Source organism: Cervus elaphus, chromosome 33, assembly GCF_910594005.1.
Source record: "Cervus elaphus chromosome 33, mCerEla1.1, whole genome shotgun sequence".
Lineage (NCBI taxonomy): Eukaryota > Metazoa > Chordata > Mammalia > Artiodactyla > Cervidae > Cervus > Cervus elaphus.
The window spans coordinates 31,417,260-32,570,692 of record NC_057847.1 but is presented as its reverse complement, the minus strand read 5'-3'; the positions used below and the strand labels follow the sequence as shown (position 1 = coordinate 32,570,692).

The 1,153,433-nt window shown below is 37.6% G+C and overlaps 2 protein-coding genes across 11 annotated transcripts; both read left to right on the top strand.

The window, feature by feature from the left end:
• The first annotated feature begins 406,870 nt into the window (after window positions 1-406,870).
• On the top strand, window positions 406,871-480,819 carry XIRP2 (xin actin binding repeat containing 2). Of its 3 annotated transcripts, XM_043894486.1 has the most exons (10): window positions 406,871-407,040; window positions 432,924-433,084; window positions 438,564-438,701; window positions 460,307-460,417; window positions 460,798-460,870; window positions 461,805-461,935; window positions 462,597-471,044; window positions 471,156-472,023; window positions 474,147-474,280; window positions 478,912-479,092. In XM_043894486.1, the coding sequence occupies exons 2-9, from the start codon at window positions 433,028-433,030 to the stop codon at window positions 474,239-474,241; spliced, it is 9,921 nt and encodes a 3,306-aa protein (XP_043750421.1). In that variant the 5' UTR covers window positions 406,871-407,040; window positions 432,924-433,027; the 3' UTR covers window positions 474,242-474,280; window positions 478,912-479,092. The 3 variants fall into 3 exon arrangements, with proteins under 3 accessions (XP_043750421.1, XP_043750420.1, XP_043750422.1); XM_043894485.1 differs by having other exon boundaries at window positions 462,597-472,023; XM_043894487.1 differs by lacking the exons at window positions 406,871-407,040; window positions 462,597-471,044; window positions 471,156-472,023 and having other exon boundaries at window positions 432,928-433,084; window positions 478,912-480,819.
• A 48,565-nt stretch (window positions 480,820-529,384) lies between these two features.
• Window positions 529,385-1,129,076, top strand: B3GALT1 (beta-1,3-galactosyltransferase 1). 8 transcript variants are annotated; one of them, XM_043894698.1, is made up of 6 exons: window positions 529,385-529,712; window positions 720,465-720,568; window positions 977,069-977,130; window positions 978,783-978,876; window positions 1,080,016-1,080,133; window positions 1,124,135-1,129,076. In XM_043894698.1, the coding sequence occupies exon 6, from the start codon at window positions 1,124,364-1,124,366 to the stop codon at window positions 1,125,342-1,125,344; it is 981 nt and encodes a 326-aa protein (XP_043750633.1). In that variant the 5' UTR covers window positions 529,385-529,712; window positions 720,465-720,568; window positions 977,069-977,130; window positions 978,783-978,876; window positions 1,080,016-1,080,133; window positions 1,124,135-1,124,363; the 3' UTR covers window positions 1,125,345-1,129,076. The 8 variants fall into 8 exon arrangements, with proteins under 8 accessions (XP_043750633.1, XP_043750631.1, XP_043750632.1 ...); XM_043894696.1 differs by lacking the exon at window positions 978,783-978,876; XM_043894697.1 differs by lacking the exon at window positions 978,783-978,876 and having other exon boundaries at window positions 1,080,016-1,080,146.
• The last annotated feature ends 24,357 nt before the right edge of the window (window positions 1,129,077-1,153,433 follow it).

Below are 1,153,433 nucleotides of genomic sequence, written 5' to 3'. Positions count from 1 at the left end.
TCCAGTGCTTATTATTTGTATACTTTTTAATGATGCTCATTCTGGCCAGTGTGAGGTGGTACCTGATTCTAGTTTTGATTTGCATTTCTCTAGTAATAAGTGATATTGAGCATCTTTTCATGTGTCTGCTGGCCATTTGTATATCTTCCTTGGGGAAGGGACTTTTTAGGTCTTCTGCCATTTTTGATTGAGTGTTTTTTTTTGTTATTGAGTTGTATGAGCTGTTTGTGTATTTTGGAAATGTATTCTTTTGTCAGTTGCATCATTTGCAAATATTTTCTCCCAGTCCATAGGTAGTCTTTCTATTTATGGTTTCCTTTGCTGTGCAGAATCTTATGAGAACTATAATTTGAAAATGTACATGCATCCCTGTGTTCCTTGCAGCACTATTTACAACTGAAAAGACATGGACACAACCTAAATGTCTATCAGCAGAGGAATGAATAAAAATGTGGTATGTATACATGGTAGAATAGTGCTCAGTCATAAAAGCAGCAAAGTGCATTTGTAGCAACATGAATGGACCCAGAGGTTATCATACTAACTGAAGGCAGAAAGAGGAAGACAGATACTGTATGGTATCAATTATATGGGGAATCTAAAGTATGATACAAGTGACTCTATTTGTAAAAGAGAAACAGGTTCACAGATATGGAGAACAGACTTGTGGTTGCCAAGGGGAAAGAGGGCATGGGGAGACCTGGATTGGGAGTTTTGGATTAGCAGATGCAAGCCATTATATATATATATAATGGATAAACAACAGGGTCCTACTGTGTAGCACAGGGAACTATATTTAATGTCCTGTAATAAACTATAATGGAAAGGAATATGAAAAAGTATATATATGTATATGTACAACTGAATCACTTTTCTGTACAGCAGAAATTAGCACAACATTGTAAATAAGCTATACTTTAGTAAAATATATTTTAAAAAATAAAGGGATAAAAGTAAATATGATTGTTTGAAGAATGAAAAGGGTACATGACTACTATAGACTATATTAAGACAATACTGCGAAAATTGTATGTCAAAAAATTTGAAAAAATAAAATGGAAAAATTTGCTGAAAAATATGGCTGACATAAATCTATTGAAATTGTTGTTGTTTTGGAGAGCTAAATAATTCAAATGGAGCAAATAATTGTCAATCGTCTTCTAAACCTGCTTGGAGAGATAATTTTCAATAAAAAAGTAATAGTCAGGACAGTGACTTCTCACTTTCTATATTCTCCTGAGTGTCTGATATGGTGCAGACAACTGGTAGACGCTCATGCCTTTTTTTTTTTTTGTCTAGTCTTGTCAGAGTACTGACTTGAGAAGTCCACACAAAGCTATTTTGATTACATCTAAAAACAATTTTCAGAATAGTCCTTTAGGAGAAACTGTGGGATGCTGAATAGTGAACAAACATAAAAATTTTAAAATATTACACATTCTTTTTGAACTTTTTTTCTTTAAAAAAGAAAAAACAACTTTAAACATACATTTTACTCAGTGTTTGTACATATGCTGTTTTGAAAACAAGAACTATTAAAAGGTACCTGATACTGTGCTTTAAAAAGTTACTTTGGGATATTTTGTAAGAAAATATTTTAGCTCAGTGAAAACAGAGTCCCAACAGAGAAAAGGTTAGAAGGAACTGTGAAAAATGTTTGGGGATGTTCTGTACTCAAGTGTAATTTATTATGCATGATTTGAGGATGCCAAATCATCAGCTTTAGCACACCAGGCCGCCTGATTTCACAGAACTGGAAAAGGACATAATATCCTTCACATTTATTTCTGCTGCTATTAAAACTAGCTTCTCAAATTTCTTTCCAGCAAATCAGAACAGGGTTGCTTGTCAAACTGTGTTATTGATGAGGGTGAAGCACATAACAAAAAATAAACTAGATAAATAGATTAACATAAATAATCACTTAAGCATTTTATCATTTGTCAAAGGAACCTGAATTAATATTTTTATTTGATATATGATATTATGTCTAAATGCAGACAAAACAATAACAACAAAAAGCACTAGTTTATTTGCACCAAATGACTGTTACCTCCATATGGTATTAATCAAAGCACCAGTTACTATTTATTTTGTATGGCTAAGTTATTGAGGATGGCAATTAATTTCAAATACACATATTATCTGTATTTTATTATAGTATTGAATTTGAATTTTGTATTATTTACATTTTGAATTTTATTGTTATATTATTATTTTAGTATAAATTGTTAGAGTTTATTTCAAAATTCATGCCCATATCTATCTTTAATACAAAGTCTAAGCTATTATAGTAAAGCTTTTTCATATGCTGCCAGTAAGACACTTTCCATTTTCATAGGACCAGTATTGAAGTTCTAATGTAAAATATTAACAGTCTTTTGTTGTTTTTTGACTATTGAGGAAACCTTGTTAAGTGTGTAAACATATTTTCTGAAATTTATCAAAAATTCCACTTAATTTTGAACTAGGTATTATTAAAGAAAAATTATGAATATTTTTATAAAAGAACATTTTAGCATTACATATTAGGCTTTTAATCTCATGGCAATAACTTTGTGATGTTAGGTTGGTTATTTATTTTTAAATTTAAAACGAGTCATAAAATAATGCATTCAGTTTGAGATATGCATATATTTTCAAATATAAATGAAATAATTTGTTATTGAATGATTGCTTATTATTGATCTGATTAATAGAAGAACCAGTGAGAAAGTATTTTTAAGTTGATTTCATAAGAAAAATGAACCTTTCCTTATACTGGGGAAATGTATTATAATTTTAAATTATGTCATCAAAATCTAAGGAAGCTGTGCAAAAATGTCTTATAAACATAAGAAACCAGTCCTGTTTGAAAAACATGTCAAAGATTATAATTTGACTCTTTTGTCTTTGAGGTATATTTTGATGTATTTTGAAAGCAAAATGATTGCAAATAAATAAATAAATAAGGCTGAGTTTTCACTGTTTACAAACATCTTCCCTGGACTTCAAAGTAAGAGATTGACATACTGTAAATGATAATTCTACAGTGCTCTTGCTTCCCATAAATTAACATTTAAAATGTAACCTTGAAGAAAGTAATCATTTTAGATATTACTGTTTAAGGGCACATGGTCACAATATCTAAGATTAAGGTGGTTTATTAAGGTGACTAGATGTGATAGAAGATTTATGGACATGGGCTCTCCTTCTCGCCATAGCCTTTAAACATCTCACTTTACCTTATTTTCTGAAGCTTTTCTTTAGATATAAAGCTGAGACTTTGAGCAGATGTCAAATAGAAGGTGCCATGGGACAAAAAATAATTATTGTTCAGAGAAAATCGTATCTTTTTCACACTGCCATTTATCTTTTTCTGCCCATCAATTGATAAGTAATAGAAAGTAGGCACTATTGTTGTTTTCAGCATGCTGATGATTTTATTCTGTTGGTCTTAAGTTTCTCTTGGCTGTTGCTTCCCTTAATCTTTTTTGTTTCTCTCTGTCATCTTTCTAACCAAGCAAATAATGTAGGAAACCACAGAGGTCTACTCTAATTATATAAAAATTTTATATCGGTTATAGTAATGTGTAAGGATGTGAATAAAAGTTAGACTTATATAGGCATTGCTCATAACAGTAAATCTGTAAAGACTATCAAGATTGTACTTGCTGTATAAAAATGGTGTTAACTATATCTTTCTTCATGAGAGTACCTTAAACATCTATGAAAATTGAAAATGTGCAGTTCCTACAACCAACACTGAGATGACTAGGAACCTACTCTAGCATATACTTACTCATATGTCAGATGAGACAGATTCAAAGATGGCCATTTCTGACTGGAGAGTGTAGTGAAATACTAGAAAAAAAATGATACATGTGCTAGTTGATGAAGAAATAAATGAATAAAAAGTGATATATACATATAAATATTTAAAATTTACTCATGTATAAAATTTAACTGTATAGATCAGTGCATAAAAATCTTTAAGACATTATGGAGTGAACAAAGTGAGCTGCATAAAAAGCATGTTATCCTTCATGTAAATTAATGAAAATCCTCAAAACAAAACTATATACTTGCTATGGATACATATGTAAAGTTTTGAGAAAGGGAGTGGAAGGATGAATTATAAACACATAGCCGTGGAAACTTCTAAACAGATGTCAAGTAGATAGGACTCGAAGAAGGAGCCAAGTGAGCTTTACATTCTGCTGCCTTTAACAGTTTATATTAGCAACATGTTAATGGTCTTTGTATAATTTTTAATTGATATCATGTAGAATTATATTCAACTGTGTGTGACATTAAACCGAGAAATTGTGGTTTAAAGAAGATAGAAGTTGATTTCTCTGTCACGTGGAAGAGGTAGGTTACCAGGGCTGGTATGGTGACATCATGGTGGCACCCAATCCTTCTCAGCGATTTTGTGAATTTTTATGTCAAGTCATGATCCAAAATGGTTGTTGGAGCCTTAGTTGTCATTTTTGCATTCTAAACCAGTAGCAGGAAAGAGGGTTCCTAAAAACATCTCTCCATTCTTTTCAGGGATGCAGACTAACTTTCATTTCTATCTCTTTAGCCAAATTTAGTTGTGTGGTACCACTCAGTGCTAGAGATACTGAGACATGCACCATTCTAGCTTGTTCAGATAAGACATAAGGAGAGAATGGATGTAGGAAATCAATTTGCATTCTTTTTTAAAATTAATTAACTTATTTTAATTGGAGGATAATTACTTTACAATATTGTGATGGTTTTTGCCATACATCAACATGAATTGGTCACAGGTATACATGTGTACCCCCTTCATGAACCCTCCCTCCTCACCCTATCCCTCTGGGTTGTCAAGCTTGCACTGGCCATCTGTTTTACATATGGTAATATACATGTTTCAATGCTATTCAATGCTATTCTTGTTTTCTCCCATTTAGTCCAAAAGTCTGTTCTTTACACCTGTGTCTCCTTTGCTGCCTTGCATGGTAGGATCATTGTTACTGTCTTTCTAAATCCATATATATATGTTAATATGCCATATTTGTCTTTCTCTTTCTGATTTACTTTCCTCTGTATAATAGGCTCCAGTTTCATCCACCTCATTAGGACTGACTCAAATGTGTTCCTTTTTTATAGCTGAGTAATATTCCGTTGTGTACACGTACCATGACTTCCTTATCCATTTGTCTGCCAGTGAACTTCTAGCTTGCTTCCATGTCCTAGCTATTGTAAATAGTGCTGCAGTGAACACTGGGGTACATGTGTCTCCTTCGATTCTGATTTCCTTAGAGTGTATGCCCAGAAGTGGGATTGCTGGGTCATATGGCAATTCTATTCCCAGGTTTTTAAGGAATCTTCATACTGGTTGTACCAGTTTGCATGCCCACCAACAGTGAAAGAGGGTTCCCTTTTCTCCACACTCCTTCCAGCATTTATAGTTTGTAGACTTTTTGATGATGGCCATTTTGATTGATGTGAGATGATACTTCATTGTGGTTTTGATTTGCATCTCTCTAATAATGAGTGATGTTGAGCATCTTTTCATGTGTTCTTTAGCCATCTGTATGTCTTCTATTGTTCTTTGGCTCACTTTTTGATTGGGTTGTTCATTTTTCTGGTATTAGGCTGCATGATCTGCTTGTATATTTTGGAGATTAATTATTTATGAGTTGTTTCATTTGCTATTATTTTCTGCCATTTTGAATGCTGTCTTTTCACCTTGTTTATAGTTTCCTGTGCTGTTCTAGGAATGACACTTGAACAGCAAATTTTAGAAATTTTAAGTTCTTCTCTTTACTGCATGCTGAAAGACCACTTTGAATTAATTAAATTGAAGCAGTGAAACCATATCTACAATAATTATAATACAACTTATATTTTCAGTATTCAATCACCAATAATATTTTTAAACTTAAAAGCTTTTGTGCAAAATTTTTTAAGTTTAATTAGGTCCCATTTTTTCATTTTTATTTCCATTACTCTGGGAGTGGGTCATAGAGGGTTCTTGCTGCGATTTATGTCAGAGAGTGTTCTGCCTATGTTTTCCTCTAAGAGTTTTATAGTTTCCGGTCTTATATTTAGGTCTTCAATCCATTTTGAGTTTATTTTTGTGTTTGGTGTTAGAAAGTATTCTAGTTTAACTCCTTTACATGTGGTTGACCAGTTGCCCAGCACCACTTATTGAAGAGACTATCTTTTCTCCACTGTATATTTTTGCCTCCTTTAACAAAGATATGGTGTCCATAGATGCGTGGATTTATCTCTGGATTTTCTGTTTTGTTCCGTTAATCTATATTTCTGTCTTTGTGCCAGTATCATACTTTCTTGATGACTGTGGCTTTGTGCTTCAGCTATTTGAGGTCTTTTGTGTTTCCATACAAATTGAGAAATTATTTGTTCTAGTTCTGTGAAAATACTGTTCTTAAAGATGGAGATAGAAATGGGAAAGTGAGAAAGAGCATGTGCACCAGGAGAGAAAGAGGGATGCAAAAGTGAATAGTAGTTGAATTTGAGTGTAGAGATATGGATGGCTACTTTTTTAAAATAAATACATTTTATATTTAAAAAGACTCACAATTAAAATTGTTCAAATTTTCTTGTTTTTTCTAAAATAATTACCAGCCCAATCTCATTAGCAATGTTTCATCTATAAAATGTAAATAAGACCACTTACAACATACACCAGAGAGTTTTCATAGTCACTGGGGCTTGAAGCAAGAAGCTGTCAGTGCAAATGCTCCTTCCAGTTATGGATGGTCACCAACAGTGTATGCTATAGACACCTCGAGTTCTAAAATGTGCATCTAAATAAGTCTGTCCCTGAGAGAGTTTATTTGATTTATACTCCTTTTGAAGATGATCAGGAGAGGAAGAGTTATTGGTGATTGAATACTGAAAGTATAAGTTGTACTATAATTATCACAAATATAATATGGTTTCACTGCTTCCATTTAATTAATTCAAAGTGGTCTTTCAGCATGCAGTAAAGGGAAGAATTTAAAATTTCTAAAATTAGCTGTTCAAGTGCCATTCCCAGAAGGGCATTACCAAGTATTTTCTTTTGAGCTTTAATTAGTGCTATGGCTCTGAGAGGGCAGGTAGAACATCCCTGTGAAGAGATGTGCTTCTTTGAAGCCACTTAAACACAAGGTGGATGCTTCAACACAAAGTGGATTGACATTATAAATTTCAGAATTTTGTCTCTTCATTTCCTCCTCTTTTCCCAAATACTCAAAGTAACTGTGAAAAATATGCATTGAGATTATAGATTTGGTTGTGAATGACATCAAGTGGTTTTTGTTGGCGTGTTTCTGCTTTAGATCTTTCCCCTCCCTGCCTTTCCTTTTCTCCCCACTATCTCTTTCCAATAAGTTAGACGTTACAGATACAGCTAAACTCATTTCCCATGACATATTTCCCTTCTCTCACTCTCCTAAAGTTTACTATTCCAGAAAAAAAGGATGGTACTTTGTGTATTTACTTAAATAATGAAATCATAAACCTATCTTTTCCAATAAACATATCCTTGGTTTATTTTTACTTATTATGCTTTGGAAATGCAACTATGTTGATTCATGTAGACCTAGCAAGATTATTTGATTTAGTAGTTACTCTTTTCAAAAAGAAAAGTGTTTTTATATTCATCTTTTTATTGAAACTCGTATATGTAAAGTGTGGTCCTTGTTATAAATTCTTATGCATCTATTCCAGTATCCTTTATTTAGCCAGTCTCCTGTTTAGTATTAGATAGATTGTATAATTGCAAATCTGGTACTTTTCACAGTAATAGATTTTGACAGCTTTTTAAGTGACATGATTTTGTGTAATTAGAATGTTTTCCAGTCTGTAAGTTAGTCAGGAACCTCACCACTTTCTTGTATAACGTTTTTGATTTTTGATCAGTGACATTTTCCACTTGCTTATGTACATATTCCATTATTTCATGAATACTTTCCACTATTTACAGGCAAAGCCTAGTTTATTGATCCAATATAGTGTACTGTGTTTTCATTCCAAATCATCTGTATTAATCACTTAAGTATATTTTAAAGGGGTTTGAGGTTGCACCATTTGAGTATACTATATAGGGCCTATATATCTAGCTAAGATTATAATTCATTTTATTAGACAATAGTTAATTCAATAGATTTATCTGAACAAAAACATCTTGTTGATAATACACCAGCAGATACTGCACCCAAAATGTAAAATTGTATATAATCAAATTAACAAATCGGGATAATTGTTAAGTAACAATTTAACATCTGGTAATATAACTAACTAGCTCAAAATAGTCTCAGAAATGTAAACTGAAATTGAAATATATATATATATTTTAACCTAAATGTTAAGTAACAAGTAAACAAATTAATATAAATTCTGGTTTAAAAAATAAGAACCCTGGAGATAATGAATCTCAATATTTTCCATGAAATATTGATTAAAAACATTTATTAAACTCCTGGTGAATATGTATGCAGCACTTAATTATGTTTAGTGGGGAAAAACATATTCTAGCCCACAAGGAATCTATGATTAACTATGAACATAAAATTAACTAAAGACATACTTCAGAAGTAACAGTGATATAGTGAAAACTCTTAAATTATGTTATCCTGAATTATTGGTGTAAGTTCTTTCACCTAAAAGAATTTCTAGTTAACTGAAGTATTGAAATGGCAATTATGTTTAATCATTTAAATGAAAACCATTTGTAAAGGAGGGCATGCTTTCTAAACAGAATATTCTGTGCAATTTTACTTCCAGTTATTATATTTGCTATAATGAAATAACTTTTCTGTTTCCTTTTGTGATGTCAGTGCATCTGCTTTTGTTTTCCCACTACAGAGTGCTGAGGAGACTATGCCTAGTATGTGTTCCCCACACTGTTCTGCACAGGTAAAAATGTTTAAAAATGTTAAATGGAATGGTCAAGATTTTCAGAGAATGATCTATAGTTTAAAAAGTTTTGGAGACAATATATTAAGTAAAAGTAGCTATACTTGTTTTAGAATCACTTTTCCACCCATAAAATGTTAAAACTTTGAAGATGAACTTTTTGTTTGCAATATTTCACTAACTTTATTAGATCATAAAACTCATGTCTTCATCTTCAATACACTAGTGTTCCTCAAACACAATTTTGGAAATACTGGCATTATATATTGTCCTCCACTTATACACAGGTGATTGCCTTACCACTTTGACTCCTATATTTATAGACATTTTTATATTAAAAATAAAAATAATTTAAAAATTAAAAATGGTGTAGGTTATTTTAGGTTCTTTAGATTTTCATATAAATGTTCAAATCAGTCTGTCAATTTGTGCAAAAACTCCTGGTGGTATTTTGATTGGTATTCAATGAATCTGTAAATCAGCTTAGGGAGAGTAGACATCTTAATAATATTGAATCTTTTGATTTATTAACATAGGATAGATATCTATTAAATTGCCTTTAATCTCACAGTAATGTTTTGTGCTTTTTAGGTCTTAGTTATCTTTTGTTAAATGTATTCCTATAAATGTCTTGTTTTATGATAATATTATAGTGTCATTTAAATTTTTTTAATTGCCTTGCATAAATAAATGCAATAAATTATTTTTTTGGCTTCATATCCTGTAATCATGCTAATTTTACTTAATAAGTCTAGATTTTTATTATTTTGGTAGAGTCCTTAAGACTTTCTATGTAAGCAAGTGTATGGGTATAGACAGATTTATTCTTTCCCAAAATTGTTGCTGTATTTCACTGTCAAAACTCATTACAGTACAATATCTATAAAAAGGTGGAGTGGACAGTTTTGCATGGTTCCTGGTCTTACAGAGTAATCATTCAATATTTCACTATAAAGATGTAGGTATTTTTTTGTTGTTGTTGTTTTTAGATACCCTCTATCAAATTAAGGACATTCTTTTATTTTTCAAGTGTGCTGAGAACTTTTTTAGTGCATGGATGTTGAATTTTGTCAAAGGCTTTCTCTGTACCTATAAAACTGTTATGAGTTTTATCCTTTGTTCTATTAATGGGGCAAATTACATTATTGATTTTTACTTATTACACTAATTGTGTATCCCTGCAATAATTCCTAGTTGATCACAATGTGTTTTTCTTTTATATATATTTGTGTTTGATTTTCTGATATTTTGCATCTATGTTTATAAGGGCTGTTGTTATGTAATTTTTTGGTAATGTTTTGATCAGAATTTGTATCAGGATTTTGCTGGTATCACACAGCAAGTTGGTAAGTTTCTTGCTCTTGTCTGTTTTTTCAAGTGGAGTTAAATGATTGATAGTATTTTTTTTTTCCTTAAATGTCTGACAAATTTACCAAAGCAAGTATTTGCCTTCAGAGCTTTCATTTAGGTTGTATTTTTAATTATGAGTTTGATTACTTGTACAGGTGGAATACTACTTTGGATTATCTCTTTTATTCTTCACTAGTTTTAATAGCTTATTTTTCAAAGAATCGTCCTTTTCATTTAATTTTCAAGTGTATTCACATAATACTACTTATAATATTCTCATTTAATGATTTTAGATTCTATAGTAATATCACATTTTGTTTTCCTAGTATTGGCTTTTTGTGTTATTTTTCTATTTCTTTATCTGCCTTCCTATATGCTTAATTGATTTTATTATCTTCCCAGAGAACCAGATTTTGACTTTATTGATTCTAATATTTGCTTTGTTTTTCATTGATTTCTTCTTTTCTACTTGTTATTTTTTTAATTCTTACTGACTCTGATTTTAATTCATTTTTAATCTAGCTTCTTAATTTACAAATCTTGATAATTTATTATAAATCTTTTTTCCTTTAAAATATAGATATCTAAAGTAAAAAATTTCCTTAAGTTCTACTTTAATTACAAATCACAAAAAAAAAAAAAAAAAAAAAAAAAAACAAATCACACAGTTTTCTGTTTGCATTTTCATTATCATTTTCTACAGAATATTTTGTTTTCTCATGAACTTTTTTTTAAAATCAATTACTTTCTTTATTGTTTTTGAATCAGTGACTAGCGTCAAGTATCATCACGTCATTGACAGAAAATTACTATTTCTGCTATGAATATAGAAGTGTTTTGTATGTTTTGTGTGTGTGTGTGTGTTTGATTTACCAAAAGACTGGATAATTAAGAGATATCAACAGGAATTTGAAAGTACTGGCCTGGTTTGGGGATAAAATGGGGGTAGAATATTAAGGGATATAGAAATAAGGCTCTATAAAAGAAATTTTATTGATATGTAGAATTCTATCATTAGTCATGATTTAATATCCTAACAAAGCCACTCTAGAGCCACTCTTGATGTGTTACTGTTGAGCAGAAGCCCAAGTATAGTGTCCATTCCTGCCCTCATCCCTGCTCTGCTTATGGGCCTGTCACAGAACTGTCAAACAATATCAGGAATAGGGGGCTGAAGAAGAAAAGAGGCTGGCTCCTCTACTGTTCTGTTGTTCCATTTAGTGTTTATTGTTTAATAGTGTTCTACTGTTTTTATTCCTCCATATTTCTTATGCAAATATTAATCTTTGTTTAAAATATGATAGCTATCCAAATATCTTAATACCGTTTATTAAAGTTTATATTTTTACCATAAATATGAAGTACAATCTTGACTATGTTGTAGGTTTCTAAATGTAGTTTTTGTCATTTTTCGATTTGTCTTTTCCAGTAGCCTGTCTACACAATGCCATTTTTAAATTTAAAAACGTTTAAGTTCCCTATCATTACAGACTAAGTAACTTTAAGCATCGAGGTACAAGTTTTAAAGCATGCATTAATCCAACAACAGTAACAACAATTTTACATTTGTTTCATCATCTATCACCTCCACTGTATAATCTTAAGGGGTTTGATTTAAGTCATACCTGAATGATCTAGAGTTTTCCCCTACTTTCTTCAGTTTAAGCCTAACTTTTGCAATAATGGGTCTGAGCCACAGTCAGCTCCAGGTCTTGTTTTTGCTGACTGTATAGTGCTTCTCCATCTTCAGCTGTAAAAAATATAGTCAGTCTGATATCAGTATTGACTTTCTGGTGATGTCCATGTGTAGAGACATCTCTCGTGTTATTGGAAGAAGGTGTTTGCCTTGACCAGTGTGTTCTCTTGGCAAAACTCTGTTATCTTTGCCCTATTTCAGTTTGTACTCCAAGGCCAAACTTGCCTGTTACTCCAGGTATCTCTTGACTTCCTACTTTTGCATTCCAATCCCCTGTGATGAAATGGACATCTTTTTTGCATTAGTTCTACAAAGATTTGTTGGTCTTCATACAACTGTTCAACTTCAGCTTCTTTGGCAATAGTGGCTGGGGCATAGACTTGGATTACTGTGATATTGAATGGTTTGCCTTGGAAATAAACTGAGATCATTCTGTCATTTTTAAGATTGTATCAAAGCACTATATTTCAGACTCTTTTGGTAACTATGAGGACTACTCCATTCCTTCTAAGGGATTCTTGCCCACAGTGCTAGATATAATGGTCATCTGAATTAAAATTGCCCATTCCCATCCATTTTAGTTCACTTAAATGTTGATGTTCACTCTTACCATCTCCTTTTTGACCATGTCCAATTTGCCTTGACTCATGGACCTAACATTCCAGATTCCTATGCAATATTGTTCTTTACAGCATCAGACTTTATACTCACCACCAGACACATCCATAACTGAGTATCATTTCTGCTTTGGCCTAGCTGGTTCATTCTTTCTGGAGGTATTTGTCCTCTCTTCCCCAGGAGCATATTGGACACCTACTGACCTGGGACCTCATCTTCTGTTGTCATATCTTTTTGCCTTTTCAACTGTTCATGGGGTTTTTGACACAAGGATACTAAAGTGGTTTGCCATTCCCTTCTCCAGTGGACCATGTTTTATCAATGGTGGACAGAGTGTCTGAAGAACTATGGAGAGAGGTTCATAATATTGCACAGGAGGTGATAACCAAAAGCATCCAGAAGAAAAAGAAATACAAAAAGGCAATATGGTTATCTGAGGAGGCCTTACCTACAAAGCTGAGAAAAGAAAAGCGAAAGGCAAAGAGAAAGAGAAAGATATACCCAACTGAATGCAGATTTCCAGAGAATAGGAAGGAGAGGTAAGAAAGCCTTCTTAAGTAAACAATGCAAAGAAATACAGGGAAAAAATAGAATGTGAAAAACTAGATATCTCTTCAAGAAAACTGGAGATATCAAGGGAGCATTTCATGCAAAGATGGGCACAATAAAGGACAAAAACAGCAAGGACTTAACAGAAGCATAAGTTAAGAATAGGTGACAAGAATACACAGAAGAACTGTACAAAAAATGTCTTAATGACCCGGATAACCATGATTGTGTAGTCACTCATCTCGAGCCAGACATCGTGGAGTGTGAGTCAAGTGGGCCTCAGGAAGCATCACAGCAAACAAAGCTAGAAGACATGATGGAACTCCAGCTGAACTATTTCAATTCCGAAAAGATGCTGCTGCCAAAGTGCAGCCCTCAACATGCCAGCAAATTTGGAAAACTCAGCAATGGTCACAGGACTAGAAAAATTCAGTTTTCATTCCAGTTCCAAAGAAAGGCAATGCCAAAGAATGTTCAAACTACTGGACAATTGTGCTCATTTCACTTGCTAGCAAAGAAATGCTCAAAATCTTTCAAGCTAAACTTCAAAAACCTGTAAACTGAGACCTTCTAGATGTACAGGCTGGATTTAGAAAAGGCAGAGGAAGCAAAGATCTAATTGCCAGCATCTGTTGGATCATAGAGAAAGTTAGGGATTTCCAGAAAAATATCTACTTCTGCTTCATAGACTATGCTAAACCTTTGACTGTGTGGATCACAACGAACTATTGGAAGTTTTTAGAGTTGGGAATACCAATCCACCATACCTGCCTCCTGGAAAACTTGTGTGTAGGTCAATAAGCAATTGTTAGAACCGGAAATGAAACAATGGACTGGCTCAAAATTAGGAAAGGGGTGTGTCAAGGCTGTGGATTGTCACCCTACTTATTTAACTTATATGCAGAATATATTATGTGAAATGCCAGGTTGGATGAATCACAAGCTGAAATCAAGATTGCCAGGAGAAATATTTACAACCTCATATATGCAAATGATACTACTCTAATGGCAGAAAGTGAAGAAGAACTAAAGAGCCTCTTGATGAGGGGAAAAGAGGAAAGTGAAAAAGCTGTCTTAAAACTCAACATTCAAAAAATGAAGATCATGGCACCTGGTCCCATCACTTCATGGCAAATAGGTAGGGAAAAAATGGAAACAGTGGCAGATTTTACTTTCTTGGGCTTCAAAATCTGCAGATAGTGACTGCAGCAACAAAATTAAAAGACCTTTGCTCCTTGGAAGAAAGTTCTAATCCTGGACAGTGTATTATAAAGCAGACATCACATATATACGTCACATATAGTCAAATGTATTGTTTTTCCAGTAATCATGTACGGATGTGAGAGTTGGACCATAAAGAAGGCTGAGTGCCGAAGAATTGATGCTTTTGTATTGTGGTGCTGGAGCAGACTCTAGGGAGTCCCTTGAAGAGCAAGGAGTCAAACTAGTCAATCCTAAAGGAAGTCAATCCTGAATATTCATTGGAAGGACTGGTGCTGAAAGCTGAAGCTCTAATACTTTGGCCACCTGATGCAAAGAGCTGACTCCTTGAAAAAGACTTTGATACTGGGAAAGATTGAGGGCAGGAGGAGAAGAATGAGATGTTTGGATGGTATCACCGACTCAACGGGCCTGAGCTTGAGCAAACTCATGGAGATAGTGGAGTACAGGGAAGCCTGGCATGCTGCAGTCCATGGGGTCACAAAGTGTTGGACATGACTTAGCAACTGAACAACAACATCACCATCTATAATTAAGTTAGACTTTAAAATAGTAGGTGCAGACTTTTTAATGAATAAAGAAGTAACATTCCTGATAACAGGCTTTCTAGTAGTTAAAGATTTCTTTATAAAAAGAAGTTCTGTTACTGACATCTCATGTATATTCCCTCTGTAGTTTTTTTTTTTTTGTTCTAGTATATTTTTGTCTAGAAGTCAGTTAACAACTCCAAAATTAAAGCTAAGTTTTATTGCCTTAAGGCCCCTGATTCATCTAACTTTATCTGGCTTCACTTTTTTCCTCCTGCAGCTAATAATTGAATATGATAAAATAGAAGGTAGAAATAAATTAGAATACTAATAGTTTCTTTTAATTCAAAAATATGCAAGGAAGGGATAAACAATTGATATTATTCAGCAACCTGGTTGTAAATGTGGCAGATTGTTCATTACATGTTGAAAAACCTTTCTCTTTGTTGTTTCCACAAAGATCTGATTTTTCAACTGACAGAGATGCATTTTTTTTCCGTCCCAGAGATAAGTCATCATCAGTCTAAACCTGTCAAAGTGATCTCAATCTCTTTGGTCTAGTGAGGAACACTGTTATATAAGCAGAGTGTTCTAGAGAGCTTTTGAGGTTTCCTCTTCATGAGAGAAGTATACTTGTTAGTCCCATCTCTTTTCTTTCCTTCCTTCCTTGACCTAAGGTATGATGCCTGAAGTTGTGATAGCCAACTTGCATCTTAAGGAAAAAGCCCCAGAGATCACAGCACAACGAGCATTATCATCGCAGAGACAACATTATTGATCTAATGAGCTGATCAGTATGGGAAACTATAACTTTAGGGGAAGAATCATTATGGAACTGAAAATCATGACTCCAAAGCATACACTTGTGTTTCCTCCCATTTTTGTAGCCTACCTTATTTAAGCATATGATACTGACAGGTCTATTACGAAAATATTTTGAATAGTAGATTCCAAAGTCTTCAGAAATTTGATGCCAACTCTTCTGTATGATTCTCTCAGAGCACAGATCACAGACCACCCTGTTTTAGTATTTAAGCATCTGTGGTGGTCCTCTCTTATGGTCCTCAAGGATTCCTGCCAGCTGGTATTTATACGTGTATGTATGCCTTTGAATGTGAACCAAACTTAGTGACTTGCTTCTGTCAAGTAGGATGCAGCAGAAGTGATGGGTTTGTCATTTCTGAGATCAGATTATAGGAAGATTGTGGCATGTATGTTGGGTGATCTCTCTGGCTCTCTTACTCCCTATTCTGTGCTGTGAGCTGCTGTATTGGAAAAATTATTCCTTGTGTGTTTCTTTTTAACTCTCACACTACTGCCTCCCTCATACCATTTCTATGGTATGGATGAATGGGGAGTTTTCTTACACCAAGAAATGTAGGATGAATGGGGAGTTTTCCTACACCAAGAAGTTCTCTGCAATACCAGCTGTGTGTCCTACAACTCAGTTCTGACGCTAACCAGAGTTAGCACAGACACTATAGGTTAAGGGCTAGTTCTACAAGACTACCCTGTACCCCAAATTTTTGAAATTAGTCACTTAGTTGTGTCTGACTCTTTGTGATCTCATGGACTATACCCTGCCAGGCTCCTCTGTCCATGGGATTTTCCAGTCAAGAATACTGGAGTGGGTTGCCATTTCCTTCTCCAGGGAATCCTCCCAACCCAGGGATCAAATCCGGGGTCTCCTGCATGGCAGGCAGATTCATTACCATCTGAGTCACACCCATTTCACATGTTAGTCTGAAATGGTAGATCCCCGTGTTACCCATAACTTGTGTCTGGCTTGCCTATAAATCAGAGGTTCTCGTGATTCCTTCCTTGAATTTGTTCATTTGCTGTAACATTTCATAGAACCCAGGAAACACTTAAGTTTAGCACTTAGCTATAAAATAAAGGATATGATAAAGAATACAGATGATGTACAAAAAAGAAGAGATACATAGGGCAAGGTCTGAAAGGGTCCCTAGTGCCAGAGCTTTGGGCCCCACGGAGTTGTGGAGTACCACTCTTGATACAAGAATGTGTTCACCAACCCAGAAGCTCGCAAACCTTATACTATGGGTATTTTTATGGAAGCTTCATCATGTAGGCCTGAGGAGCATTAACTCCATTTTCAGCCCTTCTTTCCTTTCCAGAGAATGGGGGCATGGGGCTGAAAGTCTCAAACTTCTAATCTTGGGTTGGTCTTTCTGGTTACCAGCTCGCACCTAGGAGCCTACCAAGTCACCTCATAAGAACAAAAGACATTTCTATCAGCCAGAAAATTCAAGGGATTTGGGAGTTTGGTGTCAGATACTCCTATCACTAAAGTAATTACAGTCTTCTGTGTCAAGAATGAGGCTCAAACTCTAAATGTTAGAAAAAAAGATTCTCCTGGCAATTCTATTTACAAGAGTTTTAGGAATGCTGTCTTAGGAACCAGGGGGAATAGATATATGTATTTCTTTATTTCACAGCTATCTTAAGGGATTCCCATGTAGCCAGGAGTTTGTGTTTCTGGCTAGTGACCATCAAGGACCTGAGCCTGTCCTTACACTTACAAGGCTGAGCTTGAAAGCAGATCTTGCCCCAGCAGAACCTTAAGATAACTCTAATCCAGCCAGCACCTTGATTACAGACAGGGATTTTCTGCTTCACCTACAAAAGTAGGAAAAGCATGAAGAATGCTCCACAGCTGCTGCTCGTTTGTATCATCATTTAGCCTTCTTTTACTCTGTCTTTCTCATTTGGTGTGTAGTGGTTATTCATTAGCACACATATGGATGGTCTGTAGTCCCTAATTCCTTCTCATCTGTATTAATTTGCCAGTGAAGATTCTGCTTTCTCTAAACACAACTCTAAAGAAAGTAAAATGTTTTCTTCCTTTCAGTGATAATCTTTAAATAGTTGGTGATTATATTAAATATTATTACATTCACTCACCTTTCAAGAATTTTTTTTCTTTTTCCTACTGAGAGATGCACATTTATGCAGTACAATAAAATTATGTGGGAGGGATTTCAATTTCATAGTAAAATGGTAAGTTTATTATGAAATGTTTACATTCCAGTCCTCATCTTAGAACATAATTGTGTTAGTTATTAAACTGTTGTTGTCAGCTATGAGTTCATCCTCCATATGGAGTATTATGATGCTGTGGCTGGTCCTCTGCCAACCACATTTCTTCTTTGCCAATTGGCTCCCCATTAGGTTCTGCCATAGGGACATTAGAGCAAGTGCAAAAAAACAGGAGAGGGGAGAAAGGAGTTTCGTTTCTCTGTCTGTCTGTTCTTGTTGGCCCTGCTCCAGCCTTGGCCCTCTACCATGTGCAGTAGCAATCACCTCTAGTTCCCAGGTTGTTCACTCCTCTTAGAAGTGGCCTTGGAGATGGATGAAGCTGGAGCCCATTATACAGAGTGAAGTAAGCCAGAAAGATAAGCACCAATACAGTATACTAACACATATATATGGAATTTAAAAAGATGGTAACGATAACCTTATATGCAGGACAGAAAAAGAGACACAGATGTATAGAACAGACTTTTGGACTCTGTGGGAGAAGGTGAGGGTGGGATAATCTGAGAGAATAGCATCAAAACATGTATATTATCAAGTGTGAAATAGATCGCCAGTCCAGGTTGGATGCATGAGACAAGTGCTCAGGGCTGGTGCACTGGGATGACCCAGAGGGATGGGGTGGGGAGGGAGGTGGGAGGGGGGATCGGGATGGGGAACACATGTAAATCCATGGCTGATTCATGTCAATGTATAGCGAAACCACTATAATATTGTAAAGTAATTAGCCTCCAACTAATAAAAATAAATGAAAAAAAAAAAAGAAGTGGCCTTGGCAGCAATGTCAGCATCACAGCTGGCCTTCCTCCCTCGGTCTGGGCCCAAGTACACAGGGGTCTTCTTTGAGGTTCCAGAGATTAATGTTAACCCTACAGCATCTGCCCCTCAAATTCTTTGGTTCTAGATCTGCAGGGTCATTCCTCTGAACTGCTAACTTCTGATAACCCTAACTCTTCCTTTTGGTCCCTTAGCCTTAGTTAGGGCTGTTACCTACTTCTTACAGTTACTATTTCTTTCCATGTTAGTATTCCTGTTTTATTTTGTTTTGTTTTCCTAATATCAGCCTAGCTAATTTCCTCTATAAAATTCTCTTATTATTTTGTTTTGTTTAACAATAATTGTTTCTGTTTTCCTACCTTGACTGTGACTGGTACACAGTACAATAGTAGGAGAATTTACATGGAGACTATTTCAAATTCACAGTAAAATACTACATAAGTCCAAGACATAGATCCTATTAAGTTTATACTATATATTGATTGTTTTGAAATGTGCTTTGAATGTTAAGTACTGGTCTTAAAAACACAAATGTCCATAATGGCCGTCTTTTCTAAAAGTAAAACACTTGAATAGACTTAACAAGTTGGCAATGAGTCATTCTCTAATATCCTCTCTGGTTCACAGAAGACTTCTCACCATCACTAACCACCTCTTTCTCTGAATTTATATTTGCTTTACATATTCTGCTTCTCAGTTTCAATTCTCAGTTATTGTATACTATATTATTTCTGCGATATCAGTTTTTTCTCCTAAATAACCTAGCAAGTTCCTTGTGATTTATGAATCCTTGTCCTTCTTTCTTGTCTCTCAATATGCCTAGCACCACTTTCTTGAAAGATAGCATTATTTAACAAGTATTTGTTGATAAATATATTCACAATGCTCCACTTTTATATTTGTAAAGAAAGATTTCTTTTAAAGAAGTCAGAGGAAAAAAATGTGGCAATGGTGGAGAATAAAAGAAAGAGCTAGATATTAATAAATAGATTAAAATTTGTTGACCAAATTTAATAAAGTCTGCTGATATTTAATAAAATATATTGCTAAATATTGCTAATTGCCAAATTCAGTATTTCATGAATATTTGGTGAATGATAAATTTATAAATATTTGATGAATTTCAAAAAGATATAAATTGTTGTTTAGATTTATGTAATGTTTCCAAGTTCCTTTAAATGAAATAATGCTTGTGTGTATGTGTGTATTCATTGCTTAGCCATGTCTGACTCTTTGTGACCCCATGGACTGTAGCCTACCAGGCTCTTCCACCCATGAAATTTTCCATGCAAGAGTACTGGAGTGGGTTGCCATTTCCTTCTCCGAAATAAATGCTTACCTGTCTATAGTTTATTTAAATCCACTAAAATTTAAATTTTCTATTTAAACATTGTAAGTTTCTCATCAATGGGATATCTAAACCCCAATATCTAGACTAATGACAGGTTTCTTTGTCATAGCTTTTACACTAGAAAAAAATTCAAGAATTTAGAAAATTATTTCTAGTTCTCAAAGTTTACTGTTTTTCTAAAACAGTCCAGTGATTAGAGAGATCTTTGTTCACCTTCCACAGCAGCCATTTCACAACTCTGATCTCCAACCGATTAATAGATTTAACAATAATTTCTTTATAAGGATTTTTTAAAAGATAAGATGAAATACTACAAGTTAAATACATCTAATTCTTGGAGATTATTAGCTGTATGCAGGCATATGATGAAAGAGAACAACGCCAAGCACATAGTTGACACTCAGAAATCAACACCTTTTCCTCAAGTCTGTTTTCAATCTAAGAACTAGATTTTATAAGCCTCAGTTGCAGTCTGTTATCTCTCTACTTAGAACAAAACTCTCGGACTTAATATATTTAAGGTAGAAATGCATGAAGCTGTCTACTAATTTAAATGCTTTGTAGAATCTTTGATCCTTTTGGCAGTTTTATATATATATATATTTTTATGATATGCAAAAAGTTAGCCTTTGTTTGAAACAGCAGTTTTCTCATTAAATATTTGAGTGCAATCTTGAATCGTGGGAGAACTGAAAATTGGGAACAATGTACTGTAGATAAAAGGATTTAGATCTGACATCAACTTGCTGGTAATAGAGTACATGTGTTAGTGGGTTAGTTAATACCAAAGTAATTGAAATCCTATACAGACATGTCTGCATTAACTGGAAAGGGTCTACATCTTTCCAGCGGTTTTAAATCCTTTGAAAAATGCTTTTAGCATCAATTCTAAGTTTCTGTAGTAAAAATACTAGAGTAGCTTAAATAGGATAGAAATGTATTTCTCTCTTATACGGCAGTCTGCTTGCTCCAGGCCAGAGGGGCCGCTCTGCTCCACAAGGTCGTTCAAGTGTTCTGGTTTCTTCCATCTTGATTGTTCTGCTCTCCCCGAGGTGCCTCACTTGTCTGCAGAGTGAAATCTCACTTGTGCCTATGTGAGATCCAGCTTATAGAAAAGAAGAAAGAAAATCTAAGGCAAATAACTTACTTGTTACAAGGGCTACAGAAGTTGCCCTCATCATTTCCACTCCATTTTATTAGCAAGACCTTAGTCACATAAATATATATAGCTGCAAGGAAATCATATTTAACAATATATGTCTATAAAATATTAATAAAATACACAAAATATAATATACACAAGCTGGTGTCCAACATAACAAATTAAAAATAAAATTTTTTAAGACCTGGTGTCTGAGAAAATTTTGTAAATGTTTCATATGTTTATTCCATTTGTTTTAAAATGCATGTATTTTCTCTTTATGGTATAGGATTCTACAAATATATCAGAATAGATCACATTCAATCAATTTATTATGTTATTTACATTTCTATTCAAATTAAGTTTATGATGGTCAGTTTCTAATAAAAGTATATTGCATGCATTCACTATGAATATAGTCTTATTTTTCTCTTTATTATTTTATCTGTATATGGTCTGTTTCTCTCTAGGAAATTTATTAGTACACACAAGTTCATAAATAATATTTCTCATATTTCCTAATATTTTGTCCAAAATAATACTGTCCTCTTAGTAATATTATTCCAACTACTTTCTTTTTTATATTTCTTTTAGTAATATTTAAGTATTTCTTTTAAACTGTAAATGTACTCACCATGTAAAGAGAGAGCAGAGTCATGGCCCTCTTGCCTAAAAAGATAAGTCTTCCATTTTCTAGTTACCATGTTTGACTTTGTTGCCGTAGTTACAGGCATAGCTCATTCTTTATGTCTTCACTGGCCTTTCCAAGTTAATATTAAGATCAAAGATAGTTTCAGCAATGTCTTACGATTAATAGTAACATTTTATTTTTAAAGTTTACTGTAAAAATAGGAATTTTGTGAAAATACAGATAGCTGTATTTATATCTGGAACAGTCAATTCTACAGATTAAATAGATGTGTGCAAATGTTTGTGAATTTTTATATGCTGAGAATATTTTGAAAGTCCTTGACAAAGATGATACCATCAGAGATAAGCCATTGACTACCCAGCTGCTCTTTAAATAGGCCCTTGAAACCTGAATTTTCTCTCAGTCCACTAAAATTGCCCTAAAGCACCCAAACTTCTAATTGCCAACTGAAAATATGCTTGAGCTGGAAGCAATCTGGGCATTTATATGCCATGTCCTTCAGTAGATGAGGAAACTATAGCCCATTAAGTATTTATAGTTTATCCTAATTGCATCTTTAGTTCTTTTTAAAATCAAACTAGTGGCTTTAATAAAGTAACTTGTAATTTTCTTGCTTTTTGTACCATGCTTATCTCCCCTTTTTAAGGTCTCCTATTCTGCGTCCAAAGCTTAGCCAAAGTTAGAGCTTTAGTCCTTCCTTCTTTACACATTTTCCACCTTAGCTGTGTGTTGTTTTATCTCATAACTAATAGACTATTAAAACCCATAGTTTTAGCTAAAATTCTCAGCAGGAGCTTCATAAAATCAATTTCCAGCCATAGTGTCCTTCCAGGTTATTTATTCTTGACTTCCAACCAATGGTCCAGCATTTCCACTGGCACTTGAAATTCAACATTTCCTTTCCCTTTCTTTCTGTTACTTCATTAAATATTAAGATAAATAATTCTTCCCTAGAAATATAATCTTTTAAGAGGCAGTTCACTTCAGTTCAGTTGCTCAGTCATCAACTCTGTGACCCCATGGAATGCAGCATACAAGACCTCCCTGTCCATCACCAACTTCTGGAGCTTACTCCAACTCATGTCCATTGAGTCAGTGATGCCATCCAACCGTCTCATCCTCTGTCATCCCCTTCTCCTCCTGCCTTCAATCTTTCCCAGCATCAGGGTCTTTTCAAATGAGTCAGTTCTTTGCATTAGGTGGCCAAAGTAATGGAGTTTCAGCTTCATCAGCCCTTCCAATGAACACCCAGGACTGATTTCCTTTAGGATGGACTGGTTGGATCTCCTTGCAGTCCAAGGGACTCTCAAGAGTCTTCTCCAAAACCACAGTTCAAAAGCATCAATTCTTCAGCGCTCAGCTTTCTTTATAGTCCAACTCTCATCCATACATGACCACTGGAAAAACCCTCGCTTTGACTAGATGGACCTTTGTTAGCAAAGTAATGTGTCTGTTTTTTAATATGCTATCTAGGTTGGTCATAACTTTTCATCCAAGGAGTAAGCATCTTTTAATTTCATGGCTGCAGTCACCATCTGCAGTGATTTTGGCATATGCCCTCTAAATATAAATCTTTTATGCCATTAGGGGATAAATATTAACTGCAGTTAAGTATTTCTGAAAAAAGATACTTTAACCTCTATATTTTATAAAAATAAAATACTGGCTTTCACCATGGTTTAATAAAATGCAGTTTTTTTCTTTTAGCATCTAATACATAGACCAAAAGGCATTGAGGATAAGTTCTCAAATTGTCCATTTTCCTTTTCTTTATTTTCTCTCTATTAACCTGTGGCTGTTTTTTCCATAACATCTATTTTCTATGGTGTTCATTTACAATGTAACTGTTAGAAAAGCAGAAGGTGACTGTGTCCTTAATGAGCTGGCTATTAGCTTTTTGAGAGCGTATTTTTTTTTATCTACCCTTACAACATCTGGTTATAAATTTATAATTTATTTAGGACCTTGCCTTTATATGTATCCTGTCCCCTGTTTAAAGGTGAGAACATGTGCTTATGAGTTTCACCTGTTTATTAGTGGTACTTAAAGTATAAAAGCATTTTGCAGTGTTTGAGTAGTATCGCCAGTATGTCAAAAAGTTTCAAAAGTTATTTAATAATTTTTGAGGAAACTCTCCTAACCTTCTACATTTTCCCACATTGCCTATTAAATATACCAGCCATCTGGAATCCTAGTTGTAGCTCAAGAATTCATTTAAATAAAATCCTGCAATTTAGTTGGTTAATAATCCATTATGCACCATGTTACTGAAGAAACAATTTCACTGACTAACTTTTTAGAGAATTAGGCCATATATAAAATTTATCCATTGGCCGCCTAGTCTGTAGATGTATCAGAAAACAATTAAAGTGTCTGTACAGTATGTAGATATATACTTCTTATTGAAAGGGCATGTACAGTACATATAGGAACAAAGTATAGCAGGTCATGATAAAGAAAATAAGAAAAAAATATGAGAAAATAAGAAAAAATAAAGTATGAATTAGTTGTGTAAATCAAGCATTTAGAAACTGTAGTAATTATTCAGCCAAGGTTTCTAAATGAAAAGTCATAACTTGATAGTTTAAAATAAAATGTATAAATCTTCTTTCTTGCAAATTTGAGCTTAGGAAATATATAAATTATTTCATACACGTTCAATTGTCCCTAGCTTTGATTATAAATCAAACCCAAATTGAATCTATTAGTAGAATTGAGTTGTAATCTGGGCCTTGCTATTGAAAAGCTGCATGATCTTTATCATTCTCAGCTTCTTTCAGAAATCATTTAGAAACAAGAGGATCAGGTGAATCAGAGTCCACAGAACAGTGGTCTCTCTGTTTCTAGTGTGTAGGTGTTCAGTTGCTCGGTCCTGTCTGACTCTTTGGGACCCCATGGGCTGTAGCCCACCAGGCTTCTCTATCCATTGGATTATCCCAGGAATACTGGAGTGGGTTGCCATTTCCTCCTCCAGGGGATATTCCCGACCCAGGGATCAAACCCACTTCTCCTGAAGCTCCTGCGTTGGCAGGTGGATTTTCACTGAGACACCTGCGAAGCCCCCATCTTTCTAGTATGTGAATCCAAATGACTCTATGTGACAGCCATAGGTCTCTATTTACTTAGCTCAGCTGATTATCTTGAAAATATTTGTGTTTGTCTCCTTTAGATAGATTATTTCAGTGGTCTCTTTCTAAGCTAGAATTTTATAGAAGAAACAGGATTCTGGTTGCCTGAAATTTGACAGTTGTCCTATCTGTATTACTAGGGATATGCATCAGCCCTCTCTTTCCCCACACAATGATGGTCATCATGGTGGTTTCCCTGTAAATTTCTGATTGATAGTCCTTAACATAGACTTTAGGCATTATACAGGAAAAACTGTAGCTAATGTAAATGTTTCTTTGTCCTGAATAAAAATAATCAGTGACCTCTAATGGCAACTGAGGTGGAGGACTTTTTGCAGATAAGTGATTCACCCATTAACAGTATGTCACTGATACCATTTCCAGACATATACTCTCTGGAATTTGGTGACTTGTAGATGTCTCAAGGGGAAGCTGTCAGCAGAGTTGTCCTTCTGATATGCAGTAATTCCAGGAGGTCCTGCATGTATCATCACATGATCTAATCAGAGTCTTAAATCTAGTAGGTGAAGAGTAAATCCATATATTTGTGTCCTTGGTGTCATTTCAATAAATATTGCTGATGTTACAAGCATTCTCTTTTTTTGGGCACTAAACATAGGTGCCATAATTCAAGAATATAATTAATATCCTCATTATCAATCATTGCAAGTCATAACTTATTGTGACTAACTAAATTTATTTAAGGTGACCATCAGGATGTAAGCTTTGGATATATTTTGATGTATGCATCCCATTTTCTAGCTTCTGAGTCAGCTATTGAAATAAACTGAAAGCAGGTTTTATGCCTACTTTGTTGTATTCTGGAATTACAATTTTCCATTTTTTTTCTTACTGTCTGTACCAGTATAGTTGTAAAATATATCTTAGTCTTTGTGAAGGTAAAACAAAATTTTTTTTTATCTAAGATTCGCTGTTTGTAAAAGGTGTCTCATTTTGCAAATTGTTTCTGCTGGATTGATTGATCTCATTTGATATTCACATCAGCCCTAAGAAGCAAACTGAAATATTATCACAGTTGTATAAATAAAGATATCGGTGGTCAGAATGAACAAGTCCCTCAGCCATCATCAGCTTCTGTATGGCAGAGCAGCTCCTTCCTGACGCCCATCCTCAACATCTTTCCATCATGAGCATCATCTCCTCAAGCAAAGCATGTCAGTGAAACCCTCACACAATACAAGTACAGAGTGACTAGCTCTCAAACTTTAATGTACACTGAAATAACCTGGAGGTCTTGTTAAAAATGTATCATTATGTTCTCAGCCCCTACAGATAATGACTTGAATAGGAACTAGAATTGGCACTTTACATAAACACTTGTAGGTGACAAGTGGACAGAAAATCACACTATGTGAAATTCTGATTTTAAAAAAGTATACCCCCAAAAAAATAAAGAAAGAAAGAAATAAAAAAGTGTACCCCAAATCTTTAATGGTTTATAGAATAACTTAGAACTGATGTTATTTGAACATAACAGAGACACTTATGTTGGATAAGTTTTATGCCTGAGTGTCTAGAATTTCTTATATAAAACACAAGCTGATTTAGATAACAGTGCATGCTGTTTCTTAATTACATTACTTCATACCCTCAAGTAGTAGAGGCAGTGTTCTTCTATGTGCATATTTTTGAATGCCTAAGATTAAGATGAATTTATTTAAGCCATAATTTCTGTTCTCCTCTCTCTTCCCACTCTCTTTCCATTTTACTGTGAATAAGCAGGTGGTATGGAGTAGGTTTATGATAGGATTTAAAATGAAAAGCAATTAGAACAGTAATTAAAATGGAAACTGACAACATGTCTCAATGTGCTTGCTGCATAAAGTATAAATATTCCAGGAATTTTTTATTTAGTTACTAAAAAAATTATGAATCAAGGGGAAGCATAGGGTATTTGCTCTCTCTAGCTCCCTCATCACACCATTGCTTTATCAGCTGTGTCCGGAGCAAGAGCCAAGAAGGGAAATGCAAAGTATATTTATTTAGAGAAAGAACTGCTACTCCCAGACAATGGCCAAGGAAAAAAATCCTCCATCTATTGCAAATATTGAATCCTTCACTGTGGTAAGTGAAGAAATGACCTTTATAATGGATTATTTCCCCGTGAATTAAGCAGAATCCAAAGTTCTGAAGTGTTAAAAACAGATGGTGTGCAGAGTTCCACTTTCATTATACCAGACTGAGCTCCACAGATCTGTTCTCCCATGAAACTGATCTCTGGTCTAAAAAAGAAAAGGAAAAAACCCAACTATTTAAGGTCTCTGGAAATGATTATAAGATCATAAAGCCACTGAGAAAAACAGATGTGAGAAAATCTACTAAAATTAGTAAATACTGGGAGAATCTGTAGTGTTTGAACCAAGACTTTTCTCTCCCAGCTCAGCTCAGACTGGTGAGTTGAAAACACAGGGCTCACTCTCCCACCAGCTTTCTTCAAAGGGCAGTTTTCCCAGGAGGTGCAGGCTGTCTGCATTTCTCATCCTGCCAAGCTACCTATTGCTGAGGCTAAGTTCCAGTTGAAGGCATCTGATAGGTAAAGACTCCTTTCTTCTACCCTCTCCTCACTGAAAGGAGAGAGATTCTCTACCACTAGGCATGACACCACTGAAAATCAGTTAAGTTCAGTGGCTCAGTCGTGTCCAACTCTTTGTGACCCCATGGACTGCAGCACACCAGGCCTCCCTGTCCATCACCAACTCCCAGAGCTTGCTCAGACTCAGATCACTGAGTCGGTGATGCTACCCAACCATCTCATCCTCTGTCATCCACTGCTCCTCCTGCCTTCAATCTTTCTCAGCATCAGGGTCTTCTCCAAGGAGCCAGTTCTTCACATCAGGTGGCCAAAGTATTTCAGTTTCAGCCTCAGGATCAATCCTTCCAGAGAATATTCAGGACTGATTACCTTTAGGATTAACTGGTTGGATCTCTTTGCTGTCCAAGGGACTCTCAAGAGTCTTCTCCAACACCACAGTTCAAAAGCATCAATTCTTTGGTGTTCAGCTTTCTTCATAGTCCAACTCCCACATCCATATGTGACTGCTGGAGAAACCTCAGCTTTGACTAGACAGATTTTGTTGGCAAAGTAATGTCTCTGCTTTTTAATATGCTTTCTAGGGTGGGCATAGCTTTTCTTCCAAGGAGCCAGTGTCTTTTAATTTCATGGCTGCAGTCACAATCTGCAGTGACTTTGGAGCCCCCCAAAATAAAGTATGTCACTGTTTCCATTGTTTCCCCATCTATTTGCCATGAAGTGATGTGACCAAATGCCATGATCTTAGATTTCTGAATGTTTTAAGCCAACTTTTTCACTCTGCTCTTTCATTTTCATCAAGAGGCTCTTTAGTTCTTCTTCGCTTCCTACCATAAGGGTAGTGTCATCTGCATATCTGAGGTTATTGATATTTCTCCCAGCAATCTTGATTCCAGTTTATACTTCTTCCAGGCCAGCATTTCACATGATGTACTCTGCATATAAGTTAAATAAGCAATGTAACAATATATAGCCTTGAGGTACTCATTTCCCAATTTGGAACCAGTCTGTTGTTCCATGTCTAGTTCTAGCTATTGCTTCCTGACCTGCATACAGATTTATCAGGAGACAGGTAATGTGGTCTGGTATTCCTATCTCTTTCAGAATTGTCCACAGTTTATTGTGATCCACACTGTCAAAGGCTTTGGGGTAATCAATAAAGCAGAAGTAGATGTTTTTCTGGAATTCTCTTGCTTTTTCTATGATCTACATGCTGGCAATTTGATATCTGGTTCTTCTGCCTTTTTTAAAACCAGCTTGAACATCTGGAAGCTCATGGTACATGTACTATTGAAGCCTGGCTTGGAGAATTTTGAGCATTACTTTTCTAGTGTGTGAGATGAGCTCAATTGTGCGGTAGTTTGAACATTCTTTGACATTGCCTTTTTTCAGGGTTAGAATGAAAATTGACCTTTACCAGTCCTGTGGCCACTGCTGAGTTTTCCAAATTTGCTGGCATATTGAGTCCGGCACTTTCACAGCATCATCTTTCAGGATTTGAAATAACTCAACTGGAATTCCATCACCTCCACTAGCTTTGTTCGTAGTAATGCTTCCTAAGGCCCACTTGATTTCACGTTCCAGGATGTCTGGCTCTAGGTGAGTGTGAGTGATCACACCATTGTGATTATCTGGGTCATGAAGATCTTTTTTGTACAGTTCTTCTGTGTATTTTTGCCACCCCTTCTTAATATCTTCTGCTTCTGTTAGGTCCATACCATTTCTGTCCTTTAATGAGCCCATCTTTGCATGAAATGTTCCCATGGTATCTCTGATTTTCTTGAAGAGATCTCTAGTCTTTCTCATTCTATTGTTCCCCTCTATTTCTTTGCATTGATCGCTGAGGAAAGCTTTCTTTTCTCTCCTGGCTATTCTTTGGAACTCTGCATTCAAATGGGAACATCTTTCCTTTTCTCCTTTGCTTTTCGCTTCTCTTCTTTTCTCAGCTATTTGTAAGGCCTCTGCAGACAGCCATTTTGCCTTTTTGCATTTCTTTTTCTTGAGGATGGTCTTGATTACTGCCTCCTGTACAATGTCATGAACCTCCGTCCATAGTTTTTCAGGTACTCTGTCTATCAGATCTTATCCCTTGAATCTTTTTCTTACTTCCACTGTACAATCATAAAGGATTTGATTTAGGTCATCAAATGAATGGTCTTCCCTACTTTCTTCTATTTAAGTCAGAATTTGGCAGTAAGGAGTTCATGATCTGAGCCACAGTCAGCTCCCAGTCGGTTTTGCTGACTGTATAGAGCTTCTCCATCTTTGGCTGAAAATACTATTTTCCACTGAAAATACTAGACCCTAATTATCCTGGCTCCAACTCATGGGTGGGACATACCCTGATGAAAAAAGAAAGATGAGGAGACCTGGAGGTCCTTTCATCTATCAAATGCTTATCTTCTAAAGTAAAGATGTCATTAAGAAGCAAGCCATCATTCCTTCCCCCAGCACAAGATGCTTACCTCAGAGAAGCTAGATTTAGGGTTAGCTCAGAGTCTCTCCCAGTGGAACTAACGGACTTATTTTGCAACAGAATATAAAGTTCAAGCTTAATGTCATTCTCAAAACCACTGAAAATTTGGTGAAAAGTCACTGGGAAGATGCCGATATCAGAGAAAGACACTGCTGTAGGACAGTTAGTTTGCCTGGGAGAAAGAGGAAAAGAGACATTTGGGAAGAACCCTTCAGGATCAGGACAAACCTCAAATACTAACTTGGGGAACTATCCCTTCAAAAAGTCTGAATTTTTTTGGATACATCTGTAGAGCAAAATCAGAAGATTTTTGAAAACAGTGAAGCAATCAGTAGTTAGTGAACTTTATCAGTTGAATGTGGTCAGGGAACGTAGGCAGTCAAAGAGAGCTTTGCTATAACTGTTTTCATTTCAGGGTGACTGTGAGCATATCAAAGACTACATTTCCTGAGAAGTAATACTAGAGGTTTCACACTAACTCCCCCATCATGGGGGAAATGAACTTCACTGGAATAACCCAACCAGTCACTAAATAAGTACACATGTAAATAACAATAATAAATTGGGAGAACCAGGACCCAGACTTGCTAAAATGTCTAATACTCCAGTTTTCAACAAAAGATTAAGAAGACATGCAAAGAAATAGGAGAGTAGGACCCATATACTAAGGAAAAATGATGCAACAGAAACTGCCTGTGAGAGCAAACAGATGTCGGATTAACAGAAGAACTATGCTGCTGCTGCTGCTGCTGCTAAGTCGCTTCAGTCGTGTCCGACTCTGTGCGACCCCATAGACGGCAGCCCACCAGGCTCCCCCGCCCCTGGGATTCTCCAGGCAAGAGTACTGGAAGGGTTGCCAGTGCCTTCTCCATCAAAGAAGTATAGGAAGTAATGGAAAGTAAGATGTCAGTGCCACATCAAATAGAGAATATCAATAAGGAAAGAGAAATTGTCTCCATAAAAAAATAACCAAATGAAAGTACTGGAATTGAAAATGCAATAGCCAAAATGAAAAATTCATTAGAGGGGCTCAATAGCCATTTTGGACCAATGGAAAAATTATCAAATATAAAGAACTTGATGACTGATTGATAAAGCTTATGCAAAATGAAGAAGAGAGGAAGAGAATGAATGAAGATACGTGAAGACAGCCATAGAAAAATGTGACACCATGCATGTACAACATGCATGTATGTAATGGTAGTTCTAGGAGAAGAGAGTGAAATAACAAAAAAATATATATTTGAAGAAATAATGACTAAAAGCTTTCCAAATTTATTGAAAAACATTGATGCATACATCCATTAAACTCAGTAGAATAAATAAACCTGAGTAGATTTGAAATAGAATAAATTGAAGGAGGTCCAAATGATCAACACATCATGGTAAAAATGCTGAAAGTCAAAATCAAGGAGAAAGTCTTGAAAGCAGCAAGAGGGGAAAATATGATTTATCATTTACAACAAAAAACTCTCATGAAACAGCAGCTGACTTCTAATCAGAAACACTGGAAGCTGGAATACAGTGGTCTAGCACATTCAGAGTTCTTAGCGGAAAAATAATGAAAATGAAGTATCTTGTATTCATCAAAGGTATAATTCAAAAATGAGAGTGAGGCAGCCTTTTTTAAGAGCCAGTTACAGAAACAACCTAAGTGCCCATCAACAGATGAATGGATAAAGAAGATGTGATGTGATGTGGTGTGGTGTGATGTGGTGTGGTGTGATGTGATGTGGTGTGGTGTGATGTGGTGTGTATGTGTGTGTGTGTGTGTTGTGTATCACAGTCTTACATAACACAATCATGGAGGTGACATCCCTTCAGCTTTACCACATTCTGTTATTTAAAAGCATGTCACAGATCAGCCCTCATTCAAGAGGAGGGGGTTGCATGTGAGCCTGATACCTGGAGGTGAGGACCACTGGGGCCATCTTCAAGTCTATCCCCTACAAAACTTAAAATTTTTATAGTGGTTCTAACTTCTGTCATAAGAAGAATAGATGGGGAATTGATAAGTAAGCCTCTAGAAGTCACATCCACAGAGGTTATGCGAACTTACTATCTCATTTAAGGTCCTCTGTATGTGTGTTTTTTGTTGTTATTGTTTGTTTTTTGTCTTTGCATTAAAAAGCTAGTAAATAAGGAAAGGCTAATTTTCTGACCCTGTGTGGCTATTTATCTTGATTATCTGGAAAACATGCAAAGAGTTATAAGGAAAAAAAAGAGCCCTCCTAATAGTTAAAATTGCCTTGAGATGAAAGACAATGTAATGATAGTCATATAATAATAATCTGATAGTACAAAGCAGCAACAGTAAAACACTACAGTTATCAAAATCACAAAGTGAGTTCATTTCAGTTCAGTTCAGTTCAGTTACTCAGTCATGTCCAACTGTTTGCAACCCCATGGGCTGCAGCATGCCGGGCTTCCCTGTCCATCACCAACTCCTGGAGCTTACTCCAATTTATGTCCCTCGAGTCAGTGATGCCATCCAACCATCTCATCCTCTGTCGTCCCCTTCTCCTCCCACCTTCAATCTTTCCCAGCATCAGGATCTTTTAAAATTAGTCAGCTCTTCACATCAGGTGGCCAAAGTATTGGAATTTCAGCTTCAACCTCAGTCCTTCCAATGAACACCCAGGACTGATTTCCTTGAGGATGGACTGGTTGGATCTCCTTGCAGCCCAAGGAACTCTCAAGAGTCTTCTCCAACACCACAGTTCAAAAGCATTAATTCTTCTGTGTTCAGCTTTCTTTATAGTCCAACTCTCACATCCATACTTACTACTGGAAAAACCATGGCCTTGACTAGATGGACTTTGTTGGCATAGTAATATGTCTTCTTTTTAATATGCTATCTAGGTTGGTCATAACTTTTCTTCCAAGGAATAAAGCATCTTTTTAATTTCATGGCTGCAGTCTCCATCTGCAGTGATTTTGGAGCCCAAAAGAATAAAGTCTGCCACTGTTTGCACTGTTTTTCCATCTATTTTCCATGAAGTGATAGGACCAGATGCCATGATCTTAGTTTTCTGAATGTTGAGCTTTAAGCCAACTTTTTCACTCTCCTCTTTCACTTTCGTCAAGAGGCTCTTTAGTTCTTCACTTTCTGCCATAAGGGTGGTGTCATCTGCATATCTGAGGTTATTGATATTTCTCCCAGCAATCTTGATTCCAGCTTGTGCTTCATCCAGCCCAGCATTTCTCATGATGTACTCTGCATACAAGTTACATAAGCAGGGTGACAATATATAGCCTTGATGTACTCCTTTTCCAATTTGGAACTAGTCTGTTGTTCCATGTAGTTCTGACTGTTGCTTTCTGACCTGCATATGGATTTTTCAAGAGGCAGATCAGGTGGTCTATTATTCCCATCTCTTTCAGAATTTTCCACAGTTTGTGGTGATCCACACAGTCAAAGGATTTGGCATAGTCAATAAAACAGAAATAGATATTTTTCTGAAACTCTCTTGCTTTTTCGATGATCCAGCGGATGTTGGCAATTTGATCTCTGGTTCCTCTGCCTTTTCTAAAACTGCCTTATGATACTGTTAAATTGTAATTTTGCTTCTCATGCCTGTTCCTCTTCTTTTCTAAGCCAGTAATATCAGGGCCTGGTCATCATATGCTTTACCCTTTTCTAAAAATGTATAGAATAATACCTTAAGTTTAGTAGGCCCATAAATATTTATTAAGCCTCATTCTGTGAGTTAATTCTTTAAAATGACCCTTTGTTTCTCACATTCCAACCTGGGCTTTTTATAAATCAGTCTTGAAATATAGATAAATTTATATGACAATTATTAAAGCTACACTTGAGAATTATTGAAGCTGTACATATATACATGCCATATATATATATATTATTGAAGCTATACTCAAGGGTATGGGTTCAAAACATGATCACCTCATCCATTTCTTAACTAGAGACTGATCTCACTTATTTTTTACCCCCTTTTATTGTTTCTGTTGTGCCTGAGGCATACTTATTAGCCCACTGAATTTTGCCCTGTGTAATTCTCAAGTAATAAAATCTTTATCCAATCCACAAAATGTATAAATATATACAGATCTGGTAGCTGATGCCAGAATATCACTTGTCCATTTCAGTCCCTGAAGGAGCTGTCTGAGGGAAATTTCTCTTATAATGAAATGTGGTTTTGAAAGCTTTTTAAATTGTTTGTTTTAAAATTAGACTCAATTAATGCATACCTATATTAGTTCACTGAGCGACTGAACTGAACTGATATTAGTCCAAAAATTTTAGGCTACCAAAACATATAGCTTTATTCTTTTCTATAACTCACCTTAATTTCTATCTCAAGTTCTTCTGGCATTTAGGTAGCAGAAACTGTTATAAATTAATTTGGGATATGTTCTTACTCACATTGTATTGCTTGTATAAACGTTAGGTCTACAGAGGTAGGAAATGAGGATAGAAGGGAGATCTTTTCCAAGATAGCATCTTTTCTACAAGAATACATATAGAAATGGCCTTCCATTTTTTACTTGTATGAAGTAGATATCATGAAGCCAATGTTCTAATTGTAAAAGTTAAAAAAAAAGTAAGATGTATTACAAAATAATCCTTTTTAAGATACAAAAGCTGAGGAAACAGTGATGAACTTTAGTTCGAAAGAGAGCCTTTCTGAGGTGAGCTGTTTGCTGGCCATTTTTGTCACTGTGGATATTTGCCAGTTCTGGATATAGTCTCAAAATCAGAGCCAGCTTCCACTGTGGGGCACTTGCTAAGTTCTGAGGCAGTGTGGGAGCTCTGCTGAAAGTGTCTGAAAAACAGAGTCTTATCTTCTTATCTCAAAGTCCCTGTAGAGAGAGGTTCCTATCTCAGATACATAATCAAATTTGCCCTTCAAGACAAAAGAAGAGACTTAACCAGACTTTGAGGTTTCAGCAGATGATATAATTGGAATCAAAATCATAGGGCTCTTACTGAAATTCGCAAGTTTATTCTAAAATTTAAATGAAATTTTAGATGGGATATAAATGGAAATCTATTATGGAATATTATCCCATAATACTATGGAGTGTTTTACATGGAAAGTTATGTGGAATAGCTAAGGCAGTCTTAAGAATGAGGATGAGGAACGAGGAAAAGAAGATAGCTGGAGGACTTAGCCTGCTAAGTAGGAAGACTTACTATAAAATTATAGTAATTTAGAAGTGTGGTTATTGGTGCAAGCAGAGTAAAACAAAAGAGTCGAAAAAGAGATTCCCAAATAGACAGCAACATGTAAATTCAATATTGTAATTCAATGTGGAAGAACTGTTTCTTAATAATTCATTGAGGGTCAAGTGAATATCTATATATTATAGAAAAAAGTCACTCTTTCCTCATACTATATATTAAAATGTATGAGTAGATCAAATACTTTTACTTGAAAGATGAAACAATAAATATTCTATGAAAAACATAAGAGAATATCTTTATTAACTTGAGCAAATAAGATATTTTTATAGAACAAGCACTGACCATAAAACACTGATAAATTTGGACCTCTTTAAATTTATGAACTTCTGCTTATCAAAAGACAACATTTTGAATAAAAAATCAAGCTACAGATGTGGAAAATAGTTGCAATACATATTTCTGACAACTATTATCCAAAGTATATGAAATATATATTTTAAATATATAGTATTATAATAAAAACAAATAAATTTTATATAATATATAAAACCTCCCACATTGACTAAAGGTGTTCAAAAGCTACAGACTTCCAGTTATAAGTAAGTGTGAGGCTGCCAGGGCTAACGCCATGACAGGCAGCCTAGATTAGGAGTAGGCCTGGTTTTCCGGGGTAACATGATTATCAAGCCACCTGGAGCCAGCCAATCAACATGCACCTAATAAGAAAAAGGGAACTTATCAGGGGAAAGCTGAAAAGCCCATGAACGCCCAAGTTTGAAAAAAAGCCTGTGAAGGTTTGGGCCAATAAGATTGCTTTGCAAATATGTAACCAATCCGCTTAAGCCAGCTACCAACTGCTCATGCACACCCTATAAATTTGGGTAACAGCTTGGGCTCAGCGCTTTCTGACCCGGCACCACTGCGTTGGATGCGGCAGAAGCCCTGGCTCGAGTCAGTAATAAACTTACCTTTTTGCGAATTGCATTGTCTTGGAAGCCTTCTCTCTTCCCGCTCGGGGATTCGGACATCAGGCAAAACATAAGTACTGGGAATGTAATGTACAGCATGATGATTATAGCTAATACTGCTGTATGATATTCGAAAGTTACCAAGAAAGTAGATTTAAAAGTTCTCATAATAAGGAAAAAGTTTTTTATCTACATGAGATGATGGATGTTAACTTACTGTAGTAATCATCTCACAATATACATATATATTGTGCTATACACAAAGTTATACAGTACAGTATCAATTTTATCTCAATAAAACTGTAAGAAAAAAAAACAACTCCTACAAGTTAATAAGAAAAGCCAAATTTTTAAAAATAGGCAAAGACTGTAAGAGGAATTTCTCAAAAGAGAATCTCTCAATCAACACTAAGTACTTGAAGTGGGGATTAACATTATTATTCAGCAGTGAGATGAGATGCAAGTTAAAAATGACAGTGAGGTACAATTATACCCCGAACAGAAAGGGTAAAATAACAATATAGGCAAGTTACTTGCTATTGTCTGTGTTGTTGGTTTCAGCTTTTCCTTTGTGCTTGACCCAGGAAGCAGAGCCCAGGGGAGTCCCACATTCAGGGAAACTCATGGTGTCTCCTCCTTCTTTCCTCCTTGCTTCAGTTGGGGATTCAGCTTGTACTCTTCAAGTGTGATAATCCTCTTCTTTGTGTTTGGCTCTTCCAGATTTATTGCCTTTGCTTTGAGTGCTTTTAATTCTAAGTTCCAGCATTTAACAATTCAAAGACAGTATTTATTTCTTTGTTTTCTCTCACATCCCTTCAGTAACCCCAAGCAATAGCCTGGTTTTCTTAATGGGATGAAGAGCATGAGATAGAAGAAAATATATATGTTTTAAAAAATATGTGTCCTAATATGAAAGTATTAATGAGTTCATTTTATCTGCATTAGTTGACAAAAAAAAAATCTATTTACAAAGAAACTTTTATCTTTGAATTTAAAATTAAATGCCCTTGTGAACCTAGTTCAAGTGGTTTCTCCAAAGGATATTTTCACATTTGTAAAACATATGAACAGCATATAAATAGTCATATTCTCTGAATAAAGTAGTTAATTCATTTTTTAAAGTGGCCACAATGGTCTTATTTCCCCAGTACCTGTGTGTTAAATTGGAAGCAGAGGTGTATGTGGAGGTCAGCACAGAATGGGAGAGTGAGCTCCTCCTCCAAACCAGGCATGCAGAAGCCACTCTGACTGATATCACCAAGGGTTTGATGGTTGGGGAAAATAACCCTGGAGCAGTCTTCCACATACCTCTTTGACATAGATTTTTGGGCTGGGCTTCTGTGTGCTTTTAACTAGGGTACCTTGAAGATTAAGGCCCTGTATGTCATGAAGTACTAAAGTGTTGTGTTAGAGATTGCCAGATTTTATTTATCTACACTTACTAAATATATTTTTATTTATAAACTACCTCTTATTTATAGAAGTCAGGGCTGGAATGAAGGCTGGATGCCTTTTCTAAATTATCTGTGAAGATTAGTGTCTTGTACCTAATACCATGAAGTAATAACTACTGGATATTCACCAGAATTTTTCTTCTTCTTCTGGGCAAGTAGACTACATTCCTGAGCCTCTCCTGTTGTCAGGGACTAGGTGCTAGCCATTGGAATATAATCAAAAGTGATGGCTGTCATTTCTGGCCATGTCCCACAAAATGTGCTTCCTACATGTTTTCTTCCATGTCATTTCCCTCGCCTAGACAATTATGAAGGAAATGATACAACCAAGGCAACTCTGGTAATGCCCCAGAGCTTCAGGCAGCCTAGGTACCAGAATAACTGTGTTAACCAGAGATTTTCTACTAAGAAGGTACATCCACTTAGGTCTGTTGTACGAGCCATAAGTATACTTGTGCTGAAGATGTGCATTTACCTTTTCAGATCTTTTAAGTGCACTGACTGAGCATGTGTTAGGATTATGCTAACTAATTTTAGTGAAAGGTATGGTTTTTCCAGTGGTCATGTATAGATGTGAGAGTTGGACTGTAAAGAAAGCTGAGCGCCAAAAAATTGATGCTTTTGAACTATGGTGTTGGGGAAGACTCTTGAGAGTCTCTTGGACTGCAAGGAGATCCTACCAGTCCATCCTAAAGGAGATCAGTCCTGGGTGTTCATTGGAAGGACTGATGCTGAAGCTGAAACTCCAGTACTTTGGCCACCTCATGCGAAGAGTTGACTCATTGGAAAAGACCCTGATGCTGGGAGGGATTGAGGGTAGGAGGAGAAGGGGACGACAGAGGATGAGATGGCTGGATGGCATTTGGGATGACTGTTCACTGCTGTTGGTGAAAATTCCAACTGGACTATTGCAGATGCAAGGTCACACCTTTGAACTGATACTTTTCCTAACAGACTGTCTTTATCATTAGTGTATCTATGTATAAATTTGCTCTCAAATCAATAGGAAAGTAGTACTTATTTATCCAAAAGATAGCATCAGAAAATTGATACTATGTAAACTATTGCTTCTCTTCTATGCAGTTTATAACATTAATGAAAAATGAGCTTTTGAGCAAAATCTTTCTATGCCTAGACTCTGTAAAAAGGATGTTTTCTTTCTTTTAAAAGTTTGAGTAAAGTTGATTTGACTATTTTTGAGTTATTTGAGAGTCCCTCAAATAAATTCTTCACCTAATGAGAAAAGAAAAAAAGATTGCTCATTTTGTTTTTAGCTTATGTCATGAAGAAACCCCAGAAAACATAATGTTGCTCTTTGAAGTATGGAATTTCTGTATGTATTATAACTACAATGGGTACAAAACCAGATATATATCTAATAGAATGGAACTAGTCAGCTTTAGGTGCATTCCTTTCTTTTAGAGGATTTTGAAAAGCATTTGTTACTTTTGACACTTAAGAACTTGACACAGTTTCATATTCTGTAATCCCTTCTACTTCGAAACATTAACTTGATGTGCAATTTTAAGTCATCAGCATTATTTAGAATGCATTAACTATTTTAATGTTCAATTATGTTCTTCAAAATAATCCTTAATAGAAGAAGGAAAAGATGGCTCACATGGGTTTTATAAATTGTGGAGTCCTTGATTAAAAGACGATAAGATTGGGACACACAGTTTTGAGAGGCGTGAGCCCACCGTGTCCCCTTTGTCTGGCAAAGCAATAAGGCTATTCTTTTCTACTTTACCTCCCGCACAAAAAAATACAAAAAGATGACAAATAGTGGAACTGATGATTTTAGTTTCAAAGCATACAGGGTTGATGCTCAATGAGGCAGCATTACTGGTAAACGAACTTCAACTGCTTACATTTTTCATTACTTCCCTTTTTTAGAATTAGTACATTTTTCTCTTAAAGTGGAATTCTGACTATCTTATTAAGGACAACTGGTCATTTTTTGGCATGGAAGTGATTTAATCTTATGGTGTTTAGAAAAAATTTTTTTTTTTTTTTTACCATTTTCCCTAACCTCATAGCTGACAAATACAAAGCCTGCCAAACAATAAATAAAGAGTACTGAGTATATGTAATGAAATAAATTATTCTGGTCCCCTATATAGGATTAACTTTTTCAACCAATAGAGGTAGAGAAATTACTTCCTTATACTTTCTTAGATCAGAATGACTGGATATGTATATGAAATATTTTTTGTAACTCTAATCTCTGCTAGTTGACAAGGAAGCTAAATGTCTATGGGCCTTTTTTTTTTGTTTCTTCACATTATTTTTAATGAAAACTAGGAAAATGAACCATCTTTTCAAACAGTTCTTACTGTTCTCTTATGTAAATCCAATGAAACTTATTGTAAATAATTTGCATCATTCAGGTCAAATTGCACATTTTTAACTTGTTCATCTCTGTCTTTGAGTTTGACTTTAACGCCTTAATAAAATATATCTCAATTTCTGGGGCACTAATCAGTCCCAGAGATTTATCACTTGCTTTAACCTCAAAGAAAATATTCACCTCAAAGAAAATACTATGGCATGAGAAGACGATGCAAAGGATACTTGAAAACAGCGTAACATTTATAAACTGAAAACTCATTCAGATGCCTTTGCTTATTGAATGGTCTACAGATGATATATATAAACAGTATACTCAGAGTTAAAGCCTTTTGTAGAATGGAACAGAAGAAATCAATGAACAATTTCTTTATTTTCTGGGGTAGTGTGAGAGGCCTATTTCTAACTGTCAGATTCCTTGTCACCCGGTTGAAGGGCAGCAAAAAGTTGAGGCATCAAGTTACTTTCCATTACTGTGTAAGTTATTAGAGAAGCTGCTCTAAAGAAATATTTACTGTATTCCTTTTAAAGGATGAAAGCTTATTGCTACTAACTGCTGTCAAACAGAATATTTCCCCTTCATTTTGCACTTTGTAACTCTCCATGAGCTCATAATCATAAGAGAAAGCAAATGGAAATCATTCCTTTCTGCTGAGGTCTCGAAGTCACATTATCATCAGTTACAGCCATGTGGCAAATGTTCACAGAGGAGGAGGAATTAAAGATGATGAAGACTCTCAATTAGATCATTTTAGAGCTCTTATGACTGGATCATTTTCAAACGACACAGGAAATATGTATCATGTGACATTTGCATTCTACATATTTTTGATATTTTTGTTGTTGTGAAAATGTTAGTATCTAGGTTTAAACTAGATTTTTAAGTATACAAGCAATATGTGAACATGTCAACAAAATCAACTAGTACAGTATAAAACTGAAAATCTATCTTTCTATTCAATATGCTTACCAATTTTTCTCTCCAAAGATAATGGCTGTTACCAGGGTTTTGGTTTTCTGGGGATTTTTTTGTATCTTTGCAGAAATATGTTTATATTTATACAAACATGTATTTTTGTGTTTATATAAATAATTTTATGTTAATGCAGTCATGCTCTATGGACTCTCATGTACTTTGAGTTTATTGGTTACACTCTAAGAACAGTTTCCATTTGGGTATGTTCAGGAGTATGTTCATGTGTACATCTATATATACATACACACACATGCATTCATATAAATATATTTGTTGTTGTTCAGTTGCAAAGTCATGTCTGACTTTTTGTGATCCCATGAATGGCAGCACACCAGGCTTCCTTATCCTTTACTGTATTTTGTATAACCATGTAAATGTTTAGAGAAAGTGTTCCCAGTAAAGTTCAGTTGCTCAGTTGTGTCCAACTCTTTGCGACCCCATGAATCGGAGCACGCCAGGCCTCTCTGTCCATCACCAACTCTGGGAGTTAACACAAACTCATGTCTATTTAGTCGGTGATGCCATCTAACCATCTCATCCTCTGTCATCCCCTTCTCTTTCTGCCTTCGATCTTTCCCAATATCAGGATCTTTTCAAATGAGTCAGCTCTTTGCATAAGGTGGCCAAAATATTGGAGTTTCAGCTTTCAACATCAGTCCTTCCAATGAACACCCAGGACTGATCTTCCTTAGGATGGACTGGTTGGATCGCCTTTTAGACCAAGGGACTCTCAAGAGTCTTCTCCAACACCACAGTTTAAAAGCATCAATTCTTCTGCATTCAGCTTTCTTCATAGTCCAACTCTCACATCCATACATGACTACTGGAAAAACCATAGCCTTGATTAGACAGATCTGTGTTGACAAAGTAATGTCTCTGCTTTTTAATATGCTATCTAGGTTGGTCATAACTTTACTTCCAAGGAGTAAGTGTCTTTTAATTTCATGGCTGCAGTCACCATCTGCAGTGATTTTGGAGCCCCCCCCAAAATAAAGTCAGCCACTGTTTCCACTGTTTTCCCATCTATTTGCCATGAAGTGATGGGACTGGATGCCATGATCTTAGTTTTCTGAATGTTGAGCTTTAAGCCAACTTTTTCACTCTCCTCTTTCACTTTCATCAAGAGGCTCTTTAGTTCTTCACTTTCTGCCATAAGGGTGGTGTTATCTGCATGTCTGAGGTTATTGATATTTCTCCTGGCAATCTTGATTCCAGCTTGTGCTTCATCCAGCCCAGCATTTCTCATGATGTACTCTGCATACAAGTTAAATAAGCAGGGTGCCAATATATAGCCTTGAAGTACTCCTTTTCCTGTTTGGAACCAGTCTGTTGTTCCATGTCCAGTTCTGACTCTTTTCCTGACCTGCATATAGGTTTTTCAAGAGGCAGGTCAGGTGGTCTGGTATGCCCATCTCTTTCATAATTTTCCACAGTTTATTGTGATCCACACAGTCAAAAGCTTTGGCACAGTCAATAAAACAGAAATAGATGTTTTTCTGGAACTCTCTTGCTTTTTCGATGATCTAAAAGATGTTGGCAATTTGATCTCTGGTTCCTCTGTCTTTTCTAAAATCAGCTTGAACATCTGGAAGTTCACTGTTCATGTATTGCTGAAGCCTGGCTTGGAGAATTTTGAGCATTACTTTACTAGCGTGTGAGATGAGTGCAATTGTGCCGTAGTTTGAGCAAAGTGCTCTAAATGGTCTCAAATGGACATCATGATATGTCCAGACTTCAGTTAACTCTATCTGCCATATTTTTCAACTAGAGGGAGCATAGCTCTCAAATTCATGAATTTTTGGATAGATTATTGATTTTGTAATCAGAAGAGAGGTTTACTTAGATTCTGACTTGTCAAATATGACAACTTGTTCAATGTTGTTGTACTTTTCTCTCTTTACCCTTGTTTAATAGAATCCTGCCTCTAAGGAATAACCCCAATATTAATTCCTCAATGAATTTATCATTAGTTCCACAATCCCTCTTATTTATCTGTTCTCTTCTTGCACTTTACAGATACACCTTGTAATTTAGTGTCTAACAATAATGATACCATAGATCCATTTTCTTAGCTTTCCTATTTAATCGAGAACCTTGAATATTGTTTTCTAACCCAGAGACTAATATGCATCCATTGATTGAATGATCAAGGGAGCAAATTATAATTAAGTCAGTGAATCCATTTAGCCACTAGAGCCCCTGTTGGCACAATTAACGTGTGCCAGACAAATCCATTCTTTAAGATGTTTTCAGCCTGAAAATCACTGCTTTTTTCGCATTTCTATTGCACATTTTTGAAGATGAGTAGGAGTGTCAGGTGAATCTTTGCATTAAATATAGAAGCAGTTTGATTTTTCATCCTCATCTTATATTTCACTATTAGAGAATTCAGTGCACTCATACCAGCCCCAATCACCTTCCAGCGGATGGTGCTCCAGTTTGTTTCACTCTTAAATCTGAAGCTGCTCCATCAGTTAGTTTTAGTAGCTTTAGGAAAGCACATTAGGACACTTCCTTCTTCAGATGGTTCTGGAAGCATGCATAAGAAAAAATTTTATCAGTCCCAGAATCTCAGCAGTTGAGTGTGATTCTAGAAATACTTTGACCCCAGAAGTCTGGGGGGAAAAAAATAGTAGATTGAAAATTAGGTTGAAAAGGAAGATCTACCTTGCCTATTTTTTGATCACTATAGAATGAAACTGTACACATCTCTCTTAAACCTGAAATTGAATTATTAGGGGTGGATTTTTTGAGAAGTACTTAGATATAAGACAGAAGAAAATGAGCCCAACCAAGAAAGAATAAAGGGAGAAGTCAAAAAAAGGTCATTATATTCTCTCTTCTGTGCTTCAGTACAGAAATAATTTTTACCTTGGTCTATGTTTAGAATGAGCAAACCTCTGTCAGTAATATATCAGTAATCTTTTAGAATGGTTACATTTTCTGAAAATACAAGGGAATATTTCTTTAATCACCTTCAAAAGTCATATTTATTATAATGATTTGCTAATTATTTCCAAGCACACCTAACAGTTATAGTGAGAAGCTCACAGCATGCACCTAAATGATGTTTTTCTTTAGAAAGTCCATGACTGTATGTGCAGGATTTAAACGAAATTCATCATAGATTACTATCTAGCTGGTGCTGAAGTTCAAAGCAAACACCATAAGTACATCTCACATTGCAGCGTGGGCTTAAAAGACTGTCATCTTTCTTTCAAGTTCCCTAAGTTTGAGGCGGTTCTTATTTTAATGCTGAATAGCTTAATTATCTAAGAAGTTGGTTTTTAAATGGGAAATCAATACAATTCTCAGGAATAGTCATTCTAATGTAATAGAAATATGTGAATGTATGATATATGTATATGAAAATTTGCCTGGATATGCTCATGTCGTAGGTTTATTGGGAAGATTAGATGAGTATTTTGAATAGTAACTGGCACATGATAAGAACTTGTTAAATAATGGTGATTATGATGATGCTTTTAGTTGATTTGTAACATCCTTTGTTTTTTTTCAAGATCAATTTTCACTCTATTAAAATATATAGGAAGCCATGATAATGATCACTAATTCATGGAATAAGAATATATTTGACCACCTTACGTATGTAGTACAGCCCTCTGCTGCTCATTCCCAGTTTAGGTGAGCCCTGTTTGACATTAGGGTAAACATATTTTCCATCAGAAGCCCTTCCCCATTGTTCAGAGTAGAGTTTTGACATGTAAGGAATTTCCAGAAATTGTGTTCCCTAATCCAGAAAGCTCTACATTTCCAAAGTCAATTAGTTATCTCAGAGGCTCTGTTTTGATAGCCTGATGATTAGAGTTCAAAGTAGAAATTAAAATGTGGTTTCTTTGTGGATAGCAGTCAAATGAAGAATGCCTATTAAAATGTATGTTATTTTTTGGACTCTAACTGCAGAAATAAGAAATTACAAGAAATTCTTCCTGCAATGGGCAGCTGCTTCCCTCTAAGTTAGAACAATGTTGCTACTCATCTCAACTCCAAGTAGATTGTCAAAGCAGTTATGTTATTCAGAAGACTGATAAGAACTGCACCACACATGTAAGAGACCTGTCTAGCAATTTTTTTCACACCTTTTTGAACTTGCAGCAGCTTAAACTTTAGAATGACACTCTGTGACAGGAGGCTGTCTGAAATTTAGCAGGAGTAGCCTTTGAAAAGAGACCTTTTCTCATGGTGTTTGATTCAGAAAGAGCACAGTGTGGGTCTAAAAATGTCCCCTAAGTATGAGGGATGTTATAAAGTTTAAAAAGCAGCTAAAGGAATATCACCTTCATGAAACAGGGGCACTGACTACAAATGTCCTTTCCTGATAGAGACCGAGGTTAAAATGACCTAGAAAAGGCTTGGACTTAAAACAGATGTGTTTCAGTTCATTGAGCCTTAAACCTGAGGTAAGAAGTGAGAAAAATCTTATGTATCTATTTTCCTACTCAAAGCAGTAATTACAGTATTATTGCTATACATTTTATTGTTGGTGTTTTGTCTGTTCTTTAGATTGTTTTTTTAAATTTCTTGAAAGATGGGAACCATGTGACCACTTAAAACTAGGTTTCGCAAACCACAGTGTGAGTCTGAATAGCAGACAAATTCCATTCCCCCTCAGTGAGCCATCCTTAAGTACAGAAGTCGAGAGTAAACTTTTACAAATACTTATAATGGTTTGATGTTGCTACAACACTTAAGCTTGTGATCAGTGGACATGTCGTACTAAATAAGGTATATTGGAAATGTTCAACTCTCTTGGTGCAGGTTATGTACTGGTCATGTGTGATAAAATCACGTATCTGTTCATGACAGATATACAATTGAAATAATAGAAAAAGACAAAAAAACAAAACCACGGTCCATCACCAATGTGGGTTTAGAAGTACTTCCCTGGATAGTTTGAGAGACTTATATCCCATACTCCATACATGATAGGGTAGGAAATGGCTTCATTCGGTTTTTTTACATTTTTTATTGAAATATATTTGATTTACAGTGTTGTATTTGTTTCAACAAAGTTATTAACTTATATACATATATTTTTTCAGAATCTTTCTCTTATAAAGTGAAAGTGAAAGTCTCTCATTGGTGTCTGACTCTTTGCGACCCCAAGGACTATATAGTCCATGGAATTCTCTAGGCCAAAATACTGAAGTGGGTAGCCTTTCCCTTCTCCAGGGGATCTTTTTGCATTCTTGTATTAAGTCATTTAAGGCTCTTATCATACAAGTTTTTTATGGAAAGCATCATAGTGGATACTCCATTGTGAAGTGTATCTAACCCTCCTTCAAGACGAAAGGACTTATTTCCCCAGCTGCTGTGTATGTTGCTGCTGGTGGCTGATTAGCCTCTCCTGATGTTTACTCTTGGCTGAAAAGATGTGCCTCATCTAATATGTCCCCCTTCCCATCTGAATACAATCACTGTTCTATGAGGGGATTTTACAAGCTGGTTCATTGCTTCAATTTGAAACAACTTTTCAGTACCATCCCAGCTCCAGAGCTTCACATGGCATTAGCTGAGGCCTTTGTTGGGACTATATCACAGCCGACTCTCTTGCTGGGCTCAATCTTATTGCCTCCACTCTCCCACAGCTGTTGATTTCAATAGCACTTCCCAATAAAATTCCAGTATGCAAATTTCTACCTCCAATTCTGCTTCCTAATGAAACCAAGAGTTATTACAGTGATTTGTTGAGACATTTTCATTTTTATTTTTTTCCATCAAGATAACCTTGATAGAGAGTAAGGCTGTGAATAATGAAAAAGTGAGTCTGGAGAGTGATCTTGGGAGTGTGGGGGCTCTCTGGTAGTTGTGAGGGGGTGGCTGAAACTGAGACCCCAGGTCACTTGGGCCAGGAGTAGGGAGGAAGCAATTGCAGAAGACTCAGGCCTTTAGTTTTATATAGGGAGGGGACTAGGGATCTACATTTTTCTTCTTCATTTCCAGGGATAACCTTTCCTTTCTATATATTCACAAATTCAACTTTAACTCATTTTTCTCATCTTAGGGTTCTGCCTGGGATTTCAGAGATGATAGAGGCCCAGTATCAAACTGAATACTGATGCTCACAAAGTACTAAACTCCATGTTAATCATGGAGTATATAATATAATGTAGTATACAATCTAAGGAACTGAAAATGGGTACAGTGAAACTATTTTTATTTAAAATGATTCAAAAGCATTCCTTCATATTTTGAAAATCTCTGGCGGTACTTTATTGAGTCTTAATACATTTCTGTGACTACACCTGAGATTTGTCAAATTAATGCTTCCCCAGATACTCTAGTGGTGAGCCATCCTATGAACCAACTGCAGAAGACTCTAGGAACATTATGACTGACATTCTGTGCTATTGCAAGGGTGCTCTTGAGTCATCAGCATCACATCAGAGCCTGTTAGAAATTCAGAAGGCCTTTTCCAGACTTACTGAGTTGGAACCTACACTTAAAAAATATCCCCTGGGTAATTCTTACGCATATTGGTGTTTGAGAAACATTGCTGTATTGCTGTATACAACTAAAATTCTCTGGAGTTCTTAATATCTCAGTTTGCATGACTAACAACCATGATATTAGAGGCAAGTTCTGCAATGCTATTGTTGCCATTCACTCCAACCAATTATCGTAGTTACTTCATATAAGGAAGTCAGAGAAGAGATGAACTGAGACCAGAATGATAAAAAAAAAAACTGCTGTTTTCCATGATACAAAATCTTTAATAAGTGAAGATAAAATACCATTTGACATATATATCTAAAGGAAAACATTAGCTTACTAGGACACAGGACAAACTCTGTAAGATGATTTATAAAAACAAACCTGCATAAACCTACATGCTTTTTCAGCCTAATCTTTTGCTACCTCCCACCTCTAAAAAACACACACCCACAGTTCTAAACTGCTAAATCAATCTAATTTCATCCTGAGCATTGCATGAGTTGTCTCTTTCTGCAACATTCTTCTTTTCACCTATAAAATTTATATTCATATTTTAAATTTCATATTAGATACCATTTTTTGCAGAAAGCCTTCTGTAGCTCCAGCAGGATCCTGTATTTCCTCCAAATTCATGCACAAAATAGTGAATGTCTGACTCGTCAGGCCTTAAAAACTTGGTTTAGCACTGGATCCAGCTCCCAGCACAGTACCTGGGCACATATTTATTGAATAAACAAATTAATGATTTGACATAAATAGGAGTGTTTGTTTTCTGTTGCTAAATAACAAAATTACTGTAAACATAGTAGCTTTATTTTTTTTCATTGAAATAAATTTTATTAGCTCTTTTCTAAGAAGCTACATATAGTTCTGAAAAATTTCCCCGTGTCCATATCTTCTCATTGTCATCTTTCCCCCTCTTTTCTGTCCAATGGGTTATATAAATGGAAGGAAGTGAATAAACTGGACAAAGTCCTTGCCCCTGTGAAGCTCCATGATATCATCCTTCTCTAGGTTGACTCTTCTCCCTAGTATATTCTAAATCTCATAAGTGGCAATTTCTGACTCTTACAGGTCAGACCCAGTTTCAAATATTTATTTTTTTTTTTATATTTCTTTTTTTTTTCTTTCTTTTTTTTTTTTATTAGTTGGAGGCTAATTACTTCACAACATTTCAGTGGGTTTTGTCATACATTGATATGAATCAGCCATAGATTTACATGTATTCCCCATCCCGATCCCCCCTCCCACCTCCCTCTCCACCCGATCCCTCTGGGTCTTTCCAGTGCACCAGGCCTGAGCACTTGTCTCATGCATCCCACCTGGGCTGGTGATCTGTTTCACCATAGATAATATACATGCTGTTCTTTCGAAACATCCCACCCTCACCTTCTCCCACAGAGTTCAAAAGTCTGTTCTGTATTTCTGTGTCTCTTTTTCTGTTTTGCACATAGGGTTGTCGTTACCATCTTTCTAAATTCCATATACATGTGTTAGTATGCTGTAATGTTCTTTATCTTTCTGGCTTACTTCACTCTGTATAAGGGGCTCCAGTTTCATCCATCTCATTAGAACTGATTCAAATGAATTCTTTTTAACGGCTGAGTAATATTCCATGGTGTATATGTACCACAGCTTCCTTATCCATTCATCTGCTGATGGGCATCTAGGTTGCTTCCATGTCCTGGCTATTATAAACAGTGCTGCGATGAACATTGGGGTGCACGTGTCTCTTGTGGCTTTAAACAACTCATACTTATTATCTTACAGTTTTCATGGGTCAGGAAACCAGGCATCCTTTCCACCACTGCCTGGAGGTCCAGTGGTTAAGATTTCATGTTTCCAATGCAGGAGGCAGAGGTTCTATTCCTGCTTAGGGAATGAAGATCCCATATGCTGCATAGCATGGTCAAAATATTTTAAAAGTAGTAAAATAAAATCACATAGCCTTGAAGTGGTATGATCCAGGAGGCCAGACAAGGCTTAGTGGAATCCTCTGTAAGACTACAATCAAGGTGTTTACTTGGACTGGGTTGTCATCTGGAGGCTTGTGGGGACAAATCTGCTTCCAAGTTGTCTCAAGGTGTTGAGAGATTTTATTTCCTTTAGTTGTATGATTTAGGGCAACTTACTGCTCTGAAGGAGAGAGAAACACTGGCAAGATGAATGTAACACTCATGAAATCTCATACACTTAATCACATATATCCTATTACCTTTTTGCATCCGTTTAGTTACAAGCAATTCACAAGTGGAGCTCAGACACAGAGGGGCGGGATTAGGAGAGGTGTGTTTACAGGGAGATGGGAATCATGGGTGTTCCTTTAAAATCTGCCTGTCACAAAAGGTATTGTTAAAGTTTTATTGTTTGTTTTTGCTATATTTAAAGTATTAATTTTCTAACTTATTTAGGAAGTTGAACTTTTCCAATATGAGATGCAAATTAGTGGCGAGTAAAAAAAATTGTCAGGAGATTTTTTTCAATTCTATTTCCTTCTTTTAAAATCTCTGCAATTGGATTTTGTACCTCTAAATAAACTCAATTCTCTCTCTTGAGATGGCCCTCCTACCCCACTAGACAGCACTGCTTACCTGCCACATGAGTATTATAACATTTAGCTTCCTGACTTGAGTCTTCAAATATGTTTTTAATTTCTGCTAATGTTAGTCAATAACCAAGTTGTTTGCTAAGCCGAAAATTTAAAGCTGGTTGGTAGCCCATGTATTCTCATACATTTTTTTTCATCTCAGTAGTTTTATTTTTCTCACATTCCTCTTATTGTTTCTAAAGAGTTGATAATAAGCTGTCAGGCACCTGTGTCTGTTGAAAGGGAAAATTTTCAAATTTGCCTCTGTCAAAGGTGCACATTTTCCATGTTTTACAACTGAACATCTTCAGGTTCTGTAGAAGTAGTGTAAGTCCTCTTGAAACCCAGTTTAGCTACACTGTCCATTCAAAAAAAATAAAAACTACATCTATTCATTTCTTTAGCAGAACGATGGATGCTAGAATAAAGAAAGGTAGATTGGATAAGTTTTGATTACTACATTTAGGGAAACAAATTCTTATTTCACTTTTAGTAATATGAGAAATGGTTTTTAAAACTGATTCCATCTTTTGGATGAACTTGCTTTTTCATATTCATGATAATATGTGTGTGTGCTTTAAATTTTTGTCCTTCCTCCCCAACTTACACTGGCTTCTGAAATAATGGTTTAAATAGAGTACTTGTGGTTGTTGTTGTCGGGTGGTCACCACTGGTGTAACTATAATTTTTAAAAAGAACAAGAAATTATTGCCAATCTGATCCAAATATCCAAATGTAAAATTTAATATAAGACAATATAATATAAAAAGTACAAAGGTGATCAAACTTAAGTGATCAAGTATGTTAATGTTCTTTAATTACATAGGAAAAGAGGAGAGATACTAATTTTAGACTGCATTAAGATGAACATTTATGTTAAGAATTCAGAGTAATCACTAAAAATTTCAAATGTAGTTCTAAAGAATGGAGAAAAGGAAATAAAGAAAATTCTTCCAATTCAATAAAAGTTAGGCATGAAATATAGAAGAAAATATAGATAAAAACAAATTAAAATTATAGAAATAAGCCCAGGAATATAGGCAAATGAATATAATACAAGTTGATTATTTTTGCTCAGCAAACTAGAGGCATTCTACAATTAGATAAAACAAAACAAATCTACCTAAGATAAACCTAAACCCAGTGATATAGAAAAAGTGAAACTTAAATGATAGAAAATTAATTTGTTGTCAGTAAAATCCCATGCCTATGTTCCATCCCTGTCCTTCCCCCACCCCACCCCCCCCAAAAAGCCCTTGGGATTAGCTCTATTAATGTCACATAAAATAGTATTTTAAAGTACTTTGGTGATATGACTGATTCTAGGACTGAAAGAGCAAACATTCAAGATAAGCCTGGAAATTTTGGTAATACCAAAAATTAAGAAAATGTTAAAAAGCAAATAGAAAAAACCTTCATGAAATAGCAAAACAAAGCATTATTGGCTTTATACACAAAGTATAAAATAAATATCTATGTGCTCATAATGGGATAAATTAATGACTAAATAAGTAAGGGATAAGAAACAAATATTCCATGCAGAAAATTCCAAAGTATAGATATTCCAACCTGAAGGAGGAGGAGTGTAACTCCCTACTTATTAAGTATGGGCTACGCAAAGTGACTTCTTTCCACAAAGTGAAGTAGGGAAAGATGGAAAGGAAGGGAAAGAGTAACTTTACAGTGAAGAATTGTGACAAACACTACCTCAACCAGATGATCTGGGTCAATGTCAACTGTCAAATTTTGTTGATAGTATGTGCCCTTGAAGTGATTTGATGAGAATTGTGTTTTGCCTGTCATCTTCCTCCCTCAAATGTATTACCCGTCTTATCAAGAGAAATGTATCAAATAAATTACAATATGGAAAAATACTATTATATATTTAATACCAGAACTCCTCAAAACTATCAAGGTCATTAACATTATAGAAAAATCTAAGAAACTGTCACAGCCAAAGGGCCCATTTTATTTCCAATAATTGCTTATGACTTTTATATTTTCTTAAAATTAGCACACAATTATTTAACAAGACCATCTATTCTGGTTAATTCAACACCCTGTTTACCAGTCAGGGTTATTCAGAGAAATGGAACCAATTGCACAATATATAAAAAGAAAGAGATTTAGCATCAAGAATTGGCTTACGTGATTATGAAGACTGACAAGTTCCAAGGTCTGCAGCCATAAGTTGGAGACCAAGGAGAGCTGATGGTATAGTACCAGTCTGAGTCTAAAACCCTGAAAACCAGAGAGCCAATAGTGTAGCTATAGTCCAAAAGTCAACCGGATAGAAACCCATTTCAATTTGAATCTGAAGGCAGAATGAAATGATGTCCTAGCTTAATGGCAATCAGACAGTAGGAAAGATCTCTTACTTGAGGGAAGGTCAGACTTTTGTTTTATTGAGGCTTTCAACTGATTAGATGGAACCCACTGATGTTAGGGAGGAAAATCTTTTATTTAGTCTCTCCATCTAAATGTTAAACTTATCCAAAAACACCCTTACAGAAACATCCAGAATAATGTTTGACCAAATATCTTGTCATCCAGTGGCCCAGTCAAGTTAAAATATAAAATTAAATAGAACAACTGATTTCTACAAAGGTTTTATCTGTCCCACTAAAACAGTACTGATTTTCAAAAATTTAATTAAAAACTGTACATTGAATGCCACTCTAATATCAGCACATTATAGGATAATTAATGATCATTAAGTTTTTTCACATTGTACTCTAAATATATAGAGGTTCTACCTTAAGAAAATTCACCATAGGTTTAGAACACTATAAGTTCAGATTGTTTTTCTTTATGATCTACTATTATCTGGCTTTCTAAAAACTACCCATGTTAACCTGTGGTCTACTGACATTCACTTCTAGACTGACCATGTTCTGGGACTGACATGGATCAAATGAGTTACAAATATAAGGATCTGAAAATGACTGCTTGTCAGTGTATGCTAGTTGTTGCTGTTCTATTATACGAAACTCGCTTGTAATTACTGTGCTTTAATTAATTAATTTTAACCTCTTCCTTGATGTTATATACCACTCTTACCATCTGTCTCTGTTCTGCCACATTTCACCTGCCAGGGTATTTGTCCCTTGTCCCTTCTTTCTAACCCTAAGTTGTCTCAGTTGATTCAGGTTTACTCTCAAGCTTCTCAAATATAATAATGAGAATAATTAGGAAATCAACAGTAAAAGGAAACCTATAGGCCAGGGTAAACTAGATCCTAGTATATAATTAGCACTGAAACCTGTTTTATGAATCAGCCAAAAAATTTAGTTTCTTATTTGATTTTTCTCATAAAACAAAGAGACTTCATTTGGGAAGTAATGCCCTCTGTACTGTCTTGGATTATGACATTTTTCTTCCTAATTATATGTAATGGTTTTAAGCACTAGATTTAATTTCTGTTTCAAATTTACTGTGAAGTATTTTATCTCAGTAGACTTCAAGTGCACACAGAAATTAATGGAGCTTTCATTTATGGATTTTAGTATCCCAACAACTGTATTCCAGATATGCAAATATAAGGAGATATAGAAGCATTGATGGAAGAGTTTCATACAGCTGGAATCCTATCAACAACAGAAAGGATGAAGAAGAGGGAAACTCTATCTGCCAGTTTCAGCAAACCCACACACAGTTATAGGACATGTAGGGCCAACTCATCCATTTTGTGAAGACATTATCTAGTCTGTTCCAGTGGCTTCTGGAGAGTCTTAGACATTCTAGATTGATAGTTTTCTATCCTATCCTTCAGCTGTGTCTTCTGATACTGCTGGAAGCTCATAGGTCCCAAAATGCTGACTCTCAGTTAAAGGGGCTATCTAGCGTCCCCTGATAAAATGAATCATGTTCCTTATTTATATGACCTTGAATTCAGTGCATTTTTTTTGGTAGACCTATTTATATCTTCCTATGGACTTGGTATATTTGTTCTCTGTCAACCATAGAAATAGAGAAGCATTGTTTACCATACTCTTCAAATCATATGCTCTTAGGAATTTGGATGGATTATGAAACTTTTCTGTTTCATTTAATATTTGTGATTTATTTAATCTTAATTATATATAGTAATAGATATATACTGGCATCTGATTTAATATTACAGATATTGCTATAATATTTGCTATAAGGTTATATTTGAAAATAACCATCAAAGGCAGAAAAAAGTGATACAGGCCGCTGCAACATTAGTGTTAGAAGTAACCCTATATTGTTCATCATTTCATCATAATGAGTAAACTGAGGCTCAAAAGGTGAAGTGGCTTGCCCAAGGTCATGAAGCTCATTTGCTGCTGTTGTTCAGTCACTCAGGCGTGTCCGACTCTTAGCAATCCCATGGACTGCACCATGCCAGGCTTCCCTGTCCTTCACCATCTCCCAGAACTTGCTCAAATTCATGTCCATTGGTCAGTGATGCTATCTAGCCGTCTCATCCTCTGTTGCCCCCTTCTTTTGCCTTCCATCTTTTCTAGCATCAGTGTCGAATTAGGAAGATGTAGAATCCTGTTCTCTTGACTCCTGCCACAAACAATAGGATGCTGTGTTGCCTCAAGCATTTATACTTCAGAAAAAAAAAATTCTTAAAAAAAGAGAAACAGTTTCTTAATAGATGAAGTATGAAGCTAGATGAACTATGTTGAACTATGCCTTTTGTCAATATATTATCCCTTTGCTGAAAATTAGCTAGATAATTAGCCCTATAATAATATTAAATTCTAATTAATATCTAATTATCAGAATTATTTGGATGGGCTATCTACATAATGGTCACAGTGCTTTGAGCTAAATACACAGAATGACGTTTTTTGGTTTCCCTGACCCATCATAAAACCCTTCCCTCTCCTCTTGCTTGCCTGGGTCCAGGTTCAGCTGTGGTTTGTTCTGGGTTCTCCTATATTTGAAGTGTTACTATAAGTCACCCATTATCCAGAAACAAAAAGCTAATTCTAAGGGGGAATATTAGCAATAGTCTGTGGGGCCACAATCATCTCAGTAGACATATCACCACCCCCCTTTCTGTAAATAGAATTAATTTTACTAATTTGAAATTGATTAAAAAAAATAGAATAGACACTCTCCTACCACCAACTGTCACCAAACCTCATGTGATCTATATTTTTATTATTTTTATTCCTTTGTAAGAATACATTGATATCAGATGTATTCAGTTATATGTTGTTTCAAGAGAAGAAAAATAATCATCACTTGGGAAAAAGAACAGATAAATAATGATAAATGATTACATTTACATATCTGTTGTTTTGATTCATGATCATAATGCAGTTTTTAAAATACATACATTTTGTGCAATGGTAACTATGAAAAATATTCTTTAAGTTGACTTTTCTGTTTCTACTGTCCCCTCTCTGTGAATTCCCCCTATGGATCTAAATTATTTTTATGCTCCAATTTCTAAATGGTTCACTAGAGAATTTTCAGAGCCTACAAAACTTCCATTTTCTGTCTTTAGTTGAATTAGCCTCCTTATTGATTATTACTTAATTATACAGTCACAATTGTTTTTTTTTAACATAGCCTTTGTTCATGTTTCAGTTTTAAGTTAATGTTTAAGTCATCAACTCATTCAGGGCATGAATTTTCTTTTCATGAAGTTGTCAATAAATCAAGGACACTGTTCAAAAACTTCTAAGGAATACAACTTTTACAATATTATGCCTCCAGTACAGTATAGGGCTTCAATTTATAGTCACATGGGACACATCATTGGAAATACAGTGTTGTTAAATAATGTTATCATCCTCACAAAGGTACATATTTCTCAGCTGGGTACAGCTTAGGAGGATTCAGAATTTATGATCTTTTAGTCTAGAGATGCAGATGAGCATTAAGATTGTGAGTGAACAGTGGAAACCAAGGTCTCCAGATAGTTTCGTGTTAATATAATAATCACATGCAAAATAAATGTGTTTTAGTTCAGTGTCAACAAAATGTCAGCAAGCTGCCCTAAAGAAAGTAATTTAGTCACTTTAATAGATGATCAAGAATAAATCTTCTCCTTAACCCTCACATGCAGTAAAGAAATGTACAAATCATTGGGGGAATTTGAACTTGTAATCCAACAGAGACAAAAAACAGAGACTTTGAGAGCAAGGACTCTGCAGACAGAATCAAATCCTGGCACCACCACTGTTTTCTGTCTGTTACCAGATCTCTCTAAGTATTAGTTTTCACATATATAAAGGTGGGGGGGCGGATAAGAGAAATTTCTCAAAGGTTAAGGTGTGCTTAAAATGAAATGAAATGACCTGAAGTGTTTACCATGTGTGTTCAAGTCAGTTAATTATCACATTTATTTAGACTGCTGCTGCTTCTGCGTCTCTTCAGTCGTGTCCGACTCTGTGCGACCCCATAGACAGCAGCCCACCAGGCTCTGCCGTCCCTGGGATTTTCCAGGCAAGAACACTGGAGTGGGTTGCCATTTCCTTCTCCAATGCATGAAAGTGAAAAGTGAAAGTGAAGTCGCTCAGTCGTGTCTGACTCTTAGCGACCCCATGGACTGCAGCCCACCGGGCTCCTCCATCCATGGGATTTTCCAGGCAAGAGTACTGGAGTGGGTTGCCATTGCCTTCTCCATTATTTAGACTAATTTATTCAGTATGATAGATGACATTGTATCTTTATTATTGTGGTCATTTTGGTTTGTTAGATTTATGTTGGTGCAGTTAAAATCATAATGTTCTAGGCATTTGCAGTCCCTTGTTTTTGTTGTTCAGTTGCTAAATCATGTCCGACTCTTTGTGACCACATGGACTGCAGCATGCCAGGCTTCCCTATCCTTCACTATCTCCCAGAGTCTGCTCAGATTCAGGTCCATTGAGTTGATGATGCCATCCAACCATCTATCTCATCTTCTGATGCCCTCTTCTCCTCCTGTCCTCAATCTTTCCCAGCATTAGGGTCTTTTCCAATGAGTTGGCTCTTCGCGTTAGGTGGCCAAAGTACCGGAGCTTCAGCTTCAGCATCAGTCCTTCCAAAGAATATTCAGGGTTGATTTCCTTTAGGATTGACTGGTTCGATCTTCTTGCTGTCCAAAGGACTTTCAAGTGTCTTCTCTAGCACCACAGTTTGAAAGCATCAATTTTTCAGTGCTCAGCTTTCATTATGGTCCAACTCTCAAATCTATACATGACTACTGGTAAAACCATAGCTTTGACTTTATGGACCTTTGTCGGCAAAGTGATGTCTCTGCTTTTAAATATGCTGTCTAGGTTTGTCATAGCTTTCCACCCAAGGAGCCAAGCATCTTTGAATTTCATGGCTGCAGTCAGTCTCTACAATGATTTTGGGGTCCAAGAAAATAAAATCTGATACTGCTTCCACTTTTTCTCCACTATTTGCCATGATGTGATGGAACCAGATGCCATGATCATAGTTTTTACTCCCTGAAGAACTATATTACATAACTTATAGGAAGTGTAGACTGTCTAGAAGGAACCATGTAGTGCTGTGGTAATTTCATCTATAGGATATTTTCTCTCAGTGAATATCCACAAAGAATCTGTCTTACCCTGCAAAAAGAAAAATAAAGCAAAAATGAAACAAAAATAAAGCCTTTTAGGAGTCTCACAACACTTTCCTAAAAGTGACAATGATTTTCTCTAGAAAGATTCCTTTATATAGTATTTACTTTATTGAGAAAATAGTGTATTATAATGGGTATCCAAACTTCAGCTGAAATAAACCATTATTCAATATCATTATATGTGTGATATGAGTACAGATAATATAAACAGCAATAACTTCTTTTGCAAGTGAAAAACTTTATAGTTTCTATTCAATCTTCCCATTATTTACTTCATTTGATACTTAAGACAGATCTTCGGTTCCATCAGTTACATAGATGAGTAAGAGATCTGTCAAAGTTGCCTGGGTAGAAAATGAATGATTCAGACCCTAATCTTTGTTTATATTCACAAACACCTCAGATGTAAACTAATTCCTACTGAATAGAATGGTTGATTGTTGCTTATAAACAGAAGGAAAACTAGTATAACAAGCAGCAAAACATTGGACAACTTCTATAATTATTTCAATGATAATTTCTTATTATTTAACAAATCATCTAATAAATCTTACTGACAGGAACTAAAAATAGCATAATGGGAACAGTATGTTTTAAAGATAAGAAAGTAGATTTGAAATTCTATTTTCCCTTTTCCAGTTTGTGTCAATACTTGCAGAATGCCTTTAATGGACACAAGGATATAAAGGTGAAGAAAAGAATAAGTTCCCTGCCCTAAGGGAATTCACAGTCTGGTCAGGGAAGCAGATACACGAAGAGATTATTTTAATAAAATATGATAATTGCTTCCATTGACACATGGCCTGAGTGTTATTGGAGCCCCAGCAGTAGGATATTTGCCTAATGTAAGGACTTGAAGAAATTTCTGGAAGGAAATGATGCTGGACTTAAACTCAAGTCTGAGTGATCATATACCAGGTGAGGAAAAGATAAGAAGACTATATCTGCATTAATCCATTTAAGCATAAAACAGATAATGCATTTAAGGAATATTGTTGTGTACTACCAGAATATAAATGACAAAGCAGAGAGAATGAAGAGTGAAACTAGAAAATTAAGCAAGACTGAGTGACTAACGAACTTTTGTGCTGAACTTTTTTGACTATGATGAGGAGGTGGGGCTATGAAAGGACATTAGTGGACAAACTGATGAGATCCAAGTCTCTAGTTTCAATAATAGTATTGTATTAATGCTGATTTCTTAATTATGCATGTCAATATTGGGGGAAGCTTGAAAAGGATTGCTATTTTTTTAGTCATGGTTTTTTGTAGCTTAAAACCAGATTCTCCTCTATTTTTTGTAAAAGAGGACTTTCTGCTTGCAACAAACAGCTAGCAGGCTATACAACCCATGGGTGACTTAAAACAGCATTCTAATTATGACTTCCTCTGGTATACATTATTACTTTAATTTTATTATTTCTATAACTTTTATGAATGCAGTAGTAAAATTCTAAGGGAGTCTTAGAGTTTCAGAGAAATTCTAGGAAACTTAATAGTCTATGTTTTGCTAAAGAGATGATTTAATAATTAAAGTATATGACTACATAGCACCTTGCATTGAGGAAGTTCAAAACAATTTGCCAGTTTATTTAACAACATGAATATTACCAAATAAAATAGCAGTTACAGTAATGAAGCTTTGGATTTCATATAGATAATATGTCTTTTCCATGTATCAAAAGTGATAACATTATAAAGCAATTAATAACTAAGTGGGGTGAATCCAGTGATTGAATCATGTATTCATTTTTTGTGTATTTATTCACTTAGCAAAAGTGTTTTGAGTGTCTACTATGCTTTGAGCACCATGCTAGGTTTTCATGATCACAATCAGAATATACTCAATGTCTTTTCTACTCTGATCAAATACAAAATAGTCCTTGGATTGTAGGTGCATCCACAAGAAGTAGAGGCTTATGTAATCTCTTAGGTTCAAAAATCTGCTTAGAAATTTTTTCTAGAAGAAACACTTTGTTCTTGTTTGCTGTTCAATCGTGTTTCAAAGTAAACCTTAGGCCTATGTGAGACATACATGAATAATAATTCAGAATTAATTTATTTTACATAACCCTCATTTTCTAAAACATGGCTTCCTCTGTATCCCAAATGGTACATGATAAATAATTTAGAGTTAAAGAGAACATTGACTGTGCATAAAATGAAGATAAAGTTGGCTCTCTTGAGTAGAATAGCTAAGAGGTATCAGCTGCTATTGATTGCTTCTAAAATATTAAGGAACCCTATCCCCAGATTACTTGAATGAAATAAAGTTAGGCAATGGAGAGAATCATTTTTCCTGGCAAAGATGATAACTGTTTCCTAAATTGTTTCATGCACTGAGGGAAAAACCTAAGCCTTTTACTTGAAAGGAATGATTTTACAGTTAGTTCTTGGGTATGCTTGCTTGTGAAGATTTGTGGAGAAAATTACATTTGAAACAATGCATCTGTGGGAAGAGACATGGCAGAATTATCTACTAAAGGATTTTTTTCTTGCTTGTTGATTATATTCACGAAAACAATAGAAGCAAAAATGCAAATATCAAAGTATCAAAACTGGTCATAGAATCCGGGTGCCAGAAGGGACTCACCTTGATTGATTGTCTGATGGTACAGGTGAGGATGTGAAGATACAGTTATAGCTCATTACTGGCTAAGGACATTGTAAATACTGACAGTGTCAGAACTGGGCTACACTATATCTTAAAATTCATTTTAAAAAAATACTACAAAATTAATTTAGCTTATTAAGTAACTGCAACCTGTGACACCATCAGTACTAGAAAAAATATCCTGGTCATTGTATTTTGGGGAATATTAAAGAAAGTTCAATTTGGAATGCATGTACTTGTATTTTTTTCTGATATTAGTACATGAAGTAGTTCACTGATGATAAGTGAATAAGTAGATATGTATATACATATATAGAAATAAGTTTGTGTTAACACTGTGGATATTGTCTCTCTTTTTAGGAACCAATATCCTTGAAAATGAAATTAGCCATCTACTATATTTAAATAACCTATAGCATTTAAATCAACATACAGAAAATACCATAAAAAATACATTTATGTTATTTAAATTAAAAGTAATATTTGATTTTAGTTTTTCCCTACAAGTCTTTAGCTAAATACAGCAAAAGTGACACATCCGTATTGAAACATTTTTTGTATCTATATTCTCTTCTAATTTAAACCCTGGTAAGCAAAAAAAAAAAAAAAAAGGCATGAAAGGCCAGGATAATACACTGAGTAGACTGTAAGCATGAATAATTTCACATAAACATGGAAGACAAATAAATATTTTAACCCTGAATACTACTCATCATTTTATTAATATAGTAAAGATGAAAATATTTGTAGGTCCAGTTTCAGGTAAGTTAGACGTATGCCCACTTCAGAGATTAGTTTGTTATTTTCATTCTCCAAATAGGAAATGTCTTTGAAGAAAATCTGTAATCTAGCACTATAGAATTACCGTCCGTTACACATGGGAGATGGAGAAGGCAATGGCACCCTACTCCAGTACTCTTGCCTGGAAAATCCCATGGACGGAGGAGCCTGGTAGGCTGCAGTCCATGGGGTCGCTAAGAGTCAGACACGACTGAGTGACTTTACTTTCACGTTTCACTTTCGTGCATTGGAGAAGGCAGTGGCAACCCACTCCAGTGTTCTGGCCTGGAGAATCCCAGGGACGGGGGAGCCTGGTGGGCTGCCGTCTACGGGGTCGCACAGAGCTGGACACAACTGAAACGACTTAGCAGCAGCAGCAGCAGCACACATGGGAGAAGAAAGCTCTACGGTTCTAATTTTGGTAAAGATGACAACCTCCATTTAGACTCAAGACATGATGGGCCATTTTCCTAGCCTTTCTTCTCCTAGAGAATTCTTTGCTCTTTCTTAAAATCTTTTTGATGGTGGTAAATTTCACGAAAATCTGAAAATCCATTTTTTTTTTCAGATGAAAATATGCTGGAATATCTGAAGAAATAAGAACTAAAAAATTGGTGATTACGGAATTCTCTGGTGGTTAAGGCTCTGCCATTTCACTGCCGAAGGCCGAGGTTCAATTCCTGCTCAGGGAACTAAGATCCCACAAGCTGCTTGTACTTAGTTGCTTAGTCATATCCGACTCTGCAACTCCGTGGACCGTAGCCCACCAGGCTTCTCGGTTCATGGGGATTCTCCAGGCAAGAATATTGGACTGGCTTGCCATGCCCTCCTCCAGGGGATCTTCCCAACCCAGGGATTGAATCCAGGTCTCCCACATTGCAAGTGGATTCTTTACCATTTGAGCCACCAGGAAAGCCTAAGAATACTGGAGTGGGTAGCCTTTCCCTTCTCCAGGGGAACTTCCTGACCCAGGAATTGAACTGGGGTTTCCTGCATTGCAGGTGAACTCTTTACCAACTGAGCTACCTGGGAAACCACTTGGCACAGCAAAGAAAAAAAAAATATTTTAAATTTAAAAAGCTGAAAATAAATGTTTTTATTTAAAAAAAATTGGTAATTAGCTTCACTTAAGTAGAGTAAGAACCTGAACTCAGCTAAGAGATTATATGACCTTTCTGTATATTCTTTTTTTATCAAATCTCAGGCCTAGAAGTGGAGGGAAGTTTGAGTAACCCAAGTCAGCAAAGGTTTATTAACAAGACAAAAGTGAAGTAAATCACTGGGAAGTCACACTATTGCTTCTCATAGATATAGTAACAGCTTCCACATAAAATATGATAGCATGTATCTTCTCTCAACTCAGAGAATATAAAGGAAAATATTCAGTTTGGATAGAGCAACATATTATTTTTTAAAAATTACTGATGATTATCTTTGACAATGCATTTGCATTCTTTAAAAACATTATTATGGCAGCACAAAATACACTGAATCTGATTTCAAGTAAGCCTCTGGGTTAAACTCACACACAGATTTTGGTTTCTAATACAGTCCTCCAAGAAAAGAAAGTGGAGCTCCTTGGAGAACTGGCTAACTCTAGGACTGAGGTAGGAAAATGAGATCAGCCTGGAGCATTTTATAGTGCCAAGAATTGAGGAGGTGTCAAAGAAAAAACAACAACAAAAACCATTGATTCGAGAATGTCAGAAGGGCACAAGAGCCAACTCAAAATGGTTCTGATAGCCAGATCTGAGGCAATTTGAGCAACAAAATAGCCCAAACTATAGAAATAATATCATGAGTTCATGCCTAACAAGAAAATTATTAAGCAAATTGGTTAGTGGGGGAGAAGAGACAAATATCTCATGCATGAGAATTACAACTTATGTATATAAATACTTCATCCTGAAGGAAAGGGAACATAACTGTCTACTACTTAAGTGTGTGCTGTACGTAGTGACTTCCTTCCCCAAAGGATAGTATAAAAAGGCAGGGGGGTGGGGGGGGTGGGATAACTTTACAGTGGAGAATTCTGACAAGCACTATTTAGCCAAGTGATTAAGGTCAAGACCAATTATTGATAGTGAATACTCTTGATAAGATGTGATGAAAATGTCACTTTACCACTCTGATCTTTCTCCCCCAGACTCATAACCCGAGTCTAATTATGAGAAAAACACAAGTCAAGCCCCAGTTGAGGGGCATTCTATAATACCTGACCAGTATACCTCAAGATCTTCAAAAACAAGAAAAGTCTGAGAAACTCTCATAACCAAGAGGAACCCAAGGAGTCATGGCAGCTAAATGCAGTGTGGTATAATGGATAGAAACCTGAAACAGAAGAAAGACATCAGTAAAAAGTAATGAAATTTTAATAAAATATGGATTTTAGTTAATAATAACATATTAATGTGCACATGTTGTGTGCTGTGTTGCTCAGTCACGTTCAACTCTCTGACCCCATGGACTGCAGCCTACCAGGCTTCTCTGTTCATGGAATTTTCCTGGCAAAAATAACTGTAGTGGGTTGCCATTTTCTACTTCAGGGAATCTTCCTGACCCAGGGATAGAACTGGCATCTCCTACATTGGCAGGTGGATTCTTTACCACTGAGCCACTTGGGAAAACAGATGAGTATAGTTCATTAACTATAAGAAATATATTCCTCTCTTTACCGCCGGTGGAAGACTTTGCTTGCCTGGGAGGTGCTGGCATCAGAAAGAATCTGATTTGCAAGGAGAAGGCTCTGAATCTTATACCACATCCAGAAAGGGACCATTAGGAAGATGGGAAAGAGAAGAGGTTTAAAAGTTTAAAAGATTTCCAATGAAATTGGAGGATGCTTTCAGAGATCAAGCCCTGAGCCTTTGGAGTGGGAGCACTGACACCAGGACCCTAGACTGCTGGAGAACTAACCCTAGGGAGCATCAAATAGTGAGAACTCACATAAAGGAAACCACTTGAGTACAAGACCCAGCATCACCCAACCACAAGTAACACCCTGTGCAGGACACCGCATCTGAACAGCAAACAAAACAAAAATACAAACCCAATCATCAGCAGACAGGATTACCACCGCACTGTGCCTTGCCCATCAGAGGAAAAACAAACAAACTAAAACTCAGCACAAATCTCATCCTCTATGAAGCTTACACAAACCACTGGACCAAAATTAGGAGGCCAGAAACCAAAAGGAAGAAAGAATTCAACCTTGAATCCTGGGAAAAGGAGACCTCAAATACAATAACTTAAAAAAATAATGAAAAGGCAGAGAAATACTACACAAATGAAGGAACAAACTAGAAACACAGAAGTCCAAATAAATTAAGAGGAAATGGGCAAACCACCTGAAAAATAATTCAGAATAATGATAGGAAAGATGATAAAAAACCTTGAAAACAGATTGAAGAAAATGCAAGGATCAACTAACAAAGAGCTAGAAGGATTAAAGAATAAACATATAGAGACAAACAACACAAGTACAGAAATTAAAAATACTCTAGAAGGAATCAGTAGCAGAATTTCTGAAGCAGAAGAATGAATTAATGATCTGGAAGGTAAAATGGTGGAAATGACTTCTGAAGAGCAGAATAAAGTAACAAGAATGAAAAGAACTGAGGATAATCTCAGAGACCTCTGGAACAATATCAAATGCACCAACATTTGAACTATAGGGGTCCCAGAAGAAGAGAAAAAGAAAAGGTATGAGAAAAATTTTGAAGAGATTATAGTTGAAAATTTCCCCAACATGGAAAAGGAAATAGTCAATCAAGTCCAAGAGGCACAGAGAGTCCCATATGGGATAAACCCAAGGAGAAACATGCCAAGACATACTAATCAAACTAACAAAGATTAAATGCAAAGAATATTAAAAGCAGCAGAGAAAAGCAATAAGTAACATACAAGGGAAACCCCATACATTTAACAGGTGATCTTTTGGCAGAAACTCTGCAGGCCAGAAGGGAATGGCAGGATATATTTAAAGTACTGAAAGGGAAAAATCTACAACCGAGATTACTCTGCCTGGCAAGGATCTCATTCATAATTGATGGAGAAACAAAAGCTTTTCAGACAAGCAGAATTTAAGAGAATTCAGTGCCACCAAACAAGCTTTACAACAAATGTTAAAGGGACTTATGTAGTCAAGAAATACAAGAGAAGAAAAAGATCTACAAGATCACACCCAAAACAAGAAAATGGCAATAGGAACATATATATCAATAATTACTTTAAATGTAAACTGATTAAATGCTCCAACCAAAAGACAGAGACTGGCTGAATGGATACAAAAACAAGACCCATATATGCTATCTACAAGAAACCCATTTCAGACCTAAAGACACATATAGACTGAAAGTGAGAGGACAGAAAAGTATATTCCCTGCAACTGGGAAGTAAAAGAAAGCTGGAATAACAATCCTCATATCAGATAAACTAGACATTGAAATAAAGAAGATTACAAGAGATAAGGAAGGACACTACATAATGATCAAGGGATCAATACAAGAGGAAGACATAAGAATCATAAATATCTATGCACCCCACATAGGAGCACCTCAATACATAAGACAAACACTGACAAACATAAAAAGAGGAATTGGCAGTAACATAATAATAGTAGGAGACTTTAACACCCCAGTCACACCAAGGGACAGATCATCAAAACAGAAAATTGATAAGGAAACACAAGTCTTAAATGATACATGAGATGGCTCTCATATCTTCAGACATTCCATTCAAATGCAGAAGGACACACCTCCTTCTCAAGTGCTCATGGAACATTCTCCAGGATATACCACCTCTTGGGTCACAAATCAAACCTCAGTAAATTTTAGAAAATTGAAATCATATTAAGCATCTTCTCTGACCACAATGAGACTAAATATCAATTAGAAGACAAAAGCTGTAAGAAACACAAACACATGGAGATTAAACAATATGATTCTAAATAACCAACAGGTCACTGAAGAAATCAAAAGGGAAATAAAAAAGTTTCTAGAAACAATCACAATGAAAACACAACAACTCAAAACCTATGGGATGCAGCAAAAGCAATTCTAAGAGGAAAGTTTATAGCGATGCAATCCTACCTCAAGAAGCAAGAAAAACATTGAATAGACAACCTAACTCTATACCTAAAACAACTGGAAAAAGAAGAACAGAAAAACACCAAAATTAGTAGAAGGAAAGATGTCATAAAGATCTGAGCAGAAATAAGTGAAAAAGAAATGAAAGAAATAATAGTAAAGATTAATAAAAATTAAAAACTGGTTCTTTGAGAAGATAAACAAAATTGACAAACTTTTAGCCAGACTCATCAAGAAAAAAAGAGAGAAGAATCAAATCATCAAAATTAGAAATGCAAAAGGAGAGGTTACAACAGACCATGCAGAAATACAAAGAATTATAAGAGACTATTATGAACAACTATATGGCAATAAAATGGATAACCTGAAAGAAATGGCCAGATTGTTAGAAAAGTTCAATCTCCTAAGACTGAACGAGGAAGAAATAAAAATTATGAAAAACCTAATTACAAGCACTGAAATTGAAGCCATGATCAAAAATCTCCCAAAAAACAAAAGCCCAAGACCAGATGGCTTCACAGAAGAATTCTATCAAACATTTAGAGAAGAACTAATGCCTGTCCTTCTAAGGCTCTTTCAGAAAATTGCAGAGGAAGGAACACTTCCAAATTCATTCTATGAGGCCACCATCACCCTAAAATCTGACAAAGACAACACAAAAAAATAAAACTACAGGCTAACATCACTGAAGAACATAGATGCAAAAATCCTCAACAAAATTTTAGCATACAGAATTCAACAACACACCAAAAAGCTCACATATCATGATCAAGTTGGATTTATTCCAGGAATACAAGGATTCTCCAATATATGCAAATCAATCAATGTGATACACCATATTAACAAATTGAAAGATAAAAACCATACGATAATCTCAGTAGATGGAGAAAAAGCCTTTGACAAATTTCAGCACGCATTTATGATTAAAACTCTTCAAAAAATGGGCATAGAAGGAACCTACCTCAACATAGTAAAGGTCATATATGATAAGCCTACAGCAAACATTTTTCTCAATGGTGAAAAACTGAAAACATCCCCCCTAAGATCAGGAAAAAGTGTGTCCACTATCACCAATATTATTCAACATAGTTCTGAAAGTCCTAGCTACAGCAATCAGAAAAGAAAAAGAAATACAAAGAATTGAGATAGGAAGAGAAGAAGTAAAGCTCTCTCTGTTTGCAGATTCCATGATACTATACATAGAAAACCCTAAATATAGTATCAGAAAACTACTACAGCTAATCAGTGAATTTAGCAAAGTTGAAGGATACGAAATCATTACACAGAAATCACTTGCATTTCTATATACTAACAATGAAAAATCAGAAAGAGAAATTAAGGAATCAATCCATTCACCACTGCAACAAAAAGAATTAAATATCTAGGAATAAACTTACCTCAGGAGACAAAAGAACTGTACACAGAAAATTATAAGACAGTAATGAAAGAAATTGAAGATGACATAAACAGATGGAGAGATATTGCCTGATCCTGGGTAGGAAGAATCAATATTGTGAAAATGATTATACTACCAAACCCAATCTACAGATTCAATGTGATTCCTATCAATGGCATTTTTCACAGAACTAGAACCAAAAAGTCTCACAATTCATATGGAAACACAAAAGACCCTGAATAGCCAAAGCTGTCTTGAGAAAGAAGAATGGAGCTGGAGGAATCAACCTTCCTGACTTCAGATTATACTACAAAGCTACAGTCATCAAGACAAATGTGCCATTTTGTACTGGCACAAAAACAGAAATATAGACCAATGGAAGAAGATAGGAAGCCCAGAAATAAACCCATACATCAATGGGTACCTTATTTCTTACAGAAAAGGCAAGAATATACAATGGGATAAAGACAGCCTCTTCAATAAATGGTGTTGGACTGCTTACATGTAAAAGAATAAAATTAGAACACTTCCTAACACCATACACAAAGATAAACTAAAAATGGATTAAAGACCTAAATGTTAGACCAGAAACTATAAAATTCTTAGAGGAAAACTTAGACAGGACATGAGATGACATAAATCAAAGCAAGATCCTCTATGACCCACATCCTAGAGTAATGGAAATACAAACAAAAGTAAACAAGTAGGACCTGATTAATCTTAAAAGCTTTTGAACACTGAAGGAAACTATATTCAAGGTGAAAAAGCAACCCAAAGAATGGGAAAATACAATAGCAAATGAAGCAACTGACAAAGGATTAATTTCAAAAATATACAAACAGCTCATACAACTCAATACCAGAAAAACAAACAACCGAATCAAAAAGTGGGAAAAGACCTAAACAGACATTTCTCCAAAGAAAACATACAGATGGCTAACAAACACAAGGAAAGATGCTCAACATCGCTCATTATTCAGTCAGTTCAGTTCAGTTCAGTCGCTCAGTCGTGTCCGACTCTTTGCGACCCCATGAATTGCAGCACGTCAAGGCCTCCCTGTCCATCACCAACACCCAGAGTTGACTCAAACTTACGCCCATCGAGTCAGTGATGCCATCCAGCCATCTCATCCTCTGTCGTCCCCTTCTCCTCCTGACCCTAATCCCTCCCAGCATCAGGGTCTTTTCCAATGAGTCAGCTCCTCACATGAGGTGGCCAAAGTACTGGAGTTTCGGCTTCAGCATTAGTCCTTCCAATGAACACCCAGGACTGATCTCCTTTAGGATGGACTGGTTGAATCTCCTTGCAGTCCAAGGGACTCTCAAGAGTCTTCTCCAACACCACAGTTCAAAAGCATCAATTTTTTGGTGCTCAGCTTTCTTTATAGTCCAACTCTCACATCCATACATGACCACTGGAAAAACCATAGCTTTGACTAGACAGACCTTTGTTGGCAATGTCTCTGCTTTTTAATATGCTGTCTAGGTTGGTCATAACTTTACTTCCAAGGAGTAAGCGTCTTTTAATTTCATGGCTGCAATCACCATCTGCAGTGATTTTGGAGCCCCCAAAAATACAGTCTGACACTGTTTCCACTGTCTCCCCATCTATTTCCCATGAGGTGATTGGACCAGATGCCATGATCGTAATTTTCTGAATGTTAAGCTTTAGCCAACTTTTTCACTCTCCTCTTTCACTTTCATCAAGAGGCTTTTCAGTTCCTCTTCACTCTCTGCCATAAGGGTGGTATCATCTGCATATCTGAGGTTATTGATATTTCTCCCGACAATCTTAATTCCAGCTTGTGCTTCTTCCAGCCCAGCGTTTCTCATGATGTACTCTGCATATAAGTTAAATAAGCAGGGTGATAATATACAGCCTTGACGTACTCCTTTTCCTATTTGGAACCAGTCTGTTGTTCCATGTCCAGTTCTAACTGTCGCTCATTATTAGAGAAATGCAAATCAAAACTACAATGAGATATCACCTCACACCAGTCAGAATGGCTGTCATCAAAAAGTCTACAAACAATAAATGCAGGAGAGGGTGTGGGGAAGAGGGACCACTCTTGCACTGTAGGTGGGAATGTAAATTGGTACAGCCACTATGGAAGACGGTATGGAGATTCCTTAAAAAACTTGGAATAAAACCACTATATGACCCAACAATCCCACTCCTATGCATATACTTTGAGGAAACCAAAATTGAAAAAGACATATGTATCCCATTATTTATTGCAGCACTATTTACAATAGCTAGAACATGGACACAACCTACATGTCTATCGACGGATGAATGGATAAAGAAGTTGTGGTACATACGCACAATGGAATATTACTCAGACATAAAAAGGAACACATTTGAGTCAGTTTTAATGAGGTGGAAGAACCTAGAACCTATTATACATTGTGAAGTAAGTCAGAAAGAGAAAGATAAATATCATATTCTAACACATAAACATGGAATCTAGAAAAAATGGTACTGAAGAATTTATTTACAGGGCAACAGTAGAGAAACAGACTTAGAGAATAGACTTATGGACATGGGGGAGGAGAAGGTGAGATGTATGGAAAAAGTAACGTGGAAACTTACTTTACCATATGTAAGATAGATAGCCAATATGAATTTGATGTATGGCTCAGAAAACTCAAACAGGGGCTCTGTATTAGCCTAGAGGGGTGGGATGGGGAGAGAGATGGGAGGGAGGTTCATAAGGGAGGGGATGTATGTATACCTATGGCTGATTCATGTTAAGGTTTGACAGAAAACAACAGAATTCCGTAAAACAATTACCCTTTGCAAATCCTTATTAAAGCAAATTATCCTTTAATAAGCCAATTAAAAAATAAAAATTTAAAAACTATAAGAAATATGCCATACTAGCATAAGATGTTCATAACAGGAGAAACTGAGTGTGAGGACATATGGAAGCTGTCTGTACATACTTCTCAATTTTTTCTGTAAATCTAAAACTACTCTAAAAATATTCTGTTATTAAAAAAAAAAAAGACTTCCTAGTATAAAATATGATAAAAAGATGGATAAATGTGAGCATAAAGACAAGGAAAAGGCCAGGAAATGTTACTGAATCACTGCTGAAGATACATGGAAGAAAAATATTTATAATCAGAATTAGCTTTGACAGGATTTCATGTGTTTATTTTTAATATGCTTTCTCTTTTCAAATTGTGATTGGAAAGCAGGGATTTAGTGAAATCAAAATTTTAGTCCTGGGGACAGTGCAAGTGTTTATAGATTATTTAATTCATCTGTTCCTCAATTTTCTGAGAGAATAAGATAGTTTACTTATGAAGTCATCCAAAGCTGTAATATTTTATATTTCAAATTCATTGACAGATATTATTCCTGGTTGAAAAAAATGACCATCTCATCTGAATCTGGTAATTTAATTTGGGAATATCATATTTTTTTGTTGTTGTTCAGTCACTAAGTCATGTCTGACTCTTTGTGACCCCATGGACTGCAGCACGTGAGCCTTCTCGGTCCTTCACTATTTCCCAGAATTGATTCAAATTCACATCCATTGAGTCAGTGATGCTCTAACCAACTCCTCCTCTGCCACTCCCTTCTCCTTTTGCCTTTAATCTTTCCCAGCATCAGGGTCTTTTCCAGTGAGTCAGCTCTTAGCATCAATTGGCTAAAATTGGAGCTTCAGCTTCAGCAAAAGTCCTTCCAATGGATATTCAGATGATGTACTCTGCATATAGTTAAATAAGTAGAGCAACTATATACAACTTTGTCATACTCCTTTCCCAATTTTGAACCAGTCCATTGTTCCATGTCTAGTTCTAGCAGTTGCTTCTTGACTCACATACAGGTTTCTCAGGAGACAGTTAAGGTGGTCTGGTACTCCCGTCTCTTTAAGAATATTCTTAAACAGTTTGTTGTGATCCACACAGTCCAAGGCTCTAGCTTAGTCAATGAAGCAAAAATAGATGTTTTTTTTCTTGGTATTCCCTTTCTTTCTCCATGATGCAATGAATGTTGACAATTTGATCTTTGGTTTCTCTGCCTTTTCTAAACCCAGATTTATCATATTGTATATGAACATGTCTTTTAACTCCTTTTCAAGCCCCTTTGTTACTATATTTCTATAGTATACAATATTCCAACATTAGAATAAACATTAGCGTAAAATATGGTTCACAACAAAGCAGTGAAATTTCATGTGGTACTTTAGTAGAAAGTAACATTTTCATTAATAAAGAAAAATACATCTTACAGGTATGTCAGTGAGAATTAAAAGTGGCTGAATACAGAATCAGTTTCCATATATTTACCTTAAGCTGTGGGTACAAAAAGTAATGTTATTTGGCTACTTTTTTCACTGTGATCAGACTCAATGCCGAAGTATTACAGATCACTCATTATCGTCACATGAAATATATTCCAAGGATTTATGCATTTAAAAATATATGGTGTAATTTTAACATACTTTTTTATAACATTCAATAAAAATATTATTGACAGTCTTAAGTGGCATTTTCTTCAGTTATTTCTGTGCATAGTAATAAATGCATTTATAAAACTATTTAAATAAAATTTTACTAAAATTCCACACCATTAGATGGCATTTTTTTTTTTGACAATCATTTTTTTGTTGTTAACATTAACTTAGAATTTTACTGAATCTGTCAAATTAAAATGGTGGTAATAACAAATGAAGCTGCATTCTTTGGGCACTAAGAAGAACTTTACTTATGACAATGAAGACCTGTTCTGTTAAGTGGAATGAAATTAGTTTACTACTGAGGAATTTCCTCCTAAAATTTTTGCAGGATCACACTAAAAACTTCCCCCAAATTTAGATGTTAAATAAAATGAGGAATATAATGCACATCTGTAAATGATAGAAACATCATGAATCCTTAAGCAGCATTATGAATTCAATCCTTATAGACTTATGTGTAGTTCTGAATCTTTCTGCTTATTCCTTTCTTCCCAGCTTCGTTCTTTCAGTCACTAAGTCATGTCTGATGCTTTGCGATCCCCTGAACTGCGGCACGCCAGGCTTCCTTCTCCACTTATCTCCCAGAGTTTACAACTCACTGGATATTTATTTTACTGATTATTTATTCTGCTTACAGATTTGCCTATATCCCTATGACTTATTCATTTTGTGACTAGAAGTTTGTACCCCTTTATCCATTTTGTCAAGGTCCCAGCCTGCAGTTTGTTGTCTGTATCAATGAACTTGGATTTGTTTTTTCTTTAATTATACATAGCAGTGATATCATACTGTATTTGTCTTTATCTGTCTAATTTCATCCATGTAATGCCCTCAAGATCCATCTGTGTTGTCCCAAACGGTAAGATTTATTCTTTTTTATGGATGAATAGCACTTCATTAATTATATACATTCACTGCATCTTTCTCCATTCATCCACTGAGGGACACTTGGGTTGTTTCCATATCTTGGCTATTGTGAATAATGCTGCAGTGAACATGGAGGTGTATATATATTTTCAGATTAGCATTTTCCTTTTCTTTGGATAAATACTCATAGTGGAATTGCTGAGTCATATGGTAGTTCTATTTTAAATTTTGGAGGGAACTTCCATACAGTTTTATATAGTAGCTCCACAAATTTATATTCCCGTCAACAGTGTATAAGGGTTCCAGCTCAGATATTGCTTCTGATCAAGAATCAATTTTTTTAAAAAACTATATTTTACATTCTGTATAACAAAACACATGTAAAACGTAGAATTTAATGAATTTAGACAAACATATATGCCTTTTAACCACTGCTAGCACAATTAGCTTCTCCCAGGTGACACTAATGGTAAAAGATTTGCCTATCGATGCAGGATACATAAGCAACACAGGTTCCACCCCTGGAGAAGGAAGGGCAACCCACTCCAGTATTCTTGCCTAGAAAATTCCGTGGACAGAGGAACCTGGTGGGGTCCATGGGGTTGCAAAGAGTTGGACAGGACTGAGCGATTAACACACACACACCACAATTAACATATGAACCACTTTTATCACTCCCAAAAGCTTCCATTATACCCCTCACAACCCCTCTCCCTCCATTCTGGATATAGGTGAACACTGCTTTCTATGACTGTACGCTGGATTTACTTTTTCTAGACTTTCATGTAAGTGGAATTGTAGAGGATGTAGTCTTTTGCTTCTTGTTTTATACACTTAACATAATTTTTTTGGTTGTTGTTGTTGTTTGATATTCATCCATCTTATATTAATAAAATGTGCCAATAGTTCAATATCCTATATTGCTAGTAAGATTCTGTTGTGTAAATATTGTACAATTTGTTTATCCACTCCCCAAGTGACAGATAATTAGGTTTTCACAGTACATGACTCATGCATAAAATTGCAATGAACAATTTTTGCGTTGCATTTCGTAGATATGTTTTTATTAATATTGTGTGATACTTGGCCTTACTAGGTCAAAGATGAGAGCACATTTAATTTTCAAGAAGCTGCCAAAATTTTCTGAACTGGTGGTACTGTTTTTGCACTTCTACATATAAGGCATAAGAGGTCCATGCTAATGGTTTCCCAGGTCGTGCTAGTCCAGTTCTAAATTCTCATCAAATGATTTTGTCAATGTGTTTAATATTAGCCGTTCTGGTAAACATGGAATAGTATTTCATCATGTATCATGTTGTTAACTAGTGTTTCCTAATGCCTGATACTTAGTATCTTTTCATGTGTTTATTGGCCATAATTATAATTTTCTGTGTGAAGTGTCTGTCTATTTCTATCTTTTGCCCATTTAAAAACTGGGCTGTTGGTCTTCAGTTGTAAGAGTTCTGTATGTATTCTGAATAGCATTTCACTCTATATGTATTGCAGATATTTTCTCCCAATCTATGGCTGCATTCTTATTTTACTCATGTTATTTTTCAGAGAACAAAAGTTTCTCATTTTTATGATACTCATTTTACCTATTTTTATAGTTTTTACTTTGTATTTAAGAAAATTTGCCTACTCCAAGTTTGCAAAGACCTCATTTTTTATATAAAATGTATTTCTACACTATAGCCTTCATGTTTAGATTTATTATTTATTAGTATTTGGGGTTAGTTTTTGTTTACAGTGAGAGGTAAGGAGTAGAATTTCATTTCCTTTTCACATGAATATCCAGTCGTTTAGCACTGTTTACTGCAAATATTTCTTTTTTTAGTAAAAATATTTCTTTTTACTGAAAATATTTTATTTCCTCTATCGAATTCCCTTGGTACCTTTGTCAAAAGGGCCTCCCAGTGTGCTCAGCTGGTAAAGAACCCACCTGCCAATGGAGGAGACACAAGAGACATGATTTCGATCCCTGGGTCAGGAAGATCCCTTGGAGCAGGAAATGGCAAACCACTCTAGTATTATTGCCTGGAAATTCGAATCAGAGTCAGACATGAGTACACACAATCATTTTGTCAAAAGTTAATTTACTGTATAGATACAGGGCTATTTCTGAATCCTCTATTCTTTTTCACTTATCTATATGTCTTTTTGTCAAAGCCACACTATTCTGATTACTATAGCTTTAGGGTAAGCTTTGAAATAGAAGTGTGTTTTTTTAAAAAAAAAATGGCCCAGGTGTTCTACAAAATATGCCTGTGTGTACATATTTTAGAATCACCTTGTCAATTTCTTTAAAACAATCATCTGTTATTTTGAGTGAGACTTTGTTGTAACCAATTTCAAAACAAAATAAGAGATAAAGTGCTCACACCCATGGGATTCATTGATCTTACTATGTAGCCATTACCCAGAATCAAAGGGACTTGAGAATTCCATGGACGAGGAGCCTGGTGGGCCTCACAGTGCCCCAAGGGCTCCGTGTCGACAGTCAGCAAGCAGCCTTCCTACTAAAGAGGGCCTGCTGCTCGGAGAACTCTGCTCAACTTTACGTGGCAGCCTGGACGGGAGGAGAGTGGGGGGCGGAAAGGACACACGTATGGAGTATGTATGGCTGAGTCCCTGTGCTGTCCAGAATTCAAGTTTGAATTCTATCTGATCATCCCTGTGCTGTCAATGGGATCACTTACACACACACACACACACACACACACACACACACACACACACACACACACACACCACACACACACACACACACACACACACACACACACACACCACACACACACACACTGCAGTCCCAGACAGCCAGGGTCACAGGTAACTCAGGCTTTCATGAGTGAAGATCTTGTTCACCCAACAAATGAAGAACCATTAAACATTGGATTCTTACTGAGGGAAAGAACATAGAATTATTAGTGGCAGAAGGAAGGTGTTTGTAAGGGGTTTGTGGTGATATAGGGTGTTTGCAAAAACAAGAACTTCAGTAACCATATTTATCATTGATCATTTGTATTATCATTGATCATTTATCGATACACACACAGATTTTTCCATATCTTCTTTCAGTAGTTTATACTTTCAGTAGTTTATACTTTCAGTAGTTTATACTTTCAGTAGTTTATACCGTGTCTTTCCTTCAGTAGTTTATACAAGGTATTATATTGGTATTAAAGTTATGTGTTATCAGTGGATGATTGTAACTGATTTAATCAGAATATATGTATCAGCCAAAAATAGATGCAATTATTTATGAATTTTTTCCTCCATTTTTAAAATCTTCATTTGTTTGATGAATGATTGTATCCCATTGTGACTTGGTAATTGAGACATATACATAAGTGTGTATGAAAGCTGAGTAGCTAAAGTAGTAGAATAGACTAGAACAGATAACTTCTGTTGATGCTCAGTACCACCTCCACCTGTCTAAGATATCCCATCAGCCACAAGGGATTGTTATGGATATTAAATTTTAATGATTCTCACAAAGAAATATTCAATCAGTGAAAGTCAGTGGTAAAATAGTTGGAAGACATTAAAGAAGAAGCCATAATTCTCTGGTGGCAATTTTAGGCAGAGGTTTGGGCAAAGGCATACTGTAAACCAGCTTTCTGAGAGACTCAAGTCATTGCTACAGGAGGCTTAAGTCATTTGTGGTGAAATCCCTCTGTTTTCCATATTCACAGATTTCCTAAAGCTTAGGAGTGGCTTCAGTGACTTCTGTTCCTCAACTCTTCCAATTACCCTTTAAATCCTATACATATATTGGGGGGGGGGGGCAGTGACATAAATAGAGCATGATATGGGCTTTTGAGGTACTGATAATGTTTCATTTTAAAATTTGAGTCATAAAAAAATAAAAAAATAAAATTTGAGTCATATGTCATGGGAATGTTTACACTCATTTATTGAGTTATACCATTGCAATATGTATAATATGTATATTTTAATGAAGGCACATTATACTTCAATTAAACTTTTTAGTCATAATTTCTGCTGAAAGTTTTGTAGACTAAAAGCTTCTGGCTGATTCCTAACTGATACACAAATAAAAACCGATAAATGGAAGGTATATTATTGCTGCAAATCTTTTCTGCACTGTTCATTTTCTCATCTATAAAAAGAATATGATGATAGGACCTACCTATGAGTTTGAAAGAGAAATGTATCAGACTTATCAAGTTTAGAAAGTGTATACCACTTTCTAATAAGAATGTACACTAGAAAGTGCATACCACTTTCTAGTAAAAGGGAAAAAAAGGGAAAGTGAAGTTGCTCAGTCATGTCCAACTCTTTGTGACCCCATGGATTGTAGCCTACCATGCTCCTCTGAGTTATGTAAATGTTAGCTTGTTGAAAAAGTACAAAGATGCGTACCTCCTACCTACATTTATACATAAATATGCAACAGTTTTAGGCCCATAAATTATTATTAGTGTAGGGGCTTGGAATAGACCTCCCCAAGATGTGCTAATTTGGCATGTAGATTATTTTGAGCTGAAAGCATTCAAGACCCTGTAGTATCAAGGGAAACTACCACCCCTCCCTGGAATACCTATACGAATTTGAGTTTTGTTTTATTTTTTTTTAACCAGAAAAAGAGTTATTATCAGAAATAAATTTTATCTAAGTGACTTCATCCATATGGCAGGGCAAGCATCTAATTACCAAATATCTGTTTCTCTTGTCATCTTGTGAATGACCCTCCCAGCCTTGAAAACCCTAGGCCCTTACCCCCTTTCTTAACTCCAGATGGCATATATACCTCATTTTACCTTTCTGTCTATGAACTTCTTATGTATGTGGGGTCTCTGACTTTCTCATGTATATAGAGTTCAAAAATGTACAAAATTAAATATGATTTTCTCCTGTTAATCTGTGTCATATCAATATAATTCTTAGACCATATAGAGGAACTCATAGGGTAGGGAAAAGCTTTTTATTCCCTAACAGTAGACTTCGTGCTTTTCATGGTCAGTCTACATGTCCATTTTTGTCATTGTTGTTGTTTAGTTGCTAGTCTGACTCTTTTGAGACCCCGTGAGCTGTAACCTGCCAGGCTCCTCTGTCCATGCACTTTTGCAGGCGAGAATACTGGAGTGGGTTGCCATTTCCTTTTCCAGGGGATCTTCCCAACTCAGGAATTGAACCTGCGTCTCCTGCATCACAGGTGGTTTCTTTACCACTGAACCATGTGGGAAGCCTACCTGTCCATTTTGGTCATCCTTAAATCCCTTTGATCTTGAAGAGTACCTGATGTGGTGTTGCTACTCAAGAAAAATTAATTAAACAAACTGAATACATTTAAGCCCCAAATTTAATATTGTATGCTGAGCTTTATTCGACATTTCCGGCTAAGAACCATCACTTTGCTTCTCTTCATTTCCATGAGTAGCACTACTGGTCAATTTTTCTTAGAGACTGTTTCTCACTGACAAAGGCTTTTCTCTTCAAAAGAGTTCACTGGGTATGCAACATCAAACGGAGAACAAGAAAGTCCTGTTGAAATGGCAATGCTGTGAGTTCTGCTGCTCTCAGTTACCAGCTGGAAGACCTGCTCCTGCTCCCTGGCCTCAAGGTGTATGCAATTCAAATGCTTGTTTCAATAAAGTGACCTATTCATAGGTGTCACCTTTAGAACCAGGAATTGATTGTCGTAAACACAGATGTTCATTTAAAAGTCTCCTATAATTCTAGACTTTTAAGCTAGCTCTGCTAGTTTTAATTTTTCTAAAAGAAATGCATGTCCAGAAAGATATTAGTTTAGTTTTTCAAGCATAACAGAAACTTAATAAAAGAAGTGAAAGAACAGCTATTTTTCTGGAGTTTTTTCTGTGTATTTTATTTTAATAGTATGTGTGTATAATATATATGCATATGTGTGTGTACACTATGATCATGTATTATGTACTTATGTATCAACTCATGCAAGCATAGGAGGAAACAGGAAAAATGAACTTTGCATGGTATAATAGCTTCTTGAGAAAATATATAGACACCAAAGAAATTTATAAATTCTCATCTGTATAAGCCTCTAAAGAAAAATAACTTACTGAATTAGATTTAGAATATAGCATCATATGTAGTTAAGGAAATATTTAATGCAAGAGGGACTGTTGTCTTTGAATCTGTTCTCCCACATTTTCTTGATGTGCCAAGTGTCTGGAGAAGTCAGTCACATTGATCCTCTACAGCAGATGGTTCCCAGTATTCATTTAAATTAAAATATAGCATTTCTTTCCTTGAAATCAATTCAAAAGAAGAAATTCAGTGAATTTTAAGCAAGATGAATGCTTTTGTCTGGCTTTTTGGCTGACTAACTCAAATATGGATTATACGGCCTAGCCCAGACATCATCTGTATCAACTTCAAAGATAAAAGCTCTGTTCAAGGGGGGGAAAATCAATTCAGATTGTCTTCAGAAAGATAGTCTACCTTCTAAACTACCTATTGCTAGATTTAATTGTTGCCAATTCTTATTATGAAGACCACATAAAATGTAGTTTTTCTATTTGTTCCTCTTATTAATGTCAGTCTTCTCTGTAGAAACCCCAGTATGCCAGTATGATTTTGTAATCATGTCACTGAAGGAGAACATTTTAAATATAAAAGAGTACTCATCTTTCCAGAATGGTATAGCTACCATACCTTTCAGAAGTGGAAACATAGGTAGGATCTTCATTTACCCTTAAAATCGCTATGATACCACACACACAAGAATTTCTAAAATACTTTCACTAACTTCTATGGATAGAGTAAGGGATACACAAAAGGATATGAATAATTGTTGTGGAAAAAAGATCTACATCATTAATATGATAGGGTACACTCAAAATACACACTTATAACAAAGTCGATGTTTTGTAGAAATCTCTGGATCTGAATCTTAGTTGGACAGAGGAGAGACTGTTGTGAGAAATTCAGTCGGTCAAATATGAAAAGCTGGCAGATGTACGTCAGTGTTTTCTCAAATATGGTTGTGAGTCCAAGGCTGTTGGCTAAAAGTAAATACCCCTTGGGACTGGGTTTGAGACAAAGAGCACGGAAAGGAATGGGAAGTGAATAAACACACGGTGTTTCAGGATGGAGTACACTCTTTCTGTTTGATGACTAGAGAGAATATTCAAATACAGAGCTTGATACATAACATTCAAATAATTGAAATCTCTTCTTGTAATTCAGTGTAATTATCTCTTTAGGGCCCAAATGAAGCATATTTGTCTGTTTCATCACTGTATTAATTTAATCATCATTCACTGATTTCTGTGATAATATATGTTGAATGCCATACTTTCTGTGCATGAATCCTTAAAATACAGAGAGGAAAAAAGCGCATGTGAGTTTCCAGAAGGAAAGCATTAGAATTAAGTAAGTAGTTACCAACTATTGTATGTAATAGAAAAGAAAATAATTGTGTGCTCTAAGATACTATCATAGGGGGTAGCAATTTAGATTAAGGTGTTCAGGAGGGTTTATTTGAGAAGCTGTCATTGAAATTGAGATCTGGAAATGGAATTATCCAGGCAGTGAGTGGGAAGAAAAACTTCCTGGATGAAAAAAAAAAAAAAATTTAAAAGCTCCTGAATCAGGAGAGAGTTGTAGGGTTGTCAGAAACAAAGGAAGTGCAGCAAAGCTTCTGTTCTGTGAGTGGAGAGAGTTATAGGTGGTGAGGATTGTGAGGTAGGTCATTCCAGAAGGGTCTTATAGATCATAGTAAATGTAATAGTTTATCCTCTGCACAAGTAAAAACCATTCGAAATTTTGAGAAGGAAAGCAGTGTGATCTGATATATGTTTTATTGTTATCCTTCTGGTTGCTCTAAGGAAATCTATCATAGTGGTATTAAAAGGTCAAGAGTGGAAATGCAATAGCATTTGTCTAAACTAGATTTGATAGTGGCAAGGATGAGGGCAATGTCAATGAAAAATTCTGGCAAATAGACAGATTCTGTGGTGTTCAGAATGCTGAAAGCATCAGGAAGCCCTCAGACCCAGGAATGACCAGGAATGACATGGGTTTGCTTGACTGGCAGGGCAGCTCCAGTTTTGGTGACGAGTTAGAAGACATGCATAATTAATTTTAAATCCTGCTGAGATCTAGGAAATGATGAAAATGTATCAACTTTCCACATTGTTAGCACCTATATGTGCCAAAAGAATAGCTGGGCTCTGTCTAGTTAGAAAAATTCTGAAAATAGTTATAGTTTAAGCTAAAAATTAGGGTTAGAGTATTTTGTTAGGATAAGAAATTGCCTCAAACTAATACCAGTACATTGTTATTAGTGAAAATGTAAATGATACATATTTAAATCAGGACCAAATAAGGATTTCTCATGAAAATTAATTTAACATTGCTCTGTAAATATTAGCAAATGCAATAAGTAAAAGAAAAATAGTACAAATAGACAAAGGTAGGGAAATTATTATTTTTACATATTGTATAATGGTACATCTAAGAATCTGAAAAAAATCACTCAAAGCACTCTGAAGGTAGTAAGACAAAACAGTAAAGTGACTGGTGAAAATAATATGACTTTTTAAAATAGCAAAGAAATATTTATAGTACTTTATTTACTCATATGAGCCATACATCTAAAAAGTCAATTTACCTTTAAAAAGAGTAATTGTTACGTGCACATATATAGAATGTCTGTTATACTGTTACTTAGAAAAGCAAGTATTATATAATGTGATTTTTTTTGAAAAAAAATACCAGCATTATACAAATAAGTATTATATGTGTTATGAAAATGTCTGGCAGACTCATATTAAATTTTTTAATAATTGTTCTCTCTAAATAATGTAATGAGAGTGGTGTGAAGGGTTATATGTTACAAAATTGTCTATTGTTTTTATGGTAAGTATTTCTTTTACCAGAAAAATGCTTTAAAATCAAGTTACTCTTTAGTTTACTTTTCTCAGGGCATTATATCTTTGATTAAAGAGTTGTACATTTTAATTTCATTTTAATCAAGTTAACATTTTGTAACAAGATGCAAATCATTACCATTTGCCAGTGTTAAAAAAGAAAACCATGAGGGTTACTCTTTAAATTGTTCACTACATCTACTTGAAAAATTCAGCTCCACATACACATTTTCCAATACACATTTTCCTGAGCTAAAATAAAAGTTAATACTTTTGCTGCACTTTTCTAGTTTTTTCCAAATCAATGTTTTAGACATTCATGGGAAATGTTCAACTATTCCAGTTTAAAATATAAAATAGCATATAAAAAATAGAATAGTTGTCTGCCTCTATAGGTCTCTCATTCCCATAATAGGTTTAACTGATATCAATTACCCAAGAAAAAATAAGTTAATATTTCTTTGTTTGAGAATAAAGTGAAATTGCTTCAAATAAAAGGGTCGGTGTTATAATGATCTGTATTAAAATATCTGCAAGCTTTAGAACTATAAAATGCTTCAAGGTCATGGTCAAAAGTATTTTGATTAATAGAGATATGTCTGCCCAACTATATTACCTTGATGAAGAGAACATAATGTAATGATGGCAATGTCCATGTTTTTCTTAACTTACCTTTTATTTCAGTGCTAAATTTTATTATGATAACTATTAGTTCTAACTTCAGAAACAGCTTCAGAATAAAAAGCAACAGGTTTCTGTGAAATGAAAGTATAAATTTCAATTTTGAACTCAATATTACTTAAATAAATCAAAAATTCTAAACATTCACCTAGACTTTCAATATAATTACTAGAAATAACATTTGTAGAATTTAATGGACATGGGTGCATATTTCTAAGAAAGCCTTGTGTTTGTAATAAAAATTTTATAATGTTATCAATTCTACTCAATAGTGCACTTGAAATTTTAGAAATTAAACATATATCTGTGTCTGTGTGCCTCTTCTTGTGTAATCTTAAAAATCTGCTTAAAATTTAATTTATTTTAAGGGATTTCTTTCATAAAGCAAGGCAAAATGAAACTATGACAACCTTAGAAGTGGTTTTCAAGGATACTTAATAGTTAATTTATTCTGCCAAACAATGTTATTTTAAAATTACTTGAAGCAATTTTTAAAAAACTATCTAATAAGCACATTGTGTCAGAAATCTTTGAAGAGTGAAATTTTTTTCTTCTATATAATGTACAAGTTTTTTTGAGAATGCATAATTTTTTCATACCTTATCATGTGCAAAACTAATTTGTAAAGGACAGATGTCATATATAAATATGTGCATAAATGAGAAAAATAATCAAATGCCAACTTGGAATCCAGAAAAAGGAAGCTCTTTCTTTCTTATTTGGTTAGTGAGCAAACCTCAATAAAATTATTGAAACAGAAGCTTCAGTGGTGAACAAATGAAAAAAATTCTTTGGGATGAAATAGTTCTTTGCAACCAAGAGAATATGTCATAGATTGCCGAACCTCTGTCAGTGGCTAAAAATTTAATCCAATTCCCCCTTTTAATCAGAAGAGGAAAAGCATCTTTCACAATTCAGTTCAGTTCAGTCACCCAGTTGTGTCTGACTCTTTGTGACCCCATGGACTGCAGCACACCAGGCCTCCCTGTCCACCACCAACTCCCGGAGTTTACTCAGATTCATGTCCATTGATTTGGTGATGCCATCCAAGCATCTCATCCTCTGTCTTCCCCTTTTCCTCCCGCCTTCAATGTTTCCCAGCATCAGGATCTTTTCAAATGAGTCAGTTCTTCACATGAAATGGCCAAAGTATTGGAGTTTCAATTTCAACATCAGTCCTTCCAATAAATATTCAGGACTGATTTCCTTTAAGATGGACTGGATGGATTTCCTTGCAGTTCAATGGACTTTTAAGAGTCTTCTCCAACACCACAGTTCAAAACCTTCAATTCTTCAGTGCTCAGCTTTCTTTATAGTCCAACTCTCACATCCATACATGACTACTGGGAAAACCATAGCCTTGACTAGATGGACCTTGTTGACAAAGTAATGTCTCTACTTTATAATATGCTGTCTAGGTTGGTCAATACTTTTCTTCTAAGGAACAAGAATCTTTTAATTTCATGGCTGCTGTCACCATCTGCAGTGATTTTGGAGCCCCCCAAAATAAAGTCTGTCAAGGTTTCCCCATCTGTTTGCTATAAAGTGATGGGAGCAGATGCCATGATCTTAGTTTTCTGAATGTTGAGCTTTAAGCCAACTTTTTCACTCTCCTCTTTCACTTTCATCAAGAGGCTCTTTAGTTCTTCTTCACTTTCTGCCATAAGGGTGGTGTCATCTGCATAGCTGAGGTTATTGGTATTTCTCCCAGCAATCTTGATTCCAGCTTGTGCTTCATCCAGCCAAGCATTTCTCATGATGTACTCTGCATATAAGTTAAATAAGCAGGGTGACAATATACAGCCTTGACTTACTCCTTTTCCTATTTGGAACCAGTCTGTTGTTCCATGTCCAGTTCTAACTGTTGCTTCCTGACCTGCATATGGGTTTCTCAAGAGGCAGGTCAGGTGGTCTGGTATTCCCATCTTTTTCAGAATTTTCCACATTTTGTGTTGATCCACACAGTCAAAGGATTTGGCATAGTCAATAAAGCAGAAATAGATGTTTCTCTGGAACTCTCTTGCTTTTTTGATAATCCAACAGTTGTTGGCAATTTGATTTCTGGTTCCCCTGCCTTTTCTAAAACAGCTTGAACATCTGGAAGTTCACAGTTCATGTACTGTTTGTTGAAGTCTGACTTGGAAAATTTTGAGCATTACTTTATTAGTGTGTGAGATGAGTGCAATTATGTGATAATTTGAACATTCTTTGGCATTGCCTGTCTTTGAGATTGGACAGAAAACTGACTTTTTCCAGTCCTGTGGCCACTGCGGAGTTTTCCAAATTTGCTGGCATATTGAGTGCAGCACTTTCACAGCATCATCTTTTAGGATTTGAAATAGCTCAACTGGAATTCCATCACCTCCACTAGCTGTGTTCATAGTGATGCTTTCTAAGGCCTACTTGAGTTCGCATTCCAGGGTGTCTGTCTCTAAGTGAGTGATCGTACCATCGTGATTATCTGGGTCATGAAGATTTTTTTGGTATAATTCTGTGTATTCTTGCCACCTCTTCTTAATATCTTCTACTTCTGTTAGGTCCTTACCATTTTTGTCCTTTATTGAGGCCATCTTTGCCTGAAATATTCCCTTTGTATCTCTAATTTTCTTGAAGAGATCTCTAGTCTTTCCCATCCCCTTGTTTTGCTAGATTTCTTTGCACTCATCACTGAGGAAGGCTTTCTTTTCTCTCTTTGATATTCTTTGGAACCCTGCATTCAAATGGGTATATCTTTCCTTTTATCCTTTGCCTTTTGCTTCTCTTCTTTTCACAGCTATTTGTAAGTCCTCCTCAGACAACCATTTTGCTCTTTGCATTTCTTTTTCTTGATCCCTGTCTCCTGTACAGTGTTAAGAACCTCTGTCCATAGTTCATCAGGCACTCTGTCTATCAGATCTCATCCCTTGAATCTATTTCTCACTTCCACTATAAAATAGTAAGTTATTTGATTTAGGTCATACCTGAATGGTCTATTGGTTTTCCCTACTTTCAGGAGACTAACCCAGACTCTCCTGGGAGTGTCCAGCAGCAGAGGTGTCGGTTGGTGATGGCCTGTTGCTGGGTTGGGGGCAGTGAGTGTAGCAGTACATGTATGGGATCTTTTGAAAGAAGTCACCATTATCTTCATTACCTCCACCATAGTTTGGCCCCAGGTAAATAGCAGGGAGGGAGCACAGCTCCACCCTTGGACAGAAAATTGGATTAAAGATTTACTGAGCATGGCCCCGCCCATCAGAACAAGACCCAGTTTCCACCACCACCTCCCCCCCACCCCAGTCAGTCTCTCCCATCAGGAATCTTTCCTAAGCCTCTTATCCTTCTCCATCAGAGGGCAGACAGACTGAAAACCACAATCACAGAAAACTAACCAATCTGATCACATGGACCACAGCCTTGTCTAACTCAATGAAACTATGAGCCATGCCGTGTAGGGCCACCCAAGACACATGGGTCATGGTGGAGAGTTCTGACAAATGTGGTCCACTGGAGAAGGGAATGGCAAACCACTTCAGTGTTCTTGCTTTGAGAACCCCATGAATAATATGAAAAGGCAAAAAGATAGGACACTGAAAGAGGAACTCCCCAGGTTGGTAGGTGCCCAATATGCTGGTGGAGATCAGTGGAGAGATAACTCAGAAAGAATGAAAAGACAGAGCCAAAGCAAAAACAACACCCAGTGTGGATGTGACTGATACTGGTGATAGAAGCAAGGTCCATTGCTGTAAAGAGCAATATTGCATAGGAACCTGGAATGTTAGGTCCATGAATCAAGGCATATTGGAAGTGGTCAAACAGGAGTTGTTAAGAGTAAATGTTGACACTTTAGGAATGAGTGAACTAAAATGGACTAGAATGGATGATTTTAACTCAGATGACTGTTATGTCTACTACTGTGGGCAAGAATCCCCTGGAAGAAATGGAGTAGCCATCATAGTCAGCAGGAGTCCAAAATGCAATACTTGGATACGATCTCAAAAACAACAAAATGATCTCTGTTCATTTCCAAGGCAAACCATTCAATATCATGGTAATCTAAGTCTATGCCACAACCCATAATGCTGAAGAAGCTGAAGTTGAGTGGTTCTATGAAGACCTGCGAGACCTTTTAGAACTAACACCCATAAAAGATGTCCTATTCATTATGGAGGACTGGAATGCAAAAGTAGGAAGTCAAGAAACACTTGGAGTAACAAGCAAATTTGGTCTTGGAGTACAGAATGAAGCAGGGCAAAGGCTAATTGAGTTTTGCCAAGAGAACGCACCATTCATAGTGAACACCCACGTGGACATCACCAGATGGTCAACACCTAAATCAGATTGATTATATTCTTTGCAGCCAAAGATGGAGAAGCTCTATACAGTCAGCAAAAACAAGACTGAGAGCTGACTGTGGCTCAGATCATGAACTCCTTATTGCCAAATTCCGACTTAAATTGAAGAAAGTAGGGGAAACCACTAGACTGTCTTTCATAATATTGATCCTTAAAAAAAAAGAGAAGACTTTAATACCTTACACAAAGAATGGAAGTTTCATGCAGTATTAAATACAGGTAACTTGTGTGATTGGTAACAGAAGATAAAAAATATGGGCTGATTACTTGCTTAATATGCAATTGAAAAGCAGAATTGGACAGTTTTTAAATAATAGTCATACTCCTCAAATCTAACAAGATACAGTTGGCCCTCCATTTCTGAGGATATGGAACAGGAAGTAGACAGAAGGTGGGAATGTAATGCACCACTTTGTATAAAATACTTCATCTTCCTTAGATTTCTGTATCCATGGAGATTTTGTTGTCGGTCAGTTGCCAAGTCATGACTGCCTCTCTGTGACCCAATGGACTGTTGTACGCCAGGTTCCTCTGTCCTGGACAATCTCCTGGAGTTTGTTCAAATTTCTGTCCACTGAGTTGGCGAGGTTACCAAACCATCTCGCCTTCTGCTGCCTCCCCCTCCTCTGGCCTTCAGTCTTTCCCTGCATCAGGGTCTTTTCCAATGAGTTGGCTCTTTGCATCAGGTGTATTGAAGCTTCACCTTTAGCAAAATTGTCCTTCCAATGAATATTTAGTATGGATTTCCTTTAGGTTTGATTGATTTGATCTTGCCAGTCCAAGGGGCTCTCAAGAGTCTTCTCCAGCACCATAATGTGAAAGTATCGATTCTTCAGCACTCAGCCTTCTTTATAGGCCAACTCTCACATCCATACATGACCACTGGAAAAAACATAGATTTGACTAAATGGATGTTGGTCAACAAAGTGATTGCTTTTTAATACACTATCTAGGTTTGTCATAGATTTTCTTCCAAGGAGCAAGAGTCTTTTAATTTCATATCTGCAGGCACCATCTGAGGTGATTTTGGAACCCGAGAAAATAAAATTGGTCACTATTTCCTCTTTTTTGCCTTCTATTGGCCATGAAGTGATGAGACCAGATGCCATGATCTTAGTTTTTTGAATGTGAAGTTTTAAGCCAGATTTTTCACTCTCCTCTTTCACCCTCATCAAGAGGCTCTTTAATTTCTCTTCAGTTTCTGACATTAGAGTGGTATCATATTCATATCGATGGTTGATATTTCTCCCAACAATCTGATTCCAGCTTATAATTCACCCAGCCTGGCATTTTGCATGATGTACTCTGCGTATAGGTTAAATAAACAGGGTGACAGTATACAGCCTTGACATACTCCTTTCCCAATTTTGAACAATTCCATTGTTCCACGTGGAGTTCTAACTGTTGCTTTTTGACCTGCAAACAGGTTTTTCAGGAATCAGGTAAGGTGATTTGGTACTCCCATCTCTTTAAGAATTTTTGACAGTTTATTTTGATCCACACAGTCAAAGGCTTTAGCATAGTCAATGAAGCAGATGTTCTTCTGGAATTACCTTGCTTTCTATATGATCCAATGGATGTTGGCAGTTTGATCTCTGGTTCCTCTGCCTTTTTAAACCCAGCTTGTACATCTGGAAGTTCTCTATTCACACACTGCTGAAGCCTGGATTGAAGGATTTTAAGTATAACACTATTAGTATGTGAGATGAGCACAACTGTATGCTAGTTTGATCATTCTTTGGCATTCCTCCTCTTTGGGATTGGAATGAAAACTGTCTTTTTCCAATTGGAGTGAAAACTGTCTTTTCCCAGTCCTGTGGCCACTGCTGAGTTTCCAAATTTGCTGACATACTGAGTACAGCACTTTAACAGCATCATCATTCAGAATTTGAAACAGCTCAGCTGGAATTCCGTCACCTCCACTAGTTTTGTTCATAGTAATACTTCCAAAGTCCCACTTGACACTCCAGGATGTCCAGCTCTAGATGAATGACTATACCATCATAGTTATCTAGATCATTGAGACCTTGTATAGTTCTTCTGTGTATTCTTGCCACCTCTTCTTAATGTCTTCTGCTTCTTTTAGGTCCTGACTGTTTCTTTTATTGTGCCCATCCTTGCATGAAATATTGCCTTGATATCTCCAATTTTCTTGAAGAGATCTCTAGTCTTTCCCATTCTGTTGTTTTCCTCTATTTCTTTGCATTGTTCATTGAAGAAGGCCTTCTTGTGTCTCCTTGCTGTTCTCTGGAACTCTGCATTCAGTTGGGTATATTTCCTTTCCTCCCTTGCTTTTTGCTTTTCTTTTTTCAGCTATTGGTGAAGCCTCCTCAGACAACCATTTTGCCTTCTTGCATTTCTCTTTTCTTTTTTCTTTTTTTTTTGCGGTATGGTTTTGATCACTCCCTCCTGTATGTGTTATGAACCTCTGTCCATAGTTTTCAGACACGCTACCAGATCTAATCCCTTCAATCTATTTATCACCTCTACTGTGTAATCATAAGGAATTTGATTTAGGTCATGCCTGAATTGCCTAGTTGTTTTCCCCAGCATCCTCCATTTAAACCCGAATTTTGCAATAAGAAGCTAATGATCTGAGTCATAGTCAGCTCTGGGTCTTGTTTTTTTCTCACTGTATGGAGCCTCTCCTTCTTCAGCTACAAAGCATATAATCAATCTGATTTTGATATAGACCATTTGGTGACGTCCATGTGTAGAGTTGTCTCTTGTGTTGTTGAAAAAGGGTGTTTGCTATGACCAGTGTATTCTCTTGGCAAAGCTCTGTTAGCCTTTTCCCTGCTTCATCTTGTACTTCAAGGACAAATTTACCTGTTACTCCAGATATCTCTTTACTTTGTACTTTTATATTCCAATCCCCTATGACGAAGGACATCTTTTTTTTTGGTGTTAGTTCTAGAAGGTCTTGTAGGTCTTCATAGAACTGGTCACCTTCAATTTCTTTAGCATCAGTGGTTGGGCCATAGACTCATATTACTGTGATGCTAAATGGTTTGCCTTGGAAAAGAACTGAGATCATTCTGTCATTTTTGAGATTTTTACCCAAGTACTGCATTTCAGAATCTTTTATTGACCATGAGGGCTACTCCATTTCTTCTAAGGGATTGTTGCCTACAGTAGTAAATATAATGGTCACCTGAAATAAATTCTCCCAATCCCATCCATTTTAATTCACTGATTCCTAAAATGTTGATGTTCACTCTTGCCGTCTCCTGCTTGACTACATCCCATTTGATTTGATTCATGGACCTAACATTCCAGATTTCTATGCAATATTGTTCTTTACAGCATCACGCTTTATTTTTACCACCAGACACATCCATACTTGAGCATCATTTCTGCTTTGGCACAACCACTTCATTCTTTCTGAAGCTATTAGTAACTGTCCTCTACTCCTCTGCAGTAGCATGTTTGACCCCTTCTGATCTGGGGGAGGGGGCAGTTATCATCTGGTGTCATATCATTTTTACCTTTTCATACTGTCCATGGGGTTCTCCAGGCAAGAATACTAGAGTGGATTGCCATTTCCTTCTCCAGTGGACCACAGGGATCCTGGAACCATGTGGATCCCAATGGATCATTATATGTTCTTAATATTCATCTTGGTCCTTAAAAAAACAAATATTTCTATTCAGGTTAATTTATATTAGTCACAATGTAACATGATCCTTCTTTCACACACTGTTTGGTGTGACCTTGGGCAAATACATTTGCCTTTATTAACTTTGATTTCATCATTTGTGAAAATAGGAATAATATAATTTCTGTTGTGGGACATGTAATAATTAAACAAGATCAAGCACATGAAAGCTTTTAACCAAGCACATGGCAGACAGAAGTTGTGGGCAGGAGGAGTAATAAATGGTAATTTTCTTAATGATTTATGGCAATATTCTGTAAGTGTTAACACAATTTTGCATTTTCCAAAGAAAATGTATACCCTATGGAAAAAACATGTGTTTATCTCAGAGGTTAGGGAATGGAATAGGATTTCATGTTCAGGTCAAATACCTTTTTAAGAAATCCCTACACAGTGTTTCTAAGGCAGTTATTAGAATGATTGATTGGGAGCTAAGTCAGAGATACCAATGGAGAATGAGACTTTTTATCCCTAAGTCACTTAAGTCAGATAACATTTTTGCCCTAATAATTCACATTTGAAAACAGAAAGACATTGAATATTGAAAAAATTATATCTTCTATTTTCTTTGTCTTTCATGCCTTACCTTGCACATTTTGAAGCTGAATTATTATTATTATTATCAAACTTAAAATTCTTCTAGCTTTTTTTAAATGGGAAGATTAAAACTTAAAACTACAGTTTCATATGGTCAGAACTGTGGGGAGAATTTAGTTCAACATTCCTGAGTAATGGTAGAGAAAGTATACAGTCAGTAAAATCATGAAAAGCATATCTCTCTTGAAAAACACAGGGGAGAAGAGGTGAAGGACCCTAAAGCTGACAGCAAAAAGAGAAGTAGTATGGGAAGGGGGCAAGTAAGGACAATAAGCAAGAAAGGAACCCAGGAAAACAAAGGTCTGTCTGACATGGCCACATGCAGCCTGATCATTGTACAAGGAGGGGTAAGGTCAGCAAGGAGCAGAAGGCATAGACGAGAGCATCGGGTAACTCAGGATGACCTGGCGCCAGGGAAACCTGAACTCCAGTAGGAGAGAAGGTATATTTAAGGTAGACCAGGGAGCATTCAAAACAATAGGAACTGGATATCAGAAAACATTTTGTGATGCTGTAATGAGATCTCTGTTGATGGATTCATGCCCTAAGCAATACAATGCAAGTCCTGTCATTTGAAACATGTTGAGTTGGAGAAATCTACTGAAATACTCTCTGTAAGGGAGTATTCTTATATCATCACAACATTTATTTTATGGCTACATTCTTTTAGTGCGAATTCTGTGTTCCTTTTGTAACTCAGTAGTCTACTAAAACAGAAGAACCTGAAGTTAGTCAGTGAGAGGTATTGTTTATGTTTGTATAGAACTGTTTTTTTGTTTGAGTTTTGTTTTAATATCTTGATGACACCACATTTCCTTTCTCTACCGAAACCTATCCAACTGTGAAGTTAGAATCCTTGAGATAACCGGACCATCCAATTAGGGCACTTATGTAGCCTGCATAAAGCACTTGGGTAATTGGCCCTTTACGTGGGACCATGTAAGGGAATGGAATACAAACAGGAAATAGACACCCTCGACTGCTCCTCATAGTTGACTTGTTTTCACAGCTCTCTGTGTGGCAGACTCCCACTCTGTTTAGCTATCATACTAAATCAGAAAATGTTTGTCACTGTAGTGAAACATTTCATCTTCCTACGCATGTAGATTTCTGCAATTTTGCATTAAGGAAAAGAAGCTTTGTTTTCAAATAGCATATTTTTTTTTATATGGAGGGAAGAAATAGAACAAAGCACCTAAGCAGTACTCAATTTTTCTTAGCAAACTGAAGCTGCAGTGTTTTATTCTGATAAATGATGCTAATGAAGCTTGGGGACTTTTACAGGTGTGTAATTCTTCATTTCACTACATTATTGTTTTCCATTATTTTTCGGTAAAGCACATACATGCTTTAAACAGTTTGTTAGCCAACTTTTTCACAGCATTGTTTTTAGCACAATATATTTAGAAAACATGTAATCAAAGATGAATCTACCACAAATCTTTTTTCCTCTTAGTGCCTCTCATCCTCAATTTTATTGTTGCAGACAGTTCAGTGAATCCGGGGGCTTTGTCTGGTCCTGTCCCAGTTTACATTTGTCAAAACTAACAAATGTGAACTAGTTAGTTTTAATTCTAGAGTCCGTGTTTTGGGGTCAGATCACCTCTTGGGCTTACTTGGGAAAAAAAGGGAGGATATGAAAAAATATCATAGATTAACTTAATCTGCCAGTGCAGTTTGGTCATGGGGAATATTCCTTCTTGAAACTGAACAGGCTACCACTTAATGGCACAAACATTTCACAAGGTCCTATTATTAAGTCAGTCGTAGAGGCCAAATGAGGTCAAATACATAACATCTGGGAGGAGAATTGATACAGTCTTAATCTTGAAAGTTAGTTGCCTTGTGGTCACTCATAGCTTTCCCAAATCTTCTCTTCATCTTGAAGAGGTAAGGAACATAGTAGAAAAGGTCAATTTAAACTAGCACTGTATAGTTAGGGGTTGTTTTAAAAAGTAACCAAGAACATGGTCTAGGGTTGAGATAGGGGCCCCATTTCTTTCTTTATTGCTTCTGTTTCTCAGATAGAGGATATTCACCACAAGTAATGACAAGTTATAGCCACTAAACAAATATTGCCTACTAATTAAAAAAAAAATTCACATAGTTAAGTGTAAAAAGAATGAAAATCACCTGTACTTTCTTTCCTGCCCTCTATCTCCAAAGTAAACTGTTTGGAATATATCCTTTCAGAAATGTTTTAGGTCATAAACATTCTATTAGAAAAGGAACCATCATGGCCATATTTTAAGCCATATTTAGAGTAATAACATAATCTTTCCCTGACCTTCTAATGGATTTATTTTATGAATGTGTCAAATTTTATCATTCAAAATAGGAATTAGATGACTCTGTCAAGCAGTATATAGCCCATGATGGCAAATGAACACAGAATAGACCCTGTCACTTTTAAGCTACATTATAGCTTCAATTACATGCAGTCTCAGTGGTGAGGCAGAAAAAATATGCCGATAGAATGTTCTCTCTATTATATTACTATTATCTAAACCATGGCTTATTTGTTTTATATATACAAAGTTAGAGGCAGATCTAAATATAAATGTCTTATTAGATCCTTTAGGATTTAATTGAATCACAAGACAAGAAGGAACAATAGCAAGCATATAATGCAGTGTCTTCTTTTTACAAAAGTGAATGCTGAGATATTGAATAGTCAAAAGACTTGTCCAAGGTTAGACAGCTCATTAGTAGCAGGTCTGAGATCAGAACACTTAGTTCAGGTTATGCCCAAATGTACGCTATTGTCTGACATGAATTGATAGCTTTAAAATTGGTGGTTTCTGGGTGTTAGTAGGCCTGTATTGCTCTTAAAACCAACTTTTTATCTTTATTCTATTTAAGGAAAATTCTATGAATTTACTCTGCTTCTATGACAGCAAACACCATCTTCCAACAACACAAGAGAACACTCTATACATGGACATCACCATGTATAGTCAACACTGAACCAGTCAACACCAACAGATGGTCAACACTGAAATCAGATTGGTTATATTCTTTGCAGCCAAAGATGGAGAAGCTCTATACAGTCAGCAAAAACAAGACCAGGAGCTGACTGTGGCTCAGATCGTGAACTCCTTATTGCCAAAATCAGACTGAAGTTGAAGAAAGTAGGGAAAACCACTAGACCATTCAGGGATGACCTAAATCAAATCCCTTATGATTATATAGTGGAAGTGAGAAATAGATTCAAGGGACTAGATCTGATAGACAGAGTGCCTGATGAACTATGGATGGAGGTTCATGACATTGTACAAGAGACAGGGATTAAGAGCATCACCATGGAAAAGAAATGCAAAAAAGTGAAATGGCTATCTGAGGAGGCCTTACAAATAGCTGAGAAAAGAAAAGCAAATAGCCAAGGAGAAAAGGAAAGGTATTCCCATATGAATGCAGAGTTCCAAAGAATAGCAAGGAGAGATAAGAAAGCCTTCCTCAGTGATCAATGCAAAGAAATACAGGAAAACAATAGAATGGGAAAGACTAGAGATCTCTTCAAGAAAATTAGAGATACAAAGGGAACATTTCATGCAAAGATGGGTTCGACAAACAACAGAAATGGTATGGACCTAACAGAAACAGAAGATATGAAGAAGAGGTGGCAAGAATACACAGAACTGTACAAAAAAGATCTTCATGACCCAGATAATCACGATGGTGTGATCACTCACCTAGAGCCAGACATCCTGGAATGTGAAGCCAAGTGGGCCTTAGAAAGCATCACTATGAACAAAGCTAGTGGAGGTGATGGAATTCCAGTAGAGCTATTTCAAATCCTAAAAGATGATGCTGTGAAAGTGCTGCACTCAATATGTCAGCAAATTTGGAAAATTCAGCAGTGGCCACAGGACTGGAAAAGGTCAGTTTTCACTCCAATCCCAAAGAAAGGCAATGCCAAAGAATGCTCGAGCTACTGCACAATTTCTCTCATCTCACACGCTAGCAAATTAATGCTTAAAATTCTCCAAGCCAGGCTTCAGCAATACGTGAACCATGAACTTCCAGATGTTCAAGCTCATTTTAGAAAAGGCAGAGGAACCAGAGATCAAATTGACAATATCCTCTGAATCATCAAACAAGCAAGAGAGTTCCAGAAAAACATCTATTTCTGCTTTGTTGACTATGTGAAAGACTTTGACTGTGTGGATCACAATAAACTGGAAAATTCTGAAAGAGATGGGAACACCAGACCACCTGACCTGCCTCTTGAGAAACCTGTATGCAGGTCAGGAAGCGACAGTTAGAACTGGACATGGAACAACAGACTGGTTCCAAATAGGAAAAGGAGTATATCAAGGCTGTATATTGTCACTCTGCTTATTTAACTTATATGCAGAGTAAATCATGAGAAATGATGGGCTGGAAGAAGCACAAACTGGAATCAAGATTGCTGCGAGAAATATCAATAACCTCAGAAATGCAGATGATACTACCCTTATGGCAGAAAGTGAAGAGGAACTAAAAAGTCTCTTGATGGAAGTGAAAGAGGAGAGTGAAAAAGTTGGCTTAAAGCTCAACATTCAGAAAACTAAGATCATGGCATCTGGTCCCATCACTTCATGAGAAATAGATGGGGAAATAGTGTCAGACTTTCTTTGGAGGGGGGATCCAAAATCACTGCAGATGGTGACAGCAGCCATGAAATTAAAAGACTCTTATTCCTTGGAAGGAAAGTTATGACTAACCTAGACAGCATATTAAAAAGCAGAGACATTACTTTGCCAACAAAGGTCCGTCTAGTCAAGGCCATGGTTTTTCCAGTACTCATGTATGGATGTGAGAGTTGGACTATAAAGAAAGCAGAGTGCCGAAGAATTGATGCTTTTGAACTGTGGTGTTGGAGTCGAGAGTCCCTTTGACTGCAAGGAGATCCAACCAGTCCATCCTGAAGGAGATCAGTCCTGGGTGCTCATTGCAAGGACTGGTGCTGAAGCTGAAACTCCAATACTTTGGCCACCTGATGCGAAGAGTTGACTCATTGGAAAAGACCCTGATGCTGGGAGGGATTGGGGGCAGGAGGAGACAGGGACGACAGAGGATGAGATGGCTGGATGGCATCACCGACTCGATGGACATGAGTTTGAGTAAATTCTGGGAGTTGGTGTTAGACAGGGAGGCCTGGCGTGCTGTGATTCATGGGGTTGCAAAGTGTCAGACACGGCTGAGCAACTAAACTGAACTAAAGTGATGACAGCTATCATGGCTGTGTGAGTTACCTAGGTCCTCTCACAGTAGACCTTTGTTGCTGATGGTAAAGCTTTTCTACAAATCCTGTAAAATTGCATTTCTTGTGTGTTAAATCTCTTGTTGGCATATGATATTGGTTCATTCTAATCCTACACTTGTTTTTTATTATTCCAACAGCTCCTCTTTGTCCCATTGTCAAAATGGTACATAAACATAGCCCACAGATTATGTGAAATTCATTTCTTCACATATTCAGAGGATTTAGCTCACTTCAAAAATCTTTATTGTCTAATATTTGCCAAGCCCCAAAACTATGTTTTTATAGGAAATGTAATTTTACTTGAATCACTTTTCCTAAGGTCTCCATGTGTTTCTGGCTCCAGATACCAGGTGAGAAGTCTTTCCTTATATAAACAGTATTCACTGCTTGTGTTGCAATGCTTACAGTCTATATATGCAGAGGACACAAGAAAGGAAATTTCCCAAGACCTCATAAAATGTTTCTCATAAAAATGTCCTGAGATAACTAATTTATCAAAGCTTTCCTCTCCAACTTTGGGACCTGACCTGGGTGACCTTATCAGTCTGGGGTCATTTTGAAATAGTGACTACAAGAATGATCTTGGTAAACTATTGTTCTATCAGGTAAGATCTTGGCGTTTTTACTTGAAAGAGCCTGGGAAGTAAGGCATCTATATTTTATTATTGTCAATCACAGACTTTTCCTTTTAGGCCTGGCTATGCTTTCATATTATTTGTTATAAAAAATGACCCAGGTCTGAGGAGTAAGGAGAATGAGGGAATGCAGACTCCTGTTTTATCGCATCTCTTGCCTTTAAATATGAATGCTTTATCCATGTATAATAGTACAACTGATATCCTCAAGGCAACTGTTGACACCAAACTGTTTATAGACAATTATCCTAATTTGAGACTAACTTGACACTAGTAGTTCTTGTCCCTCTTGATATTAATTTCTCCACTTTGTATCCTAATTCTCTATAACTGCTTTTGAAACCTTAAATTTTGGAAGTAAGTTTGAATTAGTTTTCTAATTAATAAAAAGTACTTACTCAGCTCTCCTCTGCATATGCTTCTGATTTTGAATCTCCAAAACTCATATGAGAAATTCCCCTTCCCAGCTATAATTCCAGATAACAAAACTGGTTGGTTATTGTCTTCCATGAGAAGGGATTTAACTAGTCTGAGTTTTCCTTAGAAGCGACTATCTTTGCCCTCTTTAACTCAGAACCAGTCATCCAAAATAAATTTAAGAGGCTCATAGTCATACCTAGAACATCTGGATATCTATAAACCACAGTATTTCAGTCGCTCAGTGGAGTCTGACTCTTGCGACCCCATGGACGGTAGCACGCCAGGCTTCCCGGTCCATCAACTCCTGGAGCTTGCTCAAACTCATGTCCATTGAGTCAGTGATGCCATCCAAGCATCTCATCCTCTGTCATCCCCATCTCCTCCTGCCTTCAGTCTTTCCCAGCATTAGGGTCTTTTCCAATGAGTCAGTTCTTTGCATCAGGTGACCAGAGTTTTGGAGTTTCAGCTTCAGGATCAGTCCTTCCAATGAATATTCAGGACTGATTTTCTTTGGGACTGACTGGTTGGATCTCCTTGCAGTTGAAGGGACTCTCAAAAATCTTCTCCAACACCACAGTTCAAAAGTGTCAATTCTTCAGGGCTCAGTGCTCAGCTTTCTTTATAATCCAACTCTCACATCCATACACAGCCACTGGAAAAACCATAGCTTTGATTAGATGGACCTTTGTTGACAACGTAATGTCTCTGCTTTTTAATATGCTGTCTAGGTTGGTCATAACTTTGCTTCCCAGGAACAAGTATCTTGTTTATTTTTTATTCCAAAAAACAAAAGATATTTTATGAGCCAATGCAATTGATTGAGCGCTATGTACTTTCTGAAGGATGGCTCCAGTGTTTTTGTTTTTGTTTTCTTTCTTTTTTAAAAAATTTTAATAGGAGCCTAATTAGTTTACAATATTGTGGTGGTTTTTGCCATACATTGACATGAATCAGCCATGGGTGTACATGTGTTCCCCATCCTGAACCCCCCTCCCACCTCCCTCCCCATCCCATCCCTCAGGGTCATCCCAGTGCACCAGCCCTGAGCACCCTGTCTCATGCATCATACCTGGACTGGCGATCTGTTTCACATATGATAATATGCGTGTTTCAATGCTGTTCTCTCATATCTTTCCACCCTCGCCTTCTCCCACAGAATCCAACAGTCTGTTCTTTACATCTGTGTCTCTTCTGCTGTCTCACATGTAGGGTCATCATCACCATCTTTCTAAATTCCATATATATATATGTGGTAATATTACTGTATTGGTGTTTTTCTTTCTGATTTACTTCACTCTGTATAATAGGCTCCAGTTTCATACGCCTCATTAGAACGGATTCAAATGCATTCTTTTTAATAGCTGAGTAACATTCCATTGTTTATATGTACCACAACTTGCTTATCCATTAGTCTGCCAATGGACATCTAGGTTGCTTCCATGTCCTGGCTATTGTAAATGGTGCCGCAATGAACACTGGGGTACTTGTGTCTCTTTTGATTCTGGTTTCCTTGGTGTATAAGCCCAGCATTAGGATTGCTAGATCGTATGGCAGTTCTATTTCCAGTTTTTTAAGGAATCTCCACACTGAGGAACAAGTATCTTTTAATTTCATGGCTGCAGTCATCATCTGCAGCGATTTTGGAGCCCAAGAAAATAAAGTCTAACACTGTTTCCTTTGGTTCCTCAACTATTTTCCATGAACTGACGGGATTGGATGCCATGATCTTAGTTTTCTGAATGTTGAGTTTTAAGCCAACTTTTTCACTCTCCTCTTTCAGTTTCATGAAGAAGCTCTTTAGTTCCTCTTCACTTTCTGCCATAAGGGTGGTGTCATCTGCGTATCTGAGGTTATTGATATTTCTCCCGGCAATCTTGATTCCAGCTTATGCTTCATCCAGCCTGGCATTTCACATGATGTACTCTGCATATAAGTTAAATAAGCAGAGTGACAATATAAAGCCTTGACATATGCCTTTCCCGATTTGGAACCAGTCTGTTCCATGTCCAGTTCTAACTGTTTCTTCTTGACCTGCATACAGATCTCAGGAGGCAGATGAGGTGGTCTGGTATTCCCACCTCTTGAAGTATTTTCTACAGTTTGTCATGATCTACACAGTCAAAGGCTTTGGGGTAATCAATAAAGTAGAAGTAGATGTTTTTCTGCTATTCTCTTGCTTTGTTCAATGATCCAACGGAAGTTAGCAATTTGATCTCTTGTTCCTCTGCCTTTTCTAAATCCAGCTTCAACATCTGGAAGTTCACAGTTCACATATTGTTGAAGCCTGGCTTGGAGAATTTTGAGCATTACTTTGCTAGCGTGTGAGATGAGTGCAATTGTGTGGTAGTTTGAACATTCATTGACATTGGAATGAAAACTGACCTTTTCCAGTCCTGGGTCCACTGCTGAGTTTTCCAAACTTGCTGGCATGTTGAGTGTAGCACTTTCCGAGCATCATCTTTTAGAATTTGAAATAGTGCAACTGGAATTCCATCACCTCTACTAGTTTGTTCATAGTGATACTTCCTAAGGCCCACTTGACTTCACATTCCAGGATGTCTGGCTCTAGGTGGATGACCATGCCATCATGGTTATCTGGGTCATAAAGATCTTTTTAATCTTTCTGTGTATTCTTGCCACCTCTTCTTAATATCTTATGCTACTGTTAGGTCCATACCATATCTTTCCTTTATTTTGCCCATCTTTGTATGAAATGTTCCCTTGGTATCTCTAATTTTCTTGAAGAAAATTTAATACCTTTGGATCATCTTTTTTACAGTTTAATATACACTCAAGTAATATGGACAATGCATGGATTTAACATATTTACTGGTGTCATTTCCACCGAGAAAATAGTAATTTTGGAATCAAATTTATGAACCCAAATTTATAACTTTTATTTACCGGAAGGTGTGTCTATTTTAACATAAAGTGATATCAGCAAAAACTACAGAGTTAGAAAAATGTCAACCTCCATGTACAGGGATCTGTGAAAGAATAAAAGTTTAGAGATAGTGATAAAGTGCCCAGGAAAGTGAAGGTGAAAGGAGAATCTCAAGAGGCCATATATACATGAAGTTAATATGACTCTAGAAGAAGAGATACAAAGCAGGATCGTGAATCTGGGAAAACAAAGCGTTGTCTCAGTGCTCTTTCATGAGCTCATCTCTCCACAGCCTTGTAAAGAGCAAGGTATGAGAGGTCCAGGGAAATTTTCCTTTCTTCTTTTTTCTTTTCCTCTTTTCCTCCCATCCTTCATTTCTTCTTTAAATAGAGTACATGTTTGTTTTCACAGTTAATGTCCTCAGAATCTATTTGGAATAAGCATGAAAACCTGAGCATATAAAACTGAGAAGGAGTCAGAACTTATCCTTGACGACCTGGGAAGAAACCAGGAAATAAACATAGATAGGAAAATTTACAATCCATAGTTATCCATCCACTCAATAACTATTTTATTGACATCCTACTTGTATTTGATGTTGTACATTTAGTTCCCTGAGCATGCCAAGGTAAACAATACAATGTCCCTTGTTCTTCAGAATATGTAGTCTAAGAGGAAGGAAGACTCAGATAACCAAAATCTATAATCGAGAGATGTGCTGATTACAGTGATGGCAATGAGGAGAGATAAAGTTTTCTTAAGTGAATCAGAAAATCTCATTAAATTCTCTTGGCAGAACAGAGGGGTAGAGAAAAAAGAAAAGGAATTTATAGAATTGCTTTTTGTAGGATTACCTGCAACAGGAACAAAGTCATGGGCTAGTCACAAAAATCTTGAGCATTTTGGTGTTTCTGGAAAATGGAATCAGAATGGAGTGTGAAGAGAGTTAAGACTGAAATATTGTCAAAGACAAGAAATAAAGAACCTTGTTAGTATATCAAATTTAGGGATTAATCTTGTAATCAATGGCAATAATGTCACAATTTTAAATAAGCAGGATAGAATTATGTCCTAGAAAAATCTCTGGCTGCATTATGGAGCATAGGTTGCAGATGAGAGTAGATATTATTGGTAGATAAACTGTCATTCAGGTCAGTTCAGTCACTCAGTTGTGTTCCACTCTTTGTGACCCCATTGACTGCAGCACGCCAGGCCTCCCTGTCCATCACCAACTCCCGGAGTTTACTCAAACTCATGTCCATTGAGTCGGTGATGCCATTCAACCATCTCATATTCTATCGTCCCCTTCTCCTCTCACCTTCAATCTTTCCCAGCATCAGGGTCCTTTCAAATGAGTCAGTTCTTCGCATCAGGTGACCAAAGTCTTGGAGTTTCAGCTTCAGCATCAGTCCTTGCAATGAACACCCAGGACTGATCTCCTTTAGGATGGACTGGTTTGTTCTTGCAGTCCAAGGGACTCTCAAGAGTCTTCTCCAACACCACAGTTCAAAAGCATAAATTCTTTGGTGCTCAGCTTTGTTTATAGTTCAATTCTCACATCCATACATGACTACTGGAAAAACCATAGCTATCATTCAAGATGATATAAAATTTCAGAATAAAAGGAGATGGTGATATTAACTAGGGTAAAAGTTTGGAGGTAGGCAGACAGAACCAACACATAATTAGGAATTAAAATTGATAGGACTGATATTGTTTTGTCAAAAGTGGACAGTTAGAGAAAAGGAATCAAATATGATTTGTAAGATGCTTTTTTAAAATTTGTATATTTTAATTGAAGGATAATTGCCTTGCAGTGTTTCCTCTGCCATACATCAACATGAATTGGCTGTAGGTTTACACATAACCGCTCTGTCTTGATCCTCCCTCCCACCTCCCACCCTTCCCCGCCCCTCTAAGTTGTTACGGAGCTTCAGTTTGAGGCCCTTGAGTCACACAGTGAATTTCCATGGGCTATCTCTTTTACATAGTAGCATATATGTGTGATATACATGCTTCCATGCTGCTCTCTTCATTCATCCCTCCCTCTCCTTCCACCCCACTGCCTGTGTCCATAAATCAGTTCTCTATGTCTGTGTCTCCATTGCTGTCCTGCAAACAGGTTCACTGGTACCATCTTTCTAGATTCCATATATATGTTTTAATATATGATATTTGTTTTTCTTTTTCTGACCTACTTCACTCTGTATAATAGGCTCTACCTTCAGAAATATTTATACAATCTGCAGAAAAACCAGAGTATTGTAAGATTCTTGACTTAGGTTGGGTGACTTGTGGTTCAATGCCATAAAATAGAAGTAACAATAAGAGTAGGTTTAGCAAAGAATAATATGGGTTAAATCTTGGATCTGTTTTTAAGGTATTTATAGAATAAGTAAAGGTCAGTAAAGATGTCTTGTAGGCAGTTAATACTCAAAGGAGATATCTGGAATGGAGATTAAGTTTTGGTCGTTGGCATATAGATGATTCCAAAGTCCTAAGTGTAAATATGACTGTCAGACAGTGTGGAATAAGAAAAGAATTCTGCAAACCAGATCTTGAGAGTCACAAGATAGGCCATGGGAAAAGATTTCTAGAAGGATTAATCATGTCAATCTGGAAGATGTCATTGTACTTTATTTTATAGACCTTAAACACCATGCAAATAATTTTTTAAAGGGTCATGCAATTTTCATTCTCATATATTCAGTTGTAATGAATCTAGGACAGAAATAAACATAAATGGTAAGAAGACCTTGCACATGCATATCATGTCATTGGTGTAGGTTAAACTGTACCTCCCTGAGTTTAAAGGCTGAATTTGGTTATTTGGGAAACTTAGCCTTTAAGTTGTTTTTCATCTTATTTTTTCCACCTTTCCTTTAAAAAGTTAATGTGAGAGGGTTGGGGTGGGCAGGAAAGCTCAAGAGGAAAGGGATATATACTGAATTATGACTGATTTGCAGAAACCAACACAACATTGTAAAGCAATTACTTTCCAATTAAAAAATAAATTTAAAAAAAGTTAATGTGGATATTAAGAAAAATTGAAGATAATTGATGCCAGGAAAGCAGAGACTGAAAAGAAAGGTGCTCCTTTCAACTTGCTCTTATCTCCAAAACTCTGATAAGAAATAAAGTTATACAAGTAGATTCAAATCCTGAATGAGGAAAGATTCAAATCTATAAGAAGAACTGAGGAGTAGATTCTAGGTAGGTATCTGTATATGAAGATCTCATGTGAAGTGCATGTTTAATTCACACTAGAATTCAGATATTTTTCTTGCGACTATGGGACCATCAGAGGACTATACTGCAGCAAAGCAGACACTGTTCATTACATCTAGCAGCCACCCTTCCATTATTCTTGTCAGCAGAATGCCTATATAATTTTTTATTGAAGCTAAGTGCAAGGTGGGAAGATAATTCATGATGGCCTAAATCAATCAGTATTCTTTGTTAGCACTTACTGGTTTAATGTGGCTACGTGGTCCAAGTTCTAGTCCATGTAATGTAAAGAGAAATTGGCATGCATTTATGTGAAAGATATTTCTCTCTAACAAAGCAAAAAGACCATGTCTTATCTGAGTGCCTCCTTCCTTCTCTTACTGCTTAGAATGTTGTAATATGAAGTGCTCTAGCAGCCATTCTGTGACCATAAGAGGCAGTGTTTGTAACACACTGCCTTGGGCAGAGCAGAAATGAGCCAAACAAAAATGGGCCTTTAAAGACAGTACTGAGCTACTCCACGGACTTGAAATCACTGGCTCTGAAACTTTTTGTTATATTAGATAATCCAATGTCTTTATTGTGGCAGCCACTGTGAGCCAAGAGGTCTATTACTTTCAGTCAAAGCTTTACTGACTTATACATGGTAGCAGAAATAAGGCACTTTGAATTGGCTTCACAGGGTCACTAACTTGGATAACAGATGTTTCAAGCAAATGTTTCAGGAAGCAAAGCTGGAGTAGAGGGGGTTGTAAAGTGGCAGGTGCTACATGATAAAGGAGAGGAGTCTGTGAAAGCAATCAAGATATCCCACCCCATCCTATTTTTGCTCTGGTGTAGGGATTTTCAAAAGTGAGATTTGGAAGTCTCCTCAGGGTTTCACTAGGGGTACAGTGGTAAAGAAGCCACCTGCAGTGCAGGAGATGAAGGAGATGCAGGTTTGATTCCTGGATCAGGAAAATCCCCTGAGGAAGGGAATGGCAACCCACTCCAGTATTCTTATCTGGAGAATTCCATGGACAGAGGAGCCTGGTGGGCTACAGCCCATAGGGTTGCAAAGAGTTGAACATGACTGAGCATCAAGCACTTTTTCTTTTCTTTTCAAGGATTTTCAAAAGTGAGATTTGGAAGTCTCCTCAATAATCTGGGCATAACTAAAAAATCTTTTCTCTTGGCTATTATTGTGATGTGATTTATAACTGCTGAAACCTAGAGAAACAAGTTTATTAACTAAATGGATGAAAACCATAGTAACTGTTAATGAAATTGCACTGTAATTAGGCTATAAGAAGAAAACAACATGCTAACCAATCTAGTAAAACATCTGTCATATAATTACTCCTTAAATGTCTGTTGAATCCAATCAAAGCCTCAGATCCCATGTTTCTTGGAAAAGTTAATGCTAGTAAATGAATCTTATCGCAAAATAAAAAGGATTACCCATAATTATCCCCCAGATGTTAGTAGTACAATAATTTCTTCCTTATTCACTGTCTGAATTCTGTCCCAGGGACAAGACTGGAGACATAAATTCCAGTGAACAATATCCTACTTGAGAAATATAGGTACCTGGTAGGGAAGTGTGAAAGTGTCTCTGGGAAGAGAACATAGTTGATAAAGTGTACTCAATCAAGCCACCTATCATGGTGGACTACCAGAGCTTAAATCATGACAGAATTCTGGGAAATGTACAGAACACTTCAAAATTATCCAAGAAGCCAGGAGTCATTGATTGGGGAGCAGTAGGAAGGATGAAGAGGACAGGTAATTCCTTAATACTTGGAGTTTCAGAAAGAAAGAAACCCTCAGTAACTAATGAAGTTACAAACATTTGTCAGCCAGCATCAAAGATCCTGAAGGGGTGTGGGCAAGGCATGATTACGTCTGCTACAAATACTTTTTAATTGTATCCTGTTCTTCAGCTTTTTGTGCTTTCCCCTACTTGTCTGGAAATATGTGATACATTTGGAAGGAGAAAGTTTTTAGGTGGAAGCAGAGATAATGAGCAGACGTATTGGAAGATTGTTGACAAATGCACTCGTCTTGTCTTCTATTGGCTTTCATCTAGAAGGCTAAAATTGAACCTACTGTAAGTCATATGCCTTGAACAAGACCTCTGCAGTCCCCTGATAGATGCAGCATGTAGCTTACTGCTTTCTCATTTTCCCTTTGGTTTCTCCTCTCTTCCACTCCTGGAGACCCTATTTACCTAACTCCTAGGTACCTAATGCCCTCATACTGCTCTCTGGTTGCTATAGTTTTTTCCATCAACCTGATCATCCTCAATGTCCTAAAATTATGTTATTTCATGCCTTCTTCGTTCCTCTGTAATCTGTTATTCTATCATCATCCCCAGCTAAGAAACAGAAAACCAAACTAAGTGATATTCAAGTTCAAAGAGGCACCTACATAAATTAAATATTTGCAAATTAAGCAATTCTCTTCTGATTCTGTATGAGAGCAGGGTGATAAACCAAGGGAGGAGATAGTTGGGGAGCCGAAGTCGTTTCATAGCATCCCATGAAGCCATAACTCATACACTCAAATCTGATTCTATCTAATCTAATATGCTGATCTTTGAAAATATCCTAGGTTAGTTAGACTTTCAGGCAGGAGAACATAGGCTCTGGTGCTCCTCATTCTGCACAATCTGTTAAAGACCACTTTAAGTAATTTATTACTTTGTAAAATGTTATTATATTCCAGGAGTGCACCCTGGTGAAACTGGGCTTTTAAAAATGTTAATTTTCATTGAAAAATGATCCCTGTGTCCCAGTTTGCCTGATAGTGTAGTTCCTATGAGGAGTAACAAATCCTGTGCTTGAATCTTGCTTAGTCAGTGTACTGGAACATGATGTTCAGTAATTTAACCCTCAATTTTCCATTCTTTTATGAAAAGGGTAAAGGGGACGTACTCATCTTGCACTTTGTAGTTCTCTCCGTGAGGGACAGCAACTAGCACCACTTTGATTCCATCTCCCCCACCTCTGCCATCTTCCTGCTCACTTCTTGTTTCTCTTCCAGAGGGGGAATGTCATATCTTTTTAATTTGGAATATTTCTCTACCTGTCAATTTTTCTCATAATAGTACATTCAAAATAGATGTATAGAGCACAGGAGAAATTCTAGGGCAGTGAAACTGTCATTATGTAATGGTAAGTACATGTTATCATACAACTGTCAAAACCCATATTATGTATTGTTAAAGGAGTGAACCCTAAGTAACCATGGATTTTAATTAATAGTGATCATCAATATTGGCTTATCAGTTGTACAAATGTACTATACTAGTGCAAGATGTTAGAAAATAGGGGAAATCTGAGGGGCTAAGGGTATAATGGGAACTCTACATTTCACTTTTTCTGTGTGTATAAACTGCTTCCAAAAATCTATGAATTTTTTAAAAAAGCTAAATATACACCTCAATGACCCAACCATGCCACTTTCATCAATATTCACCCAGAATAAATGAAAGCAAATACCCATAGCAGTTTCATTTCTAATGACTCACACTCGAAGTAACCCAAATACCCATCAAAAATGAGTGGATAAACTGAAAAGTACAATGAAATACTACTCAGTAATAAAAAGAGATGAACTATCAGATGAATCACTGAATAATTATGTGGAGTAAAAGATACTAGATAAAATAGGGAGGTGATGAAGAAAATGAGGAATCTTTTGGTGGTGAGATGGTTACGTTCACTTCCAGATTGTTGTGATGGTTTTTTTGAGCATTTGTGTGTGTCAGAATTTATTACACTGTCTACTTTAAATATGTGCAGCTCACTGTGTGTAAATTATATATCAGTAATGATATTTAAAAATTCAAAAAACATTACACCTTCCTCCACCTCCCTTTCCTCCTCTGTTCTTCCCTTTAATTCCTACCCTTCTCAGACTGTACGCCCTTGGATGAGATACTCATAGTCCCAAAACGCCTTCTTCCGGTGTTCTGGCTTTATCAATTGGGGGTTGCAAAGCACAGAGGAAAAAAATCATCATTGTTTCTCAGCACTTGTGAGTTAGGTGAAGAGTTTTCTCTTCCTACCTTTTGACTGTAGTTGGCATGCATTGTTTTACCCCGTGACTGCTCTATTAGGTTAGAGAAAGAGACACCTATAGTCTACAGACCTAGTCACATCTTCAGCCCACCACAATGACACTAAGTTTACAGTTTTGTGGAGAAAGGGACTCAACCACTCAAGGGAAAGTTCAAGAGGAAGATAAACTGTATAAGAAGTTTTTTTCCATAACCCATTTCTTAGCGTGATTCCTTATTGTATATCACTAAGATGCCAATACTACTGTGTTATCCTTTAGAAGTCAAACAACAGAAAATGTCTAAGTTGTCCATTGTAATAATTTGCATTACCTTTTCAGAAAGAGAGAGCCAGAACATGTAGCCCAGTCTCTTTCTACAAACTAAAGGAGGAATTTTAGTCTTCTTGTTTTCTTTTTTAATTAACTTTCTCCTTCTAAAGCAATCAATTTCTTTGGACATTAGCAGTGAGAAATAATTTGTAGAATCTAACATACTATGGAATTTCATGCTAGTTAATAGTGATACATTGTAGTATCTAGGAAGTCTCTCTTGAGGGTGTCTGCCTGGATTTAAAAATAGCTGTCAGTTACCAAGTTGATAGTCTGTATAAACTTTAGCGTTTATCTGCAAAATGGAAGAATTAACAGAACATAGTACTGCATGTGTTGTAAGGATTATATGAGATACATTGAGTACTGTTTCATGTACACCATAGGCACAAACATAATCTTTAGCTAATATAATTGTTATTTAATTACAGTGCCACAAAACATTTGGCTACTCATGTTTGAAAGACATAATGAAACTATTTCCTATGATAATGTGCTGATTTAAAGGCATTCATCTGTTATACCAGTGCTAAGCAGTAAATAACAACTGTCATTATTTCCTGAGAACTTAAGATGAAATTATAGTGAAAACTAAACAGTGCAATCATAAACAGAATTTATTGTGATCACACACCTTCTCTTATGCAAGGTCCAATTTACACAGTTGCAACCTAGCATTATCTGAACTGTGAAAATTGTGATACAGCCTAAGAAATCTGCCCATTTATTAGAGACTTGCCACATGATTATTCAGTTGTTTGTTTAATGAACAGATTAAGGTATGCCAAGCACTATCTTAAAAGCTAAAATTCAGCAGTGGCAGCATCAGCAAGATGTAAACAGTTTTGCTCTCATGAAGTTTATAATCCAACAAGGGAGGAAGACAATAACAAGTAATTATTTAATTGCAATTGTGGTGAACCATTGAAGGAGAACAGAGTTATAAGTGGGTAGGTAATAAAAGATCCTCACCTGCTCACCTGCTCTGTGAGGGTAATGTGGTTAGAAGACGCTTTACCCCACAAAATATGCTCTCAAAATCATTTCCTCATTAAATTGTGTTTAAGATAATACTTCTCAGATTTGGCACTTACTAGCTTGTGATTTTGGCTAAGTTGCTTAAATTATCTGGGATGCAATTTCTTTGCTTATAAACTTTTTTGCTTATATTGAGGATAATATTTATTTTAAAAGGATAATATGATGACTAGGAAAAAAATATGTAAATTACTGGCCAACACTAATTATTGTGTCTACTTCCATGTCAAAGATGTAACTTTGGTCTATTCAGAATCAGAAAATATTTAGATGTTAAAATATTGGATGTTATTGTAAAATTTATTTAAATTTTATAGAGAGAGATTGTTATAATATATACCAGTCAGGATGATGATAATAGAAGTGAAACATTTCTGTGTATCTGTGCATGCACATGTGGAAGTGGCTTCTGATTCCCTTACTGTAGAAAAGGACTCTAAAATGTAATCTTTTACAACTTAGGCAGTAGTAAATGAATTATTAAATAACGATAAGGGGAAACTTTTATCCTGTTAAACATGAAGACCTATTTACTCCTGATGTATCTATATATTCCCTGAGGTATTAGTCACATGTCACCCCAGTACTAATTACGGAACCAGTGGCATCTTAATGTAGGCAAGTGATAAATGATTCCAAAGCACTTTTGAGCAAATCTGAGAAGAGCAGTAAGATCCTTTCTTCACTTATGGAACACCATTACATTGCAGGTATATATTTATACCTTTTCCAGCAATTCCCTCTGTGGATAAGAGAGAGCCTCAGGAGTTTTTTGTTGTTGTTTTAATAACCACACCCCTGTAAGATTCCCTGTTTATAGTAGAATGGGGAAAAGTATTTTCACCAGGATCAGCTTTTATATCTAAAAGTACACCAAAGACTATCTTTTTGAAAGGCTTATTATAGTTACTTTTAATAATAGATAAACTCTGGTCAGAGCAGTGAACTAGAATAATATTTATGTAGAATAAAGTTGGTAATGTGGGGATTAGAAAAATATATTTCCTTCTGGGTGCGTAGAATTATTATTCAGCTGTGTCTGACTCTTCGTGACCCTAGCATTATAGCCTGCCAGGCTCTTCTGTCCATGGAATTCTCCAGGCAAGAATACTGGAATGGGTGGCCATGCCCTTCTCCAGGGGATCTCCCAACCCAAGGATTGAACCTGGGTCTTCTGCACTGCAGGCAGATTCTTTTCTGTCTGAGCCACAGGGAAGCCCCAGGAATTGTTATTCACATTTTGAACATAATATATTATGAAGTTAGGCGAAGTTGTATATGAATTATAATTACTAACTAGAAAAGCAGATATTACACTGTCTACTTCCTATGATTTTTAGAAGATATTTAATTATTAATTATGGTATATTTTCTACATGGATTCCAAGATATGCCTACCCATTTTTTTTTTTTTTTGGTCTTATTGAGTACTTTCAAGCTTTCTTGAACTCTTTTGCCAGACATATGGGTCTTCAGTTAATTATAATTTTTTAACTTTCCCTCGACTTAAATATGGGCTTCCCAGTGATACTAATGATAAAGAATCCACCTGCCAATGCAGGAGACATAAGAGACACAATTTCAATGCCTGGGTTGGGAAGATACCCTGGAAGAAGGCATGGCAACCTACTCCAGTAGTCTTGTCTGGAGAATTCCCATGGACAGAGGAACCTGGTGGGCTACAGTCCATAGTGCCACAAAGACTACTGAAGTAACTTAGCTTGCACACATGCTATTTAAACATAACCAGATATCTTTCCAGATTCTTTTTTTTAAATATATAGTTAAATAGCCACCAGAAGTTAGAATATGCTGATGACTAAAGGAAAAGGCAAATATTAAAGTCCATTCAGATTTTTTAAAAAGAAAAAGAGCAAATGTATTTATTAAGATTATATCTAATGTCTAATATTTCATAAGCAGAACAAAAGTAGTAATTTTCACCAAAAGAAAATGCTAAAATAGAAAGTTGTTGCTTAATATGAAATATATGACATTGGACTGTAGGGTTTGTAAAATATAGATATAAAACATGTAAAATAGTACAAAAATGGGCAGGTGGGAGGGTTATAGAAATATGCAGAGGGAAATATATTAAAAACAAGACTGAATTAATGCCACATGCATGACATGCACTTTAAACTTAAAGATTTAGAGAAGTTGAAACAAAAGTCTGAAAAGATATATAACATGAAAGCAGCATAAGAAAGAAAGTGTGGCTATGGTAATATCAAATAAAGTAGACTTTAAGACACAAATTGTATTCCCAACAATAAAGAATGTTATTTGATGATGATAGAAGATTAATCAGAAAGATAATATAATCATAATCATATAATCAGAAAGATAATATAATCAAATTTAACTTTATACACTTAAATAGAAAATATTCAAAATATATGAGGCAAGAAACTATCAGGATTGAAAGGTAGAAAAAGAAAAATTAATTGTGATAGCTGGAGATATTTATGCCCCTTTATCAAATAACTGAAAGAATGACTAAACACATCAATAAGTGAATATAAGATTTAAATGACATTATCAACTATTTTTGACCTATTTGATATTTATGTGGTTCTGGTGATTAAGAACCCACCTCCCAGTGCAAGGGACTTAAGAGACCTGGGTTTGGTCCCTGGGTTGGGAAGATCGACTGGAGGAGGAAATGGCAACCCACTCCAGCATTCTTGCCTGGAAAATTCCATGGCCAGAGGAACCTGCAGAGCTACTGTCCATAGGATCACAAAGAGTCGGACATTTCTGAAGCTACTTAGCACGCACATGACGAAAAATAGACATCCTGCAGAAAAGAATAGACATCATTTTGAAAGGCATATATATAGTCATCAAATATAGAACATATAGTAAAATAAGTCCTCACACATTTTTTATTAATAAAAGTAAAATATTGCAAAGTTTTAGCTGATCACTGCCAGGATTAACAAGATAAGAAATAGAAAATCTGACTACCCACTAGCTGTTAAATGTAATATGTAATTATAAACTGTCATTTAAAAAGAATTTGACTGTATGTTACATATATTCATGATAAATTCACTCAGCAAAGTAGAAATAGAGATGGATATATGTTTTCACCACTTTTATCAAAAATGAACTGAAGTCCTGACCAATTTAATAAAATAAGAGAGATAAATAAAGGATATACAGATTGGTAAGAAAGAAGTAAAATGATCAAAGTTTGATTATTTACATAAAGAATTATAAGAAGTCTACAAAGCAATTTTAGAACCAATGAGTAGATATAGTGAAATTCTTGAATACAAGGCTAATTCTACAGTAGGCCAAATTCTAAAATGACCCCAAGATCCCCATCCATTTGGTGTACACATACTTTCTCCCAGTCATTAACTGAAACCCTAATCTCTTATGAAGAAGTTTTGCAGATATAATTGAGATCCCAAATTAGTTAAAGAGGTTATCCTTAGTGGATCTGGTGAACTCTTAAATGGGATAGAACTTTTTGCTGATGAGAGATTCAAAACAGAACAGTGGTTTGACATGGAGATGCTTCATTTTGAAAATGATTGGGTCCACACAGCAAGGAATGTGGGTATCTTCCAAGAACATGCAGCCATGTCTAACAGAGAGCCAGTAGGAAAACCAAGCCTCAGTCTTACAGACATGCAAGAACTGAATTATGCCAGCAACCTGAATGATCTTGAAAGTGAATGCTTCCCTTGAGCCTCCAGATGAGAAATTGGTATTGTAGGCACCTTGATTTCAATCTTAGAAAGCCCCGATAAAAGGAATCAGATTATGTGATGCCTGGTTACCTATAGAAATGAGTTTTAAGTGAATGTTGTTTTAAACCACTAAGTTTGTGTTAGTTTGTTACACAGCAGTAGATAGTTAATACAATGTAAAAGTATGCCATGATCCTATATATTAAAAGTAAATAGTTAGAGAATGAGATTAAGAAAAAAAAATTCAATTTTGTAATAGCATAAACAACTAGTTGTAAATACTGTCAACAGAAGAGATGTATGACCTCTAAACCAATAGCAACCAAGTATTGCTAAAAGAAACTAGAGTGAAAAAACTAGTGCTACCTATATAAATATCCTGGTCATGAATTTGGGGAATTAAAATGAAAATGTTGATCCCCTCAAAATTAGTCTATTATTTCTGATTAAAATCTTAACAGAATCATTTTTAGTTGAATTAGGCAAGTTTATTTTAAACTTATATTGGTAAGCAAAGGACTGAGAATAGTAAAACAATCATGAAAAAAAGTTATTTGGAGGCTTCACACTACCTGATTTAAAATTTAGTATAAAGCTACTATTTCAAATAATGTGGCATAGGCATAAGCATAAACAAAAAGATCAGTGGAGGGAAAAGAGGATCTAGAAACACAACCAGACATAGATGACTTTAAACAAAGATGCCAAGACAATTCAAAAAACAGGGTAGTCTTTTCAAGAAATAATGGTGGATACATTGGTTGAATGGGGGAAAAAAAATTTTAACTCCTACCTCAGTTTGAGATAGATCATAGATTTAAAAGTAAGCACCTAAACTATGATGCTTATTAGAGAAATATGTCGAAGGATACCTTTAAGACCTGAGACAGGCAAAACTTTTTCAGAGGGGACACTAAAAACAACAACTGTAAAATTAAATACCATAAACAGGATTCCATCAAAATTAAGTATACAGCTTGTTAATATACATCAGTAAGAGAATGAAAAAGCAGTACAAACTGGGAGAAAGTATTCTTGGTACATATATTTGATAAAGGCTCTTTATTTAGAATAAAAAAAAATCTCTACAAATCAGTACTAAGAAAACAAACAGATCAACTTTAAAAATGGACAAAAGAAAAAGCTTCACAGAAGATATATGAGTGGCCAAGTAATTATATAAAAATGCATTCAAAATCTTTAGTCATCAGTAAATATCAGATTAAAACCAGTATGAGATACTATATCACATGCAGTAAATAAAATGGCTAAAAGTAAAATGGCTAAGACTATATAAAATTTTGATGAGGGCTCAGAGCATCTGAAACATTTATTACAGGTAGAAGTGTAAAATACTGCAACTATTTTGAATAATATTTTGGCAGTTTCTTTTAAAATTAAATACACATTCCAATATTCTAGGACTTCCCTCGTGGCTCAGATGGAAAATAGTCCACCTGCAATGTGGGAGACCTGGGTTCGATCCCTGGGTCAGGAAAATCCCCTGGGGAAGGGCATGGCAACCCACTCCAGTATTCTTGCATGGAGAATCCCACGGACAGAGGAGCCTGGTGAGCTACAGTTCATGGGTCACAAAGAGTCAGACACAACTGAGTAACTCAGCACAGCGCAGCGCATGTTTATCCTATGACCCAGTGATACCACTTCTAGAAAGAAAGGAAATATATGTCTATTAAAAAACAGTTTTATTTTTTACTGTCCAAATACTAGATACAACACAGATATTCAATTAACATGAAAGTGAAATAACATTGTTATATACTCAATCAGTAGAATTCTGCTTAGCAATAAACAAAAGTAAGTAAACAAGTCTATATTAATGAACAACGACAACATTTTGAAGACAGACACAAAAAAAGTACATGTGGTATGATTCCATTTTCATGAAGTTTAAATAAGTGAAATCATCTATTAAGGACAATCACAGTAGTTACATATGGGGATATTAACTGGAATAAGGCATGGGGAACTTTCAGAAATAATAGAAATATTCTATATTTTTCTAAGATGCAGGTTACATACTTATACATATGTTAATCTCATCAAGTTCAGATCTGTGTAATTCATTGCATTGTTGAATTATATTTCAATGAAAAACATGATGCTATTAGGATTTTCTAGGAGGGCTGAATGAGTTACATCATTTTACTTTGTTGTCATGTTATTTATAAGCTTTTAAAAGTAGCTTACCTTAAAATTATATAGAGAAATCTCTATCAGAATATTATTAACCTTCAATTTGTTTTAAAAGTTACTTTTAAGACCATCAGCCATTTCCTTGGAACTTGGATACAATGAGATTACTAGAAGAGCTTTACATAGCCCCACCATCAGCCTGTCTAGACAAGTTATTTCATGGTTATTTGAATTTAGCAGAATAACTTTATTTATTGCCTTATAATTAACTGGAACATTCAAGCCAATATGAATAAGCCCAATTCACAGAGTCAGTTGCCATTTAAACATTTGCTAAATTTCAATGTAATTTCTAGCAGAAATTACTAGTATCAGTATCTAACCTAGTTATCAACCATTTACAGGATTCTTCACACCTGTTACTTTATTTAGTACTCTTAACAACTTGATATGGAAGGTACTTTTAGTCCCATTGACCTGATGTGAAAATGAGCAATCATTGAAGTTAAGGAATTCCTCTAAGAAAGTGTCAAGCTATCAAATATCAGAGTCAAGACTCAAAGTCATATCTTCTATTTCCATCCTTAGTGCTCCATCCAATAAACAAGATCTGACAGGTGGATGAAAACAAGGTTATTTCTTAACAAATTCATAAAAACAAGAAAAGAGAGAAGAAAATCTCTACTGCTGTAAGGGTGGGATAGTTGCCATGTCTGAAATTATAGACTAAACAACCATTGGAAGAAACTTTTACATGACTCTAATAAAAAGTCTGTACAAAGTAAAATTGTTTAAATGTCTACTATCTATAATGGTTGAACTAGACAGAGAGTAGTTATGCCAAAGGTTGCATGCAAAATTATACAGTTTTCACTTGCAGAACCATAAGCTGTCTGCACTTTGCCCCATTTTATAACCACTACATAACAACCTTACTTTCACCTGCATATATTTTTAAGATAAATTGTCAAAGTAAGCTGAGTGAAAGTGTCAGATACTTCAGTATATCCCAGAATTTATGATTCATGGAAATCAGCAAATGTGCCAAAGTGATGGTAGAGCAGAAAGTGTCAAAAATGATTAAAGTAGTTATAAAAAAGAAAGGATCATTGAACCTGTTGAGAGGAAAGGTCTGATTAAGAATCTCACCAAAATTTAAACCTAGCTTTTTTGGAAGAGATACAGAAATAAGTAGGCAAATTAGAAATTATGCAATCAATGGACAGTAAAAATAAAAATCTAACATTTTTATTTCACTTTAGAACCTTGAGAGCTTCATTGACGTGGGCACTTCAAGCCTCCTGTAGGGCTAGATCATTTACATCCCTCTTCTTAATATCTTCTACCAACTAACAATTCCAAAATTACAGCTAAGTTAAAGACATTTCCTGTTATTTGCTGTATCTTGGAACTCAGATCTCCCCTTGGAGAGCTCTGAGCTCATTCAATGAGGCATAACACTTAATTTCATTTGCAGATTTGCTGCTATTCAACTTTCCACAAATTAAATGAGATCATTCATTGCTTCCCCTGTAGGCTAATGGGACTTATATTGTTTGTCCACATTTAATGTCCTAATATCTCAGTTTCATGGTCTAATGTTTAATAACAAATCAGTAATGAAATTGAATGTACTGTAAGAAAAAAAACTCTCTTCAGTTTATTACCTTGCTATGGCTCTATGGAACGTTAGACCTCTTCTATCTCAGAATTGTAAACTTAAATGCCTACAGGGACTAGGCAGACTATAAATGTGTGAACTGAACTTGATGTAAGAAAATAGAATAAGTTGGTTCCTATGATAACCTAAAAAAGATTTCTTATTTAAAGGAGTGAAAATTACCATTAAGAAAAAATAAGACACGCAAGCAAATCAAGTGTCTATAGCTGGGATTTGCCCAAAGCTTCACCAATTCTTAAACCTAATCTTACCTACCGCTTCCATTTTATAAGTTAGAAAATAAATAGTAAACAGAAAAACTTAATTACCAAATTCATTTATGATCTAAAGTATAGTACCTAAAAAACTGTAACAACACTTTACACTTGAGAAGAACTGCAAGTATTCATAATTTTGACCTGTAAGAGGAGAATAACATCCTTTTTAGAGGAAGAAAAAGCCTGGCATTGGATTAAGGTAAAGAACCAAACTGGGAATTAGCATGTGAAGTATATTAATGAGAAAAATCAGTACCTAAGAGAAAGCAAATAAATGTATAAGTGTGATCAAGATAACATATATGGCTTAGATGATTGGACTAATTAAAGTTGATATGTCAGCTCCTGAAAGAGACCACATAAGTTGGAACGTTAAATAGACAAACATGGTTTTTCTTTTTTTCTTTTCTAATTATAAGCCTAAAGTCTTCAGCTTAATAGGCATTTTCAAGCAACCAAACTACAAACAAAATTGGCGAACTGTATACTGCATGTGGCTTCTGTAATTAACTGAAGTGTAATGTTTCTTTATGAATTTAGATTTAGAAAAGAATCACAAGATGCTTATATGAATAATTATAAACCATGAAACTTATTTGGAGACACAGGTGGAAACACATCATTTATATCAAACTTCTGTTTCTTAATAAGACGAGGTGGCAAGCCCAAACATGCTAGCTCAAGTGAGCAAGATTTTAAAAAAGAGCAGTGACCCTGGTAATTAAACATATGTTTGTACTCACAGGGTGATTTTATATATGGTCACTCTTTTTGTTTGACATTATACCAATTCTCAGTATTTGGTAAAAAGGAAAAAAAATACTAATAAAATAAGTTGTTTCACATAGTGTTGTTTTCAAGTTCTGTGTTTTCCCTAAGCTAAGAAACCTCTTAGGAAACAGATTTTTTTTTTTTTTTTTAACATAGATTCACTATTCTTTTTGCTGCTTTTGAAATAACTCTTTTGGCCAATGTAGTTGTTTCAGCAACTAAAAATATATAAAACATTTTGGAAAGGTGACATTTGGCTGAAGTTTTAAGGTTTGTGATTTTTAACTTGAGATGTTCTGAACAATGTGCTTCTAGTTGTCCTATAAAATCATTTTATTGAGTGAAAAAGCTAACAAGAAAAATTCTTTCATATCTGATACTGTAAAAAGTTTTCTGGGGACAGATTCATTATGTATGAATGAAGTGACATTTAAAATTGGAAACTCTTGTTTTTTAGTGTAAAATTAAAGAACATGAATGAAGAATGTTCTGTTATAAAGCTGGGTGAAGGGGGAAAGGACAGCAGGTGTAGTTTAAATGACTCAACTAATGAAGAAGTATTTCAGATGAAGAAAATGTTTCAGATAAAAGAAACAGTTCATGTAGAAGGAATTAAGTGGGGCTGAAATCATGTCATATTGTCAGTGTCTCCTTCGGAAGGTGGTTCAGAAGGAGGAAAGAAGGAATTGATCTGTCTCAGAAGTAAGTGTCCAGGGAGTTGACCTAAAATCCAAAGATTTTATGAGCTGCTCCAGGGACTTGATATTATGAGTAATGAAGAGGAAAACAACTTTAATGTATTCAATGCCTACATTTTAATATCTGAATATAAATTGAAAACAAACTATTTTAAATAAGTGGTGAAAATGACCTCATGCAAAGCAAAACTGGAAGAAAATTGTAACATTTAGAGAAATTCTGATACCAGATGATGCAGTTGAATTTAGGCTTACTGTTGTTTTTTATTTCTGGTAATATTTGCATGACAAAGATGATTTTCAAGGGCAACTCTCCTCTGTTAATCTGGTTGATCGATTCTTTATTCTGCCAGTTCAGATTTTCTCTTGCTTATTAGCTGAATAAAATTATCTGATGAAATAATGCCCTGAAATGTCTCAATCTCAAACACTCCCAAAGCACCTTTCCATTCATCTTCTCCCAGTACATTTGCCATCATGAAAGTAATATCTTCACTACTGAGAAAGTAATCAGATTCTAAATTATGAAATTAGTTATCAGTGGATTTAAACTTTCTACATATATTTATACCTTCAAATGTTATATTTAAATCAAATGGCTTAGTTAATATAAAAGCAGAAATCAAGAAAAAGGGGAAAATTTACTTGTTCTGGGTGCCATCAGTTCAGTTCAGTCTCTTAGTCACGTCTCACTCTTTGCGACCCCATGAACCGCAGCACGCCAGGCCTCCCTGTCCATCACCAGCTCCCGGAGTTTACTCAAACTCATGCCCATCGAGTCGGTGATGCCATCTGGGTGCCATAGTTCATCATAAAAATATCAGAAGAAGTGGAGTCAGTGACTTGACACAAATCATTTAAAACATTGTCCACATAGATTGTTTTGTCTTTTGTACTACAAATTTATTATAAATGTACATATAAACTTACAGTGGGTTATAAGATCCTGGAAGTCATATTGTGTCTTGTCTCCCACAGTCGACCTATTCCTAGCACAATGCCTCATAGTTAGAACATGATCCTAAATATGTCCTGAATAAATTCACAGTAACCTTTGGAAGAAAAAATGAATTTTGGATCAGTAAACATATAATCTTAAATAGCCAGTTTTTAATTCTATTATATTGATTAGATATGAAGGTGTATGGACATGGTGCTGATAGCTTACAGAGGTTGTTGCCGAGTTTGTGATCTCCAAAGGAGAAGATTTAACTCAAAAACGTGTCTCAGTCACTCAGAGTTTTGTGCAGCAAAATATAAAGTGACAGGACAGAGAAAGCTTCTGACATAGACATCGGAAGTGGGTAGAAAGAGAACTCACCCTCACTAGTTTAAGCAGGGCCTTATATACTTCTCAAATGGCTGCTGAGAATAGATAAAAAGAATACCTCAAGGTTGTAAGAGTTCCATGGACCCTTTCCCAAGTCATATATCCTGAGATAATTTCAGTACAATGTTAGCCAGAAGGAGCAAGTTCCTGGCAACACCTCTCTATGAGATACACTGTTGCTGTGTAATCAGGGGAACAATTCTTGGGAAACAGGTTCCCAAGCAAGATTTGTTACGATTAAAATCAATAACATAGAGCCTAAGGAAAGCATTTCCTTAAGTAAGACATTGTCTTGCAGTGTAATTATCAGCTCCAGGACCTAAAGAAAGGCCAGTTCTTGGGCAAGATACCTTGTTGCACAAGGCTTAAGGAAGGCATGAGCAAAAAGGTTCACCTCTTCCTCAAAGGGCTCTGGACTCCCCAAGTTAACTCTCAGTACATAACAATATTTGACTAGGTTTCCTACAGTGTTACCTAGAATTTCAATATAGTTTATATAACAGATACATCACACTTGCTGGACAAAGATTGCCTTAATTTTGTAAAACTTCTGAGGAAACGATAAAGGTTTTAAAAAAAAAGATATTCTAGCCCCCTCATAATAATTTGAAATAATCCGTTCAGAATTCAGCCACCTTCCTCCTTGAATGACATGTAATTATAAATATGACCCTTGCTTTATGTTATGAGTGAAGACTTGGTTTCTTCTGCATTTAGTGGAACACAATTTTTTTCTCTATGAAAGTAATGTGTATGTGTGCATGTAGTCGCTCTGTTGTGTCCAACTCTGTGACTGTATGGACTGTAGCCTACCAGGCTCCTCTGTCCATGGAATTTAATAATACCAAAAGCTAATTAAAAAGTCAACAAGTATTAAACTCCTATTCTCTAGGTACTCTGGGGCCACCAAAGAACCTTGATCCTCTGCCTTTAGTATTCTACTGTATTATTGAAAAACCAAGAAATACAAATTTACATTGCTAATGAAAATACTGGGATATACAAAAGACCCATAAAAGAAGAAATTGGATTTGGAAAATATGGTTCCTTAATCTAGATGGTTTTTCTGTTTTTAAATTCAGGTAGAAACAACTCCCATGATACCAGAATGGAGTCGTAGGATTTTCTCCTTGGTTTTTCTAATAGACATCAATGTCTTCAAAATATTTTAGGCAGTAAACATTGTTTGAAGACAATAAAAGCCTACTTAACTTAATCAAGTTAAAGAAATTTATGGTAAAAATTCAAATTTTTAAAATTTAAAGAAAAACAGAACAACCAGATTTCAGTACTACTGGAAAAAATGAAGCTTCAGGGAGCTCATCTGTAGAAGTTCATGGACCTTTACTCTAATGATCTGCCATTACCTCAGCTAGCAGCTTATTAGGTTTCCACATATCTTAGTTCATATTCTCAAAAGGGAACCTGATTAATTCAGATTGGTTTATGGATTAGTTCCTCTGGGGTTGGATAGCTACTCTTGGCTCAATCAACCATGTCAGGGGAATGGCATTGCTGATTAAGAATAAGGAAAAGGAAACAAGATCTTTCTATAGCAGAGATTTTTACAATACCTGTGCATATTTATTTATATGTAAATGTATAATAGAAAACAGACGTTATAGATATTAGTAAAGTGTCATTATCTTATTCTAGGGAGGTATATTTAATGGTGAGCTGTTAACAGTTCTTCTTTATATTCAACATCAATGCATAGCTCACAAGCTACATGTCTCTTAAGTTAAAACCCAAGTGTTCATATTGACTGGACCCCTTAACTTACCACATATATCCCAATCAACAAATTCTAGCTCATCTATATCCTAAATAACACATTATGCTGAAATCATCTATCCATGGGTGAAACTCTCCCATTACATGATAAAATTCATGGAGGAATGGATTGTGTTCAGATTTTTCCTATTTGTATCTCTAGTACCTAATACAGTGCTTCACACTAGCAACCCTGTCTGATACATTGATTGCAGCTCTTTGCAACCCAATGGCAGAGTACTCAACTATACAGTGTCCGCAGGAACCATAAACATGTCTTTTATAAGTTGCTAACTTAGTGATAGTATTGTTATGCAACAATAGAAAAAATGGCCATTTTTTTCTTTCTGCATTAAATTTTAAAAAATAATGACAAAGTCTCATTTTAAATTCTGAATCTATGATTTTATTTTCTACAACAATCTAGTATTTAGCATTTAATGATTTTTTAAATTAACTTAGCACAGAGCCCAACAGGGTGGAATGAGTGAGCAGGATGAGGACCAGCTGTGGGAAAATCATTTCTCTTTTTTGGTCCCTCCTCCCTGCCTTATTTCAGTTCAGAAGACTTTTGTTGTTTTAATCAGGAATAATAACCAAATATTTGTTTAGCTTCTGTGTCATATGTCTATACATCTTAATTTTTCCTAAAAGATTCCATGAAATTACCAGGTGCCCTGTATTTGTCTCAAGTTCAGATCAATATATCATGTATGCCTCTACTTTAAGAACATTCTACTCCTATTCAGAAAAGAGTAGATGGTTACAGTTCTTGATCTATATAATCATATATTGATATAGCAGAGATGCTTCAAATGACCATTTCCTCTTGATGGTTCCAGAGACCAGATATCCTGAGTCATCTAAGAAATCCCGAAACCTGATAGAAATCCATTTTAAACAATTAATTTAGTGGTATGTGTGGGAAATGAATTTTACCACTGAAATACTTCGAAGAAGTTACAAAACTACATAAAGAATGTTGAATAAAACTAAAGGAGTGACAACTTCACATATGTAGCCTACATGATTTATTGCTGCTATGCCTGGGTATGAACTTCTGAGTATGAAGCTATGTGTTAATCTCTCCTTCTATCAGGAGGCAGTAATCTTCCAGATGGAGAATCTCTCCTTTTCATCTGTTCCTGGAGTTTCCTAAGTCCAAATCTGTATCAAGTTTCCATTTGCTTCTAGAATTTCTGCTTCTGGGAGGCTAGGAACGCCTCAGCTTGCCCTAGAATGTGACTGAGCCTTTGACGCAGCATCACCAAAATTCTTGACCTTTGTGATATGCTATCTCTCAAACTAAAGGATTCAGAACACCCACAAGAACACTTAGCTGTTAAAGGCAACACATTTGAACCACAGAAATTGATTAAAAGGGAATGATTCTCTACTCACAGTAAGCCTAGACATCACACGCCAGAGGACACATGCTTTAAGTTAGGAACCCAAGTCTAACAAGTGATATTGAGTGGATCCTAAGATTTCAATATGTGTACATGTAAGCAGTTTTGTCTTCACAGATTAGATAATCATTGCTTTGGAGACAAAAAAGATTTCCTCCCTTGTAAAGGAGCTCTGGCTACTGTGATTTTTATAACCACATTATGATAATATATTCAATCTTAAAATGTATTCAAGTATCTTAGGGTCTCAAAAATGATTATTCAGGGTGGTATCTATGAATAAAACAAAAACATAAAATATTTGATTATAAGCACTTATTTTATTGCAAAAATGTAAAAAAAAATTGTAACAATAATTTGCTGCAGGGTATGTTCCTACCTAAAAGGACAAAATGACTCTGTGAACATACTATATGCAACTAAAAATCCTGAGCATTACCTATTTGTAAACTGTGATAATTTCCTTTTAGATAGTATCCAGCTCATAAAGAATTCCAAATTTTGTATTCACAATAGAACATAGGTAGGAAATAAGAGTCTTATTTGCATAAAGCTAGATGTCTTTAAAAATTATTTGATTATTTCAATGTTTGCCAACCTTTTTCTTAGAAACAGAGTTTTGTTTAAAAGTTTATAAGGAAAAATGTGCGTTAAGTCTTTAAAAGAGGTAAAGCATTATGAATTAAACAGAGAAAGTGTAGTTTAACATTGATTTTAAAATAATAATTCTATAGTTGTATTCTATACTGATAAATACAGTTACTACTGAACATAAAATTATCAGTTTGTGGCCTGGCATTCTTCCTTTCTGAGTAATTTTAATTTCTGTACTGAAATTAATAGTTGAACTTTTATAGAAATATGAAGTAGAGCATATTATTTGTAAGAGACAGTGTGACTATTAAACTGTATAACAATTATAAAATTTAGTATTTTCCATTAATGTTTTAATGAACCAGATAATTTAAATGTCTATGGTTCTAAAGAAAAATTTATATTTGAAATATTTAGGAAGGTTTCAAGTTACAAGTCTTATACTTTTTTGTCACAATACTTTAGTTATCTAATTACTTTGTTCTTGATAAATTCTATTTTTCTAATATTTTAATTCACTTTAAGAAATTTAAATTCATATAGTATTTTAGTAATAGATACATTGGAATTCTTCATTAGAATTTTCTATAATTCAGAATGAATTATATATATATTTTATATATTAAGTTTTATATATTAAGAATTTTGAGGTGGGAGAGGAATTCAGACAGATTTTCAGAACACTTATTTTATGTATACTAGTTTAGCAATAAGATGGCATCCAAGATTCTAGACGTCTTTCTCAAAATCTTCCTGGAATGAAATAAATAATTAAGTGATACTAAGTGATAATATTAACAGGAGTTGAATATATACATATGAAGCTTTGGCATAACAGTGAACAGCAAAATAGATTAAGGTTATAAGAGATACTATATTTTATAAAAAGAAAGTGACTCTAAGCTTTTTAAAATGAGTAGGATAAATAAAATATATCACAACAGGAATTTACAGAGTAAAAATTGTGCATATGTGAAAACATGTAGATTTTAATATTATTTGAAAGTTAACATAGAAGACAGAATTGTTTTGCCCAGGCTGAAGTCATCCATGTGAATCTTACACATATAACCATGCATTTAACCATGGTGGATAGACCAGATGGTGGCTAAATGAAACACTTTGGATAGGGATTCAGAGTTTAAATTGTTGATTTTTTTTTCTTTCCACATCTCATAAAGTAGACCAATAGAGCTTATTTCCACCACTTCATGTCAGAATCTAAATATTAACACCTAAAAATGAAACTTTTGAAGAACATGGAACTGTTATCTGTTAATGATAACACCTTCAAATTTAAATAAACTGCAGTGACACAACCAAATAGTGCTGTTGTCATGGGAGATGAGTTATGAGTGATTCTAAAACAAAGTAAATTGTATACATATGTCTGCTAGGATGCATTCTACAAGCAGAAAGGTCTACATGGGAAAACTTGAACTTCATTTAGTAGTTTTATTTTTAATATTAACATCCTTTTCATGTTATGTGGCAGCCCAGGCGGGAGGGGAATTTGGGGGAGAATGGTTACACATATGTGTCTGGCTGGGTCCCTTTTGTGTCCACTTGAAACTATCACAGTCAAAGAGTTACTTGGTGTTGGGGAAATTTCCCCCTCCACATTATGGAATTTGGTCTAAGAACCCAAAAGAATTACATATATGATAAAGATTTTTTAAATAAGAGAATATTACAATGCCTCAGAAAATGTATTACCAAACCTGATGTCATATATCAATCTATATATATACACTATAGCTATATACACATAGTTGTACGTGTGTCTATATAGTTCTCTCTCTCCAGGTATGTATTTCCAATTTTGTATTGGTTCTGTTTCTCCAAAGAACTCTGACTAATATTAATGCTAATACTAACACCTTCTGGGTAAAAAGGAAACTTCTTTTAGTTCTGTTGAAGAAAATCAAGTAAAATAACACACTGACATAGATGTCATTGTGGTCCTTGGTAAGAGCAGTACTGGTAGAGTGTTAGCTTGATTAGAGAGGGTTGAAGGAAAAATGAAGATAAGTGAATGGGAATGGTGACTATAAATAGCTTCTTCCCACTCATATTTATTCAAAGCATGTTTCTTTTCTTCAGTAAATTTTTACTTGATGAGAGCAGGATCACATATTTATATTCCACATAGTGCCTAATGAATTCATTTGAATAGTATAGGTACTATCTGTTTCTTATATTTGTTAAAAAATGTTTTAATATTTTTTTTGTTCAGAAAAATGAATCATGTTTCCAGTTGGTGGAGAGAAAAGCTTGAAAGGTCTGCTTAAAGGAGTGGTAGTGGAACTTGTACAAGACACATAAAATTTACTTTGAAAACTGTGTAGAGAGTATTACCTGCTATCCTAGGCTGAATAATGGATTCTACAGATAACTACCTCCAAATTTCTATAATTTGTCAGAATAACCTCAGTGTAATAGTTAAGAATCCTGAGATTGGTAAGATATTTTTTAGATTACTAAATGGGTCCAAAATACAAGCATAAGTATCTTGTGAGAGAGAAACACAAGGAGATTTTATCAGAGAGGAAAAGACAAAGTGAAGCTGGAGAAAAGGTTTAAAGATATGTTGCTACCATCTTTCTAAATTCCGTATATATGTGTTAGTATGCTGTAATATTCTTTATCTTTAGAAAGATGGTAACGATAACCCTATATGCAAAACAGAAAAAGAGACACAGAAATACAGAACAGACTTTTGAACTCTGTGGGAGAATGTGAGGGTGGGATATTTCAAAAGAACAGCATGTATACTATCTATGGTGAAACAGATCACCAGCCCAGGTGGGATGCATGAGACAAGTGCTCCGGCCTGGTGCACTGGGAAGACCCAGAGGAATCGGGTGGAGAGGGAGGGGGGAGGGGGGATCGGGATGGGGAATACGTGTAAATCTACGGCTGATTCATATCAATGTATGACAAAAAAAAAAAAAAAAAGATATGTTGCTGGCCAGGAAGATAGAGGAATGGAAGAAATACAGCAACAGAAGCTAGGAAATTCAAGGAAACGTTTTCTCTCTAAGAACCTCTTAGGGGAGAGGAGTCTGTTGACACTTTGTTTTTAGCTCCCTAAAATTCATTTTGTACTTCTGGTCTGCACACCATAAAATAATAAATTCCTGTCATTTTAAGCCACTAAATTTATGGTAATTTGTTCCAGCAGTAATTCTAATATACCCATCTTCCTCCTAATATAGGGGTTCATACTGTGGAAAACTTAAAACAAGATTTGATTATATGGAATGTTGGGGGGTTGAGTAATACTCATCTAGAATTTTGATAGCCTAAGGAGTCTAGGTCTTATTCTGTGAATCATATAGGAGCAATAATAGTTTTTACATGGAAAATTAACTAGCTAAAGAGTGATCTAGGACATATTTTCCTGAGAGCAGAAGGAAGAAGAAAATGATCATGGACATTTCGTTGGATACCTGGGTGAATCCATGTGTGACATGATAAGGATTTAGATGGGTGTAGAGAAATCATGGAAGAAGGCAATGGCACCCCACTCCAGTACTCTTGCCTGGAAAATCCCATGGACAGAGGAGCCTTGTGGGCTGCAGTCCATGGGGTTGCTAAGAGTCGGACACGACTGAGCGACTTCACTTTCACTTTTCACTTTCATACATTGGAGAAGGAAATGGCAACCCACTCCAGTACCCTTGCCTGGAGAATCCCAGGGACGGGGGAGCCTGGTGGGCTGCTGTCTACGGGGTCGTACAGAGTCGGACACGACTGAAGTGACTTAGCAGCAGCAGCAGAGAAACCATGAAAGAGAAAAAATAATGGTTAAATGGAATTCTCCAAAAGAGGAGTTATTATGATGGCAACTCCTGGGTTGAGCAACTGGGCATAAATGTAAAAAATACAATGATGAAAATGGAAGACTAGAAGGATAGTGCTCTTGGCAGAACTGATAATTAACAAAAAAATTACAGTGGGAGGATCAAAAAAGCTATGACTTCATTTCTGCACAAAGGATCCAGTACAAACTTAGAAATCTGATATTAATATTTTGATGAATAATACTGATACTTTAACGACTAAGTTAAGGTCACAGATGGATATATGTCTGACTATAGATGAACTGTCCTAGAATAACAACACAAAGGTTTAAAAATTCTTACAAGGTGAGAGAAGGAACTCAAAGAATAGCTTGGGCAATATCTCTCATAAATTTTCGGTTACATGATCTCTAATTTGGTCTAACAGCTAAGACATGGATCAGATTTCATACAGTAAGAAACAGGCAGGTGAGAAGAAACAAGAAGGTTTGATATATCTAATTTCTCTTTATGATTCCTTTAGGTCATAAATAGCTTCCTGACTTCCTAATTTTAGGAACTCCACATCTAATGGTCTGATGCATTTCTTTCTCCACACATGACCTCTGATGGCTGGTCATTTCTTTTGTTGTTAATGAACTTTAGGACTTGGCTCTGTCACGCAGTTCACTATTGTAATGCTGGTATTTCATGGTCCTAGTCTTACTGTCTGTGTCTTGGAAACCCAAAGGACTTATTTATTTGCCTAGTTTCCTTTATGCAGAGCTTTAGGTAGAGATTACTATTAAGGCTAATAGTGTGGCTTCTCCCAATATCTTTGCATTTCATTTGGGACAAAGCACCTACTGAACTTAATTTTGGAATTCAGGTATTCCTATACAGGCCATAGTGAAAAGATTCAGTGTCCTTCATTTTCCTTTTATGTTGTCTTATTTGTTTTCTTTTCTTCTCTTTTCTACTTAATGGGAAAAAGAAGTGACACCGCCCACCCACCAACTTCCTCAAGCAACTCTCCATGATTGGCCAAATTAGGTAGCTCTAGTCAGGTTAATTTCAGATCTTCTGGAATCAACAGAAGATCTTCTGGAATCAATAGTGATGCTCCATTGACTATCATTCCATCAGTCAAAAAAACAGTTTCATTTTAATTGTGAAACTGCCAGTCTTGAGTAAGGTACAAAATGAATCACCATGTAGTTTAATGCATTTTTGCATTCTTCTGCTCAAGCAAAAATAGAACAGATGGCCATAAATTTAGGGAAGCTTAATGAATTGGCAAGTTATAACATAAGTAACTTGGAAGGAAGTAAATTAAACGCCTATTAACAAAGGAAGAAAAATCCTCAAACACACTGTTTTGGGCATGGAACACATTATAATTTATGATTTCTGTTTTCTTTTAATTATTATTTTCTTGATATGGTTAATTTAAGAAAGTTAAATTCACATAAATGTAACTCCTTTTTAAAATTTTTTTAAAGATATGTTGCTTTTCGGCCAAAAAAAAAAAAAAAAGATGCTCAGTTATACCTGAGCTGCAGATTACCCCTCAATTTACTAGTCTGAGTTTCTAGAGGCACAGTGCCAATTGCTTTGCAGACAACTTGGAAAGTTTGAGGTTCAACTGTAAACAGCACTGATAGGGAAAGCCTCTGGGGCAGAAAATGCGTTCCCTAGGATAGGACTGAGTCATATAAATCCTTATTGAACTTTGCTGTATATCCTCAAATAATTATAAAACATAGTAATTTTCTGTGGAAATGCCGAAGACAAAGAAAGTGAGAGAGCATTCTTCGAGGGTTGGCTGATAATAGGCATTAATCTCTTTGTGATGTATTTTCAAGATTACATTTTCTCATACTAAACATGTATTTATTGACATACCTTGTCTGGTACATACAGAAACTAAAAAAATGCCTGGTGATTGTTCTATAAAATGTTTTAAGCAAGGTCCTGTACCCTTCTCTATAGCCAATCAAAAGCAGTTTTTTAGAGGGAGGATATGTAGTATGAATATGATGAAGAAGTAAAGTTGAATAAATTGCCAAAAATTTGGGAGGAAATGTTGATCTGTTGCAAAGCTGTGCCAACTAGGTGTTAACTCTCCCAATGCAGAGAAGCCACAAAGAAATCAGTAGAGACCTTCATGTTCTTTACATCAGGACTATGTGTTAATCCATTTATCTTAAGCATAGATACTTTGCAGTGCTTAGTAATTAGCGAAAATAATTCACATGCTTGGCAACTTACAGATCATTTCTCAAAAGTATTTTCAAAATAAAAGAAAGTAGGTCTTATCACAAAGATGATTTTATAGTTCTACAAGAAGCAGAGAAGTAGAAAACTTTAAGGACTGCAGGCTTCAATATGATGAAGATTGCAAAGTGTCATTAGAATACTATGATATTGATGTTAGTTTCAATTTGTGAGAATCAGTTCAGCAGTATGACAGAGGTGGAATCCAAATTATGGAGGGCTAATGAGAAAATGCCAACAAGTAGTTGTAGACAGTGAGACACATTACTTTTTCAGTGAGCTTAGCAAGAAATGGCAGGAGAAGAAAGAAATGAAAAGATGTTTGTGATCAGACTTTAGCATATTTTGGGTAGAAGGAGCATTTTAAAGCGGCAGATTATTAGTTAAGATCTCACTGTATATTAGGTGTGACTGAGATGCTGGGAAGACTATCCTTGGTTGCAGTTTTGGGAGAGGTTCTTTTCTCCTTTCATTAAGAGCTTTCATGTTTTCCTTGAGGCCTGATTTTATACATATTTCAACAATGTTAGGTATAATATCCTTGTGCTTTGATAATTATGAAAAATATTTTATAAAAAATGTGATACATTTGGGACTGACCAGAGAAGATATCCACCCCTTCCATAGAACATTCATGTTAGAATCTCAGAAATATATTTGACTATTCTATGGAATTAGAGTTAACAAAATTCAAAGTGTCATATATACCTCCAATCACCTTACCCCCACTAAAATATAGAATCACTTTATAGATGAACTTTGTATCCACACATAGAATTTTATACAGCACAGGAGGTTACTTATTAGAAAATTAACTTATTAATAAGTGTATTTATTTTTAAAAATCCCCAATGGACCTACAACAAATGAAAGGAGAAATAAAGTACAGCTTGAGAGTTTCTAAAAAGCTTCTGTCCTTTCAGTTGGAAAAAAATAGATTCTTTTATTTTATTCAAACTTTAGCATCAGTTGGATTTAACTATGTATATATATATTTTTTTTTATTATTTTTTTTTCCAGTGGGTTTTGTCATACATTGATATGAATCAGCCATGGATTTACATGTATTCCCAATCCCGATCCCCCCTCCCACCTCCCTCTCCACCCAATTCCTCTGGGTCTTCCCAGTGCACCATATATTTTTAAGCTTTAAAAATTTCTTACAGTACATAAGGCAATGGAAAATTATATTTTTAAAATTTTTTCTTTGATGTCTGGTTTAAAGATAACAAAGAGATACCAATATAAATAAAATTGTAAAAAGGAGTTGTTGCTCAAACCTTTAAGGATATTGGAAACTTAGAAAAAAATATACTAAATACCTTTATTTTGTTTAAACAAAGCTTATTTTTTAAAAGAATTTAAATTTACAAAATTCATCTAAAGATTACAATGTAAAATATAGCCCTATTAATAAACCATCAAAAATACATGTTTTTTTTATTTTTAAACATCTATAGATCTGTTTAAAGTAATATAACACATACTTTAAAAGCATTTACCAAACTTTTTCCATGGCCTTAAGCTTACAGCCGAAAGAATTTAGAACTGTAATCTAAGCTTACAGCCAAAAGGCAACTAATGTTGTCTATCATGTGTTGTGTTGTGTTGTAATTCTTATTGTTGTTCAGTCACTCAGTCATGTCCAACTCTTTGTGACCCTAGGTACTGCAGCATGACAGGATTCCCTGTCCTTTTCAATCTCCCTGAGTTTCCTCAAACTCATGTCCATTGAATCAGTGATACCGTTCAACCATCTCATCCTCTGTTATCCCCTTTTCCTCCTGCCTTCAGTCTTTCCCAGCATTTGGGTTTTTTCCAATAAGTAGGGCCTTAGCATCAGGTGGCCAAAGTATTGGAGCTTCAGCTTCAGCATCAGTCCTTCCAATGAACACTCAGGACTGATCTCCTTTAGGATGGACTGGTTGGATCTCCTTGCAGTCCAAGGGACTCTTAAAGAGTCTTCTCCAACACCACAGTTCAAAAGCATCAATTCTTCAAGCTCAGCCTTCTTTATGGTCCAACTCTCACATCTATACATGACTACTGGAAAAACCATAGCTTTGACTATGCAAAACTTTGCTGGCAAAATGATGTCTCTGCTTTTTTAATACACTGTCTAGGTTTGTCATAGCTTTTCCACCAAGCAGCAAGCATCTTTTAATTTCATGGCTGTAGTCACCATCCATAGTAATTTTGGAGCCCAAGAAATTAAACTGTCTCTGTTTCCATTGTTTTCCCATTTATTTCCCATGATGTGGTAGGATCAGATGCCATGATCTTAGTTTTTTGAATCCTGAGTTTTAAGCCAGCTTTTTCACTCTCCTCTTCCACCTTCATCAAGAGGCTCTTTAATTCCTCTCCACTTTCTGCCATTAGGGTGGTGTCATCTGCATGTCTGAGGTTACTGATAATTCTCTGGCAATCTTGATTCTAGCCTGAGCTTCACCCAGCCCTGTGTTTTGCATGATATGCTCTGCATATAAGTTAAATAAGCAGGGTGACAATATACAGCTTTGCCACACTCTTTCCCAATTTGGAACCAATCTGTTGTTCCATGTCCAGTTCTAACTGTTGCTTCCTGATCTGCATACAGGTTTCTCAGGAGACAGGTAAGTGATCTATTCTCATCTCTTTAAGAATTTTCCACAGTTTGTTGTGATCCACACAAAGATTTTTGTGTAGTCAATGAAGCAAATGTTTTTCTGGAATTCACTTGTTTTTTCTGTCATCGAGCTGATATTGGCAATTTGATCTCTGGTTCCTCTGCCTCATCTAATTCCAGCTATTACATCTCGAAGTTCTCATTTCATGTACTCGTGAAGCCTAGTTTGAAGGATGTTGAGCACTACCTTACTAGCATATGAAATGAGTGCAATTCTATAGTAGTTTGAACATTCTTTGGCATTACACTTCTTTGAGATTGGAATTTAAAATGACATTTCTGGTTATGTGGCCACTGCTGAGATTTCCAAATTTGCTGGCATATTGAGTGAAGCACTTTAATAGCATCATCTTTTAGGATTTGAAATATCTCAGCTGGAATTCCATCACCTCCACTAGCTTTGTTTGTTGGAATGCTTTCTAAGGCACACTTGACTTCACACTCCAGGATGTCTGGCTCTAGATGAGTGTTCACATTGATGTGGTTATCCAGATCATTAAAACTATTTTTTGTATAGTTCTTCTGTGTTTTCCTGCCACCTCCTCTTAATATCTTCTGCTTCTGTTAGGTCCATACCATTTCTGTCCTTTATTGAGCCCATCTTTGCATGCAATATTCCCTTGGTAGATCTAATTTTCTTAAAGAGACCTCTAGTCTTTCCCATTCTTTTGTTTTCCTCCATTTCTTTGCATTATTCACTTAAGAAGGCTTTCTTATCTCTCCTTGCTATTCTTTGAAACTCTGCATTCAGATGGGTATATCTTTTCTTTTCTTCTTTGTCTTTTGCTTCTCTTCTTTTCTCAGCTGTTTGCAAGACATCCTCAGACAACCATTTTGCCTTTTTCCATTTCTTTTCCTTGGGGATCATTTTGTTCACTGCCTCCTGTGGAATGTTACGAACCTCTGTCCGTAGTTTTTCTGGCACTCTGTCTATCAGATCTAATCCCTTGAATCTATTTGTCACTTCCACTATATAATTACAAGGGATATGATTTAGATCATACCTGAATGGCCTAGTGATTTTCCCTACATTATTCAATTTAAGTCTGAATTTTGCAATAAGGATTTCACAATCTGATCACAATCAGTTCCTGGTCTTGTTTTTGCTGACTGTATAGATCTTCTCCATCTTCGACTGCAAAGAATATAATCAATCTGTTTTTGGTATTGACCATTCTGTGGTGTCCATGTGTAGTGTCTTCTCTTGTGTTGTTGGATGAGAGTGTTTGCTATGACCAGTGTGTTCTCTTGGCAAAACTCTTGTTAGCCTTTGACCTGCTTCACTTTGTGCTCCAAGGCCAAACTTGCCTGTTACTCCAGGTATCTCTTGATTTCCTAGCTTTGCATTCCAGCACCCTCTGATGAATTTGTTGTAATTAGAAGTTACTAATTCTCTCTGAAATTCAATGTTCTTATCTGCAAAATGAGAAGATAATACGTTTTCTTAGAAGGACTGCTATGAGGGCCTAATGAGAAAATGTGAGAGAAACACATTTAAATATTGCAATGAAACTTAAGATATGACTGTTATTAGAGCATTTATTATTTTCTCCAAGAAAAGAAAACTTCTTGAAGTATTTATAAATTTATGAAATAAATTATATTTAAAATTCTAGTCATAAGCATTAAATTTCCATAAAGGAAAAACATATGTATTGAAAAAACATCTAGCAAAAACAGTCATCTACACAACAGTATTTATGGAATGCAAGGTGCTATGCTGGGCTTCTCTGATGACTCAGTAGTAAAGAATTCCCATGCCAAGCAAGAGTTTTCTGGGTCAGGAAAATCTCCTGGGGAAGAAAATGGCAGACTACTCCAGTATTCTTGCCTGGGAAATCCCATGGACAGAGGGGCCTGGTTGGTTATAGTCCATGGAGTCACAGAAGAGTCAGATATGACTTAGCAATTCAACAACAGCAGCAGGGTCCTGTGCTGGGGATAAAATTGTGAACAAGGTAGATTTGAATTTTTCCCTTACCAAGTTTATGATGTAAATTGGAACCTGTAGCAGGGGTCATTTGATTCATATTAAAATATGTATTTCCGAACCAATCACAGATATACTTAATCAGAATCACTGATAATGAAACTTGGGAATCTACAAAAAGCTTTGTAAGAAATTTTTAAGCATACTGAAGTTTGACATCAGTACTTCACAGTTTACAAAGGAGTTTCTTTGGAGTATGATTTGTATTATGGTGGCTCAAGAAACTGGTAGCTGTCTTTCTTTTTTCTGTTAAGTGGTAACACCAGTTACCAACTATAAAGACTATGGCATCATAGAAATAGGTCAAGTCTGAAAATATGCATTCTGTCAAAGAAGTATGGGCAAGTTAAATAATCAAGGAAATTGAATACAGGAACATTGCAATATGCATTCAACTTCACTGGGGGGAAAAGGTGGGAGAATATTAGGCATTGGCATGAGGTAGTTGAATAGTGCTTAGGACTTTGGTGGGGAGTTTGGTCAATGGGATTGAGCCATCTGTGTTTACTAATTGGCAATTATTGAATTTGGACTTCCAGTCTCTCAAGACACAAGGGAACTATCTTTCTTAATGATTGCATTTCAAAGGGATGGCCCCAGTTTCTTGAAAAACCAACATTCCTGGTTTGAAAAATTGACAGGATACTGGAAGAAGATTTACATGGCAAAGGACAAAGAAATAAATTACAATTGCAAGTTATCTAAAGTAAATACTCTAAGAAATAGGAGGATAGGGACCTAGAGTCAGTAAGAAATCTAATGTTTAGTCTAACTGAGAGATACATTAAGGCTTGTTGTCCATCAGATTTACTACTGTCTCTGTCACTAACTGTGAATTTGAACAAGCAATGTTCTCTCTTATGACCAGGACAATGAGGTTGTTTGATTGCAGGGTGTCTATTACGATGTCTAATGCAAGAAGTCTATGTCTCAAAGGCTGTTATTTAGCCATTATGAACTATTATTGTCTTATTGGTTTTTAAAATATTGAAGCAGTTTTGAAATTGTTTTCAAATAGCCTCTGGTCTTTCCCTGAGACTCCCAGACCTTCCCAACCTAAAATCAATGCTTCTCGAACCCTACTTCAATAATAGGGTCATGTCCATCAGATATCATTTCTTAAATGTTTTGAATATCACTTCTTTATGTTACAGTTTACACTCAGTCAGAAATGAAAACATGGCATTATCAAAAAAGGAAATCTTAAGATTTAAATATGTCGTATATACCAGCCATTGTAATTTCTCTATATTCTCTAGAAGTCTTTGATATTTGTTTTCCAGGAGATAAATGTTTTTCTCTTTTATATTCAATTAAAATCTATTGATTTTTGGTTCTGTGTAAAATGTACAGGAGCTCACAAATGAATCAAGACACTAACTTTTAGATTTTTCCATCTACTAAAGGGAGAGAGATACATGACTTATCTACAAGGCACTAAGAGGACGCATGATTAATTCTGGTTGTAGGTGATGGGTTAGAGCTGAGATGTTTGAGAAAATTAAGACTATTTCTAGTAAGGTCCATTTGGATAGAAGTTGATTTATGGGACCAAGTAGATTTTTTTTTTCAAATTTTTAAAGCCTTTTTTCCTGTGGAGGGAGCATTAGACTTGTTCTGTATGGCTTCAAGTTTAGAATAGCCTCATGGGGAGTGGGAGGGGACATTACAAGGATATCTGAGGTTAATGCAAAAAATAATTTTTAAAAATCAGAGTTAATGCAAGTGCCCTGTTAACTCTCACAGCACTGCTACCAGCACCTTTTCAAGAATTAATGAAGTCAGAGATAAATTCTGACTTGGAATCTGTTATTAGACTATAAAACCCTGGGCAAAGATAGGATGGGATCATGGGGTTTATCCAATATCTGATGCCTTTTCTCAGCACATATTGGATATCAGTTAGTGTGTCTCAAGTGAATGATTAACTAAAAAAAAAAAAAAAAAAAGATGTTCCAGCCCATTCTGGAGTGCCCATTCATAGATGTATTGTAAGGGAAATCCAGGCATCAAGTAATTTTTTAGATTGGATGAATTAGCACTGTCTTGCTAAATTTCCTTAAAAGGTCTGAGTATACATTCTGTGCATTAGATTCTGGACTTGCCAGGTAGGTTTATATAGATTGAATATGTATAATGACACTTGGAAGTCTGAATTCAAGTCCTAATAAAGATACCAGTGCCTAGTTGAGTATGAATAAATGAATATTCAAGAATAATTACTCCATCTGGATTAATTGTACAATCAAATATAAATACTACAGTTAAGCTATGATATAAACTTCTGGTCTGTCTCATTATGGGAAGAGGAGAATGTCTTCCAAATCCATCAAATGAATGGTCAGGACACTTATGGTTCACTTGCTAATCATGTCACGCTTTAGAGTAAGCCTAGCCACTGCAAATTTGTTAGAGCTGGTATGTAATATGAAAATTTCTGGTCTAAGAAAGCACTTTTTTCTTTTTGGTCTATTGTGTTTTACCCCTTGCAATGTTTCAGTTCAGTTCAGTCGCTCAGTCATGTCCAACTCTTTGCAACCCCATGAACCACAGCACGCCAGGCCTCCCTGTCCATCAACTCCCGGAGTTCACCTAAATTCATGTCCATTAAGTCGGTGATGCCATCCAACCATCTCATCCTCTGTTGTCCCCTTCTCCTCCTGCCTTAAGTCTTTCCCAGCATCAGGGTCTTTTCAAATGAATCAGCTCTTTGTATCAGGTGGCCAAAGTATTGGAGTTTCAGATTCAACATTGGCCTTTCCAATGAACACCCAGGACTGATCTCCTTTAGGATGGACTGGTTGGATCTCCTTGCAGCCCAAGGGATTATCAAGAGTCATTACACGCCAGTCAGGATGGCTGCTATCCAAAAGTCTACAAGCAATAAATGCTGGAGAGGGTGTGGAGAAAAGGGAACCCTCTTACACTGTTGGTTGGAATGCAAACTAGTACCGCCACAATGGAGAACAGTGTGGAGATTTCTTTAAAAAACTGGAAATAGAACTGCCACATGACCCAGCAATACCACTTCTGGGCATACACACTGAGGAAACCAGATCTGAAAGAGACACGTGCACCCCAATGTTCATCGCAGCACTGTTTATAATAGCCAGGACATGGAAGCAACCTAGATGCCCATCAGCAGACGAATGGATAAGGAAGCTGTGGTACATATACACCATGGAATATTACTCAGCCAGTAAAAAGAATTCATTTGAATCAGTTCTAATGAGATGGATGAAACTGGAGCCCATTATACAGAGTGAAGTAAGCCAGAAAGATAAAGACCATTACAGTATACTAACACATATATATGGAATTTAGAAAGATGGTAATGATAACCCTATATGCAAAACAGAAAAAGAGACACAGATGTACAGAACAGACTTTTTGTGGGAGAAGGCGAGGGTGGGATGTTTCGAGAGAACAGCATCGAAACATATATATAATCTAGGATGAAACAGATCACCAGCCCAGGTGGGATGCATGAGACAAGTGCTCGGGCCTGGTGCACTGGGAAGACCCAGAGGGATCGGGCAGGGAGGGAAGTGGGAGGGGGGATTGGGATGGGGAATACATGTAAACCCATGGCTCATTCATGTCAATGTATGACAAAAACCACTACAATATTGTAAAGTAATTAGCCTTCAACTAATAAAAATAAATGAAAAAAAATTGTCTAGGCTGGGATACAGTGTGCTGAAATCAGGTCTTTTAACACTATTTCAAATAAATCTCTGCTAATATGATTCCTCAAAAATCACTTTAAAATTAATAATTTTCTTTTGCCAAATGGTTTGCTATTTTAATATGTATTCAGATATCAGAGTTACTGCTTAGGAACAAGTTATGTTTCATAAAAATAGGACTTTTTCTCTGGTCTGAGCAAGTTCTTCATTTTGTTAAATATCTTGAGTGTTCGGAAATGAGAGGGATGCATTAAACTCTTCTTGTGGAAAGAAATCCTTGTGGCCATACATAAAATTATATCCCTCACAGGGCAGAAGCAGTGATTCAATGGTACATCTGATTTCCCACCATTAATTTAACTCTACTCTCCTGTGCCTCCAAGCTCCAAAAGCTCAAAGGTTGATCCCATTGCAACATTACATGGACATTATGATTCTCTATACCCTTTCTAGTTGCAAATCTTTAAGTTGACATTCATAATTTAACAAAGGCACGAATAAAGTCAAGAAAAGAGCCATGATGGATGTGGTGTTGGAGAAGAGTCTTGAGAGTCCTTTGGACTGGAAGGATAGCAAACCAGTCAATCTTCAAGGAAATTAACCCTGAATATTCATTGGAAGGACTGATGCTGAAGCTCTAATACTTTGGCCATGTGACGTGAAGAGCTGACTCATTAGAAAAGACCCTGATGCCGAGAAAGATTGAAGGCAGGAGAAGATGACAACAGAGGATGAGATAGTTGGAGGACATCACCGACTCGATGGACATGAGTTTGAGCAAGCTCTGGGTATGATGAAGGACAGGGAAGCCTGGCGTGCCACAGTCCATGGGGTCGCAAAGAGTCAGACGTGACTGAGTATCTGAGTGACTTTCAACAAAGCAAAATAATGGTGATTCCTGCCTGGTTTTAAATCTACTAATAGCTTTCAAATTTTCATGAGAAAATTACCAGAATCATCCCTATTACAGTTTAGTCTTGGATTTGAGCATCTTTATATCTAATTTCTCGTCCAATATTCCAAATAAGTATTATTTACAGATATATTAAGCATAGTCATTAATAGGAACTCAATAAAGGGCACCCAAACTGTATTTTCTCTTGGTATTATATGGAGCTGCTGCTACCAAAGTCAGGATATATTTTGTCTATCAAGTTCTCTGTGTCTACCATTCTTGTCACTTCTGTCATAGATGGAAATTAAGTTGATTTTGACAGGATTTATTTTTCACAATGCCAGGCAGATTTTACCCAGTAACCCATGATTTTCTAGGTGCTTGCAAATTGATTTTTTGATATCATTCAATGAGTTTCCAACTTATAAGTAGTGATGATGACAGACCTATAATTTTTAGGGTTATCTATATTTTTTAAATTGTCACAGAGTAGGAAAAAGAAGCACACTGAGATAAGCACTGCATTTATTCTTTTCAATATAGTTGACTCCCCAAGTCCTTTTCAAATTAAATGATGTGGGATTAATTGTTCTCCATTGACTTTGGCAAACTCCTGAAAAAATGTTGTAAGTCACCAGAACTTGCAGTTCAGTATGTCACAATTTATGAGATTAGTCTTACATAAGAAACTTTATATCACACCCAAATATCATAGCTAATATGTATTTCAAGTTTTCAAATAAATTTAGGAAACATAATTTGAAGATTGGCTAAACTCTGCAACTGTTTGTATGGTTTATGATCCTTTTTTATGTAAGAAAACTCATTAGTTAAACATGTAAGATTTGATTTACACTAAAATGTATTTCTGCCATTGTATTCATTTATCCAAAAAAAGTAGGCAATAATGCCCTAAATAATAGATCACTCTAACAATTATATATGAAAACCTCCAGACTGGAATAATATCTATTAAAAGGACCAAATAAAAATCAGATGACTAATTAGACATTGTGATTACAGCCTCTAAGGAGAAAGACCTTTAATAAGTTCAACTGAGATAATATATACTTTAACATATATAAAATAAAATAAAATTATTTCAGTACTGTGGTATTCCATGGTTTGTAGAAGATAACTGATTTTTTAAGCACTTTTGGGATGCCAGTCATTACACTTAAATACTGCTAATAAAAGCCAATATCCATTGAACACTTATTCCATAATAGGAACTAAATTATATTCTTAATAAAAATGATTTCACTTACCATATTCATCTCACAAGGGTTCTACTGGGAAATATTAATATTTCAATTTTCAGATGAAGTAACTAATGTTTAGACATGTAAATAATGCATTTAAGTACTGGTGGTTGGGTATTTGAAGCCAGTTGTTCTTAATGTGGACTCCATGTGCCTGACCACTGCATAACATTGTGAAATGTTCCAAACTCTCACAAATAACTCCGGAGTTAGATATTATATTCATTTTTATACATATGGAACTCAAGTCTCAGTGATGGTTAACACATAGTTTAATCATATATGGTTCAAAAATGCCACCTGGATTCAAATTCATGCCCTACATCTCTAGAGATCTACAGGAAAAAATGATACCATTAATTTATCTGGAACAGATTAACCTGTTAGTTTCAAAATAGTGAAAAGAATCTGGTTCTGATGAGGCATAAGGCAAGCAAATTCTTCTGTAACTCCAAGTGTCTACATGTGGGTGTACCCAGGAAGTCAGAACTCTTTAGAGTCATAGAGTATGTCCCTAGGCAGCCAAGAGGGAGCATCCCATAGGGACTGAAACATCTAGAGAAGACTAAGATATTTTCTAAGATCTTTCATAATTTTTTTTACACATGCATGGTTCCCTTTAGATTCTAGACTCTCCAGTTATTTGTTTGTCTTTCTCACTAAGAGAAATACAACTTTGAGATGTCAGTATACCCAAGAAAAATTATTGACCTCCCAGGCTCTGTCACAGATAGGGCTGGTTATAGGGCACAATTCTGGCTGCTGAGAGGTAGCCAGGGAGTCCTGGGGAGGAAACTAAGAAAAAAGAGTCTTGCCAAGAGAAGAGCATTTGGTCTTTCTGCATTCTTCTGAGAACATAGACGCAGTTGTTGTTTTTTTAAGAGTATAGCAGTTTTCCTGTAAACTTGAAGATAAAAGGTACATTCTAAGAATGATGAAGAAAGACTGATGACATAACCTATCTTGGCCTACTTCTGAATACATCTGTGTATGAAACTAACGTGGTATTGTTTTCTGTTTAAGCCACTGTGCCAGGGATTTCTGTAATTTATAGTCATATGAAATATGATTTATTAATGGAGTCCTAAAAGTAGTGCAGTTATTCCCCAAAATTATTTTAGTGATAATGCAGTTTATTTAAATTACTTCATATATATATATGTGTGTGTGTGTATATATATATATATATATATATATCTTAACCATAAAATAGTTAAAAGCATTGTTTCTAGGTTGAGGAAAGGGTATTAAATGCGGGCTTCCATTCTAAGCACCCCCTGCCTATCCTTTTTTGGAAAAAAATTAAGAGACTCAAAGTAAAATAGACATTGTGTTTATTAAAGTTTGATTTGCAATCAGAAGGAGTGGAATGCTCATTAGCCAGAAGCTAAAGACCACTACACACTTATATCAGAATTTCAGCTTTGCCCTTATAGATGAAGACAGCTTTGTGGCTCTCTGAGGAAGGAAAGTCCTGCAGAAACCCATGTAGAACAGCCGAGAGTTCCGGATACTGCGTACCAAAGGGAAAAGTTACCTTACAGTTCCAAGTTTGCAAACTTCAACAGGGCCAAAAGAGGTTCTAATAAGGTGCATTTGAAAATGGTCTTTGTGTTTGTCCAGCAAAACATTACGGGCTCATTCATTTGTGAAGACTCCTTTGATCTTTAACTGTTGACATGTAGCTCTGTGTTATTATGGAGACTAATCTCATCACCATTGTCCTTTATGCAGATCTCATAGGTACCTCCACAGGACACTCAAGTCCCTACAGAATATGAGTGTAGATTATTGCCTCTGCTTTACCAAGTCATGACAAATCTTACTAGAGGGGGTGTCCTGCCACAGGTTAAACCTGTTCTTGTTGACTAGAGAAGTAGCCAAGTTTCATCACAGGGTAGGTGAAGAGCTCCCTAAGAGCAACCTCCCTCAGCAAATAAAAACCCTGGGAATGTCTGAGGGATGTATCTATAGAACCTGGAATGCAAGATGCAGAGTCCCATTTATGTCTTGAAGACATTTTTTGAAAAAGAAAAACTCCACGTCTCTAGGTGTAGGGAGTCTCAGGGGGGATGGAAAACAGTGTTTCTAAATTCCTAGAATAATTTTACTGAAACCAGTCCTTACCCAACACCTGTGGGATGCTTCAACGTGGGAAGCGGCTCTGTGTGTGAACAAAGTTGTTCTGAGGGCCCTGCTCAAATGAGACTTACTCTTGGGAATGAACTTCCTCCAAAGCATTGCTGTCAGTGGGCATGACCCTGGACTGCATGTGGACCAGAGCAGAGGTTCTGTACTAGTCATGGAGTCTTTGCCAAACCACTGTGGGCAGCTTTGCCCACAGGAACAGAAGAGATGCCCTTTTCTGACAAGTCCATCTTTTTCTGAAAACTAACGGCAACCTCATCCTGAGCAGCTTCATGACTTCCACAAGAGATACTTGATTATAGACCCTCATCACCTGAGTCAGCTCCCCACAGTGGGATGTAGAGTGTTTGGACTCACCTCTCATTCTGACTGAGGGCATCTTGAAAATGTAAAGGTGGAGAATTTAGAAACTTTCTAATTTTGCCGTGGGATTCAGGGAAGGAGCTAGGCATATTCTTTGAACCCAAAACTATTAAAAGACCACCCGGTTCATATAAATGTAAAGAAATCAAGGCCCTGAGAGACCAAGTGACTTAACTGAATATCTTTAGGTTCACATTTGCCTCTCTGCGCAGCTGGCTGTCATCTCAGTATTTGTGGAAATTTTCTAAGAGCATAATCAACCATGTAGTACCATTTTAATCCTTTGACTTACACTGACTTTACTTCTGAAAGGCAAATCTATCCTTAACAGATAATTTTTCTCCACTTAAAATCCAAAATTAATTCAGTTTTATAAATTCAAAATTAATTGACAATCTTTGAGGAAATTTTTAAGTGTATCTTGATTGGTTTTAGTATAGTACTCAAAAGAAATAAGTGTACTGAATGCTGTCTCTTATACCACAAGAAGAGATTATTCTGACCCTGAAAAACTTTCAGAGTTTCACATATTTCCTCTAACACATGGTCTGTACAACTCTCTCAGGTCACGAAAAGCATACGAGTTCCATTTTATTCCTAAAACACTGAAGCTCAAGACTGTGTGGTAGCTGAATAGAAAATCAAGGGCAACAATGTCCATGAACTTAGTTCCAAATCTATATTCTTTGCTACTACACTGTAAGCATGTCCACATTATCACATCTATTCTTACTATACTGTTCAGTCTGCATCATGTTCACTTACTGAATAAGAAGGTGATTTTGTTATTGTTGTTTTCTAAGGGGAGAAAAATCTATACATACACTTGCCTATTTAATGACAGAATTTAAGCAGTGTCTACCTTCAAGTCTCAGATGGGCTGATCTTTGTGTTGTATTAATTACCAAGTTTCCATTTCCCCTTGATTTGCAAGTGTTTGTGGGGTGGGAGTGAACAGAGGGTGGAAGCAGCAGAGATTGAGTGCTCTTGCCTTTAATATCACATGTGGAAATTCCCTTCACCCATAAGGCTACTTTAATTTATTTTATCAATATAGTTATTTATTTACCAGTGTACTTTCTACACTTTCTGATTATTATTTGCATGTTATTTTCAATGACATACTTTTCTGCATTTTTTTTGTGTGTGCGTGCTAAGTCACTTCAGTCATGTCCAGCCCTTTTGCAACCCCATGGGAGTGTAGCCCTGTCAGGCCTCTCTGTCCATGGAATTTCCTAGGCAAGAATAATAGAGTTCTATTAGCTTCTGCAGGAATCTTCCCAACCCAGGGATTGAACCCATGTCCTGCACTGGCAGATGGGTTCTTCACCACTGAGCCACCAGGTAAGCCTGTATATATGCATATGTGCGTGTATATATATGTGTGTGTGTATATATATATGTATATATATATATACAATTTACCATTTCAGCCATTTTTTAAGTTTACAGTTCAGTGGCATTAAGTGCATTCACATTATTATGTAACCATCACCACCATCCATCCCCAGAAATTTTTCATCATCCCAAACTGAAACTCTGTACCCATTAAACAATAACTCTCCATTCTCTTCTCCTCTCAGCCCTGGTAACCACTATTCAATAGTCTATATCTATGAATTTGACTATTCTAAGTACTTCATATGTTGCAGAAGGAAATGGCAACCCACTAGTCCATGGAGTTGGACACAACTTAGCGACTAAACCACTTCCATCAAGTACCTCATATAAGTAGAACTGTACAATATTTGTTCTTCTGTTACTGACTTTCACTTAGTATAGGGTCTTCAGGTTTCATCCGTTTAACAGCATGTATCGGAATTTCCTTCCTTTTAAAGGCAGGATAATATGTATGCATATGCTACATTTTGCTTATCTGTTCATATGTTGATGGATACCTTGTTTGCCTCTACCCTTTGACAATTGTGAATATGCTGCTATGAAAATAGGTGGGCAGAAATCTGTTTGAGTTTCTGCTTTCACTTCTTTTAGGTACGTACTCTGATGTAAAAGTTTGAATCACATGATAAATGCACATTTAATTTTGTGGGAAACCACCATACTGTCTTCCAGAGAAGCTGCACCATTTTACGTACCCTCCAGCAATGTGCAAGCATTCCAATTCTTCCATACTTTCACGAACACTTGATATTTTCTGTTTTTATATTAAAGATGTTTTATAAGTGCTTTATAACTATATAGCATTACGCCTTTCCTCCAGTAGGCTTCCACAAGCATTTATTGAATTAGTGAATGATGTTGTATCTTCAGTTCATTGATACTTCTGGCAATGTAGCAAGGTATTTTTTAATTCCGACATCCATGGGCATCAGAATCACTTGTGGTGGTTTGTAAGAAAGCAGATTCCCAAGGCCACATTCCACACAAATTGGGGTTTTAGGAATCTGCAATTTTAATAGCATCTCAGATGATTTTGATGCACAATAAAAGTCAGAATCAGTGCATTTGACCAGACTGTAAACCCTAGAACGTGGGACTGATCCTTTCTAACCCTTTGGCAGCTTCCCACAGTGAACTCTAAAACTGTTTTCCTTTGTATTATGAACATTGACATATGTATTTTAAACCTCACAAGAGCAAGTTTTGGCTGGTTGTTTTTCTACCCATGGATTCTGTATGTGAGGGTGGTAGAAATCTGCTTGTGACAGAACATGAGCTTTGTGCTAAATAACAGGTATTGTCTTGTACCCAGCCTGCTTGGGATAATCCATGAAACATTTAATAAAATCTTCTTTTATTAAATATCAGTTATCTACATCCTGCAGACAGTTTCCGGGATGCTGGGAGATCAGTCCTTTGACTGTGGATGGGTTTTTGTTCTATAGAATTTGAAAACAAAAGCTGCTTCAATCAGCCTTTACCGGGCAAACCCTTGTAAGCTGAGTACCCAGCACAAGCAGGGGTTATGGTCGAAAGTGCACTTCTCTCTTCCATGACTTACTAAATAATGTAGCTCCCAGAGCTAGCTATGAGAGATTTGGTGTCTTGTAACCGCTATCTAGCGACGTATGTCCATCATGCTTGATGTTCATTAGTTAGATGAGATCAGTGAGTTAAAGAACTGTTAAATTTGTGTTTTCCTTTAATGGATATGTAACTGTGGTAGCCGAGTCACAGGACAGGAACTTGACAGAGAAGGACATGGCGGTAAGATAAGCTTATTGCAACTATACAACTTCACAAATTCTTTTAATAACTTGTCTTAGCTAGGTGATTTGCCAGTTCTTTTAATAAATGTGAATGAGGATTTAAAAGAAAGAATAATAAACAAATGCATTATTCCTCTCTTTTTCTTCATGTATATGAATTATGCATGTATCTTGTTAGTGACAAATTAAGTAAAATACTAATTTTAGGTACATTTTCAGAAGGAAGACTAATTGAAAATCTGTTTTGATGAAGTTAGAATACCAAAAAAAAAATTAATGGAATTTGCAACGTCTAATGTTAAGCTTTAGTCAGATTTTTTTTTTTAATAGTCTTTGAAATTCTTGATTCATTTCTTTCAAACTCTTATCAGGGAGATGTTCAGCAACTATTTGCCAAAACTAATTAAAAGTTCCCTCCCCAAAATAGCTCAATTAATATTTTGACAAATATTTTTTGTCATTGCCTTTAAGATTTTTTTCTCTGAAAAAAATGAGTACTATCTGAGAATATTTCAAAGTCACAACAAAAATACTGAATGCTGGATAAAAGAAATATAACCAGAAGAGAAAAATAAATTACACTAACATTAGTATTATAAACCTAATGCTAGGGATTCTTACACATTTTTGGAAGGTGCTAGTTAAAATATTTCCCTAATCTTAACTTGCTTTCTACAGTTGCAAGACTGAGGATTTCCTTGCCAGAGACTCTGGCTCAGTGACAACAGAAATTTGGCATGTTCTTAGAAACCTTTTGTTTTGTAGTTTGAAGCTACAGTTTGCTGATGTTGATATGCCTCACAATCTTCTTATGGTCTGTCATCTTGTTGGGCTCATTAGCTACTGTGTTAAAGGAGGCTAGCATTATATTGCAAAATATTTTCCCCTTCCAGGCATATAGCGTAGTTACCAAAGACGAGACACCCACTAAGAAAAGTTCTACCATATAATACATTTTTATTCTAATCTGATATTTTTTATTATTAAATTGGTAGAGACTCATTTGATTGACAGAGTTTTCTAAGTTTGTTTGGTATGAAAATAGCTAAAATGTATGTGAAAACATGTTTTTATAGTGTAGTCATATTTTAGGGCTTCAGGAGAAGCCCCAGATTCTACTCTGATCCCTGAAATGCAGTGTTTAAGAGGGTGGTATGTGTTGGGAAAAGAAAAGATTTAGAAACCAGTAGAAATGGTTGCATGCAAACAGGCATTTATTTTCAAAAAACAAGTTGATTTATGTAAGAATTCTTGTATGAAACAGCTTTGTCATGCAATCCAAACCCTCTGCAGCATGCTGTATTCAGAGCTTCAAAATAAACATTAAATAATTGGATAGAGTAAACAGGGTTAAATAACCCCCTGAAGAACTCCACCTTCCTGCATCTGGCAAAAGGCTTCCCATCCAGGTCCCCACAGGAAATATGTTGAAGAGACTTCCCAAGTTCCCGAAGTCGAGTTTGTATCCATTATAATGTTTGGTTGCTTACTTGACGTGGAGTGCCATGAATTTTGAGCAATGGAAATGACATCACTTGCAGTCAGACTCAAGCATCATTTCATAGAAGCGATGTAAATATATATACATAACCACAGAGGGGAAAAAGGAATGACCGCATGCTGATGCTAGGGAGGCTTAGGTAGTGTTGTAATTTCAAACAGAGATGACTGCAGTGAGCTGACTCTTGGGTTTAAATTACCTTCAATGGCTTTTTCTGCTGCGTGAAAACTGAGAATATTGGAATTTGATGTTATAAATATTAGAGTAATTGGTGGGAAATTTTTAAATATTTCAGAAACATCTATAATTGTTTCAAAAGGCATCATATTTTTCTCTCCCATGGAAGGAGGTAGACAATTTAAAGTTGCTAAAGACAGTATTGTTTTTAAGTGTGGGAAAGCCAACTTCCTCAAATCTCAATATACTAACACAATTATTTTTACTTTTTAAAATGCTTTCAGTTCTTGAACATATGGATGTATTTTGAATTAATGAAATACATTTACTTTCATGTGTTTATTTGCTTAATGTTATACTGTAAATTTATTTCAATATTTTGATGCTACCTTCCTATTTACTAGTTCGGATGGTCACATAATTTCACTGTGTAGCTGAACTATAATTAAAACATTCCTCATTCTTTGAACTTTAGGATTTTCTTTTATAATGACTATAAAAATGCTGTGAGGGACATTTACATATAAAGAGGGTTCTTCTATTAAATTATTACTTCAAGATAAATTTTCCAATTTGGAAATATAGGCCAAAATTGTCAGCACTTTTTTCACCCTTGCTATATATCAGGCTGTTCAAAATTTTTCACTTACTATGATTCTATAATAATAATCATATATCTTTTAGATCTGGAAGTGTGTTTCAAATTGATAAATAACTCTGCTTTAAACTTGAAACACTCTTAGAACAAAATTATACCAAAGCATGTTTCTAAATACAAGAAACAAGAGTTATGATTTACAAGAAGTGTTAGTAAATCAACCATATAAGACTATTTACAAAGCTTATTTAAAATTTGACTTCAGGGAATTTCAGTAGAACGGGAAAGCATTTGGTAATTTTTCTTCTCATCAAGAGTTGCTCAGAGACTTAATTTTTCTTTGAGCAGATTGGTGTGCTTGACAGGCAAAAATCATTGTTGTTCATGAAATGTGTCACACACCGTATATATCTCATAGTGTTATAATTACATATTATGTTATATATTATTATAGCTATATACTATAATTATATTTATAAATAAACTCAATGTAACAATAATAGAGGCAGGAGATAATTCTTATAATTATAGAGATCACAAGGTATAAGAACATTTTTGTAAGTGTTCAGTTGTTAATGCCTTGATGACTTAATCTTGGATAAGGCTTTCTTTCCTTGCTTAAAAATTCTCCCTCTATGCACCTGATACTCTTTTACATAAGATAGCAAGCAGATCACTGGGTAGCAACAAGAACTAAAGACTTTGGAATCCTCATGTGAATGTTAGCTCATTTATATAATACACTAAACCTTGGCAGATTTTATCTCTGTCAGTCCATTCAAACTATTACTCTTTTTTTTTTTTTTATTGTTTCACAGCAGATCTGAAAGTGTGGACTTCAGATCACCTTCCTTAAAATGACCTCAGATGCTTATTAAATAGTGAACCACAGCATCTTTGATAAGTCAGGAATTGTTCTTCAAGAGTCATGCCTTAAGTTGAGACCAGAAGCATAATTATGAGGTATCAGGACATAAGGGGGAAGAGTATGGAGGCAGAAAGAACAGCATTTGCAAAAGTCTTCTGGAAGGAGAGAAAATAAGGCATACATGAGACTGAAAGATCAGAGTGTTGAAATCCCAGAGAAGGAGGATGATAGAGAAGAATATTGCCTGAAAATCTATTAAATCATTAATGCAATCCCCTAAACAAGGAAAAATGCACAGTCCATTTACTGAAGTTAGATCAAAACACTTTGTGTCACATGTGACGATTCAGGGCAGCATGCATTTCGATGCCAGCATTGGATGTATTATGCCCTAGTGCTTTTTTGTTTTTTTAAGTTAATTCTGCTCCTGTGGACAGTTTTCAGTTTTACTTTACCTCTGTCTGCTTAGCTAAAACCTCTGTCTCAACTGACTCAACATAGTTACACCTAACTTAGGCAAGACATCCACTTGACACTGAAAACCAAAGTCCAAAATTCCTAAACTCAAGTTGTTCTTGAGCATTGCTCACCTGGGAGTCTAGATTCTACCATATCCACAAACAAGCCTCTGGATACGTGAACACAAGTAAATCCTGTGTGAATCCAATTTTGTCTTACTGAATGTGAAAGAAGAGGATGTTGTAACCAACTGGGCACCTTTGCAGTATAGTCACAGGGAGATCACTTACATAGCTCCTGGGGATCTTTATTTCAACTCAGTTTTTTAAGTTTAAATTTTATTTGATTTTAACTACATTTTAATTCAGTGATTTTGGTTGTTACAAAATATGCAGTTATCTTCCTCAGTGCATACATCCCAGATTCCTCAATTCTGGGAAATTCTCTCATTTTTATACCTAAATTTTGCAGTTTGTCATGTGGTTTTTAACAGATGCCAGCTGTTTTTTAATAAAACAAAGATACAAAATGGTATTTGTTAAATATATTAATTAACAGAAATACTTTTTTAAAAACTTGTCAAAATCATTAACTTAGATGAATAACTAATCAGTTTATTAAATGGCAACCCACTTCAGCATTCTTGCCTGAAAATGGTATTTGTTAAATATATTAATTAACAGAAATACTTTTTTAAAACTTGTCAAAATCATTAACTTAGATGAATAACTAATCAGTTTATTAAATGGCAACCCACTCCAGCATTCTTGCCTGAAAATGGTATTTGTTAAATATATTAATTAACAGAAATACTTTTTTAAAACTTGTCAAAATCATTAACTTAGATGAATAACTAAATCAGTTTATTAAATGGCAACCCACTCCAGCATTCTTGCCTGAAAAACCCCATGGACAGAAGAGCCTAGTAGGTTATAGTCCACAGGGTTACAAAGAATTGGACGTGGCTGAGCAACTGAGCGTGCACATGCACAGACGCACGCACGTACGCGCGCACACACACACGCACATACTAAGAAGAAATCTGAGGCTTACTTTTTCTCGTTAGTGATTTTTGCTTTATGTCAACACTTTCCAAAATGGCTTTGATGAAAGATAACACTTAAGGATATTAGGAGCCGTTTATGATAAAAGGTCCTCTGCTTAAATAAGTGTAGAACAACCCTGAATTGCTTAGGTTTCTTTTTGTCTCAAAGATTTTTCAACAGCCTTTAATTTAAAAGTTCACATTATAGCTCTCCCCTAACAGTATGAATATTAAGTTTCTGAAACTTATTTATCTAGATAATACTTGCTGTAATGTTCTCTGTAAAATGTCATGGAATACCATAGAGTTCAATGGGACACTTTAAGGGCAATGCCTCCATCTGCCATGTTGGCTGTCATTATCTGACCAGGGAATATAGGAAGAAGAGTTATTCCCAGCCATACCACATCCCAAAAAACTTAATCATAAGAGGAACAGTGGCATGCATCATCATGACAATACTGAAAACATGTGGCCTCGAGACGTACTTGTTGGAGTTAGATAGTAGATATTTCTTATTCAGGACTTCCCTGATAGCTCAGTGGTAAAGAATCTGCCTACCAAGAAGGAGACACTGTTTCTATCCCTGGGTCAGGAAGATTCCCTGGAGGAGGAAATGTCAACCCACTCCAATATTCTTGCCTGGGAAATCCCATGGACAGAGGAGCCTGGCAGGCTACAGTCCGTGGGGCTTCAAAGAGTCAAACATGACTTAGCGACTAAACAGCAGCATCTCTTATTGAGCAAGAGTATGATGTCAGTGTGTAATCAGCAAATGCAAACCAAATACAGGTTAACCAGCAAAAGTTTAATATAAAGAATTAATAGCCACAATAAAAGTGTAACCATAATATATAAGGAAATACTATATGGTACCCTAGGGCTGAGGGAGAGTAACCAGGGAAAGACAAACTCGAAAAGGGTTCAGCCCCCCTTGGAGAAGGTGTGACTCAGCCCCTAGAAAAGCAGAGTGGAGAGGCTTGCTGGTTTAGCTAGGCTGGAGCTGCTCTGGAGTTTCTAAACAAGCAATAGGCCACTCTTCAGGGTGCAGCCTGAATGGGTGATCAACAATTGGTAGCAAGGAAATGCAGTGGTAATCAGTGTCTGTCTGGGCAAGAGACTCCAGAGGACAAAGACTGTGCATGAGCTGGCAGAGGAAGCAGCAGATGGGTGTTTATCTCCTGTGTTATGGACCGGCTGCATGCAGGCTGCTCAAGGCCTCCTAGAATCAAGAGCTGCTCCCTGTGTGACCCTCCAGGACACAGGCAGCTATGGGGTTTGTTTCCATCCGGAGAGGGCTGTGGAAAGATTATCCCCAGGCTAAGGATATAAGATCATGAGTGGTGGCATTCCATGTCTGTGACTGGACGAGCTCCACTGGGTGTTCTCATATTCTCCTAACCCCTGACACAGCGGCCATGAAAAGAACTTGCTATAAACTCTTCTTTCTACAATGTCCTTTTGGCGCCCTCTACTGAGAAAGTTAAACGTTATAAAGAAGAAATGCTTAAAGAGATTTAGTCACCTGTTTTTCATTGGCTCAGTCCTCCGACTCTTTGCAACTCCACCGACCGTAGCATGCCAAGCTTCCCCGTCCTTCACCATCTCCTGGAGCTTGCTCAAACTCATGTCCATTGAGTCGGTGATGGTGATGGTGCATTTGTCATGGTGCATATATTAAATGGTACATCTTGAGGTGAGAGGCAATAAATTCAAAACTAACATAGGCATGTAGCTTACCATTTGTAATAGTGACCTATGTAGCAGAGTACCTTACCACTCTCTGTCACTGCACAAGGTGAAATGCTGATATTTCTGTTTCTCATCCTTCCCAAGTAGAATAAAATCTGGAGGAATGACTACCAAATCACTGTTTTATGTTTTTGGTTTTCAACATCTTCAGTTCAGTTCAGTTGCTCTGTTGTGTCTGACTCTGCTTCTGCATGGATTTCAGCATGCCAGGATTTCCTGTCCATCACGAGCTCTCAGAGTTTACTATTTTATTTTGAAATTATTCCAGGTTCACAGGATGTTGCAAACATAGTGCAAAATGAGCTTATGTACCTCATTGCTATAGAATATTCTCAAAAGCAGGAAATCAATATAGACACAATGTGTATATATACACATATATTTTCATGCCATTTAACACGTGTAGACTTTTGTACTTTCATTATAGCTGTTAATCCTTTACAACCAAAGCAAGAAAGATATGGAATATTTCACCCCCACACAGATCTTTTACATCAGTCAACCCACCTGACCCCTATATTCATAACGTCTGGCAGCCACTAACTGTTCTGCATATCTATAATTTTTCAATTTCATGAATTGTTATATAAATATAATCACACACTATGTGAATTTTTTGAGATTGGATTTTTCACTCAGTATAATGTCCATTTATATAGTTAGTTAGCTAATAATTTTTATCTATTCTACAATCTCTGTCTTTTAATTAGTCTTTTTAGACCATTTATATTTTATATAATAATATTACTGGGCCCACCATTTGTTTTGTTTTATTTTATTCCCTCTGCTTTTTGTTTCTCTCTTTACTTTTTCATGCCATCTGTGAGTTATTTGAATAGCTCTTGGAATTGATTTTGATTTATCTATAGTGCGTTTTAATATATCTTGTATGTGATGGTTTTTTTAAGTGCTTTCTGTAGGTCTCACATTATATACATATAACTTAACACAATCTGTTGGTCTCAACAATCTCCCAGCTTGTGTGAAGTACAGAAACTTTACCTTCTTTATACCTTCACTATTGCTAGTCCATAATAAAATTGTCTCAAATAAATTGTCTCCATATACTGAGTCAGTCAGTTCAGTCACTCAGCCATGTCCGACTCTTTGCAACCCCATGAACCGCAGCATGCCAGGCCTCCCTGTCCAACGCCAACTCCCGGAGTTTACCCAAACCCATGTCCATTGAGTCAATGATGCCATCCAACCATCTCATCCTCTGTCGTCCCCTTCTCCTCCTGCCCTCAATCTTTTCCAGCATCAGAGTCTTTTCCAATGAGTCAACTCTTCACATGAGGTGGCCAAAGTATTGGAGTTTCAGCTTCAACATCAGTCCTACCAATGAACACCCAGGACTGATCTCCTTCAGGATGGACTGGTTGGATCTCCTTGCAGTTCAAGGGACTCTCAAGAGTTCCCCAACACCACAGTTCAAAAGCATCAATTCTTTGGTGCTCAGCTTTCTTTATAGTCCAAACTCTCACGTTCATACATGACTACTGGAAAAACCATAGCCTTGACTAGATGGACCTTTGTTGGCAAAGTAATGTCTCTGCTTTTTAATATACTGTCTAGGTTGGTCATAACTTTCCTTCCAAGGAGTAAGCGTCTTTTAATTTCATGACTGCAGTCACCATCTGCAGTGATTTTGGAGCCCTCCAAAATAAAGTCTGACACTGTTTCCACTGTTTCCCCATATATTTGCCATGAAGTGATGGGACCAGATGCCATGATCTTAGTTTCCTTAATGTTGAGCTTTAAGCCAACTTTTTCGCTCTCCTCTTTCACTTTCCTCAAGAGGCTCTTTAGTTCTTCTTCACTTTCTGCCATAAGGGTGGTGTCATCTGCATATCTGAGGTTATTGATATTTCTCCCGGCAATCTTGATTCCAGCTTGTGCTTCTTCCAGCCCAGCGTTTCTCATGATGTACTCTGCATATAAGTTAAATAAGCAGGGTGACAATATACAGCCTTAACATACCTTATCACATCAACCATCGACATATTTTAGAAAATTGAAGAGGAGAAAGTCTAATGTGTTTATCTATGATTTTGCTTTTTGTGTTGTTCCTTCTTTATTCCTGATGTTCCAAAATTTCTTCTTTTATAGTTTTTTTGTATTTCAAGAACTCCCTTAGTCATTCTCTTAGGGTAAGTTTGATGGTAATGAATTCTCTTAGTTTTTCTTCGAGAATATTGTCACTTTGCCTTCATTTCTGAAGGTTGATTTTGGTAGAAATATAATTTGGGGTTGACAGTTATTTTCTATTAGCGCTTAAAAAATATTTTGTCACTTCCTCCTAAACTTAATGGTTTCTGATGAGATATTCACTGTCATTCAAGTTGTTTTTCCTCTATAGGTAAGGTTTCATATATTTCTTACTGATTTCAACATTTCTGTTTTTTTCAAAATTCTGTTTTTCTGAAATTTTATTTTGATGTGTCATAGGGATTCACTCAACATTTTTTTACTGTCTTCTTTCTTTTTTACTATATCTTACTATGTCTTTTTTGTATCTTTTGTTATTTAAAAAGCTAGAAAATTTTTATCCATGTTATCTAATAATATTTTTCAGCACCACCATTTTTCTCCCCTTCTTCTGGGATCCCAGTGACATGAATACTAGATCTTTTTTATGGTCTCACTGGTCTCTGATGTTCTATTTTTTTTTATTATATTTTCTTTGTGTGTTTACATTGGGAAATTTCTGTCATTCTGTAGTTGAGTTCATTGACCATTTATTTTGTCCTTTCCATTCTTCCAAGACTATTCAATTTAGTTTTCTTTTCTTTTGGTTTATTTGTATCTCATTTCTAAAATTTCAATTTTTTTTTAATCTTCTATTTGCTAAGTCTTTTCCATTTGAACATGTTTAAAGCAGTTTGTAATTGTTCATTTAGCAATTTTATGATGACTGCTTTAAAATTTTTGTCAGATAATTCCAAATATCTGGGTGACCTCAATGTTATTGCCCATTGGTTGTTTTTCTCCTTCAGTTTTTAGGTTTTCATGGCATTTCAGTATCTGGACACTTGGGCAATTATGTTATGAATTTTAGATCTTACCTAAATCTGTTTCAGAAGATGAAGGGAGGAGTTGCCTCATTATTGCCAAGTTGAGGTAGAAGTCCAGTTTCCCCAATTAGTTCTTCGACTTCCTGGAGAAGGGAATCCACTACTGTTATGTGGTGGTGGGAGTCACTGATATCATCCTGCCTGGCTGGGGAGGGGACTGCTCCTCTTTATTGCTCCCCCTGTAGCCTCCACTGACCACTGCTAGAAGAGAACCCCTACCAACAGTGAATGTCGGTGAAAGTTGTAGTTGCAAACTCCAGCATCCTCTGATACAGGCAGGGAAGGGGAGAAATGTTTCATTACCACTAGGTGGTGCAAAAGGGCATGATCATTGGGGGGTGTGTGTGTGTGTGTGTGTGTGTGTGTGTGTGTGTGTGTGTGTGTGTGTGTGTGTGTGTTGTGTGTGTGTGTGTGTGTGTGAGTCGCTCAGGCGTGTCCAACTCTTTGCGACCCCAGGGACTGTAGCCCACCAGGCTTCTCTGTCCATGGAATTCTCCAGGCAAGAATACTGGAGTGGATTGCCATTCCCTTCTCCAGAGGAACTTCCCAACCCAGGGATCAAACCCTGGTCTCCTGCATCGCAGGCAGGTTCTTTACCATTTGAGCTACAGGGAAGTCCATGATCCTTATGTGGCCGCCAATGGTATCTTGGAGGAAGACTTTATTACCATCAAACGGGTATGAAAATCCTGATCTTCACCCAGTTTTCTCTGATACCATAATTGTAGTGTTAGGGGAGGGAAGTCAATAAAGGATTTGTGATAAGTATATATTTGATCTTTGTCTCTCCCTCCTGGCACACAGCTTCTAAAACTCTTAGAATCTCTGAAGTGATGACTGACTGTGTTTTGTATGAGGATGAGGTGATTGATGGCTGGGGGCCCAAGATAGCTTCAAAATGAGGGTTACTCACCAGAAACACCAAAGCGTGATTAGAAGATGGAAATTTTAACCACATACCCTGACCTCCAATGAGGGGAGAGGGGCTAGAGATTGAGTTAATCATCAGTGACCCATGATTTAATCAATCATGCCTATGTAATTGTTAGGTAGTTAGAATAGGAAAAAGGAATCCATAATGGCTGTGGCTAAAAGACAAAGAAAGGAAAAAGCCCATGAAAATAGAGCAAAGGAAGGTCTCAGGACCAGAGTGAGAAACTCAGGTAAAACAGCCCTCCAGGCTAGCCCAATTTACATATGGCAGGCTCAGGGGGAGGAGAAAAGCATACAAAAAGAGGAACCAAAATTGAGTCAGGGGCTCTTCTTCTCTTCACATCTTTTGGGCCGGCCCACCCTCACACCTCGAGGCTGTCTTTTCCTTTGCTTGCCAATTAAAACTGAGCTGTAACACTGGTCCATCCATCGCTTCAAATTTTTGCTGCAGTGAGACAGAACTGAGGAAATTACAAACTCCCCTGACATAGTGATACCTTTGTAAAAGCTCTTTAAATGGTGGATTTGGAGAGCTTCTGGGTTGGTGACTACATCAAAGTGCTTGGAGAGTAGCACAGCTGGAGAAGGCATGGAGGCTCCACAACCCCTCCCATACTTTCCCTGTGCGTCTTTTACATTTGACTGTCCATGAGTTGTATCCTTTATAAAAAACAGGTACATTTAAGTATGTACCTTTCTGAGTTCTATATGCCCTTCTAGAAAATTAACAAACATGAGTAGGGAATCATGAGAACCTCCAGCTTATAACCAGCTTGTCCAAGGTACAGGTAGCAACCAGGGACTTATAACTGGCCTCTGAAGTAGGGGCAGTCTTGTGGAGCTGAAGCCTTAACCTTTGGAATCTGTGCCAATGCCAGATAGTTAAACTGAATTGTAGCACACCCCATTGGAGTCCAGAGAGGTATGGCAATTATCACCTAAAAGTTTTGCTAACTTTCCCCTTTCCTACTTCTTTTACTGGAGACAGCAGGCTGTTTGTTCCTACTGGAGTCTTTGGGTTACTGGCTCTTTGAGCAACATGTTCTGGATATCTGACTAAAAGGAAACTCAAGGAATTCACCACCATTTTTCTCCTCAAGTGCAAAAGTTCCTACACTGTCTGCCTTCTCTTTCAAAGTTCTCTTATGTTTCATTTTACATATTATTTTCAGGATTTTTATCTATATTTAGAGAGAGGAATTGAGAAAATATGCCTATTCTGTCTTCACCTAGAGATATCCAACTCAGTTTTGAATATTAGGATCACCTTACCTATATGAGAAAAATGTTTTTCATTCTCCATCTTTGAGTTTTTTCCCTCCCAGCTTTCCATTTCTAATTATGCAAGATTGACTCAGAAACAATTTTTTCATTAAATAGCCTCATGAGGTCACTATTGCCAGCTGTGAAATGTTTCAACCATTCTTTCCTTTGCTAGTAAGATCTCTGAAGTCCATTTACACATGAGACACAGACATTTTCAGCATATGTTGATTAGACTCTCACCATATGTTGATCATTCTCCAAAACAGATATTCAGGTCTTGTTGGGTGCTGCTGTTTTATTGAGACTTTCTATAATAAGAGGCTAATTGAAACTTATTAATTAGCAATATCATTAAAACCAAATTTTCCTGTCTGTTCAGTCTATGGATTTGTGGTTAAAATAACCTCTTTCTTGAAAGCTTTCTTATCTAGGAGACTCCTACTTTGCATAAATGATTGAGTGATTAAAATGATTTAGCCAGAGATGGACCTGGGAATGGAATTGACAGCTACTGGAAGATCTAATTCACACTAAACATTTTATGCATTATCTAGCACATGTCTCAAAATAAAGCCATAATGTATATAAGTCCATTTCACCAGTGAAGCTTTTGCAAGGTCACACAGTTGGTAAAACCCAGCCTGGGACTGAACTCCTACTGTACGTATAGAGCTAGCCAGCAGTCTATGAACCATTAGTCAACCAGTAATCAATTAGTGGATAGAAAACATTTTCCTAAGTGAAGGATATTAGGAAATATCATCAGACATTTCACATAGTGAAGGGAAAAATTATTTAATGAAAACAAGTTCATTTCATATACATATATGTATGTATACATATAAATAAATTTATTAATGTTTGTGCACTAAGCCCCAGTGCATAAAAATGCTTTTTATAATGTGGTTGGCGGCAAAGAAGTCTGGAGTCGTTTTGTTAGGTGACCTTTTGAGATACTTTCACTTAATCTAAGTGAGATTGTTTACCATACCCACTGTGCTAATACTTTTCCAGGAAAAAGCATCATCCTTCAAGAGCAGAATATATTTTTTGAAGCCCCAAATTTACTGTGTAGAATCTCTGGGTTACAACAGAAAGTTGCTATTTCTCTGACAAGAATTCATGCTAATGTGTAGCTGTTGATGCCTATGATTCATTTATGTGTGTGCATATGTTTGTTTCCGGTAAAAGTACATTTCACAATTTGATTTTTTCATACTCATCACAAAACTCTGTATCAAAGTTAAAATTTAATCAGTTTCATAATGAGATATGAATTGGACACTTGAGGTACAAAGAAGACATTGCACTCCAGTGGTTAAAAAGGAAGATTCTGCAGTCACACAGATGTATTTCAAATCCAGGGTCTTTCACAGAACCTTAGGCCAATTAATTCTCAACTTCCTTACCTGGAAAATAGTATTCATAGTAGCAACTAACTCATTTTGAGAAAGTTGGAATTAAAATGAGATATACATATAAATTATTATCAAAATATTTTTCTTATAGCAAAAGCTTCATAGCTTTTTTTTAAAAATAGCTTTTAGCTATTAGCTTTTAGCTTTTTAGCTTTTAGCTATTTTTTTAGCTATTAGCCACCCACTCCAGTATTATGTTAATACAGTATTAAGTTAATACATTTGCAGAAACCAAAAATTACAAAAGAAGTCCTGAGTGGTTACAGGCAGAAAATAAACCCCGTTTCTTCCTGTTGTTCAATCACCCTCGTATCTGACTCTTTGCGACCCCATGGACTGTAGCACGCTAGGCTGCTCTGTTCATGGGATTTCCCAGGCAAGAATACTAGAGTGGGTTGCCATTTCCTTTTTCAGAGGATCTTCCCTACCCAGGGATCAAAGACATGTCTCTTGAGTCTCCTGAATTGGCATATGAATTTTTTTAGCCCTAGCACCACCTGGGAATGACTTTCCTGTTGGACTTGTTAAATTGCTCTTTCCTCAGAACATACATAACTGAATGACTAACAGAATATACTAAATGATGAGAGAATATTGCTTAAATTTTACTTTGTAAGTAATTATTGGCTGATTTAATAGATAAGGGAAGAAAATAATGTTTTCCTAGTTTTGTCTATGTATGTTTTTGATATATATGTATGGTTCTATAGTTTTGCCTATAAATCGACATTTATTGTCAAATGTCCATGACTTAGGGCTTCCCTGATAAGCTCAGTTGGTAAAGAACCTGCCCACAATGCAGGAAACCTGGGTTGGATCCCTGGGTTGGAAAGATCCCCTGGAGAAGGGAAAGGCCACCCACTCCAGTATTCTGGCCTGGAGAATTCGATGGACTCTACAGTCCCTGGGGTTGCAAAGAGTTGGACACAACTGTCCATGGCTGTACAAATCAATCCTCTCCATAATCTAATTCTCAGTTAACTTACATAACTTTGAAGGGTCAAGTCATGAGCCAGAAATTATATACAAAGCTACACTGGAACACAAATCCCAAGATCTGGCATGCCTGAACAGTGTTTAGAAAATTATTCACACATATCTTTAATGAAAGGACTTTTGATATTGCAGGACAACCTGGAATCATCCATGTTCCCAGTGCAGAAGGGCTCTCTGAACCTCCTGCGGCAGAAATGGGAATCCAGCGATTACCAGAAAAGCGAGTATAGTCCCAGGGACAGTCGTTGCAGGCTTTTCCAGCCTCAAGAAAACAAATTGCTTGAACCTGAGGGAGAGGTAGCATCAACACCCGGACCTCCAGATCCTCAAAATCTGCTCCGAAGTGTCAGAGAAGAGATATTGGATGCAGAGCCTGAAGAGAAGTGTCCTGAGGACAAGAGTGACTACTCTAGGGACTATGGTCAGCTGGAAGTGCTGAAGGAGGATTCCCTGAGAGGTCGGCACAAGATTGAACGGTTCTCCATCGCCCTTGATGAGCTGAGGAGTGTGTTTGAAGCTCCAAGGAGTGGAAACAGACAAGCTAGACCAGCTGAGTACAGCCAGAAGGTAAGGATCCATTGACTGAGAGTCTACATTTATAATAGACAAGATAGGCAGCTTGCCTAACCTTCCATTTCTAAGCATATAGTGGTTTTATTTTTCCCTTCTCCACTATTCTAGACAGATGTCCTGAAGCAACCATGTAATACAGTGTGAAATGTGGCATCCACTGTTAATGACTTCCTCTATGGTCTGTTCCACTGGGAACTTGATCTCCTTTCACTCCCACAAAAACAGCTCTGATACGCCCTTTATATATAGATGTTTCTTTATGCATATGCATTGTTTCTGCAGCTAAGTTGTAAGTTCCTTAGAGGTAAGGACAATTTCTTATCAATCTTTGTACTTCAGACATCTAAGAAATGGTGCTGCATTTAGCTCCATGAGGATTTATCAGGATTTATCAGTAATGATGGTGAAATGGAACAAGTGAAGGCTCTGGAACCAACAGTGACCTAGATTTTAATCCTGACACCTGCCATTTACTTCTAGCTGTGTGATGCTTGACATTGTGAATGTGTGAGTTAATCTGCTACTTCTCAGGCATCTTATAAGGATTATGGATAATACATTTATACCACAGGGCATACAGTCTGGAGTACTTTGTGGTAAAGGATGATTATGCCTCAGTGATTGTGGTGTACTATAAAGTCACCTATAAAATGTGTCTATTAGCTAAAGGGGACGTTTATTCAAATATAGGAAATAGGATTAGCAGCATTGTTAACAAATACCACATTTATATTTCTGTTGTCAGTTAAAAGCAGCTACTGCTTAAACTGAAATTGCTTGAATGTATCACACTCAATAGAGTCCCTACAAAAGAGATTATAGTTGAATTTCATAAATAATTAATAAATAATCTCAGGTTTTCCATTGGGAAGCAAACTCCATGCTCTGTTCTTTTTTCTTTTTTTTAAAGCTTAGTGACAGTTATCAGGAAGGTGCAGTCCTATTCTTGTTAATGGATAATTAGCCTTTGTTGAAGCCTTCACAGAAATAGAAAATTTTTCAAAATAAATTATTTTGCTAATATTTGCTCTCAGGTTTTTATTGGGACATATTGTAGTTATGATGAGACCATAGTTGTATATCAAGTAATTCAACTTGGTTTAATGAGAATAAGGGATATGAAGTTATATATATGAGGTTATGTTGAAGCTAGAGAATGTCTCAAAAAAAAATCAAACTGTTAATACTTGCCAATTTCCAGTTTGAGGACTTTGTTTCCCTCCTTTTTACTCTACAGGTGCAAATTTTTTGTTTATGGCTTTATAATATCTTTTAGTTTGATCCCTGGGTCAGGAAGATGCCCTGGAGAAGGAAATGGCAACCCACTCCAGTGTTCTTGCCTGGAGAATCCCCTGGACAGAGGAGCCTGGTGGGCTAAAGTCCATGGGGTCGCAAAGAGTTGGACGTGATTGAGCGATGGACATACACACAACACCCACACACAGTTGGATGTCTAAGGATTGGGGAACACTTAATGTAGATCCTTACAATGTCATTTATTCTTACCTTAATGAGTTAAGTAAAGCCACAGAAAAGAGTTTCATCTCTGTTGACTTTAGTATTATAATTCTGAATATTTACCCAAGATATTTGATTAAAGAATTGGCTAATGATAGAAAACGTCATCCTTATAAATTATGTAATAGAACCTATCCTCATCTGGAACAGCTGTAGCTCCTTAAATACAATATTAAAAACAATAAAAAAAACCATTTATAAGGGTTTCTGCTTGAAATGTGAGATTACTACTATTGGTATGGTATGTGATTTTTAGACCTGGTGCCTATAAAAATAAAAATGGAAAGAAATCAAATGTGAAAACACATCTTGGTTTTCAAAAATGAAATTTGATTAACATCTCTAATACACTGTTTTCTAGCCATTCTAAGGTACTATGCCATTACATGATATTTCCCTAAATGTATAAAACATGGATTATGTGTTTAGAAATTTTTCATTTGTAGAAACGAACATGAATTTTAGAATAAGTTCTTATGAATGAATGTTAGTACTGGTTGCAGAACTCTCTATATAAATTTCATATGACTTCTAAAACAAGGAAGAAGAAAGGAAAAAAAAAAAGAGAATCCAATGAGAAATTAACTTCTTTCTTCCAGTGAATTATTTTATGTTACTAGGCATGCAAAAAGAGTCCTAGCTCAATTTAAAATTATGTATTTCATGCAAAAGCTTAGCTAGCAATTTTATACAACTTAACATTTAACTCTTTGTTTCTATAGATCCCTTTCTTCTTTCTTATATCAATATTTTGTTATTATTATAAGTTAATGGCATAACATTGATTAGCGTGAAAGTAAAAGTGAAGTCGCTCAGTTGTGTCCAACTCTTTGGGATCCCATGGACCCTCCGTCCATGGAGTTTTCTAGGCAAGAATACTGGAGTGGGCTGCCATTTCCTTCTCCAATTGATAAGTTATCCAAAATATACTAACTACTTTATAACTGACATTTATATTTATGGAGACCCTCTATTAAGATATTGGTGATGTGGGGAAAGGTATTCAATATTTATGTTATTTAAAGTAAAGACAAAAAATAATTTCAGATAAGAAAGGTTGTTACAATTCAGAATTCATCTCAACAATAATAAACAAGAACTGCATTTTCGTTTTGTTGTAGAGGGGAACTCTTCAGCAATAGGCACTTGTTTGCTTGTTTTTTTTAATTAATTAATTAATTTATTTATTTTTTCAGTGGGTTTTGTCATACATTGACATGAATCAGCCATAGATTTACACGTATTCCCCATCCCGATCCCCCCTCCCACCTCCCTCTCCACCCGATTCCTCTGGGTCTTCCCAGTGCACCAGGCCCGAGCACTTGTCTCATGCATCCCACCTGGACTGGTGACCTGTTTCACCATAGATAATATACATGCTGTTCTTTCACAACATCCCACCCTCACCTTCTCCCACAGAGTTCAAAAGTCTGTTCTGTACTTCTGTGTCTCTTTTTCTGTTTTGCATATAGGGTTGTCGTTACCATCTTCCTAAATTCCATATATATGTGTTAGTATGCTGTAATGGTCTTTATCTTTCTGGCTTACTTCACTCTGTATAATGGGCTCCAGTTTCATCCATCTCATTAGAACTGATTCAAATGAATTCTTTTTAATGGCTGAGTAATATTCCATTGTGTCTATGTACCACAGCTTCCTTATCCATTCGTCTGCTGACGGGCATCTAGGTTGCTTCCATGTCCTGGCTATTATAAACAGTGCTGTGATGAACATTGGGGTACACATGTCTCTTTCATATCTGGTTTCCTCGGTGTGTATGCCCAGGACTGGGATTGCTGGGTCATATGGCAGTTCTATTTCCAGTTTTTTAAGAAATCTCCACACTGTTCTCCATAGCGGCTGTACTAGTTTGCATTCCCACCAACAGTGTAAGAGGGTTCCCCTTTTTCAGTCTAAGTTTATAAAATTTTTAAAGGCATGGAATCTTTTATATATATGTACACATATTTACAGATATGCACATAAATATATTTGTTTAAAACATTTAAAGTCAACATAGGAGAAATATGTCTTTGTTAAAAAGTGTCCATTAACAGATAGTTTAGAAAATATTTGTTAATTGGTAAAAGGAATTATAAGAGCCAATGTTGTTTCTGTAAGAATATAAGCAATGTTCATCACAGCACCGTTTATAATAGCCAGGACATGGAAGCAACCTAGATGCCCATCAGAAGATGAATGGATAAGAAAGCTATGGTACATATACACAATGGAATATTACTCAGCCATTAAAAAGAATTCATTTGAATCAGTTCTAATGAGATGGATGAAACTGGAGCCCATTATACAGAGTGAAGTAAGCCAGAAAGATAAACACCAATACAGTATACTGATGCACATATATGGAATTTAAAAAGATGGTAATGATAACCCTATATGCAAGACAGAAAAAGAGACACAGATGTATTGAACAGACTTTTGGACTCTATGGGAGAAGGAGAGGATGGGATGATCTGAGAGAATAGCATTGAAGCATATATATTATCAAGTGTGAAACAGATCGCCAGTCCAGGTTGGATGCATGAGACAAGTGCTCAGGGCTGGTGCACTGGGAAGACCCAGAAGGATGGGATGGGGAGGGAGGCGGGAGGGGGGATCGGGATGGGGAACACATGTAAATCCATGGCTGATTCATGTCAATGTATGGCAAAAACCACTACAATATAGTAAAGTAATTAGCCTCCAACTAATAAAAATAAATGAAAACAAAACAAAACAAAAAGAATATTAGCTAATAAAATAGAGATGATCTTAACCCCTAAAAGTAGTCACTGTATTCCAGAGCTTTTGTTAAAACAGTTTACCCTAATATAATTGCAATAGAAAATTAATGAGAAAATCTTAAAATAATTCACCTGCAGGCATTTTGTAATTTCAAAAGAGACACAACCTATTGTATCATTTGTAACACTCCTTATAAAAGCAACCTAGAATGAAATTTCCACTGAGGATTTTTATGCTCATGAGACAGACAATAATTCAAAGACATAAATTCAAACAGGGGCATTATCCAAAATGGTATGGAACATGATTTTAATAGAGTTTTTAAGAACTTATAAGAATCTAAGATTATAAATTTCAGAGAAAATGCCATATCCATTTTTAACAATAAGAAATTGTTATTATACCATGTGATGTATCCATTAGCATTTGCTGTGTAACAAACCATCTCAAAATTAGAATCTTTAAAACAATATACATTTGTGATTGCTTACAATCCTCTAGTGAGCTGGGAAGTTTATCTAGTGTTTTCTGGCCTCATGCATACATCTATGGTCCGTTGCCAAGTCAGCAGGAGTCTGACTACTCTGGGATGGTTCCAAGGCTAGGACAACTCTGTTCTGCCCCATGTGGTCTTTCCTTCTTCAGCGGGTTGACCAGATTGATGCTCAGGTCATAGAAGTATCAAGAAAGACAGTGGAACTTCCTGAGGCCTCTGGAGGTCTCCTCTCAGAGCTTGCACATCTCGTCTCTATATTGTATAGGCCAAAATCATCACAGAACAAGCCACATTATAATGTGCTGAAATATACTTCACCTCTTGATGAAAGGAATTGCAGACTCACATTTGCAAAGATCTTCACAACCCAGATAATCACGATGGTGTGATCACTTACCCAGCCAGACATCCTGGAATGTGAAGTCAAGTGGGCCTTAGGAAGCATCACTACGAACAAAGCTAGTAGAAGTGATGGAATTCCAGCTGAGCTATTTCAGATCCTAAAAGATGATGCTGTGAAAGTGCTGCACTCAATATGCCAGCAAGTTTGGAAATCTCAGCAGTGGCCACAGGACTGGAAGAGGTCAGTTTTCATTCCAATCCCAAAGAAAGGCAATGCCAAACAATGCTCAAACTACCACACAACTGCACTCATCTCACACGCTAGTAAAGTAATGCTCAAAATTCTCCAAGCCAGACTTCAACAGTACATGAACTGTGAACTTCCAGATGTTCAAGATTGTTTTAGAAAAGGCAGTGGAACCCGAGATCAAATTGCAAACATCCAGTGGATTATCAAAAAAGCAAGAGAGTTTCAGAAAAACATCTATTTCTGCTTTATTGACTATGCCAAAGACTTGACTGTGTGGATCACCACAAACTATGGAAAATTCTGAAAGAGATGGGAATACCAGATCACCTTACCTGCCTCTTCAGAAATCTGTATGCAGGTCAGGAAGCAACAGTTAGAATTGGGCATGGAACAACAGACTGGTTCCAAATAGGGAAATGAGTATGTCAAGGCTTTATGTTGCTTATTTAACTTATATGCAGAGTACATCATGAGAAACACTAGGGTGGATGAAGGACAAGCTGGAATCAAGATTGCCAGCAGAAATATGAATAACCTCAGAAATGCAGATGACACCACCCTTGTGGCAGAAAGTGAAGAAGAACTAAAGAGCCTCTTGATGGAAGTGAAAGAGGAGAGTGAAAAAGTTGGCTTAAAACTCAACATTCAGAAAACTAAGATCATGGCATCTGGCCCCATCACTTAATGGGAAATAGATGGGGAAACAGCAGAAACAGTGACAGACTATTTTGGGGGGCTCTAAAATCACTGCAGATGGTGACTGTAGCCATGAAATTAAAAGACATTTAGTTCTTAGAAGAAAAGTTATGACCAACCTAGACAGCATATTAAAAAGCAGAGACATTACTTTACCAACAAAGGTCCATCTAGTCAAGGTTATGGTTTTTCCAGTGGTCATGTATGGATGTGAGAGTTGGACTGTGAAGAAGGCTGAGTGCTGAAGAATTGATGCTTTTGAACTGTGGTGTTGGAGAAAACTCTTGAGAGTATCTTGGACAGCAAGGAGATCCAACCAGTCCATCCTAAAGGAAATCAGCCTGAATATTCATCGGAAAGACTGATGTTGAAGCTGAAGCTCCAATACTTTGGCCACCTGATGTGAAGAGCTGACTCATTTGAAAAGACCCTGATGCTGGGAAAGATTGAAGGTGGGAGGAGAAGGGGATGACAGAGGATGAGATGGCTGGATGGCATCACCGACTCAATGGACATGAGTTTGAGTAAACTCCGGGAGTTGGTGATGGACAGGGAGGCCTGGCATGCTGCAGTCCATGGGGTTGCAAAGAGTCGGACACAACTGAGTGACTGAACTGAACTGAAATGAACTGTTTTGCAAGGGTAAACAGTCAAGGAGATGAATAATTGGAGCTACTCTATAAACAATCTATACAAGCAAGTTTGCATAAACACATTCAAGAATCAGAATGGTTTAATGTATCATGAATAAATACAAACATCAGGAGGAGGACTTTACACAAAAGGATCCGTAATGTTAGCTATTTGTGGACAAAGCTCTTGTCTTATTCTTCTCTTAGATTCAATTAATTGACTACACTGATGATAATACAGAGGCAGAATAATAGCTTTCCAAAGATGTCCACATCCTGATCCCCAGAACCTGTGAATATGTTACTCATAAGGCAAAGGGGACTTTGAAATGTGGTTAAGGATCTTGAGATGGAAAAGTTTTCCTGAAGTATACCAGGTGAAAACAGGGTATTTGTAAAGAGGCAGGGATGTCAGAGTGAGAGATAATCAGAGAAGGTATGATGACAGAACCAGAGATGGGAATGGTACAGGGCCATGATCCAAGGAATGTGGGCAGCCTCTGGAACCAGAGGCAAGGAAGCCAGCCCCTCCCCGCCGCCCACAACATCCAGAAGGAATGTTTTCCTAAAGACATCTTGACTTTAGACCAGTGAAACTAACTTCGGACTTTGATCCCCAATACTATAAGATCATAAATTTGTATTATTTTAAGCCACTAAGCTTACGGTAATTTGTTTCAGCAGCTATGGGACTAATACAGTTATATTGTAGGCTTTTCAAAATCTGTCAAAAAATGTTAGGTAGTATATGATTTTGGAGTTTTCCTCTGCTCTTCCCTGATGAACATAATCCCATATTTTAAAATCATATTTTTGACTCTCTTCTATATGTAGTTGATGATATGCATGTTTGTAACTTTAGGTAAGCAAGAAACATTAATAAGTTTAGTTTTGGATGATCTGTATTTGATATGCAACACATAGTCACCTAAAAGGGTGAATTTATTAGGAGAGGAATTTTGGCAAAGGAATAATAAGAAAAAGAAAAGGAAGAATATTATCAAGAAACAAGTAAACACAAAACATTGTGAGATACACTTGCTTCATTTCAAATCATGTTTCTTCTATGAGTAAATATATATTTAGGTAGAATATACATGCAATTTTTAAATAAAACCAACTTAACTCTGGATTGGCCACCTGATGCCAAGAGCCAACTCATTGGAAAAGACCCTGATGCTGGAAAATATTGAAGGCAGGAAGAGAAGGGGACAACAGAGGATGAGATGGTTGGATGGCATCACTGACTCAATGGACCATGAGTTTGAGCAAAACTCCAGGAGATGGTGAAGGACAGGGAAGCCTGGAGTGCTACAGTCCTTGGGGCTGCAAACAATCAGACACAACTTAGCGGCTGAACAACAACAAACAACTCTAGGTATTAGATTTTGAATAGCAGCAGTGTTTAGACTAATTTAGAGCAAAGCAACCTTGTTCAAGTTCTTTAGTCTTTCTTTCCAGTTCCCGGTTGCTATCCATAGCACTAGAACAGTGAGACCACTAAGCAAGTGCCGCTGAAGGATCACTTCAGCCTTCCCTATGATCCCAGTGTGAATAAGGGGTTTCTTGATTCAATTAATAATTAATTTTTCACCTATTCCATTCATGTCTTTAGACTCCAAATATTAAATGATTTTATTTTCACAGTAGATTACTTAGTGATTTACTTGTTTTCAATACAGAGATATGATCTTTGTCCTAAACCCCACTCACTTGTGCAATCCGTTTAATTTACCTAACACTCCAACAGAAACTGTTTCTATAATTTACTTAAGCTATAGATTGACACAGAGCATTCAGGCCTGAGCTGAACTTGATCAATCTCAGGATGCACAGTCACCCTATTGTAGCTAGTTGTGCGGCCTCAGAATGCATTGATTTCATCTGTTGTATGACTGGAGTTTCAAAGGACATGAAGACACAGGCTAACAGACTGTGGACCTCTGTGTGCATCAGTGATTGAGTAGGATATAACAATTAAATATGGGCTAGTTTCCAGAATATTATTTTCATTTCCTCCAATAATCAAAGCCTCTGGTTTTTCATTTAATGACCAATTTTTCATCTCCTACTTTTTAATTCTGCATAAAATCAAACCTTTAAAGGCACAGGTGAATTATGGCTTCCAATTTGCTTCCACTACAAAATCACTTCATTAGATACACACACTTACATTTTTTTCCTATACTTGGGCACCTGGGGACTCAGGGATTAATTTATCTCTAATCTCAAGGAGCAGGAAGCACTACTCTTCACAGGCAGTTGCCGTGTCAGAGCCTCTGATTCTCTATCTCCCATCCTCCATTACATCAGTGTTTCTGAGATAATTTCTGTCAAGCATGATGTATTTTATAAAAATATTTAAAGAGATGGAGGTTATTACAGTCTTGAAAATCATTGCTGAAAAATTTGTTCACCAAACTCTCAAGTATTTCCGCTATAGGAAGAGTTTTAAGGATCTTTGAAGAAAGAAAAGATTTTTTTCTTTGCCTGAAAGTGAGCAAGTAGATTTTGGAGAGCTGAAGTAAATAATGAGAAAGATGACTCCTTTATTTTTGTTAGAGGATATGTTAGACAGACTTGTAATTTTCATTTCAGCATAGAATATAAGAGCATAATATTTGGTGACAAGGGATCAGTTGGAAACCTTTGCTCAGCTACTTTCTCAATGAGTGAACTTAAATGGATTATTTCACTTCATTAATCCTTAATTTCCATGCCTATAAAATGAGTATATTAATATAGCACAGGATTTTGTGAAGATACAGTTATATAACACCTGAAGGAGAAGAGGTATTTAAGAGGTAGCACCAAATGAAATTTAAGAAATAGCACCAAACTAGAAGCGAATGAATTTTTCTTCTGTTTTCTCTTCTCCAGTATCATTTGTATAACTCAGTAGATATCCTTGGGGGAAAATATATAATCTCAATGAGCTTTTGTTTCTCATCTATAAAGGCAGAAGCCTACGCTCTCACCAAGTAGAGCAAATGCTAATGAAATTTTCCACCATGAGTTATGATCCCATTTTGAGATGAAAAGACAGTTTGTTAAACTACAGTTTTCAAAGTTTTATTAAGGCTCTAGACAGAGATACGTTTGCACCTTCATTGTCCTGATTGACAGAAGTCACTGGCATTTAGTCAAATCCAAATCCAAAAAAAGATGAGATTTACGTTGTATGAAAGTGTTTATTGTATTCACACACAGAAAGAGAATAAATTAAACTTCAATTTCAAAGACACCACAAGGATGGGCTGTGGTGGTTTGCTTCATTTTATGCTGCTTTTTCTTAGTGATATAATTTGCTTTTCAATTATTGTTAGTGTTCTTTGGTTGTTCTTGCCACATTTACATCTTTGTTATTTTACTGCCTCCGGCCCAGTGTTTTGGAGAAGGCACTGGCACCCCACTCCAGTATGCTTGCCTGGAAAATCCCATGGACGGAGGAGCCTGGTAGGCTGCAGTCCATGGGGTCACTAAGAGTCGGACACGACTGAGCGACTTCACTTTCACTTTTCACTTTCATGCGTTGGAGAAGAAAATGGCAACCCACTCCAGTGTTCTTGCCTGGAGAATCCCAGGGACGGGGGAGCCTGGTGGGCTGCCGTCTATGGGGTCGCACAGAGTCGGACACGACTGAAGTGACTTAGCAGCAGCAGCGGCAGCAGCCCAGTGTTTTATGTTAGCTGAAGGAAAACTAGTTCTGTGATCTGATGGTAACATTCCCAACCGAACGCATCTGCATGCTCTTAAAGACTTTCTGAGGAAACTGCCATCTTGTCTCATTTGTGTATTGCAGTGACACATGCAGTCCCAATATGACTGTAGAGAACGTAGTGCCAGTCACCACAGAAAAGTGTTAAGCAGCATTGACACCTTCAGCTGGGAAAGCTGCTGTCGGTTCATGGATTGGCATTCTTTGATATTTTACTTGAAAGGCTAGTGAGGATTTTTACTCTTGTGTTATAAGAATATTGATACCAACTCTGCTGCCTCTACTGCAAACCCACCTTCTTTACCCACTCTGTCTTCCCCAGATGCTTAACCAACATATCTACTTACTGATTGAATTAATTCTTTGAGTCTCACACATGATTCTTTTTCCTCTTTCCTGTCCTCCCATCGCTGCTTTTCACATGCTACCGGGTTCTTTTACCTTACCATCAGGATACGGATATGCTAAGAGAAAAAAAAAAAAGAAAACATTACCTTGGGAGGGAGAACTAAATAGGATTTTTTTTTAATTAATTAATTTATTTTTTATTAGTTGGAGGCTAATTACTTCACAACATTTCAGTGGGTTTTGTCATACATTGATATGAATCAGCCATAGAGTTACACGTATTCCCCATCCCGATCCCCCCTCCCACCTCCCTCTCCACCCGATTCCTCTGGGTCTTCCCAGTGCACCAGGCCCGAGCACTTGTCTCATGCATCCCACCTGGACTGGTGATCTGTTTCACCATAGATAATATACATGCTGTTCTTCTGAAACATCCCACCCTCACCTTCTCCCACAGAGTTCAAAAGTCTGTTCTATACTTCTGTGTCTCCCTTAACTCCACCAAGGGCCATGAAAATGACATTCCAGTTTCTGAATCAGCGACTCAAAAGCCATCTCATCCTTGCATTCTCCTTTGCCCTAGCCCACATCTGGCCACCTCTAGAGACTTAAGCCAAAGCAATTTTATCAGAACTGAGTTAATGGATGAACACTTGATCTGACATCTCAAAGAACAAAGCAGAGTGCTGGACTGTGCCTGACAGACAGCTGGTCCACCGGCATTTGGATGCCTGTTTTCAGATGCGATGGAAAGTCTGGCTCAAGGCATTTATCAAGCGAACCCCAAGCTTCATCATCACTAAGCCCAGTCCCTCAGTCAGAGTTATATTGCCATGGCGCCTCACCCCAGGCTTCCAACCAGGTATCAAAAAACTGGATGTGGCCCAAAGTCTGTGTAGAGGGGAGATTCAGTTCAGTTCAGGTCAGTTCAGTTGCTCAGTTGTGTCCTACTCTTTGTGACCCCATGAATCCCAGCACACCAGGCCTTCCTGTCGATCACCAACTCCCAGAGTTTACTCAAACTCATGTCCATCGAGTCGGTGATGCCATCCAGCCTTCTCATCCTCTGTCGTCCCCTTCTCCTCCTGCCCCCAATCCCTCCCAGCATCAGGATCTTTTCCAATGAGTCAACTCCTCGCATGAGGTGACCAAAGTATTGGAGTTTCAACTTCAGCATCAGTCCTTCCAACGAACACCCAGGACTGATCTCCTTCAGGATGGACTGGCTGGATCTCCTCACAGTCCAAGGGATTCTCAAGAGTCTTCCCCAACACCACAGTTCAAAAGCATCAATTCTTTGGTGCTCAGCTTTCTTCACAGTCCAACTTTCACATCCATACATGACCACTGGAAAAACCATAGCCTTGACTAGACGGACCTTTGTTGGCAAAGTAATGTCTCTGCTTTTTAATATGCTATCTAGGTTGGTCATAACTTTCCTTCCAAGGAGTAAGCGTCTTTTAATTTCATGGCTGCAATCACCATCTGCAGTGATTTTGGAGCCCAGAAAAATAAAGTCTGACACTGTTTCCACTGTTTCCCCATCTATCTGCCATGAAGTGATGGGACCAGATGCCATGATCTTAGTTTTCTGAATGTTGAGCTTTAAGCCAACTTTTTCACTCTCCTCTTTCACTTTCATCAAGAGGCTTTTTAGTTCCTCTTTACTTTCTGCCATAAGGGTGGTGTCATCTGCATATCTGAGGTTATTGATATTTCTCCCGGCAATCTTAATTCCAGCTTGTGCTTCTTCCAGCCCAGTGTTTCTTATGATGTACTCTGCATATAAGTTAAATAAGTAGGTGACAATCTATAGCCTGAATGTACTCCTTTTCCTATTTGGAACCAGTCTGTTGTTCCATGTCCAGTTCTAACTCTTGCTTCCTGACCTGCATACAGGTTTCTCAAGAGGCAGGTCAGGTGGTCTGGTATTCCCATCTCTTTCAGAATTTTCCAAAGTTTATTGTGATCCACACAGTCAAAGTCTTTGGCATAGTTAATAAAGCAGAAATAGATGTTTTTCTGGAACTCTTTTGCTTTTTTGATGATCCAGCGGATGTTGGCAATTTGATCTCTGATTCCTCTGCCTTTTCTAAAACCAGCTTGAACATCTGCAAGTTCACGGTTCACGTATTGTTGAAGCCTGGCTTAGAGAATTTTGAGCATTACTTTACTAGCGTGTGAGATGAGTGCAATTGTGCAGTAGTTTGAGCATTTTTGGGATTGCCTTTCTTTGGGATTGGAATGAAAACTCACCTTTTCCAGTCCTATGGCCACTGCTGAGTTTTCCAAATTTGCTGGCATATTGAGTGCAGCACTTTCACAGCATCATCTTTCAGGATTTGAAATAGCTCAACTGGAATTCTATCACCTCCACTAGCTTTGTTCATTGTGATGCTTCCTAAGGCCCACTTGACTTCACATTCCAGGATGTCTGGCTCTAGGTGAGTGATCACACCATCGTGATTATCTGGGTCGTGAAGATTTTTTTTGTACAGTTCTTCTGTGTATTCTTGCCACCTCTTCTTAATATCTTCTGCTTCTGTTAGGTCCACACCATTTCTGTCCTTTATTGAGCCCATCTTTGCATGAAATGTTCCCTTGGTATCTCTGATTTTCTTGAAGAGCTCTCTAGTCTTTCCCATTCTGTTGTTTTCCTGAATTTCTTTGCATTGATCGCTGAGGAGGCTTTCTTATCTCTCCTTGCTATTCTTTGGAATTCCGCATTCAAATAGGAATATCTTTCCTTTTCTCCTCTGCTTTTCACTTCTCTTCTTTTCACAGCTATTTGTAAGGCCTCCTCAGACAACCATTTTGCCTTTTTGTATTTTTTTTCTTGGGAATGGTCTTGATCCCTGTCTCCTGTACAATGTCAGGAACCTCTGTCCATAGTTCATCATGCAATCTGTCAGGGGAGATTACCCTAAGCTAAAAGAGAGCAGTGAACTGCATATGTGGGGGCTCAAAATCTGTAGCTTTCCAGGAGAAGAAAGGGCCCAGGGTAGCAACTGGGGCTTTAAACATGGAACCCTGGGTCCCCAGTCTGATGTCTATTATGGTCCAAGTCTACAGCAACCTGAATGCATCATTCCATTGCATATCCTTTGGGCCAGTTATTCCTCTCAGCATCTGCAATGTGTTTAGAATTTGTCACAAGAGACCCATGATGTCTGTTCCTGGAGGGTTTGCCCTGAAGAACAGCCTCAGGGCATTGCCTCTCTTTCTCTCTAACAACACAGGAATACCTTCCAAAACACTCAGACAAATTTCCATTTATTGTGGTGAAGCTCAGGAGAAAAAAAAAAAAAACAACTAAGTTATCAAAGTTAATATCACCAGTAATAAGATATACTGATATCATGCATCCCCTGAATGTACTATAAAGGGCAAAACACCACCCCTGTGGTATTCTTACCAAAATACATAATCTCAGTTTAATCATGAGGACCATCATTTAAACCCACATGTACAGGGATGGATGTTATAAAGCAGCTGGCCATTACTCTTCAAAACTGGTAGGTTCACTTTGGACAAATACTAAAAAACTGCCCCAGATTGGAGGAGACTACAGACATGATAACTAAACTGAGGATGGGATTGTTTGTTGAATCTTGGGCCAGAAAAGAGAGCATTAGTGGGAAAATTGGTAAAATTCTGATAAGGTCTAAATATTTCTTGGTTTCACAATCATACTGTGACTAAATAAAATTTTAAGATTAGAGAAAGCTGAACAAATGGTATATGGGAATCTCCATATTTTTCTTGCAACTGCTCAGTAAGTAATATTATTTCAAAATAAAAATTTAAATAATTATGATCAATCTTGAGACTTTAGCACTGAGGAGTGAAGGATTATGGCCCCTTTTGTTCTGATTTTTCCATACCTCACAGATTTATTATTTTTATATCCCTTTGTAGAATGTGATTCCTAGCTCCCTACTCTTATACTTTGGAAAGTATAAAATTTTGGAAGTTTCAGCCATTTAACCTCTGCCTATAATTTCAGGTTCCCTGCAATTAATTGTTTTTCTAGCAAGGAGAATTTAAGGAGCTTAGTCAGTAGTTCAGAAGTTGAAAAAATGGGTAGCTCTACAGTTTGTTGTTATTTGATCGATAAGTCATGTCCAACTCTTTTGCAACCCCATGGAGTGTAGCCTGCCAGGCTCCTCTATTCATGGCATTTCCCAGGCAAGAATACTGAAATGGGTTGCCATTTCCTTCTCCGGGGATCTTCCCAACCCACGGATCAAACCTGTGTCTCCTGCTTGGCAGATGTGTTCTTTACCACTGAGCCACCAGGGAAGTCCTGGCTCTAGTTAGATCAGCTTTAAATTTATACCCTAGTTCCACGCACTGAGTTTTACTACATTTTCAGAAGTAAATTGCTTGCCTTTTTTTTCTTTTTCATAGTTGTAACTGTTATTTAAGCCATTGGTTCTGTCTTGATTACAATCCTAAGTCATTGAATTACAATCCTAAATCTTCAAATTCAAGAAACTCAAATTACCTGTGGTCTCAGACTCAAATTCCATGAACTATAACTCTCTATTGCCCTTCTGATGCTGATTTGACACCAAACTTCAGTCTCTCAAATACATTGTCAGCCCCTCCAAAATCCTCACCCTCTTTTTGGTAGTTATAATACATTGTCTTTTGAGAGATGCTCCTAAAATTTCTTCCATCTCTTTGGAACTAGCCCCTTTGATGCAAACTTTCTTAACCTCATAGGCTCTTTGTTTGGTTCTTCTTGCTGAGTACCAAGCCTGAGTGTTGTTATAGCAAAGCCTTCTTTATGTAGGTGTTCTTTTCATTCCTCAAATGAAGTTCTTTATCTGAACTTAGAAGTCTGGAATTTTTGGACAGATTTGAAATTCAATATATTTAGCGTGGAGAGCACCGGAGGCAGTGACCATTCAGAATGGATGTGGCTATTACAACAGGTATAGTCATCCTGGTGGCCTTTTCCTGGACGTCAGTCAGCCTTTAGACACTAAACTGTACCCTTATTTTAGCAGCTGTTTAGCACTCACTATATTGTGTGTGGAAAACAAATAGTTAACCCATTTTCCTACTTGGAAAGATATTTCTTTATCTGTTTAATATGTAGCAGTGAGTGAATGCATTGAGTTTCAAACACCTGAAACAAATTCAAGCTCCATTAATGTTTCTCATCTACTCCCACTACCAAATATAATGATTTATGATACTTAATAGTGCACTAACTTGTTTTTATGTCAATGTAAAGTCATTTATTGGGTACCATGAGACAAATCGCTCTAAAGCTTGCTAATGCATCATAATGTATGCATTTCTCCCCTCACTGCCTTTTGTGGAGCCGTGTCAGGAGCATACATTTAAATTAATCAGGCTGTTCAGATTTCAACCTTGATTAGATGTCAGAATCTTTTATTAATGATAAAGATGATATAAAATATATCCATTTCTGGTCATAATGATTTTATAATTTAATCTTTTTCCCATTTACCTTTGTTTTTGAGTGTTAGGAGCAATTTTTCCTTGTTTTGAAATATGATTGAAATTCTCCTAGGAAAGGAAATTCAAGGTATGAAAAAAAAACAACAGACAAAAACCGAGTCCCACAGACAAATTTTCTCTTTTTCTCCCGGCCTCACCCCCATACATACACACACACACAGACACACACACACTAATACATAGGCTTTTAAAAAGTATTTTATGTTTAAAAGTAAAATTGAGAGATTGTAGGGCGTTGTATCAGTGTCTCAAAAAAAGACTTATTTTTCCAGTACTAGCAATTATGTTTTTTCTGAGGTATATTTAAAGTTTGCTCTTTGATTTATAGGCATAGTCTTTTTTGCAGGTCCCACATATATTTGAGGTTATCCCTGAATTCCTCCCCTCATCCTAACATTGGTCTGCCCCTAGACCCTGGAGGATAAGGCACTGTGCTGCTGCTAATGGCTAGCAAGTACTAATTCTTTAAACACTGAGTATTTCCCAGGTACTTTATTGAAGGCTTCATGGGTATTGCTGCCTATTTAATACTCAGAGTCATCTTAGAAATTCAGAGCTATCATTATTCCCATTTTACAGCTACAGGGTAGACAAGTTAAATAACTTGTGGAAGGGTACATGCACCACTGGTAAGAAATAGAGCAGAAATAGAGAGGGGCTTGAACCCACATCTATCTAAGTCTAGAACCCTGTGGGTATTCTCTGGATTCATATTGTTCATTTTCATACAGACTCTCACAGCTGTGTTTTTGGTATAAATGGACCCTAGTCAGTCACAGAAATCACAGCAACTGCTAAACTTTGAAAGCCACAAAAGCCACTAGATATACTCAATTCTAAGACACATCTTTCTTCACTTGTTAAACCTTTGAAACTGACATTCTTCTGGTAGTCAATGGCATTTTATAGTTTGCCAGAATTTTCCTCTTTTCTTAGAGGTACATAAAATAACAATATCACTTTCCTTTGATAACACATAGCATAAATAAACTTTGTATTTTGAATAAATGCAGTTAACAAGTCAATAACCATTCATTGTGTGCCAGGAATATACTAAGTACTTGAAATATATTTTCTTTTTTTAATTTTCATAGCTACCCTATAGATTAAGCTTGTACAACACTATCATTATGTGAATGAGAAAATAGAGGCTTAGTAAAAATAAGACCTTTTGTTCTAAGGTCCTTCTGTGTTGAAGAAGGAATGGTTGAAAAAAGAACTGCGCATAACAGGCTGAGTCCAGAGGCTTTTTTCTTAAATGCTAGTTTTTGTATTACGCTTATTTGGCTAGTAGAGTTTAGAGTAAGCTAAATTTTCTAGTCTAATGAACAAGAAACCTTGTGCAAAATAACTTACACACTAACAAGGAACTTAATAAAGATGTGAAAGCAATCAACAGTAGCTTATTTGGCAGGAAGAATAAGCATTTTATTTAACTTCTTTCTCTTTCAGGGGCTGGGAATAGAAGCAGAGATGAATTTAGTGTAACTTGACACAGAGATATTTAGAGATAGAGATTTTTTTTTTCTCTTTTGTCATATTCCACTAGTTTTATTTTTGAGATTTCACATATAAATTATATCATGCAGCATTTTTCTTTTTCTGATTTATTTCACCCAGCATAATACTTGTATGTCTTCTTTATCCATTCATCTGTTGATGGATAGATACTGAGATTGCTTTCGTGTCTTGGCAATTGTAAATAATGCTGCTATGAACAGTGAGGTGCATGTAGCTTTTTAAATGGTTATACCAGTTTAATTCCCACCAACAGTGAATGAGGGTTCCCTTCTGAGAGATTATTTTAAGAAAAAAATCTTTGAAGTTTATTTAATATTCATTATAAGGCAAATTCTCTGGTAAATAAAGCCAAAATCTAGAGGAAAAGTCTAGCTGTAAGAATTTTAGAAGCCTAAAAGCTGCTGGAGAGGGCAACCAGAGGTGAGGAAGACAGTAGGTGAAGACAGATAAAATTTTTTAAATTTAATAAACAGGAATACAGTCTGCTTTTTCCAGTTTTGGTGCTTCTTCTTAATTCTCTGAATTACTTACTGTGGATAGTCACTCAGATTCATTCTTCTCTTTCTGTGATTTCAATTTTTGACCCTATGTAAATAATGCCAATGTATTTATCTCAGTCCTACCCTGTTACTTAAGTTTTCTCCCCATATTTTTAAATCATTCTGAATATTCCTCAGCTACCTCAGAATGCTTTACTCTGAGCTCATTATTCTCCATGTAAGTCAACATCTTACCCAAAGTTCATATGTTTTCAATGACAACACCAGTGTACAGTGACCAAGAGTTCTCTCTGATAAGTTTAATTTATCCTGCTTATTCACCTTCAACTCCATGTTTCTCAATTTCTCTTTCTACTTTTCATTTATCACCTGGCCTTTGTCACTTGTTACCTGTTTTATTACATACCTTCATGTCTAGTATCTTAATCCTTCTAGACCAAATATTTTTTTGTCCAGGGTTGATCTCAGTGATACAATCATAGCTTTAATTCCCACAGCTATGGACTTGTATACCATATCATATACTCATGTGTGCCATCTATATGCATTCTATTTTACTGTGTTGCATCGTCAAAGTCAATAGCTACATGTGTTTAATTTAACTGCAATTAATTAAAATTAAATTAGGGCTTCCCTCATAGCTCAGTTGGTAAAGAATCCACCTGCAATGCAGAAGACCCCAGTTTGATTTCCTGGGTCGGGAAGATCTGCTGGAGAAAAATAGGCTACCCACTCCAGGATTCTTGGGGGCTTCCTTGGTGGCTCAGCTGGTAAAGAATCTGCAGGCCATGTGGAAGACCTGGGTTGGATCCCTGGGTTGCAAAGATCCCCTGGAGAAGAGAAAGGCTACCCACTCCAGTATTCTTGCCTGGAGAATTCCATGGACTGTATAGTCCAAGGGTCACAAGAGTTGGACATGACTTATTTATTGCCTTAGTCACTCTAGCCATATTTCAAGTTCTCAATGGCTACATGTGACTAATGTTTACTGTATTGGACATCATGCATGTAAAGGAGTCTCATCACCTCTGAAAGTTCTATTGGACTCTAGTTCTACTGTACTCTAGTTCTCCTATATAGAACTTCAACTTCCCCATTAAAGATGTTCCTAGTGGTGTATGTGTTCTAGAGTTCTTCCGGTGTATTCCAGTCTATATCTCTGCATTTCCACTTCGTACTAATGCCTCAGGTGAACTTCGTCTAACATTTCTCTTTTTGATTTTTCTCCTGGATTCTCAACACACTGTATTTTTGGAACCTGTCCAAGGAGCAATCCCAAGAGAAGGAGAAGCCAATCCAACATGAATCTGCTTATAGTAATTTATTTATCGTGAATGCTGAGCATGATATTGGGACTAATTATAGGCCTATATAGGACCCAATAGAATCTTCTCAGTCATGCCTAGATGGATTTTCTTATTTAACAAAACTTAAAAAAAAAATCTATTTCCTTTCTTCCCATTCTTTATTCCATACAAACATCTGTCTTGTGGTGCTCCCTTGGGCCCCTTTCTGCCTGTAGTAGGGTTCTTTGATTTTCTGCCACCACCAGGTCATGATAATATTCCAGATATTGATATTCACTTTCTTAAATAATGGACTTTTCTTTTAGAGAAAAGAAAGTTTAGAGGAAAAAAATGAATGAAAAATTCCCATATCTCCTCTCCCTCCAACCCCCAGTTTTCCTCTATTATGAACATGTTGCGTTAGTGTGGTACATTTATTAAAATTGATGAGCCATTATTGATACATTATTAACTAAAGCCCATATCTTGCCAGCATTTGGAGTTCTCAGTATTTAAATTTTAGACTTTTAAATCAATATATAGTGAATGGTTTGACTTTTTGTCTATTATGTCTTGCTTGTGCCTACTAATGCTAAAATGACTTTAATTTTTCACTGTTCTTGGGTGCTTCCAACTTTGAGGCATAAGTTTGTTTTCTTTATTTATGACAAGATGCTCTTTTAGTCCTATTTTACATTTTATTTTACTATGTATCATTTCACATTCAGTCCCCCAGATGTTTTGTCATTGAAGCTTGGATTCTACTTATTTGATCTATATGGCAACCATAGGTCCTGCCATGCGGGAACAGTCCTGGTTTACATATGTTGCCCCAACATAGTTATTAATAGAATCCTTTCCATTGTCCCAGTTTGAGTGTTAAATTATATTATTATTCTGTTTGAATATCCACCTGAATTACAAGGCAGAAACATATCTTGTCTTCCTTTTCCTTCCCTCCACTGTTTTTAACAGAGTGTCGAGTATGTTGGGTGTGTTTACCAAGTACCATGGGAATGGGTGTTTGGAAGGCCCTCATTAAAATGAGCTGGTTCTTTTAAGATCTACTTTCCAGGTCAGGTGCTATAGCATTTCAACCATAGGACTCCGCTTCAACCTAACCTTATAGAAATTCTTCAGCCTGCGCTGCCTATAGCTGCACTCCTTCTGTTCATCTGACAGCAGGTGTTTGATAACCTGATGTCACTTGTCCCTTGCATATGGTCATTCCAGCCAAAGCAATCTTTTCAGTGGTTGTGTGCCAGCTTCTCTGGGTTGGACACCCTATGTTATTATTCTATATGCCCTATAGATGACATATCTATAGGTGAAATTGTGCAAGAAACAGACATAAAGGATTTAATGCTTGTTTTATAGCATTTTTATTTCTAAAGTCTGATGTTACTTTGACATCAGGTTATATCTAACAGCCATCAAAGGATACATTGCCTTCCTGATTCATATTTATTCCATTTTGCTCTGTGTTATTAACAGTGACCTGGAATATGCAGCTAATATCAGAGAGAATTTCCATCTCTGCATTGCATAGATTCTCTTGGTAGAGTCTACCTCATGACTGCTAACCTACACCCAATCCCACTGCCATAACCAGCTCAGGAAGCTTCTCATAATGTACTTTGGCTTATTTTTTTTCATGTTTTTTTCTACTCTAGAGAATGTTAAGTAATAATCAATTATTACTTTCTCTTTTTAATTATGAAGTATTTCAGCCCAAAGAGATAAGTAAAAAACTGTATTCAGCATCTTCTTGCAGTTGTACATCAGAAGTACAGTGCTGGGCATATAAAGCTCTCAGGTACTGGGGTCCTATATGTATACACCACATGGCATTGAAAGATATTTTTGGCTAGTAAGCACTTTATATTATGCTAATATCTAAATTCCCTTTTCCCATAATATTTGAAGATTTCAACATAAAACAAGAGAAAATAAATTCAGCAGATGCAGAGCTCAGAATACATAATAAAAATATACTGCTCTACACACATACATATGCATATACAACAACGAACCAACTAGAAAAATCAGTTACTCTCTCCTTTTTAAAGAAAGGTAACCAGAAGTCTATAGCACATATACCTAAGTGAAATGTTTTCTAATACTCAAAGTGAAGTGTTCATAGATACAGTTGTGCTGAATCTTCATATGTTATTTCTTATTCTTCATCAGTGAATAAAAACAAGGCTTTGGGCCCCAAGGGTGTTCAGCAGCTGAATTTCTTTGCTGCTGAAAGAAAAAAAAAATAGGTGACATCCCTATCATTTCAGAGAAAATGAGGGGGTGGAAATGAGGGAAGAACGTGCTGCTAAGAAGCACAGATCCTATTTTCTTGCAATACCACTAATAATAACTTCAGAGTGGTGGTTAGGGTATAGATGCTGTATAAGCAAAAATAAACCTATATTAAATTGTTTTTAATGTTTGATAGGAAAAAGTAACTGCAAAGTTAAAATCAGTTTACTACAAACACCTTCTCTGTAGTGATGTATTCTGCCTATGTTCTCCCTGGAGGTTTTTGGCATATTGCTCAGAGTTGCCTCAACCGAGTATATCTGATGCAATCTTGCCCATTCATCATTTTCTACTGAGAGCTGCTTTTCCAAATGTAGAAATTAAAAACTATAAATTCTTAGCCCCAAATTATTCTGGTTTCACTATGAACATTACTAATAAGTCCTCTCCCAGCGTGAAGAGATTATACAGTCTTTTAACTAGCAAGTGCAGTTCCAAAGTAGACAATCATTAAAAATAAGAGATGATCCAGATTTCATAAAGACATGGCAATTAAAGTGATTGAAGTAGAATGATAAAATTATTAAAGGAGAAAGCTGCACTCAGATGTCTTTGAGTCAAACTCCCTCCCAAGGTTGGAATTCATATTATAGTCTGGACAGATGGCAACCCAGCTTCCCTTTATATACTTCCAGTTTCAAGGAGTTCATGCTTTTGCAAAGCAGTTCTTTCAACTGTCAGATGACTCTCTTTCATAGAAGGTCAATCCTCACGTTGAGCAGAATGTCTCCTGGGAACATCCATGTTTTGAATAAAGTTTTGCCCTTTGAAGCAACATAATATTCTGCATTTGTCACTGTGGGAAATGACAGGCTATGTCTAACCTTGGGGTGTCAGGACATTGCTTAGCAATAGGAGGTGAGGTTGAGATTCTCCTGAGCGATTTAGGAAGAGTCATGGCCAAACCAGTGCATGACAAGGGCATGATAAGACTCAGCAGGTTCAGACTAAGCAAAGACAGATGCCCTGAAAATAACATCACACAAAGTTTGGACATTCATTAAGAAATCTGTACTTCAGAGGTCAGTCAATATATTGGGCATCTTGCTTCAAAGGTATTTTTAAAATGTTTGGGAGTTTTATGCTTATTTTTTAGTGGATAACTGATGTCATTTTGGGGGGGGGGGTCTGAGTGTTATATAACAAGCATTTGGGTAAGGAAAGTAGAGAATTTGACACTATGGGATTCAATCCAGCATTTTTATTATTTTTCTTGAGTGTAGTTAATATTCTTCCAAGCTGTTGGTACACTGTGGTGCTGACATAATGTGTACCTTTTGAGGCTTTGCTTTTTCTGGCTAGGCTTCAAACCAAGGGCATGTAGCAGTTTTATTTGTTTCCAGGTGTGTTCAGTTGCTCAGTTGTGCCCAGTGTGTTGTGACCCCAGGGACTGTAGCCTGCCATTCTCCTCTGTCCATGGGATTTCCCAGGCAAGAATACTAGAGTGGGTTGCCATTTTCTTCTCCAGGGGATCTTCCCGATCCAGGGACTGAACCTGTGTCTCTTGCATCTTCTGCATGGGCAGGTGGATTTTTTTTACTACTCTACCACCTGGAAAACCTTTTCTTTGTATAGATAGATACCATGCCACCTGGAAAACCTTTTATTTGTATAGATAGATACAAAATATGTTCTTTTCATCTTCTTTACTGTTATATTCTTTTTTTTTCTGTTATATTCTTATATTGAAAAACATTTCTTCAAAATTGTGACTTCAGTCACAAATATATATATGCTAACTATTTTTGACTGATTATGCTTGTGCACATCCCTTCTTCCTCTGATAGTTATCTCCTCTGTCATTACAAACAAGTTAAGGACCAGAATTGAAGAAAAGGTTCCCTACGTATTTCTGCCACTAGAATCCTCTTTTGTAGATGCCAAATAACAGAACATAAACTTTCCTCCAATTCACTCTAGCCAGCTCATACACTCCTAACTCTGCCTTTCAGCATCCAGCGCTGTCTCTTTTTTTTCCAGTTTGTGTGTGTGCACGCTCACTTGCTAAGTTGTGTCTGACTCGTTGTGATCCCTTAGACTGTAACCTACCAGGATCCTCCATCCATGGGATTTCCCAGGCAAGAATACTGGAGTGGGTTGCCATTTCCTGCTTCAGGGGATCTTCCTGACTCAGGTATCAAATTTGTATCTCCTGCATTACCCTGAACCACCAGGGAAGCCCCAGTTTTACTGAGGTATAAATAACAAATAAAGTTGTAACATTTAAATTATGTGATGTGATGATTTGATATATGTATATATTGTGAAAGAATTCCCCTCACTGAGTTAATTTACACATCCATCACCTCATGTTTACCTCTTTTGTTTGCTTACATGCTTAGCAAATTTTAATTATACAATACAGTGCTGTCAACTGTGGTCACTATGTCATACATTATATCCTCTGACCTTATTCATTTTATAACTGCAAGTTTGTATTCTTTTACTAATCTCTCCATATTTTTTCCATCTTAGAGCTCCTAACAACCATCTTTCTCTCCTCTGTTTCTATTTATCTTTAAAAAAATTTTCCGCATGAAGTGGTATCATGGAATATTTGTCTTTCTCTGTTTGGCTTATTTCACTTAGGATAATGCCCTCCAAGTTTCATTCGTGTTGTCAAAAATGACAGGATTTCCTTATATTTTTAAGGCTGAATGTACACACACACCACATTTTCTTGATCTTTTGGTCTATTGATGGACACTTAGATTGTTTCTGTATTTTGACTATTGTGACCATTGCAGCAATGAACATGAGAGAACTGATACATCTTTGAGATAACGGTTTTATTTCCTTTGGGTGTATACCCAAAAGTGAGATTTCTAGATCATATGGTAGTTCTATTTTTAATTTCTTGAGAAACCTCCATAATATTTTTTGTAATAGCTATTACATTTTGTAATAGCTGTTACAGTTTACATTCCCGCCAACTGTGTACAAGTTACACTTTGTACCTTGTAGAGAGTTCCCTTCACGAGGTACAAAAGGTAGGAGTTCCCTTTTCTCTACGTTCTCATTAGTATTTGTTATCTCTTGTCTTTTTGACCGTAGCCAACCTAACAGTTGTGAGTGATATCTCATTGTGGTTTTGATTTGCATTTCCCTGATGAATAGTGATATAGAATACCTTTCCATATACCTATTGGCCACGTTTATGTTTTCTTTGGAAAAATGTCTACTCAGATCCTTTGCCCATTTTTAAATTAGCTTATTGGGTTTTCTGCTATTGAATTGTATGAGTTCTTTGTATATTTGAGATATTAACCCCTTATCAGATATTAGATTGATGCGAAAGTAATTGTAGTTTTGCATTGTTGAAATTTGCACTTTGATATAGGAATACATTCTTAAATAAATGTGGTTATGTTCTACATCATTTTAGTACATATTTCTCACTTTATGCTTTTTTGCTAATGACATTACTTGCTGTTTATCTAGACTATAGAAATGATGTTAGACAAAAAAGCAAATTCGAGTGATTTTTTTATTCAAGTTCAAAATGGGTTGTAAAGCAACAGAGACAACTCACATCAACCATGCATTTGGTACAGGAGCTGGTAACAAATGTACAGTGCCGCAGTGGTTCAAAAAGTTTTGCTAAAGAGACAAGAACCTTGAAGATGAGGAGTGTGGTGGCTAGCCATCAGAAGTTGACAGTGACCAATGGAGAGGATCATCAAAACTGCTTCTCTAAGAACTACATGAGCAGTTGCCCAAGAACTCAACATTGACCATTCTGTGATCATTTGGCATTTGAAGCAAATTGGAAAGATGAAAAGACTCATTAAGTGGTGTCTCATGAGCTGACCCCAAATAAAAAAAAATCATCATTTTGAAGTGGCATCTTATCTTATTTTATGCAGCAGTGAACAATTTCTTGCTCGGATTGTGACATGCAAAGAAAAGAGCATTTTATACAGCAACCGGCAACATCCAGCTCAGTGGTTGGACCGAGAAGAAGTCAAACTTGCACCGAAAAAAGGTCATGGTCCCTGTTTGGTGGTCTGTTACTTGTCTGATCCACTATAGCTTTCTGAACCCCAGCAAAACCATTCCATCTGAGAAGTATGTTCAGCAAATCATTGAGACAGACCAAAAACTGCTACACCTGCAGGTGGCATTGGTCACCAGAATGGGCCTGATTCTTCTCCACGAAAATGCCTGATCACACATCACACAACCATTGCTTCAAAAGTTGAATGAACTGGGCTACAAAGTTTTGCTTCAGCCACCATTTCACCTGACCTCTCCCTAATGAACTACCACTTATTTAAGCTTCCTGACAACTTTTTGCAGGGAAGAACACTTCCACATCAGCTGGAAGCAGAAAATGCTTACTGAGAGCGCATCGAATCTCAAAACATGGATTTTTTTGCTACAGTAATAAGCAAACTTATTTCTTGTTGGCAAAAATATGTTGATTGTAATGGTTCCTATTTTGATTAGTAAAGATGTGTTTGAGAATGGTTATAGTGATTTAAAAGTCACAGTCCAAAATTGCAATTACTTTTTAATCAACCTAACATGTGATTTGCAAATATTTTCTCCCATACCATGGGCTGTCTTTTCATTTTGTTGAGCAGAAGCCTTTTAGTTTATGGTATCTCTTGCTTATTTTTGCTTTTGGTGTAAAATCCAAAATGTAATTGCTAAAACTAATGGAAAAGAGCTTACTCCTTAGGTTTCCTTCAAGGAGTTTTATGGCTTCAGGTCTTAGGTTCAAGACTTGAATCTATTTTGAGTTGGATTTTGTGTATGGTGTAAGATGGTAGTGCAGTTTCATTCTTTTGCATGTGCTTGTCCAATTTTCCCAATACCGTTTATTGAAGAGACTGTCCTTTCCCAATTGTATATCCTTGACTCCTTTGTCAAAAATTAATTAACCTTATATGCATAGGATTATTTCTGAGCTGTCTGTTCTGCTCCATTGATCTGTTTGTCTGCTTTTATGCCAATACTATTCCTGTTTTTAGTTCTATAGCTTTATAATATGGTTTGAAATCAGAAAATTTAATGCCTTCAGTTTTGTTCTCCTTTCTGAGAATTTAGCTATTTGGGGTCTTTTGTGGTTCCATGCAAATTTTAAGATTTTTTTCTATTTCTGTGAAAAATGCCGTTGGAATTTTGATAGGGATTGCTTTGAGTCTGTAGATAGCTTTTGATATTAATCATGGTTTATGGTTCCAAGTTAACGAATGATAGGAGAATAATAGTACTGCACGATTTAAATGAACCATTTAAATGTTTAAAATATAGAGGTTTCCACAGAGCTGACATTTAAATGTTGACTTCATTTTCCTTATTGAAAAGGAGAGTTTATCTTGTTTTGATCAGAAAATGAATCTTTCAGTCTGATTTTTAATATTAAGTATTACCAGGCTTTTCTCTCCCGCTTTTCCCACGCCCCAACCCCTTGTGCCAGGCCTGCCTCACTATGTGTGTTTTTCTCTGTACTGAAAGAATTGCAGGCTGTACTCTCACACATAATAGGTAGTAGCTATATTTGTCAAAAATCTTGTCAACTCTGCAATTAGACAGCTGTCAGCCTACATTCAGTATTGTTTTGTGAAATATCTGAGGGAGGCTCAATATTATGCATTTAAATACTTTGTGTCAAAGGTTTATACAGTTTTCATTGAGCCATTTAATTCAATTTCTAAGTTAGAATTTTACCTTCTGAGGCCAAAAATTCACCAAACTCCTGTAATTACTGATGACTGGATGTGCATTTAGGAATATTATCTTTCCCATTTTTAGCTATGTTCTTGGAATTTTGATCAAAAAGACCACCAGATTTATATTACTCCTTAGATTATAGCCTAGTTTTAATTTCTCATCTGTTGTGACTTAACAGGTGCCCTATGCACCATAATCACCTCAACTCACTTGATGCAACTGTCTTTGCATAAATGCATATTCCAATGTCCATACCAAAAAATATTTATGTATTTGTCTGATCCCTCCCCACTGTTCTCATGGGGAAGGACCCTGTCAGCATTCATCTTAGTGTCCCCTGTGGTTAGCAGGGGGATAGGCACAGGACAAGTGTGCAATTCATATTTGTTGAGTAAATAAATCCATCTTGAAGCAATTCTGTGCCTTTGACAGTTACTTATATAAAATTTGAAGGATGATGGCCTGAGTTTATTTGGTTTTCTGAAGCCTTTTCTACTATTCAGTTTATTTGGTGGGTTATATATTTGCTCATTTCACATTGAAACAATTCTCAAATTTGTAAAATGTTTCCTGCCTACCTATCTTCTTTCTTTATCACAACAACTGTAAAATAGTCTATAATCATTGAAATCTGGCCAAACCAATAATCTATACACCCATTCCCACCTAAATGTAGAAAGCTATCCATCTTGATCTAAAATAGCTACTATTCCAATTTGCTGCCATCTGTCATTTTCATCATTGCCATTATGAAGAATCTTTAAGCACTAGTCTCTACTTTATTGCGGCATTCAAAGAGCATAAGAGGCCAACCACAATAATCTCTGCTTTTATAACAAATGCCTAGATCAATCTGCCTTACATTATAAAGCCCACTTAGTCAGTCGCAATGCTGTCTTCTATATCCACATTAACACTGATGTTGTATTTGGCAGGAGAGACTCACATTTTCATTTGTCACCATTTTACTATTCAAGCTTTGTACAGAATTTTTCCCTGACATGAGTTATCGTGAATGTTTACTTTCTGCCAAAGAAATACAATCTCATTGTCTAAGAATTTACTCAGTTGAACAGATCATAGAGCAGAGGAAACATCAGTTCTGCACAATGTTTTTCATGCTTAAAATGTAGCCCAGGAGTCTGCAAATAATAAAATAGCAGCTGTCCTTTGACCCAGCAGGAGCAGTACACCAGTCATAACATAGTCAGCAATAGCTCAGAACCCTAAGAACATGGTTTATTTTAAATAGTCAGCTCTCAGTTGTTCCTGGTAATGGAAGACAAAGATGGGCATGGCTCATTTAGTTGAGAATGTAATTTTAAAAGACTCATGTGTACTATTAGTTTAAAATATTTTCTTCCCCATGTTATTGTTTGGAGTTACTTTCAAACAGGAAAACTAATATTTTAGTTCCTCCTCACTTTGTGTTCCTCCTCACTAGTATAGGCTTTAAATCTAGGAGTTACAATTAATTATTAAAGAAATGGTCAGAATAGAAGAAACAGGGGATAAAAAGTAACAGAGGTGAGACAAGAGCTACTTTAGGCTTATCAGTCCAGCTTCCAGTTTAAGGAACAATATTGCTTTCCTATTTTTGTTGTAACAAATTATCATGAACTTTGTGGCTTCAACAAGAACTTATTACTGTTCAGCTCTAGAGTTCAGAAGTCCTGCATGAATCTCATTGGGATAAAATCAAAGTATTATCAGGGCTATATTCCTTACTGGTGGCCATAGGGAAGAGTCCATTTCTTTGTCTTTTCCAGCCTCGAAAGACAGCCCATATTCCTTGGCTTATGGCCCCTTTCTCCATCTTTAAAGCCAGCGGTAGTAGGTTGAGTCTTCCTCACATAGCATCACTTTCACCTCAGCTTCTGCTTCCCCCTTCCACTTTTAAGAACTCTTACACTGGGACAACCCAAATAATCCAGGATAGTCTCCCTGTTTTCAGGTCATCTGATTAGCAGCCTTAATTCCACTTGAGACCTTGATTCCCCTTTGCCATGGAACCAAACATATTCACAAGTTCTAGGGATTGGAACAAAGACATCCTTGGAGTCTTTTATTCTGCCACCATAATAATATAATAAATATCATATTCCAAATCATGAATGTGCCTTTTGCCTTTATCTTTTCTAATATTATTGTTTTTTTACTATTTGGCCCCTAGCATTCACCTAGCTATAATGGAAACTATGAATTTTAAAGAATGTCAAAGAAAGGCTTTTTAGAATCTCAGCTTCTGACATTCAAAAATGGAACTATTTAAAAGAATTTAAAATAGATTTTGGCTCTGACTTTAATATATCTATGTCCAAGGCTCAAAGAACCAGCTTGAAGAGGTCTGTCATGCTAAAGAAGATATTCTTTATGCCTATGGCAGAAAAGTCATGAGGTGTGTTGTTATAGAGTAGACGTATATACAATGGGAGTAAAGAAAAGTTAGCCCTTCCCCAGACCCAGGTGAGATTGGAAAGAAAAAAGGAAAAGATAGGATGTAAAAGTGTGGCAAGAAGGTGGCAGGTAAGTCAGAGAGGGCTATAGGGAGTCAAGTCAAATGTTGTCAGCTAGCAATCACCACCAAACTCTGAAAAAGCTTTGAGGAGGACAAGGATTTGAATGGCATCAACCCCAGGTGCTCAGTGGACATGATCTAGTGACAGAGCAGCAGGGCACACTGCGCCTATGGATTCTGTTCTGACAGAAAACTCGTATATCCTCCCCTTCTGTGAAGCTAATGCCATCAACGGAAAAAGACTAGGGGAAAAGGAGGCCAAGGAGACTGTACATTTTTATCCAAAAGAGACTGAGTGTTACACAAAAGATACATTAGATTATCATAACCGTTTTAAATTAAACGCCACTATAAGAGCAGGCAGCATAGTGAGTCACAAACATCAAATTAGTTAGAGACGAAACAACTTGACTTTTGGTCACACCACATTTCCATATGCAAAGTAGAATGATATAAATGATGTAGACTTTATCCCAGGTTCCTTAAGTCTCTTGGTTATTGGGAAGAGAGGTAGACAGAGGAGGGGGCAATTTAATTTTAGACATGTTTGTTAAACATATCCTGCTCTGATCATGTAAGCAGTCTCCCCCTAATGCTCTCATTTCTTAACACTCAAGTGCCCTTCTTAGCTTCTTTTCAAGAATATGTCTGTTCTAGAGGGAGAGGAACAACTTATCATGCTTGCTCCTCTGTTCCCCAGTGAAGAACCATGTCTTCCTTGATTGCCTGTGGGTGTTCTACTGGTCTCTGATGCCATAGGCTTTGCCTGGCTACTTTGCAGTCCATACTTTTGGCTAAAACAATGCTCAAGGAAGCAATAGTCATGATTCTCTTTTTGAGACTGCTCACTCTTCACAGTCTATTAACCTGAATCTCTCCCTATTTCCACCCAGACTGTGTGACTGGAACTCCAGTATCTAGGAAAGGGTCATGTTTTTCCCATTGCAGTAGATCTATGGTAAGTCTGCTGGCTTTCAACTAAATATCCATATCTCACTAGAACTAAATCAAGTTCCAAAGGGCTAACTAAAGTCGTTCTATCCCTGGCCATGCTGTTTGCTCCTTAGCTTGTTTCACACAAAACAATTTGATGCACAATGCACTACAAAGAATCTTCTATAAAATATCAATTATGGAACAAGACAGGGCCTTCTGCTCATGAGTTTTTCCCTCATTTATCTCACACTCATCTATAGGCTTTTTTTCTAGATGTAACAAACACAGATCTACTACTCCATTTTCCTCTTTCTATTTCCTTTCTTCTCTCCCCACTGACTCTAAGAACTTTAACTTCAATGGCTTTCCTTTTTTAAGCAGCAACCTCTTGTGTGCTCAGTCACTCAGGCGTGTCTGACTCTTTATGACCCAATGGACTGTAGCCCACCAGGCTCCTCTGTCCCTGAGGATCCTCCAGGCAAAAATACTGAAGTGGGATGCCATGCCCTCCTCCAGGGGATCTTCCCAACCCAAGGATCAAACCCAGGTCTTCTGCATTGCAGGTGGAATCTTTACCTTCCGAGCCATAAGGGAAGCTTGGGAAAGCCCTCTTGACTTAAGCTTTAATAACATGAAGGATCTCTTGAATTAAGTTGCAAGTAATAACAACCAACTCAAAAAAAAAAAAAAACTAATAAGATCTGATACTCAGGAAAGGGTTAAATCATCAGCTGATAGTCTGGGAAATTACGTAATTGAACATCATGAGCTACTGTAAATAGATCGTTGAAGTCTGCTGGATCTCCTCCTCTCTCATTTCCTTTCCCTCCCTGTCTGGATATTTTTCCTTCCCAATAATGTCAGTTCAGTTTTTTATCAGTGTGAACCATCTTCCACCACATGCTGGGGAATATGGCATCTATCCTGTTCATCATGATCTTCATGCTGGGAAACACAACCTCCTTCACTCAGCATCTGAGTTTTACAGCTTACATCATTTTCCATCAAAGAAAGATCGATTCACAGTTCCATTTTAAAATCTAGAAAATATCTACTGATAGATATATAACTGTTCAGTTCAGTTCAGTTCAGTTGCTTGGTTGTGTTCGAATCTGCAACCCCATAAGTCGCAGCAAGCCAGGCCTCCCTGTCCATCACCAACTCCTGGAGTTTACTCAAACTCATGTCCATTGAGTCAGTGATGCCATCCAGCCATCTCGTCTTCTGTCATCCCCTTCTCCTCCCGTCCCCAGTCCCTCCCAGCATAACTGTTGAGTGCAGCACTAATCAGATGTAGCTAGAGGGAGGATGAGGTAAAAGTATGGCTTTTTGGGATCCATTCCTCTGTAATGTGTGGCCATCCCAGAGAAGAGGAAATCACTGTGAGAAAAGCTCACCCAAGATCATTGCCCTCATTAGGAATCTGGGTGCCGTTAGTTACATTTCCTTCACAGAATTCAAATGACCTTCTGAAATTTTTTCTCTCCTAAATGTTTAACTTACTCTGTTTACACAAGAAATAGAAACAACTGATGGAATATAATACTAGTGAACATCCCTCACTTTTCATTCTCTAGACAAATATGAGTACAGGTCAGTAGAGCTAATCGTGAATTAGAGCTCTTCTGTATAATCTTCTGGATAAGCAGAGGGTCTGTAGGGGAAATCACCAGTGGGAGACATTATCTTGTCACAGGTTCCTTAGAATTGTGGAATTGGAATAGTAGAAGTTCCTTAGAATTTCCATGATTCAGCATAAACAGAAAGTGGATAAAGTTGCTCTAGTTCTGAAGTACCAGAGATCAGCATAAAGCCTTTGTAAATGCTCTCTGTCAGAGTGGTCTCCCAGTAAGCAACTATAGTGTCACACCTGAATGTTTCAGAAATATAGACTGTGGGCCGTCATCAAGACAGTATGGTACTGGCACAAAGACAGAAATATAGATCAATGGAACAGAATAGAAAGCCCAGAGATAAATCCACGAACCTATGGACACCTTATCTTTGACAAAGGAGGCAAGGATATACAATGGAAAAAAGACAACCTCTTTAACAAGTGGTGCTGGGAAAACTGGTCAACCACTTGTAAAAGAATGAAACTAGAACACTTTCTAACACCATACACAAAAATAAACTCAAAATGGATTAAAGATCTAAATGTAAGACCAGAAACTATAAAACTCCTAGAGGAGAACATAGGCAAAACACTCTCCGACATAAATCACAGCAAGATCCTCTATGACCCACCTCCCAGAATATTGGAAATAAAAGCAAAACTAAACAAATGGGACCTAATGAAACTTAAAAGCTTTTGCACTACAAAGGAAACTATAAGTAAAGTGAAAAGACAGCCCTCAGATTGGGAGAAAATAATAGCAAACAAAGCAACAGACAAAGGATTAATCTCAAAAATATACAAGCAACACCTGCAGCTCAATTCCAGAAAAACAAATGACCCAATCAAAAAATGGGCCAAAGAACTAAACAGACATTTCTCCAAAGAAGACATACAGATGGCTAACAAACACATGAAAAGATGCTCAACATCACTCATTATCAGAGAAATGCAAATCAAAACCACAATGAGGTACCATTACACGCCAGTCAGGATGGCTGCTATCCAAAACTCTACAAGCAATAAATGCTGGAGAGGGTGTGGAGAAAAGGGAACCCTCTTACACTGTTGGTGGGAATGCAAACTAGTACAGCCACTATGGAGAACAGTGTGGAGATTTCTTAAAAAACTGGAAATAGAACTGCCATATGACCCAGTAATCCCACTTCTGGGCATACACACTGAGGAAACCAGATCTGAAAGAGACACGTGTACCCCAATGTTCATCACAGCACTGTTTATAATAGCCAGGACATGGAAGCAACCTAGACGCCCATCAGCAGATGAATGGATAAGGAAGCTGTGGTACATATACACCATGGAATATTACTCAGCCATTAAAAAGAATTCATTTGAATCAGTCCTAATGAGATGGATGAAACTGGAGCCCATTATACAGAGTGAAGTAAGCCAGAAAGATAAAGAACATTACAGCATACTAACACATATATATGGAATCTAGAAAGATGGTAACGATAACCCTATATGCAAAACAGAAAAAGAGACACAGAAATGCAGAACAGACTTTTGACCTCTGTGGGAGAAGGTGAGGGTGGGATGTTTTGAAAGAACAGCGTGTATATTATCTATGATGAAACAGATCACCAGCCCAGGTGGGATGCATGAGACAAGTGCTCGGGCCTGGTGCACTGGGAAGACCCAGAGGGATCGGGTGGAGAGGGAGGTGGGAGGGGGATCGGAATGGGGAATAAGTGTAAATCTATGGCTGATTCATATCAATGTATGACAAAACCCACTGAAATGTTGTGAAGTAATTAGCCTCCAACTAATAAAAAAAATAAATAAATAAAATTAAAAAAAAAAACAAGAAACCAAAAAAAAAAAAAAAAAAGAAATACAGACTGTGGGCCTAACCAGTGCCTACTAAGTCAGAAACTCTGGAGTTAGCAATCTGCATTTTAGCAAACCTTCCAGGTGATTCTGATGCATGCTAAAATATAAGAACCCTGCTCTACAATACACTTATATTTAGGCCAGTTAAGACATATTTTCACTTGGATGTGTCTCCTTGTTAAGTGAAGACTGTGGTCCTTAGTAATATAGCACTTTGGGGATCCTTCCTTATTTATCTGCTGTCCACAAAACCTGCTTCCAATTACACTGATAAGAATTCTGAAAACCAAAGGTGAAAAGATCAACTCAGGGATTTAAATTTAACTTTCCAAGGTACTTCTTGAAGGCTCTAGTCAAAACCTTAATTAGCTTTACTTACTTCTCTTTTTAGATTGACAGATACCCATTAGAGGAGATTGTGTAATTATGGGAATATTATTGTAATTAAGTCTTTATAGTATTGTGAGCTTCCCTGGTAGTTCAGCTGGTAAAGAATCCACTTGCAATGCAGGAGACCCCGGTTCGATTTCTGAGTCGAGCAGAGCTGCTGGAGAAGAAATAGGCTACACACTCCAGTATTCTTGGGCTTCCCTAGTGGCTTAGCTGGTAAAGAGTCTGCCTGCAATGTGAGGGACCTGGGTTTGATCCCTGGGTTGGAAAGACCCCCTGGAGAAGGAAACAGCTACCCACTCCAGTATTCTGGCCTGGAGAATTCCATATAGTCCATGGGGTCACAAAGAGTTGGACAAGACTGAGAAACTTTCACATAGTATTGTAGTATTATTAGATTATGGTGATTATAACACTGTAAAAAATTAGTAGAGTGTTTCTGACTATATATTTCTTTAAAGCAATGCTCTTTTTCATTTTTCTTTATTATTTTGCTCTATGTTTGATGTTTTTAAAATAAAAACTCACCAGCATATCTGTTACTTAATTTCTTATATTGTTTTTGCTGATTTCCAGAAAGAAAGGGTGATTTGGACATGATTGGAGACGTACTTCTTTGTTTCTTCTGCCCCTGTTGCTTTTGGTTTCTTACTTGATATGACATCCTGAGTCAACCATTTAAATAATCTTTTAAATGCATTTTCTTCACATGGAAAAATGATTCTCAGGCCTGGCCTGGGAATATTATAAAAATAGAGATCATTGTGTGATCCTCACCCAAGACCAAATTAAATTGAAATTATTAATGGTTGAGATACAAAGAATTATTATAATTTAACAATGCCCAAATAATGACAACAGATAGCTAAGTTTGAGACCTACTGATACGAATTTTCCCTCAGGTTCAAGTTCCTCAGAGTATATTTTGAGAGGTATTATACTAGGTTCTGAGCTTTCCTTGTGGCTCAGCTGGTAAAGAATCCACCTGCAATGCAGAAGACCTGAGTTTGACCCCTGGGTTGGAAAGATCCCCTGGAGAAGGGAAAGGCTACCCACTCCAGTATTTTGGCCTGGAGATTTCCATGGACAGTCAGACATGACTGAGTGACTTTCACTTTCATACTAGATTCTAGCATTTTTTGTGTCTTGTTAATGGAAATTTTTTAGATTTGAACAAGACATCAGCAACATGGGTAATAGCTAGATTATGTTTAACATAAGGCACCTCCATTTATTTTTAACTTGATACACATTGACACCTGTTAGTTTCCCATGGGGCACATTACAGAAGTAAGGGTGATCTAACCCTTGGTGAAATACACCACTTACCACCAGTCTTCACTGATTAACTGTCCAGGTTCCCTCCTTGAAACAAGGGGACACAAAAGAACTATTTTTAATTGTCATTGCTGATATTATATTACCTGCTGAGAATGGAAGTCACTTGTAGACATTTTAGATTTCTATTTATAGCAGCTTATTTCTATAAATTCATGGAAGACACATGATAGGTACACAATCAATTATTGAATGAGTAATTTAATAATTATATATGTCAGTATGGAAAGTGTTTTGAGATAAATTAAATTGCATAAACGTAATTTATTTGTATTGTTCAGATAGATCTGTTTGAATTAGAAACATGGAAAATTAGTATTTAAACATACTCTTTGATTGACATTAATATAGTTTACTGATGATAAATTAGTAATTCATTTTAATTTCTAAATGCCAGGCTTTATCTCTCTAAAATGATGATCTCTTAGAATTATAGTAAAAGCCCTTCTACTTGTACTTCTGATGCTCTCTTTTCTTCTACTCCAGACTTTATAGGCAGAGTCGTATTATCTCAGGACCTTCCTATTGAAAAAAAGAGATATCAAAATGAGCTATGTGTTCTGTAAACATTTTGAGAGTACTTAGTTGTGTTGTTTAGTTGCTCAGTCATGTCAGACTCTTTTGCAACCCCATGGACTGTAGCACACCAGGTTCCTCTGTCCATGGGATTTCCCAGGCAAAAATACTGGAGTCAGTTGCCATTTCCTTCTCCAGGGGATCTTCCTGACCTAGGGATCAACCCATGTCTCCCGCATTGGCAGGCAGATATTTTACCATTGAGTCACCAGGGAAGTCCCCCTTCTGATTTACAATTGACCTAAAAGTAATGGATGTGAATATATATTTCTAACATTTAAAAAAATATTCAAAATGTAAATAATAAATTTCTAAAATACATCTGCCTTGCCATTCATTCAATAAATGTGATTTGTTTCATATTGGTCACAAAAGTTTGATTAACCAGAATTCTATACCTATTTCCTGCCTGTTATTTATTTCAGTCTTATTAGTCTGTACTGATTGTGTAAGCTTTTAGACCTCAGATATCTCAGCTGTTAAGTAGAAGGAATGGAGATGATGATTACTAATTTCAGAAGCCAGGAAGGATTTGAGCAGTAGGGCACAACCAGGATGAAAATATAATGCAATTTTTCTTCACCAGGACAAAGAACAGATCATAGTATTGTCTTATAAACTCGGAGAGGATAACTTAAAGTTCAGAAACTAGCAAAATATTGAAAAATATGACTTTTCAAAAAAGAATTATGCCTGGTGAAGGTCAAAGAAGATTACAAACTATGTGAAGACTCAGGAATGGCCTGGTACTTGTAATGCAGTGATGTTTAGAGACCGACGTGAATGGACAGCTTTGTCTCTTACTTTGAAGTGGTTCATTTACATACAGTAAAGTATACAGATTTCAAGTGCGCATCTTGGTTGATTTTTGCCTATTTCCACTCACTCATTTAAGCATGACTCAGACCAAGATTTCACCTCACAAGTTTCCCTCATGATCCTTAGCAGACAATGACACCCTCCCCAGAATTAACAACTATTATGATTTCTATCATATAGATTGTCTGTGTTCTTAAACTTCATATAAATGGAATAACGCAGTGTGTATTCTTTTGTGTTTGGTCTTTTTCCCTAAACCATTTTTCTAAGCTTTGTCCACATTGCTGTGTATAATAGCGGTGTGTATGTTTTTCTTGCCAAGTTGAATTTCCATTGTATAAGTATTCTGCAACTTGTTTATTCATTCTCCCATTGGTGTACATTTGAGTTGTTTGCATTTTGTGACTACTTTTAAAAGATTTTTTAATAACACTGTAAGGAATATTTTTATGCATGAATTTTGGTAGACATAGGCACATTTATCTCAGATAGGAGTAGAAATTTTGATACGTTTGATGGCTTATGTTTAGCTTTAATAGAGTCAACCAAAGAGCTCTTCAAAGTGATTGAACTAATTTACATTTCCACTATCAATGTATGAGAGTTCTAATTACTTAGTAACTTGCCATTATTTATGTCTTTCAGTATGTTTAATGTTAGCCATTCAAGTGGATGTATACTGCTCTAATTATGCTTTTATTTGCAATCCCCTGGTGACTAACGATGTTGACCACTTTGTCAATGTTGATTAGCCATATGGAGATCTTATTTTGTGTGATGTCAGTTCAAGCCTGCTGCCTATCATTTTATGTTAGGTTTTGAAATTTTGTATGTGTAGCATTTATATATATATGTGTGTGTGTAGCATTTATATATATATATATATGTATATATATATATATACACACACACACACATACTAGGTATTTAAGTCATTTGTCAGATTTCCGTCTCTCATCTCCCTATTTGTGCTTTGTGTATTTGCTTTCCTAATAAGTCTTTTGCTCCTCAGAATTGCTTTATTTTAATGAAGTCTAATCTGCAAATTCTTACTTTAATGTTTTGTTCCATCTTCCTCAATATTATGATGTATATTCTAATGTTTTCTTCTAAAAGCTTTATTAGCATTACCTTTAGATATATGGTTCAATTTGAATTATTTTTTTTGTATGGTATACGGGTAGAGGTCAAGACATTTCTTTTTTCCATGTGAGTATCTATTTGCTTCAACACCATGGCTTGACAAGACCACTCCCACCCCCCCCAACATTCAGTGAAGTGTTGTGGTGCATTTGATACAAATCAAGCTGTCTTCCACATACAAATCTATTTCTGGACTCATGATTTCATTTCTTTGGCCTGTTTGTTTATCCACACACTAATACCACAGTATCTTCATTGTTGTATCTTTATAGTAAATATTAGAATCTAGTGAACTTCCTCAATCTAGTTCTTCTTCAAGATTGTCTTGGCTATACCAGTTTATTTATGCTTGCATTTAAGTTTATAGAATCAGTTTGTTAACTTACAGACACATACATATATACATGCATACTGCTTCTGGAATTTTAATTGATATGCATTAAAACTGTATGTCAGTTTAGAGAGAATTTATACAAATAAATGCTGGATTTTTCAATTCTGTTACATAAAACATCTTTAGTTACTGAGGTCTTTTAAAATTGCTCTCAGTAATATTTTGTATTTTTCAATGTAGCTATCTATCATAGCATTTGTTAGATTTATTCCTATGTGTTTGATAGTTCTTAAGCTATTTGTAAATGGTACTTTTTAATATCATTATCATCTTATATATTATTTCATTGTTGTGCTAAAGATATAAGTCCCTTTGTTTATTTTTGTGTGTGGGCTTTTTTATTTTTTATTTTTCATGTTGCAAACACAATGCATATTTATTGTAGAAGTTTGAAAATCACTGAAAATTTTGAAAATCACTTATGGGGACAGCTGTTAAGATGGCCACAATAATCTCTGTCTTCTAGTGTTCAAACCCTTGAGTGAGAGTTCAGTTCAGTTCAGTTCAGTTGCTCAGTTGTGTCCTACTCTTTGGGACCCATGAATCGCAGCACACCAGGCCTCCCTGTCCATCACCAACTCCTGGAGTTTACTCAAACTCATGTTCATCGAGTCGGTGATGCCATCCAGCCATCTCATCCTCTGTCGTCCCCTTCTCCTCCTGCCCCCAATCCCTCCCAGCACCAGGGTCTTTTCCAATGAGTCAACTCTTCGCATGGGGTGGCCAAAGTATTGGAGTTTCAGCTTCGGCATCAGTCCTTCCAGTGAACACCCAGGACTGATCTCCTTTAGGATGGACTGGTTGGATCTCCTTGCAGTCCAAGGGACTCTCAAGTCTTCTCCAACACCATATTTCAAAAGCATCAATTCTTTAGCGCTCAGCTTTCTTCACAGTCCAACTCTCACATCTATACATGACCACTGGAAAAACCATAGCCTTGACTAGACAGACCTTTGTTGGCACAGTATTGTCTCTGCTTTTTAATATGCTCTCTAGGTTGGTCATAACTTTCCTTCCAAGGAGCAAGTGTCTTTTACTTTCATGGCTGCAGTCACCATCTGCAGTGATTTTGGAGACCCAAAAAATAAAGTCTGACACTGTTTCCACTGTTTCCCCTATCTATTTCCCATGAAGTGATGGGGCCAGATGCCATGATCTTAGTTTTCTGAATGTTGAGCTTTAAGCCAATTTTTTCCCTCTCCTCTTTCACTTTCATTGAGAGGCTCTTTAGTTCTTCTTTACTTTTTGCCATAAGGGTGGTGTCGTCTGCATATCTGAGGTTATTGGTATTTCTCCCGGCAATCTCAATTCCAGCTTGTGCTTCTTCCAGCCCAGTGTTTCTCATGATGTACTCTACATATCAGTTAAATAAGCAGGGTGACAATATACAGCCTTGATGTAGTCCTTTTCCTATTTGGAACCAGTCTGTTGTTCCATGTCCAGTTCTAAGTGTTGCTCCCTGACCTGCATATAGGTTTCTCAAGAGGCAGGTCAGGTGGTCTGGTATTCCCATCTCTTTCAGAATTTTCCACAGTATATTGTGAACAACACAGTCAAAGGCTTTGGCATAGTCAGTAAAGCAGAAATAGATGTTTTTCTGGAGCTCTCTTGCTTTTTCGATGATCCAGTGGATGTTGGCAATTTGATCTCGGATTCCTCTGCCTTTTCTAAAACCACCTTGAACATGTGGAAGTTCACAGTTCAAGTATTGTTGAAGCCTAGCTTGGAGAATTTTGAGCATTACTTTACTAGCATGTGAAATGATTGCAATTGTGCGGTAGTTTGAGTAGGACCTGTGATTTGCTTCTAATCAATAGAATGTGGCAAAACTCAAAGATGTCATTCCCATGATGATGTTACATTACATAAAACTCTATCCTGCTAGTCTCTCTTTGCTTGCTTTGAAAAAGAAAGCCACCATGATGTAAGTGGTCATATTAGAGAAGCCTGTATGGCAAGAAATTACAGGCAGTCTCAAAAGGGAAGGTGGCCGCCAGCAAAAAACTAAAACCTTCAGTTCTTCAGCTTCAAGTGAATGAATTAGGCAACAAACTGAAGGATCTTGGAAGTAAATCTTTCCCCCAGTTGAAACCTCTAATTCAAGAATGCAGTCTTGATGGACACTGATTACAACCAGCTGAGACCTTGAAGCAGTTAATTCCTATTAATTCCTGTCCAGACTTCTCACCTATAGAATCTGTGAGATAATAAAATGTGTGCTGCTTTAAGCTAAAATTTTAACAGTAATTTGTTACCTAGCAATAAAAAAATGAACACAAAGAACATACAAAGAAAGTAAAGTCAATAGTCCCTTATAGCTTTCCTACCTATGGCCACAGCTTCTTCCACTTTCTTCTTAAAAAATGCATGAATTGTGTGTGAATACTTCAATAGTCAGCATTTGTTGAATTTGAGGTAATAAATAAGCATCTTCTTGAGTGAGAATGTGTCTTCAGAGACATTTTTCCTAAATTATGAAATGTCATTTTAAGACACTTGCAGAGGATTCCCATTTATAATTGAAGACATGAATCACCCCGAACTATGATATATGAGACAATAATAAAGTTTTTTAAATTTGTTTCAAGAAGTTAAGAAATCTCTAATAGGTGGTAATAGCAACTATTCTAGTTAGTAAATGAGTCTGTTATGTGGGAAAATGATGATTACATAATGTATAATGCAATTGCTAAAACCACATGTAAAGTATATTTGCAACTATGCAAAATAATAGTTCATCAGATAAATAGCATGTGCAAGTACAGATAGCTGGAGAGAGGGGCTGAAAGAAATACTATCATCCTGCTAACCATATTCATGTCTAAGTCTTTGAATATTGGAATGTTTTAGTGATTTTTATATTATTCCTTATGCTATCTTTCTTAAAATTTTTCTACATATTTTTCTTATATCCCCAAATAAAAGAAAAGTGAGAGTGAAGTCACTCAGTCACGTCCGACTCCTTGCAACCCTGTCGACTGTAGCCTACCATGCTTCTCTCCCCATGGGATTCTCCAGGCAAGAATACTGGAGTGGGTTGCCATTTCCTTCTCCAGGGGATCTTCCCGACCCAGGGATCGAACCCCAGTCTCCTGCATTGCAGGCAGATGCTTTAACCTCTGAGCCACCAGGGAAGCCCATCCCCAAATAAAAATTATTTGAAAAAGAAATGATCAATAGAACATGTATTCTATTAATAGAAGAAATCATAAAAACATGCTAATTTAAGTTATTTCAGGAATTTATATGTCTGACTTTGAGCAAAGAATCTTGCAGAGCATTTTCACCTTTGATCCCAATCTTTAGTAGGAGATACTACTAATTACATGGCACTAGTCTGGTGATAAAGATATAATAAAGGAGCAGTAATTAAACATATTCCTCTGACTCTGTTTTCTGTCTTCTCTGAAAATTCTAATACTTCAGGTTTCTCCCAGTTAATACAGAAATTCTCCAGGACAATATATTCTCCTCAATAGTTAGTAGTTTCTTGGCTTTCTGTATCTGTACTGCTATAAAGCTGTTACAAGCACCCATGCCCTAGCAAAGCTTCCAAAGCTGCTAGAAGGTTCCATAGCACTGCAGTCCAATCCCCCTTCATATTACTTCTACATGAAACTAACCTGACTCAGTTCGGGCTTTAAAAACTCCTGACCCTCTTGGGTGTTTTGCAATCCCAGAACAAACATAGCTTTAGGGGTAATGCATAGACCCCTGAAACAATATTGTCTTTAATTTATGTAGCCCTTAAAAATATATAGTATGCTTTCACAGATACTGGCTCACTTTATATTTGTGATAAACATCAAAAGCACAGAAATGCATTACCAAATATCATTCTTTCCATCTCTGAACTGAATATAGTCACACAGTCTTGTCTGAATCTTTGCAATCCCATGGACTGTGTAGCCTGCCGGGCTCCTCTGTCCATGGAATTCTCTAGGCAAGAGTAGTGGAGTGGGTTGCCATTTCCTTCTTCAGGGGATCTTCATCTCATATATAAGCAAAAGGTCCTTTGCAGCTATAGTCAGTCTAAGGATACACACCTAGTAAGTGAGAGAGCTAGAACTCAAATCAACTGCCAAGTTCAAGATTGTTCATTATGCTCTTTTCATAAAAATATTGTCCAATATAGCCACAAGCATCAAATTCTATGTATTATTTAAGGAACATTGTGATTATGCATATTTTATAAACTGGTGCTGATAAACAGTTCCTAAGAGGAAACAGAAAATGTTACAATCATTATTTTTAAAATATGATCTTTTCATTGAAAAGTTTTGTATTTCACTTATATTAAAAAAAGATATTCAGTGTCAGGTATTTTTAAAATGCAAAATAAATGTTTTGAAGAGGGACTGTTTTGAATATTCAGCTCTGCAGCATCAATCAAATTGCTGACGTAAGTGTTAAAAATAATTAACAACATCAAAATATTACCAATTAAATAGAAATTCTCAAATGATATCTTTTATGTTAGCAATGAAAACATCAAAATATACATGAATCATCAGGAGTAATATCTAAGGAAAATGAATAATTTAAAACATGGTTCCATTAAATTTGAATTCAATACCATTATATACAAATAAATGGCTACTGGATGAAATAATTAAATGTTTTTACTTGAAATATTTCTATAGGAAACATAGTTTCCTTTGTTACTTAAAAGCATTTTCTCTTCAGGATTCACAGGAGAAAAATAACAAAAAGTAACCAAAGTAACAAAAAGTAACCAGCTACAGATCTTTGCCATAGGGCTAGTAATATAATTTAGATAATATATCACTTTTTATTTTTTAAAACAGAAGAAAAATAATCCATATGACTCTTAATTCATTTTTAATTTTAAAAATAGTAACTCAATATGTAAAAATTTAAAAGTTAGCCAAAATATTCAAAGATGAAACACTTTTTGGAGACCCTCATGAAATAACTTTGCCCTCCCTTTACTCTGAACTTGCTCTGCTCAAAGAATTTTTTTGTTCTCTGCTCTAAAGCTGTTTCAAAATGCTACTGCTTTCATAGAATCAGACAGAGCACTGACTATTTGTAATGGTGGTGGACCTGTAGAGATTTTGGTCATTATGTACTTATTTGTCCTGATGAATACTTGACTTCTTATAGCAAGCAATACCCCTCTTTTTCAGTTCACATGAGGGTACCATAGCTTCTGAGGTGGAGCATGTGACTCTGGCCAAAAAAGAGTATGGTTGTCATCCTGTATCACAGAAACTGGCTAGTGGTAGGCATATGACTGCCTCATCAGGCCAATCAGAATGGTGGATGTTCTGTACTTGTGTGTTTTCGACCCAAATTAGAATTTTTAAGGTCTCATTTGTGTCTCCTGTTTTTCACCTTTTCTCCAGATGCTACTCCAAGAGACGAGCTGGGGTCATTGATGTGACCTTTAGCCTGGACTTTTTATCAAGATGATTTTCCTCTGGAGAATAGACTCTTGTTCCATAGTGGGTTTGATTTCATGTCCAGTTCAATTATTTCCAGTTCAGAAATACTCCTCAGCAGGAATCCTCACACACAAAATGTTCTGATGCATATAATTGGGTAAAACGGCAAATAATGAGAAATGAAATATGTATGATGGCAGCCTTTTCTCTCTGTCCCTCTGAATTTTTTTCCAACCAAAAAATGAATAATTGGTACAATTAAAGCTGGTATGAAGTTTACTGATATTTTTAAACCACGTTTTAATCCTTCATTTTTCTTTACTGGTATCTTCCAGTTTATTGGTTTTAATATGTTTTTATTTTCTCTTTTAGTTCAAATTAATGTGTAATATTAATGATTATTTTACTTAAAATATATGTGTTTTTTAAACTGTCACTAGTTCATTCATATTTCCATAAAAAAATAAAGACCAATTATGATTTGTTATATATTTGGGCAGATCTCTAAAACAAATAACTTTACCTTCTGTTTATAAGTTATGTGGGAATAGTCAATATGAGGTTGTCTGGGAATTTTAAAAAAGAATATTTCATGCTTGGGTCAATGATAAGAGCTACCAACAACATAGCTTTTCTGAAATTCTCAAATAATTACTACACTACATTCCTACTCAGAAACTGGTAACTTCCAGAGAGGTGGTGGGAATTAATGTCCATGTCATACGAGAGGAGGAACCATGAGCTGCCTTTAATCATCATGGCTATATTGTTTGTTACAGGAGCCTATTCAAACTACCTTAAGAAAAACAGTGTATTTGTTCATGTCACTGTGATCAAAAATAATAACATACCATTCACTATATACTAGGCAGAGTTCAAAGTGCTTTATATGATTTAATTCATTTTATCTTTACAAATATCCCTGTGACCTAGGTGTTACTCGCTCTCCTTTTAGTTTTGAAGAATTCGGTTCGTAGATCCATTAAGCCAGTGTGCACAGGACACGAGCGCTAACCAGCAGCGGAGCTGGGATGTGACCCCATGCCGCCCAGCTGCAGAGGCCCGGCGCTGACTTCCCAGCCTAGCGTGACTCACGCCCCTGTTGCTGAGGGAGTTCCCAGAGACGGAAATGCAGTGGGAACTGCAAACACAGACTTGACAGCAAGACTTTCTTGGTTCATCCAACACTGTCAGTTTTAGATAAGGGATAGTAATGAAGATAATAGTTCCCCATAGAGGTCCAAATTGTATTCAGTGGAATCCAGTAATGTCTCCTGAATACTGGCAAGTTGTGTACCTGTGTATAAATTAATTCAAACACTTTTTAATCTATCAATATATGATACTGTGAATTCTTCTTTGATTAGCAACATCCTACTGATTCCCCTTTTAATTAATGAGTTGAACAAAAGATTTGGCATATATGCCTTTTATATGTATGAGAATCATGGTTTTGCTCTTTTTGGAAAATCATCCTTTACCTGTCAGCTGATCTATCTCTGTAAATATTTACCAGTTTGTATATTTATAAAAGGAGAAGGCAATGGCAACCCACTCCAGTGTTCTTGCCTGGAGAATCCCAGGGACGGTGGAGCCTGGTGGGCTGCCATCTACGGGGTCGCACAGAGTCGAACACGACTGAAGCGACTTAGCAGCAGCAGCAGCAGCATATTTATAAAAATCTCCCCAAATCTTTGGGCAAAATTATGTTCTATGAAGATGGGCCACATATGCCATGTCACTTCAAACATCACTGCTGCGTATATGTATTTGTACTCCACTGAGAGGTAGAAATATGGGTTAAATAGGGCCTATCCAGCCTACACTTAAAAACTCTGCAACAGTCAAAATAATACAATAAAACATCACATTAAAAGCAAAAGCACATTCTCCTTTGTCTATGTGAAATATGAAGAGAGATAAGCAAAGAGATAGTTTGCTTGGTTGGTGGCCCAAAGACAGAGCACTATTATAACTTAATTTACATCCAACAGCTAAAGAATAATTCATCATTTTCAACATTATGTTCTACTTAAACAGTACTTACTATAATTCCAAATATAACCGCAATAATCAGGATACTTTGTATTTAGATCAGTATCATTCATTTAAAAACATAAATATATTTAACCACTCTAGGAATCATCATCATCATCTTTATACTCTTGAGCAAACACAGGATGAGAATTTCTTATTTGTGAAAACTTTGGCAGAAACTTTAAAAAGGTAACCAAAGCTTAAGTAGCTCCATTTGTTTTGAGGTGACATGAATCAAAGATGGCAAATAAAATTCACTAAATAGTGACAATGTGCGATTTTTTTGTCTTATCCCTCTGGGTACTCTGGTCCTCCAAGAGCTATATTAATGGAACTATGCCTTCTTCAGTCCTTGAGAGGCTCAAGGATTCTCATTCTTCTGAGGAACTTAGTCATTTTTATACCAAACCTATTAAAATTTATCTGTATATGAGTGGAGTTGAGTCACAGTTATCTTTCCAAATGTTGCTTTTGTAAAAATTTAATTAGATGTATATATACATCTTGATTTTTTAAAAACAATTTTTAATCAATTAAAAAAAAAAAAATCTCAGGACTTTTCATGACAAAGTTGTGAAATAGCTCCAAAACAATGAAAGACACAGCATCCCCATAGAATCTGATAACACTGAAGTGTTTGCTAGACTTATAGTCTTCAGTGGTCCATTGCAAGTCTTTCATAATTTTTATTGAAAAAAATCTAAGTAGATATATAAAGGAATGGATATACTTTAAAGTAAAATGACAAATGCCAATATCATATTCATTTTAATTATAAAACAGGTGACATCTAAAGCATTTCTGACTTTTAGCCATGATTATTGCCTCAATTTTCATAGTTCTTTTAAAATAGGGGTTCTTACATTACAGCATACTAACACATATATATGGAATTTAGAAAGATGGTAATGATAACCCTATATGCAAAACAGAAAAAGAGACACAGAAATACAGAACAGACTTTTGGACTCTGTGGGAGAAGGCGAGGGTGGGATGTTTCGAGAGAACAGCATGTATATTATCTATAGTGAAACAGATCACCAGCCCAGGTGGGATGCATGAGACAAGTGCTCGGGCCTGGTGCACTGGGAAGACCCAGAGGAATCGGGTGGAGAGGGAGGTGGGAGGGGGTTCGGGATGGGGAATACATGTAACTCCATGGCTGATTCATGTCAATGTGTGACAAAACCCACTGCAAAAAAATAATAAAATAAAATAAAATACGGGTTCTTAACCCAGGGTACATGACCAGCATTTATATTGTAGGAAGAAAACAGTTGCTTTCATCAAAATCTAAAACAGTGTTTGATACATAGTGGTTTGAAGCCCGTTCTTTAGGGAACACATTGAAAGAGAATTCTGTAACATGAACTCATTCATTCAAGTACTTCCTTAACTATAGAACACATAGTATTCACTTCCTTGGTCTAAAGTTTCTTTATGTGTTTAAAGACAGAATCTTGTTTTCAAAAAGAAAGAAAAGAAAAATTTCTTTAATATTTCCTCATACTGTTTAGTTTTAACATTTGTGTTCATTTTGTTTACCTTTCTGTTGTTTTCATTAGTCTCAGATTTCCCCACCACCACCCCCTCACAGCATATGCTTACTTAAGTATGGTGTTCAAAAGTCTGTTGGAGGTGGCAGAAAATTAACAATATTCATTTGTCTCAGCTTAAAAAATAATGAGAGGAAAAGGAGTCAAGAATTTGAGAGGATGATGTGTCAAGCCCAGTTTAGTTATCTCAGGAATGTTTTTTGTCATCATTTCAATAATTCTTATGTGCTAAAAATTATTATCCTCATTTTATAGACAATGATACTGAGGCCCAGTTACATAGTTGCCTGTATCTGTACTTGTTCCTAGGTTCATCTAACTCTAATGAGCTGTACACTTCTTCACTATCATGCCTCTTTATTTCAAACTTTCTATCCTCTAATTTGCAAAGAGAAAGTTAAAAAAAAAAACACTAAAAATGTAAAGATAGATAGTGGCCACATGTCAAAATTTCATTAATTAATTATGTAACGAACAGAAAGACGAGAGAGCTGATTCCAAGAGGATTTGAAAAGCACACTTGTGTGTGGTCAGTAAGGAAAGAAATATCAATTTGAGATTCTTAAGTACAAAATTGGTTATTTCCCTGCTAGGGAATAAAATGATAACTTTTGAAGTTATCTTTGCTACTAGTCCTCCACCCCTGAAATCATACCTCATAAGCTTTTTTTTCTGGTTTTTTTTTTCCCTCTGGAGGTAAACCTCTGTTTAGACACATGAACAGTTGGGCTTTTGTTAGTAAAATAGAACTATACCCTACAAGATAGATGAGAATGAAAAAAATTTATTAGCAAATGGTCTAGCATGATATTAAAAAATCAAAGACAGCATTTTTTGTTTATTTCCCATTTTGAAATTTGTTTACAGAATATGGTTACTTCAGATTGCAAGCTCTGACACAAACTGGTTTGGTTTAAATGCTATGTCCTCCCCCTAGTTCTGTGTCATTAAGCAACTGATTTAAATTCTCTGTGCCTTTATTTCCTAATTTTTAAAATGAGGAAAAATAATAATGGAGTTTACCTTTTATTGAGTGTTATGGGAATTAAGGGAGCTTTGTGCATTGCAAATAACTAGCCAGTCATGGTTGATAATTCAAGGCTGAGTTCATTTTGGCCTTTTTCACTGTAGCCATGAGAAGAGGCTTCAGCAGTCAGAATTTTGCAGGGTGGGAGGAGGGGAATACTTGGTTTTGTGTATCAGTTTCACTTGTTTCTAGACATTCTTTCATTACCTTATTTTTATTTCTCTAAGTCAATACCACTTTGCACTTAATGCTATTAAATTTTATGAACTGTGTTTCCAGTTGGTTAAATTCGTAAGTATTTACCTCCATGTCAGACAGTCTATCAGCAAGTGTGATTAATGTATTATCACTACACATGGGATAAACATATTCATGATTCCAGGACCAGGCCATCAAAGATTATATAAGACTGGTTTTAGAACCAATGCATTAACATAGAGTAAAATTCCCTGAATTTCTTATTAAAATGTGCCACACAGTGTGTTTATAACTAAGATAATTCCGTAGTTTCTTTGTTGACCTTAAAACTGACCTTAAACTGAAGTGTGTACTTTAAAAATCTGGATGACTCAATCTCACATCCTTGCTTTTTCTTTTTCTTTTTCATTTTACTTGCCATTTTCAACTTGCTGTCCTTTAAGGAGTAGAAACTGAACAGCAGACTTCACATTTGGATATAAAGGATATGCCATCAGTACAAATGATAATTAATTACATACAAATAGTTTTACAAATGTGATGGCTAGCACTCCCTTAAAATTCTAAGAAATTACTCCATGCTGAATAATTTAAATTAGAAATGCAAACCAAATGCTAAAGGTAGCATTTGGTGATGCTCTTGATTAGAATATCTGCATGTTGTATTTGTTTATGCAGCAACTGAAGTGCCCTCCCTGGTTGTTTTGCTATTTGAAGAATCTTCATAGAATCTCAAGTACTTGTTGTTACTGAGGCAAAAAACTAATTTGCTTCCCATTATAATATCTGCCTTTCCAGTCGTGTATTTAATTGTGGTGAGATCTTGGGAGTAGTTTCTGACTTTTATACAAGGAAAAATGAGAGCAGAGCTGTTACTTTTGACAGCTTATAGGTTTTTTTTAAATGATGGAAAATAGGTTGAAGGCAGAATTAAACTCAAACTATAAAAGCCTTAATGAGTGGAAGCATAGTTACAGGGAGCTATTGTAGAATACAATCTGAATTGTATTAAAATATTTTTTCAACTGAAGATGGAAAAAGCATGCTTTATACTACAAGCAATTTCTCTAAATTACTGCCCATCATTGAATTTCATAGATTAAAACTGAGTACTAAAATAAAAGCTTGTTACTACCATTCTTTTTGTTTACTTCAGTTTGGAATGATTTCCTAAGGCATTTTTAGAGCAGTAATATTATTTCCTCCTATTGTGTATGATGAAAGCTGTCTAGTCATTTTCAAAACTAGGGATAACAATGATTTTTTAAAAGTAGAACTATAACAAAGCTCTCCTTAAGAAGTCATTCAATCATTTATTTGATCAATAACTGAGCAATTATTATATATGTTCACAGAACAGAATAGATACTCAGTATCATGGTTGGTATAACCAAAGATGTTTAGAAGAGCTAAAAATGATGGTTAGGATTTTTCTCTCTTCTTTATTTGTCCCCAAATAATCTGTGAATAGCCATGAGTAAGCAGGGATATGACCATAAAAACTGAATAATGAATGAAAGAAAACTAAAAATTGTGAGTTATTATTACTTTTTAATTTTAAACACAAATATCTATACATTTAAATATTCATGATATAATAATGAATTAAGCTTGATTAAAAAATAAAAATATGTTAACTTCCAGAATTTCGGGTCTGCAGTTGAGCCTCCTAGAATTTTAGATTTCATAAGACAGTAAAAAATGTTTATTTCTATCTATTTATACACACTCGTACATACATATATGAGAAGTTGCCATTTCCTTCTCCAGTATATGTATGTACAAGTGTGTATAAATAGATATAATAAACTTTTACATACATATATATGTGTAATATATCTATATACATATATACATACATAAATATATTATTTTGCCAAGCAGTAGTTTAAAAGAAGAAAAAAAACTACAACTCTCTGTTCTCTACTTTATTTTACAGAATAAATGTATTTTTAAAATTTAGAAAGGGTATCATTGTAAATGAAGGGAGAGTCCTTTCATCACCTAACTCAGGTCCAGCTGCTTGCTGCTCAAAAATCAATACCTAAGAGACAGTTGTTACAGGAAAGTTGCTTTTAATGAGGATACTGATAATCTGGGGAGATAGTAGATTAAGTGAATTTAAAAAAAAAAAAAAAAAAACTGACTCCAAAGAAGATTCTGCTTAGCCATGCAAATGTTTAAAGGGAAGTATTCTGAATTAATCTCTGAGATGGGGGTCAGAGTTGTTGCCATATACCACCCTGTATAGGCTTATCTACTCCTGGTGGTCTTTCTTTAGATGCCATCTCCTTCACACAGTTTGTTCTGGAGATTACTGAAAGGTAATATAGGAAGGTATCTAATCATCTATTAATTACTTATTCTTTATTTCTACCTCTTTGATACACAGAAAGAACCAGTGAGGTAGAAATTGCTCTGCAGTCAGTGTTGGACTCTGACACCTTGGTTGTTTTCAATAAACATCTCATTCCATTAACCTAAAGCTCTACACTTTGTCATGAATTCCTGCAATGTGTCATTGGTCTGATAAATTATCAGCACTCAGATCCAAGGAAGGACAGTAATTAACTTCAGTTACATATGCCTGAGGGAGAAAGAACTAGTGATCATTAATCTTGAGTCCATATATCTGGTCCAGGGTAAAATGTTCAGGGGGCATGAAAAAGAGTGGCAGCTTAATCCAAGGATTAAGAGAAGCCATAAAGATGTTACGTTAAACATTTTGACCTTTAAACTGATTGGTAAGGAATGATGTATTTTAAGGACAAGAGCCATCCAAAAATGTACAGATTAGTACTGGTGAGGATATATATAAACTGCTGTGAGTCTTGCCTTTGGGGACTCTTTAACTCCTCTCATTGTCTATGCTGAGAACTTTATACTTTCCTTCTCTTTAGTAAATTCTATTCACTTGCTACCGTGAGTGTTGGCGTGTTCGTGAAGTTCTTTATTTGGCTCTGTGAATAAGAACTCAGATTCCCATTTCACCAGTAGATTAGTCTGTTCAGTCATTCAGTCATGTCTGACACTATGTGACTCCATGGACTGCAGCACTCCAGGCTCCCCTATCCATCACCAATTCCCAGAGCTTACTCAAACTCATGTCCACTGAGTTGCTGATGCCATCCAACCATCTCATCCTCTATCATCCCCTTCTCCTCCTGCCTTCACTCTTTTGCAACATCAAAGGCTTTTCCAAAGAGTCAGTTCTTCACATCAGGTGGCTAAAGTATTGGAGTTTCAGCTGCAGCATCAGTCCTTCCAATGAACATTCAGTACTGATTTCTTTTTGGATGGACTGGTTGGATCTCCTTGCAGTCCAAGGGACTCTCAAGAGTCTTCTCCAACACCACAGTTCAGAAACATCAATTCTTCTGCACTCAGCTTTCTTTATAGTCCAACTCTCACATCCATACATGACTACTGGATAAACCAGAGCTTTGACTAGATGGACCTTTGTTGGCAAAGTAGTATCTCTGCTTTTTAATATGCTATCTAGGTTGGTCATAACTTTTCTTCCAAGGACTAAATGTCTTTTAATTTCATGGCTACAGTCACCATCTGCAATGAATTTGGAGCCCAAGAAAATAAAGTCAGTCACTGTTTCCATTGCTTCCCCATCTATTTGCCATGAAGTGATGGGACCAGATGCCATGATATTAGTTTTCTGAATGTTGAGCTTTAAGCCAACTTTTTCACTCTCCTCTTTCATTTTCATCAAGAGGCTCTTTAGTGAGTCTTCACTTCCTGCAATAAGGGTGGTGTCATCTGCACATCTGAGGTTATTGATATTTCTCCTGGCAATCTTGATTCCAGCTTGTGCTTCATCCAGCTCAGCATTTCTCACGATGTGCTCTGCATATAAGTTAAATAAGCGGGGTGACAATGTACAGCCTTGACGTACTCCTTTCCCTATTTGGAACCAGTCTGTTGTTCCATGTCCAGTTCTAACTGTTGCTTCTTGACCTGCATACAGATTAGGGAAGGAATTATGTGATCAAAAGATTTGATGGGTGTGCTAGGAATGGTTATGAGTAGAGGGGGCACCTGATTTAAAGTTACTTCCAACATAGCTTTGCTAAATTGACAAGAAAGGCTTGGGGGGAGGGGGGACGGTTCCTGACAATGCCAGTTTCCTGCACTTGCAAGGGGGAAAATGAGTTGGGAATCTGAATGCCTTGTATTGAATATAGTATAATTTTTTACTCTTTTTGTCTTTTGTCATAATTAGTCAAAATTCCATTACTGATTAAGGTTTAGGAATCACTGAACCAGAGGTTAAAATATAATGCATGGGCCTTTCATAGGGCCCCCATGGTGGTTCTGATGGTAAAGTATCTGCCCTCAGTGCAGGAGACCCAGGTTCCATCCCTGGTTTGAGAAGACCCCCTGGAGAAGGGAATGGCAACCCACTCCAATATTCTTGCCTGGAGAATTCCATGGACAAAGCAGCCTGGCAGGCTACAGGCCATGGGATTGCAAAGAGTTAGACATGTCTAGGGGATTAACACTTTCTGAAATTTTTTTCCCATGAATTTTAAGTTTTAGCTACACTGAACCACTTGTTAGACCCCCCCAAAAGTACTTGCTTTGCAATGCATGGACTTGAGATCTGACTTCACAGCCTCTCAAATAAGAGGCAGGAGATGATCATAATATCATGCTTTGTCCTCAGGCTCCACCAGTTATCCATGTGATTTTGGAAAATCATTTAGCCTCAGTACATTTCATTTGCTTGTCTATACCATACTGGCACTGGAGAAAATGTGGACAGCCACATATGCAGACAAAATAGCACATGATAAAGTTCAGTTATCATTATTCATAAAATGGAATTAATGCTCTCAAATTGCTGTGAGGATAAAATGAAAAATTTTAAAGACACAAGGCACCACCATTGTTTTCAGAGACATCGTTGCTAACATTTTTCACTTGTACAAGATTCTCACCCCCTGCTGTGTTTTTAGGAAATTGTAGCAGCTGATATTTTGCTGTAGCTGAATTATTCCAGCACCTGATTTCCAGGCCTTGGGCACTCCAGCAACAAGAGACCACCTCTACTCCTTTCCTGCCTGGCCCTATAGAATGTTCCAAGCCTCAGGTTGCCCTGAATCTTTCAACCATTTGGTAGAGAGAAAGGTGTAGAAAAGTAGTTTTATGAAATAATATCTCCCATAGAGACAAAACTGTTGAATTTTTTTCTCTAAAATTTGAAATATGTTTTCTGGCATTTATAGGATATCAGAGGTTAAATTTCCTTAGTTTTTCTTTTTTTTTTTTTTAACCTTGTAACAGTAAAGTTTTGAAACTAAGCTGTTTGTGAGGTGGTACCTACAATGTGAAGCAGGTGGGCTTTCACACCTAATTTTATGGAGAACTAACTCTAAAAAATAGTTAACTATCATTTGTTGTTTACAATTCACTGTTATACAAAAGGGACAAAAAGAGTAAATCACTGAACCATTTACAAAATCTCCATATCCTGCCAATTCCTTATCTTTTTACATTCTTACCTTCCATACCAAACCACTTTTATGCTGTTAATGTTCACTCAATTTAAAATGAACAAAATTCAAATTATAACACATTTTAATTTAGGTAATAAGTAAGCTGCTGAGGTTTTCCTATGCCAATATTTAATTTCATAAAATAATAGATTTAAGAAACACCCCATGGAGACATGAGAAAATCCATTCTTCTGGGACTTTTGCAGTTAGGACAAATGTCTAGAATTATACAAATTTCACATCTCTCCACATCCAGATAGTAGTTTTTATCACCATGAATACCAGTTCTCTTTGGAGATTAATCCTAGAATTCCTGTATGAATCCTAAAATAATATAAATTGATATTAGTCTTCCAAAGGTTTAGTTTCTTTCTGTCACAACTTTAATCAATCATATTTTTAAATATGAAAGAATAACTTACAATCAACTTTATCCTGTGTTTTTATTCAAACTATCCTTGATTTTGGTTATAAAAGTCTCATTTCAAGTAAAACTTGAATTTTAGACCATAGCCATGTTTCAACAAATATTATAAAGGACAATAATTTTGTACTCTCAACTATCTTCACAGCCAGTGTAGACTGCAGTAAAAACAAATGATTAAGAAAGTCTCAAATTTTATCATGGCTAACTTAATTATACTATACTGATATGGATAACGTCAGATTCAATTTAAAAATTAAGTATTTTCTTAGAAACTATTATTATTACAGATGTTGATAGAGATATGTCAAGCAACATGTACATCATTTTAAAGGGATTAAGTTTTTTGTTCCTTAAAATATACTATTGCTTCAGGAACCAGCCAGGATATCCCTAGTGTACATTGTAATGTTTCTGTCCTGTCATTTGGATGTAACACACGTTGCATGCTCTTAATGGCAAATACACAGTGTACATTGTATTGTCACTTACAGAGCCTAGGCTAATACTATTGCCTCCTCAAAGGAAGTTATTCATATCATCTTAAGCATTGATCTAGAAGATTCTTTGGAGACATGGTCTTATTGAGGATGCCTAGCTGTTATCAGGCATGTAAACATATCTGAATTTTGGGGTTTAATCAAAATTACAGTAACAGCAGTAGGTTGCAATTGTTGCTAAGGCTTCATTAGTTTGGCCTTGCCTTTTGAAAGGAATTATAATGTTCCACCAGTTTAGAAACCAGTACAAGTTCTAAGGGTGAGGACTCAAGGTCACTCACAGGTGCCCCACCTCCTCAAGAGACCCTTTACGCCACACACAGCTTTATTCTACTCTAGAACGTTCTCATGGCATTCTTACTGTTTCTCCAGTATCCACCTTCCTTTCTTCTGTCCTAATTCTTTTCAACTGATCATAAGTCAGTAAATCATACCCCCTGTCTCTCTTATCCTGCCTTTACTTTTTTAAAAGACAAACATAATTTCAGTTATGCCACTATGAATAAAAGTATGATGAGCATTACGCCTATATTAAGATATAATGAAATGTTAAGAATATTCCCCTTTGATTTATTTTTACTTTTTAATTTTAAAAGCAATAAAATATTAATAAGGTTAGAAATATGATATATAAGCCCATCATCCTAGGCAACTAATATGTTTTTGAGTGACCCTGTTAATCTTGTGTGTGTGTATGTATGTATACAGACAGATCTCATTTTTCATGGTAGTGAGGGACCGTAGAAATGGCCATTCAAACTAAATCATGCATAACAGTCTTAATGATCAATGGGAAAATTTACAAATGTTCCACAGTCTATAAAATTTTTATCAAACTATTATAAAATCACCTACTATCAATTATAAATAAATGAAGAAATGAAAAGATGAACTATATATGTGTTCTGTTTGTTTAGTTGTTAAGTTGTGCCTGACTTTTGCAACCCCATGGACTGTAGCCTGCCAGGCTCCTCTGTCCATGGGATTTCCCAGGCAAGAATACTGGGATAGGTTGCTATTTACTTCACCAAGGGATCTTCCTGACCCAAGGATCAAACCTACGTCTCCTGCATTGCAGGTGGTTTCTTACTGCTGAGCTACTAGGGAAACCCATATATATGTGTTTAGTAAACTGTAATTTAAAACTTTAGAAATATTGAGAATTAAACACAAATGTTCATGGTGGTGTTATTTAAAAAGAGTAAAAAACTGAAGCAACTCAAGTGTCCATCAACTGGTGGGTGTATAGATAATGTGGTATATCTACACAATGGAATATTATTTAGGAATGTAAAAGAATGAATTACTGATACATGCTATAATATTGATAAACCTCAAAACCACTATGCTAAGTCAAAGAAGGCAAAGACAAAAATCACATATTGTATGCTTTTATTTATAAAAAATATCCAGAAAAGGCAAATCTATGAAGACAGATAATCATTGGTTGCCTAGGGTGGAGATTGAGGGGAACAGGATTAACAGTAAATGGACATAAAAGACTTTTTGGGATGAGGGGGAATGTTCTTAAAATTCAAAATGGTGATGGTTCCAAAATTAGCAAATTTACTTTTAAAAAAATGATTGAATTATACACTTGAAATGAGCAAATTACATGATATATTATTTTAAAATATGCTTCAATAAGGTGGTATATTTAAAAGCAATGTCAAGAGCAGTTTGAGTATAATTTGCCTTCTTCTTATCCATATAACTCCTGTATAGAGTAATCATCTTTTCTATGCTTTAGTAAATTGTCATTCATTCTCCATTCTAAGTCTGAATAGATTGCCCAGCAATTTATCCACTCTCAGTATTGTGAAATATTTCTGAGTACTCACTTAATGTGAAGGTTTTGGAGGGAGGGAGAGGCCAGTGGTTGCCATCATGGTTTCCTCTGGGCTGTCTTGATCCTTTTCCTTACAACCACTTACCTCATATATGTTATTAACTTTCTTTTTACTAAGTCCCTATGCCTACATATCTAGGCTGTCTCAAATGACCAGTGTTAACACTCCCATGCTCTGCTGTTTTTCCTATAACTTCATCACATTTGACTGGAGTTTTACGTTTGGCATTTCTCTCTCCATTTCTGTGTGTGCTGCATTTTCATCTTTATCGACCAGCTTTGTCTTTCCATACTCATTTTTGAAAAATGCACATGAATTTATCACAGGAAGACAACACAACCATATGCTTTGCTGCCTGTGTGGAATGAAAAACAGATGTGCATTGACTAATCACCAACAGACTTTTGAAGAAGTGGTATGATTGGTTATTGATTACAATGAGTGTTTTTTTGTGTGTAGTCATTTCTAAAATGAACAGATAGCAGTGGAGTTTTTAACTTAATGTAATCATCCACTGCTAATGTTCTGTAGTGACTGAAATTTGAACTGTAGCTTTGCGGAACTTCTGTCATTTAACTAACTTATGGTTACTAAAATATATTTATGTCAAGATTGTACAAAGCAAGGACTGCCTCAATTTCTGTGTGTGGGGTGGGGAGGGGCACGTGTGCCTGTGTGATCAATTTCGTATAATTCGTTATGTCAGTTGTCGAATGCATTCAGGTTGAAGTAAGCAAAGTCTGAGAAAAAGTGTTTTAAACATAGTAATTTTTCCCCACATATAAAGGAAGTCCAGGGTAGATAGTGATTAGGCTTCTGGGATCTTTCTCTTTATAGTCCGCCATCCTTCCCAAGGAGCGTTTTGTTCTCAGACACTATCTCATGGATTCAAGATGGCTGCTCCGTGTGTAGCGTGTCACTGGAGAGTTAGGTAGGAAGAAAGGGAAAGGCCAAGGGCCGAGTATTGACAGATTCTGTCCCCTTTTAAATGAGCTTCCATGTAAAATCCTCCTATTGACTTCCACTTGTATCTCGACAGCCAGAAATGTGCCCCACGAGTAGCGCTGGCTGCACAGCAGTCTAAACGTAAGTGTGAGTGAAAGTCGCTCAGTCGTGTCTGACCCTTTGTGACCCCGTGGACAATACAGTCCACGGAATTCTCCAGGCCAGAATCCTGGAGTGCGTAGCCCGTTCCCTACTCCAGGGGATCTTCCTATTCTCCCGGATTCTGAATATTTTGACTATATATGGTTACTCTTTAAAAACTGGAATTCTATTAGGAAAAAGAAGGTAGAATGGATATTGAATAGACAAGTAACAATACATAAGTATTTTGTAATTTCACTTTATGGCTGTATCATTAAGAATTTTGCACAATTTAGCTGTTTTTAAAAGCAATGTGCTGGAATAGTATATTTCATTAATCATTAATAATATATTTTTATTTTGTAGAGTAACCTTTGTTTATGGTTATTTTTCCCCTTATTTGGAAATTTTCCTTAATTTCTGCTTAAAGGATATTGACATTTTATGATCTTCTTAAAATTTTCAATTTGAAAAAATCATTATTTATTAAAGTCAAGTTGTACAAGGGAGAAAAATGTAGGAAAATGTCCCTCCTAAAATTCCTATCTACCTTTCCAAACTCCTTTGATTAAAGTATTTCTCTTCAAACATAAACAGTCATTTAAGATAAAAATATCATTTGATTCCTTTTTTATTTCATTGTTTTTGCTTGTTAGAATTTGGAAAAATTCTTTTTATACTATTTTCCTAGGCAGACATACACTAATTTACATTTATGATTCAATAATGAACTAACTTAGGGCTTAACACTAATAATTCTCTTTGTCTTCATGGATTTTATGGATTCCACATAAAATGAACATCTTTTCACACAAAATTGACTGTATGCACAAAATTAGCTATACATAGTTTCCAAGAATGGGGGGTATATAAACTTCTTATATACTAGGGGCCCTAAATGTAAATCAGGTGTTGCATTTTATGCTTACCTTATGAGTATGAATTCAGACTTAAATTGAAGAAAGTAGGGAAAACCACTAGACCATTCAAGTATGACCTAAATCAAATCCTTAATGATTAGACAGTGGAAGTGAGAAATAGATTTAAGGGACTAGGTCTGATAGAGTGCCTGATGAACTATGGACGGAGGTTTGTGATGTTGTACAGGAGACAGGGAGCATGACCATCCCCAAGAAAAAGAAATGCAAAAAAGCAAAATGGCTGTCTGAGGAGGCCTTACAAATAGCTGTGAAAAGAAGAGAAGCAAAAAGCGAAGGAGAAAAGGAAAGATATAACTATTTGAATGCAGAGTTCCAAAGAATATCAAGGAGAGATAAGAAAGCCTCCCTCAGTGATCAGTGCAAAGAAATCGAGGAAAAAATAGAATGGGAAAGACTAAAGATCTCTTCAAGAAAACGAGAGATACCAAGGGAACATTTCATGCAAAGATGGACTCAGTGAAGGACAGAAATGGTATGGACCTAACAGAAGCAGAAGATATTAAGAAGAGATAGCAAGAATACACAGAAGAACTGTACAAAAAAAGATCTTCATAACCCAGATAGTCATGATGGTGTGATCACTCACCTAGAGCCAGACATCCTGGAATGCGAAGTCAAGTGGGCCTTAAAAAGCATCACTACGAACAAAGCTAGCGGAGGTGATGGAATTCCAGTTGAGCTATTTCAAATCCTAAAAGATGATGCTGTGAAAGTGCTGCACTCAATATGCCAGCAAATTTGGAAAACTCAGCAGTGGCCACAGGACTGGAAAAGGTCAGTTTTCATTCCAATCCCAAAGAAAGGCAATGGCAAAGAATGCTCAAACTACTGCACAACTGCACTCGTCTCACACGCTAGTAAAGTAATGCTCAAAATTCTCCAAGCCAGGCTTCAACAATACATGAACAGTGAACTTCCATATGTTCAAGCTGGTTTTATAAAAGGCAGAGGAACAAGAGATCAAATTGCCAACATCTGCTGGATCATTGAAAAAGCAAGAGAGTTCCAGAAAAACATCTATTTCTACTTTATTGACTATGCCAAAGCCTCTGACTGTGCGGATCACAACAAACTGTGGAAAATTCTGAAAGACTTGGGAATACCAGACCACCCGACCTGCCTCTTGAGAAACCTGTATGTAGGTCAGGAAGCAACAGTTAGAACTAGACATGGAACAACAGACTGGTTCAAAATTGGGAAAAGAGTACATCAAGGCTTTATATTGTCACCCTGCTTATTTAACTTTTATGCAGGGTACATCATGAGAAATGTTAGGCTGGATGAAGCACAAGCTGGAATCAAGATTGCTGAGGGAAATATCAATAACCTCAGATGTGCAGATGACACCACCCTCATGGCAAAAAAGCAAAGAGGAACTAAAGAGCCTCTTGAAAGTGAAAGAGGAGAGTGAAAAAGTTGGCTTAAAGCTCAACATTCAGAAAACTAAGATCATGGCATCCAGTCCCATCACTTCATGGCAAATAGATGGAGAAACAGTGGAAACAGTGGCAGACTTTATTTTTTGGAACTCCAAAATCACTGCAGATGGTGACTGCAGCCATGAAATTAAAAGACGCTTACTCCTTGGAAGAAAAGTATGACCAACCTAGACAGCATATTAAAAAGCAGAGACGTTACTTTGCCAACAAAGTTCGTCTAGTCAAGGCTATGGTTTTTCCAGTAGTCATGTATGGATGTGAGTGTTGGATTATAAAGAAAACTGAGCACCGAAGAATTGATGCTTCTGAACTGTGGTGTTGGAGAAGACTCTTGAGAGTCCCTTGGACCGTGAGGAGATCCAACGAGTCTATTCTAAAGGAAATCAGTCCTGAATGTTCATTGGAATGACTGACGTTGAAGCTGAAACTGCAGTACTTTGGCCACCTGATGCAAAGAGCTGACTCATTTGAAAAGACCCTGATGCTGGGAAAGATTGAGAGCAGGAGGAGAAGGGGATGATAGAGGATAAGATGGTTGGATGGCATCACTGACTCAATGGACATGAGCTTGAGTAAACTCTGGGAGTTAGTGATGGACAGGGAGGCCTGGCGTGCTGCGGTTCATGGGGTCGCAAAGAGTCGGACATGACTGAGCGACTGAACTGAACTATGAGTGTGAAACTGTGGTCTGTTCCTGCATGGAGGGAACACTGAGCATGAAGACTCTATCAAGAAACAGCTCTATTTAAAACAAACCACGTAGATGAACACATATGAGTGATTAAGACATCTTCCAGGGTAATTTTTGTTTATTTTCACATTCGTCACTGACTTGTCAGCCTCACCCTGTGTAAGGTACAAGTGCCTTGGAAAGTATCCTGCATTGCATACAGTGAATTTCCTTTTGAAACTGTATTAGGAGCTTCCTATGTTAGCTTAAATCCTTCTCTAACTGTGATTGGTGGCTACTTGCTGAGTGTTGATAATAGTTAAAAATAATTGCAAAATAATGAAGAGGGGAAAAATCTTAAGAATCCTATATGATTGGCGATCTCAAAATCTGAGTCATTTTTATATTTATCCTTAAAATATGAGACTTTGCAAATTGTGTGTTTCTTAGATTAAAATGATGACAAATTTCAGTTTGTTACTTCGGCATTCCCTTGGAAAGCACTGACAGACAAGACCCACTGACTGTGGGTCAGGTAGCTAGATATATATGGACAGTAGTGGGGGGTGACCATAAAAAATGCTTGCATAATTATATGAATTAAATAAGTATGCAGCAATAACTAAGCTGACTCAATTGCACAAGGAAACTAGTTGTCAGATTTAATAGAGAAACTAGGGCAGATTTTATTTTTCTTTGTTAAATGATGTTTATCTGTTTATGTAGGGCTTTTAAGGGTTCTCTCCATATGAACAGAATAAGACTGGTGATTTTTCAAGCAAATATTCTCACTTATATATAGTTGTTAACAGCGGGGATCTAGAGCCATATTGCCTGCGTTCCAGCCTCAGTCCTGTCACTGTAGTGTGTGACTTTGGTGAATTATTAAATCGTTTATGCCTTCCTTAGTTTCTCTGTGTACAAAAAATTAAAAGATTAGTAATAGAAGCTGCCTCATGAGGTTATGAGGATTGAATAATACATAGAAAGTAGAGTAGTGCCATGGAGTTGGATGTAGTCAATAAATGTTAAAATTATTATCACTATTATCATTGTTATTAATTTTTATTTTATTGGGTTAAAAAAAATATCAGGAGTAAGCCCTTCTTCATTCTATGGTGAAATTGCTTCCTGCTATGTCTTTCTCTTGAAACATATATCTTCTTGTCCTGGTTATCTTAAATTATCTACAACATAAATGTGTTCCAAGCCTTTCATTCACATCATATGCTCATAGAATTTCAATGGCAAGGGGAATTTTAAAGGGTCTATCTTCCAATCTCTACTTGGTCACAGAGGGTCAGGAGGACCCTAGCACAAGCCCCTTCTCCTTTTACAATGACTGCTCCACATCCCTTAAGGCTTTGGCAGGAACATCTCAGTTTCTTTCAACTTCTCAGAGTGGAAACATTCCTGAAAGAAAGGGGAGAATGTCTTTGGTGATTGCCATCTCTCTGGGCTCAGGAGAAACCATTTTTAATGTATTTTTGTGCTGGTTTTTGTCCTGTTTCTTCTCTCACTGTTGTCTTTAACATATATCAAAATCAGCTTAAAAGCAAGGAAGTGTGAATATCCCTGGTGTAAAAAATAAATCTAAGCCATCTTCTCTGATCAAACCATGAAAAGTTGCCCCTGAAGAGAGCCAGATAAAACAAGGGATACAGAGACCTTCCATGGACCGGTGTAATAACTCATTTTTGTGCGTTTGCAGCGCTTAGGCTTTGCTATGCAGTTCTGCAGGTACAAGCCAAGAGCAGCAGTGTGATTAGATTTTTAATCCCATTAACTCTAATTGCTTCTCAGAAGCTGTGTACTTACAGTATGTGTCTGGTTTTTGAAATGCAGGGGAAAGAGAAAGTGATTAAATGTTTCCTTCAGTCAGGATGGAAAAGGAAAAAGCAAGGAAAACTGCAGAGGCAACCAGTTATGGAGAATTACTGGCAGGGGTTTTTAAAGTCTCTGTCTATGATGATTAGATTTGCTTTTGGATATAAAGATCCTCCTGACTGCTCTGAAATTTCGGTGTAGGAGGGCTCATTTCCCAGTGTTCATTCCTTGGGTTTGGGTTTTGACATTCTTATTGTGTTTTTGATAGTTTGCCCACAAGTTATTGCACTGAAGAGAATGAGGCTCTGAGGTTAAACATCTCCTATTTCAGAGCATACAATCCTAGTGACTGTCTTTGTGATTCCAAACAAGGCCTATTAAGCACGCAGCTGACCTAGTGGAACTGATAAACACAATTGCTTTAAGGAAATGGAGATGGATTGTAGCTGAGGTTTAGGAAAATAGGAAAGCATAATTGAGTAAATTAAAAATAATTTTAAATCACAATTACAGTAGTGCTTCATTTATTTTTATCCTGCCAGTTTCATGTCGCATGGTCTGTAATTTGAGAATGTTTCAGTGTAGCAAGGCTTACTGTTTAAAAATTGAGGTTATTAACAGGGAAATCCATTTTACTCTGCAGAATGTCTGTTCATTGTGAGACACTAGGTTAAAAGTGGAATTGTTTTTTAACTAAGGAAATCACAACCTTGGAGGAGTCAGTAGTTGGTGAAAAGGGAATATGTTAGCATTCCCTTTATGCTATATGTTAGCTGAATGATGAGGGAAAAGAAATGAAAAAATGAGTGGAAAAGAAAATGCCAACAACAAAATCCTTCCAACCTAGAGCTTACAGAGCAAGTAGCAAAATGGGAAAAAGAAGAGAGGGATGGGAGAAAAGGTCAAATATGTGAATGTGTCATTTTAACTCAGACAGTTGTACTTAATGAAAAGGGCATGTGAATGTTTCAAAAATAAGGATCATAGGCCTCCCATCAAGATCAAACTGGACCCACTTTACAAACCCATGGTCTGATGATCATATTATTGAAGGTTTTCAGAATTGTAATGAATCTTGGAAAAGAATGAGCCCCATTCATTTTGAATTTGTGAGTCTTTTGAGAGGACCAGTTCATAAAGACTGAGGATTTGCTTCAAATGTCCTTATGAATCTCAGATTAAAAGCAGCCTATATTATTGGGGGAAGCTTAGTATGTATGGAATCCTAGCTTCCTTTGACTCTAAGCTAGTTTATGCGCACCTATAAATCAGAGAATTTGGATCAATATCACTTATCTCGACGGAAGGAAACATAAGCGTAATTAATATTTGCAAAATACTTGATAATGAAAGTCAAGTCAGGAGCTTTTATTAGGACACTATTAGAGAGACTAGGATTGGCTTTATTCCAAGCCTCCTACTTTGAAGCACTTACTGGCATGCTGTAACTATTCTCCACCTTTAACTTCTTCAGGCATGGATTAAACTCATTGGCAGGACTCTGACTTGTGCCCTTTGAGACACATTATTGCTATTAGAAAGCTTAGTTTAAGTACCATCATTGCATTAGATGGTTGTACTTGCTTAATTAGCATGACATGAATTTGAAGAGTGCTTTTAATGTAAAGTATAACGGCACAGCCCCCTCTCTGGGGCTCTGTGTGGGATTTCATGGAAGTGCTGGCAAACTTGCAATTAGGAGGAGAATATTTTGCATACAGCAGAGTTAACCCTCACTTCTGGGTGAGAGGAGCAGAGACATTAACAATGATGATTGTGTCATTTTGAATTAATTGTCATTTAGAGCTTGTTTCTTCCCTTGGACACAAAGTGACCCATCCAGCATCAAAAGGAGGTATGCCAGAGAGCATTTAAACATGTTTCATCTAAATTCATCAGAACAGCATCTAATTAAAGCATCAGAATGTTTCTTAGAGACCTCAATTGATGTCCAGTAAATTTTAGGGTCATGGGGTTGCTTTAAATTGTCTTAATCACTTTCAGTTTGCATTATCAGTTAATTAAAAAAAGAAAAGTAAAAGCAAATAGGAGTAACCTCAGATCTGACAGTTCAATTATCCTTTAAACAACTAATATATCTATTTACTTATTTTGTATTCTATTTAGAAAACAAGGAAATGAAATAAAATGTGCTATATGTAACAAGGGAATGTAACAATAACCTTGATCAACTATGTTTCTCTTTTTTTCCATTTTGTCAGGAATAGATATGAGAATTTTTCTGTCCAAGTTTAACAAGTAAGGGCTTGGAAAGGGGACATTGTATCTGCCTTCAAATGACTCTGTTTATAAATGTACCAGGTGACCATCTTCATTTCCCATCCCCCTAAAAATATCTTACAGAATTTTTCTCCACAGAGCAGACACTAATCCAACATACCTGAAATTTCTATTATTAACTTTGCTGCTTTTTGATTAATTAGCAAATGTAAATATGTCATGGCTAATGGAACACGTTAAAATACATATAATTTAATCATCTACTTTTTCAAAAAAATTCATTGAACACTTGCCTGGTAGATAAGGTAAGGATGGATCACACTTCAGTCTATCAGCCAAAGAATCTTTAGTTTAGTTAAAGGATTGTAATATGCCCCTGAATGGTGACCCGAGGATGAAAATGGACAATCAAAGGCCATGGAGTTTAAATAGGAAGAAACAATTTTTTCAGTCTCTTAATGGGGATTCTATCATCATCTTGACCAGAATAATACTGTGTTAAGAATCCCTGACTTCCTGTCACCCACCAATCTAATAACAACTTAAAGAAGTAAAAGTATCCACTCATTTTCAAAAGCCATCTAAAAAGCCTGAATTGAGCCTGAATTGGCCTTCATTGAAAATAAAATATTTCTAGAGGAAATCTCTCTAAAGGAGATCTTTTAGAAGAGATAGATCTTAGACTGAAGATGTTCTTAGCATTTAAAGGGGCTTCCCTGGTGGTTCAGATGGTAAAGAATCCAGCTTCAATATCGGAGACCTGGGTTTGATCTCTGGGTTGGGAAGATCTCCTGGAGAAGAGCATCCCCTGGAGAAAGGGATTCAGTATTCTTGCCTGAAGAATCCCATGGACAGAGGAGCCTAGTGGGTTACAGTCCATGGGGTCACAAAGAGTCAGACATAACTGAGCAGCTAAGAACAGCATTTAAAAGTGGGATGCAAAATCCATGTAGGTCTAAGTAAAACCACAGAAATTGTATGTATGATGTGTGATCCATACAGAAGCTTATGGGGGGAACATTGCATAGCTGTAGGCTTCATTGAGGGCAGTTTTACCTCATTAGCACTGATTTGTTAATGCTAAATCTGAATTATTTGGGGAGGCAAAAGCATTGCTGTATACATCTATAACATGAAATTACTAAAACAGTTGATTATAATCATATATTCAAATTTTATTTTGAACCTGCCACAAAATACTAAAAAATAAAAAGAAAGCTATAAAAAAGCAATTCAAAGAATTTTCTTGGCCAAGATAAATAAAAAAGGCAATACAATAAAAGAATGCATTGTTAACATTTCTTAACTTGTCATAGGGATGATCCAAGGTTAGTAATTTAATAGAGGTGACTGTAAATGTAGTTCTTAATCTCATTAAATTACATTAAAAATTCACTTTATCAGAAATATTTGTCACTTTCTAGAAGAATTTGTGAGTTGGAATAACACCAAAATTCCTGTTTCAGAACCAGTTTGTGCCAATTTTCTTTCTCACATAAAATCCTAATACAATGCCAACCACTCAAAGATACAAACACAAAAAGAATCAATAAAATTTCCTAAGTAATTCATAAGTGCTCCATACAAGCACTGAATACCTATTTTGTTATTTACATTTCATTTGACAGTTTTTTTTCCCTTCAACCTCTCACTTATTCATTCATTCCTTCACTAAAGTGAAAGTGAAGTCGCTCAGTCGTGTCTGACTCTTTGCGACGCCATGGACTATAGCCCACCAGGTTCCTCCATCCATGGGATTCTCCAGGCAAGAATACTGGAGTGGGTTGCCATTTCCTCCTCCAAAGCTGCTGGGAATTCACAAATGACAGTTCTATCGTTTCTCTAGAGTTATGTGTTTAGGGAAGAGTACAGTAAAAAAGTAAATAAGATAATTTTAGGTAGACAGCAAGAAATACATGTTAATGAAGACAATAAAGTAAACGTTAATGAAGAATAAAGAAAGGGAAGAGAAAATGTTTACAGTGGGTAGTCAGAGATAGCATTTCTAAGGAAGAGATATGTGAGCAGATTCCTTACAATAAATGAGTCATCCATACAGAGGTCTTGATTAAGAGAATTCCAAGTAAAGATATAAGTTATGGCACAGGCCCTAAGGCAGATGTAGGGTGGATTTAGGAACCTGATGGAACAAAGGCCAGCTTGGTTGAAGCAGAGCAAAGAAGAGTACATGTGGAACCAGAAAGAAGTCAATCCTATGTCATGCAGGGTTTTGTAACTGATGGTAAGTTTTTTGTTTTTTTTTTACTGTGTTTTTAAATCAACAGGAAGTCCTTGAGGACTTTTAAGCAGAGATAATTTGCAATGATTCTGGCCACTGTAAGGAAAATGGAAACAACAGTTTGTTGTTCAGTCTCTAAGCCATGTTTGACTCTTTGAGACCCCATGGACTGCAGCACATCTGGAAGCAAAAGGGATGGGAGGCAGTCACAACTGTCCAGGAGAAGAGATGGTCTGCTTAGGGAGAAGGGTCTGGAGGTATATTTTTGGAATAGATTTGACAAGTCTTGCAGATGTGGATGTAGGAACTGAAGTAGAGGAATAAAGATGACTGACATGTTTACGTGCTGAGGACTTAAGTAGGTGGGCTAAGGGTGGAGTATTAGCCACTGTAATTTGATTCTACACATATGCTGACTCTAAACATATGGGTAAAAATTAATTGGTACTTAAATTTTTACTACAGCAGCTATTTTAGCTCAGTATCATTTAAAATTATATTGTTAACATTTTCAAATATTTAATTGTATTACTGGTCACTTGTCATTCTGTTAATGTATAGGCAGATTGTGCTTCTCATATAGTAATATAGAAGAATGTAATAATCAGTAAAAATTAGAGTTGAAATTCTGTTTGATACAGTATTAAGGCCATCTAAGCTACACTTTTTTAAAAAGAAACATCAGCGATGTATGCTTAAATATGGATATCTGTATTGATACTGTCACACTAAAACACTTTTTTCTTGATTACCACAAATAAGTTTTAAAAGAATTTTAATAAAGAGTAAAGCTTACATACTAAAATTCATTAACAAGTTAGTTGAGAAATTTGGTCCTGATCTCCTTTTACTATTTTTTCTCCTAAGTGACTGCCTACCTGTGGCTCTACAACTATCAGCCTTCATTCCACACGTCCACCTGCATAAGCCAATTGGACTGAGTGAATCTTTCTTCACCTCTTATTTAGCTGTGTTTGTATATATATTTAGTGTTCAAATATATTTCAGAAGTGTTGGACAATATTTTCAAGTAAGTTAAGTTTGTCTCAGACAGCCATCATGTTGTTCAGTCACTCAGTTGTGTCTGACTCTTTGTGACCCCATGGACTGCAGTACACCAGGCTTCCCTGCCCTTCACCATCTCCCAGAGCTTGCTCAAACTCATGTCCATTGAGTTGGTGATGCCATCCAGCCTTCTCATCCTCATCATCTCATCTCCTTCCCCTCCTGCCTTCAATCTTTCCCAGCATCAGGGTCTTTTCCAATGAGTCAGCTCTTCACATCAGGTGGCCAAAGTATTGGGGCTTCAGTTTCAGCATCAGTCCCTCCAATGAATGTTCAGTATTGATTTCCTTTAGAATTGATGGTTTGATATCCATGCAGTCCAAGGGACTCTCAAGAGTCTTCTCCAAATTCACAGTTCAAAAGCATCAATTCTTAAGCACTCAGCCTTCTTTGTGACTACTAGAAACTCCATAGCTTTGACTGTCCTTCACATGTGCCCTATGATTTACTCAGTTTTGTAATTTCACATAGACAGAAATGGTTGGATTAGGCTTTCTAGAAAATATCAACAGCAAAAATAAAAGGCAGTATAGGGCTTCAGTGATACTCAACGATGACAGATTTATATAAATTGCTACTGTGTCCCCAGAAATCTCATCATTTTGCATTCTACACAAAACGACTTAACATAGCATCACAGGTCTCTGATTTATTAATATTTGGTGTTTATATATCTGACATTTTTGAAAGTACATTTTTAAATTGACATAAATAACCTCAGGTGTGTAGAACTTAAGGAAGGGAAATAAGGTACATTGTTAAAGAGAAAGATCCCTCTTCTTGCTGATGAGATTGTTCAGTTAGTTCTTTATTTAGAAGTCAGAAAATATAGTGTATACAGTATAGCAGAGGTTCAGGGTTGTACCTTTGACCCTAGATTCACTCAGAAATAAGATACATTAATATGAACATCTCAGCATCTTCACCTTTCCATTAGTAGTTGCCAGAATCTAATAACTAGAACAGTGGGAAGAGAAAAACCATTTCATAATCTTTATTAAGAAAACATTAAAAATAAATAAAATGAAATGTTTCCATATACCCTATGGCAAATTTTCATGAAAGACAGACCCACTGTTGAGTTAAACTTTCCACAGATTTAAGAAAAACATACTGCTTTCATATATTTGAAATCACCTTTGGTAGGAAATTTTCTTGAATTATGTGAAATGAAATTAGCTCAAAGCATCTTTGATGAACCATTTATTCCATATAGAGCCTTTAAAGAACAAAGTACATATTGCTAAATCATATTGATGCATCTATTGATTCTGATTTTCAGCACAAAGTAGTCTAGGCTCTTCTGAAGGAGTACTGGAGAGATGCTTTTATCACTGTCTCAAGCACATTGGGCACTACATGATCAGAAAGCTGATGTGAAGAATTACGTGGTCAAACGAGGCCTCTCTATCCTTTGCAAGGGTTAGAGGGGTCTTATGCTCACACATAATGTATAAGGCTGCTGTTTTCCACTAGCAACCACAGTACATACTCTTACCAGGACTGTGACTATAATCAGTGGGACATTTCATTTCCAAAAAGAATAGTTTCACCATTTCAATCATGTCCCACATAACTATATAATAGTAAGTAGAAAATAATTTCATTTTTGTGATTCTAAAAGGTGACACTAATAATTTTTAAGTTTTTTACTCTAAACTGATGAAATAACTTGTTTGATCATGAGGAATTAACTTCTGTGTTTAAGTGATTGCATTTTTAAAAAATTTTACTGGAGTATAGTTTATTTATGATATTATATTAGTTTCAGGTGTACCACAAAGTGAATCAGTTATACATATACCTATATCACTCTTTGTTAGATTATTTTTCCATACAGATCATTACAGAGTATTGATTTGAGTTCTCTGTGCTATATGATAGGCCCTTATTAGTTATCTATTTTATATGTTCAGTTCAGTTGCTAAGTCGTGTCCGACTCTTTGTGACCCCCTGGACTGCAGCCTGCCAAGCTTCCCTGTCCCTCACCAATTCCCTGATCTTGCTCAAACTCATGCCCAAGAAAAGGAAGTCTGTCACTGTTTCCTCATCTATTTTCCATGAAGTGATGGGACCAGATGCCATGATCTTAGTTTTTTGAATGTTGAGTTTTAAACCATCTTTTTCACTCTCCTCTTTCACCTTCATCAAGAGGTTCTTTGGTTCCTCTTTGGTTTCTGACATAAGGGTGGTGTCATCTGCACATCTGAGGTTATTGGTTTTTTTCCCCAGCAATTTTGGTTGCCTTCACATACTCCTTTCCCAATTTGCAACCTTTGTTCCATGTCTGTTGCTTCTTGACCTGCATACAGATTTCTCAGGAGGCAGGTAAGGTGGTCTGGTATAACCATCTTGATAGCTTATGGTTGAACGGTGTTGAATTCGTGACCTCCGAAGAAGATGATTTAGCTTCAAGATCAAGATTTAGCTTGATCACTCAAGAGCTTTTGCATAGCAGAGTTTTATTAAAGTGAAAAGGGGACAGAGAAAGCTTCTGACATAGACATCAGGAGGGGGATGGAGAGAGCCCCACTCACCAGTCTTAGCAAGGGAGCTATATACTTTTCAACTAGTTGCTAACAATAAATCAAAAGAATGTCTCAAGGTTGTATAGGTCTTACCAGACCCACTCCCGTAATAGGCATTTTAAGATGACAGGATTAGTCAGAAGTTTCTCAAGAAGGAGAAACGTGTCCTCAAGCAGTATACATTGTTGTTATATAGTCATTGGTACAGAGTGTAAGGAAAAATATATCCTTGAGCAAGAGGAGTGTTTTTTCTGTGCAATCATCAGCTCTGGGCTTAAAGGAAAAAAATGTCCTTTTCCCCTCCTTGAGAACTCCAGACCCCTTTCTCCTCCTTGGGGACCCTGGATGTATCAACCTATTTAAGAATTGACTCTCAATCTCTTGAATTTTCCATGATTTGTTGTGATCCACACAGTCAAAAGCTTTAGTGTAGTCAATCAAGCCAAAGTAGATGTTGTTCTGGAATTCTCTTACGTTTTCTATGATCCAGCGGATGTTGGCAATTTGATCTCTGGTTCCTCTGCCTTTTCTAAATCCAGCTTGAACATCTGAAAGTTCTCGGTTCATGTTGTTGAAGCCTAGCCTGGAGTATTTTGAGCATTATTTCGCTAGTGTGTGAGATGAGTGCAATTGTGTGGTAGTTTGAACATTCTTTGGCATTGCCTTTCTTTGGAATTGGAATGAAAACTGGCCTTTTCCAGTCCTATAGCTGTATTTTACTGTATTTTTTATTTAGTAGTTTGTATATGTCAGTCCCAATTGACGATTGCATGTTTTTTAAAAATCTGACAAAAATAAGTACAGTTAGATAAATGAGCTTAGCAGTTTTCCTAAAAACATTATATATGGTGACATTTACAATAATATGTCAGTTGGGTTTCTAGAATCCAAGGAGTATATGAAGGCTAAATATATCAATGGAGGCATTAGAACTGTATGAAAATAAAATGAGCTACTTAGGAACTAATGAGTTCTTTACCAACAAAGGAGCTCCAAAGGAGGTTCAACCATGACTTGGAGAACATGCCTTAAAGATCCTCCCAATGTGAAGAAATATTCCTAGTTCTGAACCTTTTAGATTTAAATTTTTTAAATCTTTAACATCGAATCAATGTTCTTTTATACATATAATTGAATATGTAAGACAATAAAGAATATATGAACATGACAAATTTAAACATCATCAAAGGGAATTATATGAAAAATAATGCAGAAAACAGACACACTATCTGCCCTTTAAGATCTTGACGTAGTTAAACAATAAACCGACTTGTAAAGGGCAAGAGAATTCTTGCTTTCCTGATGATCACCATGTGCTGTCTGCTTCAGTCACTTACCCCAGGACTCCCAATGTCTCATTTACCATGTAATCACAGGACATTAAGGCCAGAAAGAAACTTACTTGTTACTTGTTACAACGTCTTGTCACATATAAGGAAGTATCTTTTTACATATAAGGAAATATCTGGATGTATTTTGCCACAATGTTCCTTTATACTGAAGGTGCTCTGTTTTCAAACGTATATGTAAATCACATTGGACTTAGTTAACTCTTAAAGATAAGAAAATTGATTTTAATATTTCCATTCTTTTCTAAAGAAGATGGATAGTGTGTGTGAATATTTTTAGCTGACAGAAACAAAACACACAAGATGTTATAATAACAATATTCACAAGATTGATCAACATCCAACTTTTTGTTATTTATAAGGTGGTTTAACTTTTTAAATGCCAGATTTAAGGGTCTGAGCTATCAGAATAGTTAATTTGAGTCCAAGCAGAGGCAATTAAACAATCTATGCTACCAAGTGGATAAATGGTTTCAAAATTAGGGGAATGATACTTGCCAAAGGTAATACATATCACTCAGTTTCAGAGGAGCTTAAATAATAAAGAAAACTCATTTTCTCACATAACAGAAAAGCCTGAGACCATATCACATGTCAAGAAGAATCTTATCAAGTTTGGGTTCCTCTTCTGTGCAGTTCTAACGACTGCACACTGCATGTTGTGTCCACTTCATCCTTAGTCCTCATGGTGGCATAATGGCTTCCAAAAGTGTCTGGCCCTGAACTTTTCCTCCTTCCCTCCAGGGAGTGAATAGTATCATTAAACAGAAGTCTTGAGCATCTCTTTAATGAGAGCTGACAAGATGTATGTCAACGGCAGTTTTGAACATGGCTTTGATGAGGAAAAAATGAAGTATTTGCCCAACTGAAACAATCACAGAGGTGAGAGGATGGGGTTAATTCCATCCGAACTCAAAACTCTGACACCTTGAGCAAGGATTTAATGAGATTGCGGGAACAACGTTCCCTATCTGATGTAAATTTATTTGCATCTAATATTCACTAACTGCAGAGATTACCTGTTTCCACATATGAAAGTAGTGTATAAGATCTACAGATTTAAATGTGATGAATAACTACTTATTAATATGAAATGTGATAATCCATTAAAATGAGTCAAAAATCCTGCTGGGTTTTGTAATGTCTTCTGCAGTATGAGTAAAAATAAATCATATCCCCCCCTCCAAAAAAACCCTTCTTTTCAATCATTGTTCCTTTAAAAAAAAAGGTTCAAATTTAAAGGCTTTATATATGAATCTTCTAAAAATATTTTAAAGCATCCCAACTGGGAAAGCAATTTCATGGTTGCTTTTTAAAGAGTCTATTCAAAGAACTCATTAAAAACATTCATTTAAATGATCTCGTGTATGTTCATTATGCTATGTCCTTTGGGAGGGGAAAAAAAAAACTATGAACTGCTGCCAGAAAGCAAATGAAGGGAACAAATGTTAAATGTAAAAGGTCAGTCCTTCATTAAAATTGTTTAAATAAGCAGCAACTCCCCCTTTACTCTTGTAAACTCTCCAAGAAACATTTGCATACATTTAAGACAGCAAATTAAAAGCAGAGACAACTAAAAAAATCTATAGGTCAGTTTCATGATCTGTTAGCATTTGGATAATTTTTGTTTTTCATTTTAGATTCTAGGTTATTGAAGCAGACACAGTCTGCCCACAATGTTAAGTGTTCATGGAAACATAAATCTGAATATCATGGGGGTCCTATAAATGGCAGATTTTAGAAACTTAGAGCATCTATACTTTACTTAAATTTTCTTGCGTACTATATATACTTTCAGGCTTAACTTTTTCCCTCTTAATTTTTGACAACAGTCTTAAGGGTCTGAAAGGTCTTGATGAGGGAGACATGAATAATATAAAATAGTTTGATTTACCTTTTATGGTTATGAGCCCCTAGTGGTTCAGACAGTAAAAAGAGTCTGCCTGCAGTGCAGGAGACCTGGGTTCAATCCCTGTGTTGGGAAGATCCTCTAGAGAAGGAAATGGCAACCCACTCCAGTATTCTTGCCTGGAGAATCCCATGGACATGGTGTCACAAAGAGTCGGACATGACTGAACGACTTCACTTTCACTTTAGGGTTATAATATGGCATTTCTTCTACCCTTACTTCTTGCCTGAGTATGGAAATCACTGTAATTTTACCTGATTTTACATATCTCTTAAATGATGTGAGTTCTTGGCAAGATTTCTTGCAATGTTTTCTGGGGTTGTTGTTTTCATTGTTGCTGCTTTCCCAGTTGAGTTCAGGTCAATGTGGTAACTGACAAGGCAGGTTGGACTTAGTATCTCATTCCCTAGCCACTTTTTTCTCAACTATTGTGGTGAAATCTCATTTGTAGACTAAATTGAACTTAAAGGAGCACATATAAGTTACATTCTCAATGCAACTGAGGGACTCGTGGAAGACATGAACAAATGAAAAGACATGATCTCAGATAGGAATATTTAACCTTAGTGAGATGTCATCTCCCCCAAGTTAACATATAAATTTAAAATGATCCCAGTAAAAATTTCAGCAGTATTTTCCAATAGCTTTAAAAAACTGATTCTGAAGTTCATATTTTAAAATAAATATGCTATTATACTATTAAAATATTATAAGGCCTTAATAATGAAAACTGTTCATAAATAGAGAAGTTGAAGCCAAATAAAAACTCTAGGAAAAGAACCAAATACATATACAAAATATATGGTAAGATATCATCCAGGGAAGATGGATCATATAATATAATTGTTGGATAATATAATATCTATCTAAAAAATTCAATAACCTGAATGAGCAAGGAACTAAGAGGAACAATAAAGGGGGTAAGTGTATTGATATTATTTTCCCACATCACATACTCTCTTAATAGAAAAGCTCTATCTCTTGTCATTTAATACAATTGCAATTTTACTTTATTTTTAAATAGTTTTTTTTTCGGTTTCTTCTACTAGAATATAAGCTACATCAGGGCAGAAACTGTAGATACTTTTGCTAATTTGTTTTTTTTAAGAACCTAAATACATTGCCTGATTCATTGTAGAAAATCACTAAATGTTTGTGCATAAATGAAAACTGATATAAAAAATCCAGTTGTTTCTAGGAGATAGCATGAAGGAAGAAAGTGTGCAAATTTAAGTAATCTGTCGGACTCTGATGATATTAATTTAAGGAGATTTTATAAACTCAAGTATTTTGGACCATTAGAGCACAACGTGGATTAATTACATCAGATATTTGCACTCCCTGTTCAGCCACTCTCCTCCACGAGCTTGTGATTTATGAGGTAATAAATGAAAAATATTTTACTTGCCAAACATAATCAGTTCCCATTTAAATATACAACATTATATTGATATCATGATTTTTTCCCCCAAGGTGGCCATTTTGCAGTGGCTTCTCAAAGTCATTCTACAAAATCAGACATTGACCTACAAGATTGAATATAGGGTTATATTAGAAAATCTAATGAAAAATATTTTGTGAATTATCCTTAGGAAGATGATTTTAAAGTATCTAACCCTGAGGAGGGATGTTTGAACAGCATGGGTATATAGTATTGTAGAAATAGTTAACAACTTGGATGAAGGGCGTTGCTTTTGTATAAAGTTGTGTCCATAATTAGCTTAACATTTGCATGGCACTTTTAAATATAGTAACAGAAAAATACATAATGTAGATGGATACAAACATAAAGGACAACTTGCTATGTACAGAATGTGTGTGTTCTCCCATATTCACCTGTTGAAACCCCAATCCCAATATGAAGGTATTTGGAGGTGGGACCTTTGAGAAGTGATTAAGTTTAGAAGAGGTTATGAAGGTAGAGCCTCCAAGATGAGATTTGTTTTTGCTATTTAAGTCACCCAATCTATGGCATTTTACTATGGTATTTATACAGCACTCACTTTCTTATGTACAACGTATCAGATAGAATAATCTTCATATGGGTATGAACAATCAGCAGTTCAGTGATGTTAACAGAGAAGGAGCTAGTAGCTACTAACTGGCTTGAACTAATTGTTATTTATACCTGTTACTGGATCACCTTCCCAGCTTTGCTAGCAAAATGATTCTGCTAGGAAGGAAGAGCAAAGTGATGGATTCTAACTGGGCACTGTATATTAGGCAATAAAACATGGTTCATGTTCTACAACCTCCACCATAAAATATTTCTTTGAATAAAAATATATATCTCATAGATTGTAGTAAAATGAAGGCAATTCCAAACTTTATGTAACTATTAAACAGTTATTCCTTGACAGACATCAAAAGGAATGTATGTAGTCAGAAGATGTTTTCAAATATACATTTCTGGCACCTTTACGGGGAGAGGGAAACATAGGAAACAGCTGTCTCCAGGGGACTGTTTTAATCTCTGTTTCACAGTGTTGTCATCCAGACTTAAGGTGTAGCTAATGATAAATGGGAAGGATAAATTCCATACAAATAGGGGAAGTGTCCAAAGAAGAGTGGCAATATTTATAATCAAATATTTCATGTTCCAGATATCTTAATAATGCTTTCTAAACATGTCATTACTTGTTGGACATGATGTGAATTTTGAAGGCGCATTTAATGTTCCAAGAAGATTTTGCACAAATTTTTGTTTTAGTTTACTTTTTTCTAGCAAATTATTTAAAGAGTTGAGTGAAATCTGGCTTGAATTACTGCTGCATATCACACCACTTGGATTTCATAGGCTGTTTCCCATTTCTAAAAGTTTTCAATAGTTTGACAAATGAAAATTTCTCCAGAAAAGAGAGAAGTAATTGTGAATTTTACAGGGAATATAATATGCTAAGAAGGAAGCATTAAGTGAGGAATAAACTGCTTATTTAGAATTGTGTTTATTAGAAAATCTCAGAAAATATATTTCCTCATATCATTGACTAGAAAGCATGCTAAGACTTTCTGCTCAACTAGTGAGAACTTCTTTTATTATCCTCTAACTTGTAGGCTTTGTTCCAAGTCCTATACTAATATTGAAGATTAAAGTATGACAACAGTTTTTCCAAATGGTGTAATTATCCCATCTTCTAAGGTGAGTATATAAAGCTAAAATAGTGCATTTATTTGCCCAAAGTCACACAGCTTCCCAGGTGGCTCAGTGGCAAAGAATCGGCCTGCCAATGCAGGAGACAGGGGAGACATGGGTTTAATCCCCAGCTCAGGAAGATCCCCTGGAAGAGGAAATTGGAACTGACTCCCACATTCTTGCCTAGAAAATCCTATTGACAAAGGAGCCTAAGGAGCTACAGTCCATGGGGACTCAAAGAGTTGAATACAGCTGAGCACACAGCCCATAGTTGCAAAATCACCAGGGCAGAGGGCCATATCCAGGTCAGCCTGGCCAAGAGATTCCAAATCTGTGCAGTAGGTTCTCACTGCGATGTGTTCCACAGACCTGTAGTTTCAGTACCACACGGACACATCAGAACACTGCAGGATCTCAGTCTTCATCTGAGAACACTGAACAGAATCTACATTCTAGTAATAACCTTGCATTAAAGTTGAGGACGTAGTGCTTTAGATCAGTTGTGTCATTGAAAACAAACCTTGGCCCAAATAATACAGTGTCTCAGTTATTTCCCATATACAAGGTAGGAAAAAATATGAAAATTCCACAGTATGCCTAACTTTATACTTAGGTTATTAGATGTGAAACTTACTCTACAGAGAAGAAACAAAGACTGAGAGAGAAAATGGTTTGTCCTGTAATCCATGAACATTTAAGCAAGATGGATCATGTAGCTTACATGTAAATTTCTCAGCAAACACCCTTTACAATGTATTTTTATTTGCAGATAATTGATAGTAGTGTGCATGTTAACCCCAAACTTCTTATTGATCCGTCCCCTCCCCTTTTCCACTTTAGTAACCATAAATTTGATTTTGAAATTTGTGACTCTGTTTCTGTTCTGTGAACTAGTTCTTTGGATCATTTTTAAATTAGATTCTACACCTGAGTAATATATGATATTTGTCTTTTTCTGTCTGACTTACTTCATTTAATATGACAATCATGACAATCTCTAGGGCCATCCAAGTTCTTGCAAATGGCATTATTTCATTAATTTTTATGGCTGAATAATATTTCACTGTATATATACCACATCATCTTTATTCACTTCCCTGTTGATGGACATTTAGTTTGTCTCCACGTCTTAGCTATTATAAATAGTGCTGCGGTTTGATATATGCTGTGGAATTACTGGATCATATGATAGTTCTATTTTTAGGTTTTGCGGAACCTCCATATGATTATACATAGTAGTTGTACCAATTTACATTCCCACCCACAGTGTAGGAAGGTTCCCTTTCTCCATGCCCTCTTCAGTATCTAGTGTTTGTAGACTTTTTAATTATGGCCAGTCTTACTGGCATGAGGTGATACTTCACTGTGGCTTTGACTTGGATTTCTCTAATAATTAGTGATGTTGAGCATCTTTTCATGTGCTTTTTGGCATCTGTATGTCTTCTTTGAAGATATATCTACTAAAATCTTCTGCCCATTTTTTGATTGGGTTGTTTGGTTGTTGTTTTGATGTAGAGATGCATGAACTGTTTGCAACCCTTGTCGGTTGCATCATTTGCAAGTATTTTCTTCTATTCTATGGGTTGTCTTTTTGTTTTGTTTATGATTTTCTTTGATGTACAAAAGGCTTTAAGTTTAATTAGGTCCCATTTGTTTTGTTTTCATTACTCTAGAGGGTGAATCAAAAAAGATATTCCTCCAATTTATGTCAAAGCATTTTGCCTTTGTTTTCCTCTAAATCATTTTACTTTTAGATATTCTAATAGTATCAATAGTATCTAATAGTATTAAAACTCAACATTCAAAAAACTAAGATCATGGCATCCAGTCCCATCACTTCATGGAAAATAGATATGGAAACAGTGACAGACTTTATTCTCTTGGGCTCCAAAATCACTGCATATGGTGACTGCAACCATGAAATTAAAAGATGCTTGCTCCTTGGAAGAAAAGCTATGGCCAACCAAGACAGCATATTAAAAAGCAGAGACATTACCTTGCTGACAAAGGTCCATATAGTCAAAGCTATGGTTTTTCCAGTAGTCATGTATGGATGTGAGAGTTGGACCATAAAGAAAGCTGAGTGCTGAAGAACTGATGCTTTTGAACTGTGGCACTGGAGAAGATTCTTGAGATTATCTTGCACTGCAAGAGATCAAACCAGTCAATCCTCAAAGAAATCAGTCCTGAATATTCATTGGAAGGACTAGTGCTGAAACTAAAACTGCAATACTTTTGCCACTTGATGCGAAGAACTGACTCATTGGAAAAAGTCCCAGATGCTGGAAAAGACTGAAGACAGGAGGAGAAGGGAATGATGAGGATGAGATAGTTGGATGGCATCACTGACTCGATGGACATGAGTTTGAGCTAGCTCTGGGAGTTGGTGATGGACAGGGAGGCCTGGCATGCTGCAGTCCATGGGGTCACAAAGAGCTGGACACAATTGAGTGACTGAACTGAATTGCAAATATCAATGTCATATAGTGATCTAATTTCCTAGATGGTTAAAAGTCTTGAGCAACTTTTCATATACTTATTTGCCCTTTATATTTCACCTTTGGTAAAATGTTTGGTCAAGTCATTTGCCCATATTTAAATTGAGTTGGTTGATTTCTTATTGAATTTTGCAAGTTTTTTTGTATATTCTGGATACACATCTATTTCAGATAAGTAACTGGCAAATATTTTCCTCAGTCTGTGACTTGCTGTTTTGGTCCTTTAACTGTGTCTTTTGAAAAGCAAATGTTTTTAATTTTGATTAAGCCCATTTTTTTCCCTCTACCTTGGTTTCAGTTCAGTTCAGTCGTTCAGTCAGGTCCGACTCTTTGCGACCCCATGGACTGCAGCATGCCAGGCTTCCCTGTCCATCACCAATTCACAGAGCTCGCTCAAACTCACATCCATCGAGTCGGTGATGCCATCCAACCATCTCATCCTCTGTCATCCCCATCTCCTCCCGCCTTCGATCTTTCCCAGCATCCGGGTCTTTTCCAACGAACCAGTTGTTTGCATCAGGTGGCCAAAGTATTGGAGTTTCAGTTTCAGCACCAGTCCTTCCAATGACTATTCAGGACTAATTTCCTTGGGGATTGAGTGGTTATATCTTCTTGCAGTCCAAGGGACTCTCAAGAGTCTTCTCCAACACCATGGTTCAAAAGCATTAATTCTTCACTGCTCAGCTTTCTTTATAGTCCAACTCTCACATCCATGCATGACTACTGGAAAAACCATAGCTTTGACTAGACGGACTTTTTTTCAGCAAAGTAATGTCTCGGCTTTTTAATATGCTGTCTAGGTGGATCATAGCTTTCCCTCCAAGAAGCAAGTGTCTTTTAATTTCATGGTTGCAGTCACCATATGCATTGATTTTGAAGCCCAAGAAAATAAAGCCTCCCACTGTTTCCATTGTTTCCCCATCTATTTTCCATGAAGTGATGGGGCCGGATTCCATGATTTTAGTTTTTTGAATGTTAGGTTTAATCGAGGTTTTTCACTCTCCTCTTTCACTTTCATCAGAAAGCTCTTTAGTTCTTCTTTGCTTTCTGCCTTAAGGGTGGTGTCATCTGCATATCTGAAGTTATTGATAATTCTCCCAGCAGTCTTGATTCCAGCTTATGCTTCATCCATCCTGGCATTTCACATGATGTACTCTGCATATAAGTTAAATAAGCAGGGTAACAATATACAGCCTTGACGTACTCCTTTCCCAATTTAGAACCAGGCTGTTGTTCACAATTTGGAACTGGTCTGTCGTTCCATGTCCAGTTCTAACTGTTGCTTCTTCACCTGCATACCTTGGTTTAGGTAAAATGAAAGTCAAACAACAGACACAAATACAAAGGGGCTTGCATAAAGAGTATTAAAAGGACTTCCCAGGTGGCTCAGTGGTAAAAAAAAAATACACCTGCCAATGCAGGAGACTGAGATGTGGGTTTTATCCCTGGTGGAGGAAATGGCAACTCACTCCAGTATTCTTGCCTGGAAAAAAACATGGACAGAGAAGCCTGGCGGATTATAGTTCATGGGGTCACAAAGAATTGGACATGACTGAATAACTGAACACACACACACACTCACAGAAAGAATATTAAAAAGACTTCTGAAAATTAATAATTGAATAAAAAGCAACAATTAAAATGTGATAAAAGATTTGAAAACATATCGACAAAAGAAGTTATATAAATGACCAAAAAGTAGATGAAAATATGTTCAACATTATTTATCAGAGAAGTCCATATCCAAATCATGAGATGCCAAAATACTGAAACACTATTATATACTTTCTAGAATATCTAAAATTAATATGACTTATAATACTAAATGTTAGTGGATATGTATAGCAACTTGGCCAGTTACATATACAAAGTTAAATACATGTGTACCCTATCAACTAGTAATTCTGTTCCTAGGTATTTATCTGAGATAAAAGGTGGTATATAACCACAAAGATATTAATGGAAGCTTTATTTAAAATGTGAATAATGCAAGTACCCTCAAAATTGAATGAATAAAATTGTGATAGAGACATACAATTGAATGCTACTCAGCAAAAAAAAAACAAAACAAAAGTTGTTGGTGATTTTCAATTGCCTGCTCATGTCCCACACTTTGCGACCACATGGACTGTTAGCACACCAAGCCTCCCTGTCCCACACCATCTCCTGGAGTTCCAAATGCAAAAGTAAAGAAACTGTGATCAAGCCATATAATTGAATGCTACTCAGCAAAAATAAAACAAAACAGAAGTACTGGTACACATAACAACATGAATAAATCATGTAATTATTATGTTGAACAAAGCAAAACAGATTATAAAGAATGCATATTCATTATTAGTTTTATATGAAGTTTAAGAATAAGGCAAATAGAGCTGTGGCGATAGAAATCAGGACCTTTGTTCCTTTGGGAACAAGGATAGATTGTAAGAGGGCAGCAATGGATTGTGTAGAGTGATAGGAATGTCCTACATCATAATTGGTGGTTACACAGGTGTGTATACTTATGAAAATCCTGTGAATTATTAGCTATGCATTTCAGTGTATATTCAGGAATATCATTCCACAACTGTTGTAGACAGAGCCTCAGATGTCCTCAGACAGATATCCTCTGATAATCATCATCAAAAATTTGGAAAATGGGAACTGAAAGATAAACTTTCTAATGGCTAAGGGAAGTCCCTTGCCACAACGTGAGCATAGTCATTTATATTCAATTCTCTTATAAAATAGAGAAAAAGAAGTCAATTGTTTATATAACTTCTCAAATGGAATAGGCAGTTATTAAGACATCTTTTTTTTTTTCTAAAACAGACAACAGCACTGCTTTCTTTAACCTGTCAGAGAGAAGCAATATTCTTGATCTACTAAAATTAAGTTATTGCTTTGAAAGCACCACTTTATAGTGATCAAGACATGGGTGAATATAATGGAGAAATTTTCCTAGATCATCGTACAAATACTCTCATTGTCTTGATCTACCATTAACAACCAGTTGGCTGCTTCAACTCAATTAAGTGTGTAATTACCTCCCAATCTCACTGAGCCCATATCTGCAATAATATAGTGTTTTCTACCACATAAGACAAATCAGTATCCTGATGTTGTCACTGACCACATCTCCCAGTTGCTCTTTCCCCCTCGTCTCTATTATATTCGGAAGCAAGTCAGTTGTTTTATCTAAGGCCAGCTTTTCCAGCTGTGTGGTGTTTCTTCCACTCTCACTCTCTGTGTTAGCAGTTTAAATTTCCTGTATCTATATTGTATCTGAATTATTTGGCTGCGGCTTTTTGCCTCTTTGGCAGGGGGATGATAATAAAATTTTTCTGTTATTAGCTTTTTCTTCAATAAGAGTTTCAGCTGCAATTCTTCTAAATGTGTTTTTAGTGTTTGCTGGAGTGGTTACAAAATGCATCTTTGCAATGGACTGAGTGTGTCCCCCCTAAAATTCATATATTGAAACTGTAGTCCCTATGTGAATATATTCAGAGGTGAGGCCTTTGGGATGTAATTAGTTCATGAGGAGAGCTCTCATGTATATGATCAGAGACTTTATCAGAAAATATCTGGGGAGCTAGCTAAATCTTTCCGCTGTCTGAGGTTACAGTTCGCAATCTGTGGTCTGGAAAAAAGGCTCTAACTGGAACCTGACCATGCTGGCTTTCTGATCTCAGACTTCTGGAAATGTGAGAAGTAAATTTCTTTTGATTATAAACTACCCTGTCTATGTCACTTTGTTTTAACAGACTGAATGGATGAAGACAACCCTAAAATTGTTACATCCTTCAAATTCATATTGTGCCACTTTCCATTTCCCACTCAACACCTGACAAGTCCCACCTCCCACTTCATAAGTCACTCTTAACATATAGCAGAGCCTACTGATACCATCATCCCGTGCATGGCCTCCCATCCTTTGTGCTATTGTTGTCTTACTATTTTTGTTTCTACATATATCAAAGACCCCATCTTATAGTGTTATTCTTTTTTTAAAATATTCATTTTCCTTGTAAAGAACTCAAGGGAAGAAAAATAATCTCTATATACCCACATATGTATAATTTCTGAGCCTCTCTGTTCCTCCTTCAAGATGTGAGTTTTCATATGCTGTCATTTAATTTCTTGTAAGATTATTTTCCCTTTGTTTTTGAACCTAGTTAAAATAACAACTTTAAAATTCTTGCCTGCTAATTCCACATGCATATTATCTCTCTGTTCTCTTTCCAATGACTCTGCTATGGTTTTTTCAAGTCAAGATTTTCCACTGGAGTTGTGGTCTTTCCTGAATTGGCACCAATTGGGGATTTCCATCTTACTAATAGCTGTTAAACTGTGAAGCTCACCCAAGGCTGTCCCTTTGTACTAAGTGCCAACTTACCTCAAGTTTTTGCCTATTTTGATTCATTCTCTGGTGCCTTTAGTTAGGGTTTTTGTTGTTGTTGCTATTGTTAATTCGTTTTGAATAAAATTGTCTCATGAAATATCGGTGTTGGGTTTCTGCTACTCAACAGGGGTCCTGCCAATGAGTTTAGAGAATTAAGACAAGGCTAAGTCATTCGTGTGCTTACAAACTGGTGAGCTATTTGCATTGTAAGACTCACTCAAATTCGTTAATTTTTTAAATCAGTTCCAACTGCTGCGCCTTTGCCTCCAGCCACAAACCAAGTGTTCTCATGTAGTCTTACTTATTCTAACTATGTTCTTACTACAAAGAGTTGTAATTATTAGCTTATTTGCCATGTGTATCCATTAGACCTCCTATTGCCAGGTGTATTGTATGATTCTTTGTTTTCACAACAGCTTGTACAAAGTTTGGTTCTTGGTTCTTGGACTGATAACTAAGCATGTGCTACAACTCCTTTTCCCCTTTGTCTTTATTAAAAATGGAAATCAATTAGAAGAGCAATTAAAGCAAATTACCAGTGCAGCTAAGTGACCCTAGCTAATAGGCAGGTCAGAGAGAGAGAGATAAGAAACAGGAAAAGTAATCCATACAGTTATAGGAACTTGTAACCATGTGTATCCGCCCCAGCATGTAGTTGTTTTCCACTCACTGGTGAACGTTGCCAAAATCTATGAATACTCTTTTAATTACAAAATTATAATATTTCAATATCTTTACCTAAAAATGTTTTCTAACAGTCTTAGAGTTGATCTGAATGTGGAGAGATGTTAGGAATTTCTGATTGCTCCACTCTGAAAATAACAGGGATAATATACTCAGGGTTCAGTCCGTGCCAGAGGGAAGCATCATATTTCAGGTTCAAGTTCAAGTGGTATAAGTCATCTGGGAGGAGAAGCAAGACAGCAAAGTTTGGCAGAGCATGACTGTAAATTGAGAGGAGGGCACTGATGAGCTAGGAAGTCACACACATCTCTCCTCTAAGGGCAGGAGGAGAGGAGTGGGGAACCAGGCTGATCCAGAGGGAGAATGTGCACCCTGGAAAGCCACCCAGCTGCACCTGTCATGTCTGGATCAGGTAAAAGAGTTTTTGGGGGAACAAGAGATGCAACTTCATAGATTTGATTTGACTTGGTAATCTGGAATGACCAGAGGAGTGCTTTGAGATTGCTCCTGTGGTAGGATATTCCAACTGACCCTGTAGTTTTGAAGATGTTTCCCAGTATCCACAGACCTTTATCAATACAGCCAGGGAATCTTCATAACCAATTCTTCCAAATTCCCATGTAGCTGATTTATTCTTGCCACCTGATAGAGGGTTTTTATGAAATGTTCCTTCAAGACAGCATAAAATACCAATTCTCATTTCAACTGAAGTATTCAGTGTGGAATACTCATTGCACGGCATTCATTTTGTTGGCAGTCACATATCCAGTGATAGATAGATACATGTCGGGGGAAGGAAGCATCACAGCGTAAATAGCATCAACCAGGTTGCACATGCCTTTAGCATCTGCTTCCTCTTGAATTGCTCGTATCACCAAATAGTTACTAGATAACAGGAAACTGCAGACTTTACATCAGTTTATGAAAAGGTACTTTATGGTATCCTGAATGTAAATTTGTGAGACCAGTTGTGAGATTATTCTATACATGTTCATCTCAGGTCTTCCTGTTGAATTACTTTTTTTTTTTTTAACTGCAAAATGGTGTCATAAACCATACCTTTAGATAAATAACATTATGGAGTCTGCACTACATAAATATGTTGTACTGGGATTCTGACCTTTCTTTTCACATACTGCAGAAGAAGTAGGGTTGTTGGGATTTAGTATTATTCATTTCAAGGATTTTATAGGAACTATTAGCCAAAGTACTGCCCATGATTCCCAAAATGTTTTAGCTTATCATATCAACATGTCTGAAATTCACTGGAGTTAGTAGTTGACTTCGTTTAGATATCAAATAAAACTTGAAAATCTGAATAGAGTAAGAATGTCATTTACATTCAGTATAATCATGGTAAAATCAATTGCTTTGCTCTCAACATGTAGCCCATATCAGCAATTCTGGGAATTCAGGAGTTTTGACTGAGGAAGGAAGAGGAAAGAGTAGTTTAATGTAGGGCTGTGAGCAATATAAGCTAAACTGAATCACCTTTATTTTAGTTCTGAGTAGTCAGGAAGCAGCAAGAGGATAGTGTATGCCTAAGGGGCGGGTTACATATGGAGTAAATTAAGAAAAAAACCCAAAGATAGACCAATCTTTATAAAAAGACTCAGGAAAGGTAGATGGCAACAACAGGAAGACCAAGGCAACAGCAAGCAGCCTGGGAGCCACCAACTTCCCCCATCATAGCATAGATCATCTCTACACAGAAATCTTCAATTACCAACATCTATACAAATAATGAAATATATGGGGATAAATATTAATCAAATACTATTAATAATGAGATGTTCATTAAGGTCAAGCCATTCATGGCATCAGTGAGTAATGAGAACCTCACCAGTGAATAATATAATGAATTTTAACATTATGAATCTTTATTCAATAAAGGATTTTAAAAATACACATTCAACTAACAGCCAGATCATGATTTCTAAAACCCATTCTCTGATTCAAGGCATCCGGTTTCTTATAGAAATGCTTGGTTCCAGGGATTGGCAAAGGAAAATACAAGATGTACCTGGAACATTTTTTTTTTTTTTAATTTTTTTATTAGTTGGAGGCTAATTACTTCACAACATTTCAGTGGGTTTTGTCATACATTGATATGAATCAGCCATAGATTTACACGTATTCCCCATCCCGATCCCCCCTCCCATCTCCCTCTCCACCCGATTCCTCTGGGTCTTCCCAGTGTACCAGGCCCGAGCACTTGTCTCATGCATCCCACCTGGGCTGGTGATCTGTTTCACCATAGATAGTATACATGCTGTTCTTTTGAAACATCCCACCCTCACCTTCTCCCACAGAGTTCAAAAGTCTGTTCTGTATTTCTGTGTCTCTTTTTCTGTTTTGCATATAGGGTTATCGTTACCATCTTTCTAAATTCCATATATATGTGTTAGTATGCTGTAATGTTCTTTATCTTTCTGGCTTACTTCACTCTGTATAAGGGGCTCCAGTTTCATCCATCTCATTAGGACTGGTTCAAATGAATTCTTTTTGACGGCTGAGTAAAATTCCATGGTGTATATGTACCACAGCTTCCTTATCCATTCATCTGCTGATGGGCATCTAGGTTGCTTCCATGTCCTGGCTATTATAAACAGTGCTGCGATGAACATTGGGGTACACGTGTCTCTTTCAGATCTGGTTTCCTCAGTGTGTATGCCCAGAAGTGGTATTGCTGGGTCATATGGCAGTTCTATTTCCAGTTTTTTAAGGAATCTCCACACTGTTTTCCATAGTGGCTGTACTAGTTTGCATTCCCACCAACAGTGTAAGAGGGTTCCCTTTTCTCCACACCCTCTCCAGCATTTATTGCTTGTAGACTTTTGGATAGCAGCCATCCTGACGGGCGTGTAATGGTACCTCATTGTGGTTTTGATTTGCATTTCTCTAATAATGAGTGATGTTGAGCACCTTTTCATGTGTTTGTTAGCCATCTGTATGTCTTCTTTGGAGAAATGTCTGTTTAATTCTCTGGCCCATTTTTTGATTGGGTCATTTATTTTTCTGGAATTGAGCTGCAGGAGTTGCTTGTATATTTTTGAGATTAATCCTTTGTCTGTTTCTTCATTTGCTATTATTTTCTCCCAATCTGAGGGCTGTCTTTTCACCTTACTTATAGTTTCCTTTGTAGTGCAAAAGCTTTTAAGTTTCATTAGATCCCATTTGTTTAGTTTTGCTTTTATTTCCAATATTCTGGGAGGAGGGTCATAGAGGATCTTGCTGTGATTTATGTCGGAGAGTGTTTTGCCTATGTTCTCCTCTAGGAGTTTTATAGTTTCTGGTCTTACATTTAGATCTTTAATCCATTTTGAGTTTATTTTTGTGTATGGTGTTAGAAAGTGTTCTAGTTTCATTCTTTTGCAAGTGGTTGACCAGTTTTCCCAGCACCACTTGTTAAAGAGGTTGTCTTTTTTCCATTGTATATCCTTGCCTCTTTTGTCAAAGATAAGGTGTCCATAGGTTCGTGGATTTATCTCTGGGCTTTCTATTCTGTTCCATTGATCTATATTTCTGTCTTTGTGCCAGTACCATACTGTCTTGATGACTGTGGCTTTGTAGTAGAGTCTGAAGTCAGGCAGGTTGATTCCTCCATTTCCATTCTTCTTTTTCAAGATTACTTTGGCTATTCGAGGTTTTTTGTATTTCCATACAAATTGTGAAATTCTTTGGTCTAGTTCTGTGAAAAATACCGTTGGTAGCTTGATAGGGATTGCATTGAATCTATAGATTGCTTTGGGTAGAATAGCCATTTTGACAATATTGATTCTTCCAATCCATGAACACGGTATGTTTCTCCATCTGTTTGTGTCCTCTTTGATTTCTTTCATCATTGTTTTATAGTTTTCTATGTATAGGTCTTTTGTTTCTTTAGGTAGATATACTCCTAAGTATTTTATTCTTTTTGTTGCAATGGTGAATGGTATTGTTTCCTTAATTTCTCTTTCTGTTTTTTCATTGTTAGTATATAGGAATGCAAGGGATTTCTGTGTGTTCATTTTATATCCTGCAACTTTACTATATTCATTGATTAGTTCTAGTAATTTTCTGGTAGAGTCTTTAGGGTTTTCTATGTAGAGGATCATGTCATCTGCAAACAGTGAGAGTTTCACTTCTTCTTTTCCTATCTGGATTCCTTTTACTTCTTTTTCTGCTCTGATTGCTGTGGCCAAAACTTCCAACACTATGTTGAACAGTAGTGTACCTGGAACATTTTTATGTACCACTAAGTAAAGTGTGTGAAAAAAGATGAGAACATATATAAAGAATGAAGGATCCTATTTGAGGAAGCTCCCAATGTCCATATATAGGACAACTTGAACAACAAAATAAGTAACAACAGTAACTAATTCAGTCAACAGAATAAAACAAATATCCATCCCTGAATCCATATTAATATAAAGAATTGAACATATAAAAAGTGGAAAATATATTCTTCCATACAGTAGAATTCTAATTAATTAATATAGAAGGCATGGTGGAAATATAAAACAACTGTTAGGCAAACTCCACAGCAGTTGTGATGACCAAGAAACACTGATAAGTTCTAAACCCTGGGAATAGCAATGTGATGAGAAATACTACATTTGCTTAGTCTCAGAGGATCTTCTACAAGATATTTCTTTTGATTACAAAGAAAAACAAAACGGAAAAGGAATAACTTTGCTTCAGCAGTAATAAGACATATTGACGTCAAGGGCCTCCAGTTATGGGACATTGAAAAGGACACAACATCACCACTGTTGTACTGTTGCCAATGATACATAGAAATTCATTTTAATAATGAGAAAACATCAGACTAACCCACCTTGAGGGACATTCAACAGAATAATGGCCAATATTCTTTAAAAGTGACAAGGAAAGTAGAGGAACTCTCATTAAGTGGAGGAGACAAACAAGACATGACAGCTGACTGCCATGTGAGATCCTAGGCTGGATCTTCCACTAGAAAAAGAGCCTTAACCAAGAGAACATGAAGGTGTGATTAAAATTTGTAGATTAGTTGCTAGTATAATATCAGTGTTAATTTTCTGGTTTCACTCATTGTACTATAGTTGTATAAATGATGCTGTTACTAGGGGAAACTGGCTGAAGTGTTTACAGAAATTTTGTACTACATACTCAACATTTTTTAAGTCTGTAAATATTACAAAATAAAAAGTTTAAACATGAGAAAAATGTATACTTTGATTTTTTTTTAAATTTTAACAGAAACTCTTTTTATTGATTCTAGGAAATTGCTAGTATAAATACAACAGTAGAAGTGACCCTCTGGCATTTGATATATGACTTGTTGGCATATTCAAGTTTTACTAAATTTTTAAGGAAAAGGCATTAAGTGACCTTTTTTTTTTTCTCTTAATGCTTTACCACAAGTGTTGCCTCTCTAAACTACTGGCTATACAGTCGAGAAATATTGACCAGAATCAATTAACATTGATAGTCAGCTGTGAGTGCTACTCCATGCCTTCTAAGGGATTATTGGCCACAGTAGTAGATACAGTGGTCATATAAATTAAATTTGCCCATTCCCATACATTTTAATTCACTGATTCCTAAATTGTCATGTTCACTCTTCCGTCTCTTGCTTGACCATGTAGAATTTACCTTGATTCATGGACCTAACTTTCCAGCTTCCTATGCAACCAGCATCAGACTTTACTTTCACTACCAGACATATCTGCAACTGAGTGTTGTTTCAGCTGTGGAAAATTCTTAAAGAGATGGGAACACCAGACCACTTTACCTATCTCCTGAGAAACCTGTATGCAGGTGAAGAAGCAACAGTTAGAAGCAGACATGGAACAACAGGCTGGTTTAAAATTGGGAAAGGAGTACGTCAAGGCTGTATATTTTCATCCTGCTTATTTAACTTCTATGCAGAGTATATCATGAGAAATGCCAGGCTGGTGAATCACAAGTTGGAATCAAGATTTCTGGGAGAAATATCAACCACCTGAGATATGCAAATGATAACCATCCTAATGGCAGAAAGTGAAGGGGAACTGAAGAACCTTTTGATGGGGGTGAAAGAGAGTGAAAAATGGCTTAAAACTCAACATTCAAAAAACTAAGATCATGGCATCCAGTCCCATCACTTCATGGCAAATAGATGGGAAAAAGTGGAAACAGTGACAGACTTCACTGCAGACGCTGACTGCAGCCATGAAATTAAAAGATGCTTGCTCCTTCGGAGAAAGCTGTGACAAACTTAGCATATTAAAAAGTAGCAACATTACTTGCCGACAAATGTCCATCTAGTCTAAGCTATGGTTTTTCCAGTAATTATGTGTGGATGTGTGAGTTGGATCGTAAAGAAAGCTGAGCACTGAAGAACTGATACTTTCAAATTGTGGTGCTGAAGAAGACTTCTTGGACAGCAAAGAGATCAAACCAGTTCATCCTAAAGGAAATCAACCACGAATATTCATTGGAAGGACTGATGCTGAAGCTGAAACTCCAATATTTTGGCCACCTGATGCCAAGAGCCGACTCATTGGAAAAGACCCTGATGCTGGGAAAGACTGAAGACAGGAGGAGAAGGGGACAACAGAGGTTGAGACTGTTGGATTGCATCATCGACTCAGTGGACATGAGTTTGAGCAAACTCCGGGAGATAGTGAAGGACAGGGAATTCTGGAGTGCTGCAGTCCATGGCATGGCAAAGAGTCAGACATAATGACTGAACAACAACAATGGCAATCAGTTGTGATGTCTTTAAAGATGCATGATCAATAAGAACAATTGACAATAAGTTGTAAGCTCTTTGAATCCTATTCAAGGGTTGTCTTATTCTTTTCATATCTACAATTCTTAGGAGAGTGCCTGGTACATAGTAGATATGCAGGAATTATTTGTCAGAGAAATGAGTGAACAAACACATGACTCAGGAATAAAGAAGACAAATGGTAACTGTGAGGTAATAGATGTGTTAATTAGCTTGATTGTGGTAATCATTTCACAAAGTATGCATATATCAAATCATCACATTGTCTACCTTAAATATATTTAATTTTTATTTGTCAATTATACCTCAATAAATAGCTTGAAAAAAATAAAAACATATGTGTGTATATATATATGCTATATATAAGCAGTAACCCCACCTATCTACTCCCCCACCCACTGATCCAAAAATAGAGAGAGAAGAAAAAAACAAAGTGATGATTCAAATTCAGGAAGGAATAAACAAGCCCAGGTTAAAAGCTCATAAAATTTGTTAATCTAAGCAAAATTCTAAAATGTCTCCTTGGACTTTTTTTTTTTAGTGTATTTTAGAATTCCAAGTATCTAATGTAATGCAGGAAGATTATAATCAGCCTAAACCAAAATGATTCACTGTTGTTCACAGTTTGGTACCCCTTCTTATCACAACCCAAATTTACAGGAAGCCCCCACTGCATACCAACACACACACAAACACACAAACTCACCTCTCAAATTTGAGAATTCATCCAATCTGTAATTCTGGCTATATCCCATCTCCATTTTATTTTATTTATTTATTTTTTAGTCTAACTTGGCTTTTTTTTTCATTTATTTTTATTAGTTGGAGGCTAATTACTTTACAATAAATAAATAAATAAAATCTCCATTTTAAAATGAATCTCACTTGTGCCCATTCCCAAAAGTCTAATTAAATTGCTTCAAAAAGAAGTAATATTTCTTCTTTCTAGGAAATACTTAAACGTTAATAGAGAGGTCATAATTAAAAATACACCTAAGATAAATATACCTAAGATAGATATCACAGAGTAATGAATGAAGGTAAGTTTGCTTTGTGCTAGGAAGGACATCACTTAACCTAAATACAGGATTATCTGTACATCTTTGGTGATGATTAGAACATATTTTTAGCTCTGATATATTTCAAGAACATAAAGTTATTTTCAAAGGATTTTGAATAATTTCTAGTTTTCCAAAACCACCATTTATTTTTACTATATTCTTAACCTAATTTTGTTTATATTTCTTTGAATTCTGTCTTTTATATTATAGGCTTTTTTGTATTTTTGTTTACCTAAAGATACTCTTCCTATAACTGTGCAATATTTTCCAGGTCCCAACTTAGTCCCTGAGAGCAAATCAATAACTTGTGTAGCTTTAAAAAGCTACATAAAGAAGGTTAAATCAGGAAGTAGGTTAGTTGCCAAGAAAATCTAGTTCAATATGTCAGTCACATAGGGAGTAAGTCCCATTTAACTACTTATTTCTTTTCTAGTCATTTTCTCTCCATAAATGTAAGTTACCCAGAAATGACATTTTGAGGTGACTTTTGCAGAAAATGTGTGCTTTGGCTTTGCACAAATTGAATTTCTGTATGAAATGCAGCTGAAATTCCTGAGAATTTTTGGAAGACTTTTTGGTTGAGGTGTTGATTTCTGTAGGTCACATTAAGAGTTCCAACTTGACAAATATGGAGAGGGAAAATTGTTTCATTATGAAGTTCATAAACGGCTTCATACATTTCTTATAATATCAAATGCATGTGCCTCTGAACTCTATCCTCTAGAATTAACTCAAAACTTAAGTATATCTCTAGTTTATCTCTAGAAAACAACTTTAAAATCTGTAACTTTTATTCAAAATAGATTTTTCAGTTTTTTTTAGCATTCAATGAATTTTTGAAGAAATTGACATCTATTCTAAATTTTAAATTAAATAGGTGATCAAAAAATAATAATACCTAACTAACTAAAAACGTGAAAGTGAAAGTTGCTCAGTCCTGTCAGACTCTTTGCGACTCCATGGACTATATAGTCCATGGAATTCTCCAGGCCGGAATACCGGTGTGAATAGCCCTTTCCCTTCTAAAGAATCCGCTGGCAGGACAGAAGACCCCTGTTCTATTCTTGGGTCAGCAAGATCTGCTGGAGAAGGGATAAACTACCCATTCCAGTATTTTTGGTTCCCCTTGTGGCTCAGCTGGTAAAAATTCAACCGGCAATGTGAGAGACCTGAGTTTGATCCCTGGGTTGGGAAGATCCCCTGCAGAAGGGAACAGCTACCCACTCCAGTACTGTGGCCTGGAGAATTCCATGGACTCTACAGTCCATGGGGTGACAAAGAGTCAGACACAGCTGAGTGACTTTCACTTCACTTCACTTCAAACTAAAAAAAGAAGTTATAAGTGAAGCAAGGCTAATTTTAAATACAACTCAAAGTAAAAAAACTTTGGATTATTTCATTCAACATTAGACATAGCAGGTTTGTAATAGCTACTTTAAACACACACACACACACACACACACACACACACACACACACACACACACACACATAAAGTATGAGTCCCACTCAAGTGCTGTATTTGCTTGCTCAGGCAAAGTCATAAGCCTCACTGAATTGGAACGACTTAGACACAGGAAAATGTTTTGAAAATATTTAATTATAAGCTTTAAATACTTAAAATGCCTTAAAGATAATGCAGTGGGTGAATCCATATTGCTTTAAATTCACAAATCTCCTACCTTTCCCCACTTCTACAATTACAGCAGAACTAGTCCAGAGTAGGTATATGGAAGGAATAATTCCATTCTTCCTTTAAACTAAGGAAGATAGCTGTAAAAATATCCACAAATTTCAGACATGTCTCTTTGATATACTGTAGATTACATTAGATTAGAGAAGAGCCTGGTCGATTTATAAATCTCCTGTTAAACCACTGCTATATCAGAAGTAAATCAATGAAACCTCTGACCTCTTGAACAACACTGAACTTGAAATATCAATAGCTAGATTTGGAATGGGTGCGGTTCATAAGGCTGGCTGAGAAAGTTCAATTTAAATCATTTTTGTCACTGTAAATCTTTTTAGTCCCAGGACAAACAGCAAAGTCAGGAACCAAAAAACACTGATGAGCAGACACCTAGTGGCCATTAACGTGATTTAGAATGGATTTTTCCCTGAAATTGTGCGGTTATTTCTGATGATTCAATTGACTGCTTGATTTAAAAGTTCTAGTTAGTGAGAAACTGAATGCAGAAACCAAGACTGAATACAGTATTCATGGCAATGGGGGGGTTGGATCCCTGCTGTGATGGCAGGAGCCCTGGAGGAGTGCCGTCTGCAGGAACTGTTTGGTTTTGGTGATCCCGCTGTTGACTACTTTGTGAAACTGGACTTGGACAGTGGGCACACAGGTCTGTACCTAGTATATCATCTAAACTGGGGCACTTTTAAGAGTGAAAGTAGGTGGTGTTCGTATTAGACAAGGTTAGCAGGCATTGTGGGGACTCCTGGACAGACAGGTTGTATTTTCACTCTATATCTGGCAGCTGGCCCTGTTCTTTGCTTAGGTCAAGACATAGCAGGCGACTTCATGTCTCCTGAAACACTTATTTTTTCCTGTGAATCTGGCTACATTGGACAAAATATAAAAGCTATTGGTTTTCAAGCATGAAAAATATGTCCCATTATGTTTGGCATTTTGAAGAATAGAGACCAGACAGTAGTTATGAATTTATTTTTTAAGGGTTGCTCATTACCTGCCTAATGCATGCTCGCAGAATAAGCAAATATCTATGAATCTTTGATGCTAAGAGGTCTCTAAAACCATTTTTAAACGTGGTGGCAAGCAAGGGTGGGGCGGGGTCGGGGGAATGAAGGAAAGGATGCCCAATTTCTATAATACAGCTCTACCTTTAAAAAATCTCATTTTAGTAATGTTAAGATGAGGTATCTGAAAACAAAATCAATCAATCAATCAATCAATATTCAACATAGAAATGTATATACATATATGTTGGGGCTTCCCTGGTGACTCAGCAGTAAAGAAATTTCCAGTCAATGAAGGAGATGCACGTTCAATTCCTGGATTGGGAAGATCTCCTGGAGAAAAAAAATGGCAACTCACTCCAGTATTCTTGCCTGGAAAATCCCATGGACAGAAGAGCCTGGTGGGCTATACTCCATAGGGTAATAAAGAGTCAGATGTAACTTAGCAACTAAACAACAAATACATATGTGATACAGAAATATATATTTACATATAAAATATATATATAAAGGACAAGGAGCAAATTCTTGGTTTGTCACTCTCTTAGCTATATGCAACACAAACTTTCTCTAGCTAAGAGAAAAGTCTCAAAGAGTTTTTGGAAGCTATGGAAGTTTATTGAAAAAATACTGCAGAATTGATCTTAGAAAATGGGCAGGGGGTCTACCTGCTAAGGAGAAGAGAAAGGGAAGATGATGATATGCAGCTTCATACGGAGAGGTGGAGCCTTATCTCCCACTAAAACCATGAAACGTGGATTTTCTTTCCCTTCATCCAAATAGGAAGAATGTTAGGAGTTGGAAAGCTTCTAAATCACCAAGGTATCTACAGCATCCATGCAGGGATTTAAAGCAACAGGCTAATTGGAGAAAAGAAAGAAAAATTAAGTTGGCCTTAGTATTCTCTGCGGAGAAGGCAATGGCATCCCACTCCAGTACTCTTGCCTGGAAAATCCCATGGACGGAGGAGCCTGGTAGGCTGCAGTCCATGGGGTTGTGAAGAGTCAGACATGACTGAGTGACTTCATTTTCACTTTTCACTTTTATGTAGAGAGAAGGAAATGGCAACCCACTCCAGTGTTCTTGCCTGGAGAATCCCAGGGATGGGGTCTCACAGAGTCAGACACGACTGAATTAACTTAGCAGCAGTAGTATTCTCTCAAACATGTAATAGAAGGGAAAATGTACAGTGCCTTGGGATGAAAAACTTGAAACCTAAGGTTTTTATAAACACAGCCAAATAGTCATTCACAGCAAGAGACTACAGAAATAAATTTTAAAGTACAAACTTATCAAGGAACTATGTAACCCTGCACCCTTGAGAAACTAGTTAAGAAAGAACTCTAGCAGGAAATTTTAACATAATGAAATGGTTTCAGTACTGAAATTTATATTAAGAATCAAGTTACTTTCCTAATTATCATAAATATAGCTTCAAACATAGACTGTTTTTAATGATAATACAATACAATGATAATACAATACAATACAATGATATACAATAATAAAATAATTTAAAATACATCAGATTATGAAAAGAATAAAATTTGGGAAGCAAGAACAAAGACGTATACTAATTTATTTTCACATAAGCATAGATGGAAATTAGTATTTTTCAGGGAGAAAAATGCAGAAGTAGATAATTATATATATGTGTATATATGTATACACACACATGTATATATAGTTTTTCAGTTTATTTTCCCTTATAGGTTATTATGAAATATTGAGTATAGCTCCTTGTGCTCTACAGTAGGCCTTATTGGTTATCTCTTTTATATAGTGTAGTGTGTAACTATTTCTGCTTTGAATATAAGTTCATTTGTATCATTTCTTCTACATATAAGCAATATCATAATATTTGTCTTCCTCTGTCTGGCTTATTTCACTTAATATGATAATCGCTGGGCCCATCCATGTTGTTGTAGATGACATTATTTCATTCCTTTTATGGCTGAGTAATATTCCATTGGGTAACTATTCCACTTCTTCTTTATCCACTCATCTGTCAGTGGAAATTTAGGTTGCTAGGTCTTGGCTATTGTAAGTAGTGTTACAATGAACATTGAGATGCACATAGCTTTTCAAATTATGGTTTTCTCTGAATTTATGCCTAGGAGAGGGATTGCAGGATCCTACGGTACCTCTATTTTTAGATTTTTAAGAAGTTTCCATACTGCTCTTCTAGAGAAGGGCATAATAATAATTCCTGCTGGCTCAGATGGTAAAGAATCTGCCTGCAACACTTGAGACGCAGGTTCTATCCCTGGGTCAGGAAGATTCCCTGGAAAAGGGAATGGCTTCCCACTTCCGTAATCTTGCTTAGAAAATCCCACAGACAGAGGAGCCTGGCAGGGTGCAGCCCAATGGTCACAGAGTCAGACACAACTGAGCTACTTAGCACACACACATACATGCTCCCTTCCATAGTTGCTGTACCAATTGACTTTCCCAACAGTATAAAAGGGAACCTGTTTCTCCATACCCTCTCCAGCATTTATTATTTGTAGACTTTTTGATGATGGTCATTCTGACTGGTATAAAATGATACCTCGTTGAAGTTGTGATTTGCATTTCTCTAATAATTAGTGATGTTGAGCATCTTTTCATGTGTCTTTTGGCCATTTGTATGCTGTCTTTGGAGAAACATCTATTTAGGTCTTTTGCCCATTTTTTGATTGAGTTTTTTTTTTTTAAGCTCTATGCACTGTTTGTATATTTTGGTTATTAATTCTTGTTGGTTGCATCATTTGTAAATATTTTCTCCCATTCTGTAGAATATATTTTGTTCAATATATGGTTTCCTTTGCTGTGCAAAAGCTTTTAGTTTGATCAGGTCCCATTTGATTATTTTTATTTTCATTAATTACTGTAGGAGACAGATCCAAAAGTTTATTGCTAGGAGGTATGTCAAAGAGTATTCTGCCTTTGTTTTCCTCAAGGATTTTTATAGCATCTGTTTTTACATTTAGGTCTTTAATCCATTTTGAGTTTGTTTTTTGTGTATGATGTTAGAGTGCTCTAATTTCATTCATTTACATGTAATTGTTCAGTTTTCCCAGCACTGTTTGATGAAGAGACTGTCTTTTCTCCATTTTATATTCTTGACTCCTTTATCATAGATTAATTTACCATAAGTGTATATGTTTATTTATTGAATTTTTATCCTGTTTAATTAATCTATATTTCTATTTTGTCACCAGTGCCATATGGTTTTATTTCAGCTTTGTAGTATAGTCTGGAGTCAGGGAACCTGATTCCACAAGCTCCATTTTTCTTTCTCAAGATAGCTTTGGCTACTCAGGGTGTTTTGCATTGCCATGCAATTTTCAAAATTTTAAGCCAAATATATATTATCTTTCTAAGCTAAGAAATGAAGGAAAAAAGTTTAAAGGGAAAAAGAAGACTAGTAGCCCATGTATGACTGTGTTTAAGTGCTGCTTTCTTGTCATTTTGACCAAAAGCAAAGATACCATTGCCAATGTATATGCAATATATATTCACATTCTTATATCAAATTCTACTTGTAAATTTAATGTTGTAAAAATCTTAGATGCACATTTTGTATCTGTTCACAGTGCATTCAAGGAACACTTCTGTTTCTAACTAACCCAGTATTTTTTTTTTTTTAGAGGTATGACATATTTTTATTTTCAGACTAGTATTTTAGACTGACAATTTTAAATCCCTTATTTGATTCTCACTTAAAATTAACCCCTTATTTGACTCTCACTTAAAATAGATGACTTAATTTTGAATCTACATTTATAGGGAAATCCACAGCATTGATAAACTTCAGTAAAGGATAAATAAATTGTAATAAGCATTTGCTCTTCCAAACACAGGCAACTAAAAATCCAAGAGCACTTCAAGTTATATATGAAAGTGACTATTAGAATTTAGTGCTGTTCCTCAAGTTGTTATTACCTTCCTTTAGCTAGAAGGATATTATTTTAAGAAAAGAATATTTATTGTATACAGAGCTCAAGTAGAGCCATAAATGATTTTATACTAACTTAGAATGTTTGGTTAAAGTAGGCAAATGTCTTGGATAATTAATTCCCATTTGAAATGTGTGCTTACAATACCCTAGCCTTGATAGTAGTATAAAATTTAAGTTGCCCACTGGGTTTTCTGTCATAAACATGAGAGTGGTCCAGTATGAAAAGTTAAAAGTAACATTTGATGAGAAATATCAGAGAACATGTTAGAGAAACATCACTGATGAAACTGGAAGTATTGCTTTTGTGCCTTTGCTAATTTATACTCTATTTTTTTTTTGAAAGGATAAAAGAAAATTTTATGTTTCTTCTTGACTTAAGATCCACAAAGGCCCACATTTTGTGATTATTTAATGGATTTTTATAAGACACTTTAATATCTTTTTTGTTTTTTATTTGTTGAAGAAAGTTAGTTTTCCTGTAGATTTTCCCTATTCCGTACACTTTTTTTTTGCATTATGTGAGTTCCTCTGACTTCTCAAAGTCGTATAAAATTGTAGTTGGGCCAAGGGTTTAGTCAAGTTTGAGTTTTTGTTGGTTGGTTTGTTCTATGGCAGAGACTGATTTAACAGTGGCTTATGTTCTTGCAGGAGGAGAAACATGCATCTCTTTGGGGTATGTCAGTGGCCATGGGGCCTCCCACATGGCTCTGGTGGTAGAGAACACCCTGCCCTCTCCAGTACTCTTGCCTAGAGAGTTCCATGGGAAGAGGAGGCTGGCGGGCTGCAGTCCTTAGTGTCGCAAAGAGTCAGACATGACTAAAGGAACTGAACGCACACAGCGGCCGCGGGTGTTCAGCCTCATAAGTGCAGTAAGGTTGAAAAGTTGGCTATAAAGAGATGCATCTTCTCATCTATTTGTTTACACAGAGGTATAGTTTCTATAAGAGAGCGGAATAAAACTTGGTTCTTTCTCTTTATCATTTTTCCAAACAATAAGTTGTTCCCTTAGCAATCTTTAATTTTAACTCTAGTATAATCATTGGCTACAATTTCTCCATCTCAGATTACCCATGCTTTTTGCCATGTGACTTTACAGTTTCTCTTAATAAAAGCAAAGCATATTTTCTGACTCCTTGATTTGGACTCTAACCATGGATTTCTTCTGGTCAATAGGATATTAGTAAAACGAAACAAGCTGAGGTATGCATAGTTGGGCTTATTTTTGGCACTTGTCATTGTTTTAAAAGCATGCACCAAGAAACCAGCTAATCCAAGGAGGCTGAGGAAGATGTGAAAAGTCCAAAACCAGCCTGCAGCTTAGTGCTAAAATCAGCTGAATCCAGCCTAGATCAATCAATCCCCTCTAGCCCACATATATGCAGGAAAGAATAAATAATTATTGCTTTAAGCCACTGAGTTTATATATGATTTTATGTAGAATTTTTGTGGCAATAAATAAGCTAAATCATAATTGTTGCTTTTTTTAACTTTTTTAGTACCACTAAGGACTTGTGAATTTAAACACATATTATGTGTTTCAATAATTTGCAGTTATTTTCTTGAATTATATTCCAATTGTCTTCAAGTAGAACATTGGAAGTGACTTCATATTGATCACTGTGCCATGTTGACATTATCCTATTTTTTTTAAATAATCTAGCACTTAAAGATTATGATCTCAGCCCTATATAATATTCAAATAACAGAAGTAGTAAACAATGAAATGGATATAAGAAAGTCTAGACAAGTTATTATTGTTTTCTACAATGCCACTTCAATTTTTTCTTAAAAATTGTATACTGAATCCTTTCAAAAATGTTTTAGTGGGGTGGATGAGTTAGTTTTGCAAAGACGCTAAACTTTGTTTTCTGAGCCTATTGGGTAAATAACTGACACAAAGCAAATATGTGCCAAAAGAATAACATCAGTTCTATGTTGAACTCCACATCCCTTCCCCAAACATAAGAACCTATCAGTTCAATTCAGTCACTCAGTCATGTCTGACTCTGTGACCCCATGAACCGCAGCACGCCAGGCCTCGCTGTCCATCACCAACTCCCGGAGTCCACCCAAACCCATGTCCATTGAGTCTATGATGCCATCTAGCCATCTCATCCTCTGTTGTCCCCTTCTCCTCCTGCCTTCAATCTTTCCCAACATCAGGGTGTTTTCAAATGAGTCAGCTCTTTGCATCAGGTGGCCAAAGTATTGGAGTTTCAGCTTCAACATCAGTCCTTCTAATGAACACCCAGAACTGATTTCGTTTAGGATGGACTGGTTGGATCTCCTTGCAGTCCAAGGGACTCTCAAGAGTCTTTTCCAAAACCACAGTTCAAAAGCATCAATTCTTCAGCGCTCAGATTTCTTTATAGTCCAGCTCTCACATCCATACATGACCACTGGAAAAACCATAGCCTTGACTAGATGAACCTTTGTTGGCAAAGTAATGTCTCTGCTTTTTAATATGCTGTCTAGGTTGATCATAACTTTCCTTCCAAGGAGTAAGTGTCTTTTAATTTCATGGCTGCAGTCACTGTCTGCAGTGAGTTTGGAGGCCAAGAAAATAAAGTCAGCCACTGTTTCCACTCTTTCCCCATCTATTTCCCATGAAGTGATGGGACCGGATGCCATGATCTTTGTTTCCTTAATGTTGAGCTTTAAGCCAACTTCTTCACTCTCCTCTTTCACTTTCATCAAGAGGCTCTTTAGTTCTTCTTTACTTTCTGCCATAAGGGTGGTGTCATCTGCATATCTGAGGTTATTGATATTTCTCCCGGCAATCTTGATTCCAGTTTGTACTTCATCCAGCCCAGTGTTTCTCATGATGTACTCTGCATATAAGTTAAAAAAGCAGGCTAACAATATAAAGCTTTGACGTACTCCTTTTCCTATTTGGAACCAGTCTGTTGTTCCATGTCCAATTCTAACTGTTGCTTCCTGACCTGTATACAGGTTTCTCAAGAGGCAGGTCAGGTGGTCTGGTATTCTGGTATTCTTTCAGAATTTTCCATAGTTTATTGTGATCCACAAAGTCAAAGGCTTGGGCATAGTTAATAAAGCAGAAATAGATGTTTTTCTGGAACTCTCTTGCTTTTTCGGTGATCCAGCAGATGTTGGCAATTTGATCTCTTGTTCCTCTGCTTTTTCTAAAACCAGCTTGAACATCTGGAAGTTCATGGTTCACATATTGCTGAATCTTGGCTTGGAGAATTTTGAGCATTACTTTGCTAATGTGTGAGATGAGTGCAATTGTGCAGTAGTTTGAGCATTCTTTGGCATTGCCTTTCTTTGAGATTGGAATGAAAACTGACCTTTTCCAGTCCTGTGGCCACTGCTGAGTTTTCCAAATTTGCTGGCATATTGAGTGCAGCACTTTCACAGCATCATCTTTCAGGATTTGAAATAGCTCTACTGGAATTCCATCACCTCCACTAGCTTTGTTCGTAGTGATACTTCCTAAGGCCTACTTGACTTCACATTCCAGGATGTCTGGCTCTAGGTGAGTGATCACACCATCGTGATTATCTAAGAACCTATATTCGCCATGAAAAACAAATATTCACCTCACTTTCCTGAATCATTTCTGGCAGGCTATAAAGAATGGAAACCAGTGATTCAGAGATTCTAAGCACTGGTTAAGAGTTAGAGATCATCTTTAACAAGCAGTTAATATTTCAAATCAAATGATGTCTATAATATACAATATTATCTATACATCTTTTATTGCTATTTCAAGTATACCATAAATCTTAAGCTCTAAACATAAAGTTAAATCATAGTATTAGCTAAAGTATAAAACTAGAAAAGAAATACTATTTTGGAAATAACACAATCACCCAACCAGCCATCTAATCATTACTATCAATGAAATCTTTACCAAAATAAACTTATCATTTTGAAAATAGCCTATTAGTCAACTGTTTAAAAGAAGAAGGAAATACATGCTGTAAAACCTAAGATATTCTAAGTGCCTCTAGTATTGAAACTTATTTTTTTATTTTCAGGTATCTATATGCTTACTCAACTTTGATTTATTATATACGTGATAACTATCTTCTTCTTGAGACTTTACATTCTTGAAATGTAGCACTAGCTAAAAGAATCATGAAAGAGATACTGGTAGAGAACATGTCCACTCTTTTTTATATTCCTAAAGTATTATGCAACATTTTAATTGACATTTTTTATTTTCTTCATTTTACCTTATGTCAATCAACTATTGTAAAAATATTTTTAATTCCAGCTACTTTACTTAAAATATTTTATTTTCACTTGAAATAAGATATTATTTGAAAGAATGCTGCTAAACTTGCTCATTAATGTTACACGCTAGTCTTGGCAAAATAACATGACTTTTTATACAGCAATACAAATAATTTTCAGAAAAACTTCTTAACTTCACTTAGTTTGTTTAAGGTTGAATGTGGCCCAAAATTGGAAGATTATATAATAATACTAAATATTTTTCTGAGAACTTTTTATTAGATTCCAGTTTTATAAAATATCCAGATAAAAATAACTGAATGGCCCCAGCTAGAGAAGAGAGCCAGACATAAATTTGGACAGATTTGTTAAAAATCTAGTTTCAATAATTCACAATTAGACAAATCAATTAGGCTTTGACTTAACATCTTGTATACACATGTTATTGTCTTCATGATGTCATGTTATTGTCTTCATGATGTCATGTTATTTTATTGTAATTTAAGGATGCCCAAAGTGATTATGGTAGGTTTTTTAATATCTATGCACTTTTCTTCACCAAGAATGAAAAAGGACAAATACTGAAAAATTGAAAGGAGAGTAATTTCCTGTCATCACATGTCCAGATCCTTTTAATGTCTTAAGGTAAAACTCAAAAGTTTTCTATTTTTAAAAGGGAGTTATCTTTCCTTATTTTGAACTTTTATTGTATTTCATTATTCATGTCATTTATCAATGTCTGGCTTTTTCATGTGCATGCCTTATCTTACCTCCTAGAGTTTAAATTCTCTGGGAATAAGAATTATTTCTCAGAGTATCAGGTCTAGTGTCTTGCACATAATGATTTTCAATAAATATTTGTTGAATGAATTAAAAAATAATAGAATTGCATCAGTGAAAGGAAAGATGATAAAGCTATCTTTATCTGGTAAATAACTCTTTAAATATACAAATGTGGTATCAATGTTATCTTAATCTATTAACATTAGGGCATATTCTGCATCCATTTGCTGTTTGGATTGTCAGATGCTCATGGCTTATTAATCCTATAGCTTATAAAGCTTGAGAAAGGAAAGTCACTAGTGTATTTGCATACAGGCATACCTCAGAGATATCATGGACAGGTTCAGTTCAAAACCACCACAATGAAGCAAATATGGCAATAAAGAAAGTCACACAAAATTTTTGGTTTTTCAATGCATTTAAAAGTTATGCTTATATTATATTAATGTCTCTTGTGCCATAGTACTATGTATAAAAACTCAATGTACATGCTGTAATTTAAAAAAATACTTTATTGCTAAAAAATGCTAACCATCATCTAAGCCTTCAGCTCTTTATAATCTTTTTGCTGGTGAAGGATCTTGCCTTGATGCTAGTGGCTGCTGACTGACTGGGTAATTTTGCTGAAAACTGAGGTGGCAGTGGCAATTTCTTCAATAAGACAGCAAGGAAATTTGCTGCATCAGTTGTCTTTCACAGACAATTTGTCTGTAGCACACAGTACTATTTAATAGCATTTTATCCACAGTGGAACTTTTTGCAAAATTGAACTAGTCCTCTCAAACCCTGCCACTACATTATCAGCTAAGTTTATGTAATGTTCTAAATCCTTTGTTTTTATTTCAATAACCATACTAGCACCTTCACTTGGAGTAGATTCTATCCTAACAAACCATTTTCTTTGTTCATCCATAAGAATCAACTCCTCACCCATTAAAATTTTATCATAAGATTGTAGAATTCAATCATATCTTCAGGCTCCACTTCTAGTTCTCTTGCTATTTCTACCATATCTTCAGTTACTTTCTCTACTGAAGTTTTGAACCTCTCAGAGTCATCCATGGGGATCAAAATCAACTTCTTCCAAACTCCTGTTGAAGTTGATACTTTGGCATTTTCCCATGAATCACAAATATTCTTAATGCCATTTATAATGGTGAATTCTTTCCAGAAGGTTTTCAGTTGACTTTGCATAGCTCTATCAGAGGAATAATTGTCTGTGGCAGCAATAGCCTTACAAAGCGTATTTCTCAAATAATAGGCTTGAAAGTCTACATTATTATCTGATTCTTGGGCTGTAGAATGGGTGTTGTGTTAACAGTCATGTTGCCATTGTTTGTTTACTTGCTAAGTCATGTCTGGCTCCTTGCAACCCTATGGACTGTAGCCTGCCAGGCTCCTCTGTCCATGGAATTTTCCAGGCAGGGATACTGGAGCAGGTTGCCATTTCCATCTCCAGGGGATCCTCCTGGCCCAGGGATCAAACCCATGTCTACTGCATTAGTAGGCAGATCCTTTACCTTGAGCCACCATGGAAGCCTCATTAACAGTCATTAAAACCACATAAATCTCACTGTACATTTCCATCAGAGTTCTTGAATGACTAAGTGCCAAGTCAAAAAGCAGATATATTTTGAATGGAATCATTTTCTTTTTTTTGAGCAGTAGATCTTAACGGTGGGCTTAAAATATTCTGTAAACAGTGTTGTAAAGAGAGGCACTGTCTGCCAGGTTTTATTGTTATATTTGTACAAAACAGGCACAATAGATCTGGCATAATTATTGAGGACCCTAGGACTTTTAGAATGGTCAGTTAATATTAGCTTCCACTTAAAGTCACCATCTGTATTAGCCCCTAACAAGTGAGTCAGCCTATCCTGTGAAGCCAGGAATTGACTTCTACTCTCTAGCTATGGCATTTTCTTTCAACTGAAAGAAGTTTTGTTTACATTGAAAATCCATTGTTTAGTGTAACTGCTTTAATTAATTATCTTAGCCAGATCTGGAAAACTGTTGCAATTTCTATATTAGCACTTGCTGGTTCTCTTTGCACTTTGATTTTAAGGAGGCAACTTCTTTCCTTAAATCTCATGAAACAACTTCTGCCAGTTTCATACTTTTTTTCTGCAGCTTTCTCACCTCTCTCAGTCTTCATAGAATGTAAGAGAGTTATGGCCTTGCTCTGGGTTAGGCTTTGGTTTAAGGGAATATTGTGGCTGGTTTGATATTCTATCCAGATCATTAAATTTTCTCCATATCAGCCTTTAGTCCATTTCATATTCTTGTCATTCATGTGTTAACTGAGGTAGGACTTTTAATTTCCTTCGAGAGTTTTTCCTTTGCATTAACAATGTGACTTACTGGTGCAAGACACCTAGTTTTTGGTCTGTCTCAACTTTTGACATGGCTTCCTCACTACGCTTAATCTTTCCTAGTTTTGACTTAAAGTGAGACACACACTTCTCACTTGAACACTTAAAGGCTGTTGTAGGGTTATTGGCAAAATTTCGATATTGATGTGTCTCAGAGAAGAGAGAGCTGGGAGGAGAGGGAGAAAGATGAGAGAACTGCCAGTCGATGGGGCAGTTAGAACACACACAACACCCATCTATTAACTTCACCATCTTATACAGACACAGTTTGGGGGGCTCTAGAACAATTACAAAAGTAACATCAAAGGTCACTAATCTCAAGTCAACTTACAAATCAAATAATAGTGGAAAAGTCCAAAATGTTTCAAGAATTGCTAAAATGTGAGACAGAAACATGAGTGACAAGATGCTGTTAGAAAAATAGTGCCAATAGATGCTCAACTTAGGGTTGCCACGAACCTTCAATTTGTAAAAACTGTAACTCTGTGAAGCACAGTAAAGTGAAGCTTAATAAAACAAGGTAGCCTGTATTTCTCAAAATCATTATTTTTTGTGTTTCTCCTAGTGAATAATTCATAAAATAAACCAAGTTAGTTTTAAAATATAAATACCAAGAAAAGATAAAATATGTCTAAATTAAAGAGAAGAAAATAGAGATATAATTTGACAGTCAAAAACATATGTAATATTCATTAGTTGCAGGTGAGCATTACATATAAATGAATCTCATTTATCCAGTTAAGAGACACTTGTGTAGGTATGGGGATACACCCCACAGACCTACAAGGCCTGAACTTGCTTATCTTCAAGACCAAAGACAGAGCCCAGAGTAAGCCTCAGAGACATCAGTGATTTAACAGATAGGGGGAAATTACATGTCTGAAGCAAGGTCCTGGTGTAATACCCTACCATGTGAGGTAATGGTGGGGCAGGGCATGACATCAGTCTTTGCTCCCAGGGGAATGGGGAGATTACTGGATACAGAGGAAATTGATGTTAGGTTAGCTCACTGGTTATCAGGGAAACTAGCAGAGGGGGCATGCCCCTCACTACCTCTTTGAAAAGAGTAGCTGAGGCCTGAGGCAAATATGTAGGAAGATCAGTCATGTGAATATAGTGTAGGTGAAACAGGCACTGGTCCTGCATGGGATGTATAGAGAGCAAGAGAACAGTCATCTTGGCTGGCCTGATCTTACCTTTAATGATTTAACAGGCGTTAAGGATTGGTGTAAAGTGAAAGTGAAGTCGCTCAGTCGTGTCCGACTCTTTGCGACCCCATGGACTAATGTAGCCCACCAGGCTCCTCTATCCATGGGATTCTCCAGGCAAGAATACTGGAGTAGGGTTGCCATTTCCTTCTCCAGGGGATCTTCCCAACCCAGGGATCAAACCCGGGTCTCCCGCATTGCAGGCAGACGCTTTAAGCTCTGAGCCACCAGGGAAGCCCAAGGATTGGTATAGGTAGAAAGAAATGATGAATCAAGAAAACACTTCCCTTGTAGAATTCTCATCATTAAGTTAGAATATAGAAATATAAAAAATTAAGTACAATCAGTTCAGTTCAGTCATTCAGTCACATCTGACTCTTTGCAACTCCACAGACTACAGCATGCCAGACTTCCCTGTCCACCACCGTAGCTTGCTCAAACATGTCCATCGAGTCGGTGATGCCATCCAACCATCTTGTCTTGTGTTGTCCCCTTCTCCTCCCACTTTCAGTCTTTCCCAGCATCAGGGTCCTTTCCAATGAGTCAGCTCTTTGCATCAGGTGGCCAAAGTATTAAAGCTTCAGTTTCAGCATCAGTCCTTCCAGTGAATGTTCAGGGCTGATTTTCTTTAGGATTAACTGGATTGACCTCCTCGCAGTCCAAGAGACTCTCAAGAGTCTTCTCCAACACCACAGTTCAAAAGCATCAATTCTTCAGCGCTCAGCTTTCTTTATGGTCCAACTCTCACACCCATACATGACTACTGGAAAAACCATGGCTTTGACTAGATGGACTTTTGTCGGTTAAGTAATGTCTCTGCTTTTTAATATGCTGCTAGATTTGTCATAGCTTCTCTTCCCAGGAGCAAGCGTCTTTTAATTTCATGGTTGTAGTCACCATCTGCAGTGATTTTGGAGTGTAAGAAAATAAAGCCTGTCACTGTTTCCATTGTTTCCCCATCTATTTGCCATGAAGTGATGGGAGCGAATGCCATGAACGGATGCCACGACTAAAAATAAATTGAGAACTGGTCAAGAAACTTTGAAGAAGAGGGACATTTGAGCTGATCGTTAAAGTATACATTTTGTTGATAAGTATCTGTATGGAGATGGCCTCCCTGCTGGCTCAGTGGTAACGAATCCGCCTGCCAACGCAGGAGATGCAGGGGATGTGGATTCATGGGGCTGAGAAGATCCCTGGAGAAGGAAATGGCAACCCACTCCAGTATTCTTGCCTGGAAAATCCTATGGGCACAGGTTCTAGCAGCCTACAGCCCATGGAGTTGCAAAAGAATTGGACATAACTTAGTGAATAGACAATGACAAATCTGTGTGGAGAGAGGCAGTGAAAGATATTCCAGACACAGAGAGCAGAGTTCCAGAGAAGTTTAGTACTTTCCCTGAGTTCATCACAATAATATTGGCACAGTTATTTAACTTTTTAAAAATACCAATAAGTAACTTTTAACTAGTATTTATTTTCAAAACAGTATTAGTGAACTTGATCTGCTACATGTAGATGCAGCTAAAAAGTTTTTTATTGCAGGATATTAGATCACAAACTGAATAGGAACACTGTAATTTGTAAAAGCAGTATGTCCATTATCTAGAAAAAATGTGTAGAGAGATTCTAACAGAAGTAGGAGACTTGAAGCTTCTGAAACTAGCTCTCCATGTGCAATACAATCTCCATTTATAACTAGCTACCTATTTGTTTCATGAGTGAAGAGCATTGTATTATTACCTGGCATTGATATAAGAGTTCCTATGTAGAAGAAATGATAAATTCAAAAATGAAAACAACTAAAATATTTTAAAATAAAAAGTACCATTTAGCGAAATTTTTTTTTTATCACAATTTCTTGTTGTGGTACATTTGTAGGTAACAAGTTAGAGCCACTTTTGGAGATTTTCCAATTTTTCTGGAAGTCATTCTATGTATAAAATGATAAGGAAATGAGTTACTTTCATCCTAAACTCTTCCCCTTTACTCTTTAGAAGGAACAAGCTTGACTTTTATATCATTCTTCAGAGACTAGATCAGCCTAGGGCATGGGTACTATCTTTTATCTATTTTGTTTGTAAGTGTAGTCACCACAGGTCTTCAATCAGGGATTGCCCTGCAGGAGGGAACCTTTGAGATACTACTGTAGATCATTCCTATCACACACAGATGAAGGCACTGAGATGTAAAGAGATTAAAGTCACCCAGTGAGTTAATGAATAATGAAAACATTGAGATTTGGAACAATGGAAAATTATTTAGAATAATCAAAATTTCTAGAACAATTATAAAGGTTTGGCAACTGTTGAAAAGTACAGTATAGAAGACTATAGAATGAATGACCCCCTAAGTAATTTGTAGTTATAGGGATTACTCAGTAGAAGAAGTTCTGTAGTTGTTCTTAATTTAACCATAGGTTAGAACAAAACAGAACAGGATGAATTTAAATTTGATGGGGGTGGAAATACAAAGAAGAGCATTTGCAAAGTACTGGACAAATTTTATGTATGTCAAGAAGAATCTCTTTATTGAAAGGACTGACCAGTTATTCAACTGGCTATTTGCTAAGCCAGGGACTAGAATCAGCTTTAAAAGCTGATTTGACTTCTTGATAGTTCTGAGTTAGCATATGTGTGAGAGTGGGAATGTTGTTCCAAATCTATTTGGTCTGGTGCATGCATGTCAGAATTGTAACTTTAGAAGTATTTATGTGATAATTTAATGTTTATTAGTTTTCTAGGCATATAACAAAATTAATTGATTATAATAAAATTATTTAAAAAATAGTTTGCTAAAGAGCAAGGAGATCAAACCAGTGAATCCTAAAGGAAATCAATCCTGAATATTCACTGGAAGGATTGATACTGAAGCTCAAATACTTTGGCCACCTCTTGCAAACAGCAGACTCATTGGAAACCACCCTGATGCTGCCGAAGATTGAGGGCAGGAGAAGGGGGCGACGGAGGACTAGATGGTTGGATGTCATCACCGATTCAATGTGCATGAGTCTGAGCAAACTCTGTGAAATGGTGAAGGAAAGGGCTGCCTGACATGCTGTAGTGCAGGGGGTCACAAAGAGTCAGACACAACTTAGCAACTGAACAACAACAAAGGCAACAAAATACCCCAAACTGAGTAGTTTAAACCACAATTTATTTTCTCAGTTTTGGTGGCTAGAAGTCCAAGATCAAAGTGTTGTCAGGGTTGGTTTCACGTGAGGCACCTCTCCTTGGCTTTCAGATGGCCACTGTCTCACTCTGTTCTCAAATGGTCTTTCCTCCCCGTGAGCACAATCTTCGTGTCTCTCTGTGTATCTACTTCCCTCTTTTTCTAAGGATACCAATTAGAATGGCCTCATTTTGACTCATTTAAAAAGCCCTGTATCCAAACATGGTAATGCTCTGAGTTACTAAAGGTTATTGCAGCTTCATCTCCTCCTCCTTACAGCTTCAGGGCTTCCCTTGTAGTTTAGTTGGTAAAGAATCCCCTGCAACGCGGGAGACCTGGGTTCCATCCCTCCATTGGGAAGACCCCCGGAGAAGGGAAAGGCTACCCTCTCCAGTATTCTGGCCTGGAGAATTCTATGGACTGTATAGTCCATGGGGTCACAAAGAGTCGGACTAGACTGAGCGACTTTCACTTTCACATTACATATAAATTTACATATCACAAACATATAAATTTGAGGGGAACAAACTCTGCCTATTATGTCTGGCTTCCCTCTAGAATGTAAAATTCATGAGGTTATGTTCTATGTTAATTTTGTTCCTCACTGTATTCCAGAACCTAGTGCTGTGCCTGGCATGCCTTAGATGGTCAGTGTTATTTTTGATGAATGAATGAATGAATTGAGAGGTTGAAACAGAAGTTACAAAACACATTTGAGGAAATGTTTCTATTATTTGGAAATAAAAATGTTGATAAGCTTGTTACTTTTCTTTTTTTTGCAAATCATGTATGATGTTATAAGCCATCTAGGATTTTCTTTTCCTGAGAGTTATAAAGAATAGTGTAGATGGCAACAGTTCCATGAAAAAAATGAATGAAGGTGGTAAAAGATTTAAATTCTTTGATGAAACAGAAGGAAAAATTGTGGTATTGCTCATTGTGAAAGGCTAAAATATTGTCTATGAGTTGCTGCATTTTTAAAATACCCTTTTCTCTTTATTTGTAGAGGAGGAATATTCTCTGGGAATAGAAAGTACGTCCTTTCTGCTTTTAAACTGTACTTCATAATATTGTCATGAGAGTGTTCAGCTAGCTGATAGGCAAGACAGTCCCTTCTAAGGTTAAAAACAGCAGTTTTTATTTACAGCCAAAGCCAAATATGTACTATCTTTTAGATGCAAAGGAGACCAAGTATCCCAGAAAAATGCATATGACTTTCCTATCAGTAGCTGGACAAAAAAAAACCTGTGGATGAATTGAAAGCATTGTTAAAAATTCTATCATGTCAGTGAGTTTTCTTCTGTTAGTAATATTTTTTCTTTGAATAAATCTGTCCTTCATAAAGATTTAAGTCTTAAGTGTTCTACATTTCTCATCCTTCCTGTAGTCTCATTTTTTTTCCATCCTTCTTTAATGTGTTTGAACTATGTGCCTTCATAGTTCACTAAAGTAATATAGAAAAGTAATAAGAAACTCTATAGAAACAATAATTTTTCATGGAGTATAGAATTAGAACAACTGGATGTAACACACCAAAGGAAAATCACCTGAAACAACTTAGGAGGAGAAATGTTTTATTAAAAACAACATTTAATTTCTCTAATTTAGAGTTCTTTTGATTTTTCAAAGATGTTGGCAATAACTTCTATGTTACTATAGGAAGTACATAATTACAAAGAAAAAGGATCATTTTTTGTAAAATAAGTTAACGATACACTTGGAAACCATACTTAGGACTAGGAACTAAAATGAAGTTAGAAGTTACATAGTCACAGATTCAGAAATCTCAGATTTAGGAAAAAAAAAAAAAAACAACTAAACAAAAAAGCAAGCCATTGCCAGTAATGAGTTGTGAAGCTAAAAGAAACATTTCTAAATTATTATTTTAAAAACATATACACTAATCAACATTGCCAGAGAAGAGACTGAGTTATCCTTCCATTACCCAAGAGAAAATGGTATGACAGAATTTGATTTTGCTGTTGTTGTTTCTTGGCTAGGTCACGTCTGACTCTTAGCAATCCCATGGACTGTACTCTGCCAGGCTCCTCTGTCTACAGGATTTCCCAGGCAAGAATACTGGAGTGGGTTGCCGTTTCCTTCTCCAGGGGATCTGCCCTACCCAGAGATCAAAACTGCATCTCCTGCATTGGCAGGTGGATTCTTTACCTCTGAGCCACCAGGGAAGACCCATGACAGAAACAGTATCCAAAAAAGATGTGTTAAGTATATGCAGTCAAAAATATAGGGGGATGGTATTATAGAAGTATAACAGACACTTTAATTAAAATATTGGGTTATTTTTTAGACTTTATAAAATTTGTGGTATTGGACATCTTTTGAAAATGCATACATTGCTGGATATTTTCTCACTCTAAATAAGCATGTGCTGCTGTACCTATTTCTATATTGCAGTTATGTATTTTTGTTTACTTTTGTAAAGATAGTGCTGCCAAATTGCAAAATCTTTAGGTTTCAAAAACTCAGGAGCTCTCCTTCAATTTAATATATTTTATCTCAAACACCATTCCATTATAAGGCATGTAGCTTGTATTATCATGTTGAACTCAAACTTGTCAACCTTTTTTCCTATACACCAAGGCTCAATCCTCAAAAACCAAAAAAGAGCAACCTTTATTTTTGTTTCCAAACTAAAGTGATTATTCTCCTTAACCTCTGTCTTATTTTTGCTGGACAGTATCCTCAGTTTCCTCAGTTACTTTTTATATGGAAATAGTAAACTGATCTTTCTTTTCTGTCTATGCTTCATGTTACTCTTAAAGTGTTGCCAAGATCATAACAAGCAAGATATGATATGATAAATTTTTAATAAAGTCATAAAATATTGTTATAATAAAATAGTATTTCTGCTGTCCCATTTTAGATGCTATTCATAAAATAACTGAAATAATCAGCTTTTGTTGGTGAGTGATATCCTCAATGGGCAATGGGGTGATCTTCAACAAAATTATACATGTGTTTATCATATGACCAATTTCACTTTGGAGAATTTACCTTCATATATGTTTATACATGTGTGAAAAAACTTACATATAAGATTATTTATTACAGTATTACATAGTGTACCAAAAGATCAAAAATAACCTAGATGCCTTATCAGTAGAGGACTGGTTAAATAAATCATGGTGCATTCATATCACAGAATTATATGCCTCTATTTTATTTATTTTTTATTTATTTATTTGCCCTTTTTGCCACTCTTTTTTTATTTCTTCCATTTTTGAAATTATGAAATTATGATAACACATTTACAGGAGATTTGGAAAATACAGAACAAACTTACATATAGTTCCACTATATATTACAATTATTTTTTAAGTAGATAAACTAAAATTTTTAGCACTATGAGCCAATTCAACATAATTAAGATTTATACAATTTTCACACAACAGCAAGATACAAATTCTATTCAAGTTCCCGTAGACTATAAGACAGTAGACAATGAAACATTTCCAGGAACATAAAACAAGGTGTAAAAGTTTCATGGCCCAAAGGTATTAAAATCATATAAAAAAGTCTCTTCTTTTTTTTTTTTTTTCATTTATTTTTATTAGTTGGAGGCTAATTACTTTACAGTATTGTAGTGGTTTTTGCCATACATTGACAGAATCAGCCATGGGTTTACATGTGTTTCCCATCCTGAAACCCCCTCCCACCTCCCTCCCCATCCCATCCTTCTGGGTCTTTCCAGTGCACCAGCCCCGAGCACTTGTCTCGTGCATCCAACCTGGGCTGGTGGTTATGCCTCTGTTTTAAACATGGCAATGTAGTCAAATGATGAAATCAGAACAATTAGAGCTTTAAAGAAATTATGATAACAACAAATTAAAATATATTAAATATATAAAATCATGAGTTCAAAATGACAAAATGTACCTCCCTGAGTCACTGTTATAGGATGCTGGGACATTAATTCACTACCCAAGAAGTGATAAATATCCTATCTTTCCTATAGGTATTTCACAGTACCCCAAAAGTTGGTGAATAAAGGTCTGTTATCAAAGAATTACAGCAAATTAAAGCAAGAGGGATGATAGAATTATAAAAGCATCATTTTGCAATCCCTTATGAAAAATGAATCTAGGCAACAATCATCAGTGACTGCTAAAAGCATCAGGGGATCAGTGAAAGAGAATTTTGTACTGAATAAGCCAGGTTGATACCATCTAGACCCACTGATTAATCTCTGCAAGTGAACTATCCCATGATATGTGCATCCTGCTGAGATGCATCAGGAAGAAAATAAGCTCACTTATGAAAGATGCTTGTTAAGTAATTACACCTGAATTTAATAAAGCACCTGACTCTAATAAACCCTCTAGTTCTAACTGTCCTTTTATAGGAAGTATAGTGGGAAGAGGACCATGTTAAATAGTAGGAGGACACAGTCAATTAAATCTGAATGTGGGAACTTCTACATGACAAATGATCCTTAGATTAAAAAAAATCCAGGCCAGGGAGAGAAAAGAGAAAGAGAAATGTTATAGATTAAAAGAGGCTTTAAGAGACACATCAACCAAAAGCAATATATAGACTTGTCTGAATAGTGATTCAAATAAACCAATTGTACAAAACTAATTTTGAGCAAAGTTGAGGAGTGACTTGAAAGTGATCTGAGTTTTAGATTAAATAAATGAAATGTTAATTTAACTGAGTGTGATAGTGGTAATGTGTTTATACAAATAAGTAAATTATGTTTTTAGCTATTAGAAATACAGTCGACCCTTGAATAATGTGGGAATTAAGGCTTCTGACTCTTTGTGCTACCAGAAATATACATATAACTTTTAGTTGGCCCTCCTTATACAAGGGTCCTTTGTATCTGAAGTGCCCCATCCCATGAATTCAACTAACCTTGAATGAATCTAGGCAACAATCATCAGTGACTGCTAAAAGCATCAGGGGATCAGTGAAAGAGAATTTTGTACTGAATAAGCCAGGTTGATACCATCTAGACCCACTGATTAATCTCTGCAAGTGAACTATCCCATGATATGTGCATCCTAGTACTGTTGTTCAGTTGCTAAGTCGTGTATGACTCTTTGTGACTCCATGGACTGCAGCACACCAGGCTTCCCTGTCCTTCACCATCTCCAGGAGTTTGCTCAAACTCATGTATCTACTGTTAAAAAAAAACCAGTTGAATTGAACTTTCACAATTCAAATCCATATTTTTCAATGGTCAGCTGTACAAAGCACAGTATTCATTGATGAGATATCAGAGATTTGTTTTAAAATAACCAAGAAAAAATAAAAATAGGAAACAGATGAAGCATGAGTAGCAGAATATTGATAATTATTTCAGGAATCATACTATTCTTTCTACCTTTATTTGTTTCAACAGTTTCCATAATAAAAACTGAAAATAGAACCAAAAACCTCTTTATGTATACATATGGAAAGATTACCAAAATATGATGAAGTTGGGAGATACCTAGTTAGAAAATATTTTGTATACTATGCTACCATTTGTATACAAGAAGAGGAAAGAGAAATAAAAATGTAGATTCATATTCTTGTAATGATATATAGTGAAGCTTTGGAAAGGTACATAAAAAACTAATACTAGAAGTGGTTGGCTACAGAAGAGGATAGGGTAATAAACTTAAACATAGTATTAATTTTACTTACATCACACAAATCAGTAAAAGTAAACAATGAGTTGTTAATATATGCAACTGTGAAAACTGAAAACTAAACATAATCATCAACATGAAAGTAAAGAATTATTTAATTATTACTTTGTAAATTCCAGTATTTTAACTATGTTCATATAAAGTCTATTCAAATATTAGAACATGTATGGAGAATGGCAATTTGGAGTTATATTCTTCATGTTTTTCTTAGTCATTTTGTATCTATTTAATTAAGATCAGGAGGAAATGGCAACTCACTCCAGTGTTCTTGCCTGGAGAATCCTAGGGACGGGAGAGCCTGGTGGGCTTCCGTCTATGGGGTCGCACAGAGTCGGACATGACTGAAGCGACTTAGCAGCAGCAGCAGCAACTGTACTTAAATGTCCCTGTTCTCTGAGTTTAGTAGAACTTCCTTTTGCCAAGTATAGAATTTTATAAAATTCTGAAATGATTATTTGGTCATCATAACAGTTTTTAAAAATATAAATAAAAATTTAAGAGATAACTTCTCTTTTTAGCAGACATTGTTATAACTCCCTATTACCAACATTTATTCCTCATTTATTCTACAGAGTTGAATGAGTGTACTTTAAACTGTAATTTGGTAATATCAAAATTAACCAGATTGGATTTTTGTCCTCAATTTAGTATGGGTAACTGATGTGAACAAATGATTATAATACAAGTAGAGAGAAACCCAGTGATAGTTAAGTAGTCTGGTTTCCTTCTCATGACTATTAAATTTACATCACAATCTCCACATAATAATCTATTTAAAGGCCTTTGTCTTTCTAGATTTAAACTTTCCTGTCATTGTCCTGACATAACCAAACCATATGTTCATTCTCTAAGTCTCCTCATCTCTGTCAATCAGTATCTTGTAAGACTCGCTGGTCAGCGCCAATGGTTCTTAAAGCTACAGCTGTCTGCTTTCTTACTGGAATTGTAAGTGACTTCTTTTTTGAATGCATGTCCTTTAAACCATTTTTATTTTAGAGATCCAGACTATGGGATCAAAGCCAACACATTCTTTCAAGTTTTTGAAATGTAACTTCCCATAATCTGGCCTGTCAGACTGGCTCTCCTAGATTTCTTCATTATCACAGACTCTTAAATGGCTAACTCCAATTCTCCAACCTCCTATTTCCAATTCATCAACTGGCTCATCCATGATGTTAAAAGTAGGACAAGGGTAGTAAAACTTCTTGTCACTTGCTTTTTCTTCTCAGTAGAAAAATTGACATTAAGTCCTCAATTAAATTGAAAAACTTATCTGCTAACCTGCTTTTACACTGAATCATCCAGAAACTGTCTATCAAGCTAAAATGTCCACCATTACCATATCTTATCTCTGATTTAGTTTGGTCATCTCTAATTTGACCTTGTCGGTTACTTTCTCTTTGCCTTTGTTTTCACCATAGGTTTTCAGTATATTTCTTTTCCTAAGTACATGGATTTTCATGCAAATATATGACATGAAATGCTACTCACTGTTCTTCTCTAAGCTCTCCCCCCAAACATATTATGCTAATGCTTCCAAGAATTTGAAATAAGATCTTCAACATAAAATGCATTGTGAGGAAAAACTAGTTCTAGAATAAGAAATAAAGACCCTCAACTTGATCCTCTTTCCTATCTACTACAGATTTCAATGAGCCAAGAATGAGCTGGGGACCTTGTTAAAATGCAGATTTTGATTCAGTAGGTCTGGGAGGGGCTGAGATTCTCCATTTCTAACAAACTCCCTCAGTTCAGTCCAGTCGCTCAGACGTGTCTTGACTCTATGTCACCCCATGGACTGCAGCATGCCAGGCTTCCCTGTCCATCACCAACTCCCGGAGCCTACTCAGACTCAATGTCCATCACATCGGTGATGCCATCCAACCATCTCATCTTCTATCATCCCCTTCTCCTCTCGCCTTCAATCTTTCCCAGCATCAGGATCTTTTTCAATGAGTTGGTACTTCATATCAGGTGGCCAAAGTACTGGAGTTTCAGCTTCAGCATCAGTCCTTCCAGTGAATATTCAGGACTGATTTCCTTTAAGACTGACTGGTTGGATCTCCTTGCAGTCCAAGGGACTCTCAAGAGTCTTCTCCAACACCACAGTTCAAAAGCATCAATTCTTCGGTGCTCAGGTTTCTTTATAGTCCAACTCTCACATCTATACATGACTACTGGAAAATCCATAGCTTTGACTAGATGGACCTTTGTTGGCAAACTAATATCTCTGCTTTTTAATATGCTGTCTAGGCTGGTCATAACTTTCCTTCCAAGGAGTAAGCATCTTTTAATTTCATGGCTGCAGTCACCATCTGCAGTGATTTTGGAGCCCTCCAAAATAAAGTCTGTCACTGTTTCCATTGTTTCCCCATCTATTTGCCGTGAAGTGATGGGACCAGATGCCATAATCTTCGTTTTTTGAATATTGAGGTTTTTTTTTTTTCCATTTATTTTTATTAGTTGGAGTCTAATTACTTTACAATATTGTAGTGGTTTTTGTCATACGTTGACATGAATTAGCCATGGATTTACATGTATTCCCCATCCCCCTCCCCCCTCCCACCTCCCACTCTACCCGATCCCTCTGGGTCTTCCCAGTGCACCAGGTCCGAGCACTTGTCTCATGCATCCAACCTGGGCTGGTGATCTGTTTCACCCTAGATAATATACATGTTTCGATGCTGTTCTCTTGAAACATCCCACCCTCGCCTTCTCCCACAGAGTTCAAAAGTCTGTTCTGTACATCTGTGTCTCTTTTTCTGTTTTGCATATAGGGTTATCATTACCATCTTTCTAAATTCCATATATATGTGTTAGTATGCTGTAATGGTCTTTATCTTTCTGGCTTACTTCATTCTGTATAATGGGCTCCAGTTTCATCCATCTCATTAAAACTGATTCAAATGAATTCTTTTTAACGGCTAAGTACTATTCCATGGTGTATATGTACCACAGCTTCCTTATCCATTCATCTGCTGATGGGCATCTAGGTTGCTTCCATGTCCTGGCTATTATAAACAGTGCTGCGATGAACATTGGGGTGCACGTGTCTCTTTCAGATGTGGTTTCCTCAGTGTGTATGCCCAGAAGTGGGATTGCTGGGTCATATGGCAGTTCTATTTCCAGTTTTTTAAGAAATCTCCACACTGTTCTCCATAGCGGCTGTACTAGTTTGCATTCCAACCAACAGTGTAAGAGGGTTCCCTTTTCTCCACACCCTCTCCAGCATTTATTGCTTGTAGACTTTTGGATAGCAGCCATCCTGACGGGCGTGTAATGGTACCTCATTGTGGTTTTGATTTGCATTTCTCTGATAATGAGTGATATTGAGCATCTTTTCATATGTTTGTTAGTCATCTGTATGTCTTCTTTGGAGAAATGTCTGTTTAGTTCTTTGGCCCATTTTTTGATTGGGTCATTTATTTTTCTGGAATTGAGCTGCAGGAGTTGCTTGTATATTTTTGAGATTAATCCTTTGTCTGTTGCTTCGTTTGCTATTATTTTCTCCCAATCTGAGAGCTGTCTTTTCACCTTGCTTATAGTTTCCTTTGTTGTGCAAAAGCTTTTAAGTTTCATTAAGTCCCATTTGTTTATTTTTGCTTTTATTTCCAATATTCTGGGAGGTGGGTCAGAGAGGATCCTGCTGTGATTCATGTCGGAGAGTGTTTTGCCTATGTTCTCCTCTAGGAGTTTTATAGTTTCTGGTCTTACATTTAGATCTTTAACCCATTTTGAGCTTATTTTTGTGTATGGTGTTAGAAGACGTTCTAGTTTCATTCTTTTACAAGTGGTTGACCAGTTTTCCCAGCACCGCTTGTTAAAGAGGTTGTCTTTTTTCCATTGTATATCCTTGCTCCTTTGTCGAAGATAAGGTACCCATAGGTATGTGGATTTATCTCTGGGCTTTCTATTCTGTTCCATTGATCTATATTTCTGTCTTTGTGCCAGTACCATACTGTCTTGATGACTGTGACTTTCTAGTATAGTCTGAAGTCAGGCAGGTTGATTCCTCCAGTTCCATTCTTCTTTCTCAAGATTGCTTTGGCTATTCAAGGTTTTTTGTATTTCCATACAAATTGTGAAATTATTTGTTCTAGTTCTGTGAAAAATACCGTTAGTAGGTTGATAGGGATTGCACTGAGTCTATAGATTGCTTTGGGTAGTATGGCCATTTTGACAATATTGATTCTTCCAATCCATGAACACAGTATGTTTCTCCATCCGTTTGTGTCCTCTTTGATTTCTTTCATCATTGTTTTATAGTTTTCTATGTATAGGTCTTTTGTTTCTTTAGGTAGATATATTCCTAAGTATTTTATTCTTTTTGTTGCAATGGTGAATGGTATTGTTTCCTTAATTTCTCTTTGTGTTTTCTCATTGTTAGTGTATAGGAATGCAAGGGATTTCTGTGTGTTAATTTTATATCCTGAGACTTTACTATATTCGTTGTTTAGCTCTAGTAATTTTTTGGTAGAGTCTTTAGGGTTTTCTATGTAGACGATCATGTCATCTGCAAACAGCAAGAGTTTCACTTCTTCTTTTCCTATCTGGATTCCTTTTACTTCTTTTTCTGCTCTGATTGCTGTGGCCAAAACTTCCAAAACTATGTTGAATAGTAGTGGTGATAGTGGGCACCCTTGTCTTGTTCCTGATTTCAGGGGAAATGCTTTCAATTTTTCACCATTGAGGATAATGTTTGCTGTGGGTTTGTCATATATAGCTTTTATTATGTTCAGGTATGTTCCTTCTATTCCTGCTTTCTGGAGAGTTTTAATCATAAATGGGTGTTGAATTTTGTCAAAGGCTTTCTCTGCATCTATTGAGATAATCATATGGTTTTTATCTTTCAATTTGTTAATGTGGTGTATTATATTGATTGATTTGCGGATAGTAAAGAATCCTTCCATTCCTGCGATAAATGGTCATGATGTATGATTTTTTTAATATTTTGTTGGATTCTGTTTGCTAGAATTTTGTTAAGGATTTTGCATCTATGTTCATCAGTGATATTGGCCTGTAGTTTTCTTTTTTGTGGCATCTTTGTCTGGTTTTGGAATTAGGGTGATGGTGGCCTCATAGAATGAATTTGGAAGTTTACCTTCTTCTGCAATTTTCTGGAAGAGTTTGAGTAAGATAGGTGTTAGCTCTTCTCTAAATTTTGAATATTGAGTTTTAAGCCAGCTTTTTCACTCTCCTCTTTCACTGTCATCAAGAGGCTCTTTAGTTCTTCTTTGCTTTTTGCCATAAGGGTGGTGTCATCTGCATATCTGAGATTAGTGATATTTCTCCCGGCAATCTTGATTCCAGCTTGGATCTCTCTTTGTGTAGCAAAGCTCTCTCTCATAATAAAGTGTATACTAATACACTGATTATATTGGGATCCCTAAATTAATATAAAGACTATACATGTGACAATATAGCTGAATATGCTATAGCACTATTATTATATTTGTTAAAGACAAATTAATCTGTCATTTTAGTTCACATTTCTAATGTGAAACTATTAGTATTTAGTCAATAGATCAAAAAAGTTACTTATAACAAGAAACCCCAGAAATAATATCTGTCAATCTTAAATATTTCATTGTAGTTTTAAACTTATGAATATACATTCAGACACAATCATTCCACATAATTCCAAAGTTTTTCTTTTGAGTGAATTAATTAGAGTATTCCTTTCTCTTTCTTGCCATTCCACATCCTAAGATATTAATTAAATATAGAGTATCACTTTCTTTAAAAGGGTATAAGAACTTAACATTTCTGAAATAAATTGAATGAAAATCAGTTTAGAATTCAACATTTAAGCATTTAAGCATAAATTCAACATTTAACATTAAGTTCATTGTCTTGCTCACAATTATCCCTGCAGTAACAATTTTTGCATATTGTCGATTTAGTAATTATCTGTTGAGATTTAATAGAAGCAATAACTCTTTCACCCTCTTTTTTTAAATTTGTTTACCAGTTCTTGTCCACTGCTAATCCAGTCATTCTTCCTATTTTAGAGAAGAAACAGACTAATCCACATTCCAAAAAATACGAGGGACATACAAGGATCACCAGGCCTCTGAGGAAAACCTCTAGAATAAAATAAACAAAATTACACTTAAACAGAGAATAAACAGATTTTTCAGGGAATATGAAAATAGCAAACTAGATTGGTACATATAAAAAGATCTAAATATAGCACTGAAAAAATCAAGACTGTATTGTTTCTGAAAATAAAATACTTAATTCTGAAAAAGGAAAGGTCCTGGGAAAATAGCTCCTTGAAATCTGAAATATGACTGTATGTGTTATAAATTGTAAAAGCACTGGAGGATAGAATGTGATTAAATTTTTCAAAGCAAAGAGCAAACATACAAAGAGGTGAAAATATGAAAGGAAAAATGAAAAAGAACAATTAAATACATATCAGAACAATAGGAAGAAGGTCAAAAACTAAACAGGAAACAAGAGGAAGAATGTGATAAAAGTTAATTTCCCAGAGCCAAAGGGAGGAAACATCCTCAGAATTAAAGGACCCATAAAATGTCGAGAGGAATGAGTGATGTAACTGTAACAGTAACTAGTTTTCTTAGGCTGTTTATTGTGTGTGCTTTTCTGTGCCAAATATTTATTCCTCTTTTACAGGAAAGTGAGGCTGTAGAAATAAAATTATTTGCTCAATGTTACATGACTAGTGCCTAATGGAGTCAGATGTCACTCTAAACCTCCTTCTCTTCAGCACCACAGAAATAGAATATGTTTTATGCCCCCTAATCTCACCTACTAGGTAGATTGTCCAATCAACTGTAATTTTGCACATTGACCAGTTTACTTAGAAGACTAAAATATTCATGCTGGTTTAAGCACAGCATGGCTGGTTTCTTTTTCTGTGAAAATGAGTTCTTTCACTGGACCTTCTCTAGTCCACATATAAGTTGGTCATAAACGGTCTACCAGACATTACCACATAAATTCAATATAAATTCAAAATGTTTTTTCTTTTGGTTGATGCTGATGACAGTTTGGAATTTATTAGACATAGTGTTGACTTCCCTGGTGGCTCAGACTGTGAAGAATCTGCCTGCAAAGCAGGAGACCTCGGTTTCATCCCTGAATTGGAAAAATCCCTTGGAGGAGGACATGGCAACCCACTCCAGTATTCTTGCCGGGAGAATCCCATAAACAGAGGAGCCTGGCAGGCTACAGTTCACAGGGTCACGAAGAGTCAGATATAACTGAGCGACTACACACACACAGCACCAGCATGGTGTTGGGCTTCTCGGATGGCAGTAGTTATGAAGAACCTGACTGCCAATGCCGCAGACAGAAGAGACACGGGTTCGACCCCTGGTTTGGGTAGATCCTCTGGAGGAGGCATGGCAACCCACTCTGGTGTTCTTGTCTGGAGAATCCCATGGACAGAGGAGCATGTCAGGCTATAGTCCGTAGGGTCGCAAAGAGTTGGACACGGCTGAAGACACTTAGCACACACTTAGAGGGAGAGTGTTAAAGTCTTTGCAGAATTGTTAAAAGTCCTTATTATTGCTACTCAGTTAATACAAGCCAGTAAAGAATGCCATTTCCCTTACTCTGAGCTATCTTCAATATTCTAGAGTCAATCTTCTTTGTATCATAACAATAAAAGTTATATCTAAATTGCGCTTACTATTTCAGACACCTCACAGTACTCAGCCTTTTACTGCTTGCTAACATCCTTCAGTTTCTCATTATCTCACTGGCAAGAAGTCAATTCAAAGTAGCAATAACCAGCCAACTCTGAGGTCCTTGTAAGAATCATTGACCCCATATTTCTAAAACTCCTGAATTTTTTTTTTACTAGTCAGAAAAATATTTTTTAATTGAAGCATATTTGATTTATAATACTGTATTAATTTCAGGTGTACAACATAGTGATTCAATATTCTTGTATACTATACTCCATTTAAAGTTATTATAAGATATTGTTTATATTTCCTGTGTTGTACAACATATCCTTGTAACTTATTTATTTTATACATAGTAGTTTGTGCCTCTTAATCCTCTGCCCCTGTCTTGCCCCTTCCCATGCCCCTCTCCCCACTGCCAAACACTGTCTTTTTCTCTGTATTTCTGAGTCTGTTTCTGTTTTGGTATATTCATTCATTTTTTATTTTTTTTAATCCACATATAAGTGATAACATATATTATTTGTCTTTCTTTGAATTATTTCAACAAGTGTAATACACCCATGTTATTGCAAATGGAAGAATTTCATTCTTTTTTATGGTTGAATAATATTCTGTTGTGTATATATATATACACACCACTTGTTTATTCATTCATCTGCTGATAGACACTTAGATTGCTTCCATATTGTGGCTTTCATAAAGAATGCTTTATGAACATTTAGGTGCATGTATTTTTGAATCAGTGTTTTGTTTCTTTGGATATATACCCAGGAGTGGAATTGCTAGATCATATGGTAATTCTGTTTTTAGTATTTTGGGGAACCTCCATGTGTTTTCCACAGTGGCTGCGCCAATTTGTATCCTCACCAGCAGTGTACTAGGGTTCCCTTTTCTCCATAACCTTGCCAAAATGTGTTATTTGTAGACTTTTTGGTGACAGCCATTGAGCGATTAACACTATACTACTATTCTGACAGCTGTGAGATGATATCTCCTTGTGGTTCGGATTTGCATTTCTCTAGTAATTAGCAATATTGAGCATCTTTTAACATTTCTGTTGGCCATCTGTATGTCTTCTTTGGGAAAATGTCTGTTAAGGTCTTACGCCCATTTTTTAATCAAGTTGTTTGTTTTTTGGATATTGAGGTGTATAAACTGTTTGTATATTTGAATGTTAGCCCATTATTGGTCATGTCATTTGAAATATAAAATGTCTCAATCTTTGCACCTTCATGGGGCTTCCCCAGTACCAGGACATTTTCCCAGGTTACCTCCAGTAAAATCTTCAGCAGTTAGGCCACCACTTCTGCTCAGGGCTGTCTATACACAGATACCATGTAAGATAGTATCCTCCTTGCTCACCAGGCAACAAGTGAACCAGTCACGAAACCCCATGTTCTTTGGACTACTCTTGGTACCAAATGTGTCATTTCAGGTTTCCCAAGAAACAGGGGATTTCCATGTGGAGTTTATGGTAAATAATCCACCTGCCAATGCTGGAGACGTGGGTTTGATCCCTGGGTCCAGATGATCCCCTGCAGAAGGAAATGGCACCCCATGCTGGAAGAATCCCATGGACAGCAGAGCCTGGCAGGCTACAGTCCATAGGGTCACAAAGAGTCAGACGTATCTGAGCATAAAGAAGCAGTCTCCAAACCTAGATTAGTCATGAAAGAGATTGAGGGTGGGGGAAGGGAACATATATGAAAGATAAAAAGGAAGAAGAAGAAATAAAGAGAAAAACCAATCAGTGCATAGCAACCTGACCTGAAAAAAAAATAAATAAATAAGAGGGGAGAGGTAGGAGGACTTGGAAGGAAAATTCTCAGACTTTAGCACAAAAGAATGCTTTATCAGGTGAAGAGGAATGGAACCAAAGGCGTCCATTAGAAGAGTCCCCCATCCCACAGGAACGGCCTCCACAAGTACCCCACAGCTCTCAGTTTTAGGTCCAAAACAACCAAGGGTGGTATAGCTTCTACATTAATAAAGCACTGAGTCCAGCCGGGATTGTCAGTCAACTGTGCTCCACAGTAGGAGACCTGAGCAGTGCATTTTCTTGGCCAGCAGAGACTTGAAGTACCATTCCCCCACTTGCTGACATTTACTGTTAATTCAAATTTAGCTTCTGTTTATTTCCACTGGGAAAATTTCCCTCTCCTCTTCCCTTCCCTTTCTCCATATCCTTATAACATGCAAAACTTTAATCCATTCCCCAGATCCCAGTGTATACCAAATGTCTGCTTGCTTTGATCTTTCATATGAGCACCTGGAAGGCAGGCATTTTTCTTTTTTAATTTTTGACTTTTTACCGCCTCATAGAGTACTTAGGATGTGACAAATTCTGAGTGAGTGTTTGCTGAGTGAATAAGTGCATGCACAAGAGACCAAAGGAGCTCTCTTCAGGTTAGATGTTCAAAAACTGATATACAACAGTGATGAAAAGAAAGTGCCAAGTCAAGTCTACAATCTCTCTGTAAATAGTGAAATATTTGCAACTGCCTGGAATGGTTTGGAGACTTAAACTTTGAAGTGATTTAAGAAGTAAATGACTCAAGGTGCCATTCAGTCCCTGCTGTTATCAAAATCTGAGTGTCAGCTTTTTTTTTTTTTAAGTAAACTAACAGCAAGATGTGCATTCTGATTACAAGCAATAATGATCACAGTAATAATACCATGAGTGGGAAACGTTAGCAGATGAAATAAGTCACCACAAAAAGGTAAGGAAATAGATAATGTTACTAAAAAGGATGAGAATTTAGGAGTAATATAAATGTAAAGGGACTGACTTCTTTGCTACAAATCTAATCTCTGGGGCAGTGTGATTGTCAAGAATTTTGTCTTCATTAAAGAAAAAAATTCAAAGTGAAAAAGAACAAGGCAAAAAAACCAAATGTCAAACATGCCCGATTAGCCAGCTAGGGTTAAGACCTACAGTCTTGAATTTAAACTCAGATTTGCAGTGTTTGCATTCTTTTATTTTTTTCACTGAGAAATAGCAATATGGTCAAAAGATTTCCCACTGATTAAATAGAATTTAATTTTAAAATGATTTGCATAACCTTGAATTTTTATTAAGACATTTGGCCAAAATATCAGGAAATGAATTATATACTTCAGGGATTATATTTTCCTAAAGTTATTACAAAGTAAAGTGAAGTCACTCATTTGTGTCTGACTCTTTGCAACCCCATGGACTGTAGCCTACCAGGCTCCTCCATCCATGTGATTTTCCAAGCAAGAATACTGGAGTGGGTTGCCATTTCCTTCTCCATGGGATCTTCCCAACCCAGGGATCAAACCCGGGTCTCCCACATTGCAGGCAGATGCTTTACCTTCTGAGCCACCAGGGAAGCCCTAAAGTTATTACACTTTCTCAAGTGAGAAAAATATCACATTCTTTAATATATTGAAACATGTATGTTTTATAGCAATCATTTGTGTTACCACTCTAAGTGCTTCTGTTTGTAGCAAGATGATTTTTTAAAGCATATATTTTAATTTATTAGTTTTCAATATACTTATCGTGTGGTTCACAAGTGCATTATTTAATTTAGGGGATAGATATTAATGTCACACATTCTTTCAGGCATAATGAAGACCACTGATTAACTTTAAAAAGAAAGTATACTAATTAACTTGTCTTCATCTGTATTAAAGCATTTGCTTCAATTTTCTTGGAGCCAAATTAAAAATAAAGAGTCATAATCAGGCTGAAGGAATGTGTAGATGATACAAAAAATTAATAAGAACATCTCTGTTATCTCATCTATCTGGATCTTTCAGATTAAAATTTATTAACAGATTTTTTAGTTACTTAAATAGTAGCTTAAAAGTTTGTGTAATATTAAACATTAACCAAATAATGATGAAATATAAATAATAACCAATTCTGATTTTAAAAGTATATTCTAAGTCTATCTCCTTGTACCATCAAAAAAGACCATAGATTATTATTTAATCTTTTTAAAATGAACTTATGTGCATGTATATGTATTTGTGTAGAGCATATATACATTGTATTATGCATACAATATGTTGTATTATGCATACAACATATTACATATAATATACAACACCACCTATTAGGTAAATTGTGTATATGTTCTAACTGGAAATTTCTTTTTTATTATGTCTTTTGAGAGTAGGAATCAAGTCAACTCTAAAATGTATAGCTCCAAGTGTCTCATACTGAATGAAACTAATTGTTAATTCATTGGCTGATGCTTTTTTAAAAAAAAATTATTGGAGTATATTTTACATACGATGCTGTGTTAGTTTCAGGAGTACATCAAAATGAATCAGTTATACATACACATATCCCCTGTTTTTTAGATCCTTTTCTCATATAAACCCTTACAGAGTATTGAGTAATGCTCCCTGTGCTATACAGTAGGTCATTATTAGGCATCTGGTCCGATCACTTCATGGCAAATAGACGGGGAAACAATGGAAATAGTGACAGACTTTATTTTGGGGGGCTCCAAAATCATTGCAAATAGTGACTGCAGCCATGAAATTAAAAGACGCTTGCTCCTTGGAAGAAAAGTTATGACCAACCTAGACAGCATATTAAAAAGCAGAAACATTACTTTGCCAACAAAGGTCCATGTAGTCAAAGCTCTGATTTTTCCAGTAGCCATGTATGGATATGAGAGTTGAACTATAAAGAAAGCTGAGTGCCAAAGAATTGATGCTTTTGAACTGTGATGTTGGAGGAGACTCTTGAGAGTCCCTTGGACTGCAAGGAGATCCAATCAGTCCATCCTAAAGGAGATCAGTCCTGGATGTTCATTGGAAGGACTGATGTTGAAGCTGAAACTCCAATAGTTTTGCCACCTGATGTGAAGAACTGACTCATTGGAAAAGACGCTGATGCTGGGAAAGATTGAAGGCGGGAGGAGAAGGGGATGACAGAGGATGAGATGGTTGGATGGCATCACCGACATCAATGGACATGAGTTTGAGTAAACTGCGGGAGTTGGTGATGGACAGGGAGTCCTGGTGTGCTGCAGTCCATGGGGTGGCAAAGAGTCAGACATGACTAAGCGATTGAACTGAACTGATTTCATATATAGTACTATGTATATGTCAATCCCAATTTCCCAGTTTATCCCTTCCCTTCTAACCTCCTAGTAGCCATAAGTTTGTTTTCTACATCTGTGACCCCATTTCTGTTTTGGAGATAAGTTATTAATTTGTACCCTGTCTGGATACCACATATAAGCAATATTATGTATTTGTCTTTTTCTCCCTGACTTAGTTTACTCAGTAAGACTACATACAGGCCCATCCTTGTTGCTGCAAATGGCATTATTTCCTAATTTTCATGGCTGAGTAATATTACATGTATGTATGCACCTCATCTTCTTCATCCATTCCTCTGTTGACGGACAGATTGCATTGATCTCCTGGCTATTGTAAATACTGTTGCAGTGAACATTGGATGACATGTATCTTTTCAAATTTTTCCAGATATATTTCTCCAGGGCTTCCCTGGAAGCTCAACTGGTAAAGAATCCATCTGCAATGCAGGAGGCCCCAGTTCGATTCCTGGGTTTGGAAGATCCCCTGGAGAAGGGATATGCTAGCCGCTCCAGTATTCTTGGGCTTCCCTTGTGGCTCAGCTGGTAAACAATCTGCCTGCAATACAGGAGACCTGGGTTTGAGCCCTGGGTTGGGAAGATCCCTTGGAGAAGGGAAAGTCTACCCACTCCAGTATTCTGGCCAGGAGCTTTCCATGGACTGTACAGTCCATGGGGTTGCAAAGAGTTGGACACTACTGAGTGACTTTCAGTTTCACTTTCCAGCTGTATGCTCAGCAGTGGGAATGCTGGATCATATGGTAGCTCTATTTTTACATTTTTCAGGAACCTCCATACTATTCACTATAGTGACTGTACAATGTACATTCTCACCAACACTGTAGGAGGATTCCCTTTTCTCTACACCCTCTCCAGCGTGCACTCTTTATAGATTTTCTTGATCATGGCCATTATGTTCAGTGTTGGGTGATACTTCATTGTAGTCTTGATTTGCATTTCTTTAAAAATTAATGATGTTGAGAATCTTTTCATGTGCTTTTTAGCCAGGCTGTTGCTTTTTTCAGTCTCCTTCTAACTGCCTCAATTGATGAGATATTTTCAATAGCAGATGGCTTCCTTTCCTGTTTTGTAATTATTTATTTTATCACTGTGTAGTATATTTCAAGTGACCACAAACTCATCAAAGACTAAACAACATTTACTGTTTTTATTTCATAAATTAATTTTATTAAAATCTTACTATCTTCAAAATATAATTTACTTCCGTTCAGTTCAGTCACTCAGTCATGTCAGACTCTTTGCGACCCCATGAACTGCAGCACGCCAGGCCTCCCTGTCCATCACCAGCCCCCGGAGTCCACCCAAACCCATGTCCATTGAGTCGGTGATGCCATCCAGCCATCTCACCCCCTGTCATCCCCTTCTCCTCCTGCCCCCAATCCCTCCCAGCATCAGGGTCTTTTCCATGAGTCACTTCTTCCCATCAGGTGGCCAAAGTATTGGAGTTTCAGCTTCAATATCAGTCCTTCCAATGAACATCCAGGACTGATCTCCTTTAGGATGGACTGGTTGGATCTCCTTGCAGTCCAAGGGACTCTCAAGAGTCTTCTCCAACACCACAGTTCAAAAGCATCAATTTTTCAGTGCTCAGCTTTCCTTACAGCCCAACTCTCACATCCATACACAACCACCAGGAAAACCATAGCCTTGACTAGACAGACCTTTGTTGGCAAAGTACTGTTTCTGCTTTTTAATATGCTATCTAGGTTGGTCATAACTTTCCTTCCAAGGAGTAAGTGTCTTTTAATTTCATGGCTGCAGTCACCATCTGCAGTGATTTTGGAGACCCAAAAAATAAAGTCTGACATTGTTTCCACTGTCTCTCCATCTATTTCCCATGAAGTGATGGGACTGGATGCCATGATCTTTGTTTTCTGAATGTTGAGTTTTAAGCCAACTTTTTCACTCTCCTCTTTCACTTTCATCAAGAGGCTTTTTAGTTCCTCTTCACTTTCTGCCATAAGGGTGGTGTCATCTGCATATCTGAAGTTATTGATATTTCTCCTGGCAATCTTGATTCCAGCTTTTGCTTCTTCCAGCCCAGCGTTTCTCATGATGTACTCTTCATATAAGTTAAATAAGCGGGGTGACAATATATAGCCGTGACATACTCCTTTTCCTATTTGGAACCAGTCTGTTTTTCCATGTCCAGTTCTAACTTTTGCTTCCTGACCTGCATATAGGTTTCTCAAGAGGCAGGTAAGGTGGTCTGGTATTCCCATCTCTTCCAGAATTTTCCACAGTTGATTGTAATATACACAGTCAAAGGCTTTGGCATAGTCAATAAAGTAGAAATAGATGTTTTTCTGGAGCTCTCTTGCTTTTTTGATGATCCAGCGGATGTTGGCAATTTGATCTCTGGTTCCTCTGCCTTTTCTAAAACCAGCTTGGATATCTGGAAGTTCACGGTTCACATATTGCTGAAGCCTGGCTTGGAGAATTTTGAGCATTACATTACTAGCGTGTGAGATGAGTGCAATTGTGCAGTAGTTTGAGCATTCTTTGGCATTGCCTTTCTTTGGCATTGGAGTGAAAACTGACCTTTTCCAGTCCTGTGGCCACTGCTGAGTTTTCCAAATTTGCTGGCATATTGAGTGCAGCACTTTCACAGCATCACCTTTCAGGATTTGAAATAGGTCAACTGGAATTCCATCACCTCCACTAGCTTTGTTTGTAGTGATGCTTTCTAAGGCCCACTTGACTTCACATTCCAGGATGTCTGGCTCTAGGTGAGTGATCACACCATCGTGATTATCTGGGTCTTGAAGATCTTTTTTGTACAGTTCTTCTTTGTATTCTTGCCACCTCTTCTTAATATCTTTATCTGTCCTTTATCGAACTCATCTTTGCATGAAATGTTCCCTTGGTTTCTCTAATTTTCTTGAAGAGATTCTAGTCTTTCCCATTCTGTTGTTTTTCTCTATTTCTTTGCATTCATTGCATTATTGAAGTATAACTATCTCTATATATGTATAGTAATATATATATATTTAAGACATATATGTGCATATATATTCTTTTTACATTCTTTTCCATTATGGTTTATTATAGGATGTTGAATATACTTTCCTGTCTTATGCAGCTGGACCTTGCTATTTATCTGTTTTTTATAAAGTGATTTGTATCTGATAATCTCCAAAGTTCAAAGTTCAGTTGCTCAGTCATGTCCAACTGTTTGCAACCCCATGGGCTGCAGTATGCCAGACTTCTCTGTTCATCACCAAATCCTGGCACTTGCTCAAACTCATGTCAATCGAATCAGTGATGCCATCCAACCATCTCATCCTCTGTTTTCCCCTTCACTCCTGCCTTCAATCTTGCCCACCATCAGGGTCTTTTCCAATTGCAAACTCCTACTTTATCCCTCCTCCACCCTCTTTTGCCTTTTGGAATTGTAAGTTCGTTCTTTATGTCTGTGAGTCTATTTCACAAATAAGTTCATTTTGTCATATTTTAGATTCGTCATATAAGTAGTTATATGGTATTTGTCTTTCTCTTTCTGACTTACTTCACTTGATATGCTAGGCTCATCCATGTTGCTGCAAATGGCATAATTTCGTTCTTTTTATGGCTGAGTAGTATTCTGTTCTGTATACTTGCCACATCTTCTTTACCCATTCATCTGTCAATGGACATTTGCTTCTATATCTAGGCTATTTTAAATATAACTGCTATGAACATTGGGATCATGTATCTTTTTCAATTATACTTTATCTAGATATATACTCAGAACTGCATTTGCTGGATCATATGGCAACTCTACTTTAACTTTGTTAAGAAACCTCCATACTGTTTTCCAAAGCAACTGCACCAGTTTAATTTCCCAACAGTGTAAGAGGGTTCCGTTTTCTCTATATCCTATCCAGTATTTGTTTCTTATATATAGACTTTTTAATGATGACCATTCTGACAAGTGTGAAGTCAGAATGAGCTCACTGTAATTTTGATTTGCATTTCTATGGCAGTTAGTGATGCTGAGCATTTTTTCATGTGCTTATTGATCAATCTATATGCTGTCTTTAGAGAAATGTCTGTTTAGGTCTTCTGCTCCTTTTCTGATTGGGTCTTTGGTCATCATTTGTATTTCTTAAGTGCTTTTGTTTGTTTCACAGATATATGTTTTTTCAAATACTGGAGACTCAGAAAAATGCACATAATTAAGAAATGCACAATTTAACTTTTTCTTTCCTCAGCTCAAAAATCTATTAACACCCTTACATTAATCCTAAACTTACAGCCTCTTAGGACATCTTTTGAAAATACTTAGTGTGGAAATTATCTTTACATATTCACAATAAAGAAAACTAGAATGTTTGGATTAATTTTTTTCCCTTTTTGCCTTTTTATTTTTGCTGGACATATTTTGGAAAAATTACTTCTCTTCACAGTATCAATTCATCTTAAAGGAGGAGAGAACCAGAATTAGAAGATAAATGAAAAATGATAGTGTGAGACTAAGGTACACCTGGAATCAAGATTGCTGGGGAGAAATATCAATAACCTCACATATGCAGATGACACCATCCTTATGGCAGAAAGCAAAGAGGAACTAAAAAGTCTCTTGATGAAAGTGAAAGAGGAGAGTGAAAAGCTGGCTTCAAACTCAGCATTCAAAAAAAATAGCATCATGGCATCTGATCCCATCACTTCATGGCAAATAGATGAGGAAACAATGGAAAAAGTGACAGGCTTTATTTCCCTGGGCTCCAAAATCACTGCTCTAAACCCCATCACCAACCTGAACTGAGAAGAATGGGGTAGGGGTCTGGAATTTCAAAGTGGAAGAAGACAAGTTACATGGGGATCGAAGTCTTTCTGATATAAAGTACATTATTTTCCTAATAGCTCACTTCTTTATAAGGGGTTCCTATATACATTCTTTTAGGCATTTAAGGGATGGGGAGGTAAAAAGCTCTTAAGTCTGTAGGGCTTTGATTGTCTTCAGTTCAGTTCAGTTCAGGCAGTCAGTTCTGTCCCATTCTTTGCGGGCTGTTTGAATCACAGGCTGGAATCAAGTTTGCCAGGATAAAGATAAACAACCTCAGATATGCAGATGATACCACTAAAATGGCAGAAAGTGAAGAGGAATTAAAGAGCCTCTTGATGAGGGTAAAATAGCAGAGTGAAAAAGCTGCCTTACAACTCAACATTCAAAAAACAAAGATCATGGCATCTAGTCCAATCACTTCATGACACATAGCTGGGCAAAAAGTGGAAACAGTGGCAGATTTTATTTTCGTGAGCTCCAAAATCACTGTAGACAGTGACTGCAGCCACGAAATTAAAAGACCATTGCTTCTTGGAAGAAAAGCTATGACAAACATTGACAGCATTTTAAAAAGCAGAGACATCACTTTGCCAGCAAAGATGCATATAGTCAAACTATGGTTTTTTCCAGTATTCATATACGGATGTGACAGTTGGACTGTAAGAAGGCTGAGCACCAAAGAATTGATGCTTTCAAATTGTGGTGCTGGGAAGACTCATGAGAGTCTCTTGGACAGCAAGGAGATCAAAGCAGTCAATCCTAAAGGAAATCAGTCCTGAATATTCTTTGGAAGGACTGATGCTGAAGCTGAAGCTATAATACTTTGGCCACCTAATGTGAAGAGCCGATTCATTGAAAAGACCCTGTTGCTGGATAAGATTGAGGGCAGGAGAAGGGGATTACAGAGGATGAGATGGTTGGATGGCATCACTGACTCAATGGACATGAGTCTGAGCAAATTCTGGGAGATAGTGAAAAACAGGGGAGCCGGGCGTGTTGCAGTCCATGAGGTTGCAAAGAGTTGGACAGGACTTAGTGACTAAACAACAACAATCTCAAGAATGAGTTTGGGATTCTGACATTATGGTTATATGGTATTTTTCTTCTACTACAATACGTGGAATTCTAACTGCAGCTATGTGAAACATACTATTTACATTGAAAGCCGGTTGCCAGTTTCCTTGATATTTTGCTTTTTTATAGTTTCCAATGTGACTAGTGATGGAATAACTGCTAAAAATGTGTACTGTTGTTGAGAAGTAGAAGCTGTCTTTCAGCTGGTACATATGAGAAAGCTTACTCCAGTGACATAAATGGGATTTCCAGCCTGCACAGTGGTACAACATCCACCTTTCACTGCCGGAGATGCAAGAAACACGGGTTCGATCCCTGGATCAGGAGGATCCCCTGTAGTAGGAAATGGCAACCCACTCCAATATTCTGACCTAGAATATTCCAGGGACGCTGGAGCCTTGCAGGCTACAGCCCATGGGGTCACAATGAGTCAAACACTACTGAGTGACTGAGCACACAGGCACACACAGTGATACAGATACAGACACAGATGCACACACAGTGATACACACAGATACACACAGGGATTTTAGCAGTGATTCAATCTAAATCTACAAGTGGCTCCAGAATATTTTGTTATCACAGATTTACATGATGGTCATCCGAGGTCCGTGAACACAGGGGCTCTACTTAATATGCATTTGAGAAATTTAGGCAATATAAGTACAGTTAGCTCCATTGTTTGTGTTTTTCAAGTGAAACCAAAATGATAGGTAACCCAGAGTATGAAAAGTTACCTGGAAAGAATAGAAACCCAAAGATGTCTTCACTAGACGACAAAAGGATTGAAGTCAAATGATGCTTCTGCTAGAGTCTTTGAAATGGAAACACATAGGACCCGATGGCACCAGCATGGAGTACTAAAGAGAACAGTCCCAGGAAGAGAAGTCCTGAGGAGTGTTCCACACAAGTCACATCAGAAAAGAGAAGACATTAGGAAACTGGAAGAACTGAACCAAAGATTAAAATCTGGTTAAAGGTAGTTATTAGTGGAACCAAAGGAGTTAAGCCAAAGATGAAGCTGAAAAAGAAGGTAATAGCAGCAAGCTCACATAAGTGGAAAAGTAGAATAATGGGTCAAGACTGACACTATCAATATTGAGCATCTGCCAGCACATTTCTTGTATAATTACGCCGGCTCCCTTGTTTGAGAGAGGGGGAGAGACTAAAAGGAGTTTTTTGAGACAACTGAAACAGTACTCTGTTGTCTACCATAATGTGTTCCTGTAATCCATCCTAGAATTCAAGCTTCCTCAATATATATGCAAAGTTGTTTTTCTAAATTCTCACTAGTCCTCTTTAGGCATTCTTGGCATCAATTAAACGACACTATATTGTCTGTTTATGGAAAATACCTCATGCTTCTTCTCTTAGAGTTGTAATTCATACTGCCTCTTTTCCCTTCATCCTCATATGTGTACAAACCAGACTTCCATTAAATATCAAAACAAAATCTCACCTCTTCTACCAGCTAATGTAGGGATTTCATGAAGCCTTCTGTATTTCACACTGCTGCTGCTGCTGCTAAGTCACTTCAGTCGTGTCTGACTCTGTGTGACCCCATAGACTGCAGCCCACCAGGCTCCCCCGTCCCTGGGATTCTCCAGGCAAGAACACTGGAGTGGGTTGCCATTTCCTTCTCCAATACATGAAAGTGAAAAGGTATTTCACACTAGCCAGAAACAATTCATAAGAGCCTACAATCTTTAAGAAACTATCTTATCATTATTTTTTCATGCAAATGCATGAATTTCTTTTTTATTTTCTAAACTTTTTCCAAAGCATGACTCCTATTTTATAGATATACCTGAGAAGATCTATATCTCCAATGTTATAAGTACATAAGTATGTATTATATATGTTAGTCACTCAGTCATGTCTGACTCTTCGCAACCCCATGGACTGTAGCCCACCAGGCTCCTTTGCCCATGGAATACTCCAGGCAAGAATACTAAAGTGGGTTGCCATTCTGGTCTCCAGAGGTTCTTCCCAACCCAGGGACTGAACCTGAGTCTCTTGCATTATAGACAGATTCTTCACCATCTGAGCCACCAGGGAAGCCCCTTTAGAATATATCCAGTCTTTCTTTACTGCTCTTATGTATGTGAATGTATAAGAGACAAATACATACAATTCAGTTCAATTCAGTTCAGTCTCTCAGTCATGTCGAACTCTGAGACCCCATGGACTGCAGTATGCCAGGTTTCCCTGTTCATCACCAACTCCCAGAGCTTGCTCAGACTCATGTCCATTGAGTCAGTGATGCCATCCAACCATCTCATCCTCTGGTGTCCCCTTCTCCTCCTGCCTTCAATCTTTCCCAGCATTGGAGTCTTTTCCGCCAAGTCAGGTCAGTTCTTTGCATCAGGTGGCCAAAGTATTGGAGCGTCAGCATCAGTTTTTCCACTGAATATTCAGGACTGATTTTCTTTGGGATTGACTAGTTTGATTTCCTTGCTATCCAAGGGACTCTCAAGAGTCTTCCCCAATACCACAGTTTAAAACCATCAATTCTTTGGTGCTCAGCTTTCTTTATGGTCCAACTCTCACATCCATACATGACTACTGGAAAAACCATAGCTTTGGCTAGGTAGACCTTTGTCAGTAAAGTAATGTCTCTGCTTTTTTTTTTTTTTAGATTTTACTTTCCTTTATTTATAGTCTGCTTTTGAACTATTCCTAGATGTTTCTGCATGAATATCACTTTTATGATTTCACTATTCTCTTTATGTTTTTTTTTATTACTATTTAAAAAATTTTTTTTTTCATTTATTTTTATTAGTTGGAGGCTAATTACTTTACAATATTGTAGTGGTTTTTGCCATACACTGACATGAATCAGCCATGGATTTACATGTGTTCCCCATCCTGATCCCCCCTCCCGCCTCCCTCCCCATCCCATCCCTCTGGGTCATCCCAGTGCACCAGCCCTGAGCACTTGTCTCATGCATCCAACCTGGGCTGGTGGTCTGTTTCACCATAGATAGTATACTTGTTTCAATGCTATTCTCGCAGAACATCCCACCCTTGCCTTCTCTCACAGAGTCCCAAAGCCTGTTCTGTACATCTGTGTCTCTTTTTCTGTTTTGCATATAAGGTTATCATTACCATCTTTTTAAATTCCATATATATGCTTTAGTATACTGTATTGGTCTTTATCTTTCTGGCTTATTTCACTTTGTATAATGGGCTCCAGTTTCATCCATGTCATTAGAACTGATTCAAATGAATTCTTTTTAATGGCTGAGTAATATTCCATGGTGTATATGTACCATAGCTTCCTTATCCATTCGTCTGCTGATGGACATCTAGGTTGCTTCCATGCCCTGGCAATTACAAACAGTGCTGCGATGAACATTGGGGTGCACGTGTCTCTTTCATATCTGGTTTCCTTGGTGTGTATGCCCAGGAGTGGTATTGCTGGGTCATATGGCAATTCTATTTCCAGTTTTTTAAGGAATCTCCACACTGTTCTCTGCAGGCATAGAAGGAACATACCTCAACATAATAAAAGCTATGTATGACAGACCCACAGCAAACATTATCCTCAATGGTGAAAAATTGAAAGCATTTCCCTTAAAGTCAGGAACAAGACAAGGGTGTCCACTCTCACCACTACTATTCAACATAGTTTTGGAAGTGTTGGCCACAGCAATCAGAGCAGAAAAAGAAAGAAAAGGAATCCAGATAGGAAAAGAAGAAGTAAAACTCTCACTGTTTGCAGATGACATGATCGTCTACATAGAAAACCCTAAAGACTCTACCAGAAAATTACTACAGCTAATCAATGAATACAGTAATGTTGCAAGATATAAAATTAACACACAGAAATCCCTTGCATTCCTATACGCTAACAAAGATAAAACAGAAAGAGAACTTAAGGAAACAATACCATTCACCATTGCAACAAAAAGAATAAAATACTTAGGAGTATATCTACCTAAAGAAACAAAAGACCTATATATAGAAAACTATAAAACAATGATGAAAGAAATCAAAGAGGACACAAATCGATGGAGAAATATACCGTGTTCATGGATTGGAAGAATCAATATTGTGAAAATGGCTATACTACCCAAAGCAATCTATAGACTCAATGCAATCCCTATCAACCTACCAACGGTATTTTTCACAGAACTAGAACAAATAATTTCACAATTTGTATGGAAATACAAAAAACCTCGAATAGCCAAAGCAATCTTGAGAAAGAAGAATGGAACTGGAGGAATCAACCTGCCTGACTTCAGACTATACTAGAAAGTCACAGTCATCAAGACAGTATGGTACTGCCACAAAGACAGAAATATAGACCAATGGAACAGAATAGAAAGCCCAGAGATAAATCCACATACCTATGGGCACCTTATCTTCGACAAAGGAGCAAGGATATACAATGGAAAAAAGACAACCTCTTTAACAAGTGGTGCTGGGAAAACTGGTCAACCACTTGTAAAAGAATGAAACTAGAACGTCTTCTAACACCATACACAAAAATAAGCTCAAAATGGGTTAAAGATCTAAATGTAAGACCAGAAACTATAAAACTCCTAGAGGAGAACATAGGCAAAACACTCTCCGACATGAATCACAGCAGGATCCTCTCTGACCCACCTCCCAGAATATTGGAAATAAAAGCAAAAATAAACAAATGGGACTTAATGAAACTTAAAAGCTTTTGCACAACAAAGGAAACTATAAGCAAGGTGAAAAGACAGCTCTCAGATTGGGAGAAAATAATAGCAAACGAAGCAACAGACAAAGGATTAATCTCAAAAATATACAAGCAACTCCTGCAGCTCAATTCCAGAAAAATAAATGACCCAATCAAAAAATGGGCCAAAGAACTAAACAGACATTTCTCCAAAGAAGACATACAGATGACTAACAAACATATGAAAAGATGCTCAATATCACTCATTATCAGAGAAATGCAAATCAAAACCACAATGAGGTACCATTACACGCCCGTCAGGATGGCTGCTATCCAAAAGTCTACAAGCAATAAATGCTGGAGAGGGTGTGGAGAAAAGGGAACCCTCTTACTCTGTTGGTGGGAATGTCTCTGCTTTTTAATATGCTGCCTAGGTTTGTCATAGATTTTCTTCCAAGGAGCAAGCAACTTTTAATTTCAAGACTGCAGTCACCATCTGCAGTGATTTTGGAGCCCAAGAAAACAAAGTCTGTCACTGTTTCCGTCGTTTCCACATATGTATGGTACATATATATCGATGTAAGCTTAAGTTTTCTTCATTTACAAAATAGGATGTTCAGTTGTGTTTCAATACATTATTTAACATTGGATCTTTCATTATTGACCCAATTTTTAAAAATCTAATCCTTGTGAGGATGGGGCTAATAGATCATTTTATAGATCTCTTTATATAAGCATCTTGCAAGAGCCAACTATGATATGAATATCTGATAAAAAGTGAGAAGATGCCTTCTCTGTATCAGAGAAGTGAGTGCTAAGTTATTTCCTTGGGTATAAGTCTAATTATTGTTATGTAAAATATGGGAAGGAAAAAATGTTTTGTACCTACTTTCTTGTTTCATTTTGTAGTGGTATTTCATACATAATTTGATCATTTATCATGTTTTGCCTTAAGTAATTCTGTATGGTAACAGGGTCATTAAACATTTAATTTGAAACTTCCAATTACTGACCTTTGGCATCTTATATTTTTCTTAGTTCTCAAAATATCAGACAACAAAAATCACATTGCTCAAGACATGTTCACGATAATAAGAATTTTATAGTCAGATGTTCTTGATAAGGAGTTTGTTGAGTGAAGGGACAGCAATAATTGTGACATTTTGAATAGTTTCCTAAAGTCATATTTCAGGGGAAATATTCTTTATTATGGTTCAAGAATTGCCTTGATTGTGGCTTTAAATTTCCCTAAACATATTGAGAATACAGTTATAGTAGTTTTTACAATTAAAGCTGACAGACTAAAATTCAGTAATTTTATGACTTCTTAAGATTTGACCAGATGGCCAGCATCATATTTTGCATGACTGCCTTCAGAAATTAACCAGCATAGTTTTTATCACAATCGCTACTAAAATATCAAGTGTAAAATGCCCAAAGAAGTATTTTTATTGCACCTCTATTTTGAACAGAGTTGCTTTTTTACATCAAGTACAATAGATGCTTTGTAATTTTCGATTATTAATGATCCATACCTTAAGAGAAGGCATTGAACATCTTTGCTTAATGCTTTAGCAAAAATAATTATTAGATATTAAAATTGACTTATTAATAACTGACATGTGTTCTGAGATCTAAAGGGATCAAGAATAAGTTTTATCTTAGCGTTAATTTACTATACTTGATTTAACTTTCATTGGTATGTGAACATAATTTTATGTGTGATGTGTGTGTGTGTGTGCGCGCACACACACTCAGTCACTCAGTTGTGTCTGACTCGTTGCAATCCTATCGACTGTAATCCACCAGTGTGTCCATGTAATCCATCCATGTCCATCCACTATGTAATCTGTCCATGGGATTTTCCAAGCAAGAATACTGGTTGGTTGCCATTTCCTTCTCCAGGAGATCTTCCCAGCTTGTGACTTTTGCATCTCCTGCATTGCAGGCAGATTATTTACCACTGAGGCACCTGAGAAGCTCTTGTGTGTGATAATGTATGTGATTTTTCCAGAGCCAACTGAAAAATTTTTATGTCTCGGTCTTTGTCTATTTTTGTCTCTCCCTTTCTCTCTCAATCATGTGCTATAAGAACCCCAAATTGATACTGATATTTGAATTTACTTTCAGAATAGATTATGTTGAAATATGATACATTACCTAGTTGTTACATTAAAAAAAACTCCAACCTTAGTCTTAAATCAATAATTATTGAGCTCATAATTCTGTGGATCAAAATTTATCTGAGCTAGTTGGAGGGTTCCTCTGATGTCTAAGCTCAGTTGGACTTACTCATGAATTTACAATACTGAAGGTAAACTAGTTATGGTAGAATCAGTAACCCATTTAAGCTTCATATACTTTCTATTTTAATGTCATTTTTATTGTACCTCAGTATTGTATAAAATCTTTGAAAATTCTTCCTTTCAACCCTAAGAAGGACACCAAAGAGAAATCTCTGTGTTGATGCTTGTTTTGTTTTTTAAAAAGGCAGTGGGGACCTTTTATCTGGGGACTAAATGAAGGTAGAGAAAACAGAATTCAAGAGCAACAGATGTGGAGTGACTCAGTCCAGCTGCTCCCTGCCACCTACAGATTATTCTTCTGAAGGTGAAACATTGAGACTTTATGTGTTTATTCTAATGATGGAGCAGATTCCACAAGGTGTTATTTATTGGGAATATTGTATGGGTGACTTTATATAAAAATTATAATCTATAAATTCAGTGCTATAGGAATAAATATAAGAAATGTTATGGTTTATTTACTAAAGTTTATCAGAAATATAATCCTTTCTCCTTGATGACTAATAAAGCATACTCCTTGTCTTAGTTCACCTCAGGCTGCTATTACAACATACCCATAGCCTGAGTGGGTTATAAACAAAAATTTATTCACACATTGTTGGAGGCTAGAAAACTGAGATTGGGTGTCATCATGGTTGGGTTAGATGAAAACCCTCTTCTGGTTTCAAATGGCCAACTTCTTGTATTCTAGGGTGGTGAAGAGAGGGCAAGAAAGCTCTCTAGGATCCCTTTAATGAGGGCATTAATCCCTTTCAATAAAGCTCAACTCTCATGACCTAAGTACCTCCCATAAGGCCCTGCCTCTTAATACTGCCACATTGGAAGTTAGGATTTCAACATTTGAATTTTGCAAGGGACACAAATATTCAGCCTGTTACACCCCTCCTGGCTAAAAACATGAAATGATGCTACAGCCTCATCTCTGAATATGCTTATTATACCTAATATTAAGAAATGCAGGAAAATGAAAAGATTTACAATATTCCCCTAATATATTGAATAAAATATATTGAGGAAGGAATGCTTTTAATAATTTGTTTAAAAAACTGGTTGATTGATATAATAAAATTGCAAACTGGTCTCAGACTAGATTGCTAGCATCTTCTTCTGAATCTTTATTTATGTATTTTTGGGGGGATAAAAAAGTTTTATCTTCTACCTTGGAGAGTATGCTCTAGGGTTCAATTTTATATGAAATACATTAGCACATTAGGCATTTGCCATTTTAAGTAAGACCTAATTTCATAATTTTGTGGTATACCACACACTTTTCTTTAGAAATACACCAGGTTCAGTAAATACCTTCTATTTCATCTTAATATATTCCCTTCTTCACTAATTTTCATTTTGGAAAGTTAAGATGTTCCTTAAGTATATAATAAAAATAAAGCCAGTTCTCCTTAGAGAAAGCATAAACCTTACCTGTATTAGAAATATTTTAATATGGTAAGTAAGCAACAGCTAGGGTGGCATTTACTAAGGAAATTGAGTACTTGCAGGCTTCTGTGTCACTGGGGGAAAATAAAAAGAGGGCATTGCTCTCATTTCCTGCTAGAACCCTGAAGTTATAAAAATCAATGTGAGAACATAAATGTGAAATTACTTTTTTTACGAATATAAATCTGATTGATTTAAGTGGTTACTTGTTCATGTCTGCATGTTATCTCTATATTGAGAGTCTCAACACACATCTCTAGTTATTGGAAGTCCCTCTGTAGAAAGTGATACCAAAAAAGTTTCCTCTTCAATAAATATTAGAAATTCCCAGTTTATTAAGAAAACTTTGTTTTCTTACTTTCCTAAGGCCTTCTCTGGGAAATATCATGATGGGCTTATTATGAACTTAGCTTGCACTCCTCATCACTGTGCTCATAGTCACATGATCCTTTTGTGAGCATGGGCAGATTGTTTAACAGTGCTGAGTGCTGGCTTTCTCAGCTATAAAACAGGAACAAGGCTAAGCATCCTACATATTGTATTTGTTGTTCAGAATAGCATGATAATGCAGGTCTAATGGGGTGGTTTTGGCTGATTGAGTTGGATACACCTGTCAATGCAGGCAGCTCCCCTGTAAACCTGCCTTTCCTCCATATCTGTTTTCATTCTCTTATAAGAAAGCAGTTTTGGTTATAAAATCAAGGCAGTGGAATAGAGGATGGGATGAAAGTTCCTGGTGTCAATCAGACTTGGGTAAACAAATGAAATGGGACATGACAACCAAAAAGCTTCTTGAACTGGATTTGTGCTCCTGTGATTAAAGTAAAACTGCTCAGGCAAAAACCGATGCAGTTTCTTGGAAACTTGTTTGATCTTTGGCACTTTCACCTCTTGAAGTCTGCATACCCATCTGAGAAATGGTGATGATAACAGTACTATTTCATAGAGGTGCTGGTTGTATTAAATGGAACTGTGGATAAAAAAGGTAAAGTGTCTGGCCAATGATTAATAAATATCTATTATTATTTTTTATCATCTGTGAGACTCTATACAAGCTGGCCTGTTTCAGAACCTAGATGACAAGCATAGGAAAGAATTGGGTAGGAAGCTACTTTCCCACCTATGTTCTTACCTCCCAAACCAAGTAGTTCCAAACTATGAGAACATAGGGAGACCCCACTCCTAATGTAGATTGGCATTTTCATGATGGAAATTATACTATGAGATTTCACCATGTGGATTTGTGCACAGAGACAGAAATAAGTGGAGCCAGAGCAAGAGCAGAATATCATGGTAGCTTCCAGATGAGGACCTTCTTTGGTAAGCCCAGAATGCTGAAGTCTAGGACTCCTGGATTACACATGCAAAGGCCTGCACACAGTGCTGTAAGCATTCAAAAAACCAATTGCTATAATTATTACCATTGGGTCCATTTTCCACTTGCTGCAACAGCCAGATAGCTGAAGAAGAAAATGAACTCCTGAAACAGCTTCAATCATCTACGATAGTGGTTTTCTCTGCATGTCGACAGTTTACAATCACTTGGGTTTAAAATAATGACATAGTGTTGTAGTTCAGCCTGGTTAATGAAAATAGACAACCATCAATCCTGGGGGGTTTTCTCCTCAGTGAGAAGTAAAGAAAGATAAGTCAAAACATATTAGAGATACAGGATACCTGTATCACTTTGCTCAATGCTTAATATTTCAACATCTTGAAGGATGTGTAGGACTCCAATAGGCCGGCATATACATTCTAGAAGGAAGTAAAAACATGAGAAAACCAACCATAAAATGAGGAAAAATGAGAATTTATGGAAAATGTATGCAGTCCAGTTTGTCTGGGAACAAGGCTCTCCTTTGTGCCTGATTCAGTTATTTATTGATGCATAAGGAAATACCCCCAAACAGTGTCTTAAAACAGGGATTTTTACTTCTTGCTATTCTGGAATTAACTGGTCAGATCTTTTGATCCACAAGGTTTTGACTAGGGTCACTCAAGTGGCTTCATTCAGTGGTGCATCTGGTGTCTTTATTGTCCTTGACATATCTTTTTCTCTCATTATGTGATGTTTCATCTACCAGGTTATCTCCATGTGACCCCTCTCCAGCAAAATGGGCTAAAGTGCTACTCCCAATGTAAAAACAAATATATGCCTCTGCTTGAGTCATTGTCGCTAATACCCCACTAATGAAAGCAAGTCATGTGAATAAACATCTGGAGTCAATATGAGAAACACAGAAAGATATAAATACTGAGAGTAGTGACTTGTGTGTATATTGAGAATGGGAGATGCTGACAGCTCTAATGGAAAGGATTGAAAGATAGAGTCACCTAGAGCCATTTATCATCACCATGAAACATTATAGTGGACAGAGTCTACATGTCTACTTTCAAGCATAAATCTCAGGGGAAAAAAAGATTGAAAAAACATTTGGGGAAAAAAGTAACAATAAATCTATCATAAAGATGAAAAGTAATTGTGAGTTTAAAATTTGGTAGATATCACTAGAAGATTTAGATCATAGGTAGGATTAGATTGGCTTGTTGCGAGAACTGTGCTCAAAGGAAGCTTAGGAAATATCTCTGCAAAGGAAACATTCATTCCAGAAAAACTGGAATTCAAGAGAGAGCAAATAGAATTAGTAGGATTAATTTTGAGGGGAATTTTCAGGGAAATATCTCCCTTCCCACCTACATAAAACCCAAATATATAAAGCAGTAGGCAGCAGTGGCAGTCTGATTAAAGAGAACTGCCTACTTAGTAGACAGGGTTCCCAATGAATGACAGATTGTTACACTGGAGACTCCTATGAAACACATCTCCAGGATACACACCTTGTGTTCTCTCCGCCAATAAGAATACAATAGGGCCTTTACAATAGCCTACCCAATGAAGTATAGCCATGTGGGAAGCTTTCATGAGCATCCTGCTGCCTTCTAAGGAACTCTGGCTCTAAGTGTCTTATGATAAGAGAAACACCACATGGAAAGACAGTGGACATCCTGAATCATGGGCATCTTGGACATTTCCATCCCACTTGAGCTGCCATCAGTGATCCCAGTTGATATTACATGAAGTTGAGACAACCAGATCCCACCAAATTTACCCAAATTGCAAAATTCTAGTTAAATAGATGCTTGTTTTATAAACCATTAAATTTTCTAATAACATGTTATACAACAATAGGTAAGTGAGAAAAATACGTGACTAGGGGAGAAAAATACAGAAATGTATGTAATTCTTTTTTGTATAGAACATTCATGATGCAGGGAAGGCATATAAATGAAAGAAAAAAGGGGAACCATATCCAAGGGGAATCATATCTAAAGGGGAAGAACACTAAAATCCCCACAGCCTCTCCTCAGTGTGGAAATTTAGTGCGAGTGGTATTTCCATGCCTCTCTTCCATAATTAAGGCAAATTCTCCTGTCCATATGTCCTACCCACTGACAATTAAACCTACACAAAGGGGAAATATTGTTCCCTAAGTTTTCATCTTTACATTTTGTTATTTTATCTTCTATACTTATGTTTATGATTCATTTTGAGATGCTTTTGGTATACATAGCATAAAATAAGCATTGAGATTTAATCTTTTGTGTAGAAATATCTCATTGACCCAGATCAATTTATTGGCATTCCCTAACTAATTTCCTTGGAAACCTTTCAGAAATCTTTGATAATATACATTGGTCTAATCTGTCCTGTTTCATTAATCTGTATGTTTTTCCTCATTCTAATACAGTTCTATTTTAATTACTGTAAAGTAATAGTATAGTCATGAGAAATGCTGGGCTGGAAGAAGCACAAGCTGGAATCAAGATTGATGGGAGAAATATCAGTAACCTCAGATATGCAGATGACACCACCCTTATGGCAGAAAGTGAAGAGGAACTTAAAACCCTCTTGATGAAAGTGAAAGAGGAGAGTGAAAAAGTTGGCTTAAAGCTTAACATTCAGAAAACTAAGATCATGGCATCTGGTCCCATCACTTCATGGGAAATAGATGGGGAGACAGTGGAAACAGTGTCAGACTTTATTTTTTTTGGCTCCCAAATCACTGCAGATGGTGACTGCAGCCATGAAATTAAAAGACACTTACTCCTTGGAAGGAAAGTTATGACCAACCTAGAGAGCATATTAAAAAGCAGAGACATTACTTTACTAACAAAGGTCCATCTAGTCAAGGCTATGGTTTTTCCAGTGGTCATGTATGGATGTGAGAGTTGGACTACAAAGAAAGCTGAGCACCGAAAAATCGATGCTTTTGAACTATGGTGTTGGAGAAGACTCTTGAGAGTCGCTTGAGTGCAAGGAAATCCAACCAGTCCATCCTAAAGGAGATCAGTCCTGGGTGTTCATTGGAAGGACTGATGTTGAAGCTGAAACTCCAGTACTTTGGCCACCTCATGCGAAGAGTTGACTCATTGGAAAAGGCCCTGATGCTGGGAGGGACTGGGGGCAGGAGGAGAAGGGGACGACAGAGAATGAGATGGCTGGATGGCATCACCGACTCTATCAAATTTGCCTTGATTATGTTGTCTTCCTTTTCATATAAATTGTAAAATTAGCTTATCAATTTCTATAGAAAACTTGAAAGGATTTTGATTGGGTTGCATTAAAAATTTTTAGATCACTTTGAAGGGAATTTACATCTAAACTATACTAAGCTTTTTGATCCATGTTCATACATTCTCTGAATTGAGGTGTTCTCTAATTTATCACAGTAATGTTTTGTAGTTTTAAGCATACAGTATAAAACATAAATTAAATTTAAATGTATCCCCATGTTTCATGTTTCATATAATTTAAAAGGAAATTTTTATGTTAAGTTCTGATTGTTTTTTGCTGGTATATAGAAATTCAATTGATTTTTGTATACTAATCTTATTTATATCTTATGACAATACTAAGCTCATAAATTAGCTTTAACTGTTAATTTGTACATTACTTAAGATTTTCTACATGAAAAATCATGTTATCTATAAATAAACACAATTTTCCCCCCAATCTGTATCCCTTTCATTTCTTTGTTTTGCTTTATTGGTAAAATTTGGACTGCCAGTAAAATGTTTATTTAAAATAGTAGTAGAAACAGAAAACCTAGCCTTTTTCTGATCCTAGAGGGAAAGCATTTGGTCTTTTTTTTTTTAATTTATTTTTTTAGCATTTGGTCTTTTAAGTGCAATGTTGTGGTAGATATTTTATAGATGTCATTTTTTCAAGTTTGTTCAGTATTATGGATTGTATTGCATCTCCCTAAAAGATATGTCTAAATTGTAACCCCCAATACTTGTAGATGTGACCTTTTGGAAAGTAAGGTCTTTACAGATATAATTGAGACAAAATCATTCTAGGTTAGGGTTGTCCTCATGAGGAGATAAAAAAGACGGAAATAGACACAGGAAGACCATTAAAGAGGGAGGCAGAGATCAGAATAATCTACAAACCAAGGAATACGAAGGATTGTTGGCAAGCACCAAAATCTGAGTCAAGGAAGTGTTTCCCTTAGAGGCACCAGAGAAAATATGGCCCTACCAACAGCTTGATTTTGGATTTCTATCCTTCAGCACTGTGAAGCAATAAATGTTTTTTGTTTCAAGCTATCCAATGTGTAGTAATTTGTGATAGCAGCCCTAGGAAACTAACATGCTCAGTTTTCATAATTTGTACTGGATGTGTGTAAATGATTTATCTACATCTATTGAGAGGATCATAGTTTTTTATTTTTCCTTTTACAGTATGTTAATATGACAATTTATTTGAATTGCTTTTTAAACATTAAATCAGTAGAATGCCAATTGTGTGCATCTTCCCCAACTCTGAATTCAGTAAAATGAACAGTGATAGTTGGAAAGAAATTGTCCATGGTGGGAATTGCAACAGGAAAATTGACAAATGCTGCAAATTATCAGTTTTTCTTTTTCCTCCTTCTAGAGCCTGTTGTTACAAATACATGAACACACCACTCTGTTAAATCAACTTAGTGTCTCTCTGATAAATCTATTATTCATGATGTAGTTTTTTTTTTAATATATTTTCTGGAATTGATTTGCTGAAATTTTGTTAAGGAGTTTTGTTTGGTTGTTTCCCTGTTCATCAGGGCCACTGCATTATAGTACTTTTGTTACATCATTATCTTGTCTTGATAGCAAATACAGGCATCATAATATGAGTTGGGAATTATCCCCTTCTCTTCTATTTCAGAAAGAGATTGTGTAAAACTGATTATTTTAGCCTCAAATGTTTGGTGGAGTTCACTAGTGAAGATACCAGGGCTTCAAGTTTTCTTTGTGGAAAATATTTTACTATGATGTTACAGGGTTATTCAGGTTATCTTTTCCTCTTAGGTGATTCTGGCTGTAGGTGGCATGTCATCATTGAACTATGCATTTCATCTAACTTATTGACTTGGTGGTCATAAGATTGTTTATAAACTTCCTGTATAATGCTTACAATGCCTAAACAAGTGATACCCTCCTTTCATTCTGATATCATTAATTGGCATCTTCTTTCTTTTCTTCATCAGTCTGGGCAGAATTTTATCAACTTTATTGATTTTTCTGAAAAATCAACTGTTAGATTTATTGATTTTTATCAACTTTCTGGTTTTAATTTTGTTGATTTCTGTTCTTTATCATTTTCTCATTTTAAGTTTCATTTTATCTTCATTTTTCTAGTTTCTAGATGAAAGCTTCCACACTGATTTGAGATTTTTCTTATTTTCTAATGTAAGCATTAGAAGCATTGCTCTAAATTTCCCTCCAAGAAATGCTTTAGCTGCATCCTTCAAATACCATTTTTATTTTCAATCTTCAAAATATTTTCTAATTTTTCTTGTGAATGCCTTTTTGTTTAGAAGTTAACTTCCAAATATTTCAGTATTATCCAGAAATATTTTTGTTATTGATTTCCATTTTAATTTTCTTGTGTTTGGAGGCTGTATTTTGTCTGATTTTAGTCCTCATATTTTTTGAGATTTGATTAATGATTCATAAAGTAGTCTGTGTTGGAGAATGTTTTATATGCACTTGAAAGAATGTGTATTCTCCTCCTTTGAGATGAAGTGCACTCTAAATTTCAATTTGGTAAAATGGAGCAAAATGTGTTGATAGTGTTATCCAAATCTTTTGTATCCTTATTGACTTTATTTGTATTCATCCTGACAGTTATAGAAAGAGAACAGTTGAAATCCCCACCTGTAGTTGTAGGATATGTGTATGTGATATAATTTATCTGTTTCTTTTTTCAATTTTATCAGTTTTGCTTCATATATTTTTGAAGTATATACACACCCAAGATTATTCTGTCTTAATAAATTGACACCTTTTATTATGAAATGTCTGTTTACTCCTAGTAAAATTCTGTTTTAATATTCGGTTTGTCTTGATATTAATAGAGCCAATTTAGTTTTTAATTCTTATTTTCTAGGGCTTATATTTTTCCATCATCCCACTTTTAATCTCTGTGTCTATATTTGAAATAAGCTCATTGTAGATATCTATAGTAGGTCTTAATTCTTTAATTCAATCTGACTTTTTAACTTTTAAATAGAGTATGTAAACAATTGACCTTTTGCAAAATATCCATATGTTTAGATAAATCTGCAATCAGCCTATTTTTTCTCTTTTTTCCTTGCCTTTTTTAAAGATTCTGTTTTAGCTCCACACTTGCTATTCCCCTTTGTTTTATTTTATAGTGATTACTTTAGGATTTATATTATATGTCTCCAATTTATCACACTTTGTTTCCAAATAACTATACCACATTGGGCTTCTCAGGGGCTCAGTAATAAAGAATCCACATGCCAACGCAAGAGACGCAAGAGACATGAGTTCTATCCATGGGTTGGGACAATCCCCTGGAGTAGGAAATAGCAACTCACTTGTATATTCTTGCCTGGAAAATTCCATGGACAGAGGAGCCTGGTGGGCTATAGTCCCTAGAGTTGCAATGAGTCAGACACAACTGAGTACACACACACCCCACACTGGTTGTAGCATAAAGTCCTTATAGCAGTATACTTCAGTTCACTTGCTTCTGTCCTTTATGTAATTGTTACACACATTATCTCTATGTATAATCTAATTTTAATTTTATTTGTAGCTGTGATATAATATGCATAACATAAAATTTACCGTCTTAGCCATTTTCCAAGTGTACAGCTCAATAGTGTTAAGCACATTCACATTGTTGTGCAACCCATTTCCAAAACTCTTTCATCTTGCAAAACTAAATCTCTGTACCCGTTAAACAACAAATCCCCATTCTCTTTTCCCTCATTCCTGGCAACTGCCGTTCCACTTCCTAGCTTTATAAGTCTAACTCTTCTAGGTACCTCATATAAATGGAATCATTCAGCATTTGTCTTTTTGTGACTGGCTTCTTTCCCTTAGCGCAATGTTCTCAAAGAGTTATCTATGTTGTAGCATGTGTCAGAATTTCCTTTCAAGGTTGGATAACATCTTATCATGTATATATATTCCACGTTTTGCTTATTTATTTACCTTCTGATAGTCACTGGTGTTGCTTCTACCTTTTGGCTATACTGAATCACGTTGCTGTGAATAACTGAGTCACTTCAGTCATGTCCAACTCTTTGCGACCCTGTGGACCATAGCCCGCCAGGCTCCTCTGTCCATGGGATTCTCCAGGCAAGAATACTGGAGTGGGTTACCACGCCCTCCTCTGCGGAATCTTCCTGACCCAGGGATTGAGCCCACGTCTCTCATGTCTCCAGCATTGGCAGGCAGGTTCTTTACCACTACTGCTACCTGGGAAGCCCCATTGCTGTGAACATGGGTATACAAGTATCTTCATTTCATTTTGGGAGACATAAACCCAGAAGAGGAATGGCTGGAATATATGTTAATACTATGTTAATTGTTTTAAGGACTGACTATACATTTTTCCATAGCAGATGTACCATTTTACATTTCCACCAACAGTGTTAGAAGCATTCCAATTTCTCCACATTCTAACCAATACTTATTTTCTGGTTTTATAATTGCAGCCAATCTAACGGTATGAGGTAATATCTCATTGTGGTTTAGATTTAGATTTACCTAATGATAATGATGTTGGGCATCTTTTTATGTGCTTATTGGCTATTTGTATATTTGCTTTGGAGAAATGTCCATTCAAACCCTTTGCCCATTTTTAAATTGGGTTATTTATATTTTTGTTGTTGAGTTTTAGTAGTTCTGTATGTATACTGGATATTAATCCCTTATCATATAATTTCCAAATATTTTCCCCCATTCTATGAACTCTGTTTACTGTATTCCTTGATGCACATAAGTTTTTTATTCTAATATAGCCTGATTTATCAATATTTTTCTTTCTGTTGCCTGTGCTTTTGGTAACATATCCAAAAAAATCATTGCCAAATCCATTGCCTTATATATTATTTTTCAAGATTTTTTTAAAGGAAAACTTATTTTTATGTTAACCTACATGTTTATGACTTCTGGCTAATTTTTTTTCTTTATGAAGATTCAAATTTCTGTGGGCTATTTTTTCTCTGTAAAGATCAATCTATAACAATTTTTGCCATGCATGTCTCCAAGTGATACGCTTTCTTTGTTTGACTCAAAAACTCTTTATTTTTCTTCATTTTTGAAAGAGTTTTTTCCACTGATTAAAGAATTCAGAAACAACAGAGGTGTGTGTGTGTGTGTGTGTGTATATCTCTGTGTGTATGTTATATGGGTTATGCATTTGTTTTCTTGCAGTACATTATGGGTGACCATCCTCACATGCTAATTTCTGATGCTAATTCTTATCTTTGTCCCCTGTACATAATGTGTATTTTTCATCTGGCTATATTTCTTAATTACTACCTTTAAGCAATTTCACTAAGATATACTTTGGGGTGGTTTTATTTTATCTTTATTCTGCAAAGGGTCATTGATCTCCTTAAATTAAATCTGTGGGTCATTGAACTCCATGAATTGAATCTGTGGGTATATAATTTTCAGTAAACTTAGATACTCTTCAGTCATTGTTTCTTCAAGTGTATGTGTTGCATTCCTTCTCTGTGTTCTTTTCCTGTGACATCAGTTACATATGTATATGTTTGACAACTTGATAATATATCCCAGTTCCCTGATAGCCTATTTATTGATTTTTTGCCTATTTTTCTATCCATGCTTTATTTTCAGTATTTTCCAATGCTGTCTTTGGTTTCACTGATCTTTTATTTTGTATTGCTTTACTATTAATCCCAACCAGCACATTTTTAATTCCATATTTAAATCTAAATTTAGTTCAGTTCAGTCGCTTCGTCGTGTCTGACTCTTTGTGACCCCATGGACTGCAGCACGCCAGGCCTCCCTGTCTATCATCAACTCCTAGAGTTTACTCAAATTCATGTCCATTAAGTCAGTGATGCCATTCAACTATCTCATCCTCTGTCATCCCCTTCTCCTCCCACCTTCAATCTTTCCCAGCATCAGGGTCTTTTCAAATGAATCAGTTCTTCACATCAGGTGGCCAAAGTATTGGAGTTTCAACTTCAGCATCAGTCCTTCATATGAATATTCAGGGCTGATTTCCCCTTTCCCTTACCCAGGTCATCTTCCCAACCCAGGGATCAAACCCAGGTCTCCCACATTGTGGGCAGATTCTTTACTAGCTAATCCACAAGGGAAGCTCAGTATAGTCTATATTACATATCACTAATCCCTCCCTAATATGCTCTTTCCCCTAAATTTTCTTGATAGAGAATTTCATCTATAGAATTTCCATTAGATTCTTTTCTCTGGTGAAAATCTCAAACTCATCTGTGGTTTCATCTTTTTCTCTGACTTCTTGATCTTATAAACATATTGTTGTTGTTCAGTCACCAAGTGTTGTCTGACTTCTTGCAACCCCATGGACTGCAGCACGCTCAGCTCCCTGTCCTTCACCATTTCCCGGAGTTTACCCAAACTCAGTTCCATTGAATTCGTAATACCTTTGAAACATCTCATCCTCTGTCGCCCCCTTCTCTTCTCACCCTCAATCTTTCCCAGCATCAGGGTCTTTTCCAATGAGTCGGCTCTTCACATCAAATGGACAAAATATTGGAGATTTAGCCTCAGCATCAGTCCTTCCAATGAGTATTCAAGGTTGATTTCCTTTAGAATTTACTGGTTTGATCTCCTTTCAGTCCAATGGAATCTGAAGAGTCCTCCAGCACCACAAATTGAAAGCATCAATTCTTTGGCAACCAGCCTTTTCTATGGTCCAACTCTCACATCTGTACATGACTCTTGGAAAAACCATAGCTTTGACCACACCAACCTTTGCCAGTAAAGTAGTCTCTGCTTTTTAATACACTGTCTAGGTTTGTCATACCTTTCCTTCCAAGGAGCAAGGGTATTTTACTTTCATTCACTTGTTGTGATCCATACAGTTAAAGGCTTTAGCATAGTCAATGAAGCAGAAGTAGATGTTTTTCTGAAATTTCCCTGCTTTTTCTATGATCCAATGGATATTGGCAATTTGATCTCTTATTCTGCTGCCTTATCTAAATCCAGTGTGTACATTTGAAAGTTCACAGTTAATGTACTGTTGAAACCTAGCTTGAAGCATTTTGAGCATTACCTTGCTAGCATGTGAAATGATTGTAATTGTATGGTAGTTTTAACATTCTTTGGCATTGCCTTTCTTTAAAATTGAAATGAAAGCTGATCTTTTGCAGTCCTGTGATCACTGCTGAGTTTTCCGAATTTGCTGGCATATTGAGTGCAGCACTTTAGCAGCAGCATCTTTTAGTATTTTAAATAACTCAGCTGGATTCCATCACCTCCACTAGCTTTGTTTGTTGTAATGCTTCCTAAGACTCACTTGACTTCACACTCCAGGATGTCTGGCTCTAGGTGAGTGACCATACCATCGTGGATATCTGGGTCCTTAAGACCTTTTTTGTATAGTTCTTCTGTGTATTCTTGCCACCTCTTCTTAATCTCTTCTGCTTCTGTTGAGTCCTTTTGATTTTTGCCCTTTATTGTGCCCATCTTTGCATGAAATATTCCCTTGGTATCTCCAATTTTCTTGAAGAGATAGCTAGTCTTTTTCATTGTATTATTTTCCTCCATTTCTTTGCACTGTTCACTTAAGAAGATTTTCTGATCTCTTCTTGCTGTTCTCTGGACTCTGCATTCAGTAAGTACATCTTTCCCATTCTCCTTTGCCTTTCTCTTCTTTTCTCAGCTGTTTGTGAAGCCTCCTCAGACAACCACTTTGCCCTCTTACATTTCTTTTTCTTGGGGATAATTTTGGTCACTTTACCCTGTACAAGGTTACAAACCTCCATCCATAGTTCTTCAAGTACTCTGTCTACCAGATCTAATCCCTTGAATCTATTCATCACCTCCACTGTATAATCATAAGGGATTTGATTTAGGTCATACCTTAATGTCTGGTGGCTCAGACAGTAAAGCATCTGCCTACAATGCAGGAGACCTGGGTTTGATCCTTGGATCGGAAAGATCCTCTGGAGAAGGCAAAGGCAACCCACTCCAGTACTCTTGCCTGGAAAATCCCATGGATGGAGGAGACTAGTAGGCTACAGTCCATGGGGTCACAAACAGTTGGACATGACTAAGAGACTTCACTTTCACTTTCTTTCTTATAGCTTAATGTCCTAGTGGTTTTCCCTACTTTATTCAGTTTAAGCCTGAATTTGGTAATAAAGAGCTCGTGATCTGAGCCACAGTCAGCTCCCAGTCTTATTTTTGCTGACTGCATAGAGCTTCTCCATATTTGGCTGCAAAGAATATAATCAATCTGATTTTGGTGTTGTGCATCTGGTGATATCTATATGTAGAGTCATCTCTTGTGTTGTTGGAGAGGGTGTTTGCTATGACCAGTGTGTTCTCTTGATAAAACTATGTTGGCCTTTGCCCTGCTTTATTTTGTACTCCAAGGCCAAACTTGCCTGTTACTCCAAGTATCTCTTGACTTCCTACTTTTATATTCCAATCCCCTATAATTAAAAGGACATATTTTTTGGTGTTAGTTCTAGAAGGTCTGGTAGGTGGTTCATAGAACCATTCAACTTCATCTTTTTGGCATTACTGCTTGGGGCATAGACTTCGGTTACTGTGATGTTGAATTGTTTGCCTTGGAAATAAACTGGGATCATTCTGTCATTTTTGTGACTGCACCCAAGTACTGCATTTTGGACTCTTTAATTGACTATGAGGGCTACTCCATTTCTTCTAAGAGATTCTTACCTGGTGGTTTTGGTTTAGTTGCTAAGTCATGTCCAACTCTTGGGACCCCATGGACTATAAACTGCCAGGCTCCTCTGTCCATGGGATTCTCCAGGCAAGAATATTGGAGTGGGTTGCTGTTTCCTGGAGACCAGATTCTTGGCTACAGTAGTAGATATAATGGTTGTCTGAATTAAATTCACTCACTCCCATCCATTTCTGTTCACTGATGTTCACTCTTGCCATCTCCTGCTTAACCATGGACCTAACATTAGTGGACCTAACTTTCCAGGTTCCTATTAAGTATTCCGTAAAGAAAAGACTCTTTACAGCATCAGACTTTGCTTTTTCCACTAGACACATTCAAAACTGAGTGTCGTTTCCACATTGGCCCAGCTGCTTCATCCTTTCTGAAGTTATTTCTCCACTCTTCCCCAGTAGCATAATAGACACCTACTGACCTGGGGGTCTCATCTTCCAGTGCCATATCTTTTTGTCTTTTCATACTATTCATGTGGTTCTCAAGGCAAGAATACTGAAGTAATTTGCCATTGCCTTCTCCAGTAGACCGCATTTTGTCAAAACTCTCAACCACGACAACCCATCTGTCTTGGGTGGCCCTACATGGCATGTCTCATAGCTTCATTGAGTTACACAAGATTGTGACCCATGTGATCATTTTGGTTAGCTTTCTGTGAGTGTGGTTTTTGTTTTGGAGGTTGTGGGATTTTAGATCTTGCTTCTTTTGTCTGTCCTCTAATGGATGAGGATAAGAGGCTTATTCAGTTCAGTTCAGTTGCTCAGTCATATCTGACTCTTTGCGACGCCATGGACTGCAGCATGCCAGGCATCTCTGTCCATCACCAATTCCTGGAGCCTACTCAAACTCATATCCATCGTGTTGGTGATGCCATCCAACCATCTCATCCTCTGGTGTCCCTCCTCCTCCTGCCTTCAATCTTTCCCAGCATCAGGGTCTTTTCCAATGAGTTCTTTTTTTTTTTTTTTTTTTAATTTTAATGTTTTTCTTACTTTTTTTTTTTCTTTCTTTCTTTATTTATTTTTCCAGTGGGTTTTGTCATACATTGATATGAATCAGCCATAGATTTACACGTATTCCTCATCCCGATCCCCCCTCCCACCTCCCTCTCCACCTGATTCCTCTGGGTCTTCCCAGTGCACCAGGCCCGAGCACTTGTCTCATGCATCCCACCTGGGCTGGTGATCTGTTTCACCATAGATAATATACATGCTGTTCTTTCGAAACATCCCACCCTCACCTTCTCCCACAGAGTTCAAAAGTCTGTTCTGTACATCTGTGTCTCTTTTTCTGTTTTGCATATAAGGTTGTCGTTACCATCTTTCTAAATTCCATATATATGTGTTAGTATGCTGTAATGGTCTTTATCTTTCTGGCTTACTTCACTCTGTATAATGGGCTCCAGTTTCATCCAATGAGTTCTTTGCATCAGGTGGAAAAAGTATTGGAGTTCCAGCTTCAGCATCAGTCCTCCAATGAATATTAAGGACTGATTTCCTTTAGGATTGACTGGCTGAATCTCCTTGTAGTCCAAGGGACTCTCAAGAGTCTTCTCCAACACCACAGTTCAAAAGCATCAATTCTTTGGTGCTCATTGAGTGCAGCACTTTCATAGCATCATCTTTTAGGATTTGAAATAGCTCAACTGGAATTCTATCACCTCCACTAGCTTTGTTCATAGTTATGCTTCCTAAGGCCCACTTGACTTTGCATTCTGGGATATTTGGTTCTAGGTGAGTGACCACACCATTGTGGTTATCTGGGTTATGAAGATCTTTTTTGAATAGTTCTTCTGTGTATTCTTGCCACCTCTTCTGAATATTTACAGCTTCTGTTAGGCCCATACAATTTCTGTCCTTCATCGTGCTCATCTTTGCATGAAATATTCCCTTGGTATCTCTAATTTTCTTAAAGAGATCTCTAGTCTTCCCCATTCTATTGTTTTCCTCTATTTCTTTGCATTGATTTCTGAGGGAGGCTTTCTTATCTCTCCTTGCTATTCTTTGGAACTCTGCATTCAAATGGGTGTATCTTTCCTTTTCTCCTTTTCCTTTAGCTTCTCTTCTTTTCTCAGCTATTTGTAAGGCTTTGTCAGCATTAAAGATAATGTTGTGAAAGAACTGCACTCAATATGCCAGCAAATCTGGAAAACTCAGCAGTGGCCACAGGACTGGAAAAGATCAGTTTTAATTCCAATCCCAAAGAAAGGCAATGGCAAAGGATTTCACACATGAGTGCACAACTGCACTCATCTCACACACTAGCAAAGTAATGCTCAAAATTCTCCAAGTCAGACTTCAACAGTACGTGAACCATGAACATCCAGATGTTCAAGCTGGATTTAGAAAAGGCAGAGGAACCAGAGATCAAATTGCCAACATCCACTGGACCATCAGAAAAGCAAGAGAGTACCAGAAAAACATCTACTTTTGCTTTATTGATAATGCCAAAGCCTTTGACTGTGTGGATCACAACAAACTGTGGAAAATTCTTAAAGAGATGGGGATACCAGACCACCTGACCTGCCTCCTGAGAAATCTGTATGCAGGTCAAAAAGCAACAGTTAGGATGGGACATGGAACAACAGACTGAGTCCAAATCAGGAAAGGAGTACGTCAAGGCTGTATATTGTCACTTTGCTTATTTAACTTATGTGCACAGTACATCATGCGAAATGCTGGACTGGATGTAGCACAAGCTGGGATCAAGATTTCCGGGAGAGATATCAATAACCTCAAATGACACCACCTTTATGGCAGAAAGTGAAGAAGAACTAAAGAAGCTTATTACTATAGTTATTTTAGTCTTCCTCAGCTAATACCTGCATCTAAGTCACCTTTATATCTATTCCATTTCTTTGTTTTCAATCTTGATTTTCAGTCATGTGTCCCTTTCTTTCACAAGAATAATTTTCTTAATTAAATGATAAAGAGTGTGTATGGATAATTGTAGAAGTTCTAGAGAAAGGTATAGCACATATTAGGTTTTCAAGGCTGTATATGATCTCTATCTCATATGTTTCTTTTTTCTTTCTTTTTCCTTTTGGTAACAACCCTTTAAAAACAGTTTAGTTTGTGTGGGCAAAGCAGTAAGTGTGTCTCAGCAGCCATGGTTTGCCAAGTCCATGGCCTGAATAGTGAAGTGATTTGCCATTGCCTTCTCTAGTGGACCACATTTTGTCAGAACGCTCCACCAGTGCCCATGGTGATAGGCGGTGTGTTGGTAAATAGTTCAGTGCTGTGAAATTTTGAAAGGCTGGGGGTTAGGTGGTGGAAATGATGAACTAGAAAATAAGATGCCAATGGTATAGATGTAGACATCTCTCTGAGAGCAGAGTTAAGAGAGGCAAAAAAGGAGTTGGCAACTAAACAATCAACCACTGTCAAGATTAGAAATTTTCAAGATGACAGTTTAGGGCAAGTTCAAAGGTAAAGCTGCTGCTGCTGCTGCTAAGTCGCATCAGTCGTGTCCAACTCTGTGTGACCCCATAGACGGCAGTCCACCAGGCTCCTCCATCCAAAATAGGAATTAGGTTTGTTATTTTCTTGATAAACATATTTGTATAAAACTTCTACAGTGTTTATACTGAGGCAGCAAAGTATATTTTGAAAAACCATTTTTCAAACTGCAATACTAGTAAAAGGTGTATTTGAAACTTGTAAATTGCTGATTTGCCCTTAGAATAGCACTGAAAAAACAACACTTCTTACATCATGTTTTGATACAAAATCAATCAAATAATAACATTGAAATGACTAAGTATATTTTTACATAGCAGATTATTCAACATCATCATAGACTAGTAAGTAAATAATAATGCTCAAAAGTTAATAAACACATTCATGTGATACACAGGTATTATTTTCAAAAGATTAAATACTGTAGGTTCCCAACCATGATCCTTTGACCTGTATCTATACCAGCTTAAATAGATATTTATTAAACCTAATCTTGAATATATATATATATAGGAAAAAAGTCTTACCTTTCTTATGCAGAAGTTGTTATTATTAATATTTAGCTATTTTTCTGGTAAAACATTTTGACATTGAATACTATTGCAAAATACTTTTATTGCCTCACTCTGGAGAATCTTATCTTCTATTATAGAGAGTTCACCTTTCCTAACATTAGATAGACAGAACAGTGGTTGACACCTTGATATAAACAGGCACTGTGCAGAGTTAAACTGGGTAGAAGTCTGATAACGTTCTGTTTATCCCTGCTGTTCCCCTGGCCCTCCAGCATTTTTAATTAAGAGCATGGAATATAACGTTGCAGACCCCTCCTCCTGGTGCGTCCTATACTCTAGTCATTGTCTTGTCAGGATGTCATCGTTTCTACTCTGCTGTCCAGGGGCTTTCTGCTCAGATTTGTAGTCTCCTAGACCAGGTATTGGAGAAGGCAATGGCACCCCACTCCAGTACTCTTGCCTGGAAAATCCCATGGGCAGAGGAGCCTGGTAGGCTGCAGCCCATGGGGTCGCAAAGAGTCACAACTGAGCGACTTCACTTTCACTTTTCACTTTCATGCATTAGAGAAGGAAATGGCAACCCACTCCAGTGTTCTTGCCTGGAGAATCCCAGGGATGGGGGAGCCTGGTGGGCTGCCGTCTATGGGGTCGCACAGAGTTGGACATGACTGAAGCGACCTAGCAGCAGCAGCAGCAGCAGACCAGGTATCCACAGTATTTGGAAAATATCCTGAGAAGAAACTGGCTCTGTGCTGAAAACTACCAAAGCCTCTCTGTCCATGGTGACCCTCCACCCCACAGTAGCCATCCTCAACACTGGCATGCCCAGCAAATTTGGTCTGAATCCTCAGTTCCCTGCCTATGCCCAGAACTGGCACATTTCCCAGGATAACCTGGCAAAGTTCAGCTCACTTCTCTAGGTTGATTCCCTTTTTCATGTTAGCTTTTCTGTTTCTAATTGGCTTCTGTTATTCTGCATCTCCTTCAAACAGATGATTTCTATAGTCTATTTGGCTGTCCTAGTTTTTCTAGAAGTGCTACCCTGCCATGAGCTACCCTATCCCCCTGGAAGCAGAGCTCTTAAAGATGGTCTAATAATAAGCAAAAAATCATCAGTGTAGCCTTTCACAGTCTGACTTCTATCTTTACTCCAGTCATATCTCGGCTATGCCCGAGTGACATGGTTCGGTTCTAACTTGCCAAAGTGCTCCAAATAATCTCTCAACGTCACTCGTTAGAGTTCTTAATCTAACCTCTCTGAATCCCTGGTTGTAGAAGTAAGATCTACTTAACTCTTCTCCATAGTCAAATGCTCCTTGAAGTTAGACAGAGTAATGCTTGTGTTTACATTTTCTGGTGTCTCATCATTCAGAGCTATAAGCATGGCAGAAACCCAATAAATATTCGATGATCTTATTTGAGTAGCCTTTATTTACTATTTTGACACCCTTTGCTCTTTCTTCTATGACCCATTAATCTAGGAAAGTTCAATTCCAGATAAGTCTTTTATCAGCTATGATTTTTCCTGGTGAAACTTCAGATTTTGAGCTCATTGACCTTCGGGTTAGCCACATAGAACCAAATAAACAGAAAATACAATATCTAAATGAATTTTAGTAACTGAACAGGCCAGAGAAATTAAAATCTTTATCTTTGACATATTCTGAATTTAATGACTAATACAGTTTGGAATTTAAATTCAGATACATTATTCTTTAAAATGTCCATAGGAGTCCAGATGGCTATTTCTTATCAGCTAATAAAAATAGAATTTCTTATTAACAGTTTTATCTGTTCTTTCCCTTTATGAGTTTTTATTATAGGGATGGACAGTGTGTCTGCTGGTGAAAAATCTGCCATTAATACTTTTAAAGATTTAAGTTGGAGCAAACGAGACTCATCGAAAGTAGTTTTATCCATGCCATGGTTTTAGCATTTTTCTTTAAAGAACAAGTTCATCTTGATACCCTTTTCTTAAACTGATTTCAGAGGGAAAAAATATCTTAAAGAAACAATATGCAATGGCAACAACTATTGCTTCTTAGAAGTTTATTATGTTGACATCCCTGTACTAAGCAATTTTCCTGTTTATATATTCTTTAAAATTCACAATAACTTCATAAGGTAGGTGCCCTTATAACTGTTGTAATTATACATTTATAATTATACACTAACCATTGTAAATGAGTCTTGGAATAATTAAGTAGTTTGCCCAAGACCGAACATCTAGCAAGTGCCAGAATGAGAGTTGTACCAAATTTTGTCTGAATTCCAAAGTCTGTACACTTAACATATAAGCTGCTGGCCTTCTACCAAGAGATGGAAAGTCACCAACAATGATTTATGACGGAAGGAATCAAGTTAAAATATTCTATCATGAACATGTGTGATTTAAAGTGTTGACCTGAATTGGATTAATAAAATATAAATTAATTTTGACCATAAATTAATATGAATGGCCCCATTTTACATAGAAAAGTTCATGAATTAATAAAATTGAAACATTTTCCTAAATCTATCTATACCTGAAAAATGTCCATTATTAGATGTAATATATGTCACAAATATAAGAATTCATTGCTGTTGACTGTAACAAATCTGAAGTAAGCATGCCTGGGGAACTGCAGAGGACTCTTCAGAAGTCTGTCTTACTTTGGACCTAAAAATATCATATGGAGTAAACTCGTAAGAGAAGCTCGGTCTCATGTTATAATAATCATTTTCTGAAGGGAAAGGGAATTTCAAATAGAGGGTAGGAACTGTCACTGAGATTCAGCTCCTGGTCCATTTGCTCACGGATTTATCTGTAAGGAAAAAAAAAAATCAGAATAACTGTTAAACTGTGTAAGACAGCACAACAAAAACATAAGAAATAAGAAAAGGGGGAGAGGGTCTTTTCCCCACTTCTGCCGAAAGTCAGCTGGCCTCCACGTAGGGCCGCCTCCTGAGAATGTGGTGCATGGCTGGTATCAGTGTCTCAGAGGCTGGGCACCGCCCATGAGGTCATCGGCATCAGCCACTCCCCGTGGGCGTAGATAATTGAGTAAAGAATCACGAGCCCAGATGAGGAACACATCCAGCTACTACTGAAACCACATTTGGTGAGAGACTTTGCTCATAAATCGCTTTCAGGTGTTATACTCAGAAAGAATTCACAGGAGCTTGTCAGTGATATATCATATGCCACGCATGGTAGTAGCTGTTGTTTAGTCATTAAGTCATGTCTGACTTTTTTGTGACTCCATGGGCTGTAGCCCTCTTGGAACATCTGTCCATTGGATTTCCCCAACAAGAATATTGGAGCAATGCATGGCACACAGTGTTTAAAATAATGGTCATTAAATATAACGGCGCAATGGGGTAAATATTTTTTAAATATATCAGTTCAGTTTAGTCAGTCAGTAGTGTCCAACTCTTTGTGATCCCATGAACTGTAGCCTGCCAGATGTCTCTGTCCATGGAATTCTCCAGACAGGAATACTGGAGTGGGTTTCCATCCCCTTTTCAATATCAGGCAAAAAATCACCTATATTAGTAAATATGTAACCCTGACTGGATTGCCTGGTACACTATACTTTTTCTTCACATGATAAGATGATCTTCACTCTTCACATTAGGTCAAATCCTTTTGTTTTAGAATTCTCTGTTACCCTGATTGACTTTGTCTTTAATACAGCAATTCCTGTGTCATATTATTCAGCATACATGGGCCAATTGTGTATTCTTCTATATCCTCAACCCAAGTAGAGTGACGAGCATTCAAAAATACCTAATGTGAACTATGTTCTCCGAAATCAAAAGTTTGTCTCAGCTGCATATATTTGACAATGACTTATACATTAACTTAGTGTATTATTGGGCCAACTTTCCAATCATATTTACATTGTGGATATCCTGCTTATATAAAAACACTTATATATAAACAATTTAAAATTTTCCACCCTACAAAGCAGATAGGAAATATTTGAGGATCCAAGAGAGACTGCCATCACCTCCTGAGTCAGACCACATCAAGGGTCACATACTCTGCATAGAGTATATTTACTTCTCATAGCATAGTTATTTTTTAATATTTTAATTTCATTGCTTTAACTTTTTATTTTATATTGAAGTATAATTGCTTAACAATGTTGTGATAGTCTCAGGTATGCAGCAGAGTGATTCAGTTATGCACACACGTGTATTTATTCTTTTTCAAATTCTTTCCCTACTTAGATTGTTAAATAATGTTGAGCAGAGTTCTATGTGCCGTACGGTAGGTCCTTGTTGGTTATCCATTTTAAATATAGCAGTGTGTACCTGTCAATCCCATGGCATAGTTGTAATATGAATTTTTTTAAGCCTTTTGCATTTTCCAGTTTAGCTTTATTCTACTGATTAACAAAAATAAAAAGATAAAAGAAAAATTTTTTAAAACATAAGTCATTCTGTAGGACAAAATAATTATTTTAAAAATGAATTGAAGACCATGACAACAGTTATTTTAAACACATGTCAAATGATCATTAATTAAACCTCCAGATTTGAATTGTTATTTAAAAAATATTTTCTTTTTAAAAATAGATGAATCCACTTGTAAATAACAATTATTTATTTTCTTTTATTAAGTAGTGGAAACTATTAAATAAACTTCTATTCTTGTAGGATCCACGTTCCCGTTTTAAGAGAGTTTTACAGTAGGCTATTGATATGTCTGATAATATACTATGTTCTCTCACCTACTTAACAAGATCTGTCACTTAACTTTATTTCAGTCTTTATCGTATGTTTTCAAATTCTGGCAACCACATATCAGTGTCATCCCATTCATGATTTAGTGCATTATAATTCAGTTCTTCTTTTGTAGCAAATGTCTATCTCTGTAAACCTACTGGTAAAATTAAAGGTTTGAGTAAGGAACAAATAGATAAATGAAATTTAGAAAAAGGATTTCCTTGACTGTTTCAATCAAAAGCTCTTTATTCTCATATATATAGATTATTTCTATTTATTAGAATATATGGTCCTAACTAGAGGGGTCAGTTTTTCATTTCCTATTTATAAAACTATTTAAATAATAATCTTTATATTAAGCAGGACAAAAGCAAAAAAGCTTAAACAGCAAATGTCTTAGACTTAGAACTTTATCTTTGAATATCAAATAAGTTTAGGTTTTTAATAGTGTAGCTTAACATATTTTAAATCTTCTGTTCACTTTACACTTTCATTTGGCTATTTAGTTAAGAGCTTGTTCTCATTGAAATCCAGCATGCTTTAGGAGAAAAAGAATTGAACCAGGCATCAGAAGTTGTCGGTAGTACTACCACATTTTCACCATTTAATTGGAGGAGTGACCTTAGACAGATAATTGTAAGAGGCCCAAATCATCAGCTGTAAAATGGGGATTGGATGAATTATCTTCATGTGTACTCCCAGTTTTAACATCTACAATGAGTTTGTGTTTGTGTGTGAGGTGTATGTTACACAATGTACAGCCTGTAAATATTTTTTGAATCCATAGAAACTAGAACCCCGTCTGGTCCCCAGGGGTATTGTTTTTTATTTTTGCATAAAAGTAGGAAGCATCAAAAGGTACAATTGTGGTGGGAAGGAAGAAAAGGGTGTTTAGAAATGTGGAATTCAAAAAGACTATTTCTACTTCTTCTTTATTGACTATGCCAAAGCCTTTGACTGTGTGGGTCACAACAAACTATGGAAAATTCTTAAAGAGATGGGAATACCAGACCACCTGACCTGCCTCCTGAGAAATCTGCATGGAGGTCAAGAAGCAACAGTTAGAACTGGACTTGTAACAATGGATTGGTTCCAAATTGGGAAAGGAGTACATCAAGGCTGTATATTGTCACCTTGCTTATTTAACTTATATGCAAAGTACATCATGAGAAATGCTGGGCTGGAGGAAGCACAAGGTGGAATCAAGATTGCCAGGAGAAATATCAATAACCTCAGATATGCAGATGACACCACCCTTATGGCAGAAAGCTAAGAACTAAACAGCCTCTTGATGAAAGTGAAAGAGGAGAGCGAAAAAGTTGGCTTAAAACTCAACATTCAGGAAACTAAGATCATGGCATCTGGTCCCATAACCTCATGGGAAATAGATGGGGAAACAATGGAAACAGTGACAGACTTTATTTTTTTTTATTCCAAAATCACTGCAGATGGTGACTGCAGCCATGAAATTAAAAAACGTTTGCTCCATGGAAGAAAAGCTATGACCAACCTAGACAGCATATTAAAAAGCAGAGACATTACTTTGCCAATAAAGGTCCATCTAGTCAAGCTTTGGTTTTTCCAGTGGTCATGTATAGATGTGAGAGTTGGACTATAAAGAAAGCTGAGCACCAAAGAATTGATGCTTTTGTTTTTTGTTTTTTTTTAATTTTTTTATTAGTTGGAGTCTAATTACTTCACAACATTTCAGTGGGTTTTGTCATACATTGATATGAATCAGCCATAGATTTACACTTATTCCCCATCCCGATCCCCCCTCCCACCTCCCTCTCCACCCGATTCCTCTGGGTCTTCCCAGTGCACCAGGCCCGAGCACTTGTCTCATGCATCCCACCTGGGCTGGTGATCTGTTTCACCATAGATAGTATACATGCTGTTCTTTTGAAACATCCCACCCTCACCTTCTCCCACAGAGTTCAAAAGTCTGTTCTGTACATCTGTGTCTCTTTTTCTGTTTTGCATATAGGGTTATCGTTACCATCTTTCTAAATTCCATATATATGTGTTAGTATGCTGTAATGGTCTTTATCTTTCTGGCTTACTTCACTCTGTATAAGGGGCTCCAGTTTCATCCATCTCATTAGGACTGGTTCAAATGAATTCTTTTTAACGGCTGAGTAATATTCCATGGTGTATATGTACCACAGCTTCCTTATCCATTCATCTGCTGATGGGCATCTAGGTTGCTTCCATGTCCTGGCTATTATAAACAGTGCTGCGATGAACATTGGGGTGCACGTGTCTCTTTCAGATGTGGTTTCCTCAGTGTGTATGCCCAGAAGTGGGATTGCTGGGTCATATGGCAGTTCTATTTCCAGTTTTTTAAGAAATCTCCACACTGTTTTCCATAGCGGCTGTACTAGTTTGCATTCCAACCAACAGTGTAAGAGGGTTCCCTTTTCTCCACACCCTCTCCAGCATTTATTGCTTGTAGACTTTTGGATAGCAGCCATCCTGACGGGCGTGTAATGGTACCTCATTGTGGTTTTGATTTGCATTTCTCTGCTAACGAGTGATGTTGAGCATCTTTTCATGTGTTTGTTAGCCATCTGTATGTCTTCTTTGGAGAAATGTCTGTTTAGTTCTCTGGCCCATTTTTTGATTGGGTCATTTATTTTTCTGGAATTGAGCTGCAGGAGTTGCTTGTATATTTTTGAGATTAATCCTTTGTCTGTTTCTTCATTTGCTATTATTTTCTCCCAATCTGACGGCTGTCTTTTCACCTTACTTATAGTTTCCTTTGTAGTGCAAAAGCTTTTAAATTGATGCTTTTGAACTGTGGTCTTGAAGAGGATTCTTGAGAGTCCTTTGAACAGCATGGAGATCCAACCAGTCCATCCTAAAGGAAATCACTCATGAATATTCATTGGAAGGACCAATGCTGAAGCTGAAATTCCAGTACTTTGTCCACCTTATGCAAAGAGCCAACTCATTTGAAAAGACCCTGATACTTGTAATAATTGAAGTCGGGAGGAGGAGACAATAGAGGATGAGATGGTTGGATGGCATCACCAACTCAATGGACATGAATTTGAGTAAGTTCCTGAAGTTGGTGATGGACACAGAAGCCTGACGTACTGTAGTCTATGGGGTCACAGAGTCAGACATGACTGAGCAACTGAACTGAGCTGATTGCCTATTGAGTAGAGCTTTCAACATGAGGAAACAGTATCACAGAAAGATTTGGCAAGATATTTGCTGTTGTTTTATATTTAGCCACCCACCCCCCACATCTGGGACAATTCACTCACATTTGAGGCACAGCATTTCTAACAGTTTCACAGGTGCTCTGTTGAGGTACCGTTATCATTTCTTAGCAAGGAGCACTGTTATTAGTTTGTTAACAGTTTTTGCTTCTTAGTGTCTCTGGGTTTTATTTTCTCTGTCCATTTTTTAAAACTTCATTCACATTCAGGGCCACTATTTCAAAAGTCTCATCTCTTTTACTGAGATTTATCTTTCAACAAGGACCAATGAGTATTCACTTCACCAATCCTGCAGAGTAGGCAGTTCTTAACTGAGTTCTCACTGAGAGGAGAATAGGTCCCTAGAATATAACCTTCTTTAACATGCAGAGGGTGGTATTGTGAGAGTGGCAACAGATGTTTGCTAATTATGATAGAAAATGGTGGCTCACTTGTCTAGCTTTTATTTTTCTGAAATGTAAATGATCTTAAATTATTAGGTGTTCAACTCATAGGTGAAAGTTAAGCTAACATTTCCAAAGAAATTTAGAAGCAATTTATATGGCACCCAGGCAATTTCTGCCTTCGCGTGTACTCAATCTTTTATTTTAATGCTGACACCTCAAGCTGGAAGGCTTTCAGTTACTATTGAAGTTAAAATAACACAGTGGAGGTAGGTGAATAAACTGTTACAAAAGACATGATGAATGTTCAGAAAACAGTGTCTGTTATATGCAAGAGAAAACACACTCAGAGAAGAAAATGAACTTGCAAGATGAGTTGAGGGTAAAAAAAGACAACTAACATGCAGAAAAATGAAATGTAGACTGGGGAGAGAAGAGATATTTGTTAAAGAAAAACAAAGACAATCTTCTTTCTTAATTATAGTTAATAAGCTTTAGAAATCTTCTTTCTTGCCTTTTAGCAGTATTTGTTAGCCCCTTCAGGTTGACTGGTCCAGGTGAATTGATTACATGTTTAAAGAGAGAAAATTATTTTTGAAATGGAAGATTCACTTTATCCATAGGCATGAAATGTATACTCACTTTGTGGTGAACAGGAGAGCTAAGAAAGTATTTTTCCATTCTAAGGTGACAGTTGCTATGATTATTTATTTGTTTAGCTGTGCTCTGTTTTTTTCTAAATTATTTGAGGGAAAAGCAATTATTCAATGAAGGAAAACCTTTGTGACAGTATAAATAGAGTAGTTAGATGAACTTTGCAAAATGACATTTCAAAACTGGTAGTATAAGCATTTTAATGGTTTGCCTCTCTAATATTGGTGTCCATATATTGAATCATTTATTACTCAACAAATAATTGTTGAGAGCATATTTTGTGGCAGGTGCTAGTCTACACTGAAGATGGAGGAGTTTTAGAAATTGCAAAATAACCTCCACTTAAAGGCTGATTTTTAGGTAAGGCGACACATAATAAAATACATACACAGCTTGCCCTAAGTGCTATAGAGGAGAATAATGAATGGTAAGGGCATAGGACTAAAAAAGATGCAGAAAGGACTGTGGTTTAAATAGTGTGACCCAGGAAAGTCACTGAAATACATCTAAGTAAATATCTGAAAGGCATGAAGAAGTTAGTCATAAAAATACCTGGGAAAGCATTGAGTCAGCCTTACACACATAAAGTACTAAGGGCTGAAGTCAAGAGCATATTTGGAGCATCAGAGAAAAGACCTATAGACCACTGTTAGGATATGCCCATTACCACAGTAAGATGAGAAGCTGTAGAAGGCTTTGAGCAAAAAAGTAACGTAATAAGTTTTAAGTTTTTGCAGGATTGCTTTAGCTGTTCTGTGGAAAATAACTGTTGATGCCCAAGGAAAGTAAAAATTGTGAACAGTTAGGAAGTACTGCAACAGTCCAGACAAAATATAATGGTGGCATGTGCTGAAGTGGTAGCATGATGAAAAATGGCTATGGTGCTCTTTCTCCTTCATGGATCACAGCCTTGTCATGGTGAAGGGGCTTGTGTAACTCAGTGAAGCTATGAGCCATGACATGCCGGGCCACCCAAGATGGACTGGTCATAGTGGAGAGTTCTGACTAAACGTGGTCCACTGGAGAAGGGAATGGCAAGTTCAGTTCAGCTCAGTTCAGTCACTCAGTCATGTCCGACTCTTTGCAACCCTATGAATCCCAGCAGGCCAGGCCTCCCTGTCCATCACCAACTCCCGGAGTTTACTCAAACTCATGCCCATCCAGTCGGTGATGCCATCCAGCCATCTCATCCTCTGTCGTCCCCTTCTCCTCCTGCCCCCAATCCCTCCCAGCATCAGAGTCTTTTCCAATGAGTCAACTCTTCTCATGAGGTGGCAAAGTATTGGAGTTTCAGCTTCAGCATCAGTCCTTCCAATGAACACACAGGACTGATCTCCTTTAGGATGGACTGGTTGGATCTCCTTGCAGTCCAAGGGACTCTCAAGAGTCTTCTCCAACACCACAGTTCAAAAGCATCAATTTTTCGGTGCTCAGTTTTCTTCACAGTCCAACTCTCACATGCATACATGACCACTAGAAAAACCATAGCCTTGACCAGATGGACCTTTTTTGGCAAAGTAATGTCTCTGCTTTTTAATATGCTCTCTAGGTTGGTCATAACTTTCCTTCCAAGGAGTAAGCGTCTTTTAATTTCATGGCTGCAGTCACCATCTGCAGTGATTTTGGAGCCCCCCAAAAATAAAGTCTGACACTGTTTGCACTGTCTCCCCATCTATTTCCCATGGAGTGATGGGGCCAGATGCCATGATCTTAGTTTTCTGAATGTTAAGCTTTAAGCCAACTTTTTCACTCTGCTCTTTCACTTTCATCAAGAGGCTTTTCAGTTCCTCTTCACTCTCTGCCATAAGGGTGGTGTCATCTGCATATCTGAGGTTATTGATATTCCTCCCAGCAATCTTGATTCCAGCCTTGATGTACTCCTTTTCCTATTTGGAACCAGTCTGTTGTTCCATGTCCAGTTCTAACTGTTGGTCATAGTGGAGAGTTCTGACTAAATGTGGTCCACTGGAGAAGGGAATGGCAAACCACCACAGTATTCTTGCCGTGAGAGCCTATTGAAAAGGCAAAAGATATGACATCAGAAGATGAGTCCTCCAGGATGAAAGGTGTCCAATATGCTACTGGTAAAGAGTAGAGAGCAATTACTAATAGCTCCAGAAAGAGCTATTATGAAGAGACTTGGCCAAAGCAAAAACCACACTCAGTTCTGGATGTGTCTGGTGGTGAAAGTAAAATCTGATGCTCTAAAGAACAATATTGCATAGGAACCTTGACTATTAGGTCGATGAGTCAAGGTAAATTGGACATGATCAAGTAGGAGATGGCAAGAGTGAACATCGACATCCTAGGAGTCAATGAATTAAAATGGGCAGGAATAGGCGAATTAAATTCAGATGACCATGACATCTACTGCTATGGGCAAGAATCCCTTAAAAGAAATGGAATAGCCTTCAAGTTCAACAAGAGTCCAAAATGCAGTACTTGTGTGCAATTTCAAAAATGACAGAATGATCTTTGTTTGTTTCCAAGGCAAACAATTCATAATCACAGCAACCCAAGTCTGTGCCCCAGCTACTAATCCTGAAGAAGCTGAAGTTTAATGGTTCTATAAAGATTTACAAAACTTTCTAGAACTAACACCAAAAAAAAGGTCCTATTCATCACAGGAGATTGGAATGCAAAAGTAGGAAGTCAAGAGGTACCTGTTGGTAACAGGCAAGTTTGGGCTTAGAGTATAAAATAAAGCAGGACAAAAGCTAACATTTGTATCAAGTGAACACACTGGACGCAGCAAACCTCCTCTTCCAACAACAAAAGTGACTACTCTCTATGTGGACATCACCAGACGTACAATACTGAAATCAAATTGATTGTGCTCTTTGTAGCCAAAGATGGAGAAGCTCTATACAGAAACAAAAATAAGACCTGGAGCTAAATGTGGCTCAGATCATGAGCTAATTATTGCAAAATTCAGGCTTAAGCTGAAGAAAGTATAGAAAATCACTAGGATATTCAGATATGACATAATTAAATCCCTTATGATTATACAGTGGAGGTGATGAATAGATTCAAGGGATTAGATCTGGTAGTCAGAGTGCCTGAAGTACTATGGATGGAGGTTCATAACATTGTACAGGGAGCACTGACCAAAACCATCCCAAAGAAAAAGAAATGCAAGAGGGCAAAGTGGTTGTCTAAGGAAGCTTTACAAGTAGCTGAGAAAAGAAGTGAAAGGCAGGGAGAAAAGGAAAGATATACCGAACTGAATGCAGAATTCCAGAGAATAGCAAGAGAGATAAGAAAGCCTTCTTAAGTGAACAGTGCAGAGAATTGGAGGGAAACAATAGAATGGGAAAGACTAGAGATCTCCTCAAGACAATTGGAGATGTTAAGGGAGCATTTCATGCAAGGATGGGCAAAATAAAGGACAGACACAGTAAGGACCTAATAGAAGCAGAGGAGGTTAGGAAGAGGTGGCAAGAATACACAGAACTATGCAAACAAAGTCTTACTGACCCAGACAACCACAAAGATGTGGTCACTCACCTAAAGCCAGACATCCTGGAATGTGAAGTCAAGTGGGCCTTAGGAAGCATAACCACGAGCAAAGCCTAGTGAAAGTGATGGAATTCCAACTGAGCTATTCAAAATCCTAAAAGATGATGCTACTAAAGTGTTGCACACAGTATGTCAGCAAATTTGGAAAACTCAGCAGTGGCCACAGGACTAGAAAAGGTCAGTTTTCATTCCAATCCCAAAAAAGGGCAATGCCAAAGAATGTTCAAACTACCATACAATCATGCTAATTTCCACATGCTAGCAAAGTTATGCTCAAAGTCCTTCAAGCTAGGCTTAAGTTTCCCAGGTGGCACTTGTGGTAAAGAATCCACGTGCCAATGCAGGAGACATAAGAGACACAAGTTCCATCCCTGGGTTGGGAAGTTCCACTGGAAGAGGACATAGCAACCCACTCCAGTATTCATGCCTGGAGAATCCCATGGAAAGAGGAGCCTGGTGGGCTGCAGTCCATAGTATCACAAAGAGTCGGACCAACTGAAGTGACTTAGCCCACACACAGGCTTCAGCATTATATGAACCGAGAACTTCAGATGTACAAGCTGGTTTTAGAAAAGGCAGAGGAACCAGAGATCAAATTGCTAACATTCACTGGATGATAGAAAAAGCAAGAGAATCCAGGAAAACATCTACTTCATTGACTATGCTAAAGCCTTTGACTGTGGGGATCACAACAAACTGTGGAAAATCCTTAAAGAGATAGGAATACCAGACCAGCTTATATGTCTCCTGAGAAATCTGTATACAGGTTGAGAAGCAACGGTTAAAACCAGGCGTGAAACAATGGAGTGGTTCAAAATTGAGAAAAGAATATGACAAGGCTACATATTGTTTTAAAACACCCTCTTATTTAACTTCAATATGCTGAGTACATCATGCAGAATGCCAGGCTGGATGAATCACAAGCTGGAATCAAGATTGCCAGGAGAAATATCAACAACCTCAGATATGCACATGATACCACTCTAATTACAGAAAGTAAAGAGGAACTAAAGAGCCTCTTGATGGGGGCAAAAGAGAAGAGTGGAAAAGCTGCCTTAAAATTCAACATTCAAAAAACTAATATTGTGGCATCTAGTCCTATCACTTCATGGCACATAGTTGGGGAAAAAGTGGAATCAGTGACAGATTTTGCTTTCTTGAGCTCTAAAATCTGTGTGGATGATGACTGCAGTGATGAAATTACAAGACATTTACTCCTTGGAAGAAAGCTGTGACAAACCTAAACCCTAGCATATTAAAAAGCAAAGATATCACTTTGAAGACAAAGGTCTATGTAATCAAAGCTATAGTTTTTCCAGTAGCCATGTATGGATGTGAGAGTTGGACCATAAAGAAGGCTGAGTTCCAAAAAATTGATGCTTTCAAATTGTGGTGCTGGAGAAGAATCTTGAGAATCCCTTGGACAGCAAAAAGATCAAACCAGTCAATCTTAAAGGAAATCAACCCTGAATATTCATTTGAAGAACTAATGCTGAAGCTGAAACTCCAATACTTTGGCTATCTGATATGAAGAGCTAACTCATTGGAAAAGACCCTGATGCTGGGAAAGACTGAAGGCAAAATGAGAAGGGGGTGGCCGAGGATGAAATGGTTAGATAGCATCACCAACTCAGTGGACATCTCTCTCTCTCTTTAGTCACTAAGTGGTGTCCAACTCTTGTGACCCCATGGACTGTAGCCTGCAAGGCTCCTCTGTCAATGGGATTCTCCAGGCAAGAGCACTGGAGTGGGTTGCCATTTTCTTCTCCAGGGGATCTCCCTGACCCTAGGGTCAAACTCGGGTCTCCTGCACTGCAGATAAATTCTTTACCAACTGAGCTACGAGGGAAGCCCAAAGTGAAAGTGAAAGTCGCTCAGTCGTGTCCAACTCTTTGTGACCAGATGGACTTAGTCCATGGAATTCTCCAGGCCAGAATACTGGAGTGGGTAGCCTTTCCCTTCTCCAGGGGATCTTCCCAACCCAAAGGTCTAACCCAGGTCTCCCACATTGCAGGTGGATTCTTTACCAGCTGAGCCACAATGGAACGAATTTGAGCAAACTCCAGGAGATAGTGAAGGACAGGGAAGCCTGGCGTGCTGCAGTTCTCAGGCTTGCAGTGTCAGACACAACTTAGGGACTGAACTACAACATGGCAGTCTTTGCTGTAATGATGATGTTGGTTATTTAGAGACCAACTCTGAAACAGAGATGCAGGAGACAAAATAAAAATGGTTCTGTGAAAGCTTTTAGGAAGTGAGCATATAGCAAGGACTTTCAGAATAAATAATTATCAGAGAAAGCAAAATCCCAGAAAGGTAAAATAGGACACATAAGATGCAGTGGCCCAAAGGGCATTTGCTTATACTGTAGGCTAGCTGATAAGGTGATGGACTCTGAAGGAGAGGGAATAGAAATGAATGCCAGAGGGTATGAATGGCAAGAACCCTTAATAGTATGCATTATGGGATAGTATGGAATAGTATGCATAATAAAGTAGAATCCTGAAAGACAAGAAATTTATTATGCTAGAGATGACCCAGAAGTTAAATCAGTCCTTTTCACTCCCTGGGATTGAGCAAAGATATGGAAGGAAGGAAAGCAGAAATATTGCAATCTCATTTGAGGAGTTCAAAGCCAAATATGTATTTTTGGCTAAATGAATTAACTCATGAATGTGTTTACTCTATGAATATTAGTTTATACTTTGGAGTTCCAGAATAAAATAATTTCTCTAAAGTTAGGAGTCCAGTGGAACCTTTCCCTACATGAAAGAACCATTTCTGGAGACAAATGTAGCCATTTCCATGATCATGATTTTTTATTTATCCCCAATTTATATAAAATTTTAATAAATATGATATTAATGATCATGTTAAGAAAATATTTAGTAATTTCCAAAACATTGGATGTGAAGATTTTGAAGGTTTTAGGACAACAGTATGCTATAACTTTTTGATGTGAAGATATGAGATTCAATTTAATTAGTTTTTTTTTAAAAAGAAGTGAAGCAACTTAACTGAGAAATCGTGTAGAATTTGTTTTGACTCTACTTTAAAATTTCCATAATGGTCAATTTCAATTTCTAAATTAAATTGCTTAAATCACTTTGTACTGTTATAGCTTCATAAAGAACCCAAAGAACCTTCATTCTTAAGTTAAAAGGAATCAGAATACATAATTGTTACTTACAGTAAGAAAAAGTCTTATGTTGTTAAAATAATCAGATGATGAATTGGAGACTCTTCGTCTAGTCGAGGCTATAGTTTTTCCAGTGGTCACATATGGATGTGAGAGTTGGACTATAAAGAAAGCTGAACACCGAAGAATTGATGCTTTTGTACTGTGGTGTTGGAGAAGACTCTTGAGAGTCCCTTGAACTGCAAGAGGATCCAACCAGTCCATCCTAAAGGAGATCAGTCCTGGATGTTCATTGGAAGGACTGATGTTGAAGCTGAAACTCCAGTATTTGGCCACCTGATGCAAAGAGCTGACTCATTTGAAAAAAACCCTGATGCTGGGAAAGATTGAGGGCAGGAGGAGAAGGGGATGACAGAGGATGAGATGGTTGGATGGCATCACCGACTCAATGGACATGGGTTTGGGTAGACTATGGAATTTGGTGATGGACAGGGAGGCCTGGTGTGCTGTGGCTCATGGGGTCGCAAAAAGTCGGACCCGACCAAGCGACTGAACTGAACATGCACAAAAAGTTTTCAGATTCAGAGTATCTGAGTGTTATCTTCTGTTATTTATCTATGATGAATAAAATAAGAGATCTCTAATTACTAGGTCAGAAGCCAGAAATTATTTAAATATAGGTCCCTTGATTTAAGAATAAGTTGGAATAAAGTTATCCAAGCACACAAAAAAATCTGCCTGCTTTGAAATATGATTTCCTTTAAATATTTTAAATATATTCAGGAGATATTATGGTTGATCTCTTACGTGAGAAGACATAGCTAGCTAAGAGGTGTGGAGATCACATCAACTTAACCATGTACTTTAATCAGATGACTGTAATCATATAAAATGCTGTATGTTTGTAAATCATGTGTCATGAAAATATTTCATTGGGAGCTACTGCATTTCCGACAACAGGGATCTTAAAACTTTTCTTTTGGAAAGAAGAGAAATTATAGATGGACAAAATCTGGATTGTATGAAAGTATACAATGTATTATAAAATTAGATAAACAGTATAAAAATTTTGATCTGGGACTTATTCTATAGCATCTTATATATGCTCCCTCCCTGACTCAGCCCCCAAAAGCACTGTCAAAAATTCACTGTATCCTTTATTCTAGCCAACTCTTAAGCATCCTTCAAGTGCCTGCTCAAACCTCACATTCTCACTTTCACTGCACCTCAGATCAGGTTACATTTCCCTGTTTTACACCGCCGCCGCCACCGCCCCAGGTCCAGCTGCTTCATCTGTCTCCTCCATGTGCCTCTTTACTGAGGTCCTGGCTTCCAATTCAGGCCCGATCTAATCCATTCCCCACCTCATAGCCAGAACGATCTTTTAAAAATGCTAATCTGAGCCTGCCAAAGAGCAGATTTAAAGCCTCAAATCACTGGCATAATTTTTAGGATAAAGTTTAAAATCTCTAACGTGGTCCATACATTCTAAGATTGTAGGGTGCCCAAGCACTTCTCCAGCCTTCATGACTGCCACGCCTTGTTCTTTGTGTTCTAGGCATGCTGGCCTCCCTTAACTTCCTTCCATGTGCTCCCTGTTCTCTCATATTTTAAATGCACTGGTTTCTTTTCCGGAAACGCTTCTCTCTATCCTTTATCCTAGCCAACTCTAACTCATTTTGCAAGTTTGGCTTATACTGTACTCAGAAAGCCATTCGTTGCACCCCAGACAGGTCATATTTCCATAGCCCTCTGCATTCTCCTCACGCATTTCATTACAAGTGTATTCTCCATCTTCTCTATTAGAATTTAGCATCTAGGATATGAGGGACTCTGCCATTTTCCCCTGTACTTGGCATATAATTAGCATTCAATACATGTTTGCTAAATGAATGGCTAGATTAATGACCTGACAAAACTGGAACAGTAACCCTTGTACTGCAATGCTTCAACTCAGTATACCAGCAGCATGTCACGTAAGACGCTGCTGGCTTTGTCCTCAGGTAAGTGGCCTTCTACCTTATAAGATGGTTGTCACACTTCTGGGCATCACGTGCAGAGAGGATTACACCCAGTGGAGGAGAAGCAATTATTAGGGTGTTTTTTGTTTGTTTGTTTGTTTGATAGCCAAGACAACTTTTTCCCAAAACCCCTTATAAGAGTTCCCTTCACATCTCATTATCTGGTCTACCAAATTTCAAAATCTGAATAACTATGGTTGATGTGTTCATTGTTTTTTCAAGGAGCAATGGTCTTCAACAAGGAAACAGTTCAGCACACAAATGATAGGGTCACGTAAGCACATTTCCTTAAAACAACACGCAGTTTCCTTCAGCATGCAGACAATATGCTTTATGCTTACTTCCCACTATGTCACAAAGAATATATATGTACTCAAGAGTTAAGCTTTGAAAAAATCAATTCTTACTGCTTCAGCAAGGGAAATTTTTAAGTAAACCTGTCTATGTGTATATGTATATATGTGTATGTATGTGTGTTAACTTGTTCTTACTGCAAACGTGAGTCATAGAACAGAGGTCAGCAAATGATGGTCAATAGGTCAATTGCAACCCATAGATACTTTTTTTAAAAAATGACAATTTCTTAGAATACAGCCATACCCATTTATTTATATATTGTCTACAGATTTTTGCTTTTTAAATTTCAGGGTTTAGTAATTGAGACAGAGACTATATGGCCTACAAAGTCTAAAACTTTTCCTTTCCGGACCTTTACAGAAAAAAAAAAAAATACTGACATTTAGCACAAAAAAGTACAGCGAAAACTAGTGGAGTTTGGTGTCACTGCCTTATTTTGGACTAAGAATCTAGCAATTTTACTTGTCATGGCCTCCGCACAGTCAAATAAAATGCCAACTCAGTGAAAAGGGCAAATAACATCTTACTATGAAAATCAAACCTTCTTCATGGACACACTAAACGGTCTTAGGTACCCCTTAGATCAACACAGTACACTTTGGAATAATTCTCAGATTACAATGTGCATTCATATCAGAATCTAATATAGATTAGTAGTTTTACCTCTTCTTAGACAATACAAAATTTTAGAATACTTTAGCTCCATTTGCTCCATTCACAATTGTTATGTCATTGTGATGCGGATTTTCTCTATATTTAAACTCTACAAGACTTATTGTTTTTAAGCCGCTGAAGTGAAGTGTTAGTCACTCAGTCATGTCCGACTCTTTGTGACACCACAGTCTTGAGTCTGCCAAGCTCCTCTGTCCATGGAATTCTCCAGGCAAGAATACTGGAGCGGGTAGCCATTCCCTTCTCCAGAGGATCTTCCTGACTCAGGGATTGAACCCAGGTCTCCTGCATTGCAGGCAAAAGTTAATATCACTCAAATATCTTTTCAGATATTGTTTCCTAAATCTCCAACCTTTTCTCATGGATCACTGGCCAACCATCTGAAAAACACTGTAGGGTATCTTATTTGATCTGTGGCTGGTTGTAGTATATGCTCTACATTTTTATTTGCTTGAAAATATCTGTATTTCACTTTCATATTGGAAGGATGTTTTGCTGAATAAGGCATAGTATATTCAATATGCTGAAATGAAGTACCTGTCATGCTAGCTATGATTCCATTGCTAGTTGTTTGAAATAGTTTCCAATGAGGAATTAACTGACAGTCTTGTTCCTGAAGTATGATCTACAATGATCTTTCTTTGCTTTTGACTTTCAGTCATTTTTCTAAGATGACATTCTAAGGAGTATCATTTTCCTTATATCTATAATTTTTTGCTTTATGGAAATGTTTGCTGCCTTTATCAGTATTGGGAAGTTGACAGTCAGTTAATCTCTTTAAACTTTGCTTCCATCATGTTCCCTCTCCCAGTCCTTTCTAAGACTCCAGTTATACTTATTATATACGTTTCATAGTATTCCCTTTATCTTTTATGCCCTGTCTGTATTTGCAACCTTACTTTTATCTGTATTTCAGTTTGTATATTTTTTCTGACTTCTCCACTAATTCCCTCTTCAATCGCGTCTAATAGAATTCAAACCATTGTATTATACTCTTAATTTTACGAATTGTATCTTCCTTTTGTTTAGAATCTCTATTAGGCTCTTTTAAACATATCTTTTTCCCTCCTCAAATTCTTAAATTTATCTTTTTGTTTCCCTGAACATATTAAATCATACTTTTAATTCTGTATCTGATAATTCTGTTTTTATTGTCTGTTGCTTTTGTGATACCGTGGGTTTGTATTCTTATGTTCCTGACTACTTCTGAATTAGTTTACACATTGCATATGAAAATATGTAGGAATTAATAATTACATCTGGCAGGCTACTATGAGTACTTGGCATCCAAATCCTTATATCCCAACAGGGATCATTTGACGCTGGTTCTCCTTTGGTTTTAGTGCTAGTCAATTGTCAGTTCATCCTTCCTTTTAGTTTGTAGTACCTTGGGGTTCAGTCTCAAAGCTTAGGACATATACTAGGTAATCCCTCCTTAGAGCCTCCAAACTAATTATCTGTCACTCTAGCCTCCACAGTTTGTCAACAGCCCTGCTCTACATCTTAAAATCTGTCACATTTTATGGGATCAGCAGCTAACTCTAGAAGAAAAGCAGCCCAATGGTGAGGCTCACCTTTTGGGGTTCTATTATTCTCCTGGATTTTACCTGTATAAATTGATACTACTTTTAAAGCTTTTCAGTGTCTTCATACAATTGTTAATTATTTTACTTCTCAGCTTTTCAGATATTTGTTATAGTTTGGCAGCTAAAACCAAATTACCTAGTCTACCCTTATTGGGAGTAAATTCTGGATTGGTACACCTCTGTCATAGCCCATTCTACATGTCACTTCATTATTTCAACTTTTATATTCTTTGTTTTGAGTCCTATACAGTTCATATCCCATAATATTTTTATGCTTACTTTTTTTAATATCATGGATTTAAACAAAAATAAGTTTTCTCAATCCATCTGCAAGTGGTATTTTCAGAAGAAAGAACTTATCGATTGTACTTTCATGTCTCAAGCACATTCTGATCTTAATTGCACAGAACTGCACAATATTGACATCAAAATCAAAATATTTAATGAAAGTTATCCCACCAATTAACATACTTTTTAGACATAAGGTATTTTTTTTCCATGTGGCATTGCAGTTTACTGTGATCTGTCCCTGGAGTCTAAATTTAATTTCCATATTGAATCTAAAAAATATTCCCAACTGGGCAGCATTTCTTAGAATCTATAATAATTCTTTTTTTTAATTATGTTTATTTATTTTTAACTAACAATTGCTTTACAATATTGGTTTGATTTCTGCCATACATCAGCATAAATTAGACATAGGTGTACATACATCCCTTCCCTCTAGAACCTCCCTCCCCTATCACCATTTCCCACCCCTCTAGGTTGTTACAAATCCCCAGTTTGAGTTCTGAGTCATATAGAAAATTTCCATGGGCTATTTATTTTACATATGTTAGTGTACACACTTCCATGCTACTCTCTCCATTCATCTCACCCTCTCCTTCCTCTCCCCCGTCCTTGTCCGTAAATGTATTCTATATGTCTGCATCTCCACTGCTGCCCTGCAGATAGGGTCATCAATACCATCTTTCTAGATTTCATATATGTATGTTAATATACCTTATTTGATTTTCTCTTTCTGACTTACATCACTCTGTGTGTTAGGCTCTAGGTTCATCCACCTCATTAGAACTGACTTAAAATTTTTCCTTTTTATGGCCGAGTAGTTTTCCATTGTGTATATGTACCACAGCTTCTTTATCCGTTCATCTGTAGGTACATATCTAGGTTGCTTCCATGTCCTAGCCTTTGTGAATAGTGCTGCAATGAATATTGAGGTACATGTGTCTTTTTCAGTTTTAGTTTCTTCAGGGTATATGCCCAGAGGTGATATTGCTGGGTCATATGGTGGTTTTATCCCTAGTTTTTAAAGGAATCTCCATACTGTCTTCCATAGTGGCTGTATCAATTTACATTCCCACCAGCAGTGCAAGAGTGTTCCTTTCACTCCACACTCTAACACTTGTTGTTTGTGGATTTTTTTGATGATGGCCATCCTGACCAGTGTGAGGTGATACCTCATTGTAGTTTTGATTTGCATTTCTCTAATAATGAGCAATGTTGAGCATCTCTTCATGTGTTTATTAGCCATCCATATGTCTTCTTTGGAGAAATGTCTGTTTAGGTCTTTTTCCCACTTTTTGATTGGGTTGTTTGTTCTTCTGGTATTGACTTGTATGAGCTGCTTGTATATTTTGGAAATTAATCCTTTGTCAGTTCTTTCATTTGCAATTATTTTCTCCTATCCTGAGGGTTATCTTTTCGCCTTGTTTATATTTTCCTTTTATGTGCAAAAGCTTTTAAGTTTAATTATGTCCCACTTGTTTATTTTTGTTTTCATTTCCATTATTATAGGAGGTGGGTCATAGAGGATCTTGCTATGATTTATGTCATACAGTGTTCCGCCTATGTTTTCTTCGAAGTGTTTTATAGTTTCTGGTCTTAAGTTTTTAATCCATTTTGAGTTTATCTTTGTGTATGGTGTTAGGAAGTATTCTAATTTCATTCTTTTACACGTAGTTATCTAGTTCTCCCAGCACCACTTACTGAAGAGACTATATTTTTCCCATTGTATATTCTTGCCCTGGAGACTAATAACTGTTACCAATTATGTTTAATAACTTTCTTGACTTCTTGTTTATATCATGTACAGATTATACAATTAATGATGAAGTGCTATGGCTCCACTGTGGTTTATCCAGGAATTGACTTGAAGAAGGATACTTAGTGATAGAAACTGATGATTATATAAGAGTTATAGAGAGAGATTTAAATAAATTATAAGCCAGGTACTGATCTAGAAGGGAGACCCAATATTGAAGGATGTGTGTGTGTGTGCTAAATCCATTCAGTTGTGTCTGACTCTCTTCAACCCTATGGACCATAGCCTGCCAGGCTCCTCTCTCCATGGGATTCTTCAGGCAAGAATACTGGAATGGGTTGCCATGCCCTTCACCAGGGGATCTTCTCAACCCAGGGACTGAACCTGCATCTCCTAAGTCTCCTGCATTGGCAGGCAGGTTCTTTACCACTAATGCCACAAAGAATGGTGAACTTTAATTGGAGTATAAATAGACTATAACAGAAGTTTTAAATATATATATGTACATATATGTATATTATATCTACCAGTTTATATAGTGTCTAAGAAAGTAACCAGAATTAAACACTTTGTTGACCTCTTATAATAACATTATTTTAAATAGATATTAAAGCAAAACATACTTGTGCAAATAGTAAAATATTTGTAAAAGTAAAAATTGGTTTTTTTCCTCTGCTTTACTATTCCAACTTTAATGTGTGCCAGAAACTTTTAATTTAAGGTTTTGGGAATAATAATATAACATTATAGTTATATTAATTAGTATAAAACTTAATAAATTAAATATTAATAAATATTAGGCATATGACTTAATTCAGTAGAATACAGTATACAGTATATTATTTGACAAATATATATCAATGCATATTTTTATTTTATATTTTTAACTCAATAAACCTCTTACACAGTTTACCTCATTTACTCCCCACAATACCACCAAAAACTGGGACCACAAAAGCCTTTGCAGAAATGACTCAACCAGTAGCTGAGTAGTTGAATTGAGATATGTGCACCGGCTGATCTGATCCCCCAAATTATATTTTCCCCACTGTATCATATCAAATAGAAGAAAAAAATGCAAAATCAGACATGATACTAGTGTTCACAGACATACATATAATATTTATGAAATATTGTGCAAGGATTTCTGGTTGTGGCTAAGACGCTTAATTAATAATCAGCTGTTTGAGAAATATTTCTTTAGAATTATTTCAAATATTTGATTTTATCAGAGTACATAAAACATCTAAAACTCAGGGTTTATATGAATAGTAAATAATACAACAATTGCATGGAAATTATTGAATCACATGTGACATATTAGCCTTTCTAGATTATTATTCTGAGGAAATAACCTCTCATTTAGCAGCACCAAACTCTCCCTCATAGCAGCAGACCATTAAAAACAGCAGTACTTCCCTTTGGCTTAGAAGGAAGTTACATGCAGTGTTAATATTTTCAGCAGACTCTTTTAGCAATTACAATCTATAATCACTCACCTGGGACTGAACATATGTTGTGCTGAATTGTCATTTGTCTTTGCAGATTAAAAGTGAGTAAGCATCTTGACTGCAGTAATCACTCAGGAAATAGTGGTTGACATGAAATCAAAGACCTGCTTCTTGTCAGGTCTGTGCATGCTACTTTGATCTTCAGTCCCCTATCTCTAACTTTCCTCCTTCCATCATTATTAATTCCCTGCTCCCAAGCTCTGAATAGAGTCATGTTTTAATTCATCTCATTTCTTACCAGAAAAATAAGTTATGGAGAGGATAAAGCAGATGTTTATTTCTCAGAGGTTCAAGTATAAAAGGATCCTTTGTTCTACTTTTTGTTTGTTTTTGCTATTATTGTTTATTCTTTTTCTCTAATATCTTTACCCAGATGCTTAAGGTCATTAAGAAAAAAACTGTTGAACCCTTTGAGTTTATAATCTTGCAAAACTATGGTTTACCTTACATTCCCTGTATTCTAAATCCACAAGTATAATTCAAAAATATTAATACTTCATACATTGGAATATTATCTAGTTATGAAAAAGAATGAAGATCTATATGTAATGGTATAAATTTTCCATAAGATTTATTACTAAATAAAAATGAAGGTGTAGGAGTGTGTTTAGAGTATAATCTTATTTGTGAAAAATAGTGAAAGTGTCTGGATATGTACGTACATACATACTTTGTTTTGCATTGATTGTAAGTGAAAAGATATGTAAGAGAGTAGTTTCTGAGTTCCCTGGTGGAAGGGAAACTTACTTTTTTTTTTTCTGTTTTTATTTATTTATTTATTATTTTTTTAAATTTATTATTTATTTTTTTAATTAGTTGAAGGCTAATTACTTCACAACATTTCAGTGGGTTTTGTCATACATTGATATGAATCAGCCATAGATTTACACGTATTCCCCATCCCGATCCCCCCTCCCACCTCCCTCTCCACCTGATTCCTCTGGGTCTTCCCAGTGCACCAGGCCCGAGCACTTGTCTCATGCATCCCACCTGGGCTGGTGATCTGTTTCACCATAGATAATATACATGCTGTTCTTTCGCAACATCCCACCCTCACCTTCTCCCACGGAGTTCAAAAGTCTGTTCTGTACATCTGTGTCTCTTTTTCTGTTTTGCATATAGGGTTATCGTTACCATCTTTCTAAATTCCATATATATGTGTTAGTATGCTGTAATGGTCTTTATCTTTCTGGTTTACTTCACTCTGTATAATGGGCTCCAGTTTCATCCATCTCATTAGAACTGATTCAAATGAACTGTTTTTAATGGCTGAGTAATATTCCATGGTGTATATGTACCACAGCTTCCTTATCCATTCATCTGCTGATGGGCATCTAGGTTGCTTCCATGTCCTGGCTATTATAAACAGTGCTGCAATGAACATTGGGGTGCACGTGTGTCTTTCAGATCTGGTTTCCTCAGTGTGTATGCCCAGGAGTGGTATTGCTGGGTCATATGGCAGTTCTATTTCCAGTTTTTTAAGAAATCTCCACACTGTTCTCCATAGCAGCTGTACTAGTTTGCATTCCCACCAACAGTGTAAGAGGGGGAAACTTACTTTTTAACTCATACACTCTTGTGTACCATTCAAAATTTTTATGAAATGCTTCAGATAGTTTCAATTTTAAAAAATAAAATGACAATTCAAGATTTCTCCAAACAAGAGTATACAGGCTATAATGCATTTATTCATTCATTCATCTAAGAATTATTTATTAAATCTCCTTAATGTTCTGCCTATTAAACTGGATTTGTTGTTGGGGAAGAAGGTGGAGAGTAGGGTGGTCAGTGTGTTTCCAGGACACGATAGTAGAGTAGGTGGTATCGACATTTCTGAAAATTAAAAATGAACAGTTATCCAGCCAAGATGAATTTCATACTCTGTGTCCAGGTTGCCTTAGTGTAGATTAGTGGTCTCTACTGAAGGGTTTAGTTGCCCATGTAGGTTACCCCTACAGTAAGTGGTTACCCATATAGAACTATTGAACCCTGATAATAACAGCTTGATTTTGATTAGCTAGGACACCAATTAATAGGAAGAAATCTAGAGATTGTAGAAACAGGTGTCCAAATCAGAGACCTGGAGGGGCATTGAAAATTATCAGTACTAAGATCAAATAATAAAAATCCTAAAGAAAAGGAATCCTTTGGGATGGTAGCTTTTAAAGCTTAGCCACTCTCAATTTTTCAGTTGCTCAGTCGTGTCCATCTCTTTGTGACCCATGGATGGCAGCACACCAGGCTTCCCTGTCCTTCACTGTCTCCTGAAGTTTGCTCAAACAATCATGTCCATTGAGTTGATGATGCTATCCAACCATCTCATCCTCTGATGCCCCCTTCTCCTGCTACCCTCAATCTTTCCCAGCATCAGGGTCTTTTCCAGGGAGTCAGCTCTTCGCATCAGGTGGCCAAAGTATTGGAGCTTCAGCTTTAGCATGTCCTTCCAATGAATATTCAGGATTGATTTCCTTTAGGATTAGCTCAGCCATTCTCAATAGCCATCTTTATATTATGTTAACATGGCCATTTATGAACCATTTTCTGTGAAAAATAACTGCAAAAGTATGCATATTGGCATTCATATAAACAACATACAAATAAACATTGTAAAGAAGCAATTAACTTCAAGACAACTAAGAATTATGTATAAAGCTTAAAAACAGGCTTTGTGGAAACTGCACTTACTCTATCATTAACCTAGATTTATTGCTAGGAAGAGTTTCATTGTAAATCTAACATTAAACTGGTGACAATACCATTGTTTTTTGACAGAATAAAAATTGTAAGATATGCTCTCCTTTAATCTCCATAAAAGTGCTATCTTTAGAAAGATCAGAAAACTGAAGAGACCATCAGCGCAGTTTTCATTGCTCTCCTCTGCATCAGAATGTGGTCTTATCAGTTCTGTGTCTCACATGTATTCACTCAGTTTCCTATTTCTCTACAGGATACAACAGACTTTGTTGGCAGCAAATTTTTTGTTCTACTACTATTTGGTTTCCAAATGAAAAATTTTTTCCTTTGAGATTCAGGTCTTATTCTTTATCTCTTGGGCCATTTTATTACAGTATAATCTTTCTATAACTGGCCTGTCAGATAGAAGATTAATTGTTGTAAATAACAAAGAATAAAAACCCTTTGGAACTGGCCTACTGTGATCTACCAGATTAAGTTTTTATTATTAATAATTTCAAAGAAAGAATTGTGTCCTATTTTGGTACATTCTTGGAGAATTGGCTTTTTTTCTTTTCCAGATTGAAAATCATCAGCTATGATACTTGAAAAGGATAATGTTCTATCACAGATAAAACTGGCTTCAATGTTTTGTTTTTTCTCTTTTTTTCCCTTGTTGTTGCTGTTTGCGATTGGTGTCTTCTGGGTTTGCACAGTTAAGATCTTTCTTTATTTCTTACCCAAACAGGCTTTTCTAACAAATCTTGAGATTGGGAAGGCACCATTGCTTCCAGGAATTTATGTTGTCCAAAGTCAGCAGACTTAGCCAATATTATAGCAATGCTCTAGGCTACAGGAAAGCTGTTATTTGACCAGATGTTATTACAGAGTAGAAAAACAGATTGCTCTTTATGTTTTGGATTCTGCAGAAACCTTATAAAATAGTTATACCTAAGGAAATACAGAAATCCATTCATCAGAAAACACTTTAGCTAAATGGAGTCAAGCACTGGTTAAGTCCTTGCCCAGGTTTGTAAAAACTCATTCTTATGACTTCACGTTACTTTAAAAAAAGAAAAGAAAAAGTAATGAAGTGCCAAGGCCAAACTGCAGCTAATTTTATATGTAGCTTCTCTTATCACTAAACTCTATTAAGTTATTGCATTATTACCAGAAATAGTGATTGTTTTTTCTGCCCTAATCTGTATTCCCCACTGTTGGAAAAAGGAATCAGCTGACTTCCTTAGTGACACCTTGCACATTATAGGTTTTGTTAGGGCTCCTTTAGAATTTCTCTTGCAAAGTATTCACTTGGGTTTTGTATGAGAACAAAAACTAAGCTACCAGCACACCAGTTGATAGGAGCTGACGTTCCTTGGTGATGAATTCTCCTTAAAAAGAAATTACTCTTTTATTCTCTTGGTTTTTCTCATGAAGGATTTATATATCTTTACTTCATTGGAATAAGTATCTTACTTCTTACAATAGAATTTATCTGTGTATTTTTCAGGTCTTATTTTTATTTTCCATTTTATTCCTTATAAAATTAGTAAATAAAGAAATGCATACTGGTAAAATATTCAAAAATATCAATGCATATAGAATAAAAATTAAAAATTCCCCTTCCCAGTTTTACCAACCCTACTTATTAATTTGATTCTTCTCCCCAAAATAAACCTTATCCTTGCAGAATATTCTCAATTTATATTTATATACTCTACAGATTCTATTTTTCTACTTCTAACACATCAAATAACCAAGCTATTTAAATTTTTTTCTGAGGTAAAATTAAATGAGTAAAGTAATGACCTGAACCAAATGCTTGTGCTTAATTGTGTGAATTTAGTGACATTTATTGGCTTCTTGGAGATATTTACTTGTTTATATGTGCCTTTCTTCATTCTTAATGGTTGTAGTTGCCAAATTAGTAACCTCTCGGTAAATATTGTATTCTCATAGCTATACTTTAGTGTTGCTTAATTTATTTCTTCCCATATGAAATTGAGTTTTTGCCATTGTTAGTAGCATTAGATATATTTATGATTCAAATCAGTTGACCCACAGACATAGTTATGATGATTTATGTCATCAAAGCTACTTTCAATTTGCTTTTTTGATCACTCACAATATCAGTGTATAATAACATTCAGTTATCCTTATTCTGCACATACCTGTTAGTTCATTCAAATTACTAGTCCAGATGATGAAATCATCCAATATAAGTGTTTACTAAAAGTAAAACCAAACTCAACATGATTTTTCTGCTAAACTGATCTATGAATTGTGTTGAATTGATATATTTGAATAGCAAAATCTACTTATGATTAATAACTAATTACTACATATGTAAATTATTTTTTTAATCAAGTTTTATTTTGAGATAATTATAGGCTTACCCAGGCTTACCTGGTGGTTCAGATGGTAAAGAATTCATCTGCAGTGCAGGAGACCCAGGTTCAATCACTGGGTCAGGAAAAGCCCCTGAAGAAGGGAATGGCTATCCACTCCAGTGTTCTTGGGGCTTCCCTGCTGGCTCAGACAGTAAAGAATTTGCCTGAAGTGCAGGTGATCTGGGTTCATTCCCTTGGTCAGAAAGATGCCCTGTAGAAGGAAATGGCTACCCACTCCAGTACTCTTGCTTGGAGGATCCCATGGACAGAGGAACCTAATGGGCTACAGTCCATGGGGTCGCAAAGGGTCGGACACAACTGAGCAACTAACACTTTCACTTCTTCACATAGGTTTACACAAAGTTGTAAGAAATAATAGAGATCCTCTATACCCTTTACCCAATTTCATCTTGTAAATCTTGTAACGTCTTGTAAAACTCTCACAGTATCACAACCAGAATATCCACAGTGAATATTTCCATCACTACACAGACACTGTCTCTTCCCTTTCAGAGTAACATCCACTTCTCTTCCCACCCCACCACTTCCTCAGACCTTGGCCGCCACTGGTCTATTCTCCATTTCTGTAATTTTGTCATTTCATGATGTTTTACACATGGAATCATATAGTTTGTAACCTTCTGGAACTGCCTTTTTTCATCCACCCTAATTTTCTGATGATTCATCCAAGTAGTTGAAAATACGTGTAAATAATTTGGTTTTTACATTGCTGAGAAGTATTCCATGACATGGATGCATCAGTTTGTTGACTCACCCACTAAAGGACATGTGTCAATTGCAGCTTGGGGCTATTATAAATAAAGCCATTATGAGCACTTATGTACATAAATGAGAGAGAGAGGACTATGACAGAAAAAGAAAGCAATTTATAAAAAGGGTGGCCAGAGAAACAGGAGGAAAATCAAGAGAGTATAATGTCGTAGAAGCCCAGGGAAGGAGATGATTTCAAGGGGACAAATGAGGCTAGAGTGTTAAGTGAGTTAAAGACTGAGACATGTCCATTGATTTCAACAGCAAGGAGGATATGGATGAGCTTGACAGCATGATAAAATCAATGCTGTGAATCAGTGGAAGCATGAATCTGCATTGGGGTGAGTTGAGGAGCAAGTGAGAAGTAATGGAGGGGCGGTAGTAGCAGTGAACAATTCTTTCCGGGATTTTGGAAAAGGAGAAGGAAGATAAGGACTTCCTGAAAGGGAATCAGGAGAATTTTTCTTTTTAAAATTTTAACATTAGATAAACATTGACATCTTTTAGGAGGACTCTAATAACTGGGGAGAAATTGAAAGTGTTTAAAATATAATTTTCAAAAAGGTAAAATACCTTAACAAATGGCAATATAAAATCAAAGATTTTATGTGACATTAATTAATGAAGGAAGCAGTGTGATACTGTGACCTGTTCCTACAGCAGCTGAGCTGAGATTGTTATAGGCAATCTAACAAAGATATGCTAGGATAGGATTACTGGATTAGATATAAAACATGTTCATGTCCAACAGGCCATAAGTCACTGAAGTTATCAGTTGTACCAGCCAGAAATTATTTGCATCTCTATTGGACAAAAATTTGCACATTAAAATGTGTCTTCTCTAAGTCTCCAATTCTGACTTCTAATCAGTAGTAAAGATATGGTGTGAATTAAGTACATTCCCTAAGACAATCATTATGCACTTAGCTCCAATGTAATATTGAAATGTACCATCACTTTTTTGGCCTTTTTTCCAAATTTTAGATAATTTTTCTGGCATGGTACATTAGAGACACTGGATAACTGTTGAGTAAGATCTCAAAGATGATAAGAAAGTGCTCTCATCCTGGCTGAACACTGGAATCTCCTGCAAAATATCTTAAAAGTACTTAAGTCCTAACTCTAGTCTGAGAGAATCTAATTTAATTAAAGCAGAGTGGGGCCCCAACAGCCTCCAGAGATGAGAACTGTAGCAGAAGGTATAATAATAGGGGCACAAGTGAGAGAATTAACTCTAGAAAGGGAGGATACCATTTGGTCTATAGAAAAGAAGCAAGGGTGAACTGGAGATGCAAGGTTGTAAATTTAGAGGAAAAAGTTATGTCTGTTTCATTTACCTGGTTCTGACAATTTAGTGAGAAAGCAGATAAAATTTCTTTGAAATGGAATAATATTTTAGTTGGGTTGAATAGATTTATCACTGTTTGTAGTTTCCTTGTGTTCATGGACAGAAACAATATTTTAAAGTAAAGTTAATTGTCTCTGTGGAATTTTAGTTGTTAAATTCACACTCTTTAATTTAACTTAGGTGTTCTCCATCATAGGAATGACACATTCTCCTTAACAAACTCCTCATTTTCTACTGCTCTGGTTGGACTTGCACCCCTTTTTTAATTAAGATAATGCTTTGATATGCAGAACAAGAATAAAATACTGTAGGGATTATCAGGAACAGGACAAAGAGGCAATATGTGTAATTCACTTGCAAAGTTCAGCACTTGGGTACCATCTCATGACTCACTACCTCTGAGCACCATTGCACCAGCCTACAGTTACTTCTGCCAGACTGGGAGCTCTTAAAGACAGGCTCTTAACTGTCTTTTTAAGATTTCAGTCTTTGATAACATTTTTGGCATTTGATAGGTGCTTAATAATATTTGCTGAATGAATAAATAGATTTTACTTGTGATGCCCACAATTGTTCCAAAGACCACAGAAATAATTATAATTCAAACCACACAGTTTCTGAGTTAAGATTGAAAATTTCTTAATATGGCACATGCTAAAGTTCAGCAGTTTATTTATAGGACAATTTTGTTTTTGCTTCTCTCCTTCATTGCTGAAAATGTTAAACATCAGTCTGTCACGCATGCAAAGTGCTCATCTAATTGGCCTATAAGAGCTCTCTCTTCCCTTTCAGCATCGTAAAAATGTTATATGGATAATCCACTTAGAGCCTCCCCTTCTGTGCTACTATATTTAAAATAGTTGTGTTGTTCATGGGGATTTATAAAATGAGTTTCTAGGAGATAGGAAATCTTAGAGTGCTTGTACACTTTCTACTTTTCCCTGTCTTTGAAAGGATTTATCTCAGTCACAGCGGGACTGATTTTCCTTGACACTTTTTTGAGCATCTGTAGTCCAGAAAGCAGAAATGAGAACTCTCCCAGGAAAAGCTTTAGAAAAGATGAGGTCCTTTCTGCACTTCTTCAGTGCCACTTCATGAACTTCTTCTCTATGGGGCCATATCTGGCTTCCTAGAGCTCCACAGTATTATTTCTAGCAGAGAGCACAGTCTCCAAGGAGGCGCAGACTTGAACAAGCTTTCTTTGCCATCTGTTCCTCCATGGTAGTGAGTGTTATATTCCCTAAGAACTGCACATAATGGTGTCAGGGTGTGTTATCAATAAGTCTCAGTGTTTCTACCTTTTGCTTCTGAACAATTCGAACTTTGAATGTGAGCACACTGCCTCTGAAGCATTTAAGTTATTATATAAGCATTATTTTCAGTACTTATTCTAATCATCACTACAGCAAGTCTAAGCTGTCATTGCCTTCCATTTATGGTACAGTAAGAGTTATAGGTAGTTTATGATATATCAAGTTCCCATACCTCATAAGGGATGAAAAAAGATAAAAGCTCATCTCTTTTGATAATTAGAAGATTCTTTCATAAAACATGGATAATCAGAAGCTTCATAAGAGCAAGTATCTCAGGCTGCCTTCTTAACAAAATTTCAATGGGACATAATTAGCTCATGGATATAAATATTTATACCTTATGAGGACCATATATTTTTCTGAATATTCAATTTAGTGTCTAGAAGAAAATTCACAGCAAGAAATCAAATACACTCCCAAGAAATCTCTCAAGTGTTTCTTTGACTTTGAAAACTTGGTTTCCTTCTTAGCATTTCACTGATGACTGTTAAAATCGTGTATTGAAATACCTGTGGAGTAGCTATCAGGTGTAAATGCCTGCTCTATCTATCCAATGCCATATTTCATATTCACCACAAAATGAGCAATATTATCATAATTTTACAGAGGAAGAAATGGAAGCTCATGGAGGTGAAATAATTGTCTCAAGTTCACTAAGCCAGAAAGTAATGAAGTTGAAATTTAAACCCAGGTATGACTAGCTTCGGGCCATTTTCCACCTTGTCACTGCAAGTCAACACAATCATGTGAATTGTTGTAGCTGTCAAGAACTTTGTACTCCTTGGGAATCATACATGATTCACTCGGAGCATTGTTAGGTCATCATCCACACAATTACACATTTCTCCACTTTATTCTTATGCATTTTTTAGAATGATAGTTTGAGTACAGAAATTTGCTCTTAACTCATTCATGCAGCTCTAGGGAATAGCATTAGGTTATCTCATTTTCAAAAAGTTAAGGGGAAATGAAATAATGCGTGAATATAAGACTAGGAAAAGAAAACACTTTGCATGCTAACACCTAAATCTCAAAAGACACATCAGTTTTAAAACATGTTAAAGCAGATTAGCTTTAAAGGGTTTGGCCATTATGGAATTTTCCATTGCAGTAATATGGCCAATTGAAACTAGTTAGAATATTTTAAGAGAAGTTTTCTTTTCATCAGAATTATTTCAAGCCTGGATATAGTCTCCAACTAATAAAGATAATCATAAAATACTTCAGGGGTCCATTTAAGCAAATGAGAGCAACTGGGGGCAAACTGCAGGCTGTTATTCTTGACTGAGAAGAAAAAGAAGGCGGTATTTCTGCTTTTTATGGAAAATTAACTGCCTAAATGGGATACCAGCATGAAAATAAGGGTACATAGCACTAAAATTCTGCATCTTAGGGAATTTGCGTTCAGCTCTCCCGGAGCATAAAATGCCACAGGTTCTCTCAGGCACACAGTGAGTCAGATGAACATGGTCTGGAAGGAGGTGAGAAACAAAGGCACATAATGATACACACTGCCACTCAAAGCTCAGATAGCAAGATGGTTTATTTTTGCACATGGGGAACTTCAGTGAACTTTGAAACATACCTCTTTCAATTTCACAGCATTCTTTCTGTTAAGTCAGTAGCAACTAGCAAAATAGTCATGTACATGGCCAGCTTCTAAGTGAGATAGGTTAAACTGAAGAAATGAGGAAATGTGCATTCAAGACCTGAATCAGCTTTTCCCCTCCCTGAAGAATATTTCTTCTAAGAATATTAAATAATGGCACATTGAATATTTTCTTTAAAAAGTTGGGGCAAAAAATAAAGTAAAAAGTTGGGGCATAGGAGGATTCATTTTGGACCCAACCAAAAATGGGGTTATGAACCAGGATTATAATTGTACTTAATTTCTCCCACTTAGAAAACAGGGATGACAAGATCTAACTCTCTGTATGGGGCACAGTACAAGATTCCACACCAAGAAGGTGAATATATGCTGAGTTGTTTTATACCCATTTGTGTGTTCTAGGAGAGGCGAGGAGGAGCATACTCATTCTGCAGAGAAATGACATAACAGACATGAGAAAGGTTGAAGGTCTGAGCTTCCCTGGTGATTCAGATGGTAAAAAATCTGCCTGCAATCCAGGAGACCTGGGTTCGATTCCTGGGTTGGGAAGATCCCCTGGAGAAGGGAATTTATGTGTTCTGGTAGAGGCAAGGAGGAGCAGACTCACTCTGCAGAGAAATAACATAACAGACATGAGAAAGGTTGAAGGTCTACCCATAGTTACTAGTGACATTGTTTCCAGCCCCAGAAGTTTGCTGTTGTTCAGTCACCCAGTCGTGTCCAACTCTTTGCGACCCCATGGACTACAACATGCCAGGCTGCAGAAGTATAGGTGACAGTGTTTACTAGACTGGGACAGTGTTGATTTAGCCATCCAGGCTCACCAGCCTGTCTGGCCGAACACAGTCACCAGAGGGTATCATCTGAAAAGTACCTGATTGTGGCTGCATGGAGACCCAAGGTCCCAGTGGCTGAACTCTCCTGAATCCTGCAGCTATGTGACTGCCCACTAGTTGCATTTGTGAGCAAAAGGCCTCTTTTTGAATTAACACATTAATTTTTTTGATAACATAGTGAAGATTGGTAGGTGCATTACATTAGGCAATCTACAGAAATCCTAGAGACTGTCATTTATTTTGAGAACATTTCTTACTGAATGCCTTCTCCAACCCTAACCTGTAGAGAAGACTAAAAGGAGAAAATGAAAGAAGAAACAGACCCTTATTCCTGAGGGCCATAGCATCTATTTCAGGAATCCTGAAGAAGAAAATTTGGAGAGAATTTTAGTATACATTACAGGCTTAGAGATAAAATTCAAGATGTCTTCATATCATTCTAGAACTTAAATCAAAGTGAAGAATGGCCTTCAGTGGTAAACCTAGAATTAAAGAAAATAAACACAATGTAAAATAAAACACAGGGAGAATGATCTTGAGGGTCAATGCTGTTTACACAATTATAGTTTTTTTGCTTTAGATCTTTCTGCCAGAAAATTCTATGGGACTTCATGCCTTCAGTTGTGCTGGCTTGTCAAGAACTGGGTAACGGTTACGTTCATTTCACCTCAGGACCTAAAAATTTGCCAGAATTTAATGCCATTGACTAGAATGCAGGCAGAGTCACCGAGGAAACATATTTGCAAAAGTCAGAATTTCAAGAATGAATCTCAGTCTGGTCAGGAGGTCATAAAATAGCTAGGAAAACTTTTGTCTCTGGCTTTGTCTCAGAAGAGAGGGTCTGCATACATTATATCACAAGTGAGCCTTACAACTACTTTGATAGTTATCTTGCTAAATGCATCCAGTAAGTGTGACTGAGAGGCCACATTAGTGGTAGTAAGGGCTTTTCTGTCTGGCGAAACAGACACGGAGCTTCCCAGGTGGCGCTAGCTGTTAAGAACCCACCTGCCAGTGCAAGAGATGCAAGAGAAGTGGGTTTGATCTCTCAGTCAGGAAGATCCCCTGGAGGAGGGCATGACAACCCACTCCAGTATTCTTGCCTGCAGAATCCCATGGACAGAGGAGGCTGGTGAGCTACAGTTCTTAGGGTCGCAAAGAATTGGACCTGACTGAAGTGACAGCATGCAGTAACCAATTATATCCTTATCACTCTAAGTATACTATATTAGTTTGCTAGGGCTACAATAACAAATACACAGTCCAGGTGGCCTAAACCAGCAGTCCCCAACCTTTTTTGGCACCAGGGACCAGATTCGTGGAAGACAATTTTTCTACAAGTTGAGCGAGGAGGGGATGGTTTGCGGATGATTCAAGCACATTATATCTATTGTGCACCTTATTTCTATTATTATTACATCAGGTCTACCTCAAATCATCAGGCAATAGACCCCAGAGATTGAGGATCCCTGGCTTACAACAGAAATTTATCTTCTCACAATTCTGGAGGCCAAATTTCAAGCTCCACTAACCCACAGGACTGGTTATCTCCAAGGCCTCTCTCTCTCCTTGGCTTGCAGACGGCCACCCTCTTGCTGCCTCTGCACACGGTCATTCCTCTGCATGTGCACGCCTGGTAACTATTAGTGAGCCCAGATTTCTTCTTCTTATAAGGATGCCAGTCTGACTGGATAAGACCTACCCTAAAGGCCTCATTTTAACTTAATCACTTTTTTGAAGGCCTTATCTCCAAATACAGTCACATTCTGAGCTACAGGGCATTAAGGCTTCAGTGTATGACCTGGGGAGCGGGGAGAGTCACACAGTTCAGCCCAGCTCAGTACTAAGTGAAATGAATTAATGAACATGGCTGGGTGTGGTATCTGTATGTAGTGTACTAGAGCAGGGGACTATCGGGACTACTCGGGATAAAAGTGCCTACAGGAGTGACTAGGATGATGTTGATTTTATGGCCATATAGTCAATAAGGATTTATAACAGCAACTTGAAAGTTATAAGAATTATTGATGCATGTTTTTTCCCTGGGAAGTGGTAGCTTCTATTTTGTTATTTAATATTTAAACTCATTCTGGAAGGATGAATAGAAATACCATGATAACTTATGATCCATTTTTTAAAAGGAAATTGTTTTATAGCACTTTAGCAAAAATGCTCATATTCTTGCTTCTAAGCAATAATTTTAGTACCCCAATTGTTTCTTTCATATGTCATGGATGATTTTTTTAAGTTTAGAATTTTTTTAAATTGTGAAAAAACTGTTTTGCATTAGACTGCTGAGTTGTATCTAAAGGAATAGTTTAAAAGTAAACTATTGCAAAAGTAAACTTTGGCAGTAAAGTTTTGGCTTGTCATGTGTAGGATAAAAATGTTGTTTTTTCTTCTCTCCCCAAAGGAGTTAGCCTGTTTTTTTAACATCTGCTCCTTTCACTCTCTCTCACGTCTTTACCTTCTTTGGACATTTCTAGATTGTATTTAGTTCTGAATTTTTATGTGAATATAAAATTCAAAAATTATTTGAATCCATTCAACAAACATTTAGTAAGTGTCTGCAGTGTTCAAGGAAAGCAGTGTGTTAGATGCTATGTGGGCTCTAAAGGTGAAAAAAGCATATCCTTAATGAGTTGACAGTGTAAAGGGGAAAACAAGATGAGTCAAAAATGAATAGAGTCCAAAGCAGAATGAAAGGCATCAAGGAGAATGCAAATACTGGAGGAGTTCTGATGTGGGAGGGATTGCTTCTCTCTATGGTCTTAGGGGAAAGCTTCCTGAAGCAAGAGCCTTTTAACCTTCTTGTGAAAAGACGGTTGAAATTGCTATAGTAAATATGGCAAGTAGGGACATGGGGGAGAGTGTTCTTTAAAGAAACGTGTATGAACACATGTGGAGAAGCAGAAAGTACAGAGATGATTTAGGAAATACCTTTGAGAACAGCCAGAGACATGGCCTAGCATGGGCAGATGGAACTTGGTGGAGCCATATTGAAAGATTCTAGGTGCAGAGTTACTGAGATGTTACTGGGAAATCGTGCAGCTCAGTTAACTCACCTGATAAACCCAACATTGAAATTATCTATCAAGTGTGGTTAAATGAGGGAGTTAGTCATGGTTTCTTTTGATCCTTCTTGAGTGATGGCATGCAATAGAGTGTATAAATTATGTTGTAATGTTCATCATGCTTTCCCCATCTTATTATTAAATTTGCTTATTTTCTTTATGTCTGTTTCTGGATGCCATGTGAATATAAAACATCATGAGATTTTAAAAATTCACCTCAACATTTGTTAAATGCCTACAGTGTATAAGGAATAATGCTCCCAGAGGTGTAGGGAGGAATGAGACTCATTTATAGCTGTAAAGGAGTTGATATTTTGCCTGTCATCCCATTCTAATCCATATTATTTCAGCTTGGGGAACTGATTAATAAGTTACATTAGGAAGACAGGTTTATGTAGCAATTAAAAATGTCAGCTAAGAATCAAAGACACCAGCATTTGAGATGAAAATCTAGCACTTTCTACTGTGTGGACTGGGGCAACTCTCTTAAGTTACTTAAGCTCTCTAACTTTATTTTCTTTACTATAAAATAAAAGTTACTGCTGGAAATTCCCCGGTGGTCCAGTGGTTAAGACTTCATACTTCCACTGCAGGGGACACAGTTTCCATCTTTGGTCCAATTGGAACTGAGTTCCTTCATGCCAACGGCAAGACCAAGAAAGAAATAAACAACAGCAACAACAAAAAATGTAGTGTTTTAACTTGAAGTATTAAAAAAATAAAAGTAGCTACCTCAGAGTATTAAAGTATTAAATAAAAATATGCATGTAGAGTAAAAAATATGGCACAAAATAATATTCAGGAAATGCTGGCCCTTAAGATTTCTTCAAGGAGTGTTTCCTCTTCTCCAGCTTTCTTATTTTTGAGTAGAAATGAGGGCCACAGAAGCTGAACAATAGGGGATACAGGGGGTGAAGATACATTTTCTGGTTATTTATTACTGCATAATAAGTTAGTCCCCAAATCTGGTGGCTTCATATGATTTATTTTTATCTGTCATGGTTCTGTAGGTTGGCTTGATTCAACTGAGCAGGTCTTACTCAGACTCTTTCATGAATTTTGCAGTCACATGGTCTGGGGCTATACACATGATCTGAGGCTGTAGGTGTCTGAAGATTCCACAGCACTCGACAGCCAGGATGGCTCATACCCACTGCAAGCTGCTGATTCTCCTGTGGCCTGGGAAATCCAGCCTGGCTGTAGAATAGAGCACGTACAAATAATCTGTCCAAGTGGCTTGGACACCCCAAAGCATAGGGATGCTTTCTGAAAGAAACCATTCGGGGAGACTTGGCCGGAAACTGCATAGATTCTTCAGTTGCATTTCTGAGCACCCATGCTGCTTGCAATTTCCTTCTCTCCTCCTTTCCCCTTCTCTCCCCCATCTCATTCACAAGGGCCTTTCGCTCCATGGTATTCTCTGTTGTAAGCACACCTGCCATATGCAGTAGGTATGCTCTGACTCAAAGAAGCAGAGACATAGACCTTACTTGTCTTGGCAAAATTGACAAGGCGGGGTAAGATAACATGGGTAGAGGGGGAAACTTGCTGCTTTGTGACAGTCTTTTAAAAAGTGCTGTGAAAATAGGGTAGACAACACATTGTCTCCACTTCTCTGATGACTAAGGGCTATTAAGGATATTAATAATGTCTAAGGGATATTAAGAGTTAGCAGGGATAACATTATTCTTAACGAAAGAACTTGACAGTGGATTTGGCCTTCTGAATCCAAATTGCATCTTCTGGGAAAACAACCGTCTGCCTCTCCTCACACATCTCATTGTGAATTCTCTGCAGAGATGGGAAAGATCATGAAGTCTCAAAGCTATGATCTCCTTGCCACACATCTACATATCACCCTCACCTTCTTTATCTGTTCCCTGTCCTCCTTCCTATGAACCATAGTTTCATAATCTCCAAAATGGGGGTAAATTTACCTTCTCATAAATTGAGATTAGGCTTGCAAGAGTAATACACATGAAATGCTTGAAGTGTAGTGTGTTCAAGGCTCTCTAGCTATTCTTGTCATTGCTATTATTTTTATTATTACTCAAATCCTTAAAAATTAGGATACTTATATCATTTTTCCCCTTATTATCAATTCTGCACAAACCAACTCTCTTCTACCAGAATGGCTTTTATCTAGTTCAGCTCCTCATTGCCTAAACCAAGAAATATTTTTGTTGCTTATTTTCTCTAAACTCTCTGCTGCATTGAAAATGCCCACATCCTGGGCATTTATGGCTTTCAATCATCACTGGGTGCCACATAGAGTTGTGCAGGTTATAATCTGCTCGAGTCACACATCTAGGGAAAGAGGTACCCAAAACAAATAAGAGTGGTGTCATCTATTATGATATTTTCCAGCAGGTGGCAGTAACATGTTCTGATGTAACAAAATCCATATATTATGACAAGTTTCTGACAGATGGAATAGTGTCTTGAAGAGGAGGCTTTTTTTTTTTTTTTTTTTTTTGATTCACACAAGGCACCGTGTGGGCCAGAGTGGCCCTGCTTCTGACTGTTTCTCCCCTCCTGCCTTGCCTAGATAAGCTTCCTTTGCCTGTCTCCTAAATGTCAGTGAGGTTCTTTCTCAGGTGTCTGGACTTAGTCTACATACTCTGATTGGGAAATTTAATATACTTTTACTGTAATAACTATCACCTTATTGCTAGTGAGTCCTAAATCTTTCACTCTAACACAGACTTCTCTTTTGGGAATCTAGCTGCCTCCTGGATGTCTTCATCTGGATGTCTCATGTAAAACTAACATTCAGCATGTCAAAAACGTAATTCACAGAGGAGGCTGCACCTACCAACCCCTCAAAAATGAAACCCAGACTTCATTTTTAAAGCAAAATAACTGTTTTATTACCCCTATTTTAATGAAAAAGTTCAATTTCACTTTCATGTGTGAAATATGTATTGGAAGGAAGAGAAGAGCTTGTTTGTGGGATTGCCCCTGTAACTTGTATCCGGAGTAATATTGTGTCCAAGCTGCAAAGGTGTGGTGTATGCTTCATCTCCCAGGATTCCTCCCAGGATACCTCTCTTTGTAGTGGGTCCAGAAGGAAACCTGAAATTGGTCTTATCCTCTCTGAGGCACTGATTGTTTTAAAGAAGAGTTTCGTCCTGTTTTATAGTTTCAGAGAACAATCCATATTAGAATATCTGTGAGTTATGCTAAATTTTGTTTACTCATCTACTTCCTTTAGCCTACCAATTACTAATTTTATTCATAAATATGGTTTAATGTGCTTTCTTCCTACTTTCCTTTTCACTATGCTATTGTAGGTTTGTTCTGTCCCCCAAATGGAAATTTTAATGATTTCCTTACAAACTCACTGTATAAGATACTATCATCTTATTCCATTACATATTTCTCATAGAATTGACATATCTAAAGTATGAATCTAATCTTGTCACCCCTATTTCATTCACTTTAAAGGATTCCTGTTACCTACAGGATGGAGTTCAACTCCAGCCCATGAATCGGTTCTGACATAACCTTTTTTAGGAAGCTCTCTCTGACCACATCTTAAAGGAATCCTCCCTCTGTGTGTCCAGGATGCCTTATTATTTTCCTTATTATTACACACTCCTGTTTGTGTCAGAAGGGTCAATTAATGTATTCCATCTGTCACTAGACTGTAAGCATCTTGAGGACCTAAGCTGCATCTTAATCATCTTTGTACTCACAGTGCCTAGAACAATGCTTGGAACATATTAAATGTTCAAAAATATTTTGAATGAATGAAAGATTCTTGTGGAATGGAATGACTGGAGGAACTTCGTAAAGAAGGCTGCACTGAGTTATGAGGGAAATTATATCTTTAATACACAGAGGGAGAAGGTAAAACCTTCCAGAAAAATGGGCCAGGAAAAGGGGATTATAAACTTTCAAGAAGACTGTTCATTCATGAAGTCTTCAAGCCATGATTAGAGTTCTCTTTTTCTCTCAAATTAGCAAAATTCATCATGAGGAGCTTTCTTCTCCTATCTCTTACATTTTGATAATTTCTCTTTCTTTCTGAGCTTTTCTATATGAAGGCACAAAACTTCCCTTTTTAAAAATTTCTCTAAAGGCAAGAAGCCATTGAGTCTAGGAATGCTTAAGCAAGCTCAGCACTGTTAAATATAGGCAAGTCTAAACATTCTCATTAATCCATGCTCATCTTCCACCCCCTCCCACCTCAGCAACCTTTTCACTTATGTATCCATACTGAGAGGAAAAAATAATAACGCGATAAGGCAGACCACTTTCCTTTGAAATGTCTGGGAAGATGTTCTGACTGTTTTAGGCGATCTTATATAGCTCCATGTTCTCTTGGGAACTAGGTGGCTAGATTGTGATTCGAAGTTGGCATTTTCCATTCTAATATTTAAAACACATATATTTCATCTTCTAAGATAAATTATTCATTATGTTAAATACATAAATGTATATAAATAACAAAAAAATTTAAGCTTAAATTTCTCCTACTTTCCATGGCTTTCCTGGTTTCAAGGTGTTTTAAAGCTAGAAAAGGTTGTAAACATTATTGAGACATTTGATTTATTTAGATATTATTTAAACCAGAGCTTTCACCAGTTCTTCTGGAGCTACCTCTCCATCACTGGCAACCTCCTCTGTACCCTCAACGTCCCCCACAAGTGCTTTCTCTACTTTCTTGCCTTGACAGAAGCATGACTCTCCCCTGAAAAACTACCATCCCTGAATCCTCCTCCTTGTGTACTGGAAGGCATTGCTCTTTCTGGCCACTCCTGTCCCACTCTCTTGTTAAAATTCTGATCATCTGAGGTTCATGATGTACCCTCTTGTCCCCTTTCATTACTATTTTATTTAATTTCAGTTAAGTTCCCTTTGCTTACCAGGGATGTTGAAACTTAACTTACAGTTATTCTCAAGCTTCCAAGCCCTCTCATTAACCTGAGAAAGCATAGTGTCTGAGTTCCTTTTCCTCCTATTTAACAATATTCTCCTCTACTCTACTTTAGCTTCCATGTTCATGGTCACAACTAGATCTTAGAAACTGTAACTATCTTACTACCTAAATCACTGAAGCAAATACCTCATTCACCTTCCAATTTGCTTCACTAAATATTCACAGTACAAAGGTTCTTTAAATTCACCAGGATTCTAATCTGTTGATCTTTTTTTTTGTCTTCCGATCCACCCTTCCTTTCCTTTCTTCCCTTTCAATTCATCTTACATCCCATGGTTTCATTTCAATCACTTGCTTATTTCTCTTGATGGGAACCTAAATACCCTTAAACCTCTCCCCTCCCACACCTTAGCCTACCCTACAATACACATTTTATTTTTATTTTTTCCTCACATAATCTCTACCAGGTTGAAATCAGCAACTATCCACTTTCTCATTGCCTAAAGTAGAACTATGGAGAATTTTCAGACAAAGTCACTCAACAGCATCTAACAATATCCCTGTAAACTCACTATTATCAGCCTCAAACGGGCACCCAGGGCTGCATTAGGCCGGGCCATCCGTCTGCTCATTTCACTTCTCTGTACCCACAGCAATGAAATTAAACTTCTTTCATTGTCTTCTCAATACTCTTCCCACTTGCGTCAGACCTCACATTCTAACAGTGAAAACAGACAATCTCAGATTGGGATGTTCTTATCGTCAAGCTACCAAGCCTACAAATTATCTATATCTGTATTAATTTCACCTTCCTTCCCCTCAGTGACAACCAGAATGCTTATGTTCTCACATCTCTGGGTTATATTTGATCCCATGTTTTGGGTCCCATTCTCTTTCCCCTCTCAGAAATCTTACATCATTGATTTTCCATCTCTCTGCAGCATAGCCAACCAGCTTCTCCATCTCACTTAATCTATTCAGCTGACTTTTCAACACATGCACCTCTCTCTCTTTCCCACAAAAATAAACAAAACATGTCTCTCAAGTTGCTGCTCTATTTCTTCCCTTCACTGTAACACTAAACTATCTAAGAAATTATCTTCACCCACTATCTCTTAGTCAGTTCTTCACCCATTTCAATCTGCCTCCCAGCTTTCTCCTTTCACCAAAAAAATGTTGGTCAACAGTTTGCATCCATGTTGCTACACTCAAAGTATGTATTTAAGTTTCTATCTAATTTATACTCCCAATAAGAATGTAATATTGTTAAAGATACTCTTTCCTTCTAGTTTTCTTCTAACATTCTTCTTGTCTGCTATTACTTCTCCGCCCTAATATTAAATGTCAGCATTTTTCAAGGCTCAATTCTGGATGTTTTCCTCATCACACTTGAAGAAAGTTCATGCACAACCACTGTTTCAGTTACCACCGTAAGACAGATAACTCACAGATTACTTGTTCGTTAAGACCTCTCCACTAAGCTCCAGGGCTACAAATGCAATCCTTTTGGATATCTTGGTACCCAACTCATGGTCCATCTTTTTCTGCCAAACCAGTCTTCTTCTGGTGCTTTCATGTTATTTAATCATACCACAACTCATTTAGTTGTGTACACCAGAAAGAAAAATGAGAAAAATGAAATCCTCTCTTTCTCAAACCTCAGACAATCCATTATGTAGCCTTGTCAACTTTGGATCCTAAGCAGCATTCAGCTTAGTTCACTGCTGTTTATTTCCATCACCACCCTTTGTCATCACTTGCCTGGAGCACTAGTGTACTCTCATAATTTATCTTCTCATATAAATATTGATCTTCTTCTGGTCCAGCCTATTCTGAAGCAGCAGCTCTCAGCCAGGGATGTCTTTGCTTCCCATGGGAAATTTGGCAGTGTCTGAACACACCGTTGATGGTCACAGCCAGGGGGCCTTGTACTGGTATCTAGTGGGTAAAATGGAGGAAGTCTTGCTTCCTTGCATCCCGCAATGCACAGAAGAGGCTCCTCACAACAGAGAGTTACCTAGTTCAAAATGTCAGTAATGCCAATGGAAGGCCACACTATTATGACCTTAGCTGAGTCACTGAAGAATTTTAAGCAATGTGTGTATGTGTGTGTGTGTGCATATGTGTGTGTGTACATATGCACACGTGACAGAATCAGGGCTACAATGTGAAAAGCTAGAGTAGGTGTTGTCAAAGTAAGATGTTTATCCTTCAAATATCAGCCAAAGATCTTTTGGGGTAAGGGTGGAGGGGAAGACTGTTTGTGATTTTCCTCACTAGGCTAATTCTTCTATTTTAGACACTCAGAGTGTATGTATCTCTTCTTCCTTATCTGTACATGGTTGCATATTTATGTTGATTTATGTGCTTTACTACACTTTATTTTCTTCACTAGACTGGAAGCTACAAAAAATGAATCACATTTTTAAATTTTGTGTTTTTTTAATGAAATTGCACTACAAATAGTTGATTGTTGGGTGTTAGATGTTCAGTGACTAAATCTTTTCCTATAATATGTGAGAAAACTTAGTCCCAGATATATTAAGTGACCTGAACAAGATCACATAGCTAATAAGTAGTGAAGGGAAGGCTTGAATCTCAGTTTCTCATAATCAAAGGCTGTGGTATTTTCCCCCTCTAAACTGGTGTTCTGTGCACTTATTTAAGCCTGTGGATTTTTACTCAGAGTAAATCTTTTGTTGGAACACAGTGCATAAAACAGATTAAAAGAGATTACACTGGATCATTGATTAGAGACAACTCAATTCAAACTTATCTAAGAAGTCCTTTTCTATACAGGCCCCTTCTTACCATTTGACAGGGTGCTAAGGAAGTTGCCATGAATCTAATGATCGAGGCTTGGAAATGGGTCTACTTGTCCATATTTGAATTGTCTGTGGGGCCCCTTACTGCCTCAGTATATGAGGCCCTCTTGATAGTTGTGAGTTCAGAGTTGAAAATACCAATGTAGTATACGTTAAGAATCATCACTGGCTGAAATTTGCTTAAACAATTTCACCAAATCACATTTTGTGTTAATACATGAAACAGAGAGATGATAATTTCACATCATCTATCAGGAGACAGGAGAGACAGGGGTTTGATCCCTGGGTTGTGAAGATCTCCTGGAGAAGGAAACGGCAACCCACTCCAGTATTCTTGCCTGGAGAATCCCATGGACAGAGGAGCCTGAGGGGCTGCAGTCCATGCGGTCACAAAGAGTGGGACATGACTGAATGATTGAGCACACATGCATATCAGGTTCGTGGACCATTTTCAGCATTCTGGCCATTATCAAAACAAAACTTTTCTGAACAAGAATCATGACTTTTAAGGCATTTTTATTTTTTCTTTGCTTATCGTAGTTTATTTTAGCCAATGCAAGGAGCTGGATTAAATTGCTGAAACAAGAGCAAACAAACATCCTGCATCCATTTCACAGCAGTCACTTCATGTGACAGTAGGAGAAGATGCTAGATTGAACTGGGAAGAGAATTCTGTGCCTCTCTACTAGCTAAGGCGATCAAGCCACGTGCCATGGCTTATCTGACACTGTATCTTGATGACATAAAACAAACTACTGTTATGAGCATTTTTGCTAATAGTTAGAAATGTTAAAGGCAATGCCTTTTTAGAAAATGGAAACTTCTTTACCATTGTTTGACTCCTGTAAATGTTTTTAGTTCCAGTTAAACATTCACAGTAAAGAAGACAGTATATATCATATATTGGAAGGAGGGGCACTGAAAGATGAGGTGGTTAATCACATACCACTATTTTCTAATTATATATATGTAGTGTATATATATATAAGTGTTATAAATGTAGTATATGTATGTATATATACTGTGTGTGTGAAAATTAGAAAACATAAACGTGCTAAGAAGACGTTATTTTTCTGAAAGCCTTGCCTGTCCAACCATATCATAGACACAGAAAATGTACCTACTCTAAGAAATGTTTTAGAGTTTTTATCTGTCTCTCAAACTTGACTCATTTATGCCAGTATATTTAAAATGTAACAAAAGAAAAGAGCAATTCATCATCTGAATGGTCATGGTTTAGAAAATACAACTTCATGTACAAAAATATAAAAGTTTTGAGTAGCTATTAAAGTTTTTCCAACATATTACTTGATTTAAAAAAATACACTTTGCTTCTCAAGCTGTCTTGGCTCATTTACATCTCACAATTTTTTATTCAAAATAATTAGTCTGATTGATGTGGTTTGCTTGATTGGATTGTGTTAATCTATAAAACAAGGAATAGTAGACTCCCTGTATTTGAAATATCATGTACACATTTTTCCTTTGGGAAATTTTTATCTCTCCAATTTTGAATTACTGTCTCAAAGAAGTAATTTCATAATCTCTATGAATGGCCAAACTGTACTTACTGTATGGTAGTTGAATAGGTTTGTAATTTGGGAACTCTATAATTACTAAGATTATCACTATAGGATGAGCATGATATTAAAGAAAAACTCATTTCCTTCTGTCTTAAGCATATGATGTTGATATATATAGCTATTTTTTGAAATCCTTTAAGGACATTTCTCAGGCCTTAGGAAGTTGCATCTATTAACATGTATTATGTTATATTTTGACTCTTATTTCTACTTTCTCTCTTTTATGAGAGCAAAACAAGCCACATGAAAGAAAAGCTAATTTGGAAAGTGGAACTAGTTGCAGAGAAGTGAACTAAGTGTCAGCTATGTGTTTACAGTGCTTGGCTAGGTTATCAACATTTTACCCGAAGCATATTGGAAAGCATCACTCTTAGAAACCTCCTCCCTCACCCACTCCCACCTTTTAAACCCCCTAAAAGCCACATCTGTTTCCCACTGATAGCTTTTAACACATATCTCTTTAATGTCTTCTAACAGGAAGTGGAAATTGAGAGAAATTTGTGCTCACCAACATTTAAGAGTCACCCTGGGAGCCCGTCCGATGATTCTGTGAAAGATTCAGGCAAGAAAGACAAGGAAACGCCTTTTGACAAGATCTCATCTGAAAGTGGTCATGGTCACATCTTTGAAGGTTAGCATAATTTTTTGATATTTCTTGGGATTATACATTGTACAGCGTGAGTGGTTAATAAGTAAAATCTTTAAAAGTTTTATTTAAAAATTGGGAAGGAACAGCTCAAGAAACACAATTCAGGGGAGAAATGTATATTTAAGTACTTCTCTCTATATATCATATTCTGGAGAAGGCAATGGCACCCCACTCCAGTATTCTTGCCTGCAAAATTCCATGGATGGAGGAGCCTGGTGGGCTGCAGTCCATGGTGTCGCTAAGAATCAGACACAACTGAGCGACTTCACTTTCACTTTTCACTTTCATGCATTGGAGAAGGAAATGGCAACCCACTCCAGTGTTCTGGCCTGGAGAATCCCAGGGATGGGAGAGCCTGGTGGGCTGCTGTCTATGGGGTCACACAGAGTCAGACATGACTGAAGTGATTTACCAGCTGCAGCAGCATGTATCACATTCGCTTTGATTTTTAAAAATAAAATATCTTTTAATTGATTATAAGCCAGTACAATACATGTTTTCAGTATTAGGCTTTTGGAGCCATGCATTTGACCGTCACTTGACTTTTCCTTTTGTGAAATGGAAAAACATATTTGTCTCCCTGTCTGTGGGAAATAAAATAATAAAATATAAGTAATTGTCAATGGCAAAAAAAAAATGTAAAGCCTTCAGCATCTCTTTTTCAGACAATTAAACTAAATGTGCTTAATGAATTCAGGATAAAAAGTGACATGAGAGTGTCATAATTTAAGGGAAAACCTCATAAATTTGATCAATGTTCTACAAATGTCATTAAAAAGTTAATTGCTCATATGTTAGAAATTACAGTATCAATATAGTTTCAACTATGACAGAATTGCAAAATATAAATAATTTATTGTAAAATATGGATATAATTTATCATTTCTGATTAGTCATATTCTAGGTTTTTCCATTTTAGCCAAGTAGTGCATATTATAGTATTTGTGATATTTGTTAATAATCACAATTAGTACAACTTTTAGGACACTTTTGATGTCTGTATTTATATATAGTCAACCATCAAGATGCCAGTCAACATGAGTAATGTGGAATAGTCTTTGGAATATGATAGACAAGTCACAATTTGGGAAAGCTAATGATGCTCTACTTTAAGACTTTGCTGTTCAAAGTGTCTTCTGTGAATCAGACCAGGAGCATCCCTTGGAGGCATATTACAAATGCAGAACCTTGGGCCCCTCATCAGTCTTACTGAATTAGACTCTGTATGTTAACAAGATCCTCAAATGATTCGTATGCACATTAAAGTTTGATAAGCTATAGTCTATGACAGTACAAACTGAACCTCAGAATAATTTACATGTGATTTAGCCCATTCTGTTTCCAATTGATTTAAGTATGTAATTTGGAATGGGAAATGATGTGGGAAGAATAGAAGAGATCTTTCTTTCTTTTCTTGTTGGGGGCTAGTTTTCTAATGAGGGCCAGGCATGGATTTTGAAATACCTTCAAATTGGGATCTCAATCTCTATTTTTCATTTTCAATTCATTTTGGTATGCCCAATAGATATCTTAATATGATTAGTATTAGTCTTGAAGAATTTACTCCACATATTTCTGGCCTTGTGATTAAACTTTGTGTGCACTTGGCTGAATGCTAAGAATTAGATTAGCAGAGGCCAAAAAAAAGGGAAGCTTTAGTGAATGATTTATGTTCTGATGATGCTGGCCTGTGGAGACCTGAGCACAGAGAAGCTGGCAAACTAATCAAAGTTTCATGAGATAAACAGCTCCCCTCATCTCACCTTCTTCTCTCCTCTGTTTTCTTTCATTTCCATGCAAAGCTTTTCAAAAGCCTCTTAACTTTACAAGCTTAAAAAAGGTAGTCTGAAGGGTATTATTTAGTATCAAGAGTGGATAGCCCTTTTAATACTTATAGTTAACTTATAATCTTGACAAAGCCTACACAATCAAAGGGTATATTCATATTGTTGTTCTGCTGCACAGAGATTGAATCTATTCCAAGAAGGTAAACACAAATGTCTGAATAATTGTAATAACTGAAAGATATCAGAGTTTAAACAATTATATGAGTGACTGTAATGGCCTCACATATTAGTTAAACCTCTTAAGTAGCCTCAAGCATTTCATACTTGAAGGTAGCATTTACTTATAGCTCTTATATAGACAGTAGCATTTTAAAAATAAACTAACAATAGATTATTAACATGTAGTTACCTAATGGCCTGCATTGTTAGAATATAGTAAAATTGATGTAAATTGATAGTCCCGTCTTGGGACTCAGGAACAGAGATGCTGAATGGATTAGCCCTGTCCCTTATCCTCAACCGCAGGTGGCAGGGAGCAGCAGAGAAGGGCACCGGGGTTTCCCCAGACTCCTTTCCACGTTTGCTGGTCCCTCCCGGGTGGTGGTGAATTGCCCTCACCACCCCTTCTTAGGTTTGCTAAGGTTTCCTCACGGATGTATTGGTGTCAAATAGCACATAGTGCTGTGTGTACATGTTAGTTCATGATGTTCATATTTTCTGTGGAATGTGCTCTAGTAGTTAGTTGTTCTAATGCTTCTAGGAAAATTTGTCTCATTTGAAATTAAATGTCAAGCATGACGAATCCATAATTTGACAAATTTGGGTGATATGATAGGTGTGAGAAAAAACAAATTCATATAAATGGTTTTTGACTGAAGTGTGGTAGTGATATTAAAAATCTGATTTACGGAATTTCCTTCAGAAATTTAAAAACCACTAAGTTGGAAAGTAAATAATGAGGGTCTTAGATACTGATTTACATGGTTTGATCTACTTCAGTTTGATCCGCATGTACACAGTATACTTTTTCTGCTGAAAATTTCTGGACCAAGGGTTGCTTCGGCTATCCAGGTGATTGGGTAATGTTCATAAATTTTAAATTAATTGGGATTTTTTTTTATACAATAGTTGCCTACTTTTCACTTTTATTCTCTAAACCATCATTTTAACATTGATTTTTTAAATCATCAACATGTAAAATGCTGACAGATAAAATCTATGTTCAAAGTTACTCTTTCAAGGCTTTTGTGATAAACCTTAAGATATTACCTGGTATCTATTTATTATGCCAAATTAAAGCTAAATGTATTTTTATTCTCATAATGGCCATTAGTCTTCCCTGATAGAGTTTACAAACAAACTGAGGGTTCTGTTTGTTCCAATCTTCTACTACTCTGTAAGTGGTGGGATCCTTTCAGCTATTAATGTTTCTACAATATTGATATATGTGCACTGCATATACTTGTGTGTGATTATTATTCACGTCTCATTTGTTCTTTAGAATTAGATGTTTTAATGTTTTTTAATTTATTTTAATTGTAGGCTAATTACTTTACAATATTGTGGTGGTTTTTGCCATATATTGACATGAATCAGCAACAGGTATACATGTGTCCCCCCCCCCCCCACCATCCTGAAACCCCCTCCCACACCCCTCCCCATTCCATCCCTCTGGGTTGTCCCAGTGTACTGGCTTTGAATGCCCTGTTTCATGCGTCAAACTTGGACTGGTCATCTATTTCACATATGGTAATATACATGTTTCAATGCTATTCTCTCAAATTATCCCACCCTCGCCTTCTCCCACAGAGTCCGAAAGTCTGTTCTTTATATCTGTGTCTCTTTTACTGTTTTACAGGTAGGGTTGTCACTGCCATCTTTCTAAATTCTGTATATATGCGTTAATATACTATATTGGTGTTTTTCTTTCTGACTTACTTCACTCTGTATAATAGGCTCTAGTTTCATCCACTTCATTAGAACTGATTCAAATGTGTTCTTTTTTATAGCTGAGTAATATTCCATTGTGTATATGAAACACAACTTTCTTATCCGTTCATCTGCCAATGGACATCTAGGTTGCTTCCATGTCCTAACTATTGTAAACAGTGCTGCAATGAACATTTGGGTACATGTATCTCTTATAAAAGTGTTCCACGTGTGTATGCTTCAATGTGGTAAAACCAGTAGCAAATAACCACTAATGACAATTAAGCACTTCAAAAGAACCTGCTGAGATTGAGCAACTTGTGAATTTTACTGAATTTTAATTAATTTAAATGCAAATAGTTACTGTTTTGGACATTACAATTTTAGTAGATGTCATTTCTTCAAGAAACTCATCATCCACCTTTCTCATAGGAAGGGATCCAGATGATAGTTATTTATTTTAGCTTACCCTTTCTCTGAAAATTTATCCTTCTTAAAATATAGGTGGATAAGTATAAAGAAAGTCTATGTCAGCAAAATAAACAAGTAAGTAGCAACAGCCCACATAATAAAAAGATTGTTTACAAGGTTTAGTAACTGTCTCTCTGTGCAGTATTTCCTGGTGACAAAAGTAAGAGAAACATAGTTTCACCCGTGTCCCCTTCTCAATGCACTATAAAACAATGGTATTATTATAGGAACAGACATTTCTACTGTGAGGCTATGCGGTTTTCCTATAATATCTTTTTTAGAGCTTAATTGTCTTAGGAATATGAATCTGCTCAGGTCAGGAAGAACGGTTTGTTCTCTAAATACCTAAGGTCAACAAAGTTAAATGAAATACAGTAACAGGATGCCTTAAAACTAAGAGAACCGTGCCTTTAATAAAAAAGGACTTCACTTGGAAGCTCATAAATAAATTAGATATTTAGTCACAGAGCAGTTCCAGTGACAGCCATCAGCACCATTTGTTCTGCTCTGACTGATGTGGTCTCTCTAATGAAACTCAAAACACAGGCTTTTAGACCTAGTCTCTGGGCACACCATGGTGAACCCAAGACTCAACACCAGCTTCTACTCCCAGACCTGCTTCCTTACCTGCCTGTACCTTCTTTCATGCCCCCAGATAATCTCCTGTAAAATAGCCATGTTATTTTAATTCACACAGGAGACATGTCATCAGTAAAAAATATTGTCAGTGAATCACCATTTAAAATAATCTCACGGTGACGTCCTTTACAAAGTGAAGACTCCTTTTGTCATATCAAAAGGATTTGCTATGTTTGATCTCTTTACTCAGTTTGAGGTTGGTCTTTTTCTTTCTTAAAGTGGGTTTCACCTGCAGTTTTTCAGTGACTCCCATATGTTCCTTTTAGTCCCTTTTATAGTCAGTGAGTCAAAACAAGTCAAGTTAAATCAAGGACTCTGCTGGAAGGGGAAGCTGAGGGGTTGCTATTCTGAGGAAATTGTAGTGAAGGGTCTATTCATGAGGTCTTTCACATGGTAGCTATAAATCAGCACGTTGGAATTGGAAAATTTTCCATTGATTAATAATCAAAATCCTAGGAAATCATTTTGAGCTGGGACATGGTCATACTTAATTTTAAAACATGATGCCATCAAAGAAAGAGAACAACAAATATAAATATCCCACTTGAGAACCATTCATTCATCTTGTGTATTGGAAGAACTAAATATTATTTTTTTAACATTGTGATTATAGAATAAGAAATGTATATCTATTCCTGGAGAATATTTTTGATGCACTGTTTTTTTTTTCATTTGTCCATTCATTCATTCATTCATCAAATTTTTTTGATTATTTATTTGTGCCAGGTACTAGTCTACATGCTTGGGAACATCCATGAATAAAACAGACTAAGATGAGGGAAAAGAAAAAAAAAATCTGCCTTTGTGCAGCTTGTATTCTAACAGAGAGAAACATACAATGCACAATAAAAATAGTTAAGTAAATTATGTATCAGAAGGCAATAAGTACTATAGAAGATATAGATCAAGATAAAATGGATAGGGTACTGTGAAGGTTTGCAGTTTTAATTAGGATTGTCAGGATGAGGCATAACAAAAAGATGACATTTAAGCAAAGACTCAAATAAAAGATTTTTTCTCTTTCTTCATCCCTGCTGCTGCTGCTGCTAAGTCACTTCAGTCATGTCCGACTGTGCGACCCCATAGACGGCAGCCCACCAGGCTCCCCCGTCCCTGGGATTCTCCAGGCAAGAACACTGGAGTGGGTTGCCATTTCCTTCTCCATTCTTCATCCCTAGGAGTATACAAAGTTATAGTTCTTAATGTGTTTAAAACAGATATATCCAGGAAGGTTTGAAGCAGAATCGTCCTTGAGAGATGACAGGCCCCATGATCTGAGTTGACTGTATTGTTGGTATTTATGCACTTACTTGAAACAAAGGTAATAAAACCCTTATGGGGTTGCACAAATGGAGCTAATGGTAAAGAATCCGCCTGCCAATGCAGGAGATGCAAAAGCCATGGGTTTGATCCCTGGGTCAGGAAGATCCCCTGGAGAAGGGAATGGCAACCTATTCCAGTATTCTTGCCTGGAAAATTCCATGGACAGAGGAGCCTGGTGGGCTGCAGTTCATGGGACCACAGAGTCGGACATTACTGAGCAATTAGGCACACATAACCCTTACACCTTACCACTGTCCCCACACAAAGTGTGTGACTATTCCTCCCTTTGTTCCTCAGGACACGTCTTATACATCTGGCATATCTATTGCTCACTTTTGGTCTCCAGAAGATAGGCTAAGATAAGAGGCAAATGATTCAGGAAGAATTGCAGGACTGGCTACAGACCTGGAGCTCACACGTGGGACCTGAACCAAGAAGTGGTTATTCTAGGGAAAGGGACATGAGCATTGTGTTACCTAATAGGTTTGGAATTAGAATGTCAGTACAAAGGTGAAACTCAAGAACCCCACATCTTAACCTGACGTCATGTTCTCTCCAGGTTGGCACAGCTCACATGGCTGTCAGTGTTTCAAAATAAAGGCCACGTTAGCGGTTCACGAATGTGGTAGGTCCACCCTGGACAAGTTCAATGACAGTGCTGAAGCTGCCATCATCGCTGGGTTTCAGCACAAAGTTAGTCACAAAGGATTAATGCATGACTAAGGAAACACATCACTTTGAGGCAGTGATTTTTGAGGGAAAAGAAGGAGAGAATGAAGAAAGGAGGAGAGAGAGAGAAAGTGACAGAAACAGAAGTAGGAATAGAGGGGGAAAGGCAGGAAAAGGCATGGTGGAAAAACAGTTCTAAAACAGTTTTTGAGAAATATCTAGAATCCAGTTACTAAATAACTGGCGTCAGAGACAAACACAGAGGGAGAGCAACAGCAACATCCATAAATTCAGCAAATGTTTACTGAATATGTACTACGGACTTGCTCCTGTATTTGGTATCGGGGAGTCGGGTATATGAAGACATACTCTGTCCCTGAGCCACTTTTAAGAAAGGAAGTACGTCCACAAACAAAAATTGTCTTTAAAGGATGAATAGTTGTATAATAGAAGGACATACAGAAAGTCATGTGTCCCTGGACCCAAGATGCTTTGTAGAAGTGCTGGTTTTCTTTTTCTCTTTTTTAAGTCTTTTTGCAGAGAGGAATGGTGTTGATTGTGAAATATGATTGGGATTTGTAAAGAAGATCTTTTTTCAAAGATGTTTGAAAGGGGGGAATATGAGGAAGGGGGAAAATTCCAAGTAGATCAATTGAAAGTAAGGAATTTGGGGGGAATAGGAAATCTTTCATATATTTTATACTTAGTAGTTCATGTCTATGAATGTCTTTATACACAGTGAGGTGGTGCCAGAGTAGGATCTTAATTCCAAAATGAAACAATTTAGGTTGAGGTTAATATGACTCAGTTGCCAGGTTAAGAAAATCGGTTTAAATGAAAAAGGAAGACAATTTTTATGTATTCAGGGCTGATTAAAATGTTGATTGACATGTTTTAACAATATTTACAAAATTTAAGGAGTGGAGTATTTATCCATTTTTTACCACAATAAAAAACTAACTTTCTAGGGACAAGCCCAAGCTCTAGAGTCCTAGGTACAAGGAGTGGGAAAAAAAGCTGCCAAGTACATTAGCTAATTAGCAATTCTTTAAAAATTCAGTTTTCAAAGTACATAAGCTTTTTATGTATTTGTATTTTCAGATTTTGAGCCAAATATTTTTGTTACAAATGTGTATTTTTTCCATACAATCTAACATAAGAAATATCTCATTTATTTGAAATCAAAATTAATTAGAAACATTTTGCTTTTAAAGATAATATCTTATTATTTCTGCTTAATGCAGCTTCATATGCTCTTTAAAATATTTAGTGTCCATGGTGAATTAGAAGAATAATAACTTATCAATAAGGAATATGAAAACAAGTAATACTAGCACATGAATATGAAGTTACATCTATTACATGAATATGAAGTTACATACATGAGTTGCATGTTTCTATATTTGGCTTTTTTTGCACATCTATAAATATGAGGATTGAACTAAAATAATGTTCTATGAATAAATTTTGCATGTCATAGTTATGATTCTTTTTTTACAGCTTCCAAAGTGATGAAATACTATCTGGGGCCTCAGTTAGAAGAGTACAAAAAGTCCCAGCCAGAGGGTCTCAGGAATTCTTAAAGAATAACACATAACTTTGTATTGCCTAATATGAAAGGCCAGTTGTTTTTTGAAGATCATCTATTTAAAAAAAATAATCAGTTCTTGCCAAACACAATAGGAAGCATCCTGTTTAATAGTTTACTAGGTCTTCTATTTCAGCATGTAACATTCTAGGTAGCTCCAGATTTATTAGGGGATGTGTAATCATTCTCTAGTGACTTGTTAGGATCATTGCCTTTCAAAAACATCAGGGAAGAATTAGATAACCACCTCCAAACCTGTTTTATATCATCATGTAACAATACTTTTGACTCACTGCTTAAGTATCTTCAATCTCTATCCCTAGCGATGATGAACTGCTCTGTGGGATGAAGATGTCAGAGCGTGGAGCCCATTACTTTTAGTTATATTATGGATAGGAAACTATTAAGGAATTTTAATATCAGTTTTTAATGGATCCAGGTTAGTAAACAGCTGGTAGAACAAAATATAAATCCTCTCTGGTGGAATGTACTTAGTTGACTAAGGCCTCAATAAAGTCCAGGGTTAGAGTTCCAATGAACCTGAGCTCACAATCAAAAATCACAATATAGGCAAGAAACAACACTATGTAAGAGTCAACATGTATAACAAAACAGAACTATACCTACACAGACATCAGATGTGAATTAGAGGTTTTAGAAAGGGAGCTCTGTATAAAATTATATTAATATAAGTACATATTTATGACTTGAGAGGAGAAAATAGAAAAAATATGAAACCCAATATCATAAAAATATTTAAACTTCTGTTGACTGAAAAAAATGCACCGCCTAAAAGGTGAGAATTATGTTTTAGTTGGGGCATTATTGAAGACTTATCCAGGATACACAATACTAAGCCAAGAATATAGCCTCTTAGATATCTCTGAGAGTCTAAAGAGGTAAGGGAAGAACCAGGACATTGGAATTTTTGAAAAACAAAAAACAAACAAAAAAGAGTTGAACATGAAAAGATTACTGCTAATTAAAGTAAAAGCAAACATCCTAAGTTAATGAATTTGGCACTTTTCTCTGTATTAGAAGATGCGAGTCTGGGTTTTTTTTTGTTGGGGGGTCGGGTATCATGTTGCTGGGCCTGTGGGATCTTAGTTCCCCAACCAAGAATCAAACCTGTATCCCTGCTTTGGAAGTGCAGAGTCTTAACCACTAGACCATCAGGGAAGTCTCCTCTTTTTTTTTAATCAGGGCTTAATGAAATTATTCCTTTGATATGCTTCTTAACTAAGTAGGGCCAGTGTCCTGGTTTTCTCCATCCTGAATCCCCCTGGGGTGTACCATCATCGAGGGTGGCCTCAATGGCTGATAGCTTGATAGCCCCAATGTCCTTTGGTTACTGATATGGCAGGTGACATTTTTTGTCTATGGTTCTGAAAACAATATATTAACTAAATAATAGAATAGAAAAATAGCAAATATTACAGCACATATAACCAACAAGACATTAATATCGAGGATATATTGGAGGCATCTATCAAAGAGACAACCAAATTTAAAATTGGGTGAAGTATTAGTTTCAGTTCAGTTCAGCCACTCAGTTGTGTCTGACTCTTTGCGACCCCATGGACTGCAGCACGTCAGGCCTCCCTGTCCATCATCAACTCCCAGAGTCCACCCAAACCCATGTCCATTGAGTCAGTAATGCCATCCAACCATCTCATCCTCTGTTGTCCTCTTCTCCTCCTGCCGTCAATCTTTCCCAGCTTCGGGGTCTTTTCAAATGAGTCAGCTCTTTGCATCAGGTGGCCAAAGTGTTGGAACTTCAGCTTCAGCTTCAGTCCTTCCAGTGAACACTCAGGACTGATTTCCTTTAGGATGGGCTGGTTGGATCTCCTTGCAGTACAAGGGACTCTCAAGAGTCTTCTCCAACATCACAGTTCAAAAGCAGCAATTCTTCGGCGCTCAGCTTTCTTTATAGCCCAACTCTCACATCCATACATGACCACTGGAAAAACCATAGCCTTGACTAGATGGACCTTTGTTTGCAAAGTAATGTCTCTGCTTTTTAATGTGCTATCTAGACTGGTCATAACTTTCCTTCCAAGGAGTAAGCATAGAAACCAAACTAAAGCTATAATTTATAATAATCATATGAAAATGTGAACCACACTATTAATTATTGATAAAATTGACATAATAATTAGGCATAACATTTTCCATCAGACCATCAGAATGTAAAAACTTTGTGTGACAACTTCCATTTGTGAAAAAGTGAAAGTTAGTCACACAGTTGTGTCCAACTCTTTGCAATTCCATGGACTGCAGCCTGTCCCACTCCTTCATCCATGGAATTTTCCAGGCAAGAGTACTGGAGTGGGTTGCCACTTTCTTCTCCAGGGAATCTTCCCCACCAGGGATAGAACCCAGGTCTCCTGCATTATAGGCAGATTCTTTACCAGCTGAGCCACAAGGGAAGCCCCTCCATTTGTAGGATGTATTAAGTAATGAAAGCGTGTTAGCTACTCAGTCATGTCCAGCTCTTTGTGACCAGGGACCTTAGCCAGGCTCCTTTATTCATGGAATTCTCCAGGCAAGAATACTGAAGTGGGTTGCCATTTCCTTTTCCAGGGGATCTTCCTGACCCGGGAAATGAACTTGGGTCTCCTGCTTTTCAGGCAGATCCTTTACTGTCTAAGCCACCAGGGAAGCTATATAAAGAAATAGACCCTCTCATATGTTGTGGTGGTGGAAAAAAAAAAAAAGTGTGATCTCTTGAAGAGACAATTTAACAATGTTAATTAAATTCGAGATTTCAATCAAAAAATTATTACCAACTTTTATCTATTTTTCTAAAAGAAACACTAGAAGTAAGTACAATTATCAATGTTGGAGGATATATATTGCAGTATTGATTTTACTAGAGAAAAAATTTTGATTAAGATACTAAAATCTTTATAATATTGTTGAATTTTTTAATTTTGTTAAAATATTGTTAAAATCTTTACAGTGTTGTATCATAAGCTTCTCATAACAAAATTCAGGCTTAAACCAAAGAAAGTGGGGAAAACCACTAGGCCAGCCAGGTACAACTTAAATAAATCCCCTATGAATGTACAGTGGAGGTGATGAATAGATTCAGGGGATTAGCTCTAGTAAACAGAGTGCCTGAAGAACTATGGACAGAGGTCTATAATATCAGGAGACAGCAAACAAAATCATCCCAAAGGAAATGAAAAGCAAGAAGGCAAAGGGGCTGTCTGAGGAGGCTTTACAAATAACTGAAGTGAAGTGAAAGGCAAGGGAGAAAGGAAAAGATACACCCAAATAAATACGGAATTCTAGAGAATAGCAAGGAGAGACAAGAAGGCCTTCTTCAATGAACAATGCAAAAAAAAAAAAAAAAATAGAGGAAAACAACAGAAGGGGAAAGACTAGAGATGTCTTCCAGAAAATTGGAAATATCAAAGGTGGAAAATTGGAAATACCAAAGATGAGCACAATAAAGGACAGGAATGGTAAAGACCTAATAGAAACAGAAGAGGTCAGAAGAAATGGAAAGAATACACAGAAGAACTGTACAAAAAGGTATCTTAATCACCTGGATAACCACAATGGTGTGGTCACTTACCCAGAACCAGACCTTCTGAAGTGTGAAGTCTACTAGGTCTTAGGAAGCACTGTCAATAAAGCTAGTGGAGGTGACGGAATTCCAGCAGAGCTATTTAAAATCCTGAAAGGTGACACTATCAAAGTGCTTCACTCAATAGGTCAGCAAATGTGGAAAACCCAGCAGTGGCCACAGGACTGAAAAAGGTCAATCCTCATCCCAATTCTTCAAGAAGAGCAGTACTAAAGAATGTTCAAACCACTGGACAACTGCACTCATCTCCCATGCTAGTAAGGTTTGGCTCAAAATCCTACATGCTAGGCTTCAGCATCATGTGAACCAAGAATTTACAGATGTCCATGCTGGGTTTAGAAAAGGCAGAGGAACCAGAGATCAACCAGAAAAACATCTACTCGGTTTCATTGACTACGCTAAAGCCTTTGACTGTGTAGATCATAACAAGCTGTGGAAAACTCTTAAAGAGACAGGAATACCAGACCATCTTAAAGGTCTCTTGAGAAACCTGTATACTGGTCAAGAAGCAACATTTAGAACCTTGTATGGAATAACTGACTGGTTCAGGATTGAGAAAGGAGTATGACAAGGCTGTTTATTGTCACCCTGTTTATTTAACTTACATGTACATCATGAGAAATGCTGGGCTGGATGAGTTATAAGCTGAAGTCAAGATTGCCAGGAGAAATACCAAGAACCTTAGAAATGCAGACGATACCATTCTAAGAGCAGAAAGAGAAGAGGAACTAAAGAACGTCTTGATGAGAGTAAAGGAGGAGAGTGAAAAGGTTAGCTTTAAACTAAATATTAAAAAAATTAAGATCATGACATCTGGTCCCATCACTTCATGACAAATAGAAGGGGAAAAGGTGGAAGCAATGACAGATTTCCTTTTCTTGGGCTCTAAAATCACTGTGGATGTTGATTGCATTCACGAAATTAGAAGACAATTACTTCTTGGCAGGAAAGTTATGACAAACCTATATAGTATGTTAAAAAGAAAAGACATAACTTTGTGGACAAAGTTCTGTATAATCAAGACTATGGTCTTTCCAGTAGTCATCTACAATTGTGAGAGCTGGACCATAAAGAAGGCAGAGCACCAAAGAATTGATGCTTTCAAACTGTGGTGCTGGAGAAGGCTCTTGAGAGTTCCTTGGTCTGCAAAGAGATCAAATCAGCCCATCCTAAAGGAGATCAGTCCTGAATGTTCACCGGAAGGACTGATGCTGAAGCTCCAATACTTTGGCCACCTCATGCAAAGAGTCAGCTCATTGGAAAAAAACCTAGACTGGGCAAGATTGAGGGCAGGGAAAGAAGGGGGTGACAGAGGATGAGATGGTTGGAAGACATCACTGATGCAATGGGCATGAACTTGGGCAAACTCCAGAAGATGGTGGGGGACAGGGAGGCCTGGTGTACTGCAGTCCATGGGGTCACAAAGAGTCAACACAACAGGATGACTGGACAACAATAACACTTGTTGATCCCAAGGTTACATATCACATTGTTATGTATATCCCTGCTGCATCACGACACTGTTTCTTGACAATCTTTCCTTTGTTTCTGCATTCCCTCATTCTTCTAATTAGCAACTGTTTGAATCTGCCCTTTAGAGCTCTGGGAATGTCTAGAAGGTTGAAATCTTTTTCCTACAAACAAGAAACAGTGGGCATGGAAATCTTCTGTATCTGGGAGGGCCCCATAGGGTCCTGCTTGTTTCAGTACAGTGAGTGGCATGTCTATATGCTTAAGAGTTGTAAAAAGCTGAGGGGCCATGGCAGCAGGCCCACCCCCCAAAGTGTTACAGCGCCCCCCCCCCCCCCCCCGCCACTGGCAGCAGCAAAAAGAATTGTAAAAAGCTGTGAAGAGTTAGGTTTAAGTTTTATAATAGCAATGTAAATAAAAACTATTATATTAAAATATGGCTGTTTAGACAGTGGAACTGGCCTTTTGTTGTTATTTGATTCCACATTTTGTAAAAGACTACTGTTATTTCAATTTCTACTTTGGTGGAAGTTTTTTAGAGATTTGCAAGTTTAATAAATATTAGTGAATAAAGTACTTTAGAAGAGGTTAATGTAAAATCCTGTAACTTTAAATAAAATCTTTTTTCATGACACAACTCAGTCTATGACAGAGCATTGTGTGAAGTACAAGGTCTAGATTCTTCTACAGGTTTAGAGAAGAATGAATTCAGTGTTCGTCATTTATCACCAAGCAATCTGGATTGGGTCCCAGTGGCTATGGGATGTTGTTTGCATTTCAACTTGCTCTTAGTGAACAACTCAGTTATCTTAAGTGATATTGGAAATTGTTAATGGCATAGAGAAGGTTCTCATTAAATATAAACCAATAGGCTAAATTCCTATTGAGACTAGGCCGTAACATAGGATAAGAAGTGATAGGAAATGAATTCTGGGGCAGAAAAAAGGTTAACAAAAGAAGACAGATCATGAATAAAACCGATTGTCTAGGAAGCATAGGCATCTACATTTTGAGGAAGGATGTTAATATCAATTATGTGTCAGACACAGGCACTGACAAAGAAAGGATGCATAAAACATCCTCTCTCAACTCTCATCTTAAAATTTAAGTTTCTCAAATCACCCTGCTAGCATGATTATTAAAATGCAGATTTCTCAGTGCAACCTACAGCTTACAGTAAAATGTAGCTTACCTCTTTGATTTAGACTCTGAATATCCATGCATTTTAATAAACTTCCCAAGTGATTTCTTTGCACTCTGATCTAGTTTGGTAAACAATATTATCTTGGATTTTTGTTTGCTAAGGGAAATAGCACTGAATTCTAGCAGCTCATCAGTACTAAGATTGATCCTGTATTTGGAGAGAGGCAGGAGTTGGGCTGGAGTGGGATCAAAGTTTGAGTTTTGGGTACAGGCCAATCAATGTGAAAATAACTAACAATATAAAGCACAAGAATGCAAATTAAAAGTTCCATAAATTTTAGATTAGCAAAAATTCTCTTTAGACGGAAAGAAACAGGGAAATAAATTCTCAAACAGATCCTGGGATCTTACCTCTCTCCCCATTATAGTCATTCAAGGAAATATTTTGTAGTTGTTTGTGTGAGTGGAAGAGTTTTGCAACATCTGGGTTGAGTTAATTTATTTAGCAAATTATGGTTGAGCATCTCTCATAGACTAGGCTCAGAAGACACAAATATGAATTAAGACTATAATCTTGCTCTCAAGGAGCTCAGAATTTAGAGAAGATGGATATAGATACAAATGCAACCCCTTTTGGGACTAGCCCACCAGGCTCCTCTGCCCATGGAATATTCCAGGCAAGAATATTAAAGTGGGTAGCCATCCCCTTCTCCAGGGGATCTTCCCAACCCAGGTCTCCCACACTGCAGGCAGATTCTTTACCGTCTGAGCTACCAGGGAAGCCCAGTAGAGCTATCGAAGTCATTATTAATTTATTCAAGCAACACATTAATAAAATGACTACTGGATACCAGGCACCAGATATACCATGATGAACAAAAAAAATGTGGTTCCTGCCCATATGGATCTTTTCTGCTGGTGAATAAAATAGACAATAAGCATATAAAGTGATAACAAAATAAATAATGACAAATTGAGAGTAAAGGAATAAAATTGGGGGTATGAGGTGGCTGTAGAATTACTGGGGACAAAGGAACCATTTACACATAATCTTTAAAATTGAATTTCTCTCTAGATTTAAGAAGAATTAGCTAAGTCTGACAAGTTATTTTCTATTTATGTGTCAGTAGGTTGTCAAATGATTGTATTAATAGAGGTGATATCAACTCTTTTTTCCTGTTGTATTTTTTAATTAACTTAGTCCTAAAGTAAGCACCGGAGGCTGACAGTTCTGTGAGAGAAATGTTTTGACCATGTACTTTCATTTCATTCAGGTTAAGCTTACTTCTTTTTAAGACCAGCTGGTTATTATTGCTTACGTTGTTGGTCTTATACATAATCATTTATGTCCTCACAGCAATGAATTTGATATGTCTTCATGCCCAACACAACCTGGGCCTGAAAAGCAAGAGGACAAGTCAAATCATATTTAATTAAGGCTAGAAAAGCAAGATAACAGAAATCTCAGCTCTAGATAAGGTGAATAGCTATTTAATTAAGAATGAATGGGCGGGGGCTTCCCTGGTGGCTCAGTTGTAAAGAATCTGCTTGCCAATGCCAGAGATGCAGGTTCAATCCCTGATCTGGGAAGTTCCCACATGCCACAGAGAAACTAAACCCACGTGCCACAGCTATTGAGCCTGTGCTCCAGAGCCCAGGTGCAGCAGCTACCGAAGCCTGTGCACCCTGAGCCCATGCTCTGCAACAAGAGAAACCACTGCAATGAGAAGCCCTTGAGCCACAGATAGAGAGCATCCCCTGCTTGCCACAACTGGAGAAAAGTCCAAGCGACAGCAAAGACTTAGCACAGCCAAAAATAAATAAAATTATTTTTAAAATAAGTAAATAAATGGGTCCATAGAGAATTGTTTGCCACGTTGATGCCCCTCCCCCATGTAATCACTTTGAGAAGTATGACATTCTACAAAATAGAAAATACCTAGACAGCCTAGAGAGAAGTTGGTATTCTGAGCCACTGGCATTAGAATAACAGATAAAATGATTCCAGGATGTTTTCTTCAGATGCTCCCTCAGATGCAACCCCTTCCTAATTGCACACACAACCTTTACAAGTATCTGTATGATGATTCTACACTGTGTTATGATTTATTTGTCTGTGTTATTCACAAGTACATGGCAATATATGCCCAGTATGGACTATATGCTCAAAATACTTGTTGAATGAATAAATTAATTTTTAAATACCAAGAATCATTGAACATAGTTATAACTGTGAGCATATGAGAATATGTTGTTTCATATATGGACTCATGATAAAGTAGTTGAACATGCTGATTTGGTGATGGGCAAGTTCGGGTTAAATCCTATTTGGGTCACTTACAAATTGTGCATCCTTGAGAAAGTTACTTAACTGCTCTAAGCTCTAGTTTCCTATTCATTAAAATAGTAAAGTTAATAATATGTATCTCTTAGGCATGTTGTTGGTATTGCCTAAAATATTACAGGAAAATAACCTATTACTCTGCATAGCACTCAAAATGGCACAGAAATAGTTTGCCAGCTAGGGAAAGTGCAGTCCACAAAACTTCTATAAGATATATTTATAATTAGAGTAAATTATTTAAAAACATCTCTCTAAGATGTTTCCAGGTTCTTTGCATCAATAAACAATTATAAGTTCATCAATGCAAGACAAGCTGTATTTGCATACTCAGTGCTTCATAGATGTTCAGGGAATGTTGTTTGTATGAATATGATTTTCCAGTTTTTGACAAGGTGGTTGGCTATGGATTGCACATCTAAGGCATAAATTTAAATGATATGTTTTGAAAAAAACTTTGTATCAAATAAAGTCTGCTATATTCGTGTTTTATGACATGTCAATAGGAAAAAAACATTTTTTTAATAACTAAGTCTTGAAGAGCAAGAGAAACTGACCTATCAACCTGAAATGACATCTGAAGCAAAGCATAAATGGCTTTTTGGTTAGTCAATAAAAATAGATGAATGTCTAAAACTTCAAAGACAACGAAAATGACTGTTCATGATTTTCCTCTTCCAAGCTCCACTGAATATTCTTTTAGATTTTTATTTTCATCTGGCTTATGTTTTTTTTTCAATTCACAGTCTGAAAATGCACATGCTAAATCATCTTTACACATTCTCCCAATTCCCAATATAAACAAATCAAATGTTGCTTAGAAATGTTTACTATGCTTTGTTATTTACAACAACAACAAAATGCATCGAGGGCAATAAAGACATGGAGACAAGCATTCTCAATAGACACACAAAGCAGTCTATGACACCCACATGGCATGCATGAAAAAAGTGTTAGATTCACGAGAAAGCCCAGCGATCCTAGTTTTTATTGCTAAATTCTTCCATCAAATCTTCTCAGCTTTGATTCATTCATTCCTTTACTTATCTATTTATTCTGTGTGTCATAAAACAAGCAGATGTTTTCAGTGTACTTTTGACTTAATTCATTATCTTTGGGGGGCGTCCCAAGTGACACAGTGGTGAAGAATCCACCTGCCAATGCGGGAGACATAAGAGAAGCAGGTTTGATCCCTGGGTCAGGAAGATCCCCTGGAGTAGGAAATGGCAACCCACTCCAGTATTCATGCCTGGAAAATTCCATGGACAGAGGAGACTAGCTGACTACAGTCGATTGGGTCACAAAGAGTCGTACATACATACACGTATTTGGGATAACGTGTGATCCTACTGTGTTCAGTGGGATGTTCCTATGTGAAAAAGTCAGTATCTACTTTATATGGACATTACTCTTCATTTACTGGAAGCAAAGGAAAGAAGCTTACACATATGATGTATACAGTATACATGTAAATGTATATTAGCTCAGAGACTATCCTTTGTCTTCATTTTTTTTTTGGAAACACCAGAAACATAGAGAAGGAAATCCACCAAAAAATAAGTGATTTTCATTACTTTAAGAAAAAATTTTGAGAATCCAGAATTTTTGCCTGTCTTTCCCCATCTACCCCTGTGATCAAAGCAGCTTGTAAAGTGTTACTAATTCCATACTCTTAGAAAAAAAGCGACAAACTTCCTTGACAAGGCAGCTGAAGATCATTATGAAAAGTGTTGCAATAGGAGGAACAAACAGTATACGTGTATACAAGCCCATGGACGGATGTAAGAAAAAAAAATCACAGAGCTTCATCTTGGCCATAGTGACATATTTTAACTTGGTGTATGTCTAGTCTTTTGGGTGAAAATATTGCAGGAGAGACTATTGAAGAGTGGGGAAAAAAATCTATGAAAGCTATTTCTTTTCTCCCTGAAAATAAAGGGCATCAAGTGTGAAGTTATTTATCCACATAATAAATGCCTTAAAACAGTTTTCCAGTTGTGCTGGAACATAAACAGTTTGGCATCAGAACCTGTACTTTGCTTAAAGATAAGAAAAGAAGACTCATAGACAGTTATATGTTTTCAGTCAGTTCAGTCACTAAGTCGTGTCTGACTCTTTTAATCCGTGGACTTCAGCATACCGGGCTTCCCTGTCCTTCACTATCTCCCACAGTTTGCTCAAATTCATGTCCATTGAGTCAGTGATGCCATCCAACCGTCTCATCCTCTGTCATCCCCTTCTCCTCCTGCCCTCAATCTTACCCAGCATTAGGGTCTTTCCAAATGAGTCAGCTCTTCGCATCAGGTGGCCAAAGCAGGTTATACAAACACTAACTGTTCTTACAAAATACACCTAAAAATCATTAATTAAACAGTACATCACAGTTTTATCTCTGGGGCTATATAGTTTTTTTTTCCATATTTTGTATCTCTTTTATAACTACAAATGTGTTTGGGGCAAGAGTTGAGAAGATTTTGAGATGCTGTCAAGGGATGCAAAGTAAATTTTTATTGTATAATATTTACCTTTTGCTCCATGTCTTTATCTGACATTTTTTAAATTCAGCTCAAATGGACTTAAATGTGAAATGGAATGATAGAGATGTGTTCATGCATCTGTTCACTAAACCAGCATTTATGGAGCACCCACAGTATACCAGGCCCTGTGAAAGGCACTGGGTATCCAGTAACAGCAGGGCAGAATGGGCCTGTCCTCACAGTGTTTACCATGTAGTAATAATGACTTACATTTCTATTGTGCTTTCACAATCTGTAAGGCATTTTTATAAACATTTGTGTTATCTACTTCTTATCCTTTGAGATAAGTGTTATTATTCCCAACAGGTAAATGAGATTATTGAAACTGGAACACTTTAAGGCTGGGAGGTTCAGAGATAACTACAGATATGTACAGAGGATATTCAATCTCAAAAAATAGACATTTATATATTTTTAAAAACTTTTTATTGGCATATGATTGCCTTACAATATTGTATTAATTTCCACTGCAAAGCAAAGTGAATAAGCTATACATATCCATGTATCCCCTCTTTTATAAATTTCCTCCCCATTTAGTTCACCACAGAGCATTGAGTAGAGTTCCCTGTGTGATACAGCAGGTTCTCAATAGTATCAATAGTGTTCATATGTCAATCCCAATCTTCCAATTCATCCCAGCCCCCCTTCTCCCTTGGTATCCATGTTTATTGTACATAATGCTGCAGTGAACATTGGAGGGCATGTTTCTTTTTAAATTATGGTTTTACCCAGGTATATGTCCAGTAGTGGGATTGCTAGGTCACATGGTAGTTCTGTTTTTAGTTTTCTTAAGGAAGCTCCAGGTTATTCTACCTTGTGCCTGGACAGCCACATGTAAAAGAATGAAATTAGGACATCCCCTAATATCATGCACAAACATAAAATCAGAATGGATTAAAGACCTAAATGTAGGGCTAGATACTATAGTACTCTTAGAGGAAAACATAGGCAGAACACTCTTCATATAAAGCACAGCAATATCTTTTTGGACGCCCCTCCTGGAATAATGAAAATAAAAACAAAAATAAACAAATGGGACCTAATTAACCTTAAAACTTTTGAATAGCAGAGGAAACCATAAACAAGACAAAGAAAGCAACCCTCAGAATGGGAGAAAATATTTGCAAATGAAGCATCTGACAAGGGACTAATCTACAAAATGTACAAGCAGCTCATGCAGCTCAATATCAAAAAAAGAAACAACCCAATAAAAAAAAAAAATGAGTAGAAGACCTGAATAGTCATTACTCCAAAGAAGACATACAGATGGCCAACAAATACTTGAAAAGATGCTCAACACCACTTATTATTATAAACATGCAAATCAAAACTACAATGAGGTATCCCCTTACGCCTGTCAGAATGGCCATCATCACAAAATCTACAAACAATAGACGCTGCAAAAGGAAGTAGAGAAAAGGGAATCCTCTCACACTGTTGAGAATGTAAATTGATACATCCATTTGTATTTTATTGCACTTCATGGTTCTTCCAGTAAGATTTCAATCGGGAGACAAGAAACATACAGTAATTTTAACAGGGAAAGTTTAAAATAGGGAATCATTAACTGTAACAGGAGATAGGAGCAAAAGAGAATTGTACTAGAGGTAACACTGATCACCCAAGAAACTAGCAATGTAGAGAGTCCTCTGCTCTGTAAGACTGGGACCCAGACCTCCCTGGAAAGCGCACTTCTGAGGCCCACTGGATGGCAGAGAAGTTCAAAGAGGGGCTGCATTGGGAAACTGGGAAATCACCTTCTGGGCCTCTGAGGGAGGTACCACGGAGAGGTACCATATGCCCTGGCCACAAAGCATTATAGGAACCTGCCAGGAGAGAGGATGCACAGAAACAAATAGCTGTTTCTCTTCCAGGATCCCTCCAGGGTTCTCTACTGATGAAGCTTACCATCTTGCCAGCTGGCAAGAGAAAAATGTTCCAGCATTGCAAGCAGAGCCACCGGGGGTAGATTTGGGGCTTGGAGGAATAAAATGATAAATGACACATTGGTATATCAAGAACATTTAGATGAATTACATAATATCATTTATTTGTCACAGTTCACTAAGGGGATACATATTTTATTCTTCTCTGATGGATTAAATCATTTTTAAAATATATTTCATATATTTATTTCTAAAAGATAAAAAATTTGGTAATTACTTTGCCCATTACTATAAACAATAAGACTTACAACCTGGTAATCAAAAGCATTGAATTGGGCACCAGACTGGATCCAATTTCTGACTGCTAGACTTTGAGCAAAATATGTTGGGAAAAGTATTTAACCTCTCTCTGTATTTTGGTTTCTTTGCTTTAAAAAAAGCAGAACTTACTACCTATATTTCTTATGAAGATATATTAGATGATGTTTGCAATATAGAATGCAACTGATACATACATGCTCACTTGCTGTTACTGTAATTAGTATTATTGTTATTATTTGCTGCTATTATTTTCACATATTATTGTTTCTTCCATTACAAAGCTTAAATATATGGGATAAAAGATAAAAAGTCTTATAAGCATCCTGAGAAGAAAACCAGTCATATACAAAGTAACGCTGTCAAGCTGCACTGAATTCTTCTCCAACCTATGCTCTGCTAGAAAACAGTAGAATGATATATGCAGGTTTGAGGGGAAGATTATTAATAAATAATTCAATAAACAATCTAGTTGTTTCTAACATCTTGACTATATAGGCAATAGAATCCTAGTGGTCCAGTGGTTAAGACTCCATGTTCCCAAAGCAGGGGGCACAGGTTGAATCCCTTGTCAGGGAGGATCCCACATGCCAAATGATGCATCACAGACACACATGCAGAAAAAAAAAACCAAAAAATTCTGGCTACAAAAGTTCTTCCACTTCTATATTTTCAATGGCAAATGACAGCATGTTTATTTGAACAACATTAATGAGGCTTATTGTTTTGTTTTTGTTATAAATATAATATGTGATTTTCCATTGTGAGATAAAGTTTAAAAAAAAATAAAAATTACTGATATTCCTGCCATGGAGAATCAGATGTATTTCCTCCTAGTTTTTTCTCAATGGATGTACATGTGAAATAACATGTAGAAATATACATTTTTAAAAATTAGTGTTCTACTAGCTGTGTAGTGGTATTCCACATTCTACTAGATGTGTGGTAATATTTGGGTTTGCTTTTATTAGTTAAAGTAATTTTTGAAGACTTTTAAGTATATGGTAATGCTATTTGAATAGTGATTGGTTTACTTCTTCCTAATCACTTGTCTCATATTTATTTTTCCTACCTTATTACACTGGCAAACACTCCAGCATGATGCCAAGTGAAAAGGATAAGAGTGTGTGATGTAGGCTATAGAATTTTATGTACATCCTGTTTATGAACTTTAAAAAATCTTTTTATTCTTAGTTTATCGAAAGTTTTTAATTATGAATAGGTATTGAATGTTGTCAAACATGGTTCTTTGGTTACTGGAATAATAAATTACTTAAAATATTTTTAATCTACAATTATGGTGACTGACTTTATTTACTTTGCAGACAGAAATGGATTTGCATCATTTTTCACAAAAAAATAAGGCAAATATAAACCACTGTGTATAAAATTATCCCATGTTTTATAAAAAGGAGGATATGGAGATACATATATATATAATATAGATATGTGTTTGTGCCTGTATTATCACTCACATAATGTGTCTTTTTACATACAAAGAACATTTCAGGATACACGAAAAACTTGACAACAATGTGTTGCCCACATAAAAAATGTCTGGGTGTCTGGACTACAGAAAGATTTAATTTTATTCTTACTCTCTTGAGTGAAGTGTTGACTATATATGACTTTTAAAAACTACATGTCTCTATTTCTTATGGTTGTTTGTTGTATTTAGGCTTAAGTATTTTATTAGCTTAGAATATATATTTGAAATATAAGGTGTGACTTTGAAATGTTCTTTTTTCTTTTTTCCAGTTATTTAGTTGAGTTCCTATGCTCTGGAAAACTAATTCCATTTTGTATGCTTGATTCAGAATGATTATTTTTATTTCACTAAAAGGATATTGATTTCAACACCAATTTCACTATATTTGAGTTAATGTAACTTTGTAAATTGTAATTGTTGTTGGGGCTAGTGTGTCATATTGGTTTGTCATGTCTTTTAACTCGCTCTTCTTCTTTAATTTTTGTATTTATTTTCCTGATAATATTTGAAATTTGGTCACTACCTTAAGTTGTGTTCCTTGACCACTCAACCCAAAGTGTTTTCTTCCTCAAACCACTGATTTCTTCTCCTTCATCAATTTATCCCACTATATAGTATACCTATTTGTGTATTTACAAGGGCCCATGGATGTTTTGTTCATCTGTAAACACTTATCTATCACAGTGCTTGATATAAATATCTATCACAGTGCTGCTCTATAAATATTTGATGACTGACCTACTCAATGAATGAATGTATGAGTGAGTGATTTGAATAAATTCATCAAATTCCAAAAAAATACACACTCGACTTTATTTCCCCTGCTTTCTCTCCACTCTTGACATTTAATGTCACATAATTTATTTTCATCTGTGATTAGAACCCTGAATTATTATATTTTAAAATAAGATGTTATGAATACTAAAATGTTGTTTTCCATATATGCTTTCTCAAGGATTTGGGGGAAGTTTACATTCAATTTTTTTTTTTTTTTTGGCTGCACTGTGTGGCATGTGGGATTTTAGTTCCCAGACCAGGGGTCAAACCTGCCTTCTCCCCTACAGTGAAACAGATGAGTCTTAACTACTGGAGTACCAGGGAAGTCCTTACATTCAGTTTTATAACTGTATTTACAGTATTTGTCTGCTTTTAACTCAAATAATAAGGCTTTTATACAATAAATTTCTCATTCTTTAATTCTTGATTTGAATCATCTTTTGTAGGCTTACAGATATATTTTAGCAGCTTCCCTACTGAAGATATATTAACCACTTGCTTTGAGAAATTTTTTATTTATTGAAAAATATGTCTCTATGTGCCTCATACATAAATAATAGGTACTTGTCTATAAAGAGAATTGTCCATTCAATCTATGTCCATCATAAAAACAAACAAGAGCAAAACCCCTCATACACAATATTCCACTCTATCATGGTACAAAATGTCTCAGTGAGAACTCTGAGACTAACTTGTCTTTTTCCTTATTCATTATTTTTTATCTTTAAAATTCAAAAAATGTTAAGGTATCCAGGTATTTTGATGAGCCTTTGGTTTTGTCTTCTCAGATCTTTCTTCAGCTTGAAAACTTTTTCTTTTCTTTTAAATTTAATTATTTATGTCCTTGTTATTTTTTCTTTCTCCCCCAAAACAGTTATCTTTCTTTGATCATATCTCTGTCCTTCTTATCCATCATTATCTAGGCCATCATTTTCATCTTGTTGATTTCGCTCCTGCATTACAAAAAATTTCTCAAATCTTTTCCCATTTCATTGATTGGATTCATTTTTTTCTTACATGCTCTTTGCTATCTCAACTGTTACTTTAATTTTCTATTGAATTTTGCATTTTCTTGCAACCTGTTATAGCCTTCACTTTTCCCATTTTTTTATTTCATCCTATTCTCTCCTTAATAACACACATTATAGTTTTATAGAGGCTTTTCTTCATGAATCTTCTTGAGCACATCAAGATGTTAAAATAAAGAATATAACTGTAAACTTTTCAGCTATTTTAAAAATAAACTAATTCTCAGAACTATGTTCTCAACTGGCCTCATCAAGTCAGCACACATTTGCCTTCCTCCAGCAGTACCTCTTTATGACATCCTGACTTATTTACTTTACTTGCACTGTGTTGAGATTGATTCAGGCTTGCCATTTCCTTCATATAGGGTGAGTGAATTTTTTCTTTTTTCTTCCATCATGGAACACTTGGATCTTCATTCTTACCATAATTTTCCCATTTTCTCTCTGTACTACATCTAAAATCTTTAATTTTTGTTCCTATCCAAATTTGCTGACTAGCAGTTGAAGCTTCTACCTTCTACCTTGCAGAATTAAACTGAGATTATCAGAGACAATGTATAAACTTGCTTTTGCATGGTGCAAAGCATAACAGATTGTACAAAGTTCCTCCATCTACTGTCTAAAGTGCCCCTTCAGAACCCTAACAACCCACCCCACTTCTCCATTCTGTTCTGAGAGATGTAGTGTATGTACTGATATAGTAAGAGGGGAAGGAGTGGAGACGAGTCCGGGCTAGAGTGTGGCTTGGTCCAGAAGGTATTCACATGATGTTGAGAGAAGACCTCCTAGTTTTGGCCAGAGCAACATGAGACTGCAGAGTGAGTCAGTCTTTCTCTCTTATCTGAGAGAATTATGTGTCACCTTCTGATTCAGAGAGTTCTCTATGCAGGGTGTCATCCAAAACTGTGATTCATGTCTGTCACTCTGAATGAAAACCACTGTCGGAAATTCTATACAAACGTCAGCATATTTTCTCCTCTTCTTTCTTCTTTTCTCTCATTTTCTTCTTTGTCTTCATCTTCTCTCTTACACAAACATAGCATCACTTTAATATTCTAGCTCTCTCATTATTAGCAATCCATGATATTTTGGACTGCTTTATTCTTTTTTACTATTTTAATTGGCAGTTAATAAGAGGCTTATTAGGAATACCTAGTAATCTGTCATTTTTTAACCAAATTGTACTCTAATTTTAACTTTATCTGAATCAAATCTCATAGAGTCCCTAGGGTTTTTTAATTCATCTCCATGTTTGTTATAGGGAACATGTTTTACCCAAATTATATTTAAAGAGTAGAGATGATTCACATTCTGAAGTACCTATTAAAGGACTTTTTTATATTGGGAGCCAGGTCACCAGTCTCTTGCATGCAGACCCTCATGGTGAGTCAAGAGGGTCCACATTAGGCTTATTAGTCATGTCATTCCACCATCCTGTTTGCCCTGGACTATTACAGATTGTGCTATTGTGTTATCATAATTATTTATAGTATTCTGTTCACTCTCTAAAGCATTCTGGTTTGCATGATAAATTTCATGATCATCCTATATAACCCTATGAGATACAATTTAAATGTCAGTCATATATCCTTGAAGGACTTATTCATGCTTCCTTAATATTGTGATGTAACTTTAATGGAATTAAACTTGAGCTGGTGAAAATTGCTGTTAATTAAATTCAGCTACAATTTTAGTTACTAATATCTTAATCCTGCTTGCATGAAACCTGAATGGGTCATGTCATCAACAATGTTCAGAGCAGATTGTTAAACGCTAATTGGTGGACCAGTACTTCATGTATGCAAGATAATAACATAGAATTTGGGCCTTTATGTATTCAAGTTCTTTAATAACACAGATTCTAGACATTTAGTTCTTTAATTCTAAAACTCTTAGATTGGCCCCATTGGTCCAGGGATTATCTATCAGGTGACTGAAGTACAGATGTCCAGCTGTAAAGTTCTCACTCATCCACTCTTTTTGTCTTTAGAGTGTCCACTGTTAGTTAACTTTGCTGCAATGCACAAAAGGGGCTTTCCAAGGTCTACCTATTTTGCAGGCAGTGATCAAGACCATCTCCAAGAAAAAGAAATGAAAAAAGGCAAAATGGTGGTCAGAGGAGGCCTTACAAATAGCTGAGAAAAGAAGAGAATCTAAAGGAAAAGGAGATAAGGAAACATACCCATTTGAATGCAGAGTTCCAAGAGTAGCAAGGAGAGATAAGAAAGCCTTCCTCAGTGATCAACGCAGAGATATAAAGGAAAACAACAGAATGGGAAAGACTAGAGATCTCTTCAAGAAAATTAGACGTACCAAGGGAACATTTCATGCAAAGATGGGCTCAATAAAGGGCAGAAATGGTAGGAACCTAACAGAAGCAGAAGATATTAAGAAGAGGTGGCAAGAATACACAGAACTGTACAAAAAAGATCTTCCTAAAAAAAAAAAAAAAAAAAAAAGATCTTCCTAACCCAGATAACCACAATGGTGTGGTCACTCACCTGAGTCAGACATCCTGGAATGTGGAGTCAAGTGTGCCTTAGGAAGCATCACTATGAACAAAGCTAGCGGAGGTGATGGAATTCCAGTTGAGCTATTTCAAATCCTGAAAGATGGTGCTGTGAAAGTGCTGCACTCAAAATAATAGAAAATTTGGAAACTCAGCAGTAGCCACAGGACTGGAAAAGGTCAGTTTCCATTCCAATCCCCAAAAAAAGGCAATGTCAAAGGATGTTGAAACTACTGCACAATTGCATTCATCTCACATGCTAGTAAAATAATCCTCAAAATTCTCCAAGCCAGGCTTCAGCAATACGTGAACCATGAACTTCCAGATGTTTAAGCTGGTTTTAGAAAAGGAAGAGGAACCAGAGATCAAATTGCCAACATTCATTGGATCATCAAAAAAGCCAGAGAGTTCCAGAAAAACATCTACTTCTACTTTATTGACTATGCCAAAGCCTTTGACTGTGTGGATCACAACAAATTCCCATCAAGAGATGGGAATACCAGACCACTTTACCTGCCTCCTGAGATATCTGTATGCAGGTCAAGAAGCAACAGTTAGAACTGGACATGGAACAACAGACTGGTTCCAAATCGGGAAAAGAATATGTCATGGCTCTATATTGTCACCTTGCTTATTTAACTTACATGCAGAGTATATCATGCTAGATGACGGGCTGGATGAAGCACAAGCTGGAATCAAGATTGCTGGGAGAAATATCAATAACCTCAGATATGCAGATGACGCCACCGTTATGGCAGAAAGTAAAGAGGAACTGAGAAGCCACTTGATGAAAGTGAAAGAGGAGAGTGAAAAACTTGGCTTAAAACTCAGCATTCAGAAAACTAAGATCATGGCATCTGGTCCCATCACTTCATGGGAAATAGATGGGGAAACAGTGGAAACAGTGACAGACTTTATTTTCTTCAGTTCTAAAATCACGGCAGATGTTGACTGAAGCCATAAAATTAAAAGTCTCTTGCTCCTTGGAAGAAAAGTTAGGACCAACCTAGATAGCATATTAAAAAGCAGAGGTGTTACTTTACCAACAAAGGTCTTTCTAGTCAAAGCTATGATTTTTCCAGTAGTCATGTATGGATGTGAGAGTTGAACTATAAAGAAAACTGAGCGCTGAAGAATTTATGCTTTTCAACTGTGGTGTTGGAGAAGACTCTTGAGAGTCCCTTGGGCTGCAAGGAGATCCAACCAGTCCATCCTAAAGGAGATCAGCCCTGGGTGTTCATTGGAAGGACTGATGTTAAAGCTGAAACTCCAATACTTTGGCCACCTGATGTGAAGAACTGACTCATTGGAAAAGACCCTGAGGCTGGGAAAGATTGAAGGTGGGAGGAGAAGGGAGTGACAGAGGATGAGATGGTTGGATAGCATCACCAACTCGATGGACATGAGTTTGAGTAATTCTGGGAGTTGGTGAAGGACAGGGAAGCCTGGCGTGCTGCAGTCCATAGGGTCTGAAAGAGTCGGACACAACTGCTGAGTGGCTGAACTGAACTGAACAAGGTGATCCCTCTCAAAGCATATCATCCAGCATACAAAACAGTGATTGGATAGAATGTGTAGATTAAGGTCAGGATAAATAACATATCCCAAATGATCCAAACATATGAAATCAACAAAATTGAATCTAATTTCCAATACTGCTGATAATTAACTTTTGTCTTTGAAGGAGTTCCTTAACTTCACTGACCCTCAGTTTCCTATAATGAAGTTGTGATAATACCAAAAATCTTGGTGTTGTTGTGACAATAAAAGAAAATATATGTAAATCACTCTGATACAATTCTTTTTCATAAAGTCTATATTTATTAAGGGAAAATTAAAGAAAAAAAGATTCATTGCTTTTCTTGGAAATTTGTACTATTAATGAACAAGAAAAGAAAGTGAGCCAAGTGAATTCCCAGAGAGTGTCTATACTTTTTGTCAAGGATAATAGTCTTCAACCAACAAATGGTGCCAGGAAAAGTAGAATAAGGGAATAAATTCAAGATAACTGATGACCTAGTAAAGAAGCACATAGCATTTTGAAATCTCCTAATCGATACATTTTATATCAAGTCACCAAGAACAATACAATTGTGTATACATAAGTGAACCTAAGCTCATACATCAATTTCCCCTCAGAAGGAGGTCTTTAGCAGGAGTATGACTTTAAATATGTCAGTGGTTCTTTTCTGTTAAATATTCTTTATCACTCACTTAGATGAAACATATATTGCGGTTTGTGAAGAGAAAGCTATGGTAAATGGGAGAAGCATGCGGGACTAATGGGATGACGCCATTACCATTCACTTAGGCATACATTTTTAAAAAATAAGAGAATGTGATGTGGCTTGTCAGTAACAAATGCAAAAAAAAAGGCTTAAATTTTAATGAAAGGTAGTTATATGATTCAACAATAACATATGTCTACAGAAAATCTCATGAACACTTTTTGATATTCAATATAAAATATCCAAACCAAACCTTTCTATTTTTTATTCACCTGTCTTCCAGATTATTAATCTTGTCTTTCACTGTCTCCTATCTGGTGTTAAACTATCCCTCAAGTTCTTAATTTCTGATATTGTATTTTCAACACTGGAATGTCCATTTCATTGTTACTTTGTAATTTTAATTTTATTGCAATATTCTCAATATTTTTATATACATCCTATGATATTTCCTATATGGTTCAGATGGTAAAGCATCTGCCTACAATGCGGGAGACCCAGGTTCGATCCCTGGGTCGGGAAGATCCCCTGGAGAAGGATATGGCAACCCACTCCAGTATTCTTGCCTGGAAAATCCCAGGGACTGAGGAGCCTGGTAGGCTACAGTCCATGGGGTCGTAGAGTCGGATACGACTGAGCGACTTCACTTCACTCACTTAAATATATAAATCATGATTGTTTTAATGTCCTTATCGTCTAATTAACCACCTATTAATATCTGCTTTTTTCCCCTATGTATGTAGAGACAATGTTCTGTCTCTTCGCGTGCCAAGTACTTTTTTTTAGTTGAAAGTCAAGCATTGCGTTTTCAAAAAACAAAGGTATACAAACCTCCAGATGATATACTTTCATCAGAGAGGTCAGCCTCTCCTCTGCTAGGCAGACGGAGCTGAGGAAGTTGAGAGGCTGACTACTTCAAGTTCTTATTGAGAATCTGTCAGATCCTATCTCTGCCCTACTTTTCAGAGGTCTTCAGCTTGGATATGTGGTGACACGCCCTGTGAAGCTTCTGAGTTTGGTAAACTGTGGAGGAGAGGCCGGCTCTCGTTAAGTCATTCAAGTCACTAATTTTATCACCCTGTGCCTAAACAGGGCCCTCCTTTGCTGTTTCATCTGTCTTCCATCTTCTAGGGGCTGAGGCAGGATCCTCACTCAGCTCCAGTCCAGTCTGCACTATCAAGCACCCCCAGAGACAAAGCAGTTATTGAAGATTATTTAAAAGTCAATTCCCCTTTCCTCTGAAGACTTTGAGCTGTCTCCTGTCCTCCTGGTAGATCATGAAAATGTAGGCTATTCCACTTTTCTGTGTTTGGGCTTATGCCTAGAGCCTGCTGTCCTGTGAAATTTTGAAACTTAGCCAATATCTTGAGGTGCAAAATAAATCTGATGTCCTGCTCCTCTCCAGTTTTGCTATCCCAGTCCCATGCAACTGCCAAAACTCTTGTTGTTCTTTTGTCCCCCAGCCTCAGTGTTCTTCCTGAGTTGAGCCTGAATTGTCAGCTTCATCTGCATCCAGAAATGAAAAATAACCTCCAGGGACAGCCTCAGATTCTTAGCTCACATTTGAAAAATCATATTTCTTGAAAGGTACTCCATCTAGTCCTTATTGTTTGGCTGATCCTTGATGCCTTTAATATACTTTTTTTTGTAATGGATTCAACTTTTCTAATTGTTCTCAATGGGAACATTGCATGCTGTTGCTCAGTCATGTCCAACTCTCTGTGACCCTTATGGACTGTAGCCCACCAGGCTTCTCTGTCCATTGGATTTTACAGGCATGAATACAGGAGTGGGTGGCCATTTCCATCTCCAGGGGATCTTCACAACCTCCACTCAGCTATCACACAATCCCACAAAAGTGTTTTGAAAAAGAGCAGAGAAAAGAGATGAGATTCCATATATAGAAGTATTTATGCTATTGCATCAGGAGGAAAAGGAGTCAGAGGACTACCATATTATGGTATGGAGGTCGAAGAGAAAATCGAAAAGGGTACATAGACAAAGGAGCTTAAAAAAATTCAGGAGACAAAACAAAATCCAACTGAAGATCCATCAGAGTTTCTAGAAAGAATTTATCAAGCTTTTAGGTTCAGCTCCAGTTCAGTTCAGTTCAGTGGCTCAGTCATGTCCGACTCTTTGTGACTCCATGCACTGCAGTATGCCAGGCTTCCCTGTCCATCACCAACTCCCAGAGCTTACTCAAACTCATGTCCATTGAGTTGGTGATGCCATCCAACAATCTCATCCTCTGTCATCCCTTTCTCCTCCCACCTTCAATCTTTCCCACCATCAGGGGCTTTTCCAATGGGTCAGCTCTTCATATCAGGTAGCCAAAGTATTGGAGCTTCAGCTTCAGCATCAGTCCTTCCAATGAATGTTCAGGAATGATTTCCTTTAGGATAAATTGGTGTGATCTCCTTGCAGCCCAAGGGATTCTCAAGAGTCTTCTCCAGCACCACAGTTCAAAAGCATCAATTCTTCAGCCCTCAGCTTTCTTTATGGTCCTACTCTCACAACCATATGGAAAAACCATAGCCTTCACTAGATGGACATTTGTTGGCAAAGTAATGTCTCTGCTTTTTAATATGCTGTGTAGGTTGGTCATAACTTTTCTTCCAAGGGGTAAACATCTTTTAATTTCATGGCTGCAGTCACCATCTGTAGTGATTTTGAAACCCAAGAAAATAAAGTCTGTCACTGTTTCCACTGTTTCCCCATCTATTTCCCATGAAGTGATGGGGCCAGATGTCATGATCTTGGTCTTTTGAATGTTGAGTTTTAAGCCAACTTTTTCACTTTCCTCTTTCACTTTCATCAAGAGGTTCCTCAGTTCCTCTTTGCTTTCTGCCATAAGGGTGGTGTCATCTGCATATCTGAGGTTATTGATATTTCTCCCGGCAATCTAGATTCCAACTTGTGCTTCATCCAGCCTGGCATTTCACATGATATACTCTGCATATAAGTTAAATAAACAAGGTGACAATATACAATCTTGATGTTCTCCTTTCCCAACTTGGAACCAGTCCATTGTTCCATGTCCAGTTCTAACTGTTGCTTCTTGACTTGCATATAGATTTCTCAGGAGGCAGGTAAGGTGTTCTGGTATTTCCAACTCTTGAATAATTTTCCACAGTTCATTGTGATCCACAGCATGCTTGTAGGTGCTACATGCAAACAGACCTGGACGTCCCTGAGAATGTAATGATGATAAATATGACTCTCATCAGGCAAAGTGCCCCAGAGATTTAAAAATTGTAGAAGTCAGATTGTGTTGAAACAAATCCTCCTCAACTAGTAAGTGTTATTTCAAAAGTATTCAATAACAGGCAACAATGACAGAAGCAAGGAGATGCAAAACCAAATTCAGCTTTTCTGGTAGCCACATTGAAAGCAAGTAACCTAAAGGAAGGCTTCCCAGGTGAATCAGTGGTGAAGAACCCACCTGCTAATGCAGATGATGCAGGTTTGATCTCTAGGTCAGGAAGATCCCCTAGAGAAGGCATATGGCAACCCACTCCAGTGTTCTTGCCTGGAGAATCCCATGGACAGAGGAGCCTAGAGGGCTACAGTCCTTTGGATTGCAAAACAGTCGGGCATGACTTAGCAATTAAACAACAACAACAAACACTAGAAAATATGAAAAAAAATATTTTTGTGTGTGTATTTAAATCAAATATATTTCTTTCCTGGAAGGGCCAAAAGCTGGAAGTTTGAAGAAATATTATCTTGAATGAAACTTACAGAAACGAGTGAAGAAACCTATCACTACAATGGAATGAGAAAGCAGGCAGCTTTGAGTAAGAAGAGAAAATACAAAACTACAAATCCTGTCTTGGAGTAACTGACAATATTTTGAAAGACTAAAACCATGATAAGCATCATTAGCTTCTATATTCAAATTCAAAAGTAAAGATTACTACACTTACCTTGTAGGTCAATCTCCTCATGACTTAAATAAACTGTTGGGATTATAGATCTAGTGCCATTTTCTTAACCATATAGGAAGATAAAGTCATAAGAATAATAATAATAATTTTTAAATAAATAGTTTTCCTAGATTTAGACTTTCATGCATATTGTATATTGTTGTCATGTAGTTGCTAAGTTGTGTGCAACTGTTTTGCGACCCCGTGGACTGTAGCCCACCAGGCTGCTCTATCCATGGGATTTTCTATACAAGAATACTGGATGGGTTGCCATTTCCTATTCCAGGGGATCTTCCCAACCTAGGGGTTGGACCCGCATGTCCTGCATTGGTAGGCAAATTCTTTATCACTGAGCCATTAAGGAAGCTCCTGAATATTATACACACACACACACACACACACAGTCATTTAATCTTCACAACCACCATTTAAAGTAGGTAAACTGAGTTCCATTTAGTTATAGAGAAGTAAAGAGAAATTATTTGCCAAACTCAGACTTATTGCCAAATTCAGACTTAAACTGAAGAAAGTAGGGAAAACCACTAGACCATTCAGGTATGACCTAAATCAAATCCCTTACGACTATACAGGGGAAGTGAGAAATAGATTTAAAGGATTAGATCTGATAGACAGAGAGCCTGATTAACTGTGGACAGAGGTTTGTGACATTGTACAGGAGACAGGGACCAAGACCATTCCAGTGGAAAAGAAATGCAAAAAGGCAAAATGGTTGTCTGAGGAGGCCTTACAAATAGCTGTGAAAAGAGAAGTGAAAAGCAAAGAGAAAAGGTAAAATATTCCCATTTGAATGCAGAGTTCCAAAGAATAGCCAGGAGAGATAAGAAAGCCTTCCTCAGCTATCAGTGCAAAGAAATAGAGGAAAACAACAGAATGGGAAAGACTAGAGATCTCTTCAAGAAAATTAGACGTACCAAGGGAACATTTCATGCAAAAATGGGCTCAATAAAGGGCAGAAATGGTAGGAACCTAACAGAAGCAGAAGATATTAAGAAGAGGTGGCAAGAATACACAGAAGAACTGTACAAAAAAGATCTTCCTGACCCAGATAATCACAATGGTGTAATCACTCACCTAGAATCAGACATCCTGGAATGTAAAGTCAAGTGGGCCTTGGAAAGCATCACAATGAACAAAGCTAGTAGAGGTGATGGAATTCCAGTTGAGCTATTTCAAATCCTGAAAGATGATGCTGTGAAAGTGCTGCACTCAATATGCCAGCAAATTTGGAAAACTCAGCAGTGGCCACAGGACTGGAAAAGGTCAGTTTTCATTCCAATCCCTAAGAAAGGCAATTCCAAAGAAAGCTCAGACTACCACACAGTTGCACTCATCTCACATGCTAGTAAAGTAATCCTCAAAATTCTCCAAGCCAGGTTTCAGCAATACGTGAACCGTGAACTTCCAGATGTTCAAGCTGGTTTTAGAAAAGGCAGAGGAACCAGAGATCAAATTGCCAACATCTGCTGGATCATCGAAAAAGCAAGAGAGTTCCAGAAAAACATCTATTTCTGCTTTATTGACTATGCCAAAGCCTTTGACTGTGTAGATCACAACAAACTGTGGAAAATTCTGAAAGAGATGGGAATACCAGACCACCTGACTTCCCTCTTGAGAAACTTGTATGCAGGTCAGGAAGCAACAGTTAGAACTAGACATGGACCAACAGACTGGTTCCAAATAGGAAAAGGAGTACATCAAGGCTGTATATTGTCACCCTGCTTACTTAATTTATATGCAGAGTACATCATGAGAAATCCTGGGCTGGAAGAAGCACAAGCTGGAATCAAGACTGCCAGGAGAAATATCAATAACCTCAGATATGTACATGACACCACCCTTATGGCAGAAAGTGAAGAGGAACTAAAAAGTCTCTTGATAAAAGTGAAAGAGGAGAGTGAAAAAGTTGACTTAAAGCTTAACATTCAGAAAACTAAGATCATGGCATCTGGTCCCATTACTTCATGGGAAATAGATGGGGAGACAGTGGAAACAGTGGCTGACTTTATTTTTGGGGGGCTCCAAAATCACTGCAGATGGTGATTGCAGCCATGAAATTAAAAGATGCTTACTCCTTGGAAGGAAAGTTATGACCAACCTAGATAGCATATTGAAAAGCAAAAACATTACTTTGCCAACAAAGGTCCGTCTGGTCAAGGCTATGATTTTTCCAGTGGTCATGTATGGATGTGAGAGTTGGATGGTGAAGAAAGCTGAGCACTGAAGAATTGATGGTGTTGGAGAAGACTCTTGAGAGTCCCTTGGACTGTGAGGAGATCCAACCAGTCCACCCTAAAGGAGATCAGTCCTGGGTGTTCATTGGAAGGACTGATGCTGAAGCTGAAACTCCAGCACTTTGGCCACCTGATGTGAAGAACTGACTCATTGGAAAAGACCCTGATGCTGGGAGGGATTGGGGGCAGGAGGAGAAGGGGATGACAGAGGATGAGATGGTGGGATGACATCACTGACTCGATGGACATGGGTTTGAGTAGACTCTGGGAGTTGATGATGGACAGGGAGGCCTGGAGTGCTTCAGTCCATAGGGTCACAAGGAGTCGGACATGACTGAGAGACTGAACTGAAACTGAAACTTTGAATGATCATGTGTGTCTAGTAGCTCCCACACTACGCAGCACAACTCTAAAATAATTAGGTTGTATTGGCTCCTGGCCCTGAAAAATCTGTGGGGTTACAAGAACACTGTATCAGAAGCTTTTTCTTAGAATTAATCAGTTGGAATATCACTCCTTGACCTATTTTTAATAGAAAGTACATGTTTATGGAATATTGTATATGGGAAAATGTAATGTGTATACTAGTCTTTATTAGTAAATAATATGAATAGCTTACTTTTAAGCATTTGTATGAAATAAACAATATGTAAGTCAAGTGATTTCTTTAAGTCAAAGGGTGATTTTTCTCTTTATTTGGGCTTCCTGTGAGGCCATTATTGTATACAGTAAATCTATTAGAGGCAAATAATAGAAGAGAGGAAAGATAGAGGATGTTGCTTGTTTTATGTTTATTTAGAAGGTATTAGATGTTTGCATTATGGAGCTAAATTGCAATTCTAGGCGATTCTCCTACTTCCCTCTGGGTCAGGTCTCCAGGCTGTGCTGAGTAAGGAGAGTGGCAGCAAAAGACACTTAATATGATTCTTTCAGGAGCATGAGAGGTGACTCCTTTCCCTGGCCTGCTGTTCCTTCTGCCAAGTGCCCTTTATTCTCTCTAGAATGCCTTATCACTCCTTCCTCTCTCATTTTTTTAAACAAGAGAGCACTTCCTCACTTAGAAATATACCACAGCGGTGTTTTGCTTTGTATGTGAATCCTCAAAAAGCAAACTAATATTTTCAATACCTAAGAGCTGTTTGTAAATAAAAACAGTGTCTCTGCTTCCTGAGAACCCAAATTCCATCATCATCAATTAGAACATTTCCTCTATGCTTTATTTTCAGATTCTTCACTCTTAAAAGGTTGAAATTATTAAAATAAATGAAACTAATGCAAGGACTGTCAGTCCTTTGCCTCGTTGGTGCTGGTTATTTTTTAGGCTTTGTTCGGAAGTGGAGAGTTGGCTCGATGGTCCTGGCTGCCAGGAGGTTTGATTGATTGCACACGTGTTAATGCCGTGCATACGTTACTGAGGGACTACCGGCAGAGCGCCCTCAGACACACGTCTGAAAAGAGTAGTTGACTCAGGCCACACCTAGACAGAGCTCAGTTCCTAAAAATAGGTGCTAAGTTACATCCTTTAGACGCAGGGCTAAAATAAATTCAGCCGTCCCATCTACTCGCTTGATAGACCCTTCAGTGGAGCTGGCCTCCACTCCACGCCTGCTTTCAGGGGACTGGGAAATTTGCTGTACAAAGGAGGAAACTAGTCTGTGAAGACCTGTAAAGATATATGACATTTCCACGAACTTGGGGTTAAGTCTAAATATTACAGAAGGTATGTGCTACGTCGTCATTGATAAACGTCTCCTTCCATAGCTGTAATATGTTCTTAGTGATTGCTTAAGATCAATGAAGACCACAGGTCAAACTGTACTTGCTAGCAGAGGAAATATTCAGTCAGAGTTTGTTTTTATGACAATATTTAGCATTACTTCAGATTATTACATTTAGGGCTTCATCTATTAATCTCTTTACAGATTAATAGTAAGCCCTTTTTTATTTTTAGTATTAAAGAATAATGAGCCAAATTTGATAAACAGACATGAGTGGAAGTTATACTTCAGTTTATAGCTAAAAGGGGAAACTGAAAAAATTAGTTCATCTTTTATGAGCATAAATTGATAATCTATACAATGAACATGTTTAAAACTAAACTATATTTCTTAAAATTTGCTCAGGGAAAAAGAGAACTTAAAATATTCTCAACTGTTGCAGCTTACTCAGAGAGATGTACGAAATGTATTCTTTATTGAGCCTTAGTTTGATTTTGTACATCTTGCCCCAGCCACAGTCTCTTCTCCTCTGGGAGTATTACTGGAGTAAGGATTAAAGAATCAGGTTCTTACATGTTTTCCAGAATTAAGAAAAGCACAGCCAGTCGGATCTGCCAGCCCTAATTATAGTAACTACAAACTTAAAGAGAGAAGACAGATTTTACTTTAAAAGTAGCATGCCCTATATACTGTTTCAAATGAATTTTTTCTGTCTTCATTTGCCTGTGAACACCTTAATTTGGTCCTGTTGTGCCTTAAATGTTTAGAATGTTAGAGACTAAAGTGATTTGGAAGAGACATTATAACAGATTCTCTTAAATTAAGACACCAACTAAAAGCAAGGACACTTTAAGATTACATAATACAGGGTTTAAATTTAGCCAGCTGGTGCTGAACTGAAAGATATTTTATTTTTATCAGAGCTCTATTTGGTCACTGACAAGTTGGTGGTTGTTTGAATTATTTTAAAATTTTATGTACAGAGTGCCAAAGGACGAGTGAAATATTTACCTCAGCTATCATCAGAGCCATGAATTTTAATATGAAAAAGCATCTGTTTTGAGTTTTAGAAGTTATTACCATTGAGTTTTAGAAGCAAAAATACTAGATCAAAAATGGGAAAGTCTTGAACTCTATGCTTAAGTATTTCTCTACTTCTCTGCCTAATCTTTGACTCTTTTACCTTTTTTACTGTTAATATATAAACAAACAACTAGACCTATTTTTTTAAGTCAGTCAGCATTTCAAATGTCTACAATATTGCAAAGTGGCAGCTATGTGGAGAAAATGTAGTCTGGAGTTTGGCATGAGTGTTTCTGCATGAAGTACTGGGCATCTTTGATAAAACTTCCTGCAACCATCTGAAAAATAAAAAGAGGCACTGCTTAATGATCACAGAGAGCCTCACTTTAGAAAATGTCAGGCAGGCCTCAAGTCTTCAGTGATTACAGAGGGAGAGAGGGTTGGTTCTCTTTCTTCTAAGTTGACTTTTGGGTATAAAGACCACAAAGTTCATATATAATTTACTGTTGTTTACCATGGATAGCTGTCTGCTAGTCAAACATTTTGCCTCTCACATTTACCACAATTGAAAAGCTTCTGCACATCAGTATTCTCTTTTATTTGTCTGGTAAAATATTACTTACGATGAGACAATTTGGGGTTGGACTCCTATGAAAACCTTGGAACAGGGAATTGATACTTGGTTCTTCTCTCACTTTCTCTCCATCTCTCTACTCTCTTTCTTCCTCATACACATACACAACTCTGGGCAGTAAGAGACCATTTTGTAACACTTATTTGTTAGCTCAAAGTCATGTCTAGATTCAGTAATTTATAGACCAGGGCAGCAACTTAATAAGTGCCTGGCAGTATAATTTCAAGACTTCTGGTTGAACAATCTGTGGAGAACAGTACTTAATTGACAATATGTTGTCCTTTTTGTTTGTTTTCCACCTCCTCTTTTAAAAGCATTCAAGTTACACTTTGAAATTTAATTAAATTGTAATTTGCTTTTTCCTGTTTCTGAAACCACTTGCTCATTCAAATTACAGTTTCATCCTTTGCAGAGTGTGGTTAACTTCAGACTTTTCTGATTCAGGAATAACTATTTTAGAACATTGATTTATTCAATCTTTTTTTAAGTTTTTTTTTTTAATGTGGGCCATTTTCTAAAGTCTTTATTGAATTTGTTATAATATTGCTTCTGTTTTATGTTTTGTGTGTTTTGGCTGTGAGACATGTAGGATCTTAGCTCCCGACCAGGGATCAAACCCACACCCCCTGCACTGGACCACCAGGGAATTCCCCTAGGTAAATGGTCTTCATGTGACTGTGTAAGATATGATATTGTTGGTTTTCTTCCCTGATACCAAATGACTGGTGTTTTCTAACACCAACCAGTTCTCCAATTCTCTGATAGTAACTGGGTATACAACAATTCATTTCGATACTCATACTAACTTCCAGAGTTAGAGCAGAACCCATGGGTTGCCCCCACGTTAGCCTCTAACTTGGGTTACAACTCAAGAACAGTCAAATGGAAGAGATTCATAGAGTAATGTGTGTGTGTGGAGATGGTGCACAGAACTTCCATGCCCTCTCTAGGCTCACCATCCATCAACACGTCCACCAGCCTGGAAGCTCACTAAATGCTGTTGTTTAGACTTGAGATTTCATTATGTGGGAGAAATTGGCTGAATCATGGCCATTGGTGATAGAATTCAGTGTCTAATCCCTCTCCCCCTTTCTTAAAGTGGTAAGTACAGCTGAATATTCCAACTCTCTAATTACTCAGTTGGTTTTTCTGATGACAAACCCTGTCCTGACCCACAACCAACATGAAGCCAGGAGTTACCTCATTAGCTCACATACCAAAGACACCATCAAATTCCAAGAGTGTTAGGAGCTCTATGCCAGGAATCAGGGAAACAGGCCAAATATTTTTTTTTTTTAATTTCACACATGTCCCACAATATTACTCCTCTGTGAAATGCTACCTATGAATTCCAGAGTGAAATATTCATAGTATTTATTTTCCGAATCATTGAAATCTTTCTTTTGCAAATTTAACTATAACCTGAGTATTTTTCTATTTGTACAAAATAGTCAAGAAAAGCACAAAGAACAGTGACAATCAGACAGTCAATGTAAAGAACAAAGATTTTGCTTTCTTAAAAGAATTGAGAGTCAGCAAATTCAATGAGTTATTTGTGTCAGTTGGATACAACAAATGACAGCATAGCTATATTTAATGACTCCTGGGACTCCTTGGGCCTAAACGATGGCGTAAAAATAATCTGGCGGTGAGCAGTGCAATAGGTAATCCAAATTCCTGGTAGAGTGGCTGTACTTCTTAAAATGTCACAAAGGATAAAAGGAATTTGTCACATAGATAACACAAAGAACCCCACTGACTTATTTGACTTAACACTTTTAAGTTCTGGATAAGAAAACTGAGGCACAGAACATTAATTAGTAACTTACAAGATGTAGGCCAAGAGAAGTAGAAACGCACTCTCTTGACTGTATTTTATTCTGCAAAGCTTCGTGCAATCATCAGTCCAACCCCACCCCACCCCCTTGACTTGGAATACATTTCAAAGTACAGCTTGATAAAGTCTTTTTTCCCCAGGTTATTATTTTTATTTTTCATTTCATATTTCTCTCAAATTTAGGGTAACTTATGGAAAAGGAGACCTGATCCACATATTTATTGACAACTTAGCAAATGGTGCTTGGTTTATTTTTTAACTTTACTAAGCATCTAAATTTGCTTGTCATCTGTGCTAGATGAACCCTTACCCTCTTCCCCAGCACTTCTGCCCCCTGCCCCCTGCCCTCCACCATCACCTCATCATTGGACACATCATTTTTCACTGTTCTTTTTGGCAGACCTTCAAGTAGGTTTGTGTCTTCTGCATTTTTCTAATTGTATGCAGGATACATCCTGTTGCCTGGTGAGCTGAACACTTTAGACATGTCTGGCTGTTCAAAAGTAAATAATTGCCAAATTGCTCCAGGCATACATATGACTTAAAATGAATATAATACTAAAATAATTTATTTTAGGAAATTTTTGTTTGTCAAAGACCCAATTCTCCCCAAATCTGAATATATCAGCATATGTGTTTCTAAATGCATTTACTTGGTAGTCAGCAACATAGAAAAGCTAAAAGAAAAAAAAATCATATCACTATTAATTTTAAAAGCTAAGTCCAGTGTTATAAATCATTTCAAAACATGTCAATGCTTTTCATGTAAACTTTCACAAACAGGAACTATAAATATAAAATAATGTTCAGATAATAATTACTTTATTTTCTTATTTAATTCATAAGAAGTTAATTGCACTGAAGAAAGATGTAGGCAGATCTCACTTTATAAAGTGGTGGGTTTTTTTTAAAGCTATATATATGAAATTTTGATGAGTAGAGTCACATTTCCCCACTGAATTGCATTAAAATCCACAGGTGCTTTATCACTATCTCTGTTGTTATTGACTGTTTTCAGTCCATACAGTCATAACAACAATTCAGCTTTATCTTATCTAACCACTAAGCTTTTTTGTCAAGCAACTAGACTTCAGAAGTAGCTACAGTAAATAAGTGTTCCAGAGAAACAGGGAGAAATCTTTTTGTAAAGCGAAGGATCAGCTTATTTATTTGTCATATAAGTTAGAGTTTTTGATTGTTGACACAAGCATCTTATTGTCAAGTTGGAAAATTCTGGGAAGAGACAAAAATAAAATGAGTTCATTCACAGTATTTAAGGGTGGTCAATTCCAGCTACAAACTTTGTTTAGATTCACTGCCTCTGCTTCTGTTGGCTCCTGACCTAGGCTCCTGAGTCTTGTATAGGATAAAAGTCTGCGGTGGCAACTAGGGTGAAGGCCAGCCCAGTTTCCAGTTGGAACACAGCGGCTAAAGCTAGAGGTGCCAGAGGAAGAGCCGTGAGTGGCGGTCAGCCACTTGGTCACTCCTTCTGTCCTCTGTGCCACCCCAGACCCTCAGAGTAAGAACAGAACCCTGTTTTACAGCCCTGACTTCTTCAGTGGAAACTGTACTAGCCCTCTGGACCTCAGAGGACTTCAAAGTATTTATTTTGAGGAATATAACTGTATTATGCATGTGCACTTCAGTCACTGACTCATTCTGGAATGGGAATAATTTCAGGATTCATCATCCTTTCGTCATCCAGAGTTGGGCAACAACCACAAGTTTAACTCTAGAAAGTATCAGAGGAATGAAATTTGAAAGGAAGCCATGTGTTTGTATTTAAGTAGCAATCTTTTTTTTTTTTTCCTGTAAAGATCTAGTTCAATTATTTCAATTGTTGGCTCAAAACTACAATTTATAGTTTCTATAATAGTCCAAAAATAGTCCACCCTTTAACTAGAAGCAACAAATTACCTCAAATTCCAATTTTCACTGCTTTTCTTTTAAGTCATCATTTCAACCCAACTGGTCCCAGCTTCTCTACTATGTCATTTTGTTGTGCTGTTACCATCTCTTTTAATTTGTGTTCCATTATGATCATGTATACATACATATACTCATATGTGTATACATATGTATGTGTATGTATCTGTATGGGCCTCCCCAGTGGCGTAGTGGTAAAGAACCGGCCTGCTGGTGCAGGAGATGTGAGTTTGATCCCGGAGTCGCAAATATCCCCTGGATGAGGAAATGACAACCCACTCCAGAATTCTTGCCTGGAAAGTCCCATGGACAGAGAAGTCTGGTGGGCTACAGTCCATGAGGTTGCCAAGAGTCAGACACGACTGAGCAACTGAACACATGTATATATATATATACATTATTATATACGAGGCACAGGGTTACCTATCTCCATATTGTTTTCCCTTTATGTTCTCAAAGTCCATTTAGATGTTGCAAAAAAAAGAGTAGTCTTCGAACAATAACCAATAACCACAGTATCATGTATAGTGACACTTGACCTTTTGTGTAACATTGCTTTAAAAACTTAACCATTTTGTAAACATTTGTACTGATAAAGTACAAAGCTATATTTTTATAAAAACTATAACAATAATAAACATTTTCTATAAGATTATTCTCCCATAGATAGCTATATAAAAGGAGTTCTAGGAGTTGATATATAAAATTTCATTATTGATAAACATCTTTATACTTTGAAATTAGAAAGTTTTTTGAAAATTTTTCAAAATTAGATTTCACAAATGATGTGCATTGTTCTCTCTCTCTCTCCCTTTCTCCTTCCATTTTATTTCATTTCTCTTAAAGGCCTGTGGAATATATTACTTAACCCTAGCGCTATCACTATCCTTAAGATATATGGAGTGTCCTCAGTTTACCAAAATCACGAGAACATCACCTTCTAGAGCCAGGAGAGATCTCAAAGGAAACCCACATAACACTTTACTAGGAAACCAGAAAAAGCTGTGTCACATAAACTCTAACTAGTTGAGCACAGACTTTGAAACAAGACAGTGTGGCTTTGAATTCTGGCTCTTAAACCTAGCCAGTTGGTTGATCCTGGGCAAATTACTTAATCCATCTCTGTGCCTATTTCCTCATCTGAAAATGGAGATACTAATAGAATCTATCTCATAGATTACTGTTTTGAGGATTAAATAAATTTATATTTGTAAAATGACTAAAACAGTAGTGCCTGGTATACAGTGTTACATAAGTCTTTGGTATTGTTATCATCATTATTATTACTGTCTAATATATGGGGTTAACATAATAACATTTATATCTTTCCCAGAGAACAACTTAAGAATTTAAAGTACCAAGTTATCCTAGATGCTGCAAATTCAAAATAACACCATACTAAAGAAAAACTTTTTAAGAGAGAAAATTATCTACCTGATTTAATCGGTTGTTCTCTTGTTAAAGGCACCCTTCCTTTTCAAAGGTATACTCTTGAGCTCAAATTAAATTTCTGTCCTCTTTGGCATTGTAAAAAGCTATTAAATATCATTTTTCTATTATAATCATTCCAATACTTGAAACTAATAACTTTTTGGTTATCTTCGGTGATGTCAATATCACATTTCTTTAAGAAACTGAACTCTTCAACCACTTCAACCATAATGAGTCTGTCTCCTTTCTGATGGAGCTGCTCATAGCCACACATTGGACCCCCTCATTACTTAGTTCTTAACTCTCAGAATACTCTTTTAGACCACAGTCTTTTTTCTTTCAGCTGCAACTAACCTTGACCCACAGCAAAGCGTTCCCATCCCCAACACATCCTGCCCGTCAGCCCCTCTGCACTTTTGCCTCATCTCTCTGTATTTTAAATCCACTCACAGTGTCTGAGTAAGGATGGAGGGAGAACTCTTACTTGGGAGGAAGGCACTGAAAGATGCAGCTGTGGGCACCTGTTCATCAGGAGAACCTAAAGCAGAAAAGGCCAAGAGGAATCCAATAATGGAAGAGAAAGCAAAAATTTATGAGCCAGTGAAATGGTACAATGTATCAGGTTTGATGGATGAAGCTAAGCTATAAACAGAAAAATAAATACTAGGTCAGAAATAAGGAAAACTAAGAACAAGACAGGATGGAGCCTAGGATGGATTAGGGCACACATTTCAACTGAGGCCAAAAACAGTTCAGGGGTGTTGGTGGCCTGGTGTTAAGCGCTCCTGACTCCAGGCTTCAGGCGTGGGTCTAAAACTGAAAGGACGCATGCCAGACCCAGGGCCCACTCAGCCTGGGCCCACTGTCGGCTGCAAGACTAGAGGTTCCATTGATCTCCCATTTCATTTGTCCCCACATTCTTGAGCTAAATATACCTTATCAAAAGCCAACATTATCAAAAGTTCAACATTTTCCTCATCATCTGATATGTTTGCCCCCATTCCCAGGTTGTGTGTGTGTATACATGTACGTATATATATATTTAAAGGTTTGTGGTTTTGCATATATGCTAGTACCCAACAATCATTTTATTCACTTTTAATTGACTGCATGTCACATTCACCATTTTTCCTGACAATCCCAGATGTTCTCCATTGTAATATACAACTGGGAAGTTTGAAAATGAAAAGAAATTTGTGAGTAATATTCTTTTTAAAAGCCACATTGAATTTTCAAAAGTATGGCAAGGTTAAGATGAAGTCTTAAATAGTTACTAGAAATATATATTGATATAATATGGATGAAACTGAGAGCTAATAGAATATGTGTGGTCAGACAAAAACAGAAGACTGGGGATGGAACCCTGAAAAATGGACCTGATTGGGTGTCAAGAATTGTGTGTGTGTGTGTTTCAGGAGACTGGTCACGATAGATGACTGTTACGTCTGTCTGGTCTAAGCTACTCACCAACTCCACACTCAGTTTTAAGATTTTATAAAGCACAATGCAGAGAGTGCTGCAAAGCATCAACATTTTAAATTCCTTCTTCTGAGATACTTCCTGTAATGGCAAGTGTTAGGCTCAGAGAGTTTCATGACGTTTTCCTCAGGTCCTACAGGCTGGTGAATGGGGCCTGGGGATTTCTGCCCCATATGTTTTCCTTGGCAGGCTTCCAACTCAGCTGCACTGGAACAGTCTGAAAACCTCCTGAGGTCTTCCTCCACGATCTCTTAAAGCAAACAGGATACCACTTGTGATTAAATAGTCCCCCAAGGAAAAGTGTGTGTGTGTGTGTGTGTGTGTGTGTGTGTGTGTATTACTATTTGCATGTTCTATTTGTAGTCCTGTACTTACCCGCTGGAATGAGGAAGCTAGTTATTTTCTTCTGGACCAAACTGTGATGGAGATATGAATATACCTGAAATTTTTTAGCTATAACACTTTTCCAATTTCTTTCTGCAGATATGTAATAACAAGACAGTTTCTGACAGAAATGAAACTGGGCAGAAAGCCCAAAGTTGACTTGTTTCATTTTCCAAACACATGATTTTATGCAGTTTTAATTTTCACCTGCTCATGTGGTGTCTTGCTGAGAATTTTGGGAGATGAGCTGGATTTCATTGTGGGAGACTCACAGGTTCACAAGCGAGAAGTTTATTTCTCCTCCCTTCTGGAAGCTCTAATCCCAAATTTCACATCACTGCTCTGCTTAAATAACTTCTGTTACAGAATTTGGAACTTGTTTTCTACTCTTTAAAAAGAACTACAAGAGAGAAATTAAAATCTGTCAACAGGAACCCTAAAAAGATGTGCAGTGAATTTTGCAGTATTGTTGCAAGGCAATTTCAATAAATGCTTACTGGGCAAGTTATAATGTTATCTGTTAAATACCTGTGAAGCTGGCCATATTCATCTCAACTGTCAATTTGCTTCTTGGCAATCTAGGAATTTTAGTTCCTGGTAATAATAAAAATTGCATATGACAGGTTCTTCCAAAAACAAAAAAATTTTAGGAGAGGCTCTGGCACTCATTGTTAGGAAAAGCACAAGATATCATTCTTACAAATGGATTGTATTTCTCCTATCCCCATATAAAGGACTATGGGCAGCATTTCTGGCCACTGTTTGATGACCAGACTTTCACATTCACAGTGTGGGTATGACCATTTTGTAAACTGATGAGACTAAGAGATTCTTTGACTGAAATAATGGTAAGCATGGTGATGTATGCTACTAGAAGACTTAAGAGATGAAGACTGATGCTGAGTCCCTGGCTAGTGATTGATAGTTCCCATCTGTAGTTGTAGTTAAGTGTCTAGATTTTTAAATAATCTTTACAAATAAACAAGGAGATACTTAACTTTATAGTCCAAGTTCCTTTTCAGGTAAGTTGTCTTCAAACAGTAGAAGGTTGCACTAAGTTGAAGTGATTTGTCCAGCTGCCTAAGATTTCTGGTGCCTAAAGGGAGTAGTCTCAGAAAGTGATTCTGTTTGAAAGCCGTGAAAGCCTAGCTTCATGTGGAATCTTACCAAGAAGCACAGTACATAATTTTTAATTCCTTTTTAATTTTCTTTCTCGCCCCCCCCCCACAACTTTCCTCCCCTTACCTACCACCACACCTGAGTTTAAATATAATTGGTCTACCAAAACTTTTGTTTGCAAGTTTTAATTAAATTCATTGTTCACAGATATTACTGTCTTATTGTACACAGAAAAGAGCAAGTTTCAATCCGAATAACATTTAGAGACTGATTTTCACACTTCGCCTTTAAAAACAGGAGTGAAATAAGCATGAAATAAGCAGAATAAACTGAACCCCACCACTTGTGGGGCCTGGTAGGATTAGATTTTGAATCTGAGAGAAAAGAAACCAATGCCAATGCCAAATTTTTAAAGATAGTAGCTATAAATAAATTAAGGGATGATGAGACTGACGGACTATGTGTCCCATGTGTATCTTAAGCAGGGAAGACTATTAAATTACTTCCACTCTTTGGACTGTTCTAGGACCAGGATATCATTAGGAAACTGACATCATCTCTTTCTTTTGAAATTACAGGCTTCGTTGATATGCAAAGGGTATTTAGGGCATGTTAATGGTGACAGGGAGAGTAACCCAGCACATGGCTGATTCAAAGTTTTGACGTAATTAAAATTATTATAGTTTTACTTTATAAACAGCTTGTCCTAAATTAAAAGACTGTTCAAAATGTATACAGTATTATCAAGTGTCCCTTGCAATTATGGGGGACAATAATCAGAAAGAAGTCATACCAGTACAAACATTTGACAAGTGCTAGTTACCTTTCATTTTATAGCATATAGGAGAACCTAGAACTTTGGTAAGAAAAATGGTATCTTATATGCTGTGCTTAGTCGCTTAGTCGTGTCCGACTCTTTGCAACCCCACAGACAGGATGGATTCTTATTATTTCTGCTTAACATTCACAATTTTATTTTCCTACCCAGGAAACATTTAAATGATTAACGATCACATTGTTTGGAATGTGTTTGTTTCTTTAGGTAGAATTTTTCTAGTATATCACTGCTCTGAAAGAGTGAATTTACTTCCAGAGGAGTCTGTTATTTAGCAAGCAAAATGTTGCATTACTTAAGCATTTTCACTTTTCTCCTTGATTGCTTAGCCTTTCCAAATAATGTTCGGTAAGGAAACTGCGTGGACTTAGTGAGGTTTCCTTTCTTTGATGAAGTCTATTAGCCATTTAGTTCAAAAGAAAACCATATCAAAGTATGCTGTTATTTGTGGACTTAGGCAGAGAAAGCATTTTAAGCATAGACTTACTTAAGTTCATTGAAGAGAGTTTGTGTAAATTCAGAGACTGAATTTCTCTAAGACAAAAAGCAGACTGAATTAAATGCATTTTGTTTTTCAAAGGAAAAGTATGGTCAGTAGGAGAGAAGCTGCCACAGCATCAGTTGTCTAAGTCAGTGAGAATCAGAATTGAATGATTCAGGCTTTCTTTTAATGCCCTCTGTCAGAATAAATCTCAGATGCTAATCTTAATGGAGAGGGGAAAGTTAGAAAGAGGGTAAAGAATTGAGGAATTCCTAAAAATGGATCTGGAAATGTCTGGCTTTTCCAGATTGCAGCTAACATAGAACTGATTTAAGTAGTAAATAACTTTCCTACTCTGCCCAAGCTTGTTTTAAAGGTAGGCATACTGGGAAGATGTTTTTCAAAGTTGCAGATGATTAAAGGTTCATCTGCATTTTATTACTGTTGCTTATTTTTGATCTGTTGAGTGACAACAGCACACTTGGAACTAAATAAAGTAGTTCAGTACACACGAACTAGCTTTGCATGAAATTTTTCCAAGCCTGAGAAATAAAAATGGATTGTTTTAGGGAAACAAATTCTAAGCTAGTATGTAGTAGGAATATAAAAGGAATACGTTAGGAAATAATGGGTGAGGAAAAGTTAAGTTACATCAAAGAGGAAATAAGTTAGGGAGAGGTAAATTATGCAGAAATGTATCAACTTTGGAGAGTTTCTAGAGACCTTAGGGGGAAAAGGGGGTGGAAATCAATTTAAGTAGATGGAATATACAGATGAAATAGAAAGAATACCTATATTCCAACTAACCAAATATAAAAACCCTTCTTCCTTTAGCAGTTATCAAACATCTCAGTAAGGTACTTAGAAGAGATACTTAGCAGAGGTACCTAGAAATGTAGAGATACTTAGCAAAGATACCTAGCAATATAGAGGTACTTACCAGAGCAGCAATGGAATGGACCTTCCAATCCTGGAATGGAATCCAGGATCCTTCTCTTTCTTCGCCTTTGGAAGGCAGCAACAAGGATGGCAGAGTCTTAAGGAGCAGCCCAGTCATCACTACCTAACTGGTCCAGGCCAGGGTTCATTGTGCGAAGCCCACTGCTCAGAGACACCACAGGGAAATAAAACATGTGAATAACTTTGAGTGATGATTTCATGATTTTACCTAAAAAATAGAGGGCAGGGGGAAATGTGAGGAACCATTTGCAGGGGGAAAAGGAGTAGATCCATCCCCACAGTGTGATACACTAGAGTGATTTTCACACATTTCACATTTTCTAGGGCACTGCCCTCTTGTTTCCTGGTGAAAAATTGATGGTTCATTGGCTAATGCCAAAAACACAGACTAATACTTTGGATATCACATACATTGACATTCTTCTCTTTTAAATACTTTCTCCATTCCTGTGGCCACATGAACACGACTGTACACCTTCTTTGCCCCAATCTCTCCCAGTAATTATTTACTCTTTCATGATCTATTGTATTCTCCTTGTTTGACATGACAGATACTTAGCTTTAGAGAGGAATGGAATAGCCTTGAGATTCATATGGACCAGTCAAGTGCTATCCTTTCTACTTACTAGCTTTGAGATTTGGGGAACTTTGTAACTTTTATTATTCTCAGACTTGTATCATCTCAAATTATCTGTATAATAATACCTAGGATATATAACACCACCTAAGGAGACTGGAAGCTAGTGAACATACATTATTTACTATGTGCAAGATACTATGTAAAACTCATCACTTTAATCAGATATTCCTCAGTCCTCACAGGCATTGAGGTTCTGATGTCATTCTCATGTTATAGGTAAGAAGAAGGAGGCTTCCAGGGGTTAAGAAATTTGCTTAAAGTCAAAAGTGTCAGAGACAGAATAAATATCAGGCTTTCTGGGTCCAGAGTAGATGGTTAATCTCCCTTGGGTTTGCTTCATGCAGGATGAAACCCAGGCAGAAAGGGGTATAAAATGGGTTTCAAAATGAGCTTAACCCAGCCCTGTGCTGGAGGAACTTGCATATAGGCAGAAGGGGAGAGAAGTAGGGATGACAGAGAGATTCAACAATACAATAAAAAGTAACACATAATACAAACGGAAGTGTAATTTTCAAACATTGGGAGAGCACAATAGAGAGAGCTACTCCTTGCTTGGGTTAAGTGGGAAAAATCTGAAGAGAAATTAAGCCATTATGAGGATACATGTGAGGAACTTTTCAACCCCATCAATATGATTAGCCTTGATCTATTTTAATTCCGTTTCATCTCAGTATAAATGGATGTGGCTTAGGGGATGGGGATGTGGTGTGTGTGTCACCAAGTTCCTTTAGGATTCCCCACCTCAGGAGGACTCCATCTGCTGCGTATTCACAAAAGCGAACTTCCTTGGCAGGGCCAGCCAGATGGGAACTTTTTATTCCTAAGTCAGCATGTGGAAATGATGCAAGCTGTTGTAGTTCTGTTTTTAGACACAAGGCCAGATCAACACTTAGAACACTGTGTTTCTTGAGGATCACTCTGGGGGTTTTCTTTTCTTCTCTTTTCAAGTAGAGCAGGACTAAATACAACGGTGATTAATGTGTGCCCTGCCCTGAGCACTATGCTTGGTCAAACAGTTGTTGTTGTTCAGTTGCTAAGTCATGTCTGACTCTCTGTGACCCCACGGACTGCAGCACACCAGGCTTCCCTGCCCTTCACTGTCTCCTGGAGTTTGCTCAAATTCATGTCCATTCAGTTGGTGATGCCATCCAACCATCTCATCCTCTGTTGCCTGCTTCTCCTCTGCCCTCAATCTTTTCCAGCATCAGGTCTTTTCCAGTGAGTCAGCTCTTAGCATCAGGTCGCCAAAATATTGGAGCTTCAGCTTCAGCATCAGTCCTTCCAATAAATATTCAGGACTGATTTCCTTTAGGATTGACTTGATCTCCTTACTGTCCAAGGGACTCTCAAGAGTCTTCCCCAGCACCGCAATTCAAAAGCATCAGTTCTTCGAGGCTCGGCATTCTTTATGGTTAACAGTAGATGAGTAATAATTGTTTACTAAATGTATGCTGAAAGTCTTAAGGGGAGAGTTTATCAAATACCCTTATTGTATACCTGGGATACAGATTTAAACAAGAAGAAACTTTGATGGAATCAGGCCACCACCTCCCATGCCCTGAGGCAAAACAAATCAATAGCAATGAGAGCAGTCCTGGCTTTGCATTTCCTTCCCCTACAGAAAAGCTTGACTCTGTCCCTGCTGGCTTGGATCAATACCTAACCCCATCTCAAGTTTGAGCTCTACGGTGACCAAAGAAATATAGAAGAATTTGCTTGATTTCCAGTTCTAAACTCAAGCTTATAAGGATAAAAAAGAACTCACTTGGAGTCACAGAAATTCAACTTCTTGGTTTCCCTTTGATTTATCCCTAGATACTCTGAAATAAAGGATTTGTGTGTAGATGTTTAGGAAGCAGAAAGGGAGATTCATACCCTCCATTAAAAGTTTACTTTATAATGTTATATGTTAATGAAAAATACTTACATAAAAGACTGTGCAGAGTTGAATAGCCTTGTACTCAGAAATACCTGAACTTTTTCAAGCTCAGCCACTTACTGTATGATTTTATCTTTTTAAATGTTACTTTTGCCATTAGTAAACTGGAAATAATACCATCCATCAGGTAGAGTTGTTATAAGAATTACACATAAAATGACTTGTAAGAATGTACATGTAAAATGGCTAACACATAATTGATATGGAGATCAGTCCTGGGTATTCACTGGAAGGACTGATGCTGAAGCTGAAACTCCAATACTTTGGGTACCTTATGCGAAGAGTTGACTCTGGAAAAGACCCTGATGCTGGGAGGGATTGGGGGCAGGAGGAGAAGGGGACAACAGAGGATGAGATTGCTGGATGGCATCACAGACTCGATGGACATGAGTCTGAGTAAACTCTGGGGAGTTGGTGATGGACAGGGAGGCCTGGCATGCGGCAATTCATGGGGTCTCAAAGAGTCAGACACGACTGAGCGACTGAACTGAACTGAACCGAACTGAACAAGTAGTTATTGTTGTAATGCAATATAAGTCTCATTGTGTTAGGAAAATATCTAACGAGACGTATTTTGTAAAAGGATGCATCATCTATAGACATTTAATAGTTTCAATTTATTTGACCATTTCAAAGAAATTTAAGTAATTTAATTCAATTATTGATTTTTTAACTGTCCAATACTTTAAGCAATCAATTTAAAATATTTAATAGCAATATGATTGAATTTTCAACTATGTCCAAACTAGCAATATTAAGCACTAATGATTATTTAATTTGTCTAAATTCTATACATTTATAACTGCTCTTGTACCAAGAGAACTTCTTATGAGATGATAGGGGCTGCAGAAAAGAGAAGACAAGTCTATACAAGAAGTTGTTATTACAGTTAGAAATGGCAGTTCTGTTACTCAGAGAGATTAGAATCTAAGTGGACTTTTATACTGAGTCTTATCTATAAGTAAGTGGACATTTATTCTTTGAGGCATGAAGAAATTCAAAGATGTTTCCATCAGAGCATGATTTATGTATATAAATCTATGAAATTTGGGGCAGCTAGAACTGAAATATGCCATAAAAAGAGTTTACTGTGTAGTGATTTCCGACTTGGTGAGGTGTATGTATATGTACAGTGGATGCTTGTATTAGTTTTCTATTGCTGCTGTAACAAATCAATGCAGTTATTAATACATACAGTTGTGCTTACAATACCACAAATCCATTCTATTACAGTTCTGGAGGTCCAAAACAAGTTTCACTGGATCAACATCACAGTGTTGGCTGGGAACCCCCTCCTCCTAGAAGTTCTATGGGGGAGCTTACCTTTTTAAGCTTTTAGAATCTACCTATTCCTTGACTCATGGAATCTCTCCTCTGCTTTCAAAGCCAGTAGCTTAGATTTTGTATTACATCTCTCTCTCCCTCTCCCCTACCCCACTCTTCTTCTCCTCCCCTCCCTCTCATTCCCCTTCCTCCTCTCCTTCCTCTTCCTCCTCTCCTTCCTCCTCTCCTTCTTCCTCCTCCTTTTCTTCTCCTTCTTCACCTTCTTCCCCCTCTCCACCTCTGTCATTACCTCTCCTTTTGACTCTGACTCTCCTGCCTCTCTTTCCCTCATGTGAAACCTTGTGACTACATTCAACCCACCTGGACAATCCCGGATGATCTTCCCACCTTAAAATTCTTAATCACATCTGCAAAGTCCCCTTTGTCATGTACTGGGTTGACCAGAAAGTACATTCAAGTTTTTCTGTAAGATCTTGCAGGAAAATCTGAACGAACTTTTGGTCAACCCAATAAAATATCATATTCTCAGATTCTGGGGCTTCTCAGTGGTGCAGTGGTGAAGAACCCGCCTGCCAATGCAAGAAAAGCAAGAGACACAGGTTCGAGCCCTGGATCAGGGAGATCCCCTGAAGAAGGAAATGGCAACCCACTCCAGTATTCATGCCTAGAGAACTCCATGGACAGAGGAGCCTGGCAGGCTATAGTCCTTGGGGTCTCAGTGAGTCAGACATAACTGAACACACACACACACACACACACACACACTGACAGATTTTGGGGATAAGGATGTACACATATTTTGAGAACCTATACTTTGTTTACCACATTGCTAAACCTTGTCTTTCTCCTCTGTAAGGCAATTGGATGTGTAGGATCTCTTCCAGTACCTGAATTAGGAGAATAGTGGTTAGGGAAGATTTACTAAGGAGGCAAGAGCTAATCCTTTTTATTACTCCGAGAGATGATCTGTTCTTGTTAATGTATAAATTGTGCAAATCACATGAATGAATGGATTTTGGAGAGGTGACCAGAGTACATGCAACACAATGCTTCTGGGGGGAATGGGGCCAAAGGGAGTTAGTTTAAAAGGTGGAATCTGATTTACTGGGTTCCTATGCCACAGCATGCCCTTTGTGCCGTCACGTCAAACACTTTTACTCAGCTAACTCTCTGCCCTTCTTCTCCATGTTTTTTTTTAAACACTGTAAATTAATGCAAGATTTGCTATACACTTGCTCTTTCATTTTATTCTCCACCTATTTCTTGGTTTTATAATATTCAAATGAGGGTAAAATATATAAAACTCAAATTGAGTACAAATTTGACTTGGCAGCAGCATTCTGAATGTTTAAAAGAGATGAATTTTATTATTAGCTGAGGGATATGCAAATATTAAGAATTATAGAAAATTTATTCATGCTAATGGCTCTGAGTCCATAGATTTGATCTGGTGTACACAAATTTGAGCTGGGTTATAAATCATATATTTAGATTTGATGGAATTTAGTTCATCATTCTCCCAATTTAGTTCTGAGTCAATTTTCTGAGTACTAAGTAGTTCGCTTCTTTAGAATCCATCCAGAATATAATAGCGAGGCTATTGATACGTCTCCAAAAGTACACTTGCCTTCTTGAAGCTGACATCTGTATTTGCATCAGTTTTGTGGACTTTCATGTGACACTCCAGCTCATTCTCTGCCTCGCTTTTAGTCTGAACTAAATAAAGGCTTCTTAAATTGATTTTAGAAAATTTCTAATAAAAAAAATCTTTAAATTCTTATTTTTCTGCCTGAGAGTTCATATTACTATTAAACCTTAGACTTTCTTTTGAGTCATAATTATACATCAGATCAGTTTTCTAGGGCTACTTGTTTATTTTATGCTTTTATTGCATATGCAGTGAGTCAGTTAGAAAAAAAATAGACATCATTTTGTTGTTTGAATTTTACTTCATCTCTTTCCTTGGGAAGGTAATTGTTTGGGTTTGTCTTTTGGTTTTGGACACTTGTACTTCTTGAGATATAGCATAGAATTGTACTTAAGTCACAGAACCCAGAGCCAGATTGTCTAGCTTCCCTTCCAGCTCCGAAGCTTATTAGCCACCTGACCTTGAGCAAGTTTGACAGTCTTTGTGTGTCTCTGTTTCCTTATCTGTAAAATGGAGATTAAAAATAAATATAGTCTCTACCTCATAAGGCAGTGGAGAGCATTAAAAAGACTAATGTCTGACACGTAGGAAGCACTTTATACATATTCACTATTGTTTTTTTGCTTGTGAATCATTCTTTTGAGTCATTAATTTGTCTTTTCAATAATGTTAGCTTTTTTTCTCGACCAGTGTTATTTATAGAAAATTGGAAAATTAACACTTCAGCCTATTTATTATGCTTGTCCCTCCTCCAGTTTTCTTCTGTCTCATACATATTTTGAAAGATTTTGTCACTTTGAATTTTTATGCTGAGGAAGTCCAACTGAATGCATTTTATGAATTAGCTATATCTCTCTAATGAATTTTCATCATTTTAAAAATCAGTTAAGTCTTGCTTTAGAAATAAGATCATGACAAAGCACTTGGTGGTGTGAATCTTGTCACATTAGGTATTTTCTAAATATTTTCCTGACTTTGACATGTGGTGAGAAACTCTTAATGTTTTCCTCCAAAGCATTGCCTAATTTTCCCAACAAGATTTGTTGGTAATGCTGCTGCTTCCTTCCTTTTCTGCATCTTCTTCTCTTCCACATGGTCACATGCCAACTCTTTCTTGTTTCAGGGCAGAAGTTCCACTTCTCAGGATGCCTTCCTGACACCTAACCAATGACACACCCAGGTAGATTAGGTTCTCCCCACCCCAGGGTCTCCCAACTCAACCTGATGGAAAACCATAAACTCTCTGGGCTAAAATTGCCTGTCTCTCTTACCAATTAGACTGGAGGCTCTGGAGCATAGTGAATATGTCATGTTTATTATAATCAGCATTTGTTTAATAATAAAGAATACATAAATGACATTAAAATAAACCTTATTAAAGTATAATTCAACTAGTTTATTTTTGAAGTTTCATATGGCAAAGATGGAAAAAGATTAAAGACATCCACAGCAATTATATTCACAAAAATTATATAAAAATTCTCCTTTTTGTTACAGATGACCTTTATATGTTTCTGTTCTATGCAGAAGCCCATTGTTGCTATGGCTTCATAGTGGGGTGGCATCTTCTATTTATAGAATAGCTCTCTATTTCATTGAACATATTTTTGTTTTTAATGCTACTGCATGAAAGGAATATAGCCATGATAACTCCTCTTCATTTATTTTTGCCTGACAATTTTTTGCCCAATATTTTCTTTTTAAATTTTGTCTTGCAGGTGGCATATGATTGGACTTGTTTGTCTTTGTCTTTTAGGTGAAGTTTGGCACACGTTTATTTACATTTGGTTTTACACTATTCCATTTGATTTTGTTAAGACTTTGTTTTCTTTTGGGCTGACTTAAAAGGATTGTGCTTTGATTTTTATTGACTTTTCACAGAGTACCAACTTGAATTCACATAGACTCTAGTTCTCAAAAGTAAAATTTCAGTCATCAGTTCTCTAACTGCTTTTAGTGTTCATCCTGAATTTTGCCTCATCATCACAGAAATCCTTCAATCTGTCTGGGTAATTTCTTTTCCTTGATTCTGAAATGTTTTACCATGATTTACTATTGGTGTTTTAAAATTACTTTTTATCCTGGATTATGGTAGATACTTTAAATCTACCAATGCCCAACTTTTATTTTCAGCAAATATTTCTTCTATTTTCAGCAAAAATTCTATTTTTCATTTGTTCTGCTCATTCCTCCACCTTCCCACTGAAATGCTACTATCTTGTAGTAGCATTTTGAATTTTGCTGTCTTTTCTCTTTCACATCATCTTTGTCATCTTCTTTCACATTGTCGTTAGTATGCTATTGGTTTTTCTCTTCTGCAGCATATGATAAAGAAAGTGTTAGCTCTCAGTCGTGTCCAACTCTTTGTGACACCATGTACTATAGCTCTCCAGGCTTCTCTGTCCATGGAATTCTCCAGGCAAGAACATGAGTGGGAAGCCTTTCCCTTCTCCAGGGGATCTTCTGGACCCAGGGATCAAACCCAGGTCTCCTGCATTGCAGGCAGATTTTTTAGCATCTGAACTAGCCAGGGAGCCCTCTGCAGCATACAGTGACTATATTAACTGCCTTCAATGTGTGCTTTTTAATTCTTCTAAAAAACTTTTATACCTTTAGTTCTTTTCCCACCTTTGATAATTTTGCTTCTGATTTCACCACAGCTAGGAAATCAGACACACCTCTGCTTATACCTGTGCTCTAAACCAGAGAGACCAAATATCAGCTTCACAACTCAGACTCTAGCAGTCTTTTAGTGAAATAAAGAGGTCAAAGTATTTTTTTACTTTATTTCACATAGCTTGTATTGCACAGGCAAAAGAGAGAAGTAAAGAGGTGACTCACAAAAATTTACACCATCCTTGTATAAGCCAGTTTTAAAGCTCCCAGTGTTCAATATCAGTCTTTCATCCAATAACATCCATTGACATAATCATCTTTTCCATAAAACTTAACCCACAACTATGATTTGGGAATGGGCCTCTCATATTTTAAAAGTAGGAAGACATATTTAAATTTAGAAAATGTGCTGAGATTGAATCTTGCTTTAGAAACAAGATCATGACAAAGCACTTGGCCGTGTGAATCCTGCCACATTAGGTGTTTTCTAAATAAACACTTTTATGACTTTGACAGTATTTTGAAGCAATACACTGAGTCTACCACTATGTATCTAGACATTAACCTTTATTTCCAAGTCATTACTCTAGAAAGACCTTAGAATTATATTTATAACTTGTTATTTCAGCTTTTAGACATTTGTTAAATGAGAAATAAGGATAGATTTGTAATTTTTAATGCTCTAGGAACATATCATTTATAAAATAAAAACACTGAATTGCATCTTTGAAAATTCCTGAACAGCTAATTAGAAGACTAGTTCATAGCAAATGTCTCAGTGACCCTTTTGAAATGCCTCTTGATATTAGTCTCTGCATATTTCTAAGAATTCTTTCACTGATAACAGAAATTGTGAAATTAGGAGAAAATTTCAAATTGTATTCAATACATTGACTATTCCTCATCATTTTCTATATCTGATATCTTAAAGCTATGATCACCTCCAAGAAAACACAGAAGGCTGACTATGCAAACCCTTCTGTGACTGATTACATGTAGATGAATAATTGCTCAACAAAGTCAGGGCATTCTGCCTTACCTTGTACTACTTTGCTTTTTTAAAAATTCCTTAAACAAGGACTTTCCACAGGAAGTAAAATTCAAGGAAGCATAATAAATTTTTCAACCTTGGTAAATTTGCTTGATTGATCAATTGGTTTAGTCAGTTTCTTCATTTTTAAAAACTGCAGAAGAAAAGCACATGTTTGGGACTTATGGAAAATAGAGACATGAAAAATAGTCACACACTCTCTCATGATTTAAGAAAATAGGAAGTGGACACAAATTGGGTCTAACTGGAATATATAACTTCTTATATTACAAAAGGCAATAATAGAAATCTTTTCCCTAAGAACCTCAGAATTCTTTGAAAAGGCATTCTTACCCTTGGTTTCTAATAGTCTCATGATAACAGCTTAGATTTGTTAGTGATATATATTCTTTCCAAGTGCTTCCTTATATGCTCTTTCTGCTTTACAGGATATATTCTATTACACAAAGAATTAATTTTTGGGTGGATTAGCAATTATTTTCTTATCAGCAAATAAAACATTCTATATATAGGATTACAATAGATTCTAGGCTGGGCTGGAGAACTCATTAACTGGATATTTGAGAGAATTCATTGAACTTTTAAAAAAGTTTATTTACTCATCTGCACAGTGAATTACCTCTAAACCCCAGAGACAAATAACTTCTAGTACATTGGTTTTGTGATGTAAGTATTTATAATGCTTTCTATCAGAAATAGTCATCTAAAATTTTATTTTCCCTTCCTCTTTTTCACAGACCACTGTAGCCTTATAGCATGTTCCTCCACACTCTGTTTTCCATTAGAATACTTACAGGTTCTATTATTCCCTATTTTCTACAAGTATTTTATGACAATAGCGTCTTTAGTTTTCAGTCAATTATTAGTATTTTTTAACAATTATTTAATTTTTACAGGTTATCTTCCATTTACAGTTATTACAAAATATTGGCTATATTCCCTGTGTTGTACGGGATGTCTGTGAGTCTGTCTTACACCCACTTTGTTCTGTGTTACCTTTCTCTTTAAAGTTACCCTAAACTCATTAACACTGTTTCTATTCTCAGTCGTATTATGAAAGAGCATATCATGAGGTCGGGCAACCAATGTTCCTATCTTCTTTGCCACACATCACTAAGAAAGGGACTGTCCTTACAGATGGCTAACAAATACATGAAAAGATGCTCAACATTGCTTATTATTAGAGAAATGCAATTCAAAACTACAATGAGATATCACCTCACACCGGTCAGAATGGCCCCCATCAAATAGTCTACAGACAATAAATGCTGGAGAGGGTGTGGAGAAAAGGGAACCCTCTTGCACTGTTGGTGGGAATGTAAACTGATACAGCCACTATGGAAGACGGTATGGAGATTCCTTAAAAACTAGGATTAAAACCACCATATGACCCAGCAATCCCACTCCTAGGCATATACCCTGAGGAAACCAAAATTGAAAAAGACACACGTATCCCATTGTTCATTGCAGCACTATTTACAATAGCTAGAACATGGAAGCAACCTAGATGTCCATCAACAGATGAATGGATAAAGAAGCTGTGGTACATACACACAATGGAATATTACTCGACCATAAAAAGGAATGCATTTGAGTCATTTCTGATGAGGTGGATGAATCTAGAACCTATTATACAGAGTGAAGTGAGTCAGAAAGAGAGAAAGATAAATATTGTATTTTAACGCACATATACAGAATCTAGAAAAATGGTACTGAAGAATTTATTTACAGGGCAGCAATAGAGAAACAGACATAGAGAATAGACTAATGGACATGGGAGAGGGGAGGAGAGGGTGAGATGTATGGACAGAGTAACATGGAAACTTACATTACAGTATGTAAAATAGATGCTGCTGCTGCTGCTGCTAAATCGCTGCAGTTGTGTCCGACTCTGTGCGACCCCATAGACGGAAGCCCACCTGGCTCCTCCATCCATGGGATTCTCCAGGAAAGAGTACTAGAGTGGGGTGCATAAAATAGATAGCCAACAGGAATTTGCTGTGTGGCTCAGAAAACTCAGACAGGGGCTCTGTATAAACCTAGAGGGGTGGGATGGGGAGGGAGATGGGAGGGAGGTTCAGAAGGGAGGGGATACATGTATACCTATGGTGATTCATGTTGAGGTTTGACAGAAAACAACAAAATTCTGTAAAGCAATTATCTTTTAATAAATAAATAAATTAAAAGGAAAAAAAGAGACTGTTTTGTGAACCTTACAAGTTTACATCAGGTGTCATCAACATCAGGATAGGAACAGATGGGTGCGCTGCCTCACAGTACATTTGACAGGAAGCATCAGCTTGTTTTTCAGATGAGGAAATTAAAAGACATTGACTTAGGATGTTAAAAAATAACATGGACACAAGTTATTTTCTCCAGGTAGGTTTTCTACTCCACTACCCTGCCTGTGTAGGCAAAGTCACTGATGGGGAAGAGAGAGGGAGAGAGAGAGAGAAAAACAGAGAGATTAAAATGTAATGTCTTTTCTGTGATCAGAATAAACAGCCACAAGGCAATGGAAGCCAAATCTCTTTAATACTCAGGCAACTGATTTCCTGACCGTTAATAATCTTAGGCATTTCCCAGTAAGTAGAATAAAAATTGATAAAAATCAAAATATTTGGAAAGTAAATAAATACTCTGTAAAATTTTGCAAAAATAAACTACTGACTTTCTGTTAAGATTGATAAAAGAATGACATATTTTATGAATAATTGGCAAAATGAAATTTATATCATAATGTGGAAAAACTTTAGTGGCTCATGTTCAATAATGTTTATATAGTGACCATTTACAACAAGAGGAGTATGGCTGAACATAATCAGAATTCATCTGTGCAAATAGACAATGCACAGAGAAAAATAAAGACATATTTTCTTCAGCATGTGAAAGACTTTCAGTAGTTTGTGGGAATCTCTTTTTGTCAGGATTGTCTGGAGGAGTTATACTTTTGTGTGGATATATAGAGGTTTCGGAAGACAGATGAATTTTAAAAAATAATTCACATTTATTGTGAATATATCAGGTTATATAATCACAGCATGCATATGATACAATGTCTTGTTGCCTTATATTTTGTTGCTTTTTGATATGTGTGAAATAAAACATAAAAAATATTAAAACTTTAAAATATATTTATAGTTTAATATAATAAGAAGTCCTTAAGGAAAGCCAAATACTCACAGAGTCAAACTACAAATGATTTTTAGTCTCTGCTGGGTCACACATATTATTCTCAAATTGCTGTGTGTACATAAACTTTGAAGTAGCTGATAGAAAAAACAAACAATGCAATGAGATGGTTCAGTGTGGGGACAAGGTGGGAAGATAGGGGAGCAGGGCAGGGAGGAAAGTGGTCTGTTAACTGGGGTTGTCTGGGGCTTTGAGTCAGTGTTAGTAAAGCAATTCAAATAACAAAGTACACCAAAGACCACTACCCTATGAGTTCAGAAAACAACAAGCCCTAAGGAGAAAGGCGGGGGTGTATGAATGAGTGATAAACGATCAACACACACACACACACCATTCACTGGTTGGTCCTAGAAGGAGCCCTTGAAATGATTTTGGAATTACAATTTTTAAAGAGTGAATAGTAAACCAACAAACAGTGGTAGCAGCAAAGAACACTGAATTAAATAACAAAAACTAGTTTTGAAACCAACTCTGGCACCTATATTTAAATAGACATGGAGAATCACACTAACCAGGGAGGGTCCTTATATTCCTTTCACATCAGGAAACATCTAGATGTGTTTCCTTATGCCTGAAAGGAACCGATTAGACCAGATGAGACTACAGCATCTCTCAGACTGTTCTGCTTCTAACATCTGTTACTCTGTGGTCATGCAATCAGCCTTTTGCTCTGTTTGCAAATATGTAATATCTAATGCCCTATATTTTTGTCAGGTAGGTGGCTTTGGTGGGAAAATATCAGGTGATCTGAAATGACTGGTAAAACTTTTTTTTAAAGGGAACTATTAATTCTGTCCTATGTAACACATGCCTCAATGAAATAAAAGGAGAAAATCCAGTCTATAATTCTCATAGCATTCACATATTTTAGATCTATCTAAATAGATCTTCCTAGATCTATCTCCTTGAGGGTTGAAGGGTAAGGTGAAAGGCGAAGTGCAATTTTTAGACTTGCTAAAGATTTAGTCAAACCACCAAATCTGACACTTACTAATTGTGTGATCATGGGAAAGTTTTTTAACTACTCTGATTCTCCGTTTTCTTTATCTATAAATTTTAGAAAATAATGGAACATACTTCATGAGGTTGTTAGAGAAGTAAATGAGATTATGCTTTTATAGCATTTAGCATAAATCCAACACATAGTGCTTCAGGAGTTTCATTAACATTATGTATCTCTTAATAAATGCTTACTGTTTATCAGAATAATGGCAGGAGGAGTGAGGCAGTCAGTACTTTCATTTGCTGTTTGCATAAGCAGATGCTTCTCTATTGGCATTTTGTAGCTTTGCTTGAAAGTTAAAAAAAAAAAAAAAGAAGGTGTTTTAAGTGCCTTCACTGTTCCTAAGATGATATTTTCTTTTCAAAACCTGAATCTTATCTGAGCATGCTACCTTTGTTTTTAGTGACTGCTGGCCCTAATAAGCCTGCGAGTGGATTTGCAGAAGACACTGCTGCGCAGAGCAAGGGAGTGTCAGACCTCCAAGAGGTGGTGTCCTTGAAGGAACGGATGGCGAGGTACCAGGCAGCTGTTTCCAGGGGCGACTGCCGCAGCTTCTCCGCCAATGTAAGCTGCTCCTGGGGCTTCTGCATTAGACCTGCTGATTGTCTGCCTTTCACATGCCCTCTTTACATGGCAACATAAGAATACTACTGGACAATTGGATAAAGTAGAGAAAACAGAAATAATGTGTATCAAATTCAGGGTATCTGAAATTAAGCTTCAGCTCTGCCACTTACTGGGGCTTCCTAGGTGGCGCTAGTGGTAAAGAACCTGCTTGCCAATGCAGGAGACGTAAGAGACTAAGGTTTAATCCCTGGGTCAGGAAGATACCCTGGAAGAGGGCATGGTAATCCACTCCAGTATTCTTCCATGAAGAATCTCATGGACAGAGGAGCCTGTCAGGCTACAGCCCATAGGGTCATAAAAGGTCAGAAATGACTAAAGCCACTTAGCATGCACGCTGCCACTTACCATTTGTATAAACTTGGGCTACTATCTTAACCCCTCTCTGAACTTCAGTTTCCTTAACTGAAAAATGGGAAAACCCACCTGCTGCAGAGGGTCTCTGTGAAGAGTCAAAGAGATGATTTACATATAAGCCGTAAGGCACTGTATAAATGTGTTATTATTGCCACAATTATCATTTAACCTATAGCTATTCTCCTCAGGAAGGTTGGGAATTAATTTCAAAATCTTAATAATGTGGGTCTGCCTCCCACCCTCCTTGTTCACATGTATAGTTAATTTAAATTCACTGGCAATATAATTTCTTTTGCTTTTTTCATTTCTCTGTATGCACTAAATCCATTACAAGTAGCTTAATCAACATAGAAATGAGGGAGATTAGCAATGTAGGCACTCTGCTAAACCAATTATGATTATAGGAAACAGCAGGATCCAGTAAGACCACCGATTTTTAGAGCCAATGCATAATAAAGTCATATTCAAAAGAGTTTGTTGGGCTCCATATTCTGTGGCCTTCAATCCACAGGATTTGAGAAGTCATTTTATTAGTAGAAGCCTTACAGTTTAATGGAATGTAAGGATATTCTTTTATAATCATAATCTCCAAATTAGCAAAGATGTTCATTTATCCGAAAGAGAGAAAGAATAGCTAAGAAAGGTGGTATTCTAAAATAGCTACTGTGAAGCCGCGTTTTTCTTTACAAATTATTCAGAGACAAGAATGACTGTGCCAAACTCATTAACAATATTGCAATTCTAGATGACATTTAAGATTTTACATCATAATTAAAATACATTTTAGACACAGCATAGATGTTGAATGAATGTAGAGAAATAAGTATCTAAATAACTTCCTAAACAAATAGTATCCCTCCAGTGCCTCCTGCCAGTCTTCTGACATAGCACCCCCTGCTGGATCATTAAGCAACTTCACCACAAGTTAGGTTATAAATTGGAAAAATGTTTCTTGGGGAAACAAGCTGAGTTTGAAAATACCTAAAGACTAGTTTTTTACTAAGCTATCTTTTATCTAGGAAGACTTTTATCTTGCTAGGCACGAGGATAATATGCCATAAAACAAATGCATGATTTGTATTTATAGTATGTTAAAAGGAAAACATTTAAATCGGGCACATGGGAAACTAAATGTCTCACTATTTAATATAAAAAAAATTTAATTTCAGTGCTATTCTGAAGAAAATCTATGTAAAAGGAATTTAATAGTCCCTGTCTTTCCTGCCCATGTATAGATAAGACAAACTGAGGGACAGCGATTTATGGGAGGTCATGTAATTAGATAGCAACACAGCCAGACTAGATTCAAAGTCTCTTGACTTTAGTTCTCTTTTAACTATATTAAACTGCCTCTTCTTATACAGGAAAGCATCTTTGGTCCAAAAAATGCCCTATTGTTTGGTTTGCCCCTAAGCTAATATTTTGAGAAAAATGAGCATATATATTATCTCAGAGAAATCCTGATGAATATCTAAGATACAGCAAAATAACTGCCTCATTTGGTCAATTGCATCAAATGATTGTTTAATCAAAAAAGCGTGGAAACTACTTATAGCCAAGTTTTGTCTACACAAATAAACCAAATATTTTATGTTTTGGAAGTCATTGATTTGACCCAAACTGAATCCATTATATTTGAATCACACTGAGATAGTTTCTTTGTCCTAGATCAGTTTCTCTTTGTCCTAGAATCAGCCAGATGGTATTTTGTTGAACATGAAAGGCTGGGGCTTCCCTCGGAGCTCAGTTGGTAAAGGATCTGCCTACAATGCAGAAGACCGGGGTTCAATCCCTGGGTCAGGAAGATCCCCTGGAGAAGGAAATGGCAGCCCACTGCAGTTTTCTTGCCTGGAGAGTCCCATGGGCAGAGGACGCTGGCAGGCTGAAGTCGCAAGAGTCCGACACGACTTAGGGACTAGACCACCATCACAAAGGAAAGGCCTGCCTGTGAAAAAGCATCAGTCCACAGAAGCCCCCTAGAGGAGAAAGGAGGAGTAACATTCATTAAGCAACAAAACAAGACATTTTGTACTGTGCAATTTTATTTCCTTTATCTTCTTTTTTAACACTTGCAAGAAATCTGTGAGAAATATCTTGCTATTCCCCCTAGTTTATAAGAAAGAAAACTGAGGTTAAGGAACTCTAGCCCAAGGTTTTAAGGCTCACACATGGGATTAGAATCACTGTCCTACTCCCCAAATTATGTTATTTCTATTATGCTCTAGAAACCAAGAACAGTTCTTTGTAAACAAAATTGCTGATTCTCTATGTAATATACTTGCCTAGGTTTAAGTGTTATGTATTTAAATTAACTTACTATTAAAATAACATTAGGTAGATTTTGTGTTAGGTATTTAAATTGACTTGTTAAGTAGAATAATTATTATTGGTGTACCCATTAAATTCCAAATCTTATTGCTGTGTCCAAGAATAGGAAACATAGAATAAGGATAAACAATTTTTTAAAGGTTCAATGCAAAGCAATCTAAGTTATATGATCACTGACAATTACACGGAGTAGTTGGGATGTCAGTACATGGTGCTAACCAAGGCAAAATGATTTCAGTCTAAGCAAAGAAACATCACTCCAGCTTATAGCCACAGGCTGCTTCTTGAGTAAGTCCTGCCATCATACATAGGTAAACTTGCACTTACAAGCTGAACTAAACAAGAAAACCTTTTCACTCCCACTAACTAAACTATAGCTCAAAGGGCTTTCTCCCTTAGGCCAGCAAGTGGCATCAGGAGTACTGGGTCATGATTGTATTACTAGAAAATATGAACAAACTGTATGCATTGTTGTGTATGTAACACGGTCTAATTCCAAAGCACGATGTTAAAGGAAATGAATGGATATATTCATTTTTTTCTAATTAGTAGATAAGAGGCAATCTATTCAGTGTAAGAACTGATATTTTTGTGCAAACACACATACTAGGAAAGTATCCATTCATTAGCATAATTAATCAGACCTACCAGATTAACTTGCACATCATTTGGACATTGTTTATAGTTGTTGGAAAAGGTAACTTTCTTCTTAACAAAATTTGGCTTGATTTCCGTAATTTGATATTTATATATTATTTATACATGATCAATTGGTCATTTATGTAAATTAAATGATGGAGGGGAATAAGAGAAATACTGTAGCCTTAATTTACCCGTCCCTTTCTTAGTATCTTAAATTTCAAAAGAGACGCCATAATTTCTTATGATTTTAACATGTATCAAGTGATAGTAATTGACCAGGATTTATGTGTGAAGTTTGTTACAGTTTGACAGAATGTATCCCTTCTTTCCATTGAGCTAATGTGCTATTCTTAAATATTTGGCAGGCCCTGTAACAGGGGAAACATTATAAACTTGATAAAGCAACCACTTGAGTGTCTGCCAGTAATTCAGATAATCCTGAATATTAATTTCATCTCCAGTATTTTAGAGTATTGCACGCATGTGTACATGCACACACGGTCAGTCCTGTCCAACTCTTTGTGACCCCACGGACTGTAGCCCGCCAGGCTGCTCTGTCCATGGGATATCCCAGGCAAGAATACTAGAGTGGGTTGCCATTTACTCCACCAGGGGATTTTCCCGACCCAGGGATCAAACCCACATCTCGTGTCTCCTACGTTGGCAGGTGGATTCTTTACCACTGTGCCACCTCTGGAAACCCATTTTAGCGTATGGAAAACCTCAATATAGTGTTGTACTTTTAGTATTTGTTTGAGAAACTACTTATTTCAGTCAGGATTTCAGGATCGTTAAGAGTCCACAGCCCAGGGAACCTCAGCTCACAGGTATCCAGTTGCTCCCAGGTCTCAAGTCTTCCAGGGTTATGTCAGGACTGGGCCAGCCCTCAGGAGACCTTCTGTGCGTGAAGCGTCACTGACTCTCCTCCCAGTCTCACGCTGGGACACATCCCAGAGGAGAGTGGGTTGGCCTGGGGCCTGTTTGCTTAACAGTTGTCTTCCCACCTGGGCTTGAGTGCCTGCTGGGCTGGGGAATGTGCTGAATCGTCAAAACCAAAGCCTTCACGTTAGTGTGCTTCCCACAAGGGCAGAGTATCTGACACAACTTCTCAAAGCGGTTCAGGTTGTCCCAAGTGACTACTATTGGAACAAGCTTTCTCATCTGCAAACTGCCAGTGATGGACCAGGGTCTTTCTAAACTTAGACCCTCCCCAGCAACCCAGAGTCTCAAATACCAGTGCTAAGAGCTGAGTCCTAGGGTACATCCATCCTGGGGTATCTGTGTTTCTGCCTATTTTTTAAAGGCTAGTGTTAAGACAGACAGCTGTGATTAAGACTCACAGATATGGATTTAAACTCCAGCTCCCACACTCACACCCTAGTTGTGAGAATTTAACAAGATGTCTTACTTCCCCAAACCTCAATTTCCTCATTTTAAAGTGAGGATAATAAATGTTCATATCTCACAGAATATGGAGAAGCATCAAAATGAAAAAATATATGTAAATATATAGAAGAAAATCACTCAGCACTATGTATTAAATAATGGTTGTTTTTATAAACTTTAATATTTTTGCATATGATTAAAAATATGCTCCCCTAAAATAACTCCAAAGCTATTTTGTTCATCCTTCATGATTTAAGTATATTTTGGAATAAGTCAAATGTTTTTTAATATTCTTAATAATGTGTTACCTATCTAGACATTTGGAATTTTAATGACAACTTTATTATGGATTAAAATTTAATCCATTATTCTAATTTCTGGCTAGTTTGTATAGTATGAGAGAAATACATTCTAATAAGTATAATCTCCAGATATCAAAATCTATCTGAGATAAAGAAAATTAACTCCATACTTTGAAGATTCTTCTAACTTTATATCAGAAGACTGATACATGAAAAATCAATATGGATAGATTATTTTTATGAAGGTTTTCTGTAATAAAGTCCTCCTGAAATAATTGTTTATGTTACTATCTTTTTATTATACTGCCCATTAATAACTGTCAATGATTGTTTTTAAAATAGCTTGAGAATCCCACCCTGAGATGATATAAAGTTGAATTTTCCTTTTTCTTAACTTGTCTTAGATGCTGGAAGAATCAGAAATGTGCACAGTGCCTGGTGGTTTGGCCAGAGTGAAGAAACAATTTGAGAAGGACAAAACTGCTTCTTCCTCGAACACCTTCACTCAGTACCAGTACCAACGCCAGGACAGATCTGAGCAGGTAGTACTACTATCAGTAAAGGATAAATCCTGTCTGGCTGAAATGCTCTTATTTCAGTGCTAATATAAAACACACACCCCGCGCCCGCTTTGGTGGTATATTTGTTTTCATTATTCAAGAATGGTAAACTTTAAATGTCTTGAAAATCATCCTGAAAGCATATCAGTGTATTTATTGACTTATTGGAGCATTTTGACATGTTTCTAGAAAATCACACTGGTATATTTTTTTCTCAGCTTGTAATGTCTCAAAAATGAAAATTAAATAGTCTAAGTTAGTCAACAGGTAAACAGAAATGTTGAGAACAATATTTACATTGAACCTCTGCCTTTGCATTATAACTCATGATAAACTACCTGTTATTTGTTTGCATAGATTAAATTTGAAGCATCATTCAGCTGTTTATTCTGAGGAGTTTTATCTTTTCTTAAAATCATCAAAAATTGAGTAGTGGAACCCAGATGTTATACAAAAGTTAATAATGCAACCTCTAAATGCAATCGTACATAAAGTTTTTTTTTCCCATTTCATTACTCCATTGTCTTATATCACTGAATATTGTCATGGGTTATAATGATTTTTGAATGTGAAAATATTAGTAATAAAACTCATTGGTTGAGCCTGGCACTATGAAAAATAGTAATTGCACTGTAACTAGCCTTTCTACAAGGAAGAAAGTAACTGGGATATTTCTGAAATGTTGTCATAGGAGATAAAAGTATTTTTTTGTTGTTTTTGTTTTTTCAGAAAAATCCTTAGGATATTTAAAGTTGTCTAAGTTTTGAATATTAAGGTAGTCGAGTGTGTATGGTGGTAGGGTGGCAGGGAAAGTATATCAGATAGATTAATTAAGTCTGATATGTGAAATAGTATTTGTTTTCTTTCTCTGGCTTTGTTTGAAAAAAATTTTTAAGGTGCAATATAAGTAGCTCAAGTTTAGGGCAAGATTTCTTTTAATTTTGCCTAAAGGAAATGTAATGTAAATAAATTAAGATTGGATATTGTTGCTGTTTGGTCGCTAAGACATGTCCAACTCCTTTGTGACCTCATGGACTGCCATGGAGTTTTTCAGACAAGATTATTGGAGTGGGTTGACATTTCCTTCTCCAGGAGTATCTTCCCGACCTAGGGATCAAACTTGCAGGTGGATTCTTTACCACTGAGCCACCAAGGAAACCTGGGATTGGATATACTTGTGATCTAAAATATAGCTTTTGCAACATAGGAATCTAAGTGAATCAAGTATGTGTGTCTACTTGAAATTGATCCACTACATGATATACAGTCATTATTAATAATTTAAATAAATCCTACATAGAAGTATAGGTTTTTACAGAGCCTTTAATTTACAGGAAAGCGGTGTGCTAGAGTGTAAGAACTAGGAGACTTGTAGATATGAGTTCACGCACCACCTCTGACATTTATCAGCTGAGCCACATAGACCCAGGGCCACCTTCACAGGGAGCAGTTACACAGGACCCCTTGGGTGGAAGGGCCCTACACTTAGTTTCATACTCTGCTATTATCTTGAAATTCTTAGTGATTTTTGAACAAGGAACATTACATTTTCACTGCACACTGAGTATGTCAAATTATGTTGCCAGTACTACATAGTCCAAATTCATAACCCCCTCAGGTCTTAGTTTCTGTTAAGATGGAGAAACCGATGAGTGATTGTGGTGGACAAAGATGACAAAGGGCATTTCCATGAAAGCATTTCATCTTCTGTAAAATTTGGTATCAATTAGGATGCTTTATTTTGCAAAAGACCAAAAACCCAACCACAAACGTCTTAAACTAAAAAGAATATTACAGATTCATAAAAATGCAATCTTGTAGAAGGGAGATTTGATGTAATCTCCAGAGGTATACTAGAGCAGCTTGCCTGTGCCAACCCTTTCATTATTAAGTGTTTAGGAATTTTGAAAACCAGATAATATCATGTTAATAGCTTGAAATCAGCCATATTATGAATATTAATACCAAGGGAATTGGCAACAAATCAGGAATATTTTTCCTCCCTTCCTTCCTTCTTTCCTTCCCTTCTATTCTTCCTCCCTTTCCTCTTTCTGTCCCTTCTTTGAGCACCCATTGTTAGGCATGTATTACATGACCATTGACTTAACCAAGGATTCGCAGTATGTCTCCAGCACAGTAGCTAGGAGCACTTGGATGGAGCAAGATCACTTGGGTCCATATCCCTGCTCCTTAACTCTTTGTTGTTTAGTCACTCAGTCATGTCCAACTCCTTGGGACCCCATGGACCGTAGCCCACCAGGCTCCTCTGTCCATGGGATTGCCAGGCAAGAATACTGGAGTGGGCTGCCATTTCCTTCTCCAGGGGATCTTTCTGACCCTGGGATCAAACCCACATTTCCTGCTTTGGCAAGCGGATTGTTTACTGCTGGGCCACCAAGGAAGCCCTCTTTAATTTATTAGCTGGTGATATTAGGCAAACTTTTTAATTTCTCTGTGTCTCAATTTCCTCAATTATAAAGCCAAGATTAGAATAGCACCCACCTCCTAGGTTTGTTAAGAGCATTAAAAAAAAGCTGTTTTTGTAAAATACTTAAGATGGTGCTTGGACCTTATAAGCACTTTCCAAGCGTTTGCTTTAAAAACTGAATATCTCCTTGATCATATTTCTTTTTTAACCTCTCAGCCTTACTTCCTCTGAGTTGGCCCCATTTTCACTCAAATTTTCCCCAGAAAAGACTAAAAATGATGGAGAAAAAGGAGAATCCTTTTCCCAGAAGCCCCAGGAAAAAGCCTTATAACATCTAATTGGCTCTAAATAGAATACAAGCGCTTCCTCTAGAACTAAAGTGCTATAGCCAGAGGATGCTGATTGGCTGAGCAGCCTCTGTGCATGTCCTCAGCATCCCCTTAGGAACAAACAATAAATAGAGGCTGGGTAAAAACCATCAAACCAAAACAATCAACCAATCAAAAACAAATCAAACCTGGGTAAAAAAAATCAAATCAAAAAACAATCAAAAAATCAAAGCAATCAAACAATATATGTGTGTGTGTATTGCAGATGCATTTTTCTCCTTGCAAGTATAGTGTACTATTATAAGCTGTAATCCCTGCTCTGTGAACATGAAATACTAAAGTATGTAAGAGTAAAAAAAAAAAAAGCACTAAAAATCTGAATAGCTGCATGACTCTAGACCTGTAATGACCTCTCTGAACTTCAGTTTCATTATCTGCCTTTAGACATATTAATAATACCCCGTAATTCCATGAGGAATTACTAAATCTAAGTCATAATGCAATGCAATATAAATAAATTATAAAGGAAACATGGGAGAATAAACAAGTAAATATCATTAATTGAACCTTACACAGAAATCTGTAGGGAAATAAAAGAAACAAGTCATCTGTCCTTAAAAAATCAAATTACATGACTTATAATCCTTAATGGAAATTTGAGATATCTATCAAATTTGGTTATAGAGCAGAAAATGTAGAAAAATCATGTCTTAGATATTCACTTAAATGTTTAAAGCATTCTGAATGCATTCTAAAAATGTCCTCTTTTATCAGCAGGGATTGAGGACAAAAGATTTATTGGTTGACAAACAGTTAATTCTGTTTTATCCAAATTGTTGTCATGCCTGAGAGTATTTTCTGTCTCTTTGTTTAAAGTACTTGAGATTTATCTCTCTGCTAAGTTCTGCCCATGGCCAGAAAAATATCTAGTTTGCTAACATATATAAATTAACTTGAAAATAAAGTTTAATTAGAGTTAAAAGAAAGAACATTTTTTTTGGATTTCTGACAATATCTAACATCACAATTAGTAATAATTTCATAGTGAAGTGAAAATGTTAGTCGCTCAGTTGTGTCCAACTCTTTGCGACCCCATGGACTTGTAGCCTGCCAGGCTCCTCTGTCCATGGAATTCTCCAGGCAAGAATACTGGAGTGGGTTGCCATTTCCTCCTCCAATAATTTCATAAGATGTAATATGAATTCCAATCTGCCTCTTTTCTTCCTAATGTATTGAAGTCAGATGTTTCAAGGTAATTAGCTATTTGGAAGCAGTTTGTCTAGAAGACAGGCAATAGGACTAAACAGGTTTTGAAAATTAAGCTATCTCTGAGGGTAAAGTTCCCTCTTTTTTTTTTTTAATTGATTATACCTACTGAAAAAGAGGTTCTAAATAGTGGGGGGAAAGCAGATACAAGATACAGGAACACTCACTATGCCAAACATTTTAAACTTGGAATAATGTCCTATTTATGTATTCTAGACTTCGACTTTATGGTTCCGCCTGTCTAACAGTTAGCAACAGCACTGCTAGCCTGTGGGAGTATCCTTATGTAAATTAGAAAAAGAAGCCCCTCTGGACAGTCATGGTCTCTGGGTAACAGAGGATGGAGTTCAGCTTCTTAGAAGAATGTTTTGGGGAAAACGTTATTATTATTGGTGGTTCTGGTAGTTAGTAGTTTTTAATATCACCATTTACAGTCTGTTTTTCAAAGCATCCATTACTGATTCCTGTAGATAAGAATGAAATCCAACCCTCTTTAAGGGATTATGAGCCATTCAGCATGTGTCCTGTTGATATTTAGGTTAGAAATATCACATTAGCATTGTTTCTCATTTTGTCTTAGGACTGAATTCTCAGAATTCTAAGCCAGTGAAAAGCAGTGGGTTCTTAATACTAGAGTGGAAAGGACCACTTAAGATATTTTTAATCCACTCACTACAACAGGCTCCATTTGGGAAAATATTCTGAATAACCCATCCCCTCATCTTTAAAAAGAGATCTTGAACTACATGGAGCACATATTAGGATAAATGTGTTGTTGGTAGGAAAATGCTATTCTTGTCAGAGTTTATTTTCACTCACCCTTTGTTTGGGTTCTGGGTTGCTGTTCTTTTTAAAGACTTTCATCCTCTCTTCATTTTCAACAGCTTTATTGAGATAATTTGCATACCATAAAATTCACCCATTTTAAGTGTACAGTTCAATGGCTGTTTAATATATTTACAAAGTTGTGCAGTGTCGCCACAATCTAATTTTAGAACTTTCCCATTCCTCCAAAAACCAAACCTTGGACCCATTAGCAATCTTAGGACCTTCCTTCTTTGTGCCATATTCTCACATTCAGGGTTTGATCTTCATCCTCTCATGCTTATTTCCCCTTCATTTTCTTTCTCTTGTATTTACACAGTGCTGATTAGCTCTTTGCATATTAATTGTGAGGTCCTAGCAGCTCTTTTCTGCAGTTGCTTCTTTTTTTCCCCATTTTTGAGTGGTTTACATAGGGAAGAACAGATGGAGCTCCAAAAATCTGGTAAGTAATCAGTGTGATGCTGTGCTGAGGTCATTGCTTTCGCATGAGAATGGCTGCACTGAATCTATGTCAAGAGTCTAAAGCATGCCTGGCCTCCACTCCCTGCTGCCGAGTCTGATGTGGACCAGTAGGGAGCTGCAAGACAGGGTGTATCTTTCCACACACATCTGCTGTTGCAAAAAGCCTCACATAAACAGTCGCACTCTATTAAGATTATGTGGATTTGAAACAATCTCTAGACAATTTTAGGTTGATAGAAAACATTTTTGACAGCTTGTGACATATCTGACATCTGTGTGTTTTAGACTCTTTAAAGGTGACCCATAATTATTTTCTAGCAAGCTAAACATATTTTTATTAATTGTATGTCCACATTGCAAAGCATTTCTCATAAAAAGTGTTTTAAGCCACATACATACATGTTTTAAGCCACATACATGTGGCAGCTTTCTGCCACATACATAATTTTTCAAGGGCCTGGATTGCTATTAACAACCCCAACCTAACCTATATCTCTATCAGCACACAGGATTGTGACCAAAAGTATGTCTTGAAATGTTTATTTTTTTTTTTAAGTTTTGTGCATGGTTTTTAAATGAATGTTGTAACTAAACTAACCCAATCAAACTGAGGCAGTTTAGAGGAATGGTTAACCCTATCAGTTCCAGAATCAGACAGCCCAGGTTATAGTCTGCTGAGTTAACCACAGAACCTCCTCTATAAAATGAGGATTAAGTAACATGTGTGTTAGGAATAAAATGAGATGGTTCATGTAAAATTCTTACCAGAATTGACCAACAGATATGACCAGTTCAGTAAATACCAGCTAGCATCAGTAGTAGTATTGCCACTACTTTGCCATTCAAAGTAGAATACAATTCATAAACTTATTTTATTTATAAGTAAAATGACAAAGAAGGATGGCATTGTTCTATGCCTCACACCTTACCTTTCTTTTTGCCTTTTTGGCTTGGGGCGACAGAATCATTTCCTAGAGGCTCATTAGGCAATTAAAGATTAGTTTAAAATTAATATCCCTGAATATGCTTTGCAACTGGTAACCTCCTGCTACCCAGTCTCCATCTGTCTCCTCTCTTCCTATCCATGTCCACCTTCCTATAGCTCTGTACATCTTGGTGAAACCATGTCCAGTTCTAACTGTTGCTTTTTGACCTGCACACAGGTTTCTCAGAAGACAGGTAGGGTGGTCTGGTATTCCCATCTCTTTAAGAATTATTCAGTTTGTTGTGATCCACACAGTCAAAGCTTTGGCATAGTGAGTAAAACAGAGGTAGATGTCTTTCCGGAATTCTCTTGCTTTCTCTATGATCCAGTGAATGTTGGCAATTTGCTCTCTGGTTCCTGTGCCTTTTCCAAACCCAGCTTGTACATCTGAAGTTTCTTGATTCACGTACTGTTGAAGCCTAGCCTGAAGGATTTTGAGCATTACCTTGCTAGGATGTGAAATGAGTGCAATCGTGTGGTAGTCTGAACATTGTTTGGCATTGCCCTTCTTTGGGATCAGAATGAAAACTGACTTTTTCTAGTCCTGTGGCTACTACTGAGTTTTCCAAATTTGCTGGCATATTGCATGCAGCACTTTAACAGCATCATTTTGGATTTGAAATAACTCAGCTAGAGTTCTATCACCTCCAACAGCTTTATTCACAATAATGCTTCCTAAGGCCCACTTGAATTCACACTCCAGAATGTTTGGCTCTAGGTAAGTGACCACATCATTGTGGCTATCCAGGTCATTAAGGCCTTTTTTTGTATAGTTCTGTGTATTCTTACTACCTCTTCTTAATCTCTTTTGCTTCTGTTAGGTCCTTGCCATTTCTGTGCTTTATTGTGCCCATCTTTGCATGAAATGTTCCCTTTGTATCTCCAATTTTCTTGAAGAGATCTGGTCTTTCCCATTCTATTGTTTTCCTCTATTTCTTTGCATTGTTCACTTAAGAAGTCTATCTTATCTCTCCTTGCTATTCTCTTGAACTCTGCATTCAGTTGGGTATGACTTTCCCTTTTGCCTTTTGCCTGTCTTCTTTTCTCAGCTATTTGTAAAGCCTCCTCAGACAACCACTTTGACTTCTTACATTTATTTTTCTTTAGGATGGTTTTGATTAGCTTCCCTGGTGGCTCAGACGGTAAAGCATCTGCCTATAATGCGGGAGACCTGAGTTCGATCCCTGGGTCGGGAAGATCCTCTGGAGAAGGAAATGGCAAGCCACTCCAGTACTCTTGCCTGGAAAATCCAACGGACAGAGGAGCCTGTCGAGCTACAGTCCATGGGGTTGCAAAGAGTTGGACACAACTGAGCGACTTCACTTGGTTTTGATTACGACCTCCTAACAGTGTTACGAACCTCCGTCCATAGTTCTTCAGGCACTGTCTACCAGATCTTTTTCCTTGAATCTATTCCTGACTTTGATTTAGGTCACACCTCAATGGTCTAGTGGTTTTCTCTACTTTCTTCAATTTAAGTCTGAATTATGCAATAAGGAGTTCATGATCTAAGCCACAGTGAGCTCCCGGTCTTGTTTTTGCTGACTGTATAGAGCTTCTCCATCTTTAGCTGCAAAGAATATAATCAATCTGGTTTCAGTATTGACCATCAGATGATGTCCATGTGTAGAATCATCTCTGGTTTGTTGGAAGAGGGTGTTTGTTATGATCAGTGTGTTCTCTTGACAAATCTCTGTTAACCTTTACTGTGCTGAAAATGAGCAAAGAAACTAATCTGCCTGGTGGCTTAGAGGGATTTAGAAGCATTACCATATGAAGCCCCACCCCTACCCCCTTGTTTCTCAGGCAGTCAGGACCTCAGGGGATAGTACAAATACTCATAAATCAGACTAAGGTACAAGCATAGATCCAACACTTTCAAAATATCTTGAATTGGTTGCTTTTCTTTCTATGATCATCTCACTGATTCTCCAAAACAAAATTTGTAGGAACAAGATTTATCCCAGTTATTGCAGTATTATGACCATAGTTCCTCTTCTTGTGAACGGTACTGTGAGTTTTCCATTTCTGTAACCTATTTGTTCTGATAGAACCCATTTTCAATTTCTTTTACAGAAGACAAGTGCGCTTACAGATATACCCTTCACTTCTTTCAAGTAAAAGGAGTTAGGATTGCTCAGGAGGAAAGGAGTGCCATTGTGCTTATCACAGGGCTTGTGGTTGTTGTGGGAGTGTCACCTGGACCCTTTCCACAAAGACACAAAATCACAGCAGAATTTCATATTCTCAGTGCTTCAACACATGATCTCAAAAAGCTTTTGATGTTGATAAAGATGTAAAGATTATTTAGACATAACCAAGTTGTATGTCTTCTTTTATGGGAGAGAGTAGACATTTAGGGAAAGTTGGAATAGAAAAAAAAAAAAAAAATGTATTTGTATAGCCCCTTCTTCAACCTGAAGTGTCCTGTTAGTTTAGAATTATAACTGTGCTCTTTGTGTAATTACACCTAAAAAGCTTCTCAAGTATGTAGATAATATACTATAATATATTTACCAAATATACTTTCCTTTTAAATTTAATAATAGAATGGCAAGATACAGAATTTTAAGTCCTGAGATTTTGCTAGTTTGTGAAGAGCAAGGAAAATTATAACAACAATAGAAATCATTAACATTATACAATCATTATGTTTTCAGAACTTAGTAAAATCTGCAAAAATGTTTTTTTTTCATATAATTACTTTTATGAAAATGGGTGTTTTCTATAAGCACTTGACATCAGAGGATATATTATTAGCTCTTTCTGCTGCTTCTGGATCTGATATTTCTCAAAATAAACCTGTCCTCTTGTGTATCTGAAAATGATTGGATTGAGTCAAGCCTGTCTGTTCTTTTGAATGTTCATTTATTTATTAGTTTGCATAATTACAAATGAATTATCATGCTAAAAAAAAACAAAACTGGAAGAACACAAGGCATGAGCAAAGAAGAAGAAGCATAAAGAGATTCTGTGCTTAGAGGAAATGCTTCTGCAGAGATATGTTTAGGAAATTCTTCATTTTTTTCCAGTTTCTTGGTAAATCTCAACATCACAGAACCCAAAAGTAAGATTACATCTCCTTCCAACAGCCTTTTCTTCTGCTTCTTCTTTATCCCTCTCTGTCCTGAGTGATCTACTCAGCATGGTCCAATAAACAGTTCTTTCAGTTCAGTTCAGTTCAGTTCAGTTCAGTTGCTCAGTCGTGTCCGACTCTTTGTGACCCCATGGACTGCAGCACACCAGGCTTCCCTGTCCATCACCAACTCCCAAAGAGCCTTCATTTTCAACCCTTTCAGGAGGACAGAGCACTTCAGGTACCAGCCACTAGATGGACACCAAAAGGGGGAGCCAAGCACTCAATTCATCTTCCTTATCCTTGGGTATACCACGGTCTTCTAGAGATATCATTCTGCTTTGGTATTTGAAATCCCTCCATTGGATTCTGCAATTCATCATATTGCACAGTGTATAGAAATATGTTTGGGGAAGATTTGTGAGGCTTCAGTGAAGTCAAGACTTTAGGCTGGGGTCCAGTTTGTGAACCTGTTATCATAAGCATTTTTTGTCATTATTCTAAAAGTATCAACAACAAATTCCCCCAATCATATTTTCATTGATTTATTTTGTTTTTCTTCAGTTCAGTTTAGTTCAGTTCAGTCGCTCAGTCATGTCTGACTCTTTGCGACCCCATGAATCGCAGCATGCCAGGCCTCCCTGTCCATCACTAGCTCCCAGAGTTTACTCAAATTCATGCCCTTTCTTAGAGGATCTAAAAAAGGAGTATTCCTTTCTTCCCCTCAGTTTCTTTTGTTTCCTATCTTTATTGTTTCCAGCCCTTTCATTACTAAAGAGGGGATTATGGCAATGACAAAGTGTACCATCAAGTCTGGGTACAGAAAATAGAGAAAGAAAAAGCAGTAATTTATGGGGATGAGGGAATGTAAAGAAATATGGGTGAGAGAATTAGAGATACTTAGATACACAACTACTTTTTCTATATCAGAATCAGCTGCAAATGTGTTGATTTCCTCCTGTAAAAATAGTGGTGAGACAAACTATCATTTCAGACAAAATACACGTTAACTTATTTAAATATAATGATCATTGTCTCTGTGTTTAGCACTTATGCTCAGTATAATTTTTCTTATAATTCTGAGATATGTAATCAAGTATTTATCTTTTACTGTTTCCTAGACCACTATACTTGAAGTTTTAAAGACTATCACCCCTTCTTAGCAAAGTCTATTTGAATCTCATCTGCTCTGACCCCTCCTTACTGAACTAATTTGATCTTCAGTCATGAATCTCCAGCAAGTGGGTGGGTGTTCTACCCTTTACATTGCTCTGGAATTGATAAGTATAACTGGAAGAAAATCCAATACAGATCAAAGGCTATGTCCTTAAATTTCATTTCATCTGATTTGTTTATATATATTTATAGGAGTTAAATGGCTCAATTTTTAAAAGCTATAGATGTATACTTTTAGGCAAAATGAAACTATTTAAACATGTACATAAAGCAAATAGTTCTCTGTCCTTTTTTCATAAGAGTCTCTTTTCAATTTTGAGACCCCTCTAGCCCTTTAACCCCTTTAACCCAAATTTGAGACCCCTTTTGTATTTTTTAAATCTTTGCATGTGATTACCAGTATTATATTGATAGAAAAGATGTTTCACTGAATCACCAACCTTAAAAGAAATAAAGAAAATTGTGCAGTTACCTGATAAACTAGTGAAAACCATATTAGAGGAAAAGACTCAGTGATTTTTGAAATCAATGTGCAATAAAAATTACAGCACATGACTATTAATTTTTTAATTCTTTGAAGGTGTTTCAGTGCAGTTCTTCAGCATATTTAGCTACTTGAGGATAATGACTCTCCTTTCTTGTTCCTAGTTTAAACACACTTTAGGTACATCACAAGTGCATGTTGAGCACGTAACTTACTGCTTTTAGGTGTTAAAAGCATTGATTCTATACTGATGGAATTCTTGTGAACCTCTGTACCATGGTATATACTTGTAATTTTCAAATCTTGTGCAGCATTTTCCCTTCAACTCCTTTTACTGATTAAGTCCATGGGTAATCAACATGTAGAATTTAAAAAATGGTAAAAGTCTTAACAAATCAGATGTTATAAAGTGTGAAGGGCCTTGTGTATTTCCTGACATATACAACACTCAATCAATGGTAGGTCTTTCTTTCTGCTTCCTTCAATGCTTCCCTACACTCCACCCCAGCAGATTACGAATCAGGATTCTAACTGTGACTGAAATTAGCTGTCATTTACTTACCTGATTTCTCACTTGAATTGATGACAAACTCCAGCTCATAATCCACCATTCCTATTTCCACTTCATTATCTTTACATTTCTGATGTTACTAGAAGATACATTCACCAGTGCAACTGCAACTAATTACCCTTTTATTTTTCAGAAGTTTCCCTCATTTTGAAGAAAACCCAAGTGATCAGAGTAATTAATTTGTAGTCATAATTAATAATTACCCTGAAAGGCTTTGTTTGCACAGATTATCTTGGAGTGCCTATATCAGAGCTAAATCTATTTTACTGCACTTCCTTCTGCTTGGATTTTTATATAAGGAATTAAAATGTATCCCTCCAGTGAGTTAGACTGATGACCATAAAGACTCAGAGGGATGGTGAAAGGAGGAGGCAGGTTTGTATAATAGGAACTCTTCATGATCCTTTTAGCAGAGAAATTTTACTATCTCAGTCTTCCCAAAGGAATGTGTAAAGTCAAATGGAACATATATTGCCAAGAAATAAGCCCAAATGAATTTCATCATAAGACATGAATAGTGTTTTCTACACTGAGTGGCATCCCTTTTCTTGTGTTTTTAACTGGTTTCTGTTTGATTAATAAGACTGCAGTGTTGATAAATAACTCTTTCTTAGGAGAGATGATGTCCTATTTTCATTCTTTTGGACATCTGCACCTCCGTCTACCCCTGGGGACTTCACCATCCCATGAGGCAGAACCAGTCTCCACTAGTAGAAACTGCAAATACCATACACTTACTCACCTGGCCTTCCTGGTATCTAGGACTCAAGCTTGTCAACTAGACTGCACCAATCAGACACCTCCAATTCAAGCTTTGCATAAGGAAGTAATGCAATGACATGAGAAGCAAGAACTATGCAGAATCAGTTTTGGTGATGGCTGGTAACAAGAGATTAGCTACATCAAGTTTCAAGAAATAGTCATTGTAAAAACAGTATTCATGATATAGTATCAGTGGCTTTGGCAGTGGGTGTGTCCAGTGTCAACCGCAAGGGTGGATTCACCAGAAGGTTCTGCAGCATTATTCAACATGATTTCTCCCTATAAAACCTCCAAGTCTCATTCTCTGAGAATATTTCGGGAATCTTATTCCTGGAGATTCTGTGAAATACACTTCTACTGTGAATTGTTTCTTTAACAAAGTACCTTTCCAATTCATATCAGTTAGACTCTGATGCTTGACAGTGGGAGCTGTGACTGATAATATACATACATATATGGTGGTTTAGTCACTAAGTTATGTCTGACTCTTGCGACCCCACGGACTGCAGCCTACCAGGCTCCTCTGTCCATGGGATTCTCCTGGCAAGAATACTGGAGTGGGTTGCCATTTCCTTCTCCAGGGGATCTTTCTGACCCAGGAATCGAACCCGGGTCTCCTTCATTGCAGGCAGATTCTTTACCAACTGAGCTACGAGGGAAAATTACAAATCTTAACATTCAATTTATTATTTGCATGAGAGGCACAAAACAGGACCTTTTAATGAAGAGTTAAGTGTGAAAAGAACTGTATAATAGTAGAGCGAATCACTGTGAACTGACTCTTCACTGGATATCAGTTCATGAAAGATGAATCGGAGAAAAACTATATCAGTGATCTGAAAGCTACTCTCTGGCCATGCCTCTATAGAAATTTCCATGTCCCAGGGGCCAGAATGATTTAGAAGGGTTATAATATGCATAGGCACCTTTTTGCTTCTCTTTCAATAAACCTCACAAATCCACTTCTTCTCTGGTAGGGCAAAGAATATACATATTGAAACTTGTTTTTTCTTTTGTTTCTGAACTTATTTCTATAATGAAAAAATTCATGGCAAAATATATTGACATAACCAGAGACAATCTACTTTCATTCAGTCTTCTTTTTTTCTTTTGCCTTATTTACTGTGTATCTTGAATTACTGGGGAAATAGCTGATTCAGAGTAAGTGTACAATGAATATTTGTTAAGCAAAGATAGTAAATATTAATGTAGCACTTATAAGCCATGTTTTCACATTTGTTACTCAGATTCTTCTTGCAGTAACCTTCCAAGATAGGCACTATTTCATCTGCCCCCCTACACACACACACACACACACACACACACACACACACACTTTTTTTGGACAAGAAATGAACTCATGGAAGAGCTAAGTAACTTGCCCAAAGAAAGTGAGCAAATGTGATCCAAACTCAAGAAGGCTAATTCCAGAGTCTCTGCCTTGTCATTTTTTTATTCTGCTGATAGTCATTAAGCATGCACCATATATCAAGCACAAAAGATTCAGTGATGAGTGTGATATTACTTTGCCCTCAAGAAGCTCTCTCTATCAGAGAGACAGACATATAACAAATGATTACAAGTGCAATATGGTAGATTCTATGATAGAAAATATAAATGAGGTTTGTTAGGACACAAAGGTTGTAATAAACTTTACTCTGGATGAGGGATGATTGAGGAGGGGAATCTGGGAGTGGAGAATGCTTCAGCTGAGACTTAAAATATTTTTTTTAATGTAGAATTACACTGTAGGTGAAAGAAACAGCTTATGCCACAGGTAAAATAGTATATTTATGAATATAATGAAACATAATTGAGCCATGGGGCTGGAAGTATAGCCAAAACCTCCATAAGAGAAAAAAATTATAATTTTTATTTTATTCTAAGGCAATCAAAAACCATTGAAGAAACAAACAAGGGAGTAAGATGAATAGATATGCATTTAAGTAACATTTTTCCTAGCTATATAGGATTGATGTAAAGGGTGTCAAAGTTAGATTGAAGAAGGTAAGTTAAGAGACTACTGATATAGCAGATTAAATATATGAGGGCTTAAATGGGTCAGAAATTCTAGAATAAAGGCGACATTGACTCAAAAGATAATTAAAGGTAGAATTGGCAGGGCTTTTACTGACAAATCGACTGAATATTGGTGAAGATGAGTTGTGTAATGAAAAGGTAGAATTCTTCTGTTTCTCTATTTTGGTTAGTATTAATATACATGTTACCCCAGTTTTTTCTTTTTCTTTAAGTTATTTTCGTTCTTTTTGCAAGCTTTTTACTTGCAATTTCACTACTCCTTGAGACTTCATGTTTTAACCTCTTTTATTGTACTTTTATGTTTATTTATATCCAAATGCCCTTTTGGTTTTAAGATGCCTTACTTCTATGTTAGACTGAAATGTTGTATATATGTATATATATGTGTGTGTGTATTAATATATAATATACATATTATACTTCTACATAAAACTTCTAGGTGTCTTTTACTGAAAATCAAATGTTTTATGTATCCGTTTTTTTTTTTTAGTTTGTCAAATAAGTATTGCTATTTATATAACTAATATGTTTGATGGCTCAGTTGAGAGTACATCTTTTACAAGTTCTTTTTATGAATCTTTAGCATTTTAGATTCTGAGATTTGACTCTATAAATAACACTTTGGGGAAAGAAGAGGACAGAATTTTAGCAGTGAAAGCTGGCATTACTTATTCAGAAACCTCTCTTTGAAGTCAAATATTTCTACTTTTAAATTAAGTATTTTTATTAAAAATGATTTTTACTCTTTATAGCTAGATGTGACCAAAGCATAATTGTTTTGAGTCAGGAAATAGTTGATATTAATTGAATGATAGCATTCAATTAAAGTATGAATTAGTATGAATTCAATAAAGTATGAATTCAATTCTCTCAGAGACTTAAACAACAAACCTACATAATTTGTGCATGTCTGTATATTACAGATCTTGTCTTAAGAGAATATCAAGTTAAGTGAGCCATTTTTATTCCATTAGATATATATGTACATATTTTTATATATTGCACAGATATAGAGATAGACAGATTATTGATATGTAGATAGGTTGGTAGATAAAACTTATATTAAAACAATACTTACAATGCCTAGCAAAATGCTCTAGAGATAGATGGTGCTCAGTAGCTGTTGGTAGAATAAATAAATATATAGGTGAAGTGATATGAGGTCACTCACATTTAGAGATGCAGTCATTTCAAAGGAAAAAGTTGCTACTTTAATTTTTTTACAAATGTTTTGCATCATCAGTCTCTTAGGATCCAATAGTCCAACCAGCTTCAGGGAGCAATCATAGCTTCAGGCAGCACTATTACTAAATGAAGTAAAACTGGAGTTTTCACTTCCAAGTATATACAGTTATGCAAAGGATCATGACTTACATTTGCCTTGACTCTTCTTTCCCCTTTATAGTGCAAATAAGGATAAAATATTATCTTTTACTGTCATCACAAATATCTCAACCTGATTTGTTGATGTCATAGTAATTCTGCCCAATGCATTCTACTGTTGTTTCTTCCATTGTCCAGATAATGCTGGACAATGCATTGATCTACCAACTCAATGAATAATAACAATTTACAAAAAAAAAGAACATAAAAATTAGTTTATCACCAATAAGATCTTTTATAAAAAGAACATTTGAAGATAAATTTTCCTATTTTGAAAGGTTCTTTACTTTTTGTATGTGTTTGCTGCCTTTGTGTGTCTTTCGGTTTCTTGATACAGGCTTTCTTCCCTCTAATGATTTCAATTGCTCTTTATAGCATAACAGCACTGCTTATGTTCTTCCATAAATGTTCCAACCATTTGTAGTGTTACCAGGAAAACTCTGCTAAGTATACTTTGTCAGTGATTGACATATTATTGCTATATGCATCAGCTTCAGTAACCCAGCCTACCAATTATGAAATGTTCAGTATCAAAGATTATCAACTGAAATATCAAAAAATAAAATCATAGGATTTTATAGAACTTTAATTTTTAAACTAGATTCTTATAAAATCATAAAGTTTTCACATTCCTAAGAAAAAAGTGATTTTTATCCATGCATTCACTTCTTGACATTTAGAGGGGAGGATCTACTCTCTACCAGGAAGATAAACATCAGGATTTGAAGATGCATGAGTTCAGTTAAAGGAGAATGTCATATTATCAACTAATGACTGTGAAATGCGAAAGGCAGGTAGTACAGATATGTACTGACCATATAGGAATATGATAATAAAAGCAGGAACAGGTAACTCTGTATAGAAAAGTCGGGAAAGGTTTCAAGGAAAAAGCAATTTTTGAGCCAAGACCCAAAAGTGTGTAGTGGATGAGGAAAAACTCTAACCTGAAGCTCAAACTATAGGGAGATCAAATTTTATGCTGTAAAATTTTAAAGTAAATTTTTTAAAAAGTGAAGAGAGAAAACTCAGGGCAAAAAGAAAACATGTTTGAATTCAAATATATCCAAATCTAGACAAACACAATATATCAACCACAAATTTTTACATTCATCACTTAAAGAACTGATTATTCTTTCAAGTCTTGAATCAACTGACACTTTTGTTAACATAAACAGCACATTTTTGGTATTATTTCTGCCTTTTTGACAATGGTACAAACCCTTCCTGGTTTTATTAAGAATGAGGTTAGTGATGGGTAAAATTGCTGAATTACTAGCATTGAGAATGAGCTATTTTTTCCACTTTAGTGAGGCAGTTATCATCTACTCTTCTGCGTCTTACATTACACTTTGTTTTAATGGATGTACTTCTAAGAGCCATAATAATAGTGAGTCATCATAAAAAGACTGTCTTTTTTCTTCCCTTACTCATTATGGTAGCATGAGTTTGCATTTTTATCAGTGGAAATGTACAATGCCTTTTCTTACAGTGATAAGAACAATGGCAAATTAAGTAGGCAGTGTGGAATCTTTCCTGTGCTGGAGAAATCCCCTTTGGAGAAACATACATCCATGGAAACTTTGTAAAATACTTGACTAATCTATGAGCTGATATCAGATTGGCATGAGTTATGCAAACATTATAACGTGATTTTGCCTGATGTTCTCTAGGTTCCAAAATTAGAGCACATATATCATATGTTTCTTTTCAGGGATGAATGAGATTTTTTTTTTAAGTTAGGTGATTTAGTAACTTACCCAAACTTACGACATACCTAGTATAAAGGAGGGCGTGAGTACTGATTTTGGTTAATCCACCTATGAACCCCAAATTGTATTTTTCTTCTTGCTGCTACTGCTGCTGCAACCAATCTATATTTTAATTTAATTTTTAAGTATTAATACCAATTTCATGAATTGTTTCATGTGAATTTATATATGGTGTTCTGGCCAGAATTCTTTATTGCATTTATTTGTGTAATTTGATTTCTTCCTGATCATTATGATGATCCATCCTTTTATCTAACCTTTCAGTCTATAGACACCAACACTTGGGAAGAAAGAAAGTCAGATTTAAAATCTAACTCCACTAGTTACAAAATATGAAACACAGTAAATAATGGAAACAAAATCTTGGAATATTTTAAGACAGGCTTTATGTAAATTACAGAAAACAGGGGGCAGTAAAATTGATGCATTGACACTAACATACCAAAGTACTGTAACAATTATAGTTCTGTTTCATAATAGCACATAAGTGCTGAGGTAGAAACTTATGACTCTAAACTAAATTTATGTATCCTTGTACTGTTTATGTGTTTATGTTGTGTCATCTCCCAAAGAAAGTATATTTAGAGATGATAGGCCTGGATTGTTTTAAACCAAGTAGATACACATTAAGTATAAAGTGTTTGCCCCAGAAAATGATGATTTTTTTTAAATGTGTCGAAATATATTTATTTACTATTTTTTCTACTCCCAACATTTTGCATTTATCTTTCTCAACACACCAAGTTAACTTATTGACTTTATTCTTTCAGCCTGACAATTAGCAGCAAGTATCAGAAACTCAAATTTCTATGGTTCCAGGCAGGTTTGGTATTAAACGTCAGTGAGTGATAGGAACAGTGACCAACTGAAAAGTATGCGTCCCAACTAAGACAGGTGGCCACTACTTTGTCCAGAAAGTCACTGCCGTGTTGGAATGTGAATCCAGTGTTGCCAGATCTTCAAAATTTCAAACATAAGCAGGAATCTTGATTTTTTTGTAGGTGTTAACTAGTTCAAAACCTTAAAATCATTGAGGGAGTCAAATAAATGTGTCTCTGGGTCACAGCTTGTCATATGCGCCTCTAGGCAGAGATGTGATTCTGTAGTAATGACCAGAGTGCCCTTCAATAAGGATCTTGCCACTGATCAAGTTCCCATGCCCTTTGCTCTTTCACTGTTTAATCAGCACTTCCTATTTTTGAGTGTGTCAAAAGAAACCCATAGAATATCCCCATTGTATGTCAATAGATAGAAAGATCTGCCATAGTTGCAAACAGTTTTTACACAAAGAAATGTTATTTGTACCCATGCATTGCTTTCTCTCTGTGGTCTTCAATGACAGTTATTATTCTCTCTGTGCATGCTAAGTCGCTTCCGTCGTGTCTGACTCTTTGCAACCCCATGGACTGCAGCCTGCCAGGCTCCTCTCTCCATGGGCTTGTTCTCCAGGCAATACTGGAGTGGGTTGCCATGCCCCGCTCCAGGGGATCTTCCTGACCCAGGGATTGAACCCGAGGTTCTTATGTCTCCTGAATTGGGTAGACAGGTTTCTTACCACTAGCACCACCTGGGAAACCTAGGTGATGACAATAAAAGATAATACTTTTATCATTTCCTCTAGCCTAATGTTATTAATAACCTTAAATAAAACTTGATTATGCACAACTTCTTCTTATATAGAATTATGATTCTTTAAACTTAAAGGAAAGAATATGGATTATTTATTTTCTATACTCCCTCTTGAGAAAGTAAAGTACATATTTGTTCATTGTTCTAACCCCAGGTCCTAGGACATTCTCAGGCAAATAGAAGGTTGAATGAACTTAATTTATTAATGGAAGTTTTATTTTGTTTTATTCATTCATTCATTAAGTAAACCTTTCCTTAGCATAAACTATGCACCAAGCATGCTAATAAATATCATTTGATAAATGACTAGAGCTGGAAGCACATTCTGCTTAGGAAAATATTACACTGGTCTTTAATTTAATGAGCTATAATTTAAATTTTTTCAGGTACCTTTCCAAATGCCTTTTTCAGATATTCGGTTATACCTTTATTGAAGTATAATTGAAAAAATTATAAGATATTTAAAGCATACACAGTGATAATTGGTATACTTATACACTGTGAAAGGATTCCTCCCATCTAGTTAATTAACACACATAATGGAATATAATCTACATTTTAAATTGCAAACCTAAATTTTGGCTTCAATTCTCTGTAGGACTTTTGAGAGGTGATCAATTTTTTTTGCCTTAATTCTCCTTCCCAGAGAAGTGTAATAAGATCAAGTCATGTTTTATATATATATACATATACAACTTCCCTGGTGGCTCAATTGGTAAAGAATCTGCCTGCAATGCAGGAGACCACCTGCAATGCAAGAGACCAGAGTTTGATCCCCGGGTCAGGAAGATTCGCTGGAGAAGGAAATGGCAACCCACTCCAGTATTCTGGCCTGGAAAATTCCATGGAGAGAGGAGCCCTTCAGGCTCCAGTCCAAAGGGTCACAAGAGTTGGACACAACTTAGCAACTAAACCACCTATATATATATATATGCAAATATATGACTGCCACTTCATTAACTTTGACCCTATATACCAAATAGACTTGGAGGAAAAAAGCCAACACTGCAAGTATACTAGCAAGAAAGAAAAAATCACAAGTCAAGCTCTCATGAATTAACTTTAATATAAACTTATTCTTGCTTTAAAGGCTTAGAACTTAATCACTTAAAACTATTTAACTCCATGTTTAAAGAGAAAAACTTTAGTGCTTCTATTTGATTAATAATAATAATTCACCTTTGCTCACTTGACTATTCTTTAGTAAGACAAAAATTTTATTAATAAAATCCCACATCAAAAACAGTACTTGCTAGTCATGTAGATTATCAAAAGTAAAGTGAAATCCCAACTTCAAAGGTGTTCAAATAGATGTGTTCTTGGGGAGTCATCTGTCTACATTCTATTTTTTGATGGTAAGATTTTTAGCAGTATGCCAAATGCTTCATATCAATCAATCAATCATATATTTGTGTCAGATCCCATCCCATAGTAACAGCAGGGATGGATCACCAAAGTTAGTAGCAGTTTCAACCATCCAATTCAGTCAGGATCACCTATGCTAACTAGAATCAAAAGTAGCCTGATGTGTGATGATGGAGATATGCTAGCATAATATGGCCTGTTTATATTGGTTTTATGTAATGGGTTATACTCTTAAATTAGACTTAATTTATAGACTAAATTAGACTTAAATTATAACTTAAATGGTTATACTCTTAAATTAGACTCTAGATCTGCCACCAAACCAGAAGGTCAACTTGAACACAGGAATGCCTTTCTATAACGTGAAAATCTGGCTTATAAACAACAATATTAATATATTTCTTTTTCATCAAGGATTTTCATTTTCTTTTTGATATTTCTCTTTGTCATATGGGGTATGAGTTGCCTCATTAACATTTGTTGCTTTCTAAGGGTGGTAAACAGAATACTGGCTCCTGAAGATACCTGTATCTTAATCCTCAGAATTTGTGAATATGTTAAGTTATGTGACAAAGAAGAATTAAGGTTGAAGACGGAATTACAGCTGCTAAGTAGCTGACCTTTTGACAGGGAGATAATCCTGGATTCTGTGGATTAGTCCAATGTAATCACAAGGGTCCATAAAAGTGAAAGGGGGATCAGAAGAGAAAATCAGCAAGATGGCAGAGTGAGAAAAAGTTTAACTAGAGGAAGCAGGCCATGAGCCAGTGAAAGTGGGCAGAGAATGGATCCTCCTCTAGAGCCTGGAGAAAGGAATGACACCTGCCAACACCCAGCAAGATCCATTCAGCATTTCTGACCTAAACAACTGTAAGATACTAAGCTTGTGGTCATTTGTTACAACAGTCAAGCAAAGCAATATACTGAGGAAACAATTTTTTTCAGAAGTCTGTTTCACTGAGATTGCACTAATAAAATAAAAGTTAAAAATTTCAGAATTTTCTTAAGGCATTGTCTATTCATTCATTCATTTTCAGGAGGTAATCCGTAGCAGCCAGGTCGACATTTCAAGAAGCAGCCAGGAAATGGAAAGAAATGAACCAGAAATTTCCGAAGCACACAAAATTGATGTTCTTGGAACAGAAATGGTAACTACTTAGAAAAAAACACTTTCCGCACAGTTTCCAGAACTGTGTGGACATTCTGATCTTGTTATAAACAATTGTTTTTATTATCCTTTATGTATTTAATACCAATACACATCAGTGTCTCTTTCCCCACTTTGAAGTCTTTGAAATATAAAATGAGCACCATAAAAATATAAGGGTACTTTTAGGTGTCCATTCATATATGTTCTGTTACAGCATGAGCTCATGCATTAAAATAAATGGTCAGTGTTTAATTCACATCCCTCTATGTGTACTGAAGTCTTGGATGAAAATCACTCTGCAATGTAGAATACATGTGCAATCCTGAAATAACTGATTTCTTAAAACAATTATTTATTTAAAATTATCTTTAAACACAGGTCTCTCATCTTGAAAAGCACACTGAGGAAATAAACCAAGCTTCTCAGCTCCATCAGTATGTTCAAGAAACAGGTAAGAATCTGACATTATTTGATTTGAATATACCTTTTTACGGTTGATGCTTCTGTGTTTGAATAGAGGACTTCCAAAGCACAAGCCTTCCCACTAAATAAAGTTAGTAACTATTACTCACGATCCTAACAGAGACAGGGCAGTATGTCTATATATAATTAGGTTCTGTCTATGCTGAGATGCAACAAGCTTCTAAAATATTTCATTGCCTTTCAACCTTATGATGTATCCAAAAAGCCTAGAAGGTGATAAGCCAGTCACCTCTGAATTGTTTTTGCCTTAGGGATCTAGAATAAACTTGATGTTTATCAAGCTCCTTGGGAACAGAAAAGTTATCTAGATTGTATTACTTTTAATGATAGATTCAAGCATGTTTAAGTCTAATTCTCCAACCTACAGAAATGAGATTAGATTCCAGGCAAACTTGTGTAGCTGCATAAAATGGGTACAGAGTGTCTTGCCTATAAAAGGGGAATGAGTTTTGCTGTTCCTAAGTGCTAAAAGGGAAGATTTAAGCCAACTGTGACCCAAATGTTACTTAACTATATCTGAATTTGGTTTTATTGTAGTTTTGCTTAAGGAAGTAGATCCTTTTCTGTTCTGCTGCTGTTCTTTTCTTGTTTTATAACTTTTATTATTATGTGAGCACAACAGCAAAGCATGCTTGTAGAAAATTTGGAAAATATATATAATTAAAATAAATAACAGCTTCATAACTTATGACTTTACATCCAGTAACCACCATCATTTTTCTTCCTATATTTCTTGACATTTACTAACTTACCTAATGAAGTAGTGCCATATGTATACACTTATATTCTGAATACTTTTACTTAACTTACATTATAAGAAGTTTTCCATAGTATTATAATGACTTCTCAAACATCATATTTATTAGTTACATAATATCCATGGTGTTCTTTTCTGTTTATAGTCATAGATACACCTGAAGATGAAGAGATTCCAAAGGTTTCAACTAAGTTTTTAAAAGAACAATTTGAAAAGTCTGTCCAGGAAAAGGTCCTTTATTCTGACAAAGAATTGACCCCAGCCAAGCAGACTAAGGTAAGATAATTTCTCTGCACAGAGACATATTAAGTATAAAACCACATGTAAACACATAACATTTTCAAATTATTGAATGAAGAGGTTTTTCAATAGCAAAAAATATCTTGAACCAGTACTTATTCTGTTCCATAAGAAGAATATTATTCTACATGAGAAAAGCAGTAGAGAGAATTAAAACTTTTCTCACTAAAGCAAATTAGGGGAGAAAATATTATGTATGCACTTAAGTTTAATATTTAACATTAGATAAAGTAATAAAGCCAGTTTCTAAATGTCATCTGCTTACTCTGTTGTGTTTAAAATTCCAAGGAACACAAAACAACCCTCAAAAGTACTTTAAGATTTTAATTGTCTTCCTCTAGATTACTCTGCATAGCACATTAAGTAAAGAAGGAAAGACAGTCAAGATTATGGGTAAATGTTAAAATACTGAGTTCCTGATGTATTGAATAGGGAATATAATTCTAAAAAGTGCAAATGGATTATAGGAAAGATAATAACATATACTGAATGTTACTTTGAAGTAGGTCTCTAGATGGAGTCTATCACCTGTTGTTCCCAATGGAGATATCATAGCATGGGTAGGTAAAAGGCAGTGCCCAGAAAGTCTCCACCACTATACTCATCTTTATAAGATTTGATTTTCTCTCCCTTAAAGATTGAAAGTGAATCTGAAGAGACTTTAAAGCCATCATCAATTGTGGGTACCTCTTCTACTTCTTACACTTCAACCAGCCAGAGGAAGGAAACATCAGCCACCAGACACCGTGACCACAGTGCCACTTCCTCAACTCTGGCACAAATCAATGCCACTCCTTCGGAAAAGACAGAAGAATTTCCTCCTCCCCCACCCGACATGCTTCAACCTCCAGTAGATGTGACAGCATTTTCCCAGTCCCCTGAACTCCCCAGCCCTCCTAGAATACCACCAGTCCCCAAAGAATTATACTCCAAACAAAGAAATTTGTATGAATTAAACCGTTTATATAAACACATCCATCCTGAGTTAAGGAAAAACTTAGAAAAAGATTATATCAGTGAGGTTTCTGAGATTGTTTCTCGTCAAGTGAATGCGGGGAACTCAGTTTCAGCAGATGTGCAACAAGCCCGGTATGTTTTTGAAAATACAAATGACAGTTCTCAAAAAGGTCTGAACGCAGAAAGAGAACACTTGGAGTGGGATGAAATTCTGAAGGGGGAGGTGCAGTCCATGAGATGGATCTTCGAGAATCAGCCATTAGATTCCATCAACAATGGCTCTCCAGATGAAGACAACATCTCCAAGGGCATTGCTGATCAAGAAATCATCGCTGGTGGTGATGTGAAATATACCACATGGATGTTTGAAACTCAACCCATCGATACTCTGGGGGATCATTCTTCTGGCACCGAGGAACATGCTGAGAAAATTCCTGAGCTGGCCAGAGGAGATGTCCACACAGCCCGGTGGATGTTTGAAACAAAGCCCTTAGACTCAATGAATAAATTGCATCAAAGTCAAGAAGAATCAATAGCAACTGCCATAAAGGACATAACCGGGGGGGATGTCAAGACTGTGAGATACATGTTTGAAACTCAACATCTGGATCAACTTGGACAACTTCACTCAGTAGATGAGATGCACCTATTGCAACTCAGATCTGAGCTCAAAGAAATTAAGGGGAATGTTAAGAGAAGTATAAAATGTTTTGAAACGCAACCGTTATATGTTATTAGAGATGGCTCAGGTCAAATGCTAGAAATTAAAACTGTTCACAGAGAAGATGTTGAAAAGGGGGATGTAAGAACAGCACGTTGGATGTTTGAAACACAGCCCCTAGACACAATTAACAAAGATATAACAGAAATTAAAGTTGTCAGAGGAATATCCATGGAAGAAAATGTCAAAGGTGGGGTGAGTAGGGCCAAGTGGTTGTTTGAAACTCAACCTTTGGAGAAAATCAAAGAAGAGACAGAAGAGGTCACAGTTGAAAAGGAAACAGTAATAGGTACAGATGTCTCTAAAAAGTGTTGGATGTTTGAAACACAGCCATTAGATATTCTGAAAGAAGTTCCTGATGCAGACCATCTAAAGTCTGAAAAGATAATAGGGGGTGATGTACAAACTACTAAGCAACTATTTGAAACACTTCCAATAGAGGCTTTAAAAGATAGCCCTGATGTAGGAAAACTTCAAAAAATTACTGCTTCTGAAGAAGAAAAGGGGGATGTCAGGCACCAAAAATGGATTTTCGAAACCCAACCTCTGGAAGAGATTAGAGAAGATAAAAAAGAGTACATACGAACAGTGAAACTTGAAGAAGTTGACAGAGGAGATGTAAGGAATTATACACATATCTTTGAATCAAACAACTTGATTAAATTTGATGCGTCACATAAAATAGAGGTGGAAGGAATCACAAGAGGTGCTGTAGAATTAAATAAATCACTCTTTGAAACAACACCATTATATGCCATTCAGGATCACCTTGGAAAATACCATCAAGTAAAGACAGTCCAGCAAGAAGAAATCCTAAGAGGTGATGTAAGAAGCTGTAGGTGGCTTTTTGAAACAAGGCCCATTGATCAGTTTGATGAAAGTATTCATAAATATCAGATAATTAGAGGAATATCTGCTCAAGAAATACAGACTGGGAATGTAAAATCTGCTAAGTGGCTATTTGAAACCCAACCACTTGATTCGATTAAATATTTTAGCAATACGGAAGAAGTAGAAAGTAAAACTGAACAAGTCACTGATATTGTTAAAGGGGATGTCAAAACCTGCAGATGGCTTTTTGAAACCCAGCCAATGGAATCTCTCTATGAAAAAGTTTCATTAATGACTGGCAGTGAAGAAATTCATAAGGGAGATGTCAAAGCCTGTACCTGGCTCTTTGAAACTCAGCCACTAGATACCATAAAAGATGACTCTGAAGCAACAGTCAAATTGCAAACTGTGAAACAAGAGGAAATCCATGGTGGGGATGTTCGTACAACATGTTTCCTTTTTGAGACGGAAAATTTGGACAGCATACAAGGAGAAGAAGGAAAGGAGATCAAAGCCATGGAAATGGATATCCAAGCTGGGGATGTCTCCAGCATGCGGCATAAATTTGAAAGTCAGTCCTTAGATTCTATAAGTTCCGGTTCAGAGGAGGTTTTGAGAAAGATCAAAACCCTAAAGACTGAAGATATTCAGAAAGGCAATGTTTTAAATTGTAGGTGGCTCTTTGAAAACCAACCAATTGATATGATAAAAGAAAGTCAAGAAGGTAATGAATTAGTTAAGACAGTGACAGACATACAAGGTGGAAATGTAAGAAAGGGGTGCTTTATTTTTGAGACGTTTTCTTTAGATGAGATTAAAGAAGAATCAGACTATATTAGCACCAAGAAAACAATTACTGAAGAAGTAATAAAGGGCGATGTAAAAAGCTATAGAATGCTCTTTGAAACCCAGCCACTTTATGCAATTCAAGATCGAGAAGGGTTTTATCATGAAGTGACTACAGTTAAAAAGGAAGAGGTAATTCACGGAGATGTACGAGGGACAAGGTGGCTTTTTGAAACAAAACCATTAGACTCAATTAATGAATCTGATACTGTGTATGTGATTAAATCTGTCACACAAGAAGACATTCAGAAGGGAGCTGTTAGTTCTGTTAGATACAGATTTGAAACCCAGCCACTGGATCAGATTGCAAAAGAATCACGTGATATTGTGCCCACTGTGGACTGTATTCAAGGTGGGGATGTAAGGACAAGTAAACAATTCTTTGAGTCTAAAAATTTGGATAAGAATACTTATGTAAGAACAGTAAGTGTCAATGAAATACAGAAGGGCAATGTTAAAACATCCACTTGGCTATTTGAGACCCATACTCTAGATGAACTGAGAGGAGAAGGGTCAGAATATGAAAATATCAGAACAGTCACCCAGGAAGACATGCAGAAAGGTGATGTGAAGCAGGCAGTGTGGCTCTTTGAAAATCAAACTTTGGATTCTATTAAGGAAGCAGATGAAAGCATCACAAAAATCACCAAGGAAGAAATCCCTCCTGCTGATGTCAAGACAACTACATGGCTCTTTGAAACCACACCCCTTCACAAATTTACTGAAAGTAGGGTAGAAAAGGTGGAAATTATTGGCAAGAGCATTAAAGAAACCTTAGGAGAGCTGTACTCTCAAAAAGTTATCGAGGCTCCTGGAATCATCATTGAAGCTGATGAGGTTGGGGATGTTCGAATGGCAAAATACAAGCTAATGAATCAAGCATCACCTGAGATACAGAAAGAAGAAATTGTCAAGGTTGACCTCAGAAATATAATGGTGAACCTTCTTTCCAAAAGAGACTGTAAGAAAAGAGAGATTTTGGTCAGTGAAGAAGAGAAGGGAAATGTTAATCTGACCAAAACTCAGTTATTAAACAGATCAACAGAATTTCATGCTGAAAAAGAAGAGATAGTGAGTGGTGATGTCCAACAAGCAATAAAAAACCTGTTCTCTGAGGAAAGATCTGTAAAGAAAGGGATTTTGATTCAGGAAGATGAAAGAGGTGATATTAACATGACTATCTATTGTCTTCTTCATGAAAACGCTGGTGACACAATTAAGCGTGAAGAAGTAGTAGGGGGTGATGTAAAACGTACAATTCATAATTTGCTATCTTCCATATCAAACAATAAAATATCTGAAAGGGCTAAAATTGATGCCTCTGAGAGAGGAAACGTTCAGTTTTTTACAACATGCATAGAAACTGGAGCTTTGGATTATCTCAGACAACTTCAGACAGGCTCAAATGAAATACTAACAGGTAGGAAACAAGAAAAAGAGGAAGAAATAATTGGTGGTGATGTAGAAGGCACAAAACTGTTATTAAAGAAAAGGCGATCTCAGGTTGAACGTACTGTTAATGAAACTGACATCATCCCAGGAGATGTGCATAATACAGTTAAGGTTTTTCTGACAGAGCCTCAGAATACATCTTGTAAGTTACCCAAAGAAGAAATTATTAAAGGTGATGTGAAGTCAACCCTAAACTCCCTCAGCCAGGCCGTAAGTCAGAAAACAGTGGCTAAAACAGAAGAAGTTATAAAAGGTGACATGCTGACCACCCTCAAGTCACTTAAGGAATCAAGTCAAAAATGGAAGAACTCTAAACAGCCTGATGTCATCCCTGGGGATATTGAGAAAGCTATTGAATGCCTTGAAAAGACTGCACAGACGAGGACGGAAATACTGAAAAAGGAGCTTATCCTAGATGACCTTGAGGCATCATTAAAGAATCTAAAAGAAACACAAAGAGCTTTCAAAGAGGTAAATAAAAGTTCAGTCAAAGATGATGTGCAGACTGAGATGGCAGGATCCAAAGAAGAGCAGGCAGCAGGGGTTCATCAGGTGACTGACCAGAGGGACAAAAAAAGCATTCTTCAGCCAAGACCAGGACCCTTTGAGCCAGCAGCCAGGTGGCAGGAGGGAACAGACGTTCTCAATCAAGCTATAGACAAATCTTGTCATAGACATTTAATGGAAGAAAGAACTGAGGTTAATCTTCCAAAAGCCCCCAAAGGCACCGTAAAGATTGTCGTAGATCGCGAACAAAACAATGATGCTCTTGAGAAAAACCTTAGAAAACTATCTAATTCACACCAAGCGGGTATCTGGACTGATAACACAACAGAGCAACATCTTAGGGATGAACACGCAAGCGGACAGTTGACTTCAACCCTGTCAGTTAGGGAACATCGAAAAACCAAGGGATCAGAGATGGCGAGAGAACAGAAGGAGGCTGTCTTTTGGCAATCTACTGATAAAACATTTGGAAAGCAACAGACTGACACTTGCGAACTGAGGAATGACTGCCAGAAGATTGAGGTTTTCCCTGTCAAGAGTCCTAAAAATACCAAAAACACTAAAACATCAACAGATACACAAAGCTCTAGGCCTGGTTTAACCCAGGGTCCAGTCTACAAGATGGTTGGAGAAACACGTGAGGTTTCAGAGGACTTTCAAAAGCAGACTCTGTTAAAGCAAGAAAAGCAATATTCTAATAAAGATATAATGAGAAAGAATGTGACCCCTCAACCAGGGTGGCAGACTTTGCCTGTGAATCAAGACATGTCAAATGTAACAGAAATGAAAGTCTCCCAAAAAAGCCACAATCAACTTAAGGCAACTGACAAAAAGCAGACTGATAGTCATCTGAAGAACCAGGACTTTCTAATGAAGACAAATACCTCCAAAGACTTAAAAATGGCAATGGAAATGTCCTTTAATCCAGTCAAATTTAACCCTGAAAATAATGCAAAGGAAAATGAGTTCCCTCTTCCACCTCCATCTCCACCTCCTCCTCTACCTTCCAATGCATCATCTGAAATTGAATTTCCTCTTCCTCCTCCACCTCCTTTAACAATGTTGCCTGAAAAAAATGTGTTTCCTCCTTCACTGTCCACTGAGAAGATACAGGCTGAATTTGAAAATTTTCCAGGCCTCCCTCTTCCTCCACCACCAGAAGATGAGAAATTTGAAAGAGAATATCTATCCATGTTTCCACCACCACCCCCTCCTCCTCCAGCTCCAGCTCTAAAACCAGCACATCTCCTTTCTTCTTCTGTTCAAGAAAAGCATAATGGAACATTTATACAACACTCCCAAGAGGAAGCCGCAAGCTCTCAGGCTAAAGTCGTAACAGGAAAATCTGGAGGACGTTTGCCACCTCCCACACTCCCCAAACCCAAGTTTCCCAAGAAGGTAGAAGATATAAAGAATCATAGTTCCCCAGAAGTTGATTTGGAAAATTCTCTGCCAGATACAGAATGTAAAATGACTCCCTCAAAGGATCAGAAAAGAGTAATAATGGCAACTAGCAGTGAACACATGGAGACAAAGCAGAACGTATCTAGCAAAAGTCTTGATAAAAGAAAACAACTATCTATGGACTCTACAAGGTCTTTCTCACAGGCAGTTCCAGAAAGTTCACCACCCAAGAAAAAACCTATAGCACCTCTCATAAAATCTCATTCATTTCCAGCAGGTTCAGGACAGCAAAGTCCAAAACCTTATATGAGAAAATTTAAAACACCTTTAATGATTGCTGAAGAAAAATATAGACAACAAAGAGAAGAGCTTGAAAAACAGAGACAGGGGAGTTCAGGCTACAACATAGTTAGAACAGAAAGCCAAAATCAAAACATATCAGAGTTGAAAAAGGAAATGCTGTTACAAAAAACAAAGGAGGAGGTTCCCCTAACTGGAATGGATTCAGAGGTCATTGTGGCCCAAACCAACACAGTCTCTCAAAGTCTTTCTCAAGAACTAGGGGTCTATACTGATAACCAGCTTTCCACAACACCAGCAGTGACATTGTCTGTCAAGGGGTTCCAACATGTTCCAGCAACCTTGGAAGGCAAAGATACCATGAAAAAGGAAGTTTTGCAGAGCTCAAAGGATATGATCCAATCTAAATCAGCTTGTGAAATTAAACAGAGTAAGCAAGAATGTAGGACACGGCAAACACAACAGAAGCATCTGGAGCAGTTGCACTTGCCCGAAAGCAAACCAGTTTCCCCCAGTTTCAAAGTTAAAACCATCAAGGTTCCAATTCTAGGTCATAAGTTAAATGAAACAAACCACAGCTATGAAAGTCATAAAAAGCAATCTGAAGTTGATATTCAAACCATTACCAAACAACAGTACCAGGAAACTGAGAGAACAGAAGCAAGGATTGAAGGCAGTAGCAATAAGCAATCAGTGACTGAAAAATATTATCAATTACCTGCAAAGGAGAAGAGAGTAACAATACAATTGCCTACAGAAACCACAGGGAAAAGCCACGAAAGCAAGCTCAATATAGCTCATGAGAAGCAAAGAGAATTTAGAGACTCTGAGAGTGGGAAGCTTTTAAGAAGTGAAGAAACAATTCAGGGACCACCAATGATTGGTCCAAAGAAAGAAAGTCTAACAGTTGAAACAAAACAAGAACATTTGAATAAATCAGCTCAGAAGGTAGTCGAACAAAAGATTGCTGAGGCACATCTTGATTCTCAGACTCAGAATTTTCAGCAAACACATACACAGTCTTTTGAAAGTCAAGTTGAACATAAAAAATTGCCCCAGCCAAACAATAATCTGCAGGAAGAAAAATATCTTGGCGTCAAGGGCATACAACAGAAACAAGTCTTTTCTAATACTAAAGAGTCAAAGCAAGAGATTACACAGAACAAATCTTTATTTTCCTCTGTGAAAGAATCCCAGCAGGATGATGGAAAACGTGCTGTAAATGTATTGGAATTCTTGAGAAAACGTGAAGAACTACAACAGATTCTGTCTAGGGTAAGAGAGTTTGAAGCAGAGCCAGATAAAAATGGCCTTAAGACATTTCAGATGCTGTTAAATATTATTCCAGTATGGCTATTAAGTGAAGAAAAAAGAGAATATGGAGTTCGCATTGCTATGGAGAATAACATAGAAAAAATCAAAGAAGAAATAACACTCATTAAGACTCAGGCAGAGGATATGCTTGTGTCCTGTGAAAATACAATTCAAACAGCCATGATATCGTCTAAAGCGGGAAAGCAGAGAAATAAAGCTACCAGTCTTAATGAAACATTACCTAAAGTGTCCAATGCTAATGTCAGTTACAATAAAAATACCCAGCAGAAAGAAAATACAATTGTGGAAAAAGCCGAGCACCACCAAGTAGCAACGCATCAAGAAACTACTGCTCATCAAGTGAAAACCCATCAGGAAATTAAACTGGATGATGCCAAGGTTCCTCCTCCGTCTTTAAAAACACGCCCACCGTCACCAACTTTCATAACAATCGAGTCTACCGCCCGGCGAACAGAAACCTCTCCTAAGGATGAGCTTTCCCAGTCCCCTAAAAAGGACAGTTCTGCTGAACCATCACCAAGACCATCACAACCAGCTAGAATCCTCAGAGCAAATACCTCCCCTTCGCCACCCAAGAGTCGCTCTGAACAACTTGTGAAGCTCAAAGACACCACTGCGAAGTTATCCAGAGGGATCATCCCATGTTCGTCGATAACCCCGGTTCCCATCGTGGAGAAGAGGTCTGAGATCGTCAAGTCTCCTGCAACACTTCGCCGTCAAATTAAGATAGAGGCTCGTGGTAGGGACTCTCCACCTACAATCACAATACCTATAACTGTAAATCATGCTGATAGTGGTTCTTTCAAAGAATCCATGGAAGCTCAAGAGGAAGTAAGGATAGAGGCTCGTGGTAGGGACTCTCCACCTACAATCACAATACCTATAACTGTAAATCATGCTGATAGTGGTTCTTTCAAAGAATCCATGGAAGCTCAAGAGGAAGTAAGGAAAGTAGAGAAAAGGTCGACTTACGTTCACAAAGATGGAGTAAATTCCGCTAAAGACGTAGTGCCAGATACTGAGAGTTTCGACGCAGTGGAAATCATCCGCAAAGTCGAAGGACCTTGCCTGTCAGAGCACACGCAGAGATACGAAGCCGCGAACAGGACTGTTGAAACGGCGGAAAATTTCATGAGTGACCATGAAAATGAAATAAACAGGTGGTTCAGGGGATTTGAGGATGGCCTAAGTTTTGACACACAGTCAAATAGAAGAGTTTATGTAAATGGAGAAGCAAATCGTAATATAAAACAAGAAAGCCGTTCATTTTGTAAGGAGGAATTTGGAATAACATCTAAAGAAAGTACTAGCTTCACGGGTTTTTCTCACAGTCGTCCTGGAGAGCTGCGGGAAATGATGCCCGTTCAGCTGCCCAGCATTCGCTCCGAAACAAGGTCTCGCAGTGAACATTTCTCAGGGGTGGATGCGTTTGAGAGTCAGGTTGTTGGGTCGAGGACGACAGTCTCTTCGTCACATGGCTCGGAAGCTGGCAGATCTCGCTTTGACTTCAAGCACGCCCCACCCACCTACGAGGATGTCATCGCCGGCCACATTTTAGATGTTTCTGATTCACCTAAAGAACTCAGGAGGAATTTTCAACAGACGTGGCAGGAGAGTGAAAGAGTTTTTGAAAACCTGGGATATGCAACCTCAGATGCTTCTGCAACTGAAATGGAAACCACCTTCCAAGAGGAATCTGCATTTATACGTGGTAAATGACCTTGCAAAGAGTGAAGTAAGATTAACCCTTTAAAGGCACAGAACTAAGACGACTTGCAATTAAAAGAGTACATGGAAAGAAATAAACAACATAACATAAAACTAACAGCTTTCCCTGGTTGTTGCTATCCTTCCCTTTACCATGCTTGCTTTTACTACTTTCTCTTTACAAAAGCATTTAATATGATTCACCAGTCCTGTGTGAGACTAACAAACACTACTATATAGGTTATTGAGACCTGTGTTTGTCAAGGTAAATAAGGCTTTGGATAAAGCAGCAGGTATAATAATAATTGTTATTGTGATAGCATTATTTATATGGAATTATATATGTATTAACTATTGTATACCATTAGTACATTATGAGTGTTTCTTATTAAAATATTATTTTATACACTTGTTAAAGGCAATATGAGATAATATTTCTTGACCTATAATTGATAGATTTTTAACTGCCAGACTTAAGTGGTATTTGAGTTTGCATTCAATACAACCTGGTAATAATCCAAAAAACAATTAACACTCGGCATATGTGCTTTAAGGATATTCATTGATTGGGATCTCTGACAAAAGTGTAGGTACGAAATTAGACCTTTCGTATATGTAATTATTGTTGCTGAGTTGGGTGAAATTGGCTCTCTAATGCCACTGCTATTTTCCCTCTATAATTGATTTTCTTTTGCCTTTTTTTTTTTTTCTTTTGCCTTTTTTAAAGCCCAAAGTATAGCTCAGTTGGCCTCATTCACAGATAAACATGAGCAATAATTTTAAAATATAATCATATTTGGAAGAAGAGAGATTTAAAACACATGAACTTAGTACAGATTTTTTAACATCAGAGAACAGCTCATTTCTTTATATTTTCCTCCTTTTTACAATTAATGAGGCTTCACAATAAAAAGATTTAACATAATTAATGTAGCCCATTATTATGGATAGATTGAAAGAAATAGCAAGCCTAAAAATAAAAACTTCTGAAACTAATAATTCTGCCCTTATCATATTTGCAACATATGTGTCTACTTTATCAGGTTAATACGATTTCTTAATGTACTGGCTTCTGGCATAATTAAGCAAAGCTGTCTAATTTCAAATTTCAATTTTAGTTTCTGTTAACTAAAAGACATAAAAAATGCCAGGAAACTGGTGTTAAATATAGAAGTGTGTCTCCTATTAGAACAAAATAAACAAAGGAGATTTCTTAGTAGCCCAAATTGAGCATCAAAACATTAAAGTGTGTGTATATAATATTTATTTATATAAAGAATAGTGCACATATATGCTCATATATAAAACTACTACAAAAGCTTATTCTTACAGAATAGTTGTGAGAATCAAAACAATACTCTGGCAAAAGTTGTGTCGGTTTTGAACCACTTTGCAAACACTGCTAATATAACTATGCAAACACTTGGTAATTTAACTACGATTACTCATAGGAACTGGCATTCACATGTGACTTTGGTAGAGGTAGGGAAATCATAAGAGGCAGATACAAGAATCCCCAAAGCCCTGAAATCTTAAGCTATTTAGACTGAGGACAAATGGCCCTGAATAGTTCAGTGTATTTAGGAGTCTCCTCTTATTGTTAAGAATTGGTGTCACAGAGTCAACAGTAAGTCATCAAGAAAATACCTAAACAAATAAAATATCAGCTGAAAAAATGTATGTATATATTATAGAAAATCTCTACAGAATACTTTAAAGAATAAAACTTTAGACCAAGTTAGGTATAAACTTTTATATATATGGAAAGTTCAGTCATTTAGAATGATAAGTGGTCTCAGGAGGTCTCCTCATGGCCGATTTTCCTATATATTCTTTTCAGTGTATTAAAGCTAATGAACACATTTTACTCATGTATATTTCCAAAAATAATAAAAATTAACTTGTACCATGTATAAATAGTAGAGAAACCAGAATAAGGTTGATTGTACCAGAACCTTAAGCCTAATGGCAGATGCCCCACATCCAGAGAAGGAACATCGAGACCAGTTGTGTTAGAGCTTTCTACACTAACTGCATGGCCAGTTAATATGCTGTTACTGTTTGTTTTGTTTTTACAATGTGACTGAAAACAGTATTACATAAGCTCTTATACATTTTTACTTTTAGAAACTGCAACTCCAAGACCAGGAAGTATGTGTACTTTGCCAAAAGAGGGTGTATCCAATGGAGCGCCTAGTAGCAGACAGGCAGAGTTTTCATAAATCCTGTTTCCGCTGCCACCACTGCAACAGTAAACTGAGGTAAAGCTGTTTTGTGGCCTGGGGCACAAATATTCAAAGAGCTTGCAGTGTACTTATAACATCGTGTCTCTACAAAGACGTCAGTTTTTCCAAATCCTGTTGCCATCAGTTAAAACAACAAATGGAAATGTGGTCATTTTCTATGTTGCTCAGGATGGCTGTTACCTTTTTTTCCTTTTGATGTTTTTGCTTTCTTAAAATTTCAGAAGGGTCCCTTTAGTCCAAGCATGAAGATCACATAGATAAGAGAAATAACTCTCACCACCACCAACCTCTCCCAATGCCATGCTCCATTGTGTGAGCAGAATGATCTTTCTAAAAATGCAAATCTGGGATCACTTCCTAGTTTTCAACATATAATGGCTTCTTCTAGTCCCCAAATTAACATATAAATATGAATTAGGAAGCAATTCAGTATCTCAACCTTTCTCATCTCCCAACACCCATCCCTCCTGTTGTATGTTGCTTTTCATGAAGACTGAATTTCAGTTCTTCAGTCATTTTTTTCTCTCACATCTAGCTGATTCCAAATGTTGTTGCTGCTCCTTGGAGTTTTCCCATGCCTCACCCCCAGATCATTCCTCAGACCTCAACTGAGACTTTATGTCTTTGAAGTGACCTGCTTTTACCCCTGTATATGGATCGCAGCATCTCCTGTGCTCAATCCATTCTAACACAGTCTAGTGTAATTGTCCCTGGCTGTAGGAAATGTGTTAATGTTTGTTTTGTCAATACCAAGTAAACCCAAACATATAATAAGGACTCAAAAATATTTATTCAATGACTGTTATTTTTTAAAAGCACTATATAAAACCCAGGCTTCCCTGCTGGCTCAGATGGTAAAGAATCTGTCTGCAATACGGGAGACCTGGGTTCAATCCCTGGGTCAGGAAGATCCCCTGGAGGAGGGCATGGCAACCCACTCCACTATTCTTGCCTGGGGAATCCCCATGGAGTAGGGTAACCTAGTAGGCTACCCCTAGTTCTTGGGGTCAGAAAGAGTCAGACACAGCTGAGCAATTAAACACAGTACAACACATATAAAACCCACAGATACAGAAAACCAAGAAAAGCAAATATGTGGCTCACTGAATTATAAAGTGAACACTTCATAAACACTATCAAGATCAAGAAATACCACATTGCTAGCCGTTCCTTTGCCCTATGCAAACATAGCCAGTCTCTTGCCTGTGAGTAAATATCATCCTTTGTAGTAATTGTTTCCTTGCATTTTACAGTTTTATTTACCCAAATGTGCTTTCTTAAATTCTGTACTCTGGTTTTATCCTTTTTTAAAAATATCTTTCAAGTCTTTTTTTTTTTAAACAATCTATAGGCTCTCCATCCATTCCTTTCATTCCTTATTGTTCACTTGTGAAAGACCCAGGACATTTGCCCTGTGGAGTTTTGCACAGTATGGAACTGCTGAATGCACACTCATACTGCAGTTCATATGCTCCGTTATCCTCTGTATTTTCAAAAGCTGTCAGCTGAATCCAGGTTCTAGATTAATTCTAGTTTAAAACAAGATTTGATTCCTTTTGGAAGAACATAGGGAGTATTGACAAGAATATACTTAACACATTATGTCAGTTTTTCTCTCCTTTTGTGACATAGCAGATGTTGAAGCTTGTAATACCTGTATCCATTCAATGATGTCTGCAAAATGCCTATACTCAAATTTTGTTCTTTATTTTTTATTATTAGAATATTTTCACAGAAGCTGCTTCCCTGTATTTGGTATTTGGTTACACGGTGATACAGTTAATTTTTAAAAAGGCAGAAGAAGTCCATAATTCTTTTCCTTTATTTATCAGTTTTGTCAATGTTTCAATTATTTATTTAACAATTTAATAGTTTCTTATCTCCTAGAGATAAGAAAGGTATTTTAATGTCTTTATAAACTCACCGATTTACACATTTACACAAACAATTATCATCATTACTGAAACTCCAGTTATTCTATACCTGGCCCGTGGAAGCTACTTCAAGTTGTCTCCTGAGTCCTTTTGACAGAACCCAAGTTGTTTGTGATAACTTCCTCTTTATCTGATAGGACTAGATATCCCATGCTCATCTTATACATTTACTGGCCCGGATGCAGAATCAGTCATTTCTCTGAGCCTTAGTTTCTTCTAGTGAGAAATGTAAAATATTTCAAGACTATAATTTTGACGCCCTTTCTACTGAGTTGACCACTATTTCTAAGCTTTTCAGTGTTAAGATCTAGTGAATATTTACATATACAGAAAAAAATAGGAATTCATAGTGATGTTTTCAAACTGAATTCAGAATTTCATGGCTTTTGCTTAGCCTCTTCTCTGTGACAGCTGTATCTTCTTCTACTTCAGGGCTTCTGGTTCTCAAAGATAAAGCAGATAACAGAGTTAGACTATCCCATATTCATTTGAACAACAGATTTAGAAAAACAAACCATCAGCACCACTAATTTGATTGTCAAAGCATTAAAAAATGTATTTGCTCCACTGATCACTCACACCCCATTTTTTTAAATAGTTGTACTGGGTCTTTGGTGTCATTGTATGTAGCTGTTACATGTTACAGTACCTCCCGGTGTGCCCTCCTTTCATCTCAGTTTATATATAACAATGTATTTAATCTAACCCACAATCCCTATGTTGACATTTCTTTAGTCCTTATGGTTGCTCAAGCTTATTTTCAAGTAGATTCCTTAGAAAAGGCTCATGCGAAGTTTATTCCTTTAGTTCTTACATGCAGATAACAATTTGTGATCTTTCAGTATGTAATTTCATTCTTTTTTATATTGGGAAATGCTCCTTAAATGATAGCTTTTTAGTATTTAACTTGTTTCATAATTTTATTTTCTTATTCAGGAACTCCTACTATATATTTTTCATTTATGATTATACATTTTTTATCTTTTAATTTTCCTATTTTTCTTTAGTGAAAGTGTTAGTTGCTCAGTCGTGTCTAGCGCTGTGACCCCATGAGCTGTAGCCCACCAGGCTCCTCTGCCCATGGAATTCTCCAGGCAAGAATACTTGGAGTGGGTTGCCATTCCCTTCTCCAGGGAATCTTCCCAACCCAAGGACTGAAACCAGGTCTCCCACATTGAAGGCAGATTATTTGTCATCTGAGGCACCAGGAAAACTGTATTTTTCTTAAGTTGTTTCCTATTGATTTGCTCTTGTTTTTCTTTTAGTTTGGTTTTTATTGCTGACATGCTTGACTTTTCCTTTTATTTCTACTTTCTTCTTGATACTGGACACCTTCTTTATTACTTTTTCTAATTACAATTCATGCTGTTCTTTTGGGTCTTTTATCATTTTCTTAATGTCTTTTAGCTCATTTTGAAATAGTAGGTTAAAAGTTTGATGTTTCAAGAACATGTTTTTCTACCATGTTTTCATTGCCTACAATGATGATGCTCCTTATTCTTTCACTTCTTATAATAACTTTATACACTGTTTGACCTTGATACTTTGCTGTTGCTTATTTTTATATGAAGCTAATTTACGCAAATCTTGGAAGGAAGCAAAATTCAAGATGGTTTTCCCAACTTCACAACCTCTTCTAATTTTCTTATACTCTTCAAAAAACTATGGTGCCTTGATTCCTGGGATTTCCTGTCTTGAATTCTCTCGCTCATGTTGACTGGGACCTTTTGATTTCTGTCATCATTGTTCACCTCACTTTTGATTCCACTCCCATGTTTGCTTTTCACAGTGTAGGATCTAAAGGATCCCAGTGGGTCAGTTTTGAGTTTAATTTCTCCAGCCTCTTCAGACTTTCCTGCCACTGGGCTTTTGCACTCTCACTGGCTATTGAAATGCCGAAACCTCTCCCAGTTTGAGCTGCTGTTCTCCGATTGGCATGTGATACTTTCCAGGAAATAGTGACTGACTATTTTGTAGTCTCATACCTTCAGGTCCATCAGACACCTTCCTTTCTCCCTCTGTTGTCATCCGTACGCATGCGACTATTACGCTAGTCTTGTAGCTGATGTTGGATTGTCCTTACCTCCTTGTATTTTGAGGTTGATGACGATACCTTGTCACTTAGTTTTGTTGTAATTTTATCCTTGGGTTTTTAGTTTTTCTCTCCATTTTTATGTAGCAATTCAGAAATATTAAAAAATGATGCTGATGCCTTTGACTAAATGTGATGTTAATTTTAACAGGCATTTCTATTTGTTAATATTTCCAAAGAGACAAGATAAAAAATTGCATGGACAGGCTTTCCAATTCATTCATTCAAAATTCAGTTAACTAGGAAGTTCAAATAGTTAATTTTTGTATGCTATTCAGGATTTGTTGAAAACTGCAACCCCTCACAATTCTCCAAGTTAGCAAAGATTTAGTCCTACCATTTTACATCATCCTTAACTACATATGCATTACACTATAGCACCTTTTGTACCAGTACCTGACATACAGCATGAAATTCTGAGTACTGCAAGACAAGTATTATAGGGGGCATTAGTGGTGAATATTATCTAACAGGAGTGTTCAATTAATAGGCATGTTCCTATTGCCAGTAAGTTAATTGTACTCAATCTCTGATTCATTGCTTGAAATAATCAATTCCCTAACTCTATGAATTTGCAGTGTATATATAAAATGTTAAAAAATGTTTTTTCTTTTTGACAGTTTGGGAAATTATGCCTCACTTCATGGACAAATATATTGTAAACCTCACTTTAAACAACTTTTCAAATCAAAAGGAAATTATGATGAAGGTTTTGGACACAAACAACATAAAGATCGATGGAACTGCAAAAATCAAAGCAGCTCAGTTGACTTTACTCCTAATGAAGAACCAAATATGTATGAAAACAATGTGGAAAATACCCCCATGCTTGGAGAACTTAATAAACATTTAGATGCTGGTAACAGTGAAGGGCAAAGGGATGATTTGAAAAAATGTAGAAAGAGGGGAAAATTAAAAATCATTTGGCCTCCTTCCAGGGAGATACCTAAGAAAACCTTCCCCCTTGAGGAAGAGTTCAAAATAAGTAAACCTAAATGGCCACCGGAAATGACATCCCCTACATTTGCTGAATTTAAAAGTGGATCACTGATAGAACACATGAAAACTGTGGAAAATAAAGGACAAGAACGAGATAACATTTCTTTCCTTCAGCCATGCCTGCAATCCATCCACATGTGTCAGAAAGAAGATATTACAGGAATCAAAGAAATGGAAACATATGAAGCAAGAAAAGAGAAGAAGGAAGGAAATAAGGATGTACAAGATAAGGTGAATGAGGCCGAAGATACAAAGAATAAGAGGAAAAGTGAAATGGATCTTAATGACAACAATAATGCGGTTGTGCAGAGTGCTGAGAAAGAGAAAAATGAAAAAGCTAATGAAGCTGATGGTGCAGAAGTTTTACAGGTTGCTAACACTGATGATGAGGTGGTACCAGAAAATCGTAAAGAGAATTTGAATAAGAATAATAATAACAATTATGTAGCAGCGTCATATCTGAATAATTGCAGGCAGAAGACATCTATTTTAGAATTTCCTAATCTATTGCCACTGTCAACTGAAGCATACTACACTGCAAATGAATATCAAATTGAAAACTTAGAAAATGCTTCTAAACTCTCGGAGTTACTTGGTATATTTGAATCTGAAAAGACTTACTCAGGAAATGTGCTGGCTATGACTCTCAGTACGCAGACTGACAGAGCTACTGCTGGCAGGCCTGTCCAGTCTGTCCCCAGGTCAGGCCTCAATGATGGGAAAAGTTCAACGCCCTCTTCCGAGACAAATATTTTCAACATCAAAGGAAACCACTCAAATAATAAAAACCTACATTTCTTCTTTTCGAACACTGTGAAAATTGCTGCTTTTTCCAAAAGGAATGAGAACATTTTTAAGCATAATTTAATAGATTCTGTAGATCATATTAAAAATATGCCATGTTCGTATTTAAGAGAACTGGGGAAGGACATCAAACACTGGCATGGGCAAACAATAGGAGCAGCACACGTCAAAGGAGACACAGATTTTGATGCTCCGAGCTGTGAATTTACAGGCAAGCCTCCATTTCCCAGAGTGGAAGTCCAGTCTGAACGACTCACAGTGGAAGAGCAAATTAAAAGGAATAGACACTACAGTGACACTGAGTAGAATGTCCCTGGCCACTTGCAGTCACACTCAGGCACTGAGAAATATCAGTGTTCTGAAAGAAGACTTTGGGGGTTTTGATAACCTTTTGTCGAATTTGTAAACATTCAGAAATCTCATGTCTATCACAATGGGTATAATATATCCATTGGATCCACATGGATATAATAATTCCTTGTATTACACTAGATAATGTTTTTCATAATTGGTTTGAATCTACTTTTAGTCTGAATGGAATCAAGAGATGAAACATTCTTGAATGTTTTCTTATCAAATGGTACTTAAGTGTATTGCTCTGTTTTTTCAACATGCCAGATAACATCATGGTGACATTCTGTACTCTGATATTTATCACCAATTCTTACACTTCCTCTATAATTTCTGCTGAAATAAAATTGAATCACCTGGGGTGCAAACCAAAACATTTGTGTCTCTTTTCTCCATGTATATTTTCATTCAGCATGTATGTTTTCATGGTTTAGGAAATATCTGTCTTGTGGCAAGCATTTAATACACAAACACACACTCCTGGAAAAATTAAATACTAAGCCAGAGCCACAGTATTTTTAGAAAATATAAAATATTATTTCTCTTTTTTGCTCTTTTTATAAAGATACAAGAACTATTATGGTTGTTTATTTACCTTTGTTAAACTATCATGGAACATGCCTATAAACATTTAATGAAAACATATCACTTTTCATCAAAATAATGTGAAGTTCATAATCAGAAATCAACTGAATGTGAAAGGTTTTAGAAGTTACTTTAAAAAATTATGGCACACATTTTTAATGCTTACTATATATGCAATTGGTGAACATATAAATGATATCACTACATTTTGTCAGATATTTTTCTTACCCTATTTAATGGATATTAATTTTTGTTACAAAACACTGTCTTTTGAAAATTTCACTTCCGAATTTTCCTTTCCTCAAATACATGTGATAATTCTGAGAAGAAAAATAATGTAAATATAAATGAGCCACTGCATGTGACTTCAGTTCAGTTCAGTTGCTCAGTCGTGTCCGACTCTTTGAGACCTCATGGACTGCAGCACGCCAGGCTTCCCTGTCCATCACTAACTCCAGGAGCTTACTCAGACTCATATCCATTGAGTGTGACACCATCCAACCATCTCATCCTCTGTCATCCCCTTCTCCTCCTGCCTTCAGTCTTTCCCAGCCATCGGGGTCTTTTCCAACAAGTCAATTCTTCATATCAGGTGGCCAAAGTATTGGAGTTTCAGCTTCAGCATCAGTCCTTCCAACGAATATTCAGGACTGATTTCCTTTAGGATGGACTGGTTGGATCTCCTTGCAGTCCAAGGGACTCTCAAGAATCTTCTCCAATACCACAGTTCAAAAGCATCAATTCTTTGACACTTAGCTTTCTTTATAGTTCAACTCTCACATCCATACACGACTGCTGGAAAAACCATAGCTTTGATTAGACAGACCTCTGTTGGCAAAGGTCCTTTGTCGTCAAGAATATGAAAAGGCATGTTGACGTAAAATGTACATATATGAAATAGGCCTTATCCTGTATTTTTCTACATAAGCACAAACCATTGCCTTCCTATCAAGTATGAAACCAAAATGTAATGTTGAAAACTCATTCTTTTTAGAAATTATAACAATTCTCTCTTAGCATGTTCTCAACAGGTTCCTAAGACATTATTTATTCACCCAGGTTGCCATATAAAGTACCACATACTAGTTGGCTTAGACAACAGAAATTTACTTTCTCACAGTTCTGAAGGCTGGATGTGCAAGATCAAGGTGTCTGCAGGATTGGTTTCTCCTAAGGCCTCTCTCCTTGACTTGCAGACAGCTGCCCTCTCAGTGCGTCCTCACATGGCCTCTTCTCTATGCAGGTGTACTGCTGATGTCTCTTCCTCTTCCTGTAAAGATATTAGGCCTATTGGATTAGGGCCCCATTCCAGTAACTTCATTTAACCTTAATTACCTCTAATACAAACCCTACCTCCATATATAGTCACATTGGGAATACGGCTTCAACATATACATTTTGTGGGAATATATTTACCCAGTTTAATGGAGTACTGTGGAAATCTGCAAAGAAAACAGTTAACTGTGGTATTACAATAGCAAAATTATTGTTTAAATTGAATTATTCCACTTTTTATCTACTCTTGGAATATTTATTATTTATTTATTGGCTTCCTGTTGGCTCAGTGGTAAAAATCTGCCTGGCAATACAGGAGACACAGGAGATGCAAGTTTAATCCCTAAATTGAGATGATCCACTAGAGATGGAATGACAACCCACTCCAGTATTCTTGCCAAAGAGATCCCATGGACAGAGGAACCTGGTGAGCTGGGGTCATAAAGAGTTGGACATGACTGAGCCACTGAGCATGCACACATTATTCATTTGGCTGCACTGGGTCTTAGTGGTGGCATGTGGGATCTTCCATCTTTGTTGCATCATGCAGCATCTTTAGTTGTGGCATCTGGGATTCTAGTTGTTGCACATATAACCTTTAATTACGTCTTGTGAGATAATATATGCTAAGATTACACAAAAGTTTCCATAGAGAAAAAATAATTTATAAATGATGATAGCAATATCTTGAGATTTAGTTCCTTAATGTCAGTTGCACTTTTACAAAAGTGGTTTGCTTTATAAAATTTCTACCTTGGGATTCTTCTCATTTAATTTTGGTATCCCAGTCCACATAACTGTCAGTTATGTTAAAACTTGGGATTAAAATTAGCTAATGTAGATATCAGGGAAGACAATAGAAAAATATGAATTGTTCTTTTGTTTAACCTTCATTCAACAACAACATATTGTTTTAAAACCTTCTTTATCAGAAATAATTATGACTGCCTCACCTTCCTTGGGTAACATGTAAGATTTTTTAAAAATTCAGATATATTTGGGGAGAGAACAAGATGGCAGAGGAGTAGGTGGACGTGGAGTACATCTCTCTCCATGGATAAATCAGGAAGACACCTTCAGCCACAGAAATGCATGCCGAACACCAGCTGGGAGTGGACAGGAGTACCTGATCAGTGGAAAAGAATATATAGAACCACCCAAAACTCAGTAGGAGAAAGGAACTAAGGGGGAAAATAGGAGCGTTAGTAGGACTGGACCTGCCCTCGGCCAGTGGAGGAACTGAAACAGAGATCCAATCCCCACATTGGGGCAACTGTCTGAGTCAGAGGAGAAACATTTAAGGCCAAGAGTGAAACAGCTGATCTGTGGCAGCCTAAATGAAATGAGAATCTGACAGTCCTTGCCACAGCCATACATACCCCAGACAGGGACACAGGTCCGCTGGAAGGCGCAGCAGCTGGGAGCTGGAGTTTAGGGATTGTGGAGCAATCCCAGTGCGAGTGCTGCTGTTGACTGCTGAGAGACAGATCAGTGGGATGTGAGGGAGGAGATTGTGGTGGGAAATACCTGTGGAGCAAAGTCTGGCAGCCATAGAAGCAAAGTAATACTGCTGAATCATGCATAGGGGGTGAGGCCATCACCATAGCCTCTCTCTCCCCACACGCCGGCATCGGCAGCTGAACAGTAGAGAGGCTGGCCCATCAAACGCCTGACGAACTGATCTACAGAGTAGGACCCCAGCCGGGGGGGCCCCTCTATGTTCCTGACATGCAGAACAACAGAGAAGGACCCCAGGCAAGGGAGCCCTCTAAGTTCCAGGACGGACAGAGCTATGGAGAAAGACTGGCCAAAGGGACCTTCTGATCGCCAGCTACAAGAGGCTGGAAAACAGACTCTGATAGGGCCATAACTCCTGTGGCTGGGGCAGTCTGTGTCCCTGCACACTTGGCACTGCCAGGGTCCCCACAAGCCAAGAAGCTGCTCCACCTTCACGCTCAACTCTCACTGGGGCAGAGCTGCCACAGACAAAAAAGGTCTTGCATCTATGCGCACAGGGTCACGTCGGTCGTGTCCAACTCTTTGTGACCCTGTAGACTGTGGCCTGCCAGGCTTCTCTGTCAGGGAGGGGGTTCTCCAGGCAAGAAAACTGTAGTGTATTGGCCAATACTGGTTCCCATACCCTTCTAAAGCACTATATTTCCTGCTTCCCTAGCCACAAACCCCCCTGAGTACTTGATGCTTCCAGAAGCCCTGTGGCCCAAGCAGCTGCACCACCTCCAGAACTGGCCCTCACAGGGGCAAACCCAAATCCTCCAGGGCAGCCTCAGGAGCAAACCCCAGTGGACGAACCACATGCAGAGGTGGAAATAAAACCACGGTTGAAACCCAGGGGCAGTGTGGCTAAGGAAGAAGACCCAAAACCTTCCCACCAGCTGTACAAACTACAGATTAAATCCACACGATCAACTAGGCAGACTCTGTGTCTATGGAATATGTAAAAGGACATTGAGAGCTCCCACAAAAGAAAACACACTAGTTCTGACAGCTGTGGACACTGGAGGCGAGAACGCAGAGGAGTAGGACCAGATTAGAGTCTGAGCTGCCCCCACAACAGGTCCAGAGATGGGCACAGTGTTGGAGGGCATCCTAAGGAGGTGAGGTGGACTGTGACTCTCACCAAGATAAAGGACTCTGAAGCAGCAACTCAAGAAAAACTCTTTTTCTTATGTTGGCTTGTTCTGTAGATTCTTATGGATTTTTTCACACCCCCCCCCCACCATTGTAGTAGTTGATTTTATTGGTACTATGAAATCTAATTAAGCTTTTGAACTTTTTTTCCCCTCAGTCACATTTGTTATTGTTGTTATAAACCTCTGCCTCTACATTGAACATCTGCAGTTCTGTAGAGTTTTCCTTTTTTTTTTTTTAATTGTTCTTTTCTCTTTTTCTAATTTTGATTTTTAATTTTTTAACCTATTATTATTATTTTCTCTACATTTATTCATTTGTTTGCTTTTCCTACTGTTGTTTTACCCTTGCAGTTAATCTTTAATGTATATAAATCTTCTTCATCTACCTCTCTTTAACTTTGCATATCTATTCTTTCTTTTCTTTCCTCTCAACATATTTGTTAGTTTTATTTTCATTGCTTTATTCCCCAATTGGCACCTTGCTTTAGTTTTGTTTTCCAGTTTGTGCTTTAGTTAGTTTTGTTCCAGTAGATATAATTTTTGGTCTCCTTTGTTTGCCAGGTCAATCTTTTGTATTATTTCTGTTGGACTGTTTTGATTTTGCTTATGGGTGTATAGGTATATGTGTATGTTCAGTCACACTTTTTACTGTTGTTATAAACTTCTGCCTCTACATTGGGCTTTGGCAGTTCTGTGAAGTTTTCCTTTTTTTCCCCTTTTTTCTTTCTTCTGTTTTTTTTTTTTTTTTTCTTCTTTTCTCCTTTTTATAATTTTAATTTTTTAAAACCTATTATATTTTTTCTACATTTATTCCTTTGCTTCCCTTTCCTACTGTTCTTTTCCCCTTGTAGTTAAACTTTAATGTATATAAATCTTCTTCATCTACCTTTATTTAACTTTGCATATCATTCTTTCCTTCTTTGCTTTCTTTATTTTCCTCTCAACGTATTTGTTGGGTTTGTTTTCATTGCTTTATTCCCCACTTGGCACCTTGATTTAGCTTTGTTTTCTAGTTTGTGCTTTAGTTAGTTTTGTTCTTAACTGGTAAATATAATTTCTGATTTCCTCTATTCACCAGGCCAATCTACTGTACTTTATTTTTGTTAGACTGTTTTGACTTTGCTCATGGATGTATATGTATATGTGTATATTCCATTATTTTAATTATTATTTGCTGATTTTGTAACTGCAATTTGTCTGGAGTTCATCTTTGGTTTCTCATTTTTGGATATTTGTTTTAATCTCACCTAATGCCATAAAAAAAACTACTTGTGGAATCTTTGTTCCTGACCAGAGATCAAGCCCTGAGCCTTTGGAGTGGAAGCACTGACTCCAAGGCCCTAGACTACCAGAGAACTAACCCTAGGGAGTATCAAATATTGAGAACACAAACAAAGGAACCCATTTTAATACAAGACTCAGCATCATCCAACGACCAGTAGTACTCTATGCAGGACCCCTCATCTAAACAACAAACCAAAAATACAAACCCAATCATCAGTAAACAGGTATACCGCCTCACTCAGTCTTTCCATCAGAGGAAAAACAGACAAACAAACAAAAACTCAGCACAAATCTCACCCTATACAAAGCTTACACAAACCACTGAGCCAAACTTAGGAGGGCAGAAACCAAAAGGAAGAAGGAATTCAACCTTGAAGCCTGGGAAAAGGAAACCTCAAACACAATAAGTTAAAAAAAAAATAATGAAAAGGAAGAGAAATACTACACAAATGAAGGAGCAAGCTAGAAACACAGAAGTCCAAATAAATGAAGAGGAACTAGGCAAACCACCTGAAAAAGAATTCAGAATAATGATAGTAAAGATGATCAAAAGCCTGAAAACAAAACGGAGAAAATGCAGGAATCAATTAACAAAGACCTAGAAGAATTAAAGAAGAAAACACACCAAGACAAACAACACAATCACTGAAATTAAAAATACTCTAGATAGAATCAATAGCAGAATATCTGAATGAGAAGAACGAATCAGTGAGCTGAAAGATAAAATGGTGGGAATAACTTCTGAAGAGCAGAATCAAGTAAAAGGAAGGAAAAGAACTGAGGATAGTCTCAGAGACCTCTGGGACAATGTCAATGCACCAACATTCGAATTATAGGGATCCCAGAAGGAGAGAAGACAGGGTATGAGAAAATTTTTGAAGAGATTATAGTTGAAAATTTTGTCAACCTGGAAAAGGAAATAGTCGGTCAAGTCCAAGAGGCACAGAGTCCCATACAGGATAAACCCAAGGAGAAACACGCCAAGACACATACTAATTAAACTAACAAAGACTAAACACAAAGAAAAAATATTAAAAGCAGCAAGGGAGAAGCAACAAGTAACATACAAGGGAAACCCCATACGCTTAACAGCTGATCTTTCAGCAGAAACTCTGCTGGCCAGAAGGGATTGGCAGAATATATTTGAAGTACTGAAAAGGAAAAATCTAAACCAAGATTACTGTACCCAGCAAGGATCTCATCCAAAATTGATGGAGAAATAAAAACATTTTCAGACAAGGAAAAGTTGAATTCAGAGCCTTCAAACCAGCTTTACAAAAAATGTTAAAGGGACTTATATAGTCAACAATACAAGAGAAAAAAAAAAGATCTACAAAATCAACCCCAAACAATTAAGAAAATGGCAATAGAAATATATATATATATCAATAATTGCTTTAAATGTAAATGGATTAAATGCACCAACCAAAAGACACAGACTGGCTGAATAGATACAGAAACCAGACTCATATATATGCTGTCTACAAGAAGCCCACTTCAGACCTAAACACACATATAGACTAACAGTGAGAGGATGGAAAAATATATTCCATGCAAATGGAAAGCAAAAGAGAGTTGGAGTAGCAACCCTCATATCAGACAAAATAGACCTTAAAATAAAGATTACAAGAGATAAGGAAGGAGACTACATAATGATCAAGGGATCAATCCAGGCGGATGATATAACAAATATAAATATCTATGCACCCAACATAGCAGCACCTCAATACATAAGACAAACACAACAGACATAAAAGGAGAAATTGACAGCAACACAATAATAGTAGGAGACTTTAACACCCCACTCACACCAATGGATGATCATCAAAACAGAAAATTAGTAAGGAAACATGTCTTTAATGATATATTAAATGAGACGGATCTCACTGATATCTTCAGGACATGCCATGCAAATGCAGAAGAATACGTCTTCTTCTCAAGTGCACATGTAACATTCTCCAGGAATGACCACATCTTGGGTCACAAATCAAACCTCAGTAAAATCTCCGACAACAATGCTATGAGACTAGATAACAATTACAAGAAGAAAACTGTAAGAAACACAAATCCATGGAGATTAAACAACACATTTCTAAATACCCAACAGGTTACTGAAGAAATCAAAAGGAAAATCAAAAAATTTCAAGAAACAAATGACAATGAAAACATGACAACTCAAAACCTATGGGATGCAGCTAAAGCAGTTCTAAGAAGGAAGTTTATAGCAATATAATCCTAGCTCAAGAAACAAGAAAAACATCAAATAAACAACCTAACTTTACACCTAAAATGACTGGAAAAAGAACAAAAAAAAAAAATCCAAAATTAGTAGAAGAAAAGAAGTCATAAAGATCTGAGCAGAAATAAATAAAAAAGAAATGAAAGAATAGTAAAGATTAATAAAAACTAAAAGCTGGTTCTTTGAGAAGACAAACAAAATTGACAAACCTTTAGCCAGACTTATCAAGAAAAAAAGAGAGAAGAATCAAATTATTGAAACTGTGATCAAAAATTTCCCAAAAAACAAAAGCCCAGGACCAGATGGTTTCACAGGAGAATTCTATCAAACATTTAGAGAAGAGAAGAGCTAATTCCTAACCTTCTAAAACTCTTCCAAAAAAATTGCAGAGGAAGAAACACTCCCAAACTCATTCTACGGGGCCACCATACCCCTGATACCAAAACCAGACAAAGACAACACAAAAAAAGAAAACTACAGGCCAATATCACTGATGAATATAGATGCAAAAATCCTTAACAAAATTTCAGCAAACAGAATTCAGCAACACATCAAAAAGCTCGTATACCATGATCAAGTTGGGTTTATTCCTGGAATGCAAGGATTCTTAAATATATGCAAATCAATCAATGTGGCACACCGCATTAACAAACTGAAAGATAAAAATCATATGATAAACTCAATAGATGCAGAAAAAAACTTTTGACAAAATTCAGCACCCCTTTGTGATTAAAACTCTTCAAAAAAAAAAATGGTCATAGAAGGAACCTACCTCAACATAGTAAAGGCCATATATGATAAGCCTCAACAAACATTATCCTCAAAGGTAAAAACTGAAAACATTCCCCCTAAGATCAGGAACAAAACAAGGGTGTCCACTTTCAACACTGTTATTCAACATAGTTTTGTAAGTCCTAGCTACAGCAATCAGAGAAGAAAAAGAAATAAAAGGAATCCAGATAGAAAAAGAAGTAAAGCTCTCACTGTTTGCAGATGACATGATACTGTGCATAGAAAATCCTAAAGGTAGTATCAGAAAATTACGTGAGCTCTAGTAAATCAGTGAACTTAGCAAATTTGCAGGATACAAAATCAATACACAGAAATCACTTGCATTCCTATATACTAACAATGAAAAATCAGAAAAAGAAATTACAGAATCAATCCCATTCACCATTGCAACAAAAAGAATTAAATATTTAGGAATAAATGTACATAAGGACACAAAAGAACTGTACACTTATACAATTATAAATGTAAAATTATAAGACACTAATGAAAGAAATCAAAGACAACATAAACAGATGGAGAGATATTCCATGTTTCGGGTAGGAAGAATCAATATTGTGAAAATGACTATACTACCAAACGCAATCTACAGATTCAATGCTGCTGCTGCTAAGTCACTTCAGTCGTGTCTGACTCTGTGCGACCCCATATATGGCAGCCCACCAGGCTCCCCCGTCCCTGGGATTCTCCAGGCAATAATACTGGAGTGGGTTGCCATGTCCTTCTCCAATGCATGCATGAATGCTAAGTCTCTTCAGTCGTGTCTGACTCTGTGCAACCCCATGGACAGCAGCCCACCAGGCTCCTCTGTCCACAGAATTCTCCAGGCAAGAACACTGGAGTGGGTTGCCATTTCCTTCTCCAGATTCAATGCAATCCCCATAAAATACCAATGGCATTTTTCACAGAACTGGAACAAAAAAATTCACAATTCATATGGAAATGCAAAATTCCCTGAAAAGCCAAAGCAGTCTTGAGAAAGAAGAATGGAGCTGGAGGAATCAACCTTCCTGACTTCAGATTATATTACAAACTACAGTCATCAAGATAGTATGGTCCTGGCACAAAAAGAAATATAGACCAATGGAACAACATAGAAAGCCCAGAAATAAACCCATGCACCTAGGGGTACCTTATTTTTGACAAAGGTGGCAAGAATATAAAATGGGGCAAAGACAACCTCTTCAATAAATGGAGTTGGGAAAACTGGACAGCTACATGTAAAAGAATGAAATTAGAACACTTCCTAACACCATACACAAAGATAAACTCAGAATGGTTTAAAGACCTAAATGTAAGACTAGAAACTATAAAACTCTTAGAGGAAAACTTAGGCAGAACATTTGATGACATAAATCAAAGCAAGATCCTCTATGACCCACCTCCTAGAGTAATGGAAATAAAAACAAAAGTAAAAAAAATGGGACCTGATTAAACTTAAAAGCTTTTTCACAGCAAAGGAAACTATAAGCAAGGGAAAAGAAAACCCTCAGAATGGGAGAAAATAATAGCAACTGAAACAACTGACAAAGGATTAATTTCCAAAGTATACAAGCAGCTCATACAACTCAATGCCAGAAAAACAAACAATGCAATCAAAAAGTGGGGAAAAGACCTAAACAGACTTTTTTCCATAGAAGACGTACAGATGGCTAGCAAACACATGGAAAGATGCTCAACACTGCTCATTATTCAGTTTAGTTCAGTTCAGTCTCTCAGTCATGTCCAACTCTTTGTAACCCCATGAATCACAGCACACCAGGCCTCCCTGTCCATCACCAACTCCCGGAGTTTACTCATTATTAGAGAAAAGCAGGTCAAAACTACCATGAGATATCACCTCACACCGGTCAGAATGGCCATCATGAAAAAGTCTAGAAACAATAAATGCTGGAGAGGGTGAGGAGAAAAGGGAATGCTCTGGCACTGTTGGTGGGAATGTAAATTGATACAGCCTCTACGAAAGACGATATGGAGATTCCTTTAAAAACTAGGAATAAAACCACCATATGACCCAGCAATCCCACTCCTAGGCATGCACCCTGAGGAAACCAAAATTGGAAAAGACACATGTATCCCATTGTTCATTGTAGCACTATTAACAATAGCTAGAACATGGAAGCAACCTCAGTGTCCATCGATAGATGAAAGGATAAAGAAGTTGTGGTACATATACATGGGGGAATATCACTCAGCCATAAAAAGGAATGCATTTGAGTCAGTTTTGATGAAGTGGATGAACCTAGAACCTATTATACAGAGTGAAGTGAGTCAGAAAGAGAAAGATAATTATCATATTCTAATGCACATATATGAAATCTAGAAGAATGGTACTGAAGAACTTATTTACAGGGCAGAAATGGAGAAACAGACACAGAGAATACACTTATGAACATGGAGAGACAGGAGGAGAGGGTGAGATGTATGTAAAGAGTAACCATTACCATATGTAAAATAGACAGCCAACAGAAATTTGTTGTATGTCTCAGGAAACCCTAGAGGGGGTGGGATGGGGTGGGAGATGGGAGGAAGTTTCAAAAGTGGGGGTGGGGGGGTGGGGGGGATATATGTATACCTGTGGCTGATTCATGTTGAGGTTTGACATAAAACAACAAAATTCTGTAAAGCAATTATCCTTCAATAAAAAAGAAAAGACACACATGCCAAAAAAAAATTTTTTTAATTCAGATATATTTAAGAAGTCCAAGTATTGCTTTATTTAGTAATGAGTATTGGTTCACTCTAATTATGACAAAATCAGCTAAATAAATAGCAAGCTTTAGGACCTAAAGTACAGATAAACACACAAATCCAAATTCAACAAATTTTTTTGTTTTTGCAACAGGGTATTAGTTTGCTAGGGCTGCCATTACTAATTACCACAGAATGGAGTTGTTTAAATAACAGAAATCTCACAGTTCTGGAGGCTGAAGTCCAAGATAAAGTTGGAAACAATTTTTTGTCTGAGGCCTCTCTATTTAGCTTTAAATGGTTATCTTCTCTCTGTCATGGTCTTTGTTTTGTATAGATCTCTGTCCAGATTTCTTCCTCTTTTAATGACACGATTTATACAGGATTAGGGTCCATCTTAATAACCTATTTTACATTAATTACCACTTCAAAGATCCAACATCCAAATATAGTCACTTTTCCAGATAATGAGTGTGAGGACTTCAACATATTGTTTTAGAGGTACACAACTCAGCCCATAACATCAATAATTATATTTTACCTTGATTTTTTAAAATATGTCTATGAATATTATGAATTCCCAGTAATTTTTTCATTCCATTTTCCCTGAAAATTCCCAATAATTTTTTCTAATTTATATCACAGAATTACGTCACATATATATTTAAGCTATCAGTTCAGTTAAGTTCAGTCACTCAGTCGTGTCCCAACTCTTTGAAACACCATGGACTATAGCACAGCATGCCTCCCTGTCCACCACCAACTCCTGGAGTTTACCCAAACTCATGTCCATTGGGTCGGTGATGCCATCCAACCATCTCATCCTCTGTCATCCCCTTCTCCTCCTGCCTTCAATCCTTCCCAGCATCAGGGTATTTTCAAATGAGTCAGCTCTTCCCATCAGGTGACCAAAGTGTTGCAGTTTCAGCCTCATCATCAGTCCTTCCAATGAACACCCAGGACTGATCTCCTTTAGGATGGACTGGTTGGATCTTGCAGTCCAAGGGACTCTCAAGAGTCTTCTCCAACACCACAGTTCAAAAGTATCAATTCTTCAGTGTTCAGCTTTCTTTACAATCCAATTCTCATATCCATACATGACTACTGGAAAAACCATAGCCTTGACTAGACTGACCTTTGTTGGCAAAGTAATGTCTCTGCTTTTTAATATGCTGTCTAGGTTGGTCATAACTTTCCTTCCAAGGAGTAAGCGTCTTTTAATTTCATGGCTGCAGTCACCATCTGCAGTGATTGTGGAGCCCAAAAAAATAAAGTCAGCCACTGTTTACAATGTTTCCCCATCTATTTGGCATGAAGAAATGGGACCAGATGCCATGATCTTAGTTCTCTGAATGCTGAGCTTTAAGCCAACTTTTTCACTCTCCTCTTTCACTTTCATCAAGAGGCTATTTAGTTCTTCTTCACTTTCTGCCATAAGGGTGCTGTCATCTGCATATCTGAGATTAATGATATTTCTCCCGGCAATCTTGATTCCAGCTTGTGCTTCACCCAGTCCAGCGTTTCTCATGATATATTCTGCATATAAGTTAAATAAGCAGGGTGACAATATACAGCCTTGACCTACTCCTTTTCCTATTTGAAACTAGTCTGTTGTTCATGTCCAGTTCTAACTGTTGCTTCCTGACCTGCATACAGATTTCTTAAGAGGCAGATCAGGTTGTCTGGTATTTCCATCTCTTTCAGAGTTTTCCACAGTTTATTGTGAGCCACAAAGTCAAAGGCTTTGGCATAGTCAATAAAGCAGAAATAGATGTTTTTCTAGAACTCTCTTGCTTTTTCGATGATCCAGCAGATGTTGGCAATTTGATCTCTGGTTCCTCTGCCTTTTCTAAAATCAGTTTGACCATCTGGAAGTTCATGGTTCACCTATTGCTGAATCCTGGCTTGGAGAATTTTGAGCATTAATTTGCTACCGTGTGAGATGAGTGCAATTGTGCAGTAGTTTGAGCATTCTTTGGCATTGCCTTTCTTTGAAATTGGAATGATAATTGACCTTTTCCAGTCCTGAGGCCACTGTTGAGTTTTCCAAATTTGCTGGCATATTGAGCTCAGCTCTTTCACAGCATCATCTTTGAGGATTTTGAAATAGTTCAACTGGAATTCCATCACCTATAGTAGCTTTGTTCATAGTGATGCTTCCTAAGGCCCATTTGACTTCACATTCCAGGACGTCTGGCTTTAGGTGAGTGATCACACCATCACGATTATCCAGGTCATGAAGATCTATTTTGTACAGCTCTTCTGTGTATTCTTGCCACCTCTTCTTAATATCTTCTGCTTCTGTTAGATCCCTACCATTTCTGTCCTTTATTGAGCCCATCTTTGCATGAAATGTTCCCTTGGTATCTCTAATTTTCTTGAAGAGATCTTTAGTCTTTCCCAACCTATTATTTTCCTCTACTTCTTTTCACTGATCACTGAGGAAGGCTTTCTTATCTCTCCTTGCTATTCTTTGGAACTCTGCATTCAAATGGGTATATCTTTCCTTTTCTCCTTTGTTTTTCGCCTCTCTTCTATTCACGGCTATTTGTAAGACCTCCTCAGACAGCCATTTGGCTTTTTATTGCATTTCTTTTCCTTGAGGATGGTCTTGATACCTGTCTCCTGTACAATGTCACTAATCTCCATCCATAGTTCATCAGGCACTCTCTCTATCAGATCTAGTCCCTTAGATCTTTTCTCACTTCCACTGTATAATAATAAGGGATTTGGTTTAGATCATACCTGAATGATCTAGTGGTTTTCCCCACTTTCTTCAATTTAAGTCTGAATTTGGCAATAAGGAGTTCATGATCTGAGCCACAGTCAGCTCCTGGTCTTGTTTTTGCTGACTGTATAGAGCTTCTCCATCTTTGGCTGCAAAGAATATAATCAATCTGATTCCAGTGTTGGCCATCTGGTGATGTCCATGTGTAGAGTCTTCTCTTGCGTTGTTGGAAGAGGGTGTTTGCTATGACCAGTGAGTTGTCTTGGCAAAACTCTGTTAGCCTTTGCCCTGCTTCATTCTGTACTCCAAGGCCAAATTTGCCTACTACTCCAGATGTTTCTTGACTTCCTACTTTAGCATTCCAGTCCCCTAAAACAAAAAGGACATTTTTTGGGGGGTGTTAGTTCTAAAATGTCTTGTAGGTCTTCATAGAACCGTTCATTGATTTATGCTATAAAAATTAATATTTCAAGGAACATAATTCTCTTTCAAAGCAATCAAAATGGGTTTATGATAGACGAGTGCTTTACCAAAGGAGTCTATACGATAGCAGAGCTTAGCATATAAGGGGTTTTGCATTATTTTTTCAAGACTGGACCTCCCAATGAATCTTATAAAAATGTAATGTTACCCAGAAAACTGTGCTGAGCTATCTTTTGCAACTTTCACTCAATCAATCCTTGTGACATATTTGGAATTCTGGACAGCACATTCTTTGGTTTGGGACAATGATTTTCCCACAGTGGAATGAAACTTCAGAATGTACACCCACTACCCCATCTCTGATGTGCGACAATCTTGTGCATCCACCATACTTTCCCCTAGATTAACAGTTTTCTATAAACATCTCTAGAGTAATTTCTAAAGGGATATTAATTTTTTTAGGAACTTGAGGATAGAAAAAGTATACCTTCTCTGCTATGTTTTAATAACTATTAGTTATAAGCCAATGGAGGAGGAGAAAACTTTCCCCATATCTAAGAAAATGAACTTATAGAAAGATAATCACAGATGTTGCAGTGAAAGAAAAGTACAATGCATTTTTTTCTCTCTGGAAATGGTATTGAGAACCAAGAGTTATTGCCACATCTGGTAAAATTTTTAAATCTGCATATATTAACAGTAATATAAAATCTTACTTTAGAAAAATCAAATTTACATGGAGATCACAAATAGACCATGAATGTAATACTCAGATTCAAAACAAGAGCCATGAGAGTATATGAGAGTGCTGAAGAGTTCAGTCTCAATGCCCTGGAAATTCTCTTTAATAAAAGACAAGAAATATTTTTGGATAAATGTAATCTAAAAGTAATTTCATCTCAACTTTGCTAGAGGACTTTGTGTGTGTGTTAGTCACTCAGTCATGTCCAACTCTGCAACCCTGTGGACTGTAGCCCTCCAGGCTCCTCTGTCCATGGGATTTTCCAGGCAAGAATACTGGAGTGGGTTACCATGCCCTCCTCCAGGGGATCTTCCTGACCCAGAGATCGAACCTGGATCCGTACATTGGTAGGCGGACTCTTTACCATCTGAGCCACAGGTAATTTAATCTCAGCTTTGACAGAGTACTTTGGAAAGGCTAATTTAAGCTCCCTAACAAGGTTCATTTATCATGGATGTTTCCTCCCTAAAATATTATGAGAAATTTTAAAACTAAAACTGTAAGTATTTATTTGCAAATGAAGTGACAGAGGGAAAGTAATAGTCATAGAATGTCTGCAATGTGGTCATTACCTTTTCATATAGTACTTCTTTGTAAATGTAAACTGATGGATAGAAAGCCTGACAAGTACATACTGTGGCAGGACCCAGTCAACAGCCACTCTGCAAATATTATAGAACCCTCAGTATTTGTTGGGACTTCCCTGGTAGCTCAGCTGGTAAAGAATCTGCCTGCAGTGCAGGAGACCTGGGTTCCATCCCTGGGTTGAGAAGATCCCCAGAAGAGGGCATGGCAACCCACTCCAGTATTCTTCTCTGAAGAATCCCCATGGATACAGGAGCCTGGCAGGCTGTCAGACATGACTGAGTGACTAAGCACACTCAGTATATGGTGGCAGGGTGATTTTTTAAAGAATAACTCATGGTATCTTCCATATAACATCTCAGACTTGAATTAAAAAACAAAAAATACTAATTAGAATTGATGTTTATAGATGTAGAGGGAACCAACCCAGGAAAATGTATAGCCACAAAGAGTCTCTTAAATTAGAGGACTTCAAAATAATAGTAAATAAACTTGTGAGAAATTTGGGACTTTGAAAGGTAAACTATCTTCCTATTGCCATAATCACATTTTGATGGACTCATATGGTTGTGGACTCTACAATGCACAGCCAAGATTCCCCCTACAGGAAGAGGGACTTGCTTTCCCCAAAGCTGGAAATACTGCCCACAGCAAGTCCTCCACTTTCAGTCCCATGCCAGGATTGCTTTAGCTAAAGAAAGTCGCTTCCCTCAACACAGACTGTGTTCAATAAGTGGTGAATTCAAGGACAACTTGGCACAACTCTGAAGGGTCACTCCAGTGTGAATCTCCCTGTAGGGCTGGCTGAGCTCTCCACTGAGCCTGCATCACAACTCAACTTCTGTCCAATCTCCATTCTTCCCCATCCCTTCCCTTCTCTTGGTACCAAGAGCACACCCTGATAAACCATTACCACATCAATCTCTGTCTCAGAATCAATGTCTCTGAGAACCCACCTGGACCAGCTGGTACTAGGAATGACCCCAGAACACAGACACTGGCATGATATTTTGGAGCCGAAATATTTGCTGCCTGAGACTGGGCACAAGATGGCAGTGCAATTGTTAAAAATCCCAGCATCACTGATCTAGAACGGCTGTACTAATTGAAGTAGGTGCTTAACTTGTACCATATGTCAGATATTTCAGATGTGTAGGAAAAATAGCAACTACTACCATGAAAAAGAAATGGAGTGGCCATTATTAAACACTGTCACTCTGTGGGGGGATTAACAAAAACCTGAAATTATCATTCAACAATTAAAGGCTAAATGTAGATAATTGTAAGAGTAGCTGGGCCCTATGGAAAGTTAAAGTTTTGCCGAGGTCAGGGACTTGTTTGGGAAAAAATGGAATCCAGAACATGGTTGGAGATAAGTTGGCTGATGTAACCAAAATGTTGCAAGATTCCTCTGAATATGTGTTTAACAGTTAATATCCAAATTTCAAAAACATCAATATCAGCCCTTTTCTATGCTCTTCAGCCTGTTTTTAGCAAGCCAGAACATCCAGTCTTAATGCTGTCAAAATCACCAACTCTGAATACGTCATTGTTAGAAGTTAATAACAACATTATTTGGATAAATATTTATCACTTGGATAACATTTATGTTACCAATTGTAACTTTCAGACTATGCATTTTACTTTTCTCTTCTTTGTTAATACCTTCATTGGTGTGTTGTTAATGTAGATATAGTACTTGTAAGCAAGTGTGTGTCTATTAACATAACTCTTATAACCATGCTATAGCTACTCAAAATGTTTTACTAATTTCTTTTATTTCTTCACCTATGATTCCTAGCAATTTTATCCATGCCCAAGGCTTTGATTTTCTTCTCAGTATCAGTGACTCTCACGTTCATATTACCTTACCTGAGTTTTCCTCTGAATCCTGGAACCACAGACAACTGCCAGTTTGACGGTTTCTCTCGGGTATTTCAATGGCACATTAAATCCAGCATGTCTGAATTAGAGCATTACCCACTCCGTACCCCCAGCCTTAAACTTGGGTCTCTTTTGCTCTTTCCTATCTCAGACTCTGTTATAACATCCAGTTACTAAAAAAAAAAACAAAACAAAAAAAAACTAGGACTCATGGTTTATATTCTTATTTTTTCATCCATTCACAATTAAAATCTTTCACCAAATCCAATTGATTTTTACTGCTTAGGAAACTCGTCTATTCTTGTTAGCACAAATCACATTTGTATTGATCATTTTCCATGTTTTTAATAAATTATTTGATGAATGCAAGTGGCATTCTATTCATCCCTCCCACACTGACTGGAAGCTTTACAAAGACAGGACTAGGTCTAATTTTACTCTCCACATTTCCTCAAATTCCAGCAATAAGTTAGGCATATGGTAGGCATTTAATAAATTTTGAAGAAAAAAAATGTGAAGAGCCAATCTAAATCTAAAACTTGAGCCACTGTACATACTGTTTTAGAATAACATATGGAAATGGATAAAGGTATTTTCTGGGATCACTTTTGGATTAAACACAAAGTATCAATCACAGACCATGTTGATAATATGCAAAAGCAACACCTGTGAGAGAACTGCGGTTGTACTCCCAGACTGTGTATCCAAATGTTAGTGGCACCACTGGGCAGGTTACTAGAATAACTGAATGGGTAAACTTTATTATTGCAAATAAGGCTAGGCTGATTCTTTTTTAACAGGAAAACATGTTTATTTTCTTAAAGACTGACAAAATTAATCCAATACCTAAGGATAGACAAAATCATTCATATAAATACATACATATATTTAAAATCTGTATTAATATTTATTACATTAGCTTTAAAGCATGAATTTTCCCACATATTACTAGTTAACTTTGTACAATAACTTGTATAGAACATACTGGTTGGATAGTTAAAGGCTGGAATGATGGTAAGTCCTTGATCTGAAAGTCACATTTCAAAAAATTACCCACATATAAATAAAATGCTGTTAAAGATGGAATTTTAAAAAACATTTAAACTATAAGAATGCATATGGTAATATCTCTATTATTTTGAATGACTATAGAAGTTTATATAGTTCCTTGTAACTTGTAAATCATGTCAATATGATTTATCTCAATTTTCACAAAAATCCTACACTGTATGTAAATCTTTATTTCATTTGACACATAAAGAAACTGGGACTCAGAGAGGTTACATATTTATCCCCAAATAACTCAGGGCTTCTCATGTGGTTCAGTGGCAAATAATTCATCTGAGAATGCAAGAGATGCAGGAGACCCAGGTTCTATCCCTGGGTTGGGTCGATCCCCTGGAGTGGGGCATGGCAGCTCACTCCAGTATTCAGGCCTAGAGAACCCTGTGGACGGAGGCGCCTGGGGGGTTACAGTCCATAGGCTCGGAAAGAGCTGGACATGACTGGAGTGACTTAGCACTCAACCAAGTAAATTAGAAGAGACAGAGATTTTAGTATTCCTTTTATATTTGAGAAAAACAAGATGTAGAGATATTGAGTCACCTAAGATTACATGTTCAATACTATAATGTAAGGACATGAAAGGGCTTCTCTGCTGGCTCAGCTGGTAAAGAATCCGCCTGCAATGTGGGAAACCTGAGTTCGATCCCTGGTGTTGGGAAGATCCCCTGGAGAAGAGAATGCCTACCCACTCCAGTATTCTGGCCTTAAGAATTCCATGGACTGTAATAGTCCTTGGGGTCGCAAAGAGTTAGACACGACTGAGCGACTTTAATTACATTACATTAAGGACATGAAAAAGGTTATTGTTTGAAGTTCCATACCCTTTCTTCCATTGAAACAGTCTCTGAAGTCTGATGATTTTCCTACCAAACATTTAATTTTTATTCTCTGACTTTGTTTTTTGCCCTTTCATTTATCTTTGTATATAATTGGTGATGTATGTATATGTGTGTGTGTGTGACTTGTGCATACATGTATACCTATGTGTGCATATACATGTGTATGCACACATACTAATGTTCTAGAACCAAATCTGAAGCATCTGTTGCTCAAACAAGGTCCTACACGTGATTTGGCTGAAAAGTATTAGCTTTTATATAAACACTCATAATTTCAACATATTTAGAAATATCATGTGTTGATCATTTTAATGAACTCAGATAATCTGTGGAGTACATTTGTTTTGGAAGACTTTAACAAGAATTGAAAAGAAAAGTGTCTGGATTAACCATTATTTAACCAGAAATTACAGATAGGCAGAGAAGCAATTGCTTAATTAGAAATTAATTGCTTAATTAATTGCATTAATTAGAAAATAAATGGCTATGCTTGTCCATACAAAAATAATATAAATTAGTCACAGATAGTATTCATCTTTTGCTGTGCTCCCACCTTGCAGCAAGGACAAGCACCATGGTCCCTGATCTCATTTAATTCTCACAAGTGTTCCATGGGTATGACATGAAATAAGGTTTCATGATTATGACATGAAATAAGGGTCTGTGGCTTAAGGCGGTTTGGTTTCTGGACTGAGTTTTACCAAGTTATCCAGCTTGTGAGTACAGAGGCACAGATTGAAATTAGTGCTAACTGACTAAAAAGTCCATTAACTGTGCTTGACGCCTTCTTCTGGCCTTTCAACCCTTCATTGTGTGTGTAAAACATATGCACCAAACATTCTCATACATATTTATGAGCATAACTAACTACTATGCTTATAACTATATTTAGATATTACAGTGAATATACATGTGTTATACATATACTCATTGCATATTTTTGTGTAAATGTTATCTATATGCAATTGTGTGTTTGTACACACACACATGTATTATTACATGACTACTACCAGGTACTTATGCCCGTACATTCCAAAGACACATTTATAATGCAAAGTAGAGAAAAAAAGATTACTTACTGAAAATGTCATCAACCTCAGGGAATGAAAGTGGAGGAAATACATCAGTTCGCCTGCCTACCTTAAAGGCGAGCAGCAGGCAGAACTGCTCTTTTTAAATCGATGAAATTAACAAAAGCAATTGCATGTGGCAGAGAGGAGATGTCAGGTAGGAATCAGCACATGTGGGACCTGAAGACTGTGAATAACTTAGAGAAAGACATCAAGGCCTCTGCTGCTACTGATTACCTCACTCTCTGTGTGGCTGTAAAACACGGCGGTGTTTGCTCCTGTGCCAGGAAATGTCAGGACGCGAAAGGTTCCGCCTCGGCTATGTGAAATAGGACAGGAACTGTTCGCCCTAACAACCAAACCTTTTAATTTTCAGAGTTCTGAAATACTTAAGCTAGAAATATTTCCAACACAGGAAGATGTGTAAATGGCTACTTTATAAAGAAGAAAGGAAGAGCATATGCCTATTTTTTAATTCATAAGAAAGTTATTAAATCACTAGCATTTCAAAGAGCCCACTTTCAATTACCCATGAAGAGATTGCCTACAGAAAATGTTCAGTTCCAGGCTGGCGTCTCCAACCTACCCAGACCACTGGCTCCCTTCCACCTTCACTTGTGTCCTCAGGGAATAAGAACGCACTTCAATATCAGCAGGAGTAAAACATAATGGCCACATTTACAGAATAATTTCCTGTGATATTTTTATTCCAAGGCAGAAGGAAGGGAATTGTGAGCATAAATGACACAGGCTGGATTTCTGTTGCTTCTGCTTTCAATGGCAATCTTACACAAGATCCTGCTAAAGACAGTCCCCATGGGCTTCCTTTCCCTCTTTCTCCTGCCCCCAGGGCATGCAGCCATTTACTCCCACACGACTTTTTCTGCCTTTTTTCATTAACCATGGCATCCTATCTCTGTCTCCCTTAATACTAACACAGAATGAGTGCTCAGTGAATCCTTGATAGAAGAATGAATGAATGAATAAATGAATGAATGGCATATGTTCCTGTGGACAGCAAATGGTAGCACGTTGCAAAAGCACCTTCAGATCTTTGTTCCCCAATATAGCTAATAATGGAGAGAGATGGCAGCAGGAAGAAGAAAAGGAGGGAAGAAGCTCAGGTGGATGCCTACATTTTGCCAAAGTTCAGTTTTTCCAAAGTAAATATCTGTTAATATCCATGTGATACGTATGTTAAAATGTCTGGCATATATTTTAGTATCATGTTTTTATAATTGAGGTAACCACTTGAGGTTCATTTAGTTTTAACAACATACTTCTGAGATGAAATTATTATCTGTATGTAAAGAACTTACCTCTTGAAGAAAATTAAACTATTTTCTCAAGGTCACCCATCTAGAAAGTGGCAGATCACAGTAAATGATGAAAGACCATGGGAACACTGGCCAAAAATTAGTATTCCTAAACCTAATTTGGGAGAGCTGAGAAGTAGAGGTATGTAGTAAAAGAGAAACTTATCCAGGGGAATAGCTTAAAAAATATGTTTTTTAGTTTTCTCAGGGTATGTAAGATGTATGGAATGAGTAACATGGAAACTTACATTACCAAATGTAAAATAGACAGCCAACGGGAATTTGGGCCATGAAAATCAAACAGCTGTTCTATATCAACCTGGATTGGGTGAGATGGGGAGGGAGATGAGAGGGAGTTTCAAAAGGGAGGGGATATATATATATCTATGGCTGATTCATGTTGAGGTTTGACAGAAGACAAAATTCTGTAAAGCAATTATCCTTCAATAAACAAATAAATTTAAAAATATATGTTTTTATTTGTTTTGCACTTAAATGTGAGTGATCATGAGCAGATGACAGAAAAATAACGGGTTTAGCAGCAAAACTGGGGTTCAGTCAGTAAAAACAGATTGGCTCAGATTCTAGGACTCAAACCCCAGAAGCCGGGAAGGCAGTTAGAGGAACATATTGGTTACTGTCAGTGACTCCAGGTGTAACAGATAGACCCTGAAATCTCAGTGGTGTAAGGTAAGAACGGTTAAATTCTTGCTTCTATCACAATCCACTGTGAGTTGGTGAGGACGAAACTCTGCTCTGAACAGGCCTTCAGGAACCTAGTGTCCTGGCTCTGCCCTCCTGCACAGCCCTGGAGCTCGTGAGCTGGCAGACGGAGAGGTAAGGGGGAGTGCGGTTCGGCGGTGGGAGGCTTCTATGAGCCAGGCCTGGGAGTGGGCCGCATCACTTTTGCCTGCGTTTCATTGTCCAGAACTCCACGCTGTAGCCACACCTGCCAGTAAGGGAGCCTGGGAAATGTACTCAACTTTGGGCCCAGGAAGAAAATAAAAACATGCTTATATCTGAACGTCTGCCCCAAAGAGATAAAAGGAAGTCCAGACTTTCAGACACCCAGCCACATCTATTTTTCAGAACCTTTGTACTAAATGTTATTCTTTAAAATTTGTAGCTGTATGGGTTATAGCCTTTCATTTAGAAATCCACCATAAATATTTTGGGGTTTTTTTTCGGTTTTGTTTTGTTTTTTTAATTTATTTATTTTAATTGGAGGCTAATTACTTTACAATACTGTGGTGGTTTTGCCAAACATTGACATGAATCAGCCATGGGTGTACATGTGTTCTCCATCCTGAACCCCTCTCCCACCTCCCTCCCCATCCCATCCCTCAGGGTCATCCCAGTGCACCAGCCCTGAGCACCCTGTCTCATGCATCAAACCTGGACTGGCGATCTGTTGCACATATGATAATATACATGTTTCAGTGCTATTCTCTCAAATCATCCCACCCTTGCCTTCTCCCACAGAGTCCAAAAGACTGTTCTATACATCTGTGTCTCTTTTGCTGTCTCGCATATAGGGTCATCGTTACCATCTTTCTAAATTCTATATATATGCATTAGTATACTGTATTGGTGTTTTCTTTCAGACTTACTTCACTCTGTATAGTAGGCTCCAGTTTCATCCACCTCATTAGAACTGATTCAAATGTATTCTTTTTAATGGCTGAGTAATGATATGGATGGATGAATCTAAGTCAAAACAGACAAGAAGACCACCTTTGGGAGGTCGAGTACTGGGCTCGGGGCCATCTCCAGAGGCTTGCAGCGCACAGATTCAGGAGTTAAGAGCAGGCAAAGTGGAGACCAGGCAGGCAGGAAAGTTACAGCACAGAACTTCAAGCGGGAATGCAGGCTGGGGCCATTTCAAACAACCGTGGGTCTTTGGAAGACCTGAGGGTTCAAAGCACCGCCAAGTATAGAAAAGTTAAGAAGCTGCACAGGCGGGAGGCATGTGGCAGATGCTACAATAACGACTCAGCTCTGAGGACCAAGATACAAAGCAGAATATCGCTCACTCAGAATGACCTGAGAGCCCAGGAGTGAGCCCTGGGAAAGGACTGACTTCTGCTCTCAGCCTTGCTTGCAGGCGTTTTTCAAGATGCCCTGCCAGAGACTGGAGGATTGCTGCTAAACCTACAAGAATGGAAGAGGCAAAAAAATGATGAGACTAAAGATTATAGATGGGTTGGCAAAGATACAGCACCAGCTCCAATCTCTGAGGAAAAAAGGGAGAGTTTCCAAAGTCAATCATTAGTGTTTTTAGATAGATGTGCCAGGGAGAAGGCATTCTAAATCCCAAAATGGCAGTATCTACTACTTTGCATTTTCTTGACCTCTGCATTTTTGCTGGAGTAGATGACGGGTAATTCCACACTTTTGGAACACGGTCAATGGCAAATGACAGGCCCCTGGATCACAGACCAGGTTATCGCTGTTGCCTCCTCCTTCTGCCTGGGTACCTCTTGGTATTTGGCCATCTGAGGCAGTTTGGTTTAGTCCTACATTGTAGTTCTCCCTCTGTGTTTTGCCTGTTTCTTCATAATTTTTTTTTCTGGCAGTTATTCAAATCAGTGCCTAGTTAAGCTTCATGGATGCAAAAACCTGGGAATACTTTGGTAGGGGTAGTCTTTTCTTTCCATCCGGGTCCTCATGTGTGTCAAATAAAGATTCATACTCTTCTTATATATATATGGGTATGTATGTGTGTGTGTGCACAGGTATATGGATATATTATCTTTCCTTTCAAGTATTAAATGCAGTTATGTTTATAGAGATCCTTGGCTTTCATATCTAGTAGGCCACAGGTATTTTCTAAAGTTTATTTGAATTCTCATTGCTGAAATACATTTCAAACATGTTAACTAATAAGTTCAGTTCAGTTCAATCACTCAGTAGTGTCCAACTGTTTGCGATCCCATGAACCACAGCATGCCAAGCCTCCCTGTTCATCACCAACTCCTGGAGTTTACTCAAACTCATGTCCATTCAGTTCTATTGGATATGAAATTACTTGCACCCACTGTGAGTAATAGGTAGAAAGGATCTAGGAAGAACAAAGGGATAAATTCACCTATGAAAGAAGAGTTGTTTATTTTTCCCTATAAAATAAATAAGTGACAGGATGCATGAAATTGAATATAATTAATAGATTCGGGTGTAATTTATTAGAAAGCTGACTTTGTGCTGATTTTAAAACTGTTGATCTATCAAACAGAATGAGCTTAGATTTTTGAAAAACGTGCTGTACTGTATCTACAGGTATAAATGTATTGTGCATAAACTTCTCTAAGGGTTGTGACAAGGCTCTCACACTATGCTTTTATGTTTTCCTTAATTTCAAGATTGTTCTGGAAAAATGGAGGAAATGAAGCTTTTCTCTTTTGCCCCGTATCAAAAATCTCAAAAGCTAATTTATGGTTAAACTTTCCTTCTCTCTTCTGGTTTTCATCCTCCTGCCTCTTCAGGGATCTTGTTCTATCAATGGTACTTCTATCACCCAGAACTTCTACCTAATCTTCATCCTGTTCTGATCAAGCTCACTCAATCATGTCTGACTCTTTGCAACCCTCTGGACTGTAGCCCACCAGGCCCCTCTGTCTATGGGGTTTTCCAGGCAAGAATACGGCTCCCTCCTTGAAACCACCATCTACTTTAGCTCCCCTAACACACATCTCTCCTGGTTCTGTTCCCAATCTCTTAGTGTTCATCCTTTGCCTTTCCCCCAGCTCCTCCTCTATTTCTCACTTGAATGTGTATTCTCCAGACTTGACTTTTCAGCTTTCTCCATTATACATCCTGCCCAGGCCAGTCTATCCACATCCAGGTTCACCTTGCATGAGTAAATCCTACAGTTGTGTCTCCAGCTCTCAAGACCGGACCTTCCTCCTGAGCTCTGGCTCCTTGTTTCTAATTGGTTGGTCTTCCACAAAGACCTTCAACACAGTAGGTTGGTATATTCTGCCCACACATTGACCTCTAGTGTATGTGATTATGTGTCTGTGTTCCATGGTGTATTAACTGAGGGAGATGACCATGGCTAGCAGTCAACAGAACAAGCTGGTGATCATCCTTTGTTTCCTCCTCTCTTTGTCTCTCTGTCTCGTTGGTCTGTCTGTCTGCCTCCCTCTCTCTGTCTTCCTCATGCTATCCTTTCCCCCTGGAGGCCCTTTCTCTGCCTTTCGCTAGGTTAACTCATTTCTCATACACGTCTCTCAAGATTAATTCAAGCTTCACTTCATTTTGAAAACATCCTTACCACCCTAGACTGACTTAGGAGCCTATCCTCTGTACCCTGTTGTTTTTGTGTGTGGAATTAAAACAAACTGTCAAACATCTTGAGGTTGGAAAAATGTGTCTTTATCCTGTCTGTATTCTCAGTGATAGGAATGAAGTAAGTCAGGGCTTGAAAACTAGAGGCATCAAATTGGGATTCATCCACACAAAATGGATATGGGTATGGATGAAACTGCCTTTGCAGACTGATGAACTGAAAACATTAGAATCGTGCAGGAGCATGACAATATGTTTTGTGTGCAAAAATAAATGATTGATCTTTATGTGTAGTACCTATGAGCTCAAGATTTAAGACAAACAACACTGGATGTTGACAGACTAATAAACCACAACCAAATAAAACAGGAGCGTGAAAATACACATGCTCAATGAGTAACATAAGTCATAAAGAATGAGAGTCACCCAACGTCTTGTAGAGATTACTACTCTGGTTTCACTCTGATAAAATATGAAGCAAGGTTTGAGGAAATAGTTGGATAGACCAAGAAGAGGAGACTTGGATAAGATACTGGAGTGGGGAGTGCCAACAATAGGATACTGATTATGAAAATCAGAGTAGGATAATCAGATAAAGAATAAGAGTATTGAAATAAGTGTGTCTAAAATATGTGGGACTAGGATTAAAACAACAGTCATCAAATTTCCAAATACTACAATAAGGTGTATAATATTTGTGGGATGATTCCCTTTCACTTTTTAAGCTTTGACTTTGAATGAGTGAGGATGTGTTGGTTTCTTATTGCTGCTATAATAAATAATTGCAGACTTAGTGGCTTAAAACAATACCAATTTATAATCTTTTCTTTCGGGAGGACACAAGTCCCCAAATCAAGATACGAACAGGACTGTGTTCCTTCTAGCGACTTTGGGAGGCAGTTTCCTTGCCTTTCCCAGCCTCTGGGGCCCTCTGGCACTCATTGGCTCATGTATGCCAGCAGAGTAGCAGTCCAGGATAAGCACACCATCTCAGTATTTTTAATTTCATCTCATCTGCAAATGTAAATGTAAATAGTATTTAGCCATGTAAATAACATATTCATAGGGTCTGACGATGAAGATGTGTATATCTTTGGGGAGACATTATTCTGTCTAACATAGATAGTAGAAAGACCATAAAAATTAGGCAAATACCTGATTTTCATTCCTTTATTTACATTTTAAAGCTGAGAGAATTCAGCACCACCAAACCAGCTCTTCAACAAATGCTAAAGGATCTTTTCTAGACAGGAAACACAGAAAGGTTGTATAAATGTGAACCCAAAACAACAAAGTAAATGGCAATGGGACCATACCTTTATTAACATTTGTGAGTCTATTTTCCATTTAAAAACAATCCCTTACATTAACAGTTTCATGCTCTTTATAGCATTTTCTCATGATCATACTTGAGCCTTAAAATAGCCTTGTGAAAGAGATAGGAGAGATATTATGTCCATTTTATAGATGAGTTTATGCATGTGTTCATAAGAGTTTAGTGGCTTGCTGCAAGGCACACAGCTAGTGAATTCGAGATTTAAAATATAATACCATGTTTTCTAACTATAAATCTTTCTCTCCACTATTCTGTAAGTTTTCCTTGAGAATTTTCTAAAAATACATTCACATACTGAAAAATTGACAGAATCACCAAAAAAGGTTTTAGTCTTAAAGATGTGATGAACAATTCTGGAGCCAAAGAACTCTCAGTAATAGTGGGAGTGTATTCTATCATTCCAACCCAAAAAGCTCTGTCATTTTTAAGAGATAAGAGTGAAACAGAAAAAGTCAAGAAAATTCTATACACTTTGAGTAAAGAGGACATGTTGAATGAAGTGAGGACTTCCTGCCCGAAGCAGCAGGGCAGTCAGGACAGATTGGAGTAGGGAGCAGTCCAGCAGCTCAGGCACCAAGGAAAGCAAGGATGACCTTGGCAACTGCTGTTTGCTGCCAGGCAGCAGAAGCGATCTGGCAGCCTAGACAGAACTTACTTGGTGACAACGACCCCGGGTGGTGAGAGTTGGCAACATAGAAGGGGAGGACCTTTTCCTGTTTTACTGTTTGTGAAGATGTGGACAGAAATGAGTGCAGTGGCTCTGACGGAAACTCACTTGGAGCATGTTGTTCTTGGTGAGGAAGGTATAAAATGTGTTACACTTGCCTAAGGATGGGGGGCTGGGGAAGGCTCCTCAAGTCTGCATTCTGAGTGCTAGAAGTTGTGTAAGCCAAGGAATGCCTCAAGCAAGATTTGGAAATTTTTTAATGGTGTCCATTCCTCACATTTGATATAATTAAAATAACTTTCTTTGAAAGTCAATGTCGAGATAACCATAGCTATTTCTAGGTAAATATTTAAATGCCTTTCCTGGGATCTGCAACTCACAAAGTGATTTTTTTTTTCTAGTTTAGTATATTCACTCTTTCTGCTACAAAGTTCTATGAGTTTTGAGAAATGCATCATGTCATATAGCCATCATTATAAAATCATACAGAATAGTTTCACCATCCCCAAAATTCCCCTGTATCTCAACTATTCAGCACCCTCCACCTTGAACCCCAGGCAACACTCATCTGTCTACTATCTCTACAGTTTTGCCTTTTCTAGAAAGTCATATAAGTGGAATAACACAGTGTATAACCTTTGCAGTCTGGGTATTTTTTTACTTAGCATTATTCATTTGTCTTTGTGTATCTTCATCGTTCATCGTTTTTACTTTTCCCCTCTGAGTAATATTCCATTTATGGATTACCACAGTTTGTTTATCCACTTGCCTATTGCAGGACATCTTGGTTGCTTTCAGTGTTTGCGATTATGAATAAAGTCACCAACAACATCTGCACAGTATGTAAGCATGAACATTTTATGGGGGTTTACCATACCATCAAACAAAGCACAGCTATGTTGGGTTTGGTAAGAGACTGCCAAACTCTCTTCCAAAGTGGTTGCACTATTTTGCATTCCCAGCAGCAATGAATGAGACTTCCTGTTGCTCCGCATCTTCACCAGCAGTTGGTTTCTGGATTTTAGTCACTTGTAACATGCATGTACTGGCATCTCCTTATCATTTTAATTTACAGTTCCTTAGTTACAAATGATTTGAGGATATTTCCAAATGTTTATTTGCTATTTGTATATCTTCTTTGAGGTATCTGTTCAGAACTTTTGCCCATTTAAAAATTGGGGTATCAATTTATTGCTGAGGTTTAAGAGTTCTTTGTATATTTTGCATACAAAAGTCTTTTATCAGATATGTGTTTGACAAATGTTTCCTCCCAGTATATGGCTTGTCTTTTCATTCTTTTTCCTGGGTGTTTCACAGAGCAGAGTTTTTAATTTTAATGCAGTCCAACATCAAGTTTTCTCTTTCATGGATCAAGCTTGTTTTTGACCTGCTGTTTCCACTTAACAATACATTTTGAGCATATTCCTTGCTAATAAATATACTCTTATAGTTTGAAAATCTAGAAAAAAAAGCAAAACACTTTCAGACAGAGAAAAGAGTGTTAAAGAAATGTTTCCTAAGATCATTAAACAAAAAATTAGTGCAAAAAATTGTTTTTGGTTTTGTGAATAAATGAGTGTGTCATCTGACACAACTCCCATTATAGTCTGTATTTTCCTGATTCTCTCTTTTTAATTTAATTTCTATTCCGCTGCTACCACTATGGCACTGACAAGCTGGATGCTTAAAGATTATCAGAATGTCAACATGTCTTTGGTTATGCTTCTAAAAGTATAGCCTAGTTCTTTGAGGTATAAAACAGAAGGCTTAAAAATCTAAGAATGGAACTTCAGAGAGAAAAAAAAAAACTTGGGGATGAATTTGAATCATAGCATCACTGAATTATTTTTATCTTTAAAAGGTAAAATTTACAAGCAAGATCAAGGTTATGGGTCTTTTGAGTCCCTTAGATTACCCTTGATTGATAATAGTCAGGGCAAAGATATACTGTAAATTAAAGGCTTACATTTATTATTCCATGTTAGATTGCATACGCAAACTACCTTTCAATTCTTATAATTTAATCAAGTAAATTAATATGTACTCTGTACCTTCCCTGGTGGCTCAGACAGTAGAGAATCCACCTACAATGCAGGAGACCCAGGTTTGATCCCTGGGTTGGGAAGATCCCTGGAGAATGGACTGGCTACCCACTCCAGTATTCTTGCCTGGAGAATTCCAAGGACAGAGGAGCCTGGTGGGCTAGAGTCCATGGGGTTGCAAAGAGTTGGATATGACTGAGAGACTAACCATTTCACTTTCACTTTCTGTACCTAGGGAGAAAATATACCTTATCTTTTGCCATTATATCCTTTAATCTTCCCGATTCCCTTACAAAGTAGCTATTATTATTCCCATTTTATAAATGAGAACTGATACTCTGGGAAGTTCAGTAACCCAATGGCACAGCTAACTTATGGTGTAGCTGGATTTTGAACACAGGACTAAGTAAGTGATTCAAAAGCCTAAGCTTTCTCAACTATCAATACAAAAATAGGAACCAATTATATGGTTTATGTTTGTGTATAAACAGTTCTCATTGGGATGGAGATGAGGAAGAATTGACACAAATATAGATCCTGGTGTGATGAAAACTCATCTCCTGTGGTGTCACAGTGAGGGTAATGAAGAACCAGTAAGAACTGAAGTAAACTGGTGAGGAACTAGAAAGCTGTTCAGGAAACCCGTCTCCCTTTCCTCTGGGCAGATTGACCACATTTCTCAGACTGTGCTGTGCTTAGTCACTCAGTTGTGTCCAACTCTTTGCACCCCCAGGGACCGTATGTAGCCTGCAGTCTCCTCTGTCCAGGGGGATTCTCCAGGCAAGGATACTGGAGTGGGTTGCCATGCCCTTCTCCAGGGAATCTTCCCAATCCAGGGATCGAACCCAGGTCTCCTGCATTGCAGGTGGATTCTTTACCATCTGAGCCACTAGGGAAGTCTAAGAACACTGGAGTGGGTATCCATCCCTTCTCCAGGAGATCTTCCCAGCTCAGGAATCAAACCAGGGTCTCCTGCCTTGCAGGCAGATTCTTTACCAACTGAGCTACCAGGGAAGCTCTTTCTCAGCCTACCTTACAGTTAATAGGCCATGACTACATTTTACCTCCAGGCCTTGCTCATAAACATCAGCTGTGTAATCTCCTTCCCTTTTATCCCCTGGGTTTCTAACAGTCTGAATTCTTGAACGGATTCAGTATTGCCACCTTCGTTCCTTTCTGCAGGCTGGTGGCAGCACTCTCGGTCACCCTGGCTCTGTTTGCACGGGAGCTGGCTGGTTTCTGCTTAGGAGTTTCCATGTTCAATAGCACCCAGTGCCTCATCTATATCTTTTGTGATATACTCCTTTCCTTCTCAGCCCTTTTCCCACACCTAATTAACTTTACATGAGCAGGACATGCACATCCACTAGTTTAAGCCAATGATATTTCTAGATTTTTCTGTCATAGCAACAGGTGTTACCTTGACTAACACAGAAACTGCTGTCAGAAGTGGGATGCTACAAAGCAAAAACTTAAAATACGTGGCGCTGGCTTAGCAGCTGGGCAGTGCCGTTCAGTTCAGTCACTCAGCCAACTCTTTAAAGAGCTGTGTTTGACTCTTTACAACTCCATGGACTGCAGCACGCCAGGCTTCCCTGTCCATTACCATGTCCCAGAGTTTGCTCAAACTCATGTCCATCGAGTTGGTGATGCCATCCACCATCTCTTCCCTTTTCATCCCCTTCTCCTCCTGTCTTCAATCTTTCCCAGAATCAGGGTCTTTTCCAATGAGTCAGTTTTTCACAGCAGGTGGCCAAGTATTGGAACTTCATTTTCTGCATCAGTCCTTCCAATGAATATTCAGGATTGATTTCTTTTAGGATTGACTGATTTGATTTCCTTGCAGTCCAAGGGACTCTCAAGAGTCTTTTCCAACACCACAGTTCAAAGACATCTGTTCTTTGGTGATAGCTTTCTTTATGGTTCAGCTCTTACACCCATACATGACTACTGGAAAAACCATAGCTTTGATTACCCAGACCTCTGCCAGTAAAGTAATGTCTCTGCTTTTTAATATTGTATCTAGGTTTGTCATAGCTTCTCTTCCAAGGGGCAAGCATGTTTTAATTTCATGGCTGCAGTCACCATCTGAAGTAATTTTGAAGCCCAAGAAAATAAAGCCTGTCACTGTTTCCATTGTTTCCCCATCTATTGCCAGGAAGTGATGAGACCTGATACCATCATCTTAGTTTTTTGAACATCGAGTTTTAAGTCAGCTTTTTCACTTTCATCAAGAAGCTCTTTAGTTCCTCTTAGCTTTCTGCTCTAAGGGTGATATCGTCTACATATCTGAGGTTGTTGATATTTCTCCCTGCAATCTTGATTCCAACTTAGATTCATCTAGTCCAGTATTTCACATGACGTACCCTGCATACAAGTTAAATAAGCAGGTGACAAAATACAGCCTTGATGTACTCCTTTCCCAACTTGGAACTAGTCCGTTGATCCATGTCCAGTTCTAACTGTTGCTTCTTTACCTGCATACAGATTTCTCAGGAGGCAGGTAAGGCAATCTGGTATTCCCATCTCTTTCAGAATTTTACACAGTTTTTTGTGATCCACACAGTCAAAGGCTTCAGCATAGTTAGAGAAGCAGAAGGCGATGTTTTTTCTGGAACTCTCTTGCTTTTTTGATGATCCAACGGATGATGGCAGTTTGATCTCTGGTTCCTCTGTCTTTTCTAAATCCAGCTTGAACATCTGGAAGTTCTCAGTTCATATACTGTTGAAGCCTCACTTGGAGAATTTTGAGCATTACTCTGCTAGTGTGTGAGATGAGTACAATTGTGCAGTTTCAGCATTCTTTGGCACTGCTTTTCTTTGGGATTGGAATGAAAACTGACCTTTTCCAGTCTTGAGGGCACTGCTGAGTTTCTCAAATTTGCTGGCATATTGAGTGCAGCACTTTCACAGCATCATCTTTTAGGATTTGAAATAGCTTAACTGGAATTCCATCACCTCCACTAGCTTTGTTTGTAGTGATACTTCCTAAGGACCACTTGACTTTGTACTCCAGGATGTCTGGCTCTGGGTGACTGATCACACCACTGTGGTTATCTGGTTCATGAAGCTCATTTTTGTATAGTTCTCTGTATTCTTGCCACGTCTCTTAATATCTTCTGCTTCTGTTAGGGCCATACCGTTTCTGTCCTTTATTGAGCCCATCTTTGCTTGAAATGTTCCCTTGGTATCTCTAATTTTCCTGAAGAGATCTCTAGTCTTTTCCATTCTATTGTTTTCCTCTATTTCTTTGCACTGATAACTGAGGAAGCCTTTCTTATCTCTCCTTACTATCCTTTGGAACTCTACATTCAAATGGGTATATCTTTCCTTTTCTCCTTTGCCCGTAGCTTCTCCTCTCTATTTGTAAGGCCTTCTCAGACAAACATTCTGCCTTTTTGCATTTCTTCTTCTTAGGGATGGTTTTCATCACCGCCTCTTTTACAATGTTATAAACCTCCATCCATAGTTCTTTAGGCACTCTGTCTATCAGATCTAATCTCTTGAATCTATTTGTCACTTCTACTGTGTAATCATAAGGGATTTAATTTAGTCTCTTCAATTTAACTCTGAATTTTGCAATAAGGACTTTATGATCTGAGCCAGTCAGCTCCTGATCTTGTCTTTGCTGACTGTAGAACTTCTCCATCTTTTGCTTCAAAGAATTAAATCAATCTAATTTCGGTATTGACCATTTGGTGATGTCCACGTGTAGAGTCGTCTCTTGGGTTGTTGGAAGAGGGTGTTTGCTATAACCAGTGCATTCTCTTGGCAAAACTGTTAGCCTTTCCCCTGTTTCATTTTGTACTCCAAGGCCAAACTTGCCTGTTACTCCAGGTATTTCTTGACTTCTTACTTTTGCATTCAAGTCCCCTATGATGAAAAGGACATCTTTGTGTGTGTGGTTTTTGTTTTTTGGGTTTTTTTTTTTTTTTTTTTTTTTTGGTGTTAGTTCTAGAAAGTCTTAGAGGTCTTCATAGAACCATTCAACTTCAGCTTCTTCAGCATTAGTGGTTGAGGCATAGACATGGATTACTGTGATATTGAATGGTTTTCCTTGGAAACGAACAGAGATCTTTCTGTCATTTTTGAGATTGCAGCCAAGTACTGCATTTTGGACTCTTGTTGACTGTGAGGGCAACTCCATTTCTTCTAAGAGATTCTTACCTACCGTAGTAGATATAATGGTCATCTGAATTAAATTTGCCCATTCTGGTCCATTTTAGTTCACTGATTACTAAAATGTTGATGTTCACTCTTGCCAGCTCCTGTTTGACCTGGGGAGTTCATCTTTCAGTTTCAGAGCTTTTTGCCTTTTCACACTGTTCATGGGGTTCTCAAGGCAAGACTACTGAAGTGGTTTGCCATTCCATTCTCCAGTAGACCACGTTTTGTCAGTACTCTCTACCATGACCCATGTGTCTTGGGTGACCCTACACGGCATGGCTCATATTTTCACTGAGTTAGACAAGTCTGTGATCCAAGTGATCAGTTTGGCTGGTTTCCTGTAATTGTGGTTTCCACTCTGTCTGCCCTCTGATGGATAAGGATAAGAGGCTTGTGGAACCTTCCTCATGGGAGGGACTGTCTGTGGGGGAATCTGATCTTGTTCTGATGGGCTGGGCCATGCTCAGTAAATCTTTAATCCAATTTTCTGTTGATGAGTAGGGCTGTGTTCCCTCCCTGTAGTTTGGCCTGAAACCAAACTATGGTAGGGGCAATGGTGGTAATGGTGACCTTCTTCAAAAGGACTTATGCCCAGACTCTTATGGTCAGTGCCCCTGACCCCATGGCAGGCCACTGTCAACCCATGCCTCCGGCGGAGACTCCTGGACACTCACAGGGACGTCTGGCTCAGTCTCCTGTGGGGTCACTGTTCTACAAAACTACAAGGTTTTGTTTGTGCCCTCCAAGAGTTGGGTGGTAGGCTACAAAAAAAGTAATACTATGAGTTTGAATATGTAGAATGATGCCATTTGCAGACAAAATGTTTGGGAAAATTATTGTTGGTAAGTAATCAAGTAAACAATACCAAACATCCACTGAGGTGTTCTTTAGAACTAAGAGGATTTGGAAAATGCAGTTTTAATGGTATATATTATTTGCTTATAGCTAAACTTAGCAAAGTACTAAAATTAGTTAAGAATTGACTGTTTTATAAGTAGAAATGAAAAGCAGAAGACTAAAAAATTGGTGACTTAAAGTTTTGACAAACTTGACTCTGGCCATTGCATATTAGGAAAGTCAATTTAAAAATAGATTGAGAAACCTGGTCAATTAAGTTGGTTTATGAGTATATCCACCCCACCAGTTTTGTTGATTTATCTCAAAGATGCTTCCATTGAGTTGAAGGGCAAGAGACAAGGATAAAAACAAATACATTAGGCTTGAGAATTATGTCCAAGAAAGAACTTGTGAATATGTGATTATGAGCATATAGTACTATCTGGAAACAAAAAGGATGGAGCCTTTTAAATTTTTGATGAATTGTATTGTCAAAGGCATCAGAAGTCCAGACTTTAAAAACAACGGCAGTAACAACAAAACTTGAACTCTCCAGGGTATAAAGCAACCATCATGTTTCCGAACTTGAACCAGCAAGAAGCAGACTGCAGAAGGAGAGTATGTGTCCCATCACCAGCTTCAAATGGAATCATGGAGAATAATTTACAAGAGAGAATCCTTCCTGCAGGTAAAAGCAGGGCCAGAGAGAAATATGCACAAGACACTTCCTCCCAGAAACTAGAAACAGGGCCTCACTAAGAAACTTTTATCATGCAGACTGGGGGCTTTCAAGAAGCCCACAATAATGTTTTCTTGCTTGCTGTGGACCAGAGTCTGCTTGACATTTCCCAGTACTCTCATTCCTAAGAAGATAGCTTTTAATTGCTACTGTATTTACCATTGTTCATTGGGAAGAAGGTGTAGATAACTAGTCTTTTGGTTTATAGTTTATGAGGAAGCATGCCAGATGGCAAAGAGGGGTGAGCCAGATGTAGTGTCTGTCAGTAGCTGGGAACTGTTTTATCTCTCTGACCGTAGTAGTGGTTAAATGAAATTTTATTTATTTTTTCTATTTTGTAATTGGAGGATAATTGCTTTAAAATGTTGTATTGGTTTCTGCCGTACAATGCATATCAGCCATAATTATATGTGAGATATATATATATATAGGTTTTGCTGGTGACTCAGATGGTAAAGAATCTGCCTGCATTGGGAAGATCCCCTGGAGAAAGGGAGTAGCTACCCACTTCAGTATTCTTGCCTGGAGAATTCCATGGATAGAACAGCCTGATGGGCTCAGACCATGGGGTCACAAAGAGTGAGACACGACCAAGTGATGGACACACACACATACATATATATGCACACATATATATGTATATATATTTCCCTCTTGAGCCTTCCTCCTCGCTCCCGTCCCACCCCTCTAGGTCTTCAGAGAACACCAGGGTGCTTTCCCTGTGTTATATAGCAGCTTCCCACTAGTTATCTGTTTTACACACTATGGTGTATATATGTCAATGCTACTTTATTAATTCATCTTACCTTCTCCTTCCCCCCAAAAGGTAGCCTGTGGTAGAAATGGAGGAGCTGTTCACTAAAAACTTGAGTCTCTTTACTACTGGTGAACAGTTAGACTGGCATTCCCAGCCCCCCTTGAAGCTGATGTAGCCATTTCATTGAGTTTTGAACAGTAACATGTCAGCAGAAGTGACACGTGGCACCTGAACAATCCTTCTGGTCTCACATTTCATCTACTTCAAGGATGTTGATTCCCTGAATCATTCTGAAGACTATGTTGATGATGAAAGCATCTGAACGATCCTGTGGAGCAAAGTCCTTTGCTTGTCCTTCTCACTACACCAATAGAACAAGAATGAGTAAGAAAGAAAGGTCTATTGTGTTAAGCCATCGATATATTGGGGTTTATCCATTGCAGGGTAGTATCCCAACAATTGCTTTAGGAAAGGTTTCCCAGAAAAAAAGAAAAGTGAAATGGCCTCTGAAATTTACTTGTAATGAAGACACATATCTCTTTAGTGGGAAAAGCATGAGCAAAAACTATAAGACTAGATTGATCTTTAAAAGAATAGTTGAAAGTTGGGGCAAGTCACCCCCCCCAACTTTGATTACTCCTACTCTAATATACTGATCAATTATAATGAAAATGATCTACATAGCTACTACATATTAAGCAATTATCTTCCAGGTACTAACCTAAGCACTTAGAACATATTATCCTATTTAAACTTCAAAGTCCCCCTGAGAACTAGACATTATTATCTTTACATTACACAAGTGAGGAAACTGAGGCACTGAGTTATAAGTAGCTGACTCATAAGAGGTAGACCTAGAATTTTAACTCAGACTGGTCTATCCTCACACTCCCCATTATGAATTACTTCTTTGTATGTCATAGAAAGCAAAGCACTTTAAAACTTCCCTGCTTTACCCATTCCATGTAAATAAAAATATGCCTGGGATGACTGAGGTTTCATGGTAGGGTTTTCCAAAGTGACTCAAACTGCATCTCTCTTAAGTACATTTTCAGTTGATCACCAAAACCAGCACTCATCTTATTGTTCCACTGTCACTCAGTCAACGCCCAGAAAATCCCATAAAATTATACCTCTCTTGTGTTTGTATCACTGAATACTAGCCTCTCCATTCCAATGAATATAGACATTACACATTAATGAGTTAGTGGTTGCTTTTCATTACCTTCTCATTAAAAGTCAAGCAAAAAAAGAATACTTGCACATTTTGGGGTCTTGCATTTATTTTCTTCTTGTGGTTGATTCGCAATTGTGCTTCATGTAATTATCCTATTACCCTTCAGAAAATGATGATGCTCTTGCCCCCAGAGGCAAAAGCCCAACAAAGAGGATCTATATTCTGGTGCCAGAGCCAGTTGTTGGAAATCATGTTCCAGCTCAAATTCTATCTGTTGCTTTTAGATTTTAGGGTCTCCTGTTCAATCCCCAGAAACAACATTTATTTCAAAGATTAAAAAGACACTAATTAGTTACATTAAAGTACCTGATCTAAATGTTCTGTTAAGGGATTTCCAAGTTGCTACAACAGCTTGAGACTTTATACAATGTCTAATGGGTTGTACTGTAGAATATTTTTGGTGTACTGGACTAGGGGATATAATCCTGGGATGCTGTTAGAGGGGTCTGAGATGACATGTGCTGAGGACTGGGTAGATTCAGGAAGATTTACACCAAAGAGTTAAAATCCACAGGGAAGTGGCTTTATGAGAACTGACCATCCAGGAAGCAGTAGGGGGTGGTATTTAAATAGAAGCAAGGTAAAATACCTTGTCATCTATCTTCCTTATACATCTTAATGCTATTTTGAATATTTATAGAGTGCCTAAAACCTGGTAGAGATGTTACAAATGTGTAGGGAATCTGACTTATCTAACTATGTGCAGTTATGTTTTGCAATGTCCTTGTTATAAATATTTATAATTAATGTTTCAATTGAAAAGCACTTGATAATAATCAGGATTTCTTCTCTAAGAATGAGGTACTCAAGTCAAGTACTATATAGGTCTAACTGGTGAGTATAATTAAGGAAAAAAAAAAACACACCTGAATTCACTGTATACATGTAAAATCTCAGGCAAACACTGAAGGATCCAAAAATCCTAGAAGCCATTATTATTACAAGTCTTTAAAATTAAATGAAATAATGAGTTTTTTTTTCAGAGATATTCATATAAACTGTTAGGAATTCACATCTTTTGGGAAAGAAAAGTCAGTACGGGAATAGAGTTATAAGAATTTAGAAAGGATTATAAGCCAGGGACATAAATATATAGACTATAAGATTTTTAATATTCTAGTTTACCTAAGCTGCATTTTAAGAAGATTCTGAAATGTGAAACCAGATTTTCACTTTGTGATTAAAATAATGCTAATAAGAAAGGTAGGTTTTTCTACCTCTTCAAAACATTTACTGAGTGCTACACTGAATGTCTGGGATCTTTTGAAGGAGGTCATTATTATCTTCATTACCTCCACCATTGTTTGGCAGGTAAATAGCAGGAGGGAACAAAGCTCCAACAATCACAGAAAATTGGATTAAAGATTTACTGAGCATGGCCCTGCCCATCAGAACAAGACCCAGTTTCCGCCTCAGTCAGTCTCTCCCATCAGGAAGCTTCCACAAGCTGGAATCAAGATTGTCTGGGGAAAATCAATAACCTCAGATTCTCTTCCTTCTCCATCAGAGGGCAGACAGACTGAAAATCACAATCACAGAAAACTAACCAATCTGATCACATGGACCACAGCCTTGTCTAACTCAATGAAACTATGACCCATGTCAGGTAGGGCCACCCAAGACAGACAGGTCATGGTGGAGAGATCTGACAAAACGTGGTCCACTAGAGAAGAGACTGGCAACCACTTCAGTATTCTTGCCTTGAGAACCCCATGAACAACATGAAAAGGCAAAAAGACGGGACACTGCAAGATGAACTCCCCAGGTCAGTAGGTGCCCAATATGCTACTGGAGATCAGTGGAGAACTAACTCCAGAAAGAATGAAGAGACGGAGTCAAAGTATCCCAGTTGTGGATGTGACTGGTGATGGAAGCAAGGTCCAAAGCTGTAAAGAGCAATATCGCATAGGAACCTGGAATGTTAGGTCTATGAATCAAGGAAAATTGGAAGTGGTCAAACAGGAGATGGCAAGATTGAACGTCAACATTTTGGGAATCAGCGAACTAAGATGGACTGGAATGGGTGAATTTAACTCAGATGACCATTATATCTACTACTGTGGGCAAGAATCCCTTAGAAGAAATGGAGGAGCCATCATAGTCAACAAGAGAGTCTGAAACGCAGTACTTGGATGCAGTCTCAACAACGACAGAATGATCTCTGTTCGTTTCCAAGGCAAACCATTCAATATCATGGCAATCCAAGTCTATGCCCTGACCAGTGATGCTGAAGAAGCTGAAGTTGAATGGTTCTATGAAGACCTGCAAGACCTTCTAGAACTAAAACCCAAAAAAGATGTCCTTTTCATTTAGGGGACTGGAATGCAAAACTAGGAAGTCAAGAAATACCTGGAGTAACAGGCAAATTTGTCCTTTGAGTATAGAATGAAGCAGGGCAAAGGCTAATAGAATTTTGCCAAGAGAACACACTGGTCATAGCAAATCCCTCTTCCAAACACAAGAGAAGATTCTACACTTGGACATCACCAGATGATCAACACTGAAATCAGATTGATTATATTCTTTGCAGCCAAAGATGGAGAAGCTCTATACAGTCAGCAAAAAACAGGACCAGGAACTGACTGTGGCTCAGATCATGAACTCCTTATTGCCAAATTCAGACTTAAAGTGAAGAAAGTAGAGAAAACCACTAGACCATTCAGCTATGATCTAATCAAATCCTTTACAATTATACAGTGGAAGTGAGAAATAAATTTAACGGACTAGATCTGATAGAGTGCCCAATGAACTATGGATGGAGGTTCATGACATTGTACAGGAGACAGGGTGCAAGACCATCCCCAAGAAAAACAAATGCAAAAAAGCCAAATGGCCATCTGAGGAGGTCTTACAAATAGCTGTGAAAAGAAGTGAAGTGAAAAGCAAAGGAGAAAAGGAAAGATATTCCCATTTGAATGCAGAGTTCCAAAGAATAGCAAGGAGAGATAAGAAAGCCTTCCTCAGTGATCAGTGCAAAGAAATAGAGGAAAACAATAGAATGGAAAAGACTAGAGATCTCTTCAAGAAAATTAGAGATACCAAGGGAACTATCAGGAAAAGATAGGCTCAATAAAGGACAGAAATGATATGGACCTAACAGAAGCAGAAGATATTAAGAAGATGTGGCAAGAATACACAGAAGAACTATTTAAAAAGATGTTCATGACCCAGATAATCATGATGGTATGATCACTCACCTAGAGCCAGACATCCTAGAATGTGAAGTCAAGTGGACCTTAGAAACCATCACTACGAACAAAGCTAGTGGAGGTGATAGAATTCCAGTTGAGCTATTTCAAATCCTAAAAGATGATGCTGTGAAAATGCTGCACTCAATATGCCAGCAAATTTGGAAAACTCAGCAGTGCCCTCAAGACTGGGAAAGTTCAGTTTTCATTCCAATCCAAAAGAAAGGTAATGGCAAAGAATGCTCAAACTACTGCACAATTGCACACATCTCACATGTTAGTAAAGAAATGCTCGAAATTCTCCAAGCCAGGCTTCAACAGTACATGAACCGTGAACTTCCAGATGTTCAAGCTGATTTTAGAAAAGGCAGAGGAACCAGAGATAAAATTGCCAACATGCACTGGATCATCAAAAAAGCAAGAGCATTCCAGAAAAACATCTATTTCTGTGTTATTGACTATGCCAAAGCCTTTGACTGTGTGGATCACCACAAACTGTGGAAAATTCTGAAAGAGATGGGAATGCCAGACCACCTGACCTGCCTCTTGAGAAATCTGTATGCAGGTCAGGAAGCAACAGTTAGAACTGGACATGGAACAACAGATTGGGTCCAAATAGGAAAAGGAGTACGTCAAGCCCATATATTGTCACCCTGCTTATTTAACTTATATGCAGAGTACAGCACGAGAAACCCTGGGCTGGATGAATTACAAGCTGGAATCAAGATTGTCGGGAGAAAATCAATAACCTCAGATATGCAGATGACACCACCCTTATGGCAGAAATTGAAGAGGAACTCAAGAGCCTCTTGATGAAAGTGAAAGAGCACAGTGAAAAAGTTGGCTTAAAGCTTAACATTCAGAAAACTAAGATCATGGCATACAGTCCCATCAATTCATGCCAAATAGATGGGGAAACAGTGACAGACTTTATTTTTCTGGGCTCCAAAATCACTGCAGATGGTGACTGCAGCCATGAAATTAAAAGATGCTTACTCCTTGGAAGAAAAGTTATGACTGACGTAGACAGCATATTAAAAAGCAGAGCGATTACTTTACCAACAAATGTCCATCTAGTCAAAGCAATGGTTTTTCCAGTGGTCATGTATGGATGTGAGGTTGGACTATAAAGAAAGCTGAGGGCTGAAGAATTGATGCTTTTGAACTGTGATGTTGGAGAAGACTCTTGAGAGTCCCTTGGACTGCAAGGAGATCCAACCAGTCCATCCTAAAGGAAATCAGTCCTGAATATTCATTGGAAGGACTGATGCTGAAGCTAAAGGTCCAATACTTTGGCCATCTGATATGAAAAACTGACTCATTCAAAAAGACTCTGATGCTGGGAATGATTGAAGGCAAGAGAATAAGGGGACGACAGAGGATGACATGGTTGGATGGCATCACTGACTCAATGGACATAAGTTTGAGTAAACTCTGGGAGTCGGTGATGGCCAGGGAGGCCTAGCGTGCTGCAGGCCATGGGGTCACAAAGAGTCAGACACAACTGAGCGACTGAACTGAACTGAGTAATTTTCTCTAACTATATCTAAAAGTCCTCTCCACTAGCAGCTAAAGGAAATGGGCTTGAATGAGTCTATGTGCAAAGAAGCTCACTTTCTGTGGTATTACACTTATAAATGCATGCTCTCAAGTCTTCAGTTTAAAGTCTCAAAAATTCTTGACATTGTGAGGGCATAAAAGATTTAGTTGGCTATTTTTCTTTAAGGCCTTCAACACTGAGATGAGCAAGTCTGTATAGTTTTTCCTGTGAATGTAAAAGCGTTTCATGGTGTCCACTGGGTTTTGTCAGTCAACTCGCAATAAAACAGAAGCAGCAATGGCGTGCGGGCCTCCCTGGTGGCTAGATGGTAAAGAATCTGCCTGCAGTGTGGGAGACCAGGTTCAGTCCCTGGGTTGGGAAGATCCCCTGGAGGCATGGCAACCCACTCCAGTATTCTTGCCTGAAGAATAACCATGGACAGAGGGGCCTGGCTGGCTACATACAGGCCATGGGCTCACAAAGAGCTGGACATGACCTAGCAACTAAGCGCAGCATAGCAGTGGCTTGCACACTTCATTTACCAACTAGATATAGCCTACCTAGCCCTAGTATTGCCAGGTCAACAGCCATAATACTAGCCGATGACAAAACAAGGACTGACTGTGTTTGTGACTTGGTTTTGTAAACATTCAGAGAAGTAGATTTTAAAAGTCAATCCTATTGTGAATTATCAGTACAATGAAATAGACACCAAAGGTTACTGACTATAAAGGACATATCCAGCCTACCTCCAAAGTAATGCATCATCAAAAAAATTTAAAAAGGGGGCTGAAAGAAAATACTATGGGTTTATGTACAGGTACAGAAACTAAGGCAGGCTTTCAGAACAGAAAAAAATTTTAAGGAAGAAAAAACCTCTAGAAACTTAATTTCTAGAAAGTAATTATCAAGCTGCATGGTAGCATAAAGCCCTATTGATCCAAATTTCTCTTTCTGTATGAACTCCACCGACTTGCATGACTTGGCATCAGTAAAAGCTAATGATGATTCATGTTATTAGCTTCAGCTGCCCCAGTCCCTAGGAACTCAGCTTTGACCTTTTAACAGCACTTTTCTCCCTAGCAAGAAGGATCATTCTCTAGGCGTACTTCCTAATCATCCAAAATCACCTGGAGAATGAGTTACACCTGACTGGGTGAGGGGCTGGGAAGCTAAGGAAAAAGAAAGATTCAGACTGAGGAGAGAATGTATACCATTATGTGATCTGCCCAGCAATTTGGGGGAAACCTGGAAAGTAAAATTACATATTAAGATTTTATTTACATAAAGATAAAATAGTCATAATTACAAGACATGTTAAATGTTATCAGTTGATTTTAACTTTTAGCAGCAGCCTGCCCCCTCCCCCTGCAAAAACCCATGCAATATTTATCAATTCCTTTTTCCTTGATCAAACATTTATTGAGCTCCTAGCACTATGCTAGGCACTTAAACAGCATTCTACTGTGGTAATACAGAAGTCATTAATTTTTTAAAATTAATTTTTTAGTGTCCTTTGCTTTAAGTGGCTTCTGAGAGAAGTATTGATTTATGAAGCCTTGGAAAACTGCTTCACAAATAACCAAGAAAAACCTCTACACCTTTCCTTCCTACTCTTTCCATCCCTCACTTCTTTTCCTTCACTTGCCTAGCCTTCCCTCAACACAAGCCCCCTCATCTCCTTTCCACTTTTCTACTTGAGGCTGGATCAATGCAACATGCAGGTTCAGCATGAAAGAGAAAAGTAGATTAACTTTAGTGATTAAAGTTACAGGAAAAAAAGAAACATTGTTACAAGAGATTGGATTATTTTAGTCAAGCAAATAACCTAATTCAAGATTATAAAAATTGAAGATAATCTAAAGGGTAAAGAAAGATTTTTTTCTTCAATTTTGGTAATGGCTTGGTTTCCATAACACACACACTCATTGAAGGATTGTGTATTTTTGCAAATGTTTTGTTTCAATGATAACAATAAAGACTGTCCATACTTTAAGACTTTGTGAGATTTTGTGTCAATTAAAATTCTTATATGGCCTTCTGTATAAATCATAACTCCACCTTTATTTCAAAATACTAAACCTAGAATGGTTTCCTATGTTTATTGCTCTGTCTGTACATTGTCCTTGGATATCTTTTACATTCTCTTAGTTTCAGTGATTCCCTTTCTCTTGACAACTCCCAAGTCTCAGGAGAAAAGTATGATGAGTGGGAATAGTATAGAGCTAGGTGTTGTAATATTTGCTTGGTTTGGAGACCTGTTCCCTATTAAATTTTGATGAGTGACTTTATTGTATCCATGTGTGTTCATGGGGGTGCTGGTATAAAGTTTGTAAAAAAAAAACACACTACTTATGATGACCTGAATAGAATACAATTCCTTTCTGCTGGTTTTGTTTTCTTGTCTTGATTTTTCTTTAATCTTTTAACACAAGAAACTTACATAGTAATCTTTTAACACGAGCATGGCATCCATTGTTATAGATGTTTCAGAGTTCTAAATATGAAAAAAGAAGACTTGTGTATTTGAAGTTATCTAATTAATTACATTACTGGGTGAAATTCCTTTATTCCAGGTGCAACTGACATCCAATACTAAATGAAATGGGTTGACTCTTATTTAAATGAAGGAACCAGCCTTTAAACGTGCATATTTCAACCATATTGGAAATGGTATAGTGAAGGAATCATGAGAAAAACAGTCTCTGGATGACAACAAATAAAATGTATCTGACAAGTCAATTTACTGTAAAATTGGTTAAAAAAAAAAAGCCTCTTTGAACTTGCATTCATCTGTAGAAACAGGTATTATCAACACATATCCACAATGAACAGGGCTGTTGTGAGAATTATATTAAGTCACATTCGAAATAGGGTAATATCATTAAATTCCAATGTGCTACCTTTCTGGAAGATCTTTTCTGCAAAAAGCCCGTCATGGCTTATAGTTCCAATTATAAGTTAATCCTCACATCTGAGAAAGTCAGCTATAGGTTTACTTTGTTTTTAATCTCTATTTTACAGATAAGAAATGCTGGTAAGTTTAAGTGACTGACCTGTGATTTTTCACCCGGTCATAAGCAGAGCTGGAACTAGACTGGTTTCTTTCCTTTTTATTCAGTTTTGTGTCTGCTGACTGTAGCTTTTATTCAGAATTGATTCCAATGAAATATTCAGTTTATATTCTTGATAAATATAGATTTTTTGCATCAATTAATATAAAATTATTTTATATATATATATATATATTCAAGTTTGGGCTTCCCAGATGGCAATAGCAATAAAGAGCCCACTGGCCAATGCAAGAAACACAAGTTTGATCCCTGGGTCAGGAAGATCCACTGGAGGAGGATGTGGCAACCCACTCCAGTATTCTTTCCTGGAGAATCCCTTGGACAGAGGAGCCTGGCAGGCTGTAGTCCATAGCATCTCAGAGTCAGACATGACTGAAGCGACTTAGCACACATGCACACAAGCAAATTTCTTCCTCCTCTGACAAGTGAGTTCTCTCATCACATGGGGAGAAAAACAGACATACTTAAAAACACACACACATACAAAGAGAAATTAGCTCATTAAATACTCATATTTAAATAACACTGGACTTTCTGCCCAATATAGATGATGAAATTCACAGCCATGCATAAAACTAGCATCAGCATGCAATCTTTTCAGCTATCTTTTTTTTTTTTTTACAATTTTCAATCTTCATCGATTTTAAATATTTAATGGTTTTCATTCTTAGTAAGTTGTTAATGGTGTACAGGTTTCTTTTGCTCAAAGCTGCTTATGCATAGCACTAGTGGTAGGCAATATTAGTGTTATATCTGTATGCATGTTGTTAATTTTCTTTAACAAATTTTTTTTTACAGAGGCAATTTAATTTTTGCCTCTGTAAGAAGTTGTTTGATCATCTTAATCACTACCAAATATTATACATTAGGACCCATATATTTTCAGGATTAACTGTTGCAAAATACCAGATGTCATAGAAAAGATTACACGATACTAGAAAATACTATATTAGGCCACAGAGGGGTAGTTAGAAAAATTATGTAGATATTTGTGTGCACCTCTCTAAAAATTTTTAGCATTCTAAAGTTTGGTAGCATTTTCATATTACACATGCTTTCTTCAGTCAGCATTAAAAATTTATTTTATCTTTTATCACAAATATTTCTAAACTGTTATGGCATTTAAATTTTACAATTTTAAGATATACTTTTTAATATTTCTAGTTATTGCAAATAACTCCCCTTTCCCCCCAGTTTGAATAAAGCATCTTTTTTTCCCTTTCTCTCCCAGACTTAAACTCCATTCCTCTACTGATTACTTCATGTAGTTAATGAGGGTGTTAATTTTAAGTTACACAGTTACAAAAAAATTTTTAAATGCTAAACAAACAACCAAAAAAGAAAACCTTCTCTAGATTAAAAATTCAAAGTGACGTGGTGCATACATGTTTTCAGGCTTAAAAATACATGTTTTCAGGCACTGTTGTTTTCTTAATCAGAGATGGTCTATCTCCCAAATTAGATTGGTCAAATGACTCATGAGGGAGTGAAAGGAGTACAAGAAAATTTGGAAGAATGGTGTTGATATGTACACATACATTTTCTATAGTACTAGAAGATGGCAACACACAAGTCTATTCTGCAATCAAATTTTCCTTAAGAGTGCTCACAAAATTTCGGCAGGGTTTGTTTGAGGTATCATGGGTTACATGGAATTGTCTTGGAAGGCAAATGAAGAAAGGTGATTGTTGCAAGAAGACAAAGATCATTTAAATATAATTAGAACTAGCAGCAGCAGCATTCTGAATTCCAAAGAATCAGACAACTATTTTGCTAATTTATACACAGGATTCTTGACTTTCGCAACAACTTTGTAAGATAGAGAAGGTTACTCGGAGAATGACCCACACATTAACGTCTTCCTGCAGAACTTGTCTTACTGCAACAATAATTTACTGCAATCGATTATAGACTTATTAGAACTCTGGACCTTTCGGTCGTATTTGCACTGAAGGGACTTATAATGCTGCATAAGGAAAGATCATTAATTTGGGGAGATGGTCATGTGGGGAAAGTTTGCCATTTTCCCTTTTTCTTTCCTTGTTAAATAACATCATTTCTCGTGTTTGTGTCAAGCGCGCGCGCGCGCGCACGCACACACACACACACGAGCAAAAAAGCACCCATGTAAAGCACCCATGTAATCATTCAGAAGTGATTCCCCAAAGGTTAAAAAGGGGGGGGGTACAAACCGTTGCCTGTTTAAAGTAGGTTTTTTTCTTGCTACCTGAGGTGTTTGTTTTGCTGGGTGAAGGTGGGGAAGTTCATTTGGAAGGAAGGTCTGGAGGCTCCCTCCACCTACAACTTTGAGAACATTTCTCCAGATGCCTCTTTCATAGCTCGGGCAATCTTCGGGGCTGATTACTGTGACAAGGAGCAGTTCGGAGGCTCAGAAGTACCACTCTTCAGATGCCAAAGCTACCAGAGGGAGAAGGACGGGGGCGCTGTCTGATGACTGTTGGCAAGATTCCTCCAAGGCGGCGACCACCTCCAGGGATGCGCTCTCTGGCGCTGCCGTTCGTGCCCACTCGGGTCCCACGGCCGGGGGACAGGGATGCCAAGACGCTGACCCTCCAAGCCGACGCTCTGGGGACTGAGTCACCCCAGCACGCCCTTTTCTGCCAAGCCACGGGCTCCGGACCGTCAAAAAACACGCCAGGCCCACCCCAGTGGGCCGGGTCGTCCGGCCGCACCTAAGGCTCGCCAGCCAGGAGTCCCGCCGCGCGCGCCTCCCTCGCCTCCCCCATCCCAAACGCGAGGAGCCTCGCCGCCTCTCCCGGAAACGAGCCTGCTGAGCAAAGGCGGAGGAAAACCTTGGGCCTTCCGCTCTGATTGGTCTCCCCCCGGCGTGCGGGGCGAGGCAGCGATTGGCTACCGAGCGTTGTCAGTCGCCGAGGCCAGAGCCTTCGCCGGGGAAGCGCAGCCGGGCTCCGGTGCTCCGGCTGCCGCCGCGGCTGCTCTAGCCGGTGCAGCTGGGCGAGCTCGCGCGGGCGCCACCGCCTCCGCTGCTGCCCACCCCGCCGCGCCGCAGGCGCTGGCGGTCCTGCAGGCGGACGCCGGGGACGGGCGGCCGAGAGAACGGAGCACCAGGAGGCGGAGGCGGCGGCGAAGTGATGCTGCCGTTGGGGATGGGGCAGCAGCAGCGGAGCAGCAGCATCTACGGGACCCCGGCTGCAGCGTCCCTGTGGCCCGCGGGCCAGCCAAACGGCGGGAGACAACGCGCCCCACGGGTAAGGTCTGGCCCGGCAGTGCGCGCGCCGCCCCCGGGATCACTGGTGTTATCTTTGGGGGTTTCGGGGCTCATTGTTCCGGGCGCATTCAGACAAAGGTGTTTGGGACCCGGGCAGCGAGTCCGGACGCGCGGCTAGGCTGATGATCTCCCGGGTGCCACTCCTGCTCGTGCGTTTTCCCCTCTGCGCCGGCTGACTTTGATAGCGCGGGGATGGCATTGTGTGTGCATTTGCGTGTGTGAGCGCGCGGTTTAGGGCACTTTGCGGGGAGCGCGGTGGGTCCCCTCTCGCGTGAAGCTACGTCCTTCAGGGCTCCTGGCTGGGATAGAGTGAATTGGATGCACTTGGCTCCGCTGGAGGGAGAGCGCACGAGAACGCACGGGGAAAGTCCTCAGTGGCTCCTTTAAGAGCCTGGCAAATTGAAGTTTATTGCCTTGATGAAAAGAGGGAACTGTCAGTGCGCCAGGGGACAGGCACATTCACCGAGGCTCCCCAAAGTCCCACTTTGCGCCGGGGACTTTGGAGGGGAGGAGATGAGAGAGGAAAGCAGAGGTTGGTCCGCTTCGCTGGAAAAAAGGATGACGGAGAGGGGGAGAAGAACGAGGTCTGGGGAATGGAGCTAGGCTTGGAGAGTGGCGACTTTTTTTGTGTCGGACGCCCCACGTAGGAAGCTCGCTACACTTTTCGGGGATGCAGATTTGGGGAGGGAGAGAGTCCAGCTTTGAGGGGCTGATTGAGGGTTCCTGGCCCGCGCCGGCGTGGGGCACGCGTGTCACTGGAACGGGGCGGGGCTCGAGTGCGGGTTCAGGAGGGGCCCCTACCTCATCAAGCTCCCTTGGTAGATACCTTCGGGATCCGGACACGGCTCGGCGCGCGCGTGGCCGCTGCGAACTGTAGGGTGGCTCCGCCCTCGGAGAAAGTTCCAGCCCGCTGAGGTCTGGGCAAGTAGACCTTAGGCAGGTTAACCTCCCAAGTGTAACCGGGGTTAGGTAGCCAGCTTCCTCCAGTACCTACACTTTTTTTTAAAAATTTTATTTTATATATTAGATTAGCTTATTTTGTAAAGCCACTGGGAGTTCCACCCGCGATGTAAACCTTTCCGCAGTAGGCTGTTTTTTGTTTTTTGTTTTTTTTTCCCGTTGCTGCAAATGGATGATGCTACCGGGCTAAGTCCAAATCTCCGGAGCTCAGGGTAGGGGTTTCTCTCTCTCTCCAGGACGCACAAAGTTATTCCTGGCGATTGCTTTGTACGTGGTCTTTTGTCTCCTAGGAGTCTTTGCTTGGAAAGTTCTTGAAATACCTCGGCACTGACAAACTGGCCCTGCTTGGCACAGATGGAGAGGCTGTGGTCCTTTACCGAAGCGAATGAACTGTAGCGGCGACTGGGAGTGGAGAGGGCAGCCCCCTTCTTAGCAGCTAGAACCTTTGGAAAACATTTAAAAATTAGCTCAGTACAGGGAGCCGGTTATTAAGCTGAGAATAGCACTTCCCCAGCTATGTAGATCCTTAATCCCTTTCACTGGAGGAATATTTTGCCCCTTAATACAACGCAGCAAAACACAACAAAAATAAAACCCAAACCCCAGCGGCGGAAATGACTTTGGCGGGACTCATTTCTGATTTGGCAAAGCTTAAAAAAAAAAAAAGTAAAAACACCTCATAGAAATGCTGTAGAAAAATCAGAAGGGAGCTGTCCAAAATGTCAGCATTTTTTACAAGTTGTTTTTTTTTTTTTTTAAGATTACTCCCCCCCCCCCCCAATTTAGAAATTTAAAATAATTATGAAGGAGATGAATAATTTACTGGTGAAGTAGGAATGATGTTAATTTTGTGTCTGAGAATGGTTACACATTTTTTTTTCATCACTTAATGCATGAACTGTGAATGGAATTTTTCGTTCTATTTTACTTGATCATTTATAATTGCATTTGGGTTAGTACAAAATTGGTAGCAAGTATTTTCCCCTTAGTAGTCATCACATCTGGTTTAAAAGGCTAGTTTTTAGATATCATTAAAGAGTATAGCTTGTGACTGTTACATTTCAATACAAAATTTACCTGTTGCCAGGTGAGTACTATAATATTACAATATTTGGTTGTAACTTTTAGGATTTTATTAAGATGATTAAACACAATAAACGGGTTGTTGCATTACTAATCAATAAGCTTAAAACCACTTACTAAAAGCATCCAGTTATCAAAGTGGAACTTTTAAGGAAATTTTCAAATACTTGGCTAAGGAGATTTTCAAATACTTGGTTTTTCATTTTGCAAACAAAGAACATCTTGTAAATCCACTGTATTATATATTGGGGCAAGTCATAACTTTCTAAGCAGAAACAGAGCTTTTGTATTCATTTTAAGGGGTTTTGAGTTTTTTGGGGGGAGGGAACAGACTTTTATTTGGGAGTATTTTTCAGGTAATTACAGTTTCAAAACCACCATACAAAAATGTAACAAAGTGCAGAGAAATATGTCAATGAGCAGAAATATTAGGATAAAGCAGCAGTGTCTATGTGTCAGTGAGAGTAACCACTCAGGGAGTGTGTGGGAAGGGGGGCACTCAGGTTTAGGGGAGGTAACAGATAAAGTTAGCAACTTAAGTTTATACAAGCAATTCAAGTTCTACCTATTCTGCAAATTCACTTTAGCTTTGACTTGTTTTGCTGAAGGGCAGCCCATGAACTCAGATTGCCGTATTTTCTAGATGGAATTTAGTAACTCAAATAAATGTCAAGTTGTCAAGACTCCAGGCCACCACATTCACTTTCTGACCTATACTGGATTTTAATTTCAATACTGCATAACTTTTGTAAAAAGATCACATTTACTGTGAATAGCAATACAATAAACACCATGATCTTCTTGAAACATAATTAGTCAAGTAGTCATGATTAATTTTTATTAATTGTTAAATAAGACTGGTTTATTTTAATTAATAGTAATTTATATGCATTTAATTAATGGTGAAATAATTTTATTTTTTGAAAACTAACATGTTTCAGGGAATTAAAAACCTCAAGCAGTTCAGTAAATCTGAAATTCATTTGCATTCTCTCTCGTAGTCTCTCTTTCACACACACACACACACACACACACACACAGTAAATCTGACAGTAAATCTGAAATTCATTTGCGTTCTCTCTCGTAGTCTCTCTCTTTCACACACACACACACACACACACACACACACACACACACACACACACACACACACACACACACACACACACACACACACACACACACACACACACACACACACACACACACACACACGAAAGGCTCTTAGGAAAACTGTAACCACTCCTGAATTTCAAACAAATTCACCAACCCATCCTAAGTGATGAATATACTTCATAAGGCATAATTCTCATCCTTTTGGGTACTATCTTACTGATTGATAATGATACAAGTAAATTGTAACAAATTGAACTGTGTTCCAGCTGTGTGCAAAACATTGTTCTAGTTGGCTTTGACTATATTAGGGAGTAAATCAAAGACCCTTGCCCTCATAAAGCTTATATTTTCTGGTAAAATAGATCATAAAAAACATAAGTAGGTAACTTACTTTCTATATATTTTGTAACTTATTTATACATGTATATAAATGATTTATCGCCTACCAGCCTACCCACTGTCCATGGCTCAGACTCTTTCCATCTCATTTTGTCTTCAGTCAATACACATCTACCCACACACCCACACAGATATACTCACAGCAATCTAAGAACAGAAAAGCGATCATGGTGAATATCTGATACCTGTTACTTCTGAAGCTGTGTAACTGAAAACACTGCATATGATGATAGTTAAAGATGATTTAAAGATGGTTTAAGACAATTTGGAGAAGGAAATGGCACCCCACTCCAGTACTCTTGCCTGGAAAATTCCATGGACGGAGGAGCCTGGCAGGCTATAGTCCATGGGGTCGTGAAGAGTCGGACAGGACTGAGCAACTTCACTTAAGACAATTTAAAAACCTTTAAAGATGGTTAACAGTTTAAAGATGATTAAGCAAAATATGACAGGATATCTGCCCTTAAAAATTCTTTAGAATCAAATAATATTTTTTCAGAGGAACTGAAGTGGGAAATACTATCTTTTAACATATTGCATTCAAACTGACAACATTTTAAAGGGTGTTTATGACTATCCACGGTCCATCTACATAACCTCATTTAAAGGAGATGAGTGAATTAGAAGTAGAAATAAAGCACCCAGATACATAATTTTAATGAGAAACGTTCTACTTCTTCCACATTGAAAGTGATGTATTCATATACCTCTGTGAAAGTCAGTCAGGACCCTTAGAGTTTGAGGTCAAAGTTCTCCTAAAGTTTGTGCATCCTCCCCCCCCCCCCCCAAAAAAAAACCTCACAATCTGATCATCTAATAATAAATGACAAAACACTTCAAAAATATAAAAATTAGTTTGTCTTTAATTCAAAATTGATTTGGTTATCCAGTCAGTCCAATTACAGATAAAACCTTGCAGTATTTTCTCTGCTTTTGCACATGAAAGTGTGCAATTACGATTTCAGTTTCACTGTCTGTGCTTTTTTTTTCATGTTTTTTGTTTCATTATTTTCTTTAGAGTCTTTAGCTTACATCTCAAAATAAATGTGTGTGTGTTTACCTTCATGTAAAGAATGGGCCCTAGCTTGACTTTCAAAAGTTAGTTTGTGAACAGTATTTTTATATTAGAGGAAAACTGAAATTGTAGTCTCAAGAAGCCACATTACATAATGAATTAATACCATCTTATTCACAAGTTTTATTATGACCATATATTAGTGCAGGACAACAATATTAATAATGGTCATTTCTGAATTGATTTCCATCATTCAAGGAAAATCTTTGAGATTACTGCTCTGCAATTCATTTTTAGGAGATGAGGAAATGTCTTCTGATACTGCCGTTTCAGTATATGCCCAGTGTCAAAAATCCACGTACCACCCACGTAAGCCTTTACCTTTTATTGCCTGGCTTTTCTCCATTTTGCCCAAATACAAAACTTTAGAAAAACAGTGTTTTAAAAATGCAAGTAAAGCAACCAACAGTTATTGTACCTAGTACACAAAGTCAGCTCTGGCTGATTATGAAACAGATGAAAACTTACCAGAAGTCAGGTATTTAGACCCAGGAAAAACTCAGGTCATTAGTCTAACATCCCCTATGTGTAAGAAAGAACTTCAGGGAGTTAATAATTGCCCAAGGTCAACTAAAAGTAGAGCCAGGTTTAGAAACATTGTTTGTCAACTACTAAGTATGCAAGTTGACTCCATGTCTGTTGCCCATTATACAGCCTTGCATTTATAATGTAGTAACATCAGATTGGTTTATTTTTCTCCCTCAGTTCTTATAGCAACACAAATTTGGAACAGTGGACTAAAGGGTTTAAAACAACAGACAAGTTACAGCTGATGCAGGAGACATAAGAGATATGGGTTTGATCCCTGGGTCAGGAAGATACCCTGGAGGAGGGCATGCAACCCACTCCAGTATTCTTGCCTGGAGCATCCCATGGACAAAGGAGCTGGGGGGCTACAGTTCATTGGGTTGCACAGAGTCGGACACGGCTAAAGGGACTTAGCTCGGGTCACACTCCTCCTCCTGGTTGTGCCCTGTGCAAAATAGGGCTTGTACCCACCACCAATCAAGAAAGGGAATGCAAATAGGTATATATCCAAGGCCAGTTGCAAGTTACAGAACTGTTGTATTTGTCTTCCCATAATTCAGTCTGTTATTATCAAATGTATATATGTATAGAATATTTCTGAGCCCTTGATTGGCTCCTAGCTATCTGGGATTCCTTGAGGAAGCCCCTGTGGTTAGTTTGTATCCACTTGTGTGCCTAAGTTGCCTGTGCAGGAGTTGGAAAAGCCCCTGTCGTTATTTTGTAGAGTATCTGTGAGCTCTCCTGGATGTGTCTAATATGGGGTTTAGAGATCAGCTTGCAACCTTTTTGCTAAGCCACCCATCCTTGCTCATACCTAACTTCCTACCTAACGGTAATGTAACCAGAAATGACTACATCTACCAATTTGTACATCTGAATATTTTCTAATAATATCTGAAATAATATATCACAATATTATGTTGGATCAAAGAAATGAAAAATTGGGAGGCATTTAGAAGTGTCATCTAAGATTTATAGGGCTAGAGGTGTGTCTGCATGTAAAATATTTGTATTTAATACAGTCATTTTGTCTACAGATTCCTTTAAAATATTTACCAGTATTTCTAAAACAGGATTTCTTTCTTCCAGAGATCTATAGACTTTAAAGTGATCAATAGGTGAATTCGGGGACTTCAGGAGATAACCATGGTTTGCAAGTTTTTTTCCATTCATGAATGTTCCAGATTAAGGGAAAATGGTTAAGAAAACCTTAAAAGCTACTGTTCTAAGTTAGCATAAATGGAAAGAGAACACAGCAGAGGGAGGGAACATGTGTGGATAAGGAGAGGATTTTAAAGGACTAGTACCTCTCTTATTACTCAAGGAAAAGGGGAAAAAGAAAAAAAACAAAAAACCCTGTTGCTACATTTTATCAGAAAACAACCAGGGCAGTGGTTTGAAGAGACACTGTGTTGCAGATTTCTAAGATGCAGATTTGCAGCTGATCAGATGGCCTGTTACTGATACACTGCACTTGGTTCTGAGTTTCTGCAGTTAGCATTTTGTTTCTTCTTTGACTAAGAAATGTTTTCATGACCTATATAGATGACATCAGAGCTGAATCAATTCCTCACTGAACAACAGAATTTGTGGGTGACTTCACTAGGGCCCTAGTACTCAATCAAAGACGATTTCCAGAGGTATAGTTGGGTTGGATACAATTGGCTATACATTTAAGTGCTACTAGACAAGAATTGCACTAAATGTGCACGTTTGCACTGTGACTGCATGGATATATGAACTAATATAACCTCCCTCCATTGCTGGTGAGTTCTCACCACAGTCTATCACTTCTTTATTTCTATGTCTATTAAATGACAATAGCATTGCTGATTACTTGAATTGCGATATTTGAGGAGTTAGATGAATTGAATGTGAGTAATACATATTGATTTCTCTGAGTGAACACAGCCTTTTAATTACAGACAGGAGAAGTGCTATATTTGATAAGCAAGACTAAAAAATAATGAACTACACTGATAAAGTCATTTTAAGTGGTGATTTTGGCCTAATTCTTTATTCGAAGAAAAAGATGATCTTTAGTTTCTAACCATGCTGATTAAAATTTAAAAAAAAATAGGCCAATCCTGAAATGTCTTGAAGGCAGCTGAAGTAGTCTTTTTTTTTTTTCTCCATCTTTATTGGTTTCTTCTCTCTGTCCCTTTGTCTGTCTCGACAGATAGATATTTTATATTCTAAATGTTGCAAGGAGTTATTTCAGAACTGCCTGAAATTTTCTACTGACTTTTTGTTATAGTAAGTCAAGACTCAGAGGAAATTAAAACTCAAACCTTTACTGGTGGATATTGACAAGAAATGAGAAAAGGTAGAGGGTTTTCTAAAATAGAAATATTGAATGTGTATGTGTGTGTATATACACACGTACATATGTAGACAATCCAAATTAAAATACAAAGAGATTGTTGTGAAATTTAGAGATGTGAAAGTTCACACAGAATAGCAAATACGTTTTTTTGAATATTGAAAAAGTTTTATTTGGCTGTGACAAGTCTTAGTTGTAGCACTTGGGGTCTTTAGTTGTGGCATGAGAACTTCTACCAGTGGCATGTGGAATCTAGTTCCTGGACCGGGGATTAAACCTAGGCCCCTGCATTGGAAGCATAGAGTTCTAGCCACTGAACCACCAGGGAAGTCCCAGGAAGTAAGTTTTAATTGCAAAAGAATGTTTAAATTAAAAAAAATGCACAACATTGAGACAAAGTTGCACTGTCAACTAATGATATTAAAAAATGGCTGTAATTAACACAGTATATTAACATGCAGACAGACCTGAAGAAGAAATGAAAAGAACCTCAATATACAAACTCTAAAAATACGGAAAATAAAGCATGCTGCTGCTGCTGCTGCTGCTAAGTCACTTCAGTCGTGTCCGACTCTGTGCAACCCCATAGACAGCAGCCCACCAGGCTCCCCCGTCCCTGGGATTCTCCAGGCAAGAACACTGGAGTGGGTTGCCATTTCCTTCTCCAATGCATGAAAGTGAAAAGTGAAAGTGAAGTCACTCAGTCGTGTCCGACTCTCAGCGACCCCATGGACTGTACCCTACTACACTCCTCTGTCCATGGGATTTTCCAGGCAAGAGTACTGGAGTGGGGTGCCATTGCCTTCTCCGAAAATAAAGCATAATATGCAATAATCACAAATCTGTCTGAAAACAAAAAATGATCAATATGTGGTTCTGGGAAAATTGAGTAATTATTTGCAAAAAAGGTACACTCTGTATGTCACGTTGCATTTCGAAATAAATGTCAGATGAAGAAACTCTAAATCAAGTTAGAAGAAAATAGACTTCATAAACACAGTATAATGGAAAAAATATACAGATTTGACCTCATAAATTTTAACAGACTTAAAAGTGCCATAAGTGAGTCAAGAGAATATTTTTAGCACATTATGAATAACAGTTTAATGTTACTCTTAATAATAACCTTTCAGTGTTTTTCTATTAAAGGACTTACCTCAAAATATTGTGATTCACAGCTTATATCCATCTTACTCACTAGATTGAAAAACCTCTTAGAGAAAGTGATTATCATCATTTTATCCCTAGTGCTTCCAACATAATCAGGGACAATAGACATTGTCATTGACTACTAAGAGTTTTCCAAGTATACCAACAGAAAAATGAACTAAGAAGTAAATTGATAATCTATAAAAGTTGGACATATTTAAGACCAATAAGCATCTAAAATTTTAATGATAAAAAGTAAAGGAAAAAAATTAGATACATTTTTTAGCTTATCAAAGTAGCAAAGACTGTAAGTGAAGGTTGATTCATTTACAGATTTGATGGACATGAAGATGGGGCAAACTGCAGATTCCCCTAAATTTTTGGTAAGGCTTTTCATTGGTGTTTACAGAAGTCTTTTGTTGCATGCTACAGAAATTAATTATGACTAACTTAAGGAATAAGATCCACAACGAAAAGAAGGTATTTTGTAGCTTATAGAATCAAAAGGAGAGGAAATACAATAGCTGCGGAGACAATGGGAGAAACTGCTGAAACCTTTGCCAGGAACTGTCCCTGGGATGAATCAGCATCAGTCCTTTTCTGTCCATGTGTCAGTTTGCTCCAAGCCCAAATTCCTGGAACGAGAAACATGACTGACCTAGCTCAAGTTTCATACCTATGCTTTGCTCAGCAGGTCAGCGGACACCTTGATTGCCCTGCTGTCAAGACCACATTCAAAAGAAAATCAAGGGACTCTTAACTGAGGAGCTGGTTGTATAAAAACAACAGGTATCCACAGTGTGTGTATCAAAAGCCCTAAAGATATCGGCTTTGTTTCAGTAATACCACTTCTAGCAGTTAATTCCATGTAATTAGAAATAACACACAGTTTCATTAAAATGCCATTTGTAGTAGTTTGGTAGTAAAATATAATCGACTTGGCCAATAACATCAGAGTAATGAAATTATGGCATATATTATTAAATTATGGTTTTGAAAGCCTGGTAATAACATTGGAAAATGCTGATGAAATCATAGTGGAAAAGAATACAAAATTTAATATGAAGGAGAAACTTGCATTCACATATACAAAAAGGCTTAAATATTAATGTTTGTTTTAGGGGGTATTAAGATTATGGGAATTTTGTGTTTAAGCCTATGAAAATAGTTTTGGCAGGAACAAGCACTACTTCAATAATCATATGAAAATCAATACTAAAACAAAAAGACAAAAAAATAACTGGAGAAATGACAGTGGCTTTGAGCTTCTTGACAGCTGTATTGGAAGCAAAACATTGGACTGATATTCTTAATTTTGGAAGGAAAGGAGCTTTGTATAATACAACATTCCCTTTCCCACATTAAGTTAGTTACTGTATCAAGTGAAATTTGGCTAGATTCCTATCTGAGTGACTTTTCAGGAGCCATCATGGACTTTGCTTTTTAAATCTTTAGCTCAATGTAATAGAATTTAAGATGTGTTCTCATTTTATGATTCAAATGAAGAATTCTTACTAGCATAGGAAGGTAGAATAAAAATAATTACTTTTATTGATACGTATATTTCATTGTTTACCTTGCTCATTCCTATAAGCTCATGCTTAAATTGAGACATTACATCTTAAGATAAACTATAGTTTGACTTGGTTGTTTATTCAATAAAATTAAAGATACTATACAATTTGATGGTAATAAAGCAGAAACCCATGCTTCCTTATATAAATCAGCAAGCATAGCTGAATATTTTGAATATTATTTTCCTCTTGTTCATACCTACAGCTCAGAAATTATAATTTCCAAAGAAGAACAAAGGGGTCTGGATATAATAATGGGTGGAATTTTCCTAGAAGAGCAATGTGTTTCTATTGTCATACATTTTTCCCCTGGCAGTTTACTGTGGTGTATTGGTGGAGCTTTAAAGTATGGGATGATCTTGTGAATTATACTTGAACAAATAATACAATTACTGGAAAAGAACAGAAGAAAAAGAAAATTGGTTGATGTTTGGTTTCCTCTAATAATCACTGCTGCCTTGTAGCTCATGGGGATGGGCAGTCTAGCAGCTGGTACCCTTCCAGGGCACAGGCTAGGATCATTTCGTTGTCATTTTCCTTTGTTAATGTATGTACTTTTTGAATGGATAGTACACATATGGCAGAAAACACATGGTAAAAATTCTCCGTTTCATATCCCTTCTCCATACACCCAGGATTCATCTTTCCCAAAGAGGTGATTACTCTTACTAGTTTCTTGGTGTCTTTTCAGAGCTTGCCTAGTGCATGCAAACGAACACTAAGTTTTCCAACGTTTTCTTTTTTCTTCCAACTCTTACACAGACGCTAACATTGTTGTGTGTGTGTGTGTATATGTGTTTTGCTTCCTGCTTTTTAAGCTCAGCAATGTTGGAAGGACTGTCAGAGTTGATCGTTTCTTCATTCATTTTTAAACTTCATGGTATTACATTTGTTGAAAGTTTACCGTAATTTATTATCCGACAGTCGCCTCCTGATGAACGATTGTGGTTTTCAGATCTTTTAGCCAATGCAACCAATACTGTCATGCAAAATCTTGTAAGCATTATTTCATATGTGCAAGAACCTTTAAGACATAGAAGTGGAGTCTCTGGATTAAAATGCATGTTTATTTATTTACTTTGAAAATATATGGGTCTTTGTTTATTTTACATTTGATTATTTTGCTTTCCTTATTTTTCGTCCCATGATTAATAGTGCTGAATTGAACTGGACCAAAAATGAGGATTCATGAAATTTTCCTAGAGACCCCTCACCCAGGTTTGCCACGATCTACCAGTGTGTTTATGCAATTTACTGTGAGCTTACTTGCTTGCTGATCTTCCAGCATCTGCTCAACCATCTTGACCACAATAATAGTCACTAGAATAGGCAGACTTTGTAAAGTTATTCCTTAATTTCAGAGAATCTCCTTTCCTATCCTTTGGTCTACTAGACTAAGCCAATTATATGAGCAATGGGAGGACTTGTTCTTCATCTACTAAATGATACTATTAAAAATAATCATGTCCTGAGTTGGCAAGGATGCAGTGAATCTGGTGCTTTCAGAAACTGTTGCAGTTAAGATTGGCACAGCCCTTTTGAAAAGCAGTTTGGCAGTATATTGGGGTAAAAACTATAAAAATACTCATATTGTCTTACCCACTAATATTACTTCTGGGAATCTCTCCTAAGAAAATAGTATAAAATATGGAAAAGGCCATATATTTGAAGATGTTGATGGATATATTTTGTGAAATAAAAAACTCAGAAGCAACTCAAATGCCCAATAATACCCTTAGACACGTGTATTTGAGGATAATATATAATCATTAAAAGTAAATATGAGGATTATAATAAAAATGCCTATGCTATAATGTTTCTTGGATAAAACAGGGTACAGACTTATATACAGGTTCAACCATAGCTAGATAAAAACCTACGCCTGTGAATATTAAAATGATGAATGTATTACAAAATGATGGGAAAAGTGGTGATCCCTTAGTTAACTTTTTAATCTCCATTTTTCTGGAATGTTTTACCACATTTTACATTTAAAATGGAAACACACTAGATTTCCCCTTTTCTTTTTAATATTTTGTATTGAATATGAGCTACGGCTTCTGATGATTCTTTGCTGCTCCACAGATACGAGATTTTTCATCCTCTGCTTTTTGTACAGGTGACTTAGTGCTTACCATCTTCAGAGGTTCTTGGCTCAATCCCGTCTGTGTATCAAAAGACATCTTACTCAGCTTTCTTTCACTCATTCTCATGGTAGGTAATTTTTTTCTTAGGCGACAAATTCAAATATTTTAAACGGTACTGAATTTGCTTTTTATTTCTTTTTAGATTTAACCTCCTACAATGCTCTCCTGTACTCTCTAAGCTCTCACCGTGTTGATCTTTTTCTGTCTCAGACACTCTAGGCCAAATCAGACTGTCTCCTCATTTTTATTAAATTTTAAATATCTCATTAAAATATACTTAGGGAAAGCTAATAACACAGCACATGTATCATGCTATCAATGTACTTACCCGGTGAAATAGATGGACATTAGGTAAGATTGCCCATGATAGTTGTATATTTTTATGAAAAAGCAAATGACTGTAGTGAGAAAAATACCCTTTTTATGGTATGAGTTAATTTGTTACATATGAGTACATTTGTACATATGAGTTAATTTTTTAACTTGCAGTGAATTATTAAAGAACAGCATGAAGTATGCATTTTACCCCACTAACTCCTTGGGAAATGAATGTAGTGGCATTATCTCTCTTTATTGAAATCAGTTTTATTGTAGCCTATCATGTTATCTTTGCCCAGTTGATTATCACGTTATCTTCAAAGTGTTCAGCTCACAGTTAATTTCAAAGAGACAGCAATGAGAAGAATGTCATCTCATGTTGGAAGCACTATATTTTACATTTCCATCTACTTATCTTTCCTGTCAAGAGAAATGATTTTGAATATCTTAATAGTAACGATGTTAATTTCTGAGACAATGCACCGGTGACTAGATAGGATCATTTTGAAGCCACAGTGGAAGGCAGTGGTGTAGCTGTCTAAAGGATTTGCTTTGGTCAAGTCCCCTAAGTGGTCTGTCAGGACTGTCATCTGAGATTGGGTCAGATGTTAAAGAATCTGTTTCGCTACAGTTCAGTTCATTCACTCAGTCGTGTCCCAACTCTTTGCAACCCCATGGACTGCAGCACTCCAGGCCTCCCTGTCCATCATCAACTGCCAGAGTTTACTCAAACTCATGTCCATTGAGTCGAAGATGCCTTCCAGCCACCTCATCCTCTGTGGTCCCCTTCTCCTTCAATCTTTCCCAGCATCAGGGTCTTTTCAAATGAGTCAGTTCTTCATGTCAGGTGGCCAAAGTATTGGAGTTTCAGCTTCAGCATCAGTCCTTCCAATGAATATTCAGGACTGATTTCCTTTAGGATGGACTGGTTGGATCTCCTTGCAGTCCAAGGGACTCTCAAGAGTCTTCTCCAACACCACAGATCAAAAGCATTGATTCTTCAGTGTTCAGCTTTCTTTATAATCAAACTCTCACATCCATACGTGACCACTGGAAAAACCATAGCTTTGACTAGATGGACCTTTGTTGGCAAAGTAATGTCTCTGCTTTTTAATATGATGCCTAGGTTGGTCATAACTTTTCTTCCAAGGAGCAAGTGTCTCTTAATTTCATGGCTGCAGTCACCATCTGCAATGATTTTGGAGCCCCCCAAAATAAAGTCTGTCATTCTTTTCACTGCTTCCCCATCTATTTGACATGAATTGATAGGGCCAGATGCCATGATCTTAGTTTTCTGAATGCTGAGTTTTAAGGCAACTTTTTCACTGTCCTCTTTCACTTTCATCAAGTGGCTCTTTAGTTCTTCTTCACTTTCTGCCATAAGGGTCGTGTCATCTGCGTATCTGAGGTTATTGATATTTCTCTGGGCAATCTTGATTCCAGCTTGTGCTTCCTCCAGCCCAGCATTTCTCATGATGTACTCTGCATGTAAGTTAAATAAGCAGGGTGACAATATACAGCCTTGACATACTCCTTTCCCTATTTGGAACCAGTCTGTTGTTCCATGTCTGGTTCTAACTGTTGCTTCTTGACCTGCATACAGATTTCTCAAGAGGCAGGTCAGGTGGTCTGGTATTCCCATCTCTTTCAGAATTTTCCAGTTTGCTGTCATCCACACAGTCAAAGGCTTTGGCATAGTCAATAAAGCAGAAGTAGATGTTTTTCTGGAACTCTCTGGCTTTTTCGATGATCCAGCGGATGTGGCAATTTGATCTTTGGTTTCGCCTCCTTTTCTAAATCCAGCTTGAACATCTGGAAGTTCACGGTTCACATACAGTTGAAGCCTGGCTGGGAGAATTTTGAGATTACTGGCATGTGAAATGTGTGCAATTGTGTGGTGGTTTCAGCATTCTTTGGCATTGCCTTTCTTTGCGATTGGAATGAAAACTGACCTTTTCCAGTCCTGTGACCACTGCTGAATTTTCCAAATTCCTGGCATATTGAGTGCGGCACTTTCACAGCATCATCTTTTAGGATTTGAAATAGCTCAACTGGAATTCCATTGCCTCCACTAGCTTTGTTCTTAGTGATACTTCCCAAGGCCCACTTGACTTCACATTCCAGGTTGTCTGGCTCTAGGTGAGTGATCACACCATTGTGCTTATCTGGGTCGTGCAGCTCTTTTTTGTATAGTTCTCTGTATTCTTGCCACCCTTGTTAATATCTTCTGCTTCTGTTAGGTCCATACCATTTCTGTCCTTTATTATGCCCATCTTTGCATGAAATATTCCCTTGGTATCTCTAATTTTCTTGAAGAGATCTCTCGTCTTTCCCATTCTGTTGTTTTCCTCTATTTCTTTGCATTGCTCACTGAGGAAGGCTTTCTTATCTCTCCTTGCTATTCTTTGGAACTCTGCACTCAAATGGGTATATCTTTCCTTTTCTCTTTTGCCTTTTGCTTCTCTTCTTTTCACAGCTGTTTCACTTATAAAGTACTAAAAATTCTCCTTCTCTAGACCTGTTAGGGATACCACTGCCAAGTTCATCCTTTTTTTTTTTTTTTAAATTTTTTATTAGTTGGAGGCTAATTACTTCACAACATTTCAGTGGGTTTTGTCATACATTGATATGAATCAGCCATAGATTTACACGTATTCCCCATCCCGATTCCCCCTCCCACCTCCCTCTCCACACGATTCCTCTGTGTCTTCCCAGTGCACCAGGCCCGAGCACTTGTCTCATGCATCCCACCTGGGCTGGGGATCTGTTTCACCATAGATAGTATACATGCTGTTCTTTTGAAATATCCCATCCTCACATTCTCCCACAGAGTTCAATAGTCTGTTCTGTATTTCTGTGTCTCTTTTTCTGTTTTGCATATAGGGTTATCGTTACCATCTTTCTAAATTCCAAGAAGACATACAGATGGCTAACAAACACATGAAAAGATGCTCAACATCACTCATTATTAGAGAAATGCAAATCAAAACCACAATGAGGTACCATTACACGCCAGTCAGGATGGCTGCTATCCAAAAGTCTACAAGCAATAAATGCTGGAGAGGGTGTGGAGAAAAGGGAACCCTCTTACACTGTTGGTGGGAATGCAAGCTAGTACAGCCACTATGGAAAACAGTGTGGAGATTTCTTAAAAAACTGGAAATAGAACTGCCATCCTTTTTTTAATCTTCCTAGTTAAACTGAGATATTTTACTCTTACCTATTCCAAAGTCCCCTCCACCCCCACAGTTGGTAGTTTAACAAAATTTTGCATATCTTCCTTAAAAAGATCTTCAAATATTTATACTACTGTATTTAAAATTGATATCAAACAAGGACCTACCAAATGGCACAGGGAACTCTGCTGAATATTTTTTAATAACCTAAACTGAAAAAGAATTTGTGTAAAGTAATTAGCCTCCAACTAATAAAAATAAATGAAAAAGAATTTGAAAAAGAATAGATGCATGTATAATCAAATCACTTTGCTATACACCTGGGACTAAGACAGCATTGTTAACCAACTATACTCCAATATATATTAAAAAAAAGTCCTTCAGCAACTTCTCAAGCTCTAAAAACATATCCATTTAAATGTCTATCCCATGATTAGGAGTTGGGATGATATGATGAAATTTGAAAATGAAGTTAAAATATAATTTTAGTAAATGGTACAATAGTTCCTATCTCATTAGGTTTTCATTGAGAATAATAGAAATAGTAATAGTATGTAATTTTTAGAGTGTTACCATGTGTTGGATATAGGATTGCTTATCCTTTTATAGGAATTTTATCATTTATTACTTAGCAAAACCTTAGGAAATAGTTGTTATTAATATCTTTATTTTATAGATGTTGAAACTAAGAACAAGATACTGAGTTAAATAACATTTCCAAGACTCAAAAATGATTTTTCTGATGGAGTCAAGAATCTAACTCCGAAACATCAAACAAAAAGTGAACTTTTTTTTTTTTTTTTACTGACTTTTATTGTAGAGTGAATTTTCAACTTTTCCTTCCTGAAGAAAGTGAATAAAGGAAGTGAAATTTCAAATATACATATATCTATACATGTACATGGGCTTCCCAGGTGGCTCAGTCGTAAAAAGTTTGCCTACCAATGCAGGAGATGCAGGTTCAATCCCTGGGTCAGGAAAATCCCTTGAGAAGGAAATGGCAACCCACTCCAGTGTTCTTGCCTGGAGAATCCCATGGACAGAGGAGTCTGGTGGGCTATAGTGCGTGGGGTCACAAAGAGACATGACTGAGCATGCAACTCTCATGCATAGATGTACACACATACATTTATACATATGCATGTTTATATCTTTGTTTATTACTAAAAAGGAACAGGCCCAGGGTAGCCTAACAACTGAAAAAACGATCCCATCTTCCTCAGACATTGACTATAATTTCTGTCTATATTATTTATGTCCTCTCATATATTTACCATGCTGTTTTATTACTTAACATCTCAATTTAAAGTTGGGAAATGCAGTAAGTGATATTTTGAAATCAAATTTGAAAAACTCTCTAATAAGATTCCCTTTGTGTAGTCAGTTTTAAAAATGAAATCAAGATATTTTGGCTTCTCACCAAAGCTTTTTTGTGAGATGGGGATGGGAGCTCAGAGTTGAATACATTTCTATCACATTTTTTAATGGCTTATTTTAAGTTGATAGTTTATTTCTCTTTCTTAGTCAGTGATGGGAAAACAGCATCCTATACTTAATTTTCCCTTATAACTCAGTTAGGATGTGAGAACTATTTTATGCCATCAGAGGCTTGACAGATACTTAACGATCGATGATCTTTTCCATCTATGTTAAGTCCTGAAAAATAGCCAAAAGTAGCTAAAGCAGTGATTTCAATTCACAGCAACTTGATCATTAACTCCTGTTTGAACTGGGAACTTACACCTGAAGCCTTGTTTCCTAGCTATTTTAAAGTCATATTCATTATCATATTTATATCTACTTACCAGTTGCAAAAGTAATTTTCCCAGCAGGACTTGGCTTAATAGCCAAGAGGCCATGAATCACACTCATGAAATTTTTTCATTAAATATATTAATATTATATTTCAAGAAACTGAATTCTCATAGATTATGATTGAAGAAGACTCATAGATGTAGCTTGGTCTGTACTGATGCTAGATGCTCCAGAGCAGGATTAGATCTGGCATTAATCCCCATTATTCAGCCTTTCTTTTTCTCACTTTCACTTTGCTTTCTTTTCAGTTACTTTTTATACATTTCATGCTATCTCAAAACCAATTTACTGTAAAATCCCAAATAAATAGCAAAATTTCAAAATTTCTGAGAAGGAAGAAATAGATAATACATGAATGTTGGAAAGATGGAAACTTAGAATTTATATAATTTAAAATTGTATGTATGCTGTGGTTAGTCACTCAGTGGTGTCCTACTCTATGTGACCATTGGGACTGTACCCGCAAGGCTCCTCTGTCCATGGGATTTCCCAGGCAAGAATATTGGAGTGGGTTGCCATTTCCTTCTCCAGGGATCTTCCCGACCCAGGGATCCAATCTGCATCTCCTATGTCTCCTGCATTGCAGGCAGATTCTTTATCTGCTGGGCCATTAGGAATATCCACTTTTTGGCTGTTGCTTCATATTTGTGAACCACTATTTTTGTGTGGCAGAATTAGTGTATGTGGTACACATGATTACTTGTTCTAGTAGTAGGACTCCATTGCTGTGTTGCCCTACCTCATAAAAGTTTTTGGCTGTTTTCTAATCTGTCATCTGGTGATGTAAAAAATACTTAGCGTTCAGATGTCTTATGCCTGTCAAATCACATTGTAATTCCAAGAGTGCAGTAGTATTTATTGATACTGAAGGGTGAAATAACAAAAAAAAAAACTTGTAAAAGAGAGAGTTAATAGGCAGTAGGAAAGGAAGAGGGATGAGAGTAGATAGGAAGAGCAGCAAAAAACCAGATAATGGAAGGTAACATGCAAGGTAGTGTGAGTGCTATGAATAAGAACAAGCCAGATAGGAGAGTGGCCAGCACACTTTAGGTTGGGTTGTTAAGAACAGTTTCTCACAACTTGTGATGTTTGAGTTCAGTTCAGTTCGGTGGCTCAGTCATGTGACTCTTTGTGACCTCAACGACTGCAGCCCACCAGGCTTCCCTGTCCATCACGAGCTCCCTGGGTTTGCTCAAACTCATGTTCGAGTCGGTGATGCCATCCAACCATCTCATCTTCTGTCGTCCCCTTCTCCTCCTGCTTTCAGTTTTTGCCAGCGTCAGGATCTTTTGCAATATTTGATATATGAGTAAAGACCTGAGTTAAAAGAAGGACCATGCCATTTGACACTCTCTGGGGAAGAATTCTCCAGGCAGAGATGTTGCAGGAGGAACCAACCAGGTGTGTTGAGACACCTCACACAACCCAGTGCCACTGCAAAAAAGTGAGTGAGGGGTAGGCCAGGAGGTGAAGATGGAGAGATTCCAGAGCCTGCCAATGAGCCCCCTGGAGGCTTGAACAAAAGATCATAGAATAGGGTTGAAATATCAGTGATTGCAGGGTTTCGACTGGAAAGGTAGGGTGATGTCTTTTCTGGCTGCTCATGTGTAGATGCCAACAGGAGAAAAAGAGCCTGCTAGGAAATGAGTTAGAGGCTATGTTAGAGAAGTAGTTGAGAAATGATGGTGGCCTGGGAGGCATGGAATCGAAACACCCCAGCTGCATTCACCAACCTCTGAAAATGATTTATCTTTGCTTGCTAATGTCTCACTTAGGATTCTACACATTATATAAGGATAATGGCAGAAACCAAGGTGCTGCAGACTCATTTGGGAGCTGTATTCTACCCTTACCACATTTGTGCCTCTTATTTTTCCTAAGGCAACTTATCAATAATAAAAACCCTAAAAGATTTATAAATTAAATGTGCTAATTAGTATTTCCATCTTCTGTCTTCTTTAGATTTAATTCCTACTACACTATTTATCATTTAACACACCTTCTTGATTGATTATTGCTCACTGACCTGGATGAGAGGAAAGATATTCTATAGTTACATACATCATTTTATTGTGTGCATAGCTTCTAAAACTTTTTAACTTACCTGGACTCTTGAGTTGCAAGACAGAAACCCAATTCAAAATAGCTCAGGATAATTTATTGGCTTCCATAACTGAACAATCCAAGGGGAAAATTCAGGTACATCAGAACCAAAGATTTCAGCCAATGATATGGGACATTGTCTAACTCAGCATCATTGGGTTCTGCTAACTTCTGCTTGGCTTCATTCTCAAGTGATTTCCGTCTTTTTTTCTCTTTCTCCAACATCACCCTCCCTTCTGTCCCACCTAGTTATCTCTGAATGATAACTAGTTATCTCTGAATGAAAGATGACAGAAAGGAAGAACTGATTTTCTTTTCTGAGGATAGTCACATGTGACCAGGAGAGGTGAGTGCTGGCACTTGTCTACACCTTGCTTTTCTGAAACTTCTTATAAGGGCTAATCATGACCCTAAGGAGAGTTGATGGGGAGACAAAAAGTAATTATGTTGACTTCGGTTCACTGACTTCAAATCTATTTCAGGCTTTAACGGCTTCCAAGAAATCCAGAATCTACATTTTTTGGGTTTATTTATGTGAGAAAAGGTTTTTTAATAGTCTGAGGTAACAGAACAAACCTCATTGATATTTGGGTGAATGCAAAAGTTGCCCAATGACCATGAGATAATGACTGGATCATTGTCTGTTAAACATTGCTTCCAATTATGATATGAACATTCATTTGAACCACCCTTTCCATCAAGAGCAGCATGAAAAGTTGTTGGATGGAATGTAAAAGAAAAATGAAACTTTCTTAAATGCAACCAAGTGTGTGAGGAATTATAGTGCTGAAATCTGGAGAAGGAAGAACCAATAGAAGTGAGTTCAGCATTTAAGAATTTTTTTTATCATCAGGAAGAAGTGTCTGAGGGGTGAGTTGAACTCTTGGAGCTCTTGTGGGTCTGGGTAGAAGCCCTAGAACTTTCCCAGGGGGATTCACTGCCTTATCATCCTCCACCTGGGGCTGCTTAGGAGTAAGTGTATGGAAAGCAAACCAGTCTTTGCACAACTTGAAACCCACCTCTGTATTATATGGGTGGCCTGGAAAACCACAAACCTTGAAATCAGATTAAATTGGGTCAAACTGGCTGGAATCTCAAGTGCCTGGAAGAAGAAAATGAAAAGCCTGTCTAGAAGAAATATCATCATCCTAAGTTTGAAATGCTTTAACATATAATTTTTCATACATAATAGCTAGTATACATTTAAACCAGACATGCATTCACCAGGGGATCAAAGTGAACACTTTTCAATGCAGGGCAGATGATAATCATGTGCCTCTAGATATAATATCCTGAGAATGAGACAGTATCATTTATATAATATTATGATTGAGGTTATATAACATGAATCTAATCATTGGGAGACAACAGATTAACTCTAATGAGGTTGTTTTATTTAAAAGAGGGAAAACAGGAGAAAAGATGTAGTAATGTTCTAAATTAAAAGAGATCAAAGGGACGTGACAGCTAAATCCTGTACATTGTCCTATATTGAACTCTGTACTGGAGGGGAAAATATGCTAAAAAATGATGTTATTGACTCAATTCACAAAATAGGATATTGGATGAAAGGCTAGATAAAAATATCTGTGTTAGTTTGCACTGCCACAACGAAGTGTCATAGTCTGAGTGGTTTATAGAGAACAGAAACCTCTTTCTCACAGTTGTGATGACTAGAAGTCTGAGATCAGGGTGCCAGCATTGTCACGTTCTGGTGAGAGACCTCTTCTGGATTGCTGATGGCTGCCTTCTCCTTGTGTTCCCTCCTGTGGCAGGAAGAGCTAGCCAGTTCTCAGGCCTGTTAAGGACACTAATACCCTTCATGGGGGCTCTATCCTCATGACCTAATTATTTCCCAAAGCCCCCACAAATACCTTTGCTTGGGATTAGGGTTTCAACATAGGAATTTTATAAGGACACAAGCATTCATTGCATTGCAGTGTTATAACAATGTTAAGTTAACCGAAGTTTGTAACTATCTTGTAGTTATGTAAGGTAATATCCTTATCTTAGAAACTAAACTCAAAAGATTTTGTTAAATATCAGCAAGCTGTCATGTATGCAACTGATCCTCAAATGATTAAGAGAAAACTTATATACATACATTATAGACTTGTATTTATATTAATTTATGGATAAAATGATAAAGCAAAGGGAAAAAATATTAAAAACATTTGAATCAAGGAAAGGTTTTTGGGTATGCTATGTATTGCCTTTATTCTTAGAAATTCCCTATAGTTTTCAAATTATTTACAAATGAAAAGTTAAAAAGAAAACTTAGGCCCACCAAGACCTAAGATATGTAAATTATCAGATACAACCTATAATATCTTAACTAAATAAAAAGTCATATATATTTTATTATCTTTATTGATGTGAAAAAAACCAAACTTGAAAATTTACACAGGGGTGACATAGAAGCTTTGAAAAAGAATCATTTTGAATTTATGATTTGAAAATAACAATAACTGAAGCTAAGGATTTATTGGAATAAATTTAGCAGTAAATTAGACATAAGAGAGACAACTAGCTAGAAGAAGGGGCAGAAGAAACAATGATGATTGTAAGATGAAGGTCTGAAGGTATGAGAAGGACAGGGGGTAGTCTTTACATGCATCTAGTTGGAGTCCCAGAAGGCAAGGAAAGAAGGAGACAGAAGCCATTCTTGATGAGACAGTGCTTGAACCTTTTCCAGAAGTGACCATGAATTTTAAATCATTCTTAGACACTTCATAATGGAATTGCAAAAATACAGAAGAAAAACATATCTTTCCATTTAGATTAGAACAACATCCAGAACCCTAGTGGAAGGCATGACAATAAGATGTTATATTTAATATATTGAATAAAAATAACTACTTACCTCTCAAATTGTACCTAACGGAAATATTCTTAAAGTGAATGAAAAGTGGAATAAAACTAGATTTTCAGATAAAGTAAGCCAAATAAAAACTGAATTTATCACCAGCAGACCTGCACTCAAACAGTTACTTTGTGTATAAGGAAAGTGATCTCACAGGTACAGGAAACTAAAAGATCAAAGAGAATGATAAATCTGTAGATAAATCTAAATGAAATTTGATTTTATAAAATAATTATGAAATTGCATAAATTGAATTGAGAGAATTAAAATACCTGATAACAACAACAGTATCATATCAGTTAAGGGAAAGTTAAATGAAGATAAAGTGGTTATTTTGGTCCTTTAATTGTCTGAAGAAGGATATAAGACTTTAATACATTGATGATGTGCTGTAAATTCTAGAGTAAATCTAGGAGAATAGAAAAATGTGTTGTAATAGAAAAGTGAAATTCTAATTAAACGAATATTCAGTAAAAAAGATACCAAAAAATGAGAGAAACTGTAATGACACAATCAGGAAAAATAGAAAAACATAGATGCTGAAGTCATAATGGATATTTTGTAATGATATAAAATGTAAATTGATTAAATGATCTCAATCTCAAAGATTATTAGACTGCATTAAAACTTTTGTTTTCAAAGGAGTGCTTAAAACTTTAGGATGTGGAATTTGAATTATGCAGGATTGGAAAAGCTATCACTATTCATTGATTCTGTATGGTGATGATGGCTTTATATATATACATATACGATTATATGAAATAACATTTCAAATCTACAATGAGATACCACCTCAAGCTTACTAGAATGACTGTAATAAAAAAGGCAAGAGATAACAAGTGTTGGTGAGGATGTGGAGAAAAGGGAACCCTTGTGCGCTACTGGTGGGAACATAAATTGGTATTGTCACATGGAAAATGGTATGGAGGCTTGTCAAAAAAATTAAGAATAGAACCAGCATATGACCCAGCAATTCTGTATATATACACAAAGGAGATGAAACAGAGTATTGAAGAGATATCTATACCCAGTATTCATTATGTCATTATTGACAATAGCCAAGATAATGAAAACAACCTAAGTATCCATCAGTGGATGAATGGATAAAGGAAACGTGGTATGTATATGGATGAATATGAATAATAATGGATATTATTCATCCATAAAAAAGGAAATTCTGCCATTTGCAACAACATGGATGGATCTTGAAGACATTATGCTAAATGAAATAAATCAGAGAAAAATAAATACTACATGATCTTATTTACATGTGAAATCTAAAAAGCTGAACTCATACAAACAAAGTAGAATGCTACTTTGGTTGGGGCTGGGGTCAGGAAAATGGGGAGATGGTGGTCACAGCATATACACTTCCATTTATAAGATGATTAGGTTCTAGGATGTAATGTCCAGCATGATAATAGTAGTTAACAATATTGTATTATATATTTGAAAGTTGCTTAGAGAATAGACTTAAATGTTCTCACCACACACAGAAAAGACAGTTATGTAAGGTGATGGAGATATTAACTAACCCTATTGCTGTAATCATTATGCAGTACATACGTGTCAAATCATCACATTACACAATAGATTTACACAATAAAACTTCAATAAAACTAGAAAAATATTATAAAGCATAAGATTTTATTCACATGATATATATATATGTGTACACACACACACACATATATATATATATGCCACAGGACTGGAAAAGGTCAGTTTTCATTCCAGTCCCAAAGAAGGGCAATGCCAAACAATGGCCAAACTGCCACACAATTGCACTCATTTCACATGTAGCAAGGTAATGCTTAAAATCCTTCAAGGTAGGCTTTAACAGTATGTGAACTGAGAGCTTACAAATGTACAAGCTGGATTTAGAAAAGGCAGAGATACCAGAGATCATATTGGTAACATGCATTGGATCATAGAAAAAAGCAAGGGAATTCCAGAAAAACACCTGCTTCATTGACTGCACTAAAGCCTTTGACTGTGTGGATCACAGCAAACTGGAAAATTCTTCAAGTCATGGGAATATCGGACCACCTTACCTGACTCCTGAGAAACCTGTATTCAGGTGAAGAAGCAGCGTTTAGAACCAGATATGGAACATGAACTGATTTAAAATTGGGAAGGGAGTACATCAAGGCTTTATATTGTCACCCTGTTTATTTAACTTCTATGCAGAGTATATCATGCGAAGTGCTAGGCTGGATGAACCACAAGCTGGAATCAAGATTGCCCAGAGAAATATCAATAACCTCAGATATGCAGATGACACCACCCTAATGGCAGAAAGCGAAGATGAACTAAAAAACCTCTTGATGAAAGTGAAAGAAAAACCTCACTTAAAATTGAACATTGTAAAAACGAAGATCATGGCATCTGGTCCCATCACTTCATGGCAAATAGATGGGGAAACAATGGAAACAGGAGAAAAAAAAAGAGAGAGACTTTATTTTCTTGGGCTCTGAAATCACTGCAGGTGGTGACTGCAGCCATGAAATTAAAAGACACTTCCTGCTTGGAAGAAAAACTATGACAAACCTAGGCAGCATGTTAAAAAACAGAGACATTACTTTGCTGACAAAGGTCTGTATAAGTCAAAGTTATGGTCTTTCCAGTTGTCATATGTGGATATGAGAATTGGACCATAAAGAAAGCTGAGCGCCAAAGAATTGATGCTTTCAAACTGTGGTGTTGAAGAAGGCTCTTGAGAGTCCCTTGGACTGCAAGGAGATCAAACCAGTCAATCCTAAAGGAGATCAACACTGAAGACTCATTGGAAGGGCTGGCTGATGCTGAAGTTGAAGCTTCAATGCTTTGACCATCTGATGAGAAGAGTGATTCTTTGGAAAAGACCCTGATGCTGGGAAAGATCAGAGATTGGAGGAGAAGGGGACGACAGAGGATGAGATGGTTGGATGGCATCACTGACTCAATGGACATGAGTCTGAGCAAATTCCAGGAAATAGTGAAGGACAGGGAGGCCTGGCGTGCTGCAGTCAGAGTCGTACACAGCCGAGCGACTGAATAACAACATTTATGTATACATATATGTGCACACACATGCATACAGACACTGCCATATGTGTGTGTGTGTGTTTACATTAACTGGGCTTTAGTGGTGGTTCAGATGGTAAAGAATTCACCTGCACTGCAGGAGACCCAGGTTAGATCCCTGTGTCTGGAGGATTCCCTGGAGAAGGGAATGGCTACCCACTCCAGTATTCTTGCCTGAAAAATCCCATGGACAGAGGAGCCTGGTAGGCTGCAGTTCATGGGGTTGCAGAGAGTCGGACACGGCTGAGCGACTAACACTTCAGTATATAAACTGGTTAGTTTAAAAATACTGTAAATAGCAGACATAAATATGAACCGTTAAATTATTACTATATTTCTGTTCTAGTTTTAGTCTATTTTCCTGAGGTGACTCTTTCTTTCTCCTTCAGCCCCTCAAAGTATAGTGAACTAAGTCAAGAAGTGTCCCAATATAGTGACCTAACAGTAATTATCTTGCTAAATGCTACAATCTCCTGGCTTTATTAAGTCCTGATTTTCTTCTTTATTCCTGGAAAAGCCAGTGTACTATCACTTTTGCCTTTTTCTTTGAGGATCTAACTAACTCTCCTCTCAGGATGCATACGTATGTGCTAAGTCACTTCAGTTGTGTCTGACTCTTTGTGACCCTGTGGACTGTAGCCCGCCAGGCTCCTCTGTCCATGGGATTCTCCAGGCAAGAATACAGGAGTGGGTTGCTATGCCCTACTCCCAGTCATCTTCCTGATGCAGTGAAGTCACTTGCTTTTTTCTTCCCCATCTCTGTTATTCTCTTGCTTTGGCAGGTGGGTTCTTTACCACTAGTGCCACCTGGAAAACCCCCTCCCATCAGGATAACTTGCTGTATATTTTTTGCCTGCCTTTTCTCTACTTTTGATAGAGAAAAGCATAGGGAATATTTTGAAGTTCATATCCTAGTTCCTAAATCATCTTTTAGTAAATGACTCACTGTGATTTAAATTATCTTACCTAAAAAATTGACAGACTATTCTTAACTATGATGAATGTATTAAATGACTGAATATAACAACTTTAATTTAAACATAAGTAGATAACTGTATATAGACAACTTAAGGGTATTTTTAGGATTTAAACCCAGGCCAGCTCTCCCAATCCAGGGCAGTTTAAGCAAGCACTCTGGTCCTTTGGTGACGCTATTGTCAGAGGTCAGATAAAGTTCTTTTCTCATGCAAAGCATTCAGTTTGTTTCTCGATGTGGTTAAGGCGAGGAGGGTCTTCCCTGGTGGCTTAGTTGGTAAAGAATCTGCCTGCAATGAAGGAGACCTGGGTTGGGAAGATCCTCTGGAGAAGGAAATGGCAACCCATTCCAGTACTCTTGCCTGGAGAATTCCATGGACAGAGCAGCCAGGCAGGCTGCAGTCCATGGGATTGCAAAGAGTCAGACATGACTGTGCAACTAACTTTCACTTTCAAGGCAAGGAAAGAAAACGGTTCTCTGTTTAGTCCTTCATTCAGATGCTGTCATAGGGAATTTCTTGATTTTGAACTCTGAAAGGTGGTCTTCAGCCCTATTTCTGCCAGTCAGTTATTGAGAAGATAATTGATTTACTGATAAATATCAGATGATAATTGTGCATCTGATGGATGCACAGCAATTTAATATACCTAATAAAAATATCCTTTCTTTTCAGACTTTGAAAGTCCATGTCACTTGTAGTCACTTAGATTTTCATTACCGTTGTTTCCCTTTGACCAAAGGAAAGGGCCTTTATATTTTTAAATTGCATTTCTGAAATCCTGAAGCATACTAAGAGTACCTTTTCTCACGTTGCACTCACTAGGAGTAACATGGCTTTGCCATTAGGTTATATCCTGATGAAGATCATATGTTATTAGCATCACTGCTGGGAGATGAGAGGGTCTTGATCCTTCACACAAAAAACTGTTGTCAACAATATTACCCTTATGTGCTTCTGAACTGAGCTTAGTGAACTTTTTAAAATATTTTCTACTCATGTATGTATACATGCTGCTTGGCATTGGTTTCCAGACTTAAAATGAGGAGGGATCAAATTTTTTCAAAAGGATGTTGGGGAAAACTGGCCTAGATACTGAGGTATCTAAGAGTCCCTCGGGAGGGGAACGTAAGTTGCTCAAATATGTCTTTGTCCTGTAATAATGTAAGCTGGCTACTTACCAGCACCAGACTTGGTCTATCACTTGACTAGCATATACAATTTTACTTCAATTGTAGGAACGTGATAAGCTCTGGCATTTTGCCAACACTCACAAGTGTTCCTCTGACTGTGTATGTTCACCAGCTCTTCTAATAAAGATATAATTTGTGCCAAGAATTGATGTGTCATTTGTAGTTTTACCAAATTAGTTGTTTGTGTGGGATCAAGCTATAGGTTTATTTTGTTGTTTTTAAATGCAAAATATTCAACACTACTAATAGTGATTTGTGTATCACTTTAAATTGTCATTTTCATTATGAATCTGTATTTTATCTTGGCTGGTGTGCAAACAGGACACATTTTTATATGAACACATTTTTTTTTTCTGAGTGTGATAAAAGGCTGTTAACATGCATTGCTGAAATGTTTGGGTACATTTATATTGACTAAAATAATATTTCTATTTTGTATTTTAAAGCCCTTCAAGATTCTGGACCTCCCATTTCTCACAAAAAATGATCATAAGTGATATTTTGTGTAAATTATATGGATACATAAGCTTATATCCTAGGAAGATTCTCAAATTTACATAAGTGAATTGTTACATATTGACTATCCATTTCTAATTAGAGAGCTGTTTCCTGATTCAGTCCAGTGTGTCCATTAGACTACCAGATAGCTCCAGAACAGGAATGCTTAGTAAATTATATCGCTTAAGCATTATTAAATCATGCGTATTTAGTAAAAGCTCTATAAAAGTGGTGATAATGATATACATCCATTGATTCTTGAAACATAATTGAAATATTAGTCGAAACTTTTAAAAACGAAGAGCGTGTTCTACATAATAAAATACAAGGCAGAGAAGAATAAACCTTGTCTTTTGTGCCATGCCAATCTGTATTTAAAATCCCAGTTTAATATCATCATGACTAAGTATAAATCCACCTACTATGAAGAGGCTCCTAGAATAGTTGCCAATCTAGATACAAAATGAAAAGAGAATTTTTTCATAAAGACTTCTTATATTCTGAACTTTTTTCAATCTTGGATGGGATTTTTTCCCAGTGCATTACCCCCTGGACTCTGGCATGATATTTGTTTTCTTGCCACAAAGAAGCAATAGCTGCTACTACCGCCTCTGTTATCCCCTTCCTTCTGCTTCTTTCTGCTCCCTATTTTCAGGACTGTCAGGAAGATAGATCTCCACTGCTCATCATTTTCTGGAAAACAGAGGGAAGAGTAACACCTTACCCATCTCAGAAAAGTTATATGAGGATAAAATGAGGTATTTGTGCCTTGAAAGCTTAGACGGACATAAAACTTTATAATTACTATAAAATTCAAAATGTCTTTTCTCCCCTGTCTTGCCCTTCATTGCCAAACACAATCCCATTTTAGCTTAGTAGATTGAGCAGAATTAACTCTCCTCTCTCTGCTGACCTGACCTCACAGCCTTTCTGTTTACTTCTTAGGCAACAGGTTTATGCTGAGAGATCTTTTGAAAATGAAGTGAGTTTTGTTGCCGCAGAGGTAGAGAAAGTGTTCTACTTGGCTTGATTTGATAGGATATATTTTGAAGCATTTCTGTCCATTTTATCAAATTTAGAAGTATATTTTATATATTTTACTTATTAATAAAGTGCAAGTGTTTACCTGGTCCTTTACATATTTATGTAATTCCTTATAATGTGAGAAGAAATATTAAGTGATCCAGATTTTTTTTCACATTTATTCAGGCCTTGGAAATAGAAATAGAAAGTCCTGCTGAAATTCTAGCATAGTTGTACTTCCATTGCAATTGTGAGAGCTACCAGACATGAATGAGAGAGTGGGGAAGCTTGAGTATTTGGTGCAGAAGATACCATACCAGTCTCTTAAGAACTTTTTAAAAAAATTTCTTGGGAGGAAATGGTAAGGAATGGTTTATGCACAGTGAACATATGAAAATGCATGTATAACAAGAGCAACAAAAACTAAATGGGGATGGGCATCTGATTCACAAAAACTTTTACCTTGGGATTCTTGCATAGCACAGTGCTTCCTGCCCTGTAGTAAGCTGTTGAAAAATAATTATTGTGTAACTCTCAGTCTTGCTAATATCTTTTACAGTATGACAGAATATTTCAAGCATCACTTCTGTTGTGTAAAGAAAATTGGCATCTACCCTTTATTTTATTTCTGCTCATAACCTGCTCATTACTGAAAGCTGGATCTGGCTGTTCACTGCTAGGAAGCCAGTACTCAAGAGGCAAGGCTGGCCTTTTGCACTGAGCCACCTGGGAAACTCCAGGTAGAAAGGAAAGTTTGCTTTTTTTCAGAGGCTGGCAACTAGGGTAGATGGTGGGCTCATTTCAAAGGGCAACTCCCCACTGATGATCAGTGGGCAAGAGCTTTTAAAGGGGAATTTCAGGGGTGTATAGATGAAGGAGGGAGGGGTTAAATGCAGAAACAACACCTTCAGCTCTGACAGTCATCTTGAAACTGGTCATCTGTGGTGTGATCAGCCATCATCTTGATTGTTTTGAGTACAGTTAATCTTCACTTCCACGGTTGATCTGTTCCCATTTCTTAGAGGCCATTTCTAGGAATTATGGCAGCTTGTGTCATGTCTTCCCAGGTGGTGCTAGTGGTAAAGAACCTGCCTGCCAGTTCCGGAGACCTAAGAGAGACAGATTCGATCCCTGGGTCAGGAAGATACCCTGGAGGAGGGCATGGCAACCCACTCCAGTATTCTTGCCTGGAGGACCCTATGTACAGAGGAGCATGGTGGGCTGCAGCCCCTGGGGTCGCACAGAGTCGGACACAACTGAAGTGACTTAATATGGATGCATGTCATGGCTACAGTCTGGTCATCATGTCGTTAAGTTCTTACAGCTAGTGGGGGTGTTAGTATCTATAAGACAGCTTGCCAGATAGGGCTGAGTTTTATCTGTAGCCCTTGAGAAGGAACTAAATGTCCTTGACTTTGTTTATTACTGACTGAAGGACAAAACTGTTTATTTTGTCCAGTTTGACTACTTCCTTTGTTTCTGCATTTTCTTACTTCTCCGATTAAACTTATTCTTTGGCTAAAGTTTTTCTGCAGGCAAAAGTAGGCAGAAGACATGGAGTTGGGGAGACCATAGGGTCTTGCTTGTTTCAAGCTCACCATTAGTATACTGCAAGCTCACCATTAGTATACTGACAACATTTGCTGCCAATCTTGGTAATCTCCAGCTGAGGGCTTTCAGACCTCAGACAAGGCAGGTTGGAAAAAGCAAGGTTACTGCCCCCAGGAACATTCTTAACTAATAACATCTTGAAGTTGGAGGTAAATACACACCTCTTCGCTCCCCATGTGGGCTAAGTCTGAGATATATTTTGTCTTGCCTCCTGGCATTGCCTTCAGGACCACTGGATAAAGCAGTAACCTACTCAACCACACACCCGCTTTTATAAAATTAACTTTTATTGGTGTGTAGTTGATTTACAATGTTGTGTTAGTTTCAGGTGTATAGCAAAATGAATCAGTTATACATATATCCATTCTTTTTTATATTCTGTTCTCATATAGGTTATTACAGAGTGCTGAGTAGAGTTCCCTGTGCTACACAGTAGGTCCTTATTACTTATACATTTTCTATATAGTGGTGTGTATTTATCTATCCTCATCTCCCAATTTATCCCTCCCCCCTTTCCCCCTGGTGACCATAGATTTGTTTTCTACATATGAACCATGCACCCTGTATGGGCTTCTTTATCTGGCACCTGTCTCCCCTCATTGATTCTTCCTGAAATGAGCTCCCAAATAATCTACTTGCATTCAAATTTTCCTCATAAGGTCTGATTCTGAGGACATCCAAACTAACATAAGCACCTTCCAAAAAATTCTGAGGACACTAGCAAGGTAAATATAGCACAGATACTAAAGGCATACATGAGTTAAATTTTTTGTTTGCTTCTTTTACCAGTTTTCAAGTTGTGTCAATCCTCTGAGACTTAATGTAACTATTCCATTTTCCCAGGCTCCTAGGATTAAGTGGGTTGGATATTTTAGGATGAGAGGAATAAAGAAACAAGGAGAACAGCTCTAATTATTTCACTGTGAAGCACTGGAGGCATTAGAAGGCTACTATAAATAATGTGTTTGTGTCAGAGGATAGACTAAACTATGCAAACGTTTCTAGTATTGATCAAAACATAAATGAACATTGCAGACGGTGTTAGAGAATCCAGATAATCAGCTCAGCTACCTGGGATGGCAGTGGAACGAGAAATGAGTGGAAAAACAAGCTTTTTTTTTTTTTAATTGGAGTATAATCGTTTTACAATGCTGCGTTGGTTTCTGTTGTACAACAAAGTGAACCAGCTATATATACACATATGACCATTCCCTCTGGAGCCTCCCTCCTGCCCTCGTTCATTCCTCTAGGTCATCACAGCACTGAGCTGAGCGCCCTATGCTAGCCAGCAGCCTCCCCCTCGCTGTCTGTTTTACACGTGGCTGTGCGTCGGCGTCAGTGGTGCTCTCTCAATGCGTCCCAGCTTGTGCCGATAGGACTCAGTCCCCCTCCAGAGCCTTCCAGCTGTGGATAAGGAAAAGCCAAGGTGCTTCAGCTCTGCCAGCACAGTGCAGTCACCTTCTTCCTGGGAGTGACTTGAGGACACATTTAGAAGCATGTGAACCATGGACCTCATGAATGCCCAGACCAAGATGGTCCAATAGACTTCTTAGAGCTGTAAGTAAGAAGCCTACCCTGTTCTTTGAATTTTCAAACATTTGTGTGTGAAAACACAAAACAGAGAAACTTTTACATTCTCCTTGAGTGATGACATCACATATTTGGTTGGATATATATTTCATATTTGCAATCCAGCATATTTTCAATTTCTTTAAAAAATCAAAAGTCTAGTAATTAAGGATAGCTTCCATTACAGCAATTATATTAAAAGGAATCAGTGTATCATATGATTTTTATGCAAAAATGTTTGCTGCTCTTTGTATATAAAGAGAATGGCAGAATTTATTTTCTAAACAAATGGCAGAATTTAAATCCTGAGATTATTTTATCTAAAAATGGCAAATTCTTTTCAGAATTTCTAAAAGGTTAGGTTTCACATTGCAAATAGACCAGATCCAGACATGAAGATCTAAAATTCATTATTAAAAGCTCGAATCAAACTTGGCGAGAGTTTTGTGAAAACATATATTCAAAAGCAGTTGGTTATACCCAATACCAAAATTATTACTCTATTTAACCTTTTTGTAACTTTAATATTCTGATGCTTACATTTTAAAAGAAATTCTGTGAAATCCAAATAGTATTTCTTGTTGTTGTTCAGTCACTCAGTCATGTCCGACTCTTCGCAACCCCATGGACTGCAGCACACCAGGCCTCCTTGTCCCTTCCCATCTCCCGAAGTTTGCCCAAGTTCATGTACATTGCACTGGTGATGCCAGCCAGCCATCTCATCCTCTGACACCCTCTTTTCCTTTTGCCCTTGGTCTTTCCCAGCATCAGGGACTTGACCAAGGAATCGACTCTTCGCATCGGATGACCAAAATACTGGAGCTTCAGCCTTAGCATCAGTCCTTCCAGTGAGTATTCAGGGTTGATTTCCCTTAAGATTGACTGGTTTCATCTTCTTGCTGTCCAAGGAACTTTCAGGAGTCTTCTCCAGCACCACAGTTTGAAGGCATCAATTCTTTGGCATTCTGCCTTTTTATGGTCTAGTTCTCACAACCATACATGACACAGAAGAACATAGCCTTGACTATATGGACCTTTGTCGGCAGAGTAATGTTTCTGCTTTTCACCAACACACTCTCTAGGTTTGTCATAGCTTTCCTACCAAGAAACACTTGTCTTCTGATTTCTTGGCTTGCAGCCACCACCTTCAGTGATCTTAGAGTCCAAGAAGAGGAAATCTGTCACTACTTCCCGCTTTGCCCCCTCTATTTGCCATGCAGTGATGGGGCTGGATGCCATGATCTTAGTTTTTTTTTTAATATTTAGTTTTAAGCTGGCTCTTTCACTCTCTTTCTTTACCCTCATCAAGAGACTCTTTAGTTCCTCTTCGCTTTCTGTCATTAAAATGGTGTCATCTGCATATCTAAGGTTGTTGATATTTCTTCTGCCTATCTTGATTCCACCTTGTAACTCATCTAGTCTGGCATTTCTCATGATGAGCTCAGCATATTGATTAAACAAACATGGTGACAGCAGAGAACCCTGTCGTATTCCTTTCTCAATCTTCAACCAATCAGTCGTTCCATATAGGGTTCTAACTATTGCTTCTTGACCTGCATACAGGTTTCGTAGGAGACAGGTAAGGTGGTCTGGTATTCCCATCTCTTTAAGAGCTTTCCACAGATTGTTATGATCCACACAGTCAAAGGCTTTAGGGTGGTTGATGAAACAGAGGTAGATTTTTCTTTCTGGAATTCCCTCACTTTCTATGACCCAGCATATTAGGGAGTTTGATCTCTGGTTCTTCTGCCTTTTCTAAATGCAACTTGGACATTAGTAATTCTCTTCCACTCTTACCCAGTAGCATATTGGACACTTTCGGACCTGGGGGACTTATCTTTTGGTGTCATATCTTTTTGTCCTTTTATACAGTTCATGAGGTTCTCATGGCAAGTACACTTGGGTGGTTTGCCATTCCCTCCTCCAATGAATCACATTTTGTCAGAACTCTCCACTGTGACCCACCCGTCTTGGGTGGCCTTACACACCATGGCTCATAGCTTCATTGAGTTACACAAGTCCGTTTGCCACGAAAAGGCAGTGATCCTTGAAGGGGCCAAATAGTATTAGGTTGGTGCAAAAGTAATTGTGGCTTTGCATTGTTGAACTTTGTTGTTTGATATTGGAATACATTCCTGTGTATTCCTATATGTGGTTATGTTGTACATAATTTTAATGCAGATTTTGTGCTTTGTTTTTTGCTAATAACTTACTTGCTGTGTATTTTATATTTATTTTAGACAAGGGAAATGATGTTAGACGAAAAAAGCAAATTTGAGTGATTTTATTATTTGAATTCAAAATGGGTCAGAAAACAGCGGAGACAACCCACAACATCAACAACACATTTGGCCCAGAAACTTCTAATGAATGTACAGTGCAAGGGTGGTTCAAGTTTTGCCAAGGAGACAATTGATGATGAGGAGCAGAGTGGTGGGCCATCAGAAGTCGACAATAACCAATTGAGAGCCATCATCAAAGCTGATCCTCTTAAAACTACATGAGAATTTGTCAAAGGACTCAACATTGACCATTCTGTGGTCATTCTGCATTTGAAGCAAATTGGAAAGGTGAAGAAGTTTGATAAGTGGGTGCCTCATGAGCTGACTGCAAATAAAAAAGAAAAAAAAATCCTTATTTTGAAGTGTCATCTTCTTTTATTCTACACAACAGCAAACCATTTCTCAATCAGATTGTGACTTGTGACAAAAAGTGGATTTTATACAACAACCAGAGACTACCAACTTGGTGGCTGGACTGAAAAGCAGCTTCAAAGCACGTCCCAAAGCCAAACTTGCACCAGAAGAGGTCATGGTCTCTGTTTGCTGATCTGCTGCTGCTCTGATCCACTACAGCTTTCTGATTCCTGGTGAAACCATGACATCTGAGAAGTATGCTCAATACTTCTCAATAGGTCAATACAAAGGCCCCAGTTCTTCTCCACGACAATGCCTGACTGCATGTTTTACCACCAGTGCTTCAAAAGTTGAACAAACTGGGCCACAAACTGGGCCTCATCCACCATATTCACCAGACCTCTCGCCAGTCGATTACCGCTTCTTCAAGTATCTCAACCACTTTTTGCAGGGAAAACACTTCCACAATTGCCAGGAGGCAGAAAATGCTTTCCAAGAGTTAGTTGAATCCTGAAGCATGGATTTTTTTTTTTTTGTCTGAAGCATGGATTTTTATGCTACATGAATAAACAAACTTATTTCTAATTAGCAAAAATGTGTTAATTGTAATAGTTCCTATTTTGATTGATAAAGATGTGTTTGAGCCTAGTTATGATAATTTAAAATTCGTGGTCTGATACCGCAATTACTTTTTCGCCAACCTAGTAGCAGACATTTACCCAAGTTTCATTCCCTGTGCAAGTCTAGGTATAAAATAGAATTTATTTATGATTATTTTTATGAGACAAATGAGTGACCTAGGTTTCTACCCTTAGTTCCTCTTTCCAACTAGGCCCTTATCCTGTGTAGAAGCGTGATATAAGCAAAAAAATCCAACTTGTGTTTTCTGTAATTATTTTCTGTTAAAAAGTTTATTTTTAAAAAGTTCATTAAGATTACATAATTATTTAAGTGTAACATTTGTTAATCTTAATTATCCAATTTGGGTTCAGAAATCTAAGCCAACTGTACTTCTTAGCTAAGGAGAGGGAAAAATATGAACACCTTCTCCAACCTCCTGGATTCCCTGAGGTGCCTGGGCTTTCAGCCAGCCTGTCTGGGAGACATACTCAACTGCTGTGGCAGAGAGACCCCTGTCTGCACAGAGGCTGCAAAAGGTCTGTCTGACCAGCCGAAAATCAGCCACAGAGAGCCAGCTGCAAACAGGACAGTGGGGTCCTTGGAAACATCTGGCTCTTTGGAGCCTGCAGGGCGCCTGCCATTCTTTGTCGAGAACACCTTTCCCATCACCTTTGCTCTCAGAGGAGTTTGAGCTGCTTCTATTTATAGCTGTTAAGAAGGATGACTTGGAGAATTCAGCAGGAGACACCATTTCTTTGCTTGTGATGGACTTTAGGACTCTCTGTGAGGAATAATAATGCTTAGGGCAAACTGGAAACTGACCTCTTTTGGCTCATGATGTCTGTTTGGAGCACATTAGGAACAAAGCTGCCATTAATCTCCCTGTCCTTGGTCTCATTTCTGCAATAGGAAACTGTGTTCAAACATCCCTGGACTTCTAAGAGGGCTCTTCTAAACCTTTCATCGTTACCTCACTTTAGTTTACCTTTTGCAATTTTTTCCCTGAAGGCAAAGTTCCTTTTCAGGAAGCCTAAGATGGTAGCTTCTGACCTGTTGGTCTGAACATGGTCAGTTCAGTTCAGTTGCTCAGTAGTGTCTGACACTTTGTGGCCACATGGACTGCATCAGGCCAGGCTTCCCTTCCATTGCCAACTCATGGAGCCTACTCAAACTCACGTCCATCGAGTCAGTGATGCCATCCAACCGTCTCTTCCTCTGTCATCCCCTTCTCCTCCCGCTTTCAATCTTTCCCCACATCAAGGGCTTTTTCAAATGAGTTGCTTCTTCGCATCAAGTGGCCAAAGTACTGGAGTTTCAGCTTCAGCATCAGTCCTTCCAATGAATATTCAGGACTGATTTCCTTTAGGATGGACTGGTTGGATCTTGCAGTCCAAGGGACTCTCAAGAGTATTCTCCAACACCACAGTTCAAAAGCATCATTTCTTTGGCACTCAGCTTTCTTTAGAGTCCAACTCTCATATCCATACATGACTACTGGAAAAACCATAGCTTTGACTAGACGGACCTTTGTTGGCAAAGTAATATCTCTGCTTTTTAATATGCTGTCAGGGTTGGTCATAGCTTTTCTTCCAAGGAGCAAGCATCTTTTAATTTCTTGGCTGCAGTCACCATCTGCAGGAATTTTGGAGCCCAAGAAAATAAAGTCTGCCACTGTTTCCATTGGTTCCCCATCTATTTGCCATGAACTGATGGGATTGGATGCTATGATTTTCATTTTTTGAATGTTGAGTTTTAAGCCAGCTTTTTCACTCTCCTCTTTCACTTTCATCAAGAGGCTCTTTAGTTCCTCTTCACTGTCTGCCATAAGGGTGGTATCATCTGTGTATCTGAGGTTATTGATATTTCTGTTGGTAATCTTGATCCCAGATTGTGCTTCATCCAGCCTGGCATTTCACATGATGTACTCTGCATGTAAGTTGAATAGACAGAGTGACAATACACAGCCTTGACGTATTCCTTTCCCAATTTGGAATCAGTCTGTTGTTCCATGTCTGGTTCTAACTGTTGCTTCTTGACCTGCATATAGATTTCTCAAGAGGCAGGTCAGGAGGTCTGGTATTCCCATCTCCTGAAGAATTTTCCACAGTTTGTTGTGATCTACACAGTCAAAGGCTTTGGCGTAGTCAATAAAGCAGAAGTAGTTGTGTTTCTGGAATTCTCTCCCTTTTCCTATGATCCAGCAGATGTTGGCAATTTGATCTCTGGTTCCTCTGCCTTTTCTAAATCCAGCTTGAATATCTGGAAGTTCACCGTTCATGTACTGTTGAAGCCTGACTTGGAGAATTTTGAGCATTGTTTTGCTAGCGTGTGAGATGAGTGCAATTGTGTGGTAGTTTGAACATTTTTTGGCATTGCCCTTCTTTGGGATTAGAATGAAAACTGACCTTTCCAGTCCTGTGGCCACTGCTGAGTTTCCATATTTGCTGGCACATTGAGTGTAGCACTTTAACAGCATCATCTTTTAAGGTTTGAAATAGCTCAACTGGTATTCCATCACCTGTTGGACTGAAGATGGTACTCATGCACAAATACATCAAGAACTGGAAATGATTTTCAGTTATCAAATACCTCTGCATTGATGCAAGTGATAGCATTTCTGTAAATTGAGGTCACTGTAATTAGACATAGAGTAGAAGAGCATGGAGAATCTCTGGAAGCCACTCATTTGGATATTCTAAGAATTCTCTTTCAAGAATTACACTATAGCCCTGCTTATTATTTGACGTGAAGAACAAAAAAGAACACACTCTCTTTTGTTGGAACTCAAATAAAGAAATTTATCTCCTTCTGTAGAAGAGGGGCATACAGAATCATAGCACATGTGATTTTTGTAATTCCTCAGACATGGGTACTTAATCATATAGAATATGTCTGTTAACGATGAATAATAATGACTAGTATCACTGAGTATTTTCTGTGTGCCAAGGCCCTGTGCTAAGTCCTTTGTTACGGGTACCAATTGGATCTCAACAGGCTAGGATGAAAGTGCATTAGCTTCATTTTCAGGTGAAAACACTGTGGCCCAGTAGTTAAGTGATATAGTTACTCCTACACCTTCAGTTCTACAACTTAGGATTGATCAAGTTATGATTTGAACCCAGATCTGTTAGAATCATGTGTTGGCATGATTAATGACTCACTATCTTACATTTCCAGAGAAGGCAATGGCACCCCACTCCAGTACTCTTTCCTGGAAAATCCCATGGATGGAGGAGCCTGGTAGGCTGCAGTCCATGGGGTCGCTAAGAGTCGGACACGACTGAGTGACTTTACTTTCAATTTTCACTTTCATGCATTGGAGAAGGAAATGGCCACCCACTCCAGTGTTCTTGCCTGGAAAATCCCAGGGATGGGGGAGCCTGGTGGGCTGCCATCTATGGGGTCACACAGAGTTGGACATGACTGAAGTGACTTAGCAGCAGCAGCATCTTACATTTCTTGCCCTCTATTTTTTAAAGCTTTTCAATATGATGATTTTATGTATAAGTATGTGTATGTGTATAAACACACACTGTGGAATGATTCAGTTCAGTTCAGTTGTTTCTGACTCTTTGTGACCCCGTGGACTGCAGCACGCCAGGCTTCCCCTTCCATCACCAACTCTGGGAGCTTGCTCAAACTCATGTCTATCGAGTTGGTGATGCCATCCAACCACCTCATCATCTGTCGTACCCTTTTCCTCCTGCCTTCAATCTTTTTCAGCATCAGGGTCTTTTCCAGTGAGTTGATTTATGACCGATTCCATATTGTTCTTTACGGCATCGGACTTCACTTCCATTACCAGCCACATCACAACTGGGCATTGTTTTCGCTTTGGCTCTGTCTCTCCATTCTTTCTGGAGTTATTTCTCCAGTCTTCTCCAGTAGCATGTTGGGCACCTACCGATCTGGGGAGTTTATCTTATAGTGTCATATCTTTTTGCCTTTTCATACTGTTCATGGGGTTCTCAAGGCAAGGATACTGAAGTGGTTTGCCATTCCCTTCTCCTGTGGACCACGTTTAGTCAGAATTCTGTACCGTGACCGTCTGTCTTGGGTGGCCCTACATGGCATGGGTCATGGTTTCATTGAGTTAGACAAGGCTGTGGTCCATGTGATTAAATTGGTTAGTTTTTGTGACTGTGGTTTTCATTCTGTTTGCACTCTGATGGATAAGGATAAGAAATGATTACCACAACCAAATTAATTAATACATCCATCACCCTCACATTGATACCATTTTTGTGTTTGTGGTGAGAACACTTAAGATCTAGTCTCAGCAAATTTCATGTATATACCGCATTATTAACTATAGTCATCATGCAGTAAATTAGATGCCTGGAACTTTACTTGTAACTGTAAATTGGTAACTTTTGGCCTATATTCTTTTTGAAATGCTGTAAAACCTGCCTTTTCCGGTTAATTTGAATAATCTTTTGACTTTAAGAACTTTTAAGTGTTTATCTATTTCTGCAATTCAACATTCTGGACTATATTTCAAGACTCCTCTACATCTGGGTTTCAGAGTTCATCACATAGCTGGATATTGCCATGTTTGTGTGTTAAAACTGAAATCCACTTTCCACTCTTAACCTCTTTTCTCTCTTCAAAATATCCTCATTCTGAGTATATACATATAAGCATAAAAACCTTTTCATAGTAGTTTAAATAGTGTTTCCTGTATAGATTATAAACATATTATTTAGCTGTATTTTTAGAAAACAACATGTTTTTTAAAAATCGATTGAAAACATTTAAGTGGATAAGTGGGAATCAAGCCATTCAGGAGTGGGCATTGTATTTGTATAATAGCTCTTGAAGAAAAATGTTCATCTAAGGTCTGCTTTTTAGGTTGAAAGGAAGATTTCCAAGTTGAAATACATCAATCACCATAAAACAGAACCCCTCCTCTCAAATATTCTAAACAATGAAAAATATGGAGTCACATCTTTATAATGAGTTTTGGTAATTGGGGCAGAAAGGAAATCATTAGGTGATTGAAAAGAAAAATGAACCTAGGCTGAAAATCCAGTATATATTAAAAATAGAGAAAAACCTAACGTATAAGAATAAAATTAAGCCAAAGCCTTCATGTCACTTTTTCTTCCCCTGAAAGTCTTATATATTTTTCTTTTTGGAAGCATATTTTAGAAGATTTACTTTACTTTTTTGAACTACTTTTCAGAATTCGACCCATCTAGGGTCGAAGGAGCTGAGTGACTGCACATCTCTGAGTCTCAGTTTGTTGTTTAGTCTCTAAGTTGTGTCCACCTCTGTGACCCCGTGGACTATAGCCCGCCAGGCTCCTCTGTCATGGGATGTCCCAGGCAAGAATACTGGAGTGGGTTGCCATTTCCTTCTCCAGGAAAAGACTTAGTTTTTTAGAGCAGTTTAGGTTGACAACAAAATTGAGAGTATGGTAAAGAGATTTCCCATATACTCCTATCCCTACACATGCATACCTCCTCTGTTATCAACATCATTCACCAAATGGTCCATTTCTTTTCTTTTACCAACAGTGAAACTACATTGACACATCATGACCATCCAAAGTTCACAGAATATATTATGGTTTACTCATAAAGACATATATTCTTCATTATAAAAGCATGCACAATATTTTCTCTGCTCTGAGAATCCTTGTGCTCTGCTTATTTATCTCTTACCTCAACTCCCCACCGATCTCTTTTATGTCTCCATAGTTTTCTTTTCCAAAATGTTATATAGTTGAAAGCATACAGCTTTTTCAAATAGGCTTCTTTCACTTAGCATTATGCATTTGAGATTCTTCAATGTTTTTTGTCATGGCTCAATACTCCATTTCTTTTCCAGGCTGAATAATATTCCATTATCTGGGTAGACCACAGTTTGTCTGTTCACCTACTAAAGGATATCTTGATTTGCTTCAAAGATTTGGCACTTAGGAAGAAAATGCCATAAACATCCATGTGCAGGCTTTTTTTTTTTTTTAACATAAGTTTTCAGTTTCTTTGGGTAAATAGTATGGAGCATGATCATGTGGTAGAAGTTATGTTTAGTTTTGTAAAAAACTGCTAAATTTTCTTCCCAGTTGGCTGTACATTTTTACATTCTCACCAGCAGTGAATGAGATCTCCGGTGGCTCCGTATTCTTGCCAGCATTTGGTGTCAGTGTTCTGGATTTTGACTAGTCAGATAGGTATGTGGTAGAACCTCATTGTTGTTTTTGCATTTCCCTGATGATATTTTAATTTGTGTTTTCCCTGATGTCATATGATGTGGAGCATCTTTTGGCTTATTTGCTATGTGTATATCTTCTGTGGTGAGATACCTGTTAAACTCTTTGGGTCATTTTTTGAGTTGTTTTCTTATTGTTGAGTTCTAAGTTCTTTGTATATTTTGGGTAACTGTACTGTGTTGGATGTGTCTTTTGCAAATACTTTTCCTCCAGTCTGTAGCTTGTCTTTTAATTTACCTTATCGTTATTTTTTTTCCTTCCAACTTTATTGAGAAATAATTGACATATAACATTGTGTGACTTTAAGGTATACACATGGGCTTCCGTGGTGGCTCAGATGATAAAGAATCTGCCTGCCTTGAAGGGACCCGGGTTTGATCCCTGGGTTGGGAAGATCTCCTGGAGAAGGGAATGGATACCCACTCCAGTTTTTTTGCCTGGAGAATCCCATGGACGGAGGAGCCTGGTGGACTGCAGTCCATGGGGTTGCACAGAGTCAGACGTGACTGAGTGACTAACACATACACAGCCTACAAGGCGTACACATGTTAATTTGATACCCTTATATACTACATTATGGTCACCGCCAGAGTGTTATCTAACAGCTCCATCATATCACATAATTATCATTTCTTTTTTTCTGGTAAGAACACTTAAGATCCAGTGTCTTAGCAACCCTAAATTTTATTGCACAATATTGTCATCTTTAATCATAATGTTGTACACCAAAATTTATTTTTCACTGGAAGTTTGTACACTTTGACCATCATCTCCCAATTTTTTCCACCCCAGCCCCTGCTAGCCACCATTCTTTTAGTTTCTATGCTTTTTGTAGATTCCATATAAAAGTGTTACAAACAGTTTTCATCTTTGACTTACTTCACTTGGTGTAACATCCTCAAGACTACCCATACTGTCACACATCCCATCTTTCTCATGGCTGAATAATATTGCATTATTATGTTGTACAATATATATGATATCATGTCACATCTCTTATCCACTCACTCATTGACGGGTAGTTGTATCCATACCTTAGCTATTTTGAGTAATGTTGCAATAAACATCAGACTGCAGGTAGCTCTTGGGTATTCTATTTTCACTTCCTTTGGATGCATACCCAGAAGAGGGATTGCTGAAGAATATGATAGTCCTGTTTTTAGTTTTTTCAGGAACCTCCACACAGATGTGAAGGGCTATTTCCTTGTAGTTTTCTTGATGTAGTTTTCCTTTGCATTTTCTTGATAGTTAGTGATGTTGCACATCTAATCATGTACGTTTTGGCCATTTGCATGTCTTCTAAGTTAAAATGTCTATTCAGTTCCTCTGCCTATTTAAAAATCAGATGGTTTATTGTTATTGGTTTATAGTAATTCTTTTTATTTTGGATATTAGACCCTTATCAGATACATGGTTTGCAATTCCCCTGTTTCTTTTCCTGTACATGAGTTTTCTAATTTAATGTAATCCTACGTGTGCTGCCTTTTTTCTTGTGCTTTTGGTGTCATACCTAAAAAGTCATCGCCGAAACCTGTGTCAGTGAGAGATTTCCCTGTTTTCTTCTAGGAGTTTTATGGTTTCAGGTCTCTTGTTTATGTCTTTAATTCATTCTGAGCACTATACAATAGAGTCCAGTTTCATTTTTCTACATGTGATTATCCAGTTTCCTAACATCATTTACCTTGGACGTGGAGTAGCTCCTGGAATGTGAAGTCAAGTGTGCCTTAGGAAGCATCACCATGAACAAAGCTAGTGGAGGTGATGGAATTCCAGTTGAGCTATTTCAAATCCTAAAAGATGATGCTGTGAAAGTGCTGCACTCAATGTGCCAGCAAATTTGGGAAACTCAGCAGTGGCCGCAGGACTGGTGAAGGTCAGTTTTCACTCCAGTCCCTAGGAAAGGCAATGCCAAATAATGCTAAAACTTCTGCACAATTGCACTCATCTCACACGCTGGTAAAGTAATGCTCAAAATTCTGCAAGCCAGGCTTCAGCTATACGTGAACCGTGAACTTCCAGATGTTCAAGCTGGTTTTAGAAAAGGCAGAGGAACCAGAGATCAAATTGCCAACATCTGCTGGATCATTGAAAAAGCAAGAGAGTTCCACAAAAACATCTATTTCTGCTTTATTGACTATGCCAAAGCCTTTGACTGTGTGGATCACAACAAACTGTGGAAAATTCTTCAGGAGATGGGAATACCAGACCACCTGACCTGCCTCTTGAGAAACCTGTATGCACGTCAGGAAGCAACAGTTAGAACTGGACATGGAACAACAGACTTGTTCCAAATAGGAAAAGGAGTATGTCAAGGCTGTATATTGTCACCCTGCTTATTTAACTTATATGCAGAGTACATCATGAGAAACACTGGGCTGGATGAAGCACAAGCTGGAATCAAGATTGCTGGGAGAAATATCAATAACCTCAGATAGGCAGATGACACCACCCTTATGGCAGAAAGTGAAGGAGAACAAAAGAGCCTCTTGATGAAAGTGAAAGAGGAGAGTGAAAAAGTTGGCTTAAAGCTCAACATTCAGAAAACTAAGATCATGGCATACAGTCCCATCACTTCATGGCAAATAGATAGGGAAACAGTGGAAACAGTGGCTGAATTTATTTTCCTGGGCTCCAAAATCACTGCAGATGGTGACTGCAGCCGTGAAATTAAAAGGCACTTACTCCTTGGAAGGAAAGTTATGACCAACCTAGACAGCATGTTGAAAAGCGGAGACATTACTTTGTCAACAAAGATCAGTCTAGTCAAGGCTATGGTTTTTCCAGTGGTCATGTATGGATGTGAGAGTTGGACTGTGAAGAAAGCTGAGCACCGAAGAATTGATGCTTTTGAACTGTGGTGTTGGAGAAGACTCTTGAGAGTCCCTTGGACTGCAAGGAGATCCAACCAGTTCATCCTAAAGGAGATCAGTCCTGGGTGTTCATTGGAAGGACTGATGTTGAAGCTGAAACTCCAGTACTTTGGCCACCTCATGAGAAGAGCTGACTCAATTGAAAAGACCCTGATGCTGGGAAAGATTGAGGGCAGGAGGAGTAGGGGACAACAGAGGATGAGATGGTTGGATGGCATCACCGACTCGATGGACATGGGTTTGGGTAAACTCTGGCAGTTGGTGATGGACAGGGAGGCCTGGCGTGCTGCGGTTCATGGGGCTGCAAGGAGTCGGACGCGACTGAGCGACTGAAGTGAACCGAACATCGTTTATTGAAGAGACTATCAAAGAGAGCATTTGTTGAAGAGTTCCCTTGTCAAGGTCTTCCCTTGTGGCTCAGCTGGTAAAGAATCCCTTGTAAAATATTGGCTCACCATATATGTGAGTATTTCTGTGCTCTTAATTCTGTTCCATTAACCTCCGTCTGTTTTAATGCCCATGCCATGCAGTTCTGGTTAGTGTAGCTTCATGGGGTGCTTTCACACAGGACATGTAATGTCTCCAGCTTTGCTCATCTTTCTTAGGATTGCTTTAGCTATTCGGGGGTATGGTACCATACAAGTATTAGGATTATTTTTTTCTGTCTCTGTAAAAAAAATACCATTGGAATTTTGATGAGGATTGTTAAATTTATAGATGAGTTTGGGTAGTATCCTATGGACAGAGGAGCCTGGTGGGATATAGTCAATGGGATTGCACAGAGTTGGACATGCCTGAGCAACCAACACTTTGGGTAATATGGCTATTTTATTAAAACATTATTAATGTTCTACTGACCCATGAGTATTGGGTATCTTTCCATTTGTTTGTTTCTCTTTAATTGTTTTATCAGAGTCTTGTCATTTTCAGTGTACAAATCTTTCCCCTCCTTGGTTAAATTTATCCTAAATATTGTTTTAAAAGGATGGATGCATCCTTTAAAAATATTGGATTCTCTGTTAATATAGTGTAACCCTCAAAATCTATTAATGTATACTAAAAAAGTTGAAAAGGGTATTTATTCAGTGAAGTAAATAAATGCTGAATGTTGATACTTACAAACCTGTTAAAGAAAATATATCTGAGTATTTTCTTCTTTTTTTTGGCTGTGTCACTATTCTTTTTTAAATATATTTATTTTTTACTTGAAGAATAATTGCTTTACAGTATTGCATTGGTTTCTACCAAGTATCAGCATGAATCTTACAAACCTATTAAAGAAAATACATCTCTGAGCATTTTCATTTTATAGACAGTCATCTTAGAAAAAATTGTTCTATGTAAGATGATTAGTTTTAGCATATTGATTATTAGATTGTCTTAAACCACTAAGCTGAGTACTTACTATATGTGATGTTTATTTTTTCTCTTGTACCACCTACTTACACAGCTTTAAATTCCACCTTCCCACACCTTCTCAGCTTCTAACATATGTTAATACACAAAGAAAATCCTGGTCAGGAACAGGCTGATATCCAAACCACAATATTCAGACACCACATTTAGTGAAACACCTACATTCTCACCAATTCATTGATCCTTTAACCAGGTCAAGGTGGAAAAAGCATCCCTCCATTTGACTGTCAAGAATTTTTCTTCCTGTTTTCTTAAAAATCTTACCTCCCTTTCTAATGGTACTGCTCTAGGTGCATTTAAACACTTTCTGTCTTGAAAACAGTAACAGAAACAAAGTACCTATCCCACGTCCTGTTTTAACTGCTACCTCCACTTGTAAGTTTGTGCAGATGGTAATCTAAATTTGGATCCATTTTCCATTTACTCCTCAGCCAATTTTATGCCAATTTCTGAAGTTACCAGTCACATGGAAGCTTTTAACCATTAAATCCAAGGGCAAAATATACAGGGAAGTTGTTGGTTCATTTCTTGTTACTAATCTTGACATCTTTAAGTACCTTTGGCCACTCCTTCCTTAGTTTAGAAACTCTTCCTTGGTGTTTGCTGCTGCTGCTAAGTCGCTTCAGTCGTGTCTGACTCTGTGCGACCCCATAGATGGCAGCCCACCAGGCTCCTCAGTCCCTGGGATTCTCCAGGCAAGAACACTGGAGTGGGTTGCCATTTCCTTCTCCAGTGCATGCTAAGTCGCTTCAGTCATGTCTGACTCTGTGCGACCCCACAGATGGCAGCCCACCAGGCTCCTCCATCCACAGGATTCTCTAGGCAAGAACACTGGAGTGGGTTGCCATTTCCTACTCCATCATTGGTGTTTAAGACATTCTTCATAGGATGTGAGACTTCAATATAACAAAGACTTATAATAAATTCCACTAGAATGAGCTACCCAGGGATAACTTAATACATTTAATAAGTAAAAAAAGTAAGTGCTATCTAATAGTTATAAGCTTTTGAACAAAAAAGAACTAATATTGAGAGAAAAAATATAAGGATGTTTCATTTGAGAAATGAGCTATATCTGAGATAAGAGGAGACTAATTTTTAAAATATTAAAATTTTGAGTGGCTCCAAGAATCCAGGCTGTGGTCACTTTTTCCCTGGTGAGGTCCTCATTGGGAGACTCTTGTGTACTACCTATGTGAAATGAAGACACACATTCTCAGGAAAGTTAGAATCTGCTTATTTTGAACATCCAAACATATTAATACAGTGGTTACATGTATTATTTAGTTTCTATGAAGAGAAATACAAATTCCCTGGTGTCTCAGACAGTAAAGAATCTGCTTGCAATGCAGGAGGCCTGAGTTCGATCCCTGGGTCAGAAAGATCCCCTGGAGAAGGGAATGGCAACCCACTCCAGTATTCTGCCTGGAGGATTCCATGGACAGAGGAGGCTGGGGGTCTATAGTCCATGGGGTCGCAAAGAGTAGGACACAATTGAGCGACTAACACTTTCTTCCTCTACTTTCTAAATGTATTATTTAATTTCTATGAATAGAAATAGAACTTATCAATAATTTTTAATGAAAAGTTCTTCCCCAATATATTTTTACAGTAATTATTCTATTACAAGCTGTCCCCTACCTTCCAGTTAAAGCATTCCTGAAAATATATTTAATAGTTGAATGTCTTAAGGAAAAACAGTAGAATCTCACTAATGAGATTGAACTCCCAGGAAGTTAAAAAGAAATAAAATTGATAATTAGTCTATAAATAGGGAAATTTTATGATTTATAGCTTTAATATTCTTAAAAATTAAAAACTGAATTAAACACCAAATATAAAAAAAATTTACCTGATCTACTTCTCTGAATGCCTGAATGTGCCATATTTTCCCTATATCGTGCTAAATAATTTCACATTACTTGCATGACTTTTAGGAAAATTAAAATAAGTGATTTGACTGTTGAGAAGCATTTTATGATGGCTATGCAAGGAAAAGAATAAAAAATTCTGCTGTTCACTTTGATGGCTTCTTATCAACTTCCTTGAAGAACTTCTCAAAAGAAATATGAACTCCCAAGTTTTCCTGTCTTGGTGAAGGGGCCTGCAACAACTGTGTAGCTATAGTCTGCAGGGTGGTAAAGCCCTCTCTGAATCCAAGTTACTGGCAAGCTTTTGAACCTTGATTTTTAAACTTATAAACTAAAATGCTTATTTATTTCATCTATCACTGAATGGAAGCTTTCAGACAGAATCCTCACTGATAGAAACAGGGTGGTTCTTTTTCATGATTTTGAATTGTGTTATTTTTCCTCACGATTGAAAACACAGCCAGTCAAGCTTAGGATTCATCACTTGTGGCATGACTCACCATTTCCATTTTTGTCTCAGTTGTGTTATCTCCAAAACAATACCTTCATTTTCTATTTTCTGGTCATTTTTTTATGAAGTAAAGGCAAAGCACAATCAAACATTATTATGATTGCTCAATTATTGCAGCGTAGACAAGGTATATTGTGTGTGAGTACAGCCATGCATAGCAGGGAGGCAGATAGCCCCATTGTTCAGTAGCTTGAAGTATTTATTCACCAGCCTGTGATATATAGGTCATAATTTAGCAATGGAGAGAAAATTTAATAGTGTGCATGTATAAGGTGTAAGGCTGTATTTGGCATGCATGTTGGATGTGTGAAAGGTTCGTTTTAGGTGGTGAAGTATATATCATAAATGCAAATTTATTTCTATTTTAGAAGAACTTTGGTTAAGGGCCTCTGTCTTCTTTTCTGTACATATGACTTCGAATAGATTGGTGCTCAGAAAATGTTTATTTGATGTTGTTGTTCAGTTGCTCAATTGTGTCCAACTCTTTGTGACCCCATGGGCTGCAGCACGCCAGGCTTCCCCGTCCTTCACTATCTCCTGGAGTTTGTTCAAAGTCATGTTCATTGTGTTAGTGATGCCATCCAGCCTCTCATTCTTTGTCATCCCCTTCTCCTGTCTTCAGTCTTTCCCAGCATCAGAATCTTTTCCAATGAGTTGCCTCTTCACATTAGGTGGCCAAACTACTGGAGCTTCAGCTTCAGCATCAGTCCTTCCAATGCATATTTAGTGTTGATTTTCATATGTCTGATTAAATGAATGAGTGAATGAATGACTGAATGGTTGGCTACTTTGCTGAAATGCCAGGTTATTAGGAAACTCAGTAACTTAGTAAGATAGGCAGCCATGTTAAATTTAGAAAATGCAAAGGGGATTATAACTGAGCATGTACAGACAGAGGATAGAAGGGTAATAGAGGTTTTTTAGGAGAGAATTGGATGTATTAGAAAGAGCACGTTGCAGCGATGCACATCTGTGTTCAGATCCTGCTTTATGACATTTTAAGCCTTGAGAGTGTCAGTCAGTTATGTATATGCTTTTCTCATTTGTCACATTGAGCCTTAGTTTTCTCATTTGTCAAATGAGAATAGTTTTGTTTTCCTCACTAGGTTTTGTGTATAAACCTATAAACCTTAGATCAGTGCTTCACATTTGGTAACTGCTCAGAAATTCTAGTTTTTAAGAAAAATTTGATTTGAGAAGTCGTACTTGTTTTTGCTTCTGACATCCAGGACCTAGTGCTCCAAAGTTACTCTGCACGTTCAAAAGTTAACATTGGCTCAGTTTCCTGATTTATTTTTGAAATACAGCCAATGATATTGTCTTGCTCGTGGGAGTTTGATAGAAACAATCCAGGCCACCAACAATCCCTATGGTGGCTTATTGCTCCTTGGCTCACATGTGACTCTGATTGATGAGTAGGGTTTCAGCAGGTGCAGAATTTGGCTTCACTCTTTTGACTGGAAATGCACTAGTGCCCTGCTTCAAAGTGAGCGCTAATGTTGATTCAAAATGCAATTCAAGTGATCACTGTGGGTTTTGACGTTCCTAGAGGATATGGGCCAGAATTACCCTACTTATGATTCTTTTTGCTTTTTGTGAGCCTAATAAATGAAATTAACAGCAGCTATTCTGTAAAGATTTCTAGGTGTATAGATGAAAAATCTGTAGTTCTGATATTCTCTATTTTGACTGCATCAGTTCATGACATTCAGTTCACGATTTGAGGCACACTACTTTATGATAAATGATGGAGTGTCAGGATGGTAATCATGAGTTATCAGTTATTTATCATTGGTCCACATGGCACCAAAAATGTGCCTAACTTTGTTGCCTCGTGCCGGCTTCTTTGTCACTGTTTATAAAACTGCTGTTTGTTTTGAGATTTCCCTATGATATGCTTTAATTTACTCATTCCTGAGGGTTTTATATTATGAGGACCTTAAGTCAAGGAGAATGGTTTTTAACCTAGTTAATATAACACACTAATTTGTTGTACAGAAATTACTGAAGCAGTATTATGAAAATTTAAAATTATATGGTTACCTATTGTACTAATAGGGGCAGTTAAATAGTGTTAAATTGCTTAGAGAAAGAGTCACAAGATCCAAAATGGCAATGCCTGCAAACCTACAATTTATTGCAGGAAAAAGTGGTAAAATACTGCAGCAGGATTTAGTCAAGGACATGCATCACATCCAAAGACTGTTGGCGTAGTAAGGGCTCAAGAGAGGGCAGGTGCCAGCTCTGATTGCCTTCCTTAGTAATGGCCTTACTAGATGCACTCCTCTCAGAAAAGGAACCACAGACATGTGCACAAAATTTCTTGGAGCCATGGAGCCACAAATGGAGTCTGCTGGTCATGGAGACAGACTTTTGCTCTATGATCAACATCCTAGGGTGTCTCATGGAGACCAGATGTAGATCATCAATCTCACTGTTACCAAGAAACAATTTTGACACGATGGACAAAACCTCCCCAAACTCTTTGAACCTGTGGTTATAAAGCAGCGCTGTGAATCAGTCCATGTCATGCCTTAACCAGCTATCAGATCTGTAGAGGGACTTTTCTTATTTTAGTAACAGAGCTGAGGCCCATTCCAGGTCTGTTGGAATTAGTCCTCACAGCATATCATTTTTGAAACAAGTTTAAGAAAAACTAATTCTAAGTAATGATGGCAGGTTGAACATGTGCACTAACTTTCACTCTTTTCTGAAATCTTGTTAAAATTATAGTAACTGTTCTTTAAAGGCATAAACCCACAAGGACCAAAAAAAAGAAGAGGAGACAACAGCAACATAATTTTGGAAACCAAAAACGTGGATGGGCAGGTGGTAGCTGACCTAGCAGTCCTAAAAACATTCAATCCTAAAGTAATTGCACAGAAAGCCAAGAAACTACATAGCTAACTTCATATTCTCCAAAAGGCTTCAACTGGTGCTAAGAGGTACCGCTGGAAGGAAGTGTGAAGCAGAGCTAAAACCAGGAGAACTAATTGCAGTTCTGTTTAAATTCAGTCCTCAGATCTCCTACTGCTTTCTGTCTTCCACAGTGCTTTAGATTTAGAATTTTATAATCTGAAAGTCACTGTTAGATTGGAGTTTGATTCATGAGCCCAAGGGGCCTTCTTCGATCTCAAATAGCTAGTTAGTGACCGTGGCTTTATTAGAACTAGGTTCTGAATTTCTTGCTATCTACATTGAAACTACTTGCTAACCCAGAATGATTCTGCAAGAGAATGCTTTGGATCAATAGGTATATCCTCTGGTTAACAGGATATACAACTGAAAATACGGAACTAGACCATGTGAGAAATAATGTTTTGGTGGTTTGTAGAATGCACTAGCTTAGATTTAGAAGGCGAGAAGAGAAATCACCTATGTTATTGCAGTATTTCAGGGCAGAAGTGGACTAGGATAGCCCAAACTATGGTGAAGTTACTGGGAATGAAAGTTTGAGGACATATTGAAAAGACTTAAAAACAACCTCCCTTCATACGGTTGTGTTTTGTGGCCCTGGGAAATCTTCCTACTTAGGTTTAAGGAGCTTTTTATTTTATCTTTATAGTGTGAGGTCATTGTACTTTTGTCTCATCATTTTCTTAGTTTCCAGATAATAGCTCACTAAAACTTTTATTCGGGTGCTTATTTTTATTTTATTACTGTGTCAGTTAGTATTAGTTATTATATTATAATTGACTACAGTTGAGAACATGACCCTATTTATATTGGATAATAAACATAATACAGTGCAATTCAACAAGTATTATACCTACTTACTATGATTAGTCTACTAGTGACCCTCAATAATGACATATACACTATGCACTAAAGAACTTAATGATAATGTGGATCATTTGATATTGACTGTCTTTACAATTAGTGTGGATGGATAACTAACCATCTGGTATCTCCTCCTAATCTTCTTCAAAGAGGAATAATATGTTGGAAAGTAAAGGGACTCTATTCACTTTTAAATAGTCCCTGCAAGGTGATTTAACCATGCTTTATTATTCATTATATTAAAGACAGTTGATGAAGCATGAAGCAGTCGTTTCTGTAGTTTTAAAAGAGGTCATGAGCTGATTCATTCAGGTTTGTAATTCCCTCTGAAACCATCTTTGAGCCAAAGATATTTGAAGATATATATCTATAGCTACAGATAGACACACACATATAGACACTAACATAGAAATATTTTCTACTATTATTTGGATGCTTATTGAAGGAAGAGGATGTTAAACAGTGATAAAAAGAAATTTGCAGTCCTTCAGTTAAAGATAATAGTATAGCTTCTCTTCTTTAAGGAAAAGGATAGTATTTTAGGGTGCTATTCTTTATGAGGAATTTGAAACCTTATAATACAGTGAAATATGGTGAATAAGGTGAATACAGAGATATTTTAACAATTGAGAATACTTCAGCATAAACAATAGTTTATTTGTACAGATTTATCTGGAATCATGTTTTAAGAATTTATGTCAAAGATATAAGATTGCTTTACTTTGCTGGTGGCAAAGTTCTTTTCTGAGGTCAGTTTTCCCTTAATTTCCAAGTGCTTGTATTCTGTAATTTTCTTTTTTCCTTTCTTTCTTAGTATTTGTCCTTTGTTCATACTCTTGCTTCACTTCTCAGATTTTCTGCTAAAGCTCTCCTCCTTTATATTTCAACTTGAGGTGTAATTTTTGGCTTTGCTTACATGGTTGTGTCTCTAGGTTAAGCTCCATTCTCTTTAGAAGCTTAAAATACTTCCTTTTGTGTTTTAGTTCTTGGCCTGCTTTCTTCAAAATGTTCTCAAAAGGAAAAAATAGCAGTGCACTTTATTCTGACAAAGTACACTGGCTTATCTGTTCTTCCAGTGACCACAGGTATATTTTTGACCATCTATTCACTTAATTTAGAAATCCGATTTGTTTAAGGATAACCACTTCTTAATATACTATCCACCTTTCCCATCTTGACATCTTAAGGAAGTGTCCATAGATAAACATTTTCAACTTCGCCTACAGTAACTTATATTTTGTAAAGGATAGGTATAATACAAAGCATACAATACTGGTTTGTCTAAAAGAAGTATAGTTTAGTGCTGCATTGATTTTTAGAAATCATCTAATGATTTAACACATTCATTTTAGAGATGAGAAAATAAAAGACCTAGGGTACTTGGAATTTTATCCAAGTTTCCCAGCTAGATGGTTGCAAATTTTAATTTATTTGTTAGTTTTTTGGTGATTACATTGTTGGGAAAAAAATTAAAAAGTTTTGGTTAAAAAAAAAACAAAACACCTATATATTCTTCCTGCTTTATTGCTAGTTCTTGCTTTATCTCTATGTTTGCCAGGTAATGGACTGCTTACTAATCAGTCATCCCTTGGTATCAGCAAAAGGATTGGTTCCAGGGCCACCCCCTCAACCCCTTCCCAGGGTATACTAGAACCTAAAGATCCTGAAGTCCCTTTTATAAGTGCAGTAGTATTTGCATATAACCTATGCACATGTCCCCATATACTTTAAAATCATTTCTAGATTACTTACAATACCTAACACAATAAAAATGCTATGTAGATAGTTACCATCATGTAACAAATTCAAGTTTTGCTTTTTGAAACTTTCTGGACTCTTTTTTTCTCAAATATTTTCCATCTGCCTTTGGTTTAATCTGTAGATGTTGAACCCACAGATATGGAGGGCCTACTGTATCTTGTTGATAGGAACCCCAGAGGAAAACCCGATGGAATTTATTCTGCTTCCACAAATTTACGGCTATAGTGACTTGCAGATTGAAGTAGTTTTCTACATGTCAACTTGGATCCAACAGTTTTAGACCATCTAAGATCTATTCAAGTAAGCATCTTGAAGTACTCTTAAACATACATACATTTCCCCCCTCCTTTTAAAGGGTGGAAATTGGGATTCATGCTTGATAAGGAGGTTAGGTTTTTTTCCCAAAAAAACATGTTTACCACCCAGAAGGCACTTGCTGTAATGGTCATCAACAAAGGTACTAATCAGACTAAATAATTACTTGGCATTCAAGTTAATCTCTGAAAGATGTTGCTGCTGCGGTAATTTGAGCACAGTGTTCAGTCAACTAGGGCATTCTTACATAAAAGTAGGTTAGTTTAGCAAGGCAAGCTGATGATTATTCTCCATTCAATTCCTTGTTATGTACTTGACAGTTGATTATGGATTATTTTGTCCAGTTCTTTTTACAGGTGTAGAAGTTAAGCTAGATGACTCCATTTCCTGGGCCCTTTCTTTGTCTCCTTTAAAATACAGATGCTTTTTGGTAATTCTTTTAAAAAGTTTGTTGTTGTTGTTGTTAGCTCTTTACCAGTCTACTATAAAGTCTGTCACCTGGAAGATACAGGCTCTGTAATAAGTTTTATTTTTTTTTTCTTAAATCAGTTAATGATATACAGTAATTTTAAAGGTTTTAAACATTTTCTCTCAATGATCCATAGCCAATTGTAACCTCAGCTTGTAGCCACAGTTGAGCACAGAATTCTACCTGGAAATCCCTTCGTCATCAGTATGGCTAGGTGGGCATAGCTCCTCTCCAGCTTCTAGGTTTACTTCCCCCCTTAGCGCCCTGTCTTTCTGCCACATGTAGGATTAGGATGCAGAGAAGCCAGGGCTGGTTAGAACAGGATCAGAACGTTGAACAGCAGCAGCATTACATGAGGGCTGGTTTAAAACTATAGTTGAAGGTGAACTTGTCCTTTAATTTTAACTGAAAAATACCTTCAACACAGGGAAGTCACAGGATATCATTTTTGTGGCTTCCTATAATGCAGGTCTTACCAGGGGATATAGGTAATATGCTGTGAGGATTGAAGTTTATTAAGTCATTTCTAGAGAGTCTCTCTCTCTCTCTCATCCATTCCTTTGCTACACTTTTTAAACACCCATATATACATATACACCCACATGCACACCACACTCACATATGCATACGTGCACACACGCACACACCGCAATAAAAACCTTTCCCAAAATACATTTCCTTTTGTGAAGAAATATCTGACCAGCTGGGTTTCCTGTATAATTTATTTTCTAGTAATAACTTTAGCATGTGGGGTATATAATTAATTCTTTCAGGCTGTCGCAATAGACTTGAGTATTCATTTGGTAGCTGTAATCTTAACAATTTAAAAAATAGCAAAGAATGTACCTCCTTTAGTTTCAAATGTCCTCACTTTGAGTAAGCTATTACTAGAGACAATGTTGTCAGTGCATAGTTGCTGCATGGGATATCGGTATTTAAATTTGAACTTTAGCTAATAATAGCCATGCAAAACTAATATGCCTTTGTATTTGATGAATTCTTAGCACTTACTATGAAAAAAAGCATGAAATGTAATCTGTTAAACAATCATTGATATGCATTTGTTTTTCTCAAGTTACTAACAATAAAGAAATATCAGTGTTCTTACTCTCATTGGACCAATTCTCTGTATTCCCATATATCAATTACAGAAGACTTTTCAAGTATATTTTGCCTTATTTTGCTAAATGGGAAAAACTTTGAAACCCAAGCCACAATGGGTCTTAACAACTCTTGTTGCATTCTCCTGTGTAAGGTAAATACTGAATATTTTGAATGAAATGATGGTGAGATTGAATGTTTTCAAGATATTTTTGAGGAAGTGACCTACTTTCCCATTTTAGGGAAAATGAATAAGGTCAAAATGATTATACACAGTGGACAGAATCTATTATTTCTTAGATCATATGTTAAAGTGTACAGGAGTTATCAAAATGTTAAGCTAGAGTAAACACAATGTTAATCTTATTTTTTGGTTTTGGCATACAGAGCTTGGCAGATACTAAATAGATTATCAAAGTAGAAGGAATGCCTCAGTGTGCAAAATTAAGTCATTCCACCCTCACATGGCTCTATAGCTCTGTAATCAATTCCATTTCTCTGAAGTGAGGGGTTTTATAAAGAAGTTCTAAATAAATTAGAAAGATATACTACATTTATAAGCATAAATATTCAGTATTAGGGAGATATCAGTTAAGTCCCTTTTCACCATTCTTTTTCAGTGTTATACTAGAAGTTCTGGCTAATGCAGTAAGATAAGAAAAAGAAATAAAAGGTGTACAGATTGGGAGGGAAGAGATAAAACTGTCTGTGTTCTCAGATCACCTGATAATCTGTGTAGAAAATCCAAAAGAATTGACCAATAGTACCTGGAACCAGTAAGGATTATATTAAGGCCACAAAATACAAGGTTGATGTTTGAAAGTCAGTTGCTTTCCTATATACCAGCAATGAACAAATGCAGTTTGAAATTAAAAACATACCATCATGTATATTAACAACCCCCAAAATGAAATATTAGTACTTAGATATAAATCTAACAAAATATGTAAAAGCTATAAAACAGTGATGAATGAAATCAAAGACCTAAATAAATGGAGAATAATTCATGTTCTAAGATAGGAAGACCAGTATTCAGTTATGCCAAACATGATCTGTATGTTCAAAGCAATTCCAGTCAAAATCCCAGCAAATTATTTTATGGTCATCAGCAGACTGGTTTTAAGCTTTCTATAGAGAGGCAAAAAAACCCAGAACAGACAACACCTAGTATTGAAGGAGAAGAACAAAGTTGGAAGACTGACACTACCTGACTTTAAGACTTACTATAAAACTATAGTAGTTCAGACAGTGTGGTATTAGCAAAAGAATAGACAAAATAGAAAGCCCAGAAGTAGACTCATGTAAAAATGGCCAGCTGATCTTTGACAAAGCAAATGGTGTCAGAATGAATCTAGACACAGACTTTAAACACTTCACAAAAATTAACTGTGAATGGGTTATAGAACTAAATGTAAAACAACAAAACTTCCAGAAGTTAATATAGGAGAAAACATAGATGACATTGGGTTCGGTGATGACTTTTTAGCACCAAAGACATGATCATGAAAGAAATAATAATGTATACTTCATTAAAATTAAAAACATCTGTTATAAGAAAGAAAATGTCAGGAGAATGAGAAGACCAGCCATAGATTGGAAGAAAATGTTTACAAAGGATACATCTGATAAAGGCCAGTTATCCAAAACTATACAAAGAACTCCTAAAACTCAACAATAAAGGAGCGAGCAACTTGATTAAAAATGTACCAAAAACCTTAACAGATATCTCACCAAAACAAATTTACAGGTTTCAAATCAACATGTGAGAAGATTTTCCACATTGTATGTCATCAGGGAAGTACAAATTAAAGTAACAATGAGATAGCACTACACAACTATTAGAATAACCAAAATTGGAAACACTGCCAGCAATAAATGCTGATGAGAATGTGGAGCAACAGAAGCTCTCAGTCATTGCTGGTGGTAATGAAAATGGTGAAACCATTTTGGAAGACAGTTGGGTGGTTTTTAACAAAACTAAACATTCTCTAAGCATATAATCCAGCAGTCAGGCTTCTTAGTATTTACTCAGAAGAGTTGAAAACTTACATGCACCCCAGAACCTGCATACCAATGTTTATAGCAAGTTGGTTTATAAACTGCCAAAACTTGGAAGCAACCAAGATGCCCTTCAGAGGTAAGTGGTGGAATGTTATTCAGCACTGAAAATAAATGAGTTATAAAGCCATGAAAAGACATAGAAGAGCCTTAAATGCATATTACTAAGTGAAAGAAGTCAATCTGAAAGAGGCTGCATACTGTTTGAATTCAAGTATATGCCATTCTGGAGACAATAAAAACTATCAGTAGTTTGTAGGGATTAGGTTGTTGGGATGGTGAGCAGGCAGATCACAGAGGATTTTTAGAACAGTGAAAAGATTCTGTATAATACCACAGTGATTGATATATGCTATTATACATAAAATGTGTAGTACCAAGAGTGAGCTATAAGGTAAACTATGGTCTTCAGATGATTATGATGTGTCAGTGTGGGTTCATCAATTGTAACAAATATACTATTTTGGTAGGAGGTGTTGATATCATAGGTGAGGCCATACATGTGGGGGGCAGGAGGTTTAGGGAAAGTATACCTTCCCCTCAGTTTTTGCTCTGCAACTAAGACCTCTCTAAATGATTACAGTTGTCATTAAAAAAAAAATTCTCTTAAAATTTATCTGAATTCATTGAAATAGATTTAAAGTTGCAGTGGGTTTTCCATGAATGTTTATATGTATAGCAGAAGCTGTACACCTCTACACTTTCCAGCTTCCCATGTAGTTATTTTAACTAGGTTATTAGTATTGGCCAGTAGAACATGATAAAAAATGATAGTCGTCACGGGTGAGCTTCAAGCCACTGAGAGTGACCATGAGGTCACAGATGAAGTAACCTAAACCCCTCATTCATTACTTGGAGGTGAGGCACTTTTTTTTTAAGCCACTAAAATCTTGTGTAAACTTTTCTTTTAACTTATAAAGCATGGCCTTACCTATCTTGATTAATACAGCTACTAATGAAAATTTATATGAAGCAGAAAAATGTCAGGAATAGGAAGCTGATTTTGAAGATGAATAAATACAAGGTGAGAGAACAAATAGGTGAATGAAATTGAATAGAGATTCAAAAAACAACACAAGCATACCTGAAACTTAGTAGATAATATAGGTAGCATTGCCAGTCACTGAAGGAATGTTGCGTCCATCGGCTACATAGATGAAAAAAAAATTGATATTTACCTTATACTTTAGTCAAATATTAATTGTAGATGGATTTAAAACTAAAATGTGTACAGTAAGAATTTAAGACATTTAGGAGAAAGTTTAGAGAAAGAATTTCTTACTCAAGAAAAAATATATAAGCTAAAATGAAAAAGAAGTGTGATAGGTAGCAACAGAGAAACAGACACAGAGAATACACTTAACGGATGTGGGGAGAGGGGAGGAGAGGGTGAGCTGTATGGGGAGAGTAACATGGAAACTTAATTACCATATGTAAAATAGATAGCCAACGGGAGTTTCCTGTTTGTCTCAGGAAACCCAAACAGGGGCTCTGTATCAACCTCTAGAGGGGTGGGATGGGGAGGGAGATGGGAGGGGGGGTCAAAAGGGAGGGGATATATGTGTACCTATGGCTGATTCATGTTGAGGTTTGACAGAAAACAGCAAAATTCTGTAAAGCAGTTATCCTTCAATTAAAGAATAAACAAATTAAAAAAAAAATAAACTTTAAGAAATGAAAAAAAAAACCAAAAAAAGAAGTGTTATAAATGAATACTTTGAAGTTTTAAATGCCTGTACATTAAAAGACCCAAAAAAACAAAGTGAAAAAGAAAAACCACAGACTAAGAAAAAGTTTTGCAAAATGTATAATAAACATTAATATTTAGCATATATGAAAATTCCTTCAGTAGATAAGAAAACATAACTCAAAATAACAAAAGGAGATACCAGTTCATACCATCAGATTGTCAAAATTATAAAGGCTAAATAATCTAAGTGCTAGTGAGAATGTAGAGGAGCATAAACTCCCATAAAATGTGGATGCATTTAAATCAGTATTGTCTCATTGGTGAGCAATTTGCTCACTTTAAAGATGTGCATAACCTATGACCCAGCAACTCTCCTTTTAGGTATATATTCTACAGAAATTCTTGTACCTGTGAAGGGAGAAACTTTAAGGATATTCATAATAATATTGATTGCAGTGGCAAAAGAAAGAAAAAACTGAAATGCTCAATGAGAGTGTATAACAAGAACTGCAAGTATTGACACAAATTTAAAAGTAAGTTGAATTTTTAAAAGCAAGTTGGACAAGGAAATAGAATGCATCATACCTTTAATACAAAGTTTAGAAATATACAAAAACTATTAAGTAGTATGTTATGAATTTGAATGCACATGTGTAGAGGGTTGAAAACGTGTGAATTGGTGATGAATGGGTGTAAATAAAGGGCATGAAGATGTGTATCAGAATCATAAAGTTTAAATTCAAGATAATTTTTGGGAGGGAATTTTACAGGGCTTTTCTGTTGTATTTGCTGTGGTTTATGATGTTGGAAAGTGGGCTGATTTGCAAATATTTGCTTCTTAAGCTGAGTAGAGGATACACTGGTGTTTGATATGCATTATTCTCTATATGCCTTTTGCTAATCTTAAAATTCTTTACAAGTAAATGAAGTTTTCAGTTGAAGAATGGAAATTCAAAACAATGGGAGCCTTCCATTTTCAAAAAGAATGAAATGGTTCACAGTGGCCAGGCCTCTCACTAAAAACAAGCAAGCAAGCCAGTGAATTACAAGATGATCTATGTAAAGGCATTAGGGATCAATGAAAGCAGTGAGAATTTAAAAGTAAAATTATAGATGGAGAACACGTTAGAAGTGAGCTGAGGATCTGCAATAGTCCCCTGGAGACAGTTACCAAACCTTCACACTGGCTATAAATCGTAGATATCAGCTAGACCCAAACAGAAGATCTCTGCTAGAAGCAAAGAATCTAGCAGAACTTTTTACATCCTCGTTGGGCTAGAGTAACAGGAATGGAACGTGGGGCATCTCAAACACATGTGGTTTCCAACTGTGACATTTAGTGAGTTCTGAACTTGCTTAAGATTTGAGCAGAACTTCTAGAAAAGCAGCCTGAGTTCCTTGCATCCATGTTTGGGAAATAAAGACCTGCTGTAGGTGGAGGCAAGGAGAGGTATATTAGAACAACAGGTGAAAGCTGGAAGGACTTGAAGGAGTGCCAGATGGACTTTGATGATCTCTTCAACCACATAATGTCTAGAGTCTTTTAAAAATCCTGCATGCTGATGCTGCTGCTGCTAAGTTGCTTCAGTTGTGTCCGACTCTGTGCGACCCCATAGACGGCAGCCCACCAGACTCCACCATCCCTGGGATTCTCCAGGCAAGAACATGGAATGGGTTGCCATTTCCTTCTCCAAAAATCCTGCATAGAGGTTGATAATAATCTAGGTTTTACTCTAAAGGGAGAGAACCACTTAAGTGGGACAGAAAGCAAACAAAAATAGTGACAGTGGAGGAGGGCTGATGTTACAGAATCAAGGACTTAAGAGGTCTCAAAACATCAAGGGGATTCCAAGATAGTTCTAGTGATAACCTGCCTGCCAATTCAGAAGACATGAGACGTGGATTCGATCCCAGGGTTGGGAAGATCCCCTGGAGAAGGGAATGGCAATCCACAACAGTATTGCCTGGAGAATCCCATGGACGGAGGAGTCTGGTGGGCTGTAGTCCGTAGGGTTGCAAAGAGTCAGACACGGCTGAAGTGACTTAACGTAGCATAGAAAACATCATCATGCAGTCTCCACCTCAGGACATTTGTCAAAATAGCAAGCTGCACAGTCAGGAGTCAAAAAACTAGATCATAAAAGATCTTTTTTAAAAAAGTGAATTTTTTGCTGTCTTTTAGTGCTGAGGAGACAAAGATTCCTAAGAAATTCCAAGGAGAATCATGAAGGACCATCTCGTAAGGAGAAAGGAAACCAAAGTGGAGCCTGGGTCTTAGCAAAGTAGCCGCCCTCCCTGCATGACTGTGTTTAAGGTTAATAGCATCACTCTACCCCACCTCACTGTATCTGACTAGCAGAAGAAAGAGTAAATCTCTAATTGAGATATCATCATCTGGACCCTCTGCTGTTTTCTTGAAAATGTGCAGTGTTTTGTATTCAAACATAAATTACTATGGGCTTGGAAAGAAAAGATAGAACTGTGAAATTGATCATGAAAAGAAACACAATAACAAGTCAGTTACTTGTGTTGACAGGTATTCACTTGAAAATAGCTATGTTTAATATGTTATGATAGTAGAGGAAAATCAGAAAAATATGGAGAACTATAACAAAACAGGAATCTGTCAGTAAAATCAAACAGAAACTCAGCAATTGAAAACTGACATTAAGAACTGATGGATTTAACAACAAATAACAGAAGATAGGATCACAGAACTTAAGACACGACATTAGAAGATATCCAAGCTGAATAAAAGAGATAAAATGGATAAACAGAAATAACATTTCTGAAAAAGAGAGACAAATAAAAGACCCCAAAACAACTTAACCAAGGCAAAGGAATAGTGGGTTTTTTTTGGCTGAAGTTTTTGTTTGTATGTTTGTTTGGGGTTTTTGTTTTGTTTTAGTTTTGGGGTTTTGGTTTGGTTTGGTTTGAGTGCCTCACTGAGATGTGAGGAAGTTCTGATCAGAGTTATGATTTAAAGTCTGATTCACAAGTGTTTATTTACCATTTATTTAGAAGAGAGGCTGATGTTCAAGAAAAGGCAAACAAGAGGATCACTGCTCATCCTTTTCTGTCTCGTAGTGAGCAGTTGAGCTCTGGTTCTGAATATGTATTCTTCACTCAACCCTGTAAATATCCTTTATCAAACTCACTTCTTTTAGAAGGTTGTCAGGCAACCCTGTTGTTACTTGAATGCGACCTTTATAATATCACCACTTATCCAAGGAGCTTATCAAAATATTCATTCTAATCACATGGAATATTCTTCCAGAGAGGAGTTGTGAATTATTAGAATTTTCCTTACCTTATTAAATTTCTAGTAAATATGGAGGTTTTTTTTTTTTTTTTTTTACTAAATTGATGAATACTGCTTGCCTAGTTAGATCATCACCTCTTAGCCTTGTTTTTCTTGAACACAGTGAGATATAGTCAAGCTGCATAAAAATTATATTGAGTCTTAGCAGAAATAACTAAAATAATCAAAGTAAGAAGATCATTGAAAATATCTGAAAGATACTGCTGTAAGCAATAGAGAATTGTAAGACTTTAGACATAAATCTCTAAGGAAAAATAAAACATACAACATGAAATAAATATTAACAATAAAAAAGAGACATTTTGAAAATGTCTAAGAAAAGACAAAAGGTCTTGGGATCAATATTTCTTAATAGAGATGGAGTTTTTCAATTTGAAAAAAAAATTGTAAAATACTGGAAATGAGTCTATATCTCTTTTCTGGCTATTTAGTACTATAAAAAAAATTTTTTTCCCCTTTAATCCATTTTTTGAGTTTCCTGCTCCTTTAACTACACAGTTCCAATTCTAGTACATAGCCTGCTATGTGTACTGAATATAAAGGGTTTGACTGGTCCTGGTGACGCCGTTTTGGTGGCCGTTGTCACAGTGTTTGACACATGTTTTCATGCTTTCTTTTTCATTATCTTGAAATTATCTTTAATGATGTTTCTGGGCTCCTAAGAATTCGCTCAAAGGAGAAAGAATAACCAAAGCAAATGAGCTCCTAAGGTGGTCCACACACCTGTCACCTCAAAGGGGCATTTAGAATTTATTCATTGTTCCTTCTTGACAGAAATTCCTTATCCTGCTCACTGGATCCAGTGTCCGTGAATATTATAAATTGGAAAATTCTATAGTGGTAAGAAGTAGCTTCATATTTTTGTTTCACCTTTTCTCTGATAGTGTTTGAATCATAACACCCTACGTGTGAAGCAGGTTGAGTGAAAAAGAAGATCAGTATCCAAAGAAGGAGGGAAAGCAGACTTGCCGTATGGTATCACACAGAAGGAAACTTGTCAATTAACACTCCAGTCACCTCCCCAGAACCCCAACTTTTCATTCAGTGCACTTTATTAGTAATGAAAGAAGGAGAAAAGGAGGCATGGATTATGAGTATGTGGTCCACCTTCTGGCCTTCTCAGGATGATTGTGATGACTTCTCTGTGTTTAGGTTTCAGTTCTCTTTTTCAGACTGTATTAGAAGGGGGGAGGGATGGAAGAAGCTAAAAAGTAGAGGATTAAATAGGGTATGCTTTCAAAAGTGCTTCTCCAAGTCTTCTCTTCTCATATACCCCATGATTTCTAGTGGGTAAAATTAGCCAGAACTGGAACACATTTCTAAATCCAGTCTCTGTGGTATAAAAAGATGAGGGAGAAGGAAGTACTGGATGGCTTTGGGGTGGTCAGTTTACAGTGTATTTCCATCTCTTTCTTAATGTTTAAAATCATTACAAGCATTATACATAAAAATTATAATTAATGAATATGATGAATAAATAACAATATGACAGAGGATGTGATCTGTGAATATAATTGTAATAAAGAATGTAAAAATAAATTTAAAAAGATGGGAAAATAAGATGAGCTATTGAGTCACAATTAACTCATGTACCATCAAAAAGAACCTTGTCTGGTAATCAGTTTACAGTATCAAATCAGCATGTTGTATACCTTAAACTTACATAGTGTTATGTGTCAATTATATCTGAATAAAGCTGGAAAAAAGAACTTTGTCCACTCAGTCCCAAAACAAACTCACCTCATTTCCAAAAGTGAAGAGAATGGACAAGAAAAGCAGCATAATTGAGAAACTATTTTGTGTTATTTAAATCCATTTGACATCTTGTTGTGCTGATATTTAATTTTCCTCATGTGCTTATAATCAGCATCTTTTTTCTCTCTCCTCATACTAATCAAACACTCTGAAATAAACTTGGGGCTTTGGGTAGATGCATGACAATTGACAAGACTCTCCTTAGGGATATTAATCTATCTTGGTGCAGAGCAATGAGCTAAACAGAAAAAAGAAATATTTTGATCCTCTTGGATACTATACCGAATTAAAAAAAAAAAAAAAAAAACAGGCCCCAGTATTAGATAAAAGAAGATTTTTGGGTCACATTAAATGCTTGACTCTTCAACTGCATTAGGCGGAATTATTATTTCCTTTTGAGCTGGATTAACTATAATCTTTGTAGTGAAACCTCAGTAGAGGACATAGAAATATTGTATAAAAATTGATTATAAGGAATACACGATAAGTTAAAGGTTTGTTAACTTTATAGAATTATGTAGAAAATTATGTGATAAATGTGAGTGGACAAAGAATAAAAACCTCAGTGTTTTACTTGGAAGATCTTGAAAAGATTAACTATAATCTGAAGCTTGACTTCAGTGAAATAGCTACATCAACTTAACTAGTAAGATAGTTGTCAATTTTTATAAGAAAGGGGTGAAATAACATAATTTAAAGATACAAATTCCCATCATATTTTAGGATTTAAGCAAAAGACCTTTGCTGAAACACTGAGACGGTTTAAAATGAACCTTCGAAGTTATCAAAAATAAAATTCTAAGTCACTTTCTTCTGTTGTAAAAAAAAAATACATTGTAGACACAAGTATTATTAATTATGCATTTTTTGCAGTAAAAATTCTAGTTGGGTCTTCATATTTAAATCCCAGCCAGGAGTAAGTTGTTAACTCAGAGTCCTTTGAGACCCTCCAGTTGTCATTTAAATAATGTGGCCACCCTGACTGTGATTTGTCCTAGGTCTTAGTTCATTTGGGCTGCTATAAACCAAAATACCACGGACTAAGTGGCTTAAGTGCAAAGAAATGTATTTCTCACAGTTCTGGAAGCCGAGAGGTCTAAAATCAAGGAGCTGACAGATTTAGTGTCTGATGAGTGCCTGGTTCCTAGACAGCCAGACTGTTGCTGTGTCCTCATGAGGTGGGAGGATGAAGGGGCTCTCTTCTTCTAAGAGCGCTAATTCCATTCATGAGGGGTCCACCCTCATAAGTAGCTTCCAAAGGCTTTGCCTCCAAATGCCATCACTAATAGATTAGGAGCTTAGAGATGAAGGGGGTGAGCCTGATTGGGTAAAATTATATAAAACCTCTTTTACCTAATAGACATTGTTGTTCGGTCACCCAGTCATGTCCGACTCTTTGTGACCCCATGGACTGCAGCACGCCAGGCCTCCCTGTCCCTCACCATCTCCCAGAGTTTGCCCAAGTTCATGTTCATTACATTGGTGATGCTGTCCAGACATCTCATCCTCTGATGCCCTCTTCTCCTTCTGCCCTCAATCTTTCCCAGCATCAGGGACTTTTCTAATGACCATTAGGAATCCCTGAAACAAATTAAGTTCTGCAAGAAATGTCCTTTGCCATGGGGACCTTCTCACCAGTGTTCTCTCTCTGATTATCAGATCATCTTCCCAACTGGGTCCTAGGAATTGTATTTCAAGTTCTGTATCAGCAGGATTTTTTTTTTAATATAGGAAAACTTAATTTTATGTGTACTGTAGCACTCTTCAAGATCCATGTGAGTTGAGATTCACAAGAACTGATTGTACTGGAAACTGGCCTGACATTTTTTAACATCAGCATCTGTGCCAGTGGAGTTTATATAAAAGTGTGGATAGAATAGTTTCTTAGAGAATCTATAATCCTGTCTTGCCTTTGCTTTAGAATCCATGGACTTGCTTTTTTTTTTTTTTTAAGATAACTTTTTTTCCCCCTGTGACCAGGTAAAAGAAGAAAATATAAAATAATTCATTTATTCTTTTATCCTGGAAAGGTTGTATTAATATATGGAAAACCCACATGTATTAATATCTTCAGAGATCAGGTTTACCTTTAGAGATGTTGGTTTGGTGTTTCAGACAGCAAAAAGAAGTGACACTAGTTTTGAAGCTTGGCTGACCTGGGTAATCATCCCATCTCCAAAACTTATTTTACTGTGTGACCTTGGGCATTTCTGAACGTTAATTTTATCCTCTATAAGATAGTATTGGTAATCCCCAAATTACAAAACTGGTGTGATGATCCAAGATAGTGTGTGAAAATCTAAATTTTACATAGCAACTGGCATGTAATATATATTTAGAAAAGGTTGACTCATTATTAGAAACAGTGATAGATTTTTAAGGCAAGAATTTCAGTAAATTTAATGAAAGTTTTAAGTCATATTGGCATGCATTAATAAGCATAACCAGTTTTATTCCTGATGCCTTTTTAATAAATTTAAAAGTATTCTATATTGTACAAAACACGAGATTGCAGTGTTTTGGAAATAAATTCATTTCTTTATATTCTTGATAGACTCTACTACCTTTAATTGCATAGAATATCTTCTGAGTGAAAGCAAGTTTTATTTGATGAAAGTCTTAGGCCTTAAGATTTGCCAGAGAATTGAGGAAATTGATAGAACTTGGTATGCTTAATCACATAAAGTGACATAAATCTAAACTTCTTGCTTAGTCATTCAAAGCCTATTATAAACTGGTCCCTTCATCTTCAAACCTACCTTCTACTAATCCACTTCTTATTACATACACTGAATTTCACTTTCTGGAATTATAAGTGATTTTTTATTCACTCAAAATGTAAAGCCTTTCCACCAAACTCAATGTGTTCTCATTTCATTTGTTCTAAAAGACTTCTATCAGTCTTTCTATTCCAGAAACATTTCCCAGATTCACTTACTAAAAGTATGTGCTGTTTCTCTAACCCCCTATTATTATTTTCTATAGAGGTTTTATAGTATCTATCTGCATTGTAATATAATCAGATTCCCTATATCTTATCTTTCCTGTTATTTTAAAAGTCTCATGAAAGTACTATCCATGCTCAATTAATCTTTGTGTCCCTGCAGTAGTGAGCAGAGATTTTATACCTAGTAAGCCAACCATATATATTCGCTGAACTGGTCATAACTCAAATTTTCCAGGTCAGGTTATAGGTATTGAATGTCGTACTAATTGTTAAGTGATGAGATAGATAATTATTTATACTTGTTGTTCAGTCACTAAGTTGTGTCTGACTCTTAGCGACACTACGGACTTTAGCATGTCAGGCTCCTCTGTCCTCCACTAGCCCCTGAAGTTGGCTTAAATTAGTGTCCATTGAGTCGGTCATGCTATGTAACTGTCCCATCCTCTGCCACCCCCTCCTCCTATTGCTTTCCGTCTTTCGTGGTATCAGAGTCTAGTATTCCTTAAAGACACAGACTATAACTTCTTGTGTACATTTTTAATGGCGCATACTTATATCTGTTACAGTTTTTTAAAATTTATTTTTAATTGGAGGATAATGGCTTTACAATGTTGTGTTGGTTTTTGCCATACAAAAATGTGAACCAGCCATAAGTGTACATATGCCCCCTCTCCTGAACCCCCTCCCACCCTCCCCCATCCCTCCCTTCTAAGTTGTCACAGAGTCTCAGATTGAGCTCCCTCTATTTTACAGCAACTTCCTGCTAGCTATCTGTTTTGCATATGGTAATATATGTGTTACATAATATATATGTTTTATATATGTATCATATATATATATGTGTGTGTGTTTCAGTGCTACCTCTCTCATTTCATCCCACCCTCTCCTTCCCCCACTGTCCACAAGTCTGTTTTCTATGTCTGTGTCTCTATTCTGCCCTGAAGTAGGTTCATCAGTACCATTTTTCTAGGTTCCATGTATATGCGTTGCTGTGCTTAGTCAGTTCAGTCATGTCCAACTCTTTGTGATCCTGTGGCCTTTGCCTGCCAGGCTCCTCTGTCCATGGAATTTTCCAGGCAAGAATACTGGAGTGGGTTGCCATGCCCCTCCTCCAGGGGATCTTCCCAACCTAGGAATCCAACTGGGATCTTCTGCATTGCAGGTGGATTCTTTACCAGCCAAGCTACCAGGGAAGCCCATATGTGTGTTAATATATGATATTTTTTTCTTTTTGACGTACGTCACTCTGTATAACAGTCTCTAGGTTCATTCACCTCACTTCCTGTACAAATAATATTGAAGAACTTAAAGTTTGCAATTAAGCTATAACTTCAATCAATGAATTTCATATATGGAATACAAAAATAGAACTCCATTTTTAAAAGATTTTTTATAAAAGATCTGATATCAATGTAAAGAATTTTCAGTTCAGTTCAGTCGCTCAGTCATGTCCGACTCTTTGCGACCTCACGAATTGCAGCACTCCAAGCCTTTAAATTAAGTTAAACCTTAAACTTACAACTTCACATTTGTAATTGCCAATAAGGACGAATCAGCATTTTCACAGAGATAGCAAGGCATTATTGTTTCCAATCTTTTAAACCTTAAGGAAAACATGGTAATTGAAAAAAGATTTTAAATGTAGGTAAACTGACCAGAATCATAACTTCAAGTAATTCCACCACTCATCGTTAGAGTGGACTTTTTGGTAGAGTCCTATATCTCTTTGGTTGTTAGTTTTTCATTTTTTTTCATTTTTCATTTGAAAATGAGGATAATTTCATTTGGAAATGAGGCACAGCCTGCCTACTCGGTAGGTTGTTGAGAAGATCAACCATGATTATATAAGCAATGGAATTTGTAAAATCTTGCATTGCTTGTGTATATAAATAGCATCATTGATTATAATTCACATTTTCAGTCTTTTGAAAGAAAACTTTATATCAGTGTGGGAAGGGTCCCAGTGCAACTGGACATGTCTTCTGTGTTCCTCCAGTTCTATAAACCTTGTACTCAATAAGTGACATGCTGTCAAGCTCACAAATTGCATTTCAGGCAAAGAGCTCACAACTCACCCTGTGTATACTTTCCTGGTCCATCTGTATCCAGCACAGGCAAACTTTTCTTGGAACTGTTTAGCTAAGCAGTGGCCCTTGGTCACACCTCCAGCTTTCTGTTTTTCAGGCCCGAAAGGGTCAAGGTCGGAGTTCTTTCACTGGGGCAGGAAGCAAGGCTCATGTGGCTTCACTGGCCACACTCTGCTACACCGTGGAGCTGGTGTCCTTGGGGGACCAGTGCGTTGCTAGAGGCCAGATATTGTGTGTTCTCTCTCCTCTTTCTGCAAATAAACACTGACCTGCTGAGGCCTGGTGCAATGCTGTTTGACTCTGGGACCTCGTGCACTTGTCTCTTCCCCAGATGGCACTTCCCTGCCTTTCAGCCCTGGCTCAACTTGTTATATTCTGTCCTGGGGCACAACCTGACCACTCTGTGAAACTACAGCGTCTTATTTATTGTCATTCTGGAGGTGTTTTTGTACGGTCTGTGCTACAACTTCTCTGTATTGTTGCAGATAAGGTAGATAGTCAAGTAGTTTTTTTTTTTCTGGAGCAAAAATAAAACCTATCTCGTGGTGATAAAAATCAGCCTTTGTAGTTTTGCATTAATTCCTACTGATGATATGAGAGAGAAATGGCAATTTTGCTTCTGAAAGCAAACTTGGCTTTGTGAGAAGAGGTTTGGTTTGCTAAACCAAAGGATATGTGTGGAGGAACGGTGAGATATGAGGTTTGTTTAGTGTTCAGGAATAGTTTTATATTTCTGAATTTTGCCTGTGTAATGAGTGACATATAAGTAAAAGAAAACAAGATGAAGGTCAAGGGGACTGAAAAGTTTGAGGAATATGAAATGACCCACTCTGCATTCTTCCTTTTCATACCTCCCCTCAGTTGTTTAAAAATATTATCTATGATGAGTACCATGGGCACAAAAACACACAATCACTGCTCTATTCGATTTCTACTTCAAGATAGTGATAAGTTGATATGGTTGTGAATAATAGCTATGACTAGGGCTAAGTGACAGAATCTCCCAACGAGAAGGCTCTTTGTGAATTATTTTAACAGCCCATTGCTAGTTGCTTCTCTGCATCATTGATTTATGAAGAGATAGATGAGTTGCTTGCTCTCTGTTTGGCATAGACATATCTATAGAGTTTGTCTATGTAAGTAGATTGGGAGTATTTAAGATAATTCAGGATTTGTAGAAACTGTACCAAGAAAAGGAAGAACTAATTGCATAACAAACATCAGGAGTCACATTTAATAACCTGGCATAGAGGTTTCAAAAGAAAACTGATGGATTACCCAACAGTCTCAAGAGGAAAATTTGCTGTTGAGCAGACATCTCCCTTCTTCTGGTAGAGTGAATGTCAGGATAATAAGAATAATTATAATATTCTGATAATGAGGCATAATATCATAGCTAGTAAACCCAGTGGGATTTTGCATGCCAAGGGTTTATTTATAATGGAGATTGAAAAAAGAAGCCCTGTGGGGAGAAATTAAGGATGAGAAAGCAAAATGACAGAGACTGGCTCTCCATATTGTAAGTATGCCGGGTGTTCATTGGTTTATCTATCTTGATTGAGTTAGTTCAATAAGAGGGTTTCTTTTTGAGGCTAGGGTTTCACTCAATGGCATTAAAGTAAACGTAGTTCCTCCTTTATTTCCTCTCTCAATTAGGGGATGAAAACTGGTTGCATACGAAATGTCTTGGAAACAGTTATTTCCTAGAGTTTTAATTTGAACCTATGATTTGAAGTCTTGAGGTGATGTATTTTAGGTGCAAGATTATTGGCCAAGATTACTGTCGACCCTTGGAAGAGTTGACTGTTCAGTAGTGTTCACTAAAACTCAAGCTGTTCCGCAAGTTTAGGTGACCTGTGACTTGCCGCTTCACAACTCTCTCAAAGATTGCTTAAAGTTGGACCTTACTGGTATTTTTTCCAGTGATAAGTTTTTCAGGTAGACAAATGCCCCTGTTTTGTGATGTTCGGCAATTTTTACATAAGCACTGCTCAAAGGTTGCTAGGTAGAATATTATTCAAGGCATTAGAGCATCTTATCCAATCAATGTATGTATACAATGCAGCTAACTGCAAATAAGAGTTTCATGAAGGATTTACTTTTTATTGCTATACCTTGTATCATTGCAAAATCCAAATACATCAGATAAATAATTAATAACAAAAATCTTTATTAAATTCTAAAACCTTATTGAAATATATCAGTATAGGAGACGTATGATTTTTCAATTGCTTGTGTTTTTATTGTACTGTAGGCACCTGAGTCACTTGGAATACCTAATACCTGCCTAATAAGTGCTGTGTTTCTTGGTTATCTGATACCTCCTAGAAGTTTGGGGAAGGAATTTAGTGTTGCAGTATTGAAGGATGAAATTTCAAGCCTCCTTTTATTTATTGTGATAATAAATGATATAACTATTCATCAATGACAATAATGAAATCTTACAGAGCTAATTCAATTCATAAAACATGATATGTGGATACTAATACAGGTTTTAGTTTTTTTCTTCTTTTGGAAAGACAGTACCATTTTGACACACCATCTGAGGATGCTGTAAATTGTGAGAAATCTTCCACCACCTATGATATGTCGGCTCCTCTGTCCGATAGGCATGTTCTACAACACTACCCTTCCCAAGCTGCCAAGTTGTATCATAGCTCTCAATTTTGTGTGTGTGTGTATATATATATTTCCTGACTTACACCATGCCACAGTGCCATCCTCTCTCTAAAACAGCCAAAGCCTCTTCAAGTTATTGCCAACTTTTCTTATTTTCTTCTCTCTCATAGTAGTACACTACAAGTATGGTTGTTTCTTCCTTTCTTAAATCTTTTGTGTCTGTCCTTTTCTTTCTACTTTGCCCCCGGTTGGGCTAAGATCATAACCTCATTCACAGTTTATTAAGAGCCCACTGACAGGACTTTATGCTTCAGTCCATGACAGTATTTCATGCAAGTTATTCCCTGCTTCACCATCCTTCAATTGCCTTATATTGCCTTTACCACATTTGCTACCTGCTTGCCCAGTCTAATGTACTTTTCCATCTTTATCTCTCAAAATGTCATTATATCAATCATTGATTCCCCCAAAATTGGTTTGCTGAAACATGCCACATAGAGTCTAGACTATCACCATGCTTTTAGTCATTCAGTACCTCCTGCTCCTCTTTTAAAATATATTTTAATTTCCCCAATCTTCCATGGCTAACGTCAAGTCTTATCTCTTCCGTAAAGTCTTGCAAAATCCATCAGTAGTGGCCCAACAAAAGTTTCATTCATAGTAGGCTTTAAATAAAATAGAATGGGAGACTAGGTGAATTTGTTACATGGAGGGTGACTAATAAACACACATTTTTTCATTACACTCTTTCCAACGTATGTCTCAGAATGATAACGCACTTCTGGTTTAACCTTCTAGGTAACTATCTCAAGGACTTTCAAAGGCTTAGAGACCTAGAAGTAATTTGCAAATTACAGTTAGTCTAAAAGTGGAAACCTGATTGATTAAAATTGCATTACACCGGTGAGGAAGTTAGTGAGGGCTGAGTGGACTCAGTACTCTCATGGGATATCCTGGGTAATCCTAACCTATAAAGTTGAATTTGATGCCAAATACATACCTGTGTATTATATTTCACAACTTTACCAGGTCAATAAATAGAGTCTTGGCTAGAATCATCCGTCTTTTGCTTTCATGCAGTCTGAGCTATCAATGATGTTTAAACAGGGTGTCATTATAACACTCCTAGTTTTGTTGTTCAGTATTGGCCTAGTAGTAGTTTGTCTTTCATGAAAAATTTCTATTAAAATTAGTTTCTGTCCTTGATTTTAATATTTTTGAAATTCAGAATACATTTTTTTGGAGTTTTATATTGTGTTTTTTAGAACAAATGATTTTCCTTAACCACAAAGCTTAAACTGTGTGTTATTAGTTTGCACATTGCACTGAAATCCCTGTACATTTTTGATGTACTAAGATGTAGAGAGATGAACATTCATAGCTTTCCTTTTCTTCAAAAAGGCTAATTCATGGTAAATAGGCTGAAACATGCAGCTGGGGTGATAAGGGTAGGAAAATGTTTTGTTTTCAATATGAAAAAAGAGATCTAAGAATGATTAGTACTAAGAATGATTCATGTAGTGCAGAGTTGCCAAGTGCAACCTAGTTATATTTATAGCAACTGAGTATATCAAGTTTTCCAAGGAAACTAAGCACAACTGATGGAGTGTGAAGACCGAACTTGGTTAAATCTCCTCCGACAAGAGAGTTACTACCCTAACTCCTCTCCCCTGCTCACTGCAGAACTTGCTGTCCATTTGGTGGTAAGGTTGATGCCTCATTTATGATACATTATAATGGTGGTGTTTGAAGGGGGGGGTTTGTGCATGTATTTCTGTACCTGTTGTTGCTTTTCTTTAATACCGACTATATAAACTAATGAAAGTGAAATAGACCCTCAACGCACACATGTGTCCTTGGCCAAAATTTAGAGAATGACAGTTGGAGGAGTATGTAGACTAGAGTGATGCATTTGGTTTTTTTTGTTAATAAGTTCTGTTGTCACTCCAGTATTCTTGCCTGGAGAATCCCCATGGACAGAGGAGCCTAGCATGGGGTCGCAAAGAGCTGGACACGACTGAGTGGCTAAACACACACACATTCTTGTCGTAAAACTGTAATATAAGGTGTACTATTTTTCATGGTAGATAATATATTAATATAATTGTACTAAATTGCATCTCTTGCTTCTATCATTCTAAAGGTAAATTTCTGTGTCTGCAACACTAAGTAGATAGTGCTGTATAAACAAATGCTACATACTGTTGGGAGTCCTACATTTAAAGAAAGCTACTTATGAATCCTTTTGTAAAGTGAAATTTTTGGTAATCTAAAAATATTGTATTTAATATACCCTAGAACTTCAGACTTTTCTTTTTTTGTTTGTTTTCATTTATTTTTATTAGTTGGAGGCTAATTACTTTACAATATTGTAGTGGTTTTTGCCATACATTGACATGAATCAGCCATGGATTTACATGTGTTCCCCATCCCGATCCCTTGACTTTTCTGATAGATTTGTATAAACCTTGGCTCTGAGGTAATTGCTAACAGTTAATTTTAATAAAATTTACATAGTCACAAATATAATGACATCAGCATATTGCTAGTTTCCAAACAATAACTTGTATGAGTCAAGCATCATTAGGGTGGCATTTCAGTACACTGATAATGCTCTCAAATTCTCAAATGGATTCATAATTTAAATTTATGTAAAGAAATCGTAAAATACTAAACAAAAAATAGATACACCATTAACCTTGACATGACTATTGCAGATAATTTCCCAAGTTTAAGTTGTGTGCATATATACACGGATGCGTGACCATAAACATATACTTGAAAATATACATGTATACAGAATTACTTTTCTAGTGCTTTCTGGAACTTTGCATTACAGGCAAATTATATAAAAGGTGGATAATAAATACACAACTGTATTTATAGTTAATACCATTTAAAATATGTATTTTAATATTTATCTTGAGTTCTTTGTATTTTACAAGTCTCTGCAGTTAACTTGCATTTCTTTATTATAAAAAATTCTTTTGAAATAGACTAGGTACAAAATGTTTACTGAATTCTTGTTGCAAATCCAGGAGAAAAACTTTCCATTTTAAAAAGAAAACCAAACATTTAATTGACTTTTAAGTGTATTTTTCTCTTGGAAATTCACTTCAATGTTATTATTATTTTGAATGCCAATATATAATAGTGCTGGCATTTATTTTAGCTTCACCCTAAAATAGAATGTTTGGTGTATTGAGTTACATTTGGATATAATTCATCACTTGAGTAGTTTGTTAAAGAGGAATTTTATTCTTTTTTTTAATCCCTGCCACGACAACTTTGTGTCAAAAAGCCAATCAGTCCTGTCAGGGACCAGGATGGTGGTTAAGAAATTGAAAACATTTCTGCTAGCAGGTTCACTATTCATTTCTGACACCCGGCTGGTACAATATTGAGCACTTTAATTTATTGAAGTTGCTGTTCGGATAATAAAAGTCGTACATTCTTCTGCTTGGCACCTATTTCAACTTTTTTTTTTATATCTGTTTGGACACAGCTCATAGCTTTTTAATAAAACATTGTACATTCCTCTTTTTAAACTGTAATATAAATGATAGGTAAAACCATTAACTAACTTAAATTCAAGATTCACTTTTAACATTTGCAAAAATTATAGGATATCAAACTAAAAACATTTTTAATGTATGATAAAGTGAATTTTTGTTTGGTTTCCTTGTATCTTCAAATTTTAGCTATTTTTAATAGGATTTAACATGTAGACACCTACTTTAAAAAGCCCACTTATTTGATAGCAAAATTACTATCTGCTATTTTTTTTTTTTTGCAAGAGGTAGAACAAAACCTTTTGATGTACTGATGACTTGGATGATTGATGGGAAACAGAGCCAAGATGGTAAAAAATTGAGTCTCAGCCATCACTTTACAAAGAGCCAAGGTCAAGACAGGGGAGCCAAGGTAAGTTCATAGATTCAAAGTCAGAAATAAAAGCATGTGTGAGCAGCAGGCACAGTTTTTAAAAGGAGCTAGGGAAGAAGATTCCGGGTTAAAGAATGGCATCAAAGTTTAGGACTTATCTTTATGGGCTACTGGTTGGAGGTGTGTGGATTGATTACATTATCATAATGGTAAAACCTCAGGCATTATTCTATTTGGTAGATCTTGTTTTGTTCAGGCAGTATACATAAAAGTTTATTTCATTACAGTTTTCTAAATATTAATAAAGCTAAGAAAAACTATCCAATTTTGTAGAGCATGTTGGTAAACATCTTTTTAGTAATAACTTGAGAATTTTGCAAAAGGCTCAATTTGAAATTGTCAGACTTGAAACTCCTTAACTAATACATTCACAGTCCTTTATTTTAATGTGATATCTGAATCATTAACACTGTTCACTATTATGTGATGGGATTTTCATAGATTTTAACTATACATATTGAGTTTTACAGACTTTAATGTATAGAATTTGTAGTTAGGAACTGCTATGTTCTGGCAAATACAGATAGGTATGTAAGCAACTCTATTGCTGTCATTAGCGGTGAGGGATAGTCTAGTCATTGTGTTCAATTAATGTTAGGAATGAAGAACATCATTGCTAATCAAGGGACCTTAAGTTTTCAACTTGCTGTCATTTACCATATAAGACTAAGTCCTTTGAGAAGATCTGGTAGGAATGATCTCTATCAGTGGTTCCCACAGTGTGGTTCCCTAGACTAGTAGCATCAGTATCACCTTGGAATGGCTTAGAAATGCAGATTCCTAGGCCCCTCTTGGTACCTACTGGGTCAGTAACTGCAGGGGAGACCTGGTGACTCTGATGTATATTTAAGTCTGTGAACCATTGATCTGGATAAATAGAGGCCTTATCTATGAAGGGGAGTGTGGGACCAATTGTGACATAAGAAAGCAAGAAAATTCTCAGTGGCTCATCCCTCCTAAATGATGCAGAGAAAATTCTTCATTCAGGAAAATAAATCCAGTGATCCAGCCAAAACTGAAGAAAGGAGTTGGGAAGGCGAAGGGCTCCACATGGCAGCGTGTGGACCACCAGAGACAACGGGAGAGGAGCTTCGAGTCAGGTGGTGAGCAGGGGCCGGCAGCTTTAGTGCCCCTGTACCCACGGCAGGTTGTGATCCGTGAACAAAAATCCGAAAGGGCAAATTGAAAGAGAAAATCTGCTTTTCCTTTCTCAGAGCATCTTACTGCTTAGCATTCTTGGTAACTATTCATCTGTTTCCTTCTTGTCAACACGCTGACAACTATAACACTTATTCCTGTTTCCTTGTTTTTCTCTCTCTTTTGTTTTTCATTCTAAAACCTTCTTTATCCCAAATCAGAGTTCCAGGTTCTAAGAAAATTACCTGTCACCATAGCAGAGATGTTTTAAAAAATAAATACATATTCCACAGTTCAAAGCTATATAATATATTGCAAATCCTCTGAATCAGTGATTGTTTTTCCACTTTTGATTTACGCATTATCTAAAGACTTTTAAACTGACAAAAGTGTCGTGATACAGGGGAGTACGAATAGAATGTAGTCAGCACTGTAAAATAAGTTACTGTTTTCCCCTCTTTTTCTGTGCTTTCCTTATTCTGTTTTCTCACATTTTTCCTTTCTCTTGTTCACACACGCTTACTTCCTGTAACTCTGGGGACGTTATCTTTCGTTTTCACACCATTATCACACGTTCTTTTTTCTCCCCCTTTTGCAACTTTTCTGTTTTAAAATGAGCATTTTTCCCAATTCTTTTTTTTGCGGCCTTGTCTCATTCCCTCATTCACATATTCATTGTTTCTTCATGTCCCTGTTCCTTCATCCTCATGCCTTTCTCCTGGCTGGTTGTCTGTGCTCTTTTAGCTGGGTCTTACTTATCTTTTGATCTTACCCTTCTCAGAACCTTCTGTTTTTTTTTTTTCCCCACTTCCTTCTCCTTCACTCATTTTCAGTAAAATAGTTAATGCGCTGATAAAAATACATAGCATCTGCAGAGCTTGAAATGTCTGCTCTTCATAGGAAGATGAATAGTCATAGTTCTTGCTCACAAAGAAGACAGTATTCACAATGCCTGTTGACTCAGGCCTCTAAAATGTGTCTTGTCAGTTGTCAGCAAGGCCCTCGATACTTGGTGATGATGATTTTACTTATTCTTACTCGTGGTACTTTCATACTGTCTCATTTTCTTGTCTTCCCTCACGCCCTGTCTCACTGTTTTCTAGTGTTGGAGGGTAGCGTTGCCTCCAGATTTACAAAGAAAGAGACACCACTGGCCATAACGTTTTCTCAATTTTTCGACTCCCTCTCCCTCCTCAAGCCTCACACTTTACCTGGTGAACCTTCAAGTCCCCTGAAATCTGGATGCGTTCCCACTCCATTTTCTGTAGTTTGCCAGGAGTGACCTACCTGCTTTCCTGGATCATACTTGTATTTTTTTTTTTTTAATGCCCAGTGCCTGGTTCACAAGAGGAATTTAATAAATGTTTGTGAAACCAAATTAAAGTACGTTTTCCCCATCCATATTGTCCGTAGCATTTCCTCCCATCCTCTGTGTCTCTTGCACCGATTATTGCCAAGTTGTTGTATACACAACTGTTGTTTTCCTTGGTTTTTGAGGGCACGCTTTCCATCTCTTGACTCTTAACATCTTAGTACCTAGTATGCAGCAGAAGTTCTCAAAACAGTTTTGCTAAATAACAAGCAATGAGTGAGTCTTACTTTGCCTGCTATGAAAACTGAAGGAGTATCTACCCAACTCCACCTCTGGTACTTTTGCCATTCTGCACATTTTCACCATGGGTCTGGGAGGGAAGCTAAGGTGTGGTTTGCATCAGCCTGAAGACTGGAATCCATTTATAGCTGAATGTTATCTTTCAGTTCTCATATATACACATATACTTGGACACTATTATGCTTTATATTTAGCATAAATATTGATGTTGGGCTTCCCTGGTGACCAAGTTGATATAGAATCTGCCTGCAGTACAGGAGACCCCAGTTTGATCCCTGGGTCAGGAAGATGTTAGCTTGTATCCTCATTTTCTTTACTTTGTCCTTTTCAGTTTGCATCCCATGTGTATCATTAGACTAGGCAGAATCAAAATATACATGAGATCCTCTCCAGTTCAGTTCAGTCCAGTTGCTCAGTCGTATCCAACTCTCTGCGACCCCATGAATTGCAGCATGCCAGGCCTCCCTGTCCATCACCAACTCCCGGAGTTTACTCAAACTCATGCCCATTGAATCGGTGATGCCATCCCGCCATCTCATCCTCTGTCATCCTCTTCTCCTCCTGCCCCCAGTCCCTCCCAGCATCAGGGTCTTTTCCAATGAATCAACTCTTCACATGAGGTGGCCAAAGTACTGGAGTTTCAACTTCAGCATCAGTGCTTCCAATGAACACCCAGGACTGATCTCCTTTAGGATGGACTGGTTGGATCTCCTTGCAGTCCAAGGGACTCTCAAGAGTCTTCTCCAACACCACAGTTCAAAAGCATCAATTTTTCAGTGCTCAGCTTTCTTCACAGTCCAACTCTCACATCCATACATGACCACTGGAAAAACCATAGCCTTGACCAGACAGAGCTTTGTTGGCAAAGTAATGTTTCTGCTTTTTAATATGCTATCCAGGTTGGTCATAACTTTCCTTTCAAGGAGTAAGCATCTTTTAATTTCATGGCTGCAGTCACCATCTGAGATCCTCTTAAAGCCCACTATTTCTGGGAGCATTGGATATTATTTGAGGAATAATCTAGATGGGCTTTAAGTGCCTGAAATGTAACAACAGAAGCAATAAAATGTGAACTATATAGGAATGGTTTCCTGATGGGCATTGTACACTTTTTTTTTAATATTAGCTCAAGAACAGACTCCAAAACAGTTTTGGAATTTCTTGACTACAGGTAGTTTCTGGGTCTTCAGATAATGAATTACAGTCGAGGGATTAAAATGAGAGACTTGCATTGAGGATCTTTCTTGGCCCACCTCCCTTCACAGAGAAGGAACTGAAGTCTAAGAACAGTCTCCGAGTGGGATCAGAAAGAATTATGTTCTTCCTGCTCTTTCAGTCTGGAGCAGTTGGAAAAGCTATTTGGAAATTTGGCTTTCAAAGCTAGCCAGAAGTCTTCAGGTTATGTTTCATTTATTCTTACTAAATTACCAAAAACTTATTCTACTTCGGAGGGATCAGATATACTGGCTCTTGTATATCTCTTCTTGCTTTTGCTGCTGTCATTATAATATCTTTCTTAATTACTCCTAGTTTGCAGGATGTTGAACAAACGATATAAGAAAATCATATTTCTCTCCTTAGCTCATATTCATAATATTAGATAAATGCACACTCACTCTAAATTGCCTTTTGTCAAATTCTCAAGGAGAAAAAAAACAACTGTTTTATTTTTTATTATTTTTGCATCTTTGTTTTCTTTCATTTTATTTCTTTTGAGTGAGGATATAAAAGTAGATTGCCCTAAAATCTCTAAACCATAAAAATGAAGTCATATATACTACTGTGGCACATGAAAGAAATCAGGGTGATAATAGTGACAATAATTATCGACCAGAATTTATTGAATGCTTTTGTAATGCCCCTAACAATAAGTACTCACACAAAACAGCAAGGCAGAAATAGTTATCCTGAATTTATGTAAAATGAAACTGCATCTCCAAATGATTAAGTACTGGCTGAAGGCTTTACACATGTAAGATTCTTGTGTTCCTTTTGTCAAGCAATTTGGAAAACATCAGAAGAAAGAGCAAAATGCTTGCAGAGAACATTATTGGGAAATGTCTTATCAAAGACGCATTGTAAAGTTTGCAGAAAAGAATTTGAGAGACTAATGATGATTTTGAAACACTGTAATTTCTTCTCTAAAATGAAAATTGGCCCACTATGTGTATGAGTATGGCAACATCTTGTTTATGAGGTATTCAGCCTGCTGACAACTGGAGTTCACCAACTTGAACTCATGTGCACAATCAAGTATTCTGTTGCAAAAAACGTATTACCTCTTTGGCTCCAAAACTTTACTTTTGTATTGGGAGTAATAGATAAAAATTAGAATAGGGAGTTAAAGGTAATATACTAACATGGAATAGATTCAGAAGTATAGAATAGATTTGAAAGCACTGCAGTGAATTTTTTGGTCACATTTTGCACACTTATGGAATAATCAGAATTTATACATGTGGAAATTGGCAATATGAATAGCTAAATGACCAGACCATAAATGGTGGACCTGGAATAAGAATCCAGATTCCCTGATATCTTCTGTTGTGTTCTTCAAAAAATTTGATGACCATGAGCCATCAGGAAAAAATCAAGTACAGTGTTTCAGTTGTTTGTTATCCCAAAACATAGTGGCTTAGAACAGCAGCAAGCAGTCATTTGCTCAAATGATATTTTGCAATCTGGGCACGACCCTGGAGGGGGCTCATCTCTGCTCCACTAAATTGAGACTGGAGAATCCATTCCTAAGGTGCTTCACTCTTAGGTGTGACAAGTTGATTATGGCTGTTGACTGGAAGGTCATCTAGGGCTGAGTCAGGGACCTCAGACCTTCTTGTTGGCTCCCCATGAGATGCAGGGCGCCTCATGGGGGTGCCTGGCTTCCTCTGCAGCACAAAAGCAGAAGTTGCTAGGCCTTCTTAAGTGTTAGGCCTAGAGCTAGCAGAATATCAAGTTTGCTGCATTCTTCTGGTTAAAGCCAATCACAGAGCTAGTCCAGACTTTCAGACTCAAGAGGAAGAGATGCCACAAGTGCACAAATAAATTGGGGGGTGGGGTGGGGGTTGCGGTCTCTTGAGGACCACTGATGTAACTGACTGTTACATCACAGTTTATTCAGATTAAGGACAGATGTAGTATACCATTTAGAAAGGTTTGTAGAGAGTCAAGTATTTACAAAAATAAACTTCAGTTAATGGAAAATATTCATTACTTCTTCCAACGAGCCAGGTAAAAGAATCCACTGTAATTTGAAAAGGGTTCTAAAATAATCGATCTTAATTATTTTTTTCCTTTTAGCAGTTTGTTATCTGCTTTGGATAGAGCTTTTCGGTGAGGATGTGATGGATTTGCCCATTGCTTAGTATCAGATCTTCTTTGTGAGAGTGTCCAATGTTTTCCAGCATTCTCTACTGGACATAGAGTCCTGAGTACAGCCTCTCATTCATATTGCTCTGTCACCCTAAAGAAATCACTTATATTTCATAAACACGTTTTTGAAGAAGAGCCAAGAAGATACCTCAAAGATGAGATGTTGGTTTGTGTGTTATGTATTTAACTCTATTCAGCAAGTGGAGCCTGCCGTGCTATTAAGAATTGAACAATCAGCTATTGTCACCAACTTTGCAGCTGGGAAAGATAGTGGAGTTCTTTCCAGTTAAATAAATATATAGGCTGCCCCTGAAGGTGTTTGATCAAGAATTTGAACACTTATTTGCCAACTAAATAAAAAAATACTGTACTGCCCCTGAGTAAGACTGGCCTCCTTCATGGGATATTTATCAAATGCTATGGCTCCCTTACTAACATCTCCTTCCAGTGGTCTAGTCATTCTTTAAATCATAAATAAGAATCTCTGGAGTGTTTCAAGGCAGAGCAAATCAAATGTAACAGAACTTGAAAAGCAAGAATTTTCCCATTTATTCTTCTACCAATCTTGTGAGCAGGAAAAGAATTGACACTAAACTAAACTCTCTGCTGCCAATACTCCTTCCTTTAGCAGCCAGGCTAAGAGGCAAGAGGACCAGATAGCTATGAGGAACACTTTTCTCTAAGAATGAGAAAAGGATGACACCTTCGTCTCAAGTAATCTGTAGACCAGGAAATGTGAAGATTCTCGGAGCAGTTAAATGGGAGCCAAGAAAGAAACTAATTTGAGAGAAAAATTGTCTTCTGGAGTGTGTGACCAGACTGCTCAAGTTCGCGTGTTTCATCCTTGAGTGTCTTGAAGTTTTGTCCTTTTTTCTTTTATTGTTTTACCTAGCAATATAAAAGACATGTAGCTTAATTCCAGACGCTATTAGGAAAAAAAAAAAAGAGTTGTTATTTGCGCTGATGCAGGAATCCTGAGGGTTATATTTCCATTTTAGAAGTCTTAAATCTCACTGTCCCCACCTCATGATTTCCATTGCATCTTGTCCCTATGCCTTTTACCTGGTTCCCTAGATGACAGGTGTAGGTAAAACTGCTATGACCACTTCATGTTTATGCAGAAATTATATAAGTGAAATAAAATTCTCAGCCACCATTTGCTGCACATGACTACTCTCATCTTCTGTGTCTGCAAAGGTCTGGCGCTTTTGTTACTTAGGCAATTTACAAAGAGGAATCACGTTCACCTGAAACATCTGATTAGGAAGTGTTAATTAAGGCTTTATGTGATTCACAATTAAGTCTCTAAATTTAACATCGTGTATGTCTAAATAAATGTTACCCTTGCTGTCTTGCCTTACTGTTGAGAGGTCTGCTTGTGAATCAGTGCTCTTGAATCTTGGGAACCTGTCTCCTTCTGCCTCAGGACAAAATGTTATTTTAGTGTGCACCTTAATTATTGCTTCTCTTCTCCACTCCACCTAATCAGTATCCTGTTTATTTTCTCCTTGTTGATGTCCTGTGTATGCAAACAATTCATTTTGTAAAATTTCTGTGAAATTTCAGAGTCTGAAAATGATTGAGGATATCTTTAACCACTTCAACTTTCTGTAAGTCTTTTACTATGTGGACATATCTTAGTTTAGAGTTATTTTCCCTCAGCATAGATATTCTACTGATTTTTAGCATATGAATTTAATAATTACTTGTGAGATTCTTATTCATACATGTTTCTTTTTTCTTCCCAGAAGCCGTCAATGGGGATTGTTTAGTTTGTTTTGCTTGGCCCTTGTGGACTCTCTTAATTATATATATATATCTAGGGCTGATATATATATATCTATGTATCTATGTATATAGATATACAGAGATATATATATATTTCTTCAGTTACATAGTATCTCCCAGTAACATTTCTTAGACTTGTTCATACCTTTTCACATTTACTTTTCTTTCCACTTAAATTCCTATGGAAAAGGTTTATATTTATTAATTGATTCTCTAAATTCTGTAGCTTTTCATTCATATTTTCCATTTGTTAAGTTTTGTGCTGATTATTAGTAAATGATTTGTGTGGTCTTCCAAACTATTCTGTTACAGTTGTGCTGTAACTGTTTTATTATGCAAGCTATGGGTAAATGTCTTCATTTTTTAGTAATATACACATTTTACAGTATTATGTCAGCATTACCAGGTTAGTAGATGAGGATGTAAAGCAGCCAGTTTAAAATGAGGAATTAAATCATTGAAGCGATTATTTATAAGGAATTAGCTACACTGTTTTTTCTTCTAAGATTTACTTTTTAAATCCAAAGTAGTAAGATGTTTTGTATTGAATATATACTATTCATTATCTTGTGTGTGTGTGTGTGTGTGTGTGTATTGAGAATCTTTGAATAGGGGAGAGATTAGTCTGTTTTTAGATGTGCCTAGCTTTGCACCCAGTGGGTCCTCTGTGCTGATATGAGTGTGACACAATATAGTGAAGTTGTTTTGAAGGTCTTGCCTTTTGCTATCTCTATATTCAGAATAGTGGGAAAGAGTGAGGGATGGGATTCTGTGAATTGGAACCCCAGTGTGGGAGAATGTTGCTAAGAATGGTAGTGTTTGCAGTATTTTGTACTTACTAATTGTGTAAAAGACTGGAGAGGTTTTTCAGGAAAGGGCTGTATATAGATGTTTTGTTTTGAGTGATATCAGACAAGATTAAAGTTTGAAGTATTGACTTGAGTAAGCTAGGGTTTAGAAAATATTTGACATCAAGTCACTACCAAATTGACTGAGCTGTGAAACAGTTGAGTAAAAATATATGCCTTACAAAGGTAGTGATAGTAATACTCAATTTGATTTTAACTATCGAAGCATAGATTTGAGTACATTAAGTGGAGGAAATGAGGCTAGGGTGATTTCATAGGTCTGGAGCAGGATTGCTTTTAGCTTCAATACTATATCTGCAGAGCCAGCAAGGAAAGGAGTGTATGATATTAAGGATAAAAGTGGTTGTGATTAAACAGAAGCTATATTTTATAGAGTATCTTAGGGTAACATTGGACCAAGGAACAAAGTGAAATTCAGCACAGTGCAGGTTAAAAAAATACTGTCCTTAGCAGTTTTTAAATTTTATTGATTTATTTTTGGAAGATTGTGAATGTTTTTTTATTGTACCAGTTCAATTAACAAAAAAACACAAAAAACAAAATAGAAGCTTTAGTTCCATTACTGATACTTGTTAATCCTCTATCGGTTTTTGTTTGTTTTAATAATGGAAGCAGTGATGGTTGAAATTAACTGTAAGTGCAAAGAAGGTTAGTGTTCGTTTTCTTAAAGTTTTTATATCTGTACAAATGTTAGCACATTTCCATTGCTTGTATTATGAGATTTTAATATGCTTTAGAATGCTTATGTGAATACCTCATTAGTGTATATACATAAATGTTTAGTTTAGATTCCAGTTTCTTCTTGTTCAGTCGCTCAGTCATGTCTGACTCTTTGCAACCCTATGGACTGCAGCACGCCAGGCTTCCCTGCCCTTCACCAAATTCATGACCATTGAGTAGGTGGTGCCATCCAACCATCTTGTCCTCTGTCGTCCCCTTCTCCTCCTGCCTTCAATCTTTCCCAGCATCAGGGTCTTTTCCAGTGAGCCAGTTCTTCCCATCAGGTGGCCAAAGTATTGGAATTACAGCTTCAACATCAGTCCTTCCAGTGAATATTCAGGATTGATTTCTTTAGGGTTGACTGGTTGGATCTCCTTGCAGTCCAAGGGTGTGTGAAGAGCCTTCTCCAACACCACAGTTCAAAAGCATCAGTTCGTGGGCTCTCAGCAGTCTTTATGATCCGACTCTCACATGTACACATGACTACTGGAAAAATCATAGCTTTGAGTATACAGACTTCGTTGGCAAAGTGATGTCTCTGCTTTTTAATATGCTGTCTAGGTTGGTCATAGCTTTTCTTCCAAGGAGCAAGCGTCTTTTAATTTCATGGCTGCAGTTGTCATCTGCAGTGATATTGGAGCCCAAGAAAATAAAGTCTCTCGTTGTTTCCCCATCTGTTTACCTTGAAATGATGGGACTGGTTGCCATGACCTTAGTTTTTTGAATGTTGAGTTTTAAGCCAGCTTTTTGACTCTCCTCTTTCAACTTCATCAAAGGGTTGTTCCTCTTCGCTTTCTGCCATAAGGGTGGTGTCATCTGCGAATCTAAGGTTATTGGCATTTCTCCCTTAATCTTGATTCCATCTTGTGCTTCATTCAGCCTGACATTTCTCATGATGTCTGCATTTAAGTTAAATAAGCAGGGTGACAATATACAGCCTTGATGTACTCCTTTCCCGATTTGGATCCAGTTCATTTTTCCATGTCTGGTTCTAACTGTGCTTCTTGACCTGCACACAGATTTTTCAGAAGGCAGGTCAGGTGGTCTGGTATTCCCACCTCTTGAAGATTTTCCAGTTTGTTGTGATACACCCAGTCAAAGGCTTTTTGGTGTATTCAATGAAGCAGAAGTAGATGTTTTTCTGTAATTCTCTTGCTTTTTTTTATGATTCAGTGGATGTTGCAATTTGATCTCTGGTTCCTCTGCCTTTTTTAAATGAAGCTTGAACATCTGGAAGTTCTTGGCTCACGTACTGTTGAAGCCTAGCTTGGAGGATTTTGAGCATTACTTTCCTAGAATGTGAAATGAGTGCAATTGTGCGGTAGTTTGAACATTCTTTGGCATTGCCCTTTTTTGAGACTGCACTGAAAACTGACCTTTTCCAGTCCTGTGGCCACTGCTGAGTTTGCCAAATTAATGGCCACAGTTGTATCCCTTTAACTGTTAAGTCTGTGTACATGTTAGTTCATTTTGTTAAACATTTGTCCTACACAGGCATGCATTATACCTCATGGCAATGTCTGCAGGCATTGAATGACAGAACCGGGAGTTCTTGTAGTCCTTTCACTCCACAAACATTAACTAAACACGTACTCTTGACTGGCTTAGTGCTAGGCCCTGTGGAGAAGAAATAAAGAAGATATAGCTAGCCCTCCAGGAGAGCGCACACACTCAGGTTTTGCCTCTAATATGGGAAGATTAGTCTGTTGGAAGAATTAGAGAGTTTAAGGATGACTGTTGTTGGTGGAGGTGCACTGACGTGGGGAAAGGGAATGGGGAACACAGGTAGCTAAGCCCAGCAGGATTCTAAGTGTTGGGGTTAAGTTCTATTTCCATAGAGTTCATCATTTGTTAAAATACCTAATTGATTAATTGCATGACACAGTGATGCTCTGGTTAAAATCATCAACCATGATTTACAAAATTTCCATTCTGTGCACCAGACAGCCTAATCAGGAAGTAGGAGGGCAGCAGTGATGTAGCAGAGATAGAAGGAAAAGGAAGATGGGGCAGCAGACAATGCCAGGAGCTCTGCAAAATTGCTACTGTGAGTTTGAAACATCCAAGCCAATTCAGTGATGTCATTCTTCTCATTTGCATTACAAAAATATTTGCTCTATGAGGGCCAGGTTTTTTAGTGTGTTTTTGTTTACTGCTATATCTTGGGTGCTTTGCACATAGTACGTACTTAAATTTTTCTCAGCTGTTTACACAGCATGTCACAAAATCCTTTAGTCTTTATAAGTCAAACCTGTTTTCTGATTTTCAAAATTTAACACGTTATGTTCCTAACAAAGAATACATACTTACAAAAGGGCAGTGTTTAGATCTTAAAGCTCTTGTTTGCCTTTTAATAACAATGTGTTTAAATAGAAAACACAGATACTCCACCCCATTTTTAATGATAAGGTCCAAAAATGTTCCTGTGATGTACTTTAGAAATTCTCAAAAATAGATTTAATTAAGATTATTGGCAGGCTAAATTTATGCAGATTTTAGGTAAAATACTTAATACTTTATCTGAAGAATATAAGAGCATAAATTGAAAGTAACAGGCTGCTGTAGCTGGGTGAATTCTTAGAAAGTGTCAAATCCAGTTCCTTCATTTCATAAATTAGGAAACTAAGAATGAGGGTAGAAATTATAAATTGTCCAAATTACATATATTCTTAAGAGAAATAAGTTAATTGCTTTTTATAATTTCTTATGAGTTAATTCTGAATCTCTAGTAAGAGAAATATTTAAACAATATTATTGCTATATCCGTTCTAAAATTTTTAATCAGTTGAAAAGTTTTGTAATAATAGAGGCTTTAAAGCATTTGCTGACGTAAAGTGAATTTGATCATTAACTTTTAGATATATACTAATAAGATATTTTAAAAATTGGTAGTCTACTACTAAAATGGCTTAAAGTTATTAAAATTGTAAAGTTCAGGAAAACTTTGATAAAATTTATATCAACTGAAGAAACTAATTTTATAATAAAAAATATTCCCACATAGTTTGGGCAGTTTCATTGGTAATTCTTCACGTACTTAGAGAAGAAATAATACTAATTTTGCATAAACTCTATCACTCTTCAATGAGGACAACATAAGTTTCATAACAAACCATGGCCAAGTCATTAAATGAAAGGAAAATTATAAAGCAGTATTTCTCATGAACATAGATGGAAAAAATCTATAACAGAATGTTAGCAAATTGAATCCAACAGTGCATAAAAAGGTAAAACATCATGACCAAATTGGGTTTATCCTAGAAATGAGAGGTTAAATTAACATTCAAAAATAACTTTTATAGTTTACTATTTTTACAGAATAAAAAAAAATGTAATATTATTTTGATACATGCAGAAAAAGAATTTGACCAAATTAACACCTATTTATTATTTAAAAAAGATGTAGAAAATTGAGGATGGATGTGTCCTCAATCTTATAACTGTAATCTATTAAAAACCTATAACTAACGTAATACTAAATGGTGAAATATTAAATGACTTTCCTAACATTGGGACCAAAACAAACAAGTGTATTCTTTGATCTGTCCTAACTTTTGTGGAGGCACAAGCCAGTGTAGTAAGGGGAGAAATCATAATAAAAGACCAACAGATTGGAAATAAAGTAACAAAAGCATTATTGTTTATTTAGAATATCCTAAAGAACCTAAAGACTAATTCCTAAAGTTAATTTAGTGAGTTTACAGTTTAACAAGTAAATATATGAATATCAGTTATATTTTTATACATCAGAATCAAATAAAGGAGAATGAAAAATTTAGAAGTCCTTTACAGTAATACCAAAGCAAAAACACACCTAGTAAACATTTAACAAAAAACATAGGCCCATAAACTAAAAACTAGAATACACTGCTGAAAGAAATTATGGAAAACCTAAGTAAAGGGAGAGCTGTATCATATTGGGATTAGGGCTGCCTTGGTGGCTCAGACAGTTAAGAATCTGCTTGCAATATAGGAGACCCCATGTTTGATCCCTGGGTCGGGAAGATCCCCTGGAAAGGGAAATGGCAACCCACTCCAGAGTTCTCACCTGGAGAATCATGGACAGAGGAGCCTGGTGGGCTGCAGTCTATGGCGCCGCAAAGAGTCGGCACGACTTAGTGACTGACACAGCAAGAACACTCGATATTGTTAAGATGTCAATTCTCTCCAAAATGATTTGTAGATTCAACACAATCCCAACCATAATCCCAGCAGGTTTGTTTGTAAAAATGTATAAGATGTGTAAAATTTATACAACTGCAAATGAAATATAAATGATATGATCTAAAATAGCCAAAACAATTTTGCAAAAGAAGTTATAGGACTCATAGTACCTGATTTCAAGATTTATTTAAAGGTACAGTAATAAAGTCAGAGTGGCGTTAGCATTAACAATAGGAAAGTACATCAACTGAGTATAATATAGAATCTAGAAATACCTACCTACTCGTACATGACCAGTTAATAAGAGTCCAAGATAATTCCATTTTGAAAGAATATCTTTTCAAAAAACAGTTTTGAAACAATCCAGTAAGTTTATGGGGGAAAAATATTGGGCTTCAGCTCTACTACACATCATATGCAAAAACTAATTTAAGATAGATGATAAACCTAAATTTAAAAGATAATTTGAAGCTTCTACTAGAAAATATAGAATATATTTAAAACCTTTGGGATAGATAGGACACAAAGCCCAAGCCATACAAGAACATAATTTATAAATGAACTTCATGTAAACTTAAAATGTCTGTGTTTTGAAAGCTACCATTAAGAAAAAAATGAAAGAAAAAAAAGTCACAGGCTGGCAGAAAAATATTCTGAGAGAGAGAACTCAATATACACGACAAAGAGGAGACCAGTTTCCATAATTAACAAATAATTCCTATAAAATCACTGGGAAAAACCAACAGGCCAAAAAAGAAGAGTAAAGGACTTGAAAGATACATTGTAAAAGGAACTTAATATCATGATTTGAGAAAGAAAAGTGATAATAAAATTAGTATTCAAGTGCTGACTTGTAAATGCTTTTGTTTTAATGTAATTTTTCCCCCTAATTGTAATGATATTAGAAATGTCTAAGCCAGTGATTTTCAATGCTGACTGTATGTTAGAATCACTTGGGAGCCTTTGAAAACACCAGTGCTGAGGCTCCATCCCAGACCAGAATCATTGGAGTGAAGTTGCTGGGAATATTGGTTATGATTTGGAAGCTTTTGGTGATTGTAATATGTAGTCAGACTAAAGAACCAGTTCTCTATAACTAATACACACACACACATATGTACACACACATATATTTGTATGCAGCTGACTGAAGGATTGGGAGAAGTTTACAGAGACTGTGTTGCACTTGTGTCATGAAAACCTGATTTACCATTGCCAACATTTTGAAGGTATATTGAGCGTTACACAACAGAACCAATGGGGAGCAAGTAATACCAACTGTTAACCAGAGAGGGACTGTTGTTTTAAGGATCATATAAAAGCCTTTGTGGTATTGAGGCTGTAAAATTGGCAGCCAGCATCCTATGTAATAGTTTATTTACCTACAGTTTTGATTTTACTCTGATGATGTAGACAGTGGGATCCTTTTAAACGTGTATCAGATATGTTGGGCATAGCCTATTACCTCAGTAACCAGTGTTGCCAAATGTGTTTTATTGGAGGTTGATGGTGTGAGCCAAAGGTGGCTAGTCGTTGAGGCTATTCATTTTACAGTTGCAGGATGTCATTTTTCCACATCTCCACTATCAAGTTACCTTTAAGTCCCAGTTATATAGCATCAGTGATTCCACCATTTAATAATTTTGGCTCACTTGTAACACTTCATTGGTGTTATTTAGGTTTGGTGATCCAAACGTAATTTTGGAATGAAAGCTTTTTCATATTTTCATTCTGCCCTTCTGCATGAGTTTCTTTCTCTCTTCTGAGTTTTATTTCCATAAAAATTTTTGACTAACCCTCTTTCATCCTCTTCACTACCTTTGCATTACTTTTTTCTTTGGTTAAGGATGCCACTTATGGCTAAAAATTGCCCTTGAGCTGAGTTCCTGCATCTCCCTTCCTCCCTCCTTTTCTCCATCCCTGTGTGTATTTATTAAGAAGTCCTCTATGAGAATTATTCAAGGAGTGGTAAGGGTGTTACCTTAAAATTGAAACCAGTAGTTCTAAAAACAATCACTGTTAGAAATACAATAGGCAGAAGACACTGCAGTAAACTGCATATCGAGAAGTTAAACTTGGTGAATAGGGTGTATGGAAGCCTAACCAACCTTTGCACGGGAAATGAAGGAAGAATGGGGGTGGCAGGTGGAGGTAGGGGAGCAAATCATACCTGAATTTGCCTAAGTTCCAAATGTTGCTTAAAAAACCACCAGGGAGGATTGCATCTACCTTAAGTTAGATGCTATATTCTGCACCTTGTTTATAAACACCCTTACATTCCTTGGTTCCTTAAATATACACTGAAGGAGTTGGAGTCAGTTCCCTCCCAGCTCTAGCATTTTGTAATATTATAGCATGCAGTGCCTTATTTTGACTCAATGCATATTTACTACAAAGGCCAGGGGCAACTAGGATTCAACTCTGAGTAATTTCTAGTCCTAGGAGAAACAACTGTTCAAAAAAGAAGCTCCAAAGTCATTCAATATGCAGGGTCTAAATCAGAGATCTTTCTGGGAATCAGGAAGTTTCCGAAGAATGGGAAGGAGGCCAGACTGTTCCCAGAACAATACACTTGCCCAGCTTTTATCCTGGGTCACTCTTATGTATCTTTTTTTTAAAGAAAATTATTTTATATTGGCGTACAGCCGATTGACAGTGTTGTGATAGTTTCAGATGAACAGCAAAGGGACTCAGGAATGCATACACATGTATCCATTCTTCTCCAACTCCCCTCCCATCCAGGCTGTCCCATGATATTGATCAGGGTCCCCTGTGCTTGTTGGTTATCCATTTTAAACATAGCAGTGTACACGTCAACCCCAGACTCCCTAACTATGCCCTTCACCCCATCCTTCCTGCTGGCAACCACAAGTTAGTTCTAAGTCTGGGAGTCTGTTTCTGTTTTGTAGAGAAGTTGATTTGTATCGTTACTTTTTAGATTCCACATGTAAGGGATGTTATAAAATATTTCTTCTTCTTTCTGACTTACTTCACTCAGTTTGACAATCTCTAGGCCCATCCATGTTGCTGCAAATGGCATGACTTCATTCTTTATAACAGCTGGGTAATAGTCCATTGTAGATATATACCACATCTTCTTTATCCACTGCTCTGTTGATGGACACTTAGGTGGGTTCCATGTCTTGGCTATTGTAAACAGTTCTGCAATGAACATTGGGGTGCATGTATCCTTTTGGACCTTGTTTATCTCTGCATATATGCTCAGGAGTGGGATTTCAGGGTCATATGATAGCTTTATTTTTAGTTTTTTAGTGAACTGCCATACTGTTCTCCATAGTGGCTGCATCAGTTTATACTCCCACCAACAGTAACTCTTACACATCCTTTGATTCAGTGCCTGCCTTAGCTGAAGAGCCTAGGTTAGGAACTGCTTCTCTGTAACACATGGTATTACAGTAATAATTTCTCTGTGCTTTTCTGACTGCTCCACTGGAATGGGATCGGGGATCATATATTTCAGTGCTGAAACACCAGAATACAGTATGGTATGATACATACTGTAAATGTAAAATAAATTTTTTAAAGCAAATGCCTGAGTATGCAGATGTTCTATCTGGTGGTAGAACTGTCCACAGTTCCCTTCTGCTGGTGGCCACGTCATTACAGTGAACCAAGCACTTCATAGACCTTTCCAGTATAATCCTTCAGTTACTGACAATGGCAGTTTTTCTTAACATTTTTCTAATACAGACTTCTCTCAGGCTTCAAGTGTAATGATTAAAGTTTTGCCTTTTATGGCTAGAGCTTTTATTGTGTTTGAAATATAGTATAACATTATAACCCTTTTTAATATAGGTATTTTACTTTCAAAATGTGCAATGTTTATATATGCATCCTTGCCTATATGTTAAATATAAAGCTATGGTTAGTAGGGGTTAGTGTAAAGAGGACCAGCTCCTCAGTTAATCAGCTATTGGGACTCTAGCAAATCTTTCCATTTCAGTTTTAAATAGTAGCAACAAAATCTCATCCCTTTAATGATGGGAGATGGTGCAGCTTGAATGAGAAATGAATCTGGAAGAATTTGAAAACCATGAAGGTTACACCACTTGGTAAAATGGAGCTGATTATCTCTTTTGGATTCTCAGAGATTTGGAACAGAACTAGAAAGCATCTCCCTCCTTGGATGGTGCATATACATGCTCGATGAGCTTGTTGACTGAGACACTGCAGTTTTCCTCCAAGAAACTAGCATATGTTGTGAACATGTGTATTCTCCAGGAGATGCTTTGGAGGTCCTATGGCAGGCTTGGGCACTTTAAAGTCTAGACTCTTATTTTAAAGCCCTCTCTAGGCCCCCACCTACTCATCTCCTCATACACACTCCTATATTCCCTGATTGACTTGGCCAAAATCGTTGTCCAGTGAGCTGCCCTATCTAGACACCTCTGACTTGTATCTCCTCCCTCCCCACAGACTGCCAGTGCCCTGGTTTCTCCAGAATGTCTGTCATACTCTCCCACCCTTGTCATGTTCATCACCTCTGCTCTCTGGCCAGCCCCCTGCATCTCTTTCCTGCATTATTGCCATAGTCCCAGCTCAGTATTTCTCAAAGCATCTGGCTTTTCCTTTCTCTTATCTAAACCATTAACTGTGCTTTACCCCTCCTCCAGATATAAAGCTCCATCTTACTAGTTTCCATGGGCTAAAAGCCCATTCTTCTCTATCCAGACCAGAAGTTTCCCCCAAAGAGGTGATTGGTCATTTTTACACTTTTCAGCAAATCAGCAGTGTGAAGCCAGAGCTTTGAAACCTCTACTTCCTTGCCTCCCAGGAGCAAGCACTCTCCCCCAATGCTGTCCATCCATGTTGTCCCTTCTGCCACAAATGTTCTTTCCTCTCCTTAACCTGTCAACCTTGAACTCGTCCTGGGGGATGCTGCCCAAATTCTACCTTCCTCTTGGCAGAGGGGTCATGGAAGATTCCAGGGGCCACACTGAGAGGAAATAACATAACTGAGATTATGAGACAACATGATTATAGCTTTCCTTTCACCAAAATAGTTACTTTGATGGACACCGCTAGCCCAGGTTTGAAAATCTACTCAAGACAACTTGTTGACTACCCTAGTATTTCACTCGGTAGCCTAATCTCACACTCCTTGGAGAATGAGCATTAAGAGTTCTGTCAAACCATTTCCCAGATTTTCCATCTTGCAAACACGGTAATGTTTGAAAGGAAGACTGTTTATAAACCTTTGCTTATGTTTTTGGGAACCATATTCCAGGTAGAGGAAATAATCTGCAGTTTCTTGGGTCTCTTCTTCCCTTTCTTATTTGTCTTGCAGGCTACAGCTGTTAAGCCAAAGCAGATTGGTTCCCTACTATGAGACTCTAAGCCTTCAGAGACTTTTGCTAATTGACATAGCCTAGAATTGAAATAGATGCACAGTGGGAAATCCTGTTATATCTTCATCCCGTTATCTCTTCTTGAGCAGAGCCCTACCACTGTTGTTTCTTAGAAGATGCTAATAAAGTTCAGCTTGGTTTTGAGAGCTCTCTGGGTGCCCTGGTAGGCCATTTGAAGATGGCATTGCTCCCTCTTAAGAAAGTCCTTTTGTGTAAGATGAAAATTCTGCTTCCCAAACCTAGTTGATTAAATTGGTACACATGGTGGTATTAATTTTATGATAGGGAGCCAAAGAGAAAACTAAGGAATAAAAACACAAAACAATAGTATAAATAATGGTTTTTAATATGAGGTGAGCAGCATAAGAACTTGGGAACGTGTTTTCAAAATGCATACCAACACAGCCATCTCCCCTTTTCTCCAGATTTTGACTCAGTAAACATGGGATACTGCCACATGTTGAATTTTTTCCCAAAAGCTTTTTGAATCATTTTGATGTAATATACTGAACTATAAACAGGAGTGCTAGTCTCAAACCATGTTATAGCCTTACATAGCAATTGGGTTTCATCTTCTAATATCAAAGTCTAGTATAGTATGCAGGGAAGGCAATGGCACCCCACTCCAGTACTCTTGCCTGGAAAATCCCATGGATGGAGGAGCCTGGTAGGCTGCAGTCCATGGGGTCACACAGAGCCGGACACGACTGAAGTGACTTAGCAGCAGCAGTATAGTATGACTGAGATGCAAATTCAAATTTCTAGTGAGAGGCTTAGGGCACATGACCAAGGAGCTTAAATCCTTCCCAAAATGTTCTTCCACTTGTTAAATTGGACAAGACCTTGGCCATTGTTTATTTTAATAGTGTTTCAAACTAGTTTTAGAAAATGAAACCTTTTTTCCCCCTAACAAAAGCAGCCCTAACTATATAATAGATGTATGAGAAGGCCAGTTGAATGAAGTGGGGGCTGCATAACATCCTCCTCTTTCCTTTAGAACTGGTGTGACCTTCTTGATTCCTTTGAGGATCCACAATTTTAACCACTGGTAGTCTCCCTGTCCCATTTCACAGGTAAGGAGACTGAGGCGTAGTGGAAGCAACTTGCTGCGAAAACCAGCATTAGAACGTGGGCGTCCGCACTATCAGTCTAACACACTACATTATTCTTTTTCTTCTCTCCGGTCAAGAGAGGGCATTAAAAGATGTAGTAGGCTGCCATTGTCCTTACTAGCATCACTAACATTTTTACTGACAAAATGCCATTCCTAAACTCAAATTTATGATTGCTAAAATAAATGGAAAAATATATTAAAAGTTAAATTAGATTTACTATCCCATTAAAGGAATCACTTGATTTTGTCAGTTGGGAAAAATACTGTAAAATCAAATGTGATATTAATTAAGTAGAGTAATATAATGAAGCTTCAAATTGTAAAATTGGATCCTGATAGGGCCCTATAGTGGAGGTGGTATGTTATCTCATTATACGAAGTCTTGGGGGGGCGGTTCTCTTGCATACATTCAACTGAAAAATGTAGGAATTAATTGAATCCCTTTGACTCCAGTCAAAAAAAGACTAATAGGCATTGCCAAAGGAAATTATGAAGGTAAAGAAAAGCAAATCATTTAACTCAATGTTAACTCCTTACTTTAGCAGCTACTAGGCTGACCTTGGTGCCTGGTGATGCAGGAGATGTAAGAGATGTGGCTTCAATCCCTGGGTCAGAAAGAGCCCTTGGAGGGGAGGGCATGGCAGCCCACTCCAGTATTCTTTTCTGGAGAATCCCTTGGACTGAAGAGCCTGACAGGCTACAGTCCATGGGTCACAAAGAGTCGGACACGACTGAAGTGACTTAGCAGCAGCAGGCTTACCTTGAAAGCTCCCAAAGAGAGGCTGCTTCAGTTTGTTACTAAACTTGCACATTTCACTTTTCAGTACTCCTGTTTACTAGTTAAAACATAGAATGTGTTGATAAACATGCATTTACTTTAGGTTGAATAACTCTATATAACTCTGTAGATATTTTATTTGGAAAAGGAAAAAAGATAACATAAACCTCTACTGCCTAACGTCTCCCCAAGAGCTAATAATGCCTTATTTTTTTGGTACTGGCAGAATACAGAATATTGCATTTCAGAATTCAATTTTCTTTATTTCATGGTAGCATTGAAGCATGTTTGAAAGAAACATATGTAACTTAATGCCACCCATTACATCACTAGTGGCATTTCCTAAAGAGCAAAACTTGAATAAAAATGGAAAACAAATATTGAATATTTTTGAATAGCAGGTGACATTGGGCTGAAAGATAGCTTTCCTTTCAGCAGCATTAAATATAATTTTGTAAGGGAGCATTCTAGATGGAGGAGACTGAGGCATTAGAATACTAAATCCTGTGTTTATTGGGAGATGCAAGATGATGAAATAAATAGATATCACAAAATCAAGGGAGAATGGACTTGCTTCCTTGCAACTCACACTGGAGGATAGAATAACCTTTACCGGGTAGGATTTAAGATTGCCTTGCAACCACTGAAGGCTTCTGTGCTGTCTGAGGGAGGAATCTGGCCTTAAATCATCAAACAAATTAAAAATAGCAAAATGTTTTGTTAAGACAAACCATCTGTTCCAGAGCAGCAGAAAGAGAGAGGCTGGGGAAATCTGCAGAAGGCTCGTGGATTTAGGAGTAGAATAGTCACACAGAGTTTATACTCCTCTGAGCCTCACTCAAGTTCATTATTGACCCCAACCTCACCAGACTAGGAGATGCTACCTGGGAATTAAAAAGTGAAACCATCTGAGATTAATATTCTACCCAGATATCTAGGATTTTGGTGCACAGTAACAAGGAAAAATGCATACATTGACCTTGCAGCTATGGTTTTCCACCCTGGCTGCACAGCAAAATTGCCTGCAGAGTTTAGAAAGAAATCTCAATGCCTGGGCCGTACCTTGGGTCAGTTAAATCAAGGCCCCTGGGGGATGAAACATGCACATTAGAAGGATTTGTTAAAAACTGGAGAGGTGATTTAACATGCAGACAGCCTTGAGAACTTCCTTTCTGTGTAGTAAGAAGACAATAGCAATAGAAACCAGGAGTCATCTCCCTGATAAAACCATATGCTGATATTTGGCAAATTTGACTTTTGTAAATACAGCAGGACAGGGAGGTCTTGTCCCTTAAGGGCGAATGCATCTGTTTCTTTTGTGGACAAAATAATTTCCTAGAGTGTAAATTATCTTTTTAAAAAAATTCTGGCAGAGACATTTCCAAGAATATATCAGCTTTTGGCTGGCAAGAAGTCACAATCTGGTTACAGAGAGAGCCAGTATATTATATAAGAAGAACATCTTGTCATAGACTTGCTTCTGTGATTCTGGTGTGCCTGTGAATATTTTTGATGGGGAAGACAAGTCTTGTTTGTTCTCAGCATATAAGCATGGGAAACGGGGAATTTGAGGTTTTGTCTATGTTAAGCATTCTGGTTCTTTTGTTTGCAAGTCAGAAAATTCAGATGTATAGACCTTAGTAGTTTCATTCAGATGAAAGCAGAGAAAAATAAAATTCCAATGAACCAACCAACCAGTCATGGGATCGAGATGATTTTCAGTGACTTGGTGCCATTTTATTATTTCAGTGTCAGTTTGAGTAACTGACATGTCTGTGGGAAACAATTATGTTATGAATAAGAGGAGATTTTTCTGGTGGTCCAGTGGTTAGGAATCTGCCTGCCAATGCAGGGACATGGGTTCAACCCCTGTTCGGGAAGATTCCACATGCCCTGGGGCAGCGAAGCCCATGTGCTGCAGCTACTAAAGCCAGCAAAACCTAGAGCCATGCTCCACAACAAGAGAAGCCACCACAATGAGAAGCCTATGCACCACTACTAGAAAAAGCCCACACACAGCAGTGAAGACCCAGAGCAGCCAAAAACACAGAAATATTAAGAAAAAAAGAAGAGGAGCAGCCACCACCAAGAGCATTTGCTCTAGATTGTGTGAATTAAATCAGCTTGCTGAGGCTGTCTTGAGTGAGGACAACGAAATACTTTAAGGCCTGACAGAGTGCAGCATGAATGTGTTGTACGTGAACAGAGCCCTGAAATGGGAACGTCTGGGTGGTTGACAGTGAACTAGAGCTGCATGGGGTTTGTAGGAAATTTGCTTAGTTACCAAAGGACCCCAGTCAGAAACCAGTGGTATGAGAAGCCAAGTCTAGCCACCTACAGAGAAAGGCAATGGCCAGATGAGTTATCAAGAGAACAGCACCATGAGAAGAGATCCTGGTGATGACCCCAATCTGTGAGAGACCTCAGCCATATTGAGGAGGGATCAAGGCAGAAGCTCAGACCTATAAACCAGGCCATTGTGGAGGAGAAAGGGTCAAGTAACAGCTATGTAGGGCCCTGGACCAAATCATTACTACACTCCATTGCTGGCCTCCAACCTCAATAGAAGGGAGGACTAAGGTTGTTTCAATATTTGCTGTTCCAGCCAGAATTGATCCTGGGAACTGGAGCTAGACTGGTGTGCTGGTGGGGCAAGATAGTTGATTCAAGTTTGAGGTAGAAGGACTACAGAGCTGTAGAAAAAATTAGGTAGCTGATGGAGTTATTCCCAGTGTACAGGATCCTGATCATGCCATTTCCAGAAATTGCCTACAGTGGTCACCACATTTCTTTAAAGAAAATGAACTCATGCTTAATATTAATAACTAACTTCTTTCCTCTCCTATTCTCCTCACTGCCAGTGAAGATGGAACACTGGGTATATTGGGAGAAAATTCACTTTAAAGCTCTTAGACTTTGACCTAGGCTCCATGCAGAGGTTGTCACTTGGAGTACACATAATAGCCTTATCTCTGGATCTTTTCCAAACTAAACCTGTTCTTTATTTCCATATTTTGCTGGAAATTCTGTTAATATCCTCTCTCTCCATCCCTCTGCTCCGCCACCTCCAGATTCTGTATAGAAGGCAGAAGTCTTCCTTATTTATGGTCCTTTTCCATGTCATTCATGATATTTGAGATTATGTATTGATATTTATCATATTTTCTGTGAGGATGTGAGCCATGCTGCTGATTTCTATGAGAGGAAGAATCCCTGTCTGAAGTAGAGAAAGCATTTGGTCAATATCCAAGTTGGAGGTGTGAGTGAATCCACTTACTTACCTGTTTTAATTCAACATTTTGATCGTCCTTCCTGCTAAAGAACCACAACATAGAGAACATTTTTGGTTTTTTTCTCTTTTTTTAAGTTATATTCCCTCTTAACCACCTTTCTTATTTTAGATGAGATGATGATATAGAAGGTTGGGACAGGTCTATATTCATTCTGAAATAAAGTATGAAACTTGTTGTGAGACAAAATTTCTCAGCTCTGTCACCTCGAGTTCTTCAAGGGAGAGGAACATGAATGCTATGGGAAAAGAATCCATTTGGTTGGTTTCCCAAAGATGGAGGTGATTCCTTTGTTTCTATGATCCACTATTATCTAGTTTTATTGTATGAGAGAAATTCTGTTTCCTCAAAACACAGCACTACTATACAGATGAATGGATGCACTGGATAACAGTACATTTATGTGGCAATTTTAATTCTAGTTCCATGGTTACTATATCATGATTGTATTTTGATTCTGTGAGCTCCCTGGAACTTGTTTTCCATTCCTTTATTATAGCTCACTTATTATTCAGAAACTCTTATGTAACCGCTTTGTGCTTTGATAAGACTTAGAATTACCTTATAATGTTGGATGTTAAGCCTAATAAATTGGTTGATGAAGAACACTTTCATGAATCATGGGAATGACTGATGAAAGAATAATGAATGCTCTTACACCCACTGCTGGTTTCTTTAATGGTAACTTTCATTAGGTAGGTGTAATTTTGCGAAAGCTCAATCTAGATTAACCTGAGTGAATAGATTTTTATGGCAAACATGAGTTTTCCATGTTTCTTGTTTTTAGATAATCAATAATGTATGAGCATTGTCTTCCCAACTACCATTACATTTTTTGGTTCTTTGTCAATGAAAACTTAATTTTCATTTCTGCCTTTAAGTCCAGTTTTTGTGCTTTATTTTCCATCACACTGTAAGTGGGCTATAACTTCTATAAGGAAAGCAGAATGTCTACTGTGTCTCAACTTTTGACCTCTGGTACCTAAAGCAGAGCCTAAGACAAGGAAAGCATGCAATAAACACCTGTTGAATTAAATACCATTGAATGATGTAACTTTAACTGCCGTCCCACTTTGAATAAAGTGAGGGTGAATCTGATTAGAAAGTGCACACATTTTTAAAGTGACTAAATGTTGACCCTCCCCTGCAGCGTTTTCAGACTTGACTTTTAGTTTCTGGAGCTCCAGAGTCTTCATCAGTTCTCTCTTGAGATGTATCGTCACTGTTTTAAACTTGAATTATTTTAAAAATCAAATAAGATATAATTTGGCTTCTCTGATGGCTCTGTGGTAAAGAATCTGCTTGGGTTGGGAAAATTCCCTGAAGAAGGAAATGTCAGGCCACTCCAATATTCTTACCTGGGAAATCCCATGGACAGAGGAGCCTGGCGAGCTGCAATCCATGGGTTCGCAAAAGAGTCGCATATGACTTAGTGAGAAATGCTGGGGAAGCACAAGCTGGAATCAAGATTGCCGGGAGAAATATCAATAACCTCTGATACGCAGATGACACCACCCTTATGGCAGAAAGTGAGGAAGAATTAAAGAGCCTCTTGATGAAAGTGAAAGAGGAGGGTGAAAAAGTTGGCTTAAAGCTCAACATTCAGAAAACTAAGATCATGGCATCTTGTCCCATTGCTTCACGGCAAATAGATGGGGAAACAGTGGCTGACTTTATTTTTTGGGGCTCCACAATCACTGCAGATGGTGATTGCAGCCATGAAATTAAAAGATGCTTACTCCTTGGAAGGAAAGTTATGACCAACCTAGACAGCATATTAAAAAGCAGAGACATTACTTTGTCAACAAAGGTCTGGTCTAGTCAAGGCTATGGTTTTTCCAGTGGTCATGTATGGATGTGAGAGTTGGACTGTGAAGAAAGTTGAGCACCGAAAAATTGATGCTTTTGAACTGTGGTGTTGGAGAAGACTCTTGAGAGTCCCTTGGGCTGCAAGGAGATCCAACCAGTCCATCCTAAAGGAGATCAGTCCTGGGTGTTCATTGGAAGGACTGATGCTGAAGCTGAAACTCCAGTCCTTTGGCCACCTCATGCGAAGAGCTGACTCATTGGAAAAGACCCTGATGCTGGGAAAGATTGAGGGTAGGAGGAGAAGGGGACAACAGAGGATGAGATGGTTGGATGACATCATCGACTCAATGGACATAGGTTTGGGTGAACTCCGGGAGCTGGTGATGGACAGGGAGTCCTGGCGTGCTGTGGTTCAAGGGGTCTCAAAGAGTCAGACATGACTGAGTGACTGAACTGAACTGACTTAGTGACTAAACAACAACAATAAGAGATTAAAATTACTTGGTCAGTAAATCTTTTAAAGTAGCTACTCTGTCTTAGACAACTTTAGTTTTTTGAACGATGGCGTGAAATAGCATAAAAGAGTGTTAAAAGTTAAGATAGTAACAGAGACACTATTTTAATACATTTGACTCAGTATATTTTTAAAATTTTATTTCATCAGCCTCGCCAAAAGCAATTTATAATACATATTATATTGATGGATAGACCATAACATGCTCTCCTTTAGAATAAACACTTCTAAAAAATCCATACATTTTCTGGGCTGAAAATGAGCCATTAATAAATATTTCTGTGTTTTTTTTTTTTAATTTTGTTTGTTTTATAATCTGTGATCTGATGGAAGAACTGAGATTCATTTAAACAGATTTGGGTAAAATCAAGTTCTTCAAGGGGAGGGAGAGTTTCATGCTCAGAGTAGTTGGAGGCGACATGGATCTGTTTCACATTGTGTTTCTCTCCTAACAGAAGCCCTGTCTGAAACAACTAACTACATGGTAGGAAACAAACCAACCAAACATCAGTCTACATAGCCATTACCTTCTTTTCTTAAAAATAAATGCAATTGGACAGTATTTTTTAAAAGTAAGCAATTTTGAAAACAATTTAACTTCATACATTTCTCTTTTTGAAATTAGGAATTATTCCATCTCTGTCAGTAAAGATGCCCTGCTTTGAATGAGACCCAAATCTGTTGTGTAATGTTTTGGAGATCATCTCAAAAAATCTTTCAATGTAATGTGGTATTTCTTTTCAGTGGCAGGCCTCCATATGTCACTCTTAATTCTCATTACATAGGGCAGGAATTTAAGGCCATAAATGGAACAGACATGCCTCATGTTTTAGAGACTATCTACTTGTCTGACTTTGCTCCAAATTATTCTAAATTGGACATGGAGTGAACAATGTTGTCCTTTATCATTATACTTAAATATATGAACTTTTCATAGCTTATTATTCTGCATCTATCAGACTGCCGAATTTCCCCTTCCTTTATTGGAGTTAGTTTGTTAAATTAGAGGCCGAAATGGCTAACATTACAGAGACATCAAAACGTTTTTTTGCTTAGAATTCTTATCTAAAGTAAACATGCCATTCTTAATATTTAATTTAGTTGTGACATTAATCCAAAGTAAACATCAAAATTGACCTGGGTTGGATCCCTGGATTGGGAAGATCCCCTAGAGTAGGGCATGGCAACCGACTCCAGTATTCTTGCCTGGAGAATCCCCGCAGACAGAGGAGCCTGGCGGGCTACAGTCCCTGTGGTTGTAAAGTGTCGGATATGACTGAGCGACTAAGCACAGATATCAAAATAAATTGCCTAAATAACCTTAGTGTGTACCTGTTAACAATAAATGCTCTGAATTATAAAGATTTCTGATGCAGTTGTATCCAACAAAAGTTTGGGGTCAGGAAAAAAGTTTTAACCATTCCTTCTACTGATTTAAACACATATTGTTTCAGGTCAGACATGCATTGTTTTCTCTACCTATGCAGAAGAGATCTGGCAGTTCTTCTAAATTTCGTTTGTCATTACGAAAGCCAGATTATCCAAAAGTAATCATCACATTTAGTTTCGATACAAAACTGCCATAGCCAGATTTTTCATTATACCAGATGTGTGGATCACAGTAAACTACGGAAAATCATGAAAGAGATGGGAACACTAGACCACCTGAATTGCCTCTTGATAAACCTGTGCAGGTCAGGAAGCAACAGTTAGAACTGGACATGAAACAACAGATTGGTTCCAAATAGGAAAAGGAGTCAAGGCTGTATATTGTCACCCTGCTTATTTATCTTATATGCAGAGTACATCATGAGAAACCCTGGGCTGGAGGAAGCACAGGCTGGAATCAAGATTGCCGGGAGAAATATCAATAACCTCAGATATGCAGATGACACCACTCTTATGGCAGAAAGTGAAAAAGAACTAAGGAGCCTCTTGATGAAGGAGGAGAGTGAAAAAGTTGGTGCAATTAAAGCTCTCAACATTCAGAAAACTAAGATCATGGCATCCGGTCCCATCACTTCATGGGAAATAGATGGGGAAGCAGTGGCTGACTTTATTTTTTGGGGCTCCACAATCACTGCAGATGGTGACTGCAGCCATGAAATTAAAAGACGCTTACTCCTTGGAAGGAACGTTATGACCAACCTAGACAGCATATTAAAAAGCAGAGACATTACTTTGTCATCAAAGGTCCATCTAGTCAAGGCTATGATTTTTCCAGTGGTCATGTATGGATATGAGAGTTGGACTATAAAGAAAGCTGAGCACCAAAGAATTGATGCTTTTGAACTGTGGTGTTGGAGAAGACTCTTGAGAGTCCCTTGGACTGCAAGATCCAACCAGTCCATCCTAAAGGAGCTCAGTCCTGGGTGTTCATTGGAAGGACTGATGCTGAAGCTGAAACTCCAATACTTTGGCCACCTGATGTGAAGAGCTGACTCATTTGAAAAGATCCTGATGCCGGGAAAGATTGAGGGCAGGAGGAGAAGGGGACAACAGAGGGTGAGATGTTGGATGGCATCGCCGACTCAATGGATATGAGTTTGAGTAAACTCCGGGAGTTGGTGATAGACAGGGAGGCCTGGCATGCTGTGGTTCATGGGGTCGCAAAGAGTTTGACATGACTTAGCAACTGAACTGAACTGAACAGACAATTTTAGCAAAGGAGGTTTTTAAAAATATATTACTCCAGATGTGTGTATGATATTTTGATACTGCAGCTTTGATGCAGTCCTGTTGAGGGAAGAACATTTTGTTTTTTTTTAAATGGGGGGTATACTTTGAAGTGGTCTTTTTGCTAGAAGCAGTTTGGTATGAGGACATTTTTTTATATGTTATACATTTAATATATACATATTTTCAGCATATGTATGTATACACATATACATTATATGTATATAAACATGTACATTATTTTCAGCATTTCATTACAGAATGCAGTATATTTTCCCTTCATCTGATATACACTTTACTAAATACGTCCTAATCCCCAACCATGGAAATTGCAAATAATGTAGTTTAGGGATACAGAAAGGTCCCACAGGACAGAACCATAGAGGATTATTCCCAGGAATGGAAACCTAGTGGAATTTATCTAGTTGGATGGAACATTGTTTGGTGGTGGTGGTTTAGTTGCTCAATCATGTCTGACTCTTGTGACCCCATGGACTGTGGCCCGCAAGGCTTCTCTGTCCTTGGGATTTTCCAGGCAAGCGTACTGGAGTAGGTTGCCATTTCCTTCCCCAGGGAATCTTCCCGACCCAGGGATTGACCTGTGTCTCCCGCACTGCAGACAGAGTCTTTATTGACTAAGCCACCAGGGAAGCCTGGCACATTGTTGAGGACCAGAAATCCTTTCTTCTTTGTATTTTCTTCTCGTTGGAATGGTCTTGTCTATAGCTGTTATCCTATGTTGTTCCACTGTTGTATTTGGGAACAGATCATTTATCCTCTCATTTCACAAGTCTTCAGATAAAGCAGAATTTTGCCCCAGAATAGCTCATCCCCAGAGTCTCAGCCACACCTGATTTAGATGATGAGGTTTGGGATTTCTGAGCTGATGATATTTAGATGAGCTTTCATTTTGAGCTGATGCTGTAATGAGTTGAGACTTTGGGGAATATTAGGATGGGATGAAAGTACCTTATATGTGGGATGGATCTGAATCTGTGGGGGCCAGAAGGGGACCATAGTAGGCTGTATACTGACAGATATTCCATGTGCTAGTCCCTAAAACTTATGAAGGCTAGTTTATAAGGCAAACAGAACTTTGGGAAGCAATCAAATTAAGGATTTAGAGAGTGGGAGATCATCCTAGATTATCTAGATAGGTCTGGTATAATCACAAGGGTTCATATAAAAGGGTCAGAAGCTGAGTCAGAGTTAGAGGGAAAAGTGATGTGATGATTGTGGCAGAAATATGAATAATATGTTTTGGAGATGGAAGAAGAGACTACAAACCAAGGGATACAAGTGGCAACAAGAAGCTGGAAAAAGCAAGGAAACAGTTACCCCCTAGAACTTCCAGAAAGAATGCAGCCCTGCTGACAGTTTAACTTCAGCTCAGTGAAACTGATTTCAGACTTCTTCTGACTTCCAGAATTCAAACATAATAAATTCATGTTGTTTACACCTCTCAGTTTTTAATGATTTGGTACAACAGCAATAGGAAACTAAGACACAGGGTCCATATGAAACTACTTTATAATGGATTCTGGCAGAGAACTGATGATTCCTTGGATATTAATTTTATTTGTTTATTTTTTTAGATATCACTATTTTTCTTTTTTCTTTGTGTGTGTGTGTGTGTTTTAAATTTTAATTGAAGGCTAATTATTTTACAGTATTGTGGTGGTTTTTGCCATACGTTCACATAAATCAGCCATGGGTGTACATGTATTTCCCATCCTGACCCTCCCTCCTACCTCCCTCCCCATCCCATCCTTCAGGGTCATCTCAGTGCATCAGACCTGAGCACCTTGTTTTATGCATCGATCCTGGACTGGCGATCTGTTGCACATATGATAATATACATATTTCAATGCTATTCTCTCAAATCACCCCACCCTCACCTTCTCCCAGAGTCCAAAAGTCTGTTTTTTACGTCTGTGTCTCTTTTGCTGTCTTGCATACAGGGTCATCGTTACCGTCTTTCTGAATTCCCTATATATACGTTAATATTACTGTATTGGTGTTTTTCTTTCTGACTTACTTTGCTCTGTATAATGGGCTCCAGTTTCATCCACCTCATTAGAACTGATTCAAATCCATTCTTTTTAATAGCTGAGTAATATTCCATGGTGTATATGTACCACAGCTTCCTTATCCATTCATCTGCCGATGGACATCTAGGTTGCTTCCATGTCCTGGCTATTATAAACAGTGCTGTGATGAACATTGGGGTGCACGTGTCTCTTTCAGTTCTGGCTTCCTCAGTGTGTATGCCCAGCAGTGAGATTGCTGGGTCATATGGCGGTTTTATTTCCAGCTTTTTAAGGAATCTCCACACTGTTCTCCATAGCAGCTGTACTAGTTTGCATTCCCACCAACAGTGTAAGAGGGTTCCCTTTTCTCCTCACCCTCTGTAGCATTTATTGTTTGTAGACTTTATGATAGTAGCCATTCTGACCGGTGTGAGACGGTACCTCATTGTGGTTTTGATTTGCATTTCTCTGATAACGAGCGATGTTGAGCATCTTTTCATGTGTTTGTTAGCCATCTGTATGTCTTCTTTGGAGAAATGTCTGTTTAGTTCTTTGGCCCAGGATCCTCTATGACCCACCTCCCAGAGTAATGGAAATAAAAGCAAAAATAAACAAATGGGACCTAGTTAAACTTAAAAGCTTTTGCACAACAAAAGAAACAATAAGCAAGATGAAAAGACAGCCTTCAGAATGGGAGAAAATAATAGCAAACGAAGCAACAGACAAAGGATTAATCTCAAAAATATACAAGCAACTCCTGCAGCTCAATTCCAGAAAAATAAATGACCCAATCAAAAAATGGGCCAAAGAATTAATTTTATAGTCTTTAAAAAAAGGAATACAGAAAATAACACTGTGTAAAGGGGGTGGGAGTTGGAGAGATAAAGGTCATTGGTGAAGTAAAGGTCATGAATATTCACTGTTTGTCTTACTGGGTAACAATTAGAAGAGGAGTTTTACAGGTTGACAGGACTATTTTTTCTAGTATCCAAAAAAACTGCATCAAAACCCCGTTTCGTCTTGGTTTTCCTGGATGTTTTCTCTCCTATGTCACCCGCCCCCACTCCTCCAGAGTATTTCAAGTTGGACCTGCAGAGACCCTTTTGAAGGTTAAATGGAGTTCAAGGGCTTCCATTCTTAGTTTCCCTGCTGAGACAAAAGATACACTAATTAATGGCTTTTATGAAGACTTGACTTTTACTGGAAATAAAACCAAATAATTCCTCTGAAGACTTTATAACTAATTGCTATTTAGCATAATTTGATTTGAATTTCTCATGGAAAACAATTGAATGGTAACAGAGTTGATTATTATGAATCCAAAAGTTTCTTCATCTGAAGATTAATCATGCTAAGAGCCAATATATCACTTATTAATTTTATTCTGCAGAACATTTCCTGTTTTGATGTACTGTTTTGGAATGCTTACTAAGTAGAGTGAGCCTTTGGAAAGCTTTTACTACCTGGAACTCTCAGGCAAATAAGTTGTTTCATACTGAAACATTTTTTGGATATAATTTTTCCTTTTAAGCGAAAAGTCATATATGTTTGTGTGTACTTAATGATATATATATATGCTTGTTTTTTGACTTTAGCAATTTATAAGGAAACTCTTACAATATATAAAATCATGTATGTATATTTGTGATTTTTAGATAACATGAAATATAAATGAACTTTTCCTTAGTGATACTGTATTAGCAGTGAAACACTATTTTTCTGGACCAAAACTCTAGAACACAAGAATAAGCTTGTTGAGATGTGCAAAACATGAGTGTACATGAGGTCCAGAATATGCCCACGTATGGTTACAGGTATGAGTGTGATCTTTCTAAAAAGTAGTGGAAACAAAGGTGCTATCATTAAATGATTGAGTGTGTATGAAGAAAAAAATATGACTTATCCTAAATTCCCTCAGAAGATTTTCATTAAAATGTCATGTTTTAATGCAGTCTACAAAGGCCTCAACAGCATCCTTAGGATTATTACTCCAATGATTTTCTAAGGTTTGTTCAAACAAAGAGCCTTCATATTGGCTATATTGGTTAATGGCAGAAAGTCAGAGTAAAGTTTGAATAAAATAGTCTGTATTCTTAATGAGAATATACCAGGTCTTCAAATTCAAGTCTTCCTAAGAGGAATTGGATCTCTTTAAAGGCAATATAATGTTTAGAATAAGATTTGAATTTGTTTCTTTGCTAGGTAAAATCTGATTTTGGGTTTATTAATCACCTTTTATTTAGATTGAAGGTTTTTCATTCCTTATCTCATCTCTTTTCCTTCTCTCTCTTCTTTTTTCCCTTTTTTAAAATCTTCCCTCCTTTCCATCTTCCCTTTGTCTTTCTATTTCATTCTTCCCTTCTCTCCTTCCCTCGCTTCATCCCCTTTTTCCTTTCTTCCATCCCTCCTTTCTTTTACTGTACCTAACTGGTCAAAGTTGAATCTAAAATGCTGACCCTATTTTATGGACAAATACGGAGCAAACTTTTAAAATACCTCTCAAGTTATTGAAGAAGTGAGGGAAAAACATTTTACTCAACTCAGAAGGCAGTGTATTGAAATGTCATTTATATACTTTGAAAATATCTTAGAACATCCTATTCTCACTGGCTCCCTCATTGTACCAACCATCCCTCCATGCATACAGATTCATGGACAGTTAAGAAAGGGAATGGAAGAGAATGAAGGGGGAGTGATCATTTTCTACTCAAATGTTCCATATTGCACATGTAACTAGTGAATAATTCAGAAATGGTGTCTTGTCTTTTCTTGATATTATAGACTTGTCACCTAAAAAATGAAAATTTATTCTCCCCTGCATGCCTTTATGTTCTTCAGTTTGTGTTCTCAGTTTCTGGATTTTGCTGTTCCGTGGGTGAATGAAATTTCCCTTTATTCCATCCGAGAACATCTTCATCAGTTAAAGAAGGCGTATCAGTGAGCAAAATATGCTCTGCCCTGTTCTCAAGGGAGGGTAGTTCTCGTTCTGTTACAGTCTAAGAAAGAAGGCAAAAGACTCTGAGATTGCACTTCTTATTCAGTTGGTTGAACGGCTTCAGTGCTAGCTTTGACTCACAACGTAGTGTGGTATTTCTTATACCTCGAGTGTTATGGAGCAATTAATCTTTATTGCCCACACAAAATAATGACCGGGAACCTTTTGAAATGTAATCCACTAGTTTATAGCTAAAAATAGTGTGTTTCATTTACTAAATGATGGAGGATGAGATGGTTGGATGGCATCACCAACTCTATGGACATGAGCTCTGGGAGTTGGTGATTGACAGGGAAGCCTGGCATGCTGCAGTCCATGGGGTCGCAAAGAGTCGGACACGACTGAGTGACTGAACTGTTTTAATAACTTGGACACCATTTATATGGTTCAGTCTTTGAGGATATAATCAGTCAGTACAGTGGATTAGGTTGAATGGATCAGGTTCCAAGGAATCACCAAAAGTCTTAGATCCTCACTTGTTAGTCCAGACCTGGCAGTTACAAATTCCATTAGGTAATGAGAGAAACGTTTATTTTGCCTTTCTCATCTCTCTTCTGTCTCCCTTCCTTCTTTGCTCTGTTGCTAGAGCTGTACCTCTCTATCTCTACCTCTGTGTTGCTTTCTATCTATTATTGCCTGGCTCTTAAAAAATAATAGTTAATAGCTAATCTTTACTGAGTATTTAACATGTTCCAGTTATAAATCTACATGAGTTTTATTTAGATTTGAAGGGATGATAAAATGGAAAACAAAGCAATTGTTGTACATTGAAAAGTTATGAAAAATAAACTTGACTATGCATTTTAAACTGTTAACCATTCATGAGAGGAATAGCCACTAAGGATATTCATAAGAGAAATGTCCACTAAGATTATAGGTCTGATGAAACTAACTGGTCAAAATATCATTTGCTTAGTTTTATTTAATTTATCCCTCCTCTCTTCATTCATCAAACATATCTTAGGTGCTTACTATTAGTATATCAAGATTTATGCTAATGAGTGTAGCTACAGAACAAAGGAAACTTAGTTTTCATCCACCACAACCTATGTCCTATAGTGGGTTTTTGTTTTTTTTTTTCATGTATTTTTATTAGTTGGAGGCTAATTACTTTATAATATTGTAGTGGTTTTTGTCATACATTGACTTGAATTAGCCATGGATTTACGTGTATTCCCCATCCCGATTCCCCCTCCCACCTCCCTCTCTACCCACTCCCTCTGGGTCTTCCCAGTGCACCAGGCCCGAGCACTTGTCTTATGCATCCCACCTGGGCTGGTGATCTGTTTCACCCTAGATAATATACATGTTTTGCATTTCCTTGCTGGAACTGACACCAGTATGGTGTCAGAGATCTCTGTTCTGACACCAGTATGTCTAAAACCACAGTGACATCTGACAACACAGACTTTCATAACTACAATATTATTGACTACAGTCATCAACAATCTGGAGAAGGCAATGGCACCCCACTCCAGTACTCTTGCCTGGAAAATCCCGTGGATGGAGGAGCCTGGTAGGCTGCAGTCCATGTGGTCGCTAAGAGTCGGACATGACTGAGTGACTTGACTTTCATGTTTCACTTTCGTGCATTGGAGAAGGCAATGGCAACCCACTCCAGTGTTCTGGCCTGGAGAATCCCAGGGACGGGGGAGCCTGGTGGGCTGCCATCTATGGGGTTGCACAGAGTCGGACACGACTGAAATGACGCAGCAGCAGCAGCAGCATCAACAGTCATCAAAATTCACAGCTCCCCATAATTTTGAGCTACTGTAAATGTGGCAGACTGCCATGACTATGTCTGGCAGAAACGTTTTTATAGTTATTACAGGGTAGACTTATTTAATTGAGATGCATTAGGTAAATATGATGCAGGTGGCTTCATTATTGAGTTTTACAGAATGCAGTCAGCCACGTCCCTCTGAAATTCTAGAAACACATGGGCCATCAGTAGTCGCACAAACTAATAATTGAGTTGAACACTTTCCCCACCATGCACTCCATCAAGGGTCATATTCAAAACAAGCAACAAGGGTCTCTTCAGTTAAGTTCAGTCGCTCAGTTGTGTCCGACTCTTTGCGACCCCATGAATCACAGCACGCCAGGCCTCCCTGTCTGTCACCAACTCCCGGAGGTTACTCAAACTCAAGTTCATTGAGTTGGTGATGCCATCCAGCCATCTCGTCCTCTGTCATCCTGCCATCTCATCCTCTGTTGTCTCCTTCTCCTCCTGCCCCCAATCCCTCCCAGCATCAGGGTCTTTTCCAGTGAGTCAACTCTTCGCATGAGGTAGCCAAAGGACTGGAGTTTCAGCCTCAGCATCAGTCCTTCTAATGAACACCCAGGACTTATCTCCTTCAGGATGGACTGGTTGGATCTCCTTGCAGTCCAAGGGACTCTCAAGAGTCTTCTCCAACACCACAGTTTAAAAGCATCAACTCTTTGGCACTCAGTTTTCTTCACAGTCCAACCCTCACATCCATACATGACCACTGGAAAAACCATAGCCTTGACTAGACGGACCTTTGTTGGCAAAGTAACGTCTCTGCTTTTTAATATCCTGTCTAGGTTGGTCATAACTTTCTTTCCAAGGAGTAAGCGTCTTTTAATTTCATGGCTGCTAGACTGTATCAAATGTCTTCTGTTTCTTAGAGGTCAGAATATGTGTTAATTTATAGTATGGATAGAAATAAATTAGATAAAACAAAGTTTAAGCAGCTCTTTTTTCTCTAAAGTATAAATAATGTAGTAACACCTGTGCCATATTTCTAGTATCAAGGCCAGATGGCTCATCCTCATTCTCTTTCTCTCATTCTAGTTTTCTTTTGCTTTTAACTGTTTAAAATAGTGATATACTTGTTTCATATTTTAATATTCATTGTTTTGCTTTCAGTTTTCCCTGCATTTTTTATTGCCTTTATTTTTTTGCTGGTTCATAGAAAAAGCATGTTCCTTTATTCTTCAGAATTGTTTTATCTTTTCAATTATATAGGCAATTCTCTTTCCTCCCAGTGAGATCTCTCCCATAGTCCTCGATCTACTGCTTTACAATGAGTTGTTTGATTTTTTAGGCATACTTCATAGTTGTCATTATGGGATTTCTTTTAGGTGTATGTCTGTGTTAGAGACATTGGTTTCTGAAATTTTATACCTTCTCTAACTTGTTTAGCTCTCATTTTGCTAGGAAAAATTATATATAACATATACATACATACACACACTCAAGTTAGTTTCTTAGTAGTATGAAGTGAAGTGTAAAGAAGTAAAAGGTTAGTTTCATGTCAGAAAGTGTTATTATGTTACCTTTATTAATAACTTGGACATAAAATTACAAATACAAAAGCATTTTTTTAAATTTTAATATCTCATTTTAGTATTATCTAACTTTCCTAATATTATCCCTCCCCCACCCTTTTCTCCTTTCATAAACATAAGTTTGCTTTCTATGTCTCTGAATCTGTTTCTGTTTTATAAATAAATTCATTTGTTTTAGATTCCACATGCAAGTGATATCAATGATCTTTGTCTTTTTCTTTCTGACTTACTTCACTTAGTGTGATAATCTCTAAGTCCATCTATGCTGCTGCAAATGGCATTAGTTCATTCTTTTTTATGGCTGAGTAGTATTCCTTTGTGTGACTATGTCCCACATCTTTGTTATCCATTCATCTGTCATTGGCCAGTTAGGTTGCTTCTATGTCTTGGCTATTATAACTAGTGCTACACTGAACATGTGGTGCATGTATCTTTTCAAAATATGGTTTTCCCTGAATTTATACTAGGGAGTGAGATTGCTGGATCATATAACAACTCTATTTTTAGGTTTTTTAGGAATACCTCTGTACTGTTTTCCATAGTGGCTGTACCAATTTACATTATCACCAACAGTGTAGGAGGGTTCCCTTTTATCGAAATTTTCTCCAGTGTTTGTTACTTGTAAACTCTTTAATGATGGTTATTCTTACTGGTGTGAGCTGGTACCTGTGATTTGCATTTCTCTAATAGTTAGTAATGATGAGCATTTTTTAATGTACCTATTGGCCATTTATATGTCTTTGGAGAAATGTTTGTTTAGGTCTTCTGCCTATTTTTTACTGGGTTGTTTTGTTTTTTGTTATTGAGATATATGAACTAATTCTGTATTTTGGAAATTAAGCCCTTGTTGGCCACATGGTTTGTAAATATTTTCTACCAGACTGTACATGGTCTTTTAATTTTGTTGATGGTTTCCTTTGCTGTGCAAAAATTTTAATTTGGATTAGATCCCATTTGTCTCTCTTTGCTTTTGGGACACTAGCCTTAGAACACATTGGTATGGTTTAAGTCTTTAAACCATTTTTTAATTTACTTTTCTGTGTGGTATAAGGGAGTGTTGTAACTTCATTGATTTACATGCAACTGTCCAGCTTTTCAACCACCACTTGCTGAAGAAACTGTCTTTTCTCCATTGTATATTTTTGAAAGTGAAGAAGAACTAAAGAGCCTCTTGATGAAAGTAAAAGAGGAGAGTGAAAAAGTTGGCTTAAAGCTCAACATTCAGAAAACTAACATCATGGCATCCGGTCCCATCACTTCATGGCAGATAGATGGGAAAACAATGGCTGACTTTATTTTTCTGGGCTCCAAAATCACTGCAGATGGTGACTGCAGCCATGAAATTAAAAGACGCGTACTCCTTGGAAGGAAAGTTATGACCAACCTAGATAGTATATTAAAAAGCAGAGATAATACTTTGTCAGCGACGGTCTTTCTAGTCAAGGCTATGGTTTTTCCAGTGGTCATATATGGATGTGAGAGTTGGACTGTGAAGAAAGCTGAATGCCGAAGAATTGATGCTTTTGAACTGTGGTGTTGGAGAAGACTCTTGAGAGTCCCTTGGATTGCAAGGAGATCTAACCAGTCCATCCTAAAGGAGACCAGTCCTGGGTGTTCATTGGAAGGACTGATGCTGAAGCTGAAACTCCAATATTTTGGCCACCTGATGCAAAGTGTTGACTCATTGGAAAAGACCCTGATGCTGGGAAAGATTGAGGGCAGGAGGAGAAGGGGACGACAGAGGATAAGATGGTTGGATGACATCATCGACTCAATGGACATGGGTTTGGGTGGACTCCAGGAGTTGGTAATGGACAGGGAGGCCTGGCGTGCTGCAGTTCATGGGGTCGCAAAGAGTCGGACATGACTGAGCGACTGAACTGAACTGATATTCTTGTCTCCATTGTTGAAGATTAATTGACCACAGTGTGTGAATTTATTCTGGCTCTCTATTCTGTTCCATTGATCCATGTGTCTATTTTTGTTCCAATATCATGCTGTTTGATGTTTTGATTACTGTAGCTTTGTAGTATATCTGAAGTCTGAGAGGGTTATATCACCTGCTTTGTTCTCTTTCCTCAGGATCGCTTTGGCAATTCTGGGTCTTTTATGGTTCCATATAAAGTTTAATATTGTTTGTTCCAGTTCTGTAAAAAATGTCATAGGTAATTTGATAGGGATAATGTTAAATCTGTAGATTGCTTTGGGTAGTATGCCCATTAAACAAAATTCATTCTTCCAGTCCAAGAGAATGGGATATCTTTCCATTTCTTTCAATTTTCTTTCATTTCTTTTATCAGTGTTTTATTTATTTTTTTTTTTTACTTTTCCTTTCTGATATTTCACTGTTAGTATAAGGAAATGCAACAGGTTTCTAGGGTTTTCCAGTGGCGTAAGGTGGGGGACAGCTGAGGGTTCCTGAACCCTGAATATACCCTAGAGATACATAATTTTCAGAAAGTTGTTGTAAGGCCATTCACTGAAGATCTTTCTCTCAGTTCTGTTTCCATCACTGATGCAGATTTATACTCTTCCTTGTACACCTTTTCTATCAATTTGGTGGGATTTGGAAAGCGTTAGAGGGAAAAATTCTGTAGCAATTTGGCCATCTTGAACTGAACAGGATACACATTTTCAATACTTAACTGGATGAAGAGCCAACCAGAATACCTGGCTTTTTGTAAGAAATCTATCCAAAAAGATCATTGTCACAGACAGTAAATAGAAACTACAACCTAAACTTCACAGAACTTTGAATTAAGTAGGAATTTCAATAACTGGAACTACTAGCAGACTTGCTAGTGACTAATACAGGGTGAGAATTTTATTTTGCTTCTGTCTACTTTTTCAGTTCCTTTTTTTCATGCACATATATGTAATCAGTTTGAGTAGGCAGATCTTATAGGATATAGTTAGATATCATCATTGTTTTTGTCTTCCACTCTTTCTTTAAATCTGCTAGGTGAGTGACTTTATGTTCCTGCCACTGGAACAGTCCTGGCTGAACCAAAAGTCACTTTAAATTACCAAAAGAATCTTGATTAAATAATTACAACTACTTGGTCCCAGATAGTATTTAATATTTTTAACTTTATGTAAGATTAGTCTGCCATCCTTTCTTGCTCCTCTGTTCTCAGCAGGATGGTATCAATTTGATTAATCTTCAGTTTGATAATTTCAATTGATTAATCAACAACTGGAGTTTGAAGAAAGCAAAGGAAGGATGTCTATGTGTTTTCTGAGCTTAACTTTTCGTGACATGTATTGGCAGAGGTTACTTAAATAGCATATAAAAGGCACTAACCATTTAGAAAAAATGAAAAAGAAGCAAAATAAACTAAATTACATTTTAACTACAAATTTTTGTTTATCAAATGGCACCTAAGTGGTTAAAAAAATACCTAGTCATAGAATTGCAAAACATATTTGCAATACCTTTTAACTAGTTAGGGATTTATGCCCAGAATATGTGATGAATTTCTACATATTAATACTCAAAACACAGACAATCAAATATAGAAGTGGGCAAAAGTCTTAAACAAGCACTTTGCCAAAAAAAAAAGAAAGAAAAAATCCAAGTAAGCAATATTTTAAATATATGCTCAACTAATAAATTGATAACAGTAACAAAAATTTAATTTGCAACAGAATACCATGCATACTTACCAGATGACTCCTATAAAAAGAAAAACCACACTAGGTATTGGCAAGGCTGTCAAGCAAATGAAACCCTCACACGTCAGTAAGAGTATATGAACTGGTATAACCACTTTGGAAAATTGTTTAGAATTATTTACTTAAGTTTCCCATCTCTCGTTGTTTAGTTGCTAAGTTGTGTCTGACTCTTTGTGACCCTGTGGACCATATTCTGCCAGGCTCCTCTGTCCATGTGATTTCCCAGGCAAGAGTACTGGGGTGGCTTGCCATTTTCTTCTCCATAATTTTACTGTCCCTTGTTGCTGCTGTTGATCAGTTGCTAAATCTTGTCCAGCTCTTTGTGACCCTATGGACTGCAGCATGCTAAGCTTCCCTGTCCCTCGCTATCTCCTGGAGTTTGCTCAAACTCATGTCTGTTGAGTTGGTGATGCCATCCAACCATCTCATCCTCTGTCTCCCCCTTCTCCTGCCCTCAATATTTCCCAGCATCAGGATGTTTTCCAGTGAGTCAGCTCTTCATATCAGGTGGCCACAGCATTGGAGCTGCAGCTTCAGCATCAATCCTTCCAATGAATATTCAGGGTTGATTTCATTTAGGATTGACTGGTTTGATCTCCATGGAACTGGTCCAAGGAACTCTAGAGTCTTCTCTAACACCACAGTTCGAAAGCATCAATTCTTTGGCACTTAGCCTTCTGTATAGTACAACTCTCACATGTGTACATGACTATTGGAAAAACCATAGTTTTGACTGTATGGACCTTTGTCAGCAAAGTGATGTCTGTGTGCTTTTTAATATGCTCCATAGGTTTGTCATAGATTTCAAGCTCTTCCAAGGAGCAAGAATCTCTTCATTTCATGGCTGCAGTCACTATCCACAGTGATTTTGGAGCCCAGAAAAATAAAATCTCTCACTGATTCAACTTTTTCTCAATCTATTTTCCATGAAGTGATGGGACTGGATGCCATGATCTTAATCTTTTGGATGTTGAGTTTTAAGCCATTCTTTTCACTCTCCTCTTTCACCCTTATCAAGATGCTTTTTAGTTCCTCTTTGCTTTCTGCCATTAGAGGCGTCCCTCATAACCCAGCAGTAACATTCCTAGTTTATAGCCAGAGAAAATGTGTACATCTCCTCACCAAAAGGCATGTATATTTTGTGTAACATTGGATCTGAAAATTGCTATAAAGAACTCAAATGCCCATTAATATATTGTGGTATATTGAAGTACTTTTCAAACATGAAAAGAAAATGAAAGGAAAAAATGAGAACACTACAAACTGGATGGGTCTTCTAGCATAATATTGAGCAAAACACATCATACAAAAACGTACATATTATATGACTCATCTATTGTATGAGAAATCAGAATATTCCTTGCAGAAGGGTAACATCTAGAAATGGACAAGAAAATGGCTTTTTGGATACTGGTAATATTATATTTCTTGTTTGGAAGGCTGGTTACACTATTTCTTCATTTTTTGGACATTAATTGAGTGTACAGTTATGATTTGTCTTCTTTGCTGTATGTAAATTTTGCCACAATAAAACTTACAGATGAAATGAGTGTGAGAGGGGTGGCGGGACAGAGAGAGAGAGAGAGAAGGAATAGATGAAAATGGAAAAAAAATTGGAGAATACTGTCAGCTTTATATTCACCATTTGGAACTTCTAAGGTTATTTTTGACCTAATGAATGGCCAATGTTGTAAATTTTATGTGTGTTTTAATAGATTGTGCATTCTGATTAGACAAAATTTCATATATGTTTTCTGGCTAAACTAGCAATGGCTGCAAAGCCATTTGAGGTTGTCTGTATCACTGGATTTTTTTTTTTTTTTACATGACATACATTTTCTGAGAGCAGCATGATAAAATTTTCAATTCAAATTTTTTTATTTATCACTGCATTTTTTTTGTTTTATTAGTCTTTTGTATTTTGAAGTTGTATTGTTGGAGGCATATGTATTTGTGATTAATGCATCTTATTTATCTGTTGCTCATTTTTAAAGTACATAACATGTTTGTACTGTATTTTTTGCCTTAAATTCTGTATTTTCAAATGTTAATATTACTGGAGATTTGGGAGAGTTTTATATTTGTCTGATATGTCTTTTCAATTCTATTAATGTTACAGTTCCTCTGTCTTTTTGTTTTATGTCATTTATATGTAAGTTGCTGTTTTATTAGGACTTTGCTTTGTCTTCTTGTCCACATCAACTTTCTGTAGTATTATTCTGTTTTGTTTTAATATATTTTTGCTTTCTTAGAACAGCTAAAGTTGTTGGTTTTTTTCCTAATGACTCATTCTTTCTAATTTCATTTATTTTTGTAGTTGCTTAAACTGAAGAACCATATTCAGTTTATTTACCCTTATTGTTGCATTTAACATAGTACTATCTCTCCCTAATAAGAATAGCACTTCAGTAGTTCAGGGAAGTATTCTTTGACAATTTAATATTGACGTATGTGTGTACTGGATCTAAATGTGAGGTGTATTTCTTTTGTGGCTGACACTCAGAAACATTGAAAGCCGTGAGTCTCTTCTGTAGGCCTTTTTAAAAAGGTCAGCATATTTCTTTTAGGTCTTCAGTTTATTTCTCTGCCCCAGCACATTACCAAAAGCATTTTTATTCAGGTATTTACTGCAGCACACATCCAGCAGAGAGTTGTTCTCAGAATGATTGAAGAGCATTCAGGTATAAAACATAATAGGAATGTCTCAATCATCAATCTGCTGTATTTCTTTAACTGTGCTCTAGACATTCCAAGCATTATGACAAGTTATTTTAATCTTGGGAAATGTTTTCAAAAGAGACAGAAAAGGAAGAGTTATTAAAAATTAAAATAGTTTTACTTTTTATGTTTCTTTTGAGAAAAAAGAGTCTCTCAGTATTAATGATCTGATAGAGTGGGAAAGATATAGCCAGCCTCTTCCTGTCTAATCAGTAATTGTTAATGGAAATAAGACACCATTCAGGTTAGAGGGTAATTTCCATGAAAGAGGAATGAGAAAAACTTACTTTTGATGCCTGAGCATTATGCTTACATTGATTTCTCATTTTGCAATATGATTTTAAAATCTTATCTCTGTCTACATAACAGGTTTTGCACTACATGTAATTCGCTGACTTTAGGAATTGGTAGCACTAATTAAAAATTAGAACAAGTGAAGTTTTTATTGAAGGTAATCTTGTTCACTCTAGTGCTTAATTATGTACTCCCAATATCTGTTTTGAAACGTGAATATTTCTGTTGTACATGTTTTAAGGTATCTTTATTAGCATGAATGTTTCCAAGTTGGATCTACAGATTAATTTCACAATACCCCATCATTAGGTTAAATTATAAAACTCTTTTACTAAATAAAGGAACTGAAGAAAAAGAGAAAGATTCAAGTTTTCAAAGAACAGCCTTGGTTTAATTCTTATAGATAATGCAAACAGTGAAGACAATTTCTTTTTGTCCAGTCTTGGGTCATTAAGTTTTAGCAATTTCCATGAAAACCCAGAACACCTCTAGTTTTCTTCTTATTACATCTTGAGAGAACAGCAAATATATTGAATATTAACTTTGAGTCTAGAAGACTTAAGCTTACATCTTGACTTGCCAATTAATTGACTGACCATGTAATCCTAGCCAGGCAACATAAGCGTTCTGAGATGCAAAAGTTTCTTTTTGCTAATTAGCTCTAGTTTATAAGGTCCAAGGAACCAATTAGATTATAATGTTTCCTTTATGGAAGTCATTTTTGTTCCGTGTGTGTTACATTTCTCTTCAAGTGGCACATAATTAACCATGTGTCCTCTTCTTGGTTCAGTGCTTTTTATAAGAACCACAGTAAATTAAAGATGCCAAATCATAGATGTCAGTGTGGAAAAGCAAAGTGGGCTTTTTCAGTGAAAGCCATTTATATGAACTGTGGAATCTTAAAAAGATAAGTTATGTTAAAGATTTATTACATTTGAATGAATGCATACTCACTCTTAGGAACCTCGGGTAATGCCCTCTGTAAACACTGTTGGAAACCATCAATCAGAAACTCATTTTAATGCCACTAGGAAGTTAACGGTGCTGTGGATTCATTCAAATATGCTTTCCTCTCTCACCAGGCTTTCACAAATATTAACAATCTTGGCAGCCACAGGTGTGAGGAGTGTGAGGTATATTCCCTTAATGCTGGCCCAAACTGCTGTTTTAATTTTTAACAGACATTTTTCAAGGTAATATGCATTTAATGCTTTTCATGTGAGAAGGAAATCCACAATTCCTGAGTGATCATTACATGTCTTACATGAATTATCTTGTTTAATTTTGTAGCAACCCAATGAGATAGATATATTTTACACTCCCACCCCCCTATACCTTTTACAGATTAGAAACTGCATCTAAGAGTGGTTACATCATGTGGCCAGACTTACATAGTCAATCAACTGCTAAGTCAGTGTCTGTGCTCTCTTAAGAAGTAATTAAAGGAAAATAGTGTTATTTAGGGTTTTCCTTGGAGAAGACAATGGCACCCCACTCCAGTACTCTTGCCTGGAAAATCCCATGGACGGAGGAGCCTGGTAGGCTGCAGTCCATGGGGTCGCGAAGAGTCGGACGTGACTGAGCGACTTCACTTTCACTTTTCACTTTTATGCATTGGAGAAGGAAATGGCAACCCACTCCAGTGTTCTTGCCTGGAGAATCCCAGGGATGAGGTCGCACAGAGTCGGACATGACTGAAGTGACTTAGCAGCAGCAGCAACAGGGTTTTCCTTGAAATTTCTGGGACTCATTGGCCCACCATTAAAGGATTGCCTTAAGAATAATGATTATTCTAAAGTCTAACCATTATTAGTTAGTCTAATCATGGTGAATAGTTACATGATTTTACTTAACCCATTAGGCCCAATGAATCACAAAAAATCATGGTCATGATTATTCAAAGTATTAACTGCTCAAACAAATACTAAGTTCTCTGGCAAAATGACGGCTTTCCTATTGCAGTGGTGACTCAGTACTATAATGAACATTGTGCAGACCTTGGTCTAATAAGTGTAAGATACTAATTTCATGGCATGATCAGTATATTGCAGTAGCAGCTTCTGATGCTTTTTTGATGGTAAGCACTATTTATTGTGGTTACAAAAGTTCTTGTGTTTTGCCGTTTAGCAAAAGAGTTTTTCAGCTCCTGAAAATGGCAGATTTGGGTCATAGTTTAGTATTCGGTTAGAATTTGTGTATGATTTATTTCCATTTTGGACCTCCACCTTGTGACCACCATGCTCTTTTGATTGAAGACATTTTCAGGAATCACATTTGCCTCCATCATGCCATTGATGCCGTAAGAGGCGCACAGCTCTGAGGCCCTGTGCTTTTCAAGTGCTTCTGAAAAGTTAGATCTCTAGAAATCTGTGAATTAGCTGTCTGACTACTCCTACTTTCTTTTACTTTCTCCCCTTCAGTGTAGGTGTGGAAGCCGTGACTTGAAAACAACTTGATGCAAAGTCTAAGGTTGTCTTTAAAACTTTGAGGGCAACAAGAGGTAGAGATGTAAGGCTCAAGTGAAGGGAAAGAATGATGAGAAAGAAGAACAAATGTCTTTTCTATGGTGGTTAAAGAGAACTTAGCAGAGGAGAAGCTAGTCACCTCAGTGCCAGAGAAAACCAATTTTCCATTGCCTTAAGTGATGCTGCAGTGCTTCCATAGATCCCAGTGACCTCAAAGTGAGTTGTAGAATGGAATTTGTACTTGGTAGTGGTTCCTGACTTTCTCTCATAAACAAAGCTGTGACTTTACCAAGGGCTAGAGCTGAAGCTACTTTCCCACTTTTTCTTCCTCCTCCTCCTTTCTTTTCTGCGCATCTGATCTTGGAGATGCAGGTTATTTGACTGAAAAGTGCAGTTGCCATGGTGGCTGTTACTCCATTGGTGAGCATTATAATTGTGTTTGCTTTTGGTGAGTGGCAGATACCACCCAGCCCCTGGGTGCTGTGGTTGCTTCTGTCAGTGTCCTGCTGCAGGAATGAGATGATTCTGTGTGTTAAATGGTTTTCTTACTTTTCCAGGAGAAAAAAAAAATCATTAGGAAAGTGACTCAGTGGACTCTGGTTTAAGAATACTAGAATTAAAAAAAAAAAAAAGCTTAACCACAGCTCAGGGCAATACATCTAAACGAAAAGGAGATCTATAATCTCATCAAACAAAAAACTAAATAAGACCCAGAATATAATGTATTAGGAACTACTGTGCTTTCAAATATGATCACACAAAAAAATTAGAAAATTATTTAAAGCAAGGAGCACCTACCTGATGTTAGTGCTTAGTCTTTGCCTGCAAAAGACAATATTTAAATCTAGTTTCTTCTTCCCAAGAATGTTTGGCATTGTACATACTGCTGATAAGCAAGTATCTATTAGATGCCTTCTAGTTGTCTAACATGAAACTAGGCACCATGAAAAATAAAGAAAATGTATGAGACATATTCCTCTGCCCATAAGCAGAGTCTGTGTGTGAGATGATAATAGATATCATTAAATTGCTAAAATGTGTAATAGAAGCAAGTACCATAGGAATTTAGAAAATGTGGAGGACTGATACGAGGTGAAACATCTGGGATGATCAGCAGGGGGATGTTGGGACAGAATAATACCTTTATTCATACTATCATTCATACTCAAAAAATGAAAAATTTTAAATCATACCTGAATTAATCTGTTATAATGCACGAAGCTCTGTCTGATAGTCTCTTCAGCTCTGGAAACACACAGCGAGGATTGTACTTCCTGTTTCCAGTGACTGTTGACCTTGTTCACCACCTTTCATCAGAAACAGTCCCGTGGGACTGACTGTGTCAAAACCAATGAGTCTGATAATAATGTTATTTCTCAGCAGATTCCAAGAATGCTACATACGTCACCTGAGATTATCAGAGTGAACTAAAACAATTCTAAAATCATAGCAGTTAAACAAAGCACATTGATTTTTTGTTTTCCTGTGGGATTTGTTCTGAGGATTTAAAGTGAAAGTGAAAGTGAAGTCGTGTCTGACTCTGCGGCCCTGTCTATGGACCTGGTGGGCTCCAGTCCATGGAATTTTCCAGGCAAGAGTACCAGAGTGGGTTGCCATTTTCTTCTCCAGGGGATCTTCCTGACCCAGGGATCGAACCTGGGTCTCCAGCATTGCAGGAAGATGCTTTTACCATCTGAGCCACCAGGGAAGCCCTAATAGAATACCTCCTTTAAGATTATTCTCAGCAAACTGATACCTGGGTTTCATCTGTCCCTTAGAGCATAAATCCAAGTGAAACTCTGGAGCAAACTGAGGATTTTTGTAGCAGTGTAAATATATATGTATTTTTACATATTTATACATACATACATATATACACACATATATATATATAACATATTGAGAATTGGTCCAGAATTCACATAAGTCTTCTATGAATCAGCATCAGTATTACTTATGTGCTATCCATTGTTTGAAATGACAGGATTAGTATCCAGTGAAATCCTGGAATGTGCCCTTAGCATACTCACTAAAGGTCAGTGTCAATGATTTTCCACTTAAACTGGTGAATAATGGATAGATGGTTTGGCCAACTAATGAATGGTAACCACAAAAATTAACAAAGCAGCAGAAATACTGTAAATTTACTAGATGAACTCAGAGTAATGTGGGGCTCTTAGGAAAGTTCAGGAATGTCTAGTTCAACCTAGAGTTATCAGGGATGGTACAGGTTTGTTTGTATGAAGACATTGTGCATTTCAAAAAAACAAGGACAGATCCAAATACTAGAAAAAACTCACTACACTCTGGGGTTAGCCCCAGTGAAGACTAGTGAGTGCTGCCTAACTCAGGTATGTCCTTTGCATCACTAAAGTATTTTGAAATAAATATAAATTACCTCATGCCCAGCATGGCCATTGCAGTCCATATCTTCCATGATGACTGGCTTTGCAGATCCCCTGAGCTGTCTTATCTGGGTCCATTTTAGTAGTTATACATAGACTCAGTCTCAGAATACATGTAGTCATTGCTCTAAAGCTTTTTTGAAGGACAAATGATGCACACTGTGTTAAGTTCTAGCCTCCACAACTACTTCATTACATAAAGTAGAAGAAGGGCATAGGCAGGGTTATGGTAGGAAATAGAAAGGATTGTCATTTGGTGTTAGAATACTATAAAAAATGACTTACAGTAATATCACCTGCTAGATGTAGTTCAGTGCTAATCTTTGATAATGTGAAAATAAGTCATTCAGTACTTATTGAGTAGAATGATATAATGGGCTACAAGTAGAGCATCCTTCTGGGTACTGTTGTACAAAGGAAAAGAATTAGAGATGAAGCTCCTCGTGGTGTGGCTCTGCACTGTCTGGTATGTGGATACTAAGCCCATGTGTTAGAGGCGGGAGCTCTGCTTCGGGGATGGGCTCCCCTTCCAGTGAATGGCGGGGCAAAGATGTGTTTTCCCCATGAGCCTGATGTGGACTCGACAGAAGAGAGCCAGGTCTAGGTCATCTTGAAGTGGACCCCACCCAAGAGATTAGGGGTGAGGTATACTGAGAAAGTGATGTGGGATAAATTACTGCAAGATGGGCCTGAGGAAAAGCACAGAAGCAAAAGCCAGGGGAGACAACTTATGTCAGACAATTATAGCTGGAAAAACCCCACCAACAACAATCTAAAAATCCCAAAAGCATTCTAGAAGAGGAAAAGCAGCATTCAGACATCAAATCTGATATGAGGTTATTCATCTATCAGTCAAGTGATATCTATTGCATTTTTGCTTCTTTGTTTCTCTACTCCAACCTGAGGGATCCAGAGGCGGCTCTGTTAATGGGTAAAAAGCCTAGAAGAGCCAAGGGTGGGGAATAAAGAAGTTGATGGCACCTCCTGTTCACAAGGGGGTGTTGAGTCCAAGCTTCAGCTGAACGAAGAGAGAAATTTTTAACTGGATGAGTGATTACATTAAACCAGACTGACCTCTGCAATACCAGAAAGCAACCAGAAAGGAAGGAAGATATTTAGAGATTTATGAAGGGGACTTGGTGCAAAATAATTTATTTTCTTTCTGCTCTCAACCAGTTGAGACTAGTTTGTGCATTAAACCAAATACAAATACGAGAAGTATTTCTCTCTAGTACGATGAATCATGTAAAGTCTTTGTAAAGAGCCTTTAAAAATGTACATGATACATTGTTAAGCACAGTCTGAAGGTTTCCTTTCAGATGAACAAACTGAATATTTCTGCCCAAGGCTTGTGACTGTTATTCTTTGCAGCAATTAGTACTAATTCAAAGAGGATTATGAGTAACCTGTGAACCACGGACAGGGCCCAAAACACTTGATTACTAGTTATATCCCTGCAGCTGCTTCCTTGGACCTTTCATTCTTGGCAGTGCTGTTCCCACATTTGCAGATTGGCAGTGATAATGTCTAGAATATAAACCCCCTCCCTGAAAATAGGAGCATCTACTTTATTTCTCTCTGTGTTCCTAGTGCCAAGAACAGTGCCTGGCACATAAGAGATAATAAACATTGAATGAGTGGCTTTCCTGCCAAACTCACAAGAATACTGTGAAGATCAGACGAGGTGGTAGACATGACAACATGTTTCAAGCAAGACAGAATCCAAAGGTATACACCAAGTATCAGTGTGCAGGATGGAAATGGTTTGAAATATCCAGATGTCACCTTTTCCCAGGTACATTTGGCATCTCTGATCATTCAGTGACAATTTATTGAGTGTCTAACATCTTTAGTTTTTTGCTTTGATGTGTCTATTCCAGTCTGTCTTGAGTACCACACATGCTATAAGTGAGAGGGTCTTAAGTGGAATCAAATCGGAAAAGAAAAAAATTTTGGAACAGAATTTCCTATTTTGTTCCCTAAGAATAAGATATAAGAGAATTTGGGATAATGCTCATGCTACAAAATGAATAAATGTGCCAGAAGACCTGGTTTTTATAGGCATCTAAAAATGATGATGACAATAATGTAATTCTAGATCAGTGGACTGGCAGACTAGCAAAATATACAGGGAAGCCCAGATGCCTGAGATTCATTGATCACTGAAATGCCACCTGCTAAAACGCCAGAAGGAAGACATAATTAAAATTATGTAATCCGAGGAAGAGTCGTTTTTCCAACTTGAAACTTTCAAAAGTGTTGTCTACAGAATGTGTGTGTATGTGTGTAGTGATTTCCAAAATGATGAAGCAAAAATATTTTGCAAGCCATATTTAGATTGAGACAAGCAAGTCTGGAAGCACTAGGGCTCTTCTCATCCCCTGCTCATTTTTCTATAGCTGACAATGAAAATATACACTTTTGTAACAGCCAGTCTCCTTTATAGCCAAGAGGGTCTTTGTGAATGATAGTGGACTTATGAGTGGTAATAGAAGACTTACATATACTACACCTAGTTTCCAACAGCAGGTAGACAATGAAATTTGAAAGTATCCTGTTAAAAATCTGTGCCTTGGGGTGAGCAGAGAAGAAGGAAGAGAATTCTTTCCCCATCATTTTGAAGTCAACATTGCATTTTCACCAAATGCACACACATATGCCTGCACTTCTATACCCAGCTGCTCCTTCTGGTTAATTTGTTTACTTTTGAAAGCTCCATCTTGCCAGTGGTTTTATCAGCCTCTCCTGCTACAATAAATCTACCCTATTACTTAATATGCTGCAGTAAATAATTTGTGTTTGTGACTGTACACAGGGCTGGCAACCTCTGTGGATGACAGGCGCTTGACACAGCCTGAAGAGTCCGTATTTGTCCCTGGCAGACAGCACCCTGCTGTTTGTGTCCTGTATGGAGTGCAGATCCAAAACTGGGAGCTTTATACATTCTGTTGGCAGTTGCCATTTACCACTTTCAACTAAATCTGAAGGCAGCAACTGCTTTAGTTGTTATTTTGTATGTGATTCAGACTGTTTTCATTTTTTTTCTTGATGTAATGCAGTGATGAGTTACACAGAATAACCAAGGGAGTCTGCCCAGGTTTAAAGGCCCACCATGGACTATTAGATGAATCCCACCAAAGGGTAAAAAAGCCACCTATTTAAAGGAAGCATTCATCTCAGATAATATGAGTTTTAAAGGATTAAGAACAATGTAGTAATATGGTTGAGAAAAATCACTTTTTCTTACATCTTAAGATGATATATAATTCTCCAATTGCATGCTGTGCAGACCACTGCCAGAAGTGGGTTATCAGAATTAACTCCTCTGGCAAATTAGTGTGGGAATAAGAGAATTTGCTCTGCGGCATGGTCTTTTACTTGATATTCAGCACCAGATTTTCTTTGGTTCTTTCTCATTTTTCATTCTGCATTTATGCACACAAATGTATAGTTGTATCTGAGTACCAAAGCTATAATGATTCAGTGCTTTTGTACATGACTTATATGCACTAATTTTGTAATTATGTGCACAGATTAGATGCATGTGTAAAAACAGAAGCACTCAGAAAAGTGTGTCCCTTGAATTTAAATGAAATCAGAATTAAAGACTACTTAAAAACTGAACTGATTAAATATTATTCTGACATGAAGTATAATATACCATTTGTTGCTGCTTTGAGGTACCTTTTATTCATTTGATTTGTGATTTGTCAGGGTAAGACATGCAACCTACACCCTGCAAAGCAACTATCTAGGAGTTGTTTCCTGTGACAGGAAAGAAGCATATTATTCCCCATATAATATGTACATGCCAAACCAACATAACAGAAGTGAAGCAGCTTGAATTGGTGGTGTTGTGTTCAGTTGCTAAGCTGGTACGACTCTTTGCGACCCCGTGGACTACAGCATGCCAGGCTCCCCTGTCTTTCACTGTTTCCTAGAGTTTGCTCAAGTTCATGTCTGTTGAGTTGGTGATGTTATCTCACCATCTCATCCTCTGCTGCCTTCTTTTCCTTTTGTCTTCAGTCTTTCCCAGCGTCAGGGTCTTTTCCAGTGAGTCAGCTCTTTGCATCGGGTGGCCAGAGTATTGGAGCTTCAGTATCAGTCCTTCCAATGAATACTTAGGGTTGATTTCCTTTAGGATTGACCGGTTGGATCTCCTTGCAGTCCAAGGGACTCTCAAGAGTCTTCTTCAGCACCACAGGTCAAAAGCATCAATTCTTCAGTGCTCAGCCTTCTTTATGGTACAACTCTCATCTCCATACATGACTCCTGAAAATAGCCATAGCTTTGACTGTACGGACCTTTGTTGGCAAAGTAATGTCTCTGTTTTTTAATATGCTGTCTAGGTTTGCCATAGCTTTCCTTCCAAGGAGCAAGCATCTTTTAATTTCATGGCTGTAGTCACCATCCACAGTGATTTTGGAGCCCAAGAAAGTAAAATCTCTCACTCCTTTTACTTTTCCCCCTTCTATTTGCCATGAAGTGATGGGACCAGATGCCATGATCTTCATTTTTTGAGTGTTGAGTTTTAAATCAGCTTTTCACCCTCCTCTTTCACCTTCATCAAGAGGCTCTTTAGTTCCTCTTCACTTTCTGCCATTAGGGTGGTATCATCTGCATATCTGAGGTTGTTGATATTTCTCCAGGCTGAATTTGATGTTAATCATGACCATGATGATGCTTTAGATTCTTTACCTCTGCAACAAGATTCTTTCCTGAAAAATCATATTCCTAGTTTATAGGCCAGCCAGAGTGCTGATAGAAATTTAAATCCTGACATGCATGAGGGATTTCTTTATCATTATTTCAGTTTATAATGGACACGGTGAAAGACTGTCTGTTGTATTCACCTTTCTATTCCTTGTTCCTAGCAAACTGGGACATAGATAATCTTAAAAGTTATCAAATGAATAAGTGGACTGCTGGAAGAACAAATGAGTATAATAGCCTAAGTAATAAACAGTTAGGTAGTGACAAAGCTCTCAGGAATGTGCATGTACCATTGATAAGTGTAGAAACTGGCAAAAACCACCTTGCAAAAAGTTGCAGCTAAGGTATGCCTGCTCTATGACCCCGCATACCATCCTGAGATATATGTTCCAGAGAAATGTATGGCTGTGTGCTGCAGGCTGTGAGGGAAAATACATTCATAACATCATTGTTTCATATATCCCCAAATTGGATTCAACCTGAGTGTTCCTCAGTTGCAGAATAGATAAATAAGTGTGATATAGTCACAATGTAGAATATGAAGTGGCAATTAAAATGAAGGATCTGCTCTGGGTCAGTTTTCCAAGTATTATACTTTATCAAACTGTATAGCCGAAAGGAACAGAAAATAGTTTCATTTATCCAAATTTCAAAAATAAGTAAAACTAAACTGTATTGTTTAGATCAAGTATGCAGGGAATAACATGATTAAGATAACATGAAAATTAGTACTATAAATTCAGGGTGATGATTACCTGTATGGGGATGAAAAAGATGTGATTGGAACAGGATATATGGGTGGGGGAGGGGATCTGGGTGTCAGTGATGTTTTGTTTCTAATCTGATTATTGCACTCAGTTCAGTTCAGTTCAGTCACTCAGTCGTGTCCGACTCTTTGCGACCCCCTGAATCACAGCACTCCAGGCCTCCCTGTCTATCACCAACTCCCGGAGTTTACTCAAACTCATGTCTATTGAGTCGGTGATGCCATCCAGCCATCTCATCCTCTGTCGTCCCCGTCCCCTCTTGCCCCCAATCCCTCCCAGCATCAGGGTCTTTTCCAGTAAGTCAACTCTTCGCATCAGGTGGCCAAAGTATTGGAGTTTCAGCTTCATCATCAGTCCTTCCAGTGAACACCTAGGACCGATCTCCTTCAGGATGGACTGGTTGGATCTCCTTGCAGTCTCAGGGACTCTCAAGAGTCTTCTCCAACACCACAGTTCAAAAGCATCAATTCTTTGGTGCTCAGCTTTCTTCACAGCCCAACTCTCACATCCATACATGACCACTGGAGAAACCATAGCCTTGACTAGATGGACCTTTGTTGGCAAAGTAATGTCTCTGCTTTTTAATATGCTATCTAGGTTGGTCTTAACTTTCCTTCCAAGGAGTAAGCGCCTTTTAATTTCATGGCTGCAGTCACCATCTGCAGTGATTTTGGGGCCCAAAAGAATAAAGTCTGACACTGTTTCCACTGTTTCCCCATCTATTTCCCATTGAAGTGATGGGACTAGATGCCATGATTTTAGTTTTCTGAATGTTGAGCTTTAAGCCAACTTTTTCACTCTCCTCTTTCACTTTCATCAAGAGGCTCTTTAGTTCCTCTTCACTTTCTGCCATAAGGGTGGTATCATCTGCATATCTGAGGTTATTGATATTTCTCCTGGCATTCTTGATTCCAGCTTGTGCTTCTTCCAGCCCAGCGTTTCTCATGATGTACTCTGCATATAAGTTAAATAACTAGGGTGACAATATACAGCCTTGACGTGCTCCTTTTCCTATTTGGAACCAGTCTGTTGTTCCATGTCCAGTTCTAACTGTTGCTTCCTGACCTGCATACAGGTTTCTCAAGAGGCAGGTCAGGTGGTCTGGTATGCCCATCTCTTTCAGAATTTTCCACAGTTTATTGTGATCCACACAGTCAAAGGCTTTGGCATAGTCAATAAAGCAGAAATAGGTGCTTTTCTGGAACTCTCTTGCTTTTTCAATGATCCAGTGGATGTTGGCAATTTGATCTCTGGTTCCCCTCTGCCTTTTCTAAAACCAGCTTGAACATCTGGAAGTTCACGGTTCACGTATTGCTGAAGCCTGGCTTGGAGAATTTTGAGCATTACTTTACTAGCATGTGAGATGAGTGCAATTGTGCAGTTGTTTGTACATTCTTTGGGATTGCCTTTCTTTGGGATTGGAATGAAAACTGACCTTTTCCAGTCTTGTGGCCACTGCTGAGTTTTCCAAATTTGTTGACATATTGAGTGTACCACTTCCACAGTATTATCTTTCAGGATTTGAAATAGCTCAACTGGAATTCAATCACCTCCACTAGCTTTGTTCATCGTGTGCTTTCTAAGGCCTACTTGACTTCACATTCCAGGATGTCTGGCTCTAGGTGAGTGATCACACCATCATGGTTATCTGGGTCGTGAAGATGTTTTTTGTACAGTTCTTCTGTGTATTCTTGCCACCTCTTCTTAATATCTTCTGCTTCTGTTAGGTCCATACCATTTCTGTCCTTTATCGAACCATCTTTGCATGAAATGGTCCCTTGGTATCTCTAATTTTCTTGAAGAGATCTCTAGTCTTTCCCATTCTGTTGTTTTCCTGTATTTCTTTGCATTGATCATTGAGGAAGGCTTTCTTATCTCTCTTTGCTATTCTTTGGAACTCTGCATTCAAATGGGAATATCTTTCCTTTTCTCCTTTGCTTTTCACTTATCTTCTTTTCACAACTATTTGTAAGGCCTCCTCAGACAGCCATTTTGCTTTTTTGCATTTCTTTTCCATGGGGATGGTCTTGATCCCTGTCCCCTGTAAGGGATTATTGCACTAGCGGTCACTTAATAATTATTGATTAGACTCTCTTAAGGCTCTATGTATTCTCTGTAAATATACCTCACAGTAAAAAAGATAAAACAAGTAAAAAGTTTCATTCTACTTATATTTACCAGAGTCTGTTTAAAATAGTGGGACAGTATATTGATTATGAGCTCTCCCCACAGGTGCTGTTGGCAAAAAGTAGCATTTTTCCCCAGTTTTGTTGAGATATAATCAATGTGTAATAGTGGATATATTTCAGGTATGTAACATGATTTTATATTCATATATATTAGGTATAGCCATATGTGTAAATAGTATGTTTTCCAGAATAAGTTTAGTGAACACATATAGTTACAATATTTTTTATGATGAGAACTTTTAAGGACTTGCTTAAATATACAATACAGCATGAATAGTTAACTATAGTAGATCACTAACAACAGATCACTAATAACTTTCTTATGATAACTAATACTTGGCAAGTTATTCTGATCACTTTTAATGTTAGAATCATAAACCATTAATATCAGCAGTCAAATAGTCCGACCCTTTATGTTGATGGGTTCGTCAACTATTCAGATGATGTTATTGAGGCCAAAAAGTATGGCTAAGTTTAGATAAATCCAACTGTTAAAGGCCAGAAGTGCCAGTCTTGTCTCTTACCAATACCAAAGCATGTTATTCTGAAATTTCTCTCCTGTCAGTAAAGTTAAAGGGAAAATTGTGCATCCATTCTTCCCAGTTTAAGTCTAGGCTTCTTCTCTTTGAAGCAATGTGGGCTATTCATTTCATTAAACTTTTAATTTTTTTTCCACTGGCTTCTCTTTGTAGTCTAGCTGCAGTAGGATGGATAGGTTGAGCTGAATTGTGTGCCAAATAATCATTAGTGTTTTTGCACAGGAGAGGTTCATATAGAGATTGTTATGAAAGATTAAGATCGGTGCAGGAGTTCTTCAATAATGAGAAGTCCATTAGACAAAAATCCGAGAGTTGCAGTGAGTACATTGACATTACATCCTGCAGCTTTGCTTCTGAATAAATATCCATAGGATTCTGATGCTGTGGCCCAGAGGAAACAGTGATTAGATTTAGTTGGTATGGAACACAGTGGGCTGAAGAACCCACCGTGAACAAAAAGTTTGTCTGTCTCTGAATTATTGAAAATTTCACCATAAACTTTTATGAGGTTACAGAATGACCTTAAAATGAAGAATTTAGGTTTTTCTTTTTTAGCATGAATTCTGAGTTATTTTTGAATATCAGAAATATATATAATATGACATTACAAATGTTAACATTTATAAAAGGCACATACCATAGAAACTAAAAACAAAAATGCCATTTTCCACTACAGTAGTTCCTTTAGAATTTCTATAAATGAATAAGTAAAAGCAGTTAGCCCTAAAACTTTAACCACTTGGGATATTTTTATAAAGCCTTTTTATATAACATTAATAATTTTTTTGATTCAACTGTTTAATTAAAACTAAACTTTGAAATGTCACAATGAACTCTGCCTAAAAGACTATTTTTGCCAATATTTTTTGTAAACTGGAAATCAATATAGGGCATTTCAGAAGTATTATGTAAGACTATGGAGCTCAATTTTCTTTAAAAAGAGTTTGAGACACTGGTACAAAAGACAGTACCATGATAGCTACATTTTCCAATCCCACATCCCTAAGAGAAACAAGGAACAAAGGCAGATTGTCCTAAAACAAACAAACAAACAAAAAAAACCCCAAAAAAACACAGTGGGAAAAGCAGATATTGTTTGTGACCCTCCATTCTGGGAATGTTCTCTTCCTGCTTAATGGAATTGCTCCAGGTTTTAGACGTAATCTCTCAGAATTACACTGGAAGTGGAGTTGGAAAGGCCCTAGAGGCTGTCATGAGTTTGCAAGATGTTTATTCTATGCATATAGGAGGCCACTTATGTGATTATTTTAATGGTAAAATGTACTTTAACTTAGAACATGATGTGATCATCATTCGGTTCCCCGTATGCTATAACCATGATTAAAGTTTTTTGCATTAACAAATGAAGGGAAATAGTGCCTGTGATCATGTTTGAAAATTCAGAATACAGACATGAGAATATATAATTAATAATAGTAACAACTATTTACCAAAGACTTAACCTAATAAAATATTTCACATTAAATTATTGGTTGTGAAGAGCCTGTGTGGGGACTTGAGAGTAGATTAGACCCACTCCTCCTGCTCCTACCCCAACTCCTCACAAAACCACCCACCGCGGAGAGTGTTTCCACATCTGAGCAGCAGGGTTGACAACAAATCCTAGAAGCTTCACAGCCCACCAGTGCTTGAGCAGTAGGATGAGTGTGCAAGTGAGCAGCACTGATCACCCCCAGAGCAGAGCCAGTACTGCTTGTCCTGGGTGAGGAATGTTCCCATGCTTGGCCATTAATTCATGGCCAAGGCTGAGGATAGACCTTGGCCACTCCCAGCTGCAGAGCTTGAGAAATTGGTTGTAGCCTGGAGAGCCCATCCCCACACTTCTGCCCGCACACCATGGTAAGGAAACTCTGACTTAACCCCATGTACTGTGAAGAGTGACTTTTGGCTCCATCTGACCAGAAAGACAGACAATAGCTCCTGGGAAACTGTTCAGCCCAGCAGTGGGTGAGCCAAGAGAGGGGCAGGCAGAGCTGATAGTTTGCAGAGTAAAACCAGGACCTCTGTTTAAGCAGGAAACTTGAGGTGTGGGTCAGCTTGAATTAAGATAGCAAAGCTTTACCAGCTTTAGGCTACTTCTCCCTCTGGGCAAGGAAGCTAATTCATAGCCCTGCTCACCACAGAATATAAGCCTTAGTGTGTCCAACCAGGAAAACTAACCAAAGCTGCACAGCCCATTCAGCAGTCCTCTGTAGAGTGGCATTTGAGAAGAGAGCACAGCTTGTGACTTCCCTCGTCTGCAGAGCAAAATCAGTGGCCACGTCTGATCAGGGATTCAGTGTACACTCTGGCTGGATGCAAGTTCCCAGATGATGAGCTGTACAGGCACTGTGTCCTGTCTTGCTGCCCTGCTGGGACAGGCAAGCTAATTCCAAACTCCACCTACCACTGAATGTAGTACCCAGTCCCAACCATGTAGTAAGCCTGACCAGAGAATCCAGACAAATGGAGAGACCATCCATTGAAATGATGAAATAATGAAAAAGAGACCTTATTTGGATAGGCAGCCATGCCAACAGTCCTGTCAAAGTGTTCCCATCCAGTGGCACCCTCCCCCGTCTTTCCCTGTCCTTAGAACGTGAACAGTTGCCTCATCTAAAGAATAGACCATAATGTTAACAGCCGCCCCCTCTACCCCACCCAAGGACATTATCAACAGACTCACCCAGAAACCCAGACTGAGCTAACTGGTTGAGAGTTGTTTCTTCCAAAGAAAACCTGAAAAATTTGGAAGAGGAGACTGATCATTCAAATGTGCAGATACTGATGGAAGGAACCCAAGGATCATGAAAAATCAGGTAAACATGACACCTAAAGAAAACTAATAAAGCTGCAGTCATGACCCTAAAGAAGTAGAGATCTAGGAGCTGTTAGGCAAATAATTCAGAATAATCCTCTTTAAAAAGTTTAGCAAGCTACAAGAAAACAGAGAGACAACTAAAAGGAAGTAGGAAAACAATGAAAGATGAAAATAGAAGTTCAACAAGGAAATAGCAAAAAAAAAAAAAAGATTCAAGAGTTGAACATGCGATAACTGAACTGAGTAATTAATAGTTTCAAAAATAGACGAGACCATGCAGAAGAAAGAATTAGCCACCTGGAAGGTTGTTATTGTTCAGCTGCTTAGTCATGTCCGTCTCTGCGAATCCGTGGACTGCAGCACGCCAGGCTTCCCTGTCCTTCACCATTTCCCGGAGCTTGTTCAAACTCATGTCCATTGAGTTGGTGATGCCGTCCAACTATCTAGTCCTCTGTCGTCCCCTTCTCATCCTGCCTTCAGTCTTTCCCAGCATCAAGGTCTTTTCTAATGAATTGGCTCTTTGCATTGGGTGGCCACAGTATTGTAGCTTCAGCATCATTCCTTCTACTGAGTATTCAGGATTGATTTCCTTTAGGATTGACTGGTTTGACCCCCTTGCAGATCAGACCTGGACAATAGGACATTGGAAATTATTTCGTTCGAAGAGCAAAAGGAAAAAAGAATGAAAAAGAGTGAAAACAGCCTAAGGGGGCTGTGAGACAATTAAAAAAAACCATATTTACATTATAGGAATTCTGGAAGGAGAATAGAAAGGAACAGAAAGTATATTTAAAGCAACAATAGCTGAAAACATCCCAAACCTGGAGAGAGAAATGGACATCCAGATCCATAAGGCTCAAAAAACCCCAAATAGTTTGAACCTGAATACAGCTACACTGAGACCCTTTAAGATTAAATCATCAGAAGTCAAAGACAATTTTAAGAGTGGTAAGAAAAAAGAGGGAGTTATATACACAGGAGTCCCCATAAGACTATGGGCAGATTTCTCAATAGAAACTTTTCAGGCAAAGAGAGAATGAGATGACATACTCAAAATATTGAAAGAAGAGAATTTAAGCCAAGAATTCTTTACCTGGTCAAGCTGTCCTTCAGAAATGGAGGAGGACAAAGACTAGCTTGACAAACAAAAACTGGGGGAGTGTATTACCACCAGACCTGCTTACCAAGAAATGCTGAAGGGGGCTGTTTGTGTGGGAGTGAAAGAACACTAATTAACATCATAAAAACATAAAAATGTAAACAGTCACAGTAATGGTATGAGAAAGAAATCTCCTTGATATGGGTCTGGGACCTAATGATATTTTGGATATGACACCTAAGGCACAAGCAACAAAATTTAAAATAAGCAAATGGGAGTTTATCAAACTGAAAAGCTTTTGCACAGCAAAGAAATGATAGCAAAATGAAAAGAAAACCTATAGGATTAGAAAAAAAATTTTGCAAGCCATGTATTTGATAAGGGATGAATATATAAAGAATTCAGTGGCAAAATAGTAGTAGCAATGGGCAAAGGGTCTGAATAGACATTTCTCCAAAGGAGATATACAGAAGGCCAACAGATGTATGAAAAGATGCTGAATATTACTAGTCATTGGGGAAATGCAAATTAAACCTACAATAAGATATTACCTCAGGCCATCACAAAGGTTAGGAGATAACCAGTGTTGGCATGGATGTGGGGAAAAGGGAACCATTATGCACTGTTGGTGGAATTGCGATTGGTGTAGCTGTTATGGAAAAGCAGTGGAGGATCCTCAAAAATTAAAAATAGAACCAGCATATGATCCAGTAATTCCACTTCTGGGAATGTATCCAAAGGAAGCAAAAACATTAACTTGAAGAGATATCTCTTCAAAGATATCTTTTCAAAAAAGATAACATATACCCTCATGTTTATAGCAGCATTGTTTAGAATAGCCAAAACATGGAAACAACTCTTAGTAGGTGAATGGATAAAGATGTGGCATACATGTATACACACACACAGGCACACAATAATATTATTCAGTATAAAATATGTGGAAATCCTTCCATTTGCAGCAACATAGATGGACCTTGAAGGCATTATGCTAAGTAAAATAAATCAGAGAAAGACATATACTGCCTCAGTTATATATGGAATCTAATACAAAGGGAAACCTACCAAATTCGTAGAAAAAAAGATCAGACTTGCAGTTACTAGAGGATGGGGTGAGGGAGAGTTGGAAAAATGTGGTCAAAAGGTATAAGTACTTGGGTTGTAACTGTAGCCAATACTGCCATTTTATATATAGGAAAAGATTTAAGAGAGTAAATCTGAGGAATTCTCATCACAAGAAAAAGTTGTGTCCCCCCCTCCCTTTTTTCCCTTTCTTTTCTTGTTATTGTATCTATGTAGGAAGATGATTGTTAGTTGAACCTGTTGCATTCATTTCACTACATGTGTAAATCAACAGTCATGCTGCATGCCTTAAAATTATACAGTGATGCATATCAATTATTTCCCAATAAAACTGGAAAAATTATTGGTTGTTCCTACATTAAGATATATAACAAAACTGTAGATCTTGTAGGAAAGAGAAATTTGACAGAACAGATTTTAATTCCGCCTTCAGGGTACTCAACAGCAAGATCATTTAAATATCATTTAGAGATTATACTTCAAACCTTGAACATGATATCATTCAAACTCCAAATTCTTTATCTATAATTCATATCACTTTATTTGCATGTTTTTTTCTTGTTTTATGTATTTATTTGTCATTGGGTTGATTGATTAGTTCAACTGTGCCTCGTTCCAAAAGGAAGTTGAAGTAGCTTATTATGTTTAGGTCCACAAACTAAGGTTTGCAAAGATGTCACTTTAAAAAAATTTATTTTCTCTCACTTAACTCAGTTTCTGACCCCAGGCCCTCAGGATCTGGTGGAAAATTTAGCCTCTCTGCTTCCAGCACTCTTACTTTTCCCTAGGATGGTTACACAGCTCTGTTGCCTTTCAGAGTGCTTGTGGCCATTCTGTTTCAGATCATTGTCTAAATAGATGGCTTTGGGGAAACTTCATTGCCCCTGCTGCATAATCCCTCGCTTCTTTACCACTTGTGGGCAAACCTGGGGACCCTGGTGTTCTCTCTGCAGCTGCCTAAGATCTAGCCTATGGATGCTCCCCATAGCCTCACAAGGGCTACTTTTCAGAGTTGCTAACAGAGGTAGGGTCCATCTCTGCTGTTCTGGGTCTCTCTGGTTCCTCCATCCTCTCCTCTCCATCCACAGAAGCCTCCTCCCTTTCTCTGCTCTCTTCCACAGACACCTTCATGTTCTTTTAAGAATGTTTGTTGTTTAGTTGCTAAGTCATGTCCGACTCTTCAGCGACCTCAGAGACTGTAACCCACCAGGCTCCTCTGTCCATGGGATTTACTAGGCAAGAATACTGGAGTGGGTTGCTGTTGCCTTCTTCAGGGGATCTTCCCAACCCAGAACACAAATCTTTGATTTGATATCTAAATAGATATATTTATCTTCATGCCATTTCATCATAAAGCGTATATGGGATTTTTACATAAATATCACATACAACAAAGGTAAAATACATAATAAGGGAAGTTGAAATGTGTTTGGGAATGGGAACTTTTGGGAAGCTAATATAAAGCCATGGTTAAGATTAGCACCCAACATTGCATGGTAAAACTTAGCTTACATTTTCTTTCTGAGTTTCCTAATGAACAATCCAGGTGGAAACACAAACATTTACATAGTTAATAGTGTCCAAAAGATAAAAATGAGCCAAGTATCTTGAGAAACATAGCTTGTCTGTTCTTGAGAACTGAGAGAAATTTCTTCTATTGATATACATTAAGGAGAAACTTTCTCAAAGTAGTGAACAGTATTCTCTGCTTAAAACACACACACAAGTATCAAATGAGTTTCTGATGAAAGCAAGTACAATGTTGTGATTTGAAAGTGAAGACTTAAAGGACAAAGACACTGGGTTTGGCTTTCAGCTCTGCCATTGACACCTATGTGACCTCAGTTAAACCTTCCTGCAGAGAGCCTCAGTCCTCCCAATGGAGGGAAAAATCACTGACTTCATAAAATTGTGAACATAAATAATTCCTATAAAGATGATGCCTGGCCAATACAAAAAGGCAATTGATATTAGCCTGTAACCTTTTTTTTCATAATCATTTTTTCATAAATCTGTCTTTATTTAATGCTTGCTATTTGTAAGGTACCATTCTAAACCCTGGAGATGCAGATCAAAATCCCTGCCTTCCGAGAGCTTGAATTACACTAGGAGGAGGCAGGTAATGATCAAAGTATTTAAGTAAAATGAATAGTATGATAGGAAACCATAAATCTGTGGATAAAATAGGAATGAGGTTAAATAATGCCAACAGTGAGTGTGGGTTGTCTCAGATCTAAATAATATAGTTGGAGTGGCCTCCCTGGAAGAGTTGGAGAGAAGGCGTGAGTGTATCTGGAGGAGGGCCGGCCAGGCAGGGAGAGCAGATGGCTGCTCATGAGTGTTTGAGGAACAAGGAAACCAGTTGGGAGAAACAAGGTAATGAGGAGAAGATACAGTCCGGGAAATGGTGAAGGACAGGGAAGCCTGGCATGCTGCAGTCCATGCAGCGCATCGCAAAGAGTTGGACACGACTGAGCAATGGGAAAACAACGACAGCAGTCAGGGAGCTTGTGAGGGACCAATGTCACTGGGGCTTTGCAACCCCTGTTGCCTTCTGAATGTGATGAGGCTACTGGAGAATCCAAGTCAATGATGGATACAATCTAACTTACATTTGAAAAGAGTCATCTGATTCCTCTGTCAGGAGGCTTTTGGACTTAGCCAGGTGAGGGAGTAGCAATAGAAGCTTGCATCAGGATGGAAGCCATGGAGGTGGTGAAAAGTAGAGACATCTGTAACCTTTTGAAGTGAGAGGCAGCAAGATGTGAAGGATTTCATGTGGCATATCACAGGAAAAGAGGAGGCAGTGAAGGCTTCAAAGCTTTTGGTCTGAGCCGATGAAAGGATGGAATTGACATTAACTGGCTAAGGTCAGAAAGGGATTGGGGGAAGATTATGGGAACAGCCAGCTTCAGGAAGAATAATATCAGTATCAACATTATCATTGTTATTTTTATAATAGTATTACTTTTTTCCTCAGAGCAAAGTGATGACATGTCACCAGATTATAATTCAGAGGAGGCACTTAATGGGGATCTGAAGGAAAGTTGAGTAGACGTGCAGCTTTTTGAGGATCTAACTAAAGCAAGGATAAAATTTAGGGTATTAGAGGACTTAATGCATTGCTTATCCTTCAGACATCCTGCCATGTCAGTTCATACAACTGAAATGCTGATCATATTTGGACAACAGAGAATTCTTTCATATGAAACTGTCATGTTCATTGTGCTACTGCCTGGAGAAAATCCATGTGCTTTGATGGTCAGTTGAGTGGCTAGCATGATTAATTATCTAAAATGAGATGGAAAGAATTACAGTTGAAGAGAGAATTATCTCACCTTCACATAGCAGAAGTTGAGGGAGACAATGGTCAGGGATAAATACTTTCCTCAGAGAATAGCACTTAGTGAGAAAATAAAGCCCCCACTCCTTGATTCTTTTCCATGGAGCATCTCTCTAATAACTGTAACCTAGTAAAATTTCATCACAATATTACCTAACACCTACCATAGAAAAATGTCATTAATGGACCCTTGAGAGTTTTTATTTTAAAATAATATAACTTTTTGATGAATTCAGCAGGACTAATTAAGTTGCAAAAATGCATCTCTGAGCAGCTAAGTGGGTTAGCCTGTAAGATGTTATGATTGCAGAGCAATTGTTTGAGAATATCTCCTTCATAGAGATTTTTGCTTGTAGGATATCAGTCCTTAAATCATTTGTCTTGACAGTTGTCGGACCTCATGTTCTGTTGTTTATTGAGACTTCTCTTATTTGAGGTGATAAAAACACACCACTGACAACTTTCTGTTTATTGTGTTAGAGGTAAAAGTGGAAGTCACTTAGTCGTGTCTGACTCTTTGCGACCTCATGGACTGTAGCCCACCAGGCTCCTCTGTTCATGGGGTTTCCCAGGCAAGAATACTGGAGTGGGTTGCCATGCCCTTCTCCAAGGGATCTTCCCAAACCAGGGATCAAACTCAGGTCTCCCACGTTGCAGGTGGATTCTTTACCAGCTGAGCCACCAGGGAAGCCCATGGTGGAGGTAAGGGTCTCCAGATCAACCAGAAGTGGTTTAAAGTCAATAGGATACCTGTTAAGAAAAGACAGACACAGCACACTGCTGTTCCAGGCAATTCAGAATTATCATTTGAAATTTGGTCGATCGCTCCAGAAAAGATGATGGCTAGAGAATTTTTAGGAAAGGAGTAATTCATATGCTAAGAAAAATTTCTAGGAAATATAATAATAGGGGGAAATCTGCAACAACAGTGGAAACTAGAGAATAAGCCATAAGCCTTCCACTGACTTGAAATACTTTCTGCTAGAATCACAGTCGATGCGGCATGAATAAAGAAGGAATTACTTATAAGTCACTGGCCCAGAAGAGATGTATTGTCATATAGGAAGTGTGCAGATATAAGCACTCCTGAACTTCAGGGAGTGAACTGAGAGACTGACCTAGCAACTCCCAGAGGGCCCTCGTGAGTCATACTGTGTGTCCGTGTACTCGGTTCTGCCTGACTCTTTGCATCCCCACGGACTGTCATATGGATCAGCAGAAATCTCGTAAGTTGTCGTGGTGCGAGACCTGGGAAATCAGAAGAGGAAAGGGAACAGAAAATGTGCCATGATGATGACAGCTGTGATTTTGGCTCAGCACTGCAGTGACTTCCATGATGAAATATAGAACTGGGATGCCAGGACCTATGGATCTGGAATCATAGTATCTTGATACTGAGTGGGAGGTTCTGTGGACTGGGAAGTAAGTGAGATTGGTCCAAAGAAAGACAACTGTTGCTGCACCTGGAAGAAAGCTGGGTATCACCCAATCTGACTCCTGCCCCCAGAAGCTTCTGCAAACAGAGAGGAAAGCAGGCAGAGGTAAAATGGGTCTGCTGGGATCATAGACAGCCTTAGTGGCCCCACTGCTCTTACACATGGATGTCTACGTATGAGCGGTGAGCCCTCAGGACTGAGCTTTAAAAGAATTTCCCTTACAGTATGCAAGTGGAAAATGAGAAAGCCTATGGCTTTGTGGGGAAATTCCAGGCATAGAGAGCCTTGCCCTGGTTTTGTGAAGAAACACCAGGCATAAAGAGTCTTGCCAGTTTTGAAAAATGAAAAAAGGAAATTCGAATGGACTTATGAAAAAATGATGTAATAAAGTGAAGTCTTCAAGAGGCAGAGGGAGATCATTTTTTAAGAAACAGACTTTATTTTTAGAGCAGCAGAATCAAGCAGAAGGAGTAGCTTTTCCATAGCTGCCCGGCCCTCCCACATACATAATCGCCCCCATTATGAACACCCTGCACCAGAGTCACTCGTCCCAACCCATGAGTCTACACTTACACATTGTGTGTGTGTGCTCAGCCGTGTTCAGCTCTTTTGTGACCCCCATGGATTGTTTCCCATCAAGCTCCTCTGTCCATGGAATTTTTCAGGCAAGAATACTGGAGTGGGTTGCCATTTCCCTCCCTAGGGGATCTTCCCAACCCAGGGGTCGAACCAGTGATCCCTCATGTCTCCTGCATTGGCATAAAAGGATTCTTTACCACTAGTGCCACCTGGGAAGCCCTACACTCACACATTATCATCACCCAAAGTATGTAGTTTATTGATACATCCCAGTCCACTCTTGGTGGTGTGCATTCTGTGGGTTTGGAGAAATGTATGACATGCACCAGAGGATTTTAACTACCCTAAAAATCCTCCACTTCCTGCCTATTCATCCTCCCCCTCTTCCTCAACCTCTGGCAATCACTGATCTTTTTCATTATTTTCATAGTTTTGCTTTTTCAAATTGGAATCACATAGTTTGTAGCCCTTTTAGATTGGCTTTTCCACTTACAAATATATGTTTAAGTTTTCTCTGTGTCTTGTTGTGACTCAATAACTCATTTTCTCTTAGTGCTGAATAATATTTCATGCTCTAGATGTACCACAGATTAATCCATTCACCTGTTGAAGTTCATCTTGATTGCTTCCAAGTTTTGGCAGTTATGAATAAAGGTCCCCAAAGCATCCAAAACCATGTTGTTTCTGTTATTGTTAATCTGCTGACTTAATTTTTTTTTTAACTTTTGTTGCGGTATAGTTGATTTACAGTGTTGTGTTAATTTCTGCTATATGATAAAGTGATTTAGTTAAAATATGTGTCAGTTTATTTATCATATTCTTTTCCATTGTGGCTTAAATCACATTAACTATGAACACTGATATCGAACATGGTTCCCTATGCTATGCTATACAGGAGGACCTTGTGCTTCATCCCTCCTATATAATAGTTTGCGTCTACTAGTGCCACACTCCCAGTCCTTCCCTCCGCCACCTAACTCCCCCCTTGGCCGTGTCTGTGAGTCTGCTTCTGTTGCGGAGATATGTTCATTTGTGTTGTTACTTAGATTCCACATATAAGTGATATCATACGGTATTTGTCTTTCTGTTTCTCATTTATTTAGTATGATAATCTCTACGTCCATCCATGTTGCTAAAAGTAGCATTGTTTCATTTATTTTTAAGGCTGAGTACTATTTCATTATATGTATATTAATCTGTACCACATCTTCTTTATCCATTCATCTGTTGATGGACATTTAGGTTGCTTCTATGCCTTGGCTGTTGTAAATGGTGCTGTTATGAGCATAGTGGTGTGTATATCTTTTTGAATTATAGTTTTGTCTGGATATGTGCCTAGGAGTGAGATTGCGGGATCATATGGTAACTCTATTTTTAGTGTTTTCATACTGTTTTCCATAGTGGCTGCCCCAGTTTACATTCCCAGTGGTGTAAGAGGGATCCCTTTTCTCCACATCCTCTCCAGGGTTTATTGTTTGTAGACTTTTTAATGATGGCCTTTCTGACTGGTGTGAAGTGGTATTTCATTGTGGTTTTGATTTGCATTTCTCTAATAATTAGCAGTGATGAGCATCTTTTCAAATGCCTATTGGCCATCAGTACAAATATATTTTCTTGAAAAATATTTTATATGTGCAGCAAGAAATTTCAGATTCTATTTGCTCTGTCCTTTTTGACAAAAGAGGAAATCATAGACTGTATAAGAAGAGAGATAAAAAGTAAAAGAAAAGAGGTTATAAAAAATGGAGCTATCCAAGTGGCAAATCGAAGTTTGAAGAGAGATCAGTAATATATGAATGTAAAGTTATGGAAAAAATTTTAAATGTTTTAAAACCAACTAAAAGCAGAAAGTATACAAGAGGAAAGTGAACAAATGTTACAGAGCTCAGAATGCAATAATAATAATAACAAACATTTAACTAAGCAGAAAAAAAGATAGAGCTCAGAATGCAATAATAATAATAACAAACATTTGAGCAGACAAAAAGATAAATGATGTGGAAAGCAAAATAGAATTTGTAGAGGAATAAAAACATTAAAATGATGTTAAAACACATAGTAGAAGAAACCATTTCATATGTAAAGATATAATTTGATATTTAACCAAATTCATAGAGTTAATTTTAAAAGATAAAGATGTGGAAATAGTAAGGATATTGGAATTTAAGGAAAAGATAGTCAACAAGCATTCTGGCTGAAAACAGTGAATAAAAAACACCTTTCTTGACAAAGAAACTGTACTTTTAGATCTTTATTCCACAGCTATAGGAACGAATATAATTAGCCCTTTCCCCGTTCTTATTCTATTATGGAAACTTTCAAATACATACAAAACTAGAGGAAATTTGTATAATAAACCCATATGTACCCATTCCCCAGCTCAATATTTATCAACTCATCGCCAACCTGGTTTCATTCATATCATCAGCCACCATCCCTCTGATCTTAGAAGCAGTTCTAAGATATCATATCACTTTTTTTTCATAAATATTTCAATATATGTTTCTAAAATATGAAGTCTCTTTTTTGAAAGCTTAACTACAGTCCATTCAGTTCAGTTCAGCCGCTTGGTCGTGTCCGACTCTTTGCAACCTCATGAATCACAGCGCACCAGGCCTCCCTGTCCATCACCAACTCCCGGAGTTTACTCAAACTCATGTCCATTGAGTCGGTGATGCCATGCAACCATCTCATCATCTGTCATCCCCTTCTCCTCCTGCCCCCAATCCCTCCCAGCATCAGGGTCTTTTCCAATGAGTTAACTCTTCGCATGAGGTGGCCAAAATACTGGAGTTTCAGCTTCAGCATCAGTCCTTCCAATGAACACCCGGGACTGATCTCCTTTAGGATGGACTGGTTGGATCTCCTTGCACTCCAAGGGAATCTCAAGAGTCTTCTCCAACACCACAGTTCAAAAGCATCAATTCTTCGGAGCTCAGCTTTCTTCACAGTCCAGCTCTCACATCCATACATGACCACTGGAAAAACCATAGCCTTGACTAGACAGACCTGTGTTGGCAAAGTAACGTCTCTGCTTTGTAATATGCTGTCTAGGTTGGTCATAACTTTCCTTCCAAGGAGTAAGCATCTTTTAATTTCATGGCTGCAGTCACCATCTGCAGTGATTTTGGAGCCCCCCAAAATAAAATCAGCCACTGTTTCCACTGTTTCCCCATCTATTTCCCATGAAGTGATGGGACCAGATGCCATGATCTTAGTTTCCTTAATGTTGAGCTTTAAGCCAACTTTTTCCACTCTCTGCTTTCACTTTCATCAAGAGGCTTTTTAGTTCCTCTTCACTTTCTGCCATAAGGGTGGTGTCATCTGCATATCTGAGGTTGTTATTTCTCCTGGCAATCTTGATTCCAGCTTGTGCTTCTTCCAGCCCAGTGTTTCTCATGATGTACTCTGCATATAAGTCCATTACTCTACTTAAAAAATTGTATTTCTGTAATATCATTCAGTAGCCAATCAGTGTATCAGTCATCCCCAACTTTATACATTTACTTTTGATTTATTCAAATTAGGATCCTGTTTGGGATAGGATTTGCATTTACAAATTGTTTGGTTAATAAATCTTTAAAATGTAATTTAATCTGTAAATATCTCCTCCCATTCTTTTTCCTTATGCTTAATTCATTGAAGCAATATTTATTTTTCTATTCTACAGACTTTGAGGGAAAACACTGATTCTAAATTCTAATTAAGTTCTAAATTTATTCAACTAGTCACTTATTTGTCTATGAGATTAAAAAAATGTTTCATACTTGTACCTTTCCTTAAATGTAAGCAAACAACGAAATCTGTGAAAATAAAGACTCTTAAAATGGAAATGTTGTGATATAGAACTGGTAATGAAAATAGGAGTAAGTCTTAAAATTACAAGTCTACATTATAAAATAGAATGAAAACATTGTGACTAATTCTTAAAAGCAAAGATACATAATGTATGAGTCTTTACTCTTAGATGATTTCAATAAAACCATTTTAAATTAATTTTTACTTTGATAGTGGGTGATCAACACACTTCTTTAATGCCTTAAGTGTATAATTAGAAAAGCAAAATTTAAGAAACTGAAAACAAGTTTGTAGAGAGAGATGCTTTCCTCTTAGTTCTTTCAACAACTTTTTCTTAATTTTAATTGCAAATACAAATATACTGAAGAAGATTTATCTAGTTGTTTATTACTTGTTGCCAAATTCTTGACTCAACTTTTTTAAGAGTACTATATCTTTATCCTATGTGTATATTTTCTGTAATAGGTCATCCAGCAAAAGTCTAATGCTTTTGCTCACTTGGGTGCTAAAGAGTTCTTTATTGTGTATCTTCCCAATATGAATATTCTGATATGAACCCCAGCTGCACTGTTTTCCTTTTCCTTTAACTTTTCCTAAAGCTAAATTGATATCCCTAATGTGAGATCTTTAATGTTGACTAGGGTCTTCCCTAGTGGCTCAGTTGGTAAAGAATCCACCTACAATACAAGAGACCATCTGCAATGCAGGAGACCCGAGTTCAGTCCCTGGGTTGGGAAGATCCCCTAGCGAAGGAGGTGGCAACCCACTCCAGTATTCTTGCCTGGAAAATTCCATGGACAAAGGAGCATGGCAGGCCACAGTCCATGGGGTTGTAAGAGTTGGACATGACTGAGGGACTAAACCACCAACCTCCAAAGGTCAAATGATCATTAAAGACATCCCTTCATTCATGACATACTGTTTTATACCCTTCATTCATGACATGAATCCTCACGTGTTTTACAAGTGTTGCTCTCTGAATACTAGATATTCAACATTTACTTCACTCAGTTGCTTCCCAGCATGAATTATAGGGTGTTGCCCAAGACAGTTCCCTCTCCTGGTAAAGATAACTCACATGGGAGAGAAAGCTTATGCCTGTGAGCAACATGATAGAGCTTTCAGTAATTTTTCATCCTTCAAATGCCTGAAGTGAATTCATACTGGGGAAAACCATGCAAGGCTCTATGTGGGAAAGCCTTGACTGCATACTCTGCTCCTATAAACATCAGAAACTGTACACTGGAGAGAAGCCCGATAAATGAATATGGAAGTGTCTTCTTCCAGAGTGTGTACCAGACACCAGAGAATTCATACTAGGAAAAGCTAAATTATAACGGATGTGGGAAAGATATCAGTGAGAAAAATAACCTGTATTCACACAGAGAACACATGATTGAAAAATTATGTCTGTAGTCATTGTGGAAAGGCCTTTGTTGATAGTTTATCCTTTAAAAATTGATATGAACAGACTCACAGTGGACAGTGGCCGGTTCTGTAGTCACAGTGAAGGGCCCTTCAGTAGAACTCCAGCCTTTGTATGCACAGGACAAGTCAGACTTGGAGTAACACAATAGGAAAGAAGCAGGAAAGGCTTTACCAAGAGACATACATTTTAAAAATACATGCTCGCAATTAAAGATGTATACTTTAAAAAATTGTTGGAGATAGGGTGTGGGGAGAAATTAAAAGAAGCCCTGGACTTGGAGAAAAATTATTCTGAGATGTATATCTGAGAAATGTAAGCCTCTCAGGTTTCCCTTATGCCTGGGCAAACAAGAAAACTGGCTACAGATTGATTCTGTTTTAATAAGGACTGTTAGGCTATCCGCAAAAAGTTATACAAAGGACTTTAAAGATTTTCCAGTGGGTTAGATTTGTGTTCTAGTCTGTCACTCTAGTCTATGGAGTATAGTTTCATTGTGAGTGAAAGATGCTGCCTGTTTCTATTCTACTTGTTAGAATTGGTTGAGTTCTAATTGATATCCTAGTAAATGATTCATTGTTTAAAATGTTTCATAATTCCTTGAAAAATACTATGTCATCTCTGTTTGATGGGTGTGAATTGTGCTGTCTTTCTGCCTTGGTCTCTGTTTCTCTCCATCTCTATACACACACACGCTCACGCTCAGTTCAAGTACCATTGTGTCCCATTGTGACTACTACAAGAGCACTCAAACCAATCTCTCTACCCAACATTTGCCCCTCTGTATTTTACATCGTTAGAACAATCCTTTAGAAAATGACTCCTGTGACTTCTCTACTCAAAACCTTCAACTCACTCAAAATTCACAGTGCTCAACCAAAGCCTGAAATTCCTTACACCATCTGGCCTCTGGCCACTCCTTATTACTTTTCTTCTTTTGCTTACTGTTCCACTCAGGTTGGCCTCCTTGCCCGCCCTTCCACCCATCAAGAATAGTCTTACCTCAGGCACATGTTTTGCATGTGCCTTCCCCTCTCTACTACCCTCTTCCTCAGACACGTATATGACTTATTCTCTCTTTACTTCCAGGTCTCCATGAATCTGTGTCCTTATTCAGGAATCCTTCTTGGACCAAGCAAATAAAAATAACCCCTAACCATCCCCTTACTTGGATTTAATTTACTTCATTTCTCTTAAAAACCACTCAGAATACCACATATTTATTTATAATCCACATTTTTGTATTAGTACATAGATTATAACTTTCATTTTCTTTCATATGTATTATTTAATATATTTGCTCAATATCTGTCTCCTTTCACCGAAACATAAACTGCATTGCTGTGTCCCAAGGTTCTAGAACAGCACCTTTACTCAATAAATAGTTGGTTAATTAATGCAACCCATTTTCATCTCTCACCTTACATACAGGTAAAATCTGCACCACCGTATTAGACATGGTGAGGACTTCTAAGAGTCATCCATTTTGCTTTTATCCTGCAGTCCCTGATTCAGGAACATTCACTTTAGTTTGATACCATTGTTGATTAGCCTGACTCTTATCTTGATACTTAGAAGTATTATACCTGAAATTTGTCCCTGCAGTTAACTGCATCCTGGCTTCTGGATATATAATCTCTATCACTCACACTAAATACAGAGATAATGGCAACTGAGGTATGTTTCCCAGTGTGAAAAAAAGAAAAACAGTGTCATTGTCCTGATAGCACTATGAAACAGTCTATTTTGTATCCCTGATATATTTAGTATATTTTCATTAAAGTCCTCTTCTTGAAGGGCTCTCTTGTTGAGGGATGGAAGGTTCTAGATTTTTGAACTCCCACTAGGTGGAGCACATTCTACACCACAGGGTTCTAGAAATCTTCCCCTGAGTCAGAATCTGTCTGCTAGAATAAATGAGCATTTGTTTGTGCCTTCTAATCTTGAGTGAGATAAGTTGGGTGAAGTGTTTAGCCACTACAGATATATTCTCTGGTTAAACACAAAGAGCTCTGAACACTTAATTCCGGTGCTTCCTGTTTGAACAGTCTTCATGTTAGAAGACTTACTGGTTGAACATTCTGCTGGAAGCAGCAGGTACAAGTTTTCCATTTGGATCTGATAACTTCTCTAGTTGGGGAGGGGAGAGGAATCACTGCCTAGTTTAGTTTTAAAATTTCTGTCCCTAAATCGGGATGGGGAATACATGTAAATCCATGGCTGATTCATGTCAATGTATGACAAAAACCACTACAATATTGTACAGTAATCAGCCTCCAACTAATAAAAATAAATGGAAAAAAAAAAACCGACCATGGCAATAAAAAAAAAAAATGATATTCGTCAAGGAGATACTCATGGAGTAAGGCTAATTGTATCCTCTGACCTTGAACTGAAAAGATCACACCTTATTTATGAATTTACTACTCAGCTTATATTTTAAGGTTTGGAAGTGGTCTTGATCCATGTGCTGAAAGAATTTTTGCTTTTCTCTTTATTGCCTGAAGTAATGGAGGCAATGGAGATTTTCCCAGTGTCACATATATCTTGGTTGTTGTTCAGTTGCTAAGTTGGGTTCGACTCTTTGTGACCCCGTGGACTGCAGCACACCAGGCTTCCCTGTCCTTCACTATCTCCCGGAGTTTGCTCACACTCATGTGCATTGAGTTGGTGTTGCCATCCAACCATCTCATCCTCTGTCGCCCTCTTCTCCTACTGCCCTCAATCTTTGCCAACATCAGGGTCTTTTCCAATGAATTAGTTCTTCATATCAAGTGAACAAAGTATTGGAGCTTTAGCTTAAGCATCAGTTATTCCAAGGAATATTCAAAGTTGATTTCCTTTAGGACTTACTGGTTTGATTTCCTTGCAGTCCAAGGTACTCTCAAGAGTCTTCCCTAGCACCACAATTTGAAAGCATCAATTCTTTGGCACTCAGCCTTCTTGACCACAGTTAAATCTCAAATACTCAGCTGTTCCTTCTTTAAGAGTATCATATGCCACTGTTGTCCCAGATTTCTTTGACTCTCATGGGAAACAGTTTCCATGACCTGAGCTGAAGAAATTCACATCTTCATGCTGATGTCTGATCTGTGATATACACTGGAAAATGATAGTCTGCATGGGTAGACCTGTTACCCCCAATGCCAACCTCTTGTGTAACAAAATGTTGAATGGGATGTGAGTTTAGTTTCTAGTGAATCAAAATGACGGAGAGAAAACAGTAGGTGACAGCTTCTGCCATGTTCTAAAGTAAGGTGTTAGACCACCTACTCATGCCTTGCAGAGCAGATTCTCAGCCTCTAGCTATAAAAGAAGATAGGTAAGGAACTGAAGATTGGAGAGAGAATTTCTTTGTAAAAAGTTGTTGCAGTGCTGTGGCATAACCCCACATACAATATGACTAAGAAAGGGAGTTGCTTTTCCTCTAATCTCTAGTAGATTGATGGAGGTTTCAAAGAAACCTAAGAAAGTGTGGTGTTTTCTCTGGAGATTCAAACAATGCATATCAATTAGTGCCTGATATGCCTGAGAGAACCAAATTCTAAGAAATGGAAGTTGCTTGTGGCAGCCCAGTAGAAGACTATAATTTGGAGAATAACTGCTTTCTCAAAGATTGATTAAGAAATGCATATTTCTTATGGATATACACAGAGTTCCCTGGGGATGTCTCATTGGGATTATTTCTAAGAGTGAAACCTGGAGATTTGGTGGAATTCTGAAGGCTTGGACTGTTGAGAACCAAAATCTGAATTGGGAGTGGGGAGAGGTCATCCTAAGCAGGCAGCCGGAAAGTGCACCAGAGGATTTCAGAGAAAGATTTTAAGCAGTGAATACTCTTCACAAAACCCACAAAACATACTCAGGAGTGAAATTCAGCGCTTAACCAAACTAAGATCATGGCATTCAGGCCCATCACTTCATGGCAAATCGATGGGGAAACAGTGGAAACAGTGACACACTTAATTTTCTTGGGCTCCAAAATCACTGCAGATGATGACTGCAGCCATGAAATTAAAAGACGCTTACTCCTTGGAAGAAGAGCTATGACCAACCTAGACAGTCTATTAAAAAGCAGAGTCATGACTTTGCCAACAAAGGTCTGTCTAGTCAAAGCTGTGGTTTTTCCAGTAGTCATGTGTGGATGTGAGAGTTGGACTGTAAAGAAAGCTGAGCACCAAAGAATTGATGCTTTTGAACTGTGGTGTTGGAGGACTCTTGAGAGTCCCTTGGACTGCAAGGAGATCCAACCAGTCCATCCTAAAGGAAATCAGTCCTGAATATTCACTGGGATGACTGATGCTGAAGCTGAAACCTCAGTACTTTTGCCACCTGATGTGAAGAACTGACTCGTTGGAAAAGACCTGGATGCTGGGAAAGATTGAAGGCGGGGACAACGGGGGATGAGATGATTGGATGGCATCCCCGACTCAATGAACATGAGTTTGAACAAGTTCCAGGAGTTGGTAATGGACAGGGAGGCCTGGTGTGCTGCAGTACATGGGATTACAAAGAGGTGGACATGGCTGAGCGACTGAACTAAAGCTAAGGAATTATTGATTCTAGCTTATAACTTTGGGAAGCTACTCTCTGCTGCTTAGTTCTGCTCACCATCTTCAAAGAGCCTTGGCAGTCTACTGAGTTAATATAGGGAAGAGAGACAGTAGCTTCAGGTGGGGTCAGTAGAGAAAAAGTAACTATGTCACCCTTTCCCCTTGCAGTATTTCCATCTATGGGAAACAGAAGGACTATATATTATCATAAAGTGGCCAAAGAAGGTGTAGATCTGCCTACGATTTTATCTAAGGACAAGGGAAGACCAAGACCCACAGAGTGAATTTTCAACAGCAGTCATGAAAAAAAAAATTGCCTTACTTTGCCCCTTTCTTCTGCCCTTTGATATTATGATACCATGTATCTCATGTACATAGATACTATACGATATGTATACATTATGTACTACATAGCATATGTATTATACATACAGTGTATATACATATAATGTATATGTATATAATGTTGATGTATGCGTCAACGTCATTCATTTTTGTTATTCAAATTCTTTATACTTTAAATAGGGTTTTACCTTCATATATGGATACCCGAGATAGTTGTGTTAATGATTAACACTCGTAGTATTCAATATGATTATTTTTTTGGTCAGCTCTCTTGTACTCAGGTTTTGCTTCTGTACTTGAAAGCTATATTGCATGAAGTCTTGTAGTTCTATCTTCTTAGACAACTTTAGGGCTTCCCTGGCGGCTCAGACAGTAAAGAATCTGCCTGCCATGCAGGAGAGCTGGGTTTGATCTCTGGGTTGGGAAGATCCCCTGGAGAAGGAAATGGCAACCCACTCTAGCATTCTTGTCAGGAGAATTCCGTAGACGAGGAAGCTTGGCGGACTACAGTCCACGGTGTTGCAAAGAGTCTGACATGACTGAGTGACTAGCACTTCCCTCACACTGATTAAATTCCTTTGAGTCCTAATTTTCATACCAGTATTATCAACTCTGCTTTCTTTCTACAAATATTTTCCTCATATGTTATTTTAAATTTTCTTATTTTCAAATTTATATGTTACTTTGTTTTAGGTTGTTGGATTTGGGTTATATGTGTATACTTTTAATAATGTTCAGTTCAGTCGCTCAGTCATATCCGACTCTCTGCAACCCCATGAACCACAGCACACCAGGCCTCCCTGTCCATCACCAACTCCTGGAGTCCACCCAAACTCATGTCCATCGAGTCGGTGATGCCATCCAATCATCTCATCCTTTGTCGTCCCCTTCTCCTCCTGTCCCCAATCCCTCCCAGCATCAGGGTCTTTTCCAATAAGTCAACTCTTCGCATGAGGTGGCCAAAGTATTGGTGTTTCAGCTGCAGCATCAGTCGTTCCAATGAACACCCAGGACTGATCTCCTTTAGGATGGACTGGTTGGATCTCCTTGCAGTCCAAGGGACTCTCAAGAGTCTTCTCCAACACCACAGTCCAAAAGCATCAATTCTTCTGTGCTCAGCTTTCCTTTAGTCCAACTCTCACATCCATACATGACCACTGGAAAAACCATAGTCTTGACTAGACAGACCTTTGTTGGCAAAGTAATGTCTCTGCTTTGTAATATGCTGTCTAGGTTGGTCATAACTTTCCTTCCAAGGAGTAAGCGTCTTTTAATTTCATGGCTGCAACCATCATCTGCAGTGATATTGGAGTCCCAAAAAATAAAGTCTGCCACTGTTTCCACTGTTTCCCCATCTATTTGCTATGAATTGATGGGGCCAGATGCCATGACCTTGGTTTTCTGAATGTTGAGCTTTAAGCCAACTTTTTCATTCTCTGTAATGTTAGAATTAATATTTAAAGTTGCAGCTATATTTTGATAGTATTGATTTCATCATAGTCTAGTTTTATTTTGACTAGTAGAAATTACCCCTAATTTTCCACAGATAATATTTAAGCATATATTCTGCTATTAATGGAAACATCTAACCTAACTCTATAACCTCACTTGTGAATGAGAAAAGATGCTTAGCAAAAATTTTACCTATTTCTTCTCCTCTACTAATTACTTTTCAGATTTTGTGGTAATTGTTTACAATTTTAGTTCCCAAATTGAAATAGTTATTTTTCCATTATGCCTCTTTCATGAATCCTTATGCAATAAAACCGATATATTTCACAACTACAATATAAACAGTTATTTGAAATTAAATACACATTTTCCTGAGCTCTTGGTATGCCTTTCTTTTATTTTTTGTATTCTAGAATCTTGGATTTTGTTTTGTTATTTTCTCAGACATCAGCAAGAAAAAATTTAAAGGCCAATACATTGTAACATTTTGAAATTTTTTAATACATTATGAACATGAATTCAAAATACTGATTTAACTGGGCATAAGAGTTGAAGTTTTCATTCATCACTCCTGTGCCTTATGAATTTACAGTATGATTTCCCTAAAATTTCATTTTACAGGTTAAAAGTTTGATATGTGATTCTTTTGTCTACGGAAATAACTTTTTTATTGTTCCTATATGGTTTTATTTTTTTCTTTATTTGGTTCTTAATTTAGTTGTGTCTGGTATTTTATTTTATTTTTTTAATATTGACTTTTTTTTTGTTATTTATCTTCTTTATAGCTCTGTTCTGTTCTGGAATTACTATTTTGCTAGTTACTAGCTATTTTTAATTGATCCTCTATGTCTTACAGTGTTTCTTTTATATTTTTTCTTTCCCTTTGCATTGTGTTCTGAGATACTTTCCTGATTCAACTTTTTAGATCTTTAACCTTGATCTTTTTCTCTCTGTTTTTTTAAAATTTTTTCTCTATTTTTTCCCTCTAGTCACAGCCGTTATTTTATTAAACTTCTAATTGAGCCTTTAAAAATGATGATCATGATTAATTTTTGAGAATGCTAATTAAACATAAATGGTCGTTGATATAAAGGACAGAGTCTAGATTGATGTGTACTAGTTGCCAAACTGTGTTTATTTACCTCTAATGGCTCTCAGGAACCGGGAATCTAAAGTCTAACTGTAGGCTCCCTAGCTGTCATGAGTAGACTGCATGTGATTGGTCACATGGATTCTTGCATTATATGCTGTGAGTAGTTGAATTCCCAGGCTCATGAATAGATTGAGAACTTTCCTGGCCCATGACCCCACTTTTGGCTTTTGTCTTCACCCACAGTCTGAATCTCTGGTGGCAGGTTTGCTTTAAAGGACTGTTCTTTCATTTTTAGCTCAAACTCTGGAACCAGCGATTCTGAAAGCAAGGGAATTAGGCTTGTTAGTACATCCTTTTTGTTGACAGGCCCACTTACACTGCCCATCATTCAGTCTTGCTCCTCAATTCTTGCTGCCTCAAGTACTGGTTTGTTAATAGGTCTTCTGAAAAAGTCACTGTTTGCCAGTTTTGTGAATTCTTACATTTTACATGTTTTTTCCTACCAATCTTATACATATGTTATCATCTAGAAATCTTCAAAATTTGATTCGATGGCACCCTTTCTTATTAGTTATTTAGCATACTGGATTTATTCTTATTTTAATGTCTCATTGTGATTTAGGATCTATGAATGAATTTAGTCAGATGCCCTTCTGGTTTTAATGACCCAGACTATTGGATTTAGATGTCTGATTATTTAAAAAAAAAAACAAAAAAACAACTATTTTTTTTATTGTAAGGTGCCTTGTAATATTTACAAAATAACCATTTGGGACAATTCTGATTCTGATATCTAGTTCTCTATAAATTGTTTTACTTATATATTGTTGAAGTAGGATGTTTTGCTATTTATGGCTTCTCTTTCTTACATTTGTTAACTTTTATTGGAGAAAGACATTGAAAATCTGCCAGGAAAACACGTTCAGAAGCAGAGATACTCAGGAAGAATATGAGCTGCATTGCCTTGCTTCCTGAATTCAGATCAAAATAGCAGTCAGATGCTTTCATCCTGCTCAAACAAGGGAGGTTGCCAGAGTGTTTAGGGTGGAGAGAGTAATGCTTCTTTTGATACTTCTAGCAAATAATGGCAGTGACCCCTCCTCATAGCTGCATCTTGTAATCCATTAAAGCAAACAAGCAAACATTAAAGATATGATTTAAAGTAGAACTCTCCTGGAAAATGGTCATGGTATGGCAACCTCAACACAGTTATTCTGTTATCAAGCAATATGTTTGGGGGAATCATATCTTCAAAGCTTGTTATCAAATCTTTCTACAGTGGTAGCTCTCTTTTTCTGAAGCACTTCCTGGGTCAGGATCATGAACTCTTATTAATGACCGGATATTTGTTTGCCTTTAGCATTTCCCTTAAATGATGAGAGAATCTTTTATTTCCTTGCTGTACAAAAAAAAGAAGAAATGAATATTTAGGGAATTGTTATCTATCAAAGAAGAAAGAAAAATGAATGTGCACTGGGTAATTTCTAAGACCTGTCTTCCTTTCCTGGGAAAGACTGCCAACCATGCAACCTTCAGAACATAAGCAAAAATGAATGAATGAGTAAGCAGTAATATTGTTTTCTGTTTTGATGTGAGTTAAAAAGTGAAAGTTATTCAGAATAGTCCTTCATTCAAATTAATCTTCCCTGGATCCCTCATACATTATTCAGAATGCTGTGGTAGAATGACCAATTCCATATGAATACTAGATGGTTTATTTTCTTTTAAATAGAGCCTCTGCCAGCTGCATGAATAACCGTAACTCCATGACAAAATTTTTAATGGAAAATATATTTTAAAAAATATTTTTCTCTTCCTTTTTCGTAACTACTTTTATTGTCATCCTGACTTCTAAGTGGCATGGATTCATCACACAGAGATTAACAGTCTTCTAGTATTTTTTTTTTTTTTACTATTTTGATTAATTATAAAAAAATTTCATCTTTGTAAACAGTACATGATCATAGTTATTTGTGTCTCTCAGGAATAGTTGGAAAATTTATGATGATGAAATAGAAAGATATGACAGAGGAGTCGGGCTCACAGTGTGTTGAGGCTGGGTGAAGTTTACTAATGTGCATCTATAGCATCATTCAGATACACAGGTGTAAGAATTGTGCTTTGAGAAACATCAATGTGCAGTACTTCTCAAACTTTCATAGGAAAAAGAATTAACCAAAAATCTTGTTAAAATACAAAGTCTGGTTCAGTAGGTCTTGGGGCTGCCCTGAGATTCTGAATTTCTGAAAAGCTTGTAGGTAGCGCCCATGCTGCTGATTCAGAGAAACCACACTTCACGTAGCAAGATGAGACCAGTCTTCAACTTTGCAAATACAAAAATCTCAATTTTTCCAGTTCATATCGAATTTGATCATGAAAAAACAACACACAATTACCGAAGAGACAGGAGGCTGATGTTCAAGCCAAAGTACCAGTTTAATTATGGCACAGCTTCTTAGCCCTGAGTGCCATGGGAATAACGCAGAGAATGCCAGTGCTTAGACACAATTCTGATTTAATTGGTCTGGAGTAGTCCTGAAATACGTAGTTAAAACTTTCCAGCTGATTTTGATATGCAGCCACAGTGAGGATCACTGATTTACATTGAGATTTATAATGCCAGTAGATCAACTTATGTTAGTTGACCATCACATTCTCTTTCTTGAAGAAAAATCTACATAGGCAGCCAGGATTAGGTTGGTTGCTTACCTGGGGAATATAGACTCACACGGGAAGAAGTAAAGTAATGTGAGCCTCAGCAAGCTTGATAGGTACACCTTTATCATAGGGTATGCTTGCCATCGATGTGGGTGTGCAGTAAACCATTTAGTGCCCTTCTCCAGTTGATATAGTCTTACATTGGATTTCCATCTAATTTCCATTTTCTATACTGAGTCTATACTAAGACTATCCTACCTCTGTTTTTTTTCCCTTCATTCTTTAAAGCATATTTCAAATGTTTTATACTTATTTAAGACAGATTTTTGCTGTATTCATTTATTCCTATTTATTTTAATCCTCTCTTTCCAGCAAAATTCTTACTCCCCTTGATTGAAAGTGTCTGTCCCAACATTGCCTCTGTGGTTCACTTGATCATTTCATGCCTTAGGGTGGATTTTCTTTATTTAGTTCTAATATTTCCTAGTATCTATATCCTGCTTTTAGCTTCTTTCTTTGAGTGTGAGCCTCAGTTCCAAATTTTAGACAGCCCCTCCAATTTTATAATTCCTAAATTATTTGTTCAGTATCAATTAGATGAATATATGAAATGCAGTGTGTATATTCTGCTAGTTTTCACAAAGTTAGTGCAAGAGTTATATTATTTGAAGACAAAGATGAAAATGAGTAGCAGATAGTTTCGGTTCATAGAACAAGACTGCATTTGTCTGTCACTTAGGAAAAACTGTTCAGTATAAAATTGAAATTATACAAAGTCACTTTTGTACAAAACCATTTCAGCCTGCAAACTGGAGAAGTGCCAGTGGAGTGTTTAACTGACTTTCTCCTTTAAGTGGGAGAACAGTTGACCTCGAACCATTTTTTGGGAGGGGGTAAGCTTTTGCTATTATTAAACTCAGTGGAAATTTTAACAACAGATCATTTCGAGAACATGTGAAAAGGAAGAGGTAGTAATCAGGAATTCTTTGTGAACTTCTGTCAGACTAACTGAATTTTCCTCTCTGTCAGAATGATGGGACTGATATATCAGTTGAAGTAACAGATGTAATTTACCTTGACTTTAAATGAGCTTCAGCATCTACTTTTTTGGCATACAAATTGCAATTTTTTAAAGTAATCTAGATTAGAATCTTGCACGTTAAGAGTTTTATTTATCGACACCAGAGGCTTATCCAAAATTATCTAAGGTTTTTGTAAATGTGCACTGAATTTTTATTAAGTTATAACCACGTCTAAGTTATATTTTTATAATCTTAACCTACAACTGCAGATGAACCACAGTAATTGCATACAGTAATGACAGTAATATTGGGTGTGTGTTTGTGTGTATAAACCACCAACAAAGTCAACAGCCTGCAAGTGGAGTGTTAGCTTAGCTTGGAATATCAGGACTAATCTTCTGGAAAAGCCATACCATATAGTCATAGAGTCTGGGATGGAAATCAGATTTCTCTAGAGAACACAACCAGTAACAAATACATATAATGGAGCAATAGTGTTGTTTTGCTCTGTTATCTTGAAGCCCACCACAATCAACAAAGCTAAAATATATGGCTCCATGGGGGCGGGGGAGGTTTGAACATTGCCTAGATAGCAGTAGGCATTCAATATATGTGTGCTGAATTGATTTTAGCACAGTGAACATTATATATACACACACACACGTGTGTGTGTATAGGAGTTGACTCGCATGATGTTTGCAGAGGCTGAAAAGTTCCATGATCTGTTGTCTGCAAGCTGGAGATCCAGGAGAGCCAGTGGTATATAGTTCAGTCCAAATCTGAAGACCTGAGAACCAGGGAACAGATGGCAGAAGATCCCAGGGAGAGGTCAGGAAAAGACTCAAGACACAGCTCAAACACATTGAGGGACCACACTTTGCCCTCCTTCACCTTTTTGTTCTGTAGGCCCTCAGTGGATTGGATGTTGCCCACCCATGTTAGGGAGGGCAGTCAGCTTTACTCAGTCTGACTCAAATGCTAGTCTCATCTGGAAATAACTTCACAGACACACCCAGAAATCATGTTCACCCAAATATCTGGGCACCCCATGACCTGGTCAAGTTGACACATGACATTCACCATCATAGCCACCACTCCCATCCCAGCCCTCCCCTGTGTCTTTGCACTCCGTTACCTGGTAACACTGAAACACAAAAAATCAACCTTGTCATTAAAAAAAGAAGAAGAATCTGGGGAGCTCTGTGGAAGGAAAAATGCTTTAAAATTTCAGAAGCCAATTTCTCAAATACAATTGATAGTGTAGGAGAGATGTTCAGACGTATGCCTCTTGTAAATATCATCTGCTTATTTAATTGTCAGCCTTGTTGGAAAACTGAATATGCTAAGAGGGGAAAGCAATGTTAGAAATGATAACCCCTTTGAATAGGATTTTACAGTAATAAACAAAAATTCCATCTGTTATCTCATTTGCGACTAAGAACATCCCTCTGAAATGAGATGACAGTTTTTACTATGAGGTTTTCATATGAGAAAATCAGAGTCCATAAATGTTAATTTTTACTGTGCTAAAAACAATCAAGTTAGCATACATGTATTGAATGCCTGCCACTTTCCAGGAAATGTTCAGGCCTCATCCACCCCTGAGGATCCACAGGCATGTACAGGAGCCTGCAGGTTGTGCATTCCTGTACCTAAGATCAAAGAAAGAGCATGAATAAGTCGGGGAAATCTCCCCCTAGAGAACCGGTTTTAAAATACTAAGCCTTATTCCAATTTACTAATTCCATTTGCAAGAATTTCATGTCCTAAGTTAAGTATTTCTAAATCAAAATTTATCCACTCCTGGGTCTCCATGCATGGGACGTTCCATACTTTCCTGTGTCCTATGATTGCCCTAGATTGAAAACTTCTAAAAAATATGTTCATACAATAGACTTGTCAGAATGCTGACTTTTGCTTTTAGGGAAAATTCTAACTGAATCAAGGTTATTTATTAGTGTTTATGCAGACTTAAACCCAAGTTTCACCAAATTTGGAAAAATATACCTAATATCATTTGGGGGAAATAGCAAATTCCTTATTTCCTTATTCATATTCACATGAATATGTGATAGATATTTCATGTATATATTTATATAATTTTTAGTTGGTTTTGGTGAACTTCAAGATAGAGAAGCAAAATAAAAATGCCATTCCTCCTTCATTTTGAAGAATTCAGTTAACTCGTAATAGATTGCTCTAAATGCTACACTGTTAATAAATATCTGTAAAATTGTGGAGTACAGCATGTCTCATTCTCTTGAAAATAAGGTCCAGCCAACACATATATGATCACCTAATTTAAAGCAAAGAGACCATATAGAGCAATGGAGGAAGATGATCTTTATAGACGGCTATATGATCTATATAGTTGGCTATCTGAGAAATAAATTTGATGCCTACATACATACAAGTATGTATGTATGCCTCAAACCATACATACAAGTCAACTGCAGTTGATTTCAGATCTGTGTGTGATAAATGAAACAATAGAACTCTGAGAAGAAAACATACAAAAAGTCTTCCTGACCCCAATGGAATAGGCAATGGTTTCTTAAATAGGAAAACAGAAAAATCCCAATAATAAAGGAATTTTAGAAAAAGATAAATAGGACCATATTAAGACTAAAAACATCAGTTCATCAAAATATACCAAAAAGGAGAGTGAAAAGGCAAGGCACACTGGCAGAATACATTTGCAAAAGTCACAGGTTAAGTTGTTAGAATATGTAATGCTTGAGTTTTTATTTATTTGGGAGATTTCAGTTATTCAGGGCAACCTTGATTTTTTTTTTTTCTTGGAATGCAAAGTGCTGACTCCTGATTGGAATATGATGTGCGCCCTTCACCTTCATGGCAGCAGGGTAAAATATCAATTTTGGATCTATTTGTGATGATTTCCCACAGCAGCATTTCAGTTCAGAGAAATTGTTGTAAAAGGCATAAAGATTTAAAATATACTTCCAAGGAATTTTAAATACTTTGCTCAATCAAGGATATAGGTATATTAGCTACAATGAATTTTTGGTCTAAGGAAGAGAAAATTCAACTCAAACTAGCTCAAACCATGTTGAGATTTCTAGGGGCCTGTATTATTAACTGAATACATTCAGAAGTGCTTCAGAAAGCAAGTTCACGTCTCTGTTGTGTGGTTCTGCTTCCTCTGTGTCAGTGTCATCATCAGGTGCTTTGTAAGAGAGTCACTGTGCTCCTAGTTTCCCACGTGTAAATAGATCAAAGACAGGGAGAGTGACTTTCACATTTGGCCCTTGATTAGAGCTGCTTTTTCAGAACCTATTCTCACACCTGCCCTTACTGTCTTTGGTCTGAAATCTATTGTACAGACATTTCTTGAGCAACTGTTTGTTACCAGGTGAATGGGCCTGAACTTAAGCTGCCCATCTTGAATGAATCGCTGGGACAAGTGGCCCTGAGCAACTTAGCCCAACATTTCTCAAAGTGTGAACTTTGGAATGACAGCATCAGTAGCATCTGAGAATTTACTTTAAATGTAGTTCCCTGGTCTTCATTCTAGATCAGTTGAATTAGTAACTCTGAGGGAGAGCTTTAGCAATCTGTATTTTGTCCAGATCTCTGGAAGCACCACAGATGTAAGCTCAAATGCTTACATTTGAGCATGACTTTTTGACTAATCAGAGACCACATCTAGAACTGGAGCCAAACCACACTCAAACAGCTATTAATTAATTGGAAAGGTGTGAGATGTATTACAGATATAGCTATAAAGCCAACTACACACAAAATATATGAAGCATGTTTTATTATGTTTAAATTAAAGTTGTAAAGTGTTCTGTTTTGGAATCTATTTTAAATGAGATAAACTGTCATTTATTTGGATTGGTTGATTTTCCATACTCTAGATTGTGATGCATTTAGGTGATTATAGAAGTTATTTAGTAATGACCAGATTTTTTTAATATGTTAGATTTACTATGTAGAATAGAATAGAAAATAGAGTGTAGCAATGTGAAATTGTGATTCAAATGTCTGTCTACATGTTTACACATGTATGTGCTACTAGGTTGTAACATAACATCCTTAACAACAAGCTTTCTGGTTGCCATGAAGTGATGGGACCAGATGCCATGATCTTAGTTTTCTGAATGTTGAGTTTTAAGTCAGCTGTTTCACTCTCCTCTTTTACCTTCATCAAGAGCCTGTTTAGTTCCTCTTCATTTTCTGCCATTAAGGTGGTGCCATATGTTACTGATTTTTCTGCCTGCAGTCTTGATTCCAGCTTGTGATTCATTCAGCCTGGCATTTTGCATGATGTACTCTGCATATAAGTTAAATAAGCAGGGTGACAATATACAGCCTTGATGTACTCCTTTCCCAATTTAGAACCAATCCGTTTTTCCATGTCCAGTTCTAACTGTTGACTCTTGACCTGTATATAGATTTCTTAGAAGGCAGATAAGGTGGTCTGGTATTCCCATCTCTGTAAGAATTTTCCACAATTTGTTATAATCCACACAAAGACTTTAGCTCAGTCAATGCAGCAGAAGTGGGTGTTTTTCTGGAATTCTCTTACTCTTTCTATGATCCAGAAGATGTTGCAAATTGATATGTGGTTCCCCTGGCTTTTCTAAATCCAACTGTATATCTGGAAGTTCTCAGTTCATGTAATGTTGAAGCCTAGGTTGAAGGATTTCGAACATTGCCTTGCTAACATGGAAATGAGTACAATTGTGTGATTGTTTGAACATTCTTTAGCATTACCCTTCTTTGGGATTGGAATGAAAAGTGACCTTTGCCAGTCCTGTGGCCACTATTGAGTTTTTAAAATTTGCTGGCCTATTGAGTGTAGCACTTTTAGGATTTTAAATCCATCTTTGTCCTTAGACACTGAAGAAATGGATTTGAGCACTGAAGGGAAGAAAGGAGCTGAAAACCATCTGATATCAAAAGGTAGATGTAGACATTCCCTAAATTTTGTGATTTTTGCCCCTTACTAGCATTAGAAACAGTAGTAGGCAATACCTTTTAAAGTTTATTAGAAAGAATTGTGAAGTTCTGCACATGAGTCCATACAGTTTTGTCCCCCTAATATTTTTATTATTAATATATAGTGACTCAGTGGTAAAGAATTTTCCTGCCAATTCAGGAGACACAGGTTTGATCCCTGAGTTGGATAGATCCTCTAGAGAAGGAAATGGCAACCCACTCCAGTATTCTTGTCTGGGAAATCCCATGGACAGAGGAACCTGGTGAGTTGCAGTCCATGGGATCGCAAAAGAGCCAGACACGACTTAGTGACTGAACGTCAGCAACAATGGATAGTAATAATTAGTACTTAACAATTCTTAACAGTATTTCAAATATTTTTCATGAATTATTCATATAATTCTTACCACAACCTCTAAGTAAAAGGGAAAAAAAAAATTCCATGATCACATCCTTTACATCCAGATATGATTCATCAGTAATAGCCTGTTTCAAATGTCCAACATTGATGAATTTCAGTGCTTTTCAGATTATATAAAAAGATGGATTTAAGATTTTGGGAAGTTCTTTAAGGCTAATGCAGTTGAAGATGTGGAAATGGCAAATAGAAGGCATAAACATAGATAGTAATATAGACATTTGATTTGAGTGAGAAGCAAGATGGGTATGGTAATCCCCTGAAAGTGTACTATCAAGACAGCATTTATACGATAAAACCGGCACTTTAGAACTATAAGTTCATGTCTTTGACAAGCTCGTCTTACCAAGAGGCCTTGAGCAAGAGCAAAGACAGACTAAGCTTTGGGCTGGGCCATCTTTTCAAAGCTCTGCCTTACTCTGGTCTGAGAAATGTAATTATTCCATCTTTAATCTTTAAGAAAAAGCCAAACTGAAAAAAATGGGTTTTCTGAAACATAGTTACCTTAAAAGATTTATTTGAGGAATTCATTACTAGAAGCCTAGTCCTATGTGATTTTTTTTTTTTAAAGGATCTCTTTTCACTTGAAATAGTTATTTGAAAAACCTAGACTATCAGGAGGACAGTCATATTATGCCTTTATTGCACTGCTTCAGCTGTTTCTTAAAGGAGATAACTTGAAAATAAAGACAATTGAAATGCAAATTTTTGGCCTCAATGAAATAATCATTCTTTTCAGACAAGGATAAAACTTACAATATTTAGATTGGGCTTTTTTTTTCCCTTGTAAGAAGATAAAACTGTTCTTTCCTGCAGCAGATTTTATTTGGCCATCAGAAAGTTCCAAGACATTCCAATTAAGAGGGAAAAATATAATCTAACCTCTTTATAGAAAAAAAAATTGTGAGTGCTAATGGTGGCCAGTCCTTATATGTTTAGCAGAATCAGAATTCATCTCATGGAACCATGAGTAAGGCAACATGGGATAATGGCTATGAGCAGAGCAGGGTTGAAGTCAGATAATACTAAATTAGAAATGCAGCTTTTCTGAGTGTTAGTTGAGTGACTTTAAGTTACCTAATTTTCCCTAAATTTCACTTCCAAATCTCAGACATGGATATGAATGGAAATATTGACTTAAAGGATCATTTGGGAAATTGATGATCTAGTAGATGTGACATGTCGAGTGCAATAAATGGTAGTTACAGTGTTGTAATATAATCTCGACACTCTGCTTTTCATTCATGTATTTGTTCACTGCATAATTGATCACAGGAACATTTTTCAAATTTGTATTGGCATTGTGGTCTATTCTTCTCAGTTCTTTACATGTTAACATAAATGTTACTACTTTAAAATATTCAAATGGTTCTTGAGAGGGAGGGTCTTTTCAGCATAAATAAACAAATAGATTCACACACACACATATATGAATACTTCATTTTTTCAAGACAAGGCATTCCAGTAGTTATATTGGAGGTACCTGTTAACTTCTCTATTTCAGTCCCTTGTATGAATCTAAGATTTTCTTTCCATTTTGGAATATGAAAAGGAAAGTATTTAAGAAGTACTTACATATTAATAAAGAGTAAAATATTTAAGCGAAAAAAGTAATTCCACTGAACTTGTTTGGGTGTATATGTTTTTAATAAGACAAAGTATTTGTTCATGACAGGATCAAAGATCTATATATTCAAATGTATTTCAAAAAGATTTCCATAAAGCAAATATAAATTATTTTTAATTATTTGTTCAGTAATTGAGATTGAACTGTAAAAAGGAATAGTGCTAAGTGGCTTTAAAAAAAACCTACTTCGTATCACCTAAAGGGAAAATGACAATTTAATGAAGATGGGACTGAAATTTTTTTTCTCTTCCCTTCAGTAAGGTTATTTCTTTCCATCTCCAAGGGCTTTTCTCACAATGACCTCTGAAAGAGAAGCTCAGTGACATTGCCTGCAGAAGTTATCTGCTGCTTCTAAGCCAGTCACAGGTTTTGCTTCAAGGCAAGAAAACACGTTGCTCCAAATCATACCTCAGTGCACCGTCTTCAGAAAGCTTCACCCTCCTATAAATGCAGCCCCATCTCTTACAGACAGACAGAAATATTACAATGAATTCCTCAAAGGAGGTATTACCTATGGCCCAGTTTCTCTGATATGTATTTTTTTTTTTTTCTGTTGGTCTTGTTTATCTCACAAGACCTCCAAAAATTATGTAGAACTCTCCCATAGCCCTCCTCAGGGCCGGGTGGGGGTGGTGGTGATCCTAACTCTGATATGTATTTTTTTAAGAAAAGAAGTAAGATGCTCAGTTATCAAAAAAAGGAAGCAATAAATTTGAAAATCAAATATAGATATATTAGCATATATTAAGAAAAATTTGCGTGTTGTTTATGAATATTTTAAGCAGAATGTCTTGGAAAAAAGGCTATTAACTTGACCTCAGTAAACTGTGTACCTTATTTGTATAATTATTACCTACTATAATATTCCTTCATATTAAAACATGATACCACTATGCCGTAGCTGTAGACTTTTTGATGGATGCAAAATCAGCTACTCTTCCCTTTTGTCCATCTAATAACAAACAGGGAGGGATAGGAGGCATTCACATTCTAGGGGTGGGGACACAGAGCTGAATGGAAGGGAGGCATGCTTAGCAAGGCAAAGAACAAAGCTGATTGGCCCACTCAGGGTCACATTAATACCATACATCTTTATCAGAAGTAATCTATAACTATTCTTTGTTCTCCTGGGGGAAAAAATAAAAAGTACAGTAACCTAGGTATCGCCTTGGCTTATTACTGATGCAGAGTCTCCCCCAGGTATTGCTTTTGATAACATATACATAGTCTTCAGTAACCATGTTGAGCTATATAGGACTACTCAGCAGTATAAACAGTAAAGAACAAAAGTGTTCCATTAAGATTTCTCAAGCGATGACTGCCTGTTTCTTTGAGTGATTATTCCCACATGTTTGTAAATCCTGTATCATAAACTGTTGGCTAGTTTTTCTTTGTTTTGTCCTGTCAGCTGAGTTTGGACATGATGACATATGACTGGCAGGGCTGTGTTCTCTATAGAGGATGGGAGCAGAAGGCCATTCTGTGGTACAGATAATGAGGAGATAGATGCATTGACTCTTTTTTTTTTTTTAATTTTTTTTTTAATTTTTATTTTTTTCAGATGCATTGACTCTTAACTCCCAATGCCATGTTGTCTGGCACTTGTATCTTGTTTGTCAAAAATACTGTTTTTCACACAGCTGGAAAATAGCAATCAATTAAGCAACTTAATTCAGCAGACACTTTTAAACTTGATACAATACACATGCATAGAGAGTATCTAGACTGTATAGTTTGAGATTAATGTATTCATTCATTCAACAAATACACATTTATGTGTGGTATATACCAGACATTGTTTATGGTACTGCTGTAAGGAAAAGACCCTGTTTTATGTGGTTTGCATTCTGGTGGGACAAAATAGACAATAAACATCCAAACAAAGACACATGGTTAGTTGGGGATACTGGGAAGATATATAAAGTGTGGTAAGGGGGTAGAAGGGCTTCCCTGCTGTCTTAGTGGTAAAGAATTCACCTGCCAATGCAGGAGATGCAGGTTCAATTGCTGGGTCAGGAAGATCCCCTGGAGAAGGAGATGGCAACTCACTCCAGTATTCTTGCCTGGGAAATCCCATGGACAAAGAAGCCTGGAAGGCTATGGTCCAAAGTGTTGAAAAGAGTCAGACACGATTTAGTGACTGAACAGCAACAAAAGGGGGTGAAAAGGGACAGATAATGATGCCATTTATTGTCTAGTGGCACTCTTAAAAGCATAGCTGTCCAGAAGGATGATGATCTTGGGAAAATTCTTTAGACTACTGATTTGCACAGTCTGAAGGACTAAAATGTTATAGACAAATATTTCATGACTTTAGGTTTATGGTAAGCAATTTTCTGTATAAATTACTTCTGAGAGTAGACTGCAGAATGGTCTTTTAATCAAATCTAATCAAAATCTGACAAGGGCATTATAAGAGGAGGTGATTATAAACTACTCTTTCTCATAAATGCAAAAATCTTAATCCAAATATTAGCAGGCCAAGTTCTATGATATATAAAAATTATAATTCATATTGCTCAAGTTGGATTTATTCCAATGATGCAAGATTCAAAAATTAAATCAATGTTATATCACATTTAAGGAAAATAAATGAGACGTTCTTCTGAATAAGTACAGAAAAGTAATTTGATACATTTAACATTTCTTCAGAATTAAAAAATAAAACTATTATATTACTAATAGGAAAGATTTTTCCCATCTGACAGAATATTTCTGACATTATTCTTAAAGATGATATGCTTACTACTCACTCTATAAGATCAGAAACAAGGCAAGAATACATCTATAGCCACTTCTATCCAGTATTGCACTGAAGGGTCTACCCAGTGAATAAAATGAAAAGGAACAAATGTCAAGGGATTAGAAAAAAAGATGACTATGTTGTATATGAAGAGAGGATAAAGTATCTATAACAAATTATTATATTAATATCTAATATTAATAATTATATATTATTAGATTAATATCACCGTTTTATATAGCATGGTAATGGATTTGAAAAGATGGTCACCATATACATAGATACATATATATATAGAGAGAGAGAGAACTAGAGAGAGAGAGGGGAGATATATGTATGAATACACATGTGACATGTATAAGAATTTTGTTATGGGTTGAATTGTATCACTTAACAATTAAATGTTGAACTCCTAATCTCTAGTACCTCAGAATGTGATTTTATTTGGAAATAAATAAATAATAAATTTGCATGGGAGTCAAAGTGCGCTCACTGTCATGGACCCAATTGATATAACTGATGACACTCACAGAAGGAAAGTGATATGAGTACACACGGAAGACGATGACTGTGTGGTAGGCGTGATGCAGCTACAAGCCACGGAATGTCAAAGATTGCCAGCAAACCAACAGAAGCAGGAAGAGCCAAGGAAGAATTTTCTTAAAGGTTTCAAGAGGCACATGAACCTACTTGATGGCCTTTAGAACTGTGAGATAATAAATTTCTGTTTCAAGCCTCCCTGTTTTTGGTAACTTTGTTACAGTAGCTCTAGGAAACTAATACAGTTCATATCAGCATTATGTTATGTTTAAAATATTTGGAAACAACCCAAATATCCATCAACAGTACCGTGGACATTTTTTTTTAAGGTGGTATGTTCACATACTGGAGTAGATGTATTCATGCACTGGAGTCAGAATAAAAATGAAAAGAAAGGATACTGCTACAACTACAGATACAGATAGACAGGTGATAGGTAGATCCATGTGTAAAGTAAAAATTAGTTCAACAACTCCCTGGCAGATCAGAATAATGATTACTTGTTTGGATATAAAGAGGTCTTCTTTGGTGTTGCTATTGCTGAAATGATCTGAAACACTCATTCAACAACCCAGAGAATTGCAGAAGCCAAATTGTAAGATAAGCTACTTCTTGGTATCCTGAGAACCACATAGTATTGTGGGAGGGTCAACAAGGAGGGGACATAAGAATACCTATGGCTGATTCATGTTGATGTATAGCAGAAACCAACACAATATTGTAAAGCAAGTATCCCCCAATTAAAAATAAATAAGAAAATAATTGTGAACTCTCTAGCCAGTCTACTGAAGTTTAAAAGCCAGTCCCACAACTTGCTACTAAGTTACTCTAGGTAAATTCCTTCTCCAGTTTCAGTTTCTTATCTATGAAATAGAAATAACATTATCTATTTTAGGGGATTGTTTTAAGGATATAGTAAATTAAGGCTTCTAAAACATTTAGAGTAATACCTAAATATTTAATGTGCATTTACTTAGTATATATTTATTAAATATACAATTATATTTATAAACATATAATTTTTTACTATATTTATAAATATATTTAATTTATATAATTAAATTTAAATATTTATTACATTTAGTATGTATTATGTCTTTATTGCATATTTAGTATACATTTATTAAATAATATAATGAAAAAATTTGAACTATAGAATTTTGAAATCTCATGTTTAGAATTAAATTGTTTTTATCCATTTATGCTAAGTCTGTACAAACTAGTAAGTAGTACATGAGTGAAGTGTTAGTCACTCAGTTGTATCCGACTCTTTGTGACCCTGTGGACTGTAGCCCACCAGTCTTCTCTGTCCATGGAATTCTCCAGGCAGGAGTAGTGGAGTGAATTGTCAGTCCCTTCTCCAGCGGGTCTTCCCAACCTGGGATCAAATCTGTTTCTGCACTTCAGGCAGCTTCTTTGCCATCCGAACCACCAGGGAAGCCCCAGTCCGTGAGTACACTTAAGCATTAAGCAGTATATGTGAACAGATATGTTTATGATAAGAACACATTCTAAATCTTAATAAAATGCACCTTAAATCACTATTAATAGTATTGAAAATGTGATCTAATAAGACATTTGCAATCATTATAGAATAAAACTGCTAAAAATATTATCTGTATGGAGTTGAGACTCGGATAACATACTGTTAAACTACAATTATTTCCCTTAAAAGATGAAACCGTATTGAAAAGCTGTTTCTAATTATCATTCGCAGTTTTAGACATCAATGCATGAGTTTAATTAATATACCTAATTATTAAAAATTTGAAACAGGCAGGCAAGAACTATTGCTAGCATTTAAAAACTATTAGCCTTTTAGATAGGCTTCCCTGGTACCTCGACTGGTAAAGAATCTGCCTGCAGTGCAGGAGAGCCCAGTTCCATTCCTGGGTCAGGAAGATCCCCTAGAGAAGGGATAGGCTACTCACTCCAGTATTCTTGGGCTTCCCTGGTGGCTCAGGAGGTAAAGAATCCGATCCCCTGGAGGAGGGCATGGTAACCCACTCCAGTATTCTTGCCTGGAGAATCCCCATGGACAGAGGAACCTGGCGGGCTGCAGTCCACGGGGTCCCAAAGAGTCGGATACAACTGAACGACTAGGAACAGCATGGCAGCCTTTAAATCTCCAGCACCTTTGCAAATTGGCAAGTATTCTCTGTGTTCCGATTAATAGCAAATTGTGTAAAATTATTTCTGTAGGATCTGCAATGAAAGACTATCTTTCCACAGTGTTGAGTCTTAAGAACACAGTTGTTATTTTTTTTCTGAACACTCATTTTGTCCCCTTTCAAAAATAAACTCCCATCATAGTAGCTTTCCTCTGAACTATAATACTGATGTGTATTCATGAGTTCCAGGACCAAGGGCTCAGCAGTACCATCTCACCAGCTTCAAACTCAGTGTCTCTCTACTTGATTCCTGCTCTATCCCAAAGTGAGTTTATTTGATGCCATTAATTTCATAATACTGAGAAGATTCACTGAGTTCACTGGTATAATCATCCTTGAAAATGGGACCATAAATCATTTTCTGCTGTCAGATCAATTCAGAAAGTACTAAAAATTGGTTAACTTATTTTTCAGGGTTCTGACACTCAAATATAAACAGAAGTAGTAGTTCAAACATGTTCTTTTTCTTTTATTAAAAGATAGATTTTAATCTGGGTATCTTAATTTTAGTTGTTTATAGATTAATAGATTTGTAATTCAATATAGATACATAGCTATATTTGTAAACCAATTCATCAAAATATTGGTAGCGATTTGGATTTTAAATAATACTTCCTAGAGTGATGTGAGGTTATTTTCAAAACTATAATAGTTATTGAGTCTTCTGCTGTAAAAAACATGTTATCTAAATTGCAGTTGGTACCAGAAGGAGCTGGAGAGGGAATGGAAATCATCTTTATGAGTTGAAGTTGCCACCATCCCCATAATCTCTACAAGCCACTCCTAGCCTACTGACTTACTTATCAAAATCCATTCAACTCATGTGGAAAATTTTACAGAGTTAATTATGATTATATTCACCAGTTTTTTAAATTTTACTTTTGTGAGAGATAATAGATCAGTTTCTGGGAGCTAATTTCTATTTAAAGAACTATGAAAAGCATTGAGTAAATCTAAAATTAGAAATAAAATATGTACTTACTTTTCCTTGTAGCTTGATCAGTTTCATATACCTATTGTTAAAGAAGCATTCAGAGCCTCTGGCCTAAGGATTCATTTTTTTCTACACAGAAAATAGGCTTTATGACTTTGGGCAGCCTGCTATTTTGTTATCCTTTATACAGGTAGGAAAGAGCAGGCTGATTGAAGAGATTCATTATAATGTAGTTTCAGCTCCTTGATCCTGTCCAGTGAGGAAAAGTAAAGAAGAACCTGCTAAAAATAGATAAGCAGAATGCTGGGTAAACAAAATGAAGAGACCCTTTCTTATTTAGGTTCCTTTCTTGAAAAAGCCTGTGGGAACTCTTCTTTCTGAACAGGACCTGCTAATTAATTAGCACATATTAAATATATGTGCATTTTGAAAATAAAAATTGACATTTGGTTCATTTATGCCACATAAATAGAACTAAGACTTTGTGGGAAGACTCCTTCCTATATACAAATTATCCTTCGTAGATGGGATAGTTTCATCGCTTCAAAGTTAGCTAATATGCAAAAAAAAAAAAAAAAAAAAAATCAATATACCAAACTCCATCTTCTAAATTACTCCCATTGAAAATGAAACATGGGTTTTGCAGTTGAAGATTTAAAAGAGCAGATGTAGAAACAGAGATTTTGGCAGGCTCAGTCAGAAACTAATGAGCTTTGGGAAAATCCAGCTGATATGGAGTTTGTGTAGATCACAATCAAAACTATAGGTTGTTGAACACCTACAGTGAACTGGCTTCAAGGTGGCACGTGGAAACTGACCAGAGGTAGCCTTTCCAAATTCCTTATAGGATTGCTCTTTATCACAAAAAGCTATCTAAGGTAGTATCATTCAATATGTTCAGAATTTGCATTCCTCTTAATAAATATACCACGCACACTTCTTTTGAAGCAGGAGTAAAAGTGCATTGTGCATTCTTTAAAATCTTGGTGCATGCCTTACATGGTCCATTAGCCACCATAAAACTATGGATGGCCTTTCCTTCACGGTGGCTATTTATGCCAAACCTATGGATTCTATCCAGTTTAAGGACTTCAGTGAGAGGCTCAGAGCCCTCAGCCAAAGGTTAGAAAAACAGAAGGATAGTAGGAGAAAGTGCTAGCTGACCATGAAAGCTCAGCGTTCTTGTACTCTGTAGTAAGGAACTCTCTTTCTGTAATGGGTTCTCCTGCTGGTTGTTGATCTGATGAGCTATATACAAACTAACTAATTTCATATGTTGAGTGTTTTAGGGTGTATTTCAGTATGTTTCAGTATGTTTACAATGTTTGAAATTTAATTAGTACCTATTTGACTATGCAATTCCTGCACATCTGGTTGTAGGTTTACAGAATATACAGATTAGGCAATCTTTATGTGTTGATGCCAATAAAACGTTGTCATGGTACTTCAAGTCAGAACTCATCCATACACAGTTTTCATTTATTGAGTCCTACTTTCTCAATATGTGTGTTTGGAAGGGTATGGAATAAAAGTAGATATAAGAAGTGTTAACTAGAAGAAGCAGGAATCTCTTTGTAAAATATTGTAGTTCCCAAGTATACCATGCCTTTCCAGACCATCTCAGCACCTTCCCAACCCGTGAGTCTAATCCAGTGTTTCTCATAAAATCCAATCTCACTATAGGCTCTACCCCATTGGGTCCAGTGGATCCAGATCAGTGATTTGCACCCTGCTAAGCATTCAGTGATATCCCAAGAGATGTTAGAATAAAATTCAAACCTCTAATCATAGTCTAAAGGATCCTACACAGATTTTCCCCTGTCCACCAAACCTTCACTGTTGTCTGGGAAACACTCAGGTTACCTTCTCTTCTCTGAACTATCCAAGTTCCTCCTGTTTCAAAGGCTTTGCCTTGTTCTTCCTGTTGGCTTGCTGTATTCTTCCTCACTCTTCATTTTTGTAATGGAAGTAAAGTCTTTATTTGGCAGCATCAAAAGAGTAAATCTGTCAGCTGCTAATGTGAAATGGTGAAAAATTGCAACAACTTGCAGTGATATTGAAATTGCAGTATTTTCAGAATTCTTTATGACAAATGGCCATATATGTATGATCTAAATGTCCTTCATATGTCTTCATGAACAAAAAAGGGAAGGAATGTTAAACCCTTTTCTATGTGGAACATTAAAATTGCCAAAAACAAATTTAGCCTGAATTTGGCAACTTAATTGTATGATTAATTAAGAAATCTATATTGGCACATTTTTGTATTTAGAAGACTATAAGGGTTTTTACCTAAGGCTTTAAAGTGTTTTTGTAGAAGTTAATTATCCATAAACTCAAATCTTATAAATTCATTTTTTCAATAAATAGGGAGCAACTGCTACATGCCAGTCACTCTAAAAGTTAGTACACCGCATTTTCAGTTTGTCATGTAGATGGTGAAGAAACATGAGCCAAAGAAATAGACACTTTGGGGACAACCAGTAAAAATCGTTCATTTTCCTGCAAGCATGAGAATGTATTCTGCAACTATAATTGTGCTTGGTGCTGAGGATATGAAATCTCTGATTTCAAGATGTTTGGACACTGACAGAAGCAGACTTGAAAAAGAATTCAGTATATTCCATCATAAGTACAGTAACATAAACATGTTAAAGGTATAGTAGTAGTAAAAAAAAAAAAGAGGAAGATGGGGTAATCAATTAATGATGAGAAAAGTGGCAGCGGGTCACTAGGGAGGTTTTCCTGGAATATCTGAGAGTATCTGAGTTTTGAAAAGGGAAGAAACACGTATTACCAGCATAGAGTATTCCCAGCCTTTCCTTTCAACCGGAAGGTAAAGGTAGTTTTCTTAGTTTCCTTCTCTTCACTCTGCTTGATTAGTTCTTCAGTTATGCAAATCAAAGGAAGAAGGCACTATGGGAGAGAACCAGGACTTAGGGAGGAGTTTAGGGATAATTTAGAAGAAAAATAAGTAGAGGCTATTGAATGTCAGGAAAATAAACAGGGGAGAAAAGTGGGTGCTTTGAGACGTTTCCTTTTCTTAGACTATGTAGCATATTTATGAGTTCAAGAGTCTAATATCCTGGCATGATGTAGGGTAGTGCAAACTAACGGATGCTCAACTCATTATTGTGAGGTCTGGGACTGAACCATATGGGACACAGAATGGAAAGTAGATATTTACTAGGAAGTCAGAGAGGGATGACATTGGATCACAGAAACTATAATGGACAGAGGCATGTGTCTCTGTTTCTTTCATAAATACATGAAATAGCAAAGGTTGTTGGCTCTTGAAAAGCTTGGTACTGAGTATTTTACAAAGGAAATGGGAATGTGACACAGAATGGTGATATTAGTACAGAAAGCTACATCTATGGGATTTATCTCTGGAATATGAAAAACTTCTCATCAGTCGGTTCATACTTCAATAGCTGTTTTGACTTAACTCTTTGCATTAAGTTGCCAAACTGGCCACCAGTTTGCCTTCTCATTTGACACAGTCTTACTCTTTGTATAGCACAGTGGTTTTCTGAGAAATGCTGACATGAGATTCCACTGGATTTATCTAACAACATTTGCAGTATCTTTTGTCATCATTGTCTTTCTTTTCTCTTGTGTTTCACTTCTGTTTATTTCACAGTTATAATCTAATAAAATTGTGTTGATATAAGCATCGCTTCATCCCTGTGACACTGGTTGTATTGTCTCTTGGCTGTGTTGTCAATGTCTTATCTCCATAGGTGTGTATAAAGTGAGGTTAACCAAAGCTAAGCTTCAAGGCCTGTCACTTACGTGAGTCCATTACATACAAATCTAATTTTGGACTTGTAGTCTTATCTTCTTTTCTTTTTAATAGGGATCCTAAACTTGTATAAGATTCAGGCCACATAAAACCTGGGTCTACTCTTATGGTTATCTCAGATACAAGTGATATGACACAGGTTGAAATGGCAGTCAACAGTACTTTAATCGGCTCTTGAAGCTACATTGTAAGTTCTTATGATTAGTATTTGGTAGACTCCTAAAATTTGATGTGGTCTTGACCTAGATGTTAAAATGTAAATTATGCATTATGTGGCTTGCTCTCCAAAGGGAGTACATAAATGTGATTCTAAAGTGATTCTAAAAATTTTGAATTGCCAATTCAGATATAATTACTGGATGATTGAAGATTTTATCTCCCCATAGTAACAAATAAATATACATGCTATGCATTGTAAATATCACATCAGATTTTATATGTCTTCTCACTAAACAGCTGTATTAGTTTGGTAAGGCTGCCTTAAGAAAGTACCATAGTTTGAGTGGCTCAAACAACATGAGTTTATTGTCTCACAATATTGAGAGTCTAGAAGTGTGAGATCAAGGTGCTGGCAGGGTTGGTTTATTCTGCAGGCTGTGAGGAAGAGTCTGTCTGATGCCTCTCTCCTAACTTCTAGGCTTTTGCGGGCACTCTGTGTTTCTCCTTGGCTTCTGCGGCATCACCCTGATCTCTGCCTTCCTCTTCACCTGGTGTTCTCATGTGCGTGCCTCTGTCCAAATCTCCCCATTTTACAAAGTCAGCAGTCAGATTGGATTAGGGACCCATTCTACTCCAGTATGACCTCATCTTAATTTCTTACATGGACAATAGCCATATTCCCATTAAGGTCCCATTCTGAGGTCCTGGGGGGTAAGACTTCAACATATGAATCCTGGGGGACCAGTAACAACACATGGTAGCAAAATTACGATCAGAAAGAACAGTATGACCTTCGTGCAGTTGGCCTCCTTCTCTTGTGGACAGTGCTTAGAATTCAACTTAGCAGATCTGGGTATTTATCTGCAATAAGCACAGCCAGCCAAGACAGCTAATGTCAGTGGACATAGTTATAAGTATTTATTATTGCTATGATCAGAAGTTCAGAAAATATCATATCTTGCCCCCTAGCTTGTGGCCTCAAGTTGCATTCAGTTCTGGGGCCTGCAGCTTTAAAGCAACTGATATTGGAAGACACAAAACATGATCCTTCTTGTTAAACCTTGACAACTTTTCGATTTTTCCTTTAAGGGGGAATACTGTTGACACTTTTGAAATTCTTTTGACCATTTAGGGTCTTAGTATCTTAATAAAACATTCTATTCTAAAGGGTACTTCCTCATATAAAAATATAGGTACTGCATTCAAAATAAAATTTTGAAATTTTATCCTCTATACCTCTCACTGAAATAGTGGCTTCCTTAAATTTTTGAGCAAAGTTGAGCGATTGATTTTATCACCTGTGATTCATATTTAATTTTAATTGAAAAATGGAATCATTAAAAAAAACATTAAGAGGAGGCAAAGAAGGAAGAAAAAGAGAGAGAAGGCAGGTGACAAAATTTGAAGAAAACAAGAAAAAAGACCTTCATCTTAACTTTTTAGAAAGTCTTTCTTAAGTAAGTATTGTAGTTTTGTAAATAATTCTGTCTAGAGAAGATAAAAGGGGCAGATTGGCCAATTACCTTCAAACTGTTTGATCATATCCATGTTTTTGTTAATTATTGAAGTTTTAAGAGGCATCAAAGAATCCTAATGCATAACTCAATAGGAGGAGCAAAAGCTAAGACATCGGCAAATTCTTTTAATGTTTGAGATTTTGCCCACTTATGAGCACATATGCTTTTGAGTGTTGGTCTGATTTAAATCCTGTTCATGGAAAGGAGGGTGATAGTTTAGCCTTTGGAAAAAGAGGAAGAAGGACATAAAGATGCTTTAAAAGCCAGCGAGTAGAGTAGAGGTGTAGGATGAAATGACATCCTTGTCATTATGTGACCCACTCTGTCTTTCCCCATTGCACCCACATCCTTGGCCCAGCCACACATCTGTTGCTCCAGCCCAAGTGGTAATCAACCATATACAGTGATAGAACCAGAATCTTCAAATAAAATCTAGCTGCCCAAACTGTTTAAGGATCATAAGAATAAATGAAAGATGATTAGACAAAAGAAGCAGGTTGATACAGTGAGATGCTATAATAATGTGGAAGTGAGTTCCAAAGAAACATTTGTACAAAGCCTGTAATATGTTACTTTAGTTGCATCCCGATTGTAAGTTATCAGACCATTTTTATGGGCACTGTAGTGGCACTAGAAGTGAATGTCTAACAAAATAATAGAGTGCATTACCAATTCTTCTATGATGACCACTGCTGAGAAACTATTAGACCCATTTGTCAATGTACCTGCTATCTAATAGTAGTTTTCAAGAATGAGTGATTGTGAAAACTATTCAACATTTTAAAGTTATTATTTCTCTTTATACACATTCCATTGAATCATCGTCTTCGAGTAGATCTATTTGTCCACCCATGCCTTTTCAGTAAGCCGATTGAGAAGTAAACAACAAAAACAAACTTTGAAAGGATAGAAAATACTAAAACTGTGAATGGCGTTTGGAAGGTGTATTTACTGTTTCAAATGGAATTGATGTTTGGTTACATTTTGAGTATTGTGCAAGTTTGCCCAGAACATTACAATAGAATGTATACAAAATAGAACTTTAAAATAGGAAAATCTGCTTTACAATAAAACAGATTAGAGGTCTGGAATAGTAGTTTTCATGCCATTATAAAGAATTTCTTTACAATGGGCAGATGTAACAAGTTCTTTAGAAGCACAGCCTTAGATATTATTTATAGTACTGTAAGCACACCTTGGAGATTTTGTCCTATAATCAAAATTGTCTCATCTATGATTGTGTCTCTGTCATCTGTTGTATTTGATGCCTGTCCTGTAGACAGTGGTGCTTCCCAGGTGACTCAGTGGTAAATACTCTGCCTACCAAGCAGGAGATATCAGTTCAATTCCTGGGTTGGGAAGATCCCCTGGAGAAGGAAATGGCAACCCACTCCAGTATTTTTGCCTGGGAAGACCCATGGACAGAGGAGCCTGGTGGGCTTCATTTCAGTTCCTAGGGTCACAAAAGAACTGGACATGACTTAGTGACTAAACAACAATTGTAGGCATTGACAACATAGAAGTTGTTCTATTGAAACATTAAGTTCCACCCCTACAGCCCTATGACCAGGTTTGGCTTTTACTGATTTCGTGGTCCTCTGAGATTTAACAGCAACCTCCATCTGATCCCTAACTGGATCCCATCCTGCAAATTTTGTTCTGTTGTGGAATCCCCTTGTGCCAAACCCTATAGGCTCTCTGATTCTTAGCTATTATTATTTTTTAGTTCTATAGTCATGATCTTGAGAATTTCTGCTGTTTCTTCCACAAGTTGTGAGAGGTGAATAAAACTTGGATAGGACAGGGGTCCATCTCAGACACCTTACCTAGATCTACCTGGCTGACTTTTCTATCTGCTGAAGCTGACTAATTTGATGAAGGGTAACCAGCAAGGTTATTTTCTTCTCAAGGTCCAGAGTAGATGTGGTGTAAGTCACCAGTACAATATTTACTAAATATTTGGGGGATTTTCTGTCATCCCACTCATGAGTTTCAACCCCAAAGTAGGTTCAGGGAACAGAGCCGCCCATACTGTCTGTGCTCTTTTTGTTCTCCTTTTTCTGTTTTTCTCCTTTTCTAGTCTATAAATGGTCTGTATTTTTATCACCTCTCTGTTTTGTAAGAAAAACTGCTCTTCTGGCATCTCTTAGTTTTTTTGGTTTTTTTTTTTCCCACCCCCTCTATGACCTAAACCCTTGCTCCAAGTCCCCCATGATTTGCTTCTTGATACTTAAATACAAGCTTTTGGAATTTTTTTCCTCTCTGGCTGCTGGTACTTGTAATTCAAAGCCATGGTTTTAAGGACTACTGTCTGCACTGTTGACTTACAAAGGTCAAATTAATTGCTCAAAGGTCAAAATAGTGATTCTTTGTTCTCTCTGAATCACCATACCCTGAGGCATGGAGAAAGTCCTCTTTGCTACTTAAATATGGTGGAATAATGTAGCTAAAAGAATTTGAAAAAAAATCAGCACTTAGTTTAATAGCAAAATACCCCACTATGAAGGAGATGCACAGCAGAATATAATGATAGGTGTACTGTATATTCATTGATGTTTACTTATCTCCACAAGCTAAAACAATTACAGAATAATAAATGTGCCAGTTACATGTCTTTGTATTTATTCTAACTTAAGTAATGTTCTCCAGTTAAAATACAGTTAACACTAAGATGTTTTGCTATAATAGAGCTGCACATGCTATAATTGAGTCTGTTTTTGAAAATCTAACATGAACATGCTGTTTCAGTTGAATCCTCTTACCTACAAACATCATTGGTTCATTTATTGAATGTCTACTGTATGCTGGGAACTAGGGATAAGTAAGCGAACAATGGACATGCCCACAATCTACTACATGCTGAGAATTTTCCTTAGTCACTAAGTAAATATAAAAATCCTCAAGCTCCCACCCCATGTAGTAGAACTCTGGAACCCTACCTTTCCAAGTTTAAAGCCAGCCTAGAAATCTGCACTTGTGCTGACTGGTGGAAGACTTAACTGTGTATTTGGCATTTCTTTCTCCACATCTCAAGAGAACACTCTGTTAGATCCCCAGAAGTGACTCAGAATATGCGACTTTTAAGGGCTTCCCTGGTGGGGCTGGGTTCTATAAACGGTTAATGAATAATATCAGAAAGAAATGTTTTGTTTTGTTTTTTAAATAATTGAAACATACTTCCAGATCATCACAGAGTGCCAGTCTGGGCTCCCTGTTTACACAGCAACTTCTCACCAGCTGTCCATCTCACACCTGACAGTGTGTGTGTGTGTGTGTGGGTGTGTGTGGGTGTGTGTGGGTGTCGGTGTGTGTGTGTGGGGGTGTGTTTTGAGGCTACCCTCCCCATTTGTCTCACCCTCTCCCTCCCCTGCTGTGTTCACAAGTCCATTCTCTACATCTGCATCTCCTTCCCTGCAAATAGGTATGACCTGGAGGACTGGGATGGGGGGAGGGGAGGGAAGCTAGAGAAGGAGGGGATGTATGTATAATTATGGCTGATTTGCAGTGTTGTATGGCAGAAATGAACACAACATTGTAAAAAATTTTTTTTAATTTAAATAGAAAAAACTTCCTATCTATAATTTCCCAAGATTTCTTCTGGTTTTTAGAAGAATAGAAAATGATTCCATAGTTTAAACAATACATATTTGGTATATTTCCTTTCTTCTTGGGTTTAAAATAGATACAGCATAAATCTGCCACTCCTTACAGTCTTTTCTACTAAAATAATCTCATAGTCTGATTCCAGTATTACTAAGCTCAAATTAATAATACATCAAAATCTGAAGAGGTTAATAATGTTTTACACCTACACAGGGGTACTTTGAAAGTTTCATTAGGACTAGCTTTAAAAAGTAATGACATTTATTTTGAGCCTTTTTTATTCTTTTATGGTCTGATGGAAAGTCAGGATGAATTAAAGTTGATCATGAGATTGAAATAATCTCTTTCAGGATACCAGAGCTTTATACTAAATTTCCACAAATGCAAAATTTGAAATATACATTTTCCACAATATTGTTGGCCAGTGTTTCTTAAACTTACATAACCTATGAAGTCTTTTTTAAAGGAAAAACAAGAAGAAGCACAAAAATCTTCTATGTGAACCCTAGCGTTAAATCATTTTTATTACAGTGTTACTTAAAAATATGCAAACTTAAAGTCAGGCATAAATACCTTATGCTTATACTTCTTACAAAACATAGTTACAAATGAATGCAAGCAAATTTCTAAATCTGAGAAATTCAATTTCACATTATTGTTTTTTAATGTAGAGGAGGTGTTTTGTGGAAATGAAATGTCTGTTCACCATGTGAAGAAGACATGGGCTTGCTAATGTACAGATTCTTGTGTACAATACAGTGTGTAGTATAGGGACAATTCTCCCTATTTTGTGGAAAGACTTTGTGCAGTGTCATCATTGTCCTTTTTCTGTCTGTGTTCCTATTAATACTTCTTGATGCCCAAGTGATTGTATTTACAGACATGAGCACTGGGTTCATATGAGAGCACGTGGTGATAAAATAGTGTGGTCCAGAAGACCCAGAAAGCACTTGGATTATTTCTTTTATTATTATGGAAAATCAAAATACAAATATGATAAATATATTATTAAAAGGTCATGTTTAAGAGCAAACTCAAGATTTTTATACAAATATGATAATAACTTGAAAATTTTATTTGACTCCATTATTAATGAGGAAACTAATAAGATGTTATCAACTGATTTAACAGAGAATTCAGAATACCACAGGTACGTAGTTGAGTCAGGAGTGTTGAAATGAATCTACAGGTAGGTGCAAAACTGGCATTTTTACATAGAGTTGGTATGAGGAGAGAAATTTTCCCTCCAATAGAAGGAATTTGCATACCCTTGCATAGGTGCTGCTTTAACTTCTATGAGTTACTTATAGTTTACATCTTTGTAAACTAGTTCAGATTGCCATTTAAAAAATCAGATAACCAAAAAGGATATACTTGGTAAATGCCTCCTTTGCATTAAAGATACACAGTCTTCTATTGATTCATTTGAGTCTTTCACAATTCTTAGACAGATATATAGACCTCTTAGAACCTATCCATGGACCTCTATCCAAAGCCTGAAGTTCTTCTCTGCTCATCTGTCTCTTGAGCACTCCCTCAAGCAGCAGATAGGTGACCCACGTGAGCATTAGTCTTAGAGGAATATACAGTTCTCCCTCAGATATAACACCCAGCAACCTATTTGGATGAGTTGGATGTCTTCTAGGGGAATAAGAACTGTGATAACTAATACCAGATCTTTTACATATGAAAGATTTGCCCAAAAGAGTTATAATGATAAGTCAAATTCACAGTAGGAATGTTTAACATACCCTCCCTCCCTCCCTCCCTTCCTTCCTTCACAATTGTTCCATATCAGATACTGCACTGAGAATGTTATATATGTCATTTCATAAAATATCATAATAAACCTATTGGCATGTGCATTTTTGAGAAGATTCAGCCTGAATGTTATATTCAGCACAAATATTAAATAAAAGATTTACACATCATGGTCCTTCCCACCTCATCTGGGAAATTGAGTGTCCAACCTACATTTTTTTTTGCCTAGTCCTGTGTGTCCGTTTGGCACATGTGTGTGTGTTAGTCACTTGAAAAAGTGAAAGTAAAGTTGCTCAGTCGTGTCCAACTCTTTGCGACCCCATGAACTGTAGCCTACCAGGCTCCTCTGTCCTTGGGATTTTCCAGGCAAGAATACTGGAGTGGGTTGCCATTTCCTTCTCCAGGGGTTCTTCCCGACACAGGGATCGAACCCAGGTCTCCCACATTGTAGGCAGACGCTTTACCATCTGAGCCACGAGGGAAGTCATTTAGTCATGTTCAACTGTCTGCAACTCCATGGACTGTAGCCTACCAGGCTTCTCTGTCCATGGAATTCTCCATGGACAAAAGTAGGCAAAAATAGTAGAGTGGGTTGCCATTCCCTTCTCCAGGGGATTTTCCTGACCCAGGGATTGAACCCCAGTCTCCTGCATTGCAGGCAGATTCTTTACCATCTGAGCCACCAGGGGAAGCCTAAAAGACACTAACTTATCTTTAATGTGTTTATGCCCCCTTACCTTCCTTGGCTAAGCTATGAGCCTCTTTAGCAAAAGAGCCATGTTTTATTCATGTGTCCTTGGTTCCTTGCACAGTGACAGACACATACCGGAAACTGATTACATACTTTTGAGCTTATCTGAAGTACACACACACAGTAAAGCTAATGCCTAAAATTGAACCTCTGGACAAATTCTGTCCTAAGTCACTAGTTCCAAAGATTTTATTTCCTCTCTCAAGATGTCTCACTAGTGCTAGATAGGTTTTAGGGTTTAATAGATTTGTTAAATGTAGAGCTGTTAAAATTTGCTCTGGGGACACAGGAAATCCTTGTCTTATCATTGGATACAAGCTTGCAGACTAAATGTCATTATGTAACATCTTTGAGAGTTAGTGAAGGAAGCTGTGACAATGCAAAAACTGTTAGACATCATCTAGAATTTTGCACCACAATTATGTATCCAATGAATGGAGAATAAGAAAGTCTTAAATGCCAGTATTTTAAGTTTCCTTCAAACCTCCCATGCTCACATACCACGTTTTACCCTAAAGTGTTTCTTAGCATAAAAGTGAATACCAAAGAACTACAAAGGAAGTGGGAACGCAGAGAGCTGATATTCCCCTTGGCAACAACAAGGCATAGAAACCAAAACTCAAGGGAGATTGGAGAATGAAAATTAGAAAAGTGGAGGGAAAAAACTATACTAAATTGCTAGGGAAAAGCTTCATTGTGTTATCAACTGTTTGATTGAAGAATAAGAATGAAATGTGTCTTCAAACAGTGTATTACTTGGGCAAAATATATACAGTTCTTAAATATTAAATAGGTTAAACTTACAGAAACAGGACCTGCCATTCCTTTTCAGCAGTGGAGCATTTCTTTCCAGTTTATCACTGATGAGAGTAAGGAAGTAATTAAAGTGTCTGTCCACAGTTTCGATTGCAATCTGGCAATATTTTCTGAGATACATGAAATGGCTGTCACGACTGAGATAGTTATCCAGTGTCCCAGTTTCTTTAGGGTCTTAATGGTCACTTTCTTCAGGGGATCTTCCTGACGCGGGGATCTAACCTGTGTCTCCTGCGTCTCCTTGAATTGGCAGGCACATTCTTTACCACTGAGTCAGCTGGGAAGCTTTGTTTTCTCTTAAAGCAGTCTTTGGAAAAAAAAAAAATCATGTTGACTTTCTTCTAGACAATACAATAAGTAGTATAGCCTCCTTAGAAGCTTAGAAATTCAGTAACATGTGGTTCATGTTGGTTTTTTTTTTTTTTCACTTTTTAGTTGTATCTTTTCATCTTGTAAGTAGCTCCTCCCATTTTGGAAAGAATTTGGGACAAACAGGTTAGAAAACCTTTTAAGAAAGGAACAAGGAGATTTTTTTTATACCAGTTAGGCTAAGGAAAACTTTTTGTATATTTTAAAAAATTGGATTGCCCATAGAGGGACTTCATTTAAAGTTGTTTGGGGAAGGAGCTATGTTGACTTGATAACATTTTATATTGGAATGCTGATCTATTCTTTTTTTTTTTTTTTTTCATTTATTTTTATTAATTGGAGGCTAATTACTTTACAATATTGTACTGGTTTTTGCCATACATTGACATGAATCAGCCATGGATTTACATGTGTTCCCCATCCCGATCCCCCTACCCACCTCCCTCCCCACCCGATCCCTCTGGGTCTTCCCAGTGCACCAGCCCTGAGCACTTGTCTCATGCATCCAACCTGGCCTGGTGATCTGTTTCACCCTTGATAGTATACTTGTTTCAATGCTATTCTCTCAGAACATCCCACCCTTGCCTTCTCCCACAGAGTCCAAAGTCTGTTCTGTACATCTGTGTCTCTTTTTCTGTTTTGCATATAGGGTTATCGTTACCATCTTTTTAAATTCCATATATATGTGTTAGTATACTGTATTGGTCTTTATCTTTCTGGCTTACTTCACTCTGTATAATGGGCTCCAGTTTCATCCATCTCATTAGAACTGATTCCAATGAACTCTTTTTAATGGCTGAGTAATATTCCATGGTGTATATGTACCACAGCTTCCTTATCCATTCGTCTGCTGATGGACATCTAGGTTGCTTCCATGTCCTGGCTATTATAAACAGTGCTGTGATGAACATTGGGGTGCACATGTCTCTTTCATATCTGGTTTCCTCGGTGTGTATGCCCAGGAGTGGGATTGCTGGGTCATATGGCAGTTCCATTTCCAGTTTTTTAAGGAATCTCCACACTGTTCTCCATAGCGGCTGTACTAGTTTGCATTCCCACCAACAGTGTAAGAGGGTTCCCTTTTCTCCACACCCTCTCTGGCATTTATTGCTTGATTGTACTTTGTTTATATATCAAGTACCACACCAGTCACAAGCTTGGGTTTCTTGTGAATATGCATAACACTCCTTGTTAGGAGAGCTTGTAAATCCCTCACTGGCAACAGTCACCAGAAGTAGATGCACCTGTCTTCCCAGCTGGGATTTGCTCATGGGAAAGAGAGTTATTTAACACCATGTTATCCTCATGGACAGCTGTTTATATAAGCTGCCCTAGGGTGTACAAGACCTAAATTTTGTTTGTTAAAAAAAAATTGAATGTCAAAATGAAATTTGACATGAAAAATATTTTGATGTTTTGATTCAGTAGTTTTAAGAATATAGAGTTGGATTAATAGAAAAAAATGTTAGTTGATTTGCTTTGGTCTGATTGCTCTAACAGCTTTTAATGACTCAGAGAATACCAATATTTTCAGCTCAGATTAGCTTGGGATTTAGTATAATATACTTCATTTGATTTCCATGCAACTCCTTTGTTAAAACATGGGGCTTGCCCTCAATGCTACAGCCATAACTCCTTGTTTTTTTGCATTTTAATTGTCTGTTTTCCTGTGACAGACTCTTAAAACTCCATAATAGGAGCAGTGTCTGTTTTGCTAACCATTCTTTGCTCTAACTCACTACCATTGTGTTAGCTCTGGATATATTTGTGCTTAATAAATCTTTGTTGAGTGGATACTTGAATGAAAGAAAGGATGAAATGTTTTTTGCTGACCAGGAAAGAGGAAGTGGCTCCTTTGATTCAAAATCACTCCAAAATCTAGAGATCTCTTTGAGTCCCATTTTTAAATGGAGGTATAATTTACTTATAATAAAATGTAGATTTTATAGACATGGCTTCATAATTGTCTTTCTGTTTTTTCAGGTCTATCTACTCATATAACCACTCTCTCAACCAAATATATAGTTTTCCCATTATTCTAGAAAGTTCCCTCCTGCTACTTTCCGGTTAATCTCTCATAACCACTGTTCTGATTATTACTACAGCCTCTTTTCTGTCCTTTCTAGAACTTCATTTAAATGTAACCATGAAGTATGTGCTTTTTTTGTGTCCGTGTTAATAAGAGTAATCAGGAAGGACAATATTATTTTAAAAGCTACTCTGTGTCTCTCCTTGGAGGTTTTACTGGCCCTGTCTTCCCCAGTCTCTAACCATTTGCTCTTAAGAATTCCAAAAATATAGAAAGTAAGATTCTTACATGTAGAGTTCAAAAGTACCACTCAACTTACAGCTTTGTACTATGAACCTCCATTTGAAAAGTAAAACCACATCAGCAATAATCTAAATAACTGCAGTGTTAATAATCTATTATCTGAATAATATATGTATATAATATATACTATTACAGTATATTAATAAATAACATGGAACTTATTATAATAAATAACCTAAATAATCCTAATTCTCAGAGCTAGGAACACAGCCCCTCCTCCTGACTCCTCTACGCTTTGCACAGCACTAACCATTGGTTTCACTTATCTTCAAGACAGTTCTTGAGTAACCAACATGTGTGTGACAGGTTGTAGAAGGAAAATAATATGAAAAAGAATATATATACAAAACAGAAAAAGAGACACAGAAATACAGAACAGACTTTTGAACTCTGTGGGAGAAGGTGAGGGTGGGATATTTCAAAAGAACAGCATGTATACTATCTATGGTGAAACAGATCACCAGCCCAGGTAGGATGCATGAGACAAGTGCTCGGGCCTGGTGCACTGGGAAGACCCAGAGGAATCGGGTGGAGAGGGAGGTGGGAGGGGGGATCGGGATGGGGAATACGTGTAAATCTATGGCTGATTCATATCAATGTATGACAAAACCCACTGAAATGTTGTGAAGTAATTAGCCTCCAACTAATAAAAATAATAATAATAAAAAAAATTAGAAAAAAAAAGAAAAAGAATATATATATGTATAACTGAATCACTCTGCTGTACACAGAAATTAACACAATATTGTAAATCAACTATATTTCAGTAAATTTTTAAGTGAAAAAAAGGAAAAAAAAATCTCCAAAATTGGATATTTCCCCTGAAAATTCTTCTCTAAAATATATTTTCAATAACATATAGCATTTTGGGATGTAGAAGGTAGGTAAAACTGCAAAGGAGGTTTACAAAGAACTAGTCACTTTGCAGGCAGTGGGAAGAGCTTGCTAAGTAAAGCCTGTAGAAAATGGATTCATCGAATTAGAGCAGTCCATGATTGACTGCCAAAGCCAGCTTACTTTCTTTGCTGGTTCCAAAAAAGAATATCTGAAACTTTGTGATGGAAGACTATCTTATAGAACATGCTGGCAGAGCATACTTTTTCACTGGCTCAAGTCAGTATTATTATAGACTTGATGGGATACTTAAGGCTCTGGTAAGGATTTTTAGGTCAGAAAAAAAAATTAGACATAGGAGATTAGGGAGCAAAATGTGTTAGTTTATTTCACAGCAGAGTAAAGCAAAAAACAGCCTTAGCAAAGCCACAGACAGGACTTGTAGAAGTCTAACAATTTTCAACTTCTCTTGTAGAAACATTTGCTATTACTAAGGAGACCAAAAAGTATAAAATTGTGATCTAGGGAAAGTAAGTCTAGTAGTTGCTGAAAAAGAGTTAATACAGTATTGCATTAGATAAAAAAGTCATCCTTTTAAGGATGGATGAGATTATTGAGTCAAAGGAAGAAAATTCCCACATTCAAATTATGTCTTCTATAAAGGGTGAGATTTTGTACAAGATAGTTTGATGCAAGATATGTGGAAATTTCATGAAATGGCAAAAAGAGAATCTGAATAACCTGAAACAGAGTATGAGTGTTAGATGAAGTGCACCTAGAAGATTATTTATGTATTTTTCTTTCCCCTTAGACCTGGTAGAGGCACTTGAAGAACTGCTCAGTCCCGGGGAGGAGGGATTGCCTGAGGACACCGTCGCTTTACCCTAAAGCGAGTGCAAAAGTTTCCATTATAAGGTAATAACTGATTCCTACTTTTGGTTTTTGTAACCTTCGAAAATTAATGAAACCATGGTGTAAAATTAGGCTATATTATCAGAAGTATTAAAGATGCTCCGAATTTATTTATAGCTTTATTGTCATTCATGCTTTATACCTTTCATGTGGAATATGTGCAGAAATAATTCCTTTGCAGATATTATCTTTATGTTTGAAGTTGGAGGATACGTAGTCACAGCGGGAATTGCAAAGCACCAGTCTGGCCACTTTGGATTAAAATATCCTTAGCAAAGATTCTCTCTTGAGGTGCTTCTTGGCCTTTTCCTTCTTGCGGGCACACAGAAAATGGTAATGTCCCTGTGGTACTCTGCAGAGGCCGCTTGTTCCCGGAGACCACTGGTGCTAGCCCCAGAGCATCTGAAGGGATGGAATCTCAGTACATCTGTAAACCATGTGTAGAAGAGCTCTGGTGGGGAGCAAGAGATGCTTCTTTTTTGAAAACTCTGAAGTGTATCCTCAGCTTTTTATATGTCCCTGTGATCAGAATCTGGATTTAGAGAAGCTTTTCATAGAGGAAAAAGAAAATGATACTTTGCATTCTAAATTTTCCTATGAAGTTCATTTTCCCTAAAGATTGCCCGGTATTTTACATCACGACACTTGAATGAGTGTTTTCCTTCCATCTCTGTCTGTACAGTGATAAAGAAATCCTCTCTTGGAGGACCCACATAGGCACATCAATTCTCACAGAACTCCTTGTTCTCCTAGGGCTCTGGGCAAGTTTACAAAAGACAAAATATACCTCCAGGGATAGAAGGAGCCCCTGCAGCCTGAGGTAACTGTAGAGTTTACAGTTTACCGTACAGTTTACAGTTACAGGGAGGAAGGCCTCCCTTCCGTATTTGGTCTGGTCTGGGTAAAATTAAGTTATCTCATTCAAAAGAAACTGAGTAAGCATTTGACAGATTTGGGGCCTGACTCAAACCCAGGCTGAATATTGCAGAATTAAAGGATATAGGCTGATGGGACTCAGCTACTCTGGTGCTTCTGTTATGCCTTATTCCAGTATTGTCACATGTTCCACCACAGTTACCACCTCAAGGTTAAGAGGTAACAGCTGAGATGCCCAGTGGTATCTCCTTGAAAGATGGGCATAAATAGCCTTTGGTCACAATTCTGTCAATAGAAGCTGTCCTATATAACCAGGACCTTTTGTTTGGTTTGCTTTGTTTTGTTTTTAATTAATTAATTAATTTTACTTTACAACATTGTATTGGTTTTGCCATACATTGACATGAATCTGCCATGGGTGTACATGTGTTCCCCATCCTGAACCCCCCTCCCACCTCCCTCCCCATCCCATCTCGTGGGTGATCCCAGTGCACCAGCCCCAAGCATCCTGTATCATGCATCGAACCTGGACCGGTGATTCATTTCACATATGATAATTTACATGTTTCAATGCCATTCTCCCATATCATCCCGCCCTCACCCTCTCCCACAGAGTCCAAAAGAGACACAGATGTATTGAACAGCCTTTTGGTTTGCTTTGGTTTTATAACCTCTGTGTCTTAGATTTTGCTTTTTTTTTAAGTGATTAACAGCTTTTTGTTAGAGCAGTTTTAGTTTTACAGAAAAATTAATTGAAAACTGCAATGAGCTCCTCCTACATATCCTCCCTGAAAAGCACACATAATTTGTCCCATTATTAACATCTTTTATTGGTATGGTACATTTTCTGCGATTGATATGAACCAATATTGATACATTTTTATTTATTAACATGTTACATAAAGGTTCACTCTTTGTATTGTGCATTCTGTGGGTTTGAAAAATATATAATGACACATTTTCATTGTTAGTGTATCACAAAGAATATCTACACTACTCTGAAAATTCCATGTGCTTCCCCTGTTGGCCCTTCTCTCCCCTCACAGAAATCCTAGCTACCTTTGATTGGTTTACTGCCTCCACAGCTTTGCCTTTTCAGGGATGCCATACCTCAGATAGCCTTTTCAGATTGGCTTCTTTCACTTAGCAATATGCTTTATGGTCCCTCCATGTCTATTTGTAGCTGGACAGCTCATTTCTCTATATTGTTGAGTAATATTCATTGTACGGATGTACCACAGTTTGGTTTTCCATAGCTTTTTTTTTCTTTTTTTTTCCCCCATGGCTTGTTAAAGGATATCTTGGTTATTTCCAAGTTTGACAGTTATGTAAAAAAGCTCCCGTGAACAATTATCCTCAAAGTTCTATGTGGACATAAGTTTTCAGTTCATTTGGATATATGCCAAGGAGTGTGATTCCTAGATCGTATGGTTCAAGTATGTTTAGTTTTATAAGAAATCTCTAAACTGCCTTCCAAAGTGGCTGTACCATTTTGCATTCAGTATGCATGAGGGTTCCTGTTGCTCCACATCCTTACCAGCATATGGTGTTGTCAGTGTTACAAATTTTAGTCATTTAAGTGATTATGTAATGTTTTCTCATTGTCTTAGGTTTTTTTAATTTAATGAATTTATGAGGAAATTGTGACTGCCCAGAAAACTCTGGATATTTAGCCAGTAGAAATTTCTTTGGCATTTACTTGGTAATGACATTGATTAAGAATGTGAACTTTCCCTTGGCAATATCCACTATGGTCATGCATTTTTATGAGATAAGTGTGTGTATACACATAAGGGTTTATGCACATATGTCTGTGTATACCTTCTATTCTCCGTAATAGAAAGAGGTCATAGTGGGCAAAGACTTTTCTAAAAATACACCATCAAAATGAAAATATACAGCATATATCAAAGATATTTTTGTTTGTTTCAAAAAATGAAATATGAGTATTCTATGGATCCAATATGAAAATAGGCCATGCTTGATGTTATTTATAGCTAGTTTTCTGACATGAATAACAGTGTTTATACAGGCCACATCAAATTACATGCTCTTAATTTTTCTATCCTGTTAAATTTCAGCCATGCAGATATAGCCACAAGAAAGATTCTTCTTAGTCCTTTAAAGTTACAGTATTTTTTTCTGTATGCTGGGTGCATGCTCTAGATTTGATTGTACTACTTTAAACATTTCTGATGAGATGGACTTCTATACTAGGATGTGACTTTCTCCTGTGTAAGTACTACTCCTTTCATTTTTCTGCCTGAAATATGGTACAGTGCCTGTGTAAAGGACAGAATTTGCATGACTCTTGTTAAAGACAGTAGGGAAGACTTTATTCAGGAGGGACTACAGCAATGAAGTTTTGCTGCAAGAGAAAGAAATAGCTCACCTTCAAACACAACAAGGACAGTGGGAGATTTATAGCCTAGGAGCAAAGTGGGGATCAGTGGATGGATGGAAAATTACCAAGGCCAGAGGAATTCTTGCTAGATTGATTCAACAGGATTCTTGCTGAAGGCAGGTCAAGGAGAGAAGATGTGGGAATGTGTGTGTGTGTGTGTGTGTTGTGTGTGTGTGTGGAAGCTGATCTAATATCAAAGATACCAGAGGAAGAGTCCCTACACTGACTCAGCAGAAATTTCATAAAGAAGTAGAATAAGATGTTTGTTGGCACTGGGTATATCTTAAATCTAGATTGCAAAGTCATTGATACAGTGGTGTATAGAAGACTTTTTTCAAACTTTAGTATGCATAAAAATAACTTGGAGTTCTTATTTAAATTTCTTTCTCTTAGACTCCAAACCTAAATGTCTGAGTAATTTGAAAGGTCCAGGATTCCCCACTTTTAACAAGTGTTCCAAGTTACTCTATTATTGTTGTCATTCAGTTGCTCAGTCATGTCCAACTTTTTGTGATCCCATGGACTGTGGCAGGCCAGGCTTCCCTGTCCTTCACCATCTCCCAGAGCTTGCTCAGATTCATGTCCATTGAGTCAGTGATGCCATCCAACCATCTTGTCCTCTGTTGTCCTCTCCTCTTACCTTCAATCTTTCCCAGCATCATGGTCTTTTCTAATGAGTCTGCTCTTCTCATCAGGTGGCCGAAGTATTAGAGCTTCAGCATCAGTGCTTCAGTGAATATTCAGGATTGATTTTCTTTATGATTGACTGGTTTGATCTCCTTGCTGTCCAGGGGAATCTCAAGAGTCTTCTTCAATAAGGGACCTATAAGCCCTGTTTTTAAAAACACTGATCTATATTATAATATTTACAGTTTTCCTCCCTGTAGTATGGCTGATGTTAGAAAGTATCCCCTGAAAACAGGCTAATAGGGAAATTGGGCAAAATATAGGAACCCCAAGAATGTACAGATGAGACTGACTTCATGGCCCCTTTCAGTGGTGTCATTTATGAAGGATTGTCTTAAAAGTCCAAAATAAGAAAAAAAACTGGACAAAAACTGTTCAAGTATTAGAACATTTTTAAAAAAGAGTGATATGTATATTTTGTTAATATAGTAAGTATTGGTAAATAGATAAAATATAATTCAATTATATCAATGAATTATTTATTTCAGAGGTATTGATTAAACAATATTTAAAATTTTAGGGAAATGATAAATAACAAAACCAGAAATGGAGTATTAAGTTGGTTAGTACCTTTATCTCAGTGGAATATTATTTTTACTACTTTGAAGAATGATGACATTTATAAAGTTTTTAACATAATGTTATGTTAAAGAAAACTTAGAATCTACAAATATATGCTTGGAATGGCTGTTTCCACCTAAAATATGTATGTATATGAGATGAAATTTTAGGTGTTTTGAATTCTAAAATTTTTAAAATATTACATGGTGCTCACAAAATCAGTACTAGAATCTGAAACTGAGGTGAAAAAATACTATGTAGAAATCAGAGGTTATGGTCTTGAATTTTTAATAGTTAAAGAGTAAATAATTTTCAGGTCACAAGGTGCTTTGAGATTATGCCACTATCTATCCCCGGGAAAACTTAAATATATAGCAGTGATACTCATAGCTGGCTGATTATAACAGTTATTTGGGGAGCTTTCTGAAAATATGAATTTCTTAGAATCTTGACAAGTGCTGCAGTTTTTGCAGATCAGAGTCTGGGTCTTGGAATCTGATTTTTTAAAAAATATGCTATTGATGGCCTTACTGATTAGTAAAGTTTGGCAACTACTATTGTGGGAAAGATAATTTATGCCTTTAAGAATTTCTACAATGATCAATATATGGCACCCTCCCCCCCAAAAGAACCCCAAAACTCAAGACAAATAATGTCAAATTCTAGATTGTTTAGTGTGTGTGTGTGTGTATATATATCATGTATGTGTGTGTATATATATATATATCATAGTAAATAGATAGAAGTTCAGAAGCAGGGAGGAGTAACATGAGGAGGATAAGACAGGAGAGCATTCTGGATCAAGAACCTCAGAAGCATTAGTGGCAGTGTGGCAGGAAGGGGGACCCCTTCCAGAGCCCGAAAATGGGCTCCTGTCCATTGTCCATGGACAATGAATTGTCCATGGCTCCATGAATTGTCCGAGGAGACGCATGTGCTGACAAAGCAAGAGATTTTATTGGGAAAGGGCGCCTGGGCAGAGAGCAGTAGGTAAGGGAACCCAGGAGAACTGCTCTGCCACATGGCTTGAAGCCTTGGGTTTTATGGTGATGGGATTCGTTTCAGGGTTGTCTTTAGCCGATCATTCTGACTCAGAGTCTTCTTGGTGGTGCACGCCTTGTTCAGCCAAGATGGATGCCAGAGAGGAGGATTCTGGGAGGTGGTCAGACATGTGGTGTCTCCTTTTGACCTTTCCTGAACTCTTCTGGTTGGTGGTGGCTTATTAGTTCCGTGTTCCTTACCAGGACCTCCTGTTGTAAAACAACTCATGCAAATAGTTACTATGGTGCCTGGCCAGGGTGGGTGGTTTCGGTCGGTGTGCGTCCCCTAACAGTGGGGTAGCATAGTGCTGCAGAAACCACACACTTCATCATCTTAACAACCTTCATGTCAAGAGGAGAAGTGGTGAGACCTTGAAGTGCTTAGAGATGGCTGTAAAAAGATGGCACCATTTGGGGACAGCAGCTTTCTCAGCAATCCACAGTGCAAGCCCTTCACCCCTTCCCTAGAGGTTCAGATCCCTTTCCAAGCTTCTCTTCCCATTTTGGATCCAGGCTCTGAGGCACAGAGAAGCACTTTAGGATGGGAAAGTCCTGTGGAGTCTAGAAATTAGTGTTTCTCTTTGCTAGGCTTTTTATTTTGTGTTGAGGTAGAGCTGATTAACAGTCAATGTTCTGATTGTTTCAAGTGATCCACAAAGGAACTCAGCCATACCTATACATGCATCCATTTTCCCCCAGACTCCCTTCCCATCCAGGCTACCACATAACATCGAGCAGAGTTCCTGTGCTATACGGTAGGTCCTTGTTGGTTATCCATTTAAATATAGCAGTGTGTACATGCCCATCCCTAACTATCCCTTCCCCTCATCCCTGCCCCCAGCAACCATAAAAGCTATTTCTTGAAGTCTGTGAGTCTAAATCAGTGTTTCTTTAGACGAGGAGAAGAAAGGCAAGGAAAGAAACTTCAGAATATTTGTGGAAGGACAAAGCATTTATTGAGTATGTTTAGTCAAAGATATTAGGGCATTTAAAAGGCATCCATCACAGAGTAAATTGAAATTAAACCTTTACGAATAGGTATGACATGTTTCCCCAAGACAGGAAAGGCAGAGGAGAGAGGCATTTCAGTGGTGGGGGCAGCATGTACCGATGTCGGCCACGTGTGTGTCTTCTGTGGACGCAGTTTCTTCTTCAATGTAAATGTTACTGAGTCCAAGCTCACTCTTCTCGCCGCACGACAGGTCGATGAATCCAAGAGATGAGGTATTGAGGCAAGGAAAATACTTTAACCAGGGAGCCCACAGACCGAGAAGATGGCAGGCTTAGCACGTGAAAATAACCATCTTCTTGGTGACTGGATGTCAAGTTCTTTTAGAAATTAGAGATGGGGGGAGGTAAGGAAGCAAAGTAAAAAGGCCATTAATCTTGCAAACGCCTCTGAGAATGGCAAGACTCAGGCAGGGGGATATGTTCATTTCTTCCTTCTTGTCATCCACAGGTGGGGGAAAAGGGTTCTGAACAAAGGCACTTTAACAGTCAGGCAGAGGGGCAGGATTCTCTGAGGCAAACCATTCTGTATGATTATAATAACAACAGTAATGAAAAGCAAGTCAAAGAAACAGTTCCAACATGGAGCCAGAACTGGCTTCCTCCCTGGAACATAAATGCTTTTGTTTAAACTTATATTCTTCTAGCTCAGTTGCCTGAACTGACAGAACTTTATTTTATGCAACATGGGATCTAGGAGTAGGAGGTCCACGAATGTTTCTTTAATGAACAAAACCAATACCAGCTTAACTAGAGTCATTTGAGGTGTGGGCGTAGATGAGTTTGGATGGGGTTGGTTCTCATTTGGGCAGGGCCTCAAGTCCCAGAAGAATTTGGACTTGGTCTTAAAGTCAAGGTTTCTGAGAAGGATAATGAGAAGATAAATGTGAGTTTTGAAGAAGAAAATCAGCCAACAGTAAAGAAGATGGATTAAAGAGAGGGGAATAGGAAATACAATTAGCATGCTAATTAGCTAATTACCATGAGAGGAAACCTGGATGAGGCCGTTGGCAGTGAAAAGAAAAAAAGAAGTGGATAGCATAGGGAAGTTTCCCAACTCAGAGTAATGCTGATTAATCACCTACTAAGTGCTGGTCACTGTTCCGGACCAATCGGTGAACAAAACAGAGCATATATTTTATAAGGATAAAACAATAATTTTTAAAAAACTAATAAATATAATCATTAAGGTATATACATATTAGAAGTTGCAGCTGTTATAAGAAAACACCAATTTGAGCCCAGTAAGGAGAGCCAGGAGGGAGAAGGGCAGCAGGTCGTGATATTACAGAGGACGGTCAGGGGAGGCGTTTGTTTAAATGCTTTTGTTTAGAAGCTTTTGCTCAGAAGATTTGAGGAAGGTCAAAGAGTGAGCCAGTCCCCGGAAGGAATAGCATTCCAGGCCAAAGAAAGAGAAAGAGCAAAGACCCTCAGTTTGAGGGTGCCTAGGGTGTTCCAAGAACAGCCACATTTTGAATTTAAAATCTATTTCAAGCAAGATGCTACAAGGCACCTGCTACTGAGATGGAGGATTTGGCTGCTGGAAACAATCTTCCTCCTTTGTAGTTCTGCTTCAGGCCAGATTGGATTAAATTTCTAAGGGACAAAGGAGAAGGAAAGAAGCAGTGTGAATTGAGGAGTCAGCCTCAGGCCATGCCTATAGTTAAAGTGAGAAAAAGTGAAGTCAGAGGAAAACCCGGATGGAGTCTATCCTTAAGGCTTTGTAAAGAGGGTTTGGCTAGAAAAGGAGGCCCTTTGGTGCCACATGCAGAAAAAAAAAAAAAAAAGGAGACTAGAAGACTGCAGGGACAAAACCCTGATGGGGTTGGGAGAGGAGGCATTGTGTTACAAAGGTCACTGATGACTTGAGAAAACAGTTTCAATTGACTGAGAAAGAAAGCTCAGGATTATGGTGTATCAAGGTAGTTCTGTTTCCTCCATCAGGTACAGTGACCGTCTGTGCTGTTAAGAATTAGTAGTATCCTAGACAAGTTGAGTTTTTCAGCTCAGCATTAAAGGTACTTGAATAATGTTTTGAAATCTGTCTTTGATAAGCGTTGACAAGCTTGAAAGACTCAGATTCGGTATGTGTGGCTTCACTTCAGGGGTATGCAACTTCTTCCTCTTTGCTCCTCCATCTGCTCTGATTTCAGAACGAGGCTCAGCTTTGACATGTAGAAGAATCAAGTTTTCTTCAGGTCATCACTAAAGCTTGTATTTTATTAATGCATCAAGCCTTTTTCTGGGGCACAGTGATGTTCGGGTCTCAAAAGGCCAGCAGAAACTCAGGGTTATCCTAGGGTGAAGAGTGGAGCCTGTCAATATTTGATAGCCTCTTCAATAACTCCCTTAATGGAATTTTTTCTTTTTAAAATTTGCAAGAATTAAGACATAGCATAAGTAGTGATTCAATACACGTCTGTTAAAATGTTAATAAAAAGGTACATGGAAGTCAGGGATTTATAAAATTGGTGCTTTCAGCTCTGGTTCCTGCTCCCTCTGCTATGACCTAGAATTCGTTTTTTAAGATATCAAAGCACCTAAAAAAAGTACTTTGAAAGCAATGGGAGGTTAGACATTCAAAGAATGGAAAAACATCCTAATCTAAGAAAAGGGATGGGCTTGTTATTCTGGGAAACAAATAAGGAGAGAGTGTTAGAATTGATGTGATAGATGGTGGCAGTTACATGGAATTCCAGGATTGATTGTAAAGAACTTTCTGAGGGAGATCAGATTCCTATTTAAGGCCAGCCTCTTGCTCCTTAGTCTCTTTCTCTCTTTTCTTTTCAGATTTCCATCATCTTGCCTCTTTTAAAACCTGGTCTCATGAAGGGATCCACTGTCAGTCTTCTGTAACTTCATGTGAATTTAAATCAATGTGTTACTTCTCCCAAGTGTGTGTACATTTTAAAAAGGAAAGGAAGGTTGTGTCTCCATTTAAAATAATTACAATCAGTCTACTCAGTCTGCATGTAAGACGTGGGGAATTTTAAGGGAATTTTGACTTGGTGATTGCACTTTTATATTTATTTTTGCTTCCATTTTATATTAAAGGAACTATGTCGCTCTCATAATTGCAACATGATGAGATCCTCATGGCTATTTATCTACCTGCCTTTTTCTTTGTCAACTCCACAATTTGGCTGAATTTGTTAACAAACAAATTTGTAGCTGCATGTTGCTTTTACTGTTTATTCTTTGATACTCCCATCATTATGTGTCAAATGGGAACAATCTTAAATGAAATCTAGATCTTATATTCTGTGATAAACATCACCACATTTTCCTTGAAGGCATTGTCTCAGAAATGAGTTTTTAAAAGGTAGCACTATTGGTCTCATTTCTCAAAGGGAGAAATATGTCAGTCAGAATAGTTAGATAGTAATCTTGGTATATTTAGTATTATGAGACTAAAGGATTTAGCAATAAAAGGAAATCTTTACAGAAGAAAAAATTGGCACATTTTGTTAGGAGGAAGAGAGTTGAGCTGTTATATTTGACTGTGAATCTGACAACACTAGAAGTGATTGCTTAGAAATAAAAGCTTTTCTAAAGCTTTTTATTTGAATTAGTCATTATAATTGCATCAATAACCATTCTTCATTTTTATAAGCGCAGAAGTATGCATCATTTTTTAATCCTTCAATATTCAAAAATGCACAAGACATAAACTTTATAGAAACAGAGATAGAGAGAAAATAACACTTTGTCAAAGCATCTCAAAGCTCTTAAATGATGAAAGAAATTGTTTACTTTTCCCCAAGAAAAAACAGCAAGTTGGGTGGAGGAGATGAGTGAAGCAAATGAGAATACATGGCTGGCTTCGAGATGGTGAGGAGAGGTAAAGAGTGTGTGTGTCTCTGTGTGTGTGTGTGTGTAAAAGAGAGGCAGCACAAGAGATAGACATAGAGCAGAAGCTCAGAAGGAAGAGTCTGAAATCCCAGCAGAAGGAAATATTTGACTATCTTTCAAGTTTTTGATTTGACACTCAAAAAATGGCTTTTTGTTGCTTTGGAAACATCATTTCACCTTCTTGTGTCTGAATTTTTTGAAGAAAAACATCCACTTAATGTCACAATAGCCTCACAGGAACAATTTAATAATTTCTGCTAAAAGCCTTTAAGAACTCTTGGCATAGAAGATGCCGTTTTACAAAGGTGTTCTCAGCCTCTGCCAGGATTAACAAATTGAGAACTTGATGGGTTTATTTACTAAACTATCAGTTGTAGAGAATAAAAAGCAAGAATACTTTTATTTTAGGACTTGTTAAAATGCTAGTTAAATAATGACCAGAAAATGACAAGTTAACCTTCTTCAGTGGCACTTCCAAAACATGGCTTTAATATGCCTAGTTTTATTTCATCTCTTTAAGTGATAAGTAATCAGGAAAAATTCCTTTGGGATGCCATTGATATGATCTTTGGAGAAAATTATCTTCTTCTGTTTTTGTTTTTCCGGATCTTCTCTTGATTTGACCATAACTGGATTATCTGGCTATATACATCTCTAGAGTAACTACAGACATCTAGAGATCCTATGCCACACTTGGACCCCAGGCAGACCTTGACATAGGAGGGAAAAAAGATGTCCATATTGTGCTTCCTGTAAAGGCAAGAGTGCTTGCCCATGGCTACATTTTTCATGTGTGAGCATAGTAATTCTTGAATACATTGCTAGTACATAGATCTAAAAGAATATGGCTCATCATCTTGGCTAATGTTTTTGGAGCTTTCAACTCACTTGTTGATTGTAACTTATTCCTGGGGTGGCAACAGAAGAATCTTTTTGAAGAATGATTTGTAGGAATAGATTGTTCCAAAAAGGTGATTATAGCCTCTTTGATAATTGTTTGAACTCCAACCCTTAATTGATGGTTGGTCTATCATGCTCTCTGGGATAGTGAAACTTTTAACTCTAAATTGAGTAAGTTTGTTTCATTGGTTTGCTAATAAATTCCTAGAGTAGAATAATAGGATATCCTTTAAAAATTGACATGTAAGGAGTCAATGATATCAATTACATTATATATTTTAATAAAGTACAGTAATTATAAAATTATTGTCCTTTTAACTAACTTAATGAGATATTATATGGTGATAGCAAATGGAAAAGGACTTTGAACTTAAAAAACTAGAAAAGACCTTTTTAAAGTGGGTATTTTGAGCTAATTTGTTTTTTCTTTCTGATAACATATTTATTAAATAATAAATGAAATCAAATAGAAAAATGTATGTTAACTAAATATAAAAACATTTATATTAATATAGCATTATAATTATAATATTTAGTACATTATGTAACTAATATAAGTATTTATAGTTTTCAAATCTGAAATTTTCAGTTTTTTCTACTTAAGCATTTGAGTTTATCAAAAATTTTTTCCTTGATTTTAGCTTGAAGTTAAAACTTAAAAGACAACAATGAGCCAAAATAAGAAATAGCAATACATTTTATATTCAAGATCAAACCAATGTTTCAAACATTATAGTTTATAGTTGCCTCTTAAATATAAAATCAATTAGAACTTTTCAATATTTGAAAACCGTTTTACCCCTAAAGGCAGCTCTCAGAAATGTTAATTCACTCATCTGCAACAGCAAAAGAATGTCGATGAGATTGGGCCACCACTGGACTGCTCTTGGAGTAATTAAATACCTTGGACTTTACCTTGCAGTGACTGCTTATTTCTTGACATTTAGCCTTCAAAGTAGTGTTATGTTTGAAATGAGTACATGAATGAATTACACGTGACGTTTATAGCAAGACTCTAGAGGCTCATTTCCACTCTGAACTCTTAGTGTTGATCCCTTTGAAGTTGTAAGCATCCTAGTGAAATAAACTTGTCTAATATCACTTCTGTATTTCATTTTTCCTACAATGAAAGGAATAGACATAGGACTCTGGATGGTTCACTCATTCATTCATTCATTTATTTTAGGAACATTTACTAAAAGTCTCCTTTGTGTTATGTAATGAACAAGGTGGTGAAGGCTTACATTCTAGTAGTGGAGATGTTTTCAGTCGCTAAGTCATGTCCAACTCCTTGCAACCCCATGGACTGCAGCACACCAGGCTTCCCTATCCTTCAGTCTCTCCCAGAGTTTGCCCAAGCTCTTGTCCATTGAGTCAGTGATGCTATCCAACCATCTCATCCTCTGTCACCCCCTTCTCCTTTTGCCCTCAATCTTTCCTAGCAACATGGCCTTTCCAATGAGTTGACTTTTCACATTAGGTGCCTTTGTATTAGAAATTTAGCTTCGGCATCAGTCCTTCCAATGATTATTCAGGGTTAATTTCCTTTAAGATTGATTGGTTTGATCTTCTTGCTGTCCCAAGGGACTCTCAAGAATCTTCTCCAGCACCGCAATTCAAAATCATCAATTCTTTTGGAGCTCAGCCTTCTTTTTAGTCCAACTCTCATATCTGTATATGACTACTAGAAAAACCATAGTTTTGACTATACAGACTTTTGTTGGCAAAGTGATGTCTCAGCTTTTTAATATGCTAACTAGGTTTGTCATAGCTTTTCATCCAAGGAGCAACCATCTTTGAATGTCATGGCTGAAGGGAGATATATACTAAACGAAATATTTGACAACTGTTTCTGAGTGTGTGTGTCTGTTAGTCGATAGTTGTGTCCAACTCTTTGTGACCCCATGGACTGTAGCCTGGTAGGCTACTCTGTCCATTGAATTCGTCGGGTAATACTGGAGTGGGTAGCCATTCCCTTCTACAGGGGATCTTCCTGACCCACCGATTGAACCTGCATCTCCAGCATCTCCTGCTTTGGCAGGAGAGTTCTTTACCAGTAGCGCCACCTGAAAAGCCAAGTATATCCATAGGTACAATTATGAGAAATCCCATAAAGGAAACTGGATGAATAGAATGCCTTACTGTAGTCAGAGGGATCAGGAATCTTCAGGTGAAAAACAAGTGAAGAGAAGGGGAACATCTCAGGAAAAGCAGCCAAAGTATTCTAGGCATATATTGTAATCATCAGGATATTTCCTGGATAAAACTGCAACAACAAAAATGTAATGACTTAGGATTTTAATTAGTACTTTATAACATATAGATTCTAATATCCATACATGACTACAGGAAAAACCATATCTTTGACTAGACAGACCTTTGTTGGCAAAGCAATGTCTCTGGTTTTTGATATGCTATCTAGGTTGGTCATAGTTTTTCTTCCAAGGAGCAAGCACCTTTTAATTTCATGGCTGCAGTCACCATCTGCAGTGATTTTGAAGCCCAAGAAAATAAAGTCTCTCACTGTTTCCATTGTTTCCTCATCTATTTGCCATGAAGTGATGGGGCCAGATGACATGATCTCAGTCTTTGGAATGTTGAGTTTTAAGCCAGCTTTTTCACTCTTCTCTTTCACTTTCATCAAGAGGCTCTTTAGTTCTTCACTTTCTGATGTAAGGGTGATGTCATCTGCATATCTGAGCTTATTGATATTTCTCCAGGCAGTCTTTATTTCAGCTTGTGCTTCATCCAGCCTGACATTTTACTTGATGTACTCTGCACAGAAGTTAAATATTCAGGGTGACAATATACAGCCTTGACATTCTCCTTTCCCAGTTTGGAGCCAGTATGTTGTTCATATGTGGTTCTGACTGTTGCTTCTTGACTTGTACACAGGTTTCTCAGGAGGCAAGTAAGGTGGTCTGGTATCCCCATTTATTTTAAGAATTTTCCAATTTGTTGTGATCCACACAGTCAAAGGCTTTGGCGTAGTCAATGAAGCAGAAGTAGTTGTTTTTCTGGAATTCTCTTGCTTTTTCTATGATCCAACAGATGTTGGCAATTTGATCTCTGGTTCCTCTGCCTTTTCTAAATCCAGCTTGAACTGGATTGAATCTGGAAGTTCACGGTTCACTTAAAACCTGGCTTGGAGAATTTTGAGCATTACTTTACTAGCGTGTGAGATGAATGCAATTGTGCGGTAGTTTGAGCATTCTTTGGCATTGCCTTTCTTTGGGATTGGAATGAAAAGTGACCTTTTCCAGTCCTGTGGCCACTGCTGAGTTTTCCAAATTTGCTGGCATATTGAGTGCAGCACTTTCATTGCATCATCTTTTAGGATTTGAAATAGCTCGGCTGGAATTCCATCACCTCCACTAGTTGTTTGTAGTGATGCTTCATAAGGCTCACTTGACTTCACATTCCAGGATGTCTGGCTCTAGGTGAGTGATCACACCATCGTGATTATCTAGGTCATGAAGATCTTTTTTGTATAGTTCTGTGTATTCTTACCACCTCTTCTTAATATCTTCTGCTTCTGTTAGGTCCATACTATATCTGTCCTTTATTGTGCCCATCTTTGCATGAAATGTTCCCTCAGTATCTCTAGATTTCTTGAAGAGATCTCGAGTCTTTCCCATTCTATTGTTTTCCTCTATTTCTTTGCATTGTTCACTTAGGGAGGCTAAGTGAACACAAGGAGATCAAGCCAGTCAATCCTAAAGGAAATCAATCCTGAATAATCATTGGAAGGACTGATGCTGAAGTGAATACTTTGGCCACCTGATTCAAGGAACTAACTCAGAAAAGACCCTGATGCTGGGAAAGATTGAAGGCAGGAGGAGAAGAGGACGACAGAGAATGAGATGGTAGAATGGCATCACCTACTCCATAGACATCAGTTTAAGCAAGCTCCAGGAGATGGTGAAGACAGGGAAGGCTGGCGTGCTACAGTCCATGGGGTTACAGAGAGTCGGATGTGACTGAGTAAACAACAGCAACATATAGTTTATGTCAGGATACTTTGAAAGTTGCTGTTGACATCCATGCTCAGTCACTAGCTTAGTCGTATCTCACCAGGGTCCTCTGTCCATGGCATTTTCCAGTCAAGAATACTGGAGTAAGTTGCCATTCCCTACTCTTGGGGGGTCTTCCCAACCCAGAGAGTGGCCCCACGTCTCCAGCATCTCCTGCATTGACAGGTGTATTCTTTACCAATGAGTCACCTAGGAAGCCACACTACCCACTAAACTTCTTATTAAAAATTCTCTGCATCATCGTTCATTTTTTCCAGTCTTATGACTTGACTCCACTATTAAAAGTGTTTGCAAATAGTGAATAGAGTTGATGGATATTCGTAACTGATTATTTGTAGAAAATTCAAGGGCACATGTTCTTCAAGTCAAGATCCAGTGTATCTGGCTGCCTTGAGGTTTCCCTTCACTTGACTCTCATCCAGGCTATTGTTGGTTCCTGAACACTTGCAAAAAATGAAAAAGCTTACTATTGAGTCTTTATTGCATTAGACTCTTTAAAACTTCAAATAGCTGATGCATTTTATGTGATAATGTCAAAAATAGTAGCTTGGCACTAAAAACTCTTTAAAGTCATTGTGATCTCCAGTCTACATTTCCAACATCGTCACCGACTGCTTCCTGACACAGATTGTATGATTTGTCCAAAACAGCTCATTTACTTTTCTCCTAATGTAACTTATTTCACTTCCAAGAAATTCATGCCTACCAAAACACCTCCTCCCCACCATTCATTTTCTTCAAAAGCCCATTCAGTCTTCATAATATCATCACTCATCAATGTCATCATTGCTCCAGAATACTTTTTTTAATCTGAATTCTGACTTTAAAAATCATATAAGCTAAAAAAATAAAAAAATAATTAAAAAAAAAAATCATATAAGCTCTCTCTTGGCATATTCCTGGATGCCTGTTTGCTTGGTAACACTTATAAAATTGTGTTAAAATGTCAAGTGCACTTTGTTTATTTTGTGCATAGCTTCTGTTTATGAAACAGATCTATGTACTGTCCTGAATTCCAGGGATCCTTTTCATATTTTAAATTCATCTTTCTAGCTTATCTTTAAAGCCTTAAAGTCAGGGTACTCTGCCTATATTCAATGTTCAATAAATGCACTTGGTGGATTGATGAAAAAGAACAGATTTAGCAATACCACCAAGCAGAAGAATTGCTGCGTCATCACCAGGAACTTTCTGGCTCCATGGATTAATATGCTGTGGGTACAGTTCCATACCAGATTAATTGCTACCTATCATGAAGAAGTTAAAATACTCTCTGAACTTAGAAGTTATACTAGAATCATAATGAAGTTTCTTAATTTTGTGCCAAGCCTGTAGATTGAGTATCTACAATTATTTAGCTGGCCTTATTTATTTAGTGATACTCATTCCCTGAGACTGTTCAGATCATTGAATTGGAATGGATACAATTCTAGCCTATAGTCCATATCCTACTGTGTTATAAGTTGCTTAGAACTAGATATCATATCCTATTATACATTAACCATGGAAATAAGACTAGCCAGTCTTTAGGATCGCAAAAGAAATTTAAGGTGCAGCTTGCTTCTGTTTTCATTCTGATTGTTTTTTCATGGGAAGACAGATTTTTAGGACCATTTACCACAGACAGATGAATTTTTTCTTTTAAACTAGTCATAAAGAAAAAAATAGAAGATGCCTTATCAAAGAGGAGTAGTTTCCTTCAGTTTTCATTGGTAGCTGGCTAATTAACTAAATGAAGGTAAATCTATGCAGTGTAATACATACAGCCGTAAAAAAAGAATGTTATGTTTCTCTATGCATTAATACAGAGAGATCTCCGAAATATATGAAGTCAACAAAGCAAGGTGCAGATCAGTGTGTATGATATGCTATCATTTGTATAAATATAAATAAAAAAGAATACGGTGGATCTATGTGTGTGTGTAAAAGCTATATCAAGAAGATTCTACAGTGCTGATTATGCCAGTGACTTTGGAAGAGAAGGGAGATGATTAAAATGAAGAAATGAGAAGGAAACATTTCACTGAATACATTTTGTATTTTTTTAAATTTGGAACCATGTGACTGTATTAACTATTAAAAATAAATATTTTAAATTTTAGATTGGAAACACAAGAGGAAAAATAATTTTCTTAAGCATGACAGAGCCAATGAAAGTTATCTGAAAACAACAGACTTATATTAAGCCTAGAAGCATCTGAAAAACGCCTTCCAAACTCCTCTTTTTGATCTTGTTAACACTGACAGATGCTTTAGTGTCAAACTCAAGAAATAGGATTAGGGATTTCAAGAGGGAAATAGAGTAAAGTCGTAGGACTCCCTACGATGGAAAGGACCAGTTACAGAGCCAGTGTATTTGGTCATGAGGTGTTCAGTCAGCTTGGACTTTGAGCACATAATGGAGGCTTGATCCACAGCTACCCAGAACTCATCCACTCCCCCCTTCCCAAGAATGCACTTTAGAGTCAACAGTGTTGAACAATTCTATGTATCAGGTACTTTTTAGGAATCTGAAAAAAATAATATGGCATACAACAGATAACAAAAATCCCTGCTTTCAAGAAACTTACAGTGTTATAGGAAAGTGATAAGTAATATTTAAGGAGAATATATGTTATATTAAAGTATGCTGATATATACATACATATACATGTATATATACTCTATATGTGTGTGTGTGTGTGTATATACATTTATATATAATGCAATGCTGATTGTCAAGGATTAAAAAAACAGAAGGGAGACTGGATAGGAAATATTGACGGTGAAGTTACAGTTTTACTAAGGTGACCAGAGAAGGCCTTTTAGAGTAGGAGACGTTTCTTTAAAGTCCTTAAGGAAATGAGACAGTTAGCAATGCATGCAGAAATCCAGCTAAAAGCATTAGCACTTGCAGAGACCTTGATATGATATAGTACCTGGTTTGGTCAATGAACCAATATGGCTGGAGCGAGTGAGTCTGGGGAAGAGCAACAGAAAATGAGGTCAGAAAAGGGGGAGGAAATATGTAAATCACTTAGGGCTTTGTTGTTCTTTGAAAGGAACTTGGCTTCCAATACTGAAGGTTGGAAGGTTTTGAACAAAGGATTGACATGATCCATTTGCATTTTTTAAGAATTATGACTCTGACTGCTATGTGTAAAACCATGAAAGAATTCAAGAGCAGAGGTAAGGATGCTATTGGGAAAATAAATGAAATAGTCCAGGAGACAGAAGATATACATACACTGGGAAGTAGAGAGACGTAGGAGAATAGAAGATACATTTTGATAGTAGATTCAGTAGAAGGTGTTGACTGTCAGATGTGGACAGTGCGATAAAATTAAGGGTCAGATTATCAAAGCAGACTCAGGACGAATTACAGATCTTACCTACTAGCAAGTTTACTAATAATTCTTGGATACAGGTCATAGCTAAACACAAGGCAAGCGTTTTTCCCTTGGAAAGATATGAAGCCATGAATATAGCTCTCCATAAAATGATCTTTTCATGCCTGAGGACATGGTACTCTGGTTCAGATTTAACATGAGAAGTTTAAATACTGTAGGTGATACAGAGCTTGTACAAGGAGTCATTTCATTTGTGAAGCATCTTCTTATTAGGTCTTGTTAATTACATAACATGAAAGGTCAACCAGGTCATCTATTCTTTCCCAGATGGATTAAGGTAACAAACAGATTGCAAGTCTGTTACTAACTTTTGCTTTCTAGAGACCAAGGGGAGTCAAATATGGTGTTTAGGAATTTGTCCTGGACACCAAGGACTGAGTTGTTAACTGTAATGAGGAAGACAGTGAGAAGAGAAGTCACTATGGAGTAAAACTGTAATAGCTCAATTTTGCAACTTCTAAGCTTAAGGTATAAATTCGGCATTTTAGGTAGAAATGTTAGTTAGCTATATGAATCTGGCATTCAGGGAGAAATCAGGAATATAGATACAAATTTGGGAATCATTAGTATGTTGATAGTATTTAAAGCCCTGAGATAACATGTGATCATCTGAAGAATGAGACTGGTTGAAAAACTAAAACATAAAATAGCAATATTAGAATCAATAAAAAAAGAGAGGGCCAAAAAAAAAAAAAAGAGAGGGCCAAAATGTTAGTTAAGGGCCTTAATATATATTAAGGAGACTTTCTATAGGAGAGAAGTCTGCAACTTAGAAAAGGGCCCTCATCTGGCCAAGCTGCTACCCTGATCTTCTACCTCTAGCCTCCAAAACTGTGAGAAATAAATTTTTGTTGTTCACAAGAAAAAATAAATAAATATTAAAGCAGCAATACAGTTGTGAAAAAACCTGCTTTTGTTTGTATTTATAAATTTATATAATGTTTTGTGTATGTTTATATTGTAAGTAAATAATTATACAAATATACATATCCATATTTAAATTAATATATTTATATTCATTGCAAAAAATTGAGTACAGTTGCTATTGTTCTTTCTTAACTGTTTGGAAGAATTCACAGTACTATGTATGGAGTATCTTGCAAAAAACAAAATAAAAAAAATTAAATGGAATCTATTCAAATCTCTAAACCTAATGACCAATTCAAAAAAAATTTGAGGGAGTCCAGGAAAAGTTAAATGACACAGGAAGAAGCAATTAACCATTCAACAACTGAAGAAAGTTTACAGGATAAATCACCTGATTTCTTCATCATATTTAATGATGCAAAGTAGAAATCTTGGTATCACAGCTTCTTTTTCAAATTGTAATTTTTGCCCCCTGGTATAAAAAGGGGAACATGAAAGGAGGAATCAGTTTCACTTCAGTTGTTCAGTCGTGTCCGACTCTTTGTGACCCCATGGACTGCAGCATGCCAGGTCTCCCTGTCCATCACCAACTCCTGGGAGTCTACCCAGACTCATGTCCATTTAGTCGGTGATGCCATCCAGCCATCTCATCCTCTGTCGTCCCCTATTCCTTCTGCCCTCAATCTTTCCCAGCATCAGGGTCTTTTCAAGTGAGTCAGCTCTTCGCATCAGGTGGCCAGAGTATTGGAGTTTCAGCTTCAACATCAGTCCTCCCAATGAACACCCAGGACTGATCTGCTTTAGGATGGACTGGTTGGATCTCCTTGCAGTCCAAGGGATTCTCAAGCATCTTCTCCACACCACAGTTCAAAAATATCAATTCTTCGGTGCTCAGCTTTCTTTACAGTCCAACTCTCACATCCATACATGACTACTGGAAAAACCATAGCCTTTACTAGATGGACCTTTGTTGGCAAAGTAATGTCTCTGCTTTTTAATATGCTGCTTAAGTTGGTCATAACTTTGCTTCCAAGGAGTAAGCGTCCTTTAATTTCATGGCTGCAGTCACCATCTGATATTGGAGCCCCCCAAAATAAAATCAGCCACTGTCTCCACTGTTTCCCGTCTATTTCCCATGAAGTGATGGGACCAGATGCCATGATCTTAGTTTTCTGAATGTTGAGCTTTAAGCCAACTTTTTCGCTCTCCTCTTTCACTTTCATCAAGAGGCTCTTTAGTTCTTCACTTTCTGCCGTAAGGGTGGTGTCATCTGCATATCTGAGGTTATTGATATTTCTCCCAGCAATCTTGATTCCAGCTTGTGCTTCATCCAGCCCAACGTTTCTCATGACGTACTCCGCATATAAGTTAAATAAGTAGCGTGACAATATACAGCCTTGACGGACTCCTTTTCCTATTTGGAACCAGTCTGTGGTTCCCTGTCTAGTTCTAACTGTTGCCTCCTGACCTGCATACAGATTTCTCAAGTGGCAGGTCAGATGGTCTGGTATGCCCATCTCTTTCAGAATTTTCCACAGTTTATTGTGATCCACACAGTCAAAGGCTTTGGCATCGTCAATAAAGCAGAAGAAAGGAGGAATAGTTAGTTACAAATGGAAGTGTTGACCGTATGTGGGTTTTAATTTGAACAAATCAACAGCAGAAGCCATTTTGAAAGAAAGTAGAAACTTGAACACCAACTATTAGAAGACATGAACAAATTACGTTTAATATTATTAGGTATTCTAAAGGTGCATACTTAGTTGGTCAGCCATGTCCAGCTCTTTGCAATGCCGTGGACTCTCACCTACCAGGCTTCTCTGTCTATGGGGTGTCCCAGGCAAGAATACGAAAGTGGGTTGCCATTCCCTACTCCAGGGAATCTTGCCGACACAGGGACCAAACTTGTGTCTCCTGCATTGGCAGGCAGGTTCTGTACCACTATGTCACCTAGGAAGCCCCATTTTAAAGGGACTATCATTTTTAAAAATGATTATCTTTTAGAGACACATATTGAAGTATTTCAAGTCAACTTATAGGATTTCTTGGATAAAGAAAACTTCAGAAAAAATTAAAATAAAAAGTAAAAGTGAAATAGATGAGTCAAAATTAGCATTGTTGAAACTAGGTTATGTGTAATGTGTAGGGTAATTATACCATTCTTTTTTTCTTCTTGTGCATATTGAAAATGTCTGTAGTAAAGAGTTAACTGTTTATAAAAGAAAAGCAAAAAGATATTGTTACCTAATAAATGTACACATCTGCCTCAGTCTAATCTCTGCTGCTGCTGTAAACTAATACACCTTGTTCTCTATCATACATGGTTTCTGTTAAACTTTGAGAAAATTTTCAATATTGATATGTATTTTATTGACTATCTTTTATAGACATTTTAATCATATATAAAAGAGGATATCAATTATCCCAATTTTGTAAAAGTTTGGAATTTAATGAGAATAATCACAGCAGTGTTTAAACATAAGTTTTTTTTTTTAGTTTTTTTTTTTTTTATTACTTGGAGGCTAATTACTTCACAACATTTCAGTGGGTTTTGTCATACATTGATATGAATCAGCCAAGAGTTACACGTATTCCCCATCCTGATCCCCCCTCCCACCTCCCTCTCCACCCGATTCCTCTGGGTCTTCCCAGTGCACCAGGCCCAAGCACTTGTCTCATGCATCCCACCTGGGCTGGTGATCTGTTTCACACTTGATAATATACATGCTGTTCTTTTGAAACATCCCACCCTCACCTTCTCCCACAGAGTTCAAAAGTCTGTTCTGTACTTCTGTGTCTCTTTTTCTGTTTTGCATATAGGGTTGTCGTTACCATCTTTCTAAATTCCATATATATGTGTTAGTATGCTGTAACGTTCTTTATCTTTCTGGCTTACTTCACTCTGTATAATGGGCTGCAGTTTCATCCATCTCATTAGAACTGGTTCAAATGAATTCTTTTTAATGGCTGAGTAATATTCCATGGTATATATGTACCACAGCTTCCTTATCCATTCATCTGCTGATGGGCGTCTAGGTTGCTTCCGGACACAAACAGATGGAGAAACATACCGTGTTCATGGATTGGAAGAATCAATATTGTCAAAATGGCTATTCTACCCAAAGCAATCTATAGATTCAATGCAATCCCTATCAAGCTACCAACGGTATTTTTCACAGAACTGGAACAAATAATTTCACAGTTTGTATGGAAATACAAAAAACCTCGAATAGCCAAAGTAATCTTGAGAAAGAAGAATGGAACTGGAGGAATCAACCTGCCTGACTTCAGACTCTACTACAAAGCCACAGTCATCAAGACAATGTGGTACTGGCACAAAGACAGAAATATAGATCAATGGAACAGAATAGAAAGCCCAGAGATAAATCCACAAACCTATGGACACCTTATCTTTGACAAAGGAGGCAAGGATATACAGTGGAAAAAAGACAACCTCTTTAACAAGTGGTGCTGGGAAAACTGGTCAACCACTTGTAAAAGAATGAAACTAGAACAGTTTCTAACACCATACACAAAAATAAACTCAAAATGGATTAAAGATCTAAATGTAAGACCAGAAACTATAAAACTCCTAGAGGAGAACATAGGCAAAACACTCTCCGACATAAATCACAGCAAGATCCTCTCTGACCCACCTCCCAGAATATTGGAAATAAAAGCAAAACTAAACAAATGGGACCTAATGAAACTTAAAAGCTTTTGCACTACAAAGGAAACTATAAGCAAGGTGAAAAGACAGCCCTCAGATTGGGAGAAAATAATAGCAAATGAAGAAACAGACAAAGGATTAATCTCAAAAATATACAAGCAACTCCTGCAGCTCAATTCCAGAAAAATAAATGACCCAATCAAAAAATGGGCCAGAGAACTAAACAGACATTTCTCCAAAGAAGACATACAGATGGCTAACAAACACATGAAAAGATGCTCAACATCACTCATTATTAGAGAAATGCAAATCAAAACCACAATGAGGTACCATTACACGCCAGTCAGGATGGCTGCTATCCAATAGTCTACAAGCAATAAATGCTGGAGAGGGTGTGGAGAAAAGGGAACCCTCTTACACTGTTGGTGGGAATGCAAACTAGTACAACCACTATGGAGAACAGTGTGGAGATTTCTTAAAAAGCTGGAAATAGAACTGCCATATGACCCAGCAATCCCACTTCTGGGCATACACACTGAGGAAACCAGATCTGAAAGAGACACGTGCACCCCAATGTTCATCGCAGCACTGTTTATATAAGTTTTTTATGAACATGATAGTCAACCAGCAACAGTGTGCTGCAGGAAATAGGACAATGATTGTATTTTCTCTCTTCATGATGCCTTTCAATCTCTCTTTAATGTCCCCTATTGAAAGAATATAACTGGGAGTCATATGGGAAGGAGAAATAAAGTTCATAGTCACAAAGCTGAATAGAAATGAGTACATTTGAGACCAAGACATAATAACAAGAACTGACAAGCAGAATATCTGTTGCTTTGAGTACTGAAGTTTAGTATTTGTTTTTTCTTTATAGTCAAATAATGTAAATTGTATAGAATGATGACTGATCAAGGTTGACATTTTTTTTTTAAGTAGTTAAATCCTGATTCCTTTTTGTGGATATATGGATAAAGTACTGAAATTCTACACACCATAGTCTTTTCTTCCATAATATGGGGCTAATAATGAAATCTACTTCACAAAGTTGTTGTGAAGAAAAGATAAAATGTAAAATGAGTAGCCTGGTCACATAGTACCTGGTTAATAAGTATAAACTGCTATATTTCTTTTATAATTATCACCTTTCAATCGTTATCATCATTGGGATTTCTGTTTTTTAACTTAAAATGCATAAAATATTTAGTGAAAAATACAAGAACATAAATATTTTGATAATTCAGTAGCCAATTAGAGTATTTTTAATATTGTCATTCATATGTTCATTTTACACATTACCACCTTTAAGGACATTATATTTAACATTCAAAATATAATACTAAGGGGTAAAAGTGATTAATGTCTTCAGCCTCAGCTAACCTATTATAGCTCTGAAAATCCAGGAACGCATGAGAGATTTTCCTTTGGAGGTAAGGAGATCCATTGATTCAGCTAGATGGCTTTATGTTTGATGTACACATCCGCTGCAAATGTTATTCCATTCAGTATGTTTAACACTAATCAAGCATCCTTGAAGAAACATACTTGAGATGGCAAAAGTGCTCTCTTAAAATTGTCCTCAAGTTTAGGTTGGAGTTTACAAAGCAATTCTTATGATGTGCCGCTGATTAGTAATGGATCGTGTAGTCTCAGAGCTGAGTAACTCAGCAGCTGAGTAACCGTACAGTTACAGTGAAGCAAAGTCAAAGTGCTGAGAAGTGCCTCAGTGAACAGATGGTTGTTTCAAGGATGACGTGTGTTCCCTGTTTTTTATTTACAATGAATATAAAGCCACCTCCATTACTGTTTATTAGGATGGGATATTTATGTTGGTTTTGTTTTTTGGTCTTACTTCTTTCACTGATTTTATTCCCCTAGAGAGATTAAATCTACCACAAAGCAATTTCATCTAAAAATTTTAGTACAAAATGCATGGTGACTTAAATTTTATACTTTCTTCAGGGTATATTTATCTACTGAATCTCTTGAACCTTCCTGAACAAGCATTTTTTAAGTTATCACTTTTAAGAGTATTACATTTAAAATAAAAAAAATATTAATTAAATAATATTTAATATTAAATGATCTTTCTATTGTATGGTTAAATAATATTCTAATAGAAAACTGACTTTTAAAAACCAGCGTTTTAAAGTCACAAAATAAACTACATACATTTTCAAGATGTGCCTATGTATTCAACATGTTCTAGCAATACCTATCCTGAAGCAAAGATTTGGCTGAATGCACTTGACCTTCTATTTACAATTAATTTTAATAGTATTTGCCATTTGTGGTTTTTCCCTTTTGCCAAGTTTATATCCTTTCTATTCTCCCCCATTTAACAATTTGAAATACTATACATAATGAGAAGATTCTGTTCAATATGCTGAAAAATTCAAGAGAATTTTTTTTCTGCCAAGGGGCATTTGTCAGCTGCCTTCTCCCTTCTCTCAGGCCCTTATTATTTCTTGTTTGGACTGATACAAGAACTTCTTTAATGATTTCCCTGGCAGTGTCTTGTTTCCTTCCAAAATATCATCAATATTTCTGCCTATGAAAGTCCTCTAAAATGCAGATTTGAAATTATTTTTGGCTTAAATATTTTCAGTGTTGGCATATCAACCTCAGTATTAATTCCAAACTTTATTGTGATAGAGAAGGCCATGTGTGCCACTCTAACCTTGAACTCTGAAGAAAGTGTCAAAGCGAGCTTAAATTCCAGTTTCAATGGTTAGTTAGATGCATCACCTTTAGCAAGTCATTTCATCTCTGTGGGCCTTTAGTTTCTCAATTGTAAAATGTTGGAAATAATAGTACTATTATTGAAAAGGTATTAAATGACTGCATACATGTGAAATGTTAAGAATGTTCCCAGCACAAAGTAATAATTATATCACTTCAGCTATTACTTTTATCCTATTGTAGCTTGTGTTTTTTCCCCATATCACAGCCCTGTCAAACTCATGTACAAACACCTCTTATGCTGTACCTAAAATGATCTAATCGTTCTGTGGACTGAAAAACAACGCACAGCCTTAAAGTTGAAAAGTACGTTTTATTTGGGGAACGTACTGAGGACTTAAGCCTGGTAGACAGCTTCTCAGCCCCGAGGGACTGTTCCCAAAAGATAAGAGATGAGCCAGGATAGATAGGAATTTTGAGGGGAAGAAAACAAAACAGGTTGTTGGAACATTAAAAGATTAACATTAATTAAAGAAAACAAGTCATCTCAAATTAATGTGTTTAGTAAGGTTTTCAATGTATGGGAAGATGCAAGGGTCTTGGCTCGTAGAAATCATTCCTTTGATATGCAGCTTAACTATCTAGGGTCAGTATCCTGCTTTTCTCCATCCTGAATTCCTTCAAGGTACACAGTCAGGAACCACCACCCCCGCATCCACACACACACACACACACACACACACACACACACACACGCCGACAGCTTGATGACTGCAGTATCCTTTGTTTATTGATATGAAAGTCAACATTCTTTGTCCACAGCACACACTGGGAACTTAGCTTCTACTTACTCTTCATAACCTACTTCATTTTTTCAGTACTGTGACAACTCTATATAGGTTACCTGCTTGTCCTGTATGTCATCTAAATATTCCTTTTCACATGTAAACCTTAGCTTTCTTGGCTAACTTTACTATAAGACCGTAAATACTCTAAAAGCAAGAATTAGTTGTTTTGATTTTTTTTTTAAGTCAATGTGTCTGACAGAACAGAAAGCAGCATAAAATAGGTATGTGATAAATAATTGAATAATTGTTTTTGTGAAATGGAGACAAAGAGGAAAGTTCTCCTCAAATTTTCTTCTCTTTTTTAAAACATGAGGAAAATTGTTTTCTACGTTAAGATGTTATTATTGATGATTTTATTCTGTGCATTTAATGAGAAATAAAACAACCCAATATGCAGAAGCTGCCTTATCCTTTCAGGACTAACAATAGCAGCCACGCTGGATCATCTAAAAGCAAGCTTTTGTCTTTTCTAATTGAGACACTGTTCATTTATAGGAGTGATAAGAAAACATTCTCAAAGCATTTTTCAGTCTGGAAAGAGTTAAAATATTGCAGATGTTATTGAAGTACATTCTACTTTTCACCAATTCTACCCAGCTAGTGTGCTGCCCATATAATCAAGAACTGCTTTTCTGAAATTTTTATGCACTGTTTATTTCCTATTTTATAAGTAAGCCTTTTATTTTTGCATTGATTCCCATTACAGTGAGGAGAGCAGTGGTCTAGAAACAACCCATGAATTGCATTATCTAATTTAATTAAGGTGAACTGGCAGTTTCTCGAAAGATTCTGCAGACACCAGACAACTAAAAATGAAACTTTAAAATAGCTTTGTAGTGGACATAAGCTTCTGTTATTTACCATCATTATGCATTCTTACGTTCCTTGACAGGAGTTTATGAATAATTCCACAGATACCACAATGCTTGATTTACATAAGCAAAGCAGGTGTTTCCAAATGTTAGCCTACTGCTTAGTCCCAAGCAGTCCTAGAAGAAAATCATTGTCTCTAATTTTGTGAACCATACCTCTGATTGTGTGGCACTCAAGTCTATAAAAGCTATTTTATTGTACCAATATAATCCCGTTTGATCCAAGTATCTGTGAATTCTCCTTGCCGTGCGGTTTCCTGGTCAGAGGATGCAGTGTGCTTCCATCAGTAGGACTTTGATCATATGTGGCTTTTTGGGAAAAGATAAGTTCCTGGGGCAAGGAGAAAGGTTAAGGCTGTAAGAAGAGAAAAGATCAGGCATTAACTGTTTTCGTTCAAGTGCATTATAGCAAGTTAACACACCCAGGAAACTTTAACAAATGAAAAGTGAGGAATCGGCTGACTGACTACAATTCATGAGATTTTGTTCTATATTTTCACCTAGTGTAACACAGACACCCATTATTCAGATAGAGATAAAACACTGTGAAACTAGTTCCCAAGCTGATATATTCATATCAGCTATAGAATGCTGATTTCTTACCAATAATTTGCTATTACCTATATAGATTGAATGAATGTTCAGTATTCAGTCCTTATTTATTTTACCTCTATCACATTTTACCCTAACATCCTAAAGATTTTTTTTTCTTATTCAGTTGTTTTCTAAAATCAGTTTTTACATTTATGTCTTGTAAGACTCCAAACTGCATGAGAAAGGGTCTAATAACTTCAATATCTTTCATTATTGTAAGCCTTTTACTGAAAACAATAAAATGAGTGGTATGAATTTATAATTTTCCATTTGCTGATTTTTTAATAAGTAATAGGAGTCAGCTAAATAGGCTAGAATATGGTATTAATGAGATTAAAATTGCAGGTTTGATTCCTGTACAAGGTAATTAGTCTTATGTGGAAGAAAGCTATTCAAGGGCCATAATTTTGATCCCCAGTGGAGTTCTTATGAAAGGAAGACCAGGTAATGAGTTGTAAAGGACTTGTGGCAAAGTAGGCTTTCCTCCTTGGGTGAAAAATGACAGATACAAAAACTTAATATAATTTAGAGCATGTAACATGTCAACTGGCCAAGAGCATCATCATTTTATATGAGGCTACAAATCATCATGTAAATGGGCACTTAAATGGAGTATGGACTCAGCTCATTTCTCCTTTAGCTCCACACCATTGAAAATCACTTAGAAACAGTGGGACCAAGCATAGATCAGAGTTGCAGAATGCACAGAAAAATTGAGACATAGCCCCCTTCTAGAAAAATTATTAAAAATTATAATTGCTGTAACTGTTCTATCAAACTGAATAGTACCAACCTGAAAAATATTTGTATTTTCATTAGATACATATACTAAGATAAGCAATTATATTAACTGTCATTTTACTCTTATTTCTGATATGGAAAATCTTAGCTAATCAACATAGATATTGTAAGTGTATTTTATATGTACCATATGTTTTCCACATATTAGCCAGATGTTGGCATATTAAAAGTAAAATTGAAAAATCCAACCTCATTTTAGGCTTGTTGAATGTAGTAAGTTACTTTTCAGTCATTGAAATTTTTTACATTGAAAACTTAGTAGTTTTATTTTAATAGAAAATGTAGTCATTTAGAATATTGGGAAAATGTATAAAATTTCAAGCAAAATAAACACATGAAGTATTCATAATTCCAGCCAATGAACATAATCATGCCATTATATTTCCTTTTATGATGCTTTTCCTTTTATTAAAAAAATAATTAATATGAAAAATGGAATCAAATACATCTAAAATTGTAGCCTATTTTTTCCCACTTTCCCATCAGTTGTGCTTCAGAAACAGTACTCTTATGACTGTATAGATTTCCTCTTAGATATATGCTATAATTTAACTGTTATCCAAATCTTAGAATTTATGGTTATTTCTGTTTTGTTTTCACTATTAGAAATAATGCTGCAGTGAGCATCTTTGTCTGCATTCTGGCCAGTTTGTAGACAGGATAGTCTATCTTGGTTCTTTAAATAGTCTTAGAACTGAGGTTGTTGGGTAAAAAGGTTTGAATATTTTTAAGTCAGCTACCACAAATAGCCAAATTTCTTCTCTTCTCCAACCACATTGCCCAATTTATGCTGCCACCATCAGGTTACAAGGGCGCTCAAAATCCTTCAGTTTCCCTGCATCTGCTGTTATCACATTGAAGTCTTAATTGCTACAATGTTATGTAATTCCTAGAATTTGCTTTTCATAACTCCATTTATTTTTAGACCAACTTATGTCTTAAAAGACATATAATTCATGTATGTTTATTTTATTACAACAAAATCAAACAGGTGTTATTTAGATCTATTCTAGCCACAAAGCAATGTTAGTTCTTGTAAATTGATGCATACAAACAAATCATCAATAGTTTTGTTTGACTCCTAACTCATATACATGAGATTTGAAAGGTAAAGTTACTTAAATGTTGACCAAAATTAAGTATTATTAATACGACCATTGTACCACCATAATGACAAGTTACAGTTGAATTCTGCCGTAAGATTCTAGAAAGGAAATGGCAACCTAACTTTCATGAGATAAGCTTTTGGCATTTTTTCTAAAGAGTAATTCAGTACCTAGCCTCTTGGGGACAGGTCTGAGGGGAAAAGCTAAACATATAAATCCTTCTCCAGAGTTGGTCAATCGTATGTTCCTCTGGTTTGCCTCATCTGCCAGATGTGTTCACTTGCAATTAAAAGCATAATTCATTAAAAATGCTTAATTAGTAGGTTGGCAAATTTTCTATTCTCTAGAATTTTCCATAGCCAGGCCCTCATGCAGATTTCAATGCTGAGCTAGTTTGTTGCTATCCAGAGACATATTTGATCAGAAGGGAGAAAGAGTGCCTAATAATATGTTTTCTACTGTTTTTTGTGTACTAAATTAACACATTAAAGTATATTACCAATTAGCGGTTTTTAAAATTTTCTTTCTGATGAGACCTAAGCAGTTTGTTTGTTTGTTTTAGAATTTGAAGTAGAAAAACAGTGTACATGGAAAAGAACAGATTAAGCTCTCATTTGATCTCCCTGAGTTCAAAATAAAATGTACTTATCAGTTGTTATTGGTATGATATTTTAAATGGTTTTCAGTGTTTTTCAAATTCTCAAGAGTAGAGTTCACTGGAGTCCTTCAGGTGTGCCTTGACATCCTACAGGAAAAATGGTAGGTAGATACTATAAATCAAGATAGCACTCTCCTGTAGGAAAAACTCTGTATGCCCTTTAGAGAAATTTTCAGTCTAGAATTGACCTCAAGCGTAATAGTAAACCAGGATATTTGTGTTGGTGATTCCTAACCCTTCCTCCCTTCACATGCCATCAAGTCATTGTGACTGTCCCTAGAAAACACCTACTGTCCCGTGAGCATCCATACACCAACCTCTTCTGTTTGTCTCTAGGCTTAAACCAGGTCCCGATTTAATCTCATTTGCTTCCTTCTATAAAAACTAAGATTGTGTTAGATTTTTAGAAAGAACGTCCTAACCCCAGAAGAATGACTTCTGTGGTGGGAATGATAATCTCATACTTGAAGACATATCACTCTTGTCACCAAGGAGTGAAAAGTAACTCTCTCTCTCACTCTTGTCTCCCAGGCAGTCAGTTTCTCTAAGAACAACCACTGTTAGAAGTTTCACTTGTGTACTTCCAGAAATATCCCACTCATCTGTAAGCATTTATGTGAATTCCTTTTAATTCTACATAAATGAGCCCAGAATATACAAAGTGACCTATACTTTCTTATTTGGAAATGTAGCTATCATGAAGATATTTTATTTTGTTACTTCTAGAGCTGTCCCATTCTTTGTCATGACCCCATGTTCCATTGGATGGGTGTAGCATCATTTATTTAATCAGTCATATTACTGAGAATTTTAAAGATATTTTCAGACTTTTATGAACAATACTGCAATGACCACTCTTAATATATATGTAGGATTTTCTAGATCATAGAATGTGAACATTTAAAAACCTTTTACTGTGCAATGTCAATTGCCCTCCATAAAGATTGTACCAATAGGTCACCAACATTTGTCTTTACCCTCACCAACTCAGCATATCAAATGTGATTTTTGCCAATGACAAGCTAAAATTATATCTTTACATTATCTTTAATATATATATAATATGTCTTACACATATGTATTATATATTTAAAATATATCTAATGTGATATATACGCTTAGTATATATCATATATATTGTATTATGTAATTATATCTTATACCACCCACCCTCTCAGTGGTGTAGCAACCTATTGATGGAATACACTGACTTTCCTGAAGCTAGTCCAACTCATAGTACCCTGCAAATGACCAAGTGTAAAACTTCCGACATAGATGGAAAGATTGGACAAATCCATGTCATTTTTCCCCTTCAAATCACAACACTAAACTAAATTTATCCCCTTCACCCCTAAGGAGAAAATTCCATGACCTTTTTTGGAATCCATGTACCCAATAACCACCATAGAAAGAATGCAGATCTATTGTGCATAGCAGGGTGACCACTGTTTAGTGACTTCTGCATAACATGAAAATGCCAGGTCAACATTTTCTTCTCCAGGATAGATATAATATCTTTCCCAATGACTATAAACTGCTAACTTAATTCAGTTTATAGCTAATTAATTAGTTAAGGCTATTAAAACCTCTGACTAACATGTAAAAATGTCTACTCAGTTGTTGGCAGAGTACTAATTAAAACTTTATTTACTTTATGAAATAATTTAATTACATTTTTGGAAAGATAGTATTGAATTTTTCAGCTTTTAAAGTAGATAATCCATGCACATTTTTCAAAATTCAAGTGCAAAACTGTGTGCAGTAAAATTAACTCACCTGTAGGTCTCAATCCCCATCAGTCAGTTATTCTTCCAGAAGACACTTTTAGCCAATTTCTTATACATGTGTGTGTGAGTGTATGTGTATGTGAGAGAGAGAGAGAGCATGTGCACATTTATCATAATCAAGCCAAATAGACTATTAGCAACTTGCTGTTGTTCCCCTAAACAATGTATTTTGGAGGAATTTTCATATCAGTGTATATAAAGTCTTTAAGAAACTAAGATCATGGCATCCGGTCAACAACAAAAATCATCCTCTTTAACAGCTATGTAGTACTCTATTGGGTGGATATACTCTAGTCCATCATGTGGACATTTAGATTATTTGCAAACACTGGATATTACCAAAGTTGCTGTAGTGAATTTTCTAGTGCATATGCCATTCTCCACATGTACAAAGATTTCTGAAGGAAAAATTATTAGGAAATCCCCTAAGTAAAATAATAAGTGCATTTTCAGTTGTTATATGTTGCCAAATTGCCCTCCAAGAGATACTTCTTGCCAATTGTACCTCTACCTCCATGCATCTCTGTGAAACTGCCTCTTTGTAACCTGAACAACTCAGGATTACCAACATTTTAACATTTGTCATTCTTAGAGAAAAAAAAGTTATGTTTTGCTGTAGCTTTGAGGGGTTTATTTTGATATATTTTCCTTTACATTTTCTAAATAGGAATCATATTGTTTATTCAGTTTTTCAGCGTACTTAGCAAAATGTTGAGAACATTTCCATTTATGAAATATATTTATAAACATTATTTGTAATAAACTTAAGATTGTGAAATAATTTTAAATTCATAAGAACATTGCAAAGATAGTACATTGTTCTTTTATTTACCATTTATTTATGTAGTCACTTATCCATATCAGTATGGATTCATATACATTTTATGCTTTGGGGTATTATCTAATACTGGGGCTTCCCAGGTAGCTCAGGAATAAAGAATCTGCCCCCTGATGCAGGAGATGTGGGTTTGATCCCTGGGTGGGGAAGATCCCCTGGAAAAGGAGATGGCAAACCCATTCCAGTATTCTTGCCTGGGAAATCCCATGGACAGAGGAGCCTGGTGGGTTACAGCTCCTACAGGGGAGCTTGGTGAGTCACAAGAGAGTCAGATATGACTTGACTAAACAAGAACATAATCTAACAGTATGTTGTGTTTGTTTTCTTATTCAGATTCTTCCAGATTTAGTCATTGAGAACTTTTTCAAGTTGACTCCCATGTCCCTTAGACACAGCCCTAAGCTTTTGTTAGTTGAGTATATCCTATGTTTTAGTATAAGATGCTTTAGTCTCATCTCGTATTTTCCCTGCCCAGACCTAGAATCAGTCATTTCTCCAAGGACTCTTGGTTCCTTCAGTGGAGAATAGGATTTTGAAATGAAGATCTAGTCATTGAGTAAGTTTGTTGCTTTTTAAGGGTTAATGGTTCAGTGCCCTTTCTGTGTACAGAATTGAGTAATGTATCTATAATTATTTCTTTATTTCTCCCTCATACATATATGGGAGAAGGCAATGGCACCCCACTCCAGTACTCTTGCCTGGAAAATCCCATGGACGAAGGAGCCTGGTGGGCTGCAGTCCATGGGGTCACGAAGAGTCTGACAGGGCTGAGCAACTTCACTTTCACTTTTCACTTTCATGCCTTGGAGGAGGAAATGGCAACCCACTCCAGTGTTCTTGCCTGGAGAATCCCAGGGACGGGGGAGCCTGGTGGGCTGACGTCTATGGGGTCACACAGACTCGGACACGACTGAAGCGACTTAGCAGCAGCAGCGGCAGCATACATATATGAAAGTAAATGTGTGTTTGTTGTGTTTATGTCTCAGACTTTAATGAAACAGTGAAGTGTTTATTCTAATCTTATTTATCTGTAACTTCTCTCTCCAATAACCAGGCTGCTACCATCTACCATCTACTTAGCTATATGTTTGATGTGAAGCAGTTTCAAAATTAGTAACCTATATCCATATGAGAAATAAATTTGCCAACTAGATTTTTGGTTGTAGTTCTAATTTGCCTTTTGTATTATCCATGAGATTGAATTTATTTTCATATGTTTAAGAAATATTTGACTTTTTCCTAGTAAATGTTTATTATATTCTTGAAGCACTGAAAATTAAGTTATTAGCTTTTTCTTATTCATTTGTAAGTATCTTTTACATTAAGGAAATTAGCCCTTGATTCATAATGTGAATTGGAAATTTTTTTCAGTTTGTCGTTTGTCCATATATTCATTTATATATAGTTTATATATGCATATATATGCAGCTTTATATATGTACATTTTACATATATATACACATATATAGTTTATATATATCTCTATATACTTTTTAAAAATTCGACTCATTTTTTTCTACTTGAAAGATATTATATACAATAATAATATCAATAATAGCAATCCTCTGAATGGTTGAATGAAACTGCTGTGTATAATAATGTTTTCAAAATCAGATAATATAAAAGGATAATTTTACCTCTTGTTTATGCCTAAATCTTATGTTTTCAAAAGTGAAAGTGAAATTGCTCAGTCCTGTCCGACTCTTGGTGACCCCATGGACTGTACCTGCCAGACTTCATCCATGGGATTGTCCAGGCAAGATTACTGGAGTGGGTTGCCATTTCCTTCTTCAGGGGATTGTCCCAACCCAGGGATCAAACCCAGGTCTCCTGCGTTGCAGGCAGACTCTTTACTGCCTGAGCCACAAGGGGGCTTCTATGTTTTCCATGTTTTCATGTGTGTGTGAAAAAATCCCACTTATGTAAATGAGGACCAGTGTTCACTTGACAATATTTTGGTTTCTTTTGACTTTGTTCCTAGCATATGTCCTAGTAATAGTAAAAATTACTACAAAATTGTTTTAAGGAAATGTTCAACCAGTGGTATAATTGACTTAAGGCATGTAATGAGATAGTTTTCATCTCTAGGGGGAAAACTTCTGACAGTCTTTATTTGCAACTTTTATTCTGTACATAATTACTTAATTCTCAGGGCCAACCACAGCATCTTCTGTAACCTAGTTGCTCCTCAATCAGTACTGCGGTTACTGTACTTGAGAGCACAGGCGCTACCCTGCTATGGTGCTGAATTTTATTACAGTGGGGGACTGAGCTGTGGGGAAACATCGGGAGATTTCTTGTTTGTCAAGTATGTTAAGATTATGGATATCTCTTCTATGTTTAACATTCCTGTCACTATAATGGGTTTTAAAATTTTCTTTATATAAAATAAGAAAACCCCTATTCTTACACAAAATATATAGGTTTTTTTTACCTTAGACAACAAAGCTATGCTTCTGTCAGGTGTTCATTTATGGCCTTCATACTGAACTGTGAATCAGGCAAATAATTACAAAATTAATTGCTCATTGTGAGTTACGTATTATCTTTTTTCCACCTTGTCTTCTTTTGTTAGCACCAACTTATGCAGTACACAGTCCTTAAAGGGTTCCAATATAGACAATTTAAATTTCTTTATTTCTGCTCAAGAATAAAGCCTCTTAATTAACTAGCATAGAGTCATTTAATTGTCTAAACTAATTACTTAATATTCAACTATTTCGTTTCTCAGTTCAGTTCAGTCGCTCAGTCACGTTTGACTCTTTGCAACCCCGTGGATTGCAGCACACCAGGCCTCCCTGTCCATGACCAAATCCCGAACGTACTCAAACTCATGTCCATCGTGAAGGTGATGCCACCCAACCATCTCATCCTCTGTTGTCCCCTTCTCCTCCTGCCTTCAGTCATTCCCAGCTTCAGGGTCTTTTCAAATGAGTTGATTCTTCGCATCAGGTGGCCAAAGTGTTGGAGTTTCAGCTTCACGTCAGTCCTTCCAATGAATATTCAGGACTGATTTCCTTTAGGATAGACTGGTTGGATCTCCTTGCACCAACACCACAGTTCAAAAGCATCAATTCTTCGGCGCTAAACTTTCTTTATAGTCCAACTCTCACATCTGTACATGAATATGGGAAAACCATAGCTTTGATTGGACAGACCTTTGTTGGCAAAGTAATGTCTTTGCTTTTTAACATACTGTCTAGGTTGTGATAACTTTTCTTCCAAGGACCAGGTGTCTTTTAATTTCATGGCTGCAGTGATTTTGGACCCCCCCAAAATAAAATCTGTCACTGTTCCATTGTTTCCCCGTCTATTTGCCATGAAGTAATGGGATGGGAGGCCATGATCTTCATTTTTTAAATGTTGCATTTTAAACCAGCTTTTTCACTCTCCTCTTTCATTTCCATCAAGATGCTCCTCAGTTCCTCTTCACTTTCTGTCATGAGGGTGGTGTCATCTGCATAGCTGAGGTTATTGATATTTCTCCCAGCAATCTTGATTCAAGTTTGTGCTTCATCCATTCTGGCATTTTGCGTGATGTACTCTGCATATAAGTTAAATAAGCAGGGTGACAATATACAGCCTTGACGTATTCCTTCTCTGATTTGGAACCAGTCCATTGTTCCATGTTTGGTTTTAACTGTTGCTTCCTGACCTGCACACAGATTTCTCAGGAGGCAGGTCAGGTGGTCTGGTATTCACATATCTTTAAGAATTTTCCACAGTTTGTTATGATCCACACAGTCAAAGGCATTGAGATAGTCAATGAAAGAGAAGTAGATGTTTTTCTGAAACTCTTGTTTTTTCTGTGATCCAAAGGATGTTGGATCCAATTTGATCTCTGGTTCCTCTGCCTTTTCGAAATTCAGCTTGAAAATCAGGAAGTTCTAGGTTTATGTACTGTTGAAGCCTGGCTTGGAGAATTTTGAGCATTACTTTGCTAGCATGTAAGATGAGTTCAATTTTGCAGTAGTTGGAACATTCTTTCCCATTGCCTTTCTTTGGGATTGGAATGAAAACTGACCTTTTCCAGTCCTATGGCCACTGCTGAGTTTTCCAGATTTGTTGGCATATTGAGTGCAGCACTTTTATAGCATCATCTTTTAAGATTTGAAATAGCTCAGCTGGAATTCCATCACCTCCACGAGCTTTGTTTGTAGTGACACTTCCTAAGGCCCACTTGACTTCACATTCCAGGATGCCTGGTTCTAGGTGAGTGCTCACTCCATCGTAGTTTTCTGGGTCATGAAGATCTTTTTTGTATAGTACTTTCATGTATCCTTGCCATCTCTTCTTAGTATCTTCTGCTTCTGTTAGGTCCATACCATTTCTATGCTTTATTGAGCCCATCTTTGCATGAACTGTTCCCTTAGTATCTCCAGTTTTCTTGAAGAGATCTCGAGTCTTTCCCATTCTATTGTCTCCCTCTATTTATTTGCATTGATCACTGAGGAAGACTGTCTTATCTCTCCTTGATTTTCTTTGGAACTCTGCATTTAAATGGGTATGCCTTTGCTTTTCTCCTGTGCCTTTAGCTTCTCTTCTGTTCTCAGCTATTTGTAAGGCCTCCTCAGACAACAATTTTTTCTTTTTGCATTTCTTTTTCTCGGGGATGGTCTTGATCACTGCCTCCTGTAGGATGTTACAAACCTCTGTCCATAGTTCTTCAGGCACTCTGTCTGTCAAATCTAATCCCTTGAATCTATTTGTCACTTCCACTGTATAATAGTGAGGGATTTTTATTTAGGCCGTACCTGAATGGTCTAGTGGTTTTCCCTAATTTCTTCAATTTAAGTCTGAATTTGGCAATAAGCAGTTCGTGATCTGAGCCACAGTCAGCTCCCAGTCTTGTTTTTGCTGACTGTATAGAGCTTCTCCATCTTTGTCTGCAACGAATATAATCAATCTGATTTCAGTTGACCATCTGGTGATGAACAAGTGTAGAGTCATCTCTTGTGTTGTTGGAAGAGGGTGTTTGCTATGACCAGTGCGTTCTCTTGGCAGAACTCTATTAGCTTTTGCCCTGCTTCATTTGTTTCCCAGGCCAAACTTGCCTGATACTCCAGCTATCTCTTGACTTCCTCCTTTTGAATTCCACTCCGCTTTGATGAAAAGGACATCTTTTCTGGGTGTTAGTTCTAGAACTAACTAACTAAGTGACTATGAGGACTTGTAGGTCCTCATAGAACCATTCAACTTCAGCTTCTTCAGCATCACTGGCTGGGGTATAGACTTGGATTACTGTGATATTGAATGGTTTGCCTTGGAAATGAACAGAGATCATTCTGTCATTTTTGAGATTGCACCCAAGTACTACATTTTGCACTCTTTTGTTGACTATGATGGCTGCTCCAATTCTTCTAAGGGATTCGTGCCCACAGTAGTAGATGTAATGGTCATCTGAATTATTGGTCATTTGAATTTGTTATAAATAAGTTTCCTTATTTCATGATTTATACCTTTATTTTACAGGAATGTAAAAAGGCTAATAAATTTATGGTTACTTTGCCAGACTAAAAGTGAAGATCATATTTTGTCATTTAGTTATAAAAGATTTATTTATTCAGATGACTTTGATTAGTAGATTACTTTTACCAAAACCACAAATAATTGACCTGTATTTTCAAACACAAGTGTGTTCCTCAAAAATATCGATTGGACCCTATATTTGTTGTTGTCAGTCACCAAGAAGTGTCTCACTCTTTGTAATCCCATGGACTGTAGCACACCATGCTTTCTTAATCATCGTCATCTCCCGGAGGTTGCCCAAGTTCGTATTTGTTGAATCAGTTATGCCATCCAAGTATCTCATCCTCTTTTGCCCCCTTCTCCTCCTGCCCTCAGTCTTTCCCAGCATCAGGGTCTTTTCCAGTGAGTCAGCTGTTCACATCAGGTGACCAAAGTATTGGAGCTTCAGCTTCAGCATCAGTCCTTCCAAAGAGTATTCAGAGTTTATTTCCTTTAAGATTGACTGGACTGATCTCCCTGCAGTCCAAGGGACTCTCAAGAGTCTTCTCCAGTACCACAGTTCAAAAGCATCAATTCTTTGGCACTGACCCCATATTAGATGATACTTTATAGCACAGTAGTAATTATAATAGTGTACATTTGTATATAGTTTAAAAAGTAGTTTTCACTCATGATACTATTCTGTTCCCTACAACCTTGTGCTTTTCATTTCTAAAAATTGAAGAAATTGAGGCATTCCATGGTCAAGTAGCTTTTAGGATTAACTGCCTAGAGTGCATTTCGAATTTAGGATCTGCGCAGTCCCACCACACACACACAAAACAGTTTTAAAAATATGTTTGTATGAAGGTATTCTCAGAATTGTTTTCTAAAAACAAAGCAATTTGAGAAATTGGTGTCCTTTTTTAACTTTAGGTTAAGGAAGAATTGAGTAAGAAAGATAGGATTAAATCAGTTATATGGTTAGGAAAGAAATAGCATGCTGCAAAATACCACATGTAGTAGAGAGATGGGCCATACATTTGTTCTCAGCTTTGAAGTAAACTTGATCTTTCACCCTGTACTGAGAATATAAGCTACACTGCTTTCTGTGATCCATAGGGCGTCAGGATCTTAGCCCCTGCCTGTCTCTCAAACCCATTTGCTCTAGTCTCTCCTTGAACTTTCTTTGTTCTCCAAGCTGCTTGAGCTGGCCTCTGCTCTATTTCAAGCACAGCTCTGCTTTTTTTTTTTTTTTTTACAGGTGGAACTTTGCATTTCTTTTATCTGGGGAACTCTATCCTCAGTCAGTCAGTTCAGTCACTCGGTCATCTACGACTCTTTGCAACCCCATGGACTGCAGCACGCCAGGCCTCCCTGTCCATCACCAACTCCTGGAGCTTACTCAAACTCATGTCCATTGAGTTGGTAATGCCATCCAACCATCTCATCCTCTGTTGTCCCCTTCTCCTCCCACCTGCAATCTTTCCCAGCTTCAGGGTCTTTTCAGATGAGTCGATTCTTCGCATCAGGTGGCCAAAGTATTAGAATTTCAGCTTAAACATCAGTCCTTCAATGAATATTCAGAACTCATTTCCTTTAGGATGAACTGGTTGGATCTCCTTGCAGTCAAAGAGACTCTCAAGAATCTTCTCTAACACCACAGTTGAAAAGCATCAATTCTTCAGCACTCAGCTTTCCTCACAGTCCAACTCTCACATCCATACATGACTACTAGAAAAACCATAGCCTTGACTTGACAGACTCTTTCCTCAGGTCTCTGCAAATCTGGTTCCTCTTTAAGTTTATGTGGTTCCTGGAGGAATTAACCACACTATGCAAGATGGCCCATCCACCATTAATTCCCTGTCACATTGCCCTGCTTACTTCCTTCTCAGCACTTTCCGTGATCAGTTGGGGAGGAACCATGTGAAATCCATGAGTGAGACAATACTGATTAACATCAAGAGTGTGTACTCTATTGCCAGACAACACAGATTGAATCCTACTTTGCTGTTTGTGTTTGTATGGCATTAGTCAAGTTACTTACTGTCTCTGTGCCTGAGTTTTCTCACATATAGAATGTTCTTAACTAATACTCTTGCATGAACTGCTATGAAATAGAACTAGGTACTGTATACAGATTTTCTGGTTCATTCTTCTACAGTCACTGCAGGTCTGTGGAAGGGGAAAGTACAGATGAGAAACCTTATTCCATTGTTATTCAAGTAGTTGTTGCTATCAGCTTTTGTTTTGTTTTCTAAGCATAAAAAGTTATAGAATTCCTAGGTATCTGGTTTTCCAGCTTTGTGCTCTTGTTTCGCAATCTGCTTCTCTCCTCGGTAAAACTCTTCCAAAGGCTTGCTTATACTCCCTGTTCATCTGCTTCTGTGTCCTGCTCCCATTTTGATTGGATTTTCTTTGCTACCACTCCACTGAAACTGCTCTAGTCCTTGTCTCCAGTGGTCTCCACCTCATTGAAATCCATGTCACTTGCCAGTTTTCATTGTACTTGACCTGTCGAGAGGATTTAGCACATAGATTTCATGGAAATTTTGAACAAATCCTTCACCTTGCCCCCAGAATGTATACTACTTGGTTTTCCTGATATTTCACTGATTATTGGCTTTTTAGTTTTTAGTTTCTCCTCGTGTCTCTAACCCTAAATGCTATCATATCTCAAGAGTAAACTGTTGATTCCATTTATATCTGCATTCACTGGTGGGTAATTTCTTTGTCATATGTCATAAAATACTGTCTATGCAGTTCAGTTCAGTCACTCAGTCCTGTCTGACTCTTTGCAACCCATGAATTGTAGCAAGCCAGGCTTCTCTGTCCATCACCAACTCCCAGAGCTCAGTCAAACTCATGTCCATCACGCTGGTGATACCATCCAACCATCTCATCCTCTGTCATCCCCTTCTCCTCCTGTCTTCAACCTCTACCAGCCTTAGGGTCTGTTCCAGTGAGCCAGTTCTTCGCATCAGGTGGCCAAAGTATTGGAGTTTCAGTTTCAGTATCAGTCCTTCCAATGAATATTCAGGACTGACTTCCTTTAGGACTGGTTGCATTTCCTTGCAGTCCAAGGGACTCTCAAGAGTCTTCTCTAACACCACAGTTAAAAAAACATTAATTCTTCAGCACTCAGCTTTCTTTATAGTCGAACTCTCACATCCATACATGAGTGCTAGAAAAGTGATAGCTTTGACCAGATGGACCTTTGTTGGCAAAGTAATTTATCTGCTTTTTACTATACTATCTAAGTTGGTCATAGCTTTTCTTCCAAGGAACAAGCATCTTTTAATTTCATGGCTGCAAGTACCATTTGCAATGATTTTGGAGCCCAAGAAAAGAAAGTCTCTCACTGTTTCCCTTTTTTCCCCATCTATTTGTCATGAAGTGATGGGACCGGATGTCATGATCTCAAGTTATCTGAATGTTGAGTTTTAAGCCAACGTTTCCACTCTCCTCTTTTACTTTCATCAAGAGGCTCTTTAGTTCTTCTTTGTTTTCTGCCATAAGGGTGGTGTCATATGCGTATTTGAGGTTATTGATATTTCTCCCAGCAGACTTCTTTCCACCTTGTGCTTAATCCAGCCCATCATTTTGCATGATCTGCTCTGCATAGAAAGTTAAATAAGCATGGTGAGAATATACAGCCTTGATGTACTCCTTTATTGATTTGGAACCAGTCTGTTGTTCCATGTCCAATTCTAACTGTTCCTTCTTGACCTGCATACAGATTTCTCAGGAAGCAGATCAAGTGGTCTTGTATACCCATCTCTTGAAGAATTTTCCACAGTTTGTTGTGATCCCCACAGTCAAAGGCTTTGGCGTAGTCAGTAAAGCAGAAGTAGATGTTTTTCTGGAACTCTCTTGCTTTTTTGATGATCCAGTGGATGTTGGCAATGTGATCTCTGGTTCCTCTGCCTTTTCTAAATCCAGCTTGAACTTCCAGAAGTTCATGGTTCATGTGATGTTGAAGCCTGATTTGGAGAATTGTGAGCATTATTTTGTTAGCATGTCATATAAGTACAATTGTGTGGTAGTTTGAGCATTCTTTGGCATTGACTTTCTTTGGGATTGGAATGAAAACTGTCCTTTTCCAATAATGTGGCCACTGCTGAGTTTTCCAGATTTCCTGACATACTGAGTGCAGCACTTTCACAATATCATCTTTTAGGATTTGAAATAGCTCAACTGGAATTTCTTCACCACCACTAGCTTTGTTCATAAGTGATGTTTCCTAAGGCCTACTTGACTTTGCATTCCAGGATATCTGGCTCTAGGTGAGTGATCACACCATTGTGGTTTTCTGGGTCATGAAGATCTTTTTTGTATAGTTCTTTCATGTATTCGCGCCATCTCTTCTTAATATCTTCTGCTTCTGTTAGGTCCATACCATTTCTGTCCATTATTGTGCCCTTCTTTGCATGGAATGTCCCCTTGGTATCTCTAATTTTCTTGAAGAGATCTCTAATCTTTCCCATTCTATTGTTTTCCTCTTTTTTTTTACATTGATCACTGAGGAACGCTTTGTTATCTCTCCTTGTTCTTCTTTGGAACTCTGCATTCAAATGGGTATATCTTTCCTTTTCTCCTGTGCCTTTTGCGTCTTTTCTTTTCTCAGCTATTTATAAGGCCTCCTCAGACAACCATTTTGCCCTTTTGCATTTCTTTTTCTTCGGGATGGTTTTGATCACTGCCTCTTGTACAGTGTCACAAGCCTCTGTCCATAGTTCTTCAGGCACTCTATCAGATCTAATCCCTTGAATCTGTTTGTCACCTCCACTGTATAAATATAAGGGATTTAATTTACAATCATACCTGAATGGCAAACCACTTCAGTATTCTTGCATTGAGACCCCCATGAACAGTATGAAAAGGCAAAAAGGCATGACACTGAAAGATGAACTCCCCAGGTTGGTAGGTGCCCAATATGCTACTGGAGATCAGTGGAGAAATAACTCCAGAAAGAATGAAGAGTTGGAGCCAAAGCAAAAACAACACCAAGTTGTGGATGTGACAGGCAGTAGAAGTAAAGTCCGATGCTGTAAAGAGCAATATTACATAGGAACATGAAATTTTAGGTCCATGAATCAAGGCAAGTTGGAAATGGTCAAACAGGAGATGGCAAGAGTGAACATCAACATTTGAAGAGTCAGCGAACTAAAATGGACTGGAATGGGTAAATTTAACTCAGATGACCATTATATCTACTACTGTGGGCAAGAATCCCTTAGAAGAAATGGAGTAGCCATCATGGTCAACAAAAGAGTCCACAATGCAGCATTTGGGTGCAGTCTCAAGAACGAAAGAATGATCTCTGTTCATTTCCAAGGCAAACCATTCAATATCACAGTAATCCAAGTCTATGCCCTAACCAGTAATGCTGAAAAAGCCAAAGTTGAACGGTTCTGTGAAGACCTACAAGACCTTCTAGAACTAACACCCAAAAAAGATGTCCTTTTCATTATAGGGGACCGGAATGCAAAAGTAGGATGTCAAGAGATACCTCGAGTAACAGGAAAATTTGGCCTTGGAGTACAAAATGAACCAGGTCAAAGGCTAACAGAGTTTTGCCAAGAGAACATACTGGTCATAGGAAACACCCTCTTCCAACAACACAAGAGAAGACTCTACACTTGGACCTCACCAAATGGTCAATACTGAAATCATATTCATTATATTCTTTGCAGCCTAAAATGGAGAAGCTCTATACAGTCAACAAAAACAAGACCAGGAGCTGACTATGGCTCAAGTCATTAACTCCTTATTGCCAAATTCAGACGTAAATTGAAGAAAGTAGGAAAAACCACTAGACCATTCAGGTATGTCCTAAATCAAATCCCTTACGGTTATACATGAAAGTGACAAGTAGATTAATGGGATTAGATCTCATACACAGAGTGCCTGAAGAACTATGGACAGAGGTTCCTGACGTTGTACAGGAGGTAGTGATCAAAACCATCCCCAAGAAAAAGAAATGCAAAGGGCACAGTGGTTGTCTGAGGAGGCCTTACAAGTAGCTGAGAAAAGAAGAGACAGTAAAGTCACAGGAGAAAAGGAAATATATACCCATTTGAACGAGTTCCACAGAAAGAGTTCCAAAGAAGTTCCAAAGAGTTCCAAAGAAAATCAAAGAAAGATAAGACCGCCTTCCTTAGTGATAATGCAAAGATATGGAGAAAAACAATACAATGAGAAAGACTAGAGATCTCTTCAAGAAAGTTAGAATACTAAGGGAATATTTCATGCAAAGATAGACACAATAAAGGACAGAAATGGTATGGACCTACCAGAAGCAGAAGATATTAAGAAGAGGTGGCAAGAGTACACAAAAGAACTATAAAAAAAAGATCGTCATGGCCCAGAAAACCATGATGGTGTGATCACTCACCTAGAGCCAGACATCCCTGAATGCAAAGTCAAGTGGGACTTAGGGAGCATCACTGTGAACAAAGCTAGCGGAGTTGTTGGAGTTCCAGTTAATCTATTTCAAATCCAAAAAGATGATGGTATTTCGTATCCAAAAAGATGATTTTTCTATTTCAAAAAGAAAGTGCTGCACCCAATATGCCAGGAAATCTGGAAAACTCAGTAGTGGCCACGTTATTGGAAAAGATCAGTTTTAATTCCAATCCCAAAGAAAGGCAATGCCAAAGAATGTTCAAAACACTGCACAATTGGACTCATTTCACATGCTGGCAAAGTAATGTTCAAAATTCTCTAAGCCACGCTTCAACAGTTCATGAACTGTGAACTTCCAGATGTTCAATCTGAATTTAGAAAAGGCAGAGGAACCAGAGATCACATTGCCAACATCCGCTAGATCATTGAAAAAGCAAGAGAATTCCAGAAAAACATGTACTTTTTCTTTATTGACTCTGCCAAAGCCTTTGACTGTGTGGGTCACAACAAACTGGAAAATTCTTCAAGAGATGGTTATACCAAACCACCTGACCTGCCTCCTGAGAAATCTGTTTCAGGTCAAGAAGGAACAGTTAGAACTGGACATGGAACAACAGACTGGTTCCAAATCAGTAAAGGAGTATGTCAAGGCTGTATATTGTTACCCTACTTATTTAACTTGTTACTTATTTAACTTATATGCAGAGTAGATCATGGGAAATGATGGGCTGGATTAAGCACAAGCTGGAATCAAGACTGCTAGGAGAAATATCAATAACCTCAGATACGCAGATGACACCACCCTTTTGGCAGAAAACAAAGAAGAACTAAAGAGCCTCTTGATGAAAGTGAAAGAGAAGAGTGGAAACGTTGGCTTAAGACTCAGCATTCAGGTAACTTAAGATCATGACATCTGGGCCCATCACTTCATGACAGATAGATGGGGAAAAAAGGGAAACAGTGAGAGACTTTCTTTTCTTGGGCTCCAAAATCATTGCAGATGGTGCTTGCAGCCATGAAATTAAAAGACCCTTGCTCCTTGAAAGAGAAGCTATGTCCAACCTAGACAGAATATTAAAAACCAGAGACATTGCTTTACATACAAAAGTCCATCTGGTCAAAGCCGTGGTTTTTCCAGTAGTCATGTATGGATGTGAGAGTTGGACTATAAAGAAATCTGAGCACTGAAGAATTGATGCTTTTTAACTGTGGTGTTGGAGAAAACTCTTGAGAGTCCCTTGAACTGCAAGCAGATTCAACCAGTGCATCCTATAGGAAATCAGTCCTGATTATGCACTGGAAAGAGTGATGCTTAAGCTGAATCTTGAATATTTTGGCCACCTAATACAAAGAACCAATTCTTTGGAAAAGACCCAGCTGCTGGGAAAGACTGAAGGCAGAAGAAGGGGACAACCATGGATGAGATGATTGGATGACATCACTTACTGAATGGACATGAGTTCGGGTAGGCTCCAAGAGTTGGTGATGGACTGAGAAGCCTTACATGCTGCAGTCCATGGTGTTGCAAAGAGTTGGACACAACTGAACAACTGAAATGAACTGAATGAGCTGAATGGTCTAGTGGTTTTCCCTACTTTTTCCAATTTAAGTTTGAATTTGGCAATAAGTAGTTCATGATCTGTGCCACAGTCAGCTCCCAATCTTGGTTTTGCTGTGTAGAGATTCTCCATCTTTGGCTGCAGACAATATAATCAATCTGATTTTCATATTGACCATCTGGTGATGTCCATGTATAGCGTCTCCTCTTGTGTTATTGGATGAAGTGTTTACTGTGACCAGTCCATTCTCTTTGCAATTTCTGTTAGGCTTTGACCTGGTTGGTTTTGTACTCCAAGGCCAAATTTTCCTGTTACTCGAGGTATCTCTTGACTTCCTACTTTTGCATTCCAGTCCCCTGTAATGAAAAGAACATCTTTTGGGAGCATTAGTTCTAGAAGGTCTTGTACATCTTCATAAAAATTGTTCATCTTCAACTTCTTCAGCATTACTGGTTGGGGCATAGACTTGGGTTACTGTGAAATTGAATGAATTGCCAGGAGAGCTGAGAAGTGACCTCTAGGGCCAGCGAGTGAATTCATCCTTCCTAAGGGAGAAGTTTGGCTGGTTTGACTCCAAGATGGCAGAGTAGAAGGATGTGTGCTCATCTTCTCCTGAGAGAACTCCAAAATTACAACTGACTGCTGAATAACCATTGACAGGAAAATGTTCGATCCCACCAAAAAAAGATACCCTACATCCAAGGGCAAAGGAGAAGCCCCAGAAAGATGGTAGGAGGGGCAAAATTGCAGTTAGAGTCAAACCCCATTCCTGCCAGAGACACTTGGAGGGCTCAAACAAACCTTGTGCACACCAGGACCCAGAGACCCCCAGAGACTGAACCAGAACTGTGTTTGAGTGTCTCCTGGAGGTATGGGTCAGCAGTGGACTGCTGCAGAGGTAGAGACTCTGGGTGTAATAGACCTGGGTATGGCCTAAGCCCTCTTGGAGGAGGTTGTCATTAACCCCACCCTAGAGCCTCTAGACCTTACACAGGAGTGGGGTAACAGACTCTTGGAGGGCACAAACAAAAGTCTGTGCAGTGGCAGCCTCCAAATTAATATGTCCAGACCAAACTTCTACACCTTTTTTTTTTGCTGGTTGGTTGGTTTAAATTAATTGATATATTTTTGGCTGTTCTGTGTCTTTGTTGTTGGACTCAGGCTTTCTTTAGTTGTTGTGAGCAGGGCATACTCTCTTGTTGAGGTGCACAGACTTCTAATTGGAGTGACTGTCTTGTTGTGGAGCAAAGGCTCATTAGTTGTGACACATGGGCTTAATTTTCTAATGGCATGTGGAATATTCCCAGACCAGGGATCAAACCTATGTCCCTTGCTTTGGCAGCTGGATTCTCAAACACTGGACTGCCAGGGAAGCTTTGATGCCACATTCTTCACATTTACCTCCTTGACATCTCTAGTAGGACATCTCCTAGAAGTCTCGAAGTCAGCATATCTAAAACTTTGTTCCATATCCTCCCACACGGGGAACACCAATCATTACCCCCATCTCAGTTGATAGCAACTCCATCAGTCTGGCAGCTGAAGCCAAAATATTTTGGAATAATCTTTGCCCCTTCTCTTTTTCTCATCCAATCATTAAATAAATTCTCTTGGATATATCTTAAAATATATCTAGAATCTAAGTACCTCTCATCCACTTTTTTGCTCCTGCTGTCACATTTTGTTGCTACCACTGAGATAACTCACCACCATTTCTCATCTGCACCATTTCCATAGCCTCTCATGTGGTCTCCCTCTTTCCACCGTTACTATCAAGTTTATTCTTCATATAGTGGCTTAAGCAATTCTGTTAAATTGTCGATCATATCATGTCACTCACCTCTTACCTCTGTAGTGGAGTCCTATTACCCTCAAAATAACATCCAGAATCTTTACTCTATGGCCTGTGAGTCTTCCCTTAATTTAGCCCCTGTTTTCTTCTATAAGCTTAGTTCCTGCCAGCCTCCCCTTTGTCCATTCCTTCCTTGAACATGAAAACCCACTTGATCTCTGATGTTGATTGTGCTATTGTCTCTGCTTAGAACTGTCTTCCTTCAGATATTTGCGTAGCTTGCTCACACATTTTATTTAGTCCTCTGCTCAAATTTCACCTTCTGAAATAGATATTACATCTCACTGCTAACTATTGTTAGTGCTAACTGTGATAGTACCTTGTCTCCCTCCATCTCTTATGTGGCTTTATTTTTATTCATTATACTTACAGTGCCTGATTGTTATGAATTTTTATCTCTCTTTTAGTCTGTTTTCCCAACTAGAACATAAATGTCATGAGGACATAGCCTTTCTCTAATTTCCTGAGTCCTAGATCCATGCTTAGAATCCAAAAGGTGATTACTAAACATCTAAAGGAAAGAAAGAATGAAGGGGCTCTGTACAAATGCACTATATACATACTGCTATAGTCTTTTCTAAAATAAAATTGTAATAGTCTTTTTGGATTGGACTGAATGACCAGTTTTCTTTGATATTTGATGTTAGTTTTAAGTTAGACCGTGAAACAGCTACTAAAAAATGTGAGAATCAATGATGGAAGAGAAAATAAAAGTCCATCTGCATCAGTTATCACCTTCTAGCCTGCACTGCACTTAGGCAACGTCCATCTTTATTGAAGATTTGTCTTATTTTTACAGCTCTCAGCATTTCACCACCTCGACAGGACTCCGTATCCAACATTTAATTATTCTGTCAATTGAGCATCTAATTTTTTTTTTAAGGCAAATCAGATTTAATCACTACATTTTAAGCTTATTTCTTTTTGGAGATCTTCTGATAAATAGAAAATTAATTTTGTGTCCAAAATGCTTAGGTAGATTAGCCTGACTATTCAGTACAGAAGTACATAGTAGGAACACTAATGCTCGTTGAATGTTGTTGATTGAATCATATGTAAACAAGAAAGAATTATTTAAGCATTTCATTTAGTTTAGATTTTGTTGTTTTAAGTTTTTATCATTTCTTTCTGTTCATTTAATTATTTTTGCTTTACATGCTCTTTTTTCCTACCAAACACAGACATCAAATGTTCACATAGAAAATGAACACTAACTTTAAAATAATCATCCAAAGTTTTGCATGTCAAGGTAATAGATCACCTCAGTGTCATGTTATAGTTTTAGATAATAGCTTTTCTGCTTGGCTCTGGAGACCCTCAACATAAATCTACTTGAGGATGGGTTAGAATGAAGTTGACAGGGCAAGTAGAAGAGGAACACAGGAGAAAAATTATGTCTGGAAGTTGATAGTCACTTTCTATGTATGTTTGTCACCTTGGAAAAGACTGAGGAGAGGATGGTATCTCTTTATAATTCATTTTTTTTATAATGTGTTAAGATGAACCCAAATAAATGATCAGCCATAACGGTGAGAGTAGGGCTGCCGTTTGGGGATTGCATTGCTGAAGTCAGTCACAGAGGCCTACTTCCAGGATAGGAAAGCCTAATCCAGTATTTTTCGTTGAATGGTGTGTGGTTTACTTTTGATAAGTAATAAATACACTAAAATAAAAATAATACATATTGTAAAAAAGTAAAACTATGGGTTTTGTAAAAACGAAACCAAAACACCATGATGCCACCATCTAGATAGAATTGTTACTGTCTTTGTACTTCCTTCCTGTCTTTCTTCTATGCATATTTTAACATAATAATGAGAGTAGTATTATCCTCTATAATTATGGATCATGACTTTTGATTACTATTACTGTATGCACTCAGTCCTTAAAATTTTAATTTTAATAATCACATAATATCTTATATTTTATCAAGGTGTATTAATTTGTCTAACCATTTACTTATTGGGAATATTTTGGTTACTTTTAACATTCAGTGTTAAACTTTTTTGCACAAAACCTTTCAATTATTTGGGAGGAGAAGTTTCTTTTTAAAACGAAGACTGTAAGGCAAATGTTCTGAAAACTTGTCTTCTTACGAGTAGTGAATATTTTAGTCTCATGCAGTCTTTGTAATTTTATTTTAGATTGCCAATTTGAATATATAAATTGCTATTTGAATCTTATTATTTTTGTGATTCATTTAACTTTGCTTACTACCAGTGTTGAACATTTTCTCGTGTTTACTAGCATTTGTGTTACTTCTTTGGAGACGTTTTCATATAATATGTCAGTTTATTTGGGTTTTAGTATTTATATTCCTCCATAAATAGTTTCTCTAGTCAAGATAAGACTGTCTGGTTCACCATCCATTTCATTTTCTTGTTTATCAGTTTAACTCAGTACTATAGAATGCTAAAGAAATGTTTAAGTCCATGTAGCATACAGTGGCTTTAAAAATATTCTTTTTTAAGCCCTATTCAAACATTTTCTAAATAAAATACTAAGAATCTTTTTATTTATAGGCAATTCTTTATAACCTAGATTTATTTTATAAGATAAATCTTTTTGTATTTGCTGTTTGAAATCAAGTAAAACATGGTTCTCTGTTCATACTTTATATATTTTTCTTAATTCACACCTTGGTCACACACACATGCACACACACATACACACAAATTTCCCATTTATTTACTTATCTTACTTTTTAGAAAAGGATAAAAATTAAAATAGTAGTCGTATAAATGTCATGCTTAATATAAAATATATGTGTTTAGTTCTTTCTTTTAAATGAAGGGATGTGATATTTTGAAAGGAGAGAGTGAATAAAGGTGAGGATGTTGAAATTTTGGAGAATTAGAGAATAGAAAGTTTTTGTCTTGTTTCTATATGTTAAATATGTAAGTTGCAAATATTTCTGTGGCTGAGCATTTTTAATAGAAAATCCTCTTTGAGCTATGGTAAAATTAAAAATCTTGTTCTAAATTAGGAGGATACAGATACAATGAGTACCATAGAGAATTATCAAGAGGAACCCCCAGAGAATAACTGAGCAACTTGTGACCCACCTGTGGGACCCCCAACTTCTCTGTCAACTATGAACACAAACGCAAAAAGAAAATCCATGTGTGTGAAGAAATTTATATCTTATATTTACAGTAGCATTTCCTTTCCTACAGTTTTAGTAATCAAATCTAGGCTGGCAAATAAAGAAGGATATCCATTTTATGAATCAGTTATGATGTTCTCGATTAAGGACTGCAAATACTTAACCCCTTACAGAGGATTACAGATCTAACAATGGGTGGATCCAGATTCAAACCCAGGTCTGACCCCAGGAATCATGGTCTTTAACAAATCCAAGGTGTTTTTATCATAAGTCCTATTCTATCATACAAGTCATCAAGGAAACAGAGGAAAAAGGAAAGAAAAAAAGATTATCCTATTATCCTAAAGTAAGCAGCTGAAGAGTATAAAGAATCAAAACAGTAAATCACAGAATTAGAGTTTTGTTTTTGTTTTTGTTTTTGTATGAGAGGAGACTTCCACTTAGAAGAGGGATAAATTGGCAGTAAAGCCATGGAGCAAAGGGTGAACTTTGTACATCCATAGGGATGTGATGTAATTGGTGGTCCCTTGAGTTCTCCAGTCTATAACTTAAATAGTACAGCATCCCATTATGGAAAAACCATAGCCATCTGGTCTTCCTGGCTCTGAGGTGCAACCTGCAATGTAATTTCAGAAATGCATTAGAGCTGGGAGACTGAATCTCAGGGAAAATCAAGTTTGGTCAGCTGACAAAGTTAATTTGGTGCTTCATCATTGTACTGGCCAGCTCTTGTCATAGAAGCAGCTCAGTCCTTTGAAATTGTTCAGTCTGGGAAGAAAACAAAAAACACAGAAGCACGAAGATATGAAGGAGAGGCATACCTTTTCATCCCCCTAAATTTAACCAGCACTGTGTGTTTTCAAAACAATTAGATTAGGGATTTTTTTGTCTGTATTTTAAAAAAGAATAATGTCTACATCATTTCTGTTAGATAATGCTTATTATTATAGAATACAATAAGAGGGGCAAGGGTCAAAGTGTATTTTGCATATAAGTTTGATGCAAGGTCAAAAAGCCCAATTTTTAAAATGTCTTGCTCAACAAAATTTGTTCAGTGTAGCAGCAGTACAATTAGATAGTTCAATTCATGCCATATATGCAGTTTCTAAAAAGAAAAGGGGAAAGAAAGGTGAAAGAAGGAGGGGAGAGAGAAAATAAAAGGAAGGAGAATGAGAACAAGAAAGAAGGAAATTAGGGAGGGAAAGAGAATAAAAGAAAAAGGAAGAGTAGCATGATAATAATCAAAGAATGTTTAAATGGTATCAAGTCAACTGAGCTGTTTGTTATTTAAAAAGACATAATTTATTTTTTGCAAATTAGACTTTAAAAGAGTATTTTTGTCCTAAAGTGGTAAGTGTGCAAAAAGAAAATAGGTAGTCTCATCATCATTAATGTTGCTCCAGAAAGTCTCCTGAACTGTATCTGAATTATCCTTCAGGGTCACTCATTTCCCTTCCTTTCCTGCCTTACTGCAGCCCTTAAGGAAAACAGCTGTAGTGTTAAGAGAAAAGGATGTGTTTGTATGTTGAAAGTACGGGGAAGGGAAAGGAAAATATGCAAGAAAAATAAAACATTTCTGGTCCCTTTTGCACGAGGAAGACTCCAGGAGTGTTAAGAATCCTGTGAGACCCGTCACACCCAGGCTCTTGCTCCCTACTGCCCTGACTGCAGGGACTGAAGAATCGGGAGTCCACCCAGCAAAGGTGCAGAAAAAGTGAAAATTTTAGCTGCCTTTTCCTTCAGCACTGTGAACACCCTATTTTGGAAGGTAGTCTTGATTTACCTACTTCTGGATGAACCTGAGTTTCTAAAAGTCTACTGAGAATTTCAGGTCACTAATGGAAATAATTGAAGACTGACACGGTCAACCAGAAGAGAGAGAAAAAAAATTATAGTATCTATATATGCAGTGTGTCTCTGAGAGAACCAAACGAAGTGTTGGCAGGAAGAGATATAATCAAGAAAAGAACTTAAAATCAAGTGTTCAGTTCAGTCACTCAGTTGTGTCGACTCTTTGAGACCCCATGGACTGCAGCGCACCAGGCCTCCCTGTCCATCACCAACTCCCGGGGCTTGCTCAAACTCATGTCCGTCGAATTGGTGATGCCATCCAACCATCTCTTCCTCTGTCGTCCCCTTCTCCTCCTGCCTTCAGTCTTTCCCAGCATCAGTGTCTTTTCCAATGAGTCAGTTCTTCGCATCAAGTGGCCAAAGTATTGGAGCTTCAGCTTCAAGATCAAATGAGACAGTGACTAATTATCTATACATGTTTTCCCATCAATTCTCTTCCCTTATTTCTATAAGTGGAACAACGGTCCACCCAGTGGCTGAAGCCGAAACATAGGAGCCATTCTAATTCCTCTCCTTCCCTGTCTCCAAGCCCCTCCCCTACCCCGTTACCAAACATCAACAGATTCTTGCCACTCTACCTCAAAACCTTACAACTTACATGTCACCTGTCTAAATTGTTTCCCTGCTTCTACTCCTATTGATGGTCCAAAGTAATCCAAAAATCTGTGATGTCTAGGAATCAGAAACCCTTTCCAAACTTTTCTTTAAATTCCTGGATACATGTTCTGAAATTACCTGTGCATCCAGCTTCTTGCTTCTTTTATCTACATCATGTTAATGCAGATATGCTAAGACTTAATGCTGTGTCTGGATACTGGAGAAGTAAGAAAAGATTTTTAAAACTAAATGAAAAAAAAAAAAAACACAACTGAGGAAACTACACATGTATGCATATATATACATATGTATGCGTCTGTGCTAGAGCTTCCCTGGTAGCTTAGCTGGTAAGGCATCTGCCTGCGATGCAGGAGATCCTGGTTTGATTCCTGGGTCAGGGAAGATCCCCTGGAGAAGGGATAGGCTACCCACTCCAGTATTTGTGGGCTTCCCTGGGGTCTCAGATGGTAAAGAATCTGCCTGCAATGCAGGAGGCCTGGGCTTGATTCCTGGGTTGGGAAGAATCCTGGAGAGGGCATGGCAACCCACTCCAGTATTCTTGCCTGGAGAATCCCCATGGACAGAGGAGTCTGGCAGTCTGCAATCCATGGGCTCACAAAGAGTCAGACATGATTGAGCGACTAAGTGCACAGCACATGTATCTGTCCATATATGTTTTTAAAGTGTGCATCCATATATATGTATTCTCATATATATATGTACACATATTTATATATATTTAAGTCTTGCAAATTGTAGCATTTTTGAGTATATAAAACCTGTAGTACTGATGAGAATACATGAAGGGTGTCATTATAGGCTTTCTCAATGCTCTTTCACTCTTTGTTCTGTTATTGAGTTGACTACTTAAGACTTTAACTCATTAGTGAGCACATCCCCTGAGTTCCACCCCCCCACCCCCCGCCCTGACCCCAGGTGGAGCCCTGATTTCATCACACTGTTTGCAGAAGGCAGCTTTGGTTATTCTCCAGGCTGGGTTTGCTTTGCTCACCAGTATGAAAAATTTAGAAAGAAAATAACTCCAGTTCATCCTTGTATAATTCAAATAGTATTTTAGAACATTATGTTAATCATAGAAACTGCTGAATTAAATATGAAACTGAAGAGATTTCCAACAGAAACTTCTTAAAATACTTAACTGAGGCTTTTCAGCTTTCACAAAAATTCTACACCCTGCTTTTAGAGCCCTGATAGGTAATACGGTTGATGCCAGATGAAAGAATGTAAGTGTAATTTATTCATCAGGTCTAACAGTACCTCAAAATCTATGTGACAAATATTTCTTGTATTCCAAACTATTATCTTATTACTGGGAAAAAAAGGAATCCAGAGGCAACATTGATTATAATTTCTGTATAGAAATATTCTGTTAATATATTGGGCTTTCCTGGTGGTTCAGTGGTAAAGAATCTGCCTGCCAATGCAGGGGACACAGGTTCGATCCCTGGTCCAAGAAGATTCCACATGCATGGAGCCTTACAAATACTGAGGCCACATGCAGCAACTGCTGAAGCCCATGCTCCCTAGAGATTGTGCTCTGTGGCAAGAGAAGCCACAGCAAAGAGAAGCCTGTGACTGCAGCTAGAGGAAAGCCTGCCCAGCAACAAAGATAGCTCAGCCAAAAATAAATAAATGAAGTAAAAAATAATAGTTAATATAAAAATGGCATAAAGATAAGCATAGTGCTTTTTTTTTGGTAGTTGTTAAAGACACCATGCTAAGAATCAATGACAAATGAAAGCTGTCCAAGAAGAGTAACAAACATAGGTTAATCTCCTGAAGCTCATACGAATTAATCAGTCTCTAGTCTTTTCCCAATACTATAAACATGATTAGAATTCACAAACAGAGCTTAAGTAGAATATAGTCATTTCTTTTTTCTGTTTAAAAAAGATTTGGACTAGATCAGAGTTAGCTCTATCAGTGAAAAAAACTTTATATAATTCAATTCAGAGCAGCCAAATGAGACCTCCAAGGACAAAAAAAAAAAAAAAATCCAAATATGCAAATATGTGTAATTTCCCAGAGTGGTACAGGTATACACTTCAAGTAAAGGTTAAACAAAAATTATTCATTATCTCAAGTAAACCAGAACAATGCATTACTTTTCATAAACAGATTGCCTTCTTTTTAAAAAATGATGTATTTTGAGCCTCAACCTGATATGATTTATGGTACTAATATACTCTGTGAGAGGACAGAATAGTGCTGGTTATTCCCTGACATAACAGCATAAACTGTAGATTATTTAAATATGCAGAAATTGAATGATTTGCAGAGCCATAGCCATGCTCCTCTTGCATAACTGTTTGTAGTTAAGCAAAAAATAGCCTTCATTCTATTTTTACAGCTTTATTTTTGAGATGATCAGAAGGTGAGTTGAAGCACAGATAACATCATTTGGTTTACATAAAATATAAAAATGGTAAGTAATCTGATATAATTTCAAATTAAATTTAAGTCAAATAGCTTTGGGGAAAGTCATTATTTTCTGTTTTTTGAACCTTGTATAATAATCAAATCAATAAGGAATTTCTCTTTCTCCAACTGTTAGAAATCAACCATATCTCTTAAAGGAGAAAGGACATATTGAATATGATTCAGATTTCATTTATTAGGAACAAGTAGAATCTATTAGAACACATTATAGAGGTCACAAAACAGTCATTTCTCCAGTCTTGTGTTTGTAGAACCCTACTCAGCTTTCCTATGTCCAAAAAGTCGCCTTACTCTCTTTTCTGGTGGCCCCAGCACCCTAAGGTGAAATCAGTAAAAAAGAGAACCATTTAGGACAGAATTTGCTGAGGTTATCTCAATCCTGAGTTAGCTCATTGAACGTGTGGACCAGAAAAGCACTACCACCTGTTCCTCCTCCATGTAATAGTGCCCTGCCACTAAAATTGAATGCCAGACTAGCAGACTTCTCTCCTGGAGGAAGCTTGATGGAGACATAGAAATCTCAGACCCCACTCCAGACCTATGGAAGGTGAATCTGCATTTTCAAAAAATCCCAGACTGATTGATGTGTATGTTAATGTTTGAGAGGTGCTGCTGGAAGTTATTTAGTGCTAGTGGTAAAGAATCTTCCTGCCAATGTAGGAGACACAGGTTTGATCCCTGGGTTGGCAGGGAGATCCCCTGGAGTAGGCAACCCTCTCCAGTGTTCTTTCCTGGAAAATCCCATGGATGGAGGAGCCTAGCAGCTCCTCTCAGGTAGCAAAGAGTCAGACATGGCTGAAGCAACTTAGCATGCATGGGCATGCTCAAGGCTATTTATGTAGTGACTTAGCACTCTTCCTGTAATAACCCTCATGTTTATTTGCTTTAAGTATTAAAGCTATGGATCATGTTCCTCTAATTTCAATTATGCCAGAACCAGATCCTCACATTCTGTTATGTCTTCAGTTCAGTTGCTCAGTCATGTCTGACTCATTGCGACCCCATGGACTGCAGTGCGTCAGGCTTCTCTGTCCATCACCAGCTTCCGGAGCTTGCTGAAACTCATGTCCATCAGGTCGGTGATGACATCCAACCATCTCATTCTCTGTTGTCCTTTTCTCCTACCTTCAATCTTTCCCAGCATCAGGGCCTTTACCATTGAGTCAGATCTTCACATCAGGTGGCCAAAGTACTGGAGTTTCAACATTAGCATCAGTCCTTCCAATGAATATTCAGGACTGATTTCTTTAGGATTGACTGATTTGATCTCCTTGCAATCCAAGGGACTCTCAAGAGTCTTCTCCAACACCACAGTGCAAAAGCATCAGTTTTTTTTTTTTCAGCGCTAAGCTTTCTTTATGGTCCAACTCTCACAACCATATATGACTGCTGAGAAAACCATATCTTTGACTATACAGACCTTTCTTGGCAAAGTAATCTCTCTGCTTTCTAGCATGCTATCTAGGTTGGTCATAGCTTTTCTTCCAAGGAGCAAGCGTCCTTTAATTTCATGGCTGCAGTCACCATCTGCAGTGATTTTGGAGCCCGCCACAATAAAGTCTGTCAGTTTCCATTGTTTCCCCAGCTATTTGCCATGAAGTGATGGGGCCAGATGCCATGATCTTAGTTTTTTGAATACTGAGTTTTAAACCAGCTTTTGCACTCTCTTCTTTCACTTTAATCAAGAGGCTCTTTAGTTCCTCTTCACTTTCTGCCACGAGGGTGGTGTTATCTGCATATCTGAGGTTATTGATAGTTCTCCTGACTATCTTGATTCCAGCTTGTGCTTCATCCATCCCAGCATTTCCCATGATGTACTCTGCATAGAAGTTAAATAAGCAGGGTGACAGTATATAGCCTTAATGTACTCCTTTCCCAATTTGGAACCAGTCCATTGTTCCATGTCTGTTTCTAACTGTTGCTTCTTGACCTGCATAGAGATTTTTCAGGAGGCAGGTCAGGTGGTCTGGTGATCCTGCTCTTGAAGAATTTTCCACAGTTTGATGTGATGCACACACTCAGAGGCTTTGGTGTAGTCAATAAAGCAGAGTAGATGTTTTTCTGGAATTCTCTTGCTTTTTTATGATCTAATGGATGTTGGCAATTTGATCTCTGGTTCCTCTGCCTTTTCCAAATCCAGGTTGGGCAATTGGAAGTTCATACTTCATGTACTGTTGAAGTCTGACTTGAAGAATTTTGAGCATTACTTTGCTAGCATGTGAGATGAGTGTGATTGTGTGGTAGTTTGAATATTCTTTGGCATTGCCTTTCTTTGGGGTTGAAGTGAAAACTGACCTTCTCCAGACCCGTGGCCACTGCTGAGTTTTCCAATTTTGCTGGCATACTGTGTGTAGCACTTTAAACAGCATCATCTCTTAGGATTTGAATAGCTCAACTGGAATTCCATCACCTCCACTACCTTTGTTCATAGTGATACTTCGTAAGGCCCGCTTGAACTTTGCATTCCAGGATGTCTGGCTCTAGGTGAGTGATAGCATCATTGTGGTTATCTGGGTCATGAAGATCTTTTTTGTATAGTTCTTTGTATTCTGTTATGTCTTCAGTTCAGTTAAGTATAATTCAATCGCTCAGTTGTGTCCAACTCTCTGTGACCCCACAAATCGCAGCACGCCAGGCCTCCCTGTCCATCACCAACTCCTGGAGTTTGCCCAAACTCATGTCCATGAGTTGGTGATGCCATCCAGCCATCTCATCCTCTGTCATCCCCTTCTCCTCCTGCTGCCAATCCCTCCCAGCATCAGGGTCTTTTCCAATGAGTCAAATCTTTGCATGAGGTGGCCAAATTATTGGAGTTTCGGCTTCAGCATCAGTCCTTCCAATGAACACCCCGGACTTATCTCCTTCAAAATGGGCTGGTGGGATCTCCTTGCAGTCCAAGGGACTCTCAAGAGTCTTCTCCAACACCACAGTTCAAAAGCATCAATTCTTTGGCACTCAGTTTTCTTCACAGTCCAACTGTCACATCCATACATGACCACTGGAAAAACCATAGCCTTGACTAGGCGGACTTTGCTGACAAAGTAACGTCTCTGCTTTTTAATATGCTGTCTAGATTGGTCATAGCTTTCCATCCAAGGAGTAAGCGTCTTTTAGTTTCATGGCTGCAATCACCATCTGCAGTGATTTTGGAGCCCCCCCAAAATAAAGTCTGACACTCTTTCCACTGTTTCCCCATCTATTTCCCATGAAGTGATGGGACCAGATGCCATGATCTTAGTTTTCTGAATGTTGAGCTTTAAGCCAACTTTTTCACTCTCCTCTTTCACTTTCATCAAGAAGCTTTTTAGTTCCTCTTCACTTCCTGCCATAAGGGTGTTATCATTTGCATATCTGAGGTTATTGATATTTCTCCCAGCAATCTTGATTCCAACTTGTGCTTATTCCAGCCCATCGTTTCTCATGATGTACTCTGCATATAAGTTAAATAAGTAGGGTGACAATATACAGCCTTGACGTACCCCTTTTCCTATTTGGAACCAGTCTGTTGGTCCATGTCCAGTTCTAACTGCTCCTTCCTGACCTGTATATAGGTTTCTCAAGAGGCAAATCAGGTGGTCTGGTATTCCCATCTCTTTCAGAATTTTCCACAGTTTATTGTGATCCACACAGTCAAAGGCTTTGGCATAGTCAATAAAGCAGAAATAGATGTTTTTCTGGAACTCTCTTGCTTTTTCGATGATCCAGCAGATGTTGGCAATTTGATCTCTGGTTCCTCTGCCTTTTCTAAAACCAGCTTGAACATCTGGAAGTTCACGGTTCACGTTTTGCTGAAGCCTGGCTTGGAGAATTTTGATCATTACTTTACTAGCATGTGAGATGAGTGCAATTGTATGGTAGTTTGAGCATTCTTTGGCATTCCCTCTCTTTGGGATTGAAATAAAAACCGCCCTTTTCCAGTCCTGTGGCCACTGCTGAGTTTTCCAAATTTGCTGGCATATTAAGTGCAGCACTTTCACAGCATCATCTTTCAGGATTTGAAATAGCTCAACTGGAATTCCATCTCCTCCACTAGCTTTTTTCGTAGAGATCCTTTCTAAGGCCCACTTGACTTAGGTAATATTAATACCAGTTGGCATCACTATCTGGTTTTTGTGGTTTTTTTCTTGTTTTTATGTTGTTGGCTCTATTCAGTGGACAGGTGTGTTTTACCTCACATGTGTCTGTTATTTCTAAAGTGCTTAAATCTAGTTTTGCTTTTAATCATTTCCCATTAAATTTAATTCTGAAGAATTAAATTATTTTCTGTATTAAGCCTTGAGAAAGAGGACGCAGGGATACTGGGAATAGGAAGTGACTTCATTCAAGCAAGGCTACCAACCAAATGGCAGCAATGGATGTTAACATTAAATCCTTGAAATGATCAGTCTTCAGTCTTGGCACTTGTAAATCAGTCATTAGAACAACCCCACATAAAAGTATTTGTCATGTTCTGTTTGTGTGAAATTCTCAACTTATTTTAAAACAGGATTATTCATTTTTGCTGAGCACTAGCATTTTTTATAGTTAATGGTCTCATTTTTTAATAGTTTCTTCATATATGTGCTTATTTTTTAACTGAAGATTGTGTTCTGAGGCCTCAGTTTTCAAATATACTACTTATTTTGCTTTCTTAACCTGCATCCCTCCTTTAAGGTAGAAAAATCTATACTCCCCTTTCTGATTTTGCTCTGATTTTATGATCAGAAGGAAGCACTGTCAGTTTTAGCCTTTCTGACTCATTCTGATGGAAGATACTGCTGCCTGTCCCAGCCATGTTGCTCTCATTTCTGTTCTCCTTCTCATCCCCAAGTATTAGTTTATTTTATAGCAGCCAACTTATATATAAACAATATCAGATGAAAATATTAAATTTTTTCTGGGTAACTTGAAGTTGCAAAAGTTGTGTGTTGGCTTTTTCCCTGTCCCACCTTTTTTTTGTAGGTATTTGATTATGTCTCACACAAGATTTAAACTATCTGCACACAGTGAAATCGATGAAAATTTGAAGTAATTTAGATTTTTCTAGAGTAATATGAGTATTTCAGTTTTGACATCTGCAAAAGCTTGAAATATTTAGAAATCGCCTCAAATTCCTGGCTCCCTTTTTATCCCTACTGACAGATTCTTCTATAATAACTGCAATAGACCTGCAGAATATTTATAAAAGGCCTTTTAGACTTTTCCATGTAATGATTGTATCACCCTCCATGAATATTTCCCAGAATTTCACCAAATTCTTATTGTGGCTACAATAAGACTGCAGTTATTTAACTCATTTCTAATTAACCTATGCTTGAATTTCCATAGTAGTGAATCTCTTTAATATGACTCATTCCGTTAAAATACAAGTGATCTTGTAGACATAGAATTTGGTTCAGAAGTCACAACACGAGGCTTTTGGTCCTAAACCTGCAATTCAGTGACTGATGTCCTGGAAGAAACCACTCGAGCTCCATTATTTTTATGGCCATATTAACACTGACACTGAACTTAGAGGGATATTTTGAAAAAACATTAAATGCTTTTTAATAAGTTCTTCTGAATCAGTGTTTGAATTAATCCAGACTATTAACTGTTTTTGCTGCTTTTATTGCTTCCCATTTTCCTTTGTACCCTTTTGAAATGTGAGACAAACATGTTTTACTTGCTGTGTTGTGTAATTGTTGTAAGATGCTTTTCCTGACTGCTATGATAAAAGAGGAAGGATAGATCTGCCCTTTCATAATTTATCTGTATTCTATTGGTATTTTCAACAGTTTCAACAGTATTCAGTTTTCTTTGCTAACACAAGTTTCAAGATTTAAAACAAGGCTTAAGACGTGATTCTGCTATGTGTTGCCCTATTGAACAGACACAACTCTCTACGATGGGGAACCTAGATGGTGGCTTGCCTGTATGCTTGTTCTGTTAAAATGTGGGCAAGTCAGTCTGTCTTTTCCACCTGAAAATATCTGTATTTGGAAGAAAGAAAAAGCACTGGCACAGTTATTGTTATGGACAAAACTGTATATAGTGACTTAGCAGCTTTACTTATTTTTTTTTTTTTTAGCTTTACTTATTTTTATGCCAGTAAAATGAGTTGTAAATTCAGCAGAATGCTTTTATAAAAGAAGAGTATTTAGAATGACTTTAGTAATCACTGGTCTGCTTATATAAATGCAGTTTATTCTCAAAGATGTCACCAGGATGTTGTTGGAAAATCAAAACCACAAAGTGGAATTCTGCTTCTTCTATCTTGTTTTTGCAAGGCATCGCTTACATATGGTAGGGGGAATCTTTTCAGTACTGTAATGTTCTAGAGATCTGTGTATAAATTGGTCTTTAGGCTTTTTCTTTTTTTAACATGAAAGGAAAGAAAGTCAGGTAGGTTCTAATACTGACGGTGACGTGTTTTACGTGCATACTGTCTCTAAATGTTACAGTCTACATTTAAAAAATACTGCAGAGTAGAACATTTTAAGTGTGAGTTTAAAGTTCTTGGTGTGGAAATAGAGCTATAAAAAATCTTATAGGAGATTTTTAAATTAAACTTTGCTATTAAAAAATTAGACTGAAAAGTAATTGATTTATTAGTTGTTATTTAATTCAGAAATGTTGGAAGAAAACTATATACTAATTATGCTCTCAGCAAGGTCAGTAACAGAAAGAAGTTTTAATTTTGGGGATTTATCCTCTAGAGTTGGGGTGTCTATTCTTGTAAATAAATAGATCATGGTCAAGGAAATCTGTGTAATAATTATTTAGAAATGCAGCAAATTTACTATTTAAATCAAATAAGACAAATTAATTTTGAGCAAGGGCTACATGGACAGGGACATGTTTGTATCAAGGCCTACATAAATTCATTTTGAACAAAAACCGTATTAACAAACTGTTGAAATTCTTTAAAAGTATTAATGTTTTGGTGGGTGAGATAAAGTGATTTCAGTATGAATGGTATTGGCATGTTTAGGAACCACATATGAATACATGTGTGGTTGTGATGAGATGGAAATTGGGAAAAGTCAAGACGAAAAATAAACTAAAAAGACTCTTTTAGAAAAAGGAACTAAAGAGCCTCTTGATGAGTGTGAAGGAAGAGAGTGAAAAAGCCAGCTTAAAACTCAGTATTCAAAAAACTGAGATCATGGCATCCAGCCCCAATACTTTATGGCAAATAGGAGGAGAAAAGGTGGAAGTAGTGACAGATTTTCTCTTCTTGGGCTCTAAAATTACTGCAGATAGTGACTGCAGCCATGAAATTAGAAGACAATTGCTTCTTGGCAGGAAAGCTATGACAAACCTAGACAGTGTGTTAATAAGCAAAGACATCACTTTGGTGATAAAGTTTCATATAGTCAAGGCTTTGTCTTTCCAGTAGTCATGTACGGATGTGAGTTCTGGAACACAAAGAAGGCATAGTGTCAAAGAATTGATGCTTTCAAGCTGTGGTGCTAGAGAACACTCTTGAGAGTCCCTTGGACAGCAAGGAGATCAAACCAATCAATCTTAAAGGAAATCAATCCTGAATACTCACTGGAAGGACTGATGCTAAAGTTGAAGCTCCAATAATTTGGCCACCTGATGCAAAGAACTGACTCGTTAAAAAGAGCCCGATGCTGGGAAAGATTGAGGGCAAAAGGAGGAGGAGGTAATAGAGGATGAGATGGTTGGATGGCATCACTGACTCAATAGACGTGAGTTTGAGCAAACTCAGGGAAAAAGTGAAGGACAGGGAAGCCTGGCGTGATGCAGTCCATGGGGATCTCAAAGAGTTGGACACGACTTGGCAACTGAACAGCAATAACAACAAGAGAAAAAGATAAAAATGGATATTTAAAAAACAAGAAAATAAAAATTGTGAGAAAAGCAAATTGACCATTTGAGTTTTTTTGAGGGTTTGGTAATGGAGCGTTAAGCTGTACTTAACTTTAAACAAGTTCCTGTACCTGAGTGTTTCATTTTCTGTGCAAAATGGGATGTTGACCATTTAACTCATCATCATTTATAGGATAAGAGACAGACTAGGGAAAAAAAGGAGTACTAGGAAAGGTGCTGACTGGGAGTTAGGAGAATAGCATACAGTCTCAGTACAACCTGTGACTTTGAACATGGTGCTTCACCACTTTCTTCTTTCTGTAGGGACTGTACCTATCATAAGTGTGGGTATAAGCAATGGAGAGCCAGATATACACTGGCTATAAGAAAATGCAAATTTTTTTTTTTAACCTAGAAAGAACGTCCTCAAATATCTCAAGGTTAATGCAGTGGCTCAAAAGTGTCTGTAGGACAAGAGCAGAAAACAGAATTGTGATTGACTTTGATCAGGTTTGATCTAGTGCCTGGCCAGATGGGTACATTGTCTGCCCTTACAAATGTCAAGAAAAGAACAGTGGCTTTTATTTTTTTTTTCTTTTTCATTTATTTTTATTAGTTGGAGGCTAATTACTTCACAACATTGCAGTGGGTTTTGTCATACATTGACATGAATCAGCCATGGAGTTACATGTGTTCCCCATCCCGATCCCCCCTCCCACCTCCCTCTCCACCCGATTCCTCTGGGTCTTCCCAGTGCACCAGGCCCAAGCATTTGTCTCATGCATCCCACCTGGGCTGGTGATCTGTTTCCCTATAGATAATATACATGCTGAAGAAAAGAACAGTGGCTTTTAAATGGCCAATTAACATTGCCAACCACAAGGATCCAGTAGACCCTGACCTGGGGATTGTAAGTGAGAGGTACCCAGAGTTATTCACACTCAAAGTTAAGGGCAGAGGCCTCCCAGTCTATAGGCATCTGATACCAACTGAAATGAGTGGGCCAAACAGCAAGTCAAAGGGAACAGTGCTTCACAAGACTGCTCTCATTTCAAAACTGGACACAAGTTTAGAGGTCTCTAGGACCATCTCATTTCAGACCGGCTACAAATTCATAGTCCCCACAGATTCCTGTGGGTTCAGAAATTCACTAGAATAACTTAGAATTCAAATAAGTGCTATAGCTAAGTAAGTGCTATAGCTACATAGCTAAAATGACTATTTTATTACAGTATAAGGATATAAACTAGAACCAATCAAAGGAAGAAACATAAGGCAAAGTCAGGGAGCAGGCCAAACCCAGTATTCCACTCATCTTCCCCGGTAGAGTATTGGAAGCTATTCGCTCCTCCTACTTATTCTGTGAGACTTCATAACTCAACAAGTCAGAGTATTGGCAATCAGGAAAGCTTCCTTCCGACTTGGTGCCCGGAGTTTTTATTGAGGTTAAATCATGTACTGCCATGCATGGTAACTTTTAGTCTCTAACCCCTCCTGGAGATTCTAGATGATACTTACAGTTTCTGATTCCTCCAGAGGTAGAGATTGTGATTCCTAAGCCCAACGTATCACATTGTTAGACTATCTGGTGACCAAAGCCCCTAGGCAAACAGATACTCCTGTCAGACAGAGATCACTTCCCAGTAGCAAAGGGTAAGGGAAGGACCACTCTTGGGTTACAGTTAATCCTTCACTATTGCTATTTAGTCACTAACTCATGTCTGACTCTTTTGCGACTTCATGGACTATAGCCCACTAGGCTCCTCTGTCCATGGGATTTCTCAGGCAAGAATATTGGAGTGGGTTGTCATTTCCTTCTCCAGGGGGTCTTCCTGACGCAGGGATCGAACCCTTGTCCCCTGCATTGGCAGTCAGATTCTTTACTGCTGAGTCACTAGGGAAGCCAAATCCTTCACTACACAGAGGGGATTGAAATGAAGGTCTGGCACAGCTCTCATATATAATTCTGGCATTCAGATACTTCATCAATTTATAGTGTTAGATTCCTGCTTAATTTAGAACAGCCCTTTCCATGACACTGCTATAATTTTTTTTGACCTTGAACTTTTTCTACCACTCGAATCTTCCCCTGTGGTGCAATCAAGCATCTTCTAACACCACCAGCCTAGAGGAGTGTAAAGCATTCTTAGCACCAGAAAACAACGGTCATTTCACCAGAGCATTTCTGCATTGGGCCATGCCTGCTAAAGGTGAAGATGAATCCTCATTGATCTGGCCATGCCCCAGCATTCCACATTAGTCCTGGACTCTGGGACTAAGACTCCGCGAGCTGAGCACACAGGCTGCTGGAATGATCTCTTACGAACTCAGACAGCCGGGCTATAGCTGTGTTGGCTCTTCTCGGTGCCTACAGCGTTGCTCTGCCTCAGATATCATCCTGCTGTTGATGCTCTTTTCTTGCTATTACAGAAACCTCCACCTGGGGAGCTGCCAGATCTCTTACCAGATTATTCAGTGGTCATTTCGTTTGCCACATAACTGTCCTGTCTGGTCCATTGACACATTAAAATCTTTGTCAAATCCGTAAGTAGGAAGAAGAGAGACCTCTGGTTCTCTACATTATTTTCTTGTGATTCCTACAAACGAAGAAACAAACAAAAATTGCCTTTGGTAAAACTGAGACCCAAAGAGTTAAGTGATTGGGTGAAAACCCCAGAGGTGGTGAGTGGCCACACCAGAAGAGGAATCAAAGTACTATGACTTCTTTGCCAGCTTCCCCTAGGCTGCCTGCCAAAAAGAGTTGAGTCCAACCATCTTTGCTGGGTGAAATTTTCTGCTTGCAGGGGCTCGTGAAGCATCAAATCAACAACCTCTAAATGACAGTTTTCACTGGCTGTGTGCACCAGGGTCAAAAATCCCTGAGGAAGGAGACCTCTCTCTTTATGACTCTGGATCTGTAAACCTTTCTCTAGATCAGTGATCTAATTTAATTTTTTAAGTGTTAAACTCTTGAACCCTTTCCATTTTATAAAGTTACTGGGTCCGGCTCTATCCGTCTGCTTTTACCCATGATGGAATTATAGTTTTTGATCAGTTAAAGGGGCTAGCTCTCATTTTACAGCTGAGAAAAGGAAGTGGAGAGAGAGAGACAGCAACTGTACCTAATTAGTGAGAGAGCCGGAGTGAAAGCCCAGATCCCTTTTCTCTCTGCCCACTGTATTCTAGGGGCATGTTTTTAATCTTCTGCCTAGAGAAGGAGAAAGAAAACAGAAATCAAGCTTAGCAGAAACTCCCCATCCCTCCTATGCCCACCAGTGACCCAGTGGTCATTCTTCTTTTTTCACTCTAATAAATGCTTAAAGACTCCAGTTCCAAGAAACCTATGACCACATGACTAAGTTCTGAAAAATGAGAAGTAAATAGAATTCGAATGTTTTTTTAAGTGGAGCAGGCCCTTCTTGGTCCTTTCCTCCTTTCTGTTACCTGTAATGTAGATGTGTGATTGAAGCGGTAGCAGCCAGTAGTGTTGTGGGAAATAGACAGCATCAGACAGGAAGAAGCTGGGGTCTGACCCTAAGAAGATGCCATACCTTGTGTGTGTGTGTGTGTGTGTGTGTGTGAGAGAGAGAGAGAGAGAGAGAGAAATTTTCATCTTAAATCTGAAATTGAATTTTTGGCAGTCTCTCAGTTGTATCCGACTCTTTGTGACCCATGGACTGTAAAGTCCATGAAATCCTCCAGGCCAGAATACTGGAGTGGGAAGCCTTTCCCTTCTCCAGGGGATCTTCCCAACCCAGGGATCAAACCAAGGTCACCTACACTGCAGGCAGATTCTTTACCAGCTGAGCCATAAGGGAAGCCCAAGAATACTGGAGTGGGTAGTCTATCCCTTCTCCAGTGGATCTTCCTGACCCAGGAATAGAACTGGGGTCTCCTGCATGGCAGGCAGATTCTTTACCAACTGAGCCATCAGGGAAGCTAATCTGAAATTAACTTACTCTTATTTGGGTTTTCTGATACACACAGCCAAACCTATCCAACTAAATTTCTAGGATTAAGGTAAATCTAAAAGGCAAGGTAGATCTAAAGCTTGAATGGGCTTTATTATTATTACCATTATTATTTGTCTTTTGTTTCCTAAGTAACATTTAGTATCTCCTGTTCAGAAATATATTTCATCCAGTTCAGTCCTACCTCTCATTTTGTATTATTCATCATCTACAACCCATGTTCACACTGAATAATTTATGATTTTGTCTTAGTATTTGTTTCCCAAAGGTATAAATTATCCAATAGTTGTAATCTCCTTGATTTCAAGATCCAACTGCTTCTTAGAGTTATTTATAGTTTCTAACTCTGTACTACTGCATAAGCCTGTCAGTAAATACTTAAGAGCATTGTATTGTTCAGTTGTTAAGTCATGTCCAAATCTTTGTGACCCCATGGACTGCAGCTTGCCTGCCTTTCCTGTCCTTCAGAGCGTTGTATTAAATGAATCAGTAATGCTTGTTATCAATGTAAATTATTCATAGTAGTTAAAACCACTCATGTGTGTGTATGTGTAAGTACGTGCTGCTCACGAAGTTGAGGCAGGTTATTAAATAGCCGTATTTTACATAGAAGGAAACAGAATCAGAGGAGTTCATAATCTGCAAATAGCCTTCCTAGGATGCTCTGAAAGAGAGAGAACTAGAAGCAAACCCCAGCATTTATGACACTCAGATTTCTCCACTGCACCCTGCTGTCTTAAATTTACAAATAATGTTTTATGTATTCTCAGATGGGGTCCCTACTATCTGGATCTAAGCATTAAAAACACTAATGTGATCACTCCTTCATATTAGCAGATAATTATCCCCTCCCTTTACTGTGTTTCACGTCCCAGAGACGGTGGCAGAGTGAGTTAGCCAAACACAGCACACACGCTTCCCCCACCCCTAGCATGAAGCTAGCACTGGAAAGTGATGACCAGCTTCTCTCCTTGCCTATGATACCATTCATTCTCACACTTAAGTGGTCTGGGGTCCACTCACAGTAGACATTAATGCCAATCAGTGACTATTTTATATAGTCAGAGACTGTGAATCTAGGTGATTTGAAAACCATATAGAAATGTGCTTCTTCTCCCTACCTAATTATGGCCTCATATATTGTTAGCATTAAAACTCATAATTTCACTTTTTTGTTTTAGTGTTTGTATTAAGCTATTTCAGAACAGAAGTGGTTCCAAAGGAAAAATATCTGAAACATACTCTTCAGTACTCCTCATCTCTGTGCTAATTAATGATCTATCAGACCTTCCTTTCCATTGGATATGTTTTCAATAATTTTTAAGGTTTTGGGTTTCCAAGTCTCAATTTTCAACTCTAGTCTTGAATTATCTATAGTAATATTTTCTTCTTTGTTATGAATCTACATATCTTACCATCCACTCAGAATTAATCATAGCAGATGGTTCTAATCTCAAAAGTAAATATCCCATCTCTTTGTATTACTATCCATGGAGGAAGTGGGAGAAAGCAGATGAAATAGGCAAGATAATCTCAGATAATGCAGTAATTTTGTTCAGTGCATACCCTTTCTGAAAAAAAATATTATTAACTACATTTATTATCCTTAGATGAAAGTCTGAGTACTGAGGGAAAGGGAAGAGTCATGGAGTTCAAAGCATACATACTGAATTTTGTGATCTGAAATGCAGTATATCTCTGAGAACTTGCTTTTCTTTTAATAGTAGACAGCGGCAGTATGACCAAGAACAAAAAACCAACTCCAAGTATTCTTCTACCGTAATAGGGATGGTATTTCAAACCCAAAAAGCTGAGTCAATTATATATTATCAGTGTGGAAAAGTAGAAATTGCATGGTTATCTCCTGGAGTTTGAAAAGCTGAAGCTATTTTTCAGTATCCTGAAGTCTTGATGTCTTTGGTCATAGAGTGAGAAGATATGAAGTTGAATTTAGGGGTTATTGACTCCTCACCAGACCCTAGCAAGTGTGGGAAAAGCATTTGCAGTGGGCCCTGGTGACCTATTGTGGCAAACAATTGCAACATCTTAGTGACTTACCACCTGAAACTCTGTCACCCCTGTCATAGTCCAGTGAGGACTGGTGTGAGGTTCAGCTCTACAGTTGAACAGGAGCCCATGTATCTTTGATCTAGTGACCCTACCATTGCCCATGGTGTATAGAGCTCTTCTAATGCTTCAAGAAAAGAAAGGATGGAGAACATGGAAGATTCTATAGGGAGTTTGTAGGCTAGACACACACGTGAATTATCTGTTTCTGTCCACCTGCCCATTTGCCAGACTTTAGTCTTAACACACACCTAACTGTAAGGAAGGCTAGAAAATGTGCTCTACTTGTGAGCCCAGGAGGAAAAAAAAGAAGAGTTTTGGTGAACAGCTTGCCAGAATACTTATGAGCAGGGAAGGAGTCAGGATACAGAAAAGGAGGAAAAGGTAAAGGTATAATAAATAAGCAAACAATCGACTGATTAAGACAGTAGGAGGTAAGATAAGAAGGCATTGGTGGAGGTGTTGCCTTTAAATAAAGAGGAAAGGATCACATCCTCTGGGACTAGAGAGAGGTCGTATAAGTTCTAATGGGCACTTTATGGAGGACTCCACAGCTACAACATTTTATTCTAATCTCCAGAGGAACTCATGAAACAGACAGCAGATCCAAAAGCAAGATCACCAAATGGAGTGGAGTCTGTGTGTTGCATAAAGGCATCCTGCTAAGAAAGCAAGAAGGGATGAGAGTCAGCTATTGGTCAGATCTCTAAACTGTGTGCATCCTCCCAGAAGAGGGGTGCATTTTCCTTAACACAAACTCACTTTGTGCCTGCTTCTGCTAAGTCGCTTCAGTCATGTTCGACTCTGTGTGACCCCATGGATGGCAGCCCACCAGGTTCCTCTGTCCACGGAATTCTCTAGGCAAGAATACTGGAGTTAGTTGCCATTTCCTTTTGCCTGAGGGGCTAGCAATCACCTGGAGAGAAAGCACCTTTTCCTAAATTCACACAAAGGTACCATATGGGTTAACAGTGTCCCCATTCAAAATTAGGGGTGACCTGTACAGACTTAAGCAGATTTATAAGAAGCGTGCCTCCCCTGTTTGTGGGTCTGGGAACATTCTGGAAGGAACATTGGAGAAGGGTCATGATGTTCTCAGATCTGGGTCCTTACATTATAGCTTTGCTATTTTATTTGAGTATTCCTTTTTCCAGTTTTACAGACAGACTGTGGAACAATTCTGTCATGTATAAGGATTTTAAAGACTTATTTTGAGGAGGCTGTTTGTTCTTCTTAAAACCTTGCCTTTGTTGCTAGTTACTGCTAGGATCTCGTAGCCACACGGATTTTGCTAGCAATGGAAAATTTTTAGTGCTGGAAGTGAATAGAAGTGAATGGAAGTGAATAGATCTCTGCGATGACCTGAGGAGTAGGATGAGAAGAGAGAGGGAGACTCAAGAGGGACAGGACAGTTATGACTGAGTCATGTTGTACGGCAGGAACCAAGCACCAAGTTGTAAATCAGTTTCCCTCCAATTAAAAAAGTAAAGAAGTAGATCAAACTTTGCCCCTAACTAGGTGACCTTGAGAGTCTTTGCACGTCTTGGACCCTGCCTTGCCTCGACTCTCATTGTGTTAGTGCCGACAGTTCCTTGAGAAGATGATTACCAATGTCCCCTTCAGTTCTGACATTTCTAGATTCTAGGGGATGTAGCAAGCATGACAGTTTAGACAAAGATATTTTCATATAAAAACTTAGGAAACCCATAAGTATACAACCTTGCATGTATAAGTTTTAATGAAAATAAATAAAACAGCCTATTTAGAATACAAAAATAAAATACCTTTGTAAAACTTACGTAAACTACTTAGCATGATTATAAGCAGATAAAATGAAATAAATATACAGCATGAAGTTTAGTCTGTGAATATATGTGTGTGTATATAATACAATATATATTAAAACAGTGTTTATCATACAGTAAACACAGTATAGGTATATACCACTGTTTTTATTACTACTACTACTATTATTAACATTCTTTCCTCACTGGGACCACTATTACAATATAAGCACTCCAACTGTAATAAAAAAAATTCGCCAGGACTCTTAGTGGAGTTTGGAATGTATTTCTTCATTCTGATGTGGATTTGACCTTCTGCAAGGGCATTAGTGAGCCCTTACTGAAATTTTCCCTTTGGAAAAACCGTTTAGAATGACAAAGAATATTAAAACAGCTTGGGTTTCCAGGAAAGATAGTCTATTTATGTTTTAGTCGTACCATATATATTTGCTGTTTTCAGATATGTGCTTCAAGTCCTTGAATCTCTTCACTGGTCACCTTTGTCTCTCATTTCTTATTCCTTAATAGCAGTCCTAATCAAGCCTTCAGTAATTGATTGTGTTGTTAAACATCTTTAAGGGGGTTACTGTCTTATCCCTGATTACATGACCAAAACATATCATCAAATATTTATTGTATCATCATTATTAAGATATATAATCCCTATACAGAGAATTTTTAAGCTACCCTAGTAGATTTTGAAAGGTTTCAAGGCTAACCAACTCCACAACAAAAACTTAGCATAGAAGCTATTCATCTCAGGAAAGTAAATGAGGGCAGTATTTGCATCGTGAATCTGAATGGTGGGTGGCTGAAGCATGGGTGATTAGTAATAATGTCTAGCTAACATCACCAAATGAATTATGATGTAGTGAAATTCAGGATAAAAAAATATTCAAGCTAAAAGCAAAGGAGAAGATCAAATAGTAAGAAACTTTTCTTTTCACACTAGGAAAATGAGACTCAGCATAAATGACCTTCTAAAGAGAACATAGCTGTTTAGTATCAAAACCTGAACTTAGGGGACCCTTTTCCCCTAAGCCTGACCTTGTCAGGCTTTCTATTTTATGTACCTCCAAGAAAATATGCAGAATCCTGGGGCTACGATCTAGTAGCCGGCTACTCCCAGCTGAACCTGCCAGTGGGACCTGGAAATAGTCAAAACCCTCTGGGCCTTCCATCCTCATCTATAAAATGGTAAGCCTGGACCAGACAAAAGATAAGATCCCTTTTAGCCCCAAATTGCTCTGCCTTCCTGCCATGGTTCATTTTTCTTGGTAGTAGAAACCAGATCGTTTTCTCTGGCACAATTTAAACTTATAATTTCAGAACTATGGATATGAAGCTCTTAATCATCAAGGCATTTTTTTTCTAAACACTTAAGCTGATGCAATTTTCAGAAATGCAGAAAACAAATTTTGCAATCGGTTTTCCCAATGATTGAAAAGAAGGCAAAAGGACAGATAGGAGAGACATAATTATATGGTACATTTAGTCAACAACTGTGCAGATAAAATGTCAAAAAGTAAGGGCCTCTATCAGGCATTTTAACAGTACCCTGACTCCCCATGTTATGGATTTGTTTTTTTCTCCATGAGTTCTGTTTATTAGGAGCATGACCTCCCATCACTGGCCTAGATTATAATCCTGGCCTTTCTACCTACAAATAATAAGACTTTGAGGAAGTGATGTCTCTAAATCTCAGTTTTCTCATTTGTGAAATGGGAATAAGAAAGGTACTTCCTCCATAGTGGTTAAGGAAATGAGTGACAATAATGTATATGAAATTTGGCAACATATTTAAGGTAGTAAACACAACGTATTCTTTCTGAATAGTTAGTTCCTGTGCTGTTCAGTTCAGCTCAGTCGTGTCTGACTCTTTGCAACCCCATGAATCTTTGCAACCCCATGAATCGCAGCACACCAGGCCTCCCTGTCTATCACCAACTCCCGGAGTTTACTCAAACCCATGTCCATCGAGTCGGTGATGCCATCCAGCCATCTCATCCTCTGTTGTCCCCTTCTCCTCCTGCCTCCAATCCCTCCCAGCATCAGGGCTTTTTCCAGTGAATCAACTCTTTGCATCAGGTGGCCAAAGTACTGGAGTTTCAGCTTCAGCATCAGTCCTCCCAATGAACACCCAGGACTGATCTTCTTTAGGATGGACTGGTTGGATCTCCTTGCAGTCCAAGGGACTCTCAAGAGTCTTCTCCAACACCACAGTTCAGAAGCATCAATTTTTCGGCGCTCATCTTTCTTTGTAGCCCAACTGTCACATCCATACATGACCACTGGAAAAACCATAGCCTTTACTAGATGGACCTTTGTTGGCAAAGTAATGTCTCTGCTTTTAATATGCTATCTAGGTTGGTCATCACTTTCCTTCCAAGGAGTAAGCATCTTTTAATTTCATGGCTGCAGTCACCATCTGCAGTAAGTTGTTAAATAATTTGAACATTGTTCCCTGTCTGTAATGAGGAGGGATTGGGAAGAAAGACAGCATTACCAAGCAGAGAAGTACTTGGTCTGGTGCCAGCTCATTGAAGATGTGCTTGGTAAGTAGTGACTGGATGAACCCATGTTTGATAGCCCAAGCAAGGTTACCCTAAAGGATTGTTTCAAAATCAGTGCTCTTAAAACAAAATAAAACAAAACAAAATCAGTGCTCTTTTAGGAACCAATTTTATGCAGATACTCTGCCTATTGTCTTCCTCCTCTACACACACACACACACACACACACACACACACACACACACACACACACACACATACACTTGTAGTTTTCTTTATGCTTGTAGTTTTCTTCTTTTCCCTTGCCTTTTATTACAGGGCTGGTATGAAGAAAAATAAGTATGTGAAATGAGGATGTATACCATTTTGTAAATTTAGATTTCATACTTGATTTTCATTGCTAATCCCTAAAACTCATAGCAAGTCTTCAATAAAAGATTTTTTGCATTTTGCCTAAAAATTACTTTAAACCTATTCTTTATTTTCGCTTACCAAAGTATAAAACTATACTACCAGTAAAATTATCTTTTGTTACTTGCAAGGTACTTAGTAACTTTAGCCAACTGAGCTAATTTCTTGTATTCTTTCATAATATTCCTTTATGTCTTACCATTTGGTCATCATAAAAATGATCATGTAATTCATCACATAACTTTTATTAATTAATAGCATACAAGATAAAAGGCAGTGAAACACACAGTAACAACCATAGGCCTCCTTTCTGAGTTTTCTATCATTAAATAATACAGAAATGCCATTATGTGTTGAGTGATATACAAATACAAGTTTGTATGATAGACTTATATTTCAGTTAACTGAGCTATGCCAATACAATGCATAAAAAGCTTCTATTATGTGTATGGTTCAATGTTTAAAGTTACAGTTTCTATCTGATGTATGAGAAATCTCAGGGGAGCTTGAGGGGGTGGAGAACATGGGAACAGACAGGTCTCAGATATTGTGTAATGTTTTGTCATGGCACCAGGCTCTGGGAATCTTAGGCATGTTACCTTATGTAAATCTCACCACGGTATCATGAAGTGAGGGTTCTTATCTCTGAGTGCAGAAATCACTTTCCCCTTGGTCTCACTAGCAGTCATAAGCTGAGAAAGAATGGCAGAGTCCCTGTTGTTTCTGTTCTATCATGTATCTAGGATAAAGTAAAATTCAATATTTTATGGCCATTTACTTCATACCAGTGTATAGTTCAACTACTTGTCACTGAATTACCACATCTGGAGCCATTTCATCTTTTTGCTTACATTTTACTTTTATACACTGTTATTTAAAAAGAAAAAAAAAAAAGGCTGCATTTCAGGAAGAAACCGGGGATTTTATTCAGACATAAAAATAGGCTAATAGCAATGACTGAAAGGGGAAGAGAAGCAAGCAATATTACCAGACCTATATTAAGAGTTACAGTGTTCGTCAGCAAAGAACTTGAGCATGTCATATTGTGAAATAGCATATGATAGAAAATACAATATGATGCTGTGATTGATTCCATTTACCATATGGTGTGTTGATATATCCTGTTTCCTTGGGGAGTGCACTTAGGATGAAAGGAGAAAGAAATCCTTCAAAAGTGTATTGAATAATCAGCTGAGTCTGAATGGATTTTGATGATACCAGCATGCACAGTGACTCCATGAGGATAATGAAATACCAGGCTCTTTAAATGCATGTTGTGCCATTCTGCAGCTATTGACATCACTCATATATGAATTATTTCAACAAGATGGAATCTCCAAGGATTATTCCATGGATCCCAGGGACAGTGTGGAAGAACCCAATGTCAAATGCCACTTGTTTATGAATTGCTGTTTTTATAATTATAACTCCCTAAAGCTTCACATTTTTATCTATAATCAGAGGGACAAGTAATGAATAGAAATCTCTTTCCATATGAAAGGAATCAGCAACATTGTCAAGAATATATTAAAATCATAATTATGGGATATTCATCTACTCCGAGGTTAGATGGAAAGAACACTGATTTAATCATCATGTGTAAAATTTAGTACAGAGAAGGCAATGGAATATGTGTGTGTGTGTGTGTTCAGTTGTGTCTGACTCTGCAAGCCCATGGACTATAGCCCACCCGGTTCCACTGTCCATGGGATTTCCCAGGCAAGAATACCGGAGCAGGTTGCCATTTGCTTCTCCATTGGATCTTTCTAATTCAGGGATCGAACCTGCATCTCCCATGTCTCCTGCATTGGCAGGCAGATTCTTTACCATTGCGCCAACTGGGAAGCCTCTGCAGTGGAATAGAAGAGACCAACCACTCTTGTTGGAATCGAACAAAGCACTGAAAAATTTGTCATGTGAAAGCACTCTATCTGTATTTATCAATAATGCATGTAGTGGGAATGTACAATTTCTTGGAAACAATTGCTATCAAGCATCAAGCTGAAGTATTAAAAATATAATTATTGAAGGACACTACAGGGAGATGAAAGTAAACTAACGAGGTCTTTTCAGAGTCTTTCTCAAATTCCCCTCTTTTTAAAAATGGTTTTATTTTGATCAAGATATGTAAACTCAAGAATCTGACTGTTTATTAAAGTCTGGAGCTGGGACAGTGAGGGAATATTCAGCAAAGCCTTACAGAAACAGACACAGTGGGTAGACTATTTGTCTTTCCTCCTCACTAGTCAGTGGTGCCCTTGGCTGTGAAATTTCCCTTCACTGCAACTTCAATAAAGTGTGAATATTCTAGGTATGCTTCTCTCTTCAGGGTGCCATTTAGGAATAAGAACTCTCTCGTGGAAAAACTGATTTACCTCTTACTAGGTACAATGTTCCTTAGGTAATCTTATGCCTGTTTTATAGTTGATGCTTGAGGAGGTGAAAAGGATTGGAGAAATAAAGAAATGTGCCCTGGGGTCGGGCCAGAGCCCATCTATAATTCTAGAGTCTATCCTGTAAAATAAGCCGTTTGGCTACACATTGTAGATTGCTTTTACATTGTAGAATAATAATATGTACCTACTGCCAGAATTACTGACGATATAAGCTAGTTATCTATATAACACACACAATTAAAAACTCTGTTCATATACCGCAAAGTAACTTTTAAGGTGAGGTTAAAAATGGATTATGTGATTGATGACATTTTCATCTAAATACTTTATCTACATATTTTTATTAATTACAAATACTGACCGAGTAGCCTTGATTGCCAAGAAGTTCACCTTTCCTAATAAAAAGTTATGGGTATTTTTTTACCTTCTCAACTAAAACTGTATCATCTTAATGCACAGTAATAAAATTCTTGGCTACAGAATGGAGTTACTCTACCTGGTTGAAATTTTATGTTTGTTATATATTATTTAATATCTAAATTGTTCAGCTCTAAAAGTTCCAGTAGAACAGAGAAACACTTTATCTTGTATTTTAAGAGCAAACAAATATTTGGCAGAACACAGGGCAACCTGGTTTTTTTCTTCCTTTTCAGAGGGCAGAATATAGGAGCTGAGAACCTGTGTTCTAGCCCTTGCTCTGACTCTGATAATGAAGGTGATCATGGACCATACTCCATCCCACAGCTCACAGATGCCTGTTATTTTTCCTTGGTGGCTGGTGTAGGAGACAAAAGGCATGTGTTGGTTTCTTTAACTTACCCCAAACAAACGAATGCTGACTACTCTTACATTCCGTGTAAACAGACCTCACTGGCTTGACTAGAAGCCAAGAAGAGAGTGTATTCAAATTTCACCCTTGGAAAAAAGGAAGTATCAAAGCCATTTCCTGGCATCATTTTCACAGTAGCTGTATACTATTCAGTCTAAATCTTTTGCAAGCTAAGAGTTGTACCTGCATTCAGTTACTTTATCCATTCAAGGAAAAGGGGTGAAATACCCTCAGTGCATTCAGTCACTTTTTTGTTTTAATGTTTATTGTTTCTTCTTATTTCTGAAAGAAAATGGAGGCAATGTGTGGTCTACTGTGAAAGAGACATGTGTTAGGTTATCAGAAAAAAACTGAATTGAAGCTCATTTTGAAAACATGTGGCTTAGATAAAATAACATAGAAAATGAAAAGAAAAATTGAGGCTTACCCCTGATTCACTGATTTATAAAGGGGATTATGATTTTTGAAATAGTATAATACAATCTATTTGAATAACACAAGATTTAGTGGAGTTATGAGATTTGCTAATTGACCATGCAAGTTAATAGCATTACTGGGACTAGAAGCTACATCTGTAGTGGCTGAACAAAGCAAGCTTGAGTGTAGATGGAATAGGAGCTAGAGAGGTTTATGAAATAAGGAAAGGTGGGCGTTTCTATGCTGAATTTCTAAGTGACCCCGAAGTCCTTTCCCAAACACTGCCAGTGGCTATACCTTCTTGGAGTGGGAGGGCAATTGAGTATAAATACAACTAAAATTGATCTCCATTGGCCACATGCTCTTCAACAGCGGTTTTTTAATACTAGACCACGCACCACTGTCTGAATCACCTGGGGGTACTTCTCAGAGATGGAGATTCCAGGACCTCATGCAGTCTTCCTGAGTCAGGGTCTCTGGGAAATGGCTTAGAAAATCCACATTTTAAACAAACTCTTTGGTGATTTATATGGACACAGGTTTGAGAAAGCACTTGTGAAGAAACTGAATTAAAGTGGATTGATTTTCCCTTCCCTGAATGGGATCTGAATATATATATATACTGGAGAGAATGTGGTTATATAAAATTGATATTTGAACAGTGACTTTGGTGATTGGGAAACTTTATATTAAAACTTAAAAAATAAGAAATATAATTAATCTGTAAGACTGTAGGTAATAAGACCTGATTATTTTTTCAAATAGTGTTCAAATGAATGTAATCCCTTGATTTGAATATAGAAGTTGCCTTTTATTATGCATGCAATTTTTATTTGATTTTGATAATCCAAGGCCATCTCAAGGATGTATTAAGCAGCCTGCATCATTTGAACATAAAGGGATCATTCTTGAAGTTTTGTATTTGAAATAAAGTAAAATGACAGTGACAGTGATGAGTAAGTTGATTTTTGGAAAAACATCTCTTACCATGCATGTTTTTTACTGTTTTCAATACACCTATGTTTTTAAAGTTTCATGTGTTTGTACCTTATTTGCTTCCAAGATATTGTAGTAGATAACAATAAGAGTATTATACTTTTTAATGTAATATATTAACTAAAGAGATATTTTGGATACTCTGGTTTATTTAGCTTTGTGCTTCTTAGCAGTTAAGTCAAAAAAGGAATGCAAAAAACTACATCCTAGCATTCAAAACCATGCTCTTTAGATTTTCCTTTACTTCTTTAATTATTTAGAGAGATTTTAATAGTGTTCTGAAAACAAGAATTCTGTCTTCTAGTGAGCTTGGGAAATGTGGCTGTTAAGTCTCCTTCTTGGAAACTCAGTACACATTAGCAAGTCAAAGTCTTAAGAAAATCTTACAGTTAAAAAGAAACCTGTTCAATTTTTGAATCTTGATTCAGTTGTTAAACAAATTTAATTTTACAGGTAGAGACTTTCTCTTTTCACACGTAATAACATCCTCCACAATAATTTTCTTTTAAAACTATTTTGGAAACTGTTCAGTTACATAATTCTCATTCTGGTGAAGGGAAGTATTCTATCTCTTCAAGCAGTATATTTCTCTAAGACACTGTAAACGAAATTCACCATGGCAGGAAAGGAGATTTCTGTGAGAGGCATTAACACAGCAAATAGGAACTCCAGCAGAAAGCACAGAAGAATTCTTTGTGGAATCATGTCTTACATCTGCACTCGGTGAATGTTTCTGCATGAACATGAATGTATAAATCCGTATCCATGGTTTTGTCATGGAGGAATTTCATGTCATTTAGATATGCACCTTCCCAAACATGTAACTTGACACTTGATTGGAGCTTAGACCACCTAGGAACAGGACTTCTTCCCTTAAGTCTCTTTATTAAATATCACTTCTGCTAGCCTGACGCTTGATAGGCTTGGAGACAGCAAAGAGAAATTTATACTCTGCGTGTGTGTGAGTGCTAAGTCACTTCAATCTTGTCTGACTCTTTGCGACCCTATGGACTGTAGCCCACCACGCTCCTCTGTCCATGGGATTCTGCAGACAAGAATTCTGGAATGGGCTGCCATGCCCTCCTCCAGGGGGTCTTCCTGACCCAGGGATCAAACTTGCGTCTTTTACTTCTCCTGCATGGGCACACCAGTTCTTTATCACTAGCGCCACCTGGGTTCTTTACCACTAGTGAGTGGTAAAGAAATATTCTGTGAGTCGTCTGTATTTCTGATGGAAGGGCAACAGGAAAACAAAGGCAGGATTGGTACCTAATTAGAAAAGAAGATAAAGCTCAATTGAACCTTACCCAGAGCACCTCACACAGAGATGTGCTGCGAAGTTTTCTCTAGGAGCTCATGGGGTCTGATCTGGTGCGTGGATTAGGATTCAGTTAAGTCCCCAAACAAAACCCACTCCAGTATTCTCACCTGGAGAGTTCCATGGACAGAGGAGCCTGGCAGATCCACAGGGTCGCAAAGCGTTGGACATGACTGACAGACTGACTAGTCCCCAACTTCCAAGCTATGGAACAGGCTTTTTCACCTGATTGAAGGTCAGTAGTAACTAGCAGTTGTAACCACCCTTCAGACTTTCAGTACTACTCCTGTGGCACTACTCTGAATTTAAGCAAGCTTTCTTTGCAGTATACTGGCCAGCATGGGTTAGGCAAAACATATAACTCCAGACAACTGAAAATAATTGACCTGCTAATAGAGTAACTCAGAGACTTAAAATTTTATAAAACTGCTGTTATGAACAGGCTTCCCTGGCAGCACCGTAGGAGACAAAGAGAAAGAGATGAATCCAAAATCAGAGTAAACTTAACTTTTAAAAGACACAGACAGAAAGATATCATAACCTACTGTGTCAGAACCATAAATAACAAAACAGAAAAGGTCAAATTACATTGATGCAGTTTGAAATCAGTTGGGAATCTTAAGTCTTGACCACTCATTATGTTATTGTAAGTCAATAATGAGCATAAATGCAATTCGTTGGAACAGAAGTAAAAACAGAATAATTAAAATGAAGGTCATTCCATGAACATTATTAATCAGTATAGGCAATTAGTATAATGTTCCTTCCTTCTTTAAGTGTCTGCTTGCAGTAAGTCTCTTCACTTTAATAATATTCTATGAAAAATATACAAATGCTATGCATTTAGAAATATTTCTAATTAGATAAGTTTGCTATACCTATTCAAGATTTTTAATTATAGGGCATATCCATTTTTAAGTTGTTGACATTTTCAGCTTTATGGAAAAACCCTTCCAAAAAACATGTTTCAGATTCAGAGTTTAGAGTGAACAGATGCTTTACTTCCTTTGTTCCTTATTGAGGATTAACTGTCCCGGTACAATAAACTTGCCATAAAATCTAAGCATATAAAATGAAACAGGACATTATAGTTACATCGCACCAACCAACCAAGGATTGGGGTTTATGAATATTTAAGTTATGGCTCTGTGCTTGCTTGAATATTTGGTACACATCCACGTAGTGAGGTCGCAGTCTCCACTTTGCATCAAGTTTTCCTTTGTCTGGGATTAGATCTTGTGTTGTTAACACTGCCATTCGTGTGATCATCTGGTAGATGGCGTAGCCTAGTTTACAGCAAATACATTCATTTGTTTCAGTCTTGAGGTCATAACCTTGGTGCCAAAAGGAAACTTTTAGTGGCTTTTGAACAGACTTGGTCAGTTGGTGAAGGATGCTGGGGTATGCATGCCTTAGGTTACAGCAAAGGAACATCACTAGTTGTCCTGTTAATTAGAAATAATGAGGGAAAGGAAATTAAATCCTGCTGCCTCCTTACCCCAATTCAAAGAGACATTGATCAATTGAAGCTTCTAAAAGTTCGCTGTCAAATTATCTCAAGTCCTTAACGATGCTTACTTAAGTTTCTGCTGTCAGGAACTTCTGAATGTGAAATTTTTGCTGTGTCTGAGGGTGATCTATGAGTCAAAATGATGTACTGAATTAAGGCAAGTGGGAGGTGAAATGAGGTGCTTTTACTAGTCTGCAAAGACAAAGATTTATCCTGAAAATAATTCGGGGGAAAAAAAAGAAAAGCTTTTAGAGGTAAGAAATACAGAGTTCATATTTTACATGTTTTACATATTTTGGATGTTGTTTGATTATCTCAGAAAACTGCTTTTGGTTTCCAGTTAGTGAATTGAAACATAAAAGATATAAACTTTTAAAAACTATTTAGAATATTATTGAATTTTGTTTGACACTAGAGATGACAGCAAATGTGATTAATTGCCACTCATAATTGCAGTTTCATTCCAGTGGTTATTGCTTGTCAGTATCAATTAATAGCTCAACCAAAACCTCATTCATTCCAGAATATTAAAGATGATGGCTTGTGGGAATTATGCTAAACTAGCACTTTCAATTAAATTTGAATTTTATAGGGTACTGAATAATAGTTTATGAGTTTATAATAGTAAGTACCAGTGAGTTATTGTTGAATTGTAATTACTATAATTATGTATGTTTATCTGGAGAATTGTAATTAGCATTGTCTTCATGTTTAAAAATAGACAATTGTACTTAATTTTCCACTTAATGTATAGTTTCTGAAGTTCATTGTATAAGGGAATGGGATTCAAAAATAACCAGTTCAAATAATTTGGAAGTGTACTGAGCATGACTATTGACTGATCAGTGAGGGAAAAAAAAAATTGAAAGTAAACGCAACTTGACCAGGTACAGACCAAGAAATGAAGCTTCTGCACATCCTATGTGTAGGTCTGAATTCTGTGTTAGAGTTTTCATTTTATATTTGTATAAATTATTTGACCTACAAGTTTATAAAAATAAGGATATATCTCAAGTAATTATATCCTATCCTACATTAATGAGTCACTTCCTTTATCTTGGACTTCTCAGTCCACAGAATTGTTAGAAATATATTTCTCTTGTTTATAAGTGAGAAAAAATGGACATATGTAAGAGCAGCAAAATGGAATGTTGTTCAACTTCCTAGTTGAAAGGATTACTTGAATTTCGTTTTGCTTCTAGAATCTTTATGAATTTGCTTCCAACATTATTTTGCTTATAGAATAAAAACTTGAATTTCATCAGTCCTCAGAATATTAGAGAAACCATATAAATTTCTAAATTGGTGCCATGAAATATAAGCTTTTAATTTATGTAGTAATACTGTATAAACAATGTACAGGGTATTTAGCATTTAAGTAATACCTTCAAAAAGTAGATGGTGGAGAATTAAGCAATCCAATCCTAAATTTAAATTCAAAACTGAAGTCTGTTAAAATTATTAAGAAATATTCAGAGTGGATTGAAGTCCACCAAATGTAGGTCCAATTCCTTTTTTCTTAGTATAAGTGAACTGGTAGCATTCAATTAAAAAGAGAAAAATTAGGAACTGTGTGATCAAATGAAATAAATGTCGAAGGAAAGTCTGGCTGTTTGAGAAACATGAAAATTATTCCAGTTCACCCAAATGACTGTATGGTATATGTACATTAATGTGACTAAAAAAAGAAAGAAATGGACTATTTACAGATTTCAATTTCACTTTGTCTAGGTTTCACCTCATTATCAATGTGACTTATTGAAATATTGCTCCATTTTTAAAAGTATGTATTTTGAGTTCAAATTATGCTATATTTTGTTTTATATTATTGTTTCTTTGTTAATGAGTTAGGTTTCTTTATATGTGTCAGTATAAAAGCAGGAAATTCAGGACATGTAAAGTTAGATCATGATTGAGTTTGAAGCAGGATGACACCATATGGAAGAACAAGAATGTTATCTGTCTTGTTCTAGATATATGCTGCTAGAGATGCCATTAACCATTCTGGCAATACTTATGCCTCGTGTTGAACTCTCTGTCAAAGAAAATTTTCACTTATGGGCTGTTAAAAATGTCACCCTTAGCAACCTGTGCTAGGTTTTCATTTTTTTTTTTTTTTAAGCGAAGTGTAGGATTTGTGACATAGTGCTTCTTGAATTAGATGCCCCAGGCTGTATCCTTGCCTCTTATCTACTTAGAGTAGAACTCTGTAAGCTCTGTGACTTACAGAAAGTAACTTTACTTCCCTTGACCTTGGTTTTCTCATCTGTAAAGTGAGAATGAAACTATCTCACTGCCCTTTTTAAAGAACTGCCCTTTTTAAAGTACAGGAAAACATGTAACAGAGTACCTGTACATAATAAGGGCTTAAATAAAAATTGGCATTGTTAGCATTGCTTTTGTTCTTTTTATATCACAGATTAGATTGTTAAAAGCGGACTGTGCAATCTTGGTTTAAGCCTGACTGTGGTCTCTCTCAGAACCCGATGCACTTCTGTTATTGTCAGCCCATCACTCCAGCCTGTCAGTTTGCTTTAGATCTTGGTTGTTTTACAGTTTTTAGATATGTGAGATCTGCAAATATGACAGCACTGCCTTTATGTCTTCATACAAGTCATTCATAATAATGTTCAGTGAGACATAGCTGAGTACAGAGCTCTTTGGCACACCACCAGGGGTCTCCTTGCCAAGGTGAAACTGAGCCACTAATCTCACGCTCTTCACACGGTGGTTCAACCAGCTTTACATCTGCTTACCCAGATTATCATTCTGCTCATACATCTCTATCTTGTATGTGAGAATATTATGACAGATACTATGAAATGGCTTTCTGAAACACACTTTTGTAAAACTAACAATGCCTTTCTCCAAATCACCTCTTAATTGAAGTTTTATATAGACGGTCTGTAGGCTTACTCAATTATCTCACTCATATGTATCTGCCACATACAAAGAACAAAGACGGGTAAACCAATGTAATAAATAATTTTATTATCATTATTATAACTTTCATGGCTTCCCAAATGTTTCAAAAACAGGAGTCCATGTTTTTAATTTCTAGGATACACATGAAATATATATTTGTGTATCTCCCTCTTTCAGTTACCCCTGCAATCTTCTATAATTACCTCTACATAATCTTGTACTTTTAATAAACACCATAAATAAAAATCCTTTTCCTGAATTTGTATGATGATACCTATCCTTCCCAGGTGACGCAGTGGTAAAAAGAAATCCATCTGCCAATGCAGGAGACACAGGAGATGAGGGTTCCATCTCTGAGTCAAGAAGATCCCCTGGAGGAGGAAATGACAACCCATTCCAGCATTCTTGCCTGGGAAATCCCATGACAGAGGAACCTGTGGTCTACCATCCATGAGGTTGCAGAGTCGGATACAACTTAGTGACTATATAACAGCAAAAGAATTTCAGTTACATTGAAAAAGGTCCTTCTTTGTGTCTCAGGATACTTATTTATAAAATGGAAAGCTCAGACTAAATTAATAGTGATATATTAATTAAAACAAGCACCCTTGTTTTTATTTTCACCATCAGCATTAGTATAAAGTGGCAGAACCATGTTCTGAAGCTTTAGGATGGTAAAGCAATAAGGCATTGCTTTCAGTAATCAATCCATATATGTTATTCACTTAACTGTGCTTCATGATATCTTTCATAAGAAATATGTTCCTTTTCCTCACCTGTACATCTTGAAAAGCTTAATCATAGATCTGACTTGTACATAGCATAGCAGTATTTCTTCATATGGAATATGGCTTCAGGGATTGCAGTCAAAAATGAATTTCCTATAGGGCCTACATATTTTGCATGAATTTACAGTCCCACCGGCAGTGTGAGCATTCCCTTTTCTCCATATCCTTTCCAACTCTTGTAATTGGTCTTTTGATAATAGCCATTCTAATATGCATAATGTGAAATCTCATTCATTTTGACTCACATTTCCCTAGTAATTTGAGATGTTGAATATCTTTTCATGTGCCTCTTGGCTGTGTGTATGTCTTATTAAAAATTGTCTATTTGGGTTTTCTGCCTGTTTTTTAATTGGATTAGTTTTGTTGTTGTTGAATTGTGTAAGTTCTTTACATATTTTGGATATTAATTCCATACCAGATATAAGGTTGGCATATATATTCTCCCATTCAGTAAGTTGCCTTTTCATTTTAATGATGGTTTCATTTACTGTGCAGAAGCTTTTTAGTTTGATGGAATCCCATCTGTTATTTTTTGCTTTTGTTTCCCTTTCTTTTGGAGTCAGAACCACAAAAGCATTACTAGCACAGATGTCATGAAGGTTACCATCTATGTCTTCATCTAGAAGTATTTTTATTGTTTCAGGTCTAACACTCAAGTCTTTAATTCATTTTGGGTTAGTTTTTGTAAGTGATGTAAGATAGTGGTCTAGTTTGTTTTTTTTAAATGTGTCTGTCCAAATTTCCCAGCACTATTTATTGAGAGACTGTTATTTTTCCACTGTTCATTCCTTTTTCATAGATTGTTATATATGAGTGTGTTTATTTCTGACTCTTAATTCCGTGTTGAGCTATGTGTTAATAGTATACTGTATTGTTTACTGTATCCTTGTAGTATAGTTTAAAATGAGAGTGCATGATACCTCCAGCTTTGTTCTTCTTCCTTAAGACTTTTTTTGGGGGTGGTACTGTTTGGAGTCTTTTGTGGTTTTATACAAATTTTAGAATTATTTATTCTACTTTTGTGAAATATTCCATTAGTATTTTGATAGGGATTATATTGAATCTGTAGATTGCTTTAGAAAATATGGACATTTTAATATTAATGTTTTAAATCCACGAGCACAAACTATCTTTCCACTTTTTTGTGTGTTCAGTTTCTTTCATTAGCATCATATAGTTTTTAATGTACAGATCTTTCACATCCTTGATTAAATTTACTCCTAGGTATTTTATTCTTTTTGATGAAGTTGTAAATGAAAATTTTTTAAAAATGCCTTTCTGAGAGTTCATTATTAGTGCATAAAAATGCCACAGATATTTAGATATTGATTTTGTATCTATGACTCTGCTGAATTTGCTAGTTCTAACAGTTTTTTTGGTAAAGTCTGTAGGGGTTGCTTTATGTACTATCATGTCATTTGCTAATAGTGATAGTTTTACTTCTTCCTTTCCAATTTGAGTGCCTTTGTTTCTTTTTCTTGGCTAATTGCTGTGGCTAGGGTTTCCAGCACTATGTTGAATAAAAGTGGCAAGAGTGAACTTCTTTGTATTATTCCTATCTTAGAGAAAAAACTTTAAGCTTTTTACCCTTAAGTATGAAGCTAGCTGTGGGTTTGTCATATATGGCCTTTCATTCAGGCACATTCCCTCTGTACACCATTGTTGAGACATTTTAGCAAAAATGGTTGGTGAATTTTGTTAAGTGCTTTTTCTGCATCTAATGTGATGGTTTTATGATTTTTATTCTTTATTTTGGAAGAGTTTGAGAAATATCAAATCATCTTTGAATGTGTGCAAGAGTTCACCAGTGAAGCTCTTTGGTCCTTGACTTTTGTTTGTTGGAAGGTTTTTGGTCACTGATTCAGTCTTCTTACTAGTAATCAGGCTATTTGAGTTGTCTATTTCTTCAGAATTCAGTCTTGGTAGATTGCATGTTTTTAGAAATTTCTTGGTTGTCTTAATTTGTTGACATATTCGTTCATAGTATTTTCTTATGAGCCTTTGCATCTCTGTGGTGTGAGTTGTAACTTCTCCTCTTTCATTTCTGAGGGTTTTTTTAAGTTTACTTAAGTTTATTAAGCCCTTTATCTTTTTTAACTTGGTTAGTGTAGCTGTGTCTTATTTATATTCTCAAAGAACCAGGTCTTAGTTTCATTTTTCATTTTCTGTCTGTTTAGTCTTTTATTTATTTCTACTCTGACCTTTATTATTTCCTTTTGTTTTCCTTTTTCTAGTTCTCTTAGCCATAAATTTAGATTGCTTATATGAGATTTTCCTTGTTACTTGAGGTAGGCCTGATGACTGTGAACTTTCCCCTTAGAATTGCTTTTATTGCATTCTGTGCATTTTGAAATGTCATATTTTTGGTTTTCATTTGTCTGTAGGTTTTTTGTGACTCTTCCTTTGATTTCTTTGGTGACCTGTTGGCTGTTCAGCAGCATGTTGTTTAATCTTCATGTTTATATGGTTTTTCCAGTTCTCATCTTATAATTGATTTCTAGTTTTACACTACAGTGATTGAAAAAGATGCTGGAATTTATTGAGACATGTTTTGTGGCCTAACATGTGATCCATCCTGGAGAATGTTCCATTTGAGGTTGAGAAGAATGTGTATCCTGCTCCTTTATGTGGAATGTTCTATATACATATATCTCTTGTTCATCTAGGTTAATGTGTCATGTAAAGACAATGTTTCTTTATTGGTTTTCTGTCTGAATGATCTATGTATTGTTTTACATAGGAGCTTAAAGTCTGCTACTATTAGTGCATTGCTTTTAATTTCTCCCAATAGGTACATTAATATTTGATTTATCTATTTTGGTGCTCAAATGTTGGTTTCACATATATTTTTAAATGATGAAGCTTCTTCCTGGATTGACCCCTTTATCATTATATGCTGCTCTTTTTTGTCCTTTATTGCAGTCTTTGTTTTAATGTCTATTTTTTCTAATATGAGTATAGCTGTACCAGCTTTCTTCTCATTTCCATTGGCATGGAATGTATTTTCCCTCACATTTAGTCTGTGTGTGTCCTTCTTCTGACCTCTGTCTCTTAAATATATAGGCAGCATAGAGAGTCTCTTCTTTTTTATCCGTTCAGCCACTCTATATCTTTTGATTGGTGAATTTACTCCGTTTAAATTTAAGGTATTATTAATAAGGTTATAATTATTGCCATTTTGTTCATTGTTTTGGAGCTGTTTTTGTAGTCCTTCTCTTTCTCTCTTCTCTTGTGGCTGACTTTCCTTAGTATAATATTGAGATTTCTTTTTCATTTTCTTCTTTATGTTTTCTATGAATTTGTGTGTATGTGTGTGGATTGTGTGTGTGTGTGGTTACCATGAGGTTCACATAACCATCCTATGTATATGGCAGTCTCTTTCAAGTTGATCACAACTTAACTTTTAATATGTGCTAAAATTTACATTTTTACTCCCCTACCCACATTTTATGTTCTTGATAACAGCTCTTCATCTTTTATGTTATGCTTTCTTAACTAATTATTCTATATAATTTTAGTTTCATTTACTACTTTTGAATTTTAAGCTTCATACTTGCTTTATAAGTGATTAATCCACTCCTTTTAATGTATATTTGCCTTTTCCAGTAAGAGTTTTACTTTTGTATATTTTCTTATTATTAATTAGTGCCTCTTCTTTTCAGCTTAGAGAAGTTGCTTTAACATTTTATTTAAGGCTAGTTTAATGATGTGAGACACAGGGGACACAGGAGATGTGGGTTCAATCCCTGGGTCAGGAAGATCCCCTTGGAGAAGAAAATGGTAACCCATTCCAGTATTCTTGCCTGGTAAATCCTATGGACAGAGAAGCCTGGTGGGCTACAGTCCATGGGGTCACAAAGAGTATGGAGCATGCACACATACACACATATATGCAAATGTATTCTCTGTATTATATAACTGAGTCACTTTATTGTGTACCTGAAACTAACACAGTATTGTAAACCAACTATAATAAAAATAAACATTTATGTACTATTTTAAAAAATATTTTATCTTTGTTCTTAACTTTTGCCATTTAATTTTTAATGTGTTTTGATCTGGTTCTCATGGAATTCATTTTGTTTGGGGTTTTGTGTGCTTCCTGGATCTAGATGTCTGTTTCATTCCCCATATTAAGTTTTCTGCCATTATTTCTTCAAATAATTTTTATAACTTCTTCTCTCTCTTTTCCTTCTGGGAGCAGTATAAGGCAATATTCTTTCATTTCATGTTGTCCCACAGCTCCCTTAAGATATCACCACCGTAAAAACTTTTTTGCTCCATCCAGGTGATTTTCATTGCTTTTTCTTCCACTTCACTTCCAATTCATTCTTCTACTTCGTCCACTCTGCTATTGAATCCTGCAAGTGTATTTTTCAGTTCAGTATAAATTCTGTGTGGTACTTTTGTACATCTCAAATGAGTGAGACCAACTCAAAGTTCTCTCTGTGTTTATCCATTTGTTTCCTATTTAGTGGACATCTTTTGAACTCTTTATTGAGTAGGTTGCTTATCTTAATTTTAAGCAAATCTGACAAATTTTTCCCAGATTTGTCTTATTCTTTAGTTTGAAACATACTCCTCTTTCTCCCTATTTTGTCATGTTATCTGCTATAGATTTTAAGCAGTAGAAATACTAGTGAATCAATTTTATTGTTTTTCTCTTTTTATGAGTTCTGAGCATTACATTAGCATGTGAATAATCAGTCCTGATGCTTATAAAGCACGACGTTGAGTTATGGAAGGGACCATTCAGATATTACTTGGTCTAGCTCCCTGGCAAAGAGAACATGATCAAATTATCTCAATGAAATAAGAGGAAGATTTGGTACAATTACAGTTGTGAAAGCTTCGTTAATGAAAAATTCTAAGTTTATCCAAGGACAAATTAAAATGCTATGGTGGCAATAGGTTGTAATATCTATGTGAGTCCTCTGAATCTACATTCTCTCCATTAATATTATTTCTCTGATGAAAAATTGAATTTTAAAATGCCACCAGAATGATGTCTAAATAAGCATTAAGTCAAGATTTTTCCTGTATGTATCAGTATATTCAAACAAAATTTTCCTTGCCATTTTTCAAGGGAGAAAAAAGCTCATATTTGAAAATCAAGCACGGATATCTTCAGCTTTGGTAATAAACATATTTTCTCCAGCAAACAAAGCAACTGAAATCAGATGTTCTACTAAGAGTACTCTTAAAATCACAGCAGGTATCCTGATAGAGGTGGAGAAACAAAATAGCCTAGGTCAGAATGTAGGTACATGCATGATCTTTAACATAATCTTTTTTCTCCTTTCAATATGTTTCAAGAAATTCCCAGAAGTTGAAAATCAAGTACTGAGAGTTGTGGGGACATCTGGAGGGCAAAAATGCTGCTTTTTCTCTTGTACAACTATGATATTCAAGCCACAGGATGGAATGTGTATAATAAGAAACCTAATAATATAGTGGGAAGCATTTCCTTTCAGCCAAAAGAGAGGAACGTACAAAAGGAACAGATGGTGATAAGTTTGTGGTAATAGGGCGAAGCACTAAATAGTCTTTGACAGAGCTTGCCCCTAGATAAAATGGCAGCGGCGGGCTTAAATCATTTTCTACATTGCTCATTGACTTTCTTTGCCTACTAATAAGTCTTCAGAGAATGAATTTAATTTGCAGCTTGACTTTGCCTTCCTCTGCTAATGTTACATGGCCTATGCTGAATTTGTTTAACCCTATGACCCCAATTTTGGTTTCAGAACCCTTTTTTCAATCTTTTCTTGTCTTAAAATGAAATTTTGTAGAAAGCAACCATTGCCCTGAACTATTCTCTTTTAAAATTTTGCATAATAACCAGAGAAATCTGGACAGAAATTGTTCTCAGCCTTAACCATACAGTAGAATCAGCTGGGGACTTGTATTTTGTTTTTTTTTTCCTTTAAATATTAGTGTTCTGTCTCTAACCCTAAAAAGCAATTAAATCTCTAGAAATCTCTAGATTTCTCTCTAGCTAGAACAGTCTAGATATATAGCTATGTTTTCAAAATGTTCTCAAGTGATGTTGTTGCTCAGTAAGAATTGATAACCTCTGGGCTAATGTCTTCAAAAATAAGAAGGTTTTCATACAAACTGTTGTAGCTGGCCATTTGATGCACTGCTGAGAAAAGAAAGAATTTATTTGCATTGGAAATTCTTTTTTTTCCTGGTGCTACAGTACCTTGGGCTTATTTTATCATAGTGCTTATCCTGTTTTATCGTAATGATTGCTTTCTTTGTCTCTTCCACTCATAGAGGTCAGAGATTAGAATTTAATATCTCTATCTTTCAAGTTCCTATAGCCTTTATATAATATGTTGTCGAAAAGTAACTCCTAAAGGGCAGGGCTGGGCATTTTTTAGTATATATTGTGTTTTTTCTTTCAAGTTCCTAACCTTACATAAATGACTGATAGTACATGATTGAAAAATAGTGGAGCTGAATTTTTTTAACTGAACTTAAGTCATTAAAAGGAACTAGTTATATCAGTTCTTCACAATTTTCAAACATTCTTGCATCATCTTTACAATTTGAAGAAACAGGGTGTTGAAGAAAAGAAATATATTTTCATGTAGTTCCTCAGTATTGCAAATTCTTTCTCAGCCTGTCAAGCCTTATGGTAATCCATAAATGGGCTTAAGAAAGATAAAACTAAATATTAAAAAAACTAAGATAATGACATCCAGCTTCATTACTTCATGGATAACAGAAGGGGAAAAGGTGGAAGTAGTGATAGATTTGCTCTTCTTGGGCTCTAACATCACTGCAGGTTGTAACTGCAGCCATGGAATCAGAAGACAATTGCTTCTTAGGAGGAAAGCTATGACAAACCTAGACAGTGTGGTGAAAAGCAGAGATATTAATCTGCCGACAAAGGTCCATATAGTCCAGAGCATGGACTTCCCAGTGATCACGTATGGTTATGAGAGATGGACCGCAAAGAAGGTGGAGTGCCAAAGTATTGATGCCTTCAAACTGTTGTTACTTTTGTTCAGTTGTTGTTCAGTGGACTGTTGTTCAGTTGTTGTGTTGAGGGACCACAGCAGGCCAGGCATCCCCATTCTTCACCGTCTCCCAGAGCTCGCTCAAACTTATGTCCACTGAGTCAGTGAGGCCATCCAACCACCCTGTGCTCTGTCCTCACCTTGACCCCCTGCCTTCAATCTTTCCCAGGATCAGGGTCTTTTCCATTGAATCAGCTCTTCATATCAGGTGGCTAAAGTATTAGAACTTCAACTTCACCATCAGTCCTCCCAATGAATATTCAGGATTGATTTCCTTTAGGATTGACTGGTTTGATCCCCTTGAAGTCCCAGGGACTCTCAAGAGTCTTCTCCAACACCACAGTTCAAAAGCATCAATTCTTCAGCACTCAGTCTCACATCCATACATGACTACTGGAAAAACCATAGCTTTGACTATATGGACCTTTGTTGGTAACGTAATGTCTCTGCTTTCTAGTATGCTGTCTAGGTTGGTCGTAGCTCTTCTTCCAAGGAGCAAGTGTCTTTTAATTTCATGGCTGCGGTCACCATCAGCAGCGATTTTGGAGCCCAGGAAAATGAAGTCTGTCACTGTTTCCATTGTTTCTACATCTATTTGCCACGAAGTGATGGGACTGGATGTCATGATCTTCATTTTTTGAATGTTGAGTTTTAAGCCAGCTTTTTCACTCTCCTCTTTCACTTTCACCAAGAGGCTCTTTAGTTCCTCTTCAGTTTCTGCCATAAGGGTGGTGTTATCTGCATATCTGAGGTTATTGATATTTCTCTCTGCAATCTTGATTCCAGCTTGTGCTTCATTCACCCCAACATTTTGCATGGTGCACTGTGCATGTAAGTTAAATAAACAAGATGACAATAGCCTTGGCATACTCCTTTCGCAATTTGGAACCAGTCCATTGTTCCATGTCTGCTTCTAACTGTTGCTTCCTGACCTGCATACAGAATTCTCAGGAGGCAGTTAGGGTGGTCTGGTATTCCCATCTCTTGAAGAATTTTCCACAGTTTGTTGTGATCCACACAGTCAAAGGCTTTAGTGTAGTCAATGAAGCAAAAGTAGATGTTTTTCTGGAATCCTTTTCCTTTTTCTATGGCCCAATGGATGTTGGCAATTTGATTTCTGGTTCCTCTGCCTTTTCTAAATCCAGCTTGAACATCTGGAGGTCCTCGGTTCACGTACTGTTGAAGCCTAGCTTGGAGAAACTTCAGCATTATTTTGCTAGCGTGTAACATGTGTGCAACTGTGCAGTAGTTTGAACATTCTTTGGCGTTGCCTTTCTTTGGGATTGGAACTCAAATGAAAATTGGTATTTTCCAGTCCTGTGGCCGCTGCTGAGTTTTTCAAATTTCCTGGCATATTGAGTGCAGCACTTTCACAGCATCATCTTTTAGGATTTGAAATAGCTCAGCTGGAATTCCATCACCTCCACTAGCTTTGTTTGTAGTGATGCTTCCTAAGGCCCACTTAACATCTCACTCCAGGATATCTAGCACTAGGAGAGTGATCACACCATTGTGGTTATCTGGGTCATTAAGATCTTTTTCATGTTAGTTCTTCTGTGTATTCCTGCCACCTGTTAATACCTTCTGCTTCTGTTAGGTCTATACTGTTTCTATCCTTTATTAGGCTCATCTTTGCATGAAATATTCCCTTGGTATCTCTTATTTTCTTGAAGAGGTCTCTAGTTTTTCCTATTCTTTCGTTTTCCTCTATTTCTTTGCACTGATCACTGAGGAAGGCTTTCTTATCTCTCCTTGCTTTTCTTTGGAACTTTGCATTCACATGGGTTTATCTTACCTTTTCTTTGCCTTTCACATCTCTTCTTTTCTCAGCTACTGTAAGGCCTTCCGAGACAGCCATATTGCCTCTTTGCATTTCTTTTTCTTGGGGATGGTTTTGATTACTACCTCCTATACAATGTTACGAACCTCCATCCATAGTTCTTCAGGCACTCTATCAGATCTAATCTCTTGAATCTATTTTCACTTCTACTGTATAATTGTAAGGGATTTAATTTAAGTCATACCTGAATGGTCGAGTGGTTTTTCCTACTTTCTTCAATTTAAGTCTGAATTTGGCAATAAGGAGTTCATGATCTGAGCCACAGTCAGCTCCCAGTCTTGTTTTTGCTGACTGTATAGAGCTTCTCCATCTTCAGCTGCAAAGAATATAATCAATCTGATTTTGAACTGTGGTGCTGGTGTAGACTCCTAAGAGTCCCTTGGACAGCAATGGGGAGATCAAACCTGTTAATCTTAAGGGAAATCAACCCTGAATACTCATTGGAAGGACTGATGCTGAAGCTGAAGCTCCAGTATTTTGGTCACCTGATGCGAATAGCTAACTCATTGGAAAAGTCCCTAATAGCTGGAAAGATTGAGGGCAGAAGGAGAAGAGAGCATCAGAGGATGGGATGGCTGGATGGCACCACCAAAGCGGGGGATGTGAACTTTGGCAAACTCCAGAAGGTGGTAAGGGACGGGGAGACCTGGAGGGCTGCAGTCCATGGGGTTGCAAAGAGTCAGACATGACTGGGCGGCTAAACAACAGTAACAGGACAGTAAAATTTGTAATCTTTTCATTTTTTAAATATTTATTTATATGGCTTCTTCCAGTCTTAGTTGTGGCACATGGGAACTTCATTGCATCATGTAAAGTCTCTCAGTGTGGTGTGCAGACTCTCCAGTTGTGGGGTGTGGGCTTGGCAGTGGCAGCATGTGAGCTGAGTTACTCCGTGGCATGTGGGATCTTAGTCCCCCCACCAGGGATTGAACCTGTGTCCTCTGCATTGCAAGGTGAATTCTTAACCACTGGACCACCAGGGAAATCCCTGTAATATTTTTAGATGGTGAAATTGAAACAAATATGCCTTTAGAATCATGCTTTGTTTCCAGGCGTTAAAAGTAGTCCATTCATCCAACACTGTCTCCTTTCTCTGACTTTTCTTGTCTTATGAGCATTTAACTGCCCCCTTCTTATTTCCTTCTCTTAATCTTAGAAGGGAAGGCTCAACTCTATTGGTATCTTTCCTGATATCATTCCCCAGCCTAGGGACTCTGAGGAAAAGGTCATTTTAACCCTAGTGAGAAATTATCTACCTTTACAAGGAGACTGAAGCCCCAGCACGCTCCCCACCCAACCACCCTATAGAAATGCAAACTACTCTTCATTGGGCCTGAATAGACATCACTATATTAATAAGATTTTGCAATTTTCATTGCTTTTCAGTTATATTAGTTTCATTTCAACTGATTAAAAGCTTATTGGGAAAAAAAAAAAAAAAAGCTTATTGGGTGAGAAGGGAAAGATTGGATTTTGTTCATCAAATCTCTGTAATCTTGTTTGAAGAATATACTAATGGTCCCAGATAAAGATAGAGTAGGAGGTCTTCCCAGGAGCCTTCCAGCCTTTCAATGATGAGAGGAGGCTTCAAGTTTAAAGAGGGAGATCTATAGAGACACTGATACATATTCACATTTTAAAAAGGTGAGGGGGGGACCATCAGAAAGACCTTTTTAAACCTCTTGTTATAAATTATACTCATCTTCCTCATTCACCTCATTCTAGGCTCAACAGAAAATATATTCTGTTTATTACAAAACATTTTATCCTAATAAGCATTTAAAATTATTCCATAGTATTTCAGTTTAATTCATCTTAAAGGTTTTCCATTCCTACCGAGTAAAGGATCATTTGTTATCTTTTAATAATATTGATTGAATTCCAACACTGTAATAAGATTTTAAAACAGGTCCTGTCCAAAACTTACCTGCCTTTACCTATAGAAACCACTATGTAAGTAAATAATTTCAATATAATATATTATGTGCTATAGTACAGGTATATGCAGAATGTTTAAGGGCATTTCATTATGCCTTAGAAATGTTAGAATGAATTGCCAGTAATCATTAGAATCATGCTTACCCAACTAACTGCTCTATTATTAATTTAGTCAACAATTTATAATCATTCTTTTATTCTTCCACTGAGGTTTTTAATTCACAGGAAATATGCTTGCCTTGAATGCACTGAAACAGGCTAAATATCTCTGCTGGATTTTCTGTTGCTTTAGAATATTTCTTAAGCAGGTGCATTTGGACGTCATTAAATCTCATAGTTCTTGTGAACCAGGTGTTTTCTGCTTCCAGCCCTGCCAAGCCTCCTGTGCCATTCATGCAGTTATATCAAGTGAAAGTCATGAATAGCAAAGTAATGACCGAGCTATATTGCAGGACCAACGTAACATCTATTAAATCAGAACATTAATTTCAGAAACACAGAGGTTTTGGAAAAACCATGAAGGGAGCTACAAATTGTTTGAGGAGCCACACTCCAAATATTTCCATAAGTGTGTTAGTTTACAAACCGGTCCCCGTACACAGAAGGCAAAGAGAAAGTGAAGAAAGAGGCAGGCCACTTCAGAGGGGTAGGGGCAGGTTCGTTAAGCAAAGAAACTTATTGTGAGGTTTTCCCTGGGTGGTTGCAAGGTGAGTCAATTGTCATACTTGCCCAGCAGAATCTTACAGGATTGAAAGAAACCTTGGCTAGGTTCAGGCATGCATTCATTCAGACCAGATGGTCTCAACCACACCTTACTCTCAAGGCTGTGTCCTTGGAACAGCGCCCCCTGTGGGAACACTAGGCAAAGTGTAACTTGCAGGGGCAGGGCAGGGGCTAGGGAGCCTCCAGTTGCCTAGATCCAGCTCAAGGGTCAAGCACAGGTCATATCCGCTTAATTACCTGTTCCATCAAGAAGGTAGCTACCCTTTCTATTTAAGTATTTGTCCTTTGGGAGTCAAGTGGGCCCTGCAAATCAGATTGACAGGAATAATTTCTTAGGTCTACGTTATGTTGATGTTTGTTAATAACCGTTAAATCCTGTGTGCTTCCTCCTGGGCAAGTGTGTTCATGGTGACAGTGCAGAGGTCCCTCTCTGCCACAGATTATCAGCAGCCTGGCAGAGCGAGAGCATCAAGAGAGAAGGATAGCTCTTCTCCACTGAACTGATGTAAAGTGAAAGGAAAACCAAGGCCATGTCTTTTGGTCCACCTCCCAGATTGTAGAAACTAACCATCTCATTGGTGATTAAAACAGCAGCTGCTGATGTCTTGGAGCTGGTTGACCAGTTTAATTATCTTGGAACCTGGCTAAAATCCTCTTCTTTTAGCCAATATGAGAATTTCACTCTCTCCAGACTCACCCCAGAGCAAAAAAAAATTTCAAATGGTCCTGAAAAGTGAGTGTCGTTGCCTACCATGGTTTTTAGACTGGATATGCTATTGTTTTAGCAGTGGTAATAAGTATTATGCAACTGACTTTGTGGTTAATACTGCAGTGGAGTCATATGTTTACTCACAGTGTACTCAGATGTGCCAAAAAAATACAGTGCCTTTATTCTATAAAAGGGCTCCTATCTCTCTTCACTAGCCTCCAAGGAGTAGCAAGTAGAGATATAGTAACATTAACCCAAACACAACCTGAGCCAATAATTAGTTTCTCTAGATTTAACTGTTTCTTTTGAAAACTTGTGTAGTTTCACTATTTTCTTTTTTTCTGATTCTTCCTAAGATGGTATTTGAGCTATGGGAGGTGATCTAGTACCCTGGCAAGCAGGGGTCCTCCAGGCCCCTGCTGACCCTCAGGCTTGTGCTGGTAGAAGTCTACAGATGAATAATGCATCCAAGCCCTTTCTGGGCATTCTACTGGGCCATGTGCTGAAGTTAGAGAAGGGCACATCCCTTCTCTAACATCTCCTGTGTGTATCAGAGCCCAGGGATGATCCCTCGGCAGCTCTCATATTCATGCTGTGGTTTGACCATGTTCTTCAAGGCTCTCAGTCAGCACCCCTGCCATGAGGGAAGAGCCAGGAGTCTAGAATGGACTCTGCTCTTGGCTGTTCCATCTCACCCTGCTGAGTTGATAGAGGCAGCACCCACGCTATGTTCTTTGCATCGGGGAGTCAAAACTGCTGTTAGGGTTGTCTTAATTTTCTGTAACACACCTGCATCACGGCTAAAGGAGCAAGATAATGGTTCAGGAGTCTGACACTAGTGCCTTTATCATTGTTTTTTTCTACTCTTTTTTTCCCTCCACTATCCCTTACATGGCTAGAAGCAGGCTTTTCTTTTGGTTTCCCATGTCATTTCTTCCTTCTACCATATGACTGCAAGCTTCATGTAATAGTTACAAAAGGAGAATCTTCTCTACATTAAGGAGGAAATTCTATGATCTGTCCATCACTTTCAGGATTAGATTTGCTTGAGAAGAAATTTAAGAAATTCTTTCTCTCCCTTTCTCTCCTTCTGTCTTCCTCCCTCCCTGCCCTCTCCTTTTCCTCCCTCTCGTCTCTCCCTCTCTTGCTTGTCAAGGTCATTTTTCTGTTGTTAAAAACAATCAAGTACCCCCTTTCTGGGATGTTGTTAATAGAAGACTGAGGAAATGTTTTTTAAAGGATAAATTACAATGCACCTAGTATAATTTTATAAATATTATAACTTGTGCCTTACTCTATTTTTAAGATCCATTTTAATATCTTAACTCCTCAACTTGCTCTGCATTTCTCCAGATAGTTTGAACATCATCTGGGATGATATCAGTATACTTGGAAAAATGTACTTGGTATCACAGAGAAATAAAAATTTCTCTTTCTATCCAGCTAGGTTCTTCAGCTAATGCTCAAGAAATTGGCCTGATAAAAACAGCTTAACGTGAGAACAGCAGAGCTTACTAATGTGTGCTATATGCATGCATGTGGAAGAACTCAGTGATGAGTTCTACTCAAAAGGGTAGTTAGGACTTGGGATAAATATAGCATCTGAACAAAATAAAAAAATAAGTTTCAGAGAAATGACAAGACAAAAGCGGTTTAGGTTCTTATGGGCAACAAACTGTGGAAGGAGAAATTCAGAGAGAAGCCAATGGAAGTAAGAGTTGTGTTAGTGGGGTTTGGTGGAGGCCTGGTGTGCTGCAGTCCATGGGGTCGCAAAGAGTCAGACACGGCTGAGCGACTGAACTGAACTGATACTAACATTCCTATCAATGCTGTCTCTGGGTTGGTAAGAATCTAGAGTTTTCTCTTATGATTAAGAATCACCTTTCTTGTCCTGGTAGAGCGGGAGAAGATGGAAGGGTTTGTGTGTCTCTGTTTCACGTACCTTGAGCCCCAAACAACTCTTAGGTCAGTGGATTTCACTCTCCATTCGAAATTTTAACTTTTGTATATTAAAAATCAGAGGTTTGATTAACAAGTTGTGAGATAAAGGATCTGCCAAGGATGAGAAAACATGAACTGGAAAAGGCAGAAAAGAACAAATGCAGCACACTGTTCCATATCTTACGAAATCAGTTTCTTATTCCAGGAAATAGGTCCATCCAGATAAGCAGTTATGTCTTATTGCTGAAGGCAGTGATGCAACTCAAAATAGGAAACCTACGTAAGTTAGGTTTCTATGTCGTGTGAGCATTCAGGCATTTTATGAGATTCGTTTTTGTGGAAACAAAAGAAAAACAGAGCTTAATGGTTGGAACAAACTATTAACCCAGTTTTTGAATCCAGAGGGCAGTCAGTCAAGATTTCTAGAAGTTGGGCTTGAAATGTGCTTAGATAGTAGAGTGACAACATGCAGTAGCAATTGGAGAAATTTCCTGTTCTGTAGCTTGAATGTTTCTGCTGATGGCATGTACATGAGTGTCACATTCATGGTTATTTTTCAGGGTGAAGCATGGAAGGATCCACTTCAGATTCCAGGCCTTATTTATTAGATAGTCACAATAAGGATCTGGAGAGTCAGGTTTTAGTTTTGAGGAACTTCATGTCAAGAGGATGAGAGAAAATTGAAAGCTCAATTACTGACAAAATTCACAAAAATGCAAAATTAGTTTACAAAGAGATAAAATTACCTCAAAGATAATGAACATCTACAAAGGTTCAGTTCAGTTCAATTCAGTCGTTCAGTCATGTCCAACTCTTTGCGACTCCATGACCCACAGCACGCCAGGCCTCCCTGTCCATCACCTACTCCCGGAGTTTACCCAAACCCATGTCCATTGTATCGGTGATGCCATTGAACCATCTCATCCTCTGTCCTCTTCTCCTCCTGCCCTTAGTCTTTCCCAGCATCAAGGTCTTATCCAACGAGTCAGCTCTTCGCATGAGGTGGCCAAAGTATTGGAGTTTCAGCTTCAACATCAGTCCTCTCAATAAACACCCAGGACTGATCTCCTTTAGGATGGACTGGTTGGATCTGCTTGCACTCCAAGGGACTCTCAGGAGTCTTCTCCAACACCACAGTTCAAAAGCATCAATTCTTTGGCACTCAGCTTTCTTTATAGTCCAACTGTCACATCCATACATGACCACTGGAAAAACCATAACCTTGACTAGACAGACCTTTGTTGGCAAAGTAATGTCTCTGCTTTTTAATATGCTGTCCAGATTGGTCATAAGTTTCCTTCCAAGGAGTAAGCGTCTTTTAATTCCATAGCTGCAATCACCATCTGCAGTGATTTTGGAGCCCAGAAAAATAAATTCAGCCACTGTTTCCACTGTTTCTCCATCTATTTCCCATGAAGTGATGGGGCCAGATGCCATGATCTTAGTTTTCTGAATGTTGAGCTTTAAGCCAACTTTTTCACTCTCCTCTTTCACTTTCATCAAGAGGCTCTTTAATTCTTCACTTTCTGCCATAAGGGTGGTGTCATCTGCATATCTGAGGTTATTGATATTTCTCCCAGCAATCTTGATGCCAGCCTGTGCTTTCTCCAGCCCAGCGTTTCTCAAGATGTACTCTGCATATAGGTTAAGTAAGTAGGGTACGATATACAGCCTTGACATACCCCTTTTCCTATTTGGAACCAGTCTGTTGTTCCATGTCCAGTTCTAACTGTTGCTTCCTGACCTGCATACAGATTTCTCAAGAGGCACGTCAGGTGGTCTGGCATTCCCATTTCTTTAAGGATTTTCCAGAGTTTATTGTGATCCACACAGACAAAGGCTTTAGCATAGTCAATAAAGCAGAAATAGATGTTTTTCTGGACTCTCTTGCTTTTTTGATGATCCAGCAGATGTTGGCAATTTGATCTCTGGTTCCTCTGCCTTTTCTAAAACCAGCTTGAACATCTGGAAGTTCATGGTTCACGTATTGCCGAAGCCCGGATTGGAGAATTTTAAGCATTATTTAACTAGTGTGTGAGATGAGTGCAATTATGCGGTAGGTTGCACATTCTTTGGCATTGCCTTTCTTTGGATTGGAATTAAAATTGACCTTTTCCAGTCCTATGGCCACTGCTGAGTTTTCCAAATATGCTGGCATATTGAGTGCAGGACTTTCACAAGATCATCTTTCAGGATTTGAAATAGCTCAACTGGAATTCCATCACTTCCACTAGCTTTTTTCGTAGTGATGCTTCCTAAGGCCCACTTGACTTCACATTCCAGGATGTCTCGCTCTAGGTGAGTGATCACATCATCGTGGTTGTCTGGGTCACAAAGATCTTTTTTGTGCAGTTCTCCTGTGTATTCTTCCCACTTCTTCTTAATATCTTCTGCTCCTGTTAGGTCCCTACCATTTCTGTCCTTTATTGAGCCCATCTTTGCATGAAATGTTCCCTTGGTATCTCTGATTTTCTTGAAGAGACCCCTAGTCTTTCCCATTCTGTTGTTTTCCTCTATTTCTTTGCATTGATCACTGAGGAAGCCTTTCTTATCTCTCCTTGCTCTTCTTTGAAACTCTGCATTCAAATGGGTATATCTTTCCTTTTTCCTTTGCATGTCACTTCCCTTCGTTTCACAGCTATTTGTAAGGCCTCCTCAAACAGCCATATTGCTTTCTTGCATTTCTTTTTCTTGGGGATGGTCTTGATTCCTGTCTCCTGTACAGTGTCACGAACCTCCATCCATAGTTCATCAGGCACTCTTTCTATCAGATCTAGTCCCTTAAATCTATTTCTCACTTCCACTGTATTGTCATATGGGATTTGATTTAGGTCATACCTGAATGGTCTAGTGGTTTTCTCCACTTTCTTCAATTTCAGTCTGAATTTGGCAATAAGGAGTTCATGATCAGCTCCCAGTCTTGTTTTTGCTGACTGTATAGAGCTTCTCCATCTTCGGCCACAAAGAATACAATCAGTCTCATTTCGGTGTTGACCATCTGGTGATATCCATATGTAGAGTCTTCTCTTGTGTTGTTGGAAAAGGGTGTTTACTATGACCAGTGTGTTCTCTTGGCAGAACTCTATTAGCCTTTGCCCTGCTTCTTTCTGTACTCCAAGGCCAAAATTGCCTGTTACTCCAGGTGTTTCTTGACTTCCTACTTTTGCATTCCAGTTCCCTATAATGAAAAGGACATCGTTTTGGGGTGTTAGTTCTAGATGGTCTTATAGGTCTTCATAGAACTGTTCAACTTCAACTTCTTCAGCGTCACTGGTTGGAGCATATCCCTGGATTAGCATGATATTGAATGATTTGCCTTGGAAACAGAGTTCATTCTGTCGTTTTTGAGATTGCATCCAAGTGCTGCATTTTGGACTCTTTTGTTGACTATGATGGCTACTCCATTTCTTCTAAGGGTTTCCTGCCCACAGTAGTAGATATAATGGTTATCTGAGTTAACTTCACCCATTCCAGTCCATCTTAGTTCGCCGATTCCTAGAATGTGATGTTCATTCTTGTCATCTCCTCTTTGACCACTTCCAATTTGCCTTGATTCATTGCCCTAACATTCCAGGTTCCTATGCAATTTTGCTCTTTACAGCATCAAACCTTCCTTCTATCACCAGTCACATCCACAACTGGGTGTTGTTTTTGCTTTGGCTCCATCGCTTCATTCTTTCTGGAGTTATTTCTCCACTGATCTCCAGTAGCATATTGGGCACCTACCGACCTGGGGAGTTCATCCTTCAGTGCCCTATCTTTTTGCCTTTTCATGTTGTTCATGGGGTTCTCAAGGCAAGAATACTGAAGTGGTTTGTCATTCCCTTCACTAGTGGACCACATTTTGTCAGAACTCTCCACCATGATCCGTCTGTCTTTGCTGGCCGTATAAGGCATAGCTCTCAGTTTCACTGAGTTAGACAAGGCTGTGGTCCTTTGGATAAGTTTGGTTAGATTTCTGTGATTGTGGTTTTCTTTCTATCTGTTCTCTGATGTCTAAGGATAAGAGGCTTATGGAAGCTTCCTGATGGGAGAGACTGACTGCCAGGGAAATGGATCTTGTTCTGATGGGCGGGGCCATTCTCAGTAAATCTTTAATCCAATTTTCTGTTAATGGGCAGGGCTGTGTTCCCTCCTAGTGGTTTAACCTGAGGCCAAACTATGGTGGAGGTAATGAAGATAATCTGTTTTTGGATTCTTGGGGCTATATCATTTGTATTCATTCTAGGGACAGCTCTATCCTCCATGGTGTTGACTTAAATGGTCACAATCAAGAAATTGAGTTACATTTCATTTGGTGGAATGTTAAAGACTTCAAGCCTGGGAGACAGCTTCTCAGGCAGCCCTGAGATAAAGGATTCAAGGAGGCAGGGTGGGGGAAGGAGTCAGGTTATGAAGAAGTTTGTAACAAAGGGGTGACAAAGCCACCGCTGTCCTAGTGCCCCTGACCCTGCAGCAGGCCACTGTCGACCCATGCCTCTGCGGGAGCCTCCTGGACACTCACGGGCAAGTCTGGGTCAGTCTCTTGTGGGGTCACGGCTCCTTCTTCCTGGGTTCTGGTACACAGAAGGTTCTGTTTGTGCCTTCCAAGAGTCTGTTTCGCCAGTCCTGTGTGAGGTCTGGCAGCTCTGTGGTGGGGTTAATGGTGACCTCCTCCAAGAGGGCTTATGCCATACCCAGGTCTGCTGCACCCAGAACCCCCACTCCTGTGGCAGGCCACTGCTGACCCATACCTTCGCAAGAGACACTCAAACACACTTCTGGCTCAGTCTCTGTGGGGTCTCTGGGTCCTGGTGCACACAAGGTTTGTTTCACCCCTTTGTTACAAACTTCTTTATAACCTGACTCTCCCCCCTGCCCCCATCCCTGCTTCCTTGAATCCTTTTTCTCAGGGTCACCTGAGAAGCCATCTCCCAGGCTTGAAGTTTTTAACATACCCACCAATTTAAGGAGGATAGAGCTGTCCCTAGAATGAATACAGATGATATAGCCCCAATAATCCAAAAACATCACTCCCACCCAAACATAGTATTGATAAAGAAAAGCAAACCTTCATCGCCACAGGCAATTAGAAATCTCTGAGCTTCCAGAAAAATGGGACACTTCAATCACAGCCCATTAATCTATGATACGTAGTAGAATATACAGGGATGAGATTTTCCTAGCACTGACAAGGCAATGCAGGGAAAAGACAGCAAATATCCCTTGTGGATTGAGAACCCCTTATTTAGACAAATTTCCCTAAGAGCTGGCACTCATGGTCCGGGTATGTCTTAGGTCCCAAGCTTGACAGATGGCCACCTACAGATGCACGCCCAACAACCTATGCCTCCCGGCAAGCATAAAAATCAGGGAGAGTGCACTTTCCCTGGATACTAGCCCAGCTCTCAAGACACAAAGCAAGAGAGAAGGAAGATCTCATGTTATTTTTTTCTGTTTGTAATTGGTGACTCACAACAAATATTTGTCCAAAATGACTTCCCTGTGGTGAGAACTATGAACTCACCAGTTTGTGAGGCTGATTCAAACAACAAGCTTTTCAGATTTTACCCTATGCCTATGATTCTCCCCCTTATGACAAAAGACAGTGATAGAGGGAAATTGTGGCTACCCAAGAATGGATCAATAACAAATGGCCAAAGCCACATACACCCAAAGTAGTTCACAGAAATATTTTCTCCTGTTAATCTCAATTTGGAAAGCAGATACTTTTATTACCATTTTCAGCTAAACTCTACAGACTGAAATCTTGAAGCCTGATTTTGGTAAGAATTCTTACCTCTTGCTGGTTTTGTCAGTTGTTCTAAGATTTAGTTGTAACATCTGGGGTCAGAGGGATATCTCAAGCATCTTATCTGGGTCAACAAAATGGTATGGGAGAAAAAAATTCCTCTGTTTCCTCAGGTTCAGTGACTGGGGCTTCAGAATATCATGATGGAAGACAATTTAACAATAGAAAAGCAAGCACAGTTTATTAACATGTGTATTACACATACACCCAGGAAAACTTTTAATGTTGAAAATCTCAGAAGGTGGTTAGAACTTAGGGTTTATATAGATATGAACAAAGAACAATATTTTTAGAGGAGTGACAAGACAAAGGACAAGGGGTTTAGGTTCTTAGAGGGTGACAAACTGTGGAAAGATAAATATATAGGAAGAGGATGGAAGATAAGGGTTGTTTTGGTGATGCTGGCTCTGTAGATTCCTCTCAGTTCTGTCTCTGGGCTGATAAAAATCTAGAGTTGGCTCAGGTGGTGAAGAATCATCCTGTTCTTCCTGGCAGGAAGGAAGACAGAAAGTTTGTTTGTGTATTTGCTTCTTTCCAGTGGCCTTTGACTCTAAATAATTCTTATGTCAGAGTGCAAGTGTTGGGATAGCATACTCTGAAAATCTTTGGTATTGATCATATACATTCAATTTGTGAGACCTTAATGAGCCACTTTAAGTATCCACAGCAGTAATTTCTTTTCCTTACCTCCTGCCAATCTGCCAACATTTTTTTATACTCTCTTGGGCTCCTAGAAATTACAGCAGTGATTCTTAATTTTTTTATGTCATAAGTTTTTAAAACTGATGAAAAATTATGGATTTTTCTGCTCCTCCCTTGAAATATTTTCACACTCACACGATTCTGCTTAAATTTAAGAAATAAATCCAGATTGTGAGTTCTACATCTAGAGTCAGCTCCCAGCCATGACATAATAGTTTCTATTAAACTAACCTTCCCGCTAAGAACAGCTGCAGTAGCAAAATAATATAATAAAAAAATAGCCATGTGTCTGAAGGCATTGCAAAGCAACCAAGACATCCAAGGATGGGGTACTGAGAGCCTATGAAGATGGAAAATGCATTCGAGTGAACTTGGAGTTTTTTTTTCCCACTTTTCAGTTCAAGATACTTTCTAAGTGTCATGGGCCTAGAGGTGGAACAGAATGTGGTGATGTGGGCTTTCAAAAGTTTCACGAGGCCAAGGAGATGAAAATTAGAATTAAGATTTCTAAGAAATCTAATAGGATCTTTGGAATCAAGGATTCCTGGGATTTATAGAATTAATATTTCCTGGGAAAAGGAAACACAGAAACACAAGCTTTTTTTCCATTGAAGCATATGTTAATAACTAAGCTTAAAGGATAAGCAGAACTCTCAGTAGTGTCCTCAGTTCAGTCCAGTTCAGTCGCTCAGTCGTGTCCGACTCTTAGTGAACCCATGGACTGCAGCACACCAGGCCTCCCTGACCATCACCAACTCCTAGAGTTTACCCAAACTCATGTCCATTAAGTCAGTGAACCATCCAACCATCTCATCCTCTGTCGTCCCCTTCTCCTCCTGCTCTCAATCTTTCCCAGCATCAGGGTCTTTTCCAATGAGTCAGCTCTCCACAACAGGTGGTCAAAGTACTGGAGTTTCAGCTTCAATATCAGTCCTTCCAATGAAAATTCAGGACTGATCTCCTTTAGGATGGACTGGTTGGATCTGCTTGCACTCCAAGGGACTCTCAAGAGTCTTCTCCAACACCACAGTTCAAAAGCATCGGGATGGGGAATACATGTAAATCCATTGCTGATTCATGTCAATGTACAACTAAAACCACTACAATAAAAAAAAAAAAAAAAGATATGTAAAATAAAAAAAAAAAGTAAAAAAAAAGCATCAATTCTTCTGTGCTCAGCTTTCTTTATAGTCCAACTCTCACATCCATACATGACTACTGGAAAAACCACAGCTTTGACTAGATGGACCTTTGTTGGCAAAGTAGCGTCTCTGATTTTTAAAATGCTGTCTAGGTTGGTCATAACTTTCCTTCCAAGGAGTAAGCGTCTTTTAATTTCATGGCTACAGTCACCATCTGCAGTGATACTGGAGCCCCAAAAGATAAAGTCTGACACTGTTGCCACTGTTATCCATCTATTTTCCATGAAGTGATGGGACCGGATGCCATGATCTTAGTTTTCTGAATGTTGAGCTTTAAGCAAATTTTTTCACTCTCCTCTTTTTACTTTCATCAAGAGGCTCTTTAGTTCTTCCACACTTTCTGTCATGAGGGTGGTGTTATAGGCATATCTGAGGTTATTGATATTTCTCTCAGCAATCTTGATTCCAGCTTGTGCTTCCTCCAGCCCAGTGGTTCTCATGATGTATTCTGCAATATAAGTTAAATAAGCAGGGTGACAATATACAGCCTTGACATACTCCTTTTCCTATTTGGAACCAGTCTGTTGTTCCATGTCCAGTTCTAACTCTTGCTTCCTGATCTGCATACAGATTTCTCAAGAGGCAGGTCGGGTGGTCTAGTATTCCCATCTCTTTCAGAATTTTCCAGTTTGTTGTGATCCACACAGTAAAGGCTTTGACATAGTCACTAAAGCAGAAATAGATATTTATCTGGAATTCTCATGCTTTTTCAATGATCCAGCAGATGTCGGCAATTTGATCTCTGGTTCCTCTGCCTTTTCTAAATTCAGCTTGAACATCTGGAAGTTCACAGTTTACATATTGCTGAAGCTTGGCTTGCATAATTTTGAGCAATACTTTTCTAGCATGTGAGATGAGTTCAATTGTGTGGTGGTCTGAGCATTCTTTGGCATTGCCTTTCTTAGGGACTGGAATGAAAACTGACCTTTTCCGGTCCTGTGGCCACTGCTGAGTTTTCCAGATTTGCTGGCATATTGAGTGCAGCACTTTCACAGCATCATCTTTCAGGATTTGAAATAGCTCAACTGGAATTCCATCACCTCCAATACTTTTGTTCGTAGTAATGCTTCCTAAGGCCCTTGACTCCACATTCCAGGATGTCTCGATCTAGCTGAGTGGTCACACCATCATGATTATGTGGATCGTGAAGATCTTTTTTGTGCAGCTTCTTCTGTGTATCCTTGCCACCTCTTAATATCTTCTGCTTGTGTTAGGTCCACACCATTTCTGTCCTTTATTGAGCCCATCTTTGCATGAAATGTTCCCTTAGTATCTCTAATTTTCTTGAAGAGATCTCTAGTCTTTCCCATTGTATTGTTTTCCTCTATTTCTTTGCACTTTGATCACTGCGGAAGGCTTTCTTATCTCTCCTTGCTATTCTTTGGAACTCTGCATTCAAATGGGTATATCTTTCCTTTTCTCCTTTGGTTTTCGCTTCTTTTCTTTTCACAGCTATTTGTAAGGTCTCCTCAGAAAGCCATTTTGCTTTTTTGCATTTCTTTTTCTTCGGATGGTCTTTTCCCCTGTCTCCTGTACAGTGTCATGAACCTCCATCCATAGTTCATCAGGCACTCTGTCTATTAGATCTAGTCCCTTAAATCTATTTCTCACTTTCACTGTGTAATCGTTAGGGGTTTGATTTAGGTCATACTTGAATGGTCTGTTGGTTTTCCTACACTCTTCAATTTAAGTCTGAATTTGGCAGTAAGGAGTTCATGATCTGAGCCACAGTCAGCTCCCGGTCTTGTTTTTGCTGACTGCATAGAGCTTCTCTATCTTTGGCTACAAAGAATATAATCAGTCTGATTTCTGTGTTGACCATCTGGTGATGTCCATGTGTAGAGTCTTCTCTTGTGTTGTTGGAAGAGGGTTTTTACTATGACCAGTTCATTCTCCTGGCAAAACTCTATTAGCCTTTGCCCTGCTTCATTCCGTACTCTAAGACCAAATTTGCCTGTTACTCCAGGCATATCTTGACTTCCTACTTTTGCATTCCAGTCCACTATAATGAAAAGGACGTCTTTTTTGGGTGTTAGTTCTAGAAGGTCTTGTAGGTCTTCATCGAACTGTTTAACTTCAACCTCTTCAGCATTACTGGTCAGGGCATATACTTGGATTAACGTGATATTGAATGGCTTGCCTTGGAAATGAACAGAGTTCATCCTGTCATTTTTGAGATTGCATCCAAGTACTGCATTTCAGACTCTTTTGTTGACTATCATGGCTACTCCATTTCTTCTAAGGGTTTCCTGCCCACAGTAGTAGATATAATGGTCATCTGAGTTAACTTCACCCATTGCAGTCCATCTTAGTTTGCTGACTCCTAGAATGGTGATGTTTACTCTTGCCATCTCCTGTTTGACCACTTCCAATTTTCGTTGATTCATAGACCTAACATTCCAGGTTCCTATGCGATATTGCTCTTTACAGCTTTGGACCTTGCTTCCATCACCAGTCACATCCACAACTGGGTGTTGTTTTTGCTTTGGCTCCATCTCTTCATTCTCTCTGGAGTTAGTTCTCTACTGATCTCCAGTAGCATATTGGGCACCTACCAACTCGGGGAGTTCATCTTTCAGTGCCCTATCTTTCTGCCTTTTCATACGGTTCATGGGGTTCTCAAGGCAAGAATACTGACGTGTTTTGCCATTCCCTTCTCCAGTGAACCACATTTGTCAGAACTCTCCACCATGACCCGTCCGTCTTGAGTGGTCCTACACGGCATGGGTCATTGTTTCACTGAGTTAGACAAGGCTGTGGTCCATGTGATGAGATTGGTTAGTTTTGTTTGATTGTGGTTTACAGTCTGTCTGCCCTCTGATGGAGATGAATAAGAGGCTTATGGAAGTTTCCTGATTTTAGAGACTGACTGAGGGGGGAACTGTCTTGTTCTGAATGATGGGGCCATGTTCAGTAAATTGTTGATCCAATTTTCTGTTTATGGGTGGGGCTGTGTTCCTTCCCTGCTATTTACCTGGGCCAGAACCATGGTGCAGGTAATGAAGATAACGGTGACCTCCCTCAAAAGATCCCATGCATGTACTGCTACACTCAATGGCCCCAACCCAGTGGTGTCATAGTTCTAAGCAAACTGAGGTTGTTGTTTGGGGCCAAAAGAATGTATAGTGTATGTATGTTTGAAGATCTCAAGAACAGACAAAGCTAGTCTATGTTGAGAGGCCAAGATACGTTATACTTGCGAAGAGTAACACCTAGTATAGCACAAGGGAAGATAGCAATTTATGGACTATTTCTTGAAGTGGGTGAGACTTTTATAGCACATTCTCTTGGAGTCTTCAGTAATGAAGCTGTATCTTTTTGTGCATTTTTCAGTGTGTGTGTATATATATGTACATATTATACTTCAATGTTTAAAAAGTTTGCTTGAAAATATTTTTTCAGTTTATGGGAGACTGTGTCTTTTGAACAGAATCCTTTAATCCTTCCTCATTTCAGGAAGCAGTGAGCAAAGTCCACAAGGTACCTTGGGGGCATCCGGCACAGTAATGAAAAAAGTCATATTTTTATGGTTGCGTCTCAACTACACATTGAAAGTTGGTTATAACAAAGAGCCCAGTGTTTGAAGTCATGTGCTAATCAATACATTTCATGGAATAAAAATGACAGAATGTTGATAACCAGTTTGAAGCTGAGTTAAGGACGATGGGAGTTCATGATACTATTTTTCTTTTTGTGTATATGTTTGAAAATTTTTATAAGTTTTTATAAAGAAAGAAAACACAAGGATCTGCTTCTTCAGTAACAAAAAATAATGTCACAATCAGAATCCCACAGAGGATGAAAAAGAGAAGTCAGTGTTATAACCACGCTTTCTGGGAAACAAACTCACTCAGAAGGACAGTGCAGATAGTGGAGTGCAGTTTATTATACTGGCGGGCCCCAGGCAGAGTCTCCTCTTAGCCAAGGACCCCGACCAGCATTTCTGAAAATCTTTTATACCCCATGTGTACGTGTCCAAACCCACCACCCCAAATCCCTTGAGGCTTACAAAGGAAGGGTAAATACAATCACAATAACCCCATCATTCATGTATTATGTGTTTAAACAGTTAATAATCAACAAGCCCGCGGTTACGTTCCAACCAGTTAATAACCGGTAAGCCAGTGGTTACATTCCGATAGATACTGTCTGGAGGCAGGGGTGATTAGTGTCTGTTTTCTCTTCCAGGTTCCCCTGTCTGGAGGGGGTCTTATCCTTCCATTGTCGTTCCCACAGGCGCTAAGCACAGAGTTCAGAGTCCACTGGAGAGGTGGCCTAGCACGATCGGCTTGGATACTCCTACTTTCTTTTGAGCAAATTGAATCCCATTTCTAATCCCATTTTAACCACACCTTTTCTAAGGAGTCTTAATTACTACCCTTGCCTCTAAACCCCCAATTACTCAATTATTATTTGTTGCCATTTCATTGATCTTCACTATATTTTGTGCTGGGCTGCCTGAGTTGTTATATCTTTATGCATGTTATTTTTGTTTTGAAATATTTTACTGCATGCCAAGGAAGCTTGTCATGTTGAGGAAATATTAAATATGAAATGTATTTTAATTTGCAATTTATCAGATTTATCATTTTATTTATTATTTATTGAATGCTTATTTTTTGCCACAACTTTTTCAAACATGGCTTGTTCTCCTTAGATGGTACGTATCAAATGTGCCCATTCACTTCTTCAGTTCTCATAAAACCGATATGAACTTGGCATTCTTAGTATCCTTATTTTATGAATCAGGTAACTGAGTCACACAGGGCAGGTTGCAGGATGTCACACAGTAAGTGTCGGAGCTCTGGGCCTAAATTGTTAAATCTACCTGATTTTGCCTCGTAATTGTTTATTGGGCCTAGCACTGTATAGTCGGGAAAGAAACTTCCCAAGGTGCTTCAAGAATCTAAAGCATTTTCTTCAGAGTATTGACTTACTTAATTAAAGCAAAATTGTCTTAACATAAAATCTATTGTCTTTGAATTTGTATGGTCTTCACAGAGTTATTTGAATCCTGTCCTTAAATCTTAGGGCTGAATTTCTGCAACTGATGTTGAACTGTTCACCAATAATTATTGTATTTGCAGATTTTCTGTTCTAGTATTTCAATATATTTATGTTATCTTCAAAACAAAATTTCCACAACCTTGTGAGTATAATTGGAGAAAGAGTCTTAAAGAATTATTTTACTGTTTTTTACAAACAGGTCCCATTGTGGAGTGAGAGAAATACCTGTCATGTTATATCACAAAGGCTCATTAGATGGAAGTTAGGTTCACTGTTAAATGTTGGAGGACCAGAAATTGACTGGCGCTAATGAGAATGTGCTCACTGATTCTGATGAAGTCATTGCACTTCTTTAAATATGCTTTTCTCTTCTTAACTGCGACATATTAAATGTACTTAGGAAACCCGCTGTGCTTCTGAAAATACCCTTCCTAGGATTATATCCAAAGATATGACTCTTGTTTCCAAATAGGGCTTCTAGTCAAAACATGGGCACACAAATAGAAAGCTAATCTAAATTACCTGAGATCTCCAAACCCCATAATTAGCACTGATAACATTGTAATGCAAACTTCCTGTCTTCTTTTCCTACACAAATGTTAATCTTTATGTTAATTAAACTGTAAGAAAAAAAAGCTACTATCATTGCTTATACACTATCCTCCACTTATATTTGCATAATTGACAAATTATGTGTATTTAATGCTACAGAACTCACTAGAACCAATGCAGTTTTAGACTTTTTATGCATACTGTTAAATTGCTTTCTTGAAATTTTGAACCAATTTATGTTCCCTTTTTAAAAAAATTTTTATTGGTGTATAGGCTTCCCAGGTGGCGCTAGTGGTAAAGAACCTGTCTGCCAGTGCAGGAGACATAAGAGACATGGATTTAATCCCTAGGTTAATCCCTGGAGAAGGGCAGGCAATCTACTCCAGTATTCTTTCCTGAGTAATCCCGTGGACAGAGGAGCCTGGCAGTCTGCAGTCCATAGGGTCCCAGAGAGTCAGACATGACTGAAACAACTTGGCACACACATGTGTGTATGTGTATATATATATATGGGTGTGTGTATCCATTCATTTTCAGATGCTTTTCCCATATGTGTTATTACAGAATATTGAGTGAAGTTCCCTATGTTATACAGCAGATCCTTATATATTTTATGTATACGAGTGTGTATATGTTAATCCTAGTCTTCCAGCTTATTACTTTTCTCCTTTGGTAACCATAAGTTTAATTTTAAGATCTGTGAGTCTGTTTCTATTTTGTAAATAAGTTCATTTATATCATTTTATATTAGACTCCACATGTAAGTGATATATATTTATCTTTCTCTGAGTGACTTCACTTGGTATGATAATCCCTAGATCCATCCATGTTGCTGAAATTAACATTATTTTCTTCATTTTTATGGCTGAGTAGTATTCCATTGCATGTATATATATATATACACATATATATATATGTATATATATATACACACACACACCATGTCTTCTTTATCCATTCCTCTGTTGATGGCTATTTAGCTTGTTTGCATAACTTGGCTTTTGTAAATAGTGCTGCTATGAACATTGGGGCGCATGTATCTTTTCAAGTTATGGTTTTCTCCAGATATATGCCCAGCAGTGTGGGATTGCTAGATCATATGGTAGTTCTATATTTACTTTTTTAAGGAACCCCCATACTGTTCATAGTGGTTGTGCCAATTTACGTTCCAACAGTGTAGAACTGTTCTCCACGCCTTCTCTAGTATTCATTGTTTATAGATTTTTGATAATGGCCATTCTGACTGGTGTGAGGTAATATCTCATTGTAGATTTGATCTGCATTTCTCTAATAACTAGTAATATTGAGCCCACAGTAGTTGATAAGAATATCAGTTAACAATAGCTACACCAACAATGGTTACTTTTTAATCATCATCTCATTTTTTAATCATTATCTCATGAGATAAAATGTCATCTCAGTATTTTACTTTACTTGACAATTGTGGAACTTGAATGCTTCTGTGTATTTATTGGCCTTTGAATTTCTTCAGGGAAGAATTAGAATTGTTTCTTTATGTGATTTTTTTTCCTGTTTTTCTCTTCAAGCTTTTCTTATTAATTTGTAAGCTCACATTTACTTCATGCTCAACTCTCACTCTCTCCCCACCCCCTACCCGTGTGTGTGTATATTTATACATGTATCCATATGTATACATGTATAAATATATATATCCATTTTCTAAATATGGTGTCTTTTTTTTAATGTAACTAGACCTTTCAGTCTTTCCTTTTATGGTTTTGGCCTTTATTGTTTTGTTTAAGAGAGCCTTCCCTACCTCAAGTTTTAATAGCATGTAATTGTTTTGTGATCTTACTTCAAAATTTAACCTAATCAAAATTTATTTTGTTACAAGGTTTAAGGTAGGGATTGAAAAGTTATTCTTTAAAAAAAAAACTCTATGTAATTATTTTAATATTATTTATTAAATAATCTACATTTTGTCCACAAATTTAATATCTAGATTTTATCACAACACTTCTAATATAATTGGTTCTATTTCTAAACTTTTATTTAATTCCATTAATCTATCTTCCTATTCTGACATTAGTACCACTCACTGGGATTTTTATTGGATTGCATTAAAGTAATATATTATTTTGGAAAAAGTTGCCATAACCTGCTTTAAATTTTTATTATAGATATAAAATACTGACAGTTTTCTAATAGCAAAAGATAAAGAATTTTACTTTCATTTCATTAGTATTGAAAACCATAATCCTCTGAATGATAAGAAGCTCAGCAACAAAATTGGAGTCCATCTCTAATCAACTCTGCAGAGCTTGAAGGTATACATTTTGTATATCAACCCTATCCTTAACTTAATTTTTCCCCATCTTTTTTTTCTATTCTGTCTCCATTGACTAATTATTTATTTTTATAAAATCTTTGCATTGTGTTTACAACTGCTAACTACCTTCCTCCAGTTTTGAAGTTATTTGGAAATAAAACTAAAAGCTTTTAATAGATTATCAAAGAAACCCATGACCATAAAGATTAAAAAACACAGTTTTAGAGCATTTAAAGTGACTCATTAATGGCCAAAATTGAATGTAATTTTACAAATTTCTTTATACCATGCTATTTTATGAAATCAATCTGACCTAAATGATCCTAACATTATTTGAAGAAGCATATGTGAAATTAAATTGTTAATGTCCAAAAGACTGATGCTGAAATCAAGTACTACCCACAAAGTCCACAGCATGACACTTGTGTTTCAGGATAACTGCAATAAAAACTATTCAACTGTAAAAAGAGAGAATGTAAAATATTAGAGACTGGTATCTAGCATATACCATAACCTGGTTAATCGGACTTCATTTATTCATTCATTTGCGCCTGCATAAAATTTACTGAGCCCTTAATGTGCCAGATACCATGGTTAGGCATTGGATTTATGGCATTCAACAAAACAGAGAAAAAGTTCTTCCTCCTTTTGTCCTCCCATTTTTATGGGAGTAGACAGACAATTAAGAATATAAATAAGTAGAATAAGTAAGTTAGATATTGCTATATCAGTAGAAGATTAGGGAGTTGGTAGGAAATATGTATGAAAAGGTAGAAACATTAGAGTAGACAGGAAGTCTCACTGTGAGGGTGGTGGTATCTTGAGTTAAGACTTGCTGTCCAAAAGCTCTGATTTAGGAACACACTCACATGCAGAGGAGGTGATGTGGGTGAAGTAAATCAAGGTAAGGAGGCAGAGGACTAGGTGATGAGGTTAAGTACACAGTGAGGGGTATCAGACACCATAAAGGATAAACCCTGTATCCTTTACAGAAACACTGGAGGATATTAAGTGGAGTAGTCACTTGATCTGACCCATGTCAGCTTTGTTGATATATTTGAAATTTTTAAATAGATCAGGGACTAAATATATACTTGTGTGTTTTTAAATTAATCAGAAATAAAACTATTAACACGAATTGGTGATAGTAGAAAAGAATAAATCGATGGAAGAAGTAACTGAAATAAAAATGCAGCAGCATGAGGTGATAGGGACAAAGAAGGGGATTCACTCAGGGGAGTACCAGGGTCCCCAGCCTGGATGATGGGTGGCGTGGTTCAACCACAGTGACTTTAGGAGGAGAAGCCAGACATGGGAGTTTGACATGAGAGCTTACAAGAATGATGGATTTAAAGTAACAGAGAAAAACTGAAGTTGAGAAAAGGGAGGGAGGAAAGTACCAGAGATATAAAATGAGGAGTTATCAGGAGGAGATAGGCTGAAGCCATGAGAATGAATGAACCACTCAAGGGATAGAATTGCAAGAAACAAAAAAATGGAATTCTCTACTTATTATTTTGCACTATATCTACACATATTTGAGACAAAAATGAGCACTTATTGTGTACCTATCTCCCCCCAAAATATCCATCTAATGACAGATATACAACAGAAGAAGAGTGAAAGGATAGAACTCAGTTAAGTATGATTAACTTGGGTGAAGATAACTTTTGCTTTGGGACACTATATAGTATAGGTATCAAAATGATAGACTTTGCAACTTCATACTTGGGTGGCATTAGACAATTGGATGTGAAACAAGTCGTTACTGGATAGTGCTCAATAAATTGTAGGTTGTCTGCTTTTACTGGGTGTATTGTGACTTTCTATATATTTCTTTTCAATCAAGACAGTATTATTGTAAATAATATTCTGGATTAGTTGACTGACTAAAATTCCATGACTGTAGAGTAAAATAATGTATATGTTTTCTGATGTGGCATGACTAGACTATGATTTGATGTGTATGATTGAACCTGATTTGTTATCCCATCAAAACACACTTTTGGGGGGTGTTCTTTAAACTTTCTAAAAATTAGTTCAGTTCAGTTCAGTTCACTCGCTCTGTTGTGTCCAACTCTTTGCGACCCCATGAATCACAGCATGCCAGGCCTCCCTGTCCATCACCAACTCCTGGAGTTTACTCAAACTCATGTCCATTGAGTCGGTGATGCCATCTAACCATCTCATCCTCTGTTGTCCCCTTCTCCTCCTGCCCCCAATCCATCCCAGCATCAGGGTCTTTTCCAGTGAGTCAACTCTTTGCATGAGGTGGCCAAAGCATTGGAGTTTCAGCTTTAGCCTCAGTCCTTCCAATGAACATCCAGGACTGATCTCCTTTAGGATGGATTGGTTGGATCTCCTTGCAGTCCAAGGGACTCTCAAGAGTCTTCTGCAACACCACAGTTCTTCGGTGATCAGGTAGTCACTTAATCTCATGCCTTCACAGCCTTACATTACAGATGTTATTACAAACTCAGTAGGGAACATAGGTGTAGGCAGCTCCTTGGCCTGAACTTTAAAGATGGAGCTGAAAGTCATGCATACGGGAGAGGATGCAGCAGGTTGGGAGTTCCAGGCAAAGCAAGGGAGATAAGGCAAGGTGCCCATGTTGGGGAGCAGGATGGGTAAAGATGACAATGGAAAGTACACCAAGGGGCCAAAGCTGATTTTAAAACTCTCTGAGGGTTATAGAGCAAAATTATATTAAAGTTAGTCATTATGGCTGTCTGCTGTAGTCAACCACCCATATCATGTCTTGTCTTATTTATCTGTTTTGCCATCATAATTCTTCTTAGAAGTAAAACCAATCACAGTGAAGATGGTCCTGTTAACTCATAGGTAAGGAAAGCCTTCAGATTGCCCAAGAATATTTTGAAATTTTGTACCTTTATCCACACATGTATGTATATAAACTCTTTATTCTCTTTTATATTTAAAAAAGTAAACTGGAGAATCACTGCAGCCCAACTTAAAACACCATGGAAACTCCTAGCAAACTCCTAGCAGTAGTCAATGTCTTTCACTGATGATTTCACCATGGGGAAGAAGAAAAAAGAATAAATTATTCACTTTAGAAATATAATTTCCAACATTAATCCCACCAGTATGTTGTTGTTGTTCAGTTGTGTCTGACTTTTGCAACCCCATGAACTGCAGCATGCCAGGCTTATCTGTCCATCATGATCTCGCGGAGCTTGCTCATACTCATGTCCATTGAGTCGGTGAATCATCCCATTCTCTGTCCCCATCTCCTCTTGCCCTCAGCCTTTCCCAGCATCAGGTTCTTTTCCAAAGAATCAGCACTGGCCAAAGTATTCAGTACTTATGTTAATTGAGATACATATCAGCTTATGCATTTTGGCAGAATAAAAGTGAAACTTGCTTCCCTTTTTTAAAATATCAAAGACCTGTTCCAGAGAGACTGAGAACTCTTTTCTGTCTCTGTGTTAGCATATGCTTGTAGTGGTTATTTTGATTCATTAGAGAGGGATTTAAGCTTTTCAATTTTTCTAACTTTAATACTACTGTTATGTAAGAGAAGGAAAAGCTCCGAGGAGCCTTCCTAGAAGAGATAATTGTACAGAACTCCTGGTCTCCTTCTTCAGTCGTGTAACATATATCAGCTGGTAATGGTTAATTAGTGTATGCACTTGCAATTTGGTCTCCTGAGGAGGGAAATTACATTTCTTACTTTTAACCTTAGAAGAGCATAGAATTCTGTGAATGTGTTCATCTTACTTAGACTTTATGGCCTTGCCTTAATCTATTGAGGGGAATGGAATGGATACAAGAGAAAATGACAGGCCATTTGCTGAGTACACCATTTATAACAAGAAGTACCTAAGGTGCTAGGTGCCTGATTTACCTGTTGAGCTTAACAGTGGACTGTACATATACTTGCATTTTTACATGCTTGTTCATTTGACTGAAAATGAGAGAGAATGTGTTCTAGTTGAGAGAACACCAACTTTGGAGTTATTTGTATCTGTTCCAAGCATGACTCTACCTCTTAGCAGTTGCATAACCTTTGAAGATGTACTTCATGTTCTGATTCTTATTCTTCTCATCTGCAAAACAAGAATAATATTACTATACCCTTGAAGGATAGTTGAATTAGAGATAATCTGTATATAATCCTTAGTATAGTGTATGCCACATTTAAATGTTCAATAAATGATAGAATTTTTATGATTGATGTTATCTAGATCTACCTCATTCCGCTGCCCCTTCATTTTCTTGCCTTTTAATATATAATTTAAAACTTAACAGAGAATATTATAGAAATAATATACTTTAGTGACTTGTTAAAATGACCACCTTATTGTCCACAGCAATCAGTAATTTTAAAGGAAACTTGGGGGACACATTTATTGCAAAGTTTTCTTGGGGGAGACCTCAGTGCTGTTATTTATAAAATAGTAATGGGATAAGTAAAAGAGTTGTGTGAATTAAATGGCCTAAGATTTGTAGAAATATTCTGCAAGCTATAAAAAATTATGCAAATGTCCACTGGTCCTGAAAAGCACTTTAGAGTTCATCCAACTCCTTGTTTTAAAGATGATAAAAATGAGAACTAGAAAAAGTATGATTCATCCAATGGTACATAATTAGTGAGTGGCAGAATAAAACTCTGGCTTTAGTGACCGGTGTTCCAGAATATTACCCACTAATGTTGATAATGTGTGTTCATTGTCCTGTTTGAGTGGGCCATTAATATCCTTCTAGTTTTCTAATGCTCCGTTGCTATAACTACCGTTCAGGTACAGAATGTGTAAAATGTGTAAAATCAGTATGATATGGTGCTGCCAACTGACGTTGAGGAAGATATGGTTCTGTCTTAGGGAAGGAGGGAGCTTTGGGATTTCCCCATCTTGCCACATCAACTGTCTTCCCTGAATCAACTCCAGTTTGCAGTGTCATTACCATGTGTTGTCTGGCACTGTTTCAGAATGCGGTGTTGCTGAAGTTAAAGCCGTAGGGTTCTGCCGTTTCATTTGGGAGCAAAATTTGATTCCAAATTGAAGCAGCTACTTGATCGATACACATTGAGGTCACTGTTTCTGCTGCCAGGGCAAAAATGCATGAAAATGAAAGTCCAGAAGTGTCCTCTTTCAATATTAAGAACAACTTCCCATCTACCTAAATAATTAGCATCTGTAAGGTGTGCTCAGAAACTTAAGTCTCACCGGATTTCTTGATACTTATATGAAGGAGTAAACAGTGATAAGTTAGGATAGAAGATAGGCCTGCTTACTGAGAGCTGCCTATACAAACTAGACAATTCTAACAGATGGCATTTAGATGTAGAATGACAGATGGAATTACTTTTACCCTGTTATTGGAAAATAGAAGCAAAGCTGAAATAGATTGCCAACTAAATGAAATCAATCAATGTAAGCCACCTTTATGTTCAGATGCTCAATTTTAGTTTTGCATATATGTTCTCTCTCGCTCTCTCTCTCGCTCTCTCTCTCGCTCTATCTCTCTCTCTCTCTCTCTCTCTATATATATATATATATATATATATATATATACACACACATATATGTGTGTGTACAAACACACATATGTATGTAGGTATATATGTGTGTACATATATAATGTATGCATATAATCTGTGGTGGTGGTGGTTTAGTCGTTAAATTGTGTCCAACTTTGTGACCCCATAGACTGTAGCCTGCTGGGCTCCTCTGTCCTTGGGATTTCCCAGGCAAGAAAACTGTAATGGGTAGGCCATTTGCTTCTCCAGGGGATCTTCCTGACGCAGGGATTGAACCCACGTCCCTCAGATTGGGATTGCGTAGCTTGCTACATTGCAGTCAGATTCTTTGCTGCTGAACCAGCAGGGAAGCCCCATATATACTCTGTATCTAGCATATATGTATGTGTAGGGGGGTGTATTATACTATGTATTATAGAACACACTTAACTTATTTTAATATCCCAAGGAACTGTCCAAATTATTAGCTCATCAAAGTTAGGGAGAGACAACCAGTGTGACTGGCAAGTAGATTCAATGTAAATTGCTTCATTTAGGTGTCACACAGACTTCACTTCATCAGTAATAAAGAACAGTACTCATAAAATGAAGAGGAAAATTCTACCAAAACAAAACCCCACCTCAAAAGCAATATTTGAAAAAATTTTGTTATTGACTCAGATATAAACTCACATATCATTAACTTAGTCTATCCTGGAGAACTATAGTGAACTGTTGTTTTTTATAGCACATTCTCAGGTGATGTGTCCACTACTAGTCTTCTGTACAATAGGGTTTTCTTTATTAACTTTGGGTGTTTATTACATATATAATAGGCCTCATTGCAGCAATACCTGAACTGGCTTCAATTATTCCATTTTTGTTGGCTTAAAATCATAAGTGCTTAAAATTTTTAGGAATAAAAAGATACTGTTATAAAGATGACTTTTAAAATGTGGTAGAAAGGGCAAACATTCTGTTAATCTATTGGACTATCCAGTGCCATGTCATAGAATCATAGACTGCCAGAGCTTTTAAAAATTGTATGTGGATTGAGGCCATCTGTTCCAAAAACTGTGTTTTGTTTTGTTTTTTAACAAATAAGAATGAGGCTCAGAGAGTGATGACTTGCTCAAAATGAGCCAAACAGCAAGTGGAATTAGGGTTCCTCAGCTCCCAGGTCTCATTTTAACCCAAGTTGCCTCTGTCTGCATTTGCTTTGGATACTGGTTCTTAGCTGCAAAATACTCAATTCTTTCTGATTCAGAAATTACTATAACTAATAATATTTTATGATGAACAGATTTCATGCTTTTCCATTATGATTTGTGTGACTTTTAGGGTCTAGAGTATAAGTCATCCATAAGTAGAAATAGAATAATCAAAGAAGTAAAAAATAATAAGATGCCATTTTATGAAAAAAACAAATCCAAAAACAGGCAGATCACATTTATGCTTTTGGTTTTCAATGATATTATCAAAATCTTCCTCTGTACAACACATTTAAGAGTCCATTACAAGTTTTGTTATATATTAGTCTTCACATTGCATAAGTGGCCAAAGATGGGCAGTTTTTCCTGATGCATGTGTTGGAGAAAGCTGTGATTTATGTTTTTTCCCACATATCATAAGAATATCCCCAAATTAAATATTTTTGTTACGTGTCATCAAACTGTATGTCAGTTTGTATTAGAACATTTCATTTTACATAAGTCCTAACTTAGATAAACATAAACTCAGATCATATTCTTTATCACAGTGTACCCTGCTTCACTGTTAAAATTATTATTGCTACACAAAATTGATAATAATTCTCATGCACTATAACTGCACATGTGTTATTTTTTTCATTTCTGACAGGTTATTTCTGTGGAAAAGTTAGTTGTATCCAGGATATTAAATACTTGGTTTTTGATCATTAATTATAGATGTGGCAAAGACAGCAATAAGCAAAAATGGGGCATTTATCTCACTTTTATCTGTATATAGCAGAAATGTGTCTCCATGATGTATGTCCTTGTAAGCATCTGATGTTGTAAGGTACCAATCTAGTTTTGTGTTACTTGATGCATTATTTATTGCTTTTCTGTTTGGAGAGGGCCAAATGAGGATAATCAGAATTCTTAAGGAGGACAAATTCTGCAAGTATGATCAAAGTGAAATGATCTTCAAAACCAAAGTAGGATGAAGTATTGCAAACACCTGAGAAGCAACATCTCAGAATCAGTCATCCCTTTTGACAAGTCTGAGGCCACTGTGATGCTGAAACCATACAGTACTATGGTTTCACAGCTTTTGTAGCCTTTCCCAATTCTTAGCCACTATTTTTGTGGCAACTTTATTGAGATATAATTCACAGATCAGATAACTCACCATTTTAAGCTATACAGTTCAGTAGTTTATAATAATTGCAGAATGGTACAATAATCATCACAATTTTCAATCCTTTTCATCACCTGAAAAATACACCTATCCTTTTTCATTATTATACCCTCTTTCCCCAATTTTCCCATCCCTAAACCACCACTGCTCTACTTTTTATCTCTGGAGATTTGCCTGTTTGGGGCATTTCATATTAAGGGAATCATATGATACATGGTCTTTTGTGAGTTACTTCTTTTGCTTAGCATAACTTTTTCAAGGTTCATACAAGCATGTATGAGTGTTTTATTCCTTTGTCTAGATAATGTTCTATTTTATGGACATACCACATTTTGTTTATCTAGTCAATTGTTTATCCATTCAAAAGGTGTTATTTCCAACTTTTTCCTTTTATAAGTAACACTGCTATGAACACTCATGTACAAATTTCTATATGAAATTATGTTTCCATTTCTATTGAGTTTAGATAGATAGATAGATAGATAGTGGTGGTGGTTTAGTGGCTAAGTCATGTCCGACTCTTGCAACTTCATGGACTGTAGCCTGCCAGGCTCCTCTCTCCATGGATTCTCCACGCAAGAATACTGGAGTGGGTTGCCATTTCCTTCTCCAAGATAGATAGATATATTGGAGGAATTTAGTAACTTAAAATTTTTAATAATACTTATTTTCATATCTAATTAGATTATCTTACTATCAGATTATGTTGTTTTGACCTCTGTGGAGGAAAACTAGATCCTTTATGGTTAATACTCAAGTTATAGAGATTAGTTAACTCCTTATCTCAATTCTATATAGGACAATTTGAATTCAGGTGTTTTAAAAAATCTGTTCTGTTAGTCACATGGACTGTAACATGATACTGCTGTAATGTTCCCCAGTATTTCCATTACTTAGTTTTATACTTCTCATAAACCAGTATTACTGAAATAACTTCCAGGATTAGAACTACAGTTTTTGATTTTTTGACCACATTCAATCTACAGGTACTGTGCTGAGTGCTCTATGTGCATTTCTATAATTCTTAAATGAACTGTGTGAGATAAATATTATTTTCCCAGTATTACATTTGAGGAAATGTACAGTATTACAATGTATAGTATTACATTTGAGGAAACTGAGACTCAAAGAAATGAAGTGACTTACCCAAGGCCTTCAGTTAAGCAAGTGATAGAAATATATTAGAAGCCAAAAGCCATCCATCCAGCCCAGAAGCCTGGGTTCTTCTCATGTAACAGGCTGTCCATATTGAGAAGTCTTTGACCAACAACACCAAGTAAATAATTTTATTGCAGTTCTTATAAAGTTGTTTCAACTATTCACTTCAACATAGATACCCACAGTTAGCAGCATGAAAAACGAGTAAAATCTCAAATGTCTGCCAATAGTTAATATATTATACATTAATATATTATGTATATTATCCATTAAACTTAGTATATTATACATTAAACAATATTGAAGAGTAGTTTCAAAGTTTTTTGATCATGATACAGAATTAGAAGCATGTCTTATATCAAAATCCAGTTATCACTTATGTATAAAATTTCAAGCATGAATTCATATTCTTTGCAGGTTTCAGGACTCATAGGTCTCCAAGCACAATTTTAAAAATACTGGCATAGACTATCTGCAATGAGGCAGACTATTTTTTATCAGAGACTAATCTAAAAGTTACTCCTCTTTCTTGAAAATAGCCAGGAACTATGAAAATCCTTCCCATTCCTATAGGGCCATGAAGCAGCTAAGCATAAGATGGCAGGCCAACTGGAGACACAGTAGTTTATAGAGGCTGCAACTTGCATAAATGAGCTCCCAGCAAAGAGAACAGAGAGACAGAGGACCATAGTGACCCAAATGGAGAATTCCAGAGTAATCAATAGCAGATCATTAGCAACTTCTAAAGCATATTGAAGGAAAGAAAGTCACTTTAGAAATATGGCCAAGACTTTCTTTTCAAACAAGTGCAAACTTAAAAACAAAGAACTATAAAATAATTTGCAGCTTATGGTATACTACTGCAAACTTAAAGAATTGCTGGATAATCTGCAATTTATAGGATAGGCCTTGGTATTAGGAAATGGCCTTCAACTATATATCAGTTTAGGGTCACAACAAGCAGAAATGATCAAGGATCAAAGTATCATACTGATACTAATCTGTTGAGAAATATTTCTATTGGGTATGTTTTTTAAAGATTTCCATAAATTTTATGGAGAATATTACTTTACCCTAACCACATATATGTTACCTATAGTTTGTTATAGACTCAAATTAATTTTTAACTCTTCACTATAATTCTCAGCCCACAGTTGCCATTTGTTCGTTTCAATTTTTCTGTTGCCTTTACAAATTTTTTTTTTAATCAATATATTTTTAGGGATGACTGTTGGTTGGGTTGGTCTCAAATGATGGTTGCCACCAAGTAGGCAGATAAGGTAAGCAGCATCTCACATATAATATTCCTTTAGCAAGAATTATTCTTGTTTGGCTATGCCTCACATCCATGTGAGGGAAGTCACCACATTATTAATGTTATTAATTATCTTATAATTAGTATAATACTTTACATTGTTATAGTAATATTATAATAATTATAGTAATTTTTATTATACCCATCATTAGCACAGTCACATAAAATGGTACTATTGCTAGATCTCCTCTGTGGAAAGCTTCCTCAGCTTTCCACTTGGCAGTAAATAGGGATTACATATAAGCTGTAGTTTTCAGGGCATGTGTCATCAAGATTTTAGTAAAGAACTATTTACATAACCAACCTATTAAGATAACCAATTCTAGTTCTTCTTTAGCATTGGACAGATGTAATCTTTCATGCGATTTCTGAACTTTATCCACCTATACTCACAACTTTATATGTCTCAAAATTCAAGCCACAGAAGGATGGAGCAGAAGGATCAGCACTCAGGAGATAGAAGATCCAGATAACTAGTAGTTCTGTCTTAATAGTCATGCATTGGATTTCCTCTTAGTGAAAGTAATAATATTAGGAAAGTCAGCAATCATTTTGGAATCTCAGTTTTCTTACAGGTAGAAAAGGGAAAACATTATTATCCTGGCCTTGATGAGCATAGTTGTTGTAGGAACTGAATGAGATAACAGATATGCAGATTCTTTATAAATTGAACTGCACTAATGTAAAAATAAAAGGGACTTCACTGTGCGGCCACTTTCTTCATCCCTGTGATCCTCACAAGCAAGTTATCAAAATATGTCTACCCATGATACTAATGAATTATTAGAACCACTTTCTTTGCCTCCTTCTTCACATCTATATTTGACAGCCAGTTGCCTCTAAAGATGATTCTTACCTCTTTCGTTTTCTCAGGTTGAATCCCCTTTCTTTGCAGTTTAAATTGTCTTCATTGAGAGATGTGCTCTGGTGAAATGCAAAGACTGCACTGTGTCATCATGTAGATCCAGACAACTGACAAACAGCTAAGGAATAAATACGAAAAACATTTCTTCGAACTGTAGACTTAAGAAAAGATTTTTTTTCAAGCCCATGTAGAACAAAGACTGCTACAATTTTGAATAATTTAACATTTCTATGACTTAATTGAGTTATCTCAATTAAAATCACAGTGAGAAAATTTCAGTAGAAAAATTGCCAGAGAAGAAATAATTAAAATAATTGCTATGTTTAAGAGGAAATTTCCTGAACTGAGCATATTGTTCATGCAAAAAATCTTAAATCATTATAATTTACAGTAATCATTTTCTTCACATTGCAAATACACAGTAACTACTCTGTTCCTAAATTGGTTGTGTGTGGCCTCTTGGTGAAGAAATGGTAGCTCCCTAAAGTAGAACAACTTGAATGTACTGATGCCAAGCATGCCGTGGTAATTAATTGCTTAGCAGTTCCCATATTATTATATTTGATTACAAACTCCACTAAAGCTAACAAGAATTTACTCCTCTGGAAATAGGAACTTTTAAAGGATTTAGGAGCTTGGCTTTATATCAAAAACAAAGAGTGTAAAAAAAAAAAGTGTGATTGGTTATTGAATATACAGTTATATATTTTTATATTGTCACCTCTATTAGGAAATTTACCTAGAAACACATAACCATTTTCTATTGTAAATTATTATAATTTTCTTTCATTTGTACCCTAAGGAAGAAAGGTACTTTGCATTTATATACCTGAAATTAAGATAATATCATATCTGTTACCACAGTGGGCATGGCAACAATGATTCCCGGGGGGACCAAGACTGAAAGTCTAAAAGTGGTTAATAGATTCTAGGGATATAGCTAATCAAGGTCAAGGTTGGGGGAGAGAGAGAGCAGTGAGTATGGGGAGAAGTTTAAAAAAATACCATAAGGAAGATATAGGAAGCCTACAAAGGTAGGAAATGAGGGCAGATAAATAAATTTGGTGCTAGGTCTATGATGGCCACAAAAATAGATGGGACAAGGAGCAGGGAGGCAAAAAAAAAAGTGTAAATCTGCAAAGGCTGTAAGCTAAGGAGACCAATTGAGTCTTTAAGAACTGCACCCTTTGCAGAGACCATGAGACCTGATTTGGGGGCAAACACTCCTTGGTCCTACAATTTATAGTCATATAAGAACTCACAGATATGTGATATAATGAACAGATATGCACTACAGTAAAGATTGCAATCTAGAGTTGGATTTAGAAAAGGCAGAGGAACCAGAGATCAAATTACCAGCATCTGCTGGATCATATAAAAAGCAAGGGAATTCCAGAAGAAAAAACATCTATTTCTGCTTCGTTGATTACACTAACGCCTTTAACTGGGTGGATGTGACAAACTGTGAAAAATTCTTCAAGAGATAGGATTACCAGGGTACCTTACCTGACTCCTGAGAAATCTGTATGCAGGTCAAGAAGCAACAGTTAGAACCGGACATGGAACAACAGACTGGTTCCAAGTTGGGAAAGGAGTATGTCAAGGCTGTATATTGTCACCCTGCTTATTTAACTTATATGCAGAGTTCATCATGCAAAATGCCAGGCTGGATGAAGCACAAGCTGGAATGAAGATTGCAGAGAGAAATATCTTTCTGCCACCCTTATGGCAGAAAGAAAAGAAGAACTAAAGAGCCTCTTGATGAAAGTGAAAGAGGAGAGTGAAAAAGTTGGCTTAAAACTCAACATTCAAAAAACATTCAAAAAAGATCATGGCATCCAGTCCCGTCACTTCATGGCAAATAGATGGGTAAACAATGGAAACAGTGACAGACTTTATTTTCTTTGGCTCCAAAATCGCTTCAGATGGTGACTGCAGCCATGAAATTAAAAGACACTTGCTCCTTGGAAGAAAAGCTATGACAAACCTAGACAGCATATTAAAAAAGCAGAGACATTACTTTGCTAACAAAGATACATCTAGTCAAAGTTATCATGTTTCCAGTAGTCATGTATGGATGTGGGAATTGGACTGTCAAGAAGACTGAGTGCTGAAGAATTGATGCTTTGAACTGTGGTGTTGGAGAAGACTCTTGAGAGATCCTTGGATTCCAAGATCAAACCAATCAATCCTAAAGGAAGTCAGTCCTGAATACTCATTGAAAGGGCTGACGCTGAAGCTCCAATACTTTGGCTACCTGATGCAAAGAGCTAACTTATTAGAAAAGACCCTCATGCTGGGAAAGACTGAAGGCAGGAGGAGAAGGGGACGACAGAGGATGAGGTGACTGGATGACATCACTCACTCAGTGGTCATGAGTTTGAGCAAACTCCGGGAGATGGTGAAGGACAGGGAAGCCTGGTGTGCTGCAGTCCATGGGGTCACAAAGAGTCATACATGACTGAGCGACTAAACAATAAGAACAAAGATTGCAATGGAAAGAAAGCACTAGTTCTTTTAAAGGTGTAATGTAAGTGAAATTTTCTTTTCTTTTTTCTTCTTTTTTTTGGCCAAGTCCCCTATTTATGACTTCCCCAATGTTTTGATAGTGAGCAGCAATATAGGCTACATTGACCCTAAGGTCTCTAAGTAGAGCACAGAGGCCCCAGTGTATGCTATTTTCAGTCATCATTGGAGAAATATAATAATTGCTCCAATTTTTGAGCCCTGTTTTGGCTATTACTGCCTAAGAAACTACCCAAAATTTAAAGACTCCATTTAAAACTTTGTGGCTTGGGAAAACAAAACTGTTATCTCTCGTATTGACTAAGCACATGTGAGTGGGTAATTCTCCTTTAGCGTTTAGGGTTGATTAGGGCTGCAGTTCTCTGGAAGTTTGAGTGACCTGGAGTATCCAAATGGCTCACTTATGTGAGTGCTGGAGATGAGGCTGTCAAACCAAGTTCTTTGCATTTCCCCCTCGTGACTTTTGTATGTGGCTTGGCTTCTCGTAGCTCAGTGGTTGGGCTCAAAGAACTTGAATTTCCAGCTTGTGCATGAAAGCTGCATATCTCTTAAGGCCCAGCCTTGGAGATTATGCAGCAGCATTGCTGCTGCATTCTCCTAGCCTGAGCAAGTCTCAGGAGAGGCCCAGATTCCGGGTGGGGAGAAGTAGACTCCACTGTTGGATGGGAGGTGTGGCAAAGAATGTGCTGCCATCTTTATTTCACTCCAGCTACCTGCTATGTGCCAAGTACTCTGGTAAGTGCTTTATCCACTCTATATTATATAAGCCTCAGAATCATCCTCAGTTTGTCATTTAGGAATTTGGAGATCAGAGATATTCAATTATAGAGTTAATAAATGAGTGAAGTGGGATCTGGATGCTAGTGCCTTTTTCTCCACAGCCTCAGTAAGCCATAGAGAAAGAGGATAGGAATGACAACAGCTTGTGCATTTGTTAAGTCAGTTGTATGGCTCTATTAGTGGATCCTGAATTGCTGGTTGAGTCCCCTTCCCCGTTCCCTTTAAGATTACAAAGTTTTATTGTTTTTTTAAGCTTCTAAGACTAAATTGTCTAGAAATTTCCAAGATACGGTTTTCTACACTAATTCACTTTGTTTCTCCTGAAAGTGAAAGTATTAGTCACTCAGTTCCATCTGTCTCTTTGCAACGTCATGGACTGTAGCCCGCCAGGCTCCTCTGTCCATTTAATTCTCCAGGCAAGAATACTGGAGTGGGTGGCCGTTTCCTCCTCCAGGGGATCTTCCTGACCCAGGGACTGAACTCAGGCTTTCTTCATTGCAAGCAGATTCTTTACCATCTGAGTCACCACGGATTCTTTCAAATAAATGAGTGTGTTGAGTTCTCGCCACACAGAAAATTACAAACAGAAATTACGGCAAATCTCATGCCTCTAAGTTTTTTAATCAAGTCCAGTTGTGGCCTGATCAAGTGTACTTAATGATAGAAACCTGTGGGTCATGTGCTTAGTTGAATTGAAAAAATCTATTATTATAACTAATTTAAATTCAAACCAACTGTATTGTAAAATATGCATAGATATCTAACACTTTAAACCTGTACAAATTATTCTCTTAAACACACTCATTACAAGTTTCCTTTATGTATTTCAGAATCCTTTTTAAGGCCATAAAAACTGTGTGAAAAATGGAGCCTTCAATCAAAAGTAGTTTTTGTCTATGTAAACAGTCAGTTGGATGGATTTCTTTTCTGCTTCAGTTTCCTTTTCCACCAAATAGATCAATTATGCGACTATGGCTTATGAAAAAGAGATATAGAAAAGTTGAAACTGTTTGAAGTTTTGAAACTCATTTGCGAGGAAAGATTAAAAGACTGGTGTGATGTAGTTTAGCCTTGAGAAGAAAAGATTGGGAAAAAGTAGGCTCAGTGATAGGAACTTGTGCATTCTATTTAAAGTAAGACAGATGTGAATGTGCCGAAATGACAGTGGGGTGGTTAGACTTCTTTACAGGTAAATTTCACCAGGGACAGTATTGTAAATTCCTGGCTTAGATTTTGAAATAAGGAAGTAGACTGTTAGCACTAGCACTTTTAAAAACAAGGAAGGTTCTCTTATAATCTCTAGCATTGAGGGAACAGATCCTACATGAATGCATGGAGACAGAGGCATTTGCTTGCAAAAGGCACTATGGATTATGATTTTATGAATGCTTGAGTGTGTCCTGGGGCTAATGATTGGGAATAAGAAGCCCAACAAAATTAACTAGCTTCCTCAAAGTCATTGGCTGTATCAACGATAACAAAACAGTATTAGATGTTTTCTTCCTTCTTTCTTCAGTTGGTAGATTCTACCCTGTGTAGAATGATAGAAGGGAAAAAAAATGAAAGAAGGAAGGAGAAAAGAAGAAAGAAGAGAAAATCAGAATGATCTAACTGCATTAAATGTATTCACTTCTTGTTTAGTCGCTAAGTCATGTCCAACTCTTCTGTGACCTCAAGGACTGTAGCCTGCCAGTCTCCTCTGTCCATAGCATTTTCCAGGCAGGAGTACTGGAGTGGGTTGCCATTTCATTTACATCCTCAGAAATTTAGTGGTATAATTTTCCTATTTTTGCTCACTAATAGGTCAGTGTGGATATTCAGCAAGCATCAGGCTTTGGAGGCCTCTCCTGAGTCTTCTGTTTCAAGCAGAGTGAATGGAGAGAGTACGTACTGATTTGTGGAGCAGGTTTTTATGGGTCATGTTTGTATGAGTCATTTGTCCAACTCTGTCATATGACCCTATCTTACTGAAAGTGAGGTTAGTATATGTAAGCTTAGCTGTGTGCCCAGGACTTTTGTATGTGTGTGCAGACAGGAGAAAAAGTAACACAGCCAATAACAAACCCAGAAGACTTTCTATCAGAGTTCTTCTTAAGCATGAACTTTGAAACTACCAATTAATACTAGAATGCTGTAGTGTTTCAAGCACAAAATAAATATTTTTATATTTAAAAATATACTTTAAGAACAAATGTTGAATTTTTTAGTGTGGACTTCTAATATAATTTCACTTGGAAAGTCAAACTTGCTATGAATTCCACTAGAAATTCTTAGGGCTGAGCAGTGAAATAGTGTAATTTTTAGCAAGTGCCAACCATTTCCATGTGAATGGAGCCTTTATTAAACATATTTTAACACTCCTGTGGGTTAATAATGTGTTAGCAGAAAAAGACATGTTGAGCTTAGTGCAGTTATCCTTCCATCCCAATTATACTGTGACATTAAATCTTGTGACATTTAATAAGAAAAGCCATTTCACCCATGGCTACTTCTAGTGCAGACGATTTATGCAACAGTGTTCCCATAGACAAAATTATGAAAAGAAGGCATTTCAACATGCTGACATGTCTAACTGCCCATGTAAATTAAATAAGGTGTAGCAAAATATATAAATTGTTAATATTATGATTACCTGGTATCTGAGACCAAAAAAAGAGAAATTAACAACCATGGCTTTTAAATTAATATTAAACAAATATAAATGGATAACTTATAGGAGAAGTTGCTTAGTTAATAGGGATCCAGGAAGTTATTTTTCCCCATGGGAGGTATTTAAAGCTTTTTTTGTAATGTGTATTCATCTGGCCTATAGCATAGCTTAACATTTGTTGAGAATTAAATTAATTTGACTTTAGAGTTAGAAGATGCCTTGATTACCTTAGAGAGTTGAAATTCTTATATCTGAGGTTGAATTCTTGATCTTTTAAATTAAGGTCTAAATTTTACTATTATGTATATGTGCTTAATCTGCCAGTGATTCTATAACCTATTTCTTTCCAAAGTGGTTGTATGTATAACACTGATTCTGAATTTACTGAGTTTTACAATTAAACCATTCATTTGGTATCAAGTAATAAGAAGAAAAAGTATGACTTTTGCTTAAATATTTGTTAAGGTACACATTCATTTCTATTTCTCATCTTTACACTATTGACATGATGGTAAATATGTGATAGAGAACAAATCATCAAATCAGACATTTAAAGGGCCACATTACACCTCAAATGATCAGAATGAATTTTTAATTGATTTTAATTTAAATAAATTTTTCAGTTGTTTTAGTTTTAAATCAGAGTCAGAGTTTTCAAGAGAAAATGTTAAGAGTCACATAGAGTTGTATTTTTGGTAAGCTGAGAGGTCTGGGGAGAAAAAGCTTTTTCCTCTGCCCTCTTATGTTCTATGACTGAGCCTGGGAATTAAACTGACAAAAGAGAGACGAACAGACAAAAAGCATACAGATTTTACTTAATGTTAATATTATTTTATGTACACAGAGCCTTTTGTATATAAGAAATAAAGGCCCAAGAAGCCGATAGGCTTGAGAACTTATATACCATTTTAATAAAGAATGATAAGTTATGGAGTTGTGACAAAGCAAAGGAAAAAGGGGTTTGGGCAGTAAATTGTGGAAAAGCAACCAGGAAATATATGAGGGAAACTAATGGAAAATAAGGATTGTTTTAGTAGGTTTGTCTGTACAGATTCATCTTAGGGTCAGCTCTCTGTCCCCAGTGAAAAGAATCTTCTCCTCTTCCTGTAGAGAGAGGGCATCTTTCTCACGGGAAATGTGTGCCCTACTTATTGATAGAAAGGGGGAGGTCAGGGAGCCCTTCCTGAATCTCAGCTCCTTGAGCTCAAAATAATCATATGAAAAAGTATTTGGGAATGGCATGTTCTGATTGCCTTAAGGATTTTGTATTATTTATTTAGTTAGTATATGTAAGGTAATTACATGTACATATAAATAGATAAATAGGAAAGATAACTAGCTAAATGAAGGCTTATCTTAATCAAATGGTCAAAAAATGACTATCGTTGAATTTCAGGCCCTGAAGAACTTTATACAGTGCTCAGATCCATAGCTTCCCCAAGGAAGCAGGGCAGCTGGTTTCCCTGGTGGCTCAGCTGGGAAAGAATCTGCCTGCCAATTCAGGCGACGCAAGAGATGTGGGTTTGATCCCTGGGTCGGGAAGATTCCCTGGAGAAGGAAATGGCAACCCACTCCAGTATTCTTGCCTGGAAAATTCCATGGACAGAGGAGTCTGGCTGGGCTACAGTCCATGAGGTTGCAAAGAGTCGGACACAACAGCACACATGTGTTCAGATCCATAGATAAGAAATGGCAGAATATTAGAATTGAAATAACCTTGATAGAATGATAACCATTCTGAAGACAGCCCCTATCTATGATAGTAGATTTAAAGGATAATGATCTTGAGATTAATAACTGCCTCCTATTATCATTATCTCAGAATCACTCCCTCACATTAATATAAGTGACACATATCCTCTAGATGAATTCAGTCTCATCTGGCAGGTGAATGACCCTCATTGACTTAGTGATGGGATTGGCTTCTAAGGATCCTAGAGTAATCTATGGTTAGAGAACAAATATCATTGCCCATTCCCATCCTAAATGTGCTTATTGAAAACAGGATCCATGACTTACTATACTATATTTATAACCTCATTGCTACTGTCTGTGTGATTACTTTGACACGACCAGTTATTGTGTAAATATTTTTGGAAATTTATATCCAAGCTAAATAGCTGTTTAGACATAGAAGCCAATAATAATCTATTTGCTTCTGTGTTTTCATGACTTAAAGGGAAACTGAAGAAATAAAAACTTAGCTCCCACTGGCAAGTCTTTATCAACGTGACAGCTTTTACTGGTCTAACTGGAAGTATATAGGGTGAGGTGTGGTAGTTTGGATTCTTTGGACTATCAATAACAGACCAATCCAAGCAGATTTCAGCAATAAGAAAGCAGAGCATAAAATAGGATGGGTGTAATAATTCAGTAATATTTTCACATTCTAGAGTTTGTATCTCTCTCCTCTCCATCAAGAATGTTGTCTTCATCTTGAAGCTGATTTCTCTTGGATTTAGAATGACTTTCAGTGGCTGCTACATACTCCCTTGTTCAAGTCAAGAAGGCGAAAGAGAGATTAACTTGAACTGTTCTCTAGTAAGAGATGGGGAGGATGTTCTCAGAGGTCACAGGCATGTGCTTCGTTATATCTTGTTGTCTGTTTTCGTGTCACATGCTTTTCTTGAACTTACTACTTTCTTTTTTTTTTTGAACTTACTACTTTCAAAGAGGATAGAATGCCCAAAGGCCAATCACAATAAGGTTAATCTCCCCAATTGCAGTTTTTCTTCTCTTGTAGGAGAGGAATGGAATGGATGTTGAGTGACCAATCACAGTGTTTACAATAATGCGATAAATGAGGAGAGAGATGATGGAGAAATAGATGTGGAATGAAGGCATTGGAGGTCCATTGGGACCACTCTTTTGCCAGAAATAGAGACGATACAAGCCAAACAAAACAGTGAAGATAAAAGAGGAGAAGAAATGACAAATCAAAAACGTTGCTATTTAGTCTAAGTTGTGTCTGACTCTTCTACAACCCCATAGACTGTAACCCACCAGGCTCCTCTGTCCTTGGGATTTCCCAAGCAAGAATACTAGAGTGGTTGCTATTTCCTTCTCCAGGGGATCTTCCCGACCCAAAGACTGAACCTGTGTCTCCTGCATTGGTAGGTGGATTCTTTACCACTGAGTCACCAGAGAAGCTCAAATCAAAAATCAGTAAGAAATGTTTCAGTTAAAAGAAAAAATGGAGTGCTAGACTTTTTCCAAAAATTTATGATTATTCATACAGATTCTTTATTTTTCTGAGATGATGAAGATATATTTTAAAAATATAAAAGAACAATAAGGCAACAGATAGCTCTGTCTTTTAATTAATGTTAACTCATGACTTGTGAAAAGGGTCGTATATGAGAAAGACATCCTATTGATTCTATTTCTATGGATGTATTTTTTTGGGCGGGGCATGGAAAGATTTAACCATATAAATGTCGACATATTGGATGGTTTGTTTTAAGTGGGAATACTATAGATAATGAAAAATTCAACTGTACTTAAAATCAATGAACTTGTCTTTGTGATAAGCCATAGTGGCTTCTCTGGTGTACACTGGAACATGCATGTTCTTTATAGAAAACCTATCTCCTTTCCTGGATTTCTGCTTCTAGAGAGAGATTTACTGTTTCATATTCAAAATTATATGCAGGTACCTGCTCTGAAACGTTTACTATCACTATCCAAATGTGTCACTATATAGACCTAGGGGACTAACAAGTTCCCCTGTTCCAAGGAGGAACTGTCACTAAGGCAGGCATGGTTAAATATCTGTAACCACAAGATTTCCTCTAATAGCATTTCAAATGGAAAATAAGAACCAAACCTGGTCGGTTCAGTTCAGTTCAGTTGCTCAGTCATGTCCTACTCTTTGCAACCCCATGAACGCCATGCACACCAGGCCTCCCTGTCCATCACCAACTCCCAGAGTTTACTCAAACTCATGTCCATTGAGTCAGTGATGCCATCCAACCATCTCATCCTCTGTCATCCCCTTCTCCTCCTGCCTTTAATCTTTCCCAGCATCAGGGTCTTTTCAAATGAGTCCACTCTTTGCATTAGGTGGCCAAAGTTTTGGAGTTTCAGCTTCAGCATCAGTCCTTCCAATGAACACCCAGGACTGATCTCCTTTAGGATGGACTGGTTGGATCTCCTTGCAGCCCAAGGGACTCTCAAGAGTCTTCTTAAACACCACAGTTCAAAAGCATCAATTCTTCGGCGCTCAGCTTTCTTTATAGTCCAACTCTCACATCCGTACATGACTACTGGAAAAGCCATAGCCTTGACTAGACAGACCTTTGTTGGCAAAGTAATGTCTTTGCTTTTTAATACGCTGTCTAGGTTGGTCATAACTTTTCTTCCAAGGAGTAAGGGTCTTTTTATTTCAAGTGGAAAGTAAGAGCCAAACCTGGTAGTAATAATCATTCCAAAGTGTCTACCCCTTTAACAAGTTTAATCCTGATCAGCCCAGACCTCAAAATCTAGGGAAAGGGACAGCTCTCCATGTTTGGAACAAGCATTTATAGCTAGTGATGGGACCAAAATGGAAGCTATATTTCATCCAATGTAGAATCTGGGGACTAAAACCTGTGTCTCAATCCAAGCAAATTGTGAGATGTTAGGGGTCTTAACCCTATGGGTGAGCCAAGGGTAAAGAATCTGCCTGCCAATGCAGGAGATATGGGAGACGCATGTTCAATCCTTGGGTTGGGAAGATTCCTTGGAATAGGAAATGACAACCCATTCCAGTTTTCTCTCCAGGAAAATTCCACAGACAGAGGAGCTTGACAGGCTACAGCCCATGGGAGTCACAAAGAGTCAGACATAGCTTAATAACTGGGCACACACAGGGGTCATAGAGCCAACATTAGGGCAAAAATTGGTATTTAGAAATTTTCTTCATGGTTTCAGATCTGTTCAATTACTCAGTCGTGTCCAACTCCTTGTGACCCCATTAACCACAGCACGCTGGGCCTCCCTGTCCATCACCAATTCCTGGCATTTACCCAAACTCATGTCCATTGAGTCGGTGATGCCATCCAACCATCTCATCCTCTGTTGTCCCCTTCTCCTCCTGCCCTCAATCTTTCCCAGCATCAGGGTCTTTTCAAATGAGTCAGCTCTTCGTATTAGGTGGCCAAAGTATTGGAGTTTCAGCTTCAACATCAGTCCTTCCAATGAACACCCAGGACTGATCTCCTTTAGAATGGACTGATTGGATCTCCTTGCAGTCCAAGGGACACTCAAGAGTCTTCATGGTTAATTTGGACAAAGAAGGGAAAACCGACTCTTTTTAAAAGTATTTCTTTATTTGACTGCACCTGTGTCTTAATTGCAGCATGCAAGATCTTTAACCTTCATTGCAGCTTATAGGATCTTTAGTTGTAGCATGTGGAATATTGTTCCCAGACCAGGGATCCAACTCTGGCCTTTGCACTAAGAGTGCAGAGTCTTAGCCACAGGACCACCAAGGAAGTCCCTGGAAAACCTACTCTTGAGACGTTGATTACCTGAGTAATTTGTATGTTGATTGGGTTTGCTATATAAGTGCTAAACCTATTGTATTGCCTACGTAGAATAATCCTGGGCATATGTACAATTTCTTAAAACATGTTTTTTTCTTTAAATGGGCTATTTATGATATAGCACTTCATATTTGTTAAAATATAGAAAACTATCCTTTCTGGAGGTCACCTAGAGCCCTTCATTATTTTCTTTCATTTTCTCAAGTTCTCCTTCTGACCAAATCCAGGCCGCACCTTGGAGTTTCTCTTATGAAGGTGTTGAAAAGACACCTAAAATCATTTTTGCATTAAGGCTCTGGCAAGATAGGTGGCTCTGCCCATATATATATATATATATATGTGTGTGTGTGTGTGTGTATGTATGTATATATATAAAACGTATATATTTATATGTGAAGATTATTTTTGTTGTACATAGACATGGCCTGGGAGTTGTAGTTAAGAAATGGGGTGGCCTGTAATAAGAGGAATATCTGTGAGAATTTCAGTGTATCAAGCAAATTTGAGGTAGAGAAGTGCCCTGGGGTCACATAGTTCCACCTTCGCCAAACAAGTTCACAGGCCTGCAGTTTACCGTAGTGCAATTTTCTTTACCTTGTGAAGCCTTATCTTTTAATGTTTGAAACCCCTGACTTCTAAAATGAGCATCTAATATCACGTCTTGGTTCTCATATTCCACTGCTGCAGCGGGAAAATTGGGCTAGTGCCCCTGCAGCAGATCTGTTTTAACCTTAAGGATGGCATTGCCTTACGAAAGTTATTTTTTTCCCCTTGTCAAATTTAAGCAGAAACATTTCAGACATGGAGACTCAAAAACTCATTTGCAGTCTGAGAAATAGAATCCATCATATTTCTTCTCTGATGGAAAAGACTATCTAACAGATTGTTTAATTCAGAAAAGGGAACAAGTGGCCTGTTGATGTATTGCTTTAGTTTCAGACATTATTGGGAGAAGGCCAATAAAAATACCTTTTATATAATCATTAGTAATAGGGCTTTTCTAGGTGGTTGCTGATAGACTGTGGATAAACAAAAGAATTAACTTACCTCATCCTAAAACAGAATGCAAATCCATCTTTCATTGTTAAAGGGCTCTTAAGAAAATTGCCAATTTCTATAAATGATCTAGCTTGTAACTTTTATCACCAGGTAGTTAATTTATGAATAGTTGGCCTAATGAGACATTAACCTGTTAGAATCTTTGCTTGAAACCTAGAGTTAACTGATTTTAATAGATATTATTGCCCCCCCCCTTTTTTGTAGTGACAGGATACACTATATACTAGAGCTTGATCACTGTGCTTTTGCATTATGAATCAGCATAGAATTCCATACTGCAAACTCACCTGTTCTCTGATAATCCTCTATGCTCTAATTCCCATTGAAACCTTGAATATACTGGGCTCTGCACTTGTTTCAAATAGGGTAAATGAGCAGGTGTCTTGAAGTCTAATATTTAAGCATCCTGCATCCTTTCTACTTGCTTTTCAAAAATATTGAATAATTTTTACTATTTTTCAGATATTCTGTAGTATTTTTGTGTGAATTTTATAATAGGAAATTTTTAAAAATACTTTTTCCCTTCAAGAATATCAGTCAGGTAATTGTCACTATGACAAATAGATGGAAAACAATGGAAACAGTGACAGACTTTATTTTGGGGGGCTCCAAAATCACTGCAGATGGTGACTGCAGCCATGAAATTAAAAGATGCTTACTCCTTGAAAGAAAAGCTATGATAAACCTCGACAGCACATTAAAAAGCAGAGACATTACTTTGCTGACATAGGTCTGTCTAGTCAAAGCTATGGTTTTTCCAGTAATCAAGTATGGATGTGAGTGTTGGACTATAATGAAAGCTGAGTGCCAAAGAATTGATGCTTTTGAACTGTGATGTTGGAGAAGGTTCTTGAGAGTCCCTTGGACTACAAGGAGGTCAAACCAATCAATCCTAAAGGAAATCAATCCTGAATATTCATTGGAAGGACTGATGCTGAAGCTGAAACTCCAATATTTTGGCCACCTGATGCAAAGAAGTGACTCCTTTGAAAAGACCCTGACGCTGGGAAAGACTGAGGGCAGGAGGAAGAGGGGACAACAGAGGATAAGATGGTTGGATGGCATCACCTACTCAATGGACATGAGTTTGAGCAAGCTCTGGGAGTTGGTGATGAACAGGGAAGGCTGGTGTGCTGGGGTTGCAGAGTCGGACATGCCTGAGCCACTGAACTGATTGTCAGACTCTGACAGACAGTCATGGAAAATTTGATTTACCAACCTGAGTAATTCTAAACCCTCTTTTTACAGTTTCTATAATAACTCCTATTTTCATCCTATTTAGAAAGCAGGATATAAAATACATAATTTTATTTTAATGTATTTTATACATGTATATTGGCAGAATGCAAACTGCCTTAAAGGCAAGAGCAGTCCCAAAGTGTGGTAATGGTTAGTTTTTATGGGCTTGTTATTTTATTGTTCTAACTATTTTGGGGAAGGGGCAGAGATTTCCAGGATGTGGGCCACTGCCAATCTTTTGCCTTTATGGTAGGCCTCAAAACTGTCACGGCACTTGTGAAGGTGTAATTTAACATGGTAATGCATTACAATAAGTGTGTAATAAATCTGCCACCATCTTGAGCCTGGTAGGTTCTAACTGGTTGTTGTTGTGTGAGCTTCTTCCTAGTGCTCGTGCCCTGCCCCCCTTCCTTCCTGTCTCATACTGACTGATAACTGTCTCCTATTTATTAGCATAAGAGTTTTGGTTTTTCCTTTTGTCTTGTTTATATTTCTAACTTTTAAACATAATAGATACGTGTTTCTTCCATAGGGGGGAAAAATGGGGGCAGGTGGGAGGACAGTCCAGGAGGGAATATATGTATACACATGACTGATTCACTTCATTGTACAGAAGAAACTACACAGCATTGTAACACAACTATATCCCAATTTAAAAATAAAAATAAATAAAACTTCTAATGGTGGAAAAAATATTTAAAAAATATTCTTAAGCAGTGTTCCTCTGAGAATATCTGTCCAGATATGTTAGAGGGGAGCCTAGGTTTTGACGAAATTGGTAATTGGCAATTAACTTATTTCTTTCAGGACTTTTATCTTCTGGGAGGTGCAATCAAAATAGGTTAATATATTGCAGGGCTTCAATACAATTTTTGTTTTCAGAAATATTTACTATATACAAAAAAATCTAAGAATTTAAAAAACAATTCAACATTAAGGATATTTTTTTTTTTTTTTTTTTTAATTTTTTTATTAGTTGGAGGCTAATTACTTCACAACATTTCAGTGGGTCTTGTCATACATTGATATGAATCAGCCATAGATTTACACTTATTCCCCATCCCGATCCCCCCTCCCATCTCCCTCTCCACCCGATTCCTCTGGGTCTTCCCAGTGCACCAGGCTGGAGCACTTGTCTCATGCATCCCACCTGGGCTGGTGATCTGTTTCACCATAGATAGTATACATGCTGTTCTTTTGAAACTTCCCACCCTCACCTTCTCCCACAGAGTTCAAAAGTCTGTTCTGTATTTCTGTGTCTCTTTTTCTGTTTTGCATATAGGGTTATCGTTACCATCTTTCTAAATTCCATATATATGTGTTAGTATGCTGTAATGTTCTTTATCTTTCTGGCTTACTTCACTCTGTATAAGGGGCTCCAGTTTCATCCATCTCATTAGGACTGGTTCAAATGAATTCTTTTTGACGGCTGAGTAAAATTCCATGGTGTATATGTACCACAGCTTCCTTATCCATTCATCTGCTGATGGGCATCTAGGTTGCTTCCATGTCCTGGCTATTATAAACAGTGCTGCGATGAACATTGGGGTGCATGTGTCTCTTTCAGATCTGGTTTCCTCAGTGTGTATGCCCAGAAGTGGTATTGCTGGGTCATATGGCAGTTCTATTTCCAGTTTTTTAAGGAATCTCCACACTGTTTTCCATATTGGCTGTACTAGTTTGCATTCCCACCAACAGTGTAAGAGGGTTCCCTTTTCTCCACAGCCTCTCCAGCATTTATTGCTTGTAGACTTTTGGATAGCAGCCATCCTGACTGGTGTGTAATGGTACCTCATCAACATTAAGGATATTTTTAATTAATTATGAGAACATCAATATTCATTTCCAAGAAATTTCTTAGTAAACTAAAAAGCACCTTTTCTTGAAATTGTAATCTGTCAGAAACCAAGAACCAGAGGAGTGTTGAAGCCATGTTCGCTAAAGGCAGGGATAAGACCAAACTCCCACTAATTCTATTATCATTTTATATTTTTCTAGAAGTTCTAGCAAATAATATAAAACAGGAATAGGTAAATGTATAAGTGTTGGGGGAAAAGAGACAAAATTGTCATAATTATTGTTATTTATAGATGACACGATTATCCACTGAGGACAACCTAAGAAAATCAGCACTTTCTAAAATAACTTAGTAAGTTGCCCATACTTGATTACATGAAAACCCAGTGCCTCTTTGTATATGTCATTCATAATATCAGTGTAAAAGAGAAGGGAAAAATGAGATCTCCCAATTAAAATAACTACTATACATATGAAAAATCTGGCAAGAGACATAAAAGGAAAGGCAAAACCTCTGTGAAGAAAATGACAAAATCTCGAGGACAGACATTAAAAAGCAAAACTGGATGGAAAATCCAAATATTTAAGAGTTATCAGTTTTCTCTGAATCTATTTGTGAATGTAAAGAAGTCTTCATGGACATCTAAGGATTGTGGAGAACTGCAGAATTCTTGGAGAAAAATGTGAATCTAAAAATCTGTCCAGCAAAATAAATATTAAAATAGTTTAAAAATGTAATAACAAGATTAATGAATGTGGGCTTGTTAAAATATATTATAGAATTCTTATAATTAAAATGGTGTGGAAACAATAAGTATTCAAGGAATTTATATAGTTCATTGGGGCATAATGCAGTGTCCAAAAGCTGAATGAAGTTCAAATGCAAATTGAGAATGTGATAAACATATTTTAAATCTATTAGAAAAGAATGAAATCTTTAGTATATTAAACTGATACAATTGGCCAACAAATGATAGGTTGGTAGATGATGGATATATAGTTGTACCCACAGATTACTCCTAAATAAGTTCCAGATTAATTTGAATTGAAAATGAAAATACACATATACTGAAAGAAAACATAAGAGTTTAAAAATAAGTATCAGGCTGAGAATGAACTTCCTAAGCATTGTACCAAAGCCAGAAATGATAAATGAGATTGTTGATTTGTTCACCCCAAAATGTAAAATTTTATGTGTCACATATGACACAATTTAAAGAGTTAAAAAAGCAAATGATAGATATTAGTAAGATATAGGACAAAATAATATCTTCAGTAATAATAATACTTAGCTCTCATATATGCTTATTGCATATTGGGCCCTATTCTAAGTGCTTTAAATGTATTAACTAATCATTCTAAGAGATCCATGAGAATGGTACTTTTTTATCCTCATTTTATAAACAATGAAACTAATTTCTAGAAAAATTTTTCCTGGTCACAAAGTTAAACAATTAGTAAACAGTAGAGCCAGAATTTGAAGCCAGGTCTCCTGGATATGAAGGTTATGCTCTTCCTGCTCTGTTTGCTACTAAACACTTAAAAGTTGCAATTAATAAGATAAAATTAAGCATTCAAATAGAATAATGGACAAACAGGTATTTACAAAAGAAATACTATAGTTAATAAACACTTGAAAATGTTAAACAATAATGATAATCAACAAATGAAAAATAAAAGGGGACTGAATATTTAGCGTTTCCTACTAGTAATGATTGTGGTCATGTGAGAGTTGGATGAGAGAGTTGGACTGTGAAGAAAGCTGAGCACTTAAAAATGGATGCTTTTGAACTGTGGTGTTGGAGAAGACTCTTGAGAGTCCCTTGGACTGCAATGAGATCCAACCAGTCCATCCTAAAGGAGATCAGTCCTGGGTGTTCACTGGAAGGACTGATGCTGAAGCTGAAACTCCAGTACTTTGGCCACCTCATGTGAAGAGTTGACTCATTGGAAAAGACCCTGATGCTGGGAGGGATTGGGGGCAGGAGGAGAAGGGGACGACAGAGGATGAGATGGCTGGATGGCATCACCGACTCGATGGGCATGAGTTTGGGTAAACTCCGGGAGTTGGTGGTGGACAGGGAGGCCTGGCATGCTGTGATTCATGGGGTTGCAAAGAGTCTGACATGACTGAGCGACTGAACTGAACTAAACTGAACTGAACTAGTAATGATTGCAATATTGATTATATATGCTGAGGAATTAGGTGTGGGAAAACAGACCTCTTATATGTGTTGAAAGATGACATTTCTACAGGGCAATTTTGCAAACTATATCCAACAACTTTTTAATCACATACTTTGACCCAGTAATTATTGTCTTAAGGGAACTATTAAGCAAGTATTTGCTTATGGGTGTGTGAGTGTACCTCAATAAAATGATTGGAAATATCTAGTCTGAGTGGTTTTTAAACATCAGAAACCCATTTCTCATAGTGCTGGAGGCTGGGAAGGCCACGACCGAGGCATTGGCAGATTTGGTGTCTGGTGAGAGCTTTCTGCTTGCTTCATAGGTGACTGTCTTGCAAGTCATTACATAGCAGAAGAGGAAGAGAGCTCATAAATACACTAATTCTATTCACTAAGGTCCCACCCTCATAATCTAATCACCCCTTAATACCATCATATTGGGGGTGGTAGAATTTCAACATATAAATCTTGAGAGGGCACAAACATTCAATCTATAATATCAGGGATTTTTTAAATTCTGTTTTTCTATTGCTCACTCAACATGTTGACATTTCCATTTTAAACTCAATGCCTCATGGTCATAAGATGGTTGACTCAGTACTATCACATTCATCACACACCACCACATTCAAAGTAGGAAAACTAATGGGGAGGGGACGTGAATGTTTCTACCTTGTGTGTTTCCCTCTTTTTATCTGAAAAGAAAATACTTCTTAGAGTCTCTCTGTCTGAGCAAACTTCCCTTTATTGTTTTGGCAGAAGTGACATGGGGTTTGATTCCTAGGTTGGGAAGATCCCCTGGAGAAGGGAAAGGCTACGCACTCCAGTATTCTGGCCTGGAGAATTCCATGGACGGTATAAGTCCATGGGTTTGCAAAGAGTCCAACTGAGTGACTTTCACTTTCCACCCTTAAACCCATCATTGGCAAAGAGGCACAGAATTCCCTTTGGTTGCTTAGAACAAATATGACTCAGCCTCTAGGGCTGGAAGAGAATCTACTCTCACTGTATGAAAGGGTGAATCTGTTTACTCTACTCCTCCCTCAATGTACAAAATTAGGGTTCCATTAGCAGTGAAAAAAAGGGTGTAGGCTGTTAGGTAGGCCAAAGGATTGTCTACCATATAAACTGAATCTAAAAACTGAATCTTCTTTGTTAACACAGTAAAGCAAAACACAGCAAAACCTTTGTCAGACTTTTATTGGAGAAATAGTGTAGCCCACATTTCAAATTAACACATTCTTTTATCATTTGTAATTTGGGAGATACAAAATCATAGAAATGTAGAACTAGAAGTTAAAAATTGTGCTGCCTAATTCACTTAATTAATGAGGTAAGTGGAGTCCAGCAGGTTATAATCTTCACCACGTTGTGATTAAGGAGCCAGCCCAGCCTGTTGATTTCCTCTTCAAGACAGGACCACCCATGTGTTTGCCTCTGCCATGCTTCAGTCTACATAATTAAAAGCAATCTTGTAATGGATTTCTGTTCATTTATGGTGTTTGATCTGCTTTTTTGCTGTTGCATTTTGTTTTTTTTTTATTTACTAGTTCATGGCTTTCTCTTATTTATCCTTTATTAAGTCCAAGTGAAAACTCATCACATTTTACCATGGCAAAAAAACAAAAGTTTTTTCTTCCTATTACCTGTCCCACCATGAAAAACTCTTCTTTGAACCTCTGTTCCACCTTTTCAGTTTCCTGATAGTTAATGCTTCCATAACGTTCTCTAACACAAAATTTCCAAAAATATATTGGACTGCACTATATTTATAAATTTTTTTTAATTGAAACTCATAGGAAGATTGCAAAAGTAGCACAAGGAATTTTCATGTATAATACCAAAATATTAACATTTTAACTTACCCTTTGCTATATGCATGTACGTGTGTGCATATATAAATTTTTCTGAGCCTTTTGTAAGTAAGTTATAGGCATGATACCCCATTTTCAAAATACTCCAGCATGTATGTCCTAAAATACGGACATTGTCTTACATAATGTAAAACACAAAAAATTATCAAAATCAGAATAATAACAGTGGTACAGTATCATTTTTTAACCTGCGGATCTTTTTAAAATTTCACAAAGTATTGTACTTTTCTTCATAACAAAAGAAAATTTTCTATTCTAAGCACAGCAGAATCACATGTATTTGGTCGTCATGTCTGTTTAATCTTCTTTTCACCAGAGTGATTCCTTATGGCTTGTGTTTTTGAAGCATATGGTTCCTTTGTAGAATCTCTCTCAATTTGGTTTGCTTTGTTACTCATGATTAGATTCAAGGTGAGCATTCTCAGTGCTTCAGGAAGCAAATTGTGTCATCTTTTTCCTTTATGGTTGATGTTAATGTTGATCTTTAATGAAGGAGGTGTCATGCCAGATTTCTCTAAAGTTACTTTCTTTCTCCTTTGTAATTAATAAACATCTTCTGGGGGGATGCTTTGACACTATGTAAATATTCTGTTTCTCACTGCTATACCCTCTGCCTTTGCCTGAAGCTATTACTATAATAGTGGTTGTCAAATGATTTTCTAACTCCATTATTCCTAGAACATTTGTTAGTTTGCATTCCATTGTAAGAAACAGTTTTCCTTTCTTTCCCATTTATTTATTTACCTGCCTACCTACTTATCCATAGACTTCTATTTTTACAGTTTATATTATCATGATTTATTTTGACACTCAAATTGTCCCAGGTTTTGCCAGTTGAAACCCCTTCAGATTGGCTTTTATGTCATTTCTATATGTCCTAATCATTCTTTGAACACTTCCTCTTCCAACCCCCTTTGTGACATCAACTTTTTTTCAAGGTTCTTTGTTCTTTTCAGGAGAGAATGGTATTTAGACCAGTATCCAGTCACTAGATGTATTCACTGTTACTCGGGTATTATTACTCACGTACAGCTTAAGAGTATAATACACCAATGGAAAACCAACTGGGATTCTTAAAATAGTTTATATATTTGAATTAAAGTACACAGGAAAAAAAGTATTTAATGAATGACAAAAGTTTTATGCATTCAGATTTCTACAACATGACAGAAGTCTGCAAATTCTACAGAGTCTAATCATGGGATAGAGGTAGAAGGACAAATGAATGGAAGGGCAAAAGGGTGGACAATAAATGTTTTATAGAATTTGGTTTGGTCTATTACCACTTCTCAAGCTCTAAACCAGTAGAATACTTTTCAGTTCTTCCCTTTTCCTTCATCAGCATGTGAGGATTAAACTCATAATGTCCCTAATATCCTAATGTCCCTCTTCTGTCCTATTTCCCCAGTAGTGGCTTAGAATTCATTGCTTCTTTTCACTATTGAAAATTGAATAAGTAAAATTGATTTTACGGTGTTAATGTTAAAATGCATCAGAGATTCAGACAAAAAATTTCTTTGTGCTTTGCATTATAATAAATGATCCTGTAATGAGTTCAAATATAGTAGGCTCTAACTTAAAAGCTAGTAGAAATACACTTATATTTTAATTATTTATTGTTTAATGTCAGGAAAAAATAAAATTTTATGAAAACTGAGACACTTGTATATGTGTCAAAAAACCTTATATAGATACCCCTCTCTTGAGTTAATTTTAGAATAATATCTTTTAGATCTAATTTTTGTGTTCTCAACATTGCAATTTTGTTTAAATTCTGTACCCCAAGCTACTGAACTATAGCTTTGTAAGTGCGATTCCTTTGTAATGCTTTATATTAAAACCTCAGTTTCATAGCAGCTGATGATATGTTGACAGCTGTAATTCAGCACGCTGTCCTTCTCTCTCTGTCTCTCTTACACACACACACCTTCTATATATACTGTATACATATCCCAATAAGAAAATGGCAGGGAAACCTCAGCTTTCAGATGATTTATTGAAATTACTGAAAACTCTGGTTTGTAGAATCTGCAGGGGATGGATTCTTGTCTCAACTGTACCGTTTACTGGCTATGACCTGGGGGTAACTTACTTCTCTAAACTTCAGAGTCCTCTCCAAATGGTAAAGTGACCCAAAGGCATATAATCTAACACTGTGTGTCAAAATATCTCATCAAAATAGCACAGCCACATGAAGTAATACATATAAAGTGTTGGTGCTAAACCTGGCTCAATGCAATTGTTCAACAATCTCCATAATTACTATTTTCTAAGCATATTTTTCTAGAAATGGATCTGGTATTAACAAAAAATCAGCTTAAGGATGAGCAGGTTGATTGTTTTTTTCCTCTTCAGGTGCTATAGGTTTTCAGAGTTTTAGAGCAAAATGATACTGGAATGAAAGTAAATTTGTGACCTCATGGACTATAGCCCATCAGGCTCCTCTGTTCGTGGAATTCTCCAGGCAAGATTACTGGAGTGGATTGCCATTGCCTTCTCCAAGAGATCTTCCTGACCCAGGGATCGAACCCGGGTCTCCTGTATTGCAGGTGTATGCTTTACCATCCGAGCCACCAGAGAAACCCATTGATGTTGAAATACTACAGTCCAGTTCTGGATGCCTTGGGCACTAGTGAGAATTTTTTGGCTTAGTTCTGTTGGGTCCTACCTTTATTTACTGAGAAAGTACCCGCCCCTGTGGCTTTAAAACACACTTGGATTTTGATGATTCTCACAGGTACCAAGATCCCCTGGAGGAGGGCCTGGCAATCCACTCCAGTATTCTTGCCTGGAGAATCCCATGGGGAGAGGAGTCTGATGGACTGTGGTCCATAGGGTTGCAAAGAGTTGGACACAACTGAAGCAACTTAGCATGCACACAGAAGTACCACTCTGATTCAGAAATATTGTTGTTTTTCTCTATCCCCTCCCCATTGACTGCCCCCATAGAATTTGACTTTACTCTCTAGCACTTATCAGAGTTTGCAGTTATGTATTTATGTATAATCATTTGTCTAATAGCTGCCTCTGTCCTCATACTAGATACTAAGTTGCATGAGGGCAGGGAGCACCAACTATTTCAATCATTGAACATCCAGTGGAGTGCCTAATCATGACAGTTGTGTTTTAGAAGAACATTTCTGTCTTTGAAAATATTTTAAGGCGGTAAACCCACACATACATTGGCGCTGTGCATTTGAATTACTGACACTATCGTTGAGAACAAATAGCTTGAAGGATAAAGAGACAAATTAAAGAGGTAATATTAATTAACTGGTTCCAGCTAAGTGATAATGTAGAATCTTTCAGGTACTGTGTGGATATTGTCCTATGTATGCTTATGTGCAGAGATCCCAATATACAGAAATAACATTGTTTCTTGTGATACTGCAAGGTGATATTAGTGAATTATTGATAGTGTATTCTATCCTCAATGCTTAGCTCAGGGTCGGGAGATGGATTATACCCAGTAAATATTTGTTAAATGATTCAGTTTGCGTGTGAGGCTGAAAAACATTTTGGATAAGTAGAGAAGGAAAGTCTTCATTTAAAATAAGCATTTGGTATCAGATAATTTTACTGTACCCTGTTCTGTCTGTGCACCTTATCCCCCAGCTGTAGCAGTCATGGTCTTTACTGTTTATAACAGCAGTGCCGTTGCAGTGCAAACTAGCTGCCTGTGTGGTGGCAAGCTTCTGCCAACAGTATTGGTGTCATGCTGTTATATGTTGCAGGCAAATGTCACCAGCTCAAAATTCCAGAGTAAGTCTAGGTTTGATGAATAGTATATGCTGTGCTGTGCTTGGTCGCTCAGTCATGTCTGACTCTGTGACCCATGGACTATAGCCCACCAGACTCCTCTGTCCATGGAATTCTCCAGGCAAGAATACTGGAGTGGGTAGCTGTTCCCTTCTCCAGGGGATCGTCCTACCCCAGGGATCTAACCCAGGTCTCCCATATTGCAGGTGGATTCTTTACCCTCTGATCCACCAGGGAAGCCCAGGAATACTAGAGTGGGTAGCCTATTCCTTCTCCTGGGGAACTTCCCAACCCAGAAATTGAACTGGAGTCTCCTTCATTGCAGGTGGATTCTTTGCCAGCTGAGGTACCAGGGAAGACCCAATGAATGGTTTAAGTCTTATAAAAGTGAATTTTTCCCACCACCATCATCAATTGCCAAATTTTTGTGTAGTGAAAAACAGTTGGTCCTTTAAAGTACTATTCATTTCAATAAGTCAGTCAGTTGGAGGCTAATATTAATATTTATTCAGGGATTTCAGTGATCAGACAAATGTTAAGAATACCAGTCATCAAATAGGCTGCCTTCAGGGAACTTGCAGTCCAAAAAGAGTGATAGGCATTAAGCTAATAGATTGCTAGCTACTAATGGTACTAAGCTAATGAAAAGCTCAAGGAAAATGTTATAAGGAAGTGGTCTCCAACCTTTTTGGCACCAAGGAACAGTTTTGTAGAACACAATTTATCTTCTTGGAAGACTGAAAAGTGGGGGAATGATTTCAGGATGATTCAAGTATATTATATTCATTGTACACTTCATTTCTATTATTATTACATCAACTCCACCTCAGATCATTAGGCATTAGATCCTGGAGGTTGGGGACCCCTGCTATAAGGGGTAATAACAGGGGGGACCTACTTGAAATTGGATGGATAGAAAAATCCTTTTTGAGATGTTAACTGAAATCTGATGGACAGGAAAAAAATGTGGAAGGAAAGAAAGGGGTGTGTGTGTGTGGATGAGGAGGAGAGGAAGAAAAGAACGTTCTAATGAGGAGGTTAAAATATAAAAGTGTGTGTGAGCCTCAGCTGGGGAAATAGTGGGATGTCCAAAGACTGATAAATAACCCTGTTGCTGAATTCCAGTATGCAGGAAGAAAAGTGGCTAGAGAAGAGTTGGATGGAGGCTGGGGTCAAGCTGTCAGGTCCTTGTAGATAATGGTAAAGATTGGGGATTACTTCTTTTTCTGAGTCAAATGAGAAGTCATTAAAAGTTTCAAGTAGGGCATTGCATGATTCAAAGTATAGTCACTCATTATTCACAGATTCTGTATTTGCAGATTCACTTACTTCTGCTGCTGCTGCTAAGTCGCTTCAGTCGTGTCCGACTCTGTGCGACCCCATAGACGGCAGCCCACCAGGCTCCCCCGTCCCTGGGATTCTCCAGGCAAGAACACTGAAGTGGGTTGCCATTTCCCTCTCCAATGCATGAAAGTGATAAGTGAAAGTGAAGTCGCTCAGTCGTGTCTGACTCTTAGCCACCCCATGGACTGCAGCCTACCAAGCTCCTCCATCCATGGGATTTTCCAGGCAAGAGTACTGGAGTGGGGTGCCATTGCCTTCTCCACACTTACTTGCTAATAACATTTATTTGTACCCCAAAATCAATATATGAGGAGCTTCATGGTTATTAGCGGAAAAGTGCAGAATAGTGAAAAATTCAATTTATCCTACACACAGGTTCTCAGCTGAGGTCAAACAAGGTGACACTGCTTTCTTGTTGTAGCTCCATGATGTAAACAAGTATCTTTTTCACAGTGTATTTAGAGCCACGTTTTGCTCATTTTTATGCTTTTTATTTGTGATTTTGCTGCTTAAAATGACCCCAAGCAAGGTACTAAAGTGCTGTCTGCTGGATTTTCCAAGTGCAAAAAAGCTGTGATATGTCTTATGGAGAAAATACATGTTTTAGATAAGCTTCATTCAGGCATAAGTGATAGTGCTGTAACCATGAATTTGATAGTATTGAACCAACAACACATATTAAATAAGGGGTCTTTAAACAGAAGCAGTGACTGACTCAAAACAGAAAAACTGACTCGTTAGAAAAGACCCTGATGCTGGGAAAGATTGAAGGCAGGCGAAGGGGACAACAGAGATGATATGGTTGGATGGCATCACCGACTTGATAGACATGAATTTGAGTAAGCTCTGGGAGTTGGTGTTGAATAGGGAAGCCTGGCGTGCTGCAATCCATGGGGTTGCAAAGAGTCGGACACGACTATGTGACTGAACTGAAACAGAAACACACACAAAACAAGGTCATGTGTTGATCAGTTAACCAGAGGATTGAAAGAACCTAACCCTGTATGTCCTTTAGGAGCAATTGTTCCAAATTTTTTAATTCATTGTTTGTAGCCTGGTGGCTCAGACAGTAAAGAATCCGCCAGCAACGCAGGAGACTTGGGTTTGATCGCTGAGTTGGGACCATCCCCTGGAGGAGGGCATGCCATCCCACTCCAGTGTTATTGCCTGGGGAATTCCATGGAGAGAGAAGCCTGGTGGGCTATAGTCCATGGGGTTGCAAAGAGTTGGACGTGACTGAGTGATTAAGTACAGCACACAAGCACAGAAACTTTATAGATCTTAACTACTGTGAATATCGTGAATCTACTGTATCAGTTTAAACGGTTGCTGTTCTGCCGTATGCAGTATGGAGAAAGAACAGAAGGAGATGTAGGAAGTTCTAGAAATATTTCAGTGGAAATGTGAGAGATCTAGCAGCCTGTACAGGGAATATGGAGAATATGGCTTATGAGGAGACAAATTTGAGAGACCAGGACTGACCGGCGGTAAAGATCCAGAGTAAGGTTTCTTTGGGGCCCTTTCAGACCGTGGCGGTTTCTCTGCTGCAGATACCCAAGGTACATCATTCTATCAACCCCTTCTGTCTAAAAGAAGGTCTCCACTATATATTAGTATTTGTTGTTTCCAGCTAACGATATGTATGCTTATAACTTAGCTGAATACTTAAGTTAGTATTTAAATAGGATTGTTTTTAAAATCTTTCAAAGAATGATACTGATATTGACCACATCATCTGGACTATGATTAATATTATTTTTTAATTAATGTGGTCTTAATTAATTTATACTTTGTCATGTATTTAATAGGTTTTCAAGGGCTATCAACTCATCTCTGTGAGAAAATGTCTTCTTCATCAACTTGTAATACTGACATTAATCAGCCTAGAAAAACAGATTTTTGCATTGTCATCATCTAGAGAACTTCAACCAGGTTTCACCTCCTTTCACCATTAAATTGAAGGGAATTTTCTTTCCATAGTGAATGGGTTGGCATATTAAGCAGACTAGTTAATGCTAGCTGCAGTTGTAACATTTATATAGTGTCTGTCTTTTCCATTTTTATAAATTAAAAATCAATTTACTTTACTTTTAAATTTAATTTACTTCACCAGAGTAGTTTCTAAGATGAAAGTAGTCAGTGATGGGTCTTTCTCCTACAAATCATGAAACTTCTTTTTTTTAAAAAAATTGAAGTTTAGTTGATTTACAATATTGGACTAATTTTAGGAGTGCATAGTCAATTACTTTTTTCTGATGAAATTCCATTATAGGTAATTATAAGATATTAAATATGATTTCCTATACTATATAGTAAATTCTTGTTGCTTATCTGTTTTACATGTAGTAGTTTGTATCTGTTAATCCCATATTCCTAATTTATCCTTCCCCTATGAGACCTCTCTCTTCATTTCAAATAAAATACAACAGCTTCAAGTTATAAAGGTAAAAAATTCAAGCAAACATATTTCTTTAGCAAACAATTGACTTTAGAAATATCTACATAAGCAGATATATGAATAAACTGTAGTGAGCACATTGGTATCTACACAAATAGATACCCCTCCATTCTTGTTAGAACCATCTCAATACTATGCATGCCATGTTCTCCACATGTCCAGGTTCTCAAAAAAGAGGATGCTATCATCAGTCCTGGAGGTTTGGAACTTAACCTTCTTTAGCCAATGGTGACAATATCATCCTTTCTTCCAGGGACTGACTTGGAAAAAGTCATGTGATTCAACTCTGCCCAAAGAACTATGAGGAGAAGTGTGCAGGGGTAACTTCTGAGAAAGGTTTTCTGGTGATAGAAAGAGACAGGGAAGGACAGCACGTTTCTGAATGTGTGCCTAGACAAACCAGTGGTGCCAGAAGTTGTGAAGGCATCTGACAGCCACAGTAGCTCAAGCATGAGGACAAAAGCTAAGGCCCTGGGGAAATACGTTAAAAGCCTGAGTATGTGATGTCACTGCTGAGACATTTAATTAACCAAACCTACAGAGGAAATTTTATCTATAATTTATTACTGTTATGTTTAGGGCTTTATGATTTGACTCTTCTGTAATTTGCAACCACAACCATCCTAATATGGACCACTATTAAGGAGTTTATTGTTTCATAGTTCACAGATGTAAGATGCACATATTTGCACACTTTAATATCTGAAAAGAGATGTATCTTAACAATTGATAGTATCAGATTCAGTGAACTAAAGGGTTTTTTTTTTTTTTTTTTTTGCTAAATGAAACATTCAGCACTAAAATATACAAAGGCATGGTGTTCAAGAATAGTGTTCTGGTGACATTTTAAGGTATCTAGCCTTAATAGAATCTAGAGCAGTCAATATTATCCTGATCCAAAATGAAATAGTGCACCACCCATTATATTAGTTAAAAAATAATATGACTGTAGAGCATGAACTATAATAATGGAGTCAAGATAAAGCAATCAAGACTATAATATCTTTTGATTCTTCCAAAATATATTTTTTATATTTAAACAACATTACTTATATTGAAAAAATATATAGCTATTTGTTTTGGGAATACAAAGTTATTTCTGATTCAGTTCAGTTCAGTCGCTCAGTCATGTCCGACTCTTTGCAACCCCATGGACTGCAGCACGCCAGCCTTCCCTGTCCATCACCAACTCCTGGAGTTTACTCAAATTCATGTCCATTGAGTCAGTGATGCCATCCAACCATTTCATCCTCTGTCATCCCCTTTTCCTCTCACCTTCAATCTTTCCCAGCATTAGGGTCTTTTCCAATGAGTCAGTTCTTTGCATTAGGTGGCCAAAGTATTGGAGTTTCAGCTTCAGCATCAGTCCTTCCAATGATTATTCAGGACCAATTTCCTTTAGGATACAGGTTGGATCTCCTTGCAATACAAAGACTCTCAAGAGTCTTCTCCAACACCACAGTTCAAAAGCATCAATTCTTCAGCACTCAGCTTTCTTTATAGTCCAACTCTCACATCCACACATGACTACCGGAAAAACCATAGCTTTGATTAGACAAACCTTTGTTGGCAAAGTTAATGTCTCTGCTTTTTAATATGCTGTCTAGTTTGGTCATAACTTTTCTTCCAAGGAGCAAGCAACTTTTAATTTCATGGCTGCAGGCACCATCTGCAGTGATTTTGGAGCCCCCCAAAATACAGTCTGTCACTGTTTCCATTGTTTCCCCATCTATTTGCCATGAAGTGATGGGGCCAGATGCCATGATCTTAGTTTTTTCTGAATGTTGAGTTTTAAGCCAAATTTTTCATTCAACTCTTTCACTTTCATCAAGAGGCTCTTAAGTTCTTCTTTTCTTTCTGCCTTAAGGGTGGTGTCATCTGCATATCTGAGGTTATTGATATTTCTCCCAGCAATCTTGATTCCAGCTTGTGCTTTATCCAGCCTGGCATTTCACATGATGTAATCTGCATATAAGTTAAATAAGCAGGGTGACAAAATATAGCCTTGACGTACTCCTTTCCTGATTTGGAACCAGTCTGTTGTTCTATGTCCAGTCCTAACTCTTGCTTCTTGACCTGCATACTGATTTCTTAGGAGGCAGGTAAGGTGGTCTGATATTCCCATCTTTTGAAGAATTTTCCACAGTTTGTTGTGATCCACACAATCAAAGGCTTTGGAGTAGTCAATAAAACAGAAGTAGATGTTTTTCTGGAACTCTCTTGCTTTTTCGATGATCCAGTGGATGTTGGCAATTTGATCTCTGGTTCCTCTGCCTTTTCTAAATCCAGCTTGAACATCGGGAAATTCACGCTTCACGTACCATTGAAGCCTGGCTTGGAGAATTTTGAGCATTACTTTGCTAACGTGTGAGATGAGTGCAGTTGTGCGGTAGTTTGAACATTTTTGGCATTGCTATTTCTGATTAATTGATCATAAATTCATAAATTCCAGTTTATGACTATTATGTAACAGTAAGTTTATATTAGGCTTGTGAAGTGCCAGGCTGGAAGAATCACAAGCTGGAATCAAGGTTGCTGGGGGAAATATCAACAATCTCAGATGTGCAGATGATACTACTTTAATGACAGAGAAGAGGAACTAAAGAGCCTCTTGATGAAGGTGAAAGAGGAGAGTGAAAAAGTTGGCTTAAAAGTCAGCATTCAGAAAATAAAAATCATAGCATCTAATCTATCACTTCATGGCAAATTGAAATGTGGAAACAGTGTCAGATTTCATTTTCTTGGGCTCCAAAATCAATGCAGATGGTGACTACAGACACAAAATTAAGACACTTGCCCCTTGGAAGAATAGCTATGACAAACCTAGACAGCATATTAAAAAGCGGAGACATCTCTTTGCTGACAAAGGTCCATATAGTCAAAGCTATGGTTTTTCCAGTAGTCATGTACGGATATGAGTGTTGGACCATAAAGAAGACTGAGCACTAAAGAATTGATGCTTTCAAACTGTGATGTTGGAGAAGACTGTTGAGAATCCCTTGGACAGCAAGGAGATCAAATCAGTCAATCCTAAGGGAAATCAACTCTGAATATTCATTGGAAGAGCTGATGCTGAAGCTCCAATACCTTGACCATATAATGTGAAGAGCTGACTTAATTAGAAAAGACCCTGATGCTGGGAGAGATTGAGGACAAGAGGAAAATGGGGCAACAGAGGATGAGATGGTTGCATGGTATCACTGATTTAATGGACATGAATTTGAGCAAACTCAGGGAGATAGTGAAGGACAGGAAAGCCTGGCATGCTGCTGTTCATGGGTGGGATTGGACATGACCTAGCAACTGAACAGCAACAACAGAGGATAAAGTCTACTCATCCATTACATTTTAGAGACAATAAGATACTCAAGTAATAGTACTCAAGTAACGGTAACACACAGCAGTGTTTCACTAATGGCACTAACTGCGGTCAGAACACCAGTGATATAAAAGTGGATACTCTACAAGAGTATTGGGAAGTATTCATGCAGAATAATCATGTGAGCTTTATTCTGAAGTATGTGTGTAATTTGGACATGACAAGATGCAGTGGGGTAAGGATACTCCAAACAAAGAGACCTGTCCAAAATTATAAAACCTATAATTGCTAGAGTTTTTTTTCCAAGAAAAGTGAAACCTCACACTAAAATAATAACACTAGAATAATTGGCAACAGAGTTGACAGGTAGGCAGAGGATAATTGTTTGCTCACCACCAAGTTCTTTCTCTTAGATTTGCTAAAAAGGTGGAGTAATGAAAGTCTAACCTTTGACCCCTGACCTTTCCTACCTTCCCTTCAAAAACAAAAACTGGATCTTCATCTTTTTCTCATGTACTTCCTTATGATTTTCTCAAGAAACAAGACAGGACAGTGCAGAACTAAAAAAGAAATTGCAACTAAACACTCATAAGTAAAATGAAAACAAAGCAACAGTTCTTTTGTGTTCTGTACTAACATTTTACATGTAATTTTGAAAAGTGAAAGTCACGCAGTCATGTTACCCTGTGAGACCCCAGGGACTGTAGCCTGCCAGGCTCCTCTGTCCATGGAAATCTTCAGGCAAGAATTTTAGAGTGGTTAGCCATTTTCTTCTCCGGGGGATCTTCCCAACCCAGGGATCAAACTGGGGTCTCCTGCACTGCAGGCAGATTCTTTACTGTCTGAACCACCAGGAAAGCCCTACATATAATGTTAATGTCCAAACAAGCTTGTGACTGAGAGATGATCTTCATTTTGTTGTGAGAAGGTTGAGGTCCAGTGCCTTGCAAAGGTCAAACAGTGATTAAATAAGAGCTGGAGTTTGACTCCAAGTCAGTCTAACTCTAAAATGTAAACTTACATTTTATATCCATATATTATATTGTCTTCCAGTCTCTTTTTCAAGCGTGGCTTTAAGTAGGTATGCTTCACTCTTTGATTTGCCATGTTGGGTAAGGGATTTGGAAGAATTTTTCTCTTTTAGTTAGGTGTCTGAAGGTATTTTTCTATTTGTTTTAGTTTATTTGTTCTTATAGAGTCCTGTTTGCTTCATTTGGGAAGTCCTATTTACATTAAACTGTGTGAAGAATGTTGATAAGGAACATTTAGTATTTATTACTAGCAAATAGCCTATAATTACCTATTTCATTAAAAAATTACTGAATAGCTGTCTAAAGATTGGTCAATCCCAACTGATCAACCAGCTAGTGATTTTCTATCAGCATAAAGTATTTACTGTTCCCTTGGGCCAAATTTCATTCCATAAGGAACAGAGGGCCAAGCCTAATTGGAGAATAAATCTCAGACATGCATCTTGAGGAATATAGATTTTATTTTCTTTTCTACAAATAACTTGTCGTGGAGGTACCTTGAACTTTGGAAAAATCTTGGAGTTCTACAGACTAAAGTACAAATAGAAAAGTATAAAACCTTCCATCTTTTTATTTTAAACAACTTAAAATCCAAGTCGTGTACTTTTTATTTTTTTAAGTACAGACCAGTCTGGAGCTTGAAAGGCCACAAAATGCCATAGAAATATAAATGGATGGCTAACCTTTGAGGCAATGCCAACCTGGCCACAGTCATTCTGACTTTCACCAGTTTGATCCTTTTATAACAGCTTTGTAGCTCCTTTGTTTGAAGTGTTTTCTAAATATCACATAATAGGCTAAAACACTTGTTTTAACCAAACAGGAGTATTTAACAGGGTAGTACAAAGCAGATATCTGTGCTTATATAATGTGATTATTTGATCAATAAAATAAAAATATAGAAAAGTTAAATATCAGAGAAAGAAAGTGGATATTAAACTTCAGACCAACCCAGCCCACAGGCTGATTTATATTTTCACATCAGAAGGAAAATCCTCTAACACTTTCTATTTTCCATGTCAAAAGAAAGCTTTAGATTAGTGTTATAATTGACTGCATGGCATGATTCATTCCAAAATATAGTTTCTCTGTACCTTGCTTGTGATTAATTCTCTTCTTTTTAATCTTTGGAAACTGGCTTTGTTTCCTTCCCCCATTTAATTTCAACATCTTACATAACAACTAACTATTGACTTCTGAATTATCTCTGAATGTGACAAATTAAGGTGAGGCTGTAGAAATCAATAAGTATAGAGATATTTGTAATGTTTGTTTTCTGCTTTTTAGCTGGGTCATATAAATTAGAAATGACCTGGATGACAGAAAAATCAACTTCTAGACTCCTTGATACTTTTTTTTTTTACATCAGGAATTTAAAAATCGAAGCCATGGCAGTGGTTGCTGTAAACTCCAAGTAATTTCCCTTTGAAGGGAGCAATTTTCAGCTCAAGTGAAATGGCAGCAGAGGGATTAGGATAAAGAAAAAGAAAGGAAACAAAGTTGGTCATGAGTAGAATAAAAAATATTTTAGAAAATATATTTCCCACAGTTTTTTAAAGTGGCAGTGAGTGATCTGTAGCCAGATCAAGAATTTTTTTTTAATTATAAATTGATAGTGACATTTACAAACTGCTATGTTTAAATGTTTTGTTGTTGTTTAGTCATTTAGTTGTGTCCTACTCTTGTGATTCCATGGACTGTAGCCCGCCAGGCTTCTCTCTCCGTGGGATTGTCCGGGCACAAATACTGGAATGGGTTGCCGTTTCCTTCTCCAAGGGATCTTCCTGACCTAGGGATTGAACCCGCGTCTCCTGCATTGTAGGCAGATTCTTTACCTCTGAATCACCTGGACTTCCTATATTTATGATAAATAACCAACAAGGACCTATTCTGTAGAGCAGAGAACTCTGCTCAATATTCTGTAATAACCTAAATGGGAAAAGAATTTGATAAACAGTAGATATGTGTATAAAACTGAATCACTTTGCTGTACACATCAAGTTAATACAACATTGTTAATCGACTACACTTCAATATAAAATTGGAAAAAATTCATAATGATAACTATAATTTGAATCCACCCCTGCATGGATCTTCTGTCTCCTCTGTGAAGTATTTGTATCTTCTTTATCCCATAGTAAGAACCTTTTCATTCAACAGCATCAATATATTTGATATCGTTTTGTTCATCCTGCAATATATCATAATGACAACCTTATTAAGTACAAGTCAAGGTTTCTTTAAGGTTCTATGTCAAGAAGTTTGGTGTCCGGATATTATATTTTGAGTCTGAATACGTTGGCAGACATTTAGCAGATTTCATCAGAAACAGATCCAAAGAAAGCACACAGTTCTTTTTAATTCCTGATTCATGTGCTTATTCAAAGACTAAAAGCAGAACTATTTAATGAAACTTTATTTTTTCCTTCCTAGTAGTTTTGGCTTGCCTGTTATCTTTCTGTTAATATTAATTTAGTAAAGAAAATAGAATTACTGGGGAAGTATGAGCTTCTCCCTTACATCTAGTATTCTGTGAAATGCGAAGAGACAAATTAGTCCACAGACGAATACATTTGGTAAATATTCAAGCAGATGTTCTTTTAGTCACTGTAGACTCTTGGGATTCTTAATGTGTTCACATATTAATAAGGAGGAGCAGAAGGGTGAGCATACAGTGTATAAGGTCTCCCAGACTTATCTGATCATAGAACCGTTTCCTTATATGATTTTCTTTAAAATACAAAGCAGCTGTTACACTGCGTCATTTCACATTTATATAGTCATTTAATTAATATCTCCCTCTACTGGGTGAATGCTCCAGGAGGGCAAGAACTAGATCTGTTATTCCTTGTCATTTTCTCTCCAGTGCTCTGCACAGTGCTAAGCACATGTATTTTAAATATGTGTGTGTGTGTGTGTGTGTGTGTGTGTGTGTGTGTATACTAATTGGAGGATAATTGCTTTACAATGTTGTGTTGGTTTCTGGCATATATCAACATGAATCAACCATAGGTACATTGGTATACATATGTTCCTCCCTCTTGATCCTCCTTCCCATCACATCCCACCCCTCTAGGATGTCACAGAGCATGAGGTTGAGCTTCCTGTGTCATATAGCAAATTCCCACTGTCTATCTATTTTGTATGGTAATGTATATGTTTCAATGCGACTCTGTCCATTTGTCCTACTCTCTCCTTCCCCCTTTGCACCCACAAGTCTGTTCTCTATGTCTGCATCTCTGTTGCTGCCCTACAAATAAGTCCACCAGTCCCATTTTTCTAGATTCCATATATTTGTTGTTGTTGTTCAGTCACTCAATCATGTCCGACTCTTTGAGACCCCATGGACTGCAGCACACCAGGCTTCCCTGTCCTTCACCATCTCCTGGAGTTTGCTCAAACTCATGTCCATTGAGTCAGTGATGCCATCCAACCATCTCGTCCTCTGTCACACACTTCTCCTGCCTTCAATCTTTCCCAGAGGCTTTTCCAGTGAGTTAGCTCTTTGCATCAGGTGGCCAAAGACTTGGAGCTTCAGCTTCAGCATCCTTCCAAGAAATGTTCAGGACTGATTTCCTTTAGGATTGACTGGTTTGATCTCCTTGCTGTCCAAGGGACTCTCAAGAGTCTTTTCCAACACCACAGTTCGAAAGCATCAATTCTTCGGCACTCAGCCTTTTTATGGTCCAACTCTCATGTCCATACATGTGTTTTTCTCTTTCTGACCTACTTCACTCTGTATGACAGTCTCTGGGTTCATCCACCTCACAAGAACTGACTCAAATTTGTTCCTTTTTATGGCTGAGTAATATTCCATTGTATATATGTGAAAGTGAAAGTCGCTCAGTTGTGTCCAACTCTTTGTGACCCCATGGACTATACAGTTCATGGAAATCTCTAGGCCAGGATACCGGAGTGGGTAGCCTTTCCCTTCTCTAGGGGATCTCCCCAACCCAGGGACTGAACCCAGGTCCTCCTGCATTGCAGGTGGATTCTTTACGGATTCTTTACCAGATGAGCCATGAGGGAAGCCCAAGAATACTGGAGTGGGTAGCCTATCCCTTCTCCAGGGGATCTTCCTGACCCAGGAATTGAACCAGGATCTCCTGCACTGCAGGTGGATTCTTTAGCAACTGAGCTATCAGGGAATCCCTGTATATATGTAACACAACCTTTTTATCCATTCATCTGTCAATGGACATCTAGGGTGCTTCCATGTTCTCCCCATTGTAAATAGTGCTGCAGTGAACATTGGGGTACATGTGTCTTTTAGCATTGTGGTTTTTCTCAGTGTATATGCACAGTAGTGGGATTCTGGATCATATGGTAGTTTTATTCTTGTTTCTTAAGAAATCTCCATAGTGTTCTCCATAGTGGCTCTATCAGTTTGCAGTCCCACCAACTGTAGGCACATGGACTTTTGATGGCTTCTTGATACAGCTTTGCAATACCCACCTGCCTTCATCCTGCTGACTCCCCCTACCCCTCTCCTCTGCTTTTTGTGTGTCTTCCATAGTAGTTAAGGCCATTTGACTTAAGATACATATTACCTAGGTCATTATTTATTTTCATCTTCTCTAACTAAAGTCTGTGCCCATGAGAACAGAAGTTTTTGTCTGCTGTGTTCATTCTGCCAACTAACATTAAATCATACCTGGCATATATTAGATCCTCAATAAATATTTGTTTAATTAAAACGGCATCCTCAGTTTTCATCCATTTGGCCAGAAAAATAACCTTAAAATTTAGTAATATTCTCTCATTTCCTTTCCTAAAATTTAGTGGTAGCTCTTCCATTGATCAGAAAACATTCCAATCTTAGACAAAAGTGATGTAAATACTCTTGGTCTAGTTTCAGATCAGTAAGGCCTAGGCCTCAATAACACAAGTATATCTGTCTGTGATGTGTGTGTGTATCTGTATATGTGTTTGTGTTTGCCATGGTCTTCAGGTATAATTTATCTAAGATGCTACATTTGACCCTTGAACAACATGGGTTTGAACTTCATGGGGCCACGTATACACAGATTTTTTTTTTTTTCACTAAATACATCTGGCAGTACTATACAATCCAGATTTGGTTGAATCCCTGGATATGGAGGAAATAAAGATATGAAGGTCTGCCTGTAAAGTTATATGTGTATTTTCGATAGCATGGATGTTTGATGCCCCCAACCTCATCATTGTTCAAGGGTCAACTGCAGTTGCCTTTTTATAATATATAGTTCTGTGAGTTTTGACAAATCGTATCAAGTTGTACAGTTATCACCCCAGTCAAGATGTGGACTATTGCCTTCATCCCTCAAAGTTCACTCACGCTCTTTTATTGGTTTTTCCTCCCCTCTCCAGTATCTTTTCCAGACAAACAACCACTGACTGATTTCTGCCCCTATGGTTTTACCTTTTCCAGAATGACCATGTGAATGGAATCATGCAGTATGTAGCCTTTTGAGTTTGGCTTCTTTCTTCTAGCATGATGCTCTTGAGATCGGTCTGTGTGGCTGCATATATCAGCATGGAATCCTTATTGTTGCTGAGTAGTATACCATCATATGAATGTACCAGTTTGTTTATCCCTTCACCAGTTGCAGCATTTGAATTGTTTCTACTTTGAGGCAATTATGAATAAAGCTAGTACCCACATTTGTATACCAATTTTTGTGGATGTATGTATCTTCATTTCTCTTGCACAAATACTTGGGAGGGAATGGCTGGGTCTTATGACAAGTGCATGCTGAACTTTTAAAAATAAACTACCAAACCATTTTCCAATGTGGCTGCACCACTTTGTATTCCCACCACTAGCAATGCACAGTTCTCGTTGTTCTGCATCCTTGTCAGCATTTGGCATTGTCAGAATTTTTAGTTTGAGACTTTCTAATAAGTATGTGGTGGTGTGTTGTGATTTGATTTTGGATTCTTCTAGTGACTAGTAATTTTGAGTAACCTTTCATGTGTTTATTTTCCATCTGCATCTATTCTTTCTTTGGTAAAGTTTCTTTTTATCTCATTGGCCCATTTTTAAAAATCGGGATGGTTGTTTTCTTATTACTGATATTTGAGAATCTTTTACATATTCTGATGAACAGTTTTTTATTATATATGTGATTTCCAAATATTTTATTCCAGTCTGTGGGTTATCTTTTCATTCTCCTAACAGTATGTATTGTATTTGACTCCAAATGATTTCTCTAACATGATATCCTATTGTAAAGTGGAGATGATAAACAAAAACTATTTTAGTGGAGGTACATCAGTACACAGATTGACTGCACTTTAACACCATTTAAGTCTGTGAGAATAAACTTTTGAAAGACAGAGCTGAGACAGTTGCTTTTTAATTTGGAAATCTGGCTTGCAATGCCATTCAGTCAAATCTCAGATTATACCTGTAAGCCCTACGCTAAACATAGCTGAATATGTGACCAACATTTTTGAAGATGCAAACTTTGAAGATAGACATACCTGGACTCTAGGTTTAACCTGGATGCACAGCTACCTGCAAGATATATCTAGGATGGTGCAAATAAAAGAAAAAGTAGCTAATGGATTTGACAGTCCTCACTTTTCAATCCATTGAATGAGTATAAATAATCAAAATCCTCTTGTATCTCTAATACCATTGAACCAGGTAAATGCCAACAACAATGAAAAAAAAAATAGAGGAAGCAAAGATAACTGGGAAAATTATTCAAACTTTGGGGAACTTTGATAGCAAATAACTATGTTTTAATTTCACTATATTACTTAAGCAGTAAGGGCATATATTTTACTTATTACATATTTTTCTAATTATAAACATGTTCAAAGGAATGAAGTAGTGATGTCAGGATTTTCTAGGTTTCAGATTCCTTAATGTGGGAAAATTTATTTATTCTGGATGGCCCTAAATGATATAGAAGAGATTGCACAGAGTAAGGAGATAGGAAGCCAGCATTTGAAACCAAGATCAGTAGTAACAATTGCTTGTGTTTAGAGACAACCATGAATTGACATAAAAGAAGTAAAAATAACTTCTCAGAGTTATGTGGTATATACAACAGATGGTTGATTGGCTCAGAGATATGTTATGAGTCCTTAAAAAGGCAACTATCTTCTCAGGCACAACTCTGCAGTAACCATATTGGATGTGGGCATATCTAATCCACCAGAAGAGAGAATTGGTCAGCTTGTAATGTCTGTGTGCTATGTAAGCAATAGGAGATTTTGGACAGTGAAGCTTTGATGTAAAGGTCCCTTTGCCAAGACCAGTAGTGTTCTGAAGACAGATGAACTAGATGTACTTGAAAGTGAAGTAAAAGTCAAAGTCGCTCATTTGTGTCTGACTGTTTGTGACCCCATGGACTGTAGCCTGCCAGACTCCTCTGTCCATGGAATTCTCCAGGCAAGAATACTGGAGTGGGTAGCCATTCCCTTCTCTAGGGGATCTTCTGACCCAGGAATCGTACTGGGGTTTTCTGAATTGCAGGCAGATTATTTACCAGCTGAGCTACCCAAGAAGCTCAAGTCATACTTGACCTGAAGTTATTAAACTGAAGAATTATTTAAATAACTTTTCTTGTTTTTATTTTGATGTCTGCCTATAGGCAGATAATTTGCAAGTCACATAGATAAAAGAGTTATTGTGCATACAACTGTTTTCTCATCATAAATGAATAAATGTGCACTCTGGTTTTGTACATGAATTAGGTTAGTATGAGCTTACCCCAGAAGACAGAACTCCTCTATGACTCATGGAATCATTCCGCTCCATCATCATGATTCTTCTTTTTTTTTTTTATCTAATTATATACCCTCTGCCTCATTATTTTCTTAACATTTTTCTTCAAGTTGACTTCACAATAACTCATCTTTGTTTTTAATTGAACCTTTGGATAAAGGAAAATACCTGGGGTTAGTTATATTATTTCCCTAACATCAATTAAAATAAATAAATACAAAAATTTTTTAAAAAGTTTGTACAGTGACCTGAAATGACCTTGCACATCACACTTTGTAAACAGTATTCTGTACCTTGGCAGATTTACACATGTGAGTAGTCAGCTAACCTTCCCCAGTGACACCAGCTCATTAAGTGCTTTTTACATTTGAAAATTATGTACTAAATAATTACAAGACTAGAAAAGCTATGTTAAACCTAGATAGCATATTAAGAAGCAGAGACATCACTTTGCCAACAAAGATCTGTATAGTCAAAGCTATGGTTTTTGCTGTAGTCATATATGGATGTGAGAGTTGGATCATAAAGGCTGAGTGCCAAAGCATTGATGCTTTCAAATTGTGATGTTGGAGAAGACTATTGAGAGTCCCTTCGAGAGCAGGGAGATCAAACTAGTCAATCATTAAGGAAATCAACCCTGAATATTCATTGGAAGGATTGAAGCTGAAGCTGCAATACTTTAGCCACCTGATGCAAAGAGCAGACTCTCTGGAAAAGACCCTGATGCTGGGAAAGATCGAGGGCAGGAGAAGAAGGGGGCAACAGAGGATGAGATGGTTGGATGGTATCACTGACTCAATGGACATGAATTTGAGCAGACTCTGGGAAATGGTGGAGGACAGGGAAACCTGGTGTGCTGCAGTCCACGGGGTCACAAAGAGTCAGACCTGACTTAGCAACTGAACAACAACAGCAAGGCATATCATGCTGCTGGTCTCTTTGGACCTCTTTTTTTTTTTCTATGTAAAAGTAAGACTTTTCCAACCCTAAACATTATAGTACTCGATGCAATTTGTGAGACGTATGTGTGATTCACATATGAAGAACAGGGAAGACAAAAGGTGACCATCGAGGATTGAGTTCACCTCTTTTGTCTCCATTTTCTTATGAGTAAAATAGATGTACTAGTATTATTAATATCTTAAGGCTGTTTTAAGAATCAAACAAGATTAAATGCATGGTTTTTAATTGCAGCATTTCATGGAATGCAGGCACATTGGTTAGTCATAAGAAGTTGGGTGAGTAGAGAAACAAATTGAGCAACATTCTGAGGAAACAACCAATTTGATCCCTTCATGAAGCCAGTGCAATTTGTTTTGAACAAAAGGTGGAGGGGAGCTTTGTTCTAGACAGTAAGCAAGTTAAAAGATTTTACATCAAATTCAAGGTGTGATTCTTCATTAAATACAAGTCCTTCCACCAAAGAATTTATTAATTATATTCAGAAAATAATTGCAGACATTTTAGTAGTTGTGGATATTAAAATATACTTGAGAATTATTATTCATTTTGTTAAATACCCAAATGGCTGCACCGAATTAATGTTCTTAGGCTGCAAGCATTCAGGAATGAAGTGTCATGATACATACAGTTTATTTTGAAATGATTCAGTTAAAAAAAAAGAGAGAGAGAGACATAATTGAAAGATGGAAAAAGTGAATTGGGCAAAATATTAGGAGTTGTAATCAATATGGAAATATATGGGTGCTTATTGTATCAAACTTATTACTTTTCTGCATACTTGAGAATTCTCATAATAAACTTTAGAAAAAAGATCTAAATAGAGAAAGGGTTCCAATATATATTATAGAGCAAATAAAGCCAAATGCTAAGGACTGTACAGAATAATTCAATTTTATGCATCTTTTTTCTTCCTTCTTTGCTTCCTTCTTTTCTTTCTGTTTTTTCTTCCTTATGCCACAAGAATAAACAAGAAACTTTAAATTACAATATATTTTTTCAGAAGACAACTGAAATGAGGGAAAGTAGTTTGAATTTTTCTTTCAATATTGTTTGAATTTTTATTATGTATTAACTTTTTAAAATATTGCAGAAAAATAAACTCATAGCCAAAAGTTTATATGTGTTATCATTCACTATTTAACCAAAATTATTAGTATCTCTCTGAACTAGATCTTCTGTAGAGTATATCAGGGCACCATATTCTGAAACCAGTGCTTTTAGTAGAAAGTACCATCCAAGGTACTGATTTGATCATAAAAAATATAGAGATTTAATCAGGACACAAATACCCAAAGAAAAGGAACTGTTGGTGCCAAAATACTTGTCATTTATGTGAATAGAAGAAATAGCCACATACTTGCTCTTTATTTTCTATGATTAAAAATGCAGATTGTTTGAACGATTATTTTCACTGTTAAAATGTAGTTTAAAGAATTTCCCTTGGTATATAATTCTCAATTTCCTGGTCTAATAATTCTGTTCTAAGATTCTGTGGCATTGATCATATTTTTTTAATTCGATCGGCCTGCCTGTGGTGAGAGCAAGGAGCTATGCTTAGTTAATATTCTCACAAGCCTAAACATCTAAGTAAGGCACGTTTTACATGTAGTTAAAAATGATTTCAGGTAAAAAGTAGCCACAGGAACCCAAATAAGAAGTCTACATATATTAGCTCTTTCCAAGACATACATTATCTCTGGGAGAGAAGAAGATAGAAAGTTACACATTGTAAACCATTTTGCACATTTGTTTTCACAGTGCTATACTAGATGTCTGATACTTCGTTTATCTATGGTTTGAGAGGTTTTAGTCTGCATTTTAGTAATCAGTTTGCACCCTTGATTTGAATTTTGAGGCTTATTGAAATTATTTTTAAATATCAAGTAACAAACCTATTAACATTATTCAGTCAAAACAGAAACACCTTAAAGAAACAAAGCCGATTCTTTTGGGAACTACTCCTTGCTTGTTCACAATAAAGTTGTAAGCAAGTTGAAATTCTCTATCTGTTTATGTTCTACTATTGACAATTTAATCCATGACTTATATATTAAGCAGTTACCATAAACTTAGATAGAGGGATAAATAGACAATAGTATGTTTAATCAGCTTCTTACTAGCTTACTATCATGAAAACGGAGTAACCTTGCAGCACCAATACACTTTAAAAATTCAACAGTGCTGTTTTTTTTAGGATATATAATCTTTTTCTTTGGTCTGTATATAAATGATATATAATTCTATGGCTCCAGATAACAAAGCACTCTACTACCTGATCAAAAGCAATAATTTAGCTGACATCCAAATCATTGAAAAATTAGCTGGTCCCTGCATGTAACACTTCAGTTCCACACTTCCTTGATGTCAAATGCCAAAGGCCCCATCAGGAAAACTGTGTGACATGTGAAAGTGGATGAAAGAAAACTTTTTTTTTTTTGAGGTTACCTGGGATACATTGTAATTTAAGATGATAAAAAAAAGTCTTTTAAAATAAATATAGATTAGACTATTATTTGTCAGCATTGCAACAGACAATAGCTTTGTGTAAAATGATATTCCAAATAGATCTCTCTAGATATATTCTTTTGATCTAGGCAGTGAACTATGAGATGTGCCAAGCAGTTATAAAATATTTACCTGACTGTAGAAGGTTTTTTTAATAAAAAGTTGACCTCATGCCTGCCATTTCTGTGAATGATGCCTAAGGCTGTCACCTCAACTGGGGAGGAGTATAATACATTATACACTATACAGTGATTCTCAGCTCCATGCCCATGCATTGGGTTTTCCTTGGATCATACAACTTTTCAGGCAGATTTGTTTTAGATCGTAATTATGACCTATGGGAAACAGTGGAAACAGTGTCAGACTTTATTTTGGGGGGCTCCAAAATCACTGCAGATGGTGATTGCAGCCATGAAATTAAAAGATGCTTACTCCTTGGAAGGAAAGTTATGACCAACCTGGATAGCATATTAAAAAGCAGAGACATTACTTTGCCAACAAAGGTCCGTCTAGTCAAGGCTATCACTTTTCCAGTGGTCATGTATGGATGTGAGAGTTGGACTGTGAAGAAAGCTGAATGCCAAAGAATCGATGCTTTTGAACTGTGGTGTTGGAGAAGACTCTTGAGAGTCCCTTGGACTGCAAGAAGATCCAACCTAAGGAGATCTCCTAAAGGAGATCAGTCCTGGGTGTTCATTGGAAGGACTGATGCTGAAGCTGAAACTCCAATACTTTGGCCACCTGATGCGAAGAGTTGATTCACTTGAAAAGACTCTGATGCTGGGAGGAATTGGGGTCAGGAGGAGAAGGGGACAACAGAGGATGAGATGGCTAGATGGCATCACTGACTCGATGGACATGAGTTTGGGTAAATTCCGGGAGTTTTTGATGGACAGGGAGGCCTGGCATGCTGCAATTCATGGGGGTCACAAGGAGTCGGACACGACTGAGCGACTGAACTGACTGAACTGATGACCTATGGTTCTGTTTTTATTGTCTTTGAAGGCCTTGAAATATATATTTTTTCCTATGGCTTTTATTTTTAAACATTGAGCTGTTCTGCTATCTAAAATTATGGTAAATGTCAAAAAGTCTTTCAATTTACTTGTTTTACTGTAAATTTGACTGATTTTTCCCCTAAAAACAACTCTCTTAGCTGGTTGACATTGTACAGACCAGAAATGACAAATTAGTGCCCCTTGGGCCAGTACACTCCACAGATGTGTTCTGTTTACACTGAACAGTTATCAAAAAGTTAAATTAGATGCTAGCATTTAAAACTAAGGGAGATTTTATGGGAAAAAAAAAAAAGCCTGATTTTTGGCTTCTCTTCAATATGCCCCCATCATCTTATTCTAAAGCTTACAACTGGCTCATTTCACTCATTTCCATTGCAGCCTGGTCTCTGTCGGCCTTTGAGCTTTGGACCTCTCATCTAGACAGATAGACCTATCATCCCATAAATGAACATTTTGGACAAATTACTGACTTAACATTTCATAAAATTTTACATACTGAGCTCAGTAATGGTCTGAACATCTTTGGTGATATTATATTTAACCTTCCTATCTCTTCAAACTCTATGTTTCTATAAAGCCATCCCAAAATTAATTTCTTCCATTAACCTCTTCCTTATCCTAACCCTGGTTAACAGTAATTGAACACTGAACAGATGAGAGAAATCATGGTAAAGCCTGAAGTAACAGAGATAAAAAATATAGAGTGTGCCCTCAGAGTGCTTAGTTCAGCAGGGAAAACAGTTATCTGAAAGAATAATTGCAAAGAAAAAAATTATTATCAGCACTGTTTTAGTAATAGCCATCAATTGTTGAATATTCTGGGTGCCAAGCGTAGTAACTGTGCATGTCTATACCAACAATCTCTACTTTCTCATTTCCCATTTGTTCTGCAAACCATTCCAGGTTCTGTGCTGCTTTTCTGAAACAGCTCTAAGGTCATCAACCTCCCCATTTTCCTAAATCCATTAGTGAAACTTCAGAATCAGGGCCAAGTTATTAATAATCTATTCCATAGTCTCCTCATCTGTAAAATTATGACAGTAACTACCTACTGCACATGGGTATTGTGATTGTATACTGGATAATCTATATAAACCCTCAAAGCAATGTTTGACAGATAATAAGGGTATAATGTATGTTAACTATTATTATGTTGCCATCATTAGTACACTGCTATTATAACTACTCATTTTTGCAGCAGTACTTGACACAAATGGACGTTCCTTTCTTCTTGTAACATTTTCTTCCCTTGGTTTGCCTTTCCTGGTGTCACACTCTCCTGGTTTCCCTGGAATGTGACTGGCCTTGGTTTTCATTGCTGACTCCTCCTTCTTGTCAAATCTGCAGATATCAGAGTAATCCAGAGTGTAGTGGTGGGCTTTCTTCTTTTTCCTATCCTCTATTCATGGTAATAATATCTGAGCTGTGGTTTTAGATGCCATTTATGTTCTCATGGCTATAATATTTGTATCTCCAAACTGACATTTCCATAAACTTTAGTCTTGCATGGATATCCGAGTGCCTTCTCAACATATTTATCAAACATCTGCAACCTGAACTCCTGATTCCCATCACACATATGCTCCTCCCATTTTAGCTCTTTTTCCAGAGGGTCCATTCTCCATAAAGCAGCAGAATGATTTATTAAGTGTTCAAATCACTCAATGCTTCTCTGTGACTTGACGATTGCTGTGAGCCCCATCTAGTCTGCTGACATCTCTCCTGGTGTGTGACAGCTACTTACTCTCACTGCAGACTTGGGGAGACAGAATCCAAGAGCAGTCACTGTTTCTAGCTTACCCCTGGGCTTATCACTTGCTGCTGGATTTCTAGAATAAAAAAGAATGATCATCATTAAAGATGATTTACCATTAGTAGCTCCAGCCAGGGATTTTATTTTGCGCTCAAAGCCAGTGACTCTAAAGCTGTATCTTACTTTGTATTTATGTACCACAAAAATAAGTGATAGAGTGAAATATGCAGACTACAGACCACTTGTTTTGTCCATGTTTATTAGACCATGGGCTTTTTGTCCATGTTTATTAGGGCTTCCCAGGTGACTCAGTGGTAAAGAATCCACCTGCCATGCAGGAGACACAAGAGATGCGGGTTCAGTCCCCTGGAGAAGGAAATGGCAATGCACTCCAGTATTCTTGCCTGGGAAATCCCATGGACAGAGGAGCCTGGTAGACTATGGGGTCACAAAGAGTTGGACACAACTGAGCAACTAAACAGCAGTATTAGACCAAATAGTTGACTTAATCATATTTTTTGATTGCCTTGTTGTTGGATTAGTGTTGTATAAATACAGCCCATCAGAAGATAAACCTTCTTTTCCTAATTATCGGTCTTCTTCTTTCTAAGCCCTTCATTCAACTGTTTACTCAAATGTCATCTTATTAGGTAAGCTGTCCCTCCCACCTGATTGGAAATGGAACCAAATGGCACTCTCTGTGCTCATTCTGTCTGTTTTATTTGTCCCTGGTAGCTCAACTGGTAAAGAATCCGCCTGCGATGCAGGAGACCCTGGTTCAATTCCTGGGTCAGGAAGATCCCCCAGGGAAAGGGTAGGATACCCACTCCAGTATTCTTGGGCTTCCCTGGGGGCTCAGTTGGTCAAGAACTCACCAGCTGTACAGGAGACCTGGGTTTAATCCCTGGGTTGGGAAGATCCCCTGGAGAAGGGAACAGCCACCCACTCCAGTATTCTTGCCTGGAGAAGTCCATGGACAGAGGAGCCTGGCAGGCTACAGTCCAGAGGATTGCAGAGTCAGACATGACTGAGCAGCTTTCAGTCTATTTTTATTTGTTTAGTTGTCATTGTGGTTGCTGTGGCAGTTGTTTTATCTGACTTGGTCCTCAAGAATAGAAGCTCCGCAAGAAGAAGGGCTTCATATTTTGTACTCTATTGTATTTCTAATACCTAAAATATTGGCTCACATTAGGCATGCATTAGACAAGCAGGAAAATGTACAATGAATAATTACTATTAATGTGCAAAATGTATAACCCAAGAAGTGCTCTCAGAGGGCCCATCCTATATCATTTCACCCACAAGAATCTAAGGTTATAGTTATATGTAAGGATATGGGGAATTTACCCATTATAGAGTTGGTTGGAGCTTCAGTTTACAGTATTTTAAAGGCATAGCTTATAACCATGAAATGGGTTAGTTACAGGAAAATGAACCTTTAGGTAGTGAGTTTTGTGCACATACTTTTTTGAAAATTCTCAGATATATATATATATATATATATATATATATATATATATATAGCATATATAAAACTAAAGTTTAATGTAGCGTGTGTTATTCACTCAGCCCTTTCCGACTCTTTGTGACCCCATAGACTGTAGCCCTTCAGGCTCCTCTGTCCATAGAATCCTGCAGGCAAGGATACTGGAGTGTGTTGCCATTTCCTTTCCCAGGGAATCTTCCTGACCCAGGGATTGAACCTGGGTCTCCTTCATTGCAGGTGGATTCTTTACCATCTGAGCCACCAGGGAATGCATTAAATCTGTCTTTGATAATTTAGGGGAAAATGATTTGTCTACATTAAGAATGAGAAATTCAAAGGTTGTTCTTTTTACTGCTTGTTGATGACCTAGATATTATTGACACACTATTTTTATCTCTGCTGTCACTAACTACATTTGTAAGTGACATACAGATTGGGATTGAATCAAAATCCTTGACATCCATGGTTACATCATTGTCCATTTATTGGCATTGCTGGCCGTATAGATGCACTGCATGACTCTCAGCCTCATGCTTCTATCTTTGAGAATGATAGAGGCAAGAAAAAGAAAAATGTTGAAGTTGTCTATGGAGGAATTGGGGTGATCATACCAAAACCTGAATTTGGAATGGTGACCCAGGAAACTTGATTACAGAAACAGGGAGAGAAAAAAGCAGTAATGCCAGATTTCTCAAGACTTAAACGAACATGCCATAACCCTTTCCCCTGCAGTCATCATGCTAATGGAAGAAATTCTCGCACATACCTAATTCTTCCAAATGTAATGCAGCCTCCCTCTCACGAGGTTCGTTTGAACTGAACTTTATTTACAAATGTGTAAGGTGTAGGTGCCTGGCAGTATGATCAACACAGGTTGAGAATCTCAGGTGTTGTATGCAGACTGCTCTGTATTATCATGGAAATTATTTATGGTTAGAGTTCTTTGTGCAAAGTGAATTAGAGAACTGCAGCACTTGTTTTGAACTGTTTCGCCATCACTTCCATGGCTCTTTTATGTATAATGTGAAAGTTGCTCAGTTGTGTCTGATTCTTTGCAACCCCATGGACTATACAGTCCATGAAATTCTCCAGGCAAGAATACTGGAGTGGGTAGCTGTTCCCTTCTCCAGGGGGTCTTCCCAACCCAGGGATAAAACCCAGGTCTCCAGCATTACAGGTGGATTCTTTACCAGCTGAGCCACCAGGGAAGCTCTCTTTTGTGTATAGACATTGTCATTGTCTCTAAATTGGGTGGGATTATCTATGCAGAAAGAGAGGGGGAAAAAAAAGAGAGAGAGGAGAGGAGCAAAACACAATCTAAAGCCAAAGATAAAAGAGCACAAAATAACCACTAGAGTCTAGTGTTCACTGTTGTGAAGGTTGTGTTTAAAACTGTTAGCAATAATTATTTTTTATCATCTTCACTATTTGTTTTGAAACTGGCTGAAGTGGACAGTCGTTGGCATTCCAGTTTTGGAGTGAATGGTCAAAAGTCAGATACTAGTTGGACCTAAAGTAAGAATGTTTATGAATTAATTTAATTGAGCTGTTTCAAATGAGGGAGAGCAGGTTCTTACTGGTAGAATACAAACCTAAACAAACCAAAAAAACTCCTTATTATCTGGTTTAAAAGGGGAGAAGGCTATTTTCTAAGAGCAATTGTCCCCAACTTTTTTGGCACCAGGGACTGGTTACATGGAAGACAACTTTTCCACAGATGGTGGGGGGAGAAGGATGTGGGGATGATTTAAGCACATTATTTAGGGTTCACGCCCATGAGAATCTGATGCCACCATCACTGATCTGACAGGAGGCAGAGAGGTGCTAATGTGAGCCTTGGGCAGCAGCTATAAACATAGATGAAGCTTCGCTGTTTGCCTGCTACTCATCTCCTGATGTGCAGCCTGCTTCCTCATAGGCCATGGACTGGGACTAGTCTGTGACCCGGGGGTTGGGGATCCTAGTTCTAGAGGTCTTAACAGGAGTGCTGTCATTGATTTGACTTACATCAGTTTCCAACAAAAAGCCCCACAGACGTTATACACAAGGTAACTAAAAGAAATATCTTTCAAGGTATTGAACTGATCTTAAAAATATTTTACTGGCTTTTATTCTGACTAATATATTCTTGATAGATTTTCTTTGCCCTTCCAAACAGGAGTCTTCTTTCCTGAATTTACCATATTGATTTTGTTATCTAAGCTATAGCACCATTCAGACTCTGAGCCATGTTTACCTAAAGTGCCTAATTGCAGCTGAATATTTACTGGAGAATATTTGAAACTTTACTTTCAGAATATTTTCCAATATGTTTCCCATTTATTTTGAGTACAGCCCTACAGAGAGTACTAGGCCAAGAGCTTTCTTTATCTTTCACCATAATTCTCTTCTCTTGTTATCTTTAAGCAAAACTCCTATTGAAGCAGGCAAGGCTTTAGGAGCTGACTTGAATTAGACTCAGCCATCCACAGTTATTTAAGAAAAGCTGCCTGCCGAACTGGCCACCATATGCTTATCATCCTGATTTATTTTTCAAAGCTCTTTCAGATCTTCCAGTAATTTTTTTTTGAAGGAATGGCTATAATGAAACATAATGTTGAAAATTCTTGACAATATTTTGCAGTTCTTCTCTAAAAAGTCACTTAACAGCTTGTTGGAGAGATGGGGTGAAGCAAGCAAAATACAAAATTTAAATATCCAATGATAAGCTCAGGAGAAAACTGTGGACATTATCAGAAATAAGAAGCACTGCTTCACTGCGAACTAAATTGTCAACAAGTATCATGATGCTTCCACGGTTTTAGTAGTGTTTGTACTTGTTCTCTCTTTGACCACTGCCAATAAAAATGTATAATTGGGGACTTGCCACAGTTGTGAAATATCTGTGTGAGTTCACCACTGGGAGAATGACTTCAAAAACCATGAATGAAGTTGTGGAAGTAACTTACAGGTAAATTATACCTGACTTTCCTCATGAACAGTTTTCTGTAACTTTTCTGAAATCATGGAAGGTTATAGTTGGAAGAAAGCTTAGAGATTATCTCTTTTGATCCCTTATTTTTATAGAAAGGCACCTGAGGCTTGGTGAAAATAAACAGTTTGATACAAAAAGTGAATTAGATTTTTCAAAGATGTATTGTGAAAGGCTACCATAAAGTCAATGAGAGTCACCCTAGGCCTAATAAAGATCTGAAAGCAGTTCTAAGTAGACCACACAGGTTGGGTAAAGAAGTGGAAGAGTCTCCTTGCTGTGGACTCTTGTTTTAGACTCTGCGCTTCCTCATGGGCGTGACTGATGGTGTCTGCCAAGCTTACCTCAATCTAAGTCAGAAAGGGGCTCTTCCTTGGGGTGAGGGGAGCAAAAAGAAACTATTTTATTATTACCTTTGCTCCCTATCCCCTGCCTTCTCTTGCCTACCTGGCATTCTCTTGGTCTAACCCTGCAGTATAACTGCTGACACAACTGAGACTACCTACCTTTTTGTGAGTTTCTGGTTGTTGTTTTTGCTTTATTTTCCACCTTGACTTCAGCCACCATTATGTCGTCCACATAAACCCCTAGCTGCAGCAATGGAAAATCAGATACTTGTAAAAATGCAGTTACCAAACAGGTCTGAATTGGCACAGTTCTGAAGCCATCCATTCACTGAGAGTGAGTGAGGACACATTCAGCCTTGTGAGAAGAAAAAAGAAGTTAAAATGCCCAGGAAAGAAAGGAATAGCTTTAGGGTTGTCACTGATAATTTGCTAGCTAAATGTATGTAACATTTTTCTGGCAGTGACTTTTGAAAGCTAGGGGATTTTATTAACAGATTTGTGTGGGTTTATTTTGCATCCTCCCTAAGATCTCAATCTAAAAGTTTAAGATTTGTCTTCTCTTCATTCACTCAATAGGCATCGTTGTGTTATTGGATCTTCAAACATATTCTAGAGATTTCTTCTTTGAAAGCATCAGTGTAAGGTTTATTTATCCTAGTTTAGTTTGCCTTATTGTGTTTGCTTTTGATACTCACTGTCTTCACTTACTTTCTAAACCAGAAAATTGCCTTTATTAAAATAGATTTTTCTGAAGACTCCCAGGTAAGCCAGCTTGCAGTTGGATGTGAACTGTCTCAACCAGACACAATGTGTACCTCAGAGAGGAAGTGAGTGTTCCCCGTGAATGCACTCCATGCAGCTACCATGATGGGCCAAGTGGGACCCCAAACACACTCTCAAGTTTTCCTGAAAATCCAACTAGATTATCACACATTTGCATATATATTTCCTACTTAGCTTGTATTTCCTAGGTCTTCTCCCAGGTCTTCAAACTGAGCCAAGCATAATAAGTAAAGAAAGGAAGCCCATGAAAATAATCATTCAGGAGAGGAACAGTTTACTCAGGTGCTTGTACTCAATGACCTCACTTCTCATCTCATAACACATCTCTTTTTCTTCATCATTCTAGATGGAATACACAAAATCAACAGGCAAGGCAGAGTCCCTTCATTAAATAGTTCTGCAATATACTATTTTAAATCGTTTATCCAGAATATCTCTAAAACTTGAGACCCCTTGAGAGAATACTAGAAGTGTCCCATACAATGGCTTAGAGATCTACATATCTTGACCCAGATTCTGTCTTTACTTTCTGTCCAGAATGTTTGCCCTACAGGGAATCTCTACGCTGCTATGTTTCTGGAATTTCAAACTCTGAATATCCACTTGAACTCCTTGTCCATGCCCTCTGATCTAACTCTTCTTTCCAGTTACTCCATCATTTGCAGTGTTTCCCACTGTCCTTCTAGCTTTCCATCTTACAAACCTTGAAATCATCTAAGGATTTTTTCAATCTCATTCATCCCTTACAGTTATCGGTCACTAAATTTCATGTCCATATAATCCTTTCAGTCTCAGTGTAATCATTGTAGCCTCATGATAATCCTGCCTGAATTACTGTCAAACCTCCTAACCAATTATCTTCCTCTTGTGACCTCCTGTATTTTCAGTTTATCTTGAATAAAATTAAATTTACCTTCTAAAATTCTGCTCTTATAATAGTATAGCCTTACTCTGAATCCTCTAGTAGATCCCATCTGCATGTGGGATAATGTCCAAATATTTCACATCAGCATTTAAGGACTCTATTTCTTTGGTCCTAAAATATATATCCAATCTTAATTTTTTTCCATGTACAATTTAAGTGTTACACTTAACAAAGTCTTCACTGTCTCATCTATCTTCTCTCCATGTCCACTCATTCTCATCCTTACTTGCAAGTAATATCTCTACCCCTTCCATCTGTGATCAATTTCTACCCACTTTTTAGGATATAGTATAAATCCTATTACATGAAATAGTCTCACCTGTCTGTATTTCACAATAGTTTATACATCCCCCTTCTATTCACCAGTGAAGACATCTGGTCCTGAACTTGTATTTGTTGGAAATTCTTCGAAAAGTGATTTAATTTGTTTACTTGTCATATATTTGCTCAGATTTTTTATTTCTTCTTAAGCCAAGTTGTTAGTTTCCATGTTTCTTGGATCCCTTACTTTCCTTAAGCACATTTTCTTTTTCTTTCCATTTTTGGAGATTAAATCAAGCTGAAGTCAGTGGAAAGACATTCTCCCTTTGAAAGTAAGTCTAAATGAAAATATGTTAACTAGAGTTAAGCCAGTGTCCTCACCAAAGCTAACTAAATGAGAGAAGAAAATATTTCTACCTTCCATGTAATAAATGGCTCTTATTATGTTTTCTGTGTTTTGGGAAAAAAATTCCTAAGGAAAACCAGTGATAGGCTTGATTTCTCAAAGCCTTTGTAAGACCTGTTTTTTTCTTTCCAAAAAGGTGATTTGTCCTGAGATTCTAAGTGAAAAGAGTACTCTAGTATTTTGTGCAGTAAACTTTTACTAGGCAACTCACAATAAAGTTGCTCTCTAGTTTTTGTCTTTTGTGTTGTTTCTTCTAGAAATTGCATATCAGCTTTATATGCATGTCCAAATATATTCCTGGAAGAGCAGAAAAGGGCTGTGTGTATGTGTAAGAGAAAGGGTAAAATGGCCACTTTATTTATGATTATTAGTTGCTCTGAAAGGAAGTAGAGATTAGTCAGGATCGTAAACTACACCACAAAATGTCCTCTGATTGAACCTACATCTTCATCACTTTCCCTATACATTTATACCTCTTTTAATGGGAATCACTTAAATTATCATTTAATCTACGCTGTCAGCATAAATAATTGTGCTTCTTTATTCAGAGGAAAAGGAGATAACTGCCAAAACACAGACCAACACATACCAATGGCTTTTCCCAGTTTATTTATTCAGTAAGTATTTATTGAACACCTACTATGTGTCATGTATATGTTATGTTGGACTTCACGTACATAGTATGAACAAAACAGATATGTTTTTGTCAAGGATTCGAGTTTTGATTCTTTTTGTCAAAGATCCAGTTCATAAGAATTCTACTTTTATCATGTGCGGAGTTCAGTAGTGCAGTTGAACAAAACAGTTGAAGGCTCACAGACCAGTGGAAGCTAAATGGTAATTCAGCAAGGAGCCCTAAGCTTCTGCTGCCCGGGGAAACATTTAATGGCGTTACCCAGGAAGTATCATGACACCGTACAAAGGGGCATCTGTTTGCAACTCTAACCTCGACAAAGAAGCAATTCTTCTTGCCAAAGGGAGTAGAATAAATCCCTTCCCTTTGCCCCAGCACGCCCCCACACCACTGATCCGGCCGAGAATGCTGAATGCTCACAATAGACAGAAGGCTGTAGGGTCAACCAAACCAACAAGCGCCACACCAGGGGTTAACAAGGAAAGCGGGAAGCCAACACTTTGCTGAGCATATTGGGGGGAAGCAAAACCTTGAAGCCATTGATCGAAGCTGTATCCAGCACCATTTCAACAGCCAAGAGTGAGATAATCTACCAACAGCTCAGAGTTCAGACATGAAGAAGCAGCCAATGTCAAAACAGAAAGCCTGGGGGAAAAAAAAGTGGCCCTGGCTACAGAAAAGAGGATCAGGAGAGCCAAGGCCGGACAGGCCCATTCTTACTTTAGCAGTGTGGAATTGTGGCTAGACCTAGAATTTAATTCCAGCTTGTCGCTATCCTGCTGTGACATTGTGTAAGTCCCTGAACCTCTCTGAGGCTTAGATTTTTTTTGCCTGTAAAACAAGTTTCCAAGATTATGAGAATTAGAGAAACTGAATGTAAAGTAGGCATTCAGTAAATGGCAGCTACTTTTGTTTTGAAGTGTATATTCAGTCATTGAAATGAATCACTTGATAGTCTTCTTAAAGTTCTAGCGTGTCATTTGCTGTTAAAAGTCTGGTGTCAGATGAGGATTCCTGCCTTGGAGATGACTTTTAAATGGCTTACCTGTGCCTAAATGTGGTACACCTGGCTTTGTCCTTAGTGCATAGGACTTATCTATTTCTTTGTCTCCCTTGCATTACTTGCCTTCTGTCCTGTCCGTACTAGAAGCTCTTTGGGGTGAAACCCATACCTTGTTCCTATTAATCCTCAGTGACTGTCATAGTTTTTATATGTGGTAGGTACTCAGTAAAATTTGGGGTTCTCATATGGCGCTAGTAGTAAAGAACCCCCCTGCTGATGCAGGAGACGTAAGCAATGTGGGTTCAGTCCCTGGGTTGGGAAGATCTGTATAACTATTTGCATATTTATTTCTCAAAAAGTATTTAATACAGGAAGGTCTAAGAAACTTTAGGATTGAAAACAGCAGGCAGCTACCCATCTGTGCCCAATGTGGCCATTAACCATTGTGCTGTATTTGCTATGTATTGTTCATTTTAGGCTTCAGGCTCACATATAGCAGTTCTGAAACCCTGAAAATTCCGTGAGCTCTTTTGTTAAAACCCAGCCTTGCCTGTGTGATCTCCCTGTTAATTATTTTTTAATAAGTAGCTTCACTCCAGCCTCCCAGAATCTGTTTGAGCTGCCAACATTAAAAGATAGAAACTGCAGAAAGAGCAGCAATGTCTCCCTCGAATCGTCAAGCCTCTGAAACGCAGGGGCTTTAGAAGTCTGCAGGCTCCGCTTCCCTGCCCTGCTCCAACATCCTCTGCCGGGTAATTTATAGGAGCTGCTGCAGGCTCTGGCTCCTAATTGGTTTTCCCATGTGCTGAGCTGTGCCTGCATCCAGTGTTAGGAGTCTATGTTCGAGTCTCTTTAAAACCCAGAGAATTAAAGGATCTGAAACTATTTTAGTAACCAAAAGCTGTGTGCATCACTCATGCCATGGCCCTGGTGGCAGTTCATCAGTTGATTCCATCTAGTCCCTCCTTACCCAGTTTACTACCACTCCTAGTTATCCAATGTCCCAAAATGCTTTCTTGAGGGCTTATGAGTGATTATCTTGGGTCACTGAAATGGCAGCTATCAAGGCACGGTGCATCTGTGGGGCTGGTGAGCAGAGTCTTGGGTACCACTCCTGCTAGATGGTAAACAGGTGACACATGAGCTGGTTACTTGAATGGACCGTTCTGAAATGGGCCATAGAGTGGTGGTCAAGAGTATGGCCTTTGGAGTCAGGTTGGCCAGTTGACATTGTGGCTTCAGTGCTTATTAGTTGAGTGATTGTGGACATGTCATTTTTTGTCCCTCCATTTCCCCTTTTATAAAATTGAAATAATTATAATAGTACCTGTTATAGGATTCCTGTGAGGATTAAGTGAATTGATACTCATCATGCACTTAGACTGAATAGCACTTAGTGGATACGTAATAAGAGTATTGCCTATATTATTAACCTCCTTCTCATGGCACTGAGAAGCACAGACGTTAGAGCTCTTTATTACCCATTTCTGCTTTGTTGGTCAGTTCTGATGCTGGCTGGTCAAGCTGAACTCTGACATCAGACCCTGTGAAACTTATCCAGGCTTTCTACTTCCCACTTCTCCCAGCCCAGGAATGAGTTAGAAGTGGGAGCTAAAAATTTAACTCTGGAAATCTGCATCAGAAATTTCTCTCTTCTACCTATCCCTAGACAAACCCCCTCCCCCCCTTTATTTTAAGCTTAAAGTTTTGTCGTTTTGACTCTCGGGTTCTATAATGACTCTTTCATATTCTTCCTACCCTAAGTAACTCCCTACTAAATTAACAACCATTGCCTCTAATGGAACAAGGTAGAGAGGGCCTCTGTAGTAGAATCAGTCAACAAATTCCATGAGTAAAGGGAGTCAAGAAAATTGATTAATATTCTTGAAAATAGTATTCTATCATGTAAATCTGCAACTATACTTCTTACCCAGAGATTTATACTAATATCTTATTCAACCCTACTTAATTCTTTTTTTATTATTATTATTTTTTTTTTAATTAGTTGGAGTCTGATTAGTTCACAACATTTCAGTGGGTTTTGTCATACATTGATATGAATCAGCCATAGATTTACACTTATTCCCCATCCCGATCCCCCCTCCCACTTCCCTCTCCACCCGATTCCTCTGGGTCTTCCCAGTGCACCAGGCCCGAGCACTTGTCTCATGCATCCCACCTGGGCTGGTGATCTGTTTCACCATAGATAGTATACATGCTGTTCTTTTGAAACATCCCACCCTCACCTTCTCCCACAGAGTTCAAAAGTCTGTTCTGTATTTCTGTGTCTCTTTTTCTGTTTTGCATATAGGGTTATCATTACCATCTTTCTAAATTCCATATATATGTGTTAGTATGCTGTAATGTTCTTTATCTTTCTGGCTTACTTCACTCTGTATAATGGGCTTCAGTTTCATCCATCTCATTAGGACTGATTCAAATGAATTCTTTTTAATGGCTGAGTAATATTCCATGGTGTATATGTACCACAGCTTCCTTATCCATTCGTCTGCTGATGGGCATCTAGATTGCTTCCATGTCCTGGCTATTATAAACAGTGCTGCGATGAACATTGGGGTGCACGTGTCTCTTTCAGATCTGGTTTCCTCAGTGTGTATGCCCAGAAGTGGGATTGCTGGGTCATATGGCAGTTCTATTTCCAGTTTTTTAAGAAATCTCCACACTGTTTTCCATAGCGGCTGTACTAGTTTGCATTCCCACCAACAGTGTAAGAGGGTTCCCTTTTCTCCACACCCTCTCCAGCATTTATTGCTTGTAGACTTTTGGATAGCAGCCATCCTGACTGGCGTGTAATGGTACCTCATTGTGGTTTTGATTTGCATTTCTCTGATAATGAGTGATGTTGAGCATCTTTTCATGTGTTTGTTAGCCATCTGTATGTCTTCTTTGGAGAAATGTCTGTTTAGTTCTTTGGCCCATTTTTTGATTGGGTCATTTATTTTTCTGGAATTGAGCTGCAGGAGTTGCTTGTATATTTTTGAGATTAATCCTTTGTCTGTTTCTTCATTTGCTATTATTTTCTCCCAATCTGAGGGCTGTCTTTTCACCTTACTTATAGTTTCCTTTGTAGTGCAAAAGCTTTTAAGTTTCATTAGGTCCCATTTGTTTAGTTTTGCTTTTATTTCCAATATTCTGGGAGGTGGGTCATAGAGGATCTTGCTGTGATTAATGTCGGAGAGTGTTTTGCCTATGGTCTCCTCTAGGAGTTTTATAGTTTCTGGTCTTACATTTAGATCTTTAATCCATTTTGAGTTTATTTTTGTGTATGGTGTTAGAAAGTGTTCTAGTTTCATTCTTCTACAGATGGTTGACCAGTTTTCCCAGCACCACTTGTTAAAGAGGTTGTCTTTTTTCCATTGTATATCCTTGCCTCCTTTGTCTAATATAAGGTGTCCATAGGTTTGTGGATTTATCTCTGGGCTTTCTATTCTGTTCCATTGATCTATATTTCTGTCTTTGTGCCAGTACCATGCTGTCTTGATGACTGTGGCTTTGTAGTAGAGTCTGAAGTCAGGCAGGTTGATTCCTCCAGTTCCATTCTTCTTTCTCAAGATTACTTTGGCTATTTGAGGTTTTTTGTATTTCCATACAAATTGTGAAATTATTTGTTCTAGTTCTGTGAAAAATACCGTTGGTAGCTTGATAAGGATTGCATTGAATCTATAGATTGCTTTGGGTAGAATAGCCATTTTGACAATATTGATTCTTCCAATCCATGAACACGGTATGTTTCTCCATCTGTTTGTGTGTCCTCTTTGATTTCTTTCATCAGTGTTTTATAGTTTTCTATGTATAGGTCTTTTGTTTCTTTAGGTAGATATACTCCTAAGTATTTTATTCTTTTTGTTGCAATGGTGAATGGTATTGTTTCCTTAATTTCTCTTTCTGTTTTTTCATTGTTAGTATATAGGAATGCAAGGGATTTCTGTGTGTTAATTTTATATCCTGCAACGTTACTATATTCATTGATTAGCTCTAGTAATTTTCTGGAAGAGTCTTTAGGGTTTTCTATGTAGAGGATCATGTCATCTGCAAACAGTGAGAGTTTCACTTCTTCTTTTCCTATCTGGATTCCTTTTACTTCTTTTTCTGCTCTGATTGCTGTGGCCAAAACTTCCAACACTATGTTGAACAGTAGTGGTGAGAGTGGGCACCCTTGTCTTGTTCCTGATTTCAGGGGAAATGCTTTCAATTTTTCACCATTGAGGGTGATGCTTGCTGTGGGTTTGTCATATATAGCTTTTATTATGTTGAGGTAGGTTCCTTCTATTCCTGCTTTCTGGAGAGTTTTAATCATAAATGAGTGTTGAATTTTGTCAAAGGCTTTCTCTGCATCTATTGAGATAATCATATGGTTTTTATCTTTCAATTTGTTAATGTGGTGTATTACATTGATTGATTTGTGGATATTAAAGAATCCTTGCATTCCTGGGATAAAGCCCACTTGGTCATGGTGTATGATTTTTTTAATATGTTGTTGGATTCTGTTTGCTAGAATTTTGTTAAGGATTTTTGCATCTATGTTCATCAGTGATATTGGCCTGTAGTTTTCTTTTTTTGTGGCATCTTTGTCTGGTTTTGGAATTAGGGTGATGGTGGCCTCATAGAATGAGTTTGGAAGCTTACCTTCATCTGCAATTTTCTGGAAGAGTTTGAGTAAGATTTTGTTTTGTTTTCAAGATTTTGGATCATTTTTATTATCATTATTCTAAATTCTTTTTCAGGTAGATTCCCTATCTCCTCCTCTTTTGTTTGACTTGGTGGGCATTTTTCATGTTCCTTTACCTGTCGGGTATTTCTTTGCCTTTTCATCTTGTTTAGATTGCTGTGTCTGGAGTGGGCTTTCTGTATTCTGGAGGTCTGTGGTTCCTTTTTATTGTGGAGGATTTACCCAGTGGGTGGGGTTAGACGATTGGCTTGTCAAGGTTTCCTGGTTAGGGAAGCTTGCGTCAGTGTTCTGGTGCGTGGAACTTGATTTCTTCTCTTTGGAGAGCAAGGGAGTGCCCAGTAATGAGTTTTGAGATGGGTCTATGTGTTAGGTGTGACCTTGGGCAGCCTGTATGTTGACGTTCAGGGCTATGTTCCTGCGTTGCTGGAGAATTTGCGTGGTATGTCTTGTTCTAAAACTTATTGGCTCTTGGGTGGTGGTTGGTTTCAGTGTAGGTATGGAGGCTTTTGGACGGTCACTTATTACTTAAAGTTCCATGTAGTCAGGAGTTTTCTGGTGTTCTCAGGTTTTGGGCTTAAGTCTCCTGCCTCTGGATTTCAGTTTTATTCTTCCTGTAGTCTCAGGACTTCTCCAACTATACAGCACTGATAATAAAACTTCTAGATTAATGGCGAAAAGATTCTCCCCCGTTAGGGACACCCAGAGAGGTTCACAGAGTTACATGAAGAAGAGGAGAGGGAGGAGGGAGATAGAGATGAGCAGGAGGAGAAAAAGGGGGACTCAAGAGGAGAGAGACAGATCTACGCAGTTGTCTGTTCCCAGAGTGTTCTCCGTAGCCCAGACACATACAGAGATTCATAGAATTGGATTGGGAAGAGAAGGGGAAAGGAGGAAATAGAGGTGTTCTGAGGTAGAAAACAGAGAGTCAAGATTGGGAGAGAATAATCAACACACTCCTGAATAAAAATAGGAACTGAATTTCGGTTTAAAAATAGGGCTTCTCTTCTTTTCTTTTCTTTTTTTTTTGTAAGGTTATAGTGTATTGAAAATGAAAATTAAGGAGTAGTAGAGGAGTACTAGAGGACTTTAAAAGAAATAAGAGAAAAAGAAAAATAGAAAATAGAAGAGAAAAAGGAAAGAAAAAAAAAAAAAGAAAAAAAAATTTTTTCCCCTAATTAAAAAAATCGTAAAAATCTATGAAAATGAAAGTTAAGGAGTAATGGGGGAGTAATAGGGAATTTTAAAGGAAAATAAAAGAGAAAAAATAAAAAATTAAAAAAATTTAAAAAAAAATTTTTTTTCTTACTTAAAAAAAAAAAAGTAAAAATATATCTAGGAATTTCTCTGGAGCTGTTGCCGTCAGTGTGGGTTTGGCTTGGTTTCAGATAGCTCCTGGAGCCAGCTTACACTTCTCGATATCTACAGGCCCCTTCCAGTGAAGTCAGGTGTTTTCTACAGGGATTTTAATCTGTTGCACCGGTCCCTTCTGAAGCGGTTCCCTTTGTTTATTTGGCTTCTGTTTGCCGGTCTCTTCAGAGCCTCATTTCCGCCCTGACACAGGCGGGCGGAGGTGGACTCTTATTCAGTTAGCTAGTTCCGTTGCACTGCGGGGCGGGGCTGACGCTGCGGGGATGGGCTGGCGCTGCGGGGCGGGGCTGACGCTGCGGGGAGGGGCTGGCGCTGCGGGGGCGGGCTGGCGCTGCCGGGAGGGGCTGATGCTGCTTTCTCCGTCTGCGCTGCTCAGGCTCCCGGCTGTTCTATATGGAGCGCGCCCCGCGCTGCGCTAGGTTCCAGCCCTCGGGTGTTCCACAAAAGCGCGGAACGAAAAGCCGCGCCTGCTCTCTGTGCCTTCCCCGTCAGAGCGGTCCAGGCAGTGAGGGGCTTGATGGGCGCACTATCCCCAGGTGCGGCGCGCCCACTCCCTTCCACGGACCCAGTTTCAGTTTCCTCTGGCGCCAGTCGGGTGCGCGCGCCTTCCGCCCTCCGCGTCCCCAGCCCCAGTCCCCGCCCGCGCCGGTCGGGTGCCTGCGCCCTGTGTCTCGCCGCGACCTTCCCCTCCCCCCTGCCTCCTGCCTCCGGCGGGGCTGGGCCGGTCCGCAGCCTGCGAGCTCTTCTCTGGACTTTCTCGGTCCCTTTGTTCTGCGAACGGCCGGCAGTGTGTTCGGCGGGTTAATTTTCTCTCTCTCTTTTGGTCTCCCACAGATCAAGTTGACAACTCACAGAAGCTCCCTCTGATTGTCCTCAGGGCACTCGGGCCCGGACCCTACCCCAAGCAATGCCACCTAAGACTCCCTTCCCCGGACGGATCTCCGTCCTTAGCTCTTCTGTCTCACTTTTTATCTTTCATATTTTGTCCTACCTCCTTTTGAAGACAATGGGCTGCTTTTCTGGGCGCCTGATGACCTCAGCTAGCGATCAGAAGTTGTTTTGTGAAGTTTGCTCTGTGTTCAGTTATTCTTTTGATGAATTTGTAGGAGAGAAAGTGGTCTCCCCGTCCTACTCCTTCGCCATCTTGAATCTTCCTCCCAAGCCTACTTAATTCTAAACAATTTTGATCATACTCAATGAGCTACGCAAGTCCCATTTGAATGCTGGCAGAAATGATTGACTTAATGTTTTTAAGTTAGAGCAGAAAGGGTAATAAATGACTTAGCTGTGTAATCTAGACTCTCAACTTAAACAGTGTTGAGAGTTGTTTAAGCCTAAGGCAAGGTAGTGTATGTTGCGATCCATAATATAACTCAGGAGAGTAGAAATTAGAAGCTCAGTGGAAGAAGGTGAGTATTCAAGAATTCACAATAAAAAATAAAAGTAAAGAAATACCCCATGCCTGTGACCTGACCAAATCACTGTCTTTTCTTTCTTAACCACAAACAGCAATAACTAAATTTGATTATGCAATCTCCAGAAACAGTAATTTAGGTTCTGAAAATTAGCATATTGTGACACTTATATAGAAATGGAAATAAAATTCCACTTTCGCAAGGAAAGTTTAGAAGATATATTTTGGACACTGGAAATTTTATTTTGGGATGAGAATACACTTAAAATTGATTATTGACAGTTGGTAAATCATTTTTTCCCATCTTTCTCTGTGTGGTACAGATGGGAAACTAACATCTTCCAAATTCGTTTCTCAGTTATACACATGCATAAATTAGCCTGTGCAAACTAAAAGTTTCTTGTGTATGCTTTATTAAATCCTGTCAAAGCTGTTATTAAGACTGATTTTATATTGTCTAGTACTTATGAAAATTGACAATGTAGTTTGTGAGTTAGTCACTACAAAAGGTTTTTAAATATCTGATAGAATGCTAGTGAACTAATACAAATGCCTACATATATAAACATCCAGGCTCACCCATTAATATTTTCTTTCATATAGATACAGTACTTAGTTTAGAAAGAGTCAAAATATTTTCTCCACTGGGCTAGCCACTCTGGAACTCCTCTTCCCTTCAGACAGTGGTCTCACCTTAGTATATGTAGACAGTCTACTGGACTCAGGTAACACTACAGTTGTTTTCAATTCTCGTTCCATAGAAACCTTCCAGATTTATGTGAGGGAAGAACATTAGGCTTCCTAAGATGCTAGAGATCTCCAAACTGAAAACCACTTCACACTTTTCCTCCTGCCACAATTTTCCCACTCAAATGGTATCCTCTTACCCTGTCCAGGTTAGAATAGGGCCCAGTTTCAGTTTGAGAAGCTAATCATTTAAAAGTTTTCCTTAAAGTTCAACACTTGGGTTTACTTACATGATGGATTCAAGGAGAAATTATAACAAAGAGCAAACACAAGCAAAGTAACCACAACAAATTTAATTATAAAACTCATTGCTGGATGGAGAAATCTCTAAGGTCTGACTTTTTTCTTTTAGAATTTCACTTAGTAGTGTTGACTTTTATTGTGAAGTTTTAATAACCTTTTCAATCCTCTTCTGTATGCATTTCCCTTAAAATTCTAAGGAACCTAAATTTAAACCAGTATGATATTAAGGAATAAGAATTATACTTCATTGTATTGTGCTTCAAGCATGTAATTGGAAAGAAAAAGGCATCAAAAATGAGAATAATGACAAGGCATTCAGGCATTGAACTGGCATATTTGAAAGTTGTGACTTATACTGGATTAGCCATCCTAAAGCTTATTGTTGGTGCCACAAAGAGAAAACTGATTATAGTGTATCACCTCTGCAGAACTTGACCACATTCAGTTAATATATACTCAATTTGGCACTTCCCTAAGTAGATATAAGTGTCTTGATTGTACAGAGGGATGGAAAACTAAAAGGATTCATGGGTCTTTTCTCTAATACCTTAGGGAAAAGTAAGTTTCAATGAACACTTAGTGAGGACTTAAGTTTGTTAAATATACTGCTGGGTGCTTCACCTCAGTGAACCTTGGGAACCTGTTGCTTTGAGATATTGGTTTTATTCACATGGCACAATCTGATAGGCAGTTGCATTTGCAAATTTTGTATCTCAAGAAGGAGCTTTGGAATGGAGAGTGAGATCTGGGGAATTGTCCACATTTTATCACTGAAACATCAGGACTGGCTGAGATCTACAGGAGAGGGTGTGCAGAGAGTAAAAAGCAGAGGGCCCAGGGAAGAAGTCTTAAGGGTCAAAATTTAAGGATTGGGCTAGGGAAGGGACCCTGGGTCAATCCCTTGGTTGGGAAGATCTCCTGGAGAAGGGAAAGTCAACCCACTCCAGTATTCTTGCCTGGAGAATTCCATGGAGAGAGGAGCCTGGTGGGCAACAGTTCATGGGGTCGCTAAGAATCAGACCCAATGAGGGACTTAACACCAGGGATACTAAGGATAGGGCAGGGAGGCCTTCACAATAGTCTGGTGAGGGGCAGTATCAGTGCTGAAAGATGTATGTGTACAGGGCAAAAGGGTGTAGAGATCATTTTGGTAAGTTATGTAATCATCTATTATCAAAGTGTTTAAGAAAGACCATCTGCCTGGAATCCATAGAAAATCTTATCAGTTAACTTTAGGTTTTCATGTGAAAATATATGACATTGCATTTGGATATTTCATAATTCATTTACCAGGAGTTATAACCAAGGAACAAGTAATAAGGGTTTTTGACCCTTCCTTAACATTGATGCTCAGGACATTTATCAATAAACAGCAATTTCAATTAACATGATATACGTTATAAGAATATATAGCCATAAGGAGAGATGAGCATGTATTTTATTACATTCAAACTTGTATGATTCCCTCAAGTAATTGGTGAAGGTGTTTGATGATTCATGCATACACTATCCTTTCCCTACTCTTTAGAGAATCAACACATGAACTCTATTCATTTATCTTAATTAGCATATCTGAAGCCAGTAGAGTTAGAAGGCTCATCCCCACCAACATAAAGAAGACATTGCCAACAGTAAGTTCTATCAAAACTGAACAACAAGTTTCCTATTCTTTCCATAAATCGGTGACTATTTGCTGAGTATGTACTGTGTGCCTAGAACTATTGTAGGTCCTGGAGATAAGGCTGTGAGCAAACCAGAAAAGGTCCCTGAACATGTAAGATTTCCATTCTAATTGAGAGAGAATTTGAATATGTTTAAAAATTTAAACATATAAGAACTATCAAGTAGCAATGAGTGCTATTTAAAGAATAAAAGAGAATGCTGTACTATACATATCATGATAGATACTGGGAGGAAAATTCCTCCAGAAATATTAATAAGTAAATTGATGATTTAGAAGAGAGACGTTTATCTGTGAGTGAAGTTTTGAGAAAGTAAGGGGGAATTGGATCCAGAACTAAAGTTGAGGGATTGGCCTTTGACAGAACATCCTTATCAAAGTAACAAAAGGGAAGGACTATTTGTTCATGAGAATAGATAATGTGCACCTCTTCTGAACTACACTGTCAGACAGCCTGACATAGGTATTTTCACCATGGGAATCAGCAAATGATACAAATCAAGGCTTTTATTTTTCATGCCTCCTGTTTGTGAAACATTTTACCAGCACATCACTGGCAAAGTGTATGAATAGGCTGATACATTTCATCATAGGAAGATAAGGCATTTCCTGCCTGATGATAGTTATTTACTCCTATGAAGTATGAAGCATGGTCATCAACAGAATAGTATATAGGAGATTTGAGACATTTAAAGAAAATCTGAATGGCTGCTGTCATTGGATGCTATACAGATTTAAGTGATTGGAGTTTGAACTAGATAATCCCAAAAGTCCTACTCAACCCTAAGAATACATGATAATATTATAAAACTGATTTTGCTAAGAAGCAACAAATTCTAATTTACTTTTATCTGTTTAAGCTAGTTTTCCAGATTTTTGCCCAGAGTTATAAATATAGGAATCATTTGTCATTTTCTTCTTGAGTTATTTTTATCACTACTATTTAGTTGTTCATTATTTCATTCTAAAAAGTCCATAATTCTGTGGTTTGGAATTTGATTGCAATTTGGAAAAATGAAAGAACCAAATCAGAGATGGAGACAAAAAAGTATACCTGAATGGACGAAATTGTGGAGCTGGTATAAGAGCTTTAATTAGAAAATATTGTGGGCTATTTAATGTAGTATTTGTTTATCATTTTTTAATATTTTAATTTTTGGCCTTTGTCAACCATTGTTCTGTTATGTTTCTTTGACTCAGAGTTGCAATTCAAGGACTACCAGTACTATAGAGTAGTTCAATGTGTGCAGTTATACAGAAGCCTTTTCACAAGTGGCCAGGCAGATGAAAACTTCAACTTTGAAACCTTACCAGATAAAAGGCTAAAGTTGTTTAAAAAATTTTTATTGAGGTATATTTGAACAGTATGTCTCAGATTACAACACAGTGATTCACAATGTTAAAAAATTATACTCCATTTATTGTTAATACAAAATATTGGCTACATTCCCTATGCTATATGATATATTCTTGTAGCTTACTTATTTTGTACACAGTAGTTTGTACTTCTTGATCCCCTATCACTATCTTGCTACTTCTGCTTTCCCTCTCCGCCTGGTAACCACTAGTTTGTTCTTTATCTCTGTAAGTCTATTTCTAAGTTGCTGTATTTACTACTTGTATTTTTTAGATTGCACGTACAAGTGATATCAGACAATATTGTCTCTGTCTGACTTATTTCCCTTAGCATAATGTCCTTGACGTCTATCCATGTTATTGCAAATGACAAAATTTTATTCTTATTTATAGCTAAGTGGTATTCCATTATGTGTATATACCGTATCTACTTTATCCATTTATCTGTTGATGAACACTTAGAATGCTCCCATATCTTGGCAATTATAAATGGTGCTGCTGTGGACATTGGTGCATGTTTCTTTTTTAATTGGTGTTTTCATTTTTGGGGGGATATATATACCCAGAAATGGAATTGCTATATCATATGGTAATTCTATTTTTAGTTTTCTGAGAAACTGGCATATTGTTTTCCACAGGGGCTGAACCAATTTACAGTCAGACCAACAGTGTCCTAGGATTCCCTTTTCTCTATGTTCTCACTAACATTTGTTATTTGTTTCTTTATTTTTTTAAATTGTAGTTGATTTACAATGTTATGTTAATTTCTGATGTATAGCAAAATGATTCAGTTATACATACATATATTCTTTTTCATATTATTTTCCATTATGCTTTATTAAAAGATACTGACAGTAGGACCTTGTTGTTATCTATTTTATATATAAGCAGTTTATGTCTGCTAATCCCAAACTCCTAATTTATCCTCCTCCCCTACTTTCCTCTTTGGTATCTATACATTGTTTTCTATGCCTGTGAGTCTGTAGATAAGTTCATTTGTATTGTTTCCTTAAGATTCTGCATGTAAGTGATGTCATATAGTATTTATCTTTGTCTGACTTCCTTCACTTAATATGGTAGTCTCTAGGTCCATTCATGTTGCTGCAAGTGGCATTATTTCATTTTTATGGCTGAGTAATATTCCATTGTATGTGCATACTTCATCTTTTTCAATAATTTATCTGTTGGTGGACCTTTAGGTTTCTTCCATGTCTTGAATATTATAAATAGTGCTACTATGAACATTGTGTTACATGTATCTTTTCAAATTAGAATTTTCTCCAGATATGTGCTCAAGAGTAAGATTGCTAGACCATACAGTAACTCTATTTTTAGATTTCTAAGGAACCTTCATACTTTTCTCCATAGTGGCTGCACCAATTTACATTCCCACCAACAGGATAAGAGAGTTCCCTTTTCTTCACACCCTCTCCAGCATTTATTGCTGGTAGATTTTTTGATGATCATTCTGACAAGTGTGAGGTCATACTTCATTATAGTTTTGATTTGCATTTCTCTAATTATAGTGATGTTGAACATCTATTTATATGCCTATTGGCCATTTTCATGTCTTCTTTGGAGAAATGTCTGTTTAGATCTTCTGCCCATTTCATGATTGATGGGTTTTTTGTTGTTACTGTTATTGAGTTTATAAGCTGTTTGTATGCTTTGGAAATTAATCCCTTGTCAATCACATCATTTGACAATATTTTCTCCAGGTCTTTAGGTGGTCTTTTCATTTTGCTTATGGTTTTCTTTGCTATGCAGAATCTTACAAGTTTGATTAGGTCCTACTTGTTTGTCTTTGCTTTCATTTCTATTGCCTTGGGAGAACGACCTATGAAAAAAATGGTAGGATTTATGTCAGAGAATGTTTTGCCTATGTTCTTTTCTAAGAGTTTTATGGTGTCATGCCTTATATTTAGAGGAGGGCATGGCAACCCACTCCAGTATTCTTGCCCAGAGAATCTTATGGACAAAGAAGCCTGGCAGACTATAGTCCATAGGGTCACAAAGAGTCAGATACAACTGAGACGACTTAGCACACACACACACACACACATGTCTTATATTTAAGTCTTTAAGCCATTTAGAGTTTATTTTTGTGTATTGTGTGAGGGAGAGTTCTAATTTCATTGATTTACATGTGACTTTCCAGCTTCCTCAACACCACTTGCTGAAGAGTCTGTCTTTTTCCCATGTTGTATTCTCGCCTCCTTTGTCAGAGTTATTGACTGTAGGTGTGTGGCAACATTTGTTTTGTATTCTTTTTGATCACAGCCATTCTGACAGATGTGAGGTGATACCTGATTGTGGTTTTCATTTGCATTTCTCTGATGATTAATGATGTTGAGCATGTTTTCATGTGCCTATTGACCATCTGTATATCTTTCAACAGACATTTGGAAAAATGTCTATTCAGGTCTTCTGCCATTTTTAATCCAGTTGTTTGTTTGTTTGATGTTGACTTGTATGGGCTGTTTATATATTTTTGGATATTAACACCCTATTTTGTCCTCTCATTTTCAAACATTTTTTTCCCATTCAGTAGGTTTGTTTTTTTCATATATGCCCTTTATTATGTTAAGATATGTCCCCTGAATCCCAGCTTCTGGAAAATATTTATCATAAATGGATGCTTAAGTTTGACAAAAGCATTTTCTGCCTCTATTGAAATGATCATATAATTTACATTCTTTAATATGGTAAAGTGCTATATCACATTGATTTCCAGATATTAAAATCCATATATCCCTGCATTAAATCCCTCTTCATTATAGTGTATGATCCTTTTAATGTACTGTTGGATTTAGTTTGCTAATATTTTTCAGAATTTTTGCATCTGTATCAATATCAATGATATTGGCCTATGATTTTCTTTATCTGTTATTTATTTTTCTAGTTTTCTAGCTTCCACCTGGGAAGCCATCTGGTCCTGAACTTTCATTAGGAGATTTTGTTTTGTTTTTTTTTATTGATTTGGTTTCATTTGCTAGTAATTGATTTGTTCATATTTTCTGTTTCTTCCTGGTTCAGTCTTGGGAGATTGTATTTCTAGAAATTTATCCATTTTTTCATTGACCAGTTAGATGAAAACGTCAACTGTGAAATCTTACTAGCTAAAATCATTGAAATTTTATCAAAATAAACAGTAAGGGAAACTTTAAAAATTGTCACTATGCATATTCAAAGTTTGTCCTACCAAACTGTGTAATATTTGTTTTGCTTATTATTTCTCTGTCACTTTCTTTTTTTTTCATTTATTTTTATTAGTTGGAGGCTAATTACTTTACAATATTGTAGTGGGTTTTGTCATACATTGACATGAATCAGCCATGGATTTACAAGTATTCCCCATCCCGATCCCCCCTCCCACCTCCCTCTCCACCTGATTCCTCTGGGTCTTCCCAGTGCACCAGACCCGAGCACTTGTCTCATGCATCCAGCCTGGGCTGGTGATCTGTTTCACCCTAGATAATATACATTGTTTCCTCAGACGTTTGCATAAGTTGTGCAGATGCCAAGGAAAAAAAATGTAAAGGAAAATATTGTTTTCGGTGGACTTTAGGGAGTGATCCTATTATTGGAGAGTCTGCCTGTGCTGGATTCTCTCTTCTTGCTCCATTATCAGCCTGTGATAAAGCCAGAGAGACATTTCTGAAGAGACTGTATCAACCACTTCATTGTAAAGATTTCTGTAGTCTGATGTGTATTACTTATGCTCTTTTGCAGGGAGACACTAGTGAGTTGATAACTGTGTCAGATCAGCAACAGTTGAATCTTAGGGCATTTCAGAAATAGAAAATCTCCTTCTTTCTTCCTACAGTGGAGGGAAAACAGCTTCGCTTCTACCCTGGAACCAGAGCCTCAACTGCTCCTGCTTGTGCATAATGACTAGTAATGATGGTTCCCCAATTCCAGCAGTGAGTGGTACCCAATTCCAATTTTTATCCCACTTCCCAGAAGCCTGTTTCTCTTGCTCTGAGTCTTGTCTTCCCCAAGAAGGTTGTTTTCTGAAAAGAGCCTGTCAGGGGGGGAATTCCCTCTTCTGAAGAATTTCCCCCTTCTATCTGTCTTGAGTTCTTGTGGCTGGACTCATAATAAATAGACACATGACAGATTAACAAGAGAAAAAGAAATAAATTTTAATTCATGTGCAAGGTAATGGGACCTAAGAAGTGACCAGAGAAGACAGATTTTTTATTTTTAAGACAAATAAACAGTAAGTGAGGAATAACAAGACAAAGAAATAGGCTTCAGGTGCTTAATTAGTGAAGAATCTAGAGTTTGGGCTTTGAATAGTAAACTAAAGAAATAATAAGGTTTCTTTGGGCTTCCCTAGTAGCACAGACAGTAAAGAGTCTGCCCGCAATGTGGGAGACCAGGATTCAATCCCTGGGTCGGGAAGATCCCATGGAGAAGGGAATGGCAACCCACTCCAGTTCTTGCCTAGAGAATTCCATGGACAGACCGTGGGGTCTCAGGAGTCAGATCCGACTGAGCACTAAAGAGTAACAAGCTTTGTTTATACAGACTACTTGGCCCCAAATTTTCTCTCTCTGGTGAAGAGTGTCCCTTCTACCTCCAGATGCAGGAGGTGTGTCTTTCACATCAGAGATTTATTCACTGCCTTCAGGGAGACAGATAGGAGGGTCAGAGTGTCCCTCTTGCATCAAATGTTTCTTAAGTAACTTTCTTTCAAAATGATCAGTTTGCCATTGAGGCATATTTGGAGGGAGGTCTGCCCTGGGCTCCAACAAGCCCTTGGCATACAACTGCCACACATATCACTGGCCCAGCTCCAGATAGATGGTATTTTTATTTTGTAAACTAACTGGGATTTCATAAACATAGCAGTACTCCTTGCCAGGGAAGTTTTAAATTTATGCAGCATATTTGGGAAGTGGACTTTGTCACTTGAGTGTTTGGAGCACTCCTCATTTGCTTGCTTGCTTAGTCGCTCCAGTCATATCCGACTCTTTGCAACCCATTGGACTGTAGCCTGCCGGGTTCCTCTGTCTATGAGACTTCTTTCAGGTAAGAATACTGGAGTGGTTACTTTCCTTCTCCAGGGGATCTTCCCGGCTAAGGGATGGAACCCGTGTCTCCTATGCAGGAGAATTCTTTACCTCTAAGCCGTTCCTAAGTCAAAGGTGCAAACCTTAGAAGTTACCAGAAGAAACTAACTTTAGCTGTTATTTTGTCTTCCTCCCACTGTGTGGTTCTCTACGGAAATGTGAACAATGATGGGTACTGTGGTGTGAAGTTATGTTTGAGGGACCAGAAACAGCCCAGTAGGTTAGAAAAAAATGTTAGTGCAGACAGTTCAAGTGAGATTTCGTAGAAGGAACAGTTTGCTCTCTCTGCTATGTTGGCAAAGGCATCTTGAGAAAAGACTCATCGTGATTTGGCTTTTCAGGCCTCAGGGGCCTGACTACTATCCATATTCTAATTACTTGCCTATTTCTAGAATAATTCATAAAGGGAGTGTGTGAATTAATACATATAAAGGATCTTTCAAAACACAATTTGTGACGGTCTGGATCCTTCTTTCAGGACTCATGTAAGTCTTACTGTGGCCAGAAAATGTTGACTATGCCTCTGTTTACTGACTTCTAAGGAACCACCTTTGTTTTCTCAAATGAATGATACACTGATGATGACATTTTCTTTATCTTGTCAGAAGGTTTCCACATAACTACAGCCTGACTGCTCTTTGGCTGGCTGCCTGCGTTATGCATCACGTTGTAAGATAAACCTTGTTTCAGAAAGGTTAAAAAGTGACAATATAGTGTACCTGAGAGTTGATGAAATAAGGTAGTTGAGGGGGAATTTTCTGGACTGCCTTATCCCATTTACAAATTTGATAAATAACCTCAGCAGTGGCAACAGGACTGGAAAAGGTCAGTTTTCATTCCAATTTCAAAGAAAGGCAGTGCCAAAGAGTACTCAAACTACCGCAAAACTGCACTCATCTCACACGCTAGTAAAGTAATGCTCAAAATTCTCTAAGCCAAGCTTTAGCAGTGAACTGTGAACTTCCAGATGTTCAAGCTGGGTTTGAAAAAGGCAGAGGAACCAGAGATCAAATTGCCAACATCTGTTGGATCATCAAAAAAGCAGGACAGTTCCAGAAAAATATCTACTTCTGCTTTATTGACTGTGCCAAAGCCTTTGACTGTGAGGACCACAACAAACTCTGGAAAATTCTTCAAGAGATGGGAATACCAGACCATCTGACCTGCCTCTTGAGAAATCTGTATGCAGGTCAGGAAGCAACAGTTAGAACTGGACATGGAACAACAGACTGGTTCCAAATAGGGAAAGGAGTACGTCAAGGCTGTATGTTGTGACCCTGCTTATTTAACTTATATGCAGAGTACATCATGAGAAATGCTGGGCTGGAGGAAGTACAGGCTGGAATCAAGATTGTTGGGAGAAATATCAATAACCTCAGATATGCAGATGACACCACCCTTATGGCAGAAAGTGAGGAAGAACTAAAGAGCCTCTTGATGAAAGTGAAAGAGGAGAGTGAAAAAGTTGGCTTAAAACTCAGCATTCAGAAAACTAAGATCATGGCATCTGGTCCCGTCACTTAATGGCAAATAGATGGGGAAACGGTGGAAACAATGAGAGACTTTATTTTCCTGGGCTCCAGAATCACTGCAGATGGTGACTGCAGCCATGAAATTAAAAGACGCTTGCTCCTTAAGAGAAAAGTTATGACCAACATAGACAGCATATTAAAAAGCAGAGACATTACTTTGCCAACAAAGGTCCTTCTAGTCAAAGCTATGGTTTTTCCAGTAGCTATGTATGGATGTGAGGGTTGGACTGTGAAGAAAGCTGAGTGCTGAAGAATTGATGCTTTTGAACTGTGGTGTTGGAGAAAACTCTTGAGAGTCCCTTGGACTGTGAGGAGATCCAACCAGTCCATCCTAAAGGAGATCAGTCCTGGGTGTTCATTGCAAGGACTGATGTTGAAGCTGAAACTCTAGTACTTTGGCCACTTGATGCGAAGAGCTGACTCATTTGAAAAGACCCTAATGCTGGGAAAGATTGAAGGTGGGAGGAGAAGGGGACGACAGAGGATGAGATGGCTGGATGGAGTCACCGACTCAGTGGACATGAGTTTAAGTAAACTCTGGGAGTCGGTGATGGACAGGGAGGCCTGATGTGCTGCAGTCCATGGGGTCGCAAAGAGTTGGACACGATTGAGTGACTGAACTGAACTGAAATAACCTTTGAAGAACTGTTCCTGATATCTTGTCATTGTTAATGCAATTTGTAGTTTTCAGATGTGTGTTTGATCAACTGGAATGAAAAGAAAGAAGGATATGTCATAGTCTGGATTTTCTTCATTGTGTATTGGGACTTAAGTCCTCCATCCAGGATGCATGCTTATGATCATCAGTCAGGCTGCAAAAGAAATTAATTAAATAAGTGGGTAAATATTCCTTTAAATCTGGGAAGCCATGTCATCACCCTCTTGTCCCTCAATTACAGTGTGTGAAATCTCATTAGTATTTTATTGAAGGTGCTGTTTAGATATTTGTGTTTCATTAAAGCACAGAGCAGTTTCTATAATGTATACTGTGGCAGGTGCTGAAGTGCTGCTTGAGTTATTCTATGGAAAAGCCCCTTGTGGAGGAGCATTAACTCACTCTAGCCCCAGGAGGACCGGCCTGTACAGTTTGATGTCTTCAAACTGATGAAAAAGTTCTATCCACTTAGAATGCCATCCACCTCATTCACGTGTTTCTCAGCTTTTTTTTTTTTTTCTAGAAGAGAATTTCTCAATTTCACTACTATGGATGTTTGGGATTAGATAATTCTATGTGCAAGGAAGCTGACCAGTGCCCTGTAGGATGTTTGGCAGAATTCCTAGTCACCAGGTGCCAAAAACATCCTCTCCCCAAAACTGATAATTTAAAATCTTTCCAGACATTGCCCAGTGTCCCCTGGGCCACAAAGCCACTCTGGTAGAGAACTATTTTTCTCAAATTCTCTTTCAAGCTACAGAGACTCTGGAAAGACAGGGATCAGATGCTTCAAGAATTAGTTCCCATGCATGTTGTTATGATGTTCAAATGTGAAACTAAAGGATCAATTAGCCACAGGTTATATAAAAGCCACAAAAGAAGTACATCGGCAGCTTTCAACGTATGGGCTCGGTACTATAATGTGAAGCTACACTGTGAGATAATTTAGTGTCAGAGTGAGTTTGAAGATAGAAAGGATGACATATACCTCTCTCCCCTCTCAAACATTGTCTGTAATGGAAAATTTCAAGCTTTCAGAAGTGTAAGGAGACTGCCAAAAGCACACAAGATCAGCTCTGTTCAGTGTAGACTTGGTCCTATATATTTTTAGAGACAGTGAAAAAGAAAAAACTCTTAAGTTTTTTGTAATCAGTAATGAAAACAAAGAAAAACAAATTCTGGGGTACGATTCAAATGAAACTGTTTTTATAATCACTCCTCCCTCCTCTTTAGAGCTTGGCCCATCCCCTTGAAAATATTTGTCACCTCCATGCTTGCCCAGAAGTACATCCTTTTGTATATAAATGGCTTATTTTTTAGTATTCTTTAGTAATTCTATTGTTAAGTATCACAGTCATGAGTGGTTGTGGCTTCTTTTTAAAAGTTTGTCAAAACAAAAAGTACACTGTTTTACACATTCAGGAAAAGTCTCTGAGAGTTGGCTTCAGAAAAGTAGGCAGTGCTTTCTCCCCAGTGCCTTAGTGGGAAAAATCAAGTACATCATCTGCAAAGATCAGTGCTCACTTGGCACCAATATGGAAAGGCAGCTGTCTCATGTAGCTTATTGCAGTAGCCCATTTCTTAGTCTCCTTGCTTCCGCCTTGCTACTTAATGTCTCTCTTCTCTACTGTAGCAAATAGAGCAGTCCTGTTAAACATCATTGAGATCCTGAAAATCCTTTACTCAAAGCCCTTTAGTGGCTCTCCATATTGCTTAGAGAACAAGCTAACGACTGTAAAAATGGTCTGCAAGGCCCTACCTCTGGTTTCATCTCCTCTTTTTCCCTCCATTGTGCATCTCACCACAGCTTCATTGGCCTCCTCGATGACCTGGGGACTCCCCAGCTCTATCTCAGAAATTTTGTACCTGTGGTTCCTTTGCCTGAGATGCTCTCCCAGGATATATACATGCATCACTTCCTCATCTCCTTCACGTCTGCTTTCATGGCACCTCTTCCATGAGGCCTCCTCTGTTTAAGTTTGCTATCTCACCCACATCGCCCTGTCACGGCCCTTCTCCTGCTGCTTCTTTTTGTGTACTATCATGACATCTATCTTTCCAATATATTAATTCCTTTTTGTTTTGGTCTGTATTCTCCACTCCTCGAAAGGACAAAAATTCAGTGAAGACAAGAAATTTTTACTGTTTAATCCTCTATTATGTCACAAGATTCTAATAAGGGCTAGTGATATAACTGTCGATTGAATGGATCTATAATCATGAAAGTAAGTAATAGATATTATAAGCAAAATTTATTTTCAAAGTATAAATTGAAAGATCGTTTCAAGATTAGCTTGATACTTGATTTTATTGAAGAATGAAGTTTCAGACATTATTGGATATAGTTATTTTTTAACTGTTTTTTTTAAATGAAGTATAGTTGATTTACAAATTAGTTTCAGCTGTGCAACATAATGATCCAATATTTTTATAGATTATATTTCATTTAAAGTTATTACAAAATAATGGCTATATTTCCCTGTGCTGTGTACATGTCTTTTTGCTTATTGATTTTATACATAGCAGTTTGTGATTCTAATTCCATACTCCTATCTTATCCCCCTGCTTGCCTCTACACACTAGTAACTAATAGTTCATTCTCTGTATCTGTAAGTCTGTTTTGTTATATACATTCCTTTACTTTTTAGATTCCACATACAAGTGATTTACATAGAATGTTAGTTTCTCCCTGTCAGACTTATTAGTTTTTCCCTGTCAGACTTATTTCATTAAGCATACTATCCTCTGGGTCTATCTGCATTATTGAAAATGGCAGAATTTTGTTCTTTTTTTATGTCTGAGTAATATTCCATTGGGAAGATCTCCTGGAGAAGGAAATGACAACCCACCTTAGTATTCTTGCCTGGGAAGTCCCATGGACAGGGGAACCTGGAGGGCTACAGGCTGTGGGGTCACAAAATAATGGGATACAGCTTAGTGACTAAACAAGAAATATTCCATTGTATATGTGTGTGCATGTATATATATATATATATAGGATGTGGTCTCTTTAAAATTCCTATTGCCTGCAAATACAAAGCAGTTGCCTATGGAGAAGTTTAACTTACAAGTCAAAGAATTTCTCATTATGAAATATAAAATCTATTAACTTTTTAAAATCATCTTGATTTTGAAATGCATATAAATTTTGTGGGGAAATGTCAATGACTAGATTATTGTAATTTGCCTTGAGGCAAGTTAAGGAAAAAGGGATAGAGCTATAATTTAACTGTTTTATGTTTTGAAAAACATTATGAGGATGATCAACAATTGATTCTGTCTAAGGCTTCCCTGGTGGCTCCGATGGTGAAGAATCCGCCTGCAATGTGGGAGACCTGGGTTTGACCCCTGGGTTGGGAAGATCCCCTGGAGAAGGGAAAGGCTACCGACTCCAGTATTCTGGCCCTAGAGAATTCCGTGGACTGTATAGTCCATGGGGTTGCAAAGAGTTGGACATGACTGAGCGACTCACTTTCACTACTTTTCAGGAAATATGTATGTGTTTTAATCAAATGACTTTTTAAAAATCAAGTTAGATAGTAACAAGGGATTTTCTGTTAGGGTTTCCAAGTTTCAGTTTTCATTGTATGTATTAAGATTCTCCAGAGAAATAGAACCAACAGGAGGTATACATATGTATATGTCCCCCCATAGTGACATTTACATTTACATTTATAAAAAGATTTATTTCAGGGAGTTGGCTCATGCAATTATAGAGGCAGAGAAAATCTCAAGAGCTACAGTCAGCAAACTGGAAACCCAGGAGAGCCAATGGTATAACTTCTAGTTAGAAAGCCAGCAGGCTGGAGGCTCAAGAAAAATCATTTTGACACAGTGGAGTATTGTGCTCAGTTCTCAGTCGTGTCCGACTCTTTGCAACCCCGTGGATTGTAGCCTGCTAGGCTTCTCTCTCCAGAGAGTTTACTAGACTAGAATACTATGGTACTAGCATACTAGAGTAGAGTAGAGTAGTGGGTTGCCATTCCCTACTGCAGGGCATCATCCCAACCTAGGCATCGAACCTGCATCTCTAGTGTCTCTTGCATTGACAGGCAGATTCTTGACCACTAGTGCCACCTGGGAAGCCCTGCTGCTGCTGCTGCTAAGTCACTTAAGTTGTGTCCGACTCTGTGCGATCCCACAGACGGCAGCCCACCAGGCTCCCCCGTCCCTGGCATTCTCTAGGCAGGAACACTGGAGTGGGTTGCCATTTCCTTCCCCAGTGCATGAAGGTGAAAAGTGAAAGTGAAGTCACTTCAGTCATGTCCGACTCTTCGCAACCCCACAGACTGCAGCCCACCAGGCTCCTCCGTCCATGGGATTTTCCAGGCAAGAGTACTGGAGTGGGGTGCCATTGCCTTCTCCGCCTGGGAAGCCCTACTTGACCATAAAAAAGAACAACATAATGCCATTTCAGCAACGTAGATGGACCCGGAGATTGTCATACTGAGTGAAGTAAGCCAAATATCAGACAGAAAGACAAGTATATGGTATATGTAGAATCTGAAAAAAAGGATACAAATGAACTTATTTACAAAACAGAAGTAGAGTTATGGATATAGAAAACAAACTTATGGTTACCAGAACATAAGGAGGAAGGGATAACTTGGGAAATTGGGATTGATAAAATCATATGTATATATATACACATGCTAGTATATATAGAATAGATAACTAATAAGAACCTGCCATATAGCGCAGGGAACTCTACTTAATAATATGTCATGGCCTATGTGGGAAAAAAATCTAGAAGTAGAAAAGAGTGGATAAACATATAAGTATAATTGATTCAATTTGCTGTACATCTGAAACTGACATAACATTGTAAATCAACTCCAATAAAAATTCTTTTAAAAAGAAAAGAAAAACCAGAGGACTATAAATGAAAAAAAAAAAAAAAAGAAATCATTTTCAGTTCAAATCCAAAAGCAGGAAAAGATAAAGATCAACGTGTTAGCTACAGTCAAGCAGGAGGAATTCCCTCCTCCTAGAAAGATAGCCAGACTTTTTGTTTCATTAAGCCTTCAGCTGATTGGATGAGGCCCACCCACATTACAGAGGGCAATCTGCTTTATTCAGTGGACAGATTTTGTTATTCTCATCCAAAAACACCTCACAGACTCACCCACAGTGTTTAACTAAATATCTGAACACCCTGTGATCAGTTTAGTTTGGCACATAAAATGTAACATTGCCTTGTGTTCCAAATGTCCTAAGTACTAAATATTTTTCCTAAAAATGATTCTAGGATAAAATTATGTACCTTCATTGTCTTCAAAAATAAAGACAATACAGTTTGAGGGAAGGGGGATTTATTAAATTATATTTGATTTATAATGTTGTATTAGTTTCTGTTGTACGGCAAAGTGATTCAGTTAGAGATATATACTTTTTCATATTCTTTTCCATTATGATTTATTACAGGATATTGGATATAGTTCTCTATGCTATGCAGGGATACCTTGTCATTTATTTTATATGTAGTAGTTTAATATGTGAGAGAATTTGTTATGTGAGAGAAATGAATATTTCAAAAACATTCCAACATAATGTCAAAAACTTGTATTTTTTAAAATCTCTTAAGAATTTTCTATTGAAACCCTCCCTTTTAAAAAGAATGCAGATTCTGAGGTGAAGGATTATATCAACTTCAAGAGTGCATTTCTATTTCCTTGTGAAAGCAGTATAAGTTACACTTCTTATGGGGGGGTGTGTCTCTGTCACTTTCATTTCATGTTTTATACAATGATAGAAACAAAATGAAATAAATTTTAGAACTTTTTTTTTGTTCTTGCTACCTCCTGCTGCAGCAGGGACCCCAATAAAGCCTTGCCTGAATTTCTTTTTTAAAGTAGTGACAGTGAAATATGTGAATGATTACATTGGCCCCAAGAGAAATACATTCTCACAACTTCAGAATTACACAAAGTTCAGCTTCACCTATGAGCATATTATCTTCAGTGTTCATTCTGTTTGTTTAGTTGATACAATTTTTTTTTTCCCATAAAATGCCTTGATCTTAGAGTCACTATAAGCTCAGTTAACCCTACAGGGACAACTGGTTGCTCATTATCTTCTCTGTATTACCCAATAATCTGCTCAAGCAAACATTATAGTAGGGAAAAGAAACCCTGTGACTTGAAACTGAAGCAAAAGTTGGTCTATATGGGGCTGTGTTCCAAATACTTAACAAATGGTAAGGCATGAGAACCAGGCAATCAGAACACATGCTATAAATGTCACTAAATGGAACATGCCTAAAGTTGTCAGTGGAATTTTGGAAACTATTGTCACATTAAAAAATGTTTACTAATTTAATCATGCCTATACATCTGTTGGGCTTCCATTGTGGCTCAGCTGGTAAAGAATCCGCCTGCAAGGCGGGAGACCTGGGTTCAATCCCTGGGTTGGGAAGATCCTCTGGAGAAGGGAAAAGGCTACCCACTCCAGTATTCTGGCATATAGTCCATGGCATCGCAAAGAGTCGGACATGACTGAGTGACTTTCACTTTCACTTTCATATATCTGTTACACTTTCTTTGGTATGTTATGTCATTTTTTAATTTCAAACTCTAAAGGCCCTAAAGCTTTATGAGGATGTAATAGTTTGAGTATGATGCTTGCACTGTCATCATGGAAACTGAGATTTTAAGAAAATATTCAATACGAAATAATGCATCTGAAAATTAAATTTTTTAGAGAACTTCTTTAAAACATCAGTAGATTTTATTTAGAATGGGCCAGGAAAGAAAGAGGAAGTATGTGTGTTTGCACGCTTGGAGGGGATGTCTAATAAGGGTACACACAGAAAAAGTGTAGCCCTCCAGAAACAAAACAGAGAGAAACTGGGAAATATGGACGCATGAAGCATTAGAAAACTAGATCAAAAATAGGGGTTCCTAAGAAGGGGACATAGGAGAATCAAGAGAATAAAGATCCCTTTGTACTAAGAGACCTCAGAGAAGGCTTCATGGAGAAGGTGATGGCATAGAATATGAGAGAAAAGGAGAGAAAATGAATGAAAAGGCAGCATTTGGATCATCTTATTGTGGGCCATAAATGGTAAACTAAGGCACTGTACTTATTAACATGAGGTACAGAGAAAGTTGAAAGAAAAAATGTTCTCCCAGGTAGAAATTAGTTACACCTTGATATAAGAGAAACGGACACTTGTAAAAGATTCAGGTGACACTTGTTAGAATCTGTGATCCTCTGGAAAGAGTAAGTGCTGTTAATCAGATTAGATTCTGTAGTTCTTCCCAATGACTCCCAGCAAACCCAGCACTGAGAGATATACTTGTATAAGATCAGTACCTTGCACAATGTCTTGCTCAGAATGAATGTTTTTCAAATACATATTTATAAGTTAAGACTAAAATCCTTATATTGAGAACTCAAAAAAGATCTAACAAATGCATTTTTTCAAAATACCAAATTGCCTAATTAGAATTCTTAAAAGTCCCACAAATTACCTACTTCAGAATTATTTCATTAGATATTTGTATTGTAATTAGAATATAGTTATATATTATGATATAGTTAGTTATCTAGAAAAGCCTTTTGGGGTGAACCAGTCTTAGGGACCTTTAAATAATCAGAAAAATTGTTCCCCTCATTACATTACTGAAGAAAGATTAAAAAGTAATGACTGATTATTATAACATTTACTTTGTACGATTAATCCTAATAGATAAATTGGAAGTAAGATATTAACTAGTTCTAAATTAAGCTTTGCTATTTTATTTATCCATGGAAATTATTGTTTTAATTAAAGACACAACCACAGTAAACAGCAGTAAGTGGTCTCAGGACCTACATAATCTACCAATAACAGGACTGTATATAAATTAGATACAACTAATATTGGTATTAAAAGAGGACAGAAATTTACATTTGTATTCAGGGCCTCTAGGACTGTGAATCAAATATTTTTTACTTATTTAATAAGATGGTGCCTGCCAACCAGCTGTTCAGAAATACCCATTAGAGCTACAAAGAAAGAATTTATTTTAGTTTATTAATGGAAACTTAATGAGTAGAAAGCATGGTCTCTATCTCTCCTTCTCCTGCTTCCTATCCTGTTATAGATCCACATCTTCATTTTCTTTGGGAAAAAAATTAGTGTTCCAGTTTATTTTATGTAAGCGAAAGATTAACACTTAGAAATATATTTGTAATATAAAAATTCCCAGTTAGTAAGTGTGGGGCCGTGTCTGGACTAAAAAGCATTTTGATGCAGCTGCCTGAGAACCTTGTGTCAAAGAATAACAAACATGAACAACTAGTCCACCCTGATCTCAGTTTGTTCAGCTGTTTATAGACCCAGGTTGATGCAAAGAAGTCAACAACACCCTACTTTGGACATACATAAATAATATGCTGGCAGATACATTATTGGTGAACTGGCACAACTTGATGAAAATATTAGTACAAAGAGATGAAGGACTGAAGAAAAAAATCCACATTTGTCTTGTTTTTAAGATACGGTAGTTTTCTGAAAGAATTTATATTTTATCTCTTTTTAAATGCTGGGTAGTTTAGTCTGTAATGAATAGTTGCCTCTTTGTGATTATATGTCTACAACATATATGAACAAATTATTGAAAAGTATTTGCCTCCAAAACAAAGAAGAAAATTTTAATACATCACTTCCTGAAATTACTTTTGACTGGTGTCAAGACACGCAGCTGGCATGGGACTTGATACTAGAAGTGTATTTTCCCAAACTGTAGACATGCAGTAACCTGAAGCATCTTGCCCAAATGAAGCCCTCTGCACCTTTATGGTCTGGCCCTTGTGTTCATGCACACAGTCATCTTCTTGCCTTTGAAGTGTGTTATCACCCGCCATTATTTTCTACAGCATGTGAATAAAAATGGCCTCTGCTTGGAAAGGTTAAAGTCAAATCAAGAAATGAACTTGATTCCCAATCTACCATAGTATAAGCGAAACTGAGTGGCTTGAAAATGCTTTTGTGTTACTTTGATCCGTTGACTCTCAACTGTGTCATACTCGAAGCCCCATTTTTATAGCAATTATTTTATGAGACATCTTGATTTGCCTCAAAGAAATTCCCAAGATAAACTACCTGCACAGACTACAGAAACAAACATAATGCCCTGTAGTGTCGTGAAAGTCACTCAGTCATGTCCGACTCTTTGCGACTCTTTTCCAAGTCCATGGAATTCTCCAGAATACTGTAGTGGGTGACTGTTCCCTTCTCCAGGGGATCTTCCCAACCCAGGAATAGAACCCTGGTGTCCCACATTACAGGCAGATTCTTTAGCATCTGAGTCACCAGGGGAACCTGCGTGTAGTGTAATGGGAATATATATAAATACCTTGGAGCACAACCGCAGAGGTGACATAATGAAGTAGTCAGACACTTGCCTCTATCCAGCGGTAGACTCAGTGGAAACTCCTAGTGAGTCTGGAACTCCAAAGGCTGGCTATTAAGGGTGAGTGTCTTGGGAACTCAAATGCCTTGTGAGCTTATTTTTCAAATAATAAACAACAACTGGCAAATTCTTAAAAACTGAACAAAATACAATATTTACCCCACTCACACAGCAACTCCATTCTTGATCAATTTCAGTATATACTAAAACCATGCCAGAGATACTTTGTGTTTTACTTTGTATAAAAAAAGTTAGGTTACAGGCTTCTGTTAATTTTACCCAGATATTTTACCTTCATGCATATGTGGAAGCCAGGTTGGATGGGGACTATTCTATACATTGCAGAGTGTTTATCATCCATGTCCTCCACCTACTAGTTGCTAGTATGCCAGTAGCACCCTCTCCAAAACAACCAAAACCATCTGTAGAGATTAATAGGGCAACCCCAAAGGTGGTACCTATGCTGTTGAGAGCATTGCCTGGTTCTCAGCATAGCAGGTAATCACTCATCACTTCTACCAACCCCAGTACTATTAAAATCTAGAGTATAGCCCTACTGACTTCCTTACCAAGCGATTTTATAGTCTTTCCTAAAGAAATAAGGAATCTCAAAGTTATTCCAAAATTCAGGCCTGATCATATTTCTTCCTTGGTCAAAGCTTCAGTGGATATTTATTTATTTGTTTGTTTGTTTTATATTTGACTGAGAATGTTGTGTTAATTTCTGCCGTAGAGCAAAGTGACTCAGTTATATATCAGTCAGTTCAGTTCAGTCACTCAGTTGTGTCCGACTCTTTGCAACCCCATGGACTGCAGCACGCCAGGCTTCCCTGGCTCAACTTCCCAACTCAAACATGAGTTTGAGTTGGTGATGCCATCCAATCATCTCATCTTCTGTCATCCCCTTCTTCTCCTGCCTTCAGTCTTTCCCAGCATCAGGTTTTTTTCAAATGAGTCAGTTCTTCGCATCAGGTGGCCAAAGTATTGGAGTTTCAGCTTCAGCATCAGTCCTTCCAATGAACACCCAGGACTGATTCTTGAACACCACAGTTCAAAAGCATTAATTCTTCAGTGCTCAGCTTTCTTTATAGTCCAGCTCTCAAATCCATCTATACATGACTACTGGAAAAACCTTAACTGATTAGATGGACCTTTGTTGGCAAAGTAATGTCTCTGCTTTTTAATATGCTCTCTAGGTTGGTCATAACTTTTCTTCCAAGGAGCAAGTGTCTTTTAATTTCATGGGTGCAATCACCCTCTGCAGTGATTCTGGAGACCCAAAAAATAAAGTCAGCCACTGTTTCCATTGTTTCCCCATCTGTTTGCCATGAAGTGATGGGACTGGATGCCATGATCTTAGTTTTCTGGATGTTGAGCTTTAAGCCAACTTTTTCACTCTCCTCTTTCACTTTCATCAAGAGGCTCTTTAGTTCTTTTCTTTCTGCCATAAGGGTGGTGTCATCTGCATATCTGGGGTTATTGATATTTCTCCCAGCAGTCTTGATTCCAGCTTGTGCTTCCTCCAGCCAAGCGTTTCTCAAGATGTGCTCTGCATATAAGTTAAATAACCAGGGTGAGAATATACAGCCTTGATTTGGAACCAGTCTGTTGTTCCATGTCCAGTTCTAGCAGTTGCTTCCTGACCTGCATACAGATTTTTCAAGAGGTAGGTCAGGTGGTCTGGTATTCCCATCTCTTTAAGATGTAAAATTATACATAGTTACATTATTTTTCATATTCTTTTTCATTATAATTTGTCCACAGAGTATTGAATATAGTTCCCATGCTGTATAGTAGAACCTGTTTATCCATCCTTGATCATTTTTTAAATTCAAATACTTTTTAAGGAGCAGATCTTTTTATTCAAACAAAAGTTGTACATGAAAGCATGGCATATAAAAGAGATAAAAGCAGTTTTGCTCTGCTTGGGAGGGAACCCAACACCATACCCACCCAAGCCTCTCCTTACAAATGTCTGGGGCAATCTCACAAAACCTTTCATCATAAGGCTGTAAGGAGCACTCTTTGGAAGGCGCTGACTTACAGGATTCAGACTATATGTGTGGCCCTGTAAGTTGCCAGGCCAGAGCCTCAGAACCCCTCTGTCACTGTAGACATTCTTCATACTATAGCATCCAACCATACCTGCTAGGGGCTGTTTGCTAAATGCCTCCAAATGGGCTCCCACCCTTTACCTTTGTTTTCACTACTCCTTCTCCCCTGAACTCATCTTAACACCAAGCCTACCCATATTCTATCAGCTCTCCTCTCTCTGGGATGTTTTCCTTCACACAGCTAGATAATCAGGCTATTTATTCTTTGTGTTTCCATCCTGCTCTGTTCTCTATCCATCATGGATCTAATAACAGCAGCTGGAAATGGTTGATAGTTGTCCCCATTTTATGGATGAGAAAACTGAGGCCCAGGAAAGCTAACTAAGTTGCCCAAGGTTGTTCATGACTAGAAAGTAGAGGAACCACAATCTGAATTTAGGTTATCTATGTGATCTGATTATCATGCCCCCCTTTATTTTTCACTCCTTACCTTCTTCTTCTGGTGGCCAGACGATAATGAATCTGCCTGCCATGTGGGAGACCTGGGTTCGATCTCTGGATCAGGAAGATCCCCTAGAGAAGGGAATGGCAACCCACTCCAGTATTCTTGCCTGGAAAATTCCATGGACAGAGGAGCCTGGCAGACTGCAGTCCACAGGATTGTAAAGAGTCAGACATGACTGAGCGACTAACAGTCTTACTTTCATCTTCCTCTACACTGGGAATTCCTTGAAACATCAACCTCATCTTACTCATCTTCCTGTACCCAGCACTCAATAAGCCTCCAAAAAAAAAAACGCTTTACAAAGAATCAAAATGAGTACTTTCTTCATAGACTCAGCACAGTGAGATATTTTAACTCAAAAATTCATTAAATGTTTACTGGGCTTCTTATAATGATTTTTCCTTTTGTCGCTTTTATTACCTTCTGATAAGCTGATAAAATGAACCGTGTTAGATCACAGTGCACCAAGCAGCGTGCAGCTCAAATGGTAATAGAAATTGAAAATGTTTAAAAGAAAACTTACAGATTTATAATTGTTTTCTGAATAAACTTCCCACTAATATATTAAATATGCTTATTGAATCAGGAATGTGTTTCATGTAATACATAGTTCTTGTGTTGCTATATTAAATAGATTTGTTTCCTCTCCTAAAATAAGCAATAAATATATTTCTTTTGATAGAGGTGAGCTTTCTGTCATTTTTTAGCTTTTAAATTGAGATATAAGTGACATGTAACATTATATTAGTCTCAGGTATACAGCATAATAGTTCAACATGTGTGCATTACAAAATGATCACTACAGTAAGTCTAGTTAACATCCATCATCACATATGGTTACAATTTTTTTCTTATGATGAGAACTTTGAAGATGTACTCTCTTAGCAGCTCCCATAACATGCAATACATGTTATGAAGTATGGTCACCATGCTATGCCTCACACCCTGGTGACTTATTTTAGAACTGGAAGCTTGTGCCTTTTGATCACCTTAGCCTGTAATAATTCATAGGAATATATTCATAGGAATGCATGTATTTCTATTTCTGTTTTTCCAAAGACTCATCTTTATTTTTATTAATTTATATTAATTATATGTAATTTCAAGTATTTCCAACCTTTTTTATACCTATTCTTTGAGTCATTCACATATGCAATTGTATTTCTTTTTCCCCAGCATATTGTCTTAATTCAGGCCTTCATACAACTAAGAATTTTCCTGATCTTGAGATTTTAGAGCTTCTAGTAGTTAAGACTGTGGGTCTCAGAATCTATCATTCTTGACTCTGCCTTTTACTAGCTGGATGACACTGAGCAAAATTACTCATCATCTCTGAGCATCAGTTTTCTCATCTGTAAAGCAGGATCATACTTGTTCCTGCCTCAGTGTCTATGTCTCTAAAACACTTACCTCAATGAATGACTCATACTATATGCTCAATAAATGTTAGCTTTCATGTTTATCTTGGGGGGAGAGGCTGCTCTTTTCAAAGTAAGTGTTTCAACTTTCTCTAGACTAAGTACCCCTGTTAATTTCCTTGTGATAACTAGCACATACTTCTTTCTTAGTTCCCCTTTATGGATAGAATGTGTTATCTCCTGTTGGTCTTGCTAATTCATAAGCATATGAGCTCTTTCTACTTCATAAACCATGTTAGTGCCTAAATTACTGTTTTGTTTTGTTTTTTAATTGTTCTTTGGTGAAACCTTGGAGCCTGGCATTTTCTAAATGCTAATTGCTTTCTTTCCTCACTCTGGTAATTCACCCCAGCACACACTTTTGATGAAGGATTAGTTCTGTATAAATACTTTGTGAATGAAAAAATATCACATAAAAGGTTAAACCTTTGTTCTGGATGTAGGGAAGATTTATAAATACACATCAGATTTAGAGTCACCATATTGTTCAAAACCCAAGAAGAGGGAGTTCTGTTTATATAGTTCAGGAGTGAAGTGAAAGTCACTCAGTTGTGTCCTAGTCTTTAGGACTCCATGGATTATACAGCCCATGGAATTTTCCAGGCCAGAATACTGGAGTGGGTAGCCTTTCCCTTCTCCAGGGGATCTTCCCAACCTAGGGATTGAACCCAGGTCTCTTGCATTGCAGGCAGATCCTTTACCAGCTGAGTCACAAGGGAAGCCCTTGTATGTATAAAGGCTGATATGTACAAAGACATTCACAACAAGTCAATTTGTTTAGGTGTTTTTTGTTGTTGTTAAAATCCAAAAAAAAAAAAAAGAGGAAGATTTGATCCCTCTTCATGCCTCTTTCTCTCTCTCTTGCCCACCATCGCCCCCACCCCACACACAGTGCTTTGCCGGCCCTCATAAGCACACATCAAAATCTGTGAGTGGTTTGCATGGTACACAGGGGCAGATGGGCAGGCAACCTTTTTAATGACTGAATAAGTAAATTACCAGGTTTCCAAAGCATTCAGGTCACTGGATGAGGACTTTTTAAAGGGGATGTGGGAATTAAAGCTTTTTCCTCTTTTTTTGTCCTGTGTTATTGTGTAGTTTAAATGTTTTTCCAGTATCCTCTAAGTTCACTGACTCTGAAAAAGCCAGATATTTAGGATTCATGTAGGTTTTAGTGAGTGAAACAGATATCTTAAGAAGTTCAGATTTGTCTTAGCCAAGACTGAGCCAAGACAGAAAATGTCAGGGGCAGAGTTAGAATCTGGACTTGGAGAACTTTATCATATCTTCTCTGTTTACTGGTAAAGAATTTACTTTTTTCAAATAACCAAGAGCATTAAGAAAATCTTATTGTATTTCTGATGAAATAAAATATAAAAAATAAAAATGAATACAAGACAAAGTAAGTTGCACATAGATGCAGAAGTCTAATATAATACATAGAAATAAACTACTTTTATGATTTTTCTATGAATGTTTTCAGCCATTTAAAAATCCTAAAGCTAAGTAATTATTTTTAAAATTTATAATTGCAAGGTTTTTGCTGTTGTTGTCTAACCTGAAGGCATAAAGCTTGACAACAAAGGCTATGACAAGGAGCGCAGCATTACCAGACATTACCAGAAAGTTAGGGGATGAAATGAAAGTGAGGAGAGGAGATCCAGTGGACTCCACTGTAGTTAGCACCCAGCTCAGGAGAGAGCCCCGTGATGTAACCCGATCACAGTGTTTTGCTTTCAAGGAGTGAAGTTGCCACCTCTGGATACAATATTTTTCCATCCATACCCAAAATCTGCTTTAAATAGTAGGTATTTTCTGCTGGATCAAGCAGAATTTGAGTCAGATTATTTTTTCCTCTTTGTTTTAATGACCCCCAAGAGTCTGAAACCATCTCCATTGTGAAATATTTCTGAACCCTCTCACTCTTCATGAAACCATTGAGAAAACTCCTGGGCTTCTCAGGAGTTTCCATGATGCTTATGGCGGGGGGAGGGGGGGGTGTCTACAAAGTCACAAAGATTCGAGTCCCAGATCATCATCCAAGCTCTCTGACTTTTTAATGATATGACCTTGGCAAGTTAAATTTCTGGTCTTCAGTTTATTAATTTGTAAAGTGAGGATAATCTTACCTGTATGCTTACCATCAGGACTAAATATGAAGATAACATGTGAAAGGATTAGCACAGTCCTGACATTTAAACAAGTGGTAGCTACAAATGCTCTCCAGTAACTCAAGATGAGTTGCACTGAGTAGTCATTTTCGTTGAACCATGGAAGTTTCTCGGTTTCTCTTTACACATTATGGACCATAGAAAGGTCTTTCTCAATCTCGCTGTACACATTGTGAACATCATTGATTTACACAGAAATGGACTTGGTGTTCTCCAAATAACCAATAATGATTTTGGCTGGTTTATATTAGAGTCACTCCACTTACTGAGGTTTATTAACCATAAATTACTGAGAAACTAGAGGTGAGCAGCAAAGAAATAGAAGGAATTTGAGAAGAAATGTACAATAGGCATAAATGAGAAATGAAAATATGCACTTCATCAAAATAAGTCTAAAGGAGAATCCTTGCACATTAGACAAATTACTCCAAGAGCTAGAGTCTCAAACTCTGCAATCCAGTCCTGAGCCACAGACCTTACACACCTCACTCAGCTTGTGTGAGACTGAGTTTCCTCATTTATAAGATAAGGACTGAACTAAATTGTCTTCCAGGTCCCATTCAGGGCTAATATTCTAGAATTGTCTTAAACTGGAGAGTGTTAGCAACTTGCATCTTAAAAGCAAATATAAATTCCTATGTCTTTAAATTCTATGAAGCAAATGTAACTGTAATCTTTCCAACCTGCAGTCCTTTCACTCTTTTATGCAAAAGCTTTGTAGAATTCAGTCTGAAGGACTATGGGCAAACCGAGGTCATATCTCCAAAGTCAAACTGATGGTGGCTGTTGACCAAGAAAAACATCTGGAAAGCCATCTGGTACACTTCACACAGGGGCTGTCACATCCAATCTATCCCCTGACAGGACATTCTGTATCCTAAGTAACTGTGTGACTGCCTCAAGTACCTTTCAGGTGGATTTCCAGGGACAAGGATACTGTCAGAGGACAGTGTATTTAGGGATGCCCTCATGGAAAGCAAAAGCATGCAGTAGGGCTTCTCTGGAAGTTATTTTAGGCTGGAAAGTGCTACTTCCAGTCAGCACCACAATTAAGCAGCTTGTGTATTCTAAAACCAAAACTGGGGGGCTTACTCTCTGCTCATCATTGTTGCAACAGAGAAAGAGCGTGGGTCCTACTGGCATGGGCTTACAGCACAGTGCAAGGGGCAGGCACACAGCATACAATTGCCACACAGCGTGGAGGGGCCCCAAAGAAGAGGAGCCGGCCCGACATCCACGGCCAGTGCAGAAACTCTGTCATCGGTGCGGTTGGTTTTCAGAACAGTGAAGGATGACACTGAACTGTACTTTCTTTTTTTCTGTTTTCCATTGAACCATTCTGTACTGTGATCTCATTAAGGTAAATAATATTGAATCAGTTCCATATTCAAATAATTCCAGAATAATGAATTTTTATGTAAAAAAGTCGCAGCTCTGTTGCTACCTAGCTTTTCCATCCGACTGGGGACCAAGTCCTTTAACGTTGCCCTGGTTGTTAATACTCCCTTCTTAGCATGCAGTTCCTATTGCCCAAGATTTCATTCTCCTTATCTCTTGCTTTGACTATTATGCCTTCCATGTCTGTGCTTCAGTTCAGTTCAGTTCAGTCGCTCAGTCGTGTCCGACTCTTTGCGACCCCATGAATCGCAGCACGGCAGGCCTCCCTGTCTATCACCAACTCCCGGAGTTTACTCAAACTCATGTCCATCGAGTCGGTGACTCCATTCAGCCATCTCATCCTCTGTCGTCCCCTTCTCCTCCTGCCCCTAATCCCTCCCAGCATCAGGGTCTTTTCCAATGAGTCAAATCTTTGCATGAGGTGGCCAAAGTATTGGAGTTTCAGCTTCAGCATCAGTCCTTCCAATAAATATTCAGGACTGATCTCCTTTAGGATGGATTGGTTGGATCTCCTTGCAGTCCAAGGGAATCTCAAGAGTTTTCTCCAACACCACAGTTCAAAAGCATCAATTTTTTGGCGCCCAGCTTTCTTCACAGTCCAACTCTCACATCCATACATGACCACCAGAAAAACCATAGCCTTGACTAGACGGACCTTTGTTGACAAAGTTAATGTCTCTGCTTTTTAATATGCTGTCTAGGTTGGTCATAACTTTCCTTCCAAGGAGTAAGCGTCTTTTAATTTCATGGCTACAATCACCATCTGCAGTGATTTTGGAGCCCCAAAAAAACAAAGTCTGACACTGTTTCCACTGTTTCCCCATCTATTTGCCATGAAGTGATGGGACCAGATGCCATGATCTTAGTTTTCTGAATGTTGAGCTTTAAGCCAACTTTTTCACTCTCCTCTTTCATTTTCATCCAGAGGCTTGTTGTGCTTATCTGGCTCCAGTTCATTATTGCCTTTGTTACCTGATATTTTAACTAAACTGTTTTGACCCAGTGAATAAGCCTTCACAAAAAGATAAAATGTTGAACTTTCAACTAGTTAAAATTATCGAATAAGGTATGAAGCTAATTCTTCATCTGCATTCTAAATGTAATTTCATCTCTGTGAATCAACCCATCCTTCAGCCCTTAATTGATCAAAATGATCCACTTTGTGTTGGAAAGTTAAAATGTCCTGTCTCCTTCCACGTGGCTACCAGGGCACTTCTGCTAAAACACTTAACCCCCTCATCCTGCCTGTTTGCTTGAAACTCTTCAATGACATCTGATACTGTCAAAGAAAAGGTTTTAAACTTGAACATGTGTGGGGTTAACCTAACGAGTTGTTTTGTTTTGCTTTTTTTAATACCGAGTCTTGAGGTTAAACCCTCCTGAGGTGCTGATTTCGTTCTGGGATGCAGAGCCTAAAGGATCCCCCCACTATGGCAAGGGTGCCTTGTCCCTGACATCTCCCTTCTACTCCCCCCTTCCTGTAAGTTCCTTGGGGATAGGAACCTAGTGTGTCCCTATACCTACCAGAAAATGGATGGCTCAGGAAATGGATGGCTTTCCATTACTTTTAAGTGAAGGAAGGAAGCGATATACAGACTCAAAATTATTCTGCCTGATTTGATAAAGCTAGAAATGTGAGATTTTGACAAATATCTGAAATGAATGGATCAATTGATCAAAGACTGAAAGAAAACATACAGAGCATTCAGCATTGGTTTTGATTAACATCTATTCCTGATTGTCCTTAGGGGGGAAATTCTAATTTATGACGATTGTGATTATTGTGAAGATGATTTATAAACATGCAGATCTGGGGAAAAACAATTTACTTGCTTTTGATTTTCAGGGTGGTTAATTTACAAAGATGCCCTGAATGCTTTAAGGCAGTTAGAGCAAGAATAAAATTGTATTGCTGGTTTGTGACAGTGTATTCATGTTGTTAGGCATAGTGCCTTCTTAACGTGCTTATTTTTAATTACATAGTGATGAAAGTGAAAGTCGCTCACTCATGTCCAACTCTTTGCGACCCCATGGACTATACAGTCCATGGAATTCTCCAGGCCAGAATATTGAAGTAAGTAGCCTTTCCTTTCTCCAGGGGATCTTCCCAACCCAGGGATAGAACCCAGGTCTCCATCACTGCAGGCGGACTCTTTACCAGCTGAGCCGCCAGGGAAGCCCATACATAGTGATGGTAGGCACCAAAGACTTTCTGAGGAAGGTGTGGGGTGATCCAGATGAATGTGAACCTGGCCTTTTCAAAGGCATTTATAAAGCCCTGCTCCTGTATATTTCTAGCCAGGGGAATCTCACTGTAACCCACTTTGCCAGGGTGTTGAATCTGTCTTAAAGTGATGGTGCTGATAGAAATACATCTTAGGTGATCCACATACAGAAGTGCCATGTGTGATTCCACACAGGGAACTGTGATTTGAAAACTCACAGAAGAATAAAAATAATTACTATTTTATTTTGTGTTTTGGCCATGGTTAATGGGAAGATACATTAATGCATCCACATTGTTATGCATGTTCTTCTCTCTACATGGAACATGTTCCATCTTTACACAGCCATTTCTTGCTCATCTTTTAGATCTCAGCTCGGATGCAGTATTTCGCAGGAACCCTTCCTCGCCACCACCACACGGGTTGATAACCCTTCCTGAATGCTATCTTTCTGCATTCCCTGGTTCTGGTCTTTATTATAGCATTTAGTAAAATACGTTGAAATTAAACACTTACTGCTTGGTCTCACCATTTGACCATGAGAAAGAAAGGCTGTTATGCTCTCTATTGTAACCCCAGTGTCTAAGAATAGAGCCTACAATAAAATAGGCATGGAATAAATAATTGTCAAGTGAATCAGTGATTTATATATATTTGTTAGATTTATTAGTATCATCATGGCTTAAAAATCTTATTTCAGTTTTTATCTTGTTCTTGTTTTCATACTTCTAGGCCCTGAAAAATTAGCCAGTGTCTGATTTAATTCCAAAAGAAGCATAAATTATATAGACTGGGTCTAAGAGGGCAACAGTCTGCCTTCAGTCCTGCCTCCCACCAACTAGTGAAGTGATCTCTTTGGATCACTGTGTCTTTCTATTCTTTATTTTAGAAAGAGCTTAGAAGAGCTGATTTCTAGCCGGAAGATTCCATTAGTCCAAAAAAGTAAATCATATTTCAGGCAAAATACCTACTTCCAATTTTAAGCCTAAACCTTGATGGTTCTCCAATCATGTGATTGAGAAGTTTTCTCAGCAGTAGTTTGTAGTGCTAACAAAGATCCGATGGCTTTAAGCCCATAGCCTTTTTTTTTTTCTTTATTCTAAGCAGAATTAACGGAAAAAGGAGAAGGTGACTCTGTGTCTGATGGTGGCGGCAGCAGCTTGGTGGTCAGATCAGGTAGCCCTGGTGCCAGATGCGAATGGATCTGTTAACAGAGTCCACAAAGCCATCTGTGGTGCATGTGTTGCTGCCCCATCAGCTTAATCATAGCCATTTGGAGCTCATGAAAGTGAACAGTGGACAAATGACAATGAAAAGCATGAAATCACCATCAACCACAACACTGGAGAGGAGTCACGACATAGCCACTTCCTTCTCTAAACTGTAGAAATTAGGATAACAACACCTGACCTTCATTTCCTCTCAATTTATGTCCATGTCTAAGAATATCACAAGATAAGGTACATGGAAATCTTGATAAGTTGTAAAACGACTATGCAAATATTCTTACCCAAAATCAGACTGTCACGGAGCCTTCCTTGTAAACACCCTGAGAGTCAGTCGGTCTATAAATATTTATTGAGCACACAATGTGTGTCAGATGCAATTCTAGGCGTGGTGCTAAAAGAAACTTATCTATTATTCTATGTAGTGTAAACAGAAAATAAACACAGGAAAATAAATAAGCAGACAAACAAATGAGAAAATTATTAAAATAGTTTTTAGTGCATCTGGAGAGGGCAGCAAGAGTCTCAAGGAAAGACCTAAAAGATAACCTTTGAGGTGAGAGCTGTTCAGATCTGAGGAAGTTCCCCCTCAGCAGGTACAAAGCCCCAGAGGCAAGAATGAGCTTGTCATGTTTAAAGAGTGGAATAGGCTGCTGAGGCTAGAAAATTAGAGAAGATGCAGAGAGAGAGGAAGGGGCCAAGGAAAAGAGTTTGGGTTTTATTTTATGCGGTCTCTCCAGCAAAATTAAACCAACTAAGAATGCACACTGTTTTGTTTGCTTTCTAAAACCTGTTAAATATTTTATTCTGCCTGCTTCACTTAAATGAAAAAGTCACTTTTAATTATTTTATTATTGATTTGCTTTACTGAAAATCAAAATAAGATCAGGAGTCCTTTGCAATAAGGAGTGACCATCCGTTTGTGATCCTGGAATGTAAAGTGAAGGATTATTAGAATTCTTTCCCTGCTTCGACTTGTTAATTATTTTTAATATTCTGTTTTGAGAGAAATCTGAGGCAGGAAGATTAAACAGTGCATCACGATTTATGAAAAGCCCATTTTAATAAAAAATGTAAAGACTTTGTGCAAAATTAGGTTTACTAGTAAAAATATATTCTGCATGCCATCTTAATATTCCCATACCTTTACCCACAATTATTTAATGTGGCTTCTATTCTATACTTTATTTAGAATCTGATCTTACAGTTTTAATTCAAGCAAAAACCTCATCTATTTAAATTTAAAATTTTAATTAAAAAATTTTTATTGAAGTGTAGTTGATCTATAATGTTGTGTTAATTTCTGTTGTACAGCAAAGTGACTCTGTTATACATGTATATACATTTTTATATTCTTTTCCATTATGTTTATCCCAAGATATTGGACATAGTTCCCTGTGCTCTACACTTTGTTGTTCAGTCCCTCAGTCGTGTCCGACTCTTTGTGACCCCGTGGACTGCAGCACGCCAGGCTTCTCTGTCCTTCACCGTCTTCCAGAGCTTGCTCAAACTCATGTATGTTGTGTCGGTGACGCCATCCAACCATCTCGTCCTCTGTTGTCCCCTTCTCCTCCTGCCTTCAATCTTTCCCAGCATCAAGGTCTTTTCAGATGAGTCAGCTCTTCGCATCAGGTGGCCAAAGTACTGGAATTTCAGCTTCAGCATTAGTCCTTCCAAATGAATATTCAGGACTGATTTCCTTTAGGATGGACTGGTTGGATCTCCTTGCGGTCCAACGGACTCTCAAGAGTTTTCTCCAACACCACAGTTCAAAAAAGCATTTGTTCTTCGGCGCTCAGACTTCTTTCTGAACTCACACATCCATACATGACTGCTGGAAAAACCATAGCTTTGACTAGATGAACCTTTGTCAGCAACATAATTTCTCTGCTTTTTAATACACTGTGTAGGTTTGTCATAGCTTTTCTTCCAAGGAGCAAGCGTCTTTTAATTTCATGGCTGTGTCACCATCTGCAGTGATTTTGGAGCCCAAGAAAATAAAGTCTGTCACTGTTTCCATTGTTTCCCCATCTATTTGCCATGGCACTAGGCAAAATTACATTTAAAATTTTAATAGTAATAAATGAAACATGATATTTGAAAATTCAGTAAGGCTTTATTAATTCATGTGTATTTTGATTTGATTAGCCATTAGAAGAGTCTATATATATTTTTGTGCTTTAATTCCATAAAATTTTTAAAGAGTATGACTTTAAAGGTCAAACCAAAGTTACCAGGGTCAAAGCAATTCTTTCTCCTTGGTATATTGTTACTTATTTAAAGATTTTGTTCTTATTTTTAATTGGAAAGAACAATATTTGAATAAAATATAGCTCCTCTTCAAAGCTTAATGTCTTTAAAAAATAGTATTTAAGCAATCCAGAGTGTGCAAATTCTTACGTTGTTCCGTAATGGTTCATTCCAACATGGCTGCACAGTCAGGCAGGCACACACACACCCACACACACACACACCCACACACAAGTAAATTACCTTCATTCCCTAATACATGGGGCTCCTAGAAAAGTGATGACCAAGTATAAATTTTGGGGTGCTGACTATTCTGCATTTAGGGCCACTGCACCTTCTCCCTGCAAAGCTCACCTCTGAGCAAGTTGGTGTGGGCTTCCTGCAGTGTGCAGCAATCACATCTTCTCACAGAGAAAGGATGAAGGGGTGCTACGTCTAGACAGACATTTTAAAATCAGCCAAGAAGAGACATTTGTTACCATTTGAGCATTTTTCAGTATTCTGATGTGGGTGTACTTAAGAGGTCCTGATGTCAACTCAGACATCTTGGAATTTAGAAAAAGCTGATTTATTTAATGATATTCATAAATTTTGCTTTGTATCTGAGTGTCAGATTCCTATACAGAACTTGAAAAGCTCTGTTAGATAAGTGTTGGCCTTTTTTCTTTTTTCCAAACTGCCTCTGGAGGAATTAGGAAACAGAATAGATGTTCTATAGTCAGCAACTCTCTTGCATTATTCTTTTGAAAGAGTGAACTTGAGACTTATTATATAACCAGTGTTTTAAACAAAATTATAGAGTATCCTGAATTGCTCAAGCTCCATCTCTAATTTAACAGTGAGCATATTTAAATGAAGATGAGCTAAAGGGTTTGGTAGTCATGGCAACATGATATGAAAATATACCATGTCATTCAAGTCTATTAGAAAAAAACATTATCATTCCAAAGGTTTTTGTTGCTACTTTAAATACTGACTAGAGAAGAAAAAAGAAAAGAAGATGAGAGAATTAGATGAGCCATGAAATATTTTAATTTTCTTGTTACAAAAATGCTGGCTTGAAAATAATGTGATCTAAATTCTAAATAAATTTAGCTACAAAGTTGATATTAAAAATATAGGCTATGAGAAAATAAACAGATATTAAATTTGCTGCTTGACAAAAATGTATTAAATCTACTTCCTGCAAGTAATCTTTTAGAATGGAAAAGTAATTTCATATTTTTAAGATTTAAGTGAGTTGCTTATAGAGTACCTAATTTGTGACTATTCATATGAGAAATAAAACCTCAAAAATACAACTTTAAATAAGTTTAAACAACTGTGAGATATTCAGAGCTTTATTCAAAATCAGGTGATTAAATTGTGATTATTGTAGATAATTGAAGGCCCAGAAGACAAAAATGTGAATCATCCAAACAGTATATTCATAAAAAATACAGGCTAACATTTTGAGGTCTACTTTAAAATTTTTTTCTGTGCTGGAAATATCTAGCTGTACATTTTCTCTTGTGAAAATAGAGCTACATTGTACTTATTTGTCTGTAATTTGAAAGCCTAAGAGCCTGGCTTTTATGTCAGACACACTTGGATTCTAGTTTCACCTCTCAGTTCCATTTCCAAAGGTGTATTTTGAAGCCTGTCTTAGCCTCCACTCCCTTAAGTGAAAAAAGAACAGAATAAAAGCACCTCTAGCAAAGGACCATTTTCAGACCAGGAGATATCTAAAAAAAGACAATCAGTAGATGTTAAAATAGATCAACCGAATATTAGAATTTTCTGCCAAAAATTTTAATGCAGCCATGATGAAAATACTTCAACAAACAATTATGAACCACACTTAAAGGGAAAAAAAGGCAGAATCTCAGTAAAGAAATAGAAAATATAAAAAAAATAAAATGGAAATTCTAGAACTGAAAAAATACAATAACTGAAATTTTTAAAACTAAGAAGATAGGCCCAAGACTAGAATGAAGGGGGCAGTGGAGGAAAAAAATCAGTGAAATGAAAGATGGAACAACAGAAATTACTCAATCTGAACAATAGAAAAGAAATTGACTTAAAAAAAAAAGAAAAAATAGGGCCTCAGGGACCTGTAATTAATATAAAAGATCTGATATCCATATCATTAGATTCCTAAAAGTAGAGGAGAAAGTAGGTAGTACTGAAAAAATATTCAAAAGAATAATGGCTGAAATTTTCCCAAATTTGACCTCAAAAAAGTAAACCTGTAAATTCAAGAAGCAGATCAAATCCTAAACAGAATAAGTCTAAAGAAATTCACACCAAGGAACATTCAAACTTCTCAAATATAAAGACACCCTTCCCCCCCCCAAAAAAAAATCTTGAAAGCACCAAGGAGAAGTACCTTATTTAACCATGGAGGCCAGAAATAAATGATGCAACATTTTTAAATGCTGGGGGTGGGGGCGGGTGGAAAAAGGAAGGAACTATCAACCCAAAATCCTGTATTTAAGCAAAACATATCCTTCAGAAGTGAAGGGAAAATCAAGACATTCTCAGACAAGGGAAACCAAGAAAACTTGTGACCCCAGACCTATCTTAAAAGAACTGCTACAGGAATTTCTCTAATCAGAAAGGAGACAATAAAAGGAGAAATTGCGGAGCAGTAGGGAGGGAGAAAGAACATGGTAAGCGAAAATATGGATAAATACAGTAAACTTTACTTTTCTTACTGTGTCTTCAGAAAGAGATGAAGGCCAAATTCCTTATAAGGACTTCCAGACTCCAAAAGACATGGAGATTCATTGGAGATCTGGTACAGAGGGGAGATGAGATCTGATCTGACATTTAAGAGGAACTTCCTGGCTGCTGTAGGGATGCCGGAGTGAAAGCAGGGAGACCAGGACACGGTAATCCAGAGTGAATGATGGAGACCTAGACCAGGGTGTTTGCAGTAAAGGTGATAAAAAGTGATCTATTTCTGGATACATTTTGAAGTTAGTGTAAACAGTATTTGCTGTCAGTTACTGTAAAACAAGAGAAAAGGAGCAAGTTCATGAAGGACAAGGCCAGGATTTTTGTTTACAACCACTGGAAGCATTGCTAGCAGATAATGGAAAAGACTAGGGTGGAGCAGACAATGGAGGAAGATCATGAGTTTAGTAATAAGCCAATGAGAGTTAAAATTTGGGAGTATTTGAATTCCCTGATTATCTTCTCACACAAACATCTGAAGAACCATATTGCTCTACTTGCATATTAATTCCACTCTCAAATTTGGAGATTTGGAAATATTCAAAGCCATTAACTATGACTTGAGTGATATATATCCAATGGTGCAATACAAGAGGAAAATGACAAAAATTATAACTGAATGTTAAAAATCCATGGTATAAAACAAGTGAAAGTAAATATTTAACACAAAAAACATGAAAATATGTAAACATTATAAAATGCCAAATAAAAATTAACTAGAAAATATGAATAGGCATATCTTAATATTCCAGTGAACATAATTACTAGGTAAAATTAATTATAATGTTCAAATTTAACAAACTATTTATAGTATAAAAAATGAATAAAATTTAGCCAATAGAATTTTTTAAATTATTTTTTATTGAAAGGTAATTGCTTTACAGAATTTTGATGTTTTTTGTCAAACCTCCACATGAATCAGCCATAGATATACATGTATCCCCTCCCTTTTGAAACTCCCTCCCATCTCCCTCCCCATCCCACCCCTCTAGGTTGATACAGAGTCCCTGTTTGAGTTTCTGAGCCACACAGCAAATTCCCGTTGGCTATCTATTCTACTACGGTAATGTAATTTTCCATGTTACTCTCTCCATACAGCTCACCCTCTCCTCCCCTCTCCCCATGTCCTTAAGTCTATTCTCTATGTCTGTTTCTCCATTGCTGCCCTGTAAATAAATTCTTCAGTACCATTTTTCTAGATTTCATATATATGTGTTAGAATATGGTGTTTATCTTTCTCTTTCTGACTCACTTCACAAAGTTCTAGGTTCATCCACATTAGAAATGACTCAAATGCATTCCTTTTTATGGCTGAGTAATATTCTGTTGTATATATGTACCACAACTTCTCTATCCATTCATCTGTCAATGGACATCTAGGTTGCTTCCATGTTCTAGTTATTGTAAATAGTGCTGTGATGAACAGTGGGATACATGTGTCTCTTTCAATTTTGGTTTCCTCAGGGTATATGCCTAGCAGTGGGATTGCTGGGTCATATGGTGGTTTTATTCCTAGTTTTTTAAGGAATTTCCATACCGTCTTCCATAGTGGCTGTATCAATTTACATTCCCACCAACAGTGCAAGAGTGTTCCTGTTTTTCCACACCCTCTCCAGCATTTATTGTTTATATACTTTTTGATGAGGGCCATTCTGACCAGTGTGGGGTGATACTCATTGTAGTTTTGATTTGCATTTCTCTAATAATGAGCAATGTTGAGCATCTTTTCATGTGTTTGTTAGCCATCTGTACCTCTTCTTTGGAGAAATGTTTGTTTAGGTCTTTTTCCCACCTTTTGATTGGATTGTTTGTTTTTCTGGTGTTGAGGTGCATGCACTGCTTGTATATTTTGGAAATTAATCCTTTGTCAGTTTCATTTGCTATTATTTTCTCCCATTCTGAGGGTTTTCTTTCACCTTGCTTATAGTTTCCTTTGCTGTGCAAAAGCTTTTAAGTTTAATCAGGTCCCACTTTTTTTACTTTTGTTTTTATTTCCATTACTCTAGGAGGTGGGTCATAGAGGATCTTGCTTTGATACATGTCATCGAAAATGTTTAAAGAAAATGAAATAATATTTTTTCAAAGTGAAATCTTTAAAAAGCAAGGAGTATTAATGATAGATTTTTAAGTACATTTTTGGTGCACAATTTCTAGCTCTTGCATAAAACCCTTTGAATCTAAAAGGGTTTGGGTAAAAGTGAGAACATAATTATAAACCAGCCCCAAGTACTTTCCTTCCACTCTCATTTTGAAACAATTGTGTGCCTTATTTGATACCTTTAGAGATTGTTTTAACAACTTTTTGTTATTTGCAAGAGCTGAAATGTTTTTATTGAGTGAAAGCTGCAATTTGTGTTTCAAAGAATATATTACCAACTTATCTTTGTTTAGGTTCATCATCTACAGAGGGAGATTTTACTTTTCAGAAAGGCTTTGAGCTAAAGTAAGAATTATTTGGGCACTAGAAGCTGCACTCTGTTGATTTCCATTGTTTTCTTCCTTTTGGAAATGAATGATTTACATATGGAAGAAAGCCTTCTCAGCAGATGTACCTTTGTTTATATAAAAGTTTAGCACTTTCTAACTAAATTGTAACATGAAAACTATTCAAATTTCTCATTTTTTCAAAGTTCTGAAATAACAATAAGAATACCAAAATATCACCATTTCAATTATTTTGAATGGCACAAAATGCCAGAGGAGCCGAATACAGACAAAAATCTATATATAAATTCACTAGTAAATAACTTTTTGTTCTAGTGTCTTTTTAAGTAATTACAGCTAAATTGTAAAAAACCTAGAATTCTCACAAGTAGTTTAAGATCTTGTTCTGGTTTTTTTCTTTTTTTTGCTCTTCAGAACTAGTTAGAACTTACCTGCAACTTATTTGCATCAGTATAACTTTGTTCCAAAGTGCACTGAATTCAAAATTAACTTTGGCTCGCTTAATCCTTCCCACATGGAACTGGGGCTCTTTTCTAAACATCCCATCTGCAAGTGTTATGTTTCTCTATATTGCCTACAAGTCCAATTGAAAAGTTATATTTTCTTTTAACTGTGTATTCACTTTGTTTTTGCCATGAAAACATACTCAAAATGGGTTAACTTGTATTTTTTCACACTCAGTAAGTTTAACATGAATAAAATAAAGGTCATTTTATGAAAAAAAAATTTTTAATAGATTGTATGTGCTGTGTGCTACATTGCTTTGGTCATGTCTGACTCTTTGCAACCTCAAGGACTGTAGCCCACCAGGCTCCCTCTGTCCATGGGGATTCTCCAGGCAAGAATACTAGAGGGGGTTGCCATGCCCTCCTCCTAGCATTACCATAAATAAAAAGGTTTGACCACTCAGAATACATTAGAAGATTTTCTTTGTTCTCTGTTGAACAAGCAAAATTTTTTGTTTAGGGAAATGTAAATTTTAAAAATCATTTTTATTGGAGTACAGTTGATTTGGGGTTTCCCTGGTGTCTCCACTGTAAGGAATCTGCCGGCCAATAGTTTCAAGTGGACAGCAAAGAGAATCAGTTATACATATATCCACTCTTTTTAGAGTCTTTTCCCTTATAGACCATTATTGAATACATTTCACTATGCTATACAGTATGTCCTTATTAGTTATCTACTTTATATTAATATATGAGTATATGAGTATAATGTATGAGTATATGAGTATATATTAATATATGCAAATATATGTGAATCCAAGTCTTCCAATTTATCCCTCTTGCCTTTTTCCCCCTGGCAACTATAAGTTTGCTTTCTATATCTCTGTTTCTGTTTTGTAAATAAGTTAATTTGTACCTGTTTTTAGATTACACATATAAGTAATATCATGATTATTGTCTTTCTATATCTGGCCTACTTCACTCAGAATGACAATGTCTGAGTTCATCCATGTTTCTGAGAATGGCATTATTTCATTCTTTTTTTAATGGCTGAGTAATCTTCTATTGTATATATATAACACATCTTTATCCATTCTTCTGTTGATAGACATTTAGGTTGCTTCCGTGTCTTGGCTATTATAAATAGTGCTGCAATGAACATCGGGATGCATGTATCTTTTCAAATTATGGTTTTCTCCAGATATATGCCCAGGAATGAAATTGCTGGATCCTGTGATAATTCTATATTGTTTTTTTAAGGAAACCCCATATTGTTCTCCATAATGGTTGTGCTAGTTTACATTCCCACCAACAATGCAGGAGTGTCCACTGTTGTCCACACCCTCTGCAGCAGTTATTATTTGTAGATTTTTGATGATGGCCATTCTGACTGGTGTGAGGTGATACCATGTTGTAGTTTTGATTTTCATTTCTCTAACAGTTAATGATATTGAGCATCTTTTCATGTGTTTTTAGCTATCTGTATGTCTTCTTTGGAAAACTCTTTCATTCTCTGCTGTATCATCAGCACTTGAATTTTGCCTAGTACATAGTTGATGTTCAATACACATTTACTAAAAAATGTGTAATATGAGTTCTGTGTATTTGAGAATATTTAATTCTGTTATGGAATACAAGCAAATGAGATGAATGAGTATTTAATGTCTTTATAAGGTATAGGCAAAAGTAGTCTGTGAAACATGGGCTTCCCTGGAGGTCAGGTGGTGAAGAATCCACCTGCAATGTGGGAGACCTGGCTTCGATCACTGGGTTGGGAAGATCCCCTGGAGGGGACAACCCTCCAGGCATGGCAACCCACTCCAGTATTGTTGCCTGGAGAATCCCATAGACAGAGGAGGCTGGAGGGCTACAGTCCATGGGGTTGCAAAGAGCTGGACACAGCTGAGTGACTAAGCATAGCACACAGCATGTAAAACATAGGCAGAACTGTAAGGCCTGTAGATATGGGTATAGGTGTAGATGTTAGTTACCAATCAGACAAACTGGTCATGAATAAAGTGAGTAAAGCATGTATGTACTAAGCACCTCTTATGCATCATATGCTAAGTACATGTGAAGTGTATGGGATACTCCATATGCAGGTTATTAAGTTGACCATTGTTTAATGACATGCACCCTGGAAGATAAAACACATTGCTACTCATCAGGCTAACCCTTTAACTGTAGCCCGACATTCCTGCTCAGCTTGCGCTTTTCTTGTCACATCTTTTGCCTCTTTCTTCTTGATATGTATTTAAATTGGTTTAATGAACCAAGTAATTCAAATATCTTAATTTGGTCTGTGAGCCTTTCTGTTCCCTAGCCTTTCGGGTAATTTGCTTAATCATGCACTTAGAGTCTACCTTGCATCATATCCATATGGCATAACTTTTGTAATATCAGTATATGTGAATATATTACTTTACAAGGAAAAGAGCATGCATGCTCACTTTTTAAAATCTAGAACTCAGCACAATTCCCACTTTTTTTTCCCCTTTGAGTTGGTTTGAGACCAAAGTTTTCTTATTATTAATATAGGTGGTATAAGCTTTGTAAGTGCCCCGTAGTATAAAGTGTATGTCTTTCTTTGCACTTTAACAGATATTTTCACTTTAATGGATTTGGATGTATTTCTGATTAATAATAATTTTAATATAATAGAAATTTTCAAGAGTTTAAAATTTATCCAAGATCACAAAATCAAATACCAAGTGTCATCCGGTTGATAACATAACTATAAATGAACGATTCTAAAATAAGATATCTTAATTTTTTAAAAATCATTTTAACTCAGTGAAGACATCATAGCCTGTGGGTAAGCCAGGAGAAAACTAATGAGATGGGCTCTTCTTTCAAGTCCCCTAGACATGCAATTTAGGCCAATTTTCAAGAAGTTTGATGAACCAAGAAAAAGAAGAAAATCTTCAAGAGTGCAGACTAACAGCCTGATAAGTGGAAATATAGCTCTTAAGGAAGCAAGAGCCACATAAGGGGTTGCTGAACTTGCAGTTGAATTATCTGAGGCTCTCATTGGGAGCACTGAGATGTTGGTAAACCAAATGAGAATTCACAGCCCAAGAATTTCCAAAGTCTTGGTGCAAAACCCTAAGAGTTTGACTAAATGGTTATTTAATCTCAGTCATTTCCAAAGGCTTTATTTTTAAAGAGTCAGACTCCCAACTGAATACCAACTTGAAAATAAGTGGGAGACAGAAACAAAAAAAAAGAGATATTCATAGATATTGTACCAAATTCTAAAGAGCATGGTAGTCTCTCTAAGCATAGGAAACAGTAACCTAATATTTAAAAGACCCAAAGCCTTGGGTTCATCTGCTCTTTAATCCCCTTGGTGAAAAATTATGGATGAACTTGAGTGACCTTGAAAAGATAAATCAATAGAACATTCAGCTTCATCCAGCTTTATGAAGAGTGGCAAATGATGTTAGAAAGAGAAAGAAAAGTACCGTATGGTATCATTTATAAATGAATGTAAAATATGACACATATGAACTTATCTATGAAACAGAAGCAGATTCACAGACATAGAGAACAGACCTGTGGTTACCGAGGGAGGAGGAGGGAGGGATGGATTGGGAGTTTGGGATTAGCAGATGCTAACTATTATGTACATTGATAGAATGAGTAAACAACGAAGTCCAAATGTATAGCACAGGAAACTATATTCAGTAACCTGTGATAAACCATAATGGAAAAGAATGAAAATGAATATATATATGTTAAATGGATTACTTTGCTCTACGTAAGACATTAACACACCATTGTGTATCAACTATACTTCAATACGAAAATATTTCCTTTAAAAAAAGAGTGGCAAATAATGAAAAGGACTGTTCTTCAGTGTGCTCTATCTATATATATTCTCCTCTGGAAGCCGTGGCGTAAATTGGAGAAAAGGAATTCTCACAGTGATGCTTCATTCAGTAGGTAACTGATGCTTCATTCCGTTTTATAGATGGAATCCCTGGTGGCTCAGTGGTAGAGTCTGCCTGCAATGCAGGAGACGCAGGTTCAATCCCTGGGTAAGGAAGATTTTCTGGAGAGGAAAATGGCAACCCACTCCAGGATTCTTGCCTTAGAAATCCCATGGACAGAGGAGCCCGGTGGGCTACGATCCACAGGGTTGCAAAAGTCAGACACAACTGAGAGACTAAATCACCACCATAGACTGAATACATGAATGACAGATACAGATATTTCACCTTGCTAAGTGGCAGTGGTTGGATAGCATCACCGACTCAATGTACGTGAACTTGAACAAACTCTGGGAGATAGTGAGGGACAGGGAGGCTCGGTGTGCTGCAGTCCATAGGGTCACAAAGAGCTGGACACGACTTAGCAACTGAACAACAGCAACTGGCAGTACAGATAACACCTATGCTTTCTAAATGTAAGATGCTATCTGGTTTCTTTACAGTGTTTGGTGATGTAGATTATCCTCTACTCGAAATGGTCTCTTTCCTTTGCTTTCATAGTACCACATGATTCCAATCTATTTCCAGCCCTCCTAGATGTCTGTCTCTTCTACTGTTCAGTTCAGTTCAGTCACTCAGTCGTGTCCGACTCTTTGCGGCCCCATGAACCGCAGCACGCCAGGCCTCCCTGTCCATCACCAACTCCCGGAGTCTGCCCAGACCCATGTCCATCGAGTCAGTGATGCCATCCAGCCATCTCATCCTCTGTCGTCCCCTTCTCCTCCTGCCCCCAATCCCTCCCAGCATCAGGGTCTTTTCCAATGAGCCAACTCTTTGCATGAGGTGGCTAAAGTATTGGAGTTTCAGCTTCAACATCAGTCCTTCCAATGAACACCTAGGACTGATCTCCTTTAGGATGGACTGGTTGGATCTGCTTGCACTCCAAGGGAATCTCAAGAGTCTTCTCCAACACCGTGGTTCAAAAGCATCAATTCTTCGGCACTCAGCTTTCTTCACAGTCCAACTCTCACATCCATACATGACCACTGGAAAAACCATAGCCTTGACTAGACGGACCTTTGTTGGCAAAGCAATGTCCCTGCTTTAAATATGCTGTCTAGGATGGTCATAACTTTCCTTCCAAGGAGTAAGTGTCTTTTAATTTCATGGCTGCAATCACCATCTGCAGTGATTTTGGAGCCCAGAAAAATAAAGTCTGACACTGTTTCCACTGTTTCCCCATCTTTAGTTAGCTATTGCTGTGTAGCACACTACCCCAAAACACAGAGGCTTAAAACAACAATTTATTCACAATACTTTTGGTCAGCTGGTCTTAGCTGGGTGATTCTTCTTTTCCATGTGATATTGGCTGGGGTTGCTTATGTAACTGTATTTACTAGGAGCTCTGGTGGGACTGCTTTAACATGGTAGCTCTGACAGTAAAGAATCTGCCTGCAATGCAGGAGACCTGGGTTCAGTCCCTGGGTTGGGAAGATCCCCTGGAGAACAGCAGGGCAATCCACTCCCTCATTCTTGCATGGAGAATCCCATGGACAGAGGAGCCTGGCGGGGTATAGTCCATGGGGTCGCAAAGAGTCGGACACGACTGCTCCACTACACTTTCAACTGGGACTGAAATATTCAAGTTGACTTCACTTACATCTTTGGAGCCTCATCTGTGGTGAGTGGAACTGGTTAAGATTTGCTGGGCCTTTCTTTCCATCAAAGTATCAGGAATGGTGGTGTAGCCTCTAAAATGACAAAAATAGAAACTGCCAGACTTCCCAAGGTCTAGGTCTGAAAATGCTCCAGCATCATTTCTCCTCCATTTTGTTGGTAAAAGCAAGTTATCAGTTTCAAGGGGCAGCCAAGATGCCCGGTAAGGGACTAGAGACTCTATCACTTAATGAGAAGAATGACGAATAATTTGCAGCCCTTGTTAATATAGCACATCATCTATTCTTTTTCTTCCCAGCCAATTAATGTTTCTATTGCTGAAGGTTTGGACCTGAACGCTCTACTTCTGTCTTTTAAATTTTCTTTTTTTTAGAGAGCTTCATCTGGAAGTCCTTCAACTATCCCCTGACACTTTCTATGTTTTGACCCTACTGATTGCTTTTGTTCATTTGACAGAATGAGCTGTGCTATCTGACCTGACCTCTGCTCAAAAGATTCCCTACCATGTCACTTTTCTTTCCTCATCTGATTTACTCCTAATCTCTCTGTAGGTCTTAAATTAAGCATCACTTCTAGAATGTGTTCTCTAATCATCCAAGTCAGAGTTAAGCCATGTCCTATGCACTCCAGTAACCTCCCATCTTCTCTCTTATTCCTGAATTCGATTCTCAGTAGTAAAAGTTTCTAATCTGCAGATCAGCATTCCCTAGCAGATATCCTTTGTATTCAGGTTCTCCTAACCTTCTTTTCTATTTTCTGGCTATTTCTTACCAGTCATTATCCAAATGATTAATTCTTGGTTACCTTTAATCAATGGTTAATCTTTAAAAGTGGTTCTTCCTATATCACACAGGGTAGACAATTAACATATATTTGCTGAATGGAGGAGGTAATGAATGAATCAATCTACAAACCCTTACTCAAAATCTTCAGTTTTTCTTGTTTACTGAAAGGTACATCCATAGCCTGATCAAGGAAACCCTTCACAACCTGACCTTTCTATATATCTAAGAATATTTCCTGCTATTTATCAACTATACCCTTGGCCTTAATTTTTTTACCAAACACATTTATGTTTATTACTGCTTCTGCCTCTTATCCTGTGTATACAATGAATTCTCTCAGATACAAAGCCGTGCTGTATACCAGTATGAAATGACAGTGACTTAAGTAAAAAACTGTTTCTTTCTTACATAATAGCAAAATATAATGATTGCAGGGCTGATATCACAACCCCATGGTGTTAGAAACCTCTCTCTCCCCCTCCCTCCATTCTCCACATGCAGCTTTCATCTCATGACCTTAGATGGGTTCCTGGCTCCCACCACTAGTCCACATTCCACCCAGAGGGAAAGGAGCCAGGGAAAGTGAATACATTGTATACATTCTCTTTTAGGAAGTTGCACCCATCTTTTAGCTAATGTTCCACTGATTGAAGGACCAGCACATGGCCACATCTTGCCTACAAAGAGAGAGGAAGGAAAGTAGGTATTAACTGGCATCCATGCCCCCAACTACAATTTGAGGATTCTGTTTCTAAAGAAGGAGAGAATGGACATTGCGAATAAAAAGTTGTCTCTCCATTGTTGCCCTATAAATAAATTCTTCAGGGTCGTTTTTCTAGATTCCATATATATATGTGTGTGAGAATACAGTATTTATCTTTCTCTTTCTGACTCACTTCACTCTGTATAATAGGTTCTAGGTTCATCCATCTCATTAGAAATCACTCAAATGCATTCCTTTTTATGGCTGAGTAATATTCCATTGTGTATATATACCACAACTTCTCTATCCATTCATCTGTCAATGGACATCTAGGTTGCGTCCATGTTCTAATTATTGTAAATAGTGCTGCAATGAACAATGGGATACCTGTGGCTGAATCATGATGATGTTTGACAGAAAACAGCAAAATTCTATAAAGCAATTATCCTTCAATAAAAAATAAATTAATTAGCAAAAAAAAAAAAAAAAAACTTGTCTCTGCCCCATTCTTATTTCCATATTTCAAAACCTGACCTATGTTCTGGAATTGGACAGAGCAATGTTCAAATCCCAGCTTTACCTCTTGTTGATCATGTGGTCTTAGGCAAATTATTTAACCTTTCTAGTCTCACTGGCAAATGTAGAAAATAGTACATCTCTTTAAAGGTTAGTGAGAGGAATGTGAATATAAAACACCTACCACTGTGTTTTACATGTAGCAGGTGCTCAATAAATGATAGTTCCCATGGTGATTATGTTGTTCTGCTTCCTTCATTAAAACTATCTGACTGCCTCAACCCCTTGTCTTTACATCCTGTTTCACACATATAACAGTTAGCTCCATGCCATCAGATTTGTCCTTCTTTCCTATGTTGTGTTTGTCTCTGAAAATAGAAACCATGTTATATTTTTGTTCTAGAATTTTTCCCTATATTGCCCACCCCTCATTGAAATAATTGGTCCGGTGAGTTCATAACCAAGGTCAATGTAGAGCTACTTTAAGTTGGGATCAAAAGATAAGAATATCATCCACATTTATAGGTTTTCCATAGTATACTGAGACACATGTTGACCTCTTGCTATAAATGGGAATATAAGTATGAACAGTGTTGTACAGCAGGGTTTTATAAATATTAACACTTTGAAGGAGAAAGTGTTAATATCTTTTACTAGGAGATTAAAAAATGTTAACAGCAATGATCTTTGATTTGCTTAATCTGAGTTTAGTTAGTATGTATAACAGTGGGGATTCAATTAATATCTCTGGGCCTCTGTTTTGTAATCTACAAAATCAGGCATAGTGCTTCATAATATATTGGGTTATTGGGAGGATTAAATGAGATAATAATGCACATAAATCACTTTGTATAGCGCCTTGAACACAGTTAAGGTCTTAATAATACTGAGCGATCGTTGCTGCTGGTAGCAGTCTTCACGCATTGCTCTCACAAGAGATACTGCTCCAGTAGAATGATTCAGGTGTGAGAGTCCAAAATACTGGCAAGTTGCTCTGGATCAAATAAAATTGAACATAGGAAGACATCATTTTACCAATTGAATTGGTATTTCACCTATAAACATCATTAACTTTGCTTCAGAAACATTTAAGTCATGTGATTTCAGTCTTGCTTTATCTTCTAGGTAAAAGCTCTAAAATTATTAAATTGTGTAGCATTGAAATATGTTTGTTTTCTGGGTATCATGATCATATTTCTTAACTGAAATTTTTAAAGACCATGTTTGTTTGTTCCTGCTTTGTTTTTCCTGGGCTGGTCTTAGAAAAAGCTTTACAGTTTCAAAGGGCTTTAGTGATGTTATTTAGTCTTGTGGTTTTGCAAATTAGTAGTTTTTATGGAAATAAGCAAAGTGCTTTGAAACATCTTGGTCATTGTGGATTTGTTTACAAGCAACACAAAGTTTTGTGGTTTGAATTTCATTAATGGCTCATTAAGCCATACTTTCAGGTTCAAGAAAGTTCTGAAAATTAGTGAGGAAAAAATAGAAAATGATTTTTAAAGCACTTATTTCAGGTCATCTGCTTTCTATTCTGCAATCCATTAGTGTGTAAATGGATTTAGATTTTATAAAGATATGAAAAAATAGGGCATTAGAGATTATGTTCCTCTAAGTCCCTTATTTTACAAATTCAAAGTTAATGCAGGGAGAGATGGGATGAGCCCCCAAGATCACTGCCTTCCTGTATTAGGGAGGAAAGAAAAGTAAAATGGACTCATTGGCTTTTATTTTAGAGCTTCTGAAAGTTACATGAAGGGTAGGACTTCGATAAGTTCATTCAGGGTAAACCACTTTAAGAAAATCTTATTGAAATAAATTTTAGAGGATAATCATTCACACACATAAAACAAACTAACAAAACTTTTGTCAGTAAGTCTTTGGCCTTTAGCATTTGTATTTTTGACTCTGTAGGCCCATAACATGGTCGAAGACAAGAATTGGGGTCTATTCAATAGAGCTGTATTTTTCTCTGCTTATCTTTGAATACACAATAAATCTTCAAAGGATATTATTTGTGGAATTTCAAACCCCAAAGAGAATCCATCTTTAATATTAAGAATGAAAATGAAGGGAGAGTAAAGAGATCTTTTAAAAAGATTCTTCTTAGCTTTAAAATAACTTTGAAATTATGTTATTCTATATTTAGGTATTCATCAGAAGCCAAATGGTATTTCTAACATTTGTAGTTATGAAGGAAATAATATACCATAGAGTTACTGTGACAGTGCCAAGATCAGGATTTTTTTTTTCTCACTTAGATGTAAGCCTTTACTGTGCTTATAATAGTAATAACTTTTGTTTTTCACAAAATTAAAAAATAATGACTTTAATAGAGGTAGATCTTTATAAGGCTAGATCTGTAAAGCATCATTTACAGAATATCAGCTTACTGAATTTGCTGCCGGGCTTCCCTAGTGACTCAGACAGTAAAGAATCCACCTACAATGCTGGAGACCTGGGTTCTATCCCTGAGTTGGGAAGATTCCCTGGAGGAGGGCATGGCAACCCACTCCAGTGTTCTTGCCTGGAGAATCCCCATGGGCAGAGGAGCTTTGCGGGCTACAGTCCATGGGGTCACAAAGAGTCAGACATGACTGAGCGGCTATGCACAGCACACAGCAAAGTTGCTGATGGACTTAAAACCTGTGTTTTGTTGTTGATGTTTTTGCCACTATACCTAATTTTTAAAAACATCTTTTAACTAAAGCAAAAACTGTAATCAACCAGCATGTGATCTACAATGGTTTTAAATGAAAAGGTAAGTGACCTAAAAAGGTGAATAGGCAACGTTTACGAAACTTGAAGTAAATCTCTCAAATATACCATCACAAGGACATATGTAATCTGCTGTCATTTCTTTGCCCAAATATTTAAAAGTAAGATTAAATTCACCAAAAAATTATTTTTAACTACTGTAGCATGTAGACTATCAAAAAATATTAGGGAACATTGAGTACACTTAATTTAGAAAGGCAAGTTATAAAACTGTATTTTAAGCAAAATTTTAATTAGAGTTTAATACGGCTTTTGTCACATATGGTTTTATCAAATATAACATTAGCTAGAGTAAAAACCAGTAGGGGAAATGTCAGCTTTTCTGGAACATCTTGATTTTTTTGTGCATAGTTTGCCATCGCTATAGAAATAATCTGAAAAAATAATTTCTCTTCATTCAAAAGTATTATCTTTATTGTTGCTTATGTAAAAAGTATAATCCCCTTTTGAAATAACAATTTTGAGAACTGATATGCCTAGAAAAATGTGTATTTTTCTGAGACTTAACATTTAACTCTCAATGGATGCATTTCTAAACTTTATTTTAGTCAAAAATGTATTCAAAGTGAAACAGAAGAAATAATAAATTAATGGAACTTTTGTTTACTGTCATAACTCACATAGATTCAAAAAGCATTTTGGATTCTCAGTAGAGCTTGGAAAAGGACCCATAGGCTAAATTAGGAACCAGCCTGGTTCCCAGTTGGCACTGATATCCCAAAGTTTTATCAAGGGCTAGGGGTGAAAAGCGGAGAAGGCAATGGCACCCCACTCCAGTACTCTTGCCTGGAAAATCCCATGGACAGAGGGGCCTGGTAGGCTGTAGTCCATGGGGTCGCGAAGAGTCGGACCCGACTGAGCGATTTCACTTTCACTTTTCCCTTTCATGCATTGGAGAAGGAAATGGCAACCCACTTCAGTGTTCTTGCCTGGAGAATCCCAGGGAGGCAGAGCCTGGTGGGCTGCCGTCTATGGGGTCGCACAAAGTCGGACACGACTGAAGTGACTTAGCTGCAGCAGCAGCAGCAGGGGTGAAAAGAAAGAGGGGTTCAAAAGAAAGTATCTCCAAGAAAGCATAGCATTGGTAGTCACAGAGGCAATGCTTTGTTTGTTTCTTCAATGTAAAAAAAATTATTTATTGGTAAACAGACCCTTAAAGCTTTTTGATTGCATACATTGTGCAAAATAATTGATTCATATATGGTTATCTAACTGCTCCTTACAGCAGTCTTTTTTGAGATGATCATAAATGTTAAAAGTTACAGTGACTCTTTTCGCCTGAAAATACCACAATATTGTTAATTGGCTACAACTCAATACATAATGCTTTTGGTGTTAAAAAAATAAAATTAAAAAAAATAGTGACTGCAGTAGTAAAAAGTATTCTGAAAAATGACCCTAAAAAGACCAAAACACAAGTACCATGATTCAATAGATTATCCTTTCTCAGAATCAAGATTCTATATCTGCCTTTATCATCATCATAATTCCTTGAAATTTTAGCCTGTGTCATGGATTGTGCCTAGCATTTATATGAACTTAATATTCACAGCTTTATGAGATAAACACTAAGTTTGTCTTCATCTTATAGATGACAGAAAACAAACCAAAAAGAAGAGGAAGCATCATTAGGAAAAGGACAAGCAAAGGTCACACAGTTCTGCAAGGTCCCCGTAGTACAGTGAGTCCTAGCAGGACTCAGGCTGGATGGAGATTCTTAAGTGTCTGGGAGCAGGAGTGGCATGGAGGTAGCTGATGCTAAAGCTCTGATTCCTCAGCCTTGCTCTAGAGGAGTGGGGCCACTAGGGATTGTGAATGGGGAGGAATTCATCAGGTATAGCCTTGCACTCCCTATGGTAAAGTGACTGACTGAGGGTCTCTAGTGTAGCATCCTGTAGGGAAAGAGACCACAGATAATCACGTTTATAGTAGCCAAAGCCATCAGCATTGTAAGAATATGAAGAGTTCCCATGAAGATACCGAAGATAGTCATAAAGTTTCCTTTCTAAGTGCATTGACAGAGTAATGAATGCTGGGTTTCATAATCATAAAAATAAGTTAGTTTGTGAATATGTTTTTTTTTCCCCCCTAAGAGTTGTTAAATTGAAAAAAGCTTTCAGAGCTTCTGACTTCTTTATGTTCCTTTGTTTTTACTGAAGCAGTTATCCTTGATCAAAGATTAATTAGTTACAATAAAAATCTGTGGGTTTTGATAATTACAAATAACTTGCAGTATACAAGGCTGTCTTTTTCTTGGACTCACATTCAGATATGCTTTTTATTTCACATAAAAGTTTTCTGGCCAGGCAGTTTGAGCACAGATGCTATTTGGCAGACATCAACACATTGTATCAAACCTCTTTCAAGTCCTTTGTTAGAGCTTTGGCGCTCTCCTGTTGCACTGAATTTGAACCTGTTAACACCTGTGATAATTTTTCATCCATTTCATATTATGCCCACTAAAATCTGGCCTGTCAACTACCAGCCTCAGTTATGATTTTTAAAGGAGTTGAGGCTTTTCAGAATTTTTGCAGAATAAAAATTATGCATTCATGATTAGGACTTGCAATTCTTTGAACTAAACTCCATAGCAGTGACTTGTAGGAATCACTGTGATATAGTCATCTCTCTACAGGAAGTTCCCTTTTACTGGCTCCCTGAGAATTCTTAGGCTACTTACTAACCCAACATGCCATAAGCCAAAAGTCTTCCTTTTATCCCTCAACAAAGACTCCATGAAAAAGCAACCAGAGCAAAAGAGAAAAGATTTCAGTTTTTAGTGCCTAATTCATATCCATTTCTGTATCCATCAAATACTGTGCAGTATATATATCCATCTCTGCAGTATATTATTTTTTCTGAGAAATGTTTTACTTAGTGAAACAATATTCTATTTTCAATTTCTGGGAAAGTGTGATTAAAATAATGTGCATATATGTTGAAGGGCAAAGGAAGGTATTGTGCAATTGTAGATGAAATAGTCATCGGTTTGTTTTACATTCTATGCATTTTTAATGAGCAAATTCCCATTTCCAGGAATTAAATGTTCCAGATACTGATTTCAGAAGGATAATATATAATATGAAAATAAAATTTGGTAGCATTATGTGATGATGGGTAATTCAATATAGCGAGAACCCTTGGAAGGTGAAAAATGATGCTATTCCCGTCAAAATATTTCAGACAATCAGATTAATTCCCTGAAGTACATTATAATAAAATTTAAACAGTGTTACATGATTTATAGTCTTTTAAATCTGATCTTTAAAAGTGATTTTCATGTCAGAAACAGGGATCCTAGCCCCTTTTTACTCAGTCATGTGTATATTCTGTGACATCTGAAAAATCTACAAAAGCAGCATTATAAAACAGACGTGTCACACAGGTTGCTCTTGCTTCTCTCCTGTGGTTGTGAAATACTCGTGTAACTTACAGAAGTGGATCTGGCTTAGATCCCAGTCACTCATAGGTTTTGTCACAAAGTAAAATGCTATACTTGCTCCTTTTCATTTTTAGAGAGCAAAGATTCACCTGGTAGATTTGTACTAATTCTTTCAGAGAAGCATTAGAAGATAAAGCTTTATTGGGGGCCCCCTACCATCCAAGTACTGTTCTAAGTGCTTTCACATGCCCCTTTATTGCAAACTCACAGGACCCAGTGAGGAAATGTCACTTTCGTCTGTACTTTGCAGCAGGGGAAAATGAAGCTTGGTAAGGCTTTAGTTACTCGCGAGAGATTATACAGTATTGTAATGGAGAGAGCCAAGTTTCAGACTCAGAAATCAAAGGGCCTGCTCTAACTTTGGATCACTCTGCTTAAAATAAGATGCCCAGGAAGGATGCAAATGGCCAGAGTGAGGGGACTGACTTCTGTGAATCATTCTGAACTTGATTTCTGAAACCCTGACATGTCCCAAAGTGACCCAGGAGGAGCCTGGTCCTGGATTATTTGTGTCTTTTAATATTTTCTCTTTGAGAGTTGGTCCAGAAGATTGAGATTATATTAAGGTAAAAAGAGAACTGTTTGAATGATGCACAGAGGAGCTTTTGCTGTTAGGATAGGTAACATCTGTTTCCTGGCTACAATTCATTTTGCAAAATGATGCTACAGAGACCAAGATGCATTTTCATAAGAAAACAGAAACTCCTGGTCACTTTTTCTCTAAGTGACTTCTGTATGGGAAGCTGAATTCAATCTGGAGCAGTTAGAAATGGTTGCCAGAGCAGATCCTTTCAGAGGAAGAGATATTTGGAAATCAATTGAATAAATTGATAAATACAATTGAAATTAGAGCAAAGCAAATGAAAACCCCAACTGAACCCAGAAGACACCACCTGACCCCTCAAAAGCACCCACATGTTTTCTCACTTCTGTTAAGAAAATCATAAATTATGGAAATATGAAGTTTATTTCTACACTGCCAGCTATGGCAGCCTGTCAAAATATTCAAGATATAATGATACGGTTTTTATTTTTAACAATTTTTTGTCATAAAAATAATTCTTGCTTAATAATGATCTAATGATATGATAGTATATGAAGAATGCAGTGAAAATGAGAAATTAGTACCTATCCCCAGAGATAACCTTGCCTTCCTTATCCCTTCTAAGCACATATAAACACAAATATTTAATTATATAAATAGTATGTTCTATCTTATTCTTTAATCTCCTTTTAAAAATAGCAATATATTTTCATATTAAAGAGTTGGCCCCTAAAATTTTTTACTGGTTTATACTAAACCAGAATTATTTTAGACAGATGCCATAGAGCTCTAAGTAGAAATTTCAGAGAGATCGGGGACTAAATTAGTTGGTTGGTTTTTAACTAAACATCAGTGGCTTTAAGAAAAAGTGAAAAGGTAACAACACTGATGGATTAAGACATCTTCTATCACATCACATTTAGACCATCAAAAAATTATTAGAAATCACAGTAAGCTATTAATAGTTTTCCAGAGAACTAAATTTGTTGATGTATTTACCATTAAAAAAATGATTGAAAAAAACTTCCCCAAAGATGGAAGTGAAAAAGAGGAGTCAAAGCATTCCAGGTATAGAAAGGGTTTCTTTCTTTTTTTTTTTTTTTTTAATATTGACGTTGTTTTCTCTACCAAAAATGTGTGTGTATGTGCATATTTGAGAGACAGAGAGACACAGACAGACAGAAACATAGAGAAGGGAGACAGAAAGATTGAGTCTGATGTAGGTGTGACAAATTAAATTTCTGGCCCTAATTCTTCACTCTCTCGTAGTAATATTCTACATCAAAATCTTCTCCAGGCCCTCATCGTGGGAAGAGTGTACCTCCCACCCTTTGACGCTTGGCTTGGCTATTGACTTGCTTTGGCCAATGGGATGTCAGTCTGTGTGATTTGAGGAAAACTTTGAAATGTGCTTGTAAGACTGTGTTTTCTATCTTGAGCTTCCCCCATATCTATGAGTACATGTCTGAAATACATAGAGCAGACCTGAACCTATTCTGTAGCCTGGAGGCACACTTAGCTGTACTCAGCCTAGATCAGCTGAACTAGCCAACCTGTACTTATTTATCTTGTAAACCATTGAGTTTGGGAGGTTGATTGTTACACAGCATTGTTGTTGCAATTGCTGAATTATTGGTAATTATAACTGACCCAAAATAAGAACTTGTCTCAGCTTTAAACCCTGAAGAATTCTTTTGGACTCTGCTGAGCTATTTATCATGTTTGAAAATTGGGAGAAAGGTGATATAGGCATGAGCAGACTTTGCCAATATCAAAGCAAGATTTGGGGAGCCTTAGGAGAGGAATTTAGATGCTCTTTCTAATAAAAGCATCCATGAGATCCATGTATACAAGATAATTGACATAGCTATGTCTTTGTTTTCTTACAAAATAAAACTGTTCAGAAATAAAGCCAGAGTCCTGTTGAACTCCTCATTCCTTTAAATCCAGCAGCACAACTCGAATTATAGCCTCATATAAAAGTCTTATAGTCCCCCATATCTCATGGGGCTTTGATTGTTTCAGACTACCTTCCTTGGCTATGAAGAAGCCTTTAGAAACTGAAGACCTGAAAGCCACACTAAGATTCCATCATTTAGAGTTATACTTTTCCAATATGGTAGCTACTAACCACATGTGGCTGTTTACCTTTAAATTAAATGAAATCAAATTAAAAATTCAATTCCTTAGTTATAGTAACCACATTTCAAATACTTAATAGCCACATGTGGCTAATGGCCACCATACTGGACAGCTCAGATATACAGCACATTCTCATTGAAGACTATTTCTATTGGACAGCATTGACTTCAGGCGAGAGGACCCATTCATTAGTCATCTTCTATAGTCTGAAGGCTGAAGCCATTTGGTATTGGGCCCAAAATTTTGTAGGCCCTTGTTTCGAAGAGAGAAAGCCCAAAAGAAGGGGCAATTATAAATCATGGGATCTCCAAATCTCTACTTTAACTGATAGAAAATTTAACATATACCATTTTACCTATTTTATCTGTTGTTCAACCAAGCTTATTCTTACAGATAAGAAAGATAGAAATTAAGATATTGTGGCAAAGAAGGCAGATGAGACCTTAGTTACTACAATTGCCAATCAACTAAGGCTATGTGGGATTATGTACCTTCATTAATAAAAATTGGCAAAGGCTATCTCAATTTTAATTCTGTTATTCTGAACCTAATATATTTACTTTGGAGTTCAATTAGGTCTTGACTTGCTAGATTTCGTTTGCATAAGGGACTGAAGAGCTTCTTAAAGAAATACTGTCCATGTGGGTATTCCTTAACCGTGTAGCAACAAAAGCAGAGGGACCAAAGCTGCCATTCTTCTTTTGTATAACCGATCCTGTGCATTTGGTTCTTGGGCTTTCCCGGTGGTTCAGATGGTAAAGAATCCACCTGCAATGCGGGAGACCTGGGTTCAATCCCTGGGTTGGGAAGATCCCCTGGAGGAGGGCATGACAACCCATTTCAGTATTCTTGCCTGGAGAATCCCTATGAACAGAGGAGCCTGGCAGGCTACAGTCCACGGGGTCACAAAGAGTCAGACATGATTGAGTGACTAAGCACAGTACACATCCTATGCATTTGGTTCCTAAGAGGGATAGTGCAGTGGGAAAAAAGGAGAACAGCCCTCCCATTATCCAGAAGACACTGCTGTACTCAGAAATAGGAGTTGGAAGCAAAAGAATAAAACTGCATATATTCAGTGGTAAATACATAGCTTATTTTTAAATACTTATGTGATATACGCTCTTTCCCTGATGGCTCAGCAGTAAGGAATCCCACTGCAATGCAGGAGACACAGGAGATGTGGGTTCAGTGTTTGGGTCAGGAAGATTCCCTGGAGGATGAAATGACAACCCACTCCAATATTCTTGCCTGAGAAATCCCATGAACAGAGGAGCCTGGCAGGCTACAGTCCATAGAGTCGCAAAGAGTCAAACTCGACTGAACACACACGCACACAGAGATATATACTGTGGGCTTCCAGAAATAATTTTGGAAGGTAGTGCACAAGGTTGAGATTTCACACATGAGGTTTGCAGCTTGCAGCTTTCTACGATGGCCTCACTAATATCTCCTGCCTTCATACACTCCACTAGAAATATGCCACTTCCTATCAAGAGGTGAATCTGGGTCCGCTCCCCTTGAGCTTGAACAGGCCAGTAGCATATGACATAAGTGAAACTGTGTTACTTCCCAAGCTCAGTCATAAAGGTATCATGCTCTTCTGCCTTGCTCTTCTCCCATTTTCTTGGTTTGCTTGATCTCACAATCATCTTGCATCGCGCTGTGAAGAAGCCCAGACAGCCTGTGGAGAGACACATGTGGGAAGGGAATGAGTTCCCGAGCCTGCAGCCTCACCTGCGCTCCCAGCCAACTTCCCAGTTAACAGCCACTGCTTATTCACCCATGAGAGTGAGCCATCTTGAGAGAAAACTCCCGCCCAGCCCCACACCCCTGGCCAAAAGAAACACAAAAACTGCCCCTTCTGCATCCTGGCCAAATTGTAGGTTCAGAAGCAAACCAAATTATTATTGTTATTTGAAGTGAAGTGAAGTGAAGTCACTCAGTTGTGTCCGACTCTTCACGACCCCGTGGACTGCAGCCTACCAGGCTCCTCCGTCCATGGGATTCTCCAGGCAAGAATACTGGAGTGGGTTACCATTTCCTTCTCCAGGGGATCTTCCCAACCCAGGGATCGAACCCAGGTCTCCCACATTGGAGGCAGATGCTTAACCGCTGAGCCACCAGGCAAGCCCATTTGTTATTTAGATCACTACATTTTCAGGTGGTTTATTATGTGATAATAGATAACTGATACAGATATACTTTTGCTGCCATAAAAAAACTGAGTGGCTTACAACAGCACAAATCTGTTATCTTACACTGTTCTGTAGGTTAGAAATTCAACATGAGTCTCACGGGCTAAAATCAGGATGGCTGCAGGATTGGGTTCGTTTCTGGAATCTCTAGGGGAGAACCCATTCTCTTGCTGTTTCCAGCTTCTAGAGGCTACCTGCATCCCTTGGCTCATGTTTCCCTTTCTCCACCTGGGAAACCAGAAATGGTGTGGAGTCCTTCTCTCATAACATCACCTGATCCTTGCTTCTGCCTCTCTCTCTCCCACTTTTAAAGACCCTTATGATTACAGTGGGCTCACCCAGATAATCCAAAATAATCTCCCTATTTTCAAGCCGGATCAGCTGATTAGCAGCCTTAATTCCACTGCAGCCTGGAATCTCCTCATCCTCTAACCCAGCATTTCACAGCTTCCAGAGTTTAGAGTGTGAGCGTCTTTGGGAAGCTGTTACTCTGCCACCACAAGAAGTATGGACATGAATCAATGAAATCTGAATTATAGATTTAAAATAGTAGTTACTTTGGTTAACATGACTTCTAGATGTCAGCTGAGCACCCCATCTATTGAGACTTAAATGCACTTGGTTCAAACATCACATTTAGTGAAGTCTTCACATTCTTCCCAGTCATGCCAGGAACTCTGGTGGAGAGAGGATGGCTTACATTGTTCTTAGTCACCTTTATTTTTATACTCCCACATCTCCTAAAGTTGTTAAATTTATGAATTTTCTCACCATCCCACACATGGTGTCCTTGCTCTGTACTGTATCTTAGATATAACATCCCTCCTTTCCTGGATTGCCACAAAAGAGCAAATCAAATCAAATATGACAAATAATAAAGCACCTAGGAAAAATTTTAAATATAATTTTTTTTTTTTTAAATATAAAAGTGTGAGGAGATGGAAAGGGTGCCCATCACAAGAGAAATTTAAAGTGATACTTCAGACATTTTGGTCAAATGGGAGTTCTGCAAATTCAGGTCAGCCTCCCGCCATGGCACAGCTCCCTCTTCTGGAGGAAAACAAAACAACATGGGGTCATCTTAATTGATTCATGCAGAACAGGGCAACTCCCTGCAGCCACTGACCCAAGCTTGGTTCAAGACTCCCATTATATACACAAAATCCATTGCTGTGCCCACTCTCATGTCTCCTTCCCTCATCAATATCTTTGAGGAAAAGAGAGAAATAGGGATTTATATCCAGAGTAATAGAAACAATATCACTACTTCCCTCTAACCTCTTCAGTTCAATTCAGTTCAGTCGCTCAGTCATGTCCGACTCTTTGCGGCCCCATGAACCGCAGCACGCCAGGCCTCCCTGTCCATCACCAACTCCCAGAGTCCACCCAAACCCATGTCCATTGAGTCGGTGATGCCATCCAACCATCTCATCCTCTGTCATCCCCTTCTCCTCCTGCCCTCAATCTTTCCCAGCATCAGGGTCTTTTTCACATCAGGTAGCCAAAGTATTGGAGTTTCAGCTTCAACATCAGTCCTTCCAATGAACACCCAGGACTGATCTCCTTTAGGATGGACTGGTTGGATCTCCTTGCAGTCCAAGGGACTCTCAAGAGTCTTCTTCAACACCACAGTTCAAGAGCATCAATTCTTTGGCATTCAGCTTTCTTCACAGTCCAACTCTCACATCCATACATGACCACTGGAAAAACCATAGCCTTGACCAGATGGACCTTTGTTGGCAAAGTAATGTCTCTGCTTTTTAATATGCTGTCTAGGTTGTCATAACTTTCCTTTCAAGGAGTAAGCGTCTTTTAATTTCATGGCTGCAATCACCATCTGCAGTGATTTTGGAGCCCAGAAAAATAAAGTTAGCCACTATTTCCGCATCTATTTGCCATGAAGTGATGGGACCGGATGCCATGATCTTAGTTTTCTGAGTGTCGAGTTTTAAGCCAACTTTTTCACTCTCCTCTTTCACTTTCATCAAGAGGCTCTTTAGTTTTCACTTTCTGCCATAAGGGTGGTGTCCTCTTAGAAAGCAGCAAAGGTTACTGCCTGTTTTGCCTTAAATATATATTCTCTTCCATTCAGTTCAGTCAGTTAAGTTCAGTCACTCAGTCATGTCCAACTGTTTGTGACCCCATGGACTGCAGGGCTCTCTGTCCATCCCCAACTCCCAGAGTTTACTCAAACTCGTGTCCATTGAGTCGGTGATGCCATCCAGCCATCTCATCCTCTGTCGTCCCCTTCTCCTCCTGCCCCCAATCCCTCCCAGCATCAGGGTCTTTTCCAATGAGTCAACTCTTTGCATGAGGTGGCCAAAGTATTGGAGTTTCAGCTTCAACATCAGTCCTTCCAATGAACACTCAGGACTGATCTCCTTTAGGATGGACTGGTTAGATCTCCTTGCAGTCCAAGGGACTGTCAAGAGTCTTCTCCAACACCACAGTTCAAAAGCATCACTTCTTCTCCATTCAGTAATATGAACCTTAAGGAAATATTTATGTAACACTGATGTTTAGTAAATTCTGTAAATTCAGGGATCCAGGGACCTCAGGATAAATGTTTTTCTGGGTTTTTTCCTCCTGATCATCTCCTACCCTTCAGTGACCTGGAGACCAAAATGCAGGAGCAAGGAAGGAGGCAGCTCATCAACACAGCAAAGTGTGTGGTAATGTGTGTTTGAGAAACAAAAGGAGACGTTCTTGCCAGTAGCTGGCTTCAGCCCAGAGCTGCGTGGTGCCACCAGCAGGAAGGCTAACAAGCCCAGATGTAACCCAGAGTCTGCAGGAGCTCTTCAGACTTTCCAAGGAAAATTAAAAACTCGTAGCCAGATAATACATTCTGAGCTCTGTGCCCTGTGGACTTCTGCTGAATTTTGGATATGGTTTGAAAGTGAGGGAAGGAAGGGTGACCAGGGAAAGAAACCAGCTTTTCACAGAGGCCACAGGTAGAGTAGGAAACTTCATCTAACTGGTGCCCGAGGGCTCAGAAAGTCCCTGGGGATTGGCATATGTGAAAATTGTGTTAATATTTATTTAGGAAGATGTATTCAGCTTTGATAGCAAATTTTAGTGAGGCAGAGTTATGAATAATTTGAAAATGTTAGACTGTAGCCTCCATAGTATAAAGAGTGTAGTGATGCTTGCACATGAAGTCGCAGCTGGGAACAGCTAGAGGAGTCCACTTGGGGGTTGGGGGTGAGCCTGGGCTGAGGAGGGGCCTGAATGGACCTGAAATCCGAGCTCTGTCACCCACTAGGGTTCAGTTACCTCATTTGTGAAGTGGAACAAATATATCAACTGCTTCTACTTCTGAGAATTAAATACACTTATATGTGAAGATCACTTATCGTAATGCAGTATGTGACCCACAGCACATGCTCAGTAATGGCCTAGGTAAGTAAGTAAGTGTAGGTCAAATGTGTTTTCCACCCAGGAGGGGTGATCCTGCAAGAAAAAACATTTTGCTTATTAGAATAAAGGGAACGAGGGCTTTCCAACTAGGGCTTATGTCCCTCTAAAGAAAATAGTTTTGTCCCAGGTATAAATGGTAGACTTAAAATTTAAGCAAAAGGACTTTACTTTCTCTCACTTCAAAAAACTGTAAATACTAAGCCAAAACACATTTTTTTAAAATTCCAGAATTAAGTGTAGGAATGAAACAATAAAAATCACCTGAAGAATCTTTATGACTATAACTTGCGTATGACTTATATATTCAAGATTCCTAGAATAGACCCCATGGGGTTTTAAGACAGAGAATTTTAAAATTGGAAGCGGCCAAAGAGAACATCTAATTTAAAACTTGTTTGCTGGCAGAGGCGCCATGGCTCTTCAGCAGTGAAACTCCTAGGTGTGCTCCAGAGCAACCCACAGGGCGGCAAAGCCCCTGAGGAAGTTTGTCAGGACCTGGCCCTGCCTGCCTCTTAGAACTATGCAAAACTTTGTCTGTGGGTCCTTCTCCGCAGATGGTAGACCAACCTCCTGGGCATTAATGTCCAAAATAAAATGCATGTACCTAATGCAGTCCAGATATCACTTCATTGGAGTTCCAGCAGGTGCAGCTCTCTGTTGCTCGTTAGTTTTGGAAAGTTGGGAATACTTTGCTGACGTTCAGTGTTTATTTAACATGATTATCCTTGACTCCTCCCTTCCCAGTATCCCTCACCCCATCACATCAACCATCAGTCCCCACTGAATCTGTCTTTATTACACACAGCAAATTCATCCACTCCATACCCTTCTCCTCAGGCATCAGCCACCCACGTCAGACACCAGCATCTCTCAGCTGCACTGAGACAGTCGCCTCCCAGCCGCCTGCTGTCTCCATGAGGGCACCAGTCTTCTAACTGCAGAGGAGACTGTAGGGGTCCTGCTGAATGGAGCCCTCTGTGTTCCCCACAGATTTTAGAATCACATGCAGATGGCTCGCACTGCCTATGAGACCCCATGTGATGTAGCCCTGTCTCCCTCAGACTCTTCTTCCTGTCTCTTTCCCATCTTCTACTTGGTTCTGTGCTTCAGCCAAGCTTGCCTTTCTTCTCTTCCTTGAGCATCCCCCACTTATGCCCACCTTTACAGCCCTAGCACTATATCGCTTCTGCTTGGAATGCTGTTCCATCCAAGTGTCCCATAACTAACTACTTCTCAGTCACATCTCCATTTACATGTCATCTCCTCAGAGATGCCAGCTATCCAGTCCAAACAGAACCCTAATCACACTCTGTCGCATCCCTGTTTTATTTTCATGGTAGCATTTGATACCTTGATATTTTATTTATCTCTTTGGATTATCATTTATACTCCCAGCACTGACTTCAATATCTGACAGTAGCAGATGTTCAGTAAATGTTGTAATGAGAAAATGATTAGGGTTATCGTTACCATCTTTTTAAATTCCATATACATGCATTAGTATATTGTATTGGTGTTTATCTTTCTGGCTTACTTCACTCTGTATAATGGGAATGAGTGAGTGAATGAATGAATGGCAGTACAGGTAGAAAAGGGTGATACTGATAAGTATTCTTAGTTACTGAAGGATTTTGTTGATTTAAGGACTAAAATAAAATTACTATTTTTTTTTTCCTAAGCCTAATCCTGCTGACAGTTGGTAGCAGGTTTAGGCTTAGAAAGTGGTAAGAGATTTCCAAGTGGTAAGAATTTTCATCACAACCAGTTTTAGATAAGTAGCCTAAACATTATTAATAAAAATCATAATTTTTTAAAATATTCAACATGTCCTCAGAAATGTAATGTAAAGCTTATTAGTTGCATCCATACAAACATTTTTGCAGTGTTCACTTTATGTTTTTTGGCTTTCGTCTCTTTCTTCTTTTAAGCCTTTCATAAACATTCCTTTCTGAACATTTATGGCTTTCAGTGGTGGGTCAATTTCCAACTTTTAATCAAAATTTTAGTAATGGGTCAGTGGGAAAACAGAAACAGACCAAAGAAATAGAACCCCAAACCTGGATTCACCTCCTTGAGTTGATCTACTGTTTGTATTTTAAACCTCCAAATATGCTGCAGAATGAAATGATATCTAACAGATGGTTTCAAAGCACAAGCCAACACATGTGATTAAGAAGTGAGATGAAAAAATGAGAATAAAAATAATGTGGAATCCAGTGAGTCCACCTGCCTGCAAATAGCACCTCACGTTCAGAATCGCACAATAACCAGCCCTATCACAGACTGCAGCCAACCAACAGCCTTGGAAGCACGTTCCCTTAGAAACCTAAACTTTAGCTATAATAATACTTTCTTAGTCTTACATTTTGTGTTTTCTTTCTGCTTTTTTGTAAAAAAAAAAAAAAAAAAGAAAGAAAGAAAGAAAAGAAAAAACAGAAAAAAGACTTTATTTTTAAGAGCAGTTTTAGGTTCACAGCAAAATGGAGAGGAGTGTACAGAGATTTCGCACATGTTCCCCACCCCCATACATGGGCAGTGTGTTCCATCATCAGCATCTCCCATCAGTGATACATTTGTTGCAACTGATGAGCCTAGATTGATACCTCATAATCAAGTATATAGTTTAAACTATGCTTCACTTCTGTTGTTGTACCTTCTATGGGTTTAAACAAGTGTATAAATGCTTGCGACCGTATGATACTATGACAGTATCATTCAGACCTAGTTTCACTGCCCTAAAAACTCTCTGCTCTGCTACTAATCCCACTTCCGGCAACCACTCATTTTATTGTGTCCATAGTTTTGCCTTTTCTAGAATGTCATATAGTTTGAATTATACAGCATGCAGCCTTTTCAGATTGGCTTCTTTCTCTTAATTAATATCCATGCAGTGCTCTTCTGTGACTTTTCACTGCTTGATTGCTAATTTGTTTTTTAATGCTAAATAGTATTTCATTGTCTGGATGTACCATAGTTTATTGATCCATTCACCAACTGACGGATGTCTTGGTTGCTTCCAAGTTTGGGCAATTATGAATAAAGCTGCTGTAAACATCTTTGTGCAAGTTTTTCATGCACAAATTTTTCAACTACTTTTGGGTAAATAACAAGGAGTGTGATTGCTGAACTATATGATAAGAACTTGTTTAGAAATTGCCAAGGTGTCTTCCAAGGTCTCTGTACCAAAGAGTCTTCCAAAGTCTCTGGAAATTTTACATTTCCATTAGCAGTTAGTGAGAGTTACCGTTGTTCCCCATCTTCACCAGCATTAGGTGTTGTTGGTGTTCTGGATTTTGGCCATTCTAATACATGTTAGTGAATCCTGGCTGTTGTTTTAACTTATATTTCCCAGATGACATATGATGCAGAGCATGTTTTCATATGCTTAGTTTCCATCTGTATTTCTTCTTTGGCGAGGTGTCTGTTAAGGTCTTTGGCCTATTTTTTTTAAGTCAGGATGTTTATTCTTATTTTAGAGTTTTAGGATTTCTTTATGTATTTTGGATAATAGACCTTTATCTGATAGACTTTGTCAAATATTTTCTCACTGTCTGTGACTTGTCTTCTCAGTCTCCTAGCAGTATCTTTTTGCAGAGCAGAAGTTTTTGATTTTTATGAGGCCCAGCTTATCAATTATTTCTTTCATGGATCATACCTCTGGTGTTATATCTAAAAAGTCATCAGTATACACAAGGTCATTTACATTTTCTCCTTAAAATATATTAGGAGTTACCTTCTAGGAGTTTTATAATTTCATGTATTACATTTAGGTCTGTGATCCATTTTGAATTAATTTTTGTGAAGGGTATAATGTCTGTGTCTAGATTTGTATTTTTGCATGTGGATGTCCAGTTATTCAATCAACATTTGTTGAAAAAAACTATCTTAGCATCATTGTATTTCTTTTGCTCCTTTGTCAAAGATCTGTATGGGGGTCTATTTCTGGGCTCTCTCTTCTGTTCCATGTATCTATTTGTCTATTCTTTTGCTAACATCACACTGTCTTAATTGTTGCAGCTTTGTCATAAGTCTTGAAATCAGGTAATGTCAGCCTTCTGACTTAGTTCTTCCCTTGAATATTGTGTTAGCTATTCTGGGTCTTTTGCATCTCGTGTAAGTTAAGAATCAGTTTGTTAATACCTACAGAATAATTTTCTGCAATTTTGATTGGGATTGCAGTTGAATTTATAGATAAATTTGGGAAGAGCTGGTATTTTGATGATATTAAGTATGAACATGTATTACCTCTCCATGAATTTAGTTCTTTGGCTTTGTTAATCAGAGTATTATTGTTTTCCTCACTTAGATCTTGCATATATTTTGTTACAAATACCTAAATATTTCGTATTTGTAGTGCTAATGTAAACAGTCTTGTTTTTTAAGGAATGTTTATTGAAACATGATATATTCACTCCTTTCAAATGTTAAGTTTGATTGATACTGACATATCAAACTAAGTAACCACCACCAAAACCAAGACACAGAATATGTCCATCATGCCAGTAAGTTCCTTGTCCCCTTGTAGTCAATCTTCTTCTTCCACTGTCAGCCTCTGACAAACATTGATTTAATTTCTCTCTCTATTATTTTACCTTTTCCAGAATATTATAGAAATTTAGTCAGATTGTCTTTAGCCATTTGTGTCATCTGACCTCTCTTTCAGATTCCACTTGTTCATTGTTGGTATATAGGAATGAAATTACTTTTTATGTAATTACTTCCTATCCTACAAACTTTCTATAATCATTATTAGTTCTGGGAGATTTTTTGTCAGTTCTTTTCAATTATCTGTGTAGATGATCATGTCAACTGACAACAAAGACATTTGTATTTCTTCTATTCAAATATATACACCTTTTATTTCCTTTACTTATCTTATTGCATTAGCTAGAACTTCTAATACAGTGTTGAAGAGGAGAGGTAAAAGGGGGCACCCTGTCTTGTACCTGATCTTAGTGAGAAAACTTCAAGTTTCTTACCATTAAATACAATGTTTATACATAGGATTTTTGTAGGTATTATTTATAAGTTAAGGAAATTCCCCTCTAATCCTTGTTTCCTGAGAGATTTAATCATGAATGGAACATTCATTTTATCACATGGTTTTTTCTGTATCTGTTGATATGATGATGTGATTTTTCTATTTTAGGCTGTTGATAATTATATTAACTGATTTTCAAGTGTTGAAGCACGTGATCATTGTGTATAACTTTTAACCTGAATGTGGCTGTGTACAAGCTCACTGCTGCTGCTGCTGCTAAGTCCCATCAGTCATGTCCGACTCTGTGCAACCCCATAGATGGCAGTCCACCAGGCTCCCCCGTCCCTGGGATTCTCCAGGCAAGAACACTGGAGTGGGTTGCCATTTCCTTCTCCAATGCATGAAAGGGAAAAGTGAAAGTGAAGTCACTCAGTTGTGTCCGACTCTTAGCGACCCCATGGACTGCAGCCTACCAGGCTCCTCCATCCATGGGATTTTCAAGGCAAGAGTACTGGAGTGGGGTGCCATTGCCTACAAACTCACTAGCTGCGTCAAAATAAATCTCTAACAAATTAGATTACTCTGTGCTTACTTGGGAAAACTTGGACTTGCATCAAGGCCCCTTCTCTTTTGTTGTTCTTCCAGATCCTGTTGTGGTTTCTATTGCAAATGAGTTTCTTTGAGCCATGAAGATTGCATGGTTGAAGGTAAGGTTGTCTCCATTTTAAACTCTAGAAGAAAGTATTACTTCCTGGTGGGAGTGACCCATCTCTAGTAACAAAGATTTAAGAAAGTAGTAGATTCAGAGTTAAATTTGTTTAAATAACAAATTGATAATTTATCTGCTGTCAATAGAAAAAAAATACCACATTAAAGGAAATTAGTGACCATTTAGAATAAAGAATGCCCATGTGAAAATATTAGATAAAGTTAGTCATTGGAGAAGGAAGCTGCATGATTTTTGCACATATGCACATGGCAATTGTTATCCTTTCTGAGCAGAATAGAGAAACAAGTATATGCATTCCTAAATTTTAGTTATAATACTTATTATTAATAACATCCAGAATTTACTTACAAATTCTCGTACTCATCCTCAAAATCTAGGACCAAATTAATGCACAGCTTATTAACGTATTATAAGCAAACTGAACACTGTAACTCTAGAACATGTACAAATTTCAAAATAAGATGTAAATAAGATATTGTGAAAGTTTTCTTGGAAAGAGGACTAATTGAACTGGGAATTTAAAATGAATCCCAATTCATTTTATAATTAATTATTGTTATAAAATGACATAAAAATTGTATAGTGTGTGGAAAGTTCATCAGAAAACACAATTTCATCATCCTAACAAACCTGTTACCTGTGTTATATGTCTTTCAAGCATGTTTTCACATGTATACATATATAGATTTTCGCTGTCAAAGCATCCCTACTCAGAGGAAGTCTGAAATTATACTAGGCTCCATAACTTTGATTTAACTTGAGTTTACTCATTTTCTATGTTTTTTGGTTAAAGGGTACGGTGGTCTCCATTTCAAGCTCTAGAAAAAAGTATCACTTCCTGTTGGGAGTGACCCATCTGTGTGTGTGTGTGTCCCACATCCTGTGTGTGTGTATATGTTGGGATTTTGTATATGTATATGTTTGGGATTTTTTTTTAATAGAATTATAATTGATTTCCAATGTTGTGTTAATTTATGCTGTATAGCAAAGCAGTTCAAATACACACACACACTTTTAAATTCTTGTCCATGATGGCTTATCACAGGATATTGAATATAGTTCTTTGTGCTATGTAGTAGGACCTATTGTTTATCCATTCTGTATATAGTAGTTTGCATCTGCTAACCCCAGCCTCCCACTCCATCCCTTCCCTAATCCTTCCCTTCTTGGCAAATAGAAGTCTGTTCTCTGTGTCTGTGAATCTGTTTCTGTTTCATAGGTAGGTTCATTTTTAGATTGCACATATAAGTGCTATCATATGGCATTTGTCTCTCTCTTTATGACTTACTTCACTTAGTATGATAATCTCTAGTTGCACAGTTTTGAGGTATTTTTTAAATGACATATGTTTTGCTACTTTGGTTATTTTATCAAATAATGTTTGATATACAGGCAGATTCAGTAAATTTCTTCTTGGTGTGCTGTCAAAGTAATATTAAACACTACGTGATTACAAGTATGTTTTTTGCACTCAAGTTCATGTCATATACTTTAACATAAACTTATTGAATCTAAAAGAATAAGATTCATTTCTGTGATCACCATTTGTTAGAATCCTATTCCCTACCTCTTATCTATAAAGGAGCACTGTGCAAATCCGCTCTGTTTGAGAGACCTGGTTCTTTTCAGAACAACGAGTGATAAAGGTGATGAGAAAGTGTGAGCTGTCCGCCAGGCGACAGTTCCCGCAGTGAGTGGGAAGGAGCCACAGCGCCTGACCAGAGTGAGTTGTGCCTCCTCTCTCGCTTGTCCAGATGAATTGTACCGTCAACACAACTGCATCACTGAAACTCGTGAATGAAAACCAACAGTATTTCTCCAAGCCTAAACTTCTAGCACCTATTTTCCTGTTCCATTCTGACAATGTGGTTAAAATGTGATTTTTTTAATGAGTTTTTTTTTTTATTATGAGTGCAACTCTGAAGATATATCAGGATAGACCATTTTGATAAAAATAGTACTTGTTTTATCTCAACATTTGCTATTTAAGAATTAGCTTTTTAGTGGTAAAATCACTTTTTGTTTGTTTATTTTTGTGGTTTTATACGGGCTACTTATTAATCTAATCATTTGTTTTTTGCTGGTAGAGGGTATATTATGGAGATAACCAGCTAAAACATCTGGATAAACAATGCAATTATCTGAATGTTTCACCTATATCATGCCTGACATCTGGATACTGGAAATTATTCTCAATTTCTCTTTGGATGACTCTAAGTGATACTAAACTCAATCACTCTTAGACACCACTTGCATTAAAACAACTCAGGTCATTCAACTTGCAGGGTATCCACGAAGTGAATCCCAGTTGGGCAGTTCAACAACAATAAAACGGCTGTTATACACAGTGGCATAGTCACTAAGGAAGAATTCCAGGGACAGTACACAGAATTGCTGGGAATTCTTGGCTCTCACCCCATTCACTTGCTCACTTACTCACTCTCTCACTTACCCAATAAGTACATGCAGTGCTGTTACAGACAGACTTTGGTTTTGGAAATGGAGTGGTATTATTTAAATTTCCTTCTAGAGAAAATTTCTCTGCTGCCCATTTACCCTCCATATTACCATTCTTAAACTTTTGGTTTGGCTATTTTTGACCCAATGTATTGTATGGAGCTTTCTGACTGGCAGTCCCTGCCTTTTATGTACCGGGAACACATTATTCTAAAAGCTACCCTAGAGAGGAGTGAAGAATACACCATCCACTTGGAGGATATGTTGAGGAGCCATCCTCACTGGAGCCATCCTGTGAGATTAACTTTCTCTTTGTGCTTTGTTATTGTTGGGGCTTCTCAGGTGGCTCAGTGGTAAAGAATCTGCCTGCTAATGCAGGAGACACAAGAGACTCTGGTTTGATCCCTGGGTGGGGAAGATCCACTGGAGGAGGAAATGGCAACCCACTCCAGTATTCCTGCCTAGAAAATTCCGTGCACAAAGAAGCCTGGTGGGCTGCAGTCCAAGGCTGGTGGGCTGTAGTCCATCGGGTTGCAGAGTCGGACACGACTGAGCAACTGAGCGTACATTGTTATTGTTGAGCATTCTCTCTCTCTCTCTCCGCCCTCCCCTGCCCTCCCTCTCCTTCTCCCTAAGTCTCATTTCAATCACAAAGTGCTCTGCAGGTGTGATTCATCATTGAAAATACACTCTTGTTACAGACAATTTAGTTTATGTGCTAGAGCAAATGCACAGTTACAGACAATTTATTTCATGCAACCAGGAAGTTTTGGTATAGGATCATAGCTCCTACTTGGACGAGCTAAGGACAACAGGAAAGGATTCAGCAGGTTTATGTACAGTTAAAGCAAAAGAAAGGGAAACAGTTTGTGAGCAGCTGAAGCGTTGCAGAAAAGGGAGAGTTTGTGTCTCTCACTGTCTGTACTGCCTTTGATCATTCTCCATTGTAGAAATTATTTTTGTGGACAGACAAAGGCAGAAGCAGAAAATGACAGTATAAATTAGAATTCATCCCTTGTCAGAAAACGACAGGTGTATCTTAAGAGAAGTATAACAGTGTGTGTTTTCTGCACGAACAACAACCTATGGGACCTAGAATCCAGGACGCAGCTGAGAATTGGTAGGACAAGAATCACAAGTCAAAATGGGGAAGGGAGGAGAAAATTGGGGAAAGCTTTGCACAGTGCCAGGGCCCAAGCCAAGGTTTCAAGACTTGAAAGATCCTACTCGGGACAGAAGAGGGAATCAGTACATTCTCAGAGATCTACTGGTTACTGACACATCTCAGAGCTGACAGCTTCCAGGGAGACACACACACACACACAGCCACACATACACACACCCTTCCCTGGCCCTGCAGACAGATGAAATTCAGTCCTATAGTAAAATAGAGGTTCTTTGTGACCCCAGGGACTATACAGTCCATGGAATTCTCCAGGCCAGAATACTGGAGTGGGTAGCTGTTCCCTTCTCCGGGCAATCTTCCCAACCCAGGGATCAAACCCAGGTCTCTCACATTGCAGGCAAATTCTTTACCATCTGGGCCACCAGGGAAGCCCGAGAATAGTGGAATAGGTAGCCTATCTCTTCTCCAGTGGATCTTCCTGACCCAGGAATCCAGCCGGGGTCTCCTGCATTACAGGTGCATTCTTTACTAGCTAAGCTATGAGGGTAGCTGAGAGCAGGCCAGGGTGGGTTTGTCATATGAGTTATATTATTTTCAACTTCTCATCTCTTTGGGGGTAAGCTTATATGCCTCCTTTCTTTTGATAATGGTAAATTCTTTTTTGATATTTTGATTGTATTCTTCACGGATATTGCCCTTGGATATAGTATTCTGAGTGAGTGAAAGTCACTCAGTCGTGTCTGACTCTTTGCGACCCCATGAACTGTATAGTCCATGGAATTCCCCAGGCCAGAATACTGGAGTGGGTAATCTTTCCTTTCTCCAGGGGATCTTCCCAACCCAGGGATCAAACCCAGGTCTCCCTCATTGCAGGCAGATTCTTTACCAGCTGAACCACAAGGGACGCCAAGAATACTGGAGTGGGTAGCCTATCCCTTCTCCAGTGGATCTTCCTAACCCAGGAATTGAACCAGGGTCTCCTGCAAATTCAGGTGGATTCTTTACCAACTGAACTGTCAGAGAAGCCCAGTATTCTATGTTGCTTTTATTGAAAATAAGAAATCTGTTTTGTGTAAAAGAGATAAAGAAGTTTACTAATTACTCTTCTCAGATGTTAATTATAGTACCAGTACTTATTTACTTGGAACCTTTGCATAATAATCACAGGCTTTGATGTAGGCTACAGTATTGATGTACTGTAATGTAAATATAAATTCCATTTGTATTAGAGAATTCCCTGCACAGCTACTCTGAAGTTAATGAATCTGTACAATACATCACAGGCTGAGTATTCCTTCCTCTTTTTGATGTGATGTGAGTGGATTATGTTATATAAACATTTGACCCTTTTTCTCAAACAAAGTCAAGAGGCTGAGATTATTCCAAGAGAAAGACTTGTGTCTTTAACTTGTCATTGATCACAGTTTACAATTCTCCAGATGTACTGAATAAGTAGAGAATATCAGATATTTGAAATTTTTCATTTAATTAGCTTTTAATTAGCTTTCTATGTCCTTTAATGAGAATCCCAGTTCTTTATATTCATACAGAGTTCATGACTCCTACCTTAATGCCACTGAAACCGGAATTTTAAATAATAATTGGTTACTTAAAATGTAGTAGCATGGTAGACAAGCTATAGTCTATGGCTTTGAATTAGCATGGTCTTTGATAAAGTTTTTATCCCACTGCTTTGGGAACCAGATGATTTAAGAAAGAGTTGTGTAAAATTATATAAAACCCAGAAGTAGCGAAAACGAGTTCTTAAATCATGTGACACAAATATTAGTGAACCAGATAAGTAAAAATTGACCTGGCCCAAGAATTACCCCTTTCCTTCACCTCCATCTCTAATCCACTCCCCCAAGATGGCCTAGCACAGTGTGGGGAAGAACAGACTCAATGAGCTAGTGAGTCAAAAAAATTTTACTAAAAAATCTAAATTCTTTAAAGGTAAAAATTCTACTCTTGCCTGAAATACTGTGGCTTTCTATAATATTGTCGAGGTCTTCTATAAAATGTCACTGAATTGATGTCGCCATTCACCATTTTGTGATGATTGATCTAAGATTGTGATGAATCTTGCCTTTGAACCTTATAGTAAAAATAGTTTAAAGGGTAAACAAAAAGAATTATAAGGCAGCAGGTGACATGTTTTACTACCAGAGAACAAAATATACTTAAGAAACCTACTTATGTTAGAACTGATGATTATTGATGTAGTCTCCTTATTAGGTAGTAATGTTAGCTAGGAAACTAAATGACTTGTTCAAAATTGCAAAGCAAGAGTTTTGTTTTCATTTAGTAAGTCCAGTAATATATATGTGTGTGTGTATGTATATATATATATATATATATATATATAAAATTCCATTGTGGGTTAGCTGGAAATATGAAGTATATTCCAAAGCATTGAAATTTCATCTTTTAATATTTTATTTGAAAGTATTTCCATTCTAAATTTATTTTCATACATTTAGTTTGGAATTCATCTCAATTAGCCAAATTTATACTGAGATTTTCCATCCTTGTAAATCTTTTTGCTCCAAAGAGAAAGCTTAACAGTATTGTTTATTGTTTCCTGTAAGCTGCAGACCAGTGAAATATTGAGAGAGAATGTTTATATTTGATACGTTTAAGTGATAAAGCTTCAATCAGTTACCTAAAGATAATATTTTAAAATGTAATATTTCTCACTAATATCAACAGATTTTCCTTGCATTTATCCTAGGCTTTTCATCTAATCCGATCATGCCTGGCTGCAGGGCAACTTCTCTTGTTGCTCTTGTTGTTCAGTTGCTCAGTCATGTCCAGCTCTTTGCGACCCCATGGACTGTAGCATGCCAGCCTCCCCTGTCCTCCACTATCTCCAGGAATTTGCTTAAACTCATGTCCACTGAGTCGGTGATGCCATCCAACCAGCTCATCCTCTGCCACCCCCTTCTCCTTTTGCCTTCGATCTTTTCCATCATCAGGATCTTTTCCAGTGAGTCAGCTTTTCACATCAGATGGCCAAAGTACTGAAGCTTCAACTTCAACGTCAGTCCTTCTAATGAATATTCAGGGTTGATTTCTTTTAGGATTGACTGGTTTGATCCCCTTGCAGTCCAAGGGACGCTCGAGAGTCTTCTCCAACACCACAGTTCGAAAACATCTATTCTTTGGTGCTCAGCCTTCTTTATGGTCCAACTCTCACATTCATACAGGACTACTGGAAAAACCTTAGCCTTGACTAAGCCTTGACTTAGCCTTCATCAGCAAAGTGTATCTCTCCTTTTTAATATGCTGTCTAGGTTGGTCACAGCTTTTCTTCCAAGGAGCAAGCATCTTTTGATTTCATGGCTGCAATCACCATCCACAGTGATTTTGGAATCCAAGAAAATAAAATCTGTCACTGCTTCCACTTTTTCCCCTTGTGTTTGCCAGGAAGTGATGGGACTAGATGCCTTGATCTTAGTTTTCTGATGTTGAGTTTCAAGCCAGTCTTTTCATTCTCCTCTTTCACCCTTATCAAAAGGCTCTTTAGTTCCTCTTCTCTTTCTGCCATTAGGATGGTATCACCTGCATATCTGAGGTTATTGATATTTCTCCTGGCAATCTTGATTCCAGCTTGGGCTTCATCCAGCCTGGCATTTCACATGATGTACTCTGCATAGAAGTTAAATAAGCAGGGTGACAATTTACAGCCTTGTCGTATTTCTTTCCCAATTTTGAACCAGTCAGTTGTTCCATGTCCGGTTCTAACTGTTGCTTCTTGACCACATACAGATTTCTCAGGAGATAGGTAAGATTGTCTGTTACTCCCATCTCTTAAAGAGTTTCCCACAGTTTGTTGTGATCCACACGGTCAAAGACTTTAGCATAGGGCACTTTCATCACAGGGTTATTCTAGAGGCACAAATGTAGGTGAACAGTGTGATCCTCACTAGTGTTATCTCTCAAGGTTTACTCCCAAGCTCAAAGCCAGTCCAGGGTGGGGAGAGTCCAAACTCTGAAGGGAGACCCTCATGTGCCAGATGGGTCACCCTACATCAAACCAAGTAAATATCTAAACCCCCATATCTCCGAGACAACATCTCATAGAAACTTAGAAACCAAGAATCTTTGCTCACTTTTACTCTGTTATTAAAAGACTGATTACTTATTCAGAAACACTTGAATTCTGGTGCCTCTGAGACAGTGTCTGTCAGACATTTTTACCTCTTTACCCTCTTAAAAATTATCGAGGCCTCCCAAAGGGCTTTTTATTGTGTGAGTTATATTTATGAATTTTTCCATATTAGATATTAAAATTGAAAGATGTATAACATTTTTGTTTAGTTTTAGGAAGAATAAGGTCATTCTATATTAAAAATAAATAAATTCCTTTTAAAAGAAAATAATTACATTTTCCAAAACAAGTTAATGAGGTGATGGCATAGTTTTATATTTAGCAAATCTCAATACTGTTTGGCCCAGTAGAAAACAACTGGATTCTCATATCTGCTCTTGCAGTCAATTTATTGTGATCAATAATTTTGTTTGAAGTTTTAGAAGAAAATCAAGCCCCATAGAAGTAAGCAGTTGGAAAGGAAAGGATCTTATTGACCTCCTAAAATTATATCAGAGACATACAAGGATCCAAGGACCTCACTTAGAGAATCTCTGCTCCAGAAAATACACGGTCTTATTTCATCCAGTGGTTGGAGAGCCTAACAACTGAAGAGCCCCAGTTTCATTATTCAGAAATTACAATGAGACTCTTTGTTCCAAGAATCACAAAAGTCCATCAGCCAAACACTGCTTTGTGAGAGGTGTTCTTGTAATTCAAAGCTTGTGTGTCCCAGCAGAGTCATTTTAGCCCACAGCCGTCTCCTATATTCTGATACACTGCCCTTCAGACATTTTAGAGTTCATAAAACCCTACATTCTGACATCTAGATGCCTTGAAACTTGAAGGACAATAGTCAGTTCAAACCTCTTATGTAAAGCCTTGGTATTTCTACCAATTCCCGGTAGAAAAGATCTGAGAAGATGTGTCCCAGTCCTGAGACACCATAGTACTTTGCAACCAAACACATTATGGGTATGGTTCTTTCATTCCCTTGCCAATGATAAATACCTTAATTTTTTGTGGTTCTGAAAGTGCTTGGTTGACTCCTGATCCTATATATATATATATATATATATATCTTTTCAGCTGTTGTCTTTTTCGTCAGGGATATATTTTGCATCTCCGGAATTTCTGAATGAATCATTTTAAACCAAATTACTTCTTCATAATGGAACCTCTTATCTCCCTTAAGATGTTATAGTTCAATTCCTTTATCTTTGAGATGACACCAAGAAGGACCAAATGACTTTCCCTAGGGTACACAGACAGAAGAACAGAATTTACATCTATCCCTTTATGAACTCTTAGCAATAGCATGGCTAGACTTTCTAGTGGACTGAACTAAATATGGCCCCATAATGGGAGCCACACTCATGACCTCCCAGAGTTGAAGCATTCTGTAATTGCCCCACCACTAACCCTAAATGCCAACATTGTATTAGTGTTAAGGGAGGTGGGGATCGTCCTGATAGAACCATAAATTGTTCAGGATCTCTAAGAATGAAGGGCAACCCTAAGTCAAACCAATTAAGGTCAGAGTAGATCTCTCCAAGAAAGAACCAGTTCTGAACAGTTCTGTCCAGTCAATATGCTATTGCTGACTTATATTTAGAATATTGAATGGGTAAAAATTTCTTCTGATATTAGGGATCAAATATGCCTTAATAGATCTTGATTCTTTAAGGCAGAGAGATGTTGGCTTCTCCATGAAATAGGTTTGAGTAATTCTTAGTTGCCTCCTTCTCAGGGAGGTAAAAAATGACTTCCCTTGGAGCTATCCATGGTGCTCATCTCAGGACATCATTTTTTCAGCCTGCTTTAGGCCCACTTAGGTCTACTACTTCCAAGTAGCTCTAGAATTTCAAGCTCCTTTGTGAGTCTTGTAATTATTGCTTGAAGCAGCACCTATGTTTTTCATACCCAGAGGCCTTATGCTGCAAGTTAATATCATCATCCCTGCTCCCTACCTGTTCCTCTCTTTCTTTGTGGCAGCTTTATCTTTTCGTGAATTTTCACCCCTGCCGTTGCTCCTGGCTTGGTCTCCACTAGTCCAGGCACACTGCCCTGCCTGAGACAAAGCAGCAGCCAAGGCTCATCTCAAGAGTAAACAGTAAGCATGATTCAATGATGACCGGAGAAACCACCTTGCCCTAGAGCCTTTTTCCCTTGTAGACTTGCAGTTTGACAAAGCTCACATTTGGTGATGCAGCATTGAAGAACAACAGTGACTGGATTTGTAAATCCAGGCACTGGGTTAGATACTTTATCTAATTAACATTCACAACATCCCCTTGAGGTAAATATCACTATCCCCCAATTTATGGTCAAAAGAACCAAGACTCCAAGAAGTTAATAACATGTCTAACTTAGAACTAGTATGTGGCAGAGGCAGTTTTATCTTTCAGTCTATCTGACTCTGCACCCAGTGCATTCTGCAAGGCTGAATGCAGTCTACAAGAATTTCAGGTATCTTTAAATTCATTGCTATTTACATGTAATCAACATTTGACATTTGGTCTTTAATATGTCTTTGATTTAGGTATTCCATCATTTCTTTTTTTTTTTTATTAGTTGGAGGCTAATTACTTCACAACATTTCAGTGGGTTTTGTCATACATTGACATGAATCAGCCATGGAGTTAAATGTATTCCCCATCCCGATCCCCCCTCCCACCTCCCTCTCCACCCAATTCCTCTGGGTCTTCCCAGTGCACCAGGCCCGAGCACTTGTCTCATGCATCCAGCCTGGTCTGGTGATCTGTTTCACCCTAGATAATATACATGTTTCGATGCTGTTCTCTCGAAACATCCCACCCTCGCCTTCTCCCACAGAGTCCAAATTTCTGTTCTGTACATCTGATACTCCATCATTTCTGTGTCACATGTTCATTCACCCTTAACTAAGGTTAAAGAAGATGTATATTCTTTACAAACAACTGATTGAGTGCAGGTATAAAGCTGTGTCATCATAAACATCTAACCCCTCTCTCTATACCATGTAACAGACAATTAAATCACAGTGATTTGCTCGAGGCCAGAAGCTCACTGACCATCACAAGGCATCTATACTTTTTTTGAGCTTAAGCGATATCATTAACAACACAAAGCCCTAAAGCCAGTGTGAAGCGAAATTTTATAAGTGATGGAGTTAAGCTTTGTCCTTTGGGAGGTAGAAGTGATTATCTTCATCAGGTTTTCACACTTTTCCAGTTCATTTTCTAGTTTCACTTAATCTTCAGCCTCTCATAATTTCAAAGTCCCAGGGCTCAGAGAACTAATAGTGGGCTAAGCACTTTGTTGACCAGCCAACTGGTCTTTTACCTGTGATGTGATGCCATTGGTGAGGAGCTTACCTCATCCTTCTTTTAACATACTCAACAGATGGCTTTTGGTGGATATATAGACTCCTCTTTTATGTCATTTCATAGGACTTTTTCTTTTTTTGTACTGTTTTTCTTAAAATATTACATATTTACTATCAAAATAAAATGTGAAAGAGAACATTCATCCAAATTTTATTCCAAGTTGAGGACTTCATTTTAACTGTGCGGAACAGCAGTCAAAGGTTGTCTTCACCATTCCCACAAGGCCCGAAGGTCCTCTTTACTTTTAAAGTACCCAGGCATGTCCCAAGGTCACTGCACAGTGGTGGGACAAGGACTTTTGGTATCTGCGAGGCATGGCTCCCACTCCTATGGTCAAGTGCCCACCCAGAGACCTTTAAGCCTGCTCTCCAGACCTGCTCCAAAGTGTTCCTGAGATCTAAGTGCCTCTCTGTAAGTAGTGGCCGTGCCTTTAGCACACTTGTCAGCCTTGTCCCCTGGCAGTGGCCCTTGCCACACCACTTGCCCTGCTGGGACTCCTCTCTTTACCCTTCTTCCTCAGCCTCCCCTTCTGTTTCTGCTTTCATTCCTTTAATTCCTTCCCATCAAAGCCCTATTTCCTTATCATTAGTGATTCTTGGACACTCTGGAAATATTTTAAAATTTCTTAAATCCAAAGTTGACACCATTAACTACCAAAAAAAAGAAAATGTTTCACTTCTGAACGGCAGTGAGTGAACTCTTTCCTTCAGAACACACCCTTTAATCCCTATAAAGCAAGAGAATTGCCTGTGTTCTTTCCTGGAGAGTATTATATTCCCCACCCTGAATAGGTCTAATTATCAATTCAAGGTTAAGGGCTCCTTTCATATCAGCAAAGGGTTAAATGTTTATACCCCAGTCTATACATATGAAAGAATGTGATTAAATATCACCTAAATTCTCGGTTTCCAAGAACACCATGTTATATGGTGTTACAGAATGAATGTTTACATCTCCTCAAAGTTGAAGCTCTAATCACATCCCACCCTCAGTGTGATGATGTTGGGAAGTGGGGTCTTTGGGAGTTAATTAGTTTTAGATGGTGTCTTGAGGGTGGGGCCCTCCTAATGGGATTAGTGTCTCTATAAGAAGAGGAAGCAGTCAGACCTCTCTGTCTCGTCCACTTGTGAGGACACAGGAAGAAAACTGCAGGTCAGGAATAGAGCCCTCACCAGAAGCCAACCATGCTGCACTCTGATTTTGAACTTCAAGTCTCCAGAGCTCTGAGAAAAAAAAAAAAATGTGCTTTTTAAGTTTCCTATTCTATAGTACTCTGTTAGGGCAACCCAAGCAAACCAAGACATACTATCTTCCGTATGCATTTCTTTGTTTATTCATTCATTCATTCTACTTTTAAATTAAAATCACATTTATGCTACATGGTATTTTTAACCTTTTCTATTTCATAATTCCTGATGATGCCATACCATACTATTACATGTCCCTGTCTTTTGTATTAGTTAACTGGGGCTGGCTACTGAAACAGATTACCACAAACTTGATAATTTAAAACAACAGAAGTTTATTGCATCACAGTTCTGGAGGCCAGAAGTCTAAAATCAAGGCTTTTGACAGGACTGAACTGTCCCCTGAGATTCTAGGCAGAAACTAGTCCTTGCCTCCTCTAGCCTGTGTTGGATGCCGCTGTTCATTGGATTTTTGCTATGTCACTTGAAAAACTCCACCTTCATCTTCATAGTGCCTTCTCCACTGTATGTGTGTGTCTATCTCAAAATTCCCTCTGCCCCTTCTGAATAAGCATAGTTGTGAAAATTTTAGGGCCCCCTAAAATAAATTAAACACCTAGTCTCAAGATCCTTCATTTAATCACATTTTTTTGCCATCAAAGGTAATAATAAGGTAACTATTTTGCCACATGAGTTATTATTCCCAGGTTCTGAGGATTAGAAAGAAAATTCACATTTGGGGGGAGTGGCATCTTTTTTCAGCTTACCACAGTCCATCTTCTTGCCCCCAAAGATTCACATCCATCCTACATCCTATCCCAATATCCTCCCAAGTCTCAACTCATAGCATCAGTATAAGCATAAAACTTACATCTAAGGATTATTGGCTCAGAAGTCCTAAGTCTCATTGTGTAAATCACCTAAACCATGTAGGTGTGAGGATGGGTATGTTTCATTGTGGGGCAAACTTCTTTTCTATCTGTGGACCTATTAAACTAGAAATAAAGTTATTTACTTCCAAATTACAGTGGTGGGACAGGCATAGAATAACCCTTAGAGACATTTCCATTCCATAAGGGAAAAAAATGAAAGAACGTGGTGTCCGTCATTCATAGTCATACATTTTTGCTGGCCACCAATAGTTCTACATTTTTTCCCAGTGACATGACACTTCTCATAAGATGGGATCTTTATCTTGACGTTTCCCCACTCTTAGGGTTGATATTAAATTTTGGAGGCAAATCAAAAGACCCCAAAAGCCATATAGGTTTTCTTTTCACTCTATTTAGTTTTGGTTTTTTCTTACTTGTATTATAAATAAATGAAAGTTAAACAGCTTCTCTTGAAAGTCAGTCAGAAGCTTTTGATAAGCTAGTGCTTGAGTGAGAGTCCTCCATGTTGTATGAATCAGCCAGGCTAGCTTCTCCTGGCCTTGAATATTCTGTAATGTATTCCTAAGATTTGGCTATTTCTAGTGCCTTTAATTGCATCGTCTGATATGCAGCAGACACAATCTTCTGTGCACACAGTATTTTGCATGTCAAAGTAGTATCAAAGTGTATTTTTAGACAATTAAAATGACAACTAAAATTACAATTAGAAGTGCAAGCTTGTTAAAAATGAAACATATATGGTGGTACCATTACAAATAGCTCAACTGAGGTAGCACACAGGTAACAGAAACTCCTCTTTTTACATATAGCCAAGGCTTCCCTGGTGGCTCAGTGGTAAAGAATCTGCCTGCCAATTCAGGAGACATGAGTTCGATCCCTGGGTTGGGAGGATCCCCTGGAAAAGGGAATGGCAACTCACTCCAGTATTCTTGCCTAGGACATCCCATAAACAGAGGAGCCTGGCAGGCTACAGTCCATGAGATCACAGTGTTGGGCACAACTTAGCAACTGACTACGCACGCACACACATTTGCATGCCCAGGCAAAATAAGTGACAACTTACTCATCTGCTTAGTAACTGTTGAATTGTCTCAAGATTGATTGTGAGATACTTCCCAATTTCAGAAATGTCAAACAGCAACCTATGTGTATCTTAGACTTTAGGATATGGTATTTCCATATAATTAAATATTTTTTATAGTATCATTTTTAATGGCTGCATATTATTTTACTGTCTGGATGCATACAACTTGTCTCTTATTAAGTAGTTTGTTTTCAGTCTTTCTATTATTGAAGTTTTCAGTAATTATCCTGGCACTGAAATGGAGCTCAGATATTTAACATTTATTCCAGAAAATATCTTAATGGGAATTAAGTATTCTGGATTAGTATGCTAACAAAACTACCATTTTTATCTCAATTCCTTATTTGTTTTCTTCATTACTCTCATTTTAACTTACCAGTGTGTTCTTTGTTTGGAGAAACTGACTAGGTAGTTCATCAGTTACTCATACCTTATCCTTACACTTGCTGTTCAGTCGCTCAGTTGTGTCCAGCTCTTTGACTCCTTGGGCTGCTGCATGCCAGGCTTCCCTGTCCTTCACTATCTCCTGGAGTTTGTTCAAACTCATCCATTTAATCATGATGCCATCCAACCACCTCATCCTCTGTCACCCCCTTCTCCTCCTGCCTTCAATCTTTCCCAGCATCAGGGTCTTTTCCAATGAGTCAGCTCTTTGCATCAGGTGGCCAAAGTATTGGAGCTTCAGCTTTAGCATCAGTCCTTCCAAAGAGTATTCAGGGTTGATTTCCTTTAGGATAGACTAGTTTGATCTCCTTGCAGTGCAATGGACTCTCAAGAATCTTCTCCAACAACACAGTCAGCAAAAATCAGTTCTTCAGTGCTCAGCCTTCTTTATGGTCCAACTCGCACATCCATACATGACTACAGGAAAAACCATAGCTTTGACTATAGGGACCTTTGCCGGCAAAGTAATGTCTCTGCTTTTTAATATGCTATCCAGGTTGGTCATAGCTTTTCTTCCAAGGAGCAAGCCTCTTTTAAATTCATGGCTGCATGCACTAGAAAGACCCAAGGAAAGAGGCTTGGACTTGGTGGCTATGAGAAAAGAGAGATTAAAGGGAAAGGCCTGGACCATGAGAGAGGGTCACTGAAGTCCAGTCCTGCCCACTTAGAGAACCACCTAAGAATCAATAGAGAATATACTGGTTGAATGAGCAGGTGGTGACACATGCTGAGAAGAATGATGGAGGATGTTGTCTTAATATACACCAGGGATTCAGCTGATCAAGACACATAATTTTACACCCTCACCACTATTCTTTCTCTGCTGTAAGATGACAAGTGCAAATAGTGGACACAAGGATGATGCCAGAGAGGGAAGAGCTCTGGAAAGTAGAAGGAGCGTGTGGACCCCTGAATCACTGGCTCAGTGTTTGTATTCATTAGTAGAAGAGGAGGGTGACAGCCTGGAATTGTGTATAGGAGTGCACCTCACCAGGGGCAGCCATGGAAACTTCCGCTGAGAGTAACAATCATTTGATCCATATATTTTCCCCTCTCCCTATTATCTCAAGCTTCTCTTTAAAGTTTTTGTTGTTGTTGTTTTAATTGAAATAATTGATATACAATGTTGTATTAAATTCTTCTATACAGAAAAGTGATTCAGTTACCTATATATTTTCTTTTTCATTTTCTTTTCCGTTATGGCTTATCACAGGATAGTGAATATAGTTTTCCCTATGCTATAAAGTAGGATCTTGTTGTTTATCCATACTATATATAGTAGTTTGCATCTGCTAATCCCAAAGTCCCAATCGTTCCCTCCCTTACTCCCACCCCTTGGCAACCATAAGTCCAGGTTTATTTTTCCAACATGTTGCTTTACCAAATACTACTATTCATTTTGATCAGTCACCATATCCCTCCATTGTTTCCAGTGTATTCTCAATGGTCTCTTCATCCGGTCTGCTTCCTGTACACTTAGATTCAGATCAGACTCAAGCTGGTGCAAAAGAGTCACGTACAGAGGTGAAGCAGGCAAAACCCCTTTGAGAAAAAAAGTGTGAGAAGAGCTCAGGGGCATCCACTGACTTGGCGAAGCTGCGGGTGGTGGCCAAGTGCCCCCACTGAGGTCTCTAATTAGGCCGATTCCTTCTTCAAAGACAGACTCCTGTGTATGTATGGTGTGCATGAGGCATTCTGGCTCTTGTATCTGACCTGCAGTACCCAGAAGGATGCCAGACCCGCATGGTCCAGGCTCCAAAAGGAAGAACAGAGCCCATTGTCTCTTGATAAAAGCCTAAAATAGAACTGCCCTTTTCGGTGCTGCATGACATTGGAAAAGCTCAACTCCATCTTCTGATTTACTGTAACTACTGGGCTGTGTGTTCACAGTGTTGCTCTCTAGGTTTCTCTGACTCTATTTCAGAGTCCTTTCTTCATGTATAGTGAGATACATCTTTTTCGGGGTTGAATCACATTTTATTTTTTTTGTTTGTTTTAAGCTAAATTTAGTACAGTGTGTCTCAGTTCTTAATGGTGTTGGCAACAATTCCCAAATTAAAAAGCTCTTCAGATTTCACTAGCAACGTGTTGTTTTCTCGCTTTTTTCAAACATTCTCATGGTGTTAACATAATAACTAATATTTGTACAGTGCTTTGCAGTTTATGAAATACTTTAAAACCCATTATCGTCTGACAGGGAATATTATTCCGAACTCTTTTACCAAGGCAGAGGGTGAGGCTTAAAGATATAACTGGTTTGTTGAAGGGTACACAACCACTCAGAGCTGACATTGAAGCAGGTCTTCTGGCTCCAAATGTCATGTCCTTCATATCACATAGCGCTGCCTCCGTAGTGTCTGTCCATGGGTTTCCACATGAGACATCATACATAGAAAATGTAAGTGTTATTATTTAACATGTAAGAGAATACAAAGGTCCATGTAGTCAAAGCTATGGGTTTTTCCAGTGATCATGTATGAATGTGAGAGTTGGACCAAAAAGAAGGCTGAGCGCCAAAGAATTGATGCTTTTGAACTATGGTGTTGGAGAAGACTCTTGAGAGTCCCTTGCACTGCAAGGAGATCAAACCAGTCCATCATAAAGGAAATCAGTCCTGAATATTCATTAGAAAGACTGATGCTGAAGCTCCAGTACTTTGGGCACCTGATATTAAGAGCAGACTCATTGGAAAAGACCCTGATGCTGAGAAAGATTGAAGGCAGGAGGAGAAGGGGATGACAGAGGATGAGATGGTTAGATGACTCAATGGACATGAATTTGAGCAAGCTCTGAGAGACAGTAAAGGACAGGGAAGCCTTGCATGCTGCAGTCTATAGAGTCGCAAACAGATATGACTGACGGACTGAACAACAGCAAGAGAATAACTTTCAGCATCTAGAAAGATGTGCCAAATGTTAGTTTTGGTCAAAAATGGATCATTTTGCTCTTGTTCACATGAAAATCATACACACAGAAGCAGTAGCTGATGCTTTTAAAGATATTAATAAGTTCACATTTACAGAGTAGTTACCATACACCATGTTTACCATAGACTCAGAACTTTCCAAATACTCTTTCAATTAATAATCACACAAACCCATGAAAGGAAGCACTAGGGTCTTAGCTCAGGCTTCTCTAACAGAATCCTACAGACCAAGGAGATAGTTTAAGCATTTTATCCCCACAATTCTGGAGGAATTCCAAGATCACAGATGTGCCGGAATGATTGAGTTCTTGGGCGAACCCTCTTCCTGCTTCCGAGAGAGCTGCCTTCTCCCTGTATTCTCACATGGCAGAAAGAGGTCCCTTCCTCTTCTTATGAGGACACTAGTCCCATCATTGGGGCTTCACCTTAATGACCCTATTACCTAGCCACCTCCCAAATCTTACGTCTTAAAAATACTGTTACGTTTAAGGGTTAGACCTTCAGCATGTGAATTTGGAAGGAGAATGCAAACAGACCATAGCAACGAGGATTATCCTCATTTTGTAGACAAGCAGATGAGTTGTAAGAGATTGTGTAAGTCACTCAAGCTAGTAAGTAGTAGGCTGGGAACTTGACCCCGGGAAAAAATGGCTCCTGTGAGCAGAGTCTTCACTAAACCATAAGGATTAAGATGTCCGGTTCTATAAGCAAGCTTAGGTTAGAGCTTTAGCTGCACTTGCAACTAGCTGTATTAAATTGGGTGAATATTTAATCTCTCTGAATGCTGGTTTTTTTTTCATCTGTGAAATGACTAAATAAGTTAACCAAAATTGACACCTGATTAGGAGTCAATAAGTAGGAGCTAGTATTGTTCTACTGATGCTACACACAGCTTCATTTGTTTATTTCTGAACTACATACTGAACACCTGCCATGTGTGTCAGATTTTCTTTGCACACTCATTATTTACAAGTTCCATCTCCTCAGTACCCCCAAGGTAAGCACACCCAAGGTTAACCAGGAACTTTCCCTTCTTTCTTGCCTTTGAAGGACCCTCTCACCATATGGAGGCAGGATTACTCACTTTTAGCTTCCTGTCATTGCTGTTGTTGAAAATGAATTGGTAACTCCATCATCTTTTGGTTTGCAACATTGTATCTCTGCCTAATGCCTCCTCCTTAAAATCGTTGGAATTCCTATGACTATTTTCCAGGGCTGATAGAGGACACCCTCTGTGAGGAAAATCAGTGTGTTTCACTGCAGACATCCCCCATTTATGAAACATGGTTTAAAACCAAAAGCTTCCATCTTTGAGGCCCCTCTTTCTTTCTGTTCTGCTTTCTTTTCTGCTTATAGAAAATCATGGGCTGATTAATGCCTCAGAGTCAGAAAGGTGGTTGTTGGTTGGTTCTCTACCCTTAAGTGGCTTTGTTCCCAGGCCCCTTAGCCCTGACTGTCAATTGTCTTTCCCCAAGATTTTTGTTTTCTCCATTCCTCAGCCCTTAAAACTTACGCAGCAAACTTTCATTTTCCTTTTGACCTGCAAGGATTTGGGGAAAACACTTGTTCAGTCTCACTGTGCTCAGCAGGAAGGGCAGTGTTTTTATACATAAAATCACAGTTTACATAAGGCTCTTCTTATAAGGCCAAGAACAAAAACTCTTAAGTTCAACGTCAAACCTGATACCATTATGATAAGACAAATGCAAAATGCCTTTAATTGGAACAGATGTTTTATGATCTGAATATTTATGTAAATTCAGACCACACAGCCCATGTAGCCAAAAGTAGAATACAGTGAGGCATAAAATTGTAAATTGCTCGTGTAGATGAGGCTTATTGATATTATAAAATGTCATGGTAAAACTTTTTGTCAAATCTCCTCATTTTGCCACACCATATTAAAAAAAATAATAATAATAAAACAGAATTGTGAGTAATACTGATGTAATTGACATGGACTCTCTGGATTCACAGCGCTCACTCCAGACACTTAGGGTTCAACCTTCAGCAGGTGGCTTGAATTAAGACCTGGAGAGCCTTCCCACAGCAGTGAAGCTGACACGCAGGAAGATCTGCCATTGGCAAGGATTTAGCTTCACCTGGAAATACGCTGCCGGTGTGGAAACTGCTGAATCTGATAATGGTGTGGCTGTAACGTTAGCGAAACAGCCGCTTCCTTTAAAAATCCCTAATGTTTTTGTGTAGAACTAAAACATGGTCGGTTTGGTGGGAAACCCATAATTGAATGAAGTAAGGAGAAACAGATAGAAAAGGGGGAAGGCAAATGAATCCGTTGATTCGTTATTTACTTAACATGAGCAAAACCTGATGTTCTTTAATAGAAGGTATTGCTCTTACTCGGGGTTCCCTGGTGGCTCAGATGGTAAAGAATCTGCCTACAGTGTGGGAGACCTGGGTTCAGTCCCTGGGTTGGGAAGATCCCCTGAAGGAGGGCATGGCAACCCACTCCAGTATTCTTGCCAGGAGAATCCCATGGACTGGCGAGCTACAGTCCATGGGGTCGCAAAGCGTCTGGCACGGCTGAGCAGCTAAGCCCAGCAAGGCATGTTGCTGTTATTCATGTAGCTTTGGAACTCAGGTAACTAGTGATCTCGCTGTCATCATTGACGATGATTAATTACTGGCCCTACATTGAAGATAATTAGATGAAAGGAAAAAGAGGAAGAAAAGAATATTCTTTGAGAGATTCATGAAAACTCTTCTGACCTTTTTTGAATATTTAGGTTGGGTATAATATTCAGTTCAGTCGGTCAGTTGTGTCCAATTCTTGGCGACCCCACGGACCGCAGCACGCCAGGCTTCCCTGTCCATTACCAACTCCTGGAGCTTATTCAAACTCACATCCATCAAGTCGGTGATGCCATTCAACCATCTCATCCTCTGTCGCCTCCTTCTCCTCCTCCCTTCAGCCATTCCCAGCATGAGGGTCTTTTCAAATGAGTCAGCTCTTCACATCAGGTGGCCAAAGTATTGGAGTTTCAGCTTCACCATCAGTCTTTCCAATGAACATTCAGGACTGATTTCCTTTAGGATGCACTGGTTGGATATAAGCTGGCTGAGTACAATGTAAGCTTGTTGGGTATAATATATGCTTTTTAAATATAGATTTTTAATCCTCATAACACCCTGTGAGATAGACACTGTTTTTCTTTGATTTTTTAGTAGATTTTATTTTTTAGACAGTTTTAGATCCATGGCAAAATTGACCAGAAAGTGCAGAGATTTCCCACATATCCCCTGCCCCTGCACATCCACAGCCTCTCCCACTATCAGCATCTCCCACCAGAGTGGTACATCTGTTACAGTTGATGAACCTACAGTGATACAAAGTTATCACCCAAAATCCATGGTCTACATTAGGGTTCACTCTTGATGTGCATTCTATAGGTATGGACAAATGTATAAAGATATGCACCTACTATTATTAGAAACTATTTATTCCCATTTTATACCAGAAGAGAGTAATTTAAACAGGAGTCACACTGTTGGTAAATGATTGGAAAGGGTCTGCGGAATCTAGCCATGAGGAGGCTTATCTGTGACGCCGATGAGGGCAGCTTTAAGAGATTTGTTGGGCAGGAGTGGGAAGAAAACCTGAGTTTCTTATTAGCAGGATCCATGGACAGGGCACCTACACATTCACTTACATGGATGAGACCCTGCCTGTTTCTCACCCAAGAATTTTGGCCACAGTGTGCTCTTAACCTTCATAGTAACCTACCTCTTGGTGCTTCATTTGTTTAAATAGTTCCTAAGTTTCCAAAACACTTTCAATCCAATATAGTTTGGTCCTGTAAGACAAACTAGCTTCATTGTACAGACTAACAGCAGAGGCACAGAGAGATTTCAAACGATTTGCCAAGAGTGCAAACCTGGTTGCTAGTGAAAAATATGAGAACCAAGGAACAGCATGCTACTCTTGAGCTCAACAATCTTTAGAATCCATTAATCTTTGGCTCATGTTCCCACAAACACAGCTAATGGTGTGCTACATCATCTGTCTGATGGGTGTGAGGGGAGCTTCTGTGGTGATTGAAAGGATCCGGGAGACTCTGTCCTTCCCTCTTCTCCCCCAGTGTGCTGGGCAAAGGCCACTGATGTGGTGATGTTATTGGACTAAATTCACTTAAGGGCACCGGGCATATTGCCGTTTCCTGGTTTAATGTAAGTTGTATTACCCAGCACGCCAGGCCAGGAAAGTAAAAGGCAGGCAGTGCAAGTTCAAGGTCATAGAGGGAATCAAAAAAGAGCCCAGGCTGTACCAGTCCTTAAGCAACATCACTTCCTCTTGTGCACAGCCAGGACATTTCACTCATTGGTTTGTTGACATCCGAGAGTCATATTTGTGGGTCTACAGAAATTATCGTCAACTACAAAGATTCAGAAACATGAGTCCAGGGACTGTTCTACAGAGTAAACTCCCCTGTGATATTTTTTGGAGCCCAGTCAGTAAAAAAGCAAACATTTGTTGGCCCAGTCATTATTTACCCAAACAGGGATGAAAAGGAAAAAAAGGAACAGTGGTCTTTTATCTCATTTTCTACCAGTTTACAAGTTTATTTTCTTGTGGCTGTGACTGTAACATCAAGTTAACACAGTTTCCAGGCCATTATTGCTCTGAGGCAAAGCAACTTTTCAGCTGCTATCATCATGGCCTATATGTATGGGAAAACTTCAGAGATTACTCAGACATCAGCAAAAAACTAATTATTTGAGTGAAAGTTCCATGAACCGTGTGAGTCCTTGGTCAGGAAGGCACAATCCATTTATTCCGGAGGCCATGGAAAGTAACACAGGCTGCCCTAACAACAGCAGTGATTCCTATTTAGAAGCATTCAGATATGGATCTTAGAGAATGGAGTATGAATTATGAAAGACTCTCTTTTAAAATCTCCTTCTTTAACAAGCCAGTTCCTCCAGTTTCACTGCTGGACCTCTTTGCTATTAAATCAAGCAGATAATAGAAAAGAAGAAAATAGACGATATACTCAAAGTGAGTTGATTTCTTTTTATTGAGTTGTATCTGCATCTTTGATTCTTCCCATTTTCGTGTGTGTATGTGTTTTTCCATCCATCTTTCTTTGCTTGATTTTTTAAAGTATTTTCAAATACCTCATTAACAGTGGCCACTTTTCTGCCTCTTCTATTTTTAATATGTGAAGTGTTTTATTTCTCTTCCACTTCTGCTTATGCTGCCATCATCTTCTCACTCTCTCTTCAAGTGACTGAGTTTGCACAAGGTTTTATATTTTTAAACACTCATTCTAACAATATTCTTTGAAGAAAGGAATACAGTCTTAAATATAAATCGGCCTGAGCCAAACGAAAGCATGCTCAAGCAAGGCATTAAATCCCCCTCTGATTTCCAAAACTACACTGAGAAATAGCTTAGGTCAGCTAGACAGCATGTGGCAAAGGTGGAAAACGGGAGTATGAAGAGCCGCTGGTTATATCAAATTCTGCTTTTTTGTTACTTTGGATTTGCCAATAAATTCTAGGAGTCATGCCTTTTTTAATATATTTCCTTGGTCTCTGCTATCTCCAGCATTTAGCAAATGAAATTCCAATAGACTGTCTAGAGACCTCTGGCCCAGTAGCAGCTAAACATATCAAAGGGCCAACCACAGAGCAAGAGTAATGAGAGTGTGAATTTCGATCTGTCTCTACCCTTGGTATCTTAGCAGGAACTGCTTATATTTGATAATATGTAGCATAGTATTTCCCGGAGGAGGGCATGGCAGCCCATTCCACTCTTCTTGCCTGGAGAGTCCTATGTCCTATGGACAGAGGAGCCTGGAAGGCTGTGGTCCATTGGGCCTCAAAGAGTCAGACAGGAGTGTAGCTAGTGAGTACGCAGCACAGCATAATATTTCAGAAGCATTTTCACTGGCTCAGAGCTAGTTGCGCAAAAATAAATATATCTCTCCTATATATATTCCAACAGGTATAGATAGATAAAGGTATGTGTTAGTGAAGAATGAAAAAAGGGTTGAGGACAGAAGGGAAAAAAAGTCATGCATGACGATTCACTGAGCCTCTACGCTGTCCCAAGTGCTTTAGTGGTATTATCCCATTTCATCTTACAATTATCCTATGAAGTATTTACAAGCTGTGCCTTTTGAAAAAGTAAGAAAATGTAGGAAGAGGATGGTTATTTTTCTGGCTGTGCTGGGTCTTCGTTGCTGTGTGCAGGCTTTCTCAAGTGGGGGCTACGTCTAGTTGCAGTTCCAGGGCCTCTCACGGCAGTGGCTTCTCTTGTTGCAAGCACAGGCTCCAGGGTGTGCGGGCTTCTGTAGTTGGGGCACACGGGCTCAGTAGTTGCAGCACAGGAGTTTAGTCATGTGGGATCTTAGTTCCCTCACCAGGGATCAAACCAGCATTCCCTAATTTGCAAGGAGAAGTCTTAACCACTGGACTACCCAAGAAGCCCTAAGTATTTCGTGTATATTCTTTCATTTACAGCAACTCTCTGAAGTAGCTAGTATTATTACTTCCATTTTAGTTATGAGAGACCAAAGAGCAGCCTAAGGAGAATACTTTGTTCAAGTCACAGAACCCATGGGTAAAAGCTCCAGAATTTGACCCATAGCCAACTGACTGCCTTCATATCATCTGCATGCTTTTCATATCCAACCATGTCTCTTGAGACACATGATATGAAAATTCAACCCCCACCCACCTCAAAACAAGAGACACATACAGACTAAAAGTGAAGGGCTGGAAAAAAATATTTCATGCAAACGGAGACCAAAAGAAAGCAGGAGTCGCAATACTCATATCAGATAAAATAGACTTTCAAATAAAGGATGTGAAAAGAGACAAAGAAGGACACTACATAATGATCAAAGGATCAATCCAAGAAGAAGATATAACAATTATAAATATATATGCACCCAACATAGGAGCACCGCAATATGTACGGCAAACACTAACGAGTATGAAAGAGGAAATTAATAGTAACACAATAATAGTGGGAGACTTTAATACCCCACTCACAACTATGGATAGATCAACTAAACAGAAAATTAACAAGGAAACACAAACCTTAAATGACACAATGGACCAGCTAGACCTAATTGATATCTATAGGACATTTCACCCCAAAACAATCAACTTCACCTTTTTCTCAAGTGCACACGGAACCTTCTCCAGAATAGATCACATCCTGGGCCATAAATCTGGTCTTGGAAAATTCAAAAAAATTGAAATCATTCCAGTCATCTTTTCTGACCACAGTGCAGTAAGATTAGATCTCAATTACAGGAAAAAAATTGTTAAAACTTCAAACATATGGAGGCTAAATAACACGCTTCTGAATAACCAACAAATCATAGAAGAAATCAAAAAAGAAATCAAAATATGTATAGAAATGAATGAAAATGATAACACAACAACCCAAAACCTATGGGACACTGTAAAAGCAGTGCTTAGGGGAAGGTTCATAGCATTACAGGCTTATATCAAGAAATAAGAAAAAAACCAAATAAATAACCTAACTCTACACCTAAAGCAATTAGAGAAGGAAGAAATGAAGAACCCCAGGGTTAGCAGAAGGAAAGAAATCTTAAAAATCAGGGCAGAAATAAATGCAAAAGAAACTAAAGAGACCATAGCAAAAATCAACAAAGCTAAAAGCTGGTTTTTTGGAAAAATAAACAAAATTGACAAACCATTAGCAAGACTCATTAAGAAGCAAAGAGAGAAGAACCAAATTAACAAAATTAGAAATGAAAATGGAGAGATCACAACAGACAACACTGAAATACAAAGGATCATAAGAGACTACTACCAGCAGCTCTATGCCAATAAAATGGACAACTTGGATGAAATGGACAAATTCTTAGAAAAGTATAACCTTCCAAAACTGAACCAGGAAGAAATAGAAGATCTTAACAGACCCATCACAAGCAAGGAAATCGAAACTGTCATCAAAAATATTCCAGCAAACAAAAGCCCAGGACCAGATGGCTTCACAGCTGAATTCTACCAAAAATTTAGAGAAGAGCTAACACCTACCTTACTCAAACTCTTCCAGAAAATTGCAGATGAAGGTAAGCTTCCAAACTCATTCTATGAGGCCACCATCACCCTTATTCCAAAACCAGACAAAGATGCCACAAAAAAAGAAAACTACAGACCAATATCACTGATGAACATAGATGCAAAAATCCTTAACAAAATTCTAGCAAACAGAATCCAACAACATTAAAAAAATCATACACCACGACCAAGTGGGCTTTATCCCAGGAATGCAAGGATTCTTTAATATCCGCAAATCAATCAATGTATTACACCACATTAACAAATTGAAAGATAAAAACCATATGATTATCTCAATAGATGCAGAGAAAGCCTTTGATAAAATTCAACACTCATTTATGATTAAAACTCTCCAGAAAGCAGGAATAGAAGGAACATACCTCAACATAATAAAAGCTATATATGACAAACCCACAGCAAGCATCACCCTCAATGGTGAAAAATTGAAAGCATTTCCCCTGAAATCAGGAACAAGACAAGGGTGCCCACTCTCACCACTACTATTCAACATAGTGTTGGAAGTTTTGGCCACAGCAATCAGAGCAGAAAAAGAAGTAAAAGGAATCCAGATAGGAAAAGAAGAAGTGAAACTCTCACTGTTTGCAGATGACATGATCCTCTACATAGAAAACCCTAAAGACTCTACCAGAAAATTACTAGAGCTAATCAATGAATATAATAAAGTTGCAGGATATAAAATTAACACACAGAAATCCCTTGCATTCCTATATACTAACAATGAAAAAACAGAAAGAGAAATTAAGGAAACAATACCATTCACCATTGCAACAAAAAGAATAAAATACTTAGGAGTATATCTACCTAAAGAAACAAAAGACCTATACATAGAAAACTATAAAACACTGATGAAAGAAATCAAAGAGGACACAAACAGATGGAGAAACATACCGTGTTCATGGATTGGAAGAATCAATATTGTCAAAATGGCTATTCTACCCAAAGCAGTCTATAGATTCAATGCAATCCCTATCAACCTACCAACGGTATTTTTCACAGAACTAGACCAAAGAATTTCACAATTTGTATGGAAATACAAAAAACCTCGAATAGCCAAAGTAATCTTGAGAAAGAAGAATGGAACTGGAGGAATCAACCTGCCTGACTTCAGACTACTACAAAGCCACAGTCATCAAGACAGTATGGTACTGGCACAAAGACAGAAATATAGATCAATGGAACAGAATAGAAAGCCCAGAGATAAATCCACGAACCTATGGACACCTTATCTTTGACAAAGGAGGCAAGGATATACAATGGAAAAGAGACAACCTCTTTAACAAGTGGTGCTGGGAAAACTGGTCAACCACTTGTAAAAGAATGAAACTAGAACACTTTCTAACACCATACACAAAAATAAACTCAAAATGGATTAAAGATCTAAGTAAATGTAAGACCAGAAACTATAAAACTCCTAGAGGAGACCATAGGCAAAACACTCTCCGACATAAATCACAGCAAGATCTTCTATGACCCACCTCCCAGAATATTGGAAATAAAAGCAAAACTAAACAAATGGGACCTAATGAAACTTAAAAGCTTTTGCACTACAAAGGAAACTATAAGTAAGGTGAAAAGACAGCCCTCAGATTGGGAGAAAATAATAGCAAATGAAGAAACAGACAAAGGATTAATCTCAAAAATATACAAGCAACTCCTGCAGCTCAATTCCAGAAAAATAAATGACCCAATTCAAAAATGGGCCAAAAAACTAAACAGACATTTCTCCAAAGAAGACATACAGATGGCTAACAAACACATGAAAAGGTGCTCAACATCACTCATTATTAGAGAAATGCAAATCAAAACCACAATGAGGTACCATTACACACCAGTCAGGATGGCTACTATCCAAAAGTCGACAAGCAATAAATGCTGGAGAGGGTGTGGAGAAAAGGGAACCCTCTTACACTGTTGGTGGGAATGCAAACTAGTACAGCCGCTATGGAAAACAGTGTGGAGATTTCTTAAAAAACTGGAAATAGAACTGCCATATGACCCAGCAATCCCACTTCTGGGCATACACACTGAGGAAACCAGATCTGAAAGAGACACGTGCACCCCAATGTTCATCACAGCACTGTTTATAATAGCCAGGACATGGAAGCAACCTAGATGCCCATCAGCAGACGAATGGATAAGGAAGCTGTGGTACATATACACCATGGAATATTACTCAGCCGTCAAAAAGAATTCATTTGAACCAGTTCTAATGAGATGGATGAAACTGGAGCCCCTTATACAGAGTGAAGTAAGCCAGAAAGATAAAGAACATTACAGCATACTAACACATATATATGGAATTTAGAAAGATGGTAATGATAACCCTATATGCAAAACAGAAAAAGAGACACAGAAATACAGAACAGACTTTTGAACTCTGTGGGAGAATGTGAGGGTGGGATATTTCAAAAGAACAGCATGTATACTATCTATGGTGAAACAGATCACCAGCCCAGGTGGGATGCATGAGACAAGTGCTCGGGCCTGGTGCACTGGGAAGACCCAGAGGAATTGGGTGGAGAGGGAGGTGGGAGGGGGGATCGGGATGGGGAATACGTGTAAATCTATGGCTGATTCATATCAATGTATGACAAAACCCACTGAAATGTTGTGAAGTAATTAGCCTCCAACTAATAAAAAAAAAAAGAAAATTCAACCCCCAAAACATATTTTAGTGCCATGTTTAAGACAAATAAAATTCTGTATCATTCAAGATGTGAATAGCATGACAGTGTAGCCAAATACTAAAAGGATTATCTCAAAAGATAATTCAGCGTGTCTGTAAAATATTTGTCAACCCTTGTCGTCACTACAATACATGTAGGACTCTTTCTTCAAAAGGCACTGGGGATTCAAGGTAGTATTGATGGTATGAGGAGAGAGCAGTCTAAAACTCAGTTAAACTGTACTGCTCCGAAAGAATTAGTAGATTGCTGTTGAACTGGATTAATAAATTCAAAGAGTACATGAATTCAGCTAGAATAAATTTCAGATTTTAGGATTCCAAACTGAACAAAACCAAATAACTCATTCTAACAAATCTTTTTTACAGGGCTGAAGCAACTAATGATAAACAACTCTTTGCTTTGATAAAATTATCATTATAAGTAATGCACATGAAAAGATCTATTATTCCAATTGTTATTTTCCTCTTTATTTAGATCTCCTTGCCTCTTATAGTGTCAATTTGAATAGATGGGAAATATGGGCTTACAGAAACTTAGATTAATTCAGAATTTACTGTGTGCTAGGCATTGTGCTAAATACTTTACCTTGCATCCTATGTGAGATACATACTAGGTAATCTCTGTTAAATCAATGAGGAAGCAATGGCTTAATGAGATTAATTTCCCTGTATCACATAACTAAAAAGACTTGGCTTTAAATCTAGGTCTTATTGACCACAGAGCCCAAGCTCTTCATCAGTATTCATTGAATTCATAGCTGGTCAAATGATCATATTCAAAAGGTGTAGATCAGTAGGTCATTGTTAGCATAAAGAGCTGTATATTTTCATGTTCTGGGTCTTATAGTTTAAACAAAATACAGGTTACTTGGAGTGGGCTTAGAGAAAGAACAACTTGAAGGGCAAAGGGCCCACTCCCCTTCAGTTGAAAAGAGATCTTAGGAGCCAGCAGTGTTTAGCCAGAAGAAGGGAAGACATAATATTGTCCAGTCTTCAGAGGTTCGAAGAGTTTCCCTCAATGAAGTGAAATGAGCCTGTAATTCAGAGGTGCCTGGAAGAGACTGTTTCCAGGTTGTTTGATATTCTGTGGTTCTGTGATATGTTCTTCATGAATCCAAAGAGTATGTGTTCATTCAGGCAGTTACAACATAACACCATAGACTTAGGTGGCTTAAAGAACAAGAATTTATTTCTCATGGTATTGGAGGCTGAGAAGTCCAAGATCAAGATGCCCACAGATCTGATGTCTGGTGAAGACACTCTTTTTGGTTTACTGTTGGTCATCTTTTCCCTGTATCTTCACATGGCAGAGAGCAGAGAGGGCCAGCTCTCTTTTCCCACCATGAGAATTCTACCCTCAAGACCTAATCATCTCCCAAAAGCCCCATCTCTGAATGCCATCTCATTAGAGTTTCAGCATATGAATTTGGGATTGAGGGGAGACACAAACACTCATTACATAGCAGAGTAGAGCCAATCCAAGTTGCATGTCAGCTTAGTTCGAAAAAGAATTCTCTGCTAGAGCAGTCGAATGATGGCAGTTGTGCTTCAGACTTCATCCATCATTGCAGTTACCAGCATGGGTCAGAAAAATAGTCATCAGGAATTTTGGAAAGGCAATTTAAATATAGGATGATTGATTAAACGAGTTGCCTTTCTTAGACTAGAGAGGCCATGAATTAACACATAAAGGCTTCATGATTACAGACCCCTAAATCATTGAGCTGAGGTTCCTGAGCTGGGATCCCATATTTCCTGTGCTCATCTCAAGAAGCCTTCAGTAGAAAGGGAGGACTACAGAGAAGAATTTATAATGACAGTCGCATCAGCTTTCAGCTCTTGCACTTGAGTTCTAAAATGACATAGACCAGGTGGTAAGAAAATCTGTGAAATTATTCACAATAGTCAAGGGGTGAAAACAACCTAAATGTCCATCAATGGATGAATGGATAAACAAAACATGGTGCATAAATAATGGCATATTATTCAGCATTAAAAAAGAATGGAATCTTAACATATGCCACAGCATGAATGAACCTTGAGGACATTACGCTAAGAGAAATAAACCAATCACAAAAAGACAAATATTGTGTGATTCCTTGGTTAAATATATATGGGTATGGGTTAATGAGTGAAAAATTCAAATTAGGTGATAAGATCAAATTCATTTTTAAATGCAGTAAACTGAGACATCATGATGAACACAAAGAGAATAATTGGACCTACTCTGCAAATCCCTGAAGCTAGAGGCAATTTCATCTTTAGCTTTTCTCAAGTGATATTTTCCTAGAAAAGAAGTTACTACAGTGATGCACTTTTTTTTTCTTTCAGCCTCAAATATTAATCTTCTTTGTGAAACACACATATATGGATATACAAAACAATACTTAAGAATCCCTGTCTAGACAAACAGGGCTATAATTCAAACCTCTGAAAAGAGAGATTTCGTATAACACCTCAAGATTTCTTAGCCTTTCAGAATAGCTAGAAGTTTCAGAGAAAAGTCCAACTCTCCCTTCTGATTGCCTTGTTGTCTATGTATTTTCCATTGTGGGACCAACTCTTGTCTATATTTGAAACCAAGAGACAGTTGCCTTTGAACTCTGTGTATCCTTGACATCTTCCATTTTCTGACATTCACTATCTTTCCAGGTTTCCCTTGATAGCTCTTGGATTGAAATGTATAACTATTAAGACAGTATTATAAGCAGCCCTTCCTTTATGCTTAGATGTGAAATACTGTGTCTCCCTAAGCTCAACCTATCCTGTGTTTTTAAGTTTCTTGATGCTTAATTCCAGTCCAGATTTTATTCCCCCTTCCCTCTTACTCAAGGTTGGTTGATTTTTTTTTCTTTCAGCTGCCTAAGCTATAACAATTAGGGGTGTGCAATGAAGGATAAAATAGCTTAGATTCTAAATTTCATCTTAGCAAATGGGGAGATTTTTAAATTAAGTTGTTCCCGACTTTTATCTAAACAACTGTAATTTCTAAATTTATGATTCACATATAGTTGTGATATAACTTACAGGATAGCTTGATATAGTGATGAAAATTTAAATAATTCCCTAAGATTAAAAATCAAAGAGTTATCCATAAAATGTAGTAGCTTCCTTGATCCAAAGAAGGAAGGCATCGGGTCAGATGGCAGAGATAAGAATTAGAAAACATTTGTCCATAGTGCCAAAGCTAAGAATTCTTCCTGAAAGTTACTGCTGAAAGGGGATTGTGGTCCAGATGGCTTTATTTCCCATGTTAAGAAAAATGTAGGGACATGATTTGTGTTCCCTTCAATCACATCCTTTCCAGGTATTTAGCATTTTCTCCCTTCTGGTTCTAACCTACCTTATTTTCTTCATATATAGAATATGTTGAGTGCTTTTCTCCACTTCACATTATATATTTGTGTTTATTATCAGCCTCCATATAACTAGACTATAAGCTCCTTGTCATTCCAAGATTCAGTTCAGTTCAGTAGCTCAGTCATGTCCAACTCTTTGTGACCCCATGAACCGTAGCGCGCGAGGCCTCCCTGTCCATCACCAACTTCCAGAGTTTATCCAAACCCATGTCAATTGAGTCAGTGATGCCATCCAACCATCTTATCCTCTGTCGTCCCTTTCTACTCCTGCCCTCAATCTTTCCCAGCATCAGGGTCTTTTCAAATGAGCCAGCTCTTTGCATCAGGTGGCCAAAATATTGGAATTTTAGCTTCAACATCAGTCCTTCCAGTGAACACCCAGGACTGATCTCCTTTAGGATGGACAGGTTGGATCTCCTTGCAGTCCAAGGGACTCTCAAGAGTCTTCTCCAACACCACAGTTCAAAAGCATCAATTTTTTGGTGCTCAGCTTTCTTTAGAGTCCAACTCTCATATCCGTACATGATACTGGAAAAACCATAGCCTTGACCAGACGGACCTTTGTTGGCAAAGTAATGTCTCTGTTTTTTCATATGCTATCTAGGTTGGTCATAACTTTCCTTCCAAGGAATAAGCGTCTTTAATTTCATGGCCGCAATCACCATCTGCAGTGATTTTGGAGCCCAAAAAAATAAAGTCAGCCACTGTTTCCACTGTTTCCCCAATTATTTGCCATGAAGTGATGGGAACGGATTCCATGATCTTAGTTTTCTGAATGTTGAGCTTTAAGCCAACTTTTTCACTCTCCTCTTTCACTTCCATCAAGAGGCTCTTTAGTTCTTCCTCACTTTCTGCCATAAGGGTGGTGTCATCTGCATATCTGAGGTTATTGATATTTCTCCCGGCAATCTTGATTCCAGCTTGTGCTTCTTCCAGACCAGCGTTTCTCATGATGTACTCTGAATATAAGTTAAATAAGCAGGGTCACAATATACAGCCTTGACGTACTCCTTTTCCTATTTGGAACCAGTCTGTTGGTCCATGTCCACTTCTAACTGTTGCTTCCTGATCTGCATACAGGTTTCTCAAGAGGCAGGTCAGGTGGTCTAGTGTTCCCATTTCTTTTCAGAATTTTCCACAGTTTATTGTGATCCACACAAAGGCTTTGGCATAGTCAATAAAGCAGAAATCGATGTTTTTCTGGAACTTTCTTGCCTTTTCGATGATCCAGCGGGTGTTGGCAATTTGCTCTCTGGTTCCTCTGCCTTTTCTAAAACCAGCTTGAACATCTGGAAGTTCACGGTTCACGTATTGCTGAAGCCTGGCTTGGAGAATTTTGAGCGTTACTTTACTAGTGTGTGTGATGAGTGCAATTGTCTGATAGTTTGAGCATTCTTTGGCATTTTCTTTCATTGGGATTGGAATGAAAACTGACCTTTTCCAGTCCTGTGGCCACTGCTGAGTTTTCCAAATTTGCTGACATATTGAGTGCAGCACTTTCACAGCATCATCTTTTAGGATTTGGAATAGCTCAACTGGAATTCCATCACCTGCACTAGCTTTGTTTGTAGTGATGCTTCCTAAGGCCTACTTGACTTCACATCCCATGATGTCTGGCTCTAGGTGAGTGAACACACCATCATGGTTATCTGGGTCATGAAGATCTTTTTTGTACAGTTCTTGTGTGTATTCTTGCCACCTCTTTTTAATATCTTCTATTTCTGTTAGGTCCATACCATTTCTGTCCTTTATTGTGCCCATGTTTGCACAAAATATTCTCTTGGTATCTCTAATTTTCTTGTAGAGATCTCTAGTCTTTCCCATTCCAAAGCTTAACCCTTAGTAAGAGTTCAGTAAATATTTATGAGCTGAAGGAATGAATGAACAGTGAAACAGCCTTTTTATTATAGTCCACATTGTATTAAAAGTGATTCCATTGGGAAACCTTGTAAACCGATGTATTTTGGGCTAGTCAGATTAGGGTAAATGGAACACATTTAATAGCTTCTCTGAAGGATCCACTTTTTGCTAACAGTAAAGATGGATGTTAAGTACAGTCTTCCTAACTTCATGCCTGAAAGCGGAACACGTATTTTAATGTATAAATGTAGAATTTTCCGAGTTCTTTGACCTAATTTTTTTCCAGAAATGTTAGTACATACTGCTCTTGAACACCAGTGAAAACACCTTGTAATGAGATGTCTTTGGCTCTTTTGGCATTCTTAGCTTGTGTCAACAAAGATATTATACTATCTATAGTAAAAGTAGAGAAGAGTTTTATTTGAGCCAAACTGAGGACTATAGTCAGGAAGACAGCTTCCCAGATTACTCTGAGAAACTGCTCCAGGGAAGCACAGTTTTCAACATGGTTTTATATCTTGTCAGAACAAAGAACATTAAACAAGCCATGGATATATTTCTTCAAGGTTTCTACAAAAACAGACCAGCACTTACCAGTGAGTCAGTGTGGTCTTGGCACCTGGGAAGGGAGTCTTATCACTGAAGGAGAACCAGTGTGGGTGTTCCAGGGAGGGAGGCATTTAATCTTGATTTTTAATATGGACTTTCTTAACTTCTGGTCAGTATGTCCTTTTCTTTAATAATTAAAGCAGATGTACAGTGTATGCTTGAAAGTTCACAAATAGGCTGTTTTAAATATTAAAGATAACTCATATATAAGCCAGAATGTCTTTCCCATACCTCAATATATGAAAATTACTTTTGTCACTTGGATGCAAAATAATCTTCAGTAAAACTGGTGGACTTCCTTTTAGTCAAAGTCAAATGTGGCAGGTAAAGCAATATTACTATAGCATGCTAATGAACAGCTTTATTAATTTTTTCGATACTTTGCAAATACTCTACAAGAATAGCCCATATGATAAATTAGAATAAGAAGGGTACAGAGTAGAAATATCTTACCTGGTTAGCCCTCTGAACGATATAGATAAGATCATTTTCATGCAAGTACTCTGAAAATAAAATACTAGCAATACAAATAATCAAATATGTAAATAATAAAAATTTGTTTAAGAATGATTCATGTCAGTTTATGACAAAAACCACTACAATATTGTAAAGTAATTAGCCTCCAACTAATAAAAATAAACGGAAAAAAAAAAAGAATGGTTCGTATGCAGCTGATTATTTTAAGATTTTTTCCAGTATCATAAGCTCTGTTCCAAGTGAAAACCTGCATTCATCCCCCACTATACAACCAATTATACTTTATCCCTTGGGCAGGCACTGTGAGGACCTCTCAACCCCCATGCCCGCTTCTCCTGGTACACACTCCAGCCTTCGTTCCAGTTTCTGGGAGGCGCTCACTTCTTCCCTGGCTCTAGGAGCCATTGATTCAGGCGTAAGCACATGACCCAGGCCAGAACAATGAGAATGGAGAGCAAGATTTGGAAATCAAGCCTCCTTGGTCTTAGGAGGATGTTTCTAGAATTACTCCTAGGTTTCTCCAGTCATGGAGGAAGACTTTTGTAGCCTTTAGAGGTACTGGAAGCCAGTTTGTGTCTCTGTGGGTGATGTGACACCCCAGAAAGCAGAGTGGAGAGGAAAAAGAGACTGGGTATTTGAGAACATTGTTGGGTCAGTGAACCAAATTTCTCTTGTGATTCAGTGTATCTGCATTGTTGTTAATATCAGTGTAAACTGGATGTTTGGTTACGTATCACCAAACACATCATAATAAGTGAAATTCCTTTCTTCAACAAACCTATACTAAGAATTCATTAAATTTTAGGCTCTTATCCAAAGGTAATTTATATCTCTTTCGTGCCCTCAAAGAAGTTGCAATCTGTTAAGAGAAACAGAAAGTAAATACCCAGGTTGCGTGGTGATATACTGAGAATGTCCATCATAGATGCAGTCAATAAGGGGATGCAGAGTTTAAAGAGAATTTTAAAAACTATAAAATTGACTAAAAGTGTTTTTTAAATTATGATCACACATGGTCAATTTTAAATAATGCTAATGCAGTGATAGAATATTTCTCCCTGTCTGGATGGACCATACCCACTGCCTCAGGCCTCTAAACCTGGCCCATCATTATTAAATGACTACCTCTTAAATCACCCTAAATCATCTTTGTAGCTTGAAGTTCACTCTTTCAGAAATAAGACTTCTAAAGAAATCTGCTCTTTGATTATATGGCAACCAGAAATCTTGATTGCAATAATGGAGAAGAGGTATCAAACTATAACAAGGTTGGCAGCAGGGAGTATTTCAGTATTGAATGAAGGCAACTCAGGAACTTATTGAAACCATATGAGTACCATAATGTGGTAAGGAAAATTATATGCCCACAAAATATTAATGCTAAAGAGTGGAGAGCTGATATATACTTCCAGTTTGTCCTTACTGAGAAATTGATATCTCTCAGCCAGGTGAGGCAAAGAGAATAGACTCAGAAAGGACTCTGGAAGTTTCTACTAAGGTAATTTAATCCATCAGTCCTGTTCTATGCATCTCCCATTCTTGCTGTGATCTAGTTCTTATCAAGAGCTCATTTGATCAGTGCTCTATACCTCACTGGCTCATGAATGGTTGTTCCAAAATAGCTTTAACTGTGGTCTTTATCTATTGTAGTATGAAAGACAGTTGACTTCAGCATTATGGCTTGGCTATTTCCTACATAATGGGTACAGATTGCACTGTGTTGACCTAAAACAGATAGACTGCCAGTTATTTCTCCTGCAGAAATAGGTTTATTTGGGATCAGCAAAATATTGCAGTTTGGAGTATGCAACCTTGACTAGCCACGTGTGAGTCCCCACACAGCAAGGAGAGGAGAACATTTTTAGAGGAGGGGAGAGGAAGTTGGGAGGGCCATAGTAAACAGAGTCCATTGGAGGAGTTGAAAGTTTGAAGTGTAGTGTGGCTTTTCATTGGCTGAATTGTGATGGGCTCTCATCAGTTGACCTCCTGCCGAGCAAGAAGAGAGGGTTTTCCTTTTTACTGTTGGGCTGTGCTGTTGTTGTAGGGTGTGAGAAATTCCTGTTCTGGATTCCCAACTATTTTCTTGAGCATTCTGTTTATTAATTAGTGATTTAAATATTTTTCCCCTCTATTATTCTAGTCTCTCACTGCAGCTGCTAAGTCACTCAGTCTCTCACAGTGGACAATAATTGTGCATATATATGTTCTCGTATTACCCTCTATGTCTTTTTTTCTCTAATAACTTACATCTTCCTATGTCTGCATAATTGTATCATATCACAGTCTTAATCTGTATCTTATCTGCTAAATCTCATCAGTTGTTTGAGAAGATAGAGAAGTAGAGTAAAAGATGATTTAGTAAGTGGCAGAGTCATTTCAAAGATAGAGGGGACAGATTAATTCCTTTCCTAAGTAGCTCACATTAGTGAACATTATCTTTATTGTTCTGTTTGATTTAGACTATCTAGAAAATTCATGATATACAATTAACTGAAATTTTCACTTTGAAAGAAATTTTAACTCATCTTTCCAATTGTTGCATTAATTTTTCTTTTTAGACAAATAAAATGAGACCTTTATTAAGTTTCAAAGTTTGACTAAGAAACTTAAGAGTCAGTGCTATAACATGCATTTGCAAACTCACTGTATTGATTTATTTGATATGGGATCATCTTCCAAGCCCTCTCAAGCCTTTTGACCATGTCCCTAAAAGAATATGCATGACCTAACGCAAGGCCAGCACTGTATTCTGTGAGTGTGTGATTTATTGTTTTCCAAAAAGATCAAAAAGAGTCATGAGTTCAATGAATGCAGCTAAATTCTCCTGCAGTTGAACAAATCCATTTCCTATTGACTTTCTTCAAAAATATGTGACTATAGAACTGCTTTCCCACTATTCTTAGCAGTGACATCTTGGTCATACACTTCAATTAATAATAACTTGTAGATAGCCCTGAGGCATCAGTGTACCAAAATTAGTATTCCTTGTTACATACTAATTTATGATACTGAGCTTCAATTATGAAATTTGTTGTTCAATTTTTACACATTACATTTACTAGCCCCTAAATTTGGTGTGTCTTTTAAGTCCTCTTTCCCCACAGATCATAAATCAGTCTCTTTTTTTATTGTATGAAAAAATCAGCACACACAATAGATTTCAGAAGTGGCTTTAAAATGCATGCCTACTGCATATCTGATAATATAATAGCATTCAGATTAAACAGATTTTTCTTTCATTCCCTGTGTTGACAATCCTCCTTTCCAGTCTTTCCCTCTTCCTTCCTGCTCTCCTTTCTTCTCATTTCCCCTCCACCAAATCCAAAATTATTTGGAGTCACTATGTGGACATTTTTCCCCTTTATAATGAGTTCAACAGTGTCAGTGTCAGCATTTGGACTTATATAGAAAATAACTTCTTCATTATTTATGGTAATAAAGGGAGATGGCATTGTGGGAAGTTCTCTGCACTTTTTAGAGCCAGCAGGCAATATGAAAGCGTTGGAAAGCTTTCTGACCCTTGATGCCATTCCCAAAGACTTCAATTCTGCCATTAGCATTTGATCCTTGGAGTTAGGGCACTGCCCCTTATTAAGATGCAAATCCCTCTGAGCCAGAAAATGCCATAAGCTGCTGTGATCCATTAACATCATATGACTAATTCATAGATTGGAATATTTCCAACAGAATTAGGCTGAGAGCAGATTTTGTAAGGAGCACTAGAGTCTGAAAGAGAGTCAGAACTAGATGGGGTCACCAAACATCTAGAGAACAGTAGAAGACCATCGCAAGCAGAGAGAAAGAACAACCAAAGGCTGGAGAGGTTGAAGAGAAGCTCCTCTGACTTCCATTTTTGCCCATTCTTATTCCTAAGTGTGAATATTTTTTAAATGAATGAAATGAAAACATCCACTCAAACACCTTAGAAACTTAGAGCAAGGGACATAGTTTCTTGTGTAATTTCATTTGGGATCACAAGAGGCAAGAGTCAAGGAGAGTGGGAAGCATCAATAGAAAATAAATTGTAGATGATCAAAGCATGAAGTAGGGAGAGGGGTAGAAAGAGGTTATTTATTACATTTACAGGATTTTGGAACATGTACATAATTCTGATAATGACTATTAAAACTAGACACAAAAACTGGTCAAAAGTCTCATTTCAGTCTCATCGTTTAATATTTGTTTTACCAAACTAGAATTTGATACGACTGCAAATGCTTACTTTTTCTCTTCCTATATTTAGTAAGCATTCCTGGTGTCCTTTTGTGTACACGTTTTATTGCTAATATTCTGGGGAATACAGTGAATAAGAAAAACACAAAAGCTGCTCCCAAGTAGCTATCAAAGTGTTACAAAAAAGAAAATTAAGCAATAAATATAGTATCATGATGTGATTTCTTTAGAAAGAGTAGAGGAAGCCCAATGTGATATACAGAGAGTGTTAAATAATACTCAGTACCCCTTTAAGTTATAAATAACCTGTTCAGCCTTTGCTCTAAAGATTGGCAGTTGGGGGGTGAGAACTTACATGCAGATCACCCAAGGCAAGCCTTCAGTTATCCACTGAGATGAGGGTTGAAATCCTGGGAATTTATCATAGAGGAAAAGAGCTCCCGCTCCCACCTTTGCTAGAAATTCTCAAAGATTCGTAAGGCTTTTAGGGAAGAAAACAAAAATTGAAGTATTTCCCTGAAGCTTTTTCTGAGATTATTCCTTCCAGATCAGAATTCCTCCTCGGTGTAGTGGAGGATGATTAGGGTTTGGGAGACGCCCAAGTGTTAGAGGTTAGAACAGGGTCTTCTTAAGCTGATGTGGCAGAAAGCACCACAACTAAGAGAAGGTTAAAACTGGACGACTGTGGGGAAGTTGGACAACTATGATGTGGAATTTTGGAAGGAGAAACTTAATGGACCACAAATTTGAGGGAGCCAGAGGAAAGTACAGAAATCAGGATATAAGACCAGAATTCTATCAGTTAGTCACACTGGATCCCACAATAAGTGATAGTGTTTGCGGCTTACTTTTGTGAAGTGCATTGGAGAAGAGCCTGAGGTCAAACTTACTGGACTGGGGCTGAGTGAATATTGCCAGCCAAAGCCAGTCTTCCTTGGACAGATCAGTATCTCTATCGTTGTGATCTCACACTACTTAATAATAAGTGATGAGAATCATTCTTGTCTTCAATGCCTTATTCATTTATTAAGCAACAACTGTGTTCCAGGTTCTATGCTAAGTATACATGAAGAGGCAAGTGAAAGTAGTTGATGCTTCAGAACCTAGAGTCCAGAGGGGTAAAGCTACTATCCTTCAATTAAAACTAATTTTTTTTTTTTTAAAAGAAAACCTAGAGAGAGAAGTTCTTTGAAAAGTAAAACCGAGCTTCAAATCAACTTCATCTCTGATTAAAATAAGGTTATCTTGACCTGTTAAAACACCCAGCTGTACTGTCAGAGGCAAAAATAAATCTCCTTTGATGAAACATTAAAAAAAAAAAAAAAAGAATGTAGAGTTCAGAGGGCATGTATAAAACACCCCCAAGCCAGACAGAGCTAAGCTGCATGTATTTTTGTGAGGCTGGCCAAGAGCTGGTCTTAGAAGTCTAGCTTCAACATGTAAATAGTCAAGATTAAGCTTTTCACAGAACTCACATTATTAATCATAAAAATCCTTTGGATCACAGCCATTTCATAGCTTCATGTACTGTAACACTGACCTTGAAGACACTTGCCTTTAAAGGATTGATGAGCAGAAAGTAGGAACACTCTTTTCAGGTAACACTCAGGAAACTTTGGGATTGTCATATCTGTTCTCTTGCACCTGCAGGTCCCGTCCTCCTGCCCATCTGTTCCTTTCACTTATGATGATGGAATCCTACACCATGGGCAGGATTTTCACTTCTCAATATAGAACCCATGTACCTTACCTCATGGTCCAACTGACTTCCTGAGAATAAATCTTTGTCCTTGTATTTCATAAGCAACAACAAACATTGACTTTGTTGTTAGCATGTATGAGCCTGCATTCATTCAACAAACTGTACATTTTAATCAATAAGTGCCCTAAAATTTTGGATTTTAATTCCCTGAGAGATCAACTTTTAATCAGTTATTGATTACAATTTGAGGAGTCTTGTGTCCAGGCCAAATGCAATGTGACTTATTCTCTGGTGAGTAACTCCTCTTCATTTGAAGTCTTAAAGTTGTTTTAAATGCCTTAAACCAAGTTTCTTCAACAGCAGTGTCAGGACTGTGACATTTTATGCTAATTTTACAGTGAAAAGGATTCTTTAGCAATGTGTTGACAGGCAATGTGAGTTCATCTGAGTCTTTGATTATGTTTAATAGTTTTGCTGTCAGACAGTGAGTCATGATCTTTTTGTTGTACTTTACAGTTTGTATTTACACCTCCTTGCATTTAATAAAAGCAATGTAGCAGGCTCTGCCTATTGACAATGATGGCCCCCTTATTTTAATCAGTGCAGAGGAAAAAAGTAAAACTTGGCATAGTGGGATGTAAAACCCCTTCCTTCTGCCATTTAAAATGTAGTAGTCATATGTGTAACCTTGTAGAACGACTTTGTGAAACAAAATGTCAGCATATCTAGTCATTTGATTTACATGAGAAATTTTACTTTCCTTCTATCAGGTTCAGTTTAGCAAATGAGGTTAAGAAAAAAAATTATCTTCTCTATTTGCAAGCCTTGGTGATATAACCATTTATAAGCATGCCTATGTAATATTTTATTTAATGGGAGAAAATCAATGCCAATTTTCTCTCCACTCCAGTGAGGCTGAATTTATCTTGCAGTAGGGTGTGGTCAGAATAAATGAACTGCAAAGAGAACACTGACTGAGGAGTGGGATTGGTATTTCTGAATTCCTATTGGACTACAATAATTGTAAATAATTTATGTCGTTTGCCTCCATCCTAGGCTGCATTTTTTAATTTCCTCTAGAAGTCTTTGAGCTGATTAGCTTTGCAGGTCTTCTCCCCATGTGTGCTAATGTCTTTAGTTAGATGTCACAAATTTGAAATAGGTTTTGTCCCTTTTGGTGAAAATAATTTGGAGTTCAACAAAGTAGACATCTTGGTACCTAGGTAATAGCCCTTCAGGTAGGAGTCTATTTAGGATACAAAGGAACAGATGAAGTTATGGATGAGTATAAGGTAGAGTTTGGTAAGCTTTTTACATGTAGGGTCAGATAGCAATTATTTATGGCTTTGTGAGCTGTACAGTTTCTGTCATGACTACTCAAGTCTGCCAGTATAGCACAAAAACAGATATAAACCACATGTAACTGAATGAGCAGTGATCATGATAGTGTTCAAATAAAACTTCATTCAAAACAAGGATTGCCCTAGTGTAAGATATCAGCCTCCTGGGACCATGTTTTGGCACATTACTAAAAAATAGTAATCACAGAAATTTTCTTTACACATTCATATGGGAAAAGTGTTGGAGTTCTTTGAGACACTGATGAGTTATTTAAAATGGTATCTTAATACCAGCAAACCCTTTCTCTAGGCTTGCAAGATTCAAGGCAACAAGTGCTTGAGTAAATAACCAAAAAAGGACCAGGTGAGACCAGGCAGAAGCGGCAGACAGTCGAACCAACCAGTATGTTTTCTCGGGTTCTGGTAATGTGGGTGGAGTGCACTGAAGTGAGAATGGAGGAGGGAGTCTGGTTGTAGGAGAAGTTGGGACCAGGAACTTGCTAGTATGTTTGTTCCAAATCGGAATCCCCTCAAGCCTTAAGGAAGTAGGAATTAGCAAGATATTGGGGCCCTGGGACTTCTCCAGTGGTCCAGTGGTTAAGACTCTGTGCTTTCAATGCAGGGGGCACGGGTTTGATCCATGGTTGGGGAACTAAGATCCCACATGCTACACCGTGTGACCAAAATAATAATAATAATAATAATAATGGGGCCCTAACCTTGTAGACAATTCAGAAAGGAGAGTAAAGTCTAGTAAGAACACTGGACTGTTTAGTAGGCACCATTCTGGACTGCAAGAAGCTATCTGTGTTGGGGGAGCTGATGGAAGCGAGGGCGTGGGAGGAAGCAGAGAGTGGTTAATGAGATGTTCAAAAAATGGAAACTTGTGTTTTCAGAAGCTAACTTAGACACTCAAGTTTTCCCTGAACAACCTAATTCCTGGAATATCACAAGATTTAATTAAGGGACCACTGAAACATGTGCCGAGTTTCTGACCTACAGGTTGGGTAGATGTCTACAGATAGCACAGCAAAGACTAGGGAAGGAGATAATCAAGACCCAGGAACCAGGCAGCAGCTGGCAGAATTAGGGTTGCATGTATTATGCTTAAATAGGACAAAAACTGTGAGGGCCAGAAATGAACTCTCTCTTTGTAAAGTCTCATTTATACCTCCGCAGAAAAATCTGACACTTATGCCTAACACTGCATTGTTCCATGAAAATCTTAGCTATTGAAAGTCGTATTGTCTAACCCTTTTTTTTCTGACACATAAAGAACTTTTACATTGTAAAAAGATTTTTAAAGATGCAGTAAGAGTTTAACTTGAAAATGGAAGCATTTTCAAGATAAAGAGTGAAAACAAAGAACTGCATAATAGGTATTATGTTCGGTAGACATTTCAAGATGAGTTATTGTATTGTAGGCATTTTTAAAACACAGAGAACAATGCTTTTAACCCTTATGTGTATATTTAAACACTCATAAAACATTTCTACTTTTTGTGACAAAAATTTTGATGTACTTACAAACGAAAGAAGAATGCCTGGTGTTAATTACATAAAGGCAATGTAAATATATAAAGCACTTTGCTTTTATAGCCATGAGTCAACCCGTATATACCATTTGGGTAGGTTTATTGTAAATCTCCCATAAAGCAATATTCTGTTTGTTCTTTAATAGTATGGGTTTTGCCATTGGTGGAGAATAATAACCACCCTTTAATTTCACAATTAGTGGCTTCCCTCTAAGATAAGATTTGCCTGAAAGGACAAGTGCATTCCAGTTCAGAGAAATTAATATCTCCTAGGTGAACAAAGATCTAAATCGAATACCAAACAGACTTCATCTTAGAGCCCCACAAGAGTTGGAAACAACAGGCCTGTTAGCTCTGTCACATGGCTCTTCGGCAATCACATTTGGGGACCTGCTGTGACCCACAGAAATAGAGGAGCTGAATTTGAGATAAACAGAACTGAGATGCTTCCTGAGGGAGCCAGGCCAGGAGAGAGGAGATCATTGAAGGCAAGCAGCACTGACTGTCCTCAGCACCCCTGACTCTCAGGATAAATATTAGGAAATCTAACTGTGGGCCCAAGGCTGATTCTGGAAAAGAACCTTGTGCCAGGCAGCCCATCAGCATCAGTGGAGATCCTATTGCATTAGCGACAAGAGCCATTTCATGGGATCCAAATGCAACTAAATACTTGAATTTTGAAACTTAGGAATGTGAGTGACATTCATTTTATTTTGAAGTTGATTCGTTTATTGAGTTTCCACGATATGGCCAGCTCTTTATGAAATTTACATTCACGTAAGAAAGAATAGCACTCATTTTAAATCAGGAGGGGGAAGAAAATACAAAACAGGAAAACTACAGTGAAAGCAGAGGCCACTCACAGTTGTCCAGAGTTGAGGACTGCCCTGAGCCGTGTCCCTCAGCGTGTTCCAGCTGCTGACCCACAGCCCTCCGAGGCTAGGAGAGTCACCTCCAGCAGAGGAAACCCGGCCACACAGGCTGCTGAGATGGGAAACCTCGGCTCTGGCTGTGAGGTTCCTGGTTTGTAAGCCACTCATTTAACCTCCCATTCTCCATGTAGACAGTTGAGTTTGGACACCAGAAATGGCCTGGGGAAGCTTTTCCCATCTCTAGGAGCACCTGTGTCTGTCTCTATTCCAGAACCTCCTCAGAGCCAGCTCTCTTGAGGAGGTTTTGAAATGCACTCTGTCTCCACCGTTTCTGTAACCCTCCCTCTGCCCTTCCCGTGAAAACATGGAAAAGCTCCTTCCTCACCAAGTGGTTTACCTGACGCCAAACAACTCACCTGGTAATTGGTTCGACTGCAATAAATCAGCTGAACAATGATTTTGGAAGAGTTGTAGCTCTATATTGCAGACCTTCTTCATTCAAACTGCTTCCCACAGATCAACTGGGGGCTCTTAGAGAAGATGAACTCTTTTGGTTGCTAATCTGAGAGGGAAACCCAGCAAATCATATTCACTTAGTCTCTCTGTTCAATTTGCCTGTGATAAACTGGACTCTGCTGGTTTTGTGCCTGCTTTATGCAATAGGGATAATGGAAATAAAATGAATACTTCAGAACAAAGGCAATAAAGCATTATTATAGCTAATGAAGGAATGATTTGTTTTGAATGTCAATTGCTTAGAGGCAAGGATTTTCTAAAAATCAAATAATAAATGGTCACCATATCAGCAATATAAATATTCCCTTATTGATCTTAGATGGAATTCAGTTTTCAGAGAGAAGAACGTCCGACATACTTCAAAATAGATTCTAAAGCAAGTTATCTGTGATGAATGATCAAGTTCCTAACTTGCTTGCATTACATTTTTAGAAGCACCCTGATATTTTGACTTATAACTTTCCTTTCATTGCTTTGATATCTAAATTCTCTAGGCTAATACCATTGAAATGAAAGTTTCATTAGTTGAAGCGATCAGAACAAGGCTATAATGCAGTAGTTCTCTTAAGCCTGCACTAGACTTACCCGGAGAGTTTATTTAAAAGACAGATTCCCAGGACAGGTCTTCCAGAGACTTTTGAGTCAGAAGATCAAGCGGGACCTAGAAATCAGCATTCACACTTAACAGCCAATGTGTTTCTCTGCTTGAGGCTCTTGATCTCATTTTGAGAAAAACTGCAATAGAGTACATCCTGCTTTTGAATCAGGTTTCACAGGACACACTTTAGAAAGAGGACAGAAAGTTAAGAGGCTTAAAATAGCTGGAATCGAACTGAGATCAAGCCTCTGGTTCAGAGTAGAGTGCCAAAAGGGAGGGAAAGGATAAAAAGGAATTTATACAGACGGGCCAGTCACCTTGTTCCCCTTTTCCTGATCTTACACCAAGTCTGCATCTTACAAGAGAACCCAGAACTAATCTACCCCCAGTCTTTCATGCATCCACTGAGTGCAATGCGCCCTGCCTTTCTGGAATAAATGTGGGTTTTAGTAAGGAACATTGCAGTTACAAAGACTTGGGCTGCTCAATACCAAAAAGAAAAAAAAAAAATGTCAATCATAGAAATGTATAGCCTGCCCTACTAATTATTTTAAGACATCTGGAGTAGCATGCTTAGTCTACAGTTCATCCAGATGTTTCAGCTTTGTGTACAGAGCCAGGCTCTGCATTCGAGCCGTCTGCTTTGATATGCACTTCCATGCTTGATCAGTCAGCGTCTGATGAGTGTATTGTGGGGTGGAGGGGGGAGAGACAGCCTGAAGCCATGCACCCACAGTCCCCAGTTTCAAGCAGTTCTGTCCCAAAGATCGGTTTGCAGCTTAGATGTTCGATATTCAGAGCACGGTTCCCTTTGGAAACTGTGTCACACAGGGGTCAACTGCTCAAGCCAGTCCACAGAAGGCTCTTTAATCTTTAACACATCTAAGATAGGGAATGGAAAAAATTAGCCAGTTGAGTTGTGCAAGTTGAATGTCCCCATAAAGCCCTCTGAAGGAGGAGGGAAGACAAAGAATTTTTTCCCTTTCCTGGAGTCAAGGATGAGCCTGGGCTAGAAAAGATACTTCCTCCCTCCCCAGTGCTCAGTCAAAACTCACATGCTTAAACTCAATTTGTTTGAAATAAATGGGATGAAAAGAAATTTAGGCAAATTTGATTAAGTAGATAAATGACCAACAGCCCCCTAACTTTCAAAGAGATAATTTGTCTTTTAAAAGAGGCTGTTTATTTTTTAATGAATCTCTGATTGTTGAAATGGCAGGCAGTGTAGCATATTAGCCTGCACAAAAATAAGAGAGAAATACTCAGATCATTTTGGAGAAAGGGAGATTATAGGCAAGTTGAATTTGCCCAGGAATCCACCCTTAGTCTGTTCCCCAGTATGCTTCCTACATTTATGCCAACATTTCTGTTTCTTCCAAGTATTCATATTTTCAAAGGCCATACATGTTTTCAAATAGCCAATATGGAGACAGTGAGGCCAGCAGTGTGTGTATTTGTATGTGTGTGTGGTAGGCGGGGTGTGGGTAGAGACAAAAGATACAAGCAATTGAATATATGGATCATTTCTGAGGTGAGTTCTGCCACCACTCAAAAATATATCGGTCTGTGTAGACAAAATACCTGTGCTGACTGTATGTAAATATACCAAGTGCTGATGGTGAATCATGTTAATTAACACTGAGCAACACTTCTTAGTAATATGCTATGATCAATAGTTCTATTATGATACTCATCTCTAATTAATTTTGGCTCAGCAAGCTAAAGCTGCAGACTGTGGCTACTCAGGTATGGCATTTGAAATATGCATTGCTTTACTTGTGGACTAAACTAGTCAATAGCTAAGTTGGGGCAGCGTAAGAAATTATTTCCCATCACTGCTCTCCACTGTTGTGTTTCAACTAGAAAATTTCTGCAGAGACGGGGAAAAAAAAAATCACTGCAAGAAAATTCCAGAAGTGGGAAGAGAAGGAAACCATGTAGATAGCCAAGAAAATCTTGGTGCTTGAACAGAAATCAGTCAGAAGGGCTGACCAATTTACTGGCATTTATTCCAGAAACTTGACATTTATTGTTTTCACTCCCATTCTCTTTGTAAGCATGTGAAATAGTTCATTTGAATGTTGGGAAGCAGAATATTGGGGCAATAAATAGAAGGACTTCTTATGTCCAAAGGAGTGGGTTCAAATCCCATGTCTTCATCACTAACCACCATGTTGTGTGGGTCAAGTTAGTTAATTCCTTAAGTATCTCTCTCCTCATCTGCAATATCAGACTAAGTGATAGGCATAGTTCACAACCTCAGAGGAAATGATAAAGAAGAAGGCATGGCTTTAAGGGGCCTGGCACTCCATAAACATTCACAGAGAGTCAGCGGTTATTAAGCTGAAGGGCATAATTTGCTTTTGTGGCCATTCAGTTCAGTATAATAATGAGCTGTGTGAGATAAAACCCTAGTCTACCCATCCAGTCAAAACCATTATACGACGGGCCAGCTGAGCACCCCCCATCACCCTGGGAGACTAAAGGAGCAAGAGCCACTATTTCTCAAAGCTTCCCTTCAGCAAACTCAAGTTTCTGTTTAGGTAGCTTGGTCACAGACTCGAAAAGAATGATCAGTTAAGTTTCTGGAAGGATATGGCCTTCTCCATCATAATCTGAAAAAAGGGTCCCCTTACCCAGGCCTTGTACATGCACAAAGGTCAGTCTGGTTGATTTGACATGATTCCCTATTCACTTTCTAACTGTGAGGCAGGTCCAACACTGGGACATCCAGGTGCATTTTAAAGCCAGGTCATAATTCAGGGTGTGATTTCAGTCCCCTCAGATGAAGGAGAGGAGCAGATGTCCCAGCTCAGGCTTGAAGAAGTCATCCTCGGTCCCCTCTTCCTGATGCAGTCCTGTGACTCATCTAATTGTCCCTCAGCACCAAACTCACTCAAAATATACTAAGAGTTTTTATTAAACATGACATTAATAAGCACTGCAGGCAATTACCAAAATATATGAATTCAAGTGGGAGCAGAATTATAATGGGTTTTCTCTTTTTCATCTTCCCAGATTCCACCCTTTTCCCTTCCTCTTCTTTGCCTCCATTCCCAGCTGTCAAGTAGGCCTGTAATGAATGTGGGTAGTGATATCCCAGGACCCCCTTTGAGAGAGCCCTTGGATGCAGAGTCCAGTCCAGCCAAGCATATCTAGTCTTAGACTGCAGTCACCTATGAACATCTCTGCCTCATTAGATCATAGCTCCTTAAAGCTTGGGATCATGTGTTTTCATCAGTTTTTTAACCCTTGGCCCCTCCGCCGCCCTACCCAAGCAACTGGCTCTGAGATATTCTGAGATGCTCTCAGTGGTAGAAATGCAAAAGAAGGGAGGAGGCTGAGGAGGTGGGCTCAACTGCCTCGTGCTCCCTGGAGAGCAGGCCTGTCACGGGGGGCGCACCAGGGACTCTGCTGGGCCAGCCAGTGACTCCAGCCCCCTGCTTCACTGTGCGCCTCTGCCCGCGATCCGAACTCCAGTCCCGCAGGTCTTTTGACCTCTGTTTAGAGCGTTTTTTTTTCTGTGTGTCTCTTGGTATGAGTGCCTTCTTTGTGTGCCTCGCATCGAATCTCTCAGGGAGAGGCTTTGATTAGTTTAATTACTACACAGGCTCTCAAGCAAGTTATCTCAGGTGCCACAAGCCAGTCTAGCGATGGCCGGGCCTAGATCTCTGACCTAGTCGGCCGAGTTGGAGGAAAATTGTGTTGCCTGAGACAAGCATGTCCACCTGGGCCCAGTGCGTCTGTGGGTGGCCACTCTGTACAGAGAGAAGCAGTAGGTGTGGTAGGCTCTCAGCCTTGCAGCATTTTTCCTCCAGGAAAGGTGCCCTCCTGAAATGTTTCCTTAATGGCCAGCTGACTCTGGAGGCTGGGCTTTTGGCTTTAGGCAGAGAAAGTAATAGCTTTTTTGAAAAGATGAGCGCAAGCCTGTATATAACTGCTAAATTCCAGCATTGGGTAAGACACATGGAGAATGAGTGACTCAAATCTTGTCCCCATTCTCAAAGAGCCCACAGACTAGGAGCAAAAGACAGATATGCAAGTCTCCAAGAGCGGTCGAGTATGACCGTGGCTAGAGTACGGGCTTTGGATACCAGTTCAGATCACACGTCGTCTGTTTACTAGCTGAGTGACCTTAACTTTCCTGGGTTGCAGTTTCCTCATTTATAATGTACGGCCTTGTACTGGGAATATACAGGGAGGAAAGAATGCCCTGCACACAACCTGGTGCTTTGTGAAAGACTGGAATATGAGGATAATATTACTTACCTGCATGATGTTCTAATATATAAATTTGTATATAGATCACTTCATTTGGAACACAGGAAAATCTTACCGAACGATAGTCATCTATTTTTCTTGTTGTGTAGTTGTTAAGTCATGTCCGACTCTTTTGCCACCTTAAGGACCGCAGCCCACCGGGCCCCTCTGTCCATGGGATTTCCCAGGCGTGAGTACTGGAGTGGATTGCCATTTCCTTCTCCTGGGGATCTTCCTGATCCAGGGTCAAACCTGGGTCTCCTGCTTGGCAGATGAATTCTTTACCACTGAGCTGCCAGGGAATCCTGTGTTTTTCTAATGTCATGCAAATGTTAAAATGAAGCATCCATAAAGTATCATAGAAAGGAAAAAAAGGAGAAAATGGAGGTCAAAGAAGCCCCTACTGAGAGCTGGTTGTTTGGGGCAAGCCAGTAGTTGGCAGGGTCAAGGCTGAATCCCAGGACCAAAGTGCTTTTTTTTCCACTCTGCTGTCCTGAGCTGCTGGCATTTCTCTCCAACCTGACAGGAAACAAGAGGCAACCACATGGGGAAAAACTGAAGCATGCCAACATGCTCAGGACATCCACAGCCCCATCTGTAATAAGCTACTCTGTTATCTTACAAAATGCATATCCTGTTATAAAGGGAGAACTCAAAATGTCTATAGATCTGCATTGATTTTGTGCCCATCTAGGGCTATTAGGATGTTATTAGAGCTGAGGTACCATTTTGAAGGTTTGTTTACTTAAGTTGAACTGCTCCTGGGAAAGCACAATATGAAAAATACATGACTGTGCTCTTGGATTTATTTAGCTCAACTTTTTCTCTCATCACTGGAGTCTGAACCCAGGGTACTAGTTTGAAAGTCTAATTAACAGCCAAGAAGGTCATTAGAGAAGGACTCGAGAGTTCATTTAAGGCTGTAGCCACTGTTAGATTGTCACATGAAAAATTAAACACAAAATTAATAGCCTCAAAGATTTGTTTTTTTCTGTATTGGTCCTAGACTAGAGAGGGGAGACTTACACTTATTTAAGCTTCTAATGAAAGTAAAAGATCCTCTTTCATAATAAATGAAGAGAACTATTTTTGGTCTAGAGGTCACAATTTATAATATTAACATGCCCAGAATTATGATGACAGTGGCACTTTTGTGAGTCACTGAGAGTCTAAGGACCCTGGGTATGGGAAGGCGAGTTGTTGGCACAGATGCCGGAAGCTGGATCTCACAGTAGTAATCATCACACCAACCTGCTACCTGTAACATGATGAACACAGAGGAAATTAGGACATTGCTGTGCATTAAAGGGACAGGAAGGACCTGCTAAAAATCAGGCCTGTGATGCTACAGGCATTTTTTCTGAGATTAAAATGAAATGCTGAATTTTTTTCAGTTCTAGTCATCTTCCTTTCCAGACATTTGGAAATTATCTTCCATTAGCAGGTTAATTTTGCCTTATACATGTATTAAGCCTCTTATAAGTAAGCCGACCTAAAGAACAGCAGGTGACACTTAAGCCTTTGACTTCTCCAGTCGTTTCTTAAGCTCCCTTATTCCTACTCTTATGTCTTACCATCTGTAAATTGGGATGCTTAATAAATCTCATATGATCATTTAATGTTCTACAGAAGGAAAAAAGAGAGAAAGATGTCACCATTTGACTTTCATGATACACTGTCTTTAATTGAACTGTGTGAACGCTGTATAAAGAATTCATTCCATGTGCTGGAGGAAGGGTTTGGGATGCAGTATATTTTAAGCTGGAGTGCCAGGAGTGCTTTATAGTTCAATGTTATGTGTGCTGATTTGACCTTGAGTTCCCTGAGAATAACCTCTGGTTGGTTGTGCATTCCTCAGTGACATTGTTCCAAGGCTCTAGATAACTTTTCCAAATGAAAAAGTAACAGAAAATAACACAGAATAGTGAAACAGTGGTCATCTAGTGGTCATTTAGCCTGTTTTCAGCACCCTCTCTATAATTAAAAAAAAAAAAAAAGTTCAAGTTAAAAGTTCAGTAGCAGTTTTTTTCTTCTGCAGCAAAAGATGGATTTTCATATGGTGCTGGATTGATACAAATCACCATTTCCTTCAGAACAGTGTTGCTATTGTCATTATCAAGCCCTTCTGCCTTGGGGAAACAGCATATGTTTTTTGTTTTTTTTTTAAGAAAGGAACACATTTATCAAAGAAATACAGTTACAGGTTGAACGTGTGTTGCTAGGAAGAATGCATTTCAAGTCAGTGGATTCACTATATCTTCCTTTTCTCTGTGTATATATTAATTTAAATTTATTCATTCTCATGGTGTTGTTTGGTAATACTGTAAATCAGGGTGTTTTTTTTCCATTGTCCACTGGATGTTAAAGGGGAAGTAGAAGCAACAGAAAGAAGAGATGTTTGAAAGAGATCTTGTATGGTAACCCAAGGCCATGAACAAGTACTTCATAGATTTGTAACTAGCTAGGGTAAGCAAAACAAACCTCTGTTATTTCACAAGCGTCTTTTTGGCTCTTTGCTCAGAGGTTAAAGTCTTTTCCAAACAAAGAAGTTCAACATCTGTAAATAAAGATAAGAAATTGATTCTCTCTACACCCAACATCACAGGTTAAAAAGTCTCTGATTCCTACAAATGCATTCAACCAAGACATGTGTTCTACACAGATTTAAGAATGGGGCCAGATCTCCTGGGCTCACATGTCTGTTAAATACCAAGTTCTAAGCAACCTGCCCCTTGTCCATTGGTGACTCACCACCACGATGTCTAGCACATAGCAGGTACACAATGCATGTTAGTTAGTGAATCAACTTGGAATTTTGAGGGAGTGGAGAAGCCCAGATGAGAGGGAAATTATCAGATTCAACTTTTCCTCTTTACTATTAATTAAAAAATATATATGTACATAAAGAAAGGTACAGGTTAGCAGGTAATTAAAAAGCAAACACCTCTGTAATCCCCACTCAGTAGTTTTCACCCTCTTTGTTCTGGATTCAAATGGTTTATTTTTTTCCCCTGTAGATCTTAGCACAGTAATGTGTCAACTGGCATTTAATTTAAGTGATAATTGTGACTTAAAATATTTTCATATAAATCCATTAAAACAGTATCAATGAAATTCACGTTACTAGGTCATGAATAAGGCATTTCAAAAGAGAACTACTCCTTCTTCTACTCCATTCCTTTGTAGTTGCAATTATCTTTTGGAAGAAAATGTACATCCTTGTGACAATGCTGATATTGTAACTTTAAAAACTTTCAAAGAAATGGAAATGATCTTTTTCCTCTGGGGCAGACCACTTCTCCTGCCTCTCAGGTCAATCAGATGCCCTAGGAATCTTGAGAAATTTTTAAAGAAAGAAATGGCTTTGTGGCTATAAAGGAAATCTGAACTGAAAAACTATCTAGTGAAAAGGTAAAATTTAAGACAGCTATTTCTTGCTTAATGATTTATGTGCTAATTGGGCTGATGCCCCTTCACATACAGAGTATGAGAATATCCAGGCTTCTTTGTGAAGCCAAATTTTACCTGAGAGGCAAGAGAGGAATTTAGGTTGAACATTTTGTCTGAAGGATTTCAGAAGTGGCTCAATTTAGCTAGCTTAAAGTTGAAATAGTGAGAAAACCAATAAGATCCCAAAGGCAAAATTCTTTCTTCTGTAAGAACTCATCTTTTGCCAAGAAATGTTTGCTTTTGAGCACAAAAAGAACTCTTGGAGTTGTGACTTTAAAACAATGGCTACCATTCTTGCCCACAGGGTGAATAAAAACTCACCAGCCATGTAGTGAAATTAAATCTGTTAATAAAATACATTATTTTCTTCATAGAAACTACTACTATATATTCTAACAGTGACCTCTAGGTTTCATAATAATTAAGCTGCATTTATGGTTAAAACAATTAAAAACAATAAACGTTTACCAAGTACCTAGGTTTACAGAATGATACTAGGTGTTAAGAAAATGCCATAAGTGGATAACTCAGCAGACTCTTACCTTGAAATGAAATAAATGCGGAAAATATTCATGAAAGTAAAGATCGGGGAAATTAATTTTCTTTCCACTTTTAGTTGCCTTTTTCTATTATTAGTGATAGGAAGGGCAAAAAGGAACAGCTTGGTTTAATAAGCTTATCAATAAAAAAAGTAAATAAACACTTTGGAATGCACATAACAGCTGCATGTTTTAAACAAAGTGGACAACATCTGTTGAGACAAGAGAGAAGACAAATTATGGTCTGCCCCTCCTTCTCAGGAGTCCGTGTCCAACAGAGGTATTTTGAGAACTATTCAGGTGTGAAAATAGAAAGTAGTGTATCTATGTTTAAAGAAAGAAAGTCTTTTGATCACTGGATTCCTTATTAGCCCCTAAAGAAAAGTACTAAGTAGTCTTAAGAGGAACAAAGGAAAATAGAAGCTGCATGCACATCCTTGAAGACAAAGGATCCTAGTCCTGATGAGTTTTCATGAAGACCAAAGGTTTGGGATAGAATGCAGCCAAGAGTCATTTACATGGAAGTAGAGGAGATGCTTTTGAAAAATGAAACCACTCTAGCTTAAAAGTTATGGAATATAAAACATTCCATTTTTGAGTGTTATGGGAAGAGATACCTTGTATTTATGCATACAGTTACCTCATTTCAACAGCAAGACTTGTTGCAATAGAAAACTTTCCTTTTTTCAGGTGTCAGAGCTCCAAGTAGCACTGTAGTCTACATTAAATATCCAGCACTCCTTTCCTTCACAAGCCTCCTCTGGTCTATTTAGTCACTGAATTCCAAAGAATCATTAAGGTACCAGCACTAATCCCCATTATCATATTTATAAATTAATCCTAAATAGATTACAATATTTCAAAGTTGGCTTCTCATTTTCCCTCTTAATTCTACAGTATAGTTTATACTTTTCACTAGAATTATTAACGGTATAAAAGTTTTCTTTTTTCAGGTGTAAGAGCTCCAAATAACACTGTATTCTACATTAAATATATAGCAGTTGCCTACACAACTGAGGAGGAAGTGATACCCAGGTGTAGGCATGCAGATGCATAGTGAAACCCAAAGACATGATTGGGTTAGTCTCAGAAATAACCCTACCCTGTTATTGTTTTATAATGGTCTAAATTAAGTTGGCATAAATACAAAAAAACACTCATTTTTATTTATGCATCTTGAGTATGCTTTTATAAATATGTAAAGTGAACACACTTTGAGAGTTTAATGAGTTTTATAATTTTATTCCTAGATAAACATACTTTTGAGAAAAGAAAAAAAGAAAAATAATTATTCCTTGATTCATTCCAAATTAGCTAAAGGGCCCAAAACATAGTAGAGCAAATAATGAATGCAAATAAGGGAAGACTCCACATATTGCTTTCCTTCAGCCCCAGATTTATTAGAACATGAAAATATGAAAATAAGTAATGGCTTTCTACACTGAATCTTGATCCACACCAGAAGACCGGCTGCTTGGGTGTCCCCCAGGGAAGCCTGGGTAGTCTGAGCCTTACAAAGACCAGAAAAAGCAAGCAAGGATGTAGTCATATGACTGTCTTTGGGTATTTGCCCGCTTGCCAGGTTAAGGAGAAAAATGAGCTATTCAGTTACACTTGGCCTTAATGAGGTGAAAATGAAAGTGTCAGTTACTCAGTCCTGTCCACCTCTTTGCGACCCCATAGACTGTAGCCCGCTGGGCTCCTCTGTCCGTGGAATTCTCCAGACAAGAATATTGGAATGGGCAGCCATCCCCTTCTCCAGCTAAATGGGGTAAATTTGGCATCTTTTCAAAAGGAGAATTATATGAGAAAGTTTTATTAATCTTTACAGGTCTAATGAGAAAGGTATTTGTTAAATATATGAAGAAGCTTCTAAACATTGTAGTAATTTATTCACTCTGTGGTTCCCAGAAACTAAAATCTTTATTCTGAATGGTAGGATTAGGATTCCTCGCATCTGGCTGGTGGTGTTTTGTTTTCCTTAAATGAAATTAGCCATCATGGTCTGAAAACTGGTGGGTGAAAAGACTTCTACACTCAGTGTTTACAACATTGCCTTCTGAGGAAAGCCTGCTAGCTTGTGTGACATCCTCTCTAGGTTAGATGTGGAATGATGGTGCAATTACAAATTCCACTCATAGGAGAGGCAGTTATTTTGATGACAGGAACACATTTATTCTCAAAGGTATCAGACCATAAATTAAAATGTTAGCTACTCAGACTGACACTTGAAAAATAAAGGTTATTCCCAGTGTGTATAGTAGATATTTGCCTCCGATAAGTTCATAAATTCATCCTTTCCTTGGTGTTGTCACCAGCAACTCTCTCAGACACATCAAATCTCCCTACTTTTAAAATGCACTTAAAGTTACCTGGAGTACATGAAAGACATTTGGAAATTGCAAAGTTTGGTAGCACTTGGTAGTGAGTGTGGGGAGATTCTAACAATAGCCAAGGTGCCTTTGGGTCCTATTTGCCTTTACTAATGTCTTGATCATAAATTAGAGTCTTGTTACATTTGCTATCCCATTTAGAAAATTATTGCTTAACAGGATCCTAGTCAGCTTAGAAAGGTAATATACTTCCAGAATTGCCTAATTTTCTCACCTTTAAAGGATTAGCTATTATAAGAACTTTTTTCTATTAAATCTGTCTTTAAAGAGCTAAGTGGCAGCAGAAAAAATGATTGTATTTGGAATTGCACTGAATTAGCTAGGTTCTCCTGAGGGTACCCGGTGCCCATGGACAGGCAGTCTAGCAGCTCTGAGATCCCAGGCCAGCCCAACTAGAGACAAAAGAAGCCTCTGAGCTCCCAGACCTTGTAAACTGTCGCTTCGGTCTGCACAGTTCTGAAGAGTACAGATGTGACAGACTGCGAGAAATAAGCCTGGAGTGAGATCCCAGTCCCTGCAGATGCTTTCTGCTTTCCTCCGAAGCTAACTAGGGAAGAGGAGAGCCTGTTGCCAAATTTCCTAAATCTCAGTGCCTTCTTTTTTCACTATTTTGAATTTTAATTTTCATCTTTTAAAAAGTTGTGTACAATAAGATTCACTCTGTGGCATGTATTTCTTATGAGTTTTGACAAATGCACCACCACGATTAACATACAAAATAGTTCCATCATTATACTCCCCAAAATCCACTGCTGCCCCTTTGTAATTTAACTCTTTACCCATCCATAACAGAGAACAGAACTATTTTCTATCTCTGTAGTTTTGTTATTTCCATAATATGGTATGAATGGAATCATACAGTAGCCTTTTGAGTCTGTCTTCTTTGCCTTAGCGTAATGCACTGGAGGTTCACCCAAATGCAGTACATATGGTAAATAGATAGGCAGGCAGGCAGGTAAATGCTCTTGCACATATCAATAATTTATTTCTTTTTATTGCTGAGTAGTATTCTACTCTATGGATATACCATAGTTAATCTATTCCTCAGCTGAGGGACTTGTTTGAGGGACCTGGCTTGTTACCAGGTTTGGGCAGACACCAACAATGCATTCAGGGTTTTGTGTTAACATGAATTTTCGTTTCATCTGAAATACCTAGAGGTAGAATTTCCTGGTCATATGATAAGTATATGTTTAACTTTGTGGGAAACTGCTAAACTGTTTTGCAGAATGACTACCATTTGACATTCCCACCAGCAGTGCACGAATGTTCCAGTTGGCCTACATCTTCCTCCACATGTGTATCGTCAGGGTTTCTTTCTTTCTTTGCTTGTTTGTTTAGTTTTTGTTTTAGCCAGTCTAATAGGGATACAGTAATATCTCATTGTAGGTTTAATTTGCATTTCTCTAAAGACTAATGAGATTGTATATTTTTTCATGTACTTATTTTCCACTTGTATATCCTCTTTGGCCAAATGTCCATTCAAATCTTTTTTTCATTTCTAATTGGGTTGTTCCTTGCTGAGTTTTGAGAGTTCTTTATATAGTCTGGATATCAGTTTTTTGTTAGCGTTGTGGTTTGAAAATATCTCTCTCCTATGTGTGGCTGGTCTTTTCATTCTCTTAGTGTCTTTCTCAGAGCAAAATTCTTATCCTGATAAAATCCAATTTACCAACTTTCATCTTTTAAGGATCATGCTATTAGTAGTACTAAGTCCAGAATCTTTGCCTAAGCCAGAGTCACAAAAATTTTCTCTTATATTTTATGCTAAAAGTGTATCATTTTTTTATATCAGGGCCCCTTTTAATTAGGCCATGAAGTACTCTGTGAATTCTGAGTATTGTAAATGGACTTAGAAAATTTCGGATGTCAGAGAAATTTATAAATGCCCAATTAGATTTTTAGTTCCTTAAGTCAAAAGCTCCATCTCCCAGGGCCTTCACTGTGCCTCACCCCTGCCCCATCCTTGACAGCAGCTAGGTAGATGTCCAGTAAACATTTATTAAAAACTGATAAATCCTTTTGGAGAAGCAAGCCTTTTTCTGCATTTGGGAGTGCAAGAAGGGTAGGTTTTGCAATCAGCTCTGTGTTCAAATTATAGCTCCACGCCTTGTTGGCTTTAAGATCTTGGGAAGGCATTTTATTTCAGTTCTTTGTTTCCTGACACCATAAAGACTTATTTTCTCCCTTTTACCTTTTTCCATCCAATCCTAAATATGTCTATTTTTTACAATCAAATAGCTCTGGTTCTGAGTAACTGATATCTCCAATATGTTGTGAATAAATATACTCCTTAGCTGTAGTTTGAAGATATTTTTTCATGTATGCATGAATTTGTAGCAAAGATGACTAAAGTGGTTTCACATGGCCACCTTCAACAGATTTTCTTCTTAGAAACACCTCTTAGACATTTCTTCTTAGCACACCTCTTACTGTACCCAAATTGAAGGAATGAAAAGGGGCCAGGTTAAAAGGAGGAGTAGTCAGAGGAAAGGGCCTCCCAGGTGGCTCAGTGGCAAGAACCTGCCTACGAGCGCAAGGAGAGGCAGTTTCCACCCCTGGGTCAGGAAAATCCCCTGGAGAAGGAAATGGCAACCCACTCTATTTATCCTTGCCTGGAAAATCCCATGGACAGAGGAGCCTGGCAGGCTGCAGTCCACAGGATTGGAGAAAAGTTGGACACAACTTAGCAGCTAAACAAGAAGTCAGAGGGAAAGCCCAGAAGTATAGGATTCATTGGAGAGTCCCCGTCTCACTCATATTTGGAATTTGGCCAGGCAGTTTTAATCAGAACCTGGCAATCAATAATTTAACCAATAGTTAAATAAAAATGGGAGAAAAATGGTTCTGCTTAGGATTTGCTTGCCAGAGCTTTACCAATAACTTAGTGCATGGATATTATGCTACCTTTTATTAATACCTCAACTCTTTATTAGACAAAAAGGATTTTTCTATGGAAATAGCTCACTAATATTTGACTGAGGAAACCAAAAAGGCTGGCATAGTTTCAGTCCCAGACATTAGGTTGATAAACTGGATAATCAGAATCATGTTGCTTGATTGACAAGCTACAAAGTAAGCCCCTAGATGAGTTTGTTTAGAAGTCCAGAACAATGCAGTATCTTGAGGTGCTCTTTAAATTGGTTATTTTTGAAAGCTGACCTGAGAAGAAAATCATAATGCTGTTTCATGTAATAATAGTGCTATGTATTAAGCATTTGCTCAGTGCCAGGAAGTGTCACTGAAGCTTTTTATACGTTATCTCATTTAGTTGTTATAACAACCATGGAAAGTGACTGTTATTATTTTATGAACAAGGAAATTTCAGGCTTAGGTTAAATATCTACCCTAGGTCACACTATTAATAAATGGCTAGCTCAGAATTTGAACTCAAGCCTGTGTAACTAGAAAGCCTGTGTTTAACTGCTATCCATTATCATGTAACCGTGCATGGCTTACAACTTGTGGAAGTAGAAATGCTATTTAAGACAGAGTCTCAGTTTTGGAGACCCGGTGAATCAGTAAGGTACCTTACTTTTAGATATGCAGCACAAGACCTTTTGATTAGCTCCATATGCATTTCCATTTGTAATTACAAGATTAAAGGTCACTCTAGTTTTATGTTTCCTTATTAATCCCCTAAACATTTTAGCACTTACAAATACATAACTTACCAAATATGTTACTCTTCTAAAGCTCATCTAAACATATGCAGTGATACTGATTAAATTTTACTGATACCTGTCAAGAGATAATTATCATTTAATAGAGCTGTCCAAATGTTTCCTAATTTCTTAAATGCAGAATTTTCCCAGCCAAAAAAAAAAAAAATATTCTCTTAACCCCCTAGGCAGAGGAGATCTGGAGCCTCTACTATCAGTTTTAGCAAAAATTTCTCTGAGCTTCTTAGTGAAAGGACAATAGCCTGTTCACTGTGTCATAGTGCATTGATTTGAGGAGAGGATGAATTAATGTTTGTTGTATGAATGAATGAATGGGGCAGTTGGCAAATTTTAATTCAATAAATGTTTTTAGGATGAATAAATCAATTAATGAATTTATGTACAAATTTTAGCTCATAGAACAATTTTTTGCCCACTTAGAATGGATTCTAGAACCAGGTAATTTAGACGCAACTTTTAATTATATATATTTATATTATATTTGAAGGTATAATTCAATCATATAATATTTACATATATATGTATGGTACATATATGTATGTGTGTGTGTGTGTGTATCTATATATTTATTTATTTATTTATAAGGAAAACATTAGTATCAAGTTTACCTTGCCCTAATTTACTGTGCATTTTCATGATATTAAATTTATAGTTCATGGATATGTTTCCATGAATGGCACTGTAAAATGATTTACCATAAACTAGATCACCTCTACAAAGAATTGCATAAGAAGATGCATGAAATAATGGAAGTCACATGCAGCAGATGTATGTCAGGTTTGGATCCTTATTTAGGCCAAATGATAAGTGAAAAATAGAAGGAAGAAGTTAACTGCAGAAAAACAAGATGTTGCCTATATGGTGGTGGTCAGACTCTCCAATTCTACATGAATTTTCCTAAGCAAAGTTTATAAAATTCAGTGAGCACAAAATTCTAGGCTCTTTTAGCAGATTCATCACTCCTTATAGGCTGCTAAACTACTATATTTCAGTATTTCTAGAAAGAATTTCAAAGGCAGTGGGAACCATATCCAATCATGTGTTTGTTTTATTTATTTATTTTTTATCTCTTATTACTCTTTTGCATACTTGTTAGCTGATTCCAAAGTAAAACAACTTGGGGAAACCATACCCAAGTCCAAGTGGTCATTTATTCTTACCAGTCTAGTAACCTGGAGGAGATTTATTCTTCTGACCTAAAAAGGTCCAAACCCACACCGGAAAGTATGGTTAAACTGATAGCTAGCTCTTCCGAACACTCAGTTGAAAGATCCATGCTTCAGATTGAAATTGAAATGGTGTCCTGTTTTTTGAACTATTGAAAGACTATTGTTCATGCCTAGACTTACAGGACCTTTTATCATAACCTAGCGTTCAGTTGTTCTTTTGTTGCACCACCATGTGACCATGTGACTGTTAAGCAGGTAATAATAAAATCACTGAAAAAGTAATTTCTCATGGATATTCCTTAAAAAGCTAGGAATAAATCTTCCAAATGACCCAGCAACCCCACTACTGGGCATATACCCTGAGAAAATCACGTTCCAAGACACTTGTACCCAATATTCATTGCAGCACTATTTACAATAGCCAGGACATGGAAGCAACCTAGATGTCCATCGACAGATGAATGGATAAAGAAGATGTGTTGCATATCTTCTTGAATATTAGTCAGCCACAAAAAAGAATGAATTTGAGTCAGTTCTAGTGAGGTGGAAGGACCTAGAGCTGTTATACAGAGAGAAGTAAGTCAGAAAGAGAAAAACAAATACATTAACACACATATATGGAATCTAGAAACATAGTATTGATGAACCTATTTGCAGGGAAGGAATGGAGATGCTGACATAGAGAATGGACTCGAGGACACAGTGGGAGAGGGAGTGAGTGGGACTAATGGAGGAAGTAGCATAAGATATATACACTATTGTGTGTAAAATGGATAGTTGGTGAGAAGTTGCTGCATAATACAGGGAGCCCAGTCTGGTGCTGTATGATGGCCTAAAGGGGTAGGATGGGGGAAGGGAGAGAGGCTTAGGAGGGATGGGATATATGCATAATTATGGCTGATTCATGTTGTGTAGTAGAAACCAACACAACATTGTAAAACAAAAAATAATTGAAAAAAAGAATCCCATGTTACAGTAAACTATGTGAGCTAGTACGTTCAAACTTTCTAACAATCATTCTTATAATCATCATTTGAATGTTTGTTAGCATTACAATAAACATGGATTAAAGAGCCAAAGTCCCCTACCTTTTTTATACCTTGATCCCAGCAAGCACCTATAGCCCATATTAAAATAAGAATATTACTGAGAAAATGAAGAACAATTTTCCTTGCTGTTGTCATTCTCATAATTTTATTTTTCTATATGAAACTGAAGAAATCATTGGCCTTTGAATATTTGCTTCTGTAGCTCTCTGTGTTTATTCTTAAGACTGAACTTAAGCTAATGAACTAGGTTTCCTTAATTACATTAATAAATTTATTAAAACTCAAACTCACTAACAATCAAAAATTGCAAATTAAAATAGTAATAGTATATTATCATTTGCCTCTCAGAGCAGAAGGACTAGTTTTTAAATGATACATCTTAATGCTGATGAGGTTCCTTTAGATAATCATTTCCATGTGTAATTTATAGTAGGAGATTTAACCTTCCTGGAAAACCTAAAATGTTTCTGCCTTTATAACCAGTAATGTGAGTTCTGGAACTCTGTAAGAAGGAAGATAAATATAGGTACAGATAAAGATTTGGGAATAAGGAAATTCTTTATGCTGTTACTTGAGACAAAAAAATTTAAACCAGTTAAATATTTGCAGTGTGAAATTAGTTAAATTATCCTATGTACAAATTATGGCATGTTTTCTATCCAGTAAAAGGTATGTTTACAAAAATGCTCAAATGCTCATGATATAATGTTACATAAAAGTATAAACTGTAAAGAGTATAATTCCAGTTCATTTTTTAAAGTACACACACATAGAGACATTCACATACACGGTTGAGGAAAGTGGGATAACCACTATATCCCTGGTTTTGGGTGCTCTAACTTTGAGTTTGGTTTCCATATGTATATACATATATAATCCCTCTTTCCTCAACTTATAACATACATACTTGGAAAACATTTATTTTTAATTAGCTCATGAGACTCCCCTGGAGGAGGAAATGGCAACCCATTCCAGTATTCTTGCCTGGAGAATCCCATGGACACAGGAGCCTAGCGGGCTACAGTCCATGGGGTCACAAAGAGTCAGACACGACTGAGCATGCATGCATGCATGAGACTCCAGCATTCTATAAATGAGCGACGTGGAATATAAGATTACCAAAACACGAAAGTAGGAGGATAATCCATTTGAAGGAAGGCTGTGAGGTACAGTGTTAAGCAGAATTCTGATTCTTAAGGTCTCCTCTCCTCTGGTTCAAGCACTGTTTTACCAAAGGAATTTTAAATAGTCTATTTCAAGCATTCCCCAAGTTCCCTGCTATTTAGACTATAAATAAGATCATACAATGTTGGATTTTTTTATAATTTAGTAGTATTCACGGGAATCTTAGGAAACTTAAACAGCTTTGTTCTAGGTAGTGTTATAAGACCCAAGAGAAACCATCAACAGAGTCCTTATCCTTTAGGTGTCTGTAATCAAACGAAAGAAACCAGAGTACAAAAAAGAACATCGGAAAATGTATTAAGCAGCTGTACAAAGAGATGGCTATGTAACTCTGGGGCTATGTAACTCTGGACACACACACACACAATTACAGGTATCTCAGACACTTCCCAGCTTCAAAGAGATGTTTCTGACCCTCAGCACCTCCAGACCTAGATGTTATCTCTCCCATCTTTGTGAGTTTATGTCTTTCACGTGACGGGAACATAGATGTGAATGGTGGGGGATTCTGGACATGAAAACCATGTGAGGGGGTGTTTTCTGGGGAAAATTCCACCCCTTTTTGCCCCAGCCATCCGTTCATGGAAATTAACACAGTATAGAGGAAAAGCTGTAATCTTATTAGAAGACCCTGTCCACATCTCAGTTCTGACACTGAGTTTCTCGAACCTGTGAAAATTACATTACCTTACTAAACCTGTCTCCTCTAAAGTGTGAATGACAGAACTGATGACACACAGCTTTCTGAGCAGTAAATTAGAGAAGAAAGATGAATGAGCTAGTGCATCACTGCCCCATCAGAGGCACTGGATAAGCTTAGTGGAAATTAGATCAGAGCCTGCGTATGGATTAACCAGCAGTGCTTTTCTGTATCCAATATACTCCTTGACAAACACAAGGATTATTTTTCATCAGCTCCCTGCCTTGGTTTCCTGGTCTGTAAAATGGGACACTATATAACTTCAATTGCTGCTTTCTAAATATCTGAGAATATACAGGGACAAACATGATTGAAATCTTAAGACAATTAGGAGTACCATTTAGGAAAACTTTTTGAATTCCTCTTGCCATTGTGCACCTTAGTTCAGTTGCTCAGTCATGTCCAACTCTTTGCAACCCCATGGACTGCAGCACGCCAGGCCTCCCTGTCCATCACCAATGCCCAGAGTCTTCTCAAACCCAAGTCCATTGAGTCAGTGACACCATCCAACCATCTCATCCTCTGTCGTCCCCTTCTCCTCCCTCCTTCAATCTTTCCCAGCATCAGGGTCTTTTCAAATGAGTCAGCTCTTCACATCAGGTGGCCAGAGTATTGGAGTTTCAGCATCAACATCAGTCCTTCCAATGAACACCCAGGACTGATCTCCTTTAGGATGGACTGGTTGGATCTCCTTGCAGTCCAACGGACTCTCGAGAGTCTTCTCCAATACCACAGTTCAAAAGCATCAATTCTTCAGCACTCAGCTTTCTTTAGAGTCCAACTCTCACATCCATACATGACTACTGGAAAAACCATAGCTTTGACTATACGTACCTTTGTTGACAAAGTAATGTCTCTGTTTTTAATATGCTGTCTAATTTGATCATAACTTTTCTTCCAAGGAGTAAGCATCTTTTAATTTCATGACTGCAGTCACCATCTGCAGTGATTTTGGAGCCCAAAAAAATAAAGTCTGTCACCATTTCCACTGTTCCCCTGTCTATTTGCTTTGAAGTGATGGGACCGGATGTCATGATCTTAGTTTTCTGAATGTTGAGCTTTAAGCCAACTTTTTCACTCTCCTCTTTCACTTCCATCAAGAGGCTCTTTAGTTCTTCTTCACTTTCTGCCATAAGGGTGGTGTCATCTGCATATCTGAGGTTATTGATATTTCTCCCACAATCTTGATTCCAGCTTGTGCTTCTTCCAGCCCAGCGTTTCTCATGATGTACTCTGCATGTAAGTTAAATAAGCAGGGTGACAATATACAGCCTTGACATACTCCTTTTCCTATTTGGAACCAGTCTGTTCCATGTTCAGTTCTAACTGTTGTCTCCTGACCTGCATACAGATTTCTCAAGAGGCAGATCAGGTGGTCTGGTATTCCCATCTCTTTCAGAATTTTCCAGTTTATTGTGATCCACACAGTCAAAGGCTTTGGCATAATCAATAAAGCAGAAATAGATGTTTTTCTGGAACTCTCTTGCTTTTTCAATGATCCAACGGATGTTGGCAATTTGATCTCTGGTTCCTCTGATTTTTCTAAATCCAGCTTGAACATCTGGAAGTTCACGGGTCATGTATTGCTGAAGCCTGGCTTGGAGAATTTTGAGTATTGCTTTACTAGCGTGTGAGATGAGCTCAGTTGTGCGGTAGTTTGAGCATTCTTTGGCAATGCCTTTCTTTGGGACTGGAATGAAAAGCTGACCTTTTCCAGTCCCATGGCCACTGCTGAGTTTTCCAGATTTGCTGGCATATTGAGTGCAGCACCTTCACAACATCATGTTTCAGGATTTGAAATAGCTCAACTGGAATTCCATCACCTCCACTAGCTTTGTTTGTAGTGATGCTTCCTAAGGCCCACTTGATTTCACATTCCAAGATGTCTGGCTCTAGGTGAGTGAACACACCATCATGATTATCTCAGTCGTGAATATCTTTTTTGTATAGTTCTTCTGTGTATTCTTGCCACCTCTTCTTAATATCTTCTGCTTCTGCACCCTAAGTTTGGTATTATTTGGCTTGTTTTTGTCTTTGAAAAAAAATCTTAAAATTCTGTGTTTCGGTTTTGGTCTCCACCTGTATGGAGGAGATCTTCTCTGTGTATGGACTAAGGCTTTTTTCATTTTGTTTTTCTCTTTGTTTTGGTTTTTTAAGGTTAAGTAGTGATCTTCTTATATGGAGTAAAAGTTGATCATAGTAACTTCCCAGTATCTGCTGAAAAGAAGAAGAGTAAGAGACAATTAAAATCACATTGAATTTTTCTGAATTTCAGGCACATACCAGGTCTAACTTGGAAAATAGAGTAGAGTTGAGTTGGCGGAAAATAAGAGTTTATAATAGTTTTTGTAATAACAGAAATTTAAATGAACAGGTAAACAAACTATATATATAATATGAACGTGACACTTGATAACATTCAGTAGTATATCAACTATTAATGCTAATAATCATTATGAATCATTGTATCTACCAACAAAACTATCTTCCTTAGAGAAAACAAACCTTGTATGAAACTGTTATAGCATTCCTCCAAAAGAGGACATTTATAATTTCCTAAGAACAACTTTAAAAAAGACATTTTATTGTGATGTCTATCCAGTATATTGTCATTAATCAGCAAATATATTTCCGGCACTGAGTGGGTCCATTTTCCTGGAACAGTGGTTCTTAACTGGGGGCAGTTTTGCCTTAGGAGACATTTGGCAATGACCAAAGATACTTTTGTTTGTCACAATTGACTGGGAGCATGTAGTGTGTGAGGGCTTCCCCGGTGGCTCAGTGGTAAAGAATCCGCCTGCAGTGCAAGAGATGTAGGTTCAATCCCTGGGTCAGGAAGATCCCCTGGAGGAGGGCATGGCAATTCACTCCAGTATTCTTGCCTGGAGAATCCCATGGAAAGAGAAGCCTGCTTCGCTATCATCCATAAGGTCACAAAGAGTCGGACGCGACTGAAGCGACTTAGCATGCATGTAGTGGGTGAAGACCAGAGATGCTGCTAAGCGTCTTGTGATGCACAAGTCAGGCTTCACAACAGAAAAATCATCTGACCCAAATTGTCAATAGTTCTGAGGTTGAAAACCACTGGTCTAGAATAAGCATGAATTTGGGGATAATCTGTCCATTCATCCATGTGTTTTAAATACCAAAGCTAGGGACCCTGAAAAACGTAGGCATTTGGTGGATGAATATTCGTAGTTGAAGGATAAACTACGAAATGGTTTTTCCTCTTTAACTCTGAATCAGTTCACCATTTACTTGCTTTACTTGCTTGTGTTCTAGTTTACTTCTCTCTACTTCTCTCCTCTGTATTTTTTCTCCTTTTCCTTTCTCTGCTTCTCCCTTCTATCAACTCCTCTGTGTCCATTATCTTATTTCCCTATACTTTGCATCCTCCTAAGATTGAAGTGTTTGAACATTTTTCCTTATCAATGCATAAATTGTGTGGAAACACAGAACTAAGTTGTATTGATACTGGATACAAGGAAAAGAGTCTGTATCCTTCTTCCATTAGCAGGTAAAATAGAGACCCAACAGCTACTTCAATATTTTGTCTTTTCTCTCCTTGTCTTAGTATGTGGAGAGAACTTTGGCATTAAAAGTAATTTGTGTCCTTCTAATAAGCAGAATCTTGTGGTTTATGGATCACATAAGGAAAAGAGCACTTATAAAGGAGTATCAACCTGTACAAATGGGTGGGGTGGCAAATCCTTTTGAGTGAGATTCTCTAGGGATTGACTAAAATGTTAAATCATTTTCTCTAACTTATCCCTTTCTGCTAGACTGGGGGGTGGGCCTACCAAAGCAAGTCTGTGCTACCTCCTTGGAAAGTGAGGGTACTTGGGCTGATTCTTATACCCGTCTTTGTTTACGTCCTTATGAGACACTTACCAATTAACAATGACATCAAATGAAAGGATTTTGGTCACAGAATTGGGAGGAGGCTAGATCTCTACAGGTATACTCTCACTTGAGAGTCCAGAAGAAAATTAAGGGAGATTTACCCAGCAGAAATGCATCTTTTTTTCATTCATTCATTGAATGTTACTAGATGTCAGACATAAGTGAAGTATTTGGACATCATGTTCAGTTGGTTTTTTTTTTCTTTCTCTCCACACATTTTTTCAGTCTTTTTAAACAAGCTGCATTGCAGACGAAAGACATTTGGAGCCATTTGGAATTGCTTGCCATATGTAGATTATCTGAATTTAATGATCTGCATGATGAGAAGGGAATGGCAGACTCGGGAAGGTAGTAGAACTATTTCAGGCTGGTAAATATTTTAAGACCAACAGATTTATTTAAGTTACCTGCTATGAGAGTTCCAATTTCTTTCCATTGTGGAAAGACTCCTCAGCTTGCACAGAATATATTCACAGTGATTTCCTGTTTTTCTGATGCAGTTAGTCCTGATCAGTGTGCATTTTTTCTTTGTTTAGTATTTATTGATCACAGCTACTACATGGAGCATTGTTGAAATACAAGTCCCTTGGTTTGCATGCTCAGAGAGGCTGTTAGAACCTCTCCTAAGTTGTAGGTACTGGTCATTTCATGGGTCCAGGAACTCTGTGGTTTAGTGTCCAGCAGGCAGGGCCAAATATGAATGTCTGTTTATGAAAACAACCATCAAAAAGAACAGGAAGAACCAGAGCACCACATATTGTATTGTTCTCACAGTGCCACTCAAACTCATAACTGTTATTCATTTCAGAGTAATCGCTGGATGAGAGAGTCTGATCCATCTGTTCAGAGAATTATGAAAACTATTAAAAGAATTTACCACATATGTAATCCCTTCCACTTAATATCACACATCTTAAAACATTCAGCTTTTTAAAATGTATATCAAAATGTCAGTGCGAATGTTAGGAAAATTATTTGCTTGGTAACTGCCAAGGTCTATCTCACTATGTGGATCACAAATCTCAGACAAGTTGCACAGTGACTCAGGAAAACATCACACAGGAGTTCAGTTGCTATCTTTGCCATGTTCAGTTCAGCCGCTCAGTCATGTCCGACTCTTTGTGACCCCATGAACCGCAGCACGCCAGGCCTCCCTGTCCATCACCAACTCCCGGAGTCCTCCCAAACCCATGTCCATTGAGTTGGCGATGCCATCCAACCATCTCATCCTCTGTTGTCCCCTTCTCCTCCTGCCCTCAATCTTTCCCAGAATCAGGGTCTTTTCAAATGAGTCAGCTCTTTGCATCAGGTGGCCAAAGGATTGAAGTTTCAGCTTCAACATCAGTCCTTCCAGTGAACACCCAGCACTGATCTCCTTTAGGATGGACTGGTTGGATCTCCTTGCAGTCCAAGGGACTCTCAAGAGTCTTCTCCAACACCACAGTTCAAAAGCATCAATTCTTCGGCGCTCAGCTTTCTTCACAATCCAACTCTCACATCCATACATGACCACTGGAAAAACCATAGCCTTGACTAGACAGACCTTTGTTGACAAAGTAATGTCTCTGCTTTTTAATATGCTATCTAGGTTGGTCATAACTTTCCTACCAAGGAGTAAGCGTCTTTTAATTTCATGGCTATAGTCACCATCTGCAGTGATTTTGGAGCCCCCAAAAATAAAGTCAGCCACTGTTTCCACTGTTTCCCCATCTATTTGCCATGAAGTGATGGGACCGGATGCCATGATCATATTTTTCTGAGTGTTGAGCTTTAAGCCAACTTTTTCACTCTCCTCTTTCACTTTCATTAAGAGTCTCTTAAGTTCCTCTTTGCTTTCTGCCATAAGGGTGGTGTCATTTGCATATCTGAGGTTATTGATATTTCTCCCAGCAATCTTGATTCCAGCTTGTGCTTCCTCCAGCCCAGCGTTTCTCATGATGTACTTTACATATAAGTTAAATAAACAGGGTGACAATATACATTACATCCACCATATTTAAGACAGTACCTCAAGAAAGTGAAGCTAGTTTTCAATGCAGTTTTTCCTAACACAGACTTCCTGTGAGTAAAAGAATCTTGATTGAAAAATGTTTATGGGTAATATCACATTACATACAAGTGCCTCTAAGCTGGTGTGCTAAACTATTGAACTCTGAGCCCTAGGGATGACTCATGAGATCCAGAGTGACCAGAACTTCTGTTCCAGTCATCTCCAGGCACGATGAGCTTTGACCATTGACCCTAACGTGCTGCGCTAAAATCTTTTCCTGTGTGTACAAAAAATTGACAGCACTGCTTTTAACAATCAACTTTAGTAGTCATGTTCTAAAGAACGTATTCTGTACTCTGCAAGGCTCACTAAAATTGTCAGAACTCCCTGACAAAGAGGAGACATCTATCCTGATGACATCTCTATGCAGCTGTCTGTTGTCAAACACTTTCAAGTAAATAGTCAATTCCAACAACAGTTCTATGCCCATAAAGCTCAGAGGGACTCTTTCACATCTTTTTGTTCGTACATCTTGACATATTCTTACAGATGCACACTTCATTGATAAAGCCTGACTTATTGACTAAATTGCTATACTTTGGAAGCTTAGTTGTCCCCTTGAATTGTTTCCTGCCACTACAAAATGCCACTTTTCTGAAACCAGAAAAGTGATCCATGCTGAAGTCTCAGTGATGGACTTCAACTCTATTTAAGCTCTACAGGTGTTATCGTACCTGACAGGCAGCCTGGGTTAGAGTGGACGTGTCACTCTCATGGCCATTGACAGGATGCACCAGGGCTTTTCAGAGTTAACCACAAAAGCCACTGTGTTGTTTTTTGCCATATGTATATTCAGTAGACACACAACATTGTAATTATCCTTCAATTAAAAATTATTTTTTTTTAAATTGTGCTCTTGTATGTAAATAACTGAACTGAAGACTGTGGAAGAAAGTTCTTTCAAATAAAAAAAGCATTTCAGAGTTGAAGATCTCTAAAAGACTATAGGCTCTTCATTTCTTTTAGTAACAGCGAAGTGGCTCAATAAATGAGATGCCATGTGAAGGAGGGAGGCATCCTGTAGCTCTTGGGTAAACCTGTGTTTTCTATAACACTTTGGTTTTCTAGAACTTGATTATGAAGTCTGACCCCATGGATTGCTTACTTTGCATTTATTTTTCAAGCCAACATTAGCTTGAAAGCGTTAGAGTCTGGAGATGTTAGAGTCACATGCTGTGAAAAACACACATCGGTGGCTTCCCTAGTACCTCAGTGGTGAAGAGTCCACCTGCCAATGCAGGAAACGTGGGTTTGATATCTGGTCCGGGAGGATCCCAGTAGAGCAACTAACCACATGAGCCACAACTACTGAGCCTGTGCTAGGGCAACCCACATGCCTTAGAACCTGTGCTCTGCAATGGGAGAGGCCAGTGCAATGAGAAGCCCACACACCGCAACTAGAGAATAGTCCCTGCTTGCCACAGTTAGAGAAAAGCCCCCACATCAGCAAAGACCCAGCAGAGCCAAAAATAAATAAATAAAATTATTATTAAAAAAAAAATACATGGGAACGAAGTAGTGATACATGCTACGATGTGAACCAACCTTGACATCGTTATGCTGAGTGAAAGAAGCCTGACTTAGATGGCCACATATTGTTTGATTCCATTTATATGTAATTTTTTTTTTTTTTTAATTAGTTGGGGGCTAATTACTTCACAACATTTCAGTGGGTTTTCTCATACATTGATATGAATCAGCCATAGATTTACACGTATTCCCCATCCCGATCCCCCCTCCCACCTCCCTCTCCACCCGATTCCTCTGGAATAGATAAATCCAGAGAAACAGAAAACCCTTGGTGGCTCCAAGGGCTGAAGAGATAGGAGAACAGAGAGTGCCTGCTTAATGAGTAAAAGGTTTCCTTTTGGGATGATGAAAAGATTTCCGAAGTCAGTAGAGGTGGTGGTATACAACATGGTAAATATACTAAATGACACTACATTCTTCCATTAAAAATGGTTAATAGTCTCTTATGTGAATTTCAGAACAATTAAGAAAAATTAAAAATGCACACATGTTCAGAATGAAAGAATTGCAATATTAGATGATACAACAGCACTATGAAAGAATCTGCTCATCCAAATGAATGTAGTGTGTTATCTTAATTATTCCATAAATAAAATAAGTAATTTATACACCCTTCCCCACTCCTGGAGGGAAAGTTATTTTAACAGAGCATGCACTTAAAGATTTTCAGTAGAAAAGTATGCAAGTATTTTTCAAAATATATTTCTAAAAACTTAAATTGTCTGTGAAGCCTTCCTAAATAGGTGAATCTAATTATGGTATCTATCCAAGTCCCTTTAAAAGCTCTGTTCACAAGATCATGAAATTATCTCAACAGTAACCCTAAAGAGAGAATAATAAGAATACATTAAAGAAAGAAACATTTTAGGTTAAATAGTAGACAGAGCTTTTGACTGTGTGACTCCTCTGATTACTGGAGAGTTCTCCCTAAGGTATGGGCAGAGTCTGGTGGGACATGTAATTTATAGTGGATGGCAGAGAACATGAAACAGGAACAGGCTCTGTGTTGTAGGTCGGCACTCATGGGGGAATATGGTAGAGTTTTCAATTTACCATTTCTACCCTTCTGTTATACCCACCCTCCTCCCCATCTCATACTAAACAAGTTAAGTTTGAAAGAAAAAGAAAAGTGATTGGAAAGAATAAAGAGGGTCCAAAAAATGTAATACCTTTTTCAGTGAGGTTTAATCATTGAACTCAACAGGTTTCATCATTGAACTCAACAGAGGAAAAAAATCCCAAATGTTAGTGGTCCATCAGGGGACATTTCTCTGTTTATCTTGTGTCAACTGCATCTGCTGATGGTGAGAGAGAAGATGGTAAAAGCTGAGAGTCCTTGCAATTGTTATTTCCTGATGCCAAGTGAGGTGTGAGATCCATTATACCCCCACCTCCCCCTAACGCCTGCCTCTGAGTCATTATGTGATGCCTCCACCAGCAGAGTGGGAGTTATTTTTCTGGAATCTGAAAGAAGAAAGTGTAATCATTTTCCACACATTTTCTTACCGTGAAGCTAGTTGGGAATTTATCTTCTTATCCCCAACAGAGCTGATGCCTTTAAGAGCAAATAATCAGGAAGGATGAGGTGACTGCTTAGCATGGGGTGGGGATGGAATAGAAAGTGTCTGATCGCGCCCAGATGGCTGCCCAGAGACTCTGGCGAGGGCAGGAATAGAGGTCAAAGAGACAATGTGCCCTTCTAGCTAATCTTGGTTTCAAATGCCAAGTCCTGCAGTCAGAGGAAATGAAATTCAGCAAAGTTTCTGTGGTCATTAACTTCCTCTGTCTTAAGGACACCACCCATCTCATTAGATTTAAAAGCAGTTTTTCCAGGCTGGTAACCTCTGTCAGAAACCAGGGCTGATGACTGCATAGAGCAGAAATAAGCATGACCATTAGCAGTGGCAACAGGAGAGGGTCGGTCTTAGGAGTAACCAGCAATGGTAGATGTAAATCGGCATGAAAGAGATGGCATGAGGAATTCCTAGCTGAGAGTCATCCAAGCCACCTTATCTAGCCAGTTTCCTTTTTAAACCCCATTGCTCCCCGACTCTGTTCCCCAAGGTGCCCCAGTACTGAATTCCAGTAGCCCAGCTCAAATGCATGGGGCACATGAGGCTCAGTAATTGTCATTACATGGTGGCCCCTGTCACTGGGCCCACAGAATGATGGTCAGCCACAAGGAGATGTATTAATATGTGCCTCCGAGGAGTCCTGTGGGCATGCTTATTAGCTGCAGACAATGTTCATAGCCTGTTGCTTTTGGAGAGTTCTGAAGCTATATCCTTTTTTTCATGACAGTATAAACATTCCTGAAGGTGAAAATAGGATTTAGTTGCCCAGGTGCCATGCTAATTAGCACGTTATTTTTAGAGAGCATTCGGAGCTGCAAGAGCTAAATGAGATGATCATGACCTTTGAGCTAGTATCCCCACCCTGGGGAATTATCTAAAGAAAGTGGCTTTTAAGCCTACTTGTTCAAAGATGTGTATAACTACCTTATTTGTAAAAGCACACAACTGGAAACAACCCAAATGCTCAACAATTAAGAGTGGTGAGACAAAATTTGGAAATTTAATACAGTGATAAATCTCTGACAATGAAAATTATGGCTCTTTGGACTGTGTAAATATTTAGAAAGCCTATGTACAATGATGTCATATAAAAATTAGAGCACAGAGCATTTCAAGCACAGTAAGACACAGTGTTATTAATAGTATGACAATGTGAAAACCACATGTGAGTAGTGATAACAGAAGTGGTCACCCTCTTATATCTAACTAGTGCTTTGAGCGAATGAGGGCTTAGTGTTTTTATGGCAGTTTAAGGTTTGTTTGTTTTCTTTAAAAGCTGTTTTAAAATGCAATATTTAAAGATAATATTTATTACCGTGGTATAAGAAGCATTGAACCATCAACATGTATTAGTCTGTCCATCCATTTCCTGTGCACTTCTGACTTATACCACATGGTCAACATAAATTTCTGGCCCTGAGGAAGTTCATGCATTAAAACAATATATAATTGGCCTTATCCTGATGGCTTAGACAGTAAAGGAAGCTGTCTGCAATGCAGGAGCCCTGGATTTGATCCCTGGGTTGGGAAGATACCCTGGAGAAGGAAATGGCAACCTACTCCAGTATTCTTGCGTGGAGTTTTCCATGGACAGAGGAGCCTGGTGGGCTCCCGTCCGTGGGGTCACAAAGAGTTAGCCATGGCTTAAGTGACTAACACTTTCACTTTCACTCAAAAGTAAGTACTTTGTTTAAGTAGTGATCGCCATTTGGTATAAGTCAGGGTCAAAATTTCCATAGCTGAATAATAAAATAAAGGGAGAATCTGAGTCAGAGGACCAAATCTGTTAGTAGCAGAAGTGAAGGATCTGGGGGAAAGGGTCATGGTCACAGCACTGCAGAACAAAGTGAAAACCACTAGCCACACAGCCTGTGATAATCAACAAAGAAGCAGATTCCAAAAAGGGCTTTGTGTACCAGGTTATCACTCCCGAGCAGCTTTTATTTTCCTTAGTCCTTGTTTTCAGATTTCAGCTGACAGTGACACAGCTCTCCCAGGACAGAACTTCTCTTTGGTCATCTAGAAAGAGTTCACATGCCATTCCAGTCAGGTTCTTCACTGTGTTGTAGTTAAGCAGCTATGAGAATGCAGTGTAATTTTCATTGATCGACACCACAGTGCACTGGTCTATATCATATTATTAGAAATATTTTATTTCCTATTGCTGGAGTAAATCAACTAGCTAATTGGAACAAATGCATAAAATCCTTGAATGTCATGCTTCACTGAGCATTTAACAGAAGTGCTTGGATCTAGAATTGTCCATGTAAAGATTTCCTTATCGTGTAAAGGAATCATGTAAAGATTTCCTTATGAATTCAGGGACCAAACCTCAGATTCCCTCTTGCTGCTGAGTTCTCATTTAGGGCGTAGCATCCGTTTTCACTGTGCTCACTGTTCATGAAGTCAAATGAGAAGATAAAAGCCTTCTGTGAAGGCTGACAAAGCTCTGTTCAGCCTCAGGGCTTCTCTACAACTGCTTTTCCAATTTCATATCAGTAAACTTTTTTCCAACTGTTCAAATCAGCAAGAACCATTGATTCATGAGTGATACATTGAAAGCAATTTCCCCTGCTCATTTCCAATCATTCCCACTAGTCAGCTTTTCTGAATCACTATAGCTATTAAATCAACACAGATGCAAATGGCAGGTCTGCCTCTTACTCTGAATTTGGATGGGCTTCGACATCATAAAAGATCTGTTGAATCTATATCATTCCTATTAGTACAGACTAGTGGGAAGAGGAAGATTTTCAGCCAGGAAGCCTAGCTGTCAGTTCCACCTTAGGTTAGTTGTTCACATACAATGTCTTGGGCTCCTCATCTGCTACACAGGAGTTATACATCACTTGCCTTACAAGGAGATTATAAGGTCAAATTAAATAAATATGGGGAAATGGTAATGAAGCTCTGCAGCATTATTTGATTCTCTTTAAAGAAATGATGACTTGGTAGTTAATGTGTTCATTTTCTATGTACCCTTGTTCAAGTCAGACTGATCTGGGTTTTAATCCTGACTCTGTCACTAACTTTGCAATGCTATTGTGTTTCTTAACCTCTCTGGCCTTGATTTTCTCACCAACAAAATGGGCATAATATTTTAAGGATAAAATATTATGGAGTGGGTTGCCATTTCCTTCTCCAGGAGATCTTCCCAACCCAGGGATTGAACCCGGGTCTCCTGCATTGTAGGCAGACGCTTTACCATCTGAGCCCCCAGGAAAGTCTTAAGGTTAGAATGGAAGGGTGTAAATAAAGCCTTTGGTACAGTGCCTGGCACATAAGTGCTCAGTAATGATAGAGTCCAAACAATAATGATGGTGATGGTAATAATAACCTTTACTATTGAAAAGGTTTTTTTAAAAGAAAACAGCTATTTTATTATTGGGTAATAAAACATATTATTACCGCAACATTAAAAAGACCCTTTCTTGTAGTATACATTGAGGAAGGTGAATGTCATTGTAAATCCCTTTAGAGCTTTCCACCTCTGCTTCTCTAAATTCCCTGTTCCTCCTGTAATTCCCAGCTTCACCATGAATCAAGAATCACTCTGTGCCAAGTGGTTACTGTGTTGAAATTATAGACACAGATGGTATCAAATCTACACAGATACAGTCTACACAGATGGAGACAGAAGGGTAGAGGTGGGGCCCACTTCCCTTTGCGTTCCTCCTCTATTTTCTATTCAGCCACCACCATGCAAGGATGGACAAGTGGTTCAGACTTCTCTGGAGTTAGCAATAACTAAAGAGAATTCCGAAAGAGGTGGGGATTTCTTTTTAACTCTATACTTCATCAGACTATCACCTAGTACAATAAATCACTAGAAGAGTCAGCCCTTTCAGGGGTATCCCCTTGAAGCCACGCTCAGTCCCAGGCTTGCTCCCTGGCACTCAGGTTTGATTCCCACACCTTTTGCACATCTGCTAAGACCGTTTTAACCTACTGATTGGGAAATCTAATTCTACCCGGTGAGTTGGTCTCAGCTGAGATTTTAGCACCTTTTTTTCCTGAAAGAATATTTCTCCTAAGCTGAGATGTTCAGTCTAGACTAACACCCCACTTGGGGTCAACTAGAGCAATGGGAGTGAACTTGAATGCCTCTGCCCACTGGTACTAGGAGGCCAGGATGAGCACTGTGAGTCTGATTCCATCTAAGATGTCTCCACTTGGATAAGCTATGGGCAAGCTTTCCCTTTTTTATGTTTTTTTTAATTGTTATTAGAATATAGTTGCTTTACAATTGTGTTACAGTTGTGTTAGTTTCTACTGCACAGCTAAATGAATAAGCTATCCATATACATACATCCTCTCTATTTTTTAATTGTTCTCCTTACGTAGGTCACCACAGAGCTCTGAGTTCCCTGAGCTATACAGTGGGCTCTCATTAGTTATCTACTTTATACATAGTGTCAATAGTATATATATGTCAATCCCAATATCCCAATGTATCCCACCTCCCTTCTCCCCCCTTGAAGCTTTCCTATCCTTAAATCTCTAACAGACCGCTGTTGAACCACCCATCACTACCCCCCATTCCCATCGCTCCCTGACCCATACAACCACACACTTCTCAAGGACAACTTCAGAGGCAAGGATTTAAAACTGATACAGAGGAGGAAAAATATATCTCCAGTAGAAGGACCTCATCTCTCTCATCCCCTCCCCAGAATGGGGTCGGTGTCCACATTCTTGAGCAAAATCTGGTTAGCTCCTTCCATCAGCCCTGTGTTCTTCCTTTGCCTGTCAGATTGTGCAAACCCTTACGCTATCAGGAGATGTTTAAAATAGCAGTTTTCCTACTTTTTAATGACTGCTCCCTTAATTACAAAAATGCCTAGCCAGAGCTTTGAGATTACCATTTTTATTGACCTAACTAAATTCTTAAGTAAAGTGCCCCCCCCCCTTTTTCCTAGCTACATTATTTTTTTCTAGTTGCCCTTTTGTGTAAATGTAGCATAAAATGCAAAGATCTCCACTTTAGATTATTCGCTGGAACTGTGTCAGGAGATGAATACAAATTCTTGTTTATCCACCAAACACTTGCATAACACTTCCTATGTGCCAGGCAGTGTTCTAAGTGTGTTTTACAAACATTAACACATTTAAATCCTCTTGACAATTCTATATATAGGCATTACTATCACCCCCACTTACACTTGGGGAAATGAAAGCTCAAAGAGGTTAAGCAACTCTATCAAGGGTACACAGCCAGTGAGTAGTAGGATTCCTACCTGGGTGACCTTCCTCTGGGGACCAAGCTTTAACCTGTAGGCTTTTCCAGGTCAAAATTAGGCAGATTCCAAAATCAGAGAGGTCTTCTAAATTTAAAATCTGGTTTCAGTATATACTGACTTCCGCTTAAACTGGGACTACTTGAGTAGTCTCTGAAGAATGGTCATGAGGAACTTTTGCTGTAGAATTTTATTCCTTGGTTCACTTTGCCGTCAATATGATCATTTGATCAGTCCTTTAATATAAAGCACATATGCCCAGAAGGTCATGTAATAAATCCATTTCATATATTTTGTGGAGAATGCCATAAATTATCTCCACACGAAGTGAGCATGGATCAAGGCTGCCTTATTTCTGTGAATAATATGATATACCCTAAGCCAAATTTGTATTTTTCCTTGTGAATGGGGATAAAAATCACACTGTTTTGACCTTTGGATCACTGGACCTTATACACACAGTAACTACTTCTTTATGTATTGATGTATTGAACATTTCATACTGAGATCATTATTTAAAGCAATTTTTTTACTTCTGGCAGAGTGTTTATCAAGAACTCCTGAATGATTTTCCCAAAAAAATGCAAATAAAAAATAATAATAATTTATTCTAATCTCATTGATGGGATCCTAGTGATTATGACATTGATCTCCCCCATATAATGACGTAGGCATTATTAGTTCAAGGCAAAGATAGAAGAGATGCTATATACATTTCTATATACATATCTGAAAGTTAAGCTTTACACTCCTTTCCTGATTTGGAACCAGTCTGTTGCTCCATGTCCAGTTCTAACTGTTGCTTTCTGACCTGCATACAGATTTCTCAGGAGGCAGGTCAGGTGGTCTGGTATTCCCATCTCTTTAAGAATTTTCCACAGTTTGATGTGATCCACACAGTCAAATTCTTTGGCGTAGTCAATAAAGCAAAAGTAGATGTTTTTCTGGAACTCTCTTGCTTTTTCAATGATCCAATGGATGTTAGCAATTTGATCTCTGGTTCCTCTGCCTTTTCTAAATACAGCTTGAACATCTGGAAGTTCACAGTTCATGTACTGTTGAAGCCTGGCTTGGAGAATTTTGATCATTACATTGCTAGTGTGTGAGATGGGTACAATTGTGTGCTAGTTTGAGCATTCTTTGGCCTTGCGTTTCTTTGGGATTGGAATGAAAACTGACCTTTTCCAGTCCTGTGGCCACTGCTGAGTTTTCCAAATTTGCTGGCATATTGAGTGCAACAGTTTCACAGCATCATCTTTTAGGATTTGAAATAGCTCAACTGGAATTCTATCACCTCCACTAACTTTGTTTGTAGTGATGCTTCCTAAGGCCCACTTGACTTCACATCCCATGATGTCTGGCTCTAGGTGAGTGATCATACCATCGTGGTTATCTGGGTCATGAAGATCTTTTTTGTATAATTCTTCTGTGTATTCTTGCCACCTGTTCTTAATATCTTCTGTTTCTGTTAGGTCCATACCATTTCTGTCCTTTATTGTGCTCACTTTTGTATGATATGTTTGTTCCCTTGGTATCTCTAATTTTCTTGAGAGATCTCTAGTCTTTCCCATTCTATTGTTTTCCTCTATTTCTTTGCATTGATCGCTGAGGAAGGCTTTCTTACCTCCCAATAATAAGACACTATGAAAGAATTTAAGTGAAAGAATAATGTGATTTAACTTCCTGTCTAGAAAAGGCAGGATGGTTGCAGTCTGCTGGATGTAGTCAGAGCCCAGTGCTACAGACAGGGAGATCTATTAGATATTATTTTAAGAGCCCAAAAGAAAGACTTTCAGAAATGAAACCAAGACAGGAGGACAGAATTAGAGATTGATGATAAATAGATGATAATAAGTAGATAGGTAGGTAGAGTTTGAGGATGAGGGAGAACAAGAAGTGGAAGCTGCATACACCTAGTGCAGTTGAAGGGACTAGAAACTGATCAGTTAAGGTGCTTTCAGGGAATGTATTCGGAGAAGGCACTGGCACCCCACTCCAGTACTCTTGCCTGGAAAATCCCATGGACGGAGGAGCCTGGTAGGCTGCGGTCCATGGGGTCGCTAAGAGTTGGACACGACTGAGCGACTTCACTTTCACTTTTCACTTTCATGCATTGGAGAAGGAAATGGCAACCCACGCCAGTGTTCTTGCCTGGAGAATCCCAGGGACGGGGGAGCCTGATGGGCTGCCGTTTATGGATTCACACAGAGTCAGACACGACTGAAGTGACTTAGCAGCAGCAGCAGCAGCGGGAAATTTATTATGTCTGATAACCACAAGTGTGTGGAAGTCAAGTAAACCCAAGATTGGTCAATTCATCCACATCCATTGGAACTATGATTCCTATTCATTCCATCTTTCCATCCTCCTTGCTCATAGTTGCAGGCATTACTTATAGACACATCAACAGGTGATGGTGTAAAAGAGAGGATGTATACTCAGAATGCCTCCTTCTCAGGGTGAAGTGAACCATTCCCAGAAGCCCTCAGTAGATCTTCTTTCAAGTCTCACAGTTCAATTCAGTTCAGTTGCTCAGTCATGTCCAACTCTTTGTGACCCCATGAGTTGCAGCAAGCCAGGCCTCCCTGTCCATCACCAACTCCCGGAGTTTATTCAGACTCATGTCCATTGAGTCGGTGATGCCATCCAGCCATCTGATCCTCTGTCATCCCCTTCTCCTCCTGCCCCCAATCCCTCCCAGCATCAGGGTCTTTTCCAATGAGTCAACTCTTCACATGAGGTGGCCAAAGTATTGGAGTTTCAGCTTCGGCATCAGTCCTTCCAGTGAACACCCAGCACTGATCTCCTTTAGGATGGACTGTTTGGATCTCCTTGCAGTCCAAGGAACTCTTGAGAGTCTTCTCCAACACCACAGTTCAAAAGCATCAATTCTTTGGTGCTCAGCTTTCTTTAGAGTTCAACTCTTGCATCCATACATAACCATTGGAAAACCATAGCCGTGACTAGATAGACCTTTGTTGACAATGTGGTGTCTCTGCTTTTTAATATGCTATGTAGGTTGGTTATAACTTTCCTTCCAAGGAGTAAGCGTCTTTTAATTTCATGGCTGCAATCACCATCCGCAGTGATTTTGGAGCCCAAAAAAGTAAAGTCTGACACTGTTTCCACTGTTTCCCCATCTATTTCCCATGAAGTGATGGGACCAGATGCCATGATCTTAGTTTTCTGAATGTTGAGCTTTAAGCCAACTTTTTCACTCTCCTCTTTCATTTTCATCAAGAGGCTTTTTAGTTCCTCTTCACTTTCTGCCATAAGGGTGGTGTTATCTGCATATCTGAGGTGATTGATATTTCTCCCGGCAATCTTGATTCCAGCTTGTGCTTCTTCCAGCCCAGCGTTTCTCATGATGTATTCTGTATATAAGTTAAACAAGCAGGGTGACAATATACAGCCTTGACATACTCCTTTTCCTATTTGGAACCAATCTGTTGTTCCATGTCCAGTTCTAACTGTTGCTTCCTGACCTGCATATAGGTTTCTCAAGAGGTGGGTCAGGTGGTCTGGTATTCCCATCTCTTTCAGAATTTTCCGCAGTTTATTGTGATCCACACAGTCAAAGACTTTGGCATAGTCGATAAAGCAGAAATAGATGTTTTCTGGAACTCTCTTTCTTTTTCGATGATCCAACTGATGTTGGCAATTTGATCTCTGATTCCTCTGCCTTTTCTAAATCCAGCTTGAACATTTGGAAGTTCACGGTTCACTTATTGCTGAAGCCTGGCTTGGAGAATTTTGAGCATTACTTTACTAGCGTGTGAGATGAGTGCAATTGTGTGGTAGTTGGAGCATTCTTTGGGATTGGAGTGAAAACGGGCCTTTTCCAGTCCTGTGGCTACGCCTGAGTTTTCCAAATTTGCTGGCATATAGAGTGCAGCACCTTCACAGCATCATCTTTCAGGATTTGAAATAGCTCAACTGGAATTCCATCACCTCTACTAGCTTTGTTCATAGTGATGCTTTCTAAGGCCCACTTGACTTCACATTCCAGAATGTCTGGCTCTAGGTGAGTGATCACACCATCGTGGTTATCTGGGTCATGAAGATCATTTTTGTACAGTTCTTCTGTGTATTCTTGCCACCTCTTAATATCTTCTGCTTCTGTTAGGTCCATACCATTTCTGTCCTTTATCAAACCCATCTTTGCGTGGAATGTTCCCTTGGTATCTCTAATTTCCTTGAAGTGATATCTAGTCTTTCCCATTCTGTTGTTTTCCTCTATTTCTTTGCATTGATCGCTGAGGAAGGCTGTCTTATCTCTCCTGGATATTCTTCGGCACTCTCTCTGCATTCAAATGGAAATATCTTTCCTTTTCTCCTTTGCTTTTCACTTCTCTTCACAGCTATTTGTAAGGCCTCCTCACACAACCATTTTGCCTTTCTACATTTCTTTTCCATGGGGATGGTCTTGATCTCTGTCTCCTGTACAATGTCACGAACTTCTGTCCATAGTTCATCAGGCACTCTGTCTATCAGATCTAGTCCCTTAAATCTATTTTTCACTTCCACTGTATAATTCCAAGGGATTTGATTTAGGTCATACCTGAATGGTCTAGTGGTTTTCCCTACTTTCTTCAATTTCAGTCTGAATTTGGCAATAAGGAGTTCATGATCTGAGCCACAGTCAGCTCCCGGTCTTGTTTTTGCTGAATGTATAGAGCTTCTCCATCTTTGGCCGCAAAGAATAAAATCAGTCTGATTTTGGTGTTGACCATCTGGTGATGTCCATGTGTAGAGTCTTCTCTTGTGTTGTTGGAAGAGGGTGTTTGCTATGACCAGTGCATTCTCTTGGCAAAGCTGTATTAGCCTTTGCCCTGCTTCATTCCGTACTGCAAGGCCTAATTTACCTGTTACTCCAGGTGTTTCTTAACTTCCTACTTTTGCATTCCAGTCCCCTATAATGAAAAGGACATCTTTTTTGGGTGTTAGTTCTAAAACGTCTTGTAGATCTTCATAGAACCGTTCAACTTCAGCTTCTTCAGCGTTACTGGTTGGGGCATGCACTTGGATTACCGTGGTAATGAATGGTTTGCCTTGGAAACGAACAGAGATCATTCTGTCATTTTTGAGATTGCATCCAAGTACTGCATTTCGGACTCTTTTGTTGACCATGATGGCTACTCCATTTCTTCTAAGGGATTCCTGCCCACAGTAGTAGATATAATGGTCATCTGAGTTAAATTCACCCATTCCAGTCCATTTTAGTTCGCTGATTCCTAGAATGTCAACATTCACTCTTGCCATCTCCTATTTGACCACTTCCAATTTGCCTTGATTCATGGACCTAACATTCCAGGTTCCTATGCTCTTTACAGCATCGGACCTTACTTCTATCACCAGTCACATCCACAAATGGGTATTGTTTTTGCTTTGGCTTCATCCCTTCGTTTTTCTGGAGTTATTTCTCCTCTGATCTCCAGTAGCATATTGGGCACCTACTGACCTGGGGAGTTCCTCTTTCAGTGTCCTATCATTTTGCCTTTTCATACTGTTCATGTGGTTCTCAAGGCAAGAATACTGAAGTGGTTTGCCATTCCCTTCTCCAGTGGACCACATTCTGTCAGACTTCTCCAGCATGACCCGTCCATCTTCGGTGGCCCCACACGGCATGGCTTAGTTTCATTGAGTTAGACAAGGCTGTGGTCCGTGTGATCAGATTGGCTAGTTTTCTGTGATTATGGTTTCAGTGTGGCTGCCCTTTGATGCCCTCTCACAACACCTACCGTCTTACTTGGGTTTAAATCAAATGTGCCTGCATAACCCAATCACTGACAGAGGAAATGAGGCCACCATGGAGCAGCTTAGATCAGTGACTCATTTGAAGCTAGAATCTGCCTTTCTAGCTTCTAGTATGTGACAGGTACAGAAGGGAGCAAAATCCTTTTACTAAGGAAAAGTTCAAAAAGAATGGGGACTAGGTAGGAACTAACCTTTGTCTGCTGCTGAGGAGATGATTAGTTTGGCTTTTCTTCCAATCTAGTTGTAGAGATAAGATGTGTAGGGAAAAGACAAACTATAAAAGTAAGGTGGTAAGTAAAATTCCCTGGTGTAAATAACCTAAATGATCAGTGTTTTGGAGACTCCAGGGATAAAGCAGACATCCTCTATCATTTATTTTTAGAAATGAAGAATTTAACTCCCAACCTGATGTTTGACCTGCATGGCATCTAGTTAACAGACATCTAAGTGATGGATATTCATTCATCTTTTTTTTCAAATGTTAGTACTTTATAGGCTACAAACTGTCTCTGTGTCTCTCTCAATTCCTTGAATTTCTTTCCTCTTTTAAGTACACTTTCTTTACTCTCATCCCACTAGGGGAAAGATGAAGAAATCAGCCTTAGACTTTACCTCTCAGCTGATTCCCTTTTTACTTCAGAACCAGCCTGTTTTTCAAGTGAGATTTTCCCCAAATTTGAAAATTCTCCACCGTAGTTACTTCAGTAGGCAGGTGGAGCCTCAGTGGGCGTGTTATGCAGTTTTTGCTGCATCAAGTGCCCGTCCTCTGAGTCCTGCTCATATCCTGGAGGTCTGTCTCTAACTGCTGAGAAATATTTCTAATCTTCCTAAAACAGAAATTTGTTCTCCTATGTTACTCATCTGTCTCAATTATTTTTTTCAGCTCTATTATCACTGAATAAACTAAAACTTTGCAGTGAGCCTAATGAATGTATGTCTTATTCAGATAAATCTGGTTGAATTTGATGTTTTTAATAAATAAACACACATGCTAGAATACAATGCCTTAGTTAATAAAGTTAAAACTTTTTTTCTGTTGATTTACCATTGCATTAAAAAAAAACCTAGTAGGAGTACCAGCTCCTTTGTTATACCTTGTGTGACATTAACCAGAGCATTCAATAAACTATATGTTGCAAATTTTCTCATTTAGCAGGCACCCAAATTAACTGGCAGTTTAAGATTTTGAGCTTCTGTAAATAAGCCAACAGAAAAAATAAACAAGCAAAAAGTTTTCTTGTGTAGCAGTTAAGTTTCCTCAACCTTGAAGTTTATCCATGAGGCACTTAGTAAGGCCCCTTTGATATAACAGAAAGGTCAACTTCATTGCCACTGTTTTTCTAACATGCTATTTGTTGGACAAATCCTTTTTATTTCCCTCTTTTTAAAAGTTTAAGAGGGAACTCACTAATGTAATCAACTGTGGTCTTTCATCCTGGCCACCCAGTTGCACAAAGTCAAAATGATCAAAGACTCTGCTGTTTCACACCTTGCTTTCATCTCATGGCTTCCGTGGAAGATGGAAGGTAAACAGTCTCGCAGAGCTCCAATTACAAATATCAAGATAAAGAGGAGATGACTTTCCTTTTACACCTTTGAAATTATCTATGGATTGATGTAAAATAGATTTCAGAGCCTCAAGTACTTGCTTGCTCTCTGATTGCAAACAATGGGTTCTGAACAAGAACAAATAAATATGGGAAGTGGAAGGGTAACCCGGTTAAGAGGCAGGCTCAGTGATCATGTTTCCACCATCAAACTCAGCTCTCCTTCGTTTTTCTGTGTATTTGGGTTGAAATTCTACTGGCAAACTGTAATTTGCATTTTCCTAAGAACCTGTGTAGCAGATAGATGGTAAAGAAAATTAAAAGATTATTCAAAGAGATCCAAAATTATTAGGAAAGAAACAGTTTGATATTATAGTGCTATAGAACAGAAATAAGAAGAAAAAAGCAATGCTCCCTTTTGAAATTTTTAGTTAGGGTGGGAGGGAGTCTTTGAAGAACTCCTTTTCACATGTGCATTGCTTTCCTTTTGTCCTTCTTAGAGTCATTTTGCTTTTTAAGGCTCCATTGACCATTTATTTGCCTGAATTAACTGAAATAATTTCTTATATCCATCTTAAAAATAATTCCCCCATAAAAACACTTTTTTCTGTGTTAATATTTGGGATGTTTATTCAAATCTTAGAATCAGTCTACGTTATGTCTCTGGAGAATCCTGATTTCTGTCAGCTCATTTCTGTGTTCAGATGGAAGGTCTTCTACATCCTGTACAAAGATCCAGGCTGGCTTGTTCTCTAATCGTTCACAGTAAAACTAACAATCCTAACACTGGTTGCTTTAAATTTCAATGCTTACAGACCATCCATCTACCATGAAGCAGCATTATAGGAAGCCAGCTCTCCAAGGTTTTTTCCAAAGAATTAACCTTGACATGTTGGCGATGCAGACATTTCCAATGCCAGATGAAAGTGTGCTCTGGGGGAAAATGGAGGCAATTGACCTATCCATGTATTCATAGCCTGAGCCATGTGTTTGTGTCATAATGATCCGCTTCCTTCTGGAACTGCCATCACTAAATTTGTTTTAATATTTGTCCTTGGATTTTATTGGACTGGTTGGTTGAAATATGCTTCAGTATTTGGATAGTGGCCATTTTATAATTTAATCATCTCTCTCCATGTAAAAGCTATTCTAGAGTTTAATATCAAAATAAGTTGATCTCCCCTGAAAAATTGGCATGATTATTCTTGCCATTATTTAAATTATGTAACTAACTTGTCACATTTCTCATCTTTGCACTGTCTGCCAGGAAGCTCAAATGCAAATCTAAATAAGCCTCCAACTATTAATAACAGTAACTCTTATGGTTAATTTATCTGATTACTTATAACATGGATCTATTTTTCTATTTTGTTTATATTTGTCTTATGATTGTATCTTTTACTTTATACCCCTAAAACCTTTGCTGGAAAGTGATGGTGTTTAAGTAAATTCAACAATTAAAATAGTTTTCAAAAAATAATTTATTTTAAAATACATGAAGGGTCTTATAAGAAATTATGATCAGATTTTTTTTTTTTTTGGTAACCAGATATTTTATCTTTGTCTTGAGAACATGTGAAACAGAAGAACCTTATGGATTATGCAAGACATTAAGCAGAAATTAGTAAAAATAAAGCTTTTTCTCTAGTGAGCATGGTTGATAAAGGAGTTGAAGGAGCATTTTCAAGAGGCCATGGGATAGGATAATCTTGACAATTTTTTTACATCACCTTAAATATGCCAGCATTATAAAATTGATTTATGGTTAGAGTGTCTATATTTCTGACTCCCTTATTTGCAATTGGCTTCTTGAGAATATGACCCATGACTTAGTTGTTCCCAGTACATAATACGATACCTGACTCATAGTAATGAAGTGAAGTCACTCAGTCATGTCCTGCTCTTTGCAACCCCATGAACTATACAGTTCATGAAATTCTCCAGGCCAGAACACTGGAGTGGGTAGCCTTTCCCTTCTCCAGGGGATCTTCCCAACCCAGGGATTGAACCCAGGTCTCTCACATTGCAGGTGTATTCTAACCAGCTGAGCAACCAGGGAAGCCCAACTCATAGTAAGGCTTCAACAAATATTTTTTGAATGCCACATGAGTTTTTATCTATTTAGAGGCACTCTTATGTAAAGAAACATTTCAAAGGGCTTTCCAGTTCTATGACTTCAATGAATGCACTTGCCATAGATATCATTTCCCTAATATGGCACTTGATGCAGCCTCTTGATTCTGTAATAATTTTCACTGTGAATGAAACATCCTAGCATTTGTCTCACTGATGACGAAATGTATCAAAACTATCAAAAGCAGACCATCATTTGCAGGAACAAAGGAAAATTGCCAAATATATTGGGAAGATTTCTTTTTAATTTACTAACTTTTGCTAAAAGTGATTATCCAGCAAATGTAAAGAGAGAGTTTGAACAACTGTTTCCATTCACATCATTAAACCCAATTTTAAGTTTGGAGAAGTCTTGCTTTGTAGAACACTCGAAATGACTCTTTATGGCTCTATTCCCTGTGCCTGGTTCCTGCTCTTGTCAAACTATGAAGAGATTGTAATCTCATTAAGAATTGAGGGGTGGAGTTTAAAGCAAATGTTAAAGGGCAATTTAATTACCTTATGAAATCTAAAATGTGTACGAGACCCACAGACAGAGGCTCTTAGTTTTAATACAGTTTCTGTTTGACTTCAGTGAAAGTTCTGTTAATGCATTATGTATAGACACATGGTGTGCATGCATAGTTTCTTGTCCTAGAACATACGTTTCACCAGAACAGAGATTTTCATCTGTTTTATGCACTAATGTGTTTTTAAGTGCCTAGAATAGTGTTAGTTAGTCATATCCAACTCTTTGCAACCCCATGGACTATATTCTGCCATGCTCCTCTAACCATGGAATTCTCCAGGCAGGAATACTGGAGGGTGCCCATTCCCTTTTCCAGGGGATCTTCCCAACCCAGGGATTGAACCCACATCTCCTGCATTGCAGGTGGATTCTTTACCATCTAATCTACCAGGGAAGCCCATAGGCTCAATACAAATCTTTTCTCATTAGACATTTGTTGAATGAAGAGAAGAAGTTCATGATCAGGGAATGATATCATTTCATGATTAACTCTGTTTCCATCCTGTTGAATTTTTTCCCATTATTTTATTTCATGGACATAAAATCATTGAGACAGGAAGTCCAGAAGGTAAAGCATAGGGCATTAAAGCAGTTTTGAGGGTGGTCGGTGCTAAGCATTCTTGTTTGATGCCTTTTAAAATTTGGAACCTCAAGATTGTTTATTCCCATGATCAGACAACCTCTGGAGTATTTTCTTACCATTACATCAGAGGCTTAGGAAGGGAAAAAAGCTACTTATACCTTCCTTCCCCATGACTCATTATCACTACACCTTATTCACAACCCTCCTGCTAAGTCCTCCTCCACAACACAGTAAAACATAACGATATGTTTATACAAGTTCCAAACTAAAATGCAAGAAGTAAATACACTAAAAATATTGTCAGCAACTTAGCTTCCCTACCTAACCATAGATCTTTGAGACTTTGGTATTATTCCTTAGTATTAAAATATTTTCTGGAAACAACTCAGCCTCACACTGTGTTTAAGCTTATTTTTTCACCCTCAAAAAAGAGAAGTTTATGTTGAGTTACCAAAAGGAAGGAGTCTGTTGATCCTTGTCTTTGTGCTTGAGGGTGGGCAGTTCTGTGAAGGAGACCTGATCTTGACAAGTCCTTCTAGACCAGGAAGAGCTTAGATGCACAGCTTTTATGCCCTGAACTAGCTAGCAGCCCTCAGCTCATTTAGCTTTGAGAGATGGAGTCTAGTATGTTCTGGACCTAAATTTAGAAACCATACATGAAAAACTATTGCAGAAGAGCCACTCACTGAATATATTCATCAAGGGTTGTTTCTGTGTGACAAAAATCCATCAAGGAGAAAAAAGGTGAAACAGCCAGTTAACCATATGAACAGTGAGTTTATGCACTGGATACTTGACAAAGACTGGAAAAAATGCAGAACCTGAAAGTTGAGAATTATGTTTTATTTGAGGACTTTACTGAGGACTGTAACCTGGGATCCAGCTTCTCAGATAGTTCTGAGAGACTGTTCTGAAGAGACTAGGGAGGAGCCAAGATATATAGGAACTTTCTAGGGGGGAAAAAAAAGTTGAAGATCAAAAGATTTGGCTAATTAAAGAAAAAACAAATATCTCAAGTTAATGAATTTAGTGATTTTCTATGTATGGAAAAATATAAGAGCTTGGGCTTAATTAAAGTATTCTTTTGATATGCACCTAACTATCTAGGGCCAATATCCAGTTTAACCCCCTCCTGTGTTCTCAACAAGGTGCACCATCGGGGGTGGCTGCAATAGCTGTAGGTTTGATGCCCACAGCGTCGTTTGTTCACTGAAGTGACAGGCAGCATTCTTGGTCCACACATGCTTGGCTAGATTATATAGTCAAAATCTGATCTGAATATATATATATATATATGGGGGGTGTGGGAGTGTGGGGGTGGGGAGAGAGAGAATTGAAAGAGTAAAGTAATGAAAACTATGTGTGTATGTATATACACGGTGGTGGTTTAGTCGCTAAGTTGGGTCTGACTGCGACCCCCTGATCTGTAGCCCACCAGGCTCCTCTGTCCATGGACTTTTTCCAGGCAGGAGTACTGGAGTGGGTTTCCATTTCCTTCTTCTATATATATATATTTCTCATACATATATATATATATATATATATATATACAGTATGTGTGTATATGTGTATATGCGTGTGTGTGTATGTGTGTGTGTGTGTGTGTGTGTGAAAACAAAGCCAGTTAGTATATATTGGTCCTAAATTTTAAAAAAAAATCAATCAAAATCACCCCATTTTGTTTTCCTCCCATTGAATGAATAAGGAAAATCTATGTAGATATGACAGATAGAAATGAAAATGTGAGTATACTTAAAATATCAAGGTTTAATTTATACATAAAATAAAAGCCAAATCTTTTATTTGTAGTGTTTTATCCACTTCACATATGCATTGCTAAAATTGAACTAAATTCCTTAGGGAAAAAATAGAGTGCATCTGCTTTCCATGAAATCTCCCTAAAGGATATAAATGCTTTTATTTGCTACAATGAGCTACCTGAATGTCATGCCATAATACAACATGATATTACTTAACTTGGGGTAATTTAGCATGGCAGTATTTTTTTGGACAGAATTGAAAATATTTTAGATTAACTTACCATATTAGCAAGTGTTGCATGGAATTTGCTACAGCTTTTTGAATCTAAACGCATTAAGTGTCGCATGATTTGCATGCATCCCTAACACTGAATACCGGCTCTCGTAGAGTTATTACGGGCAGAAGTCACCATGGATCAGGCAGCTATAATCTCCTCCTGGTGTAGGACAGACTAGGATTTCACACATGCTCCCTGGAGTGTGCCAGCACATGTTTGGTCGGAGGAGGCGAGACTCGATCTTTTTCCCTGCACCCATAGGCAGCTGCACAGTCAGACGCAGCTGGGTGGGAATATACTGTAGTCTTGTGGCCCCCAAGCACATGGACATGGTGATATGGAGCTTGCTCGCATATCTTCCTGGGATATCTTCCATAGTCTTCCCTGGGAGCTCTCAGACTTCACATGAAGCCTGCAGCCCAGGGCCCAGCATGTGGTAGAGATGTTTGTCCACTTGGGAGCAGCCTCCAGAGTTACAGGGAATGAGAAGCAGTTCTCTGTTCCTAATCCAAGCCTAGTGCAAGAGAATGGGTGTGCAGGGGACGGAGCCAGCACCTCAGTGGTCTTCAGAGACACTGTTGATCTCATTTTATGTGGTTGCTTTCCTTTTAATTACTTTCGTGTTTGTTTTAAATTTATTATATTTTTTATTGAAGTATAGTTGATTTACAGTGTTGTATTAATTTTCTGCTCTACAGCAAAGTGATTCAATTATATCTTCTAATTATTTTTAAAAATATAGAAGGAAGGCTTGAATTTATGGTTGTTGTAAACAATTTGAACAGTATAGATGCATAGAGAATAAAAAGAGGGACCTTTGCACCAGCTGCTCACAAGCTCACTCCTTTTCCCAGTGGCAATGGCTGTTAATTGTTTTCTGAATGTTTTATTTTGAGGCTAGATTCAAATATTTAGACTTAATATAACCAAATGGCTTAGTGATTCTTATAATGTGACTCATATATAATTGAAAATCCATTGTATCTTATCATATCACCATTACTGTATATCTCTAGTAAGTCCTTATTTTAAGTATTTTTATCAATAACTCTTGAAATACATTATCTCAGCACATCTACTCCAGAAGAACTCCTTCTTAACATTTAAAATGTTGCAGTTGCCTATAGGTAATTGCTATGTTTTTATTCCATGGAATTAAAAATAGTAATAACAAAAATTTACAATGAAGTTGACAACACTTTAAAATGAATTAGCATTTTTCTTATGAAAGCGTATGTGCACATTTGAAAAAATAATAGTGCCTACATGTACAGGACATTATTTTTTAGACTGTAAATGATCACAGATGGATTTTCAGATCAGATCACTTGAGGAAATTAGCTCATCATTGCTGACCACATCCACCCACCCCCCGACATACACATATAGAGACACGTACACCCAGAGACACACATTCATCCCAGGTTGGGAAATACCAGTATTAAACTATAGAAACTTTTCATCAAGGAGGGAAGTTCACTTAAAATGTATCCTTAAAAAATCTCAGGGAAGCAGTTCTGCTCTAAGTGGGTCATTGTTTAATTTTTAGATATTTATATGTTTTGAAGAGCAAGTAGGCTTTCTATTCCAAAATAGCTCAATTATGTTTTGATTGCAACATCTGATTTTTTCCAAAGATCTTGGATCTCAGATACTGTAATCATTTATACATAAGTTGATAATTGCTTTACAAAAATAAACACTGTTTCTGTGGTGATGGTATAGTGTGGGCATGTGTGGTGTCTTCTCTCATCCTAGAGACTTCACAGTGTACTTAGCTCTGTTGATTGGTAAAATATGCTGTTTGATTCTGCATGATTCCAGATATCTTCAGTTTTCCAGGTAACAAAGAAGAGGAAATGAGCTGGAGCCTGTGGACGTGGCAGGGCCTTGTCTAGGGGTGGGGAATGGAGTGAGGTCTCGCAGCAGCTCACCCATCTCTTTGACCTTGAGCAGATGTCTTTTGCTCTGCATACTTGGCTTCATTGGCTTCCTGAGCAAAGACCTTGGAAATGAAATAACATTCAGTCCATTTATCCAAAACTCCCCCAAGGGATACATTTAAAAATAATAATAGTAAAGTATTCTCTGTGTGACCCATTTCCACTCTCATTCCGTCACATGTATCACAGTTCCATGGAGAAGTAAGCTGTTATAGGTATGCATTTAGCCTGATGAAAGACTTGTATTTTACTTTAATGGAGGCATATTTCACAGATCCCTTTTGTATTTATTATCATTTTTTTTCCCAGGGAAAAATGTAATACTACAAAGAGTATACATACAGTGGTGATGATTTGTGACTTTTCTCAAAATATCTGTTTTATTTTTCACTCAAAGAGAAAAGTAGACTATTTGGTTTTTAGAAGCTAGACCAAGAAGGTTTTAATAAAGGGAACAGATGGACTACTTAAGGTACCATATCTTTGGGGCTACTATTACACCAAGTTTAATGAATGTAGGTAGAACCAGGTAATTCTTACTGTAAGTTTCAGCTCTCAAATTGATCATTCCAGCCATCTGTGCACTACAGAGCACATCTTTGTTTACTGCCTAAACTTTAAGCAACATCCAGCTAAGCTTGCTAAGCCTAGTAGGTCCCACATCTCACCCCACACGAAGGAAACAACCCAGAGACCCAAAGGCAGTTTGTCAGATAATTTTTAATAGAATTCCAGAAAACTCAGCACATACTGCCCAAGGTCCTTGATTGCTATCTGGGGAGAAAAACAGTTTCTTTTCCTCATATCTATCTGGTTAAAATATGTTCAACTTCCTCCTGGGAAGAAATCAGGCAAAAAAATAACAACACAGGAAGAAAACATGAGGGTGTAGCTCACTCATCCCCTTCTCAGTGCCAGAGAGGGCTACCTAAACCGTGGAGAAGGTCACGGCGACAGAGAACGGCAAGCAGTCCAGGTGATGTTGTTAAAGGAGTGAGGCGTTAAGTGGCTTCCAGGACCCTTAGTGAGCAGGAGAGTCTAGATCTCAAACCTTGAAAAATAGGGCTTCCCTGGTAGCTCAGTGGTAAAGAATTCACCTACCAATGCAGAAGACACAGGTTGAATCCCTAGTCCAGAAAGATTCCCCGTGCCACGGAGCAGCTGAGCCCATGTACCACAACTACTGAAGCCCACGCACCTTAGAGGCCTTGCCGGAGCTCCACAACAAGAGGAGCCGCCACAGTGAGAGGCCTACACACCACACCTAGAGACTTCCTCTAGTTTTGCCGCAACTAGAGGAAAGTCTGCCGAGCAACAAAAACCCAGCACAGACAAAAATAAATAAATAGATAGAATTTAAAATAATTTGAAAAAGAAATGTGAAAAGTGGTTATTGTATGAAGTATTTTTTTTAACTTGAAAAATAATAGCATTAATCAGAGTATTAGAATACCAGGTTGGAAATCATTGCGGAGCCAAATGTGGGCCCTCTCACCTGCACACGGTAAATCCAGTCTACTGACACCAAGTGTGGTGAAGTCAAGTGCAGCTTTTACTGTAGGGCATCATACAAGGAGTCTGGGACAGCTAGTACTCAAAAAACCCAAACTCCCCTATTAGTTTTAGCAAAGCTTTTTTTTTTCCCCTCATTGAAATATAGTTGATTTACAACATGTTAGTTTCAGATGTACAACAAAATGATTCAGTTGTATATATGCATACCATTTTTCAGATTCTTCTCCCTTTTAGGTTACAAAATACTATGTATAATTCTTTGTACTATACAGTAGGTCTTTGTTGGTTATCTATTTTATATATAATAGTATATATATGTTAACCCCAAACTCTAAATTTATTTCCCTTCTTCTGATTTCCCTCTTCTATTTTGAATACAATAAGTTTGTTTTCTATGTCTGTGGGTCTGTTTCTGTTTTGCATATAAGCTCATTTGTATCATTTTTAAAGATTAAAATGGAATTTTACTCAGCCATAAAAACGAATGAAGTAATGCCACTTGCAGCAACATGGTTGGTCTTAGAGATTATCATACTAAACGAAGTAAGCCAGACAGAGAAAGACAAATACCATATGATGTTGCTTAAATGTGTAATCTAAAAAAAATTTTTAAAGCATTTGTAAAGGCCAGGTTAGGGGGGTGGTGTCCAAGGGTATGGGGTCAGCTCAGACACAATTCTAATTGGTTCATGATGAGGTAATAGGGTAGTGTAACAGGAGTTAACATTATCAATACTTAGGTACCAGTAGCTCTGGGGGCCACATGCTCATGGTGATCAAGCAGTTAATTTCTTCCCCTTGGTGGAAGTTTTAGCATCCATAAAACAATTCAGGAAGTGTGCCGTGGACATTTATTATCTAGGTACATCAGAGAGGAGCTAAAGCAAAGGATGTGGAAGAGGTGTCTGTCCCAGGAAGGCCCAATAGGGTCCTGCCCAGTTACAAAGCCACTTCTTATGAACCTATTTCTTGAGTGTCTGATGTTTGTATTTAGTCTTTCTATGAGATCATTAATCTACAGTCTTCCCCCATCTTTGTTTTCCAAAAAGAACTTGTGGGTTTTTTTTAACAAGTGTCCTAACTGATACCCTGTTTATTCAAAACATTTCTAAGTGGATTTCTTTCACATCTTAGCCAAGGCATGGAAAACACTTTCACAGTGTCAAGTGTGGCTCCCCAAAGGTCTAGTGAGGAAAATGTGCCCAGATTGGAAGTAACAGATGTGCATTTTCCTTTCACATCTAAGTATCCATCAATAAACACCTAGTGTGAAAACCTAGGGTGAAGCTTTCTACTTCAGAGGGAATGATGCACTTTCCCCATTCTGGGCCTGTTGCTTGCCAGGCCACAACTTTAAGTCGTATTGATCTTGGACTACAGAAACCCCCATTCAGTATGATCCAATCAGGGCAAAGGGAACTTCCCGCCTCCCAACCTCCCACTCTCTGCAGGCGCTGCTACAGGATCTCCATCATGCCTCTTCCTGGTCCATATGGCTGCGAGCATCTACACCACATGTGCCCGGGGATGATGGAGAACCACTTAAGTGAGAAGGAGGATCATTCTCCAGGCGCATGTCAGGTCAAGATGCTACCCTTTGAATTAAAGGATGCTGTTGCTGCTTCAGCCATCTGCAGGGCATATACTTTAAACTGTTGGCTTTGTTTTGCTGGTTTTTAATGGTGGTGAAATATTTGTACAGATGCTGGCCTATTGTCTCTAATGGCAGACGCCATACCCATTGCTAAAAATACTGATCTAGAATAAAACTCCTATAGAAAAAGAAGAAGGAAAAAAAAGCAAAACAAATGCCCACAGATGGGTCACGTTCAAGGCTCATTGTTGTTAACTGGCTGTAAACAGTCTGTGTTAAAACCAGAAGACATGTTCAAATTCCATGAGTTTATATGGAATGATTTACTATAACAGTATTTGCAAGATGTGCAGTGCATAGCCTGAAAAGTCCAGTTAGGGCAGTAGTTGGTTCAGTCAATATGCAAACTTTGCAGAATTCCTTTGCACATATGCCCTGGACTGTTCTTAATTTTCAGAACCAGCTTTTGCTATCCATAAAGTCAAAGACCTAAAATTGTAGCTAAAACATTTGACAGACAAATTCAAACAGAGATCTATCCCATTGTTTTGTTTTGCCTGTTATAAAGATAAATTCATTTTCTACCAAAATCATTTGTGAAGTAACTCATTTATATAGACTAACATTTCATAAATAGACATAAACTAGAGCATTTATGTTCTTGAAAAGTATCATGAAATTATATCAAACTTTTGAAAGGGTCATAACATATCAGATTTTTGGGAAAGCCACTTGAATTTTCTTCATTGTTCTTTAAATCCCCAGGACCTAGTCTGTGAATTGTACATAAAAGGAAAATGAAAATATTGTTGAACTACTGAAAGACTAACTCAGATGTATTCCAGCTTAAAATCAGGGAAGTATCGGATTGTTTTTAAGGCTCTATACTACATTCCTTCAGCCTCACAGTATCCCATTTATTTAATAGAAACGTTGTTGTTGCTGTTGTTTAGTCGCTAAGTCATGTCTGAATCTTTGTGACCCCATGGACTGTAGCATGCCAAGCTTCCCTGTCCTTCACTATCTCCCAGATTTTACTCAAACTCTTGCCTATTGAGTTGGTGATAGCATCCAACCACTGCCACTCTTTTCTCCTCCTGCCCTCAATCTTCTCCAGCATCAGGTAGCCAAAGTATTGGTGCTTCAGTTTCAGCATAAGTCCTTCCAATGAATATTCAGGGTTGATTTCTCTTAGGATTGACTGGTTTAATCTTTTTGCTGTTCAACGGACTCTCAATAGCCTTCTCCAACACCACAGTTCTACAGCATCAATTCTTCAGTGCTCAGCCTTCTTTATGGTCCAAATCTCACATCTATACATGTATACATCTATACATGACTACTGGGAAAACCATAGCTCTGACTATATAGATCTTTGTCAGCTAAGTGATGTCTCTGCTTCTTAATACACTGTTTAGGTTTGTCATAGCATTTCTTCCAAGGAGCAAGCGTCTTTTAATTTCATCGCTGTAGTCACCATCTGCCATGATTTTGGAGCCCAAGAGAATCTGTCACCATTTCCATTTTTCCCCCATCTATTTGCCATGAAATGATGGGTCCTGATGCCATGATCTGATCTTAGTTTTCTGAACATTGAAACATTAGTTGCATTCATACTCTTCAGTCAAGTGAAGTTATTGTTCTTAATTATTAATAGTCTGAGCACCTATTTTAAGAGAAAGATGCATTTGGTCACACGAAAGACATAGGCAGTTACAGTTCAAGGTCTCTCCTCTATACTTTAGTAGCTCCATTACGATACTTTATTGTCTGAATTTTATCTGTCTCAAGAAGAATATGAGTTCCTCTCTATTTTCAGCTTCTCCTAGAATACCACGATATAGAAAACATTCAACATAGATTTGTTGAATGAAACAGTGGGTACTATAGGAGAGGAATTGAGTAGCTGATTAGAGAATCCAATGGCTAGGCTGTCTTTCATCTTAGAGCAAGATGTTGTGTGTGCTCAGTCACTTCACTCATGTCCAGCTCTTTGCTACGCCAAGAGCTGCAGCCCGCCAGGCTCCCCTGTCCCAGTTGCTGAGAGAGACTAAGTTCCTACCATGTGCTAGGCCCTGCAGTGAGCTGTGATGTACAAGACTGAGTTTGCACCCAGTGATTTTACGTCATCATAGGGCATTTGTTGGAAACCTCACATCCTGACTGCTTTGATGCCTGTTACAGAAATGTGATTGGTGCTGGAATAGAGACAGTCAATACTGAGTTACTTTTTAATCACTGAATTTCAGAATCATCCACACTTTTCTTACTGTGTCTCCTTAATTCTAACCTCATGTACTAAAATCATAACAAGTTCTTCTCCATTTGATGGCTAGTGTTTTGTTTTTTCCCTGAACTGGATGCCTGAGGGGTGTTTTTGCAATTGCCAAATAGCTAAGAATTAGTGTGGGTGTAAAATGTAAGGGGAAAAGCTGATAAGAGTTTCTGTGTAATCTGTCAAATTCTGAATCTTCCTTTATGGTCTTTCTCTGTTGAGTAAATGACTCAAAAGAAAAAAGAACTTTGATAGATGTGTCGCTTTGCTCAGAATGGGTCCTCTGAATTTTTCTGCTACCCTAGCTAATGGTGAATTCTCTCATACCGACTCTCTGAATTTCCAAAAAATACTGTTATTTGCAAACAGAAATTGTCTTAGTTCATTTTGTGTGGAATTCCATTTTTTTTAAAAACTGGAATGATTTTAGCCCAAAATCTTTGTGTGGCTTGGCTCATATATTTAAAATCTTCTCCCTCCTTATTGGTATACGTGCTAAACTGGCTTTAGAAAAGTTTTGTGACTTCATTAAACAAAGACATGGTGTAGTGATTCTCTCTCTACCGGTAGGATTGACCATGATTGCAAGTAAAGAAATGGCAGTACTTTTAAATTATGTCTACTTTATTTATTTATTAATTTATTTTTTACTGCACTGTAAGGCATGCGGGATGTTAGCTCCCTGACTAGGAATTGAACATGTGCCCCCTATTGTGAAAGTGTGTCTTACTCAGTGGACTGCCAGGGACGTTCCCAAGTATTTTTAAATAAAATCATTTCCATTGACTTTTTTTCTGAGTATTATACTCAGGATGTTCTTTGATCATTGTTAGAACTTCCTCCTCTGATAACTCTCTGTCACTTGGGCCTTGGCAGTCATATCACCGTGTTCTATCTCAAAGGAATGATTCCATTTCTATGGGAGCTAGTTGCCTCTTTCCAGAAGGCAACAATAAAGATCCTGACAACACAGTGAGACTTGAAGTCCTGGGATTAGAATGAGACTCTGTGTAGAACTGAGGAGACCCAGCCTAGAGAAGTTATAGCCATCCAGAACCTAGCCATCCAAATATAGCCGTCATTCCCTCCATGTAGCACCATGTGCAATTAAGAACTTATCACATGGATTTGAGTACTGAGATGTGCACATCAGTCTTTCTTAATGGAGGTTGAAGATTCGGGAATGGAAAGTGACAGAGCTCTGATTGTTTGCATTAGCCAGTTACTGTATTGTAAATAGCTCACACACATACCTCCAATTTCAAAGTATCAATATGATGTCATTTACCATGCAAGTGGGAAGAGATGTGTGAAGCCCGCTCTGCCCAAGCCCAGGGGAGCCAGCTCCAGGACAGTGGACAGGTACCAGCTAACCCCCTGGCTCCCAAGCTCCCTGTGAGCTGGTTCAGGCTTCTGCTGTGACTACATCACAGTTAAACCTCTCCCTCCCCTTCCTCCTTCTCTTCTTTTCCCAAAATAGGTGTTGCTTCTGAGAACATGTTCTGATCAGCTTCCCACATGAGTGTCTCAAAGTCTGTCTCCCAGGGATTCTACCTGTGACAAGAGAAATGGAAAATTAGGCTCATTGTTGTTGAGAGTAGGGAATGAAAACCCTCTGTTCTTTCTTTTAAATTCATTAACAAAGTACATCAACTGTCACCTCTTCTTGGTTTCCTCATGAATCACAGAATATATCTTGATAAGCTAACAAATGGGCAGCTCGGTGGTGCTTTCTCTTTTGCTCTGTGGGTCTTTTTTCAAGTCCTTTATTGCAGACAGACCACACACAAACCTGGATCAAATTGTGATCAGATGCTGGCATTAGAAATTCACACTGTAAATTACTTTGTTGCCATAAAGAGGACTGTAGCAAAACTGGAGGAACTAAATCTCATGTCCAAATATTTTATTATCTTATTTGTACTATTCTGTCACTAAAATACTTCATAGCTAACTTTGATGTGGAAACAAAACAAAATGAGTGGACTCTTTGGAATAAGTATAAATGGCATTGGCAAAATTCCTTTTTTCCATATGAATATAAAAAGAAGAAAAGATACTAATGAGGTGTAATAGAATAATGTACTAGAGCAACTATAATTTTTAGGCCTGGTAAAATTATAACTTAGATTAAAATGTGGGTGACAAATTTTGAGTCTAGGCTATTTTCCCAGAAAACCAAAACAATTTATATAGTAATTTTCAATTATCTACCCAAGGAGAAATAGTAATAATGGCAGTTATCCAAAAGAGTAGATAATGAACAAATTCATTTCTATCAAACTTTGAAATATTGTTTTGTATTCTAAAAACAACATTTGAATGTGGATGCATTTTATATTCTGGAAAGTTGTGATGACTCTAACTTATATACTGAAATTGTGCTTTAGAAATCAGACTAAAGAAAGTAGCTTATATTTTTCATCTGACTTTGTGTAATGCAGTCCTGTTTTCTATATTATTTCTAAGAATAGATATCAACTCTTAGAATAATGTTAACTTCTTCTGAAAGCAGAGAAAATTTGTGTCTGTGTGTTTTCTAGCTTTTATTTTCCCAGAACTGATTTTAGTTTAAAAGATACCCTCCTTTCTTGCCCTTGTTTGGCTAAAATTATTTTAAAAATATTTTCTGTTAAAAAAAATTAGGAGTTATATCTAAGTAAGACTTAAGGTTTAAATCGAAATATCTGCCCCTGAAAAGTTTAATTGGCTGTATATACATTTTTCACATGTATTTTGGCCCTACCTTTATTAATTTTTGTTCATTAAATACTAATATATAAATAACAGTATATATAAATAACCTGGTATAGAATCTGGCACATGTTAGCAGTCGGTAGCTACTCATTCCCTATATTTCTTGCTTCCTTCCTTTTCTTCACTCAATGTTTTATATAAGATGCTTCATATTAATGCTTCATATACTTTAATAAATGTTTATATCTTACTGTACTCTGTATAAAAAAATCTGTAAAAGCAAGGACTTTTTTTTAATGGGCTAGAATGAAATCTTCCAGGTCTTATTTTCCCTATGTTGACATTCAATATGTGTTTCCTAAAAGCTACCTCCATGGAACTAGATTTATCAATAATAAGAATATAATCTATTAAGAGCCCTAACATTTTAAAGGATAAAAATGAGGGCTGATGCAGGCTGAAAATGGACCACATGGTCTCATGTCTTATGCATAGTCATGTGGAACCCTTCTAATCTAGAACTATACATTTTCACATAAGGCAGAAAGTTACCATGCATTGCAGTGTTTTGATTGTTTGCTTTGGTATCTGACTTGATAAGTATTTGATGTTTGAGCAGAGTTAGTCATCTCTTCCTTTAAAGAGCTGAATAGTATCTTCAGTGGGACGCTGAGAAGGCACTAGAGTAGTGCATTAAGAAAGTAGCTAGGCTCAGTAGACCTACATTCAAACACAGCTCCACTCCTACCCGGGTGTCATTACGCAAGAAGCTGGCTCTCCCAAAGTCCTGATTTTCTTTTTTGAAAAGGTGACAATGTGAAACAAAGGGAGTTGGGGTAATGATTACAGATAATAAATGGAAGTAAATTACCATACAGTAGGCATTCAGTAAATACTGACATTTGTTACAAATCGTAGCAAACATTTACTGAGTATGTACCTTATCTCAGTACCATTCTAAGCACTTTCTCTGCACTGATTCATTTAAACCTGAGTACAATTCTATGATTCGGGTACTGTTGTTATCATTGTTTTTACACATGGAACTTTGAGAGCTTATATCACAATAAGCAGCTAAGTCAGTATTTAGACCCATCTCTTGCTCTTAACCATCACACAATACCACGTGTCATACACAGTGGCTTTTAGCAGAAACTGGAACCAGTAGATGGATCCAGTGGGACCCAGCAGCACCGGTGCCCATACCTCTCTCCCGCTCTTCACATCTGGCTACACTGAGGGACCACTGTATTTCAGTCACTTGACTTTACCCAGAAATCCTTCCATAATGTGAATGGTGAGAAGAGAAAATTATACCTCTCATTATGAAGGTTTATAGACATACAGATTGAGACCCAAGGATCAGATTAACGAAAGGCAACTTCTGATTGGCTCCTAGTCTGTTATGTAAAAAAGTCTGATCATCAGCCAGTGTTAGAGTGGTCATGAGTCATAAATAGAAGGGAGAATACTCATACCTAGAAAGCCCAGCTCTGCCGCTAATTAGCCAAGTGTCATGGCACAGTGGCTTCAACTCTCTGGATCCTTCATCATTGGAAATAAAGATGTTGCCCTAGATCTTAGATCTCATGGCTACTCAGGAGCTAATCCTAAGCTTCCTGTGGACTTTGGCTTTAGCCTTCTTTGACCTGCATAAAGTTTTGTTTTGTTTAATTGAATTTTAAAATATAAATTCCAAAGGTTTCACATAAAACTCTGTGTTTCTGTCTTCCCTTGAGAACCTGAAGTCGTGGCATTATTGAGCCTGGTTTTCATTATGGCATCAGTGGAAGGTATCAGGCGGACCTGAGCCTTGGCGGCTGCCTCAGATGGGATGTGTGTTCACCAGCTGAGCACGGCTCTGCCTCTCTCTGCTGTCTCAAACCCAATCTGCTCCCTCACTGACCCTACCTGCCTGGTCTTATAGGCATATAGGTTTGCAGTCCGAGGACCAGCTCTGATGTTTATGTGATCGTTTGTTTATTATTATTTTTTATTTGATCAACATCTGTTCAGAGCTTGCTTACTTGCCATTCTATGTACTGTATTTATAGCCTAAATACAAAGTTTTCTTTTTATATGATAGCATTCTGCCTTCATCTCTCTGAGCCTGATTAATTTCCAGTGTTTCTGAAGTGTTCTTTCTTCTTCTTATCCACCTAGGTGACTTCAGTTTGCTAAGCAGCAGCTTCTCCTGGCATGAGCCACTGCAGATCTCCTCATCAGACGGGCTGAGACCATGCTCTGTGCCCTGTATCTGGAGTAAGGAGAACACAGCAAGGTTGGTCCAACAGGTGGGAGAAGGATGCACTGCTCAGTTAGGTAGCCCATCACTGTGGAAAAATAATAGCAACTCTGTACAATCAGAAATCAGCATCTAAGAACTAATGAGTACAGAAAAAAATTCATTTTTTTCTTTTATTAATGTTTACCTATTATGGTTTGTAAAATAACCTTGCCATAAATATCTGTACAGGAGGGAAAAATTGATAGCTCTTTTTTAAAAGTTCATATTCACAAGTGTCTGTGAAATCTTTGACTGATTTTAGTGATGGCCTCTTTTAAGATGAAATTGTAGGGAACTGAAGATATGCCTTAGGTGACCTGAGACAATGCCTATTTAAAAATCCATTTCTCCAAGGTCATAGCTAATTGATTCTTAAATTTTCTTTGCTGAGGTAACCTTGTCCCACAGGCAATTGTACTTCAATTATTTCTCATTTCGCTTGAAAATAACAGTATTTCATATAAAAAATGATGGTATAGTTATAAGAAGTGTCTAAAATAACAGGTAATCATAACAATGTTTTCATTTAAAATGATAAAAAGCAAAGATAAATGCTCAGACTACTTCTTTATACACTAACTTTTTGTGGTAAATAACATGCTAAGTTTATAAAAATGATTGCAGCCTTCCTGGAGTATGACTCAGAAAAAGAAGGCCCACAGCTCCACACTGGCAAGAGGTAACTTGAACCATAATTTTACCTTTCCCACCATCATCTCTGTGATGTGGGCCAGTAACTTAATCTCTCTAAACAAACTGTTTCCTGGCACCTGAAGTGAAGAGTTATCTCCGAGTGCCTTTTAAATACTGATTCAGTTTGACATTGAAGCGCAGCTGTGAGTAGAGGGCAAGGTGACAGCTCTGAACTAATCTCTACTAGATAATTTGCCAAAAGTGAATTCAACACCATGCACATTCACTGCATCCCTTTCTTCTTTTCAGTATTTACAAAGTTTACAGCAGTGTGTACTGAATGTGTTGATTTTTGCCACTTTTGAAGATTCCTGTAAGGGCTATTTGAAAGAACACCCGGGTTGTCTTTGTCTTGCCCCCCACCATTGTATGGAGGGAGTATCCCCTGATAAGGGGCAATGGAGAGGTGATAGTCCATAGCCACAAAGAATGTCAGCAGAGACGTGGCATTATCACAAGGATTCTCCTAATTGAAGACAAGTGTTAGATTCAGTATTTAAATATATTAGGTTGATTAACCGTTTTTGAGAACTGTTCCATGGAATTAGCCTGTTGACATGGTCCTTCCTCAGGGATGTAGGAATGTATGATGTATTTATTTGTTCATTCACTCAGCTGTGCCGGCCTTAGTTATGGCATTGTGACACCTTTAGTTGTGGCATTCAAACTCTATTTGTGGCATGTGGAATCTAGTTTCCTAACCAGGGATCAAACCCAGGCCTCCTGCATTGGGAGCACAGAGTCCACCATTGGACCGCCAGGGAAGTCCCCCTCTTAGAGATCTTATAGTTCAATGGAGGTAAAACATCTAAAACTAAAACAGAAAGTAAATAAATAATACAATTACAAATTGGGGTAAGCATTATGGAAAACAAAAGGGATGCTAAGGCAGTGGAGAGTGAGAAACTGCTTCATGAAGTGGTCACAGAAGGTGCGAGAGTCAAGAGAGCCGTTCCCTTCCCTCTCCAGGCGCATGATAGGATTGCATCGCCTTAGTCCACCCACGGTTCCGTGGACCATGGGATCTGGTCTGGCTCATCAGTTGTGTACAGAAATATGTGTCACTTCCACATTGGAGCATCTAAGTGTTACTTCTGTAGACCCCTTTCCCTGAGGCAGTCTAACAAGTGTTGTGTTCCAAGATGTGGTTGCTCTCTTAGCCTGGAACTTGTGTGACTTCAAGGAACAGAGTTCCTTCAACCAACTCACACTGGACGTGTAGCCTGTAGCATGAGGAAACAACAGGCTGTATTGTCTTAAGCCACTGAGATGTGGAAGCCGTTTGTTAACACAGCTTAAGGAAAACAATCCTGCCTATTACAAATGGCATCTCTGAAGAGGCAGAGGGATGATTTACAGAGGCTTTAAGACAGAGGGCCTTGAACTTGGCTGGTTCACAGAATTGAATGAAAGCCAGTGTTACTGGATTAGAGTAAATCAGGAAAAAATAGCAAATAATCTTTAGTTTCTACTCTCTCAACTCTTGCCTGTTCTGGTTCTGAGGCTGTTCTTATATTTATATTCCTGGCAGAGCTTTAAGATAGATCAAGTAGCTTGACTCTAAATGCTTTTGATTTGCTTACACAAATCAAACTCTCATACTTTAACCCTCGCTCTGGATTATGATCATTTTTATCGAAAACTTGGCATGTGGGTGATTGATATGATAATGCAATCCTAATGCAGTCCCTGAAGCTGAGGGCCTGTACCCTCTCAGTCAATGCTGAGGTGCGCTTGGGTGTCTAGGTCATTCATAGCTGAGACTTGGGATGGCAGCCCACAGCACTTTGCATTTGAATAATGTGTAATATTGTACAGTTTTTAAGGTCTCAGTTTTCATATCCATTTCTAATATTCCAGCAACAGAATCTAGGGAAAAGCCCACGTTTTCGGGTGCCCCGTCATAGCCCATTTAATGTATATGTAGGAGAGATTGTCTTTTGCACTGAAGAGCTTGTTTGAAACCAAAACGAGAACCCCTTAGCAAAAAGCAAATTGCATGAGTTGCAGTTTATCTTCTTTGGAAGAAAAGACGAGCTGAGTCAACCCCCCTGGGGTTTGACAACTAAGGTATTTCTTTATCCTTGACACTGCTCAGATAGAGCCACTGAGATTATAACTGCCTTTATTGAAGTTTGGTCGATTTAGAGGAAGTACATCCATCTTATATTACAGTCATTCTTGTACAGTCCTTAAAGTCTTAAGGATTTTTTTATTGAGGTGACTGAAATCCTGCTTAAGAAAAAATCAGAGGAGGGAAGGGAAATGGATCTAGAATAAAAACAGGGTCCTTAATATAGTCCAGTCTCAGTGCTGAATGCTTTCATATGTAATATTACTATCCCCATATCGTGGAGGAAGTAACCTAGAAAGGTTGTGATCACCCAACCAATGACTGGCAGACCAAAGAAAGGACAGTCTTCTCCCTCCCAAGACCCTTCTATTTATCTCTGCCACTAGAGAGGAAAAGTCTAGAATGCAGAAGTCTCCCTATACCATCACCATGGTTAAATATAAAATGACCATGTCCTGCATTTCTGTAATCTCCAGAGTTGTCCTCTAAAAGATAAGTACTAGATCACTCTCAACTTATTACATATCTAGAAGAGCCTCTAAACAGAACTGGTTGTAATAAGCTAAGCTCTGCTAATTGTACATCTTCCCTTTGTTTCGCCTCCTTCTGTATAATTAGTGCCGTCTTGAAAATAGAAGTTTTCCATGACATTAAAATTCTTACACGGCACACCCTCTAATTATTTCATATCTTCACATTAGGGACTAAGATACCCATGGTGGAGGGGGTAATTCTGTTCATTATTTAATTAGTTATAGAGGAATTCAGGGAAAAGAGATTATTAAAATAATTTCTACTTGACTCTGAGATTTTTTTCTCATTGCCTACTCCCTCCTAACTTCAAATCTCATCATTTTTGGTACCAGAGTAAGTTATGCCTGTTAGGGTCTCCTTCTATTAAAAAGTTACCTATTCTTCAAGATCTACCCAAAATCCCCTTCTTCACAGGTCTTTCCAGATATCCATCATTAAAATTCAGCTTCGTCTTCCATACTCTAGGGTACTAATCCTATAGAATCTCTCTGTTTTGTAGTATAGGAGTAGAAATAGGGCAGAGATGGTTGGTAACTTACTCAAATATGTTTCCTCTCTTTTTCTTGGGCATGTAACTCAGCAGCATGTCCTTGCCTGCCTTAGAGTTGGGTGTGATCAGATAATGAATTTCTCACAGTGGGAAACAAATGAAGTGGCATGTTTCCTTTTGGGGCCAGATTTTTAGGAGGTAGGTTGCTCCATGCTTGCCCTCCCCTATTGAGAGCTGCATGAGAAAAGTCTGATGCCCTCAAGGATAGAGAGAGTCAGGCTCCTAGATCACTAGGTAGAAAGCTGTCTGGCCAAACAGGAACAGCCTCACTAGGTTGAACAAGAAATAACCATCTATTGTGTTAAGGTTGGAAATTTAGTTTATATGTGATAGCAGCTAGTGTGGACATACCTAATATAGTGTGTGCACATTTGTGCTTATCTCTGTGACTCCCTCCATTTCAGAAGCCCCAAAATGACAGGAACAACAACAACAAAAAAAAAATCACCCTTCACTGGGAGTCTTATTTGGAAATGGAGCAGATAGTCATCAAAACGAAGGATGGAGGGTCTCTAAATCATATCTAGTATTGGGAATACCATTTTTTCATTGGCAAGCAACCGACTAGAATTTTGAAAATAATCTCATAGGCAACTAACGGGGTAGAGAATGAAAGGGATACCCAGTTAGTCAGTTCATTACTCATTCAAGTATTCGTCATTCTTTCAGTCAACAAGTAGGTACTGGACATATTCTACATGACAGGCAGTCCGATAACAGTACTGATCAATCACAGATCTAGTCCCAGCTCACTCCAAGTATATACTCCACCTATCCAGCAAGTCCTCAGACTACCAAAGGTGCATTTAGCTTCTCACCCAGGTTTTCAGGTTCTTTATCTATAAAAGTAAACAATAATATTATCTACTTCTCCAATTATGTTGTATTTTTAATTAGATAATGACTTAAATATGATTATAAAATTTTTAGCACTGTGCTTCACATTTGAACTTGATCAGCACTCAGTAAATCCTAGCTATTATTATTCTTATTAATTTAGATTAATTTCATAAGATTGTACAACAACAACAAAAAATCTGCCTGAAAGAGACTATGTGGAATATAATTTCCCCTTTTCAGTGACTTCTGATATGAGAGTTGAGGGGTTGGGAATAATGCCCCACATTTAAAAGAAAAGAAACAGTATATGCAAAGGACCAGTGATATGAGGAAGCATTTTTGGGGAATTGAAGAAGTAAGAAGAGAGGAGTAGAGAGATCAAGGAGGAAAATGCAGCAGGATGAGACCATGCAGAGCCTTGGGACCACCACGTAGCCATGCTAAGAATTTGGCCTTCTTCCTAGTGCAAGAGAAAGTCACTGAATGGTTTCAAACACATAGTGGCAAAGAATACGATCATCTTTGTTTTTTTTTAGAAAGATCACTATGGCTGGAATGCATAGGTAAACCACTTGAAAAGTTATCATAGGAGAGTCAAGATAAGAAATACCCATATGTTGGGTACAGTTGTAATAGCCACGCTTTCCGGGAAACAGACTCACTCAGAAGGACAATGCAGATAGTGGAGTGCAGTTTATTATGCCAGCGGGCCCAAGGCAGAGTCTCCTCTTAGCCAAGGACCCCGACCAGCATTTGTGAAAATCTTTTATACCCCATGTATACGTGTCTAAACCCACCACCTACCCCATGTGTACGTGTCTAAACCCACCACCTACCCCATGTGTACGTGTCCAAACAGTCAATAGTCAATAAGCCCGCAGTTACATTCCAACCAGTTAATAATCGATAAGCCTGTGATTACATCCTGATAGATACAAAAAAAAGTTTATGACCTGTCCGGAGACAGGGGTGATTATGGTATGCTTCCTCTTAGGCAATGAGTAGCCTGGATGTGATCTTCAAGATTCCCCTGTCTGGAGGGGGTCTTATCCTTCCATTGTCGTCCCCACAGGCACTAAGCAGAGAGTTCAGAGTCCGCTGGAGAGGCAGCCGAGCACGGCCAGCACGGACAGGCCTGAGATGGAGTCCAGGCCCTATGAATTCCTTCTTCACAGTGGTGGTAGTGGAGATGGAGAGAAGTCATAAAATATGAGAAATGTCTGAAGTGACATTGGCAGGGCATGGTGATGATTAAGTACAGAAATGAGAAGAAGACAGCTGTTAACAATGGTTCCTGGTGTTTCAGGTAGCTACAAGCACATTTCATAGAAATAGGGAACCCTAAAGAGAATCAGGGTTGCTAGGGCATGAATTTACTTTTGTCCATGCTGCATTCAGGTGCCTCCAAGATATCCAAGAAAATAGGTCAAATACACAGTTGGATATATTGGTCTGGAGCTCCATAGATACATCTGAGCTAGGGTGTGAATATAAAGGTTATTGGAATGAATAAAAGTTATTGGAATAGCAACTGAGACCAAGGACCTGAGAATTTGCTTAGAAAATAGGCAAAACTTAAACTGAGAAGAATAAAAGAGGGCCTGGGACCTAGCCTTAAGGAACTAGTTATCAAGTTAAGCAGAGATGTGTATGTATTAGAAGAGCATTACTAGGTATTGGCTTAACTGATCATGGAAGCTTTATAAGTCCAAAAATCTGACAGAGGAAGCCAGCAGGATGGAAACTCAAGAAAGAGTTGCAGTTTGAGTCTGAAAAATCAGGAAAACCAGGATCAGTCAACAGTGCAGATGAAGTCCAAAAGCAGTGCTGGAGAATTCCCTCTGGCTTGGGGAAGATCAGCCTTTTATTCTATTCAGAACTTCATCGAATTGAATGAACCTCCCTCCCGACCCCCACCTCCCAACACCCCCGTTATGGCCAACATTCTGCTTTACTCAAAGTCCACTGATTTGAATGTAAATCATATCCAAACGTCCTCATGGGAACATCCAGAATAATGTTTCACCAAATATCTGGGCACCACAGTCCAGCCAAGTTGACCCATAAAATTAATCATCACAGGGATACACAAAGACAAGCAGAAATAGTGATTGAGTCCCAGGCTCTATACTCGTTGCTGGGAATACAGTCTACATCATGGTTTACAGTCTGAGCCCAGGGACCAGACATCTGGGTTTGAAACCTAACTTTGCCTTTTCCTTACCCTGAGACCTTAGGCAAATTACTCAATGATTCAGTGAGTGAAGTCACTCAGTCGTGTCCAACTCTTTGCGACCCCATGGACTGTAGACCACCATGCTCTTCCATCCATAGGATTTTCCAGGCAAGAGTATGGGAGTGGGTTGCCATTTCCTTCTCCAGGAGATCTTCCCAACCCAGAGATCAAACCCGGGTCTCCCTCATTGTGGGCAGACGCTTTACTATCTGCGCCACCAGGGAAGTGCCTCATCTTTAAAATGGGCACAGAATAACCCACCTTTGTTGATTGTAAAAACTAGATCAGGTAATAAACATAAAGGGATTAAAAAACCGATTGAACATGGTGAGGGCTCAATAAACATTCACTCTTATGTTTAAGGCAGACCTGGTCTTTTCCCCATGAAGTGACAGAAAGCATCACAAGCAGACAACAGTGTCAAGGAAGGTGATAGAAATACCTGACCCCATCTTAGATGAGGGCCTGATCTATAGCGGGAGGAGGCAGCAGTACCTCTGCAGTGTTTTTGGGAAATCTAGAATTTTTTTTTTTTTATTGTAGTGGTTTTTGCCATACATTGACATGTATCAGCCATGGATTTACATGTGTTCCCCTTCCCGATCCCCCCTCCCAGCTCCCTCTCCATCCCATCCCTCTGGGTCTTCCCAGTACACCAGCCCTGAGCACTTGTCTCATGAATCCAACCTGGGCTGGTGATCTGTTTCACCCTTGAGGAAATATGGAACTTAACCATCCTTTTTCCTCCATGTGAAGATACCTGACATTTGAATGGCATGTGACCTTGTAAAATAAGCATCCTCTTCACTCTTTCCGATAAGACCCTAAAGAACTTCCTGCTGAAATATAACTGTTACCTAAAGCACTATCAGTATCAGCCTCCATTAGCTTGAGGTAGATTCCTTCTCAAATAAACTACTCAGGTTCTAATGGGACATTGTCTTCCTTTGATTGAGGCAGGACTGAGGAGGCTCCTGGAAGCTAGGAAGGGGTTGGGGAAATTGAAGATGGCAGATGGGAAGGCCAGGGGAGGGAAAGAACAAGGGGAGGAGAAAGGACAGCAGGGCCCTTCTTGTTACTCACCCCTGGGTTCCCCTGGGGTTCACTCCCCTCCAGACCTTGTGCCTGCTCATGCCTACTCATGCCTGGGATCCTTAAAATATTTTCAGCCCAAATGCTTGATCTCCTTGCTTTAAATAAGTATTCATTTTTTCAAAAATTAATTATTTTGGGCTGTTCTGGGTTTTCGTTGCTGCACAGGCTTTCCTCTAGTATCAGCAAGTGGAGGTTACTCTCTAGTTGCGGTGCCCAGGCTTCTCATTGCAGTGGCTTCTCTCATTGCAGAGCATGGGCTCCAGGGCACATGGGCTCAGGAGTTATGGCTCCTGGGCTCTGGAGTACAGGCTGAATAGTTGTGGCTCACAGGCTTAGTCTCTCCACATCATGTAGGATCTTCCCAGATCAGGGATTGAACCTGTATCTCCTGCATTGGCAGGCAGATTCTTTACCACTGAGCCACCAGGGAAGCTCATAAATAAGTATTAATTTTAAGGTTTGTGTTCTATTTTTTCCCTACTATGGGTCAAAGTAGTTTTCTCGAGATAGGCTGGCAGTAGAAGACAAGTCTCTTGCTAATTCCATATCATCATATTCAGAGTACACCATAAATAATTTTCTCCTTGGGATATCCTTTACATTTCTGCTTCTGAAGGACAGTCTACCCCTTTTATTTGCCTGACTCAGGGCAGTAGTTCAGAAAGTACAGTGCCCTTGACCTATATCAACTGGAGAAATGCTGATTGCATTTGCTCCTCTGTCTTTGTTCTCGGCTTGTGCAGAGGATCTGTACAATAGCACTTGGATCCACTCTCTAAACTCTGTAGACATTGCTAAGTTGTTTAATGTATTATCCAGTTTATAATTCAGTATCCAGGGCTTCCTTAGTCACTTATCAGTTTCTCTCATAGCTCAGTCGGTAAAGAATCTGCCTGCAATGCAGGAGACCTAGGTTCAATTTCTGGGTCGGGAAGATCCCCTGGAGAAGGAAATGGCAATCTACTCCAGTATTCTTGCCTGGAAAATCCCATGGACAGGGGTCGCAAGAGTCAGACACAACTTGGCAACTAAACCACCACCAGTAAAGAATTTGCCTGCCAATGCAGTAGATTCAGTTCAGTCCATGGGTCAGGAAGGATCCACTGGAGAAGGAAACAATAACCCACTCCAGTGTTCTTGCCTGGAAAATCCCACGGACAGAGGTGCCTGGTGGGCTACCGTCCTTGGGGTTGCAAAGAGTTGGACATGACTGAGCAACTAAACAGCAACAATTCAGTATTCACTGTGAGGTTGGCATTTGTTTTCTTTTTCTTTTTAAATGAAATACTGATAAAGATCTTGGACCATGACTAACTCAGAGCTAAACTCGGGTGTTTATTACCCTATGATTTCTTCTCTTTGAATCCTGCAAGCTAAGGCATTACTTTAGGTGCTTCTTTTTACTTAAAGATGGGGGCCCTGCAATTTCCCCCAAGATGGGATTTTTTGAACATTCTTCATCTGGGCAGAGTTGCAGGTCCATCTGCTTCTGATTCCATGTCTCAGGCACGTGCCTTGTGTGGAATGGCCTTGGGCAGACAGCTGGGAATGGGCTGTCCCTCGACTCCCAGGTTCATGCTCTACTACTCTGCCCGCCGGGGCTCACAGCACGCTCTGTTCATGCCTGAAAACCAGTAAGGCTTCCCTTCGGGCCTCCCAAGCCCCAGGAAGAGGAACTGATAGGAAGGGCAGGAGCCACTGTCCTTTGGCTTCTGATGGATGTCTTCCAGAACAACTGCCTAGGCAGCTGAGGCAGAGGTGAAGACGAGGAGACCCAGGAGACACTGGGTACCTACACTTTAGCTCAGTGGGTATCACCTCTCTCAGCCCCTGTGGAGGTCTGTGGGTCCCAAACCCTCACAGATCCTTAAGGAAACTGATTAGGAGATGCTCTGTCAGGAGTGAGGTGAAGGTGAGGAATGAGGCACTGGTCTGGTACTAAATGAGGCCCAGAGAAGGGATGAAGTTCAGGGACAGGGTGAGAGTCGGGGATGCCAGTAGCACACAGGAATATTGGCCAATAAAGCACACAGTTTTGTAGCGTGGTCTACCAAGCATCCTCCCCACCATAACAATCACACTTCGCATTCAGAGGCACGACCCCAGGCCCCAGGGACACCAGTGTGATAAAAGGCACAGAGGCCAAGGCTCAGACACCAGCGTGGTTTGTACATCTTCCCCATGCCAGGCGCCTCACAGGTCATCTCATTTATTGCTCACGATGGCCCTACAGGTAGGTCTTTGCTCATTCACCTGCCAGTTGAGGAAACGAGGCTCCCCAGAGTGAGGCACATGGAGTAGCACAGATGACACTCTGAGGAAGCAGGAAGTGAGACGGTTCATTTAGTCACAATGCAGTGCTTCCACCCCTAAAGGCTGACACAGGGCAGTGGAGAATCTGACAAGCTCCTCAGCCACTGTGATCCTGGACCAGGCCCTCTCAGTGCCCCCTGACCAGCTAGCTGGGTTGGCCTCGAAGGCACCTCAGTGAGAGTGAAGAGCAACAGGGAGCAGGCAGTCCCTACCCACCCACCCATACCCGGAGCGGGGCTGAGGAGCAGGGAGCCAGGCTTGTGCTAGGCAGATAACACTCGCCCTGCCCTCTCTCTGGCCACGGACCTGACCCTTCCTCTTCTCTGCGGGGCTGCTGTGAGGAGTTGGCTTTCCTGATGCTGTGTTTGTGGTTGGCCCTGGATGCACTATAACCAGAGTCCTTCTCAAGCTGTGCCTTAGCCACTGAGCAGACTGGAGTGGGAATCAGGAAATTACACAACTCCTAGGTTAAAAAATAAGGAAAAAAAAAAAGAAGTCCCCAAGGGTGGAAGTTGGGTTAGGACTGGTCACATCACAAGGTTGCCCCATCCGAGACTTCGTGACAGGTATTCCCGGTAGATTTCACTCAGCCCTGGAGATACAGCACAAAGGGATCCCTGAGAACAGACAAGACTTCTCCGGGCAGCAAAGGTGTCACGGCCTAGAGTGGATAATCCTTCCCCTGCCCTTCTAGAGTAGCTTACTCTTAACTCTGCTACATTTATGATGAAGAACTTCTTTCCCAGTCACCTCAATACTTAATTGCTGTGTGCAAAGCCCCCTGCTTTCTCACAGCCTGTGACATGTCCAGCATACCCCTCTGGCTCCCTGGCGTCCAGCCCAGAGCCAAAAAGTACTCCTCTATAGATGTTAGACAAATAAATTAGCATAAACCATTTACTTCAAGGATTTGGAAAAGGCCCTATAACATGAAATGGTCAACAAATCCTCCTTCACCAATACAAGCTACCTGAGATCCAACAAATGGCTTTTCATGTCTTTCCTAATAGCACAAAATATCCCTTGGATCCTAGTGAAGTAAGTCTAGCACATGATGAACTGCCTTATAAATTAATGGACACCACCCCGTGAACTGGGTGGTCTATAGGCATTGGCAGTGGCCAGAAATATGATAGGCAGTGGTCATATAGTTGATGCGAAAGCCACCATAATGGTTCCTGATATATTTCCTATCACAGGCCACATAGGAGATGAATCTCTCATGCATCACGTACTCCCAACAAGATAGTCCAGCCACACCTCTTTCTTCTTTTAAAAAAAAAAAAAAAAAACTTTCCATTTTGTATTGGGGTGTAGCTGACTAACAATGTTATAATGATTTTAGGTGAACTGACAAAGATTTCGCCACACATATACACGTATCCATTCTCCCTTAGACTCCACTCCCATCCAGGCCCACACCCCTTACAGGAAAGTAAATCAGATGGCAAGTGAGTAAAATCAATATTTGTGTAAGAATACATTTGAATCTGCTCTAATTTGAAAAGTGGAACCCCAGTAATGGGCAGCCTTCATTGAGTGCTTACTGCATGCTAAGTTCTGTGCCATGAGCTTTGCATACATGATCTTAATTGTGCTAGGAACAACCCTGCACAGTGGGTTCTATAGAATCTTCATCTTGCAGATTACAAAACGAACTGATGGAGGTTATGCAGTGTTTCCAAGACTAATACATGGCTAGGACTGAAATCCAAGTCTGTACATTTACACTTACCTGTCCAAAATCATCATCCTCAAATTTCAGCACCTGGTGACTATTATTATAAATTTCCTGTGACATCCCTCGCAAATGACTGCCACAATCTGTATATGGTGACATGAAGAACCTTTTTACCAAGAATACAGTGCTGCTTCTATCAAAACTGGATTTTGCTCCCTTGGTGGAACTCAGTTCAATTATTGGAGTCAGTTTGTATCTTAAAAATCAGCAAGATAATAGCCATCTTTTATTGAGTCTCTTTTATCTTGTTCAGTTCAGTTCATTCTCTCATTCATGTCAGACTCTTTGCGACTCCATGGACTGCAGCACTCCAGGCTTCCCTGCCCATCACCAACTCCTGGAGCTTACTGAAACTCATCTCCATAGAGCTTGTGATGCCATCCAGCCATCTCATCCTCTGTCGTCTCCTTTTCCTCCTGCCTCAATCATTCTCAGCATTAGGGTCTTTTCCAATGACTCAGTTCTTCATATCAGGTGGCCAAAGTAATGGACTTTCAGCTTCAGCATCAGTCCTTCCTATGAATATCCAGGACTGACTTCTTTTAGGATGGACTGGTTGGATTTTCTTGCAGTCCAAGGGACTCTCAAAAGTCTTCTCCAAAACCACAGTTCAAAAGCATCAATTCTTCAGCACTCAGCTTTCTTTAGAGTCCAACTCTCACATCCATACATGACTACTGGAAAAACCATAGCTTTGATTAGATGGACCTTTGTCAGCAAAGTAATGTCTCTGCTTTTTAGGTCTCATTTTGTCTAGATTTGTCATAGCTTTTCTTCCAAGGAGCAAGCGTCTTTTAATTTCATGGCTGCAGTCACCATCTGCAGTGATTTTGGAGCCCCCAAAAGTAAAATCTCTCACTGTTTCCATTGTTTCCCCCTCTATTTGCCATAAAGTGATGGGACCAGATGCCATGATCTTTGTTTTCTGAATATTGAGTTAGGGCTTTCTGCCCTAAGGGTGGTGTTATCTGCATATCTGAGTTTATTGGTATTTCTCCCTGCAATCTTGATTCTAGCTCATGCTTCATCCAGCCCAGTGTTTCTCATGATGTACTCTGCATATAAGTTAAATAAGCGGGGTGACAATATACAGCCTTGAGGTACTCCTTTCCCAATTTGGAACCAGTCTGTTGTTTCATGTCAGTTTTCATGTTGTTTCTGTTGTTTCATGTCTAACTGTTGTTTTTTGACCTGCATACAGATTTCTCAGGAGGCAGGTAAGGTGGTCTGGTATTCCCATCTCTTTAAGAACTTTCCACAGTTTGTTGTGATCCACACAGTCAAAAGCTTTGGCGTAGTCAGTAAAACAGAGGTAGATGTTTTTCTGGAACTCTTACTTTTTCAATGATCCAATGGATGTTGACGATTTGATCTCTGGTTTCCTCTGCCTTTTCTAAATCCAGCTTGAACATCTGGAAGTTGATGGTTCACATACTATTGAAACCTGGCTTGGAGAATTTTGAGCGTTACTTTGCTAACGTGTGAGATGAGTGCAATTGTGCAGTAGTTTAAATATTCTTTGTCACTGCCTTTCTTTGGGATTGGAATGAAAACTGACCTTTTCAGTTCTGTGGCCACTGCTGATTTGATGGCATATTGAGTGCAGCACTTTAACAGCATCATCTTTTAGGATTTGAAACAGCTCAACTGGAATTCCATCACCTCCACTAGCTTTGTTCGTAGTGATGCTTCCTAAGGCCCACTTGACTTCACACTCCAGCATGTCTGGCTGTCGGTCAGTGATCATACCTTCGTGGTTATATGGGTCATGAAGATCTTTTTTATATAGTTCTTCTGTGTAGGCTTCCCTGGTGGCTCAGAGGTTAAAGCGTCGGCCTGCAATGCGGGAGACCTGGGTTCGATCCCTGGGTCGGGAAGATCCCCTGGAGAAGGAAATGGCAACCCACTCCAGTGGTCTTGCCTGGAGAATCCCATGGACGGAGGAGCCTGGTAGGCTACCAGTCCATGGAGTCGCAAAGAATCAGACACGACTGAGTGACTTCACTTCACTTCACTTCACTTCTGTGTATTGTTGCAACCTCTTCTTAATATCTTCTGCTTCTGTAGCTTCAGGCGGTTTCTTTAAGAGCTGCTCTGGTTCCTTTAATCTTGCCTCAGGTGATCTCCTGATGAGCTTCTTGAGATTATTAAATTGTGATCTTCTCTGGATTGCTAACATCTTCCATTTCTTGGGGATTTTATGTGTATCTCTTGAGGTAGAGTTGTTGATGGACAGGGAGGCCTGGCTGGACAGGGAGGCCTGGCGTGCTGCAGTCCATGGGGTCGCAGAGTCGGACACGACTGAGCAACTGAACTGAACTTGAGGTGGAACCAGGACCCTGTCCCAAGTCTGCACTATTGTTTCTTGGCTGCTCCTCCCTTGTCTCAGCATCCCGTCCCTTCTCTGATTGACAGCAGTTCTTTAAATCTTTCCTTTGGGATTCACGGAAGGTCATGGAGGCTGGAGTCTATTCCCTACAGACGAGAAACAGCGGGGGAGGAGAGCGGAAAGGCCTCTGTGGCCAGGAGCCCCACAGGGTCCTGCTTGGTTTCAGGAGGAAGGTGGGAGAACAGGACAGAAAGTGTTGGCAGGAGGATCCCTAGGAGGGAAAGTGTTCCAGAGGTGGGTATAAATCCCCAGCAGGAGAGAGGAGAGCGGGGCGAGAGGTGAGCTGGGAGACCGCACAGTGAGGGTAGGGTGAGAAAATGGAGGAGGCAGAAGAAGGGGCTGCAAGCACCACAGAGTCTTTGGGGAGGCGAGAAAAAGGGAAGGAAATCTCTGGAGAGCACTGACAATTTTTTATGAAGGAGAAAAAGAAGCAGCTTTCCCAGCCCAGAGCTGACATGTGTGTGGGAGTCCTATTGACAATCAGATCAGCTCCCTGTCACTCTCACCAGTCCCCACCTCTGTCTGGAAGTCATGCCCCAGGGAGATGCCTTCAGGGACTCAGAAAAGTAAATTCTCTGGCGCCCTCCCCCCCTGAATGCTCCTGAATGCTGAGCCTTACTAAGAAACTTAATAAGACCTTTTCACACACCAGGGAGCAGGGGTCCGTAGTGGGCAGGCTGTTGAGCAAACATTCCGTTGTCCGGATTTGAATGAGGAAAGATATTTAGCTGGAATGAGATGGAATAGGGATCAGTTCATGCTTAAAAAACATAGAAGTGTTGGTCAGAGAGGAAACTCAGGGACATATTCAAGTTTTTCCATCTGTCAGTGAAATGTTATCACTGAGGAGTTTGTATGTTCTTTTATTTCAAACTTGCCCACAATTTAAAAGCATCAGTATCAAGATAGTGCATTGTTCTATATACAGTATTTGAAGGTGATGCTACCAGTGGTGATTCTCCTGAATGACCGTGGAATCAGTTGAAAAGAAGAATGGATGTCTGGCAATCTCCTGTGTTGCACAAAGAATTGATTTCAAACTGTAGCTGTTTGAAAATAAATACTACCAAAACTAAGAGACTGATATAAAAATAAACAAGGGCTTCTTAATCTGTATTTTCACAAACAACTGATTTAATCACTTCGACTTTAAACTCACAAATCAAAAGGTCAGCCAGTTTGATTAAAAACACGTGCACAGTCCAGCTGATTGACTGAATTATATGCTTGAAGAAGCAGCGGTGTGATGCTAAGAGAAGTAACTTGGGAGTCAGGCAGCCTGGCCTCTAGTTTGGGCTCCATTTCACAACCCTTGTAAGAACCTGGATGACCTCTGAGCCCCAGGACACCGTACCTACATCCTGGATTCTGGTGATAATCAAATGAGGTAACATAGAAATAATTTTGTACACTGGGAAGTTCTCTCCAAAATTCCATCATTACCATCGATAACTGTTACATAAGCCCAAAGCCACGTATTCACCAATCCTTTGAAATGCTGCTGCTATATTTGATACACTTACTCATAGAAACTTTCTCATGTTTGGCAACTTCTGTCCCTCTCCTATCTGAAGTCTGAATCCTCCTTCCTAACAGTGCCCTCTGCTACCAATTTAATGCAGCACCATTGAAGATAATCTGCCCAACTACTGCTGCAGTTAATAGAAATTCTCCTTTCAGTGTGGTGCATCTGGTGTGACATCTGTTTAAAACCCATGGAGAGGATTCAGTGTTCACAAGCAAATTGAGTAATTACTATGTAATTACACTATAAATTGTGCAGTCAATGATTTGCTCTCAAAATTCATCTTTTGTACATACTCACTATGACAGCCACTTGGGTTCTTCTAAGATGTGCAGATCTGTTCTTAAAATGGTCAATATAAGGATGTGAACTAAACACCTGTGGCCAAAAAATTAGCAGATTATCTCTAGAAAAGAGAGAGTGTTAGAGAAGGAAGAAAATGAAAGTGTGGAAAGGAGACGTTAATAGAGTGAGAAAGAAAGGGGAAGGATATTTTGAAGATTATCTAAGTCTTTCCCAGTTGTTTTGTAAAACCTGTGAAATTGCTAAGCCTTGCTGGCAGGAGAAAACACAAGAGGAGAGATCAGAGATGCAGGATTTCGCCTGCTTCATGAAGAGCCCATTACTAGTGATAGCTATTTGGACTTTGGGAAACTGTACCATATGTAGAGAGTAGAGAATTAATGACTTAAGAGATCATATCTAATAGTTCTTGATAACTACCAACTTTACAGTGGCTAAAAACTGAGACCTAACACTTTGCTGAATGGTTATAAAGCATAGATCTATGCTTCCTCTAAATCTGTGTTTTAAAAGCCAGCCAACAAATATTTATCATCCACATGTTATATGGTATATGAAATACGTATTAGACTACATGCTTGAAGCAGCCTGGAATATAAATAAATAAGGCAGCAGCATGGCATAGTGGAAGAAAGGCTAGCTTGAGATCCTTCCTGACTTGACTTTGAATCTTGAGCTGTGGGACTGAGCCATATGAAGCTGCTGATGTTCAGTCATTTTTAAGCTACATACCTGGCAATTTCATACGATTCAACCAAAAGGAATTAGAAATGCCTCTTAAATGTTTGAGAATTAGAAAAAATGTTTATAAAATATTTATAATGTTTGTATAAATGTTTATAGTTTGTTTATGGTGGAAGGGATTTAGAAGCATCTTATTCTTGGTCACCAAGGGTACTAAACATCATTACTGTATAGTGGAAATAGGACAGATGAGTTAAGACAGTGTTGTAAAAGTCAGAGCTATGAAAGTCTCCCCTTTGACCACTGTATGTTTAAAAATACAAATCTCACTAAATATTTAATGAAAGGAATTTTATTAAAATGAGAGGATTCATTTGTTAAAACAAAGGCATTTGCTACTACATAAACATGCAAACACACACATACATGCTAAGTCACTTCAGTCATGTCCGACTCTTTGTGGCCCTATGGACTATAGCCCGCCAGGCTCCTCTTGTCTATGGGGTTGTCCAGGCAAGAACACTGGAGTGGGTATATCTGATCTCCAAAACCAAAATTCTATGCCATATGCCCACTGCAACAAGCGGTCTGTTCGAATCAGTTATTCTGTAACTATATTAACATCAAGTGGTTCCATTTTAACAACACAACACTTTCCAAATGTGTATACTTCAGTTTTCAAAAGGTAAGTCCCATTTAGGGATGGGCTGCAATTTTACAAAATAAAAGTGAAAACCCAAAATGCACACCAGACACCCAGTTTCAGTAATAACGGCTTTATTCCTTTCCTTTGCATGGGAGCAGCAGAGCGCTTGCGGCATCAGAGGCAGCAGCAGCAGACAGCTAGCAGCATTAGCCAGTTTGCTAAGTAGGGACAGGAAGCAAGTTCAATGGAGCAGAAAGGTCCCTGCCTCTGTGGAATTGATGGAGAGAAGGAATGTGATTGGTTTCCTAAAGGGCAGACAGAGGGGTGATGGGTAATTTCACCTCCCCTCACTAACCATGCCTGTCTATCCGAGATGAATCAACACCGTAGATTACACATTATGCAAATGACAGTGACAGTTTGGCACCTAATGCTCTCCTGCCAGGGTTTAGATTCGTTCCCACTGTTGTCTGAGAAGAGTGAAAGTAAACATGCGCCCTCCCCCTCCGCGGCTTCTTTGTCCTTGTGAAGAACAGCTTTCGCCAAGCCCGCAGCTCAGAGCCTGAGCCGTGTAGCAGTGGCCGTCTCTCCTTGCCAGGTGGTGAGCTCAAAACTCCCAGACTCGGAAAGTAACTTCACAAAAACAAGAACAGAGGTGCCAGTGACTGTTGTAGATCATACGGAGAAGCTCTCAAGGAAATCCAGGTCCTTAAATTATGCAGGTTTGATCCCTGGGTCGGGAAGATCCCCTGGAGAAGGACAGGGCAGTCCACTCCGGTGTTCCTGCCTGGAGAATCCCGTGGACAGAGGCACCTGGTGGGCTACAGTCCACGGGGTTGCAAAGAGTTGTACGTGACTGAGAGTGTGCATGTGCGTGCACACACACACACAAACTACATTTAGAAAGATACTGCAGATGTTTCAGTGCCAATGAGTCAGAAGAAAACTGCTACCCAAAAGGAGCTATTTCCTGATTTGCTCATGGAAAAGTAATTCTGGGCAATGATGGAACAACTGTGATGTAAGCTCTTCTTTCTCCCCACCACTGAAAAGACCATGTCTTAATCTGGGGAAAGGAAAGCTGACAGTTACTGATTTACCCTCACATAAATACTCTAAAAGAGAATTGATTTGACTCTCCCACAACACCACCTCCCCACCACCACCAAGTCCCAGTGTAAAACTAGAAGACACATGCTGGAATTATAGAAACAGCTAGTCTGTACATGAAATATGACATCTTTAAATGAACGTGATCAGGTTTTAGTACAAATTCCCAAGGAATTCTGGAAGTTCTTCCTAGAGTTCCTAAGATATATTCATATCTAATATGTGATTTATCCCTGGGGTAGATGATTGTCTTAAATCATCTTTTAAGACTACTTCCAATGTTGAAATTTAGACTATAGGGATGAAATCAGAATTTTTAACAAAACAAGTACAGCGTTGGACTTCTATATCAGTGAAGAGCTGAACTATTGTAGAGTGGATTATTAACTAAAATGAGAACTTTGCCAGACAAATTAGGGTGTGCTGGGCTGGTCACCATTTCAAAAATACCCTCTAATACAGGTCAGAACTTAAAAAAAAAAAAAAAGAGGGGGTGGGAATCAGTTCAGGGCAATGGTGTTCTTGTGGTCATAGGATCAATCGTTATAACTTCTCATGCTACAAGAAGCCACCATTTTGTATAATGACTTAGTAAGGGTAATGATCTTTCATATAAACACTTGTGCCCACAGTGGAAAACTTAAAGTCAATAAATAGATACCGCTCAGGTGAAGCCTAGATTTTTTTTTTTCTAGAGAGAGTCAGCCCTGTCTGAATAATGATGTTATCTTCTTAGTGAACGTCCTTTGGTGCATAAGGCAGGAAGACAGCAAAAGACTGACTTTCCCTGACTTGTCCATCCTTGAAAGGCATAATGTGGTCTCTTTTCTAGAAAATGAGAAGACTCTTGATAAAAACAGACACCTGAGTTCTAGTTGTAGATACCACTGGTTCTTCTACTTGAGTCACAGTGGTTCATCTCTCTACAGACTTTCTTCCTATAAAATGTAGTGATGAAGTGACTAAACATTGAAATCTTTCTTTATGCAAGTTAAGAAACTCTGTCACTGCCTAAATTCTGTCATTTATTTACCAAGAATGGCAACTTGATATATCAGTACATTTGAGCCTTGAGCAACAAGGGTTTGAACTACATGGGTTCACTTACATGTGGGTATTTTTCAGTAAATATAGTGCATTTTCATTTTACAGATCTTTAACTGTGTAAAAAAGTTTGTATTCAATTAGAGATCACTATATTTGAAATCATAAGCACTAGGGTTTGAATCCTGATTCATTGACTCCAACTGTTTTTAACATTTCCTTTGTTTTTGAGGCAGAGATAGCTATACATGGATTTTGGATTTTACCCGAGGGTTAGCACCCATCACCCTTGAATTTTTCGAGGGTCAGCTCTATACCTTTGTGATACTCAGAACCTCCTTGAACAGCTTTTTTAAAAAGTGTTTCAAGAAAGTTACTGTGGAGCAATCTCCTCTGTCCAGGGTTAGAACATGATATGGATCCACTCAAGGTCTTCACCCTTAAGACAAGGTTGGCTTTTGTGGTTCATTCACATCTGACATTTGATCGTTATAAGCCACCTTGGTATCTGGAGACCACAATTTGAGACAGTGTCTTTTTATGCCTTTAGGATTAGAAAGACAATGGGATTAAACCTCCAATTTGGCAAATTCCCCAGAGACCCTGCAATTATAGGACTACTCTTTCACATTCTCCAGTTAGCAAATGTGGGCACAGTGGCATTGCCACACTTGCCAAGCAGTTTCTGCAAAATGTCCAAATAAAATATATCAGGCATCTAATGAGGACTAAAGGCCCATTCCACCCTCCCCCTTTTCCTCACACTGTGTGAGAAGCTATACTGGGCTTGATTTTTAGCCAGCAGCCACTAGCCCTGGTCCTAATTAGGAGAGTAAAATGCCCCTGACAAAGATATAAGAAATCCAGATGTCTACAGTGAGTACTGATCTTGAGATTCTGTATTTGCTGCCAAGAGACTATCTCAGGGAGAAAAACATGTGAAGCCACAGGAAATAAGGATGAACAGGTAATGTATTTAAGTCATTTTCCTCCTAATATGTTTCCTTTAAAATATAACTTTTTTTTCTTTGCTTGTTTTTGCGTAATTAAACACCAGAAACTATTAACTTGATTTGGTCTAGGTTTTTAAATACTTGAATAGAATGTGGTTTGTTGTACGTGTTAAAGAAGCTGGGGGAAAAAAATGAATTAAGATGTATTCCCTGTACTAGGCTATCTAAAGATACACAATATTTCAAAAGTTATTTTGTCCAGAGAATAGCGGTGGCTTGTTCTCTCACATTTTCTGTCAGACGCTGAAAGTTAAGAGTTAAAACAAATGAAGCAAGGGGGCTTGAGCTCCCTTCAGTTCCTCTGGTTTAAGCCCAGGTTGAACGCTCCAGCGGGAAGCAGCAAGCAGAATATTTCAGTGACTCACGCTGATGCCCCAAAAGTGAAATTTCACTGCTTACGCCCTGTGACTCCACTTGTTGTTATTATTTTAGCCACTAAGTCATGTCTGACTCTTTTGTCATCGCATGGGCTAGAGACCACCAGGCTCCTCTGTCCCTGCATTTTCCAGGCAAGAATACTAGAGTAGGTTACCATTTCCTTCTCCAGAGGATCTTCCCGACCCAAGGATCAAACTCACATCGCCTGCATTAGCAGGTGGTTCTTTACCACTGAGCCACCTGGGAAACCCCCTGTGACTCCACTAGGTCTTCCCGATTATACATCTACACTGAACAATGCATCTCCACATCTCATACATACTTTTACACCATTCATTTCATTGCTTACAACACTGTATTGAAATAAACTGCAGGTGGCTACTCTCTAGACTTTACTTTCTTAGAGGACAGTATATTATTAATGCTTTATCCCCCAGAATTAACACAGCACCCACACATAAAAGAGACAATAATAACATCCTTACTGATAATAAATTCTATTAAAATATTTAAATATATTTGTAACTTTCTCTCAATATTAAAACTAGTAATAGTATCTGTTAAGCACTTCTGTGTGCCAAGACAGATACTGAGTGTTTTCCTGATGTTTATTTCACTTAATTTTCATGAATCTGATGTCAATACACTTTTCATATGTTCCAGTTGAAGAAATGTTTGCAGAATGGTGATACAGCTAGTAAATGGCAGAATTTGAACTCAAGTTATCTGACTATATGATCTGTCGTTTTAACATTTCACAGTACTGCCTCCTGGGACAAATCCCTTAACAAATGTTTTTCAGAATTACTGGCAAAATCCCAAATTCTGGGAATTAAAAACTAAAAGTGTGTTGCTGCATTTTTCATCAACATTTGACTTGTAGAAAGAGCCAAGGTTTTTCTAGTCCAATTTGACCTCCTTTATATGAAAGATTACTTCAAGGTGCTTCTTAGAGAAAATAGGATGAAAGGCAGTCAGGATCTTATCCTCCCAACATAGCATGCATAGAATAAGAGATCCATTTAGACCAGTGAAATTCAGTCACCAGGCTCCCTTGTGGCATCCCTGACAAGAACTTTTATGGTCAGTCTACAGATATGAATTCTCAGTGAAAGTCACTCAGTCGTGTCTGACTCTTTGCAACCCCGTGGACTATACAGTCCATCGAATTCTCCAGACCAGAATACTGGAGTGGGTAGCCTTTCCCTTCTCCAGGGGATCTTCCCAACCTAGGGATCGAACCCAGGTCTCCCACACTTGACAGTGAATTCAAATCACTGTTGGAGTTGGCTTACTGAACAGACTACAGGGATGTGATGATTTTGGCCTTTGAATAATTGTTTCTATGGTACTGAAGGTATTATCTATGGCGTAAGGGATATGGGCATTCATTCCAGATCAAGCTCTGTGGTAAGTAACCTGGAAGAGGGGAAACTGTCTCATGCTACCGTCGTAAAGACCCCTAGATCCATACAGTTCTCATCCCAAGAGCTGCAAGAATTGACTTAGTGCTTTTCTGTGGATTTGACCCTTAAACTGCTTGTATTGTGCCTCTGAAATATTAGAGGCCCGGGAATAGGTTGTAATTGAAGATTGATGAGCCAGGTTGGGAAGTTATGACCATCAATAGCACCATGAGTATGATTTCAGGGACTCCAGGTGGCAGATCATTGTTGGTGCCATATTCTCTGACATGGCAATTAAGACATGTGAAGTTTCTAGGACAAGGCTTTAAAGAACTGAGAACACTGTCATCTGTTCTGATATTCACATCACTGCAAATTCTGTGAATGCTAACAGAGTGAACTAGGGAAGAACAGGAAGCCTGTTAAAACTAAACATCCAACAGCAGAAAGGTGATTACATAAATGAAATATGGCAGTCATTGAAAATGAAGTGGTGTGAGAGCAGGTAATAGCATGCAAAAGTGTTGCTGCTGCTTGCTAAGTGGAGAAAAGCATATGAAAATGTCCATATAACATGTTTCTATATTGATAAATGAAAAAATATAAAATGCAAATAAAGAAAAGATCTACATCTGTTTGTCAACAGTGCTCATATCTGCTTGATAGTATTATGGGTGAGTTTCATTTTCTTCTTTTTGTTTAGTTTGATCCTCTAAATTTTCTGTCTTGAGTATGCATCCTTTTTTTTGCTTCTGAAAACAAAAGCTTTCTCCAAAGCATTATTGGAACCTTAAAATACATTGTTAGAAAGAGAAAAGCTAAGAAAATTAAGAGTAATATGGCATTAGGCTAACAAGAATTTTTTTAAAAAATAGAAATTCTAATAGGATTATGTTCACCCCATAAAGTAACCAAAAGGCTGTGACCAGTCTGCCTTTTTATAGATAACTTTTTTTCTAAGAAACAAGAAATACTCTATCAAAAAGTGGTGATAGACATTTACCATGCCAAAAAGGAAGTCATGAAGCATCTTAACTGTCCAGTAGACCATAGCATCCCTAACTGTGCCAAGAAGCTCCTAGTAATAACAGAATTCAGTGAGTCATGTTATATCTGTGTATTGAGATTCCCAAAGAAATAGATCATACTAAAGGCCCTGAGCCATCCCACAGTGAATCAATCTGAATAACCTCATCTAACGCAGTGTTTCCCACCTTTTAGCATCACACAACCCTAACAGTAAGAAATTGGAATAACTCTGGTTATAAGGCAGTACTTTGAAAAACCTCCTCCGTTTAGGAGAATGCATTACTCATACCAGGAATTTACTTATTCGATTAGCTCTCTGAGCCAAATGGAAAATAAATAATCTTGATTTCTAACAACTGCCACAGGAACCATGCCCTGGAGCTCCCCAGAGACCCAGAAACATTAATGCTTCTCTGCTCGTTTTCTGGGACTGACATATGCCCAGGGAACCGGGGAGCCCATTGTTGCTATTGTGCTTCATGCCTTGAAAACTTCCCAGTCATTAGAGGGTTATTCTTCACCCCACTCCTGTTATTCAGAGTGAAAATTATCCTCTTGAATCTGGCAACATATGGTCTCTATAAAGAATTTCCAAGCATATTAAAATCAACCTAACAATAGCTCTGAAAATAATTTTTTTGAAGGGCAATTTTGTCAGTGCAATGATGTCAGCTCCAAAGTTTTCAATGAATGTATTCTTATCAGTAGCTTGGATGTGACATGAGGTGAAGCATCTTGTTAGGGGATTTCGTAGAAGAACACAGCACAGTAGCGATCGCAAATAATGACTGTGGCTATGGTAACCCAAGGTGAAAAGCACTATTTGCATCACTTTATCACTCCTTAGAGATCCAATTTACACATGTTACTGCTGTAACTGGACAAGATAGATGTAATCACAAATGACCCACCACAACAGCAAGCCAGATAATTTATAAAAAATCAGTTCAGAAAGACATTCTGGAAAGAATAATTCAAGGATTTGACAGTTGACAACTTGTGAAAAACTTTGAAAAATATTCACCCAGAAGAGCTGCAAATTCTTTGTTTCCTGAATTTCTCTTAATGCAGAGTTACTGTCTATATATATTTTATTGTCACCTACAGAAACTTTATCTTTTATCCAGAAATTTAATCTAGAATCATTATAACTAAGCCATGAGTTCAAGAATTCAGTCAGAAGCAAAAACTTGCCTTGAATGGCATAATGAAAAGGTCTTGCATGGGAAAAGTTAACGCTCAGACTACAAAGCACCTTCTGGTATATCTTTACACATCACATAAATACTCGCTGTTAAACATGGTCCACCTCAGCAAAGGGCGGTTATTGACGCTACTGTTGGATGATGGATTACTGTTCATGGCTGTCTAGAAGCCATTTACTCAGCAATTATTTATTTATCAACTATAGTATTTCTTGCACTGTGCTATTACGCTTAGGCATAGTGATAGGGATAGACATAATAATGAGAGTAATAAAAATAGTGATAAAGCCAGATAAAATCTTTGCCCTTGCAGAAGTTACAGTTTATCAAAGAGATGCAGTTAAAAAACAATCAAAGAAACTGGTCTTTGGATTGAGGGGTTTTTCCATATGAAACAGTCAACCTAAAATACAATCAACAGTGAAGTTAGGAAAGTATATTAAAGAGGAAGAAATGATAAAAGGTATGGTGGAGAAGAAATATACTCCTGGGCAATGACTTCCTCTGCATTCTTAATTTTAACTACACTCTATCATGAATCCAAGAATGTGCCATACTGGAGCGCTCCCTGTTCTCCAAATAAACCAAACAATTTAACACCTTTGTTTCTTTGCAAGTGCTTTCATCTTATCACTAAATGCCTCTGCCCCACAACCAGTGTTTCTCCTATTGAGATTCCCTTTAAAAAAATTTTAATCTAAGTAAAATGTTGTCTTTTCCATTAATTTAACCCAGTCATCCTCATCAACAGTTAACTATTTCAGTTAAGGTAGCATAACTACTTATTTATTTCTTCTAAATTATAATTAATATAGCTATAAACTCCTTAAAGGTAGGGGATTTTCATTTCAGTTTGTATACTTAATGTAACATTTATACATTTTAATCATGGAATTGTCAAATATAATGAATAAGTGCAAACAAAAATACAATGATCCTTTTCAGTACCAAAAAAAGAAAGAAAGAAAAAAGGACAGAAAATAAGTTGTCAGCACGTCTCCAGACTCGAGAGTAGACACATGTATGATGCCATGTATAATTATATAAGTAAAACTAACACATTACAAAAAAGACCCAAATGAATTTTCAGCAATTTTTGACAGTATATTTTTGGAGTTTGTTTTTAAATGAAGGCTGTGTAGTTTGTGAATTGACCTTGGAGAAAGGGGCACAAGAGTTTCCCAAAGAAATAGTCAGTTGTCATCCAGGATATTTTTTTCCTAAACAATATCACAATAAGAGGGCCAGGTGACATCTAGTCCACACAGACACACACTATACATTCTTAGACAGCATTGAGAGGGAAAATAGAGTTTTCAAGTATATTCCTTAATTCAGAAGGCTGCACCTCACATGGGCAAAGCTCTGTGGCATTTTCCAAGATGAATACAGCAGGGACTGATTTATTTTGTGGTGGTTGGTAGTTCTCTCCAGCAAAACGTGAGTGGCCAGCAATTAATAATAACAAATTAAAATGCATATGCCATTTTAAAGCTTACCATGTATCTCACAACCATGGACCGCTAATCAAAATTAGATTATCATTATCTCATTTTATACTTAAGGAAGTTGAATGGCGTCTAGAGTTCTTAGTTACAGACAACAGAGTCCACTCTACCAGGTTAAAGAGAAAGGAACTAGTCAAAGAGTACTAGGTAGTTCGTGGAATCTTCGGGAGGGCAAGACTCAGGTTTGGTTCCTAACCAGCCAGACAGCAGGGCCATGAACAACCCAGCCCATACAGTGCCTGACAGTTATTTGGAGCTCTTTTAGGGGACGCATCAAGGCTGCCCCTGCCTCTGTCCACTCCTACGATGTTCACATTTGGAGGAAATTCCATCCCAGTGATCCAGAAGAACAACTAACTTTGTCACTCCATGTGCTTTCCAGTCAATCCAAATAACTAGAAAGCAGTTGCCATCTTATGTTGCTCACTCCTGCATCTTTGTCTTGCCCAGAGAGAGGCTTCTGATTGGTAGAATTTAAGTCATATGCCTTTATCCTAGTTGTAAAGGGACCTAGGAAATGTAGTCTGGACTTCATCTTCTATTACAGATGTCCTATTTCCTGGAAGAAAAGCTAAAGAGGGATTGGAAGGGGAAATCAGTTAGCTAATCTACCAAATCTGCCAGAAGTGGAGACTTGACTTCATTATAGTCATATAGCTAGTAAGTAACAGAGCTTCAGAGGCCAGATCTTACACTCTCCACAAGATAAAAATGACTGCTTCATTATGGTAGAGATGAATAAGTAGCTCATCTGGCCTTCAGAGCTTAATTAAAATATCCCTTAAGAGCAACTATTTCCTTTTGACATTGAATTGCATGAGCTCAAAGCGTCATTATTGGTTTAGTTTTCTAGATATCTAAATATTGTGAAGGGAGTAGCCTTGTAAATGGGGATGAGTCCTTCATCATTTCTCCAGTTCTCATTAAAAAAATAATAACTACACATCTACATTATAAAATTAAGGATCTCAGGACCAGAAAGACACTTAAAGCCATGTTAAGATTTGTAGCAGCTCTGAGTCAGTTTCCCCTATTTCTCACATTAGTCCATGGATACTTTTTATATTACAGAAAATATGAAAATAAACTTTTAAAATCTGACTACCATGTAAAAAGTAAAATGCAGAATATACTGTATGGACCCCCCATGTGACAGTTTAATAGACTTGTGTTTTAAATCCAGGATCAATCACTAGCTATAAGATGCTGGTAGAGCAAGTTGCTTAATCTCTTTGGGTCTTTTTCCTTTCTATAAAATAGGAACAAGAATGCCCATTTCTTTTTTTCAAAAATATTTATTTATTTATGTGTGCCGGATCTTACTTGTGGCACATGGATCTTTAGTTGCAGCATGTGAACTCTTTGTTGTGGCAAGTGAAATCTAGTTTCCTGACCTACAATTGAACCCAGGCTCCCTGCATTGGAAGCATGGAGTCCTAGCCACTGAAAATTGTTAGTAAGGTTTTATGTAAACTGTAGAGAACATGATAGATGTGAGTAGAGGTGGGGAAGCAATGGTGTGTCTTCTAAATACGTCAGCTAGATGAACAAATAGTTATTTGTAAAGCACTTAATATAGTCCTAGAAAATACTAACCAATGATGAAATAGAAACTACTATTTAAAATATTATTTCAAAATAATTACTTAATGTGATAATTTTCATTTAACAAATCTTAATAATGATGAGCTCTGAGAATCTACCCACTCGTGAAAATGGTATTAGTTTTGACTGAAGAAACATAATGTTCAATGGCAAGTGAAATTTTTTTCCAAGACTATTTTCTCTCACAAATGACTGTTTCCAATTATACATAAAGACCTTTCCTATATCCTACTTTTGTAAAACTTTCAAACTGTCTGATGGGTTTTCAAATTATATAATAAAGGGAAAGGAAATTAAATAGCTTGAAATCTCTTAGAAAAGTCACCGGTGCCATCTGTCTATGACTTACTGAAAAAATGACTATTAAAATGCAGTCCTTAAACAAAAAATAGCCTCAGAATTTCATGAGAAGTCATCTCTAATGGGCCAAGTGAAAACACGCTTTGAATAGGACTTTACAACATTTTAACAGTTTCAGAAACAGCCTGACATCTCAAATATAATGAAAAGTAAAACCTCTCATATATGTAGGTGGACAGGAAGCACAGAATCATTTTTTACTTTTTGTTGTCATTAGCAAAACCTATCCTAGCCTGTTGAGTTTGTCTGTGATGCAGACTTCCCTGTTTAAGAACTTGGACTCGGACACTTGCATTCTGAAATAAATTGTCTTCAGTGAGGGTAGGGGGAAGCAAAAGGCAAATGGAAAGCACATGTCTCCCTGCTTTGCTACAAATTGCCATTTATACCGCGTCTGAGACAGAAAACAGTTCTGAAAATGGGAAGACAGATCAAGTTGGTTCACCTGTCTGGTGTGAACACCCTTGGAAGGTTGAAAGCAGAAGCCTTTCCTCAAAAGAATGAGCGCCCCATGCTGAGGAGACTAAAGGGAGGCCCGGGGCTGGTTTGCAGAGTGTAAAGAGCAGACAGAGGAGGGTGCAGAGGAGAAACACAGAGGCCCACCAGAAAGCTGAGCAGCGAGAAGGAAGGAATGAATAAGAAGGAAGCCTAGACAAAAGGTGAAGGTACAGAGGGACCAAGAGGGATCGGGTGGAGAGGGAGGTGGGAGAGGGGATCGGGATGGGGAATGCATGTAACTCCATGGCTGATTCATGTCAATGTATGACAAAACCCACTACAATATTGTAAAGTAAATAGCCTCCAACTAATAAAAATAAATGAAAAAACAAACAAACAAAAAAGCAGGTGAGAGCAGGGAAGGTGCCACAGGGCACGCTGATAAATTGCAAGAGTTAAATAGATGAGGAAATCGAGGAAAACAGGCAAGAGCACTCATTTAGGGGCTCTGGATATGAAATGAAGGAGAAAAACATACTGCTAATTTAATGTGATGTCAGAGAAGGTTTTGCTGTCACTCTTGTCATTTTTCTAAGCAAAGGCAGATAAGCACTTCTGAAAACAAAAGAGGAGCCAGTGGGAATAGAGGCTGAAAACACCGAATCTGGAAGAGTTCACCAAATGGGCTGAGAAAACATGGACTAGTGGCAGAATTTCTGATCACTGAGGATTAATGCAAATTTTTTTAAACACTATTTTTTTTTTTTTAAATTTGGCTGCCCAGGACATATAGGACCTTCTGTGTTACAACAAGTGGGATCTAGTTCCCCAACCAGGGATCAAACCCAGGTCCCTGGCATTGGGAGCTCAAAGTCTTAGCTACTGGACCACCATGGAAGTCCCAGGATAATGCAGTTTTTAAACTAAGAGAGAGTTGTCCAGGGGTTGGGGGTAGGTTTCCAAAGAGATTTCATGGCAGAGCTACAGTTAGAATCTTTTCATGTCGACTGTCAATCCTGTGCTTTGTCCAAGAGACAAACTGTCTCAGTCTCTTTGATAATAAGACCTAACCCCACAATATTTAAAGGCACAGGAGTCGGAAGAAAGATGACAGGCAACAGTGGGAGATTTATGCAGTAGGGAGAGAGAAAAGAGAAATGATACTCGAGTGAGAACTGAACCAAAAGCCCGTGGGAGAGATTAATATTCTAAACCCTGCCTATGGAAACCAAACTAGAGGAGTCAAACAGATTCCAGAGCTATGTAGGTAAGGCTGATTGTGGTGAAGAGTCCAACACGGTAGTAGAATGAAAATCTGCAGGCTGGGTGTCTAACCATTGGGAAATAAGAATCTTCAGCGAAAAGGAACTTGTAAACAGAAGAAAGTGTGTAGAAATGGAAATTCCAGGCATAAAAGAGTATCTGGTGAAGATGAAGTTGAACAAGGGTTTGGTGAACAAATTGTGGGAAGCAAGGCTGAGGATTGGCAGAGGCAAGGACTGTGAAGGACCAGTGCAGTTGACTGAGGATGAGAATGAAAGAAACATCAGCATTTCCATCGGATTGGCCAGTCGGTACTAAATTAACAATATTACAGGGCTTCCCTGGTAGTGCAGTAGTTGGGAGTCTGCCTGCCAACGCAGAGGACACAGATTTGATCCTGCCCCAGGGAGATCCCACATGCTGCAGAGCAACGAGGCCTGCGCACCACAACCTCAGCCCACACGCTCTAGAGCCCACGCTCCACAAGAGAAACCGCTGTGATGAGAAGCAGCTAGAGGATAACTCCCACTTGCCAGGACTAGAGAAAGCAAGCTCACAGCATCGAAGACCCAATGCAGACAAAAATGAATTAAGCAATAAGAATGTTGTACACAAAACCGGATTTCAGAAACAGAAGTGAAAGTGAAAGTCACTCAGTCGTGTCCAACACTCCGCGACCCCATGAACTGCACAGTCCATGGAATTCTCCAGGCCAGAATAACTGGAGTGGGTAGCTGTTCCCTTCTCCAGGGAATCTTCCCAACCCAGGAACCGAAGCACATAGTTAAAAAGCTACTCTATCCGAAAAAAAGCATCATTGTCACCCAGAGGTTCCTTTGGGTGACGATGGAACAATTCATGAAGCTGATTCTGATGGTGAAAACTGGTTGTCTCTTAGTTGTGCCACAGTGATGACTTACTGTGTAATAGTACATTTCCAATGTTGTTGTTCACTTGCTAAGTTGTATCCAACTCTTTGTAACCTCATGTACTGTAGCACGCTAGTCTCCTCTGTCCTCCACTATCTCCTGGAGTTTGCTCAAATTAATGTCCATTGAGTTGGTGATGCTATCTAACCACTTCATCGTCTCCTACCCCTTTCCGCTTTTACCTTCAATCTCTCCTAGCATCGAAGTCTTTTCCAATGAGTTGGCTGTTCACATCAGATGGTCAAAATATTGGAGCTTCAGCATCAGCCCTTCCAGTGAATATTCAGGGTTGATTTATTTAGGATTGACTGGTTTGATCTCCCTGAAGTCCAAGGGACTCTCAATAGTCTTCTCCAATACCACGGTTCAAAAGCATCAATTAATTCTTCAGCACTCAGCCTTCTTTATGATCCAGTTCTCACATGACTACGGGAAAAATCATAGCTTTGACCATACGAACCTTTGTTGGCAAAGTGATGTCTCTGCTTAATCTGCTGTCAAGGTATGTCATAGCTTTCCTTCCAAAGAGCGAGCATCTGTTAATTTCATGGCTGCAGTCATCATTTGCAGTGATTTTGGAGCCCAAGAAAATAAAATCTGTCACTGCTTCCACTTTTCCTCCTTGTATTTGCCATGAAGTAATAGGATCGCTGGACGTGGAACAACAGACTGATTCCAAATAGGAAAAGGAGTACGTCAAGGCTGTATATTGTCACCCTGCTTATTTAACTTATATGCAGAGTACATCATGAGAAACGCTGGGCTGGAAGAAGCACAAGCTGGAATCAAGATTGCTGGGAGAAATATCAATAACCTCAGATATGCAGATGACACCACCCATATGGCAGAAAGTGAAGAGGAGCTAAAAAGCCTCTTGATGAAAGTGAAAGAGGAGAGTGAAAAAGTTGGCTTAAAGGTCAACATTCAGAAAACTAAGATCGTGGCATCTGGTCCTATCACTTCATGGGAAATAGATAGGAAACAGTGTCAGACTTTATTTTTTGGGGCTCCAAAATCACTGCAGATGGTGATTGCAGCCATGAAATTAAAAGACGCTTACTCCTTGGAAGGAAAGTTATGACCAACCTAGATAGCATATTAAAAAGCAGAGACGTTACTTTGTCAACAAAGGTCTGTCTAGTCAAGGCTATGGTTTTTCTAGTGGTCATGTATGGATGTGAGAGTTGGACTCTAAAGAAAGCTGAGCGCCGAAGAATTGATGCTTTTGAACTGTGGTGTTGGAGAAGACTCTTGAGAGTCCCTTGGACTGCAAGGAGATCCAACCAGTCCATCCTAAAGGAGATCAGTGCTGGGTGTTCATTGGAAGGACTGATGCTGAAGCTGAAATTCCAATACTTTGGCCACCTCATGTGAAGAGTTGACTCATTGGAAAAGACCCTGATGCTGGGGATTGGGGGCAGGAGGAGAAGGGGACGACAGAGGATGGGATGTCTGGATGGCATCACCGACTCGATGGACATGGGTTTGAGTAAACTCTGGGAGTTGGTGATGGACAGGGAGGCCTGGTGTGCTGCGGTTCATGGGGTCACAAAGAGTCAGACACGACTGAGCGACTGAACTGAACTGAACTGAATGGGACCGCAAGCCATGATCTTAGTTTTTTCAGTGTTGTTTTAAACCAGCTTTGTCACTCTTCTTTTTCACCTTCATCAAAAGGCTCTTTAGTTCCTCTTCACTTTCTGCTATTAGAGTGATAGCATCTACATATCTGCAAGTGAAAGAAAGTGTTTGTAGCTCAGTCATGTCTGACTCTTTGTGACCCCATGGACTGTAGCTTGCCAGGCTCCTCTGTCCACGGAATTCTCCAGGCAAGAATACTGGAGTGGGTTGCCATTCCCTTCTCCAGGGGATCTTCTCAACCTGACCCTGGGATCGAACCTGGGTCTCCTGCATTGCAGGCAGATTCTTTACCATCTGAGCCACCAGGGAAGCCCATATCTGAAGTTGTTGATATTTTCAGTTTGTGGCTGGCTCATCTAGCCTGGCATTCCACATGATGTACTCTGCACAGAAGTTAAATAAACAGGGTGACAGTATATAGCCTTGATGTACTCCTTTCCTGATTTGGAACCAGTCCATTGTTCCATGTCTGGTTCTAACTGTTGTTTCTTGACCTAAATAGAGGTTTCTCAGGAGACAGGCAAAATGGTCTAGTATACTCATCTCTAAGAACTGTCCACAGTTAGTTGTGATCCACACAGAGGATCAGTGTAATCAATGAAGCAGAGCTCGATATTTTTCTACCTTGCTTTCTCCATGATCCAATGGATATTGGCAATTTGATCTCCGTTTTCTCTGCCTCTTCGAAACCCAGCTTGTACATCTGGAAGTTCTTAGCTCACATACTATTGAAGCCCAGTTTGAAGGATTTTGAGATTACCTTGCTAGCATGTGAAATGAGCACAGTTGTACAGTAGTTGAAACGTTCTTTGGCATTGACCTTCTTTGGAATTAGAATGAAAACTAACCTTTTCCAGTTCTGTGGCCACTGCTGAGTTTTCCAAATTTGCTGACATACTGAGTGCAGCACCTTCACAGTATCATCTTTAAGAATTTTAAATAGCTCAGCTGGAATTCTGTCACTTGCACTAGCTTTGTTCATTGTAATGCTTCCTAAGGCCCATTTGACTTCACACTCCAGGATGTCTGGCTGTAGATGAGTAACCACAACATCGTGGTTATCTGAGTCATCAAGACCTTTCTTACATAGTTCTTCTGTGTATTCTTGCCACCTCTTCTTAATCTCTTCTGCTTCAGTTACATCCTTACCATTTCTGTCCTTTATTGTACACATCCTTGCCTGAATTATTCCCTTGATATCTGCAGTTTTCTTGAGGAGATGTCTAGTCTTTCCCATTCTGTTATTTTTCTCTATTTCTTTGCATTGTTCATTTAAGAAAGTCTTGTTTTCTCTCCTTGCTATTCTCTGTATCCCTGCATTTAGTTGAGTATATCTTTCCCTTTCTCCCCTGTCTTTTACTTCTCTGCTTTTCTCAGCTATTTGTAAAGCCTTCCCAGACAGCCACTTAGCCTTATTTTTCTTTTTCTTGGGGATGATTTTGGTCACCGCCTCCTGTACAGTGTTACAAACCTCTGTCCATAGTTCTTCAGGCACTCTCTATCAGATCTAATCCCTTGAATCTGTTCTTCACCTCCACTGTATAATCATAAGGAATTTGATTTAGGTCATACCTGAATGGCCTAGTGGTTTTTCCCTACTTTCTTTAAGACTGAGTTTTGCAATAAGGAGCTCATAATCTGAGGCACAGTCAGCTCCGGGTCTTGTTTTGACTGACTGTATAAACCTTCTCCGTCTTTCCATTAGGTTCTGTTAAAAACCTTGACAACCCAATAAAGAAAAAAAATCATGAATTTTGTATTGACTTTGTCTTAAGCATCTGTAAAAGAATCACAGCATAGTCATTTCAGCCTATCTTAGTGTACATAGAATATTAATTATAGCTATGTAAATGCTACTCAAAGGGCTAGTTAAATCTGGTAGATTTTTCATATTCTCAAGTCCTATTTGAGAACATTTAATTCTATCTCATATTAGTGCCAAGAGTAATGACATAATGACATTCCCTCCAACTTGCAAACTTCCTCTCCCCCTCTTTTCTTTTCAAAAGTGCAAGACCTTTTTAATATAGGTGTTATAAAATGACATTGAAGCTTTGTATGATAAGAATCCTCTGGAAGTACCAAGCTTTTGGGAGCAACAGCCAAGTAAGAAAATTGGTTTTGCACCACATACTCAAGATGCATTGACCTATCATTGCTCAGGAAACCTTTTCTAGGCAGCCCTCTCAGGATTTGTCTTTATCATGTTTATGTTAACAGTGATAATACTTTTAATTCATGTAGCAGTCTTCAGCTTACAAATTACTTTCAAATAATTTTTGAAATTTTATCCTTACACTGACCCTGAAAAGAATATCCAGATATTATCATTCTCACTTAACAGATGAGGAAACAAGGCGGAGAGATGCACTGAGTTCAGAACCAATGACTAAAACCTGGGAGTTGAATCCAGTACCTCTAATGCCATAAGATTGACTGCCTGAAGAATAATCTCCATTGACGGCATCGACATGAAATTATTTGGGGCTATTATGTTTTCCAGTTAAGTGATATGGTATAAAGGAGCATTCAATTTAGAAAAGGGGCAAAAGGAAAATAAAAATTGCAAATTCTCATCCACATATTGTCAGTGGCTATGGTACTTATATAATTCTTTGAAACATGACCTAAAATAATATTGTCTCTCTGTCATGAGCTATCTAAGAAATATCACTCCTTAGACTTTGTAAATTTTAGATGGCAATACACTAACATCTTTCTAGTGTCTAAAAATACCCATTTTTGTCAGCTTCCCCCCAAAATAATGGGCCAAGTGAAAACTCTTTTTGGTATCACATAGCTCATCATTTTTAAATTCTCCCAGCTGCTGTTTATATTAGCAGGATGTCTTTCCTCGTGTGCTCTTCCAAATCTGTAATAAAACATCCTGGCGTTTCCTCTCCCAGTAGAGATGCCCTATCTGAGGCCCAACCGCATTACCGGCCTCCCAGGCTCCTGTGATTAAATAAGTGATTGCTCTGCCCATCTTTAAAAATGTGTCTCATATGAGGCAGTCGAGACAGAATATCCATCACTGCAAAGGAAGCCAAGCATTTATTTAAAATAATGAGATATCCTCATTTTCATTTTTCCCTGAGAGGATTGTAGCAATGTTTAAAATTTTCCTGAATTCTAGAACTAGGGCAACACACTGACTTGAAGAAAGCTATAATCTTCCTTTCTAATTTGAAGTGTACTTTCTCTGCAGTGAAATAGAGTGTAGCTTTCAGAATAGCAAGAGCCCTAAGCCTACACAAAGGCACCCTCATCCCAAGCACTCCTCTTTCAAGCTGGCCCCATTCTTCTCAATGCAGGGATTTATAAAGGCCCTTTGCAATAAATTTCAAGGTATATTGAACTGAAGAAAGAAAGGTTCAAATAATTTCTTCCAGATTTGAGAGGGAAATGATTTCAACTGCCAAGTCATGACGAATATCACCTTTTGCTTTCTGCCACATCCTCGTTGCAAATGATCTGTTGGCTAAGTTCAATTATGGGGTCTCCTTGAAAGGCTTCATAATTAATTTTTTTTTTTTTTAAGGAGCAAATTAGCTCTTTGTCTTTCTGAGGCAGAAGAGTCAGAACAGTTACAGTTACTACGAGCATTCAGGGATTTCAACTTGTGTGGCTATGCTGCCTTCCACGGCCAAGGAGGCTTACTTGAGAGAAAAGGCTGGGAGAGAAAGCCAGCCCTCTGTGATTTGGAGAGATAATAAGTTAGCAAGCTGTATAACATAATGGTTTATGAAATTCTGCCTTCAAGGACCATTATCTGGTGTTAATAGTGCTTTATTTCTTCCTCTCCTGTGCTTATTTAGAGCATAATTATAAGAACGAGAGGAAGGGAGGGAGTCTGGCGTCAAGATAACCATTCGCTAAATTAATGCAGCTGAGTCGACTCTCTGGCTTTTGGGGCTCGTTTATCAATTAGTTCTGTTGCGGTCTGAATTCTTGAATTTCCCCACAGAGTGAAGATTCTTTGATTTCACTGATTTACTGGCTATGAGCAAAGTTATCTGAGATCAAAACACTTTTCAGAACGAATCTCTTACCTACTCACTACCATGATGCATTGTACAGCCAGCTTCGCATTCATTTCAAGAGCATTTTATAAGCACTAGTATTTAGCCTTCTCTTTCTCTCTCTCTGAATTTGTCTTGTTTTCATTCCTCTGTTTTAACTGGTTAAAAATGGGCTTTTTTTCTTTTCAACTGGTTTATCTTTCTGCACCATGAATTTAAAGTTACTATGCAGATTTTAACATTAAGACCATTTTTGTACTCCTCCATGGCCTCTAAATATTCAAAATTTGTTCTGAAGAATAAACATGGTGGTAATTTGAGGTGACACTGGAAAATTGTCCTTATTCTCTAGAAACCAAATCAGTATTTTAAGAACTGTTGGCCCCCAAGCTTTTGGAAAATTCGCCACAGCCCTGACTTAGCTTTCTCAACTAATTAGTTTTTAAGGAAGGTTCCAGGGAAAGAGAAGTGGCAGGAACAAAAGGCTGCTTAAGTAAAAAAAACAAATTGTGTCATATTCTTCACGTGGTCTTAAAATATAATCTGAACTAGCTTTTGTTTCTAATGTAAAAGCAAACCAAAGTTTGTGTCCCATTACACATTCATGTTTCATCCTCCTTTGAATGCTGTAACAGTTACAAATCGTTCATCCTTTCAAAGTTAATTTACAAAAACCCAAGAATTTCTGTGCTTAAATCAAGAAAATAAAATGTGTGGAGTAGTGAATTCTTGTGGAGCAAAATATTTCATTTTGTTGCTACTCAGGAAAGTAGTTATGAATGGAATTATGTCTCTCCAAACAGATGCACTGAAGTCCTAGCCCCAGTGCCTCAGAAGGTGACCTTGTTTGGAAACAGGGTTTTTAAATGAAGTCATGAGGGTGAGCCCTAATTTAATATGACTAGTGTCCTTATAAAGGGGCTTCCCTGATGGCTCAGCGGGTAAAGAATCCGCCTGCAATGCAGGAGACACAGGTTCAATCCCTGGGTCAGAAAGATCCCCTGCAGGAGGAAATGCCAACCCACTCCAGTGCCCTTGCCTGGAAAAATCTCATGGACAGAGGAGCCCGGTGGGCTACAGTCCAAAGGGTTGCAAAGAGCAGGGCACGACTGAGTATGAGCACAGACAGTCTTTATAAAAAAGGAGAAATTTGGACAGAGATACAAACAAGCAGAATGCCAAGGGAAGATGAAGGCAAAGATCTGGGTGATGCATTTACAACCCTGGTTTACCGAAGATGGCCAACAGTGTGCCCAAAGCTAGGAGAAAGGCATGGGACAGATTTTCCCTCAGAGCCCTTGGAAGAAGTGACCCCAGCCAACATCTGTTCAGACTTCCAGCCTTTAGGACTGTGAAGCAATAAACTTACCTCATTTAAGTTCCCACTCTGTGTTTCTTAGTCACAGAATCCCTGGCCAATGAATACAGTAGCTAAGCTACATCTCTAGGCATGTAGGACATTTGCAAGAGTGTGTGGAAAGGCCATAGCTGAGAAACATGAAGTCAAGAAAACCCCAAAACCAAGAGAAGGGCAGAGGTCAAAAACCAAAAAGATGCTCCTAAGAAAGCATTTATCCCAAAGAGCCAAGCAAAGAAACAAAAACTTAGTAAAAGACTCAAGAGCTAAATCAGAAATACTTGAGACCTTCTACTCTCAACTCCAATGTCCCCCTCTTAGAGACTGACCAATTTAACTAAAGTAGCCCCGAGCCCTTCCCGCTCGGCTCAGACTCCATCCCCCGTCGCTTCACTTTATTTGTATCACAGCATGTATGTCTATCTGAACGTATTTTTTCCTTCATTTATCATGTGTTTAATATCTGCCTTCCTCTCCTAGAAAGTAAGCTCTCCATCCATCTTACCGTCTTAGAAAACAGTGCCTGGCATCAGCAGGTGTTCAGTGCATCTCTGCTGAGCCAGTGAAGGAGCTGTTATATTCCTTAAGACAGAGAACATGGAAGTAGGCCATTTGCTGGGGCCCCCTTACCCGTGGGTGTAGGGCAGCTAAAATAATTGTGAAGCCAACCCAGTGGTAACTGAGCTTTAGGAAGTCCGAGTTGACCTGTGCCTGCTTGAACTATGATGGAGAACATGAACTTGTCACCCAAACTATGCATAGGTCACCCAAGGGACACTACCCACTTGTATATTAGGCCTGACCTCTGGCTATACAACAGACCTTTTCACAAATTCATGGACTTAAACAAATAAGTTATTCAAAATAACAGACTATCCAAGATGCAATTTCTAGGAGAAACATGTACCTCTCAAATGGAAAACTCTGCCCCATTAACTTCCTAAAATGTGAAGGTGGATGGTTACAGAAATTCTATGAATGAAGGTAACCTGTGATACAGAAAGGCCCTGGGGTGGGGGTGGGTGGGAATCTTTTAAATATTCTAGTTAAATGTTTCTACATGGCGGGATTTGCATTTAATGGATGACACGTTAATGTGTAGTCAGTCCTTGTAGGGTGTGTTAGTTGCTCAGTCATGTCTGACTCTTTGTGACCCCGCGGACTGTAGCCCGCCAGGCTCCTCTATCCATGGGATTTTCCAGGCAAGAATACTGGAGTGGATGGCTGTTCCCTTCTCCAAGGGATCTTCCCAACCCAGGGATTGAATCCAGGTCTCCTGCATTGCAGGCAGATTCTTTACCATCTGAGCCACGAGGGAGGGATGCTTAAAAGGAGTAATAAATATTATATGTGCCACTTTCTATTTTACTGATACATTAAGGTGTCTGTTAAACAGGGATTTGTTTTGTTTTGTTTCAATTTTGTAAAACTGAAGGAACTCTCTGGAGGATTCTGCTGTGTGCCACTCACTCCCTCCCTAGAACTGTTAAGCTGATGAATTTTCTTAACTTTTCAGTGGACTTTCAGCCTTGAGTTTTCCAGGAAGAAAATAGAGTTCTCTAGCAGGAAAATCCATACAGTGTAGTCACTAAAGGAAGAAACTGACAGCAATCCTATGTATTTAGAAGACTCAATCAAAACATGTGCCTGGATCATAAATCCTGAACCCATGGACTGACAGAATCCCCTTGCCCCATTGGAACGTGTTGTTTGTATCCTAATATCATCTGCTTACGTAGCATTCTCTCCCCAGAAATTCAATACCTATAATGGATTTGGAAGTAAAGCAGATGCTATTTTTGCCCTTATTTTATACCTAAGGCCACTGAGACACACAAAACCACAGGGCAAGTTACTCAAGGAGTAAAACAAGAGCATCTGGCCCGTTACCAACAACTTCATCCAACATACAGGAAATTACCCTTTAGAGTTCAATGCATCAGGCTACTTTCTCCTCTCTTTACTTATATACTATTTCTGGTCCAGAGGCATATCTCTGTGCTTGCTCGACCACCTGGGAAATGTTTGGTTGTGAGCAAAAAGGACATTTTTGAGCACCCTTTGCTGTGGGTCCGTAGTATCCTTGGTTACTCCTTAGATTCTGGCTGGTTAATTTTCCCATTTCAAAGCCTCTCTTTTATGGGGGGCCGAGATGTAGCACTGTGCCTACATCTGTTCTTGTCTGGAAAAAAACAGTCTATAGAAAGAGTGATTCTTTCAGTGTGAGTGTATTTTGCAGGACTTCAGAGAAAAGAAACTGCAGTATTTCTAAACCTCTTCAACATCTACAGCTGGTACCCCTACCCCCAGCATCTTCACCTTTAATCTGCTCTTTGCAAATCAGCATTTTTTTGGCTGATCAGGGATCCCCACAGAACTGATGTGGTGTGGTGTGTAGCAAACCAAAATGAACTAAAAAAAATCAAGCAATGGACACACATCTAAGAAAATAAACCTGTGTCTCTGGGAGGACAGCAGCCTGAGATGCTCCCTTCCACCCTGGGCTTTCCCGTGCCAAGGATTTTGCCTGTTGTCCTAACAGGCCTTAGGAAGCTCGGGGAGACTAGTTACCTGGTCACTCACCTGATGTGTGGTCTTGAACAAGCTACTTAGTATCTCTGAGTTGCCAATCTCTTATTTGTAAAATGGAGAAAATGCCTCTCTTGGAACCCTGTGAGGAACGAAGCTCTATGGAATCCATGGCATCAGATACAGCACATAGCACAGTACCTGCTGCAGTGAGCTGTGCTTAGTCGCTCAGTCATGTCCAGCTCTTTGCAACCCTCTGGACTCTAGCCCACCAGGTTCCTCTGACCATTGGATTCTCCAGGCAAGAATACTGGAGTGGGTTGTCATGCCCTCCTCCAAGGGATCTTTCCAACCCAGGGATTGAACCAGGGTCTCCCACATGGCAGGTGGATTCTTTACCATCTGAGCCAGCAGGGAAGCCCACGAATACTGAAGTGGGTAGCCTAACTCTTCTCCAGGGGATCTATCTGACAGGGGAATCAAACTGGGGTCTCCTACACTGCAGGCTGAGCTACCAGGGAAGACCAAAGCAAGTGAAATTGTTAGTCGCTGAGTCGAGTCTGCCTCTTTGCAACGCCCTGGCTCCTCCGTCTATGGAATTCTCCAGGCAAGAATACTGGAGTGGGTAGCTCTTCCCTTCTCCAGGGGATCATCCTGACCCAGGAATCAAACCCAGGTCTCCCACATTGCAGGCAGATTCTTTACCATCTTGAGAAGCCACCAGAGAGGCCCCTGATGCACTATATACATTTTTAAATGAGACCTACAATAGCAGTGGTAAGAAGTGTCATGTTTGTTAGCTGAATAGGGAAGAATGCTGATTCTTCTATGAAAATGTTTGTAAATACATGTACTCGCTTCATGCTCTCACCTATTCCTCTTCTGTTTCTCCCTCTGTTAGCTCTTTTTAAATTGCTCAGGTCCCTATATTTATGGAGTCTCTTCTGCTTAGAAAATCTTACCAGAAAGTTACCAGATAAAATGAATTTTCACTTTTTCTTCTGGGGCATAGAACTATGGGAGATAGATATCCTTTATATGAAGGAATGGATTGCTCTTGAAAATCGGTGCACAGGATTTGAGGAAGGTAAAAACCCTCCCTTACACCCTTTAGACTGCAAAGGTGGGTAACCAGCTACTCAGCTCAGAACAGTCTCTGAGTGCCGCTCACCATCTGCCCCCTGCCTGTCTCCGTAAGACCACCTCCATCTCCGTGTCCTCTTGCTTCACAGTCCTGGCACATGACAGGCTCGCTTGTTTTTTGGTGTATGCTGTTCCCTCTGCCTAAAATGCCCAACCCCCATCCAGATAATTCCTAGATGTCCTTGAAGATTCAGCCTGGGTAGCTTTTCTGAGCTTTCCATGCCATTGTTCCCAAGGCAACCTCTTTGTTAAACTCCGGGAGGGGGTGGAGGAGCGGGATTCATTTTGCAGTATAAGGAGAAGGGTGCCCTTTGGAGTAGAACTCTGCACAGTCTGCGGGGCCATCCCTAGGTCTCCCAGGCCCTGTCCCTCAGCCCAGCTGTCTTATGTACTCCATTAGCCTTATGATGAAAATGTTTATCCCACTGTTCTAATCATTGACTTGAAGTCTTTCCTCCTGGATTATGAGTTCCTGGAGGCAGCGTTTGGGTTCTATTTCTGTTTCTCCAGCCTGTCACACACCCCATTCTTAACCCACCCCTCCATTGATAGCTTGATTAATGACTCCAGAAGAGGACCGGATAGAAGCCTCTTCCAGCTGGTGCTTTTGGGTAGTGCCTTAACAGCTCAATGATAGGTGGCTCACAGTTTAGTAGAAAAGTATGAAAGGTGACAAGGGCTTATATCATCATATATGTTGATAAAGGTAGGCTCTTAAGAATCAGATCCTAGGCTAGGACAATGGTGGAGAAAGTTTGGTTTCTGGTCCCATCTTGAGACTCACTCACATCCCTGTGGCATTCAAATGGAGGCAATGTCTGTATATCCCAAGGTTAGAGGTGCTTTACTAAATTCTCTATTGCTGATTTCTCTCACTTCCTTTGACTCACTGCTTAAAGTTTCAAAGCTTGTTGTACTTCTCACCCTTTTTTATCACCTTCAGTGCAACTTAGGGCAGAAATTCCCTCCAGAAGGCCAGGGGTACTGGAGCCTGTGTTCACAGCATGCTTCATATGGGTTGGATGGAGGCTTGACTGTGCCTGGAGTCATGCTGCTTGAAGCCATTCTGATAGTCATTTAGTTAGAACCATAACTACACTGAGTTATTGCTGGCTTCATATGTATCATATACTCACAGCAGCACTTGGCTTAGACAAGAAGGTGTGTATTACCTCCACTGTTGCTCATCAGGTCTTTTCATTTCATTATCACTATTGTGCTTGGAAAAATGATTTTCAATCTATAATCCCAGTTAAATTCTTTCAATACAGTCTATATACATCTAAGAGCATAGTTTTCTTTGAAGCAGACTTTGGTGAAACTAATTTCCATTATTTGCTGTGTCTTCCAAGACACATTTTGCTCTAACCAAGAAGGAAGAGATGATTATTTACATGAATGGATGTTGTAACCTGGCACACATTTATAACTGACTTGATAGCAGCTGAAGGTCTAGAAGGGATTAGGCTTCTGAAGGGCAACATTTTAATTTGAACACCAGTTAAAGAGTTCTGCCACATCTCCACTGAATTTGTGGCCCCCAGGCTCCATGTTCTCTCTTATGATACTCCCACTGTGTTTATAGGCAAGTGTAACTAAGTAAAAAGAATTACAAAGGAGACAGTATAATTTCACCAAGGAGACATAAGGGTGAATTGTTGAAAACCACAAAAAGCGGTACCATTTAGATCAGCTCCAAAGTGAATGTTGCTGACTGGAAGACACCAGGGCCACGGTCTCCATGCATGAGGAGTAACGATATTCTCCTCATGAAGTGTCATGGAAAACTGATAATGAGGAAGTAATAATTGTGAGACCCAAAGTAAGGGGAAAGTGAGGAAAAGTTGGGAATGACTTCTAAAAGGCAAAGGAGATAATACCAGCAGAGATTTTCCTGTGGCAATTGATGCATTTTCAAGAATGGGGCTAGAGAAAGCAAGGAGATGTTGAGATTAACCTCATCAGATTGATTACTTCATCAGAGTCAAACAAACAATAACTTAGACTTAAGAAAATATGAGACTGTGTGTGAGACTTTGCTGGTTGGAAGAAGACTATCATCAAAAAAGTATTTAACTGCAAAGAAGGCTTCTTTGTGAAGAGGGAATCTTTTATGAAAATTATGAATATTCAGTTTCCTTCACGTTCTTCTTTAGTTTATAATCTATAGTATATTTGCTAATACCACAGAGGTATGAATATCCATAAACACGTTCCATCAAGGAAAGAAAGGTAGAACGCTTGTGTCAGGAAGCTTTCAGTACTGATAGAAATGCATGCCTATGTTTATTTTGATCAACATGGGTCATTCTTACAGTCTCATTATGTTTATCTGAGGATGTGAAATGACTAAATAAATCTGAATGACAACTGTACTTTATTGATTTTGCAGAGTTAAGAGGAAGATTGATGAGGCATGGACCCTTGCTTCAGGTTTGGAGGAAAGTAGACTGAATACAGAGATGCCAGACAGCCACGGAGACCCATGGACAGTCCTGCACTCACGCTGATCTGTCAAACTTTAAAATTTCCTAGTAATATGCAACCTTTGCCAAACGAAAAGAAACTAATGCCAAGAAGGCATACTCTTCAATATTGGGAATAGACGTGCTCTCGAGACAATGGCTTCGAAGGTCTCCTGTTTATACGTCTTGACCGTGGTGTGCTGGGCCAGCGCTCTCTGGTACTTGAGTGTAACTCGTCCAACTTCCTCCTATACTGGCTCCAAGCCATTCAGTCATCTGACAGTTGCAAGGAAAAACTTCACCTTTGGCAACATAAGAACTCGACCTATAAACCCCCATTCTTTTGAATTTCTGATAAATGAGCCCAACAAATGTGAGAAAAACATTCCTTTCCTCGTCATCCTCATCAGCACCACCCATAAAGAGTTCGATGCCCGCCAGGCGATCCGAGAGACCTGGGGGGACGAGAACAACTTCAAAGGGATCAAGATAGCCACCCTGTTCCTCCTGGGCAAGAACGCGGATCCTGTTCTCAACCAGATGGTGGAGCAAGAGAGCCAGATCTTTCACGACATCATCGTGGAGGACTTCATTGATTCCTACCATAACCTTACCCTCAAAACCTTGATGGGGATGAGATGGGTGGCCACTTTTTGTTCGAAAGCCAAGTATGTCATGAAAACAGACAGTGACATTTTTGTCAACATGGACAACCTTATTTACAAACTATTAAAACCCTCCACCAAGCCACGAAGAAGGTATTTTACTGGCTATGTCATCAATGGAGGGCCCATCCGAGATGTCCGCAGTAAGTGGTATATGCCCAGGGATTTGTACCCTGACAGCAACTACCCGCCCTTCTGCTCGGGGACCGGCTATATCTTTTCAGCTGATGTGGCTGAGCTCATTTACAAGACCTCACTCCACACCAGGCTGCTTCACCTGGAGGATGTGTATGTGGGACTGTGTCTTCGAAAGCTGGGCATCCATCCTTTCCAGAACAGTGGCTTCAATCACTGGAAAATGGCCTACAGTTTGTGTAGGTACCGCCGAGTGATCACCGTGCATCAGATCTCTCCAGAGGAAATGCACAGAATCTGGAATGACATGTCAAGCAAGAAACATCTCAGATGTTAGGATTTTTACCAGTGTAAATATGTGTTTCTTTTCTTTTTTAAGAGATGAGGCTTAGGGTGTAGGTATTTTACAGGTGTCACCAAGGGAAACGAACTGGTGTAGGGGTTTTATAAAAAGTATTTTTCTTCCCAATCCTAGTTCCTTTTTTGAATCGCCAATTTCCACATGTTAAGCTCTGCTCATAGAAATAATACATGGGTTTACAAGGCCAGATTTCATTCTCAGGTCTTAAGGTACTGCATTTATCTCAAAAAGCAACTTCCTAACAAAGGCTAGGATTTACATACTGTGCATCTGAGATTAAAAAAAAAATCTGGTTCTGGGAAACTGGAACTCATGGTAATGTCTTCATATTCTCTCTGCAAAAGTAAATAGGTAAATAACACTTTATCAAAAACAGTGCAGTCAGGGAGACACACTGGATGTGATGATTCATACTGCGTGTGATGTTACATTGAATTTTTACATATATTGCCATGGAATGTGTACAGTATTTCCAGTTCCACCAAGAAATGAACTTAGTACTGGTAGGGAGGCTGCAGTTAAGTAAATGGAAATTTATACTTGAGAATCAACTATTCTCTCTGTTTGGAAGACAACTCTTCTTGCTCATCCAAGGATTAAACCTGGTCAGCAGGTGGAATGTATATAAAATGCTACTTAAAAAATAAACAGGAGATTTTCTTTTTTTTTTTTTTTTTTTTGCTCTTTCAGAACAAACATTACCTGGTGCCTCCAAGGAGACTTTGCCAAATGTAATTTCACCTGCTTCCCTCCATACAATGTCACTAAATACCTTTTTCCGTTTCTGGCTCAGACAGGCACATGTGTAGAAATAAGTCGGTGGGAAGCCAGAAGGATGGTAAATGACGCAGAGGAAAAAATACAAATTTACATGTACATTATAATTAACATGAGCTTAGCACTGGTGTCAAATGCCCCTTCCGTATATTTGCAAAGCTCATGAAGAAATATTTGAGGAGGGAGCAATGTTACTGAAGGATTTAGGTCTACTGTTGAGAGATGCAGTCTCTTTAACATTCGATGCATTCAAGTGTCTCTAACAGTAATGCTGTTCAGGGGTATTCTGGAAGCTCTGTGATTGAGGATTATGGGACGGAAGGGTGGGGAAGCTTGAGTTCAGCTTCTGTGGCTGCCATCATGTGGATCATGTAAGCCTGCAGCCTCACTTTGCTGTGCTTCGATATGCTCATTTATAAAACAGCTGGAAAAAAACACCTACCTCACAGGTGCTGTGAGAGCAAATTGCATTTGCTAAATATTTTGGGATCCTTAGTTTTAAAGGTGCTACTTAAAGCAGTGTATCATGTATTATGCTAAATGTTAAAATAACTACATAATTGCCATGATGGTCATCACTAGTAGTAACATCATCGTAATATAATATCTGCCAAAATACAGATCAAATATAACTATTAGTGCACCTGATTCTTCTAAGACTGACTTTTCCTTGAATATGTTAGGTATTTGGGAAGACTTCGATTTCTCTGTCATTTCTTCTGGTTTCAATGAATAAGTTATTACTTCAGTGCATTGCCTTGATATCCCAGGGTGCTGACAGGAAAGGCAGCTGCCTTTCTTTAGGGAGGAGTCTCTGGCTGGGGGTACATTACAGTCAGTGAAGCACACGCTTTGCAAAATGTATCACATCCACTTAGATCTCAGGAAACATTTGGTCTGAATTCTCAACAAGATCTTTGAAGCCTGGCAGAGGTAGTCCACCTCTGGCAGAAGAATAGACACTCAGCAAGCCCACACATTGCACATTTTCAGCATTCATTAGAAAGCTTCTGTTTGCTTCCATTCAAAGAAATCTCCACAACTGAAAGAGTATACATTTTTTTTTTTTAACCTGCCCTTTGCAAGCCCCTCTGGGAGTTGCTAGCATATAAGCAGATGAAATGTACAAATGGAAATCATGGCTTATTCCTTGAAAACACTGAATCTCTCATCTCCAGCCCAAGAGAACCTAATAGGAGACAGACCTTCCTGTCCCTTAATACATCTTCATCTCAAGTCAGCAGGACCACTGAGTTTGATTAGAAAATGTTAAGTAGCCTGGAGAAAGATGGATCAGCACAAGGCAAGCCACCCTCAAACCCCCAACTCTCGACTGCTGTGAGTTCCAATCACAGGAAAAGTCTCACAACTTTGAAGTTAGTTGGCCTGTCCATCATGTAGTTGAATCAAGGCCCAGTCTTATACCAACGTCTTGCATTTACCTTATGTTCAGTTGAGCCATCTTCAGTGTTAAGGAACTGCACATTATAAACATCATATGTATACATCTGTGGATCACTTTATAAGTGTGTGTGAGTACATTATGAATAGAGCCCTAGTCTTGAAAAGGAGCAAAAATCGAGAATCATGTCTTAAAGAACTATTTCCTAACTTTTTTATGCTAAGTAGTACCCATGTGACAAACATGTAAATATTCATCAAAAAGCATATGTATATATTTTTAAAGGCATTTTTTTCTTCTTCCCAGCTGTATGTATTGCTGGAATCTGCTTGCTATGTACATTTCCTTCTGCATGGAACTTGGTGAGGCAAAGTCATTTGTCCAGTTTCAATAGCCTAAAGCATGTTTGCCCTTTGTTTTTTGAATGTTCCAAAAATGTTTAAATCAAGTGATCAGGAAAAAGCTCTAATTTTCTACTTTTGCTAATTTTATGACACTGGCCAAATCAGGATTAGTTAACAAATCAGTGATTTGTTAAGCCATTTTTAAACTTATTATTATTTCTTTGACATAAAATAGTGTTTCAGACAGCATTTTACCAGAAATCAATTCAGACAATTTTAGGAAAACCTTCTGACTGTCCCCCCACTTGTTTTGTTCATTATACACCAGATAACAAAAGATATCAATACTTCATGTCTATACTCTTAAATTTTCATTTAAAATTTTATTTTTGGGGAAAAAAATCTGTCTTTGGTGGCTAGTTTGCGTGGCTTTGTGTCTTCTCATATTGGAGCAAATGTCAGTTTTAATATATATTATTGTATTTTTAAAAACCAAAATCAAAAAATGAAGATCATTTTCAATTTGAAGCAAATTCAGAAGAACAAAACCCCTTTGTGTGACATGACATGGGGAAAAGAAACTCTTTACAGAGAAGCTAAGGAAGGAGTTTTTTCAATCAAATCTCTTCTATTAAAAGACTGAAATATTTCCATAAAACATCTGGGATTCATTTTCTACCTTTCCTAATTTGTGGGTTTAGGGGGGAATTGATTATGTCATTTCTTCTGTAAAGGTGAAGATAGTTTTTATAAGCAACAAAGTAACTTGTGAATGAAAGAAGTAATTTACTAGAAACGCCTGTTGATGATAATTGACATTTAGGTATGTCGTTATATATGAATGATTGTATTTATGTATTTATTTGTCAAAATTGTACATACTGTTTCACCAAATGTAATTGTCTGTAAAAGTGCACTCTCCAGTTTTGTAGTACAACTTAGGGTTACATGGGTTGCCAATCAAGCTGCTACTCAGAATACTATTTTTTGTATCCGTGTTATAAAACTGAAAAGTAGATGCTGAAAATGTCTTTACATTCAGTTTCTTCACCTTCCTTATGAAATGTAAACTGTTGATTGAAAGCACGATGCTAATGTATAAGCCCATCTGTCATGAGGAAGATTATGGTTCCATAAAGCTGATTTTTTTAAACCATTGGGACAAATAAACAGAAGCAGAACATACTTTCCACTTGGCTTCTTTTCTGAAAGAATCTCTTTGGCGAGATGTGATTACTGGAATTAGCTGATGTCCTGTTGTCTTGTTAACCTTCCTCACAACCTCAAAATCAGTGACAGTTCAAATCACTTGGAGCTTGTGCACAAGAGCCCATAGCAACTTCATAGTCAACTCAGAGATGGCTTGCTTTAGTAGACTATGGACTACTCCAGGATTTAGGAAACTACTATCCTCCTTGCCCCTTGGGAGCATCACCTAAGTCTCTGTGTTAAATTGTAATGGTTGAACATGCCAACAAATTTGAATCCAAAGAGCATTATGTTGATAATGTGCAGTGAATCAGGACATATCAAATCCGAGGCTAAAGTGTCATCCTTACATTTCACACACATGTATCCTTTGGAATATTGCATACTCTTTTAAAAAAGTTTGATGAGACTGGAAAAATACTAGTCAGGCATTCTTTACAGCTAACAAGTAGATGCTGATTGCTGATGCCTGACATTGCAAGCCAGAGACGAATAGCTCTTTAAGAGGTAAAGTTTCCTTTTTATTATCAATGTGATCTAGCCAAATAGGTCTTCACTTTTTAATTGACATTGAACTTTGGATCTACTAACCTGCACCCCAAAGTTCAAAAGGTAAAGTCTACCAGGTGAGTTGAAATGTGAGTAGAACATAAAAACATGAAATAAGACTTGTATTCAATGTGACTTTTAAAGAATTTTATAATTGGAGTATAATTGCTTCCCAGTGCTGTGTTATTTTCTGCTATACGACAAAGTAAATCAGTTGTATGTGTACATACGTCCCTTTCCTCTTGAGCCTCCCTCCCACCTCTGCAGGTCATCACAGACCACCAAGCTGAGCTTCCTGTGCTTCACGGCAGCTTCTCACTAGCTAGCTATTTCACACATGGTAATATATATACACACATATATATATGTCAGTGCTACTCTCTCAATTCACCCCCCCCTTCCCACTCTGTGTCCCCATGTCCATTCTCTACATTTGTGTCTCTATTCCTGCCCTGCAAATAGCGGTACATATATACAGTGAAATATTACTCAGCCATAAAAAGGAATGAAATTGGATCATGTGTAGTGATGTAGATAGACCTAGAATCTGTCACACAGAGTGAAGTCAGAAAAACAAATACCATATATTAACAAATATATGTGGAATCAATGTGACCTTTTAACAAGGACCAGCATCAAGAGCAGTGCTCTGAAAGTATGGTCTCAGACTGGGAGCATCGGTGACAAATGAGAATTTGTTAGAGATGCCGATTCTTGGGCTCCTCCAGAAAAGTGGGGGTGTGTCTCAGCATTATGTTTTAATAAGCCCTTTAGGTGATTCTCTTGCACCCTAAAGTTGAGAACATCAATCAGGAGTAGAGATTGGCAAGTAGAGAACCACAGCTGGCTAAGAATGGATTCACGGTGATCATTTGCAATGACTCATCAATAGGAGAAACTAACATTGAACCCCAACTAAGCAAAATATCTCAACAGGAAGATTTCCACTTTTCTCATTAATAGATGGGTATTGCAAAAAATATTAAAAACATACTCAATCATTATTTTATTATGTTTTCAAACCATCAATACACAAACTGAAAAAAATTGTTGCTTGTTATATAAGTACTTTCCTGTATCTTCGATTTTGCCTCTTGGTCTGCAAAGCTTAAAATATTTATTATCTGGCTCTTTACAGGAAAAGTTTGCCAACCTCTGACTTAGAGAAAGAGAAAAACATCTGAAAAAGGTGCAACATATGAAATTCCTCCACTTGTCAATGAAAAGTCACATCAGTAAAGCATCCTGGGACTGTCTCCATGCAGCCAGGGAAATGACAATGGAATCGTAATAATGAATTGCGTTAAAAACCAACAGCTACATGTATTTTTTAAAATATTTCATTTTTCTCAAAGTGATTTTTAAAACTGATAAGGGCTTGATTCTAATTGTAACAATTATCCAAAGCTTAATTAATATATTGCTTAAAGATGTGTGGGTAGTAGACCTAAGAGGATGGGTTTCATATAGCTCGATTATCATAATTACAAGCATTCTATTTTCTCATTTACTTAATTGATTGTCATAGCTTTCCAGATGAATTCATGCTGCTGGAAGAGAATTGAATACATCTCTGAAAGAAAGGAAAAAACAGAAATGAGGCTATTTAGAAAAGTGAGGTATCTCAGAGTATAATCCACGGTGAGCATGAAAAATTGCCCTTGATAATATCTCCTTACCTCTTTGGTTAAAAGAGGCTTTTTTGTGAAATGAAAAAGAAATGAATGAAAAAACATTATTGATTCAACTACATCTATAATAACACAGGCTCCACTGTCTCTTCAGCCAGAGGTGCCTAGCACTCAAGAAAAATTTTCCATTTAGTTTTCCTTATAGAATCTATTAGTTTGGTACATTATGTTGACTATTTGTTATGCCTTTTGCAATGACCTCAGTCCTCACCTGGAGGGAGCATGGCATGAGAGGTGATTTATTCTCTCTCTGAGGTTTATTCCAGAGCATTTCCTCAGCAGTGGCTGCCAGATATGGCAGGCTGGGCAGACTTACGTGTGGGGGTTTTGTGATGAAGACTATTTTTCAGCAGAGACAAGGATGACCCCACCAAGCATGAGGTGAGGAAAAAGAAAACATTAGAGACGTTCTCCCATTGCGAAGCTTTAGATTTTCAGTTCCCATTCCTGTTTTTTCATTATCTTTGTTATTGTTTATTCCTAACAATAACCCCCATGAGGTAGATGCTGGCTCAGCTGACAGGTTAGGAAGCTGAGGCAAAAGAGACTTTTATAACTTCCAGGGTGAATTCAGGTCCTCTGGCTCTCAGGGCCATGTTCTTAACCAATATAGCTGCCTCTCACAGGTAAGAACATATACGACCACGCCCACCCACGTCCTATGCCATGCGATGTCATTATTTTAATTTTTAAATTTGTTTTCAGATTGGAACTTCCCCCACATTCTTATTGTGGGGGAAGTATATAATTTACATACTTGACCTTTTAAAGTATACAGTTCTATAAATTTTGATTTATATATGCATATACTTATATATGCATATATGAGTTATAACTGCATATATTCCAATAACGACCATCATAATCAAGATACAGGACAGTTCCATTACTTACCCACTAAGTTCTCTCACAGCTCTTTGTAATCAGTAGCCTTCTGTACCCTGTGTCTATCACCCATCTATTTGCAAACTTCTGTTTTACATGAGATTTGCATTTAATTCAGTAGCCACCATATATATGTTTAATGTTTGTTGTCAATCATGCTTTTTTCTAAAGTAACAAGCTTGTCAGTTCACATTCTCTTGTGTGTCAACTTGATTTTCTTGTTCGTTTGTTTTGCTTTGCTTACTTTTTTGCTTTAGAAAAAGGTTCTTTGAGTAACCCATTATGACAACTTAGTATAAAGACAAGGAGAAATCTGTAGAGGAAGAGAATAGAAAAAGGCAAAAAGATCTTAAGATAATAGTTAAACAACATGAAAGTACAGGTAAAAGATTCAGGAATTTTGAAATAAACCACCATTGATTCGATAATACCCAAATCTAATGAATATTAATAAGAAGGTGCAAGTCAAAAATCTATAGCCCCACTCACTCTGATCTAGCCCAACTCACTGGGAACTTTAATAGAGCTTCTCTCCTTCAGAGCTCACACACATTTCTGTGAAGTGGAAAGAACGATCTATAAGTTCAATTATCCTTTTTTCCCTTTTAGAAGTAGACGATCCTCTGGAGAGGCATCCATCACTCGCAAGCTCATTAAAAAGGCAAGCCCTCTCTGCCCTCTGGGATTCGTCTCCAACCACACTCATGAACTCTGCTACTGTACCTGCCTGTGATTCCTTTCTGTGGTTTTCCTCAATGTATGTTAGTTCACATTTCCTTTAGGAAAAGGTAACTTCACCTCTATAAGCTTCCCTTCAAACTTGATCGACAGAAATATCTGAGTTAACTTGCAAAGCACACTATTGATAACACTCTGCCCCTCTATCGGGGAGGCCATTCAAACTAAAGGCAGCATTGCTGGGGGAAGGAAACAGCAGGCTGGAGCAAGACCAGCATGGAGGACGTGCGTGCTCTACCAGTGCTTCTCAGACTGTAACGTGCCTGGTGATTACCTGCGAGTCTTGCTGAAGTGCAGGTGAATAGCTCAGGGTATAACCCACGGTTCTTATTTTCTTGTAAGCTCTCAGTGCTGGTGCTGCATGTCCTTGGAACATGGACTGTCTTGTTGCATGTCAGTCCATGTTCCATGGACTGTCCTTGGACCAACCAGGCCACAGGTCTCCTGTTACTGAAATATGGAGACAACACTAGCAGAAGGAAAGCATCAGAGAGAGAAACATTTGCCACCAGTGACCCCAAAAAGGCATAAATGTAGCCTAACCTTGGAATATGGCTATTCAGATTAATAATCTGACCTCTTGAGGAGGAACAATGTGTAGTGTGGGAAAAAGGAAGTTTTTTGGCATGAAATCAGAAAGTAACTGGTCCCTCCTAAATAAGGAATCCAGTCTTTGTTATGGGTGCCACTTTGGAGATGAGGAATCCAAGAGTCAAAGTAAGTGACTTGTCCAGTGTCAAAAATTGATAACCAGAAATATAGTATTCAAACTCTATGTCTTTTGACTGGAGTCCAAATGCTTTTTTCCATTATATTATAGTCTTCTTGATTCCATTTGCAATTTTGGAAACAAAGGAGGGGGAAATGCTGGTTTTAAATGTTAGAAGTAGCATTATATCTAAGACCAAAAGGGTAGTCAGTGCTAAAAGTGCTTAAAAGTCAGCATAGGAAAAAAAAAACAAAAAAACATTCCAAAGTCCAGACACGCAGCTCAAAGAGTATGGAGATACCTGGGGAATCAGTCTTGGAATCTGGGACAGAGTCAAAGAAATAGGTTCAGAACATCCATCAGAATTACTTAATATTAAGTGGCAAAAAAATAAAGAGAACCAGATTTTTCAGGCAGAAACTCTCATCCAGCAATATTTTTAACTGCTATATCCTGGGTTGGCTCGGAGGGTGGGCTGTACATCTACTTTGCATCTGGAAGCAACAAATCAAATAAATGTTTTTCAAGAGGAGCACACAGCACACTTGGCAAAGGCTTTGCGTTTGCTTTTTTATTTCCAAGTCAAGTGGAGGGAGGAGAAAATGACTCCAAGGTGACAAAGGAGAAGAGTCAGAAATGGGGGCAATGAAAGCTTTAAAAGGAAATGAGGAGCGAAGAGCAGGAAGAAAGGGAAGAGAAGAGAAAGCAGCCACTCAGGTGAGGTGGAAGGTGAGGGAAGGGTCACACTTGTTTTCATTTTGTGTTGACCAATGTGTCTGCTTTTGCTACTGTGAAAAGTAAGTGTTATGGATTTCAGTCCATTTTCCAGCAAATTCTCTTGCAGCTGAGAGTAAAGAAAAAAGAGCGGGAGGCTCCCCAGAGGCAGTTGTCAGTCATGCTTTTTTCTAAGGTAATGTGTTTGTCAATTCACATTCTCTTGTGTATCAGCTTGATTTTTGCTTGTTTGTTTGTTTTGCTTTGCTTACTTTTGCTTTAAAATTATTCTCAGTTGGTTCTGATACCCACACCGGAAATGCTACTTTCTTTTGCATTAAGTTTTGTAGGATTGCTATGGCCTGGACCCCAAAGATTAGACCTTGGATTTCCATGGCCTGGATTAATTAATAAGTGAAATACCTACCTACCATTTTCAGTGGAGAAAGAGATAGTTAGATACTCTTTCTCTGCCTTAGAAGGCAGATACAACCTAGAGCTATCTAGGGAGAACAAATAGGGACAGCTCTCTAGTTAACAGGGTATTTGAGGAGTTCCGAACCCATCATACTTCTTCTAGCAGCTTCTGGGCTGCTGATTTGCAGTTACCATAGTCATTTTCAAGACTATTGCAAAGCTAGGGGGAGGTGGATAAGATTAAAATTAAAAACCCACAGAACTTGCAAATTAAAAACCCACAAAACTTGCTGTTCTGGTAAAGGTCCAGCCATATTTTTTAAATAAACACTCCTCAAATTGTTGCAAGACTTTAATTAATTTATGGAGCTCTGATAAAGTTTGACAGTGAGAGTTGTGTTTTTTTTTCCCCCCAGTAGTTACATTCTTTTCAGGGAGGAGCAGATTTTCAGAGGTCCTTATTCTACTATTCTGGAAAATTATTATTGGCACTTCATAGATTCATCCTGTCATTCACATATTCCTGTTACTGATAAAGGAATGCTCTTTCATTCAACAAATATTTATTGTTATTTAGCATATGTCAAAAATTATTGTGCTAGGTATAGCTGAAACATGTTAGAAGGTGGCTTCTGTGGAATATAGGGAATAACTGAAAGGTTTTAAAGCAGAATAGCTAGTGGCAGTGGAATATTGAAGGCAGTGGAGATTGGATTAGAGTGAAGAGCCATGTTTGGATTCAAATAGAACAGGTATAGATGACCACTTAAGTGTAAGATGGAGGGAGCAGGTAGAGTAACACTTTCAGCATTCATTTATCAGAGTTCCTCCTCGTCAATACAGTTTGTCAATATTCTTTGTAACAGATGCTGTTATACTCAGTACCATAGTCTAGGTTTAGGGATGCTAGACCATGGTCCAGCATCCCTAAATCACCTAAGCTCATTCTAAGCCTGCAGTTGACTCACACCACCAACCCCGACTCTTTTTCCCTGTTTGAACTCATGCCCCTTCCTTTGTCACTATGACTAAAGGATTATATGGGGAAGAGGAAAACAGGGAAGTGTAGGTTGCTGCTCAGATCAATGGATGATCTTCATTCAATAGTGTTTATTCTTCATTAATCACAGTGATATTTTAGTTTTTAAAAATTATCTGATAGAAAGTTTGAAAAAAAATGAGCTATTTATCACACCATTCTAATGCAATTATTATTATTCTATATGTTTCCTTCAAATATAGTTCTCCTGTGTTTATTTTTACATGTTAGTAATATTTGCCATGCTATCTGGAATCTTATCTTTGTTACTTAAAGTTACAAACATTTGTGTTGTTCTGCTCTATTTTTAGTGGATACATTGTATTTCTGCTGAGGAACATATTATAATTTAGTCAAAATGTCTACTACTGTCAGACATTTCTGTCAAACAAAGTGACATCATTCTAAGAAGACTGAGAACCACAGACTTAGTATTATAAATTGATATGTGAAAATTTTTTTTTTCAATTTCTAAATAGAATTGCTACCTAGCATTGTTACCTATCAGAGCAAGCAGTAAGTTCACTGGGATCTGTGAGGAAGGACACGGGCTGTGGTTCTCTTGCAGATCAGAGCACATCTCTGGTGCTTTGGAAGCAGTCATTCTACCATGTACTTAAGCTTCCCCCATGAAAGGGGGAATACTGGGTTTTGGCGTCTAGCAGAAGCACTCTTCTAGAAACAGAGCCACCAGCCTCTTCAGATCATCACAGGGTTCTCAACTTCCCTCTTAGGGACTTAGGTGGGCCTTTATTTTTCACAGACCAAAAGAGATGAAATGCCTGTGTTTGAGCAGGAACATTTTCATGGTTTAGGCAGCTATTTGCCACCCTTTTCTCAAAGTTTACTTTATTCTATTCCCAGGAAAACAGATTGTGGAGTTGGTTGAGAAGAGTCCTATTCACAGTACCCAGAACACCCTTTTTACATGTGAAGCCTTATTCAATTTATTTTGAAATAAGCTCATGCTGGGAAGGGCTGCTTTTCTAAAAGTTGTGAAATGCAAGAGACAGCAGCAGATGCTCACTTGCTGGTTCAGAAAGAATGAAATGAGCAAAATACCCTACCAGCCTCCATCATTAGATAATTAGCAGTTCTCCTCCTGTATCAATTGTCCGTCAGCCAAAGGATGTGTAAGTTTCCTTTCCCCAATTCCTGTTTCATATGCACGCACATTTTGAGTGATTACACAGAAACAAGTCAGAGACTGTCTTTGCTTTGGCCTGAATAAACTACATCTTCAAAGACATAGCTTTTCACTCAGAGGTTTGGGGTGACCCAGGTGTATAACCCAAAGAGAGTTTCACTTTTGTTGAGAGGAATGGAAGCAAGTAAGTCCAGGACTGAAAGGGGCCTTTGAGAGCATCTAGTTCAGCAATTCTCAAAGGCCATCCATTTACCAGTCTAGCTGACTACAAAAATCTTACCACTGGAGCTTTTAATAGTATAGGTTATCACCTCTGAACTCGGGAGTGTAACAGTGGAACAATATTGATGAGTGATTCTTCTGTTTGGTCATGTTTGCAAACCATTTTTAAATGAGAAAATGGAGGCCCCGAGAGAATGACATTCAGTCACTTATTCAATCAGTTATTTGTCAGGCAGCTATTGACAGAGGCAAATCAAAATTCCCCATCCTAGTTTTTACATTCTATTACAGTCTTCCTAAAACTATAACTACAGACTGTGAAAAGAAGTGCTAGTCACTCAGTTGTGTCTGACTCTTTGTGACCCCATGGACTGTAGCCCACCAGGCTCCTCTGCCCATGGAATTTTCTAGGCAAGAACACTGGAGTGGGTAGCCATTCCCTTCTCCAGGGGATCTTCCCCATCCAAGGATCAAGCCCGAGTCTGGATCCTCCCAACCAAAGGATTGAACCCAGGTCTCCTGCATTGCAGGTAGACAGTTCACCATCTGAGCCGCTTGGGAAGCCCCAACTATGGGCTAAGTGCTTTCAAATACCAATTGAGGGCTCATGGAATAAAGTTCTAAAGAACTAGAGATCACTTATTTTGAGAACAAAGCATTTTGTTTTCCTATAAACAAAGAAGACCCCCGATGACTAATTATTTAAGCATAGAATTGTAGTTAGAATGCTTTTTACATTGCCTCGGCTCTTCCCTATTACCTCAACACAGCCTCATCTACAAGAGATGAGGAACAGGTAGGAACAGGGTAGGGGAAATTTATTTGTTTCTTTAACAAATATTTTAAGTCTAAGCACCTCTTAATATATCAGATTGTGCTAGGCATATAGCTCATGAACAAAAGACAGATACTCCCTACTGTAATGGAGCTTACAGTTTAGTGAGGGTTAAGGATAATTAAACAGATAGTTTGCTGTTGAGTATGGTGGGTGTTATGACAAGCAGATTGTTAGGGAGTTTCCAAATTTTTAAGGCCTTTATACAGTTATGAAGGAATGATTTTGGCCAACAGTTATTTCCTATTGATTCAAAGAAAATTAAGAATATGAGTATACTCATAAGTGGATAAAATTATAGCAGTTCAAATCAGACAACCAGTGTTTATGGTAGAGTGGAGAGGTTGGCAAATCCTTTTCTCAAAAAACAACTATAAAACTCAACTAAATTCTTGTAAACACCCATTTCAGGGCTCTGGCAATTGAGTAAAGGCAAACAACAAATTGAGGAAAGTTGCTTCACAAAAATCTGCTAGAACTACATACAAGAACAGAGGGCATTAGTGGCTTTCTTTCCTGGGATGGCTCAGTCAGTGTGGTAATTTTGCAGGGTTAGGCTAGTCATGAAAAGTGAGAGCTTTGTTGCTGGAGGAGGCTCACTTTCTTTGGAGTAGAAAGTGAAAATCCATGTTTCACCAGACTATTTCAGAAGTAGCAGTATTGGTAGTCGACAGTTCTGCAGGTGAAGTTAGTTGCTCTGCTAGCCTGAAGTTGCAGTTCCAGTTGGCAAGAACAGAGTGACCGGAGTCAATGCAGGACTTTAATAGAGAGATCTCAGAACAACAGTGTTATGAATGGCTGACTTCTTATGTGAAACAGCAGAGACCAAAAGGCAGTGCAATGACATTCAAAATTCTTTAAAAAAAGAAAAAAGAAAAAGAAAAAGTCAGTGAATATATCAATATTCAGCAAAACTATCCTTCAGAAATAAAGATGAAATAAAAACATGCCTAGATGAATGAAAACCAATATACTTTGCTGGCAGTCTTTTCTTCCAAGAATACTAAAGTCTTTCTCAAGGATAGAAAATGGCATCAGATGTTGAGGAGGTTCTACAGAAAGAAATGGAAACTGGTAACAGCCTGTATAAGTATTTGTTCTTCTCTTGATGACTTTGAAAGATATAAAGTTGGAACAATTCAAAATTGGAATTAAGAAAAACATTCATTTATGATAGCATCAAAAAGACTACTTTGGAATAAATTTAACAAAAGTAGTGTAAGATCTGTAAACTGAGAACTACAGTGAATTACTGAAATAAATCAAGAAGATCTTTAAAAACAAAGAGATATTTCATGTACGTGGATTAGAAGATTCAATATTCAAAAATCCCAGCAGGCATTTTTTTTCAGTTGACAGCCTGGCCCTAAGATTTACACAGAAATGCAAAGAACCCAGGATAGCCAAGACAATTTTGAAGGAGAAAAAAAAAAAAAGGAAAAACCTGACAGGTTTCAGTCAGTTCAGTTCAGTCACTCAATCATTTCCAACTCTTTGCAACCCCATGAACCACAGCACACCGGGCCTCCCTGTCTGTCACTAGCTCCCGGAGTTCACCCAAACTCATATCCATTGAGTCGGTGATGCCATCCAACTGTCTCATCCTTTGTTGTCCCCTTCTCTTCCTGCCCTCAATCTTTTCCTAGAGTCAGGGTCTTTGCAAATGAGTCAGCTCTTCGTATCAGGTGGCCAAAGTATTGGAGTTTCAGCTTCAACATCAATCCTTCCAATGAGGTTTACATCACCCAATTCCAAAACTTAATGCAAAGTAAATCAATATGGTGGAGTACTTGTGTAATGTCAATTTAAAAAAGATTCAAAACGTGAGAGTTGCAAGATAAGTTTTATTTCGGGCAAAATGAGGACTGCAGCCCAGGAGACAACACCTCAGATAGCCCAGAGAAACTGTTCCAAAGAGGTAGGGGGGAAAGGTCAATATGTGATTTTGATGAAGGGGGAATTCATGCAGTCAAGCTATTATCTTAGAAAGGTTTTCTTTTCTGCTAGTCACTAGAAGCTGATGTCACCACAAAGGAATTTAGTGTTTTTCTAGAAGTGGAGAGATGCAAGGATTGGGATCATGAAATCAGTTCCTGAAAATATCTATCTAAAGACTCATTCCACCAGTTTTCCTGGAGCAAGATGTGCCTCATTCTCCACCCTGGACTCCCTACAGGGTGTGTCAAAGGTCAACAACTGCAGTAGCACAGGATTCAATCCCTACTGAGGCAGATGGCAAATGCCCTTGCTGCTGCTGCTAAGTCACTTCACTTCAGTTGTTCACTTGTATCTGACTCTTTTCGACCCCATGGACTGCAGCATGCCAGGCTTCCCTGTCCATCACCAACTCCCGGAAGTTACTCAAATTCATGTCCATCCAGTCGGTGATGCCATCCAACCATCTCATCCTCTGGCATCCCCTTCTCCTGCCCTCATTCTTTCCGAGCATCAGGGTCTTTTCCAATAAGTCAGTTCTTCGCATCAGGTGGCCAAAGTATTGGAGTTTCAGCTTCAGCATCAGTCCTTCCAATGAATATTCAGGACTGATTTCCTTTAGGATTGACTGGTTTGATTTCCTTGCAGTCCAAGGGACTCTCAAGAGTCTTCTCCAACACCACAGTTCAAAAGCATCATTTCTTTGGCACTCAGCTTTCTTTATAGTCCAACTCTCACATCCATACATGGCTACTGGAAAAACCATAGCTTTGACTATATGGACCTTTGTTGGCAAAGTAATTTCGCTGCTTTTTAATATGCTATCTAGGTTGGTCATAGCTTTTCTTCAAGGAGCAAGCATCTTACAATTTCATGACTGCAGTCACCATCTGCAGTGATTTTGGAGTCCCCCAAAACAAAGTCTCTCACTTCAGTATGTCCAACTCTTTGCAGCCGGTCCTATGGATTGTAGCCCACCAGGCTCCTCTGTCCATGATATTCTTCAGGCAAGAATGCTGGATTGGGTTGCCATGCCCTCCTCCAGGGGATCTTCCCAACCCAGGGATTGAACCCATGTCTCTTATGTCTCCTGCATCAGCAGGTGGGTTCTTTACCACTAGCACCATCTGAGAAGCCTGGCAAATGCCCTTGGCAAGTGTCAATTTGTCACTGACAATGAGGATAGAACTATAGATCAGTGGTATAGAATTGAGGGTTCAGAAATAAAGCCTTACACTTATGATTCAGTGATGTTCAACAAAGGTGCTAATGTAACAGGAGGAAGAGGGGCAGGGCACAACTTTTGAAAGAATGACATAGCCCAAGGAAACAACATAAACTGATTAGAATCAAATGAGACCAAGATGACACACAAGACTAGACCTTGATCCTCAATCAGCAAGTGAAATGACACACCCAGAAGCACCCTGACAGTTCCAAGGCACTGTCAAAAGACCAAGGGGTGGGCAGTGGCCCAAATCCTGGAGATCTCCTTCCCTTCCCCAAAATAGTTGGAATAATCCTCCCACTCATTAGCATATGAAATTACCCAGCCGCAGCTGCACTCATCTTCTGTGATGGCCCACACTCCATGGAGTGTGCTTCTCTTTGAATCTGAATAAAATCTACTTCTTACCTATCACTTTGTCTCTCACTGAACTCTTTCTGTGATGAGACATCAAGAACCTGAGCTTCATTAGATCTTAAAACCAGGTAACATGGGTTTTGGCTGGATTTGAGTCCCAGCTACTGGGGGTTTGAGTCCCAAGCAATGTTTTGGCTGAGTTTGAGTCCCAGCCATGTGAATTCAAGTCCCAAACTGGGTTTTGGCTGTATTTGAGTCCCAGCACATGGGTTCAGGTCCCAATCTGTGGTAAATGGTTTCACTAAGACAGTTGAATAGGGAAAGAAAAATCCTTTTTTTAAAAAAATGATCTGCAACACTAAGATATTCTCAGCAACAAAATGATTTTACTTGATATCTCACACCACACACAAGAATTAGCTCAAAATGGATCATAGATCTTAATGTTAGAGCTGAAAGACTGGTCTGAAAAAGTGAATCTAAGAATTATCCAGTTGGAATGACGTTTTGGTTGTATCCAGAAGATACTGTCACCATGCAGTCCAGGAATACTCAGACCCTGCTTCATTCACAGTACCTGGGGAAGATGAAAACCCAAGAAACAGTGGCCGAAGAAAATCACAGACCCCCTTGTGATTAAAGTGGGTATGGACCCCAAAACTATATGATGATGACTGGGAAACTGAATAGGAGACCCTAGAACTGAACCCCTCTTATTTAATTGGCAGTTTCCCTTGTTAAGAGATGGGTGAAAGAAAGTAAAAGGATATTAGTCACTCAATCCTGTCCAACTCTTCTCAGCCCCATGGACTGTAGCCTGCCAGACTCCTCTGTCCATGGAATTCTCCAGGCAAGAATACTGGAGTGGATTGCCATTTCTTTCTCCAGATCTTCCCAACCCAGGGAGTGAACCCAGGTCTCCCACATTGCAGGTAGATTCTCGTCTGAGCCACCAGGGAAGCTCTAAGTGATGGGTGATCTCATCCAAACTGGCCTAAGAAGAAAGAATTTATTGGGTTGTAAATGAAAAGCTCAAAGGTGGAGCTGTCTTCAGGGATGCTCTGTCCTATAGCTCCATCTCAAGGTGCCTTTCCATCCATATCTTAACATAACCCTGTGTACTGGCTGCCTTTTCAGGCAGTCTGTTTCCTTGTGATTGATGATGGCTGTCAGAAGTTCTAACGTCACATCTTCCCATCTCAAGTCCAGTGGAAAAGAACCATTTTCTAACAGTCTCAGAAAAAAGTCTCATTGGTTTGTGCTCCCTGAAACGCCGAGGCCAGGGCTGGGCAATACTCTCACTGTCTAGGACTGAGCCATTTGCTCCAGCAAACGGGAGCCCCACCCTAAGAATATAAATGGAGGGTGGAAAAGAGGGTAGCTTCCCAGAGATAAACTAGATAACTCTTTCCTGGAAAAAAAGTGAATGGGTGCTAGGAAGTAAAAATCTCAGAGGTTTCCACTGCAACCTTATTCTTTTAAGCTAATAATTTCCCATTTGTTTCATGCAAAATACAACTAGAAAACATCCATCGGATCCAGAGGGAGAAAGAAGGAGCACTAAAAAGCACATTTGAAAAATCAAACTTTAAAGATAAAAAAATTTAAATGGTGTTTGTCCCCAAGTCCTTTGGCTTAACCAAACAAGGACCCAACTATAGTAGCTGCCATAGCTCAGGTGCCATATGGCAGAAAGAGAAAAAGAGAGAAGCTCAGAGAGAAAGTGAAAGTGAAGTCGCTCAGTCGTGTCTGACTCTTTTCGACCCCATGAACTGTAGCCTACCAGGCTCGTCTGTCCATGGGATTTTCCAGGGAAGAGTATTAGAGTGGGTTTCCATTAAGTATCTACACCTGGGCCGAATCAAAGTGAAGAGAAAGGAGGAAGTCCGGCGGAAGGCGGAAGTTAACAACAGCAGCTGGGCGAGGCCTGGTCTACTTGGAAGCGGCGGGCCTTGGAGCAACGGAGCAGGTCAGCGGCCCGGAGAGGAGAGGCAGAGCAAGGGGCCAAAGCTCCAAGCCTCTCCTCCTGAGTGATTGCCAATTGGTCTTTAATAGTTAAGCCAAGAGAAAGAAAGAAACCATGAGTCTCCCAGGGAACTGGTCTTTCAAGACGCCATCATTCAGCTTACTTACGGCAGGGCGCCAGTCTTGAGGTGAGCGTTCCTCTTCCTTGGAGAGGAAGGAGAGGGTGGGGGCTCCTTCTCTCCCACAGGTCTGCGGGTTTAGAGTTGGTTATTAAGCCGTGAATGTGTGTAAAGTAGGAGAGAAGAGTAGAGGAAAGAGAAACGGAGGAAGATAGAGACAGGCCTAGGCTGGATTCTGGCAGAGCCCCAATCTTTAAAGAAAAGGTGGGTTTTCTTTTCCTTCACAGGTATTGTTGGTTTTGGTTTTCAGAGTCCTTGAAGGTTAAAAGCAGTCTGGACACAGGTTTACCTTCTAATCCCCGATTAGCAAACCCAGGGGACTCAGACTGCCCTGGAGGCCCACGGAGGAGGTTTGTAAATCAGGAAATTGTCTTTTGTGTTCAAGCTTAAGATACAGTAACCCAGACAGCTGACACAGAACACTAGTTGCATTTTTCTGGGTTTGAGGAGGAAGTATTTTCCTTTTGGAAACCTCGTTTGGCCATTGCAAACCTCTTAATAATGTATAAGTTTGAGAAAGTTACCAACTAAATTTTTGCCAAAATCCTGCCACAGATTTCCAAGTTAGCAGTTTTGTGAAGTACCAAGGGAGGAACAGCTGTAGAAAGGAAAAGGCGCTCATTCTTGGACAGGACAGAAGTGTTTGGAGTCTGTTGGTTTAGTGCCAGCAGGGTCAGGGGACGGTAGACCTGAGGCCTCAGAGCTGAGTGTGTTTCTAAAGAGGACATGGTGTCTGATCAGGGAGAAGAGTTGAGAATGAAAACTGATTGCTTATCAAATCCAGAGTCAATTACATGAAGACAGATCATACTCTGGGAATCTGTGGAAATCCTAGGGCAAATTATTTTCAGGCTAGGAAGGCAGGAGAAAAGAAAGTTGATTAACTGCTGCCCCCCACCCCCCCATCACCCACATGCTTTGCCAATAGTGCTTTACATATACGACCTCACTTTGCATCTGCGCACGTGTCCTCGGTGGCTCAGTTGTGTCTCTTTGCGACTCCGTGGACTGTAGCTGCGCCAAGCTCCTCTGTTCATGGGTTTATCCGGATGAGAATACTAGAATGGGTTGTCATGCCCTCCTCCAGGGGATCTTCCCAACCCAGGGATTGAACCCTAGTCTCCGGCAACTCCTGCATTGGCAGGTGGATTTTTTTTCCCACTGCGCCACCTGGGAAACCTCTTGAAAGTGAAAGAGGAGAGTGAAAAAGTTGGATTAAAACTCAGCATTCAGAAAACTAATTTCATGGCATCTGGTCCTGAAAGGCTGTTGCTCAACCACGAAATATGCTGGGATTCTTGGCCTCCGGAGGAGAAGAATTCAATCCGGGGCCAGTGACAAGGCTTGATCACTCAGAGCTCTTGTGTAATAAGTTTTACTAAAGTATAAAAGAAATAGAGAAAACTTATGACATAGATATCAGAAGGGGACATAAAGAGTGCCCCCCTGCTAGTCTTTAGCCTGATGTTATATAGCTACTAACAGTCTGCTAATTAGAGAAAGGAAATATTTCAAAACTCAGAGACTGGCATCAGGCCCCTTACCCACAACATGCATTTTGAGAGAACATTGGTACCAGGTGAGTCATCCCGGGCCATGAAATTATTGACATGAATCTTGAAGAAAGGCAGGTTTTCAAGTAAATATATAGTTTCATTAACATAGATTAGGAGAACAATGTGTGAGTATAACATACAGGTTTGTCAAGTGGGTTCTGAGTCTTAGGTGGAACCAATTTGAAGAAAGACAGAGCCTAGGATAAATACATAGTTCATTAACATAGCTTAAGACAAACATTTCCATAAGAAAAACGCACTGGTTAGCTCAAGGTTTGAGAAGAGTTAAGTTCAGGTGGAGCCAGGTGTCATCATGGCAACACAGAATTTTAAGAGAAACCTCCTTTTAAATTTGTATAGAGAAGAGGGGGAAAAAATCTAATCCTTGTTTCCTCCTGCCGCTTAAGAGATAAAAATGTCTAGAAGCCTATTTCATCCCTTTGGAGACCTCCTGGCCTTCCTGCATGTTACCCTCTCAGTCCCATCACTTCATGGCAAATAGATGAGGAAACGATGGAAACAGTGACAGACTTTATTTTTGGGGGGCTCCAAAATCACTGCAGATGGTGACTGCAGCCATGAAATTAAAAGATGCTTGCTCCTTGGAAGAAAAGTTATGACCAACCTAGACAGCATATTAAAAAGCAGAGACATTACTTGCCAACAAAGGTCCATATAGACAAAGCTGTGGTTTTTCCAGTAGTCATGTATGGATGTGAGAGTTGGACTGTGAAGAAAGCTGAGTGCTGAAGAATTGATGCTTTTAAACTGTGGTGTTGGAGAAACCTCTTGAGAGTCCCTTGGACTGCAAGGAGATCCAACCAGTCCATCCCAAAGGAAATCAGTCCTGAATATTCATTGGAAGGACTGATGCTGAAGCTGAAACTCCAGTACTTTGGCCACCTGATGTGAAGAGATGAAAAGACCCTGATGCTGGGAATGGCTGAAGGTAGGAGGAGAAGGGGATTGCAGAGGATGAGATGGTTGGATGGCATCACCGACTCAATGGACACAAGTTTGAGGAAGGTCTGGGAGCAGGTGATGGACAAGGAAGCCTGGTGTGATGCAGTCCATGGGATCGCAGAGTCAGACGCAACTGGACTGGACTGAACTGAAAATCCAACAAAGAAGGGGCTATTATTATCATTCCTACTTTAGAGAAAGTCAAGGCACAGAGAAATTACATAGCTTGTTTAGAGTCACAGAGCTTGGTGGAGATGGAGCTGGGGTTAGAACCTAGGCAGTTCCTGGTTTGCAGAGTTGAAACCTGAAACTTCTGTGCTAACCAGACCTGAGGTTGGCTGGGAGCTTGTATCAAACTTAACATCAGTGAGGCCACACACCTGTCCATACCCAGCAAATCTTTCCTAGTTGGATACAGAGTTTTGGTACCTTGGAGTGGCTTGCCTGCGAGTGACTATTGGAGAAGGTGTTTTGTGTGGTGTGGTGAGGTGAGTCATGTGGGGTGAAGAAAGGAAAAAAAGAGAGTGATCCTTACTTTGAAGAAGAGAATGTATTGACTATTTCACACAAGACACCAGGAAATCAGACCTTCATCTTCCTTTCACCCTCTCTCTTGCCCTCACTGAGCACACTTAAGGAGAAAATGAATTCTGCCCATTGAAAAAGGGCAGACTATAATGAAAAACAGCTTTAAAGATATTTCAGTATATAAAGTCTTTGAGCTACATCACTGAAAATGGTTTACAAGTTTATTTCCCACTTGCGGTTGTGCTGAGCAGACACTTTGGGAAGTGCGGCAGTAATTCAGGCCGTGGGCTGCAGCATCATCTGCTGGGTGTCCCATCTGTACAAGAGCAGGTTGTCATAGACAATCAGGTGCAGATTTATCCAGATATGTCGTCTGCAAAATGGCCAGCCAGGAGAGATTTCAAAATTCTTTTCCTCACTCTTTTTGCTAAGTATACAATTCTAAGAAAGCAGATTTCCTAGCAAAGACTTTTCTCCCACCCCCACCCAAAGAAGAAACAAAAAGCTTTGAACAGAGGAAAGACAATACAGGCTTTAAACCCATGTTTCAGTGTCAGTCACTGGCACTTGTTGATTGGCAACCTCAAGCAAACCCTCTGAATTTGATATCCTTATTTATTACCTGGAGAAAAGATTTCATTTGTAAAATGGGCTGTAGGGGCAGTTAAAGGAGATAATAGCCTTTATCTTCTTATGCTACATAAAAACAGATGATTTTTTTTTTTTTTAGTTCTCTGTTCTGAGCAGCACTTAGCATCGCAGTGGCACATAATAGATGCTGCATGACTGAACACGTGACTAACTCTATCCATTGAAAGTGACATCTAGGGACACAGAGCTAATTTCTTCTTAATTATTTCTACCAAAGGATAAAGCAAAACAAAGGCTCTCCCTTTGAGGCGTTCCTTCTTTCTAAGGTGATTTCTTTCCATGACTATTTTCATGTCCACTTTCCTATTAATAGTTATCTTTTTCAAAGACTTTTTCAGTTTGGGTTTTTTTGTTTCCTACATCCTGTGTCTTCTGTTTCATTGGCTTATACCCTTGTTTTGTAATAAATCATTTTCACTGAGCTTCCTAAAAGGACAAATTGAAGATAAATTTTTTAGTGGGTTCATGTCTGGCACGTCTGCATTCTAGTGTGCTATTGATAATTAATTGGATTGGTATAGAATTCTAGGCTTAAAAAATGTCCCCTTGGAAGTTTAAAAATGATTCTCCAGTGTTTCCCATTATTTCTTGTATTACTTATTAAAGAAAATGTGAGTGAGTGTAAGAAAGATTAATAACAACAGTAACTGTACCACCCAGAAACAATCCTGTTAACAGTGTGATGTCTGCCTTTTTTGGGACACACACACACATATACACATTCACAAGGTCATACTGTACATTTAATTTCACATCATAATTGTTTAACTTTATGACATTTTATCCACATGTCATTATATATAACTAAATTACTTTTAAGATTCTTTTCAATCCTAAGGATCAAAGATTCTATGATATGTTAAGAAGCAATTGTGACATATGGGATGGTTCAATAAAAGGAGCAGACAGTTGAGGAGTTGATTTCATTGACATAGGCATGAAATAGAATTGTGGCAAAGGAAAGATAAGGTTAACTATCTGCCAAGTGCTTTTCATTTAGGGGTACAGAAGGTTCTCAGCAAGTATATAGAAATCAAAGACAGGTTACAGATGAGGCTCAGTAAATCATCTGAGTATAACCTACAGCTGGGAAAAGCACATTAGGATTGAGAAAAGAGTACAGCAGGACCTCCTAGAAAGAACCATGTGCAGCCTTTAGGATGAAAGGGGGTTACATATAAGCAAAATGCTCAAGGTCCTGAATGGGAGACAGGCAACCAGTGCCAGTTTCAGAGGCCTGCAATTCAAGATGACAGGCAATAGATAACAGAACAGAATCGCCACCTACACACAGAAAATCTTTGTTGCTGTGAGGACAGAGCCTACATGGGCTTCAGAAAGAAATGGACAAAGAATAAAGAAGAGGAAGAAATGGAAATGGAAAAAGAAGTGAAGAAGAGGAAGACAAGAGAAAATAGAGCAAGTAGCTAGGGATGGAAAAGTGGTGTTCAGAGATGACAGCTCCTGCTGAAGATGAGAAGGATGCAAACAAGAAACACTTATGTAGCAAAAATATCTTCCTGGAGCTGACTTCTGGGTTTTATGAGTGGTCCCCATTCCTTCTTCTCACTTGCATTGCAAAAACAATGAAAGGTTACAATGAATTACAAGGTAGCGAGAGCACTGAAAAGCAAGAAAAACTATCAGCGTTTTGATAGTCTGAATTTGTCTAGAAACAAAGCTCAGACAAGGTCATGTGGTAAAAATAACAGTGGCCAGTGAAGACTGCACCCTGTGAGTCAGAAGAGCCTGGCCCTGCAGGAGAGAGGAGGGCAGGGGAGGAGGGGGAATAAAAGAGACACCTACCCATGCCCTCTGTCCTACGTGGATCCTTACCTCAAAGATATATTAGTAAATGCTAAGACAGAATAGAGCATACACACACAGTGTGCATCCATTTATAGAAACTTCATCACTCCTTTCCTCATGTCCTTAAAGATGCCCTGTTGTGCAGTGAGGCAATGGCTGAAAGCAGACAGAGAGTCAATGAAATTGTTGTATGTGAAGTAGGCTTCAAGAAGGGATATAAACAGAAAACTTCAGTAATTGATGCACTCTGGCGACTGTACTTTTCATGCTTCTGCTAAAATTTTGACAAAATTAAAGAGGAAAAAGTGCAAACAACTTCTAATATGAAAGGACAAATTGCTTTGCACTGAATCAGAAGAGCAGGAAGCAATACACAGTCCTTTTTTAGTTCAGGAAAGCTGCATTAGATCATGCTGGTTAGACTCAGGCCTGGGTGGTCCTTCTAAGTCAAGATCCACTGGGGAGATGCCTCCACTCTCCATGTGGAAGTTGAGGAATTGTTAGTTCTTAACATTTTGTACTAATAGAGCTGTCTTCTCTTCTGTGGAATGTAGAACCCAAGAGACTTCAAAAGATGCCATAAATTTGAGTGAGGAGGGGGAATCTGACATGGAAAACAGGGGGGAAAATTAGAAAGTATTTACTTTGTGTTTTCCTATGTTTCTATGAATCAAGATGAAAGAGCAAATAAGCTTCAATATAGAATTATTTTAAATGATCAGCCTTAAAAACAAACAAACAAAAGAAGCAAAGCACTCAGGAACGCTGAAAGTACAAGAGTATATTAAAATCTATGTTGAAAGCAGTAAAGAGTAGAGGTGATATTAGCAAAATAGGGATCAGTGATTTCAGAGACTAAATGTAATAGACAAAGATAATGTGATAAAATCTATGGTGGGAAATGCATCATAGGGAGAGGCCAGGTGTTAGAGAAGCAAGATGTGAACGGCAGTGCTTCTGGGAACAGCCAGGAGGAAGGAAGTAGGACATAGGAGCAGGGAAACTTGATGCTTAAGAGCATGGTCTCTGAGTCAACAGACATGGGTTTAAAACTGATTAGCTTGGAAAAATTATTCAGCTGTTTTAAGCTTTGGGTTTATTATCAGTAAAATGGGGATACTATCATTCCTACTTGATAAGGTTTTCAGAATTAAAGCATTATGTCTGACACCAAGGAAAAACTGCAAATTAGGTCAGTTTGTGAAGAAAGATTCCCACCTAGACATGTCCTGATTTGTATTTAATTTCAAGGTGATTCTTGTTTCTTCATATTTTCTATTTGTTGATTGAGTAATGACAGATTTTTTTTTCCCCAAGGATTAAGGAAGAGGTAAAATCACACAATTAGGAAAATAGGAAAATATGATGTTATTTTCAAAGGGATAGAGTCACTCTGATTTCAATTTTCTTTCCTAAATTAAAGAATAGATGATGATGTGCCAATACCCATGGATTTTTTTTTTCTATTCATCTTTGTCCAAATTGGAATAAAATGAATAAACACTTAGATTTCTACAGAGACTAATTGGAGTTGTAATTTTGTTCCCTCAGCCCACTCCACAGTCACTGCGTCCTATGAGAGCTGTAACAAAAGACTATAGACTTCATGACTTAAAAGTAACAGATACACAACTATATATAAAATGGACAAACAATAAGGACCTACTGTATAGCACAGGGAATTATACTCAATATTTTGTAATAACCTATATGGGAAAATAATCTGAAAAAGCATAAATATATATATATATATATACATATATATACACACACACACACACACACATACCCATATCTGAATCACTGCTGTGCAACTGAAACTCAAATAACACTGTAAATCAATTATACTTCAGTAATAAATAAATTTTTAGAAGTTCACACTTCAAAAAAAACCCCAAAAAGCAAGTTTTTTATCTTGTACCCCTGTAGGTCAGAAGACCTACCCAGGTCTCACTGGGCTAAAATCAAGGTGTTGGCAGGTCTGGATTCCTTCCTGAAATTCTAGAGAAGACTCCATTTCTTCACATTTTCCAGCTTCTGGAGGCCTCCCCATCCTTTGGATTGTGGCCCTCTTCCTCCATCTTCAAAGCCAGAAACAGCAGGTAGAGTCTTACATCATGTCTCTCTGTCTCCTTCTCCTGCGTCTCTTCCCCTTGCAAGAGCCCTTGTGATGATATGAAGCCCACTGGATAATCCAGAATAACCTCCTTATCTTAAGTCACCTTAATTGCATCCACAACTTAATTCCCCCTTGTCTTGGAGAGTAACATAGTCACATCCTAGTAGTAGGATGAGGAGGCAGTCACTATCTGCATATTAGTCAGTAAATAGGTTCTACTGGTAAAAAGAAACATTTTGGGCTCTATCAGATCCATAACCTCTCTTACTGAGAAATGCGAGGTGGATTTTGGGGAGGATGAACACCAACACCACCTATTCACTGTTTGAGTTTGTTCATTTTATTTTTAACGAATTAGTAATACAGCCTCATGGTTTTAAAAATGGAATATAAAACAACTCTCCAGTGTAAAATCTCCCTCCCAGTGCTGATTCCCACATCTATGGATTCCAAATTCTACCCACTTAAGTCTACTATTGCTATGGGGCTTCCCAGGTGGCGCTAGTAGTAAAATAATCCACCTGCCAATGCAAGAGATGTGAGAGATACAGATTTGATCCCTGGATTGGAAAGATCCCCTGGAGAAGGAAATGGCTACCCACTCCAGTATTCTTGCCTGGAAAATTCCATGGACAGTGGAGCCTGGAGTCCATGGGATTGCAGAGTCAGACATGACTGAATGACCGAGCACACACACTATTGCTATATTCCTATGTGTGTTATACCATTTGTGCACATCCAAGTAATTACAAATACATCTATATTTTGCATCCATTTATTTTTACCTTGAAGTTTTCATACTCTAAGTCATGTCCAACTCTTTGCAACCCCATAAACTGCAGCACACCAGGGTCCTCTGTCCTCCACTATCTCCCCGAGCTTGCTCAAACTCATGTCCATTGAGTCGGTGATGCCATCCAGCCATTTCATCCTCTGTTGGCCCCTTCTCCTCCTACCCTCAATCTTTCCCATCATCAGGGTCTTTTCCAGTGAGTTGGCTCTTCACATCAGGTGGCCAAAGTGTTGGAGTTTCAGTATTGGTCTTTCCAATGAATATTTAGGGTTGATTTCCTCTAGGATTGACTGGTTTGATCTCCTTGCTATCCAAGGGGCTCTCAAGAACCAAGGCTGTCTCCAGAACCATAATTCAAAAGCATCATTTCTTTGGCTCTCAGCCTTCTTTATGGTTCAGCTCTCACATCCATTCATGACTATTGGAAAAACCATAGCTTTAACTATATGAACCTTTGTCAGCAAAGTAATATCTCTGCTTTTTGATAAGGCTGTCTAGGTTTGTCATAGCTTTTCTTCCAAGGAGCAAGCATCTTTTAATTTCATAACTGCAGTCATCTGCAGTGACTTTGGAACCCAAGAAATCTATTTGCCATGAAGTGATGGGACCAGATGCCACGATCTTAGTTTTTTGAATGTTGAGTTTTAGGGCAGCTTTTTCACTTTCCTCTTTCACCCTCATCAAGAGGCTCTTTAGTTCCTTTTTGCTTTCTGCCATTAGAATGATATCATCTGCATACCTGAGATTGTTGATATTTCTCCTGGCAATCTTGACTCTAGCTTGTGAGTCATCCAGCCCAGCATTTCGCATGATGTATGTACTCTGCATATAAATATAAATAAGCAGGATGACAGTATACAGCCTTGATGTACTCCTTTCCCAATTTTGAACCAGTCTGTTGTTCATGTCTGGTTCTAACTGTTGTTTCTTGACCTACATGCAGGGTTCTTAGGTGACAGGTAAGGTGGTCGGATATTCCCATCTCTTGAAGAATTTTCCATAGTTTGTTGTTATCCATGCAGTCAAAGGTTTTAGTGTAGTCAAAGAAGCAGAAGTAAATGTTTTCTTAGAATTCCCTTGTTTTGCCTGTGATCCAATGATTGTTGGTAGTTTGATCTCTGGTTCCTCTGCCTTTTCTAAATACCAGCTTGTACATCTGAAAGTTCTCAGTTCACATACTGTTGAAGCCTAGCTTGAAGGAGTTTGAGCATTACCTTGCTGGCATGTGAAATGAGTGCAATTGTATGGTAGCTTGAACTTTTTTTGGCTTTGCCTTTCTTTGAGTTTGGAATGAAAACTGAATT

Bases quoted from the DNA above. Each gene is read 5' to 3' on its own strand.
- XIRP2 (XM_043894485.1), top strand. From the start codon at position 433,028: ATGGCGAGGTACCAGGCAGCTGTTTCCAGGGGCGACTGCCGCAGCTTC. The intron at 460,871-461,804 runs GTAAGAATCTGA...TTCTGTTTATAG, and splicing joins TCAGTATGTTCAAGAAACAG to TCATAGATACACCTGAAGAT. The intron at 472,024-474,146 runs GTAAATGACCTT...TTTTACTTTTAG, and splicing joins GGAATCTGCATTTATACGTG to AAACTGCAACTCCAAGACCA.
- B3GALT1 (XM_043894699.1), top strand. From the start codon at position 1,124,364: ATGGCTTCGAAGGTCTCCTGTTTATACGTCTTGACCGTGGTGTGCTGG.